Source organism: Dendrobates tinctorius, unplaced genomic scaffold, assembly GCF_039654945.1.
Source record: "Dendrobates tinctorius isolate UK_male_01 unplaced genomic scaffold, ASM3965494v1 ptg000084l, whole genome shotgun sequence".
Classification (NCBI taxonomy): Eukaryota; Metazoa; Chordata; class Amphibia; order Anura; family Dendrobatidae; genus Dendrobates; species Dendrobates tinctorius.
The window spans coordinates 23,292,882-24,446,314 of record NW_027361752.1 but is presented as its reverse complement, the minus strand read 5'-3'; the positions used below and the strand labels follow the sequence as shown (position 1 = coordinate 24,446,314).

Sequence of the window (1,153,433 nt, the reverse complement as noted above, 5' to 3'; positions counted from 1 at the left end):
TAAACGGCATTGCGTCCATGACAAAGGTTCACTCTGTTAGCAATGTCCAATACGCATACGGCTCTCTTAGCCTCCCTAATCTCACCCACGTCCGGGTTTCCTCATGGCTGCTTCAGCTTACTGCAGACGATCATTCCCTCCCCTGGGAACTCTCAGACACGTGCAGCCATTCACCACAGCCACTTCACAGGCTGTTAGCCAGGATGCTCCATCTCAGCGAGACCTTCCACACTGGACCAATCGGGTCCCAGCATTCACCACATGTGACCTACCCTGGCCACATTATATGGTCCGTAGCCACGCCCACTGGGTCACATGTCTATGACCTCATCACAGGTCCTTCACACACACATATACACTTTACAATAGCATTATTAAACACATCCCCTGGGTGGATTTGTAGGTAACTAGTCCCTGACACATTGAACCAGTACCTCAGCAGTATCATTGCACATAAATCTCCATCTCAAGGCCACCCACCTTGAGATACATAACGGTCAGTCAGTATCTTGCCATTCATCCACTCTCTTGGGACATCCATACAACACCCCCTAGTGGACACAGTGGTCACTACACCACATACCTCCCCCCTCTATTCAAACTTGTGGGGTTGAAGACATAACATTACACCAGGATCTAAAGACCGGGCACTCATTACACCTTGCCCCACAGGTCGAGAGATCCGTCTCCGTCCATCATATGGCCTCATCCCTACGTTAGGCCTCCCCCGCCCCCAGCGGTCAGAATATCGGCCCTGATCTTTGGCCCTCCAGTTACAGTCTGTATGCATCATCTGACACTGTCTAGTCACCACATTCCTCTCCCTGTTTGTTCCGTTCCCCGACCAGCTCCCCCGGTTGGTACGGTCATCAGACTTAGTTGAGCCTACTATCTGGCCTGAGTCTGACCCACTCAGCGTCTCACAGGAACTAATGTCTCTCAGCATCGTATGGCCCGTTGAACTGCCACTGGCTGACATTCTTTGGCCACCTGCCATGTCACTACTTGGAGGAACCCTTCGGGTCCTTACATCTTGGGTTGAAGGCGGCCGCCACTTGGTGTTCCGAACCTCTTTATTGATTCGCCGACGGTCCAGCCTCAAATGCTCAATCTCTTGCAGGTACGCCACTCCACTCGATACTCCAAGAACATCCAAAAGTTTCTCAAGCTTTCCACGGAGCCAACCACCAGGACGGGAATCCTACCCTCTTCACTGGATATCTGGTCTTCATCATCAGGAGGGATTCTCACCCTCACCACACCGTAGCTATTTACAAGGTCTTGCATTACCTTCCCGAATCTTCCAATGATTCTCCCAATCAGACCTTTGGGAACAAGAACTACCTCTTTCCGCAAACCCAACCGATCCATAGCCTCTCTTGCTAACTCTAGGCATCGAGCAGCTTTCATATTACTCCGCCTAACCAACTGTTTGACGTGGAGACACTGCAGATGCATGTTTTTCAGGACAGCCACCCGCTTTGCTGTGGCTTCCCTGGCTGACATTATCACCAACTGCCGAGTCTCAGGTGCCCAGTGCACCTTACACGCTTTGACCGCCTCTTTGAAAGCCTCATGCACACCTTCCTCAGCACAGGCCTCTTGCATGTCTTTTGGTACATCATTCACAAACTTGAAGGTCGTGGCCTTGCTCTCTTCCTGGCCAGGAGGCTCTGACTTTACCACAGACACTTCCCTCACTACTGTTGACCAGACCGGGTGACTGTCTTCTTAAGTTCTTAGCTCCCCAACTTCATGAGATCTCATCTCTTCATGACCGTCTGCCAAGATGGGCACCAGCATCTCCGTTCCACCACCAGTCGGACCCGGCCGCTGTTCATCACTGTCAAAATTCTTATCCCACAGAAGACCACTTACAGTTTTTTTGAGCTCCAAGACTTCTTTCTCGAGCTCCTCAACCCTGTGCTCGGCCATTTGTCTCATCTCCCAGCCCACCATCCGTCATGTCACCAGACGTCAGGTCCATCAGTTGGGTAGATGTACCCCTTCTTCCAGTCACTTCTACATCAGACCTGTCCACTTTAGGAGGCGTCACCGTCTCAATGTCTGTTAATCCAACAGTAGAAACGTCTCCCTCATTCGACCATACATCTTCAAACAACACAAAGTCCTGGCCCCTCTCCAAGGCATAGACTAAGTCACGTGGTATCCCGCCCCCTTGGCACTCACCACCTTTGGTCCCCTCAAACATTACTCTGTCTACTGCATAGTTCACCATGACCCCATGTTTACAGTGAACCCTGGCGTTTTTCCCGGTCAGAGATAAAACGAGAGGCGTTCCTGTCAGAGTCACCTGACTCTCTGAGTCCAGTCTACCAAAGACTCCTTCCTGGTGCAGCATCACGGTACACACCTGTGGCCCATCATTATCCAGAAAATACATGCCGCACGCCTCAAAATATATATACACACACTGCGGTTCCCCAGACATACCCACTGAGGCAACCAGTGCTGCCATTTCCTGAACATCCCAATTTGGGTCGCCGCCCCCTCCCGGGACCCCACCCCTTTTTGGGTTACCACCCCAATTTGGGTCACCGCCCCCCTCTGGGACTCCACTTCTTTTTGGGTCACCACCCCAATTTGGGTCACCGCCCCCTTCTGGGACTCCACCCCCTTTTGGGCTACCACCCCGATTTGGGTCACCGCTCCCTTTCCGGATTTCCCCATGTCCGTTATACCGGTCTTTTCAGACCACAGTTCACACAACGCAGTTTGTCTCTTTTACGATACCACACAAGTCCTTGTTGGCACCACCACAGCTCCTGCTGTCACCGATCACCGACACCACTGGCTGCTGTTCACACACAGCGGCTGGTGTCCTCTTCGTAACCCTGCCAAGTTACAGGAAGCTGCTTGTCCCCTTCGTAACCCCGCCGAGTTACCAGAAGCTGCTTGTCCCCTTCGTAACCCCGCCGAGTCACAGGAAGCCACTTGTCACCTTCTTGACTCCCACTTAGCCACCGCAGGCTGAGTTGAGAAAAGAAGAAAAACACACCACACAAAAACTCACGTGTCCTTTCTGTGTGCTATTCAGGACGTTCCGTCTCCGCCTGAGACCGTCCAACACACAAGGCGCACCGGGTGCTATTCAAGGAGCCGACCCTCCTCCCAGGGTTTCCCAACACACCGACCTCACCAGGTCAAGGGGCTCAGCGGGTGCTCTTCAGGACATCCATCTCCTCCTGAGACTGCCCAACACTCACGCCTCACCAGGTCCAAGGTCATACCACATGCTCCAGGGATCCGATTCTTCTCCTAGAATCTCCCAACACTGACCCTCCAGGGCCTTGCTCACTGAACCCTCCAGGTACACAGTCTTTATCACTGACCCAGGTCAGTACAACAGGAACACATGTCCGTTACCTGTGTCGGCCCCACAGGTCCTCGGATACCTCTTCTCCACAGAGGCACCCTATAGCAATCACCAGTCTCTTTCTCACTGACCCCGGTCAGTACAAAACGGTTTTCACGACCGTCACCTGCTGGCCACGCAGGTTCTCGGACCCCTCTACTGCAGTGGTATCCTATAAGTCTCTTTCTCCTGAGGAAATGGCCGCACTGGGTTCACCGATCTGGACAGTGCCTTACTCACTAGGCCGCCCCACGATTCCAGAACCACAGCCGGGCAGTGGCTTCCCCATTCGTCAGCCCTCCTGACTCAGCGTTGCCCTTAGCAACCGACTTTGCAGTCCTCTTCCGTTCCTCCTAGCAACAAGGCTACAACAATGCCCATAGCTTTCTCCACCAATTGTGAGGTAGCGCTGTCATTCAAGTAGGGGAAACTCACTCAGCAGCCACAAAATCAGATCTGGCACAGATTTTCCATCAAATCATAACAGTCCATGCGGTTTATTAGGCATCATAAACCATGACCAGCAACATAAAGATCATATAAACGGCATAGCGTCCATGACAGAGCTTCACTCTGTTAGCAATGTCCAATACGCATACAGGCTCTCTTAGCCTCCCTAATCTCACCCACGTCCAGGTTTCCTCATGGCTGCTTCAGCTTACTGCGGACTTTCATTCCCTCCCCTGGGAGCTCTCAGACACGTGCAGCCATTCACCACAGCCACTTCACAGGCTGTTAGCCAGGAAGCTCCATCTCAGCGGGACCTTCCACACTGGACCAATCGGGTCCCAGCATTCACCACATGTCACCTACCCTGGCCACATTATATGGTCCATAGCCATGCCCACCGGGTCACATGTCTATGATCTCATCACAGGTCCTTCACACACACATATACACTTTACAATAGCGTTATTAAACACACCCCCTGGGTGGGTTTGTAGGTAACTAGTCCCTGACACATTGAACCAGCACCTCAGCAGTATCACTGCTGATTAACACACATAAATCTCCATCTCAAGGCCACCCACCTTGAGATACATAACGGTCATTCAGTATCTTGCCATTCATCCACTCTCCTGGGACATCCATACAGCGCCTCCTAGTGGATACAGTGGTCACTACACCACAATACGTTGGATCAGGATGGAGTTCCGTGCACCTGTAGAATCAAAGATGGTGAGCTGACTTTTCCCTACTTCATTGTTTGATAAAAAAAATCCTGAAGCTGGGACGTTCAACACTCGTGATAGTAATCTGTAAAGAAATCTGACAGAATGTGTTCAAATTATTCTATAGCACCTACACAGAAGACATGAAGCATTACATCTATTCACATGAAAATCAATGGACTGCCTGTGTGGGGCATAAATATGCCTATGTGGGGTCCCTTAGAGTGGGATATGCCTTGTATAGCCCCTCTCTGCGCTAACTAAACAAGGGTTTGGAATCTGTGTTACTTACCCCTCTCAACTGTAATTAGAATTTCCTACAAATATTTTTGAAAATGGATTTTCACAACCATGCCATCCCTTGATAGGTCTCCAAGCCTCCTATACAGCTCTATTACCATTTTGAGCCCTATTTGCATCCCAAATCAAATATGTAGGTCATATACCCTCAAAAACAACTTTTATTGCAATCTACCACATAAGGTCCTTGGGCATTTACTTGGGCTTGTCTGACACGGCATTGCTTCACTCAGAGCAGTTAGGCCTTATAATCACACACCCCAGATTGTGATTGATGCCCTCACTAGCCACATCAATCACAACCTGGGGGGTATAACCAGCTATATCAGTCACGACCTGGAGGTCATCACAGGTCACGTTAATCAAGGCCTGGGGGGCATGATGGGTCAAGTCAGTCACAACCTGAGGGAGTGTCACATCAGTCAAAACCTGTGGGGAAATGATTACAGCATCTGAAACTGGACTGCCCTGGATAAAGCATTGTCTCATTGGACTAGCCTAAGTGAATATGCATATACCGAAGACAGCAATAAAAATTGTTTTTAACAAACATAGTACCTTATTGTTTGGGCTATCTAGGACTTGATTGAAATTCAGAATTAGGGCTCTAAATGGTATTCAGTAGGGATAAGCAAACCATACTGTACAGTTTGGGGTTCGTACTGGACACCTAGTGTCCATTAACAGGCCTCGTACACGGACTTTTTATCAGATGTCTGGTTTACCGTCCGAGTTCGGATGCCAAATATAGCTTGTGGAAAGGCTGCAGTGCAGCCAGTCAATAAGCTGTTAGGCTGTTGGCATGTCCGGAGCCATCACAGTCATGCCAAGGGATGAAGCTGATATTTTCATGTAGGCTTTTCAGATATAGTGTATCTAGGCTTCAAATCCATCTGACCTCTAGCTGAGCCAATCTCTGGTTCACTTTTCCCCCACGAATACTGACATTAATTTGATCTATACCCCTCACTCTAAACAGGATGCTATCATATCTATGGTGGGTCTTTAAATGACATGGGATAGCCCTGAGTGTGGATATGTCATCGTGATTGGCTGCCGCAGTAATTCCAATAACGTGCTCCCTAACATGCACGTTGAGCTGACGTGTGGTTAGACCAATATGGATTCAATTACAGGGACAAGTAAAGAAATATATCACAAATCTAGACATGCACATGATATGTTTGCTAATTTCATAGGTTTTCTAAACTGACGAATTAAAAAATGCACCAATCCCATCAATGATGGAACATATGACGCACAGACCACAAGGTACACATTCACAGCTAGGAAATTATCAAGAAACATTGTTATTGGCTCACTCTGATAATGACTCCTTACAAGATATTCTCACAAGTTCTTGGAATGTCGGATCATAACACTGTGGCTCTCAGGTAAAATTCTCAAAATAATAGGGTCAGTTTGTAAAATTGGTCATTCCATAAATTCATGCAAAAACTCAATAGATCCCTGTCAGATTAGCATTATGTCGTCAATGTACTGCGTCCAAAAGGGGACACGGTCCATCAACAACTGCTGATCTACCAGGCAGAAATTCTCCCACAACCTCTTGAAAAGATTGGTGTAGGCCAGGGCAAAGGAAGCCCCCATGGCTGTTCCCTGTAGCTGCAGGTAGAAGGATGCCTCAAAAATAAAGAAATTATATGTCAATGTAAACTCAAGTAGCTGCACATTAAGTGACATAATCTCCCTATGTGCCGCAGGATTTGTCAATACCTTTGACTGACTAGACAACTATATCAGCTGCACCCAGCCAGTGTTCAACTGTATTTGCCATTCGTTTCGTTTGGATGCTGTCCTCATATGCCCCTTTGACCTCCACCTCCTCCAGTTGGACCTCTTCCCTCTAGTCCTAGCTATTTTTTTTTTTTTTTGGTTATTACTATGTTCTTTCAAGTCAGTTCCCTAAAAAACATAAACAAAAGTAAAAGTAAACTAAAAAAACACACAAAAAAATGCAAGAAAACCTCCCACGAAAACAGTGATGGATTATGCCTCTCTTCCCTATTCCACCTACACCGCCACGTCCACCTCTTCCTTCACTTGGACCTACACCTCTTGGTTCTGGATTGCTATTTTTAGTTTTGCTGATTCAAGGATTGTTTTAAGAGGGTTCCATAAAAAAATTAAATAAAACTAAAAAAAACCATGAAACCCTTTCCCATAAAGTCAGTGTTGGGTTACTTCTCCCTTGCCTCTTCTACCACCAACACCACAATCACCTCCACCTCTTCCACCTACTCTCCCTCCTCCTTCACTTGGACCTCTGTCTCCTGGTTTTAGATTATTACTTTAAATTTCTACTCTGCTTAGCGTAGGAACAGGGTGCAGCTGAAGCAAGAAACAGCATTAGGTTTTGAGTGTGTGCAGTTTTGCAAAAAGACTCTCAATGTGTTCTCTGCATCCATGTCTGTGTTAGTACTGTCCATACCCAAAAGTTTTTCTAATCGTGTCTGTGCTCATCACTTTGGCTCTCACGCTGCCCTTCAGAGACCCGGTTACTGTGAACTGAGGTAACCTTATTGACATTATCTCAGTTCACAGGCACTGGGTCTCATGGAGAGGAGCGTGATGTCCACACCAGGTGCTGAAATCGACTCCAAAACCATTACCCTAATTGCCAATGCACCAGAGCAATCAGGAAGAGCAATCAGCACCAGAATTGGCACATCTAATGAATGCGCCATTTCTGAAATGACTGAGGGCTGGTCTTATTAGTCAAGAAAGGGGTCAATATCCATGGACCTTAGCAACCTATTTATTTCAACCCTCAGCTGTCTGCTTTGTCTTTGCTGGTTGTTAAAACATGGGGGGACCCCACGTCATTTTTTTGGGGGTCCCCCATTTTTAATAACCAGTAAAAGCTAAGCAGACAGCTGTGGGCTGATATTAATAGGTAGGAAAGGTCCATGGATATTGGCCCCTCCCTAGCATAATAAAACCAGCTCACAGCTGTCTGCTTTACCTTGATTGGTTATAAAAAATAGGTGGGACTGCAAGTCATCTTTAAAAATTATTTATTTCTTTAACACAGATATAAAGGCCGAGTCACGTGGCCAATCACTGGCCATACTTGGCATGGCTGTGATGAGGTCGGAAGTGTCCATAGCCTTAAAGGGAATCTGTTACCCTTTTTTTGCCCTATTAGCTGCCGGCATAGACATCGGGTGCTTATCTACAGCATTCTGTAATGCTGTAGATAAGCCCCCGATGTAACATGAAAGAGAAGAAAAACACGTTATACAGTATTATACTCACCGAGGTGGGCAGTCCGGTCCGATGGGTGTTGCGGTCCAGTCCGACGCCTCCCTTCTTCATGCGATGACGTCCTCTTCTCCCATCCTGAAATGGCTCTGGCGCAGGTGCATTGCTTTGCCCTGTTGAGGGCAGAGCATAATTCTGCAGTGAGCAGGCGCCCGACCTCTCCCGATGCCTGCGCACTGCAGGACTTTGCTCTGCCCTCAACAGGGTAGAGCAGTGCGCCTGCGCCAGAGCCATTTCAGGATGGGAGAAGAGGACGTCATCGCATGAAGATGGGAGGCGTCGGACCGGAACGCAACACCCTTCAGACCGGACCGCCCACCTCGGTGAGTATAATATAACGTGTTTTTCTTCTCTTTCAGGTTACATCAGGGGCTTATCTACAGCATTACAGAATGCTGTAGATAAGCCCCTGATGTCTATGCCGGCAGCTGAAAGGCCAAATAAAGGGTGACAGATTCCCTTTAAAGCTGATTCATTGGCTGCGCTGGTAAACCCGAACAGTATCATGGACTTCCATTCAGTGTCCTATTGTCCGGTATTAACCATATACTTTAACATTTGGATTCACTCATCCCTAGTCACCAACTAATGAAAGTGATCAGTAACTGCTTCAACAAGCAAACCAAACAACTGGTGTCACACTGTATTACTGAGGGTTGCTGCAGAGTAGCACAAACTCCACTAGATAGCAGCAGAGTGGAGGATGAGCTGAATATCCTGCGATGATGACCAGACCAGCAGAAATACAGCGAAGCAACCACTAGGTGGCAGCAGAATAGTCAGAGAGTCGAGTCGATACCAAAGAATAACACAGTACAAAGGGGAAATCCAATACACAGAGTCAGAAGAAAGCAAAAGGTCAGTACCGGTCAATAGCTGAGCTAACAGATGGGCGAGACAGAACCAGGTCAGGGACGAGCTAAAGTCAAATACTGGGGAATCCAAACACTCAGGGAGATAAGGAGCAGGGTCGGGTAGGAGGAAGGTCAACAGACACAGGTAGGGTCAGATGAACGCAGCAGGACAGATCATGACACTCACAAGAGTCAGCTAAACACGCCAAGGTAAGCAATATTACTTGCACTGCACACAGGTAGCAGCACAGAGATATGGCAGACCGGACACAGGAACGAGGCAGGGAAAATTAACCCCTGACATGACCAGACCGGGAAAGGAGAGACAAGCCAAAAACGCGGTCTGGATCATGACAACTGGTGATTCGGCAGAAATGTAGGAGACTAGGCTTTTTTACTATCTGTACTCCGTCTGGCAGCTACATCTTCTACAGTCTCCCCTCCCCAGGACCCAACACAGATTAGGTAAGAGAGGCAGGGTGGGTTGCAGAAGTTGTATTTGCAGACTGTGATTTTGGAGAAAGTTAATCTCCACAATCTACATTTTGTGTAACAGTAAGTATGCTTCAAGAAACTGAAGCTCATTTTTTTAATTTTTTTTATTGCCAGTTTAGATTTTTTTGCCTTTTTTTTACCTTTAGAGTTTTCAAATAGTTCTGAATAACAATGAAATACTGAGCAAGAAATTAAAACAACAAAAAGAGTTTTGATACTCCGTTACTCATGGATGTATTTTCCAAAGTGAGCTCCATCAATGGAAGGGCTGTCAAGCTCACCCACTGTTACAAAAAAGAATATTTGTTTAGAAAGTCTGTAATTTAAGGTAACCAGCACTTTCCCTGCTTTGTTCTCAATTATATCTTCAAGTATTCCTGTTACTTGAATTTTCTGACCTACTTCTGAACTTGTTGCTCAAACTACAAAATGACCTTTTGAAAACAATTGAGAGGTGTTCATCTAACAACAGACTTGAAAGGCATCTTTGTAAGAAGTTACATTATAAAACATTCTATTCGAATTCAACGACAGACGGCATTTGTATTAAATTTCATTCTTTTACTTCCCTTCTAAAGACTGAGTGGAAATGGAGATTTATTTTATTGTTTCAAGTAAGAAAAAACTTTTTTTTTTACGAAATTCTAGGCTACTCTTCAGCAGTAGTGAAGAAACATACGGTAGTTATTTTCTAAAATATACATTGACAATATTGGAGAAAATGTTTGAAAAGAACCGCTATACACATTTCAATTTTGTTGCTAAAAATTGAAGATATTGGAAGGGATTATTAGAGAAAATATTCCAAGGATTTTAAGTATGCCTTGGTATAGTTTCAAATAACTACTTATGTACCATAGAATAATTGCAGGCATTTTCTTGATTCTCAAATGGGAAAGTGGAATGCAGTTAAAAACCAGCCCTTTTTTTTTTTCTATTTATGATGCCAGGGTAAGGCACTGGCGACACTGCTGAGACCAATGGATTGGGTAATTGGACAGAAAATAATCACAATTTGAGCAGGAAATAATCTCAATTTTTCTTTAAGCAGTTGTAGATATTCATTCAATGTAGCAAGCCAGAAACATGTGTAAGACATGGTTCACATTTCCTTCAGGACTCCATTATTGTAAATGGGTTTCACCGGGAACCATTGGTGTAGGTCATATGATAGATCTGGTGCTGTCACTATTTTTTTGCTTTTTTACTTCTTTAGTGGAACAGAAAAATGAAAATAGTAGCACGAATGTCAATTTAGTCATTATTTCATATTTTGTGTCTTTTTCTTTCCCTCTGATGATTTTTTGAGAATTTATATATATTTTTTTACTTCTCAATGATTACTGTGTAGATTGGATTTTCTTGATTTATTATCTCATTCTGCTGCTATCCGTCAGGATATGCTGAATTTGTAATTTGTAATTGCCTTCCATATTCCCCAATAAGATCTTAAAATTTTATCATGGATTGTCTAAGCCACAATCAATTTGACATGAGACATAGGAGTCCTAGGTCTTAAAGGGAATCTATCAGTAGGTTTTTTGCTACCTCATCTGAGTGCAGCTTAATGTAGGTAAAGAGAAGCTGTGTTTTTAAATTTAGAATGAAGCAGAGCTGAGAAAGCTAACCCCGCCCACACCAGGCTCTCTGTGTACAAAGTACATAGACAGTGGGGTGCTTATCACAGGAGGGTGTCTTGCCTGACTAGTCCGGCAATGTTAATCTCTTAATGATAAATTCTTCACAGTTACTAAACAACAGCAGGCACTTTGATAAGTGACACATCTCTGAATTCTGTGTTTCAGCCTCTATCTCTTGCTGTCATCAGAACACATAGCAAAAACACCTTTAACACCTTCAAGGAAGTGATACAAAACCAAATAAATGAGCCACAGCATAAGTAGGTGTACGTGCAATGTGTAAGAACACGTTCACACTTCAGCCATTCACAGAAAACAAACAAGAAAATAAATTAATATATGCCTATAGTAAGTAACTTAATAAAAAAAATGAACTGGAGGTTAAGTTGGTATACATGCAAACTATAGGAGCGTGTTCACACTGGCCATTCAACAGACAAAACTTTAGACAGAAACAAAATGAACATACACCCAGCTGTATGTAACTAAGCAAAAGCAATAGTGCATATAAATAACATCGGGTACTTAGTAGACACCATTTTTTTTTAAATCAAAATCAGCGTAAAAGTCATCCCGTCAGAGTCAAAGTGTACCCAAATCGGAGCGGTCCTATTCTTTTTCTAGTGTTAAAAAATTATCTTGTGTCAGCAGACCTCAATGTGAATAAGGGAAGAGCAGGATCAAGGCCTAACTGTTCAGCTAGCTGTCCATAGGAAGTTATGTAGATGAAATGCCTAGCTCAGAAATTGGGTCACTCCTCTGTTTGTACAAAGTGCAAAAAACTGCAGTAAAACCAAAAAAATGAGCCGGAGCATAAGTTGTTATACGTGCAATGTGTAAGAGCATGTTCACACTGTGGCAATTTCTCAGATAAGACCTAAGAAAGAAACACAACCCAAAATATCCAAATGACCCTGATCAAAAGGTTACATACCCTGGCTATTTTGGACTGATAACATGCACAGAAGTTGATACAAATGAGTTTGAATGGCTACTAAAGTTAACATCCTCACCTGTGACCTGTTACAAAGTTTTCAGAGAGTCCAGCATTTCAGCTGATGTTATTTGTGGGTTTTTCTTTGCATCTCGAACAATTTTCCTGGTATTTGTCACAGGTCACAGGGTGAGGATGTTACCTTTAGTAGCCATTCAAACCCATTTGCGTCAACTTTTGTGCATGTTATCAGGCCAAAATCACCAGGGTATGTAAACTTTTGCTCAGGGTTATTTGGATGTTTTGCGTTGTCATTATCATTTAAAAAGAGAAAGCACAGTAGTTTGACAATAAATGGCTTCACCCAACCACTAACCATGAGTGGAGAAAAAGATTTGGTGTTATCATTGATATTCTCTGAAAAAAAGGCCAAGAAAGCAAAAATTCTGCCAGGGTTTGTAAACTTTTGAGCACAATTGTGTTTAGCCGAATCCCGTTAATAGAGAATGTGAAACTTGTATATTATATATAATGTTAAAAAAAAATAGAAAATTACGTAAAACCTAAAACATGCACATAACTAAGCCCCAAAAATTCCTCCAACAAGAAAGTTAAACATAAAAAGAATTTAAACCATTCGAAGGCTCAAAAACGGCATCCTGCCAGATGAAACTAGGCAATTACCTGTCCTGAAGTAATTTCAAGGCTGGAATGGAAGAATAACACATTCAGAATTGGCTGTATGAATTGTGATTAATGTGTTCCGAAAGGCAATTATATAATTCTCTTCCAAAATGACTCCGCGAGACCAAATGTCCTTATGTCGTTTCTGGTATTTTCCATCAATATTATATCTGCCAAAATTGTCTTCTTAAAATCTGCATGATAAATAGCTTCACACAGATTGCTTTTCCCCAGAAAGGCTGTCATATTCCATTGCTCAGCTACACAGCAAAGTCCATGGTTGTTTGGTAGGAAGATTCGCTGGGGTCGAAGCTTTGGTTCCATGAATACGGAAACCAAAATATATGGTTGACCTGAAAATCTGTTTGCAGGAAAATATGTGCAATAAAAGATCAACTGTGTGATAATGATGGGAAGCTATGCTCGGCCTACTGAGGACTTTATTTGCTAATGGCATTGCTGTAAAGTGAATATCCAAAAATATGTTAATTCGTAATGTATCTTCATAGCAGTCGATTATTCTATTATGCAAATTTATATACCTTCCCATTTTTTTTCGTTTTTGCCTCTCCTCTTTACAGCAGCCATTGTTTTCATTAACATGGATATACGATGCTTAGCTTAAAGCAGTACAATTTATATTTTTCAGCACTGTTTTTGAGGGGGGTAAATAAAAATCACTGTGGAAATTATAGAGTATTTTCTTTGTGGCACAAATATAAAAAAAGGTAAATTTTTTTGGTTCATTTTTTACATTTAAGTTTGACACCAAATAAACTGTTGAATAAATTCTCCGCTTTCTGAGAGTTATCAATATCTAATATGGGTAGGCTTTGTGTTATACATTTGTAGTAAAAATTAATTTGATGTAAATATTTCTATCAATCTAACTATATATACACAGTACAGACCAAAAGTTTGGACACACCTTCTCATTCAAAGAGTTTTCTTTATTTTCATGTCTATGAAAATTGTAAATTCACTCTGAAGGCATCAAAACTTTGAATTAACCCCTTTCCTACAATGGACGTACTATTCCGTCCATGTGACCTGGGACCTAAGTCCCAGGAACGGAATAGTACGTCTAGTGCGATCAGCGGCGCACACGTGGTGAGCGCCGCTGATCGCGGCCGGGTGTCAGCTGATTATCACAGCTGACACCAGGCACAATGTGTCAGGGGCGGTCACGGACCGCCCCCGACACGTTAACCCCTTGCACACCACGACCAAACACGATCACGGTGTACTGGGGGTTAAAGGGAAGAATCGGCTGGGAGAGGGCTCCCTCCGTGCTTCCCTGAGCCCCCCCCACAGCAGCGCAATGTGCAGAACTGCTGCGGGGGGCTCTATCCCTGCAGGTCCCCCAATCCAAGGTGGCAACGGGGACCTTCGGGGGCCTGCAGGGAGCTGACTTGCTCAGTGCCTGCAAAGCGCAGGCATGAGGAAGTCTGCGTCTATGCCTGATCTGTCACAGTGATCTGTGATGTGACAGATCAGCGATCTGTCACAGGACTGTGATGTCCCCCCTGGGACAACCTAATAAAGTAAAAAAAAAAAAAAAGTGTAAAAATTATTTTTAAAAAATCGCTAAATAAATAAAAAAAAAAATTCCTTAATAAATTCATTTTTTGGAAATAAAAAAAAAACCAAAACAATAAAAGTACACATATTTGGTATCGCCGCATCGTAACGACCCACCCTATAAAACTGTCCCGTTAGTTAACCCCTTTAGCAAACCCCTTAAAAAATAAAAATAAAAAACGAAGCAAAAAATAATGATCTATTATCATACTGCCGAACAAAAAGTGTAATAACACACGATCAAAAAGATGCATATAAATATCCATGGTACAGCTGAAAACATCATCTTGTCCCGCAAAAAACGAGCTGCCACACAGCATCATCAGCAAAAAAATAAAAAAGTTATAGCTCGCAGAATAAAGCGATGCAAAAATAATTATTTTTGATATAAAATTGTTTTCATTGCATAAAAGCACTTAAAACATAAAAAAAGACATAAATGAGGTATCGCTGTAATTGTACTGACCCAAAGAATGAAAGGGCTTTATCAATTTTACCGCACGCGTAACGGTGTAAACGCACCCCCCAAAAGAAATTCATGAAATGTTGTTTTTTGTTCATTCTGTGTCCCAAAAAATCGGAATAAAAAGCGATCAAAAGATGTCACGTGCCCGAAAATGATACCAATAAAAGCGTCAACTCGTCCCGCAAAAAATAAGACCTCACATGACTCGGTGGGTCAAAATATGGAAAAATTATAGCTCTCAATATGTGGTGATGCAAAAAACATTTTTACAATAAAAAGCGTCTTTTAGCGTGTGACAGCAGCCAAAAATAAAAACCGCCATAAAAAGTAAATCAAACCCCCCGTTATCACCCCCTTAGTAAGGGAAAAATAATAAAATTAAAAAAATGTATTTATTTCCATTTTCCCATTAGGGTTAGGGTTAGGGCTAGGGTTAGGGCTAGGGTTAGGGCTATAGTTAGGGCTAGGGTTAGGGCTGAAATTAGGATTAGGGGTGTGTTGGGGTTAGGGGTGGAGTTAGAATTGGGGTTTTTCCACTGTTTGGGCACATCAGGTGCTCTCCAAACGCAACATGGCATCTGATCTCAATTCCAGCCAATTCTGCTTTGAAAAAGTTAAATGGTGCTCCTTCCCTTCCAAGCTCTGCCATGCGCCCAAACAGTGTTTTATCCCCACATATGGGGTATCAGCCTACTCAGGACAAATTGCAAAACAACTTTTGGGGTCCAATTTCTCCTGTTGCCCTTAGGAAAATAAAAAATTGGGGGCATAAATATCATTTTTGTGGAAAGAAATATGATTTTTTTATTTTCATGCCCGGGCGTTATTAACTTCTGTGAAGCACTTTGGGGTTCAAAGTGCTCACCACGCATCTAAATAAGTTCCGTGGGGGGTCTAGTTTCCAAAATGGGGTCACTTGTGGGGAGTTTGAATAGTTTAGGCACATAAGAGGCTCTCCAAAAGCACATGACACCCGCAGACCATTCCATCAAAGTCTGCATTCCAAAACGTCACTCCTTCCCTTCCGAGCCCCGACGTGCGCCCATACAGTAGTTTTCTCCCACATATGAGGTATCAGCGTACTCAGGACAAATTGGACAACAACTTTTGGGGTTCAATTTCTCCTGGTACCTTTGGGAAAATAAAAAAATTGGGGACTAAATGATCTTGTTTGTGGAAAAAATACGATTTTTTTAATTTCACGCCCGGGCATTATAATCTTCTGTGAAGCCCTTGGGGGTTCAAAGTGCTCACCACACATCTAGATAAATTCCTTAGGGGGTCTAGTTTCCAAAATAGTGTCATTTGTGGGGGGTTTCCACTGCTTAGGTACATCAAGGGCTCTCCAAAGGCAACATGACACCGGCAGACCATTCCATCAAAGTCTGCATTCCAAAACGTCACTACTTCCCTTCCGAGTCCCGATGTGTGCCCATACAGTAGTTTTCTCCCACATATGGGGTATTGGTGTAGTCAGGACAAACTGGACAACAACTTTTGGGGTCCAATTTCTCCTGGTACCCTTGGGAAAATAAAAAAATTGGGGACTAAATGATCTTGTTTGTGGAAAAAATACGATTTTTTTAATTTCACGCCCGGGCATTATAAACTTCTGTGAAGCACTGGGGGTTCAAAGTGCTCACCTCACATCTAGATAAGTTCCTTGGGGGGTCTAGTTTCCAAAATCGTGTCATTTGTGGGGGGTTTCCGCTGTTTTGGTACATCAGGGGCTTTCCAAACGTGACATGGTGTCCGATCTCAATTCCAGCCAAAAACATCAAATGGCGCTGCTTCCCTTCCAAGCTCTGCCATATGCCCAAATAGTGGTTTACCCCCACATGTAGGGTATCAGCACACTCAGGACAAATTGCACAATAATGTTTAGGGTCCTGTTACCCTAATTTCAAGTTTTCAATTAGGTACAAACCAGTAAGATAACATTTATGGAAGAATTTATTAAACTCCCAACTGCTATAATAACTACTTGGTATACTCAGTAATTTGCAGTTGAATTGGAGGGTGGCAATTGGTTGTCTAATTTCATGGCCACTAGTGACTATGCATCTTGGGACACATACTGCCTGGATACTGCCAAGGATTATCTCTGATCCTCCTGTGGGGAGGAGGCTCCCAGAAAGTGACTGGGCCGGAACCAAGGGGACCGCCATCAGGGTTCCTGAAGAAACCACACTGGGGGACAACGAAGGGAGACATGCGACTGAAGTTGTCAGGGCAACAGGGGGCGGGACGAGGATAAAAGGAGCAGGGGGCGTGCTCAGGTGTCAGTTGGCAGAGAGCCTGACAGGAGACAGGATGCCGTGTGACATAGAGAGAAACGGGGCAACGGGCGGTGTGTTTTGGAGAGACCATCAGGAGTCTGTGAGGGGAAAGCTACGGACTCACCGACAAGTGACACGTGAGAGACTTTCACCTGAGGCCGCTCCCCGCACACGGTCGCACACTGCCGCACCCACTGTTTCCCACCCCGTTGTGACAGGTCCGCGAGCTCAAGCGGCCGCTTCGGCTACACATCAATCTGCTACAGCGGTCAGGACACTGCCCCCCTGCCTTCTCCCACAGCTGCGGCCCTGTCATCACCGGCCTCAGAGGGGTGCCACCTCGCCATAGGCAGCCATAGAGGCCCCGTCCCGTTTACTGGTGGACCCTGAGCAGAGGCCGGCCAACCGTCATTTTAGAGACTGCGTCATGACTACGCTGTGAGGCGGGAGCCGGTAAAGACTTCCTGGAAGGCCTACCCCGCTGTATTCTTCAGGGCCTATTGTGCCCCACCAGCACTGATTCTTCAGGGCCTGTTGTGCCCCGCCAGCATCGATTCTTCAGTGCTTGTTGTGCCCCACCACCACAGATTCTTCAGGGCCTGTTGTGCCCCTCCAGCACAGATTCTTCAGGGCCTGTTGTGCCCTGTCAGCACAGATTCTTCAGGGCCTGTTGTGCCCCACCAGCACAGATCCTCCAGGGCCCGTCGAACCCAATCATCCCAGGACATCGGGGTGTCTAGGCAGCTGCATCAGTAACCTCTGAGCGGCCGCATCTGCGATCCTGAACGACGCCTGGAAGGATAAGTTGTCCATAGGAAATAAGGACCCATAATTCGACCGTATGTGGCCTGCAACACCCGGACTAACCGGATTAGTCGCATTTAATATAAGAAAAAGTGTTGTAAATATTATTGAGTCCCTGCGAGGACAGTTTGTTGTTGCCTATTTGGTTTGTTCAGCACACAGCGGCACCAATTTATCAACGTTTGTTTTACAAATCACACTCAGTCTCGTGTCTTGTCACTGCATCCTGAGAACCTGTCTGGACCCTACACTCCCAGTTGCAGGCAAGTGTCAGCTGTAAAACACAGCTGACACTTCTACTATGAGGATTAGACTCCTCTCCTGAGCTTGCTCCTTGCAGCTTGGGACAACACATATCACGTACCTCATGTCCACATCCACTGCCCCCTTCCTCTCTGTATCTGGAGAGAGCATGTTTCTCATGCTGGGCAGCAAATGCAGTGTAGAGGTTTCTAGGTAGCAGTCCTGTGCTCTGTGAGTGAAAACGTGAATTAATTACAGCACTTCGTTAAACTTTGTAATAGAGAAGCAGCTGTAAGTAGTGGCAATTAGTGATGAGTGAGTATGCTCGCTACTCGAGGTTTCCAAGCATGCTCGGGTGTTCTCCGAGTATTTTGGGCATGCTCAGAGATTTAGTTTGTGTCACCACAGCTGCATGATTTGCAGCTGCTAGACAGCCTGAATACATGTGGGGGTTGCCTGTTTGTTAGGAATTCCACACATGTATTCAGGCTGTCTAGCAGCCTCAAATCATGCAGCTACAGAGACACAAACTAAATCTCTGAGCATGCCCAAAATACTCGGAGAACACCCGAGCATGCTCGGAAAACTCGAGTAACGAGCACACTCGCTCATCACTAGTGGCAATATCTGAAAAAGGGAAGGAAAATCAGGGAACTTTAGTTCTTGTCAAGGTAACGCTGCCAACAGTAAGCCTGGCAGCATGAAATCAAAGGTGCAGAACAGAACATGGAAGATAAAGAAATCGAGAAATAAGTATTTGTGAACGCTACCAGTGCCTTCTCCTGGTGAGGATCCAGATACATAGGCATGTTTTGTGGGCCACAGCACTTTTTACTCTTTTTGTAAATACATTTCTTTTTCCATTGTTCTCTGCTTTGGCTTGGAGGTCTCCAGAACTCTGGAATTACCTGCAAGTTATTAAAGCTATGTGAGCTATGTGAGTCATAAGTTACACATTGCTACTTTATATATGTAAAACAAAGAACCTTGTTGTTTTTCAAGATATTTGTAATGTTTGCTCTAGCTGTGATAATCACTCCCACTGCGGCACTGTCAGCAATATTGCTCTCACCCGCACTACTCATCCTTTTATCATCTCCCGAGAAAGATAGCTGAAAAGGGTCTGTCTGACACCCAATCCATAGTTCGCTGCACTGCTGAATGGCATAAGCAATTATAAAGAACCAGACTGCCCCAAGATAATTGTTAAGCATCCTAAAGCAAGCGAGCACAGAGAAAGTCAATGATTCCGCATCTTGAAAAGTGCTTTAATACAGGTAGGGAATGTTCATCCAGGCACAGATAGGAGCTGAGCAAATCTATCATGCACTTCACTCCTAAGAAAGTGCATTGTTTACAAAATAGAAGAATGGAGAAGAAGAGGTTCTGAAGTGCGACTTTGTTTCAGGTGCTTTAACGAGTATACTTTTTCTTTTTCTTAGTAGTAATGTATAAGTATCTTGGGTGAAAACAACAAAAAAAATTCTTCCCGAGTCTCCTGCTATTCAATATTGATTTTTTAAAAAAAATAAGGGCTACTATAATAACTACAGATTGTGAAAACATTCAAGCATATTGAAGTTTCATCTCTCTAAGTATAACTGATATCTGAAGGGTCTGGTAATCATAAGAACATCACATTGGTATTTCTCATAATGGACTTTTTTGGAGATTGCTTTAAGCCAATCACTTGCCTCTAGGATTTTTTAGTCATGGGTTGAAACCTTACTGAAGCTATTATAAAAACAATTAGGTCCAAAACTAACATTTATTTTATCCTAAATGTCTATCTATATTAAAGAAGCACTCCTCCTCACATCAAAGTTTTCTTTCTGTTAAAATATCTATATAGTACGGTGTACTTACAATTGCTCGTTTCGCCTTTCTACCCAGATAATCCTCCACTTTTCCCTGCTCTATGTAGAAACAGGAAGTCACTTGTCCCTGCATGAGTCAACACAATCTTCAACTCCTGATTTAGCTGTTCCCTCCTACCAGGGACTTTTGCAGTGACTCATGAGTCATACAAGGAAAATTGACCTCCTGTTTCTACATAAAACTTAGAAAGATTCATCTAGTTCATGAGTTTTTAATAATGTGATGTCATAGATTTAATGGAAAAGAGAAGAATTAGTTGGGTAGAAAGGCAAAATGAGCAACTGTAAGTACACAGTCCTGTACAATATGATTATTGAAATATATAAAGAGAATACAAATTTTGATGGGAGTAGGAGTGCTTCTTTAATGTCATATGTGGGAAGACTATGCATTTTTGCCTCTAAACAAAAAATGAAATGATCTTTCTATTAGCATGCAATCAATACAATCCAACCATTTAATGCATACAGCTCCTCTGCAGACATATGTGTCTCCATGGTTACAGTCTACAAACTTTGGGTTCTAACCTGCAGAAAGTTGGAGCAGGGATAAGAGCGATAAGTGCAGGGTAAGATTATTCATTGGGTCTTTATGTAGTTTATAACCAGACATACTGTATAAGGGTTGTTATTTTATGCAGTAACATTGGTTGCTTTGAACTGTGGGTAACATGCAAACAAGCCTATTTTTTACTTTGTAATTTTTATATTAGCGAGCACCCTAGTGTGTCCAGCACTCCCTATCTGAGATCACCATGAGGTCCATGTCTTGGTCAAGTCCACATTAGCCAAAAAGCCATGATTTTGCTTAGACAATCCAGCAGAATGGAGCAGAAAAGTGGCAGGTTTTCACAAATCCTGCCCCAAAATGGAAGTTTTGGGGTTTATTGGCACATTTTTAGGGAAATTCCTGGTTATTGGCTTTAATGTTTTGATTTTGACAATTGATTATTACAAAATATGCAAGAGTGCCTAAAGCAGTATTCTCACTTCAGAAATATATGGATATGACTAGTGATGAGCGAGTATACTCATTGCTCGGGTTTTCCCGAGCATACTCGGGTGTCCTCCGAGTATTTTGGCGTGCTCAGAGATTTAGTATGTGTGGAGGTAGCTGCATGATTTGCGGCTGCTAGACAGCCTGAATACATGTGAGGAATGCCTGTTTGTTAGGGAATCCCCACATGTATTCAGGCTGTCTAGCAGCCGCAAATCATGCATCTGCGTCTACACATACTAAATCTCCGAGCACGCCAAAATACTCGGAGGACACCCGAGCAACAAGTATACTCGCTCATCACTAGATATGCGCCAACTCCCATCAATTGGAAAAATGTGATTCAACTGACCTTTGTGAAGTCCATATGTAAGCCACATAATGGAGCAGAGGAAAAGAAGATATGGATGCATAATTGTCTTTTTTAATAATTCCATGGAGGTGTGAATGGGGGGGAACTATGGTCTGGACTCTACCAATCATTTTCCTACTTGCTATTTGGTGGTGCCCCCTGAGGACACTCCATATCTAAAGTGGGAATACCTCTTTAAGCTATCTATGCTGTGGATATGCTGGTGTATATTTTTCTAATAGCCAATTTATATTCATGACAGAGATATATTACTGAAGCTTTTTAGCAACTAACTTTGCTGACCTAGGATAGGCAAATCTAAAATGTAGCATCATAATTCATCCATCATGCACTGGGCAATTAAGCTAGAATGTAGCTTCCATAATAACAAGGTAAAATACTTAAATTTTTAATGACATTTGCAGCAATTTGTGAAATTCTATTAAAACCACTCAAGATTTTCTTTATTACATTTCCAGAAACTTATTTTTATCCAGTGGTTAAAGCAAATAGCTCTTGCAGGATATAAAAATTCATTAAATAAGCCTAGCTTTGATGGCAACAATGGGGACTGTTAGCCTCCCGAACATTACAAGATGTTGGTTTTGCGGTAAATCTTTGCATTCTTGTAGTGGTTACTAGGACAGACTCAGAGATGTCATTTTATACTTGTTCTTGTAGTTCTCACTCAGTATGGGGTCCACCGCTGCAACACGATCACTTGACAAGTAAATACACCTCAACAAGTGCAAGACTAGGAAAAATGAATGAAGGATTTTGAAAGTAGAAAATTGGCACATGATTGAGGGTCTTTTCTTACTGTTTTACTATGAGTACACAAACAAAGCACAGAATGAAAAATGTGCAAAAATACCTTGCAGTAAGACATATAATAGTAGTCAGCAAGTGCTGATAAAAAGATGACAACAAATACAGGGTATTTAGTCGATACTTTTTTTGCAAAAAAATGTATGCCAAGCTGCTCCACCATGTCAAGGTAACCCCTATTGAAGCAGTCCCTATCTACTATATTTAATACCTGAACATGTGAACAGTGTCTAAAATGAGCAGGATTAAGACAGGCACTTACCTGTATGGGCTCGTGGCGTGAGACAGCTCCTTTTGTGCATGTCACACAAGAGAGGGGTGGGGTCTCTCAAATCATGCATAAGCATGAAAAAAACTGGATTAAAAACACATGTGACATGCACAAATGAGAACAAGTCGGTGGGACAATGTTCACACCACCTACTGACTGAAACACAAACAAAGCACAGAATGAAAAATGTGCAAAAATACCTTGCAGTAAGACATATAATAGTAGTCAGCAAGTGCTGATAAAAAGATGACAACAAATACCACCGACTTGTTCACATTTGTGCATGTCACATGTGTTTTTAATCCAGTTTTTTTCGTGCTTCCTACTCCTCATCAGTGTGGAGTAGGAAACTGGCTCATTTTTCACAGTCTTTTACTAGGCATTGCTCCTACTAGCCAGTTTCCTACTCCACACTGATGAGGGGCAATACCCCGAAACAGCTGTCTGTGGATGGATACCATGTTTTGGCATAGGTGGTTTCCTTCATTGGAGACTGCCCTTCCCGTGGTTGTTCCTTCCTGGGGAAAGACCTGGCTAGTCATTGCTTGTGTTGAGAAACATGTGATGGTGTCTCCGCGGCTGTTGATTTACATGTTTTTGCATATTTCCCATAAGGGATGGGGGTATTGCTCTAGAATCACTGCGTTGAGAAACATGTGATGGTGTCTCCGCAGTGTCGGATGTTGATCTCCATGAGGTCGCTCATCCTCATTTTCGCAGTCTTTTACTAGGCATTGCTCCTACTAGCCAGTTTCCTACTCCACACTGATGAGGGGCAATACCCCGCAACAGCTGTCTGTGGATGGATACCATGTTTTGGCATAGGTGGTTTCCTTCATTGGAGACTGCCCTTCCCGTGGTTGTTCCTTCCCAGGTAAAGACCTGGCCAGTCATGCTTGCGTTGAGAAACATGTGATGGTGTCGCCGCGGCTTGTGTTTTGCATGTTTTTGCATATTTCCCATAAGGGATAGGGCATTGCTCTAGAATCACTGCGTTGAGAAACATGTGATGGTGTCTCCGCAGTGTTGGATGTTGATCTCCATGAGTTCATTCATCCTCATTTTTCACAGTCTTTTACTAGGCATTGCTCCTACTAGCCAGTTTCCTACTCCACACTGATGAGGGGCAATACCCCGAAACAGCTGTCTGTGGATGGATACCATGTTTTGGCATAGGTGGTTTCCTTCATTGGAGACTGCCAATCCCGTGGTTGTTCCTTCCCGGGGAAAGACCTGGCTAGTCATGCTTGCGTTGAGAAACATGTGATGGTGTCTCCGCGGCTTGTGTTTTTCACATTAGTAAGTAGTCATGCAATGCCTTGGACAAGATATGAAAACATTAGATATTTCATTAAAATTTAAGCGTGATAGAACACAAACTGGTTTGTGCAGATAAAAGCATAATGAGGAAGGTTTTTGCCTTTCTGCCAAACAAACACATTGAATTAAGGGAGCAGCTGCTAAAATACTATTACAAATCAGCAAACAGGTATTTGAAGCTGCTGATGCTTCCTGTTATGATTGAGTCACCGTAGGAGGCAAAAACAGAAATGCTAGCTTAGTCCTGAAAACCAGAGAAGTTGGCAACTATCAGATTGCAGACCCCTGAACCTATCAACACAACTAGCAGTAGCCGTGGGGGGTTCCTACGATGACCTAGACCCCTCGATCACAGCCGGAGACATACATAGACCTAAAGAAGGAAAGGGGAAATCTAACTGCCCCAGAGCAGACCCCAAAGCAATAGGCAGCCCCCCACATATAATGACGGTGAAGCAAGATGAAAACACTTACACAGACAGAAAGACAGGCTGAGCAAAGACGGGGCCCAAAAGCTACCTAGATAGGAACGGATAGGAAGGCTGCTGTCTGCAATCTGCCAAAACCCTATCAGAGACAAAAGCCAACAAGCTGATATAAAAATGGCCCTGAAGCAAATAAGCTTCAAAAACTAAATCAGCACTCAGGTACTTTCAGAAAACAGAGCTCAAGGAACACTGCACACTCCAGCATGGAGTGGCAGAATCCAAAAAGCAAGAAAAACAAAAACAAATCTTAGATGCAAAAAGGCAAAACAGCAAACTTAGCTTTAGGAGAGCAGGAATCAGACTGGAGTCCACAGAGAAATCACCCGCAGGGCAGAAAGGGCGTAGGCTGCCTTAAATCCAGTCAGTGACTCCACTCAGCCAATCGTCCTCATCAGTCCCAGGTGTCTGATAATCAGGCTCACTACCTTCCTTCACTAGAATAGGGAGTTCACCAGGCCTCAGTGACGGAGGGGAAAATGAACTCACAACAGCTTCCTATGAACCTCAAGGACCTATTATTTGGCCAACCTTAAACAGTGCTCTAAGCAGAAATGTTTGCAGTGAGCCCAGACATACATGAAGACTAATTTTAAAATAGTCTTTCTTACTGATGAGTGCCCTGCAACTCTGGATGGTCCAGATAGATCGAGTAGTGGATGGGCAGTTGATGGCTACCATGTCCCAAGAAGGCTGCAACATCAGAAAGGAGGTGGAAGAGTCATGTTTTGGGATGGAATTATGGGGAGATAGCTCACAGGTCCCTTTAGGGTCCCAAAAGATGTGAAAATGACCTCTGCAAAGCATATAAAGTTCTGACTGATGACTTTCTTCCATCGTACAAAAAGAACTGAGGCATCTATAGAAAAATGATCTTCCTGCATGACAATGCAACATCTCATGCTGCAAAGAATACCTCTGAATCATTGGCTGCAATGGGCATAAAAGGATAGAAACTCAAAGAATCTCATGTTGTGGCCACCATCCTCCGCTCACCTCAACCCTATTGAGAACCTTTGGTATTTACAAACACTAGATCTATTGGTGTGGGATGCAGTTCACATCAAAACAGTAGCTCTGGGAGGAGATTCTGACAAAAACTCACAAGTTTAATGGATGCAAGAATTGAGAAGGTGATATCAAAGACGGGTCCTATGTTAACATGTAACTTCACCTGTTAAGATGTTTTAATTTAAAAAGCTTTTGATTTCAGTAAATTTGACCTCTTAATGCTGCAGATTCAACAAATGACCATTTTCAGTTCTTTACAACCTATACAATGTTTGTAAACTCTGTTGTGCATAATAATTTGGTGCATTTTGAGCTTTTTTAGTTTTAGAAAATAATACTGTTATCATTGTGAGGTTTATCCAATAAAATTTGATTTCTACTTTAATAGTTGATGATTTGAACATGATACTGACTCATTTGCATTCACCATTTTAAGAAAATCAGAGAAAAATAGCATTTGCATAATAATTTGGACCACGGAGTACAGCTATAGACCGGCTCTTATCAAATAAGAAGCCAATCTGCTCAATAACTTTCCTCCAGAAAGAAGTAATCGGCCTCTCTAGTTCTATCCTTTGGAGATTATTAGTTCTCCTTCAGAAGGAAGAAATCTTACTCTATTGAGCCATCCATTGGAGATTATTAGCTCCCCTACAGGTGGAAGAAAGCAGGCTATCTAATGCTATCCATTGGAAATGATAAATTCTTACTCTGGAGAAAGGAAACTCTCTCTTTAGTGCTATCCATAGGAGAATATTAGCTCTTCTTCAGGAAAAAGAAAGCTGAGTCCCTAGAACCATCCAAATGAAATTCTTAGCTCTCCTCCAGGAAGAAGAAAGCTAATGCCATCCATGGGGGATTATTGTAAAAGTTGGAAGAAAGCTGTCTATTTTGTGCTTTCCATTGGAGGTAGCTTCCATTGATATTGCTGTTTTTAACTAACCTTGCAGCATAGCTAAGCACTGGCTTCTCCAAAAAGAAAAGGCACCCATTGGGAGAAAGCAGTTTTGAGGTTCTTGTCCTTCATTAGTTCAGAGGACGGCACTGGTAGACAAGGTGAGAGGCCTTTGAGGTAGAGCTACTGGAAACCACACATCACGAAAAAGTGAGCACATAAAAGTATTACAATAAAACTTTTAATTAATGAAGATATAAACCAAAGATGAGTGATTCCACAAAAATTACCACAAACAATGAATATATATATATCCAGACCAACCGGACATGTATGGAGAAAAGCGCAAACAGGGATGGCCAAAGGACTAACAGACAACATCACTTGATGTAGCAGATATATTACAGAGCAAATATTGATGAAAATGGTCAGCCAACCTTGAAGGCATTATTATTATTATTATTAACAGTCTCATCAGTCTGTCGTTTCCAAGGAGGGAAATCCTCACTCGTCGGTCACCCTCTAAAGGACTCATCTGTACCGCAGGATGAGGCTCGGGGGTTGAATTAGGCCTTGTCAGACTAAACTGGCCCTGTTATCCCCAAAGACTCCCACCCTGAAAAGGTCAGTCTACAGTTGGGATACATCCCTGCTCTTTTCTCATTACATACCACCAGCTGATAAAACAAAGAATACTTGTGGATGAAGGTGAGAAAAAAAGCTGTTGTAGTGCTACCTATTGGTGGTAGCTTCCCTAATAATCAATGTCCATTGGTTTGGTTAAATACAGTATTCATTGTCAAGACATATTAAAAGGTTGAATAATGACTTAGAATATATCTTCTCTTTAATAACAGCTTTCTTCCAACAGGAAAACTCATTTGAATACTTTCTTCCTCGGGGCATTACCTGGCCTATAAGTCTCCTTACGCAAGCTGGCAGTCTCCACATTCGTTTTTTATAGAAATTTGATGTTAAGTTGTAATTTGTACCTTTTCAAAAAGTATTCTCTTTTTTATACTTTTAGCCATTGATATCAGTATGTAAAATTACATTGTTAATCACCTCATTACCTGAGTACTTTCTCCTGTTTGATTCTTATTAGCAAAATGTCACAATAAATTGCTACCGCCATTTTACCACTTAAAAATATCACTGAAATTGGTGGTGAAATTCGGTGGCAGTATGGATTGGACTGATAGTGGACACAGAAGGTTTTTTCAATAAAATACACCCATTTATTTATTTTTAGACATTATATCCCCCACAAGGTTATAAGAGGGATTGTTACTTTATATGCAATGATTTACTTTATGTTTTTCCTGTGTATCTAAGGTTGCCATAGCAGCTCCTGGTACTAGATAAATAATGCTTATGTTCTTACATTTTAAAGCTTATTTCTGTCATTTAAGGTAAAGCTGCTGTAGCCCATACACCGTGAGATCACATGTGAGATTGGAAAAACTAAGGTTGTGTTCAGACAAGGTTGTGTTTTTGTGACATCTATTAATTTGTGACTTTCTCTGCAGATGTGAAGCTATATTGAAAGCCTATGGAGAAAAGTGGTCAGAATATACAAAACCTTCAGCATGCTGAATTAAATTAAACGCAACTGAACCTGAAAAAGACTAATAAAATGCTACAAAAATAAATCATTGTGTATTTTTCCATTTTCATAGTTACGTATACCGTATATACTCGAGTATAAGCCGAGGCATCTAATTTTGCCACGGAAAACTAGGTAAGCTAATTGATTCGAGTATAAGCCAGGTATGCATTGTCCCCTCATCCCTGTCCTGGTATGCGTGGCTCCCCAGTCCTGTCCTGGTATGTGTGGCTCCTCCATCCTGTCCTCATATGTGTGGCTCCCCTTCCTGTCCTGGTATACATGGCTCCCCCCTTCCTGTCCTGGTATGCGTGGCTCCCCCGTCCTGTCCTGCTTTGCGTGGCTCTTCCATCCTGTCCTCATATGCGTAGCTCCCGCCGTCCTGTCCTGGCATGCATGGCTTCCCCCGTCCTGTCCTGATATGCGTGGCTCCCCAATCCTTTTCTGGTATGCGTGGCTCCCCCATCCTATCCTGGTATGCGTGGCTACCCCATCCTGTCCTATTATATAGTATCCTCTCTTATACATAATCTGTTCATTATTTTATAGTATCCTCTCTTATTATACATAGATCCGTCCATTATTATAGAGTATCCTCTCTTATTATACATAATCCATCCATTATTATATAGTATCCACTCTTATTATACATAATCCATCCATTATTATATAGTATCCACTCTTATTATAAATAAATCTGTCAATTATTATATAGCATCCTATCTTATTATACATAGATCCATCCATTATTATATAGTATCTTCTCTTATTATACATAGATCCGTCCATTATTATAGAGTATCCTCTCTTATTATACATAATCCATCCATTATTATAGAGTATCCTCTCTTATTATACATAATCCATCCATTCTTATATAGTATCCACTCTTATTATAAATAAATCTGTCAATTATTATATAGCATCCTATCTTATTATACATAGATCCATCCATTATTATATAGTATCTTCTCTTATTATACATAGATCCGTCCATTATTATAGAGTATCCTCTCTTATTATACATAATCCATCCATTATTATAGAGTATCCTCTCTTATTATACATAATCCATCCATTCTTATATAGTATCCACTCTTATTATAAATAAATCTGTCAATTATTATATAGCATCCTATCTTATTATACATAGATCCATCCATTATTATATAGTATCTTCTTATTATACATAGATCCATCCATTATTATATAGTATCTTCTCTTATTATACATACATCTATCCATTATTACACAGTGCTCCCTCTTGTCAATAAAACATTGTTTATAATGGAAATAATCTTGTGTGACATGCTGTACACGCCGCTTTCTCTGCCTGTGTTTTCATTACATGGCCTCATTTTGTGACTCCTTCCACACCTGCCACATGACTAATGAAGAGATTGGAAGGGCCCATCAAGTCAAAAATGCCAAGGGCCATGGCTATCCTTAATCTTCCCCATGGTGCCGGGACCCTGAACAGTTAAGGGGTTTTACACTTAGCGATATCGCTAGCAATATCGCTATAACGTCACCGATTTTGTGACGTTATAGCGATATTGCTAGCGATATCGCTATGTGTGATACTTACCTCCGACCGGCTCCCCCGCTGTCTGTCACTGATCGCGCGAGATCGGCCGGGTCCATTTCTCGTCGTCTGCTTCCTGTGGCGCCGACGAGCGACGTGTGGAGGTGGGCGGGAGGATGTCAGGATCGCCTCGTCTGAAAGGTAAGTATCGTCCGCTGTATCGCTGCTGCATCGCTGTGAGACCTGCCTGTGTGGCAGCTCACTAGTGATCGTTTAGCGATGCACCAGCGATCCTGACTGGGTCGTATCGTGGTCGGGATCGCTGGTGCATCGCTAAATGTAAAAGGGCCTTTACAAGGTGTTTGAGGGACAGAAAATTTGAATAATTGATGTCAAAGTATTGTCTTTACATTAAAAAAAAGGAAACAATGGTTATGCTTACTACAAGAATATTTCAACTCTGCAGCACATGTCGTAAAACATCACTGCTCTAGAGGAGATCTGCATGGAGGAATGGGCCAACATACCAACAACAGTGTGTGGCAACCTTGTGAAGACTTACAGAAAACGTTTGACCTCTGTCATTGCCAACAAAGGATATATCACAAAGTATTGAGATGAAATTTTGTTTCTGACCAAATACTTATTTTCCACCATAATATGCAAATAAAATGAAAAAAAAACAGACAATGTGATTTTCTGGATTTTTTTTTACTCAGTTTGTCTCCCATAGTTGAGGTCTACCTATGATGTAAATTACAGACGCCTCTCATCTTTTTAAGTGGTGGAACTTGCACTATTGCTGACTGACTAAATACTTTTTTTCCCCACTGTATATTAGATGGCGGCCCGATTCTATCGCATCGGGTATTCTAGAGTCTCTGTTAAAATAAAAAATAGTGATATACTCACCTTCCAACGGCCCCCGGACTCTGTCCCTCCTCTCACCATGCTCCCTTCCGGTCCCAGTAATGCTTTGCGCGAAACACCGCTGATGGCGTCGCGCTCTCGCGAGAGTGACGTCATCTCCGGCCCTTCTCGCTAAGCATTAACGGGACCGGTAATCGGTAGAATCGGGTCACCATCTAGTGTATTATACTCCTGTTACACTCAGAGCTGCTGTCACTGTTCTGCTGTTACCTAATGTATTGTACTCCATTTACACCAAGAGCTGCTGTCACTGTTCTGCTGTTATCTAATGTATTGTACTCCAGTTACTCCCAGAGCTGCAGTCACCGTTCTTCTTTTACTTAATGTATTTTACTCCTGTTACAGCCAGAGCTGCAGTCACTGTTCAGATCTTACCAAATGCATTGTAGTCCAGTTACACCCAGAGCTGCAGTCACCGTTCTGCACTTACCTAATGTATTATACTCCTGTTACAGCCAGAGCTGCAGTCACTGTTCAGATCTTACCAAATGCATTGTACTCAAGTTACACCCAGAGCTGCAGTCACTGTTCTGCTCTTACCTAATGTATTGTATGCAAGTTACACCCACAGCTGCAGTCACTGTTCTGCTGTTACATAATGTATTGTACTCCAGTTACACCCAGAGCTGCAGCCACTGTTCTGCTGTTACCTAATGTATTGTACTCCAGTTACACCCAGAGCTGCAGTCACTGTTCTGCTCTTACCTAATGTACTCCTGTTACACCCATATTATTAAAAAATAAAAAAAGGTTATACTCACCTCCGATCTTCTTTCCACGCGCCCGACCTCGCATAATGAGCGATGCAGCAGTGATGCCTTTAATGACTGTAATGTGCCTGTACAATAAGCAATGCGGTCGTGTTGCCGCGACGACTAAGCGACTGTCGCTGATTGGTCGCGGCAGTTAGGCCGCGACCAATCAGTGAGGCGGGATTTCCATTACAGACAGACAGAAAGACAGACAGACAGAATTAGACAATTAAATAGCATATATATATATATATATATATATATATATATATATATATATATATATATATTCAAACAATGTGAAAAACATATAGCCAGCTCACCATAAAGGAGTTCTTCTTGATGCAGTAATCGGTGTTCACCCAATACTTTGCACGGATCCAGGCAGGGATTATGCCCCAACAAATAGAAATATGAGGAAATTGGGATCCAGCAAAAGGATGAAAGTTCACCAGATTTGTAAAAACTTCTATATTAATCCATTATATCATACTTTTTATGATATAATGGATTAATAAAGAAGAAGTTTTTACAAATCTGGTGAACTTTCATCCTTTTGCTGGATCCCAATTTCCTCATATATATATATATATTTTTTTTTTTTCAAAATGCTAATTTATACAATGTGATTTTCTGGATTCTATTTTTCATATTCTGTGCCTCAATGTTAAAATGAACCTACCCTTAAAATTATAGACTGTTCATGTCTTTGTCAGTGGGCAAACTTACAAAATCAGCAAGGAATCAAATACTTATTTCCCCCACTATTTCCCCCACTGTATATATAGCACTCAGAGGGATCATAGGACTGTATCCTACCCTTTTTTTTATAGAGATGCAGCCTTAACAATGTCAAAGTGCCCTCCATATATGACTCTGGGTAAACAGATGGAAACTGCTGTTTTGTCACACAATGCACAGTATATTCAGGTTTTTTTTTTGCTTTTTTCATTTCTATTTCTATTGCCAAGTCAACAGCTGTGACATACTCTTAAAAAAAAAAACAGATTCACCCTTAAAATGGTTGAAGCATTCCCTGCCCCAGCTTTTATATAGGCTACAATAGGCTGTGCTATACTATATGATGTGCTATAATATGTGAAAGCTGTGCTATACTATGTGATGTACTGTATGATGTTTGTGCTATACAATGTGATGGGATAGCTGCAAGCCATTATTTTGAAGCCAGTCCGGTCACACACCTGGTCGCCACTCCACGCCAGATCCTTCTTTGGCTGGCACAATCTTCTGCATTGTGAAAAATAGCAGTGAGCACTGACCTAAATCTCAGATTGTTCACGTTCTGCAAATTTTAAAATATTCAACACAAATTCAATTTGTATTGAATCGATGCACTCGTGTCTGCTTGACATACTGTATCAAAATAAATTTAGGAATGTGTTTATATGCTGAAGAATTAGAAAATGTATCACTTTTAGTGTCTGCCCCAAAGAAGTAAACTGTCAAAATGTTTAGTGCGAGAAAGTAACTTATGAATCATTTTTCAAACCCTCAACCTCAATTTATATTATGACAATTTATTTACAAAATCAAATAACATTCATTACCTGCAAACCCGCATCAGTACAAAACGTTGTGGTCATTCGTCAGAGGGATGACTGCAATCCACTTAATATCTTTGTGGCTGAACACGAGTTAGCATAGTGACCAACATCTCTGACAACTTTAAGCCAAGTCCACCCCTTCCAAAATGACCCACTCCAACAAAATATATAAAATAAGTTAGATTGTTTTAAAAGGAATTTTAGTTATAAGTTGTTTCACAACAATAGTATTATGTGTTAAATATAATATTAATTATTAATTTTTATAACTACAATTGTTGTTAAACAAGTTATGGCAAAAAAATCTTGAAAAACATTCCTGAAAAACAATCTAATGTATTTTATATACATTTTTTTTATTCACAAATCTATTATAAAATTCCATTTTTAATTCACATACTTTTCAAAATATTTATTCTAACTATCACCACAATTCCAGTTCACGCTGGTTTTTTTTCTGTAATTCGTCCTAGTTCCCTTCCTGCTCCTGTGGATGGGCTGTCTATAAAAGGTGGCAGCTGATGAAGAACGGCTGTCTATTTATTTATTTTACTCATTTATATAGCGCCATTAATTCCACAGCGCTTTACAGACATTATACCAGTATTTCCTTGCCAATACTAAGTGCAGTATCATCTCTAATCTTGTTACTGTGAATACTTTTTTTAAACAAACTGCAGTCGGTGAACAGGGGTTCTCCAAAACAGGTTAAACCCGTTTAAAGGGCAGCTGTCAGCAGGATCAACCCTCCTAAGCCATCTATATGGGCATGCACGTAATAGAAAATCAAATAAAATGATGATTTGATATCTGCGATCCGAAGTATTACTCCCCAAAATCCACATTTTTCATAATATGTAATTGAGCAGTTTAGATCCGTGGACGGGACACTGATGTCCCTGAGAATCTGCCTCCAGAGATTATTTTAAATGGAAGGATTCATTACCAGTGTGAGACATGTATATCAGGAGTGCAGACTGTCAGTCATTACAAGACTGATGCTGGTAATGCCCCCTTTAATTTAAAGTAATCTCTGGAGGCAGATTATTGGGAAGATTTACATATTCAGAAAAATGTTCATTTCTCTGTCATGAGACATCGGATCAATAATATCAAGGTATCATTTTATTCAACTTTCTCTGACCTACATGCCCATATAAATGGCTTAGGAGGGTTGATCCTACTGACGGATTCTCTTTAATGACTAGTGCTTCATGTTGACTTAATACATGAACCAGGTGGCCAATTTCAGATAGCTGTGATGACCCGCAGTCCATAGAGACATTGAGTATGACACAATCCATAAGAAATAATCAGATCAGACGTCCTCTACCCTACATATTTCATATCTGACTTCAAGTCAAATGTCTTTCTAGGACAAAGCGGGCTGAATTGTAAATCTTTCTAAATATTTCCTGAAGTTTCCCTCATTGGATTCTTTCTTATATGATCAGCTATTGTTACCGCAAGACATGTTTATGGTGTGTTCGTTATAGAATTTATAACTGTACATCTGGACCATAAAGAAAAAGGCAAAGAATTGGGAAAATAGATTGTAAAACTATATGTACAAACATAAAAGGGATTTACAGGCGTCTAACAAATAACATACTATATTCCATACTTGAAATCTAAAGACATGTTCGGTCTCGAAAGCAAAAGAAATAGCCATTTTATTACACACTCATGTTTCCAAGGAAACTGGCGATCATGAAACAGACAAAATGATTCCTTTGATAATGGAAAACGAAAAAATTACAGAAGGCCCTGTCTCACTTTCGGCTGACTTGTATCCATGTTTATTTATACCGAGCAATAAACTTAATCCTGTTCTTAAATATTTTACAAGCTTACGCTAAGATATAACTGGTGATAACGATGATGCTGCGGCACAAACACTGGATGGGAATACATTAAGATAGGAGAACTTCAATCACATGCTGAATAGAAATATGGAACATAGCACATGGTAATAATTATGTACAGAGGTGGGTTAAGAGTAGCCCGGGTCCCGGGAAATTTAGAAGGCCCCCGGGTACCTGATGCATTCACGAGACATGTTACATAACCCCCTTTGGATAGATCATGTGATAGGTCATGTAAGTAACACACAGGTACTCTGGTGCACATCTGTATATGGCAAACGTGTAGTGCGCCACCAGGGCCAACGTCACCACCCTAAGGGTAAGTGCCAGGCCCTGGACAAACGGGGAACGTTCTCAGTAGCATACCACCAATGGTGGCAGACCATTTGGACGCTATGGGGCCTGCAAGTTGGGCGGGCCCGGTGCCAGCGTTGGCCCCCCACTTCATACTTTCAACTGTTTTGGCATCCTGGATGCTGATATAGTTAAAAACAATGATGGGAGAGGGAGCGTCGCCCAACGCTCCCTCTCCCACCATTTCCCCTCTGCGTCTGAGCTCTGTGATGTCTCAGAGCAGAGGGCGAGATGATTTCACTACAGAGCGCCCTCTGTGCCGAGCAGTGCAGAGGGTCAAAAGATCGTGGACTGCAGAAATCGGAGCAGCGGGGGAATGGGGAAAGGTGAGAATTTGTTTATTTATTTTTAATGTATGGAGCAGTATATGGGGCACATTATACTGAACAGAGCAACATATCAGGCACATTATACTGAAGGGAGCAATATATGGGGCCAAATATATTGTATGGAACACTATGTGGGCATCTTTAATCATGGTATGTGTTAATGTTACCCACTGATACTCTTTTGCCTGGGGCCCAAGTATATCTGGAGCCGACCCTGCGCGCTGGCAAATTTTCCTCTTATGTACACTATACATGACATATTTATTGAAAAAAGATTAAAAATGGGCATCTTATTATAAAAGCACTTATCAGAGCCATGCTCAACTAACGCATTTCAAACTATGTGTTCTAGTCACAGTAGGACTAAGAACGCATAGATGGTCACATGGTCTGTCAGTACATACACACCTTTTCTGAAAGGCCACAGAGGCTGCAACACTAAGAGGAATCACTAACCAACCACCATGAAGATCAAGGAGATCTCCAAACAAGTCACAGGTGTTGAGAGTACAAGTCAGGGTTGGGTTATAAAAAAATCCCAATCTCTGATGATCCCCCGGACTGTCAAATCTATTATAATCAAATGGAAAGAACATGGTACCACAACAAACCTGCCAAAGAAGGCCGCCCATAAAAAAATATTGAAGAATGGACAAAATTCCCAGTGGTAAGATATGGAAATCTCATAGAGACTTATCCAAGGTGACTTGCAGCTGTAATTGCCGCAAAATGAGGATCTACAAAGTACTGACTTTAGGAGGTGAATAGTTATTCACACTGAAGTTATTTTGTCCTATTTGTTGTTTGATTTACAATGAAAAAAAAATAAAGGTTCACAGTTGTAGGCTTGTTCTTTACATGAACTGATGCAAACTATCAAAAAAAAAAACAGTGAAATTCCAGGTTGTGAGATAGCAAAACACCAAAAATGCCAAAGGGGGTGAATATTTTTGCAAGACACTGTTTACAGGCACACATCACATATTAAAAAACAACAACACATACACACCTCACTCCCTTTCCTCCGTAGGTCTACTCTGATCCCCGAGGCTCTACTTCTATTTGTGGCCAGCACTTACATGCTGGCGCCAGCTGATGATGTAATTGTGCTGGCACATCAGAGCAGAGACGACGGGAGCTCCCTTGGAGCTGCACTCCCATTCTGTATTGTCAGCAGCAGAGTGCCAGGAATGCTACCTGTCGAGAAATATGCGACACACAAAATATTATGGGATGCCTGCCGGGATATGGCAGCACACAAAGCATTATAATGAAGGCAATCTGACCTTTGGCCCTGAATCTTACCCAGACCCTAATGCCGCTCTACTATAATAGAAAACATCAGTGTTATAAATGGTAAAGTAGGAGAAGAGTTATTAATTGTACATTGGGACTCAGGAGCTTCAATTTATTCTCCAGTTAGATAAGCAGAAATAGACAACTGCTCTGGACTTCCATTAAGTTTTGAAGTGTAATATGTACCCAAATACTGTACACAGTCCCTAAGCCAGTGCCAGTCTCAGACTGACAGTGAACAACTTTCCAATAGAGACTTATCCGCAAATGTCTAAATACTGTATATAAAAAAACCCTGATCTATGAAAATATAAGATTAATGACCCTGCAAAGTAAACGGCGTAAAAAGGATAAAATATAAATACGGTAAGTAAAGTAAAAAAAGTAAAAAAATAAAAAGTAAATATTTAATAAAATTATAAAACTGGCAATCTTTTGCTCACCTCAATCACAAAAATTCAATGAAAAACGATCAAAACAATCAATAAGAATAAGCGATCAATAAGAACATCAGTTCGCCTCTCACAGCTCCGTAAGAAAGTTACGTATCTCAGAAAAATGGCAAGTAACATAATAAAAAATCTTTCTTTTTTTTTTTTTTACTAAGCTTTCCCAAAGAAAGATCTCTGAAGCTCCCGTTAAAAGGAGAAAACTACAAGTTGGAAAATTCCCTGGTCATTGATGATACCTACTGGGAAAGCTGCTTTTCTGAAGGCTGCTTGTGGGTTTTGCTAGGATGGATGCATTACTAATGAGAGCACTTGTGTTACAATACTGGTGGAGCACACTGTGACGGGAGGGAGACAAGACATACGAGCAGAAACAGAAAGTGGTAGTTGGAATTCTTGATTATAGCAATGGAGAATGTAAGGACAATCTAGAGAGGAGTAGTAACAGTCTAAGACAGTTCTGGAATTGGAGCTGGTGACTGGAACTAGAATGAAGGCTAGACACAATACTCAACCAATGAATGAATGTTCCATAAGGCCCAAGAAGGAAACAAGATCACTTCTATAGATTCAATATAAGTCATCTTACTAAAGGGCGAATGCAGAACACAATAACAGCCTCCAGTGGTAAGGAGCAGAATTGCAGCACAATTTAGTTAAGCGAATAACAGCAGCCACTATTGGTCACTCCGCAGAAGGACAATAAAAATCTTGGCGTTTTTTATCCAAATGCACATTTGGGGAGCATAGAAGAGTCTCTGGAAGGATATAAAAAGTCATGGAGAGGGCATGGCTATGGGGTAGCTCTCTTCCAAAAATACATATTGAAAAGTTAACACAGTAATGCTTAAAAGGGATGATAGCCAATGTCTATATCTGTTAGGCGTCGGATTCCTGCAGCTACACAACAGGAATCCAGAGCCTCACATGCTGCTCTGCAGCAAGTCATTCCTGAGGCTAAGTTCCTCTGCCGCTCCACTGAGCATGCTCACGAGATGATCTCCCATTGGAGGTCGGGAGTCATGTGCTCAGGTCCTTCTCCAGATCTGATTGGTCCATCTCAGAGATCTGGAAGGTCCCGGCAGCGCTCGGCCATGCGCTAGTATAGACTCTTCTTGCTAGATGTGTGAATGGTGATGGATGTATGATTCTGGTGATCGACTTATTAAGATTCCCCTCCCTCTGATATTACGCATGTGGATAGGGAACTATAGAAAGAGTCAGTCAGTGGCAAGCCATAGGCCACTGTGCACACTGCACCTTTACACTAGCGTCCGGTGGTGTCACGTCTCTCACGGCACTATCGCATAGCGGCTGTGTCTGCCGCATTCAGCAGCACTTACCGGCGTCCGCAGTTGCGACACCGCATGCACGGTAGGTCTAGACGGACACCGTCCCCTGTCTTGGACCCTGTCCTGTGACCTGATACCGTGTGTGCAATTTCGCTGAGACCTGTGAGTCTAACAGGCTCAGTGTTTCTGCTTATGTTACAGCGCCTCTGTGAGTTAGCAGAGTCCGCTCTGCGCACATCGGGTGATGTTGAACCCGTGCGCATTATACCGCCATATAGCGCGTCTACCATTGTCTAGCAGCGGTTTTAACACCTACTGCACGTTGGACCCCGAGCGGCGAACGCACTTTATTATTTATTTATTTAGTGCGTTCTGCCGTTCCTAACATTACACTAGTGCCAGGGTCTGGCTAGTAATGGCGGACCAGCAGCAGCAGCTAATGCAGTACATTCACCAGCTGGAGGGCAGGTTAGCGACTCTCGAGAGTTCCGCCTCAGCTGCGAAGGTTACTGAGGCTGCTGCACAGGCAGTCGCAGAGGCTGTCTCACGTGTGTCCACATCCACGCATTCGCCGACAATTTCCCGCCTCCCGTTGCCCGATAAATTTTCTGGTGACAGCGCCACCAGTAGGGGTTTCATGAGCCAGTTTGCTATCCAGCTTGAGTTACTGGCCACATGATTCCCTAAAGAGAGGGCTAAGGTGGGGTTTATCGTCTCCCTCCTGTCTCTCTAAAGCAGGTCTTTTTGGGGCCCCGGGTCACTCATGATACCTCTCTCCAGTTGCTTGCATTAACGCAGGGATCCCTGTCGGTCAGTCAGTACGCCATCCATTTCCGGACACTGGCTTCCGAGCACGAGTAGCCTGATAAAGCACTCATCCCTGTGTTCTCGAGAGGGTTGGCTGAGCATGTCAAAGATGCTTTATCTACCAGGGAGGTCCCCACAAGCCTGGAAGAGTTGATAGCGATCTCCACCCGTATTGACTTCCGTTTTACGGAGCGCGGGCTGGAGCGTACTCAATCCAGACTGAATCTTAGGTCGGCTCCCGACTTCTCTGAATTTCTGGAACCTCCCGATCTGGAAGTTTTACCTCCTGAGCCCATGGACGTGTTTCGTACTGGTCCGAAACCGCATCCAGCACAGGGCTTCACTTGCTGCTACCTGTGTCGACAGTCGGGCCACCTGGCTAACAGGTGTCCGCAGTGGTCGAAAAAACGTTCACCTTCAGTGGCAGTTAGTAGAGATCTACCTAATATGAAAACTTTCTCCTCCAAACCAGTATTCCGAGGGACGTTAGATAGCGGTGCTTCCACCTGGCAGGTAGAGGTCACAGTAGACTCTGGGGCAGAAGGAAACTTTATGTCTTCAGCCTTCGCCCAAAAACACGCCATTCCACTGGTGCCACTTCCTCACCCTGTGACTGTTAGAGTGGTCAACGGATCTATCTTATCATCTCAGGTTACCTACCAGACAGCACCCCTGGGGTTCTCAATCTCCCCGTCTCATTGCGAGACGTTGTCCCTGCTCATTATGCCTAAGAGCGTCGACCAGGTGCTTCTCGGACTCCCCTGGCTCCGTTGCCATTCCCCTCATATAGAGTGGTCCTTGGGGAGTATACTGGGCTGGAGCAAGGACTGTGTGGGAAGGTGCATGGGGGGCAGTGTCCAAGTAGCCTCTGCGGAGGTGCCCGCGGATCATTCCGCGCCCCTCACTGGGAATCTGGAGTCCATGGTTCCAGTCGTCCCTGAGCCAGTGCCGCCGAGCAAGACCTTTGTCCCGCCTCACCTGCGGTCCAATGTTCTCGCGTGGGCACACGCCTCTAGGGTGGGTGGTCACTTTGGTTACAAGCAGACCACAAAACTCCTTGCTAGCTCTTATTGGTGGCCGCACAGGGCTCGGGACACTAAAAAATATATTCAGGCATGCGCCTCTTGTGCTCGGAGTAGCTCCTCTAAACAGAGGCCGGCTGGGTTACTCTTTCCGTTGCTGGTGGCAGACTGGGCAATGGGAGTCCGCGACAGTCTGGGTCGCACCCCGCATGTCACTCAAATCTCTAAAATGAGAATGAAGACACCCGCCAACACGCTTCGGTGCCCCGCTCCAACTTCGGCTCCTGGCGACTTAGCCATCCCTTACTCCTTCCACGTGTCCCTTCTCAAACTGATTCACATGTCCCAGTTTTTCAAGTCATCTGCTGGGACCTCAGGCTGGTCTTCGGATGAGCCTGAGGTCTACGCCTCTGTGGAACACAAGGTGGTACTTGGCAAAAAACTTTGCCTTGTGGGTTGGAAGGCTCAGGAGGGAGGGGGCCCTAGGAGGGGGGGTAATGTTAGGTGTCGGATTCCTGCAGCTACACAACAGGAATCCAGAGCCTCACATGCTGCTCTGCAGCAAGTCATTCCTGAGGCTAAAGGTACAGTCACACTTAGCGATGCACCAGCGATCCCGACCAGCGATATGACACGGTCAGGATCGCTGGTGCATCGCTAAGTGGTCACTAGTGAGCTGCCACACAGGCAGATCTCACTAGCGACAGAGCAGCGGTCGGGGGTTGTTACTTACCTGTCAGACGAGGCGATCCTGACGTCCTCCAGCCCAGGTCCACATGTCGCTCGTCGGCGCCACAGGAAGCCCAGCAGGAAGCTGATGACGAGAAACGGCCCAGGACATTCTCGCGTGATCAGCGATAATCAGCGGGGGAGCCGGTCATAGGTAAGTATGACACATAGCAATATCGCTAGCAATATCGCTGCTACATCACAAAAACCAGTGACGTTATAGCGATGTTGCTAGCGATATCGTTTAGTGTAACAGGCCCTTAAGTTCCTCTGCCACTCCACTGAGCATGCTCACGAGATGATCTCCCATTAGAGGTCGGGAGTCATGTGATCAGGTCCTTCTCCAGATCTGATTGGTCCATCTCAGAGATCTGGAAGGTCCCGGCAGCGCACGGCTATAAAAGACCCGCATGGCCGCTCGGCCATGCGCTAGTATAGACTCAAGCTAGATGTGTGAATGGTGATGAATGTATGATTCTGGTGACTGACTTATTAAGATTCCCCTCCCTCTGATATTACGCATGTGGATAGGAAACTATAGAAAGAGTCAGCACCAGTCAGTGGCAAGCCATAGGCCACTGTGCACACCGCACCTCTACACTAGCGTCCGGTGGTGTCACGTCTCTCACGGCACTATCGCATAGCGGCTGTGTCTGCCGCCGCGCTGCATTCAGCAGCACTTACCGGCGTCCGCAGTTGCGAAGCCGCATGCACGGTAGGTATAGACGGACACCGTCCCCTGTCTTGGACCCTGTCCTGTGACCTGATACCGTGCGTGCAATTTCGCTGAGACCTGTGAGTCTAACAGGCTCGGTGTTTATGTTACAGCGCCTCTGTGAGTTAACAGAGTTCGTTCTGTGCACATCGGGTGACGTTGAACCCGTGCGCATTATACTGCCATATAGTGCATCTGCCATTCCGCCATTCTGCCATTCTGCCATCATACTTGATTCCGAGCTTTCCTTTGCCCCCCACATTCGATCACTGGCTCGCTCTTGTCATCTGCACCTCAAAAACATTTCTAGAATTCGACCTTTTCTTACTTTTGACTCTGCAAAAACTCTTACTGTTTCTCTTATTCATTCTCGTCTCGACTATTGTAACTCTCTTCTAATCGGTCTCCCTCTTACCAAACTCTCCCCTCTCCAATCTGTCTTGAATGCTGCAGCCAGGATCATATTCCTCACCAATCGTTACACCGATGCCTCTACCTTGTGCCAGTCATTACACTGGCTACCCATCCACTCCAGAATTCAGTATAAACTTATTACCCTCACCCACAAAGCCCTCCATGGCTCAGCACCACCCTACATCTCCTCCCTTGTTTCAGTATACCACCCTACCCGCGCCCTCCGTTCTGCTGATGACCTGAGGTTAGTATCCTCAATAGTCAGAACCTCCCACTCCCGTCTCCAAGACTTTACACGTGCCGCGCCAATTCTTTGGAATGCACTTCCCAGGTCAATACGATTAGTCCCCAATCCCCACAATTTTAAGCGTGTCCTGAAAACGCATTTATTCAGACTGGCCTATCGCCTCAACACATTAACCTAACCTATCCCTGTGTGGCACAGCCAAAAGTTTTACCATAACCAGGTTCCCAGCATCATGTTCCCACATGCTTTATGCATCCATTAGCCCTCTGTGTCTGTACTGTTACACACTTAACATTATGGCTGGTCCATACAATCAGAGCAACTGTTACCACCCACCTTTCGTGTCTACCTCTTTCCTCATAGACTGTAAGCTTGCGAGCAGGGCCCTCACTCCTCTTGTTATTTGTTATAATCTACTGTATGTGATTATTGTTATGCTGTAATGTCTATTGTCTGTACAAATCCCCTCTGAAATGTAAAGTGCTGCGGAATATGTCGGCGCTATAAAAATAAAATTTATTATTATATTATTATCATACCGCTGTCTAGCAGCGGTTTTAACACCTACTGCACGGTGGACCCTGAGCGGCGAACACACTTTATTATTTATTTATTTAGTATGTTCCGCCATTCCTAACAATACAGTTGTGGCCAAAAGTATTGACACCCCTGAAATTCTGTCAGATAATATTCAGTTTCTTCCTGAAAATGATTGCAAACACAAATTCTTTGGTATTATTATCTTCATTTAATTTGTCTTAATTGAAAAAACACAAAAGAGAATGACGCAAAAAGCAAAACATTGATCATTTCACACAAAACTCCAAAAATGGTCCAGACAAAAGTATTGGCACCCTCAGCCTAATACTTGGTTGCAAAACCTTTAGCCAAAATAACTGCGACCAACCGCTTCCTGTAACCATCAATGAGTTTCTTACAATGCTCTGCTGGAATTTTAGACCATTCTTCTTTGGCAAACTGCTCCACGTCCCTGATATTTGAAGGGTGCCTTCTCCAAACTGCCATTTTTAGATCTCTCCACAGGTGTTCTATGGGATTCAGGTCTGGACACATTGCTGGCCATCGTAGAAGCCTCCAGTGCTTTCTCTCAAACCATTTTCTAGTGCTTTTTGAAGTGTGTTTTGGGTCATTGTCCTGCTGGAAGACCCATGACCTCTAAGGGAGACCCAGCTTTCTCACACTGGGCCCTACATTATGCTGCAAAATTTGTTGGTAGTCTTCAGACTTCATAATGCCATGTACACGGTCAAGCAGTCCAGTGCCAGAGGCAGCAAAGCAACCCCAAAACATCAGGGAACCTCCGCCATTGTTGACTGTAGGGACCGTGTTCTTTTCTTTGAATGCCTCTTTTTTCTCCTGTAAACTCTATGTTGATGCCTTTGCCCAAAAAGCTTGACTTTTGTCTCATCTGACGAGAGAACATTCTTCCAAAACGTTTTAGGCTTTTTCAGGTAAGTTTTGGCAAACTCCAGCCTGGCATTTTTATGTCTCGGGGTAAGAAGTGGGGTCTTCCTGGGTCTCCTACCATACAGTCCCTTTTCATTCAGACACCGACGGATAGTATGGGTTGACACTGTTGTACCCTCGGACTGCAGGGCAGCTTGAACTTGTTTGGATGTTAGTCGAGGTTCTTTATCCAACATCAGCACAATCTTGCGTTGAAATCTCTTGTCAATTTTTCTTTTACGTCCACATCTAGGGAGGTTAGCCACAGTGCCATGGGCTTTAAACTTCTTCATGACACTGCGCACGATAGACACAGGAACATTCTGTTTTTTGGACATGGACTTGTAGCCTTGAGATTGCTCATGCTTCCTCACAATTTGGTTTCTCAAGTCCTCAGACAGTTCTTTGGTCTTCTTTCTTTTCTCCATGCTCAATGTGGTACACACAAGGACACAGGACAGTGGTTGAGTCAACTTTAATCCATGTCAACTGGCTGCAAGTGTGATTTTGTTATTGCCAACACCTGTTAGGTGCCACAGGTAAGTTACAGGTGCTGTTAATTGCACAAATTAGAGAAGCATCACATTATTTTTCGAACAGTGCCAATACTTTTGTCCACCCTCTTTTTTATGTTTGGTGTGGAATTATATCCAATTTGGCTTTAGGACAATTCTTTTTGTGTTGTTTCATTTAAGACAAATTAAATGAAGATAATAATACCAAAGAATTTGTGTTTGCAATCATTTCCAGGAAGAAACTGAGTATTATCTGACAGAATTTCAGGGGTGTCAATATTTTTATCCACAACTGTATCTATGCAGACAAGGTTCTTTCATTGTCTCACTACAGATGCATTCTCCTTGGTAGGTGCACAAGCATCCTAAAAGTGTACAATAAAATAAGAACCTTGTTCTATTTACCAATCCCTCTATCAATCTTGCTGATGTTTCTCAAGTCACTGCTGGCCCATCAGTATCTGCTTATCCTATACTAGCTACGGCCAATCATTGGCCATATTGGTTACTTGTCGACACTACTGAGGTCAACCCTGCAGCTAATGATTGCTGCAGGGGTCACAAGTTGTGTGGGCACATCACCACAGCAGCCAGGTAATCAGTAATTAGCAGGGAACCAGGATTGCATTGGAACATAAGTGGTAGGGATTGCTAGACATATTATTTATCCTTTTGTTTTCTTCAATTTTGAACCACTGTAAGTTATTTATCTGCAAGAACTATTGAAAGTGCCTTTTATGTTTCTGCAATCGCCCTTTAGTAAGATGGCTGATGTTGCAATTGTTTCTTGCTTTTGGTTTGGGCTTACTAAAAACCACATGGAAATCTCACTCATTGCTTGAGTATTGTGTCTAGCCTTTAGTCTAATTCCAGTCTCCAGGTCCTGAGAATTGACTATCCCAAATTGTTTCCTCAACTCTCTGCTACTTCCAAAAACTTCTACTACCACTTGTCATGATCCAGGCTGGATTATGACAGATTTTGCACTAGTAACCTTTTTTTTTTCCTTAAGCTGTGTGCTTAAAGATAGTTTTGCCCCCGATGGCCATTAGGGTCATGGCACTGTGATGGTTTCAGTTCTAGTTTTGCCCCCGGTGGCCGTTAGGGTCATTGCACTCTGGTTACTTTAGTTTAGTGCACATGATTATGAAGCAGGTGTGATTGCTGGCTCTTACCTATAAAAGAGTTTCAGGTGGTTGCAATCACTGTTGGTGATAGTGTTCATTTCCAACCATCCTTGGTGGAGGAAGGAGCTGGAGAGAGTTCCTGGGAGCTCAGTCAGAGTCCTGGTGTGGAAGGAGCTGGAGAGAGTTCCTTGCAGCTCTGACAAAGCTTGGTGAAGTAGCAGCGATTCTGGTGGAAAGTTGCATTCTCGTGGTGGACTCTGTTGCTGGGAGCAAGAGCAACAGAGCAAAGCTAAGTGGTGTTACCCCTGTTTTGTGACTTTCCTTTTGTGTGTTTCAGTACAGTGGTGGGATTAGTTTCTGCACCGTCCACTTCACTAGGAAGGGATAGGTGCAGGGCGAGCTAGGCTTCTTAGGTTCCTAATCGGCACCCGGTGCGGAACCGGCCTAGGGATCGTTAGGAGACTGGCTCAGGGGAGTGCAGGAGGTCTCCACATCCCCGTTCCCTATCACAGGGCCACCATTGTAATTGTTTCCCTGGTGTTTTCCCTTATTATTTAAATTCGCCCTGCTGGAGGCGGTGTATCCAGTTTCACGTGCAATTCTGAAATTCGCCTGCTGGAGGCGGTGTATCCGGCTGCACGTTTTATTATTTAAATTCGCCCTACTGGAGGCAGTGTATCCAGGGTCGCGTGTGTCATATAAATTCGCCCTGCTGGAGGCAGTGTGTCCAGTCACACATGATCATCACATTATCACCAACCCTAACATTGTTCTCTGGTGAGCCATGGGCCAAGTTCAGACCAGTGAGCAGTTGCTGCTGGCCCTCACTGAGAAGAGTGAGGAGCTGCATGATGTGTTTCAGCAGCACCTGCAGCAGAATTATGGGTCTGAGGCCTACCCTCTACCTCAACTAGAGGGTCCATATACAGCTTTGGCCAGGATGTGCCGTGTGGTCCCTGCTGAGGAGCAGGACTGGCTTATACAGGCGGACGTACCCCGGCAGGTGGGTGGAGTTGGTGTCCCCATGGTGCTGCCTGGTGTTCCCCAAGGTGAAGGGGTACGTCCCTGTAGTGAGCAGACTAATGATTTAGTCCTTGGCACTCACGCCGAAACTTCGGTTATATCAGAGAAGCCATGTCCCCTTGGTCATGTGGAGGAAGACGACCTGGGAGTGTATATTTCCTCCTCGCCCTCAGAAGGTACTATGTCAGCAGAGGTGATGGTTGGCGAGTAGTGTTGAGCATTCCGATACTGCAAATATCGGGTATCGGCCGATATTCGCTGTATCGGAATTCCGATACCGAGTACCGATATTTTTTCAATATCGGATATCTGAATCGGAAGTTCCCATAATGCAATGAGCCACTGTTGTGGCTCTGATTGGCTGCCGAAATGATGTCACCATGATGCGCGGTCTGTGCGCATCATGATGTGCCATCAGTTCGGGCCTTCCGGGGCGTCTGTGCGGACTGCCCGGGGGTCTGTACTGGCCTGCCGGGGGGCTGTGCCGGCCTGCCGGTGGTCTGTACCGACTGTCCGGGGGTCTGTGCAGGCTGCAGGGGTCTGTGCAGGCATCGGCCGATAGGACTACAAGTCCCATCGGGCGATGCCTGCTACCATGAAGGTGATTGACACATTAGCCAATGATGGGACAGTAGTAGTCCCATCATCCGGCTAATGTGTTGAATGTAAAAAAAAAAAAAACATACTACATACATACTACATGATACATACATGCTACATACATGCTACATACATGATACATACATACTACATACATGCTACATACATGCTACATGCTACATACATGCTACATACATACTACATACACGCTACATACATGCAACATACATACTACATACATGCTACATACATACTACATACATGCTACATACATGCAACATGCATACTACATATATACCACATGCATGCAACATGCATACTACATATATACCACATACATGCAACATACATATATACAACATATATACTACATGCATGCAACATACATATATACAACATATATACTACATGCAACATACATACTACACATATACTACATGCATGCACAATACATATATACTACATATATACTACATGCATGCAACATACATACTACATATATACCAGATGCATGCAACATGCATACTACATATATACCACATATATACTACATGCATACTACATATATACCACATGCATGCAACATACATATATACAACATATATACTACATGCATGCAACATACATATATACAACATATATACTACATGCAACATACATACTACACATATACTACATGCATGCAACATACATATATACTACATGCAACATACATACTACATATATACTACATACATGCAACATACATACTACATACATGGTACATACATGCAACATGCATTCTACATATATACCACATGCATGCAACATGCATACTACATATATACCACATATATACTACATGCATACTACATATATACCACATGCATGCAACATACATATATACAACATATATACTACATGCATGCAACATACATATATACAACATATATACTACATGCAACATACATACTACACATATACTACATGCATGCAACATACATATATACTACATGCAACATACATACTACATATATACTACATACATGCAACATACATACTACATACATGGTACATACATGCAACATGCATTCTACATATATACCACATGCATGCAACATGCATTCTACATATATACTACATGCATGCAACATACATATATACAACATATATACTACATGCAACATACATACTACACATATACTACATGCATGCAACATACATATATACTACATGCAACATACATACTACATATATACTACATACATGCTACATACATACTACATACATGGTACATACATGCAACATGCATTCTACATATATACCACATGCATGCAACATGCATACTACATATATACCACATATATACTACATGCATGCAACATACATATATACTACATATATTCTACATGCAACATGCATACTACATATATACTACATGCATGCAACATACATACTACATATATACCACATGCATGCAACATGCATACTACATATATACCACATACATGCAACATACATATATACAACATATATACTACATGCATGCAACATACATATATACAACATATATACTACATGCAACATACATACTACACATATACTACATGCATGCACAATACATATATACTACATATATACTACATATATACTACATGCAACATGCATACTACATATATACTACATGCATGCAAAATACATACTACATATATACCAGATGCATGCAACATGCATACTACATATATACCACATATATACTACATGCATACTACATATATACCACATGCATGCAACATACATATATACAACATATATACTACATGCATGCAACATACATATATACAACATATATACTACATGCAACATACATACTACACATATACTACATGCATGCAACATACATATATACTACATGCAACATACATACTACATATATACTACATACATGCAACATACATACTACATACATGCTACATACATGCAACATGCATTCTACATATATACCACATGCATGCAACATATATACAACATATATACCACATATATACTACATGCATGCAACATACATATATACTACATATATTCTACATGCAATATGCATACTACATATATACTACATGCATGCAACATACATACTACATATATACCACATGCATGCAACATGCATACTACATATATACCACATATATACTACATGCATACTACATATATACCACATGCATGCAATATACATATATACAACATAAATACTACATACATGCAACATACATATATACAACATATATACTACATGCAACAAATATACTACACATATACTACATGCATGCAACATACATATATACTACATGCAACATACATACTACATATATACTACATACATGCAACATACAGTCATATGTTAAAGTTTGGGCACCCCTATTAATGTTAACCTTTTTTCTTTATAACAATTTTGTTTTTTGCAACAGCTTTTTCAGTTTCATATATCTAATAACTGATGGACTCAGTTATATTTCTGGATTCAAATGAGGTTTATTGTACTTACAGAAAATGTGCAATCTGCATTTTAACAAAATTTGACCGATGCAAAAGTATGGGCACCTCAACATAAAAGTGACATTAATATTTCGTAGATCCTCCTTTTGCAAAAATAACAGCCTCTAGTCGCTTCCTGTAGCTATTAATGAGTTCCTGGATCCTGGATGAAGGTATTTGTGACCATTCCTGTTTACAAAACAATTCCAGTTCAGTTAAGTTTGATGGTCCCCGAGCATGGACAGCCCGCTTCAAATCATCCCACAGATGTTCAATGATATTCAGGTCTGGGGACTGGGATGGCCATTCCAGAACATTGTAATTGTTCCTCTGCATGAATGCCTGAGTAGATTTGGAGCAGTGTTTTGGATTATTGTCTTGCTGAAATATCCATCCCCTGCGTAACTTCAACTTCGTCACTGATTCTTGCACATTATTGTCAAGAATCTACTGATACTGAGTTGAATCCATGCGACCCTCAACTTTAACAAGATTCCCGGTGCCGGCATTCGCCACACAGCCCCAAAACATGATGGAACCTCCACCAAATTTTACTGTGGGTAGCAAGTGTTTTTCTTGGAATGCTGTGTTTTTTAGCCTCCATTAGGGATGGGCGAATCCTGAAATACTCGGAATCGCTAGACTGTAACGAGTCCGAGTCGGAAACTCGCTACTCGTTGCGAGTCTAGCGAGTCCAATGTTAATGAATGGGGATGCGAGTATTGCAGCGATTCCTGTGCTGGGGAGAGAGAGAGAGAGAGAGAGAGAGATATTACTACAAGCAATTCTAGTTTCTTAGCGATTTTGTGTCCCCCTGCTGACACAAAATCGCTAAGAAACTAGAATTGCTTGTATTAAACTCTGAAAAAAAAAAAAATAGGAGCCTTAGCGATTTTGTGCCCCCCTGCTGACTAGTGTTGAGCTTTCCGATTGGCTGCCGAAATGACGTCATCATGATGCGCTGTCTGTGCGCATCATGATGCGCCGTCAGTTCGGGCCTTCGAGGGGGCTGTGCCGACTGTCCGGGGGTCTGTACCGGCCTGCCGGTGGTCTGTGCCGGCCTGCCGGTGGTCTGTGCAGGCTCCGGTGGTCTGTACCGGCCTGCCGGTGGTCTGTGCCGGCCTGCCGGTGGTCTGTGCAGGCTCCGGTGGTCTGTGCCGGCCTGCCGGGGGGCTGTGCCGGCCTGCCGGGGGGCTGTGCAGGCTCCGGTGGTCTATGCAGGCTCCGGTGGTCTGTGCCGGCTCCGGTGGTCTGTGCCGGCCTGCCGGGGGGCTGTGCAGGCTCCAGTGGTCTGTGCAGGCTCCGGTGGTCTGTGCCGGCCTGCCGGGGGGCTGTGCCGGCCAGCCGGGGGCTGTGCAGGCTCCGGTGGTCTGTGCAGGCATCGTCCGATGGGACTACAAGTCCCATCGGGCGATGACTGCTACCATGACAGTGATTGACACATTAGCCAATGATGGGACAGTAGTAGTCCCATCATCCGGCTAATGTGTTGAATGTAAAAAAAAAAAAAAAAAAAATGACATGCTACATACATGCTACATACATACAACATGCATACTACATATATACTACATGCAACATACATACTACATATATACTACATGTAGCATACATACTACATATATACTACATGCAACATACATACTATATACATGCTACATACTACATACATACTACATGCATGCAACATACAACATATATACTACATGCATGCAACATGCATACTACATATATACTATATATACTACATGTAACATACATACTACATATATACTACATGCTACATACATGCAACATACATACTACATACATGCTGCATACTACATGCATACTACATACATACTACATATACTACATGTAACATACATACACTCTACATGCTACATACATGCAACATACTACATACATGCAACATACATACTACATACATGCTACATACATACTACATAGATGCTACATACATGCAACATGCATTCTACATATATGCCACATGCATGCAACATACATACAACATATATACCACATATATACTACATGCATGCAACATACATATATACTACATATATTCTACATGCAACATGCATACTACATATATACTACATGCATGCAACATACATACTACATATATACCACATGCATGCAACATGCATACTACATATATACCACATATATACTACATGCATACTACATATATACCACATGCATGCAATATACATATATACAACATAAATACTACATACATGCAACATACATATATACAACATATATACTACATGCAACAAACATACTACACATATACTACATGCATGCAACATACATATATACTACATGCAACATACATACTACATATATACTACATACATGCAACATACAGTCATATGTTAAAGTTTGGGCACCCCTATTAATGTTAACCTTTTTTCTTTATAACAATTTTGTTTTTTGCAACAGCTTTTTCAGTTTCATATATCTAATAACTGATGGACTCAGTTATATTTCTGGATTCAAATGAGGTTTATTGTACTAACAGAAAATGTGCAATCTGCATTTTAACAAAATTTGACCGGTGCAAAAGTATGGGCACCTCAACATAAAAGTGACATTAATATTTCGTAGATCCTCCTTTTGCAAAAATAACAGCCTCTAGTCGCTTCCTGTAGCTATTAATGAGTTCCTGGATCCTGGATGAAGGTATTTGTGACCATTCCTGTTTACAAAACAATTCCAGTTCAGTTAAGTTTGATGGTCCCCGAGCATGGACAGCCCGCTTCAAATCATCCCACAGATGTTCAATGATATTCAGGTCTGGGGACTGGGATGGCCATTCCAGAACATTGTAATTGTTCCTCTGCATGAATGCCTGAGTAGATTTGGAGCAGTGTTTTGGATCATTGTCTTGCTGAAATATCCATCCCCTGCGTAACTTCAACTTCGTCACTGATTCTTGCACATTATTGTCAAGAATCTACTGATACTGAGTTGAATCCATGCGACCCTCAACTTTAACAAGATTCCCGGTGCAGGCATTCGCCACACAGCCCCAAAGCATGATGGAACCTCCACCAAATTTTACTGTGGGTAGCAAGTGTTTTTCTTGGAATGCTGTGTTTTTTAGCCTCCATGCATAACGCCTTTTTGTATGACCAAACAACTGAATCTTTGTTTCATCAGTCCACAGGACCTTCTTCCAAAATGTAACTGGCTTGTCCAAATGTGCTTTTGCATACCTCAGGCGACTCTGTTTGTGGCGTGCTTGCAGAAACGGCTTCTTTCGCATCACTCTCCCATACAGCTTCTCCTTGTGCAAAGTGTGCTGTATTGTTGACCGATGCACAGTGACACCATCTGCAGCAAGATGATGCTGCAGGTCTTTGGAGGTGGTCTGTGGATTGTCCTTGACTGTTCTCACCATTCTTCTTCTCTGCCTTTCTGATATTTTTCTTGGCCTGCCACTTCTGGGCTTAACAAGAACTGTACCTGTGTTCTTCCATTTCCTTACTATGTTCCTCACAGTGGAAACTGACAGGTTAAATCTCTGAGACAACTTTTTGTATCCTTCCCCTGAAAAGCTATCTTGAATAATCTTTGTTTTCAGATCATTTGAGAGTTGTTTTGAGGAGCCCATGATGCCACTCTTCATAGGAGAATCAAATAGGAGAACTGCTTGCAAGTGGCCACCTTAAATATCTTTTTTCATGATTTGATACACCTGGCTATGAAGTTCAAAGCTCAATGAGGTTACAAAACCAATTTAGTGCTTCAGGAAGTCAGAAAAAAGTAGTTAGGAGTGTCCAAATCAAGAAAATGATAAGGGTGCCCATACTTTTGCACTGGTCAAATTTTGTTTAAATGCAGATTGCACATTTTCTGTTAGTACAATAAACCTCATTTGAATCCAGAAATATAACTGAGTCCATCAGTTAATAGATATATGAAACTGAAATAACTGTTGCAAAAACCAAAATTGTTATAAAGAAAAAAGGTTAACATTAATAGGGGTGCCCAAACATTAACATATGACTGTACATACTACATACATGCTACATACATACTACAAACATGCTACATACATGCAACATGCATACTACATATATACCACATGCATGCAACATGCATACTACATATATACCACATATATACTACATGCATGCAACATACATATATACTACCTGCAACATACATACTACATATATACTACATACATGCAACATACATACTACATACATGCTACATACATACTACATATATACCACATGCATGCAACATGCATACTACATATATACCACATATATACTACATGCATGCAACATACATATATACTACATATATACTGCATGCAACATGCATACTATATATATGCTACATGCATGCAACATACATACTACATATATACCACATGCATGCAACATGCATACTACATATATACCACATATATACCACATGCATACTACATATATACCACATGCATGCAACATACATATATACAACATATATACTACATGCATGCAACATACATATATACTACATGCAACATACATACTACACGCATGCAACATACATATACTACATGCAACATACATACTACATATATACTACATGAATGCAACATACATACTACATATATACTACATGCATGCAACATACATATATACAACATATATACTACATGCAACATACGTACTACATATATACTACATGAATGCAACATACATATATACTACATATATACTACATGCAACATACATACTACATATATACTACATGCATGCAACATACATACTACATACATACAACATATATACTACATGCATGCAACATGCATACAACATATATACTACATGCATGCAACATACATATATACTACTTATATACTACATGCAACATGCATACTACATATATACTACATGCATGCAACATACATACATACTACATATATGCAACATGCATACTACATATATACCACATATATACTACATGCATGCAACATACATACATACAACATATATACTACATGCATACTACATATATACCACATATATACTACATGCATGCAACATACATATATACTACATATATACTACATGCAACATGCATACTACATATATACTACATGCATGCAACATACATACTACATATATGCAACATGCATACTACATATATACCACATATATACTACATGCATGCTACATATATACCACATGCATGCAACATACATATATACAACATATATACTACATGCAACATACATACTACATATATACTACATATATACTACATGCATGCAACATACATATATACTACATGCAACATACATACTACATATATACTACATGCATGCACCATACATACATACTACATACATACTACATATATACTACATGCATACTACATATATACCACATGCATGTAGCATGCATACTACATATATACTACATGCATGCAACATACATATATACTACATACAATACATACATATAGACATACAGTACATATAACATAGAGTACATACTCACCATCTCTTGTCACTTTGTTCCCCGAAGCCATTGTCATCTATGGAATAAATATTAAAATAACAAACCACCAATATACTTACCCCTGATCCGCAGAAGTCCACGAGTGTCCCACGACGATCTTGTGTGGAGAACAGCAGCATGAGCTGATGCTACCATTCTCTACGGGCTCCAGGAATCCAATGAAGGGAGGTAGGTATCCTTCCGCACTGTATTCCTCCACCACAGTAAAAAAAAAAGTCCCTAGTCTCACTTTATGGCAAAAGCTGCGTGGGAAATTTCTCACACAGCAATGCCATAAAGTGAGACTAGGGACTTTTTTTTTACAGTGGCGGAGGAATACAGTGTGGATATATATGTAGCATGCATGTTGCATGCATGTAGCATATATGTAGTATATATGTATGTTGCATGCATGTAGTATATATGTGGTATTTATGTAGTATGCATGTAGTATATATTTATCCAGCCTAATAGACAAAATGCTTCATGAAAAGACCATCCAACAAGAAGAAGGAAGCAATGCCTAAAAGTTCAAACTTTATTATGACATAATAAAATATCACAGAAAAAAGATATAGATATATAGAGACATAATTATACGGGGGACGTGACACACAAAAAAAACCGTACCTAGGGCAAATGGCAATGCTGCATATATTATAGTCTTATAATTCCCTAGCAAACAGTAAAGCCACAGGAATGCACAGATCTGATTATTAGTAAAAACGCAATGGTATATAGAGGTGCCAAATATAATAAAGCACATGGGAGTGCAAAAGACAATCCAAATTGGGGATACTGGGTAATATAGCATGCATATGCACTAGTTGCAATAAAAACATAAACCCAGCATATATCCAGGCGATGTTAAAAGGTTGCTGCTAAAGCATATTTACCTTAAGGTGCGGGCAGGAGACCCCTGACGTGCGTTTCACGTTAGCTTTCTCAAAGGGGTATATATGTTGTATTTCCATCTACTCCTCTTTGGTCAGACCTCATCTGGAATATTGTGTCCAGTTTTGGGCACCACATTTTAAAAAAGACATCAACAAACTGGAGCAAGTTCAGAAAAGAGCGACCAGAATGGTGACCGGTCTGCAAACCCTGTCTTATGAGGAAAGGTTGCAGGATTTAGGAATGTTTAGTTTGCAAAAGAGAAGACTGAGAGGAGACTTAATAGCTGTCTACAAATATCTAAAGGGCTGTCACATTGTAGAAGGATCAACTTTATTCTCATTTTCACAAGGAAAGACTAGAAGCAATGGGATGAAACTGAATGGGAGGAGACACAGATTAGATATTAGAAAAAACTTTTTGACAGTTAGAGTGATCAATGAGTGGAACAGGCTGCCACGAGAAGTGGTGAGTTCTCCTTCAATGGAAGTCTTCAAACAGAGGCTGGACAGACATCTGACTGGGATGATTTAGCGAATCCTGCTTTGAGCAGGGGGTTGGACCAGATGGCCCAGGAGGTCCCTTCCAACTCTACGATTCTATGATATGTATGTTGCATGCATGTAGGATATATGTAGTATATATGTAGTATGCATGTTGCATGCATGTAGTATATATGTAGTATGTATGTTGCATGTAGTATATATGTAGTATATATGTATGTTGCATGCATGTAGCATATATGTGGTATATATGTAGTATGCATGTTGCATGCATGTAGTATATATGTTGTATATATGTATGTTGCATGCATGTGGTATGTATGTAGTATATATGTGGCATATATGTAGTATGTATGTTGCATGCATGTAGTATATATGTAGTATGTATGTTGCATGTAGTATATATGTAGTATATATGTATGTTGCATGCATGTGGTATATATGTAGTATGCATTTAGTATATATGTGGTATATATGTAGTATGCATGTTGCATGCATGTAGTATATATGTTGTATGTATGTATGTATGTTGCATGCATGTAGTATGTATGTTGCATGTATGTAGCATGTATGTAGTATGTATGTTGCATGTATGTAGTATGTAGCATGTATGCAGTATGTATGTAGTATGTATGTTGCATGTATGTAGCATGTATGTAGTATGTATGTAGCATGTATGTAGTATGTATGTTGCATGTATGTAGCATGTATGTAGCATGTATGTAGTATGTATGTAGCATGTAGTATGTATGTTGCATGTATGTAGTATGTATGTTGCATGTATGTAGCATGTAGTATGTATGTAGTATGTTTTTTTTCTTTTACATTCAACACATTAGCTGGATGATGGGACTACCCGGACCGGGGGACTACCCCCGGACAGTCGGTACAGACCACCGGCAGGCCGGCACATCCCCCCGGCAGTCCGCACAGACCCCCGGGCAGTCGGCACAGACCCCCGCAGCCTGCACAGACCCCCGGGCAGTCGGCACAGACCCCCGCAGCCTGCACAGACCCCCGGACAGTCGGCACAGACCCCCGCAGCCTGCACAGACCCCCGGACAGTCGGCACAGACCACCGGCAGGCCGGTACAGACCCCCGGGCAGTCCGCACAGACCCCCGGACAGTCGGCACAGCCCCCTGGCAGGCCGGTACAGCCCCCCGGAAGTCCGTACACCCCCCCAAGAGGCTGTACAAGGACAGAAAAGGGTTTTTCTTATTCCGATACCGGAAGTCCCATAGACTTGAATGGGACTTCCGGTATCAGAATCGGCGATACCCGATACTTTTTTCGTATTTGGCCGATACCATCCGATCCGATATTTTAGGGTATTGGATGGTATCGCTCCACACTATTGGCGAGATACCTGAGGGCATACCGATGCTTGTTAACAGTGGAGCAGAAGTCAGTCTGGTGGATGCGCAGTTTGTCCAGACTCATGGTCTGAGTGGTGAGACGCCGGACAAACCCATAAGCGTCCAGGCAATTAACTCTGTCACACTGAGCCAGGGGGGGGGTTAAACCAAGTCGTAGAAGACATTGTGCTGTATAGTGAACATCATGAAGAGCCCCAGTCATTCTACGTCTTGAAGGGAAATCCAGCACCTATCGTTGTGGGCCCCCCTTGGTCAAAAAACACAACCCGGTTTCAGATTGGCGGACTAGGGAAGTAGTCAGCTGGGAGCAGTCAATCGTCCCCTTCCTCTCCAGTGAGAGCAGTGGAGATGCTGCAGGAGAGTAGGGGCAAGACTCAACCCTCGCCATTAGCCAACCCTAAGAGGTGCAGACCTCGTAGTAGGAGGGGTTGGAGGGTGGTGTTTCCCTTGGTGAATTGCAGGGGTGTAAGTGTGGTGACACAGGGGGACGCCTCTGTTGTCAGTTCCAGAAAGAGTTCACCCTATTTTGACAAACGAATGTGTGGCAATAAACGTTCAGGTCCGGACCTGTGTGTGAACGAGCATGTATGGGTGGCCACCAAAAACATCCAGTGGAAGTGTGTTGCGGGGGTCTGGAATTCTCAGGTGATCAGGCCGTAACTGGTGTCAGCTATCCAGGGCCCGGAGACTTACCAGCTGGAGTTACCCTCATACTTGCCCATACACCTCTCGTTCCCCAGATCGGCACTTTGGAGATGGGTAGTGTCTCCGGAACATACTTTTGCCAATACCAGCAGTGCTCATTTGTCATAAACCTGAAGTGCAGGTAGTTGCTGGGGTGAACTCTGGACCAGGGCGTCCCCGCTGTAGGTGGTCCCTGATGAGGAGCGGTCTTGAGGGTCCAGAGGCCCCTCATTGAGGGAGGGTACTGTCATGATTCATGCTGGATTATGACAGATTTTGCACTAGTAACCTTTCTTTTTCCTTAAGCTGTGTGCTTAAAGATAGTTTTGCCCCTGGTGGCCATGAGGGTCATTGCACTGTGGTGGTTTCAGTTCTAGTTTTGCCCCGGTGGCCGTTAGGGTCATTGCACTCTGGTTACTTTAGTTTAGTGCATGTGAATATGAAGCAGGTGTGATTGCTGGCTCTTACCTGTAAAAGAGTTTCAGGTGGTTGCAATCACTGTTTGTGATAGTGTTCATTTCCATTCATCCTTGGTGGAGGAATGAGCTGGAGAGAGTTCCTGGGAGCTCCGTCAGCTTCCTTTTGTGGAAGGAGCAGGAGAGAGTTCCTTGTAGCTCTGACAAAGCTTGGTGAAGTATCAGCGATTCTGGTGGAAAGCTGCATTCTGTTGGTGGACTCTGTTGCTGGGAGCAAGAGCAACAGAGCAAAGCTAAGTGGTGTTGCCCCTGTTTTGTGACTTTCCTTTTGTGTGTTTCAGTGCAGTGGTGGGATTAGTTTCTGCACCGTCCATTTCACTAGGAAGGGATAGGTGCAGGGCGAGCTAGGGTTCTTAGGTTCCTGATCAGCACCCGGTACGGAACCGGCCTAGGGATCGTTAGGAGTGTAGAGACTGGCTCAGGGAAGTGCAGGAGGTCTCCACATCCCTGTTCCCTATCACAGGGCCCACCATTGTAATTGATTCGCTGGTGTTTTCCCTTACTATTTAAATTTGCCCTGCTGGAGGCTGAGTATCCAGTTTCACGTGCAATTCTGAAATTCGCCTGCTGGAGGCGGTGTATCTGGCTGCACATTTTATTATTTAAATTCGCCCTACTGGAGGCGGTGTGTCCATGGTCGCGTGTCATATAAATTCGCCCTGCTGGAGGTGGTGTGTCCAGTCACACGTGATCATCACACCACTTGCTGTTCCCAGCTTGTGCCCCGCTGGCCACTGAATTCCAGCCGTGCCCCATCAGTATGATAACAACGAAACATGATTAGAGCAGTTTACTGCCTTTGGGTCACTTCCTGCCCTGATCTTTATGACTTACTGTGTTGCATTAGCTTTTCCAGCCTTGACCTCAATGTTTTCAACCACGCTTCTGTTTACAGGACCAACAGGTTTACCTGCCAAAAGCTTGTACCTCCTGTAGGGGTCCTTTTTGACGTAAAGAGTATAAAATCTCTTAAACTCTGTCCCAGTTTAGTCCTAAACAAATACAATTTGACAAAGTGGCTCCTTGGAAAATCACCAACTGGCTGATTAGTTTATTCATGTCCTCGAATCCTTAATTATCTCTGAATTTTGTGATATTACAACCAGTATTACCAATGCACACTAATTTATTTATACCTATGGTAGAATATGGAAATAATTGGACAGATGGAGATGTCAATGTATGTAAATAAGACTTTCTGTCTACATACCCATATCATACACAACACTTTCCTCCTACGTGGCTTATTTAACATAATGATTATCTCTTTGCTTGTAACATATTTATCACTTTCATGATAAAAACTTAATGAGCAAAATAACAGCAATGTAGGCAGCAGAAACTCAAAAAGCAAAAACTTGTTTTAGGAAGTTGAAGGGCTTGTTAAGATTTTCTCAGGATAATAAGCTCAGTAAATTGTTCATATTCACAGACTTCTTACTTGCCTGGTTTGATTCCCAAATATTTTTGAAAACTTTTAAAAAATGTATTGTATCCGATAACATCCCAAAATAATCCATTGTCTGGCTGATAGAACAGACTTAAATGACATGTCATAATGCAAATAAGATCATGTGAGATTGTTCGGTACAGAACTTTCCTCCAAAGTGTTTGAAAAGCTTAAAAAAGTTGATGCTTATCCCTTCAAGGACAAAGCAATTTTGTATTTTTGTGCTCATATTTTTCCTCACTTTTTTATGAAAGTCATAACTTTTTTTCTATGTAGCCATATCAGGGCTACAATAATAAAATTCCAAAGAGAGTTTTGTGTTTGATTGTGTGCTAATAAATTTTTTTTCTGATATTATGATTTAACTGTTAGTGTGCATATCGTTTTTCTTTCTGATTCCTGCTTTACTTTTTTACTACTGGATATAGCACCTATGTCATGAATTTGGGTATGGTAGTGCACCTTATTTTCTAAATTGTCTTTTCCTCTTTTATACAGTTCAACTACCTTTTCCCATAGATCCGTTGACAATTCTTTTGTTTTCCCCATGACTCACAATCCAGAAATGTCAGTGGCTGGATGAAAGATGCAAGAGTCTGTCTGGATCCCAGAAACTCACTCAGCTTTTATGCACACACACTGATTGCAAGAAACAGGTCACAGGTGAGGATGTTACCTTTAGTAGCTATTCAAACCCATTTGTGTCAACTTCTGTGCATGTTATCAGGCCAAAATCACCAGGGTATGTGAACTTTTGATCAGGGTCATTTGGATGTTTTGGGCTGCCATTATGATTTAAAAAGAGAAATCACAGTAGTTTGACAATAAATGGCTTTACCCAACTGCTAGCCACGAGTGGAGAAAAAGTTTTGGTGTTATCATTTGTATTCTCTGAAAAAAGGCCAAGAAAGCAAAAATTCTGCTGGGGTATGTAAACTTTTGAACACAACTGTACATGTCTCACAATGTTAACAACTCCTTTCATTTAAAATAATCTCTGGAGACCGATTCTCTGGGAGATCTATGTCCGGCCCATAGATCTTAAAAGCTGATTTACATATTAAGAAAAACATTGATTTCTCTGGAATAAGACAACTTCCTATGACCTACATAACCATATAAATGCTTAGCACAGTTGATCTTACTGACAGATTCCTTTTAACTTAGTTTTTTTACAGCTGGAATCCTATTTACAGGGAACTTTAAAAAATTGATTATGCTTATCTGTTAGGAGTTTCAGCAGGGCTGTATAGGTTGAACTGCTGTCAAGGGTGAGGTAACAAAAAAAATCCCAAATAGTCACCAACAAGTACAAAATTGTGTTTTGGAAAAAGAATAAGGCTAGTTTCACACTAGTGTTTATGAGCGCAGCGACGGCCTGCGCACGGCCGCCGCTAAGCCCCGCCCCCTGCCGCACCTCCGCCGGTAGCTCCGCCCACCGGCGCATGATGCTGCATGCGCCCTGCGTCCCCTATCTTTATCACAGGGGGCGCAGGCCGTGCGCAGTATGCGTTTGGCGGCGCATGCGCCTTTTTGACGGTGCGCCGACGCAACCAAACTGCAGCAGGTTGCGTTTGGCGCAGGTCGGCGCACCGTCAAAAGGACGCATGCGCCGCCAAACGCATACTGCGCACGGCCTGCACCCCCAGTGATAAAGATAGGGGACGCAGGGCGCATGCAGCGTCATGCGCCGGTGGGTGGAGCTACCGGCGGAGGCGCGGCAGGGGGCGGGGCTTAGCGGCGGCCGTGCGCAGGCCGTCGCTGCGCTCATAAACGCTAGTGTGAAACTAGCCTAACATAAATTTTCTGCTGCAAAGGATTATTTCATCCTTCACAATAAACAATAAGATTAAGTTTGAGAAATAGAAAGCTCAGAGGATCCTCAACATTTGCCTATACAGGAGTCCAGATATAGTTAATATAAAACTTGTCTTTGTGCTTCTTGTTATCGAGCAGGAGGAGGAGAGCAGTTTAATGGGGAAACATCAGTATCAGAATGTATTGATTTAAATTCTTGCTTCCCGTGGCTTTATGAGTCTAGAGGGGCAGTCAGACTGAAGTATTGCTCTCACAAGGATCGCATTGCAGCCCTCGGACTGGCCATTGGCTCTCCTGACCCAAGCGTGACAGCATGCATTTCAGGGGTATTTTTGCTCCCCTTCTTCCCAGAGCCATAACTTTTTTATTTATTCATCTATATAGCCATGTGAGGGCTTTTTTTTGCGGGAAAAGTTGTACTTTGAATGACACCATTGATTTTACCATATCATGTACTGGAAAATGTGAAAAAAACTCCAAGTGTGGTGAAATTGCAATAAAAGTGCAATTCCACAGTTGTTTTTTGGATTTTTTTTTTACCATGTTCACTAAATGCTAAAACTGACCTGATATTATGATTCTCCAGGTCATAATGAGTTCATAGACACCAAACATGTCTAGGTTCTTTTTTATTTAAGCGGGGGAAAAAAATTCATTTTTCGGGATCTGGGGATGGGTCAGAGCTTATTTTTTGCGCACTGACCTGACGTTTTTATTGATACCATTTTGGTATGTATATGATCTTTTGATCGCCCGTTATTGCATTTTATTGCAATTCTGGCGTTTCGATTTCTTTCAATATTTTTAAAAACATTTTTTTTAGAATCTCTCGCTTGTCTTGATGAAGGGGAGTTTTGGAGCTAATGCTCCTGATTCATTAATAGGCTCATGCCTTTAAATGAATCAGGTGAGGTGCATAGTGGAGTGCGCATCACAACAAATCTTACTCCAGCCTCTGCTTGTGTAGGACTTGTGGCGATGGGAACGCTGCCGCTCATCGTGACATTGATAAGTGGGCTTGGCCCCAACCACTCCACCCCCATTCTGCCTCAGCTCAGCCCACTTTATCAGAGTTGGGGAAGAATGGCGTAAAGATGCAGAAAGTTAAATTTTTTTGCACAACTTTGTATTTGCGTAAAAAGTATGACTTTTCAAATCTTTGATGAATTATCTTTCAGCGCAAAAACTATTGAAAAATAATCTCACAGAACAGGAAATGTCTATTGTGATGCCCAAAGCTTAGTGTGAAAATATTAATCTTAAAATAGAAAAAAATAGAATAAATCTCTGCAAAATTTAACAAAACTAGTTTACACCTCCACCTATTTTTTTACAGAGTGCTGGACTGTAAAAATAGACAGATGTGTGGAACCTTATAGGATATAGTGCCCCAATTCTTCTTTTGTATTTTTTTAAGACATTTTACTTTTTTCTCTTGTGGCATTAGTTGCACATTTTTGGTGCCAAATTCATCAAAAAAGTGCAAACAATTCATAAATTTGGTGCAAAATCAAACATGGGGTGTTTTGCCCTTATCTACTTTCTTGTCTTAAACTACTTGACATTAAAAAAATCGAATAAATTACGGCAAACATATTGGCGTACTCAAAAATACACTGCAGGGGGACTGGAGTGAAGTGGCGCAAAATTTTGCTAAGATTTAAAAAGTCACAATTTATGTTTCAAGAGAAAATATCTGGAATTGCTAGCCTCTGCCCACACAGTGGAAAAGAAAAAAACAAAGAAGACAAGTCGAGCACATATAAAATAAACTTAAAAAAAAGCGCAAATAAAATAATCAATTTGGGGCAAGCAAAATAAAGGTGCAAAACACTGAAAGATTGAAAAAAACAGGCGCAAATGCAATGATGAATCGGGGCTAGTCATGAGCGAGTATACTCGTTGCTCGGGTTATCCCGAGCATGCTCGGGTGTCCTCTGAGTATTTAGGCGTGCTCAGAGATTTATTTTTCGTTGCCTCAGCTGCATGATTTGCGGCTGCAGGACAGCCTGAATACATGTGGGAATTTCCTAACAAACAGGCATTCCTCACATGTATTCAGCCTGTCCAGCAGCCGCAAATCATGCAGCTGAGGCAACGAAAAATAAATCTCTGAGCACGCCAAAATACTCAGAGGACACCTGAGCATGCTCGGGAAAACGAGTATACTTGCTCATCACTAATCGGCCCAATGTGTCTGGATGCTGTTTGTGGGGAAAAATGCACAAGCACAAGTATGACATATATAAGGTCTTATCAAATCAATATTAAATATTTTGATAGCCTGTAATGGGGAGGTGTATCTTCTTTTCCCAAGTAGTTAAGCCTCAAATGGAAAGGATAGGCGATACTTTGGACACTGTGACAATTACTGTGGCATTGTGGCAGAACCGGTCCTAGTTCTGTGAGACTTTCAAGAATCTGATAGCATAAAGGTAAGCAAAAAGCAATAAAAAAACAATTCTGAAAAACGCTCAGGATTCTAATTGTCCATTGACCCTGATCTGACCCTTTTACTGTTGCCTTGAATGAGGTTTCTCACTTCTGATATTTATCACCAACTAACAGGATTATTGTCGGATAGCTGTGTCCTAACACCAGACTGGGGGACCTGATCTCCCTTTTGTCGTTGCTGAGATTGTACTTAAATGATGTCATGGTTGCACATTTTCATGGTCACTCCATTCATTTTCTACTAGACTGACTTGGATAGCCAAGTACTGTTGGTAAATGTCATTCATGGGAAAACCCCTCTAAGTAATTGTTAGATAGCGTATTCCCAATTCTGGATTATTGTAAATTTTACTTTATGCCATTATTATTGTGGTGTCTCACATGGTGGTCCAGTTCTTATGCAGCACGGACCAATGACGTTGATGCATCAGGGCAATTAGTACAATAGAGGCAGATGTGACAAGACTGAAGCAACAGCAGCTGGAGGAGTAGAACTTGCTCCACCTGTACTGATAAGGCAGGGTTCAAGCAATGGCAACAGCTGTAAGAAAAATAGTTACATTGCACTTTGAAGCAGAGTATAATTTAATTATTGGTTATACATATTTGCAGAGTGCTATCATTTTCTGCAGCGCATTATAGACATCATCATCATTACTGACCCCATTGCAGCTCACAGTCTAAATTCCCCATCATTATGTCATTGGAGCAGACTCAGCAATGGAAAAACGATGCAGCAGATCTGTATTTGCAATGGAGATTCTATGGCAGAACTAGCTAAGCGATGTAGCAGAATCAACTGCGCAAACAGGGACACCCATAGCAAAGCTGGTTTTCATATGAAAAAAATTGCAGAGATTTGTTTGCAATGATGTCCAATAGCAGAGCAAGCACAGAGATGTAGCAGAGCTGGATTTTTAGTGAAGTCCAATTTCAGAACTGGCAGAGGGATGACTGATGCAGCAGATCTAAAACATCAATGGCTGATGTAGCAGAACTGGTGGAGTCTGAATATCAGTGCTAAAAGAATAGTATTGGTATGTCAGAGTAAAATCATGGCATAGAAAAATAAAGGAAGGAATGATGGCAGAATACTAATTACCTGTATACTCAGATGGCTTTTTGGCCTTGAAGTGTATCATTATAGGAGTGCTTCAGACACCCGTCGTGTAGATTATCGAAGGGACCAACTGGCAGTTGTAGGAGGACACAGCGCATGGCACTGGAACTTTGAAATTAAGTATGGTAAATTAATGATTATCTACACTATTCTCTTTGTCAAGGCTCAATACTCACGTGTTCCTAAAACTTGTTAAACTAACCAATATTATGACACGAGAGGAACATTCATTTTACAATGACTGGTGGAGGCTGTATGTAATTAATGAACTGAAAAGTTTATTGAGCCAAAAGACTAATAACTGGCAAATGAGTGAACATTGGTGTAATTTATTTTTTTCACATGGCATAGAGCAGGAGTTGAGTCACTGGATCTCCCCGGGCACCCATTACTCATCTGTTATTACTCATTAATGAGTTTATCCTATTGTATTATATGTTGTTCATGATTCACTATTATTCTATGTAGAAATCAGTAGCCAGGAAGGCTGGGACGAGCTCCAGAATCATGTGTCTAGCTTGGTTGTCGCCCACAAGGAATAGACCATGCTAACCATTATTACTGCTTGTTGAGCGAGTTTCTTCCATTTAGAATCAAGCCAAATAGGGGTAACATTAAAATCACTGGCGGGTGAAGAGAATGACATTGAATATGTCTTTACATGGTGCCTGTAAAGAGGTGAGATACATTAGTCAGAAAGAGAACAGCCAGTTCTTGAAGATGATGTTTTGAAAGCAGGAAAAATGGCAAAGTTTAAGGATCTCAATGACTCTGATGAACAAAATTGTGATGGCTAAATGACTGGGTCAAAGGGTCACGGCTGAGCGAAAACTATCATGCCTGGTCCAATCACACAAAATAGCTACAGGAGCAAATGCTGACTTTAATAAAAAGCTGTCAAACAACTTAGGGCAGCCCTGTATAGTAACACACAGCCACAGACTAGTTATAGTTAATGATGGGCGAACGTGCTCGGTGATACACGGCTATCACTGCATTATATGGGTGCTCGGATGTGCTCGGCACTCACTAAGCATTGGCTAATGCCCGGATTTAATGCTTGAATCCACATCCTGCATGTTTGGCACCTGTTACACAGCCATGCGGGGATTGCATGCCAGTCACAGTAATGCTATAGCCATCTTGGTAGTGGCATTACTGTGTTTGGCTGGCCGCATTACCTCGTCAGAGGTTATAAAAGGACTGGTGCCACCCTTGGTTTAAAGAAAGCTAGCAATTTGAGAATGCAAAAGGCATGTGATAGGGGATAGGGTAGTAGAATAGCTGATGATGGTGCACTTAGACGTTGAGGACGTGGGGCAGGTGCGACAGCGCCTGTTGTTGGAGCACAATAAAAAAGCCCATCCATGACACATAGCTTCCTGTCCCACTTTGCAGGGAATCACAGGAGGCCACTTCTGAAGCCACACCAGTGCAAACAGGTGGTCAGTTGGATATCAGACAATGCTACCAACATGTTTGCCAGCACCACCCAGTCTTCCACATGTTCCAGTCTCACCAGCCAAGAATCTTGATCACTTAATACTCATCCTGATTCTCCTTCCTCTCACCATGTCGAGTCCCAGTAGACCTGTGATCCTTCACTAAAACACTCAGAGATGCTCTTTCCATCATCATTTCTTGATTGTGGCCTCTCACCCTGCATGTTCCCAAGAAGGACATGCTGTTTAATGGTGCACAAATCATAGAGCAGCCATGGTCACAAGAAGATGATGGTGGGGAAAGGTAATTTTTTCAAAGGCGGTAGATGAGGAGGAGACACAGTTGCCGATAAGTCAGGTTGTTGTTAAGTCAAGTCAGGACACGGGTGCAGCCATGGAAGATGAGGTGGTGGATGATGAAGTCACTGACCCAACCTGGGAAGCTGGCCTGTAGAGTGAAGACTGCAGCACTGAGGAGGAGAAATTGGCAGCACCGAAACAGGCAGGAAGAGGCATTGGGTTGACCAGACGGAGAAGGCGGGACACTGTTCCGCAGAGCACTGACACTCGAGAATTTCTCCGTCAAAGAGTTAAGTGTTCCCCAGTTTGGGACTTTTTTAAGAGAGTTCTGAGGCAAAAAAATGTCCATTTGCAACCTGTGACATGCCAAGATCAGCAAGGACCTGATCATTAAGAGTCTAACCACCACCAGAATGATAAGGCACATGTCATCTAAGAACCCGACTCCGAGAGTCGAACGCCTGGCTCCACAATTGGTGCCATTGGTACCACTGCCTCTTCTCCTGTGCTAAGTGCTTGCCAAACCCATGTCCATGACACTGGCGCAGATGCCTCCTGCCCTGCACTTGTCCTCAGTACTCGGTCCTGAGCCGCCATTATTTCTCATGGTGTGGTGTTTCCACCTTGTACCAGCATTTGTCCAGGAACATCACCTTTGCCTTTACCAAAGCACTTACTGGGATTGTCTACTTAGCAATTGACATGTGGACAAGCACTTGTGGCCAGGGACCTAACATTTCCCTCATGGCACTGTGGGTGAACATTATGGAAGCCAGGGCCAAGTCCTACTCTGGCATGGCACATATTCTCACAATTAAAGATGAAGCTTTGCATGTGGACCAGGTGGAGATGGAGGAAGACATGTGACAGAGACACACTACCCAGCCCAGCCTCATCGCATCTGCTCAGCCTGGATTCGGTAACAATGAGGAGGTGAAGGCAGAGGAGGAGGAACAGAAGCTAATTGCTGGTGCAAGAGAGGCTAGTACCCACACAAGTTTCTTCCTATCTCTCCTACATGGATGGGATGAAGAGGGGAATGAGGAGGTCATATGTTGTATGATAGGAAATTTTTCAACATATTTTCCACAATGGCCTTCTGATATAGCACCATTTTGATAGACCTCTCCATCTCAGGTATGAGAGATTCAAGGTTCTCCTTATAGTGTGGGTCTAGCAGCAAAGTGTTTGCTGTAGGAAGCTTGACACATATGACCGACTTTATGTACTGTACCTCTGCCTTTCCCATGAACATCATGATCTATTCATCTCAGACAAAAAAAAGAGAGCTATTTTTTCACCCTGCTATACCCATGCTACAAGGAGAACCTTGAATCTCTCATTCCTAAGATGGAGAGGTCTACCAAAATGGTGCTATATCAGAAGGCCATTGTGGAAAATATATAGAAAAATTTACTGTTATACAACACTTTTAGGCAGAGGGCAAACTTCCTTGCCCAACCAAGGAGGAGAGGCGAGGGAGACACAGACCAGGTACAGCAGAGACAGGGGTACAATGTTAAAGGCCTGGGCCAATTTCATGACACCTGCCCAGCATCCAGGCCCTGACAACCAGGTGTTTTTGACAAAGAGAGAAAAGCTTTTAAAGATGGTCAAGCAATACTTGGCCGACTCAACTAGAATCCTCTCTAATTCCTCTGCAACCTTCAACTATTGGGTCTCAATGCTAGACACCTGGCATGAACTGTCCTCCGTGTGTTGGAGATATTGTGCTGCCCAGCTCCTAGTGTCTTGTCTGAGTTGGTTTTTAGTGCCGTTGGGGGGTCATAACAAACAGGCGCTAACAGAAAATACTGACAGGCTCACTCTGATAAAAATGAACAAAGCCTGTATTAGCCCCAACTTTTCCACACCACCAGATGACACCAGCACATAAAGTGATTTTAGTCTTCAATAATTGAATAAGACCCTCCAGTTGTTGCCTTCAAGGTTCTATGGATGACCTCCTTATATTTTTGTGGGCTTTGCTCTGGGTACAGAACCTTTATGAATGTAGAAGTACCGCTACACTTTCTTAACATTTGAAAGAGACACTCCAGTTGCAGCCTTCAAGGGTCTATGGATGACCCTCCTTATATTTTGTTTTATAGCTTCGTACTGTGTGCCAAGCCTTTATGAGTGTAGAAGTACCACAACAACACTTTTAATATTTAAAAAAAGGAGAAAAAGGAGCTTAAAAAAGCTAAAATTTTAGATTATAAAACTTCAAATCATTCTCCTTTTTCCTATATGACCTAAGAGTGGCTTGCTATTCATATTTGCTTACTAACTCATGGTGTATGATGGCCAGATATTTATTTACCATGAGGTGCCTGGTTTTTGTGTTTACAATTTTTGTAATATTTGAATGAGGCTCTACAGTTGGTGCCTTCAATCGTCTATGGGTGACCCTTCTAATAATTTTTTTCTGGCTTTGCATTGTGTGCACAGCCTTTATGAGTGTAGATGTACCTCAGCTACACTTTCTTAATATTTGAATGAGGCACTCCAGTTGGTGCCTTCATGGGTGTTTGGATGACACTCCTTATAATTTTTTTTCTGGCTTTGCACTGTTTGCAGAGCCTTTATTAGTGTAGAAGTATCACAACTATGTTTTATTAATATTTAAATGAGGCACTACAGTTGGTGCCTTCTAGGGTCTATGGATGACCCTCATAATTTTTTATCTGGCTTTGCACTTTAGTTGATGCAAATTACTGGTTTCCTATGAAGCCCAGGAAGAAGCTTTGCTTAATAGGTACAGTACAATGACAGCATTAAGCTTGGATTTGTATGTACAATTGCAGCAACAAGCTGGGCTTCATGTGAACAATACCATGGCAGATATAGAGTACCTTCAAAGGCCACTGGCTACCATACCAATCAATAGGCTTACCCTGATCCCTCTATGTGGTGGGGCCAATGAGATGCAAACTGATAATGGCATTCTATTTATTCAAAGTGGATACATTTGACAGCTGCATTTATGTAGTTAAGCTGAAGTGATCATGGCTAACTCCCATTGCATCAGTCACTCTTGGGAGCTGGCTGTGTAATGCAGCTGGCACTTGCGCTGTATGAAGCAGGCTTATCTCCTGAGCCTGCTCCATATAGTATTAGTCAGGGTTGCCAACTGTCCAGAAATTCCAGGATGGTTCATAAAACAGGGGAACTTTTTTCCCTGTGCATAAAACAATGTGATGTGTCTGTGATTATTGTTTTTAAACTGGAGAGACTTATACACATTTTTATGACTGTATTTATAATTCTTTTTGAGTTCACAGTCAATTAAGCTAATGTATTTTTATAGGATTTATCATAGAATCATAGAATCATAGAAACAGAGTTGGAAGGGACCACCTGGGCCATCTGGTCCAACCCCCTTCTCAAAGCAGGATTCGCTAAATCATCCCAGTCAGATGTCTGTCCAGCCTCTGCTTGAAGACTTCCATTGAAGGAGAACTCACCACTTCTCGTGGCAGCTTGTTCCACTCATTGATCACTCTAACTGTCAAAAAGTTTTTTCTAATATCTAATCTGTGTCTCCTCCCATTCAGTTTCATCCCATTGCTTCTAGTCTTTCCTTGTGCAAATGAGAATAAAGTTGATCCTTCTACAATGTGACAGCCCTTTAGATATTTGTAGACAGCTATTAAGTCTCCTCTCAGTCTTCTCTTTTGCAAACTAAACAATCCCAAATCCTGCAACCTTTCCTCATAAGACAGGGTTTGCAGACCGGTCACCATTCTGGTTGCTCTTTTCTGAACTTGCTCCAGTTTGTTGATGTCTTTTTTAAAATGTGGTGCCCAAAACTGGACACAATATTCCAGATGAGGTCTGACCAAAGAGGAGTAGAGGGAAATAATGACTTCACGTGATCTAGACTGTATGCTTCTGTTAATACATCCTAGAATTGCATTTGCCTTTTTTGCTGCTGCATCACACTGTTGACTCATATTCAGTCTGTGATCTATTAGTATACCCAAGTCTTTTTCACATGTGCTGTCACTTAGCCCTATTCCTCCCATTCTATATATGCGTTTTTCATTTTTATTGCCCAGATGTAGTACTTTGCATTTTTCCCTGTTAAAAACCATTCTGTTAGTTGCTGCCCACTTCTCCAGTTTATTTATATCTTTTTGAATCCTCTCTCTCTCTTCTCTAGTATTAGCTATCCCTCCTAGCTTTGTGTCATCAGCAAACTTAATCAGTTTACCCTCAATTCCTTCATCTAAATCGTTGAAAAAGATGTTGAACAATACAGGGCCCAGGACAGAGCCCTGTGGTACCCCACTTGAGACATTCTTCCAACTGGATGTGGAGCCATTTACGACCACTCTTTGGGTCCGATCACTAAGCCAGTTATGAATCCACCTAACAGTTGCCTTGTCCATTCCATACTTAGTCATTTTTTCAATTAAGATTGTATGAGATACTTTGTCAAATGCTTTGCTGAAGTCAAGATATACCATATCTACAGCATTTATTTGATCCACCCAATCAGTGATCCCATCATAGAAAGAAATTAAGTTAGTCTGACATGACTTATTAGTTACAAACCCATGCTGACTCTGTTTAATCACTTCATTCTTATCCAGGTACTGACATACATGTTGTTTAATAATTTGTTCAAAGATGATCTGTAGAAATCTATCACTCACAGTCTTAATGATTTATTATGGTCATCTAAGATGTCCGTAAAAAAAAGTGGTCTGTCCGTGATTTTTTGAGAAACAGTCCACAAATAATAAAAAATAAAGTTGACAATCTTGGTATTAGCGCACTGCCACCATACATGTAACTTGGCCGTTGCTGAGGGGTTAACAATGTATGCAATTTGTATTGTGAAATCTGGTGACAGATTAGTCTTAAATATCTTATATGGCATTCATCATGGTAACTCCATTCAATATTACTATTCAATTAGGAACAATCCTGACTTGACTGCTTAACCTTGAATGTGACCCCATCTTCTCCGCTGTTTGTTCATCCATTTTTTTACTACCAGCAAATTGATTTCAGCAAATGCCTGTTATTTTTGCTCAGTTGTAGCACGCCAGCTTAAACGTCTCCCTAAGTATACACTGAACTTTTTCACCATGTCTGCATATTTCTATTATCTCAATAAAACACAGGATGGAGGAACTTGAAGGTGATGAATTTTTGCCAGGTTTCGAAAAGCAATTAGAAGAATTGGCTCCCGAGGTAGCAAAGCATATTGGCAGACATCTTTTTACACTGGCAGACACAATCATTTCTGATTGTACAGTCATGTAAACACAGTGTCACTCAGCGCAGAAAAGAAGAAAAAGTGACTGTCATATTTCCACTGCTAACTTTTGGATCGCTCTACCGCAGTGTTGCCGGTATTGAGCAACATCCAATGGTGTATTTTTGTTTTCTAGATAAATGATGTGTGAGGCATATTCTCAGATGAACATTTGGCTCCAGATTTATTTTGATTGATTCACGATTCCTCCATTATATACAGATGGAGCGCCTTCTCTCTGGACATATGGCAATACAGAGAAATGTGTGACATTCCTGCTTTAATAATCCTTCATTAACCTGATATGGCAAGTTTGGCAACGGGAAGGATTATCGTATAAATACAGTAATAAAGGGCAAGGACCTAACAAAAATATAGAAAGAGGTAACTGCACACGGATTTATACAGCTGACAATGGGCTCACATATAAACCTGTCTCCAGTTATCTCATAAGCTAGTAACATGTGAGACCCGTGGCCTTTAGATTGCCAATCACAATTGTTATACTTGATAAGTTTTGTAATTGTCTCGAGGGAGGATGTGGAGTACCAAAATTGTTATGAATGAGTCACCGTAGGAGGCAAAAACAGAAATACTAGCTAAGTCCAGAAAACCAGAGAAGTTGGCAGCTATCGGATTGCAGACCCCTGAACCTAACAACAACAACTAGTAGTAGCCGTGGGGGGTTCCTACGGTGCCCTAGACCCCTCGATCACAGCCGGAGAACTATATAGCCTAGAGACAGAAAGGGAAATCTAAACTGCCCCAGAGCAGACCCCAAAGCAATAGGCAGCCCCCAACATATAATGACGGTGAAGCAAGATGAAAAAACACTCACACAGATAGAAAGATAGGCTGAGCAAATGATGGGGCCCAAGCTAACTAAAAAGGACAGGAAAGAAAAGCTGCTGTCTGCAATCCGCCAAAACCCTCTCAAAACAAGAGCCAACAGACTGATAGGGAAAAAAGCCCTGAAGACGCTAGGCTTCAAAAAGACTATATCAGTACTCAGATATTTTCTGAAGACAGAGCAAAAAGGAATTCAGCTCACCCAGCAGGGAAAGGCAGAAATCCAGAAAAACAAGGCAAAACAAAACCAAAACACAAATGCAAAAAGAAGAGCAGAAAACTTAGCTTTTGAGGAGCAGGAATCAGAATGATCTCCAAGAATCCCACAGAGAAATCACCCGCAAGGCAGAAGGGCGTCGGCTGCCTTATATCCAGTCAGCAATTTTAGTCACCCAGTCATCATCATTCTGCTCAGGTGCTTTGTAATCAGCCTCACTACCTTCCTTCACCAGAAGAGGGAGTTCATCAGACCTCAATGGTGAAGGGGAAAATGAACTCATAACAGTACCTCCCCCTTGAGGAGGGGTCACCGAACCCTCATCCACGCCACCAGGGCGATCAAGGTGAGCCCGATGAAAGGCACGCACCAATCTTTTGGCATGAATATCAGAGGCAGAGACCCAGGAATTATCCTCCGGACAATAACCCTTCCACTTAACCAAATACTGGAGTCTCCGTCTAGCCAGACGGGAATCCAGTATCTTCTCTACCTCATATTCCATGTTACCTTCAACTAATACAGGGTCCGGAGGTGCCACCCCAGGAACAACTAGTTCAACAAACCTCTTCAACAAGGACTTATGAAACACATTATGAATTTTAAATGTGACAGGAAGAGCCAAACGAAAAGAGACTGGATTAATAATCTCCAAAACCTTGTAAGGTCCAATAAATCTAGGCTTAAACTTAGGAGAAGCCACCTTCATAGTGATATTTTTTGATGATAACCAAACCATATCACCAACCTTAAACTGGGGACCAATGGTCCTATGTCGGTTGGAAAACCGCTGGGCCTTTTCCTGGGAGAGAGATAACTTATCCACCACTTGGTCCCAGATCTGGTGCATTCTCTCCACCACAGTGTCAACACCTGGGCAGGCAGAAGGCTCCACCTGCCCTGAAGAAAATCGAGGATGAAACCCAAAGTTACAAAAAAAGGTGACATCAAAATGGCAGAACTAGCTCTATTGTTTAAAGCAAATTCGGCCAAGGGCAAAAATGAAACCCAATCATCCTGATCAGCGGAAATAAAACATCTCAAATACGACTCCAAGGTCTGGTTTGTTCTCTCCGTCTGCCCATTGGTCTGAGGGTGAAAAGCAGAGGAGAAGGACAACTGAATTCCCAGCTTGGAACAGAAAGTCCTCCAAAATCTAGACACAAACTGAACTCCTCTGTCAGATACAATGTTCTCAGGAATCCCGTGCAAGTGAACCACCTGTTGCAAAAACAGGGGCACCAACTCAGAGGAAGATGGCAACTTAGGGAGTGGTACAAGATGAACAATCTTAGAGAACCTATCACAAATCACCCAAATAACAGTCATTCTCTGAGAGACAGGCGTATCAGAGATGAAATCCATTGAAATATGGGTCCATGGCCTCCTGGGGACCGGCAAAGGCATCAACAACCCACTAGAGCGAGAACAAGGTTTAGACCGGGAGCAAGTCCCACAGGACTGCACAAAATTCCTGACATCACGAGACAAGGCGGGCCACCAAAAAGACCGACTCAGCAGATCTCTAGTACCAAAAATACCTGGATGACCAGCCAATGCAGAGCAATGAACTTCAGACATCACTCTCTTCTTCCACTGGTCAGGAACATACAACTTTCCACTGGGACAATGCTCAGGTTTGTCCTCCTGAAACTCTTCCAGAGCACGTCTCAAATCGGGCGAGATGGCAGAAAGAACTACCCCTTCGCCTAAGATGGTAGCAGGCTTGGTCACCACAGGAGAATCAGCAAAGAAGCTCCTAGAGAGGGCGTCTGCCTTGACATTCTTAGTGCCAGGAAGAAAAGAGACCACAAAATCAAAACGTGTAAAAAACAAGGCCCACCTAGCCTGTCTAGGGTTCAAGCGTTTGGCCAACTCCAGGTAAATCAAATTCTTGTGGTCAGTGAGGACCACGACTTGGTGTTTAGCTCCCTCCAACCAATGTCTCCACTCCTCAAATGCCCATTTCATGGCCAACAGTTCCCGATTCCCCACATCATAGTTACGTTCAGATGGAGAGAACTTTCGGGAAAAGAAATCACAGGGATTCATTTTAGATGTTACAGGATCCTTTTGGGGCAAAACAGCTCCTGCACCAATCTCAGAAGCGTCCACCTCTACCTGGAACAGGAGTGAGACATCAGGTTGCTGCAAAACTGGGGCAGAAGTGAATCTTCGCTTCAGCTCCTGAAAGGAAGAAACAGCCTCCGGAGACCAATTCAGCACATCAGTACCCTTCTTAGTCAAATCAGTCAATGGTTTGGCAATACCAGAAAAATTAGCTATAAATTTCCGATAAAAATTAGCAAAACCCAAAAACTTCTGGAGGGCCTTCAAAGAAGTGGGTTGAACCCAATCATAAATGGCCTGTACCTTGGCCGGGTCCATTTCAATAGTTGACGGAGACAAAATAAATCCCAAAAATGAAATCCTCTGTATCCCAAAAAGGCATTTCGATCCTTTGACATACAGGGAATTCTCCCTCAAGTACCGGAACAGTCTGAACATGTTCCACATGAGAATCCCAATCCTTGGAGAAGATCAAAATATCATCCAGATAGATAATCAAAAATGTATCCACAAAGTCTCGGAAAATGTCGTTCATGAAGCACTGGAAGACAGAAGGGGCATTAGTGAGCCCAAAAGGCATCACCAGGTACTCAAAATGTCCCTCCGGAGTATTAAACGCCATCTTCCATTCATCCCCATGCTTAATGCGGATAAGATTATACGCCCCCCTGAGGTCAAGCTTGGTAAACCAGCAAGCACCTTTAACTCTGGAGAATAGATCCGAAATCAGGGGTAACGGATACTGATATTTAATAGTAATTTTGTTGAGGGCACGATAATCAATACAAGGCCTTAATGAACCATCCTTTTTGGCCACGAAAAAAAAACCGGCACCTAAGGGTGAAGAGGATGGTCTAATATGACCCTTCTCCAACGCCTCCTTAATATAGGATCGCATAGCCTCGTGCTCGGGTACAGATAAATTGAAGAGCCGACCCTTGGGAAATTTACACCCCGGGCTCAGTTCAATTGCACAGTCATAACTCCTATGAGGAGGCAAAGACGCAGACTCATTCTCACTAAATACATCATAAAAGTCCGCCAAATAGTCAGGAACATCATGCGACTGAGGAGAGGTGGAAAAAACCGGAGCCTCATTAAGGGCACACCGACAACCCCAACTCACCACAGACACAGATTTCCAATCCAAAACTGGATTATGAATTTGCAACCAGGGAAACCCCAGAACAATGGTATCATGCAAATTATGCAACACCAAAAATCTGCAATTTTCTTGATGGTCTGGGGCGACCCGCATTACCACCTGGGTCCAAAACTGAGGTTTATTCTTCGCCAAAGGAGTAGCATCAATCCCCCTCAAAGGGATAGGCGTCCGCAGAGGTGTCATCGGAAATCCACAACGTTTAGCAAAATCCATTTAGCAAGTCCATTAGGTTCAGGGCTGCTCCCAAATCCACAAAAGCCTTGGCGGAAAATGTGGACAGGGAGCAGATCAGAGTAATTGCCAGAAGAAACTTAGGTTGAACACCACCCACAGAAAATATGTGTGCAAAACGTTTCTCTCGTTTAGGACAGACAGAAATAATATGCGAGGCATCTCCACAAAAAAAACACAGCTTATTACGCCTTCTGAACTCCTGACGTTGCTCCTTGGACAAAACTCTATCACATTGCATAGGTTCAGACACTTGTTCAACAGGTGGCAACACCTCTCGTGCAGTCCTGCGTTCACGTACTGTAAACGCCGATCAACCTGAATGGCTAATGACATAGAATCGTCAAGACCAGAGGGAACAGGAAATCCCACCATAGTATCTTTTACGGCTTCTGACAATCCCTTCTGAAAGAGAGCTGCCAAGGCATTATCATTCCAGGTAGTAAGGACCGCCCACTTTCGGAATTTTTGACAGTACAATTCTGCAGAATCTCGACCCTTGCTCAATGCCAACAGGGTCTTTTCAGCCTGATCAATAGCATTAGGTTCGTCATACAACAACCCCAAGGCTTGAAAAAATGCGTTCACATTAGTCAGAATAGGATCATCTGGTTTCAAAGAAAACGCCCAATCCTGGGGATCGCCACGCAGCAAAGAGATGACAATTTTAACCTGCTGCGTGGAGCTCCCTGACGAGTTAGGCTTCAAGGCAAAAAATAATTTACAATTATTTTTGAAATTCAAAAATGTAGACGGATCCCCCAAAAACACATCAGGTGTAGGGATCTTTGGTTCAGCAGCATGTGAATGAGCAAGGTAGGCGGAAATTCCCCGCACTTCCGCAGCGAGCTGCTCCACACGATCAGACAATTGCTTTATCTCCATTGAGAGAAAAAAATATTCCCCCTACTGCCTCAGAGATATAGAGGAAAAAATATACACACTTTTTTTTTTTTTTATACAATTCTTTCCTGCTATTGAGTACCCTAGGATCTCCGGTATGGCGGGTGATTCTGTTATGAATGAGTCACCGTAGGAGGCAAAAACAGAAATACTAGCTAAGTCCAGAAAACCAGAGAAGTTGGCAGCTATCGGATTGCAGACCCCTGAACCTAACAACAACAACTAGCAGTAGCCGTGGGGGGTTCCTACGGTGCCCTAGACACCTCGATCACAGCCGGAGAACTACATAGCCTAAAGACAGAAAGGGAAATCTAAACTGCCCCAGAGCAGACCCCAAAGCAATAGGCAGCCCCCAACATATAATGTCGGTGAAGCAAGATGAAAAAACACTCACACAGATAGAAAGATAGGCTGAGCAAATGATGGGGCCCAAGCTAACTAAAAAGGACAGGAAAGAAAAGCTGCTGTCTGCAATCCGCCAAAACCCTCTCAAAACAAGAGCCAACAGACTGATAGGGAAAAAAGCCCTGAAGACGCTAGGCTTCAAAAAGACTATATCAGTACTCAGGTATTTTCTGAAGACAAAGCAAAAAGGAATTCAGCTCACCCAGCAGGGAAAGGCAGAAATCCAGAAAAACAAGGAAAAACAAAACCAAAACACAAATGCAAAAATCAGAGCAGAAAACGTAGCTTTTGAGGAGCAGGAATCAGACTGGTCTCCAAGAATCCCTCAGAGAAATCACCCGCAAGGCAGAAGGGCGTCGGCTGCCTTATATCCAGTCAGCAATTCCAGTCACCCAGTCATCATCATTCTGCTCAGGTGCTTTGTAATCAGCCTCACTACCTTCCTTCACCAGAAGAGGGAGTTCATCAGACCCCAATGGTGAAGGGGAAAATGAACTCACAACACAAAATATTTTTACTTGCATGGCCTGCTTACTTTTAAAGGCTATTTCACACTCAAGTTCCTACTGCTTGAATATGTCTTTATGCCGAAGTTGAGTCTGAACACAAGCTATCCTGGTGCCACTCACCGAATACCCTCAGAAAGTGCTGCTTCCTGTGAGATTCTGGAAGGTCTATGTGGTGCCCAGGAGATGTACCAACTTTCTAAGAAGTCTAGGAGCTCTTGCCACTTTCTGTGAGCCTCTTGGACATTCTAAGAGAGTTGGCATGTTGACAGTCTTTTGGCCATGTACCATGCAAGTGCTCTCATTTAGGTCACCATTGCTCCTTAGGTCTACAAGCTTCCAAGTTTACTAATGTTACCGTTGCTCCAACAGGCACTGCAATTGAATTATCCTGCTTAGTAATGTCTGAGTCTGCTGCAATCCGAGGATTAGTTTCAGCAGTTTCCCCTAGCACAACATGTGTCTGACGCTCACATACTCCTACTGTTTTCTGTTTCTAGAATTCATATATATAAAGTATTAACAATTAACACTACAGCTACATAAAGTATTTTCAACATACTGTAGCAATCTAATTAAAAATTCCCTATCGTTCCCTCACTACATTAGCTGCTTTATTTTTTTTTACCTTCTTCCTCTTTGATGACTATTCGTTTGAGAACTCCCAATGCGTGCTAGGATGTGCAAATGAGTGCTAGTCACTGCCACAGCATCTGTTTAAGGTAGGTTAGTCCCTATTCTACTAAACATGCATTGGTTGTCAAATCCAACATATGCACAGTAGAATTTGTTACTCTGAAACATGCACAGTGACAGTACGCTCCCTCACTGGCTCTGATGAGAAGAGACAAGCTATCAAGAGAGCGCACTGTCAGTGCGCATTGTAAGGAAAAACCCCGTAGTGCAGAAGAAGTATAGAACAGTGCCAGCCCTGCAAGTGATATTAAAGTATATTAAAAAAGAGATTAGATCATGACATCAAATAAGCAGACATTTAGGATTGAGATAAATGTTAGTTCCAGATCACTTCCTTTAAGGAAATAAGGTAAATATAGCATTTCTTCTCCTTACAAGGTATCATTTGTAGTGGCCAAAGGTTATCAGAATATTATTTTTTAATCACTGATTAAGAGGGTAGGTAGGGTGGACCTTTTTTTTCTGCAATTTTCATAGAGGCAGCCTATGCAGCTGCAGTTGAGCCTTGCATGTTGGCCGCCAGACAGATTCTCAAAGGAATATATTTGTCATTGAGGTGGCTAGCCTCGGTGATCTAAGCTCAGAAAAGCAGGCTCCAGCACATATAGTGCAGAGAGAGTTAATAAGGGGAATAGCTAGAGCTGGGTTTAGGAGCAGTCAAAAAGATGAGTCTGGGACTGGCTGCTCCCAGATCGCCACCTCTTTGTGTGGTGCGACCTTTATAAGGCAGTTCAGCTGCCTTATTGTGTGTATGACTGTGAATGTAGGCGTAAAAAACTCCAGTGTTGATCGTTCTTTGCCAGAGACTCAAAGTTGGACTCTTACTCACTTGGTTGAGCAGGCAATCCTGTGCTTGCAAATGGACTGTTTATTTTCTGTTTGCTGTTGTGTCGGAGGAAAGGTCTTTTGTTTTCCCTTATGCTGAAAATTTATGAAGTCTGATAAACTTTCATGTTTGCACCAAGAAGCATTGTGCCTTTGTGTGTCACACTCCCAAAGCTACACGTGTGACTGACAGGTTTTACAGAGTGACCTGAATTAAGTAGTAATAATACGGAGGTACGGTACTCACGATCCTCCCGAGCAGGAGCGCGACTTCAGAGAGGGGAATCCTGCTCTAGGACCTGTGGGAGGGGAGGAGCAGCAGAGAAGCGCTCGATGCCCGCAGGACCTTCTGATCATGTGACCGCGCGTCAGGAGGTGGGCGGGGCTTCACCACCGGCCTCCAGCAGCGCCGATGCCAGCGTGTGATATGGAACAGAGAGTTAGGAAACAACCGTAGTCAGACAAGCCAGGGGTCATGCACAGGATGAGCAATAAGGTACCGAGTCAGATATCAGAGCAGGGTCAGACGAGGCATAAGATCATACACGAGATAGCAGCAACGGTACAGAAGGGGCGATCACAGGGAGGTCAAGACAAAAGCCAGAGGTCATACACAGGAGGAACACGTTAGTACAGAATCACAAGCCAAGGGACGTTTTACCATGGTCAAACCGAGTCATACACCAAACAAGCACACAGGGACAGGCGAAAGCACAAACGAAGCAGGGTCAGGCACACTCAAACTAGGAGTATAAGCAACAGGGGAGGGCCCTCACCTGAAGCTATAAAAACCCTCCCCCAGGCCCAGAGGGAGGCTCTACCTATTAACCCCTACCTAGCCTGGCAAGTATTCTGAATAACCATGACAGTACCCCTCCTTCAATGGGGGGCCTCTTGACCCCCAGGTCTCTCAGGATATCAAGCATGGTACGCTCTGACCAGGCGGTCCGCATGCACCAACCTGGCCGGTACCCATGATCGATCCTCCGGACCATACCCCTTCCAATGGACGAGATACTGCAATGATCCGCGAACCCATCGGGACTGCTCAATGTTTTGTACTTCAAATTCCATATGACCGTCCACCAATACCGGAGGCGGTAAAGATGAAGGTTCCTCAACCACCGAACCTACAGGTTTGAGTAAGGATCTATGGAAGACGTTATGCAATTTCAAGGATGATGGGAGGAGCAATCGATAATCTAACGGGTTAATCACTTCTGTAATTACATAGGGACCAATGAATTTGGGACCTAACCTGGCAGAAGGCAGTTTCAAACTTATGTTTCGTGTCGAGAGCCAAACCTTATCCCCACACTGTAGAGCTTGACCCGGGTCCCTCTTATTATCAACAAAGTGTTTGTATCTCCCTTGTGCCTTGCCAGTTATTGCTCGAACTTTCGACCAAAGATCACTTATCCTGTTGACCGAATCCTCGGCCCCCGGACAGTTTGAATCCAGGCGCGAAAACTCACCAAAATGAGGATTTAATCCAAAATTAACAAAAAAGGTGACTAACCCGTGGATTGGTTGATTTGATTGTTGAAAGCGAACTCCGCCAATGGCAATGCGTCGCACCAGTCATCCTGTAACGTTGAAGTTAAACACCGGAGGATCTGTTCCAATGACTGATTGGTGCGCTCCGTTTGCCCATTGCTCTCTGGGTGGTAGACTGAGGAAAAAGATAGAGAAATCCCCAACTTCCTGCAAAAAGCTTGCCAGAACTTTGCTACAAATTGCGTCCCCCTATCAGATACAATATTCGTAGGTACACCATGGAGACGAACGATTTGAGAAAGGAAATGTTTCGAAAGAACCTCAGCTGATGGTAACTTGGTCATGGGTAAAAAGTGTGCCATCTTTGAAAATCTATCCACAATTGCCCAAACTACCGTGTTACCCCGGGATGGAAGGAGATTGGTGATGAAGTCCATGGACAGAAGAGTCCAAGGTCTTCTCGGAATTGGCAAAGGTACCAATTCCCCGGCCGGCCGGCAATGAGAGCTCTTTGAACGGGCGCAAACCCCACAGGCTGAGACATGATCCCTAATCTCCACAGACATTAAAGGCCACCAAAAAGCTCTTTTCACTGCCTCAGATGTGGCTGCAAAACCTGGGTGAGCACCCAACTTAGAGTCGTGAAATTCTCGTAGGAGATCAGAATGTAAGTGCTGTGGTACAAACAATCTATGAGCAGTTTTGGATCTTGGAGCTAAAGATTGAGCTCCACAATCTCCCGCACCAACTCCAATGATAGCTCTGCTATAACCACCCCGGGTTGAAGAATGGATGACGGTGGATCGGGGGCAGACAATGGTTCAAAACTTCGTGATAGAGCACCTGCCTTCACGTTCTTGGATCCAGGCCGGAAAGTAATAGAAAATTGGAACCGAGAAAAAAAAAAGTGACCACCGAGCCTGTCTGGGAGTCACCCTTTTCGCTGTCTTAATATACTCCAGATTTTTGTGATCCGTGATAACCGTAATCGGATGCTCTGCCCCCTCCAAAAAATGTCTCCATTCTTCAAATGCCAACTTAATTGCTAGAAGCTCTCTTTTTCCAACATCATAATTTCTTTCTGCCGGAGAGAATTTTTTGGAGAAAAATGCACAAGGTCTAAGATTAGTCAGAGTAGCTGGCCGCTGAGACAAAACGGCCCCCACCCCTACCTCGGAAGCATCGACCTCCACAACAAATGGTAAGGATGGATCAGGTTGCACCAGTACCGGAGCAGACATAAAACAATTCTTCAAAACAAAAAAGGATTGTTTAGCCGGGAGAGACCAATTTTTGACATCGGCCCCTTTACACGTGAGGTCGGTGAGGGGCTTCACGATCTGTGAAAAGCCCTTGATAAACCTCTGATAATAATTTGCGAACCCCAAGAAGCACTGGAGACCTTTTAGGTCCTGAGGGTGAACCCACTCCGCAATGGCCTGCACTTTCTTGTGATCCATCCGAAAGCCATGTGGAGAAATTATGAGCCCTAAAAAGGTTAGCTCCTGGACAAAAAATGTACATTTTTCTAACTTGACAAATAATTGATTCTTCCTGAGTCTCTGAAGCACGGTCTTCACATGTAACAAATGAGAATGCTCGTCAGTTGAGTATATCAAAATATTGTCTAGGTAAATGAGAATGAAGCGGCCGATTAGGTCCGCAAATACCACATTGATAAAGTTTTGAAAAACTGCTGGTGCGTTAGCGAGACCAAACGGCATCACTAGGTTTTCAAATAATCCCTCTGTAGTGAGAAAAGCAGTTTTCCATTCATCCCCCTCTTTAATTCTTATCAAATTATATGCCCCACTGAGATCCAATTTGGAGAATCATTTTGCCCCCGAGAGTTGGTTACACAAATCTGGGATCAGGGGTAAGGGATAAGCATTCTTGACGGTAATCTTGTTGAGTTCTCGGAAATCGAGGCAGGGACGCAGGCCACTATCTTTATTTTTGACAAAGAAAAACCCTGCAGCTATCAGAGACACTGAGGGTCTTATATGCCCCTTACGGAGACTTTCCGTTATATATTCTTTCATTGCCAGACGCTCAGGCCCTGACAAGTTAAATAAACGGGCTTTGGGCAATTTGGCTCCTGGGATTAGGTCAATGGTGCAGTCAAATAGCCTGTGTGGGGGTAATGCCTCGGCCTCGCTTTCGGAGAACACGTCCTCAAAGTCCTTAAAGTACTCCGGAATACCCTCCGGACCAACAGAAGACTCCAAGGCAGGTTTTGCGGGTGAAACACAGAACACAGGTTTATAGGAACAGTCAATATATTTCGGGCCCCACTTAACAATCTCTCTTCTTTCCCAATCAATAACTGGGTTGTGCCGTTGAAGCCACGGCATACCTAATACCAGCCCTTCGGGCAGGTTGTCCATGACAAAACATCTTACTTCCTCAACATGAGAGGAACCAACATGCAAAACAAAATTGTTAGTAACATAACGAATCCCCGAACGGGTGAGAGGGGAAGAGTCAATAGCCACGATTTTCAGAGGGGTCTCCAACCTGACTGTCCCTATCTTGACCCTGGAGACGGTACTGGAACAGACCAAGTTCAGGGATCAACCGCAGTCCACCAAAGCTGTAGAGAAAAACTGATGGTTGTCTACTACCAGTTCGACATTAAGTAGAAATTTGGGACATGAGGAAAAAAGTACCTGGGGGTCTGGGAAGCCTCCTCGATCACTACCCAGACCTAGTAGTTTCCCGACGGCTTTGAAGACGTAGGACAAGACGGGCAGTCCCTCCTCCAGTGTCCTGATTCCCCTCAATAGAAGCACAGTTGCTTTTCTCGGTGGCATCTTTCTCCCTGATCGAGGTGGCACCAATTTCCACTAGCACCGGACTGGCCTCCACCTTTTTACTGCCGGAGAACAAGGATGTCTCGGAGTGCATCACTCCTCTGGCTCTCAGCCGGCGATCCATTCGCATGGCTTGGGTCATGGCTTCCTCCAAAGAGTCCAGAGGGGGATGTAAAGCCAAAGCATCCTGAAGGCGTTCTGATAGACCCCTGCAAAATAGTCCCTGGAGAGCAGCATCATCCCAGGAGACTTCAGCTGACCACCGTCGGAACTCCGAGCGAAACCACTCCACAGAGTGCCGACCCTGACGTACACTCATCACCATGTCCTTGGCCAATCGAACCCTGTCAGGTTCATCATAAATACGACCCAAGGCCTCAAAAAACGCATCCACAGTCATACGTTCTGGGGCTGTAGGGGCTAGCGAGAACGCCCAGGCCTGGGGGGAAGCCCGCAGTAGGGAAATAACCATCCCCACCCTTTGAAATTCTCCCCCAGAGGAGCGGGGCCTCAGGGAAAAAAGCAATTTACACCCCTCCCGAAAAGCCCTGAACTGTTATGATCGAGTCACCGTAGGAGGCAAAAACAGAAATGTTAGCTAAGTCCTGAAAACCAGAGAAGTTGGCAACTATCAGATTGCAGACCCCTGAACCTATCAACACAACTAGCAGTAGCCGTGGGGGGTTCCTACGATGACCTAGGCCCCTCGATCACAGCCGGAGAGATACATAGGCCTAAAGAAGGAAAGGGGAAAACTAACTGCCCCAGAGCAGACCCCAAAGCAATAGGCAGACCCCCACATATAATGACGGTGAAGCAAGATGAAAACACTTACACAGACAGAAAGACAGGCTGAGCAAAGACGCGGCCCAAAAACTACCTAGATAGGAACGGATAGGAAGGCTGCTGTCTGCAATCTGCCAAAACCCTATCAGAGACAAAAGCCAACAAGCTGATATAAAAATGGCCCTGAAGCAACTAAGCTTCAAAAGCTAAATCAGCACTCAGGTACCTTCAGAAGACAGAGCTCACGGAACACTGCACACTCCAGCAGGGAGTGGCAGAATCCAAAAAGCAAAAAAAAAAAACCAAATCTTAGATGCAAAAAGGCAAAACAGAAAACTTAGCTTTAGGAGAGCAGGAATCAGACTGGTGTACTAGAGTCCCCAGAGAAATCACCCGCAGGGAAGAAAGGGCGTAGGCTGCCTTAAATCCAGTCAGTGACTCCACTCAGCCAATCGTCTTCATTAGTCCCAGGTGTCTGATAATCAGGCTCACTACCTTCCTTCACTAGAATAGGGAGTTCACCAGGCCTCAGTGACGGAGGGGAAAATGAACTCACAACAGTACCCCCCCTTGAGGAGGGGTCACCGAACCCTCAACAACGCTACCAGGGCGATCAGGGTGAGCCTGATGAAAGGCACGCACCAATCTTTTGACATGAATATCAGAGGCAGAGACCCAGGAATTATCCTCCTGACCATAACCCTTCCACTTGACCAAATACTGGAGTCTCCGTCTAGCCAGACGGGAATCCAGAATTTTCTCTACCTCATATTCCAAGTTACCTTCAACCAATACAGGGTCCGGAGGTGCCACCTCAGGCACAACTGGCTCAACAAACCTCTTCAACAAGGACTTATGGAACACATTATGGATCTTAAATGTGACAGGAAGAGCCAAACGAAAAGAGACCGGATTAATAATCTCCAAAATCTTGTAAGGTCCAATAAATCTAGGCTTAAACTTAGGAGAAGCCACCTTCATAGCAATATTTTTTGATGATAACCACACCATATCACCAATCTTAAACTGGGGACCAATGGTCCTATGTCGACTGGAAAACCGCTGGGCCTTTTCCTGGGAGAGAGATAACTTATCCACCACTTGGTCCCAGATCTGGTGCATTCTCTCCACCACAGTGTCAACACCTGGGCAGGCAGAAGGCTCCACCTGCCCTGAAGAAAATCGAGGGTGAAAACCAAAGTTACAAAAAAAAGGTGACATCAAAGTGGCAGAACTAGCTCTATTATTTAAAGCAAATTCGGCCAAGGGCAAAAATGAAACCCAATCATCCTGATCAGCGGAAATAAAACATCTCAAATACGACTCCAAGGTCTGGTTTGTTCTCTCTGTCTGCCCATTGGTCTGAGGGTGAAAAGCAGAGGAGAAGGACAACTGAATTCCCAACTTGGAACAGAACGTCCTCCAAAATTTAGACACAAATTGAACTCCTCTGTCAGATACAATGTTCTCAGGAATCCCGTGCAAGCGAACCACCTGTTGCAAAAACAGAGGCACCAACTCAGAGGAAGATGGCAACTTAGGGAGTGGTACAAGATGAACCATCTTAGAGAACCTATCACAAATCACCCAAATAACAGTCATTCTTTGAGAGACCAGCATATCAGTGATGAAATCCATTGAAATATGGGTCCATGGCCTCCTGGGGACCGACAAAGGCATCAACAACCCACTAGAGCGAGAACAAGATTTAGACCGGGAGCAAGTTCCACAGGACTGCACAAAATTCCTGACATAATGAGACAAGGTGGGCCACCAAAAAGAGCGACTCACCAGATCTCTAGTACCAAAAATACCTGGATGACCAGCCAATGCAGAGCAATGAACTTCAGACATCACTCTCTTCTTCCACTGGTCAGGAACATACAACATTCCACTGGGGCAACGCTCAGGTTTGTCCTCCTGGAACTGTTGCAGAGCAAGTCTCAAATTGGGCGAGATGGCAGAAAGAACTACCCCTTCGCCTAAGATGGTGGCAGGCTTGGTCACCACAGGAGAATCAGCAAAGAAACTCCTAGAGAGGGCGTCTGCCTTGACATTCTTAGTTCCAGGAAGGAAAGAGACCACAAAATCAAAACGTGTAAAAAACAAGGCCCACCTAGCCTGTCTAGGGTTCAAGCGTTTAGCCGACTCTAGGTAAATCAAATTTTTGTGGTCAGTGAGGACCACAACTTGATGTTTGGCTCCCTCCAACCAATGTCTCCACTCCTCAAATGGCCATTTCATGGCCAACAGTTCCCAATTCCCCACATCATAGTTACGTTCAGATGAAGAGAACTTACTGGAAAAGAAAGCACAGGGATTCATTTTAGATGTTACCGGATCCTTTTGGGACAACACCGCTCCTGCACCAATCTCAGAAGCATCCACCTCTACCTGGAACGGGAGTGAGACATCAGGTTGCCGCAGAATCGGGGCGGAGGTAAATCTACGCTTCAGCTCCTGAAAGGAAGCAACCGCCTCCGGAGAAAAAATTAAACACATCCGCACCCTTCCTGGTCAGGTCAGTCAATGGTTTGGCAATACTAGAAAATTTTGCTATAAATTTCCGATAAAAATTAGCAAACCCCAAAAACTTCTGGAGGGCCTTCAAAGAAGTGAGCTGAACCCAATCATAAATGGCCTGTACCTTGGCCGGGTCCATTTCAATAGTTGACGGAGACAAAATAAATCCCAAAAAAGAAATTCTCTGTACTCCAAAAAGGCATTTTGATCCTTTGACATACAGAGAATTCTCTCTCAAGATCCGGAACACAGTCCGAACATGTTCCACATGAGAATCCCAATCCTTGGAGAAGATCAAAATATCATCCAGATGGATAATCAAAAATTTATCGACAAAGTCTCGGAAAATATCGTTCATGAAGCACTGGAAGACAGAAGGGGCATTAGTGAGCCCAAAAGGCATCACCAGGTACTCAAAATGTCCCTCCGGAGTATTAAACGCCGTCTTCCATTCATCCCCCTGCTTAATGCGGATAAGATTATACGCCCCCCTGAGGTCAAGCTTGGTAAACCAGCAAGCACCTCTGACTCTAGAGAATAGATCCAAATTCAGGGGTAACGGATACTGATATTTAATAGTAATTTTATTGAGGGCACGATAATCAATACAAGGCCTTAAAGAACCATCCTTCTTGGCCACAAAAAAAAAACCGGCACCTAAGGGTGAAGAGGATGGTCTAATATGACCCTTCTCCAATGCCTCCTTAATATAGGACCGCATAGCCTCGTGCTCGGGTACAGATAAATTGAAGAGCCGACCCTTAGGAAATTTACACCCCGGGTTTAGTTCAATTGCACAGTCATAACTCCTATGAGGAGGCAAGGACGCAGACTCATTCTCACTAAATACATCATAGTAGTCCGCCAAATAGTCAGGAACCTCATGCGGCTGAGGAGAGGTGGAAAAAAACGGAGCCTCACTAAAGGTACACCGGCAACCCCAACTCACCACAGACACAGACTTCCAATCCAAAACTGGATTATGAATCTGCAACCAGGGAAACCCCAGAACAACGGCATCATGCAGACCCTGCAACACCAAAAATCTGCAATTTTCTTGGTGGTCTGGGGCAACCCGCATGACCAACTGGGTCCAAAACTGAGGTTTATTTTTTGCCAGAGGGGTAGCATCAATCCCCCTCAAAGGGATAGGCGTCTGCAGAGGTGTCAACGGAAATCCACAACGTTTAGCAAAATCCAAGTCCATTAGGTTTAGCGCTGCTCCCGAATCCACAAAAGCCTTGGCGGAAAATGTGGACAGGGAACAGATCAGAGTAATCGCCAAAAGAAACTTAGGCTGAACCCCACCAACAGAAAACGTGTGTGCAAAGCGTTTCTCACGTTTAGGACAAACAGAAATAACATGTGAGGCATCTCCACAGAAAAAACACAGCTTATTACGCCTTCTGAATTCCTGACGTTGCGCCTTAGACAAAACTCTATCACATTGCATAGGTTCAGACGTCTGTTCAACCGGTGGCAACACCTCTCGTGTAATCCTGCGTTCACGTAAACGCCGATCAACCTGAATGGCTAAAGACATAGAATCGTCCAGACCAGAGGGAACAGGAAATCCCACCATAGTATCTTTTACGGCTTCTGACAAACCCTTCCGAAAGAGAGCAGCCAAGGAACTATCATTCCAGGTAGTAAGGACCGCCCACTTTCGGAACTTTTGACAGTACAACTCTGCAGATTCTCGACCCTGGTTCAATGCTAACAGGGTCTTTTCAGCCTGATCAATAGCATTAGGTTCGTCGTACAGCAACCCCAAGGCTTGAAAAAATGCGTTCACATTAGTCAGAATAGGGTCATCTGGTTTCAAAGAAAACGCCCAATCCTGGGGATCGCCGCGCAGCAAAGAGATGACAATTTTAACCTGCTGCGCGGGGCTCCCTGACGAGTTAGGCTTCAAAGCAAAAAATAATTTACAATTATTTTTGAAACTCAAAAATTTAGATCAATCCCCAAAAAATACATCAGGTGTGGGGATCTTTGGTTCAACAGCATGTGAACGAGCAAGATAGGCGGAAATTCCTCGCACTTCAGCAGCGAGCTGCTCCACACGATCAGACACTTGCTTTATCTCCATTGAGAGAGAAAAAAAAAAATTCCCCCTATGGCCTCAGAGATATAGAGGAAAGAATATACACACACCTTTTTTTTTTTTTTTTTTTTTTAAACACAATTCTTTCCTGCTATTGAGTACCCCAGGATCTGCGGTTAGGCGGGTGATTCTGTTATGATCGAGTCACCGTAGGAGGCAAAAACAGAAATGTTAGCTAAGTCCTGAAAACCAGAGAAGTTGGCAACTATCAGATTGCAGACCCCTGAACCTATCAACACAACTAGCAGTAGCCGTGGGGGGTTCCTACAATGACCTAGACCCCTCGATCACAGCCGGAGAGATACATAGGCCTAAAGAAGGAAAGGGGAAAACTAACTGCCCCAGAGCAGACCCCAAAGCAATAGGCAGCCCCCCACATATAATGACGGTGAAGCAAGATGAAAACACTTACACAGACAGAAAGACAGGCTGAGCAAAGACGGGGCCCAAAAACTACCTAGATAGGAACGGATAGGAAGGCTGCTGTCTGCAATCTGCCAAAACCCTATCAGAGACAAAAGCCAACAAGCTGATATAAAAATGGCCCTGAAGCAACTAAGCTTCAAAAGCTAAATCAGCACTCAGGTACCTTCAGAAGACAGAGCTCACGGAACACTGCACACTCCAGCAGGGAGTGGCAGAATCCAAAAAGCAAGAAAAACAAAAAAAATCTTAGATGCAAAAAGGCAAAACAGAAAACTTAGCTTTAGGAGAGCAGGAATCAGACTGGTGTCCAAGAGTCCCCAGAGAAATCACCAGCAGGGAAGAAAGGGCGTAGGCTGCCTTAAATCCAGTCAGTGACTCCACTCAGCCAATCGTCTTCATTAGTCCCAGGTGTCTGATAATCAGGCTCACTACCTTCCTTCACTAGAATAGGGAGTTCACCAGGCCTCAGTGACGGAGGGGAAAATGAACTCACAACATAAACTCTCTTTTGTCTCCGGAAAAAGAGTCTGGTAATTTAACCGGCGATTCGGGGGTAGTGAGAGACACGTCCCTATTCTCGGGACCGATAGCCCCTTGTACGGTATTAACTAGCTGTTGCTGGGTGTGGGCCATGCTGCGCTGTTCCACATTTAATTTTTGGAACATTTGTGACAATTGTTTACCTTGCTCTGATAAAGCCTGCATGGGGTCCATGATGACCGCAGAGTCTCTTCCACTTACACTCTATTTCTTGAGAGAGAGGGAGAGAGAACGGTAATAGGTCGCTTATAATGTCACACTCCCAAAGCTACACGTGTGACTGACAGGTTTTACAGAGTGACCTGGATTAAGCAGTAATAATAGGGAGGTACGGTACTCCCTATCCTCTGGAGCAGGAGCGCGACTTCAGAGAGGGGAATCCTGCTCTAGGACCTGCGGGAGAAGTGCTCGATGCCCGCAGGACCTTCTGATCATGTGACCGCGCGTCAGGAGGTGGGCGGGGCTTCACCACCGGCCTCCAGCAGCGCCGGTGCCAGTGTGTGATATTGAACAGAGAGTTAGGAAACAACCGTAGTCAGACAAGCCAGGGGTCATGCACAGGATGAGCAATAAGGTACCGAGTCAGATATCAGAGCAGGGTCAGGCGAGGCATAAGATCATACATGAGATAGCAGCAACGGTACAGAAGGGGTGATCACAGGGAGGTCAAGACAAAAGCCAGAGGTCATACACAGGAGGAATACGTTAGTACAGAATCACAAGCCAAGGGACGTTTTACCGTGGTCAAACCGAGTCATACACCAAACAAGCACACAGGGACAGGCGAGAGCACAAACGAAGCAGGGTTCGGCACACTCAAACTAGGAGTATAAACGACAGGGGAGGGCCCTCACCTGATGCTATAAAAACCCTCCCCCAGGCCCAGAGGGAGGCTCTACCTATTAACCCCTACCTAGTCTGCCCAGTATTATGAATAACCATGACATTGTGAAACTGGAAACTATCAAAGAGCTAGCCTCTGACAGTCTCCATAGAGAGGGGGACCATTTCAGGTCAGTCTCCACTAGTGCTCCAATACTAGCAAGCCAGAATCATGAAAATGTGATAGAAGTGTAGGTCATTCTATTTTGGAGTGGTTAGGAGACAGTGGTGTCAAGTAGCTCCTGTAGATCCCTCGTTTTTGTATTTGCTATGTACTGGAAAAAAACAACTTGATCCACAGTGCCCTGATCTGGTGATGAGTTCAGTCCTCAGTGGCAGCCAGTCTCCAATGCTGCACCTGGCATCCATGGTCTGGCATCGTCTGGTGCTTATTTGGCCCTGCAACACCACGATGTCATAGCATGATGCATAAACCCACATGTAGAAGCCAGCGACACATCTCCATAGCAAGGACGCAATATGTCAACATCAAGCAATCCTACTTGATATGGACCACAATACAAGAAAAAAAGGGAGGGTCCACATGGGTTGAGAAAATGGCAAAATGATGGAGTTTATTCCATCCAATACACACAAGCAGCTACATTGTGACCAATTTTAAGTCTTTATCAAGTTTGTATGTATTGAATGGAATAAACTACAATTTTTTTGGCTTTTTTCTCTACCCATCTGGATTTTTTTCTAGCATTGTAGCATGAGATGCATGTCATGATGTTGGGGGGCCTGGTAAGGACCAAAGTTGCCAAAGTTGCTGGCGCAGAGCTGAAGACCTGTTGCCCATGTCAATAAATTGCTCATTTCCACTGAACTGATGTTTTATTCTCTATCTAGGGAGATGCACCACGATCTTTATGCTATGCTAGATACTGCCTCACTTTCCTGCACGGGCTTGGTTTACTTCTCACCTGGCGAAGACAGAAGAAGCGATGCATGTACTGACTATGAAGCAATCAAGACAATAGGGATATATGCATGAACCTGTCGTGTTATAAGTTATCTGTTGTCTGCGCGTTGTCAGACAGCTCGGAGTACAAACCGTGTGTCACACGGAGATAGGCTTCCATTATGAGTAGCATTAATATTTATCCTTCGTTCTCGGCATCCTACAAAACACCCAATGGAATACAATGGAGAAGGTGAATTTACAGACTGTGACTATAAGTATTCTGAGCACAGGATGGGACTGAAGCACAGAAGACCTGATCATCTACTTTCTATTTGTATTCAGTGACATTCGCAGCCTGGCAGACAGTGGTGTCTGCAAGTCTCACAATGAAGCACTGCAAGTGTCAAGGAGATGGATTATATCTGCAGTGTCTGACTTCCAAGCTCTGCTTGTGCCAGCAACAGCTTCGGCTCACCCTAATAGTGATGAATCTCCACGCTTTATTAGGAAGGCAAGGGAAATGGGGGATAATATGTAAAAATTATGATTTAATGACGCTAAGTATCAACCTAAGTAGAAATATTTCAAGGAATCGGGTGGATGAAAGTGGTTCAGATCCTGCAATGGGAAGTTTCCATGCACAGTGTTAAAGTATTAATTATTTCTTCGTAACTCATTTTACCTTAATTTCCTGTATCTCGAGTAAAGAATTTCGCAGCCTTAATTGCTCCCACATAAACACCCAGCGCAGATGCCTTGGCAAGTTGGCATCATTATTAGATTAAGTTGAGATTTTCTTTTCAAAGACTTGCATTTCCCTGCTGCAATGAGGTTCATTAGAAGATGAGAGATGACGTTTTGGAAATTAGATAATTTTTTTATATGTTTTCTAAAGATGAATGGATCAGACAAGATTCAAATTATCACCTGTTCCCGCATTTTTTCCCAGGAAATTTGATTTGAATATTATGTCACTATGTTCCAGGCTCTCTCTAGACTGGGAAAAAAGGAGATTGATGGCACTCCAGGAATAAAGAAAAAAATATATTTTATTGTGGCAAATTAAGCCATATTAAAATCAAGTTGCCTGACGCGTTTCGAGTGCCTGGTGTGCCTATGACTAAGAGTGCAACTAACTAGCTTGGACCTGCACCCTCCACATGTGAATTTGGTCATCTAATTTGGATTCATCTCGTGGCAGCTCCAAGACCTCCCTCCATGCAGCTCTCTCTAGACCCCCGAGCATAATAAAGATAATAAGTAGAAAAAAAACAATAAAAAAAGTTATACTCACCCTCGGCACGCCTCTCCAGCCCCTCCGCTACTCACCGCCACTGCCACCTAACCACTAATAGCCACATCTACTGATTCCCCAGCACTTGCATTGAAATCTTTGGTCCTTTCACACAGTGTCGGATTTCAAGGTGTCATGGTGCCCAGGAGAGTTTTGGGCAGGTTCGTGGCATATTGATGACCTCATGAAATCAAGACGGCATCATGACGTCACATCCACAGCACAGTGTGAGAGACCTGAAAACTCCATGGCGAGTGGCGGGGATCAAGAGATGCAGTCAGTAGCGGAGGAGCCTAAGAGGTGAGCGATGGAGTATGCTAATTTCTTTTTTATTAACCTTTTGAAAGCCCATTTTGGTACAGAAATATGGCAACCAGTGGCTGGTTGAAATCAACTTGCAAAAAATTAGCATTTTGGTGAATGTAGACTTTTGCAAGATTCTAGTAGAATACAATTCCACTCAAATTTATTGGCTCATCTCTAAATATTTTCCTGCAAATAGTGGGAAATACATTATGTGCAAATTATTTTTTGTATAGTTGCACCTACATATGACAATTTCATAATCTGGGACATATAAGAGGCTGCATATCATAAAGACAAGTAATATGACTGCTTCAGTTCCGATTGGTAAGATAAGGCCCGGTTGTGGTTTGGTCCAAACCCTTTACACTTGGGCAGCAAGAACCCATGTAGGACTCCGTTCTCCAGATTATCTTCATTGCTATCAAGTAAGAGAGTGCAGAACTGGCTCAGTTGTCATGCGGAAGATTTTGTGGGAAAAAATAAATATAAGGATGGCAAAAGCTTTCACCATAATAACATCCAATTTTAACCTTTCCTATGGAGCCCTTACATCCACTAGTGATTGGTTAGAATTATGTCTGGTCAAGCTCAAATCAAATCGATCTTTTCATCAAAGTGTACAGATGTGCCCACCCTTAATTTTGATTGAACTTAGTTAAAAGGAGGAACCTGCAACACTGTAGAGGTAGTCTGATCTGTGGGAAGCACTTTATAGAGGAGAAAGTGGGCAGGATGATACATAGATTTGACACAATCCAACATACTTGAGAACTACTAAATATTTCCACATCAGGAAAAAAGTTCAAAAAACATGGTATAAGGACAACTCCCAATAAGCAATATAAACCAATATAGAAAAATTGGAGTATAACATCCAAAGTAATAAATTACAAAAGAACAAAACTATGATAAGAAGGTATAAATTTTATTAATACAAAAATTGAATAAAAAGTTTTTTTTGTTCACATATATAATGCATTGGTGTAATCAGGTATCAGATAAGACACAATATAGGAAAAGACAATAGCATATGTAAAATGCAAGGGTCTGTACAAAAATGTGCAAATGGAAAAACCCTGTAATGGTCAGACAGCCGCAAAGAAAATATTTTTTTGCGTTGAAATACTATGCTGTCATAAAGATGAATGAAAAACGCACAAGGGGTTACCTAACCAAACCCCATAAGAAGTTGAAAAAAGCCAAGCATAAAGTGCTGAAGTGCTAAAACGTAAATAAGGTTATATGGGAGGAAGGTACCCTGATAGACCATGCTTACCCATGTGGGACATGTCAGCTGTGAGTCGAATCCAGAGCCCCAACGCACGTCTCGCGCTGGGCTTCGTCAGGGGGCTTAGTGTCTAAGACCCTTGCATTTTACATATGCTGTTGTCTTTTCCTATATTGTGTCTTATCTGATACCTGATTACACCAATGCATTATATATGTGAACAAAACAAACTTTTTATTCAATTTTTGTATTAATAAAATTTATACCTTCTTATCATAGTTTTGTTCTTTTGTAATTTATTACTTTGGATGTTATACTCCAATTTTTCTATATTGGTTTATGATACATAGATTTGTTGGAAAAGATTCAGCATAACTTGTATTTTATTTGTTGAAATCTCTGATGTTTGTATGTATGAGTCCAGTGGGCGGTCTAACTAGTGACTGAAAGCTATCTCTGCATGCACATTCATACACGGAAGACAGTCAATCACTGAATAGGACCGCCCACTGGACTCATTCAAACAAACACCGGAAATGTCAGTGATTTCAATGCATGCTTTATTGAAATTTTTTTTTACAAAAAAAAATCAATCTGCTCAGCTCCTCCTGCTTCATAACACCCTGCAGATCAAATACCATTTTCAATTTGACATATTGTACAGGGCTACAACATTAGATATTTATGTTATTTTTTTTTTTTGCTGTTTTTTTTCAGCCAATGTGGCTGAATTACAACAAGTCTGCAAAGATGAGTGGGCCTAAGTTCCTACAGAGCATTTTAAAAGACTCATTGTTAGTTATCGCAAACACTGGCCCAACTGGTTATTAGGTTTAGGAGCAATCATTTTTTCACACAGGACCTGATAGGTTTGGATTTCTTTTTTCTCTTAATAGTAAAGCCCTTCATTTAAAAACTGCATTTTGTGATAACTTGTGTTATTTTTGTCTGATATTTAAATTTGTTTGGTGATCTGAAGCATTTGTGTGTGAAAAATATGCAAAAGAATACGAAATCAGGAAAAAGGGGTCAAACACTTTTTCACACCACTGTATGCAAAAAACAATGCACCATCCATCTTTCCTTTAATCTATTGTAGTCGAGATAAGAGATACTATTGCAAGTGATCATGTCCATTTTACATCTAGAAAGGTAATGTTTCCATAGTGAGATCCTTTCTGTAATAGCCTCTCAAAGTAATCATTGCTTGCTTTTGATGTACCACTCTAGTAGTCGCCTCCAGGTCTTTTCCTGTAAATCAGAAATGGATTTTAACAAACTGTTCAAAAACTAATATACCCTCCTCACCCATTATCACAGTGAAAGGAGTATAATTAGAGTATAAGTAATAGTATTAGTGAACACATATTTTGTTGTAGCTCAGCAGACTTTGTACAAAGATAAGTTTTAAGGAAAACTTCAATCAAAGGTTACTGGAGTGGTACGGTGGTTCATTGGTTAGCAATGCTACATGGCAGCACCATGATCGGGTATAGTGCTTTTCCACATTTTTATGGAATTGTTCTTATACACCAAAAACTTTCTGATCAAGATTCAGTCAACTGTGCGCGTGTGTGTGTGTGTAAGCAGAATCTATGTACAGTGTTGTGGGATATACAGTGGGTGAAATAAGTACACTGGAACCTTCAGTAGTTTAGAAATTCTTCTTTAGCCAATGCCTTCAGTATGTTTTACAACAATAAGGTTGCAAAGGTCTTAAGACAGGTCACTAGTTTAACCCATCATAAGATGTTTCTTTTGTTGCATCGTGGTAATGAGACACCTTTTTATAGGCCATCAGTTGAACCAACTGATATTATTTTTCGTTAACTGTCAGGATTTCTTTCTAATTACTGATATAATTCAGCTGGTGTTATGACTCTTAAAGGCTTTCTGCAACTCTCCTTCTTGCATCATACAAGGAGAAAAGTACATGCCCCCCAGTGAAAACTATCTGATAATACGCACTTGGGCTTAACATAAGTTAACTCATTAGGAGCCAAATCATTTGATTGCTAAGCTCAGTGGTTAGCACTACTGCTTTGCAGCCCTAGGGTTCTGGGTTCAAATTCCACTAAAGACAACATCTGCAAGGAGTTTGTATGTTCTCCCTGTATTTGCTTGGGTTTCCACCTGGTACTCTGCTTCCCCCCCACACACTCCATAGACATAAAGATAGGGAATTTAGATTGTGAGCCCCAATGGGGGCAGTGATGATGATGTCTGTAAAGTGCTGTGAAATATGGTGGCTTTATAAAGCGAGTTAAATAAATAAATATCTCCACAACAGAGAGGCAGATATAAAAGAAAATAAAAAATGTTGAATTCCACATTGCAGACCATGTTACGTCATGTGTCCAGTTCAACATGAAAAATTTTCTGAAAAGTCCTCTTTAAGAAAAATTCTGTTACATAATCATAGTTCTTGCTATAATGTATAGTTGTTGCTATACAGTTGTGTGAGACAGTGTTTGCCCCCTCCTGATTTCCTATTCTTTTGCATGTTTGCCACACTTAAATGTTTCAGATCACCAAGCTAATTTATATATTAGACAAAGATAACACAAGTAAACACAAAATGTAGTTTTTAAAAGAAGGTCTTTGTTATTAAGGGGATAAGAAATTCAAACTTACAGGACCCTGTGAAAAAGCGATTGCCCTCTTAAAACATAAATTAACTGTGGTTTATCATATCTTTGGGAAGCTGAGTTCAAATTCCCTAGCCATGCACAGGCCTGATTATTCCCTCCTGGGAAAGTTCACCACTTTTCCATGTTTTCACCATTTGTGGATAATGGCTTTCACTGTGTTTCGAGGGAGACCCAAAGCTTTAGAAATGCCTTTATAACTTTTTCCAGACTGATAGATCTCAAATACTTTGTTTCTCATTTGTTCCAGAATTTCTTTGAATCATTCATGATGTATAGCTTTTGTTAATTTTTTGGTCTTCACTGTGTCAGGCAGGTCCTATTTAAGTGTTTTCTTGATTGAGAAGAGGTGTGGTAGTAATCAGGCCTGGGTGTGTCTAGGGAATTTGAACTCAGCTTCCCAAAGATGTGATTAACCACGGATAATTTATGTTTTAAGGTGGGTGGACAATCACTTTTTCACACAGGGCCCTGCAGGTTTGGATTTTGTTTCCCCTTAATAATAAAGACTATCTTTTGAAAACTGCATTTTGTGTTTATTTGTGTTATCTTTGTCTAATATTTATATCTGTTTGGTGATCTGAAACATTTCAGTGTGACCAACATGAAAAAGAATAGGAAATCAGGAAGGGGCAAACACTTTCTCACACAACTGTACACCAGTAATTTGATTGGGATGGGTTAATTTATATGCTCTGCTCATGATCATTATAAGAAAATTAAAACAACATTTTGCAACATTATTTTATCTAAATGTATACTTTAAAATGGTGCTCAAAAGTAAATCTACGCCAAGCGCGCAAATAACTTAAATGGCTCGTTTGTGGAAGCTTCAGTGTTTTTACTCATAGGATTTTCTTCACCAACCAGGATTAGTAACCTGATTGGTAAATTAGAATAAGATCTGGATTTTATTCCTAGTATCCCAACATGACCTCTGAAAAAATGCTGATCCTTGAAGTCTGGCTTCCTAACATAATACGATTTGTTTGCAAAAGACAAAACAAACAACGATGTAAAATGCAAAAGTTCAACTGATCCAAACCAAAAATAATATACACAGCAGGGAGTCTGCTGTGCTTACTAGGTTAGTGCACACTCTAACAACCACATGCAATACAGCGAAAACACACTAATACCACTAACAATTCTCATTAAATCCAAAATTCTAAATACTGTAGTAATATAGGATTTCACAAATAGTTTCCCATTAAAAAGAGCTGTATTTCTGTGCAGATGCACAACACATTATAAACATAAATCACAAGAAGAGGCGCAAAATATTAATGGATACAATTCACACATTTGCTTTAATGGGTTCTCTGGGCACATAATATTGATGACATTGAACGGGGCTGTGCGGCTCAGCTCAATGTTACATTGAATTTAATAACAGCTGATCGGTGGGCAAGGTGTCCAACCTATTCTTATTTAATTTTTTTTTACAAGCTAACCAAAAATCATGGACAGCCATGAACCTTAATGGACATGGACCATGTTTTATTTAAAAACCAGACCTCCATGTTATGTTTCAAACATTGCGCTGAAGAATCACAAAAAAAATAAACCAATAGGATTAAAATGATAGATTAGATAGAGTGTATACATTTCCACTTCTGTGTCATGTTCAATTATGGTGGGGTCTCCGCCTTCCTTACCTCGGCGATGTCTCTGTCCCTTTGAATTTTGGAATATGACAGCACTGGAGGATAATGGCTCCTGGTCACTTTACGTTTTATTCTTCTCAAATCTTTGATATTTATATAAAATGGACCCCGGCATAAGTCATGTGAGTGGGCCACCTTTTCCATCTCAGGGCCAGATACAAAAAATTAAGTGGCGTTAGTGGGTGTGCGTGACATTGTACCTAGATTTGCTGCTTTCATCATTGGTTCCCTTGCACTTAGTGGAGTCCCTCTCCCGATAACCCTTTTGATTCAATAAGCCAGATCAGTCCTTGAAAACAATGTCCTTTTTATATTCGGTCAAACTAGTGAACAAGGGATTACGGGTTATACATTCTACTTTTCCATCTTCCACACAATACACCGGCTCCATTTTCAGAGTTACAGTCTGGTGATGGACAAACCCGAGGATGTCCAGCAGGTTCGGCCAAACATCTAAAAAAATGTTTGGTTCGGGTACCCAAACTGTACCTTAACCCGGATCTCATTAAGATGAATGAGGGGTCCGAACATCTGTTGTTTGCCACGCTGTCATCTGCATGACAGTGCGGCAAACACAAGCTCTGATTGGCGGTAAGATTATTTTGGCACAGTTCAGGTTGTAAATCAGATATTACATGTGAGGGATATGGTTGTTTATTATTTTTCTTTTTTTTTTAACAAGGGATAAGGGCTTCAAAGGATTGGGCGTAAGGTGAGTATCATGGTTGTTGATTATTTTCTGTTTTTAAGGTGAGCATAGCTGTGCTTTTTTATTTTTATCTCCAATAAAGGAGTCAGTGTTTTTCTTTCAAATAAAGGATTTTATTCTGGCTGTGTCTTTTTTACAATCTAAATATGGGGTTAGTATTGGAAAGGTGTCTTATATATGACTCTCCATTACTATCCTTTGGGCTTGATGTCAGTGGCCAGAAAACAGCTGACATCAACCCCATAAATATTACCCCATTTGCCACAAAACGAGGTCAAGTGGGAAGAGCTGGAATTGGTGCATCTAAAAAATGTGCATTTTCTAGGGAGGCTGCTAGCTGCTACTTTTAGGCTGGAGGGTACAATATCCACTGCCCCTTAACAGCCTGAGAATAGAAGCCCCCAGCTATTTGCCTTAGTTTGGTTGGTTGTCAAATTTGGGTAAGACCTCATGCCATTTTTAAAAATTATTTATTTGAATAAATTTGATAACCAGCCATGATAAAGCAGGGAGATAAGGGTTGCAGCCCGCAGCTGTCATTTTTGCTTGTGCTGGTTATCCAAAATAGAAGAGACCCCAAGTCATTTTATTTATTTATTTAATCATAGCACAGGTGCCTGCTGATGAATACGCCCATGAGCAGTGCCTGCTCTTGCTGTTATCAGTGTCAGCAGCCGTAGGCTGATTTGGGTAGTACTCTCTCATGAGCCGACGCCTGTGACTGGTGGTCAGAGTTTCTGGCTCACGTTGATATCTGACAGTGTGGGAACCGCAGCGCTCTTACCGTCGGTAATGATCTTACCGTCGATCAGAGCCACCGATGTCGTGCAAATTACAGCATGGGAAATACCCAATATTCAGGGTGCCGAAAATGGGTAAGAGTGGCGCTACCTATATTTTGTGGCTATTTTTTGTGATTTATGGGGAGATTACCTGTTCCTATTGGCTTTTTTAGCCATAAGGTTTTCCTATACTAAGCCTTGGGTTTTGGTCTCTTGTGACTTTACTCTTTATTTGTTATTTTAACACAAGCTTTGGCCTCATTTCATATGTGACTTCTTTGTAATCCATGTGTAGTAGTTGCCGCTCCCCCACCTCTTCACATATTCATTCAGACCTGGTGTGACATATACTTTTGCCTGCCCTTCCCCTGTATTATGTTACTAGTCATTTTTGTGATATTGTATTACCTTTTCCAATAAAATATTGTATTTTTATATATATGGGATCTACACCTTGTTTTTTTGGTTTTCTACAGCCTGAATAAATGTGGGAATTCCCTAACAAACAGGCAAACCCCACATGTATTCAGACTGTCAAGCAGCTGCAAATCATGTAGCTACTTCAAAACAAGCTAAATCTCCGAGCACGCCAAAATATTTCGAGGACACCCGAGCATGCTGGGGAAAACCCGAGCAACGAGTATACTCGCTCATCACTAGTTCTAACCTTTCGTTTGCATTCCTTATTGTGTATTACTGCTTCCACTCTGGACCACCCAGCTCCTTTTCTTTGGCTTTTTTCTTTTTATGGCTCCACCGGCACCAATGTGCCTTTTGGTCACGTGAGGTGCAACATACGGAGGTTAATCTAGCAAAATGCTGTCCAACTAGTTGCCATTTTGCTGGATTTATGCAAATCAAATCCCATAGAAAGATGCAGATTCATGTTGAGTTAAAATTTGTGGGAAGATCATAGCAAAATTGATTCGTTTACAATTGATTTTCTTATCTAGTTATAGATTATCCATGCAAAAGAAACAAATTGTGCTTTCAGACACCTGGAGCACTCGTGTTGTAATCGGATGTGATTTGCTTGATTGTGTGTATTATATGTAGCACTGTAATAAAGACTCATTAATGGGTACATCCAAATTACTGAACACAAATCGACCAGTCTTACTACTTTGCTCTAAGTTTGCTCCATAGCCTTGACGTCACTCGTATTGACCCAATGGCATATTGTAGATGGAGAGCCTTCTCAGACCTTAATCAATCACCTACCATTAAGATATTACTATTAAGGCTAACACCTGTCATGGTCACTGTGTGTCTGGGCGCAGATGATACCGCAAGGCGGACCCATAACACACGTGACCCTGGATACACCGCCTCCAGTGGGGCGCATTTAAATAATAAAACGTGCAGGTGGATACGCCGCCACCACCTGGCGAATTTAGGTATTACACGTTATAAATATATCTCTGGAAACACCACCTCCAGTAAGGCGCATTTAAATAATAAAGGGGGAACCTGGGAAACTATAACAATGGTGGGCCCTGCGATAGGGAATGGGGAAATGGAGACCTCCTAAGCTCCCCTGAGCCAGTGTCCCTGCACTCCTGACATTCCCTAAACAGGCTCCACACCTGTCGCCGCACGCGTACCTTAACGCCCTTGCTCACCCTGACCCTAAACCCTCACTAGGGAATGGGTCGGTGCGGAGACTAATCCCACCACTGCACTAATAACACACATGAGGAAAGAGACAATACAGGGGAAACACCACTTAGCTTTGCTCTGTTGCATGCGCTCCTAGCAACAGAGCCCTCCACCTGAGTGCATCTTCTCCTCCACCTGGATCCATCACCATAACAGGATCCTTCACCTTAGTGCAGCCTTGGAGCAGAGTCCAACACCAGTTGCAGCTGCTTAGTACCAGAGTCCCAAGGAAGTGTTCAGCTTCTGCCACGAAGTCAAGCATGCTTGAGTCCAGCTCAGCGGCCAAGTCCCACATGGTGAGTGCCACTCTCCATAGTAGCCACTCCACCAGACCATGCAGACACTTCCCGCTGACACCATCACTGCGACTCCACCACGCCATGCCAGCCCTTCGTCCAGACACCATAGCTGACACTCTTCCCCCCTGGCTAAGCTGCGCAGGACTCCGGGACACTGGCTCAGGGGAGCTTAGGAGGTCTCCATTTCCCCATTCCCTATCGCAGGGCCCACCATTGTTATAGTTTCCCAGGTTCCCCCTTTATTATTTAAATGCGCCTTACTGGAGGCGGTGTTTCCAGAGATATATTTATAACGTGTAATACCTAAATTCGCCAGGTGGAGGCGGCGTATCCACCTGCACGTTTTATTATTTAAATGCGCCCCACTGGAGGCGGTGTATCCAGGGTCACGTGTGTTATGGGTCCGCCTTGCGGTGTCATCTGCGCCCAGACACACAGTGACCATGACATTATCACAGGCCATACAGTTTTTTTTTTCTCTGGTGAGCTTTGGCCATGTGGAGCCTGCTGAGTAATTGCTGCCAGGCCTCACTGAGGTGTGGGGAGCGGCAAGGTGTGTTAGAGCCGCTGCAGCAGCAGTTATCAGGGTCTGGGGCCTCTGCTCAGGTAACCAGAACAAAAAAAAAAAAAAAAATGGCGGCTGTGATCTGGCTAAAAGCCCCTAGAGTCGCTGCTGGGGAGCGGGACTTGCTCATGCACGCGGGCGTACCAAGGCAGGTGGGAGGAATGGTGCCCCATGGAGCTGCTTGGTGTTCCCCGAGGTGAAGGGGTGCGTTCCAGTGATGAGCAGACTGATGTAGAGTCTGCGGGGTTTACGCCAAATCTTCAAATACCACCGTAGAAGCCGCCCCTCCTGGCCGTGTGGAGGCGGCCAGTGAGTGTATATTTCCTCCATATGCGTTCCCTCTCCTCCTGGTGTGAGCAGCAGGTGTGCTGCGGGGGAGTAGGGACAAATCTCAACCCTCGCCATTAACCAACCCTGGGAGGTGCAGACCTCATGGTGAAGAGGGTTGGAGGGTGGTGACCCCTTGGTGATTTGCGGGGGTGTGAGTGTGGTGATGCAGGGGGACGCCTCTGCTGTCTAGTTCAGAATGAGTTCACCAATTATGACAAACGAATGTATGCAATAAACGTTCAGGTCCGGACCTGTGTGTGAACGAGCATGTATGTGTGCCACCAAAAAACATCGTGGAAGTGTGTTGTGGAGCCTGATCAGCTCATAACAAACAAACATACACATACATAATTTCGTTCCCCAGGTCGGCGCTCTGGAGATGAGTGGTGCCTCCAAAAGGAACTTTATTGCCAATACCAGCGGTGTGTTTGTCATAAACCTGAAGTGTCAGGTAGTGGTGGGGTGAACTCAGGATCTGGGCGTCCCCGCTGTAGGTGTTTCCCTAATGAGGGGTCGTCTTGAGGGTCCAGAGGCCCCTCATTAAGGAGGGGGTACTGTCATGATCCAGTGTTGGATCTGGCGGTATTAAATTGCACTGGGTGAACTTTTTTTACTTTGGAAAGTTCCAAGGTGTCTTGACTGTCCCCGGTGGTGGTTAGCAGTATTGCACTTTAGGTTTTTGTGCACTTAATTAGGGATCAGGTGTGACACCCTATAAAGGTGTGCTAGGGGGTGCAATCACTGCCTGTGATATTGTGAGTTTGTGTTCACTCTGTTTTTGGAGAGCCTGGAGGAAGGATGGAGCTGGTGAGGAGTCCTGCGCAGCTTAGTCAGGGGAGTGCAGGAGGTCTCCATTTCCCCATTCCCTATCGCAGGGCCCACCATTGTTAAAGTTACCCAGGTTCCCCCTTTATTATTTAATTTATTGTATAACGTGTAATACCTAAATTCGCCAGGTGGAGGCGGCGTATCTACCTGCACGTGTTATTATTTAAATTCGCCCCACTGGAGGCGGTGTATCCAGGGTCACGTGTGTTATGGGTCCGCCTTGCGGTATCATCTGCGTCCTGACACACGTGACCATGACAACACCTACAGTAAATCCTCAGCTAAGCATAAACCATCGCAGATGAAATTCTAACACAAAAACAACAACCTTGGAGTTAAACATTTTTCTAATCAAATTTTTCCCACCCATATATTAAAGCAAAATAATAATTAAGATATTGGGAACAATGGTAGAACTGCTGCTAGACAGCTATGTTAAGGGACAAATGTCACCTTTTTGTAGAGCTTCTAAAAAGAAAACCGTCGTTATGCTGTCAAGAGAGGGTCTAGACAATGTATCCTCTAACCTATAATCAGACTGTTTTACTTTTTTACTGTCATTTCTCTAATTATAGAATTAGGCAGAAGATGTTCTCATGCATAAAATGTAGAAATCTTTTTCGGCTTTGCACGTGATTCTTAAGCTTCCAGTTGCTTCAAAAGAAAATCACATTATTAATTACAAAGCGATAATTCAATCTCTAATGAATTTTTTTCAGCCGTCTGATGAAAATTATCATCGCCATGTGGGGGGGCATACATCTCAATAGTTCAGTGGCAATTTGTACCAAGATTACAATACCCAATTTGCCTGAGATCATCCATATGTCCTTAGAGCTGTGGTTCTTACCTCATATTACACCCCAATAAGGTTTGTTTGTTTTTTTATTTTTCCAACACTTTAGCAAAAGGAGAACTTATTTTTTGCAAAGGGAGTTGTATTTCTTAGTGCCACCTTTTTAGTTCATGTAATATAATTTATAAATTAGCTTTTATTCATTTTTTTAAAAGTTATTAGAAGCATACAATTATATTTTGCTGCTTAAAGGGGTTGTCCACTAATAGAACAATCCCTTCTTGAACTAAATGTTTAGACCCGATAAAATAAAAAAATACCTATTCTCACTTCTTGCTGGCTCCATTCCCGCGGTGTCGGCACTCGCTCTTCCAGGGGTTCTTGTACGGTGTTGTGACACATGTCTCCCGCACCCAATCAGCGCTGGAGTCGCTGTTCCTGCCTTCCTACAGATTGAACATGAAGAGGAAGTCCGGGCTGCGGCTGATCTCTGACTTCCTCTAAATTTCCGCTAAAATTTCCACTTTCCTAGTAAATTAATTTTATTTTCTTAGTTTGAGTATGACCATATCAAATAGGTCTAGTTTTTTCTTTTATTACTTTTGCACAAAAAGTGAAGTTATATAGGATTTATTTTATTCTTGCCACATTTCAATACCATGAACTGTTTTTTTTTAATATTAATGTAGCAGCATAGGGAGCTTGTTTTTTTGCAGTTGGTGTTTTTTATTAACAACATGTAGTTTATATTGAAAACTATTCTTAAAATTTTGAGGTATGGAAGCTTTATTTTTTTACTAAACTTAAAGGTATTGTCCACTATTATGACATTGATATTCAGTGGTGTAACTAGAGTCCAATGGGCCCCGGGCCAAGATTTCGGTCTCCCCCCATCCTAATATAAATATATATATATATATATATATATTTACTCCATCCTGGGGTATATATACCCTATCCCAGTATATATGTCACTTATCTTGCCTGGGCCCCATCCTAACATATATATCCCCCATCCTGGTGTATATGTCTCTTGTCCTGGGCCCCATACTGATATATATATCCCTCATCCTGGTATTTGACTCTTATTCCAGGCCCCATATATAATATTCCATGCTGGTAATATGTTCTCCATCTTGGTGTCCCTTGTCTGGGGCCCCATCCTGGTAATATGTCCCTTATCCTGGCCCCCATACTGGTATATATATCCTCCATCCTGGTATATATGTCTGTTGTCCTGGGCCCCATCCTGATATATATATATATCCCCCATCCTGGTTTATATATCCCCCATCCTGGTATTTGACTCTTATTCTAGGCCCCATTCTGATATATATAGAATGGGGCCATGAATAAGTAGAAATGCTAGCACAGGTTTTCAGTATCCATTGTTTCAGATGATGCACATCTCGTATCTTCACAGCATAGACAATTGTCTTCAGATGACCCCAAAGATAAAAGTCTAAGGGGGTCAGATCGGGAGACCTTGGAGGCCATTCAACTGGCCCACAAGGAACAATCCACTTTCCAGGAAACTGTTCATGTAGGAATGCTTGGACCTGACACCCATAATTGATGTTATGGTGTGGTATATGGGGTACAAAGATAGTGGGGCCATTCTTCATCAATGGAAACCTCAATGCCACTGAATATCTGAAATTGCTTCATGATGATGTGTTGCCCTCTTTATGCACTGAAGATAGCACATTCCCTGAGATTTTCCAGCAAGGTGGTGCACCAACACATTATGGGTGTCAGGTCCGAACATTCCTACAAGGAAAATGACCCCCTTAGACTAGCATTTCTTCTGCGGTGTTGCTATCAGTGAAGAGGGTTGCATTGAAAATCCAACACAATGGGCAGCACACTTTGAACACATTTTATAAGTGGTCATAAACTTGTAAATAAATCATGAAAGAATAAAGTTACGTTAAAACCAAACACACTATTGTTTTTCTTGTGAAATTCTCAATAAGTTTGATGTGTCACATGACCCTCTTCCCATTGAAAAAAATAAAGTTGGATCCAAAATGGCTGACTTCAAAATGGCCGCCATGGTCACCACCCCTCTCATATACTAATGTGCCACAAACAGGAAGTTGATATCCCCAACCATTCCCATTTTATTTAGGTGTATCAATATAAATGGCCCACCCTGTATGTATATCTACTGTATATATATATATATATATATATATATACACTCACTGGCCACTTTATTAGGTACACCATGCTAGTAACGGGTTGGACCCCCTTTTGCCTTCAGAACTGCCTCAATTCTTCGTGGCAGAGATTCAACAAGGTGCTGGAAGCATTCCTCAGAGATTTTGGACCATATTGACATGATGGCATCACACAGTTGGCGCAGATTTGTCGGCTGCACATCCCTGATGCGAATCTCCCGTTCCACCACATCCCAAAGATGCTCTATTGGATTGAGATCTGGTGACTGAGGAGGCCATTTGAGTACAGTGAACTCATTGTCATGTTCAAGAAACCAATCTGAGATGATTCGAGCTTTATGACATGGCGCATTATCCTGCTGAAAGTAGCCATCAGATGTTGGGTACATTGTGGTCATAAAGGGATGGACATGGTCAGCAACAATACTCAGGTAGGCTGTGGCGTTGCAACGATGCTCAATTGGTACCAAGGGGCCCAAAGAGTGCCAAGAAAAAATTCCCCACACCATGACACCACCACCACCAGCCTGAACCGTTGATACAAGGCAGGATGGATCCATGCTTTCATGTTGTTTACGCCAAATTCTGACCCTACCATCCGAATGTCGCAGCAGAAATCGAGACTCATCAGACCAGGCAACGTTTTTCCAATCTTCTACTGTCCAATTTCGATGAGCTTGTGCAAATTGTAGCCTCAGTTTCCTGTTCTTAGCTGAGAGGAGTGGTACCCAGTGTGGTCTTCTGCTGCTGTAGCCCATCTGCCTCAAAGTTCGACGCACTGTGCGTTCAGAGATGCTCTTCTGCCTACCTTGGTTGTAACGGGTGGCAATTTGAGTCACTGTTGCCTTTCTATCAGCTCGAACCAGTCTGCCCATTCTCCTCTGACCTCTGGCATCAACAAGGCATTTCCGGCCACAGAACTGCCGCTCACTGGATTTTTTTTCTTTTTCGGACCATTCTCTGTAAACCCTAGAGATGGTTGTGCGTGAAAATCCCAGTAGATCAGCAGTTTCTGAAATACTCAGACCAGCCCTTCTGGCACCAACAATCATGCCACGTTCAAAGGCACTCAAATCACCTTTCTTCCCCATACTGATGCTCGGTTTGAACTGCAGGAGATTGTCTTGACCATGTCTACATGCCTAAATGCACTGAGTTGCCGCCATGTGATTGGCTGATTAGAAATTAAGTCTTAACACACAGTTGGACAGGTGTACCTAATAAAGTGGCCAGTGAGTGTATATATATTCTGCTCAAAAAAATAAAGGGAACACTAAAATACCACATCCTATGAAATAGTGTTCCCTTTATTTTTTTGAGCAGTATATATATAAAATATCCCATGCTGGCAATATGTTCTCTATCCTGGTGTCCCTTGTCCGTAGCCACATCCTGGTAATATGTCCCTCATCCTGGTAATATGTCCCTTATCCTGGGCCCCATCCAGGTAATATGTCCCTTATCCTGGTATATGTCCCTTATCCTGGGCCCCATCCAGGTAAATGTCCCTTATCCTGGGCCCCATGCTGGTATATGTTCCTCGCTCTGTCGCTGTTCTATAATACATAGAAAAAAATAATAATAATTATACTCACCTAACATCTGCACTCCTGCAGCTAGCATCCTCTTCTGAAGCCGGCAGCTGACTTCAGCGTGCAAGCGAAGGAGTGCACGATGTCACTGCTATCGCCCCCAGTCACATGCAAGTCGATGTCATCCGCTGGCCTCTGACTGGCCGGCATCATGTATTGCAGCACACGGACCCGACAGATCTGTGCCCAGCAATACACTTCAACAGGATGTATGTACGATGACGCACATCCAGTTGAAGTTTCTGTTGGAGTCGGTGGACCGCTCACACACACAGGCCCCCACCCGCATGGGTCCCGTTGTGGTCACAACCTCTGCAACCTTGATCATTATGCCCCTGTTGATAACCTATCCTTAGGATAAGTCATCAATGTCTGACCAGTGGAGATGCGACACCCCCCAATGATCAGCAGTTCTTGGTGCCAACAGCAGCCAGAACTGCTCAATTATGGAGCTGCTCTGTCTACTGATAGTTTATGCGGTCTGAAAATATATATCGCCCCCTATTCAAATAAATACCCACCTCTGGCTCCTAGAACAGCTGATTCACAGGAGTTCTGGGTGTTTCACCCCCACCGATCAGACATTGATGACCTATCCTTAGGATAGGTCATCAATGTTAAAATAGTGAACAACCTCTTTAACTTTATGCTTATTGGGCCACTGTATGTCATAGTGTGTTCAGTGGTTAATATTAAAATGTTTGTTGGGTTGGGAAAACACATTTAATGCATATATACAGAGCACTAGCATGTTACTCCTTTGTGCCCTGTACTTTCTTAAAGGCACAAACAAAATTATGATTAGTTTGCATGAAGTAGCAGTCGTGCATGGGCATTGATTCTTCATACAATTCTATGGGAATTTCAGAAGTGTATAACTCTAATTATCTACAGGTCAGCAAATTTCTTACTACAGAACGATATTTCCTCAGGCTAGTACAATGGAGAATGAAGTGCAATTAAGAGGTTGATTGATGGCATTTGACATGACAGTCCCTTAGGCTAGAAGCTGCCATAGCGCGATCGCCTCTGCTACAGATCAGCTCAGATCACCTCTATCATGCAGAATTACAGGCTTGTTATGAGCGCCGACCACAGGGTGGCGCTCATAGCAATCTGCCATCAACAACCATAGAGTTCTCGAGGAGACCTCTGGTTGTGATGGCAATGCAGAGATGACCCCTGATCATGTGACGGGGGTTGCCGCTGTGCGTACTTCCGGACCGGCGTCCGGAAGTGCATTTAAATGCCCGCTGTTAGAGATTGACAGCGGTATTTAACTACTTAATAGGCATGGGCAGATCGCAATTCTGCTCGCGCCTGTTGCGGGCACATGTCAGCTGTTGAAAACAGCTGACATGTCGAGGCTTTGAGATGGGTTCACCGCCGGGGCCCACCTCAAAGCGGGGGATACTGCCAACTGATGTACTATTCCATCAGCTGGCAGTAGGGGGTTAAGAAACAACAATTTATAGTCTACATTATGACGTCCGAGACACTACATACATATGCATCGATGTCAGTAGCAAAAGCACTTGTTCAAAAGTGTTTTGCAGATGACTCTCATTTATAATCCATGTCAGATGCTTCTCAAATAAGATTCCTGCAATAGTCAGCCAGCATTGACGTACTCCACTTTCCCTGGTACCTTTTCTCCATCAGCGCAATGTCTTGGTGAAATCTTTCACCATGTTCATAACTAACGGCACCAAGATTGGCTGGAAAAAAGTCCAAGTGAGAATGTAGAAAATGAATTTTTAGTGATATATTGCATTTCATCAAATGATATGCTGTGAGCATGTTGTCCACGAGTTGTTCAAAGTTTGGTGCCCTGCTGTTTCCAAGGAAGTTGAAGGTCACATTTTTAAAGGCTCTCCATGCCACTTGTTCAGCACCTTGCAAAAGACCATCAAAGCTACTGTCATTCATCATATCTCTGATCTGTGGGCCAATAAAAATACCTTCTTTAATCTTTTCATCACTTATTCTTGGAAATTTCTGTCGTAAGTAAGAAAAGGCTTCCGATTCTTTGTTCATTGCTTTAACAAAATTCTTCATAAGCCCAAGTTTAATATGCAAAGGAAGAAGAAATATCTTTGCTGTATCAATGAGAGGATTATGTTTAACATTCTTCTGTCCAGCAACCAGGTTTTCGCAGAGTGGCCAGTCCTTTCTGAAATAGTGCATTTCTCATGCACGACTGTCCCACTCACAAATAAAACAACAATACTTGGTATTTCCAAGCTGCAGTCCAAGAAGAAGTGAAACAACTTTTAGATCATCACATATGTTCCAGTTATAATTTCTATAATTAATGTGGGTCAACAGTAACTCCATATTGTCATTTGTTTCTTTCATGTGTGTGGCATGTCCAATAGGTGTAGAAGGATAGATATTTCCGTTGTGTAATAAAACAGCCTTCAGATTTAAAACTGACGAGTCAATGAACAGGTGCCATTCCTTTCGGGTCATGTTCGCTTTCAAGAGCACAAAATAACCCTAAGATGTCGATGCAAAAGGTTAAACTGTCGACATCGTTGAAAAATTGATTAAGGTCTTCTTGACGACTGCGAAAAACAGAAACTCTTGTTCCTGGTAATAAGAGATTCTGTTCTTGTAGCCTTGATCCCAATAATTCTGCCTGCCTCTTTGACAATTTCAAATCTCTGAACAAGTCACTCAGATCAGCTTGACTGAACAGATGTGGATTAGATGTAGAAGGCTCAAAGTCTGGGTCTGCAGCAGTTTCATTTTCCACTGACATTGTTAGTTCATCTTCATCATCCTCCATTGTCCATACTTTGGGTGGCTTTGGAACACGAAGACTTTCATCATGTGGCACTGGTCTTATGGCTGAAGGAAGATTAGGATATTCTATTGATTTCTTGTTCTTTGCTGAATTTCTTGTTACATTTGTAAGGCAGAAGTAGCATTCTGTTACATGATCTCTCTGCTCTCCTTATCATTGGGACAGCAAACAGCATTGAAGGTCGTGATCCATTCAACCATGCTCTAAGTATGTCAGTATTGTCTTTTGATTCCTCCCCTGCCCAGGAGATGTGGTATGCACCGTACACGTTTAGCCAAATGATTCACTGCGCCTGCGTGGAATTCGCATAATAAGTGCTTGCATATGTGTAGCTCAGTGATTTATGTTATTTCAGTGGAAAATTCAGAATATACTGTTTCAGAAAAAGGTCATATATGAGTTTTTAGAATTATAACAGAATATTATAATGTTTTGTATCATTTCTCAAAAACTTTACGTGATAGGAAAAATCTGAAATCATTTCTGAAATCAGCATGTAAAAAATTTATCAGGAACACTCAAAATTGTCCGAAGGACAAAACCTTGGTAACACAGTGTAACAGGAGTCATGTTAATGGAGAGTTTGGGGAATTTCATCCTTGTCATAAGAACAAGCTGAGTGAGGCGTTTGAGCTCATAGTGCTGTCTTTCCATAGTGGTAGTCCAGGACCAACATATTGATGACCTATCCGTTGGATAGGTCAATGACATGAGGTGCCAATGATCAGCTCTTTTCTGATTAGAGATGGTTGTAATATCTGGGGAAAGTCACAAAACAACATATGGAGCCCCACTGTTCCAGATCATTACATCAATGACTGACTATCTCCAGAGCAAGTAATAGCTGATCATGGGGGTGTCGAACAACAGAGAACTAACTAGATATCTGATATTGATGACCTATCACTATATGGGTCATCAGTATAATAGTCTCAGACAATTGCTTCAAAATGCATAAAATGTAATATTATTCACCAGCATTGTTAGTTGAATTTGGCTCAAAAGTACTACTGTAAGTGCTACTTCTCGAAAACCCAATACTTTGGTGTTGTGAGTTCATTTTCCCCTTCACTACTGAGGCCCGAGGAACTCCCTCTTCTGGTGAAGAAAGGTAGTGAGCCTGATTGTCAAACACCTGGGGCTGATGATGATGACTGGCTGAGTGGAGTTAATGACTGGATATAAGGCTGCCGACGCCCTTCTGGCCTGCGGGTGATTTCTCTGTGGACTTCTAGGAAGCCAGTCTGATTCCTGCTCATCTAAAGCTAAGATTTCTGTTTTGCCTTTTTGCATTAGTGTTTTGTTTTCCTTGCTTTTCTGGATTCTGCCATTCCCTGCTGGGGTGAGCTGAATCTCCTTTTGCCTGTTGCTCTGTCTTCAGAATATTCCTGAGTACTGACATAGCTTTTTGAAGCCTAGCATCTTCAGGGCCTTTTTTACTGTCAGTTTGTTGGCTCTTATTTTCATAGGGTTTTTCACGGATTGCAGAGAGCAGCCTTCCTGTCCTTTCCTATCTAAGCTAGCGTGGGCCCCATCTTTGCTCAGTCTATCTTTCTGTCCGTGTTTTGTTCTTTCTTCTTGCTTCACCGTCATTATATGTGGGGGGCTGCCTTTTGCTTTGGGGTCTGCTCTGGGGCAGTTTAGATTTCCCTTTCTGTCTTTAGGCTATGTAGTCCTCCGGCTGTGATTGAGGGGCCTAGGGCATCGTAGGAGCCCCCCACGGCTACTGCTAGTTGTGTTGATAGGTTCAGGGGTCTGCAATCCGACAGCTGCCAACTTCTCTGGTTTTCTGGACTTAGCTAGCATTTCTATTTTTGCCTCCTACGGTGACTCAATCATAACAGAATCACCCGCCATACCGCAGATTCTAGGGTACTCAATAGCAGGAAAGAATTGTATAAAAAAAAAAAAAAAAAAAAAAAAAAAAGTGTGTATATTTTTTCCTCTATATCTCTGAGGCCGTAGGGGGAATTTTTTTTTTTCTCTCAATGGAGATAAAGCAATTGTCTGATCGTGTGGAGCAGCTCGCTGCGGAAGTGCGGGGAATTTCCGCCTACCTTGCTCATTCACATGCTGCTGAACCAAAGATTCCTACACCTGATGTATTTTTTGGGGATCGGTCTAAATTTTTGAATTTCAAAAATAATTGTAAATTATTTTTTGCCTTGAAGCCTAACTCGTCAGGGAGCTCCGCGCAGCAGGTTAAAATTGTCATCTCTTTGCTGCGTGGCGATCCCCAGGATTGGGCGTTTTCTTTGAAACCAGATGATCCTATTCTGACTAATGTGAACGCATTTTTTCAGGCCTTGGGGTTGTTGTATGACGAACCTAATGCCATTGATCAGGCTGAAAAGACCCTGCTGGCATTGAACCAGGGTCGTGATTCTGCAGAATTGTACTGTCAAAAATTCCGAAAGTGGGCAGTACTTACTACCTGGAATGATAATGCCTTGGCTGCTCTCTTTCAGAAGGGGTTGTCAGAAGCCATAAAAGATACTATGGTGGGATTTCCTGTTCCCTCTGGTCTTGGCGATTCTATGTCTTTAGCCATTCAGGTTGAACGGCGTTTACGCGAACGCAGAGCTGCACGAGAGGTGTTGCCACCTGTTGAACAGATGTCTGAACCTATGCAATGTGATAGAGTTTTTTCCAGAGAGCAGCGTCAGAAGTTCAGAAGGCGTAATAAGTTGTGTTTTTTCTGTGGAGATGCCTCGCATATTATTTCTGTCTGTCCTAAACGCGAGAAACGCTTTGCACACACGTTTTCTGTTGGTGGTGTTCAACCTAAGTTTCTTCTGGCTATTACTCTGATCTGCTCCCTGTCCACATTTTCCGCCAAGGCTTTTGTGGATTCGGGAGCAGCTCTAAACCTAATGGACTTGGATTTTGCTAAACGTTGTGGATTTCCGATGACACCTCTGCAGACGCCTATCCCTTTGAGGGGGATTGATGCTACTCCTTTGGCTAAAAATAAACCTCAGTTTTGGACCCAGGTGGTAATGCGGGTCGCCCCAGACCATCAAGAAAATTGCAGGTTTTTGGTGTTACATAATCTGCATGATACTATTGTTCTGGGGTTTCCCTGGTTACAAATTCATAATCCAGTTTTGGATTGTAAATCTGTGTCTGTGGTGAGTTGGGGTTGTCGGTGTGCCTTTAGTGAGGCTCCGGTGTTTTCCACCTCTCCTCAGTCGCATGATGTTCCTGATTATTTGGCGGACTTTTATGATGTATTTAGTGAGAATGAGTCTGCGTCTCTGCCTCCTCATAGGAGTTATGACTGTGCTATTGAACTGAGCCCGGGGTGTAAATTTCCCAAGGATCGGCTCTTCAATTTATCTGTACCCGAGCACGAGGCTATGCGATCCTATATTAAGGAGGCGTTGGAGAAGGGTCATATTAGACCATCCTCGTCACCCTTATGTGCCGTTTTTTTTTTTGTAGCCAAAAAGGATGGATCATTAAGACCTTGTATTGATTATCGTGCTCTCAACAAAATTACTGTTAAATATCAGTATCCGTTACCCCTGATTTCTGATCTATTCTCCAGAGTTAAAGGTGCTTGCTGGTTTACCAAGCTTGACCTTAGGGGGGGCGTATAATCTTATTCGCATTAAGCATGGGGATGAATGGAAGACGGCGTTTAATACTCCGGAGGGACATTTTGAGTACCTGGTGATGCCTTTTGGGCTCACTAATGCCCCTTCTGTCTTCCAGTGCTTCATGAACGATATTTTCCGAGATTTTGTCGATAAATTTTTGATTATCTATCTGGATGATATTTTGATCTTCTCCAAGGATTGGGATTCTCATGTGGAACATATTCGGACTGTGTTCCGGATCTTGAGGGAGAATTCCCTGTATGTCAAAGGATCTAAATGCCTTTTTGGAGTACAGAGGATTTCTTTTTTGGGATTTATTTTGTCCCCGTCAACTATTGAAATGGACCCGGCCAAGGTATAGGCCATTTACGATTGGGTTCAGCCCACTTCTTTGAAGGCCCTCCAGAAGTTTTTGGGTTTTGCTAATTTTTATCGGAAATTTATAGCAAAATTTTCTAGTATTGCCAAGCCATTCACTGATTTGACTAAGAAGGGTGCTGATGTGTTAAATTGGTCTCCGGAGGCTGTTTCTTCCTTTCAGGAGCTGAAGCGAAGATTCACCTCCGCCCCGGTTTTGCGGCAACCTGATGTCTCACTTCCGTTCCAGGTAGAGGTGGATGCTTCTGAGATTGGTGCAGGAGCTGTTTTGTCCCAAAAGGATCCTGTAACATCTAAAATGAATCCCTGTGCTTTCTTTTCCCGAAAGTTCTCTCCATCTGAACGTAACTATGATGTGGGGAATCGGGAACTGTTAGCCATGAAATGGGCATTTGAGGAGTGGAGACATTGGTTGGAGGGAGCTAAGCATCAAGTCGTGGTCCTCACTGACCACAAGAATTTGATTTACCTAGAGTCGGCTAAGCGCTTGAACCCTAGACAGGCTAGGTGGGCCTTGTTTTTTACACGTTTTGATTTTTTAGTTTCTTTTCTTCCTGGAACTAAGAATGTCAAGGCTGACGCCCTCTCTAGGAGCTTCTTTGCTGATTCTCCTGTGGTGACCAAGCCTGCTACCATCTTAGGCGAAGGGGTAGTTCTTTCTGCCATCTCGCCCGATTTGAGACGTGCTCTGGAAGAGTTCCAGGAGGACAAACCTGAGCGTTGTCCCAGTGGAAAGTTGTATGTTCCTGACCAGTGGAAGAAGAGAGTGATGTCTGAAGTTCATTGCTCTGCTTTGGCTGGTCATCCAGGTATTTTTGGTACTAGAGATCTGGTGAGTCGCTCTTTTTGGTGGCCCTCCTTGTCTCGTGATGTCAGGAATTTTGTGCAGTCCTGTGGGACGTGCTCCCGGTCTAAATCATGTTCTCGCTCTAGTGGGTTGCTGATGCCTTTGCCTGTCCCCAAGAGGCCATGGACCCATATTTCAATGGATTTCATCTCTGATATGCCTGTCTCTCAAAGGATGACTTTTATTTGGGTGATTTGTGATAGGTTCTCTAAGATGGTTCATCTTGTACCACTCCCTAAGTTGCCATCTTCCTCTGAATTGGTGCCCCTGTTTTTACAACAGGTGGTTCGCTTGCATGGGATTCCTGAGAACATTGTATCTGACAGAGGAGTTCAGTTTGTGTCTAGATTTTGGAGAACTTTCTGTTCCAAGCTGGGAATTCAGTTGTCCTTCTCCTCTGCTTTTCACCCTCAGACCAATGGGCACACAGAGAGAACAAACCAGACCTTGGAGTCATATTTGAGATGTTTTATTTCTGCTGATCAGGATGATTGGGTTTCATTTTTGCCCTTGGCCGAATTTGCTTTAAATAATAGAGCTAGTTCTGCCACTTTGATGTCTCCTTTTTTTTGTAACTTTGGGTTTCATCCTCGATTTTCTTCAGGGCAGGTGGAGCCCTCTGCCTGCCCAGGTGTTGACACTGTGGTGGAGAGAATGCACCAGATCTGGGACCAAGTGGTGGATAAGTTATCTCTCTCCCAGGAAAAGGCCCAGCGGTTTTCCAACGACATAGGACCATTGGTCCCCAATTTAAGGTTGGTGATATGGTGTGGTTATCATCAAAAAATATTGCTATGAAGGTGGCTTCTCCTAAGTTTAAGCCTAGATTTATTGGACCTTACAAGATTTTGGAGATTATTAATCCGGTCTCTTTTCGTTTGGCTCTTCCTGTCACATTTAAAATCCATAATGTGTTCCATAAATCTTTGTTGAAGAGGTTTGTTGAACCTGTTGTTCCGGGGGTTGCACCTCCAGACCCTGTATTGGTTGAAGGTAACATGGAATATGAGGTAGAGAAAGTACTGGATTCCCGTCTGGCTAGACGGAGACTCCAGTATTTGGTTAAGTGGAAGGGTTATGGTCAGGAGGATAATTCCTGGGTCTCTGCCTCTGATATTCATGCCAAAAGATTGGTGTGTGCCTTTCATCGGGCTCACCCTGATCGCCCTGGTGGCGTGGTTGAGGGTTCGGTGACCCCTCCTCAAGGGGGAGGTACTGTTGTGAGTTCATTTTCCCCTTCACTACTGAGGCCCGAGGAACTCCCTCTTCTGGTGAAGAAAGGTAGTGAGCCTGATTGTCAAACACCTGGGGCTGATGATGATGACTGGCTGAGTGGAGTTAATGACTGGATATAAGGCTGCCGACGCCCTTCTGGCCTGCGGGTGATTTCTCTGTGGACTTCTAGGAAACCAGTCTGATTCCTGCTCATCTAAAGCTAAGATTTCTGCTTTGCCTTTTTGCATTAGTGTTTTATTTTCCTTGCTTTTCTGGATTCTGCCATTCCCTGCTGGGGTGAGCTGAATCTCCTTTTGCCTGTTGCTCTGTCTTCAGAATATTCCTGAGTACTGACATAGCTTTTTGAAGCCTAGCGTCTTCAGTGCCTTTTTTAGTGTCAGTTTGTTGGCTCTTATTTTCATAGGGTTTTTCACGGATTGCAGACAGCAGCCTTCCTGTCCTTTCCTATCTAAGCTAGCGTGGGCCCCATCTTTGCTCAGTCTATCTTTCTGTCTGTGTTTTGTTCTTTCTCCTTGCTTCACCGTCATTATATGTGGGGGGCTGCCTTTTGCTTTGGGGTCTGCTCTGGGGCAGTTTAGATTTCCCTTTCTGTCTTTAGGCTATGTAGTCCTCCGGCTGTGATCGAGGGGCCTAGGGCATCGTAGGAGCCCCCCACGGCTACTGCTAGATGTGTTGATAGGTTCAGGGGTCTGCAATCCGATAGCTGCCAACTTCTCTGGTTTTCTGGACTTAGCTAGCATTTCTATTTTTGCCTCCTACGGTGACTCAATTATAACACTTTGGGTGCTATTCAATCCTTTAGCTCCATGACTGCAAATTGGATGAGAACATGCACCCACCTAGTGTTCACATGCAGAACTAGATCGCAATATTGTCTACAATAATCAACATAATTAATTTTTATGAGACAGTAAACCACAATGGAATGCAGCACTAATAATTAAATAGTAACACATAATTGGCATGTAGCACATGTACATAGGAGCAATGTTCAGTTATACAACAATCAGTTTCAATGGTTAATAACATCTCTGCCAGTCATGACTGAGACAAGAATAACTCCATTCAGGTCACGACCAAAGGTGATGGGGCTACAGAAACAACCGAGAACGGCTGAACTATGCAGTTACGAAAGCAGCAGAGCACAGCCTCCCTTGACCTTTTCTGCAGCCCCACCATTGGTGATCTTCACCGTGAGGGAGTTATTCTATTCTCAGCCATATAAGGCTACAAGATGAGAATAACCCTTCTATGTGCTATAAAATAGGCAGCATGGCTTAGTGTTGGCACTATTGCTTTGCAGCTCTGGGGTCCTGGGGTCAAATCCCACCTTGGACAACATCTGCAAGGAGTTTTTATGTTCTCCCTGTGTTTGCGATGATTTCCTTTGAATTCTCCAGTTTCTTTCCACACTCCAAAGACATACTGATAGGGAATCTAGATTGTTAGTCCCAATGGGGACAGTGATGATAATATCTGTAAAGGGCTGTGGAATTAATGGCGCTATATAAGAGAGTAAAATAAATTATTTAAAGTGTCCAAACAGTGAACGCGTGCAACAATTTGCTGGCAATTACATGTCAAGTGATTATTCGGCCATGAAAGTTGAATTGTCAAAATTCTCAGTTGCCAACGAATAGATAGACATTGCAGAATATTGGTTTTATTAGCAAATTTAAAACACCTAAGTGAAAATCCCTAATAAAGGGCTTGTGTTCTCTCTTACGTTTCCAGATTTTGTAATAATCTGTCTGGAGCTGTTTATGCTACATGCGTCTAAATGTGCCAGCCATGTGGTTGTGATCATACTACAGAAAACTACTATTTAATCATCCAGTGTTATTTGAGAATAATTCTGCTTTCAGTTATAAGAAAAAAAAAACCCTTGCTAAATGTTGTGGCTGGTGATAATTGGGGAACTATGGTTAAGCTCTTTTGTATGCACAGAAAATCACACTTGGATAAGCAGGACCATCAGGAAGACGAGCCAAGTATTACTGGGTAAATTGGTCAATGGGCACGAGAGCATGACATGCAATCTAATATTAAATGAAAAGCAAAATGAAAAAAAACACCTTTGCTGGTTCCACTACAGTGCGAATCATAAAACGGACAGTCTGGTAATACATGATGGCATTTCAGAATTGCAAAGTAAACCTTAAAGTAAAATGAAAAATACTAGTGGTTGTGAAGGAAAATGGAAACGGAAAATTCTCCCAGCACCCAAATCTAAAAACCCATTAGAAGTAAGTTATTCCATGTTTGATAACTGAAAATTTCTGCAAACTCATGGTGACATAATAGGGCTTCAATTGAGAGGTCGGACAATCCCCTACACAGATTTTGTAACCCAAAAATTACACTTTGCTCTGGAATAATATTAATAATAATACATTTTATTTCTACAGCGCCGACATAATCCGCAGCACTTTACATTTCAGAATGGACTTGTACAGACAATAGACATTACAGCATAACAATAATCACATAGACTATAACAGATACCAAGAGGAATGAGGGCCCTGCTCGCAAGCTTACAATCTATGAGGAAAAAAGGGAGACATGAAAGGTGGGTGGTAACAATTGCCCTGATACCACCCACCTTTCGTGTCTTCCTTTCTTTTTTTTTTTCCTCATAGATTATAAGCTTGCAAGCAGGGCCCTCATTCCTCTTGGTATTTGTTTTAATATTGAGTGATTCTTGTTTTAACACCTTTGTAGAGTTTTTAGAGCCATAATAAGGAGTCTTAGGACTGCCATAACAGTTCAGTATGCCTCATATTGCCGATGGAGGCACATACTGTAGATGCTGGGTCTTCCTGTATCACTGACAGCGTCGAGCCTCGACTTGCATTAGTTGAGCATATCATAAAATCAATATTACAATGATTGGTATGATGATGATACTGTCCCATGAGGCACTTCTCAAATAAAAGGGCACAATATCTCCTGGGAAATCAAATTTCTTGCAAGTTCCCTGTAATCTCACGAACACATAGACTGATTTCCAACATCAGATTACTCTGGTTCCCATTGATCAGTATTTTTAATTAGTCATATACTTTTTTTTTGGCCAATTACTGCTCATTCCAGAACAGCTCAGTTATGAGACTCAATCTTGGATCTGTAAGAATAGGGAATCCCGAGATGAACTTAAAAGAAGTGAAAGTTTTATCAGAAGAAAGCAAGTTTCATCCTCGGTGTTGTAAGTCTGGCGGTGACCTTAAGCTGAGGTTGAAACACGTAGCTTCCTTCGCCTAAACCTTTTACTTATTTTTAAGGTCACAACAGAATTCCTTAATCATTGAAATTCCAAGAGTGATTTTCTTACCTGAAATGTTCAATCAGTTTTCATCAAGCAAGGGTCCGTTCTGCAATTTTTGTCCGGGGTGGTTTCAGACTATTGGGCAGAGCATAAAAAAGGGAAAAACAATGATATGAAGTCCAGAGTATAATGCAAAAAGTTAAATCACTTTATTAAGGCATTTACTTGTACACTTATACAGGCAAGAGGAGCAAAAAAGTGCATATGTGCGCTACAAAAGTGCATGGGACACACGGAGAGAGAACTGAAATAGAAAACTATATATGGTATACGGATATAGACTGCTTGAGAAAGGTCCGTACCCCTTTTGGACCGAAACGTCGCACTGTATGGGCACATAGCCGGATGGGCTAATAAACCTCACTCAGTTTGAAGACTCCATGGCGCTCTGCTTTCATTTCTGATGGATAGTTCTGAGGTTTGGTATATGCCTGGAAGCGTGCACCCGCTTTTTTCAACCTTTTACTGTGCTGTTTTTTCATTTTTTCACGGTATATGGATAGATATATATTATATGGTTATATATGGATGCAAATGGTGGATTATGGATTTAGATCAATGCACATACCCCATTATTGGCACCTGTGTTTTGGCAATTTCTCTTACGAGGCCAACTTAAATTTATACAACATATGTTGTTATTATATTTCTCTATGAGGTCTATTCAAAATCATACAACACATATTGTCTGTATATCTAACTATGCTGAATTGTCCTCCATTGTTGGATTCACTCTTATGGCTTTGTATGCGCTCTTGCTGTTATTTACGTGTATTGTTGTATTGTAATGGCCATGACATGCGCACATACATATGTATGCTCATCCTCCTTTCCAATGCACCACAGTCATGTACCATGCAGGCTGTGTCCCCACTGTGCCCTCCGACCCTCCACATCTCTCTGTGGCAGCTGACGTCGACGTCGTTCCTGAAATCACCCATCACATGACATGGACGCTGGCCAGAATAGTTGTTGCCTCGGCATTGCATGCGTCACTCTCGGTCTGAGGCATAATTGGGCTGGCCCCTCTTTTTATATCTTTGTAGAATTCCTTCCAGTATTCCCCCTGACTAAGGCAGGTCCGAAACGTGCGTCGGGGCGGACGCACTTGTGACTGAGCTTCCCTCCTAATGGTGTCTCTATTAAAGCATGGTACCATTGTATGCAAGTGTCCTATGAAGTCTATACCTGTACTAGTGGCTGTGATGTCATGCCACCTGCTCGCTTGATTTTCTGACACCTAGCCACTCGTATTTAGAGAGGGAATGTATGTACTAATATATCAATATGAATACTTGTTACCTTATGTAGACAGTGACTGGGACAATATCTATCCATATATATAATTTTTATTTCAGTTCTCTCTCTCTGTGTCCCATGCATTTTTGTACCGCACATATACATTTTTTTGCTCCTCTTGCCTGTATAAGTATATGTCTTAGGCCGGTTTCACATTAGCGCTTTTTAAGCGCACGCACGGCCGGGGGTAGCTCCGCCCCCGAGCCGGCTCTCTGCCCGGCGTGCCCGCCCCTTGCTTGTAGCGCCGCCTCCTAGCGGACAGCGGCGCCTGCGATCGGCGCACCCTATCTTTAGCATAGGGTGCGCAGATCGTGCGCAGGCCGTGCGCTAGTTGCGCTTTGACCTGCGCTGCGCACTTTTGACGGTGCGCCGTGCGCGCCAAAATCCGAAAAGTTTGATTTTGCGCGCACGGCGCACCGTCAAAAGTGCGCAGCGCAGGTCAAAGCGCAACTAGCGCACGGCCTGCGCACGATCTGCGCACCCTATGCTAAAGATAGGGTGCGCCGATCGCAGGCGCCGCTGTCCGCTAGTAGGCGGCGCTACAAGCAAGGGGCGGGCACGCCGGGCAGAGAGCCGGCTCGGGGGCGGAGCTACCCCCGGCCGTGCGTGCGCTTAAAAAGCGCTAATGTGAAACCGGCCTTAATAAAGTGATTTAATTTTTTGTATTATACTCTGGACTTCATATCATTCTTTTTCCCTTTTTTATGGCTTCAATTATGATGATCTGTCCATTATAATCTGTAAACTAGGAGCAAGTAACAACATCTACGTCATCCTATTTTTTCTTGGTGAAGCCAGCAGTGGACAATGGAGGAACAGCACCGGTCCGGGAGGTAAGTCTGTATTTTATTTTATCTTACAGTGTTACTGTTGCAGGGTTGGATATATTATTGGTGCAACCTGTGCAGCAGCTCAGTGGCCCTAGAGGTAAATGGGCCACTACCACCTGCAGAGCAGGAGGAATTTTACATTTTGATGAGGTATTAGGCTGCAAATTGCCCATACTGTATATTGTTCTAGCACAGGTTCTTCTGTCTGTGTCAATCAGTGGACTGCTGTTGAGAAGGGATAGTCTAGTAGTGGGCAACCAATTTAACTCCACTAAATACTGCAGAATACACAAGCCATCAAAAAACCATAGGTTCAAGTCTCTTGGTGGGAAAATAAATAAATTACTAAAACACTTCAAAAAAGAAAAGTTTGTATCATATAAAAAATAAACATATGTGGTATCACCATGTCCAATCTATCAGAATGTTAAATTGAAGCCTTCACTCAGCTCGATTGATGGATTTTTTTTTTTTTTTTTTAAAAAAAGGTACTGCTCTGAGAAAATGACAACCAATGTGAGCGTACTGACGTGGAGAATGATATTGGTAGGTCATTTTACTGCACACTGAATGCCATAAAAATGAAGCCAAAATAACAATGGCAGAACTGAGTTTTTTTTTCACCCCTTCACTTCACTTGGATTTGTTTTCCTGTTTTTCCATGGTGTATGGTAAAATGAAGGTTGTTATTCAATTTTTTTTTAATGGCCTTTGGCTTGCTGTCGAACCGTGGCGAATTGATGGATCAACGATCTGTAGGAAGATCAATCTGGTGCAAATGTGGATAGGCTCACCAGGGTCTTCTCCACCTTTATCTTGATTGTATCAAACCATCAGGTTGCTCTTCTTCTTCTTCTTCATCTAGTTCCTTCTAGTCTTCTGACCATGATGTCCTTCTCTAGTGAATTCTCTCTTCGTGTCCAAAGCTGGCAAGTCGTAGCTTGGTGATCCTTGCTTTGAGTGACATATCTGGCTTGATTTGTTTCAAGATTGCTTTGCTTGTTCTTCTTGCCATCCATGGTATTGATAATATTCTTCTCCACCGCCACATTTTGAAGGTGTTGATTCTTAGTTTGTTTTGTTTCTTTATTGTCCAGATTTTGAATCCGTATATTACCATGGAAAAGGCCAAACTATGTATGAGCTGTGTCTTCATCGCAAATGATCCTCGTTTTCAAGACCTTGTCCGGTGGCTTCATTGTTGATTTGCCCATAGCTATTCTCCTATTGAATATTAAACAAACAACAGAGAGAAAAAAACGATCCAAGGTCACAAGATTAATGAAAAAATGCAAAATGTGCTTTATTAAATGTCACAGGATACAGGAGTCAATGGAGAAAGGCATAAATGAAAGCCAAATAACACATGTAGGGCACAAACAAGGACCACACATGGGTGGGGGTAAGGGAAAGAAATTGAATGGAAATTACATTTCAATAAAGGCGGCTACAATGTATGCCACTATGCATATTGCATCAATCCCAACTGGCCTAAAATTCAACAAACTGAATGCATCATATGAACAAGTGTGGGAATGAAAGTGTTAATCCATTACCTATACCGGCCAGAAGCAGCCCACCCGGTGCGTCCACCCCCACGCGCGTTTCGGCATGATGACCTTTCTCAAGGGGTTTTTTCTCTCTGTTGTTTGTTTATTATAATTACGATTGTCCCTATATATGGTCCATTGGAGGTTTTTTGCCCATCAAACACAAACATAATTATATAAAGATATGATTTTTTATAGCTAATAATTGATGTATGGGCAAACTTTTCCATGAAGTTTCTTTGGTTTCCTATTGAATATTGACTACTGACTAGTCTCCATTCAAAACGACAACCTTGAAAAATAAGTTCTCCAACCGATATTAAAGGGAATCTGTCACCACTTTTTTCGAATATAAGCTGCCGGCACCGACATCAGGGGCTTATCTACAGCATTCTGTAATGCTGTAGATAAGCCCACGATGTAACCTGAAAGATAAGAAAAAAGAGTTAGATTATACTCACCTCAGTGTCCATTTCGGTCCGATGGGTGTCGCGGCCCGGTCCGGCGCCTCCTATCTTCATACGATGCCGTCCTCTTCTTTCCTTCCTGTCGTGGCTCCTGCGCAGTGTGCAGATGCCAGGAAGGGTCAGAGAGGTCTGGCACCTGCGCACTGCAGTATTCTGCTCTGCCCTCAACAGGGCAGAGCAGTGCACCTGCGCCGGAGCCACGACAGGAAGGGAAGAAGAGGACGTCATCTCTAGAAGATGGGAGGCACCGGACCGGACGGCGACACCCATCGGACCGAAACAGATGCCGTGGTGAGTATAATCTATCTCTTTTTTCTCATCTTTGAGGCTACATCAGGGGCTTATCTACAGCATTACAGAATGCTGTAGATAAGCCCCTGATGTCGGTGCCGGCAGCTCATATTTGTAAAAAAGGGGTGACAGATTCCCTTTAATAAAAGAGAAAACCATGAAGAACATTTATGCAAAATATAATCACTAAGACTGTGCATTTGCAAGGGAAGAATCTTCGAAGTTAAGCCATATTGCTTGAAGTACATTGCAACTTCCTGCGCCCTCTCTTCCATCGATCTGGTAGATTGATGTTCCTATCTAATATTATTATATATTATTTAGAAAAATATCATTTTTATAATCAAATCTTCAAACATCTACATTGGTTTCTGTTTCCGTCTTGTGGTCCTGAACAAAACTTGCATTATTTAATCTGACCACTAGATGTCAGTGGTAATAATTTGCCAGCATTTTGTACACATACACAGCCGCCATAACATAACAATGAAATCACAACCTGCTCTTAAAGCAAACATAAAATTATCCTCCTGTGCACATGTACGATGCTCAATCTCATCAGTTGTTTCTCGCTCATAAAAATGTTTAAGAAAATTTGAAAAACGAGCTGCTGAGTGGTGACAAGCACTGGTGAAATGCTTATGTGATGCTAAGGTGCTTCATTATATGTATATGTTAACAGCATTTTACTGTATCTGGGGATAGTACTTTAAGTGATGGGAACAGTTTCCTCCAGTTTTTATGTGACATGGCACCTGGGAGAATTGCTGCTGTCTAAGAATTATTCACCACCTTCATAACCAGTGTCATTAGTATATAGTAGAGCCCTTCTTGCTGTTGTAACCTGCTGAAAATGTGATTCAAACTCAGACACAAGCTTCTGCAAGTGTTTTAGAGGAATCTTAACCTATTTCTCATGCACCATGGCCTCCTGGTCACTAATATTTTTAGTTTTGCTGCTGCAATCAACTTACTCACATCCTCGCAACGATTTTCTACAGCCGACTGTGACGCTCACTCCAGAATCTCCCAGGACTTCATCTGAAATGAGACTTTGGCGAACTATGAGGTATAATGAGGTATAATTGGAACCATTATCTGGTTTTAAAGGTCAAATGACACCCAAGCTTTAGATTCCTCACAAAACTATGATGTATTCTATGATTTTATGACACTTGATTGAATCCACAAGCTGTAGGTTTCCAGTATCTGAGGAAACAAGGGAGTCACAGAGCACCACTGAGCCACCACCATGCTTCACTGTATGTATCACTGAGTCATCACCATACTTCATTTTAGGCATCACTGAGCCACCACGTTTCACTGTAGGCATCCACCATGATTTACTGTAGGCAGAGTGTTTTTGAGCATATGCTCCATTGTTCCTGCTCTAGACATACCGCTGATCCAATAGATCTGAAAGTTCTAGTTTTGTTTCATTATTACACAAAACAACATTTTCTGTGGTTCACTTATATGTTTTTGAGAATACAGTAGAACTGACATCTTGAAGTTCGGGTATTCAGATATTCAGCATTTAGTTTGCAACATGAAAAGTGAAACCTCAGTGCCTGCTGCCATCATAACTCACTGCAGGTGATTTTCAGTAAGGGTTTTCACCTGCCTCCTTAACAGTCTGGTGACAGCCAGTGACAGTTTCCTCTTTCTACCAAGTCCAGGTAGTGTAGTCAGTGTTCTTTTAACATAATAACCTTGAACTTGGGAACTCTGCCTCTGGCTGTATCTCTATGAATTTCTTTATCTCCTTTTGCATCCTTATCTTAGTTTATGCAAAGCAATGATCTTTTCTTTTAACTTTTTTGGACATTGTCTTGTCAACGCAAGTGACCTGGAGACCATAGCCTATGAGGATAAGATTAAAATTCCACAGGAAGACTGTCTGATGCTGTTGTCTGGCTAAGCATCACGTTTGGAGCATGTCATAACAGCCAAAGTGGCCCTACGAAGTACTAAAGGCTAAAGTCATGAAAGGATGAATATTTCTGAGGCTGCCTATGAAGGTAGTCAATGAAAGTGTCATTTTGTGTTGAATTTAAAGAAATCTGCTATTATATTAGTTGTATTGACCGATTTATACTGTTCTTGTAGCTTATTCCAAACAGCAGAAAAAAAATGTAACATAGTAACATAGTTAGTAAGGCCAAAAAAAGACATTAGTCCATCCAGATCAGCCTATAAAATTCTGTCAGAATAAATCCCCAGATCTACGTCCTTCTAAAGAACCTAACAATAACTGTAAGATACAATATTGTTACGCTCCAGGAAGACATCCAGGCTTCTCTTGAACCCTGCGACTGAGTTCGCCATCACCACCTCCTCAAGCAGGGAATTCCAGATTCTCACTGCGCTAACAGTAAAGAATCCTCTTCTATGTTGGTGGAAAAACCTTTTCTCCTCCAGATGCAGAGAATGCCCCCTTGTGACTGTCAGCTTCCTTGGTATAAACAGATCCTCGGAGAGATATTTGTATTGTCCCCTTATATACTTATACATGGTTATTAGATCGACCCTCAGTCGTCTTTTTTCTAGACGAAATAATCCTAATTTTGCTAATCTCTCTGGGTATTGTAGTTCCCCCATCCCCTTTATTAATTTTGTTGCCCTCCTTTGTACCCGCTCTAGTTCCATTATATCCTTCCTGAGCAGCGGTGCCCAAAACTGTACACAGTACTCCATGTGCGATCTAACCAGAGATTTGTACAGAGGCAGTATAATGCTCTCATCATGTGTATCCAGACCTCTTTTAATGCATCCCATGATCCTGTTTGCCTTGGCAGCCGCTGCCTGGCACTGGCTGCTCCAGGTAAGTTTATCATTAACTAGGATCCCCAAGTCCTTCTCCATGTCAGATTTACCCAGTGGTTTACCGTTCAGTGTATAATGGTGATATTGATTCCTTCTTCCCATGTGTATAACCTTACATTTATCATTGTTAGACTGCATCTGCCACCTTTCGACTCAAGTTCCCAACTTATCCAGATCCATCTGTAGATCTGTAAATCTTATTAATAAATCTAATTTGCTGTGGAGGTTGAATCATTTCAATTGGATAACTACCTGTGAGCGTTCAAATTAATGCATATTTGTGTACAGATCGGTTCTACCAGACAAAGAGCTGTTGGTTGTACGAGATAGGGCAAATGTAAAAGGGGTGTACTAATTTCCTTGTTGCTATTATTTTGAATAGTGATAGGTTATCAAAATGTTAAATGTTACATGATGAAAAAAAATTCCTTACGTTCACCTCTCTGGACCCTCCACATCACCGATTCGGTCCTTGCCGCATCTTCAGATAGCTGGAAGGATTCTACGGAAGTAAATGTCATGATGTCTGCCGTGATTTCGCGCACACATGTGCTGAATCCTCTCGGGCTTCCTTACAGCCGAAAGGCCCGGTCTATTGTGATGGGCCCAGGGATTTCAGGATGAGCAGCGGCCATCTGAAAATGTGACACTGATCGGCTGGGTAACAGTGAGCAGTGAAGGGGGTCAGAGAGGTGGTATAAGTGTTTTTCATTTTACATATTACACTAATTATATTTTGGGATCTGGTGAGATGCCAACAGTTAATAAAGGATATTAAATTCACAGAGAATAACTTTGAATTTCCCTGGAAAATCTGCAAGAACCGGTGGAATCGAATTTTGCCTGATCCACTCATCTATAGTACTGATGAGCGAAAGTGCTCGGAAAACGTCTTATGCTCGGGTGTTATCTGAGCATCTAGGAGTGCTCTTATATTATTTTAGAAGTCCCCGTAGCTGGATTATTTGTGGCTGTTAGACAGTCTTGACATATGTGGGGATTGCCTGTTTGTTAGGGAATCCCCACATGTGTTGAGGCTGTTTAACCCTCAGTCAGGCGCAATAGATCTGACAGGCACACAGTAATTAGTTTCACTTCTCTCTCCTTGCCCACTTATCAGAAAACCCCACCCCTCCTAGTTATCTCCTGACTCTACAGGCTCTGTGAAACCTGATATCACAGGACTCAGCAGACCTTCTAGTGAGCAGATATCAACACTTTGGCTTCTCAGGCACATTGCGCCTGATTTCAACACAAATTGAAAGGTTAGTATTTTCTTTTTTTATTCATCACGATTGTGTATTTAGCTTGTTTTATGAAGGATTAATGCTAAGTTAGTGTACATAAGTACTGTTTTCTTAGACAAAAGGAGGGTGGCTTCTAAGGCACATTGCGTCCTAACACATACTCTTTCTCTCTTGCTTCAGGTTTTCTGCTGCAATGGCCAGAAAACAGTATGATTCATCTAAACCCCTTCATTTAGAAGAAATGAAGATTTTTTTGTTAGAAGATGATGAGGAAGAACCAGCAGTAACTGAGGATTTAGAGGAATCTAGTGACATTTCATCTGAAGATGAGGTAGCAGAATGTAACACTGATTCTGGAACAGAGCAGGATGGTGATGACACTGATACAGAGGAAACAGACACAGATCTAGCTTATTATTTGGGCAAGGATAAAAATACAAAGTGGAACAAAAAGGCACCCAAGAACAAACAGCGCAGAGAATCCCACAATATTATTACACACCTTCCTCGAGTTATTGGAAGTGCTAGAAAAGCTAAAACTGCAGTGGAATGTTGGAGTAATCTAATTACAGATAGCATGTTGGAAACTATTGTTCGGTTCACTAACCAGTATATTGACACAATCAAAGAGCAATTCTCCAGAGAGAGGGACATCAAAAACACTGATGTGATTGAACTCAAGGCATTTATTGGCTTGTTATACCTAGCTGGTGCTTTCAGAGCAAATAGGCAAAGTTTGGAGGAGCTGTGGGGGACAGACGGTGATGGCATCGAAAAATTCAGCCTTGTGATGAATCTGAAACGATTCAAAGTCCTGATCCGTTGCCTCCGTTTCGATGATCGAAGTACCCGGACAGAACGAAAAGGTTATGACCGGCTTGCACCAATTCGGGACATATTTCAACAATTTATTATGAATTGTCAAAAAAGCTATTGCCCGGGGAAAAAAACCTCACTATTGATGAGATGCTTCCAGGTTTCCGTGGAAAATGTGGTTTTCGGCAATATATACCATCAAAGCCAAACAAATATGGAATTAAAATTTTTGCCATGGTTGATGCAAGGATGATGTACACTATGAACATGGAAGTTTATTGTGGAAGACAGCCACCAGGTCCTTTCAATGTGAGCAACAAGCCTAGTGATGTGGTAAAGAGAATTGCTGAGCCAATGTTTGGATCTGGTCAAAATATCACTGCTGACAACTGGTTTACTGACTTTGATCTGATTGATTTTTTAAAAAGAAAAAGCTGTCATATGTGGGAACTGTTAGAAAAAACAAAAGGCAGTTGCCGCCAGATTTTCTATATACAAAAGGCAAACAACAGTATAGCACTATGTTTGGGTTCAGTAATGGAAAGATTTTAGTTTCTTACATCCCACGCGAGAGGAAAAATGTGATTTTGGTCTCTTCATTACATAATGATTACACCATTGATCCAGAGTCTGGGGAGCTAAGGAAACCAGAAATCATAACTTTTTATAATTTGACCAAAAGCGGCGTTGACACTGCTGACCAAATGTGTGGCAATTTCAATGTAAGTCGAAATACCAAACGCTGGCCGATGGTAATCTTCTTTACAATGCTGAATGTGGGTGGCATCAACTCACAAGTAATTTACCTCGGTAATGAACTTAAACAAATGCGCAGAAGAATGTACCTAAAACAATTGGCTAATGAACTGGTGAGTGGAGAGCTAAGCCTAAGAAGTACAAAGACGGTTGGAATGCCCCTTGCCCTGCAACACCGGTTGAAGAGATATCGTCCCAAGGACGTTCCAGAACAAACACCGACTCTACCACCTTCTAAAAGACGCAGTTGTACTACCTGCTCATTTGTATCTGGTTTCAGAAGGCTTTCTAAATATGACTGCAAAATATGTAAAGAATCAATCTGCCTTTCCCATGCAACTTTCGTCTGCCAGCCTTGCTTTTCTAAGTGTACCTGTGCTGCTTCTGCTGCAATTGAAACCACTGAAGATGAGTAGAAAATAATTAAGTAACATCTAAGTGCAATATCCTTTAAGTTTTTTTCCATAATTTTATATTTAAGCAATAGTTAAGTAAAGATAACTGGAGCCTATTTGGCGGTACTACCGAAAAGTGGTACTTTTAGTTTTAATAAGTTTATGGCTAATAAATGTTTTTTTTTGCATCTGATTTGGTGTAATCTCTTTTAATACATTCCTATGAAGGTCACTGACTACTTCTATAGTCCTGAAATTGAAATATGTAGCTACTATAGGTGGTTTTCTGACCTGTGCTTGTCAGGCACATTGCGCATGAACTGAGGAGAATCTATATTGCGCCTGACGGAGGGTTAATAGCCATAAATATGCAGCCGCAGGGACTCGTACATAACATACGAGCACTCCGATATGCTCGGATAACACCCAAGCATGCTCGGATAAGACGTTATCTGCTCACATTCGCTCATCACTAATCTAGAGTAAATGAATACAGATGAGAAAATCTATTTGCAGAAGTCTAATTCTGTGGCCACATCCATATTCCATGGTCCCTGATGGGAGCCATCCGAAATGTCTACTACCTGTCTGAATTACTTGATGTTCTTTTCATTAGCCATTCTGGAGTGATGTGGTATATGTATCATGACATAGTGATAATGTCTCGCCAGGCCAGCTGATCAAAAGAAGATTAGAGGATGACAGTAGAAAAGAGATGGTCTGCAGATCTATTGTCACGTGGCATCATAGTACTAAAGTTGTCAATGGATCATGTGAATTTATTCACTCATCACTATAAGTAAGCCTTAAGGGACTTTATTCCAATGATATGGTATAACTTGCTTACCATGGTGGGTCTCACTGCTGGTATCTCCCTCAGTCCTGAGAATAGGGTTCTGTAGAGGCCCATCTAGATGGAGCAGAGGTGCATATTCTCCGCCTTCCACCAATACAATGTCTATGGGACTGTCGAGCACTATATTCTGCTTTCCAACAGTCCCATAGACATTGAATTTAGTAGAAATCAAGCATGCGCTTCTCTGCTCCATTCAAGAAGGGAGCTCTACAGAGTTTTGCCTCCAGAGCTCAGTATTGGGATCACTGGTGGTCTCATCCAGGGTTTCCAAAAAGAATTTCAGGGCCCCATAGTGCCAAAATTTTCAGGTCGCCTTGAGACTTAGCCCAGGCTCCACCCCAGCCCTGTCTCCACTCAAGCTCTGCCTCCACTTTTCAAACCTTACACAGTTCCTCTACCCACTCTTGGAAAAGCTCCACTTCTGCACCACGTTCTTACCAATCACACATTAACTGTTCTCATAGAACACCATGTCACATAAATAGCCATCATTTATTTTGGGCAAAAGATTTTTTAAGCTTGCAACCACAAGAAGGTATACTCTTTTGGCAGGGCCCTACTCTATTCTAGCTTATTAAACATTTCTTAAAATATCCAATATTCTTTTTAGGCATATTTTTATTTATTTTTCCTTAAGGGAATGTTCCAAAGATGGTTTTTAAACCAACCAATAATACCACATGCAAGGAACAAATACCATCACACCATGAGCAGAACACATATCACCACCACATAGTGACCAAATTATACCACATAGAAGGAACAAATACCAATGCACCACATCCAGACCACATATTACCAACTCATAGTGACCAAATAATACCACATACAAGGAACAAATACTGCCACACCATGACCAGATCACATATTACCACCACACAATGACCGAATAATACCACATACAAAGAAAAAATACTTCCACACCATGACCTGACCACATAGTAACAGAACAATACCACATACAAGGACACAATTATTGCCACACCATGACCAGACCATATGTAACGAATGGAAGCGGAGGCAGGGATGGTGAAGTTCACATTCGTTTTCTATTTTTAAAGAGGAACCTCGGGACCACGGTCCAGGGGGCTCTGAAGGGGACGTAACTAGTGAGCCCCGGGTACCCTTAGTAAAGCCCCTCAGACAGGACCAGAATGGAATACCTGGAGGACACAGGTGCTACCTCCAGTTAGACCGCGGACACATGGCAGCTGTCCCAGCGGGATCAAAAGCGATAACAGAAGTGACAACAGAGTCCGTAGTGAGATGGGTCCTGGATCCAGGTAGTTGGTAAGTAGCTGGTTCCAGGGACCTTGACACAGTCCTCGGACTCGGATGGCTATTAGCAGAACGGGATGGCTTTCACCCAGATGGTTGCAGATATAACCAGGATGATCAGGATACTGATATTCTGTGGAGACAGATAGCATTAGAGAATGCACAGAGACTGCAGACGCAGCGCAGACAGGTTAGCAAGAGAACTGGATGTAGCAATGATTGATACTTGTTGCTCCGGCGCTCTCCCTATGGAGGAGAGGCCAGAAATAGCAGCGAGTGCGCTGCCATTTGTTTAATTGCCCATTTTGAAAAATGCACGCTGTCCCTTTAAGAAGGCAGGAGAGCACACGGGCGTGCCCTAATAGCTCTAGTTGCAGATCTGCCTAGAGTACACCAGGAGGTGGGGGAAGGGGAAAGACCTGAATGCTGAGCAGCTGCATGAGACACAGAGGAAGCCGGCTGCTGCCTAAGGACAGCGTGCGAGGCACGAGGTGAGTGCCCAGAACGGGAGGCAGCGACAGACCTGGAAGCAGCACCAGGAAGGGGACCAGGTGTAACAGTGGCAGACCTGGGCACCGCGCCAGGACAGGGACTGGGTGTAACACCATATATTACAAACACATAGTAACCACATACTACAATAAAGATCATTAATAAAAATACCCAATACTAATATTACCATAAGTGCTATTAAACACAGAAGTTCTGCTCTGCAAATAGTATACAGTATATAGTGTCAATGTACAGACATTACCGGGATCACCGGTGACATTACACATAGGAGCTCTGTATATAGTGTGAGTGTAAAGGTAATACAATGGTCACCAGTGACATTATACACAGGAGCTCTGTATATAGTGTCAGTGTACAGGTAATGCAGTGATCACCGGTGACATTATACACAGGAGCTCTGTATATAGTGTATAGTGTCAGTGTATAGTTAATACAGGTATCACCAGTGCCATTATAGACAGGAGCTCTGAATATAGAGTACAGATAATACAGGGAACGCCAGTACCATTATACACAGGAGCTCTTTATATAGTGAATAGTGTTAGTGTACAGGTAATACAGTGATCACCAGTGACATTATCCACAGGAGCTCTATATATAGTGACAATGTACAGGTAATACAGTGATCACCAGTGACATTATCCACAGGAGCTCTGTATATAGTGTTAGTGTACAGGTAATACAGGTATCACCAGTGCCATTATAGACAGGAGCTCTGAATACAGTGTACAGATAATACAGGGAACGCCAGTACCATTATACACAGGAGATCTTTATATAGTGAATAGTGTTAGTGTACAGGTAATACAGTGATCACCAGTGACATTATCCACAGGAGCTCTATATATAGTGACAGTGTACAGGTAATACAGTGATCACCAGTGACATTATCCACAGGAGCTCTGTATATAGTGTTAGTGTACAGGTAATACAGTGATCACCAGTGACATTATACACAGGAGCTCTATATATAGTGACAGTGTACAGGTAATGCAAGGAACCAGTAGGGGCATTATACAAAGGAGCCCTGTATATAGTGAATAGTGTCAGTGTACAGGTAACACACCAACTCACCGGTGACGTCTCTAGTTGAAGTCCTTCTTCTTTGCTTTGCTTCATCATCCATCACAGAACGCCATCACTTCTTCCAATCAGAACTTGTCTCTGCAGAAAATAGCACACAGTTAACTAGAGGACTGCTTCGAAAGCACATTTCCCACCTTTTCCTCAACTTCTACATTGCGCAGCTGAATACAGACATGCATCCACCATTAATATATAATTAGTTATTATGCAACCCACCATTCCAAATATAAATTGTAATCCACCACTGCGCCCCCCCACTAACTATAAACAGCCACTTTCCTCACCCAATAAATATATAAATTGATTAGCACCTGTACTCTTTCACCCAATTCATTACCAATCACACTCCGGCATCCTCAACACCCCTCAGTCTGTACCCCCTACTCCCTCAATTCATTATATTTAAATGCCCCCCTCCTCAAATCATTATGTTATGTCCTCTCTCTCATCCCATTCCCACCATCTATTCATTATCAACTGCTCTCCACTACACTCAATTCATTTGATCTACTCCATAATCAATACATCATTTACTCTCCCCACTCTCAGATTATCATTATTTGCAGCCCAATTAATCATCTTTTGTTGTCCTCCAACCTCCACCCTCAATTCATCATTGTTTACTGTCCCCATCCCCAGTATCAATACATCATCATTTACTCCCCCTACCCTCAATTCATAATTATCATTTGCTGTCACCCACCCTCAATTCATTATTATTTGCTCTCCCCAATCCCACCTCCAATTCATCATATGCTGTCCCCATCCCCCATCCCTAATTTACCATTATTTGTGCCCTCCCACCTCAGTACATCTTCACTCACTGTCATCCATCACGCACCCTCAATTCATCATCATATTCTTGCCCGCCACACCCATTTAATTCATTTTATTAAAAAAAAAGTTCCCCTACTTACCTCCCATACAATACCCTGCAGCCGCAGCTCCACTTCTGGTATCCTGGCGATTGGCGCACGTGTATGCGATGATGTCATCGCGCATGCGCCGCCGCGGCCAGTAATTCTCTGATGGTGGCCCTGGTCTCAACTATCGGACACCCAACAATTATTAAGTGAACCTCAATCAAACTTTACAATATATGTCTTCTCAAAGCTAACATTTCCAAAGCTGGTAGTTTGCTGCAATTGCATCCGATCAATGCAATCCACTGTGATAGAAATATATAATAGTGGCACAAATCTCTCTCCTGTCCTGTTAAATGTATTATCCATGACTTCAAGCTGTTTAACCTAAATTATATTATTGGAAAGTTGTCGAACTTGTCTTTGTACAATGCACACTGTAAACTTTATTTACACAAAACTAGAAAAATCTTCTCATTTCTAAATTTCCATTACCATTTCACTGATAATTACACATAGATTTTGCTGAGATATATTGATTCAGTAAGAATTATGACCCTCTTAGCGATAGGCTTGTGAAAGGACATTTCAAGTTCTTCTTATCTAATACGTAGGAATTTAACATTTCTTTAAAGGGACTCTGTGAATCTGTCACAATGTTTTTTGCTATGTTATTTTAGAGCAATATGATGTAGGGGCTGAGACCCTGATTACACAGATGTGTCACTTACTAGGCTCTGTGCTGCTGTTTCAACAAAATTAGTATTTTATCAGCAGGAGATTATCACTACAGGACTAGCTGTCTCATGCCATGTAGTCCTCTTGCTATATTTAACTCCGCCCCACCACTCATTAGCAGCTTTCTCTCAATGTATAGTGTACAGTGTAAGCAGCCAATCAGTGGTGTGGGCGGGGTTGTACACAGCTCAGCATTTGAGCACTGCTAGATCTGCAGCAGAGAAAACTGTGATTATAGCAAAGTAACCGCAGGCAGAACAGCAAGTAACACATTGCTGGAATCAGGGTCTAAGCCCCTACATCGTGCTACTTTCAGATTACTTAGCAAAAATATGGTGACATTCCCTTTAACCCACAATTAATAAGTCTGAGGAAGCATCATTACAATATAATCTACATTAATAGAGAAGCATGGAGAAGTCTAGAACATTTCCCTGTAGGATAGAGAAAAAAGACTGTGTTACATAAATTCATTATGTATATTTATAGGGACCCTGCCATAGTGTTAGATTACAACTTTCTCTCTACATTCTCCACTAGGGGCAGTATAGCAGCCTGCTGAAGGTTAATTGAAGCCATTCACCCATGATCGACACATCCCATCGGTGAACTAAGTAATATCTGTCAGAGTTTGAATGGCATGGCGGTGCACATGTTGGACTGCAACTCCATTGACACATGTGAAATGACCATTCTTGGTGGGTTTGCTAAGATTGCATAGATCATAAAATGTCAAATTTAAGGCAAACCCTTTAGTTATTGAGCTCAAATAATATATTTGTCTCCCCCTAGAGGTGGAGACAGAAAAGGTTTTATCATTTAAAACTGCGGATATTAAACACTTTGAATTTAAAAAGTGAGAAGTTACATTTATAGGGATATTTTATGAATAAATAGGCATAGGATTTAGGGCATATTTAGCTTAAATGCAAAGTGTATGTAAAAGTAAATATATTTTTTTAGACCTGATGAGGAAGGTGTACTTACTTTAACAATCGCTGTCAGAATAAGCATTTTATGACTCCAGCTATAGAGAGAGAGAGAGAGAGAGAGAGAGAGAGAGAGAACTCATGGGTCCAAGTGAATTCAATCTTCACCCATCCAGTCTGACAGCTGCAGCTTGTACTGATCAGTGAGAGATCCCAGCAGCAGCAGAGAGGGAGGAGGACACTGAGTAGCTGTCAATCAGAACAGGTGGGTATAGACAGAGTCTACAGCTAAAAAGCTTTTCATGCATTATCCATATGATATGGATTTTCATAGTAAGCACATCAGAAAAGATCTATTCAATAATTTATGCAGCCTGTTTTGTTAAATCCAGTGACAGATCCAATATAAATCCCTAAAGGGAGTCTGTTACTCCCCAATTAACCATACAGCTCTGTAGGAGATGGAGCAACAATAAAAATAGTTTCTTATTTTAAAAAAATATTATTGTTGCTCAATGGTTCAAGGCTATATGAATAGTTTGAAGTGTAAATTTGATGTGATGGACTTCCTTCAAAAATCCAATTTTAACCTTATAGGGGTGGTCCAAACTGTTTTTTGCTCCCATTTTTCATGAGCTGAGCTCAAAAAGTACGACTTTTTCTATGGACACAAAACACCTTTTTCTCTCAAATATTGTTCACAAATTCTTTTGAAATCTGTGTTAGGCTACTTTCACACTAGCGTGTTTTTGCGCTGCGTGCGCAGTCCAAACGCATACAAAAAACGCATCAAGCGTTTTGCATGCGTTTGCTTATTTTATGCGCATGCATTTTAACCAGTTTGTAGCCATATTGACTCTTAAAACGCATGCGATTTTAAACACTGACATGCGCATGTTCATTCGCACGTCTGCGTTCCCATAGACTGTAATGTGATTTTTTGTCGCATTCCGTCCTCGATTTTTTGAGACAGGTCGGACGGACCAACAGGTTGCATCCGGCGTGCCTGGGTGCACACCACAAAAAAAACGCATGCGCACGAAAACACATACGAACGCATGCAAACGCTAGACCATGTGCCCCCATGTTAAAGATAGGGGATCAGGACACATGCGCATGTACGCGCACGATGCGCTGCGCTAAAAAACGCTAGTGTGAAACCAGCCTTAGTGAGTAGAGTTGAGTGAATTTGATCGGGTCCCTGCTTATTCAGCAAGCTATAGCGCTTATTGAATAAGCTACAGTGGGAGCACAGATACACAGAGTGCGCTGGCTAATCAGCTGATCGGCGCAGCTGCTGCATGTGTCGCGACTCTGTCACAGTCACAGCACATACATGGAGAGCCTAACAAACACTAACAAACAGGCTTTCCATGCATGTGTTGTGACTGTGACACAGTCGCGACAGATGCAGCTGTGGCGCTGATCAGCCGGCGCGCTCCATGTATCCGGGTTCCCGCTGTAGCTTATTCAGTAAGCGCTATAGCTTGCCGAATAAGCATGGACCCGATCAAATTCGCTCATCTTTATTAGTGACCTCTTCTCCTCTGCCGAGATAATCCATCCACCTCACCGGTGTGGCATATCCAGATGCCAATTAGACACATGATTATTGCACAGGTGCGCCTTAGGGTGGCCACATTAAAAGGCCTCTCTATAATGTGCAGTTTTATCACATAGCAGTATGCCACAGATGTCACAAGTTTTGAGGGAGCATGTAATTGGCATGCTGACAGCAGGAATGGCCACCAGAGCTGTTGCCCGTGAATTGAATGTTCTTTTCTCTACAATAAGCCGTCTCCAAAGATGTTTCAGATAATTTGGCAGTACGTCCAACCAGCCTCACAACCACAGACTACAAGTAACCACACCAGTCCGGGACCTCAACATCCAGCATCTTCACCTCCAAGATCTTCTGAGACCAGCCACCCAGACGGCTTCCATAACCAAAGAATTTCGTCGTTGTAACCGACTTAAGTGGGCAAATGCTCCCATTCGATGGTGTCTGGCACGCTGGAGAGGTGTTCTCTTTACAGATGAATCATGGTTTTCACTGTACTAGGCAGATGGCAGACTGTGTGGGTGAGGGCTTGCTGATGTCAGCGCTGTGAATCAAGTGGCTCATGGTGGCGGTGGGGTTATCGTATGTGCAGCCGTATACTATGGACAATGAACACAGGAGCATTTTATTGTTGCTATTTTATAAGTACAGAGATACCATGACGTGATCCCGAGGCCCATTGTTGTTCCATTAATCCATGAACACCACCTCATGTTGCAGCATGATAATGCATGTCCCCATGTTGCAAGGATCTGTACACAATTCTTGGAAGCTATAAACATCCCAGTTCTTGCATGGCCAGAATGTCGCCCCTTGAGCATGTTTGGGACGCTCTGGATCGGCGTATATGTCAGCACATTTAAGTTCCTGCCAATATCCAGCAAATTCGCACAGTGGAAATAAACATGTGCATAACAATACATGTGTAATTGCAATAATATTATGGGAGAAATACTTCATTTTCTGGAAAATTTCAAGGGTGTCATCGCTTTCGGCCATGATTGTATACATATACAGTTGAAACCAGAAGTTTACATACACTATATATAAAGACACATATGCATGTTTTTCTTAATATCTGACATGAAATCAGAATAAACCTTTCCCATTTTAGGTCAAATAGGATTACGATAATTTTTAATATTTGCCAAATGCCAGAATAATGAGAGAGACAATGTTTTAAGTCATTTTTTATTACTCACTGCAAAGTCAAAAGTTTACATACATTATTGCTGAGATTTGATCTTTCATGCACTTTCTATAACTCATCCCACATCTCATTTGCAGTTGCACACTTGCATATATGCACAATCTGATTATCATCTACACTGAGAGGGATCTTGCTTCGTGCTTTCTGATCCTTCTCTAGCCAATCATCTGGTAATGGATGATGCACTTGTTCCTGAGTATATTTCCACGTACCTTCTCTTATGAGCAGCATCTTCACCTTGAATTTCCTGGACTGGTAGTTCTGGTTAGTGAGGCTTTGCACTGAGAACTTAACAGGATTGCTGCTAGTGGACATCTTCTCTGTTGCTCTGGGCTTCTGTGTCACTCTGGGCCCATAACCTGTTGGCAGCGAATTATACAGGATACTCTCCAAGCATGTGACAACAGAGCTTCTTTATTCAGGAACAAGCAGGAACAATATATGATAAGCTTATCCGATCAGGAATAAATCATTTGTGGGTCTCTATCTGTGCAGTATCTACAGCAGGCTGCTTCTCTCATACACATATACAATTCGCAGGAACGCGGGATGCAATGACGGATAGGAGGCAGAGCAAGGGTTAACAGGTTTATTTACAGGGGAATACTCCAAGCAGGGAGGTAAAGGGTTATACAGTATAAATGGAAAATAATGTTGGGAGCGTTCAGCTTCTTTCTCTTGATTAGCCACCGGGCACACAATGCACGTCCCTCTTGCTCTCTGGTCCCACTGCTGGCGGCGGGGCTGCTGTACGGACGCAGGCCTGTGCAATGCTGATGCTCCTGGGACAGAGCACTTCTCTTCCTGGCTGCTGCTGCACACACCTGGCTCTGCACACTCTGCAGCGGTCCCTATCTCTTGATTGCTGCTGGGCACACTGCTTCCCTCCACGCAGCAGTCCCTGTCCTTCTGGTCTGCTACAGCATGGCCTGTCGCAGCGCCGGTACTCTATGTAGTGATGGGGAGCGGAGCGCACCGCTCACCTGACTATGCGCTGCCCTCAGTTCACGCCAAATTGCTCTGCTGGGGGTGCTTATTTTTCCTCTTTCTCCGCCCCCCTCGGTCAGCAGGAAGGTGTGCTTCACTAGCGCTTCCCTCAGGCAGCAGGGGAAGGTCCGCCTTACTAATGCTTCCCCCTGGGAACAGTGGATGCAGTGCAGCCTCTCTAGTTCCGGACCCGGTACGAAGGTACCTGCTGTCTCGTCATCCCCTTTATACACAGACACAGGAAAAAACAGGAAATACAGTCACATGCTCGCCCTGTGTGAGACTCTGGGAGTTTTTTTTTTGTTCTAACTTTATGACATCAAATTTAGCAACTAAACACTAATAGACAGGAATGGAGTTGTTGCACCAAACATATTCCAACAATATATGCCATAGAGGGGAGGGTCTCTCACTCTGGACCACCTCTATATGACCTATCCATACATTACAAAGTCAGCCAGTCATTTGATTGAAGGGGAAATGAAAATCAGCCGTGACAATGAAAATTAAATTATGGAGGGTTAGGCTATGTGTACACGTAGATTTTTGTCCTGCGGATTTTTCCGCACGGATTTGTAAAAATCTGCAGGTAAAATCTCAGGTCAACAGACCAGCGCAATACCTGCGGTTTAGCCCTGCGGCTTCACACCTCACAATGGTGAAGGTGTGAAACCGCAGCGGAATCCGCAGAAAGAATTGACATGCTGCGGATTGTAACCCGCAGCAAATCCGCGCTGAAAAATCCGCAGCACATGCACAGCGTTTTTGGTTTTACCATTGCAAACAATGGTACTGTACAATGCAGCAGAAACTGCTGCGGACCCGCAGGGCCAGAAACGCTGCGGATCCGCAGCAGAATCAACACCATGTGCACATAGCCTTAGAGAAGACGGACCTGGATGAACTCACTAATGGCCGTGATAGCTTCTTCCTAAAAATACTTCAGTGGGGTGAGAACCTTTTTAAGATTGATGCCAAATTATTATGGAATTTGATGTAAAATTTAACACTATAATATACATTATATTTATTTTAATAACAAATAAAAAAAATTAAATAGCACCTAGCATTTTGTACAGTGGACCAGTGCGGTTGTTGGCTCCTGGCAATATGGTTGTAAGGTGAAGTATATAGATTGCAATTACTGCTGACATCTAAACAACATTAACAAAAACTCTACTGGATTTTTCAGGTAATCAAAGGTCATATTATTAAAAGCTTACAAGAATCATGAGTGCAGCAATAAATCAGTTTCCAAAGTGAAAAGATCATTCCGCACAAAAGTGGAAAGTCTTGTGTAAGTATACTACAATGTGGTGCAATTACAGCGACGAGGTCCTGCCTCATTCCAGATACCGGGCTGTGTGCAAATAGGAAATTGATATTATATTAAATGATCAATAATAGGACATTGATTTATTTACATTCATATACAAGGTTTGGTTGTTATGGGGCAAATAAATCAATATTGGTCCTTGATTCACATTGCTTTCTCAGTACAGAAGATATTTTGATGGAAGAGTTAGATTATTTCATTTAAAATAATATTGGGATTTAATAAATGCAAAGATTTATATGATTAAAAAACAATGCTGAAACAGCACCACACCTGTCCACAGGTTGTGGGTGATATCGCAGCTGTTCACTTTAATGGAGCTGTAATACCTAATATAACGCATGGACAGGTGTGGTGCTGTTTCTGGGAAAAAAAAATCAGCTATGTATTTGGAATCCTGTATAGTTCCTACATAATTATCCTTTCAGGATCCAGCGTCAGGCTTTGCTTTCCCCTCCTGCCCCTGGCTTTCACTGTTTTTCAGCTCAACTCTAAACGTATGCCTCCTGACATACACAGCTATGCTACATCGCTGCACTCTACTATATTGGTACAGGTATGCCTCTTGTTGTAATGAGCTCTGCTACATCATTTGGCTTTGCAAACATTTCTACAAGTTTAACTACTGACATATCCAAGTCTGCTACATTGCTGGGCTCTGCTACCACACTCCACTCTGCTCCATTTCTACTCTGAGGCCGGAGTCACACACAATGATAAAAAAATTGTTCCGATTTTTACGGACCGAAATCACACAAATGTTTCCTGACCAGTGATCCGTCTGTCATCCGAATTTCCTGCGATGATCCGATTTTATCCGCATCTAGGCATCTGTCTGGTGATATTTTGTCGGAAGCTTGTAAAAAGCACATATAATGGAACCCTATGGCAGGTTAAAACACAAAATGAAAGAATAGATACAGTATATATATATATGTGTGTGTCTCAATGACATGTATATACAGTATATATATATGTATTCTATGTGTATATATCTATTCTTTCGCTTCTTTATTAAACCTGTCAGTGTGATTTTACTGTATTGCAAAATGAATTGCCGGCTTTTCTAAAGGACACCGGGTGCGCTTTTCTCGCAAGTCACACTTGTCCGTTTGTAATCCTATTTTTAATCGTACCCATAGACTTGCATTGGCGAGTCCGATACGAAAATCGGTGACAATCGCAGCATGCTGCAATTGTCTCGGTCCGAGGAAACATTCCGAAAAAAAAATCGGATGATGGGAGCTGGTCTGGGATCACTTGAAGTGAAAGTCAAGGGGAGGGGACCTCATCATGCACCATCATCATGAAAGACTTGAGCTATTTTATAAAGCGCTGTACTGAAAGAGGAGCTCGCAGTTTTCCCGGCATGTCTGTGTGTTAATAAATGACTGTGTTCACCATCATCTAACAGTTTTGATTAATAACTCTGCATTGTGCTGTTCCTTCTATCCCTCCTAGAAATGTATAAATAAGTTTACAACTGGGGTCTTACCAATTGCCGCCATGTCCCCACACGCTCAGACACGGTGCAATCTGGGTTCACTGTGCCAAACAATGTAGGGATAAAACTCTTTGACAAGTAGAATAGAAGCTCTGAGGTGTCCCTATAGTCCCTATAGTCATACGTTTCTAGGAGGAATAATAGAGGAACAACACAACGCAGAATTCGGGAAAACATGACCCAGAATTGTTATGTCACCAAGAATCCAAGTTCTTATTAGAGCGAACATGCCTGGGGAACTGACACACGTTCTTATGGACTGTCGAAAATAGTTCTGATTTTTTTTTTTAAGAAATGCCACTTTTCGCATCGCATAGCACTCGGACTGCTGTTAATCTATGGGGCAGCTCTCATCACCATTTTTTTTCTCAGCCATATTATCCATGCGAGTGAAATCACATCATCGCATTGCAAACAGATTACATACGGATCACCATACGGAGAACACTCCCGCGAATCTCGGCCGAGAAAATCGGACCAATTTTTCACACGGCAAGTGTGACTTCGGCCGTAGTCTCTTAAAAGACAATCCCTTCGATCAAGCGTCTCTAAGACTCTTGTAACTTTGTCTCACAGGTGATGGAAAAGAATGATTTTAAAAAAGATCAAACATTTAAAATAAAAAATGAAAAATATTAAGAAACTATTTTCTTGATCATTTTACGCACCTTTCAAACTTATGCTGCAAATGTGACAATAGCAAGCACACACTGACCGCAAGGGTGACACGTTGATGTCACCACTACAGATGTCTGGCTCTTAGGATAGGGTCACACAATCGTTTTTTCCCCATCTGAGATAAACAGTCTGAGTTTTCTGAATTTAATCAGAGTGGGTTACATTTTTCTCGTAGGTGGAGAGAGAAAAAATAAAAAGTCTCTCCATCTTCTCCATTCTGTCAGTTCATGAAAATTGGGCCGCACTCGGATGTCATCTAAGTGTGGTCTGATGTTTTCCAAGAACCATAACAGGCAGAAATTTTAACAATAAACTTCCATAATGTGGAATAGTAAAATTTAGAGATGAGCGACTTTGCCTTTTTTCGGGTTGAGTCGGGTTTCACGAAACCCGACTTCCGCAAAAGTCGGGTAGAACGAAATCGGACGATTATTGTGAAAAGTCGAAGGCCGACTGAAACGCAAAACCCAATGTAAGTCAATGGGGAAGAAAAGTCGGCAGTGAGTGGAGGACAGGAAACACACCTAGAGTGCCCATTTTAATGCCTTAAACATCAATTCTTATTCCTTAAGCTTGTCAACCTTAATTTACTTTATAATAATAGTTAGGCATTGAAAACTGGGGGTTATTTGGCTAAAGTTGTGGGGGGGTAGGGCTGGCTCCAGATTTTCGTGGGCCCAGGGCCAAGGAGTGTCACTAGGCTCCTTTAACACATAGCACAATTCATGATCCTTTGATACGGCAGAGAAATAGCGGTATAGTACAATGAAAAATACTTCAATTCTTACATCACATGACTGATATCCATTTAAATTTCTCCAATAGCTCCAAAAACGGACAGTGTATTACTCCATACAGTATTATGGCCACCGCATAGTGCGCCATACAGAGTAATGAGGCCCATATATTTCTCCATACAGAATCATTGGTCCCATATAATGTTCGATACAGTATATGATGAGCTCCACATAATGCTACAGTATATGTTGTTCACCATGGATGAAGCTCCAGTGTCTTATGGGCCCAAATAATGCTCCATATATAATGGGCCCCATTTCTAATGCTCCAGTATATAATGGGCCCTGTAAATGCTGCTCCTGTGACTGATGTCCACCTTTGGAATGCTCCAGTGTATGGTGGGCCCCAGATATCATTCTCCAGAGTATCGTGCTCCCCAAAAATTGCTCCTAATCTTTAATACAATTAAATAAGTCTCCTCGCTAGGGAATCCCTGTACTAGTCTGGACTCCTCGTCGTCCCCATCTTCCATCTCTCTGCACTTGGACTGTTTAGGCAGAGTGCGTACAGACGTGATGTCATCGTGCTCTTTGACCAGAATGTCACTGTCAGGAAAAGTGTTTGGTTTCCGGGGGCAGTATGGTTGCAAAGCTGAACCTTAAAGGAATGTCCAAAAGGGCACCACCAGGAGTGGAGCCTGTTGCTTAATTGGACTCAACACGGGCAACCTCAACCATTCCATCTACAAAAAAGATGCACAGATTGCAAGCTTAATTCCGTTAACGAACGAGACTCAGGCATGCCCCCGCTGTCCGCGTCCAGCTTACTAGAGGGACACGCGAGGCTCTGGCACGCGAGATTGGCCAATAACAGGTCTGTCATGCCCTTACATGTCTGGGGCTGCACGCGTGCTACAATGAAAGGACCAGCGTGTATCGCTTACAGGTGCGGATAACATGCTGAACCCCGTTAGTGATGGGGATCTGGGATTACAATTCTTCCCCGCGAACAAGCATTTCCCAGTATGTGCAGGCCAACCGTAATTCCGGAATTAGGCCTAAACGGCATTCCAGAAAGAATGTGAAAAAATTAAATGTCCAAACCACAGGTGCTGTAGCTTGCTTAACAGCTGGGCTCCTCTGCTGAGTAGCACACAGTTCTTACATAAACAGGCGTCATAGCTTGGTTCACGGGTGGCCAACTCTGCTGAGTAGCATACACAGTTACTAGGCCCAAAGTATTAAGTGATGTAAATGCAGTAAAAAAATGGTTCTTTCATAAACAGGCGACATAGCTCGGTTCACGGGTGGGCTCCTCTTCTGAGTAGCAGACACAGTTACTAGGCCCAAGAGGACTTTCAGGACAATATGCGGTAAAAAATTAATAGAAACACACACGGTGTAGCTCCTTCACAGGTGTACTACACCGCTGGCTACCAGACACCGCTACTATTCCCTAAAACTGTCTATTATCATTGAAAACCATTATTAATGTGAAAAAAAGATACGCTTTTCTTTAACGAAACGTTCTCGAACGGAAACTCGAACAGCCGAATTTTAATCAAAGTGTTGTAGTTCGACGAACGGATCTAACACCGCCCAAAACAGCTAGAATTTGAACTTGGCCAACAGTTCCACTCAAACACCACTCATCTGTAATCAGGAGGCAGACTCAGACAGTCTCAGGCACAGTATGGATTTGACAAGATTGCAGAAAGTTGAGAAAGGGTACAGTATCATCGGATAACAGGTATATATAGCATAGTTTAAACATTTAAAATCTCCGTGTTTATTTCCGGAGTCCAACAAAGACACTCACAGCCTCAGTATGGATTAGACAACAATCTAAAAAGTAGAAAAAAGGAAATGTTTTTGAAGCGTACACCAGTATACACTGTTGGGGTATTTTTAAATCTTCATATATATTTCTGTCTCAGTAAGACAGTCCAGACTCTCCGCAAGAGGAAACGAGATGGATAAAAGTACAGACATAAAGTCGAGTGATTGCAGAAATTTAGGAATTACTAATCAGGGGAAAAACTCCCGGGAGAATTCTCAGAGGCGATGCTGACCCTCAATTACTTTGTGTGTGGAGACAGCGAAAACAGTTCTTTTTGAACAAAGGGTTGCTGTATCGCAGTACCGTTGATCCCATCACCGTTACTCATCTCCATCAAATTTTGATCACAGGGAGAGATGTAGACATGGTCCTCACTGCCTATCATGATCTGTCAGTTAACTTTGGAGTGCAAAAAACAGAAGCCACAGGCTGTAGGCGATTCTATTGGATTGGCATGAGAGGGCACATTTAAAAATGTGGGCAGGAATGTCACACATCTGTGAGTAGGAAAACTGTGAAAGCTGATGATAAACCACCACTGCATCTCATTGTGAGTCGACGTCCACCGTCATTATATGTTGGGGGCTGCCTATTGCTTTGGGGTCTGCTCTGGGGCAGTTTAGATTTCCCCTTTCTTTCTTTAGGCCTATGTATTTCTCCGGCTGTGATCGAGGGGTCTAGGGCATCGTAGGAACCCCCCACGGCTACTGCTAGTTGTGTTGATAGGTTCAGGGGTCTGCAATCTGATAGTTGCCAACTTCTCTGGTTTTCTGGACTTAGCTTGTATTTCTGCTTTTGCCTCCTACGGTGACTCAATCATAACAGCAGGGCAAGCTAGCTCCTGTAAGGCATATTGTGCCAATTCAGGCCAGGCGTCCAGTTTAGAGGCCCAATAGTCAAAGGGGAATGACCTGTGAGGGAGAACATCGATATGGGACGAGAAGTAGTTTGTAACCATAGTTGACAACTGCTGTCTCCTGTCACTTTCAATCGATGCACAAATAGAAGAAAAATGGGCTAAAAAAGCCCTAGCCAGCTCACCAACCACAGCCACAGCGCGGAACCTCGTCTGGATCCAGCGATAGTTGATAGTAGACAGAAATATAAGGGGCGTTCCAGCTGATAAAATTTCTTGCTTTATTGAAAAATTAAAATAGTACAACGGCTTACTCCTCTGGAGTGGATGGATGTGCTATGAGGCACTGAGACAACAGCTACGCGTTTTGACCCTACATGGGTCTTTATCACAATGATGTGATAAATGTATGTTTCTGTCCACTTTCAGTCGATGCAGTATTACCAGTCGTGTAAGCGGGACTTGAAAAATCAGTCCACAACATGGTCATGAAACCCGTGTCGCCACTTCTGATGTGTGCACCGCGAACACCTCTTCCATGTTGCCCCCTACGGCTCGTTGGAGAACCATCACCACTGCTGTGTGCTGGGAATGCCTCAAACAAACCGTTTACCAGAGTTGTTTGTTTGTTAGCCAATATTATCTCTAGGTTCTCCTGTGGCATGATGTTGTGTAGTTTGCCTTTATAGCGTGGATCCAGGATGCTGGCCAACCAGTAGTCGTCATTGTTCATCATTTTGGCAATGCGGGGGTCCCTTTTTAGGATCTGCAAGGCATAATCTGACATGTGGGCCAATGTTCCAGGTGTCAATGATGCACTGCGAGTGCTGGGTGGAGGATCACTTTCTGGCAAATCCACATCCCTCCAATCACGCACAAACCCTGTACCAGACCTCGCCACGCCAACATTTTCTCTTGCCCCACGAGAAGCATCCTCCTCCCCTAAATAATCATCCCCATCATCTTCCTCCTCCTCCTCTTCCTCTTCTTCCTCCACCTTGTCCAGGAGAGGTCCCGGAGCAGACAATGGCTGACTGTCATCAAGGCTTCCCTCCTCCTCTTCCTCTTCCTCATCCTCCTCGGCTGCAGACGCCTACTCCTTAATGTGCGTCAAAGTTTGCATGAGCAGACGCATAAGTGGGATGCTCATGCTTATGATGGAGTCGTCTGCGCTTACCAGTCGTGTGCATTCCTCAAAACACTGAAGGACTTTACAGAGGTCTTTCAGCTTTGACCACTGCACACACGACAACTCCATGTCTGCCCTCCAAGTGCCTGGCCGTGTATCCTCCCACAAATGCACTACAGTCTGCCTCTGTTTGCACAGCCTCTCAACCATGTGCAGGGTGGAGTTCCACCTTGTTGCAACGTCGATAATTAGGCGGTGCTTGGGAAGTTGGAGCAATCGCTGCAGCTTCTGCATATGACTGGAGTGTACGGGCGACCGGCGGATGTACGAGCACAGTCTTCGGACCTTCTGGAGCAGGCCTGTTAACTCCGGATAATTATTGAGGAAGCACTGCACCACCAGGTTCAAGGTGTGAGCCAGGCAAGGTATGTGTCGGAGTTTTGAAAGGGCTATGGCTGCCACAAAATTCCAGCCGTTATCACTAACTACCTTGCCTGCCTCAAGATGTAGACTGCCCAGCCATGACTCAGTTTGTCGCTGCAAGTAGTCAGCCATTACCTCCGTGGTGTGTCTGTCGCCCAAACACATCATCTTCAACACAGCCTGCTGACACTTACACTAACTGTTCGATAGAGGGACACCTCGTGTGCAACACTGGCAGCTGCGGATGGAGTGCTCGTGCGACTGCGCTCTGTGGACGAGCTTTCTCTTCTGGAGGAGGAGGGTCGAACGCCTACACCCAACTGTTTCCTATACCGTGGGCTAGGCAGCACTGTACCACCACCGCTGTCCCTTGTGGACCCTGCATCCACCACATTAACCCAGTGTGCAGTGATGGACACGTAACGGCCCTGGCCATGCCTACTGGACCATGCATCTGTTGTGAGGTGCACCTTTCCACTCACTGATTGCTTGAGTGCATTGGCAATGCAGTCTTTCACATGAAGGTGGAGGGCTAGGATGGCTTTGCACGAAAAGAATTGCTGACTGGGTAGGTCATAGCGTGGTACTGCGTAGGCCATGAGTTTGCGGAAAGCTTCGCTTTCAACCAACCAGTAGGGCATCATCTCTAACGAGATTAGTTTGACAATGTGGGCGTTCAAACCTAGTGTACGCGGATGAGAGGATGAGTACTTTCTTGTCCTACTCATAGTCTATGGTAGGGTGAGCTGGACTTGAGAGCTGCATATGGTGGAACTAGCGGTGGACATGGCGGACTGAGAGAGGGTTGATGATGGTGATGGAGTTGGTGTTCTTTCTGTGGCCTAGATTCAGTCTTTCGTAGCAATAACATTGTGATTCCCTGACTGCTTTGGCCTTGCGACGACACCTCAACATTTGCTGCTGGTGGTGTGCTAACCGGTGGGCTTACAGTGGGGGAAACGATGTAGCGTTGCTGACTACCTTCATTGGGAGCAGTTGCACATGTGGTACGTGAGGTTTGGTAGTTCGTACATGCTTGCAAGTGCATGGTGGTTAAATGTCTAAGCATGCAACTGGTATTCAAATTTCTCAGATTTTTCCCTCAGCTAAAGGTCTTTGCACACTTCTTACAGATAACCTTTGCCTGATCATTAGGATTTTGTTCAAAAAAGTGCCACACTGCACTCTTCCTACTATGGAAGACATTTTGAGGCCTTGCACGCTGTGCTAATTTGACCGTCTGGCCTAGCTGTCCTGCAACTCTTTTGGTTTTTGTAACCCATTTTTGGACTGCTCCGGGCCTGCCAGATAACAGCTGTTGCGATGTCGATGCCTGCTGCGGATGCTCCTCTTCCTCTTCTGAGCTATTGGCAGCGGCACCCTCTTCCCCCAATGAATGCAAATCTGGGTCAACAACTGGGTCATCCATCACCTCCTCTTCAATGTCATGTGCACCTTCCTCTGTGTCACCATGTAAGGTGGTATAGTATGCGGGAAGGGGCACCTGAGTGTCATCAGGATTCTGGCTCAGTACACTGCAAGGACAATGTAGTGCTCTGAGTGAATGTACCAGCAGATAAATCTAGCAGTGGCTGTGCATCAGAGCACTCCATGTCAGATTCTTCTTGGACTAGGTAATTCACGATTTGACTTGATAACCCAGGCATGGTATGTGAAAAGAGCTCCATGGAGTAATCTGTAGTGTGGCCTGCCACATCCTTTACTTTTGGTAGGGGTGAAGGACACAAGGAAAGGTGTGGTTCCTGACCATGAGCCTCCAATGACGACTCAGTGCTTTTATTTTTTGAAAGTTCAGAAGAGGAGGCGATAGAGCTGAAGGCTGTGTCAGCAATGTAAGCCAAAACTTGTTCCTGAAGCTCCGGCTTTAAAAGTGGTTTACATACTCCCAGAAAAGGGAGCCTTCGAGGTCTTGTGGAGCCAGACAATGACGCAGGCTCAACACCTCCTGCATTAGGTGCTATTGTGCTTTTGCCACTACTAGCAGATCCACCACCACCATCACCAACACCATCATTACCAGCTGGCAACCCCCGCCCACTTCCACGGCCTCTTCCAACACACATCCTCATTTTTAGGAAAATGCACCCAAAATACCACCAGCAATATGGTACTGTAAAACAAGGTACAAGGTGTATATAGTATTGGGGAGAATTTGAATCTCCCTACAGACTTGAGGACACTGAACTATTATCTCTGGCCCAATGTAGATTACACCTCAATATAACAGGCTGAAATTGGATGGTGTATAAAATGTCTATATAGGACTGGGGAGAATTTGAATCTCCCTACAGACTTGAGGACACTGAACTAATATCTCAGGCCCAGTGTAGATTACACCTCAATATAACAGGCTGAAATTGGATGGTGTATAAAACGTCTATATAGGACTGGGGAGAATTTGAATCTCCCTACAGACTTGAGGACACTGAACTATTATCTCAGGCCCAGTGTAGATCACACCTCAATATAACAGGCTGAAATTGGATGGTGTATAAAATGTCTATATATGACTGGGGAGAATTTGAATCTCCCTAGAGATTTTAGCAAGCTGAAAATGATGCTCTCAGTCCCAAGTATGGCAGCAGGCAGCCTCATAAGCAGGACTGCTGCACACAAAAGTGTGGAAAAATGAATGCTTGGTAATTGTGCAAAAAAGAGGAAGAAAAGAATTTTTGCTTTTAAAAAAGCAGTTTGCACAGCAGTGTGAAAACAGCAATGCAGCTATCAGGGAGCCTTATAAGGCAGCCTAATAACCAACAGAGCTGATGCACCAAAATATAGCCTCCCCTTGCATTACACACTAACTGATGTGTTGTACAGGCAAAATCGCTAGCAGCAGAAGCAGTTTTTTTGTGTCTTCTTCCCTGCCTAACGCTCTCCCTACAGAATCAGCAGCAGCAGCAGCAGCTCTCCCTATTCTGAGATGAGCAGAAGTAAGATGGCGGTCGGCGTGCACGCCCTTTTATAGCCCCTGTGACGCCACACAAAGCAAGCCAATCACTTACATGCCCTTCTCAAAGATGGTGGTGCCTATGTCATCGCGTTGCCCACAGTATGCATCCACCATCATTGGCTGAAAAAGGGTGCTGGAAGCATCTTTTGAAACGCGACTTTGGCGCTCTGGTTGCTGACCTCGTGGCCGACCTCACGCTATGGTCGGGTTTCGTTTCATGAAACCCGACTTTTGCGAAAGTCGGCGACTTTTGAAATTGACTAATCCGTTTCGCTCAACTCAGGTAAAATTCAAGTCCCCTAAGGGGAGTAAACAGAATAAGGTAAAAAAGTTTTTACAAATATAAAAAATTAAAAAAAATATAAAAAAGACCTTTACTCTAGGATGAATATTTTTAGTTTTGAAAACCTACTTTAACCCTTTAGAGGCCAGGGAATATTTTGGGGTTTTTTTCATTGCCTTTGTTAAGAGTCAGAACTTTTTTATTTTTCCTTGCACATAGACATATGAGGTCTTGCTTTTATGCAGGGCGAGCTGTCGCTTTGAATGGCACCATTCTTTTTACCATATAATTACATTGACAGCGGCTTTTAAATGGTCAAGAGCCATCGCTGGAACTCAGCGTCAGCCGCAGCTGTGAGTCAGGTGCTAGCTATCTAATATAGCTGGTATCTGCCGCTTGTATAGAGAGTTTAGCTTTTGAGCCTCCTTCACACCCAAGAACCCCTTCCCAGAGTGTGAATACAACATCCATTTTGTAGAAAGGAGTTAGTGACCGAAATCTATACTTTGAATTAATGTAGTTAACCTTGTTTGTACTCTCTCTATCTCACTGAAAATTGTGACCTGGTGCCCAAACCTAAAATCCATACCTAAAATTGGGTTGCACCAGTGCATTGCCAAGTTTTTAACACTAAGGCCTCTTTCACACATCAGGTTTTCGCCGTCAGGCGCGATCCGGCGCTTTTGACAGAAACCGGATCCGGCGAAATGCAATGCCGGATCCGGTTTCCCCCCCATTGACTTGCATTTGCGCCGGATCGCGCCGGATGGCCATGCGTTTCAAGACAGTGGGACCCACAGCCACACCCAACATGCCACCCAAGAAAGCAACCAAGCGAAGCAGGAGAAGGCAGGAGACCACTGCAGCACCATCCGCACCACCACCACCCCAAATGGAGCAGCAAATAGAACATGCTGAGGAGGGGAGGCCAGCAGCAGATGAGAGACGGTAATTATCAAATAACCCATTCCTCCAAACTAGGGCTATTGAATATCAAGATATTCATTGGCCCTTTGTTTCTCTTTATTCAACAGCCGCCCAATAGATGCAGCAGCAGCAGCAGCAGCAATGGCAGCAGCTGGAACACCACCCACAGGCATGGAGTGTGGCCACCAGGAAGACAGCACATCATCTTCTGGGAGCCCTCCCTCGCATCGTCAGCGTTTGACGGTAAGTTTTTATTTCCAAAATCCATCTTCTCTGTAATATATGTCTATTCATTGCCTTTTATTTCAAAACAGGAATCACAAGATGAAGAGGAGCTCCCAGAAGAAGAAGGAAGGGGTGGACAGACACCTGGAGTGGGCTCACAATTGGTAAGTTTTTTGCATCAAACGCAGAAACACAACATCACACTACACACAACACATAGAAAACAATGTTCTGCAGACCACACACAGCAAACAAATGCCTACATCCAAAGACATAACATTTTTTGTTTTCTTCTCTAGTCTTCCCAATCTGGTGCTTGGCCAAGAGGTCCTCGCAGTGCCTCCCAGGGTCGTCGGCGACAGCAACGCGGCGGTCACCAGCGTGTAAGTATAAATATTTTTGCTTTGTTTTTTTGCACTTTTTATTTCATTTCTTTTGTGGAGGCTAATTATGTTATTTTTGTCTTTTTCTTTAACAGCCTTCACAGCGTGCTCCCGACTCTGACGGTGAGGATGGAGGGATTGATGTGGACCGCCTCATCGATCTCGTCAGAGAAAGGGAGCCGCTCTGGAATATGGCTGACCGCCGCCACGCTGACCTGATCGTTACCCGACGACTCTGGGAGGAAATCTGTTCGCTCCTTGTGGGCCGCTGGGAGGACCTCGAAGCTCGGGCCCAGATTAAAGAGCGTAAGTATATACAGTACCGGTTGCTTGATGTAAACCAGTGTTTCCCGAACTCCAGTCCTCGTGGTCCCCACGGTTCATGTGTTCAGGATTTCTTTTTACTATGGAAATCCTGAAAACATGACCACTGGGGACCATGAGGACTGGAGTTTGGGAAACACTGATGTTGTATACTAACCACTCCTTTCTCGTTTCAGGGAACAGAATTGTGAATCGGTGGCGGTCTGTGAGAGATCGTTTCAAGAAGGAGTTCAACAAAGAGATGCGGGCCCCGAGTGGATCTGGAGGACGCAGGAGCAAGTACAAGTACGCAGAAGCCCTGTCGTTCCTCCGGGAAACAATGGTCACCAGAAGGTAAATATTACACACCACATGTGAAAAAAAATGTTATATGTAAATTTTTTTTTCAGCCAGGGCCATACCATGTCAGTATTTTAATTGTTTTTTTTTCTCTTTATTCCACAGCATGGTGAGCAGCACTCGGGAGCCGGCACGATTGGACCCTTCTGAGGCGATCCCTGAGGAGACCGGCACCGAGGGACACTTCGACCGCCCCGGTACATCTGCACCTTCCCAGCCTTCCCACACATTCGACCCATCTGTCCCATCCACCAGCACAGGAGCATCGTGGCCGCCTACATTACATGAAGCTGCTGGTGAGGAGATCGCTTTCCCTTTACCCCACCCTTCTGCCCCTGCCACCTCTAGTACACCTGCGGGTACTGGGCGGCAGCGGCAGAGTGGTCAGGAAAAGACTTATGCACCAGAGTTCTTGCATCTGAATGCATCTTTCCAGAACTGTCTAAAAGTCTTGTCAGAGCAAATCTCCGCAGGCTATCAGCAGATCAACTCCAGCATTCTGGAGGTGAAGACACTTCTGCAAACCATGCATTCAGAAGCAAGATCTTCGCCAAACCACACCTTTTTCAGGTCTGTTGTGGAGCGCATGGAAACGCTCTCTCCTGCCCAGCAGATGCATGTAATGCATTCATGCCACGCTGCTCTCCAGCAAGTTACCTCCCAACCTCCTCCTCCTCCCACCACAGTAGTTCCTCCACCTGCACCCCCTCCAGCCACTTTCCATCCTCCCCCTCCTATTACATCTACACCCCCTCCAGCCACTTTCCATCCTCCCCCTCATATTACATACCATCCACCTCCAGCCACTTTCCATCCTCCCCCTCCTATTACATACCATCCACCTCCCCAGCACCATCCACCTCCCCAGCACCATCCACCTCCCCAGCACCATCCACCTCCCCAGCACCAGCAACCTCCCCAGCACCAGCAACCTCCCCAGCACCAGCAACCTCCCCAGTACCAGCAACCTCCACAGTACCTGCAAACTCCCCAGTACCAGCAACCTCCCCAGTACCAGACATCTCCCCACTTCCAGCAACCTGCCCCGTACCAGACATCTCCCCACTTCCAGCAACCTGCCCCGTACCAGACATCTCCCCACTTCCAGCAACCTGCCCCGTACCAGACATCTCCCCACTTCCAGCAACCTGCCCCGTACCAAACTCCTTCCCCATACAACTTGCCATCAACATCATCTGCTCCTACAGTCCCTGCCCAACCCTCCACTCCACCACCCACCACCTCTTCTGCTTCCCACATGTCCACCCATTCTGTAGTTTTTTCCACACCTTCACCTCTAACTGTTCCTTCCCCACCACGATCCCAGTCCTCTCTCCACACTCCCAGTGTCGAAGTGTCCCGCAGCCCCTACAGCAGTATTTCCACCACACACTACACAGATTTATAATGTGTGTATTTAAATAAAAATGACCAGTTTTATGGTTTCAGTTTTATAGTTTCAAAGTTTTATTAAACAAGTTTATTAAAATTTTAAAAAAGTTTACTAAAAAAAACATTTTTCAATAAAAGTTAAATTATTTTACACTGGTTGTCTGTCATTTCTTTCTGCGGCGAAAAAGGTTAAATACAGGGTATTTAAAAGGTGAAATGGTATTCAAAACTAGGTATATAACTGTGGGTAAATTTTAGCTTTTTGCCACAGTTGTGTTCCTGGTTGTGTTTGAAGCAAAGTATTTCACCTAAAAAGTTGTGTTTATTGTTGGTGATTTCCTAACAATGTACACAACTTTTGTTAAAAGGTGAAATACTTTGCATAAAACACAACCAGGTACACACCTGTGGCCTAAAGCTAAAAATAGAGACCATGACAAGATAGCCAACTTTGGTTGGCAAAGGTATATACTGTTGGTACAGAAGGTACACAAGTTTGGTTAGGGCACAAATCTTTCACACTCTGTCATCCTGCCAGTGTACTCTGCCTTGAGGTGACATAAAGTATAGTGCAAAATTGTCCCTCATTACTGAAACCGTCACAGAACTTCTAGTGGTAATGTCATGGTAATCTTGCAAGGTGGTTTCTTCAGAGGTGTCCTCAATGGAAATGGGTTCCTTGCAGATAACAAAATTGTGGAGTACCACGCACGCTTTGATCACCTCGTCCACAGTTTCTGTCTTGAGGTTGATCGCAGTCAATAGGACCCGCCATTTGGCTGTCAGAATACCAAAGGTACATTCAACCATTCTTCTTGCTCTTGTGAGGCGGTAATTAAAAATGCGTTTTGGTCTTGTCAATCCTCTGCTAGAGTACGGTTTCAAAAGGTGTTCTGACAGCTGGAAGGCTTCATCCCCTACACAGACAAATGGCATAGGTGGACCAGATGTTTGCGGCAGCGGTCTAGGTGGTGGGAACTGGAAGGTGTTTCCATACAGTTTACGCCCCATGGCAGACAGTTTGAAAACTTGAGAGTCATTGGAGCGGCCATAGGCCCCAATATCAACCGCAATAAATTTGTATTCCGCGTCAGCGATGGCCATGAGGACAATTGAAAAATATTTCTTGTAATTGAAATATTCCGATCCCGATCCAGCTGGCTTTACAATGCGGATATGTTTCCCGTCCACAGCGCCCAAGCAGTTTGGAAACTGACATATCTGTTGAAACTTGTCAGCAATTTCAATCCACCTCTCTGTTGTGGGCTCTGGTAAAAACTCTTCAGCTAAGGAGTCCCACAGTGCACGGCATGTGTACTTCACAATTCCAGATATGGTGGAAATCCCGAGTCTGTACTGGAAATGCAGTGACGAAAAGGATTCTCCAGTTGCAAAAAATCTGTGGGGAATTAAAAAACAATAAATTAGTTTTAAATCACAGCATTACATACCAAAACTGAGCTATAACACTTGGAGATACAAACTACCACCAACAAGATTGCAGTGAAAGTGTGCTCTGATGCGAGCATATCCAATAAATGTGGCTTACCTTAAAGTCACCATCAGACGCTCTGCGGGTGAAACAGAGAAGCGGCAATAGGTGTCCGCTTTTCTTATGAGGTGTGCAATGCGCTCCACCAAGTAATCAAAATTCTCCATTTTCATCCTAACATATCCAAAAAATTTATCCGGGTTTCGTCGAAGGTCCATGCATAGTGTAGAATAGACCCCACGCGTCATTCTCTTGGCTGTGATGGGGTGGATCCACAAACGTCGTCTACGATGCCTGATGCGCTGCTGTCTCGCTCTCTCCTTCTCCAGAACAATCACCCTCAAACGATTTGCCTCCACTGTAAAATCCGCCAAATTCTTCAAAATATTTCCAATGACAACATCCATCTTCGCCAGTAACTTGCTCTTCTCTCCAACCTGCACTTTCTCCTCTACAACCTGTCAAAGAAGGGCTGTAGGAACATGCTATATATAGTTTTCCAGTAGCCAATCCCGTTCGGAAGGCCACAAGGGTCAATTTTAAAAACCGGATCCGGCGTAATCCGTCGAAAAACGGATAGAAAAACGGATGAACCGGATGAGACGGATCCGGTTTTGTCTGTCCAGAAAAAGACGGATCCGCCAGAAAACCGGATCCGTCACATCCGGTTTTACAAAACATTTGCCGGATCCGGCGTTCCGGCACGACGCCAGATCGCGCCTGACGCCGAAAACCTGATGTGTGAAAGTAGCCTAAGGTTTGGATATAGCTTTAAAGAAGGCTACTACTTGCGATATAACGCAATTTTATTTCAAAGTTCAAAGATAAAGGAATAGTATGATTGTGTACACTTTTGTATATTTTGACACACAAAGGTTAAGTACATATAAAGATTAAATACACATAAAGATTAAGTACTGTATTTTCTGGCATATAAGACGACTGGGCGTATAAAACGACCCCCAACTTTTCCAGTTAAAATATAAAATCTTCTCAAAAGTCTTCTTATACGCCGGGTGTGGAGCTCTGTGGTCACCGCATATGGTGGGGGGGAGTGGTCCCGATGATGATGTGAGGTGGCGCCTCACCGGGAAAGTGTAAGTGAAATATCTCGTCTTCCGAGATCTCGGGACGAGATCTGAATCTGAGCATGTGACGCCCCCAGCGGCCATTTTCCCGGAGGCCACCGCATTGCAGCAAGGGAGCTGCGGGGATCTCCGGGCTTCGACGAAATGCCGGTGGAGCCTCCCCACGCTGCACAAAGAGCTGCCGCCGCTCCACCGGCACAGAGAGACGCACAGAGCACCGCTGCCGCAATGAAGTAATAGGGATACTTCACTTACACCTTCCCGGTGAGACGCCCCCTCACCTCGACATCGGGACCACTCCCCCCACCATATGCGGTGACAGCAGAGCTCCGCACTCGCCCTATAAGATGACACCCAGCGTATAAGACGACCCCTGACTTTTAAGAAGATTTTCAGGGGTTAGAAAATCATCTTATACACCGGAATGTACGCTGCATATACTCACAATACTCACATCATCACTAGTGATGAACGAGTATACTCGTTGCTCGGGTTTTCCCGAGCATGCTCGGGTGTCCTCCGAGTATTTTGATGTGCTCGGAGATTTCGTTTTTGTCAACGCAGCTGCATGATTTGCGGCTGCTAGACAGCCTGAATACTTGTGGGGGTTGTCTGTTTGTTAGGGAATTCCCACATGTATTCACGCTGTCTAGCAGCTGGAAATCATGCAGCTGCATCGACAAAAACTAAATCTCCGAGCACATGAAAATACTCGGGGGAAACCCGAGCAACGAGTACACTCGCTCATCACTAATCATCACCAAGGAACGTTTTAAGCATCATTCATCTGGAATATAAGAGAAGTGAACACCAAGACAGAAAACCCCTGTGAAATTCACAACACTGCATGGGCGTCCCCAGTTATGCAGGTATCACAACACTGTACACGTATAACTACAGGTACATAACTTTCTGCTTCTATCTTAGTCATGTTTTTCTGGCCTTATATAGTGATTGGCACTATATGTAAAGGTACTGTCACACTTAGCGATGCGCCAGCGATCCCGACAACGATATGGATCGCTAGTGCTTCGCTAAGTGGTCGCTAGTGAGCGGCCACACAGGCAGATCTCACCAGCAATGCAGCAGCGGTCGGCGGTCGTTACTTACCTGTCAGACGAGGCGATCCTGACATCCTCCCGCCCGCGTCCACGCGTCGCTCGTCGGCGCCACAGGAAGCTGATGACGAGAAACGGCCCAGGCCATTCTCGCGTGATCAGTGATAACCAGCGGGGGAGCCGGTCGGAGGTAAGTATCAGACATAGCAATATCGCTAGCAATATCGCTGCTACGTCACAAAACCAGTGATGTTATAGCAATATTGCTAGCGATATCGCTTAGTATGATGGGGCCTTTACTCTGGTTCAGCCTCGCCCTCTAGTGGCTAGCCTTTGGGATAAGATGAATCAGAGATACCAGGCAAACATCAGACAATGGGGCAATAAACCCACAGAACAGAAAAGCTCCCAAGATAACAAAAGTCCACAGCAGACCTAGATGAAGTAAACCTCCATGTTTTACAATAACAAACAACAAACATAGAAAAACATGGAATTTGTGAGGTAAAAGCTTTCAGACAATGAAGTAAACAGCTCTCAAGATTGTGTCACTATGAGCATTGTCTGCCTGTAAATGTATGACCAGCAATGCTGTTCTGTCATGGTCTGAATGCATTCTGTATATTTCAATATGAACTCAAAATATCCATTTTTTATGTTCACATTACAACCAGTGCTCTATAATGGGTTAAAAGACACTATCTTCTCTGGAAGTGATGCCTTTTCGAATACAAGATAAAATCTTCTAGGCTTTTGATGCCGCATCCTGGCATTGAGTGTTATAATTGAGTTTATTATTATTATTTATTATTATAGCGCCATTTATTCCATGGCGCTTTATTATCAACAATTAAACCCAAAGCTTTCTACACAGTATCTACAACAATGCAAAACGCTGTGCATCACTTGCAAACATGTTAAACAGTAATAGTACCATAATGGAAGAAAAATAGAAAGGGACCATACTTCCAAATATTATATGTTAATCTATTACGGCTAATAAAAAATTTTCAAAAATTAATTTGAGGTTCTCTGTTAACATTTTGATCAAAGTGCATAAACCCACTGCTACTTCAGTCCTGCTAAAATTAAACACACATGGGCCAAATGGGAGGAAATCTGGTACCAATGAAAAACAAAATTAAGGGGACAAATTATAGAATTATATCATAACTGTAGGAAAAAGACATCATCATTTTATATGTATTACAGAGCTAAGCATTTTTTTTGGGTGGTGGGTAGGATGTGCGATTTATGTCTTTTTTTTCTACAGTCATGGTATTAAAACGTAATACTGACCAGCGGGTATGCCATCTTTTACAATACCCCAGTGTAATTGTCCTAAGTTGTGAACTGCATGATATATTATAGTCAAATATGATATACAGTATTCTGCAGTCATATCATTCACAGTCTCACAGACGTAGCCTTGGAGAACAGCGTCAGGAGGTGCTTGCTAGTAAAGGTACTGTCACACTTAGCGATGTACCAGCGATCCTGACCAGCGATATGACGCGGTCAGGATCGCTGGTACATCGCTAAGTGGTCACTAGTGAGCTGCCACACAGGCAGATCTCACCAGCAACATCGCTGGGGACGGGGGTCGCTACTTACCTGTCACACTAGGCGATCCTGCGTCCTCCCGCCCGGCTCCACGCGTCGCTCGTCTCTCCACAGGAAGCCCAGCAGGAAGCTGACGACGAGAAGCAGTCCTGGACGTTCTCGCGCGATCAGCGATAAGCAGCAGGGGAGCCGGTCGTAGGTAAGTATCAGACACAGAGATATCGCTAGCAATATCGCTATAACGTCACTAGTTATAGCGATATTGCTAGCGATATCTCTTAGTGTGACATGCCCTTAAGAAGTGCCAGCTAATCATACCTGTGAGATTGGGCTAAATATGAAAATCTATGACAGTGCTTTTTTTTTATTCGCATTTTAAAGGGTTTCTTTTGCAATACCAATGTTTAATGTGGTCAGTGTTTCCTGTAGAAGAATTTGGTCATCAAACATCATACACTAGGAGAAGTCTTCTGCGCTTCTAAGTAGAACATGAAGCAGAATATGGTTGTAAGATGGGTAAGTTTCATCTGTTGGGAAATAGCTATAAAGAAGCCACCTCGTTTGCTATATTTAATACCAATATATATCAACTTGACTAAAGCTTAGAGATACATCATATGTGGTAGTCGAATGGTGCAAGGATAGTAATATTGAAACAGTGAGCTGTTTGCCTGATAGAACTAGATAAACCATAATCTCTGTAGGGGGGTCTCGCCTGTGTCTGTGTACAAATTCCTGCTGGTATATTGGACTTTTTTTTTAATGTTGAACCAAGGAAATTGTTTTTTGAGATTTTATTTAAATAAAGCAAATGAGTGTTTTATTACTGGGTTACATATCAAAATAAGGAAATGGTTACACTCAATTGCATTTAGGCATGTCAATGTGAAATACATGAAGTGTGAATAGCATAATGGCTTTTGACCCATCCGATTCATGAGATTACCTTGACGTTGGTGGATGAGCTCACATTTTTTGGCCAAATCTTGTGCTAAGCATCTAATGTATTTTTTCCTAAATTTCAAAAGCCATTACGCTATTCACACTTCATGTATTTCACATTGACATGCCTTAATGCAATTGAGTGCAGTCATTTCCTTATTTTGATGTAAGCTGTTTTTTGTATGCACTTGTTCAGACTAGCTCTTGTTGTGCCTGTCAGTTTTCTGTTATCTATTACTGGGTTCGTAATGGAAGAGTCTGATTAACATCTCTTAATTACTAACACCAGGGCTTGATGCCAGCTGTGTTTTGGGATAATTCACAGTTGACATCAACAACCAAGCCCCGTTAGCTCGATTGCCACCACACAAGTGCAATAGGGAAGAGCAAAGGCGAAGTGCCAAGCATTTCATGTGATGCACCACTATTGTGTCAGCTGTGGGCTATTTTTAAGCCTATTCAGGGCCAAATAACCATGGACCTTCCCAGACTGATAATATCAGTTCACCACTGTCTGCTTTACCTTTGCTGGTTACAAAATGTCATTTTTTTTCATGTATTTATTTGGTTAATTCATGTAGAGTAAGCTACCCATGCAAACCGCTAATATATATCTCATGGATATCTATCTATCATCTATTTACCCCGTATCTATCTATCTATCTATTGCTAAAAAATGGAACAGTACAATGCCAATAAGCAGGTGCACAGGCCTCCTCAGCAAAGCATCCAGTACTTGCCCCAATCCAGATAAAAGTAAAAAGGAAGGCTGCTGCCATGTTATATGGGTCTGAATAAAATCCACATTTTTTTCACTTTACACTGTCTGTCTGTCTACCTACCTATCTATCTTCTATATTCCTCATATCTAACCACCTCTATCTTTGCACATATTTATATGCTTAGCGGAAGGAGGCACTTCTCAGGAAAACGGACAGAACCCACAGCCAGCTGTACCTTCCAGGACTGACAAAATACACAAACCCAGTGTCTGCTTTTTATTAGATTAAGGTTATGCCCTCACAACTCCCCTTGATGAATTCACGTGTGGGCTGGTTGTGGGATGTGTTAGGTCCTTCAGAATTTTAGGAGATCTCCAACTTACAGGATATCATCGCCCTTGGAGGTCCCAGGCAATAGATATTGCCGTCATATTTACTATTAGGCAATTTTACCTGCCTGTTGAGACAAAACATGATATGGATAGCACCATCTATAAGGCCAATTTTAAGTTGGAGGGGTTAAAATGGCCTTACAGTGATGTGAGTGAATGCATTATGTTCATCCCTTTACTACGATGTAGAAAATATATTTCTCATAAATATCGGATCGATGCAGAACCCAAAATTCATCACTGACCACTGTCTCCGAAGTGCCTCAGAAAGATTCTTTGATCAGAAGAAGCTCTTTGGTTTGGAAGCGTACTTCCCCTCCAATGTGTAAACAAATCTCAACCTTGGTGTCTTCTTCCCAGCAAATCTCCCTGCTGTAATTTCCTGTTTACTGCATAGGGCTCCTACTTCAATGGTGGTGAAAGTGTCAGTTAGAATCATAGAATCATAGAATCATAGAATCGTAGAGTTGGAAGGGACCTCCTGGGCCATCTGGTCCAACCCCCTGCTCAAAGCAGGACTCGCTAAATCATCCCAGTCAGATGTCTGTCCAGCCTCTGTTTGAAGACTTCCATTGAAGGAGAACTCACCACTTCTCGTGGCAGCCTGTTCCACTCATTGATCACTCTAACTGTCAAAAAGTTTTTTCTAATATCTAAGGCCAGTTTCACATTAGCGCTTTTTAAGCGCACGCACGGCCGGGGGTAGCTCCGCCCCAAGCTGGCTCTCTGCCCGGCGTGCCCGCCCCTTGCTTGTCGCGCCGCCTACTAGCGGACAGCGGCGCCTGCGATCGGCGCACCCTATCTTTAGCATAGGGTGCGCAGATCGTGCGCAGGCCGTGCGCTAGTTGCGCTTTGACCTGCGCTGCGCACTTTTGACGGTGCGCCGTGCACGCCAAAATCCGAAAAGTTTGATTTTGGCGCGCACGGCGCACCGTCAAAAGTGCGCAGCGCAGGTCAAAGCGCAACTAGCGCACGGCCTGCGCACGATCTGCGCACCCTATGCTAAAGATAGGGTGCGCCGATCGCAGGCGCCGCTGTCCGCAAGTAGGCGGCGCGACAAGCAAGGGGCGGGCACGCCGGGCAGAGAGCCGGCTCGGGGGCGGAGCTACCCCCGGCCGTGCGTGCGCTTAAAAAGCGCTAATGTGAAACCGGCCTAATCTGTGTCTCCTCCCATTCAGTTTCATCCCATTGCTTCTAGTCTTTCCTTGTGCAAATGAGAATAAAGTTGATCCTTCTACAATGTGACAGCCCTTTAGATATTTGTAGACAGCTATTAAGTCTCCTCTCAGTCTTCTCTTTTGCAAACTAAACATTCCCAAATCCTGCAACCTTTCCTCATAAGACAGGGTTTGCAGACCGGTCACCATTCTGGTCACTCTTTTCTGAACTTGCTCCAGTTTGTTGATGTCTTTTTTAAAATGTGGTGCCCAAAACTGGACACAATATTCCAGATGAGGTCTGACCAAAGAGGAGTAGAGGGAAATAATGACTTCACGTGATCTAGACTGTATGCTTCTGTTAATACATCCTAGAATTGCATTTGCCTTTTTTGCTGCTGCATCACACTGTTGACTCATATTCAGTCTGTGATCTATTAGTATACCCAAGTCTTTTTCACATGTGCTGTCACTTAGCCCTATTCCTCCCATTCTATATATGCTTTTTTCATTTTTATTGCCCAGATGTAGTACTTTGCATTTCTCCCTGTTAAAAACCATTCTGTTAGTTGCTGCCCACTTCTCCAGTTTATTTAAATCTTTTTGAATCCTCTCTCTCTCTTCTCTAGTATTAGCTATCCCTCCTAGCTTTGTGTCATCAGCAAATTTAATCAGTTTACCCTCAATTCCTTCATCTAAATCGTTGATAAAGATGTTGAACAATACAGGGCCCAGGACAGAGCCCTGTGGTACCCCACTTGAGACATTCTTCCAACTGGATGTGCAGCCATTTACGACCACTCTTTGGGTCCGATCACTAAGCCAGTTATGAATCCACCTAACAGTTGCCTTGTCCATTCCATACTTAGTCATTTTTTCAATAAGGATTGTATGAGAGACTTTGTCAAATGCTTTGCTGAAGTCAAGATATACTATATCTACAGCATTTCCTTGATCCACCCAATCAGTGATACCGTCATAGAAGGAAATTAAGTTAGTCTGACATGACTTATTAGTTACAAACCCATGCTGACTGTGTTTAATCACTTCATTCTTATCCAGGTATTGACATACATGTTGTTTAATAATTTGTTCAAAGATCTTTCCTGGTATAGAAGTCAGACTCACCGCCCTATAGTTCCCTGGGTCCACCTTCTTCCCCTTTTTGAAGATAGGAACAACATTTGCTCTTCTCCAGTCTTCTGGCACTTCTCCTGTTCTCCAAGAATTTTCAAAGATTATGGAGAGGGGTTCAAAAATTTCTTCTGCTATCTCCTTCAGTACTCTGGGGTGTAATTCATCTGGACCTGGAGACTTGAATTCATTTAGGTTAGCTAAGTGTTTCCTCACTATCTTTCTGTTTATAGATATCCTGGATTCTTCTATTCCCTTAATAGGACAGTGAATAACAGTTGATGTTACATTTCCTTTCTGAGAAAAACAGATGCAAAATAGGAATTTAAAAGTTCAGCCTTCTCAACATCCTGTCTTACCATTTCATCATTTTCATCCTGTAAAAATCCTATAGCATCTTTGACTTTTCTTTTACTTTTGACATATCCCCAAAATCCTTTATTATTGTTTTTGACATCTCTTGCAAGCCTCAATTCATTTTCAGCTTTAGATAATCTGATTTGTGCCCTGCAGGTTCTGCAGACAGCATTATATTCTTCTTTAGATATGCCTCCCTCTTTCCATTTTATAAACATTTTTTTCTTCCTTTTTAGCATGTGCTTAAGTTCTGTGTTCATCCATCCTGGTTTCCTTAAATGCTTCCTATTCTTCCCTCTTTTCGGAATTGTTAACAACTGTGCTTTGAGAATTTCATTTTTCAAGATTTCCCATCCCTCCTGGACATTTTTTTCTTTTAGGATATCCAGCCATTGGATCCCTCCAATTCTCTTTCTGAATCCCTTAAAATCTGCCTTTCTGAAATCTAACCTTGACGTCTGAGTCTTCACAGGTCTTCCACCTCTAGTTATCCAAAATTCTAAAATAGCATGGTCACTACCTCCTAGGGTCCCAGCCACTTTTACCTCCTCAACCATTTCCTCCCTGTTTATAAGGATTAGATCCAAGGTAGCAGTTCCCCTTGTTTTCTCCCCTACCTTTTGGAAGATAAAGTTGTCAGCAAGAGAGGATAAGAATTTCCTTGACCTGTTAGTTTTGCCTGAGAGAGATTCCCAACAAATGTCTGGATAGTTGAAATCTCCCATGACAACTATGTCATAGTTTTTGGAGAACTTGGCCATTTGATGCATAAAGAGTTCATCCATATCTTCAGCTTGCACAGGCGGCCTGTAGTAAATGCCTACAATGGTGTCCTTTCCATTGTTCTGTCCTTGTATTCTTACCCAAACAGTTTCCACAGAACTCCCAGTCTCTGAAGCTTCAATCTCTGTGCAGATATACGCGTTTCTAACATACAATGCGACACCCCCTCCTCGTTTATCAAGTCTGTTTCTTGCAAATAAGTTGTATCCTTCTAGTCTTGTATTCCAATCATGTGTATTGTCCCACCAAGTTTCAGTGATTCTCTCTCACCTCCCCTGTTTTATCTAGTTTTTCTCTTCCTCAGTTATAAATAATTTCCATATGTTCCATATGTTTCCATATGCTCCATAGGGCAGTATGGTGGCTCAGTGGTTAGCGCTGCAGCCTTGCAGCGCTGGGGTCCTGGGTTCGAATCCCACCAAGGACAACATCTGCAAGGAGTTTGTATGTTCTCCCCGTGTTTGCGTGGGTTTCCTCCGGGCACTCTGGTTTCCTCCCACATTCTAAAGACATACTAATAGGGAATTTAGATTGTGATCCCCATCGGGGACAGTGATGATGATGTGTGCAAAATGTAAAGCGCTGTGGAATATGTTAGCGCTATATAAAAAAATAAAGATTTATTTATATGTTCAATGTGAGGGTGATATATCCCATCTCTGTAGATTTTTTGGGGGGATTTTATTTTTCCTCTCTAAGAACAATGACACCGCATTCTTAGGAATCTTAGGAATCTTTGATCTAGGCAGTTACACCAGCACTAACATAGTGTTTCAGAGAGAATTGTGAAAAATAAGGGGATGAAGTACTGTATATTGTAAAAATTCACAACTTTGCAAAGAGTGATCAGTTATGAGATATAAATAAAACAAATGTAGTCACTCTTTAATGGCGCTGCACACTATTCTTTTTAAACAAAGAGGGGGAGGTGATTTATTGAAATGAGTAGAGACATGTGGTATAAATGGATATAACATCTACACTGCAGAGAATACTTAACTGAGACACATGTACAGTATAAAGCTACTGTGATCCATTAGTATACACCATAATGTCATCATAATGTCACATATAACATACTATGGCTTCTGGAAAAAAAATCTCTACTTGTGTTATGTAAATTGTTCTAATAAATTAAATACAGAAGGGTGTTAAAAAAAAATGTGTTGCTCCTTGAAGGTTATTCTCAGGCAGTAACTGATCTTAATGAGGATCGGCCACCTCTCCAGACTTGGAATCTGTGTGCCATTCAATCTTTATACTTTGGATTAAATATTTGCATCAAAATTTTCACAGAAGCCCTTTCTACAAAACTACCACTTATTTGCTACACCAGGACCCCAAAGCATGCAATGGTATGTGCAGCTAAATTGTGGCTCAGGTTAAATAGTAAATTTGCCCCAATGTTTATAGAAATGATTACAGCAGCCAAACTGTTTTATTATTAATATTGTCTTAGGGGACAGAGAGAGACCAAACTTTTGAACTGCAGGAAGAATAAGAAACTTGTGTAATCGGAATACCTTAAGTCCTTACCGAAGTTAGATCCACACATGCATCCAATGTTGGCTTTCTGCCTTTAAATTAGGTTAGCCATGGATTGATTCAATCATCTCTAGCTGTTACTGTTGCAGATTTCAGCTTTCTGCAGAATCATCAGCAATCAGACATTGTGGGAGTATGAACTGTTTCGCTTGGGGCATACAGCCAACAACTTTTCTCTTCACCATCACGACCTGGAGGATTAAGGGAGAAAAACACACAAAAAAAACCTAAGGATGTCGCACAGTAAAATATTAACACGCTATAGCAATTAGCAAAGCACCTCACCTCACCTGTTATCTGCACCTCAAAAACATTTCTAGAATTCGACCTTTTCTTACTTTTGACTCCGCAAAAACTCTGACTGTTTCTCTTATTCATTCTCGTCTCGACTATTGTAACTCCCTTCTAATCGGTCTCCCTCTTACCAAACTCTCCCCTCTCCAATCTGTCTTGAATGCTGCTGCCAGGATCATATTCCTCACCAATCGTTACACCGATGCCTCTACCTTGTGCCAGTCATTACACTGGCTACCCATCCACTTCAGAATTCAGTATAAACTTATTACCCTCACCCACAAAGCCCTCCATGGCTCAGCACCACCCTACATCTCCTCCCTTGTTTTAGTATACCATCCTACCGTGCCCTCCGTTCTGCTGATGACCTGAGGTTAGCATCCTCAATAATCAGAACCTCCCACTCCCGTCTCCAAGACTATACGCGTGCTGCGCCAATTCTTTGGAATGCACTTCCCAGGTCAATACGATTAGTCCACAATCCCCACAATTTTAAGCGTGCCCTGAAAACGCATTTATTCAGGCTGGGCTACCGCCTCAACACATTAACCCAACTATCCCTGTGTGGCAAAGCCAAAAGTTTTTACCATAACCAGGTTTCCCGCATCATGTTCCCACATGCTTTATGCATCCATTAGCCCTCTGCATCTGTACTGTTACACACTTAACATTATGGCTGGTCCATACAATCAGGGCAACTGTTACTACCCACCTTTCGTGTCTCCCCTTTTTTCCTCATAGATTGTAAGCTTGCGAGCAGGGCCCTCATTCCTCTTGGCATCTGTTATGATCTATGTGATTATTGTTATGCTGTAATGTCTATCGTCTGTACAAATCCCCTCTGAAATGTAAAGTGCTGCGGAATATGTTGGCGCTATAGAAATAAAATGTATTATTATTATTATAAAGCACCATCAGCAGTCTGCACAGCATAAGCCTGCAGCTGTTGCATACTCCAACAATACCATGCCGTCTACTAATGTTCAAAACCCCTGTTTGACGCTAGAACGCGTGACATCTGAAATATACACTTTCACATAACAGGCGCCTTTTAAACCCTTGTGCATTTCATATTGAAGAACTCAAATAAATAACTTTTAGAAGTTTATTTCAAAATTGCAAAGTAAAATATGAAAAATGTACAACATTGTAATTAGAATTGTTTGCAGAAAACAGAAAAAAAGTAAGTACATGGGCCTAAAAGGCCCGCTTTATGCATTCTATGCGATGAATCCTTTTTATCATTTAACAATTTTTTTTCACAAAGTTCAAAGATATGAGAAGCACAAACGAGGGTATATAAATGTTGAAGTAAACTAGTTGCAGCTACATTTCTTTTCCAACTTTTCCTTTTCAATTTTATTGATTTTCCGCACAATTTACACGTTATCTTTCCTGAAGAATGTTCTTTACAGACATTTCCTCCACCTATGGTACAGTAACACTCAGTTCTCTTGTCTTTGTTTGTTGGACAAGTTAAACAATGCTTTCGTTTTCTTTCTCCTTGCTCTGGAATTGTCTGACAATGTACGCCACACCGTTTCATGGCCTCTCTAGTTTGCTTTGGCAAGCATTTTATGTTGCTTTGCTGCATCACGTGAGGCATTGCAAATTCATACAATATTCTGGATTTTTGTGGCTCACAAGGTATCCACTTTGAAGGTACTTCTAGAAACAAAGAGGCTGAGTAAGAAGCTGAATCCTTCCTCCGAACATCACAGGGCATCATCACAGGTCCTTCAGCAATTATGACCTGTGATGATGTCCTCCTAATGCTCATTACTGTGTTCTGAAGGACCTGTGATGAAATCATGGACTTATGAGGTTGGGAAGCAGGAGTCAGCCTTCCTCCAAAGATCACATGGCCATTACATCATCACAGGTCTTTCAACACCCTGACATGATCCACCCCCCTCCCCAGCAACCCTGTCTACAACACAGTAAGGGTACCGTTACACTTGGCGATGCACCAGCGATCCCGACAACTATATGGATCGCTGGTGCATCGCTAAGTGGTCGCTAGTGAGCTGCCAAACAGGCAGATCTCACCAGCGACATATCAGGGGTCAGGGGGTCACTACTTACCTGTCAGACGTGGCGAACCTGACGTCCTCCCGCCCGCGTCCACGCGTCGCTCATCGGCGCCACAGGAAGCCCAGCAGGAAGCATCCGACGAGAAATGGTCCAGGACGTTCTCGCGCGACCAGCGATGAGCAGCGGGGAGCCGGTCGGAGGTAAGTATCAGACATAGCGATATCGCTAGCAATATCGCTGCTGCGTCACAAAATCGGTGACGTTATAGCGATATTGCTAGCGATATCGCTATGTGTAATGTTCCCCTAACTTGAGACACAAACACTGATGAGTACAAGATAAACATAGTACGGGTCTAAAAGGCCCAGGCTCTGTAGCTAAGGGGTTTCCCCAAAAAAGCAATGCTTTACCAAAATGCATAAAATTATATGAACCACTGGATATTACCAACAATGACATACTGGAGGAATACCAAGAATTTCAAAATTCTAACAAAAATAATTTTGCAGAAAAGAGCAAAAAAGTAAGCTACGAGGCCTAAAAGGTCTAAAAAGCCAAGATTACGCATTCTAGGGTTGAATAATCACTTCTTTTTAGATTGCAGTTCCCCTTCCTGACTACAAGGATTCCTTCTACTAGACTAAAATACTAATGTTTCTTTGGGAAGGGGGAAACAAATTATTCTAAAGATTTTATAGTGGGTTTTTCCACTGAGCTAAAAATATTATTTTTCTACCAGACAATACTATGCAAATGTCTCTAATCACTGGAGACAAAGTGACCCTAATAATTTCAGTTAACAAAACAAAAAATTACCATCATTTTCTGCATCTCAGATTCTGCACTTAACATCAATAGCAAGGTCATGGAAAATAATGAAAAAATCCCACGTTTACTAACAAATCATATTATTCACATGGGGTAATTCACATGATGGGTTTGCAAGCCTTACACTGTCTATAGCAAATGCAATAGACTAGTCACAGATTTATTTTTTATAAAAATGTATTGAAAAAACTATCTGATGAAACAGACGTATCAGACATTATTAAAGTGAATCTCCATTTTTGATAAACACTGCTAAAGAATAATCTATCAAATGTATATTTTTATATATTTTTTTACATTTATTTTGCTTTAGTTCTATAGTTCAATTCCATTTTCATATGGAAACCATCAGCATGCTTCTGTTGAAACACTGAAAGACCTGAGTTTCTTATAATGCATGCCTTTGTAATTCTATGAGCATATAATAATGTTCTGCCATGAATGAACTATGGGCCTGATTTACCTTTTAGAGCCTTAAAGTGATTGTCCTACCTGCAAGGTTTATAGCTTTTCAATAGGGTCCTGTATCTACCTGGTACATTGTTGGGTGGCTGCACATCAGGGACTTTCACATTCTTATGGAAGCTGTAAATAATCACCACTAATGGGCATTTGGTGTCAGTTATGTTCAAGCTATTCACCAGCTGTAATTCCAAATAAAATAAAACCATAATAGCATTTGTTGGATAATGTAGGCTAGTTATTGACCGTTTCCATGTTGAAGTATGTTAATTTACTTTTTAATTGTACATTGACATACTCACTGCACGGGATAGATCCCAAGCCTTATCTGCCTCTGATGTCTCCCATTCGGGTCCGGCTGCTCAGATCGCTGCTCAGCACAGACGTCGGTCCCAGCATCTTGCTGAGGCTTGTGGTACATGCTTGCTTGCTGCTGGCTCTTCAGCTAAATCTTTGGGAGCCAGTGATACGCATGTGCAGTCCAGCGCTCTGGAGCCTATGTCCAGAAATCACCTTACTGAGCATGTCTGTGATGTGGCGTCTTCTCATTGGTGGTCGGACGTTACCTGCTCTGGTAATGTTGCAGCTCCGAACTGGCCTGCAGGCGATGTCACAGACGGCTGGGCGTGAGTGTTTGGGGCTAATGTGTAAAAGGCTCTCAGAGGCGCAGGCCAGTGCGCTAGTATCGCCTATGTTATGGCGTGTGAGTGTGGATACTCTACCATTCTGTCTGCAGGTTGTGCGAGTCTCTCTAAGCTCTAGAACTGTACTCGTTGGCAGGAAGTTAGCGTCAGGGGGGTAATTGGTCTCTTGGCTTAGCACCAGTTTCCTTCATGTGTGCGGTTAGCACAGTTGAGTTATTGGGCAAGTCCAACCCCTAGCCTAGAGGGGGTATTATATCTACCGTTATATAAGTTTCACGTGCTTTTCCCTGTGACATTTAACAGGGTATTGCTCTTAGAATACTTTTGTTCAGTACTGCTCTGTGAAGTACTCAGTGTTCAAGCAATCGCTCACTGTTTGTTCACTAGCAACAATTAAACATCTCTGCACAGTGGACCGCAGTTTGCGATTGCACTTTATAATTTATTTTAATTTAGTGCAATCTGCCAGCCCAAACAGTATACTAGCACCAGGGTCTGGCTAGAAATTGCGGATGAACAGCGACTCCAGCGTTACATCCAACAGCTGGAGAGCAGGTTGTCCTCTCTTGAGCAGGTGGCTTCTGCTGTCGATTTTGCAGCCATGGTTTCTGCTGTGGCACCTGTTCCATCTGTACCATGTTTTTCACTGCCCGGCAATTTTTCCGGGGACAGCCAGGGGGGTAAAGGGGTTAAAAAAAACGTAAGCAGACACCACTCATGTAGTATGGAAAAAATAGCTTCTACAAACCTAAACAGCAAACAAACAAGAAAGAAAAACTATCTAAAACTGTTCGTACACACAAAATAGCAATTAATATAATTTACTAGCTGGATCAGTACAAATAATACATGTGGCATTATTTAGGCCTGTTTCACACTTCAGTTTTTTCTGTCAGTTAAAATCCGCCAAAATAGCGGAAAACGGATCCGCAGGCGGACTGACAGAAACGGGGGTCAGCGGATCGGCGGATGTACGGATCCGCCGAAGGTAAAAATTTGAAGGAACTGCGCCTGGGGAAAAGGAGAGAGAGAGAATTTTGTCCAGCAGCCAGACAGAAACGCGGGTTAAATCGGCAAATAGCGGATCCGGGCACGAACAAAACGTTACATGCTCCGTCCAGACCGCTGAGCGGACGCCAAAATCTTGGAGCATCCGTACAAAAACGGATCAAATGGACGACCATCCGTCAAGATCCGCCGACAATGCACGTCTATGAGGAAAAAAACGGATCCGCCAAGAAAAATGGCGGATCTTGACTGATGGTCACAAACGGAAGTGTGAAACAGGCCTTACAAGTGCATAACAGTTCAAAACTAAATACAAGACCTACCTAAACACCATGATAAGTATTGGGGGTAAATACTCCTTTATCTTATCCTATAAGAAGGCAAACCTACTAACAAAGGAAATAAAGCATATCACAATTTGTGCAATGAAGGTAAAAGATAATAAACCAAATAAAGTGAATTAATAAAAAATGTAGTAATAGCTCCTGATCTCACTTAATACAAGTGAACGATGGCCATGACACACACATGAACGATAAGGACCGCGATGGGGTTAAATTGGGAAGAGTAACATCTATAAACTTTGCATTAATCAATAGTACAAATCAAAGAAACTTTGTGATATATCTTATAAAAAATTCTGCTTCTTTCTCTGCTTATGAGCCTCTTCTTATCTGTCAGTCCCAAACTCAGTGTCCATTCCTGAAAACAAGCTAAATTCTGTTATGGTCAAAGCAAGGTAGGTTAGAGGTTACACCTACTATAATACTCTATGGAGAGGTGAGGCATAAGAAAGAGTGAGGAGCAAAGTGACAAAACAAGCACTGGGAGACACAGAAAGATCGTGCTGAGCTTCTAACAAGTCTTTACCCTGCCACAAAAATGGATTCACAACCACAAATGTTATATTACTATTTAACTTCCTTCTTGCTGTCGCTTTCTGTCTGTGTGCCGAGTATGGAATGAAGAGATATACTTCTCTTTGTTTGCTGTGTATGGGTGACATCAGCCGGTCTCCTCCCAGTAGCTCAGGGGAAACTGCTAATTAAGAAGTAGAGACTAGTGAAAATGCAGGATGCAAATCATATAATGTCTAGTAATACAATTTCTTCCCATATTCCCAGAACACTCAGTCCGCCATAGCTAGCAACTGCCTCTCTTTAGTCGGAGTAACCTCTATTTGAGTACATTTGGCCTCCAGCAATAAAATACACACGGAGTTCCATCTGCTATACATTGTCCTGCCTCTTCATGCTGGACAGACTTATTTTAGGCTCATGAGATTGTAGAAGAAATTTAAGATTAAATGAAGACATCTGCAGGGACATGTACTGTATGAACGTGTGTCACCTGCATACATGCTTACCAGCCTTTTTCATACATTTGTGAGTCCACAGAATGTAGAACTGTATCAAAGCACAAATTAAGCTGCAAATAACGATTCAGGAACAAAGTCACAATTTTATTTTTGGCTACAGATTATATTACTTCTTCCCTTTCTAAATTCTGTGTTTGTAGATTTGGAGGATAACGGTATAAACCCCCCATGACTCAGTAATCAATTGAAGCTCGCAGGAGGTAGATATCATGCAAAACACTATTACTGTACATCAAGTGGGTTATTTCTGCATGGATTACTAACCTAAAGTATTTCATTTATTATGTAGCTAAATAGATACAAGCATCATTGTGTGAGAGAAAGAAATCACCTTTTGCTAAACCAATATCTCTATTATACTCTTATTCATAATGACTACATTGATTATTATAGTGAAATATCCCTTCCTATTGTGTCTGTAATAACATGATAATGATTCACCCTGTGAATGAAGCTGCTCTGGCCGTGTGCAAATTATTTAGCAATAGCTTTGATTTTTCTCTAAATTCTTTTATTTATCTATGAATATCTATCTATCTATCTATCTATCTATCTATCTATCTATCTATCTATCTATCCATCTATCATCAATGTGAGACCATAACAGCCAAAGTGTTGTATATCACAGTATGGCAGTCGCATTAATAGTATACAGTAATTACTTATATATGTGCATATATATTATTATTATTATGTATTATTATAGCGCCATTTATTCTATGGCGCGTTACATGTGAGGACAGGTGTACATAACAAAAAAACAAGTATAATAATCTTAAACAAAAAGAGTCACCAACTGGTACAGGAGGAGAGAAGACCCTACCCTCGAGGGCTCACAATCTACAAGGGTTGGGTGAGGATACAATAGGTGAGGGTAGAGCTGGTCACGCAGCTGTATGGTGGAAAGAGGGATACTGCATGTTGTAGGCTTGTCGGAAAAGGTAGGTCTTCAAGATCCTTTTGAAGGTTTCCATGGTAGGCAAGAGCCTGATATGTTGGGGAAAACGATCACCAAACATAAATTCAGCACGAATATGGTCCATTCGGATTCGTGATCGGTAACACGAGCATTTTTCTTAAAATCGGAAAAGGTCGGTAACATTCGGTAAAAGAGAGAATAAAAGCCGGTGTAACAGGCCAGATTAACCCCCCTGCCCAGAATATACACGGGGTTAAAGTGGCCTAGGCCAGTTTATACCCCTATGGGCCAGAATATACGCCACCTGCTGGGTATCAGATTGTTCACGCTTTTGAGAACCATTGAGTGATATACTTAATAACAGGGACCCAATCTGCGCACAGGGGCTCCAGGCAGCGCACAGGGGCTCCAGGAAGCACACAGAGCACCAGGCAGCATACAGGGGCCCCAGGCAGCGAACAGGAGGACAGAGACAGCGCACGGGGCCTCAGACAGTGCACAGGGCCCCAGACAGCACTCAGGGACCCCAGAAAGCTTACAGGGTCCCAGGCAGCATACAGGGGCCCCAGGCAGTGCACAGGGATGCAGAGACAGCGCGCAAGAAGGGAAGAGACAGAGCCCAACGGGGGGAAGAGACAGCATGCAAGGCCCCTGTGCACTGTCTCTGCCCCCTGTGCACTGTCTCTGCCCCCCTATGCGCTGTCTGGGACCACCTGTGCGCTGTCTGGGACCCCCTATGCGATGTCTGAGGCCCCGTTCTTGAGTATATCACTCAATTCTGTGTGATATCTGGGGCCCCTTAGTGGTGTTTGGGGCCCCTGTGCGATGTCTGGAGCCCCTGTGCAATGTACAATGTCTTGGGCCCCTATGCGATGTCTGGGGCCTCTGTGCAATGTCTGAGGCCCCTGTGCAATGTCTGGGACCCCTGTGCAATGTGCATTGTCTGGAGCCACTGTGCAATGTCTTGGGCTCCTGTTCAATGTCTGGGGCCCCTGTGCAATGTCTGAGGCCCCGTGCAATGTCTGAGTCCCCTGTGCAATATCTGAGTCCCCTGTGCAATATGCAATGTCTGGGGCCTCTGTGAGTCGTCTGGGGCGTCTGTGCAATGTCTGGGGCCCCTGTGCAATGTGCACTGTCTGGGGCCCCTGTGCGATGTCTTGGGCCCATGTTCAATGTCTGGGGCCCCTGTGCGCTGTCTGGGGCCCCTGTGTGATGTCTGGGGCCCCTGTGCAATGTGCTGTGTGTGGGGCCCCTGTGCCTTGTCTTGTGTCCCTGTGCAATGTCTGGGGCCCCTGTGTGATATCTGGGGCCCCGTTCTTGAGTATATCACTCAATCCTGTGTTATGTCTGGGGTCCCTGTGTGCTGCCTGGGGCTCCTGAGTGCTGTCTGGGACCCCGTGTACTGTCTCTGCACCCCTGTGCGCTGCCAGGGGCCCCTGTATGCTGCCTTGGTCCCTGTGCACTGCCTAGGGCACTGTGTGCTGCCTGGTGCCACTGTGTACTACCTGTGCCCTGTGCACTGCCTGGTGCGCCTGTGTGCTCCTGGTGCCCTGTGTGCTGCCTGGGGCCCCATGTGCTGCCTGGGGCCACATGCGCTGCCTGGGGCCAAGTTCGCTGTCTCTGCCCCCTCGTGTGATCTCTGGGGCCCCTGTGCTCTGCCTGGGGCCCTGTATGCTGTCTGGGTCCTGTTCACTGTCTGCCACCCGTGTGCTGCCTGGGGCCCCGTTCACTATCTCTGCCCACCCGTGTGCTGCCTGGGGCCCCGTTCGCTGTCTCTGCCACCCCATGTGCTCCTTGGGGCCTCATGTGCTGCCCGGGACCCCGTTCGCTGTCTCTGCCCCCCCGTGCTGTCTGGGGCCCCGTGTGCTGCTTGGGGCCCCGTTATTGACTATATCACTCAATGGTTCTGAAAAGCTTGAAAAATCTGATCTACAGCAGCTGTGGTATATTCTGACCCGGAGGGGTATAATCTGGCCTAGGCCAATTTATACCCCGGGTATATTCTGGGCGGGGGTTAATCTTGCCTGTTAGACTAAGTGCCCACGTTGCAGAAATGCTGCGGAAATGTCCACAGCATTTCCGCAATTCCCTGCCGCAGGTAAAACACATGCGGAATTCGCATGCGTTTTCCTGAAAAACAAAAGCGTTTTGCAAGCGTTTTCTGCTTGCAGAATGCTTGCGCTTTTCCAAGCGATTTGAAGCATCGCTTGGAAAAGTGATTGACAGGTTGGTGCATAGTGCTTTACAAGTGTGACCAACTTTTTACTAATGATGCTGCCTATGCAGCATCAGTAGTAAGAGATAAAATGTTAAAAATAATTAAAAAAAAAAATAGGGATATACTTACCCTCCGTCGGCCCCGGGAGTCATCTCGCCCCTCATTGGCGCCACCGGCAACTTCCGTTCCCAGGGATGCCTTGTGACAATGACCTCTGATGACGTAGCATCACGCGAGACCGCTACGTCATCAGAGGTCATTCACGCAATGCATCCCTGGGAACAGTAGATGCTGGCAGCGTGGCTGAGAGGCAGGAGGATTCCAGGGGCCGACGGAGGGTAAGTATATCCCTATTTTTTATTTTAATTCTATTTTTTACAGGAATATGGTACCCAGGGCATGGAGGAGGGTCTCCTCTCCTCCAGACCCTGGGTACCATCCGCACATGAAGCGCTTACTTTACGCATGGTGGGCATAGCCACATGTGTAAAGTGAGCGTTTCAATGCAATCCTATGGCGGCGGAATCGCTACGATTCCGCAAAAATAATGGACATGCTGTGGATTTTACCGCTATGCGATTCCGCAGCGGTAAAATCCGCAGCATGGGCACAGCAACTGCGGAATCCCATAGGATTGCATGGGATGCGTTTTAGGTAGCGTTTTTTAAGCGTTTCCGCAGCGGCATCGCCGCTGTGGAAACACAAAGTGCAACGTGGCCACACAGCCTTACACCGGTAATTCATGTGCCGCGTTCAGTAAAATCACACTGACAGGTTAGAATAGAATAGATATATACACATAGAATACAGTACATATATACAGTATGTATATATATATAGATGTCAGTGACACACACACACATATATATATATATATATATATATATATATATATATACGGTATATATATATTACATACACAGATAGAAGAAAAACTGGCATTTCAGCAGCCGCGGTAGTGTGAAATCACAGCAGAAGCCGACAGGATAGAAAAGATGGAATACACACATTAAATTCAAATAGAATAGGTAGCTATACAGATGTCTGTGACAAATACAATTAGTACAGTGTCAGTGTATGTGCAGCTTACTGTACTTGTATTTAATTAATAAAAGATTATTTTTCTGAAAAAAATGACGTGGGCTTCTGCGTAATTTTCGTAAGCAGCAGAGGGAAAGCCGACGGCTGGTGGCCGATGTTTATAGCCTGGGAAGAGATTAATACCGCCCTGTAGCGGTGGCAAGTGGGGTGATAGTTGGGGATGTTGATGTCACCTTTGTATTGTCAGGTGTAGTGTTGAGCGATACCTTCCGATATCGGGAAACATTGGATTGGATCGGAGCAATACCCCAAAAATATCAGATATCGCCGATTCCGATACCGGAAACCAATGCAAGTCAATGGGACACAAAATAAAAATGAAAATAAACCCTTACCTTCCTTGTAGGTTAATTCTACATGAAGGAAAACAACTAAGAATAATGTAGAATGTATGGAAGTGGAGGAGACAATAAAGGCATAGAGGTTTAGCCCAATCAAATGGAATAGCAGGAATTAATTTTTTTTTTAAGACGTTCGGAGTTGCAAAGATATTGACTATGTTAAACGGGTTGTCCGGGCTTTTCACATAATCTCAGTGCATATCTGGGCTGCAGAATGCTGACAATAAGTAATTTACCTTCTGTGGCTAGTCTGCACGATTTCCAAGATATCATCTCTTGCTTCTAAGATAAACATCCGGGGGGGGGTGTTCTGGCATTGAAATGAGAACTAGTCGTTTCCTCCTCCCTCACTAGTTTCACTTTCCATAGATCACTGTTCAGCGTGTGTCTGGGGGATGAGCAGCTGGGTGGTCTGCTCGCAGCCAATCACAGCCATGCCATTAGTTAACATGCCTAACATGCATAACAGGATGTGCCCACACTTCTTAGGATTCCTCATTGGCTGAATAAAATCAAACTGGCTCATTGCATTATGGGAACTTCCGATTCCGGTATTCGATATTCTAAAAGTATCGGAACTCAGTATCAAAACTCCGATACAGCGAATATCGGCCGATACCCAATATTGCAGTATCGGAATGCTCAACACTAGTCAGGTGACATCAAGCACCGAGATTAGTAATGCAGAGGCGTCAATAAGATGCCCCCATTCCTAACCCCATAGTCACACGGTAGGAAAACACAGACTCCCAGAATAAAGTCCTGTAATTGAAAGAAAGACACAGACTCCTTTAATAATCTTAATTAAACTATACTTACAACCTCGCCTAATTCCATCGAAGCCCTCACTCATCTGTAATAAACAAAAAATAATAAAACAACAATATACCATACCTGTCTGTCTTTCTGTCCTACACCGTAATCCATATCTGGAGAGAAATAGTTTTCAACCTGGACGGTGCCAAGATGCCACTGTCCAAGCTGAGAACCACTAGTGACTGAACTTCTGCAAGCGCAGCCTCAATGCCTAGCGATGACATAACTGAGGCTCTGCTCCCAGCCGGCCTGAACTGCGGTGACCTTGGGGAGATCCCCGCTAGCACTGTGAAAAAGTCGCACGGTGCACTCCCCGTGAACTCGCCTCTGCACCGTGCGACTTTCTCATGGAGCTTCCCAGGCTATTAATATCAACTCACAGCTGTATACTTAACCTTTACTGGCTATTAAAATGAGGGACCCTAAAAAAATGACCTAGGGTCCCCTAACAAATTAACAACCTGCAAAGGCTATGCAGACAGCTGTGGGCTGATATTAATAGCCAAAGAAGTGGCCATGGATACTGCCCCCCAGGCTTAAAATATCAGCTCTCAGCCACCCCAGAAAAAGTGGATCTCTAAGATGCGCCAATTCTGGTACTTAGGCTTGCTCTTCCCACTTGCCCTGTAGCGGTGGCAAGTAGGGTGATAGTTGGGGATGTTGATGTTACCTTTGTATTGTCAGGTGACATCAAGCACCGTGATTAGTAATGGAGAGGCGTCAATAAGATGCCCCCATTACTAACCCCATAGTCACACTGTAAGAAAACACAGACTCCCAGAATAAAGTCCTGTAATTGAAAGAAAGACACAGACTCCTTTAATAATCTTAATTAAACTATACTTACAACCTCGCCTAATTCCATTGAAGCCCTCGTTCTCCTGTAATAAACCAAAAATAATAAAACAGCAATATACCATACCTGTCTGTCTTTCTGTCCCACTCCACAATTCAAATCTGGGGGAGAAATAGTTTTCAACTTGGATGGTGCCAAAATGCCACCGTCCAAGCTGAGAACCACTGGTGACTGAAATGCTGCGAGCTCAGCATCAGTGACTAGTGGTGACGTCAGATGATGGATGCTGTAGTCCCATCAGCTGACACCAGTGACCGGAAGTAAACTGTATACCTCTGAAAACAGCTGAGTGCTTACGCTGTCTTTTGACAGCGTTGGAACCGCGTCTCTCTGACCGGCCGGGATGATTTCACCACTGATCAGAAGCAGTGTTTGCCGCACTGTCATGCAAATTACAAAGTGTCAAACACTGTATTTTCGGGCCCTCATTCAAGTGAATGGGGTTCGGGTCTGCTTTGCTGGACCCCCCACCGATTTTTTAAATTATTTATTTACAGCGCAGGAGCAACTGATGAATATTTCCATCCGCCGCTTCTGCTCTCACTGTAATGAGTGGCAGCAGATGTTGGATGATGGGAGCTGTAGTCCCATCAGCTGACACCAGTGACCGGAGGTAAACATTTTACCTCTGATCTCAGCTGAGCGCTCATGCTGTCTTCTGACAGTGCAGGAACCGCAACTCTCTGACCGGCGGGATGATTTCACTGCCGATCAGAATGCTGCGCCGGTGCTTCCCACGCTGTCACACAGCTTGGGAAACACTGGCTTTTGTGCTGTGTATGTTCAGCTATATTCGGCGATGTAATCGACAATTAAATCGGCAAATATTTCAAATTCAGTGATCGTGAGCCAAACCAAATACTGAAATATTCGCTCATCTCTAGCAGAGAATTTCAGAGTACGAGAGAAACACTGGCGAAATCTTGTATGTGATTGTGGGAAGAGGAGATAAGCGGGGAGTAGAGAAGGAAATATTGTGAGGATCGGAGGTTGGATCGGAGGTTGTGTGCAGGTAAGTACGGGAGATGAAGTCACAGATGGATGGAGGAAACGGGTTGTCGATGGCTTTGTATGCCAAGGTTAGAGCTTTGAACATATATATGTTGAAGGACTTCAGCTCTCTCGCAGCTGCTTGGATATGCACCAGCACAGGGTTTTTATTTCAAAACACCATAAAGTTTATTGTCCTTCATAGACTTTATAGCCCCAAAGCTAAAGAACCTTCCTTGAGTACAAATGTATAACAAATAGTCCTTTCTTCAGGTACAAGGCACAAAGTAAATGTAGCAGCTTCACCAATCTCCAGATTACAGGCAGAATTAGCCAAAGAAGTATTAAACGTGTTCACCAAAAACCTGTGCTCATCTCCAGCAAAGATAAAAGAATAAAAAAGAAATAATAATGACAAAGCCCCTTCATTACCTGAACAAATCCTTAGTGAGAATGTGTGGGGCCTTCTTAAATGGGAGATTTACGATGGAGAACAGTCGCCTGTCTCACCAGTGTGTGGAGAATGTGGTTGGTGCTGTCCAAAAGTAGATCGGCAACTGATTAAGAAACTGAGTCCATGGATGGAGTTTATGGCTGTTATTGAAAAGAAGGGCGGTTATACTGGCCACTGATATTTTTATGTAAATGTCAGAAATGTATTTTTGTACATTTTGATCGGTTTGGTTATTATTCTTACTTAAAATATGAAAATAAACAACTGATATGGGAAAATTTACGCTTTTCATTAAGTTGCATAATAATTCTCCATATATAAATATTCTCCTAAGAACGACAAAACCTCACCTTTTACTTTCTTAAATATTCAGGTTTACAAATGTCTGGATTGATCGATAGCACTGTAGTGGTTCAATAATAAAATTGACATATAAAAATTGCCTAATAATTCTGCAGTTTTTTATAGACTCAATAGATTCCTAAAAGCCTCCAAAACAGACTATTGAAAATTTTGAGTATGGATCTATAGTTAGGTGCCACTTTACAGTTATAACAGCAGTTATTTGTATTAAATAAGTATAGCGTCCTTCCAAATGCACAGTATTTTCCTATGTTCTCATGTCCAAGTTCTCCATTCTGCCAACATAGTAGCTCCTAACAAAACCAGTGGGTAAAAAAACAAATTCAAAGTCATTTATTAGAAAAAAATATATTTTAAAAGTGAATCATGCTCTAGATATATCAAATAGACATAGGGGCTGAAGATCGCTTGTAGGCGAGTGATTTGTTCCTTCATGGAATAATCATCACGTGAAGTCATCTAAATAATATCAGTCGTTTAGTCAGTTGCTCGGTGGCTCAGTGGTTAGCACTATAGCCTTGCTGCATTGGGGATCTGTTTTGTAATCCCACAAAGGACAACATCTGTAAGGAGTTTGCATGTTCTCCCCATGTTCCCGTGGGTTTCCTCCGGGTTCTCTAGTTTCCTCCCACACTCCAAAGACATACTGATAGGGAACCTAGATTATGAGCCCCAATGGGGACAGTGATTATAACATATGTAAAGCGCTGTGGAATATGATGGCTCTATATAAGCAAAGCATAATAATATTTTTGATAAAAATAAAATAAGTGTTGACACTTTGGTATACGCAATCATTTTTTTTACCTTTTCATAAAGGGTTTTTCCCAGCCTGGAAGGTTAACACAACATTACAGTGTAGAGACAACTTGCTAATTGCTATAGGACCCCCAAAGATCCCTGCAATAGGCTCTGAATGAAGCTGTTCCATGGATCATACAGGACAGTGACAGTCTCTTAGTCAATAAATGGAACTGTCTCATCCATGCACATGGATCCAGGCATTTTGGAGCCCCATTCTCGGATTTGTGATTGGACGCCCAGCGATCATCCTGTGGTTAACTTTCGAAGTTAGGAGAACTCCTTTATGCTTAAAATAATGTTTTGATGGGTAAATTACCAACTTTTCTGTTCTTGTAGTTTAGGTTTTTGAACTGGGGAAGATCACTATGAAAATGACTTATAATAAAAAACTGCAAGGCACTCAGGAAGCAATAAGTTCGTAGATGGTGCACAAGTAGGGTGTCCAGCCCGTTACATAGAATATGAAAATGACTTAGGCAGATTAAATGCTAAAAATACAAGCAAATTTCTCCTTGGTTAGGTTCCCATTGGGACCTCTTCTAAGACATGTGCATGTGCCCATCTGCCCAGAACTGGACAACACCTTTCTCACCTTATCAGTAGATGGAGCAGTTGGCCAGTGTCTGCTCCAAAAACTCTGAGTGACGGGTTGGTCTCAAGCAAGTGATATGTCCACCTTCAGGATTCAGTTGGATGAGTGACAGATGGTAGACAGATATGATTCGTCCCATGATCACTCCTTGCAGCATTTGACAGTGACTGATTATAGCTACAATCAGTTTAGACAACCAAATCTTTACTTTAAAATTGCTTTTCATCCTGGTCCTCGGGGGGCAAACACGGCAGAACTCCTCTTTGGATACACAGACCTGCATTTGGAAGTTAACTATCTCTAGAGCATGGGCCGCACTGCAGCTAAAAATACATAAAATGGAAGAGTATAGTCTGGTCTGAACAACACGCATAAAAGGGGATTCATTCACCAGTAATCGTTGTTACCCAGGGCAGAGTATTCAAGCACCCTTCATCCTTGTATGGAACTTTGAGTTATATGAAAACCACTGATGCTAATAAATGAAATTATAAATATCCCCAAAGCAGTAAAACTAAAATATGCCTATATCTTATATTTCAGGCATACTGGATTTCTTTAATCCCTTCACTCCCAGAACATCTTTAGTTTTTTTAGTTTTTTTCTCCCCTTCTTCCAAAAGCCGTAACTTTTTTTTTTTACGTCAAACATAACCATACAAGGCTTGCATTAATTATGTTGTAATTTTGAATGACACCATTCCTTTTTATTTTGTAGTGCACTGGATAGCGGGAAAAAATAGGTTTTTGCTTTTATTATTTATAGTGTTCACTATATGGTAAAACTTACCTCACAATATGATTCTCCAGGTCAGTATGAGTATGCATATACCAAGCATAGCATGAATAGCTTATTTTTTAAGAGGTGAAAAAAATCCGAAATTTGTAAAGAAAAAAAAAAAATAACCATGCAAAAGCATTTTGCTTGTGTCTCCATTTTCCGAGACCAATGACGCTTTAAATTTTCAGGACATGGGGCTGTCCGGGAGCTTATTTTTTGCAATCTGAGTTGACATTTTTACTTATACCATTTTGGGGTAGGTACAATAGTTTGATCACCTCTTGTTGCATTTTATTTATTTTATTTAACAAGTTAACCACCATGGGCGGTGCTCCACTCGTTCTCACGGCTGTAAGAGTCACATGATGACTGGTCAAATTAGCCATCATTTGCAAGGCACTATGTGCATCGAAGGCACTATGTCATTTTTGGTAAGGGGGTTGACCTTATAAAAAATTGGACATTTTTTCAGTCTTGCCCTTTTGTTTTTTCCTCCCCTGGCTTCAAGAACCACAATGTTTTTGCTTTAAGTCGACATAGCCATACGTGGACAAGTACAATGAGAACGGATGGCAAGTTATAGAACTTGAGGCTGGAGACATGTCCTGGACATTTTGGAGAGTTCCCTGTGCACTGTTTTGTAAATGTATATATTTATTAGGTATGAGAGGTGAACACTCGGAAACCAAAAGAAAAATCTGTAGAGAGGTGTTTTTATAGCCATTCATTACGTTCTGGCTCATGAGATGTAAATCTGCTACTTGGAATGAGTTTTTGATGCCTTCTCACCTCAGGGATGATCGGTTTAGATACCTGAATGTTAAGTGGTTATTTGTTAGCTGGCCAATGTAAGTCGAATGCATGCAGCAGCAAAACCTCATCATCTCAAATCCATCATAACACGATTATAGGAGCCGAACAAGTTGCTATAAATGACCAACAGCTTGATGATTCCCAGTGCTGCCGTTATAAGCCTTGTAATAGCTGGAGGTGTGAAGAGGACGATTGATCGATTCGCTACGAAAAGTCAGCGCCAACGAAAGGCAGATTTACCATTATCCTCTTGGAAACGTTGATTTGCCCTAATTGTCAGGTTCTGCCACTAATATTTACTTGGAATGTAGCCTCAGGATCAATTAGTATTAGCCACATTGACTGCTCGAATAGGCCCATGAGAACGTTCAACAGAAACGGCAGAAAACTGACAAGATACCTCACAACTTCAAAGAGTCGCTGAACAATTTTTCGATCAAAACAAAAAAGTCACATATTCTCCAAATATGTGTTTTCTCTAAAATGACCATTAGAATGCATGACACAAATTGAAGCCGCAGAAAGGCTTAAAATTTGTCTGAGAATTTTTCATCCCAACCCGACACATTTTCCAGAAAAATAAATATTAACCCCTTTCCATTTTTCTGTTTATGTTTTTTCCTCGTTATATTCAAAGAACCATCACTTTTTATCTTAAACACATGATGTCTTGTTTTTCTGAGTATCGAGTTGCATTTTTGAATGACGCGATTCATTTTAGCATTCAGTGTACTGGAAAATGGTTAAAAAAAATTCCAAGAATGGTGAAATTGCGCAAATAACACAATACTGTTATTTGGGTTTTGTTTTGATAGTGTTCATTGTGCGGAGAAAAATGTCATGGCAACATTATTTTTCGTATCAGTAAGATTAAAGTGAGAGTAAACTTTTTTTTAACTTAACTGATGAAAGAAAATTAGGAAATATGTAAAGAAAACATTTTTGCTTGCATCTCCATGTTCAGAGCTGGGTGAGAGCTTGTTTTCTGCTCCCAGAGATGATGATCATTTTGATACCATTTTGATCCTTGTTGTTGCATTTTTTTCTTGCAGTGTTAGTGCTACTGAAAAAAATGCAATTCTGATATTTCTGTTTTTTTCTAATTATGATGTTTACCGATCAACTAAATTAATTTTATATTTTGATATATCGGACTTTCATGGAAGCTGTTGTCATGATCCATTTTTGGATCTGTGTCAATTTGGGCTTTTCAGATGTAAACTTTTTTCCTTTCAGGCCATCGGGGTTTAATGTCAGTTTTTCCCCCCGGTGGCTGCTGGTGTTACAACATGTTTAGTTAGTCTGCTGGTGGTGACCACTCCCACCTTCCTATATAAGGTCACCTGGTGCATCAGCTGACGGTTGGTTATGAGAGGTCATTTTTGGATACCAACTGTGGTGAAGACTGGAGCTACCTGGTGCAGTGGCGGTTCAGCTTATCGGGAGCAATGGTGGTTCTGCTGCAGAGAGGAGCTTTCTGGAGCAGTGGTGATACTGCTGAAAGCTGAGTTCAGGAGCCTTACTCTGCTGCACGGTGTTAGGGTCGGCGGAACGCACCAAATATAAATAATAGTAGGTGCGTTCGCCGCCCGGGGTCCACCGTGCGGTAGGTGACAAGACCGCTGCTGAACAATGGCAGATGCACCTAGTAGGTGCGGTACTGCACTCGGGTTAACGTCACCCGAACGCTAAGGGTGGCTCCGTACAAACACAGAGTCGCTTGGTGAACACTAAAGCAAAGGCGCGGGCCCTGTTAGCGTCACGGAGGCCTGCGTGTGGCGTCGCAGCCGCGAACACCAATAGCTGCTGTTACTACAGCGCAGCGGCAGAGAAAGCCGCAAGCGTCGGCGCCGAGGACCGGGCGCCGACGGATGCTAGTGTAGGCGTGGAGCAAGTGGCGTGTAGCTTGCCACAACCCTGGAGCTGACTATACACACTCGGTCACCACTCGTAATATCAGAGGGTAGGGGTTTCATAATGAGTCAGACACCAGTCCATGCATCCATCACCATACACACACAGAATAATATGATACACTAGCGCATGGCCGAGCCGCCATGCGGGGCTTTTATAGCCATGCGCTTCCGGGACCTTCCAGTGCTTTGGGAAGGACCAATCAGATCCGACACAGGACCTGCACATGTGACCCCTGCTCTCCACTGAGAGGGCACGCTGCGGGCATGCCCAGTAGCACGGTACGAGGACTTAGCCTCTGGAGCGGTTCCCTGCAAAGCAGGTTGCGCTACCATTGCTGCACCGGAGGTAGCAGCAACATCCAGGCTCACAGAACGAGTCTGAGGAGAATGCCTGCCTCACCGTGATTGCTGAGCAGGAGTCCGAGCGGTCGGAGGAGAATGGGAGACCGCAGGATGTCTGGCTCTGGATTCCCGCTGTGCAGTGCCAGGAATCCGACGCCTAACATTATCCCCCTCACTACTCTCAAAGGCCACGATCAGGAGCGATGCATGAATGTTTTCCACCGACTCCCAGGTCCGAGCCTCGGGACCATGACCCTTCCAGTCCACCAAATAAAATTTTTTGCCACGGACAAACCTGCGCCCCACGATGGCGTTAACCTCAAACTCATCAGACGATAAGTCTGATGACCCGGCAGATGACTCAGAAAACCGGATCATGTGAGCTGGTTTGAGGAGGGACACATGGAACACGTCCGAAATGGCCAAATGTGGAGGAAGAGCCAGGCGGTAGACCACCGAGCTAAGTCGCTCGAGGACCTTGAATGGTCCAATGTATCGCGGTGCGAACTTGGGTGACTCGACCTGTAGTTTAATATTTCGGGTAGAGAGCCATACCATGTCGCTAGGGGAGAAGCTTGGCGCGGGCCGCCGATGCGTGTCGGCGGACGCCCTCATCCTTTCTTTAGAAGCCCGGATAGCATCCTGAGTGCGATCCCAAATGTCCCGGGCCTCCACTGCCCAGTCTGCCACCCTGGAGTCAGTGGAGGACACTGGCATCGGGACAGGGACGTGTGGATGTTGACCATAGTTTAGGAGAAAGGGCGTCTGACCAGTGGAATCAGCCACCGCATTGTTTAGGGCAAATTCAGCCCAAGGTAGCAAGGATGCCCAGTCATCCTGCCTGGCAGAGACAAAATGCCATAAATAGGTGACCAAGGTCTGATTGGCTCTCTCGACCAAGCCATTCGTCTCGGGATGATAGGCGGAGGATAGATTTAGCTCGATGCTAAGTAAACTGCAGAGCTCCCTCCAAAACCGAGATGCAAACTGAGGACCTCGGTCACTCACGATTTTGTCTGGCATGCCATGTAAACAGAATACGTGCTTAATGAACAAGGTGGCCAGACCTCGAGCGGAAGGCAGGCGTGCGAGTGGCACCAGATGCACCATTTTGGAAAAATGGTCAGTGACCACCCAGATGACCATACTGCCACCAGACTTTGGCAGGCCAACTATGAAATCCATGCCAACCATCTCCCATGGTCTATCCGCCACTGGCAGGGGAAACAACAACCCCGCCGGCCTCTGTCTAGAGGGTCTGTTCCGAGCACACGAGCCGCATGCTTGCACGTATTCCTTGACATCTCGAGCCATATGTGGCCACCAATATGACCTTGCCAGGAGTTCGGTGGTTCGTTTATTGCCAAAATGGCCACCCACCCTGGAGGCATGTGCCCAGGCAAGGACCTCCGGCCGTAGCTGAGGAGGCACCAAGGTCTTGCCCGGTGGTACTGACTCGAGAGCTACTGGAGCCACGGTCGTAAAACTCTCCGGCGGGAGAATTAACCGAGGCTCAGCTTCTTCTTCCGCTGAGACCACCGAGCGTGAGAGAGCATCCGCACAGACGTTATTCTCTCCAGAGAGGTAGTGCAGGGTGAAGCGGAATCGGGAAAAGAAGAGCGACCACCTGGCCTGATGGGAATTCAGGCGTTGGGCCGTCTGTAGGTAGACCAGGTTTTTATGGTCTGTATATACCTGAAAGGGGAACCGGGCTCCTTCCAGGACATGTCTCAACTCGGAAAAAGCCAACTTCATGGCTAGCAGCTCCCTGTCGCCGATGGAGTAATTTTTCTCCGCCGGTGAGAAGGTCTTGGAATAGAAGAAGCAGGGATGCTTTCGACCTTGAGCATCCTTTTGATAAAGGACTGCTCCTGCACCGACGGAAGAAGCGTCTACCTCAAGGATAAATGGCTTATCCACATCGGGACGATGTAATATGGGAGAGCCAGCAAAATGCGATTTTATAGCCGAGAAGGCTTTGGAGACGTGTTCCAACCAAGCATTGGGGTTAGCTCCTTTCTTGGTGAGAGCAACCAAAGGAGCCACCAGTGTGGAAAAGTGTGGTATGAACTGGCGGTAGTAATTCACGAACCCCAAAAAGCGCTGCATCGCTTTGAGGGAATGGGGTTCTTGCCAGTCCATTACCGCTTGTAGTTTGGCAGGATCCATGGCCAGCCCCTGGGCCGAGATGATATAGCCCAGGAACGGCAAGGACTCCTGCTCAAACTGGCACTTCTCCAGCTTGGCGAATAGCGAGTTCGCCCGCAGACGGTCGAAGACCCTGCAGACGTCTCTCCGGTGGGTGGTCAAATCTGGCGAAAAGATGAGTATGTCATCCAGATAGACCACCACCGAGGTAGAGAGCATGTCGCGGAAGACGTCGTTGACAAAATCTTGGAAGACAGCTGGCGCATTACAAAGGCCAAAGGGCATAACCAGGTATTCGTAATGGCCATCCCTGGTATTAAAAGCTGTCTTCCATTCGTCTCTTTCGCGAATGCGGATCAGGTTGTATGCCCCCCGCAGATCTAATTTAGTAAAGATCCGGGCCCCCCGCAACCTGTCAAATAACTCCGCGATCAACGGTAGGGGGTATTTGTTTTTAACCGTGATAGCATTGAGACCTCTGTAGTCAATGCAGGGACGTAACTCTCCATTCTTCTTCTGTACGAAGAAGAACCCTGCACCAGCCGGTGACACAGATTTCCTGATAAAACCCCTAGCCAGGTTCTCCCGGATATATTGAGACATAGCCTCCGTCTCAGGGAGTGATAACGGATAAACACAGCCTCGGGGAGGCTCTGTACCTGGCAGGAGATCGATCGGGCAATCATAGGAACGGTGTGGCGGGAGCGTCTCCGCAGACTTCTTAGAGAAGACGTCCGCGTACTGGTGGTAGGACCTGGGGAGCGCGGAGAGATCCGCAGGCACTTCAGTGGAAGCCACCTGAACACTGCCCCTTAGACACCTACCCTCACAGTCCTTGCCCCAGCCCAGTATCCTCCCTGAAACCCAGTCAACGTGAGGGGAGTGGCAACGAAGCCAGGGAACTCCGAGGAGCACCTGATCGATGCCATTGGGCATGATAAGCAGGGACAGAGTCTCCTGATGTGAGGGTGAAATAGAGAGTCCGAGTGGGACTGTCTGATGGGTCACCTGAGATGATAACAGTGCCCCATTTACCACCCGAATGGACAGAGGTTGCGAGAGTAACACCAGAGGGATAGCGTGACTCTGGGCAAAAGTCGAGGACATAAAGTTCCCCTCGGCCCCGGAATCCAGGGTGACCTCTGCCTCCCAGGTGGAGGACCCACTATCTAAAGTACCCTGGAACACCGGTTTGGGTGAAAAGGGTCCCATTTTGGTTTGACCACCACCTACGACCACTGGACGTGGTCGTTTTTTCGGTCGCTGAGGACATGTGCCAGCCGAATGGCCAAGCTGTCGGCACTGATAACAGCGCACAGAGCTTCGCATCGGACGCGGCTTAGTGCCGGTGCGAGACACCTCCATAGGCACAGAGGAAGAGAGCTCTTGTGCGGGGTCCTCCAGCGGCACGGTAAAGGTGGGGGCCAAATTAACCCTACGTCTGGATTGCGCTCGTTCCAACCCGCGCTCCGTGTAGCGGAGATCGATGCGGGTGGAAACTGCGATCAATTCCTCCAGACTTGTGGGAATCTCCTTAGTGGCTAGAGCATCCTTGACGTGCTCAGCCAGGCCTCTCCAAAACACCGGGACTAAGACTTTGTCCGGCCACTCTAATTCGGAAGCCAGTGTCTGAAACCGGACAGCATAATGGCTAACCGAGAGTGAGCCTTGTGTTAGGGATATCAGTTGGAGAGCCGTATCGTGTGTGACCCGTGGTCCCAAGAAGACTTGCTTCAGAGCCGCGAGGAACTGAGCAGGTCCCTGAACCTCGGGATCATCACGTTCCCACAATGGCGTGACCCACTGTAATGCCCGGCCAGACAACAAGGAGACAATAAACCCCACCTTAGCCCGCTCTGTAGGAAACCGTGCAGCCAGCAACTCAAGCTGAATGGAGCACTGGCTAACGAATCCCCTACAGGTGGCGCTGTCACCCGAAAACTTATCGGGGAGCGGGAGGCGAGAAATTGTCGGCGAGGGCAAAAGTGTGGGTGCACGTGAGACAGCCTCAGCGACTGTCTGAGCAGCAGCTAGGGCAACATTCAAGGCTGAGTTGGTGCTCTCAATAGCCGCCAACCTGCTCTCCAGCTGCCGAATGTAGCGCTGCAGCTGCTGCACGTCTGCCATTGCCAGCCAGACCCCGGCGCTAGTGTAATGTTAGGGTCGGCGGAACGCACCAAATATAAATAATAGTAGGTGTGTTCGCCACCCGGGGTCCACCGTGTGGTAGGTGACAAGACCGCTACTGAACAATGGCAGATGCACCTAGTAGGTGCGGTACTGCACTCGGGTTAACGTCACCCAAACGCTAAGGGCGGCTCCGTACAAACACAGAGTCGCTTGGCGAACACTAAAGCAAAGGCGTGGGCCCTGTTAGCGTCACGGAGGCCTGCATGTGGCGTCGCAGCCGCGAACACCAATAGCTGCTGTTACTACAGCGCAGCGGCAGAGAAAGCCGCAAGCGTCGGCGCCGAGGACCGGGCGCCGACGGACGCTAGTGTAGGCATGGAGCAAGTGGCGTGTAGCTTGCCACAACCCTGGAGCTGACTATACACACTCGGTCACCACTCGTAATATCAGAGGGTAGGGGTTTCATAATGAGTCAGACACCAGTCCATGCATCCATCACCATACACACACAGAATAATATGCTACACTAGCGCATGGCCGAGCCGCCATGCGGGGCTTTTATAGCCATGTGCTTCCGGGACCTTCCAATACTTTGGGAAGGACCAATCAGATCCGACACGGGACCTGCACATGTGACCCCTGCTCTCCACTGAGAGGGCACGTTGCGGGCATGCCCAGTAGCACGGCATGAGGACTTTGCCTCTGGAGCTGTTCCCTGCAAAGCAGGTTGAGCTACCATTGTTCCCCCGGGTCGGCAGCAACATCTAGGCTCACAGAACGAGTCTGAGGAGAATGCCTGGCTCACCGTGATTGCTGAGCAGGTGTCTGAGTGGTTGGAGGAGAATGGGAGACCGCAGGATGTCTGGCTCTGGATTCCCACTGTGCAGTGTCAGGAATCCGACGCCTAACACACAGTTCATTGGCAGCAGAGAAAGCTAAATGTTGTTTTGTTTACCCTGTCTGTTGTATCTCCCCTTGGTGTTTTATTAGTGCAGCGGTGGGACCAGCGTCCGCACTTACCTATTCCCTAGTGAGGGATAGGTGCAGTGTAAGTGAGGGACAAGGTATCCTGCTCAGAGACGGTTTGAAAGAAGCCATATAGGGACGTCAGGTTAGTCCAGGACTCAGCCGCAGCAGAGGGCAGGAGGAGTCCCTTTCCTTATTCTCTATGGCAGGGCCCACCATTGTAATTGTTTCCCCGGTGTCCCCTTGTTTGTCTTGTTGTTTGGTGACCGTCCGGTCAACAGGTCGCGTCACACAGGGCCAGTCACATATCGTGACAGCTGTGATACCAAATATGTTTTTTTTTATTTTATTTATTTTTAATTGGAGAAAATTGGGCTGATTCAAAGTTTTCCAAACCTTAGCAGTCCCAAGAGAATGGCCCAAAAAGTTAAGAGAGGTCAGTGAAAAGATAGCAAAGGAGCAAAGGTATTGAATGTCCCTAGAGATATAGTTGGAAGCAGAGTTCACAGGTTTACAGCTAAAGGAAGACTATCTGCAGCTATTATACTGGCAAGCTGGTAGATCAGTATTTCCAGGACTTTATTAAAGACCAGTTTTACTCACAATACCTTACCGATCAGTTGATTGAAAGGGCTACAGCTCCCTACATTGTGCGGTGGCCATGAACAGTACTGCAACTTTCTCTGGTACAGCTGTGGTACCATTTAGGGCCACATCACAATATATAGAGCTGTTCTAGTTCACGTGTGGTACAGTAATTTCAGTGGCTGATCGTTAGGGTGCCAGGAGTTGTACCTTTCCCATATCAATTGATGCAAAGTTCAAGTCACTAATAATAAAGTCCCAAGAAACCTGTTTAAGGCTGGTATTTGAAAAAAAAAAAGGTTTGAGATTAAATTTACTTTATAGAGGACTTTCTATCATAGAAGGAAAATGCACTATCTGTAAATCAGGAAATTAGAGTTGTCTCCTTATAGAAAATATATAGGAGAAGTTATAGATTTTTTTATCTCCTCCAGTAAGATTAATCACGTTCTCTCAGCTCTCCTCTGTTCCATCTGAGCCATCATCTTCTTCCATAAAATCAATGTGGTTTTAATGCCCATAAAGGTACAAAGTAGTAAAGTAAAATATTCTGTCAAGTGTCTTGACTTGCCCTTTGGAACCATCATAGTGTAGTTTTCCTGCTAGGGAATGTATTTTTATTTTATCTCAGTTTAAACTGTGTTTTTTGTTTTATTTATATCAACTAATATGGAGAATATAGGGATAATCCTTATAATAAAGTAGCAACGCTTAAGATCTGTTTATGCATGGGTGTGACTGCCGTGTCCCTGCCCATGAAGACAGCATCATATTATAAGAATAGTGTTTTGCGGTTTTACTGAATCTTATTGTGAAATGTGAACTGTGTCATGTGGTTTTTATTAGAGAAATGTAACTAATGTACAGTGTTGTAAGGTACTGATACTGCTGTGTAAATACTGTAAAGGTAATGCCTATTGTGAGTAACATGTACTAAGGTCAGGTGTAGGGAAATTATAGGATATAGTTTAGAGCTAATTACATAGAGCAGATTAGACAGTGATAGAAAATTATGGGTGTAATATACATAGTGCATACTGTATTTAGGTAGGTGAAAGGTTAAGTTTGCCCAGCAATAGACTGCTGGAGCAGACAGCGTAAAAAGACAGTCAATAATTGGTCCAGCACACAGTGGGAGGGAGTAGGACCAGTAAAAGGGAACCACTTCCTGGTTTAGTCAGTTAGTGAGGAACGTCAATTGGTGACAGTTGCTAGAGTGAGTTCAAGGTGCAGTGTGCTAGAAGCACAGTGTAGCAAAATATAGCATCACCTGGATAAGAATGAAGTGATTAAACAGAGTCAGCATGGGTTTGTAACTAATAAGTCATGTCAGACTAACTTAATTTCCTTCTATGACGGAATCACTGATTGGGTGGAACAAGGAAATGCTGTAGATATAGTATATCTTGACTTCAGCAAAGCATTTGACAAAGTATCTCATACAATCCTTATTGAAAAAATGACTAAGTATGGAATGGACAAGGCAACTGTTAGGTGGATTCATAACTGGCTAAGTGATTGGACCCAAAGAGTGGTCGTAAATGGCTGCACATCCATTTGGAAGAATGTCTCAAGTGGGGTACCACAGGGCTCTGTCCTGGGCCCTGTATTCTTCAACATCTTTATCAACGATTTAGATGAAGGAATTGAGGGTAAACTGATTAAATTTGCTGATGACACAAAGCTAGGAGGGATAGCTATTACTAGAGAAGAGAGAGAGAGGATTCAAAAAGATATAAATAAACTGGAGAAGTGGGCAGCAACTAACAGAATGGTTTTTAACAGGGAAAAATGCAAAGTACTACATCTGGGCAATAAAAATGAAAAAAGCATATACAGAATGGGAGGAATAGGCCTAAGCAACAGCACATGTGAAAAAGACTTGGGTATACTAATAGATCACAGACTGAATATGAGTCAACAGCGTGATGCAGCAGCAAAAAGGCAAATACAATTCTAGGATGTATTAACAGAAGCATACAGTCTAGATCACGTGAAGTCATTATTTCCCTCTACTCCTCTTTGGTCAGACCTCTTCTAGAATATTGTGTCCAGTTTTGGGCACCACATTTTAAAAAAGACATCAACAAACTGGAGCAAGTTCAGAAAAGAGCAACCAGAATGGTGACCGGTCTGCAAACCCTGTCTTATGAGGAAAGGTTGCAGGATTTGGGAATGTTTAGTTTGCAAAAGAGAAGACTGAGAAGAGACTTAATAGCTGTCTACAAATATCTAAAGGGCTGTCCCATTGTAGAAGGATCAACTTTATTCTCATTTGCACAAGGAAAGACTAGAAGCAATGGGATGAAGCTGAATGGGAGGAGACACAGATTAGATATTAGAAAAAACTTTTTGACAGTTAGAGTGATCAATGAGTGGAACAAGCTGCCACGAGAACTGGTGAGTTCTCCTTCAATGGAAGTCTTCAGACAGAGGCTGGACAGACATCTGACTGGGATGATTTAGTGAATCCTGCTTTGAGCAGGGGGTTGGACCAGATGGCCCAGGAGGTCCCTTCCAACTCTACGATTCTATGATTCTATGATATGTGAAGTACAATAATATAACAATAAAGTATATATAAAGGACTAAGGATATGGTTCTACACCACACAAATATAGATCATATAAGAAACCGGTGTGAATGACCAAAGTAGATAGATAGTAGGTAAAAAGAAAACATTTATTAATAATATTTAAAAACAGTGAAAATGCCAAATTTAGCCATGAGATGGCGCCACAAGGTGGTTAACAAATGTGTACAAAGATATCCTAAGGTAAAACACAAAGGTACACAAAATAAAGCTGTAGCTAGTGACTAACAGTGAAATGCGACACAGGGATGACACATACGGTAGTCAAGAAACTTATGTAAAGTAAGGTAAAGTATAAGCCAAATAGAGTGTCATAGCTTAGAGGTAGACATATAAGAACACGTACATAAAGTGTTTACCAAAAATGCAGTGTGGCGCCAGGAGTTCCTACGTACGTTTCGGCGTATGAGCCTTCTTCCAGGGGAGTCAAGTACACAAAGTGTGTACAGATTTTTCTGGCGGTATGAGGTCATACACATCTCTCTGTGGACATTCTTGTAACTTCCGGAGCCTACGGCTCAGGTCGGTGGCTATGGAGAGCATCAACACCCCTGCCATACAGAGGAAGATGGATGTGGAACTGTGTGAAGGAAACGTAGTGAATCTCGGGAACACTGCTGTGCCAGGCAGGCAATCCCTGGGGCAGAAAAGAGGATCAAGTATAGGGATAGTCTGAACTGAACGCAAGCAAGTATTGAAAAAGTACTGTGTTGCTGAAGCAAGTGGTGACGGGTGCTGTGCCCGATACTGCGTGATACAATGTGATGTACTTCAACTGCCAAGTAAACTGCTAAATGTTGAAACAAACCGGGTGTCCCCTGATGTGTGCACAGCTGTTCCAGGAACTGATGATGTGGATACAGTGAAGGACTCTGGGTGGCAAGTGAGTGTAATGCTCCTTACATGAGATGGCACACTATGACTGGGACACTATTTGTGGGGTGACAGGGCTTGGGAACACAGCCCCCCAACCATAATTACTGCCTAGAGCACCTTACATTTACACCATGCTTTATGTTCGGTGAGTAGTTTACTGTATACTGTGCATCTACTGGCATTAGTTTTACACATGCAAAATAAAAAGGTATAAAAAAAATCACCAGATATCTATTTAATGGATACCATTATGGGAATGGAGAAGGAGCCGGATGGAGGGAGCAGAAGGGAAAGGAAACAAAGGGAAAATGATGCAGATCCTATCAACTGGAGGCAGCATAGGAAAAACTGCTAGATATGCAACAGTCAAAAATCATGTTAATCCTCATGTAAACTTGTGACAGCTTATTCTGTAAAGTGACCAGGAAATGCAATTACTGTACAATTTAACTCTTTTGCAACATGTGGTGCTCAAGTACATTACACGCCGAATTTGGATTATACAATCTGCATTTACATGTAACAGCAATCAAGGATGAGCTCCGATCTCTGCTGGTAACCCTTTAACTGTCAATCTCTGAAAATGACCTTAAAGGTGTGTGTGGTCCATAGAAAAATGCATTATTCCTGGTGCTGATCACCCCTTATGATGCAATCAGGGTGCAGATGGAAGGCCAAGGCTGCTGGGGGCTTCCTGAAAATCATCAAAGTCGCCATGTCGGTACAACTGGGAGAACATAATTTTACCTATATACTGCAATACTGTATATAAAACAAGCACAGTTAGTCTAATGAACACAGGTTAAGGTCCCCTAGTAAGGCTAAAAAAAAATACAAGTAAAAATAAATTAAAAAAACATCAATTTGAATCACACTCTTTTTTCCTCCCATTGAAAAATTGAAACCACATTTGATATCAGTTCGTTTGTAAATGTTGAATCTATCAAAATATAAGATGATTTAACTTGTACAATAAATGGCGCAAAGCAAAGGAATAATCAAAATGGCAGAATTAACAATTTTTAGCTGCCGCACCTACTCCCAAAAATGCAATAAAAAGTGGTACCTTACTATGCAAATGGGTCGCCCTCCCAGGGCTGTGGGGTACTCAGTACCGGGCCGGTGTCAGCGGGATGTGTCACAGCAGCGGTGACCCAGTCTGTGGCCCTGGGTGCCCCAAATCAATGGCGGTTGCAGTTTGTAGTGTAATAGTTCGTGACGCAACCCGTGGTGTTCGGCAAGTGGGATGTTAGGCCAACGCTGCATGCAGATCCTCTGGGGCTGGTGGTGTGTTGCAGCATAGATGGTGTAGCTCCCCACAGGTGAAGCTGTAGCCCTAGGGCAGTGTAGTATTAATAGATGAGGAGAGGCGCAGGTGGTGTAGAAGCTGGTACACAGATGTAGTGGTGCTGAGGGTGTAGGCGCGATAATGAACGGAGGACACCAGTGTCTGTAGTTCCAACCCTTTACTCACAGTCAGTAGGGCACACAGGTGCCTGCCTCCATGCTGTGTCCTCCAAGTCAAGGACTCAGTCAACCCCCAGGCAGGATGCAAGGCTCATCTCCAACACTCCGCCAACATGTACCTTTCTGAACGTCTCCTCTATTGCGCCTTTAAGTGTGAAGATCTCCTAGCAGTAAGTTACGCTGCAGTTCCTCCTTACAGATGTTCCTGTGTTCTCTACTCGTATGGCAGACAGCTGTAGCCTGCTTCGGGGACTCCCTTCTCCTGAGTCCCGGCTCTGTATACAGATGCTGTTGTGCCCCAAGTCTTAGATTAGAGTAGTGCATTTACAGCCAACTACTCCACCAGTGTCTGCTGCTGCAGTGTCCATACAACCTCGGGGACCGGGCCCCGGCCTTGCGCTGAGAACCTATAGGCAGGGTTCCTCTTCCAACCCACATCTCTTCTCTGTTCTCTACTCCTTTGTTCCGTACTTGACTCTCTTTCTTATGGAAACTTAGGTTACAGTTCAACGTCTTTCTCCTTCTCTCCTTTCCCGTGCCAGCTGGCTCAGGTCACTGAGGCAGCTGCAGCACTCCTTCCTCCATCCCTTCTTCCAGGGATCCTCACTCCTCTCCAAGTGGCTTCCTTCTCCTACTTTCCTAGGGGACTGCTCTCGCAGACTGCCCCTGCAGACTGACCTCTAATTCTAAACCTTCCCAGTCTTTTATGTATTCTAACTCCACCCACCTCCCAGTACGTACAGTGTTCCAAGCAGGGAACCACCAAAGGTGCTCTGCTACTCTCTAAGTACAGAGCCGCTTGTGGCTGTGCAGAACTACCCTGTGTGTGTGTGGGGTGCGGGTGTTGGAGCGTGGAAAGGAGTTCCCACCTTACCTGGATGATGGGGCACTACACCTTAGGAGAAGGTGCAGTACCTCTGTGGTGACTGAGCCTCAGGGGCGCCACATACCCCCCCGTTAAACACAGCACGACCGCGGGCTGCAAGGTAAACAAAGTTGACAGTACAGGAACATACAAAAATTTTTTAATGCTAAATAAACATTTCTTATACTAAACTTCCCAATATGAGGCACTGTCCTTAAACGTTGCAAACAATTCTTAATTAACTATCTAGCTAAATCGAAGGTGCGATTCTTCACACAATACTTAATTCAAAGTGCTATCATCTGTTACTCACTATCACATCAGTACTCTGCATCTGCACATTTCTTACTCATCTCTAGTGCACAATCTCTACTCTTCTCTTTTACTCTGAGTGACAATCATCATTTGCATCTCCAACTCTTTATTCAAATTTCTCAGTTCTTCCTTAAAGCATTGCTAATTCTATGTAAAAGCTATCATAAGACACATTTTCAAATACTTCACAATAAAACTTTTCAAAAATTCTTGTAAGTGCTGTACACTACTCCCAGCCGGGATTTCTTGCAGTGTCCCTTGAGGTACACATCATCTTCGCAAAGTGTCCTTTTGTAAAATACCTTATCATTGCAAAGTGTCTTTATGTAAAACCAAGAGAGGGCACCTTAAGAGGTGCAACTATTTACAATTGCAGTTCCGGATCATACAGCGTCCATGATCTCCTCAGTTCAATTGTAGAAACGCTGCCAGTACAACAGGGCAACACACAAAACTAAACCATGATGCAAACAAAAAGGCACAATGGTGCAAAATACCCTCCTGGGTAAAGAGAGTTATCAGTTGTTGTTCCCTCTTGGGGTTCTGGAAGCTGGTGAACTGCTACCAGGTGAAAAGAACGCATTTACAGTCCTTAGATACTCCTCCTCTTGTGGGGTGAAGCCAGTGGCTTTTCGTACCTTGGGTACACTTTGGGCAGTGGGAGCAGTAGGTGGTTGCTGCCGAGATGCAGCTGCTGCCTGGGGTACCGCAGGGGTGGTAACGTGTACCGGGGAAGGAACACGGACTTTCTCCTTCAGGTAAGTTGACAGCAGGGCTTCTGGTATGCGGCGGATATTTAACGAGTACCAGCCGCGTAATCCCTCATGCCTGGCATAGGTCACGTACTCCCCTGGCTGTAGGTCTCGCGATGGTTGTTCCTTCCGGAGGTGGGACTCCACATCCTTCCGGCTAAAGAACAAATCAGAGATCCTCTGGGGGTCAGCGATGAACCCAAACCCCCATTCACGGTTCACATTGAGGACCAGTCCCCATCCAGCCGAGTCCCGGGGACCGTAGCGACCAGCACGGGCCCTCTCCTTCCGGTCCAAATCTGGGCCTAGTACTGCTAGCCGGCGCTGTTCCCTCTCTCGGTGTTCAGCTGCCAATTGCCGGATGGTAGCCTGACACCTAGCCCAGTTCTCCTTATCCTCCTGTTCTTCCCGGGACAGCTCTAGATTGGTCCTGTACAGCGACGCCACCTCCAGGGGTTCCGGTGTTTCCCCCCGGCGACAGACATCCCGGTCCCAGACAAGATCTAGCATGACCTTGCCAGCCGCTGCGACCGTGGTACACCCCAGGGCCTGCCCAGGTGTCAGGGTATCAGACATACCTGGGGCCTCCGGGCGGTGTGGTCTCTGCTCCGATGCCGGTGGAAGCGGGTCAGTGGCAGCGGGTGGTGGCTCCGGGTCCGCGGGGGCCTCCGGTGGGACCTGCACAGCAGCATCAGGTATGAGCGGGAGCACGGCCTCAGCTCCCGGGGCCTCCGGTGACTCCTCCAGGCAGGCCGCGACCAACTGAATGGACAGCGTGGATGTGTTTAGACTAGCGCTGCCTGAGGACAGTCCGGTGCAGTGGTGGCAAGTGCCAGCGGCGTGGGCACCAAGCTGGGAGGTGCCTGTGGCATAGGCCATAAGGCCTCCTGCCTCAGTCGCAGACGGCATGTCAGCTGGGCGATGTCATCCTCCAGTTGCTGGCGGGTCATTTCAGAGACGGGGTCGGAGCCTTCAGCCATGGCGCCGGGGAGATCCGACTCAACCTCCGCACGCTCTCCAGGCCTCCTTCCCTCTCCTTCCAAAATGGCGTTCTGGCATTCTTCTTCCTGCCTCGGCCCCTTTCCCGCCACTGGCTTCTTCTACCCCTCCTTCCGGGGGCGGCGTCTTCTTCTTCCAGCGCCTCCATACCAAGCCAGTATACGAACCCCTCGGGGAGTGGGCCATGTTGCTGTCACATAGTAATTCAGGCAGGGGAGGCCCAAGACTCTTCGCGGTCTTTTCCTAGGACCTCCCATCTCTTCACACCCTTCTTCTCCACGCCAGCACCCATTTTCATTGTTCATGTCACAGTCTATTAAATTGGGTCTTCTGCACATTTTCAAAAGTTCTAAGTCCAACAAATCTCAGGAACACAGAACCCGATGGCATCGGGTCTCGTCATCCTGTTCGATGGCATCGGGTCTCATCCTGTTCGTGATGCCAAGTTGGGTCGCCCTCCCAGGGCTGTGGGGTACTCGGTACCGGGCCGGTGTCAGTGGGATGTGTCACAGCAGCGGTGACCCGGTCCGTGGCCCTGGGCGCCCCAAATCAATGGGTTGCGGTTTGTAGTGTAATAGTTTGTGACGCCACCCATGGTGTTCGGCAAGTGGGATGTTAGACCGACGCTGCATGCAGATCCTCTGGGGCTGGTGGTGTGTTGCAGCATAGATGGTGTAGCTCCCCACAGGTGAAGCTGTAGCCCCAGGACAGTGTAGTATTAATAGATGAGAGGCGCAGGTGGTGTAGGAGCTGGTACACAGATGTAGTGGTGCTGAGGGTGTAGGCGCGATAATGAACGGAGGACACCAGTGTCTGTAGTTCCAACCCTTTACTCACAGTCAGTAGGGCACACAGGTGCCTGCCTCCGTGCTGTGTCCTCCGGGTCAGAGACTCAGTCAACCCCCAGGCAGGATGGAAGGCTCCTCTCCAACACTCCGCCAACATGTACCTTTCTGAACGTCTCCTCTATTGCGCCTTTAAGTGTGAAGATCTCCTAGCGCTAAGTTACGCTGGAGTTCCTCCTTGCAGATGTTCCTGTGTTCTCTACTCGTATGGCAGACAGCTGTAGCCTGCTTCGGGGACTCCCTTCGCCTGAGTCCCGGCTCTCTATACAGATGCTGTTGTGCCCCAAGTCTTAGATGGGAGTAGTGCATATACAGCCAACTACTCCACCGGTGTCTGCTGCAGAACCATAAGTGTCCATACAACCTCGGGGACCGGGCCCCGGCCTTGCTCTGAGAACCTATAGGCAGGGTTCCTCTTCCAACCCACGTCTCCTCTCTGTTCTCTACTCCTTCGTTCCGTACTTGACTCTCTTTCTTATGGAAACTTAGGTTACAGTTTACGTCTTTCTCCTTTCTCTCCTTTCCCGTGCCAGCTGGCTCAGGTCACTGAGGCAGCTGCAGCACTCCTTCCTCCATCCCTTCTTCCAGGGATCCTCACTCCTCTCCAAGTGGCTTCCTTCTCCTACTTTCCTAGGGGACTGCTCTCACAGACTGCCCCCGTAGACTGACCTCTAATTCTAAACCTTCCCAGTCTTTTATGTATTCTAACTCCACCCACCTCCCAGTACGTCCAGCGTTCCAAGCAGGGAACCACAAAGGTGCTCTGCTACTCTCTAAGTACAGAGCCGCTTGTGACTGTGCAGAACTACCCTGTGTGTGTGTGGGGTGCGGGTGTTGGAGCGTGGAAAGGAGTTCCCACCTTACCTGGATGGTGGGGCACTGCACCTTAGGAGAAGGTGCAGTACCTCTGTGGTGACTGAGCCTCAGGGGCGCCACACAAAAGCACGCCATCACACAGCTCCATGGAAAATGTAAAAATTATGGATCTCAGGAAATAGTTTAATAAGCTAAATTATTTTTACAAATTTCTTTATTTTTAACCCTAAAATAACAAAGCAATCATTCAAGCATCATGGCAAGGGGTTGTGCAGATGACCATATAACTCAGACAAATGCTATCCAGGGTTTTGACAGATAGCACTCGTACCCCTGTTATTCTATGGGGCTGTGCACATCCGATTTATTCCTAAAACCAAGTGGTCTGGGGGAAAAAAAAAATCACAGCATGTATGATTTGCCTCAGAGAATCGAATACACTCATCCATTTAACTCTATTGGTCAGTGGAAAAAAATTGGACCGCATTTGGATGACATCCGAGTGTGGTCCCATTTTCATGGACTGACATCATGGAGAAGGTGGAGAAACATAAATGTCGTAAAACAAAACCCAAAAAACAATTTTTTTCCCAATTTTAACTTCTTTCACAAAACAGTTTAGACCTAAGACATAGATATGTATGTTGCGTCCACATAAAGGTTGGCAGTAAGGCAAATATAGAAGTATGATTGACACAAATGTAATTATTGGCGGAGCGCCCGAGTCATTTCATTTAATTATGCTGATGACCTGTATCTCAATCTGACATGGAAATATTGAATATACAGTAAATATACCCACGGGGTGGGATCTGCTGTGCCTACCTTCATCGAGCCAAGGACATTGGGAATATATGGTGCTTATCAAACAATAACACTCATAAATAGAAATGAGCGGATCTGAAAAACGTTTGAAGGGATTATCAGGTCCAAATCGTTAAGTCTATACTTGTATGGAGCGAGGCCACCCCCTCTAGTTGGCCACTTCAAATTGACAGCCGGGTCTCTAGTCAGCGTGAGGACTCGCTCTATACAAGTGTATGGAGTGAGGAAGTGCACAATAGAAGGGATCTGGCAGGGAATATAACTCATGTATACCCTCCAGCTCAGAAACCGGTGAACCCCCAAAGTGCACAGTGTGTGCGCTGGGGGGATTCATAAGACTAAAGTCACACAGACTTATCGATTTGGATTGGACAACCCCTTTAAATTTGCCTCTTAATGTGGATTTTTCCCTGAAATTCGATTTGCAAAGAAGTTATTCACCACAAATAATTGTGTTCTACCGACCCCAGAGCACAATAAACGTAAGTTTTAAAAGTTAGAAAAAATACTTACAATCACCTTACCACTCTCCTCCCCATCCCTTCCCAATGACACTTTTGGAAGAGACTCTGGTTTACCTAATATCCTCAGTGATGTTGTAAGACTCATTAAAGGGTTAAGCATTGACGTATATGGGGATGACTTCTAAATGCAGGCAATTCAAAGAATACCTTATTTCTCTGCGTTATTAATGACAGAAGCCATGTTAGTATCTGTGCATAAGACTTACTGAGTTTGGTTGATCCGGCAATACCAGCGTAACTAGGAATAACAAATGGCCATATGGTCGTGAAATAATTGAACAACTTGATATGCTTGGACATGGTCGCTGTGTAAGGAGGTGAAAGACATACAGCTGAATGCATGATGGAACCTAAGTGAACGAACATTGCCATCTAGTGACCGGAGAGTAAAATAATGGGAAAAAAATGAGAGCAAGCAGGAACTAGAAAATGTGTGTGTGTGTTGCCGGATAGGAGCCAAAAGCAGGAGGCACAAGGTCATGTGACAAGCTGTGTCACAGTTTGAAAATATAAAAATCCCCTGAGGCCAGGGCAGAGGATGAGTCATTGTCTGGACCTTTGTCATGTCAGAGGTCAGGTGTGCAGTGTTAGCTGAGTTGAATTACAGCCAGTTCAAAGATACATGAGAACAACAGGACGCAATCCTTTACTCAGACCTAGAAGCCTGAGCAACCAAGCAGAGAACAACTCAGGTGATACAGTAGGATGGGGTCATCTGGCATCCGGTGAGCAGTTAAAGGAATATGGACAATCTAGTAAGCAGTAAAAATACGCAGACAATCCAGTGAACAGTTAAATGGTTACGGACAATACAATGAGCGGTTGAAGTGATACGGGAAATCCACTGAGCGGTTGAAGTGATACGAGAAATCCAGTGAGCAGTTGAAGGGATATGAACAATTGAGTGAGCCGAAGAAGACTTGAGCGACATGGAGAGCAGAAACCTGGAGACCTAGCCAAAAATACGAAAAGGCCCCGGGCTGTGCTCTAGAAGATAGAAGCAGCACGTTGGGCCTAAAGGAGAAATAGAGCTGACTCCCATTGAGGCTTGTTATAGTGACTACCACTACAGACAGTGTTAAGGTGATGACAATGACAGCTACCACATGGACTTTGACATACTGCAGACTTAGGTACCAGTCAGAAACATCATTTGGTATATTAATTGATTAACTCTGATTCAAAACTGTTTTTTCACTTTTTAGCCAACCGTCTACTGAGGTAAGAATCGCAGCTTTTTTAAGTCACTAAGTCTGGCTTAGACCTAATTGTAAAGCTAGCCATGCCCTAAAATTGCTAAACTCACAATGAAATGGCTACTGGGAGCCAATTGAGGGGCCGAATTTGGACCTTCACGTTAGGGTCCCAGATTTTTGTGTACATCCCTAGATTGATAGATAGGTAGATTGTTAGATACATTCATATTCTTTATAATTTATTGCTCGGTGTCAGGAGATGGAGATTTTTGTTGCTTGTGATTTAATCCAGTGCTTGCATAATAAAGCTCATTCATGTCCAACATAACAGCTACAATATAATGTAATCTTAATTTGCTGATTTTAGTAATGTGCTGACAGAGTGATCATGGCGGTAACGCCAGTCACGACTTTTTTACATCTCAGAGAAGCAGAAGGGGACATAAATTGCTATTTCATGAGGCATAGACTCACACAGTGTCTCCAGAGCAGCTAATGCTATATCTGCCATGCTTCATTAGAATATCACCCTCTGTTCACACCATTATGTAATTTCCTATGAAAGAAAAAAAAAAACAAAGCGGTAGAATCGGCCGAGAAGCTTTAAAGACGCTGACCTGAAATTACATTTTAATTTTGTTTGCATTCAACAATCACTTATTCTTGCGTTCACTGGCTGAGGAAGATCAGATAAAACAGCTCCATTACACAGACCAGTGCTTTATTTATTAACAGGTGCAAATGGAAAGAAACACATGCCGGCGTCTGAGATGTATAGAGGCTCCATTAGGAAATGGCAGATGTTATAGTGCAGCTCTGTGGTCTCCAATCGGAGCCTTCTGATATTGCTAAAGCTAGATTTCCAAGCATGGGAGGCTAAGAGTTGTAGCTTTGCAACTACTGGTGGCTCCTGGCTTAAGCTCTATGTGACGAAAAGCTTTGTGGTTGTAAAACGTATTTGTTTATATTTTAGGGTACGTTCTCTCAGGATCCAAAAACCCTTTTTCAACATCAACTGCACATTTACATCAGAAGATAGGTATGCAAGTAAGGAGCAGCACCAGGAGCTATTTTCACACCATACCTAGACTGCGAATGTTGGGCTCTTTAGACACAGTTTCTTTGGATGTCTCTATGTACCAGTACTCACTCAAAGACATTTCATCAGATAGCTTAACTCAACTGCAGGAGGAACTTATAAAGATTCCAGAAAAGGTTTATTTTCAAGCTGAATTCTTATAGTAATACACACATACAGTAGGTAAAAAAGACTATTCTGAACTGGAGATGAAAAACATGAGCTTCTTAAGATGACTGACATCAGAGCTGGGGAAAAAACTGATGAGCAAAAGTGCAATAGGGTCTTATCTGATCATAAAGGACAATAAAGTGCAGGGAATTGCTCACCTTGTAAAGTTGTGTATCACACAACAAGCATCAAGCTTAAATATGGCAGCTGCTGTAGTCCCACGGGTTAAAAAAAAAGTTGAAATGCCAGTAGAGAAACAATAAGTGGCTCACCTGCACTGCTGACAGAGATCAGAAAGAATGGTCCATGATACAACATAGACTTGATACGGTTTTATCATCAACGCGTTTCGAAATCTTCAAAACTTCATCAGGCTATAACAAACATACAAAGGACATAGCTTCATAGTAACAGACTTATATAGTAAGTACATTCAAAAAGAGACCAAAAATGATCACACTGATTGTCAATGATACTTCAGTTTGTCAGTAACAGAGCTTGACAAACTAATGAGTCATTAACACCCAGTGTGATCATTTTTGGTCTCTTTTTGAAAGTACTTACTATATAAGTCTGTTACCATGAAGCTACGTTCTTTCTACCATACCTCCTCTGATAAATGCAAGTCCAATGGGTGGAACATTTATAGAATGTCATGTGCATACAGTATGTCTGATGTGGGAGCACCGGTTTAAGTCCTTTGGGTACTTCCTATGCTAAATCCAACATCTTTTTTTAGAGGATCTAGGACAGAAATGAAAGGCTAACACTTGGGTTTCAGAAGCTTATGATCACTTGATGTGTCTGCAGATCTGCAAACATTAACATTCAATTGGGCTAATCTGTGCCTTCTTCCCTGTGTCTGGGCACTTAGCCTTCTGTACATGTTGACAGCGTTTCCTGACGAATGCAGTAAAGTTCTCATAGGCTTAAATTCACAAAACAGAGGACAAAACTGTGTTGTTACTTTTACATTAGTGTGGCAGGAATTTGTTGCTACCCCAAAGAGACGCCTACCATGTAGTATGTTTCGTTTTACAATGGGTCCCTATGGTAGACAGATGCCTTGATGTCCATTGTGACTTGTAAAGTGCTGCGGAATATGTTTGCGCTATAGAAATAAAATGTATTATTATTAATATTATTATTATGTGCTGCTCCCATCCTGGACCCCCATTCTGTAATGTGCTGCACCCATTCTGCGCCCCCATTCTGTCATGTGCTGCACCCATTCTGCGCCCCCATTCTGTAATGTGCTGCTCCTATCCTGTGCCCCCATTCTGTAATGTGCTGCACCCATTCTGCACCCCCATTCTGTCATGTGCTGCACCCATTCTGCGCCCCCATTCTGTAATGTGCTGCTCCTATCCTGTGCCCCCATTCTGTAATGTGCTGCACCCATTCTGCGCCCCCATTCTGTAATGTGCTGCACCCATTCTGTGCCCCCATTCTGTAATGTGCTGCTCCTATCCTGCGCCCCCATTCTGTAATGTGCTGCACCCATTCTGTGCCCCCATCCTGTAATGTGCTGCTCCTATCCTGCGCCCCCATTCTGTAATGTGCTGCTCCTCTCCTGCGCCCCCATTCTGTAATGTGCTGCTCCTATCCTGTGCCCCCATTCTGTAATGTGCTGCACCCATTCTGCGCCCCCATTCTCTAATGTGCTGCACCCATTCTGTGCCCCCATTCTGTAATGTGCTGCTCCTATCCTGCGCCCCCATTCTGTAATGTGCTGCACCCATTCTGTGCCCCCATCCTGTAATGTGCTGCTCCTATCCTGCGCCCCCATTCTGTAATGTGCTGCTCCTCTCCTGCGCCCCCATTCTGTAATGTGCTGCTCCTATCCTGTGCCCCCATTCTGTAATGTGCTGCACCCATTCTGCGCCCCCATTCTGTAATGTGCTGCTCCTATCCTGTGCCCCCATTCTGTAATGTGCTGCACCCATTCTGCGCCCCCATTCTGTAATGTGCTGCACCCATTCTGTGCCCCCATTCTGTAATGTGCTGCTCCTATCCTGCGCCCCCATTCTGTAATGTGCTGCTCCTCTCCTGCGCCCCCATTCTGTAATGTGCTGCTCCTATCCTGCGCCCCCATTCTGTAATGTGCTGCACCCATTCTGCGCCCCCATTCTGTCATGTGCTGCACCCATTCTGCGCCCCATTCTGTGCTCTTTTGACGTTCTATATAGGTTAAAACTGTGCTGGACTACTCTGCTGACTTAACTATATATAGTATCCTATATAGCTATATACTTATAGATATTTGTGTACTATATATGTCTAGATATAGTGCAAAATGTTTTTTCTAAAAAGACAGAGACCGAAGGGGCTGTGTGGCGCAGAAATATTGTGTTTTTAAAATGGCGGCAAAGTGTGGGCATCCATTAGATATTTAAATAAATCAGTGATGTCAGCAGAGAAGGCAGGGGGACACTGTGGCGCTGAAATCAGTGCCTGCGCAGACCACGCTGTCCGGTGCAATTTTGTTGGTGGGCGGAAATGCGTGATGTCAGGAGAGGGCAAGATTGTGCCTTCGAAATCAGCCCCTGCACAGTCCGCGCTTTCTGGCGCCATTTTATTGAAGACACGCTGCAGTGTGTCTTCAACAAAATGGTGCCGGAAAGCGCAGACTGCACAGGCATCGATTCCGGCGCCACAACCTGCCTTCTCCTGACATCATGATGAGATTCCATGGCAATACCAGATCGGTAAGTTGTTGTGCCGGAGATCGCGGTATGCATTCAGTGCTTACTTATACCGCAATCCTCCTGGGCCACACTCCTCATCCCCAGATGCATAACTCTTTGAGGTCCAGACTTCGTAGGCGTGTCTCGCTTGCGCAGTCTATAAAGGCTTCGGACAGAGTGATGCTCCTAGCATTATATTATAGATGTGACTAGTGATATGTATGAAGGGCAATGGCTGTCTGGAATAAACCAGCCCTTTTCGATTTTGTCTTATTCAGGGATATAGAGCGAATGAAAGACGTATTGAACATGTCACCAGTTTTCTAAATAAATATATTTCTAAAGGTGCTATTGATTTGCAATTCTCAAAAGATATCAGTAACTACTAATCCAATCCACACATGCAAAGAAATCAAACCACAGATGTCCGTAAATTATGTATATTAATGAGAAATGACACAAGGAAGAAGCACCAGTGTGGTGCCCAATGCAGGTGTCTCTTTGGTCTGGTAGTAAAACAGCTAGTGGTGGTAGCATAATGAGTGGTAAGGATGTGGGGACCATCTGTGGGGTGCACATAGCACATAATTGGACCATTGCGACAGGTGAGAGGACCAGTGAGTGGGAAGTGCAGTCCCTCTATATGGTCACATCCGAGGCTCGTGTTTCATGACCGAGTGATTTTCTTGACAGACACGATTCTGCCTCATGAGGAGCTAGTTACCCAAATTCTGCCCTCTGTGGCAATGGGAATCTGAAAAGATAATTAAATGAGAGGCTCTTAAAATGTCAGCTGATCCTCCAGACTTAAGAGCCTAAGAATTCGGCAGGCCTCCTTAGAGACTTCAGTAAGGTACTTTCAAACAAAACAATATAAAGCAAAAATGAATACTCCCCACATGAACACCGACTACATCTAATATTTTTTATTACCTCAACAATTTTTAAGGGCAGCACCATGTTTTCTAAGCATCAAATAAACAAGTTGGTGACATTTTGCACATCTATCTTTTTCTATTGTTTAAGAATAACCTCTTTTAAAGCCTGGATGTTGGATGGAGAAATATCTTAAGCTTGCCTCAACAGAATTCCCTATAGGTGTTCAATTGGGTTCAGATTAAGAGACATAGATTGTCAATGAATCACTTTCACCCTGTTCTTCAGAAATTCACCAGTGGTCTTTGATATGTATTATTGGATTATTGTCATGTTTAACACATGCACATCTACCAAGGGTACAGAGTAATTGTATCATCTTCTCTTTCATTATAGAGCAGTAAATTTGTGAATTCATGATAATATTAATGAAATGTAGCATTTTGACACCAGCAGTACTCAGGTTGCTCCACATAAGTACCCTGTGACCACCATGTTTCACTATAGGCAGGCTGCATTTTTCTTTGTACTCCTCACCTTTTTGAAATCATACAGTTTTGAAGCAATCAATGTTATGAATGAGTCACCGTAGAAGGCAAAAGCAGAAATACAAGCTAAGTCCAGAAAACCAGAGAAGTTGGCAACTATCAGATTGCAGACCCCTGAACCTATCAACACAACTAGCAGTAGCCGTGGGGGGTTCCCACGATGCCCTAGACCCCTCGATCACAGCCGGAGAAATACATAGGCCTAAAGAAAGAAAGGGGAAATCTAAACTGCCCCAGAGCAGACCCCAAAGCAATAGGCAGCCCCCAACATATAATGACGGTGAAGCAAGATGAAAATACTAACACAGACAGAAAGATAGACTGAGCAAAGACGGGGCCCCAAAACTACCTAGATAGGAAAGGAAAGGAAGGCTGCTGTCTGCAATCTGCCAAAACCCTATCAAAGACATAAGCCAACCAGCTGATATGAAAAAGGCCCTGAAGCAGCTAGGCTTCAAAAACTGAATCAGCACTCAGGTATTTTCAGAAGACAGAGCTAAATGAATTCAGCACACCACAGCAGGGAAAGGCAGAAATCCAGAAAAACAAAGCAAAAACAAAGTCAAAGCACAAAAGCAAAAGGCCGAGCAGCAAACTTAGCTTTGGAGGAGCAGGAATTCAGACTGGTCTCCAAGGATCCCACAGAGAAATCACCCGCAGGGCAGAAGGGCGTCGGCAGCATTATATCCAGTCCGTAACTCCACTCAGCCAGTCACAATCATCAGCCTCAGGTGTTTGACAATCAGGCTCACTACCTTTCTTTACCAGAAGAGGGAGTTCCTCGGGCCTCAGTAATGAAGGGGAAAATGAACTCACAACACATCAATTTCAAAAACATTTATGGTCTCATAACTCTACAGTGTAGAGTCATATTTTCCAGCATGGATCCTATTAAATTGTAGGTGGGCTTTAGTAAATAATTCCTATGTGTATGACACCCATGCATGCCTTTCCTTTGCAGTGTATGCCGTATTGTGTCTTTGAAAACACTCACTCCAGTATGGCTTACTATTTCTTTAGCTAAGAAGAGAACTTGAATATTGAATCCTTCTCATGAAAAGACACTCCTGTTTAAGTGTTAACTTCCATGGTCTTCCTGTTCTAAACTTTGTTAATTTTTTTATATCATTTTTGCTACAGTATTCTTAGTGATCGGTAAAGATTTGCTGATCTCCTTGTAGCCTAAACCTTTATTGTGTAAATAAATTATTTGTTTCTCATCTCTGGTGACATTTCTCTTTCATGTGGTGCCATTGCTGACAGCATGAAATGGGAAGGGATTTTGTTTGGTAAGTAATGCACTTTTATAATCAACTTAACTGTCTGCTGGACACCTTTTTAGTGAATAATTAGACTTAACTGTTCTTGTTAATTAGAATTTTGCATTCTCCACTTTGTGTTTGCACCTAAGACTTTTATCGAGGTGCACTCATATTTGCTACATGGTTTTAAATTAATTTGTTCTGAAAATTACCTTTTTTGGGTGTGCAAATTAAAAAATGTTAGTTGCAATCAATGGCTCAAATGTGTAAGTATATTTTGTACCATGGTATCCCATAGAAAATGTTAATTCTGAAAGTAAACTTAAGGTTTTCTGACAAATCTGTTGGGGAGTACTCATTTATGCTGAGATCAGAACCTTCAGATTCTACCACTGTCTTGACTTGACACTTATTACTGTTGCTCCTAAAAGGCTAATTTGAACAACTCCTTAATGTTTTGGGAAGACTAAAAACAGAAACCCTTAACCAGATCCAAAAGCTTGTAAATCATATCACAGGGCAACATAAAACCATGGTTGGTGAATTTCTACCCAATATGGCAATTGTGGTTACCTTTTAATTCTCATCAGACAAGTAGAGCCCAAAAAACTCAATAAAGAAGTAAAATGTGTTAAGCAGTAACTGACTGATGCTATCCCTCAAAAGGGGCAAAATAAAAAGTAATCTAAACAGTGAAGTATTGAGGAGACACCACTGTAATATTATTCCAGCCAATCTAGAAAACCATTATAATCTCAAACAAAAAAACAAGTTTTTGTCATTATTCCACCACTCAGTGTGTTTGGATGCAGTGACTTACAGCTCAGTCGTCCAATGTAGTGCAAGGGCGTGCTGTCCTGATGGTATTTTGCTTCCAATCTGCGACTGGGACGTGCTGATCTTCCATCAGGTGTTCCCTGTTCCTAGTGATTACTCAGCTACTTAACTAAGCTGTCAGTCTCAAATAGCCACCAGTCATTGTTTTCAGCTATGTGCTGCTTGTAATCTGTGCCTTGAACTCTGAATTCTGACATTCTTACATTTTGTTCCTGGACCCTAGTTTTGCCTATTGGCTACCCATTCGTATTACCCCTTTTGTCTTGACACACTCTGACCTTGAAATTCTAACTCTGGATTGTGACCTGACTATGCCTTTTGCCTTAACTCTTTATTTATGATGAGCCCTCTTGGAATATGACCTTAGATCTCTTGACTACCCAAGCCATGAGGCTTGTCCATGAGTGGTGACTAACATCACATTATGACTGGACAATATGCTTTTTTTTGTCAGCATAGATCCTGTTCACACACGCTGTGAACAGGTGGAGAATCTGATGCAGAACATACAGGATCTGGCTAAGGAATGTCAGGGTCTTGAATTGTTGTAATTTCAATTGCAGGGTCAGATAAATAGTTTGAAAACTCCCTGTAGCTCTCCAGTCCTGGCATTGGCTGTGATGTTGGTACCTTGTGACATACAGTTGGTCCCTCCCAAAACTTTAATGGCCCTCACTGATAAATTTTTGATATAGAAAAAACAGTTTAGGATGTTCAAGGAGAGCTGTAGGCTATTTTTTATCCTGCGATTCTGGTCATCAGGGAATGGATTCCAATGAGTGGGGATATTCGTGTCCCTACTGCAAGGAGGTCCTCAGACCTGAGCATTTTCTTTGCCTCCACAAGTCCCAGAACGGTCTTCTGTAGATGCCTTTTTTGACCCTTTAGGTTTGATCTATGATGAACTAAAAAATCATGAACTTGGCACAGGGGGGACCGCACTGCAGAGAACTACTGCACTGAGCTTCGACAATGGTCTGCTGAAGTTTTGTGGAATGATGCAGCTCTCGGGTGCCAGTTCCACAAAGGTCTTTACAAGATTCTTAAGGACACTCTAGTCCTTCATGATTCCCCTTGTTCTCTAGCAGAGGCCATGGCCCAGTCCATATGAATGGACCACAGAATTTGGGATGTGGTGAACATCAGGCTGCCAGCTATACTTTCCCAGGGCAGGTTCATTAACCTTAGGTGGAGCCATTGGATGCTAGAGTTTCCAGTTTTCGTGTTGCAGAGAAAATATGTGGACAAGATCTCGGACTCGGACTACATGATAATCTCACTGGACATTTTCTCAAGCATTGCCTAATTCTTCCTCAGGCAAACCGTAGGGAGAACATTCTGCTTCTTTTCTTCATCTTGTCCAGACCCCATGATGAGTTTTCTCATCCACAGCTCGTCTCTGCAGACTTCCTTCTTCTCTTTTGCAGAAAATCTCCACATGATGCCCTTAAAGGGAGCAGTGTCATTATAATGCTCCTGAATAAAAATATCTGCCCTACGCTTATCCCCTGAATAAATAATTGCCCCTCACTATAATGTCTGCACAAAATATGACCAGCACACTGTCCCTCTTATGGTACATGCTCTTCACACTGACCTCTCCTTTCCATATTGGCCCCCTCTTCACACTGTCCTCTACAATGTGTCCCCCTATTGGGCCCTGTCTTTATACTATATTCTCTCTTAGCACACTCCCCCTCCATAGTGTACTGTCCCCTCCTGGCTATGCCCTTACACTGTCCCCCCATGCTACGCCCCCCACTACTCACTTTTTATTTTGTGCCTACTCACTTTTCTTCCCCCATACTGTCTCCTCACACTATTCCCTTCCCTCTTCATACAGTCTCCTATCACATCCCCCTGTTCACCATACTGTCTCCTCATATATTTACCCCCTCACTTTCTATACTGCCTACTCACACATACCCCCAACTCCACTTACTGTGTCTGCACACAATCTATCACCCTCAATCCCCGTACATTGTTCACTTACATTTTTCCAATTGCTTCTCATGCTGTGTCCGCATACCTTCCCCTGTTCGCTCCCTATACTGTCTGCACCCATCCCCACTCACCATACTGTGTCTGCACCCATCCCCCATACTGTTTCCTCGTACATGTCCCCACTCCCCTGTACTGTTTCCTCATGTATGCCTCCCATTCCCTCATACTGTTTCCTCATACATGCCGCCCATTCCCCCATACCGTTTTCTCATAATGCCCCCATTCACTCGTACCATTTCCTCATACATGCCCCCCATTCCCTGTACCATTTCCTCATACATGCCCCCCATTCCCCCATACCATTTCCTCATAATTCCCCCATTCCTCCATACCGTTTCCTCATAGATGCCCCCCATTCCCCCATACTGTTTCCTCATACATGCCTCCTGTACTGTTTCCTCATACCTGGCCCCTGTACTGTTTCCTCATACATGCAATGCACCTCCCCTTTGCTCCTCATTTTGTGTCCTCCACATTAAATCCCCCATCCCCACTCCAAATCTCCCTCCACACAATAATTAACCCCTTCTCCACTCCAAATCTATCCTCACTCCAAATCTCCCTCCACACAATAAATAACCCCATTTCCACTCCAAATCTATCCTCACTCCAAATCTCCCCATACACAATAAATCCCCCATCCCCACTCCAAATCTCCCACCACACAATAAATCCCCCCATCCTCACTCCAAATCTCCCCCCACACATTAAACACCCCCATCCCCACACCAAATCTGCCCCCGCAATAAATAACCTGATCTCCACTCCAAATCTATTCTCACTCCAAATCTCCTCACACACAATAAATAACCCCATCTCCACTCCGAATCTCCCCCCACACAATAAATCCCCCATCCTCACTCCAAATCTCCCCCCACACATTAAACACTCCCATTCCCACTCCAAATCTCCCCCACGCAATAAATCCCCATCCCCACTCCAAATCTCCCCCCACACAGTAAATCCCCTCATCCCCACTCCAAATCTTCCCACACACAATAAATAACCTCATCTCTACTCCAAATCTACCCCCCATGCACTTATCTTCGGTGTCTTCAGCTCCACTGGAGCACTTACCGCCCATCCTGCATCTCTGCAGCATCGGTGAGTGATGTCAGCAGCGTGATCCCATGACCTGATCACGCTGCTGGCGTCTCTGTGACCCGGCGGTCAGAGCTTCAATTGTGCTCGTGTCTGTAACATGCGAGTACAATTGGTCCCTGGGTGCCTGCACACTGCAGCTTCTCTGTGCCAGTTGTCAGCCTGACAGCTGGTACAGAGAACAGCTGACTCCCAGTCCGGGGGTGCGGCAGAATGCAGCTGCCGGAGGAGACACTGCAGACCGCAGCATGCCATGGCTGTCCCCCCCCAGATGCGCCTCTGAGATTAAAAGTCTGATTATCTGACTATGATAGCTTGTCTTTAAAAAATAGAGATGCTTGAAAATCCATAAGTTCCCACACGCGTGAAACATGCACAATATCACTAAGATACATTCTCCACGCCACTGTAACCATTTATTTTTCTTTATCTTCATACTTGTCTTCTTGTCCTTATATATACAATGGGAAAAAAGTATTTAGTCAGCCACCAACTGTGCAAGTTCTCCCACTTAAAAAGATGAGAGAGGCCTGTAATTGACATCATAGGTAGACCACAACAATGAGAGTGAAAATGAGAAGACAAATCCAGAAAATCACCTTGTCTGATATGGCAAGATTTATTTTGCAAATTATGGTGGAAAATAAGTATTTGGTCATTAACAAAAGTTCATCTCAATATTTTGTTATATAACCTTTGTTGGCAATGACAGAGGTCAAATGTTTTCTGCAAGTCTTCACAAGGTTGGCCCACACTGTTGGTGGTATGTTGGCCCATTCCTCCATGCAGATCTCCTCCAGAGCAGTGATGTTTTGGGCCTGTCGCTGGGCAGCACGGACTTTCAAATCCCTCCAAAGGTTTTCTATGGGGTTGAGATCTGGAGACTGGCTAGGCCACTCCAGGACCTTCATGTGTTTCTTATTTCAAATAAAGGACTTTATTCAGGGTATATTTGATTTATAATTTGGCTATGGGGATAGTAATGGGGGCGTCTAATAGACACGTCTCCATTACTAATCCCTGGGCTTGATGTCTGCTGCCAATACAAAGCTGGCATTAACCATTTTTTTCAGATATTTCTTTAGTTATTAATTAAATATACTGTATATGCAGTAAGCTACACATGCACTATACTAATAATATATGTCACTGGCATCTTTAAATTTATCTCTTCTATGTATATATACTTATTCTATCTATTTTATTCTATAGGGTTATGCTGTGATTTTGCTGTAGCGACTAATGAAATGTCGGGTTTTCAAAGAGATGACTGCATAAAAATCTGACGGCACAAGCATGGTACATGTGCTATGCTATTTTTTTCTCTCATCCATTGACTTGCATTGGGTCCGATATAAAAGGACAATCGCAGCATGCTGCGATTTTTTTTCTCAGTCCGATCTGAGCAGCGACTCATAGAATAACATTAGTCAGGGTGCAATCCTATTTTTTTTATCTGATTGCACTCGTCCGTTTTTCTCGAAAATGAGTATGAGCCCTTAAGAGAACTTTCTGCAGCAAAACCTAGAGCGAAGGAAAAAAAGGGAAGGACTTAAAATAAAATACAGCAAAAGTGTCATAAATTATAGCTGAAATGTGCTATAGTCAAACCAGCAGAAAGAAGCATCAAATTAAATAATAGGCACATGAGTATTATGACGATTCTTAGTTCTGTGGACTCTGCAGCAAGACTGGCATGTACTAAATAAAACACCTGTTCTGATTAATTGGCTCTGCTGCCTGTGTACTGCCTTTTATATATAGTTAATCCGTTAAGTCACAGAAAGTGAATCCATAGGTTGACGTTTTTTATTTGCTGCTTTGCTTGGTTTCCTTCTCCTCCAGGTGAGTCATGTCTTTTTTTATTCTCTTATAATTTATATTGCTGTTTTATTATTCATGTAATTAAATGCTGGATTCCATTTTGCTCCATTCCGAATGCATTTCTTTAATGTTGAGTCTTTGGCTGCCAGAAGCGCTTTTCCTTCTCCCTGCACTTAGACACAAAGGCAGCTTAATCAATATCCTCAGCGCAGCAGCTTAAATCAACGGCAAGGTGTTGCCTTCAGTTTCGTTAACATGTTACATTCCCTAAAGGAGAAAACTTACATTAATATTCTGGAAATTATTATTACAGACAGGAGATACATTAATATTATGGGAATATACTGAAGAAGTGACTACTAGTATTAATCTTATAGATATTATTTGAGTAGTGGTGAATAGTATTAAAATTATAGATAATGTAGCAGTACTTAGAATTAGGCTGGGGTCACACTTACGTGAAACTCGTACGAGTCTCGCGTCTCAATACCCGGCACTGCCGCCGGCACTCGGACAGGAGCGCTCAGCTACATAGAAATTCTCACAAATGTGATCCCGACCTTAGAAATAGTGCTGCTAGTATTAATATTACAGACAGTACTACAGAAGTGACTAATACTAACTGTCATGATCCTTGCTGGATCATGACAGATAAAATGCACCTGTAACTTTTTTTTCCTTAAGCTGTGGTGCTTAAAGATAGTTTTGCCCCCGGTGGCCATTAGGGTCATTGCACTGTGGTGGTTTCAGTTCTAGTTTTGCCCCCGGTGGCCATTAGGGTCACTGGACTGTGGTGGCTTCAGTTCTAGTTTTGCCCCTGGTGGCCGTTAGGGTCATTGCACTCTGGTTACTTTAGTTTAGTGCACGTGATTATAAAGCAGGTGTGATTGCTCTGGCTCTGCTATGAAAGAGTGTCAGGTGTTGCAATCACTGTTGGTGATATTGCTCATTTCCAACCAAGACTGGTGAAGGAAGGAGAGAGAGAGTTCCTGGAAGCTCAGTCAGAGTCCTGGTGTGGAAGGAGTAAAAGAGGATTTCCTTGCAGCTCTGACAGAGCTTGGTGGCAGCTATTCAGGAGGAAAGCTGCATTCTGGTGGTGGACTCTGCTGCTGGGAGCAAGAGCAACAGAGCAAAGTTAAGTGGTGTTTCCCTGTTTGTATCTTTCCTTGGTATGTATTAGTACAGCGGTGGGGCCAGTGCCTGCACCACCCAGCTCCCTAGCAAGGGATAGGTGTAGGGTGTGCTAGGGTCACAGGTTCCGGCTCGGCGACAGGTGAGGAGCCTGTATAGGGAACGTTAGGAGTGTGAGGGACACTGACTCAGGGGAGTGCAGGAGGTCTCCACGTCCCCGTTCCCTATCGCACGGCCCACCGTTGTAACTGTTTTCCCTTCCCCCATGTCTTGTCATTTTAGTTACCGGCCTGCGGGTCGTGTCACACAGGATGGGTCAACGTGACACTAACATTAAAGACAGTATTACACAAGTGACAAGTACTATTGCTATAGACAGTACTGAAGTAGTGAGTAGGGAAACAGTAATCATAATCAATTGGTTCAAAATAATTGTAGAACACGCAAAATAATCATTGGGTTATTCACAAACTATGAATGAATAGTTTAGTCAGCACCATTCGTTTAGCTTCATTATAACATGACCTTGGTAAATTTGGCATGAGACCTGGGTTATTATGTACAGTAGGCATGCATAGTGGACACTTGGCTAAGTAACTCTAGGGTAAAATCTCAATACTGCTGGTTAAGAAGGAGCAAAGGATCCCACCTCAAACTGACTGAGACTAAAAGATTGCACATATGTCCAGCAGAAAGGAAGTTATAAGCTTCTGTCAGCCCGTAGGTACTGTATCTGGAAATGTTATTATGTATGTTGAGTCTTTTAGCACATTTGTGGTTGGTTAGAACTAACAATGAAGGAGCATGCTCGGATAAGGTGTTATCTGAGCTAGTTCGGGTGTTATCCGACTGCCTTGGGCGTGCTCGAGTAATATGTTCAAGTCCCCTCAGCTGCTTGTCTTGTGGCTGTTAGACAGACACAACACATGTGGGGATTGCCTATTTGTTAGCTTCAGTAGTCATCTTGTGACCGCACCTTCTGACTGACCAGATGTAAGAGGTGACGGTCACAAGCTTTCAATGTAAATCTATGAGAGCCAGAATTAAGCGCTCAACGACTTACATTGAGAAGTGTCATCCAGATTGTCCAGCAAACATAGGAGTGATCCAACAGGTCACACACTGCTGAAGACCAACCAGAGCAGCACCATCATTAACGGTAGAAGATGGCAGAGGGCAAGCATAAGACTAAGTGAAGAGGCCTTTCATTAGTAGCACTACTCCAGTGTTGCAGTAAAAAAATGCTGGAGAGGTGCTTTAAGGAGTGACAAGTATTACAAACAGTACTTAAAGAACCATTTTTTTTATATTATCGCCAGGCAGGTATCACTAAACCACTTTCTCTGCCCTTAGTAAGATACTTACCAGCTGCAGTCTTCTGCTCTTCCCAGCACCGCTCCAATCCCAATCTGCTCTCTTGATTGTAGATAATGACTGAGAGGTATCAATCAAAAGCTCTCAATATAAGTCTGTGAAAGCCACGTTATGGTCTTGACCTGGCTCTCATAAACCTACATTGAGAAGTGACTTCCGGCATCCAGCAAGCACAGAAGTCATCCGGGGGGGTCACAGCCTGCAGAAGACTGACTGGAACTGCATAAAGAACAGAAGATGGTGCCTTGTAAGTATATTATTAGGGACAGAGAACATACATTAGTGACAGTGAAAGAAAAAAATGCTAGAGTGGTGATTTAAGGAGTGACTAGTATTATTATTTTAGACTGACCCGAGTTTTAGCAACACCTTAGGAATCTGGTATTTATCTTATGGACAGTGCTTTAAGAGTAACACGAAGGAATATTATATACAGCGCTGTATGACTGTCATGATCCATTTTTTTAATCTGTCAGATCTGGATTTCCTCATATCTAAACCTTTTTTCCTTTTCGGTCATTGGGGTTAATATGAGTTTTTGCCCCCGGTGGCCACCGGGGTTACTGCATGGAGACTGCATGTGATTAAATTTACGCAGGTGGTGACTTCTCCCCCTCCTTCCTATAAAAGGAGTGCAGGTGCTGGAGATCACTGTTGGTTATACACTTGCTCTTGGGCCCAAATGCAGGCCTTCGCCCAAATGCTACAGTCTCTCACCAATGAGTTTAAGCTGTTGCGAGGTGAGATGGTGCAACAACTGCAGCAGTTGGTGGGTACCTGGGCCTCAGCTCAGGTACAGACCCAACCAGAACCTAAGATCTCTCTCCCGGACAAATTTTCTGGTGGGAGAGAAAAGTTTATTGTGTTTCAGGAGGCCTGTAAATTATATTTTAGGCTTCGCCCCCGTTCTTCAGGGAGTGAAGAACAGCGCGTGGGAATTATTGTCTCCCTGCTTAGGGGTGATCCCCAGGCCTGGGCTTTCTCCCTGCCGACCAGTTCGCCATCTTTACGGTCAGTGGACGGGTTTTTTACTGCTCTGGCGCTGGTGTATGGCGATCCTGATGGCGTCTCCCTGGCGGAATCCCGACTCCGTAAGATCAAGCTGGGAGGCCAGCTTGTTGAGGAGTACTGCTCAGAGTTCAGGAGGTGGGCCACTGACACGCAGTGGAATGACCCTGCACTGAGGAGTCATTTTGTACATGGTCTGTCTCTGAAGTTGCAGGATACTCTGGTGCAGTACGCCGCCCTCAGGTCGCTGGAGACCGCCATGTCCCTTGCCATTCGGGTGGATAGATGCCTCAGGGAGAGACATACACCATATGTGCCCCCTATAGTCCTTGCTAGGGAGGAGGACACACCTGAACAATCGGAGGAACCCATGCAGCTTGAGTAGTAGTTTCCAAAAAGGGGTTGCCTGCGGTTCGTCGAGGTGTGGGGGCATGTTTTTACTGTGGGCAGACTGGCCATTTTATAGGAGTCTGCCCAGTACTCGCCAAATCTTCCATACCACCGAAGAAGCAGCCCCCCGCATGGTCGTGTGGAGGGAGACAACCAGGGAGTGTATATTTCCTCCATTTCTTCCCCTCAGTGTACCCTATCGGCAGAGGTTACGGTGGGTGGGGAAACTGAGGGCCTTTCGGTACTTGTGGACAGTGGAGCTGGAGTCAACCTGGTGGATGCCCACTTTGTCGAGACCAATGGCCTCAGGTGTAGCATGCTAGCCAAACCCTTAAGCGTCCAGGCCATTGACTCAGTCCCACTAAGCCAGGAGAGCCTTACCCAAGTCGTGGACAATATACATCTTCGTATAGAGACTCATCATGAGGAGTCCCTGTCATGCTACGTCTTGGGCAGAATACCATCACCCATCGTTCTAGGTCTCTCTTGGTTAAAGAAACACAACCTGGTGATAGATTGGCACTCTGGAGAAGTTGTCAACTGGGGGCAGTCATGTGAGGGCTGCTGCCCAGGGGCAACTGTCTCTACCGTCCTGCTACAACCATTCCCTTCTTACTCAGTGGAGGAAGCAGAGGTGCTGCCCGGGAGAAGGGAGAAGTCTCAACCCTCACCAGTAGCCAACCCTGGTAGTTGGAGTCAGGAGGGGTCAGCGGACGGTGGTGGTTTCTGCTGTAAATCGTGGGGGTGTGAGTGTGGTGACACAGGGGGACGCCTCTGTTGTCAGTCCTTCAAAGAGTTCACCATTTTGTTGCAAACGCATGAGTGGTATTAAACGTTCAGGTCCGGACCTTTGTGTGAAAGAGTTTGTATCCACCAATCACATCCGGTGGAAGTGTGCTGTTGGATTCTGGAACTCTCGAGTTATTGGTCCTTATCGGGTGTCTGCCATTCTCAGCCCAGCAACCGACCAGCTGGAGTTACCCTCTGTCATGCCCATACACAATTCGTTCCCCAGGTCAGCGCTCTGGAGATGTGTGTCGCCTCCAGAACATCTACATAACCGCATTTGCCATAAACCTGTGAGTCAGGTGTTTACTTAGGTGAACGCAACTGTGTCAGGCATCCTCATCATAGGTGCTGTTTTTATTGAAATGCTTTTTTGGGGGTCCAGAGGCCCCTCTTTGAGGGAGGGGTACTGTCATGATCCATTTTTTTTTGGATCTGTCGGATCGGGATCTCCTCATATCTAAACCTTTTTTCCTTTTCGGTCATCAGGGTTAATATGAGTATTTGCCCCCGGTGGCCACCGGAGTTACTGCATGAAAACTGCATGTGATTAATTATTTATGCAGGTGGTGACTTCTCCCCCTTCTTCCTATAAAAGGAGTGCAGGTGCTGGAGATCACTGTTGGTTATACACTTGCTCTTGGGAGACCAACCAAGCTGGAGTTCAGGAGCTGAGTTCTGTGGTGCTTCAGTTGTTTGCTGTTGTCAAGTGGCTATCTCTGCTGTCCAGGAGCATTGCAGCAGAGCAAGCTAAGTTTTATTTTATTTTACCCTGTCTGTTGTATCTTTCCTTTGGGTTTTTTGTGTAGTACACTTTTTCCCAGTCTCACCTCCTGGGGAGGGGTTTGGGGGTTTAACTCAGGGCTAAACAGGAGACAGGGACAGGTCGGGGACTTGGGCCTCACTACCTTTAAGTGTACCCCCAAGTTAAGGAAAGACAGGGCAACCCCTTAGCCTGAGGGGCAGTTCAGGGGCCCCGGTTCCACATCGCCTGTTTTCCCCTTAGTGCCCCGTGACAATGACTTTATACACGATGGCTCAGTGTATAGCACTGCAGCCTTGCAGTGCTGGGGTCCTGGGTTCAAATCCCACCAAGGACAACATCTTCAAGGAGTTTGTATGTTCTCCCCGTGTTTGCATGGGTTTCCTCCGGGCACCCCGGTTTCCTCCCACACTCCAAAGACATACTGATAGAGAATTTAGATTGTGAGCCCCATCAGGGACAGCGATGATAATGTGTGCAAAACTGTAAAGCGCTGCAGAATATGTTAGCGCTATATAAAGATTATTATTATTATTATTATTATTATGCTAGTAATGCCTTATTCTGCCTTACAGGATATTTGATAATACTATAGTAATATAATAGACACCATATCAGGATAAACAGATACATATATGTATATCCCAAACTCTACAGCACATACTGTGCAGTAAGCAGTATAAATCTTTTTAGACTCTTTGGCAGGATAGACTATCATTTAGGCCTCCTTAAAACGTCCTGCTGATTTTGGTACTGGAAAACCAGTATTAGTCAAATGGTCTGTGTCCATGAGCAATCTGTGTGTACGTATGTGAAATCTTTGTGATATCTGTGTTTTTTTTACAGCAGAGAAAAAGCCAAAAGCTGGGGGCTGATATTAATGATCTGGGAAAGCTGCCATTAGCCCAAATTTTTTTTGATTCTATTACTAACAACTCATAGCTGTTTGCTTAGCTATTATTGGCTAGTTTACAGGGGGACTCCAGAAAAAAAATGACATCGGGTACCCCTATAATTTCTAAGCAGCAAAGACTAAACAGAGAGGTGTGGGCTGATATTAATAGCCAGAGAAGGGACCATGGATATTGGCCCCCTTCCCAAGCTAATAACATGAGCTGTCAATGTCCCCAGAAACGGCGCTTTAATAAGATGCGCCAAATCTGGAGCTTAACCTCACTCTTCCCACTTGTCCTGTTGCGGTGGCAAGTGGGATAATAGGGTTTGGGTTTATGTCAGCTATTTTATGACCACTGAAAGCAAGCCCAGTGGTTAGTAATAGAGAGGCATCTATAAAACACCACCATTACTAACCCATAGTCATAAAAAATTCACAGTCAGAATAAAGTCCTTTAAATGAAAGAAAGACTCAGACCCCTTTATTTGAAATAAACACTCCCCACCATCTTTTACCTATCTATTAGTGTAAAATTAAAAATAAAAAAGCACCATAATCCTCACCTGTCTGACGATAATCCATTTTTCCCATGCTGTAATCCATCTCTACTTCATCTGGATGCCTTGCTGAATGGTGGCATGATGTGACCATTCAGTTTGGCATGCGGGAGACACTGAGCTGATCATCAGAGCACAGCTTCAATGACCTGCAGTAACCTCAATGAGATCACAGCTAGCACCAATTTATCTCGGTGCTAGCAGTGATGTAATGAAGGTTACCATAGTTCATCGGATGGCTCACAGTGAACTGAGCGTGGGAACACCTGGCAGTAACCGGCAATAACCTATATGATGTTACCGCTTGACAGTGAAGATGTGCCCCAAGCTCAGCTCAGTGTAACCTGAATTCATAAGAGTCAGTGATAAGCGGTCATAAAGGAGCATTTAGGAAGCAACCCAGGGGCAGACAAGGATGTCAGGTCTCCACCGCAGCTCCAGCCGAAATCCTCCAATGGAGGATAGGAGCAATGAGAAAATGGAATACGGTCTTAGGAGAGCAGGAAGGAGACTCAGACAAGAGATGGGTTTAAACCACAACCCGTTTCGATGGAGGATTCGTCTTCATCAGGTGGAAGTTTCACCTGATGAAGACGGATCCTCCGTCGAAACTCGTGGTTTAAACCCATCTCTTGTCTGAGTCTCCTTCCTGCGCTCCTAAGACCATATTCCATTTTCTCATTGCCCTGAATTCATGGCTGAGTAGTCGCTCTATTCAGCCATGTAATCCAGATGTAGCAGAGCTTGACTACTTGGTGGGACAAATGGATTGTCGTCGAAAATGTGAGGAATATGTTTTTAATTATTTTCATTTCTACAGTAATAAATGGGAAATTTGGATGGGGTGTGTTTATTTCAATTAAAGGACTTTATTATTGCTGTGTTTTTTTTTGCAGTATGACTATGGAGTTAGTAATGGGGGTGTCTTATAGACGCCTGTCCATTACTAACCCCTAGGCTTGATATCTGCTAACCATACAAAGATGACATCAACCCCAACCCTATTACCTTACTTGCAACCGCACCAGGGCAAGAGGGAAGAGCAAGGATAAGCACCAGATTTGGAGCATATTACTGAAGTGCAATTTCTGGGGCAGCTGACGGCTGATGTTGGTAGCCTGGGAGGGGGGCAATATCCATGACATCTTCCCTGGCTATTAATATCAGCCCACAGCTGTCTGTTTAGCCTTTGCTGGTTAGAATTTATAGTGGAAGACTACATAATTTTCTTCTGGGGTCCCCTATAAACTAGCCAGTAAAGGTTTAGCAATCAGCTGTGAGAAGTTATTGAGAGGATCGAAACATTTTGGGATATTGCCCCCTTTTCCAGATTAGTATCATAAACTCTCAGCTGTGGGCTTTTCAGCTGCTTGTTATCAAAATTACGCTGGAGCCCACGCCAGCTTTTTTTTATTTCATTCCTAATTTTACACATGATGTACATAGCGGGTGCTTGAATACAACTCCCATCATTGTCACCTGGTCGCACTGATCTCAGAGAGGCCAGGCGACAATGATCAGAGCTGTCTTCAGAACCCGGCGCCTGGGAACAGGGAACACTCTACCACTATTTACCAGGCGCCGATACGTGCCACACTGACACACGGATGTTATCCATGCGTCACCAGTGTGCATAAATACGGGACGTTTGTGGCCTGTGCTGCTGATAAAAAACGGACACGTCTGCTGGTTTTTCACACGGACACAAGGTCTATGTGTAAAACCAGACATGCTCACCACCATTAGATACAGTGGGTGTGCGTGTGTCCGTATCTGCGGTCCTTAAAAACGGGCAGCATACGGACATGAAAAACCAACATGTGATGGGGCCTTAAATGTGGATAAATTGTGGAGTTTTTTTATTTTCAGGATATAATATCAGTATTGGCTCACAATGTGGCAGGATAAACCAATTGTTTAATTGTTTAAGTATTCATACCTTTTATCAGTTCATTGAGTCTCTTGTTAGATATAATATCATGAAGGTGAACCTCAGGTGTTTTCAACAGCCTCGGATCAATAGAACATTATACAGGCATCTTAGAGATGAAAGCCTCTATTATCCACAAAATTCTCTACAAATTACAATTGTCTTCCTATATCACTGGGGGAACTAGTGTGAAGGCACAACAGGGTATGAAGATACAGGTTGGTTGTTGCCTTTTATTGATGCCCCACGAATGACTTACCATACAGTATGCAAATAATACAATCATATCATGCACAAATAATGTTCCAATAGGACACCCAACAATAAATTGTCATTGAACTACTGAATGTAACTGTATCCTGTACAGCTGTTTTTTACAGATACAGACTCCAAATGTTGATTAGGAGTATATTTATAGTAGGTGCACAGGAAAACAGCCATAAGGGATGACCTAAGGCAGAGGTCCCCTAACTTTCTGACCTTGAGAGCCACATTCAGCTATGAAAGAGGGTCGCAAGCCACATTCAACTCTGAGAGTGGCTCAGGAGCTACATCCAGCTCCTGCCGCACTCACAGCAGAGACACCCAGAATACCCAATTACCAGTATAATGACAGCCAAAGCTTTTTCACTGATTTCACGCCACGGCAGTATGCCGACTTCCAGGATTCCCTATCTTAACACCATTCAGATCTGCTCTTCTGTGCCGTGCTACACACAAAAGTCACCATCTAGAGATCTATTCTTAATAGTTGTTTTCTTCACCTGGTGCTAATGCACCAGTCTGACAGATATCCGCGAGCCACACATCATGGGTCAGCGAGCCACATGTGGCTCTCGAGCTACAGGTTGGTGACCCCTGCCCTAAGGGATGACCAAGCCCTTGTGTTACATAAGAAAAGTAATTGTTGTAAGTAAATTTAAAGGGTTTTTACCAAGTTTGGGTGTTATCCACTATCCAAAAGATAGCGGATAACTTCTTTATCATTGAGACTCGCACCAATACCAAGAACCGGTGTTCTGAAGAGTAATGTATGAATGGAGCAGTGGTTGATCATGTACCACCGCTTCATTCATTTTTAAAAGGAGACCAGCCGAACACTGTGCTCGACATTCTCCAAAAAGCTCCATAGGGAATGATTGGAGAAGAGATCCCCGTGATTGGCCACCACTCTGTTCAAAGACCCAGTTAGGATTGGTGAGGAACCCAGCGATCAGCCCCCTAGTGATCAGGAAGTTATCCCCGATCCTGTGAATAGAGGAAAACTTTCAAGTTTTTTAAAACACCTTACAAAATATCCTTGTACTCTCACATAATAACATTTTTATGGATGTCACATCAAGATGTAACAAGGCAGAAGATATATCTACATACTGTATGTGCCTATATAGGCTGGAGGCAGGAGAATGGAGTATAATTTTTGGAATTTAGGGATCCTGGTAATGCCAGTAAGTTCAATGTTAAATAAGAAAACAAGAGTGTTCCAAGGTAGCTGTCTTGTGCTCCTCTGTTCTCTTAATCTCCAATGTCCTTAGAACATTATAATCTTTCACTTGAGTCTTTTAGTCGTGTAAAGTCTTCAGTATCTATCAAATCTGTCATTGAGAGGTCGTAGATATGTCTTGTGGTAATCATTTCATGCTCTTCTAGTAAACTGAGGTGACCCCACTTACATCGTCTTGGGTAATTCACATCTTTGCCTGTGAAGGTGGCAAGACAAAAGTCATAGCGTTTTTCAGTTATTAATCTTCACCTCCTGAGGTTGATAACACTTTCTTGAAGAGTACATCCATATGTCTTATGTTATGAAGAAAAAGGATAAAACAGCATGAGACTTTTCACTTTATGTTATCATTCAAAAGGAAAAAGAATCTTTCTAGATAGAAGCAGGCATGGTTAAGACTCATTCTATGGAATAATGGGGGGAAACGCCAAATGTAATGAAAAGTTTTAGGGTGTAGGAAAGGTTAGTGATGCGCGAGTATACTCGTTACTTGGGTTTCGACGAGCATGCTAGGGGAAACCCGAGCAACGAGAATACTCCCTCATCACTAGTTATGAATAGTCATTGGAAGATGAAGACTGAGTCAGTATGGAGGAAGCCTATATATACTACACTGACATGAAAAGAGTGATCTAAAAAAAGTAGCTGTGTCAAATCTCAACTTTTTTTGTTATTTTTTCAAGGTGTAAATAGATTGTCCTTTAAAGGAAATTTGTCAGCAGGATTTCACTCCTAAACTATTTATATGTCCATATATCTCTTTCAAAGAGAAGTCTAGAAATTCCTTTAAATGTCCATTCTGTTCCTCCATTATTTAGAAATCAGTGTTCAAATTGATATATTAATGAGTTTGAAGAGGTATTTGTACATCTGAAACCACTGTCATCCCAGCTCTATTCCCCACCCAGCACCGCCTTCTCTTGTTTGACTGATGGCTCTTTTGCCTGAAGTCACACATTAGAGTCAGTTAAGCAAGAGTAGACCCACAGTTGGCAGGGAATAGAGCTGGAGTGGCAAAGAATTCAGATCTACAAAAAGCTCTACTGCCTCATTTACATATCAAATCAAACGCTGATTTCTCTGTAATTAAGTTATGGAGTGGCCATGTGAAGGTATTGCTGGACTTGTCATTGAAAGAGCTACGTGGTGAGATAAAGAGTTTTGGGAATAAAAGTGTGTCTAGATCATGATTTATTTCAATGTGAAATGTGGGTTTTGCCAGAAAATACAGCTAATCACTGAGCATCTCCACAACCAATTTGGACAACACCTTTAACTATGGTCATAATTATCCAATTTACAATATACATTGAATTAAAAAAGATTTAGGAAATTGTACTTACCGACTTTTAAGGCTATTTTTATTAAGCATTATTTTGTTCTTCATAATTTTTTTTTATCACCATAGCAATTTTTTATCTTGGACAAGGATTGGGAAATGTTTTTTTTTTCTTTTCACAGTAATGCATTAGAAATAAATTACACAAAAATAAAAAAAAAGAAATGTGTAGTCCATTTTAAAAAATGTAACATATCAACGTTAACTAGTGCATTGGGCAGTAACAGAAGAATAAAACCACTTATGAAAGCAAAACGTACGACATCCATTATCTAGAAGACCGCTTCTTGTTGCGCAACCTCATGATCTGTGCCGGCTCGCGCTCAGGCGTCTATTTTTTTGCTGTAAAACGAAAGGTTACCTTTGTTGCAGTGACAATACGGTGATCTACGATATATTTTTGGAATCAAAACATTTTGGAAGATGGGTGCCGGGAGTGTTTGAGGACAATGAAACAGCGCCGGCACACTTAGGGTTATAGTCTCGTTTTCCTTCTTGTTCCTGTCTGCAGTCGAAAGGTTTTTTTTTGGTGTTTCCATGGCAACACTATATCTGTCTGCCAGCTCTGTCGTAAGTTATTGAACTGAGACTGGCTTTTGGTTTAGCAGATAATTAGGTTCTGTCTCACAGGTTCATTTTCCTGTGACTGGGACGTGAATATGACCTACAGCTGGCCTCAATTTCACTGTCACAGACAAAACTTTTAACCCATCATATTCCCAGTAGCAAAGAAAATCAAGGGTCTTGGTCGCTTTTTTTTTTTTTAATATCTTCTCTCATCGGCCATTACTAAACAGAGAGTCAAAAAGTCACAATTAATCTAAAAGCAAACGCCTGCAGTACATCGAGCAAGGTGGATACATGTACATTTTTGAATCAATGTTTTTGCAGAAGCACATCGGCGACACTGTTCCGGTGCTATAATTTATAACCGTAGATTCCTTTAAGGTTAAAGGTATAGTCTTGTAATTTTAACACTGAGATTTAACTATTTTTACATCTTCAACAATGGCACCATCCTTGGCTATGAGCTTTTTATTGTTTTGGAGATGTCTAAGGTTTCTATTGACTTGCCCGTCTATACCTTCCTTTCCGATCCAGCAATTTTTTATACTCTGGTCCAAATTCTTTTTCTTGTCAACCCTGAATTGAATGGCAATTTATATTATTTACTAGTTTTGATGACAAGGTCAGGGTTTGCGTTTTATTTTCCAAAATTTCATAGCACGGCGTTATGGTTTAGATCTCTTCTGCTATTTTTTAGAAATTACCTCACTGTCCGTTTCTCATTTAATACTCTGTGGGCTTCCCTTGTCTCCTACTGAAAAACTATAGATTGTTATTTTTCTACAATGAGAACATCATCCAAAATAACTAGAATTAGGAAATGGGGAGCAGTAAATTATTGTGTTATTTCTATTTTGTCTTAATACCTTTTTTTTTCCTTCAACATTTAGAGAATCCTACTGGGCTCCCGATTCTCTTTGGAGAATCTTGTTTTTTTACCAGAAATTCTTAAAGAAGACAGAACAATTTTGAATTTTTTTTAAAATAATTTATTTTGTTTTAATACCGTACTTTGCACCTGAACTGTGATGATCATGTATTACTCTTGCATCTCTCGACTCAACTTGGTTAATATTTTTCTTTTTCAAGTTTAGAAAATCTTACTATGTTAAAGTTCTCTTTGGGAAATCCATTTTTTATGGAAATTCTTAAACAAAAAACAAACCTTGAGGTTATTTTCTTATGATGACTATTTAGAAAGTTTTAGATGTTGCAGAAATTCTGCATCATTTCTGCACCTATTAAGTAAATTGGGTCACTTTTTAATTGTGTTCGTTGTGTTTTTGAGAGTGTTTTTTATGTGTCTTTATAGCTAAAGTTTTTGCCTCTTTTTGGTATGTCATGTCTTAAATAAATCTGCTTTGTTTTTCTATACTTCCTTATATTTGGCTTACACAAAACTTTATTGATTCAGTCTGGTGCGGATTTCATGCATTTTTTTAACCATTGATTTTTTGCATCTAATGCGATTCTGTGGAGAAAATATCATCATAAAACAATGGAAGAGAAATTGAAGTGTTGTGGATTTGAAACATGCATGGCAGGACAGTTTAGACAGTGTAAAAAAAAATACCACGTTGGGCTTGAAATTTCTCTAAATCCCATTCAGTTTTCTTGGACTTTAAGACACTGTGTTTTTGACTCGTCGAAAGTACGCAACTTCAAAAAGTCACCATAAGCTCATAATGGGTACATAGCCTGAAGTTTCTTTACCAATCTACTATTTCCAATAATTTATTTTGTATGTGAACTGTGCTGATCATGTATTACATTAGGTTCTCTCTAGTCGCAATCAAAGCCTAATATAAGATTCGTCTTTGCTAAAAACCATTACGTTACACATTTATTCAAATATGCAATCAACCAATGTGGGATTACAATGCAACATAATTGACTAAATCCTGAGAGTTAGAGCTCATACTCACATGCGAGAAACTTGGACGAGTCTTGCACGTTAATACCCAGCACTGCCACCGACACTCGGATTGGAGCGTTCAGATGCATAGAAATACATGCAGCTAAACGCTCCGATCTGAGTGCCGGCTGCAGTGCTGGGTATTGACATTCGAGACTCGTCCGAGTTTCTCGCATGTGAGTATGAGCCCTTAGATGAAAATAAGCAGAATCATGAGTACAACTTTTTCTCCCAAAGTATCTTTTTAACTGGGGGAGATGGGGCACGTTTTTTGAAAAGTGTAATTTTGCCAACACCTTGGCAGAAATCATTTTGTTTAGTTTTGCAAAAAAAGTTATCTTAAAACTAAACAGAGGATTTGATATGAAGGCTCGCCACATCCATAGCCCATTTAGCGTTACTTAGCTTAGTGTGTATATGGGTGGCAGTGTTCCAGCAGATCGTCCACTTCACAAATATAGAGAAAAAGAGTATCACTAATATGGAATAAAATAAGGGAATCTCCTTTGTAGCATGATAAAAATACCTAGAAAATCTTTGCAACGGAAAAGATTCACATAATAGCCATGAAATACTGGCGCGTTTCCACCGTAAGATTAATGCCCTTATTCATAGTTACTCATAGGCTATTGTTACGCTGTAAACGCGTCAGTCTTTCATGGTTATCATGTGACACTATTCTATTGCAGATGTTTTTTTAAAATCTATTTTTGTAATGCAATAACGAAGATTACAATATTTTATTCCTTGGATTTTCTCTTTCTCTTAGAAACCAACAGTTTAGTAAAGGCAGTATGTTGGTATGTCAAATTCTGTAATGAGACTTATCAATAAAATTAATTTAATTGGTGGTAGAATAGAAAGCAAAAAATGTAAAGTCAACCTGTCATAGCCTAATGTCACTAAGGGTCAATTTACACTGTGATGGATGGAGGTAGATTTTGGTTAATGCTTCTAAGATACACCTATGATACAGTGCCACACAATAATCATTCCCTGTAAATAAAAAAATATACTTTTTGGTTCCTTTTTTCTGTACAGAATGGTATACTCGACTATGCTATTATAAACGGATAAAAAAAAAAGGTTTACCGAGATATATAATCAGGCAGTGGTGTAAGTAGAGTTCAATGGGCTCCGATGCAAAATTTCGGCCAGAGCCCCCACCTGCATGTTGGCCAGGTATATGGGCTCTTGCAGTGTTCTAGATCCTATAAAGACATATGTGTTCTGCCCCATTATAATAATGTCCCCCATCATGGGCTACGTCCTATAATAATATCTTCCATCCAGGCCCCCTTCCTGTAAGAAATTCCCTCCCTCCTGGGGATCTTCCCATAATAATGTCCCTCATCCTGGGCCCATTCCTGTAATAATGTCCTTTATCCTGATGCTTATCCTTTAAGAAATGTCTCCCATCTTGGGCCCCATCAATTAGTTTTCTACTTCCATGTCCACATCAATTAGTTTTCTTACAGTGCTGGATTGTAACTTTTTCTACTATAACACTTCTACTCGAGGACACTGACCTGAAGATTTCCGAACATCATTCTGAAAGAAACACTTTTTGCATTTTTCATTGTAGTAATGAGCTGATATACTTTTTTTGTATGAACACACTGCGCCTGTGCCAAGTGCTGGGTACATACACTTAGGAGGTTTGCACCCAACAATTGGGACTTGTACAGACAATAGACATTACAGCATAACAATAATCACATAGATCATAACAGATACCAAGAGGAATGAGGGCCCTGCTCTCAAGCTTACAGTCTATGAGGAAAGAGGTAGACACGAAAGGTGGGTGGTAACAATTGCCCTGATTGTATGGATCAGCCATAATGTTAAGTGTGTAACAGTACAGACACAGAGGGCTAATGGATGCATAAAGCATGTGGGAACATGATGCGGGGAACCTGGTTATGGTAATACTTTTGGCTGTGCCACACAGGGATAGATTAGGTTAATATGCCGAGGCCAGTCTGAATAAATGCGTTTTCAAGGCATGCTTAAAATTGTGGGGATTGGGGACTAATCATATTGACCTGGGAAGTGCATTCCAAAGAATTGGCGCAGCACGCATATAGTCTTGGAGATGGGAGTGGGAGGTTCTGATTATTGAGGATGCTAACCTCAGGTCATCAGCAGAGCGGAGGGCGCGGGTAGGGTGGTATACTGAAATGAGGGAGGAGATGTAGGGTGGTGCTGAGCCATGGAGGGCTTTGTGGGTGAGGGTAATAAGTTTGTACTGGATTCTGGAGTGGATGGGTAGCCAGTGTAATGACTGGCACAAGGTAGAGGCGTTGGTGTAACGATTGGCGAGGAATATAATCCTGACTGCAGCATTCAAGACAGATTGGAGGGGGGAGAGTTTGGTAAGAGGGAGACCGATTAGAAGAGAGTTACAATATTTCAGACGAGAATGAATAAGAGAAACAGTAAGAGTTTTTGCAGAGTCAAAAGTAATAAAAGGTTGAATTCTAGAAATGTTTTTGAGGTGCAAATAACAAAAGCACATGACAGAATGGGGGTGCAGGATGGGAGCAGCACGTTACAGAATGGGGGCGCAGGATGGGAGCAGCACATTACAGAATGGGGGCGCAGGATGGGAGCTGCACTTGACAGAATGGGAGCAGCACATAACAGGTTGTGAGCACCACATGACAGGATGGGGACGCAGGATGAGAGCACCACATGACAGGATTGGGGCGCAGGATGGGAGCATATGACAGGATGAGGGTACAGGAAGAGAGTAGCACATGACAAGATTGAGGCGCACAAAACAGGATGAGGGCGCAGGATGGGAGCAGCATATGACAGGATGGCGGCGCAAGATGGTAGCAGCCCATGACAAGATTAGGGGGCAGGATGGAAGCAGCACATACCAGAATGGAGACCATATACCGATATAAATGCTCGGCACCTGGGCATAGAATGGGTTCAATAGCTAGTATAGATATACACACGTGGTCAAAATTGTTGGTACCCCTCATGTAATGACAGAAAAACCCACAATGGTGACAGAAATAACTTGAATCTGACAATAGTAATAATAAAGCAAAAATCTATGAAAATGAACAAATGAAAGTCAGACATTGCTTTTCAACCATGCTTCCACAGAATTTAAAAAAAAAATAAAACTCATGAAATAAGCCTGGACAGAAATGATGGTACCCCTGAAAATAATGTGACAAAAGGGACATGTTAAATCATGGCGTGTCCAGTAATTAGCATCACAGGTGTTTACAATCTTGGAATCAGTGAGTGGCCTGTATAGAGGCTACGGATACTCACTGTGCTGTTTGGTGACATGGTGTGTATCACACTCAGCATGGACCAGAGGAAGCGAAGGAAAGAGTTGTCTCAGGAGATTAGAAAGAAAATTATAGACAAACATGTTAAAGGTAAAAGTTATAAGACCATCTCCAAGCAGCTTGATGTTCCTGTGACTACAGTTATGCACAACATAATAATATTAATTACATATCTGTGTTTTCATATTTCTGCAGTTAGTTACCACTGTAATATATACAGTATTTATCCATATCTCAGTATTTGCAATTACAATTTGCATTGAGAAAAGTCATGGTCTCCCAATGTGCCTGAGTGACAGCTCCGTTTTATTGTCCAGTCGACAACTAGAAGATTGGAATAAAGATAAGAATTGTGATTAGGATGCACAGTTTAGCTCATACATATGTCCTGGATCTAAAACAAATCTCACAGAGCGCTGTCACTAAGATGACAGCACATCATTACGTGACATCAATACAGACGAGTAATCACTCACAGATTTCTGCATTACCGTATAGTAAGGAATAATGTAAAATTTCTACTTGCTTAGAAGCAACCACCACTGCAGCCCCCTCGCATAGCAGAGATTGGTGCTTGTGGGCTGAATAGGATTTGATCGCATTACGCTGACTCTGATGATCCATGATATTTATTATAATCTATGGAAAACATTTAAAATATCCACTTTATCTTCTAATATATATACTGCTCAAAAAATTTCAGGAACACTTACACATCACATTGCAAGTTGTAACCTAAATGAATTAAACTTAAATGTCTCCTGGTTTGGTGCAAATGAAAGTTATAAGAGGTGCAGCAAGAAAAGTGGTGATGATTCCGAACAATCAGTTTTTTCCTTCCTGCCTGATTTTTCTCTAGTTTTGTGTTTTACTAGTATCTTTGTGACTACTGGTGACACGAAGCAGTATCTGCAGTCCATTCAGGTTGCACAGGTAATACAGCTCTTCCAAAATGGCACATCCATTAGTAAAATCACAAGAAGGTTTCCTTTGTCTCCCAGGATAGTCTCAATACCAGGACACATACATTACAGGAGGAAAACCAGAAAGAGCTGAAGAAGTTCTTTTGTGTGAGAAGAAACGAGAGGAGCACTGCCAGAGATCTACAAAATGATCTCCAACGAGCTATGAGTATGAACGATTCTAACCAAACGGTCAGAAACAAAATCAATAAAGCTGGCATTGGGGCCAAACACCCTGTAGTGGGAGCAATGCCCATTTGTGATTTGTCAGAGAAGACTAGATTTGACAGGTCCACCGTTGGTGCCTCAATCGCTTCCAAATGAGAGCAAGATACCGAACACATGTTGCAGACATAAAAGAATCTCGAGATGCCTCATCAAATGTTATGCTGTCTGCAATATACTGTAATATTGAATGGGGAAAGACAACCAAGCCTTCAGGAAAATCAATCAATAATACAGTAAGACCTGAGGCTACAAATTAATATTTTGAATTATGCAATTTTATTATGATAACTGAATGTCAGTCACACAGAACCCAACGTTTCGGCCAGACAGGCCTTTATCAGGGGTATTATCTAGATAAAACATAACAATAAATGAAATTAGAGGTTCTTTCTGAGAACAAATCATATTGAAAAAATTCAAGACATTGACTGACATAATATATAGAGAATGAAAACTGTATACATAGCAAAAAGACATTTTATCAAAAATGAATAATGCATTAAACAAATTAAGGTCATAAATCCATCATCAGAAAAAGATCCCAATGCGTCATTGGATATGTACTGTAAAAGGAGGGGGAAAAAATATAATATAATATATAATACGTAAAAAAACAGCCTAATGCAGCCATGAGGTACCTCAGAAAATTGTGCAAACAGTAAGTCAAAAGAGTAAAGGAAAATAAGTACCTGTGTGAGCTTATATTGAGGTCTCAAGATTCTAAGAAGAAGCCAAAAGAAAAGAAAGGAGCAAGGTAAGTATTGAAAATAGCAGTAAGAAACGATGAACACCTGCTATTATAATGTATAACAACAAACCTGAACCAAGAAATAACGATATGCTGGGGAACTGCGCCGCCGCCTGTAAGATGTGTGTATTGTGCAGGGCTAATGCCTCTTTATATGCTATGTAGCTGAATGATGCGATTCAGCTGTGAAAAAAGTGGACGCCCGATAGCGTCAACGCGCATGCGCGGACTATAAACTAGGACGGAAGTGGGGCATGATACAGGAAGTGTGGCAGTGGTCACTGAAGCGCAGGCGCTAAAGGAAGTGGGGCATAGGTGTAAGCAGTCAGATAGGATGGAAGTGGGGCATGATAAATGCCAAAAAACAGAAGAACGGCATAAAGGCATAGCAGAACATGGGAGCATGACAATATAAATGCAGCGCAGACACTAATCTTGATGAAAAACAGAAAGGGGCTTATACATTAAAAAGGGAAGGGATAAAGAATAGCCTACATTTAACCCTCATAAGGAATCAAGATAATCAGGCACTATATTCTTGTTTATAATGATGTATATATGTGCACACACGCACAGGAGAAATTTGAAAAAAACATTTTTTGGGGGACATTTTTTTTATATTATTACAAAAGGGGGGGAGAATTAAAGGGAATAAGAAAAAGAAAAAGGGGGGAGAGAAGGAAAGAGAAAAAGGGAAAGAAACCACCAAGTAACAGAAATAAAGAACCGAAAGTGAGTACCTTATTTCCGCAATTAGGTCTGTAAAAGAAAAATGAAGAAGGTAATTAATCACCTATACATATAATATAAACATGTATATACACATATAAAGGGAACATAAATAAACATATATAGTCTATACATATATCACATGTGCCAAATATATATCAACGTACACAGATGCACACACATGAACAAAATCGTGTATACACATGAATGCACGTAAGTGCCTATACATATAATATACACATAGACACATATACATATATACATATACATGTACATATATGTACACAAGGTAAGCATAGTGTTCCCCATTACAAGAAGATAAGGGCACACAAAATCCATGACATCCAAATGAAGAAAAGATCAATAAGAGGCTCAATAAAAAACCTCATACTCCCTATTAAGGCCATAGGGTTCCAACGTTTGGAGAACAAAGATCCAATATGCCTCTCTATCTTTTAATCTTTGTATCCTGTTGCCTCCTCGTCTAGCCACGGGTACACTATCAATTATTTGATAACGAAGCTGAGAAATATGATGGTTATGTGAAATGAAGTGAGCTGGAATAGGTAACAAGGTTCTCTTACATCGAATAGTGGATTTATGTTGGGAGATGCGATTTCGGATATGTTGGGTGGTCTCTCTAACTTATCTGAGACCGCAAGGACATTTAATCAGATAAATTACATATGATGACTAGTGTTGAGCGATACCATCCGATATCGTGAAATATCAGATCGGATTGGATCGGCCGATATCCAAAAAGTATCGGGTATCGCTGATTCCGATACCAGAAACCCATGCAAGTCAATGGGGCACAAATATCGGAATTAAAATAAACCCTTTCTTTCCTTGCATATCCAGTTCGGGAGGGGGGAAGAGTGTGGGCGGAGATTGTGTGTGTGTGCGGGCGGGGTCTGTGCGGGCCTGCCGGGGGTCTGTGCGGGCTTGCTGGGGGTCTGTGCGGGCATGCTGGCGGTCTGTGCGGGCATGCTGGGGGTCTGTGCGGGCTGCCGGGGGTCTGTGCGGGCCTGCCGGGGGTCTGTGCGGGCTGCCGGGGGTCTGTGCGGGCCTGCTGGGGGTCTGTACGGGCCTGCTGGGGCTCTGTGCGGGTCTGCCGGGGGTCTGTGCGGGACTGCCAGGGGTTGTGTGTGTGCAGGCATCGTCCGATGGGACTACAAGTCCCATCGGGCGATGCCTGCTACAATGACAGTGATTGACACATTAGCCAATGATGGGACAGTAGTAGGCTAATGTGTTGAATGTGAAAAAAAACCCAAAAAAAACATACATACTACATACATACTACATACATACAACATTCATACAACATACATACATACTACATACAGTTGTGGCCAAAAGTATTGACACCCCTGCAATTTTGTCAGATAATACTCAGTTTCTTCCTGAAAATTATTGCAAACGCAAATTCTTTGTTATTATTATCTTCATTTAATTTGTCTTAAATGAAAAAACAGAAAAAGAATTGTCCTAAAGCCAAATTGGATATAATTCCACACCAAACATAAAAAAGAGGGTGGACAAAAGTATTAGCACTGTTCGAAAAATCATGTGATGCTTCTCTAATTTGTGTAATTAACAGCACCTGTAACTTACCTGTGGCACCTAACAGGTGTTGGCAATAACTAAATCACATTTGCAGCCAGTTGACATGGATTAAAGTTGACTCAACCTCTGTCCTGTGTCCTTGTGTGTACCACATTGAGCATGGAGAAAAGAAAGAAGACCAAAGAACTGTCTGAGGACTTGAGAAACCAAATTGTGAGGAAGCATGAGCAATCTCAAGGCTACAAGTCCATCTCCAAAGGCCTGAATGTTCCTGTATCTACCGTGCGCAGTGTCATTAGGAAGTTTAAGTTTAAAGCCCGTGGCACTGTGGCTAACCTCCCTAGATTTGGATGGAAAAGAAAAATTGACAAGAGATTTCAATGCAAGATTGTGCGGATGTTGGATAAAGAACCTCGACAACAATGTCAACTCGTACTATCCGTCGGCATCTGAATGAAAAGGGACTGTATGGTAGGAGACCCAGGAAGACTCCACTTCTTACCCCGAGACATAAAAAAGCCAGGCTGGAGTTTGCCAAAACTTACCTGAAAAAGCCTAAAACGTTTTGGAAGAATGTTCTCTGGTCAGATGAGACAAAAGTAGAGCTTTTTGGGCAAAGGCATCAACATAGAGTTTACAGGAGAAGAAAAAGAGGCATTCAAAGAAAAAAACACGGTCCCTACAGTCGAACATGGCGGAGGTTCCCTGATGTTTTGGGGTTGCTTTGCTGCCTCTGGCACTGGACTGCTTGACCGTGTGCATGGCATTATGAAGTCTGAAGACTACCAACAAATTTTGCAGCATAATATAGGGCCCAGTGTGAGAAAGCTGGGTCTCCCTCAGAGGTCATGGGTCTTCCTGCAGGACAATGACCCAAAACACACTTCAAAAAGCACTAGAAAATGGTTTGAGAGAAAGCACTTGAGACTTCTAAGGTGGCCAGCAATGAGTCCAGACCTGAATCCCATAGAACACCTGTGGAGAGATATAAAAATGGCAGTTTGGAGAAGGCACCTTCTAATATCAGGGACCTTGAGCAGTTTGCCAAAGAAGAATGGTCTAAAATTAAGAAACTCATTGATGGTTACCGGAAGCGGTTGGTCGCAGTTATTTTGGCTAAAGGTTGTGTAACCAAGTATTAGGCTGAGGGTGCCAATACTTTTGTCTGGCCCATTTTTGGAGTTTTGTGTGAAATGATCAATGTTTTGCTTTTTGCTTCATTCTCTTTTGTGTTTTTTCATTTAAGACAAATTAAATGAAGATAATAATACCAAAGAATTTGTGTTTGCAATCATTTTCAGGAAGAAACTGAGTATTATCTGACAAAATTGCAGGGGTTTCAATACTTTTGGCCACAACTGTACATACTTCATATATACTACATTCATACAACATACATGCATACTACATACATACTACATATACACTACATTCATACAACATACATACATACATACTACATACATACTACATATATACTACATTCATATACATACATACATACTACATACATACATTCATATAACATACATACATACTACATACTATATACATACTTCATATATACTACATTCATACAACATACATACTTGCTACATACATACTACATATATACAACATTCATACTACATACATACTTCATATATACTACATTTATACAACATACATACATACTACATACATACTACATATATACTACATTCATACAACATACATACATACTACATACATACTACATATATACTACATTCATACAACATACATACATACATACTACATACTACATATATACAACATTCGTACAACACACATACATACTACATATATACTACATAAATACATACTACATACATACTACATATATACTACATTCATACAACATACATACATAAATACATAGTACATACTACATACATACTACAGACATACAACATACATACTATATACATACTACATACAATACATTCATACAATGCATACATATAGACATACAGTACATATAACATAGAGTACATACACACCATCACTTGTCACTTTGATTCCTGAAGCCAGTGTCATCTGTAAAAAATATTAAAATAACAAACAACCTGTATACTCCCTGATCCGCAGAAATCCACGAGTGTCCCACGACAATCTCCCGTGGAGAACAGCAGCATCAGCTGATGTGACCGCTCTCTAGGGGCCACAGGAATACAATGACGGGAGGTAGGTATCCTTCTGCACTGTATTCCTCAGCCACTGTAAAAAAATAGTCCCTAGTCTCACTTTTGGCATTGCTGTGTGAGAAAGTTCCCACGCAGCTTTTGCCATAAAGTGAGACCAGTGAACTATAGGAGCCTCTCAGTGATGCACTGCAGGAGATCGTCGTGGGACTCTTGTGGATTTCTGCGGATCAGGGAGTATATTGGTTGTTTGTTATTTAAATATCTTTTGCAGTGAGAATGACACTGGCTTCAGAGATCAAAGTGACAAGTGATGGTGAGTATGTACTCTATGTTATATGTACTGTATGTCTATATGTATGTATTGTATGAATGTATTGTATGTAGTATGTATGTTGTATGTATGTAACATGTTGTATGTATGTTGTATATATGTAGTAAGTATGTAGTATGTATGTTGTATGAATGTAGTATATATGAAGTATGTATGTAGTATGTATGTATGTTGTATGAATGTTGTATATATGTAGTATGTATGTAGTATGTATGTTTTTTTGTTTTTTTTACATTCAACGCATTAGCCGGATGATGGGACTACTGCTGTCACATCATTGGCTAATGTGTCAATCACTGTTATTGTAGCAGGCATAGCCCAATGGGACTTGTAGTCCCATTGGACGATGCCTGCACACACACACAACCCCCGGCAGGCCCGCACAGACCCCTGGCAACCCGCAGAGACCCCCGGCAGGCCCATACAGACCCCCGGCAGGCCCGCACAGACCCCCGGCAGCCCGCACAGAACCCAGCAGGCCCGTACAGACCCCCGGCAGCCCGCACAGACCCCGGCAGGCCTGGACAGACCCCCGGCAGCCCACACAGACCCCCAGCAGGCCTGCACAGACCCCCAGCAAGCCCGTACAGACCCCCGGCAGGCCAGCACAGACCCCCCGGCAGGCCCGCACAGACCGCGCATCATGATGACATCATTTCAGCAGCCAATCACAGCCATGCCATTAGTTAACATGGCTAACACAACTGGCTCATTGCATTATGGGAACTTCCGATTCCGGTATTCGATATTGTAAAAATATCGGTACTCGGTATTGGAAATCCGATACAGCGAATATCAGCCGATACCCGATATTTGCAGTATCGGAATGCTCAACACTAATGATGACTCACAATTATAATGCTCCCTGATTGAAAAACTCTTACCCATCTAGGATGAGTAAAAGTATCACCTTTAGTGATGTTTGAACATTGCAGGCAATGCAAACATGGAAACGTCCCTTTTCGTAATGACCTGAATAAAATTTGCTTTCTTGAATCACGGGCACTTCCAATATCTGCCCTCACTAAAAGATTGCGTAAATTAGGAGGTTTTTTGTGGCAAATCAAAGGCGGAATTTGAAATTCTGGAATTTGAGGGTAAGAATTAGAAAGGAGAGGCCAATGTTGACGAACCACCTTATGAATAAGATACATGAATGGATGATATGTATTGACAAAGGCCACCCTATTAGTTTGAGTTGCTGAACCAGATTTAGATGATGGAGAAAAAGACAACTGTTATGAATGAGTCACCGTAGGAGGCAAAAGCAGAAATACAAGCTAAGTCCAGAAAACCAGAGAAGTTGGCAACTATCAGATTGCAGACCCCTGAACCTATCAACACAACTAGCAGTAGCCGTGGGGGGTTCCTACGATGCCCTAGACCCCTCGATCACAGCCGGAGAAATACATAGGCCCAAAGAAAGAAAGGGGAAATCTAAACTGCCCCAGAGCAGACCCCAAAGCAATAGGCAGCCCCCAACATATAATGACGGTGAAGCAAGATGAAAATACTAACACAGCCAGAAAGATAGACTGAGCAAAGACGGGGCCCCAAAACTACCTAGATAGGAAAGGACAGGAAGGCTGCTGTCTGCAATCTGCCAAAACCCTATCAAAGACATAAGCCAACCAGCTGATATGAAAAAGGCCCTGAAGCAGCTAGGCTTCAAAAACTGAATCAGCATTCAGGTATTTTCAGATGACAGAGCTAAATGAATTCAGCACACCCCAGAAGGGAATGGCAGAAATCCAGAAAAACAAAGCAAAAACAAAGTCAAAGCACAAAAGCAAAAGGCCGAGCAGCAAACTTAGCTTTGGAGGAGCAGGAATTTAGACTGGTCTCCAAGGATCCCACAGAGAAATCACCTGCAGGGCAGAAGGGCGTCGGCAGCATTATATCCAGTCCGTAACTCCACTCAGCCAGTCACAATCATCAGCCTCAGGTGTTTGACAATCAGGCTCACTACCTTTCTTTACCAGAAGAGGGAGTTCCTCGGGCCTCAGTAATGAAGGGGAAAATTAACTCACAACAGTACCTCCCCCTTGAGGAGGGGTCACCGAACCCTCAACTATGCCACCAGGGCGATCAGGGTGAGCCCGATGAAAGGCACGCACCAATAGTTTGGCATGAATATCAGAGGCGGAGACCCAGGAATTATCCTCCTGACCATAACCCTTCCACTTAACCAAATACTGGAGTCTCCGTCTAGCCAGACGGGAATCCAGTACTTTCTCTACCTCATACTCCATGTTACCTTCAACCAATACAGGGTCTGGAGGTGCCACCCCCGGAACAACAGGTTCAACAAACCTTTTCAACAAAGATTTATGGAACACATTATGGATTTTAAATGTGACAGGAAGAGCCAAACGAAAAGAGACCGGATTAATAATCTCCACAATCTTGTAAGGTCCAATAAATCTAGGCTTAAACTTAGGAGAAGCCACCTTCATAGCAATATTTTTTGATGATAACCACACCATATCACCAACCTTAAACTGGGGACCAATGGTCCTATGTTGGTTGGAAAACCTCTGGGCCTTCTCCTGGGAGAGAGATAACTTATCCACCACTTGGTCCCAGATCTGGTGCATTCTCTCCACCACAGTGTCAATACCTGGGCAGGCAGAGGGCTCCACCTGCCCTGAAGAAAATCGAGGATGAAACCCAAAGTTACAAAAAAAAGGTGACATCAAAGTGTCAGAACTAGCTCTATTATTCAAAGCAAATTCGGCCAAGGGCAAAAATGAAACCCAATCATCTTGATCAGCAGAAATAAAACATCTCAAATATGACTCCAAGGTCTGGTTTGTTCTCTCTGTCTGCCCATTGGTCTGAGGGTGAAAAGCAGAGGAGAAGGACAACTGAATTCCCAGCCTGGAACAGAAAGTTCTCCAAAATCTAGACACAAACTGCACTCCTCTGTCAGATACAATGTTCTCAGGAATCCCGTGCAAACGAACCACCTGTTGTAAAAACAGGGGCACCAACTCAGAGGAAGACGGCAACTTAGGGAGTGGTACAAGATGAACCATCTTAGAGAACCTATCACAAATCACCCAAATAACAGTCATCCTCTGAGAGACAGGCATATCAGAGATGAAATCCTTTGAAATATGGGTCCATGGCCTCTTGGGGACAGGCAAAGGCATCAAAAACCCACTAGAGCGAGAACACGATTTAGACCGGGAGCACGTCCCACAGGACAGCACAAAATTCCTGACATCACGAGACAAGGAGGGCCACCAAAAAAACCGACTCACCAGATCTCTAGTACCAAAAATACCTGGATGACCAGCCAAAGCAGAGCAATGAACTTCAGACATCACTCTCTTCTTCCACTGGTCAGGAACATACAACTTTCCACTGGGACAATGCTCAGGTTTGTCCTCCTGGAACTCTTCCAGAGCACGTCTCAAATCGGGCGAGATGGCAGAAAGAACTACCCCTTCGCCTAAGATGGTAGCAGGCTTGGTCACCACAGGAGAATCAGCAAGGAAGCTCCTAGAGAGGGCGTCTGCCTTGACATTCTTTGTTCCAGGAAGAAAAGAAACCACAAAATCAAAACGTGTAAAAAACAAGACCCACCTAGCCTGTCTAGGGTTCAAACGCTTAGCCGACTCTAGGTAAATCAAATTCTTGTGGTCAGTGAGGACCACGACTTGATGCTTAGCTCCCTCCAACCAATGTCTCCACTCCTCAAATGCCCATTTCATGGCTAACAGTTCCCTATTCCCCACATCATAGTTACGTTTAGATGGAGTGAACTTTCGGGAAAAGAAAGCACAGGGATTCTGTGACGGACTCAGCTCCTGCGGAGCCCATTTTTTTGAGTGGACCCTCTGGGTCGTGGCACCCACCCACCGAGGGCGAGCTGACCTTGTGAGAATCCACCCCCTATACAGGGAGTGTCAGGGGCAAGACCAAGGGGGTGAGCCACCACGACTGCTGGGACCAGACGGCCGGCTCAGGGGACACTAGACGAGTGTCTGACGACAAGGACGAGCAGGAAGCAAGACGAGACTAGACGTAGGTGCAAGGTATCTTCATTAGAATAACACAAGATCACATACAGAGAAAACAAGCAAAACGTGCAAGGTGCGCGCGTGGGCACGCCAAGGTCCATAACATGGTACGTGCCAGATGGCACGCCTAGGCACAGGTAATGGCATGATGGCATCGGACTCCGGACTGCTGGCAAACCGACAGGGTCCAGGGATCAGGCTGCGGACGTCAGCTCCGGACATCAGGCCGTAGTCATCTGGTTCCGGACCTCTGGCAACGGTCGGCAGGTTCCGGGCATCCGGCAGGCAAACCAGGGTTCAGGCAAGGAGGCACGACAGATATCCAAGCAGGGTGCGTGTTTAGGGAACACGCCAAGGTCCAAGGCTAGGTGCGTGTGTAGGGGACACGCCAGGGTCCAAGGCTAGGTGCGTGTGTAGGGGACACACCAGGGTTCAAGACTAGGTGCGTGTGTAGGGGACACGCCAGGGTTCAAAGCGAGGTGCGTGTGTAGGGGACACGCCAAGGTTCGCAAACGAGACAGGGTGCGTGTGTAGCCACGCCAAAGCATAGAATAAGACAGTGCGTGTAGAGACACGCCAAGGTACAAGGTATAAGACAGAGTGCGTGTAGAGACACGCCAAGGCACAAGACAGAGTGCGTGTAGAGACACGCCAAGGCACAAGACAGGGTGCGTGTAGAGACACGCCAGGGTTCAGAGCAGGGTGCGTGCTAGGAGCCACGCCAGGGCACAAGGAAGGGCTGCGTGCTAGGAGCCACGCAGGGACACACACCTCACTGGCCAATGCACACGGCTGTAACGCCAGCACGAGGCACGACTAAGGCACAGGAGGGGGCAAAGGAACCTTCGTGCTAGGAGCCACGCCAGGTTCAGGGCAGGGTGCGTGCTAGTAGCCACGCCAGGGTTCAAGGCAGGGTGCGTGCTAGGAGCCACGCCAGGGCACAAGGAAGGGCTGCATGCTAGGAGCCACGCAGGGGGCACGCCACACTGGCCAGTACACACGGCTGTACACAAACACGTGGCACGAGAGACAACACAAGACATGGCACAAGACAAGAGGCGGAATACGAGCACGGAGCGTGTGCAGAGACGCACTACAGAGCAAAGTGCAAGGGCACAGAATAGAGGGAGCAACCCCACAGACCCAGAGCCTTGCAGGGAAGCAACACAATAATCAGGCCCTGAGCATAGGAAGAGGCGGCCTGATATAGGGCATAGCACCTCCTCCTCCAGGTCAGGACCAGGGGAGAACTTCCGGGATTCTAGACATGACGAGATGATAGCAGAACCAGACAGTGCAGGATCTTAGGAAACGTCACATGATCAGGGTTTCAGACATGACGAGATGATCACCGAACCAACCAGTGCAGGATCCTAGGAAGAACACATGATCCGGGATTCTAGACATGACGAGATGATTGCAGAACCAGACAGTGCAGGATCTTAAGAAACATCACATGATCAAGGACTCCAGACATGACGAGAAGATCACAGAAGGCAGAGCAGAAACGCAGGGATCCTGCAGCTCAGACATGAGGTGAGTCTGCACACAGCTCTAGCGAACATGCAGGACAGCAGACAAAACATGCGCATGCACATCGCTCCAGGAGTTCTTGAGACAAACAGACATGGCGGACGTGACAGATTCATTTTAGATGTTACAGGATCCTTTTGGGACAAAACAGCTCCTGCACCAATCTCAGAAGCATCCACCTCTACCTGGAATGGAAGTGAGACATCAGGTTGCCGCAAAATCGGGGCGGAGGTGAATCTTCGCTTCAACTCCTGAAAGGAAGAAACAGCCTCCGGAGACTAATTTAACACATCAGCACCCTTTTTAGTCAAATCAGTCAATGGCTTGGCAATACTAGAAAATTTTGCTATAAATTTCCGATAAAAATTAGCAAAACCCAAAAACTTCTGGAGGGCCTTCAAAGAAGTGGGCTGAACCCAATCGTGAATGGCCTGTACCTTGGCCGGGTCCATTTCAATAGTTGACGGGGACAAAATAAATCCCAAAAAAGAAATCCTCTGTACTCCAAAAAGGCATTTAGATCCCTTGACATACAGGGAATTCTCCCTCAAGATCCGGAACACAGTCCGAATATGTTCCACATGAGAATCCCAATCCTTGGAGAAGATCAAAATATCATCCAGATAGATAATCAAAAATTTATCGACAAAATCTCGGAAAATATCGTTCATGAAGCACTGGAAGACAGAAGGGGCATTAGTGAGCCCAAAAGGCATCACCAGGTACTCAAAATGTCCCTCCGGAGTATTAAATGCCGTCTTCCATTCATCCCCATGCTTAATGCAAATAAGATTATACGCCCCCCTGAGGTCAAGCTTGGTAAACCAGCAAGCACCTTTAACTCTGGAGAATAGATCAGAAATCAGGGGTAACGGATACTGATATTTAACAGTAATTTTGTTGAGGGCACGATAATCAATACAAGGTCTTAATGATCCATCCTTTTTGGCTACAAAAAAAAAACCGGCACCCAAGGGTGACGAGGATGGTCTAATATGACCCTTCTCCAACGCCTCCTTAATATAGGATCGCATAGCCTCGTGCTGGGGTATAGATAAATTGAAGAGCCGACCCTTGGGAAATTTACACCCCGGGCTCAGTTCAATTGCACAGTCATAACTCCTATGAGGAGGCAGAGACGCAGACTCATTCTCACTAAATACATCATAAAAGTCCGCCAAATAATCAGGAACCTCATGCGACTGAGGAGAGGTGGAAAACACCGGAGCCTCACTAAAGGCACACCGACAACCCCAACTCACCACAGACACAGATTTCCAATCCAAAACTGGATTATGAATCTGTAACCAGGGAAACCTCAGAACAACAGTATCATGCAGATTATGCAACACCAGAAATCTGCAATTTTCTTGATGGTCTGGGGCGACCCGCATTACCACCTGGGTCCAAAACTGGGGTTTATTTTTAGCCAAAGGAGTAGCATCAATTCCCCTCAAAGGGATAGGCGTCTGCAGAGGTGTCATCGGAAATCCACAACGTTTAGCAAAATCCAAGTCCATTAGGTTTAGGGCTGCTCCCGAATCCACAAACGCCTTGGCGGAAAATGTGGACAGGGAGCAGATCAGAGTAATAGCCAGAAGAAACTTAGGTTGAACACCCCCAACAGAAAACATGTGTGCAAAGCGTTTCTCTCGTTTGGGACAGACAGAAATAATATGCGAGGCATCTCCACAGAAAAAACACAACTTATTACGCCTTCTGAACTCCTGACACTGCTCTCTGGAAAAAACTCTATCACAATGCATAGGTTCAGACATTTGTTCAACAGGTGGCAACACCTCTCGTGCAGCTTTGCGTTCGCGCAAACGCCGATCAACCTGAATGGCTAATGACATAGAATCGTCAAGACCAGAGGGAACAGGAAATCCCACCATAGTATCTTTTACGGCTTCTGACAACCCCTTCCGAAAGAGAGCAGCCAAGGCATTATCATTCCAGGTAGTAAGTACTGCCCACTTTCGGAATTTTTGACAGTACAATTCTGCAGAATCACGACCCTGGCTCAATGCCAGCAGGGTCTTTTCAGCCTGATCAATGGCATTAGGTTCGTCATACAACAACCCCAAAGCTTGAAAGAATGCGTTCACATTAGTCAGAATAGGATCATCTGGTTTCAAAGAAAACGCCCAATCCTGGGGATCACCACGCAGCAAAGAGATGACAATTTTAACCTGCTGCATGGAGCTCCCTTACGAGTTAGGCTTCAAGGCAAAAAATAATTTACAATTATTTTTGAAATTCAAAAATTTAGACCGATCCCCAAAAAATACATCAGGTGTAGGAATCTTTGGTTCAGCAGCATGTGAATGAGCAAGGTAGGTGGAAATTCCCCACACTTCCGCAGCGAGCTGCTCCACACGATCAGACAATTGCTTTATCTCCATTGAGAGAAAAAAAAATTCCCCCTACGGCCTCAGAGATATAGAGGAAAAAATATACACTTTTTTTTTTTTTTTTTTACAATTCTTTCCTTCTATTGAGTACCCTAGAATCTGCGGTATGGTGGGTGATTCTGTTATGAATGAGTCACCGTAGGAGGCAAAAGCAGAAATACAAGCTAAGTCCAGAAAACCAGAGAAGTTGGCAACTATCAGATTGCAGACCCCTGAACCTATCAACACAACTAGCAGTAGCCGTGGGGGGTTCCCACGATGCCCTAGACCCCTCGATCACAGCCGGAGAAATACATAGGCCTAAAGAAAGAAAGGGGAAATCTAAACTGCCCCAGAGCAGACCCCAAAGCAATAGGCAGCCCCCAACATATAATGACGGTGAAGCAAGATGAAAATACTAACACAGCCAGAAAGATAGACTGAGCAAAGACGGGGCCCCAAAACTACCTAGATAGGAAAGGACAGGAAGGCTGCTGTCTGCAATCTGCCAAAACCCTATCAAAGACATAAGCCAACCAGCTGATATGAAAAAGGCCCTGAAGCAGCTAGGCTTCAAAAACTGAATCAGCACTCAGGTATTTTCAGAAGACAGAGCTAAATGAATTCAGCACACCCCAGAAGGGAATGGCAGAAATCCAGAAAAACAAAGCAAAAACAAAGTCAAAGCACAAAAGCAAAAGGCCGAGCAGCAAACTTAGCTTTGGAGGAGCAGGAATTCAGACTGGTCTCCAAGGATCCCACAGAGAAATCACCCGCAGGGCAGAAGGGCGTCGGCAGCATTATATCCAGTCCGTAACTCCACTCAGCCAGTCACAATCATCAGCCTCAGGTGTTTGACAATCAGGCTCACTACCTTTCTTTACCAGAAGAGGGAGTTCCTCGGGCCTCAGTAATGAAGGGGAAAATGAACTCACAACAGACAACAAAGAGTCGGGATATCCTCGGGATCCAAATTTAGATTTCATTTCCATAAAACGGCTATTACGATTAAGACTATCAGATACTATACGATTAATACGGAAAAACTGTGACCTGGGTAGAGCTTTTTTATATGTTTAGGATGGCAACTCTTGAAATGTAATAAGCTATTTTTGTCTGTTGGTTTAACGAACAAGTCAGTAGAGAGAGAACTGTCACTCTCTCTAATGACCTTAGCATCAAGAAAAGGATTAGTAACCGAATCATATTGCATCGTAAAGGATAAACCCTCCACTTTGATGTTTATATCCAGAAAGAAACTATCAAGAGAAACCAAGTCACCTGACCAAATGAGAAAAATGTCATCAATATATCTCTTCCACAGTACCGAGTACTGTTGGAAGAGAATATGTGAATAGACAAATTCTAGTTCAAATTCAGCTATAAAAATATTGGCGTATGGGGGCGCCACATATGAACCCATAGCAGTACAAGTTAATTGAATGAAGAACTGGTCTTCAAATAGAAAAAAATTATTTGTCAAAACGAGAGTCAACATGGAAATACAAAAAGATTTGGTATCACTAGAAAAATCCGTATTATTATCCAAAAAATTCTTTACTGCTTGAATGCCCCTGGTATGGCTAATACTTGTATACAAACTTGTGACGTCTAAGGTCACTAGGTAACAATTGACCACAGTTAAATTCAAATCCCTTAGTGATGTATCCCTAAGCCATGAGGGGATCAAATGTAAAAGAGGAGAAAGGATCTTCTCGAGTACTATAGATAACGGTGATAATAATGAATTGGTAGAGGCAACAATAGGTCTGCCTGGTGGTTGTGTGAGGTTCTTATGTATCTTAGGAAGTGTGTAGAACACCGGTGTAATATAATGAAGATTAATAAGAAATTCACTCAACTTTATATCAATAGTACCTAAAGACAAAAATGTTGAACAGCATTACGGATCTCAACTGCAATAGAAAGAGATGGGTCAGAAGAAACAGGGAGATTAGTACCAGAGTTATGAAGCTGAGTGTAAATTTCATTTACATAATATTGTCGATCCATCACTACAATCGAACCACCTTTGTCGGCCGGTTTCACTATCAGTTGTTTATTATGAAAAAGACCATCAATGGCAATACGTTCAGTCCTGGACATATTATTCAAAATATGATATTTCCCACTATGGATCAGTTGTAATTGATTCTTAATATCATTTTGAACTAGTTCAATATAGGTCTCCACTGGGTGGTAAGATCTGGGTGGAGTGTAGTTACTAGGTTTGTGAAGATTCAATTTTTTCAGAGTCAGTAAGTCCATAGCTGAGCTTGAACTAGATGAAACATTATCCACTGAGAATTGTGTGGAAGACACCTCTTTAGAGACCTAGGGACCTATAGAACCGTTGTATTCCTTGGTCCAGGATAAATTCAATGAATCTCGGTGTAGGACAAAATGAAAGCCCTTTATGAAGAGCAGAGATTTCTAAGGGAGATAAATTGTGGGAGGAAATATTATAGACCAATTGGTCTGAAATCACCTGAGAGCGAGTCTGGACACGGGTCGTAGTGGTCTCAGTTCCTCCTTGACCACGTCTATTATCCCGGGTTCTCTGTCCTCTTCCATGTCTATGATCAAATGAACGAAAAGAGCCTTTAGAGTTATCGCTATCACTATTGGACATTGAAGAATCCCAATGTTTCATAATTCTCCTTCCTCTAGTCAAATTCTGGTTTCTCCAATAATAAACATTGTTTTGTTGGTAATCGTCAGCATCTCTCAAGAGCTTTGATCTTTTACGGTCTTGTAGTTGAGTTTGAAAATCAGTATTAGACTTGTCAACATTAGATTTAATTTTATTAAATTCCTCTTGGGGAAGTATACCCCGCAATTGCTGTTCAGCATTATTAATCTCAGTGTCTATGATTATTAATTCTTTCTGCAAAAATTCCACAGTAAGTAGAATTAGGTCCATTGAGCATTTATTTAAAATGGCCTCAAATTTATTGCAAAAGTCCACTTTATCAGAAAAAAGAGTAGGCCTAAGAGAAACTCTAAGGCCCCTGGGTATCCTTTTAACCTTGTGGTATTCTGCTAACGTGTTGTAATGGAGTTGATATGCTGTCTTCTTTTTGTACATTCTTTCATAATCCCGGGTACGAAGTTGGTCAGTAGGTGTGTGAAGAAACTGACATGGTATATTAACCTGACCAATGATGGAATCAGCCTCTGATTCATTATATGACAGAGTGTCAAAGGACATAATGTCAAGGTTGTTAAATACCCCAAAATTAAATATCCTATATAATATTGAATGGGGAAATACAACCAAGCCTTCAGGAAAATCAATCAATAATACAGTAAGACCTGAGGCTACAAATTAATTTTTTGAATTATGCAATTTTATTATGATAACTGAATGTCAGTCACACAGAACCCAACGTTTTGGCCAGACAGGCCTTTTTCAGGGGTATTATCTAGATAAAACATAACAATAAATGAAATTAGAGGTTCTTTCTGAGTACAAATCATACGGAAAAATTCAAAGACATTGACTGACATAATATATAGAGAATGAAAACTGTATGCACAGCAAAAAGACATTTTATCAAAAATGAATAATGCATTAAACAAATTAAGGTCATGAACCAATCATCAGAAAAAGATCCCAATGCATCATTAGATATGTACTGTAAAAGGAGGGAAAAAAAGGAAAAAATATAATAAATTTCATTTATTGTTATGTTTTATCTAGATAATACCCCTGATAAAGGCCTGTCTGGCCGAAACGTTGCATGCTGTCTGCAATGTCATCCAGTATGACTGGTTTAGTGGTAAGTCAGTGATGGTATACCCTCAAAGGGTCGAACAAATTTCTGCATGATATCCATTGGAGCCCTATCTGCTGTCAGGTATCAGGATGAAATCCTCAGAGCCACTGTTGTCATGGGCTCTTGGTTCTTCCTGGACAATTGCTGGCCTCATGTAGCCAAAATTTGTTGTAAGTCTCTGGATGTAGACATTGATGCTATCAACTGGACCTCACATTTCCCAGACTTTACCCCAATTAAGAGCCTTTAGTATATTATGTATCCGTGTATCCAATCCTGCCAATATCCCAACAGTCTATCCAATAGCTCTCTGATGCTCTGATCCATGTCTCAGGATGCTATTTGTCAACTTATCAAGAGAATGACCAGGTGTAGTCAGGAGTGCGTACAAACACTTCTGAGTCATACACAATACTAAGTAACATTATGAATGTGATGATATTCTTAGAAATTGGATCTGCCTATGGTTTAAATTTTTTACTGTAACCCCTTCCAAACATCCACGGTGTATATTGAGAGCAGGTGTAAGGAGCGGGCTCAGAGGCTGAGCCTACCCTATACCCAACAGATTGCTGCTACACACAGCCAGGACCTGCCTCTAACAGTCATGTGTGAAGCAGAGCTCTGCCCATTGCTGTTAACCTGTTAAATGGCAGTGTCAATCTGTGACAGACACATACAGTGAACGCCCCCTGTAATGAGATCATAGGGCAACAACAGGTTGCTATGGCAGCCAGTGGTCTGCTGAAGACCCCCATTTCCACTATTAGAGTGTTCCGTTGAAACCCAGCCTGTGCTTGGGCATCAAAGGAGATTGATTGATACCTGCAACCAGGTGCCATATCTTATGCTCAGCATGAGCATCAAAACTACTATATGCCTCCTGAGGAACTCCCTGGATGGGAGAGAAACGCGTCGAGGCGGGGCGAGATGAAATAGAAATCAGCAATAAGCTAAGTGTATCTGATGAATATATTGACTGATCTGTAGTTTTTGGGCAGTGTGCAATATGAGGGTGTGTGGCAATAATAGCACCAATTGAGTATGTGTATGGTTATAGGGGAGTGATGGTGAATTTATTTTTGATTTTTGGTGCTTTTTGTTGCCTCTACAACTAATAACTCCTATGTGTACTCATTATTGGTGCCTTTAACATTATAGGGGAGTGGTGGTGAATTTACTATTATTTTTGATTTTTGGTGCCTCTACAACTATCAACCCCTATGTGTACTTATTATTGGTGCTTTTAAGATTGATAACCCCTATGCACAAAAAGGAATGTCTTCTTGAATTGAGACATTTCTAGCCCTATTTTTGTTGTGACTAGTGTTGAGCATTCCGATACCGCAAGTATCTGGTATCGGCCGATACTTGCTGTATCGGAATTCCGATACCGACATCCGATATTTTTTCAATATCGGGCATCAGAATCGGAAGTTCAAAGTTGATTGACAGCCGAAATGACGTCATCATGATGCGCGGTGTGTGCGCATCATGATGCGCCGTCATTTCGGGCCTTCAGGGGGTCTCTGCCGGCCTGCCGGGGGGCTGTGCCGGCCTGCCGGGGGGCTGTGTGGACTGCCCGGGGTCTGTACCGGCCTGCCGGGGGGCTGTGCCAGCCTGCCGGTGGTCTGTGCACCCTGTGGGGGTCTGTACCGGCCTGCTGGGGGGCTGTGCCGGCCTGCCGGGGGGCTGTGCTGATGTCCGGGGGTCTGTGCACCCTGTGGGGGTCTGTACCGGCCTGCCGGGGGGCTGTGCCGGCCTGCCGGGGGGCTGTGCTGATGTCCGGGGGTCTGTGCAGGCATCGTCCGATGGGACTACAAGTCCCATCGGGCGATGCCTGCTACCATGACAGTGATTGACACATTAGCCAATGATGGGACAGTAGTAGTCCCATCATCCGGCTAATGTGTTAAATGTTTAAAAAAAAAAAAAAAAAAAAAAAAATACTACATACATACTACATACATACTACATGCATGCTACATACATACTACATGCTACATACATACCACATATATACTACATGCATGCTACATACATACTACATGCTACATACATACTACATATATACTACATGCATGCTACATACATACTACATGCTACATACATACTACATACATACTACATACATACTACATACATACTACATGCTACATACATACTACATATATACTACATGCATGCTACATACATACTACATGCTACATACATACCACATATATACTACATACATACTACATACATGCTACATACATACTACATGCATGCTACATACAATACATTCATACAATACATACATAGACATACAGTACATATAACATAGAGTAACATACTTACCAATACTTGTCACATTGTTCCCCGAAGCCATTGTCGTCTACGAAATAAATATTAACATAACAAACCACAAAAATACTCACCCATGATCCGAAGCAGTCCACGAGTGTGTCCCACGATGATCCTACGACGACATACTACATGCTACATACATACCACATATATACTACATACATACTACATACATGCTACATACATACTACAGGCATGCTACATACAATACATTCATACAATACATACATAGACATACAGTACATATAACATAGAGTAACATACTTACCAATACTTGTCACATTGTTCCCCGAAGCCATTGTCGTCTACGGAATAAATATTAACATAACAAACCACAAAAATACTCACCCATGATCCGAAGCAGTCCACGAGTGTGTCCCACGACGATCTTGGGTAGAGAACTGCAGCATCAGCTGATGCTGCCGCTCTCTACGGGCTGCAGGAATCCAATGACGGAAGGTAGGTATCCTTCCGCACTGTATTCCTCCGCCACTTAAAAAAAAAAAGTCCCTAGTCTCACTTTATGGTAAAAGCTGTGTGGGAAATTCCCACACAGCTTTTACCATAAAGTGAGACTAGGGACTTTTTTTTTTTAAGTGGCGGAGGAATACAGTGCGGAAGGATACCTACCTTCCGTCATTGGATTCCTGCAGCCCGTAGAGAGCGGCAGCATCAGCTGATGCTGCAGTTCTCTACCCAAGATCGTCGTGGGACACACTCGTGGACTGCTTCGGATCATGGGTGAGTATTTTTGTGGTTTGTTATGTTAATATTTATTCCGTAGACGACAATGGCTTCGGGGAACAATGTGACAAGTATTGGTAAGTATGTTACTCTATGTTATATGTACTGTATGTCTATGTATGTATTGTATGAATGTATTGTATGTAGCATGCATGTAGTATGTTTGTAGCATGTATGTAGTATGTATGTAGTATATATGTGGTATGTATGTAGCATGCAGTATGTATGTAGCATGTAGTATGTATGTAGCATGTAGTATGTATGTAGCATGCATGTAGTATGTATGTAGCATGCATGCAGTATGTATGTAGCATGCATGTAGTATATATGTAGTATGTATGTAGTATGTATGTAGCATGTAGTATGTATGTAGTATGTATGTAGCATGTAGCATGTATGTAGCATGCATGTAGTATATATGTAGTATGTATGTAGTATGTATGTACTATGTATGTAGCATGTAGTATGTATGTAGCATGCATGTAGTATGTATGTATGTAGTATTTTTTTTTTTTTTTTTTTTTACATTTAACACATTAGCCGGATGATGGGACTACTACTGTCCCATCATTGGCTAATGTGTCAATCACTGTCATGGTAGCAGGCATCGCCCGATGGGACTTGTAGTCCCATCGGACGATGCCTGCACAGACCCCCGGACATCAGCACAGCCCCCCGGCAGGCCGGCACAGCCCCCCGGCAGGCCGGTACAGACCCCCACAGGGTGCACAGACCCCCGGACATCAGCACAGCCCCCCGGCAGGCCGGCACAGCCCCCCAGCAGGCCGGTACAGACCCCCACAGGGTGCACAGACCCCGGGCAGTCCGCACAGCCCACCGGCAGGCCGGCACAGACCCCCGGCAGGCCGGCAGAGACCCCCGGAAGGCCCGTACAGACCCACGAGAGGCTGTACAAGGGCAGGAAAGAGTTTTTCCAATTCCGATACCGGAAGTCTCATAGACTTGAATGAGACTTCCGGTATCGGCATCGGCAATACCGATACTTTTTTAAAGATCGGCCGATCCATTCCGATCCGATATTTTGAAGTATCGGACGGTATCGCTCAACTCTAGTTGTGACCCTTTATCAGGTATTATGATATGAATTTGATTGGTCAAACAGTCCTTTAGCATTTGGTCTCCTTGTCCCTGTGATCTAATTGGTATTGTATTGGATATACAGGGTCAGTGAGGGATAGTCGACGTGGTGCGGGGGCACCAATTTAAAGTAGGGTGAAAAAGCTCCGCTGGTAGGCAGGGAATGATGTAAATAGGGAATTTAGGCAAAATTCCAAGATCCGTTTCCCATAAATTTAAGTAAGTCTGCTTATCGGTTACTGGCTGCATACCCCTCACCCTGGGTCTTGTAGTATTTATTGGTCTTTGATGATTTAGGACTGTTGGAAGTACCTGTAAAAAACTGTGACTGTTTGACGACCATATCCTTGTGTATTTTAATTGTTATACCCTGATGTTGTTGCCCTGAAGAGTAGCACTTAATAGGGTGAATGGGGATAGCCTTCGTGGAGCGGGGGCGCCATTTGCTCTTCAAGAGGGTGCCAACCTCCGCTGTTAGGCAGGGGGAAGAAAAGGGCCTTCTAGGGGCAAAATAGGCCTGTGATTTCCCCTACCCTATTCTTGTATGTGACTAGGGTCACAACTTTGATCAGCAATTAAATTTGCGCGGTGTTCATGTATGTCTATGGTTTTAATGTATTTCAATAAAGCAATTGTAATTTTAGAATAAGTTTTTGTTTATGAGCTGCATCAAAGGAGACCATGATTTTCGCTATAAACATATACAAACTATACAATACAAGCGATTAGATGATCGTAGATTCAAGTTTCCTGAGGAGATTAAAAAATACAATAAAAAGCAAATGTATTTAAAAAATGTTAAAATTCTAACAGTTTGAATCAACCTTCTTTCCCCCCATTAGAAATAACAGTATTAACAAAATATAAAATAGTTGATATCCATAAAATTCTGATCTATCAAATTACAAAATTAATTATCCCGATTGGTAAATACCAAAAACCCTAAAAAATTCAAAATACTAAAATTGCGTTTTTGCTGTGCAAAAAAAGAAAAAAATAAGATGTCATCAAAACATTGTTTTTATTCTGAAATGGTATAAATAAAAATATCTGCTTGCAAGTTCAACATGTCCCACTAAAACAAGCCCTCATACGTGTATGGCTCTTAGAAGAAGGAGAGGAGAAATGAAAACGCAAAAATGAGGTTCATTTTTAGGAGAGAGAAGTTGCAATCGAGCCTTCTACAAGTTGATGATTTTGGTTTCAATGAACTCTTCTTGACATGTCATCTTACTCTCAAGGAACAAAACAATTTATCAGAAGAGATTTTCACCTTGAATCCTTCACTCATCGCGATCTGGTGATTTCAGAGTTCCCTTACTCTTTTAAGCAGTATATATTCACTATTTTATGTAGGATTGTAAAGGTTAGAAAAGAAAATGATTTGCCAGAAATTGTCACAAGGCAGCTAATTATATTTTTGCTTTGTTATGTTATATGTGAAATAACTGATCCCTTTACAGTTTGTTTGATAGAAAAAGGAGATTTGACGTTTCCGAGTAGACCGCACTGCTGTATGAAGGAAGCCAGAGTGGAATAGCAATATCATAGTTTTTATTTTTGTGCATTTTGTGCTCGCACCAAGCTCTTTTATAAAAACAAATTACATAGCACAATTGTAACAGCAGACCCGAGTACATGTAAGGTTGTGGACTGCTCTGTCCCTGACCCTGAAGACAGCGTTAAATGATAAGAATAGTGTTGTGCGGTTTCAATGCATTTTACAGTCTCATGTGAAGTGTGCACGGTGTCATGTGGTTTTTAGTAATGTGATGTAACTAATGCATAGTATTGTAGGTACTGATGCTGCTGTGCAAATACTGTAAAGGTAATGCCTATTGTGGGTAAAATTCACTCAGCTCCAGTGTAGGGAGAGTATAGGGTAATCACAGGAAAACATATAGGTTAGTGCTTAGTTCAGTAGGAAGTGACTGTAGATACATTAGGGCCATGGCCAGCATTAGGAGTAGGCAGACTAGGCATCTGCTTAGGGCCCCGGCTGCCCCAGTGGCCCCCAGCCAGTCGCATACCGCTAACAGCAGTGTAGGGAAGGTGACCTGATGGATGGACGGACTGACTGGTCAGATTTCAAAATGGAAAACAGCTAGGAAAGTGTAGGTGACGTGCTGCACCTTGAACTGACATTAGAGGGCAGGGAGGAGTGTGAGCATAGGACTTAATAGCAGCTTAGGGCTTTAGAAACCGTTAGTCATGGGGGCGGAGTTACAGGGAACCGGGAAAGCTATAAATTTGACAGGAGGGTTCCAGAAAGTTCCAGTCCCCAGGGGGAGCTCAAGTGACGAGGAGACTGTGACAGTTGCTGCACTGTGAGGAAAACCCAACCAGGGGGACTGAGGAGAGAGAAAGTCAGGGGGGTGGTCCTGACATAAAGTACTGCAGTATAGATGAGGCTCCGGGTGTAGGACACCGTATTTGGAACGATGTTTGACCAGTAAAATTACTGTTGGTGCACAGGCCTACAGCGGCCACAGTGACGGAGTTGTCAGAAGCATCGCAGAGTGTAAAGGGGGACGGTACATATATATACGTCCCTGGAGAAAGTACGGTGTTATAATGTGTTCTGTAACCGGAGAGCTGTGAAGAGAAGTGTGGTGTGCGGTGAGGCCGTCTGGCGGACGGCGAGAGAGAGAATAAACTTGGACCTGTTGCACCCGAAACTTGCCTCCAGCTTGTGTCTGTATGTCACTGCGTGGTATCCAGAGGGACCACCCCCCAGCCCGGCCCACTGACCCTACACTTGGCGTAGTCGGCAGGATCGCCACCGCTAATACGTCATCTTCTGCGGCAGGCCTGCCCCAAGGGATGGAAAAAAACTCAGACTGCTCTGTGTGAATTATAAGCACCTGTGGAATACAAATCACCCACCTGTGGATTACAAATCGGAAACGCTGTGGAGGACCCGCGTTGCTAACAGAGAATACGGGGCGGTGCCAGGTACCGGGCAGGATGGCGGTGTTACTTCAACACAGAGGAGAGGTCCAGGTGTTTACAGTTGTTCAGAATGGACTGGGACCTCCTTCAGCGTATCCCATGGGGAAGAGGTATGTACCCAGAGGTCGAGGCTCCCAAACACTGGATCCTGGCAGATGGGTGGAGAGGCCTGCCAATGCCCCACCCAGCAGAGGGAGTGGCACTGAGGGAAAGCTTGGCTGCGGCTGCTTGGCGCCATTCATCTGCTGTCCAACAGACGGTATGAGACGCTGCGGGTGTCAAGGCATCGGGCGCCTGGAGTGGCGATGGCGGCGGGAGGTCGAGCTTCACGAGAGAACGTCCCCCTTAGAGCCACGGGCAGGCAGCTGGATGTTGAGCGGAGAAGCCGAGCCTGTGCGGAACCAGCGGGAGCGGCCACTGAAGTTACCAGCAGAGAGCCTCCCTGCGGAGCCCTTGAGCCTGGATGCTAGCCCCGCCCGATGGCAGAGTGAAGAGCGGAGACTGCGAAAAGAGCCGCGTGATGACGTGATGGAGGCCACGGCGCCAGGGAAGGTGAGAGTTCCCCTGGCCCTGACAGTGGCTCCGCAAGCGGCCCTTACCATCCAGCCGCAGCATGCGGCATCCTGTGTTTCCAGGAGCCCAGCCAAGGAGGGCCCTACCATCTATGCAGAATTGAGCAGGGCCTCCGCTCCTGGTCCTGAACCGCCACGCCTGGTGTCGCCGATGCGGAGTCTGACCCTAGAAGACGCCGTTGCATCCCTTCTATCACTAGTGACCTCATCTTCAATGGCAGCTGCCACCCTGGTTCCGGCAGAAAATTCAGGTGCGGCCTACCCTGCGGCAGCGGCTATGCCGGCACTGGAACTGGCTGCGGTCTGTTTGGCAGGCCCTGTGGCCCAATCCTCTGAGAACACGGCTGCTCCCACCCACCACCCGACTCCAGCGGCTGCTGGGCCGCTGACATCATCGTCCGCATCTGCCCCGCTCTCTTCTGCGGTGGAGCCCCGCCCACCGGACTCCAGAGCCTGCATTGTACCCTCCGTTTGGGTTGCAGAGGTTATTAAAAAGAAGAAGGCCTGGGAGCAGGAGATATGGAACCTGCTCCATGCAAAGGGAGAGGCTGGTATGGTGGCTACGAGATCTTTGGGGCGGCTCGTGTATACGAACATTGCCAAAGGGTATGGATTCATACGGGATCTTGCTACTTGCCAGAAAGTTTATATCAATGTGACCTCTATTCGCCACGGCCAGGCTCTACACGAGGGAGACTTGGTGTCGTACTACAAAGAGTACTGTCCCCGCGGCTACTACGCGGTAGCTGTGATTGCTGAACCCGAAGACCACGAGCCCCAATAGAAAGAACTTTAGAGACACTTCCTGCATCCCAGGAGCTCCACGGCAGTGGGGCCCCTTGCTACCGGCCATTGGGAGATGGTCTGGACTGTTGGAATTTCGTTGCACCGTTGTGCAGACCACAAGGACAGTTTTACGTCCAGGTTACAGAAAATGTTTTTTTCTATAATGTTGAAGTTAGTTTGCCTGACATGGCAGGGAATGCATTTTACTATATGAAGGACTATGGGATGCATTATACTATGAGGAGTGCATTGTACTATAAGAAGGACTATGGGGGCTGCATTATACAATATGGAGAACTATGGAATGCATTATACTGTATGAAGGACTACAGGGAGTGCATTATACTATAGGGAGGATATGGGGAGCATATTATACTATATGGAGGACTATCAGGAGTGTACGGGACTATGGGGAATGTATTATACTATATGGAAGACTATGAAGAGTGTATTAAAATATATAGAGGGATATGAGGCACATTTTACTATATGGAGGACTATGAGGCACTTTATACTATATGGAGGACTATGGGATGTGCACTATACAATATGGAGGGCTATGAGGTGCACTATACTATGTGGAGGACTATGGTGTGTATTATACTATACAAGCAAAATGCTGCCTATTCATTGAATGATTGGATTGTTCTCAGGAGCATGCCACCCCCACCCTTTGTAAAGAGGCTGAGACACAAGTGTCGAACTACTTCAGTATTGTCAATCATGCTCAATTAACGGCCTGAACTCAGCACATGTAAATACAACCAAAATGTTTCTGTGTGATGCTGCAATATGTTAGCATTTGGGGCCCCACTTTAAACTTTTGCTCAGGGTCCCACTTTGTCTAAAACTGGCACTGATTAGGGCAAGATACAGATATTGCTTGGGACTAGCCCAGATTGGGAAGTGGTGGTGCAGTGGATACCCGCTGTTTACCTTGGAAACCGGCATACACACTGGTTTCCAAGGTAAACATCGGGTATCAAGGAGCCGCGCGACTCATGGATACCCGACGTTTACCTTAGAAACCAGCGTGTATGCCGGTTTCCAAGGTAAACAGCGGGTATCCAGGAGCTGCGGCTCCTGGATACCCGACGGTTATATTAGCAACCAGCATCCAGCGTCGCTGATTGCTGGTGTATCGCTGCCACACGCAGCGATGCGCGCTGGGCAGCGGGAGACCAGCGATCGAAAAACGGCCCAGGCCACTCAAGCACGATCAGCGATAACCGGCAGGGGGGCCAGTCGCTGATCCCCGTCACACACAGCGATCTCGCTGGCGAGATCACTGATGTGTCACAAAATAGTGTGACGGGGCCTTTAGAGAAAGTGTTCATTGGAGGCAACTCCCATGGATCAGTTCCAGTACAGCATTGAAACGGATTTGAGCACATTACAACGCGATCTTGATTTCTCCTGGAGAAAATGCAATCTGTCTAAATGTGAACAGGAAGCCCTTGAAAATCTTCGCACTAGATTGGACATTTTAATAAAATTGTCGGACAAAGGGGGGAGTGCTAAGTAACCATGAATATGTTAATTCTATTAATAACAAGCTTGCTGACAGTAACCTCTATATTTTATTAAGATGTGACCCTAAAAAAAAATTTCTGAAAAGATTAAGACCATTATACAAGAAGGCATATTAGAAGGAATTCTTTAGAAGAAAGTAATTGAATTTTTGATTATAGAAAATCCTATGGTGCCCATCATGCACATCCTACCTATGACCCATAAAACAGGTTTTCCCCCACTTCCCATGCACCCAATCATATCGGGCACAGGATCGCTAGGTAAACGTTTGGGACATTGGCTGGATTCCTCCTTCCAGCTGTTGGTCCATCGGATACCTGGATATTTACGAGATTCATGTAATGTTCTACTCATGTTTCAAAATGTCAGTTGGTCTGGTCATGTCTAACATGTGACATATAGCACTTCATACCAGCATATCTTGCCATGTAGTGATCGCCGCAGTCAGTTTTTATTGAAAGAAATACAGCCCGTATACCCAGGATTTACAAAGATTCATTACATTTATACTTTCATCTTTATTGACGCACAATTATTTTATGTTCAACAAAAAAAAAATCTTTAGAAGAGTGGAGATTCTATGGGTGCTATATTCTCCACCTCGATGGCAAAGCTTTTGATGGCATGTTGGAAATGATGTTTCATTTTTAACGTATCCAACCCTTTCCGCACATCCCTCAAATATTGTTAGATTTATAGATGACCTACTACTCGTTTGGAATGGTGAAGAATCCATTATTCCTTTATTCCTAGCATACTTTAATGATAGTCAATTTAATCTATTTTTCGCTAGTTTTAAGGACAAGCATTCCATTACGTTTTTAGTAGGGATGAGCGAGTAGTGAAATACTCGGACTCGCTTTACTCGTTACGAGTAGCTCCTAATACTCGGGTACTCGTAACGAGTACCGAGTCCAATGTGTGTGTGTGCTGTGTGTGTGTGCTGGGCTGGGCAGGGACTGTACGAAGACTGTGCCGGGCTGTGCGGGACTGTGCTGGGCTGTGCGGGATTGTGCTGGGCTGTGCAGGTACTGTGCGGGGACTGTGCCGGGCTGTGCAGGACTGTGCCAGGCTGTGCAGGTACTGTGTGGGGACTGAGCTGGGCTGTGTGGGACTGTGCTGGGCTGTGCGGGTACTGTGCAGGGCTGTGCGGGGACTGCTGTGTGAGACTGTGCTGGGCTGTGCGGGGACTGTGCGGAGACTGTGCCGGGCTGTACCGGGCTGTGCAGGTACTGTGCTGGGACTGTGCTGGGCTGTGCGGGACTGTGCTGGGCTTTTTGGGGACTGTGCAGGGCTGTGCGGGACTGTGCCAGGCTGTGCGGGACTGTGCCGGGCTGTGCGGGACTGTGCCGAGCTGTGCAGGTACTGTGCGGGGACTGTGCTGGGCTGTGCAAGACTGTGCTGGGCTGTGCGGGACTGTGCTGGGCTGTGCGGGGACTGTGCTGGGCTGTGCGGGACTGTGTTGGGCTGTGCAGGTACTGTGTGGGACTGTGCTGGGCTGTGCTGGGCTGTGCGGGGACTGTGCTGGGCTGTGCTGGACTGTGCAGGTACTGTGCGGGACTGTGCCGGGCTGTGCGGGGACTGTGCCGGGCTGTGCGGGGACTGTGCGGGGACTGTGCTGGGCTCTGCGGGGACTGTGCTGGGCTGTGCGGGGACTGTGTGGGCTGTGCCGAATATTGCGAGGCGAGTAGTGAAATACTCGCCAGGATTCGCGTACCGTATTACTCGCTGAGTACTGAATCCTAACGAGTATACTCGCTCATCCCTAGTTTTTAGATTTAGAATTGATTGGCTACCACAATTTCCACATCACTATCAAAACATATAGAAAACGGACATCCGGTAACACGATATTGCATGCACAAAGTTTCCACCCAACTCATACTAATCGAGCTATTCCTGGAGGCCATCTTACCAGAGTCAAGAGAAATTGCAGCAATAGAAATTTATTTAGTGAAGAATACAAAATCGGCAATTCTAGACTAACTAATAGAAATTATCCTACTTGGTTTCAGGCTCATGCCACTAAAATTGTTGATTCTAAGTCAAGAAACACCCTGATTAAAAAACCAAGCAAAACGCACAGTGTGAACATCACCATGCAAAACCTATTTTAGTACTCACAACGCTCATTTTTCAGCAATTGCTAAGGCCTGTTTCACACATCCGTTTTTTAGCTCAGTTGAAATCCGCCAAAATGGCGGAAAACGGATACATTGGCGGATTGAAACAACCGGGTGTCACCGGACCGTTATTTTGAGAGAGAGAGAGAGATGTGTGAAAGAGGCCTAACATTGTAAAAAGAACTTGCATATTCAGCGGGAGGATCACATTATGGATTCTGTTTTGGAGAATAGTATTAGAATTGTTTCATGCAAAGCCACAAACCACAATCATTAGCAGCCATTAGTGACTTCAGCATGCTCGCAAATATGTTCGAGTCCCCGTAGCTGCATGTCTCGCGGCTATTCAACAACTGTAACAAATGCAGAGATTTCCCGTTTTTTAGTCAATCCATGTATGTATTGAGGGTGTCAAACAACCATGAGACATGCAGTCGTGGGGACTTGAACATATTATTTAAGCACGCTGAAAACACTCAGTTAGCACCCGAGCATGGTCGGATAACACCTTATCTCAGCACGTTCTCTCATCATTAGTAGTCATCTTTCTCTAAGTCTATATAATCCAGGTGTGAACACAAACCATCCTGGTATTTGGTTGTCCATCAATGGTTTCCACAAATGTGGACAAACGTCCTGCAAAACGTGCCCCCATGTTGTGGAAATGTAATAAACTGCAGGTACTGAGGATGTCGCCACGGATCCTAGACAGACCAAGAGTTAAAGGTTTATTTACAGGGATTTTTTCTCCACGCAGGGAGGAGCAGTAGGGGGATAAATGTGACAGTATAAAACAGTAAAACAGCACAATGGAACTGTAGAAAGCAATAAAACAGTTATGCAGGCGTTGAAACGGTTAATCTCAGGTAATTATAACTTATTAGTCCGGGGAAAGCTTGATTGAAGAGTCTACTTCTCCCACATTGGCACCGACAACAGCGGCGCTTGCAGTCTCTAGAGTCTCTACTCTGGATGAAGTTGGGACCTCAGGGGTTAAAGCAAGGAGCAGGTAGATGCAGCGAACCTGAGTCTCCCCTGCTCTGAGTCTCTGTATGATACCCCATCTGTCTCTCCACAGGAATGATGCAGCGCACACTGGGAAGTCTCTTTACCACACTCACGGCCTCTGGTTTGTCACTGCGGTCCCCGGGACTGCGCTCTTGTGTCACTGTCCCTGCACTGTCAGGGGGAAGTCTCCTTTAGTCACGGAGGCTACTGGGTCCACGTACTCACATATGGCGCCCTCAACGCCTCGTCCTTCAGTCTCAGTCCCTTGATAAGGGGGTTCTCTTTCTCTGGGAGAGCAGCGCTGCAGCCTGCTCTCTGTCCCACGCACTCTGTGCTGTATCTCGCGCGCTCTGCTTTCGCGCCCTCACCCTGCACAGCTTCCTGTCCACCGCCCCTTTCCTTTCATCACTGCCCCCAAAGGTCTCATGGGACATTTGTCCAGGCCAGAAAGTCTTCCCCCCGGCAACCCGGCTGTCTGGCTAGGTGGTTCCGGACATGGAGCAGGAGAGGTAACCCCATTTGGGATCTTCTTCCTCTTCACCCTCTTACAGAAACATCTACATTTACTAATTATGACAACAGTAAAAGCTTTAATATAAACAATTTCCTCAATTGTAATTCTAGTAATTACCTTATTTATATTACTGAGTGTAAGGTATGTAAATTAAAATACATAGGCTTTACCATTAGGAAGTTCAATGCTGGAAATAGCAAAACACCTTGATGATGTAATTCATCAATTCAACTGTTACATATCCAATGCATCAAACATTTTATTAATAGCCATGACAGACACATTTCCAGTGACTTTGTGTATGCCATTGAATATGTCACAAATAGTGTTGAGCGATACCGTTCGATACCCAAAAATATCGTATCGGATGTTATCGCCCGATACGAAAAAAATATCGGGTATCGCCGATTCCGATACCGGAAGTCCCATTCAAGTCAATGGGACTTCCGGTATCGGAATTAAAAAAAGCCCTTTATTTCCTTGTTGGCTAATTCTACATAATTGAAAACAAATAAGAATCATGTAGAATGTATTGTGGGAGGTGGAGGAGACATTAAAAGCATAGTGGTATATTCAAATCACATGGCATAGCATTAATTCCAATTTTTTTTTTCAGTACGTTCGGAGTTAAAAAGATATTGACTATGTTAACCTTTTTTATATTTTGTCAGATATGTATGTTTCACAACTTCCATGCTCTTCACGTTCTTTTGTACTTCTCCCACACTTTCTCCTTCACGATCCACAGCAGTAGCATTTTTTTCATCAACTTTTTCTTCACCTTATTCATCTTCTTCTTCTTCATCTTCTTCCCATTCATTTTTTTTTCCATTCTTCATATTCTTCTTATTCAGCTATTATCAATTTTAATATTCTATTTCTTCATCTTCTTCCTATTCTTCTTTGTCTTCATTTTCTTATGGTGACAGGCATTCCTGTAGTACTTATCTATAAAAGTTATAAGATTACACCTTACGTTCTGCCTGTCACTAAAGATTTACAACAGGATTTGTCCAAGTTCAGTTTGGCCTGCAGCAGCAGGCATTTTCCAGGGGCACCACGAGGAGGAACGGACTCACCCCCATTTACTGCTTAGTCTTCTTCTGCTTATAATTTTGATTTCTTCTATGCTGATTTTTAGTCTTATGCTTAATGTTCTTCTGCTTTCTGTTCTTCTGCTTTTGCTTCTTCTGCTTCTTGTTCTTCTGTCTTTTGTTCTGTATCTTGGTGGTTGTCTTCATGTTCTTTGTCCTCTTGGTCTTATTATTTAGGGTCATATTTCTGGTCTTCTTTGGTGTGGTCTTCAGGGTCGTCGTCATCAGGGTCGTCGTCATGGAGATCAATAAGGATTACCAAAGACAATTTCAAAAAGCTTGATCTTGGAAATGTAGCAGAAGGTACAAGAAGGCTGAGAAACTGGCGAGAACCAGCAGACAGTGCTGGCACCCGGATGGGTAGCAGAAGGAACAAGAGCCAATGGCACTACCGAGGACCAACTGACGGTGCTGGACCACGGTTACTAAGCAGAAGGTACCTGTGCTAAAAAGCACTACCAAGGACCAGCTGACGGTGCTGGACCTCAGATACCGAGATGGAGGCACCTAGGCCAAAGGCTGTGGCGAGAACCAGCAGACAGTACTGGCACCCGGATGGGTAGCAGAAGGAACAAGAGCCAATGGCACTACCGAGGACCAACTGACGGTGCTGGACCACGGTTACTAGGCAGAAGGTACCTGTGCTAAAAAGCACTACCAAGGACCAGCTGACGGTGCTGGACTTCGGATACCGAGATGGAGGCACCTAGGCCAAAGGCTCTGGCGAGAACCAGCAGACAGTGCTGGAACCCGGGTGGGTAGCAGAAGGTACCCATTCAAAGCAAAGTAGCCAGGCCGCAAGCCGGCCGCAGTTACTGAAACCCACAGTCCTACAGGGGGTCCATGTCCCATTGGCACTACGGATCCAGCCTTCAGTGCCAGTTCCCGCAGCCCACATAGGAGTCACCTAAACTGCAGGCACCGTAGAGTCGGCTAACCCGGCCGCAAGACGACAGGACAACGGATGGGTGGCATAGTGACCTTGACACTACCCGGAAACAGCAGGCGTGCTGAAAACAGGCTGGGCAACAGGGAGTACCCGTGCCAAAGACACTGCCGAGAACCAGCGGACGGTGCTGGAACCCAGATGGGTAGCAAAAGCTACAAGAGCCAATGGCACTACCGAAGAACAGCTGACGGTGCTGGACCACGGTTACTAGGCAGAAGGTACCTGTGCTAAAAAGCACCACCAAGGACCAGCTGACGGTGCTGGACTTCGGATACCGAGATGGAGGCACCTAGGCCAAAGGCTCTGGCGAGAACCAGCAGTCAGAGCTGGAACCGGGTGGGTAGCAGAAGGTACCCATTCAAAGCAAAGTAGCCAGGCCGCAAGCCGGCCGCAGTTACCGAAACCCACAGTCCTACAGGGGATCCATGTCCCATTGGCACTACGGATCCAGCCTTCAGTGCCAGTTCCCGCAGCCCACATAGGAGTCACCTAAACTGCAGGCACCGTAGAGTCGGCTAACCCGGCCGCAAGACGACAGGACAACGGATGGGTGGCATAGTGACCTTGACACTACCCGGAAACAGCAGGCGTGCTGAATACAGGCTGGGCAACAGGGAGTACCCGTGCCAAAGACACTGCCGAGCACCAACTGGCGTTGTTGGAGCCCAGGGACAATCATGGTGTAGGCCGAGGCCTACTTGGTGGTAGTTTTAGATTGTTTGTAGGCTACAACAGACTGTCAACGTGCTCCAATTAGGCATCTGTCTCCACTCTGTTTCCAGGATTTCACGTGACCACCAACACCGCCAGTTTATGCGTACAGTTGCCGTCTGCCCAATCCACACGTGTTCCAGTGTTACTGGTGTTCTGTAATGTCAGCAGATCCCCTGATGTTTGTCTGCCAATGTCTCCTGCTCTGTCCATATTCCCACTTGCAGTGGGAAGGTGGACAGCACAGGAGACAGTGCCGGACACACATTGGGGGATCAGCTCACGTTACAGAACACCAGGAACACAGGAACAAGTGTGGAATGCGTGGACGGCAACTGTGAGCAGGAACTGGCGGTGTTGGAGGTCAGGGGAAATACTAGAGACAGAGTGGAGACAGAGGCCAAATCAGAGAATGTTTAAATCTGAAGTAGTTACAATTTGGAGGCAGCAGCAGTTTGCCCTCCACACAGCAGGGGATCAGCTGACGTTACCGAACCCCACTTTCACATAAACAAGTGTGTTTTTCTGTGTGGACAGCACTTCCGAGCACCAACTAGCGTTGTTGGAACCCAGGGACAATCAGGATGCAGGCCGAGGCCTACTAGGAGCCAGGTGTAAAGCTGTGGTATTTTGACTTTGGAGGGAGCAGGACACTTTGCCCTCCACACAGCAGGGGATCAGCCGACGTTACCGAACCCCACTTTCACATGAATGAGTGTGTTTTTCTGTGTGGACAGCACTTCCGAGCACCAACTAGTGTTGTTGGAACCCAGGGACAATCAGGGTGCAGGCTGAGGCCTACTAGGAGCCAGGTGTAAAGCTGAGGTATTTTGACTTTGGAGGGAGCAGGACACTTTGCCATACACACAGCAGGGGATCAGCCGACGTTAACGACCCCCACTTTCACATGAACAAGTGTGTTTTTCTGTGTGGACAGCACTTCCGAGCACCAACTAGCGTTGTTGGAGCCCAGGGAGAATTATGGTGTAGGCCGAGGCCTACTAGGAGCCAGGTGTAAAGCTGTGGTATTTTGAATTTGGAGGCAGCAGCAGTTTGTCCTCCACACAGCAGGGGATCAGCTGACGTTACCGAACCCTACTTTCACATGAACGAGTGTGTTTTTCTGTGTGGACAGCACTTCCGAGCAACAACTAGCGTTGTTGGAGCCCAGGGACAATCAGGGTGCAGGCCGAAGCCTACTAGGAGCCAGGTGTAAAGCTGAGGTATTTTGACTTTGGAGGGAGCAGGACACTTTGCCATACACACAGCAGGGGATCAGCCGACGTTACCGACCCCCACTTTCACATGAACAAGTGTTTTTTTCTGTGTGGACAGCACTTCCGAGCAACAACTGACGATGTTGGAGCCCAGGGATAGTCATTTTGTAGGCTGAGGCCTACTTGGAGGCAGTTTAAGATCAGACGTTGTTTGAATTTGGAGGCAGCAGCAGTTTGCCCTCCACACAGCAGGGGATCAGCTGACGTTACTGACCCCCACTTTCACATGAACAAGTGTTTTTCTCTGTGTGGACAGCACTTCCGAGCACCAACTAGCGTTGTTGGAGCCCAGGGAGAACCAGGGTGCAGGCCGAGGCCTACTTGGTGGCAGTTTTTGATGGTTTGTAGGCTACAACAGACTGTCAACGTGCTCCAATTAGGCATCTGTCTCCACTCTGTTTCCAGGATTTCACGTGACCACCAACACCGCCAGTTTATGTGTACAGCAGCCGTCTGCCCAATCCACACGTGTTCCTTGGTTACTGGGGTTCTGTAATGTCAGCAGATCCCCTGATGTGTGTCTGCCACTGTCTCCTGCTCTGTCCACATTCCCACCGCTTGCAGTGGGAAGGTGGACAGCGCAGGAGACAGTGGCAGACACATATTGGGGAATCTGCTGACGTTACAGAACCCCAGTAACACAGGAACACGTGTGGAATGCGTGGACGGCAACTGTGAGCAGGAACTGGTGGTGTTGGAGGTCAGGGGAAATACTAGAGACAGAGTGGAGACAGAGGCCAAATCAGAGAATGTTTAAATCTGAAGTAGTTACAATTTGGAGGCAGCAGCAGTTTGCCCTCCACACAGCAGGGGATCAGCTGACGTTACCGAACCCCACTTTCACATGAACGAGTGTGTTTTTCTGTGTGGACAGCACTTCCGAGCAACAACTGACGATGTTGGAGCCCAGGGATAGTCATTTTGTAGGCTGAGGCCTACTTGGGGGCAGTTTAAGATAAGACGTTGTTTGACTTTGGAGGGAGCAGGACACTTTGCCCTCCACACAGCAGGGGATCAGCTGACGTTACCGAACCCCACTTTCACATGAACGAGTGTGTTTTTCTGTGTGGACAGCACTTCCGAGCACCAAGTAGCGTTGTTGGAACCCAGGGACAATCATGGTGCAGACCGAAGCCTACTAGGAGCCAGGTGTAAAGCTGAGGTATTTTGGCTTTGGAGGGAGCAGGACACTTTGCCCTCCACACAGCAGGGGATCAGCCGACGTTACCGACCCCCACTTTCACATGAACAAGTGTTTTGTTCTGTGTGGACAGCACTTCCGAGCACCAACTAGCGTTGTTGGAGCCCAGGGAGAACCAGGGTGCAGGCCGAGGCCTACTTGGTGGCAGTTTTTGATTGTTTGTAGGCTACAACAGACTGTCAACGTGCTCCAATTAGGCATCTGTCTCCACTCTGTTTCCAGGATTTCACGTGACCACCAACACTGCCAGTTTATGCGTACAGCAGCCGTCTGCCCAATCCACACGTGTTCCTGGGTTACTGGGGTTCTGTAATGTCAGCAGATCCCCTGATGTGTGTCTGCCACTGTCTCCTGCTCTGTCCACATTCCCACCGCTTGCAGTGGGAAGGTGGACAGCGCAGGAGACAGTGGCGGACACATATTGGGGGATCTGCTGACGTTACAGAACCCCAGTAACACAGGAACACGTGTGGAATGCGTGGACGGCAACTGTGAGCAGGAACTGGCTGTGTTGGAGGTCAGGGGAAATACTAGAGACAGAGTGGAGACAGAGGCCAAATCAGAGAATGTTTAAATCTGAAGTAGTTACAATTTGGAGGCAGCAGCAGTTTGCCCTCCACACAGCAGGGGATCAGCTGACGTTACCGAACCCCACTTTCACATGAACGAGTGTGTTTTTCTGTGTGGACAGCACTTCCGAGCACCAACTGGCGTTGTTGGAGCCCAGGGACAATCAGGGTGCAGGCCGAGGCCTACTAGGAGCCAGGTGTAAATCTGAGGTTGTTTGACTGTGGAGGGAGCAGGACACTTTGCCATACACACAGCAGGGGATCAGCTGACGTTACCGAACCCCACTTACACATGAGCGAGTGTTTTGTCTGTGCGGACAGCACTTCTGAGCACCAACTGGCAGTGTCAGAGCCCAGGGAAAATCAGGTAGTAGGCCGAGGCCTACTTGGAGCCAGGTGTAAATCTGAGGTTGTTTGACTGTGGAGGGAGCAGGACACTTTGCCATACACACAGCAGGGGATCAGCTGACGTTACCGAACCCCACTTACACATGAGCGAGTGTTTTGTCTGTGCGGACAGCACTTCTGAGAACCAACTGGCGGTGTCGGAGCCCAGGGAAAATCAGGTAGTAGGCCGAGGCCTACTTGGTGGCAGGTTGCGATTGTTTCTAGACTACTACTAACTGTCAACGTACTCCAATTAGGCCTCTGTCTTCACTCTGTTTCGAGTATTTCCTCTGGCTTCCAACCACGCCAGTTGCTGCTCTGAAATGCCGTCTGCACAACCCACACTTGTTCCTGTGTTTCTGGGGTTCTGTAACAGCAGCTTCTCCCTAGAGGTGAGTCAGGCAATGTCTCCTGCTCTGTCCACATTTCCACTACAAGTAGTGGGAATGTAGACAAAGCAGGAGACATTGCCGTGCTCAACTCTGGAGATGAACAGATGTTACAGGACCCAGGTACCACAGGAACAAGTGTGGATTGTGCAGACGGCACTTGAGAGCAGAAACAGGCGGTGTTGTAGGCCGGAGGAAATACTCAAAACAGAGTGGAGACAGAGGGCAAATCAGAGAACATATTAAATCAGAGGTAGTCAGAAGTTGTAGGCAGCAGGAGAGTTTGCCGTACACACAGCAGGGGATCAGCTGACGTTACCGAACCCCACTTACACATGAGCGAGTGTTTTGTCTGTGTGCACAGCACTTCTGAGCACCAACTGGTGATGTCGGAGCCCAGGGAAAATCAGGTAGTAGGCCGAGGCCTACTTGGAGCCAGGTGTAAATCTGAGGTTGTTTGACTGTGGAGGGAGCAGGACACTTTGCCATACACACAGCAGGGGATCAGCTGACGTTACCGAACCCCACTTACACATGAGCGAGTGTTTTGTCTGTGTGGACAGCACTTCTGAGCAACAACGGGCGTTGCTGTAGCCCAGGAAATAAAGTTCAGGTCATAGAAACATGAACACAACAGGAGACCTGGATCCTGTTGCCAGCCAATTATTTATTCTGGAAGAGGACTGGCAAATTCAGGTGAGATCCAGGCCTTGTTCATTTTCATAAAAGTAAGCCGGTCAACATTATCGGCGGATAGTCGCGTGCGACGGTCTGTTACCACATCACCTGCAGCACTAAAGACACGTTCCGATAATACACTGGCAGTAGGGCAAGCCAGCACCTCCAATGCATACTGGCTAAGCTCTGGCCATGTATCCAGCTTAGAGACCCAATACTTGAACGGGGAAGAACCGTCTGGGAGAACACTAACAGGGCACGACAAGTAGTCTGTCACCATCTGAAGGAAACGTTGCCTCCTGCTGACTGGAGCCGTCTGTGATGGTGTAGCCGTTTGTGGCGGTCCCACAAAACTTTTCCACATTTGGGCCATACTGGCCTTGCCTTGTCCTGCGGCACTGCCTCTGCTACCTCTTTGTGCAGAGCTTCCTCCACTGCCTCTACCCACATGGCTGCTTTGAAAAGCACTACCTGCAACACTTGTGGGGGGAATGGAGAACATGATGGCCTGCACAAGTGTTTCTTGGTACTCCCGCATTTTTCGCTCCCGGTTCAACTGTGGTATGAGGCTTTGTAAGTTGTCCCGGTAGCGAGGATCTAGGAGGGTGTACACCCAATAATCAGCCGTGTGGAGAATGTTGGCGATGCGGTGGTCATTTAACAAGCACTGCAGCATGAAATCAACCATGTGCTGCAGACTTCCAACTGGACCGGAAACGCTGTCCCCAGCTTGAGGCAGCATCTCTGCCTGCTCAGCATCACCCCACCCTCGCTGTACACACTGACTACTAGAGCCTTGTGTACCTCCCTCCTCTGGAGAGATGTGTTCCTCCTCCTCCATTGACTCCTCGTCATCCTCCTCACTAAGTGTCCCCTGCCTGGGCCTTTGTGTGGAAGCACGTTGCGCAGACTTGCCAGAAGCAGATGGCATTTCTGACTGCTCATCCTCGACCTCTTCAAAAACCTCCTCACTTAGTGCTTGTAAGGTTTTTTGAAGCAGACAGATGAGGGGGACAGTCATGCTGATTAGTGCATCATCTGCACTGGCCATCTGCGTGGAGTCATCGAAGGCACGCAAAACTTGGCAGATGTCCTGTTAGGCGTCGGATTTCCGGCGCTGCACAGCGGGAATCCCGAGCCTTGCTTCCGACGGTCTCCCATTCCTCCCCAGCCGCAGAGGAGCTTGCTCAGCAAACTCGTCGGTCCCGGCGCTCTGTCCAGACCAGCTCCGTGGGTTTGCTTGCTGCTGCCACCCCTGGTTCAGCTTTGGCAACGCATGCTGCTCAGCAGCAAGATCCTCCAGGGACTAAGTCCTCATGTCGGGCCACTGAGCATGCCTGTGGAGTGTTCTCCCATTGGAGATCAAAGGTCATGTGCTCAGGTCCTGCTCGTGTTCGGATTGGCCCATTCGAGAAGCAAGGAGGATCTCGGACGCCTGCGGCTATAAAAGGTTCGCATGGCCGCTCGGCCATGCGCTAAGATAGACTCAAATAGTTTGGTGTGTATGATGATGGATGCATGTATCTGGTGTCTGACTCATTATGAAACCCCTACCCTTTGATACGTCTGTTGTTAGGGTTTAGAGACTGAGTCAGCGCCTGCTAGTGGCTAGCCTGTAGGTCACAGTGCATACCGGCCGTCTGCACACTTGCACACGCCATTTATTTGATCCCTGTTGATATCGCAGTCGCGGTGCCGGGCGCTAGCGGTCTAGAGGGACTTCAGTCCTGCTGTCTAAGGGCTGAGTTCTGTGACGTTACGCTAGCGCTTACTCTGCCGAGCTCTGTGAGCGAAAACAGGCTACGGCTCTAAGTCATAAGAGTTCGCCTTGGTACACCTTGGGTGAGGTTAACCCCGTGTGTGCCATTATCTCACCGCCATATCGCGTCCGCCATTACCGAGCAGCAGTTAATACCTCTGCATGGTGGACCTTGGGCTGCGAACGCACCTAAACACCATCTTATTATTTGGTGTGTTCCGCCAGCCCTTAACATGTCCCGCATAGTGGCCCACTCAGTGGTGGTGAAGTGTGTCCGGCGCACAGTGCGACTTGTTTGCGCCTGATGCAGCTGGTACTCCATTACTGCTGCCTGCTGCTCACACAACCGCTCCAACATATGTAACGTTGAATTCCACCTGGTGGGGAGGTCACATATGATGCGATGTTCTGGCAGGCGGAATCGGCGTTGCAGAGATGCAATGCGCGATCTTGCCATGCTGGAACGCCGCAAGTGAGCACACTCTAGGCGAACCTTGTGCAGCAGTGCATCAAGATCCGGATAGTCCCTCAGAAAGCTCTGCACGACCAAATTGAGCACGTGTGCCAGACATGGTATGTGAGTGAGGTTGCCTAGGCCCAGAGCTGCCACTAGATTTCGGCCATTGTCACTCACTACCAAACCTGGCTGGAGATTCGCTGGCACAAACCACACATCGCTCTCCTGCTTGATGGCATTCCAGAGCTCCTGTGCTGTGTGGCTCCGATTCCCCAAAGAAATTAATTTAAGGACGGCCTGTTGACGTTTGGCCACACCTGTGCTCATATCTGGCCTAACAGGCTCACGCAGTGCTGATTCCAAGGAACTAGAGTAGGAGGAGGACTCAATATGTACAGACTGCATTCCTGCAATCCTTGGAGTTGGCAGAATACGTACAGAGCCACTCTCCAGATCTGTACCCGGCTCCACAACATTGACCCAATGGGCAGTGAGGGAAAGGTATCGTCCCTGTCCATGGCTACTGGTCCACGCATCGGTGGTCAGGTGGACCTTGCTACTGATGGCATTTAGTAGCGCATTTTTAATTTTTCCCTCCACATGCTTTTGCAGGGCAGGGACAGCTTGCCTGCTGAAATAAAAGCGGCTGGGCACATTGTATTGTGGAACTGCCAATGACATAAAGTTACGGAAGGTGTCAGTCTCCACCAGCCTGAATGACAGCATCTCAAGGGCCAGTAGTTTGGCAATGCCGGCATTCAGAGCCAGTGCTCGGGGATGGTTTGCCGAGTATGGCCGCTTTTTCTCCCATGCCTGTGCTACCGATTGCTGGTGAGTGGCCTGGGAGTGTGCTGATGACTGCGAACGTGGTTCAGTCGGTGGAATTTCACTGGGTCTCTGGACAACAGTGGCAGTGGTTCTTCCATGGCGTTCCAGTGAGGAAGCCGAACCAGCTGTGTGTGAGCTGGAGGAAGAGGCCCCAACACGAGCTGAAGAGGTGGTAGGTGCTGCTGAAGGTTGGCCTACATCTTCAGTGTGTCTGTGTAACTCCACCTCGTGCTTGGTACGGACATGTTTCCACATATTTGTGGTATTGAGGTTGCTCACATTTTTCCCTCGTTTCACTTTCTGATAACACAGCTTGCATTTGACAAAGCAAATGTCATCTGCAACTGTGTCAAAAAATGACCACGCACTGCAAGTCCTGGGATCGCCCGTTTTGTGTTTTGGAAGAGGATTGCTCCTCACGGGTGCCAAAGTGGAGGCTACAGGCAACCAAGTCTGCCCCCGCCCTCTCCCTCTTCTTTTGGCCGTTCGGGGAATCTCTTCCTCAGAGCTGCTCCCACCACCTTCCTGTGGCTGATGCCATGATGGGTCAAGGACCTCATCATCTCCACTCCCCTCTTCAAGCACCGGCTGGTCCTGGGTTGTCTCGCCAGCACCGTACGCACCAGAAATTGGCAACTGAGTCTCATCATCATCAGATGAGCACTGAGGTGTGCTGACAATAGGCACTGGCCCACCCGCCTCTTCAGATTCAGAGGGACAAAGCAGTTGCGCATCACTGCATACTCCCTCTTCTTCACGCTCTAGAATGCTGCTTGGCTGGCCACCTCTTTCCAAGCCAACAGATTCTGAGAACAGAAGTAAAGATTGAGATGGCTCCTGTCCAGGGCTCTCAGACTGCCTGGGGAATTTGGCAGGTGGTGAAGAGACAGATGGTTGCTCTTCAGTGCTCTGGCCTTGGGAGGATGCGGAAGTCATTGAAGTGGATGCGTTAGCTGCCATCCATCCGACAACGGCTTCAATTTGTTCGTCACGCAGCAGTGGGGTACGGCGAGGTCCTACAAAGCTGCGCATGAAGGACTGTGGCCTGGTAAAAGTGGGGGATGCCGGGTCACTGGTGGCCGCAGCAGACACCGAATCCCCACGTCCTCTCCCTGCTGAATCCCCCCGTCCTCTCCCTGCTGAAACTCCACGGCCACGACCACGTGCCTTACTCCCTGCCTTCTTCATCTTGGTAGACTGATAAAGATAGGCAGAAAAGTAAAAAAGGGGTGGCTTAGTGTTCTTATTCCTGAACACCTGCTAACCAGTATAAGAAACACTAATTTGGCAAAGAGTGTGTGTACTACACTTTAATATGATCTAATGTGGCCTAGACAACTGTAAAGTGGAGTGTTTGGTGAACTTTATTTCTTTTTTTTTGGGGGGGGGGGGAAGGAAAGGATGTGACCAAAGTTTGAAAGCTATAGTATCACAAACTTTTTGGAGCGATTACAATGCAGGAAGCTAACCTACAATGCAATTGATGAGGCTCCAAAAAATAGGGTGATACTAGCATGGCTGGCCCTGAAGGGCACAAGCCAGCAAAAAGGCTCCTCTATCTAATCCTATATAGTGTTTGCAACCAACCAATGACAATGGATGCGGTTGGAAGCACACTAATATAGGAGCAAAAATCTGGCTAAATTAGCTGCAAAAAAAGGACTATGTATGAGGCAGTGACGCACGCTGAGCGGACTACAGCTACCGGTGGCTGTAGAACACACTGCAACGTGAGCTGCACTCACACACAGAGAGACCTATCAGACAGCCAAAAACAGTGCAGAGAAATGGGCTATAGCACTGAAAGGCTGCTGAAAGGCTCCGCTGTCCACTCCTTTAGTGTTTGCAACCAACGTATATGGATACGTATGGAAGCACACTATACAGGAGAAAAAAAAAGCAGCAATAAAAGAATAATGTGCATGAGGCAGAGACACATGCTGGGCGGCCTACAAGCAGACGTGCCTGCAGGACACACTACACAGCGTGGGTCTGCACTCACACAGCCCTTGCAGACAGGTGTGAAAACAGCGCTGCTAGGGAAAAGCAAGCTACAGTGGTGGTTTATGTAGCCTGGGTTAAGCACTATATGTTTTGTGGAATCGCTATTTCTAACTGTCCCTCACAGTCTTCAACAGCAGCCTGTCCCTAACTGAATTCACAGCAGAGTGAACCAGAAATGGCGGCTGCAGCGCTTTTTATAGTGCATCATGACATCATTTCAGCAGCCAATCACAGCCATGCCAGTAGTTAACATGCCTACATGCCTAACAGGATGTGCCCACACTTCTGAGGATCCCCATTGGCTGAATCAAATGGAGCGGGCTCCTAGCATTATGGGAACTTCCGTTTCCGGTATTCGATATGAAAAAAGTATCGGAACTAAGTATCGGAATTCCGATACAGCTAATATCGGCCGATACCCGATAGTTGCGGTATCGGAATGCTCAACACTAGTCACAAAACATATTCAGGGTTGTGATTGGGAAAGAACGCTCCACAATAGATTTTTTCTGTAAATACTAGGGTCCTCATAAGATTAAATCTTAGAAGAGAAGTAATGTTACACTTCTAAACTTTGGCATATTGGGAATTTTTTTGACTAACTTTTTAAGTTTTCCATGTATTGTCTTTGTTACCAGGTTTGTACAATATTGCATATATTTGGTATTTTGCATTGTATATACAGTAGGTGCGGAAAGTATTCAGACCCCTTTAAAGTTTTCATATTTTGTTTCATTGTAGCCATTTATTAAATTCAAAAATGTTCATTTTTTCTCATTACTGTACACTCTGTACCGCATCTTGACTGAAACAAACAGAAATGTAGAAATTTTTTGAAAATGTATTAAAAAAGAAAAACGGAAATATCACATGGTCAGAAGTATTCAGACGCTTTGCTCAGTATTGAGTAGAAGCACCTTTTGAGCTAGTACAGCCATGAGTCTTCTTGGGAATGAGGCAACAAGTTTTTCACACCTGGATTTGGGGATCCTCTGCCATTCTTCCTTGCAGATCCTCTCCAGTTCCATCAGGTTGGATGGTAAACATTGGTGGACAGCCATTTTCAGGTCTCTCCAGAGATGCTCAATTGGGTTTAGGTCAGGGCTCTGGTTGGGCCAGTCAAGAATGGTCACAGAGTTGTTCTGAAGCCACTCCTTTGTTATTATAGCTGTGTGCTTAGGGTCTTTGTCTTGTTGGAAGCTGAACCTTCGGCTAAGTCTGAGGTGCAGAGCACTCTGGAAGAGGTTTTCATCCAGGATATCTCTGTTGTTGGCTGCATTCATGTTTTCTTCAATTGCAACCAGTCGTCCTGTCCCTGCAGCTGAAAAACACCCCCATAGCATGATGCTGCCACCACCATGTTTCACTGTTGAGATTGTATTGGGCAGGTGATGAGCAAAGTCTGGTTTTGTCCACACATACCGCTTAGAATTATCACCAAAAAGTTTTATCTTCATCTCATCAAATCAGAGAATCTTATTTCTCATAGTCTGGGAGTCCTTCATGTGTTTTTTAGCAAACACTATGCGGTCTTTCATATGTATGGCACTGAGTAGAGGCTTTCGTCGGGCCACTCTGCCATAAAGGCCCGACTGGTGGAGGGCTGCAGTGATAGTTGACTTTGTGGAACTTTCTCCCATCTCCCTACTGCATCTGTGGAGCTCAGCCACAGTGATCTTGGGGTTCATTTTTACTTCTCTCACCAATGCTCTTCTACCACTATTGTTCAGCTTGGCCAGACGGCTAGGTCTACGAAGACTTCTGGTTGCCCCAAACTTCTTCCATTTAAGGATTATGGAGGCCACTGTGTTCTTAGGAACCTTGAATACTGCAGAAATTATTTTGTAACCTTGGCCAGATCTGTGCCTTTCCACAATTGTGTCTCTGGTCTCCTTGGCCAGTTCCTTTGACCTCATGATTCTAATTTGGTCTTACATGCACTGTGAGCTCTTATATAGACAGGTATGTGCCTTATGACCATGTGATATTTCAGTTTATCTTTTTTAATAAATTTGCAAAAACTTCTACATTTCCATTTTTTTTCCAGTCAAGATGGGGTGCCGAGTGTACTTTAATGAGAAAAAAAATGAACTTTTTTGAATTTATCAAATGGCTGCAATGAAACAAAGAGTGAAACATTTAAAGGGGTCTGAATACTTTCCGTACCCACTGTACTCTGCTTGCTGGTATCCTCCCAGCTTTTTTTCTTGTAGCTTTGCAGGTGCTTTTAGCCTTGACCCTGCACACCTGCAGTATGTTTAATCAGTTCACATTGTTTTTAACATTCCTCCCTGTCCCCAGCAGCTCTCATTCAAACCAAGTTTAAGAGTGCAGGTAGTGCTTGAAACGCGTCTACTGATGAGACCCCTGCGTCATCCCCTCACCTGGATCGAAAACTGGATACTTCTCCTGCATTAACTGGGTGCTGAGAAGTGGTGTCAATCACAGACTTCCGTACCAATTGTTCCATGAAGGGTGAGCTGGTCTTTCTCCTTTTACAGAGTGCAGGGTAAGCACAGAAAAACATATAGGTCAGTACTTAGTTCAGTAGGTAGTGACTGTAGATGCATTAGGGCAAGATACAGTAAAATGTTTGGGACTAACCCAAATTGGAGGCATGGTGAAATTCAAGTTACAGTGGAAGTACGGAGTGGATAAAATGTTCTGGCAGTATGAGATTGTACAAAACTCTCTGTGGACATGCTGGAAATGTCCAGAGCCTACGGCTCAATGCAGGTCCTGTGGACTGCACCTTAACCCCTTCTGTACAGGGGAAGACGGACATGGAACCGCATGAGGGAAACGTAGTGGATCTTCGTTATACTGCGGTGCTGAATGGGAAATGCCTGGGGTCTACAGGATCTGTTAAAGTAGGGATAGTCCAAGCTTAATGTAAGAAAATGATGGAAATGTTCTGTGTGAATGAAGCAATTGGTGAATGGGCTGTGCCCGATACTGCATGTTGAAGACTGAGCACTTGGACCGTCCAGTAAAGTTGAACTTGTTAAAATGAACCAGGTGTCCACTTATGTGCGTGCAGCTTCTCCTGGAACCAAAGACATGTAAAATAGCAAAGGCTTTGGGCCTTCAAGTGAGTGTAATGCATCATACACAGTACAACACATATGGACTGGGACACAATATTCTTCTAAAGTGCCAGGGCGTGATGGAGCAGAAGTTCGTCCACGGCTACCATCCTGGGCACCTTACATATACTGTATACAATACTGATTCTATTTTTACATAAGTTCAGATGGTCAGATGGGTCCATGACGTGCAACAATCCATTAGGGTAAAAATTGGTTTTCAGTGTCACACCTAGCGCTGATAACTCTACTAAACTGGATCTAAGAGATTCACTAGCTTTTAGTCTTAAAGGGAACCTGCCATGTCAAAAAAATGTATTCACTTGCAGATATAGGGTTAATCTGCAGGTTAATAGTGTTCTAAAGCCATGTGGCTGTCACACTGAAAGCTGGGCTACCTGAAAAAATTGACGTTATTCCTCCAGGCAGCCTACAATTTTGCGTCATAGACGCTGTATCCATGCCCCTACACGCAATATCTGCAGTTCTGCAACGGAAAAGTGGTATAACATTCGGGAGCTGCGATCCCTAGTAGGACATATGGACAAGAGTTGTTCTTATGGGCCATCAGTTTTGGACTTGGAGCTCTTTGTTGAATGTAATAGTTTTGTAAATTTCTTCCCTAAAGTAAAAAAAAAATAAAGAAATACTTAATATATTGCAATTCTTCATACATTTTTAAGAGTTGTTAATCTTACATAACATTATAAACCACTTCAATCCATAAATGTGAAAAGTTTCAAATGCCAAATTTCTGAAGACATCTGGAGGACTTCTTGTTATTATCTGTGTAATCTGCTTTTTTTATATGCACTTATCTTATTACTGATTGAAGTATTTGGGTATTTACATATGGTAGCGGCACAGACATAATGGTGAGTAGAGAGATTAGCACAATGCTGGCAGGCGACTACCATCCTAAATTAGAACATGTACAATTAGTGGGATGCGATGATCAATATATCCATTATCTTGTTAAGAGATGAAATATACAGTCAGTAACCATTTACTAGTTCCAGGAAATACTCAATGAAACATTGAACAATGCCTTGTAAGGCCGCCAGTGCTGGTAGATCTGTTCTAAGGAAAGTTGCGAAATGTGGGAGAAACTGGTAAAATGGATTCAATCAGAATCTGAGCACAAACACTGAGATATCCAAGTATTATATCACTTGGTGTGTAGTGTGAATATATCGTAGGAAGAAAACGTAATACAATATTGTATATACATTCAACATTTTTTTCCTCTATCTTAGAAAAAAAAGAAATTTTAATTAAAGGGTTTTCTTGAAAAATATTTTTTTAAATAACAATGGGAAAAAAATGAAAAGAAGCCATTGCTAATTTCTATCCATCAATCGCCACTGCTGATTCAAACCTTACCAGGTTTCCACTGGTCTCTGCCCCCTTGTCCCGTATAAGACAATCACTGACCACACGGCTGACCACACAGGCGCCGGACCTCCCTGATCATTCCTGGCACCTGCGCACTGCAATACTCTGCTCTGCCCTCAACAGGGCAGAGCAGTACCCTGTGCCGGAGTGTTATGATTGGGTCACCGAGGAGGAAAGCAAGACCAAGCTAAGCCACAGAAAACCAGAGAGGTTGGTAACTAAGCGGATTCCAGACCCCTGATCCTACCCACACAACTAGCAGCAGCCGTGGAGCGTACCTACGATGATCCTAGACGCCTCGACACAGCCGGAGAACTAAATCAGCCTAAAGCAAGAAAGGGGAAATCTAAACTGCCCTAGAGCAGACCCCAAAGGAATAGATAGCCCCCAAACATATATTGTCGGTGAGACAAGATGAAAACACAAACACAGGTAGGAAAATAGACTGAGCAAACGATGGGGCCCACACTAACTAGACAGGACAGGAAAGGAAAGACTCTGTCTGCAATCATGCACAAAACCCTGCAAAAAATGCCCAACACGTCTGATAGAAAAATACTGAAGTCACTAGACTTCGCCCACTATATCAGCACTCTGGTATATTCTGAAAGCAAAGCAAAAAGAGGCCTATCTAATAAGGGACAAAAACAAACTGGCACAAGCAGTAACATAAGGATGGAAATTCAGCACAGCCCCAGCCGGAGCTGGCTGAACACACAAAACTGAAATAGACAAAACCAGATCAAATGTGAACAATAGCAAAAGAACACTTAGCTGAGCATGCAGGGACTGAGCTGGAAACTAAGACCTCAGGAGGCAGGAAAAAATCACCAGCAGAGATAGAGGGAGTCGGCTGTCTTAAATCCAGTCAGAAACTCTAGATCTCCTGTCATCCTCCTCATTATCTGGTGGCAGGCCTTTGTTAATTAGATCAGCTCCATTACCTCCAGTAACCACCAGAGGGAGCCCGGAAAGAGAACTCGCGACCCCTCTGTCAATATAACCAGCTCCACTACCTTCACTAGTAACCAGAGGTAGGCCAGAAAGCAAATTCACAACACTGGAGCCGCGATGGGAAGCAAGGAGGAGGACATAGTCGCTAGAAGTTGGGAGGCGCTGGTCCTGGACCGCGAAACCAATCGGACCCGGACCAGACCGCCCCCCCGGTGAGTATAATATAACTCATTTTTCTTATCTTTCAGGTTACATTGGGAGCTTATCTACAGCATTACAGAATGCTGTACAGTAGATAAGCCACTGATGGCGGTGGCCACATCTTATATGCGAAAAAATAGGTGACAGATTCCCTTTAACAGATCTGCTTTGCCCATTTCTTTGGTTATACTAAATCATACAATGGTGCAGTAACAGGGCCAATTTCTAATTCATGCTTTCCATCATTCAGGCAGTATAAATCAGATGATAGATTACCTTTAAAGCTGTAGCGGCATGCTGGGACTTCTTGCTCAAAAAATCTTGATTTAAAGTTTGAGAACAGCAAAAATATATGTAAAAAGTCAACCTATAAATCGTTACATGTACACAAAGTGCATACAAAATGTATGTGTTCATTATCAAAGCACATTGAATAATACGGCACCGATAACTCTGTGAATTACCCCCCAGTTAGCCAGATAGTGATAGGGAGATAATCAAGGCAGAAGTTACTGAACATAATGAGTAGTGAAGACCTCAAAAACATGTTATTCTAGACATCTAGACATAAAATCAGAGTTTTGGAAATGCTCCGCTCACTTCACTTTCTATCTCCGTTTAATGTTTTGAATTATTGCAATGGTTTTATTATGTTTTTGACATTACTGCATGATTGCAATCACTTAGCAAATATTGATTGTTCTGGAAGCCAAGCTGGAAACAAATTAATTTATCCAATACGCTTATATCTGACATTTATATACACACGTGGTGAAAATTGTTGATACCCCTTGTTTAATGACAGAAAAACCCACAATGGTGACAGAAATAATTTGAATCTGACAAAAGTAATAATCAATCAAAAATCTATGAAAATGAACAAATGAAAGTCACACATTGCTTTTTAACCATGCTTCCACAGAATTAAAAAAAAAAAAAATAACTCATGAAATTTGATAATATTAGGTTGTCATATTGAAAATTTTCATTTTTTTCCTAAAAAAGTTAATTTAGCCCTAAATTTTTCACTTTTGCAAAAGGTAACATCAAAAAAGTGGACCACAAAGTTTGGATGTGGAATTATAACATATTAGTGGTAAGTTGTAAAAAAGTACTGATAAATTTGGTGCTATTCTTCAAGAATCAGGTGTTATCAAGATTGGCGTTCATTAACTGTGGTTCAACTGCTAACTTTATTGACTCGCGACTGGTTCTGATGTTAGGGTTAGGGACGGTTAAGGTCCCATTACACATAACGATGTCCCAGCGATCCCAACCAACGATCCAACATGGATGGGATCGCTGGGACATCGTTAGGCTGATCGCTGGTGAGCTGTCACATAGACAGCCTCTCCAGCAATCAGGACCAGCGAGCAAGCTGGTTTCCAATGTAAACAACGGGTATCTATAATAATAATAATAAATTTTATTTTTATAGCACCGACATATTCTGCAGCACTTTACATTTCAGAGGGGATTCGTACAGACAATAGACATTACAGCATAACAATAATCATACAGTAGATTATAACAAATACCAAGAGGAGTGAGGGCCCTGCTCGCAAGCTTACAGTCTATGAGGAAAGAGGTAGACACGAAAGGTGGGTGGTAACAGTTGCCCTGATTGTATGGACCAGCCATAATGTTAAGTGTGTGACAGTACAGACACAGAGGGCTAATGGATGCATAAAGCATGTGGGAACATGATGCGGGAAATCTGGTTATGGTAAAACTTTTGGCTGTGCCAAAGCCGCGCGGCCGCGCGGCTCTTAGATACCTGCTGTTCACATTGGAAACCAGCGTCTAGCGTCGCTGATCGCTGGTCTCTCGCTGCCACACGCAGCGATGCATGCTGGCCAGCGGGAGACCAATGATCAAAAAATGGCCCAGGACGATGGAGTGCGATCAGCGATACCCAGCAGAGGGGCGGGTCGCTGATCCATGTCACACACAGCGATGTCGCTGGCGAGATCACTGTGGCGTCACAAAATCAGCATTCTCACTGGCGATATCGCTGTGTGTGATGGGGCCTTTAGTTTAGAAAGACCCATTCAAATCTTTGCCCTTGAAAAAACACCTTTAACCCTGAATCTTGTCAAGAAGTTTACAGTGGATTTCACGCTCTAGGTGGGAGCACTCCACTCTGAATCCATCTCCTTTTATTTACCTGCTGGGATGGTACTGGGGCTTCTATGAATGCATATTCACAATCCTGTTATTGATTGATGTCATAAGAATATTGTTAAATGGAGCCCCAATATTTGGAAGAAATGTCTAAAAACTGTACAAATATGCTACGCTAGTCTGAATGGTCTGCTGGGGTACCTGTAGGACTTCGAAGATGTGTTCTAGAAAAAAAGAGGCGGAGATACCATTGTCCTTATGATTGTTCTAGTATACTTATTCCTAACGCCAAATTGCCTAAAGTTCACCTTTGCAATTTGCCTGGGCTTGAATGGACCATCATGAAAGACTATGTTCGTGAAAGTTTACAGACGGGTCATATCCGTCATTCCTCTCCTATAGCTGCCAGATACTTCATTGTAAAAAAGAAAAATGGGGATCTCCATCCTTGCCTCGATATCTGAGAACTAAGCAAAATCATGGTTAAAAATACTTCCACTCATCCCCAACCTATATAATCAACTTCCAGGGACCACTGTGATTTCTAAATATGATCTTACCATTCGATACTAGAGTTGACCGACTTTGGTCAGATCGGGTTTCATGAAACAAAATTTGTTTCAGATGAAACTGGTCCGACTAGGGCAAAAAAAAGTCGGAGTTTCGTCCAAAATCCGATCCCAATGCAAGTCAAAGGGGAATAAAAGTCGGCATTGAGCGGATGACATTCATCCACTCAATGCCGACTTTTATTCCAATAAAACCAATAAAAAAACAAGAATCTAGCTTACATTGAATCAGCTAAAAGGTTCACCCCTAGACAGGCCATATGGTCCTTGTTTTTATTTAGGTTTATTTCTTTGATTACATTCAGGTTGCGGTCTAAGAATGTGAAAGCTGACACATTATCTCATACTCTCTATTTAGTTTCTCTTCCAGAACCTCCAACCTCGATTATTCCTCAGGGGATTGTGGTTTCCATGGTAACCTAGAAATTGGAAGAGGTGATCTATAAAGTCCAGTTGTTGTCACCTCCAGCTACTCAAGGGTCCAAATTATTTGTGCCTGTATACCTAAGATGGCAGGTATTACAGGAATTTCATGATTTGCACCTTTGCAAAATGATTTTATCTATTGCAAAGCTTGTAAAATAGAGAAAAAAAATAAGAAACTTACCTGTCTTTATTTAGAAAGAAAAGTCTGTTTTCTGCATGCAGCTCTTATGCAGACCTATGTACCTCCATGGTAATCTGATTCTGTAGTCATACTCCTGCTTATCTGTCCTCTATGTCTTAATATATTCTATTCTTAACCTCTTTCTGACCTTGGACGTACTATTCTGTCCATGTGCCCTGGGATTTAATGCCCATGGACAGAATAGTATGTCATACGCAATCAGCCGCGCTCACGGGGAGGAGCATGGCTGATCACAGCCGGATGTCAGATGTTTCTCACAGCTGACACCAGGCACTAAGTGCCAGGAGTGGTCATGGACCGCTACCGGCACTTTAACCCCTGGTACACTGCGATCAAACATGATTGCAGCATTCCGGGAGCAGGCAGCTGTGACAGCCCCTCTGCCTTTGCATAGGAGACCCCACGGCATGACGACATCCGGGTTACCAGAGCTCAGAGATTTCATGTCATGTGCAGTCCATTATATAAATGGGGTATCGCTGTCATTGCACTGACCCAAAGAATAAAACTGTTTTATCAATTTTACCACACGCAGAATGGTATAAATGCCCCCCAAAAAGAAAATCATGAATTGCTGGTTTTTAGTCATTCTGCCTCCCAAAAATCGGAATAAAAAGCGATAAAAAAGTCATTTGCCCAAAAATGGTACCAATAAAAACGTCAACTCGTGCCGCAAAAAACAAGACCACACATGACTGTGGGCCAAAATATAGAAACATTTTAGCTCTCAAAATGTGGTGATGCAAAAACTATTTTTTTGCAATAAAATGTGTCTTTTTGTGTGTGACAGCTGCAAAACATATAAACCCACTATAAATAGTAAATCAAACCCCTTTTATCACACCCTTAGTTAAGGAAAAATAATAAAATAAAAAAAAATTATTTATTTCCATTTTCCCATTAGGGTTAGGGTTAGGGTTGGGGTTAGGCTTAGGGTTGGGGCTAAAGTTAGGGTTAGGGTTGAGGATAAAGTTACAGTTGGGGTTAAAGTTAGGGTTAGGGTTGGGGCTAAGGTTAGGGTTGGGGCTAAAGTGAGGGTTAGGGTTGGGGCTAAAGTTAGGGTTAGGGTTGGGGTTAGGGCTGGGATTAGAGTTAGGGGTGTGTTAGGGTTATTGTTACTGTTGGGATTAGGGTTAGGGGTCGGTTGGGGTTAGGTATGGAGTTAGAATTGGGGGGTTTCCACTGTTTAGGCACATCAGGGGCTCTCCAAACGCGACATGCGTCTGATCTCATTTCCAGTCAATTCTGCGCTGAAAAAGTCAAACGGTGCTCCTTCCCTTCCAAGCTCTGCCATGCGCCCAAACAGTGGTTTACGCCCACATATGGGGTATCAGCATACTCAGGAGAACTTACACAACAACTTTTGGGGTTCAATTTTGCTTGTTACCCTTGGGAAAATAAAAAATTGGGGGAAAAATGATCATTTTTGTGAAAAAATAAGATTTTTTTTACAGCTCCACATTATACACTTCTGTGAAGCACTTGGGGGTTCAAAGAGCTCACCACACATCTAGATAAGTTCCTTAGGGGGTCTACTTTCCAAAATGGTGTCAATTGTGGGGGGTTTCGACTGTTCAGGCACATCAGGGACTCTCCAAACGTGACATGGCGTCCAATCTCAATTCCAGCCAATTTTGCATAGAAAAGTCAAACGGCGCTCCTTCCCTTCCGTGCTCTGCCATGCGCCAAAACAGTGGTTTACCTGCATATATGGGGTGTTAGCATACTCAGGACAAATTGCACAACAACTTTTGGGGTCCAATTTCTCCTGTTATCCTTGGTAAAATAAAGCAAATTAGATCTGAAGAAATTGTTTTGAGAAAAAAAGTTAAATGTTCATTTTTTTTAAAACATTCAAAAAATTCCTGTGAAGCAACTGAAGGGTTAATAAACTTCTTGAATGTGGCTTTGAGCACCCTGAGGGATGCAGCTTTTAGAATGATGTCACTTTTGGGTATTTTCTATCATATAGACCCCTCAAAGTGGCTTCAAATGTGATGTGGTCCGTAAAAATAAAATCGTGTTGTAAAAATGAGAAATCGCTGGTCAACTTTTAAGCCTTATAGCTCCCTAAAAATAAAATTTGGTTCCAAAATTGTGCTGATGTAAAGTAGACTTATGGGAAATGTTATAGAGTAACTATTTTGTATGACATATTTCTCTGTTTTAGGGGCATGAAAATTCAAAGTTGGAAAATTGCAAAATTTTAAAAACTTTCACCAAATTTGCATTTTTTTCACAAATAAACACAAGCATATCAAAATTTTTTACCACTATCATTCATGAAGTACAATATGTCATGAGAAAACAACGTCAGAATCACCGGGATCCTTGGGAGCGTTTCAGAGTTATTACCTCATAAAGGGACAGTGGTCAGAATTGTAAATATTGGCCTGGTCATTAACATGCAAACGACCCTTGGGGGTAAAGGGGTTAAAAGGGTTTTGAAGCCCCAATATTTTGATGACCTATCCAAAATAAGGTGATCAATATCTGATCAGATGGGGTCCAATGCTACCAACTTCATCAATTAGCTTTTTATGTTGTTTTAACTTTTGCATGTACACAGTAAAATAAAAAAGCCAAATAGTGCACCTCAATTCACTCTGTGATAGCCGCTCTCAGGTACTCCACTGAACTTGATCTGAGCTGGAGTACTCTGAATGGAGCTGCGGTGTTCCCACTCTGTTCTCCGTTTTTCATATGGCCGTCACTAATGCCACCTGATTGGTGATTAACCCATTCCCAACATTGGGAATTAAAAACCAAAAAATAGCACTGACAACTTTTTCTTTGTTTTGTCATATGTACATAAAAAAAACAAAAATAACAGTACCACCAGATCTGTCAAATGATGGACACAAACAACCCCCAAATCAGAACAAAGACTTTAACAATAGGGTCTGTTAGATTTTCTTCATGGTGTTTGTCACTCTATACTAAGAATTAGCGTGGTATGCCATTATTGACAAATGTTGCAATAAAGGTTCTTAATCTACCCAAACAGTATATCAAAACATTTCTAACATTACAAAACTTATTTCATTGCTCTAGACACTATAAATGTCGAAAGAAGCTTAATCATAACTTAAAGGGACTCTATCAGCACAGAATGACTGTTCAAGCCAAAAGCTGCTCGGTGTAACTTTGGCGCTGTCAAATATTTAAGTTCACCTTTTCACCTACTTGTTTATCTTCACCCCTCTTCTTTGATTGACATCTCTGGCTTGATAGTGTCAGAAAAGGGTGGAATTAGTTGGAAAAACAAGTAGGTCAATGGAAGTCAATGGAAGTCTTCAAACAGAGGCTGGACAGACATCTGACTGGGATGATTTAGCGAATCCTGCTTTGAGCAGGGGGTTGGACCAGATGGCCCAGGAGGTCCCTTCCAACTCTACGATTCTATGATTCTATGATTCTATGTGTAAAGGTTCACCAAACTGTTTGGACTTGACATAATGCACTGAGCGCCTGTACTTGGTTTGAGCAGTCATTCTGTGCTGACAGACTGTATAATAGCTTCATGAATTTACATGTAAATGTTCTGCTTCACCAGGTGAAGAAGATCCTTGAACCCCCTGATCTGGATGAGCAGTTCTTATGCAGTTCGGACACATTGTGGTGTCAGAGAAGTCCAGTTGGAACAATGGAGGCAGATGTGGCAGGGCTGAAACAATAGCAATTGGAGAAGCAGACATGGAACCACCTGAAATGATGAAGCAGAATTCAAGCGATGGCACCAGTTTTAGCAGAGTTGTAAAACACTTAGTAGCAATGAGGAACTGCTGCAGCAGAAATGGTCCAGCAATGTAGCAGATCAACCCAGTGATGAAAATCTAGAGTAGAAAAGCGGAGTTGCAGCAGGATGGCAACTGGCATAGAAGAATTGTTATCGGTAAGGGAGCAGAGTAGATTTTCGATGAGGAACCAGTGTAGCAGAGCTAAATTGCACAGAAGATTCAGGAACAGAGCAGATCTAGTGAAGAAACACAGTAGTAGAGGTAAGGTGAACAAGGGGCTCAAAGGTGGAGCTGATCCAGCAATATAGTAATGTTCACTCAGTGATATAGCAGGGTCCAATACAGCAGAGTTGACACAGTGAGGGAGCAGAGCTGATTACGGTATTTCAGTAGTCCTGGGTGCAAGAAACAGCATCTCACCTCTTGAGCCTTGTAATGTGACCTTGGAGAGTGCCATCACAGAGGCACATCAATGAGAACAATGATTTCTTTGTGCTGCACAAGATCATTTCACCCGACAAACAAAACTTCAACAGCCTTCTACACGCCAAAATATTATTATGAAATATACAAAGGCTAAGTCTGAAACGCGTCTGCGGTTCACCCTGCTGGATTGGATATTAATGAATTTGGAATAAACTACATTTTAAAGTTTTCACCCTTCTTACAAGCATACTTGCTATATAACAAGGTTCTGTGCATGTGGGATAGCCAAGTTTGGGTGAGCTGATTTTTTTCCTTTTTGTGCTCTAGAAACATTTGATAAGCGCTCGTTCCAATAATCTGTCAATGTAAATAAACCTTTCCAATTTCAAAAAAAAATTTTTTTTTGCATGATCCTAAAAATATGTTTTTTAAATTCAGAAACAGCTCCACTCTTTCCCACGAGCTGTGCCTGGTATTGCAGGAAATTGTTAGTTGAGTGAATGAGTCAGACTGTGGCCGCGGATCAATGTAATGCAGCCTAATGCAATGTCTGAAGCTTCGCTGAACATCAGCAGGAGGGCTGCAGGTTGGCCTCGGCCTGACATACAATATTAATCTACGCCCGTGTACAAGATTAAGGCTCTGCAATGCTAATCCTCTGCTGTGATTATGAGACTGTTGAAACAGGCACTAAATAAAAAAAAAAACATAATGAGCAGAACTGCAGCGATCACCGAAGATTTGTAAAAATTAAATGGATTTCCATTCAAATCAAGTCTCTTACTCTTGTTGTAAATGTCAAAGTGTCAGCCAGGGCCATTAGAGGAGCGAGATTTATAGTGGAGACAGGAGGATAATTCTGGGGGACTATCTATATACTGAAAGCCCTGACAGTAACACTAGACCGCCATATCAGCTCTTTACACCTTTACAGCTATAGAATTATGGGGTCGCGACACTCAGTAAAATAATGTGGTTATCCCACTTACACATTATCACTCCTTTAACTCGCACACGGAACACAGAGGAAAATAATTCACTATATCACTTGCAAACTAGTACAAATTGCAATAAGACAAGTAGTAATTCAGTCTAATGATATTAAAACCTGCACTGAGCTGCGATGCCAGATGCATGCTGTACCTGAAAATATTGGAAGTATAATAAATCGGTCCCATTCTCATCCGGAAAAGTGGAAAAATTGTTTTTCTCACTTGTCATCCGCACACAATCCGTTTTTTTTACTCAGCAGTTACCTATACTACAGAATTGAAATGTATCGGTAAATATTGGATAGCCCGTATGGCATCCGATTTTTCCCCCACACCCATCAGATTTCGGATTGACTAGCGCATAAATCCGATGAGTGCAATGCGAGAAAAAAATCAGCTCGCACTTGGACCAATAATATTCAATGACACCGTGCAGATCTGCACATTTTTTCCCGCTAGCATTCGGCATGGGAAAAAAATCAACCTACTTTAAAATCAATAAGGTGAGCAAAAATATTTTTTTAATAGTTTTTTTGCAACTTACGTTTATTGTGCTCTGGGGTCTGGAGAAATCCAAGGACTTTCTATGTGTGGAGAATGACTTCTCTGCGAATTGAATTTATCAAGAAAATCCACGTGAACAGGCAAACTCGGATTTTGTCTGATCATCTCATCCCAAGTCTATAACATAATTCCATTTAATCATAACACCTAGCTTGAAGTTTAGGATGGTAATCGTTAACTACTTGCAGTATTATTTGCACCTTTTGATTCCTTTACAAACTGCTATTCCTTGCTCTGGCACTTTCCCCATTGCACTCCTTGGTACTGATTTTGGTTACATCTTCTTACTACTACTGCCTTCGTAATATTCATCATGGCTCTCCTGCCCTTGCAAATATCTCACTGGCCAGTTTTCTTCTGCGCGTCTTTGGTAGTGCACCTTCTGCCAACTGGTCTCAACTTCATAACCTAAGGATCTGACCAAGAAAGCCATTGTGAAGTGGTTATGGGTGGAGGACAAGGAAAGGTGCAGAATTTGTAGGTTCTTATGTGGTCACAAATATTCTCTGCAATGGGACAGTGGTCAGATATACAATGTGGGACTCATGATAGGCATTGTCATAAGAAAGTGATTCAAGTAGTTCATGTAAATAACAATTCTATAAAAAATAATGTTTTTCTTTAACTGTATTCCAAAAGCCATATTTTTTTTACCTTTTATGCAAGTTAAAACATGAAGGCAGGAGAATTTTTTTTATTTCAGGTCCCGTTGAAAATCGGAGGAAGACTCAAAATGTCCGTCATCTAACATGTGTCCAAAAAATCCTCTGCATCCTTGTCTTAACTTTCATGAAATGAAAGCTTTTAAGGGACGGCGAATGCCACCTTTCATTTTCTTGTTGGCAAACCTTGGATTTTGATGAGGACCCAAGATCCCATTGGTCTGGTGGAAAAACACGTCTATAAAAACACAAGAATCTGGTGGAGTTTGATTTTTGCCAGATTCTTTACTAATTTTTATCTTTCCTGTGATGTTGTCGAATGTGTGCTTCTTGTTTTCTAGGATGAGTGATGTTTGTAAAAAAAACAATTTTGGGCACATTGATTAAATTATATTTGGAGAATGAAATGGAAAAAGTGATTCTGTTCTTTTTTATAGATACAACCTTATAGACACTTCGTTCCAGTAAAATTCTACAGAAAACAAAATAAACATATTCTCACCCACAAAGCTGTATCACTTCCTTCCCATTTTGCCATGGATATAAGAATAACGTCCTCCATGTAGAAAAAAAATGTCAATTCCAGCACCAAAATCCACTAGATAAAAATAAGTATTGTTTTATTGCACCAGACTAAAATTGTGAAAACAATATGAAGTCTCAGATGCATTTTGGATAAGATCCTTAATCCTTGTATATGAAATGCGCATATGCAACAATTCAGGATCTTATCCAAAGCAAGACTGAGGATTTCATACACAACAATATGAATCTGATGGAATAAAGGAATATTGATATTCATCTAGTAGATTTTTGTGCTGAAATTTCCATTCCTTACATTTAGTTCCGCATTTTGTTTTACTGATGGTTGTTTAGTTTCCGAGCACATTGAACACCATCTGATTGGTGTGAGCTGTCTCCCTGTCTTTCTTATACCATTCTCCATGATCTAAGTCATTCAATCTCGCCTCCAACACTTTTCTTGTGCTGCACCAGTTTGTTGAAATGTGCTACACCAGATAAACCGGTTAATTTCCAGCGTCCACAGTTTAAAATGTACAGTAAAAATACTTTACCAATCGAACTGTTGTCTGTACTCTCTTCCTGAACTTTCCTCAGACTCTAGTCCAGGGGTGTACACTGACAGCTTTGGGCTCCTCTGCAAGAAAAGTGTCTGGGCCCCTTCCTTTTATGGTGACAAAGCTATAGATATATATATTGTGACACGGTCATTGGCAAAGTCTATGAGGGGAGGTATGTGTCACTGCGCATATTGGCGTCAATGATGTGAAACCTGGATATTGTTCCTTCAGCACACTAAGTGTTGAGAAGGTTAAATTTAAGCTGCATACATGGGCTGGTCTTATGTGGGCATCCATAGAGTGGGTGGGAGGGTTCTCACCATATCTATACCTGCAGAGCTGACACGTGTACTGACAGGACCTGGCATGAAGTCACGGTCAGGTTATCATCACATGGTCTGGCTTAAATAACTTGTCTAGAGCATGGTTCTCCAACTCCAGTCCTTAAGGCCCACCAACAGATCATGTTTTCAGGATTTCCTTAGTATTTTTCAGGTGATAATTGCATCACCTGTGCAATACAAAGGAAATCCTGAAAACATGATCTGTTGGTGGGCCTTGAAGACTTGAGTTGGGGAACCCTGGTCTAGAGAGTCAGTGTGTGTTGTGACTTGGGATAGAAGGAATTCCGACATGGCTCCAGGAGGAGCTGAGGACATTGCGTGGTTTCTGTGGTTGAATCCTGCAGGGAAAGGACTCTTTTGCACTTTATCTTTGTTTTGTTTTCCGCTAGGCCAGAATAGCCACGTTAACTTTATTCATCCCCGCTAAGGTTTATTCTGTATTTTAATAAACTAGCAGGTGATTTACCTCAAGAGGCGTTCCTAAGATTACCTTTGCAAGTAGCCAAGTCAACCCCTCACAATATATATAACCACACAGATCTTACATAGTCTCCTTTATTATGTATATTGATGTCCCTTACTACACAGTGCCCTCTCTTGATATATACAGCAACCTTCCTTTACATATCGGATTATATAGCGCCCCCTGTCTTTATTACATACTGTCCTCTCTTGTTAGATATATATTGTAATGAATGCTGATGGAACATGGGAAAGCTTCTTTTATGATGGAGGAGCTGATGGACTGGTCTTCTGGTCACCGGCTGCTCCATCCTGCGCCAGCAGGCAGGAAGCAGAGGACAGATCCCTGAAGCTCTGCTGTCATTTTCTCCTGTAGGCAGCGGAGCTGCAGGGATCGCTCCCTGACAGCCGCAAATGATGGCCATGGGCCCTACTGATCCTTAGACTCCGAGAAACAAGCCAGATTGGCCTCAGTATTAGCCACCCTGCATCGGCCCCACTCCACCTCTGGGCTCCAATGCAGCTTCACTGGAGGTAGGTCCGCCCCTGCTCTAAACCATTTAATCATCTGTTCCCACACTCTTGTCTCTGGACATATAAAGATACTGGCTGTTGATCGGTTCATGCAGCTTTAAATTAATACAATTATGTATTATAAAGGTGTCTGGACCATACATAGCAGGCAGTTGATACCTCTTTTATCGCCACTAATTTATGAGTTCTTGTGTGCAAGATCCTCACTCCTCTTGTTTGAGTTGGTGAACTATGTGTTAGTCTGTAATATATATACAAGTAGCCTCCTCATTGAAAAGGAAGCTTGGAACTGTAGAGCCAACTATTAGAAGTAACAATGCTAAAAGTTATTTTCAACCCTTTAAAGGGCCACATGATATAAGATAAGAAGCCAAACCAGAAATGCCATTCACAGGCAAATGTTTTGGGGTGGTTGGTTGCCCCTCATCAGTGCAAAACAGTACAGCTGGTTAGCCTGTGAGAGAGGCCTCAGACAAGTGGCCTAAATTACAAAATTTCTCCTTGTGGAGAGCACCAAGCAGGTGTATGGTTATTTATGGCGTTTAAGTCTTTCCATATCGATTTGTCACTTTCCACAATGAGAAAATGTATCCTTTAGCCCAGTGGTCCCCAACCTTTCTGACCTAGAGAGCCATATTCAGCTCTGAGAGAGGGTCGCAGGGCACATCAAGCTACTGCCCCCTCACACTAGTGGCAACCAGAAACCCCATTACGGGTATATTGATAACCAAAGCTTTTCCACAGAAATCACAACGAAGCAGTATGCCTAGATCCTGAGGTCCCCACAATACCCCAATTCAGTATTCTCAAATCCAGTGCTCCTAACACACTGTCTCATCCAGCTTCAAGGATCTCCTCTGATAGGTAGTATCATCCTGTCTCCAGAGTACCTTGCTTAAATTATCTCTAAACCCCTAAGACCAGTATATGTGCATCCAGTTCTTCTCTTCTGTACATGGCTACCCACAAAATTCACCATTTTGAGATTTGCTCTTCATACCTGTTAGACCTGGGGCTAATGCACCAAGCTGGCTGACAGCCGCAAGCCACAATTCATGGAACCGTAAGCCACATGTGGCTCCCAAGCTACAGGTTGGGGACCCCTGCCTTAGGCCCTGCATAATGGCTGATATTGTTTGTACACCTACCCTCTGTAAAGTGCTGCTGAATTTGCTGCAGTTATATTACTCATCAATATTGAAATTGTAAAACTATGAAGGAAAATTTGTGAAATTATGGAAATCACAAGATCAATAGACATGTTAACGATATGCAAATGATAAAAATTTGATTTTTCAGTACGGAAAAAGAGATCCCTACCAGTACAGCCTTAGTTGAAATCAATGAGGATATTAATGGTTGTCTAAGGAATGTTCTGTCACACTGAATGCACTTGGGCAAATCATCAACATCCACTGCTGGCAGCTCCTTTCCAATTGCCAGCCAATGATGTCCCAGATGTACTCAATAGGAGGCAAGTCTGGAGATACTGCAGACATTAATGAATTTAGTGATAAATCAGTCTGTACCGAAGATGTAGCAATGTCAGGTTTTGGGGCCGTTATTGGACCACTGACAGAATCTTTAGGGTGAACTGATTGAGCAGTGCTGTAGGGTCTTTCCAGTGAGTGCAAGTTTCTAGTAACACCATTGTCACAGATATCCACAGTGCCACCTCATAAAGTCAGGAAGTAGTAATGAACGAGTATACTTGTTGCTAGGGTTTTCCCGAGCATGCTTGGGTGATCTCCGAGTATTTAGGCGTGCTTGGAGATTTAGTTTCTGTCGCCCCAGCTGCATGATTTATGGCTGCTGGACAGCCTGAATACACGTGGGAATTCCCTAACAAACAGGCATTCCTCACATGTATTCAGCCTGTCCAGCAGCCACAAATCATGCAGCTGCATCGACAGAAACTAAATCTCCGAGCACGCCAAAATACTTGGAGGCCACTTGAGCATGCTCGGGGAAACCCGAGCAACGAGTATACTCGCTCATCACTAGCAGGAAGTAAAAGCATCAGCTTTTTGTTTATGGCTCTCACAGTCACCTAGGCAGCAATTGAAGAGAACTTATGGAAAATGTTAATGTTGTCTATATTTCATGAAAGAAACAGAATCTTGAATCTCTCATTATGGTAGATACTATAACTCAATATCCAGTAGTGTAGCTACCAGGGAGGCAGAGGGCACAGTCACTCCGGGTCCTACGCTCAAAGGGATCTACCCGGGCTTACAGGTAAATTTTGTGGTGGAGCAGACATGGTATCCCTGCACAACCGCTGTCTGTTCTGTAGAATGCAGGCCGCTTTAAACCAGTGGTCCACAGAATGGTCGAGGTGCCGAAGCACGTGCAGATTGTTAAAGTCCTGGCGCAGTGACATCATCACGCACAGCCAGGACTCTTACATCCTGTGCGTGTGTCGGAGCTATGACAGTGCATTGATCTGCCTGAGACTCACCGGTAGAGTCTTCAGAATCCTGAATTAAGAAAGTATAAGATGTTTTTTACTTTAACTAAATCTTCGGGGGACATCATAAACAATGGGGGTCCCTGAAACACTAAGGGCCCTCATACTTTATAGGGAGTATAGCTGGGGCCATTATAAAGTGTGGGGCCTATTATTTAGTGTAGGGGCTAACGCAGGGCCCATTATACAGTATAGGAGCTAATGTGGGGGCCATTATACAATCATGCAATCATGCTCGCTATCTTCTTCCTTATTTAAATTCTGTACTAGCATCCTCCCATCCATGGGTGGCGCATGCGCAGATTGATCTTTCGGCCAATTTTTAAGAAAATGGCGCAGTTGGCAGTGCTTGCGCACATTGATCTCCTGGCTTGTCATCCGTGCATCCTTACCTTGATTGAAAGATCCCAGGGCTACACTATACTTCGGGAGGGCTGGTCAGTATTTTTTCCTTTTTTTTGTAATAAAATAGTGTGTATATGATAATATAATAATGCAATAAGCAAACTCAAACTTTCTACTATAGCATGACATACAGGAAGCATAAGTTTTCAAGATAATATTGGGGACTTTAGCTTTAGGAGTAATTTCTTGGAAATCTATCAGTTTATGCTAAGTATTATTTTCTTAATTAGCTTGTGATAACTGGCTTTTTTAATGATGAGTTTTGCCTGAAGAAAAATAACTTGAAACTTCAGGACCCCACAGCAAAAATTATAAAACACTTCCCCACGTACCATATGCCATTAATACAACTGGTGTCTCCTAAAATGACAGTGGGATCTTTGGATCCTCAGAGACATCAGGCTTTATTGTGCTACTTATGCTGCAACATTTGGACCCCTTAGGCTGTGTGCACGCGCTGCAAATTGTCCTGCGGATTTTTCCGTGCGGATTTGTCAAAAAACGCAGGTTTTCTGCAGTTTAGCCTGCAGTTTTCCCCTGCGGATTGACACCTGCCATGGAGCAAGTGCCAAACCGCAGCGGAATCCGCACAAAGAATTGACATGCTGCGGTTTTGAAACTGCGGAAAAATCCGCACTGTCTGAACTGCGGTTCTGATTTTTCATTGATTATAATGGTACTTTACACCACAGCAGAAACTGCTGCGGAACCGCAGGACCAAAACCGCTGCGGATCCGCAGCAGAATCCGCAGCGTGTGCACACACCCTTATGGATTTAGGGGGTTCAGCTAGCATTTTATCAAGGTAACATAGTAACATAGTTTTGAAGGCTGAAGGAAGACCTTATGTCCATCTAGTTCAGCCTATTTTTAATGCAGCTGTTCTGCATTGTTGATCCTGGGGAAGGCAAAAAACCCACAGAGTAGAAGCCAATTTTCTCCATAGGGAAAATAATTCCTTCCCCTAAGCTGGGTCAACCATCTACCTATAATATTATGTTATTCGGAACCTTCTATACTGTTACTCACAAGAAAAGCATCCATTCCTTTCTTAAATTCATTCAGTGAGTTGGCCATCATCACTTCCTCAGGAAGAGAATTCCAGAGCCTCACTGCTCTTACCGTGGAGAACCCTCTTCTATGCTGGTGCAGAAATTGTCTTTCCTCCAAACGAAGAGAATGCCCCCTTGTTCTTGTCACAGTCCTTGGTACAAACAGTTCATTGGAGAGATCTCTGTATTGCCCTCTGATATACTTGTACATATATATTAGGTCTCCCCTAAGTCTTCTCTTTTCTAGAGTAAATAGACCTAATTTTGATAACCTTTCTGGGTATTGTAGTGAACCAACTCCATTTATCATTTTAGTAGCCCGCCTTTGAACCCTTTCAAGTTCAGCAATGTCTTTCTTGAGCACCGGCGTCCAAAATTGCACACAATACTCCAAGTGTGGTCTGACGAGTGATTTGTACAGAGGGAGAATTATGTTTTCATCTCGTGTCCCCAGACCTCTTCTAATGCATCTCATGACCCTATTTGCTTTGGTGGCAGCTGCCTGACACTGGGCACTCCAATTTAGCTTCTTATTGACTAAGATGCCTAAGTCTTTTTCCATGTCTGATTTCCCCAGCAGTTTCCCATTTAGTAAGTAATTGTAGCATCTGTTTCTCCTTCCCATGTGCATAACCTTACACTTATCTGTGTTAAACCTCATTAAGGTGACTAAACAAGTCCCAGGTCTATATGCTGAAATTACTTCCAATGGTCGGCTGATGGTGGCTTCAGGATTTGCCCTTTCTTTTTTTTTATCGAAAAATTCCTAATTTGCAGAATTTTTCGGCGTTCCTCATACTGTGTATGTTGAAACATTGCATAGATAAAATAATGGCCCCGCAATATGATTGCTATTTATTGAACAACGCTTACACTATTATTTCAATTATACAAGGTAATACATATTATTACGTTAGCATCACAATGATTGTCCTCCCAGCCTTGGAGATATAAAGATAGAAAATCCATGTTTTTCAGAGGTAATGTCAAGGTCAATATAAAACCAACTTAATTAATTATTCTCTGGAAGTAACATAGTGCTGGGATATTACACAGATAAATATTGAAGCTATTCATCTATAGGCAATGGGAAATATAATTACATTTTATGATGCTATTTTAATTCATCTTTGTAATATTATAGTAACAAAGGCCATATCTGTCTTTCACTAATTTTTGTGAGATGGCGATAAGGCCAGCATGGTATAACGAAGTTGGATAATGGGAAAATAAGGAAATTGGATAATCTATCTCTATATATATATATATATATATATATATATATATATATAAAAACGAATGTATGTGTGTGTGTATGTATGTGTGTGCGCATGTGTGTGTATCGACGATGATGTTGTAATGGTTGCCATGGTGACGATGATGTCATGATGGTTGCCATGGCGATGATGATGTCATAATTGGTTGCCATAGCGACAATGTCAGAATGGTTGCAACCTATTATGACATCACAGTCACCATGACACGGGACTATGGGATGGAGGATATGTGTGATGGGTATATGGGCATGGGACTATGGGATGGCAGATATGTATGATGGGTATATGGGCACGGGACTATGGGATGGCGGATATGTGTGATGGGTATATGGTCATGGGACTATGGGATGGCGGATATGTATGATGGGTATATGGGCACTGGACTATGGGATAGAGGATAATCATTATAATTTGTTGTAAATAACCACAGTTAGTTACTATGCCCAGGCAAGGCAGGGCTCTTCAGCTAGTATATATAAGTGGCTTTTCCCTATTCTCTTTATCTTCTGCTACATTGATATCAGAATGTAATAATTTGGAGCACAGATGATGTGTCACAAAGTGACTGTCCTAATGTGACACGACCCAACGATTGGTCAGTCACCAAATGGCAAAACACACAAGGGAACACCAGGGACACAATAACAGCAGTAGGCCCTGTTGATAGGGAATGGGGGAATGGACACATCCTGAACTCCACCAAGGATGTGACCTGACCTCCCTATAGTCCCTATATGGGTTCTTTCACCCCGGCACCAAGCAGGATACCTAAACCCTCACTTGCCCTAATCCTATCCCTAAGTAGGGAATTGGCAAGTGAGAACACTGGTCCCTCCGCTGTACTAAGACAAAACAATGTAAGGTAAGACAGACACCAAAAGGGACAGGGTAATACATATGCACACTCAGTTTGGTGGAGAATTCATATGTGTTCTAACAGGAGAAGTAAGTATGACACTGCCAAAAATCTCAGGCGGTGGTTAACTCCCTGAGCATAAAAGTATTGTGTAGTTTGTATGTACCTAGAATCAAGAGGCATATTATCTGGACCACCAGAGCCACCGATATTGGCGAGTTTGGCTGATATAAATCCAATTGTATAACCAGCTTGAGTGTGGTAAATTAAAATTTTAATTCTGCAAATGGTGCTCTGTATATTTCTTCTATCTCATTCTTATCTGTTAGACTCATGGCTAAATAGAAATTGGCAGTAATATGACTAATAGCATTAATGTTATCAGGCAGCAGACAGTATGAACATCTAGAGTAATGTTCACAAAATACAACCAGTTCTTAAAATATGTAATAGCGTTATTTATTACATGCATGTCCTGCAGATCATTAAAGCTAAGGAGGATCTATATTAGGATCTACAGTATCAGCTCTACTGAAATGCCTGTTCCTGAAAAAACAACAACAGGGTATTCACTATTAAATAACACTTCTGTTGGATTTTTACCATAAATTGACACATGGAAATGACTTTAGGTCACCCAATACATTTATAAGGAGAAATAACAGCACATCACAACATTCTAAGCAAAGATGCTCCAGAATTGTTATTTCTGGGGGAATGCAAATATTTTGTTAAACAGGCATTTCAATCCAGACCTTCATCAGATTGGGTACAGCGCTTGCCGTTGCTGGTGGCGTGGTGGCAGTTGCAAGCCCGTTACCACTGCATCAATAAACATTCACCTTTTATTCTTCCAGCAATCCGCATCATTCAGCTGAAGGTCCAGATGTAGGACAGCATCATCAATATTGCTTTGCATTTATGTTGATATCATGCTTCAAACCCTTGATCCTGTGTTCTGTGTCTCTTCCCGCTGAGCCACAGCAGATACACCTTTTCTATGGGTGTTTTTGTTCTGTTATCTTTGTTTCTGTCAGTTTTGGGTAACAGGTGTTTTTCATCTACTCTGTCTGTCCTATCACCTTTCAAGTGCAGCTTTATATACCTTCCCCTACTGGTGTTTCCTGCTGGAGGTAGACTTTGTTGGATTCATTCACTTTGCTATAATTTGTATTGGTTGCAGTTGTTTTGTGTGTGATTCCTTTATTTCTTAGGGATCTGTTACTCTAGCAATCCTAAGAGCTGCTACGGACATTCTGGGTAAGCTGCCATCGAGTGGGGGCGCCATTGCGTTATCTTAGGGGGCCAACCTCTGCGGTCAGGTAGGAACAGACCAGGGTCAGAGAAGAGCTTTTCCTAATCTGAACAGGGACCTGTCATATATTACCCGTATGAATGTGCTTTGGCAGTCACATCAGTTGGATTGCATGACTGAACCTATCCTACACTTTAACCACAAACCCTTGTGTGCCAAGGCTTTCATACTATTATATTACCGGATTTGAACCCTACTTGTGCACCACCCCCCCACACGGAGTCACGTGTACCATCAATTGCTACTTATATCCAAAGGATACAACATGAATGTCCTCTAGATGTTTACTCTATAATTGATTTATATATAGCTATTTATAGATGCTGAGAATGCTGCCTTATTGCGTGCTGCTAAGAGTGATAGTGGGGAGGTGGCTGTCCACGCTCGTCTTTCTTTCTCCCTTTGTATGGGAGTTTTGAACTTTGACATGTGCGTCCTCTTAGCAATTTTTGGCAGTCCTATACAAGTGAAGGGTTTGCACAGTGCAAGTGCAGCCTCCTGTCCATTCCCATTCTTGAGACAGATACAGGTCCCAACAGTGTAAGATGTTGATCTCTGATATTCAGGCACATAGAACTTTTCAGATACTTAAAAACTTCCTTTGCATGTTTTACTTGTAATACCAAGCCTAACCACAAGGTGGGCTATTATGTGAAAATATTCCCTTGAAGAATAGGTCAAAAAGCACCTTTTTAAGGAACCATTGTAGCAACATATTCTAATTTGCTGTCTGGAAATAGAAATATTTTTTGCTTTATAGAAGCACTTTCATCAAAATGTTCATCCTCTTAGTATATTGCAGTCATCATATTATACAGCACTGTGCACTTACAGTTGCTCATTTTGCCTTTCTACCCAGCTAATAGTTCTCTTTTCCATTAAGTCTATGACATCACATGATTAAAACCTGATTAACTAAATCCTTCTAAGCGCTGTCTTTTTTTCCTTGCAAGAGTCACTGCAAAAATCCCAGGCTGGGGCAGGAGGGAGCAGCTGGGTCAGGAGATGGGGAGGGGAATGATAAATGCAGGGAATAGTGACTTCATGTTTCTACATAGAGTAAAGAGAAGAACTAGCTGGGCAAAATGAGCAATTGTAAGTGCACTGTGCTGTATAATATGATGTTTGCAATAAATTAAGAGGATAAAAACTTTCATGGGAAGAGTGTTTCTATAAGTTCAAGTTTTTGGTGTTCTGAAAACATGACATGTCAATGTGTTTCGGTTGTATCACAACAAAGAAAAGAAATACCATCTCTTAAAATAATAACAATGTGGGATTTATGTTTTTTCTTTCAGAGCAATGTGTTTTACATATACAATATGAGTTTCTGGATTTTTTTTTTTAGATTCTGTATCTCTCAGATGAAATGTACCTACGATAAAAAAAAAAATACAGACCTCTCCATTCTTTGTAGGTGGGAAATCTTGAAAATTCGACAATGTATCAAATGCTTATTGTCCCGATTGGATATGAGAAAGAGAGGTCGCACAACAACAAAACGTGAAAAAAATGTATTCCATGCTAAAGAGACACAAGGCTTTAGCTCAAGGTGTGAACCTACAGTATATATAGTTACAGTGCCTTGTGAAAGTATTCAGCCCCCTGGAACTTTTCAACCTTTTCCCACATATCATGCTTCAAACAAAGATACCAAATGTAAATTTTTGGTGAAGAATCAACAAGTGGGACACAATTGTGAAGTTGAACGAAATTTATTGGTTGTTTTAAATTTTTGTGGAAATACAAAAACTGAAAAGTGGGGTGTGCAATATTATTCGGCCCCTTTACTTTCAGTGCAGCAAACTCACTCCAGAAGTTCATTGTGGATCTCTGAATGATCCAATGTTGTCCTAAATGACTAATGATGATAAATATAATCCACCTGTGTGTAATCAAGTTTCCGTTTAAATGCACCTGCTCTGTGATGGTCTCAGGGTTCTGTTTGATGCACAGAGAGCATCATGAAGACCAAGGAAAATGACAGGCAGGTCCGTGATACTGTTCTGGAGAAGTTTAAAGCCAGATTTGGATACAAAATGATTTCCAAAACTTTAAACATCCCATGGAGCACAGTGCAAGCGATCATATTGAAATGGAAGGAGTATCATACCACTGCAAATCTACCAAGACCCGGCCGTTCTTCTAAACTTTCATCTCAAACAAGGAGAAGACTGATCAGAGATGCAGCCAAGAGGCCCATGATCACTCTGGATGAACTGCAGAGATCTACAGCTGAGGTGGGACAGTCTGTCCATAGGACAACAATCGGTCATACACTGCACAAATTTGGCCTTTATGGAAGAGTGGAAAGAAGAAAGCGATTTTGCAAAGATATCCATAAAAAGTGTTGTTTAACATTTGCAACAAGCCACCTGGGAGACACACCAAACATGTGGAAGAAGGTGCTCTGGTCAGATGAAACCAAAATCGAACTTTTTGGCAACAATGCCAAATGATATGTTTGGCGTAAAGGCAGCCCAACTCATCACCCTGAACACACCATCCCCACTGTCAAAAATGGTGGTGGCAGCATCATGGTTTGGGCCTGCTTTTCTTCAGCAGGGACAGGGAAGATGGTTAAAATTGATGGGAAGATGGATGGAGCCAAATACTGGACCATTCTTGAAGAAAACCTGTTGGAGTTTGCAAAAGACCTGAGACTGGGACGGAGATTTGTCTTCCAACAAGACAATGATCCCAAACATAAAGCAAAATCTACAATGGAATGATTCACAAATAAGCGTATCCAGGTGTTAGAATGGCCAAGTCACCGTTCAGACCTGAATCCAATCGAGAATCTGTGGAAAGAGTTGAAAACTGCTGTTCACAAACGATCTCCATCAAACCTCACTGAGCTCGAGCGGTTTGCCAAGGAAGAATGGGCAAGAATTTCAGTCTCTAGCTGTTCAAAACTGATAGAGACATACCCCAAGCGACTTGCAGCTGTAATCGCAGTAAAAGGTGGCGCAGCAAAGTATTAAGTTAAAGGGGCCGAATAATATTGCACTCCCCACTTTTCAGTTTTTGTATTTCGACAAAAATTTAAAATAACCAATAAATGTCATTCAACTTCACAATTGTGTCCCACTTGTTGTTGATTCTTCACCAAAAATTTACATTTGGCATCTTTATGTTTGAAGCATGATATGTGGGAAAAGGTTGAAAAGTTTCAGGGGGCCGAATACTTTTGCAAGGCACTGTATATATTACACAAGCACATATATATATACATATAGCGAGAGTGGTATAACTGGAATAAATATGAGATGTGTTTGGTTTGATTCAGTCTTACCATATTTACTGTCTCATATCTTCTGTTCCTAGTTGGTCTCATCAGGACAGGCTCACACATTATATGCTTGAGGGAGCCATCATCATTTCTGCCATAGTATGCAGCATACTTACGTTCTATAGCCTCTTTAACCTCTTGCACTTTATTGGATATTCGTATACAGTGTTATATATTTTTGGTTAATTCAATATTTTTGGTATGAATTACTAAGTAACGCACCAATCACTTTTACCTTGTATATCAAGCACTGACACTGGTAACAATGCAAAACTGTGGAGAATAATCTATATATTAGAAATCTATATATAACACCACTTTTAGGGGATTCATTCTTGAATCCAAATTTTCTCCTGTTCTATCAATTGTTGTATTTTGGAGCCATTTTTGTTTTGTTTTATAATTTTTTGATCAATGGGACTAACACAAACATAACCACTCATTTCTTGGCTGGTAGTTGTAAGATGGGGTCTCTTACTTCATCTGTGTTTTAAAAAGTTTTTTTGTATGTTAATACTAAATGTATTTATGATGTGTGTGGTTTCTCTTTATAGGTTTACTATAGACATATTTATACATGTACAGTAGGGTGGCCAAGGAAATGCATGGTAAAAATTAAGTCGCAGGTTTTTCAAGGTCTTACCTTCTAATTTTGTTCCATTTGGGTCATAGATATTTTATAATTTTTTTTTTTTTAAGATTAGTTATCATTTACTGGTTGCTCAATGGCACATCATATTGCAGTTTTAAATGTTTGTTTAGTATTTATCGTCATGCATATCCCGCGTTATGTATGGTATGCTACGCCGTTTACCAATCAGATTAATTGATTTTATATTTTGATAGATCGGTCGTTTCTGAACGCGGTGATACCAAATGTGTGTGTATATATAAATAATTTTTTTAACCCTTTAATTTCCAATGAGACGAAGGGGGGTGATTTGAACTTTTTTTCATCTTTTTAAAAAAAAAAAAATCCTTTTTTTACTAGTCCACATGGAATAATTCACATGCCTCTTATGCCAAAAGGAACACATTTGAGGGGTAAGACTTACCAATTTGCAAAGTTCATTTTCCCTTGGCACCTTAATGTACAGTATATGTCGCTTTAAACTAACAAACGCACCATTTTATTAATTAGTATAAGATTGGGCAAACCAATTACTTTAACTAGAGGCTTATTATACATTTGGACTTTTCTAGAACAATCTTCCTATTTTATTAGAATGCAATTTTATAATATAAAGATTAAGTCAAGAAACATTTCTAAGGTCAAAATAAACCACATTTGCTTTATATTTTTCTGTTTTTATCTATTCTTTTAAGAAGGTTAGAATACGTCTTGTTGGAGTCTTGTCTTGGTGTATCCCATTTACTATTATAACATATTGTTTAAGGTTTCCTTGTTTTAGTGAATTACTTGGAGAATATGTTCTGTACCAAGACGATGAGCTTATCTTAGCTGTTAGTGACCCTATTAGGACCCGCCCGCAGGATGAGCCGCTATCTACGATTTGCCACGAAGAAACAATTAATCCATTATTAATGGCTTCTAAGAAAACCAATAACTTGAAACCATTGATGGATATTTGCCTGTTACATTATTCTATATTTACATTTTCTTAGTTTCTGGTATATATAATATTGAATGTGAACCATAACTATTGGAAAGGAAATTGATGGACGTGTCTGCCCAACTGGTCTCAGGTTCAGACAGGGATTCGAATGATATCATTTGTTAATTATAGAAGTCTTTCAGAATCGAGACATTTATCTGTCCACCCCATCTTGCCTCGAGTGTAAATCATGATAAATCAGGTTTCCATGGCAGATACTGGCATGTGTTATTGGATGATAAGGAATGGTGCCAGAGGAATATTGGGGGAGACAAAATTCTGGTGTTGTGGAATAAAGGATCCTTACTTTTTCACTATTTTAGACACACACTATCATATAAAGCTCCATCAATTTTTCTCCGCCATTTTATATATTAGTGAGATTTGGACTGTATAATAAGCTATGATACGACAGCATGCTATTTTAGTAATGTAGTAACATAAGCCCCCCTTGAATCTTGCATGGAGCAGTGGGTTGGACACGATGACCCTTGAGGTCCCTTCCATCTCTAACTTTCTATGAGTCTACAATTCTCTGTATGTCGCTATTAGTTTGTTCATTGCTTGTATTTTGTATGTACCCCCCCTTCTCACATACAGCCACCAAAGAATCAATGGTGCTATAAAAACAATAGACAAATATTACACAAATTATTTTATAAGTCTTTATTATTTCTGCTTTTATTTTCTATGTCTTTTGCGTTTTCAACATCCATCTCTTTAATATGAATAAATATATCCTATGTCTTTCAATATCTGTCTAAATATATTTTTTGGGATTATATATATCTACCTATACACAGAATCAAATCAAGTTTGGCTCCCTCAATTTTCACACATTCAAAATTTGGATTATATATAACAAGTCATGATACTATAGGATAGCATTTTATTTCAGCATTAGACAGATAACACAGAACATTTACTATCTTTTGTGTTTTTTCGTTTTGGTTTTATTTTGCATGTCTTTTGCGTTTTATCCACCTTTTTGTCAGATTTTGTGGCAGAGTCACGTTCAAGTGATCCTCGTGCTACACTATAATAAATCCGCATCAATTAGTAGTGACATATTTACCATGCTAACCTTCTGCCGAGCAATCCCAGTAAAAAAAAAAAAAAAAAAAGATTCAGCAAGACAGAAAATGGAAAGTTTACAGGGTAAGTGATTTCACAGTAATTATTATGATAACACTGCTGACAGCTGCTGTAATGCTTTAAAGAAGGATTTATGGCATATTCTAGTATATTACAACTTAACACTTCTTTTTCTCTCGGATATCTACCGATCAATAGAAAATCATCAGTAAATTAGTTTAAAAAATGACAAAAAAAATGGACACGATATTAACAAAAATGCAAGTTAAAAGGAAAAAAAAATAATTTTAATTTATGTTTCGATCAGGTAGAAATGGAAAAAGAATATATTGCCGCAGTTTTCCGAATTGCAAAAGCTTATGAATATTTTAACAAACATTTAAGGTTAAAAAAAAATTATTTTTTCCGTATGGATTTTTTGTAATTCAGTTTTAAATTACATTAGTCTTCCATCACGACAAATAAAATCACAAATCGTTCAACCTTAACTGGCAAGACCTAACTCTACGAGCAGCCTCGGCAAGAAACTGTTAAAGATCTCTATTCGATCAACGCTATAGCGCCATTGAGGTGTAAATGGGGGGGCGGTTTCCGATTGATGAAACAAATTTAGATTAAAAAAAAAAAATGGAACTGGATAGATCGGTATGGAAAGTAAATAGGGGGTAAAAGCTGTCAAAATCAACGATTTAGAAGAGATAAAAGTCGGCCTTGAACAAAGACGAGCGGCACGGAAGGGGTTAACCAGTCGTAGATGTTGATAGCGACGATTTGGGGGCTTTTAAAAAAAAAAATTAAAATGTACAAATAAGCTGGTGTCAAAACCTAGGTGATCCTTCATTTCCAGCACATTGACCAAGCTCACATCAGCAGCAGACAGCAGTTAATATATGCGTCTGGCTCAGTCTGGTCTACCCGCCAGGAATTCATCGAATTGTTAACAACCCTCCTTTTTTGTATGCACCGCACATGATTCCCTTTCTCTCCCTCCCCCCCAACCCTCCCTCCCTACTCCGACATTCTCCAGCTGAAGATTTTTTTTTTCTTTTTTGTAGCGGTAGTACAGTATGATATTACCCACATCACATAAAAATATGATCGGATCTAGATGAAAAAAAACCAAAGTCAGGGGGGGGGGGGACACACCCAATTATACATGTAACCCCCCCCACTGCCTACTTGCCCATAAATAACTCGGAGAATTCAAACATATCCTTTCTGGATCTTGTTTTTACCTATTATTTTATACCGCTTTTTCTCATTAATGTCATTTTTTTGTAGAAATAGTTGAGATTTCAATCTTTTCAATTACCCGAATAAGACAAAGCTGTATGTAACCTTTAAGAAAAAAGAAAAATCAAAAATATATCATTAGCATAGCTTTATATGAGCGGATCTTCTGCAGCTCATTAAAGGAGCAGATTCAAGATAGGCAGGCATGGGTTAGATGATTAAATGGCAATGATTCAATTCTAGATATCTATGGAATAATCAGCTGTTAAATTAAGTTATTAATGAATCTATGGCCATTTCTTTACAGCAGTCATTATGAAATATTATATATATATATATATATATATATATATATATACACACACACACACACACACATGTGTATATGTATGAACATATGTCTATATATACATAATATATATAGTATTTAGAGATTATATATATCTATATATACACACACCTATATATTTACACATACACAGATATACATCTTTTAAAAATAAAACCGCCACAAAGTGTCAAAAAATGTGCTGATTTTAATGACATTTTTAGAACAACATGACACAGAGGCTAGAAAATACAACATACTGCCTGGTAATCTTGGAAGTAGAAAACATTAAAAACAAGACATTTCACACTGCAAACCGAAATATGTCATATTTTATTATTTTAAACAAAAACACATTTAATACACCATTTCCAAACCCCCACCCTTCCCCCTCCCCCCCAAAAAAAAAAAATTCACATATGTAACCCAGGAACAGATACAAGGACATGATTTACTCCCTCGATATCAGCGATACACAAGCAAATATCACAGTCCAGAGCTGCTGATTCCCCTCCGCCTAGGTCCCAAGAGCCAAACTTGTGATCAATGTTGAAAAATCCTCACAAGTTAGGGTCTCAGGGACTAGGAAAAGTCCAAAATCACTCCGCTGCTCTCGTCTTGGAAGGTTTTTTTTCGCTTTCGACTGGAAAAATGGCAACGATATACATCAGTGTTACAACATATAAAACCACAAACACAGTGCAGCGTTCCTCCCAGAGCCTAGAGGAGACAGTAAGGAGAAGAATGAAATCCTCAAAATATGAAGAGTCAGTGTGGGAGATGCTGCAACCTACAGCCATATCCTGTTGCTATCTGGGCCCTGGAATATGGGGTTCTTTAAGGCTGATTCCATACATTTTGTCTGTAAATAAATCTTATTTTAAAAGAATATTCTGTCTTGCAGGAGATCAGGAGCCGATACAGAAAAAGGGACAATGAAAAGGAGCTGAAAACACTTTCCTATCACCAGGGGGCTTTAGCTGGCTAGGGGTATAGACCATAATCCCGACATTCACTTCATAAAAAAGCCTTGTGTCACCGGAGCGGCAATATTATTTCCAATTAAGGTGCATTCCCTTGCCATTTCCTCCCGTAAATACATTTTCAATCAATGGCCCAGAAAGGTCTCGTCGACTGTAAGCAAACCCAAATAGCGTAGGATCCAGCGAACGGAGAAATCAGAGTCCTTCCGAAAACTACTTCTTCTGCATAGAATATAGGAATGGGAAAAACAAAACAAAGCGTTAGTATAGTATAAGGAAATAACAGAATCTGTCCTGTAGGATTAGAAGGTGCCAGTCAGTATGGGGGAAAAAAATCAGCTGATTTTGTCGTTTTAGTGTTTCGTTGGCAAAAAAAAAAAAAAAAAGGAAAAGATGTAGCAAAATCCGGTAAGGGAGCCTATTCCGAACGTTATCGGAAAATGATTTTACGTGCAATATTTGAACACAGTCTACAGACGAACAATTAAAATGAGGAATCTGTGCCCTCCGCAGATATGGCATTAACATAATTACATCCCCCCGTCGCCTAGACCCATCCTCTTTGGAGACTACATCTGATGCTTCCCAAAGATTGAAATCAGTGAGATTTGGAATAGCTCTCAGACATACCTTTTGCTTGTCACAGACTGGCTTTCACCTTCCATAGGCACGCGCAGACACACAGACAGGCACACACACTTGCAGACACACTCAGACACACATTAAAAAAAAAAAAAAAGCAAGCGCCGGATGCTGCTGACTCAGAACAGTTGTGTTTGGAGGGGGTGCAGTAGGCTGGTATTTTCTGCACTCCACATTAACAATAACTCTCTAGTATCCTCCCTCTACAGAACCTGCAGAAATGCAGTATTTGCATGAGACTGACACTCAGCCCTTGCAGGTCAGACGTCTGTGGGGGTTGGGGACACACACACACACACATATAAAGCAAGAATCAAGTCTCCCTTAAGAATTCCCATCTTATCTTGCAGCATTATCTTCCACTTCTCCTTTTATTTGACATCTTTTTGGATTAAATTGGAAAAAAAAATGCATGGTGTCAAGTAAGGCGAATGGACGGAGTCAAGTAAGGCACCGTCCCCCCCTCTCGATTGCCTGCAATGCCCTCCTTCCCCCCTAAATCGATAAGTAAGATCTCCAGAAGCAGTGGTGAAAACAGGCTGTGACATCGAGACTTTCATCTTCAGTCCTCTCGGTGCCCGAAGAATAGCAAGTGATCCAGCCACGCACGTGACGTGCGGAGACAGAATGCCAGCAATTCTTTTACAGTCTTAAGAGGTTTTTTTTCTTGACGCCTTTGTAGGTCCTCTCCCTTCTCGCCGCACAAATGCTTGCGGTAACAATACTTTTCTATAATCCACAGCCCAGACAATGCCATGATCAAGCGTTTTATCCTCACCCGGTCATGAAATGCAACCAAAGCAATGACACCGATAAGAATCGTCAGATCTAACCTGCACTCGTCTTATCTTCCAAGACCTGTCTCCAATTAATATCCGACAGGACAGGACTGTAAAAGGGAAGGGATCTTGAGAGCGATGCAATAAACCCGATGACTTATTACTGCACCTATAAATAAATCATCGGTAGCCATTTCAGGCAATGGAGTATTATTTCTGCGCTTGTTCTGTACCATCACACACCTTTCTTCCTAAAGTGCCGCACTTGGAGGATTTCCTCCGAGCACCGATTCTCTCTAGTTGCAGAGCACAAAGAACAATGGAGAATCACCTCCATAGTCATCCTCGGCCCCCAAATGCCGATCTGACGTCTGGAGATGATTCCCAGCATGCACTGCCAGGCTGCAACACTTCCGTAAGTCACAAACTGGCACAATAATCAAAATATTACAAATCGCTATCCAAATAATAAACACAATAATAAAACAAGACATAGACATGCAACACAGCGCCACACCTTCCATTTTAATGTCATACGTACATCAAGAGGCGATGCCAATCTAACGTCCTATTGCCCAGTCTCATCCTTTTTTTATAGCAGCTTCTGCATCCTTTTAATTTCTTTGTGCCTTTTTCTCCCTCTCTACTTTTACCCAAAATGTCCCCTGTGACCTCAGGGACGAATAAGCGAGAGAGAGAAAGAAGATACTATTTTAAAAAAAATGGAACATGCTCTCTGACATAGGCTGGAGAGCGGTCGAGGACGGCGGACTGCCTCTAAGAGCAGCCATCACCTGCTCTACGAATCAGAGAAAGCCGATGCAAGTGTTACACACGTCTAGATTCGCTCACAGCCCAGTCTCTCGCACTCACTGGAGCTCATGCCAACAGTTCAATGCTGTGTGTGTAACCTAATGATTCTAGGGATGTTCATTTCTTTCATTGCAGAGAAAATTAAATAAAAAATTAGGACATTGATACTCGTGTGTGTAATATGACGATGCTCCTCAAGAGCCGAGAGACCGAGGACAATCGAGAGAGAGACAGGAACGGACTATACATTTAAACAAAACATAGACCACCGGAGGCATAATAATGGTAGCGTCCTTAGGGCCATGGGACTTGGCAGCCCACGTTCGATCAATACTCCTCTGCAAAGAGATGCTGCAATCTATCAACTCAATTGCCTTTGCTAGCATATATTTGATCTGAGGACTTATCGAGCCATTAACCCTTCCCATTGTTAACAAGTGCAGCATAAATACATGCTTTATCCGACATATTAATACTATGGATTGCTATGATTTTGTGATGTAAGATATGGCTACTCTGCTCTATGTAACTGATCAATGTGAAATTGAAACAAGACAGAATTACTCTTGAAAGAACACTGTCCAATAAAGGTCGGGATATACAGATCTACAAAATGCAAGTGCTCAAGGATGAATCCTTTTTGACTTAGGAAAAAAATATTTTTTAATAAAATGAGGGACCATCTTATGGTCAGAATTTACGGTAGCTTCCCGGGGGGGGGGGGGGGGGGGGGGGGCGGTGACAGTGCAGCGGGTTAAAGGGAAACGGTCACCCCTTTTTTGAGATATCATAATGATATCATTCAATTGTGTGTCACATAAGGATTCTCTTAGTACTTTTGCTTCCTCCTGACCCTGCACCTTTCATGCATAAATACCTTTTTTATACCGGTTCAGATGTATGTAAACTACCACGGTCCGGTCCGATGGGCGGGGCTTATTCAACTGCTCCCCCTCCCTGTCTTGCTCTACACAAGAAGAAATGCGTAGAGCAAGACAGGGAGGGGGGAGCAGGTGAATAAGCCCCGCCCATCGGACCGGACCGTGGTAGTTTACATACATCTGAACCGGTATAAAAAAGGTATTTATGCATGAAAGGTGCAGGGTCAGGAGGAAGCAAAAGTACTAAGAGAATCCTTATGTGACACACAATTGAATGATATCATTACATGATATCTCAAAAAAGGGGTGACAGATTCCCTTTAAGTGCTGCAGTAAGCTGATGGTAAAAAATACATTTGAACTGAAAAAGTAAGTTAATGTGTATGCACAATGTAAGTGCATATTAACACATGACCATTAACCAGAGAAAACAAAAAGCAAAAAACACAAATATCCTGAACTAAAAAGTAAGAAATAAACTGCAAATAATGCATAAAGGTAATAAGGGTATTTAGTAAACATAATTTTGATCAAAATAATGTACAAGCCATCCCGCCACGTCACTGCAACCCTTGTGGGACAGTCCTACTTTAGTATTTAAAACCTTTTCACTTGCCAAGTGACGTGAATGTGCATACACATTAACTTATTTTTTCAGTTCAGATTTGTTTTTTATTCATTTCATTGTGCATTCAGTGCATATATGGGTGTGACCGCCCTCTTTCTGAGCTGGGAAACCATCCTGTCTGGCCTAAGCTTTTACTAGTGGTTCAGCCGCTCGATCCTTGTTCACATTCACGTCACTTGGCAAGTGAAAAGGTTTTAAATACTAGAGTAGGGACTGTCCCACAAGGGTTGCCGTGACATGGTGGGATGGCTTGTACATTATTTTGATCAAAATTATGTTTACTAAATACCCTTATTATTATTACCTTTATGCCTTATTTGCAGTTTATTTCTTACTTTTTAGTTCAGGATATTTGTGTTTTTTGCTTTTTTGCTTTTTCAGTAAGCTGATGGTAGCAGGAGTGGGGAAATGCTGCAGACCCTGGGCAGGGAGGAGGGGATGTCCCGGCGGTGCAATGCTGGTCTTCAATAAAATGCAAGCGTCGAGGCAGGAGCGGAGTCCCCACTCTGTACATTGATTTTCCGGCAGTGGGCTTCAGGAAATTGGACACTGGAGGCGGCGCATGTGCAGGTTTATATCTTGGCTCAATGATGAGCCAAGATCTAAATCTGCACATGCACTGCACCAGCAAACATTATCTTGAAGCCCACAGGTGGGAACATGTACAGAGCGGAGACTCCGTTCCTGCCGCAATGTCAACATTTTATTGAATCCCATGGCCCGCAACCTTGTATTGCCTTCCTGCAGCAGTGACACTGCCTCCTGTGACTCCGCACCACTGCTGCCACCCCCTGGTAAGCTACATTTGGATTATAAGGTGCACCCCCATTTCCTTCCAAAATTGGGTGAAAAAAGTGCATCTTATAATACAAAAAATACAGTAAGCATTTATTTATAAAAATGACTCACTGCGCACATGTTCAGGCTTAAGAACATCTTTTATCCACTTCAGGTTTCTAAAATTGCCAAACAGGTAAAGGGAATCTGTCAGCAGGTTTTTGCTACTTCATCTGAGCGCAGCATAATGTAGGCAAAGAGAAGCTGAATCCAATGTGGTAATATCACTTACATTACTGGGTGCAGCCTTTGTAACAATCAGAGCGTTTAGATATGGAATGAAGAAGAGCAGAGAAAGCTAACCCCGCCCACACCAGGCTCTCTGTGTACAAAGTCCATAGACAGTGAGCTGCCTATCACAGGATGAGGTGTTATTGGACTAATATAATCCGACAATGTTAATCTCTTAGTAATAAATCCTTTACAGTTAGTAAACAGCATCCACTTTAACAAGTGGCACAATCTTGAATTCTGTGTTTCAGTCCATCTCCTGCTGTCTTCGAACTACATAGCAAAAATCTGCCAACAAATTTCTTTTAAAATAAGTAACCAGTAAATTGTTTTGGTGTTTTCTGCTCATAAGACACTTTATACATCACAATACAAGTCAACTGGTAATCTCAGAAGATGGCTGGACTTTTTTTTTTTTTTTTTTTTTTTTTTTTAAGAGCTTTATGTTGTCATTTTTGATTTAAAAAAATCAGGAGCATTTTCTTAATTATTGGCTACTTGCACACAAGAGTTTTTAGAGTGGAAAGTGAGGGGAAAATCAAAGGTTTGGAAAAGTTTTGAAGAGTTTCCAGGTTTGGAGAAGGATTTTCTGATCGAAAAATTATTCAAAATACTCTGTGTGAACACAGCCTCTCAATGGAGTGGAAAAAAAAAAAAAAAAGACCTGAAAATGACAGTAGAAAGACATCACAAAAAAACATGGGAAAACTCTCCAAAAACCACCGATGGCCAAGATCGTCAGAAAAACGCTCAGAAAACAAATGAAAAATGTCACAAAATATGCTCAGGTGTTTTCAGAAGTGTCTCTGCTTGTAAAATGATCAGGTTCGCCAAAGTTTAAAAGGAACCTGACAGGTGATCCATTCTGCTCAAACTATTGGCAACATGTGTCAGCCGCTGGTTGTATGATCACCTGACTCTGAAATGCTATTGCATAATTTTAATAGCCGCTGGGTACCAAGCCCCACAGGTGACTAGTCATACAGGTGGGTCCTCGGCAGCTTCTTCCTGCCCACTGACAGTGACTTGACAGGCCTCTACCTACATGCACATATTGGCAGAGGCTTGTTAGCCACTGTCAGAGGGTGTAGAAAAGCCGCATAGGACCTGCCTGTACGACTAGTCACCCATGGGACTCTGTCCTCGGCAGCTATTACAGCACAAACATACATGGCTGTGATCGTAGAGCCAGTTGCAGATACAGTTGTGCTCAAAAGTTTACATAGCCCAGCAGAATTTTTTGCTTTCTTGGCCTTTTTTTCAGAGAATATGAATGATTACACCAAAACTTTCTGCACTCATGGTTAGTGGTTGGGTGAAGCTATTTATTGTCAAACTACAGTGTTTTCTCTTTTTAAACCATAATGACAACCCAAAACACCCAAATGAGCCTGATCAAAAGTTTACATACCCTGGTGATTTGGGCTTGATAACATGCACATAAGTTAACACAAATGGGTTTAAATGGCTACTAAAGGTAACATCCTCACCTGTGACCTGTTTGCTTGTAATCAGTGTGTGTGCATAAAAGCTGAGTTTCTGGATCCAGACAGTCTCTTGCTTTTTTCATCCAGCCACTGACATTTCTGGATTGTGAGTCATGGGGAAAGCAAAAGAATTGACAATGGATCTACGGGAATAGGTAGTTGAACTGTGTAGGAAAGGAATACAAAAAGATATCCAAGGAATTGATAATGCCAGTTAGCAGCATTCAAACAGAGTGACAAATGGAAAATCAGGGGCTCTGTAAAAACAAAACCATGGTCAGGTAGACCAACAAAAATTTTGTCCACAACTGCCAGGAAAATTGTACGGAATCCAAAGAAAAACCCACAAAACATCAGCTGAAATACTGGACACTTTGAAAATTAGCGATGTGGCTGTTTCAAGATGCACAATAAGGAGACATGCATGGTCAAGCTGCCAGAAGAAAGCCATTACTTCACAAATGCCACAAAGTATCTCACCTACAATATGCAAAACACAGACAAGCCTCAAAATTTCTGGAACAAGGTAATTTGGAGTGATGAGGCCAAAATTGAACTTTTGGCCACAACCATTAACGTTACATTTGGAGAAAGGTCAACAAGGCCTATGATGAAAGGAACACCATTCCTAATGTAAAGCACGGAGATGGATCGCTGATGTTTTGAGGATGTGTGAGCTGCAAAGGCACTGGAAACTTAGTCAAAGTTATAGGAAAGATGCATGCAGCACGATATCCGCAAATACTGCTGTGCATGGGACGTACTTGGATGTTCCAACAGGCCAAGTCGACCTGTCATTGGCTACAGCAGGACAAAGTGAAGGTTCTGGAGTGGCCATCTCAGTGTCCTGACCTCAATATCATTGAGCCACTCTGGGGAGATCTCAAGCACGCAGTTCATGCTAGACATCCCAGGATTTTACAGGAACTGGAGGCTTTTTGGGCAGCTTTACCATCTGAGAAAATAAAGAATCTCACCCACAACTGCCACAAAAGACTTCAAGCTGTCATTGATGTTAGAGGGGGCAATACACGGTATAAAGAAATGGGGTATGTGAACTTTTTGACCAAGGTCATTTCGATGTAAAAAGAGAAAACACGGCAGTTTTACAATAAATGGCTTCACCCAGCCACTGACCATGAGTGGAGAAAAAGTTTTATCATTTATATTCTCTGAAAAAAAAAGGGTCAAAAAAGCAAAATTTCTTCCAGGGTATGTAAACTTTTGAGCACAACTGTAAATGTTACCCATGGTTTGGACAGAATACATCACTTGTCAGGCTCCCTTGTGCTCGTACGCATTGAGCGGAACGCTCCAAATCCTTCTTTTAATCTCAAACATCCTCAGTAACTTGGTCTCTGATTGATCAAAGCAATTTCACCAGAATCACCTCTAATGCATATACAAATCCTCACAGCTCCATCCAGCTCTGCCACTTTAGTGGTCCCTGAAAGTAAATGTTTAAAAGTGTATCCCAATCTCCAAGATCCTATCCCAAAATGTATTATGAATAATAATAATAATAATAATAATAATAATAATAATAATAATAATAATAATGTTACCAAATATCTCCAATTAGAAATTTAGTACAGTTCTTCTGATTAGCTATGTTGCTTACCACATGTGCAGGGCATCGCAGTAGCTTAGGTATCCAGGATTATGACCACTCATATAATGACAGTTAGCTGTTAGTAGTCATAACCATGGACACCTAAGCTACTGCAATGCTCTGCACATGGAGTAGGGGACATAAATCAGAAGAACTAGACCACATTTCTCATTGGAGGTATTTGCTATTACTACTACATATTAATATAGGATTTTGGAGATGGGAATAGCAATTTAATTCCTATCAGTGATGATGTGCTGTACATGCATGTGACTCCTGCAGTGGTACAGCTGTAGCATGTACAGTAAATGACATAATACGGTGAATCCAAGTACGGTAATTAGCTGCAACAGTCACATGCATGTAGGGAAAATCATCAAGGCAGAGAATTGAACAGCAAGCATCATGGACGACAAGAACTCATTTTATTTGATCAACTGCAGATGTCTGTAGTTTGTCTAGGACTAATAAAAATGTTCAATTAAAATCTGATTTGAACCAATAAAAGTTGTTAGTTTAATCATAAGAGAACATATCAGACATGAATTAGATGGTGTTTCCCAACAGTTCGATCTCTTTTGGCGCTTTGAAAGTGAATGCACGGTACCTGTTCCCATAGTTGATCTCCGCTTAAAGGGGTTTCCCACTAACAAAGCTAATTTTAATCAATAGATCTTGGAATCATAACTTCCACCATTGGATGTGTTAAAATAAAATGTTCCTGTGCTGAGATAATCTTATAAATGTGCCCCTGCTGTGTACTGTGTAATGGCTGTGTCTGATCGTGCAGGAACATGGTCTGATCATACCACAGCTCCTGGGCAGGGGGGGGGGAGCAAAAGAGAATATACAGACAGGACAGCCCGGGATCACGTCTGACTCTTTCTTTCAGCTAAAACATTGCTTAAAAACAGGCAGTGAAATGTTTTGATTCACAAAAAGAATCATTTGCGACCATGTGCTGTAATGTCTGTATCCTCTCTTGCTTCCTCCCCTGCCCAGGAGCTGTGGTATAATCAGACCATGCTCCTGCATGGTCAGACACAGCCATTACACAGTACACAGCAGGGGCACATTTATAAAGATTATCTCAGCACAGGAACATTTTATTTAAACACATCCAAATGTGGAAATTATTATTACAAGATCTAATAAATTAAAATGAACTTTCTGGAAAAACCGCTTTAAAGTCTCAGTCGTTCGTTTTTTTTCACGCAAGTGAAAAAAATGGATCAATATTCTGCTTTGTTTTAGACCAGATTTTCATTAGTATTTGGGCCATTTGTGTAATTTTTACCATCAGTGATATTCTCATAGGTTAATGAAAAAAATATTAAACATTAACCCAAACCATTACAATGTTAAATAGGGATAGCACACAGAATCCACATACAGTTCATAACGATCATGGAGCCATAGACTTCAACAGGTGATTTTGATTCATGGCTCAGATCAAAAACGGACATGTCTTTTCTGGGGAGCTGCAAAAAAAAAAAAAAACAGTTGTGAATAGCCACAATCATTATAACAGATACATGTTCTATGCCTGAGAAACATGGCTCAAACTTGTAAAGATGGACTGCTGAATATGGCCTAAATCACAGAGAAATACATAAATGGTCTAGAGCAGGGGTCTTAAACTCGCAGCCGGCAGGCCAACTGCGGCCCTCAGGACAATAGTTTGCGGCCCTCACCTCATGGGCCCTCAGGACAATAGTTTGCGGCCCTCACCTCAGCCGGGATCACACATGCGAGAAACAAGCCCGAGTCTCGCATGTGAAATCCCAGTCACACACAGTACCGCTCATTAAGGTCATGAATATGGATGCCACTCCACTCATAAGCATTGCGCCCATATTAATGAGCTTAATAAGTGGTACCACGTGACGTGTGACCGCGCATTCATACAGGAAGATGTCGGTGCTGGACCATCCGAGCTACAACAGGAGGAGGCGAGTATGATGATGGCTAGACAGTCACAGCAGCCTGCTGTCAGCAGGCAAGGCGTATGATTCACACTCAACACATGCAGCAGGAGCAGCCGAGCAGGGACCGGACCGCGCCACAGACTCAGGTGCGCCGGGTTCAGAATGAGCGGTAGGGCGGTGCGGTATATTGCTCTCGGAGGCGGGACATCAGCCGGCCTTACTGCTAACTTGCACCATTACCCCGGGCTCAGAAGCGGAGGCGGCCGCAGAAATTGCTGCTCAGTGGGACAGAAAAAAAAAGCAGAAAAGACGCATCGGCTAACACTGAAACAGTGACACCAAGTGGAATTATCTATTACACAGCCCCAAACATGTCTTTCAAAGCCTGCAGTGAAGAGAAAGGTTGGTGATGAGCACAGACAATTTCAGGAAAAGTGGGAAGTGCAATATTTCTTTGTGGAGCAGAGGGGCATCCCGACGTGTCTTATTTGCACAGAGAAAGTTGCAGTGCACAAAGAATACAATTTGAAACGTCATTACATAACTAGACATGCTGAGGAGTATGCAAAATGCCAGGGAGATGAAAGAGCCAACCGGGTTGCTAATCTTAAAAGATATCTACTGAGGCAACAAGATTTCTTTAAGAAAGCAACCAAAGAGAATGATGCAGCAGACGAAGCTAGCTACGTGGTTCATGAGATGATTGCTAAAGCAGTAAAGCCATTCAAAGAAAGTGAATTTGTAAAAAAAAGTGCATATTACAGGCTGTAAGTATTGTCTGTCCAGAAAAGAAAGGTCAGTTTAGCAACATCAGCCTTTCTGCCAACAACGTAGCAGAGCGCTTTTCTGACCGGTCAAGTGACATTTCTGATCAACTGCGAGAGAGCAAAATGTTTCAGTGTATACTCAGTCACTCTTGATAAGACCACAGACATCACCGACACGGCCCAGCTCGCAATCTATGTCCGTGGTGTTGATGACAATTTTGAAGTCAGAGGAGTTGCTCACAGTAATTCCAATGCATGGCCAGACCACCGCTCAGGAGATATGTCACCAGCTGTGTGATGCCATTGAGAATACCGGTTTACCTTGGAGGTGGTTTGTTGGAACAACAACTGATGGAGCGCCATCAATGACAGGGAGGAAAAATGGACTGGTGACACTTGTTAAAAAAAAAACTGGAAGAGGAAGGTGTGGAGGAGGTCATTCCTCTGCACTGCATTATTCATCAGCAGGCCCTTTGCAGCAAATGCCTGAAGTTTGACAATGTGATGTCTTTCGTTGTGAAATGCATCAACCAAATCAGATCCAGGGGCTTAAACCACAGAAGGTTTCGTGCTTTTTTTTTTTTTTTTTTTAGAGGAAATGGAGTCAGAATATGGGGATGTGCTCTACTTCACCGAGGTACGTTGGCTCAGCAGGGGAAAAATATTGAAGAGATTTTTTGAGTTGAGAGCGGAAGTGAAAGCCTTCATGGATAAAGATGGGGTTGCTGTTCCTGTGCCAAGTGATCCAAAGTGGCTCATGGACTTAGCTTTTTTTGTTGATATCACACATGAGCTTAATGTACTTAACAAGAAGTTACAAGGCCAGGGGCAACTTGTCAGTGCTGCCTATGACAACCTGAGAGCATTCTCCACAAAAAGCCGGATTACTAACCGGTAATGCTTTTTTAATGATTCCACGACAGCACCCACTGGAGGTATTGGATACGCCCCATTTGGAACAGGAAACCCTACAGAAAGATAAAAGGGGGCGGTCCGCCTTTCCTCCTCAGTTTTGTATTTCAGAGTACCAGGAGGACCACCAAGAGTTAGGCAATATTCTTGCATTTCTAGATTTTATTTCTTCATACTAGGAAATACACTTTGATATGTGGTGTATTTATCGCTATTATCTTTATAGGGAGGGAAGTGAGTGGGTCCTGTCGTGGACTCATTAAAAGAGCATTACCAGTAGGTAATCCGGCTTTTTACCCTTCGCCACAACAGCACCCACTGGAGAGATTCCAGAGACCATCACCTGGGTGGGATCACCATGCCAAGGACAGTCCTGCCAAAGATTTGGTCCAAAGTAGATGAAAGGCCATGTCTATAGTGATTATAGAAGGTAGAAGGGGTTGACCAAATTGCCGCCTTACATATGGCCTCGATTGGAACGTCTCCCCTCTTGGCCCAGGAGGCTGCCACTGCTCTGGTGGAGTGTGCTCTGATGTTCTCCAGAGGATCTTCATTTTTCGCAGAGTAGGCTAAGCGAATGGCATCCCTGATCCATCAGGATATGGTGCGCTTCGTGACTATCCCTTTTTACAGCCCTGAAAAGATATGAACAGAGCCCTACACTGCCTCCAGCTCCTGGACCTCTCAATATATTTTAGGACAGTTCTTTTAACGTCCAAGGTGTGGAATTTCTGCTCCTCTGGAGTGGAGGGATCTCCAAAGAAGATCGGGAGGAGTATTTCTTGAGAATTTTGTTGATACCTTAGGCAGGTAGGAGGGGGTCTGGTTTTAATATTAACCTATCCTGGTATATCTGAAAAAAGGGTGGGTCTATGGATAGAGCCTGGATATCACTCACTCTCCTAGCAGATGTTTGTGCTACTAGGAGGGCTGCCTTGAGTGACAAGCATTTCAGGGATATCGTGTCTATTGGTTCGAAGGGCTCTTCCATAAGGGCGTCTAAGACCAGATTTAAGTCCCATGCAGGGATTGCAGGTATGCGAACTGGAGTCATTCGTTCGCAAGCTGTAATAAATCATGACATCCACTTATTTCCCGCTATATTGTGGCCGTACAGTGCCCCTAATGCGGACACTTTGACTTTTAGCGAGTTTACCGCCAGGCCCAAGTCCTTCCCTTTCTGTAGAAATTCCAAGATAGGAACTATCGGAATTTTCTGTGGTATGAGGAGCTGTATGAAACTACAAGAATTTTTTTTCCATATTCTTGCATAAATCTGGGTAGTGGACTGTTTCCTGCTCTGTGTCTCAGAAAACCCTTTTGATCTTAGTAGCTGCCTTTCAAATTCCACGCCGTCAAGTGTAAATTGTCCACTTGGGGGTGGAAAAACGAGCCTTGGGAGAGTAGGTTGGGAATCAAAGGGAGAACCCAAGGATCTGACACCGACATGGTTCGTAGCCATGAGAACCACGGTCTCTTGGGCCAGAATGGTGCTGTCAAAATTACCCTTGCCTTGTCCGTTCTGATCTTCTGAATGACCTGTGGTAGGAGGATTATCGGAGGGAAGGCATATGCCAGGTTGAATTTCCATGAGGCCAGGAGGGCATCCAGTATGTCTGATCTGACAAGGGACAGGGAGGCAAATGCTTTTATCTGTCTGTTCTCTTTCATGGCAAAGAGGTCACCTGAGGTTACCCCCATAGAGCTACTATGTCCTTGAAGATTCGGCGATTGAGGCACCACTCCCCTTGCTGAAGTGTGTCGGCGTAAGAAGTCTGCCTCTTGGTTGTTCTCTCCCCTGATATGGAGGGCCGAGAGGGACAACAAATAACTTTCGGCTAAGTTTAAGATTCCGATAGGATCCTGACATGCCTCTGTTGGAGCTGTGGAAGAAAATGGTATAGAGCATAATATACCGCCGTCAGTTCTTTTAAATTAGACGAACAGCCCAGCTCATCTCTATTCCACCTTCCTTGACAAAAGCTATTTCCCATATGGCCTCCCCAGCCATGGGGGCTAGCGTCGGTCAGGATACACGTTGGTACTATAACCCATGGGACTCCTGCGGACAGATGGTTATCCTCTAGCCACCATTCTAGAGAAGCCAAGACATCCTGTGATAAGGTTATCTTGCTCTCGAGGTGACCACTATGTCGCCTGTCCTCTTGGAGGATCTGATGCTGCAGTGTGCAGATGTGATAATGGGCACACTGGACTGCCGGGGCACAGGAAGAGAGCAACCCCAATAGCGACATTGCCCCTCTCAGAGACATACGTGGTCTATTTATGGCTGCCTCCACCTTTCCTTTTGTGAGCATAATCTCTACCTGAGGGAGTAGACATTTCTGAGTTGTAGAGTCTAACTGGAACCCTAAGAACATCTGACGGGATTGCGGAACGAGTCTGGACTTCTGGAAGTTGATGATCCAGCCTAGATCCTGCAAAGATGAGGCCGCGTCAGCCACACGTCTAGTACACTGGGTGATAGAGTTCCCGATAATTAGGAAGTCATCTAGAAAAGGCACGATTAGAGTGTCTTTCTGATGAAGATAGGCCATCACCTCTGCCATCACTTTGGTAAAGATCCTTGGCGCTGTAGAGAGGCCGAAAGGCATGGCCGCATATTGAAAATGACTGATCTTGCCTTCGAATACTACCGCGACCCTTAGGTACCTTTGGTATCTATTATGAATAGGAAGATGATAGTAAGCATCTTTTAAGTCAATCCCTGCCATCACACATTTTGGAAAGAGAAGTTTTATGGAGGATCTGATTGATTCCATTTTAAACTTATAATTTTTTATAAACATATTAAGCTTGCTCAAATTTATGATTGTCCTAAATGTACCATCTGGTTTGGAAATTAAAAATAAAGGAGAGAAGAAACCTCTACCCTCTTGTCCCTCTGGGACTTCTACTAAAACCCCCTTGGATAGTAGGTTCCGAATTTCTACTTCGAGGGCCTTTTCTTGTACTATAGAGTTAAGGCGGGTCATGGCAAAGGAATCGTAAGGGATTTGAAGGAATTCTATTTTCATTCCCTCTTTAATTAAACTTAGAATCCATGGACTTGAAGTTATTCGTTCCCATTATGAAGAAAAAAAACTTTAGTCTACCCCCACTGGGGGGACTGATTTTTCAATATTTATTTTCCTTTCGGAATGTTGCACCTCTAAACATGCTACCCTTTTGCTTCTCTTCATTTGTGGGCCATCTAGTTGGTCTGTCTGCTTGTATCCTTCTCCCAAACGGCCACCTTTTAAAGGCTCTCCTGTAGAAAGGGAAGGCCTTCCTTTCTTTTGCTTTGGCGAGTATGTCATCTAGGGCTTTCCCAAAGAGAAACTCACCCTCGCACGGGGTTGCGCAAATCTTAGATTTTGATTGCGTGTCCCCCTTCCAGCTCTTCATCCATAGTGCCCTCCTGGCATTGTTAAGACCAGCCGATCTTGCTGCCAGCCGCAGGGTGTCTGCCGATGCATCGGCCATGAAGGCTGCCACCCCTCTAATTAATGGAATAGCGGCCCGTAGTTTTTCCCTAGACACCTTCTGCTCGATTTGTTGATCTAATTGGTCCAACCATACGAGCATAGACCTGGCGGTGCATGTGCTAACTACTGCTGGCTTAAAAATGCCTGTGGTAGACTCCCAAGACCTTTTTAATGATGACTCTGCTTTACGGTCTAGCAGGTCCGCCAATAAGCCTGCGTCATCTACCGGAATAGTAGATTGCTTCGAGGTAGAGGCTACGACAGCATCAACCTTTGGAACTTTGGTCCATTTTAATAGCTCGTCATCGCTAAATGGGTATTTCCTCTTTGAGGCCGATGGGAGAAAACTTTTTTGATCGTGTTTTTCCCATTCTCTCTTTATTAGGGCATTAACTGCCGGTAATACTGGAAACGCTCTCCTTTTCTTTTCTGCCAACCCTGCAAACATTATTTATTGTGCGGTTTGGACGCCCTTTGTCTCCTCACACCCCATAGTGTTCCTCACGGATTTGACTAGGTTATCCACACTATCTAGGTGAAAGCATGAACGTCCCTCAAAGTCTGATGATGACAATGATGTGAGTGAGGAATCAGATTATCCCCTGTTCTTCCTCTGACTCTGAGCTGAGGGTAACTTGCTTTTTGCTCCTAGTCTCTGCGGGAGTACTGGCACAGGTGATAACCTGTACCTCCTCCCTAACTATGGCCTGAATGTCCTTTGATGATACTGCCGGCCCTTGTCTAGTTTCTCTGGTGCATTGCTTACAGAGCTTTTTAGGGTAGGAGTCAGGGAGAGGCTGAGCGCATAAAGCGCATTCTTTATGTTTGGATTTTTCTTTCTTCTTTGTCTGGAAGAGAGGAGACATGCCCAAAGGAGAGAGGGGGGGGAGGAGATGTCAGCTTAATAGGTAGAGTATATGTATTGCACACTCAAACAGTGAAGCCTTTATTACCAGATCAGATGGCTGAGACCCCGTCCTGGGTCTTGACTCTCCCATCTCGCTCCTGCGAGTGGTGGCTGTCCTGGTAGCGCAGTCCCTGGAGGAGCTACCCACCGCAGAGTCCCCTGCTGGAGCGTGTATTTCCCCTGGAGATGACATGGCTCTTTGCCGCTGGCCCGCGGCGCTTCTTTAAATCGTTCTTCTTGTCTTTTTTTCCCGGAAGTCGCTCCTCCTCCCCGGGTTTACCCACGCCGGCGCAGTCACGCTTCTCAGCCATCATGCCCCGGAAGTTCACCCATTACTTCCGGGGCTTAGGAGCATCCGCGCCAGCCGGCTACCGCGCCGCCGCCATTGTGTGCGGCCTGCGCCTCTCTCCACGCTGCCGCCACTGCTGCTGACTTTGCGCCACTGGTGCACTTACCGCTCCCGCAGTGGCAGCCCCTGTGAACCTGGTGCCACCTGGCGCGCTCCTAGGTGAGACCGGGCAGTCCTTCATGGACCCGGTCATCACCAGCCATCCGTCAGACGAGGGGGAGCCGTCTAACCGAATCTCCCCCGACGCTGCCTCTGGACTGGAGCCCCTGGCGTTCTCGTGGATACCGCACAGGCGGCATGCATTTGGCCCAGGTATGTCTTCCTGAAGGATCCTGAGGTTCCCTGGGAACAGGAAACAAAACTGAGGAGGAAAGGCGGACCACCCCCTTTTATCTTTCTGTAGGGTTTCCTGTTCCAAATGGGGCGGATCCGATACCTCCAGTGGGTGCTGTTGTAGCGAAGGGTAAAACTTATGTTATGGAAAGCCCAGCTTTCTCAGACAAACCTTGGCCATTTCCCATCATGCAAGGCACTCATGGAAGCAGGCACACCATTCAGTGGTGAGGAGTATATGGATGTCATTTTGAAGCTACAGGAGGAATTTGATCACAGATTTGCAGACTTCAAGACGCACAGAGCCACATTTAAAATTTTTGCGGACCCCTTCTCCTTTGATGTGCAAGATGCCCCTCCTGTGCTTCAAATGGAGCTCATTGACCTGCAGTGCAACTCTGAACTCAAAGCCAAGTTCAGTGAGGTGAGTAGAAAAGCAGACAAGCTCAGGCAATTTTAGAGAATTGCCCCCAAGCTTCCCTGAGCTTTCCCGAATGTTCAAGCGGACCATGTGTCTTTTTGGGAGCACATACTTGTGCGAAAAGCTCTTCTCTACCTTGAACTTCTATAAGTCCAAGTACAGGTCCAGACTTACTGATGAGCATCTTCAAGCCCTACTGAGGATCTCAACTGCTTCCTCCCTTAAGCCAAATGTGGCTCGGCTATGCGAGAGTAAGCGCTGACAGATTTCTAGCAGCAAGAAGTAGGCAGAAGAAGCCATGTTCAAAACAGTTTATGTTTAATGTTCCATTCATGTTCAGAAAGTTAAATGTTAAAGAACTTAATACAGACATCTGAATAATAATAATTACATTTCTCTAGTCAGCAACTATATGAGTCTTCTATATCTGCTGTATTATCATTTTCATTTTATTTATTACTGATTTATTTTTTTCTTATGATTTTGTTAATTTATTTTTATTTTTGAACACAAAATAAGATGAAAAAATAAAGACATTTGATAACATTGTAATGCTTTTGTAAGAGCTTTTCTTGTGGAAAACCTGACGCAGCCCAGCCTCACCCAGATTTTACCTCCAGCGGCCCCTAGGTAAATTTGAATTTGAGACCCCTGGTCTAGAGTAATGTTTCCGGACATCAGTATGGGGCACAGTCTGAAGAGGGCCACTATACAAGAACAGTACATAGGGCCCTTTATATGTCTGACAGGAGCTGTTTGCTGCTTTAGAGGTAGAAGTGGGACCCTTTATCTCTTGGGCCCCTGTGCAACTGAACAGGTTGAACCAATGTTATGCCCGCTCCTGACTGACACTACACTTGTATCTGGTCCTTTGCTTCTAAAGATGAGAACAGCAGGGAGAAAGTAAAGGACTGTAGAAACTGAAGTCTCCTCCTATTCTGCCCCATAATAAAATGAAGCGTGGAAGCATAATAAAACTGGAAATGAATAAATAGGATGTTATATGAATCCTTATAGGTATGTTTATGGTTGACTGTTTTCCTCACTACATTAAAGGGGTTGTCCAGTCCAAATCAATAAGTCTGCTGTCACTCTGTGTGACCGCAGAATTATAAATCCCCCTAGTGCATGCACTGTGTGCATTGCAAGGATTTGCCGTCTTCTGAGCCAGGACCGGAGGGTATATATGAATTATACATACTCGGAGCCAGAGCCTGTTCAGTGGGAGTGGCCTCACCATGCAATTGTATGGAGCAAGGGCGCATGCGCTCTAGTTGGCCACACCCACTGGCCAGCCATGTTGCAAGTTGGGCGTGGCCTCTTTCTATATGTGTATTGAGCGAGGCCACGCCCACTGGACGGCATACATATATAACTCATACCGGTACTGGCTCAATGTGTGCGCTGAGGGGATTCATAAGTCTGAGTGACTGCAGACAACCCCTTTAAGTGAATTATTTTACCATATATTGTTTAATTTAAGTGGAACCTTGTTTTTAAGAGACAGGTTGTTCTTTGTCCTTTATGTGTATCATTTTCTTGCCAATACTGTGGAAGCCAAGTTTGTACATCTACTAGTGGCACATCCTAATATTAGTCCTGGATTCCTTTACTCAGCTTCCATTGTCACTGACAGTTTAGAAAAGAACCAAGTCCTAACAATCCTCATTCATAAGTCAATGCTCACTTCAGGCATCCCCCATGGTTTGCCTTTGTATCTATGCCTAATTACATTTACACACACAGTAAATAGTATAGCGCAGTGGGAAAAGCTCACCCTGCAGTATCCAGCTCTGCTTTATTCTATACCACATACATTTATATATTTCTATATTATATTTGTACATACAGTAATTGAGGAGGTTAATTGCTAATTTAATCTCAAATCACTATGGAAAATCCATATTCCATTTGTTTTCTTAGCACAAAGTATTATTTAAGTGATCATTTATACTTATATTATGCTTATTTGTGGAAATTGACAAGGATATAAAGGAGGTATGTCACCAAAGTAGCTGCTTTTCAGTATAAATGACTTTCATCATTTAAAATAATCCATGTTACTGGTGAAACATGCTCCTCATCTAGTTTACAGAAAAGAGAATGGGTACAATGAGTAGACATCAATTTCATTAAGAAAATGTGCAATGCTTAATTTATCCTCTAGAGGCGCTGCAGAGGACTGGACTGAGCAGTGTAAATTGAATTGCTCATCTGTTAACCCCTTAGAGACTACGACTGTTTTCACCTTAATGACTAGGCCAATTTTTACAATTCTGACCACTGTCACTTTATGAGGTCATAACTCTGGAAACGTTTCAACGGATTGCAGTGATTCTCAGGGTTTTTCTTGACACTGATCTCTTTCAAACCACATATCCAAGCCCTTTCCACTTCCTGCCAACTTCAACTCAAAAATATTTCATGGATCCGTACATTCCTCAACCAAGAATCTGCAAAAACCCTAGTCCATGCCCTCATCTCCCACCTTGACTACTGCAACCTCCTGCTCTGTGGCCTCCCCTCTAACACTCTCACACCCCTCCAATCTATTGTAAACTCTGCTGCCCGACTAATCCACCTGTCCCCCCACTATTCCCCGGCCTCTCCCTTCTGTCAATCCCTGCACTGGCTCCCCATTACCCAAAGACTCCAGTTCAAAACCCTAACCATGACATACAAAGCCATCTACAATATGAGTCCTCCATATATCTGTGACCTCGTCTCCCGGTACTTACCAGAACGAAACCTCCGATCCTCACAACATCTCCTTCTGTACTCTCCTCTTATCTCCTCTTCCCACAATCACATACAAGACTTCTCCCGTGCATCCCCCCTACACTAGAACTCTCTACCACAACATATCAGACTCTTGCCTACCATGGAATCCTTCAAAAAGAAACTGAAGACCTACCTCTTCCGACAAGCCTACAACCTGCAGTAACCACCGATCCACCAAACCGCTGCACAACCAGCTCTACCCTCGCCTACTGTATTATCACCCATCCCTTGTAGATTGTGAGCCCTCGCGGGCAGGGTCCTCATCCTGTACCAGTTGTGACTTGTATTGTTTAAGATTACTGTACTTGTATGTATTAAGTATACCCCTCCTCACATGTAAAGCGCCATGGAATAAATGGCGCTATAATAAATAATTCTGAGAATGTTTTCTCGTGACATATTGTACTTTGATAGAGGCAAAATTTCTTTGATAGGACTTGCATTTGCTTGTGAAAAAACAGATATATGTGGAAAATTTTGCAATTTTCAAACTTTTAAATTTTTATGCCCTTAAATCAGAGAGTCATATCGCGCAAAATAGTTAATGATATTTCCCACATGTCTACTTTACATTAGCACAATTGTTAAAAAAAATTTTTGTCAGGAAGTTAGAAGGGTTAAAAGTTGACCAGCGACTTCTTTTTACAACAAAATTTGCAAAACCATTTTTTTTAGGGACCACATCACACTTGCTTTGACTTTAAGGGGCCTAATATGACAGAAAATACTGCACCCCCGCAAGGTACTCAAAACCACATTCAAGATGTTTATTAACCCTTCAGGTGCTTCACAGGAATTTTTGGAATGTGGAAGGAAAACACCAAGGTTACTTATCGGTAGCCGGTTTTTCCGGAACACATGACAGCACACCTGAGAGAGGGATCTGCCCAGCCAGGACAGGAAACCTAATGAAAATAAAAGGGGGGTACCTTTCCCTTGCTTCAGTTGGTATACAGAGCATGAGAGGTTCCACCAGCTGGTTAACACAGCAAAACTATCACCACATAATATCAACAAAAGGACACCCAAACTATAGTGCACACTCAAGGGGTGAAAAGGGGGGGTTATTAAACGGGTGCTGTTATGGGTTCTGCAAAAAACAGCTACCGGTAAGTAACCTTGGTGATTTTCCTTCACCCATGACAATACACCTAAGAGACTTTTGGAGAATGAAAACACCTTAGGGAGGGACCACCGCTTGCAGCACCCTTCTACCAAAGATTAGATCAGCCAAGGAGGACAGATTCAGTTGGTAGTTTTTAAAGAAAGTAGATGGTGAGGACCAGGTAGCGACCTTACATATTTGATCAATCGATACCTCTGCCTTTTCTGCCCAGGAGGTAGCCACAGCTCTGGTGAAGTGAGCCTTGATGCCTTCAGGACCGGAGCACCACTCGAGTCATGGACATGGACCTCCTCACATCTAATGTATGGAATTTTTCCTCCCCTGGATTCCTAGGGTTACTACAGAATGATGGCAAGGTGATTTCATGGCTGTTATGGAACTTAAGAATTACCTTGGGGGAGATAGGCCGGATCTGGTCTTTGAACCACCCTGTCCACAAAAACCTGTGTATGGGGGGCATATCGACAGGGCTTGTATGTCACTCACCCTACAGGCTGATGTTAAGGCCACGAGCAACACTGTTTTAAGAATGAGTAATTTCGCTGACAATTCTTGTAAGGGCTCGAATGGATTCCTAGTTAGTGCTTCTAAGATTAGGTTCAGGTCCCATGGAGGAATTTTCAGAACTATGACTGGTCTAGATCTACTACAGGATTTATTAAATAGGGACACCCACCTATTGAACGCTAGGTTGCAATTATACAAGGCACCCAAGGCTGAAACTTGTACCTTGAGAGTATTAGTTGCTAACCCTAGTTGCAATCCCACCTGTAGAAATTCTAGAATAGCCCCTACTGGAACTTCGTCTCCCAAAGGTTGCCCTAGAAACTCCAGGAATTCTTCCATGTTCTACCATAGTTTGTGATGTAATTGGTTTCCTACTCTTCAACAAGGTGGAGACTAGCCCTGGTGAGAACCCCTGATGACTCAGTAATGCCCTCTCAAATTCCATGCTGCCAGATGGAAGACCTTCACTTGAGAGTGGCATACTGGTCCCTGGGTAAGCAGGTCCAGAATGTGTGGTAAAATCCATGGATCGGTAACCCACATCCATCTTAGAAGGGAGAACCATGGTCTCCTTGGCCAAAATGGTGCAGTGAGGATTACTCTCACCTGATCTTCTCTGATATTTCTCACTACCGCTGGAATCATTGCTATCAGGGGAAACCCATAGGCCATGCTGAACTTCCAAGGAATCTGAAGGGCATCTACCGCAAAAGGATACTCCCTTGGACGAGCAGAAATTCTTCGCCTTCCTGTTGTGTAAGGTGGCAAACAGGTCTATCTCTGGCCTGCCCCAGACCTGTACTATTTGATGAAACACTCGAGGGTTAGAGACCATTCTCACTGTCTCAGTTGCTTGCGACTCAGGTAGTCTGCCTTTATGTTTTCCATACCCCTTATGTGAAGTACTGTGAGAGATAGCAGGTGTTGTTCTGTTAGCTTTAACAGGATGTTGGCTGCCCCCCATAAGGGTATGGGACCTTGTTTTCCCCTGGTGGTTAATGTAAGCTACCACTGCACAATTGTCCGACATGACCCAAGTATGGCGACCCTGAAGTAAGGGGAGAAAATGCCTTAAAGGGAACCTGTCACCCCCTCCAAGCGTTTTTAACTAAAAGAGCCACCTTGTGCAGCACTAATGCTGCATTCTGTCAAGGTGGCTCTTATTTGGCATCCCTTCCACCACAGAAAAGCGTTTTTAAGATTTGTCACTCATACCTGGTTTGTCCGGGGGCAGGTCTTTCCCCCCGGACACAGACGCCTCACATCCATCAGTCATTTCCTCGCAGCGTTCATTTATTTTCCTGGTGCCTGTGCTGTTATTTTGTTTCTTGGGCATGCGCAGTTAGCGCTGCCTATCCACTGACATCACATGATGTCTTCCTTATCGCGCCTGCGTGGACACACGGCCCGAGATCCAGCCCCGCAGTCTCTTCTGATTTATTCACACCGCACACTTCTGTTAATACAACAGATCTGAGTGGGGACTTGCTTTTGTTGTGGATGGAGTGCAAGCTTTTATTGGGAACATTTTACATACCATTTGGGATCACAGTTATTCAGCACTATGCTGACCACTTACTTTGGGGTTTCCATCAATCTCTGAATGACACGATTCAGATGAAACCCCCCCAATAGATCCATTCACTATAGTGAGGCAGCAGAGTTACTCTGGACTCCGTCTGACCTCTGTTCCACGGTTTCCTTTTTTTTCCAGAAGTGCACAGAACTGGCCGACAGAACTTTTATGCAATCCTAATAAGATGTTCACTGCCAGATCACAGGTCCTATGGGCCCACAGTGCCTCCATCTGCCTAATTATAGGGAATCTTCTGCCAGAGGTTCTGTCTGAATCAAGTATTTAAGAGATTTACATGGAAACCCCGATGCAAGCACTCAGCGCAGGATAACTGTGCGCCAAGCCTTACTGCGATCTTTGGAAGGCAGAATGAAAAAATCAACAGCATGTAAAAAATTGTTTTTATTTAATTTATTATGCCGTTCCTCGTGCGGTATAAGTGATTAGGCGACTTCAGATTAGCTAATGTTTCTTAATGGTACCATTCTCAGGCACAACATTTTCTGATCACTTTCTAGTCTGACTTTTGGGAGACAGAATGAACACAAACCAGCAATTCAGGAATTTTTTTTGCATTTTTATACCATTCTGCATGTGGTAAAATTGATAAGACAGCATTATTCTTTGGGTCAGTACGATTACAGCGATGCCTCACTTACATTTTTTTATGTTTTGGCGCTTCTACACAATAAAAATTTTATAGTAAAAAAAAATTTTTGCATCACTTTCTTTGAGCTATAGCTTTTATATTTTTCTTCGGGACATGATTTTTAGCAGTACCATTTTTATTTACATCAGTCTTTTTGATTGCGTTTTATTGCACTTTTTGTTTGGCGGTATGATAAAGCATTTTTTTTGCCTTTTATACGGTGTTCACTGAAGGGGTTAACTAGTGGAAGGGTTTTATAAAGCAGGTCGTTACGGACGCGGCGATACCAAATATGTGCACTTTTATTTTTTTTATTTACATTAAATATTTTACCAATAAATACAATTTATTTTTTTCTTTACCTGGGGATTTTTAAAAAAAATTTTTTTTACACTTTTTTTGTTAACTATTACACTGTCCCAGGACGGGACATTACTATTTTACAGCAGATCGCTGATCTGAAAATCTGCACAGCAGTGTTTCAGATCAGGATCTGACAGGCAGGGAAGGACCCCGTGGTCATCTTGGTTCCGGGGATCCCCTCCCTGCACGATGCTTCTCTATGCCACTGTCACTACTGACAGCAGTATCAGAGGGGTTAAGGCTATATGCACACAGTTTTAGGTGCTGCAGATTTGGGAAAATCCGCAGGTCAAAATACCTGCAGTTTACCTGCGGATTAGCCTGCGGTTTTGCCCTGCAGTTTTGCCCTGCAGTTTCTCACCTCACAATGGTGAAGGTGTGAAACCGCAGCGGAATCCGCACAAAGAATTGACATGCTGCGGATTGTAACCCATGGAAAAATCCGCAGCATGTGCACAGCGTTTTTGATTTTACCATTGCAAAGAATGGTACTGTACAACAGCAGAAACTGCTGCGGACCCACAGGGCTAGAAACACTGCAGATCAACAGCAGAATCCGCACCATGTGCACATAGCCTAAAAGCCCACGATCGGTGCTAGCTCACAAAAAAAAAAAAAAAGTACTCGTGGATGAAGCAGGCATAAAACCATCACGAAGTCTCAACACTTATTGGGTTCCTACAGCCTCTTTTTTCTCATTGTGAAGAGGTAGAATGTTTTCTGTCTGTACACCTGGTAGTGGGACACGCATCTTTCTAGTGTGAATGCTTCTTACGTCCTCCTTTTATTTATTTTATTAGGCTGGCCACCTAATGAAGGTTTCCTTCTCTTTCCGAGTTGCCAGCTAGGAACAAAGCACCAACACTAAGAAAAGTGCATTTATGTATAACAAACTGAATAATAGTATTGGAATGTAACACCTTCTCTTACCTGCACTGGTCCCGATGCAGCAGGGCATCTGCTCTGACCTTATAGGAGACTGGCCAGGAGCCTGCTGGTGTTATATACTGAATACTGCAAAGAATTGTGGGAGTTTCCATGTGTATAAAATGTAGCAATTAGCAGCAATAAGGGTGGAGAGTTGTGAGGTTTTGTCTGTGACCATGGTAATATGCAATAGTCTGATGTAAAAGGCTTATGTTGAGCAAAATGGATTTTTTACTTATTGTAATTTTCTTTTGCTGAAGAAACTGATGGTGTAAAAGAAACTCCTTTGGAATATTTTTTGCATCTATCAAAGACATTTATTTTGAAAAAACTCTGTTTCACACTCATAAGTGCAGTTACTGGTGATTGGTTCTGCATCAATCAGGTGTTGGTAAGCCATTGTTATATAGGTGCATACATTCCTTTTAAAGTGTAACTATACTTTTAAAGGGAACCTGTCAGCAGGATTGTGCATGATAACCTACAGACAGTGTCAGGTTGGAGCTGTTATACTGATTACAGTGATACCTTGGCTGATGAAATCTGTTTTGTGGCTGTTTAGTCTTTATTTTCAGTTAATGATATGCTTGTGCTCCAGAGGTGGCCTCTGGGGGGTCTTTGTGTGGTGCTCTTTGTACATATTCATCTATATGGCTTATGACAGGTCACTGATCCCTCACTGACCTGCCTTCTATTTTACATAGTAAATATTATATATTTAAAAAAAAAATCATGTTCAGCAGGTGGGTGCATGATCACATCTATAATGTGTATTTAATAACTTTTTTGATGGTATACATCAATTCATGAAAAAAATAAAAAAAATCTGATTGCTGCTACTGCACACCTAGAGAAGAAAAAATTGTTGCCACTAAGAAAGTGCTGGCGATGCCATCTTGCTGCCTATTTTTTTTTCCTTTTGGCTGTTTGGACACTGCTGAATAGGATTTGCACCTGCTTTATTATTTTGGTAGTGCTACCCTTTTTTCTTGCGCGCTCTATCTATCTATCTATCACGACCCACAAGGATCAGAAACCAGAGTGCATGGCAGAAATAAACGCAAATGGGACTAGGCGTTTCGGCGGCCTAATCCGCCTTCTTCACGGTCCAAACCTGACAGTGTCTGCAGGTCACTGAGCACAATCCTGCTGACAGGTTCCCTTTAAGAAACTTTTTAGGATAAGCTCTGATGTGTATGAACAGTACCACTACTTCCGGACATATGATGTGTATCCTGCATTTTCACCAGTTTTCCCCTCTGCATTATCCTTACATTTACAATCAGAGAGAGGTCGGTTGAGATTAGCTACTATGATGTCTCCTTAGTCTGCACACAAAGAGAAGCAGCAGCAGTATGGGTGACAACATACAGCAGTACTGGACTGTGGAGGTGTGAAATCATCTGTGGGGTGATGTTAAAGACTTGTTAGAAAGCGCAACATGACTTTTGTATGTCTCCCTCTGCCTATTTTCTCACTCTGCTCCCCACTTCTCTCTCAATCTTCTCCTCTCCATAGACTATAAGAGGTGTAACCTGACACCTCACTGCGTTGGTAGTCTGTCTTGAGCAGGAGGGGAAAACAAGTTCCAGCGGCAGGAGAGAAGAGAATGTGTCTCATAACGGGAGAAAGAAGGACATTTCTGTAATAAGATATATTGGAAAGTTTCTTATATTCACCTGTACTATTGATTTATGCAAAGTATGTAATCTAAAATGACAAAATTCCATAAACATATCCTACATACTGGGACCTAGCCGTGTATGTTTGTGTAGAATTGGGATCATATATGCCACGTTAGTAATGTGGATTCTGTCCATGTACCGATGCCCATGCTCATCCCTAGAAGTAAGGAAGGACTTGTAATGACAACACTACACCAATAAGTCTACTATCTGCTGCTATGATTGCTGTGTGTTAAGTCAATGGGCCAGACATAATCTCTATCATTCGTCCATTGATGCGCTTATTCTAGAGACACCTCCTTGTTCCGGTTTTTATTTCTGGGAGCAATAATCATTTAATTTACAATAATGGGGAGGAAGGCAGATAATGCATTACTTCATAAGGAAGGAGCGAATTCTCGCTCTACGATATTTGTTGATAAACACTGGGAAAATGTCATTCTGAGCGTCCTCCCACGTACCATCGCCAGACTGAGAGCATCATTGTGCCAGCACAATGCATCCTGTGTACGGCCATGCAAAACTCACTCTCCACAGCTGACTCTGGGAATCTAAGTTATTTAGCTAGGCCAACCAATTACACTCACAGCCGAGTATTCCAAAAATGTGAAAGAAAGCTGAAGTGACAATCTGCTAACTTCCTAGATCACACTGCAAAAACCATGACTAGTACAGACTGGGCAATATGCTTGTCTAAACTACGTACTGTACCCCCTGCTGGTAACATGGCTGGAGAAGCACGTACGCAGGGTCATTTTTTTTCTTTTATCCACTCCAGTTCTTGAAGCTCTCACATCAACATATTTATCCTTTTAAAATATTGCAGTCATCATATTATATGGCACTTTGTACTTACAATTACTCATTTTGCCCTTCTACTCAGTTAATTCTTCTCTTTTCCATTATATCCATGACATCACATGATTAAAAACAGACCAGATGAATCCTTTTAAGCTCTATATAGAGACTGGAAGTCTCTTTTCCCTCAATGAGTCATCATTAGAACTACAATTCTATATAACTTCAGTCAGTTTTGGGGACTTAAGAATGGAAAAAAATGCATATATACATACAGTATATTATACACATATATATACAGTATAAACACACACATATATAGTGATGGCCGAAATTTTGGCACCCTTGAAATTGTTCCAGAAAATAAAATATTTTTCCCGAAAAATTATTGAAATTACACAATTTGTTGTACACCGGTTTATTTCCTTTGCGTGTATTGGAATAACACACAGAGAAAAATGGTCAAATTGGACATAGTTTCACCCCCCCCCAAATGAGCCAGTCAAAATTGTTGGCACCCCCTGTGGAATAAATAACTGCAATCGCTCGCTTCCTATATCCATCAACAAGGTTCTTAGACCTCTCATCTCGAATTTTGGACCACTTTTCTCCTTTGCAAATTGCTCCAGATCGATCATATTTGAAGGGTGAATTCTCTCAACAGCAATTTTAAGACCTCTCCACAGGTGTTTAATGGGATTTAGATCCAGACTTACTGCTGGCCACTTCAAAACTCTTCATACATTTGTGTGTTTAATAAAGTATGTCGGGGGTCATTGTCATGCTTGAAACCCAGCTTTCTGACACTGGGTCCTACACTGCGACCCAAAATCCTTTGGTAATCTTCAGATTACATTATGCCTCACACACAGTCAAGGCACCCTGTGCCAGAGGCAGCAAAACGACCCCAAAACATCCTAGAACTGCCACCATATTTTATTATAGGCAGTGTGTTCATTTCTTTGTAGGCTTCATCACGTTTTTGGTAAGCAGTTGAATGATGTGCTTTACCAAACAGCTCTTTGTCTCATCTGTCCACAAGATGCTTTTCCAGAAAGATTTTGGCTAACTCGCATACATTTTAGCAAACTGCAGTCTAGCCTTTTTATGTCTGTATCAGCCATGGGGTCTTCCTGGGTCTCCTGCCAGAGCATTTAATTTAATTCAAATGTTGACAGTTTGCGATGACACTGATGCACCCTGAGCCTGCAGGACAGCTTGAATTTCTTTGGAACTTGATTGGGGCTTCTTATCCACCATCTGGACTATCCTGTATTGCAAACTTTCATAAATTTTTCTCTGCTGGTCACGTCCAGGGAGGTTGGCTATAGTGTCATGGTTTGCAAACTTTGTGATTATGCTGTGCACCATGGACAAAGCAACATTATGATCAACGGCTCCCTTTTTTATCTGGTCTCAGGTGTGATTTTCATATTGCTCCCCCTGTTATTTGCTATAGGTGAGTTTGAAGGAGCACTACAAGCTTGAAACAAAGTTGTTTACTCACAATTTTGTAAACAACTTTTTTTTCCCAGCCCATCTTGAGGTTTTTGTGGGAAATATGTTCAATTTGCCATATTTCTCTGTTCTTTTTGTGTTGTTCCAATACAAACTGTAGGGACACAGCATTCATTTTATCTTAATTAAGCAGATGTCTATTTTCAGCAAGCCAGGAGGACTAGACTGATATCTATATGTTGACTTTTGAATTTGTGTTTATTCTTCAGTTGGGCAAGAGTCTGAAATGTTGACTCTTCTTTCATGCAGGGTCACTTAGCAATTTTGTTTGCTGATATGCTAATTACATATTGTCCAGGCTAGCTAGTTTGTTGATTTGCAAAACAGTGGAGAAAAAAAGGCAAATAGATTACCATTCTTCCCATTTAACTGTGAATGCTTGTGAAGGACAGTTATTTTTGTTGTCTTTGTAACATCAGACAGAAGATACCTCAAGACATCCAGACAGCCAAGAGATCCAGAGATCCAAAGAACCAGAGACTCTCTACAGGACAGCAGCCAAGACATCATGGATAATCATGAAGGACACAGATTTGCCATTCTACAGGATGCCAGCTTAGGTGACCCGGATGAAAGAATACAGATCTGCTTCATTCACCATTGCTGAACCATGGATACATTTGTGAAAGCCACGAATGAGACCCACTGGTTACCTGGCTCCATGGAGATGTTCGGAGGAGCCAGGTTGTGACCCTCCAGTCAACTGGTCTTGAACCTTAATATATTGTCATCTTCCTAAGCTTGTTAACTCCTCTCTGTGCATGCCACAGGTGGGGCAGTTTGCCCTAAAAGCTCTGAAGTTACAGCTGCTCTTATCCTGGCGAGTCAGCATATGGGTGATACTCTGTTTGCACTCTTCTGGGTATTTTGCTGGGACTGTTCTGTGTGTTACTTGCCTGTCTTGTGGTTCAATAAAGTATTGCCACACTGTTTTACCTTCACCCTGTGTTGTCTGTGTTTGCCTACGGTGAAAGGAAAGCCGGCATTCGGTGGGACGATCTCTGGTTCATGCCGTTTCGGCCGGCGGACCAGGATGCCCGCAGACCCACAGTGTCTCCACACAAACCTAAGAAATAAACATGTGTATAACAAAACATGTGTAATTGCAATAATTTTCTGGGAAAAATACTTCATTTTCTGGAACAACTTTAAGGCTATGTTCACACGTAGCGTTTTTTCCGTGATGGTTTTAAACGCGCGATTTTGCTGTGAAAAATAAGCATCCCATGCATTCCTATGGGATTCTGCAATGCTGTGCTAATGCTGCATTTTTTTCCGCGGTGGAATCGCTTTGCGGTAAAAAACGCAGCATGCTCATTAATTTAGCGGAATCGCGGCGATCCCACACCCATAGGAATGCATTGTTCTGCTTACTTTCCGCATGTGGCTGTGCACACCATGCGAAAAGTAAGTAGAACATTTGCGGATGGTACCCACCTCTCTCCCTATCCCTGTTTTAAAAAAAAAAAAAAAAAAAAAAGCGGTCATTCGCGCAAAGGATGACTGGGGAATGGAGAGAGGCAGGAAGGCTGAGCGGGACGCCGGAAGGTGACTACAACAATATTTTGTGGTTTTTTTTTTTTTTTTTTTCCATTTTCTTTTACTACTGATGCCGCAAAGGCGGCCTCAGTAGTAAAAGTTTGGTCACACTAATCAAACACTATGTTTGACAAATGTGACCAACCTGTCAATCAGTTCTTCAAGCGATGCTACAGATTGCTTGGAAAATGCTAGCATTCTGCAAGCTAATTACGTTTGCAAATCGCTAGTTTTTCCGAGGGACAATCGCAGGAATTTAAAATGCGGTTTTCCTGCGGAATGGAATCCAGAATTCTCACGGTAACTTCCGCGAGAGTTCTGCTATGTGTGAACGTAGCCTAAGAGTGCCAGCACTTTCGCCCATGACTGTATATGCTTACTTGCAACTCAGTATGCTTCCATTTCAAAGATGACCATTTTATTTCACAGTAGTAAAGCTAAAATGAGGAAGAAAAAAAAAAATATATATATATAAATATATATATCTCAGTGTCATAAATCCACAGAATAAAAGTAACATTATTTTTATGCCTCACAGTTTTTGCTGTAAATTTTAAACCCTCAAACAATAAAAATACACTCCTAATGTTAATAAAAGTTAAAGGCTATATGCACCTTAGCACAGAATTCTGATAGCTGCATGCAACAACACGAAACCTTCCAAATTATCTTTACTAAGGAAATATTCTACCACTTTGTTGCTTCCGATAATGTGGAAGTCCTTTATCTAGCAGAGTGCTTTGCAAATATGTTAGAAATCCATCAGACAGCCTTCTCTGGTTCTGTCAGCCCTCCCTTCTCCCAGCAATTTTTAAAATCAGAAAAAAATTGGTAACATTTGGTAAAGTGCAGGAAAATATTTGCGTTGCTCTAGAACACGATGTCAGCAGATTGCGCGGCACTTTCATGGTGACAGGTTCCCGTTAACAGTATTTTTCTTAGTAACTTTGCTCCTTTTTTTATTATGCAACATGGACATTTTTAAATGTTTAAAAAAAAAAAAACAGGTCAGTGATATTTTAAAAAATAGATAATAAAATGTAATTATAAAGGTTTTGTTTGACTATTTTAGACATTTCTTGAAGAGATACCCTTTCTTATTTTGTCTGACACTTAATGCTTGGTAGCGAAATCTATAAGAGTGGCATTTAAAGTCTTGGGAGTCTCATTATTCCGATTCCCTCACCCCACACACACTCCCCTAACGGTTGCTACACCATTTGATCGCAACTGAGGTGCTGACAGCCGATGGGGTTTTTTTTTTTTTTTTTTTTTTTTTTTCCCCCCCGCCATTTCAGCACCTTTGGAATTTTGTTTCCCGTTTTTCAGTACATTGTCCTGGCAAAATGAATAGTGCCACTCAAGACTACAATTCATCCTGCAAAAAAAGTAAGCTATTGTGGGTCAATGTCGACAGAAAAATAAAAAAAAAGTTGTGGCTTTTGGAAAAAGGGGTGCGAAAGAACAAAATTGTTGGGTATGGGTTAAAATTTTACTTTTTAGAGTTGCTATTATATCACTTAATTTGAAGATGTTTTAGCTCTCCTGATCTGTCTGGAGTTTTCATTTGTTGTTTTTAATTGTATTAGTTGTAATTTAAAGGGAATCTGTCGCCACATTTTTGGAACCCAATCTGTGAGCAGAACAATGTAGGAACAGCGTTCCATCCTGATTCCAGCGATGTGTCACTTACTGGACTGCTTGCGACATGGTTAGAGCTTCCACTTAGTATGACCTGTAGAGTGACTGAAGCCGCGTTGGTAGTGCCATCATGACTGAAACCCTGAAGCTGCCGGGAGGAATAAAGTTAATTTCCTCCCAGCAGCCACACTTTCACTGTAGCAGCCAGGCAGCTTTATAAAGCTATTAACCTGCTGTTTAGCACCATTTCTGCAGGTTAACAGCTGTTTTTTTTTTTATATGACTGTTTCCCTTTAACACCTCTTCTCAGCCAACTTTTTTTTTTTTTGCATTTGCAGTTTTTTCTTGCCTTTTTTAAATTGGCCTAACTCTTTTTTGTTTTTGCACTGACAGACATATGAGGGCTTGATTTTTGCAGGACAGGTTGTAATTTTTAATTACCCCATTTATTTTAGCAAAAAAAAAGTAAGGGAAAAAATCCAAGTGTGGTAAAATAATGAAAAAACACCATTCTTTTTTTTGTTTTAACCCTTTTCCCACCCCAGATGTATCCATAGGTCCCTGGGACTTATTGACCTCTGCCGTGTGGATAAGTCTTGACGATTTAGTGTGCACAGATGCTGTGCGTGTGCGATCGCTGCCGGATGTCAGCTGATTCTGACACTAACACCCAGCATTCCGTGCCAGGAATGCTCCCGCACCGCTTCAGGTACTTTAACCCCCTCTAAATTCTGTGATCAAACTTGATCGCAGCATTCCGGGAGCAGGTAGAGGGAAAAACTCTTAAAATCTACTTAGTCAGTATATGACTGAGAACAGAAGTTTCCTGCTTATTGCATAGGATTCATAATTGCATTTAATGTCCTACCAGATATTATTTATTTTATGGGCAAGGATATATTTGGCGCAGACGCTGCCTATATATTCCTATTTAAACAGCCCCATAGATACACTGACGCTGCTAAAACAAGCTCCTGAGCCTCCCCAACATGTTTCACCAGATGAACTGGCGTCATCAGGAGGTTGAGGCTATCATTTTTATAGCCTTAACCGCCAGTTCAAAATACAGCATCTGTATTTTGTCTGATTGTGTCTATACACAGATGGTTTATATAGAGCATCATTTATTCTCTGGCTAATTATATCATATGATCATTTATGCATCTGTGCATCTATCTATATGTGTAATGCCACTATGGGGCCCATGAGTCAGGGGGGCCCAGTGCCAGCGCCGTCCCCCTGCACGCTGCATTAAACTGTATCCTCATCATAGATGCCGATACAGTTGAAAGCAATAATGGAGGAGAGTGCATCAGATGACACTCCTTCCACCATCATTCCCCTCTGCCTTTGACACAGTGGGTGCGCGAAGACATCACTTCATCGCACGCCATGCTGTGTGCTGGGCAGTGCAGCTTTTTAGACAGGAGAGCCTGGAGCAGTGGGAGAACGAGGAGGAGAGGTGAGTATTGTAAGTTTTTATATATATCAGTGAATGAGTAAGTGGTGGGCATAATGCTGTAGGACTGCATTATATTCTGCGGTGGGAAGCATTATACTATATGAGGGGGGTTGCATTATATTTTATGGGGTGGCTGCATTATACTCTATTGAGGACTAGGGTGCATTATACTATATGGATACTGCATTCTACACTATCGGACTATGGGCAGTGCATTATACTATATACTGTATCGAGGACTATGGGGAATGCATTATACTATGTGAAGAACTATGGGGTGCATTATACTATGGGGAGTGCACTGTAGTACATGGGGGACTATGGGGGTGCATTATGCTACACGGAGGACTTTGAAGTGTATATTATACTATATAGAGGACTGAGGAGTTTATTTTTATATATGAAGGACTATGGGGTGTATTATACTATGGAGAGTGCATTATACTATATGGAGGATGATGGAGTGTATTATACTATATGGAAACTATGGGGAGTGTATTATACCATATGGAGGACTATGGAGAGTGTATTATATGGAGGACTATGGGGAGTGTATTATACTATATGGAGGACTATGGGTAGGGGACTATACTAAACAAGCAAAATGTTGCCTATTCATCGAGTGATTGGATTGTTATGCTGGAACAAAAATCATTGTTCTCAGCAGCACATCGCCAGGTGAAAACTACAGATGTGCTGCTGATAACGTGATACTGTATGGGGACAGATAGATCTACTAGTGATTATTCTGAACCCATCAAAGTTTCTCAGCCGGCACAAAGATGACAAAGGGCAGAACGACTTCAAAATTGTCGATCACACTCCTTTAGCAGCCTGAAATCAGCGCATGTAAATACAACCAAAATGTTTTTTTTTTTTTTTTTTGATGCTATCATTTGGGCCCCATTTTAAGCTTTTGTCCAGGGCCCCACTTTGACTAAAACCGGCCCTGGCTACATATAGTAAAAATGACCGTCTTTTATGACCCCCAGCCACAGAATGAAAACAATAGGAGAGACTATGTGACAGGCACAGGGACATTCAGACAGATTGCGGTGCTTAAATGCAATGGTCAGTGATTGACAGCAGCATTTATGACGTGAACAGCAGCAATCTGCAGACGCACGGGTCGCTGCAGTCAGGGGCAGATGTCAGCTATATAATATAGCCAGCAATTCAATTGAAAGAAGCTTTATTGGCAGGACCACATAAACATTAGTTTTGCCAAAGCATGTGTCCAGTAGGGAGTAGGGACTGTGGGGATAATGGAGAGGACTGAAGGAACGATGGTGGGGGTAAGGAAGTCCATGGCATATCATGGTTGTCTTTCTCGCAGCCTATGGCATGCGCTCATATATTGCGCTGCTATCTCCACCGCGCTTTCTTCTTCCCCCAGCAGGATATGTTTTCTCTTCCTCCTTCGTGGAGCTGAAATCCTGGAAGAGATGGGATAGTCTCCTAAGGAGAGTGTCCCTCACTGCTGAGTATTTGGTGCAGTGTAACAGGAAGTGGGTCTCATCCTCCAGGTCACAGTGTAGGCACAGTCTGTCTTCCCTGGGCTTGTAGCTCTGTTTGTGCCGGCCAACCTCGATGGCCAGATTGTGGGCACCGAGTCTATAGCGGCTCAGGATCTGTCAGTCTCTGGGGTCCGAGAGTTTCTCCAGATATGGAGTCAGCATCTGCCCTGTGTGGAGTGGGCTCTGCTTCTGAGCTCGCTCCAAAGTTCCTAATATTATCCATGACTTAATAGTACATCAGGGAGCATAAAACTGGTTAAAAACCATGAAAATCCTTTGATAAATTTGTTGCAAAAAGTTAATAAGAGTTATTCAAGCAAATATTTTCAAAAATGAAAATGATAAATTGGTTCCCTGAAATCAGATACATCAAGGCTGTCGATTTTCTCACCTGTTTTGATGATGGGGCGTGTAGGAATCAATAAGAGGTGCGCCACGGCAGAAATCTTACCTAACTCCGAGTTGCTCAAATATTTTGTGACTTTTCAATGCAATTTAAACTCTGTAGAATTTTTTTTGGCTGAAATTGCCCCATAAAGTTTATATCTCTCTGTTTCTTGTAATTTCTTATTGTTTTAAATTTTTTTTTTTTTTTTTTTTTTCCCTCAAAGGAAAATCATGTCATCATCTCTTCACTCCCCAGCTTGGGTGTGTACATGCACAGCAGCCAGTCTTGGCACACTAAGCTGTAGTGAAGGGGGTGCAGAGGAATTAGTCAGAAGAAGGTTACCTCCCCTGCTCCTTGTCCGGACCAACATAGCCGGGCAGCAGGGTTGCTGGGGGGGGAAGACTTGCTGACTTGGACCAACTGCACCATGTGACTGTCAGGGGCAGTGGGGGAAGAGAAGGGGCGGTGGACCAGAAGCTGTGCAGGCGGAGGGCGTGAAAGCAGAGCACGCCAGAGCCAGAGCAGCGTGCATCACGGAGAAAGCAGGCTGCAGCATCGTGCTCAAGGGGTGAGTGGACTCCCGGTTAGAGGACTGAGGAAGGACGTGATCTAGAGAGCGCTGTCTGCGAGTACGTGAACGTGGAAGCCCCTGTGACCAGAGGAGGCTTCACCCCCTGACAGTGCAGAAACAGTGACCAGTGCGCGTAGCCCTGATGACCGCGGTGATAGGCCAGAGCCCCTGAGTGTGGCAGAGAGACTTTTCAGTGTGCGCAGCATCGTTCCTGCGGAGAGACTGTTAGCTTGACATACAGAGACTCAGAGCAGGGGAGACCCAGTTCCACAGCATCTCCCTGCCTCCCGCTTTAACCCCAGAGTTCCCGTTTCCCAAGAGAGAGAGAGACTACAAGTGCTGCTGCTGACGGTGCCAACGTTGGAGAAAACGACCCTTCAATCAAGACTTCATGGGACTGATAAGTTGCAAGAATACCAGTTAACCATTTTTAGGCTGGTTTCACATTAGCGCTTTTTAAGCGCACGCACGGCCGGGGGTAGCTCTGCCCCCGAGCCGGCTCTCTGCCCGGCGTGCCCGCCCCTTGCTTGTAGCGCCGCTTCCTAGTGCACAGCGGCGCCTGCGATCGGCGCACCCTATCTTTAGCATAGGGTGCGCAGATCGTGCGCAGGCCGTGCGCTAGTTGCGCTTTGACCTGCGCTGCGCACTTTTGACGGTGCGCCGTGTGAGCCAAAATCAAACTTTTCGGATTTTGGCGCGCACGGCGCACCGTCAAAAGTCCGCAGCGCAGGTCAAAGCGCAACTAGCACACGGCCTGCGCACGATCTGCGCACCCTATGCTAAAGATAGGGTGCGCCGATCGCAGGCGCCGCTGTGCACTAGGAGGCGGCGCTACAAGCAAGGGGCGGGCACGCCTGGCAGAGAGCCGGCTCGGGGGCGGAGCTACCCCCGGCTGTGCGTGCGCTTAAAAAGCGCTAATGTGAAACCACCCTTATTCTGTTTAACAGCTTTGCTTAGCTTTAGTGTTCCGCTAAATCATTTTACTCTGTCAGTTTAACCCCCCACTGCTTCTCCCTGCGTGGAGATACTATCCCCTGTAAATAAACCCTTTAACTTTTAGTCTGTCTCTGATCCGTGGTGACATGATCCGCACCTGCACATTATTACATAAAGTATAGGGGATTGTACCCTATAGAGTGTAGGGGGCTTCATATTAAGCCTCCTTTTCTATTTCTTGGTGTTGTATAATATATCTAAAGAGCTTTATACACTCTATTAAATTATTAATTTTAGCTGTTTGCTAGTCAGCCGCCCAAGTATATGCGCACCTACCGTGTAGTAGAAAGCTTCCTTACCCGATCTCCTGAGATAAAGTAAAATGTCTTGAGCTTGATCTTGAAGTTCAAGTACAGACAGAAAGTCCTGAGAGCTTTTTACATTCGCACTTGACCCCAGGCCGCCACAGGTCTCCGCTATGTGAGTGGCTGCCAGTCTAGGAGACAGCAATCCGCTCAGCAAATATTGATTTTTTTTTTTTTTTATGGGAGAAAGAGGGTCCCATAGGGGCCTTGTTTCTTCAGGCTTTGAATACATAGCTTATTGTCGTGTATACAAATCACAGCAGGGGGGCGCCATGCTTATCCATATACTTTCCATTGTACATGGCTGTGATGACAGTGATAAATTCACAAAACAGCAATAATCATATTTATGCAATAAAATATTTGACCACTGTTGATATTTGATATATACCCCCCACTTGGTGATTTTATGCATTTAATGTCATTTTCTTGTGTTCATAAAGTATACTTTAGTTATTTCTTTATACAATAATTTCCCATCTTGTCCTGTAGGTGTCACTGTTGCCTGTAGTAAATGAGGATACAGCGCTCAGAAATGAGCAAAGGAAGAAAATTTATGAGACGCGGCGCAGGTCAACTGCTTCCTGTGGAATCCTGTCCATCAATCCCGACTGCACGGAGAAAAGGAAATGTCAAGTTATAATTGCCTTATAATGACTTTTATTTCTCTTCCTATATATATTATGTTTTAATCAAGATTTTTACTCAACAATAGATTTACAGCAAGAACAGATAATGAAATTAAAGGGCCCCCATGCAGGGTTTATGTCCCCCCCCCCCCCTGTATCATCACGCCCCACCTGTATTCACACTTGCACATTTGCAACGTATCCACATTTTAAAAAGAATATTCAAAAATTTGAGTCCGTTCAAAGGAGGGCAACTAGATTATTACAAGGAATGGAAGGCCTCTCACATGAGGAGAGGTTGGAAAAGTTGGGTTTGTTTAGCTTGTAAAATAGACACCTCAGAGGAGATCTCATCTACATGTATAAATATATGTGTGGTCAGTACAATGGACGGAGCATGACTTATTCCTTCCAAAGACCATACTAAGGACCAGGGGGCATTCATTACGGGAGCAAGAAAGGTGATTCCGGAAGCTAAATAGGAAAGGGTTCTTTACAGATAGAGCAGTCAGACTGTGGAATGCCGGCCATAAAGGTAGCAATGGCAGACACTATAACAGCTTTTATACAAGGGCTGGATGATTTCCTCGATACACATAACACTGTGGGTTATAGATAAATTAAATTGTACAATTAATAGAGAAAGGTTGAACTTGATGGACCTAGGCCTTTTTTTTCAACCAATGTAACTATGCATGGTCACATTAGGCCCACATATGAAATATGCTAATTACAGATGAGTGGATCTTTTGAAATTGAAATTTGTTAGGCTAGTTTCACACTAGCGTTTGCAGGCACAGGGCCGCCGCTGAGCCCCCTCCGGTCATTTCCTCCTCCGATCACATGACTGTGCATGCGATCAGCGTACCCTATACTTAGCGTTGGGTGCGCTGATCGTGCGGTGGTCTGGTTTTGCTGGCGCTGCGCCCAGCGCACAAAAACGCGCTGTGTTGCATTTTTGTGCGCTGGGTGCAGCGCCAAAAGGGCGCAGCGCCAGCAAAATCAGACCAGCGCACCCAATGCTAAGTATAGGGTACGCTGATCGCATGCACAGTCATGCGATCAGAGGAGATGACCGGATGGGGAGCGGCTGGGGGCGGGGCTTAGCGGCGGCCCTGCGCTGCGCCCACAAACGTTAATGTGAAACTAGCCTTAACCTTGACGAATGTTCCTAAAAACTTGGAAATCTTGTAATTGCTCACAAGATTCACGTGGGTGGAGAGGAGGATGAACTTTGCTGACCATGACCTGTTACACATTATAAGTGCAAGAGAAACAGGACCGGAATGACCATAAGAGCTTACAGTCTACAGGAAAGAGGGAGGACCACGCTAACCATAAGAGCTTACACTCTACAGGAGAGGCCCCTGCTGACCATAAGAGCTTACACTCTACAGAAGAGAGAGGACCCTGCTGACCATAAGAGCTTACACTCTACAGAAGAGAGAGATGACCCCTCTGACCATAAGAGCTTACACTCTACAGGAGAGAGGACCCTACTGATCTTTAGAGCTTACAATCTACAGGAGAGAGAGGACCCTGCTGACCATAAGAGCTTATACTCCACAGGAGAGAGAGAGGACCCCTCTGACCATAAGAGCTTACACGCTACAGGAAAGAGAGAGGACCCCCTCTGATCATACGAGCTTACACTCTACAGGAGAGAGCGGACCCCTCTGATTATTACAGCTTACACTCTAAAGAAGAGTGTACCATTAGAGCTTACATTCTACACAAGAGAGTGAGGACCCCACTGATCATATAAGCTTACACTCTACAGGAGAGCGAGAGGACCCCACTGACCATAAGAGCTTATACTTTAAAAGAGAGAGATAGGATTCCATTGACCAGAAGAGCTCACACTCTACAGGAGAAAAAGAGCGTAGCCTGCTGATCATAAGAGCTTAGATTCTACTGAAGAGAGAGACTTACCAAGTGGAGATGGAAAATGACTCTGCTGTATAGTCTGTGCTCCGTAGTTTTTTTAAGTGTTATTTTGCTAAACTCATCTTTAAGCTTTATATTTGTGTTAACTGTTTTATGGGTTTCATGGAGAAACTAGAAATCAAGCCATATATATTGCACCATAAATAATCTGTTCATTGTAATATACGTGTTGATTGAATTACAGGGATCCCAAATATGTCCTTATTATTTACTGGTATCTAACATTTATTTTTGAAAAGTGTATTACAACTGTGATTATAGTAATTGTTTTTCATTATTATTTATTGATTTATAGGGAAACAAATCTCTGACTTTATTTACACCTAATATACTGGCATACAGAAATGTACTAGCATATAGAAATGTACATCTATGTACCAGTACAGTGTGCCTGTAAAGAAGAAGAATACCATTTAGAAATTTAAGCAGAGCATATTGTGCCTCCCATGCTACAGGTTGCGAGTATGAATCCCAGGAAAAACAACACTTTAAGAAAAAAGAGAGAGAGGATTCCGTTGACCAAAAGAGTTTACATTCTCGTACAAATAAGAAAGGGGGTGTGTGTTTATATGTAAACTCATCCTCAAAACCCATCCTGCGTGATACTATATGTGAATCTAATGAAAATGTAGAGTCCCTGAGGGTGGAGATAATAGGAGGGGGAAAAAATAATAAATTACTGATAGGGGTTTGTTATAAGTCTCCAATAATTAATGGAAGCAATGGAGAGTATCCTCATAAAGCCAATATATGAAGAAGCAACTCAAGGAGAAGTCATTATTATGGGGACTTCAACTAACATGAAATACATTGAGGAACCGAAACCTGCAGTTCCAGCAAAGGTAATAGGTTTTTGACAACTATGAGAGACAATTACCTTTCACAACTGGTTCAGGATACAACAAGAGAGGGGGCACTGCTAGACCTAATATTAACCAACAGGCCAGACCGCATATCAAATGTAAGGGTTGGGGGTCACTTGGGTAATAGTGATAACAAAATAACATGTTTTCGTGTATCCTTTAATAAGATGTGTAATAGAGGGGTTACAAGGACACTAAACTTCAGGAAGGCAAATTTCCAAGGGATGAGAGATGGTCTTGGTGCAATTAACTGGGACGATATCCTGAGACATAAAAATACACAAAGAAAATGGGAGACGTTTATTAGCATCCTGAATAGGACCTGTGCACAATACATACCGTATGGGAATAAACATGCGAGAAATAGGAGGAAACCACTATGGCTAGAACTGTAAGGGGTGCAATAAGAGAATAAAGCATTTAGAGAATTAAAGCAAGTAGGTAGTGATGAGGCATTAAATAAATAAAAAAGATTATATAAATTCTGTAAAAAGCAAATCAAGGCAGCAAAGATTGAGACAGAGAGACTCATTGCCTAGGGCAGCATGGTGGTCAGTGGTTAGCACTGTGGCCTTACAGCGCTGGAGTCCTGGGTTCGAATCCCACCAAGGACAACATCTGCAAGGAGTTTGTATGTTCTTCCTGTGTTTGCATGGGTTTCCTCCCACATTCCAAAGACATACTGATAGGGAATTTAGATTGTGAGCCCCATCCGGGACAGTGATGATAATGTGTGCAAACTGTAAAGCGCGGCGGAATATGTTAGTACTATATAAAAAAGTAAAGATTAAAGAGAAAGATTGCCAGAGAGAGAGAGTAAAAATAATCCCAAAATATTCTTTAACTATATAAATAGTAAGAAACTAAAAAATTTTAGAGATACTATACTGGAGTATCTGAAGAAGAATAACCTCATGACCCAATATCAACATGGGTTTACGAGGGACCGTTCCTGTCAGACTAATCTGATAAGCTTTTATGAAGAGGTAAGTTCCGGACTGGACCAAGGGAACGCAGTGGACGTGGTGTACATGGACTTTTCAAAAGCTTTTGATACGGTGCCACACAAAAGGTTGATACATAAAATGAGAACAATGGGGATAGGGGAAAATATGTGTAAGTGGGTTAAGAGCTGGCTCAGGGATACGAAGCAAAGGGTGGTTATTAATGGAGCACAATCGGACTGGGTCACAGTTAGCAGTGGGGTACCACAGGGGTCAGTTTTGGGCCCTCTTCTTTTCAACATATTTATTAATGACCTGTAGGGGGCATAGAGTGTAGAATTTCAATATTTGAAGATGACACTAAACTCTGCAGGGTAATCAATACAGAGGAGGACAATTATATATTACAGGAGGATTTATGTAAACTAGAAGCTTGGGCTGATAAATGGCAAATGAGCTTTAATGGGGATAAATGTAAGGTCATGCACTTGGGTAGAACAAACAAGATGTATAATTATGTGCTTAATGGTAAAACACTTGGCAAAACTGTCACTGAAAAAGACCTGGGTGTATGGGTGGACGACAAACTCACATTTAGTGGCCAGTGTCAGGCAGCTGCTGCAAAGGCAAATAAAATAATGGGATGCATTGAAAGGGCATAGATGCTCATGAGGAGAACATAATTTTACCTCTATATAAGTCACTAGTGCGACCACACTTAGAATACTGTGTACAGTTCTTGTCTCCGGTGTATAAGAAAGACATAGCTGAACTGGAGCGGGTGCAGAGAAGAGCGACGAAGGTTATTAGAGAACTGGGGCTACATTACAAGTGTGTACATGTAATGTAGCCTGATGAATGGGCCGCCTGAGGCCTGAAAGCTTGTAAATATAATTTCTCTGGTTAGCCAATAAAGGTATCACTCCTTGAATACCTTTCTCATTTTTTTTGGGACATAAGTATTTACATCGATTTTTCAGGATAACACAGTACCACAATGTTATATTGCATTGTATAGCTTTCAATGTTAAAATTAACCTACCCTTAAAATTATAGACAGCTCATGTCTTTGTCAGAGGGCAAACTTACAAAATCAGTAAGGGATCAAATAATTATTTCCCCCACTGTATCTATCTATCTTTGCACGTCTAACACCTAAACATTTGTCATTTGTACTCTTTGTTCTACTCCAGTACTTGTCACACTGATGGTGCACATGGACACGCGTACATACCTATACCATACAGATGATGTCACACTGACACATGGGTGTCACTCAGACATGGACCTCACTGTTACTAGTTTTTCCAATAACAAATTCACCAGGAAATTGAAGGGGGCCTAATGCTGTGTTCACATGTAGACCAAATGCTGTGTCTTTTATGCTGCTGTTCATCTGCATGTTTTCTACGGGTTACTGCACCAAATTACACAGTAACAATCTTCTGTGATTGTTACATTTTGATTCTTTTTTTTTGCTGCATTTTCCCCATTATTTGATGTGCTTTTTTGTTCAGATATCAAGCAGCATTTTTATTGTGTTTTTTATCTTTGTTTCTACACTTGAAAATGCAACTGTGTTTTTAACATGCATTACTTCAGACTCCCTATAGTAACCTATATGAGGGCACGAGTAAAGGCCCCGTCACACACAGCAATCTCACCAGCGAGATCGCTGTGTGTGACGGGGATCAGCAACCGGCCCCACAGCTGGGTATCGCTGATCGTGCAGCATCATGCACGGCCGTTTTTTGATCGTTGCTCTCCCGCTGGCCAGCGCGCATCGCTGCGTGTGGCAGCGGGAGCCAATGATCAGCGAGGCTCCCAGCGCTCTAAGCAGGCCCTGGGAGCTGGTATCTAAGGTAAATATCAGGTTACTAAGCGGCGCACGTCACTTAGATACCAGAAGTGTACCTTAGAAACATGCGTGCTGGCAGCTCCCGGCGCGAGCACACAGCACGTCCTCGCTGGTGCTGATCGCTGGTGAAGCTGCCTGTTTGGCAGCTCACCAGCTATCACGTAGTGATGCACCAGCGATCCTGACAAGGTTGTATCGTTGTCGGGATCGCTGGTGCATCGTTTAGTGTAACGGGGCCTTTAAACCATTAAATGCAGCTGAGCATTTTTACTCTATGTGGGAACATGGCCTACGGACATGGCCTGTAAGAAAGATAGTTGTATTTCATCTAGAGCAAATAATTTACACATTTTTCCTATGGAGAATTTGCCTACAGATTCCGTACACTAGTAGGATCACCATCTTCTAAAAACCGGATTTCACCCATACATATTTTTCACATTATTTTAAGATGCGGATCAAGAAATGATCATGAAACATGCGGATACATACTGTACATGATACTTGGTACAGACTGATGTTTGCAGATCATCTGAGGTGACAGGGTTAAACATGGCTTCATTAGCAGATGACAATACAAGATAAAAATATATTTATGAGTATCAGTCGAGGAGACCGAATAGGTACGTAACTAAACACGGAGGGCATCCTGATTTATAGGGCAGTATCTAAAGAATTGCATGTTCTTATTTTGAACAAACCAAATGGAAATGTCCTACTGTGTGTGAACCTTCTAGTAGGTTACGTTCTGGTTGCGTACATACATTTTTATTTTCTTTTTACATTAGTTTTAGCCAAGATAGCAAAAGAGCAAGAACAATATGAACTCACACACAAGATGTGTCTACATAGAAACTTGTGCAAACGTAAAAATCATAGGATCGAATTTTTAGAATTAAAGTAGTCCACAAAATACAGATGCCATGAACCCAATGAGGATGTCTCGAAAATACAATCAGAAATTTACTAAAATCAAAGCTGTATCGCCCTGACGCAACAAAGGCCATGTCAGTTTCTTCCTTATTAATGTAACTCAAAACTATCTTAATGAGTCCCTCATAACTTTACCAAGTTAACCTTCGAGAAAAATACTCATGTAGAAGGCTTTACTGTACCTATTCCTAAGGATCTCAGATCAAATGCGGATTTACTTACTACTCCATCCTCCATAAAAAACAATTAAACGGGTATTTAAAAAAAGAACTTCATCAGGAGGTGAGTGAGCCACTGAAGCCATGTATATTAATACTAGCTGGGGTACAATACCTGCAACTCATGCACCAGACATGGTAGGTATCACTAGCTCCAATCAATGGTTTCACCTGCTCTCCTGATCTTCTCTGTCCTAAGTTTACTCAGATCTACTAAGGTCCCAGTTCATCTGGTGGATTGGACAGGATTTCATCTGAGTCATAGCCATCATTTCCTACTTCATGCAGTATAAGAGGAACACATCGTAATGAGTATACTTTCTGATGTACTAGTAAGTATCATGGTGAGGAGCAAAACAAACAGGAGAAAAGATTCATCAGCAATTATATCTCATTCAGGAAAATCCCTGCATTATTTTGCACCGCAAAACTAAGCTAAGTCAGCAGTTTCCAATTCATTGATCGTTTGGGACAATCAAGTACCATTTCCAACTACTTCCATTGGGCCTGCAATATCTTCATTGCATTTGCTATATCTGGCTGCTGAAAAAAACACTGCACTATAGAGTAAGGAGCAACATCCTGGCATTTTCTGTTACCACTTTTACTATAGTGATCATTCACCAGTAACCAGCTGTATGATTTGTTTCATTCCTCATTTATTTCCAAACATCATCATCTTGATAATGGGCAAATATGATTTCCAGTCAAACTTCCCATGAACTGCAGGAAGACATCCCCACTAGTGATGAGTCAATATGCTTGTTGCTCGGGTTTTCCCGAGCATGCTCAGGTGATCTCCGAGTATTTGGAAATGCTCGGAGATTTAGTTTCTGTTGCCGCCGCTGCATGATTTGCGGCTTCTTGAGAGCCTGAATACATGTGGGAATTCCCTAACAAACAGGCAATCCCCACATGTATTCAGGCTGTCAAGTAGCCACAAATCATGCAGCTGTGGTGACAGAAACTGAATCTCCGAGTACTTCCAAATACTCAGAGATCACCCGAGCATGCTCAGAAAATCTCAAGTAACGAGTATACTCGCTCATCACTAATCCCCACCTATCAAATCTCCACTGGCATCTCCCAGACCTCCCTGGAACTACTCTCACTGCCTCCTGCTTGTAAAGGCTGACAAGGTGAATCCTTTCCCAAGAAGGAGACAGGTTGAAACTGTATCTAATGGCATACACTTGAAACTGATAGGATACAATGAGACTCAGAGTGGAAAAAGTGCAACATGAGGAGATTTTACCCCCTTTGTAAAGCCTAGGGGCCCTTTGTAATAGGATATATAGGCTGAATTAATGGAATGATACCAGAAAATAAAAAAAAGACCAGCATGGAAGACAACCCCAAAATGACACATCAACTAAAAAAGTATATACAAACCATGACAGAAAACAAAATAATGTTTATTAGCACTGCAATGAAAGGAAAAAGTAGAAGAGTTTCTACACCAGCGGTGTACTCCACGTTCTCACTTAGTTTGGTGTGCTAGAAGTCAGACCTGAACTGATAATAGCCTACTAGTATGTGCTGGAAATATTCCATCACTATTATGGGATAACCGCTTTTAACTTTTATGTTTAGAACCATTAAATAAAATCTGACCAAACTGCGGTTCCTGAAAGTCTGAATGTTTAGCTGAGTGCAGTTGAGTACATCTCCCTTTTTCGGTGCCTCTCGAGCACTCCTTGTAATGTTCCTGCCTTCAGTGTACCAAATACCAATCTATCACTGGGGGTTTTCAAGCACAGCAAACCGGCAGCTTGGGTTCCAGGAAGTGAGTCCAGACATTAATTATTGTATTCTTTTCATCCTTAAAGTAAGGAACGTTAAACAAGCAATTACTGCATCATTCATATTATCTAATTATAATTGGTAATCAAGTGGTTTACCGCTGCGGCATGAAAGAATGAGTCTGTCCCACTGGGATTTGAACCTGCAACCCTGATGTCACACGCAGATGCCTCATACGGCATATAAGCTTTACTTGGTGGAGCTGCTGCTGAACTTGGGAAAGCTGCAAACAGCATTAAAGAAATTACTGTTAAATTTTACAAGGGTGCCGATGCTAAAAATAGTCATATATATATGCTAAAGAGCTGCCGGTCTACAATATTTTCAGTGGAAATGGAGAACATGTTAAAAGAAATATTCACAGTTATTCCTCTATATTCTGCGGTTACAATGTTACGTCAGAACAGGATTAGTGATGGAAAATTATTACTATTAATTCACAAAATGAAGTTGGGCTCCTAAAACAAACAGACCTCTTTACAATCCGTCCCACCATGAAATATCATATGATAATGAGATGATCAAAAATAGATTAAAATGTAATATAAAAAAAATTCCAAGAAACAAAATAATTTCAAATGATTGATATCTGCCATATTTCCCTGAAATTAAAACACGCTCTTATATTATTTTTTGTTCCGCAACTTCGTTTAGGGCTTATTCCCACAGGATGTCTTATTTTTCCCATGATTAACAATCCACATTTATTTTTGAACAAAAAAATTAATATTAATTCAAATATAATTATGTCATCGCGCACACTGCACATAAACATGTATATGCACACTACACATATGGTCAAAATGGTTGGTGCCCCTCGTTTAATGGCAGAAAAACCCACAATGGTCACAGAAATAACTTGAATCCGACAAAAGTAATAATAAATCAAAAATCTATGAAAATGAACAATTGAAAGTCAGACATTGCTTTTCAACCATGCTTCTACAGAATTAAAAAAAAAATAAAACTCATGAAATAGGCCTGGACAGAAATGATGGTAGCCCTGAAAATAATGTGACAAAAGGGACATGTTAAATCGCGATGTGTCCGGTAATTGGCATCACAGGTGTCTACAATCTTGGAATCCGTGAGTGGCCTGTATAGAGGGCTACGGATACTCACTGTGCTGTTCGGTGACATGGTGTGTATCACATTCAACATGGACCAGAGGAAGCAAAGGAAAGAGTAGTATCAGGAGATTAGAAGGAAAATTATAGGCAAACATGTTAAAGGTAAAAGTTATAAGACCATCTCCAAGCAGCTTGATGTTCCTGTGACTACAGTTGCACATATTATTCAGAAATTTAAGCTCCATGGGACTGTAGCTAACCTCCCTGGACGTGGCCGCAGGAGCAAAATTGATGATAATCAAATAGATGGATAATACGAATGGTAATAAAATAGCCCAGAAAAATGTCTAAACAGATTAAAGGTGAACTCCAAGCTCAAGGAACATCAGTGTCAGATCGCACCATTCGTCGTTGTATGAGCCAAAGTGGACTTCATGGGAGACGAGCAAGGAAGACATCATTGTTGAAAAAAAAAAAATCATAAAAAAGCCAGACTGGAATTTCCCAAACTACATGATGACAAGCCACAAAGCTTCTGGGAGAACTTCCTATGGACAGCTGAGACAAAAATGGAACTTTGTGGCAAGGCACATCAGCTCTATGTTCACAGACGGAAAAATGAAGCATATTAAGGAAAGAACACTGTCCCTACTGTGAAACACGGAGGAGGCTCTGTTATGTTCTGGGGCTGCTTTGCTGCATCCGGCACAGGGTGTCTAGAATCTGTGCAGGGTACAATGAAATCTCAAGACTATCAAGGGATTCTAGAGAGAAATGTGCTGCCCAGTGTCAGAAACTTGGTCTCAGTTGCAGGTCATGGGTCTTGCAACAGAATAATGACCCAAAACACACAGCTAAAAACACCCAAGAAAGGCTAAGAGGAAACATTGGACTATTCAGAAGTGGCCTTCTATGAGCCTTGACCTAAATACTATTGAGCATCTTTGGAAAGAGCTGAAGCATGCCGTCTGGAAAAGGCAGCCTTCAAGCACGAGACAACTGGAGCAGTTTGCTCTTGAGGAGTGGGCCAAAATACCTGTCAAGAAGTGCAGAAGTCTCATTGACAGTTACAGGAATTGTTTGATTGCAGTGATTGCCTCAAAAGGTTGTGCAACAAAATATTAAGTTAAGGCTACCATCATTTCTGTCCAGGCCTATTTCATGAGTTTCATTTTTTAAAAATTCTGTGGAAGCATGGTTGAAAAGCAATGTCTGACTTTCATTTGTTCATTTTCATGGATTTTTTATTTATTACTTTTGTCAGATTCAAGTTATTTTTGTGACTATTGTGGGTTTTTCTGTCATAAAACACACGGCACATACACATGTTTATACACATACACAGCACAAACACATGTATATACACACACTGGTCATACACATGTATACACACACACACGGCGCATGCACGAGTATACACACACTGAGCATACACATGTATATACACACACTGCAAATACGATACATACTAGCCTAGTTCGCCCAGACCCTTACAGTGAAAAGACATTTGGTCAAATTATGGTCACATGACCGTTGTGTCACCAAAGGTCCTTATGCAGTCTTGAACCTGGAGTATAAAAACTGGGGGCCCCTAAAAGAGTGGGGACCCATGCAATAACCCAGTTTTCTCCCCTAAGCCCAGCCCTGATTGTAACTAGGGATTATTTTTGGAGTAGGGCTGTTATTTCAAGCAAACGCCAAAAACAATGTAAAATCATTCCAGGTCTTATTTTTAGGGCCGCTCTTTTTTTCTGGGAAACACGGTATGTTCAGTAGGTATCTATACTGCAGAACCAAAATAAATAGGTGATGTTAAACAAGGAGAAGTGCTACTCCTATCAGGATGGAGCACGTCCATGAGAAGATATGCTAATTTGATGCATAATACTCCAGTGAGCCCTGTTGCAATGCCAGTCTTTAATGTGATGCCCGGCCCTAGGCTAAAAGACTGCAGACTTGTGAATCTCACATCTTGTGCACTGCAAAGATTCTCCAGTGCCAGGAACAGATGGCCATGTGTCCACAAGTACACGATGCATACCTTCGGCCACATTCCGACTAGACATGTCCAGCCTTGCTCAATACTCTTGCATTGTGGTAGGTGGCGCACGTTTAGTCGGCATGTGATCATATGTATGCAAATTTCATACCTGCTCTTGCGCTAGAAAATCCTCACAGTGCATAATGTGAGTATTCAGAAGTCTTCAGTCACACAGAGTGACTGCGGATCTGTAGCCTAAGACTGGAGAACCCCTTGAACCAGACCCTATGGAGGTTTCCATTTTCAAAACATGAAATATAAAAAAAAAACAGAAGTGAATAATAAGGGATTTTCTCATCAAGCAGAGATGTTTCATAAAGGGGAGTCGACCCGTATGAGTATCAATTCCTGGTTGCTGTTGTTTTTTTGGCATACATTGTATTGCTAGATAAACATGCAGGCAATAACATCTGGTCGCTAGTGGGAATGGGGTTCTTGGAGGAATGGGGATCTTGGAAGAATGGGGCTCTTGGAGGAATGGGGTTCTTGGAAGAATGGGGTTCTTGGAGGAATGGGGTTCTTGGAGGAATGGGGTTCTTGGAGTCCCTGGATTCCTTCCCTCTAATTATTGTGCAAAGATCTATTGTGACATATTAATAAAAAGTGTCACTTTGCTGCTAATTTTCAGGATGTGGACTCTTGAATGTTTTCGGTTAACCTCACAAAGATAGGAGAACTGAGTGTCATAAAGGAAAAAGCATCTCTCCTAAATGATAAATAATCTGGGGTCCACATTTACTCCCAAATATATGATTTTCCCGTATTCATAAATGCCCCCACCAAAATATATTTTGAGTTGAGGTCTTCCTCTAAATTTCACTTGCATCCATGGCATGTGGCTGCACGACTCCACAATCTAAGCGTCACTCTGCAGATTATAATCCCATAGAAGTGAGTAAGACTGTTTATTGGGATATTAAGAAAGGAGCGATTGAGGAGAATGTCCTCCGTTCTTTGGCCGGTGTCCCCGCTTCCTGCTCTTAATCGCCTCTTGCACCATCGCCGGCTATGCACGGCTGGTCTGACTCCTGTAGAGCGGTCTCCATGTATAAACTGCTCACAGTATGTTTGGCCTCAGCAAACATTCCCGTTCCTACTTGGAACTATTTTTGGAAAATATGTTTTTCTTCGTTCCAAAAATAGATTGAAAACAAACTCTTTGGAAAATGTATCACACATGTCAGTGCCACCCATCGCCTTGTGGCCTGGGGCAGGTGAGATGCGCATATTCTGCTCCTAGAGTCTGCGTTCTCTTGCTTACAGTTTAATTTTCTCTTTGCTCTGCCAATCGATACGGCTGATATTTCCAAGGCTCAGACATTGTACTTTTATTGATTCGAGGAGCTGCCTGACACAGCTGAAGAGGAGATGAATCCAGACCGATCAATTGCAACCATGTCTAGCTTTCAAACATTAAGGTTTCTTCAAAGCCATCAAAGCTCCGTGCGCCCCGGACTTTATCCTCCATAAGGCTATGTTACAGTACGGGAGCAACAAATAGGAACAGGAATAGGGAGAGGCCATATTGTGCTCTACACTTGTATCACCCACGACTCAAAGGGATGCAATATTCTACAATACCTGTTATTTATGGTAATTTATTTAGCTTTTGGCATTTTTTTTCTCATTCTGGTAAATGTTTAACATTTAGCATTATATCACTTCTAAGTCCAATCTTCTATTCTTATCAGTTTCCTAAATGGTCACCGTCATTTCAATAAACTTTACATAAATCAATAGTACAAGCAGATATAAAAGACTATGTGATATATCTTATTAGAGAAATCTGCTTCTTTCTCCACCTACGAGCCACTTTTCCCTCCCCATCTCCTGAGCTCATCATTTACTCTAACAATCCATCATGATCCAAACAAGATAGACTTCGCACTGAGGGATCAGATTACAGCTGCCTGTTGAAGTCTATGAAAGGGTAGAGGAATGAGCACGAGCTGGATTTAGAGCTACACAGCTCAGTACTGCTTTATAATTCCTTCCATGTAGTTACTTGCCCAACATGTGCAACTTGGAGAAAGGAGACTAGGAATCCATCCTGTCTGAGTATAGTATATAGTGGAGACATCATAAATCAGGTCTCTACCCACTAGTTCAGAAATAAATGAAAATGACATGGAGAGTCTGCATAAGGGAAAATGGGTGAAAATTGGAGGACACATGCTATACAATCATCAGAAAATGTTATTCCTCATTTACACGACAGCTTATTTTGAAACGTCACCTGAAATGCCAGGTACACTTTAGGCGGGTTGTCCGGTGAAAACAAGTTATCACTTATCTACAAAATAGGTGGTAGTTTGAACTCTGGGGGTCAAACTACTGGGACCAACACTGATAATCAGAACTGGGAAATTTTATACTTATTAAAATGGTGCGGCAGTGCGCATTCTCAACCTCTGCCTCACTCATTGTATATGGGGCTGATCAGCGCTGCACTCAGCTTTTTCTGGCAGCTCCATAGAGAATAAATGGAGCTGTAGTAGAGTGTGCTAACTACCCTCCATTCTAACTGGGGATAAAAGTGTTCCATAGAGGATAAAAATTCCCTCATCTACTAATCCATAGTCCTCCATGTATAATGCACAGCCCATAGTCCTCCATATAGTATAATGCTCCACTTAGTCCTCCATGTAACATAATGCACTCTACATAGTCCTCCATATACAATGCACCCCTCAAAATCCTGCATATAGTATAAAGCATGGCCCATAGTCATAAATGTAGTATAATGCAAATCCCATAGTCAAACATGTAATATAATGAACAGCCCATAGTATTCATGTTATACACAGCCCATAGTCCTTCATATAATATAAAACATAGCCCATAGTCCTTCATATAGTATATTGCACGATATAGTCCTCCATATAATATAATGCACCCTACACAGTCCTCCATATATAAAGCACCTCTCATATTCCTCTATATCAGGGGTCTCAAACTCAGCAGAGTAAATGAGCCGCACATGAAAAAAAAATTTAAGCTGGCGGGCCGCATTCCTTTCAAGCTTAATACAGTACAAAATTATTGGTAAACAATTGTTTATTTGAACTACTATAACAATTCTATATTCCTGTACTATAATACTGCTAGGTTTACACTTATGTAGGGGCAATAACAGCACAGGTATGGGGGCTCTGTACCTGTATATAGGGGCAGTGACAGCACAGGAATGGGGGCTCTGTACCTGTATATAGGGGCAGTGACAGCACAGGTATGGGGGCTCTGTACCTGTATATAGGGGCAGTGACAGCACAGGTATGGGGGCTGTGCACCTGTATATAGGGGCAGTGACAGCACAGGAATGGGGGCTCTGTACCTGTATATAGGGGCAGTGACAGCACAGGTATGGGGGCTCTGTACCTGTATATAGGGGCAGTGACAGCACAGGTATGGGGGCTCTGTACCTGTATATAGGGGCAGTGACAGCACAGGTATGGGGGCTCTGTACCTGTATATAGGGGCAGTGACAGCACAGGTATGGGGGCTGTGCACCTGTATATAGGGGCAGTGACAGCACAGGTATGCGGGCTCTGTACCTGTATATAGGGACAGTGACAGCACAGGTATGGAGGCTCTGTACCTGTATATAGGGGCAGTGACAGCACAGGTATGGGGGCTCTGTACCTGTATATAGGGGCAGTGACAGCACAGGTATGGGGGCTCTGTACCTGTATATAGGGACAGTGACAGCACAGGTATGGGGGCTGTGCACCTGTATATAGGGGCAGTGACAGCACAGGAATGGGGGCTCTGTACCTGTATATAGGGGCAGTGACAGCACAGGTATGGGGGCTCTGTACCTGTATATAGGGGCAGTGACAGCACAGGTATGGGGGCTCTGTACCTGTATATAGGGGCAGTGACAGCACAGGTATGGGGGCTGTGCACCTGTATATAGGGGCAGTGACAGCACAGGAATGGGGGCTCTGTACCTGTATATAGGGGCAGTGACAGCACAGGTATGGGGGCTCTGTACCTGTATATAGGGGCAGTGACAGCACAGGTATGGGGGCTCTGTACCTGTATATAGGGGCAGTGACAGCACAGGTATGGGGGCTGTGCACCCGTATATAGGGGCAGTGACAGCACAGGAATGGGGGCTCTGTACCTGTATATAGGGGCAGTGACAGCACAGGTATGGGGGCTCTGTACCTGTATATAGGGGCAGTGACAGCACAGGTATGGGGGCTCTGTACCTGTATATAGGGGCAGTGACAGCACAGGTATTGGGGCTCTGTACTTGTGTGTAAGGGGCAGTGACAGCACAGGTATGGAGGCTCTGTACCTGTATATAGGGGCAGTGACAGCACAGGTATGGGGGCTCTGTACCTGTATATAGGGGCAGTGACAGCACAGGTATGGGGGCTGTGCACCTGTATATAGGGGCAGTGACAGCACAGGAATGGGGGCTCTGTACCTGTATATAGGGGCAGTGACAGCACAGGTATGGGGGCTCTGTACCTGTATATAGGGGCAGTGACAGCACAGGTATGGGGGCTCTGTACCTGTATATAGGGGCAGTGACAGCACAGGTATTGGGGCTCTGTACTTGTGTGTAAGGGGCAGTGACAGCACAGGTATGGAGGCTCTGTACCTGTATATAGGGGCAGTGACAGCACAGGTATGGGGGCTCTGTACCTGTATATAGGGGCAGTGACAGCACAGGTATGGGGGCTGTGCACCTGTATATAGGGGCAGTGACAGCACAGGAATGGGGGCTCTGTACCTGTATATAGGGGCAGTGACAGCACAGGAATGGGGGCTCTGTACCTGTATATAGGGGCAGTGACAGCACAGGTATTGGGGCTCTGTACTTGTGTGTAAGGGGCAGTGACAGCACAGGTATGGAGGCTCTGTACCTGTATATAGGGGCAGTGACAGCACAGGTATGGAGGCTCTGTACCTGTATATAGGGGCAGTGACAGCACAGGTATGGGGGCTGTGCACCTGTATATAGGGGCAGTGACAGCACAGGAATGGGGGCTCTGTACCTGTATATAGGTGCAGTGACAGCACAGGTATGGGGACTCTGTACCTGTATATAGGGGCAGTGACAGCACAGGTATGGGGGCTCTGTACCTGTATATAGGGGCAGTGACAGCACAGGTATTGGGGCTCTGTACTTGTGTGTAAGGGGCAGTGACAGCACAGGTATGGAGGCTCTGTACCTGTATATAGGGGCAGTGACAGCACAGGTATGGGGGCTCTGTACCTGTATATAGGGGCAGTGACAGCACAGGTATGGGGGCTGTGCACCTGTATATAGGGGCAGTGACAGCACAGGAATGGGGGCTCTGTACCTGTATATAGGGGCAGTGACAGCACAGGTATGGGGGCTCTGTACCTGTATATAGGGGCAGTGACAGCACAGGTATGGGGGCTCTGTACCTGTATATAGGGGCAGTGACAGCACAGGTATTGGGGCTCTGTACTTGTGTGTAAGGGGCAGTGACAGCACAGGTATGGAGGCTCTGTACCTGTATATAAGGGCAGTGACAGCACAGGTATGGGGGCTCTGTACCTGTATATAGGGGCAGTGACAGCACAGGAATGGGGGCTCTGTACCTGTATATAGGGGCAGTGACAGCACAGGAATGGGGGCTCTGTACCTGTATATAGGGGCAGTGACAGCACAGGTATTGGGGCTCTGTACTTGTGTGTAAGGGGCAGTGACAGCACAGGTATGGAGACTCTGTACCTGTATATAGGGGCAGTGACAGCACAGGTATGGAGGTTCTGTACCTGTATATAGGGGCAGTGACAGCATAGGTATGGGGGCTGTGCACCTGTATATAGGGGCAGTGACAGCACAGGAATGGGGGCTCTGTACCTGTATATAGGGGCAGTGACAGCACAGGTATGGGGGCTCTGTACCTGTATATAGGGGCAGTGACAGCACAGGTATGGGGGCTCTGTACCTGTATATAGGGGCAGTGACAGCACAGGTATTGGGGCTCTGTACTTGTGTGTAAGGGGCAGTGACAGCACAGGTATGGAGGCTCTGTACCTGTATATAGGGGCAGTGACAGCACAGGTATGGGGGCTCTGTACCTGTATATAGGGGCAGTGACAGCACAGGTTTGGGGGCTGTGCACCTGTATATAGGGGCAGTGACAGCACAGGTATGGGGGCTCTGTACCTGTATATAGGGGCAGTGACAGCACAGGTATGGGGGCTCTGTACCTGTATATAAGGGCAGTGACAGCACAGGTATGGGGGCTCTGTACCTGTATATAAGGGCAGTGACAGCACAGGTATTGGGGCTCTGTACCTTTTATGACCACAGCACACACATAGACAATGCTGACAGACCCTACTGATCGGACAGTCATCGCCTATAGAGCGGTGTGACAACCCCTGCAGTGAGCCTGCTGTGATGAGAGGCTGATTTGCTCCTGCTCCGTCCACAGCCTGAACTTTACACCCAGTCACTAATGCCGACAGTGAGCGGCAGCACAGCTCTGCAGGAGCAGCACAGGTGACACAGTGCAGCGCAGTTATCAGCCCCTCTTTAGCCACCCCTGCTGTATAACATGGAGCAGTCCACAGCCGGCGCCAGCACACAGCGCTGTATAAAATGTACCTGAGTTCCTCTCACACACGTGCTGGGAGAAAGCTGCAAACTGCTCCCACAGGACCTGCAGGGATGACGGTCATGTGATCAGTCACAGGGGAGGGAGGAGTCACGAGATGTGATGTTTTTATGGGGAAGAGGTTGTTCGAGTCTAGTCACTACAGAGCAGCGCACTCCTCTCTAGCATGAGACATGTGTGGCACCGCGGGCCGCGTGTTTGAGACCTCTGCTCTATATAGCATAATGCACCTCCATATAGAATGTACAGCCCATAGTTATCCATGTGGTAGTATTAACACTCTGTACTCACTGATTTAAAAAATAAATAAATACTCACCTTCCCTCCGCTCCCTCGCAACGCGGCATCTTCTTCTGTAGCTGGCAGCTGACTTCAGGTTGCAAACGACGGGAGTGCATGATGTCACTGTCATGCACCCCCAGTCACGTGTATGTCTCTGGCCAGCAGTGTGTATTGCCGTGCACAGTCTCGATGAGTCTGTGGGCCGTAATACACTTAAACTGGATGTGCGTCCGGTGATCAATATCAAGTTGAAGTTTCTGCTGGTGTCATCAGGCCCCCACCAGCGTGGGTCCGGTTGCAACTTCTGTGACTGTGGTCTTTACGCCCCTGCTTCAACCCCAGTCTGTCAGGTACTCTGCCTTCCTCTTCTAGATGCGTTGTCTCAGACTAGCACCCTCAGCTAAAGCTCATATCTCTTTGGCTTGTCAGTATTATCTCCTGGTTGGCTTCTGAACACACATAGAGGAGTCATACACTCCCTGCTGATACTTAGTACTGCACCATGCTGACTTTTGGAAAATGTATGTTTTCTGCAATGAAAAAAAACAAGTGTCTATATGGAAGTCCATCACCTTAGAAACGCCGGAAGACATTCCACATAGCCATTATCAGAGTCCAAATAGGCTGCGGCCTCATAACACATGGTGCCTGCAGACGGTCTCAAGAGTGCTAATCTCGCGCACCCAAGTTTTGTCTGTGCCTTGGCCACTCATTACACATTGATAATAACATAAGCATGTCATACTGTATAATAACGCGTCATATCCTCATGAAAAATGAACATTAAAGCAAAATATAACCACCTACGTGAGGAAGGTGACAAGCTTAGGGAAACCAGAGGGTCCCTTCACACCTCCCCCAGACATGAAGTCAGACATTTTTCTCCATAAAGTAGTAATATGAGACATGGCACTTGAAAGTCATAAATACATATTACTCAATGGAGGAAAAAGATTGCACAACTTTTTATATGGAAGATCAAACAATATTTAAAAAAAGAAAAAAAAGTGTCTAGGCCGTGATTTTCAACTGTTCAGTTTACGCCTATCTAAAGTCATTTTTTCTTCAATATGAGAAACACAATAGGTCCTATTCATTCTTGTGCTTGCTTTTTATCTAGTTTTTTTATGTTTTTCGCATGTTTTTCATCTGCATCTAATTCTTCTAATTTGCGCCTTTTGTAAAGTGTCTTTTATATTTGGTTGTCTGTTTTTTCTTATGTTCGCCATTGTGGGAGGGGATTGCGGTTTCCAGATATTTTTGGCAGACTTTAGAATTGTGACAAAATGTGTCACTAAAAATTTAATCCAATCCCCGTCGTGAGTAGAGTTGAGTGAATATCTTCGGTTCCCCACTTATTCGGCAAGCTATAGGGCTTGCCGAATAAGCTACAGCTTCTGAAAAAAAATTTCTTCTGAAAAGGTAGCACAGTTTTGTTGGAATCTCATACTGAGGTATCCATGATCATATACATAGATTTTTTTTATGTAGGTGTCTATGAGCAATGTATGTTTGTTAGAGATGAAGGAATGTTTTGGAACTGGAATTTGCCAGCTTCAACAAACTTTCCAAGGAAATTTGATCTAAATTGAATCAAACGTAGTACAAAGCCATATATTGACCTGAAATAAATGTGTGTGCAACACTCTGAGATCTCCTAGGACTATGTCTAATCCCTTTCAGGCTCAATAACTTCAAAGTAACCTCCTCGCATGTACAGTGGGTACGGAAAGTATTCAGACCCTTTTAAATTTATCACTCTTTGCTTCATTGCAGTCATTTGGTAAATTCAAAAAATGTCATTTTTTGCCTCATTAATGTACAATCTGCACCCCATCTTGACTGAAAAAACAGAAATGTAGAAATTTTTGCAAATTTATTTAAAAAGAAAATGTGAAATATCACATGGTCATAAGTTGTCAGATTGGGAGATGAAATATGCAAATTGTTTCTTCAGAGAGGAAGTTGACTAGAAGTCTAGCGCCACCTATTGGAAGCAGTGATCCTAAAAGTCAATATCGACTCTTTAATGAGCCATCCAAAATTACTTGATAAAAGCCTCATCAGTGCAAAGTATGATATCTGATTTGGTTAGGTGATATGCTATAGACTGCGGTCTAAGGATAACATTTCTCCTTGTGCAGAGTGACAAGCCAAGGATGGCATACTGACCTAAGTCTCTCACCTAGCCAAATTAAATCTCTTAATTTGCACTGATGGGGGCAACATTCTCAAACACTGTCTGCAAATCAAGGTTCTGGTTTGGCTTTTATCCTAAGTCATATTGCAAGGCTCATTAAAGAGTCGGCATTGAATTTAGGGATTGCTGCTTCCAATAGGTGGAGTTAGAGTTCTAGTCCTCTTCCTCTCTGAAGAGACAATTTGCTTGCCCAACCAAGGTTGAAATCCATTTCGTCCCATCACAGGTTCAGACTGCTGTTTTCTCCCTCACAAGTGTTTTATACTACAGCTTTTTCCTAAAATAACAAGAATTTTCCCTATCCTTGACATCCCTAGTGGCTGGGTCTCCAGTGATTACGAGATTGGAGCTCTGGAACCCTGAGAATGGAGTTCTGTAGCCCCGGTTTGGGTGGAGTGGAAATACACATGCTCCACCTCCACTCCATTTATTGGTAATGGGACTACCAGACAAAGCCAAATACTGTGCTCCATAGACAATGAATGCAACAGAGGTTGAGCATAAGCACCTACGTTCCATTTAACATGGAGCTCTACAGCACCTGTTCTCAAGGTTCCAGAGTCCAATTGCTGGGTTCCCCAAGTGATCAGCAAGTTATCCTCTAAATAGAGGATAACTTGTTATTTTGGAAATAACGGTTTAATTTGCATTAAAATAATGATACAACGATACTAAACTAACTAAATCACAAGCCCCAACAAGACTCGTACAAGCTGCTATAAATTAAGCTCAACATCACAACAAATGCCGAGCTGTCGATGTGACATCAGTACCGCAGCTAATGCCAAGCACTGGGACAAGCAGCAGCAGAGGCCTGCCAGTGGACCTGGGGAAGGTGAGTAAAGAACACCTTTTTTTTAGCTTAAACTGAAGCAAACCCTTTAAGTTATATTCAGATGACATAAAAGTTTATGCTTCTTAATGGTGACAGGTCTAATTCTTACATTTTGATTGCTTTTTGGAACAAATTACCAAGAGAACAGGAAGATATTGGAGGTGTTTCCAGGTAGCAACCTTATTATTTGCATTTTCTTCTGGATGCGCTGCTGAATATCGTCCTCCATGCTGCTGCTGCAGAGAGGCAGTACAGCAGGAATCTCTCAACTCACTGTGTGCAGGCTATGGAGGACATCATATCAGCAAATCTCCAACTACTAGTTTATTAAGTGTATCCTTGATGAAATCTAGCTAACCTTCTACATGACCATATTGATGTTTACCATTAACTATGCAAATATGAGTGAGTTTTCGGTTTGAATGATTGAGTTAAAAAACTTCATGACACTTAAAGTGAATCTTCAACTTTTATCATCCAGTGATTTTCTTGTCAATATTCAATGTTATTTGTTTAATAAATCATTATAGAACTTAGAACATGGAATTTTTGTATGTGAGAAAAATTAAAAACATATCAAGCAAATTACCTGCAACAAGAGGACACCAAGTGCAAAACGTTCAATGTACTTTTAGGTAGTTAGTCGTCTCACAGTAGGAAACGTGATGGTAAACTATTGTCATGGGACATTTTTAAATAAGCGTATCCAAAGAGAACAAAGAAGAAATTGGTCAGTGGTTCAAGTGATGGGAAAGTTTACTTACACTGAGGGTTTTTTTGTAATCGATATAGGAAAACTTGAAAATAGATTGAGACCTATAGGGTCAAACTAGACATTGAATATGTTGAGGCCACATGGCAAAACTTTTTGATAACAGCTAAGCAGTAAAATAATAGCTTATTTTTCGGAGAAGTCATGTTGTAGAGCTTTTTAAGGCTGGTTTCACACTTGCGTTTTTTTGCGCTGTATTTTAGCGCTAAAAAACGCATGCGCTTTTTTCCCCTATATTTTGCATGGGATGCTCTTATGTGCGCATACACATGCGTTTGTATGCGTTTTTACGCGCATGTGTTTTTTTGTGGTGTGCGCTCGGGCGCACAAAATGCATCCTGTTGCATTTTTTGGGCGTCCGACTTGCCTCAAAAAAACGCATGCGCGCGCAATGCGTTTTTTTTACAGCAAGACACCCATTGTAAGTCTATGGGTGCGCATACGTGCGCATTGGCATGCTCATGTATGCTTTTTTTGCGCATGGGTTTTTTGTTGACCATTGGTTAGGCAATGGAAATTAGGGGTTTGGGTTATAGTTAGGGTTAGTTAAGGGGGTTTAGGGTTAGGGGTAAGGTTAGGGTTAGTATGGTTTGGTTAAGGGTTAGGGTTTAGGGTTAGTTAGGGTTTGGGTTAGGGTTAGTATGGTTTGGTTAAGGGTTAGGGTTAGGGTTAGTAAAGTCATGGTTTGGGTTAGTGTTAATCCTAACCCTATCTTGATTTTTTTGGTGAAGCCAACTAATGTTGGAAAAAAACGCAAACGCGGTAAAAACGCACTAAAAACACATACAAACGCATAAAAACGCTGCTTTTTTTCATGCATGCCCATAAAAATGCTTGAAAAAAACGCAGCATTTGTATGCGTTTGTATGCGTTTTTTACATGCTTTCTTTGCGGGGAAAAACGCGCTACAAAAAAAAGCAAGTCTGAAAGTAGCCTAAGATGGCAAAAAATGACTACTAGGGTAGCCACATCCAATAAATGGCACCAGACAGGTTCATTTCTTCTGGAAGGAAGATAAGTTGCATACCATCCCACAATCCCTTTCTCCTGACCCTGTAGTGTGGCCTATATGTTTAGTTGCATTCTAAGGGGTGCACACAATGTGGGGTGCTTGCACGCGCATCCCCTCAGCAAAGCATCCTATTAGCTAAGCATCCAGATAAAGCAGTTATTCTGTGGCAGTTAGTCAGGGCAGGAGTCAGGTAAATTAAACTTTGTACTCCCTTCTATCCATGTGCTTTATTTCTATCCTTCTGTGTTCTCTTGCATTCCACATTCACCGCCCCATCCCCCTCCATCACCACTCATACACATCAGCCCCTCTTTACTTCCCTCTCCCATGTAGAGCTCCCATGCACTTCTCACCTTCCTGAAAAACCTCAGCCCATCTTGACCGAACACATCGCACAAAAAAACTTCTTACAATTCCAACACTACTTGCTCTTTGTCTTCCTACTCCTACTGATTTCAGGGGACATCTCCCCCAACCCAATCCATCCTGCACAGACATTTTCAGATCAGTCTCCAATCTCCCCTTCATCTCTAAAGGCCCCATCACACTAAACGATGTCCCAGCGATCCCACCAACGATCTGACATGATGGGATCGTTGGGACATCGTTAGACAGCCTCAGCGATCAGGACCAGCGACGCTGGACCCTGGTTTCTAATGTAAACGTCGGGTATCCAGGAGCCGCGCGACTCCTGGATACCCGCTGTTTACCTTGGAAACCGGCGTACACGCTGGTTTACAAGGTAAACATCGGAAATCTAGGAGCCGCACGACTCCTGGATACCCGACGTTTACCTTGGAAACCAGCGTGTTAACATTAGCAACCAGCGTCCAGCGTCGCTGATCGCTGGTCTCTCGCTGCCACACGCAGCGATGCGCACTGGGCAGCGGGAGACCAGCGATAAAAAAACAGCCCAGGCTGCTCGAGCACGATCAGCGATAACCAGCAGGGGGGCCAGTCGCTGATCCCCGTCACACACAGCGATCTCGCTGGTGAGATCGCTGATGTATCACAAAATCAGCGATCTCGCTAGTGAGATCGCTTAGTGTGACGGGGCCTTAAGCTCTTGGAGCGACTGGTTTACTCCCGCCTTACCCATTACCTCTCCACTCACTTCCTCCTAGACCCATCACAGTCCTGGTTCTGCCCCCTACAATCACCAGAAACTGCACTCATCAAAGTGACCAATAACCTTCTGACAGCAAAATGTACCGGTGACCACTCTCTGCTCAATCTCCTCGACCTTTCTGCAGCTTTCGACACTGTTGACCACCATCTTCTACTCTGTAGGCTCCAGTCACTAGGCATTAAGGACACTGCTCTTTCCTGGTTCTCTTCCTATCTTTCTGAAGGTTCCTTCAGTGTTTTGTTCGTTGGCTCCACTTGATCTCCTCTTCCTCTCACTGTTGGGCTACCTCAGGGGTCAGTCCTTGGCCCCCTTCTCTTCTCTCTCTACACGGCCTCAATTGGACAGATCATCTGCAGATTTGGCTTTCAGTACCATCTTTATGCTGATGAAACACAACTATACACGTCATCCCCTGACCTTACCCCACTGTACTACAGAACGCCAGTGACTGTCTGCAGTCTCCAACATCATGTCCGCTCTCTATCTGAAACTCAACCTTTCCAAAACTGAACTTCTTCTACTCCCGCCATCTACCAACCTCCCTAAATCTGACATCTCCCTCTCCGTGGGTAGCACCATAATATCACCCCGGTAGCAGGCACGCTGTCTGGGTGTTATGTTTGACACCAATCTCTCCTTCACCTCCCATATACAATCTCTTGCCCGCTCTGGACGCTTACACCTAAAGAACATCTCTAGAATCCACCCTTTTCTCACCATGGAAACAACAAAAACCCTCACTGTCACCTTGATCCACTCCCGCCTGGACTACTGTAATGCTCTATTAATTGGCCTCCCCATCACTTAACTTCCCCTCTCCAGTCCATCCTTAATGCTGCAGCCAGGGTCATCCATCTCGCTAATCAGTACTCGGACTTGTCCGCTCTTCGCCAGTCCTTACATTGGCTGCCCATTCATTACAATAAACAATACAAAGTACTTGTTCTCACCCACAAAGCTCTCCATGATGCAGCACCCCAATACATCTCCTCCCTCATTTCTGTCTATCAGCCTAAACAACCGCTGCGCTCTGCAAACGACTTTCGACTAACCTCTGCACTAATCTGTACCTCCCACTCCTGACTCCAAGACTTCTCCCTCGCTGCGTCAATCCTCTAGAATACTCTACCCCAAGAAATTAGGACCAGCCACAACTTGCACAGTTTTAGGCGCAACCTCAAAACACATTTGTTCAGAGCAGCCTATCATGTTCCCTAATCATTTTAAGTGCAAGTGTGTGTGTAGCCCATTCACTATCCCCATCTATCCCCCACTCCCTCAAGATGGCTGGACCATCATTGTAAATACATGACTGTAAATACACATCTGCACTTTGTATCTCCCTCACCTCATTGTAGATTGTAAGCTCTCATGAGCAGGGCCGTCTTATTTTGCTCTAATCATTGTATTATTGCAAAAGTTGTTACTTTTGACTGTTGTGTTTGAAACTGTTAAACTGTAAAGCGCTGCGGAATATGTTGGCGCTATATAAATAAAGATTATTATTATACCATTTTCCCAGGAAGCAATGCTACTTCTAAAAATCTCCCTACAGTAGCTGGTGGTCTGACCTCTGTAAAAGACTTTTCACCCAGGAAATCAGGCATTCTGAAATGCACTGATGATGGGCAAGAACCCAGAAACCAGCATCGGACACAGATAGCTGGAGGTTCTTGTACAAGTGTATGGGCCCTTCTTTATACAGCATCTAATATTTATTTCTCTACAACAATTTACATATATTTGATAGCTAAGCTATGCTGTTAGATGGTAGCTTAGGTAGTTTGATACAATAATTGGCGTTCCATTTAAGGTGCAGACATTTTTAAAATGAGATCCCCTTGAACCTAATCAGGCCAATGGATCCCACCCAACACAATACTACATGAAAGAATTACCTTTCGCGCATACATTATTCACAAAGGCTCAAAGAAACACACTAAACACAAGTGTATCTTTTTTTTTTTACCACGCAGACAAGAATGGCATCCCCGTTCTCTTGGAGCGCAGCCACTTTTGTTGAGCAACCATTTAAAATCAAAAACAGATGTAGCAGCTGTTTTTTGCACCTGTCAGCGCACACCAGTGACTGAAATAATGAGCTAGCCCCCACCTGAGACCTCTATTGGGAGGTGGGGGGGCATCTTCAGAACGTGAGAGAATACATGGGGCCATGTACTATAGTCCCGAGATCTGTAAGAGAAATGTACCTCGGCTGGCTCCATGTGTGTACACAAAATATATCACACGACAGACACAACACAATGAGGTCGTTAAGAACAAAAGCGACGCGCGTCTCTCCCACCACAAGGCTGGAAATTGGCTCTTGTAGACGAGAACTATTTTATCAGCTGTGTCGCTTTTTCTACAATGGCCTGGAATAATTCATGTCTCGTATAATTAAACCACCGTCCTGTAGTTCCCCTTGCATTGAGAACATGGGAAGCACCCTAGTATGATTACATCTCTGGGAAAAGGAAAAAAAACACACAGGCTTCTACTGAATGGAGTCTCGTCAAGCTCGAAAGCAATGTATGAGAAAATAAAAAAAACAACAAAAACACTGTAAACACTAAAAAGTCTCGTACTACAGTCAAACAAAGAGTCCTCTTTCTGGCCTTTTAATCTACTAATTTATTTTTTCATCCAAGGCATAAATCGAAACACAGCTGTAACCAATGACTTGCAGATCTAGTTCCTCTTCCAGCTGGATCCTGTTCTGCTGAAGCAGCAAGATTTTCTGCATTGTTCCCTTTTGTACATCTGGAGAAATCGTTTGAGTTTAAAGGTGACAAGAAAAGCTCTTTAAATAAACCCAACCAACGGTGAAGATGCCCAGGCAACCAGCAAATCCCCATCAGGGGGATGCTTATTAAAATAAAGCTTCCATTGAGAGGCACTCCTTTTTGTGTGTTTATACACGTATCCGCCTTGAATTTTTTTTCCTTTTATCAAGTAAGAAGACTAAAAATCCTGTGCAGTCGACTAGCTAGCTTTCACTTGTTACATATATTTTCTAGAAATTTGACCTTTTTTGTTTTCAATCAACTTACCAGCATTTTAATACGGTAGTAGACTGAAGGGAGGATTAGTGACCATATAACGGCTGCCTCCACTGTAAATTTTTTTCTTTGTTGGTTCACTCAATATGATATGGAATGACTAGGTATTCTGGCTTCAACGTTTTTGACAATGCTATGAGTGAGTTGGCTCACTACCAGTAAATGGCCACCATCCATCATGAATACTTGATGGAGCTTTGCTAACAGAAAAACTCTATCATTATGGCTTCTTTTTCGAATAGAATGGCGCTGTCACGGGTCTGTCCTATGGTGGATCCAGTCCGACATCATCAAACTGCTATACGCAGGTTCATAAGGCAGCCGTAGCAAAAATAGATCTGTATTGTTACTATCAGATTAATGGAAAATGGAAAGCTGAACATAAACTTTTGTATGATTCCACCAAGGCATCATGGTTTATGTTGAGCCATTAAAAAAATGCAAACATAAATTTAAATAGTGTATATTTTGGTTACGTTGGGGGTCTACATAATTTTGATGGACAAAATCGTTCTGCATCTTATATTATTAGCACCAAAGTGAAGGAACACCCAAAAGAGTATGAGAGAGGTGGAGTGAGTCTACCCAACAGTACCTTTGGCACCCCCCACACACACACACACACACACACACACACACACACACACACACACACATGTAACAAACCAAACTGGTCTAAATAAAGTTTTTACTGTTAAGCATATTTTTTCAAAAATATTTGTATAATTTTTTGTTGGTCTCCATTTAATTTTGCTTGTTGCAAAATATCCAAAAATTTAGCTATTTTCACTCTGACCAATAAGCCTTAAATTGAGCTAAACATCTTTTTCTGTAGAAATCACTTTTATGTACAGTATCCTTTATTTTGGTAAGTGATCTCTGCACAGATCATAGAGCATGACTAGAAAAGCCTAGCATAAATCTCAAAGATTCTGATCCTGGCAGTTGCTATTAGAAACATATAAGAAAATAAAAAACTATGTTTCAAAATCATACAAGTATTACAAAATAATGAAAATAACTGATTCACGTATACATTTTTTGGTAAAAATGACCAAGCAATATGATTCTCCTCAGCAGTACGATTACGGAGCTACCAAAAGAGTAGTGTTTTTTTTTAATTATTTTAATGGTGAAAAAAAAAAATGTGAAAAATAAATGTTGCCAAATCAGACAAGGTGATTTTCTGGATTTGTTTTCTCATTTTGACGCTCATAATTGTAGTCAACCTATGATGTCAATTACAGGCCTCTCTCATCTTTTTAAGTGGGAGAACTTGCACAATTGGTGGCTGACCGAATAATTTTTTTCCCCACTGTATATAATAATAATAATAATAATAATACTACATTTTATTTCTATAGCGCCGACATATTCCGCAGCACTTTACATTTCAGAGGGGATTTGTACACACAGTAGACATTACAGCATAACAATAATCACATAGATTATAACAAATACCAAGAGGACTGAGGGCCTTGCTCGCAAGCTTACAGTCTATGAGGAAAAAGGGAGACACGAAAGGTGGGTGGTAACAGTTGCCCTGATTGTATGGACCAGCCATAATGTTAAGTGTGTAACAGTACAGACACAGAGGGCTAATGGATGCATAAAGCATGTGGGAACTGTCATGATACCAGTGCTGGGTGACCGGCACTTCTGGGGTTAATGTTTTGATCTCAGTGCAGACTCTTACCTGCACACCTGGGACCTATTATGGTGGCCTCTCATTGGTTCTGGGAAAGCTTCTTATAGCCTCAGGAAGCTCCCATCCCCCATCAGTTATACTTTCGCCCTTGACATTGTGTGGTGACCCCTGAGTGTGTTAGTGCTGTGTTCTGGTTGCTTTATTCTCTGTGTATGTCTCAGTCTGTTCTCTGGATATTGCTTTGGTTTCTGCTTGGTACTTTCTATGTCTGTTTGGTTTTGACTTCTGATTGGCCCTGACTATCCGTTCTGTCTCATCCCTGGTACTTTACTGATATCTCTGTGTATGACCTCTGTTTTGCCTGACTCTGAGTATTTCTGTATAGTGTCCTGCCATCTCTGAAAGCAGGACGCTAAGCCCTGCCCCCATGCAGTCACATGACTGTAGGTCCTGTGACTGCTTGCTAAACTTCAGCGTCCACCTGTCCTGTGTATCTGTACTTTCCGGCTGTACCTGACCCCGGGCCCCCCTACAGTTCGGGTGAGTCCCTGCTCAGTGGAGGCTGCACGCCGGCACAGACAGGATCCTGACATTATAACTGACTATTAAGTTTTTGGGGTTTTTTTGTGCAGAGAGTTATGGATCCCATACAGTCTCTGACTGACCAGATGAAAAGTTTGACTCAGATGTTTCAGGGTTTATCTCTGGAGCAGCAAGCTCTGGCTCGTCAGCACCAGGTTTCTGAGACAGTGCGAGGGGCTTTATCGGCTGGGTCTCCGGGGGCTGGGGGCGAGGGATGTTGTTCTGGTGTCCCCGGAACCACCTGTTAAACTGCCTGACTTTTTTCTGGGAACAAAAAGGAGTTCAGGGTCTTCATGGAGGGGTGCAAACTTTTTTTCAGTTTGAGACCACGTTCCTCTGGGGACGAAAACCAGAAGGTAGGGGTCATTATGTCGTTATTAAGAGGGTCCCCACAAGCTTTGGCTTTCTCCCTTCCTCCAACTGCCCCAGAGAGACTGTCTGTGAATGCATTCTTTGAGGCCCTCGGGCACATTTATGATGAGCCTGACCGAGTGCGATTGGCAGAGGACATGGTGATGAGCATCTGTCAGGGGAAACACTCGGCTGAGTGGTTTTGTACTGAATTCCGCCACTGGGCCGCAAAGGTCTCTTGGGACGACGCTGCACTCCGAGGACTCTTTCGCAGAGGCTTGTCCGAGCGGCTGCAGGATGCCTTGGCGTTACATCCCCCACCTAACTCTCTCGAGGATGCCATGACCCAGGCCGTCCGGATGGACCGCAGGCTGCGGGCCAGAGAGGTGATGCAGGTGGAGACTCCATTGTTCCCCAGTGGAAAAGAGAGCTCACGGATGTAGGTGCCCTCTCCCTGAAGGATACAGAGAGGAAACGCCGGAAGGACAAGTAGTTATGCTTTTACTGCAGTAAAAGGGGACATTGGAAAAGGGAGTGTCCTGATTGCCCGTCTTCAACCCGGTTGGCGGGAAATGACTAGGTCTGGGTAGTCAACGGGGAGACTACTCTGACCCTCAGGTACCCTTTTCCTCGTTTTCTAAAGTCTTACTTCATGTGGAACTGTTTGTGGATGGTAGTTCTTTTCTCTCTACAGCCTTCATGGACTGCGGATCATCGATTGATCTCATTGACTCCCAATTGGTCACACACTGCAAGATAGGGACAGTTAGGCTCAAGGTTCCGATCAAGGTGATAGCCATTGACTCCTCTCCCCTCACTAAGGAGGAAATTCTCTTTATGTCTGACTTGTTTTCACTCAGAGTGGCCGCTACTCATGTGGAAAACCTTAGTTGTTTTGTTCTGGACAATCTACCTGCAGGGTTGGTGTTGGGCATGCCCTGGTTACAACGCCATAACCCAGTTATTAACTGGAAAACGGGGGAGATTGTTCAATGGGGGTTTAATGATTTTAAGCTATGTGATAAATCCGCACTGCTGGTTGAACCTGTTAAATCTGTGTCTGTATCATCTGTCGAGCTGGAAGGTATTCCGGAATGCCTGAAGGACTTCGAAGATGTATTCTCTGAAAGCGAAGCCGAGACGTTACCGCCACATAGACTCTTGACTGCTCTATCGAGCTGGTCCCGGGGGCTAAATTACCTAAAGCCCGTCTGTTTAATTTATCCGGCCCTGAGCGCTTGGCTATGAAGGAGTACATTGCTGAAAGTCTGTGCAAGGGACACATACGTCCTTCAGTCTCACCTGTGGCGGCAGGTTTCTTTTTTGTAAAGAAAAAAGATGGCGGGTTACGTCCCTGTCTCGATTTTCGGGAGCTTAATCAGATTACTGTACAGAATACGTACCCCCTTCCGTTTATTCCCGACTTGTGTAACCAACTATCAGGGGCAAAGTGGTTTTCTAAACTGGATCTTCGGGGGGCATATAATTTGATAAGGGTCAGAGAGGGGGATGAATGGAAAACTGCGTTCCTCACGTCCGAGGGACTGTTTGAAAATTTAGTCATGCCGTTTGGTCTTACCAATGCCCCCGCCATATTTCAGAATTTCATCAACGTGGTATTCTCGGATCTCATTGGTCGTTTTGTCATTATCTACTTAGATGATATTTTGATATACTCCTCCGACAGGCATTCTCATCTGGAACATGTGCGAACTGTTCTCCAAAGACTGAGAGAAAATCATCTGTATGCCAAATTGGAGAAATGTGTATTGTGTGCAAGAATTGTCTTTTTTGGGATTAATTGTATCCTGTGAGGGTTTTCGCATGGACCCCAAGAAGGTGCAGGCCATTGTGGGTTGGGTGCAACCCGAAATCTTAAGGGTCTTCAGCGCTTCTTGGGGTTCACCAATTATTGCCGGGGGTTTTCGCAGGTGGTCAAACCTCTCACGGATCTAACATGCAAAGGTGCAGATGTGAGAAATTGGTCCTCGCAAAAGAGGCCTTTGCGATGCTGAAAAAATGTTTTATGTCTGCTCCTGTGTTGGTACAGCCCAATCCGTCCAAACCATTTGTGGTAGAGGTGGATGCCTCCGAGTTGGGGGTGGGGGCAGTGTTGTCCCAAGGGCCTGCCACTCTAACCAACCTTGGGCCATGTGCTTTCTTTTCCAGGAAGTTCTCTGCTGCTGAAAGAAATTATGATGTAGGCAATAGAGCTTCTTGCGGTCAAGTTGGCGTTTGAGGAGTGGAGGCACTTTTTGGAGGGGGCCAGTCACCCGGTTACTGTGATCACTGATCACAAAAATGTGTCATACATTGAGTCTGTTAAAAGATTAACTCCCAGACAGGCCCGTTGGTCACTTTTTTTTTTCTCGTTTCCAGTTTACTATTATATTCTGTCCAGGGTCAAAGAATGTCAAGGCTGATGCCTTATCTCGTAGTTTTCACCCTGTGTCTGCCCCTGAGCCACCGTCCTCCATTCTGCACCCTGGGGTGGTGTTAGCAGGGATCTCGTCTGAATTGGAACGGGAAATTGAGGGGGCCCAGTTGCTTGCTCCTGCAGCCAAGCCAGGGGGCAAGTTGTTTGTCCCAGAGCAACTTCTCCTTAAACTCTTGCAAGAGTTCCACGAATCCAAGTTGTGTGCTCACCCTGGTATATCAGCCACGTGACTGGCGGTGGCTAGGATCTTCTGGTAGCCTACCCTTGGTTCTGATATAAAGAAATTCATTTCTGGTTGTGGGGTCTGCGCTCGTTCTAAAAGCTCCCATAGCCGGCTGGCAGGGGAGCTGATGCCCTTGGAAGTTCCCGAAAGACCATGGACCCATCTGTCTATGGATTTTATTACCAATCTTCCCTCTTCCAGGGGTAATACGGTGGTATGGGTAGTGGTGGACAGATTTTCAAAGCAGGCTCATTTTGTTCCCCTGTCCGCATTATCTTCAGCTGAGACCTTATCCAGATTGTTTGTGCAGCATGTGGTCCGCTTGCATGGGGTACCCCTGAATGTGGTGTCTGATCATGGTGTGCAGTTTGTGGCTAAGTTTTGGCGTGCTTTCTGCAAAAAGGTATATCTCTGTCCTTTTCGTCCGCATACCATCCTGAGAGTAATGGTCAGATGGAACGCACTAATCAGTCTCTGGATCCTCAGATGTCTGACTTCTGCAAGACAGAATGACTGGTGTGATATACTGCCGTTGGCTGAATTTGCCTTCAATAGTCGGGTGAGTCAATCCACCGGTATGTCCCCTTTCTTGATCAACTATGGGTTCAGTCCTCATTTTGGTGAGTTTTCTCGTCTGGATTCGGGGTGTACTGGGGCTGAGGACTCTGTTCAGCGGTTAAAAGATACATGGGCAGAAGTCCAGCGGCGTATATCAAGGTCACAAAGCAGGTATAAGTTTTTCGCGGACAGGAAACGAACACCTGGTCCCATGTTTCAGGTTGGAGAGAAAGTTTGTCTCTCCCTGCAAAACATTAAGTTAAAGATTCCATCGGCCAAGTTGGGCCCCAAATTCATTGGCCCGTACAAGATTGTGGAAAAAATCAACCCAGTAGCGTACAGGCTGTGCCTTCCACCCGCTTTCAAGATCCCTAATGTCTTCCATAGATCTCTACTGAAGACTTTTGAAGCAGTCTGGGTAGAATCCGAGTCCGCTGCTCCTCCGGTTTCGGTTGAGGGACATGTGGAATATGAGTTTGGTCACATCGTAGATTCTAGGTTGGTACGGCGGTCAGTACAGTGCCTAGTTCATTGGAAGGGGTATGGGCCGGAGGACAGGTCATGGGTGCCGGCCCGGTTGATGCATGCGGATCGCCTGGTTCGGGCTTTCCATGCTAGGTACCCGGGCAAACCTGGGGGTCCAGAGGCCCCTCGTTGAGAGGGGGGTACTGTCATGATACCAGTGCTGGGTGACCGGCACTTCTGGGGTTAATGTTTTGATCTCAGTGCAGACTCTTACCTGCACACCTGGGACCTATTATGGTGGCCTCTCATTGGTTCTGGGAAAGCTTCTTATAGCCTCAGGAAGCTCCCATCCCCTGTCAGTTATTCTTTCGCCCTTGGCATTGTGTGGTGACCCCTGAGTGTGTTAGTGCTGTGTTCTGGTTGCTTTACTCTCTGTGTACGACTCGGTCTGTTCTCTGGATATTGCTTTGGATTCTGCTTGGTACCTTCTATGTCTGTTTGGTTTTGACTTCTGCTTGGCCCTGACTATCCGTTCTGTCTCATCCCTGGTACTTTACTGATATCTCTGTGTATGACCTCCGTCGGGGTGGGGGTGTCATAAATCATACTCACCCGTCCTGGCACTCTCTGCAGCCCCCTCGCTTCTCCACTGTATCCCTTCCTGCCTTCAGTGGTCACGTGGTACCGCTCATTAAACTCATGAATATGTGCATATTCATGAGTGGTAATGAGCGGTATCATGTGACCGCTGAAGGCAGGAAGGGAGACAGTGGAGAAGCGAGGCTGCAGAGACATTCCAGGATGGGTGAGAATAGCGATATTCACCTGTCCTCGTTCCCACGCTGCTCACCGCCATCTGCTGCTTCCTGTGTCCATGATGCTTAGCCAGCAGGGGACGCGGTGATGTGGTTAGTGCACGCCGTGCCCTCTGCTGGCTGAACAGTCACTGACAGAGGATGCGCAGACAGTGGTGAGCAGGTGAATATCACAGGTGCCGGGTCCTGAGCAGGAGAGGTGAGTATGGCTTTTTGCAGCAGCAGCAGCAGCATATGGGGACATAATATATGGGGCAGCATATGGGGCATATTCTATGGAGCAGCATAGGGGGGCATAATCAATGGAGAAGCATGTGGGGGCATAATCTATGGAGCAGCATATGGGGGCATATTCTATGGGGCAGCAAATGGGGGCATATTCCATGTAGCAGCATATGGGGGCATATTCTATGGAGCAGCATATGGGGGCATATTCCATGGAGCAGCATATGGGGCATATTCTATGGGACAGCATATGGGGGCATATTCTATGGGGCAGCATATGGGGGCATAGTCTATGGGGCAGCATATGGGGGCATAGTCTATGGGGCAGCATATGGGGGCATAATCTATGGAGCAGCATATGGGGGCATATTCTATGGAGCAGCATATGGGGGCATATTCTATGGGGCATTTTATGGGGCATAATCTATGGAGCATTTTATGAGGGCATAATCTATGGAGCATCTTATGGGGGCATAATCTATAGAGCATCTTATGGGGCATATTGTATGGGGCATTTTATGGGGCATAATCTATGGAGCATTTTATGGGGGCATAATCTATGGAGCATCTTATGGGGGCATAATCTATAGAGCATCTTATGGGGGCATAATCTATGGAGCATCTTATGGGGGCATAACCTTTATGGAGCATTATATGGGGCATATTATTCTATGGAGCATCTTATGAGGCCATTATTAACCTTTGTGCAGCATTATATCAGGTGTATTTTGTATGGAGCATTATATGGGAATCCTGATTCAATATGGATATTCAAAAACATTTAACCTACTGATGTCTCAATTAATTTTACTTTTATTGGTATCTATTTTTATTTTTGAAATTTACCAGTAGCTGCTGTATTTTCCACCCTAGGCTTATACATGAGTCAAAAAGTTTTCCCAGTTTTTTGTGACAAAATTAGAGGGGTCGGCTTATACACGGGTCGGCTTATACACGAGTATATACGGTAGTTCTGGGTTTATGATATCCCCCTGTTAGAGCAAAATTAAAATTTTGAAGGATTTACGGGTTAAAGACATAATATTAATACCAAAAATAAAGAAAAATTAAGAGGTTGTCCTCTATCTAGTCAATCTCTTTAAATAAACTGTTGCCCCTTTGTGAAATAACATACAGTCACCAATCATACCGGCATCATATTGATGATGTTGGCGCCTGTTCTTCTGGGGCTTGTGTGCTTTGTTATGTCCTGTGAGCCTTGAATCCATGCAAAAAGGCTTCTGCGCACTAACTTCTTCTGCTTCATCTGAGGTTTGTTGGTAGGAAGTGAGTCAGTGGCAGCCCAAAAGCCGCCACTGATTGTTGCAGGGCTCATAAGTAGTGTTGAGCATTCCGATACTGCAAATATCGGGTATCGGCCGATATTCGCTGTATCGGAATTCCGATACCGAGTACCGATATTTTTTCAATATCGGATATCGGAATCGGAAGTTCCCATAATGCAAAGAGCCACTGCTGTGGCTCTGATTGGCTGCCGAAATGACGTCATCATGATGCGCAGTCTGTGCGCATCATGATGCGCCGTCAGTTCGGGCCTTCTGGGGGGGTCTATGCCGACTGCCCGGGGTTCTGTACCGACCTGCCGGGGGTCTGTGCCGACTGCCCGGGGGTTCGTGCTGGCCTCCCGGTGGTCCATGCCGGCCTCCCGGTGGTCCGTGCCGGCCTCCCGGTGGTCCGTGCCGACTGCCCGGGGGTCCGTACCGGCCTTCCGGGGGTCTGTGCCGACTGCCCGGGGGTCTGTGCGGACTGCCGTGGGTCTGTACCGGCCTGCCGGGGGTCTGAGCGGCCTGCCGGTGGTCTGTACCGACTGCCGGGGGGCTGTGCCGGCCTGCCGGGGGGCTGTCCGACTGTCCGGGGGTCTGTGCAGGCTGCGGGGGTCTGTGCAGGATCGTCCGATGGGACTACAAGTCCCATCGGGCGATGCCTGCTACCATGACGGTGATTGACACATTAGCCAATGATGGGACAGTAGTAGTCCCATCATCCGGCCTATGTGTTGAATGTAAAAAAAAAAAAAAATACATACTACATACATACTACATACATACTACATACATGCTACATACATACTACATGCATGTAACATACATACTACATATATACCACATGCATGCAACATGCATACTTCATATATACCACATACTGTATATACTACATGCATGCAACATACAAATATACTACATATATACTACATGCAACATGCATACTACATATATACTACATGCAACATGCATACTACATGCAAGCAACATACATACATACTACATATATACCACATGCATGCAACATGCAAACTACATATATACCACATATATACTACATGCATACTACATATATACCACATGCATGCAACATGCATACTACATATATACTACATATATACTACATGCATGCAACATACATATATACTACATATATACCACATATATACTACATGCATGCAACATATATATAATACATATATACTCATATATACTACATGCAACATACATACTACATACATACTACATATATACCACATGCATGCAACATGCATACTACATATATACTACATGCATGCAACATACATACATACTACATATATACCACATGCATGCAACATGCATACTACATATATACTACATGCATGCAACATACATGTATGCTACATGCAACATGCTTACTGCATATATACTACATGCATGCAACATACATACTACATATATACCACATGCATGCAACATGCATACTATATATACCACATATATACTACATGCATGCAACATATATATAATACATATATACTACATGCAACATACATACTACATATATACCACATGCATGCAACATGCATACTACATATATACTACATGCATGCAACATACATACTACATATATACCACATGCATGCAACATGCATACTACATATATACTACATATATACTACATGCATGCAACATACATATATACTACATGCAACATGCTTACTACATATATACTACATGCATGCAACATACATACTTCATATATACCACATGCATGCAACATGCATACTATATATATACCACATATATACTACATGCATGCAACATATATATAATACATATATACTACATGCAACATACATACTACATACATACTACATATATACCACATGCATGCAACATGCATACTACATATATACCACATATATACTACATGCATGCAACATGCATACTACATATATACTACATGCATGCAACATACATATATACTACATACAATACATACATATAGACATACAGTACATATAACATAGAGTACATACTCACCATCACTTGTCACTTTGATCCCCGAAGCCATTGTCATCTATACAATAAATATTAAAATAACAAAGCACGAATATACTCACCCCTGATCCGCAGAAGTCCACAAGTGTCTAACAACGATCTTGCGTGGAGAACAGCAGCATCAGCTGATGCTTCCGTTCTCTTCGGGCTCCAGGAAACCAGTGTCGGGAGGTAGGTATCCTTCCGCCCTGTATTCCTCCGCCACTGTAAAGAAAAAAAAGTCCCTAGTCTCATTTTATGGCATTGCTGTGTGAAAAATTTCCCATGCAGCTTTTGCCATAAAGTGAGACTAGGGACTTTTTTTTTTTTTTTTTTTACACTGGCGGAGGAATACAGGGCGGAAGGATACCTACCTCCGACACTGGTTTCCTGGGCCCCGTAGAGAACGGTAGCATCAGCTGATGCTGCAGTTCTCCACGCAAGATCGTCGTGGGACTCTTGTGGATTTCTGCGGATCAGGGAGTATGTTGTTTGTTTGTTATTTTAATATTTATTCCAAAAATGACAATGGCTTCGGGGATCAAAGTGACAAGTGATGGTGAGTATGTACTCTATGTTATATGTACTGTATGTCTATATGTATGTATTGTATGAATGTATGAATGTATTGTATGTAGTATATATGTATGTTGCATGCATATAGTATATATGTAGTATGCATGTTGCATGTAGTATATATGTATGTTGCATGCATGTAGTATATATGTGGTATATATGTAGTATGCATGTTGCATGCATGTAGTATATATGTTGTATATATGTATGTTGCATGCATGTGGTATATATGTAGTATATATGTAGTATACATGTTGCATGCATGTGGTATATATGTAGTATGTATGTAGTATGTATGTTGCATGTAGTATATATGTATTATATACACTCACTGGCCACTTTATTAGGTACACCATGCTAGTAAGGGGTTGGACCCCCTTTTGCCTTCAGAACTGCCTCAATTCTTCGTGGCAGAGATTCAACAAGGTGCTGGAAGCATTCCTCAGAGATTTTGGACCATATTGACATGATGGCATCACACAGTTGGCGCAGATTTGTCGGCTGCACATCCCTGATGCGAATCTCCCGTTCCACCTCATCCCAAAGATGCTCTATTGGATTGAGATCTGGTGACTGAGGAGGCCATTTGAGTACAGTGAACTCATTGTCATGTTCAAGAAACCAATCTGAGATGATTCGAGCTTTATGACATGGCGCATTATCCTGCTGAAAGTAGCCATCAGATGTTGGGTACATTGTGGTCATAAAGGGATGGACATGGTCAGCAACAATACTCAGGTAGGCTGTGGCGTTGCAACGATGCTCAATTGGTACCAAGGGGCCCAAAGAGTGCCAAGAAAAAATTCCCCACACCATGACACCACCACCACCAGCCTGAACCGTTGATACAAGGCAGGATGGATCCATGCTTTCATGTTGTTTACGCCAAATTCTGACCCTACCATCCGAATGTCGCAGCAGAAATCGAGACTCATCAGACCAGGCAACGTTTTTCCAATCTTCTACTGTCCAATTTCGATGAGCTTGTGCAAATTGTAGCCTCAGTTTCCTGTTCTTAGCTGAGAGGAGTGGTACCCAGTGTGGTCTTCTGCTGCTGTAGCCCATCTGCCTCAAAGTTCGACGCACTGTGCGTTCAGAGATGCTCTTCTGCCTACCTTGGTTGTAACGGGTGGCAATTTGAGTCACTGTTGCCTTTCTATCAGCTCGAACCAGTCTGCCCATTCTCCTCTGACCTCTGGCATCAACAAGGCATTTCCGGCCACAGAACTGCCGCTCACTGGTTTTTTTTTCTTTTTCGGACCATTCTCTGTAAACCCTAGAGATGGTTGTGCGTGAAAATCCCAGTAGATCAGCAGTTTCTGAAATTCTCAGACCAGCCCTTCTGGCACCAACAATCATGCCACGTTCAAAGGCACTCAAATCACCTTTCTTCCCCATACTGATGCTCGGTTTGAACTGCAGGAGATTGTCTTGACCATGTCTACATGCCTAAATGCACTGAGTTGCCGCCATGTGATTGGCTGATTAGAAATTAAGTCTTAACACACAGTTGGACAGGTGTACCTAATAAAGTGGCCAGTGAGTGTATATGTTGCATGCATGTAGTATATATGTGGTATGTATGTATGTTGCATGCATGTGGTATATATGTAGTATGTATGTATGTTGCATGCATGTAGTATATATGTGGTATATATGTAGTATATATGTATGTTGCATGCATGTAGTATATATGTGGTATATATAGTATGCATGTTGCATGCATGTGCTATATGTGTAGTATGTATGTTGCATGCATGTAGTATATATGTATGTTGCATGCATGTAGTATATATGTGGTATATATGTAGTATGCATGTTGCATGCATGTAGTATATATGTATGTTGCATGCATGTAGTATATATGTAGTATGCATGTTGCATGCATGTAGTATATATGTAGTATGTTGCATGCATGTAGTATGCATGTTGCATGTAGTATATACAGTATGTATGTTGCATGCATGTAGTATATATGTAGTATTTATGTTTCATGTAGTATATATGTAGTATGCATGTTGCATGCATGTGGTATATATATAGTATGTATGTTGCATGTAGTATATATGTATTATATATATGTTGCATGCATGTAGTATATATGTGGTATATATGTAGTATGCATGTTGCATGCATGTGGTATATATGTAGTATGTATGTAGTATGTATGTTGCATGTAGTATATATGTATTATATATATATGTTGCATGCATGTAGTATATATGTGGGATATATGTAGAATGCATGTTGCATGCATGTGGTATATATGTAGTATGTATGTTGCATGTAGTATATATGTATTATATATATGTTGCATGCATGTAGTATATATGTGGTATATATGTAGTATATATGTATGTTGCATGCATGTAGTATATATGTGGTATATATATATAGTATGCATGTTGCATGCATGTGGTATATATGTAGTATGTATGTATGTTGCATACATGTAGTATATATGTGGTATATATGTAGTATGCATGTTGCATGCATGTAGTATATATGTAGTATGTATGTTGCATGCATGTAGTATGCATGTTGCATGTAGTATGTATGTATGTTGCATGCATGTAGTATATATGTAGTATTTATGTTTCATGTAGTATATATGTAGTATATATGTAGTATGCATGTTGCATGCATGTGGTATATATGTAGTATGTATGTTGCATGTAGTATATATTTATTATATATATGTTGCATGCATGTAGTATATATGTAGTATGCATGTTGCATGCATGTGGTATATATGTAGTATGTATGTAGTATGTATGTTGCATGTAGTATATATGTTGCATGCATGTAGTATATATGTGGTATATATGTAGTATGCATGTTGCATGCATGTGGTATATATGTAGTATGTATGTAGGATGTATGTTGCATGTAGTATATATGTATTATATATATGTTGCATGCATGTAGTATATATGTGGTATATATGTAGTATATATGTATGTTGCATGCATGTAGTATATATGTGTTATATATATAATATGCATGTTGCATGCATGTGGTATATATGTAGTATGTATGTTGCATGCATGTAGTATATATGTGGTATATATGTAGTATGCATGTTGCATGCATGTAGTATATATGTATGTTGCATGCATGTAGTATATATGTGGTATATATAGTATCCATGTTGCATGCATGTGGTATATATGTAGTATATATGTATGTTGCATACATGTAGTATATATGTGGTATATATGTAGTATGCATATTGCATGCATGTAGTATATATGTAGTATGTATGTTGCATGCATGTAGTATGCATGTTGCATGTAGTATATATGTATGTTGCATGCATGTAGTATATATGTAGTATTTATGTTTCATGTAGTATATATGTAGTATATATGTAGTATGCATGTTGCATGCATGTGGTATATATGTAGTATGTATGTTGCATGTAGTATATATGTGTTATATATGTTGCATGCATGTAGTATATATGTGGTATATATGTAGTATGCATGTTGCATGCATGTGGTATATATGTAGTATGTATGTAGTATGTATGTTGCATGTAGTATATATGTATTATATATATGTTGCATGCATGTAGTATATATGTGGTATATATGTAGTATGCATGTTGCATGCATGTGGTATATATGTAGTATGTATGTTGCATGTAGTATATATGTGTTATATATGTTGCATGCATGTAGTATATATGTGGTATATATGTAGTATGCATGTTGCATGCATGTGGTATATATGTAGTATGTATGTTGCATGTAGTATATATGTGTTATATATGTTGCATGCATGTAGTATATATGTGGTATATATGTAGTATGCATGTTGCATGCATGTGGTATATATGTAGTATGTATGTTGCATGTAGTATATATGTGTTATATATGTTGCATGCATGTAGTATATATGTGGTATATATGTAGTATGCATGTTGCATGCATGTGGTATATATGTAGTATGTATGTAGTATGTATGTTGCATGTAGTATATATGTATTATATATATGTTGCATGCATGTAGTATATATGTGGTATATATGTAGTATATATGTATGTTGCATGCATGTAGTATATATGTGGTATATATATAGTATGCATGTTGCATGCATGTGGTATATATGTAGTATGTATGTTGCATGCATGTAGTATATATGTGGTATATATGTAGTATGCATGTTGCATGCATGTGATATATGTGTTATGTATGTATGTTGCATGCATGTAGTATGTATGTAGTATGTATGTAGTATGTATTTTTTTTTTGTACATTCAACACATTAGCCGGATGATGGGACTACTACTGTCCCATCATTGGCTAATGTGTCAATCACCGTCATGGTAGCAGGCATCGCCCGATGGGACTTGTAGTCCCATCGGACGATCCTGCACAGACCCCCGCAGCCTGCACAGACCCCCGGGCAGTCGGTACAGACCACCGGCAGGCCGGCACAGCCCCCCGCAGCCTGCACAGACACCCGGGCAGTCGGTACAGACCACCGGCAGGCCGGCACAGCCCCCCGCAGCCTGTACAAACACCCGGGCAGTCGGTACAGACCACCGGCAGGCCGGCACAGCCCCCCGCAGCCTGTACAGACACCCGGGCAGTCGGTACAGACCACTGGCAGGCCGGCACAGCCCCCCGCAACCTGCACAGACACCCGGGCAGTTGGTACAGACCACCGGCAGGCCGGCACAGACCCCCGGAAGGTCCGTACACCCCCCCGAGAGGCTGTATTAGGAGAGAAAAGGGTTTTTCTTATTCCGATACCGGAAGTCCCATAGACTTGAATGGGACTTCCGGTATCGGAATCGGCGATACCCGATACTTTTTTCGTATCGAGCCGATACCATCTGATACGATATTTTAGGGTATCGGATGGTATCGCTCAACACTACTCATAAGGCATAATATCACGCAAACACTGGCAGATCTGGTGCTGACAGCTGGATTAGCGTCAATGGGAGGTAGTATTTGTTATTTTTATTCTCCAATATGTACTATTACTTTATTGAAAAAAGGATTGTCTAGGTAGTGGACGACCCCTTTAACTTCATGTAAATTCAACTAAATAGATGAAAAACTCTATTTCCCAATAATACGTGTTACTATACCTCCACTTGGTGTCAGATGTCCTCATAAGGATTTCTCTGTAGAGTCAGGAATAGATGGAAAGTTCTTCAAGAGATATTTTGACAGATGAAACCAAAATTTCCCAGATGCTATTCCAATTACTTATATCTGAAAATAAAGGTTTAGGTGAATTTAATGAAGGGCATATGAGAGGTATCAAACATCATTGATATTATTGAAATTCGAGATTTCAAAATGGAAATATAATCTTACATCTCTACAGCAAATATCATTATGCCCAGAAATGAGCTGTTGTTTTATCAGTTCATCAGAGGCCTTCTACACAGAATCAAGAAGAAGAATGCTTTGTGAGATTTAGGATAAGACATATTGGCCTTTTCTCAACTCTCAGATATTCCTTCCACAGGCATTTTTAAAAAGGATTACATGTACTTGGAATTTTAACTAAGTAACGGAGGATTCTGCTAAAGAATTTGGAAATAACAGAGATACTGTGACCGATAAAACATTTGTTTTGCTATTTCTATACAGCAAAAGGTGTTAAACCGCTATCAATGACCAGGGCTGGCATTAGGGGCTGCCTGGGCAATTGCCCATGGCCCCCCCTCCAGGAGCTCAAAGTCAGTGGCATGCCACCACAGTGCCAGTGATTGGAGGGGATCCCCTAGCCTGGCATCACACATTCAACTGTATCGACATCTAGGGTGATGATACAGCTGAAATCAATGTTGGAGGAGGAAAGCTTTGCCGGGCAGTGGAGCTGCTGAGGAGACGCACTGCAGGGATCAGAGCAGTGAGGGAATGGGTAGAGGTAAGTATGCATTTATTTTTTGTAATTAGTGAGTAGATTGTGGAGGTCATAATACTGTATGGAGGACTATGGGGTGTGCATTATACTATATGTACTATATGGAGGACCAAGGGGGGTGCGTTATACTATATGGAGGACCATTGTGTGCATTATATTATATGGAGGACTATGGGGGTGTATTAAACTAAATGAAGGACTGTCAGTAGTCCATTATACTATATGTATGACTATGAGGAGTGCATTATACTATATGGAGAAATATGAGGGGAGCATTATACTATATGAAGGACTATAGTGTGCATTATATTATATGAAGGTCTATGCGGTGCATTATACTACATGGAGATCAAAGGGGTGCATTATACTAAATGGAGGATTATGAGGGAGCATTATACTATATGGAGGACTCAGGTGTACATTATACTATATGGGAGGAAATGTGGGGACTATTATCATATTTGAAGGGCTATGTGGGACCCATTATACTATATGGAGGGCTGTGTGGAGACCATTATAGTATTTAGAGGACTACATGGAGGCCATTATAATACTTGGCAGGCTATGTGGGGGCCCTTATACAATTTGGAAGGCTTTATACTTTATGCAGATCTTTGTTTGGGCCATTATATTGTACATGAGCAACTATACAGTGTGAAGGATTGTGCGGGATCCATCATACTTTGTGGAGGTCTGTACGGGGGGCCATGGTGACATGGATGGTATACAAAGTAAAGTAGTGAAAAATGTTATATCTAGAAGAACACATCTCAGTCCAAAACACATGCATTTACTTGTGTTTTACAGTCTACTAAGATAAAAGAGAGAGAATTCCCCCACAACAAAATTATTGAAATCATGTAAAGGGCTGTCAGATTTACAAAATGGATTGTCAATTGTAAATCAAATGTGTTCTCTCATCAGGTAATATTTTAAATTTGGCCATCGAGAATATCAATAGATTTCCCCAGGTCCCACTCTTAAGAACTCTAGCAAACAACTATTTATGCCAGGGCACCTGCAGCCAGCCATGCATGTAGGAAATGTTGTATTAAATGGTGGCCCTTCAAAAGAATGGCCAAGCTGTCAGTACAAGAACAATTCAAGTCTGCCGCAACAGGAATGCAGGAACAGAACATGCAGCGGCATGCACCCATAGGTGGAGCTGACCGGAGGAGGCGCAGTAGGGGGCGGAGCTTCACGGTGAGCGTTCGCTGTGCCTCCAAACGCTAATGTGAAACCAGCCTAACATGGGGCAGCTCTTTGGGCGGAGTGGGGTATCCGCTGCATCCAAAGTGCAAGGATTACGCCCCGTGGAAACATGCCCTAAAGCTTTTCCCACACCAGGGGTAGGAGCACACGCCGCTCAGAGACTATGCACATGTCACTTTGTATGTATTCATCTTGAATTGTGTGGTCCTAGTGTGGCTTTATTACACTACGCAAAAAACTGCACGAGTCACTTTGGATTTTTATTATATGGTTGGGTATAAATTCCATGGCATAAATTAATTATTAAGATTATCCACTTTCTGATTGCATGTTGCACTTTATATGTAAATACATATATGTGGATTATTTTGGTTTAATTTATGCACCAATACATTTTTTCCATATAGTAGGTGCATTACATGATTTTTCTTGACCGGATTCTGTATCTGTTGTGCATATCATTATTACCACACTTGTTAATTTTTGTCTCTGCATCAGTATGCCCCTTTTTTGGTTCCATGGCTTGAATTTTAATGATACTAATTTTTAAAATATGTTTGATCATAATAAAGATCTCATTTTAATTTTACACTGCAATATATCGTCTGTCCGCATTAATCACCTGAGGATGTGCAGAGTTATATTCATACATGAGCCGTTTTTGCCTCTATATTGATATAAGACTGTGTTAAAATATTTTCCCACACCAGGTCTACAGTATCTTTCTTCCACTTATTTTGCTTTGGAGTTTTCTCCTTTCTCCCCTACATCTACATATACCGCTCATATAATCCCTTTTAAGAGGTTTACTATATAAGACTTGCGCGGAAGCCTTATGGAGTACATACATGCAGTAGTACTGAGCAGTGTAGTCACGAATCCAGCTCTGAGGTGCGATAACACTTATTAAAATGCAACAGCGATATCTTTAGGTCTCTAACCTCTGTCTCATTCTACTCCTCCCCTCTCCATAGACTCAATAGGCAGTTGTACATGTTTTTCCAAGTCAACTTTCAGTCCAGTTTATCTTGAGGACAGGGCAGATATTAGATGGTTTCCAGCATAAATGGTGAGTTAGAAGATATAATCTCAAAGTTCATTAATTATTTGCTTTTACTGTTAAACTATGCAAGTTGTGTTTAAACGACAGCAACACCCTGTGTAATTGACTTTAGACCTTCATATTTTTTTTTTGGGGGGGGGGCAGTAGTGACTTCATTTCATCTAACATTCCTAAAGATCTGTTCTCAAATAATGTAATGATATTGGAAAGAGACCAGCCAATGGTGTCTCCCATCAGAAGCGTAGAACAACAACATTTACTTCTGTGTAACAAAGGATCCATTGTGCTGAGTGTTATTCCTTTTTCCATTTAAACACACATAAGAAACCACTACACTGTTTTTTTTCTCGCGTTAAGTCCATTGTACGGAAGTGATTACATCGAAAAAAATAATGAATTATTGCTTGGCGTTCGTGACAAGCGGTTAGAACGTCCTCTGGTATTTCATATTAGAATGGATAATTTTATTACGGTCATGTAATATCCAAAATGACTGCCTCTAGCACGGTGTGACATGGTAGCCTGCACCCGTAGAGTTCAATAATGCAGTGCAGCTCCTGAGAATATATATATGTAAATACATTTATAAAATGCAGTTTTGTCAACTACACGTAATAATAAAGTAAAAGCGTAGTTCAGATGCATATTACTTTCTAGTGCAGAAAAATAGTATAATACTGCATAAAATAAATGGATAGTGGAGAAAGGGGCGGATTGTGCGACCCTAGAAGATAAAAGCATCTAAATCATTGCTTATTCAAGGAGTTCTATCTGAAAGGCAGATATTGAGTGAGCAGCATATTGAAATCATTTGATCTACCCAGTTTCCAGCGTTCCCTTCGCAGGCTGGAATTTCAGCAATGTAAAGAGCTCCTCAGCTCATATATACACTCACTGGCCACTTTATTAGGTACACCATGCTAGTAACGGGTTGGACCCCCTTTTGCCTTCAGAACTGCCTCAATTCTTCGTGGCAGAGATTCAACAAGGTGCTGGAAGCATTCCTCAGAGATTTTGGACCATATTGACATGATGACATCACACAGTTGGCGCAGATTTGTCGGCTGCACATCCCTGATGCGAATCTCCCGTTCCACCACATCCCAAAGATGCTCTATTGGATTGAGATCTGATGACTGAGGAGGCCATTTGAGTACAGTGAACTCATTGTCATGTTCAAGAAACCAATCTGAGATGATTCGAGCTTTATGACATGGCGCATTATCCTGCTGAAAGTAGCCATCAGATGTTGGGTACATTGTGGTCATAAAGGGATGGACATGGTCAGCAACAATACTCAGGTAGGCTGTGGCGTTGCAACGATGCTCAATTGGTACCAAGAGGCCCAAAGAGTGCCAAGAAAAAATTCCCCACACCATGACACCACCACCACCAGCCTGAACCGTTGATACAAGGCTGGATGGATCCATGCTTTCATGTTGTTTACGCCAAATTCTGACCCTACCATCCGAATGTCGCAGCAGAAATCGAGACTCATCAGACCAGGCAACGTTTTTCCAATCTTCTACTGTCCAATTTCGATGAGCTTGTGCAAATTGTAGCCTCAGTTTCCTGTTCTTAGCTGAGAGGAGTGGTACCCAGTGTGGTCTTCTGCTGCTGTAGCCCATCTGCCTCAAAGTTCGACGCACTGTGCGTTCAGAGATGCTCTTCTGCCTACCTTGGTTGTAACGGGTGGCAATTTGAGTCACTGTTGCCTTTCTATCAGCTCGAACCAGTATGCCCATTCTCCTCTGACCTCTGGCATCAACAAGGCATTTCCGGCCACAGAACTGCCGCTCACTGGATTTTTTTTCTTTTTCGGACCATTCTCTGTAAACCCTAGAGATGGTTGTGCGTGAAAATCCCAGTAGATCAGCAGTTTCTGAAATACTCAGACCAGCCCTTCTGGCACCAACAATCATGCCACGTTCAAAGGCACTCAAATCACCTTTCTTCCCCATACTGATGCTCGGTTTGAACTGCAGGAGATTGTCTTGACCATGTCTACATGCCTAAATGCACTGAGTTGCCGCCATGTGATTGGCTGATTAGAAATTAAGTCTTAACACACAGTTGGACAGGTGTACCTAATAAAGTGGCCAGTGAGTGTATATATATGCTCAAGTCTATATAGTAGCCCATAGGGGACATATGATAGGTCGTGCTGATGTAAGGATATTCAACTTATTTACTTTACTCTACTTGAGTTTTGAAGTGACTTCTGCTAAAAAAAAAAGTTGTCACGTCTCCTAAGACTTTTCATCAGTGAATGCGGGAGAACATAATAAAGAACTCAAACAGGTAATAATAAATGAACCGAAAAATGTTCCATAGTTTTAAATAGTCAATTTAGTTGTTTTTTTTAATTAATTAGTTGACCATGAATGCAAAAAGGCTCATTCTGCTGGAAAATAAATCACCTTAAATTACCATTTACGTATTTACTTTATTATCAAGTCAGATAGAATAAGAGCAAACAACATTCCATCTAATATAAAAATCATTTACTTTATTCATTTAGAAACACAATAATAACAATAAAAAAATAGAACAAACTTAATAACAGATAAAAGTGGGATGTGCACATGCTAATATGAGCAAGGTTATCACCACATGTGCTCCGGGTATAATACTCATCCAAGTCAAACAATAAGCAGTACAATGTATATCTCAAGGTTGAATGAACCTAAGACATACAGTATGCACTATAAGTTTGCATTAACATTTAAAAGGAGAGAAGTATGAAAATATTAGGGAAATCTCACCAGATACGAAAACAGTAACTGGACAAGCCTGAATGTAATCCCCTGAGGAAGCAATGGAGAAACACGTGTTGGGTTGGAAGCTGTCTCTCAAATGGGATTACTTCCAGGCTACTACATCATGTGTCTCAAGCACTGTGCACAACAATAAATCCACCAGCATGGTTGACAGTAGGCAGCGCTTTTTTGCCGACTCTTGAAACCCATACAAAAGCCAGACAAGAAGACTAAGAGTAAGTAGTTCTTTGAAAGCAACTTAGATGCAAATTTTTAAGTATCTTAAGCTATATTGATTAAAAAAGTGATTTGCTAAATGAAATAACTTACAATGCTGGATGTTTCGGACAATTTTTGTTATCTATTATCTCACAATTCATATTGTAAATCTGCCTCCATGGTTTGCAAGTCCAGTCAATTAAAAGAGTCTCAAAGAAATATGAAGAGCAAAGTACCATAAAAGACAACCGAAAATTGAGGCAAATACATCGATTTGTAGCTGCAATATACTAGATTTGCATTTTACAGCTTGCAAACCAATTTATTTGTACCAAATGGTCATATCTCTAAATTAATTTATTAAAAGTCAGTCAAGCATCAAATATGCTGCACTGTAGAGGGCCGGCAAAATGCTAATAAAAAAAATAACACCTCACTGTTCACCTCTCCGGCCACCTCCATTGCTCACTCTCCCTTTAAAGCTGTGTTCACACGTTCAGGTTTTTTCGCGCTTTCGCGGCGTTTTTACCATGCGATTTTGCCGCAAAAACGCAAAAAAACAGCATCCCATGCAATGCTATGGGATTCCGCAATGCTGTGCTAATGCTGCGGATTTTCCGCAGCGATCCCGCACCCATAGAAATGCATTGTTCTTCTTAATTTCTGCATGCGGCTGTGCCCACCATGCGAAAAGTAAGCAAAACATTTGTGGATGGTACCCACGGCCCGGAGGAGAGGAGACTGTCCTCCGGGCTGTGGGTACCATATCCCTGTAAAAAATAGATTAAAAAATAAAAAAAATCAGGTTATATTCATCTTCCGATGTCCCGCTCAGTGTCCCCAGGCTTCAGCGGTACACGTGGCAGCTCCCGTTCCCAGTAATGCATTGCGATGACCTTTGCTGATATCGCGTCTCTCGATGCTGTAGCGGTCTCCCGAGACCGCGACGTCATCAAAGGTCATTGCCGCAATGCATCACTGGGAACAGGACCTGCCATAGCATCGTGGAGGCCTGGGAACGCTGCACGGGACGTCGGAAGGTGAATATATCCCGATTTTTTATTTTTTTATTATTTTTAACATTAGATCCTTTCACTACTGATGCTGCATAGGAGGCCTCAATACTAAAAAGTTGGTCACACTCGTCAAACGCTATGTTTGACGAGTGTGACCAACCTGTCAATCAGTTCTCCAAGAGATGCTACAGATCGCTTGGAAAACGCTAGCATTCTGCAAGCTAGTTACGATTGCAAATCGCTAGTTTTTCTGTGGGAAAATCGCGGGAATTTAAAATGCGATTTTCCTGCGGAATGGAATTCCGGAATTCTCGCGGTAATTTCCATGGGAATTCCGCTATGTGCGAACTTAGCCTTACAGTTATTGACGTCTCTTCTTACCTCCACAATGTGCTGAATGCCCGGGCATCTTCATGCTAGACTGGGACTTCCAGCTACACTAGGCCTGGACATCCCTGATCATTTGCAGGGACAACCAGGGCCCAGTCATGGCTTGAAGTCTTGGTCTAACATGAAGATGCCCAGGGTTTGAGTGTGTGGCGGCCATAAGAAAAGGCGCTAGGGACCATATGGGGAAAATAAGCAGCGGAGGAGAGCAGTGAACAGAGGGGTGAGGTGTAAATATTAGTTGTTTTGGACCATTTTTTTTTTACATCTTACATTTATTATGCCTGGTGGTGTTTTCAGGATGAAGAGCATAATAGCGCACATTAAATTTGTAGAGAATCAATTGGCTGCAAATAGAATTTCCAGGTAGACGCCACGCAATTTGGCAAATTTGATTCTCGGCAGATCAGCTCATCTGTAATGCATATAAGGCTATGTGCACACGGAGTTTTTTGCCTCTGCGGATTTTGTAGTGCCCTGCGGTTTTACACCTCATAATGGATGAGGTGTGAAACCGCAGCATTTCTGGACCAAAGAATTGACATGCTGCAGATTGTAAACCGCAGCATGTGCACAGCGTTTTCCAGTTTACCATTGAAAACAATGGTACTGTACAACGCACCTAAATCTGCTGCGGACCCGCAGCTGCATAAACGCTGCGGATCCGCAGCAGAATCCGCACCATGTGCACATACCCTAACTTTTCCTTTACGCCATGAAATAGTATTAATACACTTAGATGCTATTCAGATTACACTTTTTTGAATATGAAATTCAAGTTAGTTTCACTCTTTAAAATGGTTTTGTGAGACAAATTTTTTTCCACCGGAATAAGAATAAGATAAAATTAAAAGAACTTTACAGATGCAGTAAGCTTAAATACGACAAATCAATTTGTAATAAATATAATTCACCACAAAGTTATTGAAAAATTTGAAATTGACAAATTTTGCATTTTTAGGAAGAGGATTTACACATATCCTGCAGAGTGGTAGTCAGTTGAGTGCAATTTTATTAGATTTTTTTTTCATAGGGCTAGGTCGTTGTTAAAAATATAATATTAAGGTTCTCACATCTTTAATGATACCAATTGAGATTCTGCTCCTTACTATGAAAAAACTTGGCCATGCATTGGCTGTACAGAGTAGTCTTCTTCTTCTTATTATTATTATTATTATTAGTATTATTAATGGCCTTCAGTTCGATCTTGAGCAATGGCAACTTAATGGATGAACGCTTTTTAGGAAGATCGATCTTGTGCAAGCCTAGATATGTCCACCAGGTTCATTATATTAATTGTATCAAGCCATTGGGTTGATGGTCTTCCTCTTTGCCTTGTTCCTTCTATTCTTCCGGTCATTATGTCCTTGTCCAGTGATTGCTCTTTTCGTATGATGTGACCAAAGTAGTCAAGTCATAGCTTGGTGATCCTTGCTTCGCATGATAAGTCTGGCATGATTTGTTCCAAAATTGATTTGTTCCAAAATTGATTTGTTTGTTCTTCTTGACATTCATGGCTCTGATTCTTTTTCAGTCTTGTTTCTTTATCTTCCAGGTTAGGCATCTGTATGTCACTATAGAACAACAGACTGTGTATGGCCAGTGCCTTTGCTGCCAGCGAAATGTTCCTCGATTTGAAGACCTTTCCAGTGATCTCATTGTTGACTTGCCAATAGCTGTTCTCCTATTGACTCCAGTGTCATCGCTGCATCTTGAATGATCATTGATCCAAGTAGGTTGAAGTCCTTCACAATTTGCAGTTCATTGTTGTCCATCTCAAATGTGTCCCAGTCGTATCTGGCAGTAGTCAATATCATTGTCTTCCTTGTATTGAGTAGGAGTCCCATCTTGACACTCCATAATAAGTCCTTCAATTCATCTACGCTTGTTGCAATCAATCTTGTACAGAATAGGAAATAGAAAAAAAAGATTTTGGATGATGTGGTCACATGATTATTGGATCCTATGTCATAACCATGGCAGAGTATTTTTTTAAGAGAATGATCACACTTGATGTATGCACTGCAGCTTTTCTGTACAGGTTTGCACATAGGACAGTAGCTGCCGAGTAGATGAGATTTTTACCAAATCTCTTTTAAAAGGGATCTGTCACTTCATTTTTGGACTATCAGCTGCGGCCACCACCATCAGAGGCTTATCTACAGCATTATATAAAGAAAAAAGAGTTAGATTATACTCACCCCGGCGTTCGGTCCGGTCTGATGGGTGTCGACATCCAATCCGGCGCCTCCCATCTTCATACGATGATGTCCTCCTCCTTGCTTCTCCCTCGGCTCCTGCACAGGCGTACTTTCTCTGCCCTATTGAGGGCAGAGCAGAGTACTGCAGTGCGCAGGCGCCAGAGCTCTCTGACCTTTCCCGGCACCTGCGCACTGCAGTAATTTACTCTGCCCTCAACAGGGCAGAGAAAGTACGCCTGCGCAGAAGCCGGATGAAAGGGGTGTGATTTGAACTTATGTTTTTTTATTTTTTAGATTTTTAAACACATTTTTTTTTACTTTTGGCATGCTTGAATAATGTCCATAGGAGACTAGAAGCTGCTACATAGAGGTGTTGATCAGATCACCTCTATGTAGTACAATTACTCACTTGCTATGAGCGCCAACCACTGGCTGGTGCTCACAGCAATCCAGCACTGACAACCATAGAGGTCTCCAGTAGACCTCAGCTTGTCATGCCGACACACTGGTGACCCGCGATCACGTGACGTGGGTCACCGGTATGCGTATTTCCGGCATGATTGCCGGAGGCACCATTTAAATGCCACTGTCAGCGTTTGACAGCAGCATTTAACTAGTTAATAGCTGCGAGTGGCTCGCGATTCCACCTGCGGCTATTGCGGGCACGTCAACTGTTCAAAACAGCTGACATGTCCCGGGAAAGATGTGGGCTCACCTTCACTGGATCAAAGAAGCTTTAGAGGTTAAATATCATGAGCGAATTTATTCAAGTGGAATTAAATTCTACTTCAGTATTACAAAAATCTGTATTCTCCAGAATATGAGCTTTTTGTAATTCACTCCACGGAAATTCAACAAATTGTCAGACAGCTGTAGAAAAAGGTTACAAAAACAACAACCAAAACCAAATGCTCACCTAAACTCTCACCTGTCCTGTCGTCACTGTTGCCTCCAACGCTCACTACCCCACCACCTGGCCCTCAAAGGCTCTTCCAACCGAAATCACAATTTGTGAATTCTGCCTAGGAAAGGACTAATGACCATGAGCACATGGTGACATCATGACTGGTGAGTGGTGAGATGAGCATTGGTGTTTCTTTTTATTATTTGCGTGTTACATTTATTTTGCGCCGTGGTCTTGAGACCTCAGACATAATGGTGAATAATGAATTTTCAGAGAATAACCTTTGCTGCAAATCTATTTCCGGATAAAATCCATGCAATTTTGTGTATTTGAATTTTTGCAGATCTGCAAATCTCTAGTGATCAAGCTAATTCAAGCATCAGCAGTCGTTGGATCCAATTTTAAGCCCTTTTGGTTTATGTTTCCATTTTTATCATCAATGTATCATCCATTGCTCTGAAGTTGGAGGTTTTGCTAACAACTAGTGAAAAATAGAAGGCACACAGATGCAGCATGGAGGACGTTGGAATGTTATGTAAAAATAAAGTAATCATGCCATGACTAAGAACCGTACATATTTCTAGGTTCAAAACGCGTCAGTTTTTTTTCTCAGTATGTCCTGTTTGTAAACGCATGCATTTTTGTATCTTTTTAATGGATCAGTAACAATCCTTTTTTACTTGGAAATTTGGCTATTAAGTGCTGGAAAAGATTACTGGTTTTTTTCACATGTGTCCTATTATCCTTTCAACTGGGATTCCGTGCTCATCTTGAGAATTCAAAGCTGAACAGTTTTTTGAGATATTGGAGTGTTTTGCATTGTTTTGTAAACCCATTTACTTGAATGAACAAGTTTAATCTGCAAATCATACCATTGTTGGATCCCTTGTTTCCTTTTTTCTGTGGACCATCTGTCCTCCAACAAAAATGGACAAGTGTAAATGACCATAAAATAATAGGTGACCGGATGCCATTCATTAGTAATGGTGCATATCATAGCAGTTTATATAAATAATGGTGGGCATGCAAATTTCGTTACAGTATATTGCAAATAGAAAATTCACAAATTCCTTTTTACCGATGGTAAATTGTGAAAAACTGTAGACTGAAGTGAACATTTAAGCAGTTTCCATGTAAATGGATCCATTAGACAGAATTTATAAGAAGCGAAAATGGGGGAACCAATAAAAGAAATCCAACACACAAAACATTCTATTACATTACATCAAGGTCTCTGATAAAACCTTTCTACTAGCAGTGACATTCATTGCCCTTATAGACAAAGAAGGTTATTCTGCTTCTATAGAGAAGTGGTGTACTGTACTTATTTGTTTCACAATGATTTTTAAAAATAATTCACAATTCTGTATAAAATAAATCCATGTAAAATATGTATATAAAAATAATCACAATAGACTATAATGCAGTGTGAAGTTTGTGCTACAGTGTGTAGAATTTGTTATTTTCATGTTCTTTAAAAAATAAAACATAAAAAGTTTTTTAGACAGAATTTTAATACAAGAAAAAATAGAGCAAAAATACACACAGACATTAAAAAATATTTTAATGAAATAATTACATGTTTTTCCAAAATGTATTATTCTGCTAATCCAACTGTATCCCTTGTTCTCTTGTAAAAAATAATAAAATAAAAAGCCAACAATATCCATACCACTGCAATCCATCACAAGGTGTTAACTAGTTTACAACGGGGACCGCTATAAACCACTGCAGAATGAATGAAATCATGTCTGCGCAGATGACCCGGCTGACCAGGGATGAACTGATTAGCGTGGGAAAGTTTCTGTACTTTTTCCCATGCTGTCAGTTCACCTCAGGTCAGCCGGGGACTCCGTGCAGCCTCAGTGATGTCAGCGGTAGTCACTGAGGTGAACTCAGGAGCGTGGGGAAAAGTTCAGATACTTTCCCACACTTATGTATCTATCACTGGGTGGATCCTCAAGAATTCTGAAAAACCGAGTTGACTTATAATATAATCAACAAGGTTTCGTGTTCCAGGATTGTTGGATGGAAAAATATAGCATTTTAGTCTTTCTACCCAAAAATACAAGACACTGATTAGGACTAATAATGTGAAATATCAAGTGCATTGAATCTTTACTGCTGTTTCCGTGTATCCAAGTCTTTCTGTGATCCCAAAAGTCCAAAAAATCCTTGTGCGCAGGCGTCAGGAGAAGTCTGGCACCTGCACACTGCAGTATTCTGCTCTGCCCTCAACAGGGCAGAGCAGTGCACCTGCGCCGGAGCCACTACAGGAAGGGAAGAAGAGGACATCATCGAATGAAGATGGTGGGCGCCGGACCGGACCGCGACACCCATCGGACCGGACCGCCCCCTCCGGTGAGTATAATCTAATGTGTTTTTCTTATCTTTCAGGTTACATCGGGGACTTATCTACAGCATTACAGAATGCTGTAGATAAGCCCCTGATGTCAATGCTGGCAGCTGATAGGCCAAAAACAGGGTGACAGATTACCTTTAAATCGTTGTGGGCTGAGATATATTTCAGTCGTTCTTAGTCAATGATTGAAAGCCTCTACTGTATGAATATACAAAAAGGATTACTGTCATTCATGAGAAAAATCACCCACTGAATTGCTAAGCAGAGAATTGGTGACTTAAGTGACTAAGGCTAGTTTCACACTTGCTTTTTTTTGCAGCGCGTTTTTCCCGCAAAAAAACGCATTGAAAAAACGCATACAAAAGCATACAACTGCTGCGTTTTTTTCAAGCATTTTTATGAGCATGCATGAAAAAAACGCAGCGTTTTTATGCGTTTGTATGCGTTTTTAGTGCGTTTTTACCGCGTTTGCGTTTTTTTCCAACATTTTTAGGTGGCCCCTCACACTACCCAAACCATGACTTTACTAACCCTAACCCTGACCCTAACCCTAACCCTAACCCTGACCCTAACCCTAACCCTGACCCTAACCCTTAACCAAATCATACTTAACCCTAACCCAAACCCTAAACCCTAACTAACCCTAACCCTAACCCTAACCCTGACCCTAACCCTAACCCTGACCCTAACCCTAACCCTAACCCTGACCCTAACCCTAACCCTAACCCTTAACAAAACCATACTTAACCCTAACCCTGACCCTAACCCTAACCCTAACCCTGACCCTAACCCTTAACCAAACCATACTTAACCCTAATCCTGACCCTAACCCTGACCCTAACCCTAACCCTAACCCTGACCCTAACCCTTAACAAAACCATACTTAACCCTAATCCTGACCCTAACCCTGACCCTAACCCTTAACAAAACCATACTTAACCCTAACCCTGACCCTAACCCTAACCCTAACCCTAACCCTGACCCTAACCCTAACCCTTAGCCAAACCATACTTAACCCTAATCCTGACCCTAACCCTGACCCTAATCCTTAACAAAACCATACTTAACCCTAACCCTGACCCTAACCCTAACCCTGACCCTAACCCTAACCCTAACCCTAACCCTAACCCTGACCCTAACCCTTAACAAAACCATACTTAACCCTAATCCTGACCCTAACCCTGACCCTAACCCTTAACCAAACCATACTTAACCCTAACCCTGACCCAAACCCCAACCCTAACCCTGACCCTGACCCTGACCCTAACCCTAAACCCCCTTAACTAACCCTAACTCTAACCCAAACCCCTAAATTCCATGGTTAAAAAAAAAAAACGCATATGCAAAAAAACGCATACATGAGCATGCCAGTGCGCACATATGCGCATCCATAGGCTATAATGGCCATTTTTAGCGCAAAACGTGCGCATATGTGCGCATGCGCTTTTTTGCAGGGCCAAAAAATGCAACATGCTGCGTCTGGAAAATACAAACGCACACCCCAAAAAAACGCAGCGCATGAAAATCGCATACATGCGCTTACAAGCGCGCAGGTATGCGCACCCATGTTAAATATAGGGGAAAAAACGCATGCGCACATGTGCGTTTTTTTCCAGCGCTAAAAAACGCAAATGTGAAACCAGCCTAACTCACTATTTATTCTGAATATTTCCTACAAAAAATATATATTTGAACCATTTGATCTTGTTTGCTTTAAAACATGGAGCATACAGAATAGACTGAATTGTCAAATTCCCTTAAAAACTGTCAGCTAAACAAGATTATATACATTTGCAAGATAAATTTGGATCTTTGAACTCTTCCCACAATGAGATTACTCTACACATTAGCAATATTATGTCTGACTTTCACGGTCTAAGAGTACAGACCATGAGGTCTGCATGAGGCTGTCGAGTTAAGGTGTATGTAATCTTTCAGTGGAGTATTGCATGGCCTATAAGTCTCCTTACACCAGCTTGTCATGCTCTATAAGGAGATACATTCCCCCCTAGGTAACTCTGTCAGAGGCCTCTTTTCTAGCTAAATCAGACCTTTTGCTTTTGCACTGATGAGATGCAAGTATCCTGAAACATTTGTCTGCAAATGGAGTGTCAGGTCGGGCTAAATATCGTAAGTCAGATGGTAAGACTTGTTAAAGGGTCGATAATTAGGATTGCTGCTTCCAATAGGTGGCACTAGAGCTACCATTGTCTTCCTTTCTGAAGATGATATTTACGTGTTTCAAACCCCAGAGGAGCACTTCATGGCCTAGAAGTCTCCTAACGCTGACTTGGCACATTCCACAAGGAGAAAGGTTCCCCCTTAAAATCATTTTCTCCGTGCGAAACAAGGACTTCTAAACGAGAGGGGAGGGTTAATTTAGAGACAATTCCCTCCTCTCTCAACTAATTTAAGCACATTAATACGTAAATGGAAAAAAAAAAATAATGTCTGAAATTGATTTATGGAAAAAAATCCCACCGTTGCAACCAGAGATTAGCACATCTTTATACTCTAAAGTAGCCTTCATTATAATTAACTTCACGTATATGTATAGCCAATGAGGCTTTATTTTATCTGTTGGTTCACCTACACCACTTAATTAAAACAGACCCAGTATACAACTCTCTTGGACTCCATAAGCATATCAGCACACGTACCTGAGGAAATCATCCTGTCGTTTGCTAGTGGCAATAAATTCTGAATCGTCATTCGAAGTAAATAGTAGCAAACCATCATTGCTGCTGCTCATCAAAACTCTCCGAAGCAACTAAAAGGCGACGTGTGCTGATTTTAAACAAGCTGCATGAAAAGTGCATGTAAACCCTGCCAGCGGTGAGAAGCCTACAGTAACAAAAGCGCATAGTCTGCAGTCACTTCACCAGTGAGCAGAATTTAAAAATGGATGTTCCCACCTCGTCTTAACTCCTTCATGCATTTCTGCAATCGGTGAACATTTATAGAGAGTATTACAGATATGTGGACAGTCGAGGGCCATAGAAAAAAATAAATCAAACATGCTGCCTTTTGCAGAAAAATGAAGTAAAACAATACCAGGGTTTGTAAGGGTTATAAAAACAGACAAGGCTCTCGGTTACAAAATGACTTTAAAAGCCCTGCTGGAGTCATCTGTGGGGTGCTTTTACTAATAAGTTTCTGATGTGTGTCTTCAAGGCAGATTCCCAGGAGTAAGGAATAATGCTGACTATATATAATAAATTAGTTCAAACAAGGGAGAGTTGAGGTGCTCCTAAATAGCTTTTCCTTCTGTAACCCAATACACATAAATGAACCGAATACAATATTTGCATTCATAATAGAGACATATTTATGATGCTACATGCCAAAAGGAAACCTTTTATGGATAACCATAAACAACAAAACTCAGTTCAGGTTAGACTAGGCCTGTTGGACTTCTAGCTATAGAACTGGTAAACAAGGTAAGATGAAAGGGCATCAATGAAAAAGCCATTAAATTGGGAATTCATCTTGTTACTAGTCCCAGTTTTTTAGAGAATAAACAATGCAATTTTGTGCAAACATCCAGCGGATTTTGACAGGTTTAAAGAAGTTGCCTAATGTGTCTCCTAAAGGTATTGCTGAAACTCATTAAGGTTCGTGAAAAAAGGTGTTTTTGCAAAGTATGGTACATCAATTACATTTTTTTTTATTTTGCAAATACATTACATTTTCAGCTTCAGCAGAGCTCCATACATGCCCAGTAGTTTCCTTGCAATTGTCTCTGCTCATTAAGAATAGTGATCTGACAGTGAAGAAGCTGAAACTATGAGGCAATGAGAGAATTACTGCATTTGTAGTAAGAATCAGGGATGAGAGAGGAGACGGATATAGATAGATGTAGACAGGCCGATTGATACACTCCAAGAAAATTCTGATCTAGTTGCTGGTCACACTGAACAAGCTGCTGCCAGTCAACAAGAAGAGGCCGAAATTGCAGAGAAGTGAGTAGAAAGGCTGAAAAGGGGGAATGTTGTGAGTTCATTTTCCCCTTCACCATTGAGGTCTGATGAACTCCCTCTTCTGGTGAAGGAAGGTAGTGAGGCTGATTACAAAGCACCTGAGCAGAATGATGATAACTGGGTGACAGGAATTGCTGACTGGATATAAGGCAGCCAACGCCCTTCTGCCTTGTGGGTGATTTCTCTGAGGGATTCTTGGAGACCAGTCTGATTCCTGCTCCTCAAAAGCTAAGTTTTCTTCTCTGCTTTTTGCATTTGTGTTTTGGTTTTGTTTTGCCTTGTTTTTCTGGATTTCTGCCTTTCCCTGCTGGGTGAGCTGAATTCCTTTTTGCTCTGTCTTCAGAAAATACCTGAGTACTGATATAGTCTTTTTGAAGCCTAGCGTCTTCAGGGCTTTTTTCCCTATCAGTCTGTTGGCTCTTGTTTTGAGAGGGTTTTGGCGGATTGCAGACAGCAGCTTTTCTTTCCTGTCCTATTTAGTTAGCTTGGGCCCCATCATTTGCTCAGCCTATCTTTCTATCTGTGTGAGTGCTTTTTCATCTTGCTTCACCGTCATTATATGTTGGGGGCTGCCTATTGCTTTGGGGTCTGCTCTGGGGCAGTTTAGATTTCCCTTTCTGTCTTTAGGCTATGTAGTTCTCCGGCTGTGATCGAGGGGTCTAGGGCACCGTAGGAACCCCCCACGGCTACTGCTAGTTGTTGTTGTTAGGTTCAGGGGTCTGCAATCCGATAGCTGCCAACTTCTCTGGTTTTCTGGACTTAGCTAGTATTTCTGTTTTTGCCTCCTACGGTGACTCATTCATAACAGGGGAAAATGACACTTGAGACTGGTGATTTTTTGCATCGATATGGTTGAAGCAATGATTTCGATCACTCCAGAATTTTTTTGTTCGATTCATAGGATAACTTATTTGGGGCCAGCCAACTTTTCTAAAAAGTGGATAGTGCTTAGCTAGAGAGGCATGGACAAGGACAGACCAACAGATTCAGGCCGGGGTCACACTAGAGAGGAATACGAACGAGTGAGAGGCGTTAAAAGCACGCATTAAACACGGACAAATGATTCTCTATGGGGCAGCTCCCAACAGCCGTATAATTCTCGCCCCTATTCTATGGTCCGTGCCAATCGCAGCATGCTGTGATTGTCAGTGTTCTATGCCCGTAGTACGCCAATGCAAGTCTATGGGTGCGCAAAAAAAACGGATTACACACGGACCACACGTGTGACTTGCGAGAAATACACAGGTCTTTTGGCAGGTGACAGGAAATGGGCCAGTCCATCATCAGGAAGCTTAGACATGCAAATGAGCTCAAAAAGCGCTCCAGACATCCAGGAAGTATGCCTCCACGGAGTCCTGCAGCATCATGGCGCCATATTTTCTCAATGTGGAGATGCTGATTGTCTTAGTGCAGGAGCGGCCAGAAATCTGGGACCAACGTGATGCCCATTATGCCAACCGGGTAAGAAAGGAGGCATCATGTTGGCGCATATGTTGCCAGATGTTCCACGATTTTAGTGATCGGCCACGTGAGGAGCAGCAGCAACTGAGTAAGTACAACCAAAAAACCGTTTAAAATTACCTCACTTCAAAAAATGCATTTAGAATCAGCCCCCCCCTTCCTGTGCTTGTACTTTTTGCCTCATGAGGCGGGTAGATTTTGATGTGACCCATGGTTTTACACTGCCATAATTTGGCCCAGCCCACAAGCTCCTCATCCTCCTAGCCAACCAAGTTATTAAGTGTAGTTACTTGATACATGAACTATTGTGCACCTGTGTACCTGGCATGAATGCTCCAATTATATATGCCACCCTGGGTAGAAAGCACACCCCAGAATGCCACATGCCTAGGCTACTGGTAGCAAATTTGACCTATCAAATATGTGAAATTGAGAATATTTCCTGTCACATTGCAGTGGAAGATGTGATGAGAAGCTGGCGCAGCATCCACGACCAATACAGGCAGGAACGTCAGCAGCTGTCCAGGAGTGGTGATGCGGGCCACATAAAGAGGAAATACATCTATTATGACCGCCTCTCCTTCCTCGCTCCTATTCTGGATCTGAGACCGTAAGTAGATACCTCAGCACCACATTACACAGATACTTTACAGGGCCAAAAGAATTGATTTATTTTTGGCTCTGTTCTATTTCACAACAGAACTCAGTCCAACCTTACGGAGAGAGGAACTGGCTCAGATACCGAGCCCATCATAGATCCTGGGTAAGTAGGGGATGAGGTGGCTGGCCCATCTTCTGCCCCTCCAAGAAGCATGGGTGAAGATTCCTCTCAGGAAAACCCAGTGCCTGCACCACAAACCCCACCACCAGGACCACATCCACAAGCAGGACCGTCTGCTGCTGCACCATCAGCCATACAAGAGGAGCAGGGCAACATGAGCAGCAGCCCAACTGGCCAGATCCGGGGCTCCCCACAGCCTGCTGGACAATCCCGTCGAGGAAGAAGAAGGCGCCATATCCCTGCCCAAGATACCCGTACCAATGTGGACACAGGGGTACTGAACTATCTGGCTAGAGTCAATAATGATGATGGCGAGGAGGCATACTCACGCAGCCTGGCCCTTTATCTTCGTGCCCTTTCCCATGAGGTAAGGCTCCATATTCGAGGATGTTTTCAGATCCTGCTTGATGCAAGCACACACCCCAATACCCCATATGAGGTATTTGAATATCTGGAGAGGTGGTAGCTTTCACCCAGAAATCTAATGCACCTTAGACACCCAACACACATGCTTGCTCAAGCAGGCTCTGAGGATCCTCAAATAAGTGGGCCTACACCTCACCCCCTTCCTCCCCCTACCCAACCTTTCCAACAGCAGCCACATATGTCTGGCTCTAGCCAACCTCACCAATATGGCCACTTGTTCCCACCCAGTGTTGGAGGCTGGTCCCAACCAGGTTGGGGGCGACATGGCTATATTGGTGGGTATGAGACACGGGCCTACCAGACCCAACAAGAGGCCCCTCTCCAGTATCACTCTGGCCAGTACCAAGCACAATCCCAGGAGGCAGTACACTACCCACATCATGGGCAACAGTATGCCCCCACACAGGGCAATGGCCAAGTTGGACAAAGTAGCCAGCAGCAAACATAGGCTGGTCTTCTGCCTTCTCCTCCCCCGACATACCAAAATTTATAATATTGCCATTTTGTTATTGCCTAATGGTATTTTGTTTGTTTAGCATGTCCGAAAATGTTTATTGTACCCAATTTTCACATCTGCACAAAGGCCAATTTGGCCCATTCCCACTTTTCTCATATGGCAATAATATGTTTTGATTAAAAAAGAAAAAAGGCAAAAGTAAACATTTGTCTACTACATTTTACGTCTCTGTCTCAATTCAAAAAAACAGTGTCAGCATACTAACATACGCTTACCAATGCAATTAACCAGTCATAGAATCATAAGGGGTTTAAATATATATATTTAGACAGACAAAAACCAAAAAATTATAACATAGACCCAGCCTGCTCTTGCCAAGAAGTTTCTCCCTCAGTTGACAAAGTAATTTGTGAAAATATCACGCAATTTGAGCCCAGAGAGCGGTCTACGTTGAGAGTTGATAGGTGGTCTCGCCCTACGCACATTGTCCAACCCACGCACAACACCAGCAGAGGAGGAATAATCATGTATCCTGGTGAAGTTATGAAGAACCACACAGGCTTTAACAACTTCATTAACATTTTGTTCACTCAGCTGAATGGCAGACTGGAGTACCCGCCATTTGGCACAAAGAATGCTAAAGGAACACTCCACCAGTCACCGAGCACTTGATAGGCGCAAGTTAAAAATTCTGCGCCGGTGGTCAAGGTTGCGCCGGGGATATGGCCTGATGACATTGTGCGTTAACTGAAACGCCTCATCTGCCACAAGGACATAAGGGACTGATTCTTGAGTGGAGCCTGGTAGCTGGCGTGGTGGTGGTAGATCCAACTGGTTGGTGCGTAGCCGCCGACCCATAATGGAAGTATTGAAGACTCTAGAGTCTCCCGTCCTTCTATAGGCCCCAATGTCAACAATTATAAACTTGTATTGAGGGTCGGCCAGAGCCAACAATACAACAGAAAAGTATTGTTTATAATTGAAGAATTGGGAGCCAGAGTTTGGCGGCTTACGCACCCGGATATGTTTGACATCAAGGGCCCCAATACAATTAAGAAACTGGCATTCCTCCTCAAAGTCCCTTGATATCCTCAACCAGTCTTCCATCCTGGGCTGGGGCATGATGAGTTGATGTAGTCTTGACCACATATTTCACTACATGTCGACCTGACTATGCCAGAAATGGTAGATCTTCCAATGAGAAACTCATGGTGGAGGGCGGCATAAGACAGGCCAGTGGACAGGAAGCTGAAGAACAACAGAAATGTACCATTTTAGAATGCACAAATTAACTAAAAACCAGGTACATACATACCAAACTTGTTAATAATTCAGATCTACTAACACACATATATTTGGTCGCACAATGACTAAGTGATATTCAGTATATATTACACATAACATTCTGGTCTGTAAGTTTAAATATATCTGGAATAAGATGAGGGCATTAAACTTAGTCCAAGAAGCAAAAAATACATACTTTGGGCAACACATCATGAACATAGAGAATGTGGTTGTGTAGTACATACCGTAATGTGAGTAGAAGTCGCTCCTCTGCAGATATAGCTTTGCGCATCCTTGTGTCCTGAAAGGTTATCCCAGGGTGCACTGTCTCCAAGAGTAGATCAAATGTTGCAAGGCTCATGCGCCAGTATTGGTAGAATTTTTCCGGATGCTCCCGCAGAGAAGAATAGAGGCGGTGAAAATGACCTCTTGTGAGTCGTTGCCTCAAAAGTGGATGGACCCTCATGCGTCTCCTCCTCCGCGGATCCACTATCACTGGGTATGGTTGACCAAAGCGGCGTGACAAAAGCCAGTTGAAGAGAACCTGCTCAGTTGTGTTGAAACTCAGACTGTCTGCCATGTTGCACATAAAACAGCAACACATCTAGTCAAGGCAAGGTCACAAATGGACAGAATGGAGGCAGCCACCTGTTCCTGAGCCAATAAATAGGGTGCAGGCTAATGATTTAAATAGTTAGCAGGCCTCAAAACCGTTAAATGTCCATTTTGTAAGCCTGCGAGAAAATCTCGCCATACGGATGCCATACGGATTACATACGGATGCTGACATGCTCAAAATACACGACTACACCTTGCTTACGGATGACATACGGAGCACTATTTAGGGGTCATTCATCCGTATTACGCATGTAAACTACGGACCGCATTTTGCGTCGGTTATTGTGACCCCGGCCTCACAATAATTTACATCAGAGAGTGGTGCAAATTGTTACATTAAATTAATGGACTTTTCTTTAGGGCAGTTTCACACGTCAGTGTCTCCGGTACGTGTAGTGACAGTTTTCTCACTTACCGGAGACACTGATACACGTAGACATATTCGAATGAATGTGTCTATGCAGATGTCAGCGTGTTTTCACGGACTGTGTGTCCGCGTGCAAAACACGCTCACATGTCCATTTTTGTGCAACAGCACGGATCACATGGACTCATACAAGTCAATGGGTCCGTGTAAACACGTACCGCACACGGATGCTGTCCGTGTGCTGTCTGTGTGCGATCCGTGTGCGTTTTTAAAAGTCAAAGGGTTAACATTGAAAATAATTTTTCAAAAACACGGACAGCACACGGACAGCACACGGACAGCACACGAATGGTACACACGGACATACGGATAGCACACGGATGGCATACGTATGCACACGGACACACGGATAGCTCCGGTACCGGTTTTTCCGGTAAAGGAATTATCTGGATGTGTGAAACTGCCCTTAAGTAATGCCAGTCCTGATGAATCCATTCTGATTTTACTAATAGATCGTAATTAGCAATATAAAACAGAATAACACAAGCAATATGGCAAAACGAGCAATACATGAGGAATGTGACATGAGATAATTGTTGGAGATGGCAGCAGATTTGAGTGAGATCTCACAATAATCTAATGTGTGTGGGGGAAAACTGGATTGTTCCTAACAAGAAACAATGGATTTCGATGCAGCCAAATCTACTAAGTTAATCATGCAAACTTAACTGATTTAAGCTGGCATTCAGAAAAAGGATAACATGCTTTTTATTCCATTTTTGCAATAAGTTAAATGGTGCACACAAGGTAAAGTCTCCACACGTCAGAAGAACATGCTTACTCATTTACTTGTGAGATTTAATGATGGACAACCCTGCTCTTATCCCAGATCTCTGCTGCTACTGTGTAGAATACAGCAGAACAGAGCGATTACTAAGACTTTCAGCTTTTATCTCACAGCAATCAGTGTGGTGGGAGGAGTACAGCTGAACTTAGTGTGAATACAAACACTTTTGACATGAAATGAAAATTGAAAGTGTTTGTAATCACACTCAGCTATGCTGTATTCTTGCTACCCCCACACTAATTGCTATATTTTATCTCATGTCAGTCAGTGTGGAGCGAAGAGAGACATAGTAGAGCTGACTACATTTTAAGAGGAAAGCTGCAGCTGCAGAAGTGTTTGTAATCTCACTAGGTTCATATATACTCGCTCTCATGCCACACTGACTGCTGTAAGATGAAAGCTGAAAGTGATTGTAATAACTTTCAGGTCTGCTGTACTCTATACAGTAGCTGCCAAGATCAGGGCTGAGAGCAGGGCTGTCTATATTACATCTCACAAGGAAAACACGCTTTTCTGACCTGCCGTGTGTATTCTTTCCTCCCATATACTTCTCCCATGATGCTGACCATTAATAAGCAAGAAGGGCCATGCAGAATGAAAAAGTACACGTTTCCAAAGACAACTCTCTGGCAATACTCCTTTAGGCTTCTGATAAATTGTAAACTAAACTTTGCAAGCTAATATCTCAGTAATGGAGATGGGAAATGAAAAAATGAAACAGACTTTTAATTCATTTCTGCATCCACTATTCCACTACATGTCAAGTATAACATGCTAACACGGAAGAAAAAGCAGTAGCTACTTTTTCTGATATTTCTTTTTATTTTAAATTACAATTCTAAGCTATACTTATTTAAGAAAAATGGTGTAGAATAAGAGACATATAAAAAACTGCTGCAAATGACTTTCTATAAAATAAAGCAAGGTTTTGAAGACACTATCAGAGGCGGTATATTGTTTTCTTAGTAAAACCTTGAGCAGTTATATGAAATAACTGTGTGGGAGAGGTGAAGATGTGAGCGAGCGCATTGAGGACTGAAGGTCTATTGGTATGCTGAGCTCAGCTTTTATCCATCCGGCATGTCTACTCTTGTCTATGGGGAGAAAGGCTGAATACAGCAGGTGCTGCCTGTACTGAGGAAACGTGTCTAAAATAATGCAAACTCTGGAAGGAAGAAAAGACTCAGAGAAATATATGATAAAAAAAACCTAAAAGAATTTAACCATATATATGAGTAAGTCCCATATGTTTCATTTGCTTGCTATAATAGAAATATTACCTGGGCTTTGCATTTTACATTGGACAATATGGCAATTTTCGTCCATTTTACTCAACTTTTTTGTTCTTCAGAATTCTTCATTATTTAAATGCTGGGCTCCTAAGTAGTCGACAGCTACCACTTTCATTTTGGGCTAATTTGCTTTCTGGAAGGCTTTCCATCTTTCTTTTGTCTTTGGCAGCCAATGACAGTTTGATAACACTCCAATCACGATTTTTGCCATCAATTTCCTACTTTTAGGCTGTGCGCACGTTGCGCATTTGCTTGCAGAAATTTCTGAAAAGTTCTGCATCTCTTGGCAGAAAAAAGCTGCGGAAAGTACGCACTTTTTTTATGAGTTTTTTAATATCAATTTTGATGCGTTTTTGTAAATCCAAAGAGCAAAATAAAGATATATTATGGAAAAAAAGAATTGTGATGTATTTTCCTTGTTCAACCTCTTGTTTTTCATTCTCCATTGAAGACTATAATGTCATTATATACCATGTTCAAATTTATAATGTTTACACACAAAACAAATATACTGTAAGTGAATATATATCTCTTAATTTTTTCCAGAGCTGTATATATGTATACATATATGTATTTATATATATATATGTATATATATATACACACACATATACATATATACACACACAGTATATACACACATGGTCAAAATTGTTGGTACCCCTCATTTAATGACAGAAAAACCCACAATGGTGACAGAAATAACTTGAATCTGACAAAAGTAAATAAATAAAAAATCTATGAAAATGAACAAATGAAAGTCAGACATTGCTTTTCAACCATGCGTCCACAGAATTTTTAAAAAAAAATAAAACTCATGAAATAAGTCTGGACAGAAATGATGCTACCCTTAACTTAAAATTTTGTTGCACAACCTTTTGAGGCAATCACTGTAATCAATCGATTCCTGTAACTGTCAATGAGACTCCTGCACCTCTCGACAGGTATTTTGGCCCACTCCTCAAGAGCAAACTGCTGTAGTTGTCTCGTGTTTGAAGGTTGCCTTTTCAGCCCTTTCCAAAGATGCTCAATAGAATTTAGGTCAGGGCTCATAGACCTAAATAATACCAAGCCCGATGGTTTAGTAATGAACGGGTGTCAGTCAGATACCGTCATTAATAACACAATACATAAAGAGTTAAATAAAGACGCACACATCACACACACAGTCACCAGCCTATGTGGGAGCATTAACATAATTAATCTACATATGCTGTAAGAAAACAGCAACTGTCAGAAATCTGAATGAAATGCAATATCTGTTCATTTTTTAAAAAAAATTTCATAACCAGCAGAGGGAAAGCCGACGGCTGAGGGCTGATGTTAACCCCTTTACTCCCAAGGGTGGTTTGCATGTTAATTCCTGGGCCAATTTTTACAATTCTGACCACTGTCCCTTTATGAGGTAATAACACTGGAATGCTTCCATGGATCCTGGTGATTTTGACACTGTTTTCTCATGACATATTGTACTTCATGTTACTGGTAAAATTTCATTCATATAACTTGCGTTTATTTGTGAAAAAAATGAAAATTTGGCGAAAATTTCGCAATCTTCCAACTTTGAATTTTTATGCTCTTAAATCACAGAGATATGGCACTCAAAAAACTTAATAAGTAACATTTCCCACATGTTTACTTTACATCAGCACAATTTGGGAACCAACATTTTTTTTTTGTTAGGAAGTTATAAGGGTTAAAAGTTGACCAGCGATTTCTCATTTTTACAACACCATTTTATTTTTAGGGACCACATCACAATTGAAGTCACTTTGAGGGGTCTATATGATAGAAAATACCCAAAAGTGACACCATTCTAAAAACTGCACCCCTCAAGGTGCTCAAAACCAGATTCAAGAAGTTTATTAACCCTTCAGGTGCTTCATAGGAATTTTTTGAATGTTTAAAAAAATGAACATTTAACTTTTTTTCACAAAAAAAATTACTTCAGGTTCAGTTTTTTTTATTTTACCAAGGGTATAAGGAGAAATTAGACTGGAAAAGTTATTGTGCAATTTGTCCTGAGTACGCTGATACCAGATATGTGGGGGGAAACCACTGTTTGGGTGCATGGCAGAGCTCAGAAGGGAAGGAGCGCCGTTTGACTTTTTCACTGCAAAACTGGCTGGAATTCAGATCCGATGCCATGTCACATTTGGAGAGCTTTGATGTGCCTAAACAGTGGAAACCCCCCCCCACAAGTGACTCCATTTTGGAAACTAGACCCCCCCATGGAACTTATCTAGATATGTGGTGAGCACTTTGAACCCCCAAGGGCTTCACAGAAGTTTATAACGTACAGCAGTACAATTAAAAAATCATATTTTTTCCACAAAAATGATCTTTTCACCCCCAATTTTTATTTTCCCAAGGGTAACAGGACCACAAAAGTTATTGTGCAATTTGTTCTGAGTACGATGATACCCCATACAGTGGGGAAAAAAAGTATTTAGTCAGTCAGCAATAGTGCAAGTTCCACCACTTAAAAAGATGAGAGGCGTCTGTAATTTACATCATAGGTAGACCTCAACTATGGGAGACAAACTGAGAAAAAAAAATCCAGAAAATCACATTGTCTGTTTTTTTTTCATTTTATTTGCATATCATGGTGGAAAATAAGTATTTGGTCAGAAACTAGCAATCAAGATTTCTGGCTCTCACAGACCTGTAACTTCTTCTTTAAGAGTCTCCTCTTTCCTCCACTCATTACCTGTAGTAATGGCACCTGTTTAAACTTGTTATCAGTATAAAAAGACACCTGTGCACACCCTCAAACAGTCTGACTCCAAACTCCACTATGGTGAAGACCAAAGAGCTGTCAAAGGACACCAGAAACAAAATTGTAGCCCTGCACCAGGCTGGGAAGACTGAATCTGCAATAGCCAACCAGCTTGGAGTGAAGAAATCAACTGTGGGAGCAATAATTAGAAAATGGAACATACAAGACCACTGATAATCTCCCTCGATCTGGTGCTCCACGCAAAATCCCACCCCGTGGGGTCAGAATGATCACAAGAACGGTGAGCAAAAATCCCAGAACCACGCGGGGGGACCTAGTGAATGAACTGCAGAGAGCTGGGACCATTGTAACAAGGCCTACCATAAGTAACACACTACGCCACCATGGACTCAGATCCTGCAGTGCCAGACGTGTCCCACTGCTTAAGCCTGTACATGTCCGGGCCCGTCTGAAGTTTGCTAGAGAGCATTTGGATGATCCAGAGGAGTTTTGGGAGAATGTCCTATGGTCTGATGAAACCAAACTGGAACTCTTTGGTAGAAACACAACTTGTCGTGTTTGGAGGAAAAAGAATACTGAGTTGCATCCATCAAACACCATACCTACTGTAAAGCATGGTGGTGGAAACATCATGCTTTGGGGCTGTTTCTCTGCAAAGGGGCCAGGACGACTGATCCGGGTACATGAAAGAATGAATGGGGCCATGTATCGTGAGATTTTGAGTGCAAACCTCCTTCCATCAGCAAGGGCATTGAAGATGAAACGTGGCTGGGTCTTTCAACATGACAATGATCCAAAGCACACCGCCAGGGCAATGAAGGAATGGCTTCGTAAGAAGCATTTCAAGGTCCTGGAGTGGCCTAGCCAGTCTCCAGATCTCAACCCTATAGAAAACCTTTGGAGGGAGTTGAAAGTCCGTGTTGCCAAGCGAAAAGCCAAAAACATCACTGCTCTAGAGGAGATCTGCATGGAGGAATGGGCCAACATACCAACAACAGTGTGTGGCAACCTTGTGAAGACTTACAGAAAACGTTTGACCTCTGTCATTGCCAACATAGGATATATCACAAAGTATTGAGATGAAATTTTGTTTCTGACCAAATACTTATTTTCCACCATAATATGCAAATAAAATGAAAAAAAAACAGACAATGTGATTTTCTGGATTTTTTTTTCTCAGTTTGTCTCCCATAGTTGAGGTCTACCTATGATGTAAATTACAGACGCCTCTCATCTTTTTAAGTGGTGGAACTTGCACTATTGCTGACTGACTAAATACTTTTTTTCCCCACTGTATGTGGGGGTAAACCACTATTTGGGCGCATGGCAGAGCTCGGAAGGGAAGCAACGTTATTTGACTTTTTTGGCTGGAATGGAGATCGGACGCCATGTCGCGTTTGGAAAGCCCCTGATGTGCCAAAACAGTGGAAATCCCCCAAATCTAACTCCAACCCTAACCCTAACACACCCCTAACCCTAGTCTCAGCCCTAGCCCTAACCCTAGCCCTAACCCTAATGCGAAAACGGAAATAGGAAATACATTTTTTTTATTTTATTAGTTTATTTATGTAGCAGTGCGCTCTCAGTGCGCCGTGGATTGTTGAGATCCGGCTGACAAGCGGGGATGGAGAGCGGGGAGCTTTAGAGAGGCAGAGGCTGACGGCGGGCTCTGGCCGAAGCACCGCTGCCGACACACTTCAGGGAGCAGATCGCTGGGGGCATGACGTCACGTAACCAGCTGCTGGGCTGGACGGGTAGTGCTAAGGGTCAGTCTGACCCTCTCTAAAGCTCCCCGCTCTCCATCCCCGATTGTCAGCCGGATCTCAACAATCCACGGCGCACTGAGAGCGCACTGCTACATGTTGTTTCATCGCTCAATAGCGGAACTCAGCAACTTGGCTCTACTTTATCACAAGTAAGTGTCTAAACTCACCGCTGTCTACTGACAACGGTGAGTGTCTAATGTGCATAGAACCTGTGCAGTCAAATCAAAGCTTGTCACTCAATCTACAGCTATCTAGCAGCAACAGTGTGCAATATCAGTGAAGGGTCAATCCTTAATTTAAACCTATGTTTTAACTATTTTTGGGCCTTTATTCATTCCAGGCTTCTTGAGGATAAGCGCAGTGAAGTTTGTTTTATATTTTAGTTTGTAATTCATTTAACAGGACCTGCACAGTGCCTGTCTTTCACTTGCAGCTATCGCAGTAGTTTTTTTCTAGGTAGAGCGCCAGTGTGCATAACCGATTGTTTTTTATTTTTCCGCTGATGATGCTGTGTGGCAGCTCATTTTTTGCAGGACAAGATGACGTTTTCAGCGGTACCATGGTTATTTATATCCGTCTTTTTGATTGTGCGTTAGTGCACTTTTTGTTCAGTGGTATGATGATAAAGCATTATTTTTTGCTTCGTTTTTTATTTTTATTTTTTAAGGGGTTCAATAAAGGGGTTAAATAGTGGGACAGTTTTATAGGTGTGGTCGTTACGGACGCGGCGATACCAAATATGTGTACTTTTATTGTTTTTTTTATTTTCAAGAAATGAATTTATTAGGGAATATTTTTTTTTATTTATTTAGCAATTTTTTATAAATTATTTTTACATTTTTTTTTAACTTTATTGCACTGTCCCAGGGGGGACATCACTGTCATGTGACAGATCACTGATCTGTCACATCACAGATCGCTGTGACATATCAGCGATCTGACACAGGTGCTGCACAGGCTGCCTCATGCCTGCGCTCAGCTGGCAGAGAGGAAGCCAGCTCCCTGCAGGCCCCCGAACGTCCCCGCCGCCATATTGGATCCGGGGACCTGCAGGGAAGGAGGCCCCCGCAGCAGTGCTGCACATCGCGCTGCTGCGCAGGTCTCAGGGAAGCACGGAGGGAGGCCCCTCCCTGTGCGCTTTTCTCCTATGCCCCCGGTGTTCCAGGGGTTAACGTGCCGGGGGCGGTCCGCGACAACCCCTGACACATAGTGCCGGGTGTCAGCTGTGATAAGAAGCTGACATCCAGCCGTGATCAGTGGCGCTCCCCATGGGGGGGCGCCCCTGATCGCTATGACGTACTATTCTGTCCTTGGGACTTAGGTCCCAGGTCACATGGACGGAATAGTACATCTAATGAAGGAAAGGGGTTAATATTCTGGGAAGGCGCCAATAGCCATAAAGGTTCCCAGGCTATTAATATCAGCTCACGGCTGTTTGCTTAGCCTTTACTGGCTAATTTACAGGGAAACCCCAGAAAAAAATTGACATGGGGTCCCCCCTATAACAGTTGCACACTGATATTAATAGCCAGGGAATGGCCCATGGATATTGGCACCCCCAGGCTAAAAACATTAGCTCTCGGCCGCCCCAGAAATGGCGCATCTCATAGATGCACCAATTCTTGCACTTAGCCTCACTCTTCCCATTTGCACTGTAGCGGTGCCAAATGGGGTTCATATTTGTGGGGTTGATATCACCTTTGTATTGTCAGGTGACATCAAGCACACAAGTTAGTAACAAGTAAGACACCTATCCATTACTAACCCTATACTGATATTGTATAAAACACAGACACCCAGAATAAAGTCCTTTATTTGAAATAATCACACAGACTCCTTTATTGAATCTAAATTTATCATACTTACTGAACGCCTAATACCCAACACCCTCGTTTCCTGCAAACAATCAAAAAATAATAAATCAACATACAGTATAATACTATCCTGTCTGACATAGTCCATTTAATATCAAGTGTCCGAAGGTGATCACACAAGCAGAACTGTCACATAGGGATATGTGATTGCTCCACCTGGCTTCTGCCAATGACAGGAGGTAATCATTCCCGCAGTGTATCACTGAGCTGCCATGAAAGTTCACCGGAGTTCATCAACTCCAGTGCTTTCATTACGGCACCGCTGCGTCACGCAAGGAAAGGTGAGTATATGTTGGTTTATTATTTTTGATTGTTTGCAGGAGACACGGGTGTCGGGGATTAGGCATTCGGTGAGTATGTATTTTGTATGTGAATATGTATGTAATTATGCAAATATTTAGATTTTTTTTTACAATCGAACACAGGCGCCTGATGATGAGACTATTCTCCAATTATCGGCTCATGCTGTCTCTGTTATATGTGAAAGCAGACATAGCCGGACGGGACTAGTAGTCCGCACATATTCTCCGCTCACACGCATATTTCTCCACCCACACACCCTTCTGACATCATTTCCTTTGACAATTCACAGCGTTTTTGGCAGCAAACCTGCAGTAAATACGCAGAAAAGACAAAAACATTTTTACGCCTGCTTTTTTGCTGTAGATTTGACTGACTCATTTTAAGTCAATGAGTCAAAAACGCTGCAGAAACGCAAAAAGAATTGACGTGCTGCATAAAATAAAACACTGAAAATATGGACGAAAATCTACTGATCATGTGCACACTTCAGAATTGTCATTGAATTACCTTGCATAAGTATTCCATTGCGTTTCTGGATCATTTACGCGCGTAAAAAAACGCATCATGTGCGCATAGCCGTAGGGAATGTGCACACATTAAGTAGTAGCAGTAGAAATTTCTGCATCTATTGACAGAAAAAAACCACTGTAAAATAAGCGTTTTTGACTTGTTTTTTATATGAGAATCTTGAAGTCTCATGCACCTATTACTTATTTGTGACTTTCAGATTTAGTGCAGATTTAAATCTGGAACATGTCAATTCTTTTAGGGTATGTTCCCACGGTTAGTAAATCCGCAGCATCAAACCTGCAGCAGCCAGATGTTACAGCATAGTGGATGGGATTTCATGAAATCCCATCTCCACTATGCATGCACGGACGCCTCAGGCTGCCCTGCGGAGATGTATATATGTGGCGCGTCTTTCCAGACTGCAGCATGTCGAATTATCTAGTGGAGATGCTCCGTCTCCGCTGTATAAATTATCCATTCACTATTATTAGATGCGGTAAAACTGCATTATCATCTTAGTCACATGCGGGAACGCAGCTTACTACGCATGTGTACTAATTTCAATAACGTTGTACCTTATTGCAGTTGGATGTTCGCGTACACTGCAGTTCTTGCGATGAGAAGAGCTGACCGTGAGAACTGCACTGCAAGTGACCGCCGGGTACCGAATTATCTACGGTCATCAGCGGTCATCATCTTCAAGCTCTGCTGTGTCTGGATGTCAGGCAGGATGATGGCATAATGCCACTGTTCGGCCAAAGGCATTCAGATGTAGCACAGCTGGACTCGTCGTGGAACAGTATGTATATCTTCTCAGCGTACAGGTATGGCATATTGTTGCTTTTATATTTTATTTCTCTTACAGGAGAATGAGGGCGTTGGTGGAATAAGCAATGCAGTAAGTATGGTTTAATTAAGATCTATTTAGTCTATGTCATTATTTCAATTAAAGGACTTTATTCTAGCTGTGTCTTTATTTACCATGTAACTGTAGGATTAGTAATGTACGGGTGTCTTTTAGACGCTTCTCCATTACTTAGCCATGGGTTTGATGTCACCAGACAATACAAAGGTGACATCAACCCCACAAATATTACCCCAATTGTCACTGCTACAGGGCAAGTGGGAAGAGCCGGGTAAAGTGCCACAATTGGTGCATCTTTGGATGTGTCAATTGTGGGGCGGCTGTGGGCTGCTATTTTTAGGCTGGTGAGGGCCAAAATCCATGGGCCTCGCCAGCCTGAGAATACGAGGCCACAGCTGTCTGTATTTTCCTTGACTGGTTAACAAAAATAGGGGGACCCAATGCTATTTGTTTTGGAGGGGATCCCACTATTTTTCCTAACCATGCAAGGTAAGCAGACTGCTGCAGCCTGGTATTATCAGGCTAGTAAGGTTCATGGATATTGGATACTTACCAGCCTGAAATACCAGTCCCAGTAGTCTGCTTTATTCCTGGCTGGTTAACACATATAGGAGGAGACCCCACGCCATTTTTTTTAAATTATTTATTTATTAAAAAAGAGGTGACCTCTCTCTGTGCTTTCCTCCACTTCCTGTGTCGTGTACTTCAGGCTATGTCACAAGATTTACCATTATTTAAATTAATATATATGCGTTGTAAGCTGTGTTTCTACGCATGCGACTAGGAATATAATGTGGTTTTACAGCATCAAATGATAGTGAATGGGTAATTTACACAGCTACATAAATTGACATGCAGCAGTCTGGAAAGACGCACCGCATGTCCATCTCTTCCGGTGAGCCACAGGCATTGGTGCACGCATAGTGGGCATGGGATTTCTTGAAATCCCATCCACTATGCTGCAACAACTGAATGCTGCAGGTTGGACATTGCAGATGTACTCGACATCCAACCCGCATCTTTTACTGACCATGGAAACATACCCCAATAGATCTGCAAACAGGAAATCCCCTTTTTTCCCAGAAGCCAACTTTCAAGTGACAAAAAAACCACATGCAATGAAAAAATGCATCAAAAACGCATGCGGAAAAAATGCATCAAAAACGCATGTAAAAAATGCATCAAAAACGCAGGTGACCTGTCAGTGACCTCAGATGCAGATTTGATGCAGATTACACCTGCGTCAAATCCTGAGCCATTTCTGATCGTGTGCACATACTGTTTTTGCTGCAGATTTCACCCAAACTAATGAGTGGGGAAAAATATGCAACAGAAACGCATGTAAAAACCCATAAAACCCCCATGAGATGCAAAAATAGTACAGAAATGTTTTCACCAAATACTTATCATGTGCACATACCTTTTTGCAGGTGAAATCTGCAGCAAAACCGCTGAAAGAATTTACATGCTGCAGATTTAAATCTGCAAGTCAAAAATAAGCTACATGTGCATGAGACTTCAGAATTCTCATTCACTTTGTTATCATCAGGAAACCATTCAGGTTTTGTGACAAAACTCAAAAAATCTGCAATGTTTGAACAGACCCTTAGTGTACAGTGGCATGTAAAAGTTTGGGCAACCCTGGATGAAATTATTGGAAATAATTACACATTTTCTTTGTACTGTAGGCAAAAAAAATATTGTAGTTAGCCCTGCTTGACTGCAAAAGACCTTCAGAAAAATTTAGCGGACTCTGGAGTTGTGGTACATTATTCTACTGTTCAGAGACACCTGCACAAATATGGCCTTCATGGAAGAGTCATCAGAAGAAAACCTCTCCTGTGTCCTCACCATAAACATCAGAGACAGAAGTATGTAAAATGATATCTAAGCAAGGCAGCTAAACAAGCCTGATGCATTTTGGAAACAAGTCCTGTGGACTGATGAGGTCAAAATAAAAAACTTTGGACACAATGATCAAAGGTATGTGTGGCCAAAAAAGGGTGCAGAATTTCAGGAAAAGAACATCTCGCCAATAATAATGAATGAGTGTGCTCAGAAAAGGTATTATCTGAGCATGCTCGTGTCCTAAACGAGTATTTTCGGAGTGCTCGAAAAATATGCTTGAGAAAATCTCATGTGTGACAGTTGTCAAACAGCTGCTAGACATGCAGAGGCGGCAACTCGAGCATATTTTTCGAGCACAACGAAAATACCCAATTAGGACACGAGCATGCATGGATAACACTTTAAGCGAGCACGCTTGCTCATCACTACTCGTCAACCATTAAGCATGGGGATAGATCATTCAAGCTTTGGGGTTCCACTGCAGCCAATGGCACGGGGTACATTTCACGGGTAGAAGGAAGAATCGATTCAATGAAATTTCAACAAATTCTTAACACAAACATAACACCATCTATAAAAAAGCGAACTTGAAAAGAGGATGGCTTCTACAAATGGATAATGATCTTAAAGACACGTCAAAATCCACAATCGACTACCTCAAAAGGCTCAAGCTGATGGTTTTACAATGGCCTTCACAGTCCCCTGATCTGAACAGCATTGAAAATCTGTGGCTAGAACTCAAAATAGCAGTGTATGCAAGACGATCCAGGAATCTCACAGAACTTGAAACATTTTCCAAGAAAAAAATGGATGAAAATCCCTCAATCAAGATTTGAAAAACTCTTGGCTGACTACAAAAAGCATTTACCAGCTGTAGTACTTTCAAAAGGGGGTGCTAAAAAGTACTAACCATGTAGGGTGCCCAATCTTTTGAAACTGACTATTTCTTCTATTTGAAATTTTTAAAATGTAAAAAAAGACATTATATATATATATATATATATATATATAATTATTATATATATATATTCTTTTTTTTTTTTTGCTAAAATACAAAGTAAATGTGTCATTTTGACCTTAGCCCTTTTAGAAATAATTTTATCTTTAACTTGCTTATTTGTTCACAATAACAGTAATTTTGACCATGGGTGCTCAAAGTTTTAAATACCACTGTAAGCCCATTAAAGGTCTAAAGGGACAAGGTTGATGCGGGTTACTGCTTCTTTATCTTACTACAAAGACTGTTTATTTCCTTGGTTCTCCCTATTCCCTTGCTTCTTTCTAACCTATTGTTGAAAACCGTAGAGATGTATGAGATCAGTGAAGGTCAGTATTATTTGCCCACAGAATTTTATAGAGTATATCAATGAGGAGACCTCTGGTCTGCATTTTTTCACAACAATCACAGCAAACACAGTCATGATTATGTGACAGAGGGATGAGAGAAGAGCCATTGGTAGAGGATGGAACATTGAGTCAAGGGAAAAGGCAGAATGTACTTATTACCGAATTCTGACTGAGCTCTGAACTTGTAGCTTCACAAGTTAGCATTTCTGAGAAAGCAAACAAAAAAGTATACATTTCTAACAACTTGTATGTGTAATGAATTTAATATGCAAACCTAGATGTCATCAACTCAATTAAACTACTTATAAAGTAATATAGGAGACTTGGCCCCTATAGATATCATACCAGCAGTATAAATTTCAGACGTTTAATGGCTAATATCCCTCAATTTGCATCCCTTATCTTGAGTAATAGTGCACGCATGCCCAGAATGAGAGTTGCATGAACTCTGTCCATGACCCTGCATATATGCATGGACAATCCAGGAGCCCACTGACGTGCACACAGTGTCAGTGTGAGAGCACACAAAGTGTGAGTGGTGGCGCACTCATTGGCTCTTGTCTGTGGCCAACTTTTGCTACACTGATACTACCAGGGGGCATGAAGAACTCACTTTAAGTAGTCTTACATACAGAAGCATAGAAAAACTAATAATAAAAGGATATATGCCAATGTTTTAAGTCAGTCTTGATGAAGAGCCTGTAAGGAGTGGACAAGAGAGAAGAATACAGTTGACGTTGATGCCTAGCTGAGTAACTGCAAGTGAACACCGGCATCTGCTGGTTAAAGGTGAAAGTAGAAAGAATTACAGTAGTAGGAACCTATTAGTGTGAACCCATATTCCCAGAGGAAGAGTTTAAAAGATGACACCAGGTCAGGAGACAACTGTGTCGCAGTTTGTAATTATAAAAGGCCGGGCTGAGAAAAGGCAGTTGGAACCATAACCTGTACCAGGACAGGTCATGTGGTTGAGAGATGAGCTTATAGCCACCATCACCACAGAAGGGTTTGAGTACAATCTGATGCTGGAGAACGCCTGAGCTCTGAGGAACATTTGTGCACAGCGCTAGTAGAAGACTGTGACCAGCATCAGTAGAAGTTTATGACTAGCGTCAATAGAAGTCCATGATCAGTGCCAGTAGATGATCCAAACCAAGCTTGGGAGATAATCCGGTTGCAGCAGAGAACCGTTTCTGTGAGCCGTCACTTCCAGTGCAGACATACGGTACAGGGTGTGGGCTGGGGCCATGCTTCAGGATGGCAGTGCGACAAGCACACTGTATACATGGACATTTATATCCCAGACATATCTAAGAATTGCAGACTAATGGGAAATGCTGGTGACCCCCACTAGGGCCAGTGTAATGATCAGAGGTGTTTATAGCGACTACAACAGTATTTACACAAGAAAATCCCATGACGGATAACATGATCAGGGATAAAAATTCTCCATTAAATGTCACCTGCTTAACCCAGCAGGAAGTACGGCGGCGTCTAAAAATCACTAAAATTGACAAATCCCCGGGCCCAGATGGGATACACCCCCCGAGTACTGCAGGAATTAAGCACAGTCATAGATAGACCATTATTTTTAAGCTTTAAAGATTCATAATAACAGGGTCTGTACCACAGGACTGGCGCATAGCAAATGTGGTGCCAATATTCAAAAAGGGGACAAAAACTGAACTTGGAAATTATAGGCCAGTAAGTTTAACCTCAACTGTGGGTAAAATCCTGGAGGGTTTTCTAAGAGATACTATACTGGAGTATCTGGAGAAGAATAACCTTATGACCCAATATCAACATGGGTTTACAAGGGACCGTTCCTGTCAGACTAATCTGATAAGCTTTTATGAAGAGGTAAGTTCCGGACTGGACCAAGGGAATGCAGTGGACGTGGTGTACATGAACTTTTCAAAAGCTTTTGATACGGTGCCACACAAAAGGTTGATACATAAAATGAGAACAATGGGGATAGGGGAAAATATGTGTAGGTGGGTTAAGAGCTGGCTCAGGGATAGGAAACAAAGGGTGGTTATTAATGGAGCACACTCGGACTGGGTCACAGTTAGCAGTGGGGTACCACAGGGGTCAGTTTTGGGCCCGCTTTTTAACATATTTATTAATGACCTTGTAGGGGGCATACAGAGTAGAATTTCAATATTTGCAGATGACACTAAACTCTGCAGGGTAATCAATACAGAGGAGGACAATTTTATATTACAGGAGGATTTATGTAAACTAGAAGCTTGGGCTGATAAATGGCAAATGAGCTTTAATGGGGATAAATGTAAGGTCATGCACTTGGGTAGAACGAACAAGATGTATAATTATGTGCTTAATTATAAAACACTGGGCAAAACAGTCACTGAAAAAGACCTGGGTGTATGGGTGGACGACAAATTCACATTTAGCGGCCAGTGTCAGGCAGCTGCTGCAAAGGCAAATAAAATAATAGGATGCATTAAAAGAGGCATAGATGCTCATGAGGAGAACATAATTTTACCTCTATATAAGTCACTAGTGCGACCACACTTAGAATACTGTGTACAGTTCTGGTCTCCGGTGTATAAGAAAGACATAACTGAACTGGAGCGGGTGCAGAGAAGAGCGACCAAGGTTATTAGGGAACTAGGGGGTCTGCAATACCAAGACAGGTTATTACACTTGGGGTTATTTAGTTTGGAGAATCGAAAGGCTTAGGGGTGATCTTATTACAATGTATAAATATATGCGGGGACAATACCAAGACCTTTCTAATGATCTTTTTACTCTTAGACCTGTGACCGGGACAAGGGGGCATCCTCTACGTCTGGAGGAAAGAAGGTTTAAGCATACTCACAGACGCGGATTCTTTACTGTAAGAGCAGTGAGACTATGGAACTCTCTGCCATATGATGTTGTAATGAGTGATTCCCTACTAAAATTTAAGAAGGGACTGGATGCCTTTCTTGAAAAGTATAATATTACATGGTATATACACTAGTTTCCTTAATATTGCGTTGATCCAGGGAGCTAGTCTGATTGCCGTATGTGGAGTCGGGAAGGAATTTTTTTCCCCAATGTGAAGCTTACTGTTTGCCACATGGGGTTTTTTTGCCTTCCTCTGGATCAACATGTTAGGGCAAGTTAGGATAGGATATGGGTTGAACTAGATGGACTTAAAGTCTCCCTTCAACCTTAATAACTATGTTACTATGTTACTATGTTACAACAGGGACAGGCCTAGAACTGAGAGTGATGTCTGTGAAGTTAAGACATAAAGCCATTAACAGTCTGCCAGATAACATGAAAGCTGTATGTAATAGAACGTTGCATAGATATTGCTTTTAGTTGTATTGCTGTGCCATAATATGCTGTATACCCCCTGTTACTGTTACCAGAAATATAGTCCTCTCATGTATATATACGTATAAATAGATTTTCCTTTTTGTGTTAGTTAAATAAAGAGTGTTGGTTAAGTGCCACCGTCTACTCATTTTTTACACTGTTGCATCCAAGCAACCTGCTTATACGTGCACTGTACTAAGATGAGGTGCGTGCCTCATAATAAATTTGTGGCATCTTTCAATTGTAGCACACTAGCAACTTGAGTAAATTTCTGTCCTAATTTATACTACCTTTATGATGCAAATTATGATGAATTTATTGGGCATGCTTGACCATATCATGTCCCACCAAAACTCCAGCTGCTTTTTGAAAAGTTGGTGCAACTGTCTGGAGCTAGCAGAAAAACATCCGAATTTTCAAAATTTCTGACCAACGTTGAGTAGCGCAAAACATTGACTTCCCTTCAAGCAGTTTTGTGCCAGAAAGCTATCAAAAGCTGCTTAGAATCATAGAATCATAAAATCATAGAATCGTAGAGTTGGAAGGGACCTCCTGGGCCATCTGGTCCAACCCCCTGCTCAAAGCAGGATTCGCTAAATCATCCCAGTCAGATGTCTGTCCAGCCTCTGTTTGAAGACTTCCATTGAAGGAGAACTCACCACTTCTCGTGGCAGCCTGTTCCACTCATTGATCACTCTAACTGTCAAAAAGTTTTTTCTAATATCTAATCTGTGTCTCCTCCCATTCAGTTTCATCCCATTGCCTCTAGTCTTTCCTTGTGCAAATGAGAATAAAGTTGATCCTTCTACAATGTGACAGCCCTTTAGATATTTGTAGACAGCTATTAAGTCTCCTCTCAGTCTTCTCTTTTGCAAACTAAACATTCCCAAATCCTGCAACCTTTCCTCATAAGACAGGGTTTGCAGACCGGTCAAATGCTTTGCTGAAGTCAAGATATACTATATCTACAGCATTTCCTTGATCCACCCAATCAGTGATACCGTCATAGAAGGAAATTAAGTTAGTCTGACATGACTTATTAGTTACAAACCCATGCTGACTCTGTTTGATCACTTCATTCTTATCCAGGTATTGACATACATGTTGTTTAATAATTTGTTCAAAGATCTTTCCTGGTATAGAAGTCAGACTCACCGGCCTATAGTTGCCTGGGTCCACCTTCTTCCCCTTTTTGAAGATAGGAACAACATTTGCTCTTCTCCAGTCTTCTGGCACTTCTCCTGTTCTCCAAGAATTTTCAAAGATTATGGAGAGGGGTTCAAAAATTTCTTCTGCTATCTCCTTCAGTACTCTGGGGTGTAATTCATCTGGACCTGGAGACTTGAATTCATTTAGGTTAGCTAAGTGTTTCCTCACTATCTTTCTGTTTATAGATATCCTGGATTCTTCTATTCCCTTAATAGGACAGTGAATAACAGTTGATGTTACATTTCCTTTCTGAGAGAAAACAGATGCAAAATAGGAATTTAAAAGTTCAGCCTTCTCAACATCCTGTCTTACCATTTCATCATTTTCATCCTGTAAAAATCCTATAGCATCTTTGACTTTTCTTTTACTTTTGACATATCCCCAAAATCCTTTATTATTGCTTTTGACATCTCTTGCAAGCCTCAATTCATTTTCAGCTTTAGATAATCTGATTTGTGCCCTGCAGGTTCTGCAGACAGCATTATATTCTTCTTTAGATATGCCTCCCTCTTTCCATTTTATAAACATTTTTTTCTTCCTTTTTAGCATGTGCTTAAGTTCTGTATTCATCCATCCTGGTTTCCTTAAATGCTTCCTATTCTTCCCTCTTTTCGGAATTGTTAACAACTGTGCTTTGAGAATTTCATTTTTCAAGATTTCCCATCCTTCCTGGACATTTTTGTCTTTAAGGATATCCAGCCATTGGATCCCTCCAATTCTCTTTCTGAATCCCTTAAAATCTGCCTTTCTGAAATCTAACCTTGACGTCTGAGTCTTCACAGGTCTTCCACCTCTAGTTATCCAAAATTCTAAAACAGCATGGTCGCTACCTCCTAGGGTTCCAGCCACTTTTACCTCCTCAACCATTTCCTCCCTGTTTATAAGGATTAGATCCAAGGTAGCAGTTCCCCTTGTTTTCTCCCCTACCTTTTGGAAGATAAAGTTGTCAGCAAGAGAGGATAAGAATTTCCTTGACCTGTTAGTTTTGCCTGAGAGAGATTCCCAACAAATGTCTGGATAGTTGAAATCTCCCATGACAACTATGTCATATTTTTTGGAGAACTTGGCAATTTGATGCATAAAGAGTTCATCCATATCTTCAGCTTGCACAGGCGGCCTGTAGTAAATGCCTACAATGGTGTCCTTTCCATTGTTCTGTCCTTGTATTCTTACCCAAACAGTTTCCTTGATAGATCTGGGCATAGTGAACATATTTAAAGTGAAAAACTCATGACTAGAGATGAGCGAATTTGATCGGATTTTGGCTCCGAATCTGATTTTGATATATTCGGGCCATATTTGAACAATATATGTGACGAATGTATGTCTTATGATCGGTTCCGAACATATTCGGTAATTTCCACTCCCTTTGACTCTAATGACGTTCGGCTGTGTTCGACGAATATTGCAAAATCAATATTCAATTCCGAATGTATTCATAACTGAATCCGAACAAATTTGCTCATCTCTACTCATGACCACTGACCAGCAATATATTAGTCATCTGTTCTTTTATGACAAGCTAGTTATTTTTCTTTACAGAAAGGTTTCAATTCATTTCAATACCGATTTTACCACCATTTAATAATGAGCACAGACGTCAGACAATATAAAGACCAGTGCAAAAACCTCAAGCAAATGTATCGTACGATGAGGAAAATATTGATGTAATTATAATTTGCGCTTTGACAATGTAGTTTTTTTCTAATATTTTAACAATAAAAAGATATATGGAGGTTTTTTTTTTGCTTTATTATATTTTTTATGTCCCTAGCTCTAAACCTAAACTTATCCTTAAGTCTAACGCTAACCCAATCCCTAGCCACATGACTAACCTTAAACTTATCTCTAGCCCTAAGGCTAACCCTAACCTAATCTTTAACTGAAGTTAGGATTAGAAAAAGTATAAAAAAATAAAATACAAATTTGGAAGCAGCTCTTAATAATGAATGAAGAAAGTATTCAATCATATGCACTACACTTGATTCAATATAGTCTGTGATGTTGGTCACTACTCCTTGACATGGCATGAGGCTGGGTAGTAAAGTGGTCTAGATTCAGATACCAACAGGGATCATCATAAAGAGGTAAGGCAAAGGTGTAGTCAGGTCACAGTTCAAGTCTAGAATTCTGGGAAAGTAGCGGATCAAGACAAAACGGCAAGGCATACAGATGGTTAAAGGTAAGATCCAAGGTTGGTCAACAACGTTCCAATACAGGAACACAGAGAACAGATCGAGCACACCATTTGAGCTAAGCTACAACTGGCACTAATTGGAGGCAAATAGCTGGCTATATAGCCAGGTAATCACACGGATAGCAAATAAATGGAGGAAGCCGCAGGTCGCCCTGGCCCTGATTGGACATCTGAACTGTCACTCAACACACTGACAGCTCAGCATTAGAGTTGAGCAAGTATGTATGGATTAGGTCGCCGAATATGAATTTTCCATATTTGTGCCATGTTGGTACCCTATTCATGCCGAATTTACGTTTGATGATCGGTTCCGGACATATTCGGTCATTTCTACTCCCATTGACTCCATTTACGCTTGACTGTGTTTGGCCGATCGTAATCAGAACCAAATTTTGAAAAATTTGCTCAACTCTACTCAGCAAGCCCCAACCTCCGATTGAACAGGTGAGCTGTCCATCACAGTACTGACAGCCCAGTACGTTCCTGTCCTAGATTGGATGGCTAAACTGTCAGTCACTGCTTCCAGACACACCAATAGGTGGAACGTGACACTGTCTTTATCCACCACATTCTAATCTCGTGTACTGCTTTTACAGAGCACAGCAGTGAAGAAAAGTAAAGTCAGCAACTGAAAAAACAAAATTCACTTCATTATACCCATTGTTTTACCATTTCATTGCTGCCTATTCAGAGATCAACAGTTGATGACTGACCCATCTTGTCTGTTGCACTCTGCAAGCAACTTCAGGTGGGCAATCAATTAACAATATGAGTAACGTGTGGAAGTGGGCCCCTGCCACACTACGTCACTGGTGCAGAGGGTATCAGGCTGTATTATTTTACTTTTAATGTAGTATTGGGCCCTCTGACCCACAGGGCTCTCATGCAGTTACACAGGTTGAACCTATTGTCCCATAGTAGTTATCACCTTCTCACCAAATTTCTAAATGATCTGTTCAGCTAGGGCTACACAAAGACTTTGGCTGTAACATCACTCACTTGGCCAAAGTTCACTATATGTCAGTGCTGCATTTCGACAAAACAATAGTAATCAAGGTCACATTGAAACTCAGAGTACTACAACTGAGACAAGCATAAAATCTGACGTGCATACTAAGACAGACTTTCTATAAAAAGAATCTGGAAAAAGCTGGGTTGAAAACCTTCTAGAAGCTGAATAGTCTAATTGTTTGTTATTAAGCCATCCAAAAAAGAGATATAAAATAGAGAAAATATTGCATAAATATAGTTTGTGAACTCTTCAAAATTTTCCATACTTAAAACTACATCAGACACACATTCTAAAAGTAGATAAAAAGAGCCAAATCAAACAGATGAGTATTAGACTTTGTCATTTTTTGAGTAAGGACAATTATCCATTATCACATGTCTGTGAGCGGTAAAAGGGCGCCAACCTTTGCTTATAGTATCTGATGTGACCTCCTTATACCACAATACCTGTGGATCAGATCTGAAAATTGGCCCAAACTTTTCTACAAAAATCCTTTAACTCTGAGAAGCTGGTGGGTTTTTCTCCCATGAACTTCTCTATAAGATGGGATTAAGGTCAAGACATTGACTTGACAATTCCAAAACTTTAATATTTAACCACTCTTTGGTAGCACGGCTAGTGTGTTTTGTGTTGTTGCCTTGCTGCATGACCTATGTGCACTTCAAATTCAAATTTGTGAACATATGTCCTGATATTTTCCTTTAGAATTTGCAGGTATAACTCAGAATTCATTAATCCATCAATGATGAGAGCCAAAACTGGTCCAAGCCCAAGTTTTTTTGCTATATTGAATTGCTTTATTTTTCTCCAAATTAATTCTTCTAATTTAAATGCAAAAAGCTCATCTTTCCACAAAACATTGTTCAAACATCCTTCTGGATTTTCAAGGGGATCATTAACAAACTGAAGATGGGTAGTAAAGTTTGTTTATAGAACAGCGGCTTTCTCTCCAAAATCCTGGCATTGTTGTTCAGTGTCCTTCTGATGGTGGACTCATGAACGTGGACATTAGCTAATGTAAGAGAGGCCTTTAGTTGCTTACAAGTTACCTTGGGTACCTTTGTGACATTGCAGAAGATTACAACCCTTTCTCTTGGATTGATCTTTGTTGGTCGACCACTCAAGGAAGTGTAATAACAGTCTCATATTTCATCCATTTGTACATAACCTGCTTGCAAGTGGATTGGTGATATAACTTTCCTTTTGTTCGTACCATGATACATCTCCACAAACATGTGTTGTGAAGATCAGACTTTGATAAATCCCAGTTCTTTAAATAAAATAGATTGTACACTCACACCTGATTGTCATCTAATTGATTGAGAACACCAGATTTTAAATTCATCATTAAATTATCTAATAATAATAAAGGTTGACATACTTTTGCCACAATCAGACATGAGATATTGGATCATTTTCCTTATGTAAAAAATTTAAGTCTAATATCCTTAGAATAATCTGTGATTTGGTTCTCTTTACCTTTTTTGAGGACGTTTGTGCAAATTTGAAGTAGATTTAGGTCAAGTTTATGCAAAAATATGGAAGATTCTGAAGGGTTCACAAAGGTTCAAGCACCGCTATATAGATATGTCTCATAACATACAGTATATATTTCAGCAAAAGATATACATCTCCTAAAATGTATTTTGAGTAATCAACCCAGTACAGCTGCTGAAGATTATAAGCTCTAGCATGGACCAGGTACTTATCTCTGGACAATAATAACACGAGGAACAAAGACATCATTTTCTTGTTAAAATGTATGTTGCAAAAACAAAGCTCTCAATACATACAAGACATCTTGGGTCTGTCTATATCAAATTTCATCTATCCTGAACATAATACATCTGCGTAATCCTACAGGCCTGCACTTGAAAGCGAGATCTGCTCCATGTGTAACATAACATACTATATGCCCTGTTCAGAAACCGGACCCTCTGACAAACGCTCTGTTATATTCTGCCAAATCTATAAGACAGAGGAACAGAGGCCATTAAAACATGTTGCTTGAAACAGTCAAACAGATTGTAGGATCAGATGGGATTTCTCAAAATGCGTCCTGCTGGTAAAGTGCTTCACCTAATAATATATACTAAAGCATATTATTCTATGTATATGAGTCAAGCTGAAGTCCGACCAGAAGTTGTCAGCTTATATGAATCTTATAATGGTAGATCTATTGCATATAGACCTAAATAACTACAAATGTGTGCACAGACATAAAGGTGTTCATAAAAGTATAAGTAACCTAATAAGATTTTATTTCAAGCTGGAACTTGGAATCTTCATAAAAAAAGAGGTCTTTGGCAGAACCTAAAATTGCCCTAGATGGAAAAAAAACATAAAAAAATGAATTGAAATCATCTTCAATCAAATGAACTTTAAACATAAAAGGTCATCGATAGTGACTTGGGTAAAGATTTGAGATGTAAAATTTCTCCTTAAAGAGAACTTGTCACCAGGTTTTCCATATGTAAACTATATTCACCAACCTGGCAATCCTTCATACATTTACAGCTTCCCATATACTTAAGAAAATACCTTTTAAAGTTGTTCCTCTTCATATACTAATCGCTGAGCAGTCTGATGGGCATTTCATGACTGTGCTTGAAGACTCCTCTGTCCCCGTAATTGCTGTCGCTCCTGCCGGTTGCACCCGTGCAAGTTTTGTTTCCTACTGTGCAGACACGAGAGTTGAAAAGACTCTATAAATGACAGAGGAGATGTCAGCCACGTCAATCACGGCTGGAGAAGAGACAGTTGTGGGGACAGAGGAGGTCCCAAGTGCTCCTATGGCTACTTAACCCCTTTACCCCTCAAGGCTGTTTGCACATTAATGACCAGGTCAATTTTTGCAATTCTAACCAGTGTCAATTTATGGGGTAATAACTTTGGAATGCTTCATTGGATCCCACTGAATCTGAGAAATCTGTTTTTTCATGACATATTGTACTTCACGATAGTGGTAAAATTTGCCCAATATGATTTGCATTTATTTGTGAAAAAAATGGAAATTTGGTGAAAATTTTGCAATTTTCAAAGTTTTATTTTTTATGCCCTTAAATCAGAGTTATATCATACAAAATGGTTAATAAATAACATTTCCCACATGTTTAACATCAGCACAAATTTTGAAACATAATTTTTTTTTGTTAGGAAGCCATTCAGGTTAAAAGTTGACCAGCGATTTCTCATTTTTTTAAACAAAATTTACAAAACACCTTTTTAAAGGGACCACATCACATTTGAGGTGACTTTGAGGGGTCTATATGACAGAAAATACCCAAAAGTGACACCATTCTAAAAACTGCACCCCTCAAGGAGCTCAAAATCACATTCAAGAAGTTTATTAACCCTTCAGGTGCTTCGCAAGAATTTTTGAAATGTGGAAGGAAAAAATGAACATTTAACTTTATGTCACAATAATTTAACTTTAGACCCAATTTTTGTTATATTTGCAAGGGTAAGAGGAAAAAATGGACCTGAAAATTTGTTGCGCAATTTCTCTTTAGCATACCTATATCCCATATGTGGGGAAAAACCACTGTTTGGGCACACGGTAAAGCTCGGAATAGAAGTAGCGCCAATTGAATTTTTTAAAGTAAAATTTGCTGGAATAATTAGTGGGCGCCATGTTGCGTTTGGAGAGCAGCTGATGTGCCTAAACAGTGGAAAATGGCAACAAATGACACCATTTTGGAAACTGTGGGAAAAATGCACAAAGATAAGGCTTGCATAGGACATCAGTCACACAGTGCGGTGCAAAGTGTCAGAACAGCCTATTGATCACGCCCATAGTATTAGCAATTTTTCCTATGTTAGCTGTTCAGATTTAGTGTTAGGGACTCGCAAAATCTGGGGACCCTTGACGTTTGGGTTGCGAACTTACCTGCTACCAAAATAGTAACTAATACCCCATATCTTTTTTGTACTTTTTATCATTTTTGCAGGATGCAGCTAGGTCTCTTTATGTTGGCTTGGTTTTTTCTGTGTGATGCATTTATATAGTGCTGAACAGCCCGCCTGCTAATACTATGGGTGTGAGCAATAGGCTGTTCACTTTGCACCGCACTGTGTGACTGATGTCCTATGCAAGCCTTTATCTGTGTGCATTTTTCCCACTAGGCAGCCAGCCCTCTTTTGTTGGATTACTGGCTGTCTTTATCAGTGGTTTGCACCTGTGCTGCTCCAGCCTTTATCAGTGGAGGTCTGCTGCATTCTGCTAGTGCATTAGTCTGGGTTTGGCGAGTCTACCTTTCATATGTGTGTTTTTCAGATCTGTGCATTGCCACAATTCTGTCTCTAAGCTCCTTGGCCAGTTCCTTTGACCTCATGATTCTCATTTGGTCTGACATGCACTGTGAGCTATGAGGTCTTATATAGACAGGAGTGTGCCTTTACAAATCAAGTCCTATCAGATTAATTAAACACAGCTGGACTCCAATGAAGGAGGAGAACCATCTCAAGGAGGAGCACAAGGAAATGGACAGCATGTGACTTAAATATGAGGGTCTGAATACTTATGACCATGTGATATTTCAGTTTTCTTTTTTAATAAATTTGCAAAAATTTCTACATTTCTGTTTATTTTCAGTCAGGATGGGGTGCAGAGTGTGCATCAATAAGAAAAAAATGACCTTTTTTCAATTTACCAAATGGCAATGAAGCAAAGTGTGATAAATTTAATACTTTCCATACACACTGTATATATTGTGGTGTAGTGACCACTGTGTCCGCTAGAGGGCACTGTATGGGTGTCCCAGGATGAACGGATAGCCTTGTCCAGAGTGGTAACAGGAGCAGAGTGCTAAAGGATCATTATGTATCTCAAGGTGGGTGGCCTTGGGATGGAGGCTTGCTTATGTGCTGATCAGCAGAGCTGATCTTTCGTTCCAATGTGTCAGGGAGAAGTCTCTAGGTAGCTGGTGAGACGGGCGGACCAGTTACCTACAAACCCACCCAGGGGGTGTGTTTAAGAACGCTATTATAAAGTGTGTATGAGTGGTTGAAGGACCTGTGATGAGGTCATAGCCAATGTGACCGAGTGGGCATGGCTATGGACCATATAAAGTGGCCAGGGTAGGTCACATGGAGTGAATGCTTGGACCCGGTTGGTCCATTGTGGAAGGTCCCGCTGGGAGATGGGGCTCCCTGCCTGACAGCACGTGAATGCTGTGAGTAATGGCTGCAAGCGTCTGACAGTTCCCAGGGAGAGGGAATGAACGTCTGCAGTGAGCTGAAGCAGCCATGAGGTAACCCTGATGGGGTGAGATATCTGTGAGGCTGAAGAGCCTGAGTACTGGACATTGTGTAACCTGTGTGACCACAGGCTTAACAGAGGGAAGCTCTGTCATGAACGCTGTGCTGATTATATGAACTTTATGTTGCTGCTGTGGGTTTATGATGCCTGAATAAACCGCATGGATTGTTATTGTTTTATGGAAAACCCATGCCGGATCTGGTTATTTGGCTGCAAAGCGTGTGTCCCCAACCTTGAATGACAGCGCTACCTTACAATATATAAAATCACAGCAGGAGCCGACAGCATTGAATAGATGGATTACATACTGTAAATACACATAGAACAGTTGTACAGATGTCAGTGACATATACAATTAGTGCAGTTAGTGTGCAGCTTACTGTACATATATTTAATTAATAAAAGATTAGTTTTCAGAAAAAAATGGCATGGGATCGCGCGTAATTTTCTTAACCAGCAGAGGGAAAACAGACGGCTGGGGGTCAATGTTTATAGCCTTGTAAGGGGCTAATACCCATGGAGCTTCACAGGCTATTAATATCAGCTCATAGCTGTATACTTAGCCTTTACTGGCTATTAAAATGGGGCACCCCCCAATAAAATTATGCAAAATCCCCTATAATTAATAACCAGCAAAAATTAAAAACATCAGCTCTCAGCTGCATCAGAAAAGGCACATCTCTAAAAAGTGCGAATTCTGGCATTTATCCTCGTTCTTCCCACTTGCACTGTAGCGGTGGCAAGTGGTACTTGGGAGGTTGATGTCACCTTTGTATTATCAGGGGACATCAAGCCCCGAGGTTAGTAAAAGAGAGGTATCAATAAGAAAGGCTCACAGTTTTTTGGGCCGAAACGTCGTCACTTTATACTGGTGTGCTGCCTCCAATTTTTGCTTCCCATCTAATATACACTGCTCAAAGAAATAAAGGGAACACAAACAGCCTGTTATCAATGGAATAGTGTTCCCTTTATTTTTTTGAGCAGTATATATATATATATATATATATATATATTTTGAAGATTATTTACTTTGAAAAATATGTGTAAATGACAGAATTGCTGTATGTAAAAGCTCATGTTTAAATGACATTGCAATCGGATAGCAATCGCACTGCATTCGGATATAAATCGGATGCTAGGTGTGAAAAATTAGATTGTTCTCGCAGGGACTCGCGTGACACTTGCATTACACTCGTGCGACTCTCGGCAGTGAGAATCGGACCGATTTTGTATATGTTTAGTGTGACTCTAGCCTAACAGGAGAAACTGCATGATATGATTTGCTGTGCAATTTCTTGTGAGTATGCCAACACCCCATATGTGAGGTAAACTATTGTTTGAACTCACGGTGGGGCTCATAAAAGAAGGAGTGATGTCTTGGAATGCAGATTTTGATGGAATCATCTGCCAGTGTCATGTCTAATTTGGAGAACCCCTGATGTGCCTAAACAGTGTAACTCCCCCCAGTTGACACTATTTTGGGAGCTAGACCCCTCAAGTAATGTGCCTAGATGTGTGGTGAGCACCATGAACCCCCAGCTGCTTTAGACAATTTTCAACATTGAGCCATGAAAATAAAAAAATCACATTTTTCTGCCAAAAATGTTATTTTAGCCCCAATTTTTTAATTTCCACAGGGATAGCAGGAGAAAATGGCCCGTAAAATGTGTTGTGTAATTTCCCCTGAGTACGCCAATGCGCTGCGGACTGGTTTGAGTGTGCCATGCTAAGTTGGCAGAGCCCCTGAGGTGTCAAAACAGAACCCCCCATAAGAGACCCCAATTTACACTTCTCAATGAATTCACCTAGGGGTATAGTGATCATTTTGACACCACAGGTTGGTTACAGAATTTTATACCATTGTGCAATTAAGAAAAAAATAATTACATTTTTACCACCAAATTGGTTCTCGGCAACAGGACTGTTTTTAATATTTTTTCATATTATTTGCTTGAAATTACTGTATATCTAAGAATGAAAAATTGAAATAAAGAATTTACAAAGTAAAAGTTACAAACCTGAAGGAAACGCAAAAATACGTATTACAAGTCAAAGCCGTCTGTATGGTTTTTCTGATGTCTGTAAAAAGAATGGATCAGCCGTAGCTTTTGTGGATCCGTTATTTTAGTATGATTATAGGATAGAATGTAGACTTAGCCTAAACGTAGACGTTTCACATTGTAGACGACTGATGACCTGCAATGGGGGTGTCCTATTGTCCGAGGAAAGTTGACATTACAACTCACTTTATCAGTATTATAAAATGCATGATAGGGTTAGTGGTTTTTTAATTGGAATGTGTGATCAGAAAATGATCTATTGTTTAAAAAAGTTTTTTTTACATTATTTAGTCTTTTTTTAGAGCTTTTTTTTTTTAAATTTTCCATTTAACAACCTCTATTACAAAGTGCTTTAGAATTCTTGAAATTTCCACATTGGCCACTAAGCCTAATACTAAACTCACACTTCCTGTACAGATGACTTTTTAGCAGTCTCATTATCATTCCAGACAGTATTATAATTTCAGGGAACAGCTGTATGTGCAATAGCTAACACAGGATGAATAATTCAGCATTTTCCAAAATAATGACCTTTGCCCTGAAATATCCTACACAATTCAATGTCTCTTACTACTTAAATCCATTGTGGTTCTTGAAATTAACAGGAAGTATGAGTCTAGTATTAGGCCTGGTGGCCAGTGTGAAAATTGCAAGATTTCTGAATTTCTAAATAAGGTATCTTTTAAATAAGAGAAAAAAGACCCACAGTCAATTTTGTAAAAGAAATGAACAAAAAAATAAAATAACGCATTTAACATAAAAAGAAGATTTAAACAATAGAGGTCATTTTCTGATGACACAATCCCTTTAAGACTTTAACAAAGCATTTTTGGCCCTGTACTTTAGCTATATCACTGGTTCCCCATGATCTGGTCTCCAAAGACTGAATATTGTTTCAGAAGATAAAACGTCTGACTTCGCAGTATGTGGGCGATGGTGCACTTTAACTTGTAGATAAATATTGTTAGTGTTACGACTATTCCATTAGCTCTGACTGAGTTGTTTGAAAGAAAAATATGTTATTTCTGACTGCTGGGTGCTTGTTTTTGTGATAGAAGTAGCTTGTGGAACAGGTGAGATGTTATCTTAGAAAAGAGCTAGCTGGCAATGGCATAGAAAGCTTGAATCAATCCTTACAGTTCAGATTTAAGGACATTGTACTTCGCCATTATGTAATGGGATTAATAATACCGCTCATTATCTGCAAACCAGCGCATGGGAATGAGGAAAGCAGGAAATGGCATTACAAAGCTGAGAAGTCGCTACTGGGTTACGTACCGCACGAACCGTATACTTCTCAAACTCCGAGTGCCACAGTTACTGCAGTTACTTTATTCAGCAGGTGTCAAGCAGTCATCATTTATTCCCAGATATATGGCGGTCACATTCGGGTAAAAAATAGTTTTTCTTCTGATGAAGAAAAACTATCTGGAAATAAAAATCCCCAAAGTAGTTTGATTGTGTGAAGCCTTATTAGTCTTTATCTAAGAGATGATAGATTTTCATAAGGGATCATTAGGAACGGCCACCATTCTACAGACCATCGAACAGGCACATCCATTCACCAAAAATGATGAGGAAAAAACGGCACCTAAATCTCTCCCCACTACAATATGATAATAACTGTCTGAAGGGAACTCGGGTGCATGCCCAAAGAACAACCAGTACGCCATAGTCCTGGATGAACAAAGAGAAGGTGGCACTCACCGTCTGTATAAAAATCCTTTATTCCAAGTCCTTAAAACATGGCGGTGAGAAAATAGAGTGGACACATGAGTCCATCAAGTGGACACACTATTCTCTCGCTGGTCGCTGTCATGTTTTAAGTACTTGGAATAAAGGATTTTTATATGGACGGTGAGTGCCACCTTCTCTTTGTTCATCCAGGACATCAACTGACCATCTCACGCTACCTATACTCTGTCAAAGTCTGTACTGTAAAGCCCAAGCAACATTTTGAAAAATAAGGCAAACATATTGATAGATTTTTTTTTACTGGAAGTAGTACAATTATGGAGAAAGCACAAAAGTTTTGAAGAAATCACGTTGGAGCGTTATTATGTAGAATTTAAGCCTCTCATATATATACACACTATGTCAAGGTCTGTACAGTAAAGCCTAAGCCACATTCTGAAAGATAAGCAGAGTGAACATATTGAAAAAAATTATTTACTAGATGTAATACAATTTATAGAGGAAGTGTTAAATAAAGCATGTTGGCGTGTCATTACGTAGAATTTAAAAATATATTAAATCATTAATCACCAATCCTGTGAGCTGCATCTTTTCTATACCTAATTTAATAAAATAAGCAGAACTGGGCAGGGCAAGGCACAGCCAAGTGTGTCCAACATATTAACCAGAGAAAGGTTTGCCAGCCCACAGCACGCGACAGTTGAAAGATGTGGAAAATTCCTTAAAGAAGTATGTGCCGCTTAATGAATTTGCCACATCTTATTTCAGCACTCCCTTACATCTGCGTTAAATGCTCCATTGATGGTTTCATCATGCTAAAACAATGGACACTCAGTCATTATCTATGAGCTGAAAAGTATGCACTTCAGATTGATACATAGCAGCAAACTGTCAGAGAGGCTGTGGCTGCCAATGCACTCATCTCACATGGCATTGCCCGGCTTCGATGAAATTGTACCCAATGGTGTAATTTGAAGTCTCTTGACCCAAATTAAGGTCTCAATCAGGGTCTTCAACTACCATAAGTCTTTAATTGTGCTGATATTCTCATATTGAGCTAATGAAACCTTTTTGGCCTCCCCTATGCTTCATGGCCCTGATAACACCCCAACTCTTCCACCAACTATTGTTTCGGTTCTGAATGTTCCGTTTTGTTGCCTCTGAATTTATACAAGATGGTTCTCATTTTCTAATTCCAAATTAACTTCCTTTAAGTGGTGAGAAATGAAAACACAAAGTATATTAAAAAATGGTAGACATTTTTCATTTATTAGAATGAATCCTTATTTTATAACACTAGAGAACCTCTTCAAATTTTTGAATTTTTACCCACAAACTTGTCAACACTGATCTCATAGGAAATGGGTCTAAAACACACTTGGAGATTAAACAAGGGGTTCATTAAAATAAATCAGCAAATGTTACCTTCGGGCCCTGGCTCATGGAATTAAATCCTCCTAGTCCTTTTAGGATTAATATATTAAACCCTCTTCTGTCCTTAAAGTTTCTAACCCATTTCAGTAGAGAAAGGTGAAGTAATTGATGGACCAGATCATTCTTGTTTGCCAAGATTGAAGAACTTGTGGTGTTTATTAGCAACTTGTTCCCTTTTAAAATATATTAGGTCAACCTAATCATAATACTTTGATATATATAACTTGGCTTTGGCAAAACCAAGCTCAAGCCCTGGATAATCACTGCACACACCACAGGTCAATGAAAACTTCATGGCCATGAAGATCTGTGTTTCATCAATCTGACTGCCAATAGGTAACATTAGTTCTTCTGTTTAGATTTTAGGGGGCCAAACCTATAAATCCCGGCAGGACTATCAAGACAATCATCAATCACCTGATGTGTATGAGGGTTTCCTGAATTTTCCTCAACAGCAGGGAAGAGAAGATGGATTTCAACATGCCAATGCCTTTGTTTTTAGGGGAGATACGTTGCCACCAAAGGTTTCTGGCATTGGCATATTCCCTTTGCCTTCTGACTAATAAGCTTGGCTGAGCCAAGTGGTCAATTGGGGGGGAGATATCTGTTGGACAAATAAGTTTATGACCTACAGCTAACATGAAGAACCTTAGAGTATGCGGTAAAGCTAATCACAAATCATTCTTATTTTAAAAAATAATTTTACTGTGAAGTAAATTTGGCAATAAAAATAGACATTCCCTCCAATTTCACCCCATTCCATGGGATTGGAGAACTTATGCTTGAGTTTGTATTCTTTAGATCTAGAGTTTCACCTCTTCTTCCAACATTTGATATATCACAGATGATGTGTTAGATGGAACCGACCCATTGGCTTTCAGAGCGCTATTTTCTCTCTCGCTTTGTTCATAACCAATTATAAAGACTTTTTAGTAAAATGTAAGTCTGAGCGTGATATCCAAATTTTTTGCTTAGTGCTACAAATAAAGCTTACAGGCGATTTCTGGTAGGCCATTAATTGTGAACGGTGGGTTTTTAGTGATCAGTAGTACAAAGGGGTTATAAGGTTATGAAGTTAAAGAGGTTTCTCAGAAATGAAACCCAAAAACCAGGGGTAGTCGTTCCTCAGGATGTGACATCTATGTGTGATTGTGTGGGTCCGACCCAATGATTGGCATGTGACTGTTGCGTCCAATCAGTATCCAAGCACAACTGTGACACATTAATCACTGTAAGAGTAGGTACAGATGACCGCTTTATCTATTTCTGTGAAAATCGGTCTGATTGTGCTAATCACACTCTGATCAGAGTTTGATCAGTGTTTGATCAGAGTGTGATTCGATTTTTTTGGAGGTGAAAAGAAAAAAAGTTTATTCACTTTCTCAATAATATCAGTCTGAGTGCGGATGTCATCCGATTGGGGTCCCATTTTTCCCATGGACCCATAGAATTGAATGGGCGAGTGCTATCCGATTCCCGAAGGAAAATCGTGCATACTGTGATTTTTTTTTTTTACTCAGATCACTGAGGCTAGTTTCACACTAGCATGCATTCCACGCAGCGCACGGCGCCGCTAAGCCCCGCCCCCTGCCGGCTCCCTGCCCGCCCCATCCGGTCATCACCGCCTACTATCGCACATGGACGCTTGCGATCTGTGCACCCTATCTTTAGCATAGGGAGCGCAGATCGTGCGCTGGCCATGCGCTAGTAGGATTTTGGCGTGCGCTGTGCACTTTTGAAGGTGCGCCCGTGTGCGCCGAACGCAGCATGTTGCATTTCGGCGCGCTTGGCGCACCTTCAAAAATGCGCAGCGCACATCAAAGTCCTACTAGCGCATGGCCAGCGCATGATCTGTGCACTCTATGCTAAAGATAGGGTGCGCAAATCGCAAGCGTCCATGTGCGACAGTAGGTGGCGATGACCGGATGGGGCGGGCAGGGAGCCGGCAGGTGGCGGGGCTTAGCGGCACCGTGGGCTGCGTGGAATAAACGCTAGTGTGAAACTAGCCTGAGTCCAAGAAAAAAATTGGATATGTGCAATGACCCATAGAATAACTTGGGTATGAGTGCTACCTGTCAAAAACCTCGGATAGCACTCATCTGATTTTTTACGGTCGTGTGCAGTAGCCCTAGCACCTAATGATTGACTGCAGTGGTCATGTTATATTCCTACCGTAAAAAAAATTAAGCAAGGAGTCCAGGCAGTGCTGCAGAGGAGGGGTGAGAGATCAGACCACGTTGGCCATGTTGCTCTCCAGTGGAGCTCCAGTGTGCCTTCTATATTTGTCCAGACATAGAGGCTTTTTTGACTAACCATATTAATGTTTTTTTTCCCTAGAAGATTTCTTCAATTGAACAGTACAGGATATAATTGCTCAAATTAACCATAGCCCTATGAACCGCGATGTACACACCAGGAAATTTGTGACTCAACGTGTAGTTATTTAACCATGTTTTTACCAATGTATGGCACCCAAATACCTTTAAACACCTCTTTTAATATGGCTAGCTACTATAAATTATTCTTCAGTTATTGCTTGCGGAGACCGACCCTGTAAATCAGGCTACTGAAGCCTGAAGTGAACGGTTATTTATAAATGTTTAATATACATTTATTCACAGAACACCGAGAATGTTACCCATACTCAGCGCTCAAAAATGTGATATTGGAATCTAAATCAAAAGCATCTAATTTACGGCTTCCTTTGATGTCTGGGTAAATCTCCTTTAATTAAATTCTCATTTGCAAAGCACTTTTGTTGGTAGTTAAACGAACAATGAGTTTTCTGTTGTTTGCACAGCAAGTATTAAAATATCAAATTCAGGATGGCTGATTTTATCCAATGAATATAAGTGGATTTGGAGGGAATTCAAATATTCGTGCACACCTTGATCCTCATGTGAAACAAAGAGCAGGTAAAAGCTGTAACTCTGCCATCAGCACATCTGCAGGAAGGAATTAGGAGGCTGAATCAGCCACTTGCCAAGACCAAAAATGACCTTAAAGTAAGGACAAGCAGGTCTAAGGAATCGACAAATGACCGGTCAGCAATACATTTTCCCTTAATTGTATGCTCACATGATCTTAATATGCAGTGGATTTTCTGTTGCTGATTATGAAGCAGATCTACTCCAAAATCCTTTTAAAACATTGCTTCAAATACTCCTTGAATGCTCTTCATACTCAAGTCAATGGAAAATTCATTATACTTGATGTTTTTTTGAATCTTTTTTTCTGCCATAGAGTGTCATTATAGTGTGGTCAGTATGTCAATTACTTTGATTAGAGTTTCATCAGATTTTCCGGGGTGAAAAAATAATTGATGGTAGTTTCTCAAGTTTCTCATATCAAACAGACCATGAAAAATGGAGAGCAAATGGACGGCATCTGAGAGAGGTCCGAATTTTTCATGACCCACAGACATACAAGGGTGAGTTTGATCTGATACTCGTATCATATCAGACAAGTCGCCTTGCTTTTGTGATGACCACTGACATACTGTATGATCTGATAAGCTGTCATGTGCCCCTAACAGCCACGGGTGGAATCGCGATCCACCAGCGGCTGTTAAAATGTTAAATGCTAGTGTCAATCTCTGACAGCGGTATTTAATATGCACCGGAAGCGCGTCACAAATCATGCGCATCGGCACCCGTGTCAATTGACCGCAGGTTGCCGATGGGTTCAAATGACAACCCATGGTCTGCAGCTGACCCCTGAGGTTGTTATAGATGGACAAAGTGACTAACTGCCCCCCGCCCTTAAAACATAAATTAACTGTAGTTTGCCATATCATTGGATTGCTGAGTTCAAATTCTCTAGCCACACCCAGCCTGATTACTGCAACACTTGTTCTCAATCAAGAAATCACTTAAAAAGGACTTTCCTGGCAAAGTTAAGTAGACCAAAAACCCCTCAAAAGCTAGACATCATGCCACAATCCAAAGAAATTCTGAAACAAATTAGAAACAAAGTAATTGAGATCTATCAGTCCGGAAAAGGTTATAAAGCCATTTCTCAAGCTTTGGGGACTCCAGCGAACCACAGTGAGAGCCAATATCCACAAACATCGAAAAAATAGAACAGTGGTAAACCTTCCTAGGAGTGGCCGGATGACCAAAATTACTCCAAGAGCACAGCGATGACTCATCCAAAAGGTGTCACAAAAGACCCCACAACAACATCCAAAGAACTTCAGGTTTCACTTAGTTAAGGTCTGTGTTCATGACTCCACCATAAGAAAGACTGTGCAAAAATGGCCTGCATGGCAGAGTTCCAAAACGTCAAACACTGCTAAGCAATAAGAACATAAAGGCTTTTCTCAGTTTTGCCAGAAAACATCTTGATGATGCCCAAGACATTTGGGAGGATACTCTGTGGACTGATAAGACGAAAGTTGAACTTTTTGGAAAATGTACAGTATGTCTCATTACATATGGCGTAGAAGTAACACAGCATTTCAGAAAAGGAACATCATACTAACAGTAAAATATTGTGGTGGTGGTAGTGTGATAATCTGGGGCTTTTTTCTGCTTCAATACCTAGAAGACTTGCTGTGGTAAGTGGAGCCATGCATTCTACTAACAAAAATTCCTGAACGAGAATATCCGGCCATCTGTTCATCATAACCTCAAGCTGAAGCCCACTTGGGTTATGCAGCAGGACAATGATCCAAAACACACCAGTAAGTACACCTCTGAATGGCTTAAGAAAAACAAAATTAAGACTTTGGAGTGGCTTAGTCAAAGTCCTGACCTTAATGTGATCAAGATGCTGTGGCATGATATTAGAAAGGCGATTCATGATCAGAAACCCTACAAAGTGGCTGAATTATAACAATTCTGCAAAGATGAGTGGGCCAAAATTCCTCCAGAGCGTTGTAAAAGACTCATTGCCAGTTATCGCAAACACTTGATTGCAGTTGTTGCTGCTAAGGGTGGCCCAACCAGTTATTAAGTTTAGGGGCAATCACTTTCTAACACAGGGCCCTGTAGGTTAGGATTTCTTTTTTCCGAGAATAATAAAGACCTTCATTTAAAAACTGCATTTTGTGATTACTTTTATTATTTTTGTCTAATATTTAAAGTTGTTTGGTGACCTGAAACATTTAAGTGTGACAAACATGCAAAAGAATAGAAAATCAGGAAGGGGCAAAAACTTTTTCACACAACTGTATCTACCTATCTATCTAGAAAAAAAAATTGGAGGAGCAAAAGTTTACAAGTGATTTGTTTGGTAGCAGGCAACAGGTTGTAAAAAGCAACCTATAGTACATGACAGTCTTAAAAAGTGGTCACTACTCATTATCAAATTGCAATTATTTTTTTTTTCCTATGTGAACAGAGGGCAATATTTTGGCTCAAAATGACTCATCTCATAACTATATTTCTATCCATCTAGATATCTACCACAGCTGGAGCTGAGCTGATTAAAGGGATTTTTCAAGCTTCAGCTACATTTCTGGAATCATTTTTGTGCCTGCAGATTGCTGAATCTTAACAGTGTGCATTGTACATACTGTGAGTATTTCCTTTTATTTCCAGCTCAACCTGACTATCACGTGACTACAAGTATGTGATTTGAATAGTTGTGGTCACATGCCGAATAGCTTCTTATCCACTTCTCTCAGTCAAACATTGAGAGAAGCAGGAAAAGTTGCAAGTTGTAATGTGGCTACAGCTATGCAAATCACCTACACCAGAAGGAAATAAATAGTAATCCTGAGAGTATGAACATTGCACACATTGTACGATTCAGTAATCTTCAGTCACAAAGGGTAATTAATGAAAGGTAGCTAAAGCTTGGAAAAATGATAGATAGATAGATAGATAGATAGATAGATAGATCGTATTGTCATGGCTTATGGGCTCTCATGAATTTACCAATTTATGTGCTGATTAGAAGTATATTTTATAGAGTAGAAATTAATTTCAAATTTCATATATTCAGTGTTTGCACATCTTAGCACTTACAGAGGTTGCTGTATTCTTTTGTTTGTATATTATGCAGTCAGAGCCGCTAGCAGCTGTTTACACTTGCTTTATTCTGTTCAGAGATGCTGGTCAGATTTTGTTTTCCGTAGTATATTATTGGAGGTTTGTATTCCCTCTTTTTCTGACTGAGCACTCCTCCCATTTGCCTAACAGTGCAGTCAGACAGCCATATACAAAAATCGTAGCGAGATCATAATGCATTGCATAGACTGGCCAGCAGCTCTACCTACCCGAGTGTGATTGCTTCATGTATTTCTGTGCACTGCATTCCGATCTCGCTCCAATTTATACAGCCGTTAAACTGCACCTTTGGGCTGTTTTTAATTAATGCTGGAAAATACCTTCCCTTTAATGTTGCAGGCTTTTAGCTCAAGAGAGGCATGTCTGATACGAATTAGGTTTTGTGTCCAATCATAGAAAGGTACACCTTGCCGTGGGTGGTGGGCTCTCATGAATTGGCTAATTTATGAGCCAAGTACTTTAACTTTTAGAATTCTATTCGATATAGCAGAAATGCTGTCCAAATTTCATATATTCAATGGTTGTACACATCTTAGGGCATAGGATCTTGCTGTATTCTCTTGCTTGTAGATACTGTAGATATAGTGGGGAAAATAAGAATTTGATACTCTGCCGATTTTGCAAGTTTTCCGAGTTACAAAGAATGGAGAGGTCTGTAATTTTTATCCTAAGTACACTTAAATGGTGAGAGACAGAATCTTAAAAAAATCCAGAAAATCACACTGTATATTCTTACATAATTTATTTGCATTTTATTGCATGAAATAACTTTTTGATACAATAGAAAACCAGAACTTTACAGTACAGACCAGAAGCTTGGACACACCTTCTCATTCAAAGAGTTTTCTTTATTTTCATGACTATGAAAATTGTAGATTCACTCTGAAGGCATCAAAACTATGAATTACCACATGTGGAATTATATAATTAACAAAAAAGTGTGAAACAACTGAAAATCAAGAGAATGCCAAGATTGTGCAAAGCAGTAATCAAAGCAAAAGGTGGCTACTTTGAAGAACCTAGAATATAAGACATACAGTATTTTCAGTTGTTTCACACTTTTTTGTTAATTATTATAATTCCACATGTGTTAATCCATAGTTTTGATGCCTTCAGAGTGAATCTACAATTTTCATAGTCATGAAAATAAAGAAAACGCTTTGAATGAGAAGGTGTGTCCAATCTTTTGGTTTGTACTGTATATTTGGTAGAGAAACCTTTGTTTGCAATTACAGAGGTCAGACATTTCCTGTAGTTCTTGACCAAGTTTGCACACACTGCAGTGGGGATTTTGGCCCACTCCTCCATACAGATATTTTCCAGATCCTTCAGGTTTCAGGGCTGTCGCTGGGCAACATTGAGTTTCCATTGGGTTCAGGGCTGGAGACTGGCTAGGCCACTGCAGGACCTTTAAATGCTTCTTACAGAGACACTCTTTAGGTGCCCTGGCTGTGTTTCTGGACATTGTCATGCTGGAAGACCCAGCCATGACCCATCTTCAATGCTCTTACTGAGGGAAGGAAGTTGTTGGCCAAAATCTCATGATACGTGAGTAACATGACCCCAACCAACCTCCATTCAATACAGTGCAGTTGTCCTGCACCCTTTGCAGAAAAGCAATAACAAAGTATGACTTTTCCCCACCATGCTTCATAGTTGGTACGGTGTTCTTGGGGTTGTACTCATCATTCTTCCTCCAAACACAGTAGAGTTGATACCAAAGAGTTCTTGATTGGTCTCATCTGACCACATGACCTTCTCCCATAGCTCCTCTTGATCATCCAGAGGGTCTTTGGTAAATTTCAAACAGGCTTGGACATGTGCTGGCTTGAGCAGGGGACCTTGCGTGCACTGCAGGACTTTAATTGATAATGGCGTAGTGTGTTAATAATGGCAATGTTTGAAACTTTGGACCCAGCTCTCTTCGGGTCATTGACCAGGTCCTTTCATATAGTTCTGGGCTGATTCCGGATCTTTGTCAGAATAATCCTTACCCCACGAGGTGAGATCCTGCATGATGCCCCAGACTGAGGAAGATTGACAGTCATCTTGTGTTTCTTCCATTTTCTAATAATTGTGCCAACAGTTGTTGCTTCTCAACAAGCTCCTTGCCTATTGTTCTGTAGCCCATCCCAGCTTTGTGCAGATCTACAATTTTGTTCCTAGTATCTTTAGACAGCTCTTTGGTCTTGGCCATGGTGGAGAGGTTGAAGTGTGATTGATTGAGTGTGTGCACAGGTGTCTTTTATACAGATAACGAGTTCAAACAGGTGCAATTAATACAGGTAATGAGTGCAAATTAGATGGGCTTCTTAAAGAAAAACTAACAGGTCTGTGATAGCCAGAATTCTTTCTGGTTGGTAGGTGATCAAATACCGTACTTATTTCATGCAAAAAAAATTCAATTTAATTATTTACAAATCATACAATGTGATTTTCTAATTTTTATTGTTAGATTCTGTCTTTCACAGTTGAAGTGTATCCACAATAGAAATGAATGATCTCTCCATTCTTTGTAGGTGGGAAAACTTACAAAATCAGCAGTGTATCAAATACTTATTTTCCTCACTGTAGATAGATAGATAGGTAATAGATAGATGATACATAGATAGATAGATAGATACGGTTGATAGATAATAGAGAGACAGATAGATATGAGAGACCATAGATAGACAGTATGAAAATAATCTAGAGGCAAGTAATAGAAACTTTTATGGACTCTTATGGAGCTCTTCCATTCCTTCAAGGAAAGCAATTAGAATGTCTCCAGGGTCTCGTCTACTCTTGGGATAGAATAAAGAACTATACTGAACCACTCATTTACTGTAAAAGGAGAGATGTCATTCACACATGACTCTGCCAGTGTTTACTTAAAGGGTTCTGTGCTGCAAACGATCATTAGAAATAACATTCCACATGTTCCTTCCAAACATGAAAATCAAAGTCTACCAGTCTATGGACAACTTTTATAGGACAATAAAAGCAAATCTTCTTTGTGAGCATGGAAGATTTATTCCATTCTGGAAAAAGCAGCGCTGCGGCTCAGGATGTTATAAACTTTAGTTACTTTGTGACAGGACTCGGCAGCGTTGAGGCATTCTTGTATTAAACAGCTCGTTCCGAAGTTTGTCTTCTTGGCAATTAGCGGAGAGGCCATCTGAGGCTAGGACTTTACGTCAATAATTATTATTACACCAATGACTTTATGTATTTTTAAGCCAGTGTCCTTTATGACTTGACCAAAGTGTCTTTAAATGGGTGAAGATCATTTTTAAGACAAACTTTAAAAGCGTTTGCAGTTAACCTCTTAATGACTGGGCCCGAAAACAGCTTAATGTCATTTTATTATTATTAATTTCAGCATATTTCCGCAGCTATAACTATTTTTCACTAACATGGCTATATGAAGCCTTGTTTTAAGTGGGATTATTTGTATATTATATTGGCACTAATTATAAATTATTGGGTCATTTATACAAAGCAAATAATGAAAAAAGTGATTTTTATGTTTTTTTATGATTATAAGGTTTTACCTTTAGCAACTTCTTAAGATTATTGTGTATTCCTAAGATGTGTGTTTTATTAAATGTTGGTGGAATAAAATGCACTTTTAATGGAATAACACATGAATAATAAGTCCCCCCAAAGTTCATAAAATGGGGGCTAAGAGTTCCTTGTTTAAATCTGATGAGATTCCATTTGGCCATTTGTCTCAGCTGCGGCTCATTGGGACTACTCCTCTTCATTATTTAAACCCACTTCTGGATTCCTCTCTTGCCAGCAATAGAGTTTCTATCCTGAACCTGATTTTTACGGAGAAAGGTGTTCCTGGAGAAGCTATTGTGTCTTCCATTGAAGTTCTCTGTTTATGTGTTTTCCCCTGTTTGTCTCCTTCCCTGTGTTGTCTTTCCAAAGTAGTAAAACCAGTCTGTTGCTGACCATCTCATTAGCCAGGGCCAAGCCCAGGGTCAGCCAAGGCTTAGGCATGTAATGGCAAATGGGGAAAAGGACTCATCTAGGGCGATAGAGAGTGCAAGGTTCAGCATTAGGTGAGTGCTGAGGGGTCACCATCCTCCCTCTCCCAATGGTCAGGGCCCTCCTGTTCCTGTTTCCTCTTCTCTTTTTGGGCCGTTTGCTCGGCATCTTCCTGCCCTGACATGACAAATACACCATCAAAAGATATAGGGGATTTGGGAACGGGTTAATGAGGACATCAGCTCTATAGGAGCCTCAACAATTAGCCAGAGCACCAGAGTGTTTATGCGGCCATGCAACACATAGTAGTGATGGGCGCGCTTGCTCAGCACTGCTCGTTACTTAATCAAGCATCGGGGTGCTCGATCAAGTAGTGCAGAGCATTGTGTGGTGCTTGAATCTCCATAAATTAATTATCTGAGGGGGAGAGAGAGAAAAAAATGCTTAATTTTGCCATTCACTTCCATTATGCTCGCTATTCGTACTGTGCACTCAAGCATTTTAGTGCTCGGCAACCATAATAGTCAGCAATACGTAGCCACAAGGGTAGGTTAATTCTAACATTGAGAGATAGAACATCAAAAATAAAATTATAAATTTATTTGCACTTTGCAGTGATAAATAAGTATTTGATCCCCTACCAACTATTAAGACATTAAGAGTTCTGGCTCCTACAGACCAGTAAGACAATCCTAATCAACTTGTTACCAGCATTACAGACAGCTGTCTTACATAGTCACCTTTATGAAAGACTCCTGCCCACAGACTCAATTAATCAGTCAGACTCTAACTTCTGCAACATGGGCAATACCAAAGAGCTTTATAAGGATGTCAGAGTCAAGATCATAGACCTGCACAAAGCTGGAATTGGCTACAAAACCATAAGTAAGAAGCTGGGCGAGAAGGAGACAACTGTTGGTGCAATAGTAAGAAAATGGAAGAAATACAAAATGACAGTCAATTGACATCGATCTGGGGTACCATGCAAAGTGTCACCTCATGGGCTATATTTGATCATGAGGATGGTGAAAGATCAGCCTAAAACTACACGGGGGGTACTTGTTAATGATCTGAAGGCAGCTGGGACCACAGTAACCAAGAAAACCATTGGTAACACATTACACCGTAAATCCTGCAGTGCCCGCAAGGTCTCCCTGCTCAAGAAGGCACATGTGCAGGCCTGTCTGAAGTTTGCCAATGAACACCTGGATGGTTCTGTGAGTGATTGGGAGAAGGTGCTGTGGTCAGATGAGGCAAAAATTGAGCTCTTTGGCATTAACTCCACTCGCCTTGGTTGGAGGAAGAGAAATGCTGCCTATAACCCAAAGAACAGCATCCCCACTGTCAAGCATGGAGGTGGAAACATTAGGTTTTGGGGTTGCTTATCTGCTAAGGACACAGGACTACTTCACCGCATCAATAGGAGAATGGATGGAACCATGTACAGTAAAATTCTGAGGGACAACCTCCTTCCCTCCTCCAGGACATTAAAAATGAGTCATGGCTGGGTCTTCCAGACAACAAAGGACAACAAAGGAGTGACTCAAAATGAAGAACAATAAGGTCATGGAGTGGCCTAGCCAGTCTACAGACCTTAACCCCATAGAAAACTTATGGAGGGAGTTGAAGCTCTGAGTTGCCAAGCGACAGCCTCAAAATCTTAATGATTTAGAGATGACCTGCAAAGAGGAGTGGAGCAAAATTCCTCCTGACATGTGAGGCAAACCTCATCATCAACTAAAAAAAAAGTCTGACGGCTGTGCTTGCCAACAAGGGTTTTGCCACCAAGTATTAAATCATTGCCAGAGGGATCAAATACTCATTTCTCACTGCCTACCCTTAAAATTATAGACTGTTCATGTCTTTGTCAGTGGGCAAAATTATAAAATCAGCAAGGGATCAAATAATTATTTCCTTCACTGTGTGTATATACAGTATATATGCTGTGTATATATATATATATATATATATATATATATATACACATACACACACAGTATACATATAAATATATTGCTTATCTGGCAAAAAATAACTTACAGAAGTGGCCAAATTTTCTTTAAAAATGCAAATTCAATTTTAATAAGCTACCGATTGTCAGTGGCACTATGGTTTAAAAACAAATAATTGGTTGTCATAGTCGTCAATATTATTCTTTATACTTCCCTATACTGATAGTATTACTAGATCGCCACTTCTTATTCATGACTGAATATTTTGCTCTAATTCACAGCTTGTATCACAATATATTGTGCTCCAGGAGATGAATACTACATACGCAAAGGATAGCTCTACCGTGAAATGTATTGGTACATTCTGGTAAGGTGGGCAGGAAATTAAAAAGTAGACCTAATCTACTGGGTAGGTGGGATCTGATGTTAGCTCTCTGACCGAGCACTCCGCCCTTCAACATGTGGTGGGTTTTAATTACAGCAGGGTCCTACCTACCCATAAATGCAGGCTTTACTGAGAGAGGTGTCCACATTCACCCAGGAATTCAGACTTCAGCCTCAGAGACGTATTCACACTAGACAAGTAGGGTTCAATCAGTTTTGAGACCACCTTGACGTTGGTTGATGAGCATGCATGAATTGGCCTAATTATGTGCTAAGCGTCTCATTTTTTTCCTAGTATACAGGAGCAGTATTGCCATTCCTATTTCATATATTTCACATTGACATGCTTTAGCACGATAGAGTGCAACTTTTTTGTATATTGTATATGGAGGTGGCTGCTCCTAGTATGCACCGATTCACATTAGCTTGCAAGTGCCAGTCAGTCTTTTGTTATTTCTAACAATTTCTATCATGACACAACCCATTTTATTTATAAAAAGCTAAATAAAAGAAGAATACACTGTATTGTACGCCCAGAGCAAGTAGGACATGACAATGATGAGAGCACTAGGTTCAGGGAACGTTGGAGGTCACAACGATGATAAAAACACTAATCTAGCACTAGATGAAAAATAAATTAATTCTAAAGGGGGTTGTACACATAGCGATATCGCTAGCAATATCGCTATGTGTGATACTTACCTCTGACCAGCTCCCCCGCTGTCTGTCGTTGATCGCGCAAGATCGCGTAGCTCCATTTCTCGTCGGGCGCTTCCTGCTGGTGCCGACGAGTGAAGTGTGGAGGCGGGTGGGAGGACGTCAGGATCGTCACGTCTGAAAGGTAAGTATCGTCCGCTGTATCGCTGCTGCATCGCTGTGAGATCTTCCTGTGTGGCAGCTCACTAGCGACCATTTAGCGATGTACCAGCGATCCTGACCGGGTCGTATCGTGGTCGGGATCGCTGGTGCATCGCTAAATGTAAAAGGGCCTTTAACCTCTTCCGATTGTGAATTTGAACCCAGAGGACATGGCAGGTGGCTATGTCACTATACTTTGTTGAGTGAACCCTTATAAAATGTACAGTAACAGAATATATGCAGGACGGCCGTAATAAAGATAAGCCGCTTTTCTCAGGTGAAGTGGTCAATGGGAAATATTTCTCGAGAGAAACAATGAATTGAAATTAACATATGATCTCAGGAAGGAAACTTTGTGTGAAATGAACTGAGATGTAATTGCTATGTGCTGAAACAGTGATTTAATCTAAACACTTCTGGAGGTCAGGAAAGAATTGTTTATTATTGTGTAGAAAGTTCTCTGAAGCGGCTGAATAGGGTTTTTTTTTTGTGTTATTTTTATTTCCTCTGGATAGCCACAAAGTTGTAACCTAAGCTGAGGTCATTACAAAGTTGGAAATGATTTCCCTAACAATTAAGGCATGGTTGTGGTTTTAAAATCCATGCTCAGCGCTCCTTGGCTTTTATTTGTCTGCACAAAGAGCCAGCGGTGGGCACAATACCATGTGAAGTGCTATAGATGTAGGCCTGGGGGGCTCTGGGAAATTGTGTAGCTGTTGTATTAATGAGAGAGATAAAGTACGAGATACGAGATATTGTACAGTAATAAAGACATTGGATGATTTATATCAGCAGCAAGTAAGATGTTTTCACACTATAATTCTGCTATTCATAATTACATAAATTACATATAAATATATCTACACAAACACACATATATACACAGTATATATATATATATAAACAAAATCACATTACTGACAATATATAATACAATTAAAGGAATTCTGCCACCATGTTTTCTTGATGGGAGAGAAGTGGGCACAGGGACCCTGATTCCAGCAATTTATCACTTATTGAGCTGCTTGCTGCAGTTTTGATACAATCACGGTTTCCTCTGCTGCAGATCTACCTGTTCTCTGAATGCTGAGCTCTGTATAAGCCCACCCACACCACTGATTGGAAGCAGTGTACAGAGGAAGCTACCAATCAGTGGTGTAGGCGGGTTTATACAGAGCTCAGGATTCAGAGAACTGGTAGATCTGCAGCAGAGAAATCTTTTTTACAAAACTATAGCAAGCAGCCCAATAAGTGATAAAATGCTGAAATCAGGGTCTCTCTCTACATTATGCTACTCTCATATTGGATGACAAAAACCCGGTGATAGATTCCCTTTAAGAGGATATGTTTATCAGAAACTGTACTCTGTTGATATTGTCCAGACAGCAGATACAAGGTACCCTCGGCAGCACTATAAGCCCACATTTAGATTTCACATTGAAATTCAAAATTTCAAATATGTTTTTTACAAAACCACATTTAGATGTAACAAAAACAACTTATACAACCTCAAGGACATCTTGTTTTTTCTATACATTATCAAGTGAGTAGTCTAATATTAACCCTTGTCTGTCCCAGTATAGCGCGGTGTAATTACTATTTTAAACTTATACAACCTATTTGGATAGTATGCCCAATATGCAGTCAGCTGAAAGCATTTGACAGCAGTTTTAATTAAAAAAAAAAATCAGAGATTAACACTTACATTCTTACTTTGTAGCCTCTTTCTACACAGCTGCCTAAAACATTACTAAGGGTGTGTGCACACAGTGCGGATTTTGCTGCAGATCCGCAGGCATTGTACAGTACTATGCAAATTAATGGCTTTTAAAAACCGCAGTGCACATGCTGCGGATTTTTCCACACGGATTTGCTGCGGTTTTAAATCCGCAGCATGTTAATTGTTTCTGCGGATTCTGCAGCGGTTTGTCACATAGGGGTAACAGCATTTGTTACTGTTGATATGTTGCTTAAATATGGTAAGCAAAAAGTCAACATCATTCAGTTTTATCTATAAAAACCGTATGTCCAAAAACCACATTTTATTGTAAAACTACAGATAGTACCTCGGCTGACCATGAAACACAGCTTTACCGATACAGTAGATTTTCTTGCCAGCACTGACCCAAAGATACAGCAGAACTGCCAAGTGTGAACCTGGAGAGTAGGTAAAGGTGTGAAGTGCAATTTTCATTAAACCTTATTATTAGCCATCAATTCTATCTCAGGGGATACCGTATATCTGTTATCTGTCTATATATGTGATGGAACAATAGGTTGTTTAATATGAAGGTGCAAAATTTCGTCAATTACAGCAGTGACATTTCAAAATTTTTGGTATAGAGACACCTTTAGTAAGTCTTTAAGTGTTTATAATAAGTATAAAAATAGGGAATTTTTAATTAAAGGAATAGAATTGACCAAAAAAATTCAGAATTTTATAGTCTCACTGTGTCAAGCACAATGTGGGAAGACTAAGTGTAACATGAAGGGATGAGGGGAAGGAAGCCCAGACACTAGGGAAAAGGTGAGTGAGTGGAGTCCGCTAGGCAGATCTAATAACACCCTACCTGCCCTACCATCCCTAAATTGGTTCCTCACCAGTCACTGAGCAGGAATCTAAGCCCTGTATCTCCCTAGAGCTAGGCCCTGGATAGGGAGGTGGAGGGGGGGAGGGGATGGCACTGGTCAATCCCCACTGTAAACTAAAGACAAAAAGGTAGACAGACAAGGGGAATGAGCTTAGCTTGAGCAGACTCAGAGAGGTAACAACAAATGTCCTACAACAGCTCCAGAGAGGAAGTTTACCAACTGCTATAGCTCCAAGCCTTCACAAGGGAAAAATGTGAATATCAACGGCAACTCTCTGCAGGAAACTGGGGATTTATAAACACCCAGGTCCAGGTGTGTCAACTAGAGCTGGAGGGAGGTTGCCGCTGGGTCCAAGAGTTAGAAGGATTAAGGAGGCATCTGTAATGCCAAATGCAGAGACCTTCTGCAACCAGATGCAGAGCGACAGTCTGTTGTAGCTGACACACAGGTGACAGTAACCCTCTTCTACGAGTGGCCTCTGGACACTCAGGACCAGGTTTCTCAAATTAAGAAGTGTGGAATGAACGAACCAGCCATGGCGCATTCAACTCTGATGCTGAAACCCACATCCTCTCCTCTGGACCATAACCCTTCCAGTGCACCAAGTACTGTAGGGAACGACGTTGAAGACGAGAATCTACAAACCTCAAACTCCAGTTTACCATCAAACATTATTGGGTGCGATGGTAGGGGTAAGGACTCAAGAGGTTCCACATATTTCTTGAGCAGAGACCTGTGAGGTAACACCAAATGATCTCAAACAGCTCCAGAGAGGAAGTTAGCAAACTGCTACAGCTCCAAACCTTCAAAAGGGAAAATGTGAATATCGCCGGCAGCTCTCTGCAGCAGACTGGGGATTTATAAATACCCAGGTCCAGGTGTGTCATCTAGAGCCGGATGGAAGTTGCCGCTGGGTCCGAGAGTCAGAAGAATTAAATATGCATCTGTAATGTGAAATCTTCTGCAGCCAGACACAGAGCGACAGTCTATTGCATCTGATACACCCATGACACACAGTAACATTATTAGTCTGTGGTTGCCAGACCAAAGTTCTACAAAAAACCTCCTTCCTGCCTTTTTGCAGGGCCTCCTATGCAGAAAAGGTGCCACGGATCCTGGCAGGCAGGAGGTGACTTGAAGAGCTCTGGTCCAGAGGCACACATTATTGACAAGGCTGCACAGGTAGGAGGACATTTACAGAGCTCTGGACCAGTGGTGCAGACTACCAACATGGCCGCACAGGCAGGAGGGAGTTTGCAAGGCTCTGGTCCAGTCACACAAACTACCAACATGGCTGTACAGATAGGAGGAGGTTTGCAGGACCCTTTTCCAATGGCACAGACAACTGACATGGACACACAAGTAGGAGGTTTGCAGAGCTTGGCCAGGCACAGGTTACTGACATAGCGGCACATGCAACAGAAGGCTTGCAGGGCCCTTATCCAAGGGCACAGACTACTGACATAGCCCCAAAGGTAGGAGGAGGTTTGCAGGGCTTGGTCAGGTGGCACAGGCTACTAACATGGCTGCACAGGCAGGAGAAAGTTTGTAGAGCTCTGTTCCAGTGGCACAAACTACCGACATGACAGCATAGATAGGAGGAGGTCTGCAAGGCTCTGGTTCAGTGGCACAGACTACTGACATGGCTGCACAGATAGAAGGAGGTCTGAAGGGCTTGGTGGGGTAGTTATGGACTAAGGGCCCCATGAATCATTTTTGCTCATCTCTATAAAGGAATTTACTTTTTGAACCTCCATTCCCTTGCATCCCATTTGTAAAATTTGAGTAAATTGTTGGGGTTATTTGTTCAGGCTTGTCATCGCTTGGCTAAAGTAGGAAGCAGTTACAAGGGTCTCTTGCCATGTAGGTTCTGTCCTGTCCTACTTTATTCAGACAACTCAAAAATATAAATGGACACTGTGTAATACTCAAATGGTCCTGTGGAGGCGCTGCAATGAAATTGAACTCTTACTCGCAGTTTTTTTACTGTGGATTACAACTTTTTGTCAATTGATTTTTATAACAGGCAGGGATTGTCCAAGGTAAGTAGCCCCTTTAAGCTGCTCTCAGTAATATATCTTAATATTGCTTCCCTCAAGGTTAAGCAATGCTTTAAGGCACAAATCTTAAATTACATAAAATCTTTTTATCAGAAAACCCCAAGTCTAAAATATTTTAGGTAATAGTTTCCATATCAGTCGAAGCCAATTACGCACTAAAACCATTAATCTGTTTGAACTTGTACATCTTGTTTTCTTCGCATTTTAGATTTTGGTGATAAGACATTTCAACAGGTCCAGCAAAGAGTAAAAAGTTAAAGACATTATAATTACGATTGCTAGATTAGATGCAAAACCATCATCCATTTTAATCTCCGGCTCATTCTTTTCATGTCTGAGGTCGGTGGATCCCAGTGAATGATTATGAAGACCTGTCTGTATTGTACTTTATATAACCATGTGACTGAAGTGGTTAAGGAGCGTCTATGGCCCCCGGGGGAGTTATTCTGATTCAACAGGTTTCATTACATCAATCAGAACTATGTAAAAGGTAATTTATGTAGGTCATTTATAGTTATGAGAGATATAAGAATCCCAAGACAGTTTTTGAACTAACTATTGTATTGGGGTTCATGCACATGGTAGCGATGCCCGTACAGCAGCACATGGAGGCCTGACAGCGGCAATTACGGTGTCGGAGGCATTAATTGTGTAGAGTCACCTTACAGCACAATTATATGGGAATATTCTTCCCTAAACTCAATGCTTCTAAGAGGAAAATATCTCAATAATGCAACATCCAATGCCAACGTGATACTGAAGTCAAAGCTAAATGTACGTTCTCGGTGACCCCAAAGAATTTTCCGGGAGAGACTTTAAAGCTGTGTATTCAATGAAAGACGGCATACGGTAGTTATTTATAAAAAAAAAATCATACTACTTAACTTCAGCTGATATCTTGTTATTTGCTTGCTTTTCAATTTTCAAATATATCTGTCCCCATTGGATAATCTAAAACGAGTGATTAAAGGGGTTGAGGACATTGTTGTTTTTACTTAAATACGTGTATTTGGGGTTAAAAAAAAAAATCACATTTACAATTTGCTTTTGTTAAAAATGTTGCACCGTTTGGTTTTTACATGCCATTTATTTCCTTGGACAGTCAGTTTTGATGTGGTCATAAATCAACTGAGGGCAGCTCAGAAAAATAAAAAAGATAAAGGAGTCATAAAGTCCCCGTCAGACTGTCATAGCGGACAGACTAACGGACCTCTTCTTGAACTAAATGTTTGGCCCCGCGGTCCTGGAGCTCTCATGTGGTGTTTTAACACATGACACCCAATCAGCGCTGGCGTCACTGTCTTCGCCTTTGTACGGATTGAACATGAAGAGGAAGTCAGGGGGGCAGCTGACCCCTGACTTTTTCTTCATCTTCAATCTGTATAAAGGTGGGGACAGTGACGCCAGCGCTGATTATGCACCGGGCACCACGTGTCACAACACCACACGAGAACACCGGGACCGTGAGTGTGGACACCACTGAAATGGCGCCAGCACTTGAGGTGAGGATAGGTTTTTTTTTCTTTCACTAGGACCAAACATGTAATTCAAGAAGGTGTTGTTCTAGAAGTGGAATTCCTCATTAAGTAACAAAAAAAACGCCTTAATTAACTGGTGGAGAAAGGTTGAACTTGATGGACTTATGTCTTTTTCAACCTGTATAACTATGTAACACATCAGCAGAATTCAACAATTACTGCAAAGTGCTGATAATGATTATGACCTGCAAAAGGACCCCCAAAACAAGCAAAAAAGTTTCTTTTTTTAGGAATGTATGCAAAGGGCAAAAGCTCTATAATAAACCTGAGGGCTGCCCTGTTACTTCTCACATTTATAGGAAAGGTCTATTTACCTATCTCAAATGGATTTTTTTTTTGAAAGGTCAGTAAACCAGGGGCAGAAATATTGCAGACATTCAATAAAAGCCACATTTTAAAACGGGTTAAAATTTTGCCTCACAACATAGCCTATGACGCTCTCGGGGTCCAGACGTGTGACTGTGCAAAATTTTGTGGCTGTAGCTACGACGGTGCAGATGCCAATACATACACTTTTTCCCCCTTATGTAGATATGGGCAAAATTGCTTGAATTGGAAAGCGCGGGGTTAAAATTTTGCCTCACAACATAGCCTCGGGGTCCAGACGTGTGACTGTGCCAAATTTTGTGGCTGTAGCTGCGACGGTGCGGATGCCAATCCCGGACATACACACACACACACATACATACATACACACCCACATTGAGCTTTATATACTAGATTTCCCGATGTCCTATTAACATGTTCAAACCAATTCCACAACCTTAATGTTTTAGCAGCATGGAAGTAGAAAATCTGTTTTCCCCACAACTATTTAATAGGTAACATTTCACATATTACGGTTTAAATCAGAAATCCTGGCTATGTGATTCTCTAGCGTAGTCTACGAAGGGTTCTGCATTTAGTGACATACAGTTTGTTGACTGCTGCGGATATATTCTTGATAGACATTTAGTAAGTTAATCTGTCATTTTGCACAATTTATAGGACTGTTACACAGTGTGTTTTTAGTGCTATTTTAACACTGTACTCAGGAGCGTATCTATAGAAGTTGCAGTAATGGCCTCAAGGACACAGGTGCTAATGCTAAGTAGCCTAAAGGTCTCACTACCATATAAGAAGACATTAGTATTATAAATGGCACATGGTAGGTGCTACAAATTTTACAATGGTATCCAGAAGCTTCAAACCACTATGTCACTGATTTTAATAGAGTAACTATTGTTTTAATTATTTTTCCATAAATAAATAATTCATGTAATATATCTTATTAGGGAAATCTGTTTTCCCCATAAAGTTCTATGCAAAACTGTAACTGTCATTTCAGGAGAACTTTCAGCAGAATATACGAGTGTCTCTACCATAGATTTTTTAAAGCACGAACTGTTATCTCCTCTCAGTCATGGGGAAATCTGTCTTCACTAAAATACAGATTTTACTCTTGAATTGAAAAGATCAATATGGGAGGAGAAAGAAGCAGAATACCCTGATAAGATATATTACAATGTTATTACCGTAATTTATTAAATAAAAATTAAAATGACTGTTAATCTTTAATTTAGTTTTTCTACATCCGTGGATTGCGACACTCTACTGAGCACCCATCTATGTATTGAGGACATTGAGGTTACTATTATTTAATATTGACTAGATACAGTTTATTCATTTAGTGTTTAACTAGTACTATAAGGTTGCACTTTTGTAGATTTAATTGGGTTGTCCCATCAGAACAAACCCTTTTCCAAATGTAGACCTGCCAATGATCAGTGCTTGTTCTCTTGGCACAATTCATTCTGAGATATCGAAAATATAAACCTGCGGCATGGCAAAAAGAACCTTAAGGTCTATGCAAAGGTGACTGTACAAATAAGATAGCTTTCGGTAAATGTTTGTTTAGGAGATGGCTATCTTTCCTGACTTCCCCATACACATGAACTCTCAGGAGAAAGAGAAAACCTGCTGCCACACAACTCTGGATATCTCCTTCAGAATAAAACAGTCACATATCGAAATTCCAACTTCCCGATCATTCTGTCAGCCTACATTATCTTTCGCAAGAGAGTTGGGAGACTCTCCATACACATTAGATGGTTGACTGGTTCTACTGAAATTGGCGGGTTCATGACTTTCATGTAATGTGTATGGAAGTCTTTGAACTCAACAGAAATAGATTTAAAAAAATATTCCCTCTTTCGGGGCTTTCATACTTCTGAATTTTCAACAATTATGAAGGAAATATCTTGTTATATGAGGAACCATCACCCAGAACCTACAGACTATGATTAGTCCTAACTTTAAAATTTGTATTATAATTTGCACAAGCCATGTATAAAACCTTTGACTTCCTTGCCATGATGCATTGAGCCTGCTTCTTTCTGCAATCATTCCACTAATGAAATCAGTAGTGTTTGCGATTGTTCCTTCCAATCTAGGCATCTGGCACAGCATCGGTGGAGGATCCAGCTTTCGCACTAATGTAATCTCGCAACCCATAAAATAAAATTAATTTCCTGAAAAAATATGTCTACAATATACTGAGGATTTTATATTTTCTGAATTCTTAAATGGATCCAAACAGTGATAGATACAGACCATGGAGTCCGCCTTCACGATAATAATGTACAAGTAAGACAATAAAAACAACTCCTACAAACCTACGCCCTTAGTGTATGTGCACACGTTAAGTATTTAGCTCCGAAATTTCGGCACCAATGCTACTTCTCTTGGCAGAAAAAAATGGAGAGTAGAATGGGTGCGTTTTTGACAAATTTTTGCTGAAGATTTTTCCCCACTCAATAGTATGTGTGAAATCTACGGCAAAAATACTGAAAAAATTGACATGCTGCAGATTCGAATCTGCTCAAAATCTGCAAGTGAAAAATAAGTAATGTGCGCATGAGATTTTAGGATTCTCATTCACTTTACTGGTTAGGAAATCCTATTTGGTTTTGAGACAAATATGAGCAGACAAATAGATTGACAAAAACAAGACAAATTTGCAATGTGTGCACAGGTCCAGCACACAGAATCTATATGACACCATAATATGGGCCTGTAGGCACTTTGCGCCTCTGTAAAACACTGTCTACTCTTATAGGAAGAAAGCCTTTATAGGACAATACATTCAGCATGTGATGGAACATACCACAATTTTTACACTAATCAATTTTATATTCAGCCATAAAAAAAATTTAGTCTATAGTTTCCATATTGACTGTCTGACCCACACAACAAAATGCAGTTAACAATGTTCCCCGAGTTCTAATATTCTTATATACTGCAGATTATTAATCAATATTTTCCAGTAAATATTACAAAGCTATTATTGGACAATATACTGTAGGGGTTGGTATTGTATTTTATTCTAATATTAATATATATTGATATACAAGTGTAGAATTTTTTTTTTTTTTTTTTTTTTTTTTTAATAAATTAACTTTTCTATTTTTATCTTTCATATAAATATTTAAAAGGTGCAATGTCCAGATGAATGATACAAAACATTTCAATGTACAAGCGCAAAAATTTACTAAAACCAAGTCCTTCAAAAATCCGCATTTCAAGCTTCATAACTGATACTAAAAAGTAAATTCTTAGCGTAAATGAAAGAGGAAAAAAACTATTTTCTTTCTGAAATGGAATTTTTTGTGGCATATCCAGGTTGATACATCAGTTGATATCCATTGTTCGACAAAACCTGGCATAAATCGAAGGTACACTTGCCTGCATATCAGGAAATTACCTAAAAAAAATGGTAGCCTGCCTTATTACAGCCATTTAATTGGAGAGTACACTAATAATGAAGAAAATGTTTAATTAAGGTGAACGGGTGTAAGAACATACAAGCAATCAGCGGCATGAATGCTAATTGTATTGATGCAAAATACTACTGTAAATGAATGGTTTTCTACTTTGTCGTTAGAGCCAATCAGAATAATTACAGGACTACATAAATAACACATAGCATCCATTATTCTGAGATCACAAAAAACAAACAAAACTTTTTTTTATGTTTACGACGGAAGAAATTTTAGTACATATCACAAGTCAATAGGCTTGCCTGAACATAGGGTTAAAATTTTAAAAAAAAAGAATAAAAGTTAAAATACAATCAATATGAACTCATTTTGGATCGTGGACTTGATACAATACGAAAATTAATATGCACCAAAATGCCATAAAAATCTAACAATATTAGGAAACTGATCCATCTTGTGCCACGTACAGGTGATCGCTTATTAGACTAATCTAGGTTTACCTACATGTCTATAGAAAACCCAGAGAAAACGCTGAGTTTTGCCATATGGAAAATTCACCAAAACACAACAACTAGACCTAAAAGCAACATTAGAATTTTGATGACTGCAATCAAAGTAGAAGCGTTACAAGGGTAATTTATACTTTTTTGATCATAGGTCTTGAGCTAAAACTTTGATTGAGACTCATCATGGATTCATTATATATTTTTGCACGTATTCCATTTTTTTTATCCGTACCCAATTTATTCATAGCACTTCGCGCTCATGAATATTGTTTATGTACAAAATGGCCGCCTTCGTTGTGCGAGAGGGATGGGTACAAACAAAGTGGTTAAAACACGTAACAAAATAAATAAATTTGGATGCATGTCTAAGAATTCTAAATTTACTGGACAACTGTCGCAATTTCTACATCTGTGATAATGGTGGATAGGCAATGGTCTAGATGGACTGAACCTTTCGAATTACAAAAATGGAAAAGAATATGAATCTTAAAATATGACAATTTCTTAGCATTTTTACATACATTACTAGGTTCCTTATATAATATCATCCTCCAATGTTTGAAACGGCAACTCTGATATTGTACTAAGATTTGTGCCCCAATTATGAAGATTATTTAGAAAGACTAGAAAGGTTGGGGGGTTTCGATCCTCTTATACCTCTGCTCTCCTCCCCTACATAAAACAATACTAATTTAGCTTAAAATTTTAAACTAATTTTATTTTTATGACGACTGAACTGACAATTACCGTATGTATTTCTCTTCTTTTTCTTTTCAGGTTGCATTATGTTTTTTGACATTATTGATTAGAATATTCTTATATTTTTGTATTCGCGGAACTTTGTGTTTTAAAGACATTCAGGGCTTCCAATTTTGCATCATACAAGTTTTAGAACACAACTGAACACAGATGTTTTGTCTCAGGGGATGACGATTCCTCGATGGTTCAAGTGTGCTCCAAGGAAAGCTAGAAGGTTGTACAGTTAACTCCCAGGGTGTCATTCTAAACCATACAACCTACTACCTCAACCTGGATGCACACAGCTTCCAACGCAGTCCAAATCTTCATTTCTTCCATGTTTTGTAAACTTGCAGGACTCATTTTTTCCCCCACTATTTTCCCCATCTTTATTTTTTTTATAAACACTAAACCGCTATAAAAAAAAAACGACAATCGCGGCATGCTTTATATTAACTGATCGAGAATTAAACGTGGAGAAAACAAAAAGTCGAAATCTAGAAATTCAAGAAAACTTATAAATGAAACATGGTTTAACACTGGAACATGCCAGAAGAAAATAAGTGCTGTACTTCACCAATAATGGTATCAAATTACTCAAGTGTGTTAGTAACTTATATAAAAACGTAAAATTGTTGTTGTAATGAACTAAATAAACTAAAACTAAAAAAGAAAAAAACAAACTGATGGGTTAAAACAAAAAATTGAATAAATAATGCATGTTCTGCCATAAATATGTGCCAAATTTATCTTAAAAAACTTAAAAAAATAAAAACTTATAGATAAGATATGTAGACAGATAATAGATAGATGATATATGATAAAAGATAGATGATAGATGATACATAGATAGATAGATATTCTATCGAATGATTGATAGAACTTTTGGGCATAATTTAAAACTTAAAAGAAAAACAAGAGTTATTAAAAATTACATTAGAATCATAAAATTCAGCAGGTTACTTATAATTTCAACAGGATGAGAAATATGTGGACTCAGAACCTCAATCACACAGACCCACAGAAACGAGCTTGAGCAGAACAATTCACCACAAGATCGGATCTACGGGTTCATGTTCTTAGGCAATAAAGCTTTTGCCTTCCCTTTTATATTTTTTCTTTTTTTAGAGGCAAATAGTAAAATCTTAACAAAAAATTCATGATTTTCTTTTTGAGATGACATTTTTTTTAACATAGCGTTTCGTTCGCATAAAAATACTTCTACGTAATATTTTTTTCTGTCAAAAATTTTTGTCGTTCAATCTTTCTTTTCCAAGCTACAGTATTTTTCTTTAAGACAAGTTATGAGTAGATTAGGTTGGCCCTATTACCTAATGATAGTGAACAAAAGATAAGGTACAGGGTAAAATCTAGACATACTATGACACAGCGTCAACAATGCATTATGGGATACAAGCCTGGACTGTATGGGGTTTTTTTTTTCCTTCTTTTTTTTCCCCACTTTTTAAAATTCCCATAGAACACATTCATGCGTTAAATTCAGTTTCTGGTATTACAAATGTTACTACATTGGAATAAAACGGGAAACCTTTTTGAAAAAAAAACAGATGCTACAAACCGTCAGAATCCGACGCGCAATGATGGAAAATAACTTTTTATTCCAAGATTTAATCTGTTGCGAAAGTAAAAACAAACACACAACACACATACATATTTATACACTTGTCAACCAATGAGAAGGATTTTGGCAGCGGCAGGTTGATAAATTGTTAGGGGGGCTTTTTTTTTAGCTCCTTCTAAGACTGATGTGGCTAATTTAGAAATGAGAATCACTTGCAACAAAACATAAGAACATGTTAACCATTAGCATTAAAGAGCGATATTCCAGGCTCCCTTTACCTTTGCTGATAGCTTGGAAACTTCACAACTTCAGTAACTTTGATCCTCTTGGGCTGTCTGAAATTATGACATCAGAATTAGTAGACGTGATATAAAAAAAAATATATTAAAAAATTCCTAGGTTTTCTATATTTTTAAAAATAAAGACCTAGTATAGCCAATATATATGTAGATAATAGATAGATATACAAATTTTATACACATTCTTGACCTTAATTTTCTGATTATATTTGCCGGTACAAATATAGGTTTATTAGAGACATTCTAAGCAGAAAAGATTATATGGCCCTAAAATACTACAACTGCAAATGTCAAATTTGAAAAATTTCCATAAATTTTCAAAATTCTAGCCAAAATGAATGTACATTTAATAAAAAAAAGTTAAGTAGTCCCCAACATATCCATATATATGTATATATAAATTTATACACACACATATATATATATATATATATATAAAGATAGGTGTATAGATAAGCTGAGGACTACTTATTTAGTAAATGTGTATTTCGGATACAAATTTGACACTTATGGATATATATATATATATATATAGTTAAACATATATAAATAATATCATCCAAATGTTTTAAACGGTCAGGGCATTATTTATTACTTTTCCTTTGATGTTGTCATTTTTCACATTTATTGGAAAAAAAAAAAATACATATATATATATATATATATAATCAACCCGATTTTTTAACAATTCAGATAAATATTCTTCATTTTTCATGTCTCAAACCTTTACTTTTCTATTAAAAAACAGGAAACACACTTTTCTTTTGGACAATCTCAATTACGATAATGCACTTAACTTTGAAAAAAAAAAAAAAAAGAAGAAGAAGAAATACAATAACAAGGGGGGAAAAAGTAATATCTAGTATTCCTAAGTGCACGAAACAGAAGTAAAACTGAAAAATTTACTATCATTCCAGCCAAATACATACTTTAATCCTAGCCTCTACTTCGCATCTAATTATAAATGAACTTAATTAAAAAAGCAAACAGGTATGCGAGCAGAATGTTTGATACTAAAATGATGCCGTTAAGTAGCTGTGGGATAGAAAGACAAAAAAAAAAATCTTATAATCTACACCATGCTCAGCTCTGCGTGTTAATCTAAAATACAAGTCCTGTTATATTAAAAAAAATATAAAAAACCAAGTATAATATACACAAAGAATGGCATTTACGTGTGATGGATGACTGCCAAGTACACATTTCTATATAAGTAAAAAGTAGACTATACCTGGTGAAGTTCACGGCTGCATGGCCTATTCCACCAAAATTAAATGCTTGGACAAAAAAAAAAGTATCTAAAAAAAATTAAATTATATTTAAAAACGTATAAATATTTCCATTATATGAAGCTGTCTTTCCAGAAAGTCTATAATGCATCCTGATTTTTTTTTTTTGGCAATTCACTTCTCAGGATTCCAGGCACAAAGCACTGCACAAAATCATCACCAATCCTTGCCGCGACAATCTGCACCACGGTAGAGGTGGGAGATCCCATGATATGTATGTAGGCAGCTTGCATTTTATAAAATAAGGGAAATGATCTGCCGGAGCAGGAGGGGGTCAGAGAGGCAGGTTGCCAGTATGCTTCAGTGTAGAGCAATGAGCTCATGTTGTATGCTGTCACCCCATTTGCCTGTTAATTATCCAAACCAGAACTTTTTACTTTGCCAGCCGTCGCAATATTCAATCGGATGTACGAAATGTCGAATGCCTCTTAAAATACATATGCAAAATGTATTCGGCGAAAATAATATTTACATTTGTCTTTATCTGTGTGAAGATACGCAGTAAAAAAAAAAATGTATCAGGCGTGAAAGGGACAGCCTCCTGGTGGCCTGCCAAAGGAAAAGAAAGCCGGAATAAAGACGAACTTGTGCTTCAAAGCTGAATCGCTTGCTGAGTCTGACTAAAGTCAAGTTTTTAAAAATCCGCCATTTTCTGTGCCTTGAAAGAAGAAGAGGGGGGAAAGTCAGCATGGATGTTGCTATCCAAGACCCCTTGGCATCCACACAAAATCTCAGCCGTACGGTCACATGATCCTCTGCCAAGTCGGGAATGCATTCCCATAAACCATTCTGTTGATATTGCGAAGGCAGCTATTGTCTGGCGTACTGTACACCCTGAGCTCAGCCCACTCTTCATTAAATTAGCCGGAAAAAAAAAAACGCATCACCTTTGGGGGTTGGGAGTCATGGAAACGTCTACCTGGCATGCTGCCCACTTTCTCTGCCCATCAGCCAGAGATGGAATCGTGGCTGCCTAATAGGATGATGACTAGGAATGCAAAGTTGTCCAGAGTGAATCTGATTCATTCTCGTAGAAACTCTTCAAGCTACTTAACAGCGATGAAGAGAGACGGAGAGAAAAAAAAAATCTCCTACAAGATGTTACTGCTTGTTAGATTTTCAAGCGTTTCAAAAATTGCCTTCAAATCCTTTAAAAAAAAAAAAAAAAATCAAACCGTGTCCTGTCAAGCCCCTGGACTGCATTAACCTCTTTCTAGCCTTAGCCTTGAAAGATCCTGCACCAGGCAGTGCTGCATTGTAGAAAACGACTTTTCTAGTTTTCCACAGCTTTCGGGAAAGAAGAGAAACCTGTGACTGGGTAGACAGTAAAAAAAAAACTTCATCCCGGGCTTAGAAGAGTTAAATCTGACAATTATTCCCTCCTGTCATGGAAGGGGTGAGCTGTAGGAGCTGCCAATAGCTTGTCCTTTTCAGACTTGTTAAAGTATTGTATAACGGAACCTTTTAAATCTTGTTCGGTGCAGTCAGACTTAAAATTCCTTAGAAAGTAGATGCACAGCAATAGCCAGCAGCGATGGCAAATACAGTATTGCAGAATTCTAGCTGGAAGTAATGCCCCGAAAAAAAAAAAACTGTTTAGATTCCAAAAGTACGCCTCTCCTTGCTCTTAAGTTTAAAGCACCCGTTGCTGCTAAAAAAAAAAATCACAAAGACTTGGAGTAAAAGTAAAAATAAATTCATGCCTTTACCCCTTGAGATAAAGTTGATGTAAGTCTGAGGTTAGTCATCTAGAGTCAGCCTGTGCACTGTAGCAGCTACGATATGGTATAAGTAAGGGTCGTTGTATAAGCTACGGCATCCAACTATGTGCCGCTCCTCCCTAAAATTATTGAATAATTGTTATCAGCTTCTTTAAATGGAAATACTCAAAAAGATATTTGATACTTTCAATAAAATTACTATAGAAGTCCTAGCATATGCACATCAATATTTGCTTATTAAATCAATATGGTAAAAAAAGGGGTCTGGAGGAGAACAAGGGTCAGCAATCCTCGAAACACAAGAAAGACTGGAAAGAATATTCTTCATCAAAAGATTGATAGTAAAGAGGGAATCAGCCTGTTAGCTAAGTCTAAATGAATTAATCCTCGCTAGAGTATATGGATTTTCTTGAAGGGTTCCTCTCATTAAGATATCATTCTTTAATTAACAGTAGAATGCCCCTATATATAGTATCGCCAATAGCAGATTGGCCACCAGTTGCCCAAAAATTGTCGATGGACACCCTTTACTTGGAGCTAAGGTTTTCAACTTAGAAAATTTGTACCCCAGAGAGGTACTGTACATTCAATGTCTCCAGTCAGGACCTACATTATTTTCATGTTGTGCTTTGAAAAGTGTAGCACAATCATGATTCCAGTCTTTGGGATATGTGGCCATAATTAAGTTGGAAGTATTTGGATTTAAAAAGTTTAAGAACACTGGTTTAGGGTCTGGGTTTTCATTTTTGGTATGGGAATAGGTCTGTCATAAAGAAACCGTACATGATTGTAACTAGAATTTGTCACGATAGCACTCTTCGTGCAAGACTGGTAGCTGTTAATAGAGGTTCTATGGACAGGATTAGCACAAGCCACTTCATTTACCAGATTGCCCTGATCTCCACCCTTTAAAGACTATACAGGGATCTGGACTGGAGTCACAGAGTGAGCTGCTGCCTGGTGGAGATGCTGGTGGCAAGAAGGGACATCATGCAGGGTTAATACCTAGAGGTTACATCAGAGACAAAATCAGAACGTAAGCGGGTGGTCAAAATATAAGCCGAAGTAGGGAATAAGATAAATCAGGATAACACAACAGGTGCACAGAACAGAGTTAAAGACCAGGGAAGTAGAACTATGGACTGGCAGTGGATGTAATGCCGGGGTAACACTTGCGAGTGCAATGTGAGAAACTTGCGCGAGTCAATAGACTTTTCTTTTCGACATAATATACCATCCATATGAATCATAGAGTTGAGAGAGATAGCTTTCTCCCAAGTCCTCATTGGCTGACATCTAAGATGTATGGCCAGCTCCCTGAGGAAGCATCGCGAAACATGCGTTGGAGCGTGAGGTGGAGGATGAGCAGTGCATGATGATATTTTGGGTTTGTAGCTTTTTTATTATCTTTAAATTGATGTGACTCTTATCTATCTATTCACTATGAATTGAACTCTATATTATTTAGTCTATTATGAATTAAGATCTGCATTTTTTTATTGTGTACTGACACTTTATTTGTTGCATTTCTATATTCATATTTTTGCACTCGGCCCTTTTTTAACTATTATATACATAGATAGGGATATCAAGAACCAAGCACTTTTTGATTATTTACAAGGTCTGTATAATTTTCAGTTTAATTATCTTGTCCTGATCTCTAGGTCACTCTTTACTATATATTTACATTATATATTATGCGATGTACATGCATCTTCATTTATTTTATATTGTCTGTCTTGTCATATATGGTTTTAATCCCTTTGCGACCTCCGCCGTACTAGTATGGCGGAGGTCGCTTCCCTCCCTTTGTTGTGGGCTCTGGTGCTGAGCCCAAATCTTTCCTGGGACATGTCAGCTGTTTCGAACAGCTGACATGTGCCCACAATAGCCGCGGGTGGAATAAACTAGTTAAATGCCGCTGTCAAACTCTGACAGTGGCATTTAATGCGCACTTCTGGCCATCAGGCCGGAAATCCTCCCACCTGTGACCCCCAGCATGTGATCGCAGGTCACCAATTCATTGACATGACAACCAGAGGTCTCCTGGGGATCTCTATGGTTCTCACTGCCATATTGCTATGAGCGCCACCCAGTGGTTGGCGCTCCATAGCAAGTGAGTAATTCTACTACATAGAGGCAAACTGATCATCTCTTCTATGTAGCAGAGCCAATCGGGTTATGGCAGCTTCTAGCCTCCCATGGAGACTATTGAAGCATACCAAAAGTAAAAAAAACATATTTTTAAAAATATTAAATAAAAATATATAAAAGTTTAAATTACCCCCATTCGCCCCTTTCAAAATAAAACAATAAAAATAATCAATCATACACATATTTGGTATTGCCGCGTTCAAGCCGACGCTGCAGGCAGATCCTCTGGGACAGATGGTAAAAGGCAGCAAGATATAAGAGCTCCCCACAGGTAGAGCTGTAGTCCCAGGGCAGTGGTAATAGGTGTTGAGGAAGAGGGTGTAGTGTTAGGCACAGAGATGTAGCAGTGCTGAAGGGGTTGCAGGAAGAAGGTAATGACACAACAGGGTGCAGTTTACTTTACCTTTACTTTGCTTTGTAAGTGCAGTCCAGGGTCCAGATTACAGATGGCACAAGAGCGGGTTAGCCTGGAAGCAACTTAGGAATCTCTCTACGCAGATGAGTTGTGTAGTCTCTTTCCTAGCGCTTATATGAGGTACTTGCAGTTCTGAGTTACACTGAAGTTCCTCTTGCTTGCTCTCTTTTAGAACTCCCCTCGTATGGCAGGCAGCCGTAGCCTCCTCTTTCTCTGGCCCACACTCGTTACTGCTGTGCCTCGGAGTCTTAGTTGGGAACAGAACATTTACAGCTTCTCGTTCCTCCGGTTTCTGCTGCAGGACCATCAGCATCCATACAACCTCGGATACCGGACTCCGGACCATGCGCTACAGCTAGAAGTGAGCCTGAATTCCACTCAATCCTCCAGCTCGTCTCTCCCACATCCACACACTTCACCTTCTCCACACGAACTCCTCCAACTTCCCTTTTCTGGCCCCAGAGAACAGCTCCTCAGCAGGTTGGTTCAGAGCTCCCTCTGCTGGCCTGGAGTGGGAACTGTGGTGTGTTCTGTATTTGTCTGATAGAGAGACCCTTCATTGCTTCCAAGCATGACATCACCCTCCCTAGGAGGAAAGTAATGCCACTGTGGTGACCATACTCCTGGGGTTGCCACACATACGATTTGTGAAAAAAGGTTTGCATGGTGGATGCAGTTTGGTAAATGTATCTTTTTAGATGATCTGTTTACAGATTATGTTTTTATTATTTTTTTATATTTTGCAACTTTTGCCACATCGCTATTAACGTTCAAAGATCCTGAAAGGTAAGGAGCGGTCGTGCATAGATAAAGTGTTATCTGAGAATGCTTGGATGCTAACCAAGTGACTTTGGCGTCCTCGAATAATATGTTCGAGTCCCCGTGGCTGCATGTGTTTCTGCTGTTGAACAGCCACGAGTCATGCAGCCACGGGGACTCGAACATATTTTTCGAGGATGCCAAAATCACTCGGTTAGCACCTGAGCAAGCTCAGATAACACATTATCCAAACACAGTCACTCATTACTAATCCTGAAGTATTGCCGCATTCAGACTTATTATTGAGCCCTCACAATATGGTAAAATGTCGTACTCTCATTAGATGGCAGCATTATATTGAAACAAAACACAGACAACACTGCATACACCACTGACATTAGGTGATTGTCAAGCTCCTGTAACAAATCTGCCTCCTCCCTCAGTCATCCTCCTACATAGCCATATCTGTGGATGACACTGAGCATGCCCACAACACTCTCCAATAGAAGTCAATGGCCCAGATTCGGCAAAGTATTTACATCTTTTTGGCATAAAACTGATTGAAAACAAATGGGCAAAGCTATAACGGGATCGGGCGGGACAACGCTCGCTTGTCTAATTAACGGCACCTTACGCCACAAATTATACCCCAGTTCGGACTAATTTGTGCCGAGGCGCCTGGAGGCGAACAGCACTCTAAAGTTGCGACTGATTCATTAAACTTAGTGAATTAGTCACCAGTCTTAATGAATTAGGGCCAATGAATTTTTTGTTCTTGTGTCCTGGTGTCTGCTGAAAAGAAAATGTCTGGAACTTCTGCTTTGGTTTTGTGCCCACATTACCACAAAGAAAATATCTTTTTTTATATATATACTATGACTGTAAGTCATGAGAGAAGCTAAGTATATCTGTTCTATATTTGGAAGTTTTACATCAAAAGACATAATAAAAAAAAGTTGTCTTTTAAAGGTCTTAAGGGGAACCTGCCACCTGTTTTGGCCGCTATAAGATGTGGCCACCGCCTTTCAGGGCTTATCTACAGCATTCTATAATGCTATAGATAAGCCCCAAACTGACCTGGAAGAGAAGTAAAATAACTTTTATTTTACTCACCCAGGTGGGAAGTCCGGTCGATGGGTGTCACAGGTACTGGTCCGGCGCCTCCCATCTTCTTGCGATGTCGCCCTCCTGCTTGCTTCCTGGCTCCCGGCATCAGGCTTCTGCGCAGGCATACTTCTCTGACCTGTTGAGGGCAGAGCAGATTCCTGCAGTGCGCAGGCGCTGGGTTTCTCTGACCTTTCCCGGCACTTGCGCACTGAAGTACTTTGCTCTGCCCTCAACAGGGCAGAGAAGTACGCCTGCGCAGGAGCACTATGCTGAGGAGCTATGATTCAAGCCGGAGAGCGGCATCGCAATAAGATGGGAGGCGCAAGATCTGGACCTGCGACACCCATCGGACTGGCCCCCCGGGTGAGTATAATTAAGCTTATTTTTCTTATCTTTCAGGTCAGATCGGGGGATTATCTACAGCATTATAGAATGCCTTAGGTAAGCCCGGAAAGGTAGTGGCCGCATCTTATAGCGGCCAAAACAGCTGAGAGGTTCCCTTTAAAATTACGTAAATACAATCTCAAATAAACAACACATGACACATTATATCACGTCATTTACTAAAAACTAGGCCAAACATCAGGGGAAAAATTAAATACATCCCATGAATCAATAGCTTCTAGAGCTACCTATAGCAGCAATAACTTATTGTAATCTTTTCATGCATGACTTTATCAATCTCATAATTTTGGATGATTTTTTTCAAACTCCTGCAGAAATGTTGCTTAACTTCATTGAGGTTTGTGTGCATTCGTTTATGCAACATTCTCTTATTGGGTTGAGGTCTGGACTTGGGTCTTGGGTTTGGACTGGGTCACTGAAACACTTTGAGTCCTTTATTTTTCAGTCATTCTAATGTAGATTTGCTGCTGTGCTTGGGATCATTGTCCTGTTGAATGACCCAGTTTCGACCAAACTTTAGCTTTTGAATAGATAACCTCACATTTAATTCAAGAATACTTTGGCATACAGAGAAGTTAACGTTTGGTTTAATGACTGCTAAGTGTCTGGGTCCTGTGGCTGCAGAACAAGCCCAAATCATCATCTCTAAATCACCATGATTGACAGCAGGTATGAAGTGTTTCTCTTAGCTTTTACTAACTGTGGCTCCTCTGTCCAAATGATATTGTTCCGGATGTCTTGTGGTTTGTTTAGATGGAACTTTGCAGAATTTATCCACGCTGACATTTTCTTTTTTAAAAAAACCCTGGCAACCTCTGCAAACAAGCCAAATGTGTTCATTCATCAGTCGCTTGCTAATTATACTGTCATGTAATTGGACATTTAATATGCTAACATAGGCCTTTAGAGTTGGAGCTCTAGCTCTTTGGTGTTTTTTTTTAACAATTTCTCTGAGCATTGCATGACCTGATTTGGGGTCAAAATGTGCTAATAACTCTTGGGAAGATTGTCAGCTGTCTTGAATGTTTTCCACCTGTAAATATTCTTTCTCACTGTAGCATGTTGGACTTCAAACTATTTGAAAATGGCCTTGTAGACCTTCAAATTATTTTTATCAGATTTATTCCCACCACCAACGAAAGCCTCCTCTAAACTATTAATGTTTGATTAAATCTTTTAAGGATGGATTCTATATTCCAAACGTGAGTAGACAGCTACAGATTTTGAGACTTGAATCCTTAAGCATTTGATTTAGGATTCACATTTTTGTAGAATCCTGAATCCTTCTAATTCCACGACGTCTCCACAATAGTTCCTATTTGTCCCAGTTGGTAGAGAGACCGGAGCACTTCATAAAGGATTCTATAAGCAATACCACATTAAGAAGTAAGAAATCTGTGTCCAGAAGAAACAGCATAAAATCATTTGTAGACGATAAATCTCTCCTCCCTGTCGCTTCACCAACATAACACAATGCCTTCTAATGAATCAATGGAGATCATGAAGAGTAGAGGGAACAGCCTTGCCATATGCAACTGCCCAACTTGAGGGCTTCAATCTAAATATTGATATGGTGAAATTTATCATGTGCTGTTTTTTTTATCTGAGGTTGCATTTCTCAGATTTTAAGACCTTCTAGGGAAATTTATTTAAATTATGTCCTGAAACATAAAACCATAAAATTTTAAAAGGGTACACTTAGTTTTTCATGTGACTGTATTTACAGTACATATAGGTCCCTTTATAATTTTCTCTGGATATTCAGACTGGTCCAATTAGTGCCGACAGTGTGATAATATTTCGGAACCCATCATGGATGGTTCAAAATACTGCTAAAAAGCCTGCTAAAACTAGTCCAGATCCAATATTCAATTGGTGGCACTATATGAAAGCTGCCATGTACGAATGTCATCCGCCAAATGGAAACAACCTGCAAAAAATCAACCGTAGCAAATACATTGGAAACTTACTAACTAAAATATAGTGGTTAGAAGAACATAGTAGTTTTCTTTCAAAATCATGCCATTTCTGTCCACGCTTAGGGTTTTGGTTTTCCAGCTCAGATGTTCCGTTTTGGGTGCTTTTTGGGGCTATTTTATTTTTTTACTATTGGCCTAAGAACTAACGGGCAGGAAGTTGCTCCTGACGGCGATTCTGCTGCTTCATGTCAACCAATCAGTTCTTCCTCTTTGGAGCTGCTGATTGAGCCAACTGTCTGTCAGGATGACATTGGCATTCACACTCCATCAACAGAGCGGAGCAGAAGAGAGGGAAACTGCAGAATCGCCGTCAGGAGCGGTCTGTGACTGTTCTGTGCTGACAGAGATAAGCAGTGGGAGGAACAGACCTAGCCTCATAGTAAAAACATAAAATAGTCTTGGATAGCTCCATTGAATAGGATTGAGCAGCAATAGCAACCCATGGACAAACATGGTATATATATATATATATGTGTGTTTCTAATATCACAGATCATGGTACATTTGTACATTTCCTAACTAATTTACAAGATTAAACCAAAAATCTGATGGGCAATGGATAACACAATTAGTTTTTCTGTGACACAGTTTAGTAAATAAGGCCCATTGAGCACAGGGAGAGAACTGTGGGGTGCTAAAGAATCATTCAATAGGAATTATGAAGGAACCTCTACTTTTTAGAAAATGTTGATGAAGCCATTCGGGAGCAGAATTTTTGGATGGGACTTGTATAGTGAATTTATTGTATTACACTTTGAAGAGAAAGACATCAAACATCCCGCTGCAGCATACTGCTGTTCTCCAAATGTTCCATGACAGACTGCAGCAAAATTGCAATTGTGATTAAAACAGTGTGTAAGATCTCAAAACCTGAAGTGGATACAAGAGAAAATGATGGGCGCACAAAGAAGTGTCCACCACCTAGGAGACCTAAGACTTCCGTAGTTTACACGTCTTTATGGGGCTGATTTTTTCAATTCCACATCCCTTCTTACCAACAGTGCTGGTTGTCTAAGACTTTCCTGCACTGGAGCTCAAAAAGGACGTCCACCTAAAAGTGGATGTTTGGGGTCATTCCATGTCTTTATGGAGGAATGATTGGGATGGGTTTTATATGTCCAGATTTTTGTCATTTAAATGTTGTAAATCAAAGAATATTCTAACCATTGCTGAGACCACATTTGGGGACAGTTTTCTTTATTCCCTGAGTTGCACGGATTTGTGGCTAAAAGTAGTTTCTGCAATTGGGTTTCGCTATGTTGTATCTTGTGCCGTTAGTAACCTCTGTGCTGCGCTGTCTATCATTGGCTGCAGAATGAGTTAACTCAGAATCTGTCGGTGTGCTCGTTCAGACAATCTGATAAGGAGAGTTGGTAATGCTTACCGTTCTGATCTCCTTTCAGCTACTTTATGTACACAAACCACTTCAAAGATCAATGTGTCAGGAAGCATAGAACCTTTAAAATTCAAATCATGCAAACTTTTTTTTTAATGAAACACAATAGTGAAAAATAATATTAGCCCCAAATGCATGTATTAAAAAAAAAGGGCTCCAAAAGGTCTGCAGCCACTTCAAGCCTCCAATAAAAACTATTTACATGGATAATTCATACACTGCTTACCATCTTTGGATCTTGATCTATCATGTGAATGGGGTCTGAGAATTTATTCCTGTCTACAGTATGATAACAGTGAGGAGCAGCTGGAGCAGAGGGGCAATCAAGCATGCATGCTCCCACCTTCCCTCCTGCTTGTTTTCCATCTAACTTCACTCCCGCTTCCTTAATGACAGCTTGGACTTTATAGGAGCCAAAGAAGGGCAGATATAGATGGAAAACAAGTATATGTAAGTGGGAGGGTGGCCTCAGTTTATGGCCATATAAAGGGTGTTTTTTTTAAACAGTCATTTTGCACATGGTAACCTTTTGCTTTAAAGAAATGGAGAGACTATCATGCACATGTGTGGCCATTTCCTTCTGGGAACTGCCATATAAGGGAGAAAATGCAGATTAGATATTAGATAAAACTTTTCGGACAGTGAGGGTGATCAATGAGTTTAACAGGCTTCCATGAGAGGTGGTGAGTTCTCCTTCAATGGAAGTCTTCAGAGGCTGGACATACATGTATCTGAGATGGTTTAATGAATCCTGCATCGAGCAGGGGGTTGGACATGTTGACCCTGGAGGTCCCTTCCAACCCTAACATTCTATGATTCTATTGTATATTTCACTGAAGATGGACAACCAATCCATCAAAGGATTTATCCGCTACTATTCAATTTTTCTTACAATATGCCTAAGCACTAACAGGCAGATAGTTGCTTACTACCGGCCTGTTGTGTCCAGTGCCAATCTTTGTTGGTATAGATTGGCCACAGGTGGCTCTTGCCGGCGATTCTTTGGTTTCCGCTAACATCACGTCAACAGAGCAGCGGCTTTTCTTCTGTTCTGCTCTGTTGATGGGGTGTAACAGCTGACTACATGCTGAATGACAGCCGACTCCCTGATGTCTAACTGCATGGAACTGGCAGTCAATTAGCATGACTTCTGAAGTTGCGCCCTGTTGACAGAGCAACCCGGAAGAAGATCTTCTCTGTTGACATTGAGCAGCTGATTGATCGGCAGAGTAGGGGTGATCAGAGACCACTCTATGCCGACACCTGGTAGAATAGGGAGTTAGTTAGCAACTACCTAACTGAGTTTTGAGGCCTCTAGTAAAAAAGAATAGTCTTGGATAACTCCTTTAAGCATAATATGATCCTAGATGCAATGTTACGAAATATCCACATGGAGCAGAATCGTTTCAGATATTTCTTTGATGAAACATCTGTTATGGGGTTGAATATGCAGAACTTCTTTAAAAAATAAATCCATGGAAATGAATAGGAAAAACAAATGTGCCACATGTGAACTTACCCTAAAAGACCCAACTAACAGGGGCAATATGAACACATAAAAGCCATCATCTTTCTCTTTTGGATAGTTATTTGCAGTTTAAAATTAATCTGGAATTGCTCCACGTGAGATGACGATTTTTTTAGTCTTGTTCTTCCGAATGATAAAGCAGAGAATTTCCTGCACCTTGGGAACAGCATGCATAACTTTGGCTTGGCACGCTGCCTCTATTCTGTACTCAGGTTTGCAACGGGAGTTAATATTATTTAAATCTATTGATATGACAGGTGTACTTATATAATCATTCAGCACATTCATGCATTGTCTGCAAACCTATGCAGTTTATATCTTCATTTTCCTGCCAGCAGGTTCTATATTTCTATTATTGAGGTCACATTAGGCGAAGGAACGGTGTTAAATCTAGAGATATAGCTAAACTTTGTGCATCGGTGCCAACCTGGACAGATGTCGTCACAGAGCAAGTCAGACGATAAGGAATAGCAATTATCTTATTATTCGAGGATTGCCAATCATGGTAGAATCTTAGGGTCCCGTTTCACATAGCGATGCACCAGCGATCCCAACAACAATACGACCTGGTAGGGATCGCTGGTGCGTCACTACATGGTCGCTAGTAAGCTGCCAAACATGCAGATCTCTTCAATGATGCACCAGCGATCCCGACAACGATGCGACCAGGTAAGGATCGCTGGTGCGTTGTCACACAGCAGCTATTCTAAACGATTCCAGCCTGCGTCCCTGAGTTCTGCGTCCCCAACAAGGTCACTCGTAGGCGTCAGACACAGCGATGCATGCTGGCCAGCGGGACACCAACGATGAAAAAATGGCCCAGGACATTCGAGCACGATCAGTGATATCCAGCGGGAGGGGGTTGGGGGCGGTCGCCGCTATGTGTCACATGTAGTGAGATCGCTGTCGAGATCGCTGTTGCGTCACAAAATCGGTGACGCATCAGTGATCTCGCTTTGTGAGACGGGGCCTTAATGGTATGTTTCCACAGTATTGGCAGCGCTTTGGTGCTCGTACTGTGATATGCTTATAAATTGTCAGTAGGTGGGACTACAATGTCGCTGATGTGAGACACAGGAAGAGGAAGTTCGGCCATCTTAAGGCAGTCTCCAGCTAATGAGAAGAGAGAGCATGTGCTGGAGAAGAATCTGACAATATCCTCTTGTGGAATCACCTCACCGAGACCAGAGCAGCAGCAGATTGGAGCTGAACTTGTCTGTGACCAATACCTGTCCCAATGTGAGGAGGTTTCTGCCAGGAATGTGGCTAAAAGAATGAAAAGGCCAGGAACTAGAGTGAGAGGTGTTCGGATCGGCAGAGGAGTTAAGCCGCAACCATCAACGGTACCGCTGACCTGTTGGAGGAGCCCTGCATCCGTCTGATTGTTTGTCCACAGCAAACCCGGGTCGGCAAGAACACTATGGCCTACTGCGCTGCCGTAAGTGAGTAATCGTCCACGCACCACACTACATTCTGATGCTAAAAGACTTAAGGCTGGGATGAAGCCTATAGTTAGGCATATGGACTGTTCAGGCCATGTTCATTGCCAAAATCAGTATCAAGAACTTTTGGATTTGTTGCCACACTTCCTGTTTGTTTCGTAACTAAGAATCCTATACTACACCAAGGTGCCGACACGGCACGCAACGGACCCAAGACCAAACTTGAGCTTCCTTTTGTTTCAGGAGAGAGCGTTTCTGTGGAACATTATAATACGGGCAGTCGTTCAACTTCGATAGACTTTGTTCACAGCTAATTCGATGATAGAGATGGTTAATTTTGGAGTATTTTTAATATAAACGGACTATTTCTTTGAGTTCATTAAGACCATATCGGGACCGGAGAGGGATATTTGGTTGGGGAATAGAAGTAAATGTTAGTAAGATTGTAAACTGTTGTGCTGAACTGCATATAATTAATCCAGTCTCCAGGGTGTAACAGGTAAGGGGCAGATGGTTTTGTGGCGCCCCCAGGAGTATGGTCACCACAGTGGCTTTGCCTTCCTCCAGGCGAGGGTAATGCCAGGCTTGGAGGCAATGATGGGTCTCTCTCGCAGTCAATCTAGGCATGCAACACAGTTCTACTCCAGGCCAGCAGGGGGAACTCTGAACCGGGATTAAGGGGAGGAGTGCTCTCTGAGGGCCAAGAGGAAGGAGGGGAGAGTTAGTCTGTGGAGGGTGAAGTGTGCAGACGTGTGGAAGGAGCGCTGAGATAGAGCTGAGAGGAAGAGCTCATCTCCAGTAAGAGCGCATGAACTGGAGCCTGGTCTCCACGGCTGTATGGACACTGATGGTCCTACAGCAGACACCAGAGGAGTAGAAGGCTGTAAATGCAATACTCCCATCTAAGACTTGAGGGCACAACAGCAACACGGATAGTGAGCCGGAACTTAGGAGTGAGGAGTCCCTGGAACAGGCTACAGTTGTCTGCCGTACAAGTAGAGTTCTTGGGAACATCTGACAGGAGGAACTTCAGTGTAACTCAGTACTGGAGATCCCTCAAGTAAGTTCTAGGAAGGAGACTGCACAGCCCATCTGCTGAGAGCGAATTCCTGAGTTGCTTCTGTGGCGCTCCTGAGGCTCAGTCACCACAGAGGTACTGCACCTTCTCCTAAGGTGTGGTGCCCCACCATCCAGGTAAGTTGGAGGCTCCTGATCACGCTCCAACACTCGCACCCCACACAATAGAGTAGTTCAGCACAACCACATTGTGGCTCCTTGCTTAGAGAGAAGCAGAGCACCTTTGGTGGTTCCCTGCTTGGAACACTAGACGTGCTGGGAGGTGGGTGGAGTTCAGGATATATATATATTGAGAGGGATGGTTTAGGATGACAGGTTAGTCTGACAGGAGGTCAGTGAGGAAGGAAGCCACTCGGGAGGAGTGGGGATCCCTGGAAGAAGGGATGGAAGAAGGAGTGCTGCAGCTGCCTCAGTGACCTGAGCCAGCTGGCACGGGAAAGGAAAGGAGAGAAGGAGAAGGACGTTCACCTGAAGCCTGAGCTTCCATAGAAGGGAAAGGACAAGTACGGAACGTAGGAGAAAAAGGGAACACAGAGGACGTGAGTTAGAGGAAGAACCCTGTCTAGAGGTTCTAAGCGCAAGGCTGGGGCCCAGCCCCCGAGGCTATATGGACACTAATGGTTCTGCAGCAGACACCGGTGGAGTATTAGGCTGTAAATGCACTACTCCCATCTAAGACTTGAGGGCACAACAGCAACACGGGTAGAGAGCCGGGACTTAGGAGTAGAGAGTCCCCGAAGCAGGCTACAGCTGTCTGCCGTGCATGTAGAGTTCTTGGGAACATCTGTCAGGAGGAACTCCAGAGTACCACGGTACTGGAGATCTTCACACTTGAAGGCGCTATAGAGGAGACGTTCAGGAAAGGCACATAAGTTGGTGGAGTGTGGAAGGGAGCATTCCATCTTGCCTGCAGGTTGACTGAGTCCCTGACCCAGAGGACACGGCACAGAAGCAGGCACTACAAACTGTGAGTAAAGCTTTGGAACTACATGCCCTGGTGTCCTCCATTCCTTCCTGCGTCTGTCCGCCTGACACTGCTACATCCCCTGCGCCGGACACTACATCACCTAAGTGTCTCCACATCTACACTGCCCTGGGACAACAGCCCTGCCTGTGGAGGGCTATACCATCATCGCTGCACCACACCATCTGTCCCGGAGGATCTGCAGGCAGCGTCGGCTTAACACCTCCCTTGCCGAACACCACAGGTGACATCACAAACTATACATCCAAACCATTACATTCCCCCATTACTTGGGCGCCCAGGGCCACGGTCGGGGTCACCGCCGCTGTGACTCATCCCACTGATATCGGCCCGGTACCGAGTACCCCACCGCCCTGGGAGAGCGACCCACTTCCAGGCTAGCCTGCTCTGGTACCATCTGTAACCAGGACCCTGGACTGCATTTAGCAAGTAAAGGTACAGAAATTACACCCCACTGTGTCTTGTCTGCTTCTTACCTTTCTGGCACCGCTACACCCCCGTGCCAACCACATCTACACTGCCCTGGGACTATAGCTTCACCTGTGGGGAGCTTTTACATCTTTGCTGCACCATACCATCAGTCCCAGTGGATCTGCATGCAACATCAGCTTAACACCTCCATTGCCGAGCACCACAGGTGGCGTCACGAGCTATTCATCTAACTATATTCCCCCATTCACATTTTCCTATTACTTGGGTGCCCAGGGCCATGGTCCGGGTCACTGCTGCTGTGACACATCCCACTGATACCGGCCCAGTACCGAGTATCCCAAAGCCCTGGGAGGGTGACCCAACTTGGCGTCACGAACAGGATTACGGAGCCCGGTACCCCCCGAGTCCTGTGTGCCAGAAACTGTTGTTTTGCTGTAGCCTGTGTGCGAGATTGGCACCAATTGCCGCCATTGCCGCACAGCTTGGCGCGCACGGGAACCAAAAGAGGCGGGCCTTCGTGGGTGGAGCCTGTCACAGAGCACGAAGAAGTGAAGTGCCGCGCGGGAAGAGAGGACAGCGCGTGAGAAGGGGAGGAGCTGAGGCCTACAGCCCAGAGCGTCGGGCCTGCGAAGCGGCCGCCGGTGAGCTCACACAACCCAAGGCCCTGGCTAACATTAACTAGGGGGAAGAGAATGTCTGTGCCGAGCAACAACGCAGCGGCGGACGCTGTCGCCAACCCCGCAGTGCCGCAAGGAGTAGCGCCCGCTTCAGCGGTCTCCATAATGCCACTCCCGGGAGCTGCCTGGCTACCGCAGTACTCGTGTGGGTCACATACCCTGGGTGAATTTAAAGAGAGACTGTGCAGTTTGTTTAAAGTGTACCCTCTGTCTGAAAGCCAGAAAGTGAACATCCTCATTGGACAGCTAACAGGTGCAGCACAGAGAGAAGTGAAAGCCTGACAGGACACTGATAAAGAGACTGTTGCAAAGATCCTGGCCAGGCTGAGAAGCACCTTTGACACCCGCACTGCAGCTGAAATCAAGATGAGGCTCTTTGGCTGTAAACAGAAGGCGCAGGACAGTATAAGGGACTATGCTCTCAACCTGCAGGAGGCGCTGCGAGCAGTTAAGCAAGTTGATCCTGACAGTGTGAAGGAGGAAGATAAACTGTTAAAGGAGCAGTTCATTGAAGGACTTCTATCCAGTACACACAGAGGACAGTTGCGCATCATAACCCTTCAAAACCCTGATCTGGACTTTGCTGATTTTAAGGACAGGGCTATTCGGGTACTGCAGGAATCCACTGACAGCCGTCCAGTGCCCCCTAGGCGCCCAGCGATCACCTACCATCAGGAAGCAACATCTTTTCCTTCCATCCCTGTGGAGGCTGATGCACAGACTCTGGATAAAGATCCAACTGTAGAGCTGCGTCTTCAGGTCCAGTAGTTGACCAAAGGAATGGCTACACTTACTAAAACTGTGCAGTCTCTGCAAGTGTACTCCAAGGAAAAGATCCAGCTGGCTTCCAGTCCAGAGGATGTCCCGTGGCTCCGGAAGAAGAGAGCTCCGCCATTCCAAAGGAGGAACAACGATCGCTATGACCATCACGGACGTCCCATCTGTCATCGCTGTTATAAGGCAGGTCATCTTGCAAGATTCTGTCCTTTAAACGAGCAACCCCTGGGGCAGAGGGCCAACCCCCAGGAATAGGATCCCAAGGCCCAAAGAACTGGAGAACCAAGTATGTTGGAGGGAGACCTATCCTTCCAGTGGTGATTGACGGTATCCGCATGAACGCTCTGCTGGACACTGGCTCTCAGGTGACCACTATGCCGTACATTCTTTACAAGAGGTATTGGGCTGATTCTGAACTTACCCGTGGCCCAACTGATGAACTGACAGTAGTTGCCAGTAATGGTCAGTCTTTGCCGCAGATTGGATGTAAAGAGATTACTGTTAAAGTGGGTCGGGTAGAGCTAAAATCTCAAGGTCTGATAGTTGTGGATATCGATCGACGTGAATGTAATCCTATGATGACTCTTGTTACAAATGTAATTGAAAACTGTCTTTCCGAGGTTATTGTCTTGTTGCAACAGGTGGCTGAGACTGCTGGTTCCAGTGAACAACGAGTCCTGCAGAAGGAGATCAGAGCCCTGATGCAAAGACAAAAGGTAGAACTCTCTGGCGGAGAAATTGGTAGTGTCAGAATGAGTGATGCTTTCCCCATTGCAATACCCCCCAGATGTGAAATGTTGATTTGGTGTTGGGCAGCTATAGGTCTTAGAGGGAGAGATTACCAGGCATTGGTAGAACCCGTATACTCCGATAGCAGGCCGACTGTCCTGACAGCCAGAGGTGTGGTTGATGTACGAAAAGGGAGAGTGCCTGTATGCCTCTTGAATTGTGGGGAGGAGGAGGCCACAATACCTCGGTACGCCACAGTTGCTAAGCTGCTCACTGTTAACAACAACTCATTGCAGGCAGCAGAGCCCTTGGTCTCATCCGACCAGGTGGAAGACAATGGCTCTGTGAAGCAGTCAGAGGAGTGGTGTCAGCAACTGCAGGTGGGAACTGACTCTACACCCTCATACCAGAAAAATGGGGTTTACAGAGTGACACAAGAGTATGAGCGGGTATTCAGCAAACACCCAGTAGATTTTGGGCAGGCAAAAGGGGTTCAACATCATATCCCCACTGGAGACCATCCACCCATAAAGGAGAGGTACAGACCTATACCCCCAACACAATACCAATGTGCTAAGAGTATGTTGAGAGAGATGAAGGAATCTGGGGTTATCAGAGACAGTTGTAGCCCATGGGCAGCTCCCATAGTTTTTGTAAAGAAAAAAGATGGTACCATGAGAATGTGTGTTGATTACAGGAAAATTAACGGCATTACACATAAAGACGCCTACCCATTACCTAGAATTGAGGAATCATTAGCTGCACTTAAAACTGCTAACTACTTTTCCACCTTGGATCTCACTAGTGGTTATTGGCAGGTTCCTGTGGCAGAGGCAGACAAGGAGAAAACAGCATTTACCACTCCAATGGGTCTCTGTGAGTTCAACTATATGCCATTCGGGCACTGCACCACTCCAGGAACATTTCAACGGCTGATGGAGTGCTGCCTGGGACACATGAACTTCGAGACGGTCCTGTTGTACCTGGATGATGTCATTGTTTTCTCCAAAACCTATGAAGATCATCTGGAACACCTGGCTAAAGTGTTTGAAGCTTTGTCCAATCCAAATGCCACCTCCTGAAGCCCAAGGTACAGTACCTCGGTCATGTGGTCAGTGCAGAAGGTGTGGCACCAGATCCTGACAAGGTCACAGTCATCCACGACTGGCCGAAGCCCAGCAACTTTCATGAAGTACGCCAATTCCTTGGACTGGTAGGCTACTACCGAAGATTCATCAAAGCCACCCCTATGCAAAATCTTCTGGTGGGGCAGTCCAAGAAGACCAAACAGAAAAATTCCACCTTTGAATGGACTGAAGAGTTGGAGAGATCCTTCACTCGGCTGAAGATGGCTCTCACAGGTGACGAAGTTCTGGCCTACCCAGATTATGACAAACCCTTTGTGCTGTACACTGATGCCAGCAATGTGGGACTAGGAGCAGTACTGTCGCAGGTACAGAATGGAAAAGAAAGAGTGATCTCCTACGCCAGCAGGAAGCTGCGTCCCACTGAAAGGAACCCTGACAACTACAGTTCTTTCAAGCTGGAGTTCCTTGCCATAGTCTGGGCTGTCACCGAAAGGTTCAAACATTACCTAGCCTCCGCCAAGTTTACTATCTTCACAGACAACAATCCGTTGACCCACTTGGAAACTGCAAAACTAGGTGCACTGGAGCAGCGATGGATGGCTCGGCTAACTAACTATGAATTCACCATCAAGTACCGAGCAGGGCACAAGAATGCCAATGCTGACGCGCTGTCCAGGATGCCTAATTTGCCAGATGCAGGAGAAGACCCTGAGGCTCTTGAAGAAATAGCACTACCTCGCTTCCACCGGCCAATTGCGGCCCAACGTGCCCAAGGAGTGAGAAACCGACAGTCTGGCTTGAAGGAGGTCACCCTGAATCCATTGCCCCATCATGACTGGGCAGAAACGCAAGATAGTGACCCTGCAATCCGCCTGGTGAAGAAGCTACTGTCACAAGCTGACTCACGCCCAGAGTCGGATGCTCCTGAAGAAACCCAGCAGTTGTGGAAGGAGAGAGGCCGGCTGTTCATCTATGAAGGAAAGCTGTGTCAGTGGAGTATCAATGTGGAGCGCCCCCACCAGGGCCTAGCGGGGTACTCGGTACCGGGCCCGTTGATCTCAATGGGAGTTGTCACGGAAGCTGTGACCAAGTCCGTGGCCCTGGGGCTCCATGGCAAAAAGGGGATGAATGAACAATGAAATAAAGTTTATGAATAGTTTGTGACGCCACCTGTTGTCTTCGGCAAGTGAGGTGTTATGCCGACGCTGCATGCAGATCCTCTGGGGCTGGTGGTGTGTTGCAGCCAAGATGGTGAAGCTCCCCACAGGTGGAGCTGTAGTCCCAGGGCAGTGTAGATGTAGCAATGGAGGAGAGGCACAGTCGGTGTAGAGGCCGGTGCCCAGATGTAGCAGTGCGGGGTGTAGTGATGCGGGAATAAGTGGAGGACACCAGGGCATGTAGTTCCAAAGCTTTACTCACAGTCTGAAGCTCACACAGATGCCTGCCTCCGTGCTGTGTTCTCCGGGTCCTGGGCTCAGTCAGCCTCCAGGCAAGATAGGATGCTCCCTTCCAACACTCCGCCAATATGTACCTTTCTGAACGTCTCCTCTATAGCGCCTTTGAGTGAAGTACTCCTAGTACTGAGTTACACTGGAGTGCCTCCTGACAGATGTTCCCAAGAACTCCACTTGTACGGCAGACAGCTGTAGCCTGCTTCGGGGACTCCTTACTCCTGAGTCCCGGCTCACTATCCAAGTTGCTGTTGTGCCCCCAAGTCTTAGATGGGAGTAGTGCATTTACAGCCCACTACTCCACTGGTGTCTGCTGCAGAACCATTAGTGTCCATAGAACCTCAGGGACCGGGCCCCGGCCTTGTGCTTAGAACTTCTAGGCAGGGTTCTCCTCTAACCCACGTCCTCTCTGTTCCCTTTTACTCCTTCGTTCCGTACTAATCCCTCTCTCTCATAGAAGGTCAGGTTTCAGTCCAATGTCTTTCTCCTTCTTTCCGTTCCTGTGCCAGCTGGCTCAGATCACTGAGGCAGCTGCAGCACTCCTTCCTCCATCCCTCTTCCAGGGATCTCCTTTCCTCACTCCTCTCTGAGTGACTCTCTCTGACTGACTGACTGACTAACTCTTCCTGCTCTTTATTTATTCTAAACTCCACCCGCCTCCCAGCACGTTTCGTGTTCCAAGCAGGGAACCACCAAAGGTGCTCTGCTACTCTCTAAGCAAGGAGCCGCAATGTGGCTTTGCTGAACTACCATGGTATGTGGGATTCGAGTGTTGGAGCATGGTTAGGAGTTCCCACCTTACCTGGATGGTGGGGCACCACACCTCAGGAGGAGGTGCAGTACCTCTGTGGCGACTGAAGCCTCAGGGGCACCACAAATGCCCATACTCATGAGCTGGTCTGGCAGGTGGTAGTCCCGAAGAGAGAGGCATCAATGGTCCTAGAAGCATACCACAATGGAGCTGGACACTTCGGATGGAAGAAGTTGGAAGCTTTGCTCCGAGAGAGATTCTATTGGGCTGGTATGAGGAAAGCCATTGAAAAGTGGTGCCGAGAATGTGGACAATGTAAGCTGCACAGAAAGGAACGAAACAGGCAGAGAGCTCCTCTGCAGCCAATTGTAACCAAACAGCCACTCGAGTTGGTTGCCCTGGACCATGTGAAGCTGGTTCCAAGCCGGTCAGGATTCATCTATGCTCTTACCATCGTGGACCACTACTCAAGATTCCTGGTAGTTGTGCCTGTCAAAGATCAAACTGCCAGGACAGCTGCCAGAGCATTCCAACAGCACTTCTGTAGACCACAAGGGTACCCGGAGAAAGTGCTTACAGATCAAGGTCCAGCTTTCGAGGCAGAAGTGTTCCAGGAATTTTGTAACTTGTATGGTTGTAAGAAGATCCAGACAACACTGTACCACCCACAGACCAATGGCATGTGTGAGAAGATGAACCAGGTAGTGATTGACCTACTGAAGACTTTGCCCTTGGAGGAGAGAAATTTGTGGCCAGAGAAGTTGCCAGATCTGGTGGACCTCTACAACCATATTCCAGTGAATTCCACCAACTGTACCCCAGCCTACTTAATGAGAGCAAGACCTGGTAAACTGCCTATTGATGTGGACATGGGAGTCCTTATGCCTGAAGTAACATCACCAGATGCTGACTGGGATACAGAGAGACAACAACAGTACAGTAGAGTTCAAGAATGCGTGGAAAAGAGTCTAGCTCAGGCAAGACAAAAGCAAGAGAAGCTTTACAATCAAAATGCACCTGCCGTTCCTTTGTCGCCGGGAGAACAAGTTCCCAAGAGGAAAAGAAGATTGCATAAGCTGGATGATCAGTGGGAAGCTGAACCCTACACCATTCTACCCTCAAACTTTAACAATACCAAGGTGTGCCTTATTAGTAAAGATGGAGGAGAAACCTCAGCAACCGTGTCAAGAGATCATTTGAAATTATGCCCTGACCAGTTAAGAGAAAGAGTGGAAGAACAAGATAACATCCAATCCATAGAGGAAGAAAAAGTCAGCACTACACTTGGAGAATTCCCTGCTAATTGGACTAAAGTAAACAATGCTATAGTGGTGCTAGTGTTGACATTTCCCCAATTGGTATCACAGGAAGACGAGATTCCAGAAAACCCTGAAGATCAGGAAAATCAGGCAGCAGATGCTACACTAGCAATGGAGACAGAGAACCCTTGCCCTGCCAGTAGTGAATCTGACATGCCCATAGTGACTCTAAGAACACGTAGACATGTGCCACCCAGTTCACATACTACACCGGTAGTTAGAACCAGACAATCAGTAAGGGCCATTACAACACCAGTGTTACGCAGATCTACTTGTATCACCCAAGGCATACTACCAGCTAGATTCCGCATATAACTGTCAAATATAAAATAAAGTTGAGTATTGTAACTGTTAACCAGTCTGTAAATATGTAACTGTTTAAGCTTTTGTACCTACAGGTTACCTGTAAGACTTTCCTTTAAATTTTCCATTTTTTTCCCTTGTTTATGGACATTGGACCACAGGACTGCATGTGGTTAAAAACTTTCCTTGTAAATAGTTCAGCATTTGCCCAGGAATGGACCGTGGACATTGATGCTTGGACTTATCATCATAGGACCATTTTTGAAGCACTTGGTTTTTGTAACTTTTTCATTTTTAAATCTTGTACAATTATTATTGTTTAACTGTTTATATGTTTCATGTTTTGTTCAGCCCAGGAATGCTAACTTGCACTAGGGGGAATGTGGCGCCACCAGGAGTATGGTTGCCACAGTGGCTTTGCCTTCCTCCAGGGGAGGGTAATGCCAGGCTTGGAGGCAATGACGGGTCTCTCTCGCAGTCAATCTAGGCATGCAACACAGTTCCACTCCAGGCCAGCAGGGGGAACTCTGAACCGGGATTAAGGGGAGGAGTGCTCTCTGAGGGCCAAGAGGAAGGAGGGGAGCGTTAGTCTGCGGAGGGTGAAGTGTGCAGACGTGTGGAAGGAGCGCTGAGATAGAGCTGAGAGGAAGAGCTCATCTCCAGTAAGAGCGCATGAACTGGAGCCTGGTCTCCACGGCTGTATGGACACTGATGGTCCTACAGCAGACACCAGAGGAGTAGAAGCCTGTAAATACAATACTCCCATCTAAGACTTGTGGGCACCATTGCAACACGGATAGTGAGCCGGGACTTAGGAGTGAGGAGTCCCTGGAACAGGCTACAGTTGTCTGCCGTACAAGTAGAGTTCTTGGGAACATCTGACAGGAGGAACTTCAGTGTAACTCAGTACTGGAGATCCCTCAAGTACGCGCTAGGAAGGAGACTGCACAGCCCATCTGCTGAGAGAGAATTCCTGAGTTGCTTCCAGGCTAGCCTGCTCTGGTACCATCTGTAACCAGGACCCTGGACTGCATTTATCAAGTAAAGGTACAGAAGTTGCACCCCGCTGTGTCTTGTCTGCTTCCTACCTTTCTGGCACCGCTACACCCCCATGCCAACCACATCTACACTGTCCTGGGACTACAGCTTCACCTGTGGGGAGCTTTTACATCTTTGCTGCACCATACCATCAGTCCCAGCGGATCTGCATGCAGCGTCGGCTTAACACCTCCCTTGCCGAGCACCACAGGTGGCGTCTCGAACTATTCATCTAACTACATTCCACCATTCACATTTTCCTATTACTTGGGCGCCCAGGGCCACGGTCCGGGTCACTGTGACACATCCCACTGATACCGGCCCAGTAGTTTAGTCAGGCACGCCGGTAGGTAGATTTGTAGAAAATAGAGTAGGTACAGATCATTAACTAAGTAAAGTAGTTGCGAAGAGTGGACTGTATAGGAGTTAGTTTTTCTCGCCAGTGACGCTGCCCATCTTGAAGAACAAACCCAATACATGACTTACACGGATCCCAGCTAGGAACCTGTATCTAGCAGACATTTATTCCCCGAGACTAGTCAATATATGTACATGATGGGACAAAACATTTAAGCTGTTTACTGATTGCTGTCATTTTTACTTTTGATTTTTCAGAAGTGACAGTGTCCCTTTAAAACATTAGTATTTAGCATTTCTGGTGATGTGTATCACTATTACAAGGCTTAAAAGGTGATTACTGGTAAAAAAATTGTCTGGTCAGACAAACGGAAAAAAAAGAATATATTTTAGCTGGAGTTAACATTAGGAGGAGGGGAGAAAACAGATGTTGAGAGGAAATACTTTGGCATCTTGGCATGCTTGTCAGTCTTATTTTATTTCACAGGCAAATTGAGGTAATGCCAGGTGCAAATGCACTGTAAGTGAAGTGATCATTAGCTGCTTATCATTGGCTCCATACTAATTGCTTTTATTCTGTTGCTGTCAAAAAGCTGCTGTTGTCAGATCTGTTGTTTTTTTGTTATTTTTCTCTAGTACTTTAAAGGGGGGGAATAGCGTCATTCTGTGGGCGTGAAATGAGCTATGGGATTTCAAGTGTCTTAATCAGCCCATCTCAATGTATGATTATTAATGCAAGGGCTGCAGTAATTAGTTACATATTTAACAATCTTTGGATCTCAAGGCCAATCTAAGAGCAGCATAATGTAGGGGTCAAGTCCCTGATTCTAAGAATATGTCTCTGTCTGGGATGTGTTTTGCTGTTTCACTACAATCAGTGTTTTATCAGCAGAAGATTATCAATAAATGTTGTCAGATTACATAGCAAATTCCTGCTGGCAGATTCCTTTTAATATAAAATTGGTGGTGCAGATGATCAGAACTCCTTGCAGATAGGGCATTGTAGAGTCCTATTTTCAGGATTGGTGGTAATCCCTGAGATAGGATCCCAACGATCAGCAAGTTATCACGTATCCTGTGGATAGGTAATAATTTACCAACTTAGTACACCCAAGGTTAAACCAAAGGATATGTGATATACGGCTTCATTATGGGGTCACCATAGTTACAGAAGGTGCAAGATCTTCACTCTTCCACCTAACCATGAATTTGGTGGGGGAAAGATTGTATAGAACAGTGGCAGATCTCGAGGGCTGACATCTAATACAAACTCTACTGGTGTTTTGGAAAAAAGTAAGAGTTTCTGTAATGCTTGTATTGAGTGCTCTTTACTGCTGAGGTAGTACAAAGGTTCCAGGACCCTGGTGTAACTGTTAGCTGGAGGTCTCAGTGGAGAATATTAGATAATTACCATTTTTAACATCTCTTATGGACAGGTTTGGTTGGAAAACTTCATTAATTTTCTATAATATAGATGAATAGACTTGTAATCACCAGGTGAGGTGGGATTTTACTATCTAGAGGTTGTGCTTCTACAGGAATAATTTCCAAATGTTTCTGTTTTGGGAGAATTCCAGAAATGTGATTTCAACCCAAATTTTAAATATTCTCTTACCTTCATTGATTCAATGCAAATTAGTCACGTTCCATAAGTAGAAGAAAGTCCCCAAATATATATTAATAAAACATTCTGCTCCATTTCTCAGGGAATACATAGCCCCCTCCTGATTAATGCTAGTCACCTGGGACAAAAAGGAAAACTCTACTAGATACAAGTTGGAGCACATTTCTGGTGTATGTTACTGCAGTTTCTGGAGTAAGTCATAGGTAAACTGGTGGGCATTGGTTGGCCTCCCATGTCCTGTAAACCCTCGCCTAGGGTAAAAATGCAATGTCACAAAATGTTTTGCATAACTATTGGTAACATAAATATGTCTGTCATTATGTTGTATATATAGTGTGTTGTAGAGAAAAAAAATGATGAATTTCCCACTTGGTGCATATTTGGCACTTTCTCTTTTGATTTATAAGATTGTTGAGCATTGGGATGAGTGTTTGGGGTGGAGCATAGCATATAAAAGGCTCTTAGCGGCGAACATGGGTGCACTATTGTCATTTACATTTGGTGTGAGTGGGTGGATGCTCTACCACTCTGTCTGCACGCTTGCGTGTGTCCTTTCATGCTCAGTGAGTGTACACATTGGCAGGCAGGTTGCACACTTATGCGGCTTCGTACCCATGGCCCAGCGCCTGAGTCTCTAGTCTGCTATATGCTTAGGGTGCCGGTTAGGCCCAAGTTTAGTAGCGTCAGGACTGAGGTAACTAGCCGCTTGGCTTAGCATCTGTTTCATTCATGTGTGCGGTTAGCGCAGTTCAGTTACAGAGCAAGCTCAACCTGGTAAGCTTAACCTCTACTGTGGGTAAAATCCTGGAGGGTTTTCTAAGAGATACTATACTGGAGAATCTGAAGAAGAGTAACCTCATTACCCAGTATCAACATGGGTTTACAATGGATCATTCCTGTCAGACTAATCTGATCAGTTTCTATGAAGAGGTAAGTTCCAGATTGGACCAAGGAAATGCAGTGGACGTGGTGTACATGGACTTTTCAAAAACTTTTGATACGGTGCCACACAAAAGATTGATAGATAAAATGAGAACAATGGGGATTGGGGAACATTTGTGTAAGTGGGTTAAGAGGTGGCTCAGGGATAGGAAACAAAGGGTGGTTATTAATGGAGCACACTCGGACTGGGTCACGGTTAGCAGTGAGGTACCGCAGGGGTCAGTATTGGGCCCGCTTCTCTTTTACATATTTATTAATGACCTTGTAGGGGGCATAGAGAGTAGAATTTCAATATTTGCAAATGACACTAAACTCTGCAGGGTAATCAATACAGAGGAGGACAATTTTATATTACAGGAAGATTTATGTAAACTAGATGCTTGGGCTGATAAATGGCAAATGAGCTTTAATGGGGATAAATGTAAGGTCATGCACTTGGGTAGAACAAGCAAGATGTATAATCATGTGCTTAATTGTAAAACACTGGGCAAAACTCTCATTGAAAAAGACCTGGGTGTATGGGTGGACGACAAACTCACATTTAGTGGCCAGTGTCGGGCAGCAGCTGCAAAGGCAAATAAAATAATGGGATGCATTAAAAGAGGCATAGATGCTCATGAGGAGAACATAATTTTACCTCTATACAAATCACTAGTGTGACCACACTAAAGGCCCCGTCACACTAAGCGATCTCGCTAGCGAGATTGCTGATTTTGTGACACGCCAGCGAGATCGCTGTGTGTGACGGGGATCAGCGACCGGCCCCTGTCGGTTATCACTGATCGTGCTCGAGCGGCCTGGGCCATTTTTCGATCGCTGGTCTCCCGCTGCCCAGCGCGCATCGCTGCGTGTGGCAGCGAGAGACCAGTGATCAGCGACGCTGGATGTCAGTTTCCAAGGTAAACAGCGGGTATACAGGAGTCGCGCGGCTCCTGGATACCCGACGTTTACATTAGAAACCAGCATCCAGCGTCGCTGATCCTGATCGCTAGGGCTGTCTATGTGACAGCTCACCAGTGATCAGCCTAACGATGTCCCAGCGATCCCATCATGTCGGATCGTTGGTGGGATCGCTGGGACATCGTTTAGTGTGACGGGGCCTTTAGAGTACTGTGTACAGTTATGGTCTCCAGTGTATAAAAAAGACAGAGCTGAACTGGAGCGGGTGCAGAGAAGAGCGACCAAGGTTATTAGGGAACTGGGGGGTCTGCAATACAAAGACAGGTTATTACACTTGGGGTTATTTAGTTTGGAAAAACAAAGGCTAAGGGGTGATCATATTTTAACGTATAAATATATGCAAGGACAGTACAAAGACCTTTCTAATGATCTTTTTACTCATAGACATGAGTCAGGGACAAGGGGGCATCCTCTACATCTGGAGGAAAGAAGGTTTAAGCATAATCACAGACAGACGCAGATTCTTTACTGTAAGAGCAGTGAGACTATGGAACCCTCTGCCTTATGATGTTGTAATGAGTGATTCCCTATGAAAATTTAAGAGGGGACTGGATGCCTTTCTTGAAAAATATAATGTTACAGGTTATATACACTAGTTTCCTTGATATTGCATTGATCCAGGGAGCTAGTCTGATTGCCGTATGTGGTCAGAAAGGAATTTTTTTCCCAATGTGGAGCTTACTGTTTGCCACATGGGTTTTTTTTGCCTTCCTCTGGATCAAAATGTTAGAGGCAGGGCATATAGGTTAAGATATGGGTTGAACTAGATGGACTTAAAGTCTTCATTCAACTTTAATATGTTCATTCGTGTGTGTGGTTAGCACAGTTTAGTTGCAGAGCTAGCTGTTAGGTTTCTCCCTCTGCACAGGAGGAATCCTGAGCCTTGCCTTCTGTGGTCTCCCATTCAGTCCCGACCGCAGAGTGTTGCTCAGCAAAGATGTCGATCCTGGCGCCTTGCTCAGGCTAGTGCTGTCAGTTTTGTTGCTGCTGCCACTCCTGGTTCAACCATTTCAACCCGCACTAGCCAGCAGCGGGCAGCTCTGGGGACTAAGTCCTCCTTTCGGCCTACTGAGCATGCCTATGGGACGACCTCTCATTGGCGGTCGGAGGTCACATGCTCAGGTCCTGTTGCTGCTCCGATTGGACCACTAGGGAGGTCCCGGAAGGCTGCAACTATAAAAGGTTCGCTTGGCCGCCCGGCCATGCGCTAGTATAAAACTATAGACCATGTGGAGTGAGTGTTGTATGCACATATGAATGCCTCTGGTGAATAACTCATTAAGAAACCCCTACCCTTGGTATGCATGTGTTGTTCAGCCTGGCCAGTTAGTGCCTAGGCTGAACTAGCATCAGCGCCAAGTAGTGGCTTGCCTGTATGCCACTGTTCACTTGGTCTGCACTCCATGGTATCCAGTGTCTATTAGTGGTGTTTGCAGGTGCGACGCCACACGCTAAGTGGGTCTAGCGGGACCCTAACCCTGTGTCTTTGGGGCAGAGTTCTGTGACCATACACTAGCGTTAACTTTGCCTAGCTCTGTGAGCTTTAACAAGCTACGGCATTTATATTCCATGGTAGTGCGGCTCTGTGAAGCAACAGAGTCCGCCTCTGTACACACCGAGTGACGTTAACCGGCCTGTGTTCTTCTATTATACCGCCATATAGCATCCGCCATTACCGAGCAGCAGTTATCATCTCTGCATGGTGGACCCCGGGCTGCGAACGCACCTTTATACCATCTCTATATTATTGGGTGTGTTCCACCAGCCCTCTCACTACCTCTATCCACGTGCTAACTTCCCTGTGACGTTAACAGGGTATAGTACTTAGCATACTTAGTGCCGTACCTCTCTGTGAAGTAACAGAGCTAGGTACTCAATGTTCTGATCCCACTGTTTGGCGTTAACACAGTGCGTGTAAGGTGAACGCTTGCTGCTTTGTTCATCATCGTTCATACTAGCAGCAGGTTACCTCTCTGCACGGTGGACCCCGGGTTGTGATTGCACCTTATTTATATTTTATTTAGTGCAATCCGCCAACCCTAACATCGTCTATGACTATCACATTGATAAACTATCCCTAGGTCACCTGGCAATCCTGTTGATATTTCAATGGGGGCTGAGCTGCAGTACCTGAGAATGGCTGGCATGCAGTGTAAGGAGGTGTGATGTTTTGGCTCTGGACTTCATGTAATTTTGGCCACCATGGGACCTGCTTACAGTGAAATCCCAGATATTAGACCCCCACCGATATGATATTGGTGACTTATTCTATGGATCAAGCTTCAGTGATTACTTTGAGACCACAACAAATTAACTTAATAAAAGGACATAAATTTCATACTCCTGGATATTCAAGACCATCCATGCTTTCTCCAGGGGCCCCATAACATCCACCTGTTTGGTACATTTTAACGTAAAACCTTGTCAAGTCTCCGAATATGTTCATATATTGACCTCATTACCGATATCTACTCCTATCCAATGTACTTTGGACATCCTCATGTGTTGGAATATGGAACCATTTCTTCATATTACTTACTAAAGAGTTGCCACCACCTCTCGTATGTACTCTTAAAGGGCCCTATCATGTCCTCAAACGCTATTACCCTGCAGATATAGGGTTAATCTGCAGGTTAATAGAGCTCCAAAGCTACCCAGATGCTGCACTGATGGCATGGCTACTGGGAAGAAAGTACCTTTATTTTTCCCGGGAGCCTCCGGCTTTCAGTCATAGAGGCGTGGCTGTCATGGCTATAGACTCCGCTAAACATAAAATGAGCTGCAGTTGAAAGCATGCCCAGGCACACTGACTGACAGCGGTCTTTCCAGTTTGTTAGTGGGCTCATCCAATGAATGAGCAAAACGCTTGTTCGTCAGGTGAAACGATTGTTTGGTTTGCCCAAAAGAGCAAAGTTTTCAGCAGGAAAGAGGATCTGTGCCACCAACATCAATGGTAGCCTATGATAACTGAATAATCTATTAGTGATCCTTCAGTGGACATCTGAAGCCTATTCTTGCCTCTGTTAACAGAATATTATATGATTGCCGATCTGCAAACATGTTGCCGGTTGAATGTCATTTATTTCTGCGCTTTGTGCCATGTAAATGCACCTATAGGTCTCTCGAATCTCTGCCCTTTATCCTTTTGAGATCAATGAAATGCACTCCTCTGGTGGCGGGGACACCGGCATCCTGATTTTTCCCTATTTTCTGGAACATTTTGTAAAAAATGTGTAGCTGGATATACAAAGATGAGGTCATGTTATTATTTTATTGTTTTTAGAGGAACATCCAAGCAGCTTGAAATCTCCAGATAGTATCAGCTGTATTATCTCAGACTGACAAAAAAAAAAAAGGTGGCGAGAAAAGTGAAGACAAAAAAAAACATTTTTACAGTTAATATAGTTATAATAGCCTGGTACTTATGTAATTCAACATGGCATTGACGATAAAGATGGCATTGGCTAATTGCTTGCATTGGTTGCCGAAACGGGAGATAGGGGCAGAAGAAAATAGTGTAGGATGGTTGTTTCCAACGTCGGAATATCAGAGGCCCCTCCTTGGAACAGTCATCTGCACTGATCTTGTACTGCAACCTTTCCTGCGCCTCGCATGGTGTTCGCTCCCTGGGTCATATCAGGACAGCGGGCGAAATATCTGTGTTTTATGGAACAAACTTCAGTGCTGGCTTTGAGACCACAATAAATTAGCCAAAACTTAGACTGAATAATAGATTGCAGTTACCATATAAGACAGACAGCTGGCAGCATGCTTCCTGCGCTCTCGTTTCTGAAAACATATTATACTTGTTGGCAGGCGATGCAGCTCAAGTGGAAAAAGACTGCTATGTGTAAGCATGGGATAGCACTGCATAAAAATATATGAAACGGCACTGTGCCATTAACTTCATCTTCAGGAAATAACATCTAGAAGACAAGTTAAAATGACAAGAGCAAACACATAGGTATAGATGGGGGTGCAACTACAATAGGCACAGGGGTTGCAAGCGCACGCGGGCTCTGGAACCAAAGGGTCCTCAAAAATCTTTGTCCTATATGAAACGTCCATTACTATTAGAGATTTGTAATAATTGGGGGCCCCATTGGAGCTTTTGCATTGGGGTCCATGATCTTCAAGTTACACCATTGTGTGTAGACATGGTGCACAACAGGTGCCGAAAAAAGCGATAAACAACCTTTACACTATTGTTTGTAGTTAGAAGGTTAAAAAATAAAATGGACTAGATTTCATTTTGAAGCGACATATCCCAAAATATGTGTCACAGGACGAACAGCTTAAAAATTAAAATAAAAAAAAAACAAAGTATTGATTTTGTGTTGCCCTGTTGGAAGTTAGTTTACACTATACAGTATGTGTCTTTATGTGGCCAACCAGTAGCTCTGATGTGAGTTGCAGTCTGTCGAAAGTTTTGCTGCCTTGTGACGGAAACGTAAAAATTGAATTGAAAGGGGGTATCTAAAACTATAATCATTTTTTACTATGGGTCTAAGAACTAACAGATAGATACTTGATAACTACCTGCATGTTCTGCCCAGCAGAGATCTCTGCCGGTACAGACAGATCACTGACCACTCCTGCCAGCGATTCTGCAGCTTCCGCTGATGTTACATCGGCAGAGCACCAACTTCTCTTCTGCTCTGGCCTGTTGATGGGGTGTGACCGCCGATCTCATGAAGAGTGACAGCCTACTCCCTGTTGCCCAACTATGGGAAGCCAGCTGCCAATTAATATGACATCTGCAGTCACCCCATATCGACAAAACAGCCTGGAAGAAGAGCAACTGCCCTGACTGTTAGTTGTTTAGAGCAAAAAAACATTCGTCCTACATAACCCCGTTAATATTCATAAACAAACATTGAAGGTGAATGTTGGACCAGATCTTGCAAAGGTTACGTTGACTCAGATAACACAGCATTGGGACAGCATGGCACAAAAAAGTTTAATTTCGACAACTGAGTTGACATCGGTCAGTGGCTTGTTCAATGTTAAATTACTGTAATCCTTTTAATTGAGATAACCTTCTGTAATAAGTTAGCAGGATGATGAGCTGTTAGTCATGACAACCATGACTTTGGGTTTAAGACCCCCCCGCCCCCATACACTTTAGAAAAAAACAGCCAAACTCATCAATATTGTCAGTATAAGTCACTAGTTTAATGTGTATGGGGGCCTGTTGACTCTTCCTGGGAGATGATGTCAGAATGGAGAAGGCTCAGGTTTGCTGAATTTCCAACAGTAGATCCTTTTTTTCTCTGGTTGACAAGCAGTTTCCCGTCAGCGGAGCTGAGCTTTCTTGTGTATGGGAGAGTTGGAGGAGATAACTGTCAGCTGAACAATAGCTATCTAAAATGTATGGGGGCCCTAAATTTGTATGTTATGTTATTTTAGATATGTATACTCCAAAACATCTGATCAAATTTAAAAACCTATGATTCACAAGTTGTACATATAGCAGTTTAATTTATGCTTTTGGCTGAAATTTTATTAAAGATGTTAAGAACTCCAGTCGACGGGCAAAAAAAAAAATTCAACAACAATATTGGTGTGCTCTATTTGTAGAAATTATGGTATTCCAAGGGTGTCGAGCATCAGTTCTTCTCTCAGTCAATATATTCAGTTTGAAGTTGAGGAAAAAGATTCACATGACCCTTGTACAGCAGCCGCATACTTAGTCTGTGACTACTGGAACAGAGCCCTCCGAGCCTCTCCCTACCGGCTGGAATCCCTCACGCCTCTTCTGATTGGTAGGCCTGGCAAGTCATCATGTGTGGTCAATGATTATGTTGTGCCGGCCTGCTTTTCGGAAGGCTTTGTCTACTGCTCTGAGTATTAATCCTTTTTCGCTTTGCTAGATAGTAGAAAAATGCAAATAAAAAGAGATGCTCATCAATACTTTGCCTTCAGAATTCCACAAAAACCTACAATTCAATATTGTAAGTGAAAACCCTTTTATATCCACAGGTCGCTTAGGACTGGACTGAGGCAAATACAATGTATTGATTTTGAAAGTCAAGTGGAGTAAAAGCATCTTACACACTAAAGGACTGTTTTCACCTGCAGACCGTCGGCGGTAAATGACTGCTGAACAGCCACTTGTTTGCGATCGTTTAAGACCCTATTTACACAGTTTGACCCCACTTCAGATATGCACTCAACGATCTTAAGGACACCATTCAGTCTGTCAAGGCTGCCACTGTCCTGTTTACATTGCTGAGAATGAAGATCTTTTCTACAAACCAAAACATCATTTCACCCAACGAACGTGCGCTTAACGTGCGCTTTGCTTGTTCCTCGAGTGATCAGCAGCCTATTTAGACAGCCTAGTTATTATGAAGCAAACGTTCCTTGGAATGCTCGCTCATGATTATTATGCAATGTTAATAGACCTTTTTGGTACATATACTCAATGATGTGGCTGTCACCTGAATGAGAGTTTGGCCACCAGCTATCTTTTATAACTCCCCATATACTGGATAGCTCAGCTTGGTTGAGCACTTGTGTTGTCTATGACAGGGTAACTGCCAGACGTCTCTGCTGGACATCAAAATCTCATTGAAAAATCCAACAAACCAGATCCTTTTCTTCCTTAACATTATCTGTCGGTGGTGAGGCCACCATACAACCTAGACTGTCAACCGATCCCATAGAAATTGGTAGGTTTGCCAGACTTTTTGTGTAATGTGTGCAAGGCCTTTAGAGAACCTGTTACTTACAGATGTCCAATATGGCAATAGTTGGCATAATAAATTAGATATTGGTAAAACTAATATTTAGTTGTTATAAATGACAGATGAATAAGAAATAAAAATATAATCTTTTTATTTTATGTCATTTAAAATTTTTGAAGCTTTAAATTTCATCTTCTCTCCTTCATCTTCCTGATCTTAGATTATGAAAGCGAATAGCTGGGACAAAGAACATGCAGGATTAGGCATGTATCCCTGGACCCATCAGCCAAAATATGAAGGATTTTTACTGGAAGAATGCCTTTAACACAGCAGTAACTAGTCTATGTGTATTAGCGTAACTAGAGTCTGATGGGCCACGGTGCAAAATTTAGACCTATGCCCCACCTGCATGGTCAGATGTATGGGCCCTTGTAGGGTTCTAGATCCTATAAAGACATATGTGTTTGTCCCTCATGTAATAATATCCCCCATCCTTACCTCATCCTGTAATAATATCCTTGATCCTGGCCCCTTCCGGTAATAATGTCACCATCGTGCAATAATGACCAACATCCTCGCTGCTTCTTGTAAGAATGTCCTCCTGGATGTGTAGCTACTTCTTGAAGTAATAACACATGTTGCTTTCATGCACATTTATTTCCACTAGTGTAGATTCTCTGATTTGCACCCAATTAGAACATCTTCATTTCTATAGCATTAGCTTTAGACACAGAACAGTCTGTTCCTCTAGAAGGTTACTAGACATATTCATGCGCAGTGTTTTATGAATCCTCAAAATTGTGTCTTGCTAGCTATAATGATGACAGGTCTGTATTAATATGCCACCACGCTACCACATTCTGTAAGCAGCACATACATAATATACAGCAAAGTTCTAATCAGATCTCAAAATGAGTATATTTTAGCATATTTTATGTGCCAAAAATGTGGGCGTCTTTGTGATGTGAAATGGAGAAAAACCAGCGTGTCAAGTTCAGCATTTTAAAATGTAGTAATGTCTTTCTTGCGGACCACGAAAGGTGGATCTCAACAAATAATACGTTTCAACAAAATAGTCCACGTGCCCAATGAACACAGACTTAGGCAAGATACCCGTAATTTATTTGACTATAGATACTGTTTATTAAAGCACTTTTCTCTAGTAATGCTATACTTCATATGAATTGCTATGTTGCATTGCTTGTGACCTAAACAAATTCATCATACATTCAGAATGAATAATCAGAATCTGTATTTGTTTAACACAAATGCAAATTACATTGGATATTTTATGTAAATAAGCTGAAGTCAAGATCCTCGTGGGTCTTAGGGAACAGAATTATAAAATTGGCATATTTTGAGCAGAACTGAAAAGCAGAGTTATTGTTAAGTCATAAACCTGGTCCATAGTTCATGTCACTAACCTGTAGCCACTGGATGGGAGCCCTGAGAACTTACTTTTTGATTAGATGGCCATCATTCCAACGTGACATGCAGGTGACATTGCACCAGTCCTTCTAATCAAAGCAGAGCCTCGAATGCCGTCAGGGAAGGGACGATTCATCAACCTTCCATCCAGTGGACAAAATGTACTGGCATGGCCAATGGAAAGGGGTTCTGCAAATTGATTTGCATCAACTCTACTAAAAAAAATGCAGAAGTTGTCGTAAGTTTTTTTAAGGGTTTTGGATGAGTTTTATTCCTGAAGCACTTTTTTCAGACTTCTGATTAGACAGTGTCTATATTGGAAGACATTCCATCAGGAATCGATTCAAAGAACTCATGTGTGCTCTCTTTTTTGCTACCAGGCATTTTTTTTTTTCCAAAAACTGAAGCAGCAGAAGGTTCTCAAACGACTGAACACACGAACAGCAGTAGTTTTACAAAAGAAATGAATAGGAAGTGTCTGTCAAACATTTTTGGGTGATTTTTTTCAGGCATTTATTGGAGCTAAAACATTCCTAAAAACTCAAAAAATTATGCACATAGCCTTGCAAATCAAGCATTGGGGACCAAAATTTCAAGTTTCCCTCACTGCTTTCTCCTACATAGATCAAGGTTATGCCCAATAACATGAATATCTTGAATAAGAAGTAATATATTGGAAATAACCCAAAAATGTGACCAGCAAAAAAATATCAGCTTCCAATGGGTTTGTTCAAACCTTGTCCTCAAGGGATTTATTTTAGGTGTGCCCAATTATTGATGCAGATTCTCAGACAAGTGGGGGATTTTCTGGCACTCTGGTCGCCCCTCTGATCCTGACCTCATATTACTATTCATATTAGGCAATTTGCCCTAAATACAACGAGCTAAAGGGTGTTACTGCAAAAGTCACGTTCTATACTGTAACTACGGCTATATGGGACCACAATGGATTTTAGCTATTCCTAATATACAATTAATCATAAAAAGTTGAAAGGATGCATTATCTACTCAACAATTTCAGGAAGTTTTTTAGACTGAGCAGAAATTTAGTTTAAATTATCGAGAACAAAATCAGATCATATGTCAATTAACGTGACTTTTCACTCTACATCAGTGTTTCTCAACTCCAGTCCTCAAGACCCACCAACAGGTCATGTTTTCAGGATTTCCTTAGTATTGCACAGGTGATGGAATTAATGCTTGAGCAGGTGTTGAAATCACCTGTGCAATGCTAAGGATATACTGAAAACTTGACCTGTTGGTGGGTCTTGAGGACTGGAGTTGAAAAACACTGCTCTACGTGAAAAGTAGCAGTAGACTATATTACGGCTGGACAAAGCTCTAATACCAGGCAAAAGAAAAGATTGTGAATAAATGGGCTGCAGGGATCACGAGATAGCCACAGCATCTTCAAACAGCTGATCTACAGGGGGTGCTTAGAGTCAGATCCCCAATAATGTAATATTAATGGACTATTGAAATGATAGGGCATCAATTTTGAAGACCTGTAACACCCCTTGAAGGAAATGTGTCACTTAGCACACATAGCAAATCTGCTCATCTCTACTCAATAGGTAGAATTCAGACATCAATATATCACGGTCCGAGTATGAACACCAGTATGGTGCACGGACTAACCATGAATCTCCTGACTCACACTTGACAGCCTCATATGAGGTTCTGAAGTTCGGGTCAGGAGACCTGTGGCCAGTCCATGCATCGTGGTCTGTACTTGGACATTGATTTACGGATGTCTGAGTTCAGCCTTAGATCCAAATAAAGAACAAATGGTAATAATTTCATCCCAATATTAAAGCTGATAAGACAAAGCCTAATTTTATATTTTGGTAGAATAACTGCATTGAGAATTCAACCATGTTGGATGCACTTAATATTACACAATGATTACAATATTTTTATAAAGGGGAAATAAAAGTTTGTGTTCCAAATTAGGGGTCCAAGGACAGGCAGGTTCCTCACCATTTACTGTATTAGTCATGAAGATGCAAATAGCCTCTTAATTCAGGAAGAGAACTGGAATGCTCGGGCTGGGAATTGGGGGTACCAATCCTAAAATTCAATATCAACAATTTAATGAGCCTTTCCACTTGTTTTAGATAAGAAGCAAAGCAGGAAAGAACTGTTTTGGCTTGATGAGAGGACTCTGACTGGAGGTCTAGGTAGTATTATTTCTCCTTGTGGAGAGTGCCAAACAGGCTTGAGGAGCCTTATAGGTATGCACTATGCAACACTCCTCTAGGAATTTAAATATGCAAATAGCCTCTTTAGAAATGAACAGGAATAGAGCAGGGATGAGTGAGCACTAAAATGCTCATCCCTACTCGTTACTCGCACTGAGCAATTCCAATTGCTTGAATGCTCATTTCGAGTAACGAGGATAATAGGAGTCAGAGGGAAATCTGAGCATTTTTCCGGCAGTCCTTACAAGGAGGAGGTGTGGGGGCAGTGAAAATGTTGAAATGGTTGGAAGAAGTGCTGAATGGAAGGAGAACAGCATGAGAAAGACCCCTGGAAGCATCTTTGACTCTCGGATTGCTGCTGAGAACAAAGATGTCACACTTTTTACTTCACTTTAAGGACTCACAATAAAACGTTCAAAATCAAAGAGAAATTGGAGTTTACAGGAAAAAAAATGTTATGAAACATTCTTTACTGTATAATGACTTGTATATAAGGGAAAAGATAAAAAAGATTAAAAAAATCTTCAGATGGAACAGGGACTCAGATCCACCCTGTATTAGACATACAGGAGAGCCTCATACGCAATATGTTCATTATTGTTATGTAGTGGTACAAATGCTACCAAAAATTAGAAGCAGAGATATCCATACACATTTGAAGACACCAACTGTAGTAACTCATTCAAAAATTGTGAATAAAGTGTAGTTGTGGTACTCCCACATTCATAAAAGGTCTGGACACAGTACAAAGCCTGCCAAAAATAATGTAGCCCTACAGCCACAGTACAAAGCCAGGGAAAAGTGATAAGGAAAGCAATACAGCCATCTATAAACTCTTGAAGGCAACAACTGGAGGGCCTCATTCAAATATTTTTAAAGTGTAGTCAATGCACACCTACACTCATAAAGGCTTTGTGCAAAGTGCAAAGCCAGGAGAATTATAGGTAGGGTCATCCAGTCACTTTTATCAGAGTAAGACTGTCAGAATTTTCTGTTGACAGCTGAAAGTGCCTGTCGGTAATGACCCTCATCCCCCAGCGGCACGAAAAACCTGATTAGCCAAAATGCTAGAGGCAGAGCAGCACAACACCTTTAAGGCATAGAGGGACAGCTCATGCCAGGAGTCCAGCTTTGAGACCCAATACTTGAAGGTTGCAGGGGAGTTAGGGAGTATGCTGGTTTTGTCAACCAGGTATTGCTTGACTATCTTTAAAAACATTTCCCTCCTTGTCAAAAATACCCGGTCATCAAGGCATAGACGATGGGAGGATGTCATGAAATTGGCCCAGGCGTTTCACAGTGTACCCCTGCCTCTGCTGTATCTGCTGTCTGTCTCCCTTGCCTCTCCTCCTTGGTTGGCCAAGGAGCTTGAACCCTGCACTCACATTGTCTTATTGGAAATTTTGCAACATATTTTCCACAATGGCCTTCTGGTATAGCATTATTTTAGTAGACCTCTCAGCCGCAGGTAGGAGAGAACCAAGTTTCCTTTATTAATTGGAACTATATTTTTTAATGCACCAAAAATTTGGTCAAGTGTAGCAGGCCCAGCGGTTTATAAAATTGTTAAACCACTTTAATTTTACACAAAGCAGATTAAGCTGTATGGATGACAATAGTCAATTTTTGGAACCCCAATATTTGGTCAACTGCAGCAGGCCAAGATTTTTTTAAAAATTTTAAAGCACTGTAATTTACACAGTGCTCGTTAAACTGTATGGATGACTAATTGAATCCAGAAAAAATATTGAACTTTTTTTGCAGCTTTACATATCACCGTAATGTAACACTATCCATGTTAAACTCTATGGATGACTAATTGAACCTAGGAAAAATATGTTAACGTTTGTTGGCAGTTTTATATACCACCGTAATGTAAAACTAACCATGTTAAACGGTATCAATGACTAACTGAATCCAGAAATAAAGTGAACTTTTGTTTGGGAGTTTTATATACTATCGTAACATAACATTAACCCCGTTAAATTCTATGGATGACTAATTCAATCAAGAAAAAAACATGAAGTTTTTTTTTAGTTTTATATACCACCTTAATGTAACAGTAACCATGCTAAACTGTATTGATGACTAATTCAATCCAAAAAAAAATTGAACGCTTTTTTGGAGTTTTATGCACCACCGTAATGTAACACTAAGCACGTAGTCAATTCCCTCCCCCTCCCCTGAAAAAAAAAAAAAGAAAGTGGTTACTTGCAGCAGCTATATATGTTTAGCAATGGACGGCAAAGCCCTAAGCCCTGCCTTGAGGCTGTATTCTGCCACTCTGCTTGCACTTGCCACTGTCACTAAGCTAAATGCAGAATGTATCTGATAAAAACAGCAAAGCACAGGATTAGCCCTTAAAAATATTTTTAGTATGATTGGTCAGCATCTGCACCAGTATCAACACGAGAGGTATCTGATTAGTTAAACTGTGCATACACAGGCCTGGATCACTGTTCTCCCTCCAATTAGAACTGTCCCTGTGCTGTGCAGTGAGCCAAGCATAGTGGTGCCTGTCTTTTTATAAGGAGGTAATTCGGCCAGTCAAATCACAGTAATGCCACTAGCAAGATGGCTACAGCATTACTGTGACTGGCAGGCAATCCGCGCATGCTAATTGGCTGGGTAACAAGCACCAAATATGCAGCGCAGGGATTTGCGCTTCAGATCCAAGCACCAGCCAATGCTCGTCAAGTGCCAAGCACAGCTGAACACCCAGATACTCGAGTGATATCCAGGTATCATCGAGCCCGTTCGCTCATCCATAGATTATAACTATAAAAAGGCACCTACTGGAAAGATCAAGCAAAAAGCCAATATAGACTATTTTAGAGATATTCTCACATCTAAGGATGTAGGTTTCAATTATGTACTAACATGCAGTCAGGAGGTTCTGGAGGTTCTCCAAACTAGATTTAAGTAGTGATCTTGGAAGAAAACATTTTTTGAACATTTCTCGGTCCTTAGTTACTGTACATTGAACATTATGAAAAACAACTATCCATACCCTTATAAAGGGAATCTTAGGAACAACCATCCTGAGCCATCTATATGGACATGCAGGTCATAGAAGTTGAATAAAATAACAGTCTGATCTCCTAATCTACAAGTCTCACACTGGTAATGCCCCCATTCATTTAAATTAATCTCTAAAGGCAGATTCTCAGGGAGATCTATGTCCAACCCATAGATCTTAATAGTTCATTAAGATATTAAGGAAAAAGTGGATTTCTCTGGATTAAGACATTGGATCACTGCTATCAAGGTGTCATTTTATTTACCTTTCTATCACTTGCATACCCACATAGAAGGCTTAGATTCCCAGCACCTGCGATCGAGGTTTGCCATGAGTAGGCAAGGCAGCCTAGTCCCTGCTGAATACCCCCATCATTGCCATCTAAGCATTAAAGGTTGAACCAACACCTTTTTCCCTGATACAAAAATACAAGTCTGTACTAAAAATATAAAATTAATGAAGGAGATGTCAGAAATGCTGAAGTTTAGTTGCCACAACTCCTCTCCCCACCCCCAGAAATGCAATATAGAGCGATGAAAACATCTGTATCATATGGTACCAATAAAACATCAGCTCACCACATATAAAACAAGTTCCAAGTAGCAGTACCAATGGAAAAATATAAAAGTAATGGGACTCAGAAAGCAAGAGACACAAATCATTTTTTTTATTTTTTTACAAAAGGTCCTAAATTTTTGATCCACTAAAATAATAACAAACTATACAACCATGGCATCGCCGTAATACTACTGATCTGAACAATGATGTTTCCAGGTAATTTTAAAGGCAGAAGAAACACCATAAAAAGGAAACACAAAAAAATATTGTCAGAATTTTGCTTTTTAGCCATTTCACCAACCTTGGAAGTTTTAATGTTTCCTCTTTTTCTTCAGTACATTTATTCCTGTATAATATAAGCTCTCATAGCGTTACATGGACTGAAAATTTTCAAAGTTATGGCTCTTTAAAGAAGTTGTGGAAAAAAACTAAAATGCAAAAATGAAAAATGGTTGCATCCTGAAAGGGTTAAGGCTTATTTATGTCCACTTTCAGCCACCAGGTCAAAAGGGTTTTTGTGTTTTTCCTTTATTCTCACTGCATTTTTTATCTTTTTAAGGGATTGTTTGTGTTGTTTTTAATTTACTTTATCACTCAAGAGATCTGGGTCTTTTTAATTGGTTCTTAATTTTATGGTCTTTACAAGGGGGCGGAGCTCACAGGTTAATAATGCAGAGCAGTCTACAGACACGCCCTAGAGGATCCTGTGAGCCATGCCCCTTTGACCATGATAACAAAAGCAATAAAACATCTTCTGTACTCCAAAAATTGCACTAATAAAAACTACAGCTCGATATACAAAAAACAAACTCTCACATAGCTACTGTATCAGAAAAATGTAATAAATATTATGGGTCTCAGAAAATGGAGACACAAACTAATTATTTTGCTCAAACCAGATATTTTAAGCCACTAAAATAATAAAAATAACATACTGAAGTTTGATATCACAATATTCAAACTTATATGAAGAATATTATTGCCAGGTAATTTTTAGTAATAATAATACTAATAATAATACATTTTATTTCTATAGCACCGACATATTCCGCAGCACTTTACATTTCAGAGGGGACTTGTACAGACGATAGACATTACAGCATAACAATAATCACATAGATCATAACAGATACCAAGAGGAATGAGGGCCCTGCTCGCAAGCTTACAATCTATGAGGAAAAAGGGAGACACGAAAGGTGGGTGGTAACAATTGCCCTGATTGTATGGACTAGCCATAATGTTAAGTGTGTAACAGTACAGACACAGAGGGCTAATGGATGCATAAAGCATGTGGGAACATGATGCGGGGAACCTGGTTATGGTAAAACTTTTGACTGTGCCACACAGGGATAGATTAGGTTAATGTGTTGAGGCGGTAGGCCAGTCTGAGTAAATGCGTTTTCAGGGCACGCTTAAAATTGTGGGGATTGGGGACTAATCGTATTGACCTGGGACGTGCATTCCAAAGAATTGGCGCAGCACGTGTATAGTCTTGGAGACGGGAGTGGGAGGTTCTGATTATTGAGGATCCTAACCTCAGGTCATCAGCAGAATGGAGGGCACGGGTAGGGTGGTAGACTGAGATGAGGAAGGAGATGTAGGGTGGTGCTGAGCCATGGAGAGCTTTGTGAGTGAGGGTAATTTATACTGAATTCTGGAGTGGATAGGTAGCCAGTGTAATGACTGGCACAAGGTAGAGGCATCGGTGTAATGATTGGTGAGGAATATGATCCTGGCTGCAGCATTCAGGACAGATTGGAGGGGGGAAAGTTTGGTAAGAGGGAGACCGATTAGAAGAGAGTTACAATAGTTGAGACGAGAATAAATAAGAGAAACAGTAAGAGTTTTTGCGGAGTCAAAAGTAAGAAAAGGTCGAATTCTAGAAATGTTTTTGAGGTGCAGATAACAAGAGCGAGCCAGTGATGGGATGTGGGGGGCAAAGGAAAGCTCAGAGTCAAGTATGACTCCAAGACAGCGGGCATGTTGCTGGGGAGTAATAGTGGAACCACACACAGAAATGGCAATGTCAGGTGTAGTACAAAATGAACGCTAAAAACCCCATTAAAAAAAACATTATTTTCACCATTTCATCCCACTTGGGATTTTTCCAGTTTTTAATTACATTACATAGTAAAATTAATGGTGTCATTCAAAACTACAAATAGTACAACAAAAACAAGTCTGTGTAAGGCCATGTCAACAAAAAAATGAAGAAAGCTATTGCTCTTGAAAGAAGGAAAGGAAAAAAGCAAAGGAGCAAAGATGAAAAAAGAAAAAAAATGGTTGCCCAGTCTTGAAGAGTTAATTAGATGAAGTCATAGGCCATCAGGAAAGGTTTTATTTCATCGGTGTATTTAGCATTCCACTTTTTTCTTCTTTAGTTTTATACTTGAGGCAGTAGCGAGACCTGATACACACGTAATATCCTGTATTAGCAAATTATCTCAGCCAAACAGTCCAGACGAAAGCATATTAGAAATGCAAATGTCTGTGAAATTACAATTCTCTAATATCAAAAATAATCACAGCATTCTGATTGGTTCTTATTATTAGAAATATTTTATATGAAATTCCTGATTAAGAAACGCAGCTTATTATCAGTCAGACGTATGAGCCGTCATTATGTCATTACACAAGTGGCTGGAATTTCATGGACATTTATGACCAAGCAGAAGCTGACAAGAAGTGCGGAAGATGCAGAAGAGCTCGTCAGGTGGAGCAGTGCCGGGCTCAGTAGCTTACAATGTAGGGCGGATTCATACATCCGTGTGCACAGACTCCTAAGGCTGGATTCACACATCCGTGTGTAGTCCGTTTTTTTATTGAACAGTTCGTGAGACTCAGAAAAATTCCTATTCTCATCTGCTTTACATCTCTGACTCGGCCATTAAAGTCTATGGAGGCGATTCCTCAAAGCTTTTCTGCCAGATTTAAAGAATTGTTGAAAAGTTGCATTGTTTTTTTGTGCAACAACAGGGTGTGCAAAAAGAGCAACTTCTGTCATTTTCACACCATTGTCGCCCCAGCTCTAAAGACGTGGGTGGAGCTAGGGAGGGTTGAGCATGACGGGGTATGGCGACCTCCACTCATCAAATTCAAGATGAGCACCATAAATCTTACTTACTCCCAAGGGTGGATTAAGAAATGTGGCAAGACGCACATAGGCACACGCCACTACACACCGTGCTTGATTCATTAAGAGGAGTGCACCTCTTAATGAATAAGAAGCGATCTCTCCAACGTGCACCCTCATCAAGACTGACAAGAGAATGACTGAACTTGATGAATCATCTCCTATCTGGATCCATATAAAACGGATGAAACATTGAAGACAAACTTTGTACTTCAGAGTTGCATCCTTTTTAACTAGTCCAATACTATTAATCAATGGATAAGTAAAAGTTCAGACCGTCTACTGGCCTCAGTGAAAATATACACAGATAAGGAAAAAAAATGATCCACCTACGATGACACCTTATAAAAAAATGTATTCTTTAATTATTATTGAAGGACCAAGCTCTAAGACCCTCCAAGCTTTGTTGACAGAGACCCAAAGAATGCTTCTTCATTTAAGATGTTGGTCTCCTTGGCTTCCAAGAACTATAACTTTTCTGGTCAAAACAAACTGTAGTTTCAATAATATTTCAAGAATTCAAACTTTTCTTATCTTTGACTCTGCAAAAACCCTTACTATTTATTTGACTCATTCTTGTTTGGACTATTGCAACCCTCTACTGATTGGTCTCCATCTTACTAATACTATGCATTTGTATCAAGCCACTATACTCATGCCTCCAGCCTGTGCCAGCCATTACATTGGTTACCCATCCACTGCACAGTCCAATATAAACTTATCAGTCTAACCCACAAAGCTCTCCACAGTTCTTCAGCAACCTACATCTCCTCCCTCAGCCCCGTTTACCACCTTACCTTTTGCTCTTCATTTCTTTAATCACTTTACAAAGGCCATTTGTAGCCCATGTGGCTATTTATTTCAAACCAAGGGATCATATTTTAAATTAAGCAGAACAATTCTCAGCTTATAATACCCAAGTATTGAACCTATTTTTTTTATCTGATGCACTTACCTGTTACCAGGTCAACAGTGGCCAATTTGTTTTGCTTTTTTTTATTCTTGCTTTTTACCATAAGAATTCCATTTTCCTTGGTTTGTTTGTTTAACTGTTCCAGATATATGAACCTTTTGTATCTAGGGCCAATTTTGATGGTCTTTATTAGAGTTGAGCGACTTTTGTTTTTTTATGGTCGAGTTTCGTTTCGTGAAACCCGATTTTTCCAAAAGTCGGGTCAAGCAAGATCGGCCGATTATTGGGAAAAGTCGGGGTCGTCCCGAAACACGAAACCCAATGTAAGTCAATGGGGAATAAAAGTCGGCAGTGAGAGGAGGACAGGAAACACACCTACAGTGCTCATTTGAATGCCAAAAGCATCAATTCTTCTTACTTAAGCTGGTCAACCTTAATTAACTTCATAATACAAGTTACGCACTGAAAAATGGGGGTTATTTGGCTAAAGTTGTGGGGGGGGAGGGCTGGCTCCAGGTTTTCATGTGCCCTGGGCGAAAGAGCGCCCCTTTAACACATAATACCACAACTCATCATGCTCCGATGCGGCAGAGAAATAGCGGTATAGTACAATGAAAAATACTTCACTTTTTACATCTCATGACGAAGCCCATCTATTTCTCCATACAGAATCATTGGTCCCATATAATGTTTGAAACAGTATATGATGAGCTCCACATAATGCTACAGTATATGTTGGTCCCCATGGATGAAGCTCCACTGTCTTAAGGGCCCAAATAATGCTCCAAACATAATGGGCCCCATTTCTAATGCTCTAGTGTATAATGGGCCCTGTAAATGCTGCTCCTGTGTCTGATGTCCACCTTTGGAATGTTCCAGTGTATGGTGGGCCCCATCTATCATTCTCCAGAGTATAGTGCTCCCCAAAAATTGCTGTCCCAACATTGAAAACAATCAAATAAGTCTCCTCGCTAGGGAATCCCTGTACTAGTCTGGACTCCTCGTCGTCCACATCTTCCATCTCACTGCACAGTATTTCAACCTTGCAAGTGCTGTGATCCTGAGCAAGCAGGGGGGGCCCACTCGATGGCGACGGCACTGGCACAGGGCCCCTGATAGTACGGTGGTGTGTCTGATGGCGGGTGGGCCGAACCTGCACTTTCATCTGCAGCTTCCTCTTTGTCACCATGTAAGATGGAACTGTATATGGGAAGGGTAACCTGAGTTTCATCAGGGTCAGATTCAGGCCGGGTAGTGTGCGAGGGGAATGTAGTGGTCTGGGTCAATGTACCAGCAGATTCATCGAGCAGTGGCTGGGCATCAGTGCACTTGTGTCGCCCCCAGGAGTACGGTCGCCACAGTGGCATTACCTTCCTCCTAGGGAGTGTGATGTCATGCTTGGGAGCAACGAAGGATCTCTCTAGCAGGTTAACTGATTGGGCGGCGTTATTCCCACGAGTCATGACCCTCCAAACAGCGTTCATGAAGGCAAAGTGTTTGTTTTACGTGGGCAGTATGGTTGCAAAGCTGAACCTTAAAGGAATGTCCAGAAGGGCACCACCAGGAGTGGAGCCTACGGCGTAATTTGACTCAACACGGGCAACCTCAACCATGCCAGCTACAGAACAGATGCACACATTGCAAGCTTAATTCCGTTAACGAACGAGACTCCGTCATGCCCCGCAGTCCGAGTCTGGCTTACTAGAGGGACACGTGAGGCTCTGGCACATGAGATAGGCCAATAACTGGTGTGTCATGCCCTTACATGTCCGTGGCTGCATGTGCGCTACACTGAAAAGGCCAGCGTTTGTCTCTTACAGGTGCAGATAACCCGCTGAACAACCTTAGTGATGGGGATCACTGATTACAATTATTACTCGCGAACGATGATTTCCCAGTAAGTGCAGGTCAACCGCAGTTCCGGAATTAGGCCTAACCGTCATTCCTGAAAAAAATGAAAAACTTACGTGTGCAAACCACAGGTGCTGTAGCTTGCTTAACAGCTCGCCAGCCGTTCTCACGCCCAGTATGGGTTACATGTGATTGCACAAAGGTGAGAAAGGGTACCGTATCCCCGGATAACATGTATGGATAGCGTGTACACATTCAAAATATATGTCTATACATCAGGAGGCAGGCTCAGACGGTGTTAGGCCCAGTATGGCTTGCAAGTGATTGCACAAAGGTGAGAAAGGGTACCGTATCCCCGGATAACATGTATGGATAGCGTACACATTCAAAAGATATGTCTATACATCAGGAGGCAGGCTCAGATGGTGTCAGGCACAGTATGGCTTGCAAGTGATTGCACAAAGGTGAGAAAGGGTACCGTATCCCCGGATAACATGTATGGATAGCATACACATTCAAAAGATATGTCTATACATCAGGAGGCAGGCTCAGACGGTGTTAGGCCCAGTATGGATTGCACAAAGGTGAGAAAGGGTACCGTATCCCCGGATAACATGTATGGATAGCGTACACATTCAAAAGATATGTCTATACATCAGGAGGCAGGCTCAGACGATGTCAGGCCCAGTATGGCTTGCAAGTGATTGCACAAAGGTGAGAAAGGGTACCGTATCCCCAGATAACATGTATGGATAGCGTACACATTCAAAAGATATGTCTATACATCAGGAGGCAGGCTCAGACGGTGTTAGGCCCAGTATGGCTTGCACGTGATTGCACAAAGGTGAGAAAGGGTACCGTATCCCCGGATAACATGTATGGATAGCGTACACATTCAAAAGATATGTCTATACATCAGGAGGCAGGCTCAGACGGTGTCAGGCACAGTATGGCTTGCAAGTGATTGCACAAAGGTGAGAAAGGGTACCGTATCCCCGAATAACATGTATGGATAGCGTACACATTCAAAATATATGTCTATACATCAGGAGGCAGGCTCAGACAGTGTTAGGCCCAGTATGGATTGCACGTGATTGCACAAAGGTGAGAAAGGGTACCGTATCCCCGGATAACATGTATGGATAGCGTACACATTCAAAAGATATGTCTATACATCAGGAGGCAGGCTCATATGGTGTAAGGCCCAGTATGGCTTGCAAGTGATTGCACAAAGGTGAGAAAGGGTACCGTATCCCCGAATAACATGTATGGATAGCGTACACATTCAAAAGATATGTCTATACATCAGGAGGCAGGCTCTGACGGTGTAAGGCCCAGTATGGCTTGCAAGTGATTGCACAAAGGTGAGAAAGGGTACCGTATCCCTGGATAACATGTATGGATAGCGTACACATTCAAAATATATGTCTATACATCAGTAGGCAGGCTCAGACGGTGTTAGGCCCAGTATGGATTGCACATGATTGCACAAAGGTGAGAAAGGTTACCGTATCCCCGGATAACATGTATGGATAGCGTACACATTCAAAAGATATGTCTATACATCAGGAGGCAGGCTCAGACGGTGTTAGGCCCAGTATGGCTCGCACGTGATTGCACAAAGGTGAGAAAGGGTACCGCATCCCCGGATAACATGTATGGATAGCGTACACATTCAAAATGTATGTCTATACATCAGGAGGCAGGCTCAGACGGTGTTAGGCCCAGTATGGATTGCACGTGATTGCACAAAGGTGAGAAAGGGTACCGTATCCCCGGATAACATGTATGGATAGCGTACACATTCAAAATATATGTCTATACATCAGGAGGCAGGCTCAGACGGTGTTAGGCCCACTATGGATTGCACGTGATTGCACAAAGGTGAGAAAGGGCACCGTATCCCCGGATAACATGTATGGATAGCGCACACATTCAAAAGATATGTCTATACATCAGGATGCAGGCTCAGACGGTGTAAGGCCCAGGATGGCTTGCAAGTGATTGCACAAAGGTGAGAAAGGGTACCGTATCCCCGGATAACATGTATGGATAGCGTACACATTCAAAAGATATGTCTATACATCAGGAGGCAGGCTCAGACGGTGTCAGGCACAGTATGGCTTGCAAGTGATTGCACAAAGGTGAGAAAGGGTACCGTATCCCCGGATAACATGTATGGATAGCGTACACATTCAAAAGATATGTCTATACATCAGGAGGCAGGCTCAGACGGTGTCAGGCACAGTATGGATTTGACGGCCCAGACTACACAGCGGAGGAGCAGGGAGAGGTAAAGATTGCAAATGCTGGGGCCCTGCCCAAGCAAGGGGGGCCCACTCGTGGGCGTCGGTACTGGCACTGGGCCCCTCATAGTATGGCGGTGTGTCTGACGGCGAGTGTGCACCACCACCGTCAGAGACACTTGATTGCACTATGAGGGACCCTGTGCCAGTGCCTGCGCCCAAGAGTCGGCCTACCCACCTGTCCAGGGCAACGGCACTCGCACGGTGTCGTGCGCTAGGTGGTGACCCCGGCCATGGGGGGGGAGGCAGCACAGTTAGGGAGTTTTAGAAAGTGGCATATGCTGATGTTGGACATTCTGCTGATGCAAAAGGCGAAATAGGTCAAGTCCCAGGAAGAGGTGGACCAAAGCAAGCCATTTTTCTGTCACCCTATGTGTCATCAGGGGAAGGTGGGACAAAATCCTTGGAAACCCATGCATGGTTCATTTTAATGAAGGTTAGATCATCCACATTTTGGGTTGACAGACGGGTCCTTTTTTCTGTCAGGATTGATCCAGCTGCACTGAAGACTCTTTCCGATAGCACATTTGCAGCTGGGCAAGCGAGCTCCTGTAAGGCATATTGTGCCAATTCAGGCCAGGTGTCCAGTTTAGCAGCCCAATAGTCAAAGGGGAATGATCTGTGTGGGAGAACATCGATATGGGAGGAAAAGTAGTTTGTAACCATAGTTGATAACTGCTGTCTCCTGTCACTTTCCATCGATGCTGTATTACCAGTTGTGTGAGCGGTACTTGAAAAATCAGTCCACAACATTGTCATGAAACCCCTGTCTCCAACGCCACTTCTGCTGTGTGCACCATGAACACCTCTGCCAAGCTGCCCCCGGCCCGTACGGCTCGTGTGAGAACCATCACCGCTGCTGTGTGCTGGGAATGCCTCAAGCAACCGATTTACCAGAGTTGCTTGTTTATTAGCCAATATTAGGTCAAGGTTCTCCTGTAGCATGATGTTTTGTAATTTGCCTTTATAGCGTGGATACAGGATGCTGGTCAACCAGTAGTCGTCATCGATCATCATTTTGGCAATGCGGGGGTCCCTTTTTAGGATCTGCAAGGCATAATCTGACATGTGGGCCAATGTTCCCGGTGTCAATGATGCACTGCGAGTGCTGGTTGGAGGAGCACTTCCTGGCAAATCCACATCCCTCCAGTCACGCACAAACCCTGTACCAGACCTTGCCACGCCAACATTTTCACTTGCCCCACGAGATGCATCCTCCTCCCCTAAGTAATCATCCCCATCATCATCCTCCTCCTCCTCTTCTTCCTCCAACTCGTCCAGGAGAGGTCCCTGAGCAGACAATGGCTGAATGTCATCAAGGATTCCCTCCACCTTTTCCTCCTCGTCAACATTGACTGCAGACGCCTGCTCCTTAAGGTGCGTCAAAGTTTGCATGAGCAGACGCATAAGTGGGATGCTCATGCTTAGGATGGTCTCGTCTGCGCTTACCAGCCGTGTGCATTCCTCAAAACACTGAAGGACTTTACAGAGGTCTTTCAGCTTCGACCACTGCACACCTGTCAACTCCATGTCTGCTCTCAAAGTGCCTGGCCGTGTATCCTCCCACAAATGCATTATGGCCTGCCTCTGCTCGCACAGCCGCTCCACCATGTGCAGGGTGGAGTTCCACCTTGTTGCAATGTCGATAATGAGGCGGTGGTTGGGAAGGTGGAGCAATCGCTGCAGCTTCTGCATACGAACGGAGTGTACAGGCGACCGGCGGATGTGCGCGCACAGTCTTCGCACCTTATGGAGCAGGGCTGTTAACTCCGGATAATTTTTGAGGAAGCACTGCACCACCAGGTTCAAGGTGTGAGCCAAGCAAGGTATGTGGCTGAGTTTTGAAAGGTCTATGGCTGCCACAAAATTACGGCCGTTATCACTAACTACCTTGCCTGCCTCAAGATGTACACTGCCCAGCCATGACTCAGTTTGTCGCTTCAAGTACTCGGCCAGCACCTCGGCGGTGTGTCTGTCACCCAAACACATCATCTGCAACACAGCCTGCTGACGCTTTCCACTAGCTGCTCGATAGGGGGACACCTCGTGTGCAACAGTGGCAGCTGCAGATGGAGTGCTCGTACGACTGCGCTCTGTGGACGAGCTTTCGCTTCTGGAGGAGGAGGAGGAGGAGGAGGAGGGTGGAACGCCTACAGCCAACTGTTTCCTATACCGTGGGCTAGGCAGCACTGTCCCACCACCGCTGTCCCCTGTGGACCCTGCATCCACCACATTAACCCAGTGCGCAGTGATGGACACGTAACGGCCCTGGCCATGCCGACTGGACCATGCATCAGTTGTGAGGTGCACCTTTCCACTCACTGACTGCTTGAGTGCATGGACAATGCGGTCTTTAACATGATGGTGGAGGGCTGGGATGGCTTTGCGAGAGAAGAAGTGGCGACTGGGTAGGTCATAGCGTGGTACTGCATAGGCCATGAGTTCGCGGAAAGCTGCGCTTTCCACCAACCGATAGGGCATCATCTCAAACGAGATTAGTTTGGCAATGTGGGCGTTCAAACCCAGTGTACGCGGATGAGAGTCTGAGTACTTTCTTGACCTACTCATAGTGTCTGGGAGGGTGAGCTGGACTTGAGAGCTGCATATGGTAGAAGTAGCGGTGGACAGGGCGGACTGAGAGAGGGTTGATGATGGTGATGGCGTTGGTGTTCTTTCTGATGGCCTAGATTCAGTATTTCGTTGATATAACAGTGGGATTCCCTGACTGCTGTGGCCTTGCAACGACACCTCAACATTTGCTGCTGTGCTAAACGGTGGGCTTACAGTGGGGGAAACAATGTAGCATTGCTGACTACCTTCTTTGTGATCAGTTGCACATGTGGCACTTGAGGTTTGGTGTTGTGTCCACACTTGCAAGTGCATGCTGGTTAAATGTCTAAGCATGCAACTGGTATTCAAATTTTTCTGATTTTTCCCTCGGCTAAAGGTCTTTGCGCACTTCTTACAGATAACCTTGGCCTGATCATGAGGATTTTGTTCAAAAAAGTGCCACACTGCACTCTTCCTACTTTGGCAGACATTTTGCGGCCTAGCACGCTGTGATGTTTTGACCCTCTGGACAAGCTGTCCAGCAACTGTTTTGATTTTTGGAACCTGTCTTTGGAGTGCTCCGGGCCTGCCAGATAACAGCTGTTGCGATGTTGATGTCTGCTGTGGATGCTCCTCATCTGAGCTATTGGAAGCAGCACCCTCTTCCCCCAATGGATGCCAATCTGGGTCAACAACTGGGTCATCCATCACCTCCTCTTCAATGTCATGTGCACCTTCCTCTGTGTCACCGTGTATGGTGGTATAGTGTGCGGGAAGGGGCACCTGAGTCTCATCAGGGTCAGAATCTGGCTCTGTACACTGCGAGGACAATGTAGTGCTCTGAGTGAATGTACCAGCAGAATCATCTATCAGCAGCTGTGCATCAGTGCACTCCATGTCAGATTCATCTTGGCCTGGGTAATTCACCATTTCACTTGATAATCCAGGCATGGTATGTGAAAACAGCTCCATGGAGTAATCAGTAGTATGGCCTGCGTCATCCTTCAATCTTGGTTGTGGTGAAGGATACAAGGAAAGGTGTGGTTCATGAACATGAGCCTCCAATCACGACTCAGTGCTTTTACTTTTTACAACTTCAGAAGAGGAGGCGATAGAGCTGGAGGCTGAGTCAGCAATGTAAGACAAAACTTTTTCCTGATGCTCTGGCGTTAAAAGTGGTTTGCCAACTCCTAGAAAACTAAGCCTTCGAAGCCTTATAGAGCCAGACGATGACGCAGGCTCAACACCTCCTGCATTCGGTCCTATTTTGCTTTTGCCACTACCATCAGATCCACCACGAACACCATCATTACCAGCTGCCAACCCCCGCCCAATTCCACGGCCTCTTCCACCAGCCTTCCTCATTTTTGGTAGAAATGTAGACAAAATCCAACAAACTATATAGTAATGTAAAACAAGGTACAAGGTGTCTATAGGACTGGGGAGATTTAGATTTTCTGCACACACTCGTGGACACTGGACACTTTTGGATTGTGTGAGGCCCACTGAATATCAGAGCGCTATGTCACAGGCTCGATGGCACAGGTGTGAAAAAAGTGACTACAGGATAAGGGAGATTTTGAATTTCTGTGAGATTTTGAATTTCTGCAGACACTTGTGGACACTAGACACTTGGATTGTGTGAGGCCCACTGAATATCACAGCGCTATGTCACAGGCTCGATGGCACAGGTGTGAAAAAAGTGACTACAGGATATGGGAGATTTTGAATTTCTGCAGACACTTGTGGACACTGGACACTTGGATTGTGTGAGGCCCACTGAATATCACAGCGCTATGTCACAGGCTCAATGGCACAGGTGTGAAAAAAGTGACTACAGGATAAGGGAGATTTAGATTTTCTGCAGACACTTGTGGACACTGGACACTTGGATTGTGTGAGGCCCACTGAATATCACAGTGCTATGTCACAGGCTCGATGCAGCAGGTATGAAAAAAGTGACTACAGGATAAGGGAGATTTTGAATTTCTGCAGACACTTGTGGACACTGGACACTTGGATTGTGTGAGGCCCACTGAATATCACAGCGCTATGTCACAGGCTCGATGCAGCAGGTGTGAAAAAAGTGACTACAGGATAAGGGAGATTTTGAATTTCTGCAGACACTTGTAGACACTGGACACTTGTATTGTGTGAGGCCCACTGAATATCACAGTGCTATGTCACAGGCTCGATGGCACAGGTGTGAAAAAAGTGACTACAGGATAAGGGAGATTTTGAATTTCTGCAGACACTTGTGGACACTTGGATTGTGTGAGGCCCACTGAATATCACAGCGGTATGTCACAGGCTCGATGGCACAGGTGTGAAAAAAGTGACTACAGGATAAGGGAGATTTTGAATTTCTGCAGACACTTGTGGACACTGGACACTTTTGGATTGTGTGAGGCCCAATGAATATCAGAGCGCTATGTCACAGGCTCGATGCAGCAGGTGTGAAAAAAGTGACTACAGGATAAGGGAGATTTTGAATTTCTGCAGACACTGGACACTTTTGGATTGTGTGAGGCCCAATGAATATCAGAGCGCTATGTCACAGGCTCGATGCAGCAGGTGTGAAAAAAGTGACAACAGGATAAGGGAGATTTTGAATTTCTGCAGACACTTGTGGACACTGGACACTTGAATTGTGTGAGGCCCACTGAATATCACAGCGCTATGTCACAGGCTCGATGCAGCAGGTGTGAAAAAAGTGACTACAGGATAAGGGAGATTTTGAATTTCTGCAGACACTTTTGGACACTGGACACTTGGATTGTGTGAGGCCCACTGAATATCACAGCGCTATGTCACAGGCTCGATGCAGCAGGTGTGAAAAAAGTGACTACAGGATAAGGGAGATTTTGAATTTCTGCAGACACTTCTGGACACTGTACACTTGGATTGTGTGAGGCCCACTGAATATCACAGCGCTATGTCACAGGCTCGATGGCACAGGTGTGAAAAAAGTGACTACAGGATAAGGGAGATTTTGAATTTCTGTGAGATTTTGAATTTCTGCAGACACTTGTGGACACTGGACACTTGGATTGTGTGAGGCCCACTGAATATCACAGTGCTATGTCACAGGCTCGATGGCACAGGTATGAAAAAAGTGACTACAGGATAAGGGAGATTTAGATTTTCTGCAGACACTTGTGGACACTGGACACTTGGATTGTGTGAGGCCCACTGAATATCACAGCGCTATGTCACAGGCTCGATGCAGCAGGTGTGAAAAAAGTGACTACAGGATAAGGGAGATTTTGAATTTCTGCAGACACTTGTAGACACTGGACACTTGGATTGTGTGAGGCCCACAGAATATCACAGTGCTATGTCACAGGCTCGATGGCACAGGTGTGAAAAAAGTGACTACAGGATAAGGGAGATTTTGAATTTCTGCAGACACTTGTGGACACTTGGATTGTGTGAGGCCCACTGAATATCACAGCGGTATGTCACAGGCTCGATGGCACAGGTGTGAAAAAAGTGACTACAGGATAAGGGAGATTTTGAATTTCTGCAGACACTTGTGGACACTGGACACTTTTGGATTGTGTGAGGCCCAATGAATATCAGAGCGCTATGTCACAGGCTCGATGCAGCAGGTGTGAAAAAAGTGACTACAGGATAAGGGAGATTTTGAATTTCTGCAGACACTGGACACTTTTGGATTGTGTGAGGCCCAATGAATATCAGAGCGCTATGTCACAGGCTCGATGCAGCAGGTGTGAAAAAAGTGACAACAGGATAAGGGAGATTTTGAATTTCTGCAGACACTTGTGGACACTGGACACTTGGATTGTGTGAGGCCCACTGAATATCACAGCGCTATGTCACAGGCTCGATGCAGCAGGTGTGAAAAAAGTGACTACAGGATAAGGGAGATTTTGAATTTCTGCAGACACTTTTGGACACTGGACACTTGGATTGTGTGAGGCCCACTGAATATCACAGCGCTATGTCACAGGCTCGATGCAGCAGGTGTGAAAAAAGTGACTACAGGATAAGGGAGATTTTGAATTTCTGCAGACACTTCTGGACACTGTACACTTGGATTGTGTGAGGCCCACTGAATATCACAGCGCTATGTCACAGGCTCGATGGCACAGGTGTGAAAAAAGTGACTACAGGATAAGGGAGATTTTGAATTTCTGTGAGATTTTGAATTTCTGCAGACACTTGTGGACACTGGACACTTGGATTGTGTGAGGCCCACTGAATATCACAGTGCTATGTCACAGGCTCGATGGCACAGGTGTGAAAAAAGTGACTACAGGATAAGGGAGATTTTGAATTTCTGCAGACACTTGTGGACACTGGACACTTGGATTGTGTGAGGCCCACTGAATATCACAGCGCTATGTCACAGGCTCGATGGCACAGGTGTGAAAAAAGTGACTACAGGATAAGGGAGATTTTGAATTTCTGTGAGATTTTGAATTTCTGCAGACACTTGTTGACACTGGACACTTGGATTGTGTGAGGCCCACTGAATATCACAGTGCTATGTCACAGGCTCGATGGCACAGGTGTGAAAAAAGTGACTACAGGATAAGGGAGATTTTGAATTTCTGCAGACACTTGTGGACACTGGACACTTGGATTGTGTGAGGCCCACTGAATATCACAGCGCTATGTCACAGGCTCGATGGCACAGGTGTGAAAAAAGTGACTACAGGGTAAGGGAGATTTTGAATTTCTGCAGACACTTGTGGACACTGGACACTTTTGGATTGTGTGAGGCCCAATGAATATCAGAGCGCTATGTCACAGGCTCAATGCAGCAGGTGTGAAAAAAGTGACTACAGGATAAGGGAGATTTTGAATTTCTGCAGACACTTGTGGACACTGGACACTTGGATTGTGTGAGGCCCACTGAATATCACAGTGCTGTGTCACAGGCTCGATGCAGCAGGTGTGAAAAAAGTGACTACAGGATAAGGGAGATTTTGAATTTCTGCAGACACTTGTGGACACTGGACACTTGGATTGTGTGAGGCCCACTGAATATCACAGCGCTATGTCACAGGCTCGATGCAGCAGGTGTGAAAAAAGTGACTACAGGATAAGGGAGATTTTGAATTTCTGCAGACACTTGTGGACACTGGACACTTGGATTGTGTGAAGCCCACTGAATATCACAGTGCTATGTCACAGGCTCGATGGCACAGGTGTGAAAAAAGTGACTACAGGATAAGGGAGATTTAGAATTTCTGCAGACACTTGTGGACACTTGGATTGTGTGAGGCCCACTGAATATCACAGCGGTATGTCACAGGCTCGATGGCACAGGTGTGAAAAAAGTGACTACAGGATAAGGGAGATTTTGAATTTCTGCAGACACTTGTGGACACTGGACACTTTTGGATTGTGTGAGGCCCAATGAATATCAGAGCGCTATGTCACAGGCTCGATGCAGCAGGTGTGAAAAAAGTGACTACAGGATAAGGGAGATTTTGAATTTCTGCAGACACTGGACACTTTTGGATTGTGTGAGGTCCAATGAATATCAGAGCGCTATGTCACAGGCTCGATGCAGCAGGTGTGAAAAAAATGACTACAGGATAAGAGAGATTTTGAATTTCTGCAGACACTTGTGGACACTGGACACTTGGATTGTGTGAGGCCCACTGAATATCATAGCGCTATGTCACAGGCTCGATGCAGCAGGTGTGAAAAAAGTGACTACAGGATAAGGGAGATTTTGAATTTCTGCAGACACTTTTGGACACTGGACACTTGGATTGTGTGAGGCCCACTGAATATCACAGTGCTATGTCACAGGCTCGATGCAGCAGGTGTGAAAAAAGTGACTACAGGATAAGGGAGATTTTGAATTTCTGCAGACACTTGTGGACACTGGACACTTGGATTGTGTGAGGCCCACTGAATATCACAGCGCTATGTCACAGGCTCGATGGCACAGGTGTGAAAAAAGTGACTACAGGATAAGGGAGATTTTGAATTTCTGTGAGATTTTGAATTTCTGCAGACACTTGTGGACACTGGACACTTGGATTGTGTGAGGCCCACTGAATATCACAGTGCTTTGTCACAGGCTCGATGGCACAGGTGTGAAAAAAGTGACTACAGGATAAGGGAGATTTTGAATTTCTGTGAGATTTTGAATTTCTGTAGACACTTGTGGACACTGGACACTTGGATTGTGTGAGGCCCACTGAATATCACAGTGCTATATCACAGGCTCGATGGCACAGGTGTGAAAAAAGTGACTACAGGATAAGGGAGATTTTGAATTTCTGCAGACACTTGTGGACACTGGACACTTGGATTGTGTGAGGCCCACTGAATATCACAGCGCTATGTCACAGGCTCGATGGCACAGGTGTGAAAAAAGTGACTACAGGATAAGGGAGATTTTGAATTTCTGTGAGATTTTGAATTTCTGCAGACACTTGTGGACACTGGACACTTGGATTGTGTGAGGCCCACTGAATATCACAATGCTATGTCACAGGCTCGATGGCACAGGTGTGAAAAAAGTGACTACAGGATAAGGGAGATTTAGATTTTCTGCAGACACTTGTGGACACTGGACACTTGGATTGTGTGAGGCCCACTGAATATCACAGCGCTATGTCACAGGCTCGATGCAGCAGGTGTGAAAAAAGTGACTACAGGATAAGGGAGATTTTGAATTTCTGCAGACACTTGTGGACACTGGACACTTGGATTGTGTGAGGCCCACTGAATATCACAGCGCTATGTCACAGGCTCGATGCAGCAGGTGTGAAAAAAGTGACTACAGGATAAGGGAGATTTTGAATTTCTGCAGACACTTGTGGACACTGGACACTTGGATTGTGTGAGGCCCACTGAATATCACAGCGCTATGTCACAGGCTCGATGGCACAGGTGTGAAAAAAGTGACTACAGGGTAAGGGAGATTTTGAATTTCTGCAGACACTTGTGGACACTGGACACTTTTGGATTGTGTGAGGCCCAATGAATATCAGAGCGCTATGTCACAGGCTCGATGGCACAGGTGTGAAAAAAGTGACTACAGGGTAAGGGAGATTTTGAATTTCTGCAGACACTTGTGGACACTGGACACTTTTGGATTGTGTGAGGCCCACTGAATATCAGAGCGCTATGTCACAGGCTCAATGGCACAGGTGTGAAAAAAGGGAATTGTAGAATTGGGCAGAATAGGAATCTCCCTAGAGTGTAGGTCTGTAAGAACGGAACAAGTCCTTCACAGTGACACACAGATAGCTTCACTGTGGCTGTGATAACAGCCGTTACACGGTACTGTGTGAGGAGCGTACACCGTTGTATGGTGTGAATAAATGCACGCTCAGTACCTTAGCAGGACAAAAAAAAAATTGGGATTGCTTTTAAAAAAGCAGTTTGCAGAGCAGTGGGGAAACAGCAATGCAGCTGTCAGGAAGCCTTAGAAGGCAGTCTAACAACCAACACCGCTGATCCACCACAATATAGCCTCCCCTTGCACTGCACACACAGTGACTGGTGTGTTGCACAGGCAAAATCGCTAGCAGCAGAAGCAGTTTTTTTTCTTCTTCCCTGCCTAACGCTCTCCCTACAGAATCAGCAACCTCTCCCTATGCTAAGATCTGCAGAAGTAAGATGGCGGTCGGCGTGCACGCCCTTTTATAACCCCTGTGACGCCCACCAAAGCAAGCCAATCACTTGCATGCCCTTCTGAAAGATGGTGGCGACCCCTGCCTATGTCATCACGTTGCCCACAGTGTCCGTGGATCCTGATTGGCTGAAAAAGAGCGCTAAACAAACTTTTGAAACGCGACTTTGGCGCGTAAGTCGCCGACCTCGTGGCCGACCTCATCCTAGGGTCGGGTTTCGTTTCATGAAACCCGACTTTGCCAAAAGTCGGCGACTTTTGAAATTGTTCGACCCGTTTCGCTCAACTCTATTCTTTATCAAGAGGACATTGTTCACAGGTTAATAATGCAGAGCAACCTAAAGACGTGTCCCCAGGAAATCATATGAGCCATGCATCCTTGGTAAAGATCATGACAACTATCATTAAAGAAAGAGGTCTGCATCTATAGAGCTATATGGTGGATTTAATAAAAAGAAATGAAATGCCGGCATGGATAAATTAGGAGCAAAAACTGGCCAATTTTGACCTGGCGACAGGTCTTCTTCAATGATTAGTAGACAACTTCAGATACATGGAGGATGGATAGGTTAACCTGAAGGGGCTGGTTGAGAAGAAATATCCACAGGATGAAGTTGAAGCAGGTCCAAGAACGCAAATTCTGAACCGCTGTGAAAATGTTGTGCACATGAGGTCATGTGAAGAATAGCATGGAGAATAGACCGAGAAGGCTCAGACTGTGAAACTAATTTATTGACGTGGACGAAAGACCACCAAGAGAACATGTGTTACTATATTCCTTAAACTAACTGCTGATTATACGGGTCAAAGAGGGAGCAGCTCCAGACAGTCAAGGATACGTAGTGCGTGTGGACAGAGATTGCACACATTTCATATTCACTCACTCGAGTTTATGACAAATTAAACTTGATCTTTTGACCTGAACATGAAATGAGATTTTTCCAGCCAATAAAACCTAAGCTTCCCAGGCAGGGTGTCAAGCTGCGGTCCCACGAGGTCGCAGCTGAAGGATTAAACAGCAAAAGTCCCGTTAGTTACTCACGTTACACATGTTGTGTGTGGTTGGCGTGTCGCAGATGGGAAACTGCTGTACCATCAATCTAATATACCGTACATACAGAACACAACGCACAGTCCATGTATGAATCTAACAACTATCTGTCCTTCTGCTCATGCAATCCCCTTGGTGCTCGGCTGGCCCCAGGACTTTGACACATAGGTCACGCTGCATTTACAAGAACAAGAAATTCTACAAAGAAAAGTAAGGTTCAATTGGGATCAAGAACTGAAATTGCTAGAGAAGTCGTCACAGTAAACTCCTGCACCTAGCCACTAACTATCTGCTTATTACTTATCTTACAGTAATCCATTGCATTTCCTCTATCTATCTAGAAATCAAGAAAAATAAAGCAGCACAAGCTTAGCAGAAAAAAAAAATAAAAAAATATGGAGCCGATAGAACATCAACTTTATCACTCTGAAACCATCATGAAGTGCAACCTGCATTTTATTTTTAATAATAATAATAATAATAAATTTTATTTTTATAGCGCCGACATATTCCGCAGCACTTTACATTTCAGAGGGGATTTGTACAGACAATAGACATTACAGCATAACAATAATCACATACAGTAGATTATAACAAATACCAAGAGGAGTGAGGGCCCTGCTCGCAAGCTTACAGTCTATGAGGAAAGAGGTAGACATGAAAGGTGGGTGGTAACAGTTGCCCTGATTGTATGGACCAGCCATAATGTTAAGTGTGTAACAGTACAGACACAGAGGGCTAATGGATGCATAAAGCATGTGGGAACATGATGCTGGGAACCTGGTTATGGTAAAACTTTTGGCTCTGCCACACAGGGATAGGTTAGGTTAATGTGTTGAGGCGATAGGCCAGTCTGAATAAATGCGTTTTCAGGACACGCTTAAAATTGTGGGGATTGGGGACTAATCGTATTGACCTGGGAAGTGCATTCCAAAGAATTGGCGCGGCACGTGTAAAGTCTTGGAGACGGGAGTGGGAGGTTCTGACTATTGAGGATACTAACCTCAGGTCATCAGCAGAACGGAGGACGCGGGTAGGGTGGTATACTGAACCAAGGGAGGAGATGTAGGGTGGTGCTGAGCCATTGAGGGCTTTGTGGGTGAGGGTAATAAGTTTATACTGAATTCTGGAGTGGATGGGTAGCCAGTGTAATGACTGGCACAAGGTAGAGGCATCGGTGTAACGATTGGTGAGGAATATGATCCTGGCTGCAGCATTCAAGACAGATTGGAGAGGGGAGAGTTTGGTAAGAGGGAGACCGATTAGAAGAGATTTACAATAGTCGAGACGAGAATGAATAAGAGAAACAGTAAGAGTTTTTGCAGAGTCAAAAGTAAGAAAAGGTCGAATTCTAGAAATGTTTTTGAGGTGCAGATGACAAGAGCGAGCCAGTGATCGAATGTGGGGGGCAAAGGAAAGCTCGGAATCAAGTATGACCCCAAGACAGCGGGCATGTTGCTGGGGAGTAATAGTGGAACCACACACGGAAATGGCAATGTCGGGTGTAGGTACATTAGTAGCGGGAGGAAACACAAGGAGTTCAGTCTTTGACAGGTTCAGTTTCAGATATAGTGAGGACATGATATTAGACACAGCGTTTAGACAATCGCCAGTGTTTTCTAGAAAGGCTGTCGTGATGTCAGGAGAAGAAGCGTATAATTGGGTGTCATCAGCATAGAGATGGTACTGGAAACCAAATCTACTGATTGTTTGACCAATAGGGGCAGTGTACAAGGAGAAGAGGAGGGGGCCTAGAACCGATCCTTGAGGAACCCCAACAGTAAGGGGAAGGTGAGAGGAGGAGGAACCGGCAAAAGAAACAGTAAAGGAGCGGTCGGAGAGATAGGAGGAGAACCAGGAGAGAACGGTGTCCTTGAGGCCAATGGAATGGAGCATAGTGAGGAGGAGCTGATGATCCACAGTGTCGAATGCTGCAGAGAGATCCAAGAGAATTAGCATGGAGTAATGACCATTTGATTTAGCTGTTAGCAGATCATTAGAGACTTTAGTGAGGGCAGTTTCAGTGGAGTGTAAAGAGCGGAAACCGGATTGGAGAGGGTCGAGAACAGAGTTTTCTGAGAGATAGCGGATAAGACGGGAGTGGACCAGGCGTTCCAGGAGTTTAGAGATGAAGGGAAGATTAGAGACAGGTCTATAGTTAGCGGCACAGTTTTGGTTGAGGGATGGTTTTTTAAGTAGTGGATGTATGATGGCATGCTTAAATGAGGAGGGAAAAATACCAGAAGAGAGAGAGAGGTTAAATATTTTAGTTAGGTGAGGGGTGACAGCAGGGGAAAGGGACTGGAGGAGATGTGACGGAAATGGGTCACTGGTGCAAGTAGTTGGGCGAGAAGATGCAAGGAGCCTGCTTACTTCTTCTTCTGTGACTGGTTCAAAATCAGAGAGTGAGTTAGATGCAGTGGGGGAGTGAGGACAGTGCATGGTATGAGGGGATTTGGAGATAATTTCCTGTCGGATCTGGTCAATTTTTTCTTTGAAGTAATTGGCCAGATCGTCAGCTCGGAGCTCCGTGGTTGGGGCCTGTACTCTTGGATTGAGTAGAGAATGAAAAGTGTCAAAGAGACGTTTCGGGTTATTGGACAGTGAGATGATGAGGGTGTTGAAATAGGTTTGTTTGGAGAGGTGAAGGGCAGTGTTGTATGTTCTAAGCATAAACTTAAAATGGATGAAATCTTCGTGTAGATTGGATTTTCTCCACAGACGTTCGGCGCACCTGGAGCACCGCTGCAGGAAACGTGTTTGCACCGTGTGCCAGGGTTGTCGCCGTCTGTGTTGTGGTGTTCTATTTATAGGGGGTGCAAATTCATCCAGGGCACTTTGAAGTGTTTCATTGTAATGCTTCAATGCAGAATCAGGACATGAGAGGGAGGAGATAGGGGCCAATGAAGACTGCAAGTTCTTCAGAAGTTTCTGGGTGTTAATGGCCTGTATGTTTCTATAAGTCTGGACAGTGGGGGTGACCTGAGCAGCCTGGCAGTTCTTTATAGAGAATGAAAGAAGATTGTGGTCAGAGAGCAGGAGAGGGGAGTTTGCAAAATCATCAACTGCACAAAGCCGAGAGAAGACCAAGTCGAGGGAGTTTCCGTCTTCATGCGTTGGAGAATTAGTAAGCTGCGAAAGGCCAAATGAGGAGGTTAGAGATAAAAGGTGAGTAGCAGATGGGGAGAGGGGAAGAGCAATGGGGATGTTGAAATCTCCCATGATGAGGGTAGGGATGTCACAGGAGAGAAAATGTGGAAGCCAAGTGGCAAAATGATCCAGGAACTGATGGGAGGGGCCGGGAGGACGATACACCACCGCCACTCGCATGGAGAAGGGGGTGTAGAGTCTGACGGCATGGACCTCAAAAGAAGGGAAGACAAGTGAGGGTACTTGAGGGATAACCTGAAAGGTACATTTTGGTGATAGGAGCAGACCAACGCCTCCACCAGCTCTATTGTCTGATCTTGGGGTATGAGAGAAGTGTAGTCCACCATATGAAAGAGCAGCAGCAGCGGTAGTGTCTGACTGCTGGATCCAGGTTTCAGTAAGAGCCAGGAGGTTAAGAGAATTAGAAAGGAAGAAGTCATGAATGAAGGAGAGTTTGTTACACACTGAGCGAGAATTCCAAAGTGCACAATTAAGAGAGACAGATGGCATGCAGGGAATATTAATAAGATTAGAGGGGTTTCTGAGTGTAGCAGTGGGGGGGTTTGACTTTCTATAACATGGGGGACCAGGGTTGGGAGCAATGTCTCCTGCAACTAGGAGAAGGAGGATAGAAAGAGTGAGCAGATGGTTAAGTGATTTGTGAGAGCGTCTCTGGTGTTGAATGGTGGGACTGCCTGGATCTGTGCAATTTAACAATGTGAAAAGAGCATGAATGCTATACATAGGAGAGGAAAGAAGCGAGGGGCCAATATGGATGGAGTGTGGAGAGTTAATGCCAGGGCGGTGGATGTGTGTGAATGCAGCGGCCAGGATATAAATTACACAAATGCATATGGTATATATTTGTTGTACTCCTAATGTACAGAGAGTAGATGTATATAAATGTCTTACCTGTCTCCTGCCCTATCTAACTGCCATGTTATAACTGCCAGAAGTACTTTGATACATGTACTTCGATTACATGTGCATAAATGCCACCCCTGCATAAATGCTCCCCTTAGCTAGGTCTGAATATATAGGAGGTCAAGGCTAAGTTTTTTGTTTTTTTGTTTTTTTTAAATTTTTGTGGCTCTCTCTGCTCGTTAATCAATCACACTAAATTGAGACACCAGGACCCAATAAAATGTTGTGGTCAAATAAACACATGTCCAGCACTACATGGATCATAAAGCACTTTGAAAAGTTTCTTGACCTCACAACATAAGGGGACAAGCAGAGTAAGTTGAAAAAAACTATATACCAGATATAAGCTTGCAGAGTTGAAAACACATAGATAGCATTCAGGATTAACTGCTTGCTGACATTGAATGGAGACACAGGAGTGGATTCAGAGCAGAGATTGGAAAAGCTGGTTACCAGATATAAGCTTGCAGAGTTGAAAACACATAGATAGCATTCAGGATTAACTGCTTGCTGACATTGAATGGAGACACAGGAGTGGATTCAGAGCAGAGATTGGAAAAGCTGGTTACCAGATATAAGCTTGCAGAGTTTAAAACACATAGATAGCATTCAGGATTAACTGCTTGCTGACATTGAATGGAGACACAGGAGTGGATTCAGAGCAGAGATTGGAAAAGCTGGTTACCAGATATAAGCTATCGATCGATCTATCTGTCCATCCGTCTGTTACAAACTCTCCTTGACTCAGACCATCAGAATAAGCTCACTGAAAGATTCTTAGTTAACTCATTTTGCAGCCACCAGTAGGCAGTGAAACAGAGAGGTTACAGAAGGCGCATGGTGCACCTTCTTTTTTAAAATCAATCCAGATTACAAAATTGATTTTTAGCCCCAAATACATGCATCTAAGTAAACAGAGAAAATTGTCCCTAAAGGTGGACAATCCTTAAAAAAATCTATTGCATATCTATCTATTATCTTTCCATTATCTATCTAGCTACGAATCTATTATCTATCCATCTCATATCTATCTATTATATATCATCTCTCTATCTACGTATCCATCTATCTATCTATTACCGATCCATCTCATACCTATCATCTATTTTTTTTGTCTATTTAGTTGCTGGATGCTGGCTGCCTCCAGTCTGATCTTGCACCCCTCCCATTGGCCTTACAGGTGGCTGCAATCAGCTCTACCAGCCCATAAATTGTAGGCTTAGCCCGGTAGTGACATGTTTGTCCAAAATTGTAGGCTGGTGGCCCAGAAGTGGCTTATGTATGGTAGAGCAGGGACCCATCAGGGGAGGTCACCTTGCCGTGGTTGATGGGCTTACATGAATTGGCCAATTTGTGCACTAAGAACCTTCATTTTTCATCTTACTGTAAATTTAAAAAAAATTTTTTGAAAAAAATATTTTTGAGGATTATTATCCAAATTGAACGGTTTTAGTGTGTTTCTGTGTTTTCACATAGCCTAGATTCATGCACATGTGCTGCTGTATTCTTTTTATCTATATCGTGCAGTTTTTGCAGCTTGCACGTGTTCACATTAGGAGGTACTAGTCGTTTTTTTTTCTTTTTTTGTCTATCTATCTTTCATCTCCCTATCTACGTATCCATCTATCTAGAAAACAAAAAAAGAAGAAGCAACACTAGCAGACAATATAAAGTCAATATGGGTGCAAAATCTTTCAGGCAATTACCAAACCTACAGATAGCAAAAAAAAAAAAGACAAGAAAACAGCACTCCATCAAGAATTTAGGAAAAACTGTGATTTAATAGCCTATTGGGGCTCAGCAACATTTTGTTCCTGTTGAGAACCTTGAGAAAGGTTGTCAACACAACTAAAACGTTCCTGAGCCCCAACCCCCTATCTATCTATCTATCTATCTATCTATCTATTTATCTATCTATCCATTAAAGTCAGCGATATCTTAATGTAATCTATTACCTATTCCTTTTTTGTCTAGCCATCCATATATCTAAAGTCAGAAGCGACTCGACACTCCAAAAAGGACTTTATTTGCCCATTTAATGAATGTTTCAGTCCATAATATTCCGGCCTTTTGAAGCAACTATAAGGTGTTTCAGTGACATATTGCCACCTACATCTATTGTTCAACAATGTCATGATAATAAGATAACAATGTCACAGTGCCGTCATAATGAGGTGTTATCACAGTGTATACATCCTCATTGCACTCTTATGTATCACATTTATATTTGGCATAGTCATGCCGCGGGTGCTACCCAATTATTCTCTCATCTTAATCACAGAGCCCCCTATATAAGTAAGTTAGCACCAAAATCAGCACGCCGGACATTCATTATTTTAATTACACACATTCTAGATGTTTCTGCCTGGGATAGCCTGGAGCGGGAGTATTTTTCCTCATCCAGAGAGAGTTTTATATGTTATTAAATGCCTGGCTGCCCCCTTGTTCCCAGAAAGGTGTACCTATGTATCTGCCAGAGTAATGATGAGGGCAGAAGTAAGGCTACCACTGTCAGAGTCCAACCCTAGATTAGTGTAAGCGCCTGGGAACATTACTTGCATCAACCTCCGTTTTGCTACAGTACGAGTTGTTTAATATTACTAGAAACAATATACAAAATTATAATGGCGCGTCCACATAACTGTACAGCAATGCTCAGTGTTAAAAACAATACAAACACTGCGTAAAATGTCGGCTACCTTTAAAAAAATGTAGAAAAACTATGATTTATCTTAACTATTCAGCTGTCGTCAAAAAGGATACATTGAGCTGTTCTCATTTTTTGCGGTCTGCAGCTGTCGCTACTGTGGCGTAGCGCCTACTATGTGTGTTGGGGAACACTCGCTTGGCAGTGGATTAACGTAGTCAGGCATAGGTTTTTCATAAAAACAGTCTATACGGTTTATTTAAGCGTCATAAATGCCACCCTAAGCCAGGTTGCACATCACCAGCTTACACATAGTCCATTACTTCATCACCTGTGGCTTTACAAAGCATTCACTAGACATGCCGGACTCTCTCCAGTCACCGGGTGACCGCACATTTCAGTAACTGACCTTTGTCAATGCACAAAGTTCTTGCCCCATACACAGGGTTACCTCTCAGGAGCTTCTGCTCCACAGGCTGACTCCTCGTCAGTCCAAGGTCCTCAACAGGACAGCGTCTTTCTCCATGTGGGGCAGTCCCAGGCTCCGCACACACATGTGGCCAGTCCGGGTGCTATTCAGGACACTTGTCCAACACCCAGGCCACCAGGTCCAAGGTCTTACCACGTGCTCCAGGAACCTGATCCTACTCCCAGGATCTTCCAACACAGACCTTCCAGGACCTTACACCCTGAACCATTCAGGTACACACACTCTGTCCATGTAACCAAACCTCAGTCACATTATATGGTTGTAACCACCCCCATGGATGGGCGGTACATGTGTGGTTAGTCAATTCCCACCCAGGTCTCTGACTAACCCTATAAGCCACCCTTATAAGTAATACACAAATACTAGTGGAACTATAAGTCCCTGCATAACCATATCATTTTGGCTTACAGCGCAGAGATCCTCTGCGACACAGACCGGCCATTTACAATAATGCCAGTCCCCAATTCACCATCATAACTATACCACCAAGCACATCCTGAAGTGCATACACAGCGCCCCCTAACTGTAACAGAGGTTACTGCCTCACGCTACCTATATTCTCCATATAGTCCAAGCCAAGAACAAAGGCAAAAAAGAGCAACACTTAAGGTATCACTGATTTCCAGGAGACCAGGCAATAATAAATTATCCTTGAATTTCTTTCCTTCTTGCAATCCTGCTGTTTCTTGCCTCTTTTGTTTTTGGGCCATACCAAGGACTTAAGTTATTTTTTAATCCCTATTTATTAGATGCTTTAGCAACCCCATAATACTAGCCACAATAAACAGCATCTTGCAATTGCTATAAAAAATTTTCAGGACAGTTTTTCTTGATATTGTGTTTCACCAAAAAATACGACCCACCCCGAAAATAAGACCAAGCATGATTTTACATGAAATGATGTCACCAAAGAACTTTTAACTGAAGAGAAGACAGGCTGGTATTTACCATATGTCCAGTGTGTATGTGTACATGTACTATGGGCAGAGTGTGTGTATAAACCTGTGTATGTGCCTTGTGTGTTTGTATATATAAATGTGTATGTGCAGTATGTGTGTATATACATGTGTATGTGCCTTGTGTGTATACATGTGTGTGTGATGACATGATTATATTTGAATAAACATTGACTTTTTGTTCAAGAATAAATGTGGATTATTGTTCATGTAAAAAAAAAAAACGAGCCAAAAAAATGAGACATTTCCGGAAAATAAGCCCTAAACCATCTTTCGGAGCAAAAAATAAAATGTGAGACTTCTGCCTTATTTTATGAGAAACACAGTAGTAAAAGACACTGATAGAAATCATAAAGACTTTTTAATCTTGACATGTTCTGCCAATGGCGATTTCACTGGAACAAAAAGTGGAGGTAAATGCACTAAAACACAAACCAAGGAGGATTCAGATTTCTCATTATTCTCATTATTTCTCAGATTGGCCACCTCATGTTTAGAGCGATGTCCAGTGAATCCTATGTTTCACACACCCATCCCAGTTTTTAAAGCTTTTTTTTGCTATTTTTACCACCAAATAGGTATCAGTAATGTATTTTCCCTCTGTGGAGCAAAATGCTTACTGGTGGCTGTCTTCTATTATTCCTGGTGCCACACACGTCGACCGGTAAGTACGGCATTTCAGTATACATGGGGAACAAAAATTTCCGATACCTATCCATTGAAGAAATACAGAAAAGTCCCCTAGTAGAACTTTATGAAAACATTAGAAAAATCTACAAAATGTACATACAGGATGGGTAATATGGGGAAAGGCCACTTCTTGGAGCCATTTGACATATCTGGAGGTTTGTATAGAAACTGAGTGTGTTTTTGCTTTTTTCAAAAGTTCCATCTTTTCCCATGTTTCAAAATGAAGAACTAAGAAAATGTCAAATTCCTGACACTAAAATAATTTACAGTGAACTGAGTTGCACTTGTTAGCAATGCTGGAAAGCTGCCCAGTGACAGCAGCACGCTACTTCTTCAATAGTTGATGATTAGGGGTCCTCTTCCAAATGGAGTATAGAGCGTCTGTCAACTTGTTAAAGAAAGATGATCTCTTCATTTCCTCAGTATCACTTTGAAAATCACTTTAAATTATCCGCACTCTTCTGAAACCATGGAAGAAATCTACCCAGAAGGCTTAGCATGTCTTCCACAATACAGCGCTGATTTCCCAATTGGACATCAACACTTGGAACAATGTACCCCAGCATGTGACGAGAGTTAAGAATATCTGATGCCATGGATTAAATATGTTCTAGTATTCTCCAGGAAAAAAATTTAACCATGAGGTACAATGTTCCATTGGACAGAAGTAGCTATTTTTTTTTTATTGTATTTGTTTCATTATATTTGTCCAGACGTATTGTACTGTTAATTAGAATTGTTAGTGTTTGCAAATTTAAAATTTTCTTAAAAAAATGTAATGCACGAAGAATATAAGAAGGGTCGCATTGAACAAATAAAATTGCAGATTTTTGGGAAATTGGCATTTATTTATATTGGAAGCAAAGTCCTTTTTAAACCACAAATCCAACTTAAATGGGTTAATCAATGGCACAAAAAGTTTCTTATTAGTCTCCAAATTTACATTCATTAAACTTACTAAAAAACTTTAATTGGGAAACCTTAATGGATTTCTCCATTTGAAAGCTGTTGTTCCGGCACTGTCAAGAGACCACTCTCTTTCTGTGTCAGTGATGTGATGAAGGGGGTTGGCTGTCTGGTTACTATCTAATAAATAATAATAATAAATAATCTTTATTTTTATATAGCGCTAACATATTCCGCAGCACTTTACAGTTTGCACACATTATCATCACTGTCCCCGATGGGGCTCACAATCTAAATTCCCTATTAGTTTGTCTTTCGGACAGTTTGTCTCTCTCCATCAATATGATGCAAGGTCAAGCAAGGGAGCTAACTTAGGAAACAAAAAAAAAGCAGTCAGTTGACTTCAAGCAAATCACTAACATGGAGAGGGGGAGAAAGCTCTCTCCATTTGTCTAAATGAAATAGACTTGATACATTAGAAATCGTGGAACAAGCACTGAAATTAGGAACTTTAAGAAAAAAAATCACAATTAAAGTAAAAAAAAATCTTTTTTAATTCATTTATACTAAGAAATCAATGAAAAGCTTTTTATGTACAACATAATCGGACACCTAAAACTCTAACACCTTTTGCACATCACAATATTACGGTTTTATACAACCTCCCAGTTGTACAGATCTAAAAAAAGATATATGAGGCCCTGTTATACCATTGTAGACTATATACTTCCATACAGAGGCATAGAAGAATTCTTGAGGGCCAAATTCTGTTCTAAAACACTAAGACATCTACCAAACTCTGCTCTAAGACATCTACCAAACGCTGCTCTAAGACATCTACCAAACGCTGCTCTAAGACATCTACCAAACTCGGCTCTAATGCATCTACCAAACTCGGCTCTAATGCATCTACCAAACTCTGCTCTAAGACATCTACCAAACTCTGCTCTAAGACATCTACCAAACTCTGCTCTAATGCATCTACCAAACTCTGCTCTAAGACATTTACCAAACTCTGCTCTAAGACATCTACCAAACTCTGCTCTAATGCATCTACCAAACTCTGCTCTAAGACATCTACCAAACTCTGCTCTAATGCATCTACCAAACGCTGCTCTAAGACATCTACCAAACTCTGCTCTAATGCATCTACCAAACGCTGCTCTAAGACATCTACCAAACTCTGCTCTAATGCATCTACCAAACTCTGCTCTAAGACATCTACCAAACTCTGCTCTAAGACATCTACCAAACTCTGCTCTAATGCATCTACCAAACTCTGCTCTAAGACATTTACCAAACTCTGTTCTAAGACATCTACCGTACCAAACTCTGCTCTAAGACATCTACCAGACTCTGCTCTAATTCATCTACTAAACTCTGCTCTAAGACATCTACCAGACTCTACTCTAACGCATCTACCAATCTCTGCTCTAACTAGAGATGGGCAAGTCCGAACAGTAAAGTTCAGCGTCTATACCGAAAACCTACTGTTTGGGCACAGACACCGAACACGGACTTCACCACGAAGTCGATGTTACTGTTTGGGTTCGGCTGCCCAAACACCATTTGTCTGTCGCACTGTTATGTTCATGACAGTGCAGCAAACACCGCTTTTGATTGGCAGTGAAATCATCACCCTAGGTCAGAAAGCGACGGTTTTCACACTGTCAAAAGACAGCGTGAGCCCGCAGCTGTGGTCGGAGGTATAAAGTTCACATCCGGTCACTGGTGACATCTGATGGGAATACCGCTCCCATCAGCTGATGCCTGGTGCCACTAATAACAGTGAGAGCAAGAGCGACTGATGAGAGGATTCATGAGCTTGCTTCTGCACTGTAAATACATATTTTAAAAAAATGCTGTGAGTTTCCCCATATTTTTTGATAACCAGCCAGGCAAAACTCACAGCTGGAGGCTGCAACACTCAGCTGACAGCTTCAGTAAGGCAGGTTATCAAGAACAGAGGGGTCCCCATGCTGTAATTTTTAATTTAAATAAATAATTTTGAAAAAACGGAGTGGAGTTTCCCCCATTTTTGAAAACTAGCCTTGCTAAAGCAGACAGCTGGGGGGGTAGTATTCTCTGGCTGGTAAGGGGCCATGGATATTGGCCAACCTAAAAATAGCAGCATGCAGCCGACCAGAAAAGGCGCATCTATTAGATGTGCCAATTCTGGTGCTTTGCCTGGCTTTTTGCACTTGCCCTGTAGCAGTGGCAAATGGGGTTCATATTTGTGGGGTTGATGTCACCTTTTTATTGTCCGAAGACTGATCAGAAGAGGTGTGTGCTGCGCTGTCATGCACATGACAGTGTGGCAAACACTGGATTTTGAGGCCCCCCCATTCAAGTAAGTGGGGTCCAGGTCCTATTTTGGTATCCAAACGCCAATTTTTTGCAACTCTTTGGCCATACCCGCTGGACCCGAACATCCAGGTGTCTCTAGCTCTAACGCAACTACCAAACTCTGCTCCAATGAATCTTCTCAGATCTGCTATATGTAGATGTAAAATAGATTCCACCATTGTATGATATTCGCTTGCAAATGCATTGTAATGTTGAAAATGTTTCTAATAAATGAGTAACAGTGACAAGCATAAAAAAATCAAACAACTGCACAAAAAGGGAGTATTTGACTAACTTGAGGAATGTAACACACATGTTGATACAGCTAACACCAAGAGCTGGAATACACATGGGTAACAGTGGGAGAGCAAGAAGTAATTGAGAACACATGCTGTAGTTGTAGGGGTGCAGCATATGACCTGTATAATGTTACTTACTCATTTTCACAGAACATTCCATTGGCTACAATAACTATGTGGGATATGTACATCATGCAATAGCTGTATATTAGACAGGAGCGATAGCCATTGGATAAATATTCAGTATAAAGTGGCAAGATCTATGTAACCGATGATCCTAGAAACCAGCTACTGGAACCTACATTTTATGTAGATTTCCATATGGATTTAATATGAAAGGACTTATTTTGTGGTCACAAATAATGCCAAATAGGCTTTAAGAATGGTCTAAATGGCTACTAAAGTCTTCACAATTGAATTCTACATTGTGACATTAGAACAGCTCTGAAGTGCATGTCGGATCATTGAGAACGCTAAGAGCAAAGAGAAAAGTCCAACCTTTGACCTAGATTAGAGTACATTTTTCAAACCCCTAAAATCTTACCTGTATGCAGCATTTTAAGAGTTTATCCTGCCTGCTTCTCCAGACTCTCAGATCATGAATGAAAAAAAAATAGTATCTGCCCAAATATTGTATAAATGACTAATTTATCTAACTAATCCATGATGACTGTGTTGAGGGTGTCTGATTTGGTAAGATTGAAGCTCAATCGAAATCCTCGCCTCCACAGCCATTTTCCATTTTTGCACTTTTATTTTTTCCTCCCCTTCTTCCAAGGTCCATAAGTTACATATAATGTACTGGAAATCTAGTAAAAAAAAATTCCAAGTGGGGAAAAAAATTGTAAAAAAAATTGCAATTCCACCATAGATTTTTGGGTTTTGCTTTTACAGCGTTCCTTTTATGGTGAAAATGACTTAGCAGCATGATTTTCCAGGTACAGCAAGTACGACTACGGCAATACTAAAGGTTCATCAATTTTTTATTCATGTACTAAAAAAAACATTCAAAGGTTTGTAAAAAAGAAACATATGGGTTGTGTTGCCATTTTGTAAATTTCTATGATGTTTTTATTTTTCTGTCGATTGAGCTGTGTCAGAGCTTGTTTTTTTAGGATGGTGAGCTAACTTTTTAAATTTGAGATAGATAAGACATTTTGATCACTTTTCATTGCATTTACAATAGTAATCAGTTTATAATGAAAGTCATAGTCTCTAATGAAGCGCGGCCTGTAGCTGAACATCATATAAGTACTAAAATGGAAGCAGGCCACCATGGTGCTCCATCAGTAAAAGTCGCTGTCAAGAGATTGACAGATGCATTTAAATGGTTGACAACAGCGATTAGAGACAGTGCTATTGGACACAGATCATGACTAAGTAATATAGCAAGAATCAATTGTAAAGAGCTCAACTCCTGAGCCTCCTCCACAGCGGTCACTGCAATCACATACATGTCCTTGATTATGTGTTAACAGGTTAAAGTGAAACTCCAATAAAAAATGAGTTGAAGGAGGAACAAAAGCCTAAATATGCTCTGACTGATATTTAGTAACAGGGTAGGTCAACCATACATGACACTACTGTGTGTTACACTTCGGTCCTGGATATCTAGGGCTCCACCTCCTCCCCTTTGTTGTGATCCACGTAGAGTTTTGCAAGTTGCCTGGTGTGGATATATGACATCTCCCTAAGCCTACTTAAGGCCCATTTAGACACACTCCTGTGTCTTGGGATTGAGAGTCTAGACTTCTCGGTTTAGTGTGCTCCACCATGTGTGTATAGTTTTAACTTGCCTCTATCCCTGCTGGGTTCCACTTCATCCATCCTGCTGCTCCAGAGATTTCTGGGTGTGCCAAGTCATCACTGACCACGTGCTTTTCTGCTTGCTGCATCAACGCCTGGGGTCCATGTGCCCACTCAGACCTGAGGCTGATAGGATCCACCTCACATGGTGAGCCTAATACCTGAGAACATTTTGGTGCCTTCTGTAGCTCTTGGCTGAATAGGCTCATTCTTCCAAAAGCTATTCCTCTCTGTCCCATTCACATAGGTGCTCTTTTCTGCAGAACGTGTATGTGTTGTTAATGGGAAGAGAATAACAAACCACTGCCAGACAAACAACGATTACTGTGGCTTATCGCCTTCAAGAACCCAAGCACTTGGTATATTGAAATCCAGCATTCGCCTATCACCCCTGGAAGATAGACAGGTTTAGTTGATGTTCACCTAGTCCGCATGGCCACCTAAAGTGCAGACAGCAATATTCACTAGAAGGAATGATGATTATTAATATGCGCCATCATCATTTTTGTGTCGGGAACAGTGAAAGAATGATGCCAGAATGTGCCCCACCCCAGCTTCCCTGACGAAGCTGTCTGAGAAACAGCGACACGTGTCAGACCAGACGGACCTGAGGGTATGATATACACATGGGGCCTCTGTGTTAATTTCTATTGGATTTTTTTTTTAAATATGTATTAATGTATCATCTACCTAAGGGGCCTATGTGATGGGAGCTGCATGTAACATACATGATTTACCGCGGAGTGGACACGTGTGCATAGCTAGGGGGCATGTCATATAGAGATTTTGCACTTTATCCATCTGTTCAGTAGCTATAGTTTATATAGCCTGATCTATTATATCATCCTTTTTGGCATTTGATTGTGGATTAAATTAGATTACATTACGCCAGTTTACTCATATGTGAGGATTTTTTGTAGGATGTTTATATATCTGATGCAACATATACAATTTTGATTAGATCTATTTCCTTGCCCATGCTGTTATGTGCGGTGTCCACACAGTGGTATATTAACCACTATTATTTGTACCCACGATTGTCATTTTTATATCTACCTAATAGGTCAGGTCTGATCTGCTTTTGCATGTTGCTATTTTAATTGTGTTTTTATATTGTATGTCTTTTTGTCTGTCGGGCATTTATGTTCAATAAAGCTTTTTGTATTTTTCATTTCGGCTGAGTGTGCACTGGTTCCTGCGCTTCTGTTCTTCTCCTTCTCCTTCTCCCCACCCAAAAATAGGACATCATATATGACACCCATATTTCCTAAGGCAGCACACAGACAATATAGACAAGGGTTGTTATTATTAGACAACCCAGACAACTTGGAGAAAAACATATTTTAAGTACAGTTTTGACATTTCCATTATTTGCTACTTGAGATTATTTGCTATTTATGAAATTAATTTGCAACTACAGACACTTCCTTAAATAAAATTATTACCGTAATACTTAATTACACTAAAGTATATTTCTATTTTTCCTTTTTGGGCTTGTCAGTTTCATAAATTTATTGAATTTGAATGAATCTAGTTTTATTGAAAAGAAAGTATTACTAACTGTATGGTCCAAGTACTGGCAAAATTTTTGCATTGGGGCTGAAAAATTGTCCACTAAGGGATTAGTTTTTTTCTTGGCCTCTGTTTTTCATTTTGCTTTAGTTTCCTATATTTTGCACATTTTGGAGGTGCCTTCTCCCTCGGGCTGTGCATCTTTCTCTGCTTCCCATACGCAGGTTTTAAACACAGTCAGTAGCTAGTCCTCATCTCCCCCATTTATTTTCAGGTTTTCTTTGGCACATAGCAAGGTGAGTGAGATATTATTATTAGGAACCATTTTGATCGGGTAAACCTTGTGGCACTAGGATGGCTTTTATGCTTTTTTTATTTAAAGAAAATGTTAAATTAAGTGCCATACGCTATCTACATCTGTTACTATTTACTTACTGTAATGTGCTTATGCATTATGTTTTTATTCTAGGTTTTGTTTGCTGATGGCCGCAACGTACATATTATTATTATTTATTATTATAGCGCCATTTAGTCCATGGCGCTTTACATGTTAAGCTGAATATTAAACTTATTAGGCTGGGAACACACATGCGAGAAACACGGCCGAGTCTCGCATGTTAATACCTAGCACTGCCGCCGGCACTGGGGAGTGGAGCGTGCAGCTCCGTATATTGCTATGTGGCCGCACGCTCCGATCCAAGTACCGGCAGCAGTGTCGGGTATTAACATGCGAGACTCGTGTGATCCCAGCCTTATAAAGAGGCTCTGTCAGCAGTCACCTGTCAGCTTTAAAAATGACTACGACAGAAAGGACTAGAGCAAGCCACTAAGCGTAACAGAACCCAGGGGTTTCCCTGACCTTCATCCTTTCGCTCCTGTACAGGGATCTGGACTTAAGCAAGACTGCTGGGCTAGGGGCCGGGGCCATGGAATGAGCTGTTGAATGGTGGTGAAGGCTGGCAGGAGTGGTCAGGTAGCTGGGTCAGTACCAAGAGGGAAGGAAAAGTACAAAATCGGAAAACATAAGAATAGTCAAAAAACAGGCCGAGGTCAAAAACAGGAAAAAAACACGCCACGCAGGAACTGAACCAACAGGACTAAACCAGAGAAGCACAAGGCTCTATCTGGCACCTTCCAGCAGTAAGCTGGAAGCTTATGTAGGGTGTGGTGCTTTACAATTGGCTGGAACAGGGAGCTGAAAACTCCATCGACAGCACAATCATCCATACTGTTAGACTAGATGTCACTACAGCTCTCAGCCACCCTAGTCTAAGTGGCTGGATAGAGCCTGTGTCACCAAGAGCATCTGGTTCCACCGTCTCTTTTATCACCAGCGCCGCCAGCAGAATGAATACAACGGGGGCGCCTGGCGACAGAAGAAGATGTCGCAGAAACAGGTCCTGGTGGAGATGTGACACTTATACTGACAAGTGTGCTGATGTTTTTGTATGTCCATTTAAAAAAAAATGAAAATATATAGAAAATGAAAGCATTTAGATTTCTTCAAGCTCTCATCATAATCTGTAAAGAAAATGTTCAGTATTAGAAAAACATAGCTGATTTATTCCAAAAACAGCACCATACCCTTTTAACAGGTTTTGCCTGGTATTATAAATCTATTGAATAGTATAGTGCTAAGCTGAAATCCCTCTCACAACCTGTAGAAAGATATAGTACTGTTTTAAGAAAAGAAACAAAGTTTTTTATTACCTTATTATTTTTATCCTAAACAACTCCTATAAGAAGGCAAAAAATAACATAAAATAATGAATGATCAAAACCGACTACACAAAAAAAATTTTTTTACAAATATTAACGATCACACCCTATAAAACTGTATGTACATTTAACTATTTTTAATATTCCTAGAAAAAAATTATCTCAATTAACAAGTCCATTAAATTATTTCACTTCAAGCGTTTAACTTAATCTATATATTTTTTTTTTTTTTTAAGCTCAGTGCATGTCAAACAATCTGTATTACCCGTAAAAAAAAAATAATTTTACAATTTTTTACAAACTTAAAAAACAAAAACCAAAGTTGAGTAAGAATTCTTTCACCCCACCCCATAACTATTCCCAGTGCTCGGTAAGGGAAGAGAATTAGTAATCTCTTAATTCTTCTTTTTAAGATTTCTTCTCTGTTACCCTTCAATACCATAAAACTTCCTGTAATTGGAATATTGAGTTACAAACCCGCGGCTGCTCGTTAAGCCGATGCTGTTCAGTAAAGTGAAAAGAGGAGAAGCATGTTGAAGAGTGAAAGAGTGGCTTAGCTTTCATTGTTCCTGAAGGGCTGATTAAAACTTAGTAAATGCACTTCAGTCGGTGCCCGCAGATTCTATAGAATGGACCTCTCATTGCGGGGGACATACATTATTCAAAACAAACCCTAATAGAGCGATTTTGTACGACAACAATGGCATATTGTTAAATTGTCCATTTCAACAAATGTAGCAGCCTTAGTTAAACTGGTATCTACTCGGGTAATTAAACGCTGAGGGGGGGAAAACGTTTGTCCAATATTCAGCTAATTATTATATTGAAGAGTTCATTACTTTCATAGGCTCAATTAATTCCATGGATGAGTCATTATTTAGGGACAAAGCGGGGTTGAAATATTTTTCTCTCATTTATTTATCTCTATAGTAAAACTGAAAAATAATTATTGTTTAGGTTACAATTTTCATAGAGAAACTCAAATAATTGTATAAGCTTGTGGGCTGGACAATGCTTCAGATTAGGAAGTAGTAGAAATTAGAATTTGGTAATTATGGGTTTATGAAGGACATAAATTCTGCTCTGATTAATAAGATGATTTTTATATAGATGGGCACTTTTACAAAGCTTTTGACTTGTTATTGTGTCACTGCTTCCTGAAAGGAAATAGATCTTTTCCCCTTTGGCTGTGATGGATCTCTCTTTGAGTCCATCATCAGCTAACCTTGTATCTTTGTCAAGATACCATAGATCTTGAGAAGGACATGGCCGTACATCCAAAAATCATACACTTATCTAATGTCTTTAGGCAAAAGTTTTCAAAACTGGAAATGAGGTTCTAAGTTTAACATTGTGATCAGACAGTATGAAGCCCACTGCCTTGTTACGGCAAACCTCTAGGTCCCTAACCTTTTCCTAACCTTCTATCTTCAGCAAGAGTCAATCACTGCTTAAGCCTAGATTAGAAGATTTATCTTATCAAGATATCAAAATTTCATTAAAGATTAAATTAGCTCAGAAAAATAAAAAAATAAAAATAAAATGGGGCTATTTTTTAGTATATTGGCTTCATTTTGATTCTGTTGCTTTAAAGTAGTTTCTCTAATTGTTTTAACAGCGGTAAACACTTTCAGATGTGCCTGTACATAAACATACATTTAATTTTTGGATATTTTGAGTCTGCCATCCTTATGAACCACTCTTACTGAGCAGTTTTCTGCTCCAGTTCAAAGAAGAGAATTCCAAGTAATGAATTTGTCCTATAAAGTCCTTATTCCTTAATGGGAGCAGTGTAAATATGTTTAGAAGACAACATCAAAGCCTATGGTCACACCTACGATTTTGTGTGTGCTCTCAGGAACCATGGCCACTTATCAGGGCTGCCAACTGTCCAGAAATTCCAGGACAGTTCGTAAAAATTTGCCACTTTTTTGCCCTGTCCATAAAAAAAAAAAATCAAGGCGTCCATGATTGTTTTGAAGCTGAAGAAACTTTTACAGATTATTTTTATCATAATTTTACACATAATAGTGAAAGCACCTCATGTCTTCTTGTGAAAACTATGCGCTGTAGACATGAATAACTTTAAATCATAACGATTTATTAGAGTTTTTCAATGTGTCAGAAAAAAATATTGCCTGTCCATGATTCTATGGTAAGATGTCCAGAAAAAAATATGAAGTCAAGTTGGCAATCGTGTCACTTAGAATTTACCAACAGATATAGATATTTAGACTGATGGAATATTTCCTTGACCAAGTTAAACATTAGATACGAAGACCATATGTTAAAGAAGTTTTTTTTAGCATAAATTTATATATTTAGGGCTAAAATTGTTGAAATTTGGTTTCCTTTAGATACCTTCAGTGAGCACATTCTTAAAGTCTGATGGAAGTGTTTGTAACTCTATTATCACCCATTTCCTGAGGTTCACTCAGCTGATTTATGATGCCAAATTTTTAAGAAAACACAATTTCAAAAAGGATTTTTAATATTAAATACATGTATTTAAGCAAAAAAAAAATACATTCCCAAAGGTGAACGACTATTTTAAACCAAGTCGGAAAATACTTGGTCAACAAACCCAACCAATAGACACAGCATTCATGCAAAGAATAAATTATTTCTTTTGTAAAACTGATGAAGTTTATGTTACCTTTTTTAAAAGTGTCAATTATACATTTCAGGAAGATTTAAACTTTTTAGAAAATGACAAAATGAAAATCTTTCCTGAAATCCCCTCTCTTTGGGCTTTATTACATACACAAATTGGTGATATTATAGAAAGTATCATGGAAATCGGAGAACAAATCCGCCTGTTGCAGGTAGATAGGCACAAAAAAGTACCCTCAATAGGTAACTAGAGTTGAACAAATATGTTTGGAATCGGTCACTGAATCTGAATTTGCCATATTCGTGCCATATTGGTACCTTAATCGTGCCGAATTTATGTTTGATGATCGGTTCCTAATATATTTAGGAATTTCTACTCCCATTGACTCCAATGATGTTTGCTGCCTTCAGTAAAACAATCTCTGCCGGCGATCATAATTGGAACCAAATTTTGTAACATTCGCTCAACTCTAAATATAACCTCTATATCCGACTATAGATAGGCCATTTTTTTATCCAATGGCAATGAGCGTCTAACCTAAAAAAAAAATCTAAAAATTTTTCTAATATAAAAATACAAAAAACACAAGATGATGACTAGATTAGCGCAAAGGTTCTACCTTGAAGCAATTATCCATAAAACCAGTACAAGCTCATACATGACTATTTATATAGGCATTTATACAAGACTAATGGCTTGATACCATCGGAAATCATTCATCACGTTCTTAGCAGAATGTAGATATTTTGCAGGTGGATAAAGCAAATGGCAAAACCAAATCATATGCATTGTGCAAGGAGCCCTATTGTATGGCAAGTGCACAATAGCGAAGCAACATAGTAGAGCTGTTGACAGAGCGGAGCCATGGTGTGTGAACAGTCGTATGAGCGCGCTCCCAGTTTGTGGCCGGAGCTGGTCATCTTTGTCTTTCTATGGCAGAATTCAAGGTCCGACTACAATGGTTACACATGAAAGTGCAAGAATATGGAGGATCGTCTACAGTAAACCCTTATGGCAAACCGATATATAAAAGCAAAATCCTTGATTGACCAGCATATAAAACAGACACTTAAAAAATGAATAATGCATAGCGACGTGTTATACTGTATATACAGTGTAAAAGCTCCCTGCCCTTACTAGTAAACAAAGTGGATCAATTTTATATGGTCCATAAATAATGTGCCATTGTGGTTAGAAACCCATTATGTTTTTACGGCACAAAGCAGTACCCATTTTCTTTGGTTGTTGAACAAAGTCCCGTCTTTATTGGGCTTGTATAGAAAATATAGCCCATTACTTTCCCGCTGATGACAAGGAACTTGCCTGCTGGGTTTTGGACCTGCTCCCAGCCTTAAGTACAATCAGTGCCTGATGGTTTTCCACTTTCTGTTCTCCACTGATGAACTCCAATTGACTGCCAGAGTTCATAGCAGGACAAGAAACAGAGCTGTATCAGTCAAGTGATCACTCTGGAAGCTGAAGACTCCTGTTGTTATCGAGTTCTATATAAATGACTGGTCCAATAAAATTGTAATAATCAAGGACGCAGGCAGGGGCATCGTTAAGGTGGTCCTCAGTTTTCCCATTTCTAATGGAAACCATGTAATGTGCTACAAACAACCAAGAACTGATTAACAGGGCAATATATTCGTCTTACCTTCTAATACACTCGATATACCGTCCTCCTGATATTCCTGTAAAGAAAGGAGAGGAGTCGTAAATACATTATTATGATTTTTACATGATAGTGGTTTCCTTTGCAAAAAAAATTGTTACATTCAAATCTCCATTTTCTTCATTCATTTTGGAGCTTCCTGACATACAGTTTGCAACCTACATAACACACCAATCAAACTTCATACATTATTAAATGATTCTACATGTCAGAATAACTATATAATTCTGCTATTTAAATATCAGCTAAAAAGTGAGAGTGATCATGAATCCAAGTGCATTGAATATCCACCCATCCAGCCTGATTAACTGCTGCAGCTTGCACTGAGCAGTGTGAGATCTCAACAGGGAGGGGGCACACTGAGGAGCTGTCTATAAGATTGGAAGACTTATTTTTAAGATTCAGAAAGGAATCTGCAGCCATTCTGACATGCATTTTCAAAATAAAAACTGCAACCTCATCAGGTCTAAGACATTACTTTATATGCCCAATGTCATTTAGACAAACTGCGTAAGTCAATAGTACAAATAAGTAAAAGAACATTTTTACTAAATATTGCAGAGGGGTAGCATGGTGCCTCAGTGTTTAGCACTGTATACTTGTAACGCTGGGGCCTGGTTTCAAATCTCAAAGACAATATCTGCAAGGAGTTTGTATGTTCTCCCAGTGTTTGTGGGGGTTTCCTCCGGGTTCTCCGGTTTCCTCCCACACTCGGAAGATAAATTCATACAGAATTTAACTTGTGAGTCTTAATGGGGACAGTGATGATGATGTCTGGAAAGCAATGTGGAATTAGTGGTGATAAATAAACGAGTAAAATATTTAAATAGAAGAAAGTTGCTTCTGTCTGCTCATATAAGCTATTTCTCAAAATCTTTCCCCACCTCTTAAATTCACCATCCACTTTGAAAAACAATCCAAATCCGTATTGGTTGCACTGTCAGCTCACTGAAATATCATGTTACAGCTTCTATTAAACTCTATAGCGAGAGGAACGGGAAAGCCAAGTGAAAATATGAATGAGAGACCAGGCAAATAGAGTTGCAAATTTAGGTCACTTTAGTGCTGGATTCAGATCTACACAGCTCAGGACTGCTATATAACATCCTTCAAGCTGCGTCAAGTTATGTATGAAAGTAGACACAGAAAATTAAGTGCAGGAACCCATGTTTATTGTGTATGGAAGACATAGTAGCTATTGTCCACCCACCAATATAGATAAAACTGAAAATTAAATATAAGGTTAACAAAGCAGGATTCAAGTCACATAATTACCAGAAACAGTGGTGTTCCTCATGTGCACACATATAACCTTATTTTGAAAAGTCACTTAAAACTACAGACACTTTAATAATATACACAGTTTGCATTGTAAAGTCTGGTGACAGGTTTGCTTTAAAGAGGAACTGTACTTTCAACAAACTTAATCTATAAAGTACATGGGAGTATGAAAATCTTGGTAATATATTTTATCAGAAAAATTGCTTTCTTCTCCACTTATGAGACTTATTAGATACTTCTCCTGCCCCTGCCCCAGACAGTCAGAACAGTGAGATGTCAGGCTACACTTACTATGATCCTCTATGGAGAGGACAAGGAAGGAGTGAGGAACAAAAGTGACATTGATAGGGAATATAGATTGTGAACCCCAAAGGGGACAGTGTCGATAATGTCTGTAAAGTGCTGTGGAATATGATGGTGCTATGTAAGCAAACCTAATAATTATGATAATGTATCACAATTTTATTTTTTATCAAAGATAGTCATCTCAAGTCACTCATATAAGAATATGTCAAGGCAAAATACATAGCATTTTTATGTAGTATTCAATTCTATGATTACATGTTGGTACAATCAGATAAAAAAGTACCGATTACAATTTTTTTTTTTAAAGATATCTGAATAAATGCAATACATGTTTACAGTAAATGTGGACTATACAGAAGTACATCTTTAGCCCATTGACTGGCGCTGGAATGTGTTTATTCAGATTACTGTGAACATTCTGGAACAAAACAATAAGACTCCTGGAGCACATATACTGATGTATAAGAACAGTTACTTCCACCTACACTTCATTCCCTCCTGATGATCAAGAAAAAGATATATTTTACATTTAGCATCTAGGAGATCATTGAGGGCAAGGCTAAGCATTGTTAAACCTAAACAGCAATAGCACAAAAAGAGGACTTGAAAATCCTCCAAAAATTCAAAAATACTGCAAAAATGGCAGAGATCTACCTGCCCAGGTCTCCAAACAAATGCACTAGACCCATATAGTTAAGATGGCGGCAACACAGGTGCAAGAATGCCGATGAGACAACCGCTCAAATCCTACCAATCCATGGAGGGGGCGGTTGCTTGGTATGTTAATGCACAATGAAGACTTTTATGTGGTGCTGTTCACACTATGGAAATGCACAGCATCCAGGTTAGTTACGCCCTTCTATTAGATCAGGTGGGCTGCCTAGCGCTATCAAGATGCATCCCATGTGTACAAACACCACAGTTTACAAGACCAAATAGGCCCAACTGCACCCCGAAAAATAAAGTGCAAAAAACACATTAAAAAATGTGAGGTATTAGGCGATATTTTGGCCAAAATACGTAAGCTCGTAATCCTCATCACGGATCCTCACGTTTACAAGTCCCTAACACTAAATAGCAATAGCACAAAAAGAGGACTTGAAAATCCTCCAAAAATCCAAAAACACAGCAAAAAAGGCAGAGATGCTTACCTGCCCAGGCCTCCAAACAAATGCACTATCAGGATGCAGTGGACCCATATAGTTAAGATGGCGGCAACACAGGTGCAAGAATATCGATGAGACAACCGCTCACATCCTACCAATCCATGGAGGGGGCGGTTGCTTGGTATATAAATGCACAATAAAGACTTGTATGCGGCGATGTTCACACTGTGGCAATGCACAGCATCCAGGTTAACAGCCTATTAGTTACGTCCTTCTATTAGCTCAGGCGGGCTGCCCAGTGCTATCAAAATGCATCCCATGTGAACACACCACAGTTTACAAGACCAAATGGGCCCAACTGCACCGTGAAAAATAAAGTGCAAAAACACATAAGAAATGTGAGGTATTAGTTGATATTTTGGCCAAAATACGTAAGCTCGTAACCCTCGTCATGGATCCCCAGGGTGCAGTTGGGCCCATTTGGTCTTGTAAACTGTGGTGTCTGTTCACATGGGATGCATTTTGATAGCGCTGGACAGCCTGTGTTGCCGCCATCTTAACTATATGGGTCCACTGCATCCTGGTAGTGCATTTGTTTGGAGGCCTGGGCAGGTAAGCATATCTGCCTTTTTTTCTGTATTTTTTAAGCATTGTTAAACCAAACATGGAAGAACACAACTGCTGAAGAAAAACATTGACATGGTCAAGCCAATGAAGTTCCTCGGAATATATTAATGTTATTTAAAATAATAAAATAAAAATTTGCTTTGCTGGTATCCGAAATTCTAATTATTTGTTGTTTTGGATGACAATTCCATAAATTAAAATGATAGATTACAGATCATCCTCAGTAGGAACTAAACCTGTGCTTTCATCAATAGATTGTGATGAATCAAGTACAGTCCTCGACAGCAACCTAAAAAATTCAACATGACACATCAAGACATCTGCCCTCGAATGAAATCTGCTTATTCCAAAAAAGTTTCTATGGTTGGCAGAAAATTGTCTAAATCGGTCTTTTCAGCCATCCAAAATCTATAACTTTACCACCAGTTTTCCAAATGTGCCTGATGGCCCGCAGTCCGTCTTTTACACAACCTAAAGTGTGCAGATGCTCAGCACATGTAATTTTTTTTTACCCAATCTCAAGTGATTTCTAGCTTTAGGTGATTAAAAAAAATCCTAATCTTAGATTTTACCTAAACGCCAGCTCTTATTACCTTATAAGATATATAAAAGACTATTATTTATAATACTAATACATTTTATTTCTATAGCGCTGACATTCTGCAGCACTTTACATTTCAGAGGGGATTTGTACAGACAATAGACATTACAGCATAACAATAATCACATAGATTATAACAAATACCAAGAGGAATGAGGGCCCTGCTCGCAAGCTTACAATCTATGAGGAAAGAGGTAGACATGAAAGGTGGGTGGTAACAATTGCCCTGATTGTATGGACCAGCCATAATGTTAAGTGTGTAACAGTACAGATGCAGAGGGCTAATGGATGCATAAAGCATGTGGGAACATGATGCGGGGAACCTGGTTATGGTAAAAACTTTTGGCTGTGCCACATAGGGATAGATTAGGTTAATGTGTTGAGGCGGTAGGCCAGTCTGAATAAATGAGTTTTCAGGGCATGCTTAAAATTGTGGGTATTGGGGACTAATCGTATTTATCCTTAAAGTGCTAAGGTGGTTTCTTCCTACATAAGAACTGCACTACATTTTTCATAAATAATCAATATAAGAGCAGCTAAGAAAGTTCGTAATATATCTTAGCAGAGAAAAATGCCTCCTCTCTCTCTTATCGGACACTTTTTGTTTCACGCACTAATTACTCTAAAAAAAAATGTCAAATCTGTCTACAGATCTGTCTGTCGTGAGGGATCAAATAAACATTTCTTCCTATAGAAGAGTATGAAGAGGGTAGGTGGGAGTGGAAGGTGGGAAATGAATGCAGAAAGGCCCAAGGAAAAACTGCCAAGGCTTCTAGTGCAGAGGGAGTAACATATAATTTAAAAATAACCATACCTAAAATTATATATAAAAGCAAAAAAAAAAAAAAAAGTAGTGAAAAATAACAGTAGTTCACTGGAATATAAATAAAGGCCGTGATGAGACCGCTACAGGTGATACTACCCTTTTTTATACCCATATTGTCAACAAATGAGGTATCAACAGAGCTGTATAGCTGTCTACTGGGAGATGGAGAAATACCATCATGCAGTACTAAAATAATAATGCCTTTGGGTGATAAATAATATTACCAAGTAGTTGTCATATACTATAACTGTGCCTTACTCAGCACAGCAAAATAAATCTAACATGCAATACTCAAATTATATCACTGTGTAGTATAATAAATATACAATACTGCAATTGAGCACTTAAAAAAAATACTCCCACTTTTTTATTTCTTCTAGAACTTCAACCCCAGCTGACTGATAGTCACACTTTCCACTTTTCTTATACATGGTGTACTTATTTCAGTGTAGTTCAAACCACTGTTTTCTTCCCTCCAGCCTCTATCTTGATTCACTTCAGCCTCTATCTTGATTCATGGATTTCATCCTGCATGTTATTCCTCTAATCTCTGCTATAAATCCCATGTTGCATCAGCACAGTACATGAGCAGCAATGCCAATACCATTTCTAGTTGCTAGGATGACACTGTGATTATCCTTCCTTCTATGTTTTCCTAAATAAGCTAATATATTCTAAGTATAATGGCAGAAAGCTGAATTGTGATCTCCTACTTTTCAACTGTGTAGAAGGAGCTGTGCAGTCATCATCATTATAATTGATAGGAGCTTCTGTATAGCTTGTATACAACTTTAGTGGTATATTGCATGCAATTGCATCATATTGGAACTTCTATTCACTGATGATGAACCCAGAATTTAAAGCCACGTGATTCCCATGGAGGTTACGATATGGTCACATGACCTGAGCAGAAGGATACCATGAATTTATAGATACAAAGGGACAATTAATCAAAGCAATATCTGAATTATAGAGAGGAGAACTAGTTAAAGGATGAATTTAAAAACAAAACAAAGAACAAGGATACACACCTGTGATGGCACAGCGTTTATTCTTAATTAAGACAGACATATTATTCATCAGGTCAAGACATGAAAGCCATTGTTTATATGAGCCCGAATATTGACTCTTATTAAAATTTGAATTGATGTTTGTTGATTTGATGAATGGCTGCTGATTACCTATTGTATCAGTCCTTGCAACATAATGTTCTGATATAACTGAGGGACAAAGGTGAATGCCTGCTGACTAGTTATTGTATTAGTCCCTACAGCTTGTTGTTCTGCAAATATTGAAGGATGAAAAATGCAGTTTAACTGAATACTCGAACAACGAGAGATGACCTCCTCCAACCTACCCCGAAACATGTGGATAATGCCCTGAAGGACAGGGCATAGAAGGGGATGTGCCGGTTTCCGGAGACTGTAGTGGACAGCAGCCAAGGCATCATGACTCCAAATGGAGGAATACAGATTTGATCCACTGCCCATCACTGAAACCATGGTGATGTTTAGAGAACCCAGGTTGGGACAATCAGGTCACCTTGCCACATACCTCAATGGACTTTGTTATCTTCCTAAGCTTGCCACTATCTTGTCTCTGTGGGTGCCTGCTAAAAGTGGGGGAGGGCCAAAGGGTGGAGTAGCTGGCCCTGGAAGCCCTGAGGTTGCAGATTTTCTAATTCTCGGTGAGTCAGAGGAAGGGTGAGAATGTCATTTGCATCATCTTATGAATTATACTTGCTGAGACTATACTATATGTTGTTGTCTATTTTTGGTTCAATAAAGTATTTCTACACACTACACTGTGTTACCCTCGCCCTGTTTTGTCTGAGTAGTATTCTGCCCACGGGGAAAAAGTACGAGTTTTCAGTGGGATAAACCCAGGTCCATGCAGTCTTTCTAAAGACAGCCAGGCCAGCGGACAAGAGCACCCGCCGACTCTCGTGTCTCCACAACATCGAAAAAAAAATCTAATAGCTGTCTGTTGTGAGAGTTCAGGAGGCTTATAAAAATAGGAATGTATGCAAAGGCTGAGTTCACATGTTGAGACCAAGATGTGTCCGGGATGCCAACTAAAACACGAAAATGACTGAATTTAAAAGCCGTTTCATGTGAATGGCTGGTTGGTGAACTGCTGTTTCATCCATTATCACGCACTGAATAAAAATTAAACACCTTTTAGTTGCCGTTATTTGGAGACCCAGCCGATCATTTGTATTTTGGCCACATCGTAGGTAGAACTTAGCTGTAATGCCACTAAAAGGTGAATACAACCAGATAGAAACAAAATAAAAGATCAATCAACGGCAACATCTTGACAGTTTCCAGGTAGAAATAGCAAAATACATAAAACATAATAATAGATATATTAAATTTGATGGGTATTACCTTTTAGAGTCAAAGCTAATCAAAGTGGGAGCGTCACCATAAAGTTTAGGCTTGTTACACGATACTCTATGTGCCGCTACGCTCCTGTCATTACAAATTCTCCATTGATTGTGATATATTAAACCAAATCCTGCTAAACATAGCTCTATACATAGGACGTGCCATTTCTTGGCAATGATACCTTCTCAGACACACAGCCAAAAATGACTTATGCCTCATTTCATTTAACTTTGGCTTTTCACCCTCCAGCAATACTTGAGAGACATTTCATCCTGCTTCATGGATGTAGTGGTGTATAGTGAATTGATTCATTAAGTCCTCAATGTGATATTTAAATGTAGAGACTTAAATCACCCATAGAAAATAAGGATCTGTCCCAAATGTACGAAACCAATCACAGAGGTGTCTGTGTTAACAGATCCTTACATTTAAAGGATAATACGATTTATAACACCACGTTCTACAGGATCTTGCCATATTTCCAAATGGGTTTGAGACTTCTCTATATCAATGTGTTAAGAATACAACTATTTGATTCCAATGATGAGAGCCCCTTTAAATTATATACCCTTGGTCAATACCCTAGTTCCTCTGTAGTAATTCTACTCCATTAACCCTTAACATGCATCAATTTTTCATTATTTTTCTTCCTCTTTGCCTGTCAAGATCCCTATTTTTCTATTTTCCCACCAACAGAGGGTTTGTATTTTCAGTACGAGTTGTAGTTTTGAATGACACCATTCATTTTCGCATAGAATGTACTAAAAAATTAGTGGGATGGAATTAAAAAACAAAATGTGACACTAGTCACTTCTCAAGGTGACGCTAGCCACTAGTCACTGACTTACCATGAGCCAGGATAGTCACCAGGCTCGCAGTCAGTACCAAGAGGGCTTGTAGTAGAGAAAGGGAAAAGACAAAAGTATACCAGGTAACAATGTGAGGTCAGAGAAACAGGAAGCTAGCGGATCAAGACAAAGGGGTAAGTCAAATGTATGGCTAAAAAGAAGAGAAGAGTGACACTTCCATACGGTGAGTAAAATGAAACATGCTTTATTCTTCAATCCATGAAAAACACTAGACAAAAAATTCAAAATTGATGCATTTCTGGTGTGTAACACGCTCTTATTCATAGTATAAGATGGTAAAAAGGTTAATACCAGGTCGGCATTGGAGATCAAAATACAACTCAGAGTACAGAGCAAGCACACACACCACTTGAGCAAAGCTACAATTGGCAATGGTCTGACAGTTTTCAGAGTGCTTAATAGCCCTGTAATCACCCAGAATGGATGACACCTGCAAGAGATCCCACACCCAGCCAAATAGGACAGCTGAGATGTCAATCACAATATTAAACTCCTCTGCCTCAGTTTGGGCAGTAGAGCTGTCACTCACAATCCTGACAATCCAGCCAGTCCTCAATCCCATAGGATGGCAGAGCTGTCATTCATATCATCCCTAGGACACTGAGTAGTGGAATAGTGACACAAAACAATCTTGCTGCTGTATATATAGACAAAAGTGGACAAAACTGTTGTTACTCACCTGGACAAAATAATGGTAATACTAGCACTAGAAAAGATTGAAAATAATTTGACAATTGGGACATGTTAAGCTAAGGAGTGACCTGTAATTAGCATCACAGGTGTCTACAAACTTGTAATGAGTCAATTTGCCTATTTGAAAAGGTGAAAAGTAGTCACTGTGCTGTTTGCAATCATGGTGTGTACCACAATAAACATGCACTTTCTGTACTGGGTTTTTTTCATGTTGAAGGGTAACAAGTGCCCTTAGAAAGGCTTTAGTGTATTAAAAGTTAAGTTTGGATTTTATAATAAAAAACAGCCTAGCTTTACCTATTGTTATATTTTTGGTTTAAGGGATCATTAGTTTTAAATGATTATGACTGACATACCAAAAACAAATAGTTTGTATATTAAAGTAGTTACTGTATATACTCGAGTATAATCCGACCCAAGTATAAGCCGAGACCCCTAATTTTGCCACAAAAAAACTGTGAAAACTTATTGACTCGAGTATAAGCCGAGGGTGATGCTGCACAAGGGTTAATGGTGGTCCAAAAAGATGCTCCATAGATAAATACCCCCCCATAAAATACTGCACAAGGGTTAATGGTGGTCCAAGAAGATGGTCCATAGATAAATACCCCCCTTAAAATGCTGCACAAGGGTTAATGGTGGCCCAAGAAGATGCTCCATAGATAAATTCTTCCCATAAAATGCTGCACAAGGATTAATGGTGGCCCAAGAAGATGCTCCATAGATAAATACGGCCCATATATTGCTGCTGCAATTAAAAAAAAAAAAAAATGACATAATCACCTCTCGTCACTGGGGGCCAGGTGCCAGTGTCCTGAGCAGGCAAGTACACCGGCGTGCTTTGTGGGCCAGGTGCCGGTGTCGCCACTGGCTTAGGCTCTCGGCACTGGCGATATTCACCTGTCCCTGTTCCATCGCCGAGCGCCGCTCTGTCTCCCGGGTCCTCTGCAGAGGCGCTCAGCAGAGGGCGCGCACTGACTATGTCATCACGCCCTCTGACCTGAACATCAGTCAGAGGATGTGGAGGACAGAGCGGCGCGAGGTGAATATTGCACTGTTCCTCGTCCTCCCCCAGTCATACTCACCCCTTCCTGGCGCACGATGTCTGCAGCCCCTGCTTCTTCCATGGTCTTGGCGCCGCATCTCTTCCAGGTTTCAGCGGTCACGTGGTGCCGCTCATTGAAATCATGAATATGCGCATATTCATGACTTTAATGAGCGGTACCACATGACCGCTGAACGCATGGGACGTGCCGACACCATGGGAGAAGCAGGGGCTGCAGAGACCATGCGCCAGGAGGGGGTATGATCTCTGACACCCACGCTCCCCCTCCCCCACGACCTCTGGTATATGACTCGAGTATAAGCCGAGAGGGGCATTTTCAGCCTTAAAAATGGACTGAAAATCTCGGCTTATACTCGAGTATATATGGCACATTATTATAAATGACACCTAAACACATGTGCCTGCAGATTACACCTCAGTTTGGTAAATTATAGAGATGGACAAATTGGCTTCATTGAAAATGGAATTTGATTTGGATTTTATGAAATTCATAAGTTCTGACAGAATCGAATGATGTGAGATTCGGTTTCCACAAATCACCAATAAAATGTCAATCACACTGCAGAACATTGCATCAGTCACAGAAGGCTGACATGACCTCAATTGCACAGGATTCCATATAATACTTGTCACATAGTATGGTATAGTGTAGCCAATCAGGAGAGACTATCATAGCCTGAATATTAGCCTCGCCGTAGAATGCACAAGTCATTTTAAAGTGATTTTAGGACATTGAGAAGGTGTCAGAGCACACAGCTCAGCAACAGAGATAAGGAGCAAAAGCCTTAAAACATTTGACAAAATTGTCAGATACTAATATGTTGTGATTTATCGGTGTGGCTGGGTTGGTATTTCTCCTGCTACATTTGAATTTCAATTACACATTTGCTTTTCTGCATTCTTAATGCACTAGAAAGCTGCAGCAAGCCACAGAAAAATCTAAAATAAGTCAGATGGTGTACTTGCTTTTCATAAGTGACTGTACTGATGTTTTCAGTTTTTGTGTAAGAATTTTTCGGACTGTGAGGGGATAATTGTTGTTTTAAAATACAATTCCAAAAAATCTAGACATTTAACTTCTGTACGTGTACAACATAACATTTCTCATTATGTCCTTTTTGTCAAGGGTGGAATAATTGGAGTGGAATAAAAATTGTTAAAACTTAATTATAGTATTGTGCAAATGATATAATAAAGTAAAAATGACAATGTACTGGGTTAGTGTCAAAGAACAAAACATTTTATAGCTAAAAATGCAGAGATAATCCAGTTTACACCATATCGCATGCTTTCCAACCTGTAGCTCTTCAGCTGTTGCAGGACTACAATATACAAAATGCCCCAACAGCAGCAAGCTGGACATTGTAAATTGACAACATCTTAAGAGCCACAGATGGAAAGTCATTATGCCGGGATCACACACAGCGAGATACGGCCGAGTCTCGCAGGTTAAAACCAAGCTCTGGTGCCGGCACTCCGGAGCGGAGCGTGCAGCCGCACAGCAATACATGGAGCTACATGCTCCGCTCCGGAGTGCCGGTGCCAGAGCTTGGTTTTAACCTGCGAGACTCGGCCGTATCTCGCTGTAGTGTGACTCCTGCCTTAGTCTACAGAACAAAAAAGTACAAGAGATCAAGAAAAATTACTGTGCCCATGAATATTTGTTTGTATTTGTCAGATCTTGTCAGTAGATACAGGTGGGAGTCCACTCGAAAGAATAAAAGTTTAAAAAATAGAGATTTTTTTCTTGCTTTTTCAATGTTGTAGGAATATATTTTTTACTTTTAACAAGCCTGTGTTGCAAATACCGTCACATACACAGGTATGGACTAAAAGTAACTGGTTTTACCTGCAACTGAATGCTGCCTTTGAGTATCTATTATTTATTATCGATTTATCAATTTATTGGATTCTTTTCTTTGTCACTAGATTGAAGTGCTGCCTCACTTTTCATTATTTCTCTGTCTATCTATAAAAAAAGCTCTGATGTATTGTGCTGAAATATCACCACACAAGCAGGATAAAGTCTGTTACACTTGATTTTTCGATTTGGTGAATTCTGAATTGCCCTTTTTTGGAGAAGTATTTAGTACATGAAGAGATTAGCAAAATCTTGCAAGGCTTTTCACCCATTGCATGTTACACTGGTAATAGTGTTCCCTAAATTTGCAAAAATGTCTACATTTCTGTTTTTTTCTTCAGTCAAGAGGGGGTGAAGAGTGTACAGTAATGAGAAAAAATGAACTTTATTGAATTTACCAAATGACTGCAATGAAACAGAGTGAAAAATTTAAAGGTATTTGAATACTTTACGTACCCATCCATCTATTATATGTCTGCCTAATTATTTTACAGTATTATAAACTTGCTTTAAGGTTTCATCAAGTTTTGTAGCTTGGCAGCAAGTATATCTTTGTTACATTTAGTTTTTCTCGTTCTAGTCTTTGTGTCCGGACGAATGATCACATTAAGGCTATGTGCCCACGGTGCGTGTTAAAACGCACACCAAAAAATCGGACTCCTTCCCAGAAATCACGCGGTTTTTTTTCGCGCGATTTCATCGCGATTATGATCGCGATTTTGCCGCGATTTTCGTGTGCGATATTCAAGCACTTTCCAAGCGATTTGAAGCATCGCTTGGAAAGTGATTGACAGGTTGGTCACACTCGTCAAACATAGTGTTTGACAAGCGTGACCAGGTTTTTACTATTGAGGCCGCCTATGCGGCATCAATAGTAAAAGATAGAATGTTAAGATGCTAAAAAAAAATAAAAAAATCGGTATATATTTACCTTCCGGCGCCCCGCGCTGCCATCCCGGGCCACAGCGTTCCCAGTAATGCCTTGCGAGACCTGTGATGACGTAGTCTCACGTTACTATAGCGATCTCGCGAGACCGCTAGAGTCCCGCGAGACCTACGTCATCACAGGACCGTGCCGCAAGGCATTACTGGGAACGCTGAGGCCGGGATGGCAGCGCGGGATGCCGGAAGGTAAATATACCCCGATTTTTTATTTTTTATTCTTTTTTTTACAGGGGTATGGTACCCAGGGCCTGGAGGACAGTCTCCTCTCCTCCACACCGTGGGTACCAACCGCACATGAGACGCTTAACTTCCCGCATGGTGGGCATAGCCACATGCGGGAAGTAAGCAATTCTCATGCATTCCTATGGGTGCGGAATCTTGGCAATTCTTTGCGATTCCGCACAAAAGAATGAGCATGCTGCGATTTTTTCCGCGATGCGATTCCGCCGCGGAAAAAAGCGCAGCATTAGCACAGCATGTGTAGAATGCCATAGGAATGCATGGGGGCGTTCTGTACACGATTTTTAAACGTTTTCGCTGCATTTTCGCGCCAAAAATCGCGGCAAAAATGCTTAAAAATCGCTACGTGGGGTGGTTTCACATTAGCGTTTCAGGGCGCAGCGATGGCCTGCGCACGGCCGCCGCTATACCCCACCCCCTGCCGCGCCTCCTCCGTCCGCCTCCACCTGCATGCGTCCTGCGTCCCCTATCTTTATCAATGGGGACGCAGGCCGTGCGCAGTATGCGTTTGGCGGTGCATGCGTCCTTTTGACGGTGCGCCGAGCGCAATCAAATTACAACAGGTTGCGTTTGGCGCTGGTCGGCGCACTGTCAAAAGGATGCATGCACTGCCAAACGCATACTGCGCACGGCCTGCGTCCCCAGTGATAAAGATAGGGGACACAGGACGCATGCAGTGTCATGCGCCGGTAGGCGGAGCTACCAGAGGAGGCGTGGCAGGGGCGGGGCTTATCAGCAGCCATGTGCAGGCCGTGGCTGTGCCGTGAAACGCTAATGTGAAACCACCCTAACACGGCAAACTTAAAATGTTTCATTATTTATCATCATTCACAATGTGCCAGAATTGTAGCACAAAATGTTTAAAAAAGTGGGATGTGACAAATATATATTTTAGACATATTTTGAACTTTCCTACACATTTTTAAAAATTGTCAAAAAAAAAATGGCTTGGCTACCAGGAGTCACAAAATGTATTAATCATGATCTTCAAGTTTTTGGCACAAATTGTTAATGTTTATAAAGTCCACCAACCGAGAGGTGCGGGAACTAAGGAGAAATGTGGAGCAGTTTCTACGAGCCAGGTCTACTTTCGTGTCTTGCCTGACTTTATAACTGTATTAATAAATCTGCTCCAATGGACATTTGGAATTATTATTAACGTGGAGTTAGGGCTTTCATATACGACGTGACACAGACGAGCACTAAATGTGATCACAGATATTTACTTAGCTGATCAATTACTGAGCAAATGTTTATTTAGAGAGGATGATATCTATATGAGAGTAAATACTGAAGTCATTATTTACTCTCACGTCCCATAAATACAAATAACTATAGGGCCACACACAGGGAGCCGCACTACGCCGGGCAATGTAGCAGAGCGGTGATTAGTGCTGGGTCCTGTAATGTACAAGGTCTTATCTCAGGAATCATAACGATACAAGCTCGGGGTCCTGGAATGCTGGGGATGGGAGTTTATGTATGAGGATTCATATATAATAATATATTCTCCATATTTACAGTCAGAATATGATTAGTTTCCTGTCATGAGCGTTCTTTCCTTTCTTTGGATCACTGCAGAAGAGTAGATCAAACTGTATGGATATATGTTCATTTTCAACCTTACAAACTATATTGTGCCATTAATAAATGTGATTTCAGTTAATGTAATCAAAATAAATAGAAAAATAAACAATAAAATGACAAAATGTAATGTTATATCTATGATTGATGATAGATAAATAGATAATAGGTAGATAATGATAGATAGATAGATAGATAGATAGATAGATAGATAGATAGATAGATAGATAGAAATATGCAATTTTGGTTTAACAGAATAACTCCTTTCAATCACTTTATGCATAATCAGCCTGTAGTTCCAGGTCACTGGGGGAAGAGGAAAGTGCTGCGGTCATAGCAGCGCTATATGTCCGCTGTCTTGGGGTCATACTTGACTCCGAGCATTCATTCGCCCCCCACATCTGATCACTGGTTCGCTCTTGTTATCTGCACCTCAAAAACATTTCTAGAATTCAGCCTTTTCTTACTTTTGACTCCGCAAAAACTCTTACTGTTTCTCTTATTTATTCTCGTCTGGACTATTCTAACTCTCTTCTAATCGGTCTCCCTCTTACCAAACTCTCCCCTCTCCAATCTGTCTTGAATGCTGCAGCCTGGATCATGTTCCTCGCCAATCGTTACACCGATGCCTCTACCTTGTGCCAGTCATTACACTGGCTACCCATCCACTCCAGAATCCAGTATAAACTTATTACCCTCACCTACAAAGCTCTCCATGGCTCAGCACCACCCTAAATCTCCTCCCTCGTTTCAGTATACCACCCTACCCGTGCACTCCGTTATGCTGATGACCTGAGGTTAGCATCCTCAATAATTAGAACCTTCCACTCCCGTCTCCAAGACTTTACACGTGCTGCGCCAATTCTTTGGAATGCACTTCCAAGGTCAATACGATTAGTCCCCAATCCCCATAATTGTAAGCGTGCCCTTAAAACGCACTTATTCAGACTGGCCTACCGCCTCAACACATTAACCTACCTATCCCTGAGTGGCACAGTCAAAATTTTACCATAACCAGGTTCCCCGCATCATGTTCCTGTTAGGAACGGCGGAACGCACTAAATAAAAAATATAAATAAAGTGCGTTCGCCGCTCAGGGTCCACTGTGCAGTAGGTGAAATAACCGCTGCTAAGTGGTGGCAGAAGCAATATGGCGGCATTGTGCACAGGGTTAACCGTCACCCAAGTGCACAGAGCAATCTCTGTTAAATCACAGAGATGCCTAAGAACATAAACAAAAGAGCTGAGCCTGTTAAGGTCAAAAGTACTCAGGGTAGTTACACACACGGTATAAGGTCACAGGAATAGCCAAAGATGGCGGTACTAAGTCCTTCTAGACCTACCGTGTCTGTAGCGTCACAGCCGCGAACGCTTAAGTGGACAGCTACTGCAGCGCGGCGTAGGACAATGCCGCTATACGACAATGCTAGACGCAAGCGCAATGTCGGACGCTAGCAGCTGTGGACAATGAAGCAGAGGCGAGCTGGCATTGGTACTAAACTCAATCCCTCACACAAGCATAATATCAAAGGATAGGGGTTTCAAATGAGTCATTCACCAGAATCATGCACTCATCGTCATTCACACAGCAGTCTATACTAGCGCATGGTGGAACAGCCATGTGCGCTTTTTATAGCAGCCGGGACCTTCCGGAAGCTTCCAGATCTCCGAGATGGACCAATGAGATCTGGAGCGGGACCTGAGCACATGGCTCCCGATCTCCAATGGGAGATCGTCTCATGAGCATGCTCAGAAGGTGGATGGAAGGACTTAGACTCTGGAGAGATTTGCTGCAAGGCAATCTCCTCTGCAATCTCCTCTGCAGTAGATAAACAGCAGGAGACTGCAGAATGTGAGGGTCTGGATTCCTGCAGAGCTAGCTCCAGTTCCCACATGCTTTATGCATCCATTAGCCCTCTGTGTCTGTACTGTTGCACACTTAACATTATGGATGGTCTGAACAATGAAGGCAACTGTTACCATCCACCTTTCGTGTCTCCCTTTTTTCCCTCATAGACTGTAAGCTTGCGAGCAGGGCCCTCATTCCTCTTGGTATCTGTTATGATCTATGTGATTATTGTTATGCCGTAATGTCTATTGTCAGTAGAAGTCCCCTCTAAAATGTAAAGTGCTGCGGAAAATGTCGGCGCTATAGAAATAAAATTATTATTATTATATGTCAGTGCCTGCCACAGTTTAAGAGGAGCCCGATATGTCACGGACCCCTATACCCCACCCTGGATGCGTCCCTACCCCCATCCCCCCATCATTTTCCCACTTGCTTTGGTAATGCTATCGTACTTAATCCTGCTAATAAAGACCATTTGAGTTGAATTGTCACACTCCGCTCGGCTATAACTTCCCACACATTCCTCTGCGCAGCATTTACACATTTTTCAGGGTATTTTTACAAATCGTCCGCACCAGAGTACTGCGCAGCCCAGACAATCAAACAATAAAGCACAAAATTACTAGGAGGGAAAGAAATGTTTACTTAGCTAAAAACATCTCCATAATCCCCGAGAATACCAGAAGTACAATTACAATCCAGGAGCGTTTAAGGAGAACAAGACGGATTCAATCTGCAGAATAAAATTATGTTAATGCTTCCAATTTTTCAGACTTCACTTTTATTTTTTTTATCTTAGGGATAAAAAAAAATAAAGAGAAAATCTGCTTGTGATGTTTTCAGTACATGCTGACCACCGGGAAGTTGAGGTTGGACAAATGCCTAAATGATATGCAGAGCGGACCTTCTCTGTACAGATTCATGGATGTCCGTCCGTACCTCAAAAAGGCCGCGGAAGAAAAACTCCTAAAGTCCGGGAAGAAAAGAATCTTAATTGCTGTCATTTCACACTTCAAATTTCAATATTCGGTGCTGAAGCACACGGTAAATATGTAGCACAGCTGAACTGGTCACAAGTAACAGAGGTCTGATCAGTAGTTGTAGGGGCTGCAGTCACACACGGGGCCTGGAGTATGGGAGACCCAAAAGGGACCTTTAGCCTATGGTAAAAGACCAATAACATTAACAATAGTTAAGGACCTTTAGGAGATAACCACATACATGTATATATATTACATAGTCTCCTTTATTATGTATATTGCTGTCCCTTACACAGTGCCCTCTCTTATGTACAGTACCGTCCCTTACATATTGGATTATATAGAGCCCTGTTTTTTATTACATACTGTCCTGTCTTGTTAGCTGTATAGTGCAATGATGGCTGATGGAGCATGGGAAAGCTTCCTTTCTAATGGAGGAGCTGATGGACTGGTTGTCTGGTCACCGGCTCCTCCATCAGCAGTCATTTTATATCTAAAAAGAGAGGGGACTATGTAATAAAAGAGGGCGCTGTGAATAATAAAATTAACAAGAATACACTATGTAAGAGACAGCACTATACATAACCGCAGAGGAAGCTATATAATAAGGGCCGGCACCAAATATAACTAGAGAGGATGGTACGTAATAAAGGACGTGTTATCCATAATAAAAGAGGAAACTATGTAACTAAGGATGGTGATATACCGAATAAGTGAGTACACTATATACTAAGGGACTGCATTAGACATAATAAGCAATAATAATGTCTTCCTCCACCTCCCCCTGTTCCTAAGTCCATTATAAGTCCCCCTTCCTCCCATCCCAATCCCCCACACCCCTCATTGTCCTCCTCCCCCTGCATCCCATTATTGTCCTCTCCCCACCTCCATCATTGCCTTCTCCATCAACACTAATATTGCTTTCTCCCCCACCACCCCATATCATTGTCCATTCTACCACCTCCATCATTTCCTCCTCCCCCAAAATCCCCATCATTGTCTTTTCCTCCACCACTCCCATCATTGCCCATTCCACCACCTCCATAATTTCCTCCTCCCCCAAAATCCCCATCATTTTCTTTTCCTCCACCACTCCCATCATTGCCCCCTTCCCCACCACTCCCATCATTGTCTTTTCCACTACCACATCATTGCCTTCTCCCACACCACCCCCATCATTGCCCATTCCACCACCTCCATCATTTCCTCCTCCCCCACCATCTCTATCATTGCCCTTTATACCACCACCATCATTGTCCTTTCCACCACCACCATCATTTCCCCCCCCCTTCCACCTCCATCATTGCTTTCTCCCCTACACACAGCACTATTCACCATCTGCACATTCCCCAGCAGCTCTACACACATGCACACACACCTCTTATCCAGCAGCGCTGCTGTCTGTGTGAGAGGAAGCGTGGGCAGGAAACAGGACAGATCGCTGCAGCTCCACTCCACTGCTATTTTCTATTGTAGGCAGCGGAGCTGAAGGGATCGCTTTCTGCCCGCTGCACATGAACCACCCTGTAGGATCCTCACTCCACCTCCAGGCCCCAGTGCAGCTGCACAGGCTTCACATGCGGTATTGTCCGCTCATGGTTCTATGCCTTGCAATGTACTGTATTATATTGTGGATGTTCCCCTTTAAATGTATTAGAGTTAGGGCCAGGAATGGTTAATGAGAGGGGTTGGATCAGCAGCAGAGAGAGGAAGATGTTGTTTCCCTACAGTTCTGCCTGGATCTTTGACATGTGCAGGTGTCTCAGACAGACGGGGCACTGCCAGACCCCCAGATGGGAGAGGTCTGTTGCCCCAGACTAAAGAAGGTCACGGACTAAAGAGGACTTCCATACAGGCTCTCTGGACTATAGAGGGGCCTCTGCTGAAGGGGTCTCAAGAGCCCAGGTACCAGCGGATTGGATAACTGGGATTCTCAGCTGCTGCAGCCGTAGTGGGTGCGACTGCAGTTCATGTCAAGGAAAGAACAGGAAATCCAATGTTTGGTATTGTTGTTGATGTCCATTCTTCAATACCTGTTTTCACTAAAAGTTATGTTTTCCCTGTTGGAACATAGCTACATCTCTGGACTTTTAATCACCTAGACTGTTGTGACAAATGGAGAGAAGGTAACTTTGTTTGGGGGAAAAAACTAATCCATGTCATATCACATGTACAAGGGGCCAGGGCGTATACAGACTATGTTTAGTGGGTGAGCTCGGTCTGGACTACCACCCCGGTGCCCAATGTATTACAATACACTACTGGCTTAGATGATCAAATGTAACAGCACATATCACATGGGCCTATCACAGGTAGCAGAGCCGGGCCTATCACATGTAGCAGAGTTTGGTCTATCACATGTAACAGAGCTGGGTCTATCACACGCAGTAGAGCTGGGTCTATCACATGCAGTAGAGCTGGGTCTATCACATGCAGTAGAGCTGGGTCTATCACAGGTAGCAGAGCTGGGTCTATCACAGGTAGCAGAGCTGGGTCTATCGCAGGTAGCAGAGCTGGGTCTATCGCAGGTAGCAGAGCTGGGCCTATCACAGGTAGCAGAGCTAGGTCTATCACATGTAGCGGAGCTGGGCTTATCACATGTAGCGGAGCTGGGTCTATCACACGCAGTAGAGCTGGGTCTATCACACGCAGTAGAGCTGGGCCTATCACACGCAGTAGAGCTGGGCCTATCACATGTAACAGAGCTGGGTCTATCACACGCAGTAGAGCTGGGTCTATCACACGCAGTAGAGCTGGGTCTATCACATGCAGTAGAGCTGGGTCTATCACAGGTAGCAGAGCTAGGTCTATCACAGGTAGCAGAGCTGGGTCTATCACAGGTAGCAGAGCTGGGCCTATCACAGGTAGCAGAGCTAGGTCTATCACATGTAGCGGAGCTGAGCCTATCACATGTAGCGGAGCTGGACCTATCACATGTAACGGAGCTGGGCCTATGGCATGTAACGGAGCTGGGCCTATCACATGTAACAGAGCTGGGCCTATCACATGTAGAAGAGCTGGGTCTTTCAAATGTAGCAGAGCTGGGTCTATCACATGTAGCAGAACTGGATCTATCAAATATAGCAGCTAGATCTATCACATGTAGAAGATGAAGCAGAGCTGGGTCTATCACATGTGGCAGAGCTGGATATATCACATGTAGAAGAGCCAAACTGATCAGATGAGACATATATTTTCTGATGTAGCAGAGCTGTATATACTTTATCACATCTAACACATGAAGGAGAGCTGGGTCTATCACCTAGTAGAGCTCAGATGAACAGATGTAACAGATGAAGCAGCACACATATTTACAGATGTAGCAGAGCTGGATGTGAAGATGTAACAGACCTTGGTCTATCACATATGGTAGAGATTAGATGATCAGATGAAGCAGAACTGGGTTTATCACATGTAAAAAAACCCTAGTGATCAGATGGGACGGTACATATAATTACAGGTATACACCAAAAAAAAGGAACATGCAGAGCACCTCCAAAAATGCATACATTGTTGTAATGCCACTATGCACAATATATTACTGAACATGAGGTTCTTATGAAGCCCACTGACACGTCACAGCGAACCTCTCAGTGGGTCCCTATGGCATCAACATATGAATATATTTACAGATGTAGCAGAGCTGGGTTTATCAAACAGAACTGTTGATATCATGGAATGTGGCAGCGCAGATGCTTACAAATGTAGCAGAGCTGAGATGATCAGGGATAACATGCTGGAGATCATTACATGTAATAGACCACAGATGACAGTTTCATATCAGATGTAGCAGAGCTGAGTTTCGCACAAGTAGAAATGCAAAGGCAATCAAAGATAGCAGATCTGGGGTCATGTGGCAACATATCCATGATCCTACATAGCAGAGCTGTGATGACCAGATGTCACAGAATTGTGCTGATCGGATACAGCAGAGCTGAGATAATTGACTTTGCATTTGGCACACATCATTTGCTGACAACACAGTGTATGAGATTTACATAGGACTGCAGGTAAAACCTGTGCATAGATGTCACATTAAAACAAAGTGCAGCTGCAAAATGTGTGTTAAATGACAAGTTGATTTAAGCCATAAAAAAAAAAGAAAACTTCAACCACATAAAGACGACGGTAACAACAGATCTCCTTACCAAGATGTTGTCGTCGTCACAGAAAATGAAAAACGGATCAGGAAAAGCAAACAGATATTGTTTTCAGAAGCGCTGGGAGCCTTCAGGGCAGCAATCTGCCTTCTGCACTGTGCGCAGAGGGAAATGGCAAAAGTTTAAAGAAGATCCAAACTTAAAAAAAAAAAAGAGCACAGATAGGCTGCGGCATTCCTAATACTCAGTTAGAGGCTGAGATTGAATAATGGGAATTTTATCTTTAAAGGGAGGTTGGGGGGGTGTTAGAAAACATGGAGGGTGTGGTCAGATGTGAGGCTAGAGGGGTCCTGCACCTCACTGCTAGCACACCGGGAGGGATGCCAAGGCAGTGACTTTGGGTGACCCAGCTGCCAATCTTTCCTGGAGCGGAGCGCCAGACTAAACACTGACACTATTTTAACTGAAATCAGGCTTCAGCAGCTGTTTACTCTCTGGCTTTACGCTGTGCACCATCGTAGCACCGATGACCCCGCGCCGCGCACACAAATCCGGATCTGCAAGCTTTCAGCTTCAGATAAATTATTTTCAGCCTTGCTACTGCACTTGGAAATGTTGTCTCTCCACCATATATCTTGGTGTATGGTATGACAATCGTCACTCGGGGCCATATAAGGCTAAGTTCACACTGGGCATTTTTTCTGCATTTTTTTTCTGCAGCAAAACCTGAGTGCTTGGCAGGAAAGAAGCTGCAGCAAAAACGCATGTTTTGGTGCTTTTTTTGGTGCGGTTTTAGTTTGTTTTTGGTGCTGAATTTAGTACAGTTTTGCTGCATCTTTCATGTTTTTTTTCATTCAATGCAACTGGTGAAAAACTGAAAAAACACTGAAATAAATGACATGCTCTATGTCCTAAAAACATGCAAAGCACAAATACTGATGACAAAAAAAAACAAATGTGTGTATGAGATTTCTGAAATCTCATAGGCTTTGGCTAGTTTCACACTAGCGTTACTGGGCGCAGTGCACGGCCGCTGCTAAGCTCCGCCCCTGGCCACGCCCCTCCAGTCAGCTCCTCCTTTGATCGCATGGCGCTGCATGCAATCAGCATACCCTATATTTAGCATTGGGTACGCTGGTCGTGCGCTGGAACACTTTTGCCGGCGCTGGCGCCCTTTTGGCCCTGCGCCGAGCACACAAAAACACACTGTGTGAAAGTAGCCTTTGCTGGTACTGTAAAAAGCAGCTGAAAATTAGCATAAAAAACAGCAAAAAATGCCTAGTGTGAACTTAGCCTAAGATCCATAGTACAAATATTGGAAGCAGTTTCTAAAACCTACCACCACTTATCAGACATTTGCTTACAGCTATTTGCACATTCCTATCTCCAAGATACTATTCCAACATGTAGTAGATGTAATAATAATAATGTCAGCAGATACCTCCAGTTAGAAATGTAGTAAATTTCTTCCGATTCACTATGTCACTTACCCCATGTGCAGGGCATTGCAGTAGCTTAGGTATCCATGGTTATGACCACTAACATACTGATTGTCACTATTTGAGTGGTCGTAACCTTGGATACCAAAGCTACAAATAGAAGAAGAAAGGAGGTAGTCATGACCTAGGGTGCTCTCAGCCCTAGAAGCTCTGAAGCTGGCCAGATCCAGACACCCTCACTGCTCCTGAGCTCCTCCGAAGCTGCTTGCACAGTTTGGGCCAGTGGAAGCAACATGTCTTTGGTTCGGATTGCCAATCTTCAAGAGCGCACAGCTCCCAAGCAGTTATGGAGCCTGGAGGCAGAGGAGCGGTGCACTCCTGAAGGCAAGACAACCCTTTTAATAAGATTTTGTACAGGGCAATAATCATGAGAACGATCATTCTCGATCATGGTCCATTGTAGACATGGCCAGCGGAATTTGATCCTTTGTCATAGAATAATTTTTATGATGACATAAAATCATTGTCGGCAGCACATCCCCTCATAAAAACAGCAAATGTGCAGCAAAAAATATATGTAAACTGTAGGAGGTGGTAGGAAAAGAGCAATCACCAAACCTGAAGATGATTGTAACAGGAAATTGATCGATGATGGACTTTCTATTCTGCTCATCCCTGCACTGTCTTACAGCCCTTCTCTACTTGCAGCTCTTATTAAAGGGAATCTGTCACCCCATTTTAGCCCTATAAGCTGCGGCTACCGCCATCAGGGGCTTATCTACAGCATTCTGTAATGCTGTATATAAGCCCCCGATGAAACCTGAAAGATAAGAAAAAAACGTTAGATTATACTCACCGGGGGGGCGGAGTCAGGTGCTGTGGGTGTCGCGGTCTGGTCCGGCACCTCCCATCTTCATACGATGATGTCCTTTTCCTTGCTTCTCCCTCGGCTCCTGCGCAGGCGTACTTTATCTGCCCTGTTTAGAGCAGAGCAGCGTATTGCAGATAAAGTATGCCTCCGCAGGAGTCGAGGGAGAAGCAAAGAGGAGGACATCATCGCATGAAGATGGCAGGTGCCGGACCGGACCGCAACACCCACAGCACCAGACTCCGCCCCCCGGTGAGTATAATCTAACGTGTTTTCCTTCTCTTTCAGGTGTCATCGGGGGGCTTATCTACAGCATTACAGAATGCTGTAGATAAGCCCCTGATGGCGGTGGCCGCAGCTTATAGGGCTAAAATGGGGTGACAGATTCCCTTTAAGTTAAGTATTTCACAACAATGTACAACAATAGGCATAAAAGAAAACTCCACCCAGAAATTAGAGAAGCATTCCCATGAAAATTTTATACTAATATCTTGCAGTCATCATATCATATTCCACTGTGTACTTACAATTGCTCATTTTGCCTTTCTACCCAGCTATTTCTTCTCTTTTTCAGGTCTATGACATCACATGATTAAAAACTGACTAGCTGAAACCTTCTAAGCTCTATGTAGAAACAGGAGGTCAATTTTCCCTGCATGAGTCATCAGTCATTCCCCTCCAACTCTTCATCCAGCTGCTCCCTCTTCCCTCTGCCAGGGACTTTGAAATGATGACTCATGAAAGGAAATGTAACCTCCTGTTTCTACATAGAGCTTAGAAAGATTCAGCTAGTCAGTTTTTAATCACCTGATGTCATAGACCAAATGGAAAAGAGAAGGATTAACTGGGTAGAAAGAAAAAAGAGCAATTGTAAGAACAAAGTGCTAGATAATATAGTGTCAACAATAAATTAACAGGCAAAAAAAATTAATGAGAATACTTCTTTAAGGTTTCTGATTAAACATGATGGGAGAAAATCAAGAGCATAATTGTGAAACCTATGAGTAACATAGAAATACTTACAAAATCATAAATGTCAATATCAGTGTTGCCTAGATTTGTTCTTTAAAGGGGTTTTACCATCACAGAAGTGTTCAGATCCTGAGAATCTGGCAATCAGCTGATTTTGCAAAGTTGGAAAAGTCATTTATCCTACAGTGACCTCTACAGGAAAAATGCAGCATTACAAGTAACCCTCTACTAAGTCCTTTTGAAGAGACACCCTCTATGACATCCCCACAGCCTCATACCCATTAGAAGGCTGTCGGTCAAAAGATCTTTCCGCCAACAACCATCTCAGCCGACTCTCCCATACACAGGACTACTCAGCCAACCACTTCTGTATTCTCTATGAGAAAACTGCCAACATGTCGGCTGGTGACTTACCACTGGGAGAACATAGCGATCACCAGTCCGATATCACTCCTGACCATCATTTGGCTGGTGCATCCATACACATTAGACCGTCGGCTGAACCAATCGATATCAGTGGGCTTGGCCGACATAAGTCATGTGTGTATGGACAACTTTACTGAGACCAGAAAACCTCTTTAGGGACAAAAGTCCAAGACTAAGAAAGTTCCTTCCTAGTTTTCTGAGACATTCAATTGAAGAAATGTAACCTACTGGAATCTAATCTTCTCCCCATGTGGCCATACAACAGACACACCGGACACGCTGTATGGAGACTCGGGGCTGGCCTGCAATTGATTGTTGCCCTGTTCTTTCTATGGATGCCACACATTAATATGCACCACAAATTGTAGTGCTCAAATAACATTTCCAGCCAATGCAGTAGGGGAAGAGTCTGCACATACAGTAAAGTTGCCTTTCTATATATTTGGGCACTGAATTTGAGACCTGGGATGAAAGCTCTGTGTGGTAAAGACCTCATGATCGATGGTGTCCCCTAGAGCAGTGAGGGGCTCAGCATAACACAAACTAGCATACAGTGCACAGTATCCATGGGTGCCATTAAAATAATGCTACAGCACTGATCTCTCCTGTATCCCTGTATCCCAGTCTAGTCAATCTTACATGAAGATTGACAGGTCAGACACCAGCATGGTCACACTGCTAGTCTGAATGTGGCACTCTCCAATTTTACGAGCAGAGGCAGCTTTGCACCTATAGCACGGGAGGAGAACAAAAACACAAAACTGGCGAGATCACTATATCGGAGCAGCGCTTAAAAGCTCTATGTTACACAGCTTGAAAGCATGTATGTTTAGACTGGGTTCATCGGTCACCTCTGATAAGACTGCAGACATGGCCCGCAACCTAGGCCATGAGCAGTGAACTATAAAATTATAAATCCCTTAAAACAGTGAAGATTAATAAGAAGTAAATTGTATTTACACTCACCTTGAGGAAGACACCTTGTGTGTCGGAACGCGTGGGTTTCTTTATGCCACCTGATGGGCTGCCTGTCTGACTGCTGACTGGGATGACTGGGTGACCGGACTCTGATACTTACCCTGATAGGGAAATGGTGATGTATAGCTATACTTTAATCAGGGCTAGTGCATCTCTCAGTATTTCACTTTTGATCTGCTAGAGCCACTGACTACTAGGATTAAACATATTCTTTGTGTGGTCATTTATTCAGGTATTATGCTTGATATGATATTACACTCTACCTGAGTATACTATAACCACTGTGTATCAGGTTTTGTTTTACACAACCTATGGTCTTACCTAAATGGAACAACCAGCAGCATACTACTACTAAATAGTAATTTATATGTGATTTGTATACTGTCCAGGCAGTTGGTGGACATATTGTGGACTATGGGACCTCTTGTTTGTTATAGTCCCTTGCCTTGTTTTTAAATGTTTTTATTGTGTGTAGTGTTTCATGACCTGATGTACAATAAAAATTCATGATTTTTTCACAATTACTAGTTATTAGTGTGGTGATCCTAAATTATTTCTTTGCATAGTCTTTCATCTATTTAGAATCTATAGTATCTCTATGTAAATTTGGTGATCCCAGTAGGTTATATTTTTGTACTATTCATTGATGGTGCCCGCTTAAATTGCTTTTGAAATTGGGCTCAGCATAACACAAACTAGCATACAGTGCACAGTATCCATGGGTGCCATTAAAATAATGCTACAGCACTGATCTCTCCTGTATCCCTGTATCCCAGTCTAGTCAATCTTACATGAAGATTGACAGGTCAGACACCAGCATGGTCACACTGCTAGTCTGAATGTGGCACTCTCCAATTTTACGAGCAGAGGCAGCTTTGCACCTGTAGCACGGGAGGAGAACAAAAACACAAAACTGGCGAGATCACTATATCGGAGCAGCGCTTAAAAGCTCTATGTTACACAGCTTGAAAGCATGTATGTTTAGACTGGGTTCATCGGTCACCTCTGATAAGACTGCAGACATGGCCCGCAACCTAGGCCATGAGCAGTGAACTATAAAATTATAAATCCCTTAAAACAGTGACGATTAATAAGAAGTAAATTGTATTTTTTTTTCAAGAATTTTGCAATTTTATCCATTAAGGAACTTGAGATAATCCCTTTATTCGGTCGGACATTGACATTCAGGTTGGGACTAGAGAGACAAGTTTCTTTTTCATAGAGGAAAACATATTTGCAATTTACTTATCTCAGGAAGCAACACCCCTAACACTTTCCATATCTGCACATGGAGAACCAGTACCTTCCATTATCAATTTGAGCACGGAAAAAGTGAAAAATCTCCTGTTCCCGTACAGACGCAAGCTCATGCACAATGCCTAAACACCGACACCATGAGAGATGCAGATTTTCATCGGCCCAACAACGTGCACCCACCACCCTGCATGTACTATATGTGGCATACCCAAAATGCAGCCATATTTTGCAGCTCTCTGCCCAGGATTCTGGACACCGTTGCCAATAAATATTGGAAAAAACTAAACCACGTTACTGTTTTCTAATACTATAAAGTACTTTATATCAGAATGAGAGATTCTTTGAAAAATTTGCCTACTCTCCGCTTCGCCAGTGTGGACATTTTCTATTATGCAGCCATATTAGCTGCAGGCAGCGAAAGTAATCCATATTCCAACATTTCATCCTCCATTGACTTCTAGGAGGCATATACTCCATAAAAGCTCTATATTGTCCCTTTCAAATCCACTACTTTCCAGAATTTTTCGATATACACAGCAGGTACATTATTAGACATTTTATTGTCTGGTCTATAGAGAAAGGTGCCGAGATGGGCGAACCCGCGCCGGCGACACAAATTGTGCCTTTTTCCCTAGCAAATCTCTTTTAAATGATGCAAGGTTGGCAATTACCATCACAGAAATGTAACCTGAGGCGCTGATTCAGCAATTCTCCCCCTTCTGGTTTTTTTCTCAAACCGTATCTGCAACATGGTATTACGGTAAAGTTGCCGCACGCAGAAATAACAGGTTCCATCTGCATACACTTTCCTAGGCAAAGCACAATTATTCGATTCCAGCCCCATGTTTCCATCAAAGGGTGAAATTCGACATGAATTTCTTCGAAGATGGAGGGGTGGGGAATTTGCAAGAGAAGCAAATGAATGAAGAGATGACAGAAAATCTCGCCGAGTCCATTTTAAGTGCCCATTTACGTGCCTCCATTTTTTAGCTTCTGTCACTATAACAATTTACCTGCTACAATCAATGGCTGAGTGAATCCACCTGGTTGCAAACCTGGAAAATCATGTATACGTACAAGAGCTCCCTCGCTGTGAGGCCTCTTTGTGTATGATCGCCCATGGCTGACGGAAAAGCTGTAACAATATCCAGTGAAGCGTTTGCACACCGGGTGCAGAGATCTCTCGTCCCCCCAGCATCAGACAGCTGCATGTACAAGCTATGGCTTTTCATTTCTGCAAAGTACTGAGTGCTCTCATCCTTAGTACGCTTAACCCATCTCCTGCCAGAGAAAAAAAATATATATAACACCCACCAGAGCTTGTTAAGAGAGGCCTACCTGGCAGGAAAGGGCTAACGAGGAGCGATGTTTACTAGACGCGCTTTACATACCACCCCGACTCATTTCTAATTTTAAGAGCGCTCCCTAATAGGTGTGACAATCCTTTGTCAGATAACTGGGCGAAAATAGGTTTTTCACACCTAGAGTCACAACGGTCCTGGGGCTTCTACAAGTAATTTAAAACCGATGTAAAATACCGTCACTGCTTCCCGAATTGCCGTGAACCTGACCGGCTATTTATGAAGCCATTATTGCTTTATTCTTGTAAATCTCTTTTTTTTTCATAAGATATTATTTAAAAAAAAAAAACAACTGGTTTATTACATTACACATTAAAATGTTACAATTAAAAAGTTTAAATATCATAATCATAGAGCATAAAAAGCACTGCCATATACTTGCTTGTAAAACATTTACATATATAGTAAAAAAAAAAAAGTTCAATTTTTCATTCCAAAAATGGAAGTGTTAGTAATTTATTTTGCTCTATGAACAAAATAGAAACTGAATGAGCAAAAAAGAAAAAGTAAAATCACATCGATATTTGATGTGGCCGCCCTTTGCCTTCCAATTCTTCAAGGTAATATTTGCACAAAGTTAGGGATTTTGTAAGATCTTTGTCTAATTTATGAATAACCAGTTATACCAAGCAAGTGATAATGATCATCATTTTCATATATGCGAAAAAGCTGTGCTTGAGGCTTAAACCTGGATGAGGAACAGCCAACATGTGCTACAAAGGTGAGGTTGTGAAAAAGTTTCATGTCATAGGTTGTACACCATGGCAAGGCTAAGCTCAGCAACAAGACACAAGGTAGTTATACTGCATCAGCAATAAAGCAGACTGAGGTTTCTAAGATATGCTGTTCAAGCTGCTTTGAAGAAGCAACAAGAAATGGGCACAGTAGACTCAATGGTTGGCTAAGGACACTTAGTGCAGCATATAAGACACATCATACTTATTTCCAAAATTGGAAAATGTCCAGCAATGCCATCAGCTCAGAACTGGCAGCAACCAGTGGGACCCAGCTGTGCCTATCTATTGTTCAAGCAGGGTGTGTTGCAGTCCGCGCTGCCGAGATTCACAAATCACCTGGGATGCAAGATGTTGTAGCAGTGTACTCCTTTATTTCCTCCTACGCGTTTCGGCGCCCTTCCTGGCACCTTCCTCAGGGAAGGTGCCAGGAAGGGCGCCGAAACGCGTAGGAGGAAATAAAGGAGTACACTGCTACAACATCTTGCATCCCAGGTGATTTGTGAATCTCGGCAGCGCGGACTGCAACACACCCTGCTTCCCACAACTTTCTGAAGGTTTTTCCACGTGCGAGTGGTTGGTGGAGGTCCTGCAGCAGCTGATTCTGTGATATGCTCTCAAGCCAGTTGTGGGTTACACAACTGGAATAGGTGAGTGGAACTGTATTATACCGCTCATACTTCTAGTGTCACTAGTGATAGGGCACTATTGCGCCTCTTGTTCCCCCCACCATTTTTGTATTGATATCTATTGTTCAAGGAAGTTTAGCCAGAACCGGTCTTCGTGGAAGAATTGTGGACATAAAGTCAAGATACCTTCAAGATGGAACCAAGGCCAAAGCAACTCAATTATGCACAAAATCATAGGAAATGGGGTGCAGAAAAATGTCAGCGGGTGTTCTGGACTGAGGAGTCACAATGTAAAGTATTTGCTGAAACAGAAGGCAGTTTATTCATACAAGGGTGGAGAAAGGTAAATTAATGAGTGTCTGCAGGCAACAGTGAAGCATGGTGGAGGGTCCTTGCAAGATTGGAGCTGCATTTTAGCAAATAGAGTTAGAGATTTGGTGAAGATTAACATTGTCCTCAATACAGGCAGATAATTATGCATCAAGTAATACCATAAGGAAGGCATCTGACTGTCTTCAAATGTATTCAGCAGTTCAGCAGAAGGACAACGGCCCCCAAACATGCAGTCATTGTAACGAAAAATTATCTTCAGCAAAAAGATATGTTGGGAATCGGTTCCCAAACCTTAATTTGCCATATTCATGCCATATTGGTAAACTAATTGTGCTGAATTTATGTTTGATGATCGGTTCCGTACATATTCGTTCATTTTTACTCTCATTGACTCCAATGACGCTCGGCTGTGTTCGGCGAATATTGCAAAATCAATATTCACCGATGACCGTAATCGGAAACTAATTTTGAAAAATTCACTCAACTCTAGTGGTGATATGGCCTCCACAGAGCCCTGATCTCAACATTATGAGATTAGTCTGTCTGGGATTGCATGAAGAGACAGAAGGATTTGCGCAAGCAACAGAAGGTCTGTGGTTCTCCAAGATGTTTAGAAGAACCTTCCTGCCGAAGTTTCTCAAACAACCGTGTCTGAGTACAAAGTCAAAGAGCAATAACACAAAATATTGATTCGATTTAGATTTTCCTTTTGTTCATTCACTTTGCATTTTAATTGATAAAAAAGAAACTATTAACACTTCTATTTTTGAAAGCATTCATACTTTGCAAAGTTTTAGGCAGGAGCGTACAAAATTCTGCACAGTGCCGTTATGTTGATTAAGTAAACTGAGTATCTAGTGAAAAGTGGCCGTTCATTTACACTAGCCATGTACCCGGTATGTGAGGGATTTTTTTTTATTGAGGTTCCCTATTTGCTTTTTATATTTTTCTTTGCTGATACAGAAGAAATATAGAATGTAAGAATGTAATCTTTCACATCAGTTCCTGTGCCCAGTGGGGCTCACAATCTAATTTCCCTTTCCAAGGCACACACGCACACTGGCGGCTGCCAATCTAAACGATATGTATGTTTTTGCACTGCTTGAGGAAACCAGAATAATAGAAGTAAACACAGTAAACAATGGGGAGTACTTGAGATTTCCATGCGGTAGTTGCCCTTATCGGATTTGAACCCATGGCTCCATTGCTGGCCGGAATCAGTGCTAACCACAAGTAATTGTAATATCTATATAGCACATAACATACATCTCTTACTAACTAAGAGTTCTGCCTTGAGCTAGAACCCTATAAATTTGTGACAGGTTCCCCACCATTAGAGCCTAGATGTCCTTAATTCACGCATTTTTCATAGCTAATCACAACTTGCAACATCTTCGCTTGGTTAGCTTGGCTCTAAACTGCACCCGCCAAAGATGATAAAAAAATAAACGGCTATTCATGCCCTTATCTCAAAGCAAACACTGAAATCCCATACCACATGCAAATGTTTAACAATGGAACAATAAAGCAGATAAATGTCTTTGAAGAACATTTATAGAATGCCCCCAAAGAGGGACCGTCTGGCTGAGAAAAGGTCAGTATAAGGCGTAGCATAAAATATCCCAGATCACATTGTTAGGATGGATCATTAGTACAAAATAAATCATTTGTGATAGAAGAAGAGGTGAGAACCATCCGCGACATTGTGTAAACCTCTCCGGAAGCTGTTATCTTTGCCAAATTGTAGTTTATTCAGCAAAAAGCCTTCTGCATAGGGAAGAAACAGGTACAGGAGGTCGTATAATGCCACATGGATGCACCGAGGGGCCATAGACACTTTGCAAAGCGGCATATTACTAGGTTATTCTAACCTAGGATCAATGGTTCAGTGGAAAAATATCTCCATAACTACGGGGGTATTCCCATCTCCAAGATCCTATCCTGTTCTTTTGATTAGCTAAATTGTTTATCCAATGTGATGGACATTGCACTAACTTAGGTATCCATGGTTATAGCCACACACATAGTAACAGTCAGTTTGTTGTTAGTGGTCTTAACCATTGATACCTAAGCTTTGGCAATGCCTTGCATATAGGGTAAGCAACATGGCTTATCAAAAGAACTATACTAGATTTTCTAATTGGAGGTGTTTGCTAATATTTTTATTATTACACCTACTACATATTGGGATAGGATCTTGCAGATGGGAATACCCCTTTAAGTATGAACATTTTTAGTATGATAAAGACACAGACACCTCTATAGATGATGGTTACAAATATATACTTTGCCTATTAAAAAAAAAGAAAAAAACAACATATACAATACTTACATATAGTGAGTAGACGAGTTTCCGACAGTCTTATTGCTTCCTCTTGCAGTTGGTGGTGCCATGTAACTGGTGTAGCAAATGACTGCATACCTCCCAACTTTTGAAGAAGGGAAAGAGGGACAAAGGCTGCGGCGCAGCAAATTTTAGGCCACGCCCCAACCACACCCATTTCACAACTAGTCACACCCATGTCCATGCCCCAAACACACCAATTTAGCACTGCTGATCACACGGACTGGTACTGAGGGCACAGTGGCTGGTACTGTGGGCACACTGACTGGTACTGATGAAAAGAAAGAACAGAGAGAAAAAAGAAAACAGAGAGAGAAAGAAAGAAGGGAAAGAAAGAACACAGAGAAAGAAAGAAGTAAGAAACAGAGAGAAAGAAAGGAAGAAAAGAGAGAAAAAAGGGGACAGAAAAAAAGAACAGAGAGAGAGATAGAAAAAAAGAGAGGGGAAAGAAAGAGGGGGAAAAAGGAACAGAGAGGGAGAGAGAAAGAAAGAGGGGGAAGAAAGAACAGAGAGAAAGAAAGAGAAAGAAAAAGGGGAAAGAAAGAAAGAAAAAAGGGAAAGAACAGAGCGATAGATAGAAAGAAAGAAACAGAGAAACAGAGAGAGAGAGAAAGAGGGGACAGAAAAAAATAACAGAGAGAAAAAAGAAAGTGTGGAAAGAAAGAACAGAGAGGAAGAGAGAAAGAAAGAGGGGAAAGAAAAAACAGAGAGAAAGAAAGAAAGAAAGAGAAAGAGAGAAAGAAAGATCAGAGAGACAGAGAGAAAGAAAGAAACAGAGAGAGAAAGAAAGAACAGAGAGAGATAGAGTGGAAAGAAAGAACAGAGAGAGAAAGAAAAAGGGGAAAGAATGAAAGAACGGAGAGAAGGAAAGAAAGAGAACAGAGAGGGAAAGAAAGAAGAGAGAAAAAAAGAACAGAGAAAAAGAACAGAAGAACAGAGAGCGAGAGAAAGATTAGAGAGAGAAAGAAAGAAAGATTAGAGAGAAAGAAAGAGGGGAAAGAAAGAAAGAACACAGCAAAAGAACAGAGAAAGAGAAAGAAAGAGGGGAACGAAAGAAAGAACAGAGAAAGAAAGAAGAAAATGAAAAAGAACAGAGAGAGAAAGAGTGGACAGAAAAAAGAGAGAGAAAAAAGAAAGAGGGGAAGAGAAGAGAGAGGGAGAGAGAAAGAAAGAGGTGAAAGAAATAAAGGACAGAGAGTGAGAAAGAAAGAGGGGAAGAAGGAAAGAACAGAGAGAAAGAAAGAGGGGAAAGAAAGAACAGAGAGAGAGATGGGAAAGAAAGAAAGATGGTACAGAAAGAACAGAGAGAGAGAGAAAAAGAAAGAGAACAGAGAGAGAAAGAGATTAAAGAACAGAGAAAAGAAGAACAGAGAGAGAAAGAAAGAACAGAGAGAGAGAAAGAACGAACAGAGAGAGAAAGAAAGAAAGAAAGAGAACAGAGAAAGAAAGATTAGAGAGAGGAAGAAAGAGGAGAAAGAAAGAAAGAACAGAGAAACAAAGAGGGGAAAGAACAGAGCAAAAGAAAGAACAGAGAGAGAGAAAGAAAAAAAGGAGAGAAAGAGAGGAAAGAAAGAACAGAGAAAGAAAGATTAGAGAGAGAAAGAAAGAGGGGAAAGAAAGAACAGAGCAAAAAAAGAACAGAGAGAAAGGAAGAGGGGAAAGAACAGAGAGAAAGAAAGAAAGAGAGGAAAGAAAGATTAGAGAGAAAAATTAAGAAACAGAGAGAGAAAGAAAGATTCTATAAAGATACTATAGCAGCCCGGCTCCCATTGTAATGCCCACCTGCAGGACATATCATGATCCGCTCACATGGCCGGCATCCCCGATTCCAAGGCGATCCCGCTGTCCGCGCTGTCAGAGGAGGTCATGGTGATGGATCTGAAGCATTCCCTGAAGTGCATCCATGGTTCCGTCACAATCTCCTCCCGAAATTACCTCATTTCCGGTCAGCTTCTAGCACGTCGCTTCCGGTGGAACATCACGTGTGAATTTTAAAGTGCTCTTTGGGTCTCCGCCGTGTACTCCTGTGTCCGCGGGAAAAGTAAGCTCCCGGCCAGGGTAGACTCTCAAAATCGGGACTGTCCCGTTGCATCCGGGACACCTCGTACACACACGGTTCCACTTTGTATGCCTCGTACACACACACACACGGTTCCGCTGCGTACACCTCGAACACACACGGCTCTGCTCCGTACACCTCGTACACGCTCGGCTCTGCTCTGTACACCTCGCACACGCTTGGCTCTGCTCCGTACACCTCGTACATGCTCGGCTCTGCTCCGTACACCTTGTACACATGCGGCTCTGCTACATCCACACTGAAAACCCCTCCTGACCCCACAAATAAACTTCCCCTCATCCAGCACCATGGCAACCAGCACAGCAGAGTCCTGCAGACACGAGGGCTGTGCGCACAGGACCTGTGATGAGGTCACATGAGGGGAGGAGTCAGGGGTGACATGATCAGTGGCCACGGATAGAGGCCCCTGATCATGTGACCCCCTGACTCCTCCCCTCCTGTGACCTCATCACAGGTCCTTTGCGCACTGAACAGCCCAGTGATCGGCGATGTCATTGCTGGGATTCATCACTGTGGGGCTGCGGTGGCCGGTGGGTCTGTCTGGGAGGGCGTGCGGCTCAGTGAAATGCAGGAAAAATAAGCTCCCGCCTGGGACAGTGGGACATGCAATCAAAAACGGGACTGTCCCGCCAAATCTGGGACGGTTGGGAGCTTTGTGACAGGTTGCAGTGGTCACATGTGACCGGAAAAGGAACCCAGTCCAATGTGCTTATAGCCAGTGGTCACATTCTATCCACCCCCCTTTTCCTGACAGAAGAGGAAGTAAGAATTTCAAAGGATCAGTGTGCAAGGGACTATGAGCAAGTGTATGTTATTTTCCAAAGTACTGCAGAGCTCACCTAAAACTATGCAAGTGTAGCAAAGGAAAGAATTAGATTAGTTTTTTCCTTCACACAATTTTTGATGGCAGAATCCTTTCTACAATTTGACTTCTAATGTTGAAAATCTTTTGACCTTTGCTATAAAATTGCTATAAAAGTTTGCACGTTGCAGATGAATCATAAATGTTGGACCCACTGCCCCTTATTCTCAGCTATTAGTGATGGAAACTACTTACTTATGGAAGAAATTTGTAATGAATGTCACAATTTTTAACAATGCAGACTATAAGGGAGATAGACACCTGACAGATCATGAGTCGAAAGTGGTTGAAATCATATTTGATTTTTTTGACCGTGAAGACAGAAAACATATTTGTCGCTGCAGGTATACTGTGCTTTAGTCATCAGTACTGGAATATGAATGAATTACCCAGGTATAAAGGGAGCACAAGTTGGATTTTATAGGAATAACAAAAGGCTATGTATTTCGATAGGAAGATCGGGATCAATAAAGCACTATGGAGAAACACAGAATACCTGCAGGTGCTGATAACCCCTCTCACTACTGCAGGATTCTATATTTTTCCTATAGCCCTTTATCAAAACTTGATCCATGTCTCACTGCAAGAACCATCTGTGCACCCGATGAAGGTCTGATGATTGAAACATTGTACACTAACTTGGATTGCTAATACCTTTCCTACCATCTCATATCTATGGTGTATGAGAGCCTAGTTCTTTGCTTTTGCAATATACAAGGGCTTTGCCCCTACTAGCGTATTATTATTATTTATGATAGCACCATTTATTCCATGGCGCTTTACAAGTGAAAAGGGGCATACATAATAAAGCAAATACAATATTCATGAACAAAACAAGTCACTGACTGGTACCGGAGGAGAGAGGACCCTGACCAAGAGGGCTCACAATCTACAAGGGATTGTTGAGGTTACAGTACATGAAGGGAGAGCTAGTCGTGCAGCAGTATGGTGGAGCAAGGGTTAGTGCAGGTTGTACGCTTGTCGGAAGAGGTAGGTCTTCAGATTCCTTTTGAAGGATTCCACAGTAGGAGAGAGGCTGATATGTTGGGGTAGAGAGTTCCACAGTAGAGGGGATCTAAGGGAGAAACCTTGCATGAGATTGTAGGAAGAGATAATAGGGGACTAGAGAAGGAGATCTTGTGAGAATCGGAGGCTGCTTACAGGTAAGCACCGGGAGACTAGATCATAAATGTATGGAGGGGACCGGTTGTGGATGGCTTTGTATGCCATGGTTAGGGTTTTGAATTGGAGTCTCTGGGCAATGAGGAGCCAGTGAAGGGATTTCCAGAGAGGAAAGGCCGGGAAATAGCACATCATCCTGTCTAGAGTACTGTTGTTTCAACAGAAATAATCCAGTGAGAAACATGATGGATTTATATACAAAATAAAACAGGAAAGGGAAATTGCATCATACAAGTTTTGCCAACGGTCACAACACCAAAGTTCAAAAAGAAAAAAAGGGTTAAAGAACTGTTAAAGGGTTTATCCAGGACTTGTTTGTTTTTACTATGGGTCTAAAAACTAACAGTCAGCACAGAGTGGTCAGCAACAGCTCCTGCGGCGATTCAGCTGCTCAACATCAACAGAGGAGCTCTTCCTCTTCTGCTGCATTCTGTAGGCAGGGTGTAAATGCCAACATCATGCTGATTGACAGCCGGCTCCCCGCAGTTAGTCTGTCATTCAGCATGACACTTGCAGTAATGCCCTATCAATGTGATGTCAGCGGAAGATGCTGAATCGCCAGCAAGGGCGGTCTGTGACCAGTCTGTGCTGGCAAAGATCTACGCTGGCACGACAGGCAGGTAAGTAGCAACTACCGGCCTGTTTTTTTTTTGTTTTTTTTTACTATGGGCCTAAACACTAATTATTCAGGCTAAATCCTTTCATCACTATGCCACAAAAGCAGGAGTCAAGCTCATGTTTTTTATTTTTACCAGTACATTAATATAGAATGTAGAAGGCTTAACTACAGCAAACTAGATGGAAAACACAATGCCGCCGGACTGTGCTACAAACAATAACGGGAAGGTATTAGGGAATGGATAACAGATGCATAATAATTGTGTATAATCAATAGAAAACTTATATGCTGTAGGAATGTAAATAATATAAATAATAAAAACATATTACGTTACACTTATACATGAAAAACAAAGTGAAAATAGTCGGAAAAAAACAATCGAATTCTAATAATAAGGGTACTTATACATGGTATTCCAGCATCCACTTACAAGTGAATCCCCCACAAAATGGGATCCAGATGTATGCGACGACAGGGCCATATACTATAACGTTGCAGGCAGAGTGTACGTGTGCTCAGCCGGGCATCACTTTCGAGGCTATACGCCTAATGGAGGCAGAGACTCAGACGTAATAGACTGCATCTGAGTGTCTGTTTCCAATAGGCATATATGCTTGGAAATGATGCATGTCAGAGCATATGTCCATATCCCGTCTGCAGGGGGTCCAGACGTAAGCCCCAAAGGGGCCACCGAATATGTGCCATTGTGCAATGTGAAAGCACCCTAAGTAAACTGTACAGTTCAGTCCTTTCTAATTTTGCAATAAAATCCAGCTTTTACTCATTTCATCCTGAAACTGAAGACTAATGGGGTGTATACCTGCAATACCAAAGGTGTTTCATGTCTTCTGAGTCAATTCTCTACTTATCTTAGGTTCCATTTGGAAGAAATTCATAAATTGACAATACCATCTTGAAACTAACTAATATACCTCATCATTGTACCCATCATTTTGGGATGGGTTTGGGGGGGGGACATCTCCAGCTATTCATATTTGCATATTTGATTTTTGTTTTACAGTACATCCAATGGGTATCAGCAGTCCTTGTCTAGGGATAAGTGGCAAGTGTGTGTCTGAGGCTCAACCACACTACCACCCTTGCTCTTAAAGCAGCCCAAATGCTCCTCTGCCACAACGATCAACATCAAATATTTTACAAGTGCAACCCATGACTATTATAATGCCCAAGAAACACAAATATATAAACCTATGAAAGAGACATACAGGGCTCATGTATATATATATATATATATATATATATATATTGTGGTGCAGTGACCCCTGTGACAGCTAGGGGGTGCTGTTTGGGCTTCCCAGGACATGCATACAGGCATTTCCATTATTGTGATGGGGAAATGATGAGCGGCAGGTTTGTAAATGACCAATATGTATCACAGGGGTGGGTGCCCCTGTGATGGAAGCTGGAATATGTATTGATCAGCAGAGATATACTGCTGAGGGTTTGTTGCTGTGTATGAGGGAAGCTTCCAGGTGACTTGGTGAGATGGGTGGGACCAGTCACCTACAAACCCACCCAGGGGCGTGTGTCTGAATGCCCAAAGTAAAGCCTTTGTGTGTGTGGCTGTTTGGAATAGGACCTTTAGTGAGGTCATGACCATGTGATACATACCTCACCTGTGGATGTGGTTATGGACCATATAATGTGACCAGGGTGGGTCACATGGAGAGAGTGTGTGTACCTGAATGGTGCAGACAGCAAGGTCCTGGAAGGTCTGTGTTGGGAGATCCTGGAATAAGGATCGGATCCCTGGAGCACATGGCGAGACTATGTAACCGGTGAGGCCGGTGTGTGTTGGACGGTCCCCAGGAGGGGACGGACGTCCTGAATAAGAAGCAACTAAGAGGTAACCCCAGACAGGGGGACATAACTGTGTTTAGGCTATGGAGCCTGTTTGCTGGACATAGCACAGCCTGTGTGACCACAGGGCTAAGAGAGCGGAGCTCTACATTGAACATTCATCCATTCATCTGTCTGATATAAGACTGTTGCCTTTTACGGTTTATGCTGTACAATAAACCGTATGGACTATTTAAGTGAAAAACCCGTGCCGTACCTTGCTAATCTGCTGCCAAGTGAGTGTCCCCCAACACGAACAATAGGCGATTCCTTATAATATATATAATATATATATACACATACAAACAATCTTTATTCATCCATATATTAAAACAGATATCAATGAAATGCTGTCATCCAACAGATGGTAGGTCAAAGAGATAATAATGATCATGTTCAAAGCTAGTATTCAAGGAAATAAATAAATATGAGGCATAAGACATGAATACCAAGGTTGTCAGATAAATACAAATGGCAAGCAAAAGAATAAACAGACTCAATCTGATAGCTCTGCTGTCAGGTGTCTCGGGGTCAGGGGTTCCTTCCCTGTCCTTATCGCTAAGTGCGCTCTAGCTTGCTCTGTTCCCCGCTTTACTTCTGATGGTGAAGACACCGGGGCCAGGTACCTTGCCTTAGCTCCTGAATCCACCCTCAGTTTATACCCTTCTCCCACTCAGGGAAGAGGGGAGTAATAGTGTACTGTAGTACACCAACCAGACTAACAAGGTAATATGAGGGTAACAAAAAATACCTAGCATACAAATATACTCACACATATAATATAGGTATGTACCGGGAGAGGAGGATGGGTTTAAACCAAAGTAGAAGAAGAAAGGGAATTATTACAAACTCAAAACCTAGCAACAGTCACTGATAAATCCACCAAACGCCTTCTCCAATAATAGCCAACAACAACCTCCAACCATGCAGAATAAGCTATATCTGGCAATGAGTGCTAGCCAGATTATATAGGAGATGGGAGGGGTTAACAGTGAACAGCCGAGAGCCTTAATGCTACAGGAGCTCTCAAGTGAGCAGATTAACCCCTGGACTGCGAAAATAAATTTACACCGTTTAATATGAAAGTGAAGTGCTTCTAATCAGTGCAGGAGTAGGAGAAATCAGACGCTGGGGTCTTCTGGCTCTTCTCTGTCACAGTAAACCCATGACATGCAATTACTAAGTAAAGCCATAGTGAAAAAGGTAAAGGTTTACCCACAAAAAAGCACATCTGATGCACGTTTCACAAACTAAGCTTTGTCACCAGTATAATAAATAATAATAAATTGTATGGCTGACTCAGATGGTTATCATAAATAATTTAATTATTTTGGATCTGAAAAACCTAGCTTAGTCCTTAATGGGTTTTAATTTAGTATTATTCCTGCTGGCTAGGGTCACATGATGCAATGTTTTGAGATAGCCCAAATCTGGCCATCGTCAATCCTGCTAACTTTTTTGGTCTTTTATGACAATCTGTTACGTAAAGTGAATAGCATACATTGCTTTATTTTCAATATGACACCTTGTAGGTTTACACTTAACTGCCATATAGCAATGTTTCTGGGAAACCTCCAGTCTTTTGTTTTCAGCCATCTTAATTACATTTCTTCAAATTTATCAATTTTAGTGCAGGGTTTCATTTTCTCTGTTTTCATGTTGCTATTTTTTCTTTATGTAAAATTGTCTCAATTAGAGATGAGCGACTTTGCCTTTTTTAGGGTCGAGTCGGGTTTCATGAAACCCGACTTTCTCAAAAGTCGAGTCGAACGAAGTCGGCCAAATATAGGGAAAAGTCGTGAAACATGAAACCCAATGCAGGTCAATGGGGAGAAAAGTCAGCAGTGAGTGGAGGACTGTAAACACACCTGGCATGAATTTTAACCATAGAGGCGTGAAATCTCTCTCTCTTCTCTCTCCCTTTCTCCCTCTCCCTCTCCCACTCCCACTCCAGCTAAGCTCCCGCTATGCTACGCTCCGCTTCTCTCATTGGCTGAAAAAAGTCACGTGCAAGCATTCTGCGAAACCCGACTTTGGCGCTTGGGTCGCCGACCGCATGGCCAATTTCACACTGTGGCTGGGTTTCGTTTCATGAAACCCAACTTTGGCGAAAGTCGGCGACTTTTGAATCTGACCGACCTGTTTCGCTCAACTCTAGTCTCAATGCAATATGCAAGCGTAACACAATACATGAAGACAGCCGTATTGCCACGTGACAAACCACAGACAATAGACTATGGTCACCTGGTACATGAGCTAATAAGAAATGCAGATGACCGTAATAAATGAACATGAGCGTCTCAATTAGAGAAACACAACTGAAGACTTTCTACATGTGCCGATACACCAAACCTAAAAAAAGAATAATATATAAATAACTACTGTACCGCATCTGCTGGGGAGACAGATTAAATGCCCGTGCTCTGTACTGTCTGGGGGATTTTCATGACCCAGAGAAAACATATTCTTAGCACAGATGAAATGCATATCAGTGTACTATTGGGTCATTTCAGGTTATGCTAGCATTCCTTCCTCCTGATATTTCACACGTTCTCAAGTGAGTATTGAGGGCATTGCAATTCAAGAGTGAAAGATGTATTCATTCCCTCACGATCAACAAGTGCCTACAGAGACTTTGCCATCACAACCTACCCTCACATACAGCTGCCTCCGATGACTGTACACGTAGACCCAAAGCTCCTGGGTCTCTGAAAATGCATCCCATTATAAACGCTCCTATAAAAAGCACATACGTGGTCCTATATAAATTATAGCATGATGCTTATAGTACAAATGTGCTCAAATAACTTCACTGGAGCCTTTACCAGGAAAGGAGACCATTGAGTCTCTTCTATCGATGATGGGGATTGATGAACCAGTATCCCGATCAACTAAGAATACGGCCAAAAAAAAATTCCAGCATTCTAAAGATGTCATATCCTATTTGCTTAGATATTCCCCTATCCCTAAGTAAAGCAGACTCCTATCCTGTTGAAAAATAAATTACGTTTGGAGGGGGATTTGGGGCAAAAGATTTGGTTGGTGTCCTTAATCAACTTATGAGACTTAGACCCCCCCGATCCCTTATAAAAGCCACATATAGGATATGTATGGTCCTCTCCTCTGAAATCTATGGAAATTATTAAACTAACCCAATAGGAGACTTGAAAAGCGATAGTCAGATCAGAAGAATTAGCTAGAATATGTAGGATGCTTGATGGACAAACCCTAGATTCTTAAGTGATGGAGATACCAGACTTCATGACATGCATCCTGTATTTTCTTCATGTAATCCAGCACTTGTAATTTGATAATTTAAGTTTCAAAAATCAAAAGCAATGAGGCATATTTACTAATGTTGTCTATAGCCAATTTCAAATATCGACTTTCAAAGTCTATGTACAGATTGCAATGTGCGGAATGACCGCAGGTTTCCTGACCCAAACTCACCTCATAGATATGTATAAGGGTGTTGAATAAGGCCAGGAGATTGACAGCTGGTCCGGACATCACAGGCAGATGTCTGAAACCAGCTTAAAGCCACATTCACATGTTCAGTATTTGGTCAGTTTTTTTACATCAGCATTTGTAAGCCAAAATCATAAGTGGAACAATCAGACGTGCATCACATCTCCATTTTTCACCCACTCTTGGTTTTGGCTTTCAAATACTTGAAAGAATGTGAAGCAAGGAAGGGGATGGGTGCAGAAACAGTATGGGGAGCGAGAGGGGATTGGTGCTAACAGTATGAGGAGTGAGGGAGGGAATGGGTGCTGACAGTATAAGGAGTGAGGAGTATGTATGCAGAGAAAATGCGAGGGAGGAGAGTATGGGGAGCAGGAGGATGTGTGAGGATACAGTATGGAGAGCGAGGGGGTAAATGTGTGAGGAAACAGTATGGGTAGCAGTGGGGATGTGAGAGGAAACAGTATGAAGGAAGGGGAAACATGTGAGGAGCCTATTGGGGGCATAGTGTGAGTACCATTAGTATGACAGTGTGTGGGTCATATTTTGTGTAGGGAATATAGTGAAAAGCAATTATTTATTCAGGGGCTCAGTATAGGACACATGCATGTGAAGACTTCCGGGGCATAGATCGCGCTGGAAAATACCGGCGCATGCGCAGTAGCAATTATATGCTTCACCCACAGTTGGGCAAAACATACTGCACAGGCTCCAGTGGCCTTTACAATGCGCAAGCGCAGAAACCAACGTTATCTGTGCTATTTACAGATGAAGATTACGTGCAGCAAGCCGAGGAGGGGGGAAAGCGCGACTAAGCCACGCCCATCGGACTGGACTGCGGCAATTTGCATACATCCCCAACAACATAAAAAAGGTATTTATGCCTCAAAGGTGCGGGGTCGGGGAGTCAAAAGCCCTAATAGAATCCTTATGGGACACGCAATTGGGTGATATCTTTACATGATATCACAAAATATGGGTGACAGATTCCCTTTAAGGACATACTGGGAGTTGTAGAATCATGTGATACAAATGTATATGGGGCTGACTGGACATTACAATTGATGTACCATGTACTGTTGGTTCCGGAGATGTATTTCTGTACTGTTGGCAGTTCTGGTGATGTATTTCTGTACTGCTGGCAGTTCTGGTGAAGTAATTATGTACTGATGGTGGTTCTGATGATGTATCTGTACTGCTCTTGGTTCTTGTGATGCACTGTATTTTTCAGATTATAAGACACTTTTTTTCCTCCAAATTTGGGAGTAAAATGGAGGTCCATCTTATAATCTGAAATGAGCTTACTAGGGGCTGATGGTTGTAGACCAGGGTCACAGGGGGCAGGGTTGCTTCTTCAAGAGGCCTGCGGTGGCAGGAGCGGGAAGATGCTGCAATGCCTGGGATCTCAATCTGTACTTGCGCAGTGGCCATTTTCCCAAAGCCCACCACAGGAATATCATTGGGAAATTCCGACACCTTCTGAGATGTCAGGCACGGCAGCATCAACCTGCTCTTGCCACCAGCTTCCTGAAGCAGCGACCTTGCTTCCGGTGACCCTGTTCCACAGCAGCCGCCCCCCAGGTAAGCTACTGTTAAAAGGAAATATAAGAAGCACCACCATTTTATTTAAAAGTTTTTTTTTCTATTTAAAACCCAAAAATATGGGGTGCATCATATGGTCTGGTGCGTCTTATAATCCGCATAAAATGTCATTTATTTTTCTGCTGGTGGTCCTTGTGATGCTGTATTTCTGTACTGATGGGGGGTCTGCTGATGTATTTCTGTACTGCTGGTGGTTCTAGGGTTGTATTTCCATACTGCTGGTGGTTTTGGTGATATTTCTGTACTGCCAGGGGTTCTAGTTGATAATTTGTTATGGCCCTCTGAACTAAGTTATAAATATTCAAATAGCCCTTGGCATAAGAAAGGTTCACCACTCCTGGTGTAGAACAAGCTGTTTTAGAGGTCTCTAGCAGTACAGAAAGTAATTACATCAATTCTATGGTGACCTGACCACTAACACCTGAGTTAACTAGAACAAAACATCATCAGATGTTCTTCTGCTGATGCCCTATAACCAGCTTCCGTAGTCAAGCGGCCAAAGAATGAAATACTATTTCTTCTTGTCTAGCCGGAGACCACCAGAGTGACTTGTACTGGAGCCAAGGAGTTAAAGGGAATCTTTCACCTCATTTTTGCCCAATGGGATGCGGTCACCGCCATCAGGGGCAGAGTACTGCAGTGCGCAGGCGCCGGGAAAGGTCAGAGAAATCCGGCACCTGCGCACTGCAGTACTTTACTCTGCCCTCAACAGGGCAGATAAAGTACGCCTGCGCAGGAGCCACGGAAGAAGTAAGGAGGAGGACGTCATCGTTAGAAGATGGGAGGTGCCAGACCGGACCACGACACCCATTGGATCGGACCGGACCCCCGGGTGAATATAATCTAACTCGTTTTTCTTATCTTTCAGGTTACATCGGGGGCTTATCTACAGCATTACAGAATGCTGTAGATAAGCCTGTCACGCTGCTGCCGCGGTCCCCGCCGCGATCCCCGCTGGTCCCTACACCCCTGCTGCGGCCGTTCCGGTCTCTGGCGGCTTCCACGCAGCGGTCTTGCCTACCTCGGTCCTCACCGCGGCTCCCCCGTCCCCGTCACTCTTACCCTGCACTCGCTCCTGCCCGGTCTCCTGTGCTCCGACGGGCGCGCACCACTGCCCGCCTTCCTACTCCTCGACAGGCGCGCGCTCACACTGAAGTCAGGAGCACGCGCGCCCTCCATTCCCCCTAAGGGCACGTGCTCTCCTCACTCTGCGCTGGGTGGGGTCATGACCCGGAAGTCCCTGACACGATTCCCTATATCTGGCCGCCTCTTCCTCCTGGTGGTGCCTGATGATCACTTGTGCCCGCTAGTGATTCTGGCCCCCATGTCTCTGTGCTCACCCCTGCCTCCAGCCTGTCCTTAGCTAATACTTCCTCTCTGCTGTTCTCTCTCATTAGGATCTGGAATCCCGAGGTCCTGTTCCCCACAGTCCGGGTCTCTCAGCTGTGTCCTCCAGTCCGTGGCTGCTTCCTGCCATCTCACCCGTGTTCCTGATCTGTCCGCTATCATGTCCCTCTCCTAGGGGGATTCACTGCCTGCCTCTCCGGCCTCCTGCCGTGTCTCCTGTACTCTTTCCCTGGGTACCAGCTGCCGTGGTGATAGTTACCCATGGGCCTGCCCCAAACACTCCCTGTATAGGGGGTGGTCCACCTGGTCAGCTCGCCCGTGGGAGGTTCGCTGCCACGGTCCAGTGGGTCCACTCCAGGAGTACTATCTACGTCTCACAAAGCCCCTGATGGCTGTGGGCGTCTCATACGCCAAAAATGAGGTGACAGATTCCCTTTAATATACAGTGCCTTCTGAAGAGTACCTATAACAGTGCCTTCCTGACAGCAGCCATAGCACAGTGTTTTCTGAAAAGTAACCATAACACAGTGCCTTCCTGAGAGCACCAGTGCTTTCCAAAGACTTCCTATGACTTTTCAGGAAAGCATGAAAAATGCTAAATTTTACCTTTCAAGAAAAAGTTGTTTGTATCATTGAAAGTTCTGTTATTATGTTTTCTATTTTTGACAAAAAAAGTTAATGTATGAGTTGTTTTCTAATCTAAAATCTCAGTATTCAGATTAAATTGCTGTCTTGGCACTTTGAGATAAATAAGTGGGTTTTGGGCTTCAGTTTGGGCACTCGGTCTCTAAAAGGTTCGCCATCACTGTCCTAGACTGTAAGTATAACGCAAGTATGGCACCATGCTACCACGAGCATTTCCTAGCGTTTGCCTCATCTTCCTCTTGAATCTGTTCCACCCAGGTATCTAATTATCTTTTCTATATTTCCGGTCATCAATAGAGCAACAGGCTTCTACTTCGAAGCTCAGTCCAGAAATTCCTTGTGCTACTGCACACTCAGCCCTGCTGTGTAAGGTTATGTCATCAAGCTCATCTCTGTTATTCTGATGCTATCCACATTTTATACTCTGCTATTCTTCTGAGCAGTGCAAATTGCCTCTTCAGAGAGGTAGAGGACAAGAACTCTAGTGCCTCCTATTGGAAGTAGCAATCCTAAAAGTCAATGTTGACCCTTTAACGAGCCTTGTTACATAACTTAGGATAAAAGCCAAAACCAGAATCTCAATTTGCAGACACTGTGTTTTGGGGTACTGCCCCTCGTCAGTGCAAAGTGTGAGATCTGGTTTGGCTGTGCGAGAGGCGTCTGCTTGGCATGTCATTCTCCGCAAGGAGAAACGATACTTCTTGAATATCGGTCAGACGCCTCTCACACAGCCAAACATAATTCCCAGAGGAGCATTGCGGCTTTAAGTCCCCTCATCTCATCATGCTTAGCATGTCATTCTCCACAAGGAGAAACGATACTTCTTGAATATCTATTCTTCTGAGAAAACCCATCTCTGCAAGTTACCAGTTTGCCTATACATCTGATATACACCACATATATCAACAGATTTTTTTTCTAACCACAGTTTCACTCCCCCCAACTTCAAGCAACAACATACTTGAGTCCTGCAAAATGGCACTTTGAGCAATTATCACTTTTTTCTTCTTCAGCCTCCATTTGCGGTTAAGGCAAATTCCTTAACTGCAAACATATTTTTAAGAATTGTCGGTGATTCTTTAAAAATGTTTTGTCTCTATTAAAATAAAACAAAATCTTGCAGTTTTCACTACTGAAACGGTCTTGGTATGTAAATTAATGTTTACTCAGATGACAGCTAAAATATGGTTTATCAGACCATTCAGCCTAGGTCCTGACCCTGCAAAAACACAGTGTTATATTTGCGTGTTGGACCACTGTCCGCACTGAGGGCCTGAGCTATGGCACCGATCATAATTTATACCTTGCTTCTCCCAAAAAGAGAGCCCATGGCAGTAGCTTTAATAACAAGGTGTCATGGTCAGGAGCTATGTTACACAACTAACTAGAGGCTTCCACCTCAAATGAGAGAGTTCCACTTGTGGACAGCAACAATTTTGTAGAAAAAACTCGTTAACGTTATGAAAACATTTCAACCTTATTATACAGCAGTGAGGGCAATGTCAGCTTACACATCCTTACATACATTACATTCTCTTTAGGAACTGCATTTGCAATAAAATTCCACCGACAGAACGGCGGTGGTGCAGGAATAAAGGTGGAATTCTTCCTTAAATGTATAAATTAAGACGGCAGGTTGGACAGACTACTCTATCAATGACAAATATAAGGAATGAATAAAGAAATAATCAAATCCCTGACTCGTTTACGGAACGTTTTTCATTCTCCTTCTCTCTTGTAAAAGAATGCTCCAACTAAATGGAACAAGTCCTGCAATATGACATGGGATTACATCATTTGGAGCAGCCATTTTCACCATTCAAGTGCCTCAATTCATCATTGTGCTTAGTTGGCTCAAAGTCACAGATTTTTTTTGTCCATGTTTTTTTTTTTAAAGCAGAATTTCCATTCTCCAGGTTCTCATGCCGGTCTTCCAAAAACTGTTTTTCTACAGTCAAAGCATGTTCACTGTGTACTTTATTCCTGTTTCTGAACAAATGACTATGTCCTTTTCCTTACAGCTATCTGGCGTGTATCCGTCAGCCTGGCATGCTGAAGTAAGGCCTCTATAGTCGGTTTCTTAGTTACAAGCCATCAGCCTTCATAAGATGTGTTAATTATTTATCAGTTTACTTAATTTTCCCCAGTATTTTAAATGTTCTTTATTGCGTAGCTTTAGAACTGTATACGCAGCTTATTAGGAGATTGTGCCGCCAATAGCCTAAACTTATCACTTAGACCTACTCAGGTTAGACCTTGGTTTGACCATTCCTCATAAATAAAGAAAAAGGTCCTAAGAATTAAGGCCCATTTGGACAAGGCTTGTTTTCAATTATGAGCTGGAATACACATACCAGCAAACACCAAATAAAGAAGAAAAATGCTCTGTTATGGCACAATTAGGTAATCTGTGCCAGCTTAACAAATCATCGTTATCCAAAGTATATTGGCTCGTGTAAATCGGAGTTGTGCTGCAGACAACACGATGCGGTTCGGGACGATTGAATTGTCGAATTGTTTTTGCCCATTAGTTTTCATCGTGCCCACGTACACAACCTAATTAACAAGTAACAAGCAATTTCCATATAGGCGATCAATGCTCATTAACTGGCTAAATTCGGCCAGTCTAAGTGGCCCTTTATGAAACATATTGCACGGTCCTCAGACTGCACCTAATAAAGGCCCAGCTAGATTTGCCGCTAATTGGCAATAATCCTAGAAATGTTAGTTTCCTCTGTAGGCATGCTGCAAGTACTACAAGTCCAAATTAATATAGTGACAATGAATAAAGACCACGTTCTGCGCAAGCTTTAGTTTCTACATTGTTTGGCTGCCATTTCTTAAGGGCTTGTGCACACGACTGTACGTTCGGTCCAAGTGCGATCCAACAAAACATCGGATCACACTGGGACCAATGGTATTTTGTTCCGTGAACGTGTCTGACAAGAAAATTGCAGCATGCCCGTGTTGGCTCCGATTATCGGATCCCACTTGGTCATGTGGGTCAATGACTCTGTGGAAATCATTGGACTAAAGTATCTTGACCCCTGAGTTCAGTCATATTTCTGCGCACTGATAGAAAGGAGAAGATAGAGGCATTTTTTCCTCAACTCCTCCTCATACGAGAATATCAGATACTATGATCACACTGATCAAATTGACCTGATTCTCTCAGATGAGAAAATATACACTTGTGTTACTCTAGCCTTAGGCTGGAATGGGTAAAAGTAATGAAAAATATGAAAAAAGTTTACAATGTTAATGGGTTATTCCCGCAATGGCTATATTTTATACAAAACACAATACCTGAATGACTATTGTTTATATAGAGTACAAGCCCAATGAAAAGTTTCTTTTTTGTATATTTGTGTCTTTTTCAATCTCCTTTTGTCCCTATGTCCATCCAGCTTCGCAAATCTGAATAGGTGACACCATTCTCAGTTTTTAAGGCTGCATTTCCCAGCAGCACCCTGCTTATTCTTGGTGCTGCAGGCCCCTTCCTTTACTCTCCTTTTGGCTTCCTGATAGAGATAGAAATATCTCAACATAGGAAATGTTGATTATATAGATGAGGTGACCAGTGATAGTTTTGAATGTAGAGACTGTGACCCACTACAAATATTTATCGCTACTTACAAACTCCACATTTCATTGGAGGTTCATCAGGGTCGTCAGAGCTTGATTATGCTCTCCTGTGTATGCACAGCGGAGCTCAGCATAGTATAGCTGAGATGTGCTGGAACACAGTTGATAGGGCAATGAGGATGCCATGAGAAGATGTGACGGATGTTTTGTCGGGCAAGGTCATAGGTGCATCTGTTTTTCATTAATTTGACGGGTCATTAGGTGCAAATGCAGCTGGAATCAGTGGGATTTTTAGAAATCATGGCTAATATTTGCTACATCCCAGCTGTAAGATGATTTTTAACACAGGGTCATAAAGTGATCTGAGCATGCATGACTGACAGCATTAGAACTAGTGGAGGATCGATCCAGTGGCAACGGAGGGCCAAGAGAGCTCTCAATGGTCATCAATGGGGGGAGTGATATCTGAAAATCACTGCAAATTTAAAAATATGTTTGTTTTGTTAAATTTATTAATTCTGTTTGTATAGATAGTCAAGACCACCTTTTAGAGAATACCCTGGTGTATTTAGGACTGACAATCTAACTTACCCTGAAAGGTGCAAATTTAAATAAAATACACTTCAATAAAATGGCTGGAAAAAAACAGCTTTTGGTCATCAAGGGAAAATGGGTTACATGGTGTAGGCCATCTGTGATTGCGTGTCATGGTCTTGGCCACAGGATGGTCTTTTACCTTGCAAGATGCTACACTGCAGCCTGACCAATGCAATCACAACTCTTAGGAAAGTATTATTCACATTTTACAACTGTGATAACTTGTTATTGACTTTGATGGAAAGATTTATAAAGATACTAGCTGAAGAGCGTGGCGCTGCCCAGGCATAGTAACTAACTACGGTTAGTTATAACGAAATATAATGATTTTATATATATATATATATATATATATATATATATAAAGCTGAGTGTAGAGCCCCACCCATTCCGCATAGCCATATTCACTATTATCCCACATCATCCCGTCAGCCAGAGCTACCGGACTACTACCCCTGATATCCCACATCATCCCGTCAAAGCCAGTAAAAGTAACATAGTGAAACTGCACAGAAACGTGGTTCACTAAGATCCCAGGTTTTCTACTGATCAGGCTGATGTTCTCACTTATCTGCCACCATAAATATCACAGTCATGCTTTTCTCCAATGGACAGGCACAAACCTTATACATTAGTACAGTAGAGAAACATTCACACACATTTTCATGCACCGTCAACTTGTAATTTGTGCGGCTGAGTTGCTCATGGATGTACAGCATCTGTATGCAGTATAGTATCTTATTTAATGGGTTGTTATGGGAAAAGCATTACATGTTATATGGGTATATTCAGGTGAATTATGGGGAAAGTAGCACTTTAAAAAAACTCACAGTAACACATCAATAATGCATAAAAGTGTCTGTGAGAAAATATTAAATCGACATGACATTTAATATGTGCACTTTCCTACATTCATGTGTGTCACTTAATGATACTACACGGGAGGGGGGATTCATTTCTGTCATGTGCTCTGTGCTCCTTTCTGGGGGGCAGACAATGGCTGGGACCTTATATTCCCGGGGATGCTAGATTTCTCCCACCATGTCAGTGTCTGCTGAGGTGTTGTCAAGTGGGAAAACTTGCTCATAGCAACCAATCACAGCTCAGCTACTTTTAACCTTCTCTGGTGAAATGAGAGTTGCTTAGTGATTGGTTGCAAGGAAAACTGTTGATCATAGCAACCAATCACATCTGAGCTTCTTTTGAACAGCTCTGGGGAAATGAAAGATGCTTCGTGATTGGTTGGTGATACACACACACACATTCATTTTTATATATAGAGATGTTGATATGTAATATTTTAGTGAGTTCCCCAATGTCATCTGTAGGCTGTCAGAGGTTTAACATAAATCCGCTCTACATTTTACAGCCGTCATAGATGTGCAGCCACATCGCCATTCCTGACCACTCATGCCAGGGCCATGATCAATAGATATCCAGTATCTATGGTGTATCCTACTGCTATGCCATAAATGTCCCAAATTAAGTTTCTACAATGGGTTTTGACACTTTGTATTTTCATTATGCAAAAAAATCGCAGCGTCTTACAGTTCCAAAGTGAATGGGATTTATATAAATCTCACCCCCACTACACTTTTTTTTTATGCTGCATATATGGGCCTGTGACGAGAGGCTCAAATCCGCAACATGTCAATTTTTCTTGCGGCTACGCTGAGTTTTATGTGCAAATTTTCACCATAGACTTGTATTAGATGCATATAAAAAACACAGGTAAAAAAAAAAAAAGCACATGTGGTTTCAGTGTGTTTACCCTGCGGAAAAGCTCTAAATCCACAGGTAGTCCACATATGACTGAATCAGTAAATCTTTGTCAAAACAAAATGCTAGGAATTATCAAAAACGAAGCAGCATTATCTAAAACATGACATACAAAAAAGAGAAAAAAAACAGCTGCAAAAACAGTGAAAATGCATGTAAAAAATTGTAAAAAATACATGTACAAGTAAAAAAAAAAGTAACTAATAGGTGCCAGAAGACCTACAACATCAAAAACTCACCTAATACTCATCATAGGAAGGTAGCCTAATATGGGGAAAACCCTTTAAACCTAAATTTTAAAAATGAAAGAAAATTTAAGAAAACATTGCAAATTTTATGGGAATTTGGTGATGAAAATAAGAAAGCCCAAGGACGGTATCACAAATGACCAGGTTTATGATAATTGCCAGAATCAAATGAAATACTGACACAATCTTCCTCCACGACTTTCATCAAACTATCCTTATATACTTAAATCACCAGAAACACTTCATTTTCTAATCACCTCCTTAAAAAGTGCTTCATGTCCTTGTACATTGACAAAAAAAAAGTTAATCAAGTAAAGAAGATCTGATGTGGAATATCTGATTGCCTTGTGTGAATTTCAGTCTGAACATACACAACTTCACTTGATGTCAGATTTAATAAGAAGCAGATTAAGTGAAGTGCTCAGTTTCAGAAAGTAATTTATAGTAATGCTTATTGCAAAATTAGGTCATGGTGTAATTGTAATAAACGCATAGCGGCCTCACATTGTCAGTGTTATTAGACGCCCGGTCTTGGTTCTTTAGTCTCTAATCAAAACTAAATGCCGGGAACAAAACTCCAGGAGAACACCACCAGAAATGACAATTATGGGGCTAAAAAATCAGCAGCACGATATCAATTCATACGTTATCAGAATTTATCAAGACGGACTAAGGAATAAATAGTATATATGGAGCATATGCTTCATACGAAGACAAAAAATTTTTTTGAAAAATTGGTATTCCCTGGTATAATTTTTCATTCTATAATCCCACAAATCCCTCTTGACCCCGGTGGTGGTTGACTTTGAGTTAGGAGATGGAGCATGTTGATGTTGGGTCACAGAGCTGGTCCCATAAATTAATTTCATTAATGAGGTGCAGATGTTGGGATACACAATTTCTACACCTTATAAAAGTGTTTAATGCATAGTTTCACTTTTAGAAAACTTTTGACATGTTGTAGAGATATATTACACATTTTGAGTGGTGGGGTTGAGACTCTAATCAATCAAGTATATCGATGGAGCAAAAGTTCTCAGATGCTGAAGACGTATTCCACAGACTGAGCCTGCCTTCAGGCTTGTACAATTGAATTTCTTGCTCAACTGAATGCTACTTTATTTCAGAAATCAGTTGGGGTCTCAGCATATAGACCCCCATCAAAAAGTTTGACATTCCAAACTTTAATAGAAGTGCAATTAGGTGCAAAGAGACTCAAATATTTTCCCATATGAGTGCTTAGGACCACAGAGTTGGATAAAAATAGATGCTGCATTCCCTACCATCTGCTTTTATACAGGCTATTATAGCCCCTCCTAATTGACTATGCAATACCATATGATGTGATAGCGGCAAGGCATTATGGAGATTTTACTTATTTATTTGCATTCATTACGCTTGCTTATATAGCACTGTCATGGACGTGGTTTGTGGAATCACTGTGCCACAGAACGTGGAGTGCCTGGAGGGGCATGACTAAGCGAACACTTGACTGTTCACTAGAGCCTCTGAGGGTGAGGTTAGACTTGGCTCCCGATGAATGCCCGGTGCCACTCCTGGACAGACCAATGGACATGCAGCAGCTGGACCTAGAGGACAGACTGGAGGGAGCGGCTGGCAGGGTTTGTATTAGAATGTAGCAGACAGTTTGCGTCCAAGTGCAGCAGAGTTCGCACCTGATTGCAGCAGACTGGATTTGTATCAGAGTTCAGCAGGTAGTGTTTGTATCAGAGTACAGAAGGCAGGATCTGCATCAGAGTGCAGCAGGCAGGATCTGCAGTTGAGTGCAGCAGGTAGGGTCTGTATTAGAGTGAAGCAGGCAGGATCTGCAGTTGAGTGCAGCTGGCAGGGTCTGCATTAGAGTGCAGCGGGGACTGGTATGCAACCTTACACAACTTAGACTGTGAAAAAGGAAGGTTGCTCAGGCACCTCCCCAGTGGGCAGGAGGCAATATATACATAATGTTCCACAGCTATTGGCTGGGAAGGAAATAGCAAGTGCACGCACTGACTCTTTAAGTGGGCGGGAGTGCACGCGTGTGTGCCCTAAGGACATGGTTAGAGGACCGGCTGGAACCATGCAGAGCATGGGGAAGGGAAGAACTGACCGCAGCAAGGGTGAGTGAAGAGACACGCTGCTGTCAGAGAAGGACTCCAGCATGGTGCTAACAAGCACCAACATATTCTGCAGAGCTTTACAGACATTATCATCGCTGTTGCCAGTGGGGCTCACAATTTAAATTTCCTATCAGTACGTCTTTGGAATGTGGGAGGAAGCAGCTAACATTTATGTGGTTTAGTAGTTGTCTTGCCCAATTTACATCACAGGATGATTCTCCTCTCCTGATTGTCTACCAGCCTCATTGCTCATGATACACCAAACATTGCCGTAAACGCAATTTTTAGTTCAAAAACATCTACTAGTCATAGAAGTGGCAAAACCTTAATAAAGTCAAGTGCCAGGTCCTGATAAAAATGCCATTTAGAAGGTGAGCTGTGGAGGAATAGCATCAAGTCCAATGTTCGACTAAAAATATCTAATGGGCTGAATATTTTGGAAGTCCAACTTTACTTTAGTAAAGCTTTAGATTTTACACACTGAGTAAAGTAAGTGGCTACACTGTGAACCATACCAATTTTATGCATATTTTGATTTAAAAAAAATGGAGCATTCAATGTGATTTCCATGAAAACTGAATTGCATCCTGTGGACAGCATGTTGTGTTAGGTGCTGCTCACATTGCCATGGAAGCCTCATTTTAAAGCCCATGGCAGCTGTTACATCATATTTGACAAAGATAGCATAAAATGCAGTCCTATTCTTGCTATCAGAACAATGGAACCCCAGCAGACCCCATTATAAGTCAATGTTTTCTGATACAATATATATGGCACAGCGTCATTGCTTTTGTTGTGAATAGAAGTCACAACAAAATTTGCATCAAGAATTTGTTGAAATTTCATTGAATCCATACTTCCCTTTACTCATAAAATATTCCCCGTGCCATTGGCTGTAACACAACCCCAAAGCATGATTGATCCCCCCCATGCTTAATGGTTGGTGAGATTTTCTTTTCCTGAAATTCTGTGCACTTTTTTCTCCACACATACCTTTGATCATTGTGACCAAAGATTTTTTTTAAACCTCATTGGTCCACATGCCTTGTTTCCAAAATACATTAGGCTTGTTTAGATGTTCTTTAGCATACTTCTGACTTTGAATTTTATGGTGAAGATGCAAGAGAGGTTTTCTTCTAATGAATCTTCCTTGATGCCATATTTGTGCAGGTGTCTCTGAAAAGTAGAACAATGTACCACAACTCCATAGTCTGTTAAATATTTCTGAAGGTCTTTTGCAGTCAAGCAGGAGGTTCTGATTTGCCTCTCTAGCAATCCTACGAGCAGCTCTCACTGAAATTTTGCTTGGTCTTTCAGACCTTATTGTTGTGAATTCATTTTCTGGCCTACCTCTGGTTACTGGTGAAGGTAGTGGAGATGGTTATATTAACGGAGGGGTTGCGAGTTCTCTTTCTGGGCTCCCTCTGGTGGTTACAGTAGGTAATGGAGCTGATCTCCAGAGGCCTGCCACCTGATAATGAGGAGGACGATTGGACATTGTGAAAAGGGGAAATATAGACAAGTATAATAAACATGTGTAAGACAAGGGACACACAAGTACATAAGGAGAGGGGACCCTGCCCACGAGGGCTCACAGTCTACAGGGATGGGTGAGGATACAGTAGGAGAGGGTAGAGCAGGTCATGCAGTGGTTCAGTAGACCGAGGATCATTGCAGGCTGTAGGCTTGTCGGAACAGGTGGGTCTTCAGGTTCTTCTTGAAGGTATCCGCTGATGGTGAGAGTCTGATGTGTTGTGGCAGAGAGTTCCAGAGTATGGGGGAAGCACGGGAGAAGTCTTGTATGCGGTTGTGGGAAGAAGAGATAAGGGGGGAGTAGAGAAGGAGATCTTGAGATGATCGAAGGTTGCATGCGGGTAGGTACCTAGAGACCATGTCACAGATGTATGGAGGAGACAGGTTGTGGATGGCTTTGTATGTCATGGTTAGGGTTTTGAATTGGAGCCTCTGGGCAATAGGAAGCCAGTGAAGGGCCTGGCATACGGGGGAGGCTGGGGAATAGTGGGGATACAGGTGGATTAGTCGGACAGCAGAGTGTAGGATGGACTGGAGCGGAGCCAGAGTACTAGAGGGGAGGTCAGAGAGTAGGAGGTTGCAGTAGTCGAGGCGGGAGATGATAAGAGCATGCACTAGCGTTTTTGTGGTTTCGTGGTTGAGGAATGAGCGGATCCGGGAAATATTTTTGAGTCTGAGGCGGCAGGAGGAGGCGAGGGCTTGGATATGTGGTTTGAAAGAGAGCGCAGAGTCGAGGATCACCCCAAGGCACCAAGCATGCGGGACAGGGGAAAGAAAGCAGCCATTGACATTGATGGATAGGTCTGGTGGAGGGGTAGAGTGAGATGGGGGAAAGATGATGAATTCTGTTTTGTCCATTTTCAGTTTGAGAAAGCGAGCAGAGAAGAAGGCTGAGATAGCAGACAGACATTGTGGGATTTCAGTCAGTAAGGAGGCGAGGTTGGGTCCAGATAGGTAGATCTGCGTGTCATCGGCATAGAGGTGATACTGCAAACCATAGGATTCTATGAGCTGTCCCAAGCCAAAGGTATAGATGGAGAATAGTAGGGGTCCTAGGACAGAGCCTTGAGGAACACCAACAGACAGGGGGTGAGGTGAGGAGGTGTGTGAGAGGGAGACACTAAATGTTTGGTCTGTTAGGTATGATGAGATGCAGGATAGGGCCAAGTCTGTGATGCCAAGAGATGAGAGAGTCTGTAGCAGAAGGGAATGGTTTACGGTGTCGAAGGCAGAGGACAGGTCCAGGAGAAGGAGGACAGAGTAGTGTCGCTTGCTCTTGGCGGTTAGTAAGTCGTTAGTGACTTTAGTTAGGGCAGTTTCAGTTGAGTGATGCAGTCGGAAGACAGATTGTAACCGGTCAAAGAGGGAACAGGAGGAGAGGTGGGAGGACAGTTCAAGATATACATGCTGTTCCAGTAGTTTTGAGGCATAAGGGAGAAGAGATATTGGGAGTTTCTGACTGGATTTAAGACAGCTGACTCCCTCTATCCCTGCTGGTGATTTTTTCTGCCTCCTGAGGTCTTAGTTTCCAGCTCAGTCCCTGCATGCTCAAACTAAGTGTTCTTTTGCTATTGTTCACATTTGATTTGGTTTTGTCTATTTCAGTTTTGTGTGGTCAGCCAGCCCCGGCTGGGGCTGTGCTGAATTTCCATCCTTATGTTACTGTTTGTGCCAGTTTGGTTTTGTCACTTATTAGGTTGGCCTCTTTTTGCTCTGCTTTCAGAATATACCAGAGTGCTGATATAGTGGGCGAAGTCTAGTGACAGTATTTTTTCTACCAGACGTGTTGGGCATTTTTTGCAGGGTTTTTTTGCGTGATTGCAGACAGTGTCTTTCCTTTCCTGTCCTGTCTAGTTAGTTTGGGCCCCATCGTTTGCTCAGCCTATTTTCCTACCTGCGTTTGTGTTTTCATCTTGTCTCACCGACAATATATGTTTGAGGGCTATCTATTCCTTTGGGGTCTGCTCTGGGGCAGTTTAGATTTCCCCTTTCTTGCTTTAGGCTTATTTAGTTCTCTGGCTGTGTCGAGGTGTCTAGAATCATTGTAGGTACGCTCCACGGCTACTGCTAGTTGTGTGGATAGGATCAGGGGTCTGCAATCCGCTTAGTTACCAACCTCTCTGGTTTTCTGTGGCTTAGCTTGATCTTGCTTTCCTCCTCGGTGACCCAATCATAACACCTTATCTTGACCTCCACTGTTCCTGTTAACTGTCATTTCTTAAGTACATTTTGAACTGAGGAAAAGGCAACTTGAAATTGCTTTTTTATCTTCTTATAGCCTTCTCCTGCTTTGTGGACTTCCACCATTTTCATTTTCAGGTTGCTAGGCATCTGCTTAGAAGAACCCATGGCTACTGTTTTTTGGCAAAAGGTTAGAGGAGGCTTGTTTTTTATAAAGCTGGGAAATTTGCATCACCTGGCCTTTCCTATTGATGATAGTGATCAAGCCATAACTCTAACAGGCTAATTAAGGTCTTGGTCAAAGTTATCTGAGCACAAATCTTCAAGGGTGCCTAAAGTTTTGCATTGGCCCATTTTCTTTTTTGTCATTTTTAAAATGTAGATAATTACAGTATTTATTTTTGTTGCCTAAAATATACAGGAAATGTGTCATTTTTATCTTTAGGCCTTTTAGAGATCATTTCATCTTCAACTTGCTTATCTCAACTTGCTTAACTGTTTGCAATAACAATAATTTTGACCAGGGTTGCCCAAACTTTTACATGACACTGTAGATGGTAACTGTTCTTCACTGCTGTGTTTCACAGACACTGTCTTTACAGTTTATTCAGTGTTGCATGGCTTTCTCTCACCATCTCTGTGACTTAACTGTGAGGGCTGACATCTTCTCACTATCCAGGTTCAACACAAAATGGCTGCTGCATTCCCTGCCTCTGCTTTTATACAGGCTATTCTAGTCCCTCTTGACTGACTGTGCTATACCATGTGATTTGATAGAGGCATGGCATTGTGGGGAAGCCCGCCCAGACTGTGCCTGAAGTGTTGTGAGCCTTCTCTGGTTAATGCAATTTTCTGCAGTGTGGTCATTTCAGGTGACTTACGGCAAATCGCAAACTGTTAGAATTCAGCTTCAACGAATTCCCAAAATAAATTTCACTTTGAATCGATTCACTCATTGCTGCTCATGACAGGTCAGCTTTAAGTGGGCAAAACATAAAAATACTACAAAAGTCTACGAACATAACAGTGTGATGTCATAATGAGTCCTACAGCTAGGCAATATCTAGAAAAAAAAAAAGAAAAGAGATGGAAGCTAAAAAGAAGCTTAAAAACAAGAGAAAAAAGCCACGAGGATCCGGCTGGCTGGAACATGAGTCAGACAGATCTGTGCAAAAATATCATTAGTATGCGCTGGATTTTAGCCAGAAAGCAAGCAAAAAATAACCAATTACAAATTATTCAGTTACATTTGGAAGTATCCCTAGATGATGTCTTATGTAGGCGAAGACTGTACTTTATGATACCAATTCATCAGGTTGCAGTTGCTCTTTAGATTATGAATTCGCACTGCGATCATCAAGATTGGAATGTATTACTTTAAAAAAAAAATGAAGAAAAAATAATAATAAAATATTAATCTCTGGAGGCAAAAATAAATCTGAAAAAAAAAAAAGAATTTAGCCTTCTGCAGTGAAAACAATTAGTAACTCATCTGAGAGCTCGTAAAGCAATTTTCATATATGGCCCTGACTAATTACATGGGGCTTGTGTTTATATAGCACAGTGCGCAGGGTCAAGTGGTCTTAAAATTGCTCTAACTAAGCCGTCTGTAAGTGGCACTTGTGGAATCTCTCTGCTTCTTTTTATTTGCATTAACATACAAAGAATCAATACAGTCTCATTTCATTTCTACGCATCAGGCAATACTTCAAAAGAAATTCTCCCTTACACATGATTCCCAGTATACTAAAAACTTTCACCTTTCTACTGCTTGATGTCTGAGTGGCTCTTATAGGTTTAAAGTCAGAAAAATTGGTTTTCGAGAGGACAAATGCATTTTATTTGTAGGAAAAACAAGCCATTATATTATCCTTAGGCTAAAAGGTTATAAATCGCCTTTTACAGTTTTCTATAATTATAGTCTCCAGAAAATATAATTTTTTATGCTTCCATATTCAGCGCCATCATATTCGCTCACAGACATCATCATTGTCCCCACCAGCCTAATTCCTTGTTGGAGGAAACCGGAGAATCAGGAGGAAATCCAATCAAGCATGTGGAGAACATACAGACTCCTTGCAGAAAGTAACGATGCTAACTACTGAGTTATGAATCTTCCCAGTTACTTAAAGTGTGTGTTTATAGGCTACATTTCAGCATAAAATTTAGGCTGAGGCTACCCGATGACTTTAGTCGTGACACCTGCTACCACATCGCAACTCTGAAGCTACTACGACAAGCAAGTCGCAAAAAATCTCACGAGCTTGAACTTCTTGCACCTTCCTTGTCGCAGTCGCAGCATCCTCGGGTGTCTCGGTCACTTGAATTGCGCTGCGATTTCGCAGTGGCACCGGGCCAAGCTTGGTCTCATGACAGGTGTCACGGCCAATGTCATGTTGTAGCCTTAGCTTAAGCAAGCTCTGTAGACATTGATCCCACAATCAATACTGCAAAATTGTGAATGCATATTGATCCTAAAGGCCCTCATTTACCTTAGTTTAAAGGGGCTATCCAATTTTAGAAAACTTTTCACGATATGGACAGTTTGTTGAAAAAAAACACACAGTGCTTCACTAACCATGCTGAGGTCCAGAAATGGGTCTACAACACTGCCGTGGTATCCATTACATGGCAACAGTGGTGATATCTAGTGATGAACGAATGTGATCGGATAACGATATCCGAGTGTATTCGGCGTGCTCGGATAATATGTTCGAGTTCTTATGGCTGTATGTTTTACCGCTGTTAGACATGTTGTCTAACATGCAGCAGCAGGGACTGGAACATGTTTTCTGAGCACGCCGAAGACACTCGGATAACACCTGAGTTTGCTCAGATAACGCATTATCCCAGCACGTTCGCTCATCACTAGTGACATCACATCGCTGCAGCCAATCACAGAGTTCAGTGGCTCTGTCTGTAAAGATGACACGAGTCATCACTGCTGCCAAATAACGGAGACCGGGACAGTGGTGGATACCCAGTAAATCCTCAAACGTCCAATGTTTTCACGTACGAGAAAATCAGACTAATTATTCAGATCAGAGTGTGCTACATGTGTCAACATTCTCCGTTTTGACAGTCTATAAAAATCGGATTACACTTGGATGAAATCCAATATTTTCCGTGGATCACTCAGTTCAAGATATAAATACAATATTGGAATGGCCGACCCCATAGACTATTACACGTATGTGTGCTATCTGTAAAAAAACATGGCTAGCACCCGTATGTGAAAATCGGACATCTGAATGAGGCCTAAAGCAAAATGTAGGTTTTTTTAAAGTGATCTGTCGATATCTTGGAACAGTTTTATGAAAGTGAACAACCCCTGTAAAGGTCACAAAATTGAACGACTTCAGGAAAAACTGTCAGTTAAAAATAATGATTGTTTTAGCCAAACAATCCCAGATAGTCATTATTGGAAGGAAAGAAAGAGCGAAAGTGAGAAAGAAAGAAAAAAGAAAGAAAGAAAGAAAGAAAGAAAGAAAAAGAGAAAGAAAGAGAAAGAAAGAGAAAGAGAATGAGAAAGAAAAGGAAAAAAATAAATCAGTTGTGTTGTTTTTTTTCGTCTGACTGAAAGCCGAGTAAAAGATATTTAAATTTAACCCCTTAGTGACAGAGCCAGTTTGCAGCTTAATGACCAGGCCAATTTTTACTATTCTGACCACTGTCACTTTATGAGGTTAACTCTGGAACGCTCTAATGGATCCCACTGATTCTGAGAATGTTTTTTACAACATATTGTACTTCATGTTAGTGGTAAAATTTATTCGATATGTCTTGTGTTTATTTATGAAAAAAACGGAAATATGGCGAAAATTTTGCAATTTTAAAACTTTTAATTTTTATGCCCTTAAATCTGAGAGATGTATCATACAAATTTCTTAATAAATAACATTTCCCACATGTCTACTTTACATCAGCACAATTTTGGAAACAAATTTTTTTTTTGTTAGGAAGTTATAAGGGTTAAAAGTTGACTAGTGATTTCTCATTTTCACAACAAAATTTACAAAATCATTTTTTTAGGGATCACATCATATTTAAAGTCATTTTGAGGGGTCTACATGACAGAAAATACCCAAAAGTGACACCATTCTAAAAACTAGACCCCTCAAGGTGCTCAAAACCACATTCAAGAAGTTTATTAACCCTTTACGTGCTTCACAGAAACTAAAGCAATGTGGAAGGAAAAAATTAACATTTAACTTTTTTTTGCAAAAAATTTACTTCAGAACCAATTTTTTTTTCATAAGTGTTAAAAGAGAAAATGAACCATAAAATTTGTTGTGCAATTTCTCCTGAATATGCTGATACCCAAAATGTGGGGGTAAACCACTTTTTCAGCGCACGGCGGAGCTCGCAAGGGAGGGAGCGCCGTTTGACTTTTTCAACGCAGAATTGGCTGGAACTGAGATCGGATGCCATATTGCGTTTGGAGAGCCCCTGATGTTCCTAAACAGTATAAACCCCCCCACAAGTGACCCCATTTTGGAAACTAGACCTCTGAAGGAGCTTATTTAGATAGTGGTTAGCACTTTGAATCCCCAAGTGCTTCACAGAAGATTATAGACGCAGAGCCGTGAAAATTAAAAATCATTTTTTTTCCTCAAAAATGATTTTTATCCCATTATTTTTTATTTTCCTAAGGGTAACAGGAGAAATTGGCCCCAAAAAGTTGTTGTGCAATTTGTCCTGAGTACACTGATACCCCTATATGTGGGGGGAACCACTGTTTGGGCGCATGGGACAGCTTGGAAGGGAAGGAGTGCCATTTTGGAATTCAGACTTTGATGGGATGGTCTGCGGGCGTCATGTTGCGTTTGCAGAGCCCTTGATGTGCCTAAACAATATAAACCCCCCACAAGTGACCCCATTTTGGAAACTAGACCCCCCCAAGGAGCTTATCTTGATGTGTGGTGAGCACTTTGAACCCCCCAGTGCTTCACAGAAGTTTATAATGCAGAGCCGTGAAAATAAAAAATACTTTTTGTTTTCCACAAAAGTGATTTTTTTAACCCCCCATTTTTTTATTTTCCCAAGGGTAACAGGAGAAATTAAACCCCCAAAGTTGGTAAATGGTGGAAACCCCTCAATTCTTGCTCCAACCCTAATCCCAACACAACCCTAACCCTAATCCCAACCCTAATCCCTAATCCTAATCCTAATTCTGACCCTAATCCTAATTCTAACCCTAATCCTAATTCGCCCTAACCCTAATTCTAACCCTAACCCTAGCCCTAACCCTAACTCCAACCCTAACCCTAATTCTAGCCCTAACCCTAGCCCTAACCCTAATTCCAACCCTAGCCCTAATGGAAAAATGAAAAAAAAAATATGTTCTTTATTTCATTATGTTTGCCTAACTAAGGGGGTGATAAATGGGGGGGGGGTTATTTATTATTTTTTTTTATTTTGATCACTATGATAGTTTATCATAGTGATCAAAATGGATCTGCCAGCTGGCAGATTCGCGGCGGGCGCACTGCGCATGCGCCCGCATTTTTCTCCTGGATCCAAGATGGCGGCGCCCGCCGGAGGAATCCAGGACCACCGGAAGGTACAGGGGGGGGATCAAGGACCCTATTTCTCTCTCCTCTGATGTGCGATCACATCAGAGGAAAGAGAAATTAAATGCATAATCGCTGCTTTTTTTTGCGCTCGCAAAACCGGGGTCGGTAAAAACCGACCCAATTCATGTTCTCTGGGGTCTCGGCTACCCCTGGCAGCCGAGACCCCGGAAAAAATCCGACACTGGGGGGCGCTATTTACTTTCTCCACAGCGCCTGTGAATTAGCGGCGCTGTGGTTTAAGTGGCCTTAATTACCGCCGTTAAAAGGCGTATCGGCGGTCGTTAAGGGGTTAAAGCAAGATCGCTCAGCCATAAACAATCTTTTTCTTTCTAAAGAATATTCCCAAAAAGATTGTTCATTTTTCATTTACGTATCATGCAGAATATATGGCCAGGATGAGTGACTGTAAGGAATAAAATGTGAATAAGTCTATTTCCGGCCACATTCCTACTTGACGTCTCCAGCCTTGCTCAATTCAGTTGCATTGAGCGAAGCCACGCACCTCTAGTCGACATGTGACTGCATGTATACAAATCACATACTTGTGATCTCACGCCCTCCCGCTCCCGACGCCGGGACAACCCCTTGAAAGAGAAAACGTATCTATTTACTAATTTTTGCTTCTGCTTTTCAGAATTCATAACTATTTACTTTATGACTGAAGTCGCTGCGATCAGTGGATGAAATGTCTGATATTAGAAGCTGCTGTAATCCTGACTGATGCACTGGAGCAAAGCTGCCGTTAGACAGTCCTGTGTCCACTTGAAGGTTGCACAAAACATTACATGGCTTATTGTACAGAGCTGCAGAAAAGTAGCAGTGTAGATTAAAGGCCTCCTAGTGATCCCTTTAAAAGTCTGCATCAGTATACATTTAAGGACAGTGGATGGAAATATATTTTGAAGTCCACGTATAAGGAGCTGAAAATGGCAATCGAAGCTACAAAAAGGTATCTCTACCAAGGTTGAGATATCCCTTAAAATGCAATTTCATGGAGTTAAAGGGGTTTTCCATTTTCAAAAAAAGTCCTGTCCCCAGCAGTGCTTTACCATGCCCCTTTGGGTCCATCGCTTAGTCTCCACCATGTTTCCTGTTTTTTTCCCATGGTCTGCAGGGCTGATGTCACATTGACATTGCTGTAGCCAATCACTGAAGTCAATAGCTCTGCCCGGGCAGAAGGCACAAGTCGCTCAGAGCCACTGAGCACACTGACTGACTGCAGCGCTGTCGACATGATGTCAGAGCTGCAGACAATAACAGACACTGGAAGGAGCCGTGGAGGCTTAACTTTGGACCCAAGGAGGGCAAGTAAAGCGCAGATTGTTTTTTATGAAACTGGAAAACTCCTTCAATGAGCTTATATTAAAAGATACTTTCATACTTGTTCTCTGAAAAGACTTCAGGTTTTCCAACGTTCTCATTTTTGTAGAGATTTGATTGGAGAGATAAATAAATAAATATTTTTTAAAAGCAACAGTGCCACTCTGGTTCACAGACTGTGTCCGGTACTACAGTTAAACTACTTACCCTTCTATATGGCTTAGAATAAAGCAATATCAGACTCGGTGATGTTGCTATGACTGATCTGCACAAAATATATTGATAAGCCGTAGATGGTGTCGAAGCAGGGCATCTAAGAAATGACAACTGTGATCTTACATGCTGTACGTGCGCCTACACAGCGGAATAATGGAGGTCTGAAAAAGTCATGGCAGATGTACACCCACATTTCCCAGCGCTGGTGAAGACGTATAGAGAACCCCGGCTTCTCCCACCATGATACAGCCCAGCGGGGCGGCTGCAGCATCCACAGCGCCTCTTGTTCTTCAACACTGTACAAGCATCAAGACAGCCATAAAAAGCCGAGATCAGGGGTCATCGCAGCCTTTGTCGCAGCAGGTTTTACATTTCAATGTCCTATACTTCCCACCAATCAGGAAAAATGCAACGCCGGTGAAATGAGGACAGCTTATCATTCTGGAGCCTGATGCAGGAAATGAGCTGGAAGGACAATAAACAATACGCTTTTCATAGGTGAAGCCTCCGCATCAACAGTATTATGTGTATGGACAGGCTGCATTAACCGGAGGCTTTCTGGCAGGTGGCGGCTGTGGGAGACCATATGTATTAACAGCGGTTCTGTAATGCTTGCTAGTAAATGAATCGCTCCCATTATAAGCCAAGGGAAAATAAAATCTTTTGCCATTGTTTGACCATTTTGATAGACCCTGTATATATAAGTAAGAGCTTGCCCTTGGCTCCCACAGGGTAGTTAGTGTGGACGAGGCCTTGAACCCACTATATATTACACCCCATATAATTACAGCGGATCGCCCAAATGTTTCTCTTTTGCACATAATTGAAAACTTTTCTAAGCAGTTTTGCCGGAGACAATGCATGAGGTTTTCCGGGGACATTTTTTTTTCTTACTTAAAGAAGCACTCCCATCAAAATATTTATCCTCCTAATATATTCCAACATCATATTATTTAGCACTGTGCACTGACATTCAGGGCTGTGGAGTCGGTAAGCCAAACCTGCAACTCTGACTCCTCAATTTCCCATCCACCAACTCCGACTCCACAACTCCGACTCCCACATATATTGCTTATATTTAAGTGAAAAATGTATTGTAGTACAATGTGAACATCAGACATTTAATCATTTCTATGATGCAATAATCAAGATATTTAGATAGAACATAATATCTATTTATTGCAATACAACTTTAGAACACAAAAAACTGTAATAAATTGTAAATATGTAATACACTATGTAATATCTATTATATATACAGTATATATATCTATATATAAAACACTATGTAATAAACTATGTAAGTGGCAAAAAACAGTTTTCAACAAAAACATACTAAATAACATTTGTGCACTCTATGAATTTGTTCTAAGAAATAGAATTGCCTCCATCAGATCCTCCTTCATAGATGACCTCAAATCTGACCTAATAATTTTAAGGCCAGAGGACAACCTCTCTACACTAACTTGGGTTGGAGGCAAAGCCGTAACCACATGGGAATATCTCTAACAATTTCCAAGTATAAAGGAATTGCCTCATGCACAGTCAGTTTTGAGGAACGGTTGAATTTTTCTTTTTCTTTGAGAGCAAGTGAAACATTTTGCTGCAATATGGTCAATCTGCTGCTATAGGAGACGGAGTGAAATCTTTTTCCTTGCGGCAATGCTTTGCCTGCTCCATATCATCCAAATACTTGTCAAAGTCAAACTCCTCATCTGATGAGGATGAAGATATGGCAGCAGTAGCACGGTCATGACCCAAGTCCTCTTGCGCCTGGCAGTCCTCCTGTAGGCCACTCATCCTAACTGCTACCTCAGTCAGAGCTTCTTTTCCTTTAGTAAGCTGTTGATCATCAAGCAATATACGATGACTTTGGTCCACATAAACAGCTGCCAGAAATATTTTATTTTCCAATAGCTGTGTCTCTCTCCATTTCATTGAAGCAGAAATGCCAGAAATGCCCCATAACAACACTTCCTGTCTTGTGTTGTTATGGGGTCACTAGTGGAAATGTTCGACTTAATGCCGTGTAAGTTGTGCCAGAAAACTGTCTGCACATTTAGGAATTAAGGAGGCAGCCTAACCCTAGTTACATTTTGTAGATATGATTATTTTTTTTTAGTTTTTTAGTAAATCCATGATGAACATTTGAAGAATGAAGCCTGTAGGGGGTGCTCCTGCTGCTATTATATGGTTATTTATATTTAGTTATTTCACTCATTTATATAGCGTCATTAATTCCACAGCTCTTTATAGACATTATCATCACTGTCCCCGATGGGGCTCACAATCTAAATTCCCTGTCTTTGGAGTGTGGGAGGAAACCGGAGAACCCTCAGGAAACCCACGCAAACACGGGGAGAACATACAAACTCCTTGCAGCTGTTGTCCTTGGTGGGATTTGAACCCAGGACCCCAGCGCTGCAAAGCAGCAGTGCTGACCACTGATCCATCGTGCCACCAAGGATTTTAACCCATTATCCCCTGGGCGATTTTCCATGCTTTTGTTTTCGTTTTTAATTTTTCCTCTCCTTCCAAAAGCCATAACTTTTGTATTTATACGTCTACATAGCTGTATGAGGCCTTGGTACCTTGTTTTTTGCGGAACAAGTTGTACTTTTTATTGACACGATTTATTCTACCACATATTGTACTGGAAAACTGGAAACAAAAATTCCAAGTGCGTTGAAATTGGAAAACAAATTCAGTTCCACAGTGATTTTTTAAGATTTTTTATTTACCATGTTCACTATATGGTAAAACTGACCTGGCAATATGATTCTCCAGATTGGTATGAAGACACGGATACCAAACATGTATAGGTTCTTTTTAAGTGGTGAAATAAATAATTTTGCCTTTGTCGCCATTTTCCTCAACCGGTGACGTTTTCGTTTTTCAGGATCTGGGGTCGGGTGATGGATTATTATTTGTGCTTTGAGCTGACATTTTTACCCATATCGTTCTGGGGTAGATACGATATTTTATAATAAAAACCGCAGAGGCGCTCAAGTATATATAGGGACTCCAGCAGTAAAAGTAGAAAGACACCAGTCACCATAGATGTCAAAGGGAAAGTCTGTATAGATAAATGACCTAACCCCTTCTGCTTTGCAAGGTAATCTTGGTTTCTTGCACTACAATTAGCAATAAACATCCAAAGGTATATATATGACTTTTTTAGTGTTACTTATTGTTGTTCTCTGCCCAAACCTGGTTCTTTTATTGTGCTCTGGACTTTGATTTTTTCTTTTTTCCTCTTCAAATCCATTTGAGTAAGACAATAGATACCAGTGACCCTAAGCGCAGTAGTAATTCATTTATAGATACGATATTTTGACCGCCTCTTATCGCATGTTATTGCAATGTTGTTGGCTGCCAAAAAAACGTAATTGTGGCTTTTTCATTTTTTTTTCTCGTTACTCCGTTTTCCGATTGGATTATGTACTTTATGTTTTGAAAGCTCGGACTTTTACAAAAGCAGCAATAGCAAATTATCAGTGAAGCTCCTGCTGTAGATGCTGGGGGCCAGTTCCTGTAACACTGGCCCTGCATTCATCAATCACATAATCACTGGATCCAGAAACAAAAGCTCAGTCAATGCTTCTTGTACTGTAGACGTAGTGATTGTTCAACATTGTATTTATCACGATAGAGAAGGCAGAGATGGTAATAAACCATCTCTGCCTTCTTTATGGAGAGTCAGGCTGTGTCTGAGGTCTGACAACTGGCTCCCCTCTACTGTACGATGTTGACCTATGCAGCAATGATTTAGAAAGTCACTGCAGAGTACAATCGTGACTGTCTCTGGGTGGTCCAGAAGTTGGTAAATAGCACCTGATATTGGTCATAAATATGTAATTTTGTACCAAGAGCAAATGCTACTGTTCCTTAATTATTTGATTTTTGTTCTCGAGACTTGACCTCCTCTTCCTTGTATTTAAATCTACTCTCCTTATCTTAGTCAAAGAGATGAGACCCTTCTTTCTTCTTTGTGGGCGTTTTCTTCAGGATCAGGCCCATTTGGCTAGCAAGATTTACGTACAGGGAAAAGAGGATACCTTTTTCTGGAGCAGATGGATGTAGGAGCCTAAAACAAGACCAGATTCAGGAGAAGAGCGGCATTTATGTATGGGGTGTGAACTGAACTGTCACATTCCTACCACTGAAGACATCAGTTGTGTGAATGGTTTTATGTGTCTTATGTATATATTGTGCCTTGTGATATGTTCCTGTGTGATATGTTATGTATATATAAGTATTGAAGTCAAGTGTAATACACATAAAGTACAATAAAGCAGGATGTGATAGAGAAAGGTATAAGATAAGCATTGTTTGTATAGTGTGTAGTGTAAAGCCCCCTTCACACATAGCGAGATCGCTAGCGATATCGCTAAAGCGTCCTGGTCCATTTCTCGTCATCGGCTTCCTGCTGGCGCCAACGAGCAACTCCATGGACGCGGGCGGAAGACGTCACCCTCGCTGCGTGTGACAGGTAAGCGACGACCCTAGACCGATGCTGCATCGCTAGTGGGATCTGCCTGTGTGGCAGCTCACTAGCGACCATTTAGCGATGCACCAGTGATCCTGACTTGATCGTATCGTTGTCGGGATCGCTGGTACATCGTTAAATGTAACGGGACCTTAAGGAAGTACTGCCCAGCAACAGACAGCAGGAGCAGAAGTAGTTAAAGGTTGGAACTAGCCACAGGAGGCTTAGAGATAGGGACATGATTTGCTTCCTGGATAGAATTAGATAGAATTTGGAGAGTAAAGGCCCTGTTACACATAACAATGTCCCAGCGATCCCACCAATGATCCGACATGTCACATAGCCAGCCCCTCCAGCGATCAGGACCAGCGAGCAAGCTGGTTTCGAATGTAAACAGCGGGTATCTAAGAGCCGCGCAGCTCTTGGATAGCCGCTGTTTACCCTGGAAACCAGCGTGCTCTGGTATCTAGGGTAAACAGCAGGTATCCAAGAGCCGTGATGCGTGCTGGACAACGATCAAAAAATGGCCCAGGATGATCGTGCATGATCAGCGATACCTGGCAGGGGGGGCCGGTCGCTGATCCCCGTCACACAGCGATATCGCTGGAGAGATAGCTGCTGCATCACAAAATCAGCGATCTCACTAGCGATCTCGCTGTGTGTGAGGGGGTCCTAAGAAGTGTGCAGTTCTGCCAAGGGGTGATCCACAGAGACTGTAGCGAGGAATAGTGAGATCCTAAAGGGAGTTACTGATGAGGCTTAGAGGCCTTACAGAAGATGTTATCGGATAAGACGCTGAGTCACAACAAACCCAAGAGCTTGCTAGTGCCGATGGTAATGGACCTAAAGTGGGCAAAGTGTGGGACTAGTGGGGGTCCTGAGCAGTAGATCCAGGGTGTCCATAGTGATAGGACGTGGAACCACTGAACGAGTAGAGAGAAACTTGCTATTCAGAACTGTGGTCTAGAAGGTGGGTTATGGAAATATAGAGACGAAACAGATAAGCTGCAGAGCTCCGGAGTATCCTACAGAAGAAGGCCACAGATGGAAGGAAAAGGCTTCTTACTGTGAAGGAAAAGTGTTTAAGACTGTGTATCCGCTATTACTTGTACATAACACTTACCAACTTCAGTAAAGTCATCATGCTTGAACACAGGTCTCTTTTATTAATCTGTGGAATTCCTGGTCCTGGTCGGCCAAAGTCATCGACTAAAGGCGACCTGCACGGGCGTAAGGCCCAGACACCATAAACACCAACACCCAGCCAGGACCCACTCTTTGCCTCGATCATGGCTACCGCCTTGTGCCGCGCTACATTTACCATTACATAAAAGTGGCAAGTGACAAGTCTTCTTTACATTTTTGTTCACAACCATGTAACTTACATTTTTCCCAATGTTTCCCAACCCTTGAATGTCGGTTTGGACCCACGGGACTCAGTCTCTGAATGATGCACCCTGGTGCCATATTCAGGGCAGCTTACAAGGAGGGCTCTAGGGCTTCTGTGGCACCCAGACTGATTTCTTAAAACTTCCACTTTTTCACCTGGGAAATTGATGAAACATCTACAGGGTGGGCCATGTTAACACGTGAGGAGCGGATAGAAATTGTGCTGATGTCTGGTGAAAGCAGTGCCCGGGTCATTGCAGCAGATTTCAATGCAAGACACCCTACACAAGAAAACGGTCACCATTCCCATGTTTATTTAGGTGTATCCCTATAAATGGCCCACCCAAGAAAGTTTGCCTCATCACTGAGCATAATGTTCTGTGTAAACTGAAGGTCCTGTTCCAATTTTTGTTTTGCTCATTCTGCAAATTCAGGGCGCCGATCTGGGTCATCCTCGTTGAGATGCTGCAGCAGCTGGATTTTGTAAGGGTGCCATTTGTGAGTAGCTAATATCTGCCGAAGGGATGTTCGACTGATGCCAGATTTCTTGTGAACTTCTCAATAAGTTTCATGTGTCACATGACCCTCTGCCCATTGGAAAAAATAAAGTTTGATCCAAAATGGCTGACTTCAAAATGGCCGCCATGGTCACCACCCATCTTGAAAAGTATCCCTCCTCCCATATACTAATGTGCCACAAACAGGAAGTTGAGATCACCAACCATTCCCATCTTATTTAGGTGTATCCATATACATGACCCACCCTGTATTTGCATTATTTGTCAGACCACTTGCATAATATTTGCGCTAATTTAGATTTTACATCAATATTTATTAAGATTTTACTAGATAAATCCAAACAAGCAAGCAACAATACCCATATAGAACAAGCAGGATGGAAACAATAGGAACCCGAAACCCTTCTTACAAAACAAAACCCAAAATACTGTGATAACGTTTGGAATGAAGAAAAACTTTTCAAGCTTTGATCTGTATGAAAATCCACAAAAATAATTCTGTTATCACTTTTTCTACTCCCGAAGGTACAAGCTGCTGTTGTGGCCATTTTTCCTTCCTGTGTAATCAATAACAGCTTTTTATCATAAAAAATATTGCTCTCAATAGCGCCACCTGGTGTCATCCGTTGATATTGCATATATTTGTTAAACAGTTTTCGGAATGCTTCTCCTGCGGCGTGGTGACATCACGTGGTGTGCCGCCGCGTTATATTGCAACCCTTCGCCAATGACGAAAAATATACGCATATGTTATGAAATGATAAAAGACGGTTTGTAGGTTCTGGCACGTGGATCGCGTAGGTCAATACTCAATATTTGAAATCAATAGGGGTCTTAAATGGGGGACGGAAGTAAAGTGCGAGTCACTTACGTTTACTGCGGCCGTCCGTGTCCTCGGTGAATTATGAAAACATGATAGTGAACGCATGAATGTTCGCAGTCGGGCTTCCAGATGCTTTGCAGAAATATCCCATTCTCAGCACATTCCTTCTTCAGAGATGACTTACTGATTCCTCCACTAGATGGCAGTCACTACATCTTTCAAGTTCAGGAACTCGGAAGAACAATGGAGTCCTTTATTCTGCAAAAGTTAAGAAAATGGCCAGTTTTTGACAGTGGAACAGATGTACAAGGCAGATATTAACTCTTTCAGATTTTTTTCTTCCTTTTTTTTTTTTTAAATAAAAGCCTGCAGCCCAATGATAATGACCAGTTATACCTGTGGGGTTATTTATAGGCAGTGATTATTAACAGCTCCCTGATAGAAGGACAGCGATTGTGTATTTTGACAAGTCTACATTAGTCATGTTTGACTTCTGAGCAGCTTTCCCCGGGAGAGACTTCTCAGAACCCCTAATTAGACATGCTTTCTACATTCCAGATCCTTTTGCAGATACCCAGATGTTCTTCTTCTCCCTAATAATCTCCACAGTCGCAGAAAAAAAAAAAAAAGATGGATCTGATAAATTACAGAATTTCAAGTGAGGAGGGATAGCGGTATTATTTTATTATTTTATTGTTTATTTATTGCATTTTATTAAGTTCCACAATATGATCCACGGTTTGTATGACAGCTCGGATCCTTAGGTCGTGTATAAATGTGCAAAAAACACGGACACTTGGGGCATCTTAAAGATAAATGTAGCGGTTTGTATGCATAAAATATGTAATATGCCCGGCGGCGTGGCTACAGGGCGTGCAGAGGTTGCAGTCGCACCTGGGTCTTGATGCCGGAGGAAGCTCAAGGGTCTGCCAACAGCCGGCAATTATAAACAGTGGAGGGAAGGAGAGCACCCCTGTGTGGATTCGGCATTGGACGCTGGAGTGTGAAGCGATAGCACTGAACAAACACACAATTAATTCCCGATTACCGTCAGCGGGTGCATAGGAAGCAGGAGAGGCTTCTTCAGGGGGTACTAGTGTGGGGAAGGTGACTTGACAGACAGACGTGACTGGTAGAAGGAGGGGACGGTTTGTGCACTAGTGACAGAGATTGACAGGTTAGAAAGGTAACAGCAGGGAAAGACAGAAAAGGGAGTGCAGTACCGTGAAATGACCACAAGATGGCAGGGGAGAGAAGTGCAGGACTTAACATCAGCTTAGGGATTAGGAATCCGCTTAGTCATGGGGGGGGTGGGGAGATAGGAGCCCGGGTGGGAAATTCCCCTGTGAGAGAGGGGATAAATAGAAGAAGGCGGGGCCCCAGGAGAGTTTTTTAGTCCCGGGAGCAGCTCAGGAGAAGCTGGAGAAAGTGAGAAGAGCTCGGCCAGGGGGACAGACAAAGGAGAGACAGTCAGGGGGGGTGGTCCTGACCCGACGGACTGCAGGACAGGCAAGAAGAGGCAGCCAGGGGGGAGACCCTGACTTAACGGACCGCAGAACAGACGAGGCCCCGGGGGTACCGATTGGAAGACGACTTCGGGCAGGTGAAGCGCTGGGGGTAGATTGGTCTAGGACAGCCCCCAGTGAAAGATCCGCGAGGTGCGTTACTGCGAATGGAGATGAAGAATAGGTACCCGGGCCTGGCGATACAGTGGTGTAAAGAAGCTGCGGTGCGTGTTTGGTGGTCGTCAGGATGACGACAAATAAATCCAGAACTGTTACAAGTGGAAGCTGTCTCCGTCTCGTCTTTGCCTCGTCTGGTAAGCAGTGGTCCACCCCCCCTAGCCTGGCCCCCTACTACACTAGAGACTAGGAGCGGTGCCACATTGACCGCCCTAATCACTTTCCAACAATCTGGCTTAGCATGATCCTTGTTCTATCGGCTCAGACTTTGCTTCTCTAAATATATTAAAAAAACAATTCCAATATGGAGCCAAATCTTTCCTGATCAATCAAGATGTTTCAGGACAATGGCAAAGTATCACTGTGCACACAGTAAAGAATGCCTAGACTCTCTGCTCGTACAGTAAAGAATCATACATTGCCCTTTCTGACGTACGTTTACAGCCGAAGCCCTTAGCCATAGAATGATGAAGGTCTTCGCCCAGAAACGTACGTCAGAACGAGCAATGTTTTTTAATTGTCTGGACGACTTTTTTTCTAACGACGTGAAATAAAGTTACATATTTTTTATCCATACGACCATGTGAATCCTTTTCTTCCTTTGTCAATTTTCTCCGGCGGTCAACGGTATTGGATCCGTGCCGTTTAACAAGGAGCGACTCCACATTTACCGCACAGTGAGGGTCTTACCTAATTTTCTTTTTGAGCTTCTTCTATGTTTAGTAAAGAATCATAGTTTGTGATGATGTGATGGTTAACCTCTGCCCTGTAAACCAGTGTTCACCAAACTCCAGTCCTCACAGCCCCAACACATCATGGTTTCTTTCAGGATTACTTGTGAGCAGTGACACTATGGATTCTTTACTGTATGAGAAATGACACTATAGATTCTTTACTGTACAAGCAGTGACACTAGGGATTCTTTACTGTGCAAGCAAACAGTTACACTATGAATTCTTTAACTGTGTGAGCAGTGACACTATGGATTCTTTACTGTACGAGTAGTGACATTATGGATTATTAATTGTTGGGCAGGGAGAGTATGGATTCTTTACTGTGCAAGCACTGACACTATGGATTATTTACTTACGAGCATTTACAATCGATTGTTTACTGTATGAGCAATGAAAATATGGATTCTTTACTGTGTGAGCCATGAGATAATGGATTTTCTACTGTGTGAGAATTGACACAATGGATTCTTTACTGTGCGAGCACTAATACTAGAGATTCTAAACTGTACGAGCAGTGAGACTATGGATTTTTTACTGTGTGAGCAGTGAGACTGGATTATTTACTGTTCAACGGTGACACTATAGATTCTTTACTGTGCAAGCAGTGAGACTATGGATTCTTTGTTGTGCAAGCAGTGAAATATGGAGTCTTTACTGTACAAACACTGAGACAATGGATTCTTCACTGTGTGAGCCATGAGATTATGGATTTTTTACTGTGTGAGCAGTGACACTATGGATTATTTACTGTGCGAGCAGGGGTACTAGAGATTCTAAATTATATGAGCAGTGAGACTATGGATTTTTCACTGTGCAAGCAGTGAGACTATAGATTCCTTACTATGTGAGCAATGAGATTATAGATTCTTTACTGTACAAGCAGTAACATTATGGATGCTTTGTGGTGCGAGCAGTGAAGTATGGAGTCTTTACTGTGCAAACAGTGAGACAATGGATTCTTCACTGTGTGAGTAGTGATTAATGCTAGTAATGATTCTTTACTATGAGAGAAGTGAGAGTATAGATTCCTTACTGTGCGAACATTGAGACTATGGATTCTTTACTGTGCGAGCAGTGACATTATAGATTCTTTACTGTATGAACAATCAGACATTGGATTCTTACTGTACAATCAATGAGATTATGGATTACTTACTTTGTCAGCAGTGGTACTATGGATTCTTTACTAACCGAGCAGTGAGGGACAATCTGCCGTATGAAGTTGTAATAATCGAATCATTAAAGAACTACAAGAAGACTTGGACGCCTTTCTTGATAATTATAATATTACAGGCTTATGGGCACTAGATTCTGTGATGGGATGTTGATCCAGAGAACTAGTTTAATTGCCTTATGTGAAAAAATAATTTTTCTTCTAATTCTCTGGATTAAAACTTTGGGTAATAGGTTGCATTCTGTGGACCTTAAAACTAAGAAACAGTGAAATATCATGAAAGGCACATGGGAAATGTAGGGCTCTCCTGGATACGGACTTATTGTTTTGAGTCATACATGTTAGATATTCAAATGCCATAAAATGAGAGTGCCAATAAATAAATGGGTGAAGAGTAATGGCAGGTTATGTCCACTTTCAGCATTACCTGATGTCCGTTCTTAACCCCTACACCCAGAAGCCTGTTTTCACCTTCCTGACCGGGCCAATTTTTACAATTCTGACCACTGTCCCTTTATGAGGTAATAACTCTGAAACGCTTCCATGGATCCAGATGATTCTGACAATGTTTTCTCGTGACATACTGTGCTTCATGTTAGTGGTAAAATTTCTTTGATATAACTTGCGTTTATTTGTAAAAAAAAAAAAAAATTGCAATTTTAAAAAGCTTTAAATTTTTAATACTCTTAAATCATAGAAACATATCGCGCAAAATAGTTAATAAATAACATTTCCCACATGTCTACTTTATATCAGCACAATTTTTTAAACATAACTTTTTTCTTAGGAAGTTGTAAGGTTTAAAATTTGACCAGTTTTTACAACAAAATTTGCAAAGCCATTTTTTTAGGGGCCACTTCACATTTGAAGTGACTTTGGGGGGCCAATATCACAGAAAATACTCAAAAGTGACACCAATCTAAAAACTGCACCCCTCAAGGTGCTCAAAACCACATTCAAGACATTTATTAACACTTCAGGTGCTTCACAGGAATTTTTGAAATGTGGCAGGAAAAAACAAACATTTACTTTTCTTTCACAGAAAATTTCATTTAGACCTAATTTGTTTTCCTTTCGCAAGGGTAACAGGAGAAAGTGCACCATACAATTTGTTCTGCAATTTCTACTGATAACGCCAATACCCCATATGTGGGGGAAAACTACTGTTTGGACGCATGGCAGGGCTTGGAAGGGAAGGAGCGCCATTTCACTTTTTGAATGTAAATTTTAGTGGAATAATTAGCTGATGTATAGTGTCAGATCTGACAGGCTGGGCAGAAGGCATGTCAACGCCAGCTCTCACAAGCCACCTTACCTGCTTGACCCTGAAGGACCCCGCTGTCACCTGCGGTGGCCAGGGGTCTCTATGGAGACCATCAGGATGACGAGATCACATTGCATTACCTGATGGCAGCGCGCAATGATCTGATTCCCTGCGCGATGCTCATCTATGCCGCTGTCAGCAGTGACAGCGTCATCAGATGAGTTAAATGCCGGCAATCAGTGCTTGCACCAATCGTTGGCGTTGCAGCGGTGTGTGAGTGCTCACACACACAGAGCTGACACCCCCAGCCAATTGCCACGGTGATCAGCGTGAGGCTGCGTAATCAGTGTGTTGTACCTATACTGCTGCTTGTGATAACGCAGCTCCCGCAGAGCAGTACAGGTGCGGCGCATGTCTGGAAGGGGTTAAAGATATTACAATATAAAACGTTACCGTTTTGACTCCTCATCTCCCAGCAGTCAGCAGTTTTCCAGAGGTGAAAAGTTTGAGCATAGCCATAAATCAGTTAAAATATACAGCGGGTGAAAGTATTGAACACGTCACCGATATTCTAAGAAAATACATTTCTAAAGGTGCTATTGGCATGAAGTTCTCACCAGATGTTGGTAACAACCCATCCAATCCACACAGGCAAAGAAATCAAACCAGAGATGTTCATAAATGAAGTTATGTGTAACACTGAGAAATGACAGAAAAAAAGTATTGAACACATGAAGAAAGAGAGATGCAAAAAGTAATGGAAAGTTCCGACACCACTGAGCTCCTATAGCCACAGAAACATGTGATTAGGTTGACAGAGGGAGATCACTCCCTCTGTCTGCTCATTGGAGCACCCAGAAGAAGCTGGACGCCAGGTGTACCTCTGCCACAGGTATATTGTTAGCCTTCCATATGATGTCTATTTTCATCTAGGTTAGGGACTCTACCATGTTCCTCCTTAGATCTAGGTCAGGTTTGTCACAAATTCATATTGTTTACCCAAGGTTTACCAGAACCTAGGATATTATATAATAGATGATAAAGTTGCATTGCTTTTGTGACCTCATAATTTTATTTTATATTGTACTGCCCAGCTATATGTTATTGATTCAGTGGAGGGTTCTTTTTGCTTGTTTTTTTACGGCATTCTGTTAACATTATTCATTATTAAGAAACTGATTGGTTTCAGCAGCTGGTTTAGCTATATGCTGTACCCTTCTATGCTTAGTGTTTAGCTCTTTCTAGATTCTGTCTGGCTTCCCCTATTTACAGTTACTCTTGCTTTTTTATTCCTGTTTTATACTTATCTTGAATAAAATTCTTGTTTTTAAATTGATTGTTATTTGTGGGATCTCTTCATTGTCGTATAAAGACTTATATGGGACTAGTTTTGTACTAAGTAGTAAAGGTGTATTAGCAATGGGACTAGTAAGCATTGTAAAAAAAAAAGAGAGAAAAAATTATTTTTAAGTGTAAGAAAAATTAGCAATAAAAACTCCCTAATCCCAAATAAAAAAAAAATATTTGTGTAAAAAGCAAATCTTTACAAGAATGAAAGCTATTGGCAACAAATAATACAGCGTGCAAATATATATATATACAGTGGGGAAAAAAAGTATTTAGTCAGTCAGCAATAGTGCAAGTTCCACCACATAAAAAGATGAGAGGCGTCTGTAATTTACATCATAGGTAGACCTCAACTATGGGAGACAAACTGAGAAAAAAAAATCCAGAAAATCACATTGTCTGTTTTTTTTTTCATTTTATTTGCATATTATGGTGGAAAATAAGTATTTGGTCAGAAACAAAATTTCATCTCAATACTTTGTGATATATCCTTTGTTGGCAATGACAGAGGTCAAACGTTTTCTGTAAGTCTTCACAAGGTTGCCACACACTGTTGTTGGTATGTTGGCCCATTCCTCCATGCAGATCTCCTCTAGATCAGTGATGTTTTTGGCTTTTCGCTTGGCAACACGGACTTTCAACTCCCTCCAAAGGTTTTCTATAGGGTTGAGATCTGGAGACTGGCTAGGCCACTCCAGGACCTTGAAATGCTTCTTACGAAGCCACTCCTTCGTTGCCCTGGCGGTGTGCTTTGGATCATTGTCATGTTGAAAGACCCAGCCACGTTTCATCTTCAATGCCCTTGCTGATGGAAGGAGGTTTGCACTCAAAATCTCATGATACATGGCCCCATTCATTCTTTCATGTACCCGGATCAGTCGTCCTGGCCCCTTTGCAGAGAAACAGCCCCAAAGCATGATGTTTCCACCACCATGCTTTACAGTAGGTATGGTGTTTGATGGATGCAACTCAGTATTCTTTTTCCTCCAAACACGACAAGTTGTGTTTCTACCAAACAGTTCCAGTTTGGTTTCATCAGACCATAGGACATTCTCCCAAAACTCCTCTGGATCATCCAAATGCTCTCTAGCAAACTTCAGACGGGCCCGGACATGTACAGGCTTAAGCAGTGGGACACGTCTGGCACTGCAGGATCTGAGTCCATGGTGGCGTAGTGTGTTACTTATGGTAGGCCTTGTTACATTGGTCCCAGCTCTCTGCAGTTCATTCACTAGGTCCCCCCGCGTGGTTCTGGGATTTTTGCTCACCGTTCTTGTGATCATTCTGACCCCACGGGGTGGGATTTTGCATGGAGCACCAGATCGAGGGAGATTATCAGTGGTCTTGTATGTCTTCCATTTTCTAATTATTGCTCCCACAGTTGATTTCTTCACTCCAAGCTGGTTGGCTATTGCAGATTCAGTCTTCCCAGCCTGGTGCAGGGCTACAATTTTGTTTTTGGTGTCCTTTGACAGCTCTTTGGTCTTCACCATAGTGGAGTTTGGAGTCAGACTGTTTGAGGGTGTGCACAGGTGTCTTTTTATACTGATAACAAGTTTAAACAGGTGCCATTACTACAGGTAATGAGTGGAGGAAAGAGGAGACTCTTAAAGAAGAAGTTACAGGTCTGTGAGAGCCAGAAATCTTGATTGCTTGTTTCTGACCAAATACTTATTTTCCACCATAATATGCAAATAAAATGAAAAAAACAGACAATGTGATTTTCTGGATTTTTTTTCTCAGTTTGTCTCCCATAGTTGAGGTCTACCTATGATGTAAATTACAGACGCCTCTCATCTTTTTAAGTGGTGGAACTTGCACTATTGCTGACTGACTAAATACTTTTTTTCCCCACTGTATATATTAGAAATAAAATATAATAATACAAATATAATATAAATAACAGAATTTATGTTTTTTTTGGTGATTTAATTTCAATAACAGTGTAATAAAAGTGATCCAAAAGTAGCATAAGCCACAAAATGGCAGAACTGAAAGCTTGTCATGAAAAATGTAAGCCTCCATAGAGGTACGCTGATGCCAGAAATGCTTGTTTTTTTATTATTCCTTCTCACAAAGAGTTAATAAAAGTTTGTTAATAAGTTATGTTTCCAAAATTAAGCCTGTGATGAGCGAACACCTTATCAGAGCATGCTTGTGTGCTAATAGGGTATCTTCAGCATGCTTGAATAATATGTTCGAGACTCCACGACTGAATGTCTCGAATAACAAATTTCCAATCTAACTTTAAAAACAACAGTTCATCCGTAGAGTCAATTATACAGATTTTCCTGCAATTATTTACTGTTTCTTATATGTGGAAAGGGAGATATCAGATTAACTAAAACTAGTAGTATGGTTGAATACTATAGTCCAACAATAAAAATGATGCTTGGGCTTGTAGTAATCTGCCATGCCAGTGCTGACAAATTAAAGTGCAAGTTACATGCAAATTAACCTGTCAGTGCATTAAGGGTGTATAAATGCACTTTATCAGCATTAACATGGCACCAATGCACTTCCAGGCTACTTTGCATATAAGCCATAAAGTTCATTTCTCAAAGCAGCCACATCAGATTATGCCAAAAGGCAGGCTAGGACTGGCCACCCGGGGAGCAGGATTAAGGCCCCGTTACATTTAGCGATGCACCAGTGATCCCGACCACGATATGACCCGGTCAGGATCGCTGGTGCATCGCTAAATGGTCACTAGTGAGCTGCCAAACAGGCAGATCTCACCAGCGATGCAGCAGCGGTCGGTGGTCGTACTCACCTGTCAGACGCGGCGAGTGTGACCGTCTTCCGCCCGCGTCCATGGCTCACTCGGCAGCGGCAGCAGGAAGCCGACGACGAGAAATGGACCAGGCCAATCTCGCACGATCACCGATAACCAGCGGGGGATCCGGTCGGAGGTGAGTATCACATGTAACGATATCGCTAGTGATATCACTGCTGCATCACAAAATCGGTGAGGCTTTAGCGATATCGCTATGTGTAAAGGGCCCTTTATCCCCAGGAGGGTCCCTTTGAAGGAGTGCTGATGAGTAGAGATGGGCGAACACGAACAGTAAAGTTCAGGGTCCATACCAGGACACAAACCTCGAACACGAACTTCTCTAGGAATTCCATGTTACTGTTTGGGTTTGGCACCCTGAACAATGGACAGCACGAGAAACACCAGTGGTTCTGATCGGCAGTAAGATCATTACTGGCTGTCAGAGAGCTGGGGTTTCCATGTTGTCAGATGACAGCGTAAGCCAGCAGCTGTGCAGGTGGTAAAAAGTTTACCGCCAGTCACAGACGCCACCTGATGAGAAAGTACTACTCCCATCAGCCTATACCTGCTGTCACTGATAACAGCGAAAGCAGGAGCCGCTGATGGGAGTGTTCATCAGCCGATGCCTGTGCTCTATAAATAAATAATTTAAAAAAAAAATGTTGTGGGATCTGTTATATATTTTTGATAACCAGTGCTGGCAAAACTAACAGCTGTGGGCTGCAATCCTCAGCTGTCAGCTTTTTCATGGCTGTTTATCAAGAATAGAGGGGTCCTCACACCGTTTATTTGTGGAAAAAAAAACTAATTTGGCGAAATGTTTGAAAATTTTTAATTTTCAAATTGTGATGCCCTTAAATCAGAGAGTTATTTCACCAAAAATAGTTAATAAATAACATTTCCACACATGTCTAGTTTACATCAGCACAATTTTTGAAGCATAATTTTTTTTTGTTAGAAAGTTATAAGGGTTAAAAGTTGACCAGCGATTTCTAATTTTTTCAACAAAATTTACAAAACCATTTTTTTAGGGACCACATTACATTTGAAGTTATTTTTAGGGGCCTATATAATAGAAAATACCCAAAAGTGACACCATTCTACAAACTGAACCCCTCAAGATGCTCAAAACCACATTCAAATAGTTTATTAACCCTTCAGGTACTACACAGGAATTTTTGGAATGTGGAAGGAAAAAAATGAACATTTAAATTTTTGTCACATAAATTTTACAATAGACCCTAATTTTTTATTTTCACAAGGGTAACAGGAAAATATTGACCCCAAAATTTGCTGTGCAATTTCTCCTGAGCATTCAGACACCCCATATGTGAGTGAAAACCACTGTTTGTGCAAACGGCAGGGTCTCGGAAGAGAGAGTACCATTTGACTTTTTCATTAATAGATACTATGTAACATTTGGAGAGCCCCTGATGTGCCTAAACAGTGTAAAGCCCACACAAGTGACACCATTTTGGAAACGAGACCCCTCAGGGAACTTATCTAATTGTGTGGTGAGCACCTTGAACCTCCAGGTGCTACACAGAAGTTTATAACGTTGAGCCGTGAAAATAAAAAAAAATACATTTTTCCCACAAAAATGTTTTTAGCCCCAAATTTTGAATTTTCACATGGTTAATAGGAGAAATAGCACAATACAATTTGTTGTGCATTTTCTTCTGAGTACGCCAATACCCTATATGTGATTGAAAACTATTGTTTGGCTGCACAGCAGAGTTTGGAAGAGAAGGAGCGCCATTTGACTTTTTGAATGCGAAATTTGCTGGAATAAGTAGCGGAAGCCATGTTGCGTTTGGAGAGCCCCTGATATGCCTAAACAGTGGAAACCGCCAACAAGTGACACGATTTTGGAAGCTAGACCCCTCAGAGAACTTATCTAGATGTGTGGTGATCCCCTTTAGCCACCAGGTGTTTCACAGAAGTTTATAACATTGAGCCGTGAAAATTAAAAAAAAATCACATTTTCCAGAGAAAAATGTTTTTTAGCCTCAAATTTTGTGCTTTCACAATGGTAACAGGAGAAATTGCATGGCAGGGCTTAGAATGGAAGGAGTGACATTTGGGAATGCAGACTTTGATGGAATTGTGTGCGGGTGTCATATCATGTTTGGCAAGCCTCTGGTGTGCCTAAACAGTGGAAAATCCCACAAGTGACCCCATTTTGGAAACTAGACCCCTCAATGAACTTATCTAGATGTGTGGTGATCACCTTGAACCCCCTAAGTGCTTCACTTAATTATACGACACAGATCTGTGAAAATGTAAAAAAAAAATTTTCACAAGGACAGCAGGAGAAAATGGACCCCTAATTTAGTTGTGTACAATGATACCCCAAATGTGGGGGAATACTATTTTTGAGGCACAGGGAAAAGCTCAGAAGGGAAGAAGTTCCATATTGAAGTTCAGATTTTGCTGGAATTTTGCTGGAATGGTTTGAGGGTGCACATTGGCAGAGCCACTGAGGTGCTAGAACAGCAGACCCCCCCCCAATATGTGAAATCATTTTTAAAATTAAACTTCCCAATGGATTAATCTAGGGGTGTAGTGATCATATTGACATTACATGTGCCTCATAGATTTTTATACTATTGGATGGTGAATAAAGAATAAATTACATTTCTACCATTAAAATGTTCTATTAGCCCTAAGTTTTAAATTTTTCTAAGGACTAATAACAAAAAATGGACCTTAGTTTGTTGTAAAAATTTCTCCTGAGTGTGCCAATACCCTACATATAAATGGGAAATACTTTTCAGGCACTGTGCACAGCTCAGAAGGGAAGGAGTGCCATATTATAGTGCAGATTTTACTGTTATAGTTTGCGGGTGCCATGACCCACTGGGACAGCCCCAGAGGTGCCAGAACAGCAGAATTCCTCATAAGTGACCCCATTTTACAAAATACACCTCTTGACAGAATTTAATACCATTGGACTGTGCAGAAAAAAATAAATACATTTTTACCGCAAAAAAATTGTTTTAGGTCCAGATTTTACATTTTCACAAGGAGAAATGAGTAAAATGGCACCAAAAAATGTCCCACAAATTCTTCTGAATGTACAAATACCCCATATGTGGCTGTACAGTATTGCGAAGCCATGCAGAGAGACTCGGAAGAGACGGGGCGCTATTTGCCTCCTGGAGTGCAGATTTTCCTGGAATAGTTTCTGAAGTCTATATATTCAGTCCCTAAGTGCTAGAAGAACAGAATACCCCCTCAAGTGACCCCATTTTGGAAATAATATCCCTTTGGGAATTTATCTACATGTGTAGCGACAATTTTGACTTTGTGGGTGTTTTCCAGGAAAAAAGCAGCATTAGATGTTACTAAGTAAATTGCAAACTGCCTTTGTAGTGCCCAGTACATTGTAGTGCCCAGTACATTGTAGTGCCCAGTACATTGTAGTGACCAGGTGTTCAGCTCATGCTCCTGGTGACATACACCTATAAATTAGACGGACTGTCATCTCTACAGAGATGCCAAACATGTGGACGCTAAATGCGAATGAATGCAAGGTAGAAGTGTAAATAAATTAAAAATTTCCTTTTAATATATAATTCTTTAAAATGTGAGGCCCTCTCTCTGATGAGATCGATGACAATACAAAATAAACAATCATAATATAAAATCACATGAAGGTTATCACAGGAATGTGATGTATACCTAGGAGGGGATAATCCTCTTGCACCAAAAGAAGAGACCTTATAACAGTTAGGTAAAGAATCCCTTTTATAAGTACCTATATATCTTATGTACATTTGTGGCCAAAAGTATTGACACCCCTGCCATTCTGTCAGATAATACTCAGTTTCTTCCTGAAAATGATTGCAAACACAAATTCTTTGGTATTATTATCTTCATTTAATTTGTCTTAAATGAAAAAACACAAAAAGAATTGTCCTAAAGCCAAATTGGATATAATTCCACACCAAACATAAAAAAGAGGGAGGACAAAAGTATTGGCACTGTTCGAAAAATCATGTGATGCTTCTCTAATTTGTGTAATTAACAGCACCTGTAAATTACCTGTGGCCCCTAACAGGTGTTGGCAATAACTAAATCACACTTGCAGCCAGTTGACATGGATTAAAGTTGACTCAACCTCTGTCCTATGTCCTTGTGTGTACCACATTGAGCATGGAGAAAAGAAAGAAGACCAAAGAACTGTCTGAGGACTTGAGAAACCTAATTGTGAGGAAGCATGAGCAATCTCAAGGCTACAAGTCCATCTCCAAAGACCTGAATGTTCCTGTGTCTACCGTGCGCAGTGTCATCAAGAAGTTTAAAGCCCATGGCACTGTGGCTAACCTCCCTAGATGTGGACGGAAAAGAAAAATTGACAAGAGATTTCAACGCAAGATTGTGCGGATGCTGGATAAAGAACCTCGACTAACATCCAAACAAGTTCAAGCTGCCATGCAGTCCGAGGGTACAACAGTGTCAACCCGTACTATCCGTCGGCGTCTGAATGAAAAGGGACTGTATGGTAGGAGACCCAGGAAGACCCCACTTCTTACCCCGAGACATAAAAAAGCCAGGCTGGAGTTTGCCAAAACTTACCTGAAAAAGCCTAAAACGTTTTGGAAGAATGTTGTCTGGTCAGATGAGACAAAAGTAGAGCTTTTTGGGCAAAGGCATCAACATAGAGTTTACAGGAGAAAAAAAGAGCTATTCAAAGAAAAGAACACGGTCCCTACAGTCAAACATGGCGGAGGTTCCCTGATGTTTTGGGGTTGCTTTGCTGCCTCTGGCACTGGACTGCTTGACCGTGTGCATGGCATTATGAAGTCTGGAGACTACCAACAAATTTTGCAGCATAATGTAGGGCCCAGTGTGAGAAAGCTGGGTCTTCCAGCAGGACAATGACCCAAAACACACTTCAAAAAGCACTAGAAAATGGTTTGAGAGAAAGCACTGGAGACTTCTAAGGTGGCCAGCAATGAGTCCAGACCTGAATCCCATAGAACACCTGTGGAGAGATCTAAAAATGGCAGTTTGGAGAAGGCACCCTTCAAATATCAGGGACCTGGAGCAGTTTGCCAAAGAAGAATGGTCTAAAATTCCAGCAGAGCATTGTAAGAAACTCATTGATGGTTACCGGAAGCGGTTGGTCGCAGTTATTTTGGCTAAAGGTTGTGCAACCAAGTATTAGGCTGAGGGTGCCAATACCTTTGTCCGGCCCATTTTTGGAGTTTTGTGTGAAATGATCAATGTTTTGCTTTTTGCTTCATTCTCTTTTGTGTTTTTTCATTTAAGACAAATGAAATGAAGATTATAATACCAAAGAATTTGTGTTTGTAATCATTTTCAGGAAGAAACTGAGTATTATCTGACAGAATTGCAGGGGTGTCAATACTTTTGGCCACAACTGTGCCAGTGTAATAGGGACCACAGCGTGGTATACCATAAGCTAATGAATTTTCTTTGCACAATATGCTTTATCTCAAAAACAACACGTATATCTTGATATCCAAGGACAATAAATGTAAAGGTTGTGTTCATAGGCAGGACCAGATTGTGTTCCAAATAGAAACCAATTAAAAAAGAATACCAGCTGATGAGTAGATGCTCATCCTATGCGCAAGATATGGTAAAACCCAAGTGCAGTGCGATTCCCTCCTTCAGCAGAGGAGATAGCGTCTCCGCAAGAGAAATAAACAAGCTGCGGTCTTGATAGGCGCACCACATGTCAGTGTCCGCAGTTGACCCGCAGGCGACTACACACTCATAGTGGACATGAGATTTTTAAAAATCCCATCCACTATGCTGTCACATCTGACCGATGCGGGTTTGATGCTGCATAAATACGCAGCGTCAAATCCGCAGCAGTTCCTGATGGTGGGCACCCTACCCTAAGAGTTCTAATCCAGGAACATTGGAGCAAATGCTGCTGTGAAAGTGCTGCTTACATTAGAATTTATATCACAATTACCTTTACATCACATAAAAACTGAATAATGGGATTTGTATTAATGCTGTATTGATTTTTTCATTCCATAAATTAGTTTTTCATTAAAAAAAAATGAAATATATTGAGCACTTGAGATTAAATCTTACCCATATTTCATGGAAAACAAGCCAGATTTTATTGTTTCTTAATAAAGGCATTTTGGTTTTTTTAACGAGACAAAATAAGATCATAAAAAAGTATTTCATTCATCCATTATATTGTAAGATGCACGGCCAATTATTGGAGACACGGTATGGCAACATTATTGAAATCTTCCACTCCCCAATCAATGCAAGAACACTTCCACTCATCAGTTTCCAGTTCAGATCGGGATAAGGCCGGGGTCACACTGGCGAGGAATACGGGAGAGTGAGAGGCGTAAAAAGCACGCATTAGACACGGACCAATGATTCTCTATGGGGTCCCTCGCACCAGCCGTATATTTCTCCTCAGTATCCTACGCTCCGTGCCACTCGCAGCATGCTGCGATTGTCAGCGTACTACGCCCGTAGTACGCCAATGCAAGTCTATGGGTGCGCAAAAAATATGGATTACACACGGACCACACATGTGACTTGCGAGAAATACGCACCAGGTGTCTTTTAGCAAAGCCGGCAATTCAGTGCGCGATACAGTAAACTCACACTGACAGTTTTAATAAAGAAATGAAAGAATAGATATACACACATAGAATACATATATATATATGCATTCTATGTGTGTATATCTATTCTTTCATTTCTTTATTAAAACTGTCATAGGGCTCCATTATATGTCCATTTTGCAAGCCTGCGAGAAAATCTCTCCATACGGATGCCATACGGATTACATACGGATGCTTACATGCGCAAAATACGCGACCACACCTTCATTACGGATGACATACGGAGCACTGTTTAGGGGTCTGTCATCCGTATTACGCATGTAAAATACTGACCGCATTTTGCGCAGGTTAGTGTGACTCCAGCCTATCAGTTCGCCAATTTACAGACATGCTGGAACATCTTTAAAGCTGGGGTCTCACGACAGTAAAAAAAAAAATTTACGATTTTGTCCAGAAAAGTGGAACGATTTTTTCCTCACATCATCTTTGTGTTGTCCGTGTACCATCTGTTTTTTACTCAGCGGCTATTAATCATTTACAAGACCATTTACAACTTCATATGCTACAGAATTGCCATGAAGTATCGGCAAAACTCGGATGTTATACTGTCGCACCGTGCGGCGTCCGATTCCGGAGTGATTCTGTCAGTGAAAAAAAAACACAGTCATCAGCACTGACCCATTAAATAATATTGGTCTGAGTGTTATCCAGTAAAAATAATGAAACAGCACGCATCTGATTTATATGGTGGTGTCTTAAAGGGGTCCACATTTTTTCTTAATTTTCTCGATTCATCCAGTTTTATATTTTAATTAAATCTGGGCAATATGTAACCAGAAAGTCTCCAAGCAGATTACCATGCTCCCTCTCCTACACCTCACTTTCCTGTGTCTGCCTGGCTGCAGCAGGAGCCTCTCCCCTCTGCTGTCTGCAGTATGACCCAAGGAAAGATATCAACCAAAAACAAAAGAAGAAATTAATCCCTTTTTTTGCTGTCAATTTCTACAGGTATTTTAGCTTCCGAAATGTGAGAACTAAAAACTTGACCAACAGGGGTGGTGCACCTCTACGAAACCATCAAGAAAGAGGAATGTTAATTTGGATATTAACCCGGTGACGCCCAAATCATTGGACTTGTGCTAGAAATGGTATGGCCATGGAAAACGAAGCCAAGCTCCAAGTCACAAGAAAAAATGACCAACAAGCAAAATAATATTGTAAAAAAAAAAAATATTTACTTTATTTTTTAGCAAAAATGAAGGGTTAAAAAGTAGATCACACAAAGAGCATGCATCAAACATGACAAATAAAACAGGACAAATAACGCATAACATACATGTTTTATATTTTACCTAGCTTGTTGGCCATCCTCTCTCGTGATTTGCAGTTTGATTTTGTTTCACGGACACGCAGAAAAATCCAAAGTATGGGCTTGTTCGCACACTGCGTTTTTGCTGTGGGAAAAACAGTGTTTTTACAGTACCAGCAATGTGAATGATATTTCTAAAATCTCGTGCACATTGTTGAACCATCCAAGTGTGTTTTCAAATCTGCAGCACGTCAATTCTTTTAGCTTACAAACACATAAAAAATGCAGGCAAAGACGTGAGTATTTTACCCAGCGTTTTTCCTGCCAACGTTTTAGGGGTTTTTTATGCAGAAAAATCTGCCTGAAACACTCAACGTGTGCATGTACCCGAAGGCCTGATTCATACATCAGAGATTCATCTGTAGTCTAAAGTCAAAACCAGAAGTTGTTTCAAAAACACAGAACAGGTCCATTTCTTTTTAGTTTTTTTCTCATAGGTTCTACTCCCGATTTTTGATTACAGTGATGAAACACTGACCGAAAAAAAAACCTCTCATTTACTTTTATCATACAGTTCCTTTAACCTCTTTGCTGCCAGGAAAATGTTCATATTGCATAAATAAAACCTGAATTATCAGAAAACAATCATATAATAATAACAATAGTTATAATAATATTAATAAAATTAATACTCTACCACACATTGTAAAAGCAATCTATAATTATGGGTGCCTTCATGTTACTTTGCATCAAACTGAAACCGATAGATAGACAGACAGACAGACAGACAGACAGATGATAGATATGGGATATATAGATGTTGGATGGATGGATACAGTGCCTTGTGAAAGTATTCGGCCCCCAGGAACTTTTCAACCTTTACCCACATATCATGCTTCAAACATAAAGATACCAAATGTAAATTTTTGGTGAAGAATCAACAACAAGTGGGACACAATTGTGAAGTTGAACGAAATTTATTGGTTATTTGAAATTTTTGTGGAAAGCCCAGGGCCGCCATCAGGGCATTACAGGCATTACACCTGTATGGGGCCCGGCGCCGCCCCGGTGATTAGGGGGGCCCGCCCAGGCCCGGCGGTTGCGGCGGCGCCTGAGCACGCTAGGCGCTGCAGCCTGGTCCGCGCTTGCCACTCGGGTCCCGGCCGGGCCCCCCCTTACAATTTGTTGAGCGGTTCGGCCCCCCTCCCCGTCCTCCCCTTCAGGCTGCCCTGGTGTTTTACATAGCATTCACTGAAAGTCCGGCCAGCGCTTGGCTCCTCCTCCTCTCTCCCTCCCCGGGCCCCCATTGCACCATGCATGGTCAGATGGCTGTCCACCCTCCAGCACCGCCCGCCCCCGGCTCATGTGACGTGACGTCACACGCTGCTGCTCTTCACTTCCTCATTCCTGAGAAAGCAGAAGAGCGGCGGTGGTGTGCACGTGGTGTTGGCGTGGGACCGGGAGCGGCTGCAAGCCGCAGAGTAGAAGACGTCGGTCCTGGACCCTGGGTGACCGTCTCGGTCTGACGGTGCGGTGCACGGCCAGCGAGCAGGTAAGTCACGTTCATATTCTTTTTATGTCTCTCTCATGATGTGTCTCTGTATGTCTGACTCTGGCTGCAGCGCAGCCTGCTGCTCATGGGGACATTGGGGGGCCGCCGGGGGCCTGTCTCAGTCTGATCATGGGGGGGGGAATACTGAAGTCTGGGGGCCCCGGTGCCGGGGGCTGGTTGTTGTCTGAAAATTGGGGGGAAGTCTGGGGGCCCCGGCGCTGGGGGCTGGTTGTCTAGTCATGTGGGGGGGAATCTGGAGGCCCGGGGGGGCTGGTTGTGTCAATCATGGGGGACATTGGGGGTCCTGTGGGGACCCAGGGGCCAGCTGATGGTGTGGGACCCAGGGGCATGCCTGGCTGTCCATGGGGGGTCACCCAGGGGCCCGCCCTGCTGTCTGTGGGGAGGTCTAGGGGATCCAGGGGCCCTGCTGTCCGTGGGGGGTCACCCAGGGGCCCGCCCATCTGTCCGTGGGGGGTCACCCAGGGGCCCGCCCGGCTGTCCGTGGGGGGTCACCCAGGGCCCCGCCCGGCTGTCCATGGGGGGTCACCCAGGGGCCCGCCCGGCTGTCCGTGGGGGGTCACCCAGGGGCCCGCCCGGCTGTCCGTGGGGGGTCACCCAGGGGCCCGGCTGATGATTGGGGGGACCCAAGGGCCTGGTTGTTCACGGGGGGGTCTGAAGGGCCCAGCTTATGATGGGGGGACCTAGGAGGCCCGGCTGATGATGGGGGGGCAGGGGGCTGATGGGGTGAGCCAGGGCCCAGGGGGACAGATCTCCAGTGCCAAGATTAGTAGGCACATTGTTGACTGTCTCCTCCTGCAGCTCAGCCCGTAGTCCTATCCTTTTCGTCACCACAGACTGTGCTGCACATGCACAGTACCAGCATGTTGACTCTCTCCACCTGCAGCTTAGCCTGTAGTCCTATCCTTTTAGGCAGCATAGACTGTGCTGACCAGTACCGTACCAGCATGTTGAATGTCTCCACCTGCAGCTCAGCCCATAGTCCTATCCTTTTAGACAGTACAGACTGTGCTGACCACCCAGTACCAGCATGTTGACTGTCTCCACCTGCAGCTCAGCCTGTAGTCCTATATAGGGTATCAGCCTACACAGGACAAATTGCACATCTACTGTTAGGGTCCAATTTCTCATGTTACACTTGGGGAAAAACAAACATTGGGGGTGAAAAGATCATTTTTGTGAAAATAAAATTAGATTTTTGATTTTTATGGCTCTACATTATAAACTGTTAAACACTTCGGGGTTCAAAGTGCTCACCACACTTCTAGATAAGTTCCTTAAGGGGTATACTTTACCTTAGTGTTTACTGACCGTGGGAACATAGCCAAAAGAGTTTTTGAATTCTGACTGTATAATGCTATGTGCACACAGCACACGGTGGGGATTCTGCTGTGGATTTTTCTGCGCAGATTTTACTATATCCGCAGGTCAAATGACCAGCATTTTTCTTGCGGATTTAGTGCATATTTTGTGCGGATTTACTGATGTTTTTGTGCGGTTTTTCCCTGCGGATTTGTAGAATGGAGCAGGTGGAAAGCTGCAGCAAAACCGCCGCTGCTTCTTTTAATTCTGCGCAGAAAAATCCGCAGCATGTGCACAGCGGATTTTGTTTTACATAGCCAATAATGGTACTGTACATCACCTGCAGTCCTGGACGTTCTCGCGCGATCAGCGATAACCAGCGGGGGAGCGGGTCGTAGGTAAGTATCAGACACAGCGATATCGCTAGCAATATCGCTATAACGTCACAAGTTATAGCGATATTGCTAGCGATATCGCTTAGTGTAACTGGCCCTTTACACTTCCAGAAGATTACAATCACAGATAACAGAATCCACCATTCAAAATAGGTAGTGTCATGATTACCTCTTCCCCTTCCTGCACAATTACATTTACATGTCAGTAAACATGATGAGAAATGAACATGTATAGGAAAGTCTCCCAAAGAAAGAGTCTCCTATTATGTCTTAAGATAGATATACACATGTGCATATGTCCAATGTCCATATCTCCAAACAGGCGATAGAGCAGTTTACATAAATATACAGAAAACAGAATATAATAACCTGCAACCAGAAAGACAGAATACATATATCTTTTCAATTAGTTTAAAAATTGTATGTGACACATTCCCTTGAAGAAAGGTAATTAAAATATACCCAAAAAAATTACAAAAAAAGTTTGCAAAAAAGTTTACCAACAAAAAAGTTTACAAAAAAAACTAACAAAAAGGTTACCAAAAAATAAGTTTATAAATGTTAGGTTAGAGTAGAGTAGGGCCCTGCCAATAGAGTCTACCTTGTCGTGGTGGCAGGCTTAAAAAAATCCTTTGGCCAAAACAAAACCTGATGGCTAGGTATGTGATATGGTGTTAATGTGTGACTGAGGGCATGGTGAAGTTTTTCGATGAAAGCGCGGAGGGATTTTGGAAGGTTCGCATGGTGGAGGAGGAGCTAGGGTGGAGGCGGAACTGGGGGTGGAGCCTGGGCGGAGTCTCAAGGGGGGCCCCATAAATTTTGCCGGTATGGGGCCCCGAAATTCCTAGTGGCAGCCCTGGGAAAGCCAAAAACTGAAAAGTGGGGCATGCAATATTATTCGGCCCCTTTAACTTAATACTTTGTTGCTCCACCTTTTGCTGCGATTACAGCTGCAAGTTGCTTGGGGTATGTCTCTATCAGTTTTGTCCATCGAGAGACTGAAGTTCTTGCCCATTCTTCCTTGGCAAACAGCTCGAGCTCAGTGTGGTTTGATGGAGATCGTTTGTGAACAGCAGTTTTCAGCTCTTTCCACAGATTCTCGATTGGATTCAGGTCTGGACTTTGACTTGGCCATTCTAGCACCTGGATATGTTTATTTGTGAACCATTTCATTGTAGATTTTGCTTTATGTTTGGGATCATTGTCTTGTTGGAAGACAAATCTCCGTCCCAGTCTCAGGTCTTTTGCAGAGTCCAACAGGTTTTCTTCAAGAATGGTCCTGTATTTGGCTCCATCCATCTTCCCATCAATTTTAATCATCTTCCCTGTCCCTGCTGAAGAAAAGCAGGCCCAAACCATGATGCTGCCACCACCATGTTTGACAGTGGGGATGGTGTGTTCAGGGTGATGAGCTGTGTTGCTTTTACGCCAACCATATCGTTTGGCATTGTTGCCAAAAAGTTCTATTATGGTTTCATCTGACCAGAGCACCTTCTTCCACATACTTGGTGTGTCTGCCAGGTGGCTTGTTGCAAAATTTAAACTAAACTTTTACGGATATCTTTGAGAAATGGCTTTCTTCTTGCCACTCTTCCATAAAGGCCAGATCTGTGCAGTGTACAACTGATTGCTGTCCTATGGACAGACTGTCCCACCTCAGCTGTAAATCTCAGCAGTTCATCCAGAGTGATCATGGGCCCCTTGGCTGCATCTCTGATCAGTCTTCTCCTTATTTGAAATGAAAATTTAGAGGGACGGCCGGGTCTTGGTAGATTTGCAGTGGTATGATACTCCATCCATTTCAATGTGATCGCTTGCACAGTGCTCCTTGGGATGTTTAAAGTTTTGGAAATCATTTTGTATCCAAATCCGGCTTTAAACTTCTCCACAACAGTATCACGGACCTGCATTTTGTATTCCTTGGTCTTCATGGTGTTCCTTGGTCTTCATGATGCTCTCTGTGCTTCAAACAGAACCCTGAGACTATCACAGAGCAGGTGCATTTATATGGAGACTTGATTACACACAGGTGGATTATATTTATCATCATTAGTCATTTAGGACAACATTGGATCATTCAGAGATCCACAATGAACTACTGGAGTGAGTTTGCTGCACTGAAAGTAAAGGGGCCGAATAATATTGCATGCCCCACTTTTCAGTTTTTGAATTTCCATAAAAATTTAAAATAACCAATAAATTTTGTTCAACTTCACAATTGTGTCCCACTTGTTGATTTTTCACCAAAAAATTACATTTGGCATCTTTATGTTTGAAGCATGATATGTGGGAAAAGGTTGAAAAGTTCCAGGGGGCCGAATACTTTTGCAAGGCACGATAGCTAGATAGATAGATTTGAAGGTGGTCATTTACATGTCCAGTCTAGATGGAGGTTGGGCCTTCATTAACATTGCTCCTAATTGTGGGTGAGGGTCCGGCTGAGGTTGTTTCCTCAGCTTGTTTTATTTTCTTACCTGCACTAAACTTGGTTGTTGAATAAAAGTCACTTATTTCTTAAAAGGCAGCCACTTTCTTCAAAGTTCATTTTGGAGTCAGCAGTGCACCACTAGAACAGACTCTTACCTCATTTATTTCCTACACAGAAACCAATTTATAAAGCAAAGATTGTAGAGCTATAAAATGCAGAAAGCAACAGGCGCAATTGAGAAATTTAAACCAAGCAATTTTTCTACTCACGTTTACTACTTTGTCTTGCCATCTCTATGTATAAAAATGAATGTGTGTGTATCACCAACCAATCACGAAGCATCTTTCATTTCACCAGAGCTGTTCAAAAGAAGCTGAGCTGTGATTGGTTGCTATGAGCAACAGTTTTACTTGCAACCTATCACTAAGCATCTCTCATTTCACCAGAGCTGGTTAAAAGAAGCTGAGCTGTGATTGGTTGCTATGAGCAAGTTTTCCCACTTGACAACACCTCAGCAGACACTGACATGGTGGGAGAAATCTAGCTTCCCTGGGAACATAAGCTCCCAGCCATTGCCTGCCCCCCCCTCAGAAAGGAGCAGAGAGCACATGACAGAAATGAATCCCACCTCACTGCTGATATCCCCATCACATATCCTCCATCCTATAGGCACATCTTCCCTCTTAAAGGGATCTCCTTTATGGAAGTTAAAGCAAATCCCTCAGCGCTCTGATACTGACCCCAGGCCTCTCTTAAAGGGATCATTGGTATGGAAGTTAGGGCAAATCCATCCAGCACTTTGGTTTTGACCCCAGGCCATTCTTAAAGGGATCCCCGGTATGGAAGTTAGGACCGTTCCACTCAGCGCTGTGGTTCTGACCCCAGGGTCTCTTAAAGGGATCATTGGTATGGAAGTTAGGGCAAATCCACTCTGCGCTTTGGTACTGACCCCAGGTCTCTCTTAAAGGGATCCCCGGTATGGAAGTCAGGGCAAATCCATCCAGTGCTTTGGTTAGGACCCAAGGCCTCTCTTAAAGGGATCCACGGCATGGAAGTCAGGGCAAATCCATCCAGTGCTTTGGTTCTGACCCCAGGCCACTCTTAAAGGGATCCTCGGTATGGAAGTCAGGGCAATTGCCTTCAAATGCTCTGGTATTGACCCCATGGTCTCTTAAAGGGATCTCCTGTATGGAAGTTAGGACAAATCCCTCAGCGCTCTGATTTTGACCCCAGGGTTCTATTAAAGGGATCATTCGTATGCAAGTCAGGGCAAATGCACTCAGCGCTCTGGTTCCGATCCCAGGCTCTCTTAACCCCTTCCAGACATCAGACGTACTATCCCGTCCATGGGACCCGGGCCCCTATGCCCATGGACGGGATAGTACGTCTAGCGCGATCAGCAGCGCCCACGTGGTGAGCGCCGCTGATCGCGGCCGAGTGTCAGCTAATTATCACAGCTGACACCCGGCACAATGTGTCAGGGGCGGTTGTTGAGCACAGTTTAAATGTGCTTGAATATGCTTTTTGTTCAGCAACAGAATTTTGCATGGTGAGCGTGCATACAGGCCATGGAGGATTAGTGCATTTGCATTACAGTTTTCTTTGAAACAATTGTACCTGCTGATTCCGAGTCTTTCTGTAGCTCTCCACAGGTGGCCCTTTTCTCTTGGACAACTCTTCCTATAACTCTTTTCACTCATCTGTCTGATATCTTGTAGGGAGCACCTGGTCATGGCCGGCTTATGGTCAAATGATGCTCTTCCCTCCTCAGGATTATGGCACCAACAGTGCGCACTGGTTCCCCTCAACAGTTTAGAAATTCTTCTGTAACCAATGCCATCAAAATGTTTTGCAACAATAAGGTTGTGAAGGTCTTGAGACAGCTCACTGATTTTACTGGGTAATCATCGTGAGATGTTTCTTGTGTGGCACCTTGGTAATGAAACTCCTTTTTATAGGCCATCAGTTGAACCTGCTAATATTATTTTTCATCAAGTGGCAGGATTGCTTTCTAATTACTGAAAGATTTCATCTGGTGTCAGGACTTTCCATGGCTTTTGCACCTCTCTTTCTTCATTTGTTTAACCCCTTCCTGACATCAGACGTACTATCCCGTCCATGGGACCCGGGCCCCTATGCCCATGGATGGGATAGTACGTCTCAGCGATTAGCGGCGCCCACGTGGTGAGCGCCGCTGATCGCGGCCGGGTGTCAGCTAATTATCACAGCTGACACCAGGCACAGTGTCAGGGGCGGACCACCCCCGACATGTTAACCCCTTGCACACCATGATCAAACATGATCGCGGTGTACCGGGGGTTAAAGGGAAGCATCGGCAGGGAGGGGGCTCCCTCCTTGCTTTCCTGAGCCCCCGCACTGCAGCGCAATGTGCAGCACTGCTGTGGGGGGCTCCTTCCCTGCAGGCCCCCGAATACAAGGTGGCGACGGGGGCCTTCGGGGGCCTACAGGGAGCCGGCTTCCTCAGTGCCTGCAAAGCGCAGGCATGAGGAAGTCTGCAGCAGTGCCTGTGACAGATTGCTGATCTGTCACAGTGATCTGTGATGTGACAGATCAGCGATCTGTCACAGGACAGTGATGTCCCACCTGGGACTATGTAATAAAGTTAAAAAAAAAGTGTGAAAATAATTTTAAAAAAAATGGCCAAATAAATTAGAAAAAAAAAAAAATTCCCCCAATAAATCAATTTTTGGGAAATAATAAAAAAAAACAATAAAAGTACACATATTTGGTATCGCCGCATCCGTAACGACCCGCCCTATAAAATTGTCCCATTAGTTAACCCCTTTAGCGAACCCCTTAAAAAATAAAAATAAAAAACAAAGCAAAAAATAATGATTTATTATCATACCGCCAAGCAAAAAGTGCAATAGCGCGCGATCAAAAAGACGCATATAAATATCCATGGTACCGCTGAAAACGTCATCTTGTCTTGCAAAAAAAGAGCCACAACACAGCATCATCAGCGAAAAATTAAAGTTATAGCTCGCAGAATAAAGCGATGCAAAAATAATTATTTTTTATATAAAATAGTTTTCATTGCATAAAACCGACAAAACATAAAAAAACGACCTAAATGAGGTATCACTGTAACCGTACTGACCCGAAGAATAAAACCGCTTTATCAATTTTACCGCACATGGAATGGTGTAAACGCACCCCCCCAAAAGAAATTCATGAAACGCTGTTTTTTGTTCATTCTGCGACCCAAAATTGGAATAAAAAGCGATCAAAAAAGTCACATGCCCGAAAATGGTACCAATAAAAACATCAACTCGTCCCGCAAAAAATAAGACCTGACATGACTCAGTGGGTCAAAATACGGAAAAATTATAGCTCTCAATATGTGGTGATGCAAAAACTATTTTTACAATAAAAAGCGTCTTTCAGCGTATGACAGCTGCCAAATATAAAAAATGCCATAAATAGTAAATCAAACCCCCCGTTATGACCCCCTTAGTTAGGGAAAAATAATAATATAAAAAAAATGTATTTATTTCCATTTTCCCGTTAGGGCCAGGGTTAGGGATAGGGCTAGGGTTAGGGCTGAGATTAGGGTTAGGGGTGTGTTGGTGTTAGGGTTGGAGTTAGAATTGGGAGTTTCCACTGTTTGGGCACATCAGGTGCTCATCAAATGCAACATGGCGTCTGATCTCAATTCCAGCCAATTCTGAGTTGCAAAAGTCAAATGGTGCTCCTTCCCTTCCAAGCTCTGCCATGCACCCAAGCAGTGTTTTACCCCCACATGTAGGGTATCAGCCTACTCAGGACAAATTGCAAAACAACTTTTGTGGTCCAATTTCTCCTGTTACCATTAGGAAAATAAAAAATTGGGGGCAAAAATATCAGTTTTGTGGAAAAAAAAATGATTTTTTTATTTTCATGCCCGGGCATTATAAACTTCTGTGAAGCCCTTGGGGGTTCAAAGTGCTCACCACACATCTAGATAAGTTCCTTAGGGGGTCTAGTTTCCAAAATGGGGTCATTTGTGGGGGGGTTTCCACTGTTTAGGTACATCAGGGGCTCTCCAAACGCACATGACACCCGCAGACCATTCCATCAAAGTCTGCATTCCATAACGTCACTACTTCCCTTCCAAGCCCCGACGTGTGCCCATACAGTAGTTTTCTCCCACATATGGGGTGTCAGCATACTCAGGACAAATTGGACAACAACTTTTGGGGTTCAATTTCTCCTGTTACCCTTGGGAAAATAAAAAAATTGGGGACTAATTGATCATGTTTGTGGAAAAAATACGATTTTTTTTATTTTCATGCCCGGGCATTATAAACTTCTGTGAAGCCCTTGGGGGTTCAAAGTGCTCACCACACATCTAGATAAGTTCCTTGGGGGGTCTAGTTTCCAAAATGGTGTCATTTGTGGGGGTTTCCACTGTTTTGGCGCATCAGGGGCTTTCCAAACGCGACATGGTGTCAGATCTCAATTCCAGCCAAAAATGTCAGATGGCGCTGCTTCTCTTCCGAGCTCTGCCATACGCCCGAATAGTGGTTTACCCCCACATGTGGGGTATCACCGTACTCACGACAAATTGCACAATAACTTTTAGGGTCCTGTTACCTTTGGAAAAATAAGAATTGAGGGTGAAAAGATCATTTTTGTGGAAAAAATATGATTTTTTAATTGTACGGCTGTATGTTATAAACTTCTATGAAGCCCTTGGGGGTTCAAAGTTCTCACCACAAATCTAGATAAGTTCCTTGTGGGGTTTAGTTTCCAAAATTGTGTCATTTGTGGGGGGTTTCCACTGTTTTGGTACATCAGGGTCTTTCCAAACGCGATATGGTGTCAGATCTCAATTCCAGCCAAAAACGTCAAATGGCGCTGCTTCCCTTCGCGCTGCTTCCCTTCCCGTGCTCTGTCATGCACCCAAATAGTGGTTACCCCCACATGTGGGGTATCAGCGTACTCAGGACAAATTGCACAATAACTTTTAGGGTCCTGTTACCCTTGGAAAAATAAGAATTGAGGGTGAAAAGATCATTTTTTGGAAAAAATATGATTTTTTAATTGTACGGCTGTATGTTATAAACTTCTATGAAGCCCTTGGGGGTTCAAAGTTCTCACCACACATCTAGATAAGTTCCTTGGGGGGTCTAGTTTCCAAAATGGGGTCATTTGTGGAGGGTTTCCACAAAAAAAATGTATTTATTTCCATTTTCCCGTTAGGGCCAGGGTTAGGGATAGGGCTAGGGTTAGGGCTGAGATTAGGGTTAGGGGTGTGTTGGTGTTAGGGTTGGAGTTAGAATTGGGAGTTTCCACTGTTTGGGCACATCAGGTGCTCATCAAATGCAACATGGCGTCTGATCTCAATTCCAGCCAATTCTGAGTTGCAAAAGTCAAATGGTGCTCCTTCCCTTCCAAGCTCTGCCATGCACCCAAGCAGTGTTTTACCCCCACATGTAGGGTATCAGCCTACTCAGGACAAATTGCAAAACAACTTTTGTGGTCCAATTTCTCCTGTTACCATTAGGAAAATAAAAAATTGGGGGCAAAAATATCAGTTTTGTGGAAAAAAAAATGATTTTTTTATTTTCATGCCCGGGCATTATAAACTTCTGTGAAGCCCTTGGGGGTTCAAAGTGCTCACCACACATCTAGATAAGTTCCTTAGGGGGTCTAGTTTCCAAAATGGGGTCATTTGTGGGGGGGTTTCCACTGTTTAGGTACATCAGGGGCTCTCCAAACGCACATGACACCCGCAGACCATTCCATCAAAGTCTGCATTCCATAACGTCACTACTTCCCTTCCAAGCCCCGACGTGTGCCCATACAGTAGTTTTCTCCCACATATGGGGTGTCAGCATACTCAGGACAAATTGGACAACAACTTTTGGGGTTCAATTTCTCCTGTTACCCTTGGGAAAATAAAAAAATTGGGGACTAATTGATCATGTTTGTGGAAAAAATACGATTTTTTTTATTTTCATGCCCGGGCATTATAAACTTCTGTGAAGCCCTTGGGGGTTCAAAGTGCTCACCACACATCTAGATAAGTTCCTTGGGGGGTCTAGTTTCCAAAATGGTGTCATTTGTGGGGGTTTCCACTGTTTTGGCGCATCAGGGGCTTTCCAAACGCGACATGGTGTCAGATCTCAATTCCAGCCAAAAATGTCAGATGGCGCTGCTTCTCTTCCGAGCTCTGCCATACGCCCGAATAGTGGTTTACCCCCACATGTGGGGTATCACCGTACTCACGACAAATTGCACAATAACTTTTAGGGTCCTGTTACCTTTGGAAAAATAAGAATTGAGGGTGAAAAGATCATTTTTGTGGAAAAAATATGATTTTTTAATTGTACGGCTGTATGTTATAAACTTCTATGAAGCCCTTGGGGGTTCAAAGTTCTCACCACAAATCTAGATAAGTTCCTTGTGGGGTTTAGTTTCCAAAATTGTGTCATTTGTGGGGGGTTTCCACTGTTTTGGTACATCAGGGTCTTTCCAAACGCGATATGGTGTCAGATCTCAATTCCAGCCAAAAACGTCAAATGGCGCTGCTTCCCTTCGCGCTGCTTCCCTTCCCGTGCTCTGTCATGCACCCAAATAGTGGTTACCCCCACATGTGGGGTATCAGCGTACTCAGGACAAATTGCACAATAACTTTTAGGGTCCTGTTACCCTTGGAAAAATAAGAATTGAGGGTGAAAAGATCATTTTTTGGAAAAAATATGATTTTTTAATTGTACGGCTGTATGTTATAAACTTCTATGAAGCCCTTGGGGGTTCAAAGTTCTCACCACACATCTAGATAAGTTCCTTGGGGGGTCTAGTTTCCAAAATGGGGTCATTTGTGGAGGGTTTCCACTGTTTTGGTACATCAGGGGTTTTCCAATCGCGACATGGTGTCCCATCTCAGTTCCAGCCAAAAACGTCAAATGGCGCTGCTTCCCTTCTGAGCTCTGCCATGCGCCCAAATAGTGGTTTACCCCCACATGTGGGGTATCAGCGTACTCAGGACAAATTGCACAATAACTTTTAGGGTCCTGTTACCCTTGGGAAAATAAAAATTGGGGGTGAAAAGATCATTTTTGTGGAAAAAATATGATTTTTTAATTGTACCGATGTACCTTATAAACTTCTGTGAAGCCCTTGTGGGTTCAAAGTTCTCACCACATATCTAGATAAGTTCCTTGGGGGGGTCTAGTTTCCAAAATGGGGTCACTTGTGGGGGTTTCCACTGTTTAGGTACATCAGGGGCTCTCCAAACGTGACATGGCATCCGATCTGAATTCCAGCCAATTTTGCATTGAAAAAGTCAAACGGCGCTCCTTCCCTTCTGAGCTCTGCCATGCGCCGAAACAGTGGTTCCCCCCCACGTATCAGGTATCAGCGCACTCAGGACAAATTGCACAATAACTTTTGAAGTCCAATTTCTCCTGTTACCCTTGGTAAAATAAAAAAAAATTGAACCTGAAGTATTTTTTTTGTGAAAAAAAGTTAGATGTTCATTTTTTTTTTTTAAATATTCAAAAAAATTCCTGTGACGCACCTAAAGGATTAATAAACTTCTCGAGTGTGGTTTTGAGCACCTTACGGGGTGCAGTTTTTAGAATGGTGTCACTTTTGGGTATTTTCTATCATATAGACCCCTCAAAGTGGCTTCAAATGTAATGTGGTCCGTAAAAATAAAATGGTGTTGCAAAAATGAGAAATCGCTGGTCAATTTTTAACCCTTATAACTTCCTAACAAAAAAAATTTTGGTTCCAAAATTGTGCTGATGTAAAGTAAACATGTGTGAAATGTTACTTATCAAGTTTTTTGTGTGCCGTATCTCTGTGATTTAAGGGCATTAAAATTAAAAGTTGGAAAATTGCAAAATTTTCAAAATTTTTGCCAAATTTCTATTTTTTTCACAAATAAACGCAAGTTATTTGAATGAAATTTTACCACTAACATGAAGTACAATATGTCATGAGAAAACATTGTCAGAATTACCGGGATCCAAGGAAGCGTTTCAGAGTTATTACCTCATAAAGGGACAGTGGTCAGAATTGTAAAAATTGGCCCGGTCATGAACGTGCAAACCACCCTTGGGGGTGAAGAGGTTAAAGGGATCATTGGTATGGAAGTTAGGGAAAATCCACTCAGCGCTCTGGTTCTGACCCAAGGTCCCTCTTAAAGGGATCCCCGGTATGGAAGTGAGGGCAAATCCACTATGCGCTTTGGTACTGACACCAGGCCTCTCTTAAAGGGATCTTCGGTATAAAAGTTAGGGTAAATCCCTCAGTGCTCTGATTCTCACCCCAGGCTTCTATTAAAAGGATCATTGGTATGGAAGTCAGGGCAAATCCACTAGGCGCTCTGGTTCTGATGCCAGTCCTCTCTTAAAGGGATCCCGGTATGGAAGTTAGGTCCGTTCCACTCAGCACTCTGTTTTTGACCCCAGGCTGATGGGATGATGTGGGATATTAAGGGTAGTAGTCTGGTGGCTGACGGGATGATGTGGGATATTAGGGGTAGTAGTCCGGTGGCTCTGGCTGATGGGATGATGTAGGATATTATGGGGAGTAGTCCAGTGGCTCTGGCTGACGGGATAATGTGGGATATTAGGGGTAGTAGTCCGGCGGCTGTGACGGGATGATGTGGGATATTAGTGGTAGTTGTCCGGAGGTTCTGGCTGACGAGATGATGTGGGATATTAGGGGTAGTTGTTCGGTGGCTCTGGCTGACGGGATGATGAGGGATATTAGGGGTAGTAGTCTGGTGGCTCTGGCTGATGGGATGATGTGGGACGTCACAGCTAGTATGGTGCAGCGCAAGGACCAAAAAACAGACCAACACGTTTCGAAGGCACAACCAGCCTTCTTCATCAGGGTATTGCATTCCATTACACTACTGCTTTTGGGTTGCTATCATATACCCCCAGTGGGGCTTCCATCACTCAGGCTAGCTTTAGCCATTTCAGTATTTTGTGGTATCCTCGAGCGCAGGTCAATTTTACGTTTTTGTCATTGTACCTCAGTCTGGGCTGACACCAACCCTCACTTGACCTTAGCAGCTGAGGACGTAACCCCACTCACTGACGAGTAAGCGCTCGTGTGTTTTTTGACTTTTCCACCTTTACAAATATATTCACTTAGAAAATTGGTGACGTGTTCAATACTTATTTGATACTTGGTACATTCACGATTGCTACAGATGTATCAATTTTAAGAGCTAATTAATATATCCTACACCTAATCAGGTGTCATTGACACATTGACATAAGCAATTGTCTATATATATGTACTAGCTGAACAGTCCGGCGCTGCCCGGGCATAGTAACAAACTACGGTTAGTTATAACAAATTATAATAATTATATCTATATATATAAAGCTAAGTGCAGAGTCCCGCTCACTCCACATAGCCACATTCACTATAATATCACACATCATCCCGTCACAGCCGCTAGACTACTACCCCTAATATCCCATATCATTCCGTCAGCCAGAGACACCGGATTGGTTGGTGATACACACACATTCATTTTTATACATAGAGATGGCAAGACAAAGTAGTAAACGTGAGTAGAAAAATTGCTTGGTTTAAATTTCTCAATTGCGCCTGTTGCTTTCTGCATTTTATAGCTCTACAATCTTTGCTTTATAAATTGGTTTCACACACATTCATTTTTATATATAGAGATAATGAGAAATGACACAGGGAAAATGAATTGAACATGCCTACTGAAATGTATTTAATACTTCATACAAAAGCATTTGTTTGTGATGACAGCTTCAAGACACCTCCTATATGGAGAAACTAGTCGTTTGCATTGCTCAGGTGTGATTTTGGCCCATTATTCCGCACATACTTTCTTCAAATCCTGAAGGTTCCATGGGCTCCTTCTATGAACTCTAAATTTTAGTTCCTTATACAAATCTTTTATTGGATTCAGGTCAGGTGATTGGCTGGGTCATTCTGGCAGCTTTATTTTATTTTTCTGAAACCAACTGAGAATTTCCTTGGCTGTGTGTTTTGGATTATTATCTTACTGAAATGTCCATCCTCACTTCATCTTCATCATCCTGGTAGATAGCAGCAGTTTTTTTATCAAAAATGTCTTAATATAATTGTTAATTCATCCTTCCTTCAATTGCATGAAGTTTGCCAGGTCCTTATGCTGAAAAACTACAACACACCATGATGTTCTCACCTTCAAACATCAATGTTGGTTTAGAGTGTTTATGGGGTGATATGCACTGCCTTTTGGGCTCCAAACATGGTGTGTGTGTATTATGGCATCCAAAGAGTTCAATTTTGGTCTCATGTGACCAAACTATATTCTCCAAGTATTTCACAGGCTTGTCTAAATGTTGTTGAGCACAGTCTAAATGTGCTTGAATATGCTTTTTGTTCAGCAACAGAATTTTGCATGGTGAGTGTGCATACAGGCCATGGAGGATTAGTGCATTTTCATTACAGTTTTCTTTGAAACAATTGTACCTGCTGATTCTGAGTCTTTCTGTAGCTCTCCACAGGTGGCCCTTTTCTCTTGGACAACTCTTCCTATAACTCTTTTCACTCATCTGTCTGATATCTTGTAGGGAGCACCTGGTCATGGCCGGCTTATGGTCAAATGATGCTCTTCCCTCCTCAGGATTATGGCACCAACAGTGCGCACTGGTACCCCTCAACAGTTTAGAAATTCTTCTGTAACCAATGCCATCAAAATGTTTTGCAACAATAAGGTTGTGAAGGTCTTGAGACAGCTCACTGGTTTTACTGGGTAATCATCGTGAGATGTTTCTTGTGTGGCACCTTGGTAATGAAACTCCTTTTTATAGGCCATCAGTTGAACCTGCTAATATTATTTTTCATCAAGTGGCAGGATTGCTTTCTAATTACTGAAAGATTTCATCTGGTGTCAGGACTTTCCATGGCTTTTGCACCTCTCTTTCTTCATTTGTTTAACCCCTTCCTGACATCAGACGTACTATCCCGTCCATGGATGGGACAGTACATCTCAGCGATTAGCGGCGCCCACGTGGTGAGCGCCGCTGATCGCGGCCGGGTGTCGGCTAATTATCACAGCTGACACCCGGCACAATGTGTCAGGGGCGGACCACCCCCGACACGTTAACCCCTTGCACACCATGATCAAACATGATCGCGGTGTATCGGGGGTTAAAGGGAAGCATCGGCAGGGAGGGGGCTCCCTCCGTGCTTCCCTGAGCCCCCCACGGCTGCGCAATGTGCAGCGCTGCTGCGGGGGGCTCCTTCCCTGCAGGCCCCCAAATCCAAGATGGCGACGGGGGCCTGCAGGGAGCTGGCTTCCTCAGTGCCTGCAAAGCGCAGGCATGAGGAAGTCTGCAGCAGTGCCTGTGACAGATCGCTGATCTGTCACAGTGATCTGTGATGTGACAGATCAGCAATCTGTCACAGGACAGTGATGTTCCATCTGGGACTATGTAATAAAGTTAAAAAAAAAAAAGTGTTAAAATAATTTAAAAAAAATCACCAAATAAATTAGAAAAAAAAAATATTCCCCCAATAAATCAATTTTTTGGAAATAAAAAAAAATCAACAATAATAGTACACATATTAGGTATCGCCACGTCCTTAACGACCTGCCCTATAAAACTGTCCCATTAGTTAACCCCTTTAGCGAATCCCTTAAAAAATAAAAATAAAAAACGAAGCAAAAAATAACGATTTATTATAATACCGCCGAACAAAAAGTGCAATAACGCACGATCAAAAACACGCATATAAATATCCATGGTACCACTCAAAACGTCATCTTGTCCCGCAAACAACGAGCTGCCACACAGCATCATTAGCGAAAAAATTAAAAAGTTATAGCTCGCAGAATAAAGCGATGCAAAAATAATTATTTTTTATATAAAATAGTTTTCATTGCATAAAACCGACAAAACATAAAAAAATGACATAAATGAGGTATCGCTGTAACCGTACTTACCTAAAGAATAAAACCGCTTCATCAATTTTAACGTATACGGAACGGTGTAAACGCACCCCCCCAAAAGAAATTCATGAAACGCTGGTTTTTGTTCATTCTGTGTCCCAAAAATCGGAATAAAAAGCGATCAAAAAAAGTCACGTGCCCGAAAATGGTACCAATAAAAACATCAACTTGTCCCGCAAAAAATAAGACCTCACATGACTCGGTGGGTCAAAATCCGGAACAATTATAGCTCTCAATATGTGGTGATGCAAAAACTATTTTTTACAATAAAAAGCGTCTTTTAGCGTATGACAGCTGCCAAACATAAAAACCGCCATAAATAGTAAATCAAACCCCCCGCTATCACCCACTTAGTAAGGGAAAAATATTAAAATTAAAAGAAAATGTTTTTATTTCCATTTTCCCATTAGGGTTAGGGTTAGGACTAGGGCCAGGGCTAGGGTTAGGGTTAGGGCTAGGGTTAGGGCTAGGGCTGAGATTAGGGTTAGGGGTGTGTTGGGGTTAGGGTTGGAGTTAGAATTGGGGGATTCCACTGTTTGGGCACATTAGGTGCTCTCCAAATGCAACATGGCGTCTGATCTCAATTCCAGCCAATTATGAGTTGAAAAAGTCAAATGGTGCTCCTTCCCTTCCAAGCTCTGCCATGCGCCCAAACAGTTTTACCCCCACATGTAGGGTATCAGCCTACTCAGGACAAATTGCAAAACAATTTTTGGGGTCCAATTTCTCCTGTTACCATTAGGAAAATAAAAAATTGGGGGCAAAAATATAATTTTTGTGGAAAAAAATGATTTTTTTATTTTCACGCCCGGGCGTTATAAACTTCTGTGAAGCCCTTGGGGGTTCAAAGTGCTCACCACACATCTAGATAAGTTCTGTGGGGGGTCTAGTGTCCAAAATGTGGTCACTTGTGGGGAGTTTCAATAGTTTAGGTACATCAGGGGCTCTCCAAACACACATGACACCCACAGACCATTCCATCAAAGTCTGCATTCCAAAACGTCACTACTTCCCTTCCGAGCCCCGACGTGTGCCCATACAATAGTTTTCTCCCACATATGAGGTGTCAGTGTACTGAGGACAAATTGGACAACAACTTTTGGGGACCAATTTCTCCTGCTACCATTGGGAAAATAAAAAAAATTGGGGACTAATTGATCATGTTTGTGGAAAAAATACGATTTTTTTATTTTCATGCCCGGGCATTATAAACTTCTGTGAAGCCCTTGGGGGTTCAAAGTGCTCACCACACATCTAGATAAGTTCCTTAGGGGGTCTAGTTTCCAAAATGGGGTCATTTGTGGGGGGTTTCCACTGTTTAGGTACATTAGGGGCTCTCCAAAGGCAATGACACCCGCAGACCATTCCATCAAAGTCTGCATTCCAAAACGTCACTACTTCCCTTCCGAGCCCCGACATGTGCCCATACAGTAGTTTTCTCCCACATATGGGGTATCAGCGTACTCAGGACAAATTGGACAACAACTTTTGGGGTCCAATTTCTCCTGGTACCCTTGGGAAAATAAAAAAAATTAGTGACTAAAAGATCATGTTTGTGGAAAAAATACAAATTTTTTATTTTCACGCCCGGGCGTTATAAACTTCTGTGAAGCACTGGAGGGGTCAAAGTGCTCACCACACATCTAAATAAGTTCCTTGGGGGGTCTAGTTTCCAAAATGGTGTCATTTGTGGGGGGTTTCCACTGTTTTGGTACATCAGGGGTTTTCCAATCGTGACATGGTGTCCGATCTCAATTCCAGCCAAAAACGTCAAATGGCGCTGCTTCCCTTCCGAGCTCTGCCATGCGCCCAAATAGTGGTTTACCCCTACATATCGGGTATCAGCATACTCAGGACAAACTGCACAATAACTTTTAGGGTTCTGTTACCCTTGGGAAAATAAAAATTGGGGGTGAAAAGATCATTTTTGTGGAAAAAATATGATTTTTTAATTTTACCGCTGTACGTTATAAACTTCTGTGAAGCCCTTGTGGGTTCAAAGTTCTCACCACATATCTAGATAAGTTCCTTGGGGGGTCTAGTTTCCAAAATGGGGTCAATTGTGGGGGGTTTCCACTGTTTAGGTACATCAGGGGCTCTCCAAACGTGACATGAATCTGAATTCCAGCCAATTTTGCATTGAAAAAGTCAAACGGCTCTCCTTCCCTTCTGAGCTCTGCCATGCGCCGAAACAGTGGTTCCCCCCCACATATCAGGTATCAGCGTACTCAGGACAAATTGCACAATAACTTTTGCAGTCCAATTTCTCCTGTTACCCTTAGTAAAATTAAAAAAATTGAACCTGAAGTATTTTTTTTGTGAAAAAAGTTAGATGTTCATTTTTTTTTAAATATTCAAAAAATTCCTGTGACGCACCTAAATGGTTAATAAACTTCTTGAATCTGGTTTTGAGCACCTTGAGGGGTGCAGTTTTTAGAATGGTGTCACTTTTGGGTATTTTCTATCATATAGACCCCTCAAAGTGGCTTCAAATGTGATGTGGTCTGTAAAAATAAAATGGTGTTGCAAAAATGAGAAATTGCTGGTCAATTTTTAACCATTATAACTTCCTAACAAAAAAAATTTTGGTTCCAAATTTGTGCTGATGTAAAGTAAACATGTGGGAAATGTTACATATCAAGTTTTTTGTGTGCCGTATCTCTGTGATTTAAGGGCATAAAAATTCATAGTTGGAAAATTGCAAAATTTTCAAAATTTTCTCCTAATTTCTGTTTTTGTTCACAAATAAACGCAAGTTATTTGAATGAAATTTTACCACTATCATGAAGTATAATATGTCATGAGAAAACAGAGTCAGAATCACCGGGATCCATGGAAGCGTTTCAGAGTTATTACCTCATAAAGGGACAGTGGTCAGAATTGTAAAAATTGGCCCGGTCATGAACGTGCACACCACCCTTGGGGGTGAAGGGGTTAATACTTTTTCCGATTATTACACACAACTTACTTTGTGGACTTCTGTGGTTTTATCTCTTTGCTTGTGTAGTTTGTATAGGCTGTTACCGACATCTGGTGAGAATTTCATGTCAATAGCACCTTTAGAAATATATTTACGTACAAAATTGGTGACAAAATATCGGAAATCTACTAAAAATGTTGAAAGTTTTGCAATTTTCAAACTTTCAATTCATATGCCCTTAATTCAGAAAGTTATGATACACATGTCTACTTTACATCTGAACCATTTTTTTAAACATTATTTTGTTAGGAAGTTATAAGGGTTAAAAGTTGATCAGCAATTTTTCATTAAAAAAATTTACAAAACCGTTTTTTTAGGGACCGCATCACATTTGAAGTGACTTTGGGGGGCCTATATGACAGGAAATAAGGGCAGCACGGTGGCTCAGTGGATAGCACTGCAGCCTTGCAGCGCTGGAGTCCTGGGTTCAAATCCCACCAAGGGCAACACCTGCAAGGCGTTTGTATGCTTTCCCCATGTTTGCGTGGGTTTCCTCCCACATTCCGAAGACATACTGATAGGGAATTTAGATTGTGAGCCCCATCGGGGACAGTGATGATAATGTGTGCAAACTGTAAAGTGCTGCGGAATATGTTAGCGCTATATAAAGATTATTATACCCTAAAATGACACCATTCTAAAAATGAAAGTACTCAAAACCACATTCAAAATTTTATTTTCCCCTCAGATGCTTCACAAGATCTAAAACAATGTGGAAGGTAAAAATGAACATTTAACTTTTTTTCACAAAACTTCAGCTCCAAATTTATCATTTTCACAAGTGTAACAGGAAAAATTGGACCCTAAAATTCATTAATGAAGAGTAACGTCCAGCGAATGATCAAAATATAAAATTTAACTTTTTAATGCAAACAATGGTTAAAATTCCATTTAGATAATGCCCAGCACAGTACACACACTGGCTCAATGCTGCTAAAATTCATTATGCAATTTCTCCTGAGTATGACTATACCCCAAATATGTGAAAAATCCACTGTTTTGGCACACGGCAGAGCTCGGAAGGGAAGGAGCCTTTCTGAGCGGATGCCATGTTCCATTTGGAGAGCCCCAGATGTGCCTAAACAGTGGAAACTCCCGACAAGTGATCCCATGTTGGAAACTAAACCCATCAACGAACTTATCTAGATGTGTCATGAGCACCTTGAACCCCCAGGTGCTTCATAGAAGTTTATAATGTAGAGCTGTGAAAATACAAATCACATTATACCCACAAAAATGTACTTTTAGCCATTTTTTTTTATTTTCACAAGGGCAGTTGGAAAAAATTGTCCCAAAAATATGTTGTGCATTTCTGTGGAGTACGTCAATACCTGATATGTGGAGGAAAACCACTGTTTGGGCGCACATCAGGGCTCGAAAAGGAAGGAGAGATGATTTAGAATGCAGACTTTGATGGAATGGTCTGCGGGCATCATGTTGTGCCACAAGTATCCCCATTTTGGAAACTACACCCCTCAAGGATTTTATCCAGGGGTATAGAGAGCATTTTGAAACCATAGGTACTACACATAATTTGATAACATTAGGTTGTCATATTGAAAATATGCATATTTTTCACAAAAATGTTTTAGCCTCAAATTTGTAATTTTCACAATGGATAATAGGAGAAAACAGACCCCGGAGTTTGATGGGCAATTTGTCCTGAACACAACTATACCCACTATGCGGTCAATAACTTCTACTTGGGCACATAGCAGGGCTAGGAAAGAAAAGAGTGCTATTTGCCTGGGATAGATTGTGAATTTCATGTCACATTTGAAGATTAGGGAGTACATAATTCACTGGATTTCATTTGAGGGAGCGGGAGTCATGTCGCTTTTCCAATCTTTGTTCTAGCAGTAACATGGGAATCCCCTATAGTTCCAGTGATAGATGACGGACCCGAGAGGAGGCTGGTTTTGTGTGGGATAAATTAGGGTATTTATTGGTAATATTTTGGGGTCTATTTTTTGTTTTTAATATAAGCCTGGGATCACGTTCTTGTGTTGTAGGCTGAGCACTTAAGGGGTTTCGGTGTAAATCACACAAAAATGCAAATCAGTCAAAAAACCCCAGCAGAGTCACCCACCATTAGGCAGCTGGAGACACTTCATACTCCCTTTGGCGTCTGCTCCAGTGATGTCCATCTCTTTAGGCGTGCATATATCTGTAGTCATCCACAACTGTGTGCTAAAAAGATGCCCAAAATGATGGGACACCGCCGGAACACAGACCATTCCAAAGTGACTCCATCTGCCTCATAAGTGAGTGGTTCCGCACGGGGTTTTGTCTGAATCATGGTTTTGGGTTTTGTCTTATAGACACCTCTCCATTACTAAGCCGAGGGCTTGATGTCACCTAACAATATAAAGTTGACATCAACCCCACAAATATTACCCCACTTGCCACCGCTACAGGGCAAGTTGGAAGAGCCGGGCAAAGCACCAGAGAAGGCACATCTAATAGATGCGCCTTTTCTGGGCAGCTGTGGGCTGCTGTTTTTAGACTGGGGGAAAATATCCATAGCCCCTTACAAGCCTGAAAATTACAGCCCCCAGCAATGATCTTTAGCAAGGCTGATTGTCAAAAACAGCCTGGGGACCCCTCTGTTCTTGATAACCAACCTTGCTGAAGCTGACGGCTGAGGTTTGTAGCCCCCAGCTGTGAGTTTTGCCTGGTTCGTTCAAGAAAATAGGGAGGAACCCACGTCAGGTTTTCCATTCATTTATTTCATTAGATCCTAGGTGGTGGCTGAGGAAAACCCCGATCATCCGCTTCTGCTGTCACTGTTATTAGCGCTAGCAAGTGTCGGATGAAGGGAGTAATTGTCCCAAAAGCCCCCACCTGCTGTCATCTTTTGGACTTTAATAAAACTCTCATCATTCTTCCCTGTTCATGCCCATTGCAGAGCAGGGGAGAACGATGAGAGCTGTCTTCAGCACCTGCTGCTGGGGAACAGCGCTTACTGTAGCGCTTCTTCCCTGGTGGCTGTCCATGTGGTACTGATGCTGCACGTATTACACACACGGACACACGGATATGGATATCTCCGGTACCGTTTTTTCCGGTACTGGAAATACCAGGACATGAGAAACCTGTTTATTAATGCAGCATTTTGGGGTTTGTCTATATTAGAGTTTAATTTTCAATGTATTTTTTTTTACCAAAAATGCCAAGAAAGAATCATTTCTCCATTTTTCACTTAATTGATGGGCTCACTTTATTATTTTGGGTTATTGTGATAATAGGTCATCATGATTATTTTGATGGAATAAAATCCATTTTTTTAAAAAAGATTTTTATTTTTTTATTTTGAATGGATGAACAACTTTTTTTTTATTTTAGTAAAATTTTACCAACCTACTGTATGTCTACATGCCTTTACCATATACGGTAATTAGTGTCATTATATACAAGGCCAATTGTTAGGCAAGCCGAAAATAACTACTGTAGGGCCCAAACCAGGAAATATAGAAATAAGGGTACAAGGGTCTTTTCCAGGAACTCAGAGATGAGCATATATGCCAATCATACATTGCATCGATCACGGAGTTTAATGACTCTTACAGGGTAATTGTTCGGCACTTACCATGAAGGGGTTAATAGTATATAACACATATCTAACAAGTCTGACTTTGGAGGATTTTATTTTTCTGCAACAGATAGCCTAGTCCTGCCTGTAGGGGGAGCAATTTCCGTAATTTAACAAGAGTAGGGAATTGCCTACGTAGGATTCCATCATTTACTATCTACAATTGCTCCGAACCAAATTTCACAAACAATTTCCTTTTAAAAAGGGCGACACTCCTGTGCACTAAAACAGAATGTTTTAAACAGAATTTACACCCCCCCAAAAAAAATCACCAATATTAGAGGGCAATTGCTGCAATCCTACGCCAACCAACTCCAATCCACGCCAGAAAAATAGGGACTTTATAGATTTTGTAATTTCTCATCAGAAATCTTCCCAGAGCTCAACCTAAAGGTCGCCGTGAACATATAAACAGCCAAATAATTATTATGGTAAGCTCATGCACAGATCATTACCGAGTCACAGCACTTAATGGAAAAAAAAGGAACCCACTGCTAATGAGATTACCGAATGTGCATCTCCGAAACATAAAATCAGACCAACATAAAGGCAAATCTAAATTGGAAACAGCGCCTGCTCGGGTGACCTTCAGAGACGGCGTCTCGTGACCTTGGCGTGCCACTCCATTTCCCTGCGTATCAGCTGCTCTAAAATGAAACTGCAAACTCTACACATCATGGAGCATCCCTATAAATCTGCAAAGAATAACCCCGGTAACACTGCAAGGATTAAATCAGAACTGCATCCCCTCCCAAAAAAAAACAAGCATTATTGCTAGTTACCTCAATTCACCCGATCAGCGCAGGGAGAATCAGGTTTCAATGGAAATCTGTCTCTGCATTCAATGTATATAGATGAATATATATATATATATATATATATAAAAAAAACATAACAATAATACAAAATATCTAGTATTTATATATTTGATAAGAAAGATAGATAGATATGGGTTGGATAGATAATAGATAGGAGATATATAGATAGTATTTCTATGACATATCTATTATCTATCTTCTATCTATCTATCTATATTTTGCATCATAAAGGTTTGGTACATGCCTTTGGGAGCTTTGCACCTGGACTCTCTTTTGTATTTTTGTGCTGCTCTATTTCTTGTCTGCAATATCTATCTATCTATCTCAAATCTATCTATCTATCTCAAATCTATCTATCTATCTATCTATCTATCTCATATCTATCTATCTCATATCTATCTATATGTCTATCCATCTATCTATCTCATATCTAGCTATCCATTATCTATCTATCTATCTATCTATCTATCTATCTATCTCATATCCATCTATCTATCTCATATCTATCTAGCTATCCATTATCTATCTATCTATCTATCTATCTCAAATCTATCTATCTATCTATCCATCTATCTCACATCCATCTATATATCTATCTATCTCATATCTATCTATCTATCTATCTATCTCATATCCACCTATCTATCTCATATCCATTTATCCATCTCATATCTAGCTATCCATTATCTATCTATCTATCCATTATCTATCTATCTATCTCACATCCATCTATCTCAAATCTATCTATCTATCCATCTATCTCACATCCATCTATATATCTATCTATCTATCTCAAATCTATCTATCTATCTATCTATCTATCTCATATCTATCTATCTATCTCATATCCACCTATCTATCTCATATCCATTTATCCATCTCATATCTAGCTATCCATTATCTATCTATCTATCTATCTATCTATTATCTATCTATCTATCTATCTCACATCCATCTATATATCTATCTATCTATCTCAAATCTATCTATCTATCTATCTATCTATCTCATATCCACCTATCTATCTCATATCCATTTATCCATCTCATATCTAGCTATCCATTATCTATCTATCTATCTATCTATCTATCTATCTATCCATTATCTATCTATCTATCTATCTATCTATCTGTGTCTCTGGAGATAAATCACAGTGCGCTTCTCTATAAGCTTCTATCAATTCTAAAGGATTTGAACACAAATTCACAGTACACAAACATATATTTTGGGCGGCCACCTATCAGTAATCGCCTCCGCCTGTGTCAGCCGTACGTAATCGTCCGATTTCTTATCCTCCTCAATCTAACCTCACATTGCCTGAAGTTCACAACCTCCGACACATAACTAAGAATTTCAGAACTCAGAATCCAAAAAAAACACACAAAATTCTGTTCCTTCAAAAATAGAAATCCCGTCTGCTGCTTTCCGACAGCTTTAAGGATAAATTCAACAATGAAAGAAAAAAAAAAAAAAAAAGAAAAATGCGCAGTCAGGAAAAGAAAAAAAAACGACAGCGCGGCTAAGGTCAGGAAGATAGAAATTCATTACTTTTCATGCTTTGTCAGACCTATGAGAACGGCTTGGATTTAAAGAGATGCAAAACCTTACTCGAAACGCTATTCACTCTGAAGCCACAGCAACAAAAGGCGGCTTGTGGCCCGGTCACATAAACCTTGACCTCTAACCCTTTATTTCAATCGGGAAAAAAAAAATGGAGAGGGCAAATCTAAAGTCTCATAATGCGGCTACGTGCCAGCCAACATTTGTCTTGCTCCGACCCAGCAAGAGGATTTTTATGAAACAGCAGAAGCCTGAAACGCGTCATGTGACTTTCTTCTCTTTTTTTTTTTCCCTGGTATGAACCATGTGCCGGCGTATCATTTTGCTGTGAAATAACTATGCGGATTTCAGCCTCTGCTTCTAATGCATGACACAAGTCTGCGAGGGAGCATGAGAACGCTTCTCCATGAAAGGCGAGGTTGTCATAGTTGGCCTGTAACCATAGAAGCAGATGCCTTTTTTTTTTTTGCTTTCCCCTGCTTACCTCTTTGCAGCCACGAGCTGTTCCCTTTTGTTATGGGGGGGTACGCCTTGATTTTTCATCCACCATGAGCGAACTTGCTTCTTCTTCAAAGGGCATGGTGATGCAGGTCATTGGTCTAGACTGTCTGAGCGGTCGAGGGAGCAGCCTTGATGTAACCCTTGCTCCTTCAGAACCTCACCACCAGCCGCGCGACTGCAGACTGTAGGGGGACATTTGAGATCTGTATTGAAAAGGAGACAGTCCGATTTTGCTATTGTGCCTTTTCACTCATCGATCGAATGAATATCGAACCTTCTGTCGTTGCATGTGTGAAATAGATAGCTTAGCAAGCACTTTTCCAACCAAATCTGAGCGGTGGGCCAAACATTTTTTTTCGTTCTTCCTTTTACCCATTTTTATTTCTTTCTTTCTTGTCCCTATTTTATTTCTCTTTCTTTCTTGTCCCCATTTTATTTCTCTTTCTTTCTTGTCCCCATTTTATTTCTCTTTCTTTCTTGTCCCCTTTTTCTTGTCCCCATTTTATTTCTCTTTCTTTCTTGTCCCCATTTTATTTCTCTTTCTTTCTTGTCCCCTTTTTCCCTTTTCCTTGTCCCCATTTTATTTTCCCTTTTCCTTGTCCCCATTTTTTTCCTTCTTCCTCCCATTTTTATTTTTATGCATCTTACTTATTGCTTTTATCAATTATTTTTGCATTCTTTTTGCATTGACTGTCAGTCCTCTATCGCTACTTTTTCTATCACTTTATTAAAATATTGACAGATATTATTATATTATTTTAACGCATAGCTGCTTTATATATAACCTGTTTGAGCTTGCTGTTATATTTGATATTTTACTTTGGTTGCGCGAGTTTACCAAACTGCTATATTTGTTCTCCCTTTTTATTTCTATGAATATAATAGGAACATCTACAGAATACATACTAGATGACAAAAATAATGTGCTTTTTTTCAGCTTTTTTTAACATTTTAAAAGATATATTGTTATTTAATAACATAGTTTGTCAGTTGCAATATTTTAAAATTTAAGGCAAGGTGCAATTTTATAGCAATTTATCTGTCTATGTATATAGAGAGAGAATTTCTGTATATGCGGCAAACAGATTTAACTTATTTGTCTTTCGAATTTATCTATGTAATAAATATGTTTAGTACATATCATATTTTATATTTAGAGATATAGTTTAGATCTTTCATAGCAATTCATCTAGGGATCCATATATCAAGAAGAAATGTGTATTATCTATACCTCAATTTAGCACATTTATATATATATATATACACACATACATACACATATATATATATGCCCAGTGTATGCAGAATGACATCTTAATATACATATAATTATACACTGCATAAAAGTATACTTGCATTTGTATAAATAACATATATATACACACATATGCATGCAGCGTTATGGTTGGAGCTGAAATGTCGCTTTTATTTAATGAGTGAATAAAAATAGTTTTTCATGGCTTTGAAGTGCTGCTTTTTTTCCCCCTTGGATTGGGTTATCCATCCACTATCTATCTATCTATCTATCTATCTATCTCATATCTATCTAATATCTATCACATATCTATCTATCTATCTCATATCTATCTAATATCTATCACATATCTATCTATCATCTATTTCTATCCATCTGTCTTATATCTATCTCTCTCTAAATCTATCTCACATATATTGTCTATCTCATATTTACCTATCAATCCAACTAATATCTCTCTATCTCATATCTGTCGTTCTTTATATCTATCTATCATCTATGTTATCTATCATCTATCTATAATCTATCATCTATGTATCTCCTATTATCTATTTATTATCTATCTCCTATCTATTATCTATCATCTATGTTATCTATTATTTATCTATTCTCTATCTCCTATCTATTATCTATCTCATATCTATCTATCATCTATGTTATCTATCATCTATCTATTATCTGTCATCTATGTATCTCCTATTATCTATGTATTATCTATCTCCTATTATCTATCATCTACGTTATCTATTATTTATTCTCTATCTCCTATCTATCTACTATCTATCATCTATCTCTCTATCATAATTTATATTTATCTTTCTATTCATCCATCTATCCATCATTTTATAATGTTCTCATTTTTTTCCCAAGTAAAAAAAAACAAAAAACATTTTTTAGGATAAACTAAATCCAAAATCCCCCCCCCCTCCACAAAGTGAAAACTGCTCCAGGGCGGCCGCCATCGCCGCCGGCTCAGTCTGGAAAGAAGTCTGATAGAGAGGAATCCAAAATGCTAAGGGGACATCAGCGATCTTCGTGGTGCTGCTCACAGTATAGGACACTGGTGCGTATTCCCTGAGATGACGCCGCGCTCTCGCTTCCTACACCCCATACCTCTTTTTTTCCTTTTAGTTGCTGCAGGCAAAGGGGAGGCGCATTAAGAGAAACAAGGTTATTGGGACAGAAGAGACATAACTCACAGTGAGAGTCGCCTTCATCCCAGCATTACCCCGAGAGTTATCTCTATAAGGGCAGCAGACGTGCGACTGGATAATTAATAGTGGGGTGTTCGGTCGTAACCGTGTGAGGAACATACTGTCATGTATTGTGGTCTTACATCACATGTGATGCGCTGCCGCCGTCCTGTGTGTTGCTCTACAGTCACCATCTTAGCGCAGGTACAGTCGTCGTCTTTCTGTAATCCGTCCGTTTATCTTCTCCCCGTACACCACAAATTAATTGTAAAATAATTTTTTAAAAAAAGGGCCCAACAGTGTAACACTACAGGAAGCGTCTAATAGATGGCGAAGATGCTGTGGGTTTACTATCCGGACAAATTCTCACAAATTTCTGCATTAAACGTGTTCATTGCAGGTTTTACTTTTACGCTTTTTTCTTTTCATTTAACATTTAATTTAAATATTTAGTCTGTAATTATTTTTTATGTGAAAATGCGATATGGCATGGAAATTATATGAAGATTTCATCCAAAAATATTTTTTAACTATGATTTGCATGTGCACTAATACAAAGATTTCTTTCACTTGATAGAAAGATAGATATATAGATAATAGATAAATAAATAGATAGATCTGCTGCAACCCCCCAACCTACTGTCTCCTTCCCCACCATCCTGTAGCATGTAAGCCCGAAAGGGCAGGGTCCTCTCCCCTCTATACCATGGAATCAATGGTGCTATATAAATAAATAATAACAATAATAATAGATATATAGATAGATAGGAGATAGATATGAGATAGATAGATAGATAGATAGATATGAGATAGATAGATAGAAATATAGATAGCTAGATAGATAGAAAGATAGATAATAGGAGATAGATAGATGATAGATAGAAAGAAGAAAGAAAGATAATAGATATATATGTGATAGATGATAGATAGAAAGAAGAACGAAAGAAAGAAAGAGAATGAAAGATAGATAGATAGATAATAGATAGACGATAGATAGATAATAGATAGACAATGGATAGATAGATAGATAGATAGATAGATAATAGACAATAGATAGATAATGGATAGATAGATAGATGATATATAGATAATAGATAGATAAATAGATCGATAGATAATGGATAGATAGATAATAGATAACAGATAGATAATGGATAGATAGATAATAGATAGACAATGGATAGATCGATAGATAATAGATAGACAATGGATAGATAGATAGATAGATAGATAATAGATAGGAGATAGATAGAAATAAGAAAGAAAGAAAAAAAGAAAGAAAGATAATAGATATATATGTGATAGATGATAGAAAGAAAGAAAGAGAATGAAAGATAGATAGATAAATAGATAGGTAGATAATAGATAGATAGATAGATAGATAGATAGATAGATAGATAGGCATGTGGGCCTAATAAAGTCCACTCTTATATTTTTTGCTAAATCTAGAGTGCTGCTTTCCATTATTTATTCCTGTATATTTGAAAAGTATATGGATTAGTCGCCGGGAGGCCTGTGCACCCACTTGATTGCAAGTGGTGTTCCATTTTTTTCTAACTAGATAGATAGATAGATAGATAGATAGATAGATAGATAGATAGATAGATAAAATAGTTTATAAATTCAGCAAATAAAATTTGTATTAGACAACATCTATTTTTAGAACTTATCAGTAAAAATTGTGAAAATTTACCCCGGTAAAACAGACAATAAGATCACCTTTGAGATGCTTTACATTACTGTGATACAGGCTTACCATGACAGGGCAGTATTAATACAATTTTGTGAGCATGTATCATCATTATTATTATTTTTTATTATTAGTAAATATTTAATTTTTCATAATAATTTATCATCTATTCTGTTTTCATAAATCTTTGTAAAAAATACATAATCAAATACATTTCAGATTATTTTTATATTATTTTTAAAGATAGACATGTGTCCATTAATATCTAAGTTTACTTTAAAATTTTGGATTTTCCCAATTTATTCTGTTCGGATTTTTGTAATTTTTTAAATAAAAGAAATGATGACAAGACGCCTAATAATTAGAATGGCTGGGATCAAAAGAATTCAAGAGTTCAAGTAAAATAAAATCTGTGTTTCAAGGTGACGCCTTATATGGTTTTTTCTAGGATCTACCATATATACGGTCAGTTTCCCATGGTCAGATCTAGCCATCAGTGATCGGAGCAGAGGATCGTACAGACAACTCAGGATAATAATAATAAAAACCCGGCATACTTTGATTTTATACGACAGACGGGATCAGAGTCGGAGCTGCCACATGCTGTGTGAAAAAATGCCACCCTGATGGGAACAAAGGGTTTAAAATGGAGTCAAAAAGCGTGCAAGCTCAATGTCTAAGCCTTTCCTGTGTATTGTTCTGCCACAACCTGCAGGACATCAAGTGGGCTTGAAAGAATAGAGCGCTCCTAGAGATTACTGTTGGCGGAGAAATGCATGGCGATTTTTTTTGGGATTACTAGAATAAATAGGTCCAGTGTTTATCTTATGTAAAGATAAATAATTAAAAAAAAATGTGTACAAGGACGAATCATGCACCGAGCGCAGGGATTATAGGAACATTTCTACATTAGTAAACAAAAATGTGGCAAAATGCAAAATCAGATGTTAGATAGGAGACAACTAATAAAGTATATGAATTTTGGAGACAGAGACGTTCCGCCATCCTGAGGACTACACTTGTAAATGAAATAATTTAGTCTTCTTATATAAAATATAGAAAGAAAAAAAAAGAAAGACAGGAAGAAAAGAAAGAAAGAAAGAAAGAAAGAAAGAAAGAAAGAAAGAAAGACGGGAAGGAAGACAGAGAAAGAAGGAAAGAAAAAAACAAATAAAAAACAAATAAATAAAAGAAAGAAAAAGATTTAAATAGAGAAAGAAAAAGAAAGAAAGAGAAAGAAAGAAAAGCAGAAATGAAGGAATAACAAAACAGGAAATTACAAAAAAGGAAAGAAAGAAAGAAAAACAGAAAGGAAGAAGTAAGGAAAGAAAGAAACACAGGATATGAAGAACGAAAGAAAGAACAAAAATAAAGAAATAAAGCAAGTTAAGAAAGAAGGGAAGAAAAAGAAAGAAAAACAGGAAAGAAAAGAAAGGAAGAAGATAAAAAAGAAAGGAATGAACGAAAAAGAATGAAAGGAATTTCATTTACAGTAATAGATGAAAAATGAAGGTTCTTAGTGCAAGGCCTTGCCGCAATCAGCTCTACCTGCCCATAAATTGTAGGCTGAGCTCAGTAGTGACATGTTTGTCCAAAATTGTGGTCTGGTGGCCCAGAAGTGGCTTATAACGTAGAGCAGGGACCCATCAGAGGGAGGTCACCTTGCTGTGGTTGATGGACTTACATGAATTGGTCAATTTGTGCACTAAGAACCTTCATTTTTCATCTATTACTGTGAGTAAAAAAAAACATTTTGTAAAAAATTATTTGAACAATTTTGAGAAGTTTAATCTAAATTGAATGTTTTTAATGTTTTTCTGTGTTTTCACATGGCCTAGAGTCATGCACATGTGCTGCTGTGTTCTTTTTTGTCAGTGTTCGCAGCTTGAACGTGTTCACACTATTAGGTGCTGAGTGTTTTTTTTTTTGCTTAGATAATAGATAGATAAAATAAAAAATATGATAAATCAATTAATAGACCAAATATAAACAAGCAATGAAGCAGCTCTAGCTTCTACCAATTCAGGGTGCCAGGCCTCCAAGACATATACTCAAAAGTCTTATAATAAGAAAAAGGAAAAAGAGGCTGCTGTCCAATAAATTACTTCTAATGCAAAAAAAAGCCCATGTGACAACATTCCGGTTCCATCACAGAACCTTCCTGAAGCTAGACAGGTATGAGTAAAAGAAAAAAAATACGTTTTCAAAGGAAATAAAAAGATTCTAGATATCCATAGATATCAGACAGACTGATTCTTTTTGCATTGCCATATTCTTTCATTACAACATTAAACAATTAGACTACATTTCGCTGAGCATTAATTCGGGCATTTTATTGATGCTGTTGCCTTCTATTTGCATTTAAACACACAATATAAAACAAAAAATGGATTTAAAGCCGCTAAATCCCAGAAGCTTCCCCAGAAGGTCAAGATGGGAACATTTTTCTATTTACTCTTTGTAACTCTGGATAAAAATCAATTTGTTGCTTTCATTACAACCACACAATCAATTCCATTTAAAGCATGATGCAACAGTCAAGTCCAAAGACAAAACCCAGCTAAGACATTGAGATCACGTGAGATTTTCTACAAGATGTTGGTGGTTCAGCTGCATGTAATCAGGGGTAAGATCTCATGATATGTTTATAGAAAATACTAGACGCTCTGATCATTGACCTCATACCTTTAATTTCCTTGAAGTAGGGCTTATTGGTGAAAATTAATGTACAGAAATATTGGTGCACCATTACCAACCGACCAACATTTATTACTGATCTTTTAACCAGAAATAAGTGACCAGATTCAATTTGCCAATGACAAAGCTTAGTGGTAGTTCTGCCCATCTCTAAACTCTTCCTAAACTTCTCACATACTTCCCATGGTCTCATTAAAATTACACCATTAATTTGTCCTACAGAGCTAGAAATTCTTGAAAGCACAACTTTCCTAGTTCCTAAAGGGAATGGGTCATCAGAAAATGATCTATTGTTTAAGTCTTGTTTTGCGGTTACCTGTACAGTAGAGTTGAGTGAAATGGGTAGGTCAAATTAAAAAAACGCCGACTTTAGCTAAAGTTGGGTTTCGCCGATCGAAACCCGACCATAGCGTGAGGTCGGCCATGAGGTCGCTGAGCGCCAAAGTCGAGTTTCAAATAATGCTTCCAGCGCCTTTTCTCAGCCAATGATGGAGGACACACACTGTGGGCAACGTGATGACATGGGCAGCGGCCACCACCATCTTAAAGAAGGGCATTGAAGTGATTGGCTGGCTTTGTGTGGCATCACAGTGGGTATAAAAGGCCATGACCGCCGACCGCCATCTTCTGCCGATCTTAGAATAGGGAGAGGTGCTGCTGATGATGATTTTGAATAATGAGAGCGTTATACAGGGAAGAAGAAAAAAAATTGCTTCTGCTGATAGCGCTTTTCACTGTACAGTTAGTGTGCAGTGAAAAGGGAGGATTTTTATTCTGTGCAGCAGTGCTGGTGGTGATTAGGCTCCCTTTTAAGGCAACCTGATAGCTGCATTGCTGTGTCCACACTGCTGTTCAAACTGCTTTTTTCAAAGCACTCCAACTTTTATTATTTTGTTCTGGTGAGTTACCGAGCGTTCATTTTTTCATGCACCGTATAGCGGTGTATGCTCCTCAAACACTACCGTGTACCGGCTGGTAACACGGACAAATAGAAGCCATCTGGGTGTGACTCTGGAAAAACAAGCAGAGGAGATTTTCTATTTTTCCAGACCTACATCTTATAGAGCTGTCCGCTTTTCAAACAGTTTCGTATATCTGCTGTTTGATTACAGTCAAAACTAGACAGAGACAGCGTGTCAGTCCGTATACAAATAGACAGAGATTGACAATTTTCCATACAGACACCGTATAGCAGTGTACGCTCCTCACACACTACCGTGTACCGCCTTGTATCACGGACAAATAGAAGCTATCTGTGTGTGACTCTGGAAAAACAAGCCGAGGAGATTTTCCATTTTTCCAGACCTACTGTACAACTTAAGGGCCTGTCACACTAAGCGATATCGCTAGCAATATCGCTATAACTTGTGACGTTACAGCGATATTGTTAGCGATATCGCTGTGTGTGATACTTACCTACGACCCGCTCCCCCGCTGCTTATCGCTGATCGCACGAGAACAGGCTGGACTGTTTCTCGTCGTCAGCTTCCTGTGGCGCTTCCTGTGGAGAGACGAGCAACGAGCGTGGAGCCGGGCGGGAGGACGCAGGATCGCCTAGTGTGACAGGTAAGTAGCGACCCCCGTCCCCAGCGATGTCGCTGGTGAGATCTGCCTGTGTGGCAGCTCACTAGCGACCACTTAGCGATGTACCAGCGATCCTGACCGCTTCATATCGCTGGTCGGGATCGCTGGTACATCGCTAAGTGTGACAGTACCCTTAGAGAGCTGTCTGCTTTTCAAACAGTTTTGTATATCTGCTGTTTGATCATGGTCAAAACTAGACAGAGACAGCGTGTGTCAGTCCGTATACAAATAGACGGAGATTGACAATTTTCCATACAGACACCGTATAGCGGTGTACGCTCCTCACACACTACCATGTACCGCCTTGTATCACGGACAAATAGAAGCTATCTGTGTGTGACTCTGGAAAAACAAGCCGAGGAGATTTTCCATTTTTCCAGACCTACACCTTAGAGAGCTGTCTGCTTTTCAAACAGTTTCATATATCTGCTGTTTGATTACGGTCAAATCTAGACAGAGACAGCGTGTGTCAGTCCGTATACAAATAGACGGAGATTGACAATTTTCCATACAGACACCATATAGTGGTGTACGCTCCTCACACTACCGTGTACCGGCTGGTATGACAGACAAATAGAAGCTATCTGGGTGTGACTCTGGAAAAACAGGCAGAGGAGATTTTCCATTGTTCCAGACCTACACCTTAGAGAGCTGTCCGCTTTTCAAACAGTTTTGTATATCTGCTGTTTGATTACGGTCAAAAATAGACAGAGACAGCGTGTGTCAGTCTGTATAAAAATAGACGGAGATTGACAATTTTCCATACAGACACCGTATTGAGCTGTCCGATTCTCAAACAGTATTGTATATCTGCCGTTCGCATTACAGTCACATCTATACAGAGTCAGCGTGTGTGTGACACTCCGTAAATACATATACGGAGATTGTTAGTTACACAAAAAATGAATATAGCTGTACACTTCTGATACAGTTCCGTATATCTGCTTGTTGGATTACAGTCAAATACATACTGTGAGAGCGTCTGTGACTAACAAAATATATACATAGATTTAATTTTTTTAATACACCTTACACAGCTGGACGCTCCTCATACAGTACCATCTCTCTGCTGGTATTTTTGGTACATTTTCCCAAACATGAGGAAGTATGGTGGAAGAGGCCGCGAATGTGGGCAGGGGGGCGCAGCTGTTACTGATGGTGGTGGTGCATTGGCTAGTTCTGGTAAAAGCACAATAGCAGCTAAGTCAGGAGGTGTTGAGCCTGCGTCATCGTCTGGCCCAAAAAGGCCTGTAAGGTTCCCTTTTCTTGGAGTAGGAAAACTGCTTTTAAAGCCGGAGCATCAGGAACAGGTTTTGGCGTACATTGCTGAAACAGCCACAAGCTCTATTGCCTCCTCTTCTGAACGTTCGAAGCCTGCAAGCACGGAGTCATCAGTGTAGGGTTCTGGTCAGGAAAAACACCTTTCCTTGTGTCCTTCACCCCCACCAAAAGATAGGGCTGCGGCAGCCCACACTTCAGATTACTCTATGGAGCTCTTTTCACATACCATGCCAGGGTTATCCAGTCAAATCCTGAATTCCCCAGTCCAAGATGAATCTGACATGGAGTGCACTGATGCACAGGCACTGCTAGACGAATCTGCTGGTGCATTCACCCACAGCACTACATTGCCCTCGCAGTCTACTGAGCCAGAATCTGACCCTGATGAAACTCAGGTGCCCCTTCCCGCATACTATACCACCTTACACAGTGACACAGAGGAAGGTAAAGAGGAAGGTGCAGATGACTTTGAAGAGGAGGTGATGGATGACCCAGTTCTTCACCCGGATTGGCATCCATTGGGGGAGGACGGTGGCGCTGGCAATAGTTCATATAAGGAGAAGGATCCGCAGCAGGCATTGACATCGCAGCAGTGGTTATCTGGCAGGCCCGTAGCTGTCCAAAAATGTGGAACAAAAACTAAAGAGTTGCAGGACAGCTTGGCCGGACGGTCAACTTAGCACAGCGTGCAAGGCCAGAAAATGTATACCATAGTAGGAAGAGTGCAGTGTGGCACTTCTTTGTCCAAAATCTTACTGATGAGGCAAAGGTTACCTGTAAGAAATGCAGAAGGACCTTTAGCCAAGGTAAACAACTCCGAAATTTGAATACCAGTTGCATGCTTAGACATTTAATCAACATGCAATTGCAAGCGTGGACAGACTACAAAACCTCAGGTGGCACATGTGCAACTGCTCCGACTGAAGGTAGCCAGCAACGCTCCATCGCTTCCCCCACTGTAAGACCACCGCCACCATTAAGCACACCACCAGCACTAAATGTGGAGGTGTCGTCGCAAGGCCAAATCACTCAGGGAATCACAATGGTTTTGCAACACAACACTGAATCTAGGCCATCACCACCAATACCATCACAACCCCCTCTCACTCCGTCCGGTCCACCGCTAGTTCCCCCATATGCAGCTCTCTAGTCCAGCTCACCCTACCAGACACTGAGTAGGACAAGAAAGTACTCATCCTCTCATCCGCGTACACTGTGTTTGAACGCCTACATTGCCAAACTAATCTCATTAGAGATGATGCCCTACCGTTTGGTTGAAAGCGAAGCTTTCCGCAAGCTCATGGCCTACGCTGTCCCATGCTATGACCTACCCAGTCGGCACTTCTTTTCTCGAAAAGCCATTCCTGCCCTACACCGGCATGTGAAAGACCGCATTGTCCATGCACTAAAACAGTCAGTGAGTGGAAAGGTGCACCTCACAACAGATGCATGGACCAGTAGGCATGGCCAGGGCCGTTATGTGTTCATCACTGCGTACTGGGTTAATGTGGTGGATGCAGGCTCCACAGGGGACAGCGGCGATGGAACAGTGCTGCCTAGCCCATGGTATAGGAAACAGTTGGCTATAGGCTTTCGACCCTCCTCCTCCTCCATCAGCGAAAGCTCGTTCACAGAGCGCAGTCGCACGAGCACTCCATCCGCAGCTGGCAGTGCTGCACACGAGGTGTCCCACTATCAAACAGCTAGTGGTAAGCATCACCAGGCTGTGTTAAAGATGATGTCTTTGGGCGACAACAGACACACCACGGAGGTACTGGCCGACTACTTGCAGTGACAAACTGAGTTATGACTGGGCAGTCTACATCTTGAGACAGGCAAGGTAGTCAGTGATAACGGCTGTAATTTTGTGGCAGCCATAGCCCGTGCAAAACTCACACACATACTTTGCCTGGCTCACACTTTGAACCTGGTGGTGCAGTGCTTCCTTAATAATTATCCGGAGTTAACATCCCTGCTCCATAAGGTGCGAAGACTGTGCTCGCACATCCGTCGCTCAAACGTCCACTCCATTCGTATGCAGAAGCTGCAGCGATTGCTCCACCTCCCCAAGCACCGCAAGCACAGACGACGCCATCATAAGCATGAGCATCCCACTTATGCATCTGCTCATGCAGTTTGACGCACATTAAGGATCAGGCATCTGCAGCAGAGGAGGAGGGAAGCCTTGATGACAGTCAGCCATTGTCTGGTCAGGGAACTGTCCTGGACGAGGTGGAGGAAGAAGAGGAAGAGGAGGAGAAGGAGGATGAGGGGGATGATTATTTTGGGCAGGTGGATGCTTCTCAGGGGGCAAGAGTAAATGTTGGCGTTCCAAGGTCAGGTACAGTGTTTGTGCGTGACTGTAGGAATGCGGATATGCCAGAAAGTGCTCCTCCACCCAGCAGTGGCAGTACATCATTGACACCTGTAACATTGGCCCACATGTGCGATTATGCTATGCGGATCCTAAAAAGGGACCCCCGCATTGCCAAAATGATGAGGGATGACGACTACTGGCTGGCCAGCATCCTCCATCCACGCTACAAAGGCAAATTACACAACATCATGCCACAGGAGAACCTAGAGATAATATTGGCTAACAAGCAACTCTGGTAAACTGTTTGCTTGAGGCTTTCCCAGCACACAGCAGCGGTGCTGGTTCTCCCACGAGCCGTAGTGGGCACAATGGAAGAGCTGTTCGTGGTGCACACAGCCGAAGTGGCGTTGGAGACAGGGGTTTAATGACCATGTTGTGGAATGATTTCTCAAGTACCGCTCACACGACTGCTAATACTGCATCGATTAAAAATGACAGGAGACAGCAGTTGTCAACTATGGTTACAAACTACTTCTCCTCCCATATCGATGTTCTCCCTCATAGGTCATTCCCCTTTGACTATTGGGCCTCTAAACTGGACACCTGGCCTGAATTGGCACAATATGCCTTACAGGAGCTCGCTTGCCCTGCTGTTAGTGTGTTATCTGCTGAACGTCCAGCCAACACATCAACATATGCCATTTTTTAAACCTCCCTAACTGGGCTGCCCCCCCCCAAGGGCTGGGGTCAACACCTGGTGCACCCGGGCAAGTGCCGTTGCTCTGAACAGGTGGATGGGCCCACTGATGGCCGACGGCACTGGCACAGGGCCCCTCATAGTACAATACAGTGGCTGGGGGGCCCACTCGCCGTCAGACACACCAGCGTACTCTGAGGGGCCCTGTGCCAGTACCGTTGACCACGAGTGTGCCCCCCAGCTTGGTCATGGCCACAGCACTTGTAAGTTGCAATACTTACCTCTCCCTGCTCCACCGCTCTGTAGTCTGGCCAGTTAAATCCTTCACAGGGACGGCCACTAGAAATTTGGTGTATTGATCGATGATGGTTTAGATGTAGCTATGGCCTGTCCTGCTGGCCTCTATCTTCAGATGATCAATGGCTACCATTTGTAATGGACGTCAACTTACAAGCGGATGCAGTGGTGCTTTATGATCACCTTTCACAGTTGTGATAGTCACAGACATGTGACATTCCTCCCACCATTTTTCAATGTCTCCTCTCATGCCAATCCAATATAATCACCTACGGCTTGTGGCTTCTGTCTTTTGCAGTCCAAAATGACCAGACACATCATGATAGGCAGTGAGGACCAAGTCTACATCTCTCCCTGTGTTCACAATTTGATGGAGACAAGTAACGGTGATGTGATCCACACTACTGCGATAAAGCAATCCTTTCTTCACAAAGAACTGTTTTTGCTGTCTCCACAGACACAGTAATTGAGGGTCTGCATCGCCTCTGCAACATCTACCGGGAGGTTTTCCCACGATGAGTAATTTCCAAATTTCTGCTAACACTCGACTTTCTGTCTGTACTTGTATCCATGTAGTTTCCAGTAGCGGAGAGTCTGGACTGGCTTACTGAGATTGAAATATTCGAAGATTTAAAAGTACCACAACACTGTATACTGTTGTACGCTTCGACTACCTTTCCCTTTTTCTACTTTTTAAATTCTGGTGTAATACATAGTGAGCCTGTGAGAGTCTGTGTCTGACTCCGGAAGTATAGACGGAAATTTACAATTAACCCTAGAGTGGATACACCTGGTATGTGCTGATACAGTACCTTTGTTCAAAATTTTGTATTACGGTATCATCCATAGTGAGTGAGCGTGTGTGGTTTATGCCTTCTATATATACGGTGAATCGGAGATACCAATTTTTACCCTATACTCGATACAGCTTGTATCTTGTTATACAGTACCTTTGTTCGACATTTAGTATTACGGTCAAATCCATACTGAGTAAGCGTCTGAGGGTGACTACGGGACTATGTATACGGAGATTTCAATTGTACCCTATAATATATATACTTGCTATCTTGTTATCCAGTACCTTTTTTACAACATTTTTTATTATGGTCAAGCCCAGACTGAGTGAGCGTCTGAGGGTGACTTCGGAAATATATACCGAGATTTCAAATTTAGCCAACACTGTATACAGCTGTACGCTTCTGATACACTAACCTTTTTAGCTATTTAGATTCTGGTGTAATCCATAATGAGCCAGTGAACGTCTGTCTGTTGCTTCGGCAATATATTTGGAGCTTTAAGATTACCCCAACACTGTATACAGCTGTATGCTTGTGTTACATTACCCATTTACAGCTTTTCACATTCTTGTGTAATCCATACTGGGCCTGAGAGCATTTGTGTCTGCCTCCTGAAATGTATACGGAGATTCAGAATGTTTACACTATACTATATATACCTTGTATCTGGTGATACTGTACCCTTTTTCAACTTTTTATTTTATTGGGTAATCCATACTGAGCCTGTGAGCATATGTGTATGACTCATGAAATATATACAGAGATTTACTGTTATCCCTAGACTGTATAGAGCTGTACGCTTCTGATACAGTACCATATATCTGCTAGTATTTTGGGTCTATTTTCCAAAACATGAGGAAGTATGGTGGAAGAGGATGCGGACGTGGGGGGCCACCTGGTACTGATGGTGGTGGTGGTGCATCTGCTGGTAGTGCCAAAAACACAATAGCAGCTAAGGCAGGAGGTGTTGAGCCTGCATCATGGTTTAGCTCTGGAAGGCCTGTAAGGCTCTGTTTTCTGGGAGTAGGTAGACTGCTTTTAAAGCCGGAGCATCAGGAACTGTTTTTGGCTTACATTGCTGAAACAGACTCCAGCTCTATTGCCTCCTCTTCTGAAGTTTCAAAAAATGCAAGCACTGAGTCATAAGCGCAGGCTTCTGCTCAGGAGCAACCCCTTTCCTTGTGTCCTTCACCCACACCAAAAGTGAAGGATGCGGCAGCACACACTTCAGATTACTCCATGGAGATCTTTTCACATACCATGCCTGGGTTAATTAAAAATGGGGCCCATCATATACTGGAGCATTCCAAATGGGGGACATCAGACACTGGAGCAGCATTTACGGGGCCCATTATACACTGGACCATTAGAAATGGGGCCCATTATATATGGAGCATTATTAGGGCCCATCATACACTGGAGCATCATCCATGAGGCCCATCATATACTGGAGCATTCTAAATGGGGCAGATCAGACACTGGAGCAGCATCTATGGGGCACATTACACACTGGAGCATTAGAAATGGGGCTCATTATATATGGAGCATTATTTGGGCCCATCATACACTGGAGCGTCATCCATGAGGCCCATCATATACTGGAGCATTGTAAATAGGGCAGATCAGACACTGGAGCATCTATGGGGCACATTATACACTGGAGCATTAGAAATGGGGCCCATTATATATGGAGCATTATTTGAGCCCATAACACACTGGAGAATAGTCCATAGGGACCATCATATACTGTAGCATTATGTGGAGCTCATCATATACTGTATGGAACATTATATGGGACCAATTATTCTGTATGGAGAAATATATGGGGCTCATTATTCTGTATGGCGCACAATGTGGTGGCCGTAACACTGTATGGATTAATATACTGTCCTGTTTTTGAGCTATTGTACAATTTAAAATAGATCAGTCATGTAAGCAGTGAAGTATGTGTCATTGTACTATACCTATATTTCTGTGGCGTATCGGAGCATCATGAGTTGTGGTATGTGTTAAAGGGGCGCACTGACACTATTTGGCCCAGGGCACACGAAAACCTGGAGCCAGCCCTACCCCTCCACAACTTTAGCCAAATAACCCCCAGTTTTCAATGCGTAACTATTATTAAGTAAATTAAGGTTGACAAACTTCAGTAATAAGAATTGATGTTTTTGGCATTGAAATGGGCACTGTAGGTGTGTTTACTGTCCTCCACTCCCTGCCGACTTTGCTTCCCTATTGACTTGCATTGGGTTTCATGCTTCAGTCGGCCTCCGACTTTTCGCTATAGTCGGATGATTTCATTCGACCTGACTTTTGCGAAAGTCGGGTTTCATGAAATCCGACTCGACCCTAAAAAAGGCAAAGTTGCTCATTTCTCCTGTACAGTACTGTGCAAAAGTTTTTGGCAAGTGTGGAAAAAAATGCTGCAAAGTAAGATGCTTTCAAACATAGAAGTGTTAATAGTTATTTTTTATCAAATAAAAAGCAAAATAAAAAAAACAAAAGATACATCTAAATCAAATCAATATTTGGTGTGGCCGCCCTTTGTCTGCAAAACAGCATCAATTCATCTAGGTATACATAAACAAAATCAAGGATTGTGTAGAATTTTGGCATGAGCAACCAATTATGCCAAAAAGAGGATAATGATCATCAATTTCATATGTAGGTTAAAACAGTCATTAACTGAAGCAAAAACTGCTGTGCAGTAGGTTTATAACTGGGTGAGGATCAGCTATAAAAGTGAGGATATGGAAGACAGTTTCATGTCACAAGTCTCATACCTTGGCAAGACTGAGCTCAGCAACAAGACACAAGGTAGCTATACTGCATCGGCAAGGTCTCTTCCAGCTTAAGATGTCAAAGTAGACTAGGGTTTCAATATGCGTGGTTTAAGCACTTTTGAAGAATCACCAAGAAATGGGCAACATTGAGGACCATAGTTGCAATCATCAGTCACGGAAACTTAGTGCAGCAGATGAAAGACATATGTGCTTACTTCCCTTTGAAATTGGAAGATGTCCAGCATTGCCATCAGCTCGATCATTTAAGTCTGCATTTCAATAAATTGAGTTGGGGATTTGCTTAGGATTAATTTTGCCTGAAATGCTAAAGAATACAGGTAGATACTTGTCCATCATACAATACCATCAGGCATCAGAGAGGCTTTTGATTAACTTCAAATTTATTTTGCAGCAGGACAATGACCACAAACATAGAACCCATGTTATTGAGAACCATCTTCAGTGTAAAGAAGAACAAGTAGTCCCGGAAGTGATTTATTGAACCTTAATTAATCCTAATTAATGATGAGTGAGTGTGCTCGTTACTCGAGATTTCCGAGCCTGCTCGGGTGTTCTCCGAGTATCTTGGGCATGCTCGTAAATTATGTCTGAGTCCCCGTAGCTGCATGATTTGCAGCTGCTAGACAGCCTGAATACATGTGGGGATTCCCTAGCAAACAGACAATCCCCCATGTATTCAGGCTGTCTAGCATCCTCAAATCATGCAGTTGCAGGGACTCAGGCATAATTTACGCGCATGCCCAAAATACTCTGAGAACAACCGAGCATGATCGGAAAACTGGAGTAACGAGCACACTCTCTCATCACTAATCCTGATCATTGTCAAGTCTGTCTACATGAAGATACAGATAAATATGAGCACGTGACATCCATAAAAGATATGTGGTTAGTTCTCCAAGATGTTTGGAACAACCTCCATGCCAAATTCCTTCAAAATTGTGTGCAAGTGTACCTAAAGGAATTGATGCTGTTTTGAAGGCAAAGGCTGTCACCTCAAATATTAATTTCATGTAGATTTCTCTTTTGTTCATTTACTTTACATTTTACTTATTGATAAAAATAAATTATTAACCCGTCTATTTTTTAAGGCATAAAGTATTCTTATGTTACAACAGATTTTCCATATTTTTTCATACCTGCCTAAAACTTTTACATGGTACAGAATTGAAAAAAAAAAAAAAGCCCAGCAGGCTCCTTATAATCAGAGGCAGGTATACACAGCTGATAAAGCATCCACCAATCAAAATAAGAGATGTCATAGCTCCCCGATTTCTTTTCCTTGACAATGACTTTTACACACACACTTTAGATACCTCAAGTAGTTCAAGTCAATTTATTGCTCTTAATGTATGCATGTTATTTTCTGAAACAACAGGAAGTTACACTTTAACAAATTCCCAGTGACCAGTTTGAAAACTTCAAATTTGTATTTTTAACACAGATTGTGAAAAATAAATTTGACAAATTCCTGCCTTTGAGAGGACCTGTTAAAAATGGTCACATTTGTTTTATTCTCACTGGTCATTCTTGTTTTGTTTTTTTTGCTTTTTTAAGCACTAGTTTTATGGTCTTAAACAAGGGAACACTGCTCACAGGGTAATAATGCAGAAAAGTGAAAAGACAGGCCCCCAGACCCCTTGGTAAAGAGTAAAAAAGTGAATGCATATATAATACATAACTGTACTGCAGAACCTTTATTTTTCACTGTATGATCACTGTAATATATAGTGCTCAAAAAAATAAAGGGAACACATCCTAGATATCATCGAATGTCAAATTCCAGTTGCAAATCTTTATTCATTACACATGTAATGCATTGAGAGCAATAAAATATAACAATGATTATTGTAAATTAAAATTGACTTGGAGTCACATTGTGTTGTTTAAGTGTTCCCTTTATTTTTTGAGAGGTATATATATATATACTGTGGTAAAGTTACTGGCAATGTACTGGAGGGGGGATATGGAGCGCTGAGGTTATTAGCTTCAGTGATATGAACCTAGGAAAACGCTCCAACACAGTAAGTGCTGAGAGGGGTTAATCGGCCAAGTTTATAGCTAGGTTTTGTGAACAGCTGCATGGGTGGGAAGCTGTTCACCATATTTCCACCCCAGTGGAGATCAGTGTTGATCAGCGACAGGCCCAAAATATCACTGCTGTAGAGGAGATCTGCATGGAGGAATGGGCCAACATACCACCAACAGTGTGTGCCAACCTTGTGAAGACTTACAGAAAACATTTGACCGCTGTCATTGCCAACAAAGGATATATAACAAAATATTGAGATGAACTTTTGATAATGACCAAATATTTATTTTCCACCATAATTTGCAAAATAAATCTTGCCATATCAGACAAGGTGATTTTCTGGATTTGTTTTCTCGTTTTGACTCTCATAGTTGTGGTCTACCAATGATGTCAATTACAGGCCTCTCTCATCTTTTTAAGTGGGAGAACTTGAACAATTGGTGGCTGACTAAGTAATTTTTTCCCCACTGCATAATGGTAATCTGTAGGTTAATAGCATTTAGGCCAAGCCTGGCCTTCTTACTGGAGCAGCAGCTACAGGGAGAAAGTGAAGTTTTATTCACCCTGCAGCCGCTCACTTACAGTCACAGTCACTTACATAGGGTGGTGCACTGAGCAGTTACCGCCGACTGTTCTGTGAATGCGCTGTAATCACTCTCCAGCACACTGATTGATAATTGTTTATGCACATACACAGCACAAACACACTTCAGAGCTAGTTACCTGCAGATTACCACCGAGTTTGCAAGTAAATAGCATTTCTGGAGTTAAGTTTCCATTGGGGGAACGTGGTGGGAGGGAACGTATAGAAAGACATCTCCTGGGTCTTGGGATACTGATCTCTTAAAACCCTAGCAATGCCCCTGACTGCTAGAGATAAGCAAATCTCCCAAATTGGTTTAAGGCAAATTTGCTCGATCTGGTCAGCATATCGAGCATATCGATAATTAAAAGCAGCGATACAGTTGAAACCTGAAGTTTACATACACTATATAAAAAGACACATCTGCATGTTTTTCTCAATATCTGATATAAAATCAGTATAAACCTTTCCCATTTTAGGTCAATTAGGATTACCATAATTATTAACATTTGCCAAATGCCAGAATAATGAGAGAGCGAATGTTTTAAGGCAATTGTATTACTTGCTGCAAAGTCAAAAGTTTAGATACACTAAGATTGCTATGCCTTTAAACAATTCTGGACTGCCCATATGATGATGTCATGTGTTTGGAAGCTTCTGAGAAGTTTTTTTGGCAACATCTGATTTAGAGACACACCTGTGGATATATTTTAATGCACACCTGAAGTACACTGCTTATTTGGGTATAATCATGGGAAAGTTTAAAGAAATCAGCCAAGATATCAGGTAGAGAATTGTGGACTTGTACAAGTCTGGCTCATCCTTGGGTACAATTTCAAGATACCTGAAGGTGCCGCACTCATCTATACAAACATTATATGCAAGTACAAACAAGATATCCAACCATCATACCCCGCTCAGGAAGGAGACGGTTCTGTGTCCCAGAGGTGAACGTGCTTTGGTCAGACATGTGCATTTCAACCCAAGGACAAAAGCAAAAGACCTTGTGAAGATGATGGATGAAGCAGGAGAGATTGTGTCAATATCCACAGGGAAATGAGTACTTTATCAACATTGGCTGAAAGGCCACTCTGATAGGGAGAAGCCATTACTGAAAACTAGAAAAAAACACCAACAAAATGACAAACATCAGTTATTTGAGAAAGGTGTAATTATTATAACCAATTGCCAAACAGATACACTGTATCCTGGAAGTTAAAAAAGGGTGAAGCCTTGCCCTATTAATTATCCCTAACTGGATCCCACTTGACCGTGTTGGTTGGAAATGCAAACATGGCGCTCCACACTCATTGTCATCTCACCCTCCTAATCACTAAATATACCCTAGGCCTTAATCGAATCCCTTTAACATAATATAAAGAAAGGCACAAAAGCCAATCAAAAACATGTTGCCAGTCATATGGATTAGGAAGATTCTGATTAGGCTGATTAAGGACCCCAAGGTAGACTAGAGTCATCCTGAGCCCATCGATATCAACGAGATTGGCCAACAGTCTAACTTGTATGCGGACCTCTCGGCTCTATCCCCAACTAATTATATTGGGGGAGAGAAGCACTGGCACTTTGAAATTCCAATGGCCAACTCTTTTGTTCTCCCAGCGATAAACCATTGACAAATAAGACCGGCAGTGGCTCTCTCATAGAGAACACAGGAGTGCTTGGATAAGCAAAGTGCTACTGTGTATGGGAGAGATATTTGTCAGTGGAACAACATAGTAGTAGCTGTGGGTTTGATTTAGATTATTTTCAGGAGAAGCCACCAAGCAGGGAATCACGCGAGTCTAGATAATGTTCTGCAGAATATATAACAAGATACTCCACTCCAAAATAGATGCAATGTATTTTATTTAGGCGATCCAAAAAAAAGGGGTCAGTGGTGTTTCGACCCTTAGACATGGGCCTTCATGAAACTCTGTGAACTGGTCATTGTTAGAAAAGCTGCGTTGTCTCCACTGTCGCGGTTACTTCTTGTATTGGGTTTGCGCCTTCGACCTGTGTGCAGAGAGCATAAGGTCTTGGACCTTTGAGTGCCAAATATCCACCATTATTGCCCAGCAGATTATGCTGTTATAACATAAATAATATGGGTTGATAAATATATAAGTGTATTGTCATAGCTTTCTGTTCAAGGGCTACAAAATAACCACTAATTTATATATCTATCAAACACTTCTACACGAAATCAAAGATTTACTACTTATTATTCTGCAATCTTCCTGTATAGGACAATACATATTAAACTGTCATAAAATTGAAATAAAAATAAGCCACCTTGTAACAGAGTTAGAAAAAGATCTGTGCTTGTAGTGCTAAGATATTAATGGCCATCAGGATCCATATTGGTAGCCTGTCTTTAAGGAACCTTTAAGATATTAGACAGCAACAGTTCAGCTTATATTAGCCTTGCATTTTCTGTAATTTTCCCAACACCTGGACCGCATAGCTCCTCTATCAACCTCAAGTAGGAAAGTGTATATTTATAGTGTCATCCAATAAACGCATAGTTTTGTTGGCCATTTTTAGTGAGAAATGTGTTTATAGTATGGTAAAACATTTGGTAACAGGAGAGCCTTTGGCATATTTTATCCAGTGATGTATTTGTCCAATGTTGATTGACGTCTGAAGAGTTGGACACTCCTCTAGAGGTATATTATATAGGACAAATAGAACTTGGTATGGCTTGTGTAATACTTGGCTACACAAGCATTTGTTTCTAAACAAGATATAAGTTGGGGAAGACTTCAGGTAAGACATAAGCCCTGTTAACCTGTTTACTAAAAAGGGGACGTGTTGTGAGTTCATTTTCCCCTCCGTCACTGAGGCCTGGTGAACTCCCTGTTCTAGTGAAGGAAGGTAGTGAGCCTGATTATCAGGCACCTGGGACTATTGAAGACGATTGGCTGAGTGGAGTCACTGACTGGATTTAAGGCAGCCTACGCCCTTTCTGCCCTGCGGGTGATTTCTCTGTGGACTCTTGGACACCAGTCTGATTCCTGCTCTTCTAAAGCTAAGTTTTCTGTTTTGCCTTTTTGCATTTAAGATTTGTTTTTGTTTTTCTTGCTTTTTGGATTCTGACACTCCCTGCTGGAGTGTGCAGTGTTCCGTTAGCTCTGTCTTCTGAAAGTACCTGAGTGCTGATTTAGTTTTTGAAGCTTAGTTGCTTCAGGGCCATTTTTTTATCAGCTTGTTGGCTTTTGTCTCTGATAGGGTTTTGGCAGATTGCAGACAGCAGCTTTCCTATCCATTCCTATCTAGGTAGTTTTTGGGCCCCGTCTTTGCTCAGCCTGTCTTTCTGTCTGTGTAAGTGTTTTCATCTTGCTTCACCGTCATTATATGTGGGGGGCTGCCTATTGCTTTGGGGTCTGCTCTGGGGCAGTTAAATTTCCCCTTTCCTTCTTTAGGCCTATGTATCTCTCCGGCTGTGATCGAGGGGTCTAGGTCATCGTAGGAACCCCCACGGCTACTGTTAGTTGTGTTGATATGTTCAGGGGTCTGCAATCTGATAGTTGCCAACTTCTCTGGTTTTCTGGACTTAGCTAGCATTTCTGTTTTTGCCTCCTACGGTGACTCAATCATAACAGAATCACCCGCCAAACCGCAGATCCTGGGGTACTCAATAGCAGGAAAGAATTGTGTTTAAAAAAAAAAAAAAAAAAAAGGTGTGTATATTCTTTCCTCTATATCTCTGAGGCCGTAGGGGGAATTTTTTTTTCTCTCAATGGAGATACAGCAAGTGTCTGATCGTGTGGAGCAGCTCGCTGCTGAAGTGCGAGGAATTTCCGCCTATCTTGCTCATTCACATGCTGTTGAACCAAAGATCCCCACACCTGATGTATTTTTTGGGGATCGATCTAAATTTTTGAGTTTCAAAAATAATTGTAAATTATTTTTTGCTTTGAAGCCTAACTCGTCAGGGAGCCCCGCGCAGCAGGTTAAAATTGTCATCTCTTTGCTGCGCGGCGATCCCCAGGATTGGGCGTTTTCTTTGAAACCAGATGACCCTATTCTGACTAATGTGAACGCATTTTTTCAAGCCTTGGGGTTGCTGTACGACGAACCTAATGCTATTGATCAGGCTGAAAAGACCCTGTTAGCATTGAACCAGGGTCGAGAATCTGCAGAGTTGTACTGTCAAAAGTTCCGAAAGTGGGCGGTCCTTACTACCTGGAATGATAGTGCCTTTGCTGCTCTCTTTCGGAAGGGATTGTCAGAAGCCGTAAAAGATACTATGGTGAGATTTCCTGTTCCCTCTGGTCTGGACGATTCTATGTCTTTAGCCATTCAGGTTGATCGGCGTTTACGTGAACGCAGGATTACACGAGAGGTGTTGCCACCAGTTGAACAGACGTCTGAACCTATGCAATGTGATAGAGTTTTGTCTAAGGCGCAACATCAGGAATTCAGAAGGCGCAATAAGCTGTGTTTTTTCTGTGGAGATGCCTCACATATTATTTCTGTTTGTCCTAAACATGAGAAACGCTTTGCACACACGTTTTCTGTTGGTGGGGTTCAGCCTAAGTTTCTTTTGGCGATTACTCTGATCTGTTCCCTGTCCACATTTTCCACCAAGGCTTTTGTGGATTCGGGAGCAGCGCTAAACCTAATGGACTTGGATTTTGCTAAACGTTGTGGATTTCCGTTGACACCTCTGCAGACGCCTATCCCTTTGAGGGGGATTGATGCTACCCCTCTGGCTAAAAATAAACCTCAGTTTTGGACCCAGTTGGTCATGCGGGTCACCCCAGACCACCAAGAAAATTGCAGATTTTTGGTGTTGCATGGTCTGCATGATGCCGTTGTTCTGGGGTTTCCCTGGTTGCAGATTCATAATCCAGTTTTGGATTGGAAGTCTGTGTCTGTGGTGAGTTGGGGTTGCCGATGTACCTTTAGTGAGGCTCCGGTTTTTTCCACCTCTCCTCAGTTGCATTAGGTTCCTGACTATTTGGCGGACTTCTATGATGTATTTAGTGAGAATGAGTCTGCGTCCCTGCCTCCTCATAGGAGTTATGACTGTGCAATTGAACTAAGCCTGGGGTGTAAATTTCCTAAGGGTCGGCTCTTCAATTTATCTGTACCCGAGCACGAGGCTATGCGGTCCTATATTAAGGAGGTGTTGGAGAAGGGTCATATTAGACCATCCTCTTCACCCTTAGGTGCCGTTTTTTTTTTTGTGGCCAAGAAGGATGGTTCTTTAAGGCCTTGTATTGATTATCGTGCCCTCAATAAAATTACTATTAAATATCAGTATCCGTTACCCCTGATTTCGGATCTATTCTCTAGAGTCAGAGGTGCTTGCTGGTTTACCAAGCTTGACCTCAGGGGGGCGTATAATCTTATCCGCATTAAGCAGGGGGATGAATGGAAGACGGCGTTTAATACTCCGGAGGGACATTTTGAGTACCTGGTGATGCCTTTTGGGCTCACTAATGCCCCTTCTGTCTTCCAGTGCTTCATGAACGATATTTTCCGAGACTTTGTCGATAAATTTTTGATTATCTGTCTGGACGATATTTTGATCTTCTCCAAGGATTGGGATGCTCATGTGGAACATATTCGGACTGTGTTCCGGATCTTGAGAGAGAATTCTCTGTATGTCAAAGGATCAAAATGCCTTTTTGGAGTACAGAGGATTTCTTTTTTGGGATTTATTTTGTCTCCGTCAACTATTGAAATGGACCCGGCCAAGGTACAGGCCATTTATGATTGGGTTCAGCCCACTTCTTTGAAGGCCCTCCAGAAGTTTTTGGGTTTTGCTAATTTTTATCGGAAATTTATAGCAAAATTTTCTAGTATTGCCAAACCATTGACTGACCTGACCAGGAAGGGTGCGGATGTGTTGAATTGGTCTCCGGAGGCGGTTGCTTCCTTTCAGGAACTGAAGCGTAGATTTACCTCCGCCCCGGTTCTGCGGCAACCTGATGTCTCACTCCCGTTTCAGGTAGAGGTGGATGCTTCTGAGATTGGTGCAGGAGCAGTGTTGTCCCAAAAGGATCCGGTAACATCTAAAATGAATCCCTGTGCTTTCTTTTCCCGAAAGTTCTCTTCATCTGAACATAACTATGATGTGGGGAATCGGGAACTGTTGGCCATGAAATGGGCATTTGAGGAGTGGAGACATTGGTTGGAGGGAGCCAAACATCAAGTTGTGGTCCTCACTGACCACAAAAATTTGATTTACCTAGAGTCGGCTAAACGCTTGAACCCCAGACAGGCTAGGTGGGCCTTGTTTTTTTACACGTTTTGATTTTGTGGTCTCTTTCCTTCCTGGAACTAAGAATGTCAAGGCAGACGCCCTCTCTAGGAGTTTCTTTGCTGATTCTCCTGTGGTGACCAAGCCTGCTACCATCTTAGGCGAAGGGGTAGTTCTTTCTGCCATCTCGCCCGATTTGAGACTTGCTCTGCAAGAGTTCCAGGAGGACAAACCTGAGCGTTGTCCCAGTGGAAAGTTGTATGTTCCTGACCAGTGGAAGAAGAGAGTGATGTCTGAAGTTCATTGCTCTGCATTGGCTGGTCATCCGGGTATTTTTAGTACTAGAGACCTGGTGAGTCGTTCTTTTTGGTGGCCCACCTTGTCTCATGATGTCAGGAATTTTGTGCAGTCCTGTGGGACTTGCTCCCGGTCTAAATCTTGCTCTCGCTCTAGTGGGTTGTTGATGCCTTTGCCGGTCCCCAGGAGGCCATGGACCCATATTTCAATGGATTTCATCTCTGATATGCCGGTCTCTCAAAGAATGACTGTTATTTGGGTGATTTGTGATAGGTTCTCTAAGATGGTTCATCTTGTACCACTCCCTAAGTTGCCATCTTCCTCTGAGTTGGTGCCTCTGTTTTTGCAACAGGTGGTTCGCTTGCACGGGATTCCTGAGAACATTGTATCTGACAGAGGAGTTCAATTTGTGTCTAAATTTTGGAGGACGTTCTGTTCCAAGTTGGGAATTCAGTTGTCCTTCTCCTCTGCTTTTCACCCTCAGACCAATGGGCAGACAGAGAGAACAAACCAGACCTTGGAGTCGTATTTGAGATGTTTTATTTCCGATGATCAGGATGATTGGGTTTCATTTTTGCCCTTGGCCGAATTTGCTTTAAATAATAGAGCTAGTTCTGCCACTTTGATGTCACCTTTTTTTTGTAACTTTGGGTTTCATCCTCGATTTTCTTCAGGGCAGGTGGAGCCCTCTGCCTGCCCAGGTGTTGACACTGTGGTGGAGAGAATGCACCAGATCTGGGACCAAGTGGTGGATAAGTTCTCTCTCTCCCAGGAAAAGGCCCAGCGGTTTTCCAATCGACATAGGACCATTGGTCCCCAGTTTAAGATTGGTGATATGGTGTGGTTATCATCAAAAAATATTGCTATGAAGGTGGCTTCTCCTAAGTTTAAGCCTAGATTTATTGGACCTTACAAGATTTTGGAGATTATTAATCCGGTCTCTTTTCGTTTCGCTCTTCCTGTCACATTTAAGATCCATAATTAGAGTTGAGCGATACCGTCCGATACTTCAAAGTATCGGATCGGAATGGATCGGCCGATCTTTAAAAAAAGTATCGGTATCGCCGATTCCGATACCGGAAGTCCCATTCAAGTCTATGGGACTTCCGGTATCGGAATAAGAAAAACCCTGTTTTTGCCTTGTACAGCCTCTCTGGGGTCTGTACGGGCCTTTCGGGGGGCTGTGCCGGCCTGCCAGGGGGTCTGTACAGGCTCCGGTGGTCTGTGCCGGCCTGCCGGGGGGCTGTGCCGGCCTGCCGGTGGTCTGTGCAGGCTCCGGTGGGCTGTGCCGGCCTGCCGGTGGTATGTGCAGGCTCCGGGGGCTGTGCCGGGCTGCCGGGGGGCTGTGCCGGCCTGTCGGTGGTCTGTGCAGGCTTCGGGGGTCTGTGCAGGCATCGTCCGATGGGACTACAAGTCCCATCGGGCGATGCCTGCTACCATGACAGTGATTGACACATTAGCCAATGATGGGACAGTAGTAGTCCCATCATCCGGCTAATGTGTTAAATGTTAAAAAAAAAAAAAAAAAAAAAATACTACATACATACTACATACATACTACATGCATGCTACATACATACTACATGCTACATACATACTACATGCTACATACATACTACATGCATGCTACATACATACTACATGCTACATACATACTACATATATACTATATGCATGCTACATACATACTACATGCTACATACATACTACATGCTACATACATACTACATACATACTACATACATACTACATACATGCTACATACATGCTACATACATACTGCATGCTACATACATACTACATACATACTACATACATACTACATGCATGCTACATGCATGCTACATACATACTACATACATACTACATACATACTACATGCATGCTACATACATACTACATGCATGCTACATGCATGCTACATACATACTACATGCTACATACATACCACATACATACTACATACATACTACATACATACTACATATATACTACATGCATGCTACATACATACCACATACATACTACATACATGCTACATACATACTACATATATACTACATGCATACTACATATATACTACATGCATGCTACATACATACTACATATATACTACATGCATGCTACATACATACTGCATGCTACATGCATGCTACATGCATGCTACATACATACTACATACATACTACATGCTACATACATACCACATATATACTACATACATACAATACATTCATACAATACATACATAGACATACAGTACATATAACATAGAGTAACATACTTACCAATACTTGTCACATTGTTCCCCGAAGCCATTGTCTCTTCCGGAATAAATATTAACATAACAAACCACAAAAATACTCACCCACGATCCGAAGCAGTCCACGAGTGTGTCCCACGACGATCTTGGGTAGAGAACTGCAGCATCAGCTGATGCTGCCGTTCTCTACGGGCTGCAGGAATCCAATGACGGAAGGTAGGTATCCTTCCGCACTGTATTCCTCCGCCACTTAAAAAAAAAAAAGTCCCTAGTCTCACTTTTCATGCCATTGCTGTGTGGGAATTTCCCACGCAGCAATGGCATAAAGTGAGACTAGGGACTTTTTTTTTTTTAAGTGGCGGAGGAATACAGTGCGGAAGGATACCTACCTTCCGTCATTGGATTCCTGCAGCCCGTAGAGAACGGCAGCATCATCTGATGCTGCAGTTCTCTACCCAAGATCGTCGTGGGACACACTCGTGGACTTCTTCGGATCGTGGGTGAGTATTTTTGTGGTTTGTTATGTTAATATTTATTCCGGAAAAGACAATGGCTTCGGGGAACAATGTGACAAGTATTGGTAAGTATGTTACTCTATGTTATATGTACTGTATGTCTATGTATGTATTGTATGAATGTATTGTATGTATGTAGTATATATGTGGTATGTATGTAGCATGTAGTATGTATGTAGTATGTATGTAGCATGCATGTAGCATGCAGTATGTATGTAGCATGCATGTAGTATATATGTAGTATGTATGTAGCATGCATGTAGTATATATGTAGTATGTATGTAGCATGTAGCATGTATGTAGTATGTATGTGGTATGTATGTAGCATGCATGTAGTATATATGTAGTATGTATGTAGTATGTATGTGGTATGTATGTAGCATGTAGTATGTATGTAGCATGCATGTAGCATGCATGTAGTATGTATGTAGCATGCATGTAGTATGTATGTAGTATGTATGTAGTATGTATGTAGCATGCATGTAGTATGTATGTAGTATATATGTAGTATGTATGTAGCATGTAGTATGTATGTAGCATGCATGTAGTATATATGTAGTATGTAGCATGTAGTATGCATGTAGTATGTATGTGGTATGTATGTAGCATGTAGTATGTATGTAGCATGCATGTAGTATATATGTAGTATGTATGTAGCATGTAGTATGTATGTAGTATGTATGTAGTATGTATGTGGTATGTATGTAGCATGTAGTATGTATGTAGCATGCATGTAGCATGCATGTAGTATGTATGTAGCATGCATGTAGTATGTATGTATGTAGTATGTATGTAGTATGTATGTAGTATGTATGTAGCATGCAGTATGTATGTAGCATGTATGTAGCATGTATGTAGTATGTATGTAGTATATATGTAGTATGTATGTAGCATGTAGTATGTATGTAGCATGTAGTATGTATGTAGCATGCATGTAGTATATATGTAGCATGTAGTATGTATGTAGCATGCATGTAGTATATATGTAGTATGTATGTAGCATGTAGTATGTATGTAGTATGTATGTAGCATGCATGTAGTATGTATGTAGCATGCATGTAGTATGTATGTAGTATGTATGTAGTATTTTTTTTTTTTTTTTTTTAACATTTAACACATTAGCCGGATGATGGGACTACTACTGTCCCATCATTGGCTAATGTGTCAATCACTGTCATGGTAGCAGGCATCGCCTGATGGGACTTGTAGTCCCATCGGACGATGCTTGCACAGACCCCCGGACATCAGCTCAGCCCCCCCGGCAGGCCGGCACAGCCCCCCGGCAGGCCGGTACAGACCCCCACAGGGTGCACAGACCACCGGCAGGCCGGCACAGCCCCCCGGCAGGCCGGTACAGACCCCCACAGGGTGCACAGACCACCGGCAGGCTGGCACAGCCCCCCGGCAGGCCGGTACAGACCCCCACAGGGTGCACAGACCACCGGCAGGCCGGCACAGCCCCCCGGCAGGCCGGTACAGACCCCGGGCAGTCCACACAGCCCCCCGGCAGGCCGGCAGAGACCCCCGGAAGGCCCGAAATGACGGCGCATCATGATGCGCACACACCGCGCATCATGATGACGTCAGGCTGTCAATCAACTTTGAACTTCCGATTCCGATGCCGAATTCCGATATTGAAAAAATATCGGAAGTCGGTATCGGAATTCCGATACAGCAAGTATCGGCCGATACCCGATACTTGCGGTATCGGAATGCTCAACACTATCCATAATGTGTTCCATAAGTCCTTGTTGAAGAGGTTTGTTGAGCCAGTTGTGCCTGAGGTGGCACCTCCGGACCCTGTACTGGTTGAAGGTAACTTGGAATATGAGGTAGAGAAAATTCTAGATTCCCGTCTGGCTAGACGGAGACTCCAGTATTTGGTTAAGTGGAAGGGTTATGGTCAGGAGGATAATTCCTGTGTCTCTGCCTCTGATATTTATGCCAAAAGATTGGTGCGTGCCTTTCATCGGGCTCACCCTGATCGCCCTGGTAGCGTTGTTGAGGGTTCGGTGACCCCTCCTCAAGGGGGGGGTACTGTTGTGAGTTCATTTTCCCCTGCTTGGCTACACAAGCATTTGTTTCTAAACAAGATACAGTGGGGCAAAAAAGTATTTAGTCAGTCAGCAATAGTGCAAGTTCCACCACTTAAAAAGATGAGAGGCGTCTGTAATTTACATCATAGGTAGACCTCAACTATGGGAGACAAACTGAGAAAAAAAAATCCAGAAAATCACATTGTCTGTTTTTTTTCCCTTTTATTTGCATATTATGGTGGAAGATAAGTATTTGGTCAGAAACAAAATTTCATCTCAATACTTTGTGATATATCCTTTGTTGGCAATGACAGAGGTCAAACGTTTTCTGTAAGTCTTCACAAGGTTGCCACACACTGTTGTTGGTATGTTGGCCCATTCCTCCATGCAGATCTCCTCTAGAGCAGTGATGTTTTTGGCTTTTCGCTTGGCAACACGGACTTTCAACTCCCTCCAAAGGTTTTCTATAGGGTTGAGATCTGGAGACTGGCTAGGCCACTCCAGGACCTTGAAATGCTTCTTACGAAGCCACTCCTTCGTTGCCCTGGTGGTGTGCTTTGGATCATTGTCATGTTGAAAGACCCAGCCATGTTTCATCATCAATGCCCTTGCTGATGGAAGGAGGTTTGCACTCAAAATCTCACGATACATGGCCCCATTCATTCTTTCATGTACCCGGATCAGTCGTCCTGGCCCCTTTGCAGAGAAACAGCCCCAAAGCATGATGTTTCCACCACCATGCTTTACAGTAGGTATGGTGTTTGATGGATGCAACTCAGTATTCTTTTTCCTCCAAACACGACCAGTTGTGTTTCTACCAAACAGTTCCAGTTTGGTTTCATCAGACCATAGGACATTCTCCCAAAACTCCTCTGGATCATCCAAATGCTCTCTAGCAAACTTCAGACGGGCCCGGACATGTACAGGCTTAAGCAGTGGGACACGTCTGGCACTGCAGGATCTGAGTCCATGGTGGCGTAGTGTGTTACTTATGGTAGGCCTTGTTACATTGGTCCCAGCTCTCTGCAGTTCATTCACTGGGTCCCCCCGCGTGGTTCTGGGATTTTTGCTCACCGTTCTTGTGATCATTCTGACCCCACGGGGTGGGATTTTGCGTGGAGCACCAGATCGAGGGAGATTATCAGTGGTCTTGTATGTCTTCCATTTTCTAATTATTGCTCCCACAGTTGATTTCTTCACTCCAAGCTGGTTGGCTATTGCAGATTCAGTCTTCCCAGCCTGGTGCAGGGCTACAATTTTGTTTCTGGTGTCCTTTGACAGCTCTTTGGTCTTCACCATAGTGGAGTTTGGAGTCAGACTGTTTGAGGGTGTGCACAGGTGTCTTTTTATACTGATAACAAGTTTAAACAGGTGCCATTACTACAGGTAATGAGTGGAGGAAAGAGGAGACTCTTAAAGAAGAAGTTACAGGTCTGTGAGAGCCAGAAATCTTGATTGCTTGTTTCTGACCAAATACTTATTTTCCACCATAATATGCAAATAAAATGAAAAAAAAACAGACAATGTGAATTTCTGGATTTTTTTTTCTCAGTTTGTCTCCCATAGTTGAGGTCTACCTATGATGTAAATTACAGACGCCTCTCATCTTTTTAAGTGGTGGAACTTGCACTATTGCTGACTGACTAAATACTTTTTTGCCCCACTGTATAAGTTGGGGAAGACTTCAGGTAAGACATAAGCCCTGTTAACCTGTTTACTAAAACGGGGACGTGTTGTGAGTTCATTTTCCCCTCCGTCACTGAGGCCTGGTGAACTCCCTGTTCTAGTGAAGGAAGGTAGTGAGCCTGATTATCAGGCACCTGGGACTATTGAAGACGATTGGCTGAGTGGAGTTACTGACTGGATTTAAGGCAGCCTACGCCCTTTCTGCCCTGCGGGTGATTTCTCTGTGGACTCTTGGACACCAGTCTGATTCCTGCTCTCCTAAAGCTAAGTTTTCTGTTTTGCCTTTTTGCATTTAAGATTTGTTTTTGTTTTTCTTGCTTTTTGGATTCTGCCACTCCCTGCTGGAGTGTGCAGTGTTCCGTTAGCTCTGTCTTCTGAAAGTACCTGAGTGCTGATTTAGTTTTTGAAGCTTAGTTGCTTCAGGGCCATTTTTTTATCAGCTTGTTGGCTTTTGTCTCTGATAGGGTTTTGGCAGATTGCAGACAGCAGCTTTCCTATCCATTCCTATCTAGGTAGTTTTTGGGCCCCGTCTTTGCTCAGCCTGTCTTTCTGTGTAAGTGTTTTCATCTTGCTTCACCATCATTATATGTGGGGGGCTGCCTATTGCTTTGGGGTCTGCTCTGGGGCAGTTAGATTTCCCCTTTCCTTCTTTAGGCCTATGTATCTCTCCGGCTGTGATCGAGGGATCTAGGTCATCGTAGGAACCCCCCACGGCTACTGCTAGTTGTGTTGATAGGTTCAGGGGTCTGCAATCTGATAGTTGCCAACTTCTCTGGTTTTCTGGACTTAGCTAGCATTTCTGTTTTTGCCTCCTACGGTGACTCAATCATAACAGGGACACCCGTGACACCACAGTGTGGATCCCAGGAATTTCTCTGTTTTCACTGTTCTGCTTCTCACAGCTGATGTTCCCGGACAGATGATGTGCTACTCCTGGTGAAGTTTTTTCTATGTAGTGTGCAATGTAACCGTATATATTCGTGTACAAGCCGAGATTTTCAGCCCATTTTTTTGGGCTGAAATGTTGCGAGTAGAGTTGAGCGAAACGGGTCGATAAATTTCAATAGTCGCCGACTTTTGGCAAAGTAGGGTTTCATGAAACGAAACTCGACCCTAGGATGAGGTCGGCCACGAGGTCGGCGACTTACGCGCCAAAGTCGCGTTTCAAAAGTTTGTTTTGCGCTCTTTTTCAGCCAATCAGGATCCACGGACACTGTGGGCAACGTGATGACATAGGCAGGGGTCACAACCATCTTTCAGAAGGGCATGCAAGTGATTGGCTTGCTTTGGTGGGCGTCACAGGTGGTATAAAAGGGCATGCACGCCGACCGCCATCTTACTTCTGCCGATCTCAGTATAGGGAGAGGTTGCTGCTGATTCTGTAGGGAGAGAGTTAGGCAGGGAAGAAGACAAAAAAACTGCTTCTGCTGCTAGCGATTTGGCCTGCACAACACACCAGTCACTGTGTGTGCAGTGCAAGGGGAGGTTATATAGTGGTGTATCAGTGGTGTTGGTTGTTGGGCTGCCTTCTAAGGCTTCCTGACATTCCTGCATTGCTGTTTACCCACTGCTCCGCAAACTGCTTTTTTAAAAGCAATCCCAATTTTTTTTTTTGTCCTGCTGAGAAGAAAAAAAAACTGCTTCTGCTGCTAGCCATTTGGCCTGCACAACACACCAGTCACTGTGTGTGCAGTGCAAGGGGAGGCTATATTGTGGTGTATCAGTGGTGTTGGTTGTTGGGCTGCCTTTTAAGGCTTCCTGGCAGGCTGGCATTGCTGTTTACCCACTGCTCTGCAAACTGCTTTTTTAAAAGCAATCCAATCTCCCTTATCCTCTAGTCACATTTGTCACAGCTATGCCATCGAGCCTGTCACATAGCGCTCAGATATTCATTGGGCCTCACACAATCCAAAATTGTCCAGTGTCCAAAAGTGTGTGCAGAGATTCAAAATCTCCCTTATCCTCTAGTCACTTTTGTCACAGCTGTGCCATCGAGCCTGTCACATAGCGCTCAGATATTCATTGGGCCTCACACAATCCAAAAGTGTCCAGTGTCCAAAAGTGTGTGCAGAGATTCAAAATCTCCCTTATCCTCTAGTCACTTTTGTCACAGCTGTGCCATCGAGCCTGTCACATAGCGCTCAGATATTCATTGGGCCTCACACAATCCAAAAGTGTCCAGTGTCCAAAAGTGTGTGCAGAGATTCAAAATCTCCCTTATCCTCTAGTCACTTTTGTCACAGCTGTGCCATCGAGCCTGTCACATAGCGCTCAGATATTCATTGGACCTCACACAATCCAAAAGTGTCCAGTGTCCAAAAGTGTGTGCAGAGATTCAAAATCTCCCTTATCCTCTAGTCACTTTTGTCACAGCTGTGCCATCGAGCCTGTCACATAGCGCTCAGATATTCATTGGGCCTCACACAATCCAAAAGTGTCCAGTGTCCAAAAGTGTGTGCAGAGATTCAAAATCTCCCTTATCCTCTAGTCACTTTTGTCACAGCTGTGCCATCGAGCCTGTCACATAGCGCTCAGATATTCATTGGGCCTCACACAATCCAAAAGTGTCCAGTGTCCAAAAGTGTGTGCAGAGATTCAAAATCTCCCTTATCCTCTAGTCACTTTTGTCACAGCTGTGCCATCGAGCCTGTCACATAGCGCTCAGATATTCATTGGGCCTCACACAATCCAAAAGTGTCCAGTGTCCAAAAGTGTGTGCAGAGATTCAAAATCTCCCTTATCCTCTAGTCACTTTTGTCACAGCTGTGCCATCGAGCCTGTCACATAGCGCTCAGATATTCATTGGGCCTCACACAATCCAAAAGTGTCCAGTGTCCAAAAGTGTGTGCAGAGATTCAAAATCTCCCTTATCCTCTAGTCACTTTGGTCACAGCTGTGCCATCGAGCCTGTCACATAGCGCTCAGATATCAGTGGGCCTCACACAATCCAAAAGTGTCCAGTGTCCACAAGTGTCTGCAGAAATTCAAAATCTCCCCTGTCCTATAGACACCTTGTACCTTGTTTTACATTACTATATAGTTTGTTGGATTTTGTCTACATTTCTACCAAAAATGAGGAAGGCTGGTGGAAGAGGCCGTGGAATTGGGCGGGGGTTGGCAGCTGGTAATGATGGTGTTGGTGGTGGATCTGATGGTAGTGGCAAGAGTAAAATAGGACCGAATGCAGGAGGTGTTGAGCCTGCATCATCGTCTGGCTACATAAGGCCTCGAACGCTTAGTTTTCTAGGAGTTGGCAAACCGCTTTTAAAGCCAGAGCATCAGGAAAAAGTTTTGTCTTACATTGCTGACTCAGCCTCCAGCTCTATCGCCTCCTCTTCTTCAGTTGTAAAAAGTAAAAGCACTGAGTCGTCATTGGAGGCTCATGTTCATGAACCACACCTTTCCTTGTGTCCTTCACCCCAACCAAGATTGAAGGATGACGCAGGCCATACTACTGATTACTCCATGGAGCTGTTTTCACATACCATGCCTGGATTATCAAGTCAAATGGTGAATTACCCAGGCCAAGATGAATCTGACATGGAGTGCACTGATGCACAGCCGCTGATGGATGATTCTGCTGGTACATTCACTCAGAGCACTACATTGTCCTCGCAGTGTACAGAGCCAGATTGTGACCCTGATGAGACTCAGGTGCCACTTCCCGCACACTATATCACCATACACGGTGACACAGAGGAAGGTGCACATGACATAGAAGAGGAGGTGATGGATGACCCAGTTGTTGACCCAGATTGGCATCCATTGGGGGAAGAGGGTGCTGCTTCCAATAGCTCAGATGAGGAGCATCCACAGCAGACATCGACATCGCAACAGCTGTTATCTGGCAGGCCCGGAGCACTCCAAAGACAGGTTCCAAACATCAAAAGAGTTGCTGGACAGCTTGTCCAGAGGGTCAAAAGATCACAGCGTGCTAGGCCGCAAAATGTCTGCCAAAGTAGGAAGAGTGCAGTGTGGCACTTTTTTGAACAAAATCCTCATGATCAGGCCAAGGTTATCTGTAAGAAGTGCGCAAAGACCTTTAGCCGAGGGAAAAATCTGAAAAATTTGAATACCAGTTGCATGCTTAGACATTTAACCAGCATGCACTTGCAAGCGTGGACACAACACCAAACCTCAAGTGCCACATGTGCAACTGATCACAACGAAGGTAGTCAGCAACGCTACATTGTTTCCCCCACTGTAAGCCCACCGGTTAGCACAGCAGCAAATGTTGAGGTGTCGTTGCAAGGCCACAGCAGTCAGGGAATCCCACTGTTATATCAACGAAAGACTGATTCTAGGCCATCAGAAAGAACACCAACTCCATCACCATCATCAACCCTCTCTCAGTCCGCCCTGTCCACCGCTACTTCCACCATATGCAGCTCTCAAGTCCAGCTCACCCTCCCAGACACTATGAGTAGGTCAAGAAAGTACTCAGTCTCTCATCCGCGTACACTGGGTTTGAACGCCCACATTGCCAAACTAATCTCGTTTGAGATGATGCCCTTTCGGTTGGTGGAAAGCACAGCTTTCCGCGAACTCATGGCCTATGCAGTACCACGCTATGACCTACCCAGTCGCCACTTCTTCTCTCGCAAAGCCATCCCAGCCCTCCACCATCATGTGAAAGACCGCATTGTCCATGCACTCAAGCAGTCAGTGAGCGGAAAGGTGCATCTCACAACTGATGCATGGTCCAGTCGGCATGGCCAGGGCCGTTACGTGTCCATCACTGCGCACTGGGTTAATGTGGTGGATGCAGGGTCCACAGGGGACAGCGGTGGTGGGACAGTGCTGCCTAGCCCACGGTATAGGAAACAGTTGGCTGTAGGCGTTCGACCCTCCTCCTCCTCCTCCTCCAGAAGCGAAAGCTCGTCCACAGAGCGCAGTCGTACGAGCACTCCATCTGCAGCTGCCACTGTTGCACACGATGTGTCCCCCTATCGAGCAGCTAGTGGAAAGCGTCAGCAGGCTGTGTTGCAGATGATGTGTTTGGGCAACAGACACACCGCCGAGGTGCTGGCCGAGTACTTGAAGAGACAAACTGAGTCATGGCTGGGCAGTGTACATCTTGAGGCAGGCAAGGTAGTTAGTGATAACGGCCGTAATTTTGTGGCAGCCATAGCCCTTTCAAAACTCAGCCACATACCTTGCTTGGCTCACACCTTGAACCTGGTGGTGCAGTGCTTCCTCAAAAATTATCCGGAGTTAACAGCCCTGCTCCAGAAGGTGCGAAGACTGTGCACGCACATCCGCCGGTCGCCTGTACACTCCGTTCGTATGCAGAAGCTGCAGCGATTGCTCCACCTTCCCAACCACCGCCTCATTATCGACATTGCAACAAGGTGGAACTCCACCCTGCACATGGTGGAGCGGCTGTGCGAGCAGAGGCAGGCCATAATGCATTTGTGGGAGGATACACAGCCAGGCACTTTGAGAGCAGACATGGAGTTGACAGGTGTGCAGTGGTCGAAGCTGAAAGACCTCTGTAAAGTCCTTCAGTGTTTTGAGGTATGCACACGGCTGGTAAGCGCAGACGACGCCATCCTAAGTATGAGCATCCCACTTATGCGTCTGCTCATGCAAACTTTGACGCACCTTAAGGAGCAGGCGTCTGCAGCCAATGTTGATGAGGAGGAAGAGGAGGAGGGAATCCTTGATGACATTCAGCCATTGTCTGCTCAGGGACCTCTCCTGGACGAGGTGGAGGAAGAAGAGGAGGAGGAGGATGATGATGGGGATGATTACTTAGGGGAGGAGGATGCATCTCGTGGGGCAAGTGAAAATGTTGGCGTGGCAAGGTCTGGTACAGGGTTTGTGCGTGACTGGAGGGATGTGGATTTGCCAGAAAGTGCTCCTCCAACCAGCACTCGCAGTGCATCATTGACACCGGGAACATTGGCCCACATGTCAGATTATGCCTTGCAGATCCTAAAAAGGGACTCCCGCATTGCCAAAATGATGAACGATGACGACTACTGGTTGGCCAGCATCCTGGATCCACGCTATAAAGGCTAATTACAAAACATCATGCCACAGGAGAACCTTGACCTAATATTGGCTAATAAACAAGCAACTCTGGTAAATCGGTTGCTTGAGGCATTCCCAGCACACAGCAGCGGTGATGGTTCTCACACGAGCCATACGGGCCGGGGGCAGCTTGGCAGAGGTGTTCGTGGTGCACACAGCAGAAGTGGCGTTGGAGACAGGGGTTTCATGACAATGTTGTGGACTGATTTTTCAAATACCGCTCACACAACTGGTAATACTGCATCGATGGAAAGTGACAGGAGACAGCAGTTGTCAACTATGGTTACAAACTACTTTTCCTCCCATATCAATGTTCTCCCACACAGGTCATTCCCCTTTGACTATTGGGCCGCTAAACTGGACACCTGGCCTGAATTGGCCCAATATGCCTTACAGGAGCTCGCTTGCCCAGCTGCAAGTGTGCTATCGGAAAGAGTCTTCAGTGCAGCTGGATCAATCCTGACAGAAAAAAGGACCCGTCTGTCAACCCAAAATGTGGATGATCTAACCTTCATTAAAATGAACCATGCATGGGTTTCCAAGGATTTTGTCCCACCTTCCCCTGATGACACATAGGGTGACAGAAAAATGGCTTGCTTTGGTCCACCTCTTCCTGGGACTTCACCTATTTCGCCTTTTGCATCAGCTGAATGTCCAACATCAACATATGCCACTTTCTAAAACTCCCTAACTGTGCTGCCTCCCCCCCCCATGGCCGGGGTCACCACCTAGCGCACGACACCGTGCGAGTGCCGTTGCCCTGGACAGGTGGGTAGGCCGACTCTTGGGCGCGGGCACTGGCACAGGGTCCCTCATAGTGCAATCAAGTGTCTCTGACGGTGGTGGTGCACACCCGCCGTCAGACACACCGCTGTACTATGAGGGGCCCAGTGCCAGTACCGACGCCCACGAGTGGGCCCCCCTTGCTTGGGCAGGGCCCCAGCATTTGCAATCTTTACCTCTCCCTGCTCCTCCGCTGTGTAATCTGGGCCGTCAAATCCATACTGTGCCTGACACCGTCTGAGCCTGCCTCCTGATGTATAGACATATATTTTGAATGTGTACGCTATCCATACATGTTATCTGGGGATACGGTACCCTTTCTAACCTTTGTGCAATCACGTGCAATCCATACTGGGCCTAACACCGTCTGAGCCTGCCTCCTGAGACATATATTTTGAATGTGTACGCTATCCATATATGTTATCTGGGGATACGGTACCCTTTCTAACCTTTGTGCAATCACGTGCAATCCATACTGGGCCTAACACCGTCTGAGCCTGCCTCCTGAGACATATTTTGAATGTGTACGCTATCCATACATGTTATCTGGGGATACGGTACCCTTTCTAACCTTTGTGCAATCACATGCAATCCATACTGGGCCTAACACCGTCTGAGCCTGACTCCTGAGACATATATTTTGAATGTGTACGCTATCCATACATGTTATCCGGGGATACGGTACCCTTTCTAACCTTTGTGCAATCACGTGCAATCCATACTGGGCCTAACACCGTCTGAGCCTGCCTCCTGAGACATATTTTGAATGTGTACGCTATCCATACATGTTATCCGGGGATACGGTACCCTTTCTAACCTTTGTGCAATCACGTGCAATCCATACTGGGCCTAACACCGTCTGAGCCTGCCTCCTGATGTATAGACATATATTTTGAATGTGTACGCTATCCATACATGTTTTCTGGGGATACGGTACCCTTTCTAACCTTTGTGCAATCACGTGCAATCCATACTGGGCCTAACACCGTCTGAGCCTGCCTCCTGAGACATATATTTTGAATGTGTACGCTATCCATACATGTTATCTGGGGATACGGTACCCTTTCTAACCTTTGTGCAATCACGTGCAATCCATACTGGGCCTAACACCGTCTGAGCCTGCCTCCTGAGACATATATTTTGAATGTGTACGCTATCCATACATGTTATCCGGGGATACGGTACCCTTTCTAACCTTTGTGCAATCACGTGCAATCCATACTGGGCCTAACACCGTCTGAGCCTGCCTCCTGAGACATATATTTTGAATGTGTACGCTATCCATACATGTTATCCGGGGATACGGTACCCTTTCTAACCTTTGTGCAATCACGTGCAATCCATACTGGGCCTAACACCGTCTGAGCCTGCCTCCTGAGACATATATTTTGAATGTGTACGCTATCCATACATGTTATCTGGGGATACGGTACCCTTTCTAACCTTTGTGCAATCACGTGCAATCCATACTGGGCCTAACACCGTCTGAGCCTGCCTCCTGAGATATATATTTTGATTGTGTACGCTATCCATACATGTTATCTGGGGATACGGTACCCTTTCTAACCTTTGTGCAATCACGTGCAATCCATACTGGGCCTAACACCGTCTGAGCCTGCCTCCTGAGACATATACTTTGAATGTGTACGCTATCCATACATGTTATCCGGGGATACGGTACCCTTTCTCACCTTTGTGCAATCACGTGTAATCCATACTGGGCGTGAGAACGGCTGGCGAGCTGTTAAGCAAGCTACAGCACCTGTGGTTTGCACACGTAAGTTTTTCATTTTTTCAGGAATGACGGTTAGGCCTAATTCCGGAACTGCGGTTGACCTGCACTTACTGGGAAATCATTGTTCGCGGGTAATAATTGTAATCAGTGATCCCCATCACTAACGTTGTTCAGCGGGTTATCTGCACCTGTAAGCGACAAACGCTGGCCTTTTCAGTGTAGCGCACATGCAGCCACGGACATGTAAGGGCATGACACACCAGTTATTGGCCAATCTCATGTGCCAGAGCCTCACGTGTCCCTCTAGTAAGCCGGACTCGGACCGCGGGGCATGACGGAGTCTCGTTCGTTAACAGAATTAAGCTTGCAATGTGTGCATCTGTTCTGTAGCTGGCATGGTTGAGGTTTCCCAGGTGGAGTCGAATTTTACCGTAGGCTCCACTCCTGGTGATGCCCTTCTGGACATTCCTTTAAGGTTCAGCTTTGCAACCATACTGCCCACGTAAAACAAACACTTTGCCTTCATGAACGCTGTTTGGAGGGTCATGACTCGTGGGAATAACGCCGCCCAATCAGTTAACCTGCTAGAGAGATCCTTCGTTGCTCCCAAGCATGACATCACACTCCCTAGGAAGAAGGTAATGCCACTGTGGCGACTGTACTCCTGGGGGCGACACAAGTGCACTGATGCCCAGCCACTGCTCGATGAATCTGCTGGTACATTGACCCAGACCACTACATTACCCTCGCACGCTACCCGGCCTGAATCTGACCCTGATGAAACTCAGGTTACCCTTCCCATATACAGTTCCATCTTACACGGTGACAAAGAGGAAGCTGCAGATGAAAGTGCAGGTTCGGCCCACCCGCCATCAGACACACCACCGTACTATCAGGGGCCCTGTGCCAGTGCCGTCGCCAACGAGTGGGCCCCCCCTGCTTGCCCAGGATCACAGCACTTGCAAAGTTGAAATACTGTGCAGTGAGATGGAAGATGGGGACGACGAGGAGTCTAGACTAGTACAGGGATTCCCTAGCGAGGAGACTTATTTGATTGTTTTCAATGTTGGGACAGCAATTTTTGGGGAGCACTATACTCTGGAGAATGATAGATGGGGCCCACCATACACTGGAACATTCCAAAGGTGGACATCAGACACTGGAGCAGCATTTACAGGGCCCATTATACACTAGAGCATTAGAAATGGGGCCCATTATGTTTGGAGCATTATTTGGGCCCATAAGACAGTGGAGCTTCATCCATGGGGACCAACATATACTGTAGCATTATGTGGAGCTCAAAATATACTGTTTCAAACATTATATGGGACCAATGATTCTGTATGGAGAAATAGATGGGCCTCGTCATGAGATGTAAAAAGTGAAGTATTTTTCATTGTACTATACCGCTATTTCTCTGCCGTATCGGAGCATGATGAGTTGTGGCATGTGTTAAAGGGGCGCTCTTTCGCCCAGGGCACATGAAAACCTGCAGCCAGCCCTCCCCCCCCACAACTTTAGCCAAATAACCCCCATTTTTCAGTGCGTAACTTGTATTATGAAGTTAATTAAGGTTGACAAGCTTAAGTAAGAAGAATTGATGCTTTTGGCATTCAAATGGGCACTGTAGGTGTGTTTCCTGTCCTCCTCTCACTGCCGACTTTTATTCCCCATTGACTTACATTGGGTTTCGTGTTTCGGGACGACCCCGACTTTTCCCTATAATCGGACGATCTTGCTCGACCCGACTTTTGGAAAAGTCGGGTTTCACGAAACGAAACGCGACCCTAAAAAACCAAAAGTCGCTCAACTCTAGTTGTGAGTTCATTTTCCCCTCCGTCACTGAGGCCTGGTGAACTCCCTATTCTAGTGAAGGAAGGTAGTGAGCCTGATTATCAGGCACCTGGGACTAATGAAGACGATTGGCTGAGTGGAGTCACTGACTGGATTTAAGGCAGCCTACGCCCTTTCTGCCCTGCGTGTGATTTCTCTGTGGACTCTTGGACACCAGTCTGATTCCTGCTCTCCTAAAGCTAAGTTTTCTGTTTTGCCTTTTTGCATTTAAGATTTGTTTTTGTTTTTCTTGCTTTTTGGATTCTGCCACTCCCTGCTGGAGTGTGCAGTGTTCCGTTAGCTCTGTCTTCTGAAAGTACCTGAGTGCTGATTTAGTTTTTGAAGCTTAGTTGCTTCAGGGCCATTTTTTTATCAGCTTGTTGGCTTTTGTCTCTGATAGGGTTTTGGCAGATTGCAGACAGCAGCTTTCCTATCCGTTCCTATCTAGGTAGTTTTTGGGCCCCGTCTTTGCTCAGCCTGTCTTTCTGTCTGTGTAAGTGTTTTCATCTTGCTTCACCGTCATTATATGTGGGGGGCTGCCTATTGCTTTGGGGTCTGCTCTGGGGCAGTTAGATTTCCCCTTTCCTTCTTTAGGCCTATGTATCTCTCCGGCTGTGATCGAGGGGTCTAGGTCATCGTAGGAACCCCCCACGGCTACTGCTAGTTGTGTTGATAGGTTCAGGGGTCTGCAATCTGATAGTTGCCAACTTCTCTGGTTTTCTGGACTTAGCTAGCATTTCTGTTTTTGCCTCCTACGGTGACTCAATCATAACACTGAAAGTTCCCCTCTCGGCTTATATGCAAGTCATATTCCGGGAGGTGGGCGGAGGTGTCAAAGACCATACTCACCCCTCCTGGCACATCTCTGCAGCCCCTGCTTCTCCTTTGGTGGTCTGCTGCCTGCGTTCAGAGGTCATGTGGTACCACTCATGAATATGTGCATATTTATTAGCTTAATGAGCGGTACCATGTGACCACTGAAAGCAGGAAGCAGACGGCTGATGGAGAAGCAGGGGCTGCAGAGTGCAGAGAAGACCGTGCAGCCAGGAGGGGGTGAATATGATGAGGGCAGAGCAATATTCACCTGTCCCCATTCCAAGCCATGCACCGCTGTGTCTCTGGATCCTCCTGCTGTGACATTGAGGTCAGAGGGCGCAATGACGTAGTCAGTGTACACCCTCTGATGAACGTCACTACAGAGACCCGGGAGATACAGCGATGGAGGGCCATGGAGCAGGGGCTGTAAATATCGCCGGTGCATGGGGCTTAGGACATCGGCACCTGGCCCCCAGCAACGAAGAGGTGAGTATGTCATTTTTTTTTTTTATTGCAGCAGCAGCGGCAGCAGCAAATAAGGGGTATTTATGGAGCATCTTACGGGGCAGCATTAACCCTTGTGCAGCAGCATATTATGGGGGTATTTATGGAGCATCTTATGGGGTAGCATTAACCGTTGTGCAGCAGCATATGGGGGTATTTATGGAGCATCTTATGGAGCAGCATTAACCCTTGTGCAGCATTATATGGGGGGATTTATGGAGCATCTTATGGGGCAGCATTAACCCTTGTGCAGCAGCATATTATGGGGGGTATTAATGGAGCATCTTATGAGGCAGCATTAACCCTTGTGCAGCAGCATATTATGAGGGGTATTAATGGAGCATCTTATGAGGCAGCATTAACCCTTGTGCGGCAGCATATGGGGGTATTTATGGAGCATCTTCTTGGGCTAGCATTAACCTTTGTTTCGCAGCATATGGCAGTTTTATCTATGGAGCATCTTCTTGGACCACCATTAACCCTAGGATTATACCCGAGTCAATAATTTTCCCAGTTTTTTGTGGCAAAATTGCGGGGTCGGCTTATACACAGGTCGGCTTATACACAAGAATATACAGTACTTTACCTTTGTAATTTATATTATTCAAAAGTGTACACAATATCACACTATTTCCTATTTTCTGTAATCATTTATTATAATAAAACTAATCGCCTTCTTTAAAGCCGTATCCAATCCCTTTAAATACTTGGCAAAACAGTGCTTTGTTTCAAATGAAATCTTTCACCTGACTGAAAGGGCATTTGTCATGTTGAACACAGCGTCTGATCTGCAGAGAAGAGCAGATAAGTGCAGGAAGAGCCGAGAGGGTTGATATATAGTTTTGTGGGTAATATAATGAATATAATTGAATTACATTAATTAAAATCCCTGTTCTTTCAGCATTTAGGAGTCCAGTGTGGGGGGTCTTCCCTCTACTCGACTCCTAAATATTGAAATAGCAGGGACTTAAATAGATAAAATACAAGATATACTGAATCCCACATTACTGTACAGTAAATTGTTCAGCTTCTCATGATCTATTTTGCACCCCCCTAAATACTGCAGAATGCACAATGTGAGAGGTTCAAGGAGAACTACAATTTTAACCCCTTCACCCCCAAGGGTGGTTTGCACGTTCATGACCGGGCCAATTTTTACAATTCTGACCACTGTACCTTTATGAGGTCATAACTCTCGAACGCTTCCATGGATCCCGGTGATTCTGACATTGTTTTCTCGTGACATATTGTACTTCATGTTAGTGGTAAAATTTCATTCAAATAACTTGCGTTTATTTGTGAGAAAAACGGAAATTTGGCAAAAATTTTGAAAATTTCGCAATTTTCCAACTTTGAATTTTTATGCCCTTAAATCACAGAGATAAGGCACACAAAAAACTTGATAACTAACATTTCCCACATGTTTACTTTACATCAGCACAATTTTGGAACCAAAATTTTTTTTTGTTAGGAAGTTATAAGGGTTAAAAGTTGACCAGCGATTTCTCATTTTTACAACACCATTTTATTTTTAGGACCACATCACATTTGAAGCCACTTTGAGGGGTCTATATGATAGAAAATACACAAAAGTGACACCATTCTAAAAACTGCAACCCTTAAGGTGCTCAAAACCACATTCAAGAAGTTTATTAACCCTTTAGGTGCGTCACAGGAATTTTTTTGAATATTTAAAAAAAAATGAACATCTAACTTTTTTTCATAAAAAAAATACTTCAGGTTCAATTTTTTTTATTTTACCAAGGGTAACAGGAGAAATTGAACTGCAAAAGTTATTGTGCAATTTGTCCTGAGTACGCAGATACCTGATATGTGGGGGGAACGACTGTTTCGGCGCATGGCAGAGCTCAGAATGGAAGGAGCGCCGTTTGACTTTTTCAATGCAAAATTGGCTGGAATTCAGATTGGACGCCATGTCACGTTTGGAGAGTCCCTGATGTACCTAAACAGTGGAAACCCCCTACAAGTGACCCCATTTTGGAAACTAGACCCCCCAAGGAACTTATCTAGATATGTGGTGAGAACTTTGAACCCACAAGGGCTTTACAGAAGTTTATAACGTACAGCGGTACAATTAAAAAATCATATTTTTTCCACAAAAATGATCTTTTCACCCCAATTTTTATTTTCCCAAGGGTAACAGGACCCTAAAAGTTATTGTGCAATTTATCCTGAGTACGCTGATACCCCACATGTGGGGGTAAACCACTATTTGGGCGCATGGCAGAGCTCGGAAGGGAAGCAGCGCCATTTGACGTTTTTGGCTGGAATTGAGATCGGACACCATGTCGCGATTGGAAAACCCCTGATGTACCAAAACAGTGGAAACCCCCCACAAATGACACCATTTTGGAAACTAGACCCCCCTAAGGAACTTATCTAGATGTGTGGTGAGAACTTTGAACCCCCATGGGCTTCACAGAAGTTTATAACATAAAGCCATACTATTAAAAAATCATATTTTTTAAACAAAAATGATCTTTTCACCCTCAATTCTTATTTTTCCAAGGGTAACAGGACCCTAAAAGTTATTGTGCAATTTGTCCTGAGTACGCTGATACCCCACATGTGGGGGTAAACCACTATTTGGGCGCATGGCAGAGCTCGGAAGGGAAGCAGCGCCATTTGACGTTTTTGGCTGGAATTGAGATCGGACACCATGTCGCGTTTGGAAAACCCCTGATGTACCAAAACAGTGGAAACCCCCCACAAATGACACCATTTTGGAAACTAGACACCCTAAGGAACTTATCTAGATGTGTGTTGAGAACTTTGAACCCCCATGGGCTTCACAGAAGTTTATAACATAAAGCCATACAATTAAAAAATAATATTTTTTCCACAAAAATGATCTTTTCACCCTCAATTCTTATTTTTCCAAGGGTAACAGGACCCTAAAAGTTATTGTGCAATTTGTCCTGAGTACGCTGATACCCCACATGTGGGGGTAAACCACTATTTGGGGGCATGGCAGAGCTCGGAAGGGAAGCAGCGCCATTTGACGTTTTTGGCTGGAATTGAGATCGGACACCATGTCGTGTTTGGAAAACTCCTGATGTACCAAAACAGTGGAACCCCCCACAAATGACACCATTTTGGAAACTAGACCCCCTAAGGAACTTATCTAGATGTGTGGTGAGCACTTTGACCCCCCCAGTGCTTCACAGAAGTTTACAACGCCCGGGCGTGAAAATAAAAAATTCGTATTTTTTCCACAAACATGATCTTTTAGTCACCATTTTTTTATTTTCCCAAGGGTACCAGGAGAAATTGGACCCCAAAAGTTGTTGTCCAATTTGTCCTGAGTATGCTGATACCCCATATGTGGGAGAAAACTACTGTATGGGCACACGTCGGGGCTCGGAAGGGAAGTAGTGACGTTTTGGAATGCAGACTTTGATGGAATGGTCTGCGGGTGTGATATTGCCTTTGGAGAGCCCCTAATGTACCTAAACAGTGGAAACCCCCCACAAATGACACCATTTTGTAAACTAGACCCCCCAAGGAACTTATCTAGATGTGTGGTGAGCACTTTGACCCCCCCAGTGCTTCACAGAAGTTTACAACGCCCGGGCGTGAAAATAAAAAATTCGTATTTTTTCCACAAACATGATCTTTTAGTCACCATTTTTTTATTTTCCCAAGGGTACCAGGAGAAATTGGACCCCAAAAGTTGTTTTCCAATTTGTCCTGAGTACGCTGCTACCCCATATGTGGGAGAAAACTACTGTATGGGCACACGTCAGGGCTCGGAAGGGAAGTAGTGACGTTTTGGAATGCAGACTTTGATGGAATGGTCTGCGGGTGTCATGTTGCCTTTGGAGAGCCCCTAATGTACCTAAACAGTGGAAACCCCCCACAAATGACACCATTTTGTAAACTAGACCCCCCAAGGAACTTATCTAGATGTGTGGTGAGCACTTTGACCCCCCCAGTGCTTCACAGAAGTTTACAACGCCCGGGCGTGAAAATAAAAAATTCGTATTTTTTCCACAAACATGATCTTTTAGTCACCATTTTTTTTATTTTCCCAAGGGTACCAGGAGAAATTGGACCCCAAAAGTTGTTTTCCAATTTGTCCTGAGTACGCTGCTACCCCATATGTGGGAGAAAACTACTGTATGGGCACACGTCAGGGCTCGGAAGGGAAGTAGTGACGTTTTGGAATGCAGACTTTGATGGAATGGTCTGCGGGTGTCATGTTGCCTTTGGAGAGCCCCTAATGTACCTAAACAGTGGAAACCCCCCACAAATGACACCATTTTGTAAACTAGACCCCCCAAGGAACTTATCTAGATGTGTGGTGAGCACTTTGACCCCCCCAGTGCTTCACAGAAGTTTACAACGCCCGGGCGTGAAAATAAAAAATTCGTATTTTTTCCACAAACATGATCTTTTAGTCACCATTTTTTTTATTTTCCCAAGGGTACCAGGAGAAATTGGACCCCAAAAGTTGTTGTCCAATTTGTCCTGAGTACGCTGACACCCCATATGTGGGAGAAAACTACTGTATGGACACACGTCGGGGCTCGGAAGGGAAGCAGTGACGTTTTGGAACGCAGACTTTGATGGAATGGTCTGCGGTTGTCATGTGCGTTTGGAGAGCCCCTGATGTACCTAAACTATTGAAACTCCCCACAAGTGACCCCATTTTGGACACTAGACCCCCCACGGAACTTATCTAGATGTGTGGTGAGCACTTTGAACCCCCAAGTGCTTCACAGAAGTTTATAACACTCGGACGTGAAAATAAAAAAATCATTTTTTTTCCACAAAAATGATATTTTTGCCCCCAATTTTTTATTTTCCTAAGGGTAACAGGAGAAATTGGACCCCAAAAATTGTTTTGCAATTTGTCCTGAGTAGGCTGATACCCTACATGAGGGGGTAAAACACTGTTTGGGCGCATAGCAGAGCTTGGAAGGGAAGGAGCACCATTTGACTTTTTCAACTCAGAATTGGCTGGAATTGAGATCAGACGCCATGTTGCATTTGGAGAGCCCCTGATGTGCCCAAACAGTGGAAACCCCCAATTCTAACTCCAACCCGAACCCCAACACGCCCCTAACCCTAGCCCTAACCCTAGCCCTAACCCTAGCCCTAACCCTAGCCCTAGCCCAAACCCTAACCCTAGCCCTAACCCTAACCCTAGCCCTAACCCTAACCTAACCCTACCCCAACACACCCCTAGCCCTAACCCTAGCCCTAACCCTAATGGAAAAATGGAAATAAATACATTTTTTTTATTTTATTATTTTTCCCTAACTAAAGGGGTGATAACGGGGGGTTTGATTTACTATTTATGGCGGTTTTTATGTTTGGCGGCTGTCGCACGCTAAAAGACGCTTTTTATTGTAAAAATAGTTTTTGCATCACCACATATTGAGAGCTATAATTTTTCCGTATTTTGACCCACCGAGTCATGTGAGGTCTTATTTTTTGCGGGACGAGTTGACGTTTTTATTGGTACCATTTTCGGGCACGTGAAATTTTTTGATCGCTTTTTATTCCGATTTTTGGGACGCAGAATGAACAAAAACCAGCGTTTCATGAATTTCTTTTGGGGGGGGTGCGTTTACACCGTTCCGCGTGCGGTAAAATTGATAAAGCGCTTTTATTCTTCGGGTCAGTACGGTTACAGCGATACCTCATTTAGGTCTTTTTTTATGTTTTTGTCGGTTTTATGCAATGAAAACTATTTTATATAAAAAATAATTATTTTTGCATCGCTTTATTCTGCGAGTTATAACTTTTTTATTTTTTTGCTGATGATGCTGTGTGGCAGCTTGTTTTTTGCGGGACAAGATGACGTTTTCAGCGGTACCATGGATATTTATATGCGTCTTTTTGATCTCGCGTTATTGCACTTTTTGTTTGGCGGTATGATAATAAATCATTATTTTTTGCTTCGTTTTTTATTTTTATTTTTTAAGGGGTTCGCTAAAGGGGTTAACTAATGGGACAGTTTTATAGGGCAGGTCGTTACGGACGCGGCAATACCTAATATGTGTACATTTATTGTTTTTTTTTTTTATTATTTTAAAAAAATGAATTTATTGGGGAATATTTTTTTTTTTTTTTACTAATTTATTTGGCGATTTTTTTTAATTTATTTTTACACTTTTTTTTTAATTTTTTTTTACTTTATTACATAGTCCCAGGTGGGACATCACTGTCCTGTGACAGATCGCTGATCTGTCACATCACAGATCACTGTGACAGATCAGCAATCTGTCACAGGCAGTGCACAAGGCTTCCTCATGCCTGCGCTTTGCAGGCACTGAGGAAGCCAGCTTCCCCAGGCCCCCGAAGGCCCCCGTCGCCATCTTGGATTCGGGGGCCTGGGGGATAGGAGTCCCCCGCAGCAGCGCTGCACATTGCGCTGCTGTGGGGGGCTCAGGGAAGCACGGAGGGAGCCCCCTCCCTGCCGATGCTTCCCTTTAACTCCCGGTACACCGCGATCGCGTTTGATCGCGGTGTGCAAGGGGTTAATGTGTCGGGGGCGGTCCGTGACCGCCCCTGACACATTGTGCCGGGTGTCAGCTGTGATAATCAGCTGACACCCGGCCGCGATCAGCGGCGCTCACCACGTGGGCGCCGCTGATCGCGGTAGACGTACTATCCCGTCCCCGGTCATACGGGCCCGGGTACCGTGGACGGGATAGTACGTCTCATGTCAGGAAGGGGTTAAAGTAGCATTTTATTGTCTTAATAGCTAAAATACAGTCAATAAAGGGGTTTTCTATCTTAAAAAGTGATGGAGTACATTAGGATATGCAATCTCTTTATCTTTGATGAGGGTCCAAACTCTGGGACAGACCCCTACTGATCCTGAATATGAGGGGCCACAGTGCTTATCAATAGTTCATCTTGTATGTTTTTACTGTACAGCCAGCTGTGAGGAGAGCTGCAGTTACCCTATATTTTTGGGGCTTTCTGCAGTTCCCTACAATTTAACAGCAATTTGCACATTATTGATATGATGTTACTTTAGTCTGCCCTTCATCCCACTAATATTTCGTTATTGGGTGCATTATCCCACTGCTGTGTCATCACTGTGCCATTGCTGTGTGCATTATTCCACAGATGTGACATCACATTGAATTTAATCCCACAACTGCAACATTATTGTGCACACTATCTCACTACTGTGATATCACTGTGTGCATTATCCCATTGCGTTGACATCACTATACGTATTATCTCGCTATGTGACATCGTTATGTCCAGTATCCCATTACTGTGACATCACTACACACACATTATTCCAATGTGGTCACAACACTGTGTGCATTATTCCACTACTGCGACATCACTATATGTATTATCCCATTACTGTGACATCATTGTGTGCATACCTGTACTATGCCATGAATTATTCCTGTACCATGCACATAAATGAAACTGAAACCTTTATAAGACTTTCATGTCTGATCTTGATGGTGATCATGGTAGTGATTACAACTATCACATGGGGCCCCATCGATGCTTGTTTTGTCCCTGCTTGATATAAATCACAGCTCTTTCTTCAAACATTTATTATTTTGTCACTGTCTATCTCCACTAGCCTTTCTTAGTTTGTATAGGGAAAATGGTTAAGAGTCCGCCTAACTTACGGGTGCATGTCTCCAAAAGTATGGGCTAGCCATAACGTACTGGTGACTGCAACGTACTGGTCACTACAGCGTACTGGTCACTGCAACGGCAGTTTGCAATTTTCACATTCATTCATTGCTGCTTGTTTTTGGAAAATACATGGAGTCAAAATCATCACTACACCTATAGATAAATTCCCAAAGGGGTATAATTTCCAAAAAAGGGTCACTTGAGTGGGGATTCTGCTCTTCTAGAAATTAGGGGCTTTGTATATGGCGTCCACAAACTGTTCCTGGAAAATCTGCGCACCAGGAGGCAAATAGCTCTCCGTTCCTCCCTAGTTTCTCTGTTTGGCTAAGTAACACCGTGCAGCCACATACGGGGTATTGCCATGCTCAGTAGAAATTGTGGGATAAATTATGGCACCATTTTTACCCACTTCTTGTGTCAAAATGTAAAATCTGGGGCTAAAACAAAATTTTGGTGGTAAAAATGTAGTTATTTTTTCTTTACTGCCCAATGGTATAAAACTCTGTGACACACCCATGGTGTCAATATAATCACTGCACCCCTAGATGAATTGAGAGGTGTAGTTTGAAAAAATGGGGTCACTTATGGAGGGTTCTACTGTTCTGGTACTTCATAGGCTCTCCCAGTGGGTAATTTCACCTGCAAACCATAATGGTGGTCAAAAATTTTTACAACTAAAATGTTGTTTTAACCCAAAGTTTTTAATTTGTAATTTATTCTTACTTCAATGCTCAATGATATAAAATTCTGTGAGGCACATGTCATGTCAATATGATCACTGCACCCCTAGATGAATTAATTCGGGAATGTAGTTTGTAAAATGAGTACACATATAGGGGGGCTCTGCCAATGTGACATGGCATCCTCAAACCATTCCAGTAAAATCTGAACTTCAATATGGAGCCTCTTCCCTTCTGAGCTTTGCACTGTTCCGCAAAAGAAGAATTCCCCCACCCCTATTGATACATTATTTGAGGGGTCTAGTTTCCAAAATGGGGTCACTTGTGGGGTGTTTCCACTGTTTAGGCACATCAGGGGCTCTCCAAACGGGACATGGCATCCGCTGATGATTCCAGGAAATTTTAAATTCAAAAAGTAAAATGATGCTCCTTCCCTTTCAAGCCCTGCCATGCACCTAAATAGTAGTTTTTTTCCCTCATATTGTGTATCAGCTTACTCAGGAGAAATTGCACAACAAATTTGATGGTGCAATTTCTCCTATTACCCTTATGAAATAGGGCTTAAAACATTTTGGTGAGCAAAATGTGATTTTGTTTTATTTTCACGGTTCAACGTTACAAACTTCTCTGAAATACCTGAGGGTTCAATGTGCTCACCACACATCTAGATCAGTTCCCTGAAGGGTCTAGTCTCCAAAATTGTGTCAATTTTGGGGGATTTTCACTGACGTCCGCCAATTGTTCCAGCAAATTTTGCATTCAAAAGTCAAATGACGCTCCTTCAATTCAGAGCCCTGCTGTGCTCCCAAACAGTGGTGTTCTCATGTGGGGTATTAACATGCTCAGGATAAATTACACAACAAATTTTGGGGTCCATTTTTTCCTGTTACTCTTGTCAAAATAAAAAAAAATTGGATCTGAAGTAAATTTTTTGAGAAAAAAATGTAAATGTTAATTTTTTCCCATATTACAAAAATGGTGTCACTTTTGGGTATTTTCTATAATATATATCCCTCAAAGTGACTTCAAATGTGAGGTCATCACTAAAAAAAAAATGGGTTTGTAAATTTTGTTGGAAAAATGAAAAACCGCTGGTCAACTTTTAACCCTTATAACTTCCTAACAAAAAATATTGGTTCCAAAATTGTGCTGATTTAAAGTAGACATGTGGGAAATGTTATTTACTAACTATTCTGTGTGAAATATCTCTGTGATTTAAGGGCACGAAAATTTAAAACTAAGAAATAGCAAATTTAAAATTTAGAAACTGCAAAATTTTCGCCAAATTTCCATTTTTTCACAAATAAACACAAGTCAAATCGAAGAAATGTTAGAAGAAATGTTATCACTATCAAGTACAATATGTCACAGATAAAGTCTCAGAATCATCAGAATCCGTAAAAGCATTCCAGAGTTATTACTTCATAAATTGACAGTGGTCAGAATTCTAATATTGGCTTGGTCATTAATTTGCAAACCACCCTTGGGGGGTAAAGGGGTTAATCGTCTTCTTCACCTAACAAACAATACAATAAACAGTGATCAAAATGTTGTGTGTACCCCAAATTGGTACAAAATGATCCAAAGCTGTTTCGGCTATGGGTAGATGACAGATACCATTTTTGTTTCAGGATAGTGTGGGTGCAACTACCAGATGAATATGCATACAGTAAAATAGAAGCTATGCAGTGAAATGTTGTAACCCTGATATCAAGAGGCGTCAATCTAATAGAGAAGTATCTTGGAATGACTGCAGGATCTCTTTTTAAGAGATAAATGAATAATTTAATAACCTCTTATTGATCACACTGGATAAATGTGAAAACCAACAATAAGTCGTGTAGTGTATAGAAATAGCACAGATTTGTCAATATATTCACAGGGGGTTTCGAGCTCCTGAAAGCGTCAGTTCCCTGACTGCTTTTTGTTTAAAAAAAAAAAACTTCTTTATTGACCCTCTTTGGGTCCAGCGCTGAGTTTCCACCGCAACTTTCAGTGTCTTTGATTGTTTGATGTGCTAACGTCACATTGAGAGCACAACAGCCAATAAGTGAGCTCGGCAACTCTGCCCAAATTGACGGCACAAGCCACTCAGAGCCGCTGAGCTCACTGATTGGCTGCAGCACTTCCTTAAAACTACAGCAAGAAGCCCAGTAAGTGACCCAGTATTTAAATCAGGATCCCTGATGCTTTCTCAGGAGACATGAACAGGTTTTCTGCTTTTGACTGTCCAAACAGGTTAGAAGGGACTTTGACAATAGGCTCATTAGAAAGTGTCACACTGCTTGGACCCACCGTAATCTATGACGAAACTGCAGCGTCATTTACGCCACACACCTCACCTATTCAAACAATTTTTGTTATTTTTCACTTTATTACTGGACTACAATTTTTATGTACAGGGCACCTTTTTGTCCTGTAACTTGTTTTTTTTGCATCTGTGCTACCAATGAACTATTGGTTAGTGAATAGTGGAGTCTTAATAAGAATGAAGGCAAATTATTGACTGGATGAAAATCTCAAGAACTGTGTGAAGGTAATAACGATTGTTGTAGCTTTTCTTCTTGTAGGAGCAGGAAGATTAGAATTTACAGGGATTCTCTTATTTAAATCGATCAAATGATGTAAACTCAATTATTTTAGTCTACGTATTGACATCACCATGATCGTATTCATTGCAAGGGAAAATAAGGGATATACAGTGGGGAAAAAAAGTATTTAGTCAGTCAGCAATAGTGCAAGTTCCACCACTTAAAAAGATGAGAGGCGTCTGTAATTTACATCATAGGTAGACCTCAACTATGGGAGACAAACTGAGAAAAAAAAATCCAGAAAATCACATTGTCTGTTTTTTTTTCATTTTATTTGCATATTATGGTGGAAAATAAGTATTTGGTCAGAAACAAAATTTCATCTCAATACTTTGTGATATATCCTTTGTTGGCAATGACAGAGGTCAAACGTTTTCTATAAGTCTTCACAAGGTTGCCACACACTGTTGTTGGTATGTTGGCCCATTCCTCCATGCAGATCTCCTCTAGAGCAGTGATGTTTTTGGCTTTTCGCTTGGCAACACGGACTTTCAACTCCCTCCAAAGGTTTTCTATAGGGTTGAGATCTGGAGACTGGCTAGGCCACTCCAGGACCTTGAAATGCTTCTTACGAAGCCACTCCTTCATTGCCTTGGCGGTGTGCTTTGGATCATTGTCATGTTGAAAGACCCAGCCACGTTTCATCTTCAATGCCCTTGCTGATGGAAGGAGGTTTGCACTCAAAATCTCACGATACATGGCCCCATTCATTCTTTCATGTACCCGGATCAGTCGTCCTGGCCTCTTTGCAGAGAAACAGCCCCAAAGCATGATGTTTCCACCACCATGCTTTACAGTAGGTATGGTGTTTGATGGATGCAACTCAGTATTCTTTTTCCTCCAAACACGACAAGTTGTGTTTCTACCAAACAGTTCCAGTTTGGTTTCATCAGACCATAGGACATTCTCCCAAAACTCCTCTGGATCATCCAAATGCTCTCTAGCAAACTTCAGACGGGCCCAGACATGTACAGGCTTAAGCAGTGGGACACGTCTGGCACTGCAGGATCTGAGTCCATGGTGGCGTAGTGTGTTACTTATGGTAGGCCTTGTTACATTGGTCCCAGCTCTCTGCAGTTCATTCACTAGGTCCCCCCGCGTGGTTCTGGGATTTTTGCTCACCGTTCTTGTGATCATTCTGACCCCACGGGGTGGGATTTTGCGTGGAGCACCAGATCGAGGGAGATTATCAGTGGTCTTGTATGTCTTCCATTTTCTAATTATTGCTCCCACAGTTGATTTCTTCACTCCAAGCTGGTTGGCTATTGCAGATTCAGTCTTCCCAGCCTGGTGCAGGGCTACAATTTTGTTTCTGGTGTCCTTTGACAGCTCTTTGGTCTTCACCATAGTGGAGTTTGGAGTCAAACTGTTTGAGGGTGTGCACAGGTGTCTTTTTATACTGATAACAAGTTTAAACAGGTGCCATTACTACAGGTAATGAGTGGAGGAAAGAGGAGACTCTTAAAGAAGAAGTTACAGGTCTGTGAGAGCCAGAAATCTTGATTGCTTGTTTCTGACCAAATACTTATTTTCCACCATAATATGCAAATAAAATGAAAAAAAAACAGACAATGTGATTTTCTGGATTTTTTTTTCTCAGTTTGTCTCCCATAGTTGAGGTCTATCTATGATGTAAATTACAGACGCCTCTCATCTTTTTAAGTGGTGGAACTTGCACTATTGCTGACTGACTAAATACTTTTTTTCCCCACTGTATCTAGAACTTAATGAAAACAAAAAAGTGCCTAAGTACTAACTGCTGTTGCCGGGAATTCAGCTTCCTCTGCTGACATCACGTTGATCGAGCAGAGGCTTCTTTTCCACTCTGCTTTATTCACAGGGCCGGACTTCCGACGTCATTCTGATTGACAGCCCAATTCCCGCTGCCTAATTAGGGGAGCTGGCTGTCAATCAGAATGACGTCAGAAGTCATGCCCCGTCGCATCAACAGAGGCAGGTGAAATCACCAGAAGAAGCGGTTTGTGACTGCTCTGTGCCATGGAGAAACGGCGCCAAGCACAACAGGCAGGTAGCAACTAACTGCCTGTTAAGGCCCCGTCACACATAGCGATCTCGCTAGCGAGATCGCTGCTGAGTCACAAGTTTTGTGACACAACAGCGATCTCACCAGCAAGATCGCTGTGTGTGACAGCGATCAGCGACCGGCCCACCTGCCGGTATCGCTGATCGCTCTGGGAAATCTCTGGACATTTCTTTCGTCGCTGTTCTCCCGCTGGCCAGCACGCATCGCTGTGTGTGACAGGCGGGAGACCAGTGATCAAATAAAAAAAAATATATTACTATTCTCACCTTCCGACGTCCCGCGCAGCATTCCTGCCTCTCTCCACGCTCCGGTCCCAGTAATCCTTTGCAAGAATGACCGCGAGACTTCGCGATCCCGTGAGAACGGACGTCATCACGGTAATTGTCTGTTTGACAGCTCACCAGCGATCACATAGCGATTCACCAGCGATCCTGACACGTTGATATCATTGTCGGGATCGCTGGTAAGTCGCTATGTGTGACGGGGCCTTTAGTGCTTAGGTACTTTTTTTTTAGCTTTTCTTAAAGTCCTGGACACCCTCTAAAATGAGTATTCTAATTTTCTTTCTTCAGTCGCCCACTGCTATTCTGTCTTCTGTCTTTCCAAAAATTGACAGCTCAGACCAGTGGCATGGTAACTCCACTGGCATAACCGAGCTCTCTCCCATGCAGCAAGCTAAACACAGGAAGACTGAAGCTGGTAGAAACAAGTAATCAGGCCAGATTCAAGCCAGCACTGGCAAAGAACCTTCAAGTGGCACACACAACAGTATTTTCTTTCATCCAAAAGGATAAGGCCAATTATGCTAATCACACTCTGATCACATTCTGGTCAAAGTTTGATAAGAGTGTGATCAGAGTGTGTTGGAATATGTTTGGTGCAACAACTCCATTCCTGTCTATGAGTGTTTAGCTGCTAGATTTGTATGCTGTTTATAAAGTAAAAGAAAACTCCCAGAGGCTCACACAGTGAGAGCATGTGACTGTATTTCCTGATTTTTTCTGTGTCTGTGTATGAGAAAAGCAGCCTGCTGTAGATGATGCACAGATAGAGACACACAAATGATTTATTCCTGATCTGTTAAGCTTATCATATATTGTTCCTGATTGTTCCTGAATAAAGAAGTTCGGTTGTCACACGCATGGAGAGTATCCTGAATAATCTGCTGCCAACAGGTTTTGGGCCCAGAGTAACACAGCAACAGAAGCCCAGAGCAAAAACAGCACAGAGCAACAGAGAAGATGTCCACTAGCAGCAATCCTGTCAAGTTTTCAGTGCCAAGCCTCACTAACCAGAACTACCAGTCCTGGAAATTCAAGGTGAGATGCTGCTCATAAGAGAAGATATGTGGAAATATACTCAGGAACAAGTGCCTCATCCATTACCAGATGATTGGCTAGAGAAGGATCAGAAAGCACAAAGCACGATCTCCCTCAGTGTAGATGATAGTCAGATTGTGCATATACGCAAGTGTGCAACTGCAAAGGAAATGTGGGATGAGTTACAGAAAGTGCATAAAAGATCAAATCTCAGTAATAAGCTTTATCTCATGAGAAAGCTGTATCAGTCTAAACTAAGTAATGGACAAAATATGCAGAACTATATAAGAAACACCCTTTGTGGTGAATCTCAGGGGTATTGGAGAGGAAATTAAAGATTTTCAAGTTGCTGTACTTCTATTAAGTGGTCTTCCAGAAAGCTATGACACACTCGTGATTGCACTACATGCACAGCCAGATGATGAGCTGACACTAGAGTATGTTAAAGGCAAACTTGTGGATAAATTCAAGAGAAAAACGGCGCATGTAAGCAACAATAATGAATCCAGAGCAAAAACAGCATTAAAGACATAGGCTTTCCCTAAATATAAGAGAAATCTAAGAGAAACTCGTGAAATTTTTGTCTATAAAAAGCCTGGCCACCTTAAAGCGGACTGCAGAATTTGGAAAGCAAGAATGAGTCAGCTTAAAAAGCTGAACAGTCATCAAAGGATTTAAACAGCTGTAAAGAAAGATTCTTCATGTGTTGATGTTGCATTTAATGCCAGTACAAGCCCATCTGTAAAGCATATATATGGTGTATAGATTCTGGTGCAAGCAGCCATATGACAAATAAGAAGGATTCTTCACTGACCTTAGTGAAAGCAAGTCTTAGCTAATGGTCACTGTATGACTTCAGAAGGAGTAGGAGACTGCTACCTTAACTGTCCAGTTTCCTCAACTCAAAGCAGAAAGATCCCAATAAAGGATGTTCTCTATGTTCCCAGCTTTGAAAGCAATCTTCTTTCAGTGAAGAAGCTCATGCAAAAGGGGAATGTAGTTAGTTTTAGAGATAACAGCTGTATCATCTCAAAGGGTCACACTCTTGCAGAAGGAAAAATTCCAAGATGCACTTTATCAGCTAAAATGCAAAGAAGGAGTATACAATGCTAGGCAAGATCTACATAAGAACTGTATCCATGTATGACACAGACGTCTTGGGCGCAGAGACCCAGAAGCAGTAAGGAAGCTAGCTCAACATGCAAATAGTATTGAAATCAACCAGTGTAGTAAAATGATGAAGTGCACTAGCTGTCTTAAAAGGGAAAATGTCTAGAAAATCCTTTCCTAAAATAAGCACCACTAGATCTGCACAGCCTCTGGATCTGATACATACAGATGTACAGTATGTTGTCCAATGAGTGTTCAAACTCCTAGCAAGAATAGATATTTTCTCACATTTATTGATGACTACTCCAGATATACAGTCGCCTACCTGCTTCACATTAAGGATGGAGCTACACAGAAATTTGAAGATTATCTTGCTGTAGTGTTTAACAAATTTGGAAGAATGCCAAAGACCCTGCGTGCAGATAATGGAACCGAATATACAAGTGGAAAGGTGCAAACCATTTTGAAAAAGAATGAAATCGTGTTCCAGACTACCATTCCATACACCCCAGAACAAAATGGCATTTAAGAGAGAAAGAACTGTACTCTCTGTGAAAGTGGAAGAAGTATGTTGTTTGATGCGAATCTACTTACAACGTATTGGGGGAAAGCCATCATAAGTCTGCTTGTTATCTTCAAAACAGACTGCCAGGTAAAGCCACAAATAAAACTCCATATGAGCTATGGAACTGCGAGAAGACTAACCTGAAGCACCTCAGGATATTTGAACGCAAAACATTTATGTATGTTCCCAAAGAAAACCGTTCCAAGTGGGAATCACATGCAAAGCAAGGAGTCCTGGTGGGCAATAGCGAAATTCAAAAGGGATACAGAATCCTGCACCCAGAGACCAACACAGTAACAATCGGTAGAGATGTAGTGATTGATGAAAACTCTGTATCTCTCAAATTCCATGAAGTTACACCAGTTATTCAATCTAAGAAGCAAGAACAAGAATCTCAATCACCAAACCCAGACACCCAAAAGGAAAACACTGAAGTGTGGATAAGCTCTGAAGCCACCAAGGAAGACACAAAAGAACCAAGTCAACCTCCAGTCAGGAGATCAGAAAGGCCAAACAAAGGTATCCCAGCTAGATGCCTTTCTTATACAATCATAACACTTCCTGAACCAGAGCCACAGTCATGGCAAGAGATGCAAAACTGCCTGTCCACGAGAAGCAGAAGTGGATAAATGTCGCTAATGAGGAGATGGAGTCCATTCACCAACTCTAGACATGGGAGCTTACTGAGCTACTACAAGGAAAAAGAGCTATCGGATGTAAGTGCGTCTTCAAAAACAAATATGACTCAGAAGGTAAAGTTCACTGGTTTGAGGCAAGATTGGTCACAAAAGGGTACTTGCAAAAGTATGGTGAAGATTATGATGCTACATTTTCTCCAGTTGCAAAGCAAACCACATTCAGAACTTTAATGTCTGTAGCTGCAGTTCTAAAGATGACAGTGAGACATTTTGACATCAAAACAGCCTTCCTACATGGTGACATTGAAGAAGAGTTGCACATGAGCCAACCCGAGGGATATATTAAAAAGGGTGAAGAGCACCATGTTTGTAAAATGCAAAAATCTCTCTATGGACTTAAGCAGTTGGCAAGAGCATGTAACTAAAAAATGAACAAAGTTTTGATGGATGAAGGATTTAAAAGATCTCAAGCTGATCCATGTATGTATACTAAAAATGAAGTGAAGGAGTGGATGTATGTTCTTTTATATGTAGATGATGTAATCATGTGTCATCAAAATGAAAAGGAAATTGCAAAGCTAGGTGAAATTCTCAACCAGCACTTTGAGACTAAGGAACTTGGAAATGTGACATATTACTTGGGAATCCAAATCCAGAGAGAGGAGGCTGGGAGTTTTCTACTCAACCAAAGAACTAAAATTTCTGCAATCCTAAACCAGTTTGGAATGTCAGATGCCAAAGGTGCGTCAACACCAATGGATCTGTCCTACTTAAAGTTGGAATGAGAAGATCTGCTACCCTGCAATGAGAGTTACAGGCAAGCAGTGGGGGCGCTTCTGTACATCCCAACCACAGCTCACCCAGATATCACAGCCACAGTCGGAATTCTCTGTCGATGTGTAAGCAAGCCACACCAAAGAGCCTGGAATGCAATTAAGAGAATTCTTCAATATCTTAAAGAAAATTGAAGGCTAAATCTTAAGATATTTGCATCAGGAGATCTCACTCTCAGAGGTTATATGGATGCAGATTGGGCTGGAGATTCAAGAGATCAGAAATCAATAAGTGGTTACTTGTTCAAATTAGGAGAAAATTCAATTTCTTGGTCCAGCAGAAAACAAGTTTCAGTCGGATTATCTTCTACAGAAGCAGAATATATGTCTGCTGCTTATGCAAGTTAAGAAGTAATTTGGCTCAAACAACTTTTGGAGGATTTCGGCAATCCATTAGCTCAACCAACAGTTATCTATGAGGACAACCAAGGATGCATTAAACTTGCCAGCAGTGAGAAGATTAGTGCAAGGACTAAGCACATTGATTTAAAACACCACCATTTTCATGACTTAGTGGAACGTGGTGTACTCGAGTTTGTTTATTGCGAGTCTGACAAGATGATAGCTGATGGTATGACAAAGCCATTATCAAGAGACAAGTTTGTGGACTTCAGACCTGCAATTGGACTAACAGGATAAGTAGTTGTTGAGTGGGGGTGTTGGAATATGTTTGGTGCAACAACTCCATTCCTGTCTATGAGTGTTCAGTTGCTAGATTTGTATGCTGTTTATAAAATTAAAAGAAAACTCCCAGAGGCTCACACAGGGAGAGCATGTGACTGTATTTCCTGTTTTTCCTGTGCATGAGAGAAGCAGCCTGCTGCAGATGCTGCACAGATAGAGACACAGAAATTATTTATTCCTGATCTATTAAGCATATTGTTCCTGTTTGTTCCTGAATAAAGAAGCTCTGTTGTCACATGCCTGGAGAGTATCCTGAATAATCCGCTGCCAAAAGTGTGTGATCTCATTCTCTCGATTAAGGAAAACATGGAAAAAAATCTACATCTTTTCCATTCTGTGAGTCCAAGAAAATCGGACTGTACTTAGATGTCATCCAAACGCAGTCAGATTTTTTCCACAGATTCATTTACTGCATAGCCATGAGTGATTCAAATATAAGATGAAAATCGTGCATACTGCGACATGTGCACGGCCCTATAGAAAAACATTGATCCAAGTGTGATCCGATGTTTGGTCAGATCGTACTCGGACCAAAAATATGATCATCTGCAGGGTTTAACCTAGCCAGCGAGCTGCCAACTACAGAATTCTAAATCCATTTGTTCTTGAGAACAGATGAAAATTTTAATAAGAGATAAGTTGTAAAGGTTTTACAAGCATTTTGCAATTTTGCAATTTTAACCATTAACATGAAACACTTATTTCGCAGCACAAACTTTCATGTATTCTTATTCCAATGTATTTATTCTGTGTTAGACAGTAGCAAAATACCAATTTGATAGGATGCCAATAACGTATGAGCATGAAAACCATGTAAGAAACAAAATTACATACTGTACATACTCCATTGGAAATCGTGACATGGGTAAGCTAAATACACAGTGGTGCAAGATAAGATTACTAATCACAGAAATACCAAGACTAAAGACACTTGTAAGTATAACTCTCTTTTAGAGATAAGTGAAGTAACTTGAAACAAATCAAATTAGTGACAAATTTTAGGAAATTCACTGGACCTGATTTCAAACTTTTTTTTACTATGCTTGTATGGTGCCATCAAGCCCATACCAAAACAGGGAGAACTTACAAACTCCTTGCAGATGTCATCATGGGTGGAAATAGAACCCAGGATCCCCGAACTGCAAAGCAACAGAACTAACCACTGAGCCATCGTACTGCCCCATACAATATGACAGATCCTTAGTAATTTGAAGAGTCACTGACATGCAAAAACAGTAGAAACCTCCACAAGTGACATTTTGGAAACTACACCTCTCGAGAAATTCATCTAGGGGTGTAGTGAGCATTGCTAATCTTTTTTCCACTAAATTTATGCAATGGACGTGAGTTTTTAATTTTCAAAACAGACAATAAAAGAAAATGAACGGTGCAATTTGTTGTGTAATTTCTACAGTGTGGTCAAAAGCCACTTCTGAGGCATACCATTTCAGCCACATAACACACAAAAGGAGAGAACGTTTCCATTCCCCCATGTTCCTCCCTTGTTTTGGTATGCACGATGCATCTATGAGTGTGTGCTTTTGCCTACTGCTAGAGATTCTTGATGCAGCGATCTGCTGCTTTGGTCTGGACATGCACGCTGAGAGAGAGGGACTCCGGATCTGTATCGTGCCCCTGTGGCTTGCACGTCAGACACGTCTAGGACTCGTGACGTCGGCTGGGGCGTGCACATGGTTACATGGGAGACGTATCAGCACTTATGTGGCTGAAATGGTAAATGATCCACTACATAATGGCGGCGTCAGATAGGAAGTAAATGAAAGGAGGTATTTTTGGGACCTAAAATCATGGCGCAGATGAACTATATGAAGTGGAGACATATAAGGAGCATAAGTACTATGACCCCATTTTCCTCTATCACTTTGACTAGGTTGTAAGGTCGCTATAAATGACCAGTGGTCACCACATACCCATTGATACCTGCAACCAGGCATGACATCTGATGCTCGGAGGGAGCATTCATGATACATCATGGGCCTCTTGATGAACTCCTTTTACGGGAGGGAAATGCGCCGAGGCGATTTTTCTTTGGCCGTGAGCTAAGTTCTTACATATTTGTCAATTTTGTTGATTTAATACTTGGGGATAGTGCAATTTGAGCCGGGTGATCAATGGCTTATTGTTTTTGGGCAAGAAGCAATATGAAAATATGCTGTTATGGGGGATTAGAGGTAATAGCAGCAGTTGGTGATTTGAGAAATGTTTATTAATGCTGTTTAAGAATGCTCAGATGGTTGTATATCTGTTTTGATTGATACCTTACCCCCTTTATTTGAAACTGCCTTTGTCAAAGTACTATCACCCCGCCTACTATATATATTGAGGTGATTTTTCAGTGGCCATGAGCTAAGTTCTTACATATTTGTTAATTTGCTGATTTTTTTTTTTTTTTTGGGACAGTGCAATGTTGAGCCTGAGCGATCAATGGCTCATTGTTTTGGGCATGATGCAATATGAAAAATGTGTTGTTGGGGATTAGAGGTAATAGCAGCGTTCTGTGATGTGAGAAATGTACATTAATGCTGCTTAAGAACATTTAAATGATTGTGTATCTGTTCTGATTGATATCTTGCCCCCTTTACTTGCAACTGCCTTTGCTAATGCACTATTATCCCGTACACTGTATACATCGGTTTGCAGATACATTTTTCAATTATTATTAAAACATTTTTTGTCTTTGGGGGGATTTTTTCAGGGATAATTCTAAGTTATTACCCCTGTCTCCCTTGGCCATATGTTCTGACACCCTCTTTCCTCTTTCTGGGTGAGAAGTGTAGGGGTCAGTAAGGGTCAGCCCACGTGGAGCGGGGGCACCAGAGTAACGTAGGGTGTAAAAGCTCCGCTGTCAGGCAGGGAGACACCTAAATAGGATTATTTAGACCCCTTTTCCTCCCAAAGCAAATGTTTACAAATCTGCCAAAAATTATAGTTTTTTCCAGTTACTACTCCTTACATCTTGGTGGTTTGTGGCATGGGGTTATTATCTATTATATTTTTGTCCCCGGACATCTGTTGTACTCCAAGCTGATGTTATTTACATAGGAGTCAACAGGGTAATTAGGGAGAGCCACCGAGGAGCGGGGGCGCCATTTGCGTATCAAGAGGGTGCCAACCTCCGCTGTCAGGTAGGAGAGAGATATAGGGCTCTATAGGGACAAATAGGTTTGTGACCCTCTACCTGACATTGGAACGACTCTCTAGTGTTTGTGGCTGGATCTTGAAAATCAGCAATAAGCCTATTTTTGTTTGCCTGTTTTTTGAAGTTTTGAAAACTTTTTCATGATTGGTCAATAAAGTATCTTTTAAGGATTGATTTTTTTGTGTATGAGCCGTTGAATAATTAATCCAGAATTATATTTATTAAGAATTTTTGTTACATTCTAATCCGCAGGAAAACCGCAGGTCTTTTGACCTGCGGATTTACCTGCGAATTTTTCCAAATCCGCGCGGACAAATCCGCAGCACCTAAAACTACGTGTGCACATAGCCTCAGATCGCTGCTGAGAACAGTAGTGTTACACTTTTACTCCACTTTAAGGACTGACACTAAAACATTAAAAATCAAAGAGAAATTGGAGTTTACAGGAAAACAAATGTTAAGAAATATCCTCTCATATAATGACTTGTATAAAAATAAATATTTAAAAAGGGTTTTAAAAAATAATTCAAGTAAACCAAAATTTATTTATTTTTTTATAAAAAAAAATAATGGAAATGTCAGTGTAATTTGTGAAGGAAGCAAGAATTGTTAAAAATTAGATGTAAGAAGGACTCAGATACAGGTACCCTGTATTAGACATTATGAAGGGTCTCACATTCTGTTCAAATTGTCATGTAGTGGTACACCTAGACTCAAAGACCATGCACGAAGTGCAAAGCCTGGAAAAAATTACAAGCAGGGTTATCCATAGAACCTTGAAGGCACCAACTGTAGCCCCTCATTAAAATATTGTGAACAAAGACCATGGAGACAGTGCAAAGGAGGGTCATCCATAGACCCTTGAAAGCAACAACTATAGTACCCCATTCAAATATGGACAGTGTGCTGTTTGTCTCCTAGACAAATTAGCTTCAACAGAGCTGTTGCCGCTTCGCTAAGGCAGTGCTGCAGAGCTTTCAGCTTCTGGTTGATGTGGACGACATGCTCTGAGAGAACACATGGGAGATGAGGGATGAGGAGGAGCAGGAGGGGGTGCAGGAACTGGTGTTGGAGGTGGAGGAAACGCTGATAGAAGTGGAGCCAGCAATCCTCAGTGTCAATAGCACATGTGTGGTGCCAGGGTGGGACTCAGCCCCGGCCTCCACAAAGTTCACCCAGTGTGCTGTCAGGGAAATGTTATGTCCCTGGTCACAAGTACTTGTCCATGTGTCAGATGTTGAGTGGACAGTCACAGTAAGTGAGTTGGTAAGGGCACAGGTGATGTTCCTGGACACATGCTGGTACAAGTTGGAGACGCCACACTGGGAGAAATAGTGGGGACTGAGTAACGAGGGACAGTTGCCGCCATGAGACAGTGGAAATCTTCCATGTCTACAAGCTGAAACAGCAACATTTCCATGGCAGTCTGGAAATATACCTGTTTAGCATTTGGGCATGTGGGTGGGTTTCTGCAAGGACAAGTTCAGGGCGGGAGGCATCAGCACCAGTGTCATGGACAGGGGATTGGCAAGGATTTAGCACAGTTGAAGAGGTAATGGTGTTACCTGCTGGTACCAATTGTGGATCCAGGCATTCAGCCTACTGAGTCGGGTGCTTAGATGACATGTACCTGATTATCTTAGTGGTGGTTAAGCTGTTAGTAGTCAGGCCCTTGCTGATCTTTGTATGGCGCAGTTTGCAAATTAACCTTTTTTTTTGTCCCAGAACTCTTTTTTAAAAAGTCCTAGACTGGGGAACACCTAACTTTTTGACGAAGAATATCACAAGTGTCGGTGTTCTGCAGAACAGAAGACCGCCTTCTCCCTCTGGTCACCTCACTGCCTCTTCCTGCCTGTTTCGGTACTTCCGATCTCTCACCCTCAGTGCTGCTGGTCTTGCTCTTCACGGCAGCTTCCTGGGTTGGTTCAGTAAAATCATTATCCACTACTTCATCTTCCACTGCTGAACCTTGGTCCTCCCGAGTTGGTGACTCAACAACAACCAGACTTATTGCTACTGTGTCTCATCATCATCTACCTCCTTAGACAAAATTTGCCTGCTCTAAGTCTCTTAGAACATGCGGTTGAGAGGCCACAATCAAGAAATTATGATGTAAAGAGCTCCTCGGAGTACCCTAGTATGGGATCACTGGTGTCCTTGAATTCTACATGGTGGGAAGAAGAAGGATCAGGGTAAAGGCTAAATGATCCATACTTTTCACAAATTGAGAAAATAGATATCCGGCACCGTTGTGTGGAAAAATACCCTGAATGTCTGCACATATATTTTTCACATTAATAAAAAACACCTTAATCCCACTTGGAACGGGTGCTCAATCCCATATTGAAAAAACAGAACATTTCATTGTGGAGAAAGAGAAAAAGCAGGATGGCACTCACCATTCATGTGAATCAAATCACTTTATTTCACATACACAAGGCATCGGCATAGGCACGGGAGCAATGTGCTGGAAGACGGACAACAGCCGTTTCGCGCTCAATACGCTTCAACAGGTCGTATACTCAGAATACAGGTAATGCAAATAAAACACATGTGAATAATAACTCCTCCCCTTCACCTGAGCATGTCTTGTGACTCCTCTACCAATAAAACTCTTTAATAGAGTTGAGCGATACCGTCCGATACTTCAAAGTTTCGGATCGGAATGGATCGGCCGATCTTAAAAAAAAGTATCGGTATCGCCGATTCCGATACCGGAAGTCCCATTCAAGTCTATGGGACTTCCGGTATCGGAATAAGAAAAATCCTGTTTTTCCCTTGTAGAGCCTCTCTGGGGTCTGTACGGGCCTTTCGGGGGGCTGTGCCGGCCTGCCAGGGGGTCTGTGCAGGCTCCGGTGGTCTGTGCCGGCCTGCCGGGGGGCTGTGCCGGCCTGCCAGGGGGGCTGTGCAGGCTCCGGTGGGCTGTGCCGGCCTGCCGGGGGGCTGTGCAGGCTCCGGGGGGCTGTGCCGGCCTGCCGGGGGGCTGTGCAGGCTTCGGGGGTCTGTGCAGGCATCGTCCGATGGGACTACAAGTCCCATCGGGCGATGCCTGCTACCATGACAGTGATTGACACATTAGCCAATGATGGGACAGTAGTAGTCCCATCATCCGGCTAATGTGTTGAATGTAAAAAAAAATAAAAAAATTACATGCTACATACATACAACATGCATACTACATACATGCTACATTCATACTACATACTACATACATGCTACATTCATACTACATATATACTACATGCAACATACATACTACATATATACTACATGCAACATACATACTACATATATACTACATGCATGCAACATGCATACTACATATATACTACATGCAACATACATACTACATATATACTACATGCAACATACATACTACATATATACTACATGCATGCAACATGCATACTACATATATACTACATGCATGCAACATGCATACTACATATATACTACATGCTACATACATACTACATATATGCTACATACATACTACATATATACTACATGCATGCTACATACATACTGCATGCTACATACATACTACATGCTACATACATACTACATATATACTACATGCATGCTACATACATACTACATGCTACATACATACTACATATATACTACATGCATGCTACATACATACTGCATGCTACATGCATGCTACATACATACTACATACATACTACATGCTACATACATACCACATATATACTACATACATACTACATACAATACATTCATACAATACATACATAGACATACAGTACATATAACATAGAGTAACATACTTACCAATACTTGTCACATTGTTCCCCGAAGCCATTGTCTTTTACAGAATAAATATTAACATAACAAACCACAAAAATACTCACCCACGATCCGAAGCAGTCCACGAGTGTGTCCCACGACGATCTTGGGTAGAGAACTGCAGCATCAGCTGTTGCTGCCGTTCTCTACGGGCTGCAGGAATCCAATGACGGAAGGTAGGTATCCTTCCGCACTGTATTCCTCCGCCACTTAAAAAAAAAAAAGTCCCTAGTCTCACTTTATGCCATTGCTGTGTGGGAAATTCCCACGCAGCAATGGCATAAAGTGAGACTAGGGACTTTTTTTTTTTTTAAGTGGCGGAGGAATACAGTGCGGAAGGATACCTACCTTCCGTCATTGGATTCCTGCAGCCCGTAGAGAACGGCAGCAACAGCTGATGCTGCAGTTCTCTACCCAAGATCGTCGTGGGACACACTCGTGGACTGCTTCGGATCGTGGGTGAGTATTTTTGTGGTTTGTTATGTTAATATTTATTCCGTAAAAGACAATGGCTTCGGGGAACAATGTGACAAGTATTGGTAAGTATGTTACTCTATGTTATATGTACTGTATGTCTATGTATGTATTGTATGAATGTATTGTATGTAGTATGTATGTAGTATATATGTGGTATGTATGTAGCATGTAGTATGTATGTAGTATGTATGTAGCATGCATGTAGCATGCAGTATGTATGTAGCATGCATGTAGTATATATGTAGTATGTATGTAGCATGTAGTATGTATGTAGCATGCATGTAGTATATATGTAGTATGTATGTAGCATGTAGTATGTATGTAGTATGTATGTGGTATGTATGTAGCATGTAGCATGCATGTAGTATGTATGTAGTATATATGTGGTATGTATGTAGCATGTAGTATGTATGTAGCATGCAGTATGTATGTAGCATGCATGTAGTATATATGTAGTATGTATGTAGCATATATGTAGTATGTATGTAGCATGTAGTATGTATGTAGCATGCAGTATGTATGTAGCATGCATGTAGTATATATGTAGTATGTATGTAGCATATATGTAGTATGTATGTAGTATATATGTAGTATGTATGTAGCATGTAGTATGTATGTAGCATGCATGTAGTATATATGTAGTATGTATGTAGCATGTAGTATGTATGTAGCATGCATGTAGTATGTATGTAGTATGTATGTAGTATATATGTAGTATGTATGTAGCATGTAGTATGTATGTAGCATGCATGTAGTATATATGTAGTATGTATGTAGCATGCATGTAGTATGTATGTAGTATGTATGTAGTATATATGTAGTATGTATGTAGCATGTAGTATGTATGTAGCATGCATGTAGTATATATGTAGTATGTATGTAGTATGTATGTAGTATATATGTGTTATGTATGTAGTATGTATGTAGTATGTATGTAGTATATATGTGGTATGTATGTAGTATATATGTGGTATGTATGTAGTATGTATGTAGTATGTATGTAGTATGTATGTAGCATGTAGTATGTATGTAGCATGCATGTAGTATGTATGTAGTATTTTTTTTTTTTTTTTTTTTTTAACATTTAACACATTAGCCGGATGATGGGACTACTACTGTCCCATCATTGGCTAATGTGTCAATCACTGTCATGGTAGCAGGCATCGCCAGATGGGACTTGTAGTCCCATCGGACGATGCTTGCACAGACCCCCGGACATCAGCACAGCCCCCCCGGCAGGCCGGCACAGCCCCCCGGCAGGCCGGCACAGACCCCCACAGGGTGCACAGATCACCGGCAGGCCGGCACAGCCCCCCGGCAGGCCGGTACAGACCCCCACAGGGTGCACAGACCACCGGCAGGCCGGCACAGCCCCCCGGCAGGCCGGTACAGACCCCCACAGGGTGCACAGACCACCGGCAGGCCGGCACAGCCCCCCGGCAGGCCGGTACAGACCCCGGGCAGTCCACACAGCCCCCCGGCAGGCCGGCACAGACCCCCGGCAGGCCGGCAGAGACCCCCGGAAGGCCCGAAATGACGGCGCATCATGATGCGCACACACCGCGCATCATGATGACGTCAGGCTGTCAATCAACTTTGAACTTCCGATTCCGATGCCGACTTCCGATATTGAAAAAATATCGGAAGTCGGTATCGGAATTCCGATACAGCAAGTATCGGCCGATACCCGATACTTGCGGTATCAGAATGCTCAACACTACTCTTTAATGAAAAAAACAAAAAACAAAAAAACACAAGAGGATAAAAAACATTTCCCTCTACAGCACGATAATACAATTAAAAAATTTTGATATTAAATATTCAAAGGAATACAGCCATATCTACCTTTTCATTTAACCCTAATGGACCTGTGGCTTTAGTGCGGAGAATCCATCTAGCTTCGACCAGCAAAAGACCCTTATCATGATTCCCTGCATATTGCGGTGCAGAAACTCTTTCAATACCAGCAAAACGCAGTGCCTCCGCCTTTCCACCATGGAATTTCCTCATGTGTTCTATAAGTCTCGGGACTCCTTTTCCTGTGGTAATTGATTTAAAATGTTCTCTAAACCTGATGTAAAGAGGCCAAATTGTTTTGCCAATGTAGAAAAAACCGCATGGGCAAAATAGGACATAAACCACAAAGGCAGTTTTACATGAGATAAATTATTTTACCTCGTGATACACAGATCCCATTTTTACAGTTTTTCCACTCAGCTTAAAGGAGCACCAAGGACAATTCTTGCACTTGTAGTTCCCTACTGGACTACTGGATTCCAGCCAATTGTTCCGTTTATCTTGATATCTATTTTTTACCAGCAAATCTCGGAGATTAGTTCTCCGTTTACTTGCAAACAGGGGACCTCTGCCGACCACATCCAATAAATCTCTATCACCTTCCAAAAGATGCCAGTTCTGTCTGATTACAGTTCTAATATGTCTGTCCATAGAGTTAAAGGTAAAACTAAACACGAAATGTTTTTCTTTTTGCTTTCTGCTCTGATTATTAGTGATTGCTAAATCATTAACCCTTGATATAGCTGAGTCTAAAATAGATACAGGGTAACCTCTCTGTCTGAATCTGCTGTGTAGTTCACCTGCTTGTTTACGAAAACCCTCCTCATGGCTATTGAATTTTTTAAGTCTGAGAAATTGGCTGAAAGGAAGAGAATTTTTTACATAATAGGGGTGTGCACTATTGTAATGCAAGAGAGAATTAGTCGCTGACGGTTTGCGAAAAATTTCCGCGCGCAAAATTCCATTTTCCAATAATAATCTGACGTCCAGAAAATCTATCTGGGAACCCCCAAAATGAGATGTAAATTTCATGTTCATACAATTATGCAAAGCCATACTTTTGGCTAGTGAGACTGGACCATGTGGAAAACTGAGTGGTGCTGGCAATCATGCTGGAAGCATTATGTAAGGGATCCGGATGTTCCTTGGAGCCTGTTTTGCCTTTGACCAAGATGGAGTCTGGTACTTCACCGTGCCCTTGAACTTCCTGTCTTTCCTACTATTTTAGTCCAGGTTGGGAGATCCTCCTTGCCTGAGTATTTTGTTGCTGTTGGCTCCTGAGCGTCTGCCTGTTTCTTCTGGTCTCCTTGCTGCTGCTGCTGCTGCTCATTACTCGGTGCTCTACCTCTCCACGCTCTGATGCCTTCAGTCCTTTGTGCTGCTCCTTGATCCTGACCGGGATTACCTATTGTCTGGACTTCTGGTATGGAGCTACTCACCTCTGGAATTGCTGTGGTCAGTAAGAGATTCTGACACCATTATTTCTTCCTAGACTGTGTCTGTTAGGCTACTTTCACACATCAGGTTTTCGGCGTCAGGCGCGATCCGGCGTCGTGCCGGAGCGCCGGATCCGGCAAATATTTCATAAAACCAGATGTGACGGATCCGTTTTTCTGCCGGATCCGTCTTGTTCTTGACAGACAAAACCGGATCCGTCTCATCCGGTTCATCCGTTTTTCGATCCATTTTTCGACGGATTACGCCGGATCCGGTTTTTAAAAACACCCCTTGTGGCCTTCCGAACGGGATTGGCTACTGGAAAACTATATATAGCGTGTTCCTACAGCCCTTCTTTGACAGGTTGTAGAGGAGAAAGTGCAGGTTGGAGAGAAGAGCAAGTTACTGGCGAAGATGGATGTTGTCATTGGAAATATTTTGAAGAATTTGGCGGATTTTACAGCGGAGGCGAATCGTTTGAGGGTGATTGTTCTGGAGAAGGAGAGAGCGAGACAGCAGTGCATCAGGCATCGTAGACGACGTTTGTGGATCCACCCCATCACAGCCAAGAGAATGACGCGTGGGGTCTATTCTACACTCTGCATGGACCTTCGACGAAACCCGGATAAATTTTTTGGATATGTTCGGATGAAAATGGAGAATTTTGATTACTTGGTGGAGCGCATTGCACACCTCATAAGAAAAGCAGACACCTATTGCCGCTTCTCTGTTTCACCCGCAGAGCGTCTGATGGTGACTTTAAGGTAAGCCACATTTATTGGATATGCTCGCATCAGAGCACACTTTCACTGCAATCTTGTTGGTGGTAGTTTGTATCTCCAAGTGTTATAGCTGAGTTTTGGTATGTAATGCTGTGATTTAAAACTAATTGATTGTTTTTTAATTCCCCACAGATTTCTTGCAACTGGAGAATCCCTTTCGTCACTGCATTTCCAGTACAGACTCGGGATTTCCACCATATCTGGAATAGTGAAGTACACATGCCGTGCACTGTGGGACTCCTTAGCTGAAGAGTTTTTACCAGAGCCCACAACAGAGAGGTGGATTGAAATTTCAGAAAAGTTTCAACAGATATGTCAGTTTCCCAACTGCTTGGGCGCTGTGGACGGGAAACATATCCGCATTGTAAAGCCAGCCGGATCGGGATCGGAATATTTCAATTACAAGAAATATTTTTCAATTGTCCTCATGGCCATCGCTGACACGGAATACAAATTTATTGCTGTTGATATTGGGGCCTATGGCCGCTCCAATGACTCTCAAGTTTTCAAACTGTCTGCCATGGGGCGTAAACTGTATGGAAACACCTTCCAGTTCCCACCCCCTAGACCGCTGCCGCAAACATCTGGTCCACCTATGCCATTTGTCTGTGTAGGGGATGAAGCCTTCCTGCTGTCAGAACACCTTTTGAAACCGTATGGTAGCAGTGGATTGTCAAGAACAAAACGCATTTTTAATTACCGCCTCACAAGAGCAAGAAGAATGGTTGAATGTACCTTTGGTATTCTGACAGCCAAATGGCGGGTCCTATTGACTACGATCAACCTCAAGACAGAAACTGTGGACGAGGTGATCAAAGCTTGCGTGGTACTCCACAATTTTGTTATCTGCAAGGAACCCATTTCCATTGAGGACACCTCTGAAGAAACCACCTTGCAAGATTACCATGACATTACCACTAGAAGTTCTGTGACGGTTTCAGTAATGAGGGACAATTTTGCACTATACTTTATGTCACCTCAAGGCAGAGTACACTGGCAGGATGACAGAGTGTGAAAGATTTGTGCCCTTAACCAAAATTGTGTACCTTCTGTACCAACAGTATATACCTTTGCCAACCAAAGTTGGCTATCTTGTCATGGTCTTACTATTTTTAGCTTTAGGCCACAGGTGTGTACCTGGTTGTGTTTTATGCAAAGTATTTCACCTTTTAACAAAAGTTGTGTACATTGTTAGGAAATCACCAACAATAAACACAACTTTTTAGGTGAAATACTTTGCTTCAAACACAACCAGGAACACAACTGTGGCAAAAAGCTAAAATTTACCCACAGTTATATACCTAGTTTTGAATACCATTTTACCTTTTAAATACCCTGTATTTAACCCTTTTGGCCGCAGAAAGAAATGACAGACAACCAGTGTAAAATAATTTAACTTTTATTGAAAAATGTTTTTTTTAGTAAACTGTTTTTAAATTTTAATAAACTTTTTTAATAAAGCTTTGAAACCATAAAACTGGTCATTTTTATTAAAATACACATATTATAAATCTGTGTAGTGTGGGGTGGAAATACTGCTGGAGGGGCTGCGGGACACTTCGACACTGGGAGTGTGGAGGGAGGACTGGGATCGTGGTGGGGAAGGAACAGTTAAAGGTGAAGGTGTGGAAAAAGCAACAGAATGGGTGGACATGTGGGAGGCAGAAGAGGTGGTGGGCGGTGGAGTGGAGGGTTGGGCAGGGACTGTAGGAGCAGATGATGTTGATGGCAAGTTGTATGGGGAAGGAGTTTGGTATGGGGCAGGTTGCTGGAAGTGGGGAGATGTCTGGTACTGGGGAGGTTGCTGGTACTGGGGAGGTGGATGGTATGTAATAGGAGGGGGAGAATGGAAAGTGGCTGGAGGGGGTGCAGGTGGAGGAACTACTGGGGTGGGAAGAGGAGGTTGGGAGGTAACGTGCTGGAGAGCACCGTGGCATGAATGCATTACATGCATCTGCTGGGTAGGATATAGCGTTTCCATGCGCTCCACAACAGACCTGAAAAAGGTGTGGTTTGGCGAAGATCTTGCTTCTGAATGCATGGTTTGCAGAAGTGTCTTCACCTCCAGAATGCTGGAGTTGATCTGCTGAAAGCCTGCGGAGATTTGCTCTGACAAGACTTTTAGACAGTTCTGGAAAGATGCATTCAGATGCAAGAACTCTGGCGCATAAGTCTTTTCCTGACTAGAGTTGAGCGAAACGGGTCGAAAAAATTCAAAAGTCGCCGACTTTTGGCAAAGTCGGGTTTCATGAAACGAAACCTGACCCTAGGATGAGGTCGGCCACGAGGTCGGCGACTTACGCGCCAAAGTCGCGTTTCAAAAGTTTGTTTTGCGCTCTTTTTCAGCCAATCAGGATCCACAGACACTGTGGGCAACGTGATGACCTAGGCACGGGTCACCACCATCTTTCAGAAGGGCATGCAAGTGACTGGCTTGCTTTGGTGGGAGTCACAGGGGGTATAAAAGGGCGTGCACGCCGACCGCCATCTTACTTCTGCCGATCTTAGTATAGGGAGAGGTTGCTGCTGATTCTGTAGGGAGAGCGTTAGGCAGGGAAGAAGACAAAAAAACTGCTTCTGCTGCTAGCGATTTGGCCTGCACAACACACAAGTCACTGTGTGTGCAGTGCAAGGGGAGGCTATATTGTGGTGTATCAGTGGTGTTGGTTGTTGGGCTGCCTTTTAAGGCTTCCTGACACGCTGGCATTGCTGTTTACCCACTGCTCCGCAAACTGCTTTTTTAAAAGCAATCCAATCTCCCTTATCCTCTAGTCACTTTTGTCACAGCTGTGCCATCGAGCCTGTCACATAGCGCTCAGATATCAGTGGGCCTCACACAATCCACAAGTGTCCAGTGTCCAAAAGTGTGCGCAGAGATTCAAAATCTCCATTATCCTCTCGTCACTTTGGTCACAGGCAGCTGTGCCATCGAGCGTGTCACATAGCGCTCAGATATCAGTGGGCCTCACACAATCCACAAGTGTCCAGTGTCCAAAAGTGTGCGCAGAGATTCAAAATCTCCATTATCCTCTCGTCACTTTGGTCACAGGCAGCTGTGCCATCGAGCGTGTCACATAGCGCTCAGATATCAGTGGGCCTCACACAATCCACAAGTGTCCAGTGTCCAAAAGTGTGCGCAGAGATTCAAAATCTCCATTATCCTCTCGTCACTTTGGTCACAGGCAGCTGTGCCATCGAGCGTGTCACATAGCGCTCAGATATCAGTGGGCCTCACACAATCCACAAGTGTCCAGTGTCCAAAAGTGTGCGCAGAGATTCAAAATCTCCATTATCCTCTCGTCACTTTGGTCACAGGCAGCTGTGCCATCGAGCCTGTCACATAGCGCTCAGATATCAGTGGGCCTCACACAATCCACAAGTGTCCAGTGTCCAAAAGTGTGCGCAGAGATTCAAAATCTCCATTATCCTCTCGTCACTTTGGTCACAGGCAGCTGTGCCATCGAGCGTGTCACATAGCGCTCAGATATCAGTGGGCCTCACACAATCCACAAGTGTCCAGTGTCCAAAAGTGTGCGCAGAGATTCAAAATCTCCATTATCCTCTCGTCACTTTGGTCACAGCTGTGCCATCGAGCCTGTCACATAGCGCTCAGATATCAGTGGGCCTCACACAATCCACAAGTGTCCAGTGTCCAAAAGTGTGCGCAGAGATTCAAAATCTCCATTATCCTCTCGTCACTTTTGTCACAGGCAGCTGTGCCATCGAGCCTGTCACATAGCGCTCAGATATCAGTGGGCCTCACACAATCCACAAGTGTCCAGTGTCCAAAAGTGTGCGCAGAGATTCAAAATCTCCATTATCCTCTCGTCACTTTGGTCACAGGCAGCTGTGCCATCGAGCGTGTCACATAGCGCTCAGATATCAGTGGGCCTCACACAATCCACAAGTGTCCAGTGTCTAAAAGTGTGCGCAGAGATTCAAAATCTCCATTATCCTCTCGTCACTTTGGTCACAGGCAGCTGTGCCATCGAGCGTGTCACATAGCGCTCAGATATCAGTGGGCCTCACACAATCCAAAAGTGTCCACTGTCCACAAGTGTGTGCAGAAATTCTAAATCTCCCCTGTCCGATAGACACCTTGTACCTTGTTTTACATTACTATATAGTTTGTTGGATTTTGTCTACATTTCTACCAAAAATGAGGAAGGCTGGTGGAAGAGGCCGTGGAATTGGGTGGGGGTTGGCAGCTGGTAATGATGGTGTTGGTGGTGGATCTGATGGTAGTGGCAAGAGCAAAATAGGACCGAATGCAGGAGGTGCTGACCCTGCGTCATCGTCTGGCTACATAAGGCCTCGAACGCTTAGTTTTCTAGGAGTTGGCAAACCGCTTTTAAAGGCAGAGCATCAGGAAAAAGTTTTCTCTTACATTGCTGACTCAGCCTCCAGCTCTATCGCCTCCTCTTCTTCAGTTGTAAAAAGTAAAAGCACTGAGTCGTCATTGGAGGCTCATGTTCATGAACCACACCTTTCCTTGTGTCCTTCACCCCAACCAAGATTGAAGGATGACGCAGGCCATACTACTGATTACTCCATGGAGCTGTTTTCACATACCATGCCTGGATTATCAAGTGAAATGGTGAATTACCCAGGCCAAGATGAATCTGACATGGAGTGCACTGATGCACAGCCGCTGATGGATGATTCTGCTGGTACATTCACTCAGAGCACTACATTGTCCTCGCAGTGTACAGAGCCAGATTTTGACCCTGATGAGACTCAGGTGCCCCTTCCCGCACACTATACCACCATACACGGTGACACAGAGAAAGGTGCACATGACATAGAAGAGGAGGTGATGGATGACCCAGTTGTTGACCCAGATTGGCATCCATTGGGGGAAGAGGGTGCTGCTTCCAATAGCTCAGATGAGGAGCATCCACAGCAGACATCGACATCGCAACAGCTGTTATCTGGCAGGCCCGGAGCACTCCAAAAACAGGTTCCAAACATCAAAAGAGTTGCTGGACAGCTTGTCCAGAGGGTCAAAAGATCACAGCGTGCTAGGCCGCAAAATGTCTGCCAAAGTAGGAAGAGTGCAGTGTGGCACTTTTTTGAACAAAATCCTCATGATCAGGCCAAGGTTATCTGTAAGAAGTGCGCAAAGACCTTTAGCCGAGGGAAAAATCTGAAAAATTTGAATACCAGTTGCATGCTTAGACATTTAACCAGCATGCACTTGCAAGCGTGGACACAACACCAAACCTCAAGTGCCACATGTGCAACTGATCACAATGAAGGTAGTCAGCAACGCTACATTGTTTCCCCCACTGTAAGCCCACCGGTTAGCACAGCAGCAAATGTTGAGGTGTCGTTGCAAGACCACAGCAGTCAGGGAATCCCACTGTTATAGCAACGAAAGACTGATTCTAGGCCATCAGAAAGAACACCAACTCCATCACCATCATCAACCCTCTCTCAGTCCGCCCTGTCCACCGCTACTTCCACCATATGCAGCTCTCAAGTCCAGCTCACCCTCCCAGACACTATGAGTAGGTCAAGAAAGTACTCAGTCTCTCATCCGCGTACACTGGGTTTGAACGCCCACATTGCCAAACTAATCTCGTTTGAGATGATGCCCTTTCGGTTGGTGGAAAGCACAGCTTTCCGCGAACTCATGGCCTATGCAGTACCACGCTATGACCTACCCAGTCGCCACTTCTTCTCTCGCAAAGCCATACCAGCCCTCCACCATCATGTGAAAGACCGCATTGTCCATGCACTCAAGCAGTCAGTGAGCGGAAAGGTGCACCTCACAACTGATGCATGGTCCAGTCGGCATGTCCAGGGCCGTTACGTGTCCATCACTGCGCACTGGGTTAATGTGGTGGATGCAGGGTCCACAGGGGACAGCGGTGGTGGGACAGTGCTGCCTAGCCCACGGTATAGGAAACAGTTGGCTGTAGGCGTTCGACCCTCCTCCTCCTCCGGAAGCGAAAGCTCGTCCACAGAGCGCAGTCGTACGAGCACTCCATATGCAGCTGCCACTGTTGCACACGATGTGTCCCCCTATCGAGCAGCTAGTGGAAAGCATCAGCAGGCTGTGTTGCAGATGATGTGTTTGGGCGACAGACACACCGCCGAGGTGCTGGCCGAGTACTTGAAGCGACAAACTGAGTCATGGTTGGGCAGTGTACATCTTGAGGCAGGCAAGGTAGTTAGTGATAACGGCCATAATTTTGTGGCAGCCATAGCCCTTTCAAAACTCAGCCACATACCTTGCTTGGCTCACACCTTGAACCTGGTGGTGCAGTGCGTCCTCAAAAATTATCCGGAGTTAACAGCCCTGCTCCAGAAGGTGCGAAGACTGTGCGCGCACATCCGCCGGTCGCCTGTACACTCCTTTCGTATGCAGAAGCTGCAGCGATTGCTCCACCTTCCCAACCACCGCCTCATTATCGACATTGCAACAAGGTGGAACTCCACCCTGCACATGGTGGAGCGGCTGTGCGAGCAGAGGCAGGCCATAATGCATTTGTGGGAGGATACACGGCCAGGCACTTTGAGAGCAGACATGGAGTTGACAGGCGTGCAGTGGTCGAAGCTGAAAGACCTTTGTAAAGTCCTTCAGTGTTTTGAGGAATGCACACGGCTGGTAAGCGCAGACGACGCCATCCTAAGCATGAGCATCCCACTTATGCGTCTGCTCATGCAAACTTTGACGCACCTTAAGGAGCAGGCGTCTGCAGCCAATGTTGATGAGGAGGAAGAGGAGGAGGGAATCCTTGATGACATTCAGCCATTGTCTGCTCAGGGACCTCTCCTGGACGAGGTGGAGGAAGAAGAGGAGGAGGAGGAGGATGATGGGGATGATTACTTAGGGGAGGAGGATGCATCTCGTGGGGCAAGTGAAAATGTTGGCGTGGCAAGGTCTGGTACAGGGTTTGTGCGTGACTGGAGGGATGTGGATTTGCCAGAAAGTGCTCCTCCACCCAGCACTCGCAGTGCATCATTGACACCGGGAACATTGGCCCACATGTCAGATTATGCCTTGCGGATCCTAAAAAGGGACCCCCGCATTGCCAAAATGATGAACGATGACGACTACTGGTTGGCCAGCATCCTGGATCCACGCTATAAAGGCAAATTACAAAACATCATGCCACAGGAGAACCTTGACCTAATATTGGCTAATAAACAAGCAACTCTGGTAAATCGGTTGCTTGAGGCATTCCCAACACACAGCAGCGGTGATGGTTCTCACACGAGCCGTACGGGCCGGGGGCAGCTTGGCAGAGGTGTTCGTGGTGCACACAGCAGAAGTGGCGTTGGAGACAGGGGTTTCATGACAATGTTGTGGACTGATTTTTCAAATACCGCTCACACAACTGGTAATACTGCATCGATGGAAAGTGACAGGAGACAGCAGTTGTCAACTATGGTTACAAACTACTTTTCCTCCCATCTCGATGTTCTCCCACACAGGTCATTCCCCTTTGACTATTGGGCCGCTAAACTGGACACCTGGCCTGAATTGGCCCAATATGCCTTACAGGAGCTCGCTTGCCCAGCTGCAAGTGTGCTATCGGAAAGAGTCTTCAGTGCAGCTGGATCAATCCTGACAGAAAAAAGGACCCGTCTGTCAACCCAAAATGTGGATGATCTAACCTTCATTAAAATGAACCACGCATGGGTTTCCAAGGATTTTGTCCCACCTTCCCCTGACACATAGGGTGACAGAAAAATGGCTTGCTTTGGTCCACCTCTTCCTGGTACTTCACCTATTTCGCCTTTTGCATCAGCTGAATGTCCAACATCAACATATGCCACTTTCTAAAACTCCCTAACTGTGCTGCCTCCCCCCCCATGGCCGGGGTCACCACCTACCGCACGACACCGTGCGAGTGCCGTTGCCCTGGACAGGTGGGTAGGCCGACTCTTGGGCGCGGGCACTGGCACAGGGTCCCTCATAGTGCAATCAAGTGTCTCTGACGGAGGTGGTGCACACCCGCCGTCAGACACACCGCTGTACTATGAGGGGCCCAGTGCCATACTGAGCCTAACACCGTCTGAGCCTGCCTCATGCTGTATAGACATATATTTTGAATGTGTACGCTATCCATACATGTTATCCAGGGATACGGTACCCTTTCTAACCTTTGTGCAATCACGTGCAATCCATACTGGGCCTAACACCGTCTGAGCCTGCCTCCTGAGACATATATTTTGAATGTGTACGCTATCCATACATGTTATCCGGGGATACGGTACCCTTTCTAACCTTTGTGCAATCACGTGCAATCCATACTGTGCCTGACACTGTCTGAGCCTGCCTCCTGAGACATATATTTTGAATGTGTACGCTATCCATACATGTTATCCAGGGATACGGTACCCTTTCTAACCTTTGTGCAATCACATGCAATCCATACTAGGCCTAACACCGTCTGAGCCTGCCTCCTGAGACATATATTTTGAATGTGTACGCTATCCATACATGTTATCCAGGGATACGGTACCCTTTCTAACCTTTGTGCAATCACGTGCAATCCATACTGGGCCTGACACCGTCTGAGCCTGCCTCCTGAGACATATATTTTGAATGTGTACGCTATCCATACATGTTATCCAGGGATACGGTACCCTTTCTAACCTTTGTGCAATCACGTGCAATCCATACTGGGCGTGAGAACGGCTGGCGAGCTGTTAAGCAAGCTACAGCACCTGTCCAGACAAGTACAGGGATTCCCTAGCGAGGAGACTTATTTGATTGTTTTCAATGTTGGGACAGCAATTTTTGGGGAGCACTATACTCTGGAGAATGATAGATGGGGCCCACCATACACTGGAACATTCCAAAGGTGGACATCAGACACTGGAGCAGCATTTACAGGGCCCATTATACACTAGAGCATTAGAAATGGGGCCCATTATGTTTGGAGCATTATTTGGGCCCATAAGACAGTGGAGCTTCATCCATGGGGACCAACATATACTGTAGCATTATGTGGAGCTCATCATATACTGTTTCAAACATTATATGGGACCAATGATTCTGTATGGAGAAATAGATGGGCCTCGTCATGAGATGTAAAAAGTGAGGTATTTTTCATTGTACTATACCGCTATTTATCTGCCGTATCGGAGCATGATGAGTTGTGGTATGTGTTAAAGGGGCGCTCTTTCGCCCAGGGCACATGAAAACCTGCAGCCAGCCCCCCCCCCCCACAAATTTAGCCAAATAACCCCCATTTTTCAGTACTTGTATTATGAAGTTAATTAAGGTTGACAAGCTTAAGTAAGAAGAATTGATGCTTTTGGCATTCAAATGGGCACTGTAGGTGTGTTTCCTGTCCTCCTCTCACTGCCGACTTTTATTCCCCATTGACTTACATTGGGTTTCGTGTTTCGGGACGACCCCGACTTTTCCCTATAATCGGACGATCTTGCTCGACCCGACTTTTGGAAAAGTCGGGTTTCACGAAACGAAACGCGACCCTAAAAAACCAAAAGTCGCTCAACTCTATTCCTGACCCCTCTGCCGCTGCCGCCCAGTACCCGCAGGTGTACTAGAGGTGGCAGGGGCAGAAGGGTGGGGTAAAGGGAAAGCGATCTCCTCACCAGCAGCTTCATGTAATGTAGGCGGCCACGATGCTCCTGTGCTGGTGGATGGGACAGAGGGGTCGAATGTGTGGGAAGGCTGTGAAGGTGCAGATGTACCGGGGTGGTCGAAGTGTCCCTCGGTGCCGGTCTCCTCAGGGATCGCCTCAGAAGGGTCCATCCGTGCAGGCTCCCGAGTGCTGCTCACCGTGCTGTGGAATAAAGAGAAAAAAAAACAATTAAAAAAGTGACATGGCATGGCCCTGGCTGAAAAAAAATTGTTACATCTAAACATTTTTTTTTCACATGTGGTGTGTAATATTTACCTTCTGGTGACCATTGTATCCCGGAGGAACGACAGGGCTTGTGCGTACTTGTACTTGCTCCTGCGTCCTCCAGATCCACTCGGGGCCCGCATCTCTTTATTGAACTCCTTCTTGAAACGATCCCTCACAGACCGCCACCGCTTCACAATTCTGTCCCCTGAAACGAGAAAGGAGTGGTTAGTATACAACATCAGTGTTTCCCAAACTCCAGTCCTCATGGTCCCCAGGGGTCATGTTTTCAGGATTTCCATAGTAAATAGAAATCCTGAACACATGATCCGTGGGGACCACGAGGACTGTTGTTCGGGAAACACTGGTGTACATCAAGCAACCGGTACTGTATATACTTACGCTCTTTAATCTGGGCCCGAGCATCGAGGTCCTCCCAGCGGTCCACAAGGAGCGATCAGATTTCCTCCCAGAGTCGTTGGGTAACGATCAGGTCAGCGTGGTGGCGGTCAGCCATATTCCAGAGCGGCTCCCTTTCTCTGACGAGATCGATGAGGTGGTCCACATCGATTCCTCCATCCTCACCGTCAGAGTCGGGAGCACGCTGTGAAGGCTGTTAAAGAAAAAGACAAAAATAACATAATTAGCCTCCACAAAAGAAATGAAATAAAAAGTGCAAAAAAACAAAGCAAAAATATTTATACTTACACACAGGTGACCACCGCGTTGCTGTCGCCGACGACCCTGGGAGGCACTGCGAGGACCTCTTGGCCGAGCACCAGATTGGGAAGACTAGAGAAGAAAACAAAAAATGTTATGTCTTTGGATGTAGGCATTTGTTTGCTGTGTGTGGTCTGCAGAACATTGTTTTCTATGTGTTGTGTGTAGTGTGATGTTGTGTTTCTGCGTTTGATGCCAAAAACTTATCAATTGTGAGCCCACTCCAGGTGTCTGTCCACCCCTTCCTTCTTCTTCTGGGAGCTCCTCTTCATCTTGTGATTCCTGTTTTGAAATAAAAGGCAATGAATAGACATATATTACAGAGATGATGGATTTTGGAAATAAAAACTTACCGTCAAACGCTGACGATGAGAGGGAGGGCTCCCAGAAGAAGATGTGCTGTCTTCCTGCTGGCCAGACTCCATGGCTGTGGGTGGTGTTACAGCTGCTGCCAGTGCTGCCAGTGCTGCTGCATCTCTTGGGCGGCTGTTGAATAAAGAGAAACAAAGGGCCAATGAATATCTTGATATTCCATGGCCCTAGTTTGGAGGAATGGGGGATTTGATAATTACCGTCTCTCATCTGCTGCTGGACTCCCCTCCTCAGCATGTTCCATTTGCTGCTCCATTTGGCGTGGTGGTGGTGCTGATGGTGCTGCAGTGGTCTCCTGCCTTCTCCTGCGCCTGGTTGCTGTCTTGGGTGGCATGTTGGGTGTGGCTGAGGGTCCCACTGTCTTGCTTTTATATATGTGTCTTGTGGGCAGAGCTACTGAGCATGCTCAGACCAAAAAAAACGGATCCGGCCGGCGCATTGCGGCGCTCATAGGCTTTCATTGTGTGAAAAAGCCGGACGCGCCGGATCCGGCGTGTCCGGCTTTTTCGCCGGAGACCAAAAACGTTACAGTAGCCGTTTTTTCCAGACGCCGGATTGAGACATATTGCCGGATCCGGCGAAAACCGGATGAAACGCATGGCCATCCGGCGCGATCTGGCGCAAATGCAAGTCAATGGGGGGGAAACCGGATCCGGCATTGCATTTCGCCGGATCCGGTTTTTGTCAAAAGCGCCGGATCGCGCCTGACGGCGAAAACCTGATGTGTGAAAGAGGCCTTAGGCTGCGGTGCTGGACTTGAGCATGACTTTTCAGCCGAAAAGGTACATTTAGAGACCTTCTCCTGCTAACGTTCCACCTGTGTATTGCTGGACTTTCACGTTTAAGTGATGTGTGCATTCTCACTCATATTATTGCTGGACATCCAGGTTTAAGTGCTGTTTGCATTCTCATTCATATTATTGCTGGACTTCCACGTTTAAGTACTGGGTGCATTCACACTCATATTATTGCTGGACTTCCATGTTTAAGTACCGTGTGCACTCCTGCGTCATAGTACTGCTGGACTGGTTCGTATTAGCAGTCGCACCCCAGTTCAGTTTGCTGAACATTTCTATATTGTGCTGAATGAATCTGAGACCAAAGCTGAGGCAAACGAGTGTATTTAAAGTAAGAAGTGGGAACAAAACTAACAGAGATCTTGCTGTTTATTCCACGCAATCAGATTCCATAGTACCCACATAATTGTTACCCATTATCTGCTATCCAACCGACCACCTGTTCACACTAGTGTGGCATCAGAAGTGGTGTCCTGTGCCTCTATTTGTTATGGATGGACTTGTTGTTTGTACTCCAGCAACAGGCGCAGGCGCACCTGCCCCGCGTCCATGGCATCTGTGTGCGCCATCATCAGCATTTCCAATTCCCCATCCCTTAATGCACGCCTTACGCATTTTGTAATTGCTAGGTCTTTAGAAACCAAATTTAGTTGATTAAATGAAACTAAAATGATAAAAAAAACAACAATTTTGTCACCTGTAGCAGGCCAAGCAAATTTTTAAAAATTTCAAACCACCATAATTTTACACAGAGCATGTTAAACTGTATGGATGACAATAAAAGTCAATTATTGGAATAAAAAAATGACGTCACCTGAAGCAGTCCAAGCGCTTTTATTACATTTCAAACCACTGTAATTTCGCACAAAAGCATGTTAAACTGTATGGAGGACAATACAGTCAATTCCCTTCCTCCCAAAAAAAATGTAGTCACCTGCAGCAGCTATATATTTAGCAACAGACTGTCAAGCCCTTAGCCCTGTCTAGAGGCTGTATTCAGCCACGTTCCCTGCTCCAACAGCTGTCCATAGGCTAAATGAAGAATGTATTGCAGAAAAATAACAGAAAAAGAACTAGATTGAGCCTTAGACTTTTAGTATGATGGTTCAGCAAAGTATCACCACTAGAAAACTTTGATTCCTAAAACTGTGCACACAGACCTCGAAAACTATTCTCTCCTTCCAATAAGAACTGTCCCTGAGCTGTGTAATAGCACCTAATATAAAAGTTTCGGCACTCAAAGAATAGTATATGCAGAAAATTTATTTATACATCTGGTAATCCCAATATCTTGTGACGTTTGGTCTATAACTCAGACCTTCCTCAGACTAGAGGCATGGAGATATACGTGAACATGGTAAGTCCATGAATAATAGCTGCGAGAAATGGCAAAATTCTCCTATAGAAGCGAGTGCCTTGGGACAAAGAGGGAAAGTACCTGGTGGTGCATAGTACAAGTGTGCACAGCGTTGTGGACGGGCCTGGACGCCCTGTGTAATGACATCAGTGTGCCGAGCATGGCGGTACCGGTCCTTTTAAAACCTCTGATGAGGTATCGAGGCCAGCAGATCACCGTAATGCCAGTACCAAGATGGCTACCATATTACAGTGACTGGTAGGCAATCCCTGCATGTTTATTGGCTGTGTAACATGCGCTAAACAAGCAGGGTGGGGATTTGAGCATTCAGTCCGAGCAACAGCCAATGCTCGCTGATTGCCGAGCACATCTGAGCACCCAGATACTCGAGTGATATCCTTGTGTCCTAGAGCACATTCTCTCTTCATCACTAATTTTCTTACTTGAGAACAAAGGATCAGTCATTCTAAAGTCCAACACAATCCTATATCTGCCGGAATTGGTCCCATGCACATTTGTAAATTGACTAATCCCAATGTTCATCTAACATGTCTGACCACCATAGGACTTTCTAATGCAAACTTTTTTCCAAAATTTTGAAACACATAAAAAATGTCATCAATATTCATCAACTGTTATATCTATATTTAATAAGATTTATTGGGGTTTTAAATTTGTAAAAAATTAAAATTTTAAATTTGATCAACTGGATTCTATTTTTAAGGGCTGTACAGTGGTATAAATTGTTTTCAAGGGGTAACTTTTTTTTTTACATTTTCCATTTAAATCCTAAAAACACCATTGTTCCAAAAAATATTGTAAACCATTGTATAAAGTACGTTTTATATTCTACTTTCGATTTTACTACCTGGCCACGGCATTTTTGGCCAATACAAAAACATTTTTAAAAATAATCACAAAAATGTTACTTTTTGGATTTCTTTTTAAGGAAAAACAATTTATGCACATCTAGCACTTCTTCTTTCCTTGTTGCAGTTTTAGACTTTAAAGGGAATCTGTCACATCTGCCCTACAAATAGTAGCTGTCTACAAATACCTCAAGGGCTGTCACATTGTAGAAGAATCATCTTTATTCTCATTTGCACAAGGAAAGACTAGAAGCAATGGGATGAAACTGAATGGGAGGAGACTCAGATTAGATATTAGAAAAAACTTTTTGACAGTTAGAATGATCAATGAGTGGAACAGGCTGCCACGGGAGGTGGTGAGTTCTCCTTCAATAGAAGTCTTCAAACAGAGGCTGGACAGATATCTGTCTGGGATGATTTGGCGAATCCTGCTTTGAGCAGGGGGTTGGCCAGATGGCCCAGGAGGTCCCTTCCAACTCTACGATTCTATGATTCTATACTCTGCTCTGCCCTAAACAGGGCAGATAAAGTACAGCTGCGCAGGAGCAGAGGGAGAAGCAAGGAGGAGGACATCATCGTATGAAGATGGGAGTTGCCGGATCGGACCACGACACCCACCGCACCCAACTCCGCCCCTGGTGAGTATAATCCAACGTGTTTTTCTTATCTTTCAGGTTTCATCGGGGGCTTATCTACAGCATTACAGAATGCTGTAGATAATCCCCTGATGGCGGTGGCTGCAGCTTATATACAAAAAAAAGGTGACAGATTCCCTTTAATTTGAAATTTAGCGTTAATTATACAGTGGCCTATAGTCAAATAGCAAATGTTGATTTATGAAATAGGCAGAGCTCCATGATATTCCATCTCTTGCAAAGAGAAAGCCAAGATTCAGTTGACCTTCCCGGGAGATGATAGGTTAAACATTATCAAAATGAAGATTGCAAAAACAATGTATATTTATGAAATGGCAGAAGAACTATTGATTGCAGTCAGAGATTCCAATCACATGCACACAGTCTTTTTTAATTTCTCGGTTCCCCTTCCACGTAAATGAACAAAAAAAAAAGCTTTATCTATGGCGGCCAGTGAGCATAGTCGGATCTATGGAGGGACTATCCATCACACTTCTGTCTTAATTGAATGACACCAGAATGAAATCGATAAATTGTAACAGGAGACAGCTTTGCATTTCCACACTCACTTATACTCCTTCTCTATTACTTGCAGCCTCCAACGTGACCAGAAAGCCAAGCCAGACCAGAACAAGGAGGGCAGAAGAGCAAACAACCTTTTGAACAAACTTACAAGTAACACAGTGTATAAAAATCTAAGGCGCTCATTTGTATGCCGCATGCGGACTGATAAAGATGCCTGTATCCAGTGCTGGAGCCTGCGGGCACCAGGGATTATGGGTATTAGAAATATTACCATTTCTTTCAAATAAAGAAAAAAAAATGTTAAACTTGAAATATAATAATAAAAATCGAAAATTTCAAAAATGCTAATAATAATAGTAATCATGAAGTTGAACACTAATTGATTTTGATGAATTTTATTGATCGTTTTATTTATTTTGTTTAATGTTTTTGTCAATGTGAATTTTTTTTTTTTTCTGTTGACTGTATTTCTTAAGGAAATCCAAGATAATGGTAAAAGAGTTCTCCGGGTCTGTATAATAGAGTTCAGAGGCGCAAGAAGTCCTTGGAGACTAAATAGAAAGAATCCTTTATCTACAGCACTGCCAAGGATGAAGAATGCACACATGTGTTTGTATACAGTGAGGTAAGCGCTTGGGGACCAATTGACCAAAGTGTAATTTATGACGACGTATGAGGGTATCCAGTGCCATCATTAATAATGTGTATTTATACACTGGGGTAGAATTAAAGGGGGTGTCTGCAGCATGTGCACGCCTTGTAGAGAACGGTCTCATGAAAGCATCTCTTCACCATATGCAATATTGGCGCACATGGCCATTATATAGGACGACTCCCAGTTTAGTGACCCCTCTCTACAGATAACAATGGAATGCAAAAGTTGCTGCAGCCAATCCATGCATGACATCAATACAGATGGCTCCAATATTTCATTAACCCCTTCGTAACCGGGCCAATTTTTTAAATTCTGACCAAAGTCACTTTATGTGGTGATAACTCTGGAACGCTTCAACAAATCCCATTGGTTTTGAGATTGTTTTTTCGTGGCACATTATAATTTATGATAATAGTAAATTTAGATTGATATGTTTTGTGTTTATTTATAAAAAAAAGTCAGAAACTTGACAAAAATGTAAAAAAATTGCAGTTTTCAAACTTTGAATGATTATCCCTTTAATCCAGATAGTCATACCACAGAAAAACATTAAAACGCTAATTTATTTTGTTAGCCTTTTAGGAGGTTTAAAAAATGCAGCAGTAATTTTTCATTTTTTCAAGGAAATTTACAAAATTTATTTTTTTGAGGGACCTATCCAGGTTTGAAGTGACTTTGGGTTTCCTATATATTGGAACACCCCAAAAGTGATACCGTTTTAAAAACAGCATCCCCTGACATATTGAAAACTTCTGTCAAATAGTTTATTAACCCTTCAGGTGATTTTCAGGAATTAATGCAAAGTGGTATAGCAGGAACGATAAAGTGTTTGTTTATCACCTAAATGTCGCTAACTTCTGAACTGACCGCTATAGCCGGAAGACTCTAAGGCCACTATTTGGCCATGAACTGCTTTGGCAAACATCAGGACCACACAATCATGATCTCGGTGTGTCAATTAGATTAAAGTGGAAGCCCCCACAATCTATTAACCATTTATTTGATGTAGTCACTTTTGACAGCAGCAACTAAGGGGTGAAGCAGATATGGACGGTGCCAACACCAATCATTTGTGATACAGTAAGTTATCAGATATAGTGGACAGCCAAAAGCTGCTGGACTGTCACCTGTATGGGGATGATATTCTCTTATATCTCAGGTCAGTAAAAATACATATTGGCTGTCATGAAGGGGTTAAAAGGATATTCTGAAGTTTGGAAGCTATCCCCTATCTATAAACATCCTGATTGCTGGGGGTCCAACCAATAATAATAATAATCTTTATTTATATAGTGCCAACATATTTCACAGCGCTTTACAGTTTACCAATCCCTACAGGTGGTGTGAATGGAGTAGTGGTCAATCATACACACTGCTGCTCCATTCATTCCTAGAGGGATTGTTGGAGATTACTAAACACTGCGCCTGGTTGAATCATAGAATCATAGAATCGTAGAGTTGGAAGGGACCTCCTGGGCCATCTGGTCCAACCCCCTGCTCAAAGCAGGATTCGCTAAATCATCCCAGTCAGATGTCTGTCCAGCCTCTGTTTGAAGACTTCCATTGAAGGAGAACTCACCACTTCTCGTGGCAGCCTGTTCCACTCATTGATCACTCTAACTGTCAAAAAGTTTTTTCTAATATCTAATCTGTGTCTCTTCCCATTCAGTTTCATCCCATTGCTTCTAGTCTTTCCTTGTGCAAATGAGAATAAAGTTGATCCTTCTACAATGTGACAGCCCTTTAGATATTTGTAGACAGCTATTAAGTCTCCTCTCAGTCTTCTCTTTTGCAAACTAAACATTCCCAAATCCTGCAACCTTTCCTCATAAGACAGGGTTTGCAGACCGGTCACCATTCTGGTCGCTCTTTTCTGAACTTGCTCCAGTTTGTTGATGTCTTTTTTAAAATGTGGTGCCCAAAACTGGACACAATATTCCAGATGAGGTCTGACCAAAGAGGAGTAGAGGGAAATAATGACTTCACGTGATCTAGACTGTATGCTTCTGTTAATACATCCTAGAATTGCATTTGCCTTTTTTGCTGCTGCATCACACTGTTGACTCATATTCAGTCTGTGATCTATTAGTATACCCAAGTCTTTTTCACATGTGCTGTCACTTAGCCCTATTCCTCCCATTCTATATATGCTTTTTTCATTTTTATTGCCCAGATGTAGTACTTTGCATTTCTCCCTGTTAAAAACCATTCTGTTAGTTGCTGCCCACTTCTCCAGTTTATTTAAATCTTTTTGAATCCTCTCTCTCTCTTCTCTAGTATTAGCTATCCCTCCTAGCTTTGTGTCATCAGCAAATTTAATCAGTTTACCCTCAATTCCTTCATCTAAATCGTTGATAAAGATGTTGAACAATACAGGGCCCAGGACAGAGCCCTGTGGTACCCCACTTGAGACATTCTTCCAACTGGATGTGCAGCCATTTACGACCACTCTTTGGGTCCGATCACTAAGCCAGTTATGAATCCACCTAACAGTTGCCTTGTCCATTCCATACTTAGTCATTTTTTCAATAAGGATTGTATGAGAGACTTTGTCAAATGCTTTGCTGAAGTCAAGATATACTATATCTACAGCATTTCCTTGATCCACCCAATCAGTGATACCGTCATAGAAGGAAATTAAGTTAGTCTGACATGACTTATTAGTTAGAAACCCATGCTGACTCTGTTTAATCACTTCATTCTTATCCAGGTATTGACATACATGTTGTTTAATAATTTGTTCAAAGATCTTTCCTGGTATAGAAGTCAGACTCACCGGCCTATAGTTGCCTGGGTCCACCTTCTTCCCCTTTTTGAAGATAGGAACAACATTTGCTCTTCTCCAGTCTTCTGGCACTTCTCCTGTTCTCCAAGAATTTTCAAAGATTATGGAGAGGGGTTCAAAAATTTCTTCTGCTATCTCCTTCAGTACTCTGGGGTGTAATTCATCTGGACCTGGAGACTTGAATTCATTTAGGTTAGCTAAGTGTTTCCTCACTATCTTTCTGTTTATAGATATCCTGGATTCTTCTATTCCCTTAATAGGACAGTGAATAACAGTTGATGTTGCATTTCCTTTCTGAGAGAAAACAGATGCAAAATAGGAATTTAAAAGTTCAGCCTTCTCAACATCCTGTCTTACCATTTCATCATTTTCATCCTGTAAAAATCCTATAGCATCTTTGACTTTTCTTTTACTTTTGACATATCCCCAAAATCCTTTATTATTGCTTTTGACATCTCTTGCAAGCCTCAGTTCATTTTCAGCTTTAGATAATCTGATTTGTGCCCTGCAGGTTCTGCAGACAGCATTATATTCTTCTTTAGATATGCCTCCCTCTTTCCATTTTATAAACATTTTTTTCTTCCTTTTTAGCATGTGCTTAAGTTCTGTGTTCATCCATCCTGGTTTCCTTAAATGCTTCCTATTCTTCCCTCTTTTTGGAATTGTTAACAACTGTGCTTTGAGAATTTCATTTTTCAAGATTTCCCATCCTTCCTGGACATTTTTGTCTTTAAGGATATCCAGCCATTGGATCCCTCCAATTCTCTTTCTGAATCCCTTAAAATCTGCCTTTCTGAAATCTAACCTTGACGTCTGAGTCTTCACAGGTCTTCCACCTCTAGTAATCCAAAATTCTAAAATAGCATGGTCGCTACCTCCTAGGGTCCCAGCCACTTTTACCTCCTCAACCATTTCCTCCCTGTTTATAAGGATTAGATCCAAGGTAGCAGTTCCCCTTGTTTTCTCCCTTACCTTTTGGAAGATAAAGTTGTCAGCAAGAGAGGATAAGAATTTCCTTGACCTGTTAGTTTTGCCTGAGAGAGATTCCCAACAAATGTCTTCACCACTCCCATAAGAATGCAAGGAGCAGCTCCTTTCAAACGGGGCTCTTCAGAGCCCTGGTCTTCAGGATCACTTAGAACTGCAGATCAGCACCTATTTAGAGGAACGGCAACTAATCTGCGATTCTCGGTAACGACCTCTGCGCAGTGAATGGCTGAGTTGGAATTTTTCTTCTGATTGTCAAAAGATCTTTCATCAATGAATGATCTTTCTTTGAAAGAATATTACCAGAAAGTCAAAATATGTATGACCAGTCTGGACAAATGTAGCAGCCGACATGAACTAATCACAAATCTCTTAACGATCACTCACCAGATGGCTGCTCAACTGCGACCCTACCTCTATCTAGCCTATGGTTGGTGAAGACCTTGCGTTATCCTAGTACATCTGGGAGTAGAATGATCTGCACATTCAAATGTCACCATCAAAAATTACAGTAAATTTTGCAAGTCAGCAGTTTCATATATGGCTGCCAGTCTGTATGCCATTTTTAGTGTCCCCAAGGGTTTTCCTAAAGTACTAAGAATCTCCACAAATAAAAGAAAAGCTGCCTAATGTCTAGACTCCGTTTCTTGCCCGGCTGACTTTCAAGGTGATTGCAGATGTTGGTGTATAGAAGCCAGGTCTATTATCTGCTTGTAATAAAACTGATGGTTGGATTTATCTGCTTTTACGGATACTTCATAGGTTCGGAGACACTGCAGCTGCTTCCAATGAGAGCAGGTCCTTCAGATAATCTGGCACCACTGGTGATTATGGTTTCTTCACAGTCCTTGAGATCTGCAATGCATTATTGATAATCCCATCCCTGTGTTAAAAGCAGCGACTGACACTGTTATAATACAAGACACTCCCAGAAAGGTAACGGTGATTGCCGCAAATGAATCACACTGAAAACCTGGGACAAAAGGAAAAAAAAAAAATGACACCGTCCTGTAATGGAATACTGAGAGGACCAAGGCATGGGGAGATAATGCTACATGGCTATAACATAAGAAACCAATATGCTAGACCAGCATCCACACAAAACACCTAATAAAAGAGGGGTGCACTGATGTACATAAGAGCCAACGTGCAAGGCATAGATAATAAAAAAAAAAGGAAAAACACAGCTCATGCAAAAGTATCAAAAATACAAATTTATAATTATAGCCTTGCCTTAATTGGTTTGCCTTATCTCCCTTTTACCGTGGCTCCTCTTGGTCTTCTGTACCATTGTCATCCCTGTTCTTTTATTATATGTCTTTGTGTTTGTGGTGTATCTTCAATAAAATTTGTATTTTGATACTTTTGCATGAGCTGTGCGTTTCCTTTTTTTTATTATCTATGGCTATAACATAAGTGGATTCAGACAAGTTCTCATTTAAAAGAACAGTAAAGATACTGTCACACTTAGCGATGCACCAGCGATCCCGACCAGCGATATGACCCGGTCAGGATCGCTGGTGCATCGCTAAGTGGTCGCTAGTGAGCTGCCACACAGGCAGATCTCACCAGCGACATCGCAGTGGTCGGGGGTCGTTACTTACCTGTCAGACGAGGCGATCCTGACGTCCTCCCGCCCGCGTCTATGCGTCACTCATCGGCGCCACAGGAAACCCGGCAGGAAGCGCCCGATGAGAAACGGTCCAGGACGTTCTCGCGCGATCAGCGATAACCAGCGGGGGAGCCCATCGGAGGTAAGTCTCAGACATAGCGATATCGCTAGCAATATCGCTGCTACGTCACAAAAACCAGTGATGCTATAGCGTTATTGCTAGCGACATCGCTTAGTGTGACAGGCCCTTTAGTCTAAAGACGACGGCTCATCATATATCTTCAAGATCTTCAAAGAGCAGCTACAGATATGTGAGATAATGCAGTGATTTTGGGGGCAAGGATGATTCTAGACTTACAATCAGTAAGCAGGAAATACATATTGCATTTATTTACATGGGGTATGGAAAGAAGATTTAGGTTAAAGGATCAACCAGCCAATGGCCATCTCCCCTCATCTACCCCAACGTATACCGTACTTATTGAACAGGGTAGAGTGAGTGAGGCTGTTGTCAGACAGCGTCTAATATCCTAGAAGAACAAAGAATTTGCCAATGGCTGAAGGTCCTGATTCTCCCACACAGATTTGATTGGTCACAGGTGTTAACAAAATTGAGGGTATATACAGTATCACTACTTGGAAAGAGTCGGACGACCGTAAAACTCAAATGAGGAATGCAACACAATGCTTGGACTGGCTGGCGGATCTCCTGACCTGAGCATGACAGCTGCATAAAAATACAAGCTGTCATACTCGGTTCTTCTTGAGAACCACTGGCCAGTTGGAATATTATGTTGTGTTCCTCATCCGAGTTATACGGCCGTGTGACTCTTTCCTTTAGCTCAGCTCAGATCCAGCCCCTATTTTTTGCATTGAAATGTCTAATGAGCGTGTGGAAAGGTGATTGTGATGGAAGAGGGAGCAGGTGAGCTTTGACATCACCTATTGTGATTTCTGGATCCTCTGTTATCAGCTGTTTATAGAGGTTACTGTAATTCTGCGACTGATAAGGAGTCTGCTGAAAACTCTCCCCGAAAGTACAAGAAGTAAGAGTCTAAAAAAGAACCAGTGGCCAGTGGGAAAAGATTACTAATAATGTATATTAAAAAAAAAAAGATTATAACATTGACTTTTTTTAAATCCATGTAACACAAAAAAAAATGGTTACAACAAATTAGGAAAAAAAAGTTGGTAAATAATGGTGTACCTTGTCAAATGGGATGATTTCTAATAACTGTATAAATCTCATCTAAAAAGAAAGATGATCACATAATTCAGTCTATAATTGCAGAAATGGCAAAGATACCGGCACATTATACCAAAAATCCACCTCAATATCATGTTACCTATGGACGTATTATTCCACCAGACAGTAGGAATCTTGGGTGCAACATCACTATGAAGGCAATCTAATTATGTGCAAAAAAGAAAACGAAAGGTGGCACTCACCATCCCTTGAACGATCCTTTATTCAGCAAAAAATTAAAACATAGATGCAGGAGAGTTATGAACATGTAATGGATGACGGCCATTTTGCACCTTCCTGCACTTCACGGGAAAGTGAGCGTTCCTGTGTATGAAAGAGTCGGCCAGGATAGCTGTCGGATGAACAATCGGCTGAATCATCATTTGGCTAACAGCTATTTAAAATATATGGGGGCGTCATATCTTTTACAAGATCTTACAATCTACATTAGTAGTTTACTAGAGATGGGGAAATTTATTACAGTGGAATTGAATTTTATCCGAATTTTACAATTTAGTTTTGCACTTGGGCTAATATGGATTTTAATAATTGGTTCTATACAAGTTCATCAAAAAAGGTGGCCAGCTGTGACTACCTTCTTGCTAAACTGTAGGACTGGCAAAAGGTTAAAAAGAAAAAAATCATACTCAATTTATCGCTCACTTTTCTGGCCAGCCCACAGCATACAAAGTAATCTGTAAAAAGAAAATCATACTCACTTCACCACTCACCTCTCCAGTCGCCCTCGCCGCCGCTGCCATCTGTTTCGCCCTTAGTGCCTTCATTGCATCACATCTACGAGGCTTTCCAACCTAGAGTGGACACTGGGACCAGAGATGCATCACGACGGAGGTACGGAGGATCCGACAGAAGTGGTGGACGGAGAAGTGAGCGGTGAGAGGAGTATGATTTTCTTTTTACATCTTACTTTTTATGCTCTGGTGTTTCAAGAGACCTCAGGGCAAAATAGAGAACATTTAATAATAACTTCACTGTGAATCAAATTTCCCGGAAAATCCGTGCAATTTTGCCAATTAGAATTTTGCCATATCTGCTCCTCTCTAGAGTTTACGCTTTGTTGCGTTCTCTCAATTCTTGAGTTTAAGACTTTTTTTCACAGCCGCAATGGTTCCCAAACCTTCCTGAGAAAAGCTGAGAAGAATGAAGCAGCTGTATGCAAGTTGGATTGAATGGCTCTGAATGACAGCAATTTCAGATTCATCCTTAGCTACATGGGCATAAAGGAACAATTTATATACTTTTGCCTAAAATCCTTCCATAAGAGATAACCCACTTATTTGCCTGATCCCTAAATAGATTTTGTCTCACGGACTAAGTGGGCTGAATATAAACTCATGTATTAGGCATGGGACCATTAAATAAAACATTCACACCATATAATATACAAACATGACATCTAACAAGGAGAAAAGCAAACATCCCAGTAACACATGAGGGATTAGGACCAACTAGTGTGGTGTAATTCATTCTGAGACACTGAAAATTTTGACAGGAGGAAGGGTAGTCCAAGGTCTGGCTCATTAGGACAAGGACCTGATAATGCAGAGATAATGTCATTATCTCAACAAAGGCAGTAAAATAATTTGTCACCAATTAGTCTCAATTATCTTAAGTGTAACAATTAACCAGAAAGTAGAATAACCTTTGAAAAGCTAATAGACCGGCAGCCATTTCAATGGTGGTAATCTTAGCTGGTTCTCAATGGTCTATCAGACCCATTGTGTCTTTGTGATGTCTATGTAATGAAACACTTCACAACCCGAGCAGATGCCACTTCATTGACAGAAATAAAATAATAATTTATGACCAAGACACATTTTTTCGCAGTTGCCAGTTTCTCACATCTGTCTGCCGTTTATTGATGTAATGATTTTTCCAGCTCAATTTAAAAAAAAAAAAATCCCATAAAAGTAAAATTGGAGTGTCCCTTTGTCGAGATAATTATCCGCGACAACGGCGGGTGCCCGGGGGGACTAACAATATCAAATCAAAGGTTAAATTGTGGATACTTATGCACTTTCTCTCTTGGAAAAAAAAAAGCAAAAAACATTTTCTTCCCATAGTGAAAAGGAAATTGGCAAAATGCTATTATATCCGTTAATACCCGTCCCGTAAAATACCCAACGGATGGGATAGTGCTTGGAGAATAATTGGCAGAGACTCAATCTTAGCTGTCAAGATTGGAAGAGGGTGATTGTCTTGATGGGTCCATTGTGTCCCCCTGCTATGTATGTATTCAGCAGTAAACTAGTGTTTACATATCAAGCTAAAACAGAGGACAACCCCATACTGAGCCGGCCTTTGTAGGATGGTTTGCCAGTCAATAGGGAAATGATACTAAGCTCTAAATCACTGAAAAGGAACCTCCTAGAACCCAATTCACTTTCTGGTTATTTACCAATGGCTGTTTTTACAACAAATTAACTTTAGGACTCAAGTGCAAAGGTCAAACAAATGCTGCCTCTGTTATAGCAGGTTTTGGTCAAGTTTAAGTGGTTTAGGTACATCTACTACATGAGTTTGTGCCGAGCTTTCATGTTGAGTAGCTTTGGTTGAGAATAACCAATTTATCTTCATGCTCAAGTGTGAGATCCCCTTTGTTTGTATTGTCGACATTTGATAGGCGTCATTGGGAGAAGAAGGTATCATTGTAGTAAAAAAAAGGGAAAAAAACAAATATAAAACAATGTAGGTGGGTTAATAAAAAAAACATTGCTTCAGGTGTGCGGAACTCTGATCAAGACAAGTGTAGCAAATACAAGAAATGAAGAAGGGATTTGTTCCAGTTACTAGATATAAAATTCAAAAACATTACCATAACATGGTTAAAATCCCATTGACTAAAAAAATATAAAATCCATAACAGAGGAAAAAAGCGACACGTTTCGATCGTACTCTGGGTACGCGTCAATTTTTTCCTCTGTTATGGATTTTCCATTTTTTGAGTGCACTGGATTTAATGCCTGTTTTAATAAAGCTTTTGAATTTTATCCCAAGTAGCTGGAACAAATCCTTACCTTTCTTTTATAGATTATTGACTTTAGCCAACTGTATAAGAGGCAGCTATGTCTTCAAATAAGTGGGAAAGTAAAGGAAATTCAGAAAAGTTTTCCAAGCATAGCTTATGTAGAAAAAAATTACACATCACAAAATTAGGGAGCTATTTAGGCCATAACACACAAATCATATCTGCAACCTGTGCTTAGTAGGCCCACTGCCACCATTAAAGGGTTGTCCAGTTTTGAGGATAATTTTTTCTTATACGTAAATGCATATTTTTGAGCTAAAATATATTTTTGCATATGGTTTAATTTGACCTCCTCTAAGTAGATTTAGGATCACGGACCACATTAAGGATGAATGTGCAGGGAAACAAAAAGCCCAAATACGTGCATTTAGGTGGAAAGCAATGGCCCAAAGTTAGACATCCACTTTATGGGCGATAGCACTGTCTATTACACTGACTACAAAGATACTAAATTAATACATTTTATAGCTCACAAAAGTGGTGACATTCAATGATGAGCAATTGAAGATCAAAGAGCCCCTATATTGTTCTTGCACAGGGAACCCCTACTGTTTCTGGCTGCCCGTGGACTGAGGATTATCTGCAAAGCTAAACATCCCCCCAAAAACTGATCACAATCATAAATGCATTGAAGAAAAGCTTCAAGATGAATGTTTAGAAAGAAAATCATATGGACTCATAAATTCTGTTTAGTATACAGTAATACATGATTTATTTTCTGGTGAGTAGGTTCTGCTCTATAATGGACCTTTAACTTTACTGTCATGATTATATGCAACTACACGTAAAAAGTCCAAACAAGAGGATCACTCTTTTGTGGGGAAAACACTTGAAGAGTCCGTGATGTTGGTATATGGAAACAAAGCTGGAATTTAAATATATTTCATAAATATATACTTTTTTTTTGCTGACCAATTTGTTCTACATTTTTAGTTTAAACTTTAAAATGGACGATCATCGGGGCGTTATATCCTCTCTTCCTGCAGAATTCTCAGTTTGCATTTTACTTAAAGAAGATGTCCCACCAAAATTTGTATTTCATAAACTGACCTAATTACCTAATGTAAAGTTCTTCAACTGCTTTAAAATACTTAGCGATTGCCCGCTTCCCCGGTCTACAGTGCCATTTCCGGACTGGTGGGCTTGGAGGAGCTACTTCTTTCAATGTAAGACTACCAAACCCTGAATTAAGGATGCGAAGGTCTGACGTGACTCGTATTCACCAAATCCACCAGATTTTATTGGCAAGTTTGACTCACAGCAAATCTATTCTTCGCAAATTGAGTGTCTCTCATAACGCACTGAGATCTGGCGAAGCCTTAGTGCATAATAAACATAATATGTAGAAAACAAAAAAAAAGAACAGTCAATACTTGCCTCACTGCTCACCTCTGCTGCTCAATGTTCCCCGTACGATCCTCAGGACCGCATCTTACCTTTGTCGTGTGCGGAGCCTGCATGCACAGGGACGTTATGGACCTAGTCACAGCAGAAGTCCCAGAATAGAGTGCCCAATGTAAGGTCAAGGCACATCATAACAATGCAGTGACTTAATGATGTGCATGCGCAGAGACATCCCGGGCCTGGTGGCGGGAAGAAGTCACGGCATATCGTGAAGAGGACCTGGGTTTCAGCATGCAGTGGCAATTAGAAAAGGCAGTGAGGACCATACAAGTGAGAGCGTGCATCAAAACCAAAGACAAGAGCGTAACTTGGTATATGTGCACTGCTTAACAGCATGTTCACACTATGGCTATTTCACAGACACAATCCAAGAAAAAACAAATTGAACATATACCCTATAGTAAATAAGTAAACACTAATCGTACATGTAAATAACTTCGGGTACTCACTATTTTGGTCAAAAGGGTTTAAAAGCCATCCCACCATGACAAGGTGTACCCAGTCGGGACGGTCCTATCCTGTCTCTAGTATTAAATCCTTACCTTGTGTCAGCCGACCTCAATGTGAATAAGGGCAGAGCAGAAAAGAGGCCCCATCAAAATAGCCTTCACTAAGTAGCCTATATTACTTCCATGTACTATGACTGCTTACTTGTTTACTTACTATAGGGTATATGCCAATTTTGATTTTTCTTGAGTTTTGAGTAAGAGCATGCAGCAGGGGGTGATTGGGGAGTTATTCATTTTATTTCATTTCTTTTTAACCTCTTTTGGGGCCTCTACGGTTCAACAAAATGTTGGGCAGTAAATTTTAAAAAATCTGGATTTTGGAGAATCTGGATTTTTGCAACATGCAATTCCAGTCAGTAAATTCACCCAAACATCATCAGAACGAGGCTCCATAGTCTTAAATTGAGAAAGTGACTTTGCCCCATAAATTAACTCCTGTGTGAGCTGATGCGTCAGTTTGCAGGTCACGTTGGCTGGAAAAAGACCGGAGTGGCGGGTGGAAACCAAGGAAGAGGGTGGTAGGTAAGTATTTTAATGTGATTACACATCATTATATTGGTAAATAGGGCAGATTGGGAAATATATTTTTTCTTCAAAATAAAATGAAAATAAAATGCAGTAAGGCTACTAATGTGAATGCAGTGCCATGTGGCTACGTTCGTAGTTTAGTTCGTAAGTCCCAATGCCCAGGTGACAGTAAATCCATATATATAGCATCAGTATTCCATAATATAAAATCTAGTAGGTACAGTAGAACAGGAACGTTTCTAAGAGATCTTGGTAGGAAGTAGATAAGGAGGTGAGTCCTGAAACCGGGCTCCACCGCCATTGTGTGCACTGCAGGAATTTGCTTGCCTTTCATTCTACTTTTTTGTGTCTAGCTCTCTGGCTTGCAAGCGTATCTTAAGCCATGCAGGGTCAGGGCAAACAGAGAGCTGCATTCATGAATAGATCAAGTTTATGTGAGAATCTGCTCCTCCGGTGCCCTCAATTTCCATATGAATTGTTAATAAAATCTCAGGCTGAAAGCACATGATCACATCAGTGGGGAAGTCATGCAGAGAATCCCCCGGCTAAGAAAAAAAAAAATTGCTCTATCTTTCTCATCCCCCTTTCTATATTCGTGGGAATTAATCCTTGTAACCCCTCCCTAATAAAAAAAAAGAAAACCCCTCTCCCTCCACCATGAACACCATTCTAACACCTGATCACTAGGGAACAGATTGCAGAAACCACACAGACACAAAGGGAACAAGATGGTAATGGCCCTCACCTGCCGAGCAGTTGGCCATCACCGATACCTTCAACCAAAGAGAATATTAAGACCGGAGGACAATAACTTGCATCTAACAGCTGATGCAAGGGGTTAGACGATTTTCCCACAGCTTTTTGACATTGGATGAACTGAAGAGCGAAGGAAACAATGAAAGGTCATACATGGTGCAAAGAACAGAACCCATGGCAATTAATGATATCTTACCATGGAAACCTAGGGGGCAAGAGACCATGTCTCCTGCCCCCAATTCTTCTATAATTTACCAAGCTCCCTTTTGGCCTTTTAAATGTATTCTGATATATGTCAATAAGGATGAGGGTTTATAAATGAGAGGCCAGCTTGGTTTCCTTTGTGTTAAAGAATGGCAAATATTGTGCTCACTAATTATTGTCTTTGTGCCCCTATGTGCCTCCGAAATAATAAAGGAGAAAAACAATAATATGAAATGTATATATAATCTATAGACTTACAGTGGGGCAAAAAAGTATTTAGTCAGTCAGCAATAGTGCAAGTTCCACCACTTAAAAAGATGAGAGGCGTCTGTAATTTACATCATAGGTAGACCTCAACTATGGGAGACAAACTGAGAAAAAAAAATCCAGAAAACCACATTGTCTGTTTTTGTTTCCTTTTATTTGCATATTATGGTGGAAAATAAGTATTTGGTCAGAAACAAAATTTCATCTCAATACTTTGTGATATGTCCTTTGTTGGCAATGACAGAGGTCAAACGTTTTCTGTAAGTCTTCACAAGGTTGCCACACACTGTTGTTGGTATGTTGGCCCATTCCTCCATGCAGATCTCCTCTAGAGCAGTGATGTTTTTGGCTTTTCGCTTGGCAACACGGACTTTCAACTCCCTCCAAAGGTTTTCTATAGGGTTGAGATCTGGAGACTGGCTAGGCCACTCCAGGACCTTGAAATGCTTCTTACGAAGCCACTCCTTCGTTGCCCTGGCGGTGTGCTTTGGATCATTGTCATGCTGAAAGACCCAGCCACGTTTCATCATCAATGCCCTTGCTGATGGAAGGAGGTTTGCACTCAAAATCTCACGATACATGGCCCCATTCATTCTTTCATGTACCCGGATCAGTCAACCTGGCCCCTTTGCAGAGAAACAGCCCCAAAGCATGATGTTTCCACCACCTTGCTTTACAGTAGGTATGGTGTTTGATGGATGCAACTCAGTATTCTTTTTCCTCCAAACACGACAAGTTGTGTTTCTACCAAACAGTTCCAGTTTGGTTTCATCAGACCATAGGACATTCTCCCAAAACTCCTCTGGATCATCCAAATGCTCTCTAGCAAACTTCAGAAGGGCCCGGACATGTACAGGCTTAAGCAGTGGGACACGTCTGGCACTGCAGGATCTGAGTCCATGGTGGCGTAGTGTGTTACTTATGGTAGGCCTTGTTACATTGGTCCCAGCTCTCTGCAGTTCATTCACTAGGTCCCCCCGCGTGGTTCTGGGATTTTTGCTCACCGTTCTTGTGATCATTCTGACCCCACGGGGTGGGATTTTGCGTGGAGCACCAGATCGAGGGAGATTATCAGTGGTCTTGTATGTCTTCCATTTTCTAATTATTGCTCCCACAGTTGATTTCTTCACTCCAAGCTGGTTGGCTATTGCAGATTCAGTCTTCCCAGCCTGGTGCAGGGCTACAATTTTGTTTCTGGTGTCCTTTGACAGCTCTTTGGTCTTCACCATAGTGGAGTTTGGAGTCAGACTGTTTGAGGGTGTGCACAGGTGTCTTTTTATACTGATAACAAGTTTAAACAGGTGCCATTACTACAGGTAATGAGTGGAGGAAAGAGGAGACTCTTAAAGAAGAAGTTACAGGTCTGTGAGAGCCAGAAATCTTGATTGCTTGTTTCTGACCAAATACTTATTTTCCACCATAATATGCAAATAAAAGGAAAAAAAAACAGACAATGTGATTTTCTGGATTTTTTTTCTCAGTTTGTCTCCCATAGTTGAGGTCTACCTATGATGTAAATTACAGACGCCTCTCATCTTTTTAAGTGGTGGAACTTGCACTATTGCTGACTGACTAAATACTTTTTTGCCCCACTGTATATGTATGAGTATGTAAGACAAAGACTGACCATATCCCTGCTGTGTGGCCCCAGTTCAGACTTTATTTGACTTTATCCTATTTTTTAATGGGTGCTTGAAATCTCTCTGTCGGTATCACTTCTTTAAAAAATCCTGGAAACAAGAATCATGTAAAATGAATGAAGGAAAAAGAAAAAAATGCCCTAAGACCTCCTGTTTCAAGTACTTCTGAAGGGAACCACATTTTAATTTTTGCCCCTCTCTCCTCATTATCTCATAGTTTTTAAGGTTGTTGGTAGACTTAAATCCATCAAGTCCAACATATAGCCTAACATGTTGATTAAGCGGAAGATAAAAACCTTATGGGGCAGACACTAATGGCCCCATTTTAAAAGAAAAATTCCTTTCCAACTCAATACGGCAACCAGACAAGTTTCCTGGATCCACATCCCATCACAGAATATAGTGTCCATAAGGAGTAATATTATATTCATCAATAAAGGCATCCAGACCTTTCCTGAATTTTAGTAGTGAATCAACCATTACAACATTATGTGGCAGAGAATCATATAGCCTCACTGCTCTTACAGTAAAGAATCAGCATCTATGATTATGACTAAACCTTCTCTAGTCTAGACCAGGGGTAGGGAATTTTTTTTCTGCCAAGGGCCATTTGGATGTTTATACCATTCTTCAGGGGACGTACAAATTGTGCACTAACTCCATCCACAAAGTACGTCCTAACAATGGTACTGGTGTCAGTGTAAGAAGGAGAACCATGGATACCTTTCCTGTTCCGGGTCTGGAACTGTCTGGGCTGTCTCCCCTGTTGTCTGGGGGAAGGAGACCAAACAGACCTTTGCACTCAGAAGGAGGAGGCGTGGCTAAGCAGCAGCAGCCCCTGTGTGCGTGAATGCAGTAAGTCTTGGCTGTCACTGGCAGCTTGCAGCACTGAGAGAGATGTGCTCCGTCCCTTGAGCAATGGGACTGCACCAGCCCACGTCCTGTTATTCCCACCATCAGTGGGGACTACAGAGGAAGAAGTGCAGTGAACCTAGTAACTGGCAGAGCAAGGTGCCATGCATGTCGCGACCGTGAATACAGTGCACTTGCCCCAGGGGGAGAACCCGGTGCTGGATAGACGTCTGTGGCCCACCTTACCGGCATATCCCTGCCCGCCTACGGTGGACCCTGAAAGTGCTGCTGCCTTGTTTGCTCCGGTCGCATATGTTCATGGACTAGGGGCCCAGCGGAAGGTGCCGGAGACCGACCGCTGCCACTAGAAGACGGCCCGCCGTTGTCAACAAAATCTCTTTGGACTACCACCGCGCCAGCCGTTGTCAGCGCTATCAACCCCCAAGTAGTACCTGCAGCCTGAAGGACTCCTGATACACCAAGTGCACCAAAGAACTGCTGTCATTTTGTTTATTAATTCTTCATATCCTTTATAATTGGACTTCTATTCTCCCATTTAAACCTTCTTCTCTCTGGGAGGAGTCCACCCCCTGTTAAATTAAAGCTGTTAAACTTGTTATCCCTTGCTCTGTGTTCTGTCTGTCACTGCATCCCTCAACCTGCTTTCATCAGGACTAGTGTTGAGTAGAGTTGAGCGATACCGTCCGATACTTCAAAGTATCGTATCGGATGGTATCGGCCGATCTTTAAAAAAAGTATCGGTATCGCCGATTCCGATACCGGAAGTCCCATTCAAGTCTATGGGACTTCCGGTATCGGAATAAGAAAAACCCTTTCCTGCCCTTGTACAGCCTCTCTGGGGTCTGTACGGGCCTTTCGGGGGGCTGTGCCGGCCTGCCAGGGGGTCTGTGCAGGCTCCGGTGGTCTGTGCCGGCCTGCCGGTGGTCTGTGCAGGCTCCGGGGGGCTGTGCCGGCCTGCCGGGGGGCTGTGCCGGCCTGCCGGGGGGCTGTGCCGGCTCCGGGGGGCTGTGCCGGCCTGCCGGGGGGCTGTGCAGGCTCCGGGGGTCTGTGCAGGCATCGTCCGATGGGACTACAAGTCCCATCGGGCGATGCCTGCTACCATGACAGTGATTGACACATTAGCCAATGATGGGACAGTAGTAGTCCCATCATCCGGCTAATGTGTTAAATGTAAAAAAAAAAAAAAAAAAAAAATTACATGCTACATACATACAACATGCATACTACATACATGCTACATTCATACTACATACTACATACATGCTACATACATACTACATATATACTACATGCATGCTACATACATACTGCATGCTACATACATACCACATACATACTACATACATACTACATATATACTACATGCATGCTACATACATACTACATGCTACATACATACCACATACATACTACATATATACTACATGCATGCTACATACATACTACATGCTACATACATACCACATATATACTACATACATACTACATATATACTGCATGCTACATACATACTACATATATACTACATGCATGCTACATACATACTACATGCTACATACATACCACATACATACTACATACATACTACATACATACTACATATATACTACATGCTACATACATACTACATATATACTACATGCATGCTACATACATACTACATGCTACATGCATGCTACATACATACTACATACATACTACATGCTACATACATACCACATATATACTACATACATACAATACATTCATACAATACATACATAGACATACAGTACATATAACATAGAGTAACATACTTACCAATACTTGTCACATTGTTCCCCGAAGCCATTGTCGTCTACGGAATAAATATTAACATAACAAACCACAAAAATACTCACCCACGATCCGAAGCAGTCCACGAGTGTGTCCCACGACGATCTTGGGTAGAGAAATGCAGCATCAGATGATGCTGCCGTTCTCTACGGGCTGCAGGAATCCAATGACGGAAGGTAGGTATCCTTCCGCACTGTATTCCTCCGCCACTTAAAAAAAAAAAGTCCCTAGTCTCACTTTATGCCATTGCTGTGTGGGAATTTCCCACACAGCAATGGCATAAAGTGAGACTAGGGACTTTTTTTTTTTAAGTGGCGGAGGAATACAGTGCGGAAGGATACCTACCTTCCGTCATTGGATTCCTGCAGCCCGTAGAGAACGGCAGCATCATCTGATGCTGCATTTCTCTACCCAAGATCGTCGTGGGACACACTCGTGGACTGCTTCGGATCGTGGGTGAGTATTTTTGTGGTTTGTTATGTTAATATTTATTCCGTAGACGACAATGGCTTCGGGGAACAATGTGACAAGTATTGGTAAGTATGTTACTCTATGTTATATGTACTGTATGTCTATGTATGTATGTATTGTATGAATGTATTGTATGTATGTAGTATATATGTGGTATGTATGTAGCATGTAGTATGTATGTAGTATGTATGTAGCATGCATGTAGCATGTAGTATGTATGTAGCATGCATGTAGTATATATGTAGTATGTATGTAGCATGCATGTAGTATATATGTAGTATGTATGTAGCATGTAGTATGTATGTAGCATGCATGTAGTATATATGTAGTATGTATGTGGTATGTATGTAGCATGCAGTATGTATGTAGCATGCATGTAGTATATATGTAGTATGTATGTAGCATGCATGTAGTATATATGTAGCATGTATGTAGCATGTAGTATGTATGTAGCATGCATGTAGTATATATGTAGTATGTATGTGGTATGTATGTAGCATGCAGTATGTATGTAGCATGCATGTAGTATGTATGTAGTATGTATGTAGTATGTATGTAGCATGCAGTATGTATGTAGTATGTATGTAGTATATATGTAGTATGTATGTAGCATGCATGTAGTATGTATGTAGCATGTATGTAGTATATATGTAGTATGTATGTAGCATGTAGTATGTATGTAGTATTTTTTTTTTTTTTTTTTTTTAACATTTAACACATTAGCTGGATGATGGGACTACTACTGTCCCATCATTGGCTAATGTGTCAATCACTGTCATGGTAGCAGGCATCGCCCGATGGGACTTGTAGTCCCATCGGACGATGCTTGCACAGACCCCCGGACATCAGCACAGCCCCCCGGCAGGCCGGCACAGCCCCCCGGCAGGCCGGTACAGACCCCCACAGGGTGCACAGACCACCGGCAGGCCGGCACAGCCCCCCGGCAGGCCGGCAGAGACCCCGGGCAGTCCACACAGCCCCCCGGCAGGCCGGCACAGCCCCCCGGCAGGCCGGCAGAGACCCCCGGAAGGCCCGAAATGACGGCGCATCATGATGCGCACACACCGCGCATCATGATGACGTCAGGCCGTCAATCAACTGAACTTCCGATTCCGATGCCGAATTCCGATATTGAAAAAATATCGGAAGTCGGTATCGGAATTCCGATACAGCAAGTATCGGCCGATACCCGATACTTGCGGTATCGGAATGCTCAACACTAGTGTTGAGCATTCCGATACCGCAAATATCGGGTATCGGCCGATATTCGCTGTATCGGAATTCCGATACTTATTGCATATCGAATACCGGAATCGGAAGTTCTGTGATTGCTGAAATTATGTCATGATGCACTATAAAAGCCGCCGCCGCCATTTAGGGTTCACTCTGTTGTGAATTCAGTTAGGGACAGGCTGCTGTTCAAGACTCTGAGGGACAGTCAGAGATAGCGATTTGCTATATAATATCGTGCTTTACCCAGGCTACATTATCAATCACTGTAGCTTTCTTTTGCCTTGCAGCGCTGTTCTCAGCTGTCTGCAAGGTCTGTGTGAGTGCAGCTCACGCTGTAGCTTGTCCTGCAGCCACCTCTGGTTGTAGGCCGCTCAGCGTGCGTCACTGCCTCATACATATTTATTTTTGTTTTATTGCTGCTCATTTTTCATTAATTCTCCTATTAGTGTGCATCCATCCGTATCCATCTACATTGGTTGCAAACACTATAGGAGTAGACAGCGGAGCCTTTCTGCAGCCTTTCAGTGCTAGTGCCCAGTTCTCTGCACTGTGAAGTCTCTGTGTGTGAGTGCAGCTCACGTTGTAGTGTGTTCTGCAGCCACGTCTGGTTGTAGTTCACTCAGCGTGCGTCACTGCCTCATACATAGTCCTTTCTTTGTTTTATTGCAGCTCATTTTTCCTGATTTTTTTCTCCTATTAGTGTGCTTCCATCCATATCCATCTACATTGGTTGGTTGCAAACACTATATAGGAGTAGATAGAGGAGCGTTTTTGCTGGCTTGTGCCCTGCAGCTGCAGCCAGATTAGAATTAGCCTATTTTTTGGAGCCTCATCTATTGCATTGTAGGTTACCTTCCTGCATTGTAATAGCTCCAAAAAGTTTGTGATACTAGCGCTTTCACATCTTTGGTCACATCCTTTTTGTTTTTTTGAAAAATAATACGTAAATAATGTTCACCAAACACTCCACTTGACAGTTGTGTAGGCCACATTAGCTCATATTAAAGTGTAGTCCACACACTTTATACAATTAGTGTTTCTTATACCTGTTAGCAGCTACTAGTAGTGGGAATGTGGACAGAGCAGGAGACATTGCCGGACACACATCAGGGGATCAGCTGACGTTACTGAACCCCAGTAACACAGGAACAAGTGTTGACTGTGCAGACGGCACTTCTGAGCAGCAACTGGCGGTGTTGGAGGCCAGGGTAAATACTAGAGACAGAGTGGAGCCAGAGGCCTAATTGGAGCATGTTTAAAATCAGTAGTAGTCTACAACAGATATTAAACTTGATGAAATTAGGCCTCAGTCTACACCATGATTGACCCTGGGCTCCAACATCGCCAGTTGCTGCTTAGAAGTGCCATCTGCACAGTCAACATATGCTCCAGTGTTATTGGGGTTCAGAAATGTCATCTGATCCCCTGCTGTGTGTCCGGCAATTTCTCCTGCTCTGTCCACACTCACAAAACTACAGATTTTAAACTTGCTCCAATTAGGCCTCTGTCTCCACTCTGTTTGTAGTATTTTCCATGGGTTCCAGCACCGCCAACTGTTTCCCGGCATTGTCTTTGGCACAGGTACTCCCTCCTGCCCAGCCTGGTTACAGCACGCCTGCTGTTTCCGGATAGTGTCAATGTCACTTTGCCACCAATACGATGTCCTGTCGTGTTGCGGTCGGGTTAGCCGAGTCTATGGTGCCTGCAGTTTATGGGCTTCCTATGTGGGCTGCGGGATCTGGCAACAAAGGCTGGTTCCGTAGTGCCAATATGACAAGCACCCCCTGTAGGACTGTGGGTTTCGGTAACTGCGGCCGGCTCGTGGCCTTTGAACTTTGCTTTTCATGGCTACCTTCTGCTACCCATCCGGGTTCCAGTACCGTCAGCTGGTTCCCGGCAGTGCCTTTGGTTTAGGTGCCTCCTTCTCGGTATCCAAGTTCCAGCAATGTCTGCTGGTCCTTGGTAGTGCTTTCTAGCACAGGTACCTCCTGCTTAGTAACCGGGTTCCAGCACCGTCAGCTGGTCCTCGCTAGTTTCATTGGCTCTTGCAGCTTCTGCTACCCATCCGGGTTCCAGCACCGTCAGCTGGTTCTCGGCAGTGTCTTTGGCATGGGTACTCCCTCCTGCCCAGCCTGGTTCCAGCACGCCTGCTGTTTCTGGGTAGTGTCAACGTCACTTTGCCACCAATACATTGTCCTGTCGTGTTGCGGTCGGGTTAGCTGAGTCTATGGTGCCTGTAGTTTATGGGCTTCCTATGTGGGCTGCGGGATCTAGCAACAAAGGCTGGTTCCGTAGTGCCAATAGGACAAGCACCCCCTGTAGGACTGTGGGTTTCGGTAACTGCGGCCGGCTCACGGCCTTGCAACTTTGTTTTTCATGGCTACCTTCTGCTATCCATCCGGGTTCCAGTACCGTCAGCTGGTTCTCGGCAGTGCCTTTGGCTTAGGTGCCTCCTTCTCGGTATCCGAGTTCCAGCAATGTCTGCTGGTCCTTGGAAGTGCTTTCTAGCACAGGTATCTCCTGCTTAGTAACCAGGTTCCAGCACCGTCAGCTGGTCCTCTGTAGTGCCATTGGCTCTTGTTCCTTCTGCTGCCCCTCCGGGTTCCAGCACCGTCAGCTGGTTCCCGGCAGTGTCTTTGGCACAGGTACTCCCTCCTGCCCAGCCTGGTTCCAGCACGCCTGCTGTTTCCGGGTAGTGTCAACGTCACTTTGCCACCAATACGATGTCCTGTCGTGTTGCGGTCGGGTTAGCCGAGTCTATGGTGCCTGTAGTTTATGGGCTTCCTATGTGGGCTGCGGGATCTAGCAACAAAGGCTGGTTCCGTAGTGCCAATAGGACAAGCACCCCCTCTAGGACTGTGGGTTTCGGTAACTGCGGTCGGCTCTCAGCCTTGCAACTTTGTTTTTCATGGGTACCTTCTGCTACCCATCCGGGTTCCAGTACCGTCAGCTGGTTCTCAGCAGTGCCTTTGGCTTAGGTGCCTCCTTCTCGGTATCCGAGTTCCAGCAATGTCTGCTGGTCCTTGGTAGTGCTTTCTAGCACAGGTACCTCCTGCTTAGTAACCGGGTTCCAGCACCGTCAGCTGGTCCTCGGTAGTGCCATTGGCTCTTGTTCCTTCTGCTGCCCCTCCGGGTTCCAGCACCGTCAGCTGGTCCTCGCTAGTTCCATTGGCTCTTGCAGCTTCTGCCACCCATCCGGGTTCCAGCACCGTCAGCTGGTTCTCGGCAGTGCCTTTGGCTTAGGTGCCTCCTTCTCGGTATCTGAGTTCCAGCAACATCTGCTGGTCCTTGGTAGTGCTTTCTAGCACAGGTACCTCCTGCTTAGTAACCAGGTTCCAGCACTGTCAGCTGGTCCTCGGTAGTGCCATTGGCTCTTGTTCCTTCTGCTGCCCCTCTGGGTTCCAGCACCGTCAGCTGGTCCTCGGTAGTGCCATTAGCTCTTGTTCCTTCTGCTACCCATCCGGGTTTCAGTACCGTCAGCTGGTTCTCGGCAGTTCCTCAGCCTTCTTGTAACTTCTGCTACATTTCCAAGTTCAAGCTTTTGGAAATGGTTTTTGGTTATCACTCTGGATCTCCCTGACGACAACCCTGAAGACGACGACCCTGAAGACCACCCCGAAGAAGACGACGACCACGAAAACGATGACCCTGAAGATGACGACCCGGAAGACCACCCCGAAGAAGGCCAAAAAGATGACCCTCAAGAAGATGACCAAGAGGACAAAGAACATAAAGACAACCACCAAGATACAGAACAACAAGAGACAGAAGACCAAGAAGCAGAAGACCAAGAAGCAGAAGAACAAAAAGCAGAAGAACATTAGGCATAAGACTAAAAATCAGAGCAAAAGATATTATCTAAATTATAAGCAGAAGAAGACTAAGCAGTTTATGGGGGTGAGTCCTTTCCTTCTCGTGTTGCCCCTGGAAAATGCCTGCTGCTGCAGGCCAAACTGAACGCGGACAGGCAGAACGGAAGGTGTAATCTTCAAACTTTTATAGATAACAACTACAGGAATGCCTATCACAAGAAAGAATATGATGAAGAAGAAGAATAGGAAGAAGATGAAGAAGTAGAATATGAAGAAGAATAATAGTTGAATAAGAAGAATATGAAGAATGTAAAAAAAAAGAATAATAGGAAGAAGGTGAAGAAGAAGAAAATGAATAAGGTTAAGAAGAAGTTGATGAAAAAGATGCTGCTGCTGAAGATCATGAAGGAGAAAGTGTGGGAGAAGTAAAAAAGAAGGTGAAGAGCATGGAAGTAGTGAAACATACCTGACAAAATATAAAAAAGGTTAACAAAGTCAATATCTTTGTAACTCCGAACGTCTTTAAAAAAAAAAAATTATTCCTGCTATTCCATTTGATTGGGCTAAACCTCTATGCCTTTAATGTCTCCTCCACCTCCCCCAATACATTCTACATTATTATTAGTTGTTTTTCTTCATGTAGAATTAACCTACAAGGAAAGAAAGGGTTTTTTTTAATTCCGATATTTCTGTCCCATTGACTTGCATTGGTTCCCGGTATCGGAATTGGCGATATCCAATACTTTTTGGGTATCGGTCTGATCCAATCCGATCCGATATTTCATGATATCGGATGGTATCGCTCAACACTAATCAGGATGTAATCTTTCATCCATTGCACATCATCGTTCAGACATGAATACTGTGTGTGTGTGCTTGCAGAGCAAGAAGAAATCTATGGGTCAATAGCCGACAAAATACAGCTGTCAACCCAAGCACTGCATACCCCGGGAATTTGCCTTGGGACCAGATAGAAGATCATCGGGGGCCGTAAACGGCCAGCGGGCCTGAGGTTCCCCACTCCTGCTCTAGATATAGAGGATACTGTCTTGTTACACTCAAAGGCCTAAGTGTGAAAAGATCATTACACAGATCTCTGTACTGTTCTCTCATATGTTTGAACTTTGTAATAAGATCGCCCCTAATCCTACGTTTTTCCAAAATGAATAACCCCAAGTCTGATAACCTGTTTTGGTATTGCAGTTCACCCATTCCCTTAATAACCTTGGTTGCTCATTTATGTAAATGCTCTAGTTTAACTGTGTCTTTCTTATACACCACAAACCAAAATTATATACAATATCTGTGTGGCCGCACTAGTGACTTGTATAGAGCCAAAACTATCTTCTCGTCATGAGCACCTATGCTTCTTATAATGCATCCCATTATTCTAGTTGCCTTTTCAGCAGCTTCCTGACACTGCTCACTAAAGTGGAGCTTGCCATACACCCAGATCTTTTTCAGTAACAGTTTTACTTAGTGTTTTACCATTTAGCACATAATAATGCATTTTATTTCCTCTGCTCAAGTTCATGATCTTATATTTACCTACATTAAAGCTCAATTGCCATTTCTCAGCCCAAGCCTACAGCTTATATAAATCCTTCTATAATATTATCTTATCATTCCATGTGTTGGTTCCAATGCAGAGTTTAGTATCATCTGAAAATAATGAAATTCTACTCTATATGCACCCTACATGGCCATTAACCCCTTCCTGACATGAGACGTACTATCCCGTCCACGGTACCCGGGCCCGTATGACCGGGGACGGGATAGTACGTCTACCGCGATCAGCGGCGCCCACGTGGTGAGCGCCGCTGATCGCGGCCGGGTGTCAGCTGATTATCACAGCTGACACCCGGCACTACGTGTCAGGGGCGGTCACGGACCGCCCCCGACACGTTAACCCCTTGCACACCGCGATCAAACATGATCGCGGTGTACCGGGGGTTAAAGGGAAGCATCGGCAGGGAGGGGGCTCCCTCCGTGCTTCCCTGAGCCCCCCACGGCAGCGCAATGTGCAGCGCTGCTGCGGGGGGCTCCTTTCCTCCAGGCCCCCGAATCCAAGATGGCGACGGGGGCCTTCGGGGGCCTGGGGAAGCTGGCTTCCTCAGTGCCTGCAAAGCGCAGGCATGAGGAAGCCTTGTGCACTGCCTGTGACAGATTGCTGATCTGTCACAGTGATCTGTGATGTGACAGATCAGCGATCTGTCACAGGACAGTGATGTCCCACCTGGGACTATGTAATAAAGTAAAAAAAAAATTAAAAAAAAGTGTAAAAATAAATTAAAAAAAATCGCCAAATAAATTAGTAAAAAAAAAAAAAAATATTCCCCAATAAATTCATTTTTTGAAAATAATAAAAAAAAAAAACAATAAAAGTACACATATTAGGTATCGCCGCGTCCGTAACGACCTGCCCTATAAAACTGTCACATTAGTTAACCCCTTTAGCGAACCCCTTAAAAAATAAAAATAAAAAACGAAGCAAAAAATAATGATTTATTATCATACCGCCAAACAAAAAGTGCAATAACGCGCGATCAAAAAGACGCATATAAATATCCATGGTACCGCTGAAAACGTCATCTTGTCCCGCAAAAAACAAGCCACCACACAGCATCATCAGCGAAAAAATAAAAAAGTTATAACTCGCAGAATAAAGCGATGCAAAAATAATTATTTTTTATATAAAATAGTTTTCATTGCATAAAACCGACAAAAACATAAAAAAAGACCTAAATGAGGTATCGCTGTAACCGTACTGACCCGAAGAATAAAACCGCTTTATCAATTTTACCGCATGCGGAACGGTGTAAACGCACCCCCCCCAAAAGAAATTCATGAAACGCTGGTTTTTGTTCATTCTGCGTCCCAAAAATCGGAATAAAAAGCGATCAAAAAATTTCACGTGCCCGAAAATGGTACCAATAAAAACGTCAACTCGTCCCGCAAAAAATAAGACCTCACATGACTCGGTGGGTCAAAATAAGGAAAAATTATAGCTCTCAATATGTGGTGATGCAAAAACTATTTTTACAATAAAAAGCGTCTTTTAGCGTGCGACAGCCGCCAAACATAAAAACCGCCATAAATAGTAAATCAAACCCCCCGTTATCACCCCCTTAGTTAGGGAAAAATAATAAAATAAAAAAAATGTATTTATTTCCATTAGGGTTAGGGCTAGGGTTAGGGCTAGGGGTGTGTTGGGGTAGGGTTGGGGTAGGGTTAGGGCTAGGGCTAGGGTTAGGGCTAGGGTTAGGGCTAGGGTTAGGGCTAGGGTTAGGGGCGTGTTGGGGTTCGGGTTGGAGTTAGAATTGGGGGTTTCCACTGTTTGGGCACATCAGGGGCTCTCCAAATGCAACATGGCGTCTGATCTCAATTCAAGCCAATTCTGAGTTGAAAAAGTCAAATGGTGCTCCTTCCCTTCCAAGCTCTGCTATGCGCCCAAACAGTGTTTTACCCCCACATGTAGGGTAGCAGCCTACTCAGGACAAATTGCAAAACAATTTTTGGGGTCCAATTTCTCCTGTTACCCTTAGGAAAATAAAAAATTGGGGGCAAAAATATCATTTTTGTGGAAAAAAATGATTTTTTTATTTTCACATCCGAGTGTTATAAACTTCTGTGAAGCACTTGGGGGTTCAAAGTGCTCACCACACATCTAGATAAGTTCCGTTGGGGGTCTAGTGTCCAAAATGGGGTCACTTGTGGGGAGTTTCAATAGTTTAGGTACATCAGGGGCTCTCCAAACGCACATGACACCCGCAGACCATTCCATCAAAGTCTGCATTCCAAAACGTCACTGATTCCCTTCCGAGCCCCGACGTGTGTCCATACAGTAGTTTTCTCCCACATATGGGGTGTCAGCGTACTCAGGACAAATTGGACAACAACTTTTGGGGTCCAATTTCTCCTGGTACCCTTGGGAAAATAAAAAAATGGTGACTAAAAGATCATGTTTGTGGAAAAAATACGAATTTTTTATTTTCACGCCCGGGCGTTGTAAACTTCTGTGAAGCACTGGGGGGTCAAAGTGCTCACCTCACATCTAGATAAGTTCCTTAGTGGGTCTAGTTTACAAAATGGTGTCATTTGTGGGGGGTTTCCACTGTTTAGGTACATTAGGGGCTCTCCAAAGGCAACATGACACCCGCAGACCATTCCATCAAAGTCTGCATTCCAAAACGTCACTACTTCCCTTCCGAGCCCCGACGTGTGCCCATACAGTAGTTTTCTCCCACATATGGGGTAGCAGCGTACTCAGGACAAATTGGACAACAACTTTTGGGGTCCAATTTCTCCTGGTACCCTTGGGAAAATAAAAAAATGGTGACTAAAAGATCATGTTTGTGGAAAAAATACGAATTTTTTATTTTCACGCCCGGGCGTTGTAAACTTCTGTGAAGCACTGGGGGGGTCAAAGTGCTCACCACACATCTAGATAAGTTCCTTGGGGGGTCTAGTTTACAAAATGGTGTCATTTGTGGGGGGTTTCCACTGTTTAGGTACATTAGGGGCTCTCCAAAGGCAACATGACACCCGCAGACCATTCCATCAAAGTCTGCATTCCAAAACGTCACTACTTCCCTTCCGAGCCCCGACGTGTGCCCATACAGTAGTTTTCTCCCACATATGGGGTAGCAGCGTACTCAGGACAAATTGGACAACAACTTTTGGGGTCCAATTTCTCCTGGTACCCTTGGGAAAATAAAAAAATGGTGACTAAAAGATCATGTTTGTGGAAAAAATACGAATTTTTTATTTTCACGCCCGGGCGTTGTAAACTTCTGTGAAGCACTGGGGGGGTCAAAGTGCTCACCACACATCTAGATAAGTTCCTTAGGGGGTCTAGTTTCCAAAATGGTGTCATTTGTGGGGGGGTTCCACTGTTTTGGTACATCAGGAGTTTTCCAAACGCGACATGGTGTCCGATCTCAATTCCAGCCAAAAACGTCAAATGGCGCTGCTTCCCTTCCGAGCTCTGCCATGCGCCCAAATAGTGGTTTACCCCCACATGTGGGGTATCAGCGTACTCAGGACAAATTGCACAATAACTTTTAGGGTCCTGTTACCCTTGGAAAAATAAGAATTGAGGGTGAAAAGATCATTTTTGTGGAAAAAATATGATTTTTTAATTGTATGGCTTTATGTTATAAACTTCTGTGAAGCCCATGGGGGTTCAAAGTTCTCACCACACGTCTAGATAAGTTCCTTAGGGGGTCTAGTTTCCAAAATGGTGTCATTTGTGGGGGGTTTCCACTGTTTTGGTACATCAGGGGTTTTCCAAACGCGACATGGTGTCCGATCTCAATTCCAGCCAAAAACGTCAAATGGCGCTGCTTCCCTTCCGAGCTCTGCCATGCGCCCAAATAGTGGTTTACCCCCACATGTGGGGTATCAGCGTACTCAGGACAAATTGCACAATAACTTTTAGGGTCCTGCTACCCTTAGGAAAATAAAAATTGGGGTGAAAAGATCATTTTTGTGGAAAAAATATGATTTTTTAATTGTACCGCTGTACGTTATAAACTTCTGTAAAGCCCTTGTGGGTTCAAAGTTCTCACCACATATCTAGATAAGTTCCTTGGGGGGTCTAGTTTCCAAAATGGGGTCACTTGTAGGGGGTTTCCACTGTTTAGGTACATCAGGGACTCTCCAAACATGACATGGCGTCCAATCTGAATTCAAGCCAATTTTGCATTGAAAAAGTCAAACGGCGCTCCTTCCATTCTGAGCTCTGCCATGCGCCGAAACAGTCGTTCCCCCCCACATATCAGGTATCTGCGTACTCAGGACAAATTGCACAATAACTTTTGCAGTTCAATTTCTCCTGTTACCCTTGGTAAAATAAAAAAAATTGAACCTGAAGTATTTTTTTTATGAAAAAAAGTTAGATGTTCATTTTTTTTTAAATATTCAAAAAAATTCCTGTGACGCACCTAAAGGGTTAATAAACTTCTTGAATGTGGTTTTGAGCACCTTAAGGGGTGCAGTTTTTAGAATGGTGTCACTTTTGGGTATTTTCTATCATATAGACCCCTCAAAGTGGCTTCAAATGTGATGTGGTCCTAAAAATAAAATGGTGTTGTAAAAGTGAGAAATCGCTGGTCAACTTTTAACCCTTATAACTTCCTAACAAAAAAAAATTTTGGTTCCAAAATTGTGCTGATGTAAAGTAAACATGTGGGAAATGTTAGTTATCAAGTTTTTTGTGTGCCGTATCTCTGTGATTTAAGGGCATAAAAATTCAAAGTTGGAAAATTGCGAAATTTTCAAAATTTTCGCCAAATTTCCGTTTTTCTCACAAATAAACGCAAGTTATTTGAATGAAATGTTACCACAAACATGAAGTACAATATGTCACGAGAAAACAATGTCAGAATCACCGGTATCCATGGAAGCGTTCGAGAGTTATGACCTCATAAAGGTACAGTGGTCAGAATTGTAAAAATTGGCCCGGTCATGAACGTGCAAACCACCCTTGGGGGTGAAGGGGTTAATAAAGATGTTAAAAAGAAGAGGACCCAATACTGACTCCTGGGGTACTCCACTGTTTACTGTGACCCAACCTGAGTGTGTTTCATTTATAACCACCTCTATGTAACTCACTGCTTCAAAACTTAACTTTAGCCGCCAACTTGGATGCCATGCCCCATATATTTACATTTTTGACATGGAAGAGATCGGAGATAGCTCTGATCCTGGCTGTTTGATTGCACAGATCAATTGCAACTGTTGCATCTAAATTGTTAAAGAATAGTTGAAGATTCACCATTAAGGGGGATTTTTTATTATTAAAATAGGGATGTTATATCCTTAGAATAGGCTATCACTGTCAGATTGGTTGCAAATATGCCACCTGTCTAGAATTTGTCTGAAGTGTACAAATATTTCAGAAATAATCTCAGATTTGCAGTGTGGGCTCTTTCAGATGTCTGATTTTCACAGAAAAGTGTGATCCATGTTTTTCACGATTACACTCATACTTGTGATAGACTGTGTGGGCCATTCACATGTCCGTGAGTTTTCACAAACTGGATCAAAATCGGCTGTGAAATTTTTTTTTAGCAGATAGTCAGAATGCAGAAGGTGGAGAAAAGTTACTCCTTATTTCTCCCTGAACGAGAAAAGCGAATGACACTCGGACCACACTCTGATAAGAGTAATCGGTCCATTTTTCTCAATAGAAAAATCTGACGTGTAAATGAACCTCAAGTCTGGACAAAAATGGGCAAGGTTTACATACAAATGGGTGTGATTGACTACAGGACTAAAACTTCCCAACGTTAACAGCAAGAACTATGTTGGTAACTATGTGGTGGGTGTCTGACTGTCGGCACCACGTCACTAAGCTGTTAGAAGGGGGCACGCGACTCAGGTAAGCAAGGAAGCCCCTTTAAAGTTTAGACTGCTCTGTTACCTACACATCAAATTGCCATGCTGGGGGTTGCAGAATGACCCTTTAGTCATGATTTTTTTACGGCTCTTCACCTGGATTCCATGTAGATCCATATAATATATATCCATAGTATATCCCCATCGGGATCAGTTTTCATGACCCTTAACTGATTACAACTTACAACAAGTGCCAAAATGGCATCAATGATCAGTCATTCCACTTTTTTTTGTTTACTAATTCCTACTCCAAAACTGGCGAGCCAGATAAAAAAAAAATGCATAACGCATAGCATTTTACAATCCGGCTTATTGAAGGGCCCAATTAATGTGCCGGATGAATGGAAATGATCCCTTAAAAAACTACAGGAACAGTTTCCACATGAGTTTTCCACCAGTCTACTGTACTATAAAAAACAAAACAAGCCTGGATGGCCCAATAAATGGAAACCAGGCCTTATAATATTTACTGTATGTTACTAATGTCATGAACATACGCACCTGTATAAAGATCAATGGAGGCTCAGAACACTTGCCCCTTGCAGGATCCTTTCGTAATTTAAATCTTAATAGTTAAAAAAAAAAAAAAAAATAGAAAAGATATTTTGTTTTTTTTTTGGCTTCCTATTTGGCAGGTTTCCACATTTATTCTCAGCTTGGAGCAGCTTTTGCAAACCAAAATGTTGAAACTGAAATTTTACTGATGTCATCTGATGTTTTTATGAGAGTCTTACATCTGCCCCAAAAAGCCTAATAAAAGAATAATGATTCAGATGCAGCTGTTTTCACGTGCCTGTGGCTCTCATCCCCGGTTAAGTAATTCCCCCTGATGGTCATCGTATAGATCTTATAACAGAGGATATCTATCTCAGATATTTATAATTCCAGCCATTCCCACAATGACAGAAGTTTGCTTAACCCTTGCTGACGTTGTGTTAGTGGTACCGCTGATAAATGACACACTTAGGGATTGATTTGCTGGAACTAAACTTTTTATGGCTGATTTCTGTACGGTAATAACGTAATCACTGCTGCTTAGCGCCGGTGCCGTAATGACCCTTACTTTCTACCAGACACGCTGCTTCTATTCTTCTCTGTCGTTTTCGACATTCCATAAAGTGTAATCATGTAGAGAACTTGAAGCTCTCCCGAAAAGCCTGCCTTAGCAAATACTCAACTAATTATGCTATATCCTCTTTTCTTACAAGTCTACATTGTACAATTCCTCCTGGAAATGTAGGAATTTGTGATGAGAGAACTTGCTCCCGCGCATCCCCTCTACTCTGGAACTCTCTACCACAACATATCAGACTCTCGCCTACCATGGAAACCTTCAAAAAGAACTTGAAGACCTACCGCTTCCGACAAGCCTACAACTTGCAGTAACCACCGATCCACCAAACCGCTGCACGACCAGCTCTACCCTCACCTACTGTATCCTCTCCCATCCCGTTGTAGATTGGGAGCCCTCGCGGGCAGGGTCCTCTCTCATCCTGTACCAGTCGTGACTTGTATTGTTTAAGATTACTGTACTTGTATGTATTATGTATACCCCTCCTCATATGTAAAGCGCCATGGAATAAATGGTCCTATAATAATTAATAATAATAATAATAAGGTGTTACCATTTCTTTTCTCCCACAAGTTGTTTTTGAAAACTTGAAATGGAAAAAAAAATCTTAAAAGATTGAACATATCATCCGTGAGTTGTTTTACAATAGGAATGAATAGGAACAGTCTGAAAAAAACTCTGGAAAAAAAAATCTGTCTGCACTACCATAAAGCCCCCGTCTCACATAGCGAGATCGCTGTTGTGCCACCGATTTTGTGATGCAACAGCGATCTCACTTGCGATCTCGCTACGTGTGACACATAGCAGCGACCGGCCCCCCGCTGGATATCGCTGATCGTGCTCGAATGTCCTAGGCCATTTTTTGATCGCTGGTGTCCCGCTGGCCAGCATGCATCGCTGTGTTTGACAGGGACAACAATGAACGACCTCAATACTACAGGTCTGAGAGACAGGGTCCCGTCGTATCGTTCCGTATCTTTGCTGCGTCGCTGTTGAGATTTGACTGTTTGGCATCTCACCAGCAACCTGGTAGCGACGCACCAGCGATCCCTACCTGGTCGCAACATTGTTGAGATCGCTGGTGCATCGCCAAGTGTGACCGTACCCTTAGGCTAAGGTCCCAGATACTGTGCTTTTTTTTAGACAGCGTAAACTAACGTGTGGTGTGTGTTTCAGAACCACAACATGTCACTTTCTTATGTGAGTACTGAGTTTCCTGTGTGGACTTTCCCCTTAGACTTGCATTAAATGCGGAAAATCCATAGGTAAAAAAAAAAAAAAAATGCACAAGCGCCTTTAGTGCGTTTCCACTGTGGAAACGCACGAAAAACAAAAGTAATCTGCATATGATGGCATCAATAAATTATTATTAAAGTCAAATACCAGAAAGTATCAAAAACAAAGCCGCTTTATTGAAAGCATGACACACCAAAAAGACACAGAAACTGCACCATCAAAAACGCAAAAAGACATGGATGTAAAAAAAATGCTCTGAAAAACGGAATGTAAAAAACACACGTATTCAAATATATCTAATAAGTGCTGAAATTCTGCAGAAAATCTGCAACATGGGAACCTTAGATACAGTTGTGCTCTAAAGTTTACATACCCCGGCAGAATTTTTGCTTTCTTGGTCTTTTTTCAGAAAGTATGAATGATAACACCAAAACTTTTTCTCCACTCATGGTTAGTGGCTGGGTGAAGCCATTTGTTGTCAAACTACTGTTTTTTCTCTATTTAAATCATAATGACAACCCAAAACATCCAAATAACCTGGATCAAAAGTTTACACACCCTCGTGATTTTTGCCTATTAACATGCACAGAAGTTGACAAAAGAATGGCTACTAAAGGTAACATCCTCACCTGTCACTTGTTTGCTTGAAAACAATGTGTTTGCATAAAAGCTGAGTGAGTTACTGGGATCCAAACAGACTCTTGCATCTTTCATCCAGCCACTAACATTTCTGGATTGTGAGTCATGGGGAAAGCAAAAGAATTGTCAACAGATCTACGGGAAAAGGTAGTTGAACTGTGTTAAACAGGAAAGGGATGCAAAAAGATATCCAAGGATTAACAAATGGAAAATCAGGGGCTCTGTAAAAACAAAACCGAGGTCAGGTAGACCAACAAAAATTTTGTCCACAACTGCCAGGAAAATTGTTCATGATACAAAGAAAAACCCACAAATAACATCAGCTGAAATACTGGACTTTCTGAAAACTAGCAGTGTGGCTGTTTCACGATGCATAATAAGGAGGCGCTTGAAGAAAAATAGGTTACATGGTCGATCACCAGAAGAAAACCATTATTGTGCAAATGCCACAAAGTATCTTGCCTACAATACGCAAAACAGCACAGAGACATGCCTCAAAGGTTCTAGGTAATTTGGAGTGATGAAACTAAAACTGAACTTTTTGGCCACAACCATAAATGTTACATTTGGAGAGGTCAACAAGGCCTATTGTTGTGAATTCCCTGGCTCAAACTTCTGAGCCAAAGCGCCCCCTGCTCCCTCCTGTGGTTACTGGAGGTAGTGGAGCTGGCCAGATTGACAGAGGTCTGATGAAGGAGAAACCCGCCGAAACGGTCGTTGGGGTGTGTTGCTGACTGCTGGAACCTTGCTCGTCATTTCATCAGGTAATTTTCGCTTCTCCTGCTATTTTGCTTTCTAGGCGTCATATATCTGTCGAACTATGGTGTATCATCACCCGTCATCTGATAAGGACCTGTGTATTTATTTGTTACTTGATGGATGGAGCTTGAATAAGACTTTTTTTGGCGGTGCACTCTATTTGCCATACATTGCCATGCACTATATGCACTTTGTGATAATTTATGAATTTAATGCTTGTATTTCTTGATATTACATAGGGTCTGATTGTACAGCAACCCTTTGTTATCCATGCGGTGTGCGGTTTCCGCACGTTATTGTCCACTTTCCCCCATTTGTATCTGGATTTGTCTTAACAATAAAAATTATTGATTTTACTTTGGACTTATAGTCGCTTTTTTGGAGCTTTGCTCAGTGTTTTCTGTTCATTCAGAGGTCTGATGTCTCCTGCCCTGATCCTGCATTGTTCAGCTAAGTGATTCATTTTCTAATCCTTTGCATCTGATCTGGTTTTGTCTCTCACTGCTTGTTGTGTGGGTTCAGCTTGCTCCTCTGGGGGCTGTGCTGGACCACCGCTCATATGTTACAGCCTGTGTCAGTTTGTTCAGTCCCCTGTTATATTGGTCTCTTTTGCTTTGCTTCCAGTTCATACCTGAGTGCTGATAGAGTGGGGGCGAAGTCGTGTGATTTCAGTGTTTTTTGTACTTCAGACTTGTTGCATTTTTCAGGGTTTTTGCGCGATCTCAGGCAGTGTCTTTCCTTTCCTGTCCTGTCTAGTCAGTTTGGGCCCCACCATTTGCTCAGTCTATTTTTCTGCCTGTGTTTGTGTTTCATCTTGTCTCACTGACAATATATGTTTGGGGGCTATCTATTTATTTTGGGGTCTCCTCCGGGGCAGTTTAGATTTCACTTTTCTTGCTTTAGGCTTAGTTAGCTCTCCGGCTGTGCCGAGGCGTCTAGGGCATCATAGGTACGCTCCATGGTTACTGCTAATTGTGTGGATAGGATCAGGGATCTGCAATCCGCTTAGTTACCAACCTCTCTGGTTTACTGGTGGCTTAGCCTGTTCCTGCTATCCTCCTCGGTGACCCATTCATAACAGCCTATGATGAATGGAATACCATTCCTACTGTAAAGCACAGAGGTGGATCACTGGTGTTTTGGGGATGTGTGAGCTAGGCAAAAGGTCAAATTTTAAGGAAAGATGAATGCAGCACATTATTAGCAAATACTGGAGGCAAATTTGTAATCATCAGCCCGGAAGCTGCGCATGGGATGTACTTGGACATTCCAACATGACAACGATCCAAAACACATGGCCAAGTCGACCTGTCATTGGCTACAACAGAACACCGTGAAGGTTCTGGAGTGGCCATCTCAGTCTCCTGACCTCAATATGATTGAGCCACTGCGGAGATCTCAAGTGACCAGTTCATGCTAGACAGCCCAGGAAATTACAGGAACTGAAGGCTTTTTGCCAAGAAGAGTGAGCAGCTTTACCATCTGAGAAAATAAAGAGCCTCATCCACAACTACCACAAAAGACTTCAAGCTGTCATTGATTATAGAGGGGGCAATACACGGTAATAAGAAATGGGGTATGTAAACTTTTGATCAGGGTCATCTGGATGTTTTGGGTTGTCATTATGATTTAAAAAGAGAAAACACAGTAGTTTCAAAATAAATAGCTTCATCCAACCGCTAACCATGAGTGAAAAAAAAAAGGTTTGGTGTTATCATTTATATTCTCTGAAAAAAGGTCAAGAAAGCAAAAATTCTGCCTCGTTATGTAAACTTTTGAGCACAACTGTATATTTTGCAGCAAAAAGAAGGGCGTAACAATGTTTAACTGCCTGGTAAATGACAAATGGTGTTAATAATCATGCCCATTACAGCTTATTACCCTCCAGCTCTTCTGCCGACATGCACACTGAACATGGTGTGAACTTTTCTTTACTTATATCTGTTCCTATAAAAGATGACCAACCTATATGGCCATTAATATACAGGGTGGTGAATGACATATTTTATTAGTTATGTAGGTGCAGAATGAACCTCCATTAGTGATTAGTGGCTTCCACCATTGCTATTAGTGGGGAGGTGACTTTACTTTCTAAATTACCCCTCCAAAATAATATAGATGAGAGACAGAAACCTAAAAGTGAGAACATTTTTGCTAGAAATGTGAGCACCTAGTCTCCGCAGGATCTCCCATAACCACTGACCCAACACGGTACAGTACCATCCTGCCTCTTAGTTGCCTTCGGTTAAGTTTCCACTCTTCATCATAAACCTGAAGCAAAAAAAAAAAGATTTCCCAAAGATTTCCTCTTTGAGAATATTCCACGTCTCATTAACTTCTGCTGATTCAGCTACAATATTGAGCTAGCATGGTTACACAAATGTGATCAGTAATTAAATCCAGTTCATACTTCATCTCTGCCAGAAAAATATTTACATGCAAGATTTACATTTGTAGAGTTATTCGTAGTAGCAGTAGATGGAAAGAAGACGGAGCGAATGCACGAGTTATATTTAGGATAGAATAAATAAAGCAAATTGAAAATTACTTCCAGAGTATCTTATCAAAAGGACCTGTTAGAAATATTAGCCCGTTTATACAGTGAGAGAGGTGATCCTTAAAAAACTTGTAGATGCAAATGCTCATTGCTCATGAACCTTGAGGTTCCACCTTTCCACAGGTACCATAAGTCCCAAAAGTCATGAAACCTAACTTATGTTACAGATGTATCTACCCCATTAGAAGGGGGATAACTTGTTGATAGTTGAGGATCCAATCGCTAGGGTCTTCAACAATCAAAGCTCTGGAACCTCATGAACAGTCATTGTCTATGGGACTTTTTGGCAGTTCCATCGACAATGAATAGAGTGGAGGCAGATCATTTGCCCCTCCTCTCCACTAATATGGAGCTGCAGAGCCATGTTCTCCGGATTCTAAAGCCACAAGATTGTCAGAGGGCCAGCAGTCAGACTCTTATTGATTAGTATGTTCACCCATATTCCATGAATAGGGTACAACTTGTGATTTTGGAAATAACCCTTCAAGAACTCCAATCTCTCAAAACACGAGTTCAATACATTCTCATGAAGACACATATAACACAAAACAATGCCCGATAGGGTAAAACAATGTTTTCTTTTATTTCAAAGATGGTCACCTTATCTTCGGAAAAATTGAACCAAGTGGAAAGGTAAATAAAGACATGGCTGCATGTATGGATCAACAAGCTTTTGGTTCTCTTATCCCCTATAAAGGGTATGAGCCTGCAGCAGAATTGGTGCCCCACTATGATATTCACTATGGGCCCCCTTTTATTCGCCCATCAAAGGGCTCGTGGAATGTAATTTTTGATGGCCATTTGAAAGTCTAAACGTTTCAGGATAAATGTGGGATACGATATATAATCACACTTATAAAAGTGATAAGTCTACCTTACAACACAGACGTATCCACCACATCAGATATGAGATATCTTGCTGATTGCTGGGGGTCCAACTGCTGAAATCCACAGTGATCATGAGATCGGGGCACTGGAACCTCATGAAGAGTCATTATCAAAGGGGCTGCTGGAAAAATCTGTACATTGCTATTTTCACCGTTCTATCGACAATGAATGGAGAAGAGGCCAAGAATGTGAACCTCCGCTCCACTGAGGATGGTGCTGCAGACCTCCTCTACCATGGAGATCCAGTGCCCTGATATCGGGATTATTCGGGGTCTAGCAGTAAGATGTCCAATGATCAGCAAGCTATTCCCTATTTTATGGGTAGTTGATAACTGATGATTTTGGAACAGATGATTGCCCAACAGGTAATGCAGTTTTTTTTCCTTTCAAAGCTGGTCATTTCATACCACCCATCTTGGGAAATCTTGAATCTAGCAAAAAGGTAAGTAAGGACGAGATCGGTATATAGGGAGCAACAAACTTTTGGTTCCCCTGTCCTCAGATGAAGGATGTGGGCCGGCAGCAGAATAGATGCCTCATTATGATTTTCACTATGGGGTCCCTGTGATTCACCCATCAAAGAGCTTGTGGCATGTAATTTTTTATGCCCACTTGTAGCTCTGAATGTTTGATAACATTTTGTGGGATAGAATATATAATCATATTTAGGGGTGCACTGACTTTAAACTCTCATTATTATTTCTGACATATTTAGGTACTTAAAGGGGGGCAATTTCCTTTTACTGAATTTATTACTATGAACTCAACACAAACCACAACCAGCAGAGACTTACCAAAATCTCTGCTACCTCTGCGGGTTTATTCAGCACTTCACCCTAGAGAAGAGGGACACACAATGAAAATACATGAGTGAAGAACTACACCGTAAATAAAAGGTAAAAAAAAATGGCCAAAGTATCTAAAACAGAATTTCTGAAAAAAATGTTCTTAACCCACGCTTATCTCTTCTCTGGCACCCAGATATCTCATTTTCCCAGGTGGCAAAATATGCATCAATAAGAAAACATGAGATTATATATAATTGCCTTAAATTGTCTGTCATCCACTTCCGTCTGGATGTCCCTGAATCCCACAATCCACTGCGCCGCACCGAAAGTACGCCGACCACCATTTTGGTACACCCAAGTGATGCCGCCCGGATCCAGGACGCAACTGCGATCTCGATGGCACTCGGATCCAGGCCACCGCTGCGATCCCGACCGCCGCTGGGATCACGGCTGCTTCTTGGATCCCAGCTGCTTCTTGGATCCCAGCCGCCGCTCGGATCCAGGCCGCTGCTGCGATCATGAGGCTGTGAAAGGGGTGTAACGAGGGGGTATAATGAGAGGGGTGTAATAAAGGGGGTATAATGAGAGGGTGTAATGAGAGGGCATGCACAACATAGAAAAAGATTTTCCAGCGTCTCCAGGAGATAAAATAACAATTGCTTTATTGAAAATATAAAATCTTCTTACCATCAAGTAAAAACAACATAAAGAGGCATATGGAGGGGAGCACTTTCCTACGCGTTTCACCCTGAAAGGGCTTAATCATGGAATGAGAGGGATGCCGCCGCCAGACCCCTGCCAGGACCCACTACCTGACTACCCGCGCCGGATCCTGCCGCTGCTTGCCCACCCACCTCCATGCAGTCACAGCTGGCAGGAAAAACCGCGGCTTGAGGCCTGTTCTGGAGATTGGGTGCGGCCACCATCTGGTGGAACCGCACACCATATCCAGCACAGATCGTAAAACACCATCTTTCCTGCCGGCTGTGACTGCACGGAAGTGGGTGGACCGCCACCCCCAGCACCACAAAGCTGCCCCCATCATGATGTTACTGCCCTACCGATGCGATAGCATCGGGCACACATCTAGTTACTTAATAACTGGTGACAGAAAAGGACAAGCCCATATTTGATTAGGAGGAATACTTTATAAAGAAGACACATTTTTATATGCATTGACAAGTTATCAAAATGTATAGAACTGAACATTTTTATCCTTATTTGATCAATTAGGAAACAATTGGAAGCAAAGATAAATGATATTATTGACATTGTCAGCCTGTGCCTGGTACAGTCGCCATACAAAAGGATAAAGAGAGCAGGCCAAACCCCTGAAAAGCAATGGCTTCTGCTGGACAACACCTTCTTAAATCCTGTATTGACAATCATAAATTAAAAATACTGCATACTTTTCTTCCATATTGGTGCAATTCTTGCAATCCCATGGCTGTCCCTCCCCACCACAATTTAGAAGGGGTTGTCCAGTAGTGGGCAACTCGTTTAAATTGGACTGAGTTGTGTCTGCTACTTATCAGCTATCAGCATAGATGACCATTTGTACCTGACTACAGGGGTTGTCAGCTACATCACATTGATCACCTATTCAGGAAAGAAGTCATCAATATGAGATTGGTGGGGCCGACACTCGGCACCCCCATTGATCAGCTATTATTTGCTACTCATATTATCTGCAGTACCTGGCAGTGAATGATACACACCAAATGAAAAGGCGCTCTGCAGTTCCATTCCATATGGTTAGATTTAGCCTTCGACAGAGCATTTATCAGTTGATTGGCAGTGGTGCTAGATGTTGGACTACCACTAATCTCATATTGATGACTTACCCCCACAGGTATTTTACAGATAGATCATCAATATGGTGTGACTGGACAAGCCCTTTCAGTGCACACGTAATGTTAATTGTGTAGGTCTTGGGTTTTGGGAATCAATTTATCACATATCAATGATCTATCGTACAGATTGGCTCGTTTGTTTTTTGTAGGGTTACTAGAAATGTCGCTCAATTTGTTGAAGTTTTAATTGTATATAATTTAACATTGTAATTTGCTGTCTTTTTATCACAGATGAAGGGAATCTATCAGGTTCTTAGACTATACCCAAGTGCATACATAATGTTATACCTGGGGATTCCTAAATTCTGATGATGTGTTTTATGTAACGTACCCACGTTGCAATGAATGAAGAATCACGTTTAATCCTGCAGTGTCAAATATGCAATTTAGGCAGGATTAGACCAGCAGGACGTTTGTTCACCAGGACAAATGCTGCCTCAGATATCTTTTTCACGCCTCCTTTGGCTTGATTGACAACCCTGGCCCTTGCATTTCTCTTCCCATTAAAGTCTATGAATACTGTGAGGTAGTGACTGGTGTGATTTGCGAGGGTCGCTATATGTCCCACAGGATGCGCTCAGAAGCGTATTAGATCCGCTGGAGTGCCTCCTGGTCACAGCAGAATGCCTGTGAGTCACAAGGCAGAATAAAAGTAAGCATGAACATAGTTAAGTTATTTGGCCAAGGAATTAAGGAAAACCCAGTATGGGCTTTTACATTTGAAACGGACTGCAGGAAGGTAGTGGGGCCGATTCGTTTCCTCCAGCCCGGATCTTAGAAGTAGCCTATGGCCACAGAGTCAAGTTGAGGGAAAGAAAACCCTGCAGTAAGGGGTTTTGGTGTGTCAGTTTGGAGTTGGCATGGTGTAGAGTAGACAGCTCTGCAAAAGCTCTGCCTATGTGAGGGAACACAGAACCCAGTGGGGGAACTCCTGACACCCCACAGTGTAATACGGTGGTGCGGTTGGCCTCGGAACCCGGACGCATTTATGGACTGTTTTGCTTCCTGGCTGTGATCCGGAGGATACCATTTCTTTTGTTTGTAAGTTTTTTGGACATTAAAACCTGCGTTAACTTTCTTGGGTCACTGCCTCATCACTGCACAGTGTGGACACCGCTGCACTACAATATGCATGCATTTAAGCTTATAGTACATGAAATGAGCCTGACCCAATCTATTTGCAAATCCACCTGATCTGCGTCATTGAAGAGTATATTTTCCAATTACTTTGATTTTCCAAAAGCGAAGCTCAAATAGGTCAAATTAATTATTTTGATGAATGCTAGCAGCAGGCAAATCTCTCATCGATTTCTGAAGATGAGTGAATAAATTCAATTAACTTTGATTACGAACAAAGATCGGGCTTCTTGTTTTTCTTTCAATTATTTTTTTAATTTTAAAGTTAAGGGAAAGACAGATAAAAAAAGGCAAGTTGTCAACATAATGCTGTCAGTAATGCTACAATGTTCAAAAAGAGGAGAAAAAAGTGAAAAAAAAATTTTTTGCAAGAAATAATTGAAAGAATTGACATCTGCTGATGGTTCATTCCCCATACATTTAATAAAAAATGCCTTGTACAACTTACTGGAATCCTTCATGTGAAAGTTTTTTCTCTATATGCTTGTCTATGTAAAAGCACAGCCTTGTTGTAATAAGCATGATTTCAGGTTTGCCAATTATTCCTTGCACTTTGGAGCAGATTTACTAATCCGGTCTATTTTTTCTAAAGAGCAAATGCAATTTATCACAATGGCTCATTTGGAAATTAATTTGGCACATCTTCAAAAACTTTTTTCTAACTTTACAGTGCCTCATGGTTGTCTTATCTTACAGCCAAAAGCTTTCTCAAAATGTTGCCACAATTTGAAGAATAGTAAAGCGGACCTGTCACTGTCCATATATAGTGGGTTGTAAAAGTATTCACTCCCCTTGGCTTTTTACCTATTTTGTTACATAGCAACCTGTGTTTTTTAAGATTTTGTAATCCCATTTGCGTGAGATACATCAGCACTAGATAGTTTACGTTGGTGACGTAAAGTGAGAAAAATTTAAGGATTAAATAACTTAAAACTGGCATGTGCATATGTATTCACCCTTTTACTATGAAGTACGTAAAAATTTCAGGTGCAAGCAATTACCATTATAAGTCACATGTTTAGTGAAAGAAAGTCTACCTGTAGGTAATAACTGTCACACGGTCTGTCAATATATACACACCTTTTACGAATAGCCACAGAGGCTGCAACACCATTAAGCAAGATGCACTACTAACCAAACAACACCATGAAGACCAAGGAGATCTCCAAACAAGTCAGGGACAAAGTTGTTGAGAAGTCAGGGTTGGGTTATAAAAAAACATCCCTTCCCAGTCTCTGACGATCACCGGGAGCACCATCAAATCCATTATCATCAAATGGCAAGCACATGGTACCACAACAAACCTGCACAGAGAGGGCACCCACCAAAACGCTAAGCCCAGGCAAGGAGGGCAGTAATCTGAGAGGCGGCACAGAGACCAAAGGTAACACTGAAGGAGCTGCAAAGTTCCCAAGCAGAGACTGGAGTATCTGTCCATACGACCACAATAAGCCATACACTCCAGAGAGTTGGCATTTATGAGCAGAAAAAAAACATAACCTACACACAAAAATTGTATGGCTCATTTTGAGTTTGCCAAAAGACATGTGGGAGACTCCCCAAATGTACTGAGGAAGGTGCTGTAGTCAGATGAGACCAAAATTTAACTTTTTGGCCATCAAGGTAAACGCTGTCTCGTGCCACACCAACACAGCTCATCACCTGAAGATCACCATCCCCACAGTGAAGCATGATGGTGGCATCATCATGCTGTAAGGATGTTTGTTGACAGCAAGGACAGGGAAAATGGTCCGAGTCGAGGGGAAGATGGATGGTGAGAAATGCAAAGATATTCTTGAGGAAAACCTGTTTCTGTTTGTCAGTGATTTGAGACTGGGACGGAGGTTCACCTTCCAACAAGACAATGACCCAAAGAATACTGAAAAAGCAAGACATGAGTGGTTTAAGGGGAAATGTGAAAATGTTTTGGAGTGGCCTAGTCAAAGCCAAGATGTTAATCTAATTGAGAATCTGTGGTCAGACTTGAAGATTGCTGTTCACCAGAGGAAACCATCTAACCTGAAGGAGCTTGAGCAGTTTAGCACTAAGGAATGGGCAAAAATCCCATTCGCAAGATTTGGAAAGCTCATAGACACTCATCCAAAGCGACTTGCAGCTGTAATTGCTGCAAAAGGAGGCTCTACAAAGTATGTACTTTAGGGGGGTGAATACTTAAGCACATTGAAGTTTTCAGTTATTTTATCCTTTTGTTGTTTGGTTCACAATAAAAAGAAAACCAAATGTTCACGGTTGTAGGCATGTTCTTTACATGAACTGATGCAAACCCTAAAAAAAAGTGAAATTCTAGGTTGTGAGGTAGGAAAACATGAAAAAATGACAAGGTGGTCAATACTTTTGCATACTACTGTATATATAATTGTTTTTACCTAGTATGAATGCTGCTATTCTCCTGAACCTGGTGTTGGTTTACCTTTGTCCCTGTGCCTTTCCGTCCTTGAAACTATGTCCACTCTTTCTTTTAGGTACATCTAGTATTTTTCTGCAAAAAGTGAATGGTCCTAATGAAGACCCCCACAAAAATGGGTGGAGGACCACATTCAGTAGGCTAAAAGATTAGATACAATAGAAAGGGGTCATATGGTCAGCAGCAGGCAACAAACTCCTCAACTCCTCTTAGCCCTTCTATTTAACTCCTTAAAAACCCTGCTCATTTTCATTTTTTGCATTTTTGTTTTTCCCTCCCCTTCTTACCAGAGGCATAACTTTTTTATTTTTTCATCAATATAGCCATGTTGTATTTTTGCGGGATGAGTTGTACTTATGGTAAAACCAATGGTGTCATTCAAATCATGTACTAAAAAATGGGAACAAAATTCCAAGTGCAGTGAAATTGCAAAAAAGTGCAATTCCATAACTTTTTTGGGGATTTTTTTTTACCATGTTCACTAAATGTTAAAACTGACCTGCCATTATGATTCTCCAGGTCATTACAAGTTCATAGACACCAAACATGTCTAGGATCTTTTTAATTTAAGAGGTGAAAAAAAAAATCCAAATCTTGTTAAAAAAATTGTGCATTTTTATGAGGCCCACAATGTCTCCATTTTTCGTGATCTCATGGTGGGTGAGGGCTTATTTTTTGCATGTCGAGCTGACTTTTTTTACCATTTTGGTGCAGATACGATCTTTTGCCCGTTTTTGCATTTCAATTCAATGTCGCCGCGACCAAAAAACGTAATTCTGGCGTTTTGACTTTTTTCTTGCTACACCGTTTAGCAATCAGGTCAATCCTTTTTTTATTGATAGATCGGGTGATTCTGAATGCGGAGATACCAAATATGTGCATGTTTGATTTTTTTATTGTTATTTTAAATAGGGCGAAAGGGGGGTGAGTTAAAATTTTATATTTTTTTTAAATCTATTTTTATGGCAGCTTCTAGTCATGGGAGACTAGAAGCTGCCATAACCCGATCGGCTCTGCTATATACAGGTGATGATCAGATCACCTGTATGTAACAGAATTGCTGACTTGCTATGAGCGCCGACCACCGATGACCCGCGTTCATGTGACAGGGGTCAGCGGTGGGTGGATTTCCAGCCCGATGGCCGGAAGCGCATTAAATGCTGCTGTCAGAGTTTGACAGGGGCATTTAACGAGTTAATAGCTGCGGGTGGATCGCGATTCCACCCGCGGCTATCCAGGCACATGTCAGCTGTTCAAAACAGCTGATATGTGCTGGGAAAGATGTGGGCTCACCGCCAGAGCCCACATCAAAGGGAGGGAAGCGACCTGTGCAGTACTATTACAGCGGAGGTTGCAAAGGGGTTAAAACCCCACCATACAGTATATTACTCCTCTCAGCCCTTTGCATGTACAGTCTCATCTGGCAGTATATCACTTCTTATTGCCCTCTATACACAACCTCATCCTACCATATATGTCTCCTTTCAACCACCTTTATGCATAGCCCTCTCTTGTAGTACATCACTCCTCTTAGTTTTAGCAAACATAAACACCGCTGCTTCCTGGTATGAGATCTCTGCACTGTAATGAAGGTGGCTTCGCCCTTTTCTCTTATAGCATCCCTCACAGGAACTAGTTCTCAGGAAGCCAGCCGAGAGAGAGACTGCACTGCACATGATTGACGAGGAATACTGAAAAGGGTTATATCGGGGCATCTTTTGGGTGAATGATGTGCAAAATAGGGCATATTTGAAACTAAGCTATTTTATCATAAAAGAATAAATATATTTATATTACTATAAGACCACTTTGCAATTTTGGGAATAACCCTCTAAGGTATGTATCATCACCAGCATAATCAGGTTCAATAGAAAACACAAACCAAAATAAGGCCCTGATCTGCAGCTCATTGCAGCTTTCATTTTCTACTTTAAAAACAGTCATTAATATTATTATACTGTCCACATGGAGCCATCAAAAAATGTCATCTAGCTTGATGAAATCAGTTTCCACTGAATCCTCTTTTATTTTTACTCGGTCATAGGCAATTTAGAAATTTTACAGTAAGGCTGGTTTCACACTTGTGCTTTTTTGCGCTCTATTTTAGCACTAAAAAACGCATGCGTTTTTTTCCCTATATTTTGCATGGGATGCGCTTATGTGCGCATACACATGCGTTTTTACGCGCATGTGTTTTTTTCCCTATATTTTGCATGGGATGCGCTTATGTGCGCATACACATGCGTTTTTACGCGCATGCGTTTTTTTGTGGTGTGCACTCGGGCGCACAAAATGCATCCTGTTGCATTTTTTGGGCGTCCGACTTGCCTCAAAAAAAGCATGCACGCGCAATGCGTTTTTTTTACAGCAAGACACCCATTATAAGTCTATGGGTGCGCATATGTGCGCATTGGCATGCTCATGTATGCGTTTTTTTGCGCATGCGTTTTTTTGTTGACCATTAGTTAGACAATGGAAATTAGGGGTTTGGGTTAGAGTTAGGGTTAGTTAAGGGGGTTTAGGGTTAGGGTTTGGGTTAGGGTTAGTATGGTTTGGTTAAGGGTTAGGGTTTAGGGTTAGGGTTTGGGTAGGGTTTGGTTAAGGGTTAGGGTTAGTATGGTTTGGTTAAGGGTTAGGGTCAGGGTTAGGGTTAGGGTCAGAGTTAGGGTATGGTTTGGTTAAGGGTTAGGGTTAGGGTCAGGGTTAGGGTTAGGGTTAATACACGTAGGGGTAAAAAGAATTCACTAATTAACCCCAAAAGAAGCGAACCAGCTAACCATATATATAAAAAAAATTTATTTTATTAAATATCAAATATTCCAATTTTTATAAAAATTGCAGACTACATAATACTTTACCCATAACATACCCCAATGGGGAAAAATGCACAGACCTTAAACACGGACAAATAATCCTTCTATAAATAATCATAATATCCCTGCATAATTAATGGAATAAGACAAAAAAACGATATTGTAACAATCCTAAACAGGAAGCAATCTGACCTTGCCATTATAAGGCATCACTGAGGCATATAGTATACATTCATGTGTCTCACTCTATGTATAGAAATTCAGGGTAAAAAAACCTTATGTAATTACAGATCCGCGCGGGGATCTCTGCACAGGATTGTTCACCTCTGCATAATTTGGTCTAAGGTAATTATAAGTATGATAGTTTTTCTACTATGTCATCTACATGTGTCACAGGTTTGCTTTAGCCTATGCTGTATTGGCGCTTTATGACTGCGGGGTTAGATTATCTTTTCCTGACTATGTTGATATGATGGCTTTATATGGTACCGGTATTGTGTCTCATTTCTGTAATTACATAAGGTTTTTTTACCCTGAATTTCTATACATAGAGTGAGACACATGAATGTATACTATATGCCTCAGTGATGCCTTATAACGGCAAGGTCAGATTGCTTCCTGTTTAGGATTGTTACAATATCGTTTTTTTGTCTTATTCCATTAATTATGCAGGGATATTATGATTATTTATAGAATGATTATTTGTCCGTGTTTATGGTCTGTGCATTTTTCCCCGTTGGGGTATGTTATGGGTAAAGTATTATGTAGTCTGCAATTTTTATAAAAATTGGAATATTTGATATTTAATAAAATAAATTTTTTTTATATATATGGTTAGCTGGTTCGCTTCTTTTGGGGTTAATTAGTGAATTCTTTTTACCCCTACGTGTATTATTGTGTTTGAAGTGCCAAAATTAGTCTTAAGGACATTTTAGTGTCTTGATTTAGGGTTAGGGTTAGTAAAGCCATGGTTTGGGTTAGTGTGAGGGGCCAACTAATGTTGGAAAAAAACACAAACGTGGTAAAAACGCACTAAAAATGCATACAAACACATAAAAACGCTGCGTTTTTTTCATGCATGCTCATAAAAATGCTTGAAAAAAACGCAGCATTTGTATGCGTTTGTATACGTTTTTTCTATGCGTTTTTTTGCGGGAAAAATGAGCTGCAAAACAAAGCAAGTGTGAAAGTAGCCTAAGCCAATAAGTACACCTCGAGTGAATATTTATTAGGTGTGGGTGCATCTACTATCTTCCTTATAGTAAGATATATTTAATGTGTCCATCTGGTTTTATGGATATATGACTAGCTTCACACTAGCGTTTTGGCCCGCAGCGCACGGCCGCCGCTAAGCCCCGCCCCCTGCCGCGCCCCCTCCGGTCATCTACTCCTAGTGTCGCACATCGCTGCATGCGATCTGCACACCCTATCTTTAGCACAGGGTGCGCAGACCGTGTGCTGGCCGTGCACTAGTAGGATTTTGAGTGTGCTGCGCCCTTTTGACGGTGCTCCGAGCGCACCAAAATGCAACATGGTGTGTTCGGCGCACATCGGCTGGGCGGGGCTTAGCGGCAGCCATGCGCTGCGGGGCAAAACACTAGTGAAGCTAACCTATGAAAATAAGTCTGCAGTATATCACCAACCATAGTGAGGTGTGATCATGGTCTTCTCTTGATGAATACATTTTAAAATTTCTAGATGAAAATTTCCTCTAAAGAGAGGACAAGGACTTTAATTCTAGTGCCACCTATTGCAAGCCTAAAAGTCAAAATTGACCCTTTAATGAGCCTTGCCATATGACAGGATAAATATTTCTGTAGACACTTTCTGTGATGCTGTACACTCTTATCAGTCTCCATGCATGACGTTCTCACCGGAGCCACCACTGTTCTGGGCACACATTACTCTTCTCTGCTAGTTCCACATGTGTACAACACACGACCAAGGCTTGTAGGCTACACATGTCTTACCCATCTGAAAGGGTATCTGAGCCAGATTTTTGTTACCCCATCTCAGAGAAGCAAGATGTAGGGGCAGAGACTCTGATGCCAGTGATGTATCACTTACTGAGCCGCTTGTTGTAGTTTTGATAAAATCACTGTTTTCTTCTGCAGATCTACCAGTTCTCTGAATGCTGAGCTGCGTATAACGCCGCCCGCATGACCAAGGATCTGCCCATCTAAGCTTTCCATCTTAGGCTTTGGTATGATGTTTTAGAGTCTTCAAATCATCAACTATTTTCCTTAGGGTTCATAAAGATGACTGTTGTAATCGGACGGCCGTTGTCCGAGTTACCCTACGGGGCTGTGCACATGACCAATTTTTTCCACAGATTGAGTGGAATAATCACAGCATGCACGATTTGCCTCCAAGACTCAGATGGCACTCACCTATTCATATCTATGGGTCTGTGGAAAAAAATCAAACCACAATCGGGTGATTTACACTAATTGACATAATGGAGAAGGTTGAAAAACTTTTGTTTCCTCCACCTCCAAGAAAATCAGATCCCAGTCTAATCCGTGTGATTAGCATAATCGGACTGATTTTCTCATTAGGCTGGGATCACACATGCGAGAAACTCGGACGGAACTCGGAATGGAGCGTGCGGCCTCGTAGCAATACATGCAGCCACACGCTCAGCTCCATGCGAGACTTGTCCAAGTTTCTCCCATGTGTGATCCCGGCCTAAGGAGAAAAAATGGTCGTCTGCACCTTCCCAACTAGATACTATTTTATGAGTAGCAGCCTGAGAATTTACTGTAACGAAGTCCATATCCCTGTGCAGAGGTTCAAGGGTGAAAACCTGGGAACTCCTATGTCTCTTCTCCCCAATTAGGCCAACACCAAATCCCTTGCTAGCATTAGATTCACATCGTCCTAGTTAAGCTTTGTGTCATCTCCAATAAAGAGCAAAAAATTAAGAGAGGAAAGCCACTGCCAATGGGACCTTTTAGGTCGTATGGATGCATATTTCTGTCATAAAGGTGAGCGCCCAACCCCTGATTTAAACAATAGGTAACTTTCTGATTCCACTTTCTCTTTGTATTTAAGAGATTGTATCTTTGTCATGGTTCTGGATTCAACCCTTGATTCTGTGGTCGGTGTCTCTTTCAGCTGAGCCACAACAAATGCACATTTCTTTTGGTGTTTTTGTTCTGTTATCTTTGTTTTTGTCAGTTTTGGGTATCAGATCCTTTTCATTTACTTTGTTTTTCTGTCCTATCACCGTTCGGGTGCAGCTTTAAATACCTTCCTTTACTTTCCCCTACTAGTGTTTCCTGCTGATGATAGGCTTTGTGAAATTCATTCACTTTGCTGTAGTTTGTTGGTTGCAGTTGCTTTGTGTGTGATTTCTGTATTCCTTAGAGTACTGCTACTCTAGCGATCCTAGGAGTGGCTATGGACATTCAGGATAAGCCGCCATCAAGTCGGGACGCCATTGCGTTATCTTAGGGTTCCAATCTTCCCAGTCAGGCAGGGCCAGACCAGGGTTACAGAATGGCTTTACTTAGTCTGAACAGGGACCTTTCAGGTTCAGGTATTTGTCTGTCTGGTTTGTACGTTACCCATGTGAAAGTGCTTTGGTAGTTATAACAATCTTAATGTCAGAGAAGATCTAACAGTCTGTTCCTCGTAAGGCATACTTTGCAGTTCGCTCACCATCCTGAGCAGACTGCAAAGTATGCCTTACGAGGAACAGACTTCAGTGGAAATTTTCAAACAGAGGCTGGACAGACATCTGTCTGAGATGGTTTAGTGAATCCTGCTTTGCATAGTTATATAGTTACATGGGTTGAAAAAAGACCTAGGTCCATCAAGTGCATCCTTTCTCCACCAAATGTACATTTAGTCACTAATCTAACTATAACCCACAATGTTATGTGTATCCAGGAAATCATCCAGCCCTTTTTTTAAAAAAAACTGTTATAGTGTCTGCCATTACTACCTCTTGTGGTAAAAAATTAAAAACACTTGAGACATGCACAAAAGTGAACAGGTCAGTAGGACAGTGTTCACACCACCCAAAGACTGAAACACAGAAAAAACAGTATAACAAATGTGCAAAAATACTCTGTTGTAAAAAACATATAACAGTAAACAGCAAGTGCTAGTAATAAAAATGATAACAAAAACAGGGTATTTAGTTGATACGTTTTTTGCAAGTGGCTTAGTATACATTTTTTTTGCAAAAAACATATCAACTAAATACCCTGTTTTTGTTATCATTTTTTTTACTAGCACTTGCTGTTTACTGTTATATGTTTTTTACAACAGAGTATTTTGAGCGTTTGTTATACTGTGTTTTTTCTGTGTTACCTCTTGTGGTAGGGCATTCCACAGCCTCACTGCTCTAACTGTAAAGAACACTTTCCTACTTAGCTGCCGGAATTGCATTTCTTCCACCCGTAATGAGTGCCCCTTTGAGGTCCCTTCAAACTCTAATATTCTATGATTCCATAATATCACTGGTGATCCCTATATGACATGTACACTGATGTTTTATACAGATCTCCTGTGTATAATGTCACTGGTGATCTCTGTGACAGTATACACAGGAGCTATGTATATAATGTCAGTGTAAAGGTAATGCAGGGATCACTAGCGATATTATACACAGGAGCTTTTTACATAGTGTAATGTCACTGGTGATCACTGATCACTGTATCATCTGTACACTGAATCCATATACAGAGCTCCTGTGTATAATGTCACCAATGGCAATATTTGTGCTATTAGTATTGTGATTTTTATTCATGATCATTATGGTAATATTATTCGGTCACTATGTGGTGGTAATATGTGGTCTGGTCATGGTGTAGTGGTATTTTTCCCTTGTATGTGGTATTATTCGATCACTATGCGTTGGTAATATGTATTCTGGTCATGGTGGTTGCATTTGTTCCTTGCATTTAATAGTATTCGGTCAATATGTGGTGGTAATATGTAGTCTGGTCACGGTGGGCCATTATTTCTCCCTTGTATGTGGTATTATTGGTCTTGGTATAGGGGATTGTGTTTGTGGAGGTCACTTGTTCTCTCTGATATCACTAAGGGGTGTATTCTTGATTTCTAATAGAAACAAAATACTTGGATGTTTAACCTCTCCCTGTCCTGTGACTGTAACACAGTAGCAAATATGAACTTACAGGGGTTCTACGGTGAAAACAAGTTTAATCATCTATCCAAAGGCCACATTCACACATTCAAAATTTGTCAGTATGTTACATCAGTACTTGTAAGCCAAAACCAGGAGTGGGTGATAAATGCAGAAGTGGTGACGCGTTTCTATTATACTTTTCCTCTGTTTGTTCCACTCCTGATATTGGCTTACAAATACTGAAGTAAATTACTGGCCACATACTGAACATGTGAACATGGCCATAAGATTAGTGATAAATTATTGCTTATTGGGGGTCCAATTGCTGGGACCAGCACCGATTGGCAGAATGTGCAACTTTTATCCCCATTAGTATGGAGAGGCATGGTCGACTCGACCACTGATCCATTCATTCCCTCAGTGACTGCACATGTGGTGCTTGACTTTTTTTGGAAGCCTCAAAGAATGAATAGATCTGTGGTCAGACATCTGACCTGCCGTTCCATTTCAAAATGGAGATAGAAGTGACCCATTCTTCTGATTAGTGCTGTTTCCAATGGCCGGATTCCACCGATCAATGTTATCGCCTACCTAATCTGTGGATTGGTGATATCTTGCTTTGATCAAAGAACACCTTTAATGCAAACTACCGCAACGCAGTTGTACATTCCATTTTTGATGGTGCATAGTAGATGTACAGGTGCCTCCTGTGTTTTACAGTCGATGCTCCACTCTAACAGGGATAACGGCTTACAGGTATTTACATATAGCTGTAGGGTGGGCCCCTAGAGACAATTCCTCCTGGAAGCCCCACTAACCCCAGTCCAACCCTGATTGGAGAGCTTCATTTTCAATGAAAAAAATTGCAATAATCTCCTGATGTTCAATGAGTGTGTTAAATGCGTTAACCTTCTTCCAAAGTGCCGTCCTACGGTGCAGAATCATAAAAGGTGATTAGATTTCAATTACCAATTTTATTATCTGCACAAACATATCTACTGAAAGAACAAAACATTTTATCTTTACTTTGGAAAACAAATCCTTAGCTTTTCTCCGGGGACAGTTCAAGCATAATTCACCATGTCTAGACTTTGCTTAATTACCATTCATCTCAATATTTCAAGTACAATACATAAGGGCATTTTGCTCATTTTAACACCTTTATGAACAGATGACGTACAATTTAATGTAAGTGTAAAGGTCCCTGCATTTGGATTGTGGCTTATAGCAACCACTGAATAGAAAAATAATAATGTTTATTGTCCTTGTAGATGCGTGGAGCTCCTTATTTGTATGCGCTGGGTGTATGATGGAGTAGACGGTAACACAGATGTAAACAGAACGACACAATGCTATTGGCGTCGTCTCCACCGATGTGCCTAAATGCTGTTTTACGGTTGATTAATGAATTCTAAGAGGTGCCGTCGAATTTATTATACAATGTACAAAACTGTTTCTTTTCATAAAATATTTCCATTCATTTGGTTATCGTTTGACACATACTGAATACCATGCGAATAACAACATTTCACTGTAATAAGGAAAAGAATGTCCAGATGTTTCCTAGAAAGTCAAAATAGTTTGAAAAACCACTAAACGTATAAAACCTTATACCGTGGCCTTCAACTTTTAAGACCACATTCAGTGGACCGTGAATTACATACATGTTATAGCCATTATTTTCACGGATACAGCACGTACCCATTAACATCTAGGGAAATATTCACTTGTCCTTTATATTTTGTAAGGACCGAAAGTGCACAAAAGAATCACAGAGATATGTCGGATTCTGATCCAAGTCATGGATCCAAATTACACGTATAATTCATGGGCAGCACATGGATGCCATATTGTGCACTGTCCGTGGTTAGCATTGCAGTACTGTCAATAGGAGAAGCTTTGCAAAATCACTGATGAAATATTGAGGGTAAAAACTGAAACACTGATCAAACGCTGAAGAAACTTGGATGCAAAACCACTGATCAACAATGATCCATGATTTGGAAGATCACCAACTTCTGAATGAGAGCTTGCATATAGATATCATCTACAGTACATATAAACTTTATTGATGGTAAAACATTGCTTTAGATTATTTGTACAGACCCTAAGTTACAGTCTAAGGGTATCGTGACACCTAGCGATGCACCAGCGATCCCGACCAGCGATATGACGCGGTCAGGATCGCTGGTGCATCGCTAGGTGGTCGCTAGTGAGCTGCCACACAGGCAGATCTCACCAGCGACATCGCTGGGGACGGGGATCGCTACTTACCTGTCACACGCGGCGATCCTGCGTCCTCCCGCCCGCGTCCACGCGTCGCTTATCGGCGCCGCAGGAAGTGACCGACGAGGAATGGTCCTGGAGCTTCTCGCGCGACCAGCGATAACCAGCGGGGGAGCCGGTCGGAGGTAAGTATCACATGCAGCGATATCGCTAGCAATATCGCTGCAACGTCACAAAATCGGTGACTTTACAGCGATATTGCTAGCGATATCGCAGTGTGTAACGGGGGCTTAAGTCCAGAGCTGCATTCACAATTCAGCTAACTACTGTTAGAAGTGACAGCTGATTGGCAGATCGATTCCTGGTTGAGTTCAAATATTGTCCTGCTCTTTGCTGCATTATGTGGTAACCTAGCCAATCAGTACAGATCAAAGGCAGATGAAGCTACTAATTTTGGCAAAATAGGACTCTCTCTAATGAGTCAACAATCCCCTACACAGTAGAAGTTAGGCCGCTACCAACTATCTCCTTCACTTGTATCCCTCTCATTTTTTGAGTATAGATACAAGTTGAGCCATGAGAACCTCCTACAACCTGTGACATTGCTGGTGCTTTTACGGATTAGAAGTCCACCGCAACATAATAATGTCACGGCGACCCACTAAGTAGAAGAAGCACCGAGAATGTCGTAAGTAGTAGGAGGTTCATGGTGCTCTTAATCAGCAACCATGGACTCCCGATGTGGCAGCTGAAACAGATTCCTACAAATTGTTTGTTTACAAAAAATAGGGCAGAAACCAGTTGATAGAACAAATACCCTTTATAATTTAACTTTTAATAGTTTAATAAAAATGTATAAAAAAAGACAAAATAATCTCAATACAGAGGTGGTTAGGTAACCACAGAAATCAAATAACAATAAATGTGTCAGGAACACCGCACTGAACTTGCTCACTGAGCCAGTGCTCGTGTCCTGAGTAAAGTGAACTGTGCTCAACGATACCTGTGGAGCGGGCAGCAGCCGAGTAGATGCGTACCTCAGAGCTGCAGGACCTGAAGCACGTGACTGCTAGGGGCATGGCCTAAACTCCAGGGAGCTAGGAGCAGCAAGAGAACACCTAGCAGGGTAACTGCGAAGCAAAGTTACCAAGGGGCATAGAGAGGGAGGATAGTCAGAACGTAGCCAATGAGTCATACACAGAGATAGCTGCAAGGTACAAGAGGGGCGAGCAGAGAGTAGTCAGATCACACGCAATGAGTCATACACAGAGATAATAACGCAGTGCAAAATCAACAGGCAAACTCACAACGGGGAACAGAACCGGGTCAGAACCATATAAACAAGCTATAACAACATACAGGCACACAGGGGTCAGCACACTAGGCCAAAGGCAAAAGTATAACTGGCAGGGATTGAAGCTTCCCAGGGGTTTAAGAAGCTCTCCCAGAACCAGAAAGAGGCCACCATCATTAACCCCATGTGTGCAGGTCAAAACCTGCACTGAGCTCCAGACATTAACCCCTGACGTGCAGCTCAAAATCCTGCACTGGGATCATGATAAAATGAACCATAGAAAATCACAAAGGTGTGTTTCTATCTCTCCCTATGTGTCCCTCAGGGTAAATAACTACCTGGCTGTGAAGGTTGGCACCCTATTGATGAACGCAAATGGCGCCCCCCTCAACATCGGCTGACCCAGTCTGGTCCTGTTTATCACTGATCTAAAAAGATGTTAATCAAATAACCAGTAAACCAAATCAAATCCAGATCACATAAAACCTTCAACAACCAGTGGACAACTGGACAGAATATTAGACAAAAAAACAGATCACAGGCTAAACTGATTACACACAATCATATATCTCACCCACTATAATTAATTTATAGGGCAAAAACCTTCCAAAATCATTCACTTAAATCCCAAGACAAAAAATATACTGTAGCTTATAGATATCCAATAAAGCATTTGTACCCACAAGAATTGATATGTAGTAAAACAATCACTCCCTATTTTGTCCCTATAGCCAACACCTACCTGACTTCAGAGGTTGGCACCCTAAGATACACGAAAATGGCGCCCCCGCTCATCGTCGGCTGACCCTACTAGGACCTATCAATCACTAGTGTTGAGCGATACCTTCCGATATCGGGAAATATCGGATCGGATTGGATCGGACCGATACCCAAAAAGTATCAGATATCTCCGATTCCGATACCGGAAACCAATGTAAGTCAATGGGACAGAAATATCGGAATTAAAATAAACCCTTTCTTTCCTTGTAGGTTAATTCTACATGAAGGAAAACAACTAAGAATAATGTAGAATGTATTGGGGGAGGTGGAGGAGACATTAAAGGCATAGAGGTTTAGCCCAATCAAATGGAATAGCAGGAATTAATTTTTTTTTTTAAGACGTTCGGAGTTACAAAGATATTGACTATGTTAAAGGGGCTGTGTAGCAATAGAGGGAGATGGTCAGAAATGGCACATGTTGGCAGAGTGTTGGAACGGAGTGCTTCATCTAGCTTGGAGGTTGACTGAGCCCCTGACCCGGAGGACACGGCACGGATGCGGGCACCGGCATGCACAACAGACTGTGAGTAAAGCTTTGGAACTACATGCCCTGGTGTCCTCCAGTTATTCCTGCGCCAACACACTCAGCACTGCTACATCTCTGTGCCTGGCACTGCACCATCTACGTCTCTTCACTACCTCTCCATCTACACTGCCCTGGGACTACAGCCCTACCTGTGGAGGGCCACAACATCAAAGCTGCACCACACCATCTGTCCCAGAGGATCTGTCTGCAGCGTCAGCTTAACATCTTCATTGCCGAACACCACAGGTGGCGTCACGAATCATTCACTCATAAACTTTAATCATCATCCATACCTTAAACATTTCCCTTTTACAATGGATGCCCAAGGCCACGGACCGGGTCACAGCTACCGTGACATCTCCCATTGAAACCAACGGGCTCAGTACCGAGTACCCCACCAGCCCTGGCGGGCGATCCAATTTGGCGGAAATACATAACAGAACAGGTTGTCCGGGCTTTTCACATAATCTCAGTGCATATCTAGGCTGCAGAATGCTGACAATAAGTAATTTACCTTCTGTGGCTGGTCTGTATGGTTTCCAAGATATCATCTCTTGCTTCTAAGATAGACGTCCGGTGGGTGGGTGTTCTGGCATTGAAATGAGAACTGGTCGTTTCCTCCTCCCTCACTAGTTTCACTTTCCATAGATCACTGTTCAGCGTGTGTCTGGGGGAGGAGCAGCTGAGTGGTCTGCTCGAAGCCAATCACAGCCATGCCATTAGTTAACATGCCTACATGCCTAACAGGATGTGCCCACACTTCTTAGGATTCCTCATTGGCTGAATCAAATCAAACTGGCTCATAGCATTATGGGAACTTCCGATTCCGGTATTTGATATGCAAAAAGTATCGGAACTCAGTATCTGAACTCCGATACCGCGATTATCGGCAGATACCCGATATTTGCAGTATCGGAATGCTCAACACTATTAATCACTACTCTGATCAGGTTTAATTAAAACGTTATTTAAAAGAGTATGAAACCAGCAAATCATACTTAGTAGTTTGATCAACCAACAAAATGGGACTCCTAGGAGAAAATACAATACTTCAAGGTATGCCACCGATTAAGCAATCATACTTATTGCCTGCCAGGGATAGGGCACAGCTGAAAAACATCACTACTCCATAAGAAGTGAAATATTCCAGGTGGCGCTATAGAGTTCAAGTCCTCTTCCTCTCTGAAGAGGCAATTTGCATATTATTTTCCCAGAGGAGCATTGCACGGCGAATAAGCCTCCTTACCTTGACAAGCCAGAGCAGGCATGTCACTCTCCACAAGGAGAAACCTTACCCCTTAGACCGCAGTCCAGAGACTCTCACCTAGCCAAATCAGTTCTCATACTTTGCACTGATGAGGGCCAATAGCCCGAAACACCGTGTCTGCAAATTGAGATTCTGATTTGGCTTTTATCCTAAGTCATATTACAAGACTCGTTAAAGGGTTGATTGTGACTTGTAGAATCGCTACTACCAACAGGTGGCGTTATAGAGTTCAAGTCCTCTTTTTCTCTGAAGAGGCAATTTGCATATGATTAGGATGTGAATTCTAAGAAAGGGTCAATATAATGTTCTATCATAGAAGCAGAAGCTAGAATATTTAAAGCAGAGCTGAATCCTTTTGCATGACGGGCACAAGGTGACCCAACAGACCCAGATTCTAGTAGGATTCAGTAATAGTATTCATCATATTACCAGCATTCGATATTTAGTCATGGACGTATGATGGATGTATTTTGGATGGATGTATAATGGATAAGACTAATGTAGGTAGCGATTTTTACAGCACAGATTTAAGGACAATGTAGAAAACTGCTCATGTGTAGTGTTGAGCATTCCGATACCGCAAGTATCGGGTATCGGCCGATACTTGCTGTATCGGAATTCCGATACCGACTTCCGATATTTTTTCAATATCGGAATTCGGCATCGGAATCGGAAGTTCAAAGTTGATTGACGGCCTGACGTCATCATGATGCGCGGTGTGTGCGCATCATGATGCGCCGTCATTTCGGGCCTTCCGGGGGTCTCTGCCGGCCTGCCGGGGGGCTGTGTGGACTGCCCGGGGTCGGTACCGGCCTGCCGGGGGGCTGTGCCGGCCTGCCGGTGGTCTGTGCACCCTGTGGGGGTCTGTACCGGCCTGCCGGGGGGCTGTGCCGGCCTGCCGGGGGGCTGTGCTGATGTCCGGGGGTCTGTGCAAGCATCGTCCGATGGGACTACAAGTCCCATCTGGCGATGCCTGCTACCATGACAGTGATTGACACATTAGCCAATGATGGGACAGTAGTAGTCCCATCATCCGGCTAATGTGTTAAATGTTAAAAAAAAAAAAAAAATACTACATACATACTACATACATGCTACATGCATGCTACATACATACTACATATATACTACATGCATGCTACATACATACTACATGCTACATACATACTACATGCATGCTACATACATACTACATGCTACATACATACTACATTTATACTACATGCATGCTACATACATACTACATACATACTACATACATGCTACATACATACTACATGCTACATACATACTACATATATACTACATGCATGCTACATACATACTACATGCTACATACATACTACATATATACTACATGCATGCTACATACATACTACATGCTACATACATACTACATATATACTACATGCATGCTACATACATACTACATGCTACATACATACTACATATATACTACATACATACTACATACATGCTACATACATACTGCATGCTACATACATACTACATACATACTACATACATACTACATACATACTACATGCATGCTACATACATACTACATACATACATACTACATGCATGCTACATACATACTACATGCATGCTACATACATAATACATGCTACATACATACCACATACATACTACATACATACTACATACATACTACATGCTACATACATACTACATATATACTACATGCATGCTACATACATACTACATGCATGCTACATGCATGCTACATACATACTACATGCTACATACATACCACATACATACTACATACATACTGCATACATACTACATGCTACATACATACTACATATATACTACATGCATGCTACATACATACTACATGCTACATACATACTACATACATGTTACATGCTACATACATACTACATACATACTACATACATACTACATGCATGCTACATACATACTACATGCATGCTACATGCATGCTACATACATAGTACATGCTACATACATACCACATACATACTACATACATACTACATGCTACATACATACTACATATATACTACATGCATGCTACATACATACTACATATATACTACATGCATGCTACATACATACTGCATGCTACATGCATGCTACATACATACTACATACATACTACATGCTACATACATACCACATATATACTACATACATACAATACATTCATACAATACATACATAGACATACAGTACATATAACATAGAGTAACATACTTACCAATACTTGTCACATTGTTCCCCGAAGCCATTGTCTTTTCCGGAATAAATATTAACATAACAAACCACAAAAATACTCACCCACGATCCGAAGCAGTCCACGAGTGTGTCCCACGACGATCTTGGGTAGAGAACGGCAGCATCAGATGATGCTGCCGTTCTCTACGGGCTGCAGGAATCCAATGACGGAAGGTAGGTATCCTTCCGCACTGTATTCCTCCGCCACTTAAAAAAAAAAAAGTCCCTAGTCTCACTTTATGCCATTGCTGTGTGGGAATTTCCCACGCAGCAATGGCATAAAGTGAGACTAGGGACTTTTTTTTTTTTTTAAGTGGCGGAGGAATACAGTGCGGAAGGATACCTACCTTCCGTCATTGGATTCCTGCAGCCCGTAGAGAACGGCAGCATCATCTGATGCTGCAGTTCTCTACCCAAGATCGTCGTGGGACACACTCGTGGACTGCTTCGGATCGTGGGTGAGTATTTTTGTGGTTTGTTATGTTAATATTTATTCCGGAAAGGACAATGGCTTCGGGGAACAATGTGACAAGTATTGGTAAGTATGTTACTCTATGTTATATGTACTGTATGTCTATGTATGTATTGTATGAATGTATTGTATGTATGTAGTATATATGTGGTATGTATGTAGCATGTAGTATGTATGTAGTATGTATGTAGCATGCATGTAGTATATATGTAGTATGTATGTAGCATGTAGCATGTATGTAGTATGTATGTGGTATGTATGTAGCATGTAGTATGTATGTAGCATGCATGTAGTATATATGTAGTATGTATGTAGCATGTAGTATGTATGTAGTATGTATGTGGTATGTATGTAGCATGTAGTATGTATGTAGCATGCATGTAGCATGCATGTAGTATGTATGTAGCATGCATGTAGTATGTATGTAGTATGTATGTAGCATGTATGTAGTATGTATGTAGCATGCATGTAGTATGTATGTAGTATGTATGTAGTATGTATGTGGTATGTAGCATGCATGTAGCATGTATGTAGCATGCATGTAGCATGCATGTAGTATGTATGTAGTATGTATGTAGTATGTATGTAGTATGTATGTAGCATGCAGTATGTATGTAGCATGCATGTAGCATGCATGTAGTATGTATGTAGTATGTATGTAGCATGCAGTATGTATGTAGCATGTATGTAGCATGTATGTAGTATGTATGTAGTATATATGTAGTATGTATGTAGCATGTAGTATGTATGTAGCATGTAGTATGTATGTAGCATGCATGTAGTATATATGTAGTATGTATGTAGCATGTAGTATGTATGTAGCATGTAGTATGTATGTAGCATGTAGTATGTATGTAGTATTTTTTTTTTTTTTTTTTTTTTTTTAACATTTAACACATTAGCCGGATGATGGGACTACTACTGTCCCATCATTGGCTAATGTGTCAATCACTGTCATGGTAGCAGGCATCGCCCGATGGGACTTGTAGTCCCATCGGACGATGCCTGCACAGACCCCCGAAGCCTGCACAGACCACCGGCAGGCCGGCACAGCCCCCCGGCAGGCCGGCACAGCCCCCCGGAGCCTGCACAGCCCCCCGGCAGGCCGGCACAGCCCCCCGGAGCCTGCACAGACCACCGGCAGGCCGGCACAGCCCCCCGGCAGGCCGGCACAGCCCACCGGAGCCTGCACAGACCACCGGCAGGCCGGCACAGCCCCCCGCAGGCCGGCACAGACCACCGGAGCCTGCACAGACCCCCTGGCAGGCCGGCACAGCCCCCCGAAAGGCCCGTACAGACCCCAGAGAGGCTGTACAAGGCAAAAACAGGGTTTTTCTTATTCCGATACCGGAAGTCCCATAGACTTGAATGGGACTTCCGGTATCGGAATCGGCGATACCGATACTTTTTTTAAAGATCGGCCGATCCATTCCGATCCGATACTTTGAAGTATCGGACGGTATCGCTCAACTCTACTCATGTGCACTTGCACATTGAGTAAAAGCAGTCAGTGTGCTGATGGTGTAGTCCATTGAATACATAGATAGCGCACTGATTGGAAATACATTCATCTGAACGTAGCCTTATCCTGGTCTCTCACATGTTATTTGCCGAAAACATTTTTTTTTTCAATGCGTTTTTTTTTACTAAGAATTCTGCAGCCAATTGGTACATGAAAGTCTTTAATAGTGCTCTACACGCATAATATTTTACATTGGCTGTAATACTTTCTTGGGAAGTGGGTTTTTTTGTTTTTGTTTTTTTAAATGCAGCATATACTTGGTTTGGCATCTGTATTGCCATTTTCCTATAGATTTATCTACAGGGCCTAAAAAACACCCAGAAACAAAAAACAAGCCCAAAAAAATGAAGGAAAATAAATCACTGTGAAAATGCTTGAAATTCATATTGTTAAAAAGCTGTAAAAAACTTGTTATCCAATAGTTTACTGATCAACAAACATTTTAAGACCTCCACGAACATTGGCTGAAAGTTTTTGGGATAAGCTAACCATCTGATGTGTATGGGGAGCCTCCAACTTGTCTTCCTTGTCTGAAGATGTCAGGGGAGCCAAATTTCAGGATATTGGAATTTCTGTGACTGCTACTTTTGTTTCATTGAGTTTTCATCTATCTCCCCATTAAAAACAAGCACTTATGTGTATGAGGAGGGGCGTCGGGAGATTTAACTGTCTGCAGAATGAATTTTCAGCCACCATCTATCTTATTTGTATGGCCAGCTTAAGACTTGGTTCACACTAGGGTCCTTGGGATATATTTCTACTGAAGCTATGGCAGCTGTACCATAATAGTATCTAAATTTGCCAATGTCACCATAGCCATAATGTATTTCAAACTAATAAAATACTTGAGAAAGGTTCTCAGAAGCCGAAAAGTTGCCCGTTTCCTGTTGTACACATCTTTTATTAAATGTTTCACTGGACTTTTGAACGAATCCCATTTTTGAGTGCCGCCTGCTTTATTTTATCTTTAATAAAATTAATAAATTATTGATTTTTTTATTGAATAATATTATATATAATAATAATAATTATTTTCATTATGTAAAAATAAATAATTATTATATTTTTACTTTTACATTTTCTGTTTTTATTTTACTTCTTTCTAATTTACTGCTAATTTCTGCTGTTTCATGGTTTATTTCTAATTAGTGTAAGGTTACATAATTTAAGCTAATAAATCTACAACCAAAAAGTTTTCTTTCATCTACTAACTTCAATAAACTCTATTCCACCTGTAAATCTCTGGACTGCACACAAACAGAAATGGCTTCAATTCATGAACAGACGACTTCACGGGAGCCGGTCATTAGACGCAATGACAAAATAAAAGCCTACGAGGAGCCACAATACAATATACATTCTGACTGTTCTTACTGATTAACTGTTGATATCATTTATATAATAGTTCACTGCCGCACTGAGCTGGAGTAGAGAAATTGCTTCCTCTATAGGAGTCCTAGCAATTATTTAACACGGTTAAACATCTCTACCGGGAGAACAAAAATAGCCAAATTGAGCCTTCGACTCATCAGACTTCTTTTTTTGTTCTTTGGAAAATATTCGTCTTCGGCTTTTTGTAATCCGATAGACACCTGCCGGTAGTAAACAGGGTTTAACAAATGTCCAACAGCTTCAAAACAAGGAAACATGGGCCCTCCTGCTGGTTAGTAATGAAGAAGAAGCCATTCCCTACAGACAGAAAGCACTGACAGGATGGGAAAGGAAATGGGCCATAGACTCATATGAGCATAAGAAAGAGGAAGGTTGTTCCGTAGACGCAACGACCCCGTCATGTATTGCCTCTGATGGCAAAGGGAACTTCCAATGAGACGTTTAGAATCAATTGCAGGGTAAGAAAGGAGGGAAGCGATCCTATCAATAAGTATGTTCTTGTAATACACATTATAAGGCAGTAATGTGTCCTAGAAGCACAAAATCACCAGTCAGTGTCTTCTCACTCTACTTCTTCCATCCAAACAATGTTATTTAGATATTTTTTTTAAATTCCTATAGCTCCCGTAAGGATTGCACCAGTCTTTCCTGCACTCAGGACTAGCACTCCTGCCGACTAATGCATCAATACAGGAACAAAGACAGGAATCTGTATGCTGTAGAAGTAATAATAATAAAATAATAATAATAATTTGTATTTATATAGTGCCAACATATTTTGCAGAACTTTACAATTAAGTAGGGACATGTACAGACAATGTAATAACAATTACAGAAGGAGTGAGGGCCATGGTCACAAGCTACAATCTATAAGAAAGACCATTGTCTGTAATATCTAACGGCTCAGGCCTCTCTGGGCAATTCCTCTCCTGACACCCCGGTTGGATATATCTCTATAAGGAATGTAGCGGCCATATCACCATTTCAAATAAAGTTTTTTTAATTTTATTCTCGGAGTTGGACTTCTCTCTTCCCCAAAGAATTTTCTATGACGTCTGGCGGAGACGAGTCCCTGCTCGTGTTTTCTGTGCTCCATTGTGAACACCAAGGGGTGAGCTGAATTATACCTTAAAAGTGAAGCTTTCCCTAATGTCCAGTTAAGGGCTGAGGACGACGCACTTGTCTTCTTTCCATCTCCCAAATGTATTAGTTTACAAAACAATGTTGTTTGAAAATTCTGACTATTTAAAAAATATATTGGATTTCCCAAATCTGTATTGTTCAAAATGCTAATTCACTGTTAGCCATCACTCCAGGACACAGTACCGAGCACTCCATACACAGGTTGGTTCTGCTGGGTCCCTCTGCTCCTCTTCGCACCAGGTTGCCATAAAAATTCAGCGCACACCTAAGAGATTGCTCTTCCAGGTCATTTAGCCTCGGTCAGGCTGCAAGGCTAAAGCTGAGAATTCAGGTAGGTCTCATTTGCTGTTAGTGCAGTCTGCTACCAAAATGTGCCTTGCTATCACTGAATCAATTTTGCTGTATTTACTCCAGTTCACAGTGACAACTCAGCACTGCTATTGCTGAACCAACTCTACCAATCTGCTGCCAGCTCTGCTTTGGACTCTGTGACAAACTCAGCTCTGGTATTACGGATCCAAGTCTTTCTTGTCTGATTTGGACTATGTGACAAACTTAGTTATGCTATATTTCTGAGTTAACTATGCTCCTCTCCATTAGTTCCTCATCTCTGATTTTCATTTTTTTCTGTTTTTTCCTCTGGTTGTGCCTCGTACAGCTTCAGTTGATTTATTTGGACCACTCTGCTGCACCAGAGTCATCTGCGTGTGCTGCATTATAGCTGCAGTATATCTCAGGACCAAGAGCTTCAAGACTCTACCTCAACATGTCAGACATAACATTCACACTATAATAGCCCACATTAACTAGCTCTGGTATATTTTGTGCCAGTCAAACAAAAAATGGTATACTGTAGTGTCATGCCAATCGACTATATTATATCCGTGTGAAGCTGAGACAGGACACATGGCTTAGCATGTGGTCCAGCTTCAACAGCTACGAGTGAAAAAGCTCACACCGCCAGCAGACTAGCTGGTACCAAGGCCTTTCTGGCAGGATAAACCCATGATGGGAGACTAAGCTGCATACCTGCTTGAAAGAATTCCCCTTACAAAGGTGAGCTGTAATTTCATAAGACGTTATGAAGTTATACGTTCTAGATGAATACTGGTTATATTTATTTTCAATTTATCGGGAAAGGGCCGAATGCCCGCCTTGGTCTCAATCCATTGATGGGGTGATATGTAGAACGACTAGTAGAAGTCAGGTAGCGATGGCGTGTTTGGTAACAGGAGACCAGCTGGATTATATGGCAACCAAATCACCTACCTATGACCTTTTGATGAGAAATTATGATCCATCAGGGTTTGTGGTTTCAGGTACTAACCCTAAGTGGAGAGAAACTAGGACCATCCCGAGCACAGGAAAGGGAATGACCGACCAAGGCGTAAAGTGCCCGTGCACGACTGTGGCCATTGTTTACTTCTAAGAGAAGTTATGCTATGTATCATGTTGGAAAAAAATAAACAGCTAGCACCCCACACATTCCATGTGGCTGCCAGTATCCAGACCTAACATCAAGCTGGTATCTGACTTGTGTATCATCTGTTTATACTTATTGTACTACCACTTGTATTTGCATATCTGACTGTTGTATATGTATATCCATTGTGTATATAATGTTTTACCTAGCATCAAACTTTGTTCATATTTTTTTCTTATTGTGGCCTAAAAGGGTTTTTCATTAGAAACAGTAAAATGGCTAACTTTTTACTGTAGTTTTATGCCTTTTGTGTAACGGGCTGGGTGGTGAAACCACTGTGCCAAAGCTCAAGAAAAACCTGGAGGGGCGTGACTAGGAGCCTCACCCAATCCGAACATGGACACGCAGCCGCTAGCAACACCGCAGTCCATGGAGAGACAAGGGAGGTGATCCAGGTGCTACTCCAGGATTGACCTTGGGTAGATGGTAGCTGACCCCTAGAAGTGGAAAGCTGGAATGGCACTGGCAGAGAAGATGACTGGAACTGCAGATACAGACAGGACAGTCTAACGGAGAGATGAGCACTGACGGATGCAGCTGGCTCGGCTACCGTAGAGGTGAGCACTGGTGGGTGCAGCTGGCTCTGCTGCCATTGAGGTGAGCGCTAGCGGGTGCAGCTGACTCTGCTGCCGTTGAGGTGAGCACTGACGGGTGCAGCTGGCTATGCTGCCATGCCGTTGAGGTGAGCACTGACGGGTCCAGCTAGTTATACAGCCGCTGAGGTGAGCACTGGCAGGTGCAGCTGGCTATACTGCTGTTGAGGTGAGCACTGGCGGGTGCAGCTAGCTCTGCTGCTATTGAGGTGAACACTAGAGGGTGCAGCTGGCTCTGCTGCCGTCGAGGTGAGCACTGGTGAGTGCAGCTGTCTTCGCTGCCGTTGAGGTGAGCACTGGTTAGTGCAGCTGGCTCTGCTGCCGTTGAGGTGAGCATTGGTGGGTGCAGCTGGCTCTGCTGCTATTGAGGTGAGCACTGGCGGGTGCAGCTGGCTCTGCTGCTGTTGAGGTGAGCAATGGCGGGTGCTGCAGACTTGGATACAAGTACAGGGACCAGAGAACTGACAAGTGTGTTAGGAACAAACTCCCAACATTGCACAGGCACCTCCATGTTGAAGGAGGCAGTTAAAGTAGAAAGAGACCTCCAGCAATTGGCTGGGGACACTTTAGAAGAATGCACACAGCTCCTTTAAGAAAGAGATAGGGTGCGCTTGTAAAGGTCAGTCAGGGCAGTAACGGGCCGAGCTTATCGGACTTTGCGGGCCCTGACCTCCCTTTACATAAAAATCACGTTTCATTTTCAGCTTACTTGACTCTCCATTCTCTGCGCCATGAGGGTTCTTCCTTTGCTCTCTAAGATCACCTTTGGCCATTTGTGAAATAACAGAGACACAATCCAGTTGTAACTCAAAACACAAAACTTTACTCTCATGTCGTCGCAGCACATCCAGGTTCAATACAGCATCCACAGCAGGTTCCACATTACACGTCACTCCAGCTTTCCCTTCACTTCTCTCCCTGTCACATGGCTCGAGATCGGGTCGTAACATATTGTATGTTTTCTTGGCGTCCTCCCTGTCCATACTCACTGCCACCGGGTGTTCCCTCAGCCATTTCGCCCCAGATCTGAGAGCATCAGCCCATGCTATGACCTGCCACATGGTGAGCGACCTGTCCTGCCATGTAATCTCCTGCAGCTTGCACACTTGGAGCTCCTGAAGCTGTGACTGCACTATTCCACTCACTCTGGATGTCTGGGCTCTTGCTTGAACACAATGTTACAGGGTATCTAATTAGCCCACTCGAGCTCTATGGGTGTCCTCACCCTTCTGCCTCTATTCAGGAAGCTCCCTTCCTCTATCCACAGTGACCCCTCCTACAGTTAACTATTTACACTCTTATCAAGCCTACCTTATGCTCCATATCTATATCTAGTGGACTAACACTAATAGTACACATTCCCTGTATGATGCATATATTACAACACATTTACACATACAGAGGAATGAAATATAACTATACATATACCGTATTAACATTTTAGACCGGGGACACGGTCAGAGGTTTAGGACGGCTACTGTAACCCCCTTACATTCTTCATTCCTTTAATAATGGTCGTCTCTGACCATGTGACACTAAAAAAAACATTTTACTATTTTACATCAAATACTCCTCGCAGGGAGACCAACGTATCAAAGTGGCTCAATATGAGCCAAGTCTGTATGAAGAAAATGTCCACTTTTTTTTTTAAATCAAGGGCCTGTACTGCCAGTCCTCAAAGGGTGTTCATTAAATCACCAATGTTCAAACGGGTGACCCTCCTTGTTGGGTCTACGGTATATACATGCGGGTGCTGAGAGACAGTTCATCCGTTGGCACAGTCAGTCCATAGTCAACGCAAATCAAACTTGTATTTATCAAGTATTTCGTCCTTAAGGGAGGCGTCCCCCTTCCTTTGTGTATGGCACGGTCCCGTGCACCATGAGCAGGCTGCCTGGTCCTAGAACACAATCCATTGCAGCAGCCGCACCCGATAAATCAGTCCACGGACCCATTGTTCCACCAAAGTCAAGTCTTGCTATTCAGCAGAAAGAGTGCAACAGGTGCAACAAAAACGTATTTACAACACACAAAAAATTCCTCCAGTGTGTCCATGGTGACCCGATCTGGTCACTTTATCTCCATCCTTGGGGTGATCAGGGCTCACTCTGCACGTGGGGACATGGAACAGTCCTGTACAGTGATGCAGTTCAATAAGCATAACTTTTGCTCATGTATTTGTTTCTATAACTCACGCAATTCAATGGCACGCATCCCATGCCGCTTTTTCATCGGTATTCCATGCCCGCGTGCGAGCTGAAGAGGACTCTGCAGCCGCAGAGTCTGTGGACTGCCAGGATGCAGCAGGGGTAGTGTTGGGGGCAGTTGCAACATGAGGAAAGGGTCGTAACATATTGTACGTTTTCTCGGCATCCTCCCTGTCCAGACTCACTGCCAACGGGTGTTCCCTTAACCGTTTCGCTCCAGATCTGAGGGCATCAACCCATGCTATGACCTGCCACATGGTGAGTGACCTGTCCTGCCGTGTCTTCTCCTGTAGCTTGCACACTTGTAGCTCCTGCAGCTGTGACTGTACTATCCCACTCACTCTGGATGTCTGGGCTCCTGCTTGAACACAACATTACGGGGTATCTAAGTTGCCTGGGCTATTAGCCCACCTGAGCTCTATGGCCGTCCTCGCCCTTCTTCCTCTATTAAGGAAGCTCCCTTCCTCTAACCACAGTGACCCTTCCTACAGTTAACTATTTACACTCTTATCAAGCCTACCTTATGCTCCATATCTACATCTAGTGAACTAACACTAATAGTACACTTTCCCTGTATGATACATATACAGTGGGGCAAAAAAGTAATTAGTCAGTCAGCAATAGTGCAAGTTCCACCACTTAAAAAGATGAGAGGCGTCTGTAATTTACATCATAGGTAGACCTCAACTATGGGAGAAAAACTGAGAAAAAAAAATCCAGAAAATCACTTTGTCTGTTTTTTTTTCATTTTATTTGCATATTATGGTGGAAAATAAGTATTTGGTCAGAAACAAGCAATCAAGATTTCTGGCTCTCTCAGACCTGTAACTTCTTCTTTAAGAGTCTCCTCTTTCCTCCACTCATTACCTGTAGTAATGGCACCTGTTTAAACTTGTTATCAGTATAAAAAGACACCTGTGCACACCCTCAAACAGTCTGACTCCAAACTCCACTATGGTGAAGACCAAAGAGCTGTCAAAGGACACCAGAAACAAAATTGTAGCCCTGCACCAGGCTGGGAAGACTGAATCTGCAATAGCCAACCAGCTTGGAGTGAAGAAATCAACTGTGGGAGCAATAATTAGAAAATGGAAGACATACAAGACCACTGATAATCTCCCTCAATCTGGTGCTCCACGCAAAATCCCACCCCGTGGGGTCAGAATGATCACAAGAACGGTGAGCAAAAATCCCAGAACCACGCGGGGGGACCTAGTGAATGAACTGCAGAGAGCTGGGACCAATGTAACAAGGCCTACCATAAGTAACACACTACGCCACCATGGACTCAGATCCTGCAGTGCCAGACGTGTCCCACTGCTTAAGCCTGTACATGTCCGGGCCCGTCTGAAGTTTGCTAGAGAGCATTTGGATGATCCAGAGGAGTTTTGGGAGAATGTCCTATGGTCTGATGAAACCAAACTGGAACTGTTTGGTAGAAACACAACTTGTCGTGTTTGGAGGAAAAAGAATACTGAGTTGCATCCATCAAACACCATACCTACTGTAAAGCATGGTGGTGGAAACATCATGCTTTGGGGCTGTTTCTCTGCAAAGGGGCCAGGATGACTGATCCGGGTACATGAAAGAATGAATGGGGCCATGTATCGTGAGATTTTGAGTGCAAACCTCCTTCCATCAGCAAGGGCATTGAAGATGAAACGTGGCTGGGTCTTTCAACATGACAATGATCCAAAGCACACCGCCAGGGCAACGAAGGAGTGGCTTCGTAAGAAGCATTTCAAGGTCCTGGAGTGGCCTAGCCAGTCTCCAGATCTCAACCCTATAGAAAACCTTTGGAGGGAGTTGAAAGTCCGTGTTGCCAAGCGAAAAGCCAAAAACATCACTGCTCTAGAGGAGATCTGCATGGAGGAATGGGCCAACATACCAACAACAGTGTGTGGCAACCTTGTGAAGACTTACAGAAAACGTTTGACCTCTGTCATTGCCAACAAAGGATATATCACAAAGTATTGAGATGAAATTTTGTTTCTGACCAAATACTTATTTTCCACCATAATATGCAAATAAAATGAAAAAAAAAAACAGACAATGTGATTTTCTGGATTTTTTTTTCTCAGTTTGTCTCCCATAGTTGAGGTCTACCTATGATGTAAATTACAGACGCCTCTCATTTTTTTAAGTGGTGGAACTTGCACTATTGCTGACTGACTAAATACTTTTTTGCCCCACTGTATTGCAACACATTTACACATACAGAGGAATGAAATATAACTATACATATACCGCATTAACACTTTAGACTGGGGAACATGCTCAGGGGTTTAGGATGGCCACTGTAACCCCCTTACATGCGCATGCGCTCTGAGCACTGAGCCTGGAGACCTGCTAGGAGTGCATGCACCCCGGGCAGCAGCAGACGCAGAAGGGGCAGGACAAGAGCATTGGCGGTGAGTACACTGATGTCTCTGCAGGGAGAGAGGGACTGCAGGCAGAGATATGGGTGCACATTTTGATTACTTTTTTCCAGCATCTTCACAGGACAGAGGTTCCTGTGGATGCAGCAGTATGTGATTGGGGCTGGCTGTTAATTTCTGTGACTCCAGATGTAGCAAAAGGGAAGGAAACCAGCTGAGTTGCTGAATTAAGCAGTCAGCCAACCCCCTTTACAGACTGCTGCAATTGTACTCACACAGTAATCCCTGTATGCATAAGATCAGAAGTACAGAGGTAAGAGTTAAGGTGTGGAGGGACTATAGGGTAAATGGTGCACTGTAGGTAGCAAAAGTATACTAGAAACCATGCCAATTTGTCCAGTCACTTTCCAAATTTAGAGGGTGATGAGAAACATCTGAAAATTTAAATGGAAACAATGAAAATGTAACCTCTCATTTTAATTTTCATTTCACAAAGATGAAAAGAGGAGAGGAAGAGAAAGCAAATGACTCCTAACAGAGAAGATGTCATCTATAAAGTACCTGGATGTAAATGTTGTGGTACTGAATTCATTTAATCAATACTGTGATTCTTGCATGGTCCGCAGTCTGATGATAGCTGTTAATAACATCTCCCAGTATCTCATTACTATTATAAAGTATATATTTGAAGTTGTAGGTTCATGTGATACAGTTATGAGACTATTCTGACATTGCAATTGATTGCTGTACTAAACTTGGTGACATATATATATATATATATATATATATATATATATACTGATGGTGGTCCTGGTGAGGTAGTCTTATACTGATGATGTTCTGATGATGTGTTCATGTACTGATGGTCCTTCTGGTGATATATGTCGGTACTGATGGCGGTTCTGGTAATGTATTCCTGTACTGATGATGGGTGAGATACAGTTTTCTTGAACTGTAGGTGGTTCTGATGATGTATTTATGCACTGTTGGTAGCTCTGCTGTTGTATTCATGTTCTGAGGGTGGTTTTGGTGATGCATTCATATGCTGTTTTTTATTCTGCTCCTGTACATATACAGCAATCCATAACTTGTCAGATAACCTGATGACTATGAAATAAAGTATTGTGCTTTCTGACAAGTTAAGAATTTCTATATCTATATTTATGTTATGAGAATTAATGATAAAATTAAGCACTGTAGCATGCCAAATCCTAACGGCATGAAATATACTCACTAGCAAGACTTGGCTGTATTTGCACACTCATATATGATTTTAATACTTACATGCCAAATAGCTTCTCTACCTGCTTCTCTCAGTGAAGCATGGGCTGTCAGTTTTTCACTGAACATTCAGAGAATTAGTAAGACCAGTTAGTTGGCACATGATTGTAAGAATGCAAATCGTATATGAGCGTTTACATGATGATTACTCAAACCACTTAAGCTGTGTATAGGAAGGGGTAGCCAAACTGAATTTGTGGCATGGGTGCAGGAAAATCTAGATTCACCTTTGGATTATGATAACCCATTCTGATTGGATGTGATTGCTCTCTGGCTCATGTAACAAAAAATTGCAGCAAAATGGCGCCTGCGCTTACGCAGTAGCATCTATTGGTAAGAGATAGAGGCTGCTGCGCAGGCGACACCGCTGGTGCCATTTTGATAGATAATGTATATCAACAATATTATCAACAATAATATCAACAATATGATATTCATTATGTAAAATAGGAGGCAGGTGTCACTGTCACGGGGGGAGTAGGGGGGAAAGCAGGAGAGGTGGAACCAGGGACCCTGAACTGCCCCTCAGGCTAAGGGGGTGCCCTGACTTTCCTTAACTTGGGGTACACTTGATGGTAGTGAGGCCCAAGTCCCAGACCTGTCCCTATCTCCTGTTTAGCCCTGAGCTAAACCCCCAACCCCCTCCCCAGGAGGTGAGACAGGGAATAAAGTATACTGCACCAAAAACCAGGGAAAAGGTAATACAGACACCTCGGGTTAAATAAACTAAAAAACAAGACTCAGCTTGCTCTGCTGCAATGCTCCAGGACAGCAGAGTCAGCCACTTGTAAACAGCATACAACTGAAGCACCAAAGAACTCTGTCAGCTCCTGAACTCCAGCTTGGTTGGTCTCCAAAGAGGAACAATATCACCAATGGTTAGCTGGTGCACCTGGTGAGCTTAAGTAGGAAGGTGGTAATGGTTTCCACCTGCATGGATAATTAACCACAATGCAGTAACACCGGGGGGGGAGGGAAAAGTCACCAGCAGGCTAACTAAACATGCAGTAACACCAGTGGCCACCGGGGGGAAAAACTGACATTAACCCCTGATGGCCAGAAAGGAAAAAGGTTTTAATATGAGAGTCCAGATCTGCCACAGATCCAAAAATGGAGCGTGACAGCAGATCACTGAAGGACCATAAGGATGCATATGTAAGCAGTGCACCACATAAAGCCCCAACCACTGTCCCCTTCCCTCCACAGACTGCCCCGGAGCACGAGACTGTCCTTAACTGAAAACTGCAAATGTACATAAACAACAACCATACAATGAATTTCATCACCCCAGGTATCATTTTAATCAGTAAAACAGCGCCAACCTGACAGGGTCCGTAGTTTACTGAGCACAATCCTGCTGACAGATTTGATTTAATCTTCTGCTTTCTGTAAAATGGTGGTGGAACCTTTTGTATTGATTAGTGATCAAATTGCAAACTGATCGAATTTGCCGAGTCCAGTGAATTCCCTAAAATTTGACACAAATTAGTTCTGCATCAAATCGATTCACTCATCTTCTATGTAGGAGAGCTCAGTAGTTTTGATTGCAGTCCCAAGTAAAACCAAAGATAACTGAATGCTAAAATTCAGCTGAGAGATTAAAGAAATAAGACTAATGATTTTCACTACAATATAGGAGTAGAATCACCATGAAGAGCCAGGAGGTCCCTGCTGCAGAATATAAAATATGTTCCTAAAGGTTGCGTAGAAGTCATTGGCATTTGACCCCTTTGAAAAGGAGTTAGAGTTCATGCATCCTAGCAAAATAACCTTTGCCTTCACAAGACATGGGTCACATGTGACAGTTTCTGGGGGTATGCTCTTAGGCTCCCGAGGTTAAAGTCAGGCCACAGATTGTGGGTTCCTGTAGCCAGGTGGCTGGCTTAAGGCAGTGCTCTAAACCTGTCACATCAGTCTCAAAGGCTAAAGTACAACTGTCTTGAGTTTGTAGTTGTAACTACTGACAGTGTTCTTCAGCTTCAGTGATATACATCAAACAGACAAAAGTATCCACCATCCTGACAGTGACATATAGCCGCCATGTATTCAGTATCAATATTTATATGGTAAGAAAGTCGACTTTCCTTAAAGCAGATGGCCCAAAGCATGAAAAGCAATAAAGCAATATGTTTTTTTTTCCAGAATAATTATTAGGCCCCATTCACATATTTTTAAACCCAGATTTAAAATTATAGCTACTCGTTAGCACAAAATTTTGGTTGAAAGCCAGCTATTACTTGGGTAGAAAAGATCAGAAATTCTTACATTTTTTCCATCACAGAGAATAACTGGAGTCACATGGTTAGCACGATTTTACCTAAATTTACCTTAAATTTGTTTTTGTTGTTGGTCTCTAAACTAATTTTAGTGGTGTAATAAATGGATATGAAAATTGAAAACAAAATGTTTTTTTTTCATTAGTTTCATTAGTTCATTAGTTTCATTAGTTTTTTCATTAGTTGCCATTGAAATTATTCAACCTCCATTGCAAATTAGTAAATTCTGCTGTTCCCAACTAACAAGACAAGAATAATATAAATAGCTCAACACAACTGTTATAACAAGTGGTTTCTCCAAAACCAACACAAAATGCTTCATTTAATGACTATTGCAGTCTTAGAATGATTCAACTTCCTGAAGAGAATCCCTCAGAAGGACACACATTTGTACATCAGATTTTGTATCAAGTGAGTGGTCCAGAAAGTTAAGAGGAGCGATCATTGCCTTACACAATCAAGATAAGGCCAGGTTCAGAGGGCAGAATTTCACAATCAGACTATGGGTCACAGTGGCCGGACCGACCAAAAGGTCTCCTGATCCAAACAGCTTTACAGGTAGTCTCAATTTCATAGGTAGTCCGAACAAAGCCCAAAGGATACAAAAAAATACAAAGCGATTGAATGTTCTTAGAGATACAGATGGAAGCAGCTTGAAAGTTCCAAAGCAATGGAACACTGGATACACTCCCTGGTAGTGGCAGAAATAGGAAGCTGTCACCGGCTGCTACCAGATTCTTGAGGAGGCAAGTGGTCAAAAACTCTAAACTAACATCAAAAAACTTGCAGCAAGATCTGAGGTGTCAGGTTGTACAGTAAAGACTTCCTCAGATGTCTGTTTTTCATGTACATGTTATATCTGAGTTTTTTTTTCCGACAGATAAGAACACATACTCATTACAGTTTATGTGGCTGTCATCTAAATGGGACGTTAGGCTAATTCTAAATGCTGAAGGACTTGATGCCCAAACTCCAAGACATACTCCTCCACTCATTCAAAAGCACAAGAACAGTAAGTTCCAACATGGTCAAAGCCTCTAAAATGTTGGTGTTCTGTTCTGTAGAGCGATGAAACAAAACTGGAGCTTTCATTATTATAGCCTTCATCATTACACAGCATGGACGGTTTGAGAATATTACATTTTCAAATCACAAAAATACTAGCAAAGTAAATTTTAAGAGTTTCACTTATGTATAGCACCTGAGATGTGCAGATTTCTCCCAAAATGTATGGTACTTCTTGCATATGAATTGATATATGGACAAGCATAGAATACAGATCAAAACCATCTCACTGAGATTTTCACATTCAATAAGTTGAAGCACAAATTAAAAAAAAAAAAAATCAATAGAAATTAAAATATCTCTTTAAGGCTAAGGTCACACTTCCAAATTTTCTCTCACCCGAGAGAATGGGGCGCTTATGCTAATCAGAACTTTAGGAGTAAGACAGTAACAGTGCAGTGACACGACAAGAATCTGCTAATCATATGCTAAATATCAGCAAGTCAAATTTATATATGAGATAGCCAAGATGATGGTCTATAAAATGATGGTAGTCTCACGATCGAAGCAGGAGTGGATGGTGAGATATGGAGCCTGAAAGTCAAAAGTTCAAAACAGGGTTACCCTTTTGCTCTTCAATGTCTGGGTTTTATAGCACTTTAGGGATGGGATATGAGCAAACAATATACCATAGATGAGCTAAACCCTCTGATTTTATTGTTGCCGACCATTCATCTAATGTGCATGCTTTTGTTTTCCTGGAGATAAGCCATCACCAAGGTGTCTGGTGGCAGATTGCTCTCCTAACCATACAGAACACTTGAACGCTCATGGAGTCATAAGATATCTATCGGGTGGGGAGAAATGCATCCGAAGATTCCTCTCTTTCAGAAAGGAGGGAGGGTATAGTAGAATTGGGAAGAAGTCTGAGTGTTGTACACAGCAAAACAATATGTGAGGTTAACAAGGAAAGACACCAAAGTAAAGGCTGTCATCTCGCCCGTAGAACCTGCCAACTCAAAAAGCTGCAAAGAAAAGTAGTACAAGCATGCAAAGGGATCTAAATAGACGAAACATATGCAGGTTAGACACAAAATCATTAGGATTACTTTATCTTTGAACCTTCCCTTATAGTCTAATAAATACTTTATTCTTAGGTTGAGAGTCAGTGAAATGCATTCATGGTTTTCCAAGCTCACACAACTCTCTTTCTTTGAAATTAACCACAAAGATATAAACTTTTAGTGGTCTTCGGCTTAACCACAGGAGATAAGAGATAAAACATTTTTATGATTTCAAATAAAAGGATCAGGACTTTGAGGATGGAGAACACAGTGAAAATGGAACACAGAAGGTAATGTAAAAAAAAAATCTCGCGCCCAATTCTCCGAGGAGCACTAGAATCTCATAACTTTTCGAGCTACATTAAAAGCTCTTCATCAGAAGAAGATGCAGCCCATTAATTTAAGGGCTTTTAATATAGCCCAAAGGGTTGTATAATTGTAGTGGTGACTGGGGATTTCCTACAGCACGCACATTTTGGCCCTAGCTCAATATGTTACAATACATGTAAGCGGGACTCGGTCTGTTCAGGCAATTCTTGCTGTAAGTTGGAACAGTCCATTACTTGTGAAAGCTGGTATGGCTAGTCTACGGCACATGACCTACAGGATCAAATAGCCACCTGCTTAAGGGCAAAGAATGCATCCTGTTATTTACTATTGTCACTTTTAGGTGCTTCATATTAGACACCCAAAATAGAAGTAAAAAAGGAAGCCTCGAAAAGTTGGCCACCGAGAAGTCATGTGAAAATATGGCTGATTGAGTTCAGAATTACCATAATGGCTAGGTTTATTCACAAGATTTTGGGCTATCCAACAGCATAATCTTTTACCCAATCAGAGGATGCCTAGAACAATTGTAATCTGAGAGTAGTTTATCTTCAGTAAGGGCATACACAATAAAGAGAAAAGTTTTGGGACATACCTTTTAACATATGAATGCAGGTTATTCCCACAATCCTATTGCCACATGTGTATAAAATCTAGCTGAAAAAAATTAAGCTTTTTTAGCTCAATCCATATTGTTCTAAAAATATTTTTTTTTATTAATATTCATTCAAATCCATTTCAATGAGTAAAGAGAATAATAAAATCAATCTCAGCGCATAAAAAAGAAGTCCTTCAACATCTTTCAACTGCTATTTCTACTATTTCCACATTAAAATGGAATTTAATGGATATTAAAAAAGAAGTTACAATTCGGAAAAATACACATTGAGCTGGATATACTATAATTTTCTACAGTCTTTACAAGCATACAGCCATGGAAATGTTCCGATGTTTTGGCCTTTCCAAGGTCAGAATTAAATAATTGCATTGTGTTTTTTTCTATGTTGATTATGTATAAAATCCAGGCCCTTGCTGTAAGCCTTGGCTAATTTTTGTAAAAGAATGATTCATTCTAAAGAACTCAGTGATACCAGCGAGCGTGGTCTTGTACTATGACGTGTAAATTAGTTCATGATATAGGTGCTGTTTGATAGGCATCATAACCATGAACATAAAAGGGAGCCTCAAGAAGTTGGCCACCAAGTACTTATGTGAAAATAGGGTTGATGTAGTTTCCATGGCCGAGCAGCTGAATGCAAGCCTTACATTACCTAGCACAATGCCAACTGTCTAATGGTGTGGTATAAAGACAGCAACACTGAAAAAGGGGTTTTGGACAGTTTTTGCTACCAACTTTGCTGGAATAGTTTTGGGAAGGTCTTTCTCTGTTTCAGCATGACTGTGCCCAGTGCATAAGTGCCATAAAAACATGGTTAGGTGAGTTTGATGTGGAAGAACATGACCAGCTGAACAAAACCCTGACTACAACCCAATCCAACAACTTTGGGATCAACTAAAGATTGTATACCCGGCCATCTGTGTGAATGGTCAAAATTTCCCGCAAACAAACTCCAAAATTTTGTAGAAAACATGAAGCTGTTTTAGCTGAAAATGTGAGGAATAACTCCATATTAATGCAGAGAATGGGATAAATTCCTAAGTACATTTATTTAGAAAATCACAATTTGTTTTGTCTAAGGAATAACTTTAGAATTACTGTAAAATGGCCTCTGCCTTGTCCCATAGAGAAAAGTCCTAGAACGAGAGGACAGGAGCCTGTGAGCATTAGGAAGTTCCACCCGCCTTCATATTTAGTAAGATGTGCTCCACTAATGTCAAAGGTGCTGCAGGAATAAGAGGCCACTCAAGCCTGTGTGCCCTGTCTTTCTGAATAACAATATAACCATCTCCTGGCCACAGCAGCACAGCTTCCTACTGCACATGCTCACAAGGCTCCTGTCCTAATATTCTAGGACAGGTTTCTATCAGGTGACGGCCATGTTTTCTCTCATTCATTCTCGTCTCGACTATTGTAACTCTCTTCTAATCGGTCTCCCTCTTACCAAACTCTCCCCTCTCCAATCTGTCTTGAATGCTGCAGCCAGGATCATATTCCTCACCAATCGTTACACCGATGCCTCTACCTTGTGCCAGTCATTACACTGGCTACCCATCCACTCCAGAATTTAGTATAAACTTATTACCCTCACCCACAAAGCCTTCCATGGCTCAGCACCACCCTACATCTCCTCCCTTGTTTCAGTATACCACCCTACCCGCGCCCTCCGTTCTGCTGATGACCTCCCACTCCCGTCTCCAAGACTTTACACGTGCTGCTCCAATTCTTTGGAATGCACTTCCCAGGTCAATACGATTAGTCCCCAATCCGCACAATTTTAAGCGTGCCGTGAAAACGCATTTATTCAGACTGGCCTACCGCCTCAACACATAAACCTAATCTATCCCTGTGTGGCACAGCCAAAAGTTTTACCATAACCAGATTCCCCGCATCATGTTCCCACATGCTTTATGCATCCATTAGCCCTCTGTGTCCGTACTGTTACACACTTAATATTATGGCTGGTCCATACAATCAGAGCAACTGTTACCATCCACCTTTCGTGTCTCCCTTTTTCCTCATAGACTGTAAGCTTGCGAGCAGGGCCCTCATTCCTCTTGGTATCTGTTATGATCTATGTGATTATTGTTATGCTGTAATGTCTATTGTCTGTACAAATCCCCTCTGAAATGTAAAGTGCTGCGGAATATGTCTGCGCTATAGAAATAAAATGTATTATTATTATTATGTTCATTCTATACTAATTAAATCTCTAGACAAAACTATTGTGGTTTGTCAATTAAATATATTTAGGAATTTATTTATAATGACATTTACTTTAATTTTTTTTCCCATTCCCGGAGATCCCCTTTAAGAACTTTCTGAGCCATTTATCTACCTGTTTGGACTGAAACCAAAACACTATATGAAGATTTTGCAGTGCAGACATGATGGTTCCAAAAAGATCTTTAAGATGGCAGCTAAGAAACTGTCTCCTGGGCCTGTCCACTAGTAAACACTGCAATTTGGGTAAAATTACAGTTATTAGGGTTTTACTTAAAGGGAACCTGTCAGTTACAAAAATGTTATTTACCTGCAGACATAGTGATAATCTACAGATAAATTGTGTTTAAATCATGTTAGGCTGGTTTACGACAAGCACAGTTACAGGGAGAAAGTAAAGTTGTATTCTTCCTGCAGCTGCTACTTCCAGGCATCGGGGTGGTGTAGGGAGCCGATACACTCACCACTAGCTATATAGCGAGGGTGGTGTAATTACTCCCCCCTACACTTTGATTGACAGCCTGCTCTATACACATAGCCACACTTGTAGTAATGCCAGTTTCACACTTCCAGACAATTCCGGTACCGGAAAAACCGGTACCGGAGCTATCCGTGTCCGGGTGTCCGTGTGCATACAGAGGTCATCCATATGCTGTCCGTATGTCCGTGTGTACCATCCGTGTGCTGTCCGCATGCTGTCCGTGTCCGTGTTTTTGAAAAATTATTTTCAATGTTAACCCTTTGACTTTTAAAAACGCACACGGACAGCACACGGACAGCATCCGTATGTGGTCCGTGTTTACACAGACGCATTGACTTGTATAGGTCCGTGTGATCCGTGCTGTTGCACAAAAATGGACATGTCAGCGTGTTTTGCACACGGACACACGGTCCGTGAAAACACGCTGACATCTGCATAGACCCATTCATTCGAATGTGTCTACGTGTGTCAGTGTCTCCGGTACGTGAGAAAACTGTCACTACACGTACCGGAGACACTGACGTGTGAAACTGCCCTAAACCAGCGTAACACGATTTAAACACTATTTACCTGTAGATATCCATTATACAGACAGGTAAATAGTTTTTTTTTTGTAGGCGACAAGTCCCATTTAATTGCAAGTTCCTACCTAAGCAAAAGCATGGGCTACCTTAAAGGCATGTGCACACACTTGGTATTTGCAACAGCCAATGTTTCACCAAAGAAGCAGACTATTGGCATGAAAAACATTGCGTGAAATATGGGCATTTTTAAAGCCTTATTTTTACTTGCGCCTTTGATAAATCTTTCTTCGCTGGTTTTTTTTTCACTTTTATTTCAAGGAGTGAAAAATGCTGAAAGAATTGACATGCTGCATGATTGCAAAAAAAAAAAAAAAACTTTGCAAAAAATAATCAGCATGTGCACGGGATTTCAGACAGCTCATTCACTTTACTGGTAGGGTAAAGTGTAGCATTTTTTAACATTTGAAAAGCGCACAGAAAAAATTAGGCATAATCGCAGTGTGTGTACAAGCCCTAACTCCATAAGTACCGTACTCAAAATATGTAATAATATAACTAAAAGACGTATATTAGATTTATACAGGGATACTGTGCTACAAGTTACAACCCATAATATTTACAGCATGGATAATCCATGGCACCCTACCGCTGCTGGATGGAGAGAAAGTGTGGCTTTTCACATTGCAATGTACATACCCAATTTTAGAATTACCTATTTTACCAAGTTTACGTAAAAAAAAAAAATACTGTTTAGTAAACATAAAATTGTACCCGATTTGTAGAAATGCATACAAGTCTAAAGCTGCATGAAGTAATAGATACAGAAGGTTGAATACCAAGTCATTTCAATAATACATGATATTATTATGAACCTCATGCCTACGTGCCATTTTCTTAAAGGGTTTGTCTTTAGGACAGGTATATTAAAGGACTCCGGGAGATACTGAAGGACAATGTAAATAAAAACCAGCAATGATAACGGAGTGGCCCCCTTGCTAAAGCATTTGCCATCTGGCTGAAAAGGGCCACTATATCAAGGGTCATTCACCTTTGGTGACATTGTTTTTTACTTAAATAAATCTACTTGGGGCTAAAAATAATTTTGGCTGTTGGGTTTCATTAAAAATTTTGCACCGTTTGCCTTCTATAGTTTCTATGTTAGGCTGGTTTCACCTTAGCGTTTTTTTGCGCAGTGCATCGTGCGCGTCAATGCGCATGTGTCCCTATGTTTAACATGGCGGGCGCATGCATGGTCTACCGTTTGCATGCGTTCGTATGCGTTTTCGTGCCCATGCATGTTTTTGTAGTGTGCGCCTAGTCGCGCCCGACGCAACCTGTTGCATTTTTGGGTCCGCCCAACGGTGTCAAAAAAAGCATGTGCAAGGAATGCGCAAAAATAACACATTACAGTCTATGGGAGCGCAGGCGTATGCATGGACATGCGCACGCCTGTGTTTGAAATCGCATATTAATATGGCTAGAAACTGGTTAAAACGCATGCGTCTTTTTGCATGCATTTCTACTGCGCACGAAGCGCTGCGCTAAAAAACGTTAATGTGAAAGTAGCCTTACAGACGAGTTTGTTGATCTTTTATGTGTCTTTTTCTGTGCGCTTATTAGTTGATTGATGATCACAGAACACATCAAAGTTGAATGTTCCGGGAATCAAAGAGTGTAGAAACCAAATGGTGCAATTTTTTTTAATGAAACCCCATTGTAAAAATAATTTTTAGACCCAAAAATATACAATTAAATAAGGAAAAAAATGTTCACAAAAGGTGGGAATCCGCTCCATTATGCACATGGCTTTTGTATGAACAAGGAGTCCCACCGCTATGCATACTTGATTGTGCCGCTATGGTGGTTGATTTACTAAAATGAAGTAAAATAGGGGTTTCTATATAGACAAGACTTGCTCACGGGATTTATTCTGATATTCCTATTTGTAACTGCCAAGATTTTGTTTCCCATGACATGAGAATTATTGGCCATTATCTCGTAGGGGTTGTTTTTACTTTTGTTTATGTCAACACTACAAATTAACAGGTTGAACAATGTGAATGTGCATCTCTGTGAGTTGTTCAAGAGGCTTGCAAAAGACACTGAGACATCCAACCTATTTTCTTTCCCCTAGTTGTGTGTGATGTCATATTTGTGTGCTTTATTCATGGTTGCAGTTTATATTTGAGTTTAAAGGAGTGTTGCAATTGTTGGTTAAAATTTGCAAAACTGCTGCGTTCAGGACGAGGTAACAGAGATAATCAAATCTGCAGACATTGGAAATCGGCAAATCTCTAGAATTTATCAACAAAATTCTATTTGATCAAAGTTATTTCATGAGAATTAACCCCTTAGTGACAGAGCCAATTTAGAGCTCATTGACCAGGCCAATTTTTACAATTCTGACCACTGTCAATTTATGAGGTTATAACTCTGGAACGCTTTAATGAATCCCGCTGATTCTGATATTATTTTTTCATGACATATTTTACTTCATGTTAGTGGTAAAATTTATTCGATATTACTTGCGTTTATTTATGAAAAAAAATGGAAATTTGGGAAAAAATTTTTAAAATTTTGCAATTTTCAAATTTTAATTTTTATGCCCTTAAATCAGAGAGATACAGTACAGACCAAAAGTGTGGACACAACTTCTCACTCAAAGAGTTTTCTTTATTTTCATGACTATGAAAATTGTAGATTCACCACAGATCCACCAAACCGCTGCACAACCAGCTCTACCCTCGCCTACTGTATCCTCACCCATCCTGTTTGTAGATTGTGAGCCCTCGTGGGCAGGGTCCTCTCTCATCCTCTACCAGTCGTGACTTGTATTGTTTAAGATTACTGTACTTGTATGTATTATGTATACCCCTCCTCACATGTAAAGCGCCATGGAATAAATGGCGCTATAATAATAAATAATAATAATAATTCACTCTGAAGGAATCAAAACTATGAATTAACACATGTGGAATTATATAATTAACAAACAAGTGTGAAACAACTGAAAATATGTCTTATATTCTAGGTTCTTCAAAGTAGCCACCTTTTGCTTTGATTACTGCTTTGCACACTCTTTGCATTCTCTTGATGAGCTTCAAGAGGTAGTCACCGGAAATGGTCTTCCAACAGTCTTGAAGGAGTTCCCAGAGATGCTTAGCACTTGTTGGCCCTTTTGCCTTCACTCTGCTGTCCAGCTCACCCCAAACCATCTCGATTGGGTTCAGGTCTGGTGACTGTGGAGGCCAGGTCATCTGGCGTAGAGCCCCATCACTCACCTTCTTGGTTAAATAGCCCTTACACAGCCTGGATGTGTGTTTGGGGTCATGGTTCTGTTGAAAAATAAATGATGGTCCAACTAAACGCAAACCGGATGGAATAGCACGCCGCTGCAAGATGCTGTGGTAGCCATTCTGGTTCCGTATGCCTGTGGGAGGAACCACTGTTTGGGCACATGGGAGAGCTCGGAAGGGAAGGAGCGCCATTTTGAAATGCAGATGGAATGTTCTACGGGCGTCATGTTGCGCTTGCAGAGCGCCTGATGTGCCTAAACAGTAGAAACCCCCCACAAGTGACCCCATTTGGAAAGTAGACCCTCCATGGAGCTTATCTAGATGTGTGGTGAGCACTTTGAACCCCCAAGTGCTTGACAGAAGTTTATAACGCAGTGCCATAAAAATAAAAAATCATTTTTTTCCCACAAAATTGATTTTTTTAGTCCCCAATTTTTTTTATTTTCCCAAGGGTAACAGGAGAAATTAGACCCCTAAAGTTGATGTGAAATTTGTCCTGAGTACGCTAATGCCCCATATGTTGGGGTAAACCACTGGGCACACGTCTGGGCTCAGAAGGGAGGGAGCACCATTTGACTTTTTGAACGCAAAATTCGCTGGAATCAATGGTGGCACCATGTCGTGTTTAGAGACCCCCTAATGTGCCTAAATAGTGGAAACCCCTCAATTCTAGCTCCAACCCTAACCCCAACACATCCCTAACCCTAATCCCAACCCTACTCCTAATCCCAACCCTAATTCCAACCCTAACCCTAATGGAAATATGAAAATAAATATATTTTCTTTATTTCATTATATTTCCCTAACTAAGGGGGTGATAAAGGGGGGGTTATTTACTATTATTTTTATTTTGATCACTGTGAGAGAGTTTATCACAGTGATCAAAATGTACGTTCAATGAATGAATGGAATCTGCCGACCGGCAGATTTGGCGGGCGCACTGTGCATACGCCCGCCATTTTCTTCCAGGAAGAAGATTGCGGCGCCTACCGGAGGAGGCAGGAGGGCCCTAGGACCAAAGGGAGGTACCAGGGTGATCGGGGACCCTATTTCTCTCTCCTCTGATGTGCGATCACATCAGAGGAGAGAGAAAGTTAATGCAAAATTGCGGCTTTTTTACGGTTGCCGTTATACGGTTAATAATGGCGATCGCAAAAGCGGGTGTGGCGCCCCTGAGGGTTCAGTCGCCACAGAGGTACTGCACCTCCTCCTGAGGTGTGGTGCCTCACTACCCAGGTAAGATGGGGACACCTGACCAGACTCCAGCACCTGCATCCAGCACGGAAACCTTAGAACAGCAGGGCACCCTCTATGACCCCAGCTTGGTTCATGAAGGGTGCTGGGAGGTGGGTGGAGTTTAGTTTGCACAAGAGAGGGGGAAAACTGATAGGAAGTCAGAGTCAGTTCCCCAGAGGGGGAAGGAGAGAGATGACGTTTATGCAGCAGTCTCCTGTGAGCTGGAACTGCTGGGGAAGGAGAGGAACAGAAGGATCAGTGCTTTAGAAGAAAGATAGAAAAGGACGGGACATGTGGAGGAGAGCTGGGGACTAGGGCTAGAGCAGAGCCCTTCCCTAAGTTTATGTGTCAAAGGCCGGGTGCCAGCTTCCGAGGCTGTGTGAATGCTAATGGTTCAACAGCAGAAACCGGAGGAATAGAAGTTGTGACCACTTTATTCCCACCTAAGACTCGACGACACAGTAGCAACGTGTGTGAGCTGGGACATGATTGTAAGGAGTCCCTGAAGTAGGCTACAACTACCTGTCATGCGAGTGGAGTTCTAAGTATCAGCAAGAAAGAGGAACTTGAGTGTAATTCATAACTGCAAGTACTTCAGATTAGCGCTAGTAAGGAGACGTTCAGCAAAGGCACATACGGAAGGGAGTGCTGGAAGGGTGTGCTCCATCTACCTGGGAGATGGCTGAGCCCCTCACCTGGAGAACACGGCACTGAAGCGGGCACCTGTGTATGCCAGAAACATGAGTAAACCTTTGGAACTACAGTCAGCTGTGTCTCTGCCTTCTTCCTGCATCACCTTTCAGCATTGCTACATTCCCTGCCTGAACACTACACCATCTACCTCAACATCTACTACCACTGCCCTGGGACTACAGCTCTGCCTGTGGAGAGCTATTACACCTCTGCTGCATTATACTATCTGTCCCAGAGGATCTGCTCTGCAGCTCTGGTCCCCTTCTGACCACATACCACAGGTGGCATCACGAACTTATCTACACATAAACTTTATTGCTCTTATTCTGCATGGACACCCAGGGCCACGGACCGGGTCACTGCCACCGTGACACATCCCTTTAAGACACCAGCCCGGTACCGAATAAACCCCACTGTCCTGGGGGTAATCCATAGGGTCCGTAAAAACCAACCCGAATCATGTTGTCTGGGGTCTCGGCTACCACCGGCAGCCGAGACCCCAGAGAAAATCCGACTCTGGGGGTGCTATACACTTTTTCCACAGTACCCTTAACTGCTGCCATTAAAAGGCGTATCGGCGGTTGTTAAAGGGTTAAATGTTCCTTATCTGGATTCTGTCAGAGCCTAATAAATGTAGGATATAAAAAAGAAAAATTAATACTCACCTCCTTGCTCACCTGTCCTACGCAGCCTGCCAATTGGTTTTCCATACCTCTTCTTTTTGCCTTCTCTTGTCATACACTTGTTTTTCGGCCTACTTCACTCTGGACCGCAGCTTCCAACTAAATGAGACTTCTTACATCCCTGCGCACCATGCCATTGTGGCACACGTGTGTGTTATCGGTGACCTAATCAGCTTATTGGGAAACACACATCTAAAATGCAACATGGCAACACAATACACGAGGAAGTAAGAAGTCTAGTCTCGACAGAAGCCGCGGCCCCAAGAGCAGAGGCAGAGGAAGATGCACACAATGAGGAAAGGTGAAAAGAAGAGGCCGAGAGGACAAGACATCAGGATGTTGGGACAGAGGTACAAGTGAAAAGTGAGTTATTATATTTATTCATTTTTTAAACCTTTTGCTAGCCCTCTATGGTTCAGCAAAATGGTGAGAAAAATGTGTATTTCGGAGAATACTAATTTTTGTAAAATTCAAGAAAAAATTCCATTCCAATCAAATTCATTTTCTCATCTCTTCTTTAGTAATAGAAGGATGCCAGGTCCAGTTTAAACAGCTATTGTCCATAAACATCAATCCATTATGCATCAAAGATTAATATGTCTGTGCATTCGGCTAAACAATGCTGTTTTGTGCATGCATGGGACCTCTAAGGATGTTAAGATTAGACAGCTCCTATGCAGAACAGAAGAATTCCAGCTACACGTATGCACAACCAGCTCTTTTATTTGGCTACAGGAAGTATCCAGCAACAGACAGTAGTGATCAAGGATATAGTGGATGGCTGATAAGTGATCAAAACTTATCAATATGGCACACTGAATAAATGTAGAAGTACCTGATACCATTGATATTAGAGTTTAGCAAATCGAATTGGCCCCAATTTTCACAAAAAAATAAAATTAATTTGCCAGAATTCTATTTTTTTTAGATTCAATTCATGGGAATCCAGCAAAATGGAGGCCAGCTGGCCAACATTTTGCTGGATTCAAAAGGGCCAAAAACCGGTTAAATAAAGGAAAAAAAACACTCACTTGGCCTTTCCCTGCACTACCCCACTCCAGTCCCATCATATTCTTTGATCCAGTCATCAGTTGGTGTTTACTAGGCCATCTTTGACATCTTTTCGCACCCTGAATCTTTGGTGCTTTTGGCACCCAGGAACTTTGACATTTCCTTTCCTGACTAGGCCGCAAATTTATGATGTTCTGTTGCTTGAGTTCTGCAAGTAGGAGATGCCAAAGATGCCAAGCAACAGAGACATCGAAGACGGCATAGGCCGGTTTCACATTTGCGCTTCAGGGCGCAGCGACGGACTGCGCACGGCCGCCGCTAAGCCCCGCCCCCTGCCGTGCCTCCGCCGGTAGCTCCGCCTCCGGGCGCATGACGCTGCATGCGTCATGCGTCCCCTATCTTTATCACTGAGGACGCAGGCCGTGTGCAGTATGCGTTTGGCGGCGCCTGCGTCCTTTTGACGGTGCGCCGACCAGCGCCAAACGCAACCTGTTGCAATTTGGTTGCGCTCGGCGCACCGTCAAAAGGACGCAGGCGCCGCCAAACACATACTGCGCACAGGCTGCATCCTCAGTGATGAAGATAGGGGACGCAGCATGACGCATGCAGCGTCATGCGTCCAGAGGCGGAGCTACCGGCGGAGGCACGGCAGGGGGCGGGGCTTAGTGGCGGCCGTGCGCAGGCCGTCGCTGCGCCCTGAAGCGCAAATGTGAAACCAGGCTTAGCGAAAACTGCAACAGTGAAAGCTGTGACAGAACCAAAGAAGTCAACCAAACGGGGGTATGGAAACACAGATGAGTGTTGAATCATTACAATTTTTTTAAAATATATTTTTGGGAATCTCAATGTATAATAATGTATATTTGATTTGCTATGAATAAATTTGATACAAATTGAATTTCTTTTTCCAAATTCATGAAAACTGCCAAATTTAGATTTTAGAAGATTTGTTCAATACTAATAAATATTTTTTAAATAACTGGAATGCCAATACATGACGGACAAAGATTGGAGTATCAGAATGTTACATCAGAACATAATAAACAGGTTTGGATTCCTGGTAACTTGATTGTTGTGATCGCCGTAGTCGGGTACGACCACATTAACTTTCATTATATTGCAAGGCAGCACCCGATACTGCTATCCCTAGTGACGTGAAGAATCACCAAATTGAAACCATTGCGTGTTTATCAATACTAACAGCCACTGAAGTCATTGCCGCTGTGGCGCCCACTCTCACACCTAATAATGCTTGTTTGACTATGAAATAGAGGCCAGGGGGGTAGTCATGGTTGAGAGTGGCAGTACTGGCACAACCTGGCCCTCCACCTATTTACACACGGTAGTTCATTCACTTGCACGTCAGCGTCCATTTCACACTGCTGGGAGTTTTTTTCCTTTAACATCACACAATGACAGTCAGAGTCCAGATTAATCTTCAACAAAACAATTTTACTCAGCTCATCCAGTTTAGTCACAGAAACAGTACATGATTCTTCACAGAATATCACCATTCCATTCCCTGTACTGTCCCTCACTCCTAAAGAAATATCCACCGGTCCCGCAGCTTCCTTACTGGTCAGATTAACCCACTTCAGGAGTTCCCTGCCCACTTCCCTCTCCAAAGGTGAAGTCGAGAAATGGCGCTTCCATTCCTTACCAGGCTGTAGGCCTCGGACATTTAGGGTTGCTCCCACGAAGTTAGCTGCTACCATTCTGACGCTGCCAAAATATCCCCCCCATGTGTGGCTGTCAGCTCTTGGCCCTGGCCTGCTGGGCTCCTCGGCTTAAACGTTCCCCCCCTGGACATGACTGTCCTGTTCCTGCTCCCGGCTCACACACACTAACTCCAGGAAGCTCCCCAACTATTCTTTTTCTAGCCCCCCCTAACCAAACAAAACCCTATTGGTATAACTAATCTCTATTCTATTCTACTGTGCTCCCCCTACTGGGTTAAGTCCTACACTATCCCTATATGTTTACAACACATGAACATAGATATATTGCAATACACAATCTATATATATAAAAATGAGTGTATGTATTTGTGTGTGTGTATCAGCCACACCCACTCCATATAGCAACCAATCACTAAGCATCTTTCATTTTATCAGAGCTGTTTAAAAAAAGCTGAGCTGTGATTGGTTGTTATGAGCAACAGTTTTCCCACTCGACAATACCTCAGCAGACACTGACCGCATGGGAGAAATCTGGCATCCCCGGGAACATAAGCTCCCAGCCATTGTCTGCCCCCTAGAAAGGAGCAGAGAGCACATGACAGAAATGAATCACCCCCTCCCGTGCCCATATACGCATCACACATCCTCCATCTCATAGTTCCATAGGCACATCTTCTTGACCACAACAGGTACACTGCCTGTATTGCTCATAACAACCAATCACTAAGCATCTTTCATTTCACCAGAGCTGTTTAAAAGATGAAAGCTGAGCTGTGATTGGTTGCTATGAGAAATAGTTTTCCTTGTAGACACTTGTGGTAACTGAGGCCTATTATTTTTATCATTTCTATTGTGTTATCGTCCTTCTGTAAAGCAGGAAATAACACAATTTATTACCGTGCCGACAGACCACCCTCTGACACAGACTACAGGGGGAGCCCAGGAGGAGCCAAGTATCACACAGGATAGGAATAGATACACAGCCCAGTATCACACAGGATAGGATTTGATACACAGCTCAGCAGACAGTAACACACAGGATACGATTAGATACTCAGCTCAGCAGACAGTGTCACACAGGATAGGATTAGATACACAGCTCAGCAGTCAGTATCACACAGGATAGGATTAGATACACGGCTCAGCAGACAGTAACACACAGGACAGGATCAGATGCATGGCTCAGCAGACAGTATCACACAGGATAGGATTAGATACACAGCTCAGCAGTCAGTATCACACAGGATAGGATTAGATACACAGCTCAGCAGACAGTATCACACAGGAAAGAATTAGATACACAGCTCAGCAGACGGTATCACACAGGATAGGATTACATGCACGGCTCAGCAACAGAATGTGCCAAAGGAGAGGACATTGTCATTCCAAGAATTACGCTCATTCCATCTGATTTGCCTTTTGATTTTAAACGCCTCCAGTTTCCACTTCGACTGGCATTTGCAATGTCCATTAACAAGGCTCAGGGAAAGTCCTTGAAAGTAGTAGGAGTCGATTTGCAATCTCCATGCTTTTCTCATGATAAACTTTGCGTGGCCTGTTCAAGAGTTGGAACTGCCAAAAATCTGTTCTTCTTTGCACCAAAAGCAAAAAACAAACATGTTGTTTATCAAAAGGCTCTTGAATGAGTTGAAAATAAAATACTATCAATATTTAGGTAATCATTTAGTTAATTTGTGTTGCAAATCTGTAGTGTTGAATATATGATGTGAAATGTTTTTATGTGCAATATAATCATTATAATTTGTTATAACTAACCACAGTTGGTTACTATGCCCAGGCAACACCGGACTCTTCAGCTAGTATATAGATATATTATATTTATATTATATTCATTGATCCACCTGACAAGGATCTACAGTGAAGACATCGGGATGTCCTTCGGACTGGAGAAGTGCGGCCAGTAGGTAATAAAGAGAGGAAAGGTAGTCAAGACTGATGGGGTGGAATTACCAGCAGGGTACATAGCAGATGTACAGACATGCTACAAGTACCTCGACATCCCACAGGTAGCCATGATGATGAGGCAAGGAAAGCAGCAACATCCAAATACCATCAAAGGGTAAGACAGGTCCTGAAGAGCCAGCTCAATGGGAAGAATAAAATCTGTGCCATCAATACATATGCCCTGCCAGTTATCAGATACCCTGCTGGCATATTGTGCTGGCCAAAAGAAAAGATGGAAGCTGCAGATGTGAAGACATGAAAGCTCCTCACGATACATGGAGGTCTCCACGCTAAGTCTAGCACCCAAAGATTGTATACCAATAGAAAGGAGGGTGGTCAAGGCTTGATAAGCATCCAAGCCACCATCACGGATGAAACAAGATGTATCCAGGAATACATCAGGAAAATGGCACCAAAAGATGAGATGCTGAGAGAAAGCCTAAGGCAGCAACAACAACAACAGAACTGGAAGGAAGAACAGGAATCCTGTGGGACTTCAAGATCCAGATGGAAAAGCAGGTGTTGACTAACCAACCAGACATTGTGATAGTTCACAAGGACCAGAAGACAGCAATGATAACAGATGTGGCAGTGCCAAGTACATCAGAAAGAAGGAATATGTGAAGCTGGAGATATACCAGGGCCTCAAAGGAGAACTTGAGAAGATGTAAAAGGTGAAGGCAACAGTGATTCCAGTGGTGATAGGAGCACTTGGAGCAGTGACCCCTAAGTTGGAAGAATGGCTACAACAGATCCCAGGAGCAACATCTGAGCTCCGTCCAGAAAAGCGCAATGCTGGGAACAACTGATACTGCACAGAACCCTCAAACTCCCAGTCCTCTGGTAGAGGACCCAAGAATGAGAAAGGACAACAAAGATCACCCCCATGGGGGGGTGAGAAGGAAGATATATATCCACACACATTACACGACATGTGAAATATACCAGGGACGTATGCAAGAAGTGCAGGACATTAAACTGGCCCCCACAACTATATGTAGATGTTAGGGTGGAGGTTATCTAACCCACACTATGCCCTAAGACAATACAGCCCACTCTTATTTCAATAATTATGTTGATTCCCTGCACCATAAAGTTTCATACATGTCTGCTTACTACTTATATGTGGAAAGAAAAATCTTTTTGCATTACTGAAGTAAGGGTGTGTTGCAAAATTCCTATCTATGTTAATCAGGGGTTTGCACCTCTTTCCCCTAGCACCTCACCATCTCCCAGTGTGCAAGCCAATTCTCCTCATCCAAGACATAACAGAACCGGTTTGTCATTGGGTTGTCATTGGGTGAAAGAGTCAGGGTCATGCAGCTCTAACCCATTAATATGGAAGAGACCAATTCTGTACAGTACTGTAATAAATACCCTATATCATATTCATATACATTTTACTTACCCTTACACTCTTGTAGGCCAATGTCATGTACTTTAATTCTTAGAATACCTAAAAACAAAACAAAAAGAAATTACAGATTGCAAATGGAGGCCGGTTTATCACTTATATTTGCATAAATATGTCTATAACAGTGCAATGTAAGTTAAAGAACAAAGAATTATGAAGGGGAATCTGGAGCTACAGCTGAATGGACTAGTTAGGGTCTCTATTTATTTCAATGACATTGGGATTCTGCCAATTAAATAGGCTAAAAAAAGACTAACGGGTGAAACCCAATTTCTGGAATCCTCTCTGATTTAGTGAACATTGGGCCTAGGTGAATGTGAAGGAGCTACTGAAGAAGTTGAGTGGCTCCCTCATCAATCAGAAATGTCTTAAATGATCATGAAAAGCTCTAGTAAAGAGACTGTTCCATAAAAATATATATCACCTAGCTAAAGGATAGATTATAAATATATGCTTTCTGTGACCTCCAATAATCATGAGAAAGTCTCTTGTGTGAATGAAGTGACTAGCACAGCCATTGATAGTGTGTCATCCACTGCTCTTCTAACTTCACAAACCAATTTATTGATTCTCTTCACGTAAATTCATACAATGAAAAAATAAAATTAAAAAATATTTAAAGGGAATATGTCACCCCCGAAATGGGCTATACAGTGTTGTAGGTGACTAAGCCCCTATTATAACCATAATAGTGCTGTACCTGCTACAATACCGGAGAAATAACTTTTAATTCATATGCAAATAAGGACGCTATGGTGCACCCTTGGTGTGGCCAAGAGTTTGGTGCACCATTACTTTCCTTTTGCATATTGGGGCTCTTTCTTCATTTTCTTCTGATGCTACTCACTGCAATAATTCCCCCAGAATTGCAGTCGTGGCTCCAGAAGACTAAATAATAATAATAATCTTTATTTATATAGCGCAAACATATTCCGCAGCGCTTTACAGTTTAACAGTTTCAAAACACAAGTCATAAGTAAAAACTTTAACAATACAATAGTTAAAGCATAATAAGGTGACCCTGCTCGTGAGAGCTTACAATCTACAATGAGGTGGAGGAGATACAAAGTACAGGTGTGTATTTACAATGATGTATTTACAATAATGGTCCAGCCATCTTGAGGGAGTGAGGGATGGATGGAGATAGTGAATGGGCTACACACGCACACTTACACATAGAATGATTTTGATTAGAGAACGTGATAGGCTGCTCTGAACAAATGTGTTTTGAGGGAGCGCCTAAAACTATGCAAATTGTGGATAGTCCTAATTTCTTGGGGTAGAGCATTCCAGAGGATTGGCGCAGCATGGGAGAAGTCTTGGAGTCGGGAGTGGGAGGTACGGATTAGTGCAGAGGTTAGTCGCAAGTCATTTGCAGAGCGCAGCGGTCGGTTAGCGGATAGACAGAAATGAGGGAGGAGATGTAGGGGGTGCTGCACTGTGGAGAGCGTTATTGGTGAGAACAAGTACTTTGAATTGGATCCTATAATGAATGGGCAGCCAGTGTAAGGACTGGTGAAGAGCGGATGCGTCTGAGTACCGATTAACCAGATAGATGACCCTGGCTGCTGCATTAAGTATGGACTGGAGAGGGGATAGTCGAGTAACGGGGAAGCCAATTAATAGAGCACTGCAGTAATCCAGGCGGGAGTGGATCAATGCTACAGTGACGGTTTTTGTTGTTTCCATGGTGAGAAAAGGGCGGATTCTAGAGATGTTCTTTAGGTGTAAGCGGCAAGAGCGGGCAAGAGATTGTATATGGGATGTGAAGGAGAGATTGGTGTCAAACATAACACCCAGACAGCGCTCCTGCTGCCGGGGTGTTATTATAGTGCCACCCACGGAGAGGGAAATGTCCGATTTAGGGAGGTTAGTAGAAGGCGGGAGCAGAAGTTCAGTTTTGGACAGTTTGCGTTTCAGATAGGGAGCAGACATGATGTTGGAGACTGCGGACAGACAGTCACTGGCGTTCTGTAATACAGCGGGGGTAAGGTCGGGGAATGACATGTATAGTTGTGTGTCATCAGCATAAAGATGGTACTGAACCCAAATCTGCTGATGGTCTGTCCAATTGGGGCCGTGTAGAGAGAGAAGAGAAGGGGGCCAAGTACTGAGCCCTGAGGTACCCCGACAGCGAGAGGAAGAGGAGATGACGTGGAGCCAGAGAACAAAACACTGAAGGAGCGGTCAGAAAGATAGGAAGAGAACCAGGAGAGAGCAGTGTCCTTAATGCCTAGTGACTGGAGCCTAGAGAGTAGGAGATGGTGGTAAACAGTGTCAAAAGCTGCAGATAGGTTAAGAAGAATGAGCAGAGAGTGGTCACCATTACGTTTTGCTGTCAGGTCATTGGTCACTTTGATGAGTGCAGTTTCAGTCGAATGTAGGGGGCAGAAGCCGGACTGTCAAGGGTCAAGAAGGGAGTGAGTGGAGAGGTAACGGGTAAGGCGGGAGTAAACTAGGCACTCCAAAAGTTTAGAGATGAAGGGGAGATTAGAGACTGGTCTGTAGTTGTTTGTACAGGACGGGTCGAGAGTGGGTTTCTTTAGTAATGGAATAACGATGGCATGTTTTAAGGAGTATGGGAAAATGCCCAAGGAGAGGGAGAGATTAAAGACTGCAGTTAGGTGAGTTGTGACGACTGGAGGAGATGTGAGAAGGAGACCGTGAGAAGAATGTGGGTGGCCACACATGCGACGGCAGTGTTCAGACAGTGCTTGCTCTGGAAAGTGAGTGCTGTCAATCAGAAGCAGGGAAATGTCCCCAAAATGCGAATTAGTAGGCATAAGAGTGCACAAAACTCTTGACTACACTAAGGGTGCACTGAACATGCCTACAACTATGAACAATAGCTTTTCTTTTTATTGTGAAGCAAACAACAAATAGGGCAAAATAACTGAAAACTTCAATGCACATAACTATTCACTCCCCCTTAAGTCAGTACTTTGTAGAGCCTCATTTTGTGGCAATTACAGCTGGAAGTCGCTTTGCATAAGTTTCTATGAGCTTTCCACATCTTGCCACTTTTTTGGTCTCAACTGACCACAGCACCTTGCTCCGTACATTTGGGTAGTCTCTCACATTTCTTTTGGAAAACTCAATATCAGCCTTACAATTTTTGTGTATAAGTAAAGGCTTTCCTCTGCCCACTCTTCCATAAAGGCCACCTCTATGGAGTGTACGGCTTCTTGTATTCATATAAGCAGATATTCCAGTCTCTGCTTGGGAACTCTACAGCTCCTTCAGGGTTAACTTTGGTCTCTGTGCTACCTCTCTGATTAATGCCCTCCTTGCCAGTGCTGAGATTTTTGATGGGTGGTCTTCTCTTGGAAGGTTTGTTGTGTGGTGCCTTGTTCTTTACATTTTATGATAATGAATTTAATGGTCCTCTGGGGATCATCGGAGATTGGGATAATTTTTCTTATAACCCAACCCTGACTTGTACTTCTCAATAACTTTGTCCCAGACTTGTTTGGAGATGTCCTTGGTCTCCATGGTGTTTGGTTAGTGATGTCACTTGCTTAAAGGTGTTGCAGCCACTGTGGCCTTTCAGAAAAGGTAAAGTGTACAGTATATACTGACAGACATGTGACACATAGATTGCACACAGGTGGACTTTCTTTGACTAAACATGTGATTTATGAGGGTAATTGCTTGCACCAAAAATATTTAGGGGCTTCATAGCAAAAAGGGTGAATACATATGGACATGGCAATTTTTAGTTATTTGATCCTATAAATTTAATTTATGCCTATATTTTTCTCACTTCACCTCACCAACTTAGGGTCCCGTTGCACACTTCAATGTCTCAGCGATCCCACCAACAATCTGACGTGGATGGGATCGCTGGGACATAACTGATCGCTGGTGAGCAGTCACATAGACAGACTCACCAGCGATCAGGACCAGCGAGCAAGCTGGTATCCAGGGTAAACAGCGGGTAACTAAGAGCCCCGCGGTCTCTCGCTGTTACACGCAGCGATGTGTGCTGCCCAGCGGGAGACCAACGACAGAATTATGGCCCAGACCATTAGGCAACGATTAAGGATCAGCCATCTGATAGTTGATCGTTGCTATATGTCACAAACAACAATGTTGTTTTGACATCGCTGCAACGTCACCAAACTGGTGATGTTGCAACAATATCGCTCACAATATCATTGTGTGTAACGGGGCCTTTAGACTACTTAACGCTGATAAAAAGCCAAGTTATGGGAGCGAACTTTCGCAAGCCACTATATAAAGCTCTGGATAACCTTGTATGTGGCTTGATTCATACGTACTTCTCAAAGATTAACGTGCCCAATTCCAGCCTTGCTGAAGCATCCCCAGATCATCACCGATCCTCCATCAAATTTCACAGTGGGTGCAAGACACTGGCTTGTATGCCTCTCCAGGTCTCCATTTAACCATTAGACGACCAGGTGTTGGGCAAAGCTGAAAATTAGACTCACCAGAGAAGATTACCTTACTCCAATCCTCTATGGTCCAATCCTTATGGTCTTTGGCAAACTTCAGCCTGGCTCTCCTTTGCTTCTCATTGATGAAAGGCTTTTTTCAACCTTTACATCACTTGAGCCCTGCCTCTAGGAGCCTGTTATGAACTGTTCTTGCACTTCACCCCAGCTGCCATTTGCCATTCCTTTTGTAGGTCACTTGATGTCATCCTGCGGTTGCTGAGTGACTTTCAAATAAGTTGACGGTCATCCTGGTCAGTGGAGAGTCGTTTTCGCCCTCTGCCAGTCTGTAGCTTTGTTGTCCCCAATGTCTGATGCTTGACCTCGCTGTAATGGACTACCGTCTTAGAAATTTTAAGGATGGAGGCAACATGACGCTCACTGTATCCCTCTGTTAGTAAAGCCAGAATTGAGTTCTTCTTTTCCTCAAGACTTTTCTTTTCAACTCCTTTGGCATGGTTAAAAGTTATTTTTTCATTCCTATTACTTTTGGGATATTACTAGCACTTGTTTTGCAATCCAGCTTGCCCTATTGCAAGAGGATTGTGAACACCACAGCAGGGTTTTTTATACTTTCCGTTGTTAAATAAGACTTGGTGCAGGTGATCACCTAATCAGAAGCACATAAAGTAGAATGTGGTGTACTCTGGTTGGAATTCAACTGACACTGGAATGGAATGGCTGTCAGACATGATTTTTATAAAACTGTGCAGTGGTCTCTTAATTTTAGCCAGAGCTGTATATATTATACACACACATATAATATACTAGATGGTGGCCCGATTCTATCGCATCGGGTATTCTAGAGTCTCTGTTAAAATAAAAAATAATGATATACTCACCTCCCGACGGCCCCCAGACTCTTTCTCTCCTCTCTGCAGTCACTGTTCTGCTGTTACCTAATGTACTCCTGTTACACCCAGAGCTGCAGTCACTGTTCTGCTGTTACCTAATGTAGTGTACTCCAGTTACACCCAGATCTGCAGTCACTGTTCTGCTGTTATATAATGTATTGTACTCCAGTTACTCCCAGAGCTGCAGTCACTGTTTTGCTTTTACCTAATGTATTGTAGTCCAGTTACACCCAGAGCTGCAGTCACCGTTCTGCTCATACCTAATGTATTATACTCCTGTTACAGCCAGAGCTGCAGTCACTGTTCAGATCTTACCTAATGTATTGTACTCTAGTTACACCCAGAGCTGCATTCACTTTTCTGCTGTCACCTAATGTATTGTATGCAAGTTACACCCAGAGCTGCAGTCACTGTTCTACTGTTACCTAATTACCTAATGTATTGTACTCCAGAATATGTACAGGACTGTGCCTGTGTAATGAGCAACGCAGCAGTGATGCCTTTAACGGCTGTAATGTGCCTGTACAATAAGCAATGCGGCCGTGTTGCCATGACGACTAAGCAACTGTCGCTGATTGGTCGCGGCCTAACTGCCGCGACCAATCAGTGAGGTGGGATTTCCATTGCAGACAGACAGACAGACAGAATTAGACAATTATATAGTAGATAAATATATACATACACACACTGTTTATATACTGTATATATCAAAATAAAGACAATGATTGTCTCATTAAAAAATGGATACAGTACAAAAGCTACATAAAAAAAATCACTAAAATATAAAACTTATTTTGCAGAAGGTATTTCATGTACATGCAAAAAAAAATATTTGAACAGATACCAGGGATGTTCCTCTCTGCTTTGAATCATACTAAATAACGGATATGAAAGACGACATCCAGCTATTCAAAGGGGATTATTTACACAGCACTCTATCCATCACCAGCTGTTTCCAGCAACCACATCCAATAGGGGTAGACTTTGCAGTGACCCCACAACAGCAAAACTTTGATGGAAGACTTTCTGGAAAAATGTAGACCTCAAACATATTAAGATTAGTTACTGATGGCAGATAAGAGCCAGTTGGCCATACGACCACAGTGACATTTTGTTTCCTGTGTTCTCTCTTTTTTGCATGATACCGGTGAGATTTTAGTATTCTGTAATTTTACTATCTCGTGTACCTTGTCACTTTTACTATAATTCCTTAATTCTATTTACAAGACCATTTTGTGAGCTGATGACACACAGTGCTGTATGCTCCCACTTGGTTTCAGAAACACTGTCCAGAAATAAGCGAAGGCCGACCGCGAGTGAGCAAGAAAACATCCACAGTTTGTAGCAATTTCCAAAGTGTTGTGGAGCGGGAAGTAATCACATGGGCGCTGGTATTTATTTTATGCTGTCAAATCATCATGGTTTCCATGTGTTTTGAGCATTTTATTTCAATATTTTGATAACCTCTGTTATAATAAAATCTCTGGTTGAACGTCAATCCTTAATGTTTATATGGTTTGAAAAGTAATTATTTTTTGAGTAAATATACAAGATGGTTGGTCCAGTCATGTAAAATAGTCAGGGAAAATGTTGGGATAGCAATTCCCTGCTCAGCAACACACAGAGTCCATATATACAGTATCTATATATATATATATATATATATATATATATATATATATACTGTATATATATTTTTTTTTTTTGGGACTTGTGTCGTGTGAAAAAACATGCCACCATTTTTCTTTTTAATAACAACTACTGTGCTAAGCAGAGTGGCAAACACTGGGAATAGCAATGCCAATGGCTGATACCACCTACACCAATCAGCCACAGCCTTAAAACTAATTCCAGGCAAAGTGAAGATCATGGATTATCTTGGTACAATGGCACTTGAAAAGAGGTGGGAGATATCAAAAAGTAAGTGAACAGTCAGTTCTAGAAGGAGAGTGTGATGCAAGAAAAATGGGCAAACATAAGCATCATGGCATGATAGCTGCAGAAAACTTCAGGACTTACTGGATTTGTTCCTGGTATACAGTGGTTAATGCCTAACAAAAGTGATTCAAGAAAGGAGAATTATGCAAATTGTCTCTTTAGAGAGGAAGAGGACTAGAACTCTAGTGCCACCTATTGGAGGTAGCAATCCTAAAAGTCAATGTTGACCCTTTAACGAGCCTAGTTACATGACTTAGGATAAAAGCCAAGCCAGAATCTCCATTTGCAGACACTGTGTTTCGGGGTACTGCCCCTCATCAGTGCAAAGTGGGAGATCTGGTTTGGCTGTGAGAGAGGCGTCTGACCGATATCCAAGAAGTATCATTTCTCCTTGCGGAGAATGACATGCTAAGCATGTCGAGGTGAGGAGACTTAAAGCCACAATGCTCCTCTGGGAAATATGCTAATTATGCAAATTGTCTCTTCAGAGAGGAAGAGGACTAGAACTCTAGTGCCACCTATTGGAGGTAGCAATCCTAAAAGTCAATGTTGACCCTTTAACGAGCCTAGTTACATTACTTAGGATATTGCTACCTCCAATAGGTGGCACTAGAGTTCTAGTCCTCTTCCTCTCTGAAGGGACAATTTGCATAATTAGCATATTTCCCAGAGGAGCATTGTGGCTTTAAGTCTCCTCACCTCGACATGCTTAGCATGTCATTCTCCGCAAGGAGAAATGATACTTCTTGGATAAGAAAGGAGAACTAATAGTAATGGGCACTCAAGGTCTAAAGGACAAATAGCCGTAATGGACAGCCAAGACCTTGAGGACAAATAATAGTAATGGGCGTGCAAGATCTAAACGGCAACTAACAGTAATGGACAGCCAAATCCTAAAGGACAAAAAATAGTATTAGTCGTGCAAGACCTAAAGGCAACTAACAGCAATGGACTCCCAAAACCTAAAGGACAAATAAAAGTAATGAGCACCCAAGACCTAAAGGCGATCTAATAGCAATGGACATCCAAGGCCTAAAGGGCAACTAATAGTAATGGACACCCAAGATCTAAAGGACAAATAAAAGTAAAGGGCACCCAAGACCTAAATTACAAATAATTGTAATGGGCAAGCAATGTCCATTGTTGTACAGAGAGAACAATGATTAGTCAGTCTGACCAACTTGCTGTGTGTGTGTGGCTGTATAGTTACAGAGAGATCAGAGTGCACATGATAACCCCTGTCCATCCACCCAACACATATAAGTTTGTACACATAATGTACAAAAGAATTTGTATATGTTGTTGGAAAACTGTGCTCAAACTGAGACATTATTATTATTATTATTATTTATTGTTATAGTGCCATTTATTCCATGGCGCTTTACATGTAAGGAGGGGTATACAAAAAAACAAGTACAATAATCTTAAACAATACAAGTCATAACTGGTACAGGAGCCTGCCCGCGAGGGCTCACAATCTTCAAGGGATGGGTGATAATACAGTAGGCAAGGGGAGAGCTGGTCGTGCATCGGTTTGGTCGATCGGTGGTTACTGCAGGTTATAGGCTTGTCAGAAGAGGTGGGTCTTCAGGCTCTTTTTGAAGGTTTCGATGGTAGGTGAGAGTCTGATATGTTGTGGTAGAGAGTTCCAGAGTAGGGGTGATGCGCGAGAGAAATCTTGTATGCGATTGTGGGAAGAGGAGATAAGAGGGGAGTAGAGAAGGAGATCTTGTGAGGATCGGAGGTTGCGTGCAGGAAAGTACCGGGAGACGAGGTCACAGATGTATGGAGGAGACAGGTTGTGGATGGCTTTGTATGTCATGGTTAGGGTTTTGTAATGGAGTCTCTGGGCAATAGGGAGCCAGTGAAGGGATTGACAGAGGGGAGAAGCTGGGGAATAGCGGGGGGACAGGTGGATTAGTCGGGCAGCAGAGTTTAGAATAGATTGGAGGGGTACGAGAGTGTTTGAGGGGAGGCCACAGAGCAGGAGGTTGCAGTAGTCTAGGCGAGAGATGATGAGGGCATGGACTAGGGTTTTTGCAGATTCTTGGGTGAGGAATGAACGGATTCATGAAATATTTTTGAGTTGAAGTCGGCAGGAAGTGGAAAGGGCTTGGATATGTGATTTGAAGGAGAGATCAGCGTCAACATTATAGATCAATGATCCAGTACATTAATTTTATCTAAAAGACACATGGACCATTTGTTTTTTTCTGAAATATTGGCTGTATTATTTGAATTCACAACCAAGATTGGATGCAAAAAAGAGAAAGCTCCTTTTATACTTTTCTATCTCCGTAAATGGGTAATTTCTCTCCATTACATTGTTTTACAACCCCAACCAGAGAATATGGGTGTTATAGAGGTTCTTCTTGGGCATCTGTGTCTGTAGACTAGAGTGACTTTTGTAGAGGTATATAGAACTTTCTAGGTTAGATACGGTATCGAGGAGAACGATTCCATATGACGGATCACTCACTTTGAAACTTTTCTTTGGCAGAGATCGGACACTAAGTGAACTAATCACACTGATCTACAGATAAGAGACACTATGATTACAGGTCCGTAGCCAGGAAACTTACAAGAACAGTTATGTGTTTTCTCATCTGATAATTGTACAAGTGTTCAATGAGTCTATGACGCAGATACTCCTCTGAGTGTCATCAACAACTCGTGTGTCCTAGTAATCCTATACCCCTGAAATGAATGCCAATTGCAGCAGTAATAAACTGAAATACAGACAATGAAAAAATAGTAAAAGATCTGACAATGAGAAGCTCCAGGAAAAAGTCATCTTCTCTCTAAGTAAACAGTGTTGGACTCCAAACATATATTTAAAGTCAGTCCAACCTGTTGATTTTGGTGGGACCAACTGACCAACCATCAGATGATGTTGAAGGAGATAACAATGGGAAATGTTAAATTTCAACACCCTAGTCCGCTGTTTTTCTGGGAGACAGGACACTGTCGGAGGTTTCTGACAGGGGCTTGCTCACATCTACTCATTGAAAACAGCAAATACTCCTACTGAGCATTGTAGGAAAGCCGAAGGTAAAGTCCTGAATGAGAGAAATGTGTCACAGAGGCGGCTAGCCTCGGTGATGTAAGTTCCAAAGGTGAAGGCTTCAGTAATAGTTGGTAAGCTAGGGGTTAAATTCTAATCCAACAGGTAAAGATGAAGTGCATCTAGATAGCTATGACTAGAACTAGGTCATGTGTTCACTGGTCTGTTAGCTGGGAGGAGCTGGACAGAGTGGATTGTGTTGGAACTGGAGAAACAAAGCCAGAATCTAAGAACTGACTGTACAGTACAGGCCGTGTGCACCAAATTGCAAGTATCACCAGTTGCTATGGAATTTCTACGTGACCGAACCGAGTCTAGCTCAGCCCTGTCTGGGTAGTAAGGGTCCATTTTGTTTAGTTAGCGCCTGGACAAACTAGGGATTTTATTTTTTGTGATTTTGTTTTTGGTTCTGAGCAACCAGTGGAACTAAACGGTTTTGGAAGTTTCGCCCCCAGCAGTTCGCCCCCAGCAGTTCGCCCCCAGGTACACTTCGCCCCCGAATATTTCGCCCCCAGCATTTCGCCCCCAGGTTGGTTTGCCCCCGCACATTTCGCCCCCGCACATTTCGCCCCCAGCAGTTCGCCCCCGGATCTTTCGCCCCCGGATGTTTCGCCCCCGGATGTTTCGCCCCCAGATGTTTCGCCCCCAGCAGTTCGCCCCCGGATGTTTCGCCCCCAGCAGTTCGCCCCCGGATGTTCACCCCCGGATGTTTCGCCCCCAGCAGTTCGCCCCCGGATGTTTCGCCCCCAGCAGTTCGCCCCCAGCAGTTCGTACCCGGATGTTTCGCCCCCAGCAGTTCGCCCCCGGATGTTTCACCCCCAGCAGTTCGCCCCCGGATGTTTCGCCCCCGGATGATTCACCCCCAGCAGTTCGCCCCCGGATGTTTCGCCCCCAGCAGATCGCCCCCGGATGTTTCGCCCCCAGCAGTTCGCCCCCGGATGTTTCGCCCCCAGCAGTTCGCCCCCAGCAGTTCGCCCCCGGATGTTTCGCCCCCAGCAGTTCGCCCCCGGATGTTTCACCCCCAGCAGTTCGCCCCCGGATGTTTCACCCACGGATGTTTCGCCCCCCAGCAGTTCGCCCCCGGATGTTTCGCCCCCAGCAGTTCGCCCCCGGATGTTTCATCCCCAGCAGTTCGCCCCCAGATGTTTTGCCCCCAGCAGTTCGCCCCCAGATGTTTCGTCCCAAGCAGTTCACCCACAGCAGTTCGCCCCCGGATGTTTCGCCCCCTGCTTTTTGCCCCCAGATGTTTCGGCCCCAAATTAGGCAGGAAATTTTGGCCTTGTGTTTTAGCCCTAAGACCGCTTTCACAGTAGCCACTTTCCCAAGTGCTAAGCACTGGAAAATCGCTAAGAAGATTGCCAATTTTGAATATACTACATGGTGGCCTGATTCTAATGTATCGGGTATTCTAGAAGGCACAGCCACGTGGTATGTTGCACAGGTTATGTAGTATATTGGACAGTCCACGTAGTACATTGTACAGGCCACGTAATATTTTGGACAGCGCACGTAGTAAATTGCACAGACCACGTAGTAAATTGCACAGCGCACATAGTAAATTACACAGCGTACATAGTATATTGGCCAGCCAACGTAGTATATTGCACTGTCCACGTAGTCTAGGAATGTGGGCACTATATTCGTGTTTAAAAAAAAATAATAAAGATATACTCACCTCAGCCACGGGCCCTGAAGTCCTCGCGCCTCTCTGGCGGTGGCTTCCGGTCTGAGCGTAGGACCTGCGATGATGTGTCATCACCGTGACATCATCGCAGGTCCTGGATGGTGTGCATTGGAGAGAGGCGTGGAGGACAGCGCGACGTTGGAGGGGGTGAGAATAACTTTTTTTTATCATTATTATTTTTAACATTACATCTTTTCACTATTGATGCTGCATAGGCACCATCAATAGCGAAAAGTTGGTCACACAGGGTTAATAGCAGCGTTAACGGAGTGCGGTACACCGCGATCCGTTAACGCTGGCATTAACCCTGTGTGAGCGGTCAGCGGTGAGTGCAGGGCAGTGAAGCAGCGGCCATTTTTATGGTAGACTGTGACCGTCGCTGATTGGTCGTGGGCGTTTTGCCACGACCAATCTGCGACTTGGATTTACATGACAGACAGACGCCGCGACCAATGGATATACGAATAAAACGTTACAGACAGAAAGACGAAAGTGACCCTTAGACAATTATAAAGTAGATAAGTCAATGGCTAGAAAAGCGAGGTGTTGTTTCGGCCAGCTCTTTTTATTTTATTACAGGAGCTATTTTTGAGCACTTAGCGTTCATCAATAGCCTGTATCTTATGGGTCATTACCGAGAGCGCTCACAAAAGCGCTCTGAAAAATGCCAGTAAAGCACGTGCTTTGGAGTTCTAAAACAGTGGCAGCATAAGGGTGCTTTCACACTTCCGCTACATATGCACTACAGGCCGCCCGTTCGCTTCTGTAATGCCGCATTCCGCTAACCTGCAGCGGAACGAAAAGAAGAAAATGCTCTTTTTGTTCTGACTCTGATAGCGGAATGCGGCATTACGAAAGCGAACGGGCGTCTGCAGATCGCGGAACCCAGCCGTTCACTTCTATGGGCAATGCAAGCGGAATGCCAGCATTCAGCCAGCATTGCCCTGGGGTCAGCTGGATGTCAGATCCAGAGCGGATCGACCTCTGGCGGCCACAAACACAAGTGTGAAACCACTCTAAAATTACAGTGTGCAAGAGGCCTAAAATCTAAACAATTTTGAACTTATACCTGACCCAGCACTGACCTGCTTTGTTGCAAGTTTTGTTGCAGATGTAACAAGTAGCATGGTCACATGTCCTGCAAGTTACATTAGACTAGCTTTTATTCCATCTGTATATCAGAATATAGCAGTGTCTGAAATCTCCACAAAGAGAGAAGTGTACTGCCACAAAAAATCAGTCAGCTTCCACAGCAATTCACTTTCTACAACTATGAATTCAGTTCTGTCCAAACGTGGAAGGAGCAAGTTGGTCCATGAGAACCACAATTACTTATTTTCCAAACGAACCGCTGATGATGTTCATTCCATCTGGGTATGTGAAAAACGGTCAACTTGCAAGGGACGTGTTTGGACAATGCAGAATTTGGCGAAGTTGTGAAAGTAGTCAATCTTCACAATCACGCAGCACAAGCTGCAAGACCTGAAGCAATCCGACTGGCTGTGACCAGGGCAAGGACAACACAGGAGACACCACAACAGATTCTCACAGACGTCGTTTCAGGAGCCCATTCTAATGTTGCAGCACTTCTCCCAAGGAAAGCATCACTGAAGAGGACAATACGATTAGCAAGGCAACTTGGCAATATCCCAAGGTTACCTCAAACCCTTGATCAACTTGTTATCCTCCTCGAGTTCCAGGAGATCAGTATTGATGGTGTCCAGCAGCAGTTCCTTCTGTATGACTCTGGTAAGCTACTTAACCATTTAACATTGTATTAAAACAATTCCATTATGCATAATTATTGCAAAGTTTATTTTGCACAAATGTGATAAATGCTACACTATAAGGTGCTGATATAAAATACTATGTGATTTTTGCCTTCAAGGGAAACTTTGAGGGTAATATAATGTAGTGAGGCCTACTGATTCCAACTAGTGTTGGCCGATCACTGGAAAGATAGGATCAGATCGGGCTGATCATACCGAAAGATTGGAATTAATTCAGATCCAATCTCCACAACTAGATGTAGATATATATATATATATATATATATATATATACAGTGGGGAAAAAAAGTATTTAGTCAGTCAGCAATAGTGCAAGTTCCACCACTTAAAAAGATGAGAGGCGTCTGTAATTTACATCATAGGTAGACCTCAACTATGGGAGACAAACTGAGAAAAAAAAATCCAGAAAATCACATTGTCTGTTTTTTTTTTCATTTTATTTGCATATTATGGTGGAAAATAAGTATTTGGTCAGAAACAAAATTTCATCTCAATACTTTGTGATATATCCTTTGTTGGCAATGACAGAGGTCAAACGTTTTCTGTAAGTCTTCACAAGGTTGCCACACACTGTTGTTGGTATGTTGGCCCATTCCTCCATGCAGATCTCCTCTAGAGCAGTGATGTTTTTGGCTCTTCGCTTGGCAACACGGACTTTCAACTCCCTCCAAAGGTTTTCTATAGGGTTGAGATCTGGAGACTGGCTAGGCCACTCCAGGACCTTGAAATGCTTCTTACGAAGCCACTCCTTCGTTGCCCTGGCGGTGTGCTTTGGATCATTGTCATGTTGAAAGACCCAGCCACGTTTCATCTTCAATGCCCTTGCTGATGGAAGGAGGTTTGAACTCAAAATCTCACGATACATGGCCCCATTCATTCTTTCATGTACCCGGATCAGTCGTCCTGGCCCCTTTGCAGAGAAACAGCCCCAAAGCATGATGTTTCCACCACCATGCTTTACAGTAGGTATGGTGTTTGATGGATGCACCTCAGTATTCTTTTTCCTCCAAACACGACAAGTTGTGTTTCTACCAAACAGTTCCAGTTTGGTTTCATCAGACCATAGGACATTCTCCCAAAACTCCTCTGGATCATCCAAATGCTCTCTAGCAAACTTCAGATGGGCCCGGACATGTACAGGCTTAAGCAGTGGGACACATCTGGCACTGCAGGATCTGAGTCCATGGTGGCGTAGTGTGTTACTTATGGTAGGCCTTGTTACATTGGTCCCAGCTCTCTGCAGTTCATTCACTAGTTCCCCCCGCGTGGTTCTGGGATTTTTGCTCACCGTTCTTGTGATCATTCTGACCCCACGGGGTGGGATTTTGCGTGGAGCACCAGATCGAGGGAGATTATCAGTGGTCTTGTATGTCTTCCATTTTCTAATTATTGCTCCCACAGTTGATTTCTTCACTCCAAGCTGGTTGGCTATTGCAGATTCAGTCTTCCCAGCCTGGTGCAGGGCTACAATGTTGTTTCGGGTGTCCTTTGACAGCTCTTTGGTCTTCACCATAGTGGAGTTTGGAGTCAGACTGTTTGAGGGTGTGCACAGGTGTCTTTTTATACTGATAACAAGTTTAAACAGGTGCCATTACTACAGGTAATGAGTGGAGGAAAGAGGAGACTCTTAAAGAAGAAGTTACAGGTCTGTGAGAGCCAGAAATCTTGATTGCTTGTTTCTGACCAAATACTTATTTTCCACCATAATATGCAAATAAAATGAAAAAAAAACAGACAGTGTGATTTTCTGGATTTTTTTTTCTCAGTTTGTCTCCCATAGTTGAGGTCTACCTATGATGTAAATTACAGACGCCTCTCATCTTTTTAAGTGGTGGAACTTGCACTATTGCTGACTGACTAAATACTTTTTTTCCCCACTGTATATATATGCACACTGTACGCCCGAACAGTGTGTGTATGTATATATATGCATATATGTGGGTGGGTGATGGTGGTCTGGCACTTTTGGAACTTTGAAATGCAATAAAGGATTTGTATAGGACTTCAGGAGCGCGGAGGTCTTTCTTCATGGATGCATGTTAAGTACGGGCGGAAGCCAACCCCTGCTCTAGCAGCACACTGAGTCCTCAGCAACAATCTCAGTTGAGCCACTCTTCTTCCAGCTTTCTTGCATATATATAATGGCCTCAAGCTGCGCTGTTAAAAAATAAACAAACCCAGTTATTCAACTCTCTCTCCGGTGTCCAGCGCTGTCTCCGGCGGTGCAGGGAATTCCGAAATCCCAATGCTATGCATTCTGGGTTGTGCATCACCACCTCTGCACATGTGCCGGGCTGTTCTGTGACGTGATGTGGTGCTTTCCCAGGACCGTCTAGTGAGCGGTCCTGGGATCACTCTTCACTGTAGTTATAGTACGGCAGGCACAGAGGCGGCGATGCGCCACCTGGATTTCGGGATTCCCTGCACTGCTGGGCTAGGAGCCGGAGCCAGTACTGGACACTGGAGAAAGAGGTGAGTAACTGGTTTTGTTTATTTTTTAACAGCGCAGCCTGGAGCCATTTACTAAAGCTAAATATGCACACACGCTGTACACCTGTATAGTGTGTGTGTGTGTGTGTGTGTGTGTGTGTGTGTGTGTGTGTGTGTGTGTGTGTGTGTGTATATATATATATATATATATATATATATATACGCACACTGTTCGGGAGTGTATGCCCGGACAGTGTTTTCAGATTACGGAGGATTCCGATTTCTAATTCAGATCATCATCATGATCTGGCTACAAATCGGATCGTAATTTAAAATAACGATCAGCCTGAAAATCGTAATAAATTACGATCTTCAGTGATCGGACCAGCCAACACTAATTCCAAATATGCAGCATTGTACTGGCCATACCTGTCCTGGATGCTGCCCCGGAGTTCAGCCTCGCCTGTCTGCGGCATGCACGGACTGAACTGCCATCGCCGGCTGATTCCTTGGCTCTCGTAGTTCAGTCCTGCAGATCCGTGGACAGGTCGGGCTGAACTCCGGAGCTCAGGTGAGATACGCCATGATTTGCAGATGCGTTTTGCCTGCTGCTTCCAAGCACTTTTTAAGCACTTTGCAAGCGCTTTGGCAAAACGCTTCTGCAAATAGGGGACGTGGCCAAGCTCTGCTATGGGCGAGGCCATGCCCTGCTATGGCCTAAACTGAGCGTATTTGGCGTGGTTTGCAGGCATTTTTCGGGAGGTTTCCCTCTTGCCCATACCCATTCCTTCCGGGATCCGCCGGAAAATAGCTTCAAAGCTATTCCGGAATCCGCCCGTAACCCGCACCATAGACATGAAAGGGCGGGTTTCAGGCAGGAAACACAGCACGGAATACGCCTGTAAATCCAGCTTGTCTGGATAAAGCCTGAGGCCTCGTGCCCACTGACGGAAGGGGATTGTGGAGCGGCATCTCCGCAGCGGCTGTATTTGCGGTAGCAATTGGAGATCCCACAGGAATCTATTTGTGCCTGCAATTGTGGCCACTATTGTGGTACCCTAATTCTGTATCAAAATCTTCACTTAACTCTATGGATTTAGGTGCAGGTTTTAGTGCAGGATTTCAGCCCCTTGTCTGAACGGCTGGAATTTTGTTTGTATAATGGCAGCATACATTGACATGCTGCACTGCATGTTTTTTTTTGTAAACAAAATTTTTTCATCAGCATGTGGATGGGATTTACACATTAATGCTGCATATGACCCCAGCCTAATGGACCATTCAGTTATGCCTTAGGCCAAAAGCACACTGGTGATTTTACTGGCGTTTTTTGCGTCCTGCACAATCCTCTCAATGAGACAGCATAGGCAGCGCGGACGTCACGAACGTCCGCGCTGCCCATCCGACGACTAGCGCGCCCATCCGCCTGAATGGAATGCCCCATTCAGGCGGGCGGACCGCCCAGTCGTTCATTCAGACGTCCAGCCGCACGCCGCATCTGGATGCGGCTGTCAACTAGACGGCCCGTTCAGCATAGTGGCGATCGGCCGTGCTGAACGGCCGTCTAGTTGAAGGGTCTAAAGGTACCCTAAAAATGTGACCTATTTCAAGTTTGGAAGTAATTTTAATTTTAAACAAAAATATATAATTTTCCACTGGGACAATATATGTTGTAAAAAACTATTGGTTGGCCCCTTCACACTAGATTTTGCTTCAGTTTTTTTATTATGAAATCAGAAAATCTGGAGCAAAATGTGAGTATTTAATGTGAGATATGAACAGAGGCTTCTGATTAGGATATTTTTTTTGTGAATTTATCCCAAAACTCTGTCTGCTGCTTGTTACACTTTTTCTGTTATTTCCTCTACTAATACTTTCATTTTAAATTAGGAAATGGACACAGCCGTATGTTGATATTTGGAACAAGAGACAATCTCCATCTACTGGCACAAAGTAGAGTGGTTTGCTGATGGCATGTTCTCCACTACACCAGCCTTGTTTAAGCAACTTTACACAATCCATGTAGTCCACAGCGGCCTTGTTGTTCCTGTAGTGTACACCTTGCTGACAGACAAGAGCCGTTCTACATACCAGAGGTTGCTGCAAGAGCTGAAGAACTTGCAGCCTGGACTGCAGCCAGACAACCTGATGTTGGATTTTGAACTAGCTGCAATACAGGCATTTGAAAGTGAATTCCCCAACTTGTGAAGACTGGTTGCTTTTTCCACCTATCACAGTCGGTTTGGCGTAAAGTTCAAAATGAAGGACTCAAGATGCAATACCAAGGTGACCATGAATTTGCCCGTTGGATACGCATGATACCTGCCCTGGCCTTTCTACCACCACAGAATGTTGTGCAATCATTTGAAGAATTGGTGGAAGATCCTGACTTTCCACAAGAAGCAATACCCATTGCCAGCTATTATGAAGATACGTATATTGGTTGAATGACTCGCAGAGGACGTCAAGCACCTTTGTTTCCAGTTCAATTCTGGAATGTGTATGAACGAACATTGAATGATCAACAGCGAACAAATAATGATGTCGAAGGATGGCACCGTAGCTTTCGAGAAACATGTGGTACTCTTTTCCAAAATATATACCGGTTCATTAACTGTCTGAAACATCAGCAAGAGCTCCATAGTTTTGAAATTATTCAGATAATAGCAGGAAATCCCATCGCTGCAAGAAACAAAAAGTATGCTGCAATTTCAGCAAGGGTTAAACGTATCGTGCAAGATTTCGATAATAGAAGCTTGATGGATTATCTGAGAGGCATTGCCTACAGCTTTGATTTTTAGTTCATGGTCACATATTGTATGTTTTGAGAGCAGTGTTTTTAGCTGTAAAATAATTCAAGCATTATAACCTGCAATTTGTATTTTCTCTTTTTCTCTAATCCTTCCCCTCTATACCTTTTTATGTTTCTTGTTAAAACAGTTTTGATATATACAGTTAAAGCATAACTCTGCAAAAAACAAAAAAACATGTTATGTTATAGTACCTGTGCCCATGATATTCATTTCCAAAGGAGACCTTCCAGCAGCTTCACTTCTGTGTGAAAAGTCTCATCCAAGTTAAAGCTCCATGTGCTGCAGGATTTCAGTGGTTGCTAAGGAGGTTGTTTCTCCTTAGTAGCAGTACTTGTGGATGGATTCTAGAGGGCGTGGCTGCACAGGAGCATGCAGCTAACAATATATTCCCTATGATGTATAAAGGGCTGCTGGTTTACAGCCCTCTGCCAAGCCCCCCCTATGTGTTCCGTCCTGTAACGGCTTTACACAGGCAGGGGGGAGCCCTCCTCTTGTCCAGGACAGAGCACATGAGCGGAGGGTGAAGGGGAGCTTTGCAGAGGGCTGTGAACAAGCAGCCCTGAATGTATCATAGGGAGCCAGGATCCGTTCTGCTCCCAAGGGGGCACGACCTCCTTAGTAACCAATGAAATCCTACTATTTTCCTGTCTGTTTATAAAATTACTCATCTAGAAAACAAAGTTTGAGAATAAAAAAACTAATTTGATCAGAATTGTATATCTTAGACTCATATGGTGTATTATTAGTGATAAGCAAACCTGCCAATGTTCAGTTCAGGCAGGTCTTTCCCGGATGCGAAAGATCCAGGAGCAAATTGCTAGAGGCAAAACATCCAGGGATGAACTGCTGGGGGCGAACTGACAGGGGGCGAAACATCCGGGGGCGAACTGCTGGGGGCGAAACATCCGGGGGTGAACTGCTGGGGGCGAAACATCCGGGGGCGAACATCCGGGGGTGAACTGCTGGGGGCGAAACATCCAGGGGCAAAACATCCGGGGGCGAACTGCTGGGGGCGAAACATCCGGGGACGAACTGCTGGGGGCGAACTGCTGGGGGCAAAACATCCGGGGGCAAAACATCCGGGGGCAAAACATCCGGGGGCGAACTGCTGGGGGCGAAATGTGCGGGGGCGAAACAACCTGGGGGCAAAATGCTGGGGGCGAAATGTTCGGGGGCGAAGTGTTCAGTTCAGGCAGGTCTTTCCCGGATGCGAAAGATCCAGGAGCAAATTGCTAGAGGCAAAACATCCAGGGATGAACTGCTGGGGGCGAACTGACAGGGGGCGAAACATCCGGGGGCGAACTGCTGGGGGCGAAACATCCGGGGGCGAACTGCTGGGGGCGAAACATCCGGGGGCGAACATCCGGGGGTGAACTGCTGGGGGCGAAACATCCAGGGGCGAAACATCCGGGGGCGAACTGCTGGGGGCGAAACATCCGGGGACGAACTGCTGGGGGCGAACTGCTGGGGGCAAAACATCCAGGGGCGAAACATCCGGGGGCGAACTGCTGGGGGCGAAACATCCGGGGGCGAACTGCTGGGGGCGAACTGCTGGGGGCGAACTGCTGGGGGCGAAACATCCGGGGGCGAACTGCTGGGGGCGAAACATCTGGGGGCGAACTGCTGGGGGCGAAACATCGGGGGCGAACTGCTGGGGGCGAAACATCCGGGGGCGAAACATCCGGGGGCGAACTGCTGGGGGCGAAACATCCGGGGGCGAAACATCCGGGGGCGAACTGCTGGGGGCGAAATGTGCGGGGGCGAAATGTGCGGGGGCGAAACAACCTGGGGGCGAAATGCTGGGGGCGAAATGTTCGGGGGCGAAGTGTACCTGGGGGCGAACTGCTGGGGGCGAACTGCTGGGGGCGAAACTTCCAACTCCCGATCTAAACATCTTTACATTTTGAGATAAAAACCCTGTGGCTTTGTGTTCCCAGTGGCTACCTGATGACATAAATCCATACAGCATGCACGTGTATGGGGTAACTGGAAGAGATAGATACTCATTCAGCCAATATTGTCTGAGGTGCATAAGCACAATAGAAAAGCAAAGATTAGAAATTAAAGTCTCCTAAAATTTAATTCCAGGACTATAAATTTGAATCAGCCAGCAACCAAAATCTACACAGTCTGTATAAAGTTCTGTCCGAATCTAAAAGTGCTCCGTAAAATTGATTATTATACCTTCGGGTCTCTCCAGACCCAAAAGTATAGGGACCGACATTTTGTTTGATAATGAATCGCCCAAAAAATTTGGCAGGAATTTTGTATCAAATTCAATTCATTACAAATGTATTCCAATCATCTCTAATTCTTATTTACTCATCTTTCATTCTGACCATTAACAAGTCTCAGCTTGTCCCATCTTGACGTTGTCATAAATGCTTTCTCAGTCATTAGTTGGCTAAGGTTGGTCACTCCTGTGACCAGTGATTGAAATAGCTTGCTTTTTCCGGCATGTCAAGGTGGAACCAAGAAGTGCAGAACAGGCAGAGACATGTTAAAGGGAATCTGTCACACCATTTTAGCCCTATCAGCAAACGGCACCACCATCAGGGGCTTATCTACAGCATTCTGTAATGCTGTAGATAAGCCCCCGATGTAACATGAAAGATAAGAAAAACAAGTTAGATTATACTCACCCTGGCGTCCGGTCCGGTCCGATGGGTGTCGCAGTCTGGTCCGGCGCCTCCCATCTTCATGCTATGCCATTCTCCTTCTTACTTCTGCCATGGCTCCGGCACAGGCCTACTTTATCTGCCCAGTTGAGGGCAGAGTAAAGTACTGAAGTATGCAGGCACGTATGAAGATGGGTGGCGCCGGACCGGACCTCCGGGTGAGTATAATCTAACTAGTTTTTCTTATCTTTCAGGTTACATCAGGGGCTTATCTACAGCATTACAGAATGCTGTAGATAAGCCCCTGATGGCGGTGGCTGCAGCTGAGAGGGCTAAAATTGGGTGACAGGTTCCCTTTAAGAATCAGAATGGAGGCTAACTTTACCAAGTATAAGGTCATTACAAAATCATTTTCATTAGTGCACAACTTTAATCAAACATTTGTCACCTATCCTGCAGATGTGTCGAAAATGTTGATCATGGCATAACCCCTGCCAAACTGGTGCGGATTATTTGTATCAACATTTGCATCATTCACGTTCATATTTACATGTAAAGCAATGGCTGAAATGTCCACACAATAGAAGGTCGGTTTCGCAAAGAAGATGGCCATATGGCCAGTATGCATGATATCCGGTTAAATTGAAAATTTGTCACTGGAAAAAGGGGTAATCTTCTCAAAGAGTTGATCCTTCAATGGAGGTTTCATTGTAGTATTATTCTTACACAAAATAACCGTTGGTGAGCAAAAATACAGTTTTTGCTCAATCTTTGTTGCTGGCAAAATGTGAAGATGACAAAAACAGACCAAAGTATCCAGAAGAAATTGCTGATGTATAAAAAAGAACTGGCAGGTGTGATGATTGGAATACCTCCTTACTAAATTAAAATTCAGAAAGAGTTCATGTCAGATCCTGGGGGTATTATTATATTCAACTGGGTTAATTAACTGCACACCTAATAGTTTGGAAGTAATAGGCTGGGGGGGTCACTCTGCTTGGTGGATATTTTTTGATGAAGACTGTTAAGATGTGAGGATGATCAGGACTGCCATGATAAAACAACAGAGTAATGTCCATTTAATAGGGGTTTTTTATGGGAACAAGCCATAGAGACGAATTATTGATATTTTCTCAAGAAGCAGGAGAACCATAGACTGGGTATGACGACTCAAAATCAAATTTCACACACAACAGGCTAGAGCAATTCTTATAGGTAGTAACTTATTAAGCCAATTCATCATTTGGAGAAGAAATCAGAGTGCCGAGGAGAAACCCATGTAAGCACGGAGAGAACCGCTCTAGTCTGGAAAGGCAAGCAAAAAGATAGACTAATGCAATCATGAAAATCCTAAACGCACATTGAGAAGAATCCAAACTCAAAATGAAGACAAGACAATCCTATATGTTAGTTACATAGGTATCAAATAGGAAAAATGGGTTGAACAGGAAGCTGTTTAAACCCCTTCACCCCAGGTGAATTTTCAATTTTCATTTTTGTTTTTTTCTTTCCTTCTTCTAAGAGCTTTACCTTTTTTTTCCGTTCTATCAGGTGATATACTGGAAAGCGGGAAAAAATTCCAAGTGTGTTGATATTGCAAAAAAAAGTTGTTTGTTTTATATTTACCATATTCACTATATGGTAAAACTGACCTGCCATTATGATTCCCCAGGTCAATACGAGTACGCAGATACCAATCATGTACAGGGTTTTTTTATTTAAATGGAGAAAAAAAACTAGCTTTTGTCACCATTTTCCGAGACCTGTACTGTTTTCATTTTTTGGGGATCTTGGGTTCAGTAAGGGCTTATTTTTTGCACCCTGAGCTTATGTATTTATCCATACCATTCTGTATTTATCGCCTCTTATTATATTGTATTGCAATATTGTGGTTGACAAAAAAAACCTAATTCTGGAGTTTTGATTTTTATTTGTTACACTGTTTACTGATCAGATTAACTTACTTTTATGTTGAAAGCTCGGACTTTTACGAATGCAGCAATACCAAATATGTGTATTTTTTTGTTTTTTATTCCGCCAATGGTTTTATTTTTAATGGGGCGAATGGGGGGCGATTTGAAATTTTGTGAGGGGGGTTCTTATTTTTAAAAGCATTTCTTTTTTACTTTTTACTTTATTTTATAGTCCCCTTAGGGGACTTGAAGCTGCAATTTGTCTGATCGTTAGTGATATGTATAGTGAAAATCACGATTTCTTATGAATGACAGCCACAGGCCGGCATTCACTGGAAGATCGTAATGACAGGCACAGGGGTCATCAGTTCACTCCTGGCTGTAATGACAACCCATTGGCACCCCGCAATCACGGCACCTGTACACCAATGGAAACTGTCAGATTGCTAGTGGCATTTAACAGGCTAACAACCATCATGTCCAGGGAAAGATGCTGGCTCAGCCTGCGAACCTGAATCAAGGGCAGGAACACAACTTTTGACGTACATCTATGTCAAAAGTCATGAAGGGATGAAGATCAGGGAATCTTGCTGCTGTAAGTATCATCAGGGTAACCATTAGCAATTGTATAATTACCCATGACCATTATCACAGGGGAAATATAAAAAGACATCTCTCCATGTAATGCAAGGACATGTTGGGTTGTCTAACTGTCCAATGCATCTTTTAAGATACTCTCTACTAAGACTAATTAAAGGGGTTATCAAGCACTAAATGTTTTGTTTTTTTTTACTGTGAGCCAAAAAAACTAACAGTAAGGTAGTTGCTAACTAGTTAGCAACTACCTGCCTGTCCTATCAGGAATCGGCTCAGAGCGCTCCTGCTGGAGATTCAGCTGCTCCACATCAACAAAGCAGTTCTCCTTCTGTGCTGCTTGGTTGACTGGGAATGATTGCCAACGTCATGCTGATTGACAGCCGGCTCCCCGCAGCATAACTGCCGGAAGCTGGCTGCTAATAAGCATAAATGTCGGCAAATCCGATGAGAAGTCACTCTATTGACGTGAAATCAGTGCAAGACGCAGAATCACTGGCAGGAGCTGTCAGTGACTGCTCTGTGCCGCCAGAGATCAGTCTGGGTAGAAGTTAGCTCTCAGGCCCACAGTTATAAAGTAATATAGTCCTCCATAACCCCTTTAAAAAGAGACCTGAAGAATGGAGACCCTCTTCCAAAACAACCAAAAAGAATATTAGAAAATGGGTATTAAAACCATTTCAAAACCATTTTAAAACTATATAGCTATATTCACTATATGTTCACACGCTGTGTTTTTGCAGCTTTTTTATTAAAGATTTCCTGTTTTGTCAAAGAACTGCATTTTGGCAAAATACAGCATGTCACTTTCAGCTTTTTTTCAGCATTTTTCACCCATAGAAAGCAATGATTAAGTGCAAACAATGCTGCAAAAGTGCAAGTATCAGTCTTTGCTGTATTTTTGGTGCAAAAACCTGATGAAGCTGAATCAGATTTTTTTTATGCACTAAACTTTATCAGCATGCACAAGAGACAAATGTACCCTGACAAAAACGCAGTAAAACGCGCACCAAAAATTCAGCATAGACTAAAACCTGATTTTTGTAAGCAACTGAAACTCAGCTTAAACTTTGCATGAAATAAACGCTGCAAAAATGCAATGTGTGAGCGTAGCCTGAGGATGCCAGTGCGCAAAGTTATGTCTTGGACACAATACAAAACCCAAGCTGTGATGTGAAGCTTCTCCTAAGCAAATACTTGGCCTCAAATGAGATTTTTTTTTCCAACATTTCATTTTTCATCTTCTTTAATTGAACTTTAAGTGATTTAGATAAATGTATTAATTCAACTTGTGAAAAAATGATCCCAGATATTTATCAAAGGCAAAAGGCTACAATATAACAAAAAGTCTTTGGGTCACTTTACGAAAAGGCAGCTGAACAGCTCCCGAATCCCATGTGTTGGTGACCAGATTAAATCCTCATTGCCCTTCAGTTCAACTCTGACATGAAAGGTTCACCGCAAAAGAAAGCCAATTCATCTTTCATCCAGGCCAAGAGTTTAACAAAGCCCTTAATATTCCTGCTTTTGCTTAACTTTCTCTTAAGTGTCAGACATATTTGGTTATGAACTCCTTGGAGTTGTCAGCACATGAGTAAAGTGTAGTCAGGGCTGGACCTGTATGGAGAAGCAAGTGTTCAATAAATGTGCAGAAAACACATTCTTAATCTTTGTAATAAAGTTTTTAAAAAAATCACAACGTATGTCTAAGGCTAGCTTCAGACTAGCGTTTTGGCCCGCAGTGCAAGTCCGCCGCTAAGCCCCACCCCTGCCATGCCCCCTCTGGTCATCTCCTCCTAGTGTCGCACATCGCTGCATGCGATCTGCACACCCTATCTTTAGCATAACAAAATACTAGTCTGAGGCTAGCCTAAAAACATGAAAATACAATTGCAATGCCTTAATTACAGAGATGAGCGAATCTTTAGATTTTAGAATTCTCCAGCCTCACAGTATTTATCCAAGAAATTCAATTAGAAGTCAACTGGTTCATAGCAAATAAAAAAATACTTCATCGCTTCCGTTTGCTAAAAACTACTGCATAGCACAGTGACTCTCCGAATGATCTCTCCTTACCAGTAAAATCTATATTATTTTCCTTTCTCCACACATTAATCTTGACACACACACTATCTGTACAGTTTCTTCAGTGTTCATGACTTCCGCTCCTTACCTCACTTGCTAAGCTGTGAACTGTGATAGTCTCTCTCAAATTCAGCACAAACTAGAAGCTGCATTCCCTGGCCTTGGCTTTTATACAGGCTATGAAAGTTCCTTCTGATTGGTTGTGATCTACAATGTGATGTGACAACTGCATTATCAGGAGGGCATCATAAGTAGAGTTGAACAAATATGCTTGGAATCGGTCTCCGAATCTGAATTTGCCATATTCGTGCCCTATTGCTACCCTATTAGTGCCGAATTAATGTTTGACGATCGATTCCGAACATATTCCGTCATATTTCTACTCCCATAGACTCAAATGACGTTCGCCACCGATGGTAATCAGAACCGAATTTTGAAAAATTTGTTCAACTCTAATCATAAGGAACTTTGAAGCTATGTGATCCTTCTCTGGCTGGTTCAATCTTCTGCATTGTGCAAAACAGCTGTGGCAATTTTAGGCAATTAGCAAGAAGCAAATCATAAACTGCCTAAGTTTAGTAAATTCTTAAATATTCAATACTAGTTTGATTAGCATTTAATTGGTTTGCTCACCTTTATAATATTGTTAACATCATGGTCATTTTGTGGTACCCAAGAAAATTTTTTCGAGACCCATATGACTTAAGCGGCTTTCTTACTGTTATTTGAAAAATTCATATAAATGTGCTGTTTAATGTGTTTTTTTAATACAAAATGATGTTTTTTGAGTTTGTGCATTTTGGCCAAAATGTCAACTAATAGCTCATGTAGTTTTTCCTCTTTGCCGGACGTGACAAGGCGCAGTAGTCTTGGTCAGCAGCCCACCTGATCTAATAGTACGGTTGTAACCAATAGGCTGTAAGCCAGCATGGTTCACTGCACGTATCCTATACTAGCCTTCTCTGAGTGCATCTATAATAACTAGGCATCGTATAATAATCACAGAAGAAAATCCAGCTCAACACCTGCGATTCCACACTTCTGGAGCACGGATAGCACCTGGGCAGGGTGCAACATCCATGAAGAAAGCAGAAAAATCCAGCTCACAGATGAAGTCCAAAAAGTGCATTTTATTTTCCAAGGTACATGAAGCAAAGATTAAAATTCTGTGTTCACAATAAAAGAGAATACAGGCATCTTTTGACACGTTTCAAGTGACATGCGCTCTTTGTCAAGTAGCAACGCGTAGTGAAGATGTAAATCCAGCACTGGGGTGAAATAAAAACGTACTAGAAAACAGGAGGAGTGTTTGAGTATATTTGTGCCTCAATCTGCTCCTCACTTCTCCTCCTTTCCTTTTCTTTAGACTTTAAGGCTGAGTTCACACGTAGCGTTTTTTTTGCGTTTCCGCGGCGGTTTTAACAGCGCGATTTTGCCGCGAAAACGCGAAAAATAAGCATCCCATGCATTCCTATGGGATTCCGCAATGCTGTGCTAATGCTGCGGTTTTTACCGCGGCGGAATCGCTTCGCGGTAAAAACCGCAGCATGCTCATTAATTTGCGGAATCGCGGCGATCCCGCACCCATAGGAATGCATTGTTCTGCTTATTTCCCGCATGTGGCTGTGCACACCATGCGGAAAGTAAGCAGAACATTTGCGGATGGTACCCACGGTCCGGAGGAGAGGAGACTGTCCTCCGGGCTTTGAGTACCATATCCCTGTAAAAAAAAGAATTTAAAAATAAAAAATATTGTATTCTCACCCTCCGACGTCCCGAGCAGCCTTCCCGCTTCTCTTCACGCTCTCATTCCCAGTAGTGCTTTGCGAAAATGCTCGCGATGACGTCCGTTCTCGCGGGATCGCGAAGTCTCACGGTCATTCGCGCGACGTCATCGCGAATTACCGCGAGACGTCGCGATCCCGCGAGAACTGACGTCATCGCGGGCATTTTCGCAAAGGATTACTGGGAACGGATGCGCGGGACGTCGGAGGGTAAGAATAACACCATTTTTTATTTTTTTTACATCCTATCTTTTACTACTGATGCCGCATAGGCGGCCTCAGTAGTAAAAAGTTGGTCACATTCGTCAAACACTATGTTTGACGAGTGTGACCAACCTGTCAATCAGTTCTCCAAGCGATGCTCCAGATCGCTTGGAGAACGCTAGCATTCTGCAAGCTAAATACGCCTGCAAAATGCTAGTTTTTCCGCGGGAAAATCGCGGGAATTTAAAATGCGATTTTCCCGCGGACCGGAATTCCGGAATTCTCGCGGTAATTTCCGCGAGAGTTCCGTTACGTGTGCACTTAGCCTTATAGGCAGCTGTAATCTGATGCCTCAGTGAGCTGCCGTTCCATTTTATTTTCAGTAAAGATGGATCTTAGCAGCTTTTCAGAGTGAATAGTGAGTTGAGAAAAGGGAAGTAGACGTGGCTCATAAGTGGAGAAATAGGCAGATTTAGCTGATAATCTATCATACAACATTTCTTATATTCGCTCTGCTTCCTTCTTCCCGGTCCACTGCCCTCTGTTGTGCTCCATGTCAGGTTTTGCAGTTTGCCAGGTGTGGCTCAGTGATGTCATCACCCTAATCCTTTGTAAAGGCCCACTAAGACACACATCTATGTTTTAGAATTTAGACTCTTTGTTTGGTGTCAACCGCCATCGGTGTTTATTGAGCATTAGCTTCCATTCAGATTTCACTTCATCTGTCCTACTGCTTCTGTGATTGAAGGCTGTCCAAGTCTTCATGGTTCTTCTATGAGTCCTCGAGGAACCTGCAACGCCCTGGGCCCGTATGCCCAGTCGGACTAGAGGCTTACTGGATCCACCTTACCAGGTAAGCCTTACAAAAAGTTTGTTGAATTAACAGTAACCCTTGATTTTACTATCTGTCTTACCTTTTGACATTATTTTCATATTTTATGGAGAAGAAACTTTCTCTCCAGACAACTTAAAGTAAAATGTTTATGCTCAGTCTTCTGGAAATTGGTACAAATTCTTGTCAATATTTACAGACTCTGTGATCCTGCTTCTGCTGTGTGCCTGGTCTTTTTCACCTGTCACCAAGCTGACATCTTGCAAATAAAAGCCTAGATCGACCAAGGTTTGCTAAATTATAAGGCAAAGCAAAGTGTTACATAGACCAGCCACAGCCATTATATGCCCCGAGGCCTCGACTTTTATAATTGTAAGAAAAATCAATGTCTATACAGAACTATAAGCAGGAACTTTACATCTGTTTCCGCTCACAATCTCTAGAGGCAGCTTCACTTTCTCTCCAGTTTATTTTCTAATAGATGAGAACGACCCTTTTTAATATTATTTAATAAAGGAAATGAAAAGTTTAAGTTATGTATTTTTTTTCATCAAGCTGGATAAGAGCCATCGTATACTGTACAAATAGTAAAAAGAACGTACTACATTTAATGCATGGCAGGAACTTTCTACAGAATTTCTTGATATCAACCAGAAGCTTATTAATATCACAACTAAAAAAAAGTTGACTGTACAAATAAAACTAACAATTTTCCATCAAGATACAAATATAAAAAAAATCCATGAGTTGTCAAGTTCTTAGTAAATATTTAAACAATCTATTCAATTATTACCTTTTTAAGAAAAATATACATGACAACCAATCTGGTCATCGTTACGGTTCCCACGTGGTTGTCACACTTCTTTATAGCGCTGGAAAAAATAAAACTGTTTATATTATGCAAGATTTTAAGGTTTTTGTATATACGTTTCGACTTCCCTTTTAAAAGGAACCAGTCAGTAGGATCAACCCTCCTAAGTCATCTATATGGCAAGGTAAATCATAGAAAGTGGAATAAAATGATACCCTGATATTTGAAATCCAAAGTTGTATTCTAGAGAAAGCCATGTTTTCATTAAAATGTAAATTAGCTGTTAAGATCTATGGGCCGGACATAGATCTCCCTGAAAATCTACCTTCAGAGGGTACATTAACCCCTTCATGACCCAGCCTATTTTGACCTTAATGACCTGGCCATTTTTTCCAATTCTGACCAGTGTCCCTTTATGAGGTAATAACTCAGGAACACTTCAACGCATCCTAGCGATTCTGAGATTGTTTTCTCGTGACATATTGGGCTTCATGTTAGTGGTAAATTTAGGTCTATAATTTTTGCGTTTATTTGTGAAAAAAATGGAAATTTGGCAAAAATGTTGAAAATTTTGCAATTTTCAAAATTTGAATTTTTATTCTGTTAAACTAGAGAGATATGTTACCCAAACTAGTTAATAAATAACATTTCCTACATGTCTACTTTACATCAGCACAATTTTGGAACAAATTTTTTTTTGTTAGGAAGTTATAGGGGTTAAAAGTTGACCAGCGATTTCTCATTTTTCCAACGAAATTTACAAAACTATTTTTTTAGGGACCACCTCACATTTGAAGTCACTTTGAGGGGTCTATATGGCAGAAATACCCAAAAGTGACACCATTCTAAAAACTGCACCCCCCAAGCTACTCAAAACTACATTCAAGAAGATTATTAACCCTTCAGGTGCTTCACAGGAACTAAAGCAACATGGAAGAAAAAATGGACATTTTAATTTTTCCAACAAAAATTTTCTTTTAGCATCAATTTTTTCATTTTCACATGGGTAACAGGATAAAATTTGTTGGCCAATTTCTCCAGAGTACACAGATACCTCATATGTGGTCATAAACCACTGTTTGGGCGCACGGCAGGGTTCAGAAGGGAAGGAGCGCCATTTGACTTTTTGAATGTAAAATATGCTGGAATATTATCGGTTGCCATGTCACTTTTGGAGAGTCCCTGTGTGCCTAAACATTGGAGCTCCCCCACAAGTGACCCCAGTTTGGAAACTAGACCCTTCGAGGAACTTATCTAGATGCATAGTGAGCACTTTGAATGCCCAGGTGCTTCACAAATTGATCCGTAAAAAAAAAAGTACTTTTTTTCACAAAAATTTTCTTTTAGCCTCAGTTTTTTCATTTTCACATGGGCCACAGGGTAAAATGGATCCTAAAATTTGTTGGGCAATTTCTCCTGAAAACACCGATACCTCATATGTGGTCATAAACCACTGTTTGGCCGCACAGCAGGGCTCAGAATGGAAGGAGCTCCATTTGACTTTTTGAATGGAAAATATGCTGGAAAATTTAGCAGTTGCCATGTCGCGCTTGGAGAGTCCTTGTGTGCCTAAACATTGGAGCACCCCCACATGTGACCCGATTTTGGAAACTAGACCCCCAAAGGAACTTATCTAGATGTGTGGTGAGCACTTTGAACCCCAAAGTGCTTCACAGAAGATTATAACACAGAGCAGAGAAAATAAAAAATCTTTTTTTTTCCTCGAAAATTATTTTTCAGCCAGCTAATTTTTATTTTCCCAAGGGAAACAGGATAAATTGGACCCCAAAAGTTGTTGTCCAGTTTGTCCTGAGTACGCTGGTACCCCATTTGTGGGGGGAACCACTGTTTGGGCGCACTGCAGGGCTCAGAAGGGAAGGAGCGCCATTTGACTTTTTGAATGGAAAATTAGCTCCAATCGTTAGCGGACACCATGTCGTGCTTGGAGAGCCCCTGTGTGCCTAAACTTTGGAGCTCCCCCACAAATGACCCCATTTTGGAAACTAGACCCCCTACGGAACTTATCTAGATGCATAGTGAGCACTTTGAACCACAAGGTGCTTCACAGAAGTTTATAACGCAAAGCCGTGAAAATAAAAATAATTTTTTTTTCTCAAAAAATGATTTTTTAGCCCGCTAATTTTTATTTTCACAATGGTAACAGGAGAAATTGGACCCCAAAAGTTGTTGTCCAGTTTGTTCTGAGTATGCTGGTACCCCATATGTGGGGGGGGAACCACTGTTTGAGCACACGTCGAGGCTTGGAAGGGAAGTAGTGACGTTTTGAAATGCCGATTTGATGGAATGGTCTGCGGGAGTCATGTTACGTTTGCAAAGCCCCTGATGAGCCTAAACAGGAAGCCCCCCACAGGTGACCACATGTTGGAAATTAGACCACCCAAGGAACTAATCTAGATGTGTGGTGAGCACTTTGAAACCCCAAATGCTTCACAGAATTTTATAACGCCCAGGCGTGAAAATAAAAAATCTTTTTTTTTTCCACAAAAATAATTTTTTAGCCCCCAATTTTTTATTTTCCTAAGGGCAAAAGAAGAAATTATACCACCAAAGTTGTTCTGCAATTTTTCCTGAGTATGCTGATACCCCATATGTGGGGGTAAACCACTGTTTGGGCTCACGTCGGGCCTCGGAATGGAGGGAGCACTGTTTGACTTTTTGATCACAAAATTGGCTGGAATAAATGGTGGCGCTATGTCGTGTTTGGAGACCCCCTGATGTGCCTAAACAGTGGAAACCCCTCAATTCTAACTCCAATCCTAACCCCAACACACCCCTAACCCTAATAGCAACCCTAATGATAACCCTAACCCTAATTCCAACCCTAACCCTAATTCTAACCCTAACCCTAATTCCAACCCTAACCCTAATTCCAACCCTAACCCTAACCCTAGCCCTAGCCCTAACTCTAAATGGAAAAATAAAAATATTTTCTTTATTTTATTATATGTGCCTGCCTATGGGGGTGATAAGGGGGGTGGTGAGTTACTTTTTTTTTATTTTGATCACTGTGAGAGTTTATCACAGTGATCAAAATAAATGAATGAATCTGCCGGCCGGCATATTCCGGCGGGCGCACTGCGCATGCGCCCGCCATTTTCCAAGATGGCGGCGCCCATGCAGGAGGGATGGTGGACCCCCGGGACAGCCAGAGGGACATAGCAGGTACCGGGGAGGATGAGGGGGGATCGGACTGTGGGGGGAACGGAGGGAAGGGGAGGGGATGCAGATCATGATGGCAGTGTCCGATCACTGCATTCAGTCCGTGGCGGGGGCCGATCGCCCCCGCCACCCGGTGTGGGGGGGTCAGGTTAGGGTCTCCAGCCATGTTCGATACTACTGCAGCATCGGCCATGGTTGGATTGTAATATTTCATCAAATTTCATTGATGAAATATTACTATCGCTCTGATTGGCAGTTTCACTTTTAACAGCCAATCAGAGCGATCGTAGCCACAGTGGGGGCTAAGCCACGCCCCCTGTGGTGAAGCACAAAGGCTCCTGTGTGCGGGTTGGGTGACCTTTCAGTGACCCCGGTCACCCGACCCGCAGGAGAGTAATTTATACCATGACGCCTACGTAGGCGTCATGGGTCGTTTAGGCACGGCTTTTCATGACGCCTATGTAGGTGTCATGGGTCGGGAAGGGGTTAAACAAAATGGGGCATTAGCATTACCAGTGTGAGACATATAATGACTGATAGTCTGTTCTCCTGATCTACATGTCTATCACTAGCAACAAGCTCCTTTCATTTAAAATAAGCTCTGAAAGCAGGTTCTCAGGGAGATCTATGTCTAGCACATAGATCTTAGCTTATTTCTTGGGAATAAGACATCAGATCGCAGATATCAAGGTATAATTTGGTATAACTGTGTATAACCTGCCTGCCCATATACAGCTGTGCTCAAAAGTTTACATACCCCTGCAGAATTTTTTATTTCTTAGCTTTTTTTCAGAGACTATGAATGATAACACCAAAACTTGTTCTCCACTCATGGTTAGTGGTTAGGTGAAGCCATTTATTGTCAAACTACTGTGTTTTGTCTTTTTAAATCATAATGACAATCCAAAACTTCCATATGACCCTGATCAAAAGTTTACATGCCCCATTTCTTAATACCGTGTATTGCCCCCATTAACATCAATGACAGCTTGAAGTCTTTGGTGGTAGTTGTGGATGAGGTTCTTTATTTTCTCAGATGGTAATGCTGCCCACTCTTCTTGGGAAAAAGCCTCCAGTTCCTGTAAATTCCTGGGCTGTCTAGCATGAACGGCGTGTTTGAGATCTCCCCAGAGTGGCTCAATGATATTGAGGTCAGGAAACTGTGATGGCCACTCCTGAACCTTTACTTTGTCCTGCTGTACCCAATGACAGGTCGACTTGGCCTTGTGTTTTGGATCATTGTCATGTTGGAACATCCAAATACTTCCCATGCACAGCTTCCAGGCTGATGATTGCAAATTTGCCTCCAGTATTTGCTGATAACATGCTGCATTTATCTATCTAAACTTTGACCAAGTTTCCTGTGCCTTTGACTCACACATCCCCAAAACACCAGCGATCCACCTCTGTGCTTTACAGTAGGAATGGTGTTCCTTTCAACATAGGACTTGTTGACCCCTCTCCAAATGTAACGTTTATGTTTGTTGCCAAAAAGTTAAATTTTGGTGTCATCACTCCGAATTATCTTATTCCAGAAGTTTTGAAGTTAGTCTCTGTGCTGTTTTACATCTTGTAGGTGAGATACTTTGTGGCATTTGTGCAGTAATGGCTTTCTTCTGGTGACTCGACCATGCAGCCTATTTTTCTTCAAGTGTCTCCTTATTGTGCATCTTGACACAGGCACCACAAGTTTTCAGAGAGTCCAATATTTCAGCTGATGTCATTTTTGGGTTTTTCTTTGCATCACGAACAATTTTCCTGGCAATTGTGGACAAAATTTTTTTTGGTCTACCTAACCGTGGTTTTGTTTTTACAGAGCCCCTGATTTTCCGTTTGTTAATCACAGTTTGAACGCTGCTGACTGACATTATCAATTCCTTGGATATCTTTTTGTATCCCTTTCCTGTTTTATACAGTTCAACTACCTTTTACCATAGATCCATTGACAATTCATTTGATTTCTACATGCCTCACAATCCAGAAACGTCAGTGGCTGGATGTAAGATGTAAGAGTCTGTCTGGATCTCAGAAACTCAGTTAGCTTTTATGCACACACACTGATTAAAAGCAAGCAGGTCACAAGTGAGGATGTTACTTTTAGTAGCCATTCAAACCCATTTGTGTCAACTTCTGTGCATGTTATCAGGCCAAAATCACCAGGGTATGTGAACTTTTTATCAGGGTCATTTGGATGTTTTGGGTTGCCATTACGATCTAAAAAGAGAAAACGGTAGTTTGACAATAAATAGCTTCACCCAACCATTAACCATGAGTGGAGAAAAAGTTTTGGTGTTATCATTCATATTCTCTGAAAAAAGGCCAAGAAAGCAAAAATTCTTCCAGGGTATGTAAACTTTTGAGCACAACTGTAGGTGGCTTAGCAGGGTTGATACTACTGACATGTTCCCTTTAATTATATCTAACTTTTGTCAAATTAAATCTCTCTCGAGCAGCAGAAATAGCTACGGTAAATGGATTACAGGAATCTGACTCTCTACTATTCCTCTTTAATTTATGGTAAAAAAAGAGAAAAAATAATCCAGCTCACCGTACTGCCTTGCTGGTAGAATCCAAATCCTGCGCACGGATTTGACTAGGCAGTCAATCAATAGTGGAAAGGAAAAAAGAGAAATTCCAGCACCAGAAATGGAAAATTAAAAATCCATTTTATTGTGCCAATGCATATTAAAATTCCAGCAGGTACAGCATATCAGTCAGATGACTGCAGAACAACGCGTTTCGACGCCTCAGGTCTTAATCATGATTAAGACCTGAGGCGTCGAAACGCGTTGTTCTGCAGTCATCCGACTGATATGCTGTGCCTGCTGGTATTTTAATATGCATTGGCACAATAAAATGGATTTTTAATTTTCCATTTCTGGCGCTGGAATTTCTCTTTTTTCCTTCTTTAATTTATGATACCATTGAATGATGCATGCTGGGAATTGAGGGAAAAAAAGCTCCTGCTCCTATAGTGCTGGAAGAATGATGATAAATAGGCTCACTCAAAAACAAGGATTGCAAGTCAGAGAGCATGAGAATCTAGACGGTTTTTGGACATATTAGGATGTAGGTGTACAAAAAGCAGAGTCTACTATGTTGTAGGAGAGGAGTACATCAAGAACATGCTTTTTTAAAAAAATGTTGTACCTAAAAGGTAAACTATATAGGATGAGATAGACATCTCATATAGTGGCTAAAGATATAGTGTGTAATAAATACAGTATATACATATATATTAGTCATTATATTATAAAAGATGGAATTCAGTGGGTTGATCATATCCCAGGTCCCTATTCGGGTCAGAGTTGACATTTTAGGAGGTTTGTATTGATGTTTGTAGCCAGACTGAAATTGTATGGATCTTAAAATATTAACATTTTGACCTGTATTCCATTAGGAGCATTGGATGTTCCATTATCTATCTGTAAATGGAAGCTACGGCTTTATAAAGCTATTTTACATGTGTCACATCTAAGAAATTGCATTTCAAATTAATGCAATTTGCTCCAACCAAAAACTGAAGATTTCTGACCCTAAAAACATCTCTCTCTTCTATAAAAGCATTCTAACATGTCTGATTTTGAATCAAGAAATAGAAATATGAGACATACACAATAGGAGGTCATTCTGGTCTATTATATTGCTGGAGACTAGGTAGACAAGATTGTTACTGACAATAGAAAAGAGAGTGAATATACACACACACACACACAGACTCTTTTCTAGGAAATTAAGTGAGGATATAGGATATGCATTAAACCCATATTACCTGCAGCTCTAATTTGTCAGTATTTCTCCATGTTCACTAAAAAGCCTTTGGAAAAATGAATAAACACATTAATTTTGTAGTATATATATTGATTTCCATGGGGAGATACAGTGGTTTGGAAAAGTATTCCCCCCCCCCCTTGGCATTTTTTCCTGTTTTGCTACCTCACAATGTGGAATCCATTACGTGTGCCAATTTTGGCACTTAGCCCCAACTCTTCCCGATTGCCCTGGTGCGATGGCAATTGGGGTAAAGTCAGCTCACAGCAAGCCTACGGGTTAGTAATGGAGAGGCAACTATCGTACTCCCGCATTACTGACCCAGTAAGTAGAAAAAGAAAGCATAACGCAAAAAAAATTCTTAATTGAAAAAACTTCCCAACAATTTACCTGTTTCCATTTATTAAAAAAAAAAAATAATCTACAGAATCAGCCGTAATCCTAATGGAGGTCCCCCGACGATCCCCGTCTGCTTCATCCAGTGTTTGGAACCCCAATCAGAGAATGCAGCTTTATAATATTATACATTAATATTAAAATAGGGGGGGACCCCACATAGTTTTTTTCATGTATTTTTTTAATAGTATTTTAAATGTATTCATTAATAATAAATAAATGAAAGAAAAAAAATAGCGACTTGAGGTCCACCCTATTTTTAATAACCAGCTAAGGGAAAGCAGACAGCTGCAGACTTATAGTAATAGCCTGGGAATGCTTATGGTTATTGGCCAATTCCCAACCTACAAGTATTAGCCTGCAGCCATCCAGAAGTCACGCATCATACTTGATGAGCCAATTCTGGTGCTTAGCCTCAGTTCTTCTCGATTGTCCTGGTGCGTTCGCAATGGGGGTAATTGTTATTGGGGTTAGTAATAGAGAGGTGACAGTCAGACACCCCCATTACTAACCCAGTAACCTGAAAATTACCCTGTTTCACCAATTTATTAAAGATAAAACATCCACAGCGGTCAACCGTATTCCACGTCGAGGTCCCAAGACGAGCCACGTCCAATATTCCAGCATATAGAGCCCCGTTCACAGAATAGAACTTCATAGGCACTAACTGCAGCAGATACTGCCTGGTCTCACAGAGGTCAGCGATAGCCGGCAGTGTTTGTGACCGGCGGTGATGTCAGTTAACACTTACTGCAACAGAGCCGGTTTGTGTGGCCACTTTGTGGACCGCCACTATTTTCATTTTCAGAGTGCTAGGCTGCTGTTTTTGGCACAAGGTTAGAGGAGACTGGGTTTTTATAAAGCTCGGAAATTCACATCACCTGGCGAATGATCGTGAATAAGCCATAACAGGCTAATTAAGGTCTGAAACCTTGGTCAAATCTTATATATATATATATATATATATATATATATATATATAACTTTGAACATTTTTTTTGCCTAAAATATAAAGGTAATGTGTCATCTTTAATTTTAAGCCTTCTAGAGCTCATTTCATCTTCAGCTTGCTTAACTGTTCATCACAATAACAGTCATTTTGATGAGGCGTGCAAAAAGTTTTACATGTCACTGTATATCTACACTTTTGGGAGCAGATGGATTGGAAGTCAGTTTTTAAGATACGGTCTCATAGGTTCATTGGATCGCACTCAGACCGATGTTATTCTAAGGGGCCGCACACATGTCCAATCTTCATAATTTCAAATCCTTGACTACAATATTATTTCTTCTCTGCTTTAATGGATGGTTGTCTTTTCGTAAGAGCAAACGATGAAAAAAAGTGGATTCCAGCAGAACAGATGTATAGTATAAACAGGACATTGTCTGGGTGAAGTGCACGGTGATAAATATTTAATGCTCCACTCTGCCCCATGGCTCTCTCTCTTGCTACTGACACACTTCTCCAATTCCTAGGAGCAACTGCTGAGCGCAGCATTTTACGGTCATACCTACAGCGGCTTTTTTAAGCTCATGCTAAGTTAGCACTATTTACTTAAAGCAACAGCTCCTCATATATTGAAAACTCTACTGGTATAACCACCAGTGTCCTAAGGTGCGTGGTCATCTATAAGGACTCTTGGGCTATACTGTGCCTCTGATTTAATACAGAGGCACACAATGGTTTTGCATCATAGATTCCTAAACAATCCATAAGGAAACTAAGCGTGGCATGCAGCGCGGTGTGAAGCATTATGCAATACTTCACAGGTTGCGCTCAGGTCGCTGCTGAAAAATGGAGGCCAGTCACGTCCGTAGCTTTGTGTGCTGCTCCATCTTCTTGTCTGCATAGTGGATGAGTGCAGGAGTTGGCTGCTATGGTCGGTATATCAGACCAGACTAATACATACTTCAATTTGTCTCAAACAGACCCTAGGACTATAATATAATAATAATAATATTTATTTTTATACAGCGCTAACATATTCCGCAGCGCTTTACAGTTTGCACACATTATCATTATCACTGTCCCCGATGGGGATCACAATCTAAATTGCCTGTCAGTATGTCTTTGGAATGTGGGAGGAAACCCAAGCAAACACAGGGAGAACATACAAACTCCTTCCAGAATATGAAAAATAGCTCATGTGAACTAGAACAAAGGCCAACATTAGATCTGAGTGCTGTCAATTTTCCACACGGACAAAAAATAATTTTATCTGAAGGTACCCAAAGGAAGATTACAGAGTGTTACGGAGAGTCATGGAGTCAGAATATGGCAGTTTACAGACAACCATAGGTCCATAATGCGGACATCATTTGTGGTCCAACAGGGTCTGTGTGCACGGTTTTCCCCGGTGTATGAGGCTTTATTGATAGTTTTTCATGTTGTTTCATCTGATATTTTAAAGTGACAGTGTGAAATTCAGTATTATTGGTTGTGACGTTTAGGCAGGGGCGCAGAGGGAGCGACCAGGCCCGTGGAAGAAGGGGGCTGCTGACGTCATAGTCTTTTTCTGCTGGATGTTTGAATTCTCGATGGGAGACATTTTTACAGGATGGGAAAAATATTACAGGATGAGAGCCAGGACTGGAGTCATTATTACTGGATAGAACCAGGACAGAGGACATTACTACAGGATGAGGTCTGATCATATTGGTCTGATGTTGGGTCACCATGCACAGTCTGGCCGAACATCTCCTGACCCAAGCGTGATAGCATCATATATTTCTATGAAGCCTTCATACTCGGATCAGAAGATGTGTGATGAACTTATGATTCAACATCAGACTGATAGTAATTATCAGACACACGTGAAACAGCCCCTTCATTACATACCATCTACAGAGCCCCTGTGTATAACTACACTGGTGGCAATGTTAATACTGTGTTTTTTAAAAAATTTTTTGTTTTTGAAGGATTACTATGGCATATTAGTTTTGGTACAAGTGACTTCTCCACAAGATGCGGATATTTGTTATTTGGAAACTGTGTGACTTGTATTCAGAAATATTACTTAGAAAATGATCATATTGCAGTGTTTTCTATTGGATTTATATATAGCTTTTTTTAAAGGGAGGAGGAGCCAACACCTTTGTCTTTATAGGATTTAGACCCCTACAGGATCCCATACATCTGACCAACATACTGGTGGGCGCCTAGGTCCAGCATTTGGTCTAAGCGTCAGTTTTATCATCAGAGTTTCATCAGTGATTTCCTCATGTGCCAAAAAATACCAATGATAAACCTTTTTCTACCCATTGCAACGCTAATTATGGACATCACATGGATGGCAATATCCACTGTCAGAAAACAATAGACTTGCATGGGTAATTTTGATCTGCGTCATGGATCACAAACAATATGTCTCTCTGACTTGTTTGCAGACATACTGTGCACAAAAACAAACACGGACAATTGAATAGCACCATAGACTATGATGTGCAAACCACTGATCGAATACGTACGTGAAAAACAGACGTCTGAATGAGGTTTCATTTTGTCTTTACATTGTATTTCCATTTAAAACATATAAATCAAACAATGGAATTTATTTAGAACACTTCTCTAGATGACATTGTACATCAGACTTACTGCAGCACATTCCCTGAATGACACAAAAATTACTAAAGGTAGATCTCTGTCCTAAAGTCTCTTAGTGGTTCTAATAATTGTTCCTTCTTTCATACTAGAAAATTAAATCTTAAAGGTTACCTTTTTTAACAACTGTAATTTTTATAAAATTTTATAAAATTTTACAATCAGAAATGAGACAAAACAATCACAATTTGGCTTACAAATTAGAGGGTTAGAAAGAAAGGAGTACAAGTTGAATGAACTCTTGGAAGACGTTTCCCCCAGTGGCATCAAACATATTGTGCAAAAGAACAGAAAAAGACAAAAGTCCAACAGCAGTTCTAAATGATGCCAAGTTAAGAAGACTCCATCCCCATACTCTTATTACAATTTTTATAAAACCACAGTTCTAAATAAGATGAAACATACACATAGGGAAGGGAAGGGAGGAAGAAACCTGTTCAAAACCCAACAAGCTCCTAACTGTTGTTTTGGGCCCTAAAATAATCCCAGGGAGCCCAGACAGTCTCAAATCTGTCCAAACTCGCATTCAATAAGGCTGTCATGTGCTACATCCTCCGGATGTCGGCTATTCTATCCAAAACCTTCTGATAAGAGGGGGCAGTATTCTGTCTCCAAGGAAGGGCAATCAAACATCTAGCTGCAATCAACACATGTAACAGCAATCTGGTTGAATTCTTCCCCATCACTGTAGGGGAACCATTTAGTAGGTATATAGCAGGCTCCAGCTCAACCTCCACATATAGAACCTTTTGTATTAAGTAGAGTTGAGCGAAACGGGTCGAAAAATTTCAAAAGTCGCCGACTTTTGGCAAAGTCGGGTTTCATGAAACGAAACCCGACCCTAGGATGAGGTCGGCCACGAGGTCGGCGACTTACGCGCCAAAGTCGCGTTTCAAAAGTTTGTTTTGCGCTCTTTTTCAGCCAATCAGGATCCACGGACACTGTGGGCAACGTGATGACATAGGCACGGGTCACCACCATCTTTCAGAAGGGCATGCAAGTGATTGGCTTGCTTTGGTGGGCGTCACAGGGGGTATAAAAGGGCGTGCACGCCGACCGCCATCTTACCTCTGCCGATCTTAGCATAGGGAGAGGTTGCTGCTGATTCTGTAGGGAGAGCGTTAGGCAGGGAAGAAGAAAAAAAAACTGCTTCTGCTGCTAGCGATTTTGCCTGTACAACACACCAGTCACTGTGTGTGCAGTGCAAGGGGAGGCTATATAGTGGTGTATCAGTGGTGTTGGTTGTTGGGCTGCCTTCTAAGGCTTCCTGACATTCCTGCATTGCTGTTTACCCACTGCTCCGCAAACTGCTTTTTTAAAAGCAATCCCAATTTTTTTTTTTGTCCTGCTGAGAAGAAAAAAAAACTGCTTCTGCTGCTAGCGATTTGGCCTGCACAACACACCAGTCACTGTGTGTGCAGTGCAAGGGGAGGCTATATTGTGGTGTATCAGTGGTGTTGGTTGTTGGGCTGCCTTTTAAGGCTTCCTGACAGGCTGGCATTGCTATTTACCCACTGCTCTGCAAACTGCTTTTTTAAAAGCAATCCAATCTCCCTTATCCTCTAGTCACTTTGGTCACAGCTGTGCCATCGAGCCTGTGGCATAGCGCTCAGATATCAGTGGGCCTCACACAATCCAAAAGTGTCCAGTGTCCACAAGTGTCTGCAGAAATTCAAAATCTCCCTTATCCTCTCGTCACTTTTGTCACAGCTGTGCCATCGAGCCTGTCACATAGCTCTCAGATATCAGTGGGCCTCACACAATCCAAAAGTGTCCAGTGTCCACAAGCGTCTGCAGAAATTCAAAATCTCCCTTATCCTCTCGTCACTTTTGTCACAGCTGTGCCATCGAGCCTGTGACATAGCGCTCAGATATCAGTGGCCCTCACACAATCCAAAAGTGTCCAGTGTCCACAAGTGTCTGCAGAAATTCAAAATCTCCCTTATCCTCTAGTCACTTTGGTCACAGCTGTGCCATCGAGCCTGTCACATAGCGCTCAGATATTCATTGGGCCTCACACAATCCAAAAGTGTCCAGTGTCCACAAGTGTGTGCAGAAATTCAAAATCTCCCTTATCCTCTAGTCACTTTGGTCACAGCTCTGCCATCGAGCCTGTCACATAGCGCTCAGATATTCATTGGGCCTCACACAATCCAAAAGTGTCCAGTGTCCACAAGTGTCTGCAGAAATTCAAAATCTCCCTTATCCTCTAGTCACTTTGGTCACAGCTGTGCCATCGAGCCTGTCACATAGCGCTCAGATATTCATTGGGCCTCACACAATCCAAAAGTGTCCAGTGTCCACAAGTGTGTGCAGAAATTCAAAATCTCCCTTATCCTCTCGTCACTTTTGTCACAGCTGTGCCATCGAGCCTGTGACATAGCGCTCAGATATCAGTGGGCCTCACACAATCCAAAAATGTCCAGTGTCCACAAGTGTCTGCAGAAATTCAAAATCTCCCTTATCCTCTCGTCACTTTTGTCACAGCTGTGCCATCGAGCCTGTCACATAGCGCTCAGATATCAGTGGGCCTCACACAATTCAAAAGTGTCCAGTGTCCACAAGTGTGTGCAGAAATTCAAAATCTCCCTTATCCTCTCGTCACTTTTGTCACAGCTGTGCCATCGAGCCTGTGACATAGCGCTCAGATATCAGTGGGCCTCACACAATCCAAAAGTGTCCAGTGTCCACAAGTGTCTGCAGAAATTCAAAATCTCCCTTATCCTCTAGTCACTTTGGTCACAGCTGTGCCATCGAGCCTGTCACATAGCGCTCAGATATTCATTGGGCCTCACACAATCCAAAAGTGTCCAGTGTCCACAAGTGTGTGCAGAAATTCAAAATCTCCCTTATCCTCTAGTCGCTTTGGTCACAGCTGTGCCATCGAGCCTGTCACATAGTGCTCAGATATTCATTGGGCCTCACACAATCCAAAAGTGTCCAGTGTCCACAAGTGTGTGCAGAAATTCAAAATCTCCCTTATCCTCTAGTCACTTTGGTCACAGCTGTGCCATCGAGCCTGTGACATAGCGCTCAGATATCAGTGGGCCTCACACAATCCAAAAGTGTCCAGTGTCCACAAGTGTCTGCTGAAATTCAAAATCTCCCTTATCCTCTAGTCACTTTGGTCACAGCTGTGCCATCGAGCCTGTCACATAGCGCTCAGCTATTCATTGGGCCTCACACAATCCAAAAGTGTCCAGTGTCCACAAGTGTCTGCAGAAATTCAAAATCTCCCCTGTCCTATAGACACCTTGTACCTTGTTTTACATTACTATATAGTTTGTTGGATTTTGTCTACATTTCTACCAAAAATGAGGAAGGCTGGTGGAAGAGGCCGTGGAATTGGGTGGGGGTTGGCAGCTGGTAATGATGGTGTTGGTGGTGGATCTGATGGTAGTGGCAAGAGCAAAATAGGACCGAATGCAGGAGGTGTTGAGCCTGCGTCATCGTCTGGCTACATAAGGCCTCGAACGCTTAGTTTTCTAGGAGTTGGCAAACCGCTTTTAAAGCCAGAGCATCAGGAAAAAGTTTTGTCTTACATTGCTGACTCAGCCTCCAGCTCTATCGCCTCCTCTTCTTCAGTTGTAAAAAGTAAAAGCACTGAGTCGTCATTGGAGGCTCATGTTCATGAACCACACCTTTCCTTGTGTCCTTCACCCCAACCAAGATTGAAGGATGACGCAGGCCACACTACTGATTACTCCATGGAGCTGTTTTCACATACCATGTCTGGATTATCAAGTCAAATGGTGAATTACCCAGGCCAAGATGAATCTGACATGGAGTGCACTGATGCACAGCCGCTGATGCATGATTCTGCTGGTACATTCACTCAGAGCACTACATTGTCCTCGCAGTGTACAGAGCCAGATTCTGACCCTGATGAGACTCAGGTGCCCCTTCCCGCACACTATACCACCATACACGGTGACACAGAGGAAGGTGCACATGACATAGAAGAGGAGGTGATGGATGACCCAGTTGTTGACCCAGATTGGCATCCATTGGGGGAAGAGGGTGCTGCTTCCAATAGCTCAGATGAGGAGCATCCACAGCAGACATCGACATCGCAACAGCTGTTATCTGGCAGGCCCGGAGCACTCCAAAGACAGGTTCCAAACATCAAAAGAGTTGCTGGACAGCTTGTCCAGAGGGTCAAAAGATCACAGCGTGCTAGGCCGCAAAATGTCTGCCAAAGTAGGAAGAGTGCAGTGTCGGCATGGTCAGGGCCGTTACGTGTCCATCACTGCGCACTGGGTTAATGTGGTGGATGCAGGGTCCACAGGGGACAGCGGTGGTGGGACAGTGCTGCCTAGCCCACGGTATAGTAAACAGTTGGCTGTAGGTGTTCGACCCTCCTCCTCCTCCTCCAGAAGCGAAAGCTCGTCCACAGAGCGCAGTCGTACGAGCACTCCATCTGCAGCTGCCACTGTTGCACACGATGTTTCCCCCTATCGAGCAGCTAGTGGAAAGCGTCAGCAGGCTGTGTTGCAGATGATGTGTTTGGGCAACAGACACACCGCCGAGGTGCTGGCCGAGTACTTGAAGCGACAAACTGAGTCATGGCTGGGCAGTGTACATCTTGAGGCAGGCAAGGTAGTTAGTGATAACGGCCGTAATTTTGTGGCAGCCATAGCCCTTTCAAAACTCAGCCATATACCTTGCTTGGCTCACACCTTGAACCTGGTGGTGCAGTGCTTCCTCAAAAATTATCCGGAGTTAACAGCCCTGCTCCAGAAGGTGCGAAGACTGTGCGCGCACATCCGACGGTCGCCTGTACACTCCGTTCGTATGCAGAAGCTGCAGCGATTGCTCCACCTTCCCAACCACCGCCTCATTATCGACATTGCAACAAGGTAGAACTCCACCCTGCACATGGTGGAGCGGCTGTGCGAGCAGAGGCAGGCCATAATGCATTTGTGGGAGGATACACAGCCAGGCACTTTGAGAGCAGACATGGAATTGACAGGTGTGCAGTGGTCGAAGCTGAAAGACCTCTGTAAAGTCCTTCAGTGTTTTGAGGAATGCACACGGCTGGTAAGCGCAGACGACGCCATCCTAAGCATGAGCATCCCACTTATGCGTCTGCTCATGCAAACTTTGACGCACCTTAAGGAGCAGGCGTCTGCAGCCAATGTTGATGAGGAGGAAGAGGAGGAGGGAATCCTTGATGACATTCAGCCATTGTCTGCTCAGGGACCTCTCCTGGACGAGGTGGAGGAAGAAGAGGAGGAGGAGGAGGATGATGGGGATGATTACTTAGGGGAGGAGGATGCATCTCGTGGGGCAAGTGAAAATGTTGGCGTGGCAAGGTCTGGTACAGGGTTTGTGCGTGACTGGGGGGATGTGGATTTGCCAAAAAAGTGCTCCTCCAACCAGCACTCGCAGTGCATCATTGACACCGGGAACATTGGCCCACATGTCAGATTATGCCTTGCAGATCCTAAAAAGGGACCCACGCATTGCCAAAATGATGAACGATGATGACTACTGGTTGGCCAGCATCCTGGATCCACGCTATAAAGGCAAATTACAAAACATCATGCCACAGGAGAACCTTGACCTAATATTGGCTAATAAACAAGCAACTCTGGTAAATCGGTTGCTTGAGGCATTCCCAGCACACAGCAGCGGTGATGGTTCTCACACGAGCCATACGGGCCGGGGGCAGCTTGGCAGAGGTGCTCGTGGTGCACACAGCAGAAGTGGCGTTGGAGACAGGGGTTTCATGACAATGTTGTGGACTGATTTTTCAAATACCGCTCACACAACTGGTAATACTGCATCGATGGAAAGTGACAGGAGACAGCAGTTGTCAACTATGGTTACAAACTACTTTTCCTCCCATATCTATGTTCTCCCACACAGGTCATTCCCCTTTGACTATTGGGCCGCTAAACTGGACACCTGGCCTGAATTGGCCCAATATGCCTTACAGGAGCTCGCTTGCCCAGCTGCAAGTGTGCTATCGGAAAGAGTCTTCAGTGCAGCTGGATCAATCCTGACAGAAAAAAGGACCCGTCTGTCAACCCAAAATGTGGATAATCTAACCTTCATTAAAATGAACCATGCATGGGTTTCCAAGGATTTTGTCCCACCTTCCCCTGATGACACATAGGGTGACAGAAAAATGGCTTGCTTTGGTCCACCTCTTCCTGGGACTTCACCTATTTCGCCTTTTGCATCAGCTGAATGTCCAACATCAACATATGCCACTTTCTAAAACTCCCTAACTGTGCTGCCTCCCCCCCCATGGCCGGGGTCACCACCTAGCGCACGACACCGTGCGAGTGCCGTTGCCCTGGACAGGTGGGTAGGCCGACTCTTGGGTGCGGGCACTGGCACAGGGTCCCTCATAGTGCAATCAAGTGTCTCTGACGGTGGTGGTGCACACCCGCCGTCAGACACACCGCCGTACTATGAGGGGCCCAGTGCCAGTACCGACGCCCACGAGTGGGCCCCCCTTGCTTGGGCAGGGCCCCAGCATTTGCAATCTTTACCTCTCCCTGCTCCTCCGCTGTGTAATCTGGGCCGTCAAATCCATACTGTGCCTGACACCGTCTGAGCCTGCCTCCTGATGTACAGACATATATTTTGAATGTGTACGCTATCCATACATGTTATCCGGGGATACGGTACCCTTTCTAACCTTTGTGCAATCACGTGCAATCCATACTGTGCCTGACACCGTCTGAGCCTGCCTCCTGATGTATAGACATATATTTTGAATGTGTACGCTATCCATACATGTTATCCAGGGATACGGTACCCTTTCTAACCTTTGTGCAATCACGTGCAATCCATACTGGGCCTAACACCGTCTGAGCCTGCCTCCTGATGTACAGACATATATTTTGAATGTGTACGCTATCCATACATGTTATCCGGGGATACGGTACCCTTTCTAACCTTTGTGCAATCACGTGCAATCCATACTGGGCGTGAGAACGGCTGGCGAGCTGTTAAGCAAGCTACAGCACCTGTGGTTTGCACACGTAAGTTTTTCATTTTTTCAGGAATGACAGTTAGGCCTAATTCCGGAACTGCGGTTGACCTGCACTTACTGGGAAATCATTGTTCGCGGGTAATAATTGTCATCAGTGATCCCCATCACTAACGTTGTTCAGCGGGTTATCTGCACCTGTAAACGACAAACGCTGGCCTTTTCAGTGTAGCGCACATGCAGCCACGGACATGTAATGGCATGACACACCAGTTATTGGCCAATCTCATGTGCCAGAGCCTCACGTGTCCCTCTAGTAAGCCGGACTCGGACCGTGGGGCATGACGGAGTCTCGTTCGTTAATGGAATTAAGCTTGCAATGTGTGCATCTGTTCTGTAGCTGGCATGGTTGAGGTTTCCCAGGTGGAGTCGAATTTAACCGTAGGCTCCACTCCTGGTGGTGCCAATCTGGACATTCCTTTAAGGTTCAGCTTTGCAACCATACTGCCCACGTAAAGCAAACACTTTGCCTTCATGAACGCTGTTTGGAGGGTCATGACTCGTGGGAATAACGCCGCCCAATCAGTTAACCTGCTAGAGAGATCGTTCGTTGCTCCCAAGCATGACATCACACTCCCTAGGAAGAAGGTAATGCCACTGTGGCGACCGTACTCCTGGGGGCGACACAAGTGCACTGATGCCCAGCCACTGCTCGATGAATCTGCTGGTACATTGACCCAGACCACTACATTCCCCTCGCACGCTACACGGCCTGAATCTGACCCTAATGAAACTCAGGTTACCCTTCCCATATACAGTTCCATCTTACACGGTGACAAAGAGGAAGCTGCAGATGAAAGTGCAGGCTCGGTCCACCCGCCATCAGACACACCACCGTACTATCAGGGGCCCTGTGCCAGTGCCGTCGCCAACGAGTGGGCCCCCCCCTGCTTGCTCAGGATCACAGCACTTGCAAAGTTGAAATACTGTGCAGTGAGATGGAAGATGGGGACGACGAGGAGTCCAGACAAGTACAGGGATTCCCTAGCGAGGAGACTTATTTGATTGTTTTCAATGTTGGGACAGCAATTTTTGGGGAGCACTATACTCTGGAGAATGATAGATGGTGCCCACCATACACTGGAACATTCCAAAGGTGGACATCAGACACTGGAGCAGCATTTACAGGTCCCATTATACACTAGAGCATTAGAAATGGGGCCCATTATGTTTGGAGCATTATTTTGGCCCATAAGACAGTGGAGCTTCATCCATGGGGACCAACATATACTGTAGCATTATGTGGAGTGCATCATATACTGTTTCAAACATTATATGGGACCAATGATTCTGTATGGAGAAATAGATGGGCCTCGTCATGAGATGTAAAAAGTGAAGTATTTTTCATTGTACTATACCGCTATTTCTCTGCCGTATCGGAGCATGATGAGTTGTGGTATTATGTGTTAAAGGGGCGCTCTTTCGCCCAGGGCACATGAAAACCTGGAGCCAGCCCTACCCTCCCACAACTTTAGCCAAATAACCCCCATTTTTCAGTGCGTAACTTGTATTATGAAGTTAATTAAGGTTGACAAGCTTAAGTAAGAAGAATTGATGCTTTTGGCATTCAAATGGGCACTGTAGGTGTGTTTCCTGTCCTCCTCTCACTGCCGACTTTTATTCCCCATTGACTTACATTGGGTTTCGTGTTTCGGGACGACCCCAACTTTTCCCTATAATCGGACGATCTTGCGCGACCCGACTTTTGGAAAAGTCGGGTTTCACGAAACGAAACGCGACCCTAAAAAACCAAAAGTCGCTCAACTCTAGTATTAAGGTTTTCACCTTTTCCCAAAATCCAACCAGCCCAGGGCAAGACCAGAAAATGTGGAACTCAGAACCCGGTGCTGAGCAACAATACCAGCAAATATTTGGGGGCTTTTGGTTCAGTCTATGAAGGAGCTCTGGAGTGTGATACCAAAACATCAAAATTTTATATTGGTTTTCCTTATCAAGGGTGCAGAGAGAGGATTTGGTCATCTTTTCCCACATATTCTGCCAGCATTGGGGAGACAATGTCCTTCCCAGAAGAGACTCCCATCTAACCGTACACGGATGCTTCAAGGGGTGGTCAGTCTGAGGAGAACCCAAGATCCTGTAAAAATCTGATGTTAACCCTTTAGTTGACTTGCCTTTCTTACAAAGCCTCTCAAATTTTGTTGGGTGAGAAACCTTCAATGAGCCATATAGTAAAGACGCCAGGTGCTTAATCTGCATGAGCTTGAAGAACTCTCTATAAGTAATAGCTAATTTAGATTTCATATCAAACTAGCTGAAGAGCCCGGCGTTGCCCGGGCATAGTAACTAACTACAGTTAGTTATAACAAATTATAATGATTATATCTGTATATAAAGCTGAGTGTATAGCCCCGCCCACTCCACATAGCCACACTCACTATAATATCCCACATCATCCCATCATCCAGAGCCACCAGACTACTACCCCTAATATCCCATATCATCCAGTCAGAGCCACCGGACTACTACCCCTAATATCCCACATCATCCTGTCACCCAGAGCCACCGGACTACTACCCCTAATATCCCACATCATCCTGTCAGCCAGAGCCAACGGACTACTACCACTAATATCCCAAATCATCCCGTCAGAGCCACCGGACTACTACCCCTAATATCCCACAGCATCCCATCAGCCAGAGCCATCAGACTACTACCACTAATATCCCACATCATCCAGTCAGCCAGAGCCACTGGACTACTACCCCTAGTATCCCACATCATCCCGTCAGAACCACCGGACAACTACCCCTAATATCCCACATCATCCCATCAGCCAGAGCCACCAGACTACTACCACCAATATCCCACATCATCCAGTCAGCCAGAGCCACCGGACTACTACCCCTAATATCCCACATCATCCCGTCAGAGCCACCGGACAACTTCCCCTAATATCCCACATCATCCCATCAGCCAGAGCCAGCGGACTACTACCACTAATATCTCACATCATCCCATCAGAGGCACCGGACTACTACCCCTAATATCCCACATCATCCCATCAGCCAGAGCTAGCGGACTACTACCCCTAATATCCCACATCATCCAGTCAGCCAGAGCCACCGGACTACTACCCCTAATATCCCACATCATCCCGTCAGAGCCACCGGACAACTTCCCCTAATATCCCACATCATCCCATCAGCCAGAGCCAGCGGACTACTACCACTAATATCTCACATCATCCCATCAGAGGCACCGGACTACTACCCCTAATATCCCACATCATCCCATCAGCCAGAGCTAGCGGACTACTACCCCTAATATCCCACATCATCCAGTCAGCCAGAGCCACTGGATAACTACCCCTAATATCCCACATCATCCAGTCAGCCAGAGCCACCAGACTACTACCACTAATATCCCACATCATCCCATGAGCCAGAGCTACCAGTCAACTACCCCTAATATCCTCCCACATCATCCCATCAGCCAGAGCCACTGGGCTACTACCCTAATATCCCACATCATCCCGTCAGCCAGAGCCACCGGACTACTACCCCTAATATCCCACATCATCCTGTCAGAGCCACCGGACTACTACCACTAATATCCCACATCATCCCATGAGCCAGAGCTACCAGTCAACTACCCCTAATATCCTCCCACATCATCCCATCAGCCAGAGCCACTGGGCTACTACCCTAATATCCCACATCATCCCGTCAGCCAGAGCCACCGGACTACTACCCCTAATATCCCACATCATCCTGTCAGAGCCACCAGACTACTACCACTAATATCCCACATCATCCCATGAGCCAGAGCTACCAGTCAACTACCCCTAATATCCTCCCACATCATCCCATCAGCCAGAGCCACTGGGCTACTACCCTAATATCCCACATCATCCCGTCAGCCAGAGCCACCGGACTACTACCCCTAATATCCCACATCATCCTGTCAGAGCCACCGGACTACTACCCCTAATATCCCACATCATCCCATCAGCCAGAGCTAGCGGACTACTACCCCTAATATCCCACATCATCCAGTCAGCCAGAGCCACTGGACAACTACCCCTATTATCCCAAATCATCCCGTCAGAGCCACCGGACTACTAACGCTAATATCCCACATCATCCAGTCAGTCAGAGCCACTGGACAACTACCCATATTATCCTAAATCATCCCGTCAGAGCCACCGGACTATTACCCCTAATATCCCACATCATCCCATCAGCTAGATCCACCAGACTACTACCCCTAATATCCAACATCATCCCATCAGCCAGAGCCACCAGACTACTACCTCTAATATCCCACACATCATCCAGTCAGCCAGAGCCAATGGACAACTACCCCTAATATCCAACATCATCCCGTCAGAGCCACCAGACTACTACCCCCAATATCCCACATCATCCCATCAGCCAGAGCCACCGGACTACTACCACTAATATCCCACATCATCCCATCAGCCAGAACCACAGGCCTACTACCCCAAATATCCCACATCATCCCATCAGCCAGAGCCACCGGACTACTACCCTAATATCCCACATCATCCAGTCAGCCAGAGCCACCAGACTACTACACCTAATATCCCACATCATCCCATCAGCCAGAGCCACCGGACTACTACCACTAATATCCCACATCATCCCATCAGCCAGAACCACAGGCCTACTACCCCAAATATCCCACATCATCCCATCAGCCAGAGCCACCGGACTACTACCACTAATATCCCACATCATCCCATCAGCCAGAACCACAGGCCTACTACCCCAAATATCCCACATCATCCCATCAGCCAGAGCCACCGGACTACTACCCTAATATCCCACATCATCCAGTCAGCCAGAGCCACCAGACTACTACACCTAATATCCCACATCATCCCATCAGCCAGAGCCACCGGACTACTACCACTAATATCCCACATCATCCCATCAGCCAGAACCACAGGCCTACTACCCCAAATATCCCACATCATCCCATCAGCCAGAGCCACCGGACTACTACCACTAATATCCCACATCATCCCATCAGCCAGAACCACAGGCCTACTACCCCAAATATCCCACATCATCCCATCAGCCAGAGCCACCGGACTACTACCCTAATATCCCACATCATCCAGTCAGCCAGAGCCACCAGACTACTACACCTAATATCCCACATCATCCCATCAGCCAGAGCCACCGGACTACTACCCCTAATTTCCCACATCATCCCATCAGCCAGAGCCACCGACTACCCCTAATACCCACATCATCCCGTCAGCCAGAGCCACCGGACTACTACCACTAATATCCCACATCATCCCATCAGCCAGAACCACAGGCCTACTACCCCAAATATCCCACATCATCCCATCAGCCAGATCCACCGGACTACTACCCTAATATCCCACATCATCCAGTCAGCCAGAGCCACCAGACTACTACACCTAATATCCCACATCATCCCGTCAGAGCCACCGGAGTACTACCCCTAATATCCCACATCATCCCATCAGCCAGAGCCAGCGGACTACTACCACTAATATCCCACATCATCCAGTCAGCCAGAGCCACCAGACTACTACACCTAATATCCCACATGATCCCATCAGAGGCACCGGACTACTACCCCTAATATCCCACATCATCCAGTCAGCCAGAGCCACTGGACAACTACCCCTAATATCCCACATCGCACCATCAGAGCCACCGGACTACTACCACCAATATCCCACATCATCCCGTCAGAGCTACCGGACTGCTATCCCTAATATCCCACATCATCCCATCAGCCAGAGCCACCAGACTACTACCCGTAATATCCCACATCATCCCGTCAGAGCCACCTTACTACTACCCCTAATATCACACATCGTCCTGTCAGCCAGAGCCACCGGACTACTACCCCTAATATCCCACATCATCCCGTTAGCCAGAGCTACCGACCTACTACCCCTAATTTCCCACATCATTCCATCAGCCAGAGCCACCGACTACCCCTAATACCCACATCATCCCGTCAGCCAGAGCCACTGGACTACTACCACTAATATCCTACCCTGTCAGAGCCACCGGACTACTACCCGCAATATCTCACATCATAATGAGGAGGCTTCATGCCAGACAAAGAAGTTCCTGATTCTGGGCTCCCCCTGCAGTCTATGTCAGAGGGTGGTCTGTGTTGGTACGGTAATAAATTGTGTTATTTCCAGCTTTTCAGAAGGACGATAACACCATAGAAATGATAAGAATAATAAGCCTCAGTTACCACAACTGTCTACAGGGAAAACTGTTGCTCACAGCAACCAATCACAGTTCAGCTTCTTTTAAAAAACTCAGGTGAAATGCAAGATGCTTAGTGATTGGTTGGGGCTATGTGGAGTGGCTGATACACACACATATATATAGGCTATATATAGGCTATATAAGATATAGGCTAGAGAACTTCCAATGTGTTTCCATCTAACAAATCTGCAAATCTAAATAATCCTGCTGAAATCCACGGGTGGATCACTGTCGGTTCCAAACTGTTTGGTATCAGGGGCTGGTATATAAAGATATCATTGGGGAATTGGGAGAGCCCAAACCAAAACTGCATAGGGCCCAAGAAAGTGAATGGTATCTTTATAGATTCAGTCAGCCATATCTTTTCTATTTCAGTCCAAATATTGTAAGCCAGAACAAATAAGCCCCCTTGTGATCTATGAGATGTGAGAACAAATTTGGATATTCTATGGTGTTTTTCGTTCCATATGAACTTCATCATAGCAGCTTGGAGAGACCTCAGTTCCACAAAGGGAACTTTAATGGGGAGAATCACAAAATAATAAAGTAGCTTAGGCAGGAGAGTCATCTAATTGAAGCTATCCGGCCAATCGGTGAGAGCGAAAGTGGCATCCACTTAGTCAAAAGCCTCTTCAACAAAAAGAGACGGATAGTTTCAATTATATAAATTGCTATAGGAAGAGAACAGATTAACCCCCAAGTATTTAGTAGCCTCGGTTTTCCATCTAAATTTGAAGTTTATCTTTAAATAGTCAAGGATAATAGGGGGGAATTTTCAAGGGAAAGGCTTCTGTTTTATAGGTATTTAATTTATATCCCAAGAGCTGTCCATACTCCTTCACAGTGACTATGAAGTTGGGGAGTGTTACATGAAGTTTACTGAGGGTAAGGAAAACGTCATCAGCAAATAATGAAAGACCTTATTCTTGACTTCCACCCCTGAGATATTTTGATTTTGGCGTATCATTGCCCCTAGAGGCTCTATACACATAACATATAGCAGGGGGGGAAAGAGGGTATCCCTGTTAAAGGTTGTCTTTAACATGGTAATAATGATTTTTACATAAACTAGATTAATGGTTATATTTAGTCTACAGAATTCAGTCTGCAAACTTCATTCCTTCATTCGTTTTCAGATCCCTGATATGCAGTTTACAGCCTTTTCCAAGTTTTAGATTTTTCTTTTGTTAGAGTGTATCTCCCTGTAATATTGGCTGGAAATAATGTCTGTGTGTATCCAGAGTGCCGCCATCTTCACTGCTCATATATCAACACAGCATTTATCGTACACTTATTTTGTCTGTTTTCCACCTTTTCTGTAGTCTTTGTTTTCTCAACCCTCCCTGAGATACTTTCTTCCCTATACATGCTGTTGATATCTGTGTAAGGCCGGGGTCAGACTTGCAATAAACTCAGAAGAATCTTGCACGTCAATACCCGGCACTGCCATCAGCACTTGGATCAGAGCGTTCAGCCGCATAGAAATACATGCAGGTGAACACTCCGATCCGAGTGCCAGCGACAGTACCGGCTATTGACGTGCGAGACTCGTAAAAGTTTCTCGCAAGTCTGACCCCGGCCTAAAACTCCTTCCAATTCCTCCTGCTATCTGTGATTCTTTAAGGAGATAGGCAAGAGCAGAGAGTCTTCAGAGCCAGGAGCAGGAGTTCTGATGAATTTGTAACATTTTTGCAAAAGCACTCAGCTAGGAAAAGGACTAACAGACACTTTGCAGCAGAAAAATGGCAGAATTTTTTTTATAAAGATTATTTATAAAGTTGCTTAACTTTAGGATGCAAATCAGCAAAAAATATATTGTGCTTGAAGGTGTGAAAATCCTTTAAATCATCTACAGTTAGGTCCATACATATTTGGACAGAGACAACATTTTTCTAATTTTGGTTCTAGACATTACCACAATGAAGTCTAAACAAAACAATTCAGATGCAGCTGAAGTTCAGACTTTCAGCTTTCATTTGAGGGTATCCACATTAAAATTGGATGAAGGGTTTAGGGGTTTCAGCTTCTTAACATGTGCCACCCTGTTTTTAAAGGGACCAAAAGTAATTGGATAGATTAAACAATTGTAAATAAAATGTTCATTTCTAGTACTTGGTTGAAAACCCTTTGTTGGCAATGACTGCCTGAAGTCTTGAACTCATGGACATCACCAGACGCTGTGTTTCCTCCTTTTTGATGCTCTGCCAGGCCTTCACTGCGGTGGTTTTCAGTTGCTGTTTGTTTATGGGCCTTTCTGTCTGAAGTTTAGTCTTTAACAAGTGAAATGCATGCTCAATTGGGTTGAGATCAGGTGACTGACTTGGCCATTCAAGAATATTGCACTTCTTTGCTTTAATAAACTCCTGGGTTGCTTTGGCTTTATGTTTTGGGTCATTGTCCATCTGCAGTATGAAACAACAACCAATCAGTTTGGCTGCATTTGGCTGGATCTGAGCACACAGTATGGCTCTGAATACCTCAGAATTCATTCGGCTGCTTCTGTCCTGTGTCACATCATCAATAAACACTAGTGACCCAGTGCCACTGGCAGCCATGCATGCCCAAGCCATCACACTGCCTCCACCGTGTTTTACAGATGATGTGGTATGCTTTGGATCATGAGCTGTACCACGCCTTCGCCATACTGTTCTCTTTCCATCATTCTGGTAGAGGTTGATCTTGGTTTCATCTGTCCAAAGAATGTTCTTCCAGAACTGTGCTGGCTTTTTTAGATGTTTTTTTAGCAAAGTCCAGTCTAGCCTTTTTATTCTTGATGCTTATGAGTGGCTTGCACCGTGCAGTGAACCCTCTGTATTTACTTTCATGCAGTCTACACCTACCTCTTGGAGAGTCTTGTTTGCTTGGTTGACTGTTTTGAAGGGGTTTCTCTTCACCATGGAGATTATTCTGCGATCATCCACCACTGTTGTCTTCCGTGGGCGACCAGGTCTTTTTGCATTGATGAGTTCACCAGTGCTTTCTTTCTTTCTCAGGATGTACCAAACTGTAGATTTTGTCACTCCTAATGTTGTAGCAATTTCTCGGATGGGTTTTTTCTGTTTTTGCAGCTTAAGGATGGCTTGTTTCACCTGCATGGAGAGCTCCTTTGACCGCTTGTTTCCTTCACAGCAAAACCTTCCAAATGCAAGCACCACACCTCAAATCAACTCCAGGCCTTTTATCTGCTTGATTGAGAAATACATAACGAAGGGATTGCCCACACCTGTCCAAGAAATAGCCTTGGAGTCAATTGTCCAATTACTTTTGGTCCCTTTAAAAACAGGGTGGCACATGTTAAGGAGCTGAAACTTCTTAAACCCTTCATCCAATTTTAATGTGGATACCCTCAAATGAGAGCTGAAAGTCTGAACTTCAGCTGCATCTGAATTGTTTTGTTTAAAATTCATTGTGGTAATGTCTAGAACCAAAATTAGAAAAATGTTGTCTCTGTCCAAATATATATGGACCTAACTGTATATTCTATAGCTATATATTGATACAGTGGGGAAAAAAAGTATTTAGTCAGTCAGCAATAGTGCAAGTTCCACCACTTAAAAAGATGAGAGGCGTCTGTAATTTACATCATAGGTAGACCTCAACTATGGGAGACAAACTGAGAAAAAAAAATCCAGAAAATCACATTGTCTGTTTTTTTTTTATTTTATTTGCATATTATGGTGGAAAATAAGTATTTGGTCAGAAACAAGCAATCAAGATTTCTGGCTCTCACAGACCTGTAACTTCTTCTTTAAGAGTCTCCTCTTTCCTCCACTCATTACCTGTAGTAATGGCACCTGTTTAAACTTGTTATCAGTATAAAAAGACACCTGTGCACACCCTCAAACAGTCTGACTCCAAACTCCACTATGGTGAAGACCAAAGAGCTGTCAAAGGACACCAGAAACAAAATTGTAGCCCTGCACCAGGCTGGGAAGACTGAATCTGCAATAGCCAACCAGCTTGGAGTGAAGAAATCAACTGTGGGAGCAATAATTAGAAAATGGAAGACATACAAGACCACTGATAATCTCCCTCGATCTGGTGCTCCACGCAAAATCCCACCCCGTGGGGTCAGAATGATCACAAGAACGGTGAGCAAAAATCCCAGAACCACGCGGGGGGACCTAGTGAATGAACTGCAGAGAGCTGGGACCAATGTAACAAGGCCTACCATAAGTAACATACTACGCCACCATGGACTCAGATCCTGCAGTGCCAGACGTGTCCCACTGCTTAAGCCTGTACATGTCCGGGCCCGTCTGAAGTTTGCTAGAGAGCATTTGGATGATCCAGAGGAGTTTTGGGAGAATGTCCTATGGTCTGATGAAACCAAACTGGAACTGTTTGGTAGAAACACAACTTGTCGTGTTTGGAGGAAAAAGAATACTGAGTTGCATCCATCAAACACCATACCTACTGTAAAGCATGGTGGTGGAAACATCATGCTTTGGGGCTGTTTCTCTGCAAAGGGGCCAGGAGGACTGATCCGGGTACATGAAAGAATGAATGGGGCCATGTATCGTGAGATTTTGAGTGCAAACCTCCTTCCATCAGCAAGGGCATTGAAGATGAAACGTGGCTGGGTCTTTCAACATGACAATGATCCAAAGCACACCGCCAGGGCAACAAAGGAGTGGCTTCGTAAGAAGCATTTCAAGGTCCTGGAGTGGCCTAGCCAGTCTCCAGATCTCAACCCTATAGAAAACCTTTGGAGGGAGTTGAAAGTCCATGTTGCCAAGCGAAAAGCCAAAAACATCACTGCTCTAGAGGAGATCTGCATGGAGGAATGGGCCAACATACCAACAACAGTGTGTGGCAACCTTGTGAAAACTTACAGAAAACGTTTGACTTCTGTCATTGCCAACAAAGGATATATCACAAAGTATTGAGATGAAATTTTGTTTCTGACCAAATACTTATTTTCCACCATAATATGCAAATAAAATGAAAAAAAAAAACCAGACAATGTGATTTTCTGGATTTTTTTTTCTCAGTTTGTCTCCCATAGTTGAGGTCTACCTATGATGTAAATTACAGACGCCTCTCATCTTTTTAAGTGGTGGAACTTGCACTATTGCTGACTGACTAAATACTTTTTTTGCCCCACTGTATGTTGGCCAGAGGAGCTTGTATTTCCAGGAGTTGGTATACTGTAGGCAGTGGGCACCGGGACGACCTGCCACCAAAAAAATAGCTACTTTCTATCATAGAGCAACATGTCCTATTCTGTTCTTGGAGGAACTATTTCTTACTTTAGGCACCTTTGAAATTGATGACAAAAGTGAAAAATCAATTTAGCAAAAAACAAAAAAATAAAAAAAGAACAATTTTTTTTTGTCCCATGTGATTGCAAATGTCATGTTCTTATTTTTTGCATATGTACTAATGAAAGCAAGGAGATAGATGCTCCAACAAAACTATGACCGCAAAAGATTTCTGAAAAGTTTTTTTTAAGAAGGTGGCAAAGATGGGAAAGACCTTGGTAGAAGAAAAGTTTTGTCAATACTGAAATTTTTGTTTAGGCATCACTTCAGTTGTAGCTGTAGGACATTTTTTTCTTTCCATTTACACTTAGAATGAATGTCAGGGATTTACAGAAATGCTTGAATGTGAAGGAGACTAATCAGTCAGTCACAGTAGTCACATCTGTCATCTCAATAGTACTTTTATAAAGACATCACTGGATGAATAGACAACACTTTCAGGAGTTATAGAAACATATCAATGAGATGAGACTTATGTTAATTGATCCTTTCAATTACTACCCTCGTAAGATAAGCATGCACTCATCACTGCCAAGAAAAATGAAGCCTTGGGGTCAACTGAACAGTTAGTGTTGAGCATTCCGATACCGCAAGTATCGGGTATCGGCCGATATTAGCTGTATCGGAATTCCGATACTTAGTTCCGATACTTTTTTCATATCGAATACCGGAATCGGAAGTTCCCATAATGCTAGGAGCCCGCTCGATTTGATTCAGCCAATGGGGATCCTCAGAAGTGTGGGCATATCCTGTTAGGCATGTAGGCATGTTAACTACTGGCATGGCTGTGATTGGCTGCTGAAATGATGTCATGATGCACTATAAAAAGCGCTGCAGCCGCCATTTCTGGTCACTCTGCTGTGAATTCAGTTAGGGACAGGCTGCTGTTGAAGACTGTGAGGGACAGTTAGAAATAGCGATTCCACAAAACATATAGTGCTTAACCCAGGCTACATAAACCACCACTGTAGCTTGCTTTTCCCTAGCAGCGCTGTTTTCACAGCTGTCTGCAAGGGCTGTGTGAGTGCAGACCCACGCTGTGTAGTGTGTCCTGCAGGCACGTCTGCTTGTAGGCCGGCCAGCGTGTGTCTCTGCCTCATACACATTTTTCTTTTATTGCTGCTTTTTTTTTCACCTGTATAGTGTGCTTCCATACGTATCCATATACGTTGGTTGCAAACACTAAAGGAGTGGACAGCGGAGCCTTTCAGCAGCCTTTCAGTGCTATAGCCCATTTCTCTGCACTGTTTTTGGCTGTCTGATAGGTCTCTCTGTGTGTGGGTGCAGCTCACGTTGCAGTGTGTTCTACAGCCACCGCTAGCTGTAGTCCGCTCAGCGTGCGTCACTGCCTCATACATAGTCCTTTTTTTGCAGCTAATTTAGCCAGATTTTTGCTCCTATATTAGTGTGCTTCCAACCGCATCCATTGTCATTGGTTGGTTGCAAACACTATATAGGATTAGATAGAGGAGCCTTTTTGCTGGCTTGTGCCCTTCAGGGCCAGCCAGGCTAGTATCACCCTATTTTTTGGAGCCTCATCAATTGCATTGTAGGTTAGCTTCCTGCATTGTAATCGCTCCAAAAAGTTTGTGATACTATAGCTTTCAAACTTTGGTCACATCCTTTCCTTTCCCCCCACCCAAAAAAAAGGAAATAAAGTTCACCAAACACTCCACTTTACAGTTGTCTAGGCCACATTAGATCATATTAAAGTGTAGTACACACACTCTTAGCCAAATTAGTGTTTCTTATACTGGTTAGCAGGTGTTCAGGAATAAGAACACTAAGCCACCCCTTTTTTACTTTTCTGCCTATCTTTATCAGTCTACCAAGATGAAGAAGGCAGGGAGTAAGGCACGTGGTTGTGGCCGTGGAGTTTCAGCAGGGAGAGGACGTGGGGATTCGGTATCTGCTGCGGCCACCAGTGACCCGGCATCCCCCACTTTTACCAGGCAACAGTCCTTCATGCGCAGCTTTGTAGGACCTCGCCGTACCCCACTGCTGCGTGACGAACAAATTGAAGCCGTTGTCGGATGGATGGCAGCTAATGCATCCACTTCAATGACTTCCGCATCCTCCCAAGGCCAGAGCACTGAAGAGCAACCATCTGTCTCTTCACCACCTGCCAAATTGCCCAGGCAGTCTGAGAGCCCTGGACAGGAGCCATCTCAATCTTTACTTCTGTTCTCAGAATCTGTTGGCTTGGAAAGAGGTGGCCAGCCAAGCAGCATTCTAGAGCGTGAAGAAGAGGGAGTATGCAGTGATGCGCAACTGCTTTGTCCCTCTGAATCTGAAGAGGCGGGTGGGCCAGTGCCTATGGTCAGCACACCTCAGTATGCATCAGATGATGATGAGACTCAGTTGCCAATTTCTGGTGCGTACGGTGCTGGCGAGACAACCCAGGACCAGCCGGTGCTTGAAGAGGGGAGTGGAGATGATGAGGTCCTTGACCCATCATTGCGTCAGCCACAGGAAGGTGGTGGGAGCAGCTCTGAGGAAGAGATTCCCCGAACGGCCAAAAGAGGAGGGAGAGGGCGGGGGCAGACTTGGTTGCCTGTAGCCTCCACTTTGGCACCCGTGAGGAGCAATCCTCTTCCAAAACACAAAACGGGCGCTCCCAGGACTTGCAGTGCGTGGTCTTTTTTTGACACAGTTGCAGATGACATTTGCTTTGTCAAATGCAAGCTGTGTCATCAGAAAGTGAAACGAGGGAAAAATGTGACCAACCTCAATACCACAAATATGTGGAAACATGTGCATACCAAGCACGAGGTGGAGTTACACAGACACACTGAAGATGTAGGCCAACCTTCAGCAGCACCTACCACCTCTTCAGCTCGTGTTGGGGCCTCTTCCTCCAGCTCATACACAGCTGGTTCGGCTTCCTCACTGGAACGCCATGGAAGAACCACTGCCACTGTTGTCCAGAGACCCAGTGAAATTCCACCCACTGAACCACGTTCGCAGTCATCAGCACACTCCCAGGCCACTCACCAGCAATCGGTAGCACAGGCATGGGAGAAAAAGCGGCCATACTCGGCAAACCATCCCCGAACACTGGCTCTGAATGCCGGCATTGCCAAACTACTGGCCCTTGAGATGCTGTCATTCAGGCTGGTGGAGACTGACACCTTCCGGAACTTTATGTCATTGGCAGTTCCACAATACAATGTGCCCAGCCGCTTTTATTTCAGCAGGCAAGCTGTCCCTGCCCTGCAAAAGCATGTGGAGGGAAAAATTAAAAATGCGCTACTAAATGCCGTCAGTAGCAAGGTCCACCTGACCACCGATGCGTGGACCAGTAGCCATGGACAGGGACGATACCTTTCCCTCACTGCCCATTGTGTCAATGTTGTGGAGCCGGGTACAGATCTGGAGAGTGGCTCTGTACGTATTCTGCCAACTCCAAGGATTGCAGGAATGCAGTCTGTACATATTGAGTCCTCCTCCTACTCTAGTTCCTCGGAATCAGCACTGCGTGAGCCTGTTAGGCCAGATATGAGCACAGGTGTGGCCAAACGTCAACAGGCCATCCTTAAATTAATTTCTTTGGGGAATCGGAGCCACACAGCACAGGAGATCTGGAATGCCATCAAGCAGGAGAGCGATGTGTGGTTTGTGCCAGCGAATCTCCAGCCAGGTTTGGTAGTGAGTGACAATGGCCGAAATCTAGTGGCAGCTCTGGGCCTAGGCAACCTCACTCACATACCATGTCTGGCACACGTGCTCAATTTGGTCGTGCAGAGCTTTCTGAGGGACTATCCGGATCTTGATGCACTGCTGCACAAGGTTCGCCTAGAGTGTGCTCACTTGCGGCGTTCCAGCATGGCAAGATCGCGCATTGCATCTCTGCAACGCCGATTCCGCCTGCCAGAACATCGCATCATATGTGACCTCCCCACCAGGTGGAATTCAACGTTACATATGTTGGAGCGGTTGTGTGAGCAGCAGGCAGCAGTAATGGAGTACCAGCTGCATCAGGCGCAAACAAGTCGCACTGTGCGCCGGACACACTTCACCACCACTGAGTGGGCCACTATGAGGGACATCTGCCAAGTTTTGCATGCCTTCGATAACTCCACGTGGATTGCCAGTGCAGATGATGCACTAATCAGCATGACTTCCCCCTCATCTGTCTGCTTCAAAAAACCTTACAAGCACTAAGTGAGGAGGTTTTTGAAGAGGTCGAGGATGAGCAGTCAGAAATGCTATCTGCTTCTGGCAAGTCTGCGCAACGTGCTTCCACACAAAGGCCCAGGCAGGGGACACTTAGTGAGGAGGATGACGAGGAGTCAATGGAGGAGGAGGAACACATCTCTCCAGAGGAGGGAGGTACACAAGGCTCTAGTAGTCAGTGTGTACAGCGAGGCTGTGATGCTGAGCAGGCAGAGATGCTGCCTCAAGCTGGGGACAGCGTTTCCGGTCCAGTTGGCAGTCTGCAGCACATGGTTGATTTCATGCTGCAGTGCTTGTTAAATGACCGCCGCATCGCCAACATTCTCCACACGGCTGATTATTGGGTGTACACCCTCCTAGATCCTCACTACCGGGACAACTTACAAAGCCTCATACCACAGTTGAACCGGGAGCGAAAAATGCGGGAGTACCAAGAAACACTTGTGCAGGCCATCATGTTCTCTATTCCCCCCACAAGTGTTGCTGGTAGTGCTTTTCAAACCAGCCATGTGGGTAGAGGCAGTGGAGGAAGCTCTGCACAAAGAGGTAGCAGAGGCAGTGCCGCAGGACAAGGCAAGGCCAGTATGGCCCAAATGTGGAAAAGTTTTGTGGGACCGCCACAAACGGCTACACCATCACAGACGGCTCCAGTCAGCAGGAGGCAACTTTTCCGTCAGATGGTGACAGACTACTTGTCGTGCCCTGTTAGTGTTCTCCCAGACGGCTCTTCCCTGTTCAAGTATTGGGTCTCTAAGCTGGATACATGGCCAGAGCTTAGCCAGTATGCATTGGAGGTGCTGGCTTGCCCTGCTGCCAGTGTATTATCGGAACGTGTCTTTAGTGCTGCAGGTGATGTGGTAACAGACCGTCGCACGCGACTATCCGCCGATAATGTTGACCGGCTTACTTTTGTGAAAATGAACAATGCCTGGATCTCACCTGAATTTGCCAGTCCTCTTCCAGAATAAATAATTGGCTGGCAACAGGATCCAGGTCTCCTGTTGTGTTCATGTTTCTATGACCTGAACTTTATTTCCTGGGCTACAGCAACGCCCGTTGTTGCTCAGAAGTGCTGTCCGCACAGACAAAACACTCGCTCATGTGTAAGTGGGGTTCGGTAACGTCAGCTGATCCCCTGCTGTGTGTACTGCAAACTCTCCTGCTGCCTACAACTTCTGACTACCTCTGATTTAATATGTTCTCTGATTTGCCCTCTGTCTCCACTCTGTTTTGAGTATTTCCTCCGGCCTACAACACCGCCTGTTTCTGCTCTCAAGTGCCGTCTGCACAATCCACACTTGTTCCTGTGGTACCTGGGTCCTGTAACATCTGCTCATCTCCAGAGTTGAGCACGGCAATGTCTCCTGCTTTGTCTACATTCCCACTACTTGTAGTGGAAATGTGGACAGAGCAGGAGACATTGCCTGACTCACCTCTAGGGAGAAGCTGCTGTTACAGAACCCCAGTAACACAGGAACAAGTGTGGGTTGTGCAGACGGCATTTCAGAGCAGCAACTGGCGTGGTTGGAAGCCAGAGGAAATACTCGAAACAGAGTGAAGACAGAGGCCTAATTGGAGTACGTTGACAAGTAGTAGTAGTCTAGAAACAATCGCAAACTGCCACCAAGTAGGCCGAGGCCTACTACCTGATTTTCCCTGGGCTCCGACACCGCCAGTTGGTGCTCGGAAGTGCTGTCCACACAGAAAAACACACTTGTTCATGTGAAAGTGGGGGTCAGTAATGTCAGCTGATCCCCTGCTGTGTGGAGGGCAAACTGCTGCTGCCTCCAAATTCAAACAACGTCTGATCTTAAATTGCCTCCAAGTAGGCCTCAGCCTACAAAATGACTATCCCTGGGCTCCAACATCGTCAGTTGTTGCTCGGAAGTGCCGTCCACACAGAAAAACACACTCGTTCATGTGAAAGTGGGGTTCGGTAACGTCGGCTGATCTCCTGCTGTGTGGAGGGCAAAGTGTCCTGCTCCCTCCATAGTCAAAATACCTCAGCTTTACACCTGGCTCCTAGTAGGCCTCGGCCTGCACCATGATTGTCCCTGGGTTCCAACAACGCTAGTTGGTGCTCGGAAGTGCTGTCCACACAAAAAAACACACTCGTTCATGTGAAAGTGGGGTTCGGTAACGTCAGCTGATCCCCTGCTGTGTGGAGGGCAAACTGATGCTGCCTCCAAATTGTAACTACTTCAGATTTAAACATTCTCTGATTTGGCCTCTGTCTCCACTCTGTCTCTAGTATTTCCCCTGACCTTCAACACCGCCAGTTCCTTCTCACAGTTGCCGTCCACGCATTCCACACTTGTTCCTGTGTTCCTGGTGTTCTGTAACGTGAGCTGATCCCCCAATGTGTGTCCGGCACTGTCTCCTGCGCTGTCCACCTTCCCACTGCAAGTGGTGGGAATGGGGACAAAGCAGGAGACATTGGCAGACAAATATCAGGGGATCTGCTGACATTACAGAACACCAGTAACACAGGAACACGTGTGGATTGGGCAGACGGCTACTGTACGCATAAACTGGCGGTGTTGGTAGTCACGTGAAATCCTGGAAACAGAGTGGAGACAGATGCCTAATTGGAGCACGTTTACAGTCTGTTGTAGCCTACAAACAATCTAAAACTACCACCAAGTAGGCCTCGGCCTGCACCCTGGTTCTCCCTGGGCTCCAACAACGCTAGTTGGTGCTCAGAAGTGCTGTCCACACAGAAAAACACACTCGTTCATGTGAAAGTGGGGGTCAGTAACGTCAGCTGATCCCCTGCTGTGTGGAGGGCAAAGTGTCCTGCTCCCTGCAAAGTCAAAATACCTCAGCTTTACACCTGGCTCCTAGTAGGCCTCGGCCTGCACCATGATTGTCCCTGTGTTCCAACAACGCTAGTTGGTGCTCGGAAGTGCTGTCCACACAGAAAAACACACTCGTTCATGTGAAAGTGGGGTTCGGTAACGTCAGCTGATCCCCTGCTGTGTGGAGGGCAAAGTGTCCTGCTCCCTCCAAAGTCAAAATACCTCAGCTTTACACCTGGCTCCTAGTAGGCCTCGGCCTGCACTATGATTGTCCCTGGGTTCCAACAACGCTAGTTGGTGCTCGGAAGTGCTGTCCACACAGAAAAACACACTCATTCATGTGAAAGTGGGGTTCGGTAACGTCAGCTGATCCCCTGCTGTGTGGAGGGCAAACTGCTGCTGCCTCCAAATTGTAACTACTTCAGATTTAAACATTCTCTGATTTGGCCTCTGTCTCCACTCTGTCTCTAGTATTTCCCCTGACCTCCAACACAGCCAGTTCCTGCTCACAGTTGCCGTCCACGCATTCCACACTTGTTCCTGTGTTCCTGGTGTTCTGTAACGTGAGCTGATCCCCCAATGTGTGTCCGGCACTTTTTCCTGCGCTGTCCACCTTCCCACTGCAAGTGGTGGGAATGTGGACAGAGCAGGAGACATTGGCAGACAAACATCAGGGGATCTGCTGACATTACAGAACACCTGTAACACAGGAACAAGTGTGGATTGGGAAGACGGCTACTGTACGCATAAACTGGCGGTGTTGGTAGTCACGTGAAATCCTGGAAACAGAGTGGAGACAGATGCCTAATTGGAGCACGTTTACAGTCTGTTGTAGCCTACAAACAATCTAAAACTACCACCAAGTAGGCCTCGGCCTGCACCCTGGTTCTCCCTGGGCTCCAACAACGCTAGTTGGTGCTCAGAAGTGCTGTCCACACAGAAAAACACACTCGTTCATGTGAAAGTGGGGGTCAGTAACGTCAGCTGATCCCCTGCTGTGTGGAGGGCAAAGTGTCCTGCTCCCTCCAAAGTCAAAATACCTCAGCTTTACACCTGGCTCCTAGTAGGCCTCGGCCTGCACCATGATTGTCCCTGGGTTCCAACAACGCTAGTTGGTGCTCGGAAGTGCTGTCCACACAGAAAAACACACTCGTTCATATGAAAGTGGGGTTCGGTAACGTCAGCTGATCCCCTGCTGTGTGGAGGGCAAACTGCTGCTGCCTCCAAATTGTAACTACTTCAGATTTAAACATTCTCTGATTTGGCCTCTGTCTCTACTCTGTCTCTAGTATTTCCCCTGACCTCCAACACCGCCAGTTCCTGCTCACAGTTGCCGTCCACGCATTCCACACTTGTTCCTGTGTTCCTGGTGTTCTGTAACGTGAGCTGATCCCCCAATGTGTGTCCGGCACTGTCTCCTGCGCTGTCCACCTTCCCACTGCAAGTGGTGGGAAGGTGGACAGAGCAGGAGACATTGGCAGACAAACATCAGGGGATCTGCTGACATTACAGAACACCAGTAACACAGGAACACGTGTGGATTGGGCAGACGGCTACTGTACGCATAAACTGGCGGTGTTGGTAGTCACGTGAAATCCTGGAAACAGAGTGGAGACAGATGCCTAATTGGAGCATGTTTACAGTCCGTTGTAGCCTACAAACAATCTAAAACTACCACCAAGTAGGCCTCGGCCTGCACCCTGGTTCTCCCTGGGCTCCAACAACGCTAGTTGGTGCTCAGAAGTGCTGTCCACACAGAAAAACACACTCGTTCATGTGAAAGTGGGGGTCAGTAACGTCAGCTGATCCCCTGCTGTGTGGAGGGCAAAGTGTCCTGCTCCCTCCAAAGTCAAAATACCTCAGCTTTACACCTGGCTCCTAGTAGGCCTCGGCCTGCACCATGATTGTCCCTGGGTTCCAACAACGCTAGTTGGTGCTCGGCGGAAGTGCTGTCCACACAGAAAAACACACTCGTTCATGTGAAAGTGGGGTTTGGTAACGTCAGCTGATCCCCTGCTGTGTGGAGGGCAAAGTGTCCTGCTCCCTCCAAAGTCAAAATACCTCAGCTTTACACCTGGCTCCTAGTAGGCCTCGGCCTGCACCATGATTGTCCCCGGGTTCCAACAACGCTAGTTGGTGCTCGGAAGTGCTGTCCACACAGAAAAACACACTCGTTCATGTGAAAGTGGGGTTCGGTAACGTCAGCTGATCCCCTGCTGTGTGGAGGGCAAACTGCTGCTGCCTCCAAATTGTAACTACTTCAGATTTAAACATTCTCTGATTTGGCCTCTGTCTCCACTCTGTCTCTAGTATTTCCCCTGACCTCCAACACCGCCAGTTCCTGCTCACAGTTGCCGTCCACGCATTCCACACTTGTTCCTGTGTTCCTGGTGTTCTGTAACGTGAGCTGATCCCCCAATGTGTGTCCGGCACTGTCTCCTGCGCTGTCCACCTTCCCACTGCAAGTGGTGGGAATGTGGACAGAGCAGGAGACATTGGCAGACAAACATCAGGGGATCTGCTGACATTACAGAACACCAGTAACACAGGAACACGTGTGGATTGGGCAGACGGCTACTGTACGCATAAACTGGCGGTGTTGGTAGTCACGTGAAATCCTGGAAACAGAGTGGAGACAGATGCCTAATTGGAGCACGTTTACAGTCTGTTGTAGCCTACAAACAATCTAAAACTACCACCAAGTAGGCCTCGGCCTACACCATGATTGTCCCTGGGCTCCAACAACGCCAGTTGGTGCTCGGCAGTGTCTTTGGCACGGGGACTCCCTGTTGCCCAGCCTGGTTCCAGCACGCCTGCTGTTTCCGGGTAGTGTCAAGGTCACTATGCCACCAATCCGTTGTCCTGTCGTCTTGCGGCCGGGTTAGCCGACTCTACGGTGCCTGCAGTTTAGGTGACTCCTATGTGGGCTGCGGGAACTGGCACTGAAGGCTGGATCCGTAGTGCCAATGGGACATGGACCCCCTGTAGGACTGTGGGTCTCGGTAACTGCGGCCGGCTTGCGGCCTGGCTACTTTGCTTTCAATGGGTACCTTCTGCTACCCACCCGGGTTCCAGCACTGTCTGCTGGTTCTCGCCAGAGCCTTTGGCCTAGGTGCCTCCATCTCGGTATCCGAGGTCCAGCACCGTCAGCTGGTCCTTGGTAGTGCTTTCTAGCACAGGTACCTCCTGCCTAGTAACCGTGGTCCAGCACTGTCAGATGTTCCTCGGTAGTGCCATTGGCTCTTGTAGCTTTTGCTACCCATCTGGGTTCCAGCACCGTCAGCTGGTTCTCGGCAGTGTCTTTGGCACGGGGACTCCCTGTTGCCCAGCCTGGTGCCAGCACTGTCTGCTGGTTCTCGCCACAGCCTTTGGCCTAGGTGCCTCCATCTCGGTATCCGAGGTCCAGCACCGTCAGCTGGTCCTTGGTAGTGCTTTTTAGCACAGGTACCTTCTGCTTAGTAACCGTGGTCCAGCACCGTCAGTTGGTCCTCGGTAGTGCCATTGGCTCTTGTTCCTTCTGCTACCCATCCGGGTGCCAGCACTGTCTGCTGGTTCTCGCCACAGCCTTTGGCCTAGGTGCCTCCATCTCGGTATCCGAGGTCCAGCACCGTCAGCTGGTCCTTGGTAGTGCTTTTTAGCACAGGTACCTTCTGCTTAGTAACCTTGGTCCAGCACCGTCAGTTGGTCCTCGGTAGTGCCATTGGCTCTTGTTCCTTCTGCTACCCATCCGGGTGCCAGCACTGTCTGCTGGTTCTCGCCAGTCTCTCAGCCTTCTTGTACCTTCTGCTACATTTCCAAGATCAAGCTTTTTGAAATTGCCTTTGGTAATCCTTATTGATCTCCATGACGATGACCCTGATGATGACGACCCTAAAGACCACACCAAAGAAGACCAGAAATATGACCCTAAATAATAAGACCAAGAGGACAAAGAACATGAAGACAACCACCAAGATACAGAACAAAAGACAGAAGAACAAGAAGCAGAAGAAGCAAAAGCAGAAGAACAGAAAGCAGAAGAACATTAAGCATAAGACAAAAAATCAGCATAGAAGAAATCAAAATTATAAGCAGAAGAAGACTAAGCAGTAAATGGGGGTGAGTCCGTTCCTCCTCGTGGTGCCCCTGGAAAATGCCTGCTGCTGCAGGCCAAACTGAACGCGGACAAATCCTGTTGTACATCTTTTGTGACAGGCAGAACGTAAGGTGTAATCTTATAACTTTTATAGATAAGTACTACAGGAATGCCTGTCACCATAAGAAAATGAAGAAAAAGAAGAATAGGAAGAAGATGAAGAAATAGCATATGAAAATTAATAATAGCTGAATAAGAAGAATATGAAGAATGGAAAAAAAAATTAATGGGAAGAAGGTGAAGAAGAAGAAGATGAATAAGGTGAAGAAAAAGTTGATGAAAAAAATGCTACTGCTGCGGATCATGAAGGAGAAAGTGTGGGAGAAGTACAAAAGAAGGTGAAGAGCATGGAAGTTGCGAAACATACATATCTGACTAAATATAAAAAAGTTAACATAGTCAATATCTTTTTAACTCCGAACGTCTTGAAAAAAAAAATTGGAATTAATGCTATGCCATGTGATTTGAATAAACCACTATGCTTTTAATGTCTCCTCCACCTCCCACAATACATTCTACATGATTCTTATTTGTTTTCAATTATGTAGAATTAGCCAACAAGGAAATAAAGGCCTTTTTTTAATTCCGATACCGGAAGTCCCATTGACTTGAATGGGACTTCCGGTATCGGAATCGGCGATACCCGATATTTTTTTCGTATCGGGCGATACCATCCGATACGATATTTTTGGGTATCGAACGGTATCGCTCAACACTATGAACAGTCTCTAATTGAAATGTTTGTTTTTTAAAATTATCTATATGGAACTAACTAAATGCTCATTATACATATGCAGCTCTTAAAGGGAGTGTGTCACTTAATTTTTGCCACTTAATCTGAGAGCAGCACAATGTAGAGATAGAAACCCTGATTTCAACAATGTGTCACTTACTGGGCTGCTTGCTGTAGTCATAATAAAATCACTGTTTTGTCAGCAGGAGATCACCAGAGGACAAGTAAACCTGAAGCCAAGTAGTCCTCCATATCAATGAGCTTTACATACCCCCCCACACCTCTGATTGGCAGATTTATGCCTATGCACAGTGTATACAGAAAGCTGCCAATGAGTGATGTGGGTGGGGTTATTCAGAGCTTGGCATACAGAGATCTGGTAAATTTGAAGGAGATATTACAGTGATTTTATTAAAATTGCTGAGTCCACACCATAGTCAGTGGGTGCCGACTGTGTTGTATAGCTGGCATCTGCCTCTAACAGGAAACATCACAGAAAAAGCAGTAGCCCAAAACCAGTCCATAATGCTAACGCACTGCAGGATGCAGCCGCCCCCTATGATAAAAGTAAATGCAGCACAGGTGTAAAATACTAATGAAACAATCACTCACACACCGACCATCATGTGGGGGGGTTGCCTAGAATTATAAATGGACATGGATAAGGCTTCTATAAGGTGCAGGTCACCCACATAAATAAATGATTGCAATTAGCATACAACCTATTAGTGATACCCATAATATCAGATTAGGTGGCCAGCCCATTCCTGTATGAGAGCACCCCACAAGGACTGACATCCCAATTTACCCAGTCATCACTAATCGGCCCAGCTGCATCCTGCACAAACATGAAAATATGTGCAACAAAAAGATTTATGCATTACATGTATCTATCTGACTGGCGCCCTCTACAAACTTTATGTCCCAACACAGCTGTCGGGTGACCCGGATGTCACGATGCCACCGCTATGTCACGGACGGAGGGATGCGACGCACTGCCGACACACGGCTATCACAGGCACAAGGGGGACTTGTAGTTATCCCACCGCTGGCACCATGTGATAAAAAACAGCAAGCTAGTCTTGCCCTAACAATTTATCGCAGGGGGGTTATTGTGGTTGTCCCGCCACTGCCCACAATACTTCACAAAACTTTTCAGTTCCACATTGGAACTCGCAGCTCTCCTGAGGGTAAGGGGGGGCGCCGGTCAGTCAGGGAACTACACCTGGGATAATTGGTCGCCGGCCGGCTGCTTCAATGAGGACTGACCACCCGGCACGCTGCAGTGAGAGAATTATAAAATGCTCTGGCTGCAGCCACCCAATTAGTTTATAAACTCCCTTCCATCACTCTCAGCAGTGCCCAGGGCCCTGATCACACTTTGCCACCACCAGCTTTAGAGGTTCTCTGATTAAGTTATAAACTTTATAGAGGGGTTCGAAGCCAACTCAATTCAGTAGCAATTATCTTAAAGGCACGTGTTCGTTTTTAGAGCATGAAGACAGACTAATAAGTTTTATAATTTATTCCCAAAAAGATGGGCAGTGATTACACAGATAAAAGATGTTACAAAGTTGAGACATTAGATATGTACAATGCATATATAAAATACATGGGATTAACATAGAGATTCAACACTTACAGTTGCTTAGATGGTCTTTAGGCTAACCATGTGGGAGGCAGGGCCACATGTTGCCCTGCATCTGGGGTCCTTTTGGCATCAAACCTCCAGCTCGAATGACTGATTTTTGGAAGGGAATCTCTTATAGCTTTGGGTTTGTGACATCATAAAAGGGGCCATCTGGTATGTTCCTCCCCCTGCTCTAGCAGTTACAAGTCTGTCTACAAAACTTATAATGACTATATCTCGCAGAGGGTACCTCGTATAAACATGCACATGGTATCATTCTCTTTAGCCTGTCGCAGACAATAGTTAAAGACCAAACAAGCAGTAATTATGTCACACCGTTTAGGAGAAATCCAATTCTCAGTTTCTGTGGGTGCTGGAAATGTAAAAATTATGGGCCAGAACGCTGGGTTGATGCATTTTGCAGAAATGTAATTTTCATGTCTCTGCCGTGTATGGTTTTCGAGATTCTGCCTCTTGAATATTACCCATACTTATATCCAGCTGCATGGTGCTTCCAACAAAAGAAATCTGTGGCGCCCCTGAGGCTCAGCGACCACAGAGGTACTGCACCTCCTCCTGAGGTGCGGTGCCCCACCATCCAGGTAAGGTGGAAACACCTGACCACACTCCAACACCTGCACCCCACACCACAAAGTAGTGTAGCAAAGCACCTTCGGCAGCTCCCTGCTTGGAGTATAGCAAAGCAACCCTTGGTGGCTCTCTGCTTGGAACATGAAACGTGCTGGGAGGTGGGTGCAGTTTAGTTCACACTAAAAAGAGCGGGAAGAGTTGAGTCAGTCAGTCTTTCATTCAGTGAGTGAGTGAAGATGTAGAAGGACATAGTGTGAGACAGAGAAGATCCCCGGGAGAGGGATGGAAGAGGGGAGTGCTGCAGCAGGCCACAGTGATCTGGGTATGCTGGCACAGGAAAGAGATAGAGAAAGGAAGCTTGATTCTCCATTGGAAAGAAGGATTAGCACGGAACGTGAGGAGAATAAGAGAACAAGGACCAGGGTTAGAGGAGAACCCTTTTCAAGTTCTCAGCGCAAGGCCGGGGTCCGGTCCACGAGGTTGTACGGATACTAATGGACCTGCAGCAGACACCGGAGGAATAGAAGTAGTGACCATTTTATTCCCACACAAGACTTGGGGGCACAACAGCAACATATTAGTGAGCCGGGACTTAATAGCAAGGAGTTCCCGAAGCAGGCTACAGCTGTCTGCCGTACAAGTAGAGTTCGTAGGAACATCTGACAGGAGGAACTCCAGTGTAACTCAGTACTAGGAGTACTTCACTCAAAGACGCTATAAGAGGAGATGTTCAGAAAAGGCAGATATGTTGCCGAAGTGTTGGAAGGGAGTATTCCATCTGGCCTGGAAGTTGACCGAGTCCCTGACTCAGAGGACACGGCACGGAAGCGGGCACCTGTTTGCACAACAGACTGTGAGTAAAGCTTTGGAACTACATGCCCTGGTGTCCTCCACTTATTCCTGCACCAACCTGCCCAGCACCGCTACATCATCTAAGTGTCACTTCACCTACACTGCGCTGGGACTACAGCCCTGCCTGTGGAGGGCTATAATATCACTGCTGCACCACACTATCTGTCCCAGAGGATCTGTCTGCAGCGTCGGCTTACATCTCTATTGCCGAATACCACAGGTGGCGTCACGAATCACTTATAAACTTTCACTACCATCAGCACACTGAAACAACCCCTTTTTACAATGGGCGCCCAGGGCCACGGGCCAGGTCCCAGCTGCCATGACATCTCCCATTGAAGCTCATCGGGCCCGGTACCGAGTACCCCACAGCCCTGGATGTGAGGGTGACCCAAATCCTTTCCTGGCTAAGGGGGGAAGGGGAAAGAATCCTCACTGGGATCTCAGATTTCACAGAGCTGTGGGTGAGGAAGGGGGGTTTGCAGCTATGTGACAGGCAAAGTCTCAGAAAATGGAAGATTCTGGAAGGTTCCAGAAGTCATATCTTACTTATCATTACACCGGGACAAGCGGTTCCTTCCCTGACCGTACCACTGGGGGGCACCCGAGGTCGACCTATTCACTGGGACACTTCTGAAGGTGAAGATGCTGGGGCCTTCACCCTTGCCTTATCTCCTGAGTTAGCCCTCCATCTGTTCTCTTCCCCCACTCAGGGAAGAGTGGGCGCTACTGTGCACTGTAGTAAACCAACCTGACAAACAAGGCTACAAAAGCAAGGGTTAACAGAAATCCAAGCATGCAAAATATTCACTCACATATAACAGAGGAATGCACTGGGGAGTGGGAGATGGGGAATAAGCTAAAGTATAGAAGGGAAGGGAAATACCACACTTACAAACCACACAACAGTCATAGAAAACTCCTCCAACTCACCTCATATGAACCCCCTTCCTCCTGAAGCCATGCAGCAAATGCTACTTCTGTCAAGGATTTGCATCAGAGCCCAGATTATAAAGGGCAAGGGAGAGGCTAACTGGGCTCTGCTGCAAGCTCAGAGTTTTCCAATTTGGCCGATTAACCCCTGTTCTGCCAAAAGGAATAAACACCATTAAAATGAAAGTGAAGTGCTTCTTCTCAGCACCAGAGTAGGAGCAATCAGACGCTGCAGTCTTCTGGCTCAACACTGTCACGAAAACCCTGTGACACCTTATCCATGTGCATTTTTGCTACTTGGCAACCATGCCATCCATGAATGGTTGGTGTATAAGTGGTTGTTTCATCAGTACTTTGCACCAGTGCCGCCTTTGCCTTCATCATGAGAATCTGTTGCATCCTGCAGTGCATTAGTCTTTTGACCTTGTATTGGTAAATACAGCTGCTTTTTTTATGTTTTTATTTTTATTTTTTTGTCCTTTTTAATGATTTGCTTTGAATTCTAGTAAAGGGAGTCGCAAGACAATTTTTATGAACGTAACACAATCACTTACAGGTAACGTGAAAAGGGAAGACCTACTACAGGGAGATGCCGCACCCTCACAACTGGTCACTGTACAAACTAGAAAGACCCTAGCTGCACAACTCAAAAACCCCAGTCGGACCTGGCTCCCTATATGGCCAATGAGGGTTTTATCGTACCTTTTGAGGAACCAGAGGGAAGGCCGTAACACACTGCCAACAACAGGAGAGAAAAATGTGCAGGAATATACAAAACCCAGGGTGAGAAAATTAAAACATGTTCATATAGAGTAGAAAGGGAAAGCTAGGGTGAGCCAGAAGCAAACGGAACAGATATAACCTCCCAGAAACTGAAAAAGAGGTAAAAGAAACAGGAAATGGGAAGGAAAACAAACAGACTCACTGCAGGAATTCAACTGGTGTTTACCATGCAAAGTGAATCCCTTAGCACCCAAGTTTACCTAGAGGTATAGCCAGGAAGGAAGTACAGTGAAGGGTGAACATATAAAAATCAACCTAGAATGTGATAGGGCAGACCAAAATGGAAAAAATGGAAAACACCTTGAGAGGAGCAAACCAAGAAGGGGGAACAAACGCATTTGGAACCATCAGCATTTGGGACATGGAAGAAAAGGCAAAGTTCGGCAGACATGGAACCTGGCCACACAGCAGAGGTTCAGCAGATTAAATCCCCAAACTGAGCCATGAAAACAATGAGGACGGTTGATGAGGGTTGTGAGCTTGCATATTTTGGCAAAAATATCAATCAATACCTCATGCTTTTTTTAACATTTTTTTCATCTTTGTGTTGCATGTTTTTTCATCTTTTCAGGATGCAGCCAGTCCCATTAGTGTTATCTGGGGTACTTGGGCTGGTTGTCCCTGTGGGTTGCACTATTATTCATTTTTGCAGCACCATTTATTCCATGGCACTTTACATGTGAAAGGGACATACAAAGACAAGCACAATAAACATGAGCAATACAAGGCACACACAAGTACATAAGGAGAGAGGATATAGTGCTGGGCAGCCCCATCTGATCTAATACTATAGGCATCACTAATAAAGTAAGGCAGATACTGCACACTACACTTATCTGTGTGAATGGCGCCCTATACAATCCTTATCCATGTGCAAGTATAATACTGGGCAAACAACCCCTCCATGAATGGTTGGTGAGGGACTGGTTGTATCATCAGTATTTTGCAATTCTGCTTACTCCACCTTTATTATGGGGGCTACTGTATCCTGCAGTGCATTAGTATTTGTGACCTGGTGTTGGTAAATGCGGCTGCCTTTTTGTTCTATGAAGTTTTTTTGAATTTGAAGTCCTTTTCAGTGAGTTGCCTTTAACAGGAGCAATCAGCACTAGTCCAATTGATTTAGCTTAACCACTCAAATACAATTGTCATTACCTGACATCAGCACTTAACTGGCGATATCCCAGTAGGGAGTCCATTTGGGTGCTCATAGATCCCTTCATGACTCAATCGTGGGATGCCAATGGTTTGCTATGGTAGCTGAGGGCTTGCTAAAGGTTCTTGACACTGCTATTTTATACTGTATAGTACAAGCAATCACATAATGGCAGATCCCAGTTTCCTAGGGTATGTAAAAAGTAATGAAAAAGATTGTAAAAATGAAAACTTGAACCATATCTCCCTTTTACAAATACAAAAATATAGAACTGAAAGAAACATACTACTTTTGCTCTCAAGCCTCCTTCTTATAAAATGTCAGCCATTTTAGTATATTACTGATCTATGTTGTGGGACAGGTTCTAATATCTGTACAGGTGCTGCAACAAAGGAACGACTCTGAGAAATGAGCCGAGAGGGCTGACTGCTATAATTACATGTGGTAGACACAAGCCTTGGCATTTCTCCGCACTTCCTGGAAATGCTTTCTAATAATGTCTGCTCTGTCAGAGACTACTAAAGAAATCTTTTAGACAGAATGTAATGTATAAGGTGCACATAATAAGCATACAGATTAAGAAAATGCATGAAAATTCCAGGAGACTATTAGCAGGCATCAAATAAACATGTAGAAGACACCTTGTTAGGAACAGTAACAGCTTAGAAGAATATGTATCCCAGACAATCAGAAGGTTTGGTCCATTGACATCCAAGGAGATGCGCCATAAATGACATTCATCACCCATCCATAAATTTATGATTACTGGGACCGATTGTGAGAACAAAGGGCCCAAAGTCCCCTACATGAATGGAGCAGTAATTGTGGTCGCCTCTGTTCTGGGATTGATCGTGGACTCAGCAATCTAAACCCAAGTGACATTTGTCATCTCTCCTGTAGATAAGTAATACATTTTATCTATGGGTCAACATTTTTAACTGTATAACTTTGAACAGGGGTCAGGGCCACCATTAGCTCAAAAGCAAATACCATCACCCAATGGCAAATCAGGTAAACATGTTCTAGCTAAGGACTGGGAAAGATGTGGTCCAACTTGAGATTTACCTGATAGCCCACAAGCAGCTGGAGCAAATCCTGAAATAAAAGAAAAAATGATGTACCCCTTTCTCCATCTTGTGTACATAGGGACAGAACTGTCAATCACCTGCAGCCAGCCGGAGGGGGCACTGGACTGGTTTGATTTCCAGCTATGGCCCGACATTTCGGATTCTTTGTGATTCTTGCGGTCCATGGTGTGGGTGACATGATGCCTTTAAGATTTTCTTTTTAAATAGTTTAAGATTTTGTTAAATTCCTTTTAATTTTAGGTGTTCTCTATGTTACACACACTCCTTTATACATATCCTTTCCCATCCCTTGGTTGAACTTGAAAAGCATTTGCATTATTTAACAATATGTTACTACTTTTTGGAAAACCTAATTTTATATTAAGGAATTCTTCTTTTATAGAGAGGGGCGCTATGTAATATCTAATTTCTTTCATAGTGATCATGAAGAGAAATTGAACACTTAAAACAAGGATTCCCTAATAGTAGTTCCTGACGGTCTGTGGACATTTCATGCATTTCATTTCATGGAGAATCTTCAAACAAGCAGTAAAAGTGAATGCTGATTATCTCGCAATAGCGTAATCTGACAAGTAGTGGCATATACAGTACTAAGCAGCAGCAGGTCAACAGTCCGTTCTTGAGGTTTGTGTTGGAAGTAGAAAAAATGTGCAAGTTTAAGAATCTGAACAAATTAGATTAGGGTCAATTTATTATGGCTAGATGATAAGCCAGAGAATTTCCAAAATGTCAGGTCTTGTGCAGTGTTCCAGATATGCAGCGGTTAAACCTACCAAAACTGGTTCAAGGAGCAACAACAAACACAAGAGCTCAAAAACCCAATATGCAAATTTTTGTGGCGTTGTGGAGATGGAGAGGTCAAGGCAGTGGTATCTCAGCTCTCATCCCACAACACCCATAAGGGTTAATATCATTAGAAGCCAATCAACTAGATATGATCAAAAAAGGTTCCCATTGACATGGACCTGCATGGAGTCTGGTCCTCTAAGGCAAATTTTAATTCTGAGGCCAGCATCCTGGTCCCGGCATCCTGGGCAATTTGGTGCATATACACTGCTCAAAAAAATAAAGGGAACACTTAAACAACAGAATATAACTCCCAGTAAATCAAACTTCTGTGAAATCAAACTGTCCACTTAGGAAGCAACACTGATTGACAATCAATTTCACATGCTGTTGTGCAAATGGAATAGACAACAGATGGAAGTTATTGGCAATTATCAAGACACCATCAATAAAGGAGTGGTTCTGCAGGTGGGGACCACAGACCACATCTCAGTACCAATGCTTTCTTGGTGATGTTTTGGTCACTTTTGAATGTTGGTTGTGCATTCACACTCGTGGTAGCATGAGACGGACTCCACAACCCACACAAGTGGCTCAGGTAGTGCAGCTCATCCATGATAGCACATCAATGCAAGCTGTGGCAAGAAGGTTTGCTGTGTCTGTCAGCGTAGTGTCCAGAGGCTGGAGGCACTACTAGGAGACAGGCCAGTTCACCAAGAAATGTGGAGGGGGCCATAGGAGGGCAACAACCCTGCAGCAGGACCACTACCTCCGCCTTTGTGCAAGGAGGAATAGGAGGAGCACTGCCAGAGCCCTGCAAAATGACCTCCAGCAGGCCACAAATGTGCATATGTCTGCACAAACTGTTAGAAACCGACTCCATGAGGATGGTCTGAGGGCCCGACATCCACAGATGGGGGTTGTGCTCACAGCCCTATCTAGATGTGTGGTGAGCACTTTGAACCCCCAAGTGGTTCACAAAAGTTTAAAACGTAGAGCCGTAAAAATGAAAAATCATATTTTTTTCACAAAAATGATCTTTTCGCCCCCAATTTTTTATTTTCACAAGGGTAGCAGGAGAAATTGGAACCCAAAAGTTGTTGTGCAACTTGTCCTGAGTATGCCGATACCCTATATGTGGGGGTAAATCACTGTTTGGGTGCACAGCAGAGCTCGGAAAGGAGCACCGTTTGACTTTTTCAACGCAGAATTGGCTGGAATTGAGATCGGACGCCATGTCGCGTTTGGAGAGCCCCTGATGTGCCTAAACAGTGGAAAACCCCCAATTCTAACTCCAACCCTAACCTCAACACACCCCTAACCACAAACCTAACCCTAATACCAACCCTAACCCTAATCCCAACCTTAACACTAATCCAAACCCTAACCCTAACTTGAGCCCCAACCCTAACTTGAGCCCCAACCCTAACCCTAACTTTAGCCCAACTCTAACCCTAATGGGAAAAATGGAAATAAATACATTTTATTAATTTATTATTTTTCCCTAACTAAGGGGGGTGATTAAGGGGGGTTTGATTTACTATTTTTTTATTTTGATCACTGTGATAGGGTCTATCACAGTGATCAAAATTAAGCACTAGGAAAAATCTCCTATTGCTGCTGGGTGCCGGCTGGCAGATCTCGGCGGGCGCACTGCGCCCGTCATTTTCTCCTAGAAGAAGCCGACGGCCCGGGGAAATTCAGGGGGGCATGCAGGGACAACAGAGGAATGGGGGTGATCAGGGGACCCCTTTTCAGTCTTTTCTGATTTGCGATCACATCAGAGGAAAGAGAAATTAAATGGAAAAACAGACTTTTTGCGGTCGCCATTATACCATTAATAACGGCGATTGCAACACTGGGGTCGGTAAAAAACAACCCAAATCATGTTCTCTGGGGTCTCGGCTACTCCCGTCAACTGAGACCATGGAGAAATTCCGATGCTGGGGGGCGCTATAACCTTAAGCCTCAGCACTGTTAAAAAGAGGCGCTGTGGTCTAAGTACCCTTAACTGCTGCCGTTAAAAGGTGTATCAGCCATCATTAAGGGGTTAAATGTAACTCATCATTCTCCCCTGCTCATGCTGATTGCCGGCAGAGCAGGGGAGAATGACGAGAGCCGTGTTCAGCACCCGGCACTGGGGAAAAGCGATTCCTGCAACTTTTATTCCCTGGCGCACATCCTTGTGGTACTGATGTGGCACACACATACCACATGTGTGCCGCAAGTATTAAACACACGGACACTGACATCTCCGGTACCGAAAATATCAGGAAGTGGTTTTATTCTTCGGGTTAGTATAATTACTGTGATACCTCATTTATGGTTTTTTTGTTTTGGCGCTTTTATACAATAAAAACTAATATTTTTGCATCGCTTTATTCTGAGAGCTGTAACTTTTTAATTTTTCTGGTGTTGGAGCTGTATGGCAGTTCGTTTTTTGCGGGACAAGATGACGTTTTCAGCGGTACCATGTTTATTTATATCCGTCTTTTTGAACGCGTGTTATTCCACTTTTTGTTTGGAGGTATGATGATAAAGCTTTTTTTTTGCCTTTTTTTATGGGGTTCACTAAAGGGGTTAACTAGTGGGACAGTTTTATAGGTCGGGTCGTTACGGACGCGGTGATACCAAATGTGTACTTTTATTGTTTAGATTTTTTTTTTCATTCAAATATTTATTTATTGATATAATATTGATTTTATTATTATTTTTTTCATATTTTTAAAATTATTTTAAAAAATTTTTTTTACTTTGTTCTTCCTATTCAGTTTATCTCACTATGGGACAATCATTTCGTGCAGGCTGATCGCTTATATGGCATGCAGATGAAGCAGCATCTGCATGCTATAGAAGCTGTCAGCGCTGCACTTTCTGCACACTGACTTGAGAGACTTCCTGACATGCACTGCGCATGACAGGAAGTTTCTCAGCTCTGCTAACCCGGATGTCGTCATGATGACATTGGGTTACCAGAGCAGCGATCAGGACCTCGCGGCATGTCAGCCCCTCTGTCAGCCCCCCTGCCGGCATCGGAACGTTGCGATCTTGTTTGATCGCAGTGTATCGGGGGTTAAAGTGCCGGGAGCAATCTGTGACTGCTCCTGGCACTTTGTGCCGGGTGTCAGCTGTGAAAATCAGCTGACACCCGGCCGCGATCAGCCACGCTCCCCACGTGAGCGCGGCTGATCGTCATGACGTACTACCTGGTCCATGGTCTAATTGTGCCGGTGCATATGGATGGGATGGTACGCCAGATGGCAGAAAGGGGTTCAAAATCATACATTGTGATTTTCTGGTTCTTATTTTTAGATTCTGTCTCTCACAGTTGAAGTGTACCTACCATAAAAATTACAGACTTCTCCATTCTTTGTAGGTGGGAAAACGTGCAAAATCGGCAGTGTATCAAATACTTATTTTCCCCAGTGTATAGGAAGACAAGGTTGAGAGGTGATCCATGGACAGGGTTGCCAACTTGACTTTTTATTTTTTCTGGACAGCTCATCAAAAAATAACTGACAGACAATATTTTTTTACGGACACATTGGAAAACTATGATAAATCATTATGATTATAAATAATCCATGCCTACAGACCATAATTCTGATCTGAAGAAATCAGCTGCATTCACTGTAAACTGTAAAAAGATGATAATTACAGTCAAAATAATCTGTTTAAGTTTCTTCAGCTTAAAAAAAGTAATGGACGCCTTAAAACATTTTTACGGACTGGGGAAAAAGACTCATATAATTTCTGGACGGTTGGCAATCCTGGCCAAGTATATGCCAGATTTGCCTGTGGCGGAAATACTGCTTCGCTTCAATAAAAGATATATCCATTGATGTATTTTTATACCTACAGTTATTTAAATTTGAGATGAAAATGTAGAGCAAGGATCATCTTAAAACTGATCCAAAATGCATATTCTTGCTTCATCTACCTAAGTTCATTGGGAGGCAGTGTTTTTCTTGGCCATTGTGACCGGTGTGCTTGCTCTCTCTTATTTTACACTATGTCTTATGTAGTTGGGATTAAATGTGATGTTAAGCAGATGTTGGCTATTATCTACGATACTCTCTTTTTTCCCCAGTATGATGTCATTTGTTGGCTTTAAGCTTAGGCACTAACCTATTGGACGTGACACAAGAAAACATTTCAGACAGGATCTTGATTGTAGCTGGGTTTGGAGATTACAGATGTGCAGTCCTTATATAAACTACATTATTTCTGTGGTCTCATGGGCCATTTACATTTGAGAAGAGCGAGCAGTATTACATAATCTTAGTATTAGGCTGAATAAATAGGTTGTTATAGCATCAATTGGATTCAATGTGGAAAACATAATATAGCAATGCACCAGCTAAGTGTTCGAATAATTGTGGGTCACCACTAGCCTGAAATATACTCCTTTGTTACATAGACATTTGACCATTAGGTTTCCATAAAGAGACGCTACACCTTAAAGCACTGAGACATTTTGGAAAATGTCATTGTCTGTTATGTTATCCACCACCTTTTGGGTGAACTAGAATGGCAAGAATGGAGATTGAGAGCCTGGCCTTCTCATAAAACATCATGGGATGCTTATAATGTTGAAAGTGTTGTGGGCCAATGCAGCTCACTGACGGTCTGGCGCCCTATGGCATTCGCCAGAATTGTCAATGGCCAGTCTGGTCCTGTAAACAACATAGAACTGGGTCCTACACCATGTGCCAGGCAGTGTCATTCTGGAGAGGATTCAAGGTATTGAAGTATTAGAAAAGTGCATGTGAATGGCTGCGCTACAACACTATATTTCCCGTGCCTTGGAGAATACCTGGATGGCCGTTTTTTCTCCTAGCAGAATCAGCTATTAGTCATCAGTAGGGCCGGGGTTAATCAGCGGACCCCCCCAGTGGATGTTTTTTTTAAAAGAGGTTGTCTGTGAAGATACCATCCCTTTAATATGACGCAGTTGGCTGGATAATTGGAAATGCATATGCATGTTGGAAATGTACAACAATAGTCAAAATCCAAAGTCATGGCTACGATATAATTAAGGCTTTATACTGTATGGTATTGTAGTCATCACTTGCATGGCAATACCAAATATATTTCATAGACCTGAAGATTGTTTTTAAGATAAAAAACAGCCATGTTTTTATCAGTTGTTGCATCATAAAATCCAATTTTCTTTGAAACGCTCCATATAGACGTCTAGCTTCCAAACATGTTTTCCATGGACTGAACTTGTGCCTGTTGTTGTCGATGGGGCTGTTAACTTTTAGTATGTTTTTGAGAATGGAGTGTCCAAAACATAACCACTTTTTATTCAAGTCGTGTAACAAATTTCTCCCAGATCGATGGGTTTGCTAAAAAAAAAAAAAATGATCCAAATGGATGCCATCAAAGTGATGTCTATTATTTAATGTTTAGTGGGAAGGAGAAGCTTGGAAGGAATTTATTTACTTTTTTGCATACAAGAAAAATAACTGCCATGATCATGTCAAAAAATAGACGCACGGACCAAAAATGATTAAAAACTGGCTTCAGAACACCAATGAAAAATGTATGCCATAAACCCTCCCAAAAAATGGATATGTGAATGAGGACTTAGACTGTGGCTCCACCCAAATGAATAGTGGGACTGGGGAACACACAATTTACCATGCTAATCTCCTTGCAAGTCTTTTATTTCTTTTTTTTTTTTTTAAAAAGTGGCCATTTTGATATCCACTTGTATACAATAATTTTATGTTATTTGCAACATATAAAACCAAATAAGATGCTTCTCCATGAGTAACCAAGCCAGACGGGGAAAAAAGAAACCCCATCCCCCGGCTCCTGACATACAGTTTAACCAGATTGCAATACTCTTAGAGTTATGCGCATTGTATCATTTAATAAGAAAACCCACGCCGTGCTCACCTGACAGCTTGACAAACTACTGGAATGAGTCAGCCTGTATCACAGACATTTCTGGTTTCCTAGAAAGCACAGAGGTATGTAGAGGAAGTCTAGAACATCTGCAGTCAAGTCATCTATACCGAATGCACGATCAAGGGGAAGAATAGCCGGAGCAGTGCACATGACGCCATCTTTTATTTTACTTTTGCAACAAAATTTTACCACTCTCTAAATATCAATCAGTGCTGCAAACCCAAGTATGATGGCAGCCATTAAACATAGCAGATTACTTAATAGTGTATTGGGTAGTTTGAGGTTTTACTTCGTTGAAACCAATAGTTGCTAATTTCCCACCATAAGGATATGGCTGGAAGATTAAATAGCGCTGATTGCTGTGGGTTGTGGCAGAAAATTTGACATCAAACCTAATATTTAATTGTTTTTTTCAATTTACTGTTCCCACAAAAGAGCAATTTCTCCCTGGAGAAGAGAAAGTCTACCTAGATCTGGAGTACTTTTTGGAAGATCATACTGTGCACAGACATAATGTTAGTAACAATTTTTAAAGCAAAGTTTTGAACTTTTGCCTGATTATTATGTTCCATCTTTATATTACTTTTTTTTATTAGCAAACACACCCTTAGGCACTTTTTGCTATTCCTCAACCAAAAAAAAAAAAGGCTTAGAAAACGGACTAAAGCAAACAAATTAAAAATAAACTAAAAAGAAATCAGACTTATAATGGCGTGTTTCATATAAACTCTTAAGATCTATTTAAAAAGATTTAAATTGCCCCCACAGCATCCTTCAAAAAAAAAAAGTCAACTATTTTTATAGATGTATACTAATATACCCCGATTTAGTTTTTAAAGAAATATGCCGATATTTATTAGAAAAAATGTTATTGCAGTTTTTGACGTATTTACTATAAATGATAGAAAAAGGATAGCATTTTATAAACTAAAATGAATGCCTTAAAAATTTGAATAATGAGTCCTGCTTCCAAAAAAGAAAGAGTAAGGTTGTTAATGAAACTGCCTAGAGATCTGGTTGTTAATGCCTTAGTTAGTGAAGAACCTTGCCGAAAGTGAAACTGTTGAGCTAACCACAAGCCTGCTTTAATCATCTGTAAAGCCTCTTATGTCACACTAAGGCGAGCTTTACTTGCACAATAAAAACGGAGATAGCAAAGATTTTCCTTGGGCCTCTGGTCTGCATTCATTTAAACCAACATAATGCTCTACGACATCTAACAATACCGGCTTCAGCCAGCACAATCTCTTCCAACAAAAAACTGAAAAACATGACAAAACAAAAAACTACCTTCAAATTTAGAATTGCTTGTTCTGACCCTACAGCAAATCATCAAGATAACTTTTTCTTCTGTAATTTAGAAGAATCAAATTCAAAGTCAAACATTTCTGTGGTTGCTGAAAATAATTGAGAAAAAAAAGCCTAAGTAAAAATATAGATTAAAAAAAAAAAAACATTCCTGGCAAATCACATACACCACAAATGTACAAAAAAAATTAAGTGTGTCAAACCGGTAAAGAATGGCAAAGAAGTTCCGTACGTCATGGTTCCATATTTTTTCATAGCTTTTTTAAAGAATTTTTGAAAAATTATTACGACGCCTCTTAGGTGAAAACAATCAATTTGATCTTCGCTGCGAAATACAAATCAGCATTTTAATTCTATGATTCTTTTATTCTACTTTTCATTTCAAGAAGACACGGTATGTAAAAAAATATTTACATAAATGATATCGTCCTAAAAGATACAAATATTATAATTAGGTGTGTACCAGAAATGAGGGCGACGTTAAACATTATTTTTGCAAAAAGTTAAGAGATTTTCCTAAAATTGTTGCCAGTTTCCACCTGTCTGATAACATTCCCTGCACACTGACATGATGTAATATTATATTAATATTAATTTTTTAAAACTTTTTTTTCAATGCAAATATTTGACATTTCTGGACACGAACCGCTCCGGTTCCCCCAGATTTGTCTGGATACAGATTGAGTTTCCGCTTCTGCGACAGCAAAACATGAGCAGTATGCTTCCTATTGATAACGTCTACTGGGTCATTAAATATGTATCTGATCACAAGTTAGAACAAAGAAAAACTATAAGTGCCAGGAGAAAAACTCCAGGGCTAAAAGAAGCAGTTTAGCAGTAAATGGAGTTTTTACTTCTTCCATAGAGCGCACATTCGAAAGCTACAAACTCGTTTTATAAGGTGATTTCAGTTTCTATTAAAAAAAAAAAACGCTGCTTCGGGGATCTTTCTGGCAAGCAGATGGATCACACAGGCCCTGACCTCTCACACTGCCAAGAATTCTCACACAAAGACCTTTTCATATTGACTGCAGCCTAAATTTCTTAGATAAGGCAGCAGTGAAGGCAATGATAAAGTGTCTGCTACATCAGATTTCATTAAACTTGAATTTCTTTTTTTTTTTTCCCAGTGATGACTAGTACCGAGGATGGAATTCGAAAACTCCTATCCCTATTTTTTTTTTTTTTTGCAAATCGAGGCCGAAAAATATTTCAGATTTCGCGTAGCCCTGTGTTGTCAACGTCATTGTGAATTTCCATCGCACATTTCTTGCAGTCCCAAAGAGTTAAATAACAAAGTCATCCATCCAACATTTGCATGTACATTTTTTTGTGAGGCTACATTCCCACTACGAGTTTTTTACGCCACTTATTAACAAAAAAAAATTCAAGTAACCTATTTTACTTAATGGTTGCAGAAAATCGGCAACATCAAAAGCTCACCGTGGGAATGTAGCCTAAACGTCTTCTTCCGCAGCAATACCACAAGCTCTGGCAGAAAGGCTGCACTCACCATGTGATAGCAGAGGTCTCCTGGATGCATTTCTGCTCCCTGGTCCATTTCATGTTTTGTCTGCAATCGTCTTGCATTGTTCAGCTTGCCGGCTCCACGTAGGCCTCGCTCGCTTGCGCTCTCGCTCTGAAGACCGGCTAATTTTCCTGTCATTCAATCTCAGTCCCACTATCAAAATTAGGCAGATGTGCACATTCACTGGAGCTCCGCTCTGTATAACGTGATCATTTTTCAAAGCAAACCAAAAAAAAAAAAAAATTAAAAGGATGGCCTGTATTCCTTTTTTTTTACTCCCCCCCCTATGGACAAATGAGAAAGCAGATGCTTCTACATATATGGGTTAGGAAGTTTGCAGAAAGTGGAAAGGAAGAGAACTGGAAAAGCCGTGTAGACTCCTAGAAAACTTCCTCCTTCTTGCTAGGCTAGGCTAACCTCCTTCACAAAACTTTGGAATGTAAAGGGAGGACTCTCAGAGAGGCCCCAGCTAGACAAGCCTTTCTTAATCAATTAGCTTGCAGGCATTACTTGTGACCCGAGGTCACACAGCAGAAGTGTGTGTAGGGTGTTCCGTAAAGGAATACAAAATCAGCATTTTTCTGTGCATTTGATACATGACCCCCCCACCCCACACTCCCCTCATCGTAGAGATGCTTGAGCAAAGCAGGTATCATGTCTCAGATTTGCTAGCAGCCATAAGAACTGTACACCTATAGAGTATCCATCCCCCTTACCTGCTGTGCTGGTGATAATGTCTCAACTAAAGCAGCAATGTAAAATGCTGAATTGAAAAAAAAACATATCAGAGATGTTACTCTGCATGAAATCATGAGCAACAGTCATAAGAATGTTTTTTTTTTTTTAAATAGTCAATTCACCAGGTGGTCGGAACATTGACTGTAAAAACAAATTGCTGCTTTATGGTCTAAAATCAATGATTTAGGTTGTGATTGGCAATCACTTTCCTATTCCTAGAATAATCAATGTTGAAAGCTATTAATGAAGAAACTTAAAAGGTAAAGTATTATTATTATTATTATTTATATAGCACCATTAATTCCATGATGCTGTACATGAGACGGGGTTGCATCAAAATTCAAATGTCACTTACAGTAAACAAACTAACAATCACAGACTGATACAGAGGGGAGAGGACCCTGCCCTTGCGGGCTTACATTCTACAGGATGGTGGGGAAGGAGACAGTAGGTCGGGGGTTGCAGTAGCTCCAATGGTGTTGAGGTGGCTGCGTGATCATTGCAGGTTGTAAGTTTTTTGGAAGAGGTGGGTTTTCAGGTCCCGTCTGAAGGATCCAAATGTGGTGGATACCTGGACGTTTTGGGGCACAGAATTCCAAAGGATGGGGGATATTCGGAAGAAATCTTGAAGGCGATTGGGTGAGGAGCGAATAAGCGTGGAGGAGAGAAGGAGGTCTTGGGAGGACTGGTGATTACGTGAGGGAAGATATTGAGAGATTAGTTCGGAAATATATGGAGGAGAAAGGTTATGAGTGGCTTTGTAGGTCAGTAATAGTAGTTTAAACTGGATATGCTGGGAAATTGGGAGCCAGTGAAGTGATTTGCAAAGAGAATAAGCAGGATTGTAGCGAGGAGAGAGATTAATTAGTTGGGTAGCAGAGTTAAGGACGAACTAGAGGGGTGCAAGAGTGTTAGAAGGTAGGCCACAGAGGAGGATGTTGCAGTAGTGGAGGTGGGAGATGATCAGGGTATGCACAAGCATTTTGGTAGAGTGAGGGTTGAGGAAAGGATGGATTCTGGAAATACTTTTGAGCTGGAGGCGACAGGAGGTGGCGAGAGCTTGGATTGGATGTGCGGTTTGAAGGATATGTGTTATGAATGAGTCACCGAAGGAGGAAAAAACAAAAATACAAGCTAAGTCCAGAAAACCGGAGAGGTTGGTAGCTATCGGATTGCAGACCCCTGATCCTATCCACAACAACTAACAGTAGCCGTGGGGGGTTCCTACGATGCCCTAGACCCCTCGATCACAGCCGGAGAACTAAATAGGCCTAAAGAAAGAAAGGGGAAATCTAAACTGCCCCAGAGCAGACCCCAAAGCAAAAGGCAGCCCCCAACATATAATGACGGTGAAGCAAGATGAAAACACTAACACAGATAGAAAGATAGGTTGAGCAAACGATGGGGCCCAAGCTAACTAAAAAGGACAGGATAGAAAAGCTGCTGCCTGCAATCGATAAAAAACCCTACCAAAAAATGTCCCAACCGTCTGATAGGAAAAACAGGCCCTGAAGTCGCTAGGACTTCAAAATGACTATATCAGCACTCAGGTAAATTCTGAAGACAGAGCAAAGAGACAAACTGATAAGAGACAAAAATGGAACTCAGCACACCCCCGACCGGGGATGGCTGAACTCCAAAGAACAAGGTAAACAAAACTAATAAGTTCAATAGCAGAGCAAAAACTTATCTTTGGGAAGCAGGAATCAGACTGGTCTCCAAGAATCCAGCAGAGAAATCACCAACGACTCAGAAGGGCGTCGGCTACCTTATATCCAGTCAGAAGTTCCTGTTACCCAGTCATCATCTACAAGATCAGGTGTTTGGTAATCAGCCTCACTACCTTCCTTCACCAGAAGAGGGAGTTCATCAGACATCGACGGTGAAGGGGAAAATGAACTCACAACAGATATGGCAGAGTCAAGGGTTACTCCGAGGCAGCGGATTTCAGGGACAGAGGAAAGAGTGGTTTCATTTATTGTGATAGATAGATAGATCAGATAGGGAAGGTATGTGAGATGGCGTAAAAATAATTAGTTCAGATTTGTCCACATTGAGCTTGAGGAAGAGAGAGGAGAAGAAGAAATCACATATCCGACTTCTGATTAATAAATCCTATTCACATAAAGCTGTTGAATGCTTTATTGACTTTGACAAGTATTTACTTTTAGGACATTGAATATGGAAAAAGAACAGCCGCATCCAGCGCAACACCTAAGAAGTTGCAATAATATGTGCAGTATTTATGGGAATTTTTGACACAGTTTTTCAAACTGAAAACAGGAGGGTACACATTTGTTTGCTAAAAAAAAAAAATTGTCACAAAACTGAAAGTGTGATTACGTGCTCTACATTTTGCAGCTGTTCTAAAACTAACATCCTCAATAATCTGAACCTCCCACTTACACCTCAAAGACTTCTCTCGTGCAAAAACACAGCAAAAATGCTATGTGTGAACACCCATAAAGCGTTCCATGGTTCAGCACCAATCTACATCTTCTACCTCAGTTCAGTCCATCACCCTACTCTACCTGTTCCCTCTGCTTTGATAATGACTTAAAACAAAAATCCTCAATAATCCGAGCCTCCCATTCCCATCTCCAATACTTCTCGTGTGCTGTGCCAATTCTTTGGAATGCACTACTCAGGACAATTCGACTAATTCCCAATACCCACAATTTTAAGAGTGGCTTAAAAACGCATTTCTTTAGACTGGCCTTTTGCCCCACCTCACTTATTTAACTATTAGGCCGGGGTCACACTAGAGAGAAATACGGACAAGTGAGAGGCATAAAAACCACGCATTGCACACTGACAAATGATTCTCTATGGGGCAGCTCCCATCAGTCGTATATTTCTCGCGCATATTTTACGGTCTGTGCCAATCGCAGAGTGCTGCGATTGTCAGTGTATTCCGCCCGCAATACGCCAATGCAAGTCTATGGGTGCGCAAAAACAATGCACTACACATGGACCAAATGTGTGACTTGCGAGAAATACGCACCCGGTGTCCTTTAGAAAAGCCGGCAATTCAGTGCGCGATACAGTAAAATCACACTGACAGGTTTAATAAAGAAACTAAAGAATAGATATATACACATAGAATACATATATATACACATGTTATTGAGACACATATATATATATATATATATATATATATAAATAAATGTACATTTCATAGAGTCCTGCATAGCAGAATAGCCGGAAAATCAATTGCCGGCTTCTTTAAAATCATTCCAAAACCCGACATGAAATGACACATGGTTTACATACAGTAAACCATTTCATTTCATGTATTTTTTTGATATGACCCTGACTAATAATTAAAATAGGGTTTGTGTGTAAAATTTGGGATGTCTAGGTGTGAAATTAAGGGGTTAAATAATTGGAAAAAATGCGTGGGCTCCTGCGGCAAAATTGCAACCAGAGAGGTAAAGCAGGTGAGTGAGGGCAGATTTTAATAGCCTTGAGAGAGACCATTGTTTTTGACCCCCCCAGCTACAAAAATCTGCCCCCAGACACCCCAGAAAAGGCGCATCTTTAAAATGCGCCTTTTCTGGCACTTATCCTCTCTATTCCCATTGCCCTGTAGCGGTGGCTAATGGGTTAATATTGATGGGTTAATGTCATCTTGCAATTGGAAGGTGACATTAAGCCGATTAATAATGGAGAGGTGTCAATTAGACACTTCTCCATTATTAACCCTAGACTATTAAAGGGTTAAGAAACGCACACAGACATTAATTTAAAATTATTTTAATGAAATAAAGACACCTAGATTTTGACAAGATTTATTGCTCTGGTAATCCAAAAATAAACCATCGACCAGTAACAAAAAGAAAACAAATGTCATATGGTATACAGTCTATCTAGAGTCTAACGCATGGGTATAATAAGACACATGAGACATAAGCTTCTTAAGCATTTCTTGTATTACTTCATACAAGTAGTGCAGTAGCAGGATAGTTGCAGAGTTAGGCAAACAACCAACGATATTCAGAGTCCATTACTTTCCTGTCAGAAGTAGCTGGCAAGCAGAAGGGTTCTGTGTCCACAAATGGTTCCAAGCAGAGGAGATCCAGGCTTCACAGACCAAGTCACAAACTGGGAATAGAGCTGATTCAGGAGCACAGGTGAATCAGCTGGAGCTGATTAAAAGGACAATTGGCAGGAAACAGGGCAGGGACATCATAGCTGAGTACTCCATGTTATTTGAGGGCAAAGTCACTGCACAAGCCAGGAAACAAGATGGCCAACGACAAGCTGAGGACTCCATATTGGTTGAGGGCAAAAGTCAATGCACAGTCCAGGAAACAAGATGGCCGACACACTAAATGCGAAGATAACGGATCTAGCATAAAAGTCCGAAAACATTACATTACTCCCCCCTTAAGGACAGCCTCCGGATGGCCCCAGTCCAGGCTTTCCCGGGTACCTCTGATGGAACTGGCGGAGTAAACGAGGCGCATGGAGATTGGAGGCTGGTTCCCACGAGTTGTCCTCAGAAGAATAGCCTTGCCACTGTACCAGGTATTGCACCCCGTTTCTACGCAACCTGGAGTCCAGGATCCTTTCCACGACAAACTCCTCCTGGCCATCGATGAGGACCGGAGCAGGAGGGGAAGAAGAACGACCAGGGAAAGAATTGGGAGTTGCAGCCTTCAGTAGAGAAGCATGAAACACAGGGTGAATCCTCATAGATCTCGGCAGTTGAAGGCGACAGGCAACGTTACTGACAAGCTTAGTAATCTTATAAGGCCCGATGTACTTATGACCCAATTTGGATGATGGTACTCTCATCTTAAGGTTCTTAGTTGACAGCCAAACCAAATCTCCTACCTTGAAGGTTGGTGCAGGTTTACGAAACCTATCTGCCGATTTTTTATACCTGTCCTGAGCGGATTCCAGATTCCTCTTAAGTAGATCAAGGTTCTGTTGTAGAGATGTGATTCTGTCGGCTACAGCTGGGAGAGGTGTGTCTATGGGAAATCGAGGAAGGATGTTAGGATGATAACCCAAATTGGCATAAAAGGGTGACAACTTAGTGGAAGCGCTCTGCGAATTGTTGTTCTTGCAGCTCAGCTGGGAAACCGCTGAGAGGACCGGAAAAACTGCTGCAGTAACACCTGCATCGGGCTCAGAGATAACGGAGTTCAAGTCCGAGTAATCAATGTCTGTATCTTCTACTCCCTCTGGGGTCTGTAGTGCGGACCTGACAGAACCCCTCTCACAGCACTCGCAGTGTATGATGGCTGCAGTTGTCTTACGAGAACGACTGGGGCAGTTGATGATGAAATGTCCTGACTTACCGCAATAGAAACACAGATTTTCCTTTAGTCGCTGTTCCTTACGTGCATCACTGACCCGTCTCTGTAAAGAGTCCACCTGCATAGGCTCGGGTTTTGGTTCTCGTATAATCCTGCTCAAGGACTCCTTGGCTGGAGAGGGAGAGAATAAATGATTAGAGTGCCTTAGCTCCGACCACCTCTCCTGTCTGCGTTCAGTAAGCCGAGCATCGATCCGAATACAGTAGTTGATAAAATCTCCTAATGCTGTAGGTGGGTCGACACGAGCAAGTTCGTCCTTAATTACAGAGGATAATCCTCTCCGAAAAACCGATCTTTTAGCGGAGCTATCCCAAGTGGTGTCGAGGGCCCATCTCCGGAAATCCAGAGCATATTCTGCTACTGAGCGCTTACCTTGGCTTAAAGTCAACATAGCTGATTCCGCTGTAGCACCGTGGTTCGGATCATCGAATGCCTTCCCCATAGCTGAAATGAAAGCATCAAGGTTATTTAGACAGTCGTCGTCAGTCTCAATTAGAGGGTTTGCCCATGCGAGAGCTTTGTTGGAGAGCAGCATAATTATTGTTAATACTTTAGATCGCTCAGTAAGGAACTGAGGCGCATGAGCCGCAAAGAACAGTTTGCATTGATTAATGAATCCTCTGAATCTTTCCCGTTCACCGCCAAAGCGGAATGGTGGTAGCTTGGGGATTCCCATTGCCGGGGTGGAAGTTTGGGTTTGGACTTGTCGCTCCAGAACCTCAATCCGGGTTCGTAAGTCCTGAGTGGTCTGTCCGAACACCTGTAGATTATGATCACTCCGATCCCGCAGACTTGCAAAGCTGTCCTTTACTGCCTGTAGATCGGCAAGGATTGAATTGGTTACTTCGCACAGATGTTTAACAGAGTCCTCCATATTCCCCGAAGATGTATGGCAGAGAGGCTGGAAAGAAAGAAAAGGAGCACAATAGTGTTTACCTGTGGTAACACTCCTGACTTAAAAGAAGGGAATGTGCTCACCTGGAAAGGTTGTGAGAAGCCACAACCACTATCACATATATCGATATCTTGGATCCACAGCCTGCAGCGGCTCCCCAACGGCAAAGATCCAAAAAAAAAAATAAATAAATAAAAAATCTCTATACAGGTTGCAGCGGTGTCTCAGACCCAGCAGACTCTATCATGGCTCCTGAATCTGTCATATGGTATACAGTCTATCTAGAGTCTAACGCATGGGTATAATAAGACACATGAGACATAAGCTTCTTAAGCATTTCTTGTATTACTTCATACAAGTAGTGCAGTAGCAGGATAGTTGCAGAGTTAGGCAAACAACCAACGATATTCAGAGTCCATTACTTTCCTGTCAGAAGTAGCTGGCAAGCAGAAGGGTTCTGTGTCCACAAATGGTTCCAAGCAGAGGAGATCCAGGCTTCACAGACCAAGTCACAAACTGGGAATAGAGCTGATTCAGGAGCACAGGTGAATCAGCTGGAGCTGATTAAAAGGACAATTGGCAGGAAACAGGGCAGGGACATCATAGCTGAGTACTCCATGTTATTTGAGGGCAAAGTCACTGCACATGCCAGGAAACAAGATGGCCAACGACAAGCTGAGGACTCCATATTGGTTGAGGGCAAAAGTCAATGCACAGTCCAGGAAACAAGATGGCCGACACACTAAATGCGAAGATAACGGATCTAGCATAAAAGTCCGAAAACATTACAACAAAAAAGCAACCATATCCTTACCTCTCCGCTGCTCAGTCAGGTCCCCCGCTGCAATCCATCAGAAAGGGTTAAGTGGTTTACACAGGCACCGGTGCTAATGCGACCAGCCCCATGTAAACCACTGCCATAATGAATTATTTCATCTCTGCACAGCCTCCCTGGCTGCCCTGAGATGAACTAATTACCGTGGGAAAGTTTCTGCATTTTTTCCCACGCTCATTAGTTCACTTTGGGTCAGCCAGTGACGTCAGTGAGGCTGTGCGGAGTCCCCTTGCTGACCTGTGTATATATATATATATATATATTCTATGTGTATATATCTATCCTTTCATCATAGGGATCCATTATATGTCCATTTTGCAAGCTTGTGAGAAAATCTCTGCGTACGGGTGACATACGGATTACATACAGATGCTTACATGCGCAAAATACGCGACCACATCTTGATTACGGATGACATACAGAGCACTATTTAGGGGACATTTCTCCGTATTACGCATGTAAAATATGGACCGTATTTATCATCGGTTAGTGTGACACCGGCCTTATCGTTTTGCCCACACAAAATTTTCTTCAAAATCAGGACCCTCGTGTCATCTGTTCACACTCCCTCCATTCACTTAATAGTCCTTTGTGTCTGTACTGTACACATAGTAGCTGGTGACCGGTTCACGCAGTGCTATGTGAATAACCTATTTATTATATTGATGGCTGGACCATACTATACAAGTTCTTCTTACCACTTACCTTTTGTGTCTCCACTATTTCCTCATAGATTGTAAGCCTGTGATCGTAGTCCTCACTCCTTTTGATATTCAAGTTATGTTTATTCTGTAATGTCTTTATTGTCGGTACAAGTCCCCTCTAAAATTGTAAAGTGCTGTGGAATATGTTGGCACTATAAAAATTAATTATTATTATAACCTAAGGGGTGGAAGATGTGTTGTTTTTTTTCTCCTTTTAATTTTGCCTTATATACAATTCATTACAGAATGTTATGTTTCCTGTAAGAATTCATTTTCTCTTTGGTTTTGTATGTTTTATTGTCAATAGAGATGAACGAACCTTTCAAGGTTCTGTTTGGTGAAAAAAACCCTTTGCATTCAATGGGAGACAAAAGCAAATGCATAGACAACACCTTTAGGAGGGCCAAAAAGCTTTCCAAACTCAAATTAGGGTCAGACACAAGGAAAAGTGGCATCAATTGAGAGCACAAATAAAATAATTGTGCAGCATGGATGCATGGCACAAGCCTTGGACCAACATTTCTAGCTGAAACATTGATCAGTAACAGGTGGATGAGTGACAGGTGTAGGTCTGATGTTCTGAGAGCCATGCCAAATTCATGCAACACACATGAAGGAAACCCAACTAGGAGTCCAAACATTTCCAAAACTTATGGTCAGATATCAGGAAAAGTGGCATAAGTTGACCCAGAGTAGAAATTTGACAATGGCACAGCAGTACTCAGGCATGAGCAATGCATGAAGTATCAGGTATCAAAATTTAAGGATAGTAACACAAGTAGTTAACTGATGATCAACTCACCCACAGTAGAAATTTTAGAATGGCACAGGTGCAGTCAGCCGTGGGCCATGCATGAGGTATCAGGGTCTGGGCCAGCATTTAAAGCTTTGAATTTAAGTTTCAATTAAGACATGGTGGGTAAGGGACCGGTGTACGCCTGCTGTGCTGGGAGATCTGATACCTCATGCAACAGCTCAAACTGCTTTTCTGCTCAGCCACACTCAGTTGGCACAAATATCAGCTTGGTAGGCCACTATTGTTAATATTTTCTAAGGATAGAAACACTAATACAGGTAGTTGACTGAAAGTACATGCAGCCTGCTGGTCTGGAAGCCCTACTGCAATAGGCAACATACATGAAGGAGACCCAACTTGGAGAGCAAACATTTCAAAAAATTATTGCCACACACCACTAAAGTGGCTTCAATTTCCCTAGAGTGCAAATAGTAAAATGGGCCTCTGACATCCCTTCCACTACAAGCAACACACCAGATGGAGACCCAACTTTGAGTCTCCACATTTCAAAAAATCTATTGTCACATACCAGTAAAGTGAAATAAATTTCTCCAGTGTAGAAATAGTATAATGATGCTCTGAGACTCCTTCCACTACAGGAAACCACCAGATGGAGATGCAACTTTCAGTCTCCACATTTCAAAAAAATTGTTTGTATCATCAACAGCAGTAGCAATAGCAGCCACAGAAGCCATGACAAATGTGTTCAAGACTGCAATAACGCGAGATCAATGCATCACACTAAAAACAAATTTATCGCCTATTCTGCCCAGTCTCTGCCTGGGGTGGAAAAGTCATTGTAGATCCAGAACTTTGTTCATCTTGATGAAAGTTAGGTGGTCTACACTTATCCATCAGGACACCACAAGCAACACTGAATTCATGTACTGAAAGAATACAGTTGTCGGACATGACAAAATCTCCACTCAAGACAGGAAAGCTCAAGCTACTCTTCCATTTTTTAAGACCAAAATGCAAAAGGATCAAAATTCCCCCTAATGGCATCGATATTCAGATCGAGATACTCCTGCACCATCCTGTCCAGTCGTTCACTTGTCAGATTTGTACTCTGTTCTGCTGGTGCACGAGATGGTCTAAAAAATGTGTGAAGCGACTCACAGAAACTGCTTATGCCACTTACACTGCTGCTGCTAATGTTTTTGCATTGTTGACTCTGCGTTCCCCGGGTTGGAAGTCTATAACTGCGATGCACACTGTGTACCTCACTGATGTCTTTGGGAAAACCACTCTTAAGGTTGTCTACAAGCGTGTTTTGATACTCCAACATGCGCACGTCATTTTTGAGATCCAGGAAGCATCTGGCAACATTTACTCTTGTACAGTGGATCTAACAGAGTGGTAACCCTGTAGTTAACATTATTTCTAACTAACAATATGTGCACTTACAAGAGGTTCAAGTCCATGGTGTGTTGGTGGCGAGGTAACACTCAAGCTTGCTTCCTCTATCCGGCCAAGCAAGGACAATAGAGAGGGTGTTATTATCCTCTTCATCTCCTAACTGTTGCATGCCTATCACCTCTTCCTCCTTGTTCTCCTCCATTTGCTCTTTGGCTCCTGCACCTTCACTAACACTTTGTCTAGTACCATGAACCCCCCTGGATTGCTAAAATCCACCATGCTATGGCACCCGCATAGGCAACGACAGTTTAGAACTTAGAGATATTGTTATCCCTTCCACATCCTCCTCTAGTTCCACCTCTTCCTCTGGGACCACCACCTCCTTCTGCAGACTATTGAAAGTGTGCTCATTTATTTAGATGACCGGAATAGTGATACTCATGACTGCATCTTTAGCGCTAACCATCTTAGGAGCCATTTTGAAACTGTGCAGAAGGGTGCAGAGGTTCTTCATCTGAGCCCACTCTGCAAGCGCGATTTGCACTATGTCCGTATTGTGTTGGCCCAGGCTATGCAATAGGACATACTTCACCAGGGCTCGTCGCTGCTGCCACAGTTGCTGCAATATGTGCAGAGTAGAATTCCACCATGTCGGCACATCATAAATGAAATGGTTAACCGATAGGCCGAAAGACATCTGTACCGATGAAAGTTGATGACCCCCAGTATGCGACTGTCAGATGTGAGCACACAGCGTACGTCCTTTCTGCAGCAGTGCATCCAGGCCGGGATAATGGCGGAGAAATCGCTGTACCACCAAGTTGAGGACGTGAGCCATGCAAGGCACATGTGTGAGGTGGCCTCGGGGTAGGACTGCCACTAGGTTCACATGATTATCGCACACGGCCTTCCCTGGCTCTAGGTACAGTGGAGACAGCCATTGTTCAAACTCGACCTGGATAGCTATAAACAAAATCTTCAGAACAGAAACCATACTTTTAATCCATCACACCTAATATCAAGTGGTGAGAGGGGCTATAATAGCTCAGGATGCTCCCATAGTACATAACCACACAGAAAGAAAAAAATAGTACAAAAAGTCCCAAATTAAAATAATATACAGTAATTTATTCAGAAACCATATAAAACACAACAATGAAAAGTAGTAATAATTAAATTAGAGACAAAGTTGAATAGTTGATATCACAGGTGTAACACACAGAGTCCACCTCTATTTTAGAGGAAGGGAAGAGCAGAATATAGCAGAAAATTGAAGAAAGCGCAAAGAATATATAGATGTTCCCATATAGGTACGAGACTCAGTGGAGACGAAAACACTCACTGTCTCAAACTACATAATTAGAAGTAATAAAAAGAAGTAATAAATCATGTAAAAATGTAGAACTAATGAGACAGTGAGTGAGAAAGTCAACACTAGAGAATCATATACAAATAGTAGGAAAAAGGTGTATATCGTTTTAAGGGAACAAAATAAACCTGAATATGCTAGAAGCTGCTCTTACCCATAGTCTCCACTATAGGACATGGTGCATGCAGCCCCATCGCGTGTTTCGAGCCCCCCTGAGGAAGCCCACGTGAAAGGTAGGGAGCAGGGATGGGACACCTCCTGACACCAACCGGTACCTGTCCATAAGCTTCCCTAATGCCCTATGTGGGTCATTCCCCTCGTCACAGGTACGTGCCTAGTCCCTGACTGTTACCTCTATAAACCCTGGCTAGTGTACTGGCCAGAAAGGATGCATCACCACTGCAAATGGTAACACACAGGGGAAGAGATGAACAGGGGACAGACAAAAAGGAAACTACTCAGCTTAGGCTTTGCGGCTAAGCTCCACAGCAGCAGAGTAAACAGCACCAGGATAGCAGAACTCCCACAACAGCAACATCACCATCACAGGCGAGCTCCACACACATAGCTGGTCTGTATAGAACAAAAACTCAATAACTGATGATCAGCTGATGGGTAATGTGACTATTAAAAGGGAGGTGGTAGCGGTTACAAACCATCAGCTGATTAGTCTAAAAGACAACTTCCAGCAAGAGACTGACATTAACTATTGCTGGACCAAAAGAAAAAACACCTTTTAAATTTCAGCCGACAAAGAGCTGCATGAATCACTTAATGATTTGTGACACCCAAATTCCATAAGACAGCAAACCAGTCACTCACTGAATGGGGGAATCATGGCAGAAGCTATGCTTACCTTCGACTCCACCCTCTGCTCCGCTGATCTCCATGGGCCTGGAACAGATGATGTCACAACCACTATGCAACTGAACACTGAAACTACTGAGTGGTTGCAGGGTCAGGTAACTAGTGATTGTAATCCACATAAAAAAGTCTATTGAAGTGGGGATCTGGTAGGGTATGCAGAAAAGTGACAGCCATTTTGCATCACATGGTTTGGTGTTAAAGAAAATTAATAATTTGCTGCGCTGCTGGCAAAATAATGCTCTAAAGAAGTGTGGTGGTGAAGAATCATGCCATTTTATTCTCTGTGTTTATAAGTCATACAGAGTTCTTCATCAGGAGTGCCACCATCACTGTGTATGTACGAGTTCAAAATGCATAGAGAATAAACTGCATTATTCTTCACCACCACACTGTCATTATTTTGCGAGCAGCGCAGAAAATTATCCGATTCTACATTACCTCAAATCACAATATGTGGTTACCTTTCCAATAAGAGGAACAACAACATCTGGATATCTGCAGAAGCCTTTACAAGAGTTGTGCTATCACAACTCAGCAAGCTGAGCGCATACCGCAGCATTAACGTCTACTTTATCTGTCTAATACCCTATTGTGCGCCTTTTGTCACCCCTTAAATAATTTTGCATCACATGATGCTTTGATAAAATAAGTTTCATCATATGACAGCTGTTGACTTTCTGCATACCCGGTCGAATCCTCACAACTGTTGCTTTTTTGAGGCTTATATTGAATAAAAAGAGAGTATCAAACAACTGGTGAGATGCACCACATTTTCTTTCTTGTCTGGAAGCTATGAACATTGCTTTTTCGGTAGCAGAACCCCACCATTACAGTGAGGTTAAGAGGAATTGTTATACAATCCGACACTATAGCACGATGGTCCCGATAGTACCAAGCACATTCTGCTCACTGTATGAACTAGTGGGAGTGACGTTATCTCTTACGGCCTGACAGAGACAGCCGAGGTACCAGTGCTGAAGTTGAAGCCAGCTTCTGGGAAAAAGTATGTTTTCTTTTTTTTTCTTTTATGAGTAGGTTTTGCACTGTTTAGTTTTAAAGAAGAGTGGAAACCCTTTGTAGGGAAGCATAAAAGTTATCTATGCTCCCTCATGTCAAACCAGTATGTTTTATTCAGAGAAAAGTTTGAAAAAGGAGCCAGACACAGTGAGAAGAGTTCAGACATTGGAACAGTCAGCTGGGCGGCTCCCTTCAGTTCCTCCCCACCAGGCTTCACTTGATTGACAGGTCTCTCCTGCTTCCTTACATAATGTGATATCCCATAAATTCCCTACCATCTTAGGATACGTTTCCAGCAGTCAAAAACATCTGTTTTTCAAACAGCAGTCACTTCAGGAATCTTTTGATTTCTCTGCAGTTCTATAATCCTGAAGCGCCTATTTTTCACTTCTTTCGATCGTTTCCTGAGTGATTCGTCAAAATTTTTATCCAATAGTATTTTCAGAATAGTGTGTTTTTTACTGGTGTTCTCCAGATATTTTTTTAAATCCATTAAGCAATAACGATAAACAATAACAATAAAGGCCAGTGTTTCTTTTACAGCAGAAACTCTAAAAATCGGAACAAAAATCCCTCTGGACGTTTTCCAGGCATTTCTAAACCTTCCCAATGACTTCTATTGTAATATACTGTATGGAGTATTTTCCTAATCTAAAACTAAGGCCTCTTTCACACATCAGGTTTTCGCCGTCAGGCGCGATCCGGCGCTTTTGACAGAAACCGGATCCGGCGAAATGCAATGCCGGATCCGGTTTCCCCCCCATTGACTTGCATTTGCGCCGGATCGCGCCGGATGGCCATGCGTTTCATCCGGTTATCGCCGGATCCGGCAATGTGTCGCAATGTGTCGCGATCCAGCGTCTGGAAAAAACGTCTACTGTAACGTTTTTTGTCTCCGGCGAAAAAGCCGGACACGCCGGATCCGGCGCGTCCGGCTTTTTCACACAATGAAAGCCTATGAGCGCCGCAATGCGCCGGATCCGGCGAAAGCCGGATCCGGTGGCCGGATCCGGTTTTTTTGGTCTGAGCATGCTCAGTAGCTCTGCCCACAGGAGATATATAAAAGCAAGACAATGGGACCCTCAGCCACACCCAACATGCCACCCAAGACAGCAACCAGGCGCAGGAGAAGGCAGCAGACATCTGCAGCAGCAGCACCATCAGCAACACCCCAAATGGAGCAGCATGCTGAACGGGAGGGGAGTCCAGAAGCAGATGAGAGACGGTAATTATCAAATCCCCCATTCCTCCAAACTAGGGCCATGGAATATCAAGATATTCATTGGCTCTTTGTTTCTCTTTATTCAACAGCCGCCAAAGAGATGCAGCAGCAGCACCATCAGCAACACCCCAAATGGAGCAGCATGCTGAACGGGAGGGGAGTCCAGAAGCAGATGAGAGACGGTAATTATCAAATCCCCCATTCCTCCAAACTAGGGCCATGGAATATCAAGATATTCATTGGCCCTTTGTTTCTCTTTATTCAACAGCCGCCAAAGAGATGCAGCAGCAGCAGCAGCAGAAATGGCATCACTGGCAGCAGCAATACCCACAGCCATGGAGTCTGGCCATCAACAGGACAGCACATCTTCTTCTGGGAGCCCTCCCTCGCATCGTCAGCGTTTGACGGTAAGTTTTTATTTCCAAAATCCATCATCTCTGTAATATATGTCTATTCATTGCCTTTTATTTCAAAACAGGAATCACAAGATGAAGAGGAGCTCCCAGAAGAAGAAGGAAGGGGTGGACAGACGCTTGGAGTGGGCTCACAATTCGTAAGTTTTTTGCATCAAACGCAGAAACACAACATCACACTACACACAACACATAGAAAACAATGTTCTGCAGACCACACACAGCAAACAAATGCCTACATCCAAACTCATAACATTTTTTGTTTTCTTCTCTAGTCTTCCCAATCTGGTGCTCGGCCAAGAGGTCCTCGCAGTGCCTCCCAGGGTCGTCGGCGACAGCAACGCGGCGGTCACCAGCGTGTAAGTATAAATATTTTTGCTTTGTTTTTTGGCACTTTTTATTTCATTTCTTTTGTGGAGGCTAATTATGTTATTTTTGTCTTTTTCTTTAACAGCCTTCACAGCGTGCTCCCGACTCTGACGGTGAGGATGGAGGGATTGATGTGGACCGCCTCATCGATCTCGTCAGAGAAAGGGAGCCGCTCTGGAATATGGCTGACCGCCGCCACGCTGACCTGATCATTACCCGACGACTCTGGGAGGAAATCTGTTCTCTCCTTGTGGGCCGCTGGGAGGACCTCGAAGCTCGGGACCAGATTAAAGAGCGTAAGTATATACAGTAACGGTTGCTTGATGTAAACCAGTGTTTCCCGAACTCCAGTCCTCGTGGTCCCCACGGATCATGTGTTCAGGATTTCTATTTACTATTGAAATCCTGAAAACATGACCCCTGGGGACCATGAGGACTGGAGTTTGTGAAACACTGATGTTGTATACTAACCACTCCTTTCTCGTTTCAGGGAACAGAATTGTGAATCGGTGGCGGTCTGTGAGGGATCGTTTCAAGAAGGAGTTCAATAAAGAGATGCGGACCCCGAGTGGATCTGAAGGACGCAGGAGCAAGTACAAGTACGCACAAGCCCTGTCGTTCCTCCGGAAAACAATGCTCACCAGAAGGTAAATATTACACACCACATGTGAAAAAGATGTAACTTTTTTTTTTCAGCCAGGGCCATACCATGTCAGTATTTTAATTGTTTTTTTTTCTCTTTATTCCACAGCACGGTGAGCAGCACTCGGGAGCCTGCACGATTGGACCCTTCTGAGGCGATCCCTGAGGAGACCGGCACCGAGGGACACTTTGACCGCCCCGGTACATCTGCACCTTCCCTGCCTTCCCACACATTCGACCCATCTGTCCCATCCACCAGCACAGGAGCATCGTGGCCGCCTACATTACATGAAGCTGCTGGTGAGATCGCTTTCCCTTTACCCCACCCTTCTGCCCCTGCCGCCTCTAGTACACCTGCGGGTACTGGGCGGCAGCGGCAGAGGGGTCAGGAAAAGAGTTATGCGCAAGAGTTATTGCATCTGAATGCATCTTTCCAGAACTGTCTCAAAGTCTTGTCAGAGCAAATCTCCGCAGGCTTTCAGCAGATCAACTCCAGCATTCTGGAGGTGAAGACACTTCTGCAAACCATGCATTCAGAAGCAAGATCTTCGCCAAACCACACCTTTTTCAGGTCTGTTGTTGAGCGCATGGAAACGCTCTCTCCTGCCCAGCAGATGCATGTAATGCATTCGTGCCACGGTGCTCTACAGCAGGTTACCTCCCAACCTCCACCTCCCACCACTGTAGTTCCTCCACCTGCACCCCCTCCAGCCACTTTCCATCCTCCCCCTCCTATTACATCTGCACCCCCTCCAGCCACTTTTCATCCTCCCCCTCCTACTACATACCAGCAACCTGCCCAGTACCAGCAACCTCCCCAGTACCAGCAACCTCCCCAGTACCATTCATCTCCCCACTTCCAGCAACCTGCCCCGTACCAAACTCCTTCCCCGTACCAAACTCCTTCCCCGTACCAAACTCCTTCCCCGTACCAAACTCCTTCCCCATACAACTTTCCATCAACATCATCTGCTCCTACAGTCCCTGCCCAACCCTCCACTCCACCCACCACCTCTTCTGCTTCCCACATGTCCACCCATTCTGTAGTTTTTTCCACACCTTCACCTCTAACTGTTCCTTCCCCACCACGATCCCAGTCCTCTCTCCACACACCCAGTGTCGAAGTGTCCCGCAGCCCCTCCAGCAGTATTTCCACCCTACAATACACAGATTTGTAATGTGTGTTTTTTAATAAAAATGCCCATTGGGTTTAAAACCTTTATTAAAAAAGTTTTTTGCACTTTAAAAACATTTTACAAAAAAAAAAAAAATTTTAAATAAAAGTTAAATTATCGTTTCACAATGGTTGTCTGTCTTTTCTTTCTGCGGCGAACTATGTTTAAAAAAAAGGTTAAATACAGGGTATTTCAAAGGTAAAAAGGTATTCAAAACCAGGTATAACTGTGGGTAAATTTTAGCTTTTTGCCACAGTTGTGTTCCTGGTTGTGTTTGAAGCAAAGTATTTCACCTAAAAAGTTGTGTTTATTGTTGGTGATTTCCTAACAATGTACACAACTTTTGTTAAAAGGTGAAATACTTTGCATAAAACACAACCAGGTACACACCTGTGGCCTAAAGCTAAAAATAGAGACCATGACAAGATAGTCAACTTTGGTTGGCAAAGGTATATACTGTTGGTCCAGAAGGTACACAAGTTTGGTTAGGGCACAAATCTTTCACACTCTGTCATCCTGCCAGTGTACTCTGCCTTGAGGGGCCACAAGGGTCAATTTTAAAAACCGGATCCGGCGTAATCCGTCGAAAAAACGGATAGAAAAACGGATGAACCGGATGAGACGGATCCGGTTTTGTCTGTCAAGAACAAGACGGATCCGGCAGAAAACCGGATCCGGCACATCAGGTTTTACAAAACATTTGCCGGATCCGGCATTCTGGCACGACGCCGGATCGCGCCTGACGCCGAAAACCTGATGTGTGAAAGTAGTCTAATAAAGACTGTACATGTGAATGTTTTTCCAGTTTTCCAGTGCACAATATGTTAAAACCAATGGTGTAGTTCAAAAGTACAACATGTCTCGCAAGAAACAAGCCCTCACATGGTCATTTTGACCAAAAAATAAAGTTATGGCTCTGGGAAGAAGGGGAGCAAAATATAAAAATGTAAAACCTAAAATACTTCTGGTCAATAAGGGGTTAAAAAAAGCTCAGAAGACGGAACATATAAATAGAGAGCAGTTTTTGCATACAAGTCATTATTTTTGTTTTTTTTCTAGTGCTTTGTTAGCATTTGCAGCCTTTTTCGCTCCAAAAAACACCAGAAAAAAACTCAATGTGAACATACCCTTAGAGCAAGACAGTTGTTTGTAACGATGGAGCCCATCTGTATTTTAAGCTACATGTGTTTTGGGCAACATGAATCTCCTCCTAGGAAAGGAAAGTCACTGACTGCTGATCGCTCGTGAACCCGAAAATTCCAGAGTGGACCAGCCAAGCATGACTCCATATCCAAGTTATCTAGACCCTCATGAATATCAGTTGTAAGAACGGGCAAGTTTTAATGAGGTTTTTTCTGCACTTTTTGGAAGTAAAGACAGAACTGGACTATAGGGGGGGTGTCAGAAAAGCTGTCCGTCTCTTTTTTCCAATCTTCTCCTGTTTGGGATTAAAAAATAACCTTACCAGCACCAGGCTATGCCTGTGTCCTAAAAGCGTTGGATATTAGAAGATTAGTATTGACCTCAATATAAATACGTAAGTGACCTTTTCCGATTACAAAATTAATAATCCAACATATAACTCATGACAATGAATGCAGAACGTGAAGGTGCTAAAAAAACTTCTGAGAACCGGTGGGAAAGTAAAAAAATGATGAGTCTGCAATTTACAGGCAAATGCAAGAAAGCCGCTATGACTGCTTCCTTCTAATTATTTTAATCCTCAAAATAGACTGTGAAACAATTTGAGAAGAGTCTAACGAATCAGACATTTTCCGCTCTCACTTATAATTAGGTAATATTTTATGAATGTCATGTTTGCTGAAAAGAATAGGCTTTAAGTATTGTCAAGTGATGCATAATTAACGGAGGCAAAAAAAAATAATAATAATTGACGTTTTGCCAAAAAATTCATAGGGCTAGAGAAAAGTACAATTAGAAGCAATATATTCTAGAAATAACATGAGCAAAGATCCACAAAGGTCTGGTAAGTATCACAATGCCGATGGGGAGGACACCTGAGCTCTACGTTGGATGCTTAGGTTTTTGGGTGGTGGTGGTATAAGCCTAAACGCTGTCAAAAACCAGCAATATAGTGTAACAGATTACTAGAATATCCTTCTCACCACAAGGTCACTGCCACACGGTCTCGTCTCTATTTTCCAGTCTTATATAAAATGAGTGGAATAAAAAAGTGTGGGTAACTTTCTCATATACAGTACTTTGAGGCCTATTTATCAAGACTAGGGTTTGTTTTGCTACTCTTTATCGCTGGTGTCAGATGCCCCAACAGTATATGTGCCTTTTAATGAATTTGACGCCTTTTTCTGCTACCATGTTTCTGCATTTTTGTCATCATTTATACCACTTAGTTGGCATAAATTAGCATGAATTAGTTGGGAACTGGTCAGCCATGCCGACTAACTCCGCTATCAAATTACTTTTAGTTCCTCAGCACTTTAAAGTTCCATGTTTGCTGTTATTGAATGAAGACATTCTTGTAGACCATCATTTAGTGAATCTGTTGAAATTAAACTACAAAATGTGTATTATTAAAATAGATATTTTAGACCTGAGGAGGATGCTGTACTTACATTAAGAAAAAATCCATGTCAGAATGACGGTATATTATTAAAATTATTCCAGCTGGGGCTGGACTCATCTTAATATCAGGGTTATAAAGCCATTCTTAACACGGAAAAAAAAAACACTCCTGCCAAATGTGAAGTAAGAAGCTTTACATCTGTATTTCGGAATAAAAAAATATGTAAACACTTTATTCCAACATGGTTAAAAATGACAGTCCTAGTACATCCAAAAATACATTTGTTTCTTACGCATTTCAGATTAAAGCTTAGACCTTATCCATGAATAATAAGAGTCTGAAACGCGTAGGAAACAAATAGATTTCTGGAAGTGTGAAAGGCGTAGGAAACAAATAGATTTCTGGAAGTGTGAAATGCATAGGAAACAAATAGATTTCCGGAAGTGGGAAAGGCGTAGGAAACAAATAGATTTCTGGAAGTGTGAAACAAATAGATTTCTGAAAGTGTGAAAGGCGTAGGAAACAAATAGATTTCTGGAAGTGTGAAAAGTGTAGGAAACAAATAGATTTCTGGAAGTGTGAAAAGCGTAGGAAACAAATAGATTTCTGGAAGTGTGAAGCGCGTAGGAAACAAATAGATTTCTGGAAGTGGGAAAGGCGTAGGAAACAAATAGATTTCTGGAAGTGGGAAAGGTGTAGGAAACAAATAGATTTCTGGAAGTGTGAAACAAATAGATTTCTGAAAGTGTGAAAGGCGTAGGAAACAAATAGATTTCTGGAAGTGTGAAATGCGTAGGAAACAATCAGATTTCTGGAAGTGTGAAAAGCGTAGGAAACAAATAGATTTCTGGAAGTGTGAAAAGCGTAGGAAACATAGATTTCTGGAAGTGTGAAGCGCGTAGGAAACAAGTAGATTTCTGGAAGTGGGAAAGGCGTAGGAAACAAATAGATTTCTGGAAGTGTGAAACAAATAGATTTCTGAAAGTGTGAAATGCGTAGGAAACAAATAGATTTCTGGAAGTGTGAAAAGCGAAGGAAACTAACAGATTTCTGGAAGTGTGAAACGCGTAGGAAACAAATAGATTTCTGGAAGTGTGAAACGCGAAGGAAACTAATAGATTTCTGGAAGTCTGAAACGCGAAGGAAACTAACAGATTTCTGGACGTGTGAAACGCAAGGAAACAATCATATTTTTGGATGTACTGGGAATGTAATTTTTAACAATGTTGGAATAAAGCTTACTCATATTTTTTTTATCTGAAATACGGCAGGAAAGATTCTCACTCTAGATCTATTAAATAGTGCCTGCACAGTAGAATTGGGTGATAGATCCAATTCTAAAGTATGTGCACATGATGATTTTTCAAGTGGATTCCTCCCGGAATCTGCCTGAAAAAGTAGTTAAAAGTTTAAAATAATGTCAAAATGACATATGCCATGTCTTATTTAATGTCAGAAGCCATGAAGCGGCTAAACGAAGTAACCTGACTATTGTTCAGACACCATTATATATATATATAATGGTGTCTGAACTATATATATATATATATATATTTATATATTTAAAAGAAGCAAAAAAACAATGAAAAAGGCGACAAAGAGGAAGATTCAGGAAAAACACCACCAGCATCTTCCTGAAACATCTGCTGCTTCAAAAATGCAGGTGCGCCATCATCTAATAGATGTCATGTGTACATACCCTCAGCTCAGGCTATGTTCACAAGCAGAGTTATGTTTTGGGGTTTTTTTGCTGCATTTTTTATGTAAACTGACAGTACCAGCAAAAATTATGAGACTTCGAAAATGTTATACACACGCTTGTGGTTTTTTTTTCTGACTGAATCTGAGAACTGCAGCGTTTCTTAGCTTTTTAAATCTGCAGCATTGCAATTTTTTTCAGTATTTTTGCAGCATTTTTTTTCACCCATAGTAAGCAATGAGAAAGTGAAAAAACTTTGCAAAAAACATAGTGGCGTTTTTCACTGCATTTTTGTAGAAGATTTTTGTGAAACTGAAACTAACTTTATTAAGCATGAAATATCAACAAAGCACTCATGTAATCCCCACCCCAAAAAAAACAGAAAAAAAATTGTCAAAAATATTGAAAATGGCCTTTTTGAAAGCAGTTGTTTTTACTGTCAAGAGAGCAGGTTTTGGCTGCAGGAAAAAAAATTTCAGAAAAAAGGCTCAATGTGAACATAGTGTTATACGGCTCATAAGTGCAAGAAGGTTACGATTAGATTTATTGTCTAAGAACAGAAGAATAAATCACCGCTATTCGGTGACAATGATTTGCTACAATTTAACAATACAATAACATCCAGGCTGTTAATCAGAATATATAAGCCTTTAGTGGGATTTGGAGGTCACATGACACAAAGTCCAGACCTCAAAGGAATCCAACAGTGCAGAATGTGGGAACGTAGAGAGTCCAGTGTAGTGACATAAGAAACATGAAATATGGAGCCATCCTTGACAGTCCGGCTAACTCAGCATCCAATAATGTTACTTTCAGCATAGACTATCACAGTTATGACTGCTATCTGTGAAAAACATAGCTAGCACTAGTACATGACAAAATGGACGTCTGAATAAGGCCCAGCTCATTCATATGTCAGTGATCTTTTCTCATATTCATAAAAGGTCCTATTTTCCTCAGTGTTTTGGATCCAATTTTCCTCAGTCTTTTGAATCCGATTTTCCTCAGTGTTTTGGATCCAATTTTCCTCAGTCTTTTGAATCCGATTTTCCTCAGTGTTTTGGATCCGATTTTCCTCAGTATTTGGATCCGATTTTCCTCAGTGTTTTGGATCCGATTTTGATCAGTGTTTTGGATCCGATTTTCCTCAGTATTTGGATCCGATTTTCCTCAGTGTTTTGGATCCGATTTTCCTCAGTGTTTTGGATCCGATTTTCCTCAGTATTTTGGATCCGCTATTCCTCAGTGTTTTGGATATGATTTTCCTCAGTTTTTTGGATCCGATTTTCCTCAGTATTTTGGATACAATTTTCCTCAGTGTTTTGGATCCAATTTTCCTCAGTGTTTTGGATATGATTTTCCTCAGTATTTTGGATACAATTTTCCTCAGTGTTTTGGATCCAATTTTCCTCAGTGTTTTGGATATTCTTCGGTGTTTTGGATCTGATTTTCATCAGTATTTTGGACCCGATTTTCCTCAGTGTTTTGGATCCAACTTTCCTCAGTGCTTTGGATCTGATTTTCCTCAATGTTTTGGATCTGATTTTCATCAGTATTTTGGATCCGATTTTCCTCAGTGTTTTGGATCCGATTTTCATCAGTGTTTTGGATCCGAATTTCCTCAGTGTTTTGGATCCAATATTCCTCAGTGTTTTGGATATGATTTTCCTCAGTATTTTGGATCCACTATTCCTCAGTGTTTTGGATCCAATTTTCCTCAGTGTTTTGGATATGATTTTCCTCAGTGTTTAGGATATGATTTTCCTCAGTATTTTGTATCCAATTTTCCCTCAGTGTTTTGTATCTGATATTTCTCAGTGTTTTGGATCCAATTTTCCTCAGTGTTTTGGATTCGACTTTCCTCAGTGTTTTGGATTCGACTTTCCTCAGTGCTTTGGATTCGACTTTCCTCAGTGCTTTGGATCTGATTTTCCGCAATGTTTTGGATCTGATTTTCATCAGTATTTTGGATCCGATTTTCCTCAGTGTTTTGGATACGATTTTCCTCAGTGTTTTGGATTCGATTTTCCTCAGTGTTTTGGATAAGATTTTCCTCAGTGTTTTGGATCAGATTGTTCTCAGTGTTTAGGATCCGTTTGTACTCAGTGTTTTCGATCCGATTGTACTCAGTGTTTGGTCAGTGTCAATTTTTGCCATCAGAGCTTCATCGGGTATTTTCTCATATTCTAAAAAAAATAAAATTGTAAAACTTCTGTTGATCACAATATTTAAAAATGGGCAGCACACTCATTGCCCACAGATGGCATCCGTGTGTTGTCCATGATTTTTACAGCTCCACAGGCTAGTATGGGTGATTTTGATCCAAGATACAGATCAAAAACAGACATGTCTCCATTTCTTTTCTTTTTGGAGGAGGGGAACCAATCAGATATGTGAACAAACACATAGCCTATAATGAGTACATATTCTATCCATGAAAAATAAGGATCACACACATACGGGAAAAAACAGATGTCTACATGAGGTCTAAAATGTGCAGTCACCATGAGGACCGAGAGGTGCAGCCTGATGAGAACAGAAACAGTAATATGCGCTGATCTGGTACAATTCATGCTGCAATTATAGTGTAGAACACCCCGAAGGAATGTGCAAAGGCATTTCATAACTGTTAAATAAGCTTTACTTTGATTCCAAAGAGGTACTCAGCCACAAAGGCAGCAAAGTGGATAAATGCAATGGTTACAGTTGCATTTAGACATGAAAGAGCAGCAGTTCTCTCTAGGAGGCACAAACATTCTCTTTTGAGAACGTCACAACCGAAAACTCTGAAGTAGCTACTAACCTTTAACCCCTTCCCACTGAGCCCAATTTTTTGCTTTTGCAGCATTTATCTATATGGGGGATTTCTTTTTGCAATTAAAGTCCGTGAAGCCTCATTTAAGAGTCTCAAACACGGGACTAGCCAGATCTTCCTCCAGGGAAGAACCCAGCCAAGGGGTGGCTCCTTTCGGAAACCACCATTACCACCATATTAAGTGGCCCTTTAAGTCAATATCCAGCTCTTTACGAGTTTACAGATATGACAAGGGAAATACCAAGGACAGGTATCCATCCACAGACAGCTGTTTCGGGGTGTTGCCCCTCATCAGTGTGGAGTAGGATTCTGTCATAATTATGTTCCAACAACATTAACTCCAATTTCTCCATTTTGTTGGCGGAATCTCTACCAACAGGGACTCTACATTTTCATTAGATTCATATATATTATCACGAAGGATGGGTTTTAAGGATGATTTTACATATAAACACACGCCTTCCCCTCGTTTATTTGTACGGTCTTTTCTGTACAGACTATAGCCCTGTAAATTAACCGCCCAGTCATGGCTCTCGTCCAGCCATGTCTCAGATATCCCCACCATGTCATAATTATGTTCCAACAACATTATCTCCAATTCCTCCATTTTGTTGGCGAGGCTTCTGGCATTAGTATACATGCACTTTATGTATCTCTCTGTACCTCTATTCTTTCTTAAATTATTAACTGTTCTAACCCCACCCCCCATGCCACCCCCACCCCCAATGTCATTATTTGTGCCCAGGTCTCTATCTGCACTGTCTTCCCCTCCTATAAAAGGAATACCCTCCCCCCGTCCCTTGTTTAAACACTCCTCCAACCTTCTAGCCATTTTCTCCCCCAGCACAGCTGCACCCTCCCCATTGAGGTGCAGCCCGTCCCTAGCGTAGAACCTGTAGCCAACTGAGAAGTTGGCCCAGTTCTGCAGGAACCCAAACCCCTCCTTCCTACACCAATTCCTGAGCCACTTATTAACCTCCCTAATCTCACGTTGCCTCTCTGGCGTGGCACGTGGTACAGGAAGTATTTCTGAAAATACCACCTTGGAGGTCCTTGCTTTAAGCTTACAGCCTAATTCCCTGAAATCATCTTAAAGGACCTTCCACCTACCTCTAACTTTGTCATTTGTGCCAATGTGCACCATGACCGCTGGATCCTCACCAGCCCCTCCCAGTAATCTGTCAACCTGTGGAAGGCCATGTGGAAGGTCCTGGCAGGCCTCTGTGGAGGAAGGTGTGCTACCTTCCTGAAGACCACGTGCTGAGGCTGCTGACCCGGGGAGGCCTGTGTATATTAGCTGTATGTGGGGAGGACTACACCTCCCACGTGTGCTGAGACTCCCAGTCTGAGTCTGAAACCATGAACGTTTATGTTTTGTTTGCCTAAGCTAGAGGCTATTTTTGGTGATACGCTGATTTATGGTTTATGACACAAATAAACCTCATGAACTTTGGAAGAACCTGTCTCATGATTGTCTCCCGCTGCACCTGAGTGAGTCAAATCCCTACAGTGTGTCTGTGTGTATGTAGGTATGTGTGTATGACTGTGTGTGTACAGTCATGGCCAAAAGTTTTGAGAATGACACAAATATTATATTTTCACATGATCTGCTGCCCTCTGGTTTTTATGTGTGTTTGTCAGATGTTTTTATCACATACAGAAATATAATTGCAATCATATTATGAGTAACAAAAGGTTATATTGACAGTTAGAATGAGTTAATGCAGCTAGTCAATATTTGCAGTGTTGACCCTTCTTCTTCAGGACATCAGCAATTCTCCCTGGCATGCTCTCAATCAACTTCTGGATCAAATCCTGACTGATAGCAGTCCATTCTTGCAAAATCAATGCTTTTATTTCGTCTGAATTTGAAGGTTTTTGTTTCTCCACCCGTCTCTTGATGATTGACCACAAGTTCTCAATGGGATTAAGATCTGGGGAGTTTCCAGGCCATGGTCCCAAAATCTCTATGTTTTGTTCCCTGAGCCATTTAGTTATCACCTTTGCTTTATGGCAAGGTGCTCCATCATGTTGAAAAAGGCATTGTTGATCGCCAAACTGCTCTTGGACGGTTGGGAGAAGTTTCTCTTGGAGGACATTCTGGTACTATTCTTTATTCATGGCTGTGTTTTTAGGCAAGACTGAGAGAGAGCCCATTCCCTTGGCTGAGAAGCAACCCCACACATGAATGGTTTCAGGATGCTTGACAGTTGGCATGAGACAAGACTGGTGGTAGTGCTCACCTGGTCTTCTCCGAATAAGCCGTTTTCCAGATGTCCCAAACAATCAAAAAGGGATTCATCAGAGAAAATGACTTTACCCCAGTCCTCAGCAGTCCACTCCCTGTACCTCTTGCAGAATATCAGTCTGTCCATGATGTTTTTCCTGGAGAGAAGTGGCTTCTTTGCTGCCCTCCTTGAGACCAGGCCTTGCTCCAAGAGTCTCCGCCTCACAGCGCGTGCAGATGCACTCACACCTGCCTGCTGCCATTCCTGAGCAAGCTCTGCACTGCTGGTAGCCCGATCCCGCAGCTGAAACACTTTTAAGAGACGGTCCTGGCGCTTGCTGGTCTTTTTTGGGCGCCCTGGAGCCTTTTTGGCAACAAGGGAACCTCTCTCCTTGAAGTTCTTGATGATGCGATAGATTGTTGACTGAGATGCAATCTTTCTAGCTGCGATACTCTTCCCTGTTAGGCCATTTTTGTGCAGTGCAATGATGACTGCACGTGTTTCTTTAGAGATAACCATGGTTAACAGAAGAGAAACAATGATGCCAAGCACCAGCCTCCTTTTAAAGTGTCCAGTGGTGTCATTCTTACTTAATCATGACAGATTGATCTCCAGCCCTGTCCTCATCAACACCCACACCTGTGTTAATGGAGCAATCACTGAAACGATGTTAGCTGGTCCTTTTAAGGCAGGGCTGCAATGATGTTGAAATGTGTTTTGGGGGATAAAGTTCATTTTCTAGGCAAATATTGATTTTGCAAGTAATTGCTGTTAAGCTGATCACTCTTTATAACATTCTGGAGTATATGCAAATTGCCATTAGAAAAAATGAAGCAGTAGACTTTGTAAAAATTAATATTTGTGTCATTCTCAAAACTTTTGGCCATGACTGGTATGTATGTGTATGTCTGTGTGTGTATGTGTGTATGTCTGTGTGTGTATGTATGTGTGTATGCCTGTGTGTGTATGTCTGTGTATGTGTGTGTGTCTGTGTGTATGTTTGTCTGTGTGTGTATGTGTTAGGAATCTGGTTTCTACAATACCTATGCAGGAACACAGATCCTCACATTTGTCTCCAGAGGCTAAGTCCTTCGTCCCTTCTTCTGAGCATGCTCATGGGATGAGCTTCCATTGGACTTCAGGAGTCAGGTGCTCAGGTTCTGCTCCTGATTCCATTGGTTACGCTCAGGGCTCTGGAGATTTCCGGCAGGTCCCGTACGCTATAAAAAGTGCGCATGGCCGTTCCGCCATGCGCTAGTATTTCATACTGCTGCTGTGTGGATGGTGACGGATGCTTTGACTGGTGACTGACTCATTAAATATCCCCTTCCTTTGTTATTACGCATGTGTGAGTGTTTGGGTCAGCCAGGAGCAGCGCTAGCGCCAGCGCGCTCAAGCTTCAGCCACTTCAGCAGCTAAGCGTCCTGCATTGCGCCAGCGTTTTCGCAACGCCTTGCCACAGGCTCTATTCTGGCCGCACGGCATTTGCAGCACAGTGTGCGTTTGCTGTTGCAGCGTCACTGCACCAGACGTCTAAACGGTAGGTCTAGATGGAGCCAGTCCCGTCTGTCTGAGCGACTCCTGTGACCGGATACCGCGTCTGTGTCTCTGAGTTCTGTGAGGTTAAAACAGACTCAGGGTTTTTGTTTATGCTTTTATGCTTGCAGCTCTGTGGGTGAAACAGTCTGCTTCTGCATATGGTCGTGCTTGCAGCTCTGTGAGTGCAACAGAGTTTGCTTTTTGTGCACTAGGTGCAGCAAAAACCCGTGCACATTACCGCCTTAAGTGATCTGCCTCTTTCAGCAGCGGTTTTGTCATCTACTGCACGGTGGACCCCGAGCGGTGAACGTACTTTATTTTAATTTTATTTAGTGCATTCCACCGCTCATAACAGTATGTGTGTATGTCTGTGTGTGTACAGTATGTATGTGTGTATGTTTGTATATGTGTGTGTATGTCTGTGTGTGTATGTATGTATGTATGTGTGTGTCTGTATGTATGTATGTATGTGTGTCTGTGTGTATATATGTGTGAATGTCTGTGTGTGTATGTCTGTGTGTATATATGTGTATATATGTGTGTGTGTCTGTGTGTGTGTATGTATGTCTGTGTGTGTCTGTGTATGTATGTGTGTGTATGTGTGTATGTATGTCTGTGTATGTATGTGTGTGTATGCATGTGTGTATGCCTGTGTCTGTGTGTATGTGTGTGTGTCTGTGTGTATGTATGTCTGTGTGTGTATGTATATGTGTATGTCTGTCTGTGTATGTCTGTGTGTATGTGTGTGTATGTATGTGTGTGTATGTATGTGTGTATGTGCGTGTGTGTATGTGCGTGTGTGTAGGTTAGCCTGGCCCTGGAGGAGATGCGGACATGAGAAGACTGTGATGGGGAGAGAAGGCCATGATGCCCAGGGTGATGGGAGAAGGCCATGAGGGGTAATGGGAGAAGGCCATGGGGGGTGATGGAAAGAAGGCATTGATGGGGAGAAGGCAATGATGGGAGTGATGGAGGGAAGGGAGTGATGGGGAGAAGGCAATGATGGGAGTGAAGGAGAGAAGGGAGTAATGGGGAGAAGGCAATGATGGGAGTGATGGGGTGATGGAGCAGGCAATGATGGGGAGAAGGCAATGATGGGAGTGATGGGGGGATGGAGCAGGCAATGATGGGGGTGATGGAGCAGGCAATGATGGAAGTGATGAGGAGAAGGCAATGATAGGAGTGATGGAGAAGGCAATGATGGGAGTGATGGGGGAAGGCAATGATGGGAGTGATGGGGTGATGAAGCAGGCAATGATGGGAGTGATGGGGAGAAGGCAATGATGGGAGTGATGGAGAGAAGGCAGTGATGGGATGATGGAGAAGGCAATGATGGGAGTGATGGGGAGTAGGCAATGATGGGGGTGATGGAGAGAAGGCAATGATGGGGTGGTGGGGGAAAAAGAAATGATGATGGGGTGGTGGGGGAAAATGCACTGGTGGTGGAAAGGGCAATAATGGGGGTGGTGGAGGAGGAGGAAATGATGGAGGTGGTGGAATGGGAAATGAGGGGAGTGGTGGGGGAGAAAGCAAAGATAGTAGTGGGGGAGAAGAAAATGATGGAGGTGGTGAAGAGGGCAATGATGGGGTGGGGGAGATGACAATAATGGAATGTGAGGGGAGGAGGACAATGAGGGGTGTGGGTGATTGGGATGTTAGGAAGGGGGACTTATAATGGCCTTAGGAACAGGGGGAGGTGGAGGAAGATGTTATCGCTCATTATGTCTAACACAGTCCCTTAGTATATAGTGTACTCACTAATTCTGTATAACACCACCCTTAGTTACATAGTTTCCTCTTTTATTATGTATAACACGTCCCTTATTATGTACCATCCTCTCTAGTTATAAATGGTGCCGTCCCTTATTATATAGCTTCCTCTGCTGTTATGTATAGTGCTGTCTCTTACATAGTGTATTCTTGTTAATTTTGTTATTTACAGTGCCCTCTTTTATTACATAGTCCCCTCTATTGTTAGATATAAAATGACTGCTGATGGAGCAGCCGGTGACCAAACTACCAGTCCATCAGCTCCTCCATTAGAAAGGAAGCTTTCCCATGCTCCATCAGCCATCATTGCATTATACAGCTAACAAGACAGGATGGTATGTAATAAAAAACAGGGCTCTCTATAATTCAATATGTAAGGGACGGTACTGTACATAAGAGAGGGCACTGTGTAAGGGACAGCAATATACATAATAAAGGAGACTATGTAATATATATACATGTACAGTGGGGAAAAAAAGTATTTAGTCAGTCACAATAGTGCAAGTTCCACCACTTAAAAAGATGAGAGGCATCTGTAATTTACATCATAGGTAGACCTCAACTATGGGAGACAAACTGAAAAAAAAAAAAACCAGAAAATCACATTGTCTGTTTTTTTTTCATTTTATTTGCATATTATGGTGGAAAATAAGTATTTGGTCAGAAACAAAATTTCATCTCAATACTTTGTGATATATCCTTTGTTGGCAATGACAGAGGTCAAACGTTTTCTGTAAGTCTTCACAAGGTTGCCACACACTGTTGTTGGTATGTTGGCCCATTCCTCCATGCAGATCTCCTCTAGAGCAGTGATGTTTTTGGCTTTTCGCTTGGCAACACGGACTTTCAACTCCCTCCAAAGGTTTTCTATAGGGTTGAGATCTGGAGACTGGCTAGGCCACTCCAGGACCTTGAAATGCTTCTTACGAAGCCACTCCTTCGTTGCCCTGGCGGTGTGCTTTGGATCATTGTCATGTTGAAAGACCCAGCCACGTTTCATCTTCAATGCCCTTGCTGATGGAAGGAGGTTTGCACTCAAAATCTCACGATACATGGCCCCATTCATTCTTTCATGTACCCGGATCAGTCCTCCTGGCCCCTTTGCAGAGAAACAGCCCCAAAGCATGATGTTTCCACCACCATGCTTTACAGTAGGTATGGTGTTTGATGGATGCAACTCAGTATTCTTTTTCCTCCAAACACGACAAGTTGTGTTTCTACCAAACAGTTCCAGTTTGGTTTCATCAGACCATAGGACATTCTCCCAAAACTCCTCTGGATCATCCAAATGCTCTCTAGCAAACTTCAGACAGGCCCGGACATGTACAGGCTTAAGCAGTGGGACACGTCTGGCACTGCAGGATCTGAGTCCATGGTGGCATAGTGTGTTACTTATGGTAGGCCTTGTTACATTGGTCCCAGCTCTCTGCAGTTCATTCACTAGGTCCCCCCGTGTGGTTCTGGGATTTTTGCTCACCGTTCTTGTGATCATTCTGACCCCACGGGGTGGGATTTTGCGTGGAGCACCAGATCGAGGGAGATTATCAGTGGTCTTGTATGTTTTCCATTTTCTAATTATTGCTCCCACAGTTGATTTCTTCACTCCAAGCTGGTTGGCTATTGCAGATTCAGTCTTCCCAGCCTGGTGCAGGGCTACAATTTTGTTTCTGATGTCCTTTGACAGCTCTTTGGTCTTCACCATAGTGGAGTTTGGAGTCAGACTGTTTGAGGGTGTGCACAGGTGTCTTTTTATACTGATAACAAGTTTAAACAGGTGCCATTACTACAGGTAATGAGTGGAGGAAAGAGGAGACTCTTAAAGAAGTTACAGGTCTGTGAGAGCCAGAAATCTTGATTGCTTGTTTCTGACCAAATACTTATTTTCCACCATAATATGCAAATAAAATGAAAAAAAACAGACAATGTGATTTTCTGGATTTTTTTTTCTCAGTTTGTCTCCCATAGTTGAGGTCTACCTATGATGTAAATTACAGACGCCTCTCATCTTTTTAAGTGGTGGAACCTGCACTATTGCTGACTGACTAAATACTTTTTTTCCCCACTGTATGTGTGTGTGGCTATATAATATCAATATATATATATATATATATATCTTTGACGCCATAAAAGGAGGGGGGCCTAGACACATTTCTTGCACAGGGGCCCCAAGCTGTCAGTGTCCGCCCCTGTGTATATATATATATATATATATATATATACACACACACACACACATATTGGGGGAGGTGCAGCAACCAAAAATTCTTTATTTTTTATTTTTTCTCTACGGTATTTACTCTATGGGTTAAATAAATGTATAGTTTGATTGTTCACAGCTTTGTGGATGTGGCATAATAAAATATTTGTACTTTAATATTTTTTATTTTTTTACATTTATTTAACTGAAGAAGGGGGAATTATTCGAATACTATCTTTTTGCATTTTTTAAACTTTTTGAAAATTTTTTTGTTCATTTTTTAGGGGACTTAAACCTGTGATTATTTGACCTATATTTTGGATCCGATGGTATAAATTATTTTCGATTTCTTTGATTAGCATTACGGTAGATTGCTAATTTTACTATCTTCTTTGAAGCACAACAACAAGGGTGGACTTCATATGAGGGTGCCCACAGGCACCCTGCTATCACACCACTTCAATGCCACTGTCAGTGATCGAAAATAGCATTTAAGGTTTTAAAACAACAGCAATTGGAGCCAGCTCCAGTCACTACTGTTAGCAGAGGGTTCTGGCTGTATAACGCAGCAGGCGCCTGCTGAGTATCAAGCTGGCTCAGTCCCTGAGCCCGCTCCAAACACTCATATCCAACATGTGACAAGCATTGACAGCAGACCTCAGGAAGAGGTTAAATTCATTCAAAAAAATATGCAACTTCTTCCAATCTCAGGGCAGGTGCAGATGACTGTTTATTCTCTATCTGAGAAAAATGGTCTGATTATGCTAATCAGGCTCTGCTCAGAGTTCGACGAGAGTTTGACGAGAGATTCATCAGAGTATAATCGGGGGGTAAATGAGAATTTTAACTATTGTGAATAATCCTTTAAGAAGCCCTAGTAGACATGTGCACAATACTACCATGCCAAAGGACTATTATAAATGGTGGGTCAGAAAAAGTAGTTGAGCTCTGACTATAAGTACCATCCATACGCCCGATTCACGAATACTGCCTGCATAATATGATAAATGATGATACAAACCAACCCCTAGGACCTTAGTCAAAGGGATAGGGCACCGATGCAAATACTATGCCACAATTAATAATTAAAACTTCTTTTTAGTTAGATGTTTTCTAAAATAAAAAAATGACATACATGTATAAAACACACCCCTGAGGATCTCAGTCACCTGATCTGCAAGGATCACAGTTCATCATGATTTGCCTCTATATATTTGTGATAAGTCGCATTATATGTTCATAAAATCATATTATAGTCATATATGTTCACAACATCCAGGGATATATATGGAAATAAAGAGGAATTAATCCAACGTACCCAGTGCACTTTCAAAGCCCCAACATGCGTTTCATCCTGCTTCCTCAGGGGTTCTTTTATATGTGTGTAATTTCTTTTTTATTTTAGAAAACATCTAAATAAAAAGTGCTTTTAAATATTAATTGTGGCATAGTATTTGTACCAGTGTTCTATCCCTTTGACTAAGGTCTGAAGGGTTGATTTGTATCATTAGTTGAATAGAGTGCATCCCATATTATATGTATAGGTTGATTTAAGGAATGTTGATGGCATAACGTGGTAAATTCAATGAGGAAGATGGAGGTATCACTCATGCGCTGCTGATATCCAAACATCGGTAAAATTAACCCATTTGTTTAGACAGGTTTAAAAGTCAACGCGTTTCGAGGTCACGTGTTCACTGTTCACACTTGACCGGTATCTGTGCAGCAGCTGTTTTATATGCTCGTCATGTGTTGTCATTCAGCAACCTAGCAAGGTGAGTGTATCTCCCCTTTTTTCCTGTCACCCCACTGTCAACGGATAAGACTTCATTGCGCTTTTTCTTTTCCCAGTTTTCTTCCTTCCTTAATGATAAATGCAATGTTGTTTTATAAAATATTTCCCTTTTACAAATTCAAGACTCAGACATCACTTTAAGAAAATAAAACTTTTGCTCACCATAGTTAACAAATGATGAACTTTTTTCCCTAAATGTGAACTTACCTTTATCAGTACTTGCCTTTCCTTTGAAAAATATTATCTGAAGAGCACAGCGTCTGCAAAGGAAGGAAATGTGAAATAAATGTTCCTGTATATCTTACTACTTGCTGGTTGAATTACAGATCCTTTCATCTTTCCATGCAAGCACAAAGTATTAACCCACAACACTATAAAAATGACTATTACAGATCTGGACAGACATTACATTTATAGAGAAAACATATGGGAGCATAAAGGTCCATAAGGGAGACAACAGGTTTATGATGGAGAGTACAGGTCCGTAAGGAGGAGTACAAGTACATAGAGGAGACAACAGGTTTATGATGGAGAGTACAGGTCCGTAAGGAGGAGTACAAGTACATAGAGGAGACAACAGGTGTATGATGGAGAGTACAGGTCCGTAAGGAGGAGTACAAGTACATAGAGGAGACAACAGGTTTATGATGGAGAGTACAGGTCCGTAAGGAGGAGTACAAGTACATAGAGGAGACAACAGGTTTATGATGGAGAGTACAGGTCCGTAAGGAGGAGTACAAGTACATAGAGGAGTCAACAGGTTTATGATGGAGAGTACAGGTCCGTAAGGAGGAGTACAAGTACACAGAGGAGACAACAGGTTTATGATGGAGAGTACTGGTCCGTAAGGAGGAGTACAAGTACATAGAGGAGACAACAGGTTTATGATGGAGAGTACAGGTCCGTAAGGAGGAGTACAAGTACATAGAGGAGACAACAGGTGTATGATGGAGAGTACAGGTCCGTAAGGAGGAGTACAAGTACATAGAGGAGACAACAGGTTTATGATGGAGAGTACAGGTCCGTAAGGAGGAGTACAAGTACATAGAGGAGACAACAGGTTTATGATGGAGAGTACAGGTCCGTAAGGAGGAGTACAAGTACATAGAGGAGTCAACAGGTTTATGATGGAGAGTACAGGTCCGTAAGGAGGAGTACAAGTACATAGAGGAGACAACAGGTTTATGATGGAGAGTACTGGTCCGTAAGGAGGAGTACAAGTACATAGAGGAGTCAACAGGTTTATGATGGAGAGTACAGGTCCGTAAGGAGGAGTACAAGTACACAGAGGAGACAACAGGTTTATGATGGAGAGTACAGGTCCGTAAGGAGGAGTACAAGTACATAGAGGAGACAACAGGTTTATGATGGAGAGTACAGGTCTGTAAGGAGGAGTACAAGTACATAGAGGAGACAACAGGTTTATGATGGAGAGTACAGGTTCATAATAGATGTGCAGATTCATAGGGGGATGAGCACAGGTTTAAAAGGGGTGCCTGCTGATTTATAGGGGGAGTACAGTTCTTCAGAGGAGAGAACAAGTCCACTGGGGAAGATAAAGTGTTTATAGAAGAGGAGACAGGTCCATAGGGGAGAAAACAGTTTTAGTACAAGGCAATAGGGGATAGTACAGGTCTAGAATGGAGTAAACAGCTCAATAGGGGAGAATACGGGACCACAGGGGAGAGAAAAGATCTATGGGAAAACTTCAGATCTATAGGAGAGAGAACAGATGAATAAAGGAGGGTAAGCATGGGGGAGAGAACAGGTTGATGGTAGAGAGCACAAGTCTATAGGACATGTAGGAGATGTACATATCCATAGGGGACAGTATAGGTCCAAAGGGGTGGCTGCAGGTCTCTGGGTGGTGTAGACTTCTATAGGGGAGAGTACAGGGTAATAGGGAAGAAAACAGGTCCATAGGCGCAGTACAGGTCAATAGTGTAGAATACAGGTTCATAGAAGAGAGAATTGATCCAGAGTGGGAAAAAAGGCCAGTATAGGAGAGTACAGGTCCATAGCGGAGAGAACAGGCCCTAAACAGTCCCAAAGAGGAAATTACAAAGCTGCTAAGCCTTTATGATTCTTTGAACTGTTTTATATTGCACTTTCCATATCTTTGCCACTGCCAACGTAAATCATACTAGAAGGCATCCCACACAAGTCATCTCATAAGCAGGTTTGCTCATATGACAGATGATTTATTAAAAAGCTGCACATGATATTAAAGGCATGCTCATAGGGTCCATGGACTGAGGGGACACACTAACGTGCAGGAACATTATGGCCCTGATTCATCAAAGCTTTTACTCCAAAAAAGTGTTGTAAAAGCGTTAAAAAGTTGCTAAATGTTGGTGCAACTCAACCAAAATAGGTAGAGCCGGGGCAGGATTTGGGGTGCAGTGGGGGCAGGACACCATTGTCTAAGTTATGAGGAATTATAGCATTCCGCATGGCAGAAATCTCACTCCAGTGTGTGACTATAGCAGATTTCAATCACAGGAGGCACACGCCACTCTTCAGATGTTCCAGATTTATGAAGAGGCATCCACCCTGACGTGAATCAGGAGCGTCTGACACCATCACGCCGCCTTATCAAGACCATTGAGAAAATCACCAGTCCGGATGAATCGGGGACTTTATGTTTTTGCAAGGGAGTAACACACTGACAGCTTACTGCTTGCTATCTGGCACTACGATGCGGGTACTTTGATACATGGTGATATTATCCAAGCCTTTATTATTGCTACTTATGTTATTGTTTCAGCTTCTTGGCATGGAGGGGCACATATTATTTTGCAATAGAGGCCTATGATATTTTGCCTCTGGCTGTAAATTTAATTTGTCATTTCAGTGTTCCAGAAGCACAGGGAGGTACACTATGAGCCGACTTATATGCATTATTATGAATCCTTTTAATGATTCTTAATGTATGCATAAGACCTAACAATCATATCTGAAGATCTGCTCCAGATCGCTGTCGGCAGCCACACACTTTAAGAGAAAGTTGTCTGACCTTCTTATGAATAGGAGGGTCCTTACTGTCCCCTGGCAGGTGACATCTAGAGAGAGATAAAGATCAGACATCTTGACTTTTTACCAGGCTAGACCCTTTGGTAAATTTGGTGTCTGATTATGTTTCTTTGCCCCTCTCTAGAGGGAACACACCCAAGTTTGGTGCTATAGGGCCGGGTATTGGAAGGAATAGCTGTGAGTCAAACAATACTTCTAGTGACAGGTATCTAAGGCGTACCAACCCTTTAAAGCTTCTTGCAGAGAGACATTTGCAAAGTGTAGTATCTTCTTGTCACGATTTTACATCTAAATGTTAAAGGCCCTTGAACCAGTTATTAAGTCAATTAAACCTAAAAAAGGACAGATCTGAGGACAGTGTTCTCTACTGTAGATGTAGAAGAACTGTGTATAACCCCGCACACACCACTGATTGGCTGCTTCTTGTGTACATTGTCAGCAAGCTGCCAATCAGTGGTGAAGGCGGGGTTACATAAATTAGCTGAACTGGCTGGCATGTGACACCTAGTCTTGCAGTGATAATCTCCTGCTGATAAAACACTGATTGTATTAAAACTACAACTCCCTGCCTTGTAACTGACACAATGCCCAGAATCAGGGTATCTGACCCTACATCATGCTGCTCTCAGATTAAATATCAAAAACATAATTTCTTTAATTGTATCTTTCCATTGCTAGAGCCTATGTTTCTAGAAATTATCTATTTTCCATCTATGATGGAGAAGCAGAACATAGAATATATACATATAAAGAAATAATAAAAAAAAGTAGACATTCCTATTTTATTCTTTATCATTTTTCAAATATAAATAGAACTTTCCTTTTTGTGCCAGGAGCTCAGGTATACTCCCCTTCTTTTTATAAATCTGTGTCTGGCTACAACTGTCTGCAGCAGGAGCTTCCCCCTTCTGCCATGTGGGCAATAGGAAAAAAAAAAAAAAGATTGCATAGCCCTGCTCCCTGGCTAAACCAAGTCTTCATCACAGTTATTAGGGGATTAAAGGGTTGTTAAAATTAACAATATTTTGGATAAGTCATCAATATCAGATTGGGGGGGTCTGACACCTAGAAGCGATTAGCTGTTTTTGTAAACAGTGCACAGCTCCATCACTGTGTAGTGGCCATTCTCAGGTACTGCAGGTCAGCTCCTGGCATCTGAATTTTTTTCACAGTTGAAGGACTTGAATGGGTGAGTCTCATCCGATTTATGGGAGATTTTTTTCACATGCAGACTCAGTGTAACAGAGCTGGGTTTGCATAGTAGCACAGCGTGTAGTGATATCCAGTTGCATCATCTTTGATTTTATCATAGACTAAAGGTAAGACAAATTCAGCTCTGCTGCATCAGTATAACAATCCTGCATCTAGCCAGATTCTGAGAAATATATTAGTTGTTAAAAGGAATCTGTCCCCTATTTTTTCGTATGTAAGCTGCAGCCACCGCCATCAGTAAAGTACTGCAGTGCGCAGGCGCTGGGAAAGGTCAGGGAGGTCCGGCGTCTGCGCACTGCAGTACTTTACTCTGCCCTCAACAGGGCAGAGCAGTGCGCCTGCGCAGGAGCCGCAACAGGCAGCAAGGAAGAGGACGTCATCGCATGAAGATGGGAGGTGCCGGACTGGGCGGCGACACCCATCGGACCGGACGCCGGGGTGAGTATAATATAACTCGCTTTTCTTATCTTTCAGGTTACATTGGGGGCTTAACTACAGCATTACAGGATGCTGTAGAAAAGCCCCTGATGGCGGTGGCTGCAGCTTATATACGAAAAAATAGGTGACAGATTCCCTTTAAACCAGAAATGATTAAATTGTATCCATATTAGACAGGAACTAATGTACACCGTAGCAATTTCTATACTGCGCTGTGGAATATGTTGGTGCTATATAATCAACAGGAAATAAAAATTCAACAAAAATGCAGAGAAAACATGGTGTGATCCCAGAGAAAGCCAAAAACAAAACACAAAACAAATATCCTGGAATAAAAAAGTAAAAAAAAATTATGTTAACTAAATACCCTTATTATTACTATTATTACTACCTTCATGCAATTTTTGCAATATAATATTTTTATTTTTTTTTACTTTTTTATTCCAGGATATTTGTTTTGTGTTTTGTTTTTGGTTTTCTCTGTGTAAAGGTCATGTGTTCATATGCAATTACATTTTGCATGCACGTTAATTTACTTTTTCAGCTCAGACCCAGTTTCTCATAGTGTGATCCCAGCCTAACCGAGGCAGGAATCAGCCACTTATTAGCCAGATCCCTACAATGTATTACATTCATATTTACCAATATTACTAGGTTCATTCAATTAGAAACTCAATTAATATTAACAGTAAAATAAATATTTCCAGTAGAGATAATTAACGGCCACCTTCTCATTATAGCAGTAAGTACCGAAGAGTGACAAGTAGTCAATATGTGCAAACTAATTATTCTAGTCACCGTTCATATTCGAAGTATTTGTGCAATAGACAATCTTTAATTGAATGGGAAGATTGATTTTGTCAGATCTTATTTTTTTAAACCTTTCCATTTTTCACACTCTCTTAGTTCTTCTCTACTGTGCTCACTGCTGCCCCCTGCTGAGTTATGCGGTTTCTAATCAAAGAAGCATGAGAAGGTAAGAGACAACTGAGCGAGGGTATTTCTGCTGGAAAATTAGTTAAATGACAGACTTAGTTCAGTTTATGGCCAGACATTTGAGAATCAGGCAAGGATGTGTAATGCCAGGACAGGCGAGTATAATATGTTATTTTTAAACCCTTTAACGCCTGTGTTAACTATGCTTTGGAGAGATGTCAGAGCATGGCAAAAAGGAATCGGAGCACTTTATCGATTCAAACCCAATTTTTTGAAAATTGTTCATCTCTAAATAAAGTGTATTAAAACTAATAGCAATCCCATAAGGTTTTGCCCCTTTAATAGCCCTTGAAGCTGCTATGCCAAACCATCAGCGGCCCATGATTGTGATGCCCTTTACCTTTGTAAACCTCCTAGATGCTGCGGCACCAAAGAGATTTATCTGCACATGCTCCATCCAGCATGCGACAACTGTAAAGTACTTTTCCCCTAGCACCATAAATAAAAGTGACTGAAATAGAATAAAGATGTCAAGATGTCAAGGGAATACCACAACAGAGGGGCCAGAAGATCGCGACATCTGGTTACATGAACTCCTACACATATTAGAACTGCTTCACCATCCTATCAAACAGTGCAGGTGTGTTCCCTGCTCTGTCATGGCAATGGCTAATGAGTCCAGTTGATCTCCAGGAGCTCTACATCCTGAACTGAATCAGCTGTTCTGTGTTGGTCCCTCCCCTCTGATATAGATGCCTGCCACTGGCACTTGGGAGTTGCCAGTGATAGTTCTTCTTCCTGGTTTGGTGCTGAAAGAGAAAGTTCAGTGTTTAGAGTTGGCAGTTCGAGAGATTTTCTGGAGATTGCTGTGTGGAGTTGGTTTGTGTGTTTATCCTTATCCTCTCACATTTGGTTTCCCCTTCCTATAGCTCCCTTGTTTTCCACTTTTTGTTTTGTGAATGCATTTGTATGATTGTAGTTTTCTGTTATCCCTGTCTGTGTGTCCCTGTCTGTCTGGTTAGTGTTTTCCTCTACTCTTTGGCCCCTCACCTCCCTGGGATAAGAGTTAAGTTAGGAACATAGATAGGTACGAGAACCATACAGGCTAATCTGGGGAACTGGGACTGACTAGGGCGCCCCTAGTTCCAGGGATCGGTTAAGGGGATTTTACACATAGCAATATCGCTAGCAATATTGCTAAAGCACCACCGATTTTGAGACGCAGCAGCGATATTGCTAGCGATATCACTATGTGTGATACTTACCTCCAACCGGCTCCCCCGCTGTCTGTCGCTGATCGTGCGAGATCGGGCAGCTCCATTTCTCATCGGGCGCTTCCTGTGGCGCCGACGAGCGACGCGTGGACGCGGGCGGGAGGACGTCAGGATTGCCGCGTCTGAAAGGTAAGTAATGACCGCTGCTCACTGGCGACCATTTAGCGATGCACCAGCGATCCTGACCGGGTTGTATCGTGGTCGGGATCGCTGGTGCATCGCTAAATGTAAAGGGGCCTTTAGGTGCCCATAGTCTCTTGACACTGCGTGACAAAAGACCCTTAGTGGCTCCATATAAAAAATTATACAGTCCCTTAAAGAATAAATCCAATATTCATAGATATAGTTGGAAAATGTTTGTAAAAACCTCCACTATTACAGTTTACTTCTTATTAGAGTTGAGCGAAACGGGTCGAAAAATTTCAAAAGTCACCGACTTTTGGCAAAGTCGGGTTTCATGAAACGAAACCCGACCCTAGGATGAGGTTGGCCACGAGGTCGGCGACATACGCGCCAAAGTTGCGTTTCAAAAGTTTGTTTTGCGCTCTTTTTCAGCCAATCAGGATCCACGGACACTGTGGGCAACGTGATGACATAGGCACGGGTCACCACCATCTTTCAGAAGGGCATGCAAGTGATTGGCTTGCTTTGGGGGGCGTCACAGGGGGTATAAAAGGGCGTGCACGCCGACCGCCATGTTACTCATGCTGATCTCAGAATAGGGAGAGCTGCTGCTGCTGATGATTTTGTAGGGAGAGCGTTAGGCAGGGAAGAAGACACCAAAAACTGCTTCTGCTGCTAGCGATTTTGCCTGTACAACACACCAGTCACTGTGTGTGCAGTGCAAGGGGAGGCTATATAGTGGTGTATCAGTGGTGTTGGTTGTTGGGCTGCCTTCTAAGGCTTCCTGACATTCCTGCATTGCTGTTTACCCACTGCTCCGCAAACTGCTTTTTTAAAAGCAATCCCAATTTTTTTTTTTGTCCTGCTGAGAAGAAAAAAAAACAGCTTCTGCTGCTAGCGATTTTGCCTGTGCAACACATCAGTCACTGTGTGTGCAGTGCAAGGGTAGGCTATATAGTGGTGTATCAGTGGTGTTGGTTGTGGGGCTGCCTTCTAAGGCTTCCTGACATTCCTACATTGCTGTTTACCCACTGCTCCGCAAACTGCTTTTTTAAAAGCAATCCCAATTTTTTTTTTGTCCTGCTGAGAAGATAAAAAAACTGCTTCTGCTGCTAGCGATTTTGCCTGTACAACACATCAGTCACTGTGTGTGCAGTGCAAGGGGAGGCTATATAGTGGTGTATCAGTGGTGTTGGTTGTTGGGCTGCCTTCTAAGGCTTCCTGACATTCCTGCATTGCTGTTTACCCACTGCTCCGCAAACTGCTTTTTTAAAAGCAATCCCAATATTTTTTTTTTGTCCTGCTGAGGTACTGAGCGTGCATTTTTTCACACCATACAGCGGCGTACGCTCCTCATACAGTACCGTGTAACGGCTGTTATCACAGCCACAGTGAAGCTATCAGTGTGTCACTCTGTGAGAATAAAACGAGGACATGTTCCGTTCTTACAGACCTGCACTCTAGGGAGATTCCTATTCTGCCCAATTCTACATACACCTTGTAGTTTGTGATACACTAGCCAATTTCTGCCTGTGACATAGCGCTGTGAAATTCAGTGGGCCTCACACAATCCATAAGTGTCCAGTGTACACAAGTGTGTGCAGAAATTCAAAATCTCCCTTATCCTCTAGTCACTTTGGTCACAGCTGTGCCATCGAGCCTGTGACAGAGCGCTCAGATATCAGTGGGCCTCACACAATCCAAAAGTGTCCAGTGTCCACAAGTGTCTGCTGAAATTCAAAATCTCCCTTATCCTCTAGTCACTTTTGTCACAGCTGTGCCATCGAGCCTGTGACATAGCGCTCAGATATCAGTGGGCCTCACACAATCCAAAAGTGTCCAGTGTCCACAAGTGTCTGCTGAAATTCAAAATCTCCCTTATCCTCTAGTCACTTTTGTCACAGCTGTGCCATCGAGCCTGTGACATAGCGCTCAGATATCAGTGGGCCTCACACAATCCAAAAGTGTCCAGTGTCCACAAGTGTCTGCAGAAATTCAAAATCTCCCTTATCCTCTCGTCACTTTTGTCACAGCTGTGTCATCGAGCCTGTCACATAGCGCTCAGATATTCATTGGGCCTCACACAATCCAAAAGTGTCCAGTGTCCACAAGTGTCTGCAGAAATTCAAAATCTCCCTTATCCTCTCGTCACTTTTGTCACAGCTGTGCCATCGAGCCTGTCACATAGCGCTCAGATATTCATTGGGCCTCACACAATCCAAAAGTGTCCAGTGTCCACAAGTGTCTGCTGAAATTCAAAATCTCACTTATCCTCTAGTCACATTGGTCACAGCTGTGCCATCGAGCCTGTCACATAGCACTCAGATATTCATTGGGCCTCACACAATCCAAAAGTGTCCAGTGTCCACAAGTGTCTGCTGAAATTCAAAATCTCCCTTATCCGCTAGTCACTTTTGTCACAGCTGTGCCATCGAGCCTGTGACATAGCGCTCAGATATTAGTGGGCCTCACACAATCCAAAAGTGTCCAGTGTCCACAAGTGTCTGCTGAAATTCAAAATCTCCCTTATCCTCTAGTCACTTTGGTCACAGCTGTGCCATCGAGCCTGTGACAGAGCGCTCAGATATCAGTGGGCCTCACACAATCCAAAAGTGTCCAGTGTCCACAAGTGTCTGCAGAAATTCAAAATCTCCCTTATCCTCTCGTCACTTTTGTCACAGCTGTGCCATCGAGCCTGTCACATAGCGCTCAGATATTCATTGGGCCTCACACAATCCAAAAGTGTCCAGTGTCCACAAGTGTCTGCTGAAATTCAAAATCTCACTTATCGTCTAGTCACTTTTGTCACAGCTGTGCCATCGAGCCTGTGACATAGCGCTCAGATATCAGTGGGCCTCACACAATCCAAAAGTGTCCAGTGTCCACAAGTGTGTGCAGAAATTCAAAATCTCTCTTATCCTCTAGTCACTTTGGTCACAGCTGTGCCATTGAGCCTGTGACAGAGCGCTCAGATATTCAGTGGGCCTCACACAATCCAAAAGTGTCCAGTGTCCACAAGTGTCTGCAGAAATTCAAAATCTCCCTTATCCTCTCGTCACTTTTGTCACAGCTGTGCCATCGAGCCTGTCACATAGCGCTCAGATATTCATTGGGCCTCACACAATCCAAAAGTGTCCAGTGTCCACAAGTGTCTGCTGAAATTCAAAATCTCACTTATCCTCTCGTCACTTTTGTCACAGCTGTGCCATCGAGCCTGTCACATAGCGCTCAGATATTCATTGGGCCTCACACAATCCAAAAGTGTCCAGTGTCCACAAGTGTCTGCTGAAATTCAAAATCTCCCTTATCCTCTAGTCACTTTTGTCACAGCTGTGCCATCGAGCCTGTGACATAGCGCTCAGATATCAGTGGGCCTCACACAATCCAAAAGTGTCCAGTGTCCACAAGTGTGTGCAGAAATTCAAAATCTCCCTTATCCTCTAGTCACTTTGGTCACAGCTGGGCCATCGAGCCTGTGACAGAGCGCTCAGATATTCAGTGGGCCTCACACAATCCAAAAGTGTCCAGTGTCCACAAGTGTGTGCAGAAATTCAAAATCTCCCTTATCCTCTAGTCACTTTGGTCACAGCTGTGCCATCGAGCCTGTGACAGAGCGCTCAGATATTCAGTGGGCCTCACACAATCCAATAGTGTCCAGTGTCCACAAGTGTGTGCAGAAATTCAAAATCTCCCTTATCCTCTAGTCACTTTGGTCACAGCTGTGCCATCGAGCCTGTGACAGAGCGCTCAGATATTCAGTGTGTCTCACACAATCCAAAAGTGTCCAGTGTCCACAAGTGTGTGCAGAAATTCAAAATCTCCCTTATCCTGTAGTCACTTTGGTCACAGCTGTGCCATCGAGCCTGTGACAGAGCGCTCAGATATTCAGTGGGCCTCACACAATCCAAAAGTGTCCAGTGTCCACAAGTGTCTGCAGAAATTCAAAATCTCCCCTGTCCTATAGACACCTTGTACCTTGTTTTACATTACTATATAGTTTGTTGGATTTTGTCTACATTTCTACCAAAAATGAGGAAGGCTGGTGGAAGAGGCCGTGGAATTGGGCGGGGGTTGGCAGCTGGTAATGATGGTGTTGGTGGTGGATCTGATGGTAGTGGCAAGAGCAAAATAGGACCGAATGCAGGAGGTGTTGAGCCTGCGTCATCGTCTGGCTACATAAGGCCTCGAACGCTTAGTTTTCTAGGAGTTGGCAAACCGCTTTTAAAGCCAAAGCATCAGGAAAAAGTTTTGTCTTACATTGCTGACTCAGCCTCCTGCTCTATCGCCTCCTCTTCTTCAGTTGTAAAAAGTAAAAGCACTGAGTCGTCATTGGAGGCTCATGTTCATGAACCACACCTTTCCTTGTGTCCTTCACCCCAACCAAGATTGAAGGATGACGCAGGCCATACTACTGATTACTCCATGGAGCTGTTTTCACATACCATGCCTGGATTATCAAGTCAAATGGTGAATTACCCAGGCCAAGATGAATCTGACATGGAGTGCACTGATGCACAGCCGCTGATGGATGATTCTGCTGGTACATTCACTCAGAGCACTACATTGTCCTCGCAGTGTACAGAGCCAGATTCTGACCCTGATGAGACTCAGGTGCCCCTTCCCGCACACTATACCACCATACACGGTGACACAGAGGAAGGTGCACATGACATAGAAGAGGAGGTGATGGATGACCCAGTTGTTGACCCAGATTGGCATCCATTGGGGGAAGAGGGTGCTGCTTCCAATAGCTCAGATGAGAGCATCCACAGCAGACATCGACATCGCAACAGCTGTTATCTGGCAGGCCCGGAGCACTCCAAAGACAGGTTCCAAACATCAAAAGAGTTGCTGGACAGCTTGTCCAGAGGGTCAAAAGATCACAGTGTGCTAGGCCGCAAAATGTCTGCCAAAGTAGGAAGAGTGCAGTGTGGCACTTTGTGAACAAAATCCTCATGATCAGGCCAAGGTTATCTGTAAGAAGTGCGCAAAGACCTTTAGCCGAGGGAAAAATCTGAAAAATTTGAATACCAGTTGCATGCTTAGACATTTAACCAGCATGCACTTGCAAGCGTGGACACAACACCAAACCTCAAGTGCCACATGTGCAACTGATCACAAAGAAGGTAGTCAGCAACGCTACATTGTTTCCCCCACTGTAAGCCCACCGGTTAGCACAGCAGCAAATGTTGAGGTGTCGTTGCAAGGCCACAGCAGTCAGGGAATCCCACTGTTATATCAACGAAAGACTGATTCTAGGCCATCAGAAAGAACACCAACTCCATCACCATCATCAACCCTCTCTCAGTCCGCCCTGTCCACCGCTACTTCCACCATATGCAGCTCTCAAGTCCAGCTCACCCTCCAAGACACTATGAGTAGGTCAAGAAAGTACTCAGTCTCTCATCCGCGTACACTGGGTTTGAACGCCCACATTGCCAAACTAATCTCGTTTGAGATGATGCCCTTTCAGTTGGTGGAAAGCGCAGCTTTCCGCGAACTCATGGCCTATGCAGTACCATGCTATGACCTACCCAGTCGCCACTTCTTCTCTTGCAAAGCCATCCCAGCCCTCCACCATCATGTGAAAGACCGCATTGTCCATGCACTCAAGCAGTCAGTGAGCGGAAAGGTGCACCTCACAACTGATGCATGGTCCAGTCGGCATGGCCAGGGCCGTTACGTGTCCATCACTGCGCACTGGGTTAATGTGGTGGATGCAGGGTCCACAGGGGACAGCGGTGGTGGGACAGTGCTGCCTAGCCCATGGTATAGGAAACAGTTGGCTGTAGGCGTTCAACCCTCCTCCTCCTCCTCCAGAAGCGAAAGCTCGTCCACAGAGCGCAGTCGTACGAGCACTCCATCTGCAGCTGCCACTGTTGCACACGAGGTGTCCCCCTATCGAGCAGCTAGTGGAAAGCATCAGCAGGCAGTGTTGCAGATGATGTGTTTGGGCGACAGACACACCGCCGAGGTGCTGGCCGAGTACTTTCAGCGACAAACTGAGTCATGGCTGGGCAGTGTACATCTTGAGGCAGGCAAGGTAGTTAGTGATAACGGGCGTAATTTTGTGGCAGCCATAGCCCTTTCAAAACTCAGCCACATACCTTGCTTGGCTCACACCTTGAACCTGGTGGTGCAGTGCTTCCTCAAAAATTATCCGGAGTTAACAGCCCTGCTCCAGAAGGTGCGAAGACTGTGCGCGCACATCCGCCGGTCGCCTGTACACTCCGTTCGTATGCAGAAGCTGCAGCGATTGCTCCAACTTCCCAACCACCGCCTCATTATCGACATTGCAACAAGGTGGAACTCCACCCTGCACATGGTGGAGCGGCTGTGCGAGAAGAGGCAGGCCATAATGCATTTGTGGGAGGATACACGGCCAGGCACTTTGAGAGCAGACATGGAGTTGACCGGTGTGCAGTGGTCGAAGCTGAAAGACCTCTGTAAAGTCCTTCAGTGTTTTGCGGAATGCACACGGTTGGTAAGTGCAGACGACGCCATCCTAAGCATGAGCATCCCACTTATGCGTCTGCTCATGCAAACTTTGACGCACCTTAAGGAGCAGGCTTCTGCAGCCAATGTTGATGAGGAGGAAGAGGAGGAGGGAATCCTTGATGACATTCAGCCATTGTCTGCTCAGGGACCTCTCCTGGACGAGGTGGAGGAAGAAGAGGAGGAGGAGGAGGATGATGGGGATGATTACTTAGGGGAGGAGGATGCATCTCGTGGGGCAAGTGAAAATGTTGGCGTGGCAAGGTCTGGTACAGGGTTTGTGCGTGACTGGAGGGATGTGGATTTGCCAGAAAGTGCTCCTCCAACCAGCACTCGCAGTGCATCATTGACACCGGGAACATTGGCCCACATGTCAGATTATGCCTTGCAGATCCTAAAAAGGGACCCCAGCATTGCCAAAATGATGAACGATGACGACTACTGGTTGGCCAACATCCTGGATCCACGCTATAAAGGCAAATTACAAAACATCATGCCACAGGAGAACCTTGACCTAATATTGGCTAATAAACAAGCAACTCTGGTAAATCGGTTGCTTGAGGCATTGCCAGCACACAGCAGCGGTGATGGTTCTCACACGAGCCGTACGGGCCGGGGGCAGCTTGGCAGAGGTGTTCGTGGTGCACACAGCAGAAGTGGCGTTGGAGACAGGGGTTTCATGACAATGTAGTGGACTGATTTTTCAAGTACCGCTCACACAACTGGTAATACTGCATCGATGGAAAGTGACAGGAGACAGCAGTTGTCAACTATGGTTACAAACTACTTTTCCTCCCATATCGATGTTCTCCCACACAGGTCATTCCCCTTTGACTATTGGGCCGCTAAACTGGACACCTGGCCTGAATTGGCACAATATGCCTTACAGGAGCTCGCTTGCCCAGCTGCAAGTGTGCTATCGGAAAGAGTCTTCAGTGCAGCTGGATCAATCCTGACAGAAAAAAGGACCCGTCTGTCAACCCAAAATGTGGATGATCTAACCTTCATTAAAATGAACCACGCATGGGTTTCCAAGGATTTTGTCCCACCTTCCCCTGATGACACATAGGGTGACAGAAAAATGGCTTGCTTTGGTCCACCTCTTCCTGGGACTTGACCTATTTCACCTTTTGCATCAGCTGAATGTCCAACATCAACATATGCCACTTTCTAAAACTCCTTAACTGTGCTGTCCCCCCCCCCATGGCCGGGGTCACCACCTAGCGCACGACACCGTGCGAGTGCCGTTGCCCTGGACAGATGGGTAGGCCGACTCTTGGGCGCAACACTGGCACAGGGTCCTTCATAGTGCAATCAAGTGTCTCTGACGGTGGTGGTGCAAACCCGCCGTCAGACACACCGCCGTACTATGAGGGGCCCAGTGCCAGTACCGACGCCCACGAGTGGGCCCCCCTTGCTTGGGCAGGGCCCCAGCATTTGCAATCTTTACCTCTCCCTGCTCCTATGCTGTGTAGTCTGGGCCGTCAAATCCATAATGTGCCTGACACCGTCTGAGCCTGCCTCCTGATGTATAGACATATATTTTGAATGTGTACGCTATCCATACATGTTATCCGGGGAAACGGTACCCTTTCTAACCTTTGTGCAATCACGTGCAATCCATACTGGGCCTAACACCGTCTGAGCCTGCCTCCTGATGTATAGACATATATTTTGAATGTGTACGCTATCCATACATGTTATCTGGGGATACGGTACCCTTTCTAACCTTTGTGCAATCACGTGCAATCCATACTGGGCCTAACACCGTCTGAGCCTGCCTCCTGATGTATAGACATATATTTTGAATGTGTACGCTATCCATACATGTTATCCGGGGATACGGTACCCTTTCTAACCTTTGTGCAATCACGTGCAATCCATACTGGGCCTAACACCGTCTGAGCCTGCCTCCTGATGTATAGACATATATTTTGAATGTGTACGCTATCCATACATGTTATCCGGGGATACGGTACCCTTTCTAACCTTTGTGCAATCACGTGCAATCCATACTGGGCCTAACACCGTCTGAGCCTGCCTCCTGATGTATAGACATATATTTTGAATGTGTACGCTATCCATACATGTTATCCGGGGATACAGTACCCTTTCTAACCTTTGTGCAATCACGTGCAATCCATACTGGGCCTAATACCGTCTGAGCCTGCCTCCTGATGTATAGACATATATTTTGAATGTGTACGCTATCCATACATGTTATCTGGGGATACGGTACCCTTTCTAACCTTTGTGCAATCACGTGCAATCCATACTGGGCCTAACACCGTCTGAGCCTGCCTCCTGATGTATAGACATATATTTTGAATGTGTACGCTATCCATACATGTTATCCGGGGATACGGTACCCTTTCTAACCTTTGTGCAATCACGTGCAATCCATACTGGGCCTAACACCGTCTGAGCCTGCCTCCTGATGTATAGACATATATTTTGAATGTGTACGCTATCCATACATGTTATCTGGGGATACGGTACCCTTTCTCACCTTTGTGCAATCATGTGTAATCCATACTGGGCATGAGAACGGCTGGCGAGCTGTTAAGCAAGCTACAGCACCTGTGGTTTGCACACGTAAGTTTTTCATTTTTTCAGGAATGACGGTTAGGCCTAATTCCGGAACTGCGGTTGACCTGCACTTACTGGGAAATCATTGTTTGCGGGTAATAATTGTAATCAGTGATCCCCATCACTAACGTTGTTCAGCTGGTTATCTGCACCTGTAAGCGACAAACGCTGGCCTTTTCAGTGTAGCGCACATGCAGCCACGGACATGTAAGGGCATGACACACCAGTTATTGGCCAATCTCATGTGCCAGAGCCTCACGTGTCCCTCTAGTAAGCCGGACTCGGACCGCGGGGCATCACGGAGTCTCGTTCGTTAACGGAATTAAGCTTGCAATGTGTGCATCTGTTCTGTAGCTGGCATGGTTGAGGTTTCCCAGGTGGAGTCGAATTTAACCGTAGGCTCCACTCCTGGTGGTGCCCTTCTGGACATTCCTTTAAGGTTCAGCTTTGCAACCATACTGCCCACGTAAAACAAACACTTTGCCTTCATGAACGCAAGTTTGGAGGGTCATGACTCGTGGGAATAACGCCGCCCAATCAGTTAACCTGCTAGAGAGATCGTTCGTTGCTCCCAAGCATGACATCACACTCCCTAGGAAGAAGGTAATGCCACTGTGGCGACCGTACTCCTGGGGGCGACACAAGTGCACTGATGCCCAGCCACTGCTCGATGAATCTGCTGGTACACTGACCCAGACCACTACATTCCCCACGCACGCTACACGACCTGAATCTGACCCTGATGAAACTCAGGTTACCCTTCCCATATACAGTTCCATCTTACACGGTGACAAAGAGGAAGCTGCAGTTGAAAGTGCAGGTTCGGCCCACCCGCCATCAGACACACCACCATACTATCAGGGGCCCTGTGCCAGTGCCGTCGCCAACGAGTGGGCCCCCCCTGCTTGCTCAGGATCACAGCACTTGCAAAGTTGAAATACTGTGCAGTGAGATGGAAGATGGGGACGACGAGGAGTCCAGACAAGTACAGGGATTCCCTAGCGAGGAGACTTATTTGATTGTTTTCAATGTTGGGACAGCAATTTTTGGGGAGCACTATACTCTGGAGAATGATAGATGGGGCCCACCATACACTGGAACATTCCAAAGGTGGACATCAGACACTGGAGCAGCATTTACAGGGCCCATTATACACTAGAGCATTAGAAATGGGGCCCATTATGTTTGGAGCATTATTTGGGCCCATAAGACAGTGGAGCTTCATCCATGGGGACCAACATATACTGTAGCATTATGTGGAACTCATCATATACTGTTTCAAACATTATATGGGACCAATGATTCTGTATGGAGAAATAGATGGGCCTCGTCATGAGATGTAAAAAGTGAAGTATTTTTCATTGTACTATACCGCTATTTCTCTGCCGTATCGGAACATGATGAGTTGTGGTATGTGTTAAAGGGGCGCTCTTTCGCCCAGGGCACATGAAAACCTGCAGCCAGCCCTCCCCCCCACAACTTTAGCCAAATAACCCCCATTTTTCAGTGCGTAACTTGTATTATGAAGTTAATTAAGGTTGACAAGCTTAAGTAAGAAGAATTGATGCTTTTGGCATTCAAATGGGCACTGTAGGTGTGTTTCCTGTCCTCCTCTCACTGCCGACTTTTATTCCCCATTGACTTACATTGGGTTTCGTGTTTCGGGACGACCCCGACTTTTCCCTATAATCGGACGATCTTGCTCGACCCGACTTTTGGAAAAGTCGGGTTTCACGAAACGAAACTCGACCCTAAAAAACCAAAAGTCGCTCAACTCTACTTCTTATTAAAATTAAAAAAAACTTATTTACAGCTTATTACCTAGGAAACTGACCACAGCTACTGTCTAGTTTGTAAGCACTGCACTGAAGTTGTACTGGATTAGAAGGTAACAATGCAATGAATTGATCCTGCCCTGCTTCAAAACAGTGCTTACTAGCTTAATCGAAAAGAGCTTGTAAACAGTGTGCATGTTCTGCTGTCTAGCAGCAGTGGTTGGTCTCCTAGGCAATTAGTTTTAAACAAAGAAAAGAAGTGGTGGTCCGAAACTAATATTGATTTTAATCCTAGATGTCTTTCTATTTATTGCAATAATCTAATCGCTTCTTTAATATACTTTAATTAAAAATTCCTTACCATTCCCTCTCTACTCCCTTAAATGGCCTTATTTATTTTTAACCTACTTTTGGTTTGATAATGTTTCCTGTGCATGCTAGCATACTCAAATGAGTCATCATCAGGAGGCAAATGCGATGGTCACTGTTGAAGCCTCTGTTACCTGTTGTGAGTTCATTTTCCCCTTCACTACTGAGGCCCGAGGAACTCCCTCTTCTGGTGAAGAAAGGTAGTGAGCCTGATTGTCAAACACCTGGGGCTGATGATGATGACTGGCTGAGTGGAGTTAATGACTGGATATAAGGCTGCCGACGCCCTTCTGGCCTGCGGGTGATTTCTCTGTGGACTTCTAGGAAACCAGTCTGATTCCTGCTCATCTAAAGCTAAGATTTCTGCTTTGCCTTTTTGCATTAGTGTTTTGTTTTCCTTGCTTTTCTGGATTCTGCCATTCCCTGCTGGGGTGAGCTGAATCTCCTTTTGCCGGTTGCTCTGTCTTCAGAATTTTCCTGAGTACTGACATAGCTTTTTTGAAGCCTAGCGTCTTCAGGGCCTTTTTTACTGTCAGTTGGTTGGCTCTTATTTTCATAGGGTTTTTCACGGATTGCAGACAGCAGCCTTTCTGTCCTTTCCTATCTAAGCTAGCGTGGGCCCCATCTTTGCTCAGTCTATCTTTCTGTCTGTGTTTTGTTCTTTCTTCTTGCTTCACCGTCATTATATGTGGGGGGCTGCCTTTTGCTTTGGGGTCTGCTCTGGGGCAGTTTAGATTTCCCTTTCTGTCTTTAGGCTATGTAGTCCTCCGGCTGTGATTGAGGGGCCTAGGGCATCGTAGGAGCCCCCACGGCTACTGCTAGTTGTGTTGATAGGTTCAGGGGTCTGCAATTCGATAGCTGCCAACTTCTGTGGTTTTCTGAACTTAGCTAGCATTTCTATTTTTGCCTCCTATGGTGACTCAATCATAACAGAATCACCCGCCTTACCGCAGATTCTAGGGTACTCAATAGCAGGAAAGAATTGTATAAAAAAAAAAAAAAAAGTGTGTATATTTTTTCCTCTATATCTCTGAGGCCATAGGGGGAATTTTTTTTTTCTCTCAATGGAGATAAAGCAATTGTCTGATCGTGTGGAGCAGCTCGCTGCGGAAGTGTGGGGAATTTCCGCCTACCTTGCTCATTCACATGCTGCTGAACCAAAGATTCCTACACCTGATGTATTTTTTGGGGATCGGTCTAAATTTTTGAATTTCAAAAATAATTGTAAATTATTTTTTGCCTTGAAGCCTAACTCGTCAGGGAGCTCCGCGCAGCAGGTTAAAATTGTCATCTCTTTGCTGCGTGGCGATCCCCAGGATTGGGCGTTTTCTTTGAAACCAGATGATCCTATTCTGACTAATGTGAACGCATTTTTTCAGGCCTTGGGGTTGTTGTATGACGAACCTAATGCCATTGATCAGGCTGAAAAGACCCTGCTGGCATTGAACCAGGGTCGTGATTCTGCAGAATTGTACTGTCAAAAATTCCGAAAGTGGGCAGTACTTACTACCTGGAATGATAATGCCTTGGCTGCTCTCTTTCGGAAGGGGTTGTCAGAAGCCATAAAAGATACTATGGTGGGATTTCCTGTTCCCTCTGGTCTTGACGATTCTATGTCTTTAGCCATTCAGGTTGATCGGCGTTTACGCGAACGCAGAGCTGCACAAGAGGTGTTGCCACCTGTTGAACAGATGTCTGAACCTATGCAATGTGATTGAGTTTTTTCCAGAGAGCAGCGTCAGGAGTTCAGAAGGCGTAATAAGTTGTGTTTTTTCTGTAGAGATGCCTCGCATATTATTTCTGTCTGTCCTAAACGCGAGAAACGCTTTGCACACACGTTTTCTGTTGGTGGTGTTCAACCTAAGTTTCTTCTGGCTATTACTCTGATCTGCTCCCTGTCCACATTTTCCGCCAAGGCTTTTGTGGATTCGGGAGCAGCTCTAAACCTAATGGACTTGGATTTTGCTAAACGTTGTGGATTTCCGATGACACCTCTGCAGACGCCTATCCCTTTGAGGGGGATTGATGCTACTCCTTTGGCTAAAAATAAACCTCAGTTTTGGACCCAGGTGGTAATGCGGGTCGCCCCAGACCATCAAGAAAATTGCAGGTTTTTGGTGTTACATAATCTGCATGATACTATTGTTCTGGGGTTTCCCTGGTTACAAATTCATAATCCAGTTTTGGATTGGAAATCTGTGTCTGTGGTGAGTTGGGGTTGTCGGTGTGCCTTTAGTGAGGCTCCAGTGTTTTCCACCTCTCCTCAGTCGCATGATGTTCCTGATTATTTGGCGGACTTTTATGATGCATTTAGTGAGAATGAGTCTGCGTCTCTGCCTCCTCATAGGAGTTATGACTGTGCTATTGAACTGAGCCCGGGGTGTAAATTTCCCAAGGGTCGGCTCTTCAATTTATCTGTACCCGAGCACGAGGCTATGCGATCCTATATTAAGGAGGCGTTGGAGAAGGGTCATATTAGAACATCCTCGTCACCCTTAGGTGCCGGGTTTTTTTTTGTAGCCAAAAAGGATGGATCATTAAGACCTTGTATTGATTATCGTGCTCTCAACAAAATTACTGTTAAATATCAGTATCCGTTACCCCTGATTTCTGATCTATTCTTCAGAGTTAAAGGTGCTTGCTGGTTTACCAAGCTTGACCTTAGGGGGCGTATAATCTTATTCGCATTAAGCATGGGGATGAATGGAAGATGGCGTTTAATACTCCGGAGGGACATTTTGAGTACCTGGTGATGCCTTTTGGGCTCACTAATGCCCCTTCTGTCTTCCAGTGCTTCATGAACGATATTTTCCGAGATTTTGTCGATAAATTTTTGATTATCTATCTGGATGATATTTTGATCTTCTCCAAGGATTGGGATTCTCATGTGGAACATATTCGGACTGTGTTCCGGATCTTGAGGGAGAATTCCCTGTATGTCAAAGGATCTAAATGCCTTTTTGGAGTACAGAGGATTTCTTTTTTGGGATTTATTTTGTCCCCGTCAACTATTGAAATGGACCCGGCCAAGGTACAGGCCATTTACGATTGGGTTCAGCCCACTTCTTTGAAGGCCCTCCAGAAGTTTTTGGGTTTTGCTAATTTTTATCGGAAATTTATAGCAAAATTTTCTAGTATTGCCAAGCCATTGACAGATTTGAATAAGAAGGGTGCTGATGTGTTAAATTGGTCTCCGGAGGCTGTTTCTTCCTTTCAGGAGCTGAAGCGAAGATTCACCTCCGCCCCGGTTTTGCGGCAACCTGATGTCTCACTTCCATTCTAGGTAGAGGTGGATGCTTCTGAGATTGGTGCAGGAGCTGTTTTGTCCCAAAAGGATCCTGTAACATCTAAAATGAATCCCTGTGCTTTCTTTTCCCGAAAGTTCTCTCCATCTGAACGTAACTATGATGTGGGGAATCGGGAACTGTTAGCCATGAAATGGGCATTTGAGGAGTGGAGACATTGGTTGGAGGGAGCTAAGCATCAAGTCGTGGTCCTCACTGACCACAAGAATTTGATTTACCTAGAGTCGGCTAAGCGCTTGAACCCTAGACAGGCTAGGTGGGCCTTGTTTTTTACACGTTTTGATTTTGTGGTTTCTTTTCTTCCTGGAACTAAGAATGTCAAGGCTGACGCCCTCTCTAGGAGCTTCTTTGCTGATTCTCCTGTGGTGACCAAGCCTGCTACCATCTTAGGCGAAGGGGTAGTTCTTTCTGCCATCTCGCCCGATTTGAGACGTGCTCTGGAAGAGTTCCAGGAGGACAAACCTGAGCATTGTCCCAGTGGAAAGTTGTATGTTCCTGACCAGTGGAAGAAGAGAGTGATGTCTGAAGTTCATTGCTCTGCTTTGGCTGGTCATCCAGGTATTTTTGGTACTAGAGATCTGGTGAGTCGGTCTTTTTGGTGGCCCTCCTTGTCTCGTGATGTCAGGAATTTTGTGCAGTCCTGTGGGACGTGCTCCCGGTCTAAATCGTGTTCTCGCTCTAGTGGGTTGTTGATGCCTTTGCCTGTCCCCAAGAGGCCATGGGCCCATATTTCAATGGATTTCATCTCTGATATGCCTGTCTCTCAAAGGATGACTGTTATTTGGGTGATTTGTGATAGGTTCTCTAAGATGGTTCATCTTGTACCACTCCCTAAGTTGCCGTCTTCCTCTGAATTGGTGCCCCTGTTTTTACAACAGGTGGTTCGCTTGCACGGGATTCCTGACAACATTGTATCTGACAGAGGAGTCCAGTTTGTGTCTAGATTTTGGAGAACTTTCTGTTCCAAGCTGGGAATTCAGTTGTCCTTCTCCTCTGCTTTTCACCCTCAGACCAATGGGCAGACAGAGAGAACAAACCAGACCTTGGAGTCATATTTGAGATGTTTTATTTCTGCTGATCAGGATGATTGGGTTTCATTTTTGCCCTTGGCCGAATTTGCTTTAAATAATAGAGCTAGTTCTGCCACTTTGATGTCTCCTTTTTTTTGTAACTTTGGGTTTCATCCTCGATTTTCTTCAGGGCAGGTGGAGCCCTCTGCCTGCCCAGGGGTTGACACTGTGGTGGAGAGAATGCACCAGATCTGGGACCAAGTGGTGGATAAGTTATCTCTCTCCCAGGAAAAGGCCCAGCGGTTTTCCAACCGACATAGGACCATTGGTCCCCAATTTAAGGTTGGTGATATGGTGTGGTTATCATCAAAAAATATTGCTATGAAGGTGGCTTCTCCTAAGTTTAAGCCTAGATTTATTGGACCTTACAAGATTTTGGAGATTATTAATCCGGTCTCTTTTCGTTTGGCTCTTCCTGTCACATTTAAAATCCATTATGTGTTCCATAAATCTTTGTTGAAGAGGTTTGTTGAACCTGTTGTTCCGGGGGTTGCACCTCCAGACCCTGTATTGGTTGAAGGTAACATGGAATATGAGGTAGAGAAAGTACTGGATTCCCGTCTGGCTAGACGGAGACTCCAGTATTTGGTTAAGTGGAAGGGTTATGGTCAGGAGGATAATTCCTGGGTCTCTGCCTCTGATATTCATGCCAAAAGATTGGTGCGTGCCTTTCATCGGGCTCACCCTGATCGCCCTGGTGGCGTGGTTGAGGGTTCAGTGACCCCTCCTCAAGGGGGAGGTACATACATACTGTTGTGAGTTCATTTTCCCCTTCACTACTGAGGCCCGAGAAACTCCCTCTTCTGGTGAAGAAAGGTAGTGAGCCTGATTGTCAAACACCTGGGGCTGATGATGATGACTGGCTGAGTGGAGTTAATGACTGAATATAAGGCTGCCGACGCCCTTCTGGCCTGCGGGTGATTTCTCTGTGGACTTCTAGGAAACCAGTCTGATTCCTGCTCATCTAAAGCTAAGATTTCTGCTTTGCCTTTTTGCATTAGTGTTTTGTTTTCCTTGCTTTTCTGGATTCTGCCATTCCCTGCTGGGGTGAGCTGAATCTCCTTTTGCCTGTTGCTCTGTCTTCAGAATATTCCTGAGTACTGACATAGCTTTTTTGAAGCCTAGCGTCTTCAGGGCCTTTTTTACTGTCAGTTGGTTGGCTCTTATTTTCATAGGGTTTTTCACGGATTGCAGACAGCAACCTTCCTGTCCTTTCCTATCTAAGCTAGCGTGGGCCCCATCTTTGCTCAGTCTATCTTTCTGTCTGTGTTTTGTTCTTTCTTCTTGCTTCACTGTCATTATATGTGGGGGGCTGCCTTTTGCTTTGGGGTCTGCTCTGGGGCAGTTTAGATTTCCCTTTCTGTCTTTAGGCTATGTAGTCCTCCGGCTGTGATCGAGGGGCCTAGGGCATCGTAGGAGCCCCCCACGGCTACTGCTAGTTGTGTTGATAGGTTCAGGGGTCTACAATCCAATAGCTGCCAACTTCTCTGGTTTTCTGGACTTAGCTAGCATTTCTATTTTTGCCTCCTACGGTGACTCAATCATAACAGTCAACTGTATCAGCATCCTGGATTTTGACATGGTTGAATGTAACGATGATAGAGGGAGAGTTAGCTTACATTTCCTCCTCCATCATTCTTCTTTGTCTGACATCTCAGCTCAGTGGGCACAATGACATCACTATATGGCGCTCACTGAGCTAAGATGTTCAGACACTTCTAGCTGCTGAGACTGGGGTAGAGGGGGAATGAGAAGGAAAGGTGAGAATTGTATTTTTTTTTAATCATTGAGTACATTGTGGGAACATTGCAGAGGCCATTATACTTTATGGAGGACTATGGCTAGTGCATTATACTATATGGATTGTAACGCACGTGGTAGTGAAGCACTTTGCCATGGATAAGGAAAACATGGGGGGTGACTAGGTGAACACCTGCCTCTTCGCTAGAGCCCCTGATGGTGTGGTTAGACTTGGCTCCAGATGGATGCCAGGTGCTATTCGAGGACAGACCTTGGACACATGGTAGCTGATCCCCAAAGGGGTAGGAACCTGGAACGACCAGGAATGGATGGCACAGCAGACTCTGGACAGGTACTGGTAGACACGGCTGGTATACAGGTGAACACAGAAGGTGCTGGCATGCACGGTTGGTAATCAGGAATACATGGAAGGAGATGTCAGACACTGCTGATATACAGGCAGGCATGGTAGGTGCTGGTGGATACGACTGGTATATAGAAAGGCACGGTCAGTGCTGGCAGATATGGCTGGTGTACAGGGATACAAGCAGAGGGGACCTGACAACTATCAAGTGTGCAGATATATTGCTCAGGCACCTCCCAACAGGTGAAGGTGCCTTAAATAAGTGTCTTCCAGCTATTGGATGGGGACACTTTAGAACAATGTGCACTGTCTCTTTAAGAGACCAGAAGTGTGAGCGCCCTCAGCACAGAGCCCGGTGATCTGCCAGACCATGAGAAACTGCAGCAGCAGGAGGAAGCACGACCCAAGGGCTGGAGTGGTGAGACCCTCATTAATGACCCAGGAATGCCGGCACTACATGGAGGACTATGGGAGCACATTATCAGATACGGAAGCAAAATAAACATAAACACTGCAGCAATTAGTGTTTACTAGCAATCTAGTGAGCTCGGATATGGGCCCTCTCCAGTTTGCCTACAGGCCGGGCATTGGTGTGGATGATGCCATTATCCACCTTCTAGATAGGACTCTCTCTCACCTGGAGAAACCTGGGCACACTGTGAGAATAATGTTCTTCGATTTCTCTAGTGCTTTTAATACCATACAGCCAGGTCTACTGAGAGACAAGCTGGGCCTTTTTGGCGTGGACCTCCAACTCTCCACCTGGATCCTTAACTACCTCACAAACCGACCTCAGTTTGTAAAGGTTCGGGACAGTGTGTCAGACACGGTGATCTGCAATACAGGGGCACCTCAAGGTACAGTTCTTGCCCCTTTTGTCTTCACACTGTACACTGCAGATTTTAAGTGCAACTCATCTAGCTGCTACTTGCAGAAGTATTCTGATGACTCTGCAATAGTAGGCCTCATCACAGGAGGAGATAAAAGAGAGTACAGAGATACTAACCAAGCTTTTGTGGAGTGGTGTCAGAGGAACCACCTTAGGATTAATTCCAGGAAGACCAAGGAATTGGTGGTGGACTTTCGCAAGGGAAAAAATCCACCAGTAGTGGTGAACATTCAGGGAAATGACATTGAGATAGTCGACACTTATAAGTACCTTGGTGTGATCCTCAATAATAAGCTTGACTGGGCCCATCACTTGGATGCAGTGTACAGGAAGGGCCACAGTAGGCTTTATCTGCTCAGAAGGCTGAGAGCCTTCGGAGTTAGGGGGGCATTCCTTGCATCCTTCTTCAACTCTGTTGTGGCATCAGTCATTTTCTTTGGTGTGGCGTGCTGGGGTAGTGGCATATCAACCAGGGAAAGGAATAGGCTGGACAAACTGATTAGAAGGGCCAGCTCTGTCCTGGGATGCCCCCTTGATCCAGTTCAGGAAGTAGGCGACAGGAGGATACTGGCCAAGGTGAGCTACATGGTGCAGAATGATTCCCGTCCCAGGCATGAGACCGTGACAAAGATGTGCAGTACTGTCAGTGACCGGCTACGTCATCCTAAATGTGAGAGGGAGCGCTATCGAAAGTCCTTCCTTCATGCTGCAGTTAGGCTGTATAACCAGCACTGTCCAAAACGGAGAACGACCCAAACAGTGAACTGATAGATCCAAAGTTGTGATAGTCCGGTTATATCTTTTTTTTTCGTATATGTACCTACCTACTGTCAATGTAATGCCTTTATGCATCTGTATCTGTACTTGTTCCTGCCTTGCTGCTGTAATGCTCTGAATTTCCCCATGGTGGGATGATTAAAGGATTATCTTATCTTATCTTAATTAAATAATCAAAAAGCAAAAATGCATTCAAGTAAAATAGGGTTCTTAGTAACACTGTTTTTGATCAAAACTAGAATAAAAGCCATCACACCATCGGCAAGGTGACCTTGTTCGGGATGGTCCTACACTGTCTAATATTAAAAATACTACCATGTGTCAGAGTTAAACTTAATGGGCGAATAAGGACAGACAAAGGACCTGGTCCTGAACCGTGGACACCAGCTTGGGAAGCATTTCAATGTCATCTCTAGCTCAAGGAAGGGAGGTCACACCCCGGCTTCCACAAAATGCAAAAATACAAAGAAAAAACAAAAAACTTTTATTGGCTTAAGTTGGTACTCTTGTTACTTTGCAATATCCTTTTAAGTGCATAGTGACAGTTCTCTCCCTTGCCGGCTCTAATAAGAAGTTACGAGCTGGCGAGTGAGTGCACTGCATTGTAAGGGTGAGTGCACACGTTGCGGATTCTGCTGCGGGTTTTTTCCCGCGGAAACGCAGGTAAAACCGCAGGTAAAGTGACCTGCGGTTTTGCTGCGGTTTGGCCTGCGGTTTTGCCCTGCGGTTTCACACCTCTACTATGTTAAAGGTGTGAAACCGCAGCAGAATCCGCAGAAACAATTGACATGCTGCGGAAAAAAAAACGCAGCTTTTCCACAGGTAAAAAACCGCAGCGTGAGCACTGCGGTTTTGAAAACCCATAGGCTAACATGGCAAAGTACCATGTCTGCGGAACTGCTGCAGTTCTGCAGGGCCAAAACCGCAGCAGAACCGCAGCAAAACCGCAGCATGTGCACATACCCTAAGAAAAAAGCTTGGAGAACAGGAAAAGCAGAGACTAACCTCTTCGCAGAAAATGCCGTCACTTTTGGACGTAAGGCTGGTCCCAGCTCGCTGCATTTTCTCCTTACAATGCGCACTGGCAGTGCGCTCCCTTGCCAGCTCATAAGTTCTTTTTAGACACAGCGAGGAAGTGAACTGTCACTGTGCACTGAAACTAATATTGCACTGCGACAAGGAAGCTCGTACTGACGATACATCAGAATTGAAAATCGATGCACATTTAAAAGCAGGGACTGAAACGGATGTCATTGATGACATTTATTTTCAGGGAGGGGGCAGAGGCTGCACCAGTGACCCTTGAAAATGTCTCACTTGAGTATCTCAGTATGTACTAGAAATATTAAAATGAAGCGTCATCAAGTCAGGAGTAGGTAAAAAGAATCAAAACCATTAGAGAGAGCAGAAAAGGAACAGTAGGGACTTTTATTCAAAGTATAATAGAAAAGCTATTAAATTATTACATTAAATAGATAAACATTTAGGATCAAATAAATGTTAGTTTTGGACAACCCCTTTAATAGTTCAAGAATAGCTGAAAATGTTATAGATTGTGAGCCCTTGTTGGCAGGGTCCTCTCTCCTCCTGTACCAGTCGTGACTTGCATTGTTTAAGATTATTGTACTTGTTTTTATTATGTATACCCCTCTTCACATGTAAAGCGCCATGGAATAAATGGTGCTATAATCTATATATATAAAAATAAATGTATGTGGGTATGTATGTGTGTATCGGCCACACCCACTCCACATAGCCCCACCCAATCACTAAGCATCTTTCATTTCACCAGAGCTGTTTAAAAGAAGCCGAGCTGTCTTTGGTTGTTATGAGCAATAGTTTTCCCGCACCATAACACCTCAGCAGATACTGAGCGGGTGGGAGAAATCTAGCATCCCCCGGTAACATAAGCTCCCAGCCATTGTCTGCCCCCCCAGAAAGGAGCAGAGCGCACATGACAGAAATTAATCCCCCCCTCCCTGCCCATATCCCCATCACACATCCTCAATCCCATAGTCCCATAGGCACATCTTCCCTCTTAAAGGGATCTCCTGTATGGAAGTTAGGGCAAATCCCTCAGCGCTTTGATTCTGACCCCAGACTTCTATTAAAGGGATCCCCAGTATGGAAGTGAGGGAAAATCCACTTTGCACTGTGGTACTGACCCCAGGCCTCTCTTAAAGGGATCTCCGGTATGGAAGTTAGGGCAAATCCCTCAGCGTTCTGATTCTTACCCCAGACTTCTATTAAAGGGATCCCTGGTATGGAAGTTAGGACCGTTCCACTCAGTGCTCTGGTTCTGACCCCAGGCTGATGGGATGATGTGGGATATTAGGAGTAGTAGTCCGGTGGCTCTGACGGGATGATGTGTAATATTAGGGGTAGTAGTCCGGTAACTCTGATGAGATGATGTGGGATATTAGGGGTAGTAGTCCGGTGGCTCTGACGGGATGATGTGGGATATTAGTGGTAGTAGTCCGGTAACTCTGACGGGATGATGTGGGATATTAGTGGTAGTAGTCCGGTAACTCTGACGGGATGATGTGGGATATTAGTGGTAGTAGTCCAGTGGCTCTGGATGACGGGATGATGTGTAATATTAGGGGTAGTAGTCCAGTGGCTCTGACACGATGATGTGGGATATTAGGGGTAGTTGTCTGGTTGCTCTGACGGGATGATGTGGGATATTAGGGGTAGTAGTCTGGTGGCTCTGGTTGTCGGGATGAAGTGGGATATTAGGGGTAGTAGTCCGGTGGCTCTGGCTGATGGGATGATGTGGGATATTAGGGTTAGTAGTCTAGTGGCTCTGGCTGACGGGATGATGTGGGATATTATAGTGAATGTGGCTATGCGGAGTGGGCGGGGCTATACACAGCTTTATATATATATAGATAGATAGATAGATATAATCATTATAATTTGTTATAACTAACCATAGTTAGTTACTATGCCCGGGGCAACGCTGGGCTCTTCAGCTAGTAATAAATAGTAATGATAATAATTATGCAATAAATTGTGAAATTCCTCAAGTACTATCCAACAATACCTATTCATGGAGATGAAAAATCCATTTTATTGGGTAATGACTGCTGTCTACATTCAGCCACCAGCAGGGGAGTTAAATTAATTGTATGTGGATTTATACAACTCTATGGATAATCTGTATGCAGTGAGCTCCCCCATGTGGTGACACTAGGAAGCTCTTATGGCAGAATCATAGCATGGGGAATCACATCATTGCTTGGTCCTCATCTACCACGGCAGCTGCTTGATCCAATCGTATGGTAGGTATACCACTGAAATACCTCTTATGGATAACTTTAATTTTATTAGATTTCATGGAATTAGTAAAAGCAGAGTTTTATCACCACAACATGGTGTTCGGCCTATAAACAAAAAAAAACGCAAGATATCTGGAACACAAGCAGTCACCTCGTGTCTAAATGAACATAACAAGGCTATAAAATGGTAACAAAAGGCTTCCAACAAAAAACAGGCTGATATCCTGAACATTGCATGACACATATAGGAGGTCAGCGACATAGGCACAATACTACGACTAGGGACGAGTAAATCTTTCACAAGTCATGAATGGGAGTCTGCAGCCATATTGCTTCCTTCAAAAACTAGGTGAGTCGAGGCAAACAGGAACCACAATAGCTCCGAGCGGAAATAACAGGAAGTCAATGTGGAAAAATGACCGTCCAGACAGGATGACTTTATGGGACCTGTTTTACAAGAGATTTTCCGTTCTTAGATCTAGTTAAACACCAGTTAATTACTAATAATGCCTCATATCCGAGGACTTGAAGTCACTGGAAAAAGGATGGAAGCACACAGCTCTTTATAATTATAGGAACGGGCCTTGCCTATGAAAATAAAAACCTAAAGCCACAAGCCGGGCAGAGAAGGTGGAAAGATCTTGTCAGGTGGAATTCACATGCACACACAAGACTTCAAGGATGGGAAAATACAGTAATATATTCATTTCCTTCTTAAAGGAAGCATTTTATTGGAAAAGGAGCTTCATTTTAACAATATTCTATGCAATCCAAGTAATAATGAATGAAGCTGAAAGGGAGAAGATACAGATTAGATATTAGAAAAAACTTTTTGACAGTGAGGTTGATCAATGAGTGAAACAGGCTGCCACGAGAGGTGGTGAGTTCTCCTTCAATGGAAGTCTTCAAACAGAGTCCGGACAGACATCTGTATGAGATGGGTTAGTGAATCCTGCATTGAGCAGGGGGTTGGACATGATGACTCTGGAGATCCTTTCCATCTCTAACATTCTATGATAATACACACTTAATGTCTGTTATACACCTATTATTTCTTTATAGACTGTAATATGTATCTAACATCTCTCAATTTATTATCTAACAACTATCAATCAGTATATCCAGAAAAGAAAGCAGCACTATACTTAAAGGGACTCTGTCAGCAAAGGATAACTGTTCAAACTAAGCCCCACCACTCAGTGCTTCACGGCGGGGCCAATCATTTATATTCCCCTAGACACCTACTTGCCTTTAGTCAGTCGCCACCCCCCTCATCTTTGATTGACAGGTCTGGCTTCATAGAGCCAGAGAAGGGTGGAAATAGATGGAAACTAAGAAGGTGAGGAGGTGTATATAAATGATTATCCCGCCATGAAGCACTGAGTGGTGGGTCTTATCTTGAACAGTTCCTTTAAGTATAGTGCTGCTTTCTTTTCTTGCCTATAGTTGGTTTGAACAGTCATTCTGTCCTGACAGAGTCCCTTTAATGGGACAGTCTTTTAATCATACCTCCCAACATTTGAAGAAGTGAAAGAGGGACAAAGGCCAAACCCCGACCACACCCATTTCACAACTAATCAAGCCCATGTCCACTCCCCAACTGCACCCATTTAGCATTGCTGATCACACTGACTGGTACTGAATATCGTGGATGACGTCTTCCACTTCATTCACACAAGGGCAAATCGTCACACCTGCACATGTACATATAACATCCCTTTAAGCCACCTCCATGGGCACGTCGTAGTAACGACTTGTATAGAAAAAACCTGATGGCAGGTTCCCTTTAAAGTGTGAACAGGGTGCAAGCCTCAGATTATACGACTCCAAATAATCCTTTACCTACTCCCGCCAAAAATGGCAGCACTCCAAAGTACGATAGTAAAAAATAGCAGTGGTTTATGCACCTAAGTGGCATGCAATGTCTCAGCTACCAAATATATCTGAGCAAGGCTCATTGGAGAAAGCTCAGACATATCCAAGAGTCAAATGGGCGATTAAACGACTGCTAATTTTGTATTTTGGAGTGCTGCCATTTTGTTGTATTACATCTATCTATATAAATATATTTGTCTCTCCTATCTGTCTAGCCATCTATCTACGTATCTATTTCATATCTATCTATTTATCTCTCTATCCATCCATCTAGCTATCTATTTCATATCTATCTAGTTATCAAATACTTGCAACAATTTTTTTTCAAGCCCAGCGAGCACTGTGCATCAAAAATTAAATGGAACCCTGAAGATGCATAAGCCTATACTTAATTATATTTTATTTTTTAATTAAATCAATTTTGGAGCACAGTCAGTATCCATTATCTCAGAGTGGCGGTCTGAACCAGGTTGAGACAAGGTATGTCTAAGGCCTCTTACACTTCAGTTTTTTACAATCAGTCACAATCCGCCAAGTTTTGAAAAAAACGGATCCGCAATTTTCTTTTGAGGATCCGTTTTTTTCCCCATTGACTTCCATTATTGGCGGATTGTGAATGATTGCCGTCCGTTGCATCCGTTTTTTTTGCGGATCCGCCAAAAGTTCCTGTCCGTCACCATCTTCAAAGAATTCAAAACGGAGCTTGCAACGTTTTTTTCTGTGGCGGATCCTCCAGACACTCATTTAACCCAAAATTCTTTCTGGTTTCTCTCTCTCTCTCTCTCTCTCTCTCCTTTTCCAGGCTGCGATTCCTTTAAAATTCTTCATTTGTCGGATCCGTCAAAAAAACGGACGGGTGGCATCCGTTGTCATCAGTACTACAACGGATCCGCCATCCGTCCTTTTGGCGGATTAAGACTGATGCAAAAAACTGAAGTGTGAAAGAGGCCTAAGAGGCACCAGTTATTTTGCTGGAGACAGTAGGACAGTGATGGAACTCTCTTGGAGAGAAGGTTGAAAGACAGAAGAGATACTCACAAACATCCCCGGCAAAGTGAACTACAGGCCCATAAGTTCAGTACCACCACTGCCAAATTGCAAGTGTTCTGACGGCTTTATAATACTGTGCCTCTCTACGAGAACCACAAAGCTGAGGTGCCTACTGAGTGCTGCCGCCAAGTCATCTGCTGTGTGCCCTTGTAGGAAAGTAAAAGTTTTTCTGTTGCAATGATAGCCAAGTTACGTCTGTGGCTCTGATCTGTGTCACACAGAATGACTATTCCTTCAGGCACACACACAGATATGTATATACACAGGGGATGACACAGACAAAAGAAGGCCCCTACACAAAAACTGCTCATGGGCCCTTTGCAGTCCAATAACTCATTGTAACCCACCACTTTGTGTTTGTGACAGAAGCTGCTTGCTGTGTTGGAGGTGGGCTCGTTCACCTCTTGGGCCCCATAGTGGCTGAACAGTATACACCAATGGTATGTTCACCCCTGTAGATATACAGTATATTCACGCCTCATCACTGAAGGAAAAGTCATGGAATTATGGAAATCTCATGATCAGTAGACATGGTAATGGTCCTCAAATGATGTAAAAATGAAAACAAATTTTTCAAAGTATCTCGATTTATTTAGTATGGAGTATAAGCACCACATGCAGAAATTCATGCACTTATGTGCCTTGCTGCTACCAATGATGTTATTAATGGTTGTTTCAGGAATGTTCTGCCACGCTGAATGCACTTGGCCAAATCATCAAGATCTGCTGCTGCTTTTGCAATGGCCGATCAATGACTTCCCGGATGTGGTCAATGGATGACAACTCCGGAGATCCTCCAGGCCATGGTAGAGAGTTTGGCCACACAGGCTGCTCACAGTAGCACAAGAAACATACAGCTTCGAGTTGCGGCCTTGAAAAATAGTTTCTGGGAAACTGATGAAATAACCATACCACTGATTCCTCAACTAAATCAATGTAATGCTGAGCTGTTCTATGATTTGTGCATTCAAGTGCCTTCAAGGTGACAGAACAGTCCTCAGACAACCATTAATAACCTCATTGATAGCAGCCAATGAGAGTATCTGCAGGGATTTCCACATGTGGCAGTCATTCTTGATTGGCAAATCATTATTATTAGGATCTATCCTGTGATTTCCATGTTTCCACAACTTTTCCTTCTTGGTTGCAATTTCATTGTTGAAGAGTGTTCTTTGCGATTTCCATGTTTCCATGACTTTTCTTTCTAGACGATGCAGTGTCAATATTGAGCAGTGTATAAATACGATAGATTTCATCCAACAAATATTCGCATTGCTGCTTGAACCCTTGTATTTATTATTATTATTATTATTATTATTATTTATTGTTATAGCGCCATTTATTTCCTATATTCCATGTATGACAGTGAGTAGGGAATATCTGACAGTCTTGTACTAGAGAAACTGGAGACATTTGAGTTGTTTTGAGTTAGTTTACATTCAGAAGGATCTGGCAGAGTAGGGAGTTTTGAAACTGTGGTAGTGGGCACCAACTGTCCAAATACTGGCACGGTCTTGTGTCACCTACCACGAAGTGCTGTATCCGAGAGACATATAATATAGCAGGCTGCGGCCGCAGTCGCACATCTTTGTCAGCTGCACGCCATTATAAGACATACTTTGCATTTAAACCAGCATGAGGGTCCTATATGTCGGTCTCTTGTTCTCCAACTCATACAGTTACAGTAGGTCCATATATAATTGGACAGAGACAACATTTTTCTAATTTTGGTTCTAGACATTACCACAATGAATTTTATACAAAACAATTCAGATGCAGTTGAAGTTCAGACTTTCAGCTTTCATTTGAGGGTATCCACATTAAAATTGGATGAAGGGTTTAGGAGTTTCAGCTCCTTAACATGTGCCACCCTGTTTTTAAAGGGACCAAAAGTAATTGGACAATTGACTCCAAGGCTATTTCATGGACAGGTGTGGGCAATCCCTTCGTTATGTCATTCTCAATTAAGCAGATAAAAGGCCTGGAGTTGATTTGAGGTGTAGTGCTTGCATTTGGAAGGTCAACAAGCGGTCAAAGGAGCTCTCCATGCAGGTGAAACAAGCCATCCTTAAGCTGCAAAAACAGAAAAAACCCATCCGAGAAATTGCTACATTAGGAGTGGCAAAATCTACAGTTTGGTACATCCTGAGAAAGAAAGAAAGCTCTGGTGAACTCATCAATGCAAAAAGACCTGGGCGCCCACGGAAGACAACAGTGGTGGATGATCACAGAATAATCTCCATGGTGAAGAGAAACCCCTTCACAACAGCCAACCAAGTGAACAACACTCTCCAGGAGGTAGGCGTATCAATATCCAAATCTACCATAAAGAGAAGACTGCATGAAAGTAAATACAGAGGGTTCACTGCACGGTGCAAGCCACTCATAAGCATCAAGAATCAAAAGGCTAGACTGGACTTTGCTAAAAAAAAAAACATCTAAAAAAGCCAGCACAGTTCTGGAAGAACATTCTTTGGACAGATGAAACCAAGATCAACCTCTATCAGAATGATGGAAAGAGAAAAGTATGGCGAAGGCGTGGTACAGCTCATGATCCAAAGCATACCACAACATCGGTAAAACACGGCGGAGGCAGTGTGATGGCTTGAGCATGCATTGCTGCCAGTGGCACTGGGTCACTAGTGTTTATTGATGATGTGACACAGGACAGAAGCAGCCGAATGAATTCTGAGGTATTCAGAGCCATACTGTGTGCTCAGATCCAGCCAAATGCAGCCAAACTGATTGGTCATTGTTTCATACTACAGATGGACAATGACCCAAAACATAAAGCCAAAGCAACCCAGGAATCATAGAATCATAGAATAGAATCATAGAATCGTAGAGTTGGAAGGGACCTCCTGGGCCATCTGGTCCAACCCCCTGCTCAAAGCAGGATTCGCTAAATCATCCCAGTCAGATGTCTGTCCAGCCTCTGTTTGAAGACTTCCATTGAAGGAGAACTCACCACTTCTCGTGGCAGCCTGTTCCACTCATTGATCACTCTAACTGTCAAAAAGTTTTTTCTAATATCTAATCTGTGTCTCCTCCCATTCAGTTTCATCCCATTGCTTCTAGTCTTTCCTTGTGCAAATGAGAATAAAGTTGATCCTTCTACAATGTGACAGCCCTTTAGATATTTGTAGACAGCTATTAAGTCTCCTCTCAGTCTTCTCTTTTGCAAACTAAACATTCCCAAATCCTGCAACCTTTCCTCATAAGACAGGGTTTGCAGACCGGTCACCATTCTGGTCGCTCTTTTCTGAACTTGCTCCAGTTTGTTGATGTCTTTTTTAAAATGTGGTGCCCAAAACTGGACACAATATTCCAGATGAGGTCTGACCAAAGAGGAGTAGAGGGAAATAATGACTTCACGTGATCTAGACTGTATGCTTCTGTTAATACATCCTAGAATTGCATTTGCCTTTTTTGCTGCTGCATCACACTGTTGACTCATATTCAGTCTGTGATCTATTAGTATACCCAAGTCTTTTTCACATGTGCTGTCACTTAGCCCTATTCCTCCCATTCTATATATGCTTTTTCCATTTTTATTGCCCAGATGTAGTACTTTGCATTTCTCCCTGTTAAAAACCATTCTGTTTGTTGCTGCCCACTTCTCCAGTTTATTAAAGCAAAGAAGTGGAATATTCTTGAATGGCCAAGTCAGTCACCTGATCTCAACCCAATTGAGCATGCATTTCACTTGTTAAAGACTAAACTTCAGACAGAAAGGCCCACAAACAAACAGCAACTGAAAACCACCACAGTGAAGGCCTGGCAGAGCATCAAAAAGGAGGAAACACAGCGTCTGGTGATGTCCATGAGTTCAAGACTTCAGGCAGTCATTGCCAACAAAGAGTTTTCAACCAAGTACTAGAAATGAACATTTTATTTACAATTATTTAATCTGTCCAATTACTTTTGGTCCCTTTAAAAACAGGGTGGCACATGTTAAGGAGCTGAAACTCCTAAACCCTTCATCCAATTTTAATGTGGATACCCTCAAATGAAAGCTGAAAGTCTGAACTTCAACTGCATATGAATTGTTTTGTTTAAAATTCATTGTGGTAATGTCTAGAACCAAAATTAGAAAAATGCTGTCTCTATCCAAATATATATGGACCTAACTGTAAATCGACTTTGCCGTGTTTGGAGTGTGGCGCCCCCAGGAGTATGGTCGCCACAGTGGCTTTGCCTTCCTCCAGGGGAGGGTAATGCCAGGCTTGGAGGCAATGATAGGTCTCTCTAGCAGTCAATCCTTACATGCAACACAGTTCCACTTCAGGCCAGCAGGGGGAACTCTGAACCAGGAATGAAGGGGAGGGGTGCTTTCTGAGGGCCAAGAGGAAGGAGTAGTCAGTTAGTCTGCGGAGGGTGAAGTGTGCAGACGTGTAGGGAGAAGCTGGAGGTTGAGCTGCGGAAGACGAGCTCCCTCAGCTTGAGAGCGCAAGGACTGAGCCTGGTCTCCACGGTTGTACGGATACTAACGGTCCTGCAACAGATACCAGAGGAGTAGGAGGCTGTAAATGCCCTACTCCCATCTAAGACTTGAGGTACAACAGCAGCTTGGATAGAGAGCCAGGACTCAAGAGAAAGGAGTCCCCGAGAGAGGCTACAGCTGTCTGCCGTGGAAGTAAGGTTCTTGGGAACATCTGACAGGAGGAACTTCAGAGTAACTCAGTGCTTGGAGTACTTCATTCAAATAAGGGCTAGGAAGGAGACTGCACAGCCCGACTGCTGAGAGAGAATCCCTGAATTGCTTCCAGGCTAGCCTGCTCCGTTACCATCTGTAATCAGGACCCAGGACTGCAGTTATCAAGTAAAGGTACAGAAATGGCACCCCGCTGTGTCTTGTCTGCTTCCTACCTTTACGGCACTGCTACATCCCTGTGCCAACCACATCTACACTGCCCTGGGATTATAGCTTCACCTGTGGGGAGCTATTACATCTTTGCTGCACCACACCATCAGTCCCAGTGGATCTATCTGCAACGTCGGCTTAACATCTCCCTTGCCGAACACCACAGGTGGCGCCACGAACTATTCCATTCCATTAACTACATCCCCCCATTACTTGGGCGCCCAGGGCAACAGACCGGGTCACTGCTGCTGTGACACATTGCCCTGACACCGGCCTGGTACCAAGTACCCCACAGCCCTGGGAGGGCAACTCAGGAGCACTAAAGCCAGATTCTTCTATTAATTACCACACTTCTAAACTACGCTGGATATTAGAAGGTTGACTTCCAGCTTGAGAAGAGCTCGCATCATGAACTGTTGCTCTTGGCATCAATGATTGGTATCGAAGCCAACCAATACTCGACCTACTGTACAGCACAAACCTAGAACTTTTGCATCATGCCCTGACTTGTCTGAAAACCCGTTGACATTGAAGTTTATAAGTTACGCCTGACTGGCAAACAGGATTGTACAAAACATGAAATGCCAAAATCTAAAATCGTGCTGTGCACATTTTTCTTGAAAATAATGAGAAATGTATGGTCTTCACAAAGGGCCGGCTACTCTTCAAAATATTCAGTTTTTGCTGTGAGTCTCTAGAGAGAAGGTGTGGTGTACTCAGCACATTTATGGACTAGAAAAGCAGAGGCAATCGAACTTCCTCTTAAAAGATCTGACTACTGCAGGATATCTCAGAGCGGGTTTGTCATTTAACTCTACGGCGCACCATCGGTAGTGGATTATGATAACTTTGGTATCTTATGGTTTTACATATAACACTTTGGGACATTAGAATTTTTGCCAAAAAGAAAATTTAACTCGCCTACTCTTAAAAGTCTGGACTTCTAGGCTGACTATTGCTTCTCTAGGATTTCAATCTGTGGTACGCCATGTATGTGTAACTTGTGAGGAACTGAAATACTTTCCCAGCACAGATGACTAGTTACCTCAATTTAAGTTGTATTTCCATGCAATGACCTTATCTGGTGGGGGAATATGTGCCTTTCTTTCTCTCGGCAGGGGGGCCACTTGGGTTCACACCACTTCAGACTGGCTGGAGACTTCACTCTCTGTGAATTCAATGTACATTGGTTAGGGGGTTGGGAGTAGAGTTGAGAGACTTGATGGGGGAGTGCAGTAGTGTCTGGGGATCTGAAGCGAAAGGAGCAGAGTTAAGGCCGCTCCTGGAACCCATGAATGGACTATCGAACTTGGAACTAAGTTTTCTCGGGCTTCGGTCGTGAGATCTATATTCCCCTAGGAATTATCCCATGGACTATTTTTTACTGACTTGTTGCTGATCCCGTGGACTGGGGCATTACATTGGGGTCATCTACCTGGACTTACTGAAATGCTTGTATGGATACAAATAAAACTTGTTGCATCGTTAACCTGCCTAGGTGATTACTAACACCCACAACTCTAGATCTTCACAAGTGGTGGCAGCAGTGGGATCACCTATCTCTGAACAGCGTAGCAGAGAAAGTTACTGATGGTGACTTGGCAGAAGAGATGGCAGACTCCATCTACAAGAGACACGAGTAGGAGCAGCTGAGAGCCCAATGCTTGCCGTGCTAGAAAAGTGGGGGAGGAATGTGAGGAACTGAAATACTTTCCCAGCACAGATGACTAGTTACCTCAATTTAAGTTGTATTTACATGCAATGACCTTATCTGGTGGGGGAATATGTGCCTTTCTTTCTCTCGGCAGGGGGGCCACTTGGGTTCACACCACTCCAGACTGGCTGGAGACTTCACTCTCTGTGAATTCAATGTACATTGGGTAGGGGGTTGGGAGTAGAGTTGAGAGACTTGATGGGGGAGTGCAGTAGTGTCTGGGGATCTGAAGCGAAAGGAGCAGAGTTAAGGCCGCTCCTGGAACCCATGAATGGACTATCGAACTTGGAACTAAGTTTTCTCGGGCTTCGGTCGTGAGATCTATATTCCCCTAGGAATTATCCCATGGACTATTTTTTACTGACTTGTTGCTGATCCCGTGGACTGGGGCATTACATTGGGGTCATCTACCTGGACTTACTGAAATGCTTGTATGGATACAAATAAAACTTGTTGCATCGTTAACCTGCCTAGGTGATTACTAACACCCACAACTCTAGATCTTCACATAACTTATGGGGGTACACACAGGATTCTTATTGAGTGGAGTGTGAAGTATTGGAGGATATAATAATTAGCTTGAATGAAGGGAGAGTTGAGGAGAAATCATCGGACAATGGTTCTGGTGAAGAGGAATGGTGGACAGCAGGAGGCCTTTAGTTGATAGGACTCTTTGGGAGAAAAAAGGAAGCATTGGGGACAGAAACTACAAGAATAAATGTGAAGCAAGGAAAAAAAATAACACATTGGCTATAGAATGGCAGAGGGGAGACAGTTAAGTGGGTAGGGACTCAGTTGGAGGCAAAGGGGATACAATAGGTTGAAGGTGGAAGGAGGGAAAGAGGTGATACAAGTGATAGGGCTCTATGGGAGGAGAGACATGGGGACACTAAAAATAGCATGGAGAGGGGACAAACAGCCTAATACGAACTCTGTGGAGGATAAGGGATTATTCAGACATCAGTTTTTACATGCATGTCTTCATTCTGTGTTTTTCACAAGGAGAAGTCATGCTTATTATATTCTATGGGTCTGTTCACACGTCCATGTGTATTTTTGAAGTCTGAATGATCCACACAAAATCATGAAGACAAGTCCAATTTTGATCCAAATTAATCGTCTGTGGGTCAGTGAAAAAATTGAGCAGCAGTAAAATGCCATCCGGATACTGTCCCTTTTTCATTTTTTGTTGGATAAGAAAAGCTTAGGAAACCTCATTTTTTTTATACAAGAAAAACTGATTAAACTCTGACCATACTCCAATGGTAAAAACTAACCAAATCCTAATGAAAATCTTTTCAAAAACATGGATGAAGCTCAGACTGTTTTTTGCTTCCAAAAACAGAGACATTAGGTGCTAGGATTCTGAGAGAGGTGAAAGAGGTGACGCACAAAGTGTAGAGGCAGTGTGGGGAAGGAGGACATGGGGAGTTGCCTGAGGTGAGAGACTGGTAAACTGTAGAAGTCACATCATAGGTATAAGCTCCTATAGGGCGGTGCAGCAGACAGCAGTTGCTTGACTGACCCTTTTTATGTAATTGAGGCTAGCAGCTGAGATTGGTGCAGGGTTGGCAACTTGACTCTTCCTTTTTTTCTGGGTAGCTTATTTCATAAAATCATGGACCAACAATATTTTTAACGGACACATTGGAAAACCATAATAAAGCATTATGATTGTCAGTGATCCAAGTTTACAGTCCATAATTCTTATATGAAGACATTAGGTGCATTCACTGTGAACTTTAAAATACTGAAATTTTGTGTCCTATTTTTACAGACTGTCTTGGAATCCCTGGACGGTTGGCAACCCAGCGTCGGTGTGCAAGTCACTACGTGGTGCATAGCAGTGAAATGATGCACTGAATGCTGAAGTCAGATACCAGCTTCTGCACCGGGTATGGAATTGGACGCTGCACATTGTGGGACTGGGAGGAGGTGAGTAGAATCATATATGTATGAAAAAAGCACAGCAGCACCCTGTGAATGCCAAGACATATGATGTCAATGGAAATAACAACTTCCAAACTCTCTGTCCCTCAGCAAGATGTAGGGTACTTACAAAAAAAGCAAACATTCTTAGCGCATGATTTGGCCAATTCATGTGTGCCCGTCAACCGCGGCAAGGTGACACTTCTCTGATGGATCCTGTCTTAACCCTTCCATATCCTACTGTACATGCCACTTTCTGGTTAGAAAACCTACAATAATGGACAAACATGTCTCTCCTGAGCTGCAAGCCTACAATTTAAATGGGCAAGTAGAACTGGTTGAGAACACCTGCAGGTTAATGGGAGGAGTGCAAGTGTCAGAGCAGAGGGAGTCACAGCCCCCAAAATAGCTATACAGAAAAACCTGACCAGCACCTCCTAAGTGTGAATAGGTGCAAGCTGCAGTGACTGCAAAACATGTATGAAAAAAGCACAGCAGCACCACAGGTGCTGGTCAGGTTTTTCTGACACAACAGGGACATTATTATTGGAAGTAGCCCAGGATAGGGCACAATACAGTGCCTAGCGAAAGTATTCAGCTCCCTGGAACTTTTCAACCTTTTCCCACATATCATGCTTCAAACATAAAGATACCAAATGTAAATTTTTGGTGAAGAATCAACAAGTGGAACACAATTGTGAAGTTGAATGAAATTTATTGGTTATTTTAAATTTTTGTGGAAATTCAAAAACTGAAAAGTTGGGGGTGCAATATTATTTGGCCTTTTTACTTTCAGGGCAGCAATCTCACTCCAGAAGTTCATTGTGGATCTCTGAATGATCCAATGTTGTCCTAAATGACTAATGATGATAAATATAATCCACCTGTGTGTAATCAAGTCTTTGTATAAATGCAACTACTCTGTGATAGTCTCAGGGTTCTGTTTGAAGCACAGAGAGCATCATGAAGAGCAAGGAACACAACAGGCAGGTCCATGATACTGTTGTGGAGAAGTTTAAAGCCGGATTTGGTTACAAAATCATTTCCAAAACTTTAAACATCCCAAGGAGCACTGTGCAAGCGATCACATTGAAATGGAAGGAGAATCATACCACTGTAAATCTACCAAGACCCGGCCGTCCCTCAAAACTTTCACCTCAAAGAAGGAGAAGACTGATCAGAGATGCGGTCAAGAGGCCCATGATCACTCTGGATGAACTGCAGAGATCTACAGCTGAGGTGGGACAGTCTGTCCATAGGACAACAATCAGTCGTACACTGCACAAATCTGGCCTTTATGGAAGAGTGGCAAGAAGAAAGCCATTTCTCAAAGATATCCATAAAAAGTGTCATATAAAGTTTGCAACAAGCCACCTGGGAGGCACACCAAACATGTGGAAGAAGGTGCTCTGGTCAGATGAAACCAAAATCGAACTTTTTGGCAACAATGCCAAATGATATGTTTGGCGTAAAGGCAACACAGTTCATCACCCTGAACACACCATCCCCATTGTCAAACATGGTGGTGGCAGCATCATGGTTTGGGCCTGCTTTTCTTCAGCAGGGACAGGGAAGATGGCTAAACTTGATGGGAAGATGGATGGAACCAAATACAGGACCATTCTTGAAGAAAACCTGTTGGAGTCTGCAAAAGACCTGAGACTGGGATGGAGATTTGTCTTCCAACAATACAATTATCGCAAACATAAAGCAAAATCTACAATGGAATGGTTCACAAATAAACATATCCAGGTGTTAGAATGGCCAAGTCAAAGTCCAGACCTGAATCCAATCGAGAATCTGTGGAAAGAGCTGAAAACTGCTGTTCACAAAGGATCTCTATCAACCTCACTGAGCTCGAGCTGTTTGCAAAGGAAGAATGGGCAAGAATTTCAGTCTCCAGATGTACAAAACTGATAGAGACATACCCCAAGCGACTTGCAGCTGTAATCGCAGCAAAAGGTGTCACAACAAAGTATTAAGATAAAGGGGCCGAATAATATTGCACGCCCCACTTTTCAGTTTTTGAATTTCCACAAAAATTTAAAATAACCAATACATTTCGTTCAACTTCACAATTGTGTCCCACTTGTTGACTCATCACCAAAAATTTACATTTGGTATCTTTATGTTTGAAGCATGATATGTGGGAAAAGGTTGAAAAGTTCCAGGGAGCCGAATACTTTCGCGAGGCACTGTATTTCAGGCTTGAGGACATATATTACTGGAAGGGGCTCAGGATGGGGGACATTATACTTGGATGGGGAACATACAGTTAGGTCCATATATATTTGGACAGAGACAACATTTTTCTAATTTTGGTTCTAGACATTACCAAAATGAATTTTAAATAAAACAATTCAGATGCAGTTGAAGTTCAGACTTTCAGCTTTCATTTGAGGGTATCCACATTAAAATTGGATGAAGGGTTTAGGAGTTTCAGCTCCTTATCATGTGCCACCCTGTTTTTAAAGGGACCAAAAGTAACAAGGCTATTTCATGGACAGGTGTAGGCAATCCCTTCATTATGTCATTCTCAATTAAGCAGATAAAAGGCCTGGAGTTGATTTGAGCTGTGGTGCTTGCATTTGGAAGGATTTGCTGTGAAGGAAACATGTGGTCAAAGGAGCTCTCCATGCAGGTGAAACAAGCCATCCTTAAGCTGCAAAAACAGAAAAAACCCATCCGAGAAATTGCTACAACATTAGGAGTGGCAAAATCTACAGTTTGGTACAGCCTGAGAAAGAAAGAAAGCACTGGTGAACTCATCAGTGCAAAAAGACCTGGGCACCCACGGAAGACAACAGTGGTGGATGATCGCAGAAGAGTCTCCATGGTGAACAAAACTCTCCAGGAGGTAGGCATATCAATATCAAAATCTACCATAAAGAGAAGACTGCACAAAAGTAAATACAGAGGGTTCACTGCACGGTGCAAGCCACTCATAAGCATCAAGAATCAAAAGGCTAGACTGGACTATGCTAAAAAGCATCTAAAAAAGCCAGCACAGTTCTGGAAGAACATTCTTTGGACAGATGAAACCAAGATCAACCTCTACCAGAATGATGGAAAGAGAAAAGTATGGCGAAGGCGAGGTACAGCTCATGATCCAAAGCATACCACATCATCTGTAAAACACGGCGAAGGCAGTGTGATGGCTTGGGCATGCATGGCTGCCAGTGGTACTGGGTCACTAGTGTTTATTGATGATGTGACACAGGACAGAAGCAGCCGAATGAATTCTGAGGTATTCCGAGCCATACTGTGTGCTCAGATCCATCCAAATGCAGCCAAACTGTTTGGTCGTCGTTTCATACTACAGATGGACAATGATCCAAAACATAAAGCCAAAGCAACCCAGGAGTTTATTAAAGCAAAGAAGTGGAATAATCTTCAATGGCCACGTCAGTCACCTGATCTCAACCCAATTGAGCATGCATTTCACTTGTTAAAGACTAAACTTCAGACAGAAAGGCCCACAAACAAATAGCAACTGAAAACCACCGCAGTGAAGGCCTGGCAGAGCATCAAAAAGGAGGAAACACAGCGTCTGGTGGTGTCCATGAGTTCAAGACTTCAGGCAGTCATTGCCAACAAAGGGTTTTCAACCAAGTACTAGAAATGAACATTTTATTTACAATTATTTAATCTGTCCAATTACTTTTGGTCCCTTTAAAAACAGGGTGGCACATGTTAAGGAGCTGAAACTCCTAAACCCTTCATCCAATTTTAATGTGGATACCCTCAAATGAAACCTGAAAGTCTGAACTTCAACTGCATCTGAATTGTTTTGTTTAAAATTCATTGTGGTAATGTCTAGAACCAAAATTAGAAAAATGTTGTCTCTGTCCAAATATATATCGACCTAACTGTACTGTATATTACTAGAAGGGCCTCAGGATGGGGGACATTATACCAGGAAAAGTTCTACGGTGGAGGACATTATACCTGGAAGGGACCCAGGATGAGGGACATTATTACAGGAAGGGGCTTGGATGGAGGGCATTATTACAGGCAAGGGGCATAGGATGGGTGTCATTATTACAGGCAAAGAGGGACATTGTCACATGAGAAGGCAAACATGTATGTCTTTGTAAGGGCTTTCTGTAACACGCTGCACATCCTCCTCAAACGATGTGGAACAAACAGAGTCACAGTCCCGTTCAACTTTAACATTAACAGCTTTACTCATTTTTGTACGGAGTACATCCATTTTCTTTACAGCGGTTACCTCAGATTCCACAGTGCACAGTTCTGTCACTTTTCCTATGCTCTCACGGTCTTCCTTCAGCTTATCTCCAGGATGTCCTGTCCCGTTCAATATCACAGCATCCTCTCTGTCCAGCTTCACCATTTTTGGGAGTTCCCCTGTCTATTTCGCCCCAGACAAAAGGGCGTCTGCCCACATAGCAAGCTGCCTCATAATGAGCGATCTGTACTGCCGTACCACTGCCAACTGTCTCATTACCATCTGTAGAGTAGTCATCTGCACTGCTATGTTCTGCACTGCTGTGAATTGTGCGGCTGTGATCTGCGCTGCTGTGTTCTGCAGTGTTGCCATCTGTGGCCCTCAGGCTCTGGATGGCTGGGCCCATGTCTTTAATGTTAGGGAGATGACTGTCCTGTCAGGGCGCTCCCACCCAACTGCTTCAAATCTCAGGTGTTCCTCAGCTTAATGGCTGTTAGCTCCTCCTACTTTAACTATTTACAGGCTGAGTATGCACTCAACCCCATCTAGTGGCCTAACTGGGGTACTACGCTTTCCCTACAACTATAGCAATAGTTATACATAGCAGTTACATAAATATACATTACACTTTTATCACTTAAGGTAATACCCAGAATAGTGTAGCAGTATCTATGTGACACACACATAATGGTAATACACATGAACGTGTAGCAGTACCAGTAAAATATGAGAAAGAGGTAAAAGATAGAACAATAACATTTTCCATTCCCTTACATTCTTCCTTCCTTTAACAATGGTCATCAATGATCATTCCATACCCACTTTAATCTTTACAGTCAATTCTCCATGCAGGGAACCATTTAAAAATAATTCAACTTAGCTCAACATGAGCAATGTTCTTTTTAAACTCTTACACTTTTCATATCAGAGGTGCCTGGCTCACAGTCCTCCAGGTCACCTACAGTCCAATAAAACTATCCGTGGTAAGGAAAGTCTCTTTCCACGACAACATTCATTGAACTAGGGTCCCATCCGTCCACGGGACGCAAACATATATACAATAGTATTCCATGTATAAGGTCCACAGTCCTTAGGATTGGGCTCCCCCTTCCTTTGAGGGTAGCACAGCCCTTTATGTCATGTGCACTGCCTGTCCGAAAATAGTCTGTTGCTGCAGCCACACGTGATTTAGGATGTAGTCCTAGAGCATGCCTCTGCTTTCCAGGACATGCCCATGAAGGGCGGAGTTACAGTTGTCATTTTCTTTTTTGTCAGCACTCGCCGCCATCTTTTTAACTGCCACCTTAGTCTCTGAGGCGTTTGCAGTTCCACATAAAGGTTCAGACACATCCCATAAAGTGGTCACTTTCTGAATTTCAGTCTCTATTCTCTTTGCTGTGTTTCCACAAGACAGTATATCAATCCGTATTCAATTTTCCAAAGTTTCCATAGCATCTGAGGTACTTGTCAATTCTCTCAGGTCTCCAGTCTCATTTTTACTGGTCACAACAGTCTCATCTTTTCTTATCATATCAATTTCTTCTTTTCTTGTCACATCAGTGTCATCTTTTCCTGTCACATTCAGGCTACTTGCCTCCTCCAGGGCATCCGTTCCTCCTGGACCACAATCTTCTGACAAATCACTCTTTTCTTTATTCGCGGTGTCTCCGAATAGCACGGTGTCGGCATCCTGCCAACTACACCAAGTGTAAGAGGACGAGCAGGAATGCGGGATGCAGTGACGGGACGCAGGCAGAGCAAGGGTTAACAGGTTTATTTACAGGGGAATAATCACGCAGGGAGGTAAATAGTTAAACAGTCAGGAGATAAAGGGTTAGTCAGGGGAGACAAACGGTACATTAAAGGCAAAGGATATAACAACGGTTCAGATGACGGCAGTTTGTTAGCATAGATGTAAGGCAGTCCTTAAACTGCAGCTCCTATTACGAACTCAATTGCGTCGCAATGGCTGGCGCAGTGTCCTCTCTAGTGGGGTCAGGTAGACAATAATACCGTCTTCTCGTAACAGTGGTTGGTCTCCGGTACCTTCCACTGCCCCTTTTCCATATACTCTTGTGGCTATTAAAGGCTCGGGTCACAGACTGGTACGAGCCCAACACGGCTCCTTAACTGTAGGTCACAAAGGTCAGGACAACTATTCTGTGTCCACGTCAGGGTGCGAGTGTCAGTCCTGTGTGGTTTCTCTTAGGCAGCGTGTGCAGTACTCACAGTAAGTTCGTGTTCGGCACCTGGTACTCTCTGTCACTGGACACACCCCGCACGTCCTGCTCTCCCTAGTCCCCACTGTTGGCGGCTGGTGACGCTGGTCTGCCTGGCGTTGGTACTCCGGACCGGAGCACCCCTCTCTTGGTCTGCTTCGACATCTGGCTCAGCTCCTCTCTGGGTGCACGGCACTGCTCCGCTGACACGGCTCTCCCTGCTGACACAGCTCTGCTCTGATGGCACGGCTCTGCTCTGCAGGTGATGGGGGCGCCGTCTATATGGCCCATCGCCACATCAGGACACTCTGATGCGGGAAGCAGAGCACTGTTCTGTGCCGGCGCGCTTTCTCCTTTTATCTGCCGGCTGCTGCGCACCCCTTTTCTGGCTCTCCTCGCCCCCTCCTCTCAGCAGGAAACTGTCTCTCTCAGGCTTCTCTCATGCAGCAGAGGGAAGTCTGCCCCACTCAGGCTTCCCCCGGGAACAGAGGATGCAGCCCTTCTGGTTCCGGACTCAGCATGCAGGTACCCAAGGTCTGGTCTATCTCCTTACGTCTTCACAGGATCTGGAAAGATACAAGGACCCACACAGGTGACTAAAATGCTGGGGGATGCAAGTTAAAATTTTGAACTGGGGCTCTTCGGACTCTAGCCACGCCAATGGTCATATGTCACTTTCTTTAACAGCTTTAGGGGTTTGGAAACGGTTAAGCAGTTAGAAAATGTGACATGCTTAATCTTTGGACAGTGTGTGCTCGGAAACTGCGCACTCTCTATAATACTTAACAGTATAGAAAGCTAGCATTTTACTGAAGCAGTTTTTTCTGAGGAATATAATGGCATAGCCACCAAGTAAGTGCATGTGCACATGAAGTTTTTTTGCATAGTTGCTGGAGTAGAAACTGAGCATGACCTCTACATTTTTGAGAGGATTTGAGTTCTTGAGGAGTCTTTGCAGAGTTTCTGCTCCAAAAACTCCTTGAAAAAAAAATTTATACAACCATAACCTTCATCAGATTTCACTGCGGACACCATCTTAAGACATTTGAGTTTTTGCAAATTTTTTTTTTTCCAACACAAATGCTGCGTTCACAGTTAGGCTGAGTTCACACGTGGCGTTTTTTTCGCGTTTCCGCGGCGGTTTTAACCGCGCGATTTTGCCGCGAAAACGCGAAAAATAAGCATCCCATGCATTCCTATGGGATTCCGTAATGCTGTACTAATGCTGCGGTTTTTACCGCGGCGGAATCGCTTCGCGGTAAAAACCGCAGCATGCTCATTAATTTGCGGAATCGCGGCGATCCCGCACCCATAGGAATGCATTGTTCCGTTTACCTCCCGCATGTGGCTGTGCACACCATGCGGAAAGTAAGCAGAACATTTGCGGATGGTACCCACGGTCCGGAGGAGAGGAGACTGTCCTCCGGGCTTTGGTTACCATATCCCTGTAAAAAATAGAATTTAAAAATAAAAAATATTGTTATTCTCACCCTCCGACGTCCCGCGCAGTCTTCCTGCTTCTCTTCACGCTCTCGTTCCCAGTAGTCCTTTGCGAAAATGCCCGCGATGGCGTCCGTTCTCGCGGGATCGCGAAGTCTCGCGGTCATTCGCGCGACGTCATCGCGAATGACCGCGAGATGTCGCGATCCCGCGAGAACTGACGTCATCGCGGGCATTTTCGCAAAGGATTACTGGGAACGGATGCGCGGGACGTCGGAGGGTAAGAATAACACCATTTTTTATTTTTTTTTTACATTCTATCTTTTACTATTGATGCCGCATAGGCGGCCTCAGTAGTAAAAAGTTGGTCACACTTGTCAAACACTATGTTTGACGAGTGTGACCAACCTGTCAATCAGTTCTCCAAGCGATGCTACAGATCGCTTGGAGAACGCTAGCATTTTACAAGCTAAATATGCTTGCAAAATGCTAGTTTTTCCGTGGGAAAATCGCGGGAATTTAAAATGCGATTTTCCCGCGGACTGGAATTCTCGTGGTAATTTCCGCGAGAGTTCCGGTACGTGTGAACTTAGCCTAACAGGAAGGTGAATGATTGATGTTTCAAAAATCTAATTTACACTAATTCTTTTTAATCTTTCACCAATTTTAATAAATTGGAAAAAAATGTTACCATCTTTTCAGTTAGCCATTAAAAGGTATCAACCACTGAGGACTCTCAATTCTGAAAATTTTTCCAAGCAGAAAGAAGTAACTAGTTTATTTACCTGAAATCAATGGTAAAACTCAAACGATGCTCGGAAGACGCCAGAACGTCTTTTGGAACGTTTTGCCATTATCGTTGCTTACAAGACCACCATTAGCCATTTCTTCAGTATTAATAATGATTTTATTTCTATAGCGCCAACATATTCCGCAGCACTTTTCAGTGGAGTGAAAAAAAAAAAACATTCCGGAAAATGACAGTAAAAAAGATACTGATTTGAAGGGAAAACCCTCCAAAAATCCACCAGCGACCAAAACAGTTTCTGCTCAAAACCTCCCCAAAATATTCTGCGTGCACAAGACCCAAAACAGATCAGGAAAAGAAAAAGTCCACCTGAAGCATCTTTTGCTTGAAAACTGTTGTTTGGAAAAAGACGGATTGTGAACACACCATTGGTGTGGGGTTTTTATGCTTTTTGTGCATGGGGCTCTTTTTTAATACTTTTTTTTACTCCAAAATCTGCTCCAAAAACCTCAATTTGAACATAACCTAAAGGCCCTTTTACATTTAGCGATGCACCAGCGATCCAACCAGCGATCCGACCCGGTCAGGATCGCTGGTGCATCGCTAAATGATCGCTAGTGAGCTTTCATACAGAAAGATCTCACAGCGATGCAGCAGCGACGCAGCGCACGATACTTACCATTCACACACAGCGATCCTGCGTCCTCCCGCCCGCGTCCAGCGTCGCTCGTCGTCACAGCAGGAAGTCTCAGCAGGAAGCGCCCGACGAGAAATGGAGCCGGACATTCTCGCGCGATCAGCGATGAGCAGCGGGGGAGCCGGTCGCTGGTAAGTATCACACATAGCGATATCGCTAGCAATATCGCTATAACGTCACAAAACCAGTGACGTTTTAGCGATATTGCTAGCGATATCGCTTAGTGTAAAACCCCCTTTAGAAGTTGAACTCTACTACATTACTACTTTACCCTTTGGCTTGATTAAACATCCTAAATTCCCCTGTCTTCTATGTATACGTCTTCACCAAAGACACATAAATACAAACTAATCAGAACCTGCGAGACTCATGATCACAGTCTGCAGTGATGCCAAAGCACATTAAGCCGTCTGTCCTACTCCTATAAACTCCAAGATAACGATCAAGATCTGTGTGCAATTAAATCCTTTATCTTTCTGGGCCGTGCCTGGGACCTGATTATAACACGGCGCGGCTGCGGGTTTGTTTTTTTTATTGATAACATCAGAAGTCTGGTTGTCTCCATGAGAACAAAAAATTACATTTTCATGTACAAAAAAGAGTTTTTGAAAGAATGCGGTACAGAAAAGAAAATATAAAGCCGTCATTCTGTCTTACATGGGAAAATATTGTAACGTGAGAATTTCTGGAATGTAATAAACTCTTCTATCTGTTCCATTATCTTATAAGGGTCAAGTGCCAATTTGGGATTATTATCAAGTGAGGATGTGATGGGGCTGTTCATCAATCTCTTTATCCTACTCGTCAAAGGCATCTGAATGGCCTAATATACTAATACCGAAAAGTATATAGTGAAAAATAATAGAAAACGTAATAAGGAAGGCGGACCATTTAGGGATTCAGAAACAAGGCCACAGATATTAGTGACCAACAAAAATACAATGGGTACGGAACATATTCAGACCCCTTTAAATTTCTCACTCTTTGTTTCATTGCAGCCGTTTGGTAAATTCAAAAAAGTTCATTTTTTTCTCATTAATGTATACGCTGCTCCCCATCTTGACTGAAAAAAAACAGCAATGTAGAAATTTTGGCAAATTTATTAAAAAAGTAAAACTGAAATATCACATGGTCATAAGTATTCAGACCCTTTGCTCAGACACTCATATTTAAGTCACATGCTGTCCATTTCCTTGTGATTCTCCTTGAGATGGTTCTATTCCTTCATTGGAGTCCAGCTGTGTTTAATTAAACAGATAGGACTTGATTTGTAAAGGCGCACACCTGTCTATATAAGACTTCACAGCTCAAAGTTGAAGGAAAGATAAATCCAGCACGTTATCAGCAAATACTGGAGGCAAATTTGCAATCATCAGCCCGGATGTGCATGGGACGTACTTGGACGTTCCAACATGACAACTATCCAAAAAAGGCCAAGTCGACCTGTCATTAGCTGCAGCAGAGCAAAGTGAAGGTTCTGGAGTGGCCATCACAGTTTCCTGACCTCAATATCATTGAGCCACTCTGGGGAGATCTCAAGCGTGCAATTCCTGCTACACAGCTAAGGAATTTACAGGAACAGGAGGATTTTTGCCAAGAAGAGTGGGCCACTTTAACATCTAAAAAAATAAAGAACCTCATCTACAACTACCACAAAAGACTTCAAACTGTCATTGATGTTAGAGGGGGCAATACACGGTATTAAGAAATGGGGTATGTAAACTTTTGATCAGGGTCATTTGGATGTTTTGAGTTGTAATTATGATTTAAAAAGAGAAAACATAGTAGCTTGACAATAAATGGCTTCACCCAACCACTAACCATGAGTGGAGAAAAAGTTTTGATGTTATCATTCATAGTCTCTGAAAAAAGGCCAAGAAAGCAAAAATTCTGCCAGGGTATGTAAACTTTTGAGCACAACTGTATCTATGTATTCTATGTGTATATACCTATTCTATCTATTCTAATCCAACCTGTCACGCTGTGATTTTAATGAACGCGGCACATGAATTGCTTTTATTCTATCTTTTCCCGAATGTTGCCGACTTTTTCCGATTTTAAGAAAAATGCTCGTGTTACCGATCACGAATCCGAATGTACCATATTTGTGATGAATTTATGTTTGGCGCTCGTTTTCCGAACATATTTGCTCATCTCTAGTTGTGAATGCTTTCGCAGATAGTAGTTTGCACATGTTAGAGGTGTTGCACATTGTAACACTTCCAAAATATTTTCCATTCTCTAATTACTTGAAGAACTAACCGTGATAATACATTTGGGAATTGTGAATAATAGACTCTGGAGTTCATATGAGTTTACGGGCAGCCCATACTCAGCCTTTGTTCCTATCCCCATTTTATCCCTTTGTTTCAGACTTTAGCCGGGGGCGGCTGTTAAAGTTCATTGTCCTGAGTGGGTGAGCATTCTTTGGACTTCATTTTCTTTAGGTTGGCTATAAGGGCTTTACCGCTGAATTCTCTCCAGACTTCAATTTTACGTTGTGGTTTTGGTTTAAGCCTTTTCACATGGGTTTAAGTGTTATCTTTGGTAGAACAATAAAATGGTGTATTTTGGAATGGATTATAGTATTGTCTTGAAACAAATGCGGATATAAAGAAATGAAATCCATTTGTTGGAAATGTTAACTTAATGGCTTTCTGCATATTGTAAAGATTCATTTATAAGTCTGGAACCCGGTGAGACCAGCAAATAGCAATATTTCACGGATAGGTCGTGGCAGTGCAAATTGATTACTAAGGAATTATTGTACGGACTTAAAAAAAACACTGCACTTATTGTAATATAGCAAGTCAGCAGAAGAATGAGGGGCCACAAAAGCATGACTCTGCAGGATGCTTCACATTTACCTTTGGTGAACCTACATGAATATATCTGGTCAAATCATGAATAATAATTCTCTATGCAAAAAAGCTAAACACTACAAAAAAATGCAGGATATACACTGATAAGTCCAGAAATATCTTGTCAGTGGCCAAATCTTGGTTATTTCAGCTGTGCATGACACTATTTTAGATTTTAAATAGAACAACTGAGGTGCAATTGAAGTGTAGACTTTCAGGTTTTATTAATGGGGTTGAAAAAAATTATCCTGTGAAACGTTTAGGAATTACAACCATTTTTCTACAAAGCCTCCTAATTTCTGGAGCTCAAAAGTAGTTGGACAAATTAACTTTTCCATAAATAAAATGTTCATTTATAATACTTTGTAGATAAAGCTTTGTAAGCAATGCCTGAAGTCTGGAAGGCACGGATGTAGCCAAGCATTGTGTTTTATTGTTTGTGATGCTTTGCCAGGACTTTACTGCAGCTGACTTCAGTTGTTTGTCTCTGGTTCTTTCTGCTTTAAATTTTGCCTTAAGCATGTGAAATGCTGCTGAATTGTTTTCAGACCTATTGATTGATTAGGTCATTACAGAATATTTCACTTCTTTGACTTTAAAAATCTCCTGGGTTACTTTCGCAGTATGTTTTTGGTCATTTTCCATCTGTACTGTGAAGCGCCGTCCAGTCAACCTTGCTGCATTTGGTTTAATCTGAGCAGAAAGTAGAAGAAGATGAGTACAACCTTAAAAACACCGTCCCAACCATGAAGCATGGTGGGGGGAAACATCGTACTTTGGGGATGCTTTTCTGCATAGGGGAGAGGATTACTGCACCGTATTGAAGGGAGGATGGATGGGGTCATGTATTGCAAGATTTTGGCCAACAACCTCCTTCCCTCAGTAAAAGAGTATTGAAGATGGGTCATGGCTGGGTTTTCCAGCATGACAATGACCCAAAACACACAGCCAGGGCAACTAAACTCTGTAAAAAACATTTTAAGGTCATGGAGTGGCCTAGCCAGTCTCTAGAACTGAACCCAATAGAAAATCTTTGTAAGGAGCTGAAACTCAATGTTGCGCAGCAACAGCCCTGAAACCTGAAAGATCTGGAGAAGATCTGTATTGAGGAGTGGGTTAAAATCCCTGCTGCAGTGTGTGCAAATGTGGTCAAAAACTAAAGGAAACGTCTGACCTCTGTAATTGCACACAAAAGTTTCTGTACCAAATATGAAGTTCTGTTTTTCTATTGTATCAAAAACTTATTTCATGTAATAAAATGCAAGTTAATTATGTAAAAATCATACAAAATGATTTGCTGGATTTTTTTAAGATTCTGTATCTCTTAAGTGCCCATTACACATAGCGATATTGCTAGCGATATCGCTACATGTGATACTTACCTCCAACTGGCTCCCCCGCTGCTCATCGCTGATCGCGCGAGAACGTCCTGGACCATTTCTCGTTGGGCGCTTCCTGTGGCGCCGACGAGCGATGCGTGGACGCGGGTGGGAGGACGTCGGGATCGCCTCGTCTGACAGGTAAGTAGCGATCCCCGACTGCTACAATGTCGCTGGTGACATCTGCCTGTGTGGCAGCTCACTAACGACCACTTAGCGATGCACCAGTGATCCATATCGTTGTCGGGATCGCTGGTGCAACGCTAAGTGTAACGGTACCCTTAGTTGAAGTGTGCCTACTGTAGTGCAGTGGTACCACACTTACACAGTGATGAGGCAGTGACCCATCCAAGTTCCAAACAAAAGTCTCTTTAATGCATTTACTTCACAGCATTTAAATGTGCAACTCAGAAAAACACAGCATTAATGTCCAACTCACAGCTCTACATAGCAAACTATATCCTCTGGATCGCAGCTGGGAACCATATCCTCGAGATTACAGTACTTAAATATGCCGGTCCACCTCTGACTGGTTGCCGTGGGCGATTGCACCGCTGTGTACGCTGTGGGTGCCAGCAGTTCGCTCTGCAGGGCTTTGTGTTATTCTCGCATAGAGCTGAGCTTTTGCAGAGCCGGCTGCTTTGCTTGCTGCAATCTCCACTCTGATACTGACACACCCAAACCCTTTACTGCAAGGATTTTAAACTAAAATCTGTGGCCTTAGGCCACCTGTAAGACCCGACCTGGAGGAAATGGACTGGCCCCACTTCCTTCCTGCAGTCCGTTTCAAAAATAAAAGCCCATAGCGACTTTTCCTGAACAATGGCCAGGCCAAATAGCTTGACGAGGTCCACGCTTACTTTTGTTTTGCCATGTGACTCACCAGCATCCTACTGTGATCAGCGGGTCTAATAGGGCTCCGTCCGAAACCTGGGGGGAACACACAGCGACCCTTACATGTGACACCGGTCGCTGCCTCACACTACAATAAAAATTACAGACCTCTCCATTCTTTGTAAGTGGGAAAACTTGCAAAATCTGTAGTGTATCAAATACTTATTTTCCACACTGCATATGTATATATATATATATATATATATATATATATATATATATATGTATTGAACATGTCACCAATTTTCTAAGCCAATATAATTCAAAATTCCCTTTTGACATGAAATTATCTAAGGAAAAAGTATTAAACACATGAAGAAAGAGAGTTGGAAAAAGCCATGAAAAGTTGTGACTTCAGCTGAAACCTATCAGTAATTAGAAAGCAATTTTGACACCTAGTGAAAAATAAAATTAGCTGGTTCAATTGAAGATCTATAAAAAGGCATCTCATTACCAATGTGCCACACACAAAACAACTAAAGTGGAAAGAACATAATTTCTCCATAAATTGGCCACAACCAGAAACTCCTCTCAAGATTTCATGCAGAGGAGTGGAAATAATTATCAGAACAGGTGTACAAGAGCAAAATACCACCTGTGGAGAGCTGCAGAAAGACCTGGAATCAGCAAATACAATTGTTTCAAAGAGAACAATAAGTAATGCATTCAACTTCCATGACTTGTATGAATGCTCACCACGCAAGACTCCATTGCTGAACAAAAGGCAAGTTCAAGAGCGTTGCTCAAAAACATTTTGAAATTAAATTCTGCGGATGCCATAATACACACCATCTTTCAAAGCCAAAAGCTACCACATATCACCCTAAAAACAACATACCGACAGTGAAGTTTGGAGATGGAAACATCATGGTGTGGGCAGTGTTTCAGCATACGTATCTGGCACACTTCATATAATTGAAGGAAGGATGAATGGACAAATGCACCGAGACATTCTTGATTAAAATCTGCTCTTACCTACCAGGCTGATGAAGATGAAACGAGGGTGGACATTTCAGCAACACAATGATCCAAAACACAGCAAAGGAAACTCTCAATTGATTTCAGAGAAAGAAAATAAAGCTGCTAGAATTTCCCAGACAATCACCTGACCTGAATCCAATAGAATTCAAAAATTTTTGGAAGGAACTAAAGCTTAGAGGTCTTAGGAAGTGTCACGATACTTACTGTCCAGGTAAGAAATGACCCACCAGTAGGTCAATCACCAATAACACAACAAACAAGGGAACCCCGGGGACACAATTACAATGGTGGGCCCTGCGATAGGGAATGGGGGAATGGACACCTCCTGCACTCTCCTAAGGATGTGCCCTGCCCTAATCTTCCTGATGTCCCTATACGGCTTCTTTCAAACCGTCGCCGAGCAGGATACCATAGCCCTCACTTGCCCTGCACCTATCCCTAAGTAGGGAATTGGCAAGTGCATACACTGGTCCCACCACTGCACTAATGCAACACCAAGTGTAGATATGACAGAAAAGGTAAAGGCAAACAACACTTAGGGCCCCGTCACACATAGCGACTCACCAGCGATCCCGACAACGATATCAACGTGTCAGGATCGCTGGTGAGTCGCTACGTGATCGCTGGTGAGCTGCCAAACAGACAGCTTCACCAGCGATCAGCACAGCAACGCCGAGCGCGTGGCGTCTCTTTGTACTTTAGTTACCAGCTCCCTGCATCAGCACGCTGGTAACTAAGGTACACATCGGGTTTCTAGGCACAGCGTGCCCCCTTAAAAACCCAATGTGTACCTTAGTTACCAGCTCCTGCTCGCTGGTCGCTGGTCTCCTGCCTGTCACACGCAGCGATGCGTGCTGACCAGTGGGAGACTAGCGAGATCGCTATGTGTGATGGGGCCCTTAGCTTTCTGCTGTAAAGCACCGCACAGCAGGATCACGACACCAGATACACCATGAACAGCTGAGGCAACACCACTCCCAGCAAGCTCCTTCTCAACGTGGTCGCTGCAGAATGACCTCTATCACCGACAGTCAGCTGATGCATCAGGTGACCCTTTGAAGGCCGGTGGGAGTGGTCACCACCTGCATCAGCAAACTTAACAGCCATGTAATTACAGCAGCGGCCACTGGGGGTAAAAACTGACATTAACCCCTGATGGAAAAGGAAAAAAGTTTATATGTGAGAATCCAGCTCTGCCATGGATCCAAGGATGGATCGTGACAGTACCTCCCCTTTAATGAGGGGCCTCTGGACCCTCAGGACCGGACCTCACCAGTAAACAACCTATGATGATGACGCCTCGACCCTCCAGAGTTCACCTCGTCAGTTGCCTGACCCTCAGGTTTATGGCAAATGCAGTACGATGGAGACGACCACCACATAGGCTCCAGAGGTGCCACAAATCTCCAGAGCGCCGACCTGTGGAATGAGTTGTGTACATGTATTACTGGGGGTAACTCCAGCTGGTAAGTCACTGGGATGATACGGTCCGATCACCCGAGAACTGCAGACCCCAGCAGCACACTTCCACCAGATATTTTTGGTGGACACCCACACATACTCGTTCACACACAGGTCTGGACCTGACCGTTTATTTCCATGCATGCATCCACAACCAGATGGTGAACTCGTTACAGAATCAACAACAGAGGCGTCACCCTGTGTCATCACACTCACACCCCCACTATGCACAGAGGGAACCACCACTCTCCTCTGACCCCTCCTCCTACGAGGACTCCGACACACAGGGTTAGCTTGTGGTGAGGGTTGAGACTTGCCCCTACTCCCTGGCAGCACCTCTGCTGCCCCCACTGGAGAAGAAGGGGTAGGTTGTAGAAATACAAAGGAAAAATACACTTCCTGGTCGCCTCCATCCACACGACCGGGGAATGCGGCTTCTTAGATGGTACAGATAATTTGGCACACGCTGGGCAGACCCCGATAAAATTCCCAATCTGCCCACAGTAAAAATATGCCCCCACACCACGACGAACCACAGGCAACACCGTTTGGGAACCAACTCCTCCCACCTGCATGGGCTCAGCCAACTGCACCGGTGTGTCCTCCTCCCTGGCAAGGACTACAGGGGGCACATTTGATGTATGCCTCTTCCTCAAGCATCTATCCACCCGAATGGAAAAGGACATGGCAGCCTCCAATGCCAAGTGGGTGGCGTACTGCACCAGAGTATCCTGCAACTTTGGGGACAGACCCTGCACAAAATTACTCCACCGTGTGTCAGTGGCCCACCTGCTGAACTCTGAGCAGTACTCCTCAACCAGCCGGCCCCCCTGCTTGATCTTACAGAGTCGAGACTTCACCAGGGAGACGCCATCAGGATCTCCATACACCAACGCCAAAGCCGCGAAAAACTCGTCCACTGACCGTAGAGATGGTGAATCAGCTGGCAGGGAGAAGATCCAGGATTGGGGATCACCCTTATAAAGGGATATGATGATTTTTTTCCGTGGCAGAATCGCATTGTGGAAAAAAACGCAGCATGCTCATTCTTTTTGCGGAATCGCGGCGATACCGCACCCATAGGAATGCATTGATCCACTTACTTTCCGCATGTGGCTATGCCCACCATGCGCAAAGTGAGCGGATCATGTGCGGATGGTACCCGAGACTCTCCTCCATGCCCTGGGTACCATATCCCTGTAAAAAAAAAAAAGAATTAAAATAAAAAATCGGCTTATGCTCACCTTCCGGTGTCACGCGCAGCCTTACCGATGCTCCCGCCAACTCCCATTCCCAATAATGCCTTGCGGCAAGGACCTGTGATGACAAAGCGGTCTCTCAAGACCGCTACAGTATCGCGAGACCGCTACGTCATCAAAGGTCTCACAAGGCATCACTGGGAACGGGAGCATCGCTGAGGCCCGGGGACACTGCGCGGGACGCCGGAAGGTGAGTTCATCACGATTTTTTATTTTTTTTACATTATTTTTAACATTCTATCTTTTACTATTGATGCCGCATAAGCAGCCTCAATAGTAAAAAGTTGGTCACACTAGTCAAACACTATGTTTGACAAGTGTGACCAACCTGTCAATCACTTTCCAAGCGATGCTTCAAATCGCTTGGAATGCGCTTGAATTCCGCATGCGAAAATCGCGTGAAAAACGCATGTTTTTCGCGGGAAAACCCATGAGAATTCGCATGTGTTTTTCTCGTGGCGGGAGTTGCGGAAATGCTGCGGAAATTTCCGCTGCATCTCTGCAACGTGGGTACATAGCCTGAACGTCTATCCGCTGAAGCCCTCTCCAATTCTGAAAATGAAGGAGCTGCAGTACTAATTCCACTTCAAAGTCTTTCCTGCATGTGGGTGTTATAGACCTTTGGTAGAAAATTAATTATTCTATTTTAATTTAATTAGTTATCTGACGGCTCATAAACAAAAAAACTAATTATTAAAAGATACTTTATTAACAATTCAGTTTTAAAAATTTGGAAAAATCTCAAGAAAAACAGGCACAAAAAATGCTGATCATACTACAAAATCCAGCCTATTCGTAGATGTATATAATAAATCACAATGCCAGGTGGGGGATAAACAATCTAATTATCCCTATAGGGCCCTATAACTCCCCCCTACCTGACAGCGGAGGTTGGCACCCTCTTGGAACGCAAATGGCGCCCCCGCTCCACGGCGACTGTCCCTACTCACCCTGTTGAGTCCTATCTATGGAATACTCAAAACTCAGGAACAACAGATGGCTGGGTTCACTAAATCACAGTCAACAATAGATACCCCATGCCACAAACCACCACAAGCAGAGAGAAGGAGGGTGAAACATGTAGCCGCATAAAAAATGACTTAATGGGACATATAAGGAGGAAAAATACTATAGGTCCCTATTTAAGGATATCCCTGCCTAACAGCGGAGCTTTTTCACCCTAAGTTGTTATGGTGCCCCGCTCCACATAGGCTGTCCCTTACTGACCCTTACAATGATACCATATCTCAAAAGTCACACTAGAGAATTATAATAGGGCCTACAAACAAAAGATGATTGAGGATTATTATCACAAAATCCTCCAAAAACCCAAAAAGTAATACATTACAAAAAATCAAGAGAACAGGGTTATGGCAAATGATAGTAAAGGCAAATTATAATTTAATGGGAGAACTGGACTCTTATCAATTATCTATGACATGCAAAAAGTGACCTCCTTTAAGTACAGATATTAACCATTTCTAAGGTCCTCCATTCACTATTACCACATCCGCTCCCATAAAAATAAGCCATTATCAACACAGCTCATATTGCTAGCTGTTCTCATAATGCACTAGACCCAAGAAAAAAGATCAGTCAAAAATAACAGGTTCAAAAGAACTTAGCTCATCGCTGATAAGGTTCGCCTCAACGCGTTTCCCTCCTATAAAAGGAGTTCCTCAGGATGCCCATGATACTGTTATATGCTCCCTCAGAGCATCGGATGCAGCACCTGGTTGCAGGTGTCAATCGGAGTGTAGTAACTAACGGTCATTTATAGTTACCTCACAACTTAATCCAAACTGTGGAGTAAAGTGTCATAATATAATTTTTTTGTAATTTATTACTTTTTAGGTTTTTGGAGGATTTTGTGATAATAATCCTCAATCATCTTTTGTTTGTAGGCCATATTATACCCCTCTAGTGGGACTTTTGAGATATGGTATCATTGCAAGAGTCAGTAAGGGACAGCCTACGTGGAGCGAGGCACCATAACAAGTTAGCGTGAAAAAGCTCCGCTGTTAGGCAGGGATATCTTTAAATAGGGACCTATAGTATTTTTCCTCCTTATATGTCCCATTAAGTCATTTTTTATCCGGCTACTGGTTTCACCCTCCTTTTCTCCGCTTGTGGTGGTTTGTGGCGTGGGGTATCTATTGTTGACTGTGATTTAGTGAACCCAGCCATCTGTTGTTCCTGAGTTTTGAGTATTCCATAGATAGGATTCAACAGGGTGAGTAGGGACAGTCGCCGCGGAGCGGGGGTGCCATTTGCGTTCCAAGAGGGTGCCAGCCTCCGCTGTCAGGTAGGGGGGAGTTATAGGGCTCTATAGGGATAATTAGATTGTTTATCCCCAACCTGGCATTGTGATTTATTATATACATCTACCAATAGGCTGGATTTTGTAGTATGTTATAGACCTTTGCTATAGCATGGCCATATTCTATAGAGAATGTGTCAGTTCCCTGAATACCTAGGTGGTCAGGAGAGGCACCATGTGGGGATAATCTGTGAAGCAATGCCGCTTCATCTTAATTCTCATTATTGGTGGTTGTTTGAGAGGTGTAGTCCCATAACTTGGGAATTAAATTTGACTTTCGGGTCTCTATAAAACTTTCATCAGTATAACCACTGTTACTATTTGGGGAACAAAAAGAGGGCATAGTGTGCAGGGCATAGACGGGGGCACTGCTTATAGCACAATTTGGTTTTTGTAGGGATGGAGGACTGTGAGGAAGGTATTGGAAAAGTGATAAGTCAAAGATTTCTGTGTGTTACATTCTGTGGAGGTAAGTTATGGATGGCAGAAGTGGTCATTGCGGTCTGGGCCAAATAGAAAAGAAAAAGTAAAGTGAATGACTACAATCATCGAGAATGACTGCTATCAGCTATATTATGAGGGCTCAAGTTCCCTAAGCAGACTAAAACAAAATAAAAAATGCATTGCAATATATTAAAAAAAGAAAATGCAAATATAAAAGGATAATTCAACCCCTTTTCCAAAAGCGCAATGGTGAAATCTAAAAACAAAATAAAAAAAGTATTATATTTGGTATTGCCACATGTATTAAAGACCAAACTGATAAAATATATTCATAGCAAACGCAAATTGTAAAAAATCAAAATGGCAGAATTGTTGTTTTTGGTCATGTTTGCAAAAGAGAAGACTGAGAGGAGACTTAATAGCTGTCTACAAATATCTAAAGGGCTGTCACATTGTAGAAGGATCAACTTTATTCTCATTTGCACAAGGAAAGACTAGAAGCAATGGGATGAAACTGAATGGGAGGAGACACAGATTAGATATTAGAAAAAACTTTTTGACAGTTAGAGTGATCAATGAGTGGAACAAGCTGCCACGAGAAGTGGTGAGTTCTCCTTCAATGGAAGTCTTCAAACAGAGGCTGGACAGACATCTGACTGGGATGATTTAGCGAATCCTGCTTTGAGCAGGGGGTTGGACCAGATGGCCCAGGAGGTCCCTTCCAACTCTACCATTCTATGATTCTATGATTCTATGTGATGTCACCTTCCCACAAAAATTTAAAAAAGGAGATTAAAAGGTCGTATGGACTCAGAATTATACTAATAAATACTAAAGCTCATTCCACAAAAAGATAAGCCTTCTCATAACTCTATCAACTGAAAAAAAAAATAAGTTTTGGCTTTCAGAATATGGCGATTGCAGTCACATTTTGTTTTGCAAGTTTTTTCAATTAATTTTTCTCATTGCAAAAAAAATCCTATATGAATTTGATATTACTATAGCTGAATTTACAATTCGAGCAAAGTTGCCAGGTCAGTTTTACTACAAAGTAAATGTCGTAAAACCAAAACTGAGAAAACAATAGTAGAATTGCTGTTTTTTTTTCTTCAGTTCCAATCCTCTAGAAAATCTTTTTTCTCCCTTTCAATACATTATAATGAATTATTTAACTGAAATTTTCAATCATTCCCACAGAAAAAGAAAACAATCCTTCTTATGGGTATGTCGACAGTAAATAAAAAAAAGCTATGATCCTTGGAAGGTGAAGAGGAAAAGTATAAGAAACAGAAAAATGGCCATGTCTCTAAGTGGTTAAAGATTTTGCATTGGGGCATAGGAGTTTCAAGTTTCATTTCTGCACATCAGCGAGTAAAAATATCTACTATTTACTATTATATAAAAGTAGGTTAATCTCTTTATAGTGACTTTGCTTCTTTTTTGCATTTTAATCCGAGATTTGTTAACAAAATAGCAGTAACACCTGGAACCGCGACTATTTATTGCATAAGAATCACTAAGATCCCGCCGACCTAAAGCCATGTATAAACTTTAATCTACGGTTTCGGCACAATACCTGTTGGCAGTTTGTTAGCAATGAAATGTAAACCTTTGTTCCTTTGTAAGAATAGACAGCGGCTGTGAGAAAATAGAGCTACAGTCAACGGCTAGGTATGGTGGAAGGAGCCCATTGTGTTGTATTTTCTACCTTTTTGGAAAGTTATTTCAAGCGTTGTAACATCAGAAAAACTAAAGACACACTGGCATATACTGTTCCTGGATTTCTGACTAAGGCCACGTTCACACGTTCAGTATTTGGTCAGTGTTTGACATCAGTATTTGTAAGCCAAAACTAGGAGTGGGTGATAAATACTGAAGCGGTGACGTGTTTCTATTATACTTTTCCTCTGATTGTTCCACTCCTGGTTTGGGCCACTCTGATGGGGTGTGCCTACGTCTGCCCATCAAGTTCAGCAAAAGTGCCAGCATTCCCAATTCCAGACTAGAGCACCATTTCTGATGAGGCATACACCACTGAGAAGACACACCAAAACCACTAAGTGACAGGGTCGTCTTAATGAATTTGGCACATTGAACTCCAGAGAGCCCTTTAATAAGGCCGGGGTTGTATACACCAGTCTTAATGAAGGCATTTTAGAGTAATATACGCCAAATTCATTGACGACTTCATGACATACATGACGTCCTTTACATGTTGTGACCTTGATGTGAGCTCACATGCTGAGCCCGCATCCTTCCAACTAGATAATAGCTGATTTAATAAGCCATCATGTGCCTTTAACAGATGTGTGTGGAACAGAGACTCAGCCAATGGCTGTCAACCTGTTAAATCCCACTGTCAATCTCTGACAGCGGCATTTAACACAAATTGACAGGGGGCGCATCATTCCATTCATCCATTGGCGCTCCCATGATGTGACCGAGGGCACTAATAGGTTGCCACGACAGCTAGCGGGTCTGCTGAAGACCTCCGTGCTTGTCATGGTAATTCTTCTGTGGAAGCCAGTCTCTAGCTGGCATTCATTGGAGATCAAGATTATTACTATATAAAGCAGTACTGATGCTGGTGTTGATGCACTGCTATGTGTAGCACAAGCGATCGTATAATCGCAGCTTCAAGTTCCCTAAAGGCTCTATTAAATACAGTAAAAAAAAGTTTAAAAAATAAATAAATAAAAAATCTGAAAAAAATAAAGGAAAGCAAAAAAGCTGAAAACATCACCCTTTTGCACCATTAAAAATAAAACAATTATAAAAAAAAAGAAAAAATACACATATTTTGTATCGCTGCATTTGTAAAAGTGAGATCTAACAAAATATAAAGTACAGTACAAGCAAACAGGTCACAGGTGAGGATGTTACCTTTAGTAGACATTCACACCCATTTGTGTCAACTTCTGTACATGTTATCAGGCCAAAATCACCAGGGTATGTGAACTTTTGATCAGGGTCATTTGGATGATTTGGGTTGTCATTATTATTTAAAAATAGAAAACACAGTAGTTTGACAATAAATGGCTTCACCCAACCACTAATCATGAGTGGAGAAAACGTTTTGGTGTGATCATTCATATTCTCTGAGAAAAAGGCCAAGAAAGCAAAAATTCTGCTGGGGTATGTAAACTTTTGAGCACAACTGTATATACAGTAGATGTCAGTGACAAACACATATATATATATGTGTATATATATGTATATATTACATAGATAGAAGAAAAGCCGGCATTCAGCCAGCAGCCGCGTAGTGTAAAATCACAGCAGGAGCCAAAAGGATAGAATAGATGGATTACACACAGTAAATACACAAAGAATAGGATACAGATGTCTGTGACAAATACAATTAGTACAGTGTATGTGCAAATTAGTGTACATGTATTTAATTAATAAAAGATTTTTTTGGGGAAAAAAATGGCGTTGGCGCCTGCACAATTTTCGCAACTAGCAGAGGGAAACCCGACAGCTGGGACAGAGATTTTAAAGCCTGGGAAGGGGATAATACCCATGGAGCTTTCTAGGCTATTAATATCAGCTCACAACTGTGTACTTAGCCTTTACTGGCTATGAAAATGGGGGACCCTAGAAAAAAATGATATAGGGCCCACTTATAATTAATAACCAACAAAGGCTATGCAGGCTGCTGCAAGCTGATATTAATAGCCTAGGACGGGGCCATGGATACTTGCCCCCAAGGCTAAAAACATCAGCTCTCAGCCGCCACAGAAAATGTGCATCTCTAAGATGCATCAATTCTGGCCGTAAACTCGCAGGACCTGCCAGACGGCACCGCGAGCAGGAGAACTTTCTCATGCTCGTGGTACCCTCAAACAGGCAATAGCAGATCACAGGCAGCCTACTGGATGACAGGCTCCATGGTCGCATCATGCAACCATGCAGCCTGCTATCTAGATGTAGCAGAGCTGCAACCATCATGGGGCAAATAGATTAAAACTATGCGGAAAGGTGAGGAAGTATTGGTGTTTGTTTTTTTACCTCTTTTGCAGATGACGAGGGCATCTGGGGAATAGCCGAGGTTGTAAGTGTCATGGTATAGGACATGGATAATGTCCTGCTCTCTCAGGGTTAACTTTTGCTGGCCTCCCTTTGGATCTGGGAGGGGTATTTATCCTCCCTCCAGACTAGGATTCCCTGTCAGCTGACAGCTATACTGTTGTTCTAACAGTGTCTGACCCCCTGGTGTGCTTGTATACTGCTTTGCTTGATCGCCTCCCGTGTATGTCCTGGTCTGTGCGCTCACTCTGTTCTCTGTCTCACGCTTTGGTACTATTGTCTTCTCTGGTTCTGACCTCCTGGCTTGGCTATTGTTACTCTGTTACAGTTTGTCCCTATTGTACCGTCTATTGTCCGTTCTCGTTTACTGAGCTCTTGCTACATCCTGACTATCCGCTCTGTCTAGTCCTTTGGTACTGTCATGCTATCTCATGCTTTGACCCCAGCCTGATCTGCTTTACATCCCTGTCTATGCCCCTTGGTAGCTTTGCCCTGTATTTACCCTTCTAGGAGTTTTCCTTCAGCTCCTAGATCTCCGGAGTTTAGGCCACGCCCCCAGCAGTCAGGTGCTTCAGGTCCTATCTGGCCTGAAGCAATCTCTCTCTGCTCCCACTTCCTCTGAGAGACCTGTGGCCGGCTCCGCCCCTTGGCAGTCGCGTGCTTCAGATCCTGTTTGTCTGAAGCACGCATCTTCACCGCTGCTGCCCGCTCCACAGGTGTCTTTGAGCACAGTTTGTTTTACTCAGAACACGTGCACTGGCTCAGTGAGCAAGTGCAGTGCGGTGTTCAGGACAGTAAGAATGGTTTAATTAAGATTATTAAACGAGTCTGGGTTTTCTTTCAGTTAAAGGACTTTTTTTCTGGGTTTCTGTGTTTTCATACAATGTGACTATGAGGTTAGTAATGGGGGCGTCTTATTGACATCTCTCTATTACTAACCTCAGGGCTTGATATCACCTGATAATACAAAGGTGACATCAACCCCCCAACTATTACCCTACCTGCCACCGCTACAGGGCAAGTGGGAAGAGGGAGGCTAAGTGCCATAATTGGCACATCCTAGGGATGCGCCTTCTCTGGGGCGGCTGAGAGCTGATACTTTTTGCCTGGGGAAGCCAGTATCCATGGCCCCTTCCTAGGCTATAAATATCAGCCCGCAGCTGTCTGCATAGCCTTTGCTGGTTATTAATTATAATAGGGGCTCTACATTATTTTTTTATGGGTCGCTATTTTAATAGCCATTTTTTTCCTGAAAAATAATCTTTTCTTAATTAAATACATGTACAGTAAGCTGCACTCACTTTACTAATTGTATTTGTCACAGAAATCTGTATATCTACCTATTCTATTTGTATTTACTGTATGCAATCCATCTCTTCTATCCTGTTGGCTCCTGCAGTGATTTTATAGTACACGGCAGATGAATTGCCGGCTATTCTTCTATCTATGTAATATTTATACATATATACATTTGTGTGCCACTGATATCTCTCTATATATATATATATAGCTATATATATATATAGATCTATATACAGTGTATATATATATATATATATATATACATATTCTATGTGTATATATCTTTTCTATCTATTCTATATCTATACTCTACCTAGAAATTCTCACGGTGATCTGCTGTGAAGTCACTGAGCTTGAACAGCGGTGACCTTATTACTGACTTTTTCACACAGTGCTGAGGTCCCAGCAGTTTATCCCTGCTGGGAACGCAGCCTCAGTGAACGGAGGTAACCTCGATGATGTCACCGCTAGTCACTAGCCTGCTCCAGGAACACTGCAATCATGTTTGATCACAGTATGCCAGGGTTAAAGTGTCGGGAGCGGTCTGTGATTGCTCTTGGCACTGTGAGAATCAGCTGACACCCGGCCGCGATCAGCCGCGCTCCCCCCATGAGCGCGGCTAATCGCCTATGACGTACTATTCTGTCCATGGGAATTAAGTCCCAGGACTCATGGACGGAATAGTACGTCCAATATCAGAAAGGGGTTAAAGGGAATCTGTCAGCAGATTTTTGCTTTGTAATCTGAGAGCTCCATGATGTGGGGAAACAATAATCTGATCTCAGTGATGTGTCACTTATTACGCTGTTTTGCTTTTTCAATAAACTCAGTCTTTTATCGACAGAAGATTTTGACTTCTAGGACTAACTTTATAATGCCTCCCCTTCATCGATTAGCAGCTTTCTGTCAATATACAGTGTACACAGAAATCTGCTGTGCAATGGTGTAGTCGGGGTTATGCAACGCTCAGCTTTCTAAGCTCTGCTAAATCTGCGACACAGAAAATTGATTCTCTCACAACTGCTGCATGCAGTAAACTAAGTGATACATCACTGGAATCAGGATCTCTTTCTCTACATCATTGATGCTGTCAGATTACATAGCAAAATCTGCTGTCATATTCTCTTTAAAATATGTAATCAATCTCAGACTAATCAACTGGTTGAAGGGTCTACAGTACACTGGGAGAGACGCAGCTATTGACTTTTAGGATTCCTACATCCAATAGATGGTGCCAGAGATCCAGCTTTCTGAAGATTTAAATTCCCAGAGAAGCATTGCATGGCCTATAAGTCTCCTTATATCGGCTTGCACTCTCCAAAATGAGAAAATTTCCCCATTAGACCACCAGTTAGAGGCCTCTCACCTAGCCAAATCAGATCTGCTGCTTTACACTGAGGAGGGAAAAATACAACAAAACATGTGTCAACAAATAAATTTCTTGTTTGACTTTTTAACTTGCTGACAGATTCCCTTTAAAACCAGTCATCAATTTCAGATCTGTAAATTGGTGTGGGGTTTCCTCCCAGCACTACTGCTAATCAGCTGGTTGAAGGGTCCACAGTGCACTGGAAATGACACACCTACTGACTTTTAGGATTCCTATGTCCAATAGGTGACACCAGAGATCCAGCTCTCTTCCTTCTGAAGACTTAAATTCCCAGAGAAGCATTGCGTGGCCCATAAGTCTCCTTATATCGGCTTAGCATAACACTCTCCACAAGGAGAAACATTTCCCATTAGACCACCAGCCAGAGGCCTCTCACCTAGCCAAATCACATCTGCTTACTTCTGAAGATTTAAATTCCCAGTGTCATGATCCATGCTGGATCAGGACTGATAAAAAACACAGGTAACCTTTTTTTTTCTTAAGCTGTGCTTAAGTTTGTTTTTGCCCCCGTTGGCCATTAAGATTATTGCACTGTGGTGTCTTTTGCTCTAAGTTTGTCCCCGGTGGTGGTGAGCATCATTGCCCTCTGGTTTCTTTAGTTAAGTGCACATGATTATAATGCAGGTGTGATTGCTTTGGCTCTGCTATAAAAGAGTCACAGGTGTTGCAATCAGTGTTGGTGATAGTGTTCATTTCAACCATCCTTGGTGGAGGAAGGTGCTGGAGAGCATTCCTTGCAGCACTGTCTTAGCCCTGGTGTGGAAGGAGTCAGAGGGGATTTCCTTGTAGCTCTGGCAGAGCTTTTTGGCAGCCATTTAGGAGGAGAGCTGCATTCTGGTGGTTGACTCTGTTGCCGGGAGCAAGAGCAACAGAGTAAAGCTAAGTGGTGTTTCCCTGTTTGTGTTTTTCCTTAGTGTGTATTAGTACAGCAGTGGGGCCAGTGCCTGCGCCACCCAGCTCCCTAGCAAGGGATAGGTGTAGGGTGTGCTAGGGTGACAGGTTCCTGATCGGCGCCCAGTGCGGAACCGGCATAGGGAACGTTAGGAGCGTTAGGGACACTGACTCAGGGGAGTGCAGGAGGTCTCCTCATCCCCTTTCCCTATCGCAGGGCCCACCGTTGTAACTGTTTCCCCTTAACCGTGTCTTGTTGTAGTACCGGCCGGCTGGCCGTGTCACACAGGACAGTATCACATGCCGCGTCTTGTAGTTTCAGTTACCGGCCTGCGGGTCGCATCACACAAGACGGGTCATCGTGACATTATCACCAACCGATAACTTTTTTTTTTCTGCTGAGCCATGGACCCAGTTCAGACCTTTGCCCAAATGCTGCAGACCCTTACTGAGGAGATTAGGGGGCTGCTCGGTGAGCTTATGCAGCAACTGCAGCAGTTGGTGGGCTTTGGGGGCTTTGTTCAGAGACAGGCTCAGCCAGAATCCAAGATATCACTCCCTGACAGGTTTTCTGGAGGGAGAGATCAATTCTTGGTATTCCAGCAAGCCTGTAAATTGTATTTCAGGCTGCGCCCTCGTTCATCAGGGAGTGAAGAGCAACGGGTGGGAATCATTATGTCACTTCTTAAAGGGAATCCCCAATCCTGGGCCTTCTCCCTACTGGATGGTTCTCCATCATTAGAGTCCGTGGGCGAGTTTTTTGCGGCTTTGGCGCTTGTGTATGGGGATCCTGATGGCGTCGCCCTGGCAGAATCCTGACTCCGTAGGTGAAAACAGGGAGCCCAGGTTGCTGAGGAGTACTGCTCAGAGTTTAGGAGGTGGGCCACTAACACTCAGTGGAATGACCCTGCACTTAGGAGTCAATTTGTGCAGGGTTTGTCTCCAAAGTTGCAGGATACTCTGGTGCAGTACGCCGCCCCCCAGGTTGCTGGAGGCCACTATGTCCCTTGCCATCCGGGTGGATAGACGCCTTAGGGAAAGACATATACAAAAAGTGCCCCCTGATGTCATCGCTAGGGAGGAGGACCCACCAGTGAGGACGGAGGAACCCAGACAGCCCGGTGTTGTTGATACAAAAAAGGGGGTGTCTGCGGCTCGTCATGGTGGGGGGGTATGCTTTTCCTGTGGGAAGCCAGGCCATTTTATGAGAGCCTGCCCAGTTCAAGCCAAGTCTCCAGACAAACCCATACAAGTAGGAGGAGCTAGTTTGCATTCGGAGCTGCCTAAGGTTCGGGGAGTGGTGTCGGCATGTTTGTACTGTGGGCAGACTAGTCATGTCCTGAAGGCTTGCCAATTGCGCGCCAAAATATCTGTGCCATCTGAGAAGCCGCATTCCCCTGGTCGCTTGGAGGAAGGCAACCAGGGAGTATAAATTTCCTCCATTTTGCCCTCCCAAGGTACCATATCAGCAGAGTTGTTGGCTGGCGAGGTACCGGAGGTGATACCGGTGCTTGTGGACAGCGGAGCAGGAGTCAGTCTGGTGGATGCTCGCTTTGTCCAGACTCATGGTCTGAGGTGTAGGATGCTAGCCCAACCTATAAGCGTCCAGGCCATAAATTCTGTTCCACTGAGCCAAGGGAGCTTGACCCAAGTCGTAGAGAATATCCATCTACGTATAGGACATCATGAGGAGTCCTTGTCATGCCACGTCTTGGAGGGAATGCCAGTACCTATCGTTTTAGGCCTCCCTTGGCTGAAAAGACACAACCCGGTAATAGATTGGCGGGTGAGGGAAGTGGTCAGCTTGGGGCAGTCGTGTGAGGGCTGCTGCCTAGGAACTACTGTCTCTGCCGTCTCTCCTCAATGGACCCCTTCCTCTCTGGTGAGAGCAGCAGATGTGCTTCAGGAGAGTGGGGGCAAGTCTCAACCCTCACCATTGGCCAACCCTGGGAGGCGCAGACCTCATGGTGGAAGGGGTTGGAGGGTGGTGTACCCCTTGATGAAGTGCGGGGGTGTGAGTGTGGTGACACAGGGGGACGCCTCTATTGTCAATCCCACAAAGAGTTCTCCAAATGGTGACAAATGAACGAGTGGCAATAAACATTCAGGTCTGAACCTGTGTGTGAACGAGCATGTGTGGGTGGCCACCAAAAAACATTCAGAAGAAGTGTGTTGTGGAGTGTTACCAGCTCATACCAAACATACACATACACAACTCGTTCCCAAGGTCAGCGCTTCGGAGATGTGTGGTGCCTCCAGAACATACGTTGCCAATACCAGCGGGCTCGTTTGTCATCAACCTGACGTGCAGGTAGTTGCTGGGGTGAACTCTGGGTCTGGGCGTCCCCGCTGTAGGTGGTTCCCTGATGAGGAGCAGTCTTGAGGGACCAGAGGCCCCTCATTAAGGGGAAGGTACTGTCATGATCCATGCTGGATCAGGACTGATAAAAAGCACAGGTAACTTTTTTTTTTCTTAAGCTGTGCTTAAGTTTGTTTTTTGCCCCCCGGTGGCCATTAGGATTATTGCACTGTGGTGTCTTTTTCTCTAAGTTTGCCCCCGGTGGTGGTGAGCGTCATTGCACTCTGGTTTCTTTAGTTAAGTGCACATGATTATAATGCAGGTGTGATTGCTCTGGCTCTGCTATAAAAGAGTCACAGGTGTTGCAATCAGTATTGGTGATAGTGTTCATTTCAACCATCCTTGGTGGAGGAAGGAGCTGGAGTATGCTCCTTGCAGCACTGTCTTAGCCCTGGTGTGGAAGGAGTCAGAGGGGATTTCCTTGTAGCTCTGGCAGAGCTTTATGGCAGCCATTCAGGAGGAGAGCTGCATCCTGGTGGTGGACTCTGTTGCCAGGAGCAAGAGCAACAGAGTAAAGCTAAGTGGTGTTTCCCTGTTTGTGTTTCTCTTTAGTGTGTATTAGTACAGCAGTGGGGCCAGTGCCTGCGCCACCCAGGTCCCTAGCAAGGGATAGGTGTAGGGTATGCTATGGCGACAGGTTACTGATCGGCACCCAGTGCGGAACCGGCATAGGGAACGTTAGGAGGGTTAGGGACACTGACTCAGGGGAATGCAGGAGGTCTCCTCGTCCCCTTTCCCTATCGCAGGGCCCACCGTTGTAACTGTTTCCCCTTCCCCGTGTCTTGTTGTCGTAGTACCGGCCGGCTGGCTGTGTCACACAGGACAGTATCACGTGCCGCGTCTTGTAGTTTCAGTTACCGGCCTGCGGGTCACGTCACACAGGACGGGTCATCGTGAGAAGCATTGCATGGCCTATAAGTCTCCTTACATCGGTTTAGCATAGCACTCTCCACAAGGAGAAAAGTTTCCCATTAGACCACCAGTCAGAGGCCTCTCACCAAGCCAAATCAGATCTGCTGCTCTAACACTGAGGTGGGGAAAGCACCCCAAATCATATGTCTGCAAATGGAGTTTCTGGTTTGTTTTTTTTCTCCTAAGTAATGCGGCTTGTTAAACTGTCAATAGTGACTTTTATGGTTGCTACATCCAATGGGTGTTGCCAGAGATCAAGTCCTCATAGTCCCTTATATTGTATAGGTATTTCAGCCCACTCCCATACAAATAAAAGGGATAGAGCTTCCAGTACTATTCACAGCCACTGCACAATGTACAAAGCCATACCACTTCCTCTGCCTCCTTCAATCAGCTTACAGAGAGATATATAGTTTATTTTTGCATTTTCACCTTTTAGTACACATAAATCATTATCTGCACGTTCAGGTATCAGAGATTTGTTAGTAAAAATTCACAATATGTAAAATAAATAAATGAATGAAAGTCTTTTACCTTTCACTAGATAAATACGAAACAGTCAGACATTGTCTTAAGTCAAAATTTTTCTAGCAAACATTATGAGAACGTCACCCTGAAATATCTGGAATTAAAATGAATTATAATCTGTATGAAATGGGATTACTTCAGTATAATGTCATTGCTACCATCAAACATTGGCCTATCTCTTATTAATTCTTTGATAATGTATGGGTTCTGAATTCTGCCCTTTGAAAATAAATATTAAAGGGAAAGGTTATGTTAAACGTATTTTTTTTTAAATGATGTTTTTTTTCAGATTTGAGGGTTTTTTTATAACTTTCACATTGACTACATATATTATATTCATACTCCTCATTCTGTTTATCAGCAGTATCACTATTGTGAGGTAGCGCTGTCATTTAAGTAGGGGATACTTGCTCAGCAGCCACAAAATCACATCCGGCACGGGTATTCCATAAACTCATAACAGTCCCTTCGGTTTATTCATCATCATAAACCATCACAGTAACAGAAAGTTCACTTAACAGCATATAATCAGCATAGCGTCCATTACAGAGTTTCCCTCTGTTTAGCAATGTCCTATAGTCATATAAGCTATACAGTGTTCAATGTGCAGGCTTCCTAGCTCTAAGTTACCTCACCCACATCCGGGTAACCTCACATGGCTGCTTCTCCATACTGCAGAGATTCATTCCCTCCAGGGAACTCTCAGGCACTTGCAGCCATTACTCACAGCGTCCACACGTGTTGTCAGGCAGGAAGCCCCATGTCAGCGGGACCTTCCACGCTGGACCAACCGGGTCCAAGCATTCACCCCCATGTGACCTACCCTGGCCACATTATATGGTCCATAGCCACGCCCACTGGGTCACATGACTATGACCTCATCACAGGTCCTTCACACACACATATACACTTTACAATAGCATTATTAAACACACCCCCTGGGTGGGTTTGTAGGCAACTAGTTCCTGACACATTGAACCAGCACCTCAGCAGTGTCACTGCTGATTAACACACACATAAATCTCCATCTCAAGGCCACCCACCTTGAGATACATAACGGTCATTCAGTATCTTGCCATTTATCCACTCTCCTGGGACATCCATACAGCGCCCCCTAGTGGACACAGTGGTCCACCACACTACACCACACTATCATCACAGACAGGATTACAATGAATATGGAGGACTACATGGCAGCAGATTTACTTCGACTTTGGTTCGATTCACCCAATTCGGCTTAACATTTGCATTTGACACAAATTGAAAGTGCTTAATAGCCTCCAATATACGGTACCTGAAAAGACATGTGACACTTTGCGGTCTCCTAGGATTGCATACAAACTAAAAGACAACCATAATAATATCAACATGAAACAAACTTTTATGGGTAAGTGGATGATAACAGCAATGCAAATGGCAATATTAGGTCCAAAAAATTAGGGCCATGAATTGCAGTTTTGATTGCAATAGGCAGCTTCCCATATAACATAATGTCAGTAACTCCCATTCCACATCCCATCAATTTCTTGTAATTAAATCTGTTGTGAACTCATTTTCTGGTCTACAAGTTGTGAGTTCTCCTTCCGGGCTCCCTCTGGTGGTAACAGGAGGTAGTGAGGTTGATTTAATTAGTAGAGATCTGCCACCTGATGATGAGGATAACGATTGGATCTCTGGAATCTCAGACTGGATTTAAGACAGCCGACGCCCTATTCTGGTGCTGGTGATTCCTTCTGGCTTTTCAGGTCTTGGTTTTCAGCTCTGCTCCAGTCATCTCAAGCTAAGAGTTTCTGCTAATGTTCACACTTGATTTTGTTGGTCTATTCAGTTTTTGTGTGGTCAGCCAGCCCCGGCTGGGGCTGTGCTGAATTTCCACTCTTATTTATCTGTATTTGCAAATTTGCTTTTAGTCCCTTATTAGATTGGCCTCTTTTTTGCTCTGTCTCAGAATATTTCAGAGTGCTGATATAGTGGGAGAAATCTAGTGACTTCAGGGTTAATTTTGTTATCAGAAGTGTTGGACATTATTTTTGTAGGGTTTTTTGGGTAGATTGCAGACAGTGTCTTTCCTTTCCTGTCCTTTCTAGTTATTTTGAGTCCCATCGTTTGCTCTGCCTATTTTCCTGCCTGTGTTTGTGTTTTCATCTTGTTTCACCGTCAATACATGTGTGGGGGCTGTCTATTCCTTTGGGGTCTGCTCTGGGGCAGTTAGTTTTCCCCTTTTCTTGCTTTAGGCTTATTTAGTCCTCCGGCTGTGACGAGGCGTCTAGATTCATCGTAGGAACGCTCCACGGCTGCTGCTAGTTGTGTGGTTAGGATAAGGGGTCTGCACTCTGCATAGTTACCAACCTCTCTGGTTTTCTGTGACTTAGCTTGTTTAGTTTTCCTCCTCGGTGACCCATTCATAGCCTAAATCTATGTCTTCTCTTCTCCTGTCACACAATAGTCTGTATTCTTTTTACTATGTCTCTCTGAATGAGCTCTGAGGTCCTCCCTTCTATTCTCATTCCCCACCGTATGGGAGCTTCATTTCCTAATTTGGCTTTTATAGTGTCTAAGGCTAGTTTTACACTAGCATTAGGAGGTGCAGCGCAGGGCCGTCGCTAAGCTCCGCCCCGGCCGTGCCTCTTCCGGTCAGCTCCTGCTATGGGTGCATGACGCTGTATGCGACCAGCGTACCCTATATTTAGCGTTGGGTACGCTGGCCATGCACTGGTATGGTTTTGCCGGCGCATGCACTCCTTTTGCGCTGCGCCGAGCGAACAAAAATGCAACATGATGCATTTGGCGCAAAAAGGGCGCATGCACCGGCAAAACCATACCAGCGCATGGCCAGCATACCCAACACAAAATATAGGGTATGCTGGTCGCATGCAGCATCATGCGCCCATAGGAGGAGCTCACCGGAGGAGGCGCAGTCGGGGGCGGAGCTTAGTGGCGGCCCTGCGCTGCTCCTCCTAACGCTAGTGTGAAACTAGCCTAAGAGTCATCAGTGACATAATGATGATAGGATGTGATAACGGAAAGGCAATATGGGTAATTTGAACTTTCTTCTTTGTTTTATGATATGTGACCATTCTAGTCAATTCACCCAAAATAACTCACAAATTATTTTGCATTTGCAAACTCTGACAAACTTCTAAAAATTAGTAGTGTAGAATCCATTTGCTCACCTCTAATTAGCAAGTAGCTGCATGACATGGGGCTGCTGAGGTATAAACAGGTATTTTGCCTTTTATGTCACCTAAACTACTGTATGCACTGAGATTAATGATGGTCTCCTACCTACCAACCGGCGCTATAGATCCACCATGTTCTGTTGTATAAATATTATGATATCCCGGTTTAGTTAGAAAGATCAATGTGAGATCATTACAACAATACGAAGATTATGAGTCCAGACATATTACTGTATTTACTGGCTTTACTAAAAAGTACAAAATAGAAAAACACTCCATGTCATGAAAGTTATCTTAGAAAACAATCCACAGAGATGCTCAAAATATCCAAACATGATTTGTGCTCAACTGCTCATGACATCTGCTGGGTTATGAAGCTTTTAAAAGATGGCATGTTACCAGACTACATAATGGTCTTTTGTGGTGAAACAATAGTTTATTATATTGGAAGTCAAGGGGTCGGGTGGAGTCCTTACATGCTCTGCAGAGGAATCTCAGTTCAGAGATCTCAGCAAAGTTTGACGGCTCTGAGTAGAGCTTGTACCTTACGTAATGGTGAGAGAAGACACAAGTGCATGTCATCTACCTACAGTATAAAAATAAGGACTTTGCAATAAAGGTTACATAGTTGTAAGGTGTGCAGGGCGGTAGTCATGGGTGAGGGGCTTCTGTGTTCCCCCACCCTGACACCCCACAATTAAACAGTGTCCCGATTCCCTTGCGCTGTGAGTTTACAGTATAACACTCACATTCTGGCCACAAACCTCCGCTGTCTCCACAGTCCCGTATCCAGGAACAGCCAAACACTCAATAGGGGACACCTGGTAAATTTCAAACATTTTAACTTTACTGAGCAGTCTAAGTTCAATTGTTGTTATAGCACAATATGTTGTCATAGTTACGGTTCCTTCAGCCTGAGCTATCCCTTTTTTCTCTGGCATCTCTGGTCCCTGAGATACTTCGTCCGGTTTTGCAGCTTCTATAAGTCCCCTGTCTGGCTTTCCCTCGTAAAAATAGATTAAGGCAGGCTTCTCTGTGCCTAATTTGGGCAGTAGGCCCTGGACATCCCGGAAAGATCCACTGAAGTTTGTTGCAGTTGTTCTCATGCTGTCTACCAGTCTAACATTTGTGCCCTCCAGCTCTCTGGCCTTGATCTTCTGGTATCACTTATAGTATCTAATCTTATCTAACTCAGGAAGTGATCCTTTTTATAACCATAACCTTGCCCCCTCACATTGGCTGGACTGATCCTAATTCTTTAACTGTTCCTAAACCTGTGCATGTCTACTTTCTGAATCTACTGCACCCACAACTGCACTCTTCCTAGCTTATATTTGATACTAAATCTATATCCTATATCACATTCTGTACCTTAAGCTACCCAAAGCTTATCCCTAAACTTTCATAAATGTTTTACTTAAAATACATTATACATCCACAATACATTTATTACAGATATTAGTACCTGTAAGCTTCAATGGAATTTCACGTTACCCACACAATGCAATACAATATAATATAACCATATTCTAACATGTATTCCCGTACAGTTCCTACAGACGTTGCCTTTAGGTGGAGAGGCTCTTGTCAGACCCTTACATAGTGCTACAGTAGTAGGTCTGTTGTACAAAATAGACCAAACTGGCTACACAAATGTATAATCACAAAGCGTCATAATACGAGATCATACATAATAGTCGTCCTCAACTTTTTTTTACCTTGAGACATTCAGCAAAAAAGATGGTAGAGAACCACATTCTATGCAAAAAAATCAAAATAGAAACTGCCTGTGTGTCTCTTTGAAGACTATAATTTCTACTTGTAAAGTAATAATGCTGCAAATGTGACTTATAAAGTCACCTCGGTGAGATCTCCGCTACCACCATGAGAGCTTTTCTCACGATGCTATTGGGGATCTCACCGATTTTACGGCAGTTCAGCCTGGCGGGTTACTCAGCCTCAGTGACCGGAGGTAACCTCAATGACATCACCACCAGTCACTCAGGCTGCGCTCGCAGCAGTTCAGTCACCAGTTATTCTCACCCTGGATGGTCGCATCTTGGCTCCGTCCAGGTTGAAAACTGTTTCTCCACCAGACATGGATTATGGCGTGGGACAGGACGACAGACAGGTATGGTATATTGTTGTTTTTTATTTTTGGTTTTGGTTTATTACAGGAGATCGAGGGCTTCGGTGGAATTAGGCGTTAGGTGAGTATACGTAACTGTTTGTTATTTTTAAATAAAAATGGAAAACTGTGTTTTGTTTTATTTCTAATAAAGGACTTTATTCTGGCTGTGTGTTTATTTACAATACAGCAATAGGATTCGTAATGGATAGGTGTCTTACAGAAGCCTCTCCATTACTAAGCCGGGGGCTTGATGTCACCTGACAAGGTGACATCAACCCCACAAATATTAACCCCACTTGTCACGGCTACAGGGCAAGTGGGAAGAGCTGGGCAAAGTGCCAGAATTGGCACATCTAATAGATGTGCCTTTTCTGGGCAGCTGCAGGCTGCTATTTTTAGGCTGGGGGGGCCAATATTCATGGTCCCCGACCAGCCTGAGGATACCAACCCCAAGCTGTTTGCTTTAGCAAGGCTGGCTGTCAAAACCCCCCACGCCTTTTTTTGTCATTTATTTAAATAATTTTCACCCCTTTTTGCCATTGGACTCAATAGTATGTCCAATGGCAGATCTCCCGCTTTGATGAGGGCTCCAGCGGTGAGCCCGCATCAAAACCTGGACATCTCAGCTGTTTTGAACAGCTGACATGTGCCCGTAATAGGCGCAGGTGGAATCGCAATCCACCTGCACCTAATAACTAGTTAAGCGCCACTGTGAAACCGCTGGAAATGCGCGCATCGCTGACCCCCATAACGTGATCGGAGGTCAGCGATGCGTTGGCATAACAACCGAGGTCTCCTAGAGACCTCTATGGTTGTTGATGCTGCATTGCTATGAATGCCACCTGGCCACCCGGCTCATAGCAATGCTGTATTTCTGCTACATATAGGCGATCTGCTCATCGCCTATATCTAACAGAGCTGATCAGGCTATGGCATGCTTCTAGCCTCCCATGGAGGCTATTGAAGCATGCCAAAATAAAAAAATGTTTTAAAAAATATGAAAAAATTTTTAAAAAATAGAAGTTTAAATCACCCCCATTTCGCCCCATTCAAAATAAAACAATAAAAAAAATCACACATACACATATTAGGTATCGCCGCGTTCATAATCGCTTAATCTATCAATTAAAAAAAAAGATTAACCTGATCGATAAACGGCGTAGCGGGAAAAAAAATCAAAACGCCAGAATTACGTTTTTTTGGATGCCACGACATTGCATTAAAATGCAATAACGGGCGATTAAAAGATCGTATCTGCACATAAATGGTACAATTAAAAATGCCAGCTTGACGTGCAAAAAATAAGCCTTCAAACAACTCCAGACCACAAAAAATGTAGACGCTACGGGTATCGGAAAATGGCGCAAATTTTTTTTTAGCAAATTTTGGCATTGTTTTTCACCACTTAGATAAAAGAGAATCTAGACATGTTTGGTGTCTATGAACTCATAATGTCCTGGAAAATCATAATGGCAGGTCTGTTTTAGCATTTAGTGAACCTACCAAAAAAGCCAAACAAAAAACAAGTTTAGGATTGACGGAAAAAATAAAAAAAGTTATGGAAAGAAGCGGAGTGGAAAACAAAAAACACAAAACTGAAAAAAGCTCTGGGGGTTAAGGGGTTAAAAAACAGCGTGGGGACTCCTCTATTACTGATAACCAGCCTTGTTGAAGCTGACAGCTGAGGGTTGCAGCCCCCAGCTGTGAACTTTGCCTGGCTGGTTATCAAAAATACAGGGGGACCCAAGCCAGTTTTTTTTTTAATTATTTATTTACAGTGCAGGAGTGGCTGATGAATACTCCCATCCACTGTTCCTGCTCTCACTGTTATTAGCGGCTGCAGGTGTTGAATGGTGGGATCAGTAGTCCCATCAGCTGACATCAGTGACCGGAGGTAAACTTTATACCTCCAATCACAGCTGAGCACTCACACCGTCTTTTCACAGCATGGGAACCGCGGCTCTCTGACTGGCGGGGAGGATTTCACGAAGCGGTGTTTGCAGCGCTGTCGTGCACATGACAGCGCGACAAACACCCGGTGTTCGGGCAGCCGAATCCAAACAGTAACACGGACTTCCTGGTGAAGTCCATGTTTGGTGCCCATGCCCGAACAGTAGGTGTTCAGTATGAACGCCGAACCTTGCTGTTCGGGTTTGCCCATCTGTATTGGGGACCACTGTTATAAAATAACTTTTGGCAACTATCAAGTTAGTAAATAGCTAGAGGCAGCCTAAAGAAATTTGATCAATTTTTAATCATATACCTCTAGTTACAAACATGCTCAGTGAAGGATATATATTGTATTATACTGTCAAATCACCATAGGGTGGAAGTAGAGAAATCGCTGCCTCTAATGGCAAAGACCCGGGCTTCCTAGGAGATCGTTATTTTAATGATATGTTACAAAACAGAAGTATTGCAGAATATGGTACAAATGATGACAGGATTGCAGATTCAAGTCCCATAGGAAAGCCATAGAAATGTGGAAAAAAGTAGCTGAAAAGGCTTTAAAAAAAATGAAATAACTTAAAAAAAAATAGTCCTTAGTTCAAATCTTCAATCAGGAATAAAATATGAGTCAAAATGTTAAAATTAGTTAAAAAAAACTTAAAAAAAATTAAACAAAACATAAAAATTAAGTTCATCCCTTTTTTTTCCAGCCAAAAAGAAAGAAATGCAAAAAAATGTAAAAAAATAAATTTACTTGGTATCACCAGACCCGTAAACATCTGATCTATCGAAATGTAAATTAATTAATGCAAAGGAGAAAAGATATTGAAATGCTAGAATTGCTGTTCTTTGGTCACTGCACCCAAAAATACAATAAAAAGCGATTAAAGTGTGGTGTATATCCCAAAAATGTTACCAAAAAAACTATAGCTCACCACAAAAAAAACAAGTACTCTCAAAAGTCAACCGATGGAAGAATAAACGAGACTCTTTGATGTTTTGTATACGTATGTTGCCTATTTTTCAATAACCTATAGACGCGATTGTTTAAAATAATTTTTTTTTACTTATTCGGTCCATAAATAAATGTATAAAATGAAATGTATTTCTCTGTTAAGTGGAGGACATCTTTAATAAAACAGAAGAGTATATAAAACGCCCTAGCCAGTTCCCCATTTCTTTGATGTCCCCCTTTTGTACTCTGCCCAGTGTCTTGGTAGCATTTACCATTGGGTAGTATAAAATGGAAGTAGTGAGGCATAAAACTCCTTGTCAAAACAGTTCTAATGCCCTCCTCATTGTTAGAGACGTGTTTAATAACGTCTTAAATTGAGGGCTAAGAGCTCAAGAAAGCACAATTAGAAATGTATAATGGATGTGCGCTGTGTATTGTTCTTATTATGGGATGATTAAGGAATCATCATAAATGGGTTAATGATGCTTGTATGATGTAAGATGACCTAAGCGAAGGAAATGGGGAGATAATTAGGACACTGTTACACAGCAAAGTTTGGACATAATCGGCGTCCCAGCATGCTCGACAATTACTAGCGGTGCGCTATAGGCTCGCTTAGGGCATTTCTTAGGTCACGTACTTGAGGATGGGATATTAATTCAGTAATGTGTAGTCATCGTTCTGTTTCATCTTTTTGTTTTCGCTGGTGGACTTTGCGCTAAAATCTGTTAGGATGGCACTCGATGTTTCATGAATTTGGTACAAATTGAAAATTGTACTTATTTTTGCGCCTTCTTAGATAGAAACATCGCCCAATTCTTTTGATAAGCTTTAAAGTGATGCTGATTAGTCTTCAACTGTGCCAGAAAAAAAATGAGACTTATTTTGTACTCCACTTGGATACTGGCATACCACTATGATAAATTAGTTTAGGGGTTCGTGCACATGGCCGTACTGTCAGTCAGAGAGCCATCCGACAACACATCAGCTCACACTCAGAACAATGTTATTCTATTGAATTGTGTAATTTTTTTTTCCTCGGACCGAGCCGGTATGAGGACAATATTGATGCCCAAGTTCGATCTGATATTTGAACAACACTCGGCCATGAAAGACAATGAGTCCGTGGAAAGAAAATTGGGCTGCCCTCGGATGACATCTGAATGCTGTCTGATTTCCACAGATTGAAAATGGAGAAGATGGAGATTTTTTTTTTCATATCCTCATCTGAGAAAATCAGAGCACACCATGCGCTCACTCTGATCAAACTCTGACCAGAGTGTAATTAGTATAATTGGCCCGATTCTCTTAGAAGAGAGAAAATATGGTTGTGTGACCCTAACCTTACATCGGGCAATGGTCAAGAATGATCGGTTGTGAACTGTAAAATTATATATCCATTCTAAGATGGATGTTTAAGGTAAGTACACCCGTCTCATCAGTTTCATGAAATCTAATTAATATTTTATGCAGTTTGAAATGTGAAATCTACCAAGAGATTCTCTTTAATAGAAAGACAACTAAGCTGGTCAAACACTTTTGCCAAACACTCGATCAGCCAGCTGCTATTCCTTCCTACCACTCCATGGGTATGCATGCTTGGCTCGGCTGAGTGTGCACGTGTTCTTAATGGGGAGAAAGAAGAGTAATTTATCCCCTCTCTCTTCTTAAAGGATCAGTATATTGAAGTCGAACAGCCTGATCTTTCTTTTTTTTGCCTGACGTCATCGTGGGGGAGGGGAGATGTACGGACTACGCCATACAGATTAATTGGTCAGACGTAGAGTTGAGCAACTTTGGTCAGATCGGGTTTCATGAAACAAAATTTGTTTCAGATGAAACTCATCCGACTAGGGCAAAAAAAGTCGGAGTTTCGTCCGAAACCCGACCCCAATGCAAGTCAATGGGGAATAAAAGTCGCCATTGAGCGGATGACATTCATACACTCAATGCCGACTTTTATTCCCCTTTGACTTGCATTGGGGTCGGGTTTCAGATGAAACTCCAACTTTTTTTTGCCCTAGTCGGACCAGTTTCATCTGACACAAATTTTGTTTCATGAAACCCGATCCGACCAAAGTCGCTCAACTCTAGTCAGACAGTCTCACCGTTGGGTTGGTAGGTTCAACTGTATTAATCGTATGTATAAAGGTGGTTTAAAGGGTAGCCACAGCTCGTATATTTATGTCATATACTTAGGATATCTCATAAATGTATATTAGATGCGGGTCTAATCAATGGGACTCAAAACTAACTCAAGAACAAAAGATTAACTGGCTCACATAAAAATATATCCTGCATGTAGTTATAGCGCTGGACACAGCACAAGCACTTTGGCAGAGACTGAGCAATAGAACAAATCCAGCTTCGCGGCTGAGGCAAAGAAAAATCCAAAATTTTACTTAAATTTTACTAAAACTTGCATAAAATCTTCACAAGGTGAATAGGACACAGATTAAGACCTCACAGATCCGACGAGCGCATATCGGGATCATGAGTCCTTAGTCATGGTTGATCCAAAATGCATTGGTTCTGTGAATTTTTAATCTGTATCCTATTCACCTTGTGAAGATTTTATGCAAGTTTAAATAAAATTTGGGATTTTACTTCTACCAAGCGATGAAGCTGGATTTGTACTATTGATGTATCTCAAGAACCGGATCTAGTCATGGGCTGCGGTCAGTGCTCAGCTCTATATGTAGTGTTAGCTATTGACTAAAGGTCCTGTTACACTAAGCGACGCCACAGTGATCCCGACAACGATACGACCTGGTAAGGATTGCTGGTGCGTTGCTACATGGTCGCTAGTAAGCTGTCAAACAGGCAGATCTACTCAGCGCAGCAATGATGCGGAGATCCGTATAATGACCTCGGCGTTCGTTGGGACCTTGTCACACCGCAGCGATTCTAACGACTCAGACCTTGATAGCGTGAGTTCTATGCAGCCAACGAGGTCACTCGTCGTTGTTAAGGTGTCAAAACACAGCGATGCATGCTGGCCAGCGAGACACCAGCCATCAATAAATGGCCTGGGTCATTCGAGCACGATCAGCGATATCGCAGCGGGGGGCCGGTCACTGCTATGTGTGACACGTAGCGAGATTGCTGGCGAGGTCGCTGTTGCGTCACAAAATCGGTGGCGTTTCAGCGATCTCGCTAAAGATCTCACAATGTGAGATGGGGCCTTAAGCGTAAGGAGAAGAAGAAGATTGTATCAATTACATGTGTGCAATACAAACAATTCATGTTCCAATGTTCTTCAACAAAGCTAGCCTCGTTAAAGGTGGCCATACATACAAGATAAATGTTGGCCAACCATTTAAATGCTGATGTCCTGACATTCCAAGATACTGAGGAAAAGAAGGGTCAGGCATGTTGCATTTAAACGTGCCCATCGCTAGTGATGTTTGGCAGCAACTTATTCCTCCCTACTAATTGCAAACGTGTATTATTGGCCTTGCAAGAAGCTTTATATAATATAAACTATTGTAATTCTCACATTTACAAAAACATAACTAACATTGAAAGCACGAGACAGATTCATGCCCCATGTTATATATGCTAAGTGAAGAAAATATCCCGCACATTGATACAAACTGCGTTCGCCTTATTTCTATGAATCTTAGGTAAGATATACTCTATGGCATTTACAGGTCTACGGAGCAAATCCCAGTAGTCTTATATTCACTGGACCTTGTATTTTTATTGGAAGAGAGTTTTAACAATGTGATTATTCTTACAAGAACGCGAAACTAACGGGTGATGGTATGAAAATAAGTGAGCCCAAATTACCTTATCCAAAGTTCAAGTTTATTACAATTGACCAATGCCTAATGGAGATATTATACAAAGATAAAAAATGGTGTAAAGATAATAATATGAGCAGAGGATAAAGAGGGGTAAAATATGTTCAAAATATCAAATTGACAAGGTTTGTGGTCACAAGGCACAAACATTCTACAGTAAATGCTACACTTACATACAGTATGACTAATATAAAACCCAATAGTACAAAATGTAAAAAAAAAAAAAAGGGGCAAAAGAACAGAAAAACAACCACACAATGTTTGTTTTTTTTACAACAGGTCTCCACATATTAAAAGGTTTGTCCGCTATCTGATTGACTGCAGTGCTCGCATTGCATAACAATGTCACGCGAGCAGATCCAGAAACATTCCAGCAATGTGCGAGAGATGAGTATAAAGGGTTTTATTGTTTTTTTTCCTATTGGGCACAATTGTATTTAAAGTTGCCCAAGTAATGAACAACCAATTTAACATATTTAAAGCCTATGCAGTGAAACTCCTTTAAGACAGCAACTCAAAACTGCATTGCAAATTAAACTAAATATAATATGTTTAGTTTGTGTTGTGAAATGTGATGACAGAAGTACTTCAATCTGAAAAGCAAGACCCCTGAGAGAAGTTAGAGCAGCCTGATGACCTGTGCTGGATCTTGTCTATCCACAATCCCTTTGCAAAGAAGGATTTGTGAGGATAATGGCAAGGTAAGGGTTGTGCAGGATAGTAATGTTGTTAGAGCTTTACGAGGATAACAGATAGTAAACTTAGAGTGTGGAAAGATTATGGATAGTAAGGCAAGGGCTGTGTGGGAAAAATAGATAGTAAGGTAAGGGCTGTGCAAGGATCATGGGTAGTAAGGCAAAGGCTGTGTGAGGATCATAGGTAGTAAGGTAAGGGCTGTGCAGGGATCATTGAAATTAAGGTAAGGGCTGTGCGGGGATCATGGGTAGTAAGGTAAGGGCTGTGCGGGGATCATGGGTAGTAAGGTAAGGGCTGTGCAGGGATCATGGGTAGTAAGATAAGGGCTGTGCAGGGATCATGGGTAGTAAGGTAAGGGCTGTGCAGGGATCATGGGTTAAAAGTTAAGGGCTGTGCAGGGATCATTGACATTAAGGTAAGGGATGTGCAGAGATCATGGGTAGTAAGGTGAGGGCTGTGCAAGGATCATGGGTAGTAAGGTAAGGGTTGTGCAAGGATCATGGGTAGTAAGGTAAGGGCTGTGCAAGGATCATGGGTAGTAAGGCAAAGGCTGTGTGGGGATCATAGGTAGTAAGGTAAGGGCTGTGCAGGGATCATTGAAATTAAGGTAAGGGCTGTGCGGGGATCATGGGTAGTAAGGTAAGGGCTGTGCGGGGATCATGGGTAGTAAGGTAAGGGCTGTGCAGGGATCATGGGTAGTAAGATAAGGGCTGTGCAGGGATCATGGGTAGTAAGGTAAGGGCTGTGCAGGGATCATGGGTTAAAAGTTAAGGGCTGTGCAGGGATCATTGACATTAAGGTAAGGGATGTGCAGAGATCATGGGTAGTAAGGTAAGGGCTGTGCAAGGATCATGGGTAGTAAGGTAAGGGTTGTGCAAGGATCATGGGTAGTAAGGTAAGGGCTGTGCAAGGATCATGGGTAGTAAGGTAAGGGCTGTGCAGGGATCATGGGTAGTAAGGTAAGGGCTGTGCTAGGATCATGGGTAGTAAGGTAAGGGCTGGGCAGGGATCATTGACATTAAGGTAAGGGATGTGCGGGGATCAAGGGTAGTAAGGTAAGGGCTGTGCAAGGATCATGGGTAGCAAGGTAAGGGCTGTGCGGGGATCATGGGAAGGTAAGGACTGTGTGGGGATCATGGGTAGCAAGTTAAGGGCTGTGCAGGGATCATTGACATTAAGGTAAGGGCTGTGCGGGGATCATTGGTAGTAAGGTAAGGGCTTTGCAAGGATCATGGGTAGTAAGGTAAGGGCTGTGCGGGGATCATTGGTAGTAAGGTAAGGGCTGTGCAGGGATCATGGGTAGTAAGGTACGGGCTGTGCGGGGAGCATGGTTAGTATGGTGAGGGCTCTGTGGGGATCATAGGTAGTAAGGTAAGGGCTGTGCGGGGATCATGGTTAGTAAGGTAAGGGCTGTGCGGGGATTATGGGTAGTAAGGTAAGGTCTCTGCGGGGATCATTGGTAGTAAGGTAAGGGCTGTGCAGGGATCATTGGTAGTAAGGTAAGGGCTGTGCGGGGAGCATGGTTAGTAAGGTAAGGGCTGTGTGGGGATCATGGATAGTAAGGTAAGGGCTGTGTGGGAATCATGGGTAGTAAGGTAAGGACTGTGCTGGGATCATGGGTAGTAAGGTAAAGCTGTGCTAGGATCATGGGTAGTAAGGTAATGGCTGTGCTGGGATCATGGGTAGTAAGGTAAAGCTGAGCTGAGATCATGGGTAGTAAGGTAAGGGCTGTGCAAGGATCATGGGTAGGTAAGGGCTGTGCAGGGATCATGGGTTGTAAGGTAAGGGCTGTGTGGGGATCATGTGTAGTAAGGTAAGGGCTGTGCTGGGATCATGGGTAGTAAGGTAAGGGCTGTACAGGCATCATGGGGAGTAAGGTAAGGGCTGTGCTGGGATCATAGGTAGTAAGGTAAATCTGTGCTGGGATCATGGGTAGTAATATAAGGACTGTGCTGGGATCATGGGTAGTAAGGTAAATCTGTGCTGGGATCATGAGTAGTAAGGTAAGGGCTGTGCTGGGATAATGGGTAGGTAAGGGCTGTGTGGGGATCACGGGTAATAAGGTAAGGGCTGTGCGAGGATCATGGGTTGTAAGGTAAGGGCTGTGTGGGGATCATGGGTTGTAAGGTAAGGGCTGTGTGGGGATCATGGGTAGTAAGGTAAATCTGTGCTGGGATCATGGGTAGTAAGGTAAATCTGTGCTGGGATCATGGGTAGTAAGGTAAAGCTGTGCTGGGCTCATGGGTAGTAAGGTAAGGGCTGTGTGGGGATCATGGGTAGTAAGGTAAAGCTGTGCTGGGATCATGGGTAGTAAGGTAAGGGCTGTGCTGGGATCATGGGTAGGTAAGGGCTGTGTGGGGATCATGGGTAGTAAGGTAAGGGCTGTGCGAGGATCATGGTTAGTAAGGTAAGGGCTGTGCTGGGATCATGGGTAGTAAGGTAAAGCTCGGCTAGTGTTAGGCGTCGGATTCCTGACACTGCACAGCGGGAATCCAGAGCCAGACATCCAGCGGTCTCCCATTTTCCTCCAACCACTCCGGGTGCTGCTCAGCAATCACGGCGAGCCAGGCGTGCTACTCAGACTTGCTCTGACAGCCTGGATGTTGCTGCCACCTCTGGTGCAGCAATGGTAGCGCATCCTGATCTGCAGGGAACCGCTCCAGAGGCTAAGTCCTCATGCCGTGCTACTGGGCATGCCCGCAAGGTGACCTCTCACTGGAGAGCAGGGGTCACATGCTCAGGGCCTGCGTCGGATCTGATTGGTCCTTTCCAGGGTACTGGAAGGTCCCGGAAGCGCATGGCTATAAAAAGCCTGCATGGCGGCTCGGCCATGCGCTAGTGTAGCATATTATGCTGTGTGTGTATGGTGATGGATGCATGGACTGGTGACTGACTTATTATGAAACCCCTTCCCTTGGATAATACGATTGGTGACTGTGTATTGGGTTGGTCAGCTCCAGGTTGTGGCAAGCTACACGCCACAGTGCGATCCACGCCTACACTAGCATCCGTCGGTGCCCGGTTCTCGGTGCCGACGCTTGCGGCTTTAGTTGCTGCTGCGCTGCATTACTAGCAGCTATTGGTGTTCGCGGCTGCAACGCCACACGCCGGCTCCTGTGACGTTAACAGGGCCAGCGCCTTTGCATATATTTCTGCCAAGCGACTCTGTGTCTGAACAGAGCCGCTCCTAGCGTTCGGGTGATGTTAACCCGTGCGCACTACGGCACCTTCTGGTGCATCTGCCTTTGACCAGCAACGGTCTAGTCACCTACCGCACTGTGGACCCCGGGCGGCGAACGCACCTCCTATTATTTATATTTGGTTAGTTCCACCGTCCCTAACATTATACTAGCGCCAGGGTCTGGCTGGCAATGGCAGACGTGCAGCAGTTGCAGCGCTATATTCGGCAGCTGGAGAGCAGGTTGGCGGCTATTGAGAGCAGCGCTAGCTGCTGCCCAGACAGTCGCCGAGGCTGTCTCACATGCGCCCGCTCTTTTGCCCATGCCGATACTTTCTCGCCTTCCGCTTCCTGAAAAATTTTCGGGTGACAGCGCCACCTGTAGGGGATTCTTCAGTCAGTGCTCAATTCAGCTCGAGTTACTGGCTGCACGGTTTCCTACAGAGCGGGCTAAGGTGGGGTTTATTGTGTCACTTTTGTCTGGCAGAGCATTACAGTGGGCCACGCCATTGTGGGAACGTGATGATTCCGTGGTTCAGGGTGCCGCGCAGTTCCTCGCGGCCCTGAAGCAGGTCTTTTTGGGACCACGGATCAAGCACGACACCTCTTTACAATTACTCTCCCTAACACAGGGATCACTCTCGGTCAGCCATTATGCCGTCCGGTTTCGGACATTGGCTTCCGAGTTAGAGTGGCCGGACAAAGCCTTAGTCCCGGTGTTTTGGAGAGGGTTGGCTGAGCACGTTAAAGACGCTCCAGCTACCAGAGAGGTTCCCACAAGTCTGGAAGATTTGATTGCCGTTTCCACCCGCATTGTGCTCCGGTTTACGGAGCGCGGGCTGGAACGGGGACAATCCAGACGTAGGGTGAACTTGGCTCCCACATTCACCGAACCACTAATATACCCCGCACAGGAGCTTTCACCCTCTGAACCTATGGAGGTGTCTCGCACCGGCTCAAAGCCACAACAGATGCGAAGCTCTGCACGTTGCTATCAGTGCCGACAGTTTGGTCACCCGGCTAGCACGTGTCCTCTGCGGGCGAAAAAGCGTCCACGCCCAGTGACCGTAGGAAGTGGGCAGTCCAATATGAAACCCTTCTCACCCAAACCAGTGTTCCAGGGCATCTTAGACAGTGAGTCCTCCACCTGGGAGGCAGAGGTTACCGTGGACTCTGGGGCCGAGGGGAATTTTATGTCTTCTACCTTCGCCCAGAAACACGCCATTCCCCTGGTACTATTACCTCAGCCTCTGACCATCAGGGTGGTTAACGGAGCACCGTTACCCTCTCAGGTGACCCATCAGACAGCTCCACTAGGGCTCACTATCTCACCTTCTCATCATGAGACTCTGTCCCTGCTAATCCTGCCAGACGGCATCGATCAGGTGCTGCTCGGGGTTCCCTGGCTTCGGTGCCACTCTCCTCATATCGAGTGGGCGACAGGGAAGATACTGGCCTGGAGCAAGGACTGTGAGGGGAGATGTCTGAGGGGCAGTCTTCAGGTGGCTTCCACTGAAGTGCCTGTGGATCTCTCTGCACTACCTAAACCCTACCACCAATACGCGGACGTCTTCTCCAAAAAATCTGCAGAGACGCTCCCGCCGCACCGTCCTTACGACTGCCCGATAGACCTCATGCCAGGCACAGAACCTCCTAGAGGCTGTGTGTATCCTCTATCTCTCCCTGAGACAGAAGCTACGGCACAATACATCTGGGAGAACCTGGCTAGAGGCTTTATCAGAAAGTCGGTGTCACCGGCTGGTGCAGGGTTCTTCTTCGTTCAGAAGAAGAGCGGAGAGTTACGCCCCTGCATTGACTACAGAGGTCTCAATGCGATCACGGTTAAAAACAAATACCCTCTACCGTTGATCTCTGAGTTGTTTGACAGGTTGCGAGGGGTGCGGATCTTTACTATGTTGGATCTGCGAGGGGCATACAACCTGATCCGCATTCGCGAAGGAGACGAATGGAAGACAGCTTTTAATACCAGGTATGGCCATTACGAATATCTGGTTATGCCTTTTGGCCTTTGTAATGCGCCAGCTGTCTTCCAGGATTTTGTCAACGACGTCTTCCGCGACATGCTTTCTACCTCGGTGGTGGTATATCTGGATGATATACTCATCTTTTCGCCAGATTTGACTACCCACCGGAGGGACGTCTGCAGGGTCTTCGACCGTCTGCGGGCGAATTCCCTCTTTGCCAAGCTGGAGAAGTGCCAGTTTGAGCAGGAGTCCTTGCCGTTCCTGGGCTATATCATCTCGGCCCAGGGGCTGGCCATGGATCCTGCCAAACTGCAAGCGGTAATGGACTGGCAAGAACCTCATTCACTCAAAGCGGTGCAGCGCTTTCTGGGGTTCGTGAACTATTACCGCCAGTTTATACCACACTTTTCCACCCTGGTACCTCCTTTGGTTGCTTTCACCAAAAAAGGAGCTATCCCCAACGCTTGGTCTGAACAGGTCTCCAAGGCCTTCTCGGCTATAAAGTCTCATTTTGCTGGCGCTCCCATCCTACATCGTCCCGATGTGAACAAGCCATTTATACTAGAGGTAGATGCCTCTTCTGTCGGTGCAGGAGCAGTTCTTTTCCAAAAGGACGCTCAAGGTCGGAAGCGTCCCTGCTTCTTCTTCTCAAAGACCTTCTCACCGGCAGAGAAGAATTACTCCATCGGTGACAGGGAGCTGCTAGCCATGAAGTTGGCCTTTTCAGAATGGAGACATCTCCTGGAGGGGGCTCGGTTTCCCTTCCAGGTATATGCGGACCATAAAAATCTGGTCTATTTGCAGACTGCCCAGCGCCTGAACTCCCGTCAGGCTAGGTGGTCGCTCTTCTTTTCCCGCTTCCGCTTCACCCTGCACTACCTTTCTGGAGAGAAGAACGTCCGTGCGGATGCTCTCTCACGCTCGGTGGTCTCGGCGGAAGAAGGAGAGGCTGAGCCTCGGTTAATTCTCCCACCAGAGAGTTTTACGACCATGGCTCCAGTCGCTCTCGAGTCAGTGCCACCAGGCAAGACCTTGGTGCCTCCTCAGCATCGAGCTAAATCTGTCCTCCGCCTACCATCCCGAGACGAATGGCTTGGTCGAGAGAGCCAATCAGACCTTGGTCACCTATCTACGGCATTTTGTCTCTGCCAGGCAGGATGACTGGGCATCCTTGCTACCTTGGGCTGAATTTGCCCTAAACAATGCGGTGGCTGATTCCACTGGACAGACACCCTTCCTCTTAAACTATGGCCAACATCCACACGTCCCTGTCCCGATGCCAGTGTCCTCCACTGACTCCAGGGTGGCAGACTGGGCAGTGGAGGCCCGGGACATCTGGGATCGCACTCAGGATGTTATCCGTGCCTCTAAGGAGAGGATGAGGGCGTCCGCTGACACGCATCGGCGACCTGCTCCAAGCTTCTCCCCTGGCGACATGGTGTGACTCTCCACCCGAAACATCAAACTACGGGTCGAGTCCCCTAAGTTCGCGCCGCGATATATTGGACCTTTCAAAGTCCTTGAGCGAATTAGCTCGGTGGTCTACCACCTGGCTCTTCCTCCACATTTAGCCATTTCGGACGTGTTTCATGTGTCTCTCCTCAAACCAGTTCATATGGCCCGGTTTTCTGAGTCATCGGCCGGGTCGTCAGACTTATCGTCTGACAAGTTTGAGGTTAATGCCATCGTAGGGTGCAGGTTTGTCCGTGGCAAAAAATTTTATTTAGTAGATTGGAAGGGTCACGGGCCCGGGGCTCGAACCTGGTGGAGAATATCCACGCACCGCTCCTGATCGTGGCTTTTGAGCGCAGTGAAGGGGGCCTTAGGAGGTGGGGGTAATGTTAGGTGTCGGATTTCTGACACTGCACAGCAGGAATCCAGAGCCAGACATCCAGCAGTCTCCCATTTTCCTCCAACCGCTCCGGGTGCTGCTCAGCAATCACGGCGAGCCAGGCGTGCTACTCAGACTTGCTCTGACAGCCTGGATGTTGCTGCCACCTCTGGTGCAGCAATGGTAGCGCATCCTGATCTGCAGGGAACCGCTCCAGAGGCTAAGTCCTCATGCCGTGCTACTGGGCATGCCCGCAAGGTGACCTCTCACTGGAGAGCAGGGGTCACATGCTCAGGTCCTGCGTCGGATCTGATTGGTCCTTTCCAAGGTACTGGAAGGTCCCGGAAGCGCATGGCTATAAAAAGCCTGCATGGCGGCTCGGCCATGTGCTAGTGTAGCATATTATGCTGTGTGTGTATGGTGATGGATGCATGGACTGGTGACTGACTTATTATGAAACCCCTTCCCTTGGATAATACAATTGGTGACTGTGTGTTGGGTTAGTCAGCTCCAGGTTGTGGCAAGCTACATGCCACAGTGCGATCCACGCCTACACTAGCGTCCGTCGGTGCCCGGTTCTCGGCGCCGACGTTTGCGACTTTAGTTGCTGCTGCGCTGCATTACCAGCAGCTATTGGTGTTCGCGGCTGCGACGCCACACGCCGGCTCCTGTGACGTTAACAGGGCCAGCGCCTTTGCATATATTTCTGCCAAGCGACTCTGTGTCTGAACAGAGCCGCTTCTAGCGTTCGGGTGACGTTAACCCGTGCGCACTACGGCACCTTCTGGTGCATCTGCCTTTGTCCCGCAGCGGTCTTGTCACCTACCACACGGTGGACCCCGGGCGGCGAACGCACCTCCTATTATTTATATTCCGCCGTCCCTAACAGCTAGGATCATGGGTAGTAAGGTAAGGGCTGTGCTGGGATCATGGGTAGTAAGGTAAAGCTGTGCTGGGATCATGGGTAGTAAGGTAAGGGCTGTGCGGGGATCATGATTAGTAAGGTAAGGGCTGTGCGGGAAGCATGGTTAGTAAGGTAAGGGCTGTGTGGAGATCACAGGTAGTAAGGTAAGGGCTGTGCAGGGATCATGGTTAGTTAGGTAAGGGCTGAGCGGGGAGCATGCTTAGTAAGGTAAAGGCTGTGTAGGGATCATGGGTAATAAGGTAAGGGCTGTGCGAGGATCATGGTTAGTAAGGTAAGGGCTGTGTGGGGATCATGGGTAGTAAGGTAAGGGCTGCGCGAGGATCATGGGTAGTAAGGTAAGGGCTGTGTGGGGATCATGGGTACTAAGGTAAAGCTGTGCTGGGATCATGGGTAGTAAGGTAAGGGCTGTGCTGGGATCATGGGTAGGTAAGGGCTGTGTGGGGATCATGGATAGTAAGGTAAGGGCTGTGCTGGGATCATGGGTAGGTAAGGGCTGTGCTGGGATCATGGGTTGTAAGGTAAGGGCTGTGCTGGGATCATGGGTAGGTAAGGGCTGTGTGGGGATCATGGTTAGTAAGGTAAGAGCTGTGTGGGGATCATGGGTAGTAAGGTAAGGGCTGTGCTAGTATCATGGGTAGTAAGGTAAGGGCTGTGCTGGGATCATGGGTAGTAAGGTAAGGGCTGTGTGGGGATCATGAGTAGTAAAGTGAGGGCTGTGCAGGCATCATGATCAGTAAGGTAAGTGCTGTGTAGGGATCGTGGGTAGTAAGCTGAGGCCTGTGCAAGGATCATTGATAGTAAGGTGAGGGCAGTGTGGCGATCGTGGGTAATAAGGTAAGCTCTGTGCAGAGATCATGGTTAGTACAGTAAGGGTTGTGCGGGGATCATGGGTAATAAGGTAAGGGCTGTTCAGGGATCATGGGTAGTAAGGTAAGGGGAAGCCAAGAGCCAAGTAGTCATCAACTGTATGCCCTCTTAACCATTTGTATACCAGCACCTTAATTTTCTGAATAAAAAAAATAAGAACAGCTATCATCAATAGTTTCTCCACTAATTGACAGAATGGGGGAATGGGGAGTTATGATGGGATGAGTAAACACATTAGAAGGGGTGGTAGCTCACGTGTGAGTGAACATACCATTGCAACCTGTGGCAGGCTCACAGGGGTCCAAGAGGAAAGGGGGCCATTTCCATATCCAAAGCAGGTGAAATTGTAGATTATGAAAAGCTATTGGATTGTAAAGGGCCCATATATTGTTCTTTCACAAGGGGCCATTTCTGTCGATGTCCGCCATTGTTATGGACCATCCCTTCACAGTGATGATTTTTTTTCCCATGGGCTCTCTTTTTACATCTAATATATAAAGCTCAAAGTGTGTGTGTGTGTGTATGTATGTATGTATGTGTGTATGTGTGTATGTCCGGGATAGGCATCCGCACCGTCGCAGCTACAGCCACAAAATTTGGCACAGTCACACGTCTGGACCCCGAGAGCATCCTAAGCTATGTTGTGAGGCGAAATTTTAACCCCGCGCGTTCCAATTCACAAAACAATATTGCCCCTATCTACATACTGGGGGAAAAGTGTGTGTGTATCAAGCCCCGCCCCTCATTGTGATGTCACAATGCCCCTATTTGCATACTGGGGAAACAGTGTGTGCGTATCAGGCCCTGCCCCTCATTATGATGTCACAATGGTTGCCATGGCGACGCTGATGGCTTGCAACCCATGATGACCTGCCGCCGATCATTATGATGTCATAATGGTTGACTATGGGATGGAGGATGTGTGATGGGTATATGGGCACGGGACTATGGGATGGAGGATATGTATGATGGGACTATGGGATGGAGGATGTGTGATGGGTATATGAGCACTGGATCATGGGATGGAGGATATGTATGCTGAGTATATGGGCATGGGAATATGGGATGGAGAATATATATGATGGGTATATGGGCATGGGACTATGAGATGGAGGATATGTATGATGGTATATGGGCATGGGACTATGAGATGAAGGATGTGTGATGGGTGTATAGGCACTCGACTATGGGATGGCAAATATGTATGATGGGTATATGGGCATGGGACTATGGGATGGAGGATATGTATGATGGGTATATGGGCACGGGACTATGCGATGGAGGATATGTATATGGGCACGGGACTACGGGATGGAGGATGTGTGATGGGTATATGGGCACTGGACTGTGGGATGGAGGATATGTTTGACGGGTATATGGGCACGGGACTATGGGATGGCGGATATGTATATGGGCACGGAACTATGGGATGGAGGATGTGTGATGGGTATATGGGCACTCGACTATAGGATGGCGGATATGTATGATGGGTATATGGGCACGGGACTATGGGATGGAGGATATGTATGATGGGTATATGGGCATGGGACTATGAGATGGAGGATGTGTGATGGTATATGGGCATGGGACTATGGGATGGAGGATGTGTGATGGGTATATGGGCACTCGACTATGGGATGGAGGATATGTATGATGGGTATATGGGCACGGGACTATAGGATGACGGATATGTATGATGGGTATATGGGCACGGGACTATGGGATGGAGGATATGTATGATGGGTATATGGGCATGGGACTATGGGATGGAGGATGTGTGATGGGTATATGGGCACTCGACTATGGGATGGAGGATATGTATTATGGGTATATGGGCACAGGCCTATGGGATCATGGATATGTATGATGGGTATATGGGCACGGGACTATGAGATGAAGGATGTGTGATGGGTTTATGGGCACTCGACTATGGGATGGCAAATATGTATGATGGGTATATGGGCATGGGACTATGGGATGGAGGATGTGTGATGGGTATATGGGCACTCAACTATGGGATGGCGAATATGTATTATGGGCATGGGACTATGGGATGGAGAATATGTATGATGGGTATATGGGCATGGGACTATGGGATGGAGAATATGTATGATGGGTATATGGGCATGGTGAACATGCATTCCCATAAAATTTAATTTTATTCAATAGAAATTAAAAAACACCTATGACCGTGAGTAAATAATCAATAAATTTCCTTAAAAGCCCTGTTAAAGGCTACAATATACTATCTGCACCCTTCCTTGCAGTGGAGGTTGGCACCCTAATAGATACGGTTATTTGGCGCCCCCACTCAACGTCGTCTGACCCTGTGTCCCCTACCTCACCCTAATTTAACAGGTGGGAAAACAATGCCAGATAGAAAAGATATGAAGGAAGGGAAAAACCTTAGCATACACAGAATACAATGCAAGAGTAACCAGGGCAATAAGCCCACAAATATAATGATAATAAAGGTAACCCAGAAAAAGGCTACTAACAATAGCCCTCACAGAACAACTATTAAAATTGCCTATTGATAAACAATAAACCAATGAGCCAGAAAATAACCATGAATTGCTACCAGCATGATGAATAAGATAAACATGCAGACAAGGACATCACGTCCCAGCAATAAATTAGCAGTATATGGCAATTGATAATCGCCTCTGTTAATGCAGATAAAGAAACCACTGATGGTGTATAAAAATAAACATGATGTAGTATTGTTCCATAATAAACAAATGAATAAAGAGTTTTTAGAACACCACCCGGTGGCTACTTATCGTCAAAGTCACCCCGACGCGTTTCCCCGGTGTAACGGTTCATCAGGAGGCCCCAGACTTCAATACCACTGATACTCGATATGCTCCATGATGCCAAAAGATAACAGGATATAAACATGGCATGGCGGCGGTCACAGAAAATAAATTTAAATAGCCCCCGCTATCATGTGTCAACAAAGCCCATTGGGTACACGGTCACAAAAGATACACGTCATCCACTTTGCCCAGCCAATCACTGAGTGTTACTCATTACCCATTCCCATTGCGTTCCACTATCGGACCAGCGTGCGTGTCACGCCTACTGCGCATGACCGGAAGTGATGTATCGGAACATAACGGCGCTTGTTACCTTGCGACCAAGAAAAACAGATACGGCATCAAACCGTGACCTAATCGCACGCAGGCGCATTAGCGCCAAGGTGATAGGCCAAATAACGTCACCATCTATCACTAAATAGCCCAGATTTTAGAACAAGAAAAGGGGGAGTACATAATAGTCCAATACTTAACGGATATATCAAACCGAGCTATATATAATAATAATAGTAGTAATATACCCAAATTAAATATATAGCGAGAATATATAATCTCTCGGTATAGTAACACTGGAGAAAGTGAATTTTAAAAATATGCTCTTAAAAAATTAACATTAGAACAAATGCTTTATTGATAATAAGACTCATAATAGAGTTAGTGCGAAATTATTACGCACTACTTGCAAATAGACTAGCTACACATTATCCAAAGAAAAAATCTGGTTTGTTTTGGGGGTAAAGATAACCATAGGCAATTAAATACTGAAAAACTCCTAAAGAAAACATGTGAATGACAGGCATTCATTTAGACCTTTCGGGGACAGGGATTGGAGTCTATATATCCATTCTGCTTCTCTTCTTTGTATAATTTTGTCAAGGTTCCCCCCCCCCCCGAGGTTTGGGTCTGACTAACTCAATCATACAAAAAGTAATATCCTTCAGGGATCCAGCATGCATCTCATTCATATGTCGCGCAATAGATGTATCCCTATTATTTTTAATATCATTCAGGTGCTCACCTACTCTTATCCTGAGCTCCCTGATGGTTTTACCAACATAATCCAGAGGGCATGAACATGTTGCTTTGTACACCATACCGGAGGATCTACAGTTCCCAAAATCCCTAATATTATAGGTCTTTCCATCCACTGAACTGCAAAATGTTTTAGATTGTGACATAACACCACATCTCGAGCAGTTTCCACATTTGAAAAAACCTTGTAGTTTACGAGAAAGCCAAGTACCTTCCTTTTTTGGTCTCTGATAAAAGCTATGTACCAAACGGTCCCCAAGGGACCTGCCCTTTCTGTAGGTAATACTCGGCTTGGGCGTAATAATGCCCCTCAGGTCTGGGTCTGCCAAAAGAATACCCCAGTGTTTTCTGAAGATATTATATACCCTTTCAGCTTGGCCATCAAATGTGCCTATCATCCTAACCATTTTTTCATCAATCCTCTTTTCTTTAACCCCCAACAATGTAGATCTATCAGTAGATAAAGCTTCCTGATACGATTTTCTCAAAATATATTCTGGATAGCCTCTCATTTGAAACCTATGGTGCAAATCATCAGCCTGGTTTCTAAAAGCAACCAAATCTGAGCAGTTCCTTCTGATACGAAGGAACTGTCCCTTCGGTATACCTCTTTTAAGGGGGACTGGATGATGACTTGTCCAATTGAGGAGATTGTTTGTAGATGTCGGTTTCCGATAAGTAAGAGTCTCAATATTGCCATTCCGTTTTTTAATAATAGTCAGATCCAAAAAGTTAATATTATTGTTGTGACATTCGGACGTAAACCGTAACCCTATGTTATTAACATTAATATTTTCCATAAATCGATGAAACTCACTTTCAGGGCCAGACCAGAATACCAGAATATCATCTATATATCTGGCCCATAATGTAATGTAGGAATTCCTGTGGTGAGGATATGTGGTGGAATTCCTACATTACATTATGGGCCAGATATATAGATGATATTCTGGTATTCTGGTCTGGCCCTAAAAGTGAGTTTCATCGATTTATGGAAAATATTAATGTTAATAACATAGGGTTACGGTTTACGTCCGAATGTCACAACAATAATATTAACTTTTTGGATCTGACTATTATTAAAAAACGGAATGGCAATATTGAGACTCTTACTTATCGGAAACCGACATCTACAATCTCCTCAATTGGACAAGTCATCATCCAGTCCCCCTTAAAAGAGGTATACCGAAGGGACAGTTCCTTCGTATCAGAAGGAACTGCTCAGATTTGGTTGCTTTTAGAAACCAGGCTGATGATTTGCACCATAGGTTTCAAATGAGAGGCTATCCAGAATATATTTTGAGAAAATCGTATCAGGAAGCTTTATCTACTGATAGATCTACATTGTTGGGGGTTAAAGAAAAGAGGACTGATGAAAAAATGGTTAGGATGATAGGCACATTTGATGGCCAAGCTGAAAGGGTATATAATATCTTCAGAAAACACTGGGGTATTCTTTTGGCAGACCCAGACCTGAGGGGCATTATTACGCCCAAGCCGAGTATTACCTACAGAAAGGGCAGGTCCCTTGGGGACCGTTTGGTACATAGCTTTTATCAGAGATCAAAAAAGGAAGGTACTTGGCTTTCTCGTAAACCACAAGGTTTTTTCAAATGTGGAAACTGCTCGAGATGTGGTGTTATGTCACAATCTAAAACATTTTGCAGTTCAGTGGATGGAAAGACCTATAATATTAGGGATTTTGGGAACTGTAGATCCTCCGGTATGGTGTACAAAGCAACATGTTCATGCCCTCTGGATTATGTTGGTAAAACCATCAGGGAGCTCAGGATAAGAGTAGGTGAGCACCTGAATGATATTAAAAATAATAGGGATACATCTATTGCGCGACATATGAATGAGATGCATGCTGGATCCCTGAAGGATATTACTTTTTGTATGATTGAGTTAGTCAGACCCAAACCTGGGGGGGGGGACCTTGACAAAATTATACAAAGAAGAGAAGCAGAATGGATATATAGACTCCAATCCCTGTCCCCGAAAGGTCTAAATGAATGCCTGTCATTCACATGTTTTCTTTAGGAGTTTTTCAGTATTTAATTGCCTATGGTTGTCTTTACCCCCAAAACAAACCAGATTTTTTCTTTGGATAATGTGTAGCTAGTCTATTTGCAAGTAGTGCGTAATAATTTCGCACTAACTCTATTATGAGTCTTATTATCAATAAAGCATTTGTTCTAATGTTAATTTTTTAAGAGCATATTTTTAAAATTCACTTTCTCCAGTGTTACTATACCGAGAGATTATATATTCTCGCTATATATTTAATTTGGGTATATTACTACTATTATTATTATATATAGCTCGGTTTGATATATCCGTTAAGTATTGGACTATTATGTACTCCCCCTTTTCTTGTTCTAAAATCTGGGCTATTTAGTGATAGATGGTGACGTTATTTGGCCTATCACCTTGGCGCTAATGCGCCTGCGTGCGATTAGGTCACGGTTTGATGCCGTATCTGTTTTTCTTGGTCGCAAGGTAACAAGCGCCGTTATGTTCCGATACATCACTTCCGGTCATGCGCAGTAGGCGTGACACGCACGCTGGTCCGATAGTGGAACGCAATGGGAATGGGTAATGAGTAACACTCAGTGATTGGCTGGGCAAAGTGGATGACGTGTATCTTTTGTGACCGTGTACCCAATGGGCTTTGTTGACACATGAAGGGCACATAAAGGGCTGTCACATTGTAGAAGGATCAACTTTATTCTCATTTGCACAAGGAAAGACTAGAAGCAATGGGATGAAACTGAATGGGAGGAGACACAGATTAGATATTAGAAAAAACTTTTTGACAGAGTGATCAATGAGTGGAACAAGCTGCCACGAGAAGTGGTGAGTTCTCCTTCAATGGAAGTCTTCAAACAGAGGCTGGACAGACATCTGACTGGGATGATTTAGCGAATCCTGCTTTGAGCAGGGGGTTGGACCAGATGGCCCAGGAGGTCCCTTCCAACTCTACGATTCTATGATTCTATGATTCTATGATAGCGGGGGCTATTTAAATTTATTTTCTGTGACCGCCGCCATGCCATGTTTATATCCTGTTATCTTTTGGCATCATGGAGCATATCGAGTATCAGTGGTATTGAAGTCTGGGGCCTCCTGATGAACCGTTACACCGGGGAAACGCGTCGGGGTGACTTTGACAATAAGTAGCCACCGGGTGGTGTTCTAAAACCTCTTTATTCATTTGTTTATTATGGAACAATACTACATCATGTTTATTTTTATACACCATCAGTGGTTTCTTTATCTGCATTAACAGAGGCGATTATCAATTGCCATATACTGCTAATTTATTGCTGGGACGTGATGTCCTTGTCTGCATGTTTATCTTATTCATCATGCTGGTAGCAATTCATGGTTATTTTCTGGCTCATTGGTTTATTGTTTATCAATAGGCAATTTTAATAGTTGTTCTGTGAGGGCTATTGTTAGTAGCCTTTTTCTGGGTTACCTTTATTATCATTATATTTGTGGGCTTATTGCCCTGGTTACTCTTGCATTGTATTCTGTGTATGCTAAGGTTTTTCCCTTCCTTCATATCTTTTCTATCTGGCATTGTTTTCCCACCTGTGAAATTAGGGTGAGGTAGGGGACACAGGGTCAGACGACGTTGAGTGGGGGCGCCAAAATATCCGTATCTATTAGGGTGCCAACCTCCACGGCAAGGAAGGGTGCAGATAGTATATTGTAGCCTTTAACAGGGGTTTTAAGGAAATTTATTGATTATTTACTCACGGTCATAGGTGTTTTTTAATTTCTATTGAATAAAATTAAATTTTATGGGAATGCATGTTCACCTTAATATTATGTTATATTCCTCTCTTATAATGATTTTGTGGTATATGGGCATGGGACTATGGGATGGAGAATATGTATGATGGGTATATGGGCACGGGACTATGGGATGGAGGATGTGTGATGGGTATATGGGCATGGGACTATGGGATGGAGGATGTGTGATGGGTATATGGGCACGGGACTATGGGATGGAGGATATGTAAGATGGGTATATGGGCACGGGACTATGGGATGGAGGATGTGTGATGGGTATATGGGCACGGGCCTATGGGATGGAGGATATGTATGATGGATATGTGGGCACGGGACTATGGGATGGAGGATAATTATAATTTTCTATAACTAACCACAGTTAGTTACTATGCCCGGGCAGCGCCAGGCTCTTCAGCTAGTAACTTTTAAAAGCTTGTGATACCAAAATGAAAATATCAGCACAGCTCAGGATAAAGACATAACTTCTGCCTTGTGCCCTTAATGCACCATATGCCCCCGCTTAATGAACGTTCGTGTACGGCTCATACAAAATTACAAAGTACTAATTAGAGATGAAGGCAAAGGGAAACCAGGCTGATATCATTCACTCTGTCTCCTAATAATATCACTAACATCTCTCTTTATTATCATGACTCTGGGGGATTAATATTGTTCTTTGCAACCTTTCATACTAAAGGATTCAGAATAAAGATTTACGGAAATATACATTTGACATAGATGGAACAGCAGGAAAACCATCTTCATGAAGACGTTCCCACAGACAGGACTGGTACAATCCCATGGGGATGGTCATACATGGTTCTTGTTTTGACTCTACGACATCATTTGGCCCAACATGTTCTCTACATGGTGTCAGTGTGTAGGACACTAAGCAATGGTGTTTTTTTTCTCTTTTTACTATGAGAGCTGTCATAACACAAGGTCTCAGATTAAATACCGTAAATAATGGATGGCGTAGTTGGCATTTCCAGGATTCTTTACATAGGGTACATGGGATGAGCGCTTCGGCTCAGAAGTTATATTTTCAATATAAGCACTTTTTCAAAGGGGCTGTTAAACTTACAAAAGCAAAATGTGCTAAAATTTGTAAATTATGCTACTTACTAATACACTTTATGTCTGAAAGGTGTCCCGATCTTTAGTTATAACCCCAAGTACGCCCTATTCTGGCTTGTGTCGGACACGAGACAAAAAGGGGGCAGGCTGACTGCTCATGTGATAGCTAAGCCAGCCCCCTTTTCTGTCACAGCCGATGTGTAGGTAGGCTTATCTAATGAAATATGCCATCAGTCAGCCCCTGTGAGATAGTAGTGATGGACAGTCCGGCTCTTTTTGTGGATCTGGATCACTTATAAAGAACTGGCTCCTTTGGATCCTAAATTGATCCTGAATAACTGTGTGTTATAACTGAATACCCATTTATGCTATGTGCCCACGTTGCTTTTTAGGCTGTGTGCCCACGTAGCGTTTTTTAAGCATTTCTGCAGCGCTTTTTGACAAGCGATTCTGCTGCAGAAACGCTATGAAAAGCATCCAATTGATTTTTAATGTAAAACGCACATGTTGTGCCAATGGTGCATTTTTAACCGCTGCGGAAACGCTTAGCAATTAAAAACGCAGCATGTTCATTAATTTTGCGGAATCGCATGCGATTCCGCATACCATCAAGTATATGGGCAAAAACGCTTAGGAAAACGCATGCAAAAATGCTTGACAGTCAAAAAACGCGTGCATTTTCCTGGGAGCAGGGTGTGCGATTCTGCTCAGGGTTATTCTGCTTCAGAATCACTACGTGGGCACATAGCCTTAAAGGAGAATATTCCTGAGCAGAAAAGCACACCCTCTTCCCGCGAAAACGCATGCGTTTTATGAAGCACTTTTGTAAGTGTTTCCGCATACATACTCTACTATTGTATTGCAAAGACGCTTAGGAAAACGCAGGCTAAAACGCTTAACAAAAGCGTCAAAAACGCTTACAAAAGCGCTTCATAAAATGCATGCGTTTTCCCGGGAAACGGGTGTGCATTTCCGCTCAGGAATATTCTGCTTCAAAAAAGCAACGTGGGCACACAGCCGAATGAACATGCTGCGTTTTTTTCTGCTAAGCGTTTCCGCAGCGGAAAAAAACGCACCATTAGCACAACATGTGCGGATTCAGTTATGATTACATGGGATGCTTTTCTTAAGCGTTTCCACAGCAGAAACGCACGTCTAAAAGCGCTGCGGAAATGCGGAAACACTTAAAAAAAGCAACATGGGCACACAGCCTTAGGGTTACATTAACATGGCCAAAACCCTGCCCACCCGCAGTCAAACCCTGCCTCTTTGCAGCCAGCCAATGAAATCGATGGGTGATAGGGATTTGGTTTGGTGAGCGGGGTTTTGGCCACTGGACTCAGTCATTTTACTCTATTCCTAGACTTTAGCGGCTTTCTCTCAGGTGCTGGCTTCCATCATTCCCAGCAGGGAGCCAGTTCTTTGTCTTGGATCGGTTGCGAATGACCCATCACACTCAGCGCTCTGGATACGTCTGGACACAGAAATAACTGACCATAAGACCACCTGTGAGAGCTGACCCTGGAGCCTATTACTGAAGATCAGGACATCTTTTAGATGTAAAGCGTATTAGTAAGTTGCATAATTTACTAATTTAAGATCTTTAATTTTTTCCTTAGCTAGAAGCCCCAGTAAAGCAGCCCCATCTCCAATGTACAAAGGTACTTATCTTATTAGATCCAGCAAGGGATCAGGGCAAATTACATCTGAGCCTTAAATTTGGTAAATTATATTTTTCCTGGTGTGCATCAAAAATGCATCCTTAGGGCTGCTTTCACCCAAGATAAGACCAGTATGTCCTTTTGGCTCCAATCAAAGTGAATGTTTTTTAACTGTATTGTAAAGAAGAGACTGTGCTTTGCACCATAAAGGACAATGACAAAATAGCATATGGAGTTCACGATTTGCACAGAGCCTAAAGGCATCAAACGTGTATCAAAAATGTGGGGCCACAGAGCAAAATTTGCGATGAGGCCTACGTCATTGGGACATCAAAGGTCAAATTATTTTGGTCCTTTCTAAGACCCTAGTTGTTTTTATTCATACAGTGGGGAAAAAAAGTATTTAGTCAGTCAGCAATAGTGCAAGTTCCACCACTTAAAAAGATGAGAGGCGTCTGTAATTTACATCATAGGTAGACCTCAACTATGGGAGACAAACTGAGAAAAAAAAATCCAGAAAATCACATTGTCTGTTTTTTTTTTCATTTTATTTGCATATTATGGTGGAAAATAAGTATTTGGTCAGAAACAAAATTTCATCTCAATACTTTGTGATATATGCTTGGTTGGCAATGACAGAGGTCAAACGTTTTCTGTAAGTCTTCACAAGGTTTCCACACACTGTTGTTGGTATGTTGGCCCATTCCTCCATGCAGATCTCCTCTAGAGCAGTGATGTTTTTGGCTTTTCGCTTGGCAACACGGACTTTCAACTCCCTCCAAAGGTTTTCTATAGGGTTGAGATCTGGAGACTGGCTAGGCCACTCCAGGACCTTGAAATGCTTCTTACGAAGCCACTCCTTCATTGCCCTGGCGGTGTGCTTTGGATCATTGTCATGCTGAAAGACCCAGCCACGTTTCATCTTCAATGCCCTTGCTGATGGAAGGAGGTTTGCACGCAAAATCTCACGATACATGGCCCCATTCATTCTTTCATGTACCCGGATCAGTCGTCCTGGCCCCTTTGCAGAGAAACAGCCCCAAAGCATGATGTTTCCACCACCATGCTTTACAGTAGGTATGGTGTTTGATGGATGCAACTCAGTATTCTTTTTCCTCCAAACACGACAAGTTGTGTTTCTACCAAACAGTTCCAGTTTGGTTTCATCAGACCATAGGACATTCTCCCAAAACTCCTCTGGATCATCCAAATGCTCTCTAGCAAACTTCAGACGGGCCCGGACATGTACAGGCTTAAGCAGTGGGACACGTCTGGCACTGCAGGATCTGAGTCCATGGTGGCGTAGTGTGTTACTTATGGTAGGCCTTGTTACATTGGTCCCAGCTCTCTGCAGTTCATTCACTAGGTCCCCCCGCGTGGTTCTGGGATTTTTGCTCACCGTTCTTGTGATCATTCTGACCCCACGGGGTGGGATTTTGCGTGGAGCACCAGATCGAGGGAGATTATCAGTGGTCTTGTATGTCTTCCATTTTCTAATTATTGCTCCCACAGTTGATTTCTTCACTCCAAGCTGGTTGGCTATTGCAGATTCAGTCTTCCCAGCCTGGTGCAGGGCTACAATTTTGTTTCTGGTGTCCTTTGACAGCTCTTTGGTCTTCACCATAGTGGAGTTTGGAGTCAGACTGTTTGAGGGTGTGCACAGGTGTCTTTTTATACTGATAACAAGTTTAAACAGGTGCCATTACTACAGGTAATGAGTGGAGGAAAGAGGAGACTCTTAAAGAAGAAGTTACAGGTCTGTGAGAGCCAGAAATCTTGATTGCTTGTTTCTGACCAAATACTTATTTTCCACCATAATATGCAAATAAAATGAAAAAAAAACAGACAATGTGATTTTCTGGATTTTTTTTTCTCAGTTTGTCACCCATAGTTGAGGTCTACCTATGATGTAAATTACAGACGCCTCTCATCTTTTTAAGTGGTGGAACTTGCACTATTGCTGACTGACTAAATACTTTTTTTCCCCACTGTACTTTGATGGTTCAGAGATCTGAATTTATTTTCCTACTCTTCTCATCCATCACCAGTTGTCCCCAACCGAGCCACACCTCTATGCGGAGGTGGGTCCTGTTTGCTGATGGGCCCCATAGAAGGTACCCCTTCCCCTACCATAGTAGTCACCCAGATAATATACTTGATATTCAGGGCAATGTACCATGAATGGGGGTCCAGAACATAGCTTTTTACAGCTTTGAAAGTGTCTGGATGCAAGCAATTGTGGAGCTTGACACCACCAATATATCAACTGTTTAGTGGTCGCTGCAGATGACCAGCGCGGCGAAAAAACGTGCAACTGTTTACATCTCACTGCTGCCAGAGCTGAGAACAGTTAATAGTTGGAGGTACAATGTGTTTGACCCCTACCCAATCTGACATTTAAGATATTTCTTGAATATAATAGTAGTGAAAACCCCCCTTATATATTCTAGACCCTATAAAGGTAAATTATACCGTATCGACCAATTTTATTTCAACCGTCAGCAGCATTGGCTTTTGCCTGTAATTACGACTCTTCTGATGACCTCATATGCTGATGTAACAATACATGAAAGGTTCAATTCAATCTTATAGGACTGATTCTACTTAGGGACAAGTCTGAACTTTTCTCATTTTAAAGGAAATGTGCAATCAGAAAATAACCTGTTGTCTAAATATGTGAAACATATTTTTAAGGATTTTTGTTTTTTTTGTATTTTTATTTCATTGCCCAGTACGGTGAAAAGTATCCAGTCACACTTCTTAATCATTGAATTCAGTTTTTTTTCAATCCCATTGCCACGTGTATAAAAAATCCAACGCCAGCCATACAATCTGTCACAACATGATGATACTTTTACTTCTGTAGACATTACGTTTCATCAGTTTCATTATCATCACAGACTGGATTACAATAATAATAATCTATACTTATATAGCGCCAGCATATTCCGCAGCACTTTCATCGCAAGACAACGAAAGGTAACACCTACATATGGATAACTCGGGATCTGACATTCATAATAGGTCAGCGATCATGGAGCGCCCGGCCAGGGCTATCGGGGTACTCGGCACCGGGCCCGTTTATCTCAATGGGAGTTATCACGGAAGCTGTGACCCGGTCCGTGGCCCTGGGGCTCCATGGCAAAAGGGGCTGAAAGAACAATGAAATAGAATTGATGAATAGTTCGTGACGCCACCTGTGGTGTTCGGCAAAGGAGATGTTAAGCCGACGCTGCATGCAGATCCTCTGGGACTGGTGGTGTGTTGCAGCCAAGATGGTGAAGCTCCCCACAGGTAGAGCTGTAGTCCCAGGGCAGTGTAGATGTAGGGGTAGCTGAGAGGCGCAGGCAGTGTAGAAGCTAGTACCCAGATGTAGCGGTACCAGGTGTGTTGGCGCAGGAATGACTGGAGGACACCAGAGCTTGTAGTTCCAAAGCTTTACTCACAGTCTGTAGTACACACAAGTGCCTGCCTCCACGCTGTGTCCTCTGGGTCAGGGACTCAGTCGACCTCCAGGCTAGATAAGACGTTCCCTTCCGACACTCCGCCAACATGTGCCCTTCTGAACGTCTCCTCTATAGCGCCTTTAAGTGTGAAGATCTCCTAGTACTGAGTTACACTGGAGTTCCTCCTGACAGATGTTCCCAAGAACTCTACTTGTACGGCAGACAGCTGTAGCCTGCTTCGGGGACTCCTTACTCCTGAATCCCAGCTCACTATCAACGTTGCTGTTGTGCCCCCAAGTCTTAGTTGGGAGTAGTGCATTTACAGCCCACTACTCCACCGCTGTCTGCTGCAGAACCATTAGTGTTCATACAACCTCGGTGACCGGGCCCCGGCCTTGCGCTTAGAACTTCTAGGCAGGGTTCTTCCTATAACCCATGTCCTCTGTTCCCTTTTTCTCCTACGTTCCGTACTAGTCTTTCCTTCTTATGGAAGATCAGGTTTCTGTTCAATGTCCTTCTCTTACTTTCCTTTCCCATGCCAGCAGACCCAGGTCACTGAGATCTGCTGCAGCACCTCCTTCCTCCATCTCTCTTCAAGGGATCTTCTCTCATTACTCTCTCCCACCGACTGACTGACCTGAAATCCTATACCTTCCCGCTCTTTTATGTATTCTAACTCCACCCGCCTCCCAGCACGTTTCGTGTTCCAAGCAGGGAGCCACCAAAGGTGCTCTGCTACACTCTAAGCAGGCAGCCGCAATGTGGCTTTGCTGAACTACTGTGTTGTGTGGGGTGCGAGTGTTGGAGCGTGGTTAGGAGCCTCCAACCTACCTGGATGGTGGGGTACCACACCTCAGGAGGAGGTGCAGTACCTCTGTGGCAACTGAATCCTCAGGGGTGCCACAATCACCTTCTCTCCCTCCTGCAGATCACAAAGCACGCTCACCACACTCCCCCATAGAACAATCAATGAACATCTACAGACTTTTGTTTCCGAGATATGTATCACTATCAGTTTTTCATTAGTTTTATAAATTTATTTGTTACAATCCTTCTGCACAATATTTGTGCTACATTTTCGGTGAATAAGCACCAGAGCCGGTGCAATACAGGACTTTTATCTGCACTTCACTGCACAGGTGAAACATTGACAGTGATCTGTAGATGACATAGGACGCGCCATACACTTCAACCAAGTCAGTAAAATGGCAGCTAGCTGCAGGGAATGAGGAGATGTTAAGGAAAAAAAAAGATGCCAATCAGACCGGACTGCACAGATAGTTTGCACAGTTAACACTAGTCAGAATTTGCTTGCATTATCCTTCTTCAAAAAGAATCCCAGCATATTAAAGGGGATATTAGGAACCTTACAAAAAATGTGCCCAAGGACTAACGGGCAGGTAATTGCAGCTTACCTGTGTGTTGGGCACGGCGCGGTTCTTCCCCGGCACAGAGCTGTCACAGACCGCTGCTGCTGGGGATTCATAAGCCTCTGCTGACATCACATCTACAGAGCAGAGGCTTCTTTTCCACCCTCATCTGTCAATAGGGTGGTACTTCTGATGTCATAATGATTGACAGCCGGATCTCCGCTGTCTAAGTGGAGGAGCTGGCTGTCAATCAAAAAGACCTCGGAAGTCCCGCCCAGCAGAGGGAGCTGACTGCCCGGCAGGAGCCGTCTGTGACCACTCTGTACTTGGGAAGAAGTGCGCCATGCACAACAGGCAGGTAGGTTGCAGTTACCTCCCTATTAGTGCTTAGATACCTGTTTTTTTATAAAGTCCTGGATATCCTCTTCAAGGGATGTCCTGACGTGAATCAGGAAAAAGATTTTGGTAAACCCTGCGCAAAAGTGGAGTCGGACTTAAGTTGCAACCGTTGTTTTAATTTTTATTTCATTAAACAATAGTACCCATGAAAATTATCAACTTTGTAATATATTTTATAAGAGCAATCTGCTTCTTTCTCAGCCAGGTTCTGATCATTAATTTTCTAAATTCTCAATTCTTTGATAAAATCTGTATTCATGGAAGGCAGATTGCTACATTACTGAGAGAGGAGATGACAGTTACAGTTATAAGATTCTATCTAAAGGGGAGGGGGTGAAGGGGGATGAGGAAGGAACTAGAGGCAGAGCTCCTCCCTCCTGTCTACATTGAATCTTATCAGCACCAACTGCCATCTCCTCTCTCAGTAATGCAGCAATCCGTCTGCACTGAACACAAATTTTACCCAAGAATTGAGACTTTTGAGAATAATGAATCAGTCCTGGCAGAGATAGAAGCAGATTCCTTTGATACGATGCAATACAAAGTTGCTTTTTTCATGTGTACTACTTACTACATGGTGATTTATGCTTTGGACATCCTTTTTCACAAAGTTTCAGGTTGAAAAGATAGAAATGATGGTAACCTGGATACATCTAAATTTCCTCTGTCATCCCAGGTCTAAAGTACAGTGAGACCTGAAGTTAAATCCCCAATTGTAAATAAATGGAAATAACGCAGAACCTTGCATGATGTCTATTACAAAATGAGGAGTGGGTTTTTCAAGAGGGCAGTGTGCTTCCATACTTACAGACCTAAAGTGCAAGTGCTCGTTGTCTTGGCCCTGTGAGAATCATGTGGGAATAGTGGATGAGGGCAGGTATATCTCGCCCAGATTCCTTTCCTATGTGGCCTAGTCTGGTCAGTATCGCACCTGCTTGCTAATGAATAATGGGAGGGCGGATATAAAAGGATGCCAGGTGGTTGTGTGAGTGTCTCAGCCTGGGAACACAGAGAGCCTGTCTGTGTGAGAGACACACGTGAGTGAGAGCAGTGCCCACTGCAACTGTGGTTTGGCTGGACGGGAGAAGCCCGCCAGTTGGTAGTTAGGTTGTCCATTGTTTAGTTAGTGCCGGACCGGCAAGGATTTGTTTTATGTTTTATTTCCTTTTGCATTGCTTTCACCGTTAATAAACCTGACCCAGGGTCAGTTACACCCGTATCCCAGCTCTGCGCCTGTGTTTCATGCTGAACGCACGTGACCTTTGACCCCAGCAAAGCCAATCCCGGAGTGTTTTATCACAGCCCCCTTAAGCCTGCTGTTCTGTTCGGGTCTATATGACCTGAAATTAGATTTGAGACCCTGTAGATTATTTATTATGCGGATCTGAAGCTTGTGATTAATTGACATTTCCTCATTTGAGGAGTTCTTACTATGAGTGTTGTTTTTTTTTTTTTTTTTGTTTAGTTTACTTTTTGCTACACGCTGATTGTTACACTTGTGCTGTTCGGGTCAATATGACCCGATAACATTTTATAGTGTTCAACAGGTCACTAATTATTTCTGCCTGCAAAATGTATTTGTTTTCCTGTGTACTTCATCTCATCATTCAAAAGGGTGGAGGCTTCACTGTTCTTATCAGTGAGCAAGTACTCATCCAGGCATTTCTCTTTCAGTAGTTTCACTTTCAATCCTGATAGAGAAGACACTGGATTCTGAGCTGTGAATACACACCTTTAGGCCGGGGTCACACTAACCTGCGCAAAATACGGTCCGTAGTGTACAGGCGTAATACGGATGAATGGCCCCTAAACAGTGCTCAGTAGGTCATCCGTAAGCAAGGTGTGGTCGCGTATTTTGCGCATGTCAGCATCCGTATGTAATCCGTATGCCATCCGTATGGCGAGATTTTCTCGCAGGCTTGCAAAATGGACATATAATGGAGCCCTATGACAGGGCTTCTAACAGAAACCAAAGAATAGATATAGACACATAGAATGCATATATATATATATTTATATATGTATGTATTCTATGTGTCTATATCTATTCTTTCGTTTCTTTATTAAACCTGTCAGTGTGAGTTTACTGTATAGGGCACTGAATTGCCGGCTTTGCTAAAAGACACCTGGTGCGTATTTCTCGCAAGTCACATGTGTGGTCCGTGTGTAATCCGTATTTTTTGCGCACCCATAGACTTGCATTGGCGTACTACGGCCGTAGTACGCTGACAATCGCAGCATGCTGCGATTGGCACAGAGCGTAGGATACGGATGAGAAATATACGGCTGGTGCGAGGGACCCCATAGAGAATCATTGGTCCATGTCTAATGCGTGCTTTTAGCGCCTCTCACTCGCCCGCATTCCTCGCCAGTGTGACCCCGGCCTTAGGCTATGTGCCCACGTTGCGGAATCTGGTACGGATCCACATAGGATTTGGCCCTGCGGATCTGCAGCAGATTCTCCTGCGGTGTACAGTACCATTTTATCCAATGCAAATTAAAAAATGCTGTGCACATGCTGCGGAAAAATCAGCGCGGAAGCGCAGCGGTTTATTTTCCGCAGCATGTCAATTCTTTGTGTGGAATCCGCAGCGTTTATACACCTCTTCCATTATAGAAATCCGCAGGTGTAAAAACACAGGGCAAATACACACAAAATCCGCAGGAAATCCGCAATGAATCTGCAGGTAAAACACAGGTCATTTTACCTGCGGATTCTGCAGATTCCACATGGAAAACTCCGCACAGGAATCCGCAACGTGTGCACATACCCTTACAGGTACGTAGCATGCTGGGTACTATAAGGAAAAACAAGCCAGAACTGCCGCAAGGTATCCTTAGTAAAAGAGATGTGTATAGTTCTACTTTTTACTTTACTGGTGATACAACAGTTGTGTCTTACGTTCCCCCCAAAAAATAAACATGTAATTCTAAGGAGCACAATGCACCATGACAATGCAATAAGTAATGGAGAAGACAGAAAGCCGGACATGATATTATATTATAATGCGTCTCCGCAAGATAGATTGACATTCCCCAGTCTAGAGTGAGGCGCCACATGTCTGTCTCTGCGGGTGAGGCGTGGGCGTCTGTGGACGCATAGTGGGCATGGGGATTTCTTGAAATCTCATCCACTATGCTGTCATATCTGGCTGCTGCAGGTTGGACGTCTCACAAGCACGCAGTGTCCAGCCCGCAGCGATTACTGATCATCTGCACATACCCTTGAAGGTGTTTTGTGGTATCTGGCATCTCACCATTAGCAGCACGGAAACTTTCACCAGATTTTTACAACCCTACCTGAGAGCAGCAGGACATAGGGGCAGAAATCCTAATTCCAGCAATGTGTCATTTACTTTGCTGATTACTATAGTTTGATTGAAAACTGTCTTTACTGCTGCAGATCTAGCAGTTCTCTAAATGCTGAGCTCTGTATAACCCCGCCCACGCCACTGATTGGCAGCTTTCTGTGTACACTGTGCATAGACAGAAAGATGCCAGTCAGTGGAGGGGGCAGGGTTATACAGAGCTCCTGAATATGGAAAACTACATGGTACCAAGCCAAATAGTGCTCTAGTGATAATCTACTGCTGATAAAACAGTGTTTGTATAAAAACTACACTAAGCAGACTAGTAAGTGGTACATCCCTAAAGTTATGGTTTCTGCCTCTATACTTTTCTGCTCTCAGATTAAGTAGCAAAAACCTGGTGACCAATTTCATTTAACTCCTGTAAATTGCAAGGTGGGGCTTCCACGGATTTGGCTTGTTGTTCCAGCATATCCCACAGATCAGATAGATAGACGTCTGGGTAATTTTGAGGCCAAGCTACCACCATAAACATTTTGCCAAGCCCATACAAATTATTCTTGAAAAGTGAGGCATGTCATATAATACCAAAAATGAGGCGACTGCCATTTTGAATACCATTGCCAGTAAAGCACGCACTCTAGTCACCTGGAATGTTTTAGTGCCAACAAGATTTGCTTTCTCGCTGAGAAGCACAGAGTGGTTCTGGTCACTGTAGGAGTACAAGGGGTTATAGCCTTTATATACTACAATATTTGAGGGTTACACTCACTCTCCGTGAGTACAGTCATTTAAACAGCAGAACCATGAAACTCGTTATTTAATGACTGGTTTACAGAGTAGAATCTTGGGATTGCAAATAGTTGGCAGCAACCACGGGACCGGTTTGGAGCGTGGTCAGATGGAGCCATGGTTAGAACAGTAAGTTCTGGGTGTGGTGCCCATAGTGCAAGGTGGAAGCAATGTCAGGATAGGTCTGGATCCAGGTGTAATGTCATAGACAAATCCAAATAGCTAATCAACAGGCGATGTTCAGGAATAGAGCTATGCCACACAGGTAACGAAAAAGGAATAATACCGGCTACAGGAAGAGACATGACAGAATTTACTTGGCATGATATTCAGACATCTGAGTGAAGGGACTGCCTAGAAGAAGACACAGAACAGAACTGATGTGATACTCAGGCATCTAAGTGAAGGAGCAGCCTAGAAGAAGACACAGAACAGAACTGATGTGATACTCAGGCATCTAAGTGAAGGAGCAGCCTAGAAGAAGACACAGAACAGAACTGATGTGATACTCAGGCATCTAAGTGAAGGAGCTGCCTAGAAGAAGACAGAACAAAATTGATGTGATACTCTAGAGAAAGAGCTGGGTAGAAATAGACAGAGCCGGACTGATGTGATACTCAGGCATCTGTGCGAAGAGACTGGCTAGAAGAAGACATGGCATAGATATTACATGACACATAGGCATCTGAGCGAAGGGACTGGATAGAAAAAGACAGATCAGGCTTTATATATACTGTGTTTCCCCGAAAAAAAGCCCTACTCCAAAAATAAGTCCTAACACAATTTTTTTCGGGCTTTTTGGAATATGGCTAAAATATAAGTCCTACTCGAAATTCATTAAGAAAGTTTCCAGACAGCTAAAAAAGTGAAAGAATACATCATCAAAGAAAGCAGACAACCTCAAAAGAATCGCAATCACCAGACCCCAAATAATTACAATTGGCAAGTGCCGATGGTGGATGGGCTTCCGCGCAGAGTTCTGCGTCACTGTCAGGTCCCTCTCTAATTGTTTGGGATCTGGTGAGTGCAATTCATTTGGGGGTGTCTGCTTTCTTTTGGGGGGAAACCAATATTAGCAATCAGTCAAGGAAATAGAGAATAATAATTGTAAATTTAAGTAGGCAATTTAAAACATAGTAAATACGGTTTGGACCAACCGCTATATGCTGGGCCCTGAACCATTAATAGGATTAACACAAAATGTATTAACAAAATTTGGATAAAATACAATTTATTGAAAAATTCTAATTAACATACATCAATTAGTCAGTAGCTGGCACCACATAAGAACAAATAAATAGGGAAAGGTAGGAACATATAAATTATGAAAGTATTTATCAAATGATAAAATCTACAATTTCCAAAAGGAATTGATACCACATCTATTTGTCATATACATGTTAGGTAAAATTCCTTTTGGAAACAGTAGGTCTTATCATTTGATGAATACTTCATTCAGGGTTACTACCGTTCTCAATATAGACAGCTGCCACTGCCTCTATTACTTGTTCTGACAGTTCACAGCACACAGTAGAATCATAGAACCATAGAATTATAGAAAGGTAGAGTTGGGAAGGACCCCCTGGGTCATCCTGTCCAACCCCCTGCTCAAAGCAGGATTCACTGAACCATCTCAGACAGATGTCTGTCAAGCCTCTGTTTGAAGACTTCCATTGAAAGAGAACTCACACCTCTCTTGGCAGTCTATTTCACTCTTTGATCACCCTAACTGTCAATTTTTCTTTTCTAATATCTAATCTGTGTCTCCTCCCATTCATTTTTTTCATGCCATTGCTTCTAGTCTTTCCTTGTGCAAATGAGAATAAAGATGATCCTTCTACAATGTGACAGCCCTTAAGATATTTGTAGACAGCTATTAAGTCTCCTCTCAGTCTTCTCTTTTGCAAGCTAAACAGTCCCAAATCCTGTAACCGTTCCTCATAGGGCATTGTTTACAGACAATCCTGGTCGCTCTTCTCTGAACTTGCTCCAGTTTGTTCATCATGTCTTTTTTAAAATGTGGCGCCAAAAATTGAATACAGTAAAATTTGTCACATTTGGTATTATACTCACTTTCACTCTGGTTGTTTTTGCACCTATTTCACCTTGCCAGAACATGAACCCAATAGTTGCTGACCTTGCACTAGTGTATGGAAACACTTATGACTCTACTGGATTTTGCAGCACAGCTCTAGTCGCGCCATATCGCCCAGTCAGAGGCAGGGCAACAAGGCAATAGTACCTTGCTGACTGCTTCTCTTTTTGGGCAGCCACCGTGAATGCACTTCCCGGTCTTTTCGGCCTGCACAAGATTGGTCACCCCAATATCATAATGGTTTACAAGCCCTCTGTATTACATGCCCTAGAATCTCTGGACTTTGTGAGCACAACAGCATGAATCACACATTACAAAGTCAAAACATTACAGCATTTTACATCCTACTGCTACTATGACATTTTTGTCTTTGCAGTGCATGTAACATAACCTTTTAACTTTTACAGCAGTGAATATTGATGCCAGCATATCACCCTCCTTACAACTTGAACTACAACATTGTTTAAGTAGGTGGCACATGTCACAGTGACATCAGCATAAATGCCAGAGTACAAGGTTTCTCAGGAGAACATTGCCCAAAGCATCACACTGCACAGGCACCACTGACTTTCCATCTTCCCATAGTACCATCAAGAGACATGAACCCAGCCATCCACATACTGCAAAAATGTGATTCATCAGACCAGGCTACCTTCTTTCATTGCTTCATGGTTCAGTTTAGATGCGTATATGCCTACTTCAGCCATTTTTGTTGGTGGACAGGGGTAATTATGGGCACTCTGACTGGTGTTTTGCAACTCAGTTCCATACACAGAAAGCTGCTATACATCATGGGCCCTTTTCATGAATCAGAACCGACGCACGACTGACATGCTCCTCTGTGTGCGCCTTGCCCCAAATCCTACTACAAACCCCTGCTAGACTAAGATTTGTGACAAAGCAAACACCTCCACTCATCACAAATTTGACCAACAGTGGTTGCTATCCCCCTAGTCCCGCCCCAGCTCTGCCCATTTTGTCTGAGCTGGGAGAAACTGAAGTGAAAGCGCCGAAAGCTGCAAAATTTTTGCGCAACGTAGAGCTGCACCTAAATTTTGCAAATTGTCAATGCTTTTACGCCAGAATTACGGAATTAAAACTTTGATGAATCGGGTCCTGTGTGTTCTGACATCTGTCTTTCATGGTATAAATTAATGTTTTGACCAAATTGTGCTATTGGGGCACTTTTGTAGTGTTGGATCAAACAGGCTAGCATTTGAACCCCACATACTTCACTGAGCCTTTGGTGTTTATGTAAGGGGGTTACAGAAACTATCCTGAACCTCCAAACTTGTCCGATTTAGTGTGTGTATATATTATTGGTTCATAATGATATGTGTAAAATCTGACACATGTTTTTGCCACTAGATGGGGGTATTATAGGTGTGCTTAGTGTAGGATAGAGTGTAGTCATGTAAATGGTTAACCGTAGGAGGAGTCAGCTGGGTGTAAGACCGCAATAGTTCCTGGGTAGATTCAGTCAGGGATAGGTAGCCCAAAGTGCTTGGGTGGGCTAAATGCCCGAGCTACTCAGCCCCCTGAAAATGTTTAAGGAGGAACCCAGCCATCCAGAGTCAGTGGGACAGCACAGCCTCAGATATAGCAGCGACAGCATCTACAGGAACTTGGGAGACAGGAGAAGTCACTGCAGCACCGCAGGGCAGGTTGTTCACCATGTGGCAGGTCATTGCTTGGGCTGATGCCCTCAGAACGGGGTGAAACGTCTGAGGAAACACCCATATGCAGTGAGGCTGGCCAGGGAGGATGCTGCAGAGCCGATGGAAACGGTCCAACCCAGGAAGGTGCAGTGTGACAGGGAGAGGAGTGCAGGGAAAGGTGAAGTAACGTGTAACGTACAAGCTATCAAAAATGTTGTAACGAATCTGGATGTGCTGCGTAGTCATGAAAGTAAAGTTTTACGTTTTGAGTTGCACCTGGACTGTGTCTCTGTTTATTCAGAAGCGGCCAGAGGTGACCATAAAGAATGGAGAACAGACCCCGAGGACACAGGGGACAGAGAGGCAAGAAAGCTGACGGTGGAACGTGATTTTTATGTATTGGAAGGCCAGGGCACACAAGGCCCGATGAACTCAGCCACGTCTACGGCACTGGCTGACCTCTACACTTACGCTGGGTCGTTCATTGCCCTTCTGTTAACCAATTTTGGTAATAACTAGGAACACCCCACAAGACCTGTGGTTTTGGAAGTACTCTAATCCTGTCATCTAACCATCACAATTGGGCCTTGACAAAGTCACGCAAATCCTTATGCTAAAACACTTTACCACACTTACCAGTATATGTTTCAAACAATTCTAAGTCGTATCTGTATTAGTATGGACAGACAAGAAATTAAAAGTTTAAAGACGTCCCAGACTTCACTCTTTTATGGATATCTTATTACAGATACGTACAACATGAATCAGTGATAATGTGGTGTGAATAAAGTCTAAACTGATGTTTTTTGAGAGGGTATGTCTACATGAAGGGAGCCCCTTGACAATAGTGTGAAGGTCCTGAAGTGCCATTATGACTTTGAGTATTATACTTTAAAAAATAAATTCTAAGCTTTACATTATAATCAGGGGTATAACTACAATAGGTGCAGGGGTTGCAGTAACAAGCCCTTGAGTCTAAAGTGGCCAGCATGAGAAGACCCGTATTTTAACGACCACTAATAGTTAGGAGCTCTGTTAGAAATTTTGCACTGGGGCCCATGCACTTCAAGTTAGGCCACTGATTATAACAATAGCCCGGAATGCATTTGTTGAACTGCAATATGGATTTGCACTCCACATATAAAAAGTGGCAACGTCTTTGGAAACCATTTTTTAGATTTTATAGAATTTGTTAGTTTACTGCTTCCTTCCATGTTTGGCCAACAGCGATTGCACTCTGTATACACATGCACGCTCAGCTTGGCCAAGCATGCATGTGTTCTCCATAGGGAATGACGTGTAAGGTGCTCGTAGACATCTGTGACATCAGTTTATCTCTGGTGAGACCCTAAGAATTGGGCATGTTAAAATATAGTAGATTACGTCTGAGTGTCTACCTCCAGTAGATGTATACACCCAAAAATGATGCACATCAGAGCACATGTTCACTCTGTTGGCAACATTATAGTCTATGGCCCCATCGGTGCATACTTATTATTAATATGCATTTAAATAGCGCCATTTATTCCATGGCGCTTTACATGTGAAAAGAGGAAATATAGACAAGTATAGTAAACATGTGTAAGACAAGGGACACACAAGTACATAAGGAGAGGGGACCCTGCCCGTGAGGGCTCACAGTCTACAGGGATGGGTGAGGATACAGTAGGAGGGGGTAGGCATACGCCCCAATACGATTTTGTGGTGGGGTTCGAATGTAAGCTCTGCTGGGACCAACAAGCGTGTGACAAAATGCAATGTTACAGCCCACCTTTACTGCAGGGTAGTCCTGTCTAGCCTATCTGCAGTTGGGATCCAGCATTTTGACCAATAAAAAAAATTGAAATACAGCCTTGTCTTTTTTGTTGGATTATTTGTCCATCTTTTGCACTTTTTGTTGACTCAAAAAAAACGCTGTTGGTTGTGAGTCAATAGGAACATATGAAACACAAGTTTTTTCTGAGGCATGTTTTGACAGGTGCTGGGCCTTTTTCCATGTAATGTTTTTCCATTTATTTTCCTATAGCATTTTTTACAGAAAAAAAAAATACAAAAAAGCTTGCACAAAATACAAGCAAATCGAGGCCTTTCACGAGCCCCTCCAAATAAAAAAAAGTTTCAAAAAAAAAACTGTGCGACTAAAGTCTGAAAGAGTTTTTTGATATTATTAAAACATAAGCTTCTTTCTTCCAAAAACAGCACCACCCTTGTCTGTGAGTTAGTTTTGGGATTGCAGCGAAATAAAAGGGACTGTGCTGTGAGCAGTCCACGGCGGAGCTGTGCGTGGAGGAAAGAAGTAGAAAGGATTTTATCATCTCTTTTAGTAGAGTTTTTTTTAATATTCATCTCTAGAGTTGCAGGATGAGGATTGATGAACCTCATATAAGTAGATTTATACAGATGGAAAACAGGAGACAAATTGAAAAGTTCCTGAGCTATAGGCACTGACTCATCTGCTTTGTGAGGACACGGCTATCTTATGCAGCAGAATGTAATACGGCATGAATAAATGATGACTAAGACTCCAGACGGTACTGAATTAATATTATGGAAGATTACCGGTCGCAGCCGCAGCTTCTGCTTCTGATTGTATCATGCAGTAAAGCAAGCATTCATCAGAACAATACAAATGCACAGCACACAGAAGTCACAGAAATGTATGGGAACTTATGTCCTTGTACTCATCACTTCAAATACGGTGTTGTGATGGACTGATGCAAAAGGATGAGTGCACCAGGGCGCGAAACATATAACATGAGCTAACTAAACGAAAGGAATACTTGGCAAAACATTACTATATTAAGTTATTTTATACATAATGCCATTCTAAAAGGAATAGAAAATAACAATAAATGAAATATATATTACTCCTTGCACATTATCATTATAAGACGTACTGTGTATATATAAGTAACAATAAATACAAAATATGAATAAAATAATAATAGAATAATATTATGAGAGAAGTAGAAGGGAGAAGAAAAAAGAAATAAGAAAGCAAAAAGAAAAATGAAAAGAAAGAGAAGGTAGAAGATAGAAAGAAGAAAGCAGAAAGAAGAAGAATAGAAGGAAGTTAGGAAGAGGAGATAGACAGAAGAAATCAGAAAGGGAAGATTGAAGATAGAAAGAAGAAAGCAGAAAAAAAAGGATGAAAAAGAAGTAAGATAAGAAGATAGAAAGGAGAAGGAACGGAAGATTGAAAATAGAAAGGAGAAAGCAAAAAGAAGAAGAAAAAGAAGGAAGATAAGATGAAAAAAAGAGGATAGAAGAGAAAAGAAGAAAAAATAGAGAGAAGAAAGCAGAAGGAAGAATAAAAAGACAGAATAGGAGAAGGTAGAAAGAAGAATAAAAAGAAGGAACAAGAAGAAGATATAGAAGAAAAGAAAAGCTATTTATGTATTAAAATATACACCCAACAGAAACGTCAAACAATAAGCTCCACAATAAAAAAAGGAAAAACATCTCAACGATGACAAAAGCGACCCCCAGAGTCAGATGTAGGAACAGGGATCCTGCAATCCTAGACAGACACAGGTGTTCTCCAGTAACATGGGCTTGAGTGACCGGCAGAGGAAATCATGCTGTATGATCCCTGTATACCTCAAAGTTGGAAAAATGTAGAAAAAACATATATGAAATGCACGAGCTCCGTTATTCTATCTCTCCGAAACACGTAAAATCTGGTCCACCGCCAAGTAGGCAGCAATCCTATCCGCCCTCCCCCCTGCATTGTAGTCTCCCGGTGCACATGCAAAAACATGGAAAGGTGAATTCTGAAAATGGATCTTACTCCCCCCCCCCAAATCCGACACAGTATTTTAAGTGTCTTTATTTCCAAGAAATTCTAATTTATAACATGGGGAGGATTTTTTTTGGCACAGGCTGAAGTGCAGATGTTATTCCTTAAGGAAGGCAGCCTTGATTGCCTGGGTGAATAATGGCCAGGCGCTGGCATTGAGCCAGGACTCCTCTTACAGCAGAATGTATAAAACCACTCTTCTACAGAAAGAGGCCCCCAGAAGGATAATATATTATTACGCATGATTCAAATTACAGGATCTGCAGCAGGGGAGCGAGTGGCTGAACCGAGACAGGCGCACACAGAATACTGATGATGAGATGATGGAATGCAAGGCGCATTGAAAGAGCCACAGTTTACCGTTCACGGCCTCTGTATTCTTTTCACAGTGACTGCACGCTTGATTATCTCTCTGTCTCATTGCTCATTGGATGATAGAGATGTATTTCAAGGTTCTTTGAAGATTTGCAATTTTTTTTTAATTTTTTTATTTTGACAAATGTAAATGTACGGTTCCGTTTCCCAAAGAAATAATAATAATAATAATAATAATAATAATAAAATGCTTAGAATAATGCATTTCCTATCATTTTAAGGCCTTGAGCTTATACAAAGCGGCCCCCCCAAAAATCTGAATTTTTATTTATTTATTTTTTTCAACCACAAATAATTTCTAGAACAAGGTAAGAGCAGGAAGACATAACATCTAGCCTATGGTTTATTTCAATGAGGAGGGGACGTTAATGTTTTCTGCTTGCGAAGGTTACGTATAATGAGCATTTTCTCAGCAGGCACGGCGGCAGACCCTATTATTTTTTTTTTCTCCCGAGAACGTTCATGCATCGCCCGCGGCATGAATTCCTATATGAAGAGATGCAAATATTGTGTTGACAAGTATACGGAGTAGGGGTAAGGATCGCGCATATTCAATAACGATTAATATATTAAAATCGGGCCGCGAGAGACAAAATATCAAATGTTTACATCATTGGAGGGCGAAATACAACGATTCGCAAAATACATGGATTTTAAGTCTTAGAACGCGGCGGCGAAACCTATTAATATCTGGTGACGAGGGGGAAATTTGCAAATGGGAAGGATGAAAGGGTTAAAATATTATCTGAGGGTGGGGGACGGGACCAAAAAAAAAAGGAATAATTCTCTCGGTGGCAACGAGAGACGGCATACGATGGCGCCGGGCCAACTCTTTTGCATAGTGATTCAAATTATGCTGGCAGAATAATTAATGGGGGGTACCTAATCGTACAAAAAAATATGTTAAACAAGGTTCATTACCGCATGATGTAAATGAGTTTCTCACCAATGATGTCACTGATTGGCTGAGACGGGAAGCTGGTTTCGAACAGTGCAGCACGGCCGGATTGGCTGCGAGGTCCTCCGTCTTACCGCTCGGGCAACCCTCGAGTCAGACACGTTCTGTCTCGCTTGCTCGGTGTTTCGATGCAAATCTTCATCAGCCCAGCTGCGTCTCCATAGCAGTGGTACCCTAAAGCCGGAGTCTCTCTCTCTCCTGTTTCCCACAGCTCTTGTCTGCTAGGCGGTCGCTGCTGTGAAATACCAGCCCTTGGCACTCAGCCCAGACTGCAATCTTACATTTGTCTATAATACAAAAAAAAAAAAAAAAAGAAAAAAAGAAGAGGTATTTGACAAAATAAATATAAAAGCGCAGCATCCACATGCAAAGGCAGACAAACGAACTACTATTATCCCGATTTTTTTTTTTTCCACCCTTTATTTTTAGTTTACAATCTATGAGAATATTAATATTATACTATTTATTGGTCAAAAAAATAAAAAAAATAAAAAAAATCTTAGCTTTTCAATCTAAGATATTATTCATATTATGCTAATTATTAAGTTCAATTTAAAAAAAAAAGTTAGATTTCCAATATAACAGATTATTAATATTATACTATTAAGTAAAAAAAAACTTTAAAAAGTCTGAGATTTCCAACTTAAGAGATTATTAATATTATACTAACTATTAAGTGAAAAAAAATCTTAGATTTCCATTCCAAGAGATTATTACTATTACGGTATACTATTAAGTAAAAAAAAAAAATCTTAGATTTCCAATCTAAGAAATGATTACTATTATACTAATTGAGCAAAAAAAAAAAAAAACAAAAACCTTATTTCTTTACCTCGTTAACAAATTGGATATCCATGCAATAAAAAAAAAGAAGAAACGAAATGCATTTGGGTTATAATGGCCGTCCGAAAAACTAATTGCGATTCTGTCGTTTGTTTTTTTTTTTCGCCTTTTAATGAGCGTTCTTTACAACCATGCAAAATGGTGTCGAAAGGAAAAAAAAAAAAAGAGGTAAGGAGAGAAGAAAATCTGTTCGGCTCGTACAGTTCAGCTTGTCTGACCCCCCTGATAAAAAAGAATGCAGTCATATCAAGTTTAGCAGACAATGAAGTACCTAAAGGTTTTCTCTAGACAAGTCCTTTATAACCAAGCGGTATTATGTGCTGCAGACGGCGTCCAATCACTATGCGGCATTCTGCAGCGATGACACAATAGGTGCCCTGGCCACTGTGTCCTGATACAAGCTCAGGTTCATGGACTGTATATCTTCAGATCCCTAGGTCTTTAATATTCAATAGGAAGGAGGAGAGGGGGTATAAGCAGCACAGGCTGCCTAATTCCTTTCCCCGTAATTATAAACGCCTAATTGCTGTACATAATCCGCCCCATAACGGTGGGTGGTGCGTACTGTAATAATGCACGTCATATACATATGCAAAAAAAAAAAACCGCTCCCTACTTAGCGCTATACGGAAAATCTCAAATTATTCAACGCAGGCAACATTTAAACATTAGATGAATGAGACTTGCGCTGAAATAATCTCATTAACCCGGCTCATTACGGCTTATCGGACCGTGGTGGGAAGGTAACGCAACCTCTGATGTGCTGGGGATATGTTAGCATATGAACTCACTACTTTAAATTGCAAGAAAGACTAAAGGCACCTAATTAATTTAAGGTTTTGGGTAAAAAATATATGTACATCTATTAAATAAATATATATACATATATATGTATATATATATATTTGCGCGTTGGACTGCAAAAAGGGTTAAATGCACCTAATTTTGTTAAAAATCTTGGGTTAGAAAAAGATATACTTTTATATGTATATATATATATATATATATATATATATATATATATATATATATATATATATATACATATATGTATTTATTTATTTTAAGCAGGGAGAATGTACTCTTAAAAAAAAAAATTGCCGCCTTAGATTACAAGATGGGTTGAATGTGCCTAATTTGTTAAAGGTCTTGGGTAAGAAAAAAAAAAAAATATATATATACAGTATATATATATTTATAAATATATATATATATATATATATATATATAATAAAAGGGGTAAATGACAGACCTGAAAAATATAAGAAATGTACATAAAGCTAGATGGCATATCTCAAACCTTCCCTAATTGGAAACCTATTGTGCTGATTCTCTGGCGCGTGAAATAAAGCGACAGGATGGCGTAGTGTGTTTTTTCACGAATTAGTTAAATGTAACGCTGCATAGTGGGAACCTCCGCACTAATTTGAGTCATTTTTTTCTTTATGGATGCAGGATTAACATATTCATGAACTAAATGGTGGCAATTATGACTGCGGATTCAGCCACGACAGTAAGCAAAAGCTGAACCTTCACGCTGGCACAATGAAGTAAAATCAAGAGGGGGGTAAAGAGGGCGTCCGGACGAGGAATCTCTATCCCCGCCTCGATTTATTTATTTTTTGGGGAACGATATCAATTTTCATTATTTAAAAGCCTGTAAGTACATTGACCTTTCCCAGCCAGGAGTGAAATCTGTTATTTGGCGTCTTACTCGCACTGTCATGATGTGAAATCGTCCGTGTTCTGAGTCATTTTTCCAAGTTCAGTTCTCATCGGCGTCATTACCAGATGGTAGGTTTTTAGTATTAAAGCTATATCCATTAGTAGAGACGGTGATGGCCAGGGAGAAACAATGACTCGTCTCTGTGTTATTCACTTGTTTTTCCCTTTCTGCTTTGCACCATAATGACACTGGCACCAGCCATAATGTTATAAAGTATCTCCAATACCATTGGATCTGAATTGTAGATGTGGTGCATGTAGCAGAGCTGAGTTTTCATTCTTGTTTTTTTTGCAGATTGACGTGAATTCTTTAAAAAAAAAAAAATCCTGATGACATCATGATGAGTTGGGCGAAATCGCCAAATCGCAAACTCAGCGCTGCTACATCTGTAAAAGAATATCACCAATATTATCATTGTACCGGGGAAAACACCAACATAGTCAATGAGAACTACTATCAGGTCATATCTAACATTGCACTCCGGTATATAATGCTTTCCACGACTTACATATTTATATTACAGATGGAGTTGAGCTCAGTTTCCCATCTGGCGCACAGTGTGGCGAAATATTAATGGTTTTCCGCAACTGCAGGTAAATCGATCCAGTTATCTTGGCAGAAAAAGAGACAGCGAAATGAGAATCACAGCCCCGCAGTAGCCGAACCTTATAATATGTATCACGGTTATACTAGATTTACGTTTTTATGTTCTTTTTAGTAATGTTTAAAATGTACTATTTGACATTGAATTGCTTTACTCCATGAAGTTACTAGTAATAGATTTATTTAATATCAACCTTCGGTTATGATTCTTTTTCTACTATTTAGTTAAACGGTTTGTCCTGGTTTTGAATGTGTGCAGTCATTCTACGTGACTGCAGACTTGTTAATCCTCACATCACGCACGGAGCACGTTGTCAGGATTATCTAGTACCGGCGGCGAGACTGAGCGGTCATGCGGCTTTTATCACTTTTTTATTAATTTTTATTTATATAGCGATAACATATTCTGCAGCACTGTACAATTAAGCGAGGACATGTCAGACAATAAAAACAATACAATTTAACACATTTCAACAGTTCCAGGAGGAGTGAGGACCCTACTCGCAAGCTACAATCTATAATGAAATAGGGGGACACAATAGGTAGAACGTGCTGTTATGTACGGTACAACCATTATTATAATAAATAAGGGTTTTCATATTAAACTGCATGATCCGGTCATCAGCCAGGATCTGTCTGAGTGCAATTACCAAGCGCTATTGTGTGCATGGAGGATGTGGAGACAGATGAATAGGTAGGAGCAGATTATGATTAACATTTAGGAGGGAACAGGGTAGATTTATGTTACTGAGTTGAGGGGATAGCCCTGTCTAAACAGATGCGTTTTTAAAGCACGCTTAAAAACATGAGGGCTAGATATTAGTTTGATCGATTGGGGTAGTGCATTCCAGTAGACTGGCGCAGCACGAGAGAAATCTTTCTTGAAGACATCTGTTTCAGAATGGAGGGTGTGGAGGAAGGACCCGTTCCTCCCACGTCACCAATGTGACATAACTACACAGGCATAGCTCTCCGGCGCCCCCTTTGTCTCTCAGGTCAGTAAGCGAACTGCACCTAGAGCAAATGGCCGCCGGGGAGGATGTCCTGTTACCCGCTGGGTATTCTAAGATTCGTAATCAGAGTAAAAGCATCAGCCCAAGATTAATTTTATGGTTTAATTGCCTTAAGGGCGCACTAGATAATTACAGAAATATACAGTAAGCTATACAATGGAATTGAAGTGGATTTGCAATCAGAGTAAAATATAACTATAAGGGTACAAGACTTAGAGATATTAAGCTGGAGGTCAATTTACCAGATTGTAGGTTGCATGTGGGTGCCGGGAGCTCTGCAGTCCACAGGTACAAGAATCTTAGTTGCCGGACAGACCCCAAAGCGCGGGCCGCTGCTCCCCTTGGCAGATCTGTCCCCAGTTCCTTCTTAGATCATCATCGTCTGGTTCTTCTGTGAGAGAGTGAGTGTCTCTGCCATGTGCTGCTAGTTCTTAAGCATGCTGGGTTCCTCCCCCTGTGTCAGAGGGTGGGCTAATAATCTCCACCCTTTAGCTCCCTGCAGAACTTATTCCCAATATCTAAGAAAGGGGGTAACGTTATGAATGGGTCACCAAGGAGAAAAAAGCAAAACAAGCTAAGTCACAGAAAACCAGAGAGGTTGGTAACTATGTAGATTGCAGATCCCTGATCCTACCACACAACTAGCAGCAGCCGTGGAGCGTACCTACGATGTTCCTAGACGCTTCGTCACAACCGGAGGACTAAATAAGCCTGAAGCATGAAAAGGGAAAAACTAACTGCCCCAGAGCAGACCCCAAAGGAATAGATAGCCCCCACACATGTATTGACGGTGAAACAAGATGAAGGCACAAACACAGGCAGGAAAATAGGCTGAGCAAACGATGAGGCCCAAACTAACTAGACAGGAAAGGAAAGGAAAGACACTGTCTGCAACCTGCAAAAAACCCTACAAAAATAATCTCCAACACTTCTGATAGCAAAATTAACCCTGAAGTCACTAGACTTCTCCCACTATATCAGCACTCTGAAATATTCTGAGACAGAGCAAAAAGAAACCAAACTAGTAAGGGACAAAAAGCAAATTGGAAAAATACTGATAAATAAGAATGGAAATTCAGCACAGCCCCCAACCGAGGCTGGCTGACGATACAAAAAACTGAATAGACCAACAAAATCAAGTGTGAACATTAGCAGAAAAACTTAGCTTTAGATGACTGGAACAGAGCTGAAAACCAAGAGCTGACAAGCCAGAAGGAATCACCAGCAACTGAATAGGGCGTCGGCTGTCTTAAATCCAATCTGAGACTCCTGAGGTCCAATCGTCATCCTCATTCTCAGGTGGCAGATCTCCACCGATCAAATCAGCCTCACTACCTCCTGTTACCACCAGAGGGAGTCTGGAAGGAGAACTCACAACTGGTGAACCAGAGAATGAACTCACAACAGGGTAACTTTCTACAGCATTATTATTATTATTATTTATTATTATTTATTGTTATAGCGCCATTTATTCCACGGCGCTTTACATGTAGGGAGGGGTATACATAAAAACAAGTACAATAATGTTGAACAATACAAGTCATAACTGGTACAGGAGGAGAGAGGACCCTGCCCGCGAAGGCTCACAATCTACAAGGGATGGGTGAAAATACAGTAGGCGAGGGTAGAGCTGGTCATGCAGCGGTTTGGTCAATCGGTGGTTACTGCAGGTTATAGGCTTGTCGGAAGAGGTGGGTCTTCAGGCTCTTTTTGAAGGTTGCGATGGTAGGTGAGAGTCTGATATGTTGTGGTTGAGAGTTCCAGAGTAGGGGTGATGCACGAGAGAAATCTTGTATGCGATTGTGGGAAGAGGAGATAAGAGGGGAGTAGAGAAGGAGATCTTGTGAGGATCGGAGGTTGCGTGCAGGGAAGCACCGGGAGACAAGGTCACAGATGTATGGAGGAGACAGGTTGTGGATGGCTTTGTATGTCATGGTTAGGGTTTTGTACTTGAGTCTCTGGGCAATGGGGAGCCTGTGAAGGGATTGACAGAGGGGAGAAGCTGGGGAATAGCGGGGGACAGGTGTATTAGTCGGGCAGCGGAGTTTAAAATAGATTGGAGGGGTGCGAGAGTGTTCGAGGGGAGGCCACTGAGCAGGAGGTTGCAGTAGTCAAGGCGAGAGATAATGAGGGCAAGGACTAGGGTTTTTGCAGATTCTTGGTTGAGGAATGAACGGATTCGTGAAATATTTTTGAGCTGAAGTCGGCAGGAAGTGGAAAGGGCTTGGATATGTGGTTTGAAGGAGAGATCAGCATCAAGGATTACCCCGAGGCAGCGAGCTTGTGGGACTGGGGAGAGTGGGCAGCCATTTACTGTAATGGATAGGTTCGTTGGGGTGGTCACGTGAGATGGGGGAAAGATGATGAATTCTGTTCATCATGATCGCAGCATGATCGGATCAGGACACGAGAGGTACCAGTGAATGCGGATTGTTTTGCCTGTCGTGTGGAGAGCAAACATGGCCCCATTGGGTCACTGTGGAGGGCCAATCTCTATATCTCAGGTCCCAGAACCCTCACTGACTCAGGAGTCGCACTGCCAGATGCGCGATTTCCTCAGGGTCACGCGGATATTTCATATGAGTCTATAACTCAAAAGGTGTGCTCATAATCCATGATCCTAGGATGGAGCCGGAGTGGCTGGGAGAGACAATGGATGTGTATTTCTGTGTCCAGCTAACAGATATATTCTAATTGAAGCCCCCAGGCACCATGCTGGTGTGGCTCCTACTCAAGCTTTGAAGTTCTGCTTTGGCCTTCTCTCATTATCATACTAAAAGGCCTTGCTATTCAACATTGGAGCACTAAATCCTGCTTTCTTCAATATGCTTACAGGCCCTGGGGGGTAGGAGCAGTTAACTCCTTCATCACAGAGGGCATGGGTGGGGAGACAGAAATGAGGGAGGAGATATAGGTCGGTGCAGAACTGTGTTGAGCTATGTGGGTGAGAGAGATGAGTTTACATTGGACTCTGTAGCGTAAGGGCAACCGGTGCAGTGACTGACACAGAGTAGAGGCATCGGTGAAGCGGCTAGACAAAAATATGACCCTGGCAGCTGCATTCAGGATGGATTGTAGAGGAAAAAGTTTGGTTAGAGGGTGACCAATTAGAAGTGTGATGCAGTAGTCTAGACAAGAGTGATTAAGCAAGAGTTTTTGCAGTTTCAAATGTGAGACTCTGGAGAAGTTTTTAAGTTGAAGGTGACATGAGCGAATGAGTGATTGGATATAGGGAATAAAGGAAAGTTCTTTGTCAAATATGACGCCAAGACAGCGAGCTTGCTGCTTAGGAGTTATGGTTTAACCACCCAAGGAAATTAAAAAGTTGAGTGTAGGTAGGTTAGTACAGGGAGGAAACACAAGGAGTTTAGGGAAATTCAGTTTCAGACACAGGGAGGACATGATGTTTGAGAAAGCAGACTGAGAATCCAGACTGAAAATCCACGGTATTTTGTATTAAAGTGTGGGTGATGTCAGGTGAATAAACACCACAGTAAAAAACGCAAGTAACATTTGTTATGGAAATTTGGTTAGGATAAATCTATCCCTGTGTGTGCTGCGGCCGTTCCCAATTAGACAGAGTATTTTTGAGCGCTCAAGAATAGAGTTGAGCGACTTTTGGTTTTTTAGGGTCGAGTTTCGTTTCGTGAAACCCGACTTTTCCAAAAGTCGGGTCAAGCAAGATTGTCCGATTATAGGGAAAAGTCGGGGTCGTCCCGAAACACGAAACCCAATGTAAGTCAATGGGGAATAAAAGTCGGCAGTGAGAGGAGGACAGGAAACACACCTACAGTGCCCATTTGAATGCCAAAAGCATCAATTCTTCTTACTTAAGCTTGTCAACCTTAATTAACTTCATAATACAAGTTACGCACTGAAAAATGGGGGTTATTTGGCTAAATTGTGGGGGGGTAGGGCTGGCTCCAGGTTTTCATGTGCCCTGGGCGAAAGAGCGCCCCTTTAACACATACCACAACTCATCATGCTCCGATACGGCAGAGAAATAGCGGTATAGTACAATGAAAAATACTTCACTTTTTACATCTCATGACAAGGCCCATCTATTTCTCCATACAGGATCATTGGTCCCATATAATGTTTGAAACAGTATATGATGAGCTCCACATAATGCTACAGTATATGTTGGTCCCCATGGATGAAGCTCCACTGTCTTATGGGCCCAAATAATGCTCCAAACATAATGGGCTCCATTTCTAATGCTCTAGTGCATAATGGGCCCTGTAAATGCTGCTCCAGTGTCTGATGTCCACCTTTGGAATGTTCCAGTGTATGGTGGGCCCCATCTATCATTCTCCAGAGTATAGTGCTCCCCAAAAATTGCTGTCCCAAAATTGAAAACAATCAAATAAGTCTCCTCGCTAGGGAATCCCTGTACTAGTCTGGACTCCTCGTCGTCCCCATCTTCCATCTCATTGCAAGGTATTTCAACCTTGCAAGTGCTGTGATCCTGAGCAAGCAGGGGGGGCCCACTCGTTGGCGACGGCACTGGCACAGGGCCCCTGATAGTACGGTGGTGTGTCTGATGGCGGGTGGGCCGAACCTGCACTTTCATCTGCAGCTTCCTCTTTGTCACCGTGTAAGATGGAACTGTATATGGGAAGGGTAACCTGAGTTTCATCAGGGTCAGATTCAGGCCGTGTAGCGTGCGAGGGGAATGTAGTGGTCTGGGTAAATGTACCAGCAGATTCATTGAGCAGTGGCTGGGCATCAGTGCACTTGTGTCGCCCCCAGGAGTATGGTCGCCAGAGTGGCATTACCTTCCTCCTAGGGAGTGTGATGTCATGCTTGGGAGCAACGAAGGATCTCTCTAGCAGGTTAACAGATTGGGCGGCGTTATTCCCACGAGTCATGACCCTCCAAACAGCGTTCATGAAGGCAAAGTGTTTGTTTTACGTGGGCAGTATGGTTGCAAAGCTGAACCTTAAAGGAATGTCCAGAAGGGCACCACCAGGAGTGGAGCCTACGGTTAAATTCGACTCCACCTGGGAAACCTCAACCATGCCAGCTACAGAACAGATGCACACATTGCAAGCTTAATTCCGTTAACGAACGAGACTCCGTCATGCCCCGCGGTCCGAGTCCGGCTTACTAGAGGGACACGTGAGGCTCTGGCACATGAGATTGGCCAATAACTGGTGTGTCATGCCCTTACATGTCTGTGGCTGCATGTGCGCTACACTGAAAAGGCCAGCGTTTGTCGCTTACAGGTGCAGATAACCGGCTGAACAACGTTAGTGATGGGGATCACTGATTACAATTATTACCCGCGAACGATGATTTCCCAGTAAGTGCAGGTCAACCGCAGTTCCGGAATTAGGCCTAACCATCATTCCTGAAAAAATTAAAAACTTACGTGTGCAAACCACAGGTGCTGTAGCTTGCTTAACAGCTCGCCAGCCGTTCTCACGCCCAGTATGGATTACACGTGATTGCACAAAGGTGAGAAAGGGTACCGTATCCCCAGATAACATGTATGGATAGCGTACACATTCAAAATATATGTCTATACATCAGGAGGCAGGCTCAGATGGTGTTAGGCCCAGTATGGATTGCACGTGATTGCACAAAGGTTAGAAAGGGTACCGTATCCCCAGATAACATGTATGGATAGCGTACACATTCAAAATATATGTCTATACATCAGGAGGCAGGCTCAGACGGTGTTAGGCCCAGTATGGATTGCACGTGATTGCACAAAGGTTAGAAAGGGTACCGTATCCCCGGATAACATGTATGGATAGCATAGTGTACACATTCAAAATATATGTCTATTCATCAGGAGGCAGGCTCAGACGGTGTTAGGCCCAGTATGGATTGCACGTGATTGCACAAAGGTTAGAAAGGGTACCGTATCCCCGGATAACATGTATGGATAGCGTACACATTCAAAATATATGTCTATACATCAGGAGGCAGGCTCAAACGGTGTCAGGCACAGTATGGATTGCACAAAGGTTAGAAAGGGTACCGTATCCCCGGATAACATGTATGGATAGCATAGTGTACACATTCAAAATATATGTCTATACATCAGGAGGCAGGCTCATACGGTGTTAGGCCCAGTATGGATTGCACGTGATTGCACAAAGGTTAGAAAGGGTACCGTATCCCCAGATAACATGTATGGATAGCGTACACATTCAAAATATATGTCTATACATCAGGAGGCAGGCTCAGACGGTGTCAGGCACAGTATGGATTTGACGGCCCAGATTACACAGCGGAGGAGCAGGGAGAGGTAAAGATTGCAAATGCTGGGGCCCTGCCCAAGCAAGGGGGGCCCACTCGTGGGCGTCGGTACTGGCACTGGGCCCCTCATAGTACAGCGGTGTGTCTGACGGCGGGTGTGCACCACCACCGTCAGAGACACTTGATTGCACTATGAGGGACCCTGTGCCAGTGCCCGCGCCCAAGAGTCGGCCTACCCACCTGTCCAGGGCAACGGCACTCGCACGGTGTCGTGCGCTAGGTGGTGACCCCGGCCATGGGGGGGCAGGCAGCACAGTTAGGGAGTTTTAGAAAGTGGCATATGTTGATGTTGGACATTCAGCTGATGCAAAAGGCGAAATAGGTGAAGTCCCAGGAAGAGGTGGACCAAAGCAAGCCATTTTTCTGTCACCCTATGTGTCATCAGGGGAAGGTGGGACAAAATCCTTGGAAACCCATGCATGGTTCATTTTAATGAAGGTTAGATCATCCACATTTTGGGTTGACAGACGGGTCCTTTTTTCTGTCAGGATTGATCCAGCAGCACTGAAGACTCTTTCCGATAGCACACTTGCAGCTGGGCAAGCGAGCTCCTGTAAGGCATATTGGGCCAATTCAGGCCAGGTGTCCAGTTTAGCGGCCCAATAGTCAAAGGGGAATGACCTGTGTGGGAGAACATCGATATGGGAGGAAAAGTAGTTTGTAACCATAGTTGACAACTGCTGTCTCCTGTCACTTTCCATCGATGCAGTATTACCAGTTGTGTGAGCGGTATTTGAAAAATCAGTCCACAACATTGTCATGAAACCCCTGTCTCCAATGCCACTTCTGCTGTGTGCACCACGAACACCTCTGCCAAGCTGCCCCCCGCCCGTACGGCTCGTGTGAGAACCATCACCGCTGCTGTGTGCTGGGAATGCCTCAAGCAACCGATTTACCAGAGTTGCTTGTTTATTAGCCAATATTAGGTCAAGGTTCTCCTGTGGCATGATGTTTTGTAATTTGCCTTTATAGCGTGGATCCAGGATGCTGGCCAACCAGTAGTCGTCATCGTTCATCATTTTGGCAATGCGGGGGTCCCTTTTTGGGATCTGCAAGGCATAATCTGACATGTGGGCCAATGTTCCCGGTGTCAATGATGCACTGTGAGTGCTGGTTGGAGGAACACTTTCTGGCAAATCCACATCCCTCCAGTCACGCACAAACCCCGTACCAGACCTTGCCACGCCAACATTTTCACTTGCCCCACGAGATGCATCCTCCTCCCCTAAGTAATCATCCCCATCATCATCCTCCTCCTCCTCCACCTCGTCCAGGAGAGGTCCCTGAGCAGACAATGGCTGAATGTCATCAAGGATTCCCTCCTCCTCTTCCTCCTCATCAACATTGGCTGCAGACGCCTGCTCCTTAAGGTGCGTCAAAGTTTGCATGAGCAGACGCATAAGTGGGATGCTCATGCTTAGGATGGGGTCGTCTGCGCTTACCAGCCGTGTGCATTCCTCAAAACACTGAAGGACTTTACAGAGGTCTTTCAGCTTCGACCACTGCACACCTGTCAACTCCATGTCTGCTCTCAAAGTGCCTGGCCGTGTATCCTCCCACAAATGCATTATGGCCTGCCTCTGCTCGCACAGCCGCTCCACCATGTGCAGGGTGGAGTTCCACCTTGTTGCAATGTCGATAATGAGGCGGTGGTTGGGAAGGTGGAGCTATCGCTGCAGCTTCTGCATACGAACGGAGTGTACAGGCGACCGGCGGATGTGCGCGCACAGTCTTCGCACCTTCTGGAGCAGGGCTGTTAACTCCGGATAATTTTTGAGGAAGCACTGCACCACCAGGTTCAAGGTGTGAGCCAAGCAAGGTATGTGGCTGAGTTTTGAAAGGGCTATGGCTGCCACAAAATTACGGCCGTTATCACTAACTACCTTGCCTGCCTCAAGATGTACACTGCCCAGCCATGACTCAGTTTGTCGCTTCAAGTACTCGGCCAGTACCTCGGCGGTGTGTCTGTTGCCCAAACACATCATCTGCAACACAGCCTGCTGACGCTTTCCACTAGCTGCTCGATACGGGGACACATCGTGTGCAACAGTGGCAGCTGCAGATGGAGTGCTCGTACGACTGCGCTCTGTGGACGAGCTTTCGCTTTTGGAGGAGGAGGAGGAGGAGGAGGGTGGAACGCCTACAGCCAACTGTTTCCTATACCGTGGGCTAGGCAGCACTGTCCCACCACCGCTGTCCCCTGTGGACCCTGCATCCACCACATTAACCCAGTGCGCAGTGATGGACACGTAACGGCCCTGGCCATGCCGACTGGACCATGCATCAATTGTGAGGTGCACCTTTCCGCTCACTGACTGCTTGAGTGCATGGACAATGCGGTCTTTCACATGATGGTGGAGGGCTGGGATGGCTTTGCGAGAGAAGAAGTGGTGACTGGGTAGGTCATAGCGTGGTACTGCATAGGCCATGAGTTCGCAGAAAGCTGCGCTTTCCACCAACCGAAAGGGCATCATCTCAAACGAGATTAGTTTGGCAATATGGGCGTTCAAACCCAGTGTACGCGGATGAGAGACTGAGTACTTTCTTGACCTACTCATAGTGTCTGGGAGGGTGAGCTGGACTTGAGAGCTGCATATGGTGGAAGTAGCGGTGGACAGGGCGGACTGAGAGAGGGTTGATGATGGTGATGGAGTTGTTGTTCTTTCTGATGGCCTAGAATCAGTCTTTCGTTGATATAACAGTGGGATTCCCTGACTGCTGTGGCATTGCAACGACACCTCAACATTTGCTGCTGTGCTAACCGGTGGGCTTACAGTTGGGGAAACAATGTAGCGTTGCTGACTACCTTCGTTGTGATCAGTTGCACATGTGGCACTTGAGGTTTGGTGTTGTGTCCACACTTGCAAGTGCATGCTGGTTAAATGTCTAAGCATGCAACTGGTATTCAAATTTTTCAGATTTTTCCCTCGGCTAAAGGTCTTTGCGCACTTCTTACAGATAACCTTGACCTGATCATGAGGATTTTGTTCAAAAAAGTGCCACACTGCACTCTTCCTACTTTGGCAGACATTTTGCGGCCTAGCACGCTGTGATCTTTTGACCCTCTGGACAAGCTGTCCAGCAACTCTTTTGATGTTTGGAACCTGTCTTTGGAGTGCTCCGGGCCTGCCAGATAACAGCTGTTGCGATGTCGATGTCTGCTGTGGATGCTCCTCATCTGAGCTATTGGAAGCAGCACCCTCTTCCCCCAATGGATGCCAATCTGGGTCAACAACTGGGTCATCCATCACCTCCTCTTCTATGTCATGTGCATCTTCCTCTGTGTCACCGTGTATGGTGGTATAGTGTGCAGGAAGGGGCACCTGAGTCTCATCAGGGTCAGAATCTGGCTCTGTACACTGCGAGGACAATGTAGTGCTCTGAGTGAATGTACCAGCAGAATCATCCATCAGCGGCTGTGCATCAGTGCACTCCATGTCAGATTCATCTTGGCCTGGGTAATTCACCATTTCACTTGATAATCCAGGCATGGTATGTGAAAACAGCTCCATGGTGTAATCAGTAGTATGGCCTGCGTCATCCTTCAATCTTGGTTGGGGTGAAGGACACAAGGAAAAGTGTGGTTCATGAACATGAGCCTCCAATGACGACTCAGTGCTTTTACTTTTTACAACTGAAGAAGAGGAGGCGATAGAGCTGGAGGCTGAGTCAGCAATGTAAGAGAAAACTTTTTCCTGATGCTCTGGCTTTAAAAGCGGTTTGCCAACTCCTAGAAAACTAAGCGTTCGAGGCCTTATGTAGCCAGACGATGATGCAGGCTCAACACCTCCTGCATTCGGTCCTATTTTGCTCTTGCCACTACCATCAGATCCACCACCAACACCATCATTACCAGCTGCCAACCCCCGCCCAATTCCACGGCCTCTTCCACCAGCCTTCCTCATTTTTGGTAGAAATGTAGACAAAATCCAACAAACTATATAGTAATGTAAAACAAGGTACAAGGTGTCTATAGGACAGGGGAGATTTTGAATTTCTGCAGACACTTGTGGACACTGGACACTTATGGATTGTGTGAGGCCCACTGAGTATCTGAGCGCTCTGTCACAGGCTCGATGGCAGAGCTGTGACCAAAGTGACTAGAGGATAAGGGAGATTTTGAATTTCTGCACACACTTGTGGACACTGGACACTTATGGATTGTGTGAGGCCCACTGAGTATCTGAGCGCTCTGTCACAGGCTCGATGGCAGAGCTGTGACCAAAGTGACTAGAGGATTAGGGAGATTTTGAATTTCTGCACACACTTGTGGACACTGGACACTTATGGATTGTGTGAGGCCCACTGAGTATCTGAGCGCTCTGTCACAGGCAGAAATTGGCTAGTGTATCACAAACTACAAGGTGTATGTAGAATTGGGCAGAATTGGAATCTCCCTAGAGTGCAGGTCTGTAAGAACGGAACATGTCCTCGACTTATTCTCACAGAGTGACTCACTGATAGCTTCACTGTGGCTGTGATAACAGCCGTTACATGGTACTGTGTGAGGAGCGTACACCGCTGTATGGTGTGAAAAAATGCACGCTCAGTACCTCAGCAGGACAAAAAAAAAAAATTGTGATTGCTTTTAAAAAAGCAGTTTGCGGAGCAGTGGGTAAACAGCAATGCAGGAATGTCAGGAAGCCTTAGAAGGCAGCCCAACAACCAACACCACTGATACACCACTATATAGCCTCCCCTTGCACTGCACAGTGACTGGTGTGTTGTACAGGCAAAATCGCTAGCAGCAGAAGCAGTTTTTTTTTCTTCTTCTCAGCAGGACAAAAAAAAAAATTGGGATTGCTTTTAAAAAAGCAGTTTGCGGAGCAGTGGGTAAACAGCAATGCAGGAATGTCAGGAAGCCTTAGAAGGCAGCCCAACAACCAACACCACTGATACACCACTATATAGCCTCCCCTTGCACTGCACAGTGACTGGTGTGTTGTACAGGCAAAATCGCTAGCAGCAGAAGCAGTTTTTTTTTCTTCTCAGCAGGACAAAAAAAAAATTGGGATTGCTTTTAAAAAAGCAGTTTGCGGAGCAGTGGGTAAACAGCAATGCAGGAATGTCAGGAAGCCTTAGAAGGCAGCCCAACAACCAACACCACTGATACACCACTATATAGCCTCCCCTTGCACTGCACAGTGACTGGTGTGTTGTACAGGCAAAATCGCTAGCAGCAGAAGCAGTTTTTGGTGTCTTCTTCCCTGCCTAACGCTCTCCCTACAAAATCAGCAGCAGCAGCAGCTCTCCCTATTCTGAGATCAGCATGAGTAACATGGCGGTCGGCGTGCACGCCCTTTTATACCCCCTGTGACGCCCCCCAAAGCAAGCCAATCACTTGCATGCCCTTCTGAAAGATGGTGGTGACCCGTGCCTATGTCATCACGTTGCCCACAGTGTCCGTGGATCCTGATTGGCTGAAAAAGAGCGCAAAACAAACTTTTGAAACGCGACTTTGGCGCGTAAGTCGCCGACCTCGTGGCCGACCTCATCCTAGGGTCGGGTTTCGTTTCATGAAACCCGACTTTGCCAAAAGTCGGCGACTTTTGAATTTTTTCGACCCGTTTCGCTCAACTCTACTCAAGAATCAAGAATGAGACTGTACACCAAAGTGACAAGATAACATTCCATCAAAACGCTGATGGTTTTTGTACATACATGGTTTTATAATTGCATATAGAAAGGGGTGGTTAGTTAATTACCATATTGTCAAGCTTCAATGATATTGGCTGTTTGAGTATATGGACTATATCGTGATCAATGCATGGCAAGAGGCTGATTAAGTAACTAAAGTGTAACTCTTGAAACCAGGACAAAGTTGAGACATCTACTCATCACTATAGCACATCTGGTGTTCTTCCTCTTTTCTTATCTTGGAAAGCCCCAAAGAGTTGCCTGGTTCGTGGCAGCCATTTTAAAGCAGTGGATTATAGTGTATATATTATCTGTGAGTATATATGAGTAGATATGCAAGTGAGATCTATAAGAAATGCATATGTTTCCATCACACATTGATTAATAAATCGATGCAGAAATTCGGCAGAAAATCTACATAAAAAATGCACAAAGTATTCATCATGGGAACTTGGCCTAAGCACAGGTGCAGATGGCTGTAAATTCTCTCATCTAAGAGAACTGGGTCGATTATGCAAATCACACTCTGATCAGACTCTGATCCATCTACGAATTATAAATTTCTCTCAAATTCTTTCCATCTTCTCCATTCTATCAGTGCATGGAAATTTTACTACAGTCTGTATATAGACAGTGTAACAACCCTGGTGGCATCACTGCATGGCCTCCCATCCCCTGCACACCAACTTACTTACTGCTTCAAGCCATGCTGTGAATTCTGTCTGCTGCCAGCCCTGTGCTCTGTGCTTCTGCTCTCATGCATGCTTCCTGGCTATGTGTGTATAGGGGGGCGGCGCCAGAACTCTCTGGTTCTTATGCAGTCAGAGCACCTGTCTAATCTGTCCCTGACCAATGACCTAGAGCCATGGATTATTTAGGTCTGCCACACCCACTGGAACATTGCCTGTGCAATGTCTCAACTCAGTTAGCTCCTTGCTGCTGAGGAAGCCAGGCCCTGTTCTGTGTATCTCCTTCTCTGGAGGAATACTCTTAGGCTAAGTTCACACGTAGCGGAATTCCCACGGAAGTTACCACGAGAATTCCGGAATTCCATTCCGCAGGAAAATCGCATTTTAAATTCCCGCGGAAAAACTAGCGATTTGCAAGCGTAATTAGCTTGCAGAATGCTAGCGTTTCCCAAGCGATCTGGAGCATCGCTTGGAGAACTGATTGACAGGTTGATCACACTCGTCAAACATAGTGTTTGACAAGTATGACCAACTTTTTACTACTGATGCTGCCTATGCAGCATCAGTAGTAAAAGATAGGATGTAAAAAATAATAAAAAAAATAAAAAATATTGTTATTCTCACCTTCCGGCGTCCTGCGCAGCCTACCCGCCTCTCTCCACTCTCCCGGCATCTTCCGATCACAGTAATCCTTTGTGTGAATGACTGAGAGATGTCACGCTCCCGCGACGTCATCGCGAATGACCGTGAGATGTCGCGCTCCCGTGAGATCGCGACATCATCGCAGCCATTCTCGCAAAGGATTACTGGGACCGGAAGATGCCGGGAGCGTGGAGAGAGGCGGGAAGAAGATCGCCAACCATCGGAATGTGAGAATAACAATATTTTTTATTTTAATTCTATTTTTAACAGGGATATGGTACCCACAGCCTGGAGGACAGTCTCCTCTCCTCCGGACCGTGGGTACCATCCGCAAATGTTCTGCTTACTTTTACTTTTCGTATGGTGGGCACAGCCACATGCGGAAAGTAAGCAGAACAATGCATTCCTATGTGGGCAGAATCGCCGCCATTCCACAAAATTAATGAGCATGCTGCGTATTTTACCGCAATGTGATTCCGCCACGGGAAAATCCGCAGCATTAGCACAGCATTGCAGAATCCCATAGGATTGCATGGGATGCTGTTATTTGCGTTTTCGCAGCAAAATCACGCGATTAAAATCGCCGCGAAAACGCAAAAAAAAACGCTATGTGTGAACCCAACCTTAGCCTTGCTTTGTGTTCTTTGTCAGCCCTCCAGGAGGCTGCATATCCTGGTCTCTGTGTCTCGGTCCTGGCTTTGTGTTTACTTGTCCTACTGCCCTCCAGGAAGCTGTATTTCCTGTTCCCTGTACCTTGTCTTGTACTGTCTTCTTGTCTCCTTGTCTGTGGCTTCCTTTCCTGCTGTGTCTTTCCTTGTGTTCTCCCTGTCTGTGCCCTGCACCTTTGCAAGCTGTTTGTGCTCTGCACCTTTGCAAGCTCTGTCTGTGCTCTGTACCCTTGCAGTTCTGCTTGCTCTGCTGCTGCAGAACCTTTTGCTGCAGCTTCTTTCCACAGACCATATGGTTCAGCTTTGCTTTGCTGCTGCAGAACCTCTTGCTGCAGCTTCTCTCCACAGACCTTGTGGTTCAGTTTTGCTCTGCTGCTGCAGAACATCTTGCTGCAGGTTCTCTCCACAGACCTTGTGGTTCAGCTTTGCTCCGCTCCTGCTGCCACTGCAGAACCTCTTGCTGCAACTTCTCTACGCAGACCTTGTGGATCAGCTTTACTCCGCATTCCTGCAGCTCCGCCTATTCCGCACTCCTGCGGCTCCACCTACTCCACATTCCTGCGGCTCCGCCTACTCCACACTCCTGCGGCATCCATACGTTCACCTCCTGTGTGAACAGGCCTCTACCTGTTCCTTCTCAAGCCGTGCCTGCTAGCCCTGTGTCTCCAAGCCATGCCTGCTTGCCCTGTGTCTCCAAGCTGTGCCTACCTGCCTGTCTATAGCACCTGTCCAAGTGACTTGTCCCCGAGTGGGATCAGCAGCCACAGCCAGACACCACCCTGGAGTGGTACCCGACAGCTATCTGCCGCACAAGTCTGACCTCACCATCAGAGGCTCCAGCAAAGACCGAGGTAGCTGCCGTAGTCACACCCCTTCCAGGGTAGTCTGGTTTGTGGCGCAGTGGGGCCACAACCCCCTGGCTCGCGCCAGTCAGCCAAGGCGCGAGCGTGACAGACAGCAAACGGATGACAACTGAGAAAAAAATCATCCTACTTTTCTGGATGAAAATTGGATCAATTTCTTATATGCTTGTGTGAACCTAGCCTTGGGACTCACTCTGACAGAATCTGCCTGTGAAAAAAATCTCAACATGCTGAGATCCTGCTCCAAAATCAGAGGGGTGTGAGAAAAAAATTATATGCCATACTGTTATGATAGTATGGCAACTCATAGCTAACACACTAAAACTGCTACTGACCCTGCTGGTTCCTGTACAGACTACAGATTCTGACCCCGTAGTCCCTAGTTACATAGTTATTAAGGTTGAAGGAAGACTTTAAGTCCATCTAGTTAAACCCATATCCTATCCTAACTTGCCCTAACATGTTGATCCAGAGGAAGGCAAAAAAAAAACCCATGTGGCAAACAGTAAGCTTCACATTGGGAAAAAAATTCCTTCCCGACTGCACATACAGCAATCAGACTAGTTCCCTGGATCAACACAATATTAAGGAAACTAGTGTATATACCCTGTAATATTATACATGTACTTTTTAAGAAAGGCATCCAGCCCCTTCTTACATTTTATTAGGGAATCACTCATTACAACATCATATGGCAGAGAGTTCCATAGCCTCACTGCTCTTACAGTAAAGAATCCGCGTCTGTGAGTATGCTTAAACCTTCTTTCCTCCAGACGTAGAGGATGCCCCCTTGTCCCGTCACAGGTCTAAGAGTAAAAAGATCATTAGAAAGGTCTTTGTACTGTCCTCGCATATATTTATACATTGTAATAAGATCACCCCTAAGCCTTCGATTCTCCAAACTAAATAACCACAAGTGTAATAACCTGTCTTGGTATTGCAGACCCCCCAGTTCCCTTATAACCTTGGTCGTTCTTCTCTGCACCTGCTCCAGTTCAGCTATGTCTTTCTTATACACTGGAGACCAGGACTGTACGCAGTGTACTAAGTGTGGTCACACTAGTGATTTGTATGGAGGTAAAATTATGTTCTCCTCATGAGCATCTATGCCTCTTTTAATGCATCCCATTATTTTATTTGCCTTTGCAGCAGCTGCCTGACACTGGCCACTAAATGTGAGTTTGTCGTCCACCCATAAACCCAGGTCTTTTTCAGTGACAGTTTTGCCCAGTGTTTTACAATTAAGTACATAATTATACATCTTGTTTGTTCTACCCAAGTGCATGACCTTACATTTTTCCCCATTAAAGCTCATTTACCATTTATCAGCCCAAGCTTCTAGTTTACATAAATCCTCCTGTAATATAAAATTGTCCTCCTCTGTATTGATTACCCTGCAGAGTTTAGTGTCATCTACAAATATTCAAATTCTTCTCTCTATGCCCCCTACAAGGTCATTAATAAATATGTTAAAAAGAACCGGGCCCAATACTGACCCACTGCAACCCTAAAAAAGACTGAAGCAAGCATGACTAAACACCTGTAGAAAAGTTGTGTCTGCTATGGCTCATTGGACCAAAAAGCACAAGCTCAAGAGTTCGAACCCAGAACCATGACACATATGGAGTCACAGTATAGCATTTGATTTTTTTTGGATACCTTGTAATTCTGTAGCATAGGAAACTGTAAATGGTCTTGTTAAGGATTAATAGCTGCTGAGTAAAAAAAATGGATTGTACATGGTCTGCACACAGATAGCAAGTGAGAAAAAAATGGTGCCACTTTTTTGGATGAAAATTAGACCGATTTTTTAATACTGTCATGTGACCCCAGCCTTATTGTGAGATCTTGCTTTTTGCACTAGCCCGGTGCTATCAGAATGTGCACTAAGTGATGATGACCGGTAACCAGTCTAAAAATGTTGCTGTTTGGTGATTGCTTTCTGTACAATGCAGGAGCTCTGGGTTAGTGCAAAAAGCGAGATTTCACAATAATTATCAGTGCGATAAGGGCCGTGGATGGTTTTGTGATCACGCTCTGCATGCCGAGATAACATAGCCCAGAAGTTTGGACCCCAATTTTGCCATAAAGTTAGGTCCTTTTCGTGGGAACATTAGAGAGTCTTCTGCACACTTTAGACAAAAATGTATATTTAGAAAAATCACCTGTCTGGAGGTGCCAATTCTCTTATTAAAAAAAAGTGCAGCCTTAGATTGTTGCTAGGATTTCATACTGCGGATGCAAGTCCAAGTTTAAAGGGAACCTGTCATGTCAAAAAACTCTATTGACCTTCAGATATGGGGTTAATCTGCAGGTTTCTAACATTCAGAAGCGTTGCGGCCACTGCATTGAAAGCCCGGCTACTGGGAGGAAATTAACTTTATTCCTCCTGGTAGCCTCCAGCTTTCAGTCATGGATGGTCAGCAGGTGCATCTTCAGTCACCCCCCCAGCACATAATGAGCGGCAGCTGTAACCAAAGCCCAGCACTGACTGACAGCCGGCTCAGCAGTGCGTACAGGGCCGACTGTGAGTCAGTGCCAGGGCATGGTTACAGCCACTGCACACTATGTAATGCGTGGTGACTGACGCTGCACTGCAGGCTTTTGAATCATCATGGCGTGCGCATCACACACTGTGAGGATTTTCCAAGGTTGGTCACATTCCGACTAGATGTGCACAGCCTTGCTCAATACACTTGAGCATTCAGAAGTCTGCGGTCATATAGTGTGACCGCAGACTTTTATCAAAATTCCTGACAACCTCTTTAATCTAACCTCTGGTCATTTTGGACACATACCCAAAACAGACATTCCATATTTCCTCAGAGCAAAAGAGACTTCCTTACTGCAGATTTGCAGCTGCTTACAAGACTATGTTATACACTTGACTGCTGACCAATAGAAATGTATTTCTTTAAAAAAAAAATGTTGGCAATCTGGAAATTAAGTGGTTAATATCCTCGCTGCTGTAAAGGTGAAGGTCCGGACATTTAGAATATGAGGATGACGGTTTATTCACTCAACGCGCTTCAAAGTCACTAGGGCTTCTTCTTCAGGAGATGAAGTCCTAGTGACTTTGAAACGCGTTGAGTGAATAAACCGTCATCTTCATATTCTATATGTCCGGACCTTTACAGCAGCGCGGATATTAACCACTTAATTTCCAGATTGCCTACCCTGACTTGGTCGTGAGCTGACCTAGTGGATCTGCGGCAGCTGTGATAACGCTTATGAGTTTATTATGCGATTTTCTACAGGCAATAGGTGAGTGCAATCCTATTTTATTGTTGGAACTCTCTCTCGGATAAGACCCTATTGCGCTTTTCATTTTTACTTTAGTTGTTCCTTTAAAAAAATGTTCACCTTTTAGGGAATAGATGGATTCATTCCTCATATTGTTTCTCGTTAACTACTTGGTACAAGGTTTTAGGTCAACGCCACATATCCCTTCTGAAACCAAAGCTACTTTGGAAACTCACAAAATCCTTTCCCTCCCTAATCTCTCTTAAGGTTTGACTCTTGGGAATATCTACATCCATATGTCCTTTTCCTTCTACACCTACCCTCCATGTAGCTATCCATTTGGCCAGCTAAACTTCTTGGTAAATACTGACCATGACCACATCAAGTGCTCTTAGAAGGCCGTAATGGCACAGTATATATTATAAATGTAGAGTAGGACCCCCCACATGAGATTGCCTTGGCGCGGCGGGGTGGCTCAATTGAATTGATCAATTTTTTTGCCAAATATCTCATTTTTGAATACAGCTGGATATTATGTGCATATGCACTTCAATTCATGCGTTCTAACCTTAAGCAGTGCTGGCTTCCCCCCCTAATAATAAATACACCAATGCAGTGGGAATACAAGACAAAAAATATGAAAAACTAATTTATAATCTCATTAATATCTGAGGAGAACCAGATGGGAGAAAATGAAAGGAAAAATAAGGTGAAAATTAAAGAAAAAAATAAATGAAAAGATAAATATAAAAGTAAAAATAAATGAATAAACCTACCCGACTGCTTATTAGAAAAGTGGTTCGGTGGGAAGGTTAGTGAAATGAATGTAATATAAGCTCCTAATGGAACAAAATATGGGTCAATTGTGTCAGACAAACTAAAATGGATACCCTTCAAGGAGTTTGCAGAGGTATAATAAAAATTGTACCTGCAGTATGAAGTATAAGGAAAGCTGTCCAGCTCCCTAAACTCGTAGGATTCTGTGTGAATGAATATGCACCAGGTGGTAAGGACACTCAGCTAGTTAGACCTGTTTCACACTTCTGTTTTTGACCATCAGTCAAAATTCGCCGTTTTGCAAAAAAACGGATCCGCCATTTTTTTTGGCGGATCCGTTTTTTCCCCATTGATTTGCATTACTGGCGGATCTTGACGGATGGCCATCCGTTGGATCCGTTTTTTTGCGGATCCGCCAAATTTTTTGCGTCCGCCAACATGCCCGGATGGACCATGCAACGTTTTTTTTGCTGCAGGATCCGCATTTTATAGTGCGCATGCCCGGAGGAATGAAGTCAGCCGGAAATGTAACCCTGAAATCATTTCTGGCGGACAGAAATATCTCTCTCACATATTAAGCTCCACTACAACCAGTAGTCTATCTACTCAACTTGGTTGTTCTTAAGTGCTGTAAATATATCCAGTTACATTAAAATAGGACACAAGACTGTGGCCTCAGTGCTTCCCTACTCACAAACTTAACTTTGCTGCATCAAGGTATGTATTTTTCTACTAGTCTCTGATCAGATGTGCTGTCAGCACCCTCATCACTACTACATCCAGGTAAATGTCAGCCTACTCCTAGTTTTACTGTTTGCATGCCAATCTATGCAGAATCAAGGTTAGGCCGGCGTCACACTACCGTAGAATACGGGCGAGTGCTATGGGAGAAAGCATCATATAGCACTGGGCCCAGTGTTAATCTATAGGGCAGCTCACATCACCGTATTTTTTCTCAGGTGTATTTGACGTGCATGTAAAATCGCAGCGTGCTGTGATTGTACGCGTATATCACCCGAGACTAGACAATGCAAGCCTATGGGTGCAAGAAAACCTCAGAAGCCACACAGACCATCTGTCTAGCTTACGACAAATACGCACACATTTTCCTCATTTCAGCCCATTGAGCAATTTATTTCAATGGGGAAAATCAGTGAGAAAAATAAAGCCATACGCACGTCACACGGATGTCATACGGATACATGGGTGGGAGAAAATCGCATTGGAAACGCATTACACAAGGATGACCATACGAAGAACACTCGTGCGACTCTCGGCAAGGAGATTCAGACCAATTTTCCATACGTTTATTAATTTCAGCCACATCCAGGTACCTGCAAACCTACTTGTCTGTGCTACCTTAGATAGTGTCCACACACTCATATATTAGTAATCATCATTTTTGTTTATATAGCGCTAATATAATCCGAGGAACTTTACAATTAATGGGGACATGTACAGACAATAAAAACAATACAATTTAACACATCCCAACAGTTACAGGAGGAGTGAGGACCCTGCTTGCAAGGTGACAATCAGCCAGGATCTGTCTAGGTACAGTTACCAAGGGGTTTTGGGTGCATGGAAAATTTGGAGACAGATGAATAGGAAAGAGCAGATTATGATTAACCTTTAGAAAGAGGGAACAGGGAGAGTTAGGTTAGTGAGTTGAGGTGATAGGCCTGTCTAAACAGATGAGTTTTTAAAGCACGCTTAGAAATAATGGATACTAGTTGGATCGATTTGGGTAGTGCATTCCAGTAGACTGGCGCAGCACGAGAGATGTCTCGGAGATGGAGGTGTGAGGATCGGGCTATGGAGCATGTTAGTTTTAGATAAGTTGCGAAACAGAGGGCACGGGAAGGGCGATAGATAGAAAAGAGGAAGGAGATATAGGGCAGTTCAGAACTGTGGAGAGGTTTGTAGGTGAGAGAGATAAGTTTATATTGGACTCTGTAGCGAATGGGTTACCAGTGCAGTGACTGGCACAGGGTATAGGCATCTGTGAAGAGGCTAAACAAAAATGTGACCCTGACTGCTGCATTCAGGATGGATTTTAGAGGAGAAAGTTTGGTTAGAGGGAAACCAATCAGAAGAGCGTTTCAGTAGTCCAGACAAGAGTGAGTAAGTGTGACAGTATGCAGTTTTAAAGGTGAGAAAAGATCGGATTCTGGAAATGTTTATAAACTGAAGGTGACACAATCAAGGGAACGATTGAATATAGGGAATAAAGGAAAGTCTTGTGTCAAATAGGATGCCAAGACAGCGAGCTTGTTACTTAGGAGTTGAGGTTGAGCAACCCAAGGAAATTGAAAAGTTAGTTGTAGGTAGATTAGTAGAGGGAGGAAACACAACGAGTTCAGTTTTGGGACTCATATCTTCTCCATCAAGGTTGCTGCCAACCTCCTTATTTCTGTTAACCCAAGGTTCTGACCATACATTCTTCTGCTGCATTAAGTTGCCTGCCTGGTTACTTAACTCTACTATTCCAAGGTGCTAGCCACTGACATACATCAGCTGTGCCGCATCTAGCACATCCATCTCCACATACTAGAGTTGAGCGACTTTTGGTTTTTTATGGTCGAGTTTCGTTTCGTGAAACCCGACTTTTCCAAAAGTCGGGTCGAGCAAGATCGGTCGATTATAGGGAAAAGTCGGGGACGTCCCGAAACACGAAACCCAATGTAAGTCAATGGGGAATAAAAGTCGGCAGTGAGAGGAGGACAGGAAACACACCTACAGTGCTCATTTGAATGCCAAAAGCATCAATTCTTCTTACTTAAGCTGGTCAACCTTAATTAACTTCATAATACAAGTTACGCACTGAAAAATGGGGGTTATTTGGCTAAAGTTGTGGGGGGGTAGGGCTGGCTCCAGGTTTTCATGTGCCCTGGGCGAAAGAGCGCCCCTTTAACACATAATACCACAACTCATCATGCTCCGATACGGCAGAGAAATAGCGGTATAGTACAATGAAAAATACTTCACTTTTTACATCTCATGACGAGGCCCATCTATTTCTCCATACAGAATCATTGGTCCCATATAATGTTTGAAACAGTATATGATGAGCTCCACATAATGCTACAGTATATGTTGGTCCCCATGGATGAAGCTCCACTGTCTTATGGGCCCAAATAATGCTCCAAACATAATGGGCCCCATTTCTAATGCTCTAGTGTATAATGGGCCCTGTAAATGTTGCTCCAGTGTCTGATGTCCACCTTTGGAATGTTCCAGTGTATGGTGGGCCCCATCTATCATTCTCCAGAGTATAGTGCTCCCCAAAAATTGCTGTCCCAACATTGAAAACAATGAAATAAGTCTCCTCGCTAGGGAATCCCTGTACTAGTCTGGACTCCTCGTCGTCCCCATCTTCCATCTCACTGCACAGTATTTCAACCTTGCAAGTGCTGTGATCCTGAGCAAGCAGGGGGGGCCCACTCGTTGGCGACGGCACTGGCACAGGGCCCCTGATAGTATGGTGGTGTCTGATGGCGGGTGGGCCGAACCTGCACTTTCATCTGCAGCTTCCTCTTTGTCACCATGTAAGATGGAACTGTATATGGGAAGGGTAACCTGAGTTTCATCAGGGTCAGATTCAGGCCGGGTAGAGTGCGAGGGGAATGTAGTGGTCTGGGTCAATGTACCAGCAGATTCATCGAGCAGTGGCTGGGCATCAGTGCACTTGTGTCGCCCCCAGGAGTACGGTCGCCACAGTGGCATTACCTTCCTCCTAGGGAGTGTGATGTCATGCTTGGGAGCAACGAAGGCTCTCTCTAGCAGGTTAACTGATTGGGCGGCGTTATTACCACGAGTCATGACCCTCCAAACAGCATTCATGAAGGCAAAGTGTTTGTTTTACGTGGGCAGTATGGTTGCAAAGCTGAACCTTAAAGGAATGTCCAGAAGGGCACCACCAGGAGTGGAGCCTACGGCGTAATTTGACTCAACACGGGCAACCTCAACCATGCCAGCTACAGAACAGATGCACACATTGCAAGCTTAATTCCGTTAACGAACGAGACTCCGTCATGCCCCGCGGTCCGAGTCCGGATTACTAGAGGGACACGTGAGGCTCTGGCACATGAGATTGGCCAATAACTGGTGTGTCATGCCCTTACATGTCCGTGGCTGCATGTGCGCTACACTGAAAAGGCCAGCGTTTGTCGCTTACAGGTGCAGATAACCCACTGGACAACGTTAGTGATGGGGATCACTGATTACAATTATTACTCGCGAACGATGATTTCCCAGTAAGTGCAGGTCAACCGCAGTTCCGGAATTAGGCCTAACCGTCATTCCTGAAAAAAATGAAAAACTTACGTGTGCAAACCACAGGTGCTGTAGCTTGCTTAACAGCTCGCCAGCCGTTCTCATGCTCAGTATGGGTTACACGTGATTGCACAAAGGTGAGAAAGGGTACCGTATCCCCGGATAACATGTATGGATAGCGTACACATTCAAAAGATATGTCTATACATCAGGAGGCAGCTCAGACGGTATGGCCCAGTATGGCTTGCACGTGATTGCACAAAGGTGAGAAAGGGTACCGTATCCCCGGATAACATGTATGGATAGCGTACACATTCAAAAGATATGTCTATACATCAGGAGGCAGGCTCAGACGGTGTTAGGCCCAGTATGGCTTGCAAGTGATTGCACAAAGGTGAGAAAGGGTACCGTATCCCCGGATAACATGTATGGATAGCGTACACATTCAAAAGATATGTCTATACATCAGGAGGCAGGCTCAGACGGTGTCAGGCACAGTATGGATTTGACGGCCCAGACTACACAGCGGAGGAGCAGGGAGAGGTAAAGATTGCAAATGCTGGGGCCCTGCCCAAGCAAGGGGGGCCCACTCGTGGGCGTCGGTACTGGCACTGGGCCCCTCATAGTACGGCGGTGTGTCTGACGGCGGGTGTGCACCACCACCGTCAGAGACACTTGATTGCACTATGAGGGACCCTGTGCCAGTGCCCGCGTCCAAGAGTCGGCCTACCCACCTGTCCAGGGCAACGGCCCACTCGTGGGCGTCGGTACTGGCACTGGGCCCCTCATAGTACGGCGGTATGTCTGACGGCGGGTGTGCACCACCACCGTCAGAGACACTTGATTGCACTATGAGGGACCCTGTGCCAGTGCCCGCGCCCAAGAGTCGGCCTACCCACCTGTCCAGGGCAACGGCACTCGCACGGTGTCGTGCGCTAGGTGGTGATCCCGGCCATGGGGGGGGAGGCAGCACAGTTAGGGAGTTTTAGAAAGTGGCATATGTTGATGTTGGACATTCAGCTGATGCAAAAGTCGAAATAGGTCAAGTCCCAGGAAGAGGTGGACCAAAGCAAGCCATTTTTCTGTCACCCTATGTGTCATCAGGGGAAGGTGGGACAAAATCCTTGGAAACCCATGCATGGTTCATTTTAATGAAGGTTAGATCATCCACATTTTGGGTTGACAGACGGGTCCTTTTTTCTGTCAGGATTGATCCAGCTGCACTGAAGACTCTTTCCGATAGCACACTTGTAGATGGGCAAGCGAGCTCCTGTAAGGCATATTGTGCCAATTCAGGCCAGGTGTCCAGTTTAGCGGCCCAATAGTCAAAGGGGAATGACCTGTGTGGGAGAACATCGATATGGGAGGAAAAGTAGTTTGTAACCATAGTTGACAACTGCTGTCTCCTGTCACTTTCCATCGATGCTGTATTACCAGTTGTGTGAGCGGTACTTGAAAAATCAGTCCACAACATTGTCATGAAACCCCTGTCTCCAATGCCACTTCTGCTGTGTGCACCATGAACACCTCTGCCAAGCTGCCCCCGGCCCGTACGGCTCGTGTGAGAACCATCACTGCTGCTGTGTGCTGGGAATGCCTCAAGCAACCGATTTACCAGAGTTGCTTTTTTATTAGCCAATATTAGGTCAAGGTTCTCCTGTGGCATGATGTTTTGTAATTTGCCTTTATAGCGTGGATCCAGGATGCTGGCCAACCAGTAGTCGTCATCATTCATCATTTTGGCAATGCGGGGGTCCCTTTTTAGGATCCGCAAGGCATAATCTGACATGTGGGCCAATGTTCCCGGTGTCAATGATGCACTGCGAGAGCTGGTTGGAGGAGCACTTTCTGGCAAATCCACATCCCTCCAGTCACGCACAAACCCTGTACCAGACCTTGCCACGCCAACATTTTCACTTGCCCCACGAGATGCATCTTCCTCCCCTAAGTAATCATCCCCATCATCATCCTCCTCCTCCTCTTCTTCCTCCAACTCGTCCAGGAGAGGTCCCTGAGCAGACAATGGCTGAATGTCATCAAGGATTCCCTCCACCTCTTCCTCCTCATCAACATTGGCTGCAGATGCCTGCTCCTTAAGGTGCGTCAAAGTTTGCATGAGCAGACGCATAAGTGGGATGCTCATGCTTAGGATGGCGTCATCTGCGCTTACCAGCCGTGTGCATTCCTCAAAACACTGAAGGACTTTACAGAGGTCTTTCAGCTTCGACCACTGCACACCTGTCAACTCCATGTCTGCTCTCAAAGTGCCTGGCTGTGTATCCTCCCACAAATGCATTATGGCCTGCCTCTGCTCGCACAGCAACTCCATCATGTGCAGGGTGGAGTTCCACCTTGTTGCAATGTCGATAATGAGGCGGTGGTTGGGAAGGTGGAGCAATCGCTGCAGCTTCTGCATACGAACGGAGTGTACAGGCGACCGGCGGATGTGCGCGCACAGTCTTCGCACCTTATGGAGCAGGGCTGTTAACTCCGGATAATTCTTGAGGAAGCACTGCACCACCAGATTCAAGGTGTGAGCCAAGCAAGGTATGTGGCTGAGTTTTGAAAGGGCTATGGCTGCCACAAAATTACGGCTGTTATCACTAACTACCTTGCCTGCCTCAAGATGTACACTGCCCAGCCATGACTCAGTTTGTCGCTTCAAGTACTCGGCCAGCACCTCGGCGGTGTGTCTGTCGCCCAAACACATCATCTGCAACACAGCCTGCTGACGCTTTCCACTAGCTGCTCGATAGGGGGACACCTCGTGTGCAACAGTGGCAGCTGCAGATGGAGTGCTCGTACGACTGCGCTCTGTGGACGAGCTTTCGCTTCTGGAGGAGGAGGAGGAGGAGGAGGGTGGAACGCCTACAGCCAACTGTTTCCTATACCGTGGGCTAGGCAGCACTGTCCCACCACCGCTGTCCCCTGTGGACCCTGCATCCACCACATTAACCCAGTGCGCAGTGATGGACACGTAACGGCCCTGGCCATGCCGACTGGACCATGCATCAGTTGTGAGGTGCACCTTTCCACTCACTGACTGCTTGAGTGCATGGACAATGCGGTCTTTCACATGATGGTGGAGGGCTGGGATGGCTTTGCGAGAGAAGAAGTGGCGACTGGGTAGGTCATAGCGTGGTACTGCATAGGCCATGAGTTCGCGGAAAGCTGCGCTTTCCACCAACCGATAGGGCATCATCTCAAACGAGATTAGTTTGGTAATGTGGGCGTTCAAACCCAGTGTACGCGGATGAGAGACTGAGTACTTTCTTGACCTACTCATAGTGTCTGGGAGTGTGAGCTGGACTTGAGAGCTGCATATGGTGGAAGTAGTGGTGGACAGGGCGGACTGAGAGAGGGTTGATGATGGTGATGGAGTTGGTGTTCTTTCTGATGGCCTAGATTCAGTATTTCGTTGATATAACAGTGGGATTCCCTGACTGCTGTGGCCTTGCAATGACACCTCAACATTTGCTGCTGTGCTAACCGGTGGGCTAACAGTGGGGAAACAATGTAGCGTTGCTGACTACCTTCTTTGTGATCAGTTGCACATGTGGCACTTGAGGTTTGGTGTTGTGTCCACGCTTGCAAGTGCATGCTGGTTAAATGTCTAAGCATGCAACTGGTATTCAAATTTTTCAGATTTTTCCCTCGGCTAAAGGTCTTTGCGCACTTCTTACAGATAACCTTGGCCTGATCATGAGGATTTTGTTCAAAAAAGTGCCACACTGCACTCTTCCTACTTTGGCAGACATTTTGCGGCCTAGAACGCTGTGATGTTTTGACCCTCTGGACAAGCTGTCCAGCAACTCTTTTGATTTTTGGAACCTGTCTTTGGAGTGCTCCGGGCCTGCCAGATAACAGCTGTTGCGATGTTGATGTCTGCTGTGGATGCTCCTCATCTGAGCTATTGGAAGCAGCACCCTCTTCCCCCAATGGATGCCTATCTGGGTCAACAACTGGGTCATCCATCACCTCCTCTTCAATGTCATGTGCACCTTCCTCTGTGTCACCGTGTATGGTGGTATAGTGTGCGGGAAGGGGCACCTGAGTCTCATCAGGGTCAGAATCTGGCTCTGTACACTGCGAGGACAATGTAGTGCTCTGAGTGAATGTACCAGCAGAATCATCTATCAGCGGCTGTGCATCAGTGCACTCCATGTCAGATTCATCTTGGCCTGGGTAATTCACCATTTCACTTGATAATCCAGGCATGGTATGTGAAAACAGCTCCATGGAGTAATCAGTAGTATGGCCTGCGTCATCCTTCAATCTTGGTTGTGGTGAAGGACACAAGGAAAGGTGTGGTTCATGAACATGAGCCTCCAATGACGACTCAGTGCTTTTACTTTTTACAACTTCAGAAGAGGAGGCGATAGAGCTGGAGGCTGAGTCAGCAATGTAAGACAAAACTTTTTCCTGATGCTCTGGCGTTAAAAGCGGTTTGCCAACTCCTAGAAAACTAAGCCTTCGAAGCCTTATGGAGCCAGACGATGACGCAGGCTCAACACCTCCTGCATTCGGTCCTATTTTGCTTTTGCCACTACCATCAGATCCACCACCAACACCATCATTACCAGCTGCCAACCCCCGCCCAATTCCACGGCCTCTTCCACCAGCCTTCCTCATTTTTGGTAGAAATGTAGACAAAATCCAACAAACTATATAGTAATGTAAAACAAGGTACAAGGTGTCTATAGGACAGGGGAGATTTTGAATTTCTGCAGACACTTGTGGACACTGGACACTTATGGATTGTGTGAGGCCCACTGAGTATCTGAGCGCTCTGTCACAGGCTCAATGGCAGAGCTGTGACCAAAGTGACTAGAGGATAAGGGAGATTTTGAATTTCTGCACACACTTGTGGACACTGGACACTTGGATTGTGTGAGGCCCACTGAATATCACAGCGCTATGTCACAGGCTCGATGGCACAGGTGTGAAAAAAGTGACTACAGGATAAGGGAGATTTTGAATTTCTGGGAGATTTTGAATTTCTGCAGACACTTGTGGACACTGGACACTTGGATTGTGTGAGGCCCACTGAATATCACAGCGCTATGTCACAGGCTCGATGGCACAGGTGTGGAAAAAGTGACTACAGGATAAGGGAGATTTTGAATTTCTGGGAGATTTTGAATTTCTGCAGACACTTGTGGACACTGGACACTTGGATTGTGTGAGGCCCACTGAATATCACAGTGCTATGTCACAGGCTCGATGGCACAGGTGTGAAAAAAGTGACTACAGGATAAGGGAGATTTTGAATTTCTGGGAGATTTTGAATTTCTGCAGACACTTGTGTACACTGGACACTTGGATTGTGTGAGGCCCACTGAATATCACAGCGCTATGTCACAGGCTCGATGGCACAGGTGTGAAAAAAGTGACTACAGGATAAGGGAGATTTTGAATTTCTGGGAGATTTTGAATTTCTGCAGACACTTGTGGACACTGGACACTTGGATTGTGTGAGGCCCACTGAATATCACAGCGCTATGTCACAGGCTCGATGGCACAGGTGTGAAAAAAGTGACTACAGGATAAGGGAGATTTTGAATTTCTGGGAGATTTTGAATTTCTGCAGACACTTGTGGACACTGGACACTTGGATTGTGTGAGGCCCACTGAATATCACAATGCTATGTCACAGGCTCGATGGCACAGGTGTGAAATAAGTGACTACAGGATAAGGGAGATTTTGAATTTCTGCAGACACTTGTGGACACTGGACACTTGGATTGTGTGAGGCCCACTGAATATCACAGTGCTATGTCACAGGCTCGATGGCACAGGTGTGAAAAAAGTGACTACAGGATAAGGGAGATTTTGAATTTCTGCAGACACTTGTGGACACTGGACACTTAGATTGTGTGAGGCCCACTGAATATCACAGTGCTATGTCACAGGCTCGATGGCACAGGTGTGAAAAAAGTGACTACAGGATAAGGGAGATTTTGAATTTCTGGGAGATTTTGAATTTCTGCAGACACTTGTGGACACTGGACACTTGGATTGTGTGAGGCCCACTGAATATCACAGTGCTATGTCACAGGCTCGATGGCACAGGTGTGAAAAAAGTGACTACAGGATAAGGGAGATTTTGAATTTCTGGGAGATTTTGAATTTCTGCAGACACTTGTGGACACTGGACACTTGGATTGTGTGAGGCCCACTGAATATCACAGAGCTATGTCACAGGCTCGATGGCACAGGTGTGAAAAAATTGACTACAGGATAAGGGAGATTTTTAATTTCTGGGAGATTTTGAATTTCTGCAGACACTTGTGGACACTGGACACTTGGATTGTGTGAGGCCCACTGAATATCACAGCGCTGTGTCACAGGCTCGATGGCACAGGTGTGAAAAAAGTGACTACAGGATAAGGGAGATTTTGAATTTCTGGGAGATTTTGAATTTCTGCAGACACTTGTGGACACTGGACACTTGGATTGTGTGAGGCCCACTGAATATCACAGTGCTATGTCACAGGCTCGATGGCACAGGTGTGAAAAAAGTGACTACAGGATAAGGGAGATTTTGAATTTCTGCAGACACTTGTGGACACTGGACACTTAGATTGTGTGAGGCCCACTGAATATCACAGTGCTATGTCACAGGCTCGATGGCACAGGTGTGAAAAAAGTGACTACAGGATAAGGGAGATTTTGAATTTCTGGGAGATTTTGAATTTCTGCAGACACTTGTGGACACTGGACACTTGGATTGTGTGAGGCCCACTGAATATCACAGCGCTATGTCACAGGCTCGATGGCACAGGTGTGAAAAAAGTGACTACAGGATAAGGGAGATTTTGAATTTCTGCAGACACTTGTGGACACTGGACACTTGGATTGTGTGAGGCCCACTGAATATCACAGCGCTATGTCACAGGCTCGATGGCACAGGTGTGAAAAAAGTGACTACAGGATAAGGGAGATTTTGAATTTCTGGGAGATTTTGAATTTCTGCAGACACTTGTGGACACTGGACACTTGGATTGTGTGAGGCCCACTGAATATCACAGCGCTATGTCACAGGCTCGATGGCACAGGTGTGAAAAAAGTGACTACAGGATAAGGGAGATTTTAAATTTCTGCAGACAATTGTGGACACTGGACACTTGGATTGTGTGAGGCCCACTGTATATCACAGCGCTATGTCACAGGCTCGATGGCACAGGTGTGAAAAAAGTGACTACAGGATAAGGGAGATTTTGAATTTCTGCAGACACTTGTGGACACTGGACACTTTTGGATTGTGTGAGGCCCAATGAATATCAGAGCGCTATGTCACAGGCTCGATGCAGCAGGTGTGAAAAAAGTGACTACAGGATAAGGGAGATTTTGAATTTCTGCAGACACTGGACACTTTTGGATTGTGTGAGGCCCAATGAATATCAGAGCGCTATGTCACAGGCTCGATGCAGCAGGTGTGAAAAAAGTGACTACAGGATAAGGGAGATTTTGAATTTCTGCAGACACTTGTGGACACTGGACACTTTTGGATTGTGTGAGGTCCACTGAATATCAGAGCGCTATGTCACAGGCTCGATGGCACAGGTGTGAAAAAAGTGAATTGTAGAATTGGGCAGAATAGGAATCTCCCTAGAGTGTAGGTCTGTAAGAACGGAACAAGTCCTCCACTTATCCTTCCACAGTGACACACAGATAGCTTCACTGTGGCTGTGATAACAGCCGTTACACGGTACTGTGTGAGGAGCGTACACCGCTGTATGGTGTGAATAAATGCACGCTCAGTACCTTAGCAGGACAAAAAAAAAATTGGGATTGCTTTTAAAAAAGCAGTTTGCAGAGCAGTGGGGAAACAGCAATGCAGCTGTCAGGAAGCCTTAGAAGGCAGCCTAACAACCAACACCGCTGATCCACCACAATATAGCCTCCCCTTGCACTGCACACACAGTGACTGGTGTGTTGCACAGGCAAAATCGCTAGCAGCAGAAGCAGTTTTTTTGTCTTCTTCCCTGCCAACGCTCTCCCTACAGAATCAGCAACCTCTCCCTATGCTAAGATCGGCAGAAGTAAGATGGCGGTCGGCGTGCACGCCCTTTTATAACCCCTGTGACGCCCACCAAAGCAAGCCAATCACTTGCATGCCCTTCTGAAAGATGGTGGCGACCCCTGCCTATGTCATCACGTTGCCCACAGTGTCCGTGGATCCTGATTGGCTGAAAAAGAGCGCTAAACAAACTTTTGAAACGCGACTTTGGCGCGTAAGTCGCCGACCTCGTGGCCGACCTCATCCTAGGGTCGGGTTTCGTTTCATGAAACCCGACTTTGCCAAAAGTCGGCGACTTTTGAAATTGTTCGACCCGTTTTGCTCAACTCTACCACATACCCTTATGTCGTTCTGCATATCCTGCTCTGCAGGTCATTGCTGTCTGACTAATCCAGCTCTGCTGTATTGTCATCTCCTCCTCTTTGCTTCACCATAATCTAAGGCTTAATTCACCTCACCAAGTAAGATGAAAACAAATATATCCCAATGGTCAAAGAATCAATGTAATACAAACCAGATAAAAACTTCTCTCACTTTCTGACAGAAGCCTGAACTTAACAAAATCTAGAATATTATTTATCATTCATATAATAGGATGGTCTTGTGTATTATGCACACCAGCTAAATCACAAAGACATAACTGATTGTTAAGGGTTAAGCTGCAAGATAAGGCCTTAGATGCTTAATGGTTAATCTATTAGAAGAGGACATAGCTGCCTCCAAAAAAAAAAAAAATATTCTGAATCTCTCGCTACATACACACAGAACCCTCAGGGTCTACTCTAAGGAGAAGGCCATGACCAGTTTTACATTTATAGTTTGTTGTAGCCTCCTCATGCTGCTGCTTTCCCATAACACACAAGAATCCTTCTTACATTGCTTCATATACAGTGGGGCAAAAAAGTATTTAGTCAGTCAGCAATAGTGCAAGTTCCACCACTTTAAATGATGAGAGGCGTCTGTAATTTACATCATAGGTAGACCTCAACTATGGGAGACAAACTAAGAAAAAAAAATCCAGAAAATCACATTGTCTGTTTTTTTTCCCTTTTATTTGCATATTATGGTGGAAAATAAGTATTTGGTCAGAAACAAAATTTCATCTCAATACTTTGTGATATATCCTTTGTTGGCAATGACAGAGGTCAAACGTTTTCTGTAAGTCTTCACAAGGTTGCCACACACTGTTGTTGGTATGTTGGCCCATTCCTCCATGCAGATCTCCTCTAGAGCAGTGATGTTTTTGGCTTTTCGCTTGGCAACACGGACTTTCAACTCCCTGCAAAGGTTTTCTATAGGGTTGAGATCTGGAGACTGGCTAGGCCACTCCAGGACCTTGAAATGCTTCTTACGAAGCCACTCCTTCGTTGCCCTGGCGGTGTGCTTTGGATCATTGTCATGTTGAAAGACCCAGCCATGTTTCATCATCAATGCCCTTGCTGATGGAAGGAGGTTTGCACTCAAAATCTCACGATACATGGCCCCATTCATTCTTTCATGTACCCGGATCAGTCGTCCTGGCCCCTTTGCAGAGAAACAGCCCCAAAGCATGATGTTTCCACCACCATGCTTTACAGTAGGTATGGTGTTTGATGGATGCAACTCAGTATTCTTTTTCCTCCAAACACGACCAGTTGTGTTTCTACCAAACAGTTCCAGTTTGGTTTCATCAGACCATAGGACATTCTCCCAAAACTCCTCTGGATCATCCAAATGCTCTCTAGCAAACTTCAGACGGGCCCGGACATGTACAGGCTTAAGCAGTGGGACACGTCTGGCACTGCAGGATCTGAGTCCATGGTGGCGTAGTGTGTTACTTATGGTAGGCCTTGTTACATTGGTCCCAGCTCTCTGCAGTTCATTCACTGGGTCCCCCCGCGTGGTTCTGGGATTTTTGCTCACCGTTCTTGTGATCATTCTGACCCCACGGGGTGGGATTTTGCGTGGAGCACCAGATCGAGGGAGATTATCAGTGGTCTTGTATGTCTTCCATTTTCTAATTATTGCTCCCACACTTGATTTCTTCACTCCAAGCTGGTTGGCTATTGCAGATTCAGTCTTCCCAGCCTGGTGCAGGGCTACAATTTTGTTTCTGGTGTCCTTTGACAGCTCTTTGGTCTTCACCATAGTGGAGTTTGGAGTCAGACTGTTTGAGGGTGTGCACAGGTGTCTTTTTATACTGATAACAAGTTTAAACAGGTGCCATTACTACAGGTAATGAGTGGAGGAAAGAGGAGACTCTTAAAGAAGACGTTACAGGTCTGTGAGAGCCAGAAATCTTGATTGCTTGTTTCTGACCAAATACTTATTTTCCACCATAATATGCAAATAAAATGAAAAAAAAAACAGACAATGTGATTTTCTGGATTTTTTTTTCTCAGTTTGTCTCCCATAGTTGAGGTCTACCTATGATGTAAATTACAGACGCCTCTCATCTTTTTAAGTGGTGGAACTTGCACTATTGCTGACTGACTAAATACTTTTTTGCCCCACTGTATAACTACATCCAGCATATAATAAGATAGCAGCACAGATCTCCCCTGTGTTTAAATGCTGCACAGTCTCATGTTACACATTGGTGTGTCCCAGCTCAGGAGCAGGAAGCTTTACATAGCTGTCAAAGTAGTAAGACAGTGGAAAACCCAATTTCTACCAACTTCATTTTCCTTATCTGAAAAGGCCAGAGCTTAACTAACCAAACTCGAGAAGGACATTTTTTACTTTTACTCTTTACATAGAGTTGAGAAAGATCTATTTTTACTTCATTGCATTTTTCAGGAGGTAATAGGTCCTCCTTAAAGGGATTGTATGAACATATAAATTTGATGACCTATTCTTACAATAGGTCATCCATATCAGATAGATGGGGCGTCTGACATCTGACACATCTACCAATCAACTGTTATTAGCTCCTATGGTGGACGAATGTAAACGTTGAACAGTGTTGAATAGCACAGCTGGTTGCAATGTCTAGGGGATATTGCCAATGAACTGCAGATTTTAGGTCCTATTCATTTGAGGTCTCAGCAGTACTATAGTTTTACAACTCTATAAGTGAAAAATTCCAACTACAATAATGGAGGAACCCTATTGCTCTAAACGTACATGGTTTTCACTTGTTATGGTCTCAAGCCAAGGCTTATTCGGTTTAATACATTTTGTGCAACTTGTTAGACATGTAAAACTTTTACTTCACCTCTTGGCTGAAATACAAAACTGCAATATTTTGTGCCAAAAATTGGTGCACATCATTAATAAACTTGGCACATTTTTGGACTCCTCTCAGCCATACTGCTTTTTATACACAATTTTTAACAGCATCAAGGTAGCTGTACTAAGACATAAAAACATTAAAAACAACCCTGTCATGAAAAAGTGACTTAAAGATTTTAAATATGTGAAATCACTGATAACACACATTGATACCATGAGCTGTGTGAAGTGAGAAACACAACTCTGACACCTTTGAATTTCCTCAGGGCAGTAGACAAAAAAATCCTTTTGATATGCACCTTTTTAACAATTCCTAGAAGTCTGATACCTTTCGTTAATACAGTGTACTTCATAAGATGTATTGAATCTTTATCACACAATCTTCTTCATGAATTAACTGGATTCATCACTAAAAGTGGCAGCTTTCAGACGTCAATCATTTGACAATCATTTTCATTATATAAAATGCCATATGAATGGTTGTAGCTTTTTTCACATTTCCACTGCCCTAATTTTCAATAATGAAAATATGTATCAGCTACAATTACTATGTCAAAACTACAGTACTACTAAAACAGTAGAAGAGAACTTATCAAAATTTTGCTTTAATAGCAAACATGATCCACCTAGTGAGACATAAGTGATCTATAATAATGGAGTATTTTTAGCCTTCTAATTATATTTAAAACAATGAAAAGCTCCTTAAAAAGGGACACCCAAGTTTGAAAGTTATAGGTGGTAACTAGAGATGAGAGAACTTTTTTGGAAAATATCGCCAATCTCAAATTGAACGTAGCTCATTTGGATTCGTGGTCGTATTCCCAAGCATTTTCCCTCAAAGTTGGCTAAATTCGGGCGCAGTTCGGTAAATGATCGCATTTCCACTAATGCTGTTGTTAGGACATTGGATAGGAAAATCGTGCTGAATGATGAGCGGAGGGCGAAGTGTTTGATGAGGGGAGAGGGTGAGGAGAGGTCATAGGAGCAGCAGACTGTAATTTTTTTAGTAGCTTAATGTGTGGAGATTGCAGTAGCCAAACAGGGCGCAGAAACCATTCACAATGGCCAGACACAAGGGCTTCAACTTTTGGCTGTCAAGTCACATGTTCCTCTCCATATAAAAAGCAGACATGTTGTTTTTGCTCCATTTTGTAACAGTGTAGAGAGGTTGCAAGTAGTCAGACAGTTAGATAGGGGGTTTATTGTCAGTTAATTCAGCTAGATAGGATCCTGTGTGAAATCAACCTTCCAGCATCTAACTTGTTTGTGCTAATTGTGTGGTGCCGGAAGGAGGCCAAATTTGCTAATCAAAATCTTTTGGACTAAAACTTAGGTGCAGGCACCAGGCCATGTTTCATAATCAAAATCATTTGGGCTAATACTCTGGTGCAGGCACCAGGCCACATTTCATAATCAAAATAGTTTGTGCTAATTTTGTGGTCCTGCCATCATTCCATATTTCAGCATATAAATCTTTTGTGCTAATTCTGTGGTCCAGCCAATAAATACTGATTATTAATTTAGTGACAGGTGACTGACAGTTCTGGGCTTAGGGTTGTGAAACAGCTGGTTAAAAGAGGGGAAGAGTACATCCAACATGAGTGTAAAAAAGCAAAGTTGTGGTGGAAGGGGGAATTGGTTTCATGTTCAAAATGTACATGAAATAGGTGGTAATGTTACTGAAAGCTCTACTGAACAACCGCCGACTCATCCTATCCAAAGACAACAGACAACTTCTGCTACTGGACGGGCTACTCGACTCCAATTCTTTGGCAGCCACACAGCGATTCACCTTGCAGATGAGGGCTAGAAAGAGCTTGTGCTCCAGTGGATGGCAAGCGCTGCATAAAGTAGCCTCTCCTCCTCTTCCTCCAACTTAACGACACACAAAGTACAGTTCTCAGAGGTGGCACCCCAATTACCTTTGTTTCCCATCACGTCACAACTCTCCAACCGCCCAACTGACCTAGAGTACAAATAGTATAATTACGCAGCATGGATGCATGGGGCAGGGCCTGGGACAGGTCTTGGACCAGCATTTCTAGCTTAAACATTGATCAGTAACAGATGGATGAGTGACAGGTTTAGGCCATTGCTCTGAGAGCCCTGACAAATTCAGGTAACACACATGAAGGAGACTCAACTTGGAGTCCAAACATTTTCAAAAGTTAGGGGTAGACACCACTAAAGTGTCAACAATTTCTCCAGAGTAGAAATGGTATAATAGGGCTCTGACACCCCTTCCACTACAGGAACCCACCAGATGGAGATGTAAGGAGGAGGACCTCCGTAGAGTGTCTGGTCCGGAACCAAGGGGACCGCCATCTGGGTTCCTAGAGAAACGGTACCCGGGGGACAGCAGAGGAGAGCGAGCTACTGAAAGTGACTGGACAACAAGGGGCAGGGCGAGTATAAAGGGGGCAGGGAGCGCACCGGGAAGTCAGTTGGTAATACGCCAGAGAAAGAGACTGTGGGGGGTGTGACAGAGCCAGAGTGACTGACAGCGACCAGTGGAGAGATCAGCAGCAGGAAGGAGATCTACGGCGGCCTTCAGAGAGGAGGTACCGAGCTTACCGGCAAGAGACTGTCGCCCCTCTCCTAATTGGGCCCGCGACCCGCCCACGGTTGTCATCAACCGCTGCCGCTGCACTCCAGCCCATTGCGGCCTGCACGGTGTCTCCCGCGGCCGCTGATACGCCACTTGAGCCTGTGGTTGGGGCCTGCCCACTGCCGCCCCTCCTCTGTCCTTGGTTGTGGCCTGTTCATCACCGCCCACAGCTTCCATTACCCCGCTGCAGTTGGCAGTTGGGGCCTGCTCCTTGCCTACGGAGAGACTCTTTGCACAGGCCCAGTCCGTGCACGTGACCTACCATCCGCCACTCTTCTAGACTGCATCACTACCCCGCTTGGGGGGACTGGAGTTCCCGTGGACTCGCTAATGAACGGGACCCTGCTGTGGCTACAGTGGGTTACCGCAACGAAAGACTTCCTTAGGGCCTGTTGTGTCCCAACTTCTCACTCGCTGGTGAACGGGACCCTGCTGTGGCTACAGGGGGTTACCGCAATGAAAGACTTCCTTAGGGCCTGTTGTGCGCCAACTTCTCCTGGGTGCTGAGACACCTGAAGACTACTGCAGTTTTATGACAGCTGGGCCCAGCGGCTGCGACACCAAAGCAGCCACATCAGTGACACCAAAGCAGCCACATCAGCGATACCAAAGCAGCCACTCCAGCGACACCGAGGATGTCAGGAAGGATAAGTTGACTTTAGGAAATAAGGACCCATGGTTGGCCGTTTCGTGGCCCCATAATATCCGGCCTTGCCGGGTTAGTTGCATTCTCGTTAAAAGAAAAGTGTTGTTATTGTTGTTGAGTCCCTGCGAGAACAATTAGTGTTACTCCTTTTTGGTTGTTCAGTATAGCCCCAGCGGCTCCAGTTCATAAACGATACTTTCCAAAATAACACTCAGTCTCGTGTCTCGTCACTGCATCCTGTGAACCTGCTGTTACCTACAGAGACACAACTTGGAGTCTCCACATTTCAAAAAATTGTTAGTAACATCAGCAGCAGTAGCAACAGCAGGCACAGAAGCCACAACAAAGGTGTCACAGACTGCAATAATGTGAGATCAATGCAGCCCTCAAAAAACTACACCATCAACTAATCTGACCAGTCTGCGATTGGGGTGCAAAAGTCATTGGAGATCCATGACTTGTTCATCTTGATGAAAGTTAGGCCGTCTACACTTTCAGAGGGCCATTGGATGCGCTTATCCATCAGGACACAACCAGCACATTCTGAGAGATTTCTGGATGCTAAGCATGACAAAACCTCCAAGACGTGACAAGGGAGCTCAGGCCACACTTCTGTTTTTGAAGACCAAAATGCAAAAGGGTCCAAACCCTCCCTGATGGCATTGATATTGAGATAGATATACTCCTATACCATCCTCTCCAATCTTTCAGAACATTTCAGACTTGTACTCTGTTCTGCTGGTGCAAGGGCAATTGGAAAGCATGCATGAAATGACTCACAGAAATTGCACTGCTGCTGCTGCTAATGTTTTTGCATTGACGAATCCATGTTCCCAGGATTGGAAGTCTATAACTGCAATGCACGGTGTGTGCCTGACTGCTGTGTTGGGGAAAACTACTCTTAAGATTGTCTACAAGCGTGTTTCGATATTCCAGCATGCGCTCATCCCTTTCCAGTGGGAGAAGCATCTGGCAAAATTTACTCTTGTCCCGTGGATCTAACAGAGTGGCAACCCAGTTGTCATCACTAATCCTAACAATACGTGCATGATGTTCCTCGGCTCCTACACCTTCACTAACACTTTGTCTGGTACCATGAACCCCCCCTCAATCACTGTAATCCACCCTCTCATGGTACCCGTATGTGCAACGATAGTCCGGATCTTAGAGATATTGCTATCCCTTCCGCATCCTCTTCTGATGCCTCCTCTTCCTTTGGGACCACCACCTCCTCCCGCAAACTATTCAACGTGTGCTCCAGCATTTAGATGATAGTAATATTGATGCTGATGATGACATTGTCCACACAAACCATCTTAGTAGCTATTTCGAAAATGTGCAGAAGGCTGCAGAGTTCATTCATCTGTGCCCACTCCGCAAGCGTAATTTTTACCACGTCCGAACTATGTTGGCCCTAGCTATGCAAAAGTACATACGGCATCAGGGCTCATAGCTGCTGCCACAGTCGCTGCAACATGGGCAGAGTGGATTCCCAAAGTGTCGGCACATCACATATCAATCAGTTAACAGGTAGCCCGAAAGACCTCTGTAGCGTTGGAAGTCGATGACCCGCAGGGTACGAATGGCGGAAGTGAGCAGACAGCAACCGTGCTTTCTGTAGCAGCACATCCAGGCCTGGATAGTGGCAGAGAAATTGCTGTACCACCAGGTTGAGGATGTGAGCCATGCAAAACACGTGTGTGAGGTTGCCCAGCATAGAGCCGCCACCAGACTGGCACCATTATCACACATGGCCTTCCCTGGCTCCAGGTTCAGTTGAGACAGTCATTGCTCAAACTCGGCCTGGATAGCTGTCCACAACCCTTCAGCTGTGTGACTGCCATCTCCAAGGCTTATTAATTTAAATATTGCCTGATTGCGGTGAGCCCTAGCTGCGCAGTATGGACGTGGGGGGATTCTCTCTGCACTTTTCAAACACTCGTCTCATCAATTTAGGGAGAGGTTGAGAGCAAAGGTGGAGGCCCTACAGGACGTGGAGGAGGCAGAAGCAGTGGAGAAAGTGTTAGTTGCAGAAGTTTATCCCACAAGCCTTGGGGATTCCAAGAGTTGGTGTCTAGTGACACCTTGGTGTCTAGTGGTTTAGTTCACCATCCCTTGGTGTGTAGTGGTTTAGTACTCCATCCCCTGATGTGTAGTAGTTTAGTTCTTCATCCTCTGGTGTGTAGTGGTTTAGTTATCCAACTGTAGGTGTTTAGTAGTTTAGTTCTTCAACCCCTGTTGTCTAGTAGTTTAGCACTTCATTCTCTGGTGTGTAGTGGTTTATTTTGCCATCCCCAAGCACCCTGAAATCCTTGGGGATTCCAAAACTTGTATAGCAGACCCTTCACCTCCTGCCTCTATAGCCACCAGCGGCACCTAGTGCCCAGTCACCAAGATGTAACGTCCCTGGCCATGCTTGCTCGTCCAGGTATCAGTGGTGAAATGCACCCTGACAGACGTAGATTTTTTAAAGGAACCGGTGATGTTGTCTGAGACATGCTGGTGTAGCGCAGGCATATAATTCTTAGAGAAGTAATGGTGACTGGGCAAATGTTACTGGAGTACTGCGGCAGCTATCAGATTTCGGAAGTGTCTGTATACACCAGGTGGTATGTACAATCTGTGGCCACATCTGTGCTATGTGTTAGAGGAAACATTTTTTTACGCGACCACAACTTTACGGGACTGGCTGATGTGCTGAGAGAGGGTCGAGTAGGGTGAACATGACAAACTGCTTGACTGTTAATGAGGTGCAGGCAGAGATGTTATTGTGGATTGAGAAAGATGTGATGTGCTTGGTGTCAGTCAAGAACAAGATGCATGTGCACTTCCATAACAGCTGACGGGCTCTCACTCACCCTGACTGTAACAGGTAAACAAGTGGAGGTTCTGTGGTCAGTGAGACCTGTGTGAGAACACTTGCCACAATGACAAAAGAGGAAGAAGCAGCATATGCGGTTGATGAGGTATCCGGTGGTTCACGAGGCCTGCTAAGCTACAATTTAGCACAGTGAAATTCCCAGAATAACACATGTTACTATACACTAGTTTCCTTGATATTGCGTTGATCCAGGGAGCTTGTCTGATTGCCGGATGTGGAGTCAGGAAGGAATTTTTTTCCCCAATGTGAAGCTCACTGTTTACCACATGGGTTTTTTTTGCCTTCCTCTGGATCAACATGTTAGGGCAGGTTAGGATAGGATATGGGTTGAACTAAATGGACTTAAAGTCTTCCTTCAACCTTAATAACTATGTTACATGTTGATGGCGCATGTTCCCGTTTCTTGCATGTAGTAGTAAAATTATTGAAATTTTTGCCTCTACTGACTCTTTTTTCACAAAGTTGACAGATAACGTGAGTTGGGACATCCTTTTCGGTCTCAAAAAAGGTCCAGATTATGTACCCCTTGCCACCCATGTGAACTGCAGACCTGCGATTGCTGCTGGCTACAGCCAGAGTTGTAGCTGAGGTTGAAGTGCTTGTTGTGTTTACATCACTCCGTGTCTGTGCAGCAAGCCGCAACATAGCCTCCTCCTCTTGCTCCTCCTCCACCTCCTCTTCTGAGCTACTCCGCTTCGTGCCTCTGGGTTCTCAACAAGTGAGATCTACAACCTCATCATCACCCTCTCTGTTTTCCCACTCCTTGCACTGAGAGTCTCCCTTCTCCTCTTCCTGCCTTAATAGCACATTACAGTCTGTGTGCATCTCTGGTATCTGAGTCTCATCAGTATCACCTCCAACCCTGGATGTAACGTTGGATGATGAGGGTCTGTAGTCTGCTCAGAACCAACTTTGTCCAGCCCTGGATCCCTCCTTTTGAGTCTGTGAATCTTTGGAGCAGATCTCTGAAATGAATGTATGAACAGCTCTGCAGACTCAGCCATTTCTGGTTCCCCGCAGTAAGTTGGGCAGCTGGAGAGTTGTGATGAGGGGGATAACAAGGGTAATTGTGGTGCCACCTCTGAGGACTGTACTGTGTGTGATGTTAAGGTTGGAGGAAGAGGAGAAGAGACCACTTGATGCAGCGCTTGCCTTTCACTGAAGTACATACTCTTTCTGGCTCTCATCTACAAGGTGTAGATAAAGGCGTCATGCAAGCTCGTTGCCTCTGGGTAAACCTGGACTCTCATCTCTCCTTCAAAACACATATCCAGGCCCTTTCCACTTACTGCCGACTACAACTCAAAAATATTTCCTATATTCCTTAATCAAGTACCTGCAAAATCCCTAGTCCATGCACTCATCATCTCCCACCTTGACTACTGCAAGCTCCTGCTTTGTGCCCTCCCTTCTAACAGTCTCGCACTCCTCCAGTCTATCCTAAACTCTGCTGCTCGACTAAGCCCTGCTTTGTGTAGCTAAAATGCTCAGCTGTTATGATGGCAGTCCACCGGGCGGCGCTCGTAGCAGTTCGGCAATGACAACCACAGGGGTCTCCTGCAGACCCCGGTTTGTCATGCCAAACCATCGGTGACTCGCAATCATGTGACACGGGTGCCGATGAGTGGAGCTAAGACGCACAATGTTGCTATAGCAATAAATAATAATACCGCTGTGCGGCTGCAAGAAAAAAAAAGTTGAGTAGCACGTCCAGTAACAGAAATTGTCAAAATGCTTATACTATTTCTACTCTAGGGAAATTGATGCCACTTTAGTGGTGTGTGGCAATAATTTTTGAAAATGTTTGGACTCCAAGGTGGATCTCCTTCATGTGTGCTGCCTGAATTCACCTGTTACTGATCAATGTTTAGGCTACAAATGCTGGTTCAAGCCCTGTCCCAGGGGCTGTCTAATGCATCCATGCTGCATAATTATACTATTTGTACTCTGGGTTACTTGATACCACTTTTCCTGGTGTGTGCCCCTAATTTGAGATGTTTTGGAAGCTTTTTGCCCCTTTCCCCCCTCCCCCCTGAAAGTGTTGTGTATGTGTTTAGTTTAACCACCTACTGAATTCAATGGGGTTCAGGTGTGTTCGACTAACCATTTGGCGAACATGTTCGGCAAACATCGTGCCGTTTGCAGGACCGAAACCTTTAAAGGTTCGCTCATCTCTAGTGGTAACTTTCCTATCGCTGGGAGTGTAACCACTGGGTCATGGGGCAACAGCGATCCCAAGTGTACATGATTTACTACTGCTCCATTAACACTGAAGATCCAAGGATCTTGGCATCTCTGGGGACCTCAAAGGTCGAACCCCCAGCGATTGCAAAGTTTTCCCCTATCGATAACTTTCAAATTTGTATCCCTTTAAAGGAATTATCCAATTAACAACATTTATCACCTATCCACAG

General features: G+C 43.1%; 1 protein-coding gene and 3 long non-coding RNA genes across 10 annotated transcripts; all 4 read right to left on the bottom strand.

Annotated features, from left to right (window-relative positions):
• Positions 1-219,118: 219,118 nt before the first annotated feature.
• LOC141097367 (uncharacterized) lies at positions 219,119-225,958 on the bottom strand. Its single transcript, XR_012233934.1, has 2 exons — positions 222,839-225,958; positions 219,119-220,609 (listed from the first exon to the last, which is right to left on the bottom strand). It is a non-coding gene; the product is annotated as an uncharacterized lncRNA (long non-coding RNA).
• A 4,526-nt stretch (positions 225,959-230,484) lies between these two features.
• Positions 230,485-234,350, bottom strand: LOC141097366 (uncharacterized). The gene is made up of 2 exons (XR_012233933.1): positions 232,381-234,350; positions 230,485-230,876 (listed from the first exon to the last, which is right to left on the bottom strand). It is a non-coding gene; the product is annotated as an uncharacterized lncRNA (long non-coding RNA).
• A 5,234-nt stretch (positions 234,351-239,584) lies between these two features.
• On the bottom strand, positions 239,585-1,107,649 carry LOC141097365 (uncharacterized). Of its 6 annotated transcripts, XR_012233929.1 has the most exons (13): positions 1,107,232-1,107,505; positions 1,106,388-1,106,686; positions 983,106-983,158; positions 860,818-860,865; positions 806,176-806,217; positions 678,346-678,565; positions 634,454-634,663; positions 561,690-561,726; positions 477,922-477,978; positions 397,813-397,939; positions 254,990-255,077; positions 240,494-240,512; positions 239,585-239,725 (listed from the first exon to the last, which is right to left on the bottom strand). It is a non-coding gene; the product is annotated as an uncharacterized lncRNA (long non-coding RNA). The 6 variants fall into 6 exon arrangements; XR_012233928.1 differs by lacking the exons at positions 239,585-239,725; positions 240,494-240,512; positions 254,990-255,077 and adding exons at positions 315,546-316,168; positions 948,565-948,775; XR_012233931.1 differs by lacking the exons at positions 239,585-239,725; positions 240,494-240,512; positions 254,990-255,077; positions 1,107,232-1,107,505 and adding exons at positions 315,546-316,168; positions 1,107,514-1,107,649.
• On the bottom strand, positions 368,619-372,093 carry LOC141097364 (uncharacterized). 2 transcript variants are annotated; one of them, XM_073584481.1, is made up of 2 exons: positions 371,580-372,093; positions 368,619-371,315 (listed from the first exon to the last, which is right to left on the bottom strand). In XM_073584481.1, exons 1-2 carry the CDS (start codon positions 371,964-371,966, stop codon positions 368,733-368,735), a joined length of 2,970 nt encoding a protein of 989 aa, XP_073440582.1. In that variant the 5' UTR covers positions 371,967-372,093; the 3' UTR covers positions 368,619-368,732. The 2 variants fall into 2 exon arrangements, with proteins under 2 accessions (XP_073440582.1, XP_073440583.1); XM_073584482.1 differs by lacking the exon at positions 371,580-372,093 and having other exon boundaries at positions 368,619-370,635; positions 370,680-371,511.
• Positions 1,107,650-1,153,433: the final 45,784 nt, after the last annotated feature.

What these genes read in the sequence shown, in the direction of transcription:
- LOC141097364 (XM_073584481.1), bottom strand. Translation starts at nt 371,966, where the DNA reads ATGACTGTCCGATCAGTAGGGTCTGTCAGCATTGTCTATGTGTGTGCT. An exon ending in CAAGTACAGAGCCCCAATAC is followed by an intron (nt 371,316 to 371,579) that starts CTGTGCTGTCAC and finishes GAGTCTCCATAC; the next exon opens with CTGTGCTGTCACTGCCCCTT.